At 46.7% G+C, this 1,153,433-nt stretch overlaps 9 protein-coding genes and 5 long non-coding RNA genes across 46 annotated transcripts; 3 read left to right on the top strand and 11 right to left on the bottom strand.

Annotated features, from left to right (window-relative positions):
* The first annotated feature begins 14,984 nt into the window (after positions 1–14,984).
* Positions 14,985–22,647, top strand: LOC139048470 (E3 ubiquitin-protein ligase PPP1R11-like). The gene is made up of 2 exons (XM_070522863.1): positions 14,985–15,221; positions 21,663–22,647. The coding sequence occupies exons 1-2, from the start codon at positions 15,085–15,087 to the stop codon at positions 21,943–21,945; spliced, it is 420 nt and encodes a 139-aa protein (XP_070378964.1). The 5' UTR covers positions 14,985–15,084; the 3' UTR covers positions 21,946–22,647.
* A 135,366-nt stretch (positions 22,648–158,013) lies between these two features.
* Positions 158,014–191,264, top strand: LOC139048811 (uncharacterized). The gene is made up of 4 exons (XM_070523581.1): positions 158,014–158,879; positions 171,161–171,198; positions 177,257–177,454; positions 182,088–191,264. The coding sequence occupies exons 1-4, from the start codon at positions 158,508–158,510 to the stop codon at positions 182,182–182,184; spliced, it is 705 nt and encodes a 234-aa protein (XP_070379682.1). The 5' UTR covers positions 158,014–158,507; the 3' UTR covers positions 182,185–191,264.
* Positions 191,265–203,221: 11,957 nt separating this feature from the next.
* LOC139048810 (partner of xrn-2 protein 1-like) lies at positions 203,222–204,762 on the bottom strand. The gene has a single exon (XM_070523580.1). It carries the CDS (start codon positions 204,472–204,474, stop codon positions 204,094–204,096), a length of 381 nt encoding a protein of 126 aa, XP_070379681.1. The 5' UTR covers positions 204,475–204,762; the 3' UTR covers positions 203,222–204,093.
* An 8,410-nt stretch (positions 204,763–213,172) lies between these two features.
* On the bottom strand, positions 213,173–220,704 carry LOC139048469 (partner of xrn-2 protein 1-like). The gene is made up of 2 exons (XM_070522862.1): positions 220,516–220,704; positions 213,173–213,557 (listed from the first exon to the last, which is right to left on the bottom strand). The coding sequence occupies exons 1-2, from the start codon at positions 220,615–220,617 to the stop codon at positions 213,333–213,335; spliced, it is 327 nt and encodes a 108-aa protein (XP_070378963.1). The 5' UTR covers positions 220,618–220,704; the 3' UTR covers positions 213,173–213,332.
* Positions 220,705–226,443: 5,739 nt separating this feature from the next.
* Positions 226,444–231,034, bottom strand: LOC139048468 (partner of xrn-2 protein 1-like). The gene is made up of 2 exons (XM_070522861.1): positions 230,782–231,034; positions 226,444–226,890 (listed from the first exon to the last, which is right to left on the bottom strand). Exons 1-2 carry the CDS (start codon positions 230,881–230,883, stop codon positions 226,726–226,728), a joined length of 267 nt encoding a protein of 88 aa, XP_070378962.1. The 5' UTR covers positions 230,884–231,034; the 3' UTR covers positions 226,444–226,725.
* Positions 231,035–238,386: 7,352 nt separating this feature from the next.
* LOC139048467 (uncharacterized) lies at positions 238,387–244,311 on the bottom strand. The gene is made up of 3 exons (XR_011507721.1): positions 244,114–244,311; positions 242,048–242,330; positions 238,387–238,710 (listed from the first exon to the last, which is right to left on the bottom strand). It is a non-coding gene; the product is annotated as an uncharacterized lncRNA (long non-coding RNA).
* A 16,614-nt stretch (positions 244,312–260,925) lies between these two features.
* LOC139048809 (uncharacterized) lies at positions 260,926–265,865 on the top strand. Its single transcript, XR_011507963.1, has 2 exons — positions 260,926–261,211; positions 265,131–265,865. It is a non-coding gene; the product is annotated as an uncharacterized lncRNA (long non-coding RNA).
* Positions 265,866–270,965: 5,100 nt separating this feature from the next.
* Positions 270,966–275,796, bottom strand: LOC139048466 (uncharacterized). The gene is made up of 3 exons (XR_011507720.1): positions 275,637–275,796; positions 271,159–271,310; positions 270,966–271,084 (listed from the first exon to the last, which is right to left on the bottom strand). It is a non-coding gene; the product is annotated as an uncharacterized lncRNA (long non-coding RNA).
* A 14,169-nt stretch (positions 275,797–289,965) lies between these two features.
* On the bottom strand, positions 289,966–874,056 carry LOC135914492 (kielin/chordin-like protein). 19 transcript variants are annotated; one of them, XM_070523555.1, is made up of 28 exons: positions 873,905–874,056; positions 872,185–872,347; positions 858,781–858,948; positions 615,378–615,527; positions 612,962–613,111; positions 573,920–574,069; positions 553,500–553,649; positions 536,682–536,831; positions 523,918–524,067; positions 519,331–519,480; positions 505,130–505,279; positions 500,544–500,693; positions 486,078–486,227; positions 475,589–475,738; positions 462,272–462,421; positions 457,270–457,419; positions 375,920–376,069; positions 372,141–372,290; positions 353,545–353,694; positions 349,777–349,926; positions 343,022–343,171; positions 329,248–329,397; positions 326,012–326,161; positions 319,599–319,748; positions 306,425–306,574; positions 302,529–302,678; positions 295,726–295,878; positions 289,966–290,128 (listed from the first exon to the last, which is right to left on the bottom strand). In XM_070523555.1, exons 1-28 carry the CDS (start codon positions 873,990–873,992, stop codon positions 290,071–290,073), a joined length of 4,080 nt encoding a protein of 1,359 aa, XP_070379656.1. In that variant the 5' UTR covers positions 873,993–874,056; the 3' UTR covers positions 289,966–290,070. The 19 variants fall into 19 exon arrangements, with proteins under 19 accessions (XP_070379656.1, XP_070379655.1, XP_070379657.1 ...); XM_070523554.1 differs by lacking the exons at positions 858,781–858,948; positions 872,185–872,347; positions 873,905–874,056 and adding exons at positions 634,938–635,105; positions 639,320–639,482; positions 641,077–641,229; XM_070523556.1 differs by lacking the exons at positions 858,781–858,948; positions 872,185–872,347; positions 873,905–874,056 and adding exons at positions 634,938–635,105; positions 639,320–639,482; positions 641,077–641,229 and having other exon boundaries at positions 289,966–290,125.
* On the bottom strand, positions 651,269–815,584 carry LOC135914491 (multiple epidermal growth factor-like domains protein 10). 7 transcript variants are annotated; one of them, XM_070523573.1, is made up of 17 exons: positions 815,430–815,584; positions 809,383–809,545; positions 804,782–804,949; positions 792,659–792,808; positions 773,011–773,160; positions 757,346–757,495; positions 737,108–737,257; positions 721,431–721,580; positions 707,406–707,555; positions 702,829–702,978; positions 697,836–697,985; positions 692,563–692,712; positions 679,809–679,958; positions 674,813–674,962; positions 669,035–669,187; positions 656,279–656,431; positions 651,269–651,426 (listed from the first exon to the last, which is right to left on the bottom strand). In XM_070523573.1, the coding sequence occupies exons 1-17, from the start codon at positions 815,515–815,517 to the stop codon at positions 651,369–651,371; spliced, it is 2,433 nt and encodes an 810-aa protein (XP_070379674.1). In that variant the 5' UTR covers positions 815,518–815,584; the 3' UTR covers positions 651,269–651,368. The 7 variants fall into 7 exon arrangements, with proteins under 7 accessions (XP_070379674.1, XP_070379675.1, XP_070379676.1 ...); XM_070523574.1 differs by having other exon boundaries at positions 651,269–651,423; XM_070523575.1 differs by lacking the exon at positions 692,563–692,712.
* Positions 874,057–881,619: 7,563 nt separating the features above from the next.
* On the bottom strand, positions 881,620–1,053,770 carry LOC135914494 (low-density lipoprotein receptor-related protein-like). 7 transcript variants are annotated; one of them, XM_065447372.1, is made up of 16 exons: positions 1,053,616–1,053,770; positions 1,042,180–1,042,345; positions 1,041,509–1,041,676; positions 1,040,515–1,040,682; positions 1,025,381–1,025,557; positions 1,011,373–1,011,546; positions 991,983–992,159; positions 981,397–981,573; positions 965,253–965,429; positions 937,242–937,418; positions 916,703–916,879; positions 915,971–916,147; positions 893,405–893,581; positions 890,129–890,308; positions 888,470–888,637; positions 881,620–881,875 (listed from the first exon to the last, which is right to left on the bottom strand). In XM_065447372.1, the coding sequence occupies exons 1-16, from the start codon at positions 1,053,698–1,053,700 to the stop codon at positions 881,707–881,709; spliced, it is 2,694 nt and encodes an 897-aa protein (XP_065303444.1). In that variant the 5' UTR covers positions 1,053,701–1,053,770; the 3' UTR covers positions 881,620–881,706. The 7 variants fall into 7 exon arrangements, with proteins under 7 accessions (XP_065303444.1, XP_065303449.1, XP_065303447.1 ...); XM_065447377.1 differs by lacking the exon at positions 916,703–916,879; XM_065447375.1 differs by lacking the exon at positions 937,242–937,418.
* A 12,549-nt stretch (positions 1,053,771–1,066,319) lies between these two features.
* On the bottom strand, positions 1,066,320–1,099,580 carry LOC135914495 (laminin subunit gamma-1-like). 3 transcript variants are annotated; one of them, XM_065447381.2, is made up of 8 exons: positions 1,099,383–1,099,579; positions 1,098,830–1,098,997; positions 1,095,109–1,095,288; positions 1,091,448–1,091,612; positions 1,084,509–1,084,688; positions 1,080,923–1,081,087; positions 1,070,935–1,071,114; positions 1,066,320–1,066,615 (listed from the first exon to the last, which is right to left on the bottom strand). In XM_065447381.2, coding segments are annotated over exons 1-8 (1,122 nt in total). In that variant the 5' UTR covers positions 1,099,466–1,099,579; the 3' UTR covers positions 1,066,320–1,066,614. The 3 variants fall into 3 exon arrangements, with proteins under 3 accessions (XP_065303453.1, XP_065303452.1, XP_065303454.1); XM_065447380.2 differs by having other exon boundaries at positions 1,099,359–1,099,577; XM_065447382.2 differs by lacking the exon at positions 1,098,830–1,098,997 and having other exon boundaries at positions 1,099,359–1,099,580.
* Positions 1,099,581–1,128,734: 29,154 nt separating this feature from the next.
* Positions 1,128,735–1,130,084, bottom strand: LOC135914497 (uncharacterized). The gene is made up of 2 exons (XR_010568318.1): positions 1,129,752–1,130,084; positions 1,128,735–1,129,045 (listed from the first exon to the last, which is right to left on the bottom strand). It is a non-coding gene; the product is annotated as an uncharacterized lncRNA (long non-coding RNA).
* A 4,304-nt stretch (positions 1,130,085–1,134,388) lies between these two features.
* On the bottom strand, positions 1,134,389–1,152,274 carry LOC135914496 (uncharacterized). The gene is made up of 2 exons (XR_010568317.2): positions 1,152,042–1,152,274; positions 1,134,389–1,134,626 (listed from the first exon to the last, which is right to left on the bottom strand). It is a non-coding gene; the product is annotated as an uncharacterized lncRNA (long non-coding RNA).
* Between the last annotated feature and the right edge of the window lie 1,159 nt (positions 1,152,275–1,153,433).

The raw sequence follows: 1,153,433 nt of genomic DNA, 5'->3' as shown, positions 1-1,153,433 counted from the left end.
CTCTGTACAGGTCTCAGATGGCTTTCCAGGTACAGCTGCCAAGCGTAGGTACTACATCTAAGTGCCCTTGATTTTACCCTTAAACTTGTTCGTGAGGCACTTTCTTGGCTTTCATCACGCCCTTGGATACTGTGAAAGCAGTGTAAGTATGGTTTGTCGACTCGGTAACCGAAAATTTCGGTCGCCGAATACGTACAAAACAGGGCACGTTAGGCCTAGCAATGTAGCGCAAGCGCAACAACAAAAAAAAAATAATAATCGCAGGCCGGCATGGCGACGGGCTAGCAATGAGTCGAGGGAAAGTTGCTGCTACTATATTTGCTATGCGGGCGAGAGCGCTCCCACGGGAATGACTGGCGCTGCAATCGGCCTGACGTGGCATGAGTGATCATTTGGGCACAGATGCCGCATCAGGCTTAGCACGGAGGTTTCAGTAACGCCTGGAAAGCCTGGGCCGCGCTGTGATCCATACGTTCACCTATGATAGATAAGATAGCTCCAAAAGAATTAAGAAAAATTGATTGATTTGTTGTGAATGGACATCCACTGTCCCCGTGGGCGACCAAGTATCTAGCTGCTTAACGAGAGTATTTTCGACCAGCTCCGAAAGCTTTTGCGCAACAATGTTTGCTTTTGTCCTGTTAAATAATCATATGCTGCTACCGAAGGTTCCCGGCACGTTGTAAATACGTGTGTCGCCTATTGATATACCACGTTTGTAAAGAAAAAGAGAAACGCGGGAAATAGGAAAAGAACGGAGAGAACACAGCCTTGTCGTGTCTGCTCTTTATCGTCCTTTACCTCGTTGTTTTGCTGGGATCAAGCCGTATATATCGCGTTTAAACTCGAGCGCATTTGCAATGCGCCGTGTTTATAATTTCTTTTAGATACTTTTAGATTAATATCGTCGGCGTTCTACGCCGACGATATTACGGTGTGGACCGCCCGAGCCGGATCCGACGCCTGGATGGAGGAAGTCTTGCAGCGGGCGGCAACGACCGTGCACGAGTACGCAAAGTCGTTCGGACTGAGCTGCGCTCCCCAGAAATCAGAGCTGCTCATGATCCAACCGGGAAAAACCAAGAAGGAGCTGCCGTTGAACGTGATTATCACGATCGCCGGAACGACCATCAAGCCAACACAGCAGATTAGGATTCTCGGCCTACTACTTCAGAGCGACGGAAAGGCACAGGCCGCCATCACAAAGATCAAGACTACATCCGAACAGATACTTGGTATGATTCGGAGGGTATCAAACAGAAACCGAGGCCTTAAAGAGGATGATGCCATGCGCCTGGTACGCGCGTTCGTCGTGTCGCGGGTTACCTACTCCGCCCCGTATCTCCAGCTGACGAAGGCGAATAGGGGCACCCTAAACACGATGCTTCGTAAGGCAACGAAACAAGCACTGGGCATACCCATATACTCATCCACGCAAAAACTGCTAGGCATGGGCGCCCACAACACGGTGGAGGAGCTCATCGAAGCCCACCTCTCTAATCAGAGAATCCGGCTCAGTCACACGGAACACGGACGAGCCGTCCTACGCAAGATAGGATGGCAGATCGAGCCAGTACCCATCAAGACGGCCCTTCCAGAAGACTGGAAAATGATAATTCAGACAAAACCCCTTCCCCGGAACATGACGCCGGGCGACGATGAGAGGCGCACCGCGCGAGCCAAAGCCCTAGCCCGTAAGCTGGAAGAGAACCCCAGGGTCCTCTACGCGGACGCCTCGCTCCGAAAACACAGTGACCGTGCAGCCGTGGTGGTTACTTCAAAAGAGAGGCTGATCGTCAGCGCGTCCCTGAAGACAACAGACCCCGCAGTTGCCGAAGAAGCGGCCGTAGCCCTCGCACTCGCACAGCCGAGCGTGGACACCGTAGTCACCGACTCAAAGACAGCCTACAGAAGCTTCCGCAGGGGGGTAATCTCCTCCGCGACCCGAGCCATTCTAGCCAAGCACAAGCCTCCGGGAAGAGCCATAGAGCTCATGTGGGTCCCGGCTCACTCGCAGGTAGCAGGCAACACCATCGCCGACTACCATGCCCGAGAAATGTCAATCCGGGCCGAGCACGAGCCGGAAGAGCTACCGCACCCGGTTATCAGCTTTCGCGACATTACCCGGATGTACCGAGAAGAAAGGTGCAGGCTGCCAGAACCGCACCCCAAACTCACCAGGCAACAACAGACGATCCTGCGTCGAGCGCAGGCGGGATCGCTTGCGCATCCCGTACTGATGAACCGCATGTACCCTGCGGAATACGATATGCTCTGTCCTCTTTGCAGAAGAGAAAAGGGCACCCTGCCGCACGTCTTGGCAGAGTGCACAGAACTCAAGACCCCCCCTCCTCCCCTTCCCACTGTTTCGTTATGTCTCGTATAGAGGACGATAGAACACTGGACTTTTGTTAACGGAGGTTAACTGGGTTTATTAAGCAGGAGTACACAGGAATGGGTGTGGTTACATGGAGGTACAGAGAGTAGAGTGTCTTGAGACGGGGCGGCGGCCGCCCAGCAGGAAAGGAGCGGGAGAGCCAGACGCAACTTGATATGTCGTCTGCTCAGAGTTCATAGAGGAGGAGGGCTGCCGCGACGGTGGGAGCGGAGGTTTCAGAAGGGGCATGCGGCTAGCACGTGCGGGATGGTGGCGCCATCTCTTGAGCCTTCTTGTAACATCCTTCCTTTTTTGGTGATAACCTTTCAACCGACGACAAAATCTTCGAACCGCTTGGGAAGTCTTGTGTTTCTTTGAGGTCTGGTGGTGGTGCGGTTTGCCTGATTTGTCGCGCTGGTATCCTCTTCTGGTGGTGGCGTAGTGTCGGGCTGTTCTTGTTGGCTTTTGTCGGCAGTCGCGGAAGGTCTTGGTCTGATAAATACTCGGTTCCTTCGCAGTACGCTTTCACCAACTTGAACTTCATACGACCTTTCGTCAATTCTTCTAGTTATTGTTCCTTTGACCCATGTCCCGCCTTTCAGTGGTCGAACTGTGACACTTTCACCTTCGCTTAGGCTCGGCAAATCCTTGGCTTGTCTGTTGTAGTACAGCGTTGCTTTTTGCCTTTTCGCCTTTCTTTTCTCGCTCACGTCGACTGCTTTAGGTTGCAGTAGCTCCGATGGTGTTGGCAAAGTCGTTCTAGTGCGGCGACTCATGAGTAATTGCACTGGACTAGCGTTGAGTCCTTGCAGCGGAGTGTTTCTGTAATCAAGAAACGCCATTTGTGGATCTGAGTGGCTGTCTTCTGCTTTCTTCAGCAGCATTTTTGCCGTCTTTACGGCTGATTCAGCCATTCCATTGGAACGCGGGTATCCTGGGCTTGACGTTTTATGTTCAAAGTTCCAGCTTTTCGAAAAGTTGTCGAATTCCTCGCTGGTGAATTGAGGTCCGTTGTCGCTTATCAGGATTCTTGGTATTCCGTGTCTTGCAAAGTGAGACTTCAGTTTGAGTATTACTTGAGTGGAGCTCATTGATTTCAGTTGGTCCACTTCCCAAAAGTTGCTGTAGTAATCCACTGTGATCAAGAAGTTATTTCCGTTCAATTCGAAAATGTCGCATCCAACTCGCTCCCATGGATAGCTTGGTTCAGGGTGAGGACAGAGAGTTTCACGTTGCTGGGAGTGTGCGTGCTTTTGACACACTTCGCACCCTGCGATGAGGTCTTTTAATTCTGCATTCATTCCAGGCCAAAAGACACATTCACGAGCGCGTCTTAGACAGCTCTCAATCCCAAGATGTGATGAGTGAAGCGTTGCTTTGATCTCACCTCTCAGAGAAACTGGTACGAGTAGACGTAATCCCTTGAAAATGAGGTTGTCTTCAACTGTAAGCTCATCTCTGTATGTGAAGTACGTGCGCGTGTCTTGGGGTAGTTGACGCTTATCTTGTGGCCAACCTGACAAGATGATTGTTTTCAACCTTTGCAGTGATTCATCTCTCTCAGTCGCAGACCGAATCTTTTCCAGGGTTTCTTTTCTCACAGGAAGGTAGTGCAAGACGTTGATGTTTTCCAGTTCTTGTTCATTGCTTTCGTTGGGAAGGAACGCACGTGACATCGTATCAGCCAAAAGTAATTCTTTGCCTGGTCTGTGCTCGATGACAATGTTGTATCTTTGCGTCTGAAGAATCATGCCTTGTAGTCGTCTTGGAACTTGATCCAATCGTTTCTTCAGGATCGCTTGTAGTGGCTTGTGATCGCTGATGATCGTTGTTTCTCTTCCGAATGTGTACTGGTGGAACTTGTTTAGTGCGAAAACGATAGCCAACATTTCCTTTTCAATTTGTGCATAGCGGCTTTCTGTCGGTGTAAGTGCTCTGCTGGCGAACGAGATTGGCTGCCCGTCTTGAAGAAGAGCTGCTCCGAGTCCAAGATCGCTTGCATCACACTGAATTTCTAACTGCTTTCGTGAGTCGAAGTAGGCCAGAATTGGAGCTCTTGTCACAGCGTCTTTTGCCTTTTGAAATGCTTCTTCTTGCGGTTTTCCCCAGTGCCATGGTGTATCCTTGACAGTGAGCTTTCTCAATGGCTCTAATACACGCGAAATTTTCGGCAAGAATCTGGAGAGATAGTTGATCATTCCGCAGAAGCGTTGTATTCCTTGGACGTCGACTGGCTTTGGCATTTGGTCAATTGCCTTGACTTTATTTGGATCAACTTTTAGTCCTTCTTTTGTCAGCAGGTGTCCCAGGAAGACAGTTGATGAGGCTCTGAGCTGAGTTTTTTCTTTGTTGAGACGAATTCCGATTTGTCGGCATCTCTGGAGTAGACTCTCTAAGTTCTTGTCATGATCTTTGACAGCATCCTTTTCAGTTTCGCCCACTCCATAGACAAGAATGTCGTCTGCAACGCAGAGAACCCCGCTAAGTCCTTCAAGTGCCACTTGAAGTCTTTTCTGAAAAATTTCGCTGCTTACCGCAAGTCCAAATGGCAGGCGGAGCCATCGATAACGACCTTTTGGTGTTTGAAATGTGGTCATAAAGCTTGACTCATTATCGAGAGAACATTGCCAGTAGCCTTCCCGCAAGTCTAGTTTTGAGAAGATTTTTGCTTTGGCAAGATCGGGTAGCACATCATCGAGGATGGGCAATGTATGACGTTCTCGTTCGAGAGCCTCGTTCAGTGCTTGTGGGTCAATGCATATTCGCATTTCGCCATTTTTTTTGGTTGCGACAACCAATCTGCTCACCCACTGCGTTGGCTCTGTTACACTTTTAATGACACCTCTTTTTTTCCAGACTTGCCAATGTTTGTTCTAATTGCGGTTTAATGCTGACAGGCACTCTGCAACTGGTTATCGCTTTCGGAAGCATATCTGGCTTGGTCACCAAGTGTACTTTCCCCGGGAGTGTTCCTAGAGTGTCACCAAAAACATCTGGGTATTTTTCCACTATGTGATGCGTGAAATTTTGTTCTGGAATTTCGTTGATTCCAGCCGCAAGGTTATAGTCTATGGTTATCAGACCCATTTTCTCAGCTGTAGATCTTCCGATGAGAGGAGTGAAGTCATCTTTAACCACTATAAATTCCACAGAATGTCTCTGTCCGTTTGCGGTTGTAACATCTAGCTGCGCCTTGCCTGAACAGTGAACTTTGCTGCCATTCCACATTCGCAGTGTTGTTGTGAACGGTTGTATTTGCTGTTGCCTGACGTGTCTAGCCGGGATGACGTCAACAGCTGCACCGCTGTCCACTTGAAACTTTACTTGAGTTCCGTTCACTCGCAGAGACGTGTGAACTGAGCTTGGTTTGTGGCTTTGAACTGCCAGTATGTCTTCATCCTCGCCATCCACTGCCAGGCCAGCAATTACCTTGCTGCTTTTGCAAACTGCCGCGAAGTGATTTCGTTTTTTTGCACTTGCTGCATGTTTGTTTCCAAGCCGGGCATATTTCTCTTTTGCGCTCGTGGCCACCACCGCAATACCTGCATTTTGGTACGTTAGCTTTTTGTGGTTTTCCTTTTACGCTTTTCGAGTTGGCGTTGTTGCGATGGACGAATTTCTTCACTGTGTGCACTGTCTCGCTGTTTGATGGAGTACCCTCTTTATATGCCTTCATTTGAATTTTCGTGGCTTCGTGTGCTCGACACACCTTTTCAACCTTCTCTAGGGTCGGATCTTCTAACTTGAGAATGTCTGCACGGGCCTTTTCGTCATAGATACCACAGACGATCTGGTCGCGGATCATTTTTTCTCTTTCGTTTCCGAATCCACAATCGCGCGCCTTGAGCTTCAAATCTGTTACGAAGCTGTCGAACTGCTCTTCCTCCCGTTGCATGCGAGTTCGGAAGACGTATCGCGAGTACAGCTCGTTGTGCTTCGGTAAGAAATGCGCGTCGAGGAGGCTGACGACATGTGCGTAGTTAAATTCTGGGTTTGGTCTTTCCTCAGTCGATCCCCCGAAGTCCAAAGTGTTGTAGATATCAAGCAGTGAAGAACCACCGACGGTCAAAAGAAGTGCTACTTGCCGGTCAGATGGTGCTCTCGCTGTGTTAGTTGCTTTGAGGTACAGCGTGAAGCTCTGCTTGAAGGCTCGCCATTGTTCCGCAGCGTTTCCTCTGGAGTCGAATTTCGCAGGTGCAGGAATCTTCTCCATTGCTGATGGGCTGACGTTGGAACTAGTTCACTTCTGACACCATGTTTCGTTATGTCTCGTATAGAGGACGATAGAACACTGGACTTTTGTTAACGGAGGTTAACTGGGTTTATTAAGCAGGAGTACACAGGAATGGGTGTGGTTACATGGAGGTACAGAGAGTAGAGTGTCTTGAGACGGGGCGGCGGCCGCCCAGCAGGAAAGGAGCGGGAGAGCCAGACGCAACTTGATATGTCGTCTGCTCAGAGTTCATAGAGGAGGAGGGCTGCCGCGACGGTGGGAGCGGAGGTTTCAGAAGGGGCATGCGGCTAGCACGTGCGGGATGGTGGCGCCATCTCTTGAGCCTTCTTGTAACACCCACCAACACCCCCAATCCCCAACCCCTTGAGCGATGGGAGACCTTGTTATCCAGCCCCGCCCTACCGATTCAGCTTGCACTGACGGACAGGGGCCAGGAGCTGCTGGAAACATATGGGTCCCGTAACTAGGGAACCACCCCGTCTAGTGCCTGCGTGCACCACCGATTTATTTCGGGCCCAGTGAATGTTGCTTCATCATCATTTTAGATAACTTTTATTCACCTTGAAAGTGCAATGAGGATGTTTAGATGCATGTTTTTGGAGACGTGGGTATGCATTACTTACACAGAAGATCACTGTGTCCAAGTAGGTATAATTGGAAAGATTGCCCAATTTTTTATTCGTTCACATTGTTACATGTTGAAATTGTTAAACAGTTATAAATTCATGCTTACATAGGGGTAATCCTAGGGCTACCTGTGTCTCCAAGATGCGGTACGAAAGGTCACATTTCATACATACTGCAGTTATATTATTTTAGTTTACCCCAAGACCTTCCTACTAAGAGTTCGAATAATAATAATAACTGCAACGTCAATGCACATCTTACCATATTCTGTAGTCGGACAATACGGAATTAAAGGGACACTAAAGGTTACTATTAAGTCAACGTGTACTGCTGAAATACCATCACAGAAACCTCGAAACGCTTGTTTCGTGCCAAGGAGAGACTTATTTTAAGACAAAATGCGTTCTGAAGCGTCCGCGTACCTCTAGCGCAGTTCAAATCGCCCGCCCTCACATCGAGGAGTACTGACATCACTCGTCTGACATCATGGTCTCATAGTGACCTTGCGCCATCGGTGAGTAGAACGGCGTCCGCAGACGGCGCTACGGCTTTTCTGCGCAAAACGCAAACGCTCGGCCAGAAACAGAGCCAAGACAGAGCCGACAGCAGAGCGAAAGCGGGAGTATGGTGGCTAGCGGAAGCAGAAACGAATTACGTCCCACATTACGTCCCACGGCACACGGAGAGTCCGTTTTCGTTAAACTGCTGCGGCGAGCTCGCAGCGTGGTCGGCGTGGTCTGTGAGCCTTTTCGCACTCGCAACAGGGCATAAAAAAGTGCGAATCGACGCAAAACTCGGCCTAGAAACGTGCTTCCCCACAGCCAGGGCTCAATACGACTATAGAGGCTAGAAGGTTTTCCTAGTGTCACAACCGAGCCGGCGCAGCTGAAATAATTTGCTATGCGCAAGGCAGATGGCGCTACCGCCCGCTGGCGCGCGGGCAGGCGCAAGAAGCCCTCATGGGGGTAGTGCTCTCTGGTTCAGTCGGTTGATCGTGTGTGTGCTGTTGTCACTGCTTTGACAAGGCGTTAAAGTGCTAAAGACAGTGCAAACTCTGGCATAGGTTCTCTTGTCATTTAGATTCGACACGGACTAGCTGTAACGCCGAGAGCGTGCCGCGGCAGGAGCAAATGCAAGCGTCACATCGGGCCCGACCTACTGCGCCGTAAAGAAGCGTAAGAACACATCTTGTAGATGATACCGAAACCAGAAAATGAAGTGGGACAAATTGCAGGGCGGAATGTCTTTATTACATAAGGTTCCATGGCAACAATATACTGCCTTTCCTTGTGGGAAGTGCCCTGTGCGAGGCTACCGACAGCGCCTCATTTTCAGCAGCTTTTTCTTTTATCGCTGCGCGCTTTGTTTACTGACTTTACAAGAAAATGCATCCTAGTCAAGGCGTAAAACTTCATCACTTCTGTCGTAATTCGACGTCCATGCTCCTCGCAGCTCACACCTTGAAGCTCACGTCCCTGAAGAAAATGCAGAAAGCTGACCATGCTATCTGCGTGTAGCTTATTGCGACTGAAAAACACCGTAAATGCGTCCTCAAGCTTTGCTATGAGCTGTTCAATTGGCCTTGATGGATAAACTAAGCCTCCATGGTCAAAATTTCGAGTAAGCGAGGCATTGTTGTTTGACTCGGCTTGCAAAGACAAAGTGCTGAAACAAGTTGCACATTGAGGGCAAGGAAATCTTTTAAGGATTTTTCTTACAACATACCCAGCTACATAAAAAGATTAGTCTGCTGTCACTTTTTTTTTTGTCTACACAGCCCTGAGGATCGTTCAGGCTGCTATGCTCCTCGAGCAGCTCTGCATGCAGCAGAAGCCAAGTTTCCGCCATCCAGTAAATTATCGACAAGTTCAGTTATTCGCGCATTTTTTCTTTGGGGACATGAGATGGTTGCAAGAGGGCAGTCACTACTTCTGCAGGTACTTTTGCTCCTTTTGGAGGCTTTGCGAGGCTGTAGAAAGCCAGGTTGTTGATAATTATGAAAAACTGCCCCACTATTGGATGATCATTGCAACCGAAGCACTGGCACGCAATACCAAATACATTCTCCATCCTGTCTTGGCTTAGGTTTGCGGTCAACAAGTACTTGTATTGCAGGGACGTGGTTAGGTATTTTACAAGCGGCAGTGTGCTTTGCAGCGTTACACGCAGCCCAAGGGCAGTTCCTGCACTTAAAAAGCCGCCACCATGCTGTGCAGCATATTCTTCCCATTCATTGAGAAAAACAATAAACTCATTCAAAAACTGTGCACTTCTTGAATCAGCACGAAGGCCTTTTGATGGGATTCTAGACGACATTATAAAAATTAGTCTTTCCATTAGTTTTAGAAACCGTTCTGTCGTGTCGATGTTTCAGACGTTGTCCTTTTGCAAATGCGGATCAGGAGCTGTGGGCTCCTCATCCGCATGAGGATACATTCCAACACCCACAGCTGATTGAACCGCATGCCCCGGGTTTACTTTCTGGAAGCTGCCTCGAAACATGCCTTCACACCAAGGTGCTGCTTTGGAGGAAGGCCTCCGATTTCCTCATCCAGCACAATAGTTGGGATGGACTGCGGGAGTAGCCGGAGGTCTTTGACGGTCTTGCTGAAAGTTTTTTTTTTTTGGGGGGGGGGGGCGGAATAAATCAAGGGATTTTCGCTTCCTTGCATTTATTTGTTTCAATGTCGTTAGTCGTTTCTTATGCTGCCAGCTGAACTGGTTCAAGATAAGCTTTCTTGAGTATTTACATCGTAGGCAAGTATTGCATATCGGACGTGATCACAGTGTAGGGTTTCGAGAAGTACGCTTTTCCATACTGTGTATGTTGGCCAGGTGAGAGAGGCTCAATCTAACAGCCGGGACAAAGTAGCAATTTATCTCGTGCTTTGAACGTAGCGTTCATTGAAATGCCTTGAGCACACGACACAGGTTTCGTCGAGAGCCTTGTCATCTCGCGTCATGTTTCGAGCCCATTCTTGCGACCGATGAGGGTCGGACGGGGCGCGGAACGACACTCTTTCTTTCGACGACTTGTAGCCACCTTTGCAGAGCGGCACGAAACACGTGCGACCTTTTTTGTCGGCATTATTACACGTGCATCTAGAGGCACAAACAAATCACGCACAAATCCCAGCGCGCGCGCACTTGCCAACTGGCTGGGCGAACGGCGCGCCTAGAACAGCGCGGCCAAAACTCGCCAGGTAGCTGCAGCGCCACCTACGCAGTGCATCCAAACTGGTTTCACAGGGGCCCCTTGAAATGGCGGCCGTTCACGACACTAGGAAAACCTTCTAGCCTTTGTAATACGACCCAAGCTGGCATGACCCAGATGTCGTTTCCCGCACCGCCACCAGGCGCCGCTACAATACCTCAAACTCCAGCGCAAGACGCCCATAAGCTGGTACTTCACTCTATGACGCAAACTTCGACGCTCGTCGCAATGGACCGTGACACCGACAGATTGGCTCGCGACGGTGGGCTCAACTTCAGCGATTTGAGCACCGACGAGCGCGACCTGCTGCTGAGGGCTCGCACTGCCGGCGTCGTTGCGTACTACGACGGCGGCCTCGACACCGGCTCTCCGGAGCGGGAAAGCAACGAGGGCTTCCCACGACATCACATGGACGTGGCATTCTCGCTGCTTGTTCCAAATGAAAGTTTCGCGAGCCAGCAGAACCCTCCCAGTACGACGCCATAACGAAAGTACTGAAACTCCAAAGCGTGCGCGGCGCAGAGTTGAGCGCGCAGAGTCGAGCGAAAACGAAACATTTCGAACACCCATATTACTGAAGGGTAACGTCAAAATGTTATTTTTTCTTAGAATCGAATAGACGTAGACAAGTAGCATTTTTTTCCGTCTTATAATTGAATGAAATGATATTTTTAATACGAGTAGTTGAGTATTAGTAACACAAATTATGAGGAGTCCTTTCGTCATCGGACTAGTACCGGAATGTCGCTGGGGGGTCTCAAATCGTGTCATGCATTTACCTCAATTTCTCGGTTACTAAAGCTCTGTTCGCGATTAAATTGACGCCTTAGACGTTCTAGAACATTGCTCTACCACTTTAACTTGAGTTTCTGGTAACCTTTAGTGTCCCTTTTATGCTAAAGCCTCAGAATTTCTCCTAAGCAGATATGGCTTCACTATGTCTCCGTTTCTATTCGCAATTTCAACAAGTAAATAAATAAAAAAAGAAAGTTTCGACCTATAAGCGAATTGCTGTAATTAGACAGCAATACGGAGTGAGCTTGGTCGTTTTATCAGCTGCGTAAATAGCTGTAAACATTTGCTCACTAAATTAACGAGCACGCTGTCACGCGCACTCATACAAACACGAACACATCTCACTCGATGGCCGCGGACACTGTCAGAATGCTGGTGCGATGAAGAGCGGCAGCAGCGCCGAGCGAATTCCCGTCCGTGCTGCCTCTCGCTTCAACACGAACCAGGCGGGCGAGAACACAGCGCACGCGAAGCGATCAGCCATATCCGGCCGGCTACCCTTCGAACCCAGCGCAGATTGCATCCAAGATAGGACGCGCGCGGTTGCAGCCGCCACAGCTGGAATGGCGGATGCGCACAACGCCCCCCCCCCCCCCCCCCGACACACTGCAGTAATGCTATTACGGCGTTGCAGGACCTTTGTAAATAAATAAATAAAACGCAGCTGCCAGCTCCCTGTCTCCTAGCACGCGCACATCGCCCACCCGCACCCCAGGGCGCATGAGAAGACGGCGTGCACCCTCCCCGCCTTCCTCCCCTGCGAGCACAAGAAGACACCGACGCATTAGGCCACCACCATACTTCTCGGCCCACCGTCGCAAGTTATCGCTCACACCTACAGTATACGGCGCGCCTCAGCGATACTATCGTACGTGGAATTTATAGGGGATGTCACGGCGACGGCGGAAATTCACCTGGGCTGTCCACATAATTGCTATCGTAATAAAAGGTTTATTAGGAGATTTTTTAATGATGGTTACGGTGACCGTTTCAGTTTGTCTTGCATGTAATGTCTGCTTCATGTAATATAAAATCCACCTTTGAACAGACCGAATTGCTTTATCTTTAACAGGTGATCGGGCAAAAATGTGCGTCAACTAAGAATGAAATGAATCACAGGTGGTACTGGTCGCAGTGAAATGTGAATATTGTGCAATAAACGGGAACGTAAATAATCGCGCGAAATCGCATTGCGAGCTATAGTAGAGAAATGAAAGTATCCCGCGTTATCATGGGTGTGCACATGCAAGAGTTCGGTGAGAGTCTATGCGACCCATGTATTGAGGCGACGTTGGCTGCTGCATTACAGAAAGCGTACAACACGAACAAACATTTTTTTTTTCTTCTTGCTCGCTAAAACCGGCTCAACGTACTCCATTGAGACGATCGCACGCCTTGGCCGTGTACTGTATTTCGTGAATATAAGGCGTGTGTAAAGTGTTCTGTACCTACAGTGTGCCCAGGACTGCACGAAGGAAAGAAATAACCCAGGAGAAAGCATTACATTACGTAGCCAGCCTTGACAAGCGAATTCTCCATGGCCTTTCCCATTGCTTTTTCCCTCCGAGTATCGGCCCGACATGTGACCTGCGAGACTCAGTGTATTAGCCGGGAATGTTTTTAATCAATGAACACATTGGGCGCTGTTCTGCACTTTGTCAAATTGTCAAATTCTGTAAATTGAGGCATATTGAGCAAATAACAGAAGCCCAGAGGGCTACTGCGGCCTCTCTGATTGGCTCAAAGGCTCCCCAAAGAAATCTCCAAAGAAATCTGGCTCCCCCAAAAAATCGGAGCTCCTTCTCTACAGCCCAACTAGAAAGGGCCGCAAGTCACAGAACTGGAAACACCCCACTGCAATCGACATTAATCTCTACACCAAGTGCGGAGATCCGACTCCCTAAGTCGCGTCCATTCGAATCTTGAGAATGACACTCGAAAGGGCGGGCACAAGTAGCATCACCATTCACAAACCAGCAAAGAAGACGGATAGCGTCATCGGTCTAATCAAGCGGGTAGCTAACAGGAGAGTCCTGAGCGAAGAGAATCTGATAAGGCTAGTCCACGCTTTCTTGTTACGCCATTTCACGTACGTATAGCGGCCATGCACGTCTGGAAGAGGGCCGAGCGAGACATGCTAAATGCCATGATAAGGGGGGGGGGGGGGAATCAAGAGCGCGCTCGGACTACCAAACTACACACGCACCGACCGACTCCTGCAGTTGGGTATTCATAATACCGTGGAAGAGATTGCAGAAGCACAAGAAAGGGCACAGATACTCAGACTCTCCGGCGCCAGGGCGGGCAGGCGATTCCCAACAGAGATCGGCGTCCCCCCAGTCACTGCCGAAGACGCCTACCAGGGACTTTCGAAGGAGCAGAAAGACATCATATCCCCAGCCCCGCGCAATATGTATCCCCAGCGCAACGTAGAAGGATGGAAGGCCCGATGGGGCTCCTACGCCGCGCGACAGAACTCCCTGGCGGCTACTGCTTCGTTGTCGTGGCCCAGTATGGCAACAGCAACAATTTCACGGTAGTGTCGATCAGCCACAGGGGTTCGACCGTTAACGCCGCTTCGGTACGAAGCACGTCGTTGCGTGCGGCCGAGCAAGTGGCCGTTGCATTGGCCCTCCTGAACGACAAACATGCCAATATCTTCAGGGGGGTTTAGTAAGTCCAGGGCAGCCATCCACGCCTTCAGCATTGACGCCGTGTGTAAGAAAGCCTGTCGCATCCTCGACGGCAAAAGCATCGCCTCCCACATTCTCACGCGGTTCCCCGCTCACATGGGATTCATCACGGGAGGCCCCATAGACCTCAACCAGCTGGCCCACTCCTAGGCGCGAGGTCTCGCTTTCCGCGACCATGGAGAACTTTACCGCCGGCCCGCAGTGGTGGAGAACAGAGATCAACCGACCTCATGCAATGAAATTACGCAGCACTCTTATCTCGGCAGGAGAGACGTTCACCTCACTCACAAGATGTTAAACACAGCGCAGGCATTGACCCTCAGATTACTGCAAACAGGCTTGTATCCCAGTCCGGCTTTATTCCACAAGCTTTATCCCGACACTTATGCCACCATTTCTTGCAGGCACTGCAATGACCTCACTAGCCTAGATGCTATGCTTGGCGTTGCTCCTCGTTACGAGGCACAGAACAAATCAGTGAGGACAAGTGGCTCTCCGCTATCAAGAGCCCCGATGCCGGGGCGCAACTATGGGCTGTCCAGAGGGCACACGACGCGGCGGTCGGGCATGGCTTGACTGTCCTAACGTGGAAGCGGCCCGCAGCGCGATGAGTCGCGAACCTCAGGGCCTTCATTAAAGTTTTACATCTATCCATTCATCCACATTCTGCTGGTTCTGCTACCTCGTTCTTCTTTACTTCTGTGTAGTCGACATCTCCATACCCATTCGGGGGGTAGCGGCCAAGAATGCTCGCATACCGCAGTGGCTGAAGTTGTCCATAGGAGCAGACACCCGGGGCGAAATATCCAGTTGCCCAAGTTGCATATTCGGCAAGACAGCCGAATATGCCTCCGTCCCCACTTAGCCAGGGGGGTCGGGGACGCAAACAAAAGTTCGCTTTACAAAAGGATGTCCGAGGTCTCGTCACTCATAAAAATGGTAATAACTAGATAAACAGCAACGAAAGGCACGCTACAAAGCGGACAAGTTTGTTATAATAATAACGTTCTTCTTTGCCGTATCCCCTCAGTGTAGGTATGCGCCGTCCATTAATGTAGCAGCAGAAGAAGAAGCCTGGCGGTGTGTTCTACCGGCGTGCCCCGCTGAGTGGGGAGGAGGCGGTGCGCGTCGACCCATTGTGGTCATGGCGGACGCGTCAACCCGGCAGAGCGAGTCGGCCGCTTCGGGCAGCGTCACCCAACAGTTGAATCCTGACCAGGCGGCGCCGGCTGAGAAGCCGCTCAAGATCACAAAGAAGAAATCGAAACAAGGACTCAGAAGGTCAGATGTATTCTCTGGTCATATATTCCCCGTGTATTTTTACAATTGCATGCAGTCCGTCGTCCCGAAATTAGGGGAGGCAAACAATGGGTCCGCATGACCGTGCAACTCCGGATCGTTTTACATGTGTGGCGCTGTTCATGGTGCGCCACTTCCTCCTCCTCTTCTTTCGCGCACAACTGCGACAGGCGTCAAAGCAAAGATGTCGTCAAACCAACTCCGCCTCATCAAAGGCCAACTGGAGCGAAATTTTGACCACCTAAGCCTATCTTAATATAATGTCAATAACAAGGAGCCTCCGTGCGATATTCGATGTTTGAAATACGAGCGTAAGTGCCACGAATAGTTCGCGAAAATCGCCTTATCGCAAAATTAGCCATTTTTTTATACCGGAACATAAAAAAATGTCACCATTACCGCACGCCAGGTGTGACGAGTGTCTTTGAACGAACGGCTTCTCGGCATGACTGGAGATAGGGCAGCTCCTGCGGCTATCGGTGGCGCTATGAAAAATATCGGAGGCGGCGAGCTAGGATTTACGTCATAGCGACAGCCTTTAGCTGCACGCGTCGCCTGCTTAGGTGCTGTTTGAAGGTTACAAAAAAGAAAATGACAATTACCAGCCCTGTGACTTTGTCAAAAATGTTTCAGTGCTATAAACTATTAATTTATATTAAATTTAGCCAATGTGAAATCTCCTTGCAGTTGGCTTTAAAGAGGAACTAAACATTAATATAGAGTTAAAGCAGGATTCAATAATTTTCGGCTTGTCATATTTTTTTTTGCACTGAGTGAAACTTCAAGCACTTCAGAACTTTAAGAAAAGTCGCTTTAAGAAATACTGGCAAGCATCAGAGCGTCCCAAATCTTTATATTTATTACACGTTTCTATAGTTTCGGTTTAGTCGGAGTACGGAAGCAAAGCAAGGATACCTCTTCCATCATGCGAAGAACTGCGCCAAAAGGCAAAGACGAGAAAGAAGGCGACGAAAACAGCGCTGACTTGCAAATGAAGGCTAATTTCGGAAACAAGTGGATTAATTAAGGAAAGCAGGAGTAAAACAACTTAAAAAATTGTGTCAGAAAACCACCCTCGACGATTATTTAAGCCAATACGAAGCATTTTTTTCCTTGCACGTGGCGTCTTAAACTAACTCGAGTCCTCTCGAAGCTACTCGCTACTTTAGCTACTCGATACTTTCGCTCGATACCCATCAACAGCTGTTCTATCACAAGTTGTCACTCATTACATTTCGTCTCTTTCATTGTGAAATATCATTAGGCAGCCTTCCTTCTGATAACCTCATGTAGAAAAATAGTACTAGGCTTTCAGAACGCAATAATCTTCTTTTACCTAAAATCAGATACAACTATGGAAAATTTACACTTCGCTTCTATGGTATTTCACTTTGAAATCGCATCCCTGTTAATATTAAGCTATATATTTCACTGCAGCTTTTTAAACAGAATATAAAAAATACTGTTAGCAGAGCCACCTTTTCATTTGTCATAAATACATTTTCGTAATTATCAAATTTTATTTAATAACCTTTATTATTGTATCCTTAGGCTTCATATTTCTGTAAAGCACTTTGTATTTTTCTCTGTTAGTAATACGTAGAAGAGCCGAATTTTTTGTTACATATTAGTAGATATTCCCTGCTTATGATTATTTATTGTGATATTATTGTACAGCGCTGTTTTTAGTACATATCTAATTGTTTTCTATTTGTTATTACTTGTTCCCCACGAATTGTATTTCTTGACGCGTTTTTTTTTCTTTTCTTTGTTTGTTCCCCCTATACTTGCTGCTCTAATACTCTTATGCACCCGCTAATGATAGGAGGTTCCCCTGGCAGTTTCTCACTCTGGGACCTCCTGATGCTGTATATAATATGTAAGCCCGTTTCTTGTACGTGCAATAACAAACAATAAACTTGAACTTGAATGTACAAGTAGAGGCCTACGCGCAACGTAGCACACCTAGCATGACTGAGCCACGTCTGTTTGTGGTTCACCCGCCGTGGTTGCTCAGTGGCTATGGTGTTAGGCTGCTGAGCACAAGGTCGCGGGGTCGAATCCCGGCCACGGCGGCCGCATTTCGATGGGGGCGAAATGCGAAAACACCCGTGTACTTAGATGTAGGTGCACGTTAAAGAACCCCAGGCGGTCGAAATTTCCGGAGTCCTCCACTACGGCGTGCCTCATAATCAGAAAGTGGTTTTGGCACGTAAAACCCCATAATTTTTTTTTTCTGTTTGTGGCGCGTACGCCCCTACCGGCGAGTGTAGGAAGGAGGCGCCAAGCTAGTAGCCGCATGCGAGTGCGCATAGGCGACACACTGCGACCTTGGGCGGCCTCGTTTTTGACCTCGGCTCTTAATGGGCAAAGATATGCTTCGAGTTAAAAAAAAATATCTGATATGAGCCACCTCACACGTACCCTATATGACAAGAGTGACACAACTGCGATCATTTAATTTGATGCGAAGCTGACTAGTTGAAAATAAAAACATAAACACTTACAGATATACGTCTCTTCCTTTTGCGATTAGGTGATCAGTGCTTGACTGACACAAGTTGTGTGTTGAACTGACATGAAAAACGCGTCCAAGATCGCTCTTGTGAGTTGGGCCTGATGTCGATGGAGTATCTTAGTCCGATCGGACAAAGGAGTACAACGACACATGTGACAATGAACAACCAAGTGCAACCTTGTTCCATTTCTGACCATGAACGCATGCTCTTGAAGCATGCTTCTGACAGTTTTCATTGGTGCCTGTAACGTTCCGTGCGTTATGGGCGCGTGCGAAGCATTGACCAGGCCGACATGGTGGAGGGCGAAAAACTGCTTGCGTCCTTTATTGCGCTTGCTTATAAAGACGCGCCGAGAGCAAAGAGGGAAAAGTAAAGAGAAAGGGCACGGCTCGTGCCGAATAGAAATAACGGCGTGGGTTGCGCTGGTAAGCGTACTATCAGATTACTATACAGTGCAAATTGACTGATACGCAGGCACACAAAAATAGACCGTTTTAGTTGCACGTGCGTAGAGGCTTCACGTACGCAAACGTGAAAAGCCTATATACGTACCTTACGTGCACGCCATCTGAAACGCTTTTAGCTACACGTACGCGACGCACGCCAAGAGGGACCCCGTAGCTCCATCTATCGGGAAATGTGAACACGGCGGTAGCCAATTCAATTCCGTCGCCGTGTTTCGATGCGAGCCGTCTGCGCGCGCGCGGCCCGCTATCGCTTGTTCGTGATCTTGCGGAACTCCCGCGCGAAGCCGTCTACGTGCGCAAGAAACGCACGCAAAGAATTGAATCTCACGTACGTCCGTGAGACGCGCGCGCGCCCGCTACGTTCTACGCATGCGCACTGCTCACACGTAGAAGTTATACGTACGCAAAGCCTCTACGTACGTGTAACTAAATCTGTCTAATATTAGGCACTGCCGCCGTCATGAAGCATCGCTGTCAGCCCACGGGGATAGTCGTACAGTTCCAGAAATATTCAATGTCGATTTAGCGATAAGCGCAAGAGTAATGCCCTAGTACGACGTCTCACCGTTTTGAGGTCCCAGATCCATGACTTAAACCACGTTTACCACATTTCAAAGTGTTGTCCAGGAGCTCACTCGACTCACGCCCTGCCTCTTTGAGGAGCAAGTGCAGCTGACGGTGATCTGGAGCAAACCGCTGTCAGCTGAGAAAAGAAAGCGATATAATAATAATAATAATAATAATAATAATAATAATAATAATAATAATAATAATAATAATAATAATAATAATAATAATAACACCTTTATTCATGAAAACAAGTTGCACAAAGATCAAGGCATCAGGAAAAGGAGTTGCTAAAAAAAGCAACTTGAGTGGTCCAAATAACCAAAAGGTCCAAAAGGCAGCAGACAGCAAGGAGCAAGAAAAAAAAATTAAGAGAAAAAAAGAAAAAGTAAGGAAAGAGGAAGAACGAAAATAGAGAAAGGAAAGAGAGAGTAAGGGCATGTAGCACAAAGATCTCATTTAAACAAGTTCGCTTCGCACATAAAACAGCTCTGGAAAAACAAACAATGTAGATATGTAGATACACACAACTGTTAAAAAAATGATTAGGTATATGGCCAAATTCACTTCTTGGGGCAATAGAAATTATACAGTTCTCTGCCAGAACAATTAGGTACATCGATGGACGCAGATCTGAGATTATTCAGCAAAGTGGGGAGAGTGTAACAAGTCATCTGGTTACCATAAATTGAACGCACATGCGGCACATACCAGTATTTCGGGGACCTGGTGTTATGACATGGGATGTTGTGTTCTAATCTAGACAGAGATGAAACAAGGCTTAAGTTCGGTTTGCTTTCTTTTAGGTATCCAAGAGCAAGGCGGTAGTTAAACATATCACTGACTTTAATTACCCGAAGTTCTTTAAGTAGGGGCTCAGATGGGGAGTGAAAGGGCTTACCACTAATTACGCGAACAATTTTCTTTTGTATCAAAAGCGAACAGTTAAGATTTGTAACACATGTGGCGCCCCAAATAAGGCAGCAGTATTGAAGGTGCTTCGCAAACAAAGTAATATAATTTAACATTTTATTCTTCCGAGGAATGTAGTGAATAGGGAAAACGCGTCCAGTAATTTGGGAGAGTTTGCCTTCGAGAAAATCAATGTGATCACTCGAGCTTATATTTTCATCAAAGAAGACCCTGAGTGTTTTCACAGAAGGGACGAGTTCAATTTTAGAAGGCCCTAACACCACGTCCCTACAAAGACAGATATTCTTATTCTTCGCTTGAAATAAAACTGCCTTTGTTTCATCAGCGTTAATCTTGAGACCATCTTCTAGGGGCAATTAATATATTTTTTTCCAAACAGGAGTTAGCCATTGATACTAGCTCCGGAGCATTATTGGACGAAAACAGGACAGTGGTGTCATCGGCATAGATTATGCATTTGGCATCGGGATCAATATTAACGAGATCATTGACTTAAAGATTAAACAGAAGAGGCCCAAGGATACTGTCCTGGGGAACACCTGCCGTAACACAAGAAATTTTGGACCGATTTGGTGTTAATGAACACATATTGGCATCTGTACTGCAAGTACGATTGAAATAATTTTAAGGCGACACCGCGGATACCGTAGTAGGTAAGCTTGGTTGATAGTAGTTCATGACTGGAGTCGAAGGTCTTACTTAAGTCAATAAATACCCCTAAAGTAAGCTGGCGGTCCTAAAAATTTTGTAAAATATGTTCTTTCTGCTGAAGAAGTGCAAGCTGAGTCGATCTGTGTTTGCGAAAGGCATTTTGCGAGTCAGTGAGAGTGTTTTATTGTTTGAAAGAAGTTAGGTACACGGCTAAACTTATTTCTTCTAAAGCTTTCGAAAAGATCGGGAATATAGCTATTGGCCTGTAGTAGGAAATCGCTGTTTTATCATCTTTCTTGAATAAAGCTGAGACTTTAGCAGTTGGCATTTCACGTGGAAAGACACTACTAGCGAGTGAGGGTGATATGCGTTAACACTGGGGCAATTACATGGAGCACATATTTAACAAATATTATATATATATATATATATATATATATATATATATATATATATATATATATATATATATATATATATATATATATATATATATATATATACACTCAGACAAACGCTCGTATACGCTCCCTGTGCCCTCTGTGCCCCCGCAGACATACACGTGTCCACATGTCCGGCTCCTCACACCACGCACATACGATTTTTCCCCCTTTGGCACTCCTAGTGAGAACGCATTAAAACTGAAACTGTGAAACTGAACAGCAACGAACGCCTTCTATGCGTAGTCATATAGAAGTGCGACATGTAATCGCTCCGTAGCTGGTTTTTACACATAGCGTACTATTTAGTGTACGTCTAGGAGTAGGGATTAACACACTGTTGCAAATGCAGGTGATCTAGAAGCGAAATAACGCATTGCAATAGTTTCGAAATTGATGGCGTTTCAATTTTTGAGCACTGCAAATAGACGGAACGACAAATAGCAGGTTGCGCCGACAATATTCACATGCCACTAATAGCACTAGACCCTTGCGCCGTCGGCGGCATATCTGCCGACCGTCCGGCGTCAGCTCAGATGTCCTCCAATCGGTGGCAGCGTCGCTGTGTGTCCACTGCGGGCGCTATATGAAACTGCTCTAATAGCATTACATAGAGAATCCTCAGCAAAATAGCAGTATTGAAGGGCCCTGGTTGTTGTCTATTATGTCTATGCCCTATTATAAAGCAATCTGCCTCACGTTCATTTTGCTCGTGTGTTCTTGATTGCAACTGCATTTCGTTAACATAATTTCTACCTTCTCAGTAACGTTTCTTAGGCTTTTTCATTTGTGTGACCCAGTGTTCTGTTAACTAATGCTCCCCTGCGGCACTTAACTCGCATGCAGGGTCGTGTCCTGGACGACCGAGACCATTGACAACGAGAACCTGAACCGAAAAAGTTCAAAGTGCTGCTGCATCTACGTCAAACCGACAAAGTTCGGGGAGGACTCGGAGGACGACGACGAAGGGGATTGCGAGAACTGCCGCGGCCACTTCCCCAAGGGCCGCAGATACCACAAAGATGTCCACAAAGACAATCAGCAAGCTGGGAATGCAGACTCTGTCCAAGGGCAGCCCCAAAATGCGCCATTCCCTGCAGGGTTGGGTCCGGAACATCCACCTCGGTAGCATCAGATTTCTCCCCGCTCATTTGACTGCACACGACACACCGCTATCCAGGTGCTTTGCCTAGTGGCGAGTGCGTCGGAGAGGTGCTGCGATGACTTCAAATTCTATATGCACAACCGCTATGAAATTGCGCTGCCTGGGCTTCAGAAGCAGCATCTTCCATAGTAAGAGTCACAGAGGTCGCCGCCACCAAGAAGCATTAGAAGATGACTCTGGCAGACCAAAGCACGGCGAACGGGACATTCAGGTGCAGTGATATTAGGCGAGCATGGTGGGGGCCCAATGTAGCCTCCGTGAATTCGTGAACTGATGCGATGAAACTGCCGCATCTGGCTATCTCTGGTGTGCCGCACAAATATGACTACAAAGCAGCAGATCCAGGTCTTCTGCATATATGTGCATGTCTTGATTGAGTGCAGTTGCATGATGTTAAAAGGCAGCAACAATGGTAGGGTTACGGCGGTAGGCTCCATTCACTACAAGGATGAGCTCTTCTCGCGCTAAACGTGAAACACTGGGAAGCACCAGGACAAATTTTCGGTCGGCTGCATAGGAACAAAAGTGGCATCGCCAGGAGTCTGAGCGGTATGCTTTAGAAAATTTCATTTAGAACGTATGTAATTGACGTTCTATAATTATATGAGAATGCGTACCTGAAAGCATGCATTGTGGTTCCATAAATGTTCACGGCGTTGATCTAAATCCTTTTAGAAATTGTGTCTTTATGCGACAGCATGTTTCTCTGCTTCTGATCCTGCAATGACAGTGAGACTGCTTTCTGCCTAAGAAATTTCTTAAAGTACTTGATTATGGGTTATGCAATTTGCACTGAATAAATAGTGTAGTGCGTTTGAAGAATGTTGGCATGTGTGACTTTCTTGTGTAGGGTGACCACAGATGATTGGGATTAACTGCGAAATACCTTTAGAGAGACGGTACATCAGCTTGTAGTTCTTGGTCACTTCAGCACATTCCAGTGCAGGCATTTACAGCGCCCTAACGGGTATACGCCTAGGAACGCTCACGTTGAAATTCATTAAGAAATTAACGTGTAGGAGGCACTCACGCACCAGCTTCGGATTAGAGGCGCTTACGGGTGGTAGCTGACCTAGAGAAACTTGGCGCTGATTTGGAGTCGCTCGCGCAGTGGTTCTGTTCCTCAAAGTTCACTTTGTAGGTAGTATTTCACACTATGACATAAGTTCGTCGCGGCGTACCACTTTGTTTTCTGAATATCTCGCTCAGACGTATCGACCTAGGGGGACCTACACGTTAATTTTTTGACCCAGGTGGTCAAACTTAATTCGGATAACTCCCCTACAGCATGCCTCATAATGAGATCGTTGTTTTAAGACGTAAAACTTCAAAATTTAATTGATTTTTTTAAAATCGTGGGTCCAAAGCACGTATGTCCGACAACACGATTGGTTGGCATCAAATCTTACGATCAGCTTTAGCGCATCATCTTTGTGAATCAGGATTCAGGGCCTGCAATCACGAAGAAGCTATTGCTGTAAATTAGTTTGGAGGAAGTACCAAGCAGGGAAAGCGAACATGCATATCGAAGAATGAAACTGCTTCTCCGAATTAAGGAACAATTTCGTAAATTCGGTCTCTTGTTTGTAAGTTTAGGTAGTCTGATAATCCCTCCATTCGTTGAACCACGAAGAGAGTGCGAATGTGCAAATACACATGCGTACGACGGCAGCGAAGAAGCTATAGTGCGACAAAAAGTACTCTCCACCATTGCACTGGCAAGACTGCACATGGTCATACACTGTAGCTGCGCCAATCAAAGCACGAGTCTGTTATTCCATTAAGATTATACCCTGATGATTATATTATTCCTTGTGCTCAGAGGAACTCAGCGATGCGACAGAGTTTCGAGTCTTATGGTATGGATTATCGTATTTAGCTGCGCGCCCTTTGGAAGTTACATCTGAACGAATGCGTCTTCCACCAGTGTGTATTTGCAACAAATGGTGCGCTGGACAAAAGTATGACGCAAGTTTCATTAACGCGAAGCTGCTAAGTGTCAGCGTAGCGCAACATTAGCTTTTCCGGTGCTCCTACGCTGCGGGTCCTATACCATAGAAGGACGAGATTCCTGGGAAGGAAGTCGGCGTCACGGTGGCGACTGCCATAGGTGCTCTTCTGCTTGTTCTGGGACTGGCAACGATGAGGAACTTGACGTGCCTGTTTGGCTGTGGCAATGACGTTTCCGGCGATTCCAACACAGAATCTTGAGCAATAGGCAGGATGGGGTCGAAAGGCAATATAAGTTTGGGGCTGTACAATTCATAAAATGATGTCTTACGTGCTGTGTCGTTGCGCGAGGAATTCTCTGTAAACGTGACAAAGGGGATAGCATTGTCTCAGCCACGGTGGTCATCAGAAACTAACATTCAAATCATGTCTGTGATGGTGCGATTAAGGTTCTCAGTAAGGCCGTTCGTCTGCGGATGGTACGTTGTGGTGAGCTTGTGCTTGGTGGCTCAGGAATGGAGTAGGTCGCCCACATTTTTAGAGGACATCTGGAGGTCACCCACATCTGGTACGACCATGGTCCGTGAGTAGCTGTCGTGGGGCGCCATGCATTAAAATTATGCCGTGCAGGAGGAAATCCGCCACATCACTGACATAGCTGTTTGGAAGCGCTCGGGTTATGGCGTAGAGCGCCTGCCTAATCCGTAGCCACAGCGATCCACCCGTTGCCGGACTTGGACTCGTGGAAAAGGGCTGAGAAGGTCTAAGCCCTACTCGAAAGCATGGCTCAGTTGGGGTGTCGAGGGGTTGAAGATACCCGGCAGGAAGCGTCACTGGATTTTTTTTCGATGCTGACAGGGCTTGCACGCCGCAACGTATCGCCGTACCGAGCCAGCAAGGCCGGTCCAGTAGAAACGACGACGCACACCGTCGTAGGTCCGAGTGACACTAAGGTGGCCTGGAATTGGTGCGTCATGAAACTCATGGAGAACGGCTGAGCGAATGTGCCGATGGACGACACAGAGAAGGGAAGGACCGTCGACGTGAATATTACGGCGGTACAAAACACCGTTCTGAAAGACGGACCAGCGTAAGGATCGGTCAGTAGGTGCAGATTCAACTCGCTCAATGACGGTCCGCAAAGTGGCGTCACGGCGTTGCTCATTGGCCATGTCCAAAAGTTGGGAGACGGAGAGAACGCAGGCGGAGGCGTCTATGTTGTCTATACATACGTAAGGTGGTCCTACGGGGTAACGGGACGAGCAGTCGGCGTCGACAGTAGAAACGTAGTTAAATACCAGAAGATGAAATGCGCCATTCGCAATATCTTTGAGGATATGTCCTACTTTGTCGGACCCTGTCATGGACGTGTCAATTTTGTGACAAGCAGCGAGGACGTCTTGAATATAGGAGACGTATGACTAGGTAGCACTTTAAGCGCGGGTATCGAGTTGCTTTTTGGCGGCTAGCTGTCGATCAGAGAGATTGCCAAAAAGGTCGGTCAACTTTTGCTTGAACAGGTCCCAGTTTGTAAGTTCCTCTTCATACGTGTGTTTGGAACCAAAGGCGCGGAGTTTCGTCCAGATAGAAATTGACAATGACTAGCATTATGGTCAGGTTCAACCTGTTCCCCTTGCTGACACGTTCGTACATGCTGAGTCATTCTTCTGCGTCCATGCCATCGAGACCGGAGAATGTGCCTGGGTCATGCGGATGTGGAAGGGCGGCGTACTGGGTCTGGGTAGCCGACGGTGCCGCTGCAGGCGTAGACGACGTGTCGTCCCCAGGAGGCATTGGCACAAGCTGCATGTAACGTCCGCTGCGAAGCTCCGCTAGGAAGAAGACGGGTACCCGCACTTCCGCCAAATGTTACGTGTATAAAACTATTCACAATATATTTACAAAGAGCGAGCGTTCGCGGAGACGGAAGAGAGCCCAGGCAGGCTGTGTCCACTTTCGCTGCCTTCAGAACCGTCGTCGTTTTCTTCTTCGCCTCATCGTAACTATATGTACATAGTGCAAATGATGGTTGCCTGCTCCGGACCACCGTCAGTTGCACTTCGTTCATCTAAAAGGCAGCTAATGTGCCGCGTGAGCTTCTGAACAACACTTTGCGATGTCGTGAACAGGCTTTAAATCATGGATCCGGGACTGCAACCATGTGCTACGCAATGCTAACGCAGTTCTTCGAATTTAACTCTAATTCACTAGTGAAATTTGAAAAGCGAAACATCTCTTTGCCGTGTCGGAGCTCAGCTCAGACGCGAGGCCATCCAAGGTCACAGAGTTTGTCACCGATGGGAGAATTCCTATGCGCCTGCTCACACGCCGCTACTTGCTTGGAGCAAGACGGAGAGAAATAACAAAATTAGTCCGAAAGAAAACAAGGCCCCAATTCGGGCCCCCTGGTAGGTTCATGCCTACTGGCCAAGCACGTTCCTGGCATGAGGACCCAGAAGCTGCCACAAAGTTTTGTTAATCTTTCATGAGGGAGTGTTGCACTCCTCCAAGCTGACCGGGCGCTGGTCGAGATGGTAGTTTGGAAAATATTGTCTTTCCGAACATGGTCTTGGCTGGGCATTCCCCTACGGTTTGTTCATTTGATGGATATGCCCGCAGTGTTCGCAAGTGTTCGCAGTGTTCCTCTTGGTCTCTCGTATGATGGTTTATGTATTGTGGTGTTAGTAATGTTTGTGCTTTTCGTATGATTGAGGCGTCTTCTCTCAAATTCTTGTGGGTTGTGTGTTGAGAAGTGTTGATGCTTTCCTCCGAGAAATCAAATATGTAGCCTTTCGTTCTGTTGCATTTCCGCTATTTCCTGTGGGTGTGAATGTCTTCTATAGGCCAAAGGATGGGAGGTCTCGGATGTATTGCGCGGGAGAGCTGGTGTGCTCTAAAATTTCCTCGCAATCTTTGATGGCCTGGAACTAATTGTGTACGTAGTACGTGTAGAAGGGGGTGAGCATGCATGTACATGTGGAGTTTGCGCGTGTGTGTAAGGGCAGATCACCATTTTGAATGTCTCTGCAAGTACCGTGGCTGTCTGTTCGGATTGTAATCGTGCGAGATGTTTGTAATTTCCGTTATGCAAAGTGTCATAGCCTCTTGTTCTTGCGGCACTGGCCGTTACAGATGTGTGGTCCACAAACAGACGTGACTCGGTTGGTCTATGTCACGTGAAGACCTCTCTTTTCTTGCAGATACAATAGGTCCTTGGAATTATCAAGTGGAAGAGAAGCGTAGTGCAAAGGCTCTGTAGAGACTACAGATGTATGCGATTTTTAGACCGAAGCAAAGAGGTAAGAGGCCAAGCGACAGGCCGACAAGATACGCGTGGCCATGGTGAGCGTGCAAGAAGAGATGCGACGCGCGGCCGAAGAGCAGTGACATGCCAAGTGAACGACCGCTGAACAGGCCGCCGCGACAAAGCGGCGCTGAATATCCATTCAGCGCCGCTTCGTCACTGCTCACCACTTGCGGGACTCAAGACGCATACTTTCAAAAGCACTTTGTCGAATACGAATGCGGTGGGTCGTGTAGCATCTGCGACCGCCTCTGGTTCCAATCGTTCGTCGTCAGAGATTCGAGGCTCCCGCATGTGATGGTCCTAGAGTGGGCGTTTCGGCGGGAGGACGTAAGTTCGTGCTCACTTTGCACCACATGCAGTATAAAAATGCTCCGCATTGACTGAGGTAATTGTCAAGGATGGGTTATGCGCAATTTTTTAGCGAAGCTTTCCTTTGCGAAGATCGGCGCATTTTGTGACCATAGGTGATGTGGCCTTGCCGAATAGGCCAATCAGCCACAGCGGTGCAGGCGCGCCATGCGCGACTCCGTGTTGCTTGCACCACCAGAAGATGGCGCTCGCATCCGCGACGGCAGCGGCAGCGCCGGGCGCGCGGAAGAAAGAAAAAAAGTCACAGGTCCGCGCGGCATGCGCAGCACAGTCACTGCGTAAGCTGGAGTGGCGCTTCCATAGGAGCCAGTCATAAAATGATCATATACGGCAACCGCAAGTGATAAGTATGAGGGAAGTTGTGCTTTATATTTGCCCGCATTTATTGACACACAATCAGGTGTGCTTTATGACCGGAGAAGTTGGTCGCGAAGGACATGGAGTGGGCCAATAGGGGTACTTTGTCTTTTGTAAATATCAAGTCCAAACAAGACCCGATGTGCAAAGAGCACACAGTGCTTCGCTGCACCCAGATTCCAGCTCATTGGATCTGCTGGAGTTCTTGTCTTCCTTTCCTCATTTATTCTCTTGCTGTTTGGGTTTTGATCAACCTAATTAACAGCAGAGAATTGCATACTGTTTTTTATTGATCTTTCATTTATTCGTAACTAAAGAACACCATGGGGTTCGCGATGGGGATCACTTGGCCGATAACAAAAAGATTCACACGCGCGCAGGCATTGGCAGCACAGTTTTCACCCTTTCCCTTGACGTCGCTTCACGGGCTCGGTTTTGTGGGCAACACGGATGGCCACAGAAAATACTTTCAGATGTAGAGCATACCGTTAGCCCGGCTGCTCGTAGAGAATATACGCACTCTGCATACGTCATGGACCTTGACCATCGCTTTTCGAATGCGTTGTGACCGCAAGTGTGACCGCGCGTTCTGGTGTGACCGTGAGGCGGTCGACAGAATCGGTTTCAGGTCGCTGCATTCCTCGAACACAGATAAACGCGCGAAGTCGCTGGCACTACTCTAGGTTAGCCATTTTCTGTTGCCATTTTAGTCCAATAACCCGCATTACGTGTGACCTCTTTACACGATTAGTTTCTTATGCGTGTTTCTGCATTCGGTCTGCGCTGCTTGAGAGCCCCTCGTCTCATTGCCTTGATAAGTAGCTTACTCTTCATATCATAGTGGGTATTTTGCTCGACATCGGAAAGGAAGGACAGCCTCCTTGTTGTAATTTTTTTTTTGTGTGTGTGTAACGTCGACGGGTATTGAAAAAGTCACGAGCCTGTGCGGCACATGCAGCATAGTCACAGCGTAAGTTGGAGCAGCGGCTGCATATGAGCTCCATTTTTGGCACCACGCAGTACAGCGTCTTCACGGCGAAGTCTGTTCGTGTCAGTTCCACGAGAACGATATGAACTGTCCGCCCGGCGTTGACGTCGAGCTGCGGCTTGTCTCCCGCTTTTTGCACAGTGGTCTGCTGAGCCCGATGTTGCCTGGTTCCAGCCGCGCGCGAAGCTCTACGAATCGCTTTTTCTGGTTCGTCCCTTGCGCGAAGGCGCCTTAACGTGTACCGAAGAGTAAACACAGGTATCCAGAATACGTGGCGCAGATGTCGTATAATCCCTTAGCCCGTGGCACCGTACGTTGCTGCTGATGATAATGGTGGCATCTCATTCGAAACGGGATGACGACACATAGTCTCCTAGCCTGACATCCAGCGTCAACTGCCAGCAGCATGCAACAGCTATACGCAACTGCTACACGTTGGGTCACTTTGTGGAATATGACGGAACTGCAATGCAAAGTTTGCAAGTATTGACACGGCGCGCATATCAAATGGCACAATATGATTGTATATATGGTCATGCTGATTTAATGTCATTACCTTTGAACGGGATGGTCAAAAAAGTCGCCTAGTCTCCTTGAGATAATCAGGCATGTCAAACACGTTTTTCATTGCATCAATATTTATACATCCCAATAATCTTCTCTTCCTTCCTCAAGACTTCCCTATCTACCTTGCATCGCAGCCTATGCAGCTGCTACATGGCGTGGAACCTGGTGTAATAACATGCAACCGCAATGCAAAGGGTGCTACGCGGCGCTAGTCTCACATCGCAAGGCATGTGACACGATACCATGCTAATGATGATTTTTATTTATTTATTTATTTCAGAATACTGCAGGCCATTGCTTGGCCCAAGCAGGAATGATGATGATTATGATGATTTGTTGGCATACCCTCTTAAACGCGGCGTTCACATAGTCACCTAGTCAGCTTGATTTAATCAGGTACATGATGTATACTTCTTCTAGCATTCTTGTATACATCTCCTTAATCTTCTTTTTCTTAGTGAAACCTTGTTGAACTTTCTTGTACCGCTACATTTGCATCTGATACCTGGCATTCTACAGGGTGTTATAATATGCGAGTGCAACGCAAAACGTGAACGCATCGGCGCTATGCAGCACACTTGTCACATCGCTTGTCTCCTGGCACGCAAGAACGCGTTTATAGGGCATTTTTCAGGAACATGTTGGAAAATGCGGGCGTCATTCAAATTGTTATCCTATGAGATCAGCGTACTTGTCTATGAAGATGACATAGCCTTCTTTTGTGCTGACAAGAAAAGTTTAGGGAATGATTTTACCAGAATGCAACTGTTTCGCTCAGCTTCTGGTGCAGCAGCAAACTTTGAGTAGAGTTCAGAGTTTTGATTCGGTCTATGGTGTACGATGCCAACCCAATTCGCCGGTATTCAGAGGAGGCAAGACTTTAAGTACTTAGGTGCAACTCTCTCTCAATATTGCAATAATAATACACACTGGTCTGCGAAAATTGCGAAGTACTACGCAAGGTTGACTGGCATGGACAGCAATTGTCCATATTTAGCTGAGCTGAAGCTTGCAATATGTTCCTAGCAGTTTGGCTTATGTACGTCCTGCAGGTATACACTACTCGCGGCTTAGGTTGCAAGCTTCCATCGTGTTTGCTACCTATGTATGGACCTATGTATGAAAGCCTCTAACCCTACAGCTAGAATAGAGCTTGCAGAACATTCGAGTTTATCCAACAAGCGTAAGACAGCTGACATAAGGAAGTATAATAAGGATAGAATTGAACATGCTCTCAGGAATGGAGGAAGCCTAAAAGCAGTGAAAAAGAAACTAGGAATAGGCAAGAATCAGATGTATGCGTTAACAGACAAAGCCGGCAATATCATTACTAATATGGATGATATCGTTCAAGTGGCTGAGGAGTTCTATAGAGATTTATACATTACTAGTGGCACCCACGACGATAATGGAAGAGAAAATATTCTAGGGGAATTTGAAATCCCACAAGTAACGGCGGAAGAAGTAAATAAAGCCTTGGGAGCTATGCAAAGGGGAAGGCAGCTGGGGAGGATCAGGTAACAGCAGATTTGTTGAAGGATAGTGGGCAGATTGTTCTAGAAAAACTGGCCACCCTGTATACGCAATCCCTCATGACTTCGAGCGTACCAGAATCTTGGAAAAACGGTAACATAATCCTAATCCATAAGAAAAGGGACGCCAAAGACTTGAAAAATTATAGACCGACCAGCTTACTGTCCGTTGCCTACAAACTATTTACTAAGGTAATCGCAAATAGAATCAGGAACACCTTAGACTTCTGTCAACCAAAGGACCAGGCAGGATTCCGTAAAGGCTACTTAACAATAGACCATATTCACACTATCAATCAGGTGATAGAGAAATGTGTGGAATATAACCAACCCCTATATATAGCTTTCATTGATTACGAGAAAGTGTTTAATTCAGTCGAAACCTCAGCATTCATGGAGGCATTTGGGAATCAGGGTGTAGAAAAGCCGCACGTAAAAATACAGAAAGATATCTATAGCGGCCCCACAGCCACCGTAGTCCTCCATAAAGAAAGCAACAAAATCCCAATAAAGCAAGGCGTCAGGCAGGGAGATACGATCTCTCCAATGCTATTTACAGCGTGTTCACAGGAGGTATTCAGAGGCATGGATTGGGAAGAGTTGGGGATAAGAGTTAATGGAGAATACCTTAGTAACTTGCGATTCGCTGATGATATTGCCTTGCTTAGTAACTCAGGGGACCAACTGCAATGCATGCTCACTGACCTGGAGAGGCAAACCGAATGGTGGGTCTCAAAATTAATCTGCAGAATAGTAAAGTAATGTTTGACAGTCTCGGAAGAGAACAGCAGTTTACGATAGGTAGCGAGGCACTGGAAGTGTTAAGGGAATACATCTACTTAGGACAGGTAGCGACTGCGGATCCGGATCATGAGACTGAAATAATCAGAAGAATAAGAATAAGCTGGGGTGCATTTTGCAGGCATTCTCAGATCATGAACAGCAGGTTGCCATTATCCCTCAAGAAAAAGTATATAACAGCTGTGTCTTACCAGTACTCACGTACGGGGCAGAAACCTGGAGGCTTACGAAAAGGGTTCTTCTGAAATTGAGAACGACGCAACGAGCTATGGAAAGAAGAATGATAGGTGTAACGTTAAGGGATAAGAAAAAAGCAGATTGGGTGAGGGAACAAACGCGAGTTAATGATATCTTAGTTGAAATCAAGAAAAAGAAATGGGCATGGGCAGGACATGTAATAAGGAGGGAAGACAACCGATTGTCATTAAGGGTTATGGACTGGATTCCAAGGGAAGGGAAGCGTAGCCGAGGGCGGCAGAAAGTTAGGTGGGCGGATGAGGTTTAAGAAGTTTGCAGGGACAACATGGCCACAATCAGTACATGACCGGGGCAGTTGGAGAAGTATGGGAGAGGCCTTTGCCCTGCAGTGGGCGTAACCAGGCTGCTGCTGATGATGATGTATGGAGCTCACGTGTTGAGGCCATGCGACGTGATAATCATTTTTTTTCTCTTGAGAGTGGAGGGTTTCGCCTAGTTCACGTTTTTGTTAGGCAACTTGTCTCCCGGTTATTCTTCTTTCGTGATGCAAGCAGTCCAGTTCTAAGAGAGAGGTGACAACTTTGATTAATCAATTACCTTCAGAAAATAGTTGTGTCGGCATCTGTCAGAGATGCCCGACGGCCTCCTTGGGGCTTCGTGAAGGAGGTTGTCGAAAGCTTTCACTTTCTCAACGCTCGCTTTAGTATGGATTACATTTTCACTGCCTCCCGCAAAGAAATTTCTGCTGCACTCATAGATACATTGTTTCCTGTTCCCCATTATTGTGCACCTTATTTGGAATGTCATTATCTAGATTTACTTAAGTGTGTCCGTCGAATCATGATTCCTCTAGGTATTGAAACTTTTTTCTTTAAGTTCTATTTGAGAATCCTTCCTGTCAAAACCTGCTTAGAAAAAAAATTACTAACCCTACCCCTACAGGGAACTGAGGCTTAGCGAAACTTGTCCTGCGTGCACCTGGCCTTCGTCACGGTTAAGTAACCCACACGTAACGGTGCCCGATGGCTTCGGCCTCCCACTCCTTCAGCTCGGGATCATCTTCTCGTTGCTCTCGGATTGCCTGGGCTCGGGCGGCCTAACTACTGGCTCAGTACGCCGACGGCGAGCCCTTTCACGGGCGAGTTCTCATCGCCGCTCGTCGAACGTTGCCTGTTCCTTGGAGGAGCGCAGAGTGCGTGACGTCGCCTCCGTTTTCCGAGACTAAGCTGAACGGAAACGAAGCAGGCGCACTGAGCGCGAAATACTTTGCTGCCCTTTGCCTCCCTGGTGAAAGCGAAACGGCTCTGATTGGTCGCGCGTGTGGTGTCAGCGCACGCACCTGCTGCTGTAATCTTTGCTAGTGACTCACGCTCATGTTCCAGCGCTGCTGTAAACTCATCACACCGCCATTTGTGGGCCAATACAAACTTCGCTTGAAAGAGGGGCTTTCTCGTGCCTTGGTCAGAAAATTACAGCTTGTGTCCACATGCTGAAGCGATTGACCCCTGTTTTGTAGATTTTCTTCTGGGACATTCTCCAAAGAACGTTTAGAAAGGATTTTGATGTCACGTCATACACAGTTCGCTTCCTACCCTTTAAAGATCCCTGTGACCCACCATATATGACATGTTCATGGTAATTGACCTACATACCTTTTGGCGCAGTCGAATGTGTGACAGGCACGCTGAACCACCATGAAGCACTCGGTCCTTTTTCAGGAATCTGTTGCCTACGTTCGTAGCGTGTACGCTGCACAAGAAACTGCGTAGGAGTAGATGCCTTTATTGGACGCTTGCATGTGTTTGCCTGACTTTTGAATGTGTATTCAGCTACCTTAAATTTCTGCAGCACTTTGTCTTTTCTTATTTTGCTGAAGATTCTGCTCCCATGTAATAAAGAAAAAAATGTGCGGGCGTAGCTCAGTGGTAGAGTAGCTGACTTCCACGTAGCAGGCCCGAGTTCCATGCCGGTAGGGAAAGGGTGTTTTTTTCTCTCATTCCCGGCTATAGCTTCTACGGACACCGGACACCGGCGGCAGAGGCGAACGCGAAGGCGGCGGACGCCATCGCCACCCGCAACGGCTGTTGGAATGAGTCCGAAATGGCTTCCGGTGTAAAAGACTTCTGTTCGCTTTGTTATGGGAAGTAGGGAAATTGGCGTGGTTGCAACGGTTCAGAGAATTATTCGATTCCATGAATATGCGAGTTGTTTTAGACACAAAAGCATTTACTTGAAAATAGAGTCGAGTAATATATTTTTTGTGGCCATGCTTTACAGTAGATACCAGAAATTGTGTGATGAGCGCGGGTAAGTTTTTTCGTAAATAAAATAAATCAGCGTTTTAACAACATGTTTAGCATCTAAACAGCCAAAATGGCATGACGGCTGAATTGTGGCTGGTGAGTGCCCCAAGCACGTTAAGGTAGTTGGATTTTTACTGAGTAGGCTAGTGTCAATATATGTTTTCCCAAAATCAGTAACAGAATAAGTGCCGTTTTCGTACTGTTGACACACGAAACCGAATGGAACAGTAAAGAGACACACTAAATCAGTTTAAACTGGTTTCAGATGATCATTTGACTATTACGACTGAAAGTAAAGGCCCAAGTTGCGTTTTTTTTTTGTATTTTGTGAGGAAATATTCATTACAGATGTCAAAAGTATCTTCCGGCATTTGAGCAGCCTTGGGCTCAGTAATAGTTCCGTAAGTTTGCCATGGTCAGTGCTTAGCCCCTGTGGAACACAATGTAGGCAGTTTTGCCGACAACAAATTACGTAGGCACTAGCAGGCGCTGCCATAATCCATGACATCACGTCGAGCACGTCAACGCACTTTAAGCTGGTGTCGCCATCTATCTTTCTTTCTTGCATCATTTCTGTTTACCAAGCGTATTCCTCCTGCAAGAGAGGGGTTTTCGGCAATCAATCAATGAGGATAATTTACTAATAAAGGTGAAATCGTTTCTTCTTTTCTATCCCTTCAAGTGCTGGTTTTTTTAGAAAGCAGAAACGTCAGTGCATTTTGTCACAAGTTTGCGAGAGCGAGTACGTGAGAAGTTGCGGCAGTTTGGATTCCGTTTAAGTGAAAGCGTACGGCCTATATCGATGGTTTTTATACTACATTAACAAAATTGGTGTACGTTGCTCGAATTTACCAGGCTGTGACTGTCAACATATCGCTGAGCTGAGGAGTGGTTTACTGTATTTGGTAGGGGGTTACCGGAGCTTTGGGAAGCAAATTATCGAACCCCGACGCTCCTCTCGTCGGGCAGGTACTTTGCGTATTAACTTACATCCTACTACAGTGAAAGCTCGTTAATTCGAACTTCAATAATTCGAATTTATGGATAATTCGAACTGTACGATTTGGTCCGGCCAAGCTCCACAGAAGTCTATGTATAAAAAAGTCCGTTAATTCGAACGCGAGAAGGTTCCCTCACGGATAATTCGAACTACGCTCGCCTGGCACACGGCCAGAGAAACGCGCCTACTGCCTACACACAAGGCTGTATTACCTCCGAAAGGGAGAGAACGGCGAGAGAAGGCAAAATCGGAAAAAAATCTAACCGACGCGGGATCAGCCAGAAGGCAGTGGCGGCTGCCGCCTCTCCGTTCTACGTAACCTCCGAGACTTCTTGCCCGTTGCGAATCTCGGAGTCTTTGCAAATCTTGTACAGCTGCTAATGTGCGGAGATGGCACGGCAAGCTCCAAAACACAGCGAATCAAGTACGTCGCAGCTGCGCTTGCAATCAAGAACCAACGAATCACGGCCTTCGCCACCTTCACATGTTCAGCGTCTTTGTCTCGGCAGTCTTCATCGGTTGTGCACCTCTGTTTTCAGCTTAGGAGGTATCGGCCGTCGCGATTCATTGTGATGGTGTTAAGCCTCGGCTAACGTTCGTTTCGGTGGACATCGGTGGTGTGGCACAGTCGGACCCAGAGCTTCGACTTGAAGATGGCGTGTGCCACTTTTTCACACGCCAAATTTCTGACATGCTCTACTGCTTCCAAATCGCAGCGTACCGTTGCCCTCATTCACTTTCGTTAGTTCGAACTTTCGTTAATTCGAGCTGAAGCGGCTTCCCCTTGCGGTTCGAATTAACGAGCTTTTACTGTATTACACTTTGCAGCCTCAATATCTCATCCATTTCTGTGGCTTACCAACAGCGTTAGTAAAAGAAAAGGGAGGGCTGTGCAATGTCCAGACAGTCATGGTCATAGAGACATTTGCTGCCCACTCTTACACTAATTTCAGATCTAGTAATGTGAATTCTGCGTTATGATATTATACGTTCTATTTATCATATTCACGCACGCGGTAGACCGACGCATAAATTACCAGCCAACCCTTCTACGACGTAGAACTGTCGCACAAAAGGAAGCTGCAATCGCATGGGGGCGAAATGCGAAAACAACCGTGTACTCAGGCCTACGTGCACGTTAAGGAACCCTCGGTGGTCCAAATTATTCCAGAGTCCCCCACCATGGTGTCCCCGATAATCAGATCGTGATTATGGCGCATAAATCCACATAATTTGATTCTAAAATTCCCGTCGCACATCCCTCTTCCTAAGAGATTACTCCGATTGGCACAACTACCAATTGGACGCGTATTCACTTCAGAAGCACGGGCAAGACAGACCACTTGATCGCGCGCTATCGCAAAGCATCTTTTCACGCCACCCTACTATATCAGAGGTGAGTTGCACAGCAAGCCGTGCTTCGCGGTTCCAAGTGTGTAATTCAGTAGACTGAACAAATAATTTCAAACCAGTTGTTTTGATCGACACGGCTATATTGAAATGTAGGAGAACGTAAGTACACATTTGTCACGATTCCTTTAAAATTTACGATATAAGCATATGTAGCAGAGTTTGCAACTAGGAAAGTATATGTCCTAACTAATTTATTTACTAAAGTGAGTGCTTTCGCTGTTGCTGCCAGTTATGTCCGCCTGCTCTTATAAGTCATCTTACTAATGTGATTTCAGTAACTTTTCTTGGCTTTTTTTAAAAGAAGTGATTGAAGTAAAAAAAAAGAACAATACAGTGCATATTATCGCCTTCTCCTTCAATGTGGCGGATTAGTGGAACCAGTTTGTCATCTCCAATGCCAGCGATTATAGCGCTAGTTTATCAGAAACGCTCCCTTATACAATTGGAAAATCGCGAGCTGTTTCTATTCCGTTGCGTTACTGACCTGAGAAGCATTCGCAAATAAATATGCATAAAATATGATGAGATCCACCTCACAGCGCTTTGAGGTGGACCTCACAGTGTGTCCTGAAGCGCATCAAGAATATGTCAAGAAATAGTGTTCTTTTTTTTTTCGTATAAGCCTCCCGATACATTTTTTCATATGCGAATTATCTTCAATTAAGCTTTCTTATTAAGGCGCAATACACTTGCGTGAAAGGTCGAACTGTCCAGTATGCCCTACGTGGCGAAACATGTCAAGCGTACTTATGTTGCAGCTATTTCAAAAGCTAAGCTTAAGACTCCTGGTACGAACCCCGATCCATCAGTGCCATTTCTCTTTGTTGCATCTGTGGGTGTTACCGAGGGCTCCTGCAGGAAAGTAATCTCTTTGTTCAAGATAACTGACAGATCAATAAAGTAAGCGATGTCGCGGGAAAACAAATTTACATTTTTTTAAGCCGGTGACGGCCAATCACTGATATTTGTTATCATTCACGCCTACATTCTGGCTCGCTATAGATGATGTAGAACATCCCGGTGTTAATTGCCGTTCTGTAGTCGCCAGAAGAACCATGAAGCTGCTACCTTTGCTTGTGGTATCATTTATTTTGCTAAGTGAGCACCATGTCACCATTTTTGGGCGCGGACAGCGGCACGGAGGAAGGACCGGATTTCGAGGCGGTACGATAATATTTTTATCACGCATGCTCTGAATTCGTAAGACAGCGATCTTATTTGTTACTTTCCGCAATGATAAGTTTAATTCTGTATACTCGGATAAGGGGGTATGGAAAGCTGGTTTCTTATTCTCTTGGTAAAAAATAATATATTTCCCTTTTACCATAGGCTAGGAGAGTTCGAGGCTCACGTTACACGGCTCTGTACACTGTCTTGCTACATCCAATATATTCACGAGGCCATGAATTACAGCATAGATGCTGGTCGGCATGTTGGGAGTGTAAAAGCGGTATCTAATCAGTAAGGCATTGTCCCCTTAAAGTGGATTCTATGCGGATTCTTAAGGCTCGTAATTGTTCCATCCTTACCTAATCTTATCGGCGTACACTTTTCAATATAAACCAAAAAAAGGACAAACGCTAAGGCTAGGTTTCTATCAGAGGTGTACTGGTGCAAAGCGCGTAAAAGCAGCAGTAACTACAAGACCATGCGGAAGTGTCCCCGAAAATTTCACTAGCATACATAATCGGTCATGTGCAAATTTCTTACTAAACAATCCTCTGATTCAATCTACTACTACGCAAGCCTTGTGTATCGCAGCAAAATGATGCTTTACTGGAACCGCGTACAATTCAGACGGCTTTATTGTGGCTTGATTCAGTTTACTTTCTGCGTTGGTTTATTGTGAGAGTAGGAAAACTTGGGCAAACCTGTTTGCGGTGTCTTAAGCTACTGATTGAAAATTTTATTGAATGCATTACCGACCCGTAATAACAGTCTATAGCTGATAGATACGAAAAGCCTCGTTTTTGTTTCAACAACGCGTGCGAATTTGACTCAAGTGAGACGCATCTATACAAGCAAAGTTGTCGAACTAATTCATGCTTAGCACAGCACCATGTCACCGTGGCACATGGCGGTTTCACAGAGCTGCGTGTAAACAGTGTCCACCTGCATCTAATGCGGTAAATGCTTCACTATTGTACGGAAACATTAGAATTGTAACTGCAAGTGATGAATAGGCAAATAAAACTTCTTATTTATTGCACCCTCGGGAATCTAAAGCAGCGCCGCAAGACAGGATACCACACGAAGGCACAAGCAGCCTTACTTCGTCACGTCTTCTTTCACGCTAGGAAAACCCTTTTATGTAGCCCATATTGAGCAACAGGAAGCCCTATCGGAAGTTTGTCAGTCGCTCTACAATATTATCATTGGCACTTTTCATCTAATTAAAATATTTGAGAAGTGAACTAATTAATTAAGACTAATTCACTATCTAGTTAGGCAGAATGAAACAAAGAATTTAGGTATCCAACCAACATTACCTTAGTTCTGTCGAGCTACGTGGCATTCGAATGTTTTTTAAATTCTTGCTAAAGTTAGCAGGACACCCTACATATATATATATATATATATATATATATATATATATATATATATATATATATATATATATATATATATATATATATATACGCATGCAGTTTGCGAAGAAGACAATTGAACACCGCTGCAAGCAGTGATCAACAATCGATGATTGGACGCATCCTATATTCTCACCCGCGTCCATTGTAAGTTACCAGTGCCCTGGCTGTGTGTTAGGAAACTGAATTGCCTCCGTGTTAAGTATGGGAAAGATGGGCGGATAAAGTTAACAAAATCCAAGTGTGGTGTTTTACGTTCCAAAACGACAATCTGATCCCGTGAAGTACGGTTTAGTAGCGCAACGCCTTATCCACTACGCTACCACGGCGGGTGCGGTGAAGAAAGTCGTGCATAGGGTTTTAAAGTGAAGTTTTCTTTGTCTCCTTCTTTGACTTTTCCACTGCTGCTGCACCTGGTGCTGCTGTCTTGTACGCCGCGTCAGGAGGTGGTTCAGAGCGTGCATATACACGTGAGGAGCATGTCAGTGAGGAAAAGCGACACGAGAAACTCGTTTGGACCTCTGCACCACGTATAATGTGCTCAATGTCCTCTGGAGTTTCTTGGGCGTCGCCACAATACCCTCTTCACGCCTGTAATTATGCGGGATCCCTCGCAAAAGCATTGCAGAAAATGTAGCGCCTACTTTTCTACTAACGTGCAAGTACAGGTGCATACAATGGTAGCGATGACGAGGGAGAGGAGGCAGAGAATGGGCCGAACCGACGCAGCCACTGAGGGAGTGATACGAGTGCCTTGACACTTTTCGCTCACGAGTTGCACACATGAGAGCAGGGCGGGGCAGGGAAATCGGATGTGAGAAGGTGAGTAAACGCTACTACTGGTTGCCTCGAAGAGCGCGCCCCCGAGGCGTCATAGATACTACGTCTACACAGCACCGGTTGCGCCCCAACTGGATAAATTTAAATGAAAGGTAAGGTACCTAACGTTTCTGCTATTCCTGAAAAATAAACACCACGTCAATTGGTCAAGAGGGCAATGCGACGCATGGTGCGCAGACACAAAGCCGCATTAAAGCACCGTAGCGTCTCGGCGACATCGCCGCATCGTAGAGTCGAGGCGTCCCAATTCAATACTTCTGTGTCCACTGTGGTAGCCTTGCGGCTATGGCATTGGCCTAGGTCGCGGGTTCGATCCCGATTGCGGCAGTCTCATTTAGATGGAGCACGATAAGATCGACCGTGTGATACAATGACAACACTAACCTTCTCGGAGGTTATGAACAGCAGCGTACAACAATGCCTCAAGCAGACACGTCTCGCTGCGTGTCCTGTGTTCTGCGCAGACAAACAATAGTGGTACTGGCAAAGTAACCTTTACTATCAACCCATTTCTCGTATTGCAGTAACTGCTGCGGAAATTAAACATTCAGCGTCAACATCGCCGCTAATTATTGTCAATAAAGGCAACCAGCAGAGAAAGCTTCTCTCACGATGATTCCCACAGAGCGTGGGTTCCGCATAGTATTTTTTAAAAGAGTGTGTTTGGCTTAGTTGTTACCCCATAGCGCACAATAGAATGAAACAAAAACTTTGCGCAACAAGGTGCTCATAATTTGCATGGAGGCCAAGGCCTTTTCTATTACTTGCTGGGCATCTGCTTGGCCACCAAGCACAATCCGCGGTGCTATACTTTTCCGGTGACAAATCGTATAGCGCAGAAGCACACGCACAAATGTTTAAAGAATGGCAGGACAGACTGCCTGCAGTTTGCCAAGATGTCGAACTAAGAAGCCCAAACAGCCATAATTCAGTACTCTTCTGGTCAATAGTTGAGTTTGCGCGGCTGGTGCACGCATAACTAAATTTTTTTAACCCGAACGTTGTTAACTGTGTGCGCACACATTGTGCGCCATTTCCCGCGCACTCCGCTAGCTCCGGCCGGTGCACTGCGTTTCTGCGATGAAGAAAGTAGTTCATCAAAGAATCGAAGCAGAAAAGCTTCGCACAATTTCCAATTGCCGGCATTGTTAAGCAATAACATTATATTAAGAAATTAGTCAAAAATATTGCAATTCATGTTGCTGTAAGCGTGTATTTGAATCCGTCTACTTGTATGAATGCCTGTTTGCGTTGTTGACTGGCGCATTCCTTCAGTTCGCGCTCGCGGTTTGCTTAATAGACTCCTGCGTTTTCTGCGCGCTTGGTATTTGCTGGGACTTCCTTGGAATACTCCTGTGGGTTTCTCGCTTTTAACGCGATAGCGTCAAGGAGCTCGTGTCGCAGAAAATCCGGTGTCGGCGTTGAACGTCGCTTAGGCCAAAATATTTTCGAACCACTCATGCCCAGGCCCTCTACGTGATGCAAGGAATTTCCTGAACTGACTTTCTCAAACTAATATGCGTGGGAGTATCGTCAAATATGACCTTCACACAATCTAAAGACATGATAGCTCTCGGATTGTTTATTTAAATATACGAGAAAACATAATTCTGTTTCGCTAAAACTCAAAGAACCGCCTTTTCCAGCGTTTATACTACTCGCAAAACAGCGGCGGTGTGCGCCATTTGCGCGCGCCGGTGCGCGGGTGCCTCGGAGGCCACGCAGCGGAGCGCCCGCTTGCTTGCAATACCTCTAGCTGGCACTCGCCTCCGTCGCATCGCAGCCCATGCAAGAGACCGCGTTTCTAAGAGTAAGCGCGCCTTCGTGCATACTGTTTCCTGGTAAACATTACGGTTGCATACGTACCAGTTGCGGGATGCGTGAGAAGCAGTCAGGGATCTTTCAACGCTATCGCGTTCCACTCTTCAAGGCGAAGCCTAATTGTACTCCAAATTGTTTGATGGGCTTTTCGTTGCCTCGAAGATCACTATGATCGCTTCCGACTGGGCCATATCAAGGGTGAGTGAGTGTTCTGACTTCTCTTTGTTCGCTCGTTGCGACGCGGTGAACAAAAGGGCGAAAGTGCGTACAGCTCCTGCACGTGTCTTCTGCGCGCCTCCGTGCTCGTTTTTGTTCCTAGTACTATTCCTCCGTTGTGAGAATTGGTTGTACAGCACTAGATTTGGTGTATTTAATATGAGGTTTTGTGCTAGTTTACCCTCATGGTGCGTTTGTGGCGACGTAAAACAGGTATATGGTGCCAGCTTTAAGCAAGAGGGCATGCTGTAAGCCACGATTTTGATGTGGTGTTCGAGCACCGATTGAGTTAGCCTTATTATTAAAGGTAATAAAATTGACGTGATACCATCCGAACACACATATCAAAGGATATTTCGTTGGCGCCACACCGTCTAGTACATGGCGTGGGACGGGATTGTAGCAGGAAGGGGGGGGGGGGGGGGGTCGATGCTCGCGCGATCAGACAACGTATGGGAGGCTACGGCGCGATCATAATAAAGGATTTGAAGGGTGTACGTGATTCTGTATGATAGGTGAGATAAATTAGGTGTAGTATCACTGAATGCTGCGAAATCATAGAATGATGCGCCTTGCCAACCGCGTTTGTTTTGTTTTCAACTAGTTTGCGCCATTCAATTGTTCTTCGTCAGTGTTCTGAGTTTGACACAATCGAGTCCTCATTGCAAAAGGCTTCGTGTAGGCACGCTCTACATTCACACAAAAGGCAAATTCCGTGGCTTTCTAGGTTCTACTTTACTGCGATAGAACATTCAAAATAATGTAATCATGTGAAATTTCAGTTTTTGGCACTTCAAGTAATTGATTCATTTAACAGTGTTCTAAAATCAGTAGGGAACAAGGTGCCTGGACATATCTGCCGTTTCGTCACATGTGCTTGCCGACTCTATGTATGCGCTATCGACAACATAAACGTCCAAAATTAGTAATGTTTCTTGTGACCTTAGAGAGAGAGAGAGAGAGAGAGAGAAACGTTTATTAGACGAAACAGTGTCCCGAGCGAGGCCGGGTATCACCCTAAGGTGGGAGGGCTCCTTAGTCCAGGAACCCTCTGGCTTCGACTGCCCTCTTAGCCCTGGCGACGAGTTGTCGTTGGTCTTCCAGGTCCCCGAGGGTTAGCTTGGCCTCCCACGTTTCGAACAGGTCGTTTGCCTGCGTTTCTGGTTGCATTTCGCTGCCTTCCTGCCACGGGCATTCCAGGAGCAAGTGTGCCAGAGTGTCGGGTACGTTGCACAGTGGGCAGAGGTAGCCGTGGAGTGTCGGGTAGAGGCGATGCATCATCGTTCCGTGCGTGTATGCGTTACTTTGCAGGCGTCTAAGGATTAGGCTTTCTTCTCTGTCGAGTTTAGGGTGCGGTGGAGGGTACACTCGACGCTCGAGCCTGTAATGCTGCAATATGGCCGAATAGTTGGTGGGTACGGCCTCCGCCTCTTCTGTCACGGGTCCGAGAGCGCGTGGGGAGTGGGGAGCCCGGCTGACGTGCTCACGGGCAGCGGCGTGGGCCGCTTCGTTCCCCTCTAGTCCCTCGTGTCCGGGTACCCACGTTACGCAGGTGTACGGGAGCGGAGTGCTTCGTCTTTTTAGTATCTTGAGTGCATCGGCCGAGATGCGGCCCCTCAAGAAGTTTCTGCAGGCGGCCTGAGAGTCGGTGAATATAATTGCTGCGTCTGTGCATGTGGTGGTGGCGAGAGCGATTGCCGCTTCTTCAGCCGTTTCCGGGTTGCGTGCCTTGATGGTTGCCGATGCAAGCTCGGAGCCTTGGGAGTCGACGACGCTCAGAGCGTACGCGTTTCGATGCGGATACTTGGCCGCATCGGTGTAGCGGGCATTCGGGTCATGCTTGAAACTTCTTTTGATGGCGTTGGCTCTAGCCTGTCTTCTACTCTTGTGATATATGGGATGCATGTTACGCGGGACACGTGCGATGGAAATGCACTCTCGAACGTCCGGTGGTATTCGCTCTTTCTTGTCCATGTCTGCGACATACGTCTCGCTGTAGTTTAGGTTTCGGAGTACTGATCTCCCTGTGGGCGTGAGCTTGAGTCGTTCCAGCTGGCTGTTCTTGTGCGCTTCGGCGAGCTCTTGCCACGTGTTGTGGACGCCCATCTTAAGGAGACGTGATGTAGAGGCCATGGCGGGGAGTCCCAGGGCGGCTTTGATTGCCTTCCTTATCATGATGTTCAGTTTTTCTATTTCAGCGTTCTTTAAAGCCAGGTACGGCGTGCCGTATGTGATGCGGCTGGTGAGGAGCGCTTGTACTATTCTTAGAGTGTCTTGCTCCTTGAGCCCGCTTCTTTGGCTTGAGATCCGTTTGATGAGGTGCGTTAGTTGCGAAAGGGTGCGTTCTAGTCTCGGTAGGCTGGCAGCTCCCGATCCGTCTTTGTGGATGTGGAGTCCAAGTATTCGCACGCTGTCGACTTTCGGGATTGTTGTCCCGTTGAGTGTGATGCTGGGGTCGGGCTCTTCATAGTTGGGTGGTCGGCCTCTCGTTCTTGCTTTCAGGACGAGGTGTTCAGACTTCTCCGGGGCGCAGCGGAGGCCGCAGTTTCGGAGATAGCTTTCGATGGTGTCGACAGCTTCTTGTAAGCTACTTTCTTGCCTTCCAACGTTCGTAGCTCTGGTCCAGAGCGTGATGTCATCAGCATACATCGCGTGACGCAGATCTGGTATGGTCTCGAGTAGTGGGGGTAGCTTGATCATAGCTACGTTAAAGAGTAGCGGTGAAATGACCGACCCTTGCGGAGTGCCTCTGTTTGGAAGTAGGAAGCTTTCACTGCGGATGTTGCAGATTCCGACTGTTGCCGTGCGGTCCATCAGAAATTTCTGACGTATGCGTAGGTCCTAGTGCCGCAGCCGGTGCTTTCGAGATTGTTGAGGATCGCGTCGTGGCTAACGTTATCAAAGGCTCCCTTGACGTCTATTGCCACTATGGAGTATTTGCTTCGATTGTTTAGGTGATCTAGAAGGCCTTCTTTTAGTTGTAAGAGTACATCCTGCGTTGAGAGGTGCTGCCTGAAACCGAACATGGTGTCTGGTAGGTGGTCGTTGTCTTCTAGGTACTGGGTAATGCGGTCGTGCACCATATGTTCGAAAAGCTTTCCCGCGCACGAGGTGAGGGAGATCGGGCGTAGGTTCTCCAAGCTGAGAGGTTTGTTGGCCTTGGGGATTATGGTGATGTCCGAGTGTTTCCACACAGCAGGCAGTTCTCCTTTCTCCCAGCACTCATTGCAGTAACGGAGGAGAGCCTCGGTGGCCTGCTGCGGTAGGTTGCGTAGGTGTTTGTTAACGATCCTGTCTTTACCTGGGCTAGTATTTCTAGTCAGCTTGGATAGGGCTACGTGGATTTCGGCCTCCGTGAAGGGTCGGTCGAGTTCTGGGTTCGGTTTTCCAGAGTATTCTTTGCAGCGAGTTGACGCGGTAGAGGGTGCATCTCCGCATAGTTTCTTTTGTAGTTCTCGCAGGAGGTGTTCTTCTGATCCGGCGTGGTTGTGGATAAGACTGTGAAGATGTTGCTTCTGCTTCGTTTTGGTGGGTTCAGTGGCGAGGAGTGCGCGTAGGAGGTGCCAGGTCCTCTTCGTGCTCAAAGTCCCCTGTAGCTTGTCACAGAAAGCGTGCCAGTTCTGCCTGACGAGGTGTTCCGCATAGTCTTGAGCCTGCTTGGTAAGGAGAGCGATGCGTGTTTTTAGCTTTCTGTTAAGCTTTTGTCGCTTCCATCTCTTCAGGAGGCCACTTCTTGCCTCCCAGAGATGTAGGAGGTGCGCGTCGACCGCGGGTGTATCGGCATCGAGTCGTATGATCTTGGTGTGACGTTCTGCTGTGTCTAATACATTTTTGAGCCACTCGTCAATGTCACTTATGCTTGCTCCGGAATCTAGCTTGTCCCTGAAGGATTTCCAATCGGTTAGCCGTGCAATTCCGGTCTTGGTCTGTTTACGGGTGTGTGCTACATCTAATTGGAGAATATGGTGATCGCTACCTAAGGTTTCCTGGAGTCGACTCCACTCTGCCCAGGGGACGTCCGCAGTAAAGGTAAGATCGGGGTTTGTGTCCCTGGAGACGCTGTTTCCAATTCTCGTGGTCTGGAAGGGATCATCCCAGAGGGTGAGTCTGTGTTGCTGTGCGGCATCGTGCACTCTAGCACCCTTCTTTGTGGTGGTAGGATAGCCCCATGCCGTGTGCGAGGCGTTAAAGTCACCCACTATGGCGAGTTGGTGTCCATTCGTGGATTTCCTGATTTCTCGTACAAAGTGATCGAAATCCGGTAGCTGGTCGCGAGGCGGGCTGTACACGCTGGCCACGAATAGGCTTTTCTGCGTCTTTCGTTCCGGTAAAACCTCGATTAAGGTGTGTTCGATCTGGGTGTTCTCTATGTCATGTTTTTGGGCTGTCAGAGTTTTCTTCACCAGTATGGCAGTTCGTCGGGTTTGTGCATATGTGGCGTATCCTTGCAGTCGGACATTCTGCGTATTCGTTTCTTGTAGTGCTATGACGTCGGGTTGATTCAGCTTGACGAATTCTTGTAGATTGGCGTGTCGAGGGCGGTATGATCGTCAGTTCCATTGCCATATGCGTATAGTAGAATGCTGTTTCTTTGCCTTGTGGTTAGGAATCGCCATCGTCGATGGATTCGAATTCGCGTCGGCGATCGCGAGTGGGCGAGACCGAGCAAGAATCGCTGTGGCTGTTCGCCCGTGCCTTCTTCCGACTCGTGGGGCGCGAATTGTCGAGCTGTGCCTTGGTGATGTAGTTGTTCTTTACGTGCGCGATAAAATTGGTGAGCTGTGGTGCGATCCCATCTATTTTGGCGTTTAACGTGGCGATCTTGTTTTCGAAGGTAGCGGCTGTTTTTTCGACTGCTGATTGTACAACTTTTTCCAGTGTGGCGTGAATGTTCTTCATAAAGGCTTCTTGAAATATCAGGCACCTTGCATCTACTATGGCTTCAACGTCGGCCTTAGTCAACGTCGTTCCCGACGCTCTGTTTATGTTTTCGAGCTCCTGGCATTTTTGATGCAGCTTGTCTGTGAGTTCTTGTTGCTCTTTGCATTTTTGAAGCAGTTTATCGGTGAGCTCTTGCTGTTTCTGTTGACTGCGGAGTAGCTTGTCTATGAGGTTTTGCTGGCTTTGCAATTGGCTGTGCTGATTCTCCAGTTTGCTCTGCTGGTTCTGCTTTTTGTTTTCTAGGACCCGTATGACTGCGGCTTGGGCCGATGCATCCATGCTGCTCGTACCACCCGAGTCGCTCGAGCCGCTTACCGCGTCGGCGTAGCTCGCGCGCTTGACTGAGCGGGAGCGAGAGCCGGAACGTGAGCGCGAAGCACTTCGCAGTATTGGCTTGGAGCTGCTGCGTCTAGGGGAGCTGCTCGCACTGACACTGCTCGAGCTGGTGGCCGAGGTGCCCAGCTCCGGGAACTCTTCACTGCTGGAATTCCAGTGGTTGTCTCTTTCTTGTAGTCTGTTAAGGCGCTGTTGGCGTATATTGTAGGGTGGAGGACTTGGCTTCAGTCTCTTCTTGCACTCTGTACTTGCGGTTTCGTGCGCTTCTCCGCAGAGCTTGCAGGTCGGTGTGCAGTCATGGTCTTTTGGTAGTCCAGTCTTGCCGCATTTGTAGCAAAAATCTGGGATCGGTTTCGGACAGACGTCTTGGCGGTGTCCCATGTTGCCACAGGTGCGGCAGTACTGCACTGACTTGCGATATGGTCTGCAGCGGAAGTCTACGCTCTGGAAGATGATGTAGTAGGGAACGTGCGGTCCCTCGAAGAATACGACTGCCGCGGTCGACTGACCCATCATTCGGGCATGAGAGACTTTCGACTACATAGGTGTGGAGACATTTTCCATAGTCTTCCTGTGGAAATGTTGCTTTATAAGTCCTGGTGCTTGTGTGAAATGATTATTTGATATGTAACCGTGAACCCTGAATGATGTATGACGGAACCACCCAAGAGATAAGGAGTAGCCGGCGCCTTAAATTGCGCGCCAACATCTCCTTATATCATATCAATAAAAAAAAAGAACGGTGTAACGCGCCGGTGCTCGGATTCCTGCCATAAGTTCTGCGGTGCTTGTTCCTGGTATGAGGCCATTGATGACGCCTCGGGAGACGTCGTCAGGAGTTCGTATGTTGCCTTTGACGTTGTGGTAAGTGCCTCCGAGCTGTATTCTGTTGATGCTGACCAGCAGCTTTGCGTCTTCCTTGTCGGCCGTGCTTGCGATGATTAAATTTTCGATTCTCTGTACTTGCACGCGTACTTTGTCATTGAAGTCCTGCTGTGATAGTCCACTCGCTCTACCGATGGCGTGCACGACTGCGACGGTATTCCATTTGGCGAGGTCGAGACCTGCTTACGGGCGGTGGACGATCTTAAAGTCGTGAAGCGGCAGGGGTGGCATCCTGGGTCTGCGTTGTTGGTGTGAAGGTGCTGCATTTGGCGTTTGCTCATCGGTTGGTTTTTTTGCCGGCGTCTTTGAATTCAAGGTGTCCTTCTTGGCTTTCTTGTTTCTTGTGATCCAGGCGCTTTCGGCTTCGATTGTTCGGCCGCTTTCTGCGTCATAGTTCCAGGTGCCTTCCCCGGTGTTTTCTTCCGTCCGGTCTGTTTGCATAGCATTTGCTTCATCTTCTTTCTGGTTTGACATTTTGCTTGCAGCAGCTCGGCTCATCGTAGGGGCTCTTCGCCGCGGCGTGGGCGAGCGCTCGTGTGCTCGTGCTCACGCGGCGCGCGGCGCGCGGAGCTGGTTCTGGCGTTAGGCTTAACCGGGCGTGGGGGCGGTCTTTGGGAATAACGCTTGATATCTTGTGATACGGGGCACTCACCCGAAAGCGGCTAGTGTCCGCCGGTTTCTTTCGTCTTGCCGGTCGCACCGGTGCAAAACTTTGGTTCGTCACTGGCCTTGTTCCGGGGTGAGAAGCACGAGAAACGGGAGCCCATGTGAGAGACGTCGGTGCTCCACGGCCCCCTGGCGGGCAATGTCTTGTGACCTTAGAAGCAAATAGTTATGTCGAAAAGGTATTTTTGTTTTGAATTCGCGCTCTATAAAGAGAACAGAATGAAAGGGGAGCGCATACTTGTGAACTAAGTGACATTTTGCCACAAGCTTGGAACAATGCTTTGCCGGTAATAAGTTCTTTGAGGGTAAGAAAAACTTCAGTACCAGCAGGTGCACGGAGAGTAAAAAAAAGAATATGCAACGCTGGTTTTATAAGAACGAGCTGTGTTTAAGATGTGGCCACAACAGTTAGGTAGGTGAGCAGAAATATTTTTGTAAATAAGGAGAGCAATTATCAATAAATAATTTGAGAACTTCACAATGCCATTGGCAAGAGCAGCCACCCTTTTGCGCTTTCGATAAGTCATTTATATCTGTCTATTTATGTCAGCTTAATGGCCCATGTAGTTCTTTTGATTGTTGCTTTTGGTGTATGGTGGCTTCACATTTTAATACTGAGATCTTTTTTTCAGATTCAAAATAAGCTGCGAGACACCACAGCCGGAACGTCAAATGTTAATTCTTTGGCCGTACATTCTCTAGTCTCACCGTGATCAAATGCAGGGATGCCGCGAAAATATATTGCAGGGAGCAAAAGAAAAATATTGCTGATGCAACCGCAAGTGTTTGCTCCATTGATCATTTGGTTCACTGTGCCTTCAGTAGCAGGCATGATGATTTTAAGCACTAAGCTGAGCGACTTTGCAACTGCAATGGGACTTGGTGTAAATTTCAGTGTCACGTGTGAACAAATAAATGTAGAATGTATATTTTCAGCGTATATGCCCGATATATGAGAGGCGCTCAGAAATTAGGTGTACACATTAGGGCTCAACAGGAGTACAAGTTTTTATAGTTTCAGCAGAATAAATGTATTATGTCCTATGTTATACAGCAGTACACTGCTAGGAGCGTCAAACCAAAAACAGCAGCACCACTGAGAAAATTGGCTGAAGAACGAGCAGTGATCCGGGGCTTTCTGTATTTGAAGGGCCAAATTACAACACGACTGATGCGAAGCTGGACGGTCTGCACGGCCGGTCACTACATACTGTAGCCACAGTGTAGTGTATTTATTTATGTTTATTTTAAATATTTATTTCTTTTAGGAAATGTGTTTTATTTGGGGGCCACACAGACTATATCTGTCAGCATTCAATTTTCTTGTGGTGTAAAGCGGCAGACAGTTTGTACTTTGCAATACTTTTGAAGAAGTTTCTGACGTTCTCAAGCTACAAATGGTTGTACATTTGCACAGATGTTTGTTGCAAATAAACACTTCATATAGAACAAAGGTTTTTGTCAGCCTCAGTTCCTCACTGTAGATTTCATAAAGGCCCACTGACTTTGATATGCTAAGGTAATTGAAAAACTGGTATAAAACTTCTGCTACCTGCTTTACAAAATAATTTATTACAAGCATGACTCTGAGCCCAAAGTGACCCAGACCTGTGATGCAGAAGTACTTGTATTCAAGTATGCCGTCGTGCTCAAGGACCATATCAGCATGAAATAAAAGACAATGCTATTGGACACAAGATAGTTCAGCAGTATATTAAGAGAAGTGCACTTTTCAACACCGCTAAATACTCATTGGGGGATAAAGGGCTTCCACATAATTTGAGGTTTCACGTGCAACACAGCTCCAACAATATTTCAACGAGCTTTCAATGTTGAGGCTCGACGCATCTGCAACAATGTTTCAGTAGGCTTTCAATATGGAAACAACACATTTCAACTATTCTTCAACGAGCGTTCAGCCTTCTCGTTCAACAAAGCTCCAACAATGCTTCAACGAGCTTTCAATATTGAAACAGAACATGGTTTCAACAATACATGAATGATCTTTAAAATTGAAATGTCCCACTGTTTCGCCAAATGTGGCGGGCCGATCATCAACACTTGTCAACGACATTCTAAATAATATTTCAACAATTGCACAATGTGCTTTGAATCTCATTTCTGACGTGGCGCAATGATATTTCAGTAACCTTTCAACATTTTTTGTAACGGTTATAACGTTGCACGCACATTTATTAGCGGGATTGCCTAGTTATCGAATTGTTGACAACGTTCACGAGGTTTCCATTACAGCAAGTAGATATTTCAGGAGATGCACATCATGACAACAACAGATGTTTGACGAAAGCAAGCGTTAACGAAAAGTTTTTTTTAATGAGTACGTGGCCACATACACGTTATCTAGCCTCTGAATTGAGCTCAGAGCGCGTCGAGCTATCAGTATCATCGCGTATAATATATTCATCGTTCTCCTTCAGGCATTTCCAACAAACGTGAGATACCTCATGTCTTTTCCGAATTTTCATCTTGAGGAGCATGAGAGACGTCTGTGGCGTGCACGGTGGAAGAGTTTATTCTTCCACCGTGGTGGTGTGCCTCATTATGGCGTGAACAAAACAACAGTGAAAACAAACTGCATGTGCGGTATGTATACGATGGAGAAAGGTACGTATTGAGCATATTTACTTACCATGAATTTTTATTACGCCTTTTAAAACATCTAACGTCTAAATTACCTGAAGAGTGCATTAACGCAAGTGCTTGAGCGAGTTGTGGGTAATGACAGAGGAGCAATTAGACACCCTTAAATTTTTCACGGCCAGTTGTATCAGTGCAGAGTGATTACTAGCACAGCAACTAATCAAAGGTTTTGAAAGTGGTGCCGTCATATATAGACCAGAATTTCTAGCGCCTCTAGACGGCCACCAAGTTTTTGGTACGATGGTGATGATGGTGAAGGGACTGCAGGAATGGCACGAGCAGCAGCGGTTCACAGCGCGTTTGCATTTAACAGTCGCCTGCGGTGGCCGGTTCCAAATGCACTGCAGCCGTCTTGTCGTCTCTGAATGCCGGAGGTATCTATTCTTTATTGCGATAACATTTGAGACCACAAGAATGTACCAGGGAGATAATTTAACGAGAGCCCGTTGCGCTATTATCTGCTTTAGTGGAGCTGCAGCGTCGTGCAGCTGGCTACGCTTTCTTCTGCGACATGTGCCTAAGTATACACGTCTTTTGGGGGGTTTTAGGCATGGTATGAAATATACTTAACAACTTACAGTACGTTGGACCTGTATTTTTTAATAAACCTCACATATGAGACACGTTCTACCGGCCTACATTGTGATGTAATTTTACCTGGTTTCATATTTCGATTGCCGGGTGCTTTTAACATATCACCGTTGATGTGTGTAAATTAAGCTACCTTCTTTTGCGCGGCAGTCGCAGGGAAAGCTGTCGCGTCTACGTACTCACTTAATACTTCCACAGGAAGCAACTGTGAGTAGCATTTAAAACTGACAGCGGATACACTCAGCAACAGAACCAATTAATGGGCCAGTGCAGTGTGCACGAGATAGAAGCATTGAATTTTATATCGCGTGTGCTGCCAGTTACATATTCTTTACTACTTCCTCCACCGCAATCACTAGAGAACATGCCGTAATTTGCGTATACATGCACGACGTCATAGCAGCGGTCACCAGCTTTGTTAAAAATGGCTGAACATGTTTGGCGTGTGAACATCGCTCAATTGTAGCAGTTCAAGCACACACACATTAAGCGTCCACAGTAAGGCATTGACGCGTGCGCAGTCGATCGTTACCGAGCGCGCTCGTCATGTGCTGCTTTCTGTTTTCGTGGTCACGAATACTCGAATGCGGATCACTCATGCGGATGCAAAACACAGTACACGAAAACCGTCATGTTCCACGTAGTCTTGTTTATTTGCCGTGACGGGACAATAACTGCGCAATTTACAGTGTGGACACGCGCATCCCAATGCTTCCTGTCTTTCTTTCGTATCCAAAACGCAGTTTTGTGTATGGGCTGACCTCGGTGTAGTTTCTGTTCGCAAATTGAACCAAGCAGAACCAAAATAAAGACGCCGAAAGGTCTTAAACGGCACTGTTACGCTTTTATCACAGGGTTGCAATGCAGGAAGGCAAGACGCACACTATCGCGTCTTAACGTAACGTAACGTAAAGTAGCGCACACTGCAACAAAGCAAATATCCATCATAGCAAGCCTGCTGGGCCAGAAGTATTTTATATATAAAGCCACCATCCTATAGTGTCGTTTCTGAGGCGTAGCAGGAACCTTGTGTGCACAGCGAATCCGCTCCACGCACTAATTAAGGACCCAAGTTGGCGTCAAAAAAGTTAATTAAGAGTGGCGCATACCTGTGCAGTCTCATATTCAGTCACCAAATCGGACTGGCAGATGGTTTGATATTTTGATTCCCAAGTACATTAGCCCGAGTGTCTTTCCACTGCACCATGCACTATCCAGTGGCCCAAGTTGGCGCAAAAATGGCGACAGACCCAGCCTGACAGAACCATAGTCCTTAAAGTGTATCAAGTCTCCAAGGAACGCCAATCGCATCAAAAAACGAAGCATACTACAGCGACGTACGTTAAGTCACCATACGATGGGAAAGAGATGTGGCTGTTAGAATAAATTATAAACTAACAGATAAATAATGTGGTCACGTACGCAGTATTCTAGCAAGTGTTTATTCGAGCGAAGCTATAAAACTAGCATTATATCAGACGGAGACGTGCTGTTGTTACTCCCCTGCGCTTTACACCCTTGCAACATAACGACATATTACGTAGATCAATCTACCAACCGTCCAGGCACGTAGAATACATGCGCCACTTCTATTCGCCAGGAGCTCTTGTGCAACAACAAACCGCCATTTTTAGGAAGACATGGATGTACATAATATCAGGGCATGCGAAAATAATTAGAATGGTGAAATGGAAGTGCAAAAATCAAGGAGAATAATGGACTGAAGAGCAATTTACGGGATACCGAATGTAACGACTTCATGGAAACGAACCTGGCTGAAAGAATATTGCAAACTAAATTGAACAAAGACAAGCACAGGCGATAAAGAAAGGCTATAAGACTGATATCACGCAGAAGATAAATCACGACTATGTGCCGCAGTTACGTATGTTATTAGAAAGAAGTGACGGCTTGACGTTGCTAACTGGCACTTGTTGGAACTCGGCCGATGCTTTCTGAATAATTTTTAAAAGTGCTGCATGTTGAGTTAGGCCGGGGCATTGAATTCAAGTTCAACAGGTGGTCGGAGGAGCAATGTCCAAATTCCTGGGCTTGTAATTTTTATTTTCATATTTTCACGTTTAATGAAGAACAGGGGTTTAGCGCGGACATACTTTTCGCCGATCAAGGGTGCGATGGGGATAACAGCATCTTCGTTTATTTGTGCGCATAATAAAGAAAAAGGATAGCGATAGCTGTGCTTTAATAGCTTGAAAGAGAAGTGCGTCGACGCTTCCCTTGAGCCCTTGAGCACTAACAAACTTGCAGTTAAATCCAAATTACGTTGCATTTCTGACCTACATTCTCGAATAACAGGGTAATGAAGCACAAACCCTCCCAGATTGGTGCTCACTGTGCAGCCTGTGCACATTACCTTTTTAACATTAAACCAGAAATCCATTAATTACCATGAAAAAATATGTATCAATTGCCACTACTAGCGTATAGCCTCTTACTAGAAGAATGTGCTTAGGTAATTGTTTTTACTCAAAAAAAAGGAACAGTTCAATGTAGCATGGAACATGACAACTTGTTTGCTCGTGTTTCATATTTTGTCTTGTATAGTCATTGTAAAGCTTATGCTTTACCTCTGCAGCAAGGAAAGCTCTTAACTGTTCAATTCATTGTGTTCAGAACAAATCAATGTTCCTATATATGTATATTGAAAGCCTTGAAATAGAGGGAAGATTTTTGTTACGACTTCCGCCTTCAACAGTAAATCCGTGAAGGGACAAGCACAGCTATCACTCCTGTTCATGTTCAATTTTTTCTTATAGAAAAAGAGGCACCGCTGACCTGGCTTTCTTTTCGCTGACCGACTCCACGAATCATAATGCAGCGAATGTAAGCAACGCAGAACCTGAGGAATTTAAGACTCTGAACAGACTTGGTAAGTAAAACAAATCAAAACCAAATTCAAATGCTCATTGCCTCCATGGGCCACGTTTACACGAATGGGACAGTGACGTGTCGCATTTCTTAGGGGGTCAAAGTAATTAATTGAATGCGGCCACACCTATCTGCGGCACATACCGCTTCGTCCGAAACAAGCCGGAAACTTTTTCCGGGTAGTGCAATTTGTCGGTGAGTGTCTGAGGGCACGCTTTCAACTGGCTCGCTTGTCTTTTCTCCCTCAGCACAATATGTAAACTTCTACGTGCACCACTTGCGATGACTTGTTCCGTACCCACCGTGATAACTTAGTGACTGGGGCGTTGCGCTCCTAAACGATGGGGGTGAAATCTAAGAATGCTCGTGTACATTGGGATGGGTGTTCTTTAACAAACCCTAAGTGGTCGATATTATTCTTCAGTCCAACTCTACGGCTCGCCTAACAATCTGGTGGTAGTTGTGGTCCGTGAAACCCAAAAATTTATATATTTATTTATTTGTTTATTTGCAGCATATCCCGCTTCAAGCTACCCATCTCTATTGCGATAATGCATTTCGTCTGCTTTGGTACGAACCAAAATTGAAAAAAAAAATTAAATTACGGGGTTTTGCGTGCCAAAATCACTTTCTGATTATGAGGCACGCCGTATTGGAGGACTGCAGAAATTTGTGCCACCTGGGTTTTTTTAACGTGCACCTAAATCTAAGTACACGGGCGCTTTCGCCCCCATCGAAATGCGGCCGCCGTGGCCGGTATTTGATCCCGCGACCTCGTGCTCAGCAGCCTAACACCACAGCCACAGAGCAACCACGGCGGGTTGATACGAGCCAATCACGCACCTTTTCAACCATTAAAATTCTATGCGTGGTTGAAGGTATGTTGTGGGAGCGTATAGTTGGTGCATGTCGTCATCGGCAGTGCCCGCGGGTGTGCAGCAGTGCAGCTGTAGCAACAAGCAGTTCAGCTTGCTGCGTCGAGGCAACGGAGCTGTGGTAGCAATGCTGTCGAAACTTGATTTGATGGGCATGCGCCCTGCATAAACAAGGTTATGCTGCCCCAGCGTATGTAAATGCTCGTGCCTGGGCCGTCATCGGTGTCTCCGTCTTCATTTTTTCGTCGCGGCCTTTCTCGCGGCTACTTCCGGCTGTATCACCAGCCGATGCGTCACTGCGCGATAGCGACTTTCTTGCGTGACGGCCATGACGAGGAGGCATAATTCTGAGTGAATACAGGTTGCAATGCATCCACGAAGAGAGACTGACGTCGATGGAACGACGACGGCAGTATGGCGACGACGGCATGAAGATGATAGGATTACATTACTGATGTTATGCGAATGATAAAACGACCGTGTGGCAACGACGGCGTGATGACGACGGCCTCACTAGAGCCGGGTGATAAAGGATGAATGATGATGATGCAACGACAATGAGGGCATCACGGCCCCACACACACACCGAGTGGTATAAGCTTTTAGACAACTAGGACCACAGGGACCAACTAGTAAGCGTCAGGACGACAATATGACGAAATTCACATCACAAAGCTGAAATGATGAAGATTGATTGACTGCGACGGCATCATTATGGCGGTGTGACAACGAATGCATCACGACTGTACGACTACGGCATCGCTAGAGTGATATGACAAAGCTGGAATGATGACGATGCAGCGACCACGATGGGATCAGGACTCCGAACATAGATAGATAGATAGATAGATAGATAGATAGATAGATAGATAGATAGATAGATAGATAGATAGATAGATAGATAGATAGATAGATAGATAGATAGATAGATAGATAGATAGATAGATAGATTTAAAATGACAGATAGATTAAAAGATAGATTTAAAATGGATGAAATAGGCAAATATAGTTATTTGCGTTCACAAAACATTCAAGGAGAAAAATGAACAAATAGGAGCGAAGATAGAAGGAAACAATGGGCCTAGTCAGCCTCCGTATGCACACCCGGGTATTTAGTATTTACCAGTATTTTGAGTATTTACGCAGCGCGTAAATACTCAAAGACTCAATAAAGCACCGCAGCGTCTAGGCGACAACACGCAAGTGACTTACCAGCAAAGCGGTTCTTCAGCCACGATGCGATGCGCTGGTACGATAGAATGACAGTACTATCTCACACGCTACGAGCTACGAACAATGGTGTCCAACATGGCCTCTACATACTATGTAGACAAACACAAGTGATTCCCGCTAGGTGCCTTGTAACATGTAACATGTAATATCACATCGCGGCTGTCGTAGGTCATGAACATCGCGGCTAATAATCGTCAATGAACGCAAACAGCACGCAAAGTTTAGCTAACATTAATTCCGACAGTGCGTGGGATCTGCATAATATTTTCTTGTTGGCGTTGCAAACTTGGCGCCCTATGACGTAAAAACTATTCTAATATGTGTTTATTCTAATCTCCGCGCGTCAAATTTGCGTAACCGCCGACGCAAGCAAAGAGCCGTCAGCAGCAGGGTTGTCTGAAGAGACCAATCATACGCTCTCTTTGTTCATAGGAGGTCACTTTTGTTTTCTTGAAAAGCGAAGAACATTGCCTACACTAAGCGGCTTGTCTTATCTAATCGGCTGACAACAGGGGAGGAGCGCAATGAAGTGGAGAAGAATTTGATGGGGCCGAGCCACTGCACTGAAAAGCGATAACTAGATCAACATGGCGGTGCCGGCGTCTTCCATTGGTCCGCTTTCCCTTACTTGAGGTGGCTGGTCGAAAATCGTGACCACATGCAACGGAAGCTTAAGAATGACGCTGAAACGTATCCTCAGCAAAGAAGAGTTAGCAGAATAAGGTCGTAAACGTGTCGAAAGTGCTCAAAAAACGTTACACGGCCACCCAAAAGTTTTATTACACGCAAATGAACCCATGCTTTCCGGTAGGTGCGAGTCGCCAGCGCCTGAGCAATCGGCGGCAGCCATCTAATATTACTTTCGGAACGGGGCAGCCTGCAGCTATTAAAAAGAAAATTCAGTTTGGCCGGCATATTAATGCATGTTTAACGGTTACACGTCACTTTGACGCGGTGAGCTTTTGCGGTTTCGTGACCTCACGTGACAGGAAGGTAAGTTGGGTGCAGCCGGAAAACTTTTGACAAAGAGCCGAGAGCTAATTGCGAAAAGGGGTCAAATCGGAAGTAACTATTTTTGTTTTGTTCGGTGAAATCATATATATTAAGTCTGTACACGTCATATCAGATGGGGAGCTATCACGGCTTTCGTGACGTCGCGTGAAAGACAGGTGAAGTGGAGGTCGTGCAAAACGTTTTTGACCAATCACAGAGGGCTGATTGCAGAATTGGAACAGAAAAGTTTGGAATAGTTTTACGTTATAGCGCTCTTGGTCTGCACTATTGAACAGAAATGCAGTGGACACCAGTTAGCTTCATGGGCTTGTATATAGTAGGCTCGGCGGCCAACTATGTGTGTGGAAGGACGGTTATCTAAGTAGGAACACAGCATATACTTTAACAACTTCAAGTGAACTCCACCCAACATAATTTTCACCGCAGGGTACAAAACCCAGAGTTATTTTAGTTCTTCCGCTGCTGTACATCATCAGCCTGGTTACGCCTCTGCAGGGCAAAGGCCTCTCCCATACTTCTACAACAACCCCGGTCATGTTCTAATTGTGGCCATGTCGTCCCTGCAAACTTCTTAATCTCATCCGCCCACCCAACTTTCTGCCGTCCCCTGCTAGGCTTCGCTTCTCTTGGAGTCTAGTTCGTTACCCTTAAAGACCATCGGTTATATTCCCTCCCTATCACGTGCCCTGCCCATGCCCATTTCTTTTTCTTGATTTCAACTAAGATGTCATTCTCTCGCGTTTGTTCCCTCACTCAATCTGCTCTTTTCTTATCCCTTAACGTTACACCCATCATTCTTCTTTTCATAGCTCGTTGCGTCGACCTCAATTTAAGTAGAATCCTTTTCGTAAGCCTCCAGGTTTCTGCCCCGTAGGTGAGTACTGGTAAGACACAGCTATTATGTACTTTTCTCTTGAGGGATAATCACAACCTGCTGTTCATGATTTGAGAATGCCTGCCAAACGCACCCCAGCCCATTGTTATTCTTCTGATTATTTCCGTCATATGATCCGGATTCGCCGTCACTACCTACCCTAAGTAGATGTATTACCTTACCACTTCCAGTGCCTCGCTACCCATTGTAAATTGCTGTTCTCTTCCGAGACTGTGAAACATTGCTTCAGTTTTCTGCAGATTAATTTTCTAGACCCACTCTTCTGCTTTGCCACTCCAGGTCAGGGAGCATGCATTGCAATTTGTCCCCTGAGTTACTAAGCAAGGCAATATCATCAGCGAATCGCAAGTTACTAAGGTATTCTCCATTACTTTTATCCCCAATTATTCCCAATCCAGGTCTCTGAATACCTCCTGTAAACACGCTGTGAATAGCATTGGAGAGATCGTATCTCCCTGCCGGTCGCCTTTCTTTATTGGGATTTTGTTGCTTTCTTTATAGAGAACTACGGTGGCTGTGGAGCCGCTATAGATGTCTTTCAGTATGTTTACATTTGGCTCATCTACACCCTGATTCCGTAATGCCCCCATGACTGCTGAGGTTTCGACAGAATCAAACGCTTTCTCGTAATCAAGGAAAGCTATATATAAGGGTTGGTTATATTCCGCACATTTCTCTATCACCTGATTGATAGTGTGAATATGGAATCCTTTACCATATCTTTTACGGAATCCGGCCTGGTCCTCTGCTTGACAGAAGTGTAAGGTGTTCCTGATTCTATTTGCGATTACCTTAGTAAATAGTTTGCAGGCAGCTGACAGTAAGTTGATCGGTCTATAATTTTTCAAGTCGTTGGCGTCCCCTTTCTCATGGATTAGGATTATGTTAGCGTTCTTCCAAGATTCTGGTACGCTCTAGGTCATTAGGCATTGTGTATACAGGGTGGCCAGTTTCTCTAGAACAATCTGCCCACCATCCTTCAACAAATCTGCTGTTACCTGATCCTCCCCAGCTACCTTCCCCCTTTGCATAGCTCCCAAGGCTTTCTTTACTTCTTCCGGCGTTACCCGTGGGATTTCGAATTCCTCTAGACTATTCTCTCTTCCATTATCGTCGTGGGTGCCACTGGTTCTGTATAAACCTCTATAGAATTCCTCAGCCACTTGAACTATCTCATCCATATTAGTAATGATATTGCCGGCTTTGTCTCTTAACGCATACATCTGATTCTTGCCAATTCCTAGTTTCTTCTTCACTGCTTTTAGGCTTCCTCTGTACCTGAGAGCATGTTCAATTGTATCCATATTGTATTTCCTTATGACAGCTCTCTTACGCTTGTTGAATAACTTCGAAAGTTCTGCCAGTTCCATTCTAGCTGTAGGGTTAGAGGCTTTCATACATTAGCGTTTCTTGATCAGACCTTTCATCTCCTGCGATAGCTTACTGGTATACTGTCTAACGGAGTTACCACCGACTTCTATTGCACACTCCTTAACGATGCCCACAAGATTGTCGTTCATTGCTTCAACACTAAGGTCCTCTTCCTGAGTTAAAGCCGAATACCTGTTCTGTAGCTTGATCTGGAATTCCTTTATTTTCCCTCTTACCGCTAATTCATTGATCGGCTGTACATATTGGTCCTATATTTGAAAATTTTAACACTGTAGATCAGTGCATAATGGCCGATATGTACTTCCGGGAACATTGAGTCATTAATCCTCAAAAGCGCGTTTCAATTTCAAAAGGTTAGGTAACCTCTGAGTGACGTAAATCGTGGGCACCTTACGTCATGGAGTTCACGTTAACGATCAAAGCGCCGAATACTATGCTGGAACTCAGCCGCCATCCGCTCGCTATCCCAGATGCACCCACGTTCGTCGAAGCCAGAGCTTCGCGGGAAACGCCCACTTGCGTCTCCCCGTCGTTCTTTGGCAACAGCAACTGCAGCAGCTGTGAAAGTGCGTCGCCGCCTGGCGCTCACGGTTAGATTACAAGTCAAGCTATGCAGGGGTGATAAGAGCTGGGCAAGTTTTGAAGTGAGAGAAGCTCACAGTAAAATCGATCATGAAGAACGACTGAGGAATATGGAAGAAGGTAAATGGGCTGGGAGAATGTTCGGTTATTTGTGCAGGAAAACATTGATTCACAGTGGAGAAAAGAAATATGAAGCTTACAAGCAAGTATGCGACCTGTATGGTGAGTTGCATGAGAACAAAAAACGTCAAGCGGAATGTCAGAGCGGCTTAGATAATCTGATGAATGGCAGCAATAGAAAAGAAACCTGCTTTGACTAACTGTTTCAGAGGAAAAAAAACGAAATCGGGAACGAAACGATTGGTTCCGATAACTCAAAGGGCAGCTCACTACTTTTCAATGTGGGACCAGGATGCGTTAGAACACGCACTTATAATGCGAGATACAAAGAAGAAGAAGCACGTGCTCTCGGCGTATAAGGTAGCAAAACAATGGAGTACATTTTATTAGATTGTGAAGATATCTGTCCGGCGGTCGATTTACGCACCTCTGGCCTCCCTGAAGCGCTTGATTCAGTGCAAGCAGTCGAAGAGTAAACATGTCCGCAATAGAGATTAGTAAGATACGATAGGGAGATTGGAGGAAGAGAAGTAGAGACACGACAAAGAACGGACGCTTACAAAAACAAAGTTCCCAATAGTGTTTCAGAAAGTTTGATTATGGGAATTTTTAGCGTTTTTGTTCCCATTTCCTTTTTTTGTCTTCCATAACATAGGTAGGATATGAGGCAATTTAATAAAGAAAGGTTGCTGGAGCAACCCACCGCAGCCCCTCCCCCTCCTTCCCTAACGAGGCGCTTATAGCATTCACACGTGCATCCATCTATCACTGGCCACGCAAGAGGTCACGTTTCTACCAGAAAGCTCACCCTCACGCGCAGCTTTCCCCGCCGTGCGTTTCCCAGTAAAAGTTACGGTTATATAAGTTGCACTTCCCGGAAATAGTGAGAACCAGCCTGGAATCTTTATAGGCTGTCGGGATCCATGCTTAACGCCCAAGCTTAAGCATCCTCCGAATGTTTGGTGTTTTCCTAACACCAGTGAGCGTTACAATTCTTCCATGGTACTAGCAGCCCGGTATTAAGGACAGCTACTGACCTTTCACGTGGCGAGCGACATGGATGGATGGCAACAATTTTATACCCTTCACTTACGAATTATGTTCGACTGCCGATAAATGTGTAAAATTTACATAATTTTAAGCCAAGGTGCTGGAGCCTCCATAGGAAGCAAGTCAAGGTGGGACGGGAATGATTGTGCATTATACTGAGAGCTACAATTATTACATGATAAATATATATTCATTTTTTGTACAGTCAGTAATGCTACATCTCTTCATTAAAAAATATTGACTCATCCGCTCGAATTACATGCACAGGGTAATTATTTGGCCCAAGCATTGCAATAAGGGGAAAACATCTTTCGAAATTACTACCGAAGCGCCCCACTTCAAACGTTCCAATAAACACGGTAGCGCCTTCACCAAAGCAGTCATATAAGGAGATAAATTTCTCACAGAAGTGAAGTGGGCGTATTTTAGGAAAGCAGAATCTTCAATTTAATCAGTGCTTAATGTTCGTTGTCTATTCCTTGCAACCACGGCGCAGAAATTGCAAAAATAGGTCGCGTCCACAAGCGTGTACCCGTGACTGAAGGGGTTATTGTAAATCTGGCAAAGTTTAACGACCCGGGCTGAGGTCTCACATGAGGGGCCTTCGAGGCGTTGCCCCGTCGCTACCTCTCGGGCCCGCTGGACTGCCGGTAGAAATGTGCCTGGAATGTCCATATAATTTCTATCGCAATAAAAAAGACAAGGCGCGTCTGGTGGCGAGGTTATAACCTAATCAACACAGGGCTGTAATCCCTAAGAGCTAGTTGGCGTTGCCACGATATTAATGACTGCAGTTAATTTCAAACAAGGGCACGAGTGTCTCCGATTTCCTCTTATAATGTCTAACGTCCTTGCGGCCATAGCAACGACTGTATCAACGTGAACATTCTATGAACAATCTGCTGAGAATGTCACGTGAGAATTTATACTGTGATTTTTGCTTCGCTGTATTATGGCTGATGACATACTCAGAGTGTAATCTGTGCTTCCTACGTCCAAAAGTAAAATGAAGGCCTCTTTTAGTATTGAAGTTCATTCTCCATCTGGAACACAATTCAAGAACACATGGTAAGTCACTTCGTAACAAAGCAACGTCATCTTCTGTTGAAATTTTCCTATACAAAACCCGGTCATCGGCAAGTACACGTGTAACAGTGGTGTAGTTGGACATCCCTAAGGCTCTGCTGGCAGAAATGTCAACTTTTTGAAGATGCGATTTAGCATTGAACTTATTTTCAGTGCTTCCCATAAAACAATATCTGATGCATTGCTTCATTGCTCTTTCTGGTTGCCCTCTATCGTTCACTTTATGGTCAATGTCGTTATGAAGATGTTACTTCAGTGCAAAGACATCAAACTCTCCAGTGACGATTTTTTTATTTTTCAGCATTATAAAAATCATTTAGGGGATCATAAAAACAGTCAGCATGTGCTCGATTGTGTCCGATTGTGTCCGAATCCCCAGCATGGGCAGTATAGACAACCTCTGAGTGACGAAAATCGTGGGCACCCTACGTCAGGTGGTTCAAGCAAAACATCAAAGCCCTGAATTCCACATACGAACTCGGTCGTCAACGGCTTAGGACGTCAACTCGGATGTCAACGGCTTAGAACTCGGACGTCAACGGCTTAGGAACGGACGTCAATGGTTTCCTAGACGCACCCAAGTTCGTCGACTCCTGAGCTGCGTGGAAAACTCGCATTCGCGTCTCTCCGACGTCTTTCGGCAGACGCAAGTGCAGCTGCTGTGAAAGTGCGGTGCCACCAGGGTCCTTGACTTCACACTTTTTGCTCCCAGCCATAATGTTTTCATGGTGCCTATCTCGAGGAATTCTGAGAAGGCCGCTACGTTGCATTTACATATATTAAAATTGAAATAAATTACCTTTTCTCCGTCTGCTGTTATATTCCGGGAATACGTTCCTCGTACGCACGCAAAGCCTATACAATAGTCAATTCTGCATCTAAATTTGGTATCCGCCCTACCTTAAGTGATTCCGACGGTTGTGAATTCATCCTAGGACAAAAACGTTCTTTAATCTACATTGAGCAACAGTTCCACTTAAAGTGCGGTTACAAGAGAAGTCGGAGTTTCGCCCGAAAGGCGAGGTGCTGTTTGCGATAGCAGAGAGAGAGAGAGAGACAAAGAGGAGGAAAGACAGGGAGGTTAGCCATTGTAAGTACCGGCTGGCTACCCTGTGCTGGGGAAAGGGGTAAAGGGAATAAAAGGAGAAAGAAGAAGAAGAGGAGAAAAAAAAATTAAGGAAATTCACGCAGTACCGCGATACTACGCGATACAACACTCAAAGGCGATCGCACAATTCGCATGTCCTTAAAAACTTCAGCAAAGCCCTTAAGGCCTTGAGTGCCGAAGTCCGACTGGACCAGTGTCCTAGAGCCTTCTCCTCTGTAAAGGGGCGATTGTCCAGTTTTTCGAGCGCGGTTACGAGCACTGTTCTTGGCACTTTGTAGCTGGGACAGTCACAAAGGAGGTGCTGAATCGTCTCCTCGCAGCCGCAGGTGCCGCAAGTAGGGCTGTCGGCCATTCCAATGCGGAATGAATAAGAGTTCGTGAATGCCACACCGAGCCACAGGCGGCACAGAAGTGTGGTAACCCTCGTGGTAACCCTGGTGGTAGGCGGAGTTGCAGACATGGATCTAATCTGTGGAGACGTTCGTTCGTGAACTCATTGGTGTTCCACAGATTCTGCGTGAGCTCGCGGGCGAGGGAGCGAAGACTTGTTGCTGCGTCTGTTCGTGACAGTGGTAGGGGTACAACGTGGGCACCATCGTGGGCCGATCGGGCGGCATCATCCGCATGATGATTGCCCGCGATTCCGCAGTGACCTGGTATCCACTGGTAGATGACGTTGTGCCCTTTGTTGATTGCTTGATGGTGGAGTAGTCGGATGTCTGCCACTAGTTGCATATTTGGTCCGTGGTTGAAAGGGGACATCAGACACTGGAGAGCTGCCTTCGAGTCACATAAGAGGGACCATGACTGTGGCGATTTGTGACAAATAAACTCTAAAGCAGCATGGATAGCTGCGAGTTCTGCAGCCGTCGATGATGTTACGTGAGACGTCTTGAACTTGAGGGTGACAGACTTAGCGGGAATAACCACTGCTCCAGCTGAGCTATTAGAGCAGACAGAACCATCCGTGTAAACGTGGATGCGTTCTTTGTGTTTGTCATGTAGGAATGAAAGCACGGTTTGTTTGAGGGCAAAAGATGACATCTCCGTTTTCTTCTTGATACCGGGAATATCAAGAAGAGCCTGGAGTGGATGAAGGCACCACAGCGGTAGAGATGGTCGTGCTGCAGGCGTGAAGTTTGATGGTAAAGTTCCGTGGTTGGCGGCAATAATCCTGCTAACGCTGAACGAGGTCGAGTGGCAGGAAGGGGGGCGAGATGATGCGATGGAAGTCGCGCGAAGTGCCTGATATGCATCCTTAAAGCGTCGACTTGAAGATACGTATCGATGGGGTGGTCATGCGCGAGGGCTATTGTTGCTGCCGTGGATGCACATCTAGGAAGTCCAAGGCAAATTCGTAGAGCTTGAGCTTGTACAGACTGGAGGGCACGGAGGTTGGTCTTACTGGTCCCACCCAGTACAGGTAAGCTACAGCGCAGGAAACCGAGGAACAGTGCATTATAGAGTTGGAGCATCGCACTGACAGACGCACCCCACGACTTTCCTGCAAGAAATCTGAGCACGTGAGTTATCATGAGTAATTTCCTTTTTAGGTACGAGACATGAGGACTCCAGGAGAGGTCTCGATCTATTATCACTCCTAGAAAGCGGTGCGTCTTCTCGTAGGCAATCGGATGTCCATTAATTTTGACAACGTACGGTGTCATTGCTTTGCGCGTGAAAGCGACCATAGAGCACTTCTCGGAGGACACCTCCAGGCCTCGCGCTCGAAGATAACCTGATGTTAGTGTGGCCGCTTTTTGAAGTCTGGCGCGCACCTGGGGACGCGTCGCTCCTGATGACCAAATGCAGATATCGTCTGCATAGATCGACACATGGACGGACTGCGGAAGGATGTGAACCAGGTCGATGAGCACGAGGTTAAATAGAGTGGGGCTCAAGACTCCACCTTGCGGTACGCCACGGCAGGTGTTGTGTTGTGATGACGCACCATCCTCTGTTTGCACAAAGAATGACCTGTCCTTCAAGAAGCTGAGTATCCACCGAAAAACAAGGCCGCCTAGGCCGACATTGCCCAAAGCGTCTAGGATGGCTCGATGGGTTACGTTATCATAAGCGCCTTTAACATCCAGGAACATTGCCGCTGATAGCCTCCTTAGGCTTTTTTCGTGCTGAACAGACGAGACAAGGTCGATGACGTTGTCTACAGAAGAGCGTCCGCGTCGAAAGCCTGCCATAGCGTCAGGGTATAACCGGTAGTGTTCTAGATACCACTCTAGCCGCGTCAGCACCATCCTCTCCATCACCTTTCCGAGACAACTGGCCAGAGCAATGGGACGATAAGACGCCACGTCTAGGGGTGATTTACCCGGTTTGAGCAGAGGCACAAGGCGGCTGGACTTCCATGAAGCAGGAACCACTCCTTCACGCCATGAATCATTGTACACGCCTAGAAGAGCATGCCGGGCTGTTTGACCAAGGTGTCCGAGAGCTGCGTATGTCACCCCGTCAGGCACAGGCGATGAGGAACGTCTGCACGCTGCCAACGCCGCCTGCAATTCCTCGATGGAAAACGGATTGTCCATACGTGAATCCCGCGAGATTGGAACATCACAGGGATCACGTGTAACGAACGATGGCGGCAGACCAGCAACCTTGACACAGAAGTCCTCCGCTACGTCGATCCCTCTGCGACCTTGGTAGAGAGCCAGACATTTGAAGGGGTGGCGTTGTTGCGGTGATGTTCGAAGACCACGCACCGTTCTCCATATATGTGACAGGGGTTTATGCGGATCAAGGGAATCGCAGAAGGTTTTCCATCTTAGAGACTGCAGGGAGTTGATCCGACGCTGGATCTTCTTCTGTATTCGTCTCGCCTCCCTTAGGTCGTAGATGGACTTGGTGCGCCTGTACCTGCGTTCCGCGCGACGGCGGATTGCTCGAAGCCGCTCCAATTCTGCTTCGAAATGAGAAAAATTAGGAATAGGCCTAAAAGCTCTTGTGGCTTCTTGAGCAGCGGCGTTAATTAGCTTTTCGATGTTGCCAGGTGGACAGTCCTGGATCTCTTGGCATTTCTTCTCCATGAGCAGTGTGTATTGAGGCCAGTCAATGTGACGAAGAACTGTGGTCGACTGTGTCTTGCGTATGCCGTCAATTTTAACATATGTTGGGACGTGGTCACTACCATGCGTTTCGTTGTCCGTGAACCATTTCATACTGGAACTGAGGCATCTTGAAACAAAAGTCAAGTCCAGGCAGCTGCTGTATGTCGATCCCCGCAGAAAAGTAGGACTGCCATCATTTAGGCAGCAGAGCTCATGGTCCGACGCGAAGGATAGTAGGCGTCTTCCTCGGCAATCCATCTTTAAGCTTCCCCATAGCGGATGATGCGCATTGAAGTCGCCGGTAATAATCCATGGTCCAGCTGTCGCTGTTAAAATTGCACTTAGTCTGGCGTTGTCAAATCGACTCGAAGGTGAAATGTAGGCACCTACGAGCGTGAGTGCGACGTTCTTGCATTTTATCGTCAAACATACGTACTGATTGTCGTCATCAGGTGCGACTGGGTGTGAAACATACGTCAAATCGCATCTGATATAAACGATGACTTTGCTGCGTTCGCTACAGGTAGCAGACATGAAAGCTTCATATCCTGATAGGCGGATGGCGTTGTCAATGTTTGGTTCACAAATGACGATTATTGGAAATTTGTACTTAAAAACAAATGGACGAAAGTCCGAAATCCGGGATTTAATGCCCCTGACATTCCATTGGAAGAGAGACGCTTCCTTGACCTCCTTAATGAACGAGTGTAGAGGAGCAGCCATGGTGCTTCTCAAGACCGGACAGTACTGGATTCAGGGCGTCCAGTATTTGAAGTGCGCCTCGAGCCGCCGGGGTGTGTATGGCGGTCAGTAGTACTCGTAGCGTGTTCATAAGCGCCCTTATCATGGTGACAACTTGTTTGTCGCCGTCTAGGGTGCTGCCTGAAGGTGAAGCATGATTCGGCGAGCGTGCTACATCTTGTCGCTCCACTGGTGGAGCTAGCCGTGGCAATGGCGGCCACTCCTCGCTTGAGGCAATGATATTGGAGACTTTCTGCTGAGGAATCTCATTGCTGCTATTGCTAGTTGTATGCGGAAGTTTCTGGACTGTCAATGGACGCGGTGCATCCTTAGCAATAGCAGTGGGTTTCCTAGATCTCCGGCGACGTGAACGTCGACGTCGCACCTTAGCGGCAGCCTCCCTGTGCGAGGAACCATCCCTGACCATTTGCCTCAAGACTTTCGTTTCATTTTTCACGTGTGGGCAATTCTTTGAAGTTGCATCGTGAGAGCCCTGACAATTGGCGCACTTTTGGTTTTCTGTACGACAGGCATCGGAGCTGTGCGACCCAGAGCAACGTGAGCACACGGTAGCATTTGTGCAAACCGCACTAACGTGCCCTATACTTTGACACTTCCTGCACTGAAGCGGCTTTGGCACAAAAGGTCGTACTATGTGTCTGAAGTGACCGACCTTGACGTGTGACGGTAGGCTGTCTCCTATAAAGGTTAACTTCACACACTGCGAGTTCCCCAGGCGACGGGCTTGCAATATGGCAATTCCCTCTGTCGCCGGCTTGATGAGTATGGGCAGGTCAGCATCGCTTATCGAATTATCTACGTCATATACAACGCCGGCCGTAGAGTCGTGATCGTCTTGTTTATAACAGCGTACGTTGATGCTATCCAGGACCTTAACATTGCTCAGAATGTCTAGCGCGCTGCGGTTTGTGACATCTATAGCAAGGATGTTCTTTCGGGCGTTGATCCTTACATCTTTGATCTGACCCGGAACAAGTGCCTCGAGCGACACAGATGTGGCTTGGCGGTTGATCCGGTTTAGATTGTCGCTAGCAGCCACAGGCACAAATAAAATTGTGAGGTCTGATGGCTTTCGCGTAGGGATCACAGTTGCCTTACTTGTTGACGGAGATGTCCTGACGAGCCGTCTCTTTTCTTTGTTCTTCGCTACGGGCACGAAGTCACTATCATCCGAGGTTTCATCACTGGTTGCTGAGTAGATCACAGTGTCCTCGCTGTCGGTGTCACTCGGGTGACTAGTCCGCTTTCTCGGAGCGGCCGCTGTTGACGTAGAAGGACCAGGGGCCCCTCCAGGTGACTCCACGTCCATCGCCGTAGTTGAGGGAGCGGCGTCTCCCACAAGGTAGCTTCAAATTCGCAGAGACAAAAGAGCGATAGCAAATTAATGGATAGCTGTACGGAATAAAGTTAGTAGTTTTAGCGTTCGTATAAACTTGTAAACATTCGATTACTTACTAAATTAACAATGATAGAATGTGTGAGCGTGACTAAACGAGCACGTAGGGATATATAGACACACAGAGATAGCGCTGTCATTGTGTGTTTGCTTCTTTCTATGTCCTTGTTCAGTAGCACCTACACATTTACACATTCTATCACGGATTCAAACCACCAAGCCCGCCAACGTGTTTTAACTAAATTAGAGAGCAGGGTGTCACGTGAGCAGGCGTAAACATGAACACATCTCGCTCGATGAGCGCGGGAATTCACTGTGAAAATGCTGGAGTGAGAAATCGCGGCAGCAGCAAATAAAATGACCTTCGTGCAACTTCTTTTTCTTCTTTATTGGTACTGCCAGCCGTATAGGGCCACAATAGGAGTGTAAAAAGAAATAAATAAACAAGGAATGCCAACACATCTGATTTACGCAGAGTGAGCAGTAAGTATAACAAACATCTGAATACAAAGTACCAAAAAAATTTTCAGTGCATATACATGGACATTAGGAAAGCAGGAAAACCAGTCAATGTCTCTTGACGTATGTAGTAATAAGAACAACGTACACAGATAATAATAACAAAACCATATTAAAAATGTAAGATAATTAACGCACCGCCCTTTCGATATAAGTACCAGGATCTAAATTACTCAGAGAATTACTAAAATACGCAGACTGAACTATGAAATCGGGAAACATGTTCATGTCTTTTATCGTTCTAGGAAAGAAGATATAGTTAAACGTATCGTTACGGGTTACTGGAGAGGAGTATACATGCTGTGGCGGCGTCTAGAAGATTCATTAGTAGAAATTTCAAGATAGCTTGTTCTAATAATTTTTATTTCGATATCGCTTCAACTCTTCAACTTATCGCTTAAACGCGAGTGAAACGTCGAAAGCACAGCACATATGAAGCTCCTGGCACTACGCGCACTATGCAAGCATCGCAGATCGCCTTGAAGATGAGGCCCGCGTGGGCGCGCACTTTGGCCACGTTACAGATCGCTTTCAAGACGCGCACCTAGTTCGTCCGTCAAAAGGCGTCTACTACGGGGTCCGCCATTCATGTTGCTAACGCCGTAGTAGAGCTATGGTGGACTGGAATGGGGCAGTGTGTCATCCGTACAGCCATAGAGATTCATACAATAATTAGTATACGGCGCACGTCGGCGGTATTCTCACGCTTGGACTTCATACCGAACATTATGCCGACATTGATAGCGTAAATGCACCTGGTGTGCCCATACAATTCTTATCGCAATAAAATGTATTTACTGCACGAAGAATGCACATTCATTGTGCATGTGTTAGCATATTTCGATTATGACACTAAAAATAACGATAATTACATAAGGGACTTGGGAACAGGCCGCCTGTTACTATAGCAGAAGGTGATTTACGGCTAGGACTGAAGATATACTTCACGGTGAAACATTCGCATGGGAAAAAAAGAAAGTTTCAACGATATTCTTATATCTCTGGCGTTATCTCTGGTACATCATTTAAACTGCATGATATAACTATGTTAGAAAGATAATTACCTAGATATACAAGCATATTTTCACAAATAAATGTGTGTGTAGCATTGCGGAAGACGGATACTCAAGAAACAAGCTGTCTGTTCAAGAGGCGAGCAAAATGAAGGCCTCTTCGTCTGAAGGGAGGAACGAGGTTGCCAGTCGCCTAGACTGACAACGCGAACTGTAAATAAATGCAGCGAAAAGACGGTACAGCGCTTGAGGAACCTCAGAACAGTGCACCTCTTGTCGAACGTATACGTCAAACTGGCAACGAGGAACTGATAAGAAGAGGGTGGAGACTGTTCGTACGATTACGCAAAATTGTTGTAGTGTGCCTGGCGTAACAATAATCTTTGAGAACTGTCCTGGATTTTGGTTAAGGCAGCGGCTTACTTTGCTATCTCCTCACGTTGAATATAAATGAAAACCTTACCTGCCGTATTTATTGGTAGCTCCGTCACATTATCGAAAGAGCAACGCGCATTGATAGATAGAGGTGACAGAAGCGCAAAGAAAACGAACGCATGGCAGGGGCGAGAAATTTAAAGATTCAGTCACGCTAAACGCGCTCCTTGGAGCTATCGCACAAGAACAGGGCTGACAAGTTAGAGCAAAGCTTTGCTCTCCACACAGACTCACAGTGCAGTGGACTTTGTGCACGTATTTCTGAGGTCAGAACGAGCGATACTGCTGTGGACGACGGTAACAGCATGTGGACATTGCATAGAAATTGTTTTCGGTACGATGTAGGTGTTTTCGCGCAATCATTCGTTGACATGCTCGTGAAAACAGTGTCGGTGGCACAAAGGAGGCGTAAACGGCAACCATGCGAATAAGTCTCAAACATGGCCCATTAGTCCCCACAGAGAATGCGCCTGGAATAAGGTGGTTAGGGGAAAGCAACTTCGTAAGCAACAATAATGCAAATGCCAAAAGCGACATCTCCACGACGATTACAGGTAGTTTGGGCAGTAGCCGGCATGATTCACAACCGCCATGTTCCCTATGCAGCACCATTCACTCTCATAGAAAATTGACGCGAAATCGGAAAAACGAAAATTCCATAAACGCAGTCACACTTAGAGGCCAAATACTCTGGCCTATACACCTGTAAGGAGGCAGCGGTGGTGAGATGAGAAAGAAAATTCTTCATACGTGTATTCGGAAAAAGGAAAATAGCATAAACGGAGCCACACTTACACGTCATATATTCTGACTCATGCAGCTGTAAGGAAAGAGTGGTGGTGAGATGAGAATGAAAATTCTCATGCGCGTATGCCAGAAGGAACGACTGATACATAATATACCTGGAAGCTACTCAAGGGACCTCTCGCACTCTGGTTTGTTCTCGGTTCTTTCGGTTTTTGAATGCCGATGGCTACGCGTTTTCACAGATGGCCTGGTCGTATATGGTTCCAACGTGATGGTCGTAAAATGCGACGTGAGAAAAAAAAAACGGATGGCTGGCTAAAGCATCCGCGCAAAGTATTTTCTGTATGTTCTAGTAAGGTGCACGCAAGAATAACTTTTGTTTAATGATAATTATGAACTACCTTTAAAGAAAATTCTTATGTAACGGCTCGCAAGTTGGCTACCTTGTAGCATCCCGGCGTAAGGTACCATCACCACGTGCGTACAAAAGCCTGGCTGATGTTGGTGACGCCTGATAACTGTATTTCTCATAAAGAAATTTAATTGATTTCCTCTGTATTTTTTGCGATATTCAACTGTTTCTTAGTTTGTGTGATCCAATACAGCCACAGAGTGTTCTAGCAGAGGCTAGATAAAGGTTTTGTACACTAGAAGCGTAATTTCTTTTGTAGTAACAGAACACCTCCTTAGGCATCCGAGCTTTTTCATCGTCTTCTTTTCGATATAGTATAAGTGGTCGTTCTACCTAAGATTTTCAGTAAGGACGACTCCCGAATACTCATCTTTAATTCCTTCTGATAAGGGACGATTTTCAAAGCTCTATGGCAAATTTACGGGCTACCCTATTTGAGTAATAGACATTGCCGCTGTTTTGTTTTTCTCAATGGTCATCTGCCAATTTGAGCACCACGTATGTATTCGGCCCAGAGATACGTTTAGTAAGACTTCGTCATTAGGTGACGTTTTCCGTGGTATATAATGCAATCATCGTCAAAGAGCCGTATCTCAAAAAAATTATAAGGTTTTACGCGCCAGAGTCATTTTCTGATTATGAGGCACGACGTAGTGGAGGACTCCGGAAATTTAGACCACCTGCGGTACTTTATTGTGCTCCTAAATATAAGTACACGGGTGTTTTCGACCCCATCGAAATGCGCCCGCCGTGGCTGGGATTTGATCTCGCGACCTTGTGCTCAGCAGCCCGACACCACAGTCACTGAGGAACCACAGCGAGCTGCCATATCTTGACAGGAACGTTCTCAAGAATTTCATTAAAGTACACGAAGAAATGGAGAGGACCAAGGATGGATCCTTGTGCAAGCCTGCATGTAAGAAATGGCGCGAGAAGTTACGCCGTCAATGGGCACGAGTTCAGGTCTGCATGAAAGATAGACTTCTATCCAAGGTAGTAATGCTGTGTTTTTTATATTGGCTTTAGCTTCAGTAACATCTCTTAATGGTAAACACGGTCGAATGCCTTTTGAAAGTCTAGAAATATAATCTCAACTTTGCTATGTCTGTTTAGGGCAGCTGCCATATCATGTACGGTGCCGATGAGCTAAGTTATTGACGTAATAATTCTGCGGAAGCCCACAAGGTGGAGAGAAGTAATTATTTAAAGGGAAATGACACATCCACCAAATCGTAGCAGTTGCTAGAAAGGAAACTCATACGGGTTACTCGAAAGAAAAGCCTCGCAGTTGAAGAAAAATTCGTCCTGGTCCGGCACATGAACCCGAGGCCACAGCCTTTCCGGAGCATTTTCCTTTAAGTAATTACTTCTCTCTACCTTAGTGGTTTTGGCAGAACCATTACGTCAAAATCTTGCCTTTGCTTCGAGTTGCTGACAAATTCATCTTCGCCCTGCCATTTGCTTGCCGACTGGCTAGCTCCGATGGCAAAGCGGCTGTTCCTGAACGCTGGTGGTGCCGGGATCGAGTCCCGGACCAGGACGAATTTTTCTTCAACTGCGAGGTATTTCTTTCGAGGAACCCGTATGTGTTTTCTTTGTAGCGACTGTTACGATTGGGTGGATGTCTCATTTTCCTTTAATTAAATACTTCTCTCCACCTTGCGGGTTTCGGGAGAACTATTACATCAAACTCTTGGCTTTGCTTCGAGTTGTTGACAAATTCGTTTTCGCCCGGCCATCTACTAGCCGCCTCGTTAGCTCAGATGGTTCACCAATATCTCTAAGTGGCTTCGACTCGCACCAAAGGTTGTGGCTTGAAGTCTCACGTTCGCGATGGCAATTGGAGTCCGATTTGAAGACATGGCGGGTTCCCCCATATGTCCAATGGGTCTGACTGTTACCAAAGATCACGAGTTCAAGTGCCTTAATTAATTTCGTCTTAAGAAACTGTGCATTATTTACCTTTTGCTCATTTAACAACACAGTTGTCTGTACTCAAAAATTGGTGGTGCATCCACTCTATATAGATTATTGGGGACTGTAATGTTATGAGGAATTGATTTGATCCTTGGAGCCCCATTATTTACGGTATGGTTAGTGTAATTAATATCAACAAAGGCGGTACGTAGCGGTTCACACATACCCAGTGAGCCAAGTTAGTGTCACAGAGGTTCATTGAAGGGCGGCCCATACGCTCCACCGGTCGGCTCACCGGGCCAACCGGTGGATCAGCTTCTAATCTTTCCCTACATTGCCAAGATTGTAACTGCCCGCCAGAGTTAAATGAATGCGCGATATTGTACAGGCAAAAGAATGAAGATACACGTCTTATGGTAGAGGCATGGCATATCTATAAGGGTGGAAGTGCGGGCGTGAGTCACCCTTCGATTACTTTACATACGGAAGAGATTAAGTGCCTTAACAGCTATCTCTCACGTAGACCGACACATGTACCCGACTGACACGTGATGATACCATTCCATAGCTTGCGCAGATGAGTTTTGTGTCTTCTTTCTTCTTTTCGCCTCAGTGTTCCCTTCCGTTGATAGTCGGCGTTCGTGTTGTCCATTTCTCATCTCTTCTGTCCTGTCTGCACGCCTCATCTTTTTGCATAATGCATATCGTGATGTCGTCTGCATACAAGCCACGTATGGTCCCCGGTATTTTCTCGAGTGGGGCTGGGAGTTTCATGATAGCCATGTTGAAAAGTGTCTGTTATATTGCTTCTCTTGTTTCCTGTCTGCAAGCCTCACCTTTTTGCATAATGAATCCTTACCAACTAGCTCAGCTTTCTGTCGTTCTAATCACGATATGGACGGCCGGAGGGTCCATAGGAAAACAACAAGATGCATTGTAGGAGGCAGTACATGCCGTAGCAATATATGCAAGGGCATGCAGATTACGTGGCGCGCCGGAGAAGTCGGAGCTTCTCATAATCGAGTTGTGCTCACGAGGACGATCAATAACTGAGGAATCAACCATCCACCTGCGAATAGGTCCCAGTGAAATCCCCAAGAGGGATAGACTTCGTGTCCTCGGCTTACAATTATAAAAGTACGGGGGTGCAGGATACGTCGTACAGATGTTAGAATACACGACCACGCAGGTCTTGCGCATGATGCCACCAATTACTAGCAGGAAGAGGGGACTCAAGGAACAGGACCTGATCCAGCTCATGCAGGCTCTGGTTGTGAGCTACATTGCATACTCAGCACCATATCTAAATATCAGTAATGTGGAAGTGGAGGTAGTCGACCGGCTGATACGCAAGGCATATAAGAAGCGCTCGGACTGCCACCCGGAACGGCTACTTTTCGCCTGGATGATACAGGGGTGTACAACAACACACAAGCAATTATAGAGGCCCACCTGGTAAACCAGAAAGAAAGACTACAACGCTCAACAGCGGGACGCTGCGTCTTAAAACGTCTTGGATATTCCGTACGGAAGGCCAGCGCACTGACAAAAATCACAACACGAATACAGGAAACTATGCACTTCTCACTAATTCCCAGAAACATGAACCCAAACTTCCATATCGTACGGAGACATGTCCGAGCGCAGGTGCTCACGAGGAAGTATGAGAACCACCCTAATGTCTTGTACGTAGACGCAGCCAGCACCAAAAGAAGCACCGCATTTGTCACCAGCATAGTCGACAGTGCGTCGTCGGTTTCCAGAGCGAGTGCTGCAGAGGCAGAGGAACTGGCGATAGCGTTAGCCATCACGACGAGACCACACTGCGAGTCTGTCATAGTTCTGACGGACTCTTAGACGGCACGCAGAAATTTTTCCAAGGCCAATATTTTCAGGGCCGGACATCGCATACTGATTGAGGTTCACCAGCTCCCTCCACACATACAAATCGTGAGGACTCCGGAGCATGAGTCCTTACAAGGCAATCAGCAGGTGCACGAGTACGCCTGAGCACATGCATACCGGTAGCCGCGAGAGGGTCACGCCGAGGAGTTCCACCACGTGCCCATTCCATTAACCTACACGCACATCCTACAACACTATCGCATTTCACGAAGAACACTACCGCCTCCTCATAATGCTCTGACGCGAGAGGAAGCCCTAATATGGCGAAAACTCCAAACAAACACATATCCGCATTGGAGTCTCTACCACTCCTTACACCTTGCGCTGTATTCCTATATGTGCCCACACTGTGATCAATGTTGAACATTTTACCGCATGGTATGCGCTTGCGCAAGCTCACCACAGCTCACACCCATAACACACCTCGCCACACTACAATGGTAGGCAGCGCTGTCCTGCTTCGACTCGACCGACCAGCCCAGCCTAGTCAACCGAGCGAGAAGGCCAGCTAAGGCTGCTGGACTCCATGACTGAGGGGAGCACCCACTGCACAGCGGAAGAGCTACTTACGGTCGTGTGCCACTTTCTATAAGTTTACTTTCTCTCTGTATGCAGGAACGATGGCGCGTCGTGGATACATTGGTTTTGTTGTAACATTAAGGGCAGAACCTTTTCAAGAGAAACGCCGAGAACCACTCTCTGTGGGGACGAGTTAAGGTTACCCACAATCACGATGGCACTGGGACCCACCATGGTTTCTTAGTGTCTATGTTGTTGGGCTGCTAAGCACGAGGTCGCACGATTGAATCATGGATACTGCAGCCGCATTTCGATGGAGGGAAATGCGAAAACACCCCTGTATTTAAATTTAGGTGAACGTTAAGGAGCCCCATGTAGTCCCAATTTACGGAGTCCACCACTACGGCCTGCCTCATAATCAGATCGTGGTTTTGGGACGGAAACTCTATAATTGTTTACCTATTGGTTAGGGGCACACCGTGATTATCCACCGAAATGTGCCCATCATAACGTCTTCAAGGTCCCTCTTTGAGGTACCCCATCTGTGCGGCGCGAGCATCGGCACATTCCACGGTAAGGCTCTCGCTCGTCGTCGGTAATGCATAGGGCGCAACGACCGCGCTGTCCTTGTTTGCATAGATCGCAACGCACCAAACCACCATCCATCACTGGTTTTGACACATCTGGCGTCAAACGCAACTGAGACACATACACCAATGCGATTTTGATTTATGCTTACGATGTTTTAGCTCTATAGACGCCACCATCGTTTTTGCGTACGCGCACCACGAAATGCTGGAAACTAGCCTAAGATAGCTCCACTGCTCAAGTTGCTCTTAGGTTGGTAGGTTGGTTAGGATAGCAACGAGCGATGAAAAGGCATCCACTTTGCTAAGACCGCAAGTGAAACTGACATACTTCCTGAGTAGGCCGCGAGAGGGCGGGTTATTTTAGCGAAGTTCTGCCGAAATCGGTGGAAGTTGGAGAATATGCTAAGAAAAATGCCAGCATCCGTGCCCGATCGCGGAGCAGGGAACTGGCTAGCCCCGCGGTTTATCTCGGGGTCTGGCTGCACGTCTGCAATGTAAACAAGGTGGCTGAATGCGCAAATCAGACGGGTCCTAAGCGAAATTTTGACGATTTAAGCTCCAGACGAGCATGGCGAAAGAGATCGAACATGGTGCACAGGCAAGTGAGGTGGTTTCGAACCGTAGTTAAACCAATAATATTGACCAGGCAACATATGGATCCCTTGAGGCACCGCAGAAGAGGGTCTGTCACACGCTCGATAGCAGCAGGAACATTACACAGACCACAAGGAATCCCTATATATTGATAGGGGCCATAAGGAGTCACGAATGCGGTTATGTCTCATCTTGGTCGTCCACAGTGATTTTCCTGTACCCTGAACGCAAGTCCACTGAAGATGAATATCTGGCACCGTCCAAGTAGTCGAGAGCGTTATAGATACGCGGGAGAGGGGGCGCATCTTTCCTGGTAAACTGGTCGAGATGACGACGGCCTAAACGCAGTCTGGAGCCATTGTTCTTTTTCACAAGTGGGACGGCCTCGTTTTAGAACAGCTTCCCGATGCGCCGACCCCTGGACACTTAGTAGTATCACGAACTCATTATCGTATCTGCGAGCACCTCTTTAGGCCTGGTCTGTACCATTATGTGCGGCAATACGTTACGGCTTGTGACCTCCGCAAAGACCTGCCATATTGCCTGCAGGCAGCGTTCAGCCCCTTCATACCCCTGATGAACGCCCTGATGACTCATTTCACGGGTGGGACTGAATCTCTGAGGCCCTTTTCTTGTGTCAACCACTGGCAATATATGGGTTGCAGTCACTACTGATGACGCAACATGGTATATGATACGAGCACTTGCCACCAGCTCTGCTACTGATGTGGCTGATTTCTCTCTTTACGATGTCATCCCATGCTACGGGACTCATCGTTAGTTAATCACGGACTGCGCCCGCGGCTTCCAGTCTCAAGTAGTCCCAATGCTTTTTTATTCATCTTCGATCAATCTCAAGTTCACCACAGCGTAAGATCTTCAGAGCATCTCTGAATGTCTGAACCCTACTCTGCCAGATATGCTTGCTATGTATGTGCTTTAACACTTCAAGTGTGACATGAACCTGCCTTTTGTGACCTTGCCTGCAGCTTTTCCCGTCAGGACACAGCAGGCTACTGACCTTTTTACTCACTCTTTGCATACCATCCATCATTGCCAATATTCTTTATGCTCCATCCTCGCGCATACTCATTCACTACCTATGCTCGCGATGCTCCTTCCCGTGTTAAGATCGCCCTCCGAGTAGCCCGTACTCCCTTATCGGATTTGCAGGTTGATCAACAATGTCTTTACAAGCACCAACACCAGAAGTCGCACTTCCCTCTTAGATCGCTCGTCTTGCTGAGGCTACCATAACATCGCATTCGCCTCATCTATAAATTATCTCATGTTGGCCCTACCGCTACAATGAACATTCACTTACCGAACCTTTTTTATCGCTCCGCTAAATCCCAAGCCACTGTCTACCACAATCACGAATGATAGTTCATGTCTCGCGCCTTAAATCCTAATATTATTGACGCGAGCCCTAATTGCACCGGGACGATGTTCCTGCCGCCACCGGATAATGTCACGAGCGGCGACCTGGTGGACGATGATGACGACGATGATGTGGCTAGCTGGTAGGCTCGCGCTAGCCCTATCGTTGCTTCATCGTTTTGCACATTGCCTTCTAAATATATCATATGTATATGGATTCTCCCCGTAACAGTACAGACATCACACCATACCCAATTCGCTATCTGCCATTTAGGAACCCCGGTGCCTGACCTTACGATATGATTGTACTTCTTGGCTTGCATAGGCCCTCTGGAAGCGCTATGTTAGATAGGCATGGCGAAAGCCTGAAATCTACAAGATCCTTCCTTGACGAATTTCCAACGCATACAAGAAGTGTGTGGTGTTCACAAGTCGCCATAGAATTCTATGGAGATGTAGAATGCGTGCGTGCGTGCGCTCCCCTGATTTTTAGGTATTTTGTGTAACGTATGCTGTTTTTTGTGCTGTTTCCGTGTGTGGCTTTTTCATGAAATGAAAGAAAAAAGCGAATGTCGCGTGTCAGTAGAGCATTGGGCTGATCCGCTGGGTCGGCAGGCGAGGGTCGTATCCTTTTACGGGACAGATACCAATTTTGTAAGTGAGGTGGAACCTACTTGTCAAGGACCAGATCAGCGGTGAACATACCGACCGACGTGCCAACCGACAGATATGCCGACTGAATTTAAACGACGGTATATTAGGCAAAGAAAGCTTCCCTTTTAGATTGGTACATATGTCGCCAGAAGTTTGGATAGTATTGCCGTAGTGTTTGAGTACCCCATACTGAACACGTGCTGGTGAGCGACTTGGTTATGTATGATTACAACGAAGGTCCCAAATAAAACAACGGACGAAGAAAGGAGACACGAGACAACCACGATGTTGTCTCATGTCTCCTTCCTTCGTCCGTTGTTTCTTATGGCGCCTTCGTTGCAATAATTACCCCATACTGAATATTGAAAATAAGTATTGGATTTTACGTGCCGTAACCACTTCCTGATTATGATGCACGTCGCAGTGGAGCGCCCTGGAAATTTCTAAAACCTGGGATTATTTAACGTGCACCTAAATCTAAGTACACGGCTGTTGTCGCAATGCGCACCCATGCAAATGCGGCCGCCGAAGCCGGGATTTGATCCCGCGTCCTCGTGCGCAGCAGGCCAAGACCATAGCCACTGAGCAACCATGGCTGGTGCTAATAATTTATCTGTTCTTCTATATGTATGGTAACAAAATCTGATTTCATGGTAAAAAATGGAACGTTCTTTACGAAGCGATAAATAAATCTTCTTAATATTAGTAAATTTAACTAGAAACATACAATATTTCTAAAATAGCTGGCTACATTATATAATTTATTTCTACCAAAAATGAGATGCTGATTGAGGTGTTCCAAAAATATTTGCTCAGGAAAGCTCTGCAACACACAATCTGCCATAATATTTTGTCGAAGCTGCCATATCAGAGAATGTATTTAAAATACCGCTCCAGTTGCTTTTTACGAGATGTAACAGCGTACTTGGCCTAATTTCACAAACTTGATAAAATGCATTCTAACAAACGCAAAAAAGCAATTTTTTAAGGCCCTACAGTGACAGGCCTAACGAAAATAAATATCACGGTTACACACACCTACCAGGACTGTGGTAATCGCCTGATTTATTTTTACCGTTGTGTGGATCGTGTACTAAGATCGCGAATCTCTCAAGGTTATTTTTCACGTTGTTCAAATCTTATCAGTGAGTGGCTTTTCACAGTCTGTAATATAAGCACTGTCCTATCGACGTGAAAACCGGTGCGAACAGTTTAGGATCAAGTTCGCTTTAAATATTTGTTTTAGAATTTGTTGGGCTCAAACTTTTCGCAGCTAATCAGCAAAATGTTTGAGCTGGCAGTGTTCTGTAATGAAATTGTATCTACTGTTTCCGAAGCCAACTGTGATTTTGTAGTTACAGTTGGCCAAGCTGCCGTCTTCTTTTCCTCCGCGATATATTCCATAAAATGCTCGAAGAAAGTTTATTGACTTAAAATTTCAGTTTCCTGCGTGGGTTTTGATTAAAATTAAGGAAATGATCCATAATGCATATTCAGCAAGCACTAGTTGTCACTTGTGAGCCACTTCCGTTTTCGCAAAGACCAGTGCGTTAGTGTTTGAAAAATACTGGATGACAATAACTTCGCAACTCTACATTTTACTACAAATTATCTTATTCGGACTGATGGCTAGGCTACTTTTTCAGTTTAGTTTGCGCTCCAATCTCGCACGACTTTAGAAGCTGCAAAGCTGAGGACTCATTAGAATATGAGTTTTAAATTCTTCTATTCGTACTGTGGCATTTCTACGGTGTATCTAGCTTGATGACGCACATACTTTTGTTGAAACGGCATGATATATGTCTACAAAGACTGAACGAATAAAATTTTTGGTGACGTCTCGCACAGTGACGGGGAAACACAAGCAAAGGTGAAAATTGATATACGATTGACGTTTTTGTTTGTGCGGTTACACTTTAAAACTAAGTGCTTCTGCTTATGTTCCAAAATATTTCGTCTTCTCGTATATTTACTAATAATAAATGTATCACAGGCAAACATCTGAAGCGGAGAATCCATATGAAACAATTACTCGCCAAGTTTGCTCTCTGGCAATGGTGCCATCATGCTGAGGAAGATGTCGGGTATCCTATTCTCAAATGCAGCGGCAACATTGAAATAAAGGAGGAATAGAAATGCACGCTTGCACATTGTTCTCGATTTCTGGTAAAAAAATTCAGGTTGCGAAAATTATTCCGATGGAAACCTGATCTCTCACCACTGTTATCTTATACAATCACGTCAGTTCAGGAACTGCTCGAAAGAGTTTGAGATGCAGCTGCAATCTAAGCTGCTTAACATGACATTCCTGAACGAGATTTTCTGTGGCGCGCCGATTACCTTAGCTAGTTGCATCGGCAAAGAAATGGAAATAATGGCGTTGGGAAGATGGGGTGGGCTCCTTGAGTACAATGAATAATTTATTAATCTTATCAAAAGATTTCCAAGATGTCGATATCAATGCGAAGCCTTGTTTTCTCCTTCCCTCGAATTTTCCAGTGCGGCTGCTGCTGCTGGTGATGCAGTCTTGCGCTCCGCATTGGGGGTGGGGGTGATTGCGAGGGTGTCACGTACGTGGTAGTAGGTACGTGGGGGAGGCGTACTTGAGCGCCACCAAACGCCCCCTGTAGTGCTCTGGCCGTTGTCACAATGCCCTCTGGAACTCCCTAGCCATCGACACAGTGCCCTCTGGACGGCTGTAATTATGCGTCAGCGCCTCATACTAGAATTAAGGAAAATGCAGCGCTTACTTTTTTATTACCATGCAAAAAACCAGAGGGGATCTAGTATGGTCGAAAGAGGAGATAGGGAATGCGCAATGCTAGCGCCCAGACGAAATGGGTGAATGGTAGCTCCTTTTAGCTCGGGGCATCTTGCGTACATGGGACGCTCGCGGGAGAAGGCAAAGCCGCCGTCAGAAAACATGGTTTGTTTTGGGTCTCTTTCATAAAAGAAACTTACTGGTAAACATGGCAACAGTTGTGGACAAAGAAAATTTTACTTCACGAAATTATATGGCACCTTCCCGGTATTTCTGAGAAATAAACAGTGCAAGTTTGTACATGCGGACCATTAACGCAGCGCGTAAAGACACAAAGACTCACTAAAGCGCCGCAGTGTCAAGGCGACAACACGCAAGTGACTTAGCTGCAAAACAATTCTTCAGCCACCATGCAGTGCACAGTATGATAGAATGACAATGCTATCTCGCACGCTACGAACAATGGCGTCCAAAATGGCCTCTGTGTACTATGTAGACAAACACAAGTGATTCCCGCAAGGAGCCATGTAACATCACCTCGCGGCTGTCGTAGGTCGTCAACATCGCGTCTAACCATCGTTAATGAACGCAAACAACAAAGAAAGCTTCGCTAATATTGATTCCGACAGTGCCTGAGATCTGCATAAAATTTTATTGCTGGCGTTGCGAACTTGGGGCACTATGACGTAAAACTATTCCAATATGTTTTTATTCCTGTCTCCGGAAGTCAAATTTTTGTAACCGCCGACGCAAACATCGAGGGGTGACCCGCATGGTTGTCTGAAGAGACCATCAAATGCTCTCCTTGTTCATAGGAAGTCACTTGTGTTTCCTTGAAAAATGAATAACATTGCCAACACCGATTGGCGTGTCTTATCTGATTGGCTGACAAAAGGCGAGGAGCACGCTCAAGTGGAGAGTGATTTGATGGGCCCAAGCCACTGCACTGAAAAGCGACAACCGGTCAAGAGGGTATTGCTGGCGTGTGCGATGGATCCGCTCCCCTTACTTGAGGTGGCTGGTCGAAAATCGCGGCCGCATGCAACAGAAGCTTAGGAATGACGCTGAAATGGATCCTCAGCAAAGGACAGTTAGCAGAATGAGGTCGTAAACGTGCCGAAAGTACTCGAAAATAGTTACACGGTCACGCGCAAATTTCATTATACTGAAATAAACCCATGCTCTCCGGCAGATGCGAGTCGCCAGTGCCTGAGAAATCGGCGGCAGCCGTCTAATATTACTTTCGGAACGGAGAAGCCTGCGGCAATTAAGAAGAAAACTCAGTTTGGTCGGCATATTATTGCATCATTAACGCGTGCACGTCAGTTGATGTGGTGAGCTTTTGCGGTTTTGCAACGTCGCCTGACAGGCAGGTGAAGTTGGTGCAGCCCGAAAACGTTTGACCAATAGCCGAGGGCTAATGGCGAAAAGGGGTCGAATGAGAAATAACTATTTTTCTTTTGTTCGGTGAAATCATGCATAATCAGTGTGTGCACGTCATATCAGATGGGGAGCTATCACGGTTTTCGTGACGTCGCGTGACGGACAGGTGAAGTGGAGGTGGTCCAAAAAAGTTTTTGACCCATCGCGGAGGGCTGATTGCAGAATTGGAATAGAAAAGTTTGGAATAGTTTTACGTTATAGCCCTCTTGGTCTCCACTGTTGAATAGAAATGCAAAATGTTCAATTTACTCAATGATTAATGTTTGTTGTCTATTCCTTGCAACCACGGCAAAGGAATGGCAAAAAATAGGTCGCGTCCACAAACGTGTACTGCGCGACTGAAGGGGTTATTGTAAATCCGGCAAAGTTTAACTACCCGGGCTGAGGTCTCACATGAGGGGCCTTTGAGGAGTGGCCCCGTCGCCACCTTTCATGCCCGCTGGACTGCCGGTAGAAATGCGCCTGGAGTGTCCATATAAATTATGTTGCAATAAAAAGGCAAGGTGTGTCAGGCAGCGAGGTTATAAACTTATCAACACAAGGCCATAAGAGCTAGTTGGCGTTGCCACGATATGTACCACCGCCGTTAATTTCAAACAAGGGGACGTGCGTCTCAGATTTCGTTCTATAATATCTAAGGTCCTTGCGTCCATAGCAACGACTGTATCAACGTGAACATTCTATGAACAATCTGCTGCATATGTCGCACCTAAGAATTAATACTGGGATTTTCGCTTCAGTGTATTATGGCTCATGACATACTCAGATTGTAACTTGGGCTTTTTACGTGTAAAAGTAATATGAATGCCTCTGTTATATTGGAGTTCATTCTCCATCTTGAATACAATTCAAGAACACGTGCTAAGTCACTTCCTAACAAGGCAACGTCATCTTTTCTAATTTTCTTATACAAAACACGATCATAGGTAAGCACACGTGTAACAGTCGTGTAATTGGAAATCCCAAAGGTTCTGCTGGCAGAAAAGTTAACTTTTTGAAGGTGCCATTTAACACTGAACCTATTTGCATGATGCAATTGCTTAATGGCTATTTCTGGTTTCCCTCTATCGTTCACTTTAAGGTCAATGTCGTTATGAGGATGTTTTTTCAGTGCCAAGACACCAAACTCTAAGGTGTCGATTTTTTATTTTTCAGCATTAAAAAAATCATGTACGGAATAATAAAAACGGCCAGCATGTGCTCGCTTGTGTCCAAATTAATATATTATAAAACAATTTTTATCGCACAATTGCTAATTCGAAAATGCCCACCATGAGCGGTATAGATAACCTCTGAGTGAAGCAAATCGTGAGCACTCTGCGTCAGGCAGTTCAAGCAAAACATCAAAGGGCTGAATTCCACATACGAACTCACGCGTCAACGGCTCGGATTCCCAGAAGTGCCCAAGTTCGTCGACACCGGGGCTTCATGAAAAACACGCATTTGCGTCTCTCCGACGTCATTCGGCAGACGCTAGTGCAGCTGCTGTGAAAGCGCGTCGCCACCAGGGTTTATAGCCTTACACTTTTGGCTCCCAACCATGGGATTTTCATGGTGCCCATCACGAGGAGTTGCGAGAAGGCCGCTACGTTGCATTTATATATTTTATATTGAAATAAATTACTTTTTCGTCGTCTGCTGTGTGTAATATTTCGGGAAAGTGTTCCTCGTAAGTACGCAAAGCCTATGCCGTAGTCAATTCAGCATCTGAATTTGGTATCTGCCCTACCTAAAGTGATTGCGAAGGTTGTGAATTCATCCTAGGACAGAAACGGTCTTTATCCTACATTCAGCAACAGTTCCACTTAAAATGTCGTTACAAGAGGAGAAGTCGCAATTTCGCCAGAATGGGCAAGCATCGATTGCGATAGGAAATTAATAGATACTGTCCGAAATAAGGGTAGTAGTTTTAGCGTCCGTATAGACTTGTAAAACATTCGATTACTGACTAAATTAGCCATGATAAAATGTGTGAGCATGAATGAACGAGGACGTAGGTAAATATAGACACACAGAGATAGCACTGCGTTTTTGTGACCCAAGGTGCCCGGCTGTCTCATCATCCTGCATGGCGTGCAGGATGTCTGACCGTAACGCTGCGGGCTCAACGACAAGTTAGTTCGTTTGAGAAGGCCGGAAGGCCTTCTTCACCAGGACATCTGCGCGTAGGAAAACGAAGACAATCCGCACCTAATACCCAGGGAACGACGTCGACCTTGCCCTGCAAGTACTCAACAAGGCCTCTGAGGTCCAGGTTGGCTCGCTGCTGCTCGGCGAAGTCGTCTGCGCTAGTACGCCTAAAACGCTTCCTCGTCTTTGTCATCTTGGAGTCATCTTGTGTTCTGGCCATCCTTCTTGTTGACAATTAATAAGTACACTGCGTTGCAGATCCGACAAGTATTCTGCGTTGCAGGATTGTATGTTCTTCGTAATTTTGTTCGGTCGACAACATCCGACGTGGAAACGTAAGGGTCCTTCCTTTTTTTCACCGAAACTATAGGAAATAACCACGTACTTTTCGACGGCTTGATCATGTCGTCGTGCAGCATTTTGTTGACTTGTTGCGTTATACCTTGATGTTCTCTCGCCGTAAGTCGATAAGGGATGTGGAGGAGTGCTTGAGCGCACTCTGTGGTCATTATGGGATGCTTGCCACTGGTGGTTGTTGAATCGTCGGTGACGACGAAAAACAGTCTTTTCATGATCGAACACTAGCTGCTGCTGCTCGCTCATGGGGAGATTTGAATTTATATCGAAGTCTGCTTCGGCAACTATGGTCGGCTGGGTAGATGCGGCACAATGCAAGAGCACAAACACAATGCTGGCTCTCATGCTTCTGGCTCGATGTATGCGATTGTCATGCCCTTGTTGATATGATTGAATTCCTTGATCAAGTTTGTCAGCATCACATGCGCTTTCCCTGCATGCCGTCGAGCTATACGTCGAGGTCTTGCGATGCAGATTTCACGGTCGAGCAGTGGACGTTGGTCGCCCTCGATGACGCCTTCTACGTCTGCGGGTGCTTCGCTGCCGACGGAAATGACAACGCTGGAGTGAGCCGGGATGCTGCCTGGTTCGACAAGTACACGGAAGGCGCGCTGACCTGGCAGGCCTCTCCGTCGGTATTGCTTGTTCTGTTGACAGAGTTATCGACTTCAACCTCAGGTCTATGATTGCGCCATGTTGGTTGAGGAAGTCCGTGCCGAGAAAAACGTCTCGCAAGCACTGTTAGAGGACAACGAACGCGGCAGGCTAGGTCCGGTCAAGAACGGAATTCCGTTCGTGCAGGTTGCAGTCGGCTTTATTAGGTGTCCTCTAGCTGTCCGGGTTGAGGGCCTTTCCATTGAATCTTAACTTTCTACGACTGGGTGGAATGGGTCCATTCATCAAGGTGCATTTGGCTTCTGTGTGCACTAAGGCGATGAGTGCGTGGCCATCGAGAAGCACTTCGAGGTCCATGGTTGTTTGTCTAGCGATGCGGTTGGGTCTTGGCGTCGCATCACGGCTGTGTCGTGTTCACCTGTGGCTGGAACGTCACGTCCTTAGGGCTTCTTTTGTCGGCGTATTCTTTGCTTCTAGGCTTCGTCTGAATGGCGGTGTCTCGTTGATATACCGTCGAGACAGTGTATTCATCGTCTTTGGTGGCGGAGGATCTTCGTCAGCTCGACGAAGAGCAACCGTACCTCTATCGGTTGCTGCTTTTAGCTTTCGGGATATGGGCTCACAGACCGGCTGCCGGCCCAGCCGGCAGCCGGTCTGTGATGGCCGGCGCGGTGGCGACAGGTACCGGCCCGGCGATGGCGAAGAGGATGGTTGTCTAGGGCTCCACTGAGAGGCGGCGAGGTAGTCGGTGGTATCGCGAGAGCCTTCACCTTGCTTCGGACGCAGACCGGTGACAGCGAACCCTAGTAGTTCCATTTCGTGAGATGGGCAAAGACGGTAGACGTTGCCAGCTTGTCCGCAGTGATATCAGAGCGGACAATGGTCGTAGGCGCGCGAAACGTCTGTTTCCTTGGAATGCGGCGCTGGGCAACGGTCAGGCGTGCTGGCAGCGGCGGCGGCGTTCGACGGAATTGCGGTGCTGCGCGGCCCTGATGCAGGCGTTACACTAAACTACAGCCTAATAGTCCTGGCCAAACGAGGCCATTTTCCCAAAGTTTTGCCGCACGGAAACGGGGAAGAAAAGGAAAGGAAACAGAGGGCAGTAAGCATTTGAAGTAAGGGAGGACGGCTAAGACAGGAGAAGGGGAAAGGAAAAGCTGTTTCCTGGTTTGCCCCTGGTGGGTCAGTCCACAGCTGCTGTCTGCTTGAAGTGGAAGCCGAACAGGTGAGTTGCGTTTGACAAGAGGCCATAGAGGTTTAAGCACTCAGCATCGAGTCAACCACCAAGACCGGCTTTTCCTCGGACATGGCTAAGCCGTGTAAGGATACGCTCGGGAGAGTCCAACTTCCACATCTCATATACCAAAATGCTTCAGACGCAGACGCCCCGGCTGTGATTATGATGATGATTTCTATGCTCTGAGCACCTATCCAAAACAGGGGATTTTCGAATAAGCGGGCGTTACAAATAGTCCACGTAATAGCTCTTCGAGATGATTGCCGCGTGTTGAAGACGGTTATAATTTTCTGCTATGCGGAAAGGAACAAAGAGTCATCGGTCAAGAAGCATACGCTCACGCTGATAAATTCCGTACGATGCCGTATGGCCAAAACAGGCCAATAAGAAGTGTTGGTATGTGAATAATAACTTTGAATATTTCCTTAGAATGGCACATAAGCGAAGTGGGCGATGGGCCAAGAAGTCGCCAGTACATTTAAAATTATTAAGAATCAATGAGGGCATGCAGGTCTGTATATAAGATTTGTAACATTTTGTACTATGGTTGAATTAAAGCATTAAGCGCGCCAGTTCGCTTTAAGCCAAGGAGGAAAAATTAAAATGTTTAAATGTTTAGCATTTGATCTAACGCTTCATGCACCCTTCGCTTCACATAGATTCAAACATGTGCGCAGGATCTGCATATTGTTTTCTTTCTTTTTGCATTCTTTGGCATAACTTACACTGTTGCACACTCACATTCAATTGCTAACACACTGACGAAGGACGTCCACCATTCTCAAGCAGGTTTATGTGTCTCATATCAGACGAAATTTATTAATGTACCATGCGCCACCGGTGCCTCCAGATTGGGTGGTGCATACGATGTTGCTCTTTTCTAGTGAATAATATTAGAGCAGAGATAGCCATAGCTCCTGCAGACTTAACGGGTCTACGCAAATAATTTTATGTGAAAAAATGTTCCAAAAGCCAGGGGAACTCATGCTTCAAAGTGTTGTTTACACTGGCTTGTCAGTGTAAACAACACTTTGAATACTTTGTTGTTGAGTAAAGCCAGTGTAAACAACACTTTGAAGCAAATAATTTTATCTTTCTTTCTACGGAGGACGCCACTGCATTCCAGAGAATTATCGCACAGCAATGTATGAAATTTGAAGGGCTTGTCAGATTCACTATACGCGTACACATGTTTTAACGTATAAGATTGATCACTTCATTTAGCTGCGCTGTTAAATAGTTCAGAACATGTATAAAAGCTTGAACAGAATCAACTGGGAACACCTCTTCACGCACTCAGGGGGCGAGTTCCTGCAGAAGCCGTAAGTAGGAGGTTCTTTTGAGGACGTTATATTTTGATAGCCTGATTAGCGCTTTTGCTGCATTCTATATTTATTATTGTGTCCTTACCTCGTCTGAGTTGGAGCAAACACCGCTGCTCCCACACAATCCCGCTGTACTTGACAAAGCAAGTAAATTAGTGACAAGGTACTATCCGTAAGTATCTTTCGCGGATATGTTCGGAGCGGCTGTTCTCGTGACGTTTGAAGTGCCTTGGCTTCTTTGCTGGGTCCATGGTCCCCCCCCCCCCCCCAGGAGGACGCTTCCACGATTCACGTCTGCAAATGTTATTTACAAAACGAACCTTACAAACTAGAAAGAACTGCGCGCACGAAAAACAGATTCAATACTGCTAAACCAACTTGTCCACTTTTGCTACAATCGTCACTATCCACTGGCCGATTAACCTTGTCCCTTTTAGGCCACTCGCCTCGCGCGTACGCACTTGCCCTGATTGAGCCCAGCAATCTCCCCGCTAATTGTTATCGATATTGATTCGTAAAACGTTTGTCACGCTTGCTGTGATACGTGCGAATCGTCATGAGACCAGTTTGCCATCGCATTAAGGGCAGCTTCGTAAGGTGGCGGCTGCTGCATATTATGCGTTGATATCAAATGTAGACGGCCCGTTGGCGATCCCGACAAGTTATAAAACGATTTGATTAGGTGCATGATGTAGATCTGGAGCATGTCTGTTTGGTTGCGAGGCCTAAATATCATAAGCAACGAAAGACAGGAAACCTTGGGCGAGAGTAGACAACCATATGTCTCTCCGAAACTGGGTTGTTTGCTAATTTCAGATTGTAGGATGTTGTTGATATAGAGAAGCTCCTGAACACCAAGTGACGGTTGGCGATTATTTTTAGGCTTCAGTGCCGTTTGGTAAATTCTATACATGCCTTTCACAGACCAAGCTATATATCTACATTATTTTGACAAACGTTCGCATTGGCTCCCATTTTCATGAATCCGTTAACGAGATAGCTCGTTAACGGATTCTGCCAAACTAAAAGATAACCAGTTCGTCGCACGGACCTTATAGCCAAATAATGCCTTTAGTTTGTTTGCTAACTGTGGTGTATTTTGCATGGTTTCCCTTAACCCTTTCAGACGCATGCTGGAAGACGGGACTCAACGCTGACAATCCGATCACTACGGTGATATCCGCAGATGTTTATTCTCAGAACAGATGGGTAGAAAAAGGCACTTGAAAACAAACTTAAGAAATGGTGCTCTGTAACAAGGGATAGAATTTTGAATTTTCATTTTGAAGATACCTAGACTACAATATTTGATTTTTGTTTCAACGATAACTTTCGGTATATATCGACAAGTATATTTCCCGCACAATTTTCTGCAACTTTTCTTGTTTGGTAAAATTTGAGCTGATCGTACGTTTTTGTCTTCTGTAAGTATCTGGTCCACAAGTTTTTCGTCCTAAATATCGTGCTTCGCTTCGAATAGTTCAGCAATAAAGCGTTTGAGAAGCTATACCAAGTTTACAAGGCCAAGCGACATTTTGACAAAAAAGAAATTCTAGCGCATACAGAATAAGGGTGAATTTGTAAAGTAATACGCACACATGGAGGCACAGACACAAAAGGCGTTCCGGTTAAAGTCGTTCACACAGGCCGGTAGACTGCAAAAAGCGCAAAAGCGCTTGCACGGCCTTCTTCTGTGAAGGTAGGTCCTTTCGATGTTGTAGAATTCTTTTTTCGGATAGTGGTTGGTCGTCCAATTGGTCACGTTCATGGCGAAAGCATGCCCTCTGTGTACAGTACTGCGGGCAGGCAGACAAAATATGGCCAATTGATTCTTCATGGCCGCAGTGATTACAGGTTGGGCTGTCGGTCATCCCTATGCGGAATGCATAGGCTTTAGTAAAGGCAACGCCCAACCAAAGTCGATACAAAAGCGTGGCGTCTCTACGGCGAAGCTGTGATGGCGCTCGAATACTTAGTGTGGGATCAAGTGAGTACAGTCGCGTGTTTCTTAAATGTGGCTCATTCCATTGCGACGCGGTGCACTGCCGAGCAAGTAGGCGGAGCTTCCGTGCTGCGTCAGTTCTAGAATGAGGAATTGGGAGATGGCGCTTCTCAGTATGGTCTGAGCGGGAAGCGTGTTTGTATGGGCAGCGTGCGTGTTTCTTTCCCTCTTTTTAGCGTTTTCCTCTCTGTCATCTTTCTAACCTCTATCCCCCATCCCCAGTGTAGGTTAGCAAACCGGAGACTCATATCTGGTTAACCTCCCTGCCTTTCCTCTTCATTCTCTCTCTCTCTTGTGAAGTAATGTGATTGCAGAGCTGAACAAATACCTTGAAAAATATTTCGGCTGAAGCCATCTCGGGATGACTGACGACATGAATGCGATTAGCACTAAAGCAACGTAGCGACACATCGTATTCCCAACACCAAAACGCGCGAGGTATAGGAGAGAGAGAAGGTAGTTCGAATCTCGGTATGCCGCCTAAGTTTCGTATCAGGCCTTTGCAATTCCAGTGTAATTTACGCTATGACATCGATATGTTGTAAAAAAAAAACTTATTTCTAGGTGACAAGTTCGTCAGCTAAACGACGATGACTGTTGTGTGTTTAACGTAACCTTCTCGATGGCGAGAAATGGGCTTCGGCCTCCATTCCCTCATCTGCTGGGAGGTACCACTGGATGTCTGGACAGTCTGCTCAATGAAAGAGGCTCCCCCATCCCTTCAGTATCCAACACACAGGCTTCCATATATACAGCACCACCAGGGGGCTGTGTAAAGGCGATGTTCTGCGAGACTGATGGCTTCTTTACCAAAGGGTCGCTCCTCGCCCGTGTCATTGAAACCTGCTCAGCCTTTGTATCGCGCTGGCTGCTACCAGCGCTGGTCGGCGATTGCGAGCCTCTTTTATTTAAAATACCCAAGGGCATTGGGTAAGGGGGGACACAAAGTAAGTGTTTCAACAGGAGTAAACAATATGAACATCAATACAGGCTTTCACAAGATAAGTAAAACAGTATAGGAGTAAACAATATAAATATCAATACAGGCATTCACAAGATAAGTAAAGCAAAGTTCAATAAATGTTTGTCTAGGTTAGGTTAGCGCAAACACAGTAATTTATTTATTTAAAATACCTTACAGGCCCATTTAAGGGCATTGGGTCTGATAAGGGCACTGATCTTATATAATTATGTGGTTGGGACATCGTAAGGATTGTGTGTGCTTCTGATGCAACCATGTGGCACACATTTTTTTAGATGTATTTTTGAAGTTGTTAGGTTTTAATGCGAATTCACCCCTATAAACGACCTATAAATGTCCTGTTCTCGTCCAGTTCCTCACAACGAATGAGAATAATTATTTCGGGAAAAAGCAGGCAACTGGCAGCAAGACGGTGGTCATTACATTGGAAGAAGGTTCCGGTCTTAGTAAATAGTTCAAAGCAGAAGCAATCGCTTGTCGGCCGTATACTTCTTTATTTTGGCAGAAATATTTTGGGTGCTGGAGGCACATTTTCGACGCCACTGCCCCATGCTATGCCGAAGTGTGTGTGGCACGCACTGCACGTACGGCGTTGCATACTGAACTTGGCCGCGTGCCATGTGCTGGAGGTGGCATGGTTTTTATTTATTTATTTATTTATTACAAATACCTACAGCGCCCGAGTTGGGCATTATTGTGTGTGTGGGGGGGAGGGGTTAATTACAAACGTAAAGGTGAACTTCGCGAACAACGGCATCATATCATCTGTGGTAATAAAAATACAATCATCGTAATTAGTAGAGAAGGACAACACATCCAATACTAACAACATCCGATTATAAAATTTGTCACACAATGCATAAAACGGCACACTGGAAATATTGTCTAAAACCGATTCATGTAATAACCTCTATGGCAGACGAAAAATTGGGTGCAGACACTATCTCATCCGGGAGCAAATTCCACTCTGCAATTGTTCGCGGAGAGAATGAAAGCATAAATTCATTAGTACGACTTTGGTAGCCGCTTATTTTCTTGGAATTGTCGCGTCTTTTAGACTGATAATGAGGTGCTTTTAAATATACATTCTTATCGATTCTTGTGTTACCGCCGCTAATGTTATGTAAAACCTTTAACCTGATTATTTTTCTGCGTGTGGACAGCAACTTCCACCCTAGATTTTCCCTGATTTGCGAACCTCCAATTTTGTAGTCGTAGATGCCCGTGACGAATCTTGCAGCCGTTTTCTGAACGTGGTCTGACTTATCTTCAAGAACTTTCGTGAAGGGGTCCCATGCTGCGCAGGCGTATCCTAACACTGGCCTAATATTTGTAAGATAAAAAGCTTTCCTCAATGGTTTGGGCGCATACTTGAAGTTCCTCTGTAAAAGGTGCAAAAGGCGGCACGCTTTAGCGCTTGTTATGTAAATGTGGGATGTCCAGTTTAATGCCGCAGGTAAAGTGACGCCCAGGTATTTGACTTCGTCAACGCATTGCACTAAAATATTATTTAGAAAGTATGAACTAGGCACCTTTTTCTTTTTGCTCGTAAGCTTAACATGATAACACTTTGCTACGTTCAAATCCATTTTCCATTCAGCACACTAGGAACAATTTTTTTCGAGATCAAACGGCAACATACTCGTATGTTCGGCACATGGCACAGTATGGTACCCAACGCAGTCATCCACATTCAGTCTGATAATTGAAACAAAGCCTTAGCTTACATCATTCATATATATATGAGGAACAGCAACGGTTCAAGGACCGACCCTTGAGGCACACTTGATAAAACATTAACCGCGTTCTCGAAGTCGCACCGTTCAGAACCACTTTTTCAGGCCGTTTATACAAATATTCTTTAAGCCAACCGTAAAGTGAATCGGGGAGGCCAAGAAATGGCAGCTTGTGCAAAGACGAGAAGAGGGGGGGGGGGGGTTAACCGAGGGCCCCAATTTTTATTAGTCATATCATAAGAAGCCAGGAAACTCTGACACCAAAGACAACATAGGGGAAATAACTTGTGCTAATGGAAATTATAGTGGATGAAAAAACAACTTGCCGCAGGTGGGAACCGAATCTACAACCTTCGCATTTCGCGTGTGATGCTCTACCAATTGAGCTACCGCGGCGCTGTTTCCCCATCCGCTTTCTTGGTTAGTGTCCTAGTAGAACCCTGGGAGAGTCAGCCAACGCCACCACTCACATACCTCGGCGGCGGACGTGGAACATCCTTTTCGCCGCAGGCGTCACCAGAACGTGATCTTTTTTGGGTGAAGGCAACTGGTCAATAAACCCACACATGCTACCTGAAGGCATCAAGGTTGCCGGATTCGAGACCCTCATTATGTAATAAATGAGAAGAGAGGGGTTTAACCGATGGTCCCGATTTTATTAGTCATATCATAAGAATCCAACAAACACTGACACCAAGGACAACATAGGGGAAATTACTTGTGCTGTCTGTGCAAAAGTAAGTCATGCGGGACTGCATCAAACGCCTTTCGAGTATCATTAAAAATAGCATCTATCTCTGTACTATTGTTAAAGCCGAGTGCAACGTCATGTATGAATTCAGTAAGTTGAGTGGTACAGGATAGCCCCATGCGAAATCGATGCTTGGTAGGGATGAAGAAAATCATGGTCATGAAGATGCCTAATAAGACTAGAGTAAATAACATGTTCTAGTGTTTTACAACAAAGACATGGCAAAGACAGCGGTCTGTAATTTCTTGCCAAATCACGACACCCACTTTTAAATATAGGGGTTACATTGGCCATTTTCCCGCGACTATGTAATTTTTGAGAATTTATTACCTTGGTAAATAATTCAACCAAGATAGGAGCAATATTGTGGGAACAGCGCTTCAAGACGTGATTTGATGTAGCATCCGGACCATGAGCAGAATGGGAATTAATGTGGCACAACAGAAACCTAATTCCAGCATCATTTAAAACGATATCATGCATTTGAGGTAACTGTTCGTATAATTCAGGTATCGGAGTATGACGACATGCCGTGAAAACGGATTGAAAATATTCGTTAAAGCATTATTCGGTGTTTGAGGCTGCCACGGCAAGCACGGCAGGGTACACCGAGAAGGCTCATGCCTTGATAGGCGTCGTCTTCCCGCGAGCGAAACGTCAGAGTTCAGCAGATCGTTGTCGTACTGTCCACGCACGAGTCGTCTTCGAACGTCCCGTGATAACCGCGGGCCAGGATGACAGGCCAGTATTCAAGGGCGAGCTGTGTGGACTAGCGGTTTCCAACTCCTTCGTGGCTTAATGCGCGCTGCCTTCCCTGACGCTCGTCGTCACCATTCAAGTTGGTCAAGTTGTCCGCCGAGTTTTGGAGTCGAGGAGCGGCTAAAATAGTGAAGTGAGTGGGAGCATGGAAAGTTGGAGTATGAAATAACATGCACACTCTTAGGTGAGAGTACCTGTCATCACTCCAGCGTTGTAACGGCGAGTGCACAATGCCACAGAGTAAGCTTAGCACTCAACTTTCTTAGGATGCGTAATACCAAGCATATTCAGTTAGCAGGCGGATGCCTAATTGAATTCTTACTGTGATTACGTCAATGAGCATTATTTCATATATTCATCTATTGCTTTGCTGTTGCTATTGCCGCAAATGTCCACAGTGTTCATACTGTTACGAAATATATTTATTTATAGAGTGAAAGTAGGTCCAGGCGGAAGCCACAGGGAATGCCCAGCCGGCGTAGAGTATAGCCGAGCCAACGGGCTCACATTATATTTTATGCCTCAGTCACGCAGTGCAGCAACAATATTAGCGCGTTCTGATATATTGGAATTGGGGAGGACTCATGCAATATATATATATATATATATGTATGTATGTAATTATCTATATGAAATGCAGTGTATATACATGAAATAAATTGCAGCCATTAAGATTACCCTCTGTAGCCGTAATTCCTGAAAAACTTATCTCAGCCCAACAACAATCAACTTCTCTGAGGCATCTCTGGTGGGTACTGGGACAACGAAACAATTTCATGCGAATGTGATATGGTCATTTGTTGCTGCTGTAGACGAGACTACTACTCGACAAGTATAATTAAAACACTGCTTCAGGTGGTACCCGCCGCAGTTGCATTATCGGTCAGTGCAAGTTCGCTGTAAATTGCATCCCAGGAAGTGAGCTGCGATTTCTTCTAAGTATCCTTGAAAAACGCTTTATGTATTTGATTTCATTATTTTGCTTACAATTTGCGAATGGTTTAACAATTCTGCGCACCTCGATCAACAATACACTTATTGTGCCTGCTTGCACGCAGAATAACAACATCAAAGAAGATGAGTTGTACGTACGTTGTCAACGGAGATGCAGCTGCGGGGAATATCCAAGTGATTCTACTCCCTGTAGTCAGGGATACTAAGAGTACGATCAAGCAATGAGGGCAATGCAAATTATTCCCCTGTAATGGAACAGACGGCTGTTATCCCTCCGACGTACTCAATCTTCAACCCTTTCTTCAAATCTGCCAAACTGGGAACACACAAGCCATTAGACCAAGGCAAGAATTTTCACTCAGCAGGATCAACCTCTTTTTCCTGCATTATACATGCACGACGGAAGTGTTGTACTTGGTCTCTGGTAGGTTACATTTGCAAGGCACACCGACACCCTACGTGCTGTTGGCAAAGCGTTCGCTTCTTTCGTGCAGCCCCGCACACTTCTCATGCAGTGAGGCCAGTGGGCATGTCAGTTTTACATGGTATACTGTGCCAGCGAAAGTAGAAGACGAAGTTTGTTTCGCCTATGTTCCTTACATAACGATCTCTAATGAATTTCAGCTATGACTGGAACTGGTCGTTTGAGGCGTCTTCACTGCGGCTAAGGGTGACCTCAAAGAGTGCCTTCAATTATCAGCTGGCGTATGGCATGTGAGCACTCAGGGAGGTGCACAGCAAAAAAAAATACACATTTTTGTTTGTTGGAAAAAAGACATGCTCGAGTGTCATTCGTTATATGAATTATTTTGGTCATACATAATTTACCCGCTATAGGAAGCTTTCTTTCTTTACTTATTTTTCTTATTTTCCCTTTTTCTTTTGTTTCTTTTTTCTCTTTTCTGGTACTTTTTTTCTTTCTTTTTTACGATGGTGAGCTTCAAATTCACCTCCTTCAATGCACAACATCTGCAGGCTTCGAGTGACGCCTCTCGCCGGCAAAAGATGCTGAGAGCGAGTTGGACTATACCCGTCCAGATACAACCAAATTACGAAGGCCCACTAAGCTTTAACAAAACACTCCTTCACCAGAGCAGGAATTGGCCTACCTGGTGCTGTATTCGGCCACCCCCTCCCACATGGCTCACTCCATTACCCAGTGGCCCTCAGTCCCCAGCAGCTGCGGAGCAACTGACCAAGACAGCGCTCATACCTGTAACGCAGCAGAGGGTGCTAAGAATGTCTGGATCTGGACAGGCCGCCCTTGGAAACTGACCCTTGCGACGTTTAACACCCGAATCCTCTCGAGTGAGGATAGCTTAGGAGGACTGTTTCAAGAATTACAAGACATGGTTTGGGATATCGTCGGCCTTAGTGAGAGTAAAACTGGTGAGGCTTATACATTGCGGAATAACAGACATGTTCTTTGCTATAGAGATCTCCTAGATATGAAGCAATACGGGGCAAAATTCCTAATCCATAAGGACATAGCGGGCAACATTGACGAACTCTACAGCATTAATGAGAGGGTAACTGTAGTCGTAATGAAACCAAATAAGAGGTATAGACTAATGGTAGTACAAGCCTACGCTCTATAATCCAGTCTTGATGATGACGAAGTAGATCAGTCTTATGAATGTGTGGAATTATCGATGAGTAAAGTGTAAACTAAGTATACTATTGTAATGGGTGACTTCAATGCAATAGTGGAGAAAAAGCAGGCTGGGGAACAAGCAATTGGCAACTACGCTAGCGATTCTAGGAACGCTTGAGGGGAGATGCTGGTTGAATTCGCAGAGAGGAATGAGCTTCGAATAACGAACACCTTTTTCAAGAAGCGTAGCAAGAGAAAAATGGATCTGTAAAACGCTACTAGTGAAAAAAGAAATGAAATTCACTTCATACTTTCTGCTGATCCCAGCATTGTGCAGGATGTAGAAGTGATAGGTAGGGTAAAGTGCAGTGATCATAGGCTGTTGAGGGCTAGGATTCACCTCAATTTGAAAGAGAAAGAGCAAAATTGGTCAAGAAGAAACAGGTCCACCTTGAGGCAGTAAGGGTAAACGCAGACAAATTCAGGCTGGTACTTGCAAACAAATATGCAGCTTTAGAACAGAGAGATGATGATGAGATAGAGCTAATCAATGAAATCTTAACTAGGTTGGCTTAAGAGGCAGCAATTAAAGTAGGAGGCAAGGCACCAAGACAAGCAGTAGGCAAGCTCTCCCAAGTAACAAAGTACCTAATAGAGAAACGACAAAACATGAAAGTGTCCAACTCAAGAAATAAGGTAGAATTCGCGGAACTGTCAAATCTAATCAGCAAGGCGAAAATAAGTGATATTCAAATCTATAGCGTGAGAAAGGCTGACGAGGCCGTAAAAAATAGACGCAGCCTGAAATCAGCCAGAAACAAACTTGGCATAGGACAAACCAAGATGTATGCACTAAAATATAAGCAGCGTAATATCATCAGCAACCTCGAAGATATAGTAACAGCAGCGGAGGAATCCTATACTGACATGAACTGCAACCAGAGGAGTCGGGATAACTCAATTAGAAACAGCAAAAAACAGGATACAGAAACTCCTTCTATAATCATAAATGAGGTCACAAGGGCTCTGCAAGACATAACATGAGGAAGAGCGGCAGGAGAAGATGGAATAACAGTCCATTTAATCAAAGATGGAGGTGACATAATGCTTGGAAACTGGCGGCTCTTTATACGAAGTGTCGATCGAATGCAAGGGCACCGAAAAACTGGAACAATCCCAACATTACTCTAATCCACAAAAAGGGAAAGGTTAAAGAATTGAAAAATTATAGGCCCATTAGCTTACTCCCAGTATTATATAAAATATTTACCAAATAGATCAACAGTAAAATAATTGCAACACTGGACTTTTGTCAACCAAGGGAACAGACTGGCTTCAGGAAGGGATACTCTACAATGGATCACATCCATGTCATTAATAAGGTAATCGAGAAATCCGCAGTCCATAATTAACCTCTCTAGAGGGCTTTCATAGATTACGAAAATGCATCTGATTCAGTAGAGATACTAGCAGTCACAGATGCATTACATAATCATTGAGTACAGAGTGCTTACGCAAATACCTTGGAAAATATCTACAGAGGTTCTACAGCTACCTTATATGTACATAAGAAAAGCAGGAAAATGCCTATAAAGAAAGGAGTCACACAGGAAGACGCAATCTCTCCAATGCTAGTCACTGCGTGTTTAGAAGAAGTATTCAAGCTATCAAACTGGGAAGGCTTAGGAGTAAAGATCGATGGCGAATATCTCAGCAACCTTTGCTTTGCCGATGACGTTGTTGCATTCAGCAACAATGTAGATGATTTACCACAAATAATTGACGACCTTAACAGAGAGAGTGTAAGAGTTGAATTGAAGATTAATATGCAGAAGACAAAGATAATGATAAATAGCCGGGCAAAGGAACAAGAGTTCAAGATCGCCAGTCGGCCTCTGAGTCTGTGAAGGAGTACGTTTACCTAGGTCAATTATTCACAGGAAACCCTGATCATGAGAATGAAATTCACAGAAGAATAAACATGGGTTGCATAGCATACGGCCGGCTTTGGCCGCTCCTGACTGTAAGCGTTTCATTATGATTGAAAAGGAAGGTGTACAATCAGTGCATTTTACCAGTGCTGACACACGGGGCGGAGACTTGGAGACTGACAAAGAAGCTTGAGAACAAGTTAAGGACCGCGCAAAGAGCGATAGAACGAAGATTGCTAGGCATAACGTTAAGGCACAGAAAGAAAGCAGTTTAATTTAGGGAGCAAACGGGTATAAACGATATCCTAATTGGTATCAAGAAAAAAAATGAAGCTGGGCAGGTCACGAATGCGCAGGTTAGATAACGGTTGGAAAATTAAGGTTATAGGATGGGTACCAAGAGAGGGAAAACGCAATCGAAGACAACAGAAGGTTAGGCGGAGGGATGAAATTAGGAAAATCGCGGGCGTTTCTTGGAATTGGTTGGCGCAGGACAGGGGTAATTGGAGATCCCAGGGAGAGGCTTTCGTCCTGTAGTGGACATAAAACACGCTGATTATGATGAAGATGATGAATGTTTTTTATCTTTTTATTTAATACTACTGTCAGCCCATGAAGGGCCATTACAGTAGCTGAAGATACGAACACATACAGTAATACAGTATGATACAACAAAAAGCAAGTAAATTAACAACTACAGACGTCTCAGCAGGGATGCGAATCAGTTTAAATTCTGTGCACCACACAAATTACCCCCAAGAAGAAGAAAGAAAAAATGAACAGATACACCTTTGGCAAAGTTATGATATACATATTAGTTAGCGACAAAAAGAATAACGTGCACACATTGTAAAATTTCTTCAACGCATGAAGCTGACATTACAAAGTCGGGGAGCGCATTCCATTCTGTAATAGGTCTCGGGATAAAGCTGTACTTAAAACAGTCATTTCTGACTTGAGGGGGTGTGATGTACTCGCTATGAAGATGTCCGGATATTTCATTTGTTCAGATTTTGATGTACTTGTATTTGTCGACAAGCAAGTGACCAATAATGATAAAGTAAATATGTTTCAGTCGCCCATACCTTGTACGCAAATCTGTCGGAGGTAAGTCGGCAAGCTCACAAAGTTCAGCGGGGGATTTGCAGTTGCGATACTTGTTAAATGTGAACCTTGATGCTAACCTCTGGATTCTATAAATTCTTTGTTGATTGGGTTTAGTGTAGGGATCCATACAGTTTTAGCATGTTCCATGATAGGACGTATTAAGGATCTATAGCCTAAAATTTTTGCCTCAGGTGTCGACGCACTTATATTCCGCCTTAGGCTCAAGAGTGCTTTGCTAGCCTTACTACATAGAACATCAATGTGTTGACTCCATCTAAGGTCAGAATTGAACGTTATTCTTAGATACTCATGCTTATCGACTCTTCTAATAGTTGTTACTTATATTGTAGGGATAATGCAAAGTTTCTTTCTTTCTTGATATGGACATAACAACAGATTTAGCAGCGTTCAGTACCATCTGTCAGTCGTCACACCATTTTTAAATTTCTCTCAGATTACACTGTAAATTGGCCTGATCATTACTATTTCGAATTTTGTTATACATTGCACAATCATCAGCAAGAAGTCTGACAGGAACACTAATATTACTGGGTAAGTCATTTATAAAGATTAGAAATAAAACTGGACCTAACACACTTCTCTGCGGAACACCCGACATAACCTAGGAAGGGCGTGATGTGGACACCGCGAAATGAACGTATTGTTCTCTAGAAGAAAGGTAAGATGAAAACAACTGAGTGATTGGGGGGCTTTGAAATACGGAAATAATTTTTGTGATTAACTTCTGATGGGACACTTTGTGAAATGCTTTCGCAAAGTCGTGGAAGATTCTCTGTTTGACCACGGAAGTTTAACGTTCCAGAGAGGTTAGATAAAATTTCAATGAGTTGGGTGGTTGTTGAGAGCTTTTTCGGAAACCATGGTGTCCAAAAAAAAAGCAAGTTGTATTTGTCCTAGTAAGAAACCAAGCGTTTATAAATAATGTGCTCAAGGAGTTTAGAACACGCGCTTGTAATCGAAATTGGTCTATAATTTTCCACTTTTGCATTACTGCCACTTTTGTGTATAGGTATGATTTTTGTGCGTTTCCATGCTAGCTGAAAGCAACCACTATCAACAGAGGTCTGAAAAATTTTAGTTAGGTATTCAGAGTTTCATTCTGCATATCTACGCAAAAACTCGTTCGGAATGCCTTCAGGACCAGGGCTCTTCTTAACATCAATATTCAACAAGAAATTTAAAACACCTTGTTCCTTAATGTCAATGTCTGCAATAGGTGGTATAGCGGGTGTGTAGGGTACATGAGGTGTATGACCACTATCTTTAGTAAAAACGGATGAAAAGTAACCATTAAAATTATCAGCTTGCATTGCAGCAGTACTGCTGGATTCTGAGGATAACGGTTTTGTGGATGGGTTGACATAACGGCAGAACTTCTGCGGCGCCTCTTTAAGGAACTTCGCAAGTGCCACATGTTAAAACTTGTCTTTACATTCTTCTATAAGGTATTTCAGGTCTTGGCTCATGCGTCGAATTGAGATATCCTTATCGGAGGTTGGATACCTCGAAAAGTCCCCACGTTTCCGCCCTAATGTTCTCTTTAGATGTATAACTCCCCTTGTAATCCAAGAATTTTTCCTTTTAATTCTTTTAGAGCACTTTGGTGTGTTAGTTTTTATACAATGCATGGCCGTTGCAGAATAGTAGTCCCGTAAATCATCTGTACTAGTATTCGACTCAAAGAGATGAAAAAATGGTCGAATGAACGCTCTAAAAGGACTAACACACCAGCATCATTAGCAGAGGAAAACTTCAAAAACGTTTTATGAAGGGCACATGGATATGGTTGAGATACTAAGCTTAGAAAGACTTGCACTATATCATGTTCCGAAAGACCATCCTCAGTTTTACAAATTTCTAAATACGGTATTAAAGAATTTGATAGCAAAATAAATCAAGTATTGATGACTTCGTCTCACAGATGATTATATAATATGTCACTACGCGGGTTAGGACTAAACAGAAAGCTAGCTCCAAAAGCTGGTCACAACTAGAAACCTCAGTCTGTCCCGGGGAAAGTGTCGGCCAATCAATGCCAGCCAAGTTGAAATCACCTAAAAGTCTAATATTATTGCCTTGATGCATGTTTGACTCGATAAATTTTCTTAAGTGCAAAATAACATCGACAGGTGAGTTAGGAGGCCTGTAAATACAACCAATAAGGACTTGACCTTCACCCAACTTGGTCTTGATCCAGAGCGTTTCCATCACTCTCTCGGTCTCTAGAATTGCATAAGGTACACTGTTCTTTACCAAGAATGCTACGCCATCGCCTCGACCTTCCCGACCTCTTCTGACGATAGAATACCCAGGGGGTGTGACCTTTGCATCACTTACATCCTGACGCAGCCATGCCTCTTTTATAGACATAACATCTGGTTCATGCTCCAACCCTATGCTCTCTAGGGATTCCAACTTATTTAGGATACTTCTGGCGTTCACATTATTAATATTAAACTTTGCCTCTCTTGTGGGGGTATGTAAGGTGTTTCTTGCGCCAAGTGATTGCACAAGTTTGACCCTTTTATTTTTATCTTCATCAAAACCAAACATTACATTATTAACTTTCAATTTATCGAAGATCAATGTCACTTTTGCTCCGCCTTTCCTGTCAAGAGAAAGAGACTTCCACAGCTTCTTCCGTAATTTGACAACCCTGTTAGAATATTCTTCCCTAATACAAATCTGGGTGCCTTTGAGCTTGAATCAATTATTTAGTATTGTTTTCTTATCCCTGAAATATATGAGCTTTAGTATGATCGGACGGTTCAAACCAGGAATCCTCCTTCGAAGCCTGTGAATCCTCTCAGTATAGCCTAATTTTAGTTTTAGTGAAGCTTCGAATTTATTCTCGTTTACTTCTTTCATTAGCACTTCCTCACTTTCTTGCTCGTCTTCCACAACTCCGCGAAAAATTATGGTGCTTGGTCGAGATCGATTTTCTAAATCGTCAACTATACGCCCGAGCACAACCAAATTAGCATCATTCCTGATTCTCAATTTTAGTGTGTTTCATAGAGAGACAGCAATTTATTTTCGATTGTTGGTAGCTTGTTTTCACCAAGTTGCAAACTAGAATCAGAGGACGCTTGCTTTTCCTGTATTTCATTAAACTTATGCAGGATTGTTGTGTGTGTCAAGTAGTTTGTTAAGCATCTCGTGAGTCAGAGGACCAGGGTTTACTTCAACGTTTACGGATATCAACAGCAACATCCTCACCACTGACAAACAATCACATAAGCAATTACAAAAGATGTGTGGACATGGCAACGAGACCAAGCAGAGGTAATTGGTACGGAAACCAATTTTCTTTTTTACTGACCTGCACGAATAACGGTATGTCAGTCGACATAGTCACGGCCGAGTTGCCGTGTCCACCGAAAGAAGAGGCAGGGGAAGTTCCTTTTATAAACGTTGGGCATGTGCGCACGTCACAGTCCACTGACGTCATCGTGCGTCCAAATGTTGCGCGGTAGCTTACATACAGGTTCGACAGCGGCGGTACCACCCAGATGTGAAGATCAGGACGGAATGCGCGGTCTTCGCTTTCCAAAGCAGGGAAACACGGTGCATGAACAGACGCAAACTCCTGCGGGCAGGAGCCATGGTCCACGCGATGTAGAGGATCAGCTGGAGTGAAGAACATGCAGGCCGAAAAGACCTGCACGAAAAACGTTATGTCAGTACACATAATCATGGCCGAGTTGCCGTGTGATTGAGATCAATGCAATACAAATGGCAAATCATGTTGTTAAAAGCTAAAGGTCAGAAAGTGCCAGTAGGATCAGAATCTTGTTTAAGTTATGTGCCTGGAAAATACGGCCAGATATGGCCGGTGCCAATATATGTGACGCGCAGCTGTCGTGAAGTAGAAAAACAAAATAATATATAACTGTTCATTATCTGCGAGGCGTTTCTGGAGATGATGCGAAAATGAAAGGTACGAATAGATCAAAAATCCTGTAGTCGAAAAGGATTACATCATATACATCACTTAGAAATTGTTCTTAAGATGAAAAAAATTCATGAATTCCGGGATTTTATGTGCCAAAAACAATACGATTATGCAGTTCGGGGTAGTGGAGCTCACCGGGTTATTTTTTTTACCACTTGATGTTCTGAAACGTGCACCCAATGCATGGTAACTTGGCATTTTCATTTGTACCCGAACAAAATCCAACCACTGTGGTCAGGATTTGATACCGTTCCCTCGGCCTTCGCAGCACAATGCCGCATCGACTATGGTAGGAGTTGTGGACAGGTTCGCGAGTAGTTTGCGTGTCATTCTTTGTTCTATAGCTCGTCAATATAGCGTCGCTGGCACAGAAGGGCAACATTCTAGCACGGAAGATACACATCGCAATTAAGGAAGCTAACGAAGCAGGATAGTGCAGATAAGTAGGGGAACATGGAAAAGGGCTCAGGGTACTAGAAATGAAGTTTAGAACGACAGAAAGCTGAGCTAGTTGGTAAGGATTCATTATGCAAAAAAAGGTGAGGCGTGCAGACAGGACACAAGAGAAGTGGACAACACGAACGCCCACTATCAACTGAAGGGAGCACTGAGGCGAAAAGAACGAAGACACAAAACTCATCTGCGGAAGCTCTCGAATGGTATCCAGAGCTTGCGCAGATGAGTTTTGTGTCTTCGTTCTTGTCAGGGAAACAATTATACATCACCGCATTGGATCTACTTAACACAGAAGAGGGTGTATAACGACGCCCTCTGCAAAAATGTAAGCAAAAAGATGCGCTAGACCATATAATATGGGAGTGTGCTGGCTCCCCAGGGGCCAAGGAAAACATTGACAGTAGTGAAGCCTGGGAGGCCTCGCTCCAGAGCGAGGGTGAAGGCGACCAGCGTCGAGCAATCCACCTGGCCGTTGAGGCTGTGGAGACTCACCGTCCTCAACGCGGGGGGACTGCTTCGTCCTCCCCCCCTACCTACGTGTAGGTTAAGAGGCGGGCACCCCAGCTCGATGGAATAATAAAGTTCTCAATCAATCAATCAATCTCCAAATTTTATGGAATACATGAGGCATGTAGTGAGGCTGCGCGATGTTCTAAGTGAACTATGGTAGGCGGGCTGTTTAGTTTTTGTTAAAGAAGGAAACATGTTATGGGTCACATACGACAATGGTTATTTTTTGTGCGATATTTGCAGCATTTGTAGTGTACTGAAGGCACTGGGCAGTGGTCATGGTGCTAGTGAATGAGGAGAAGACGACGAGGAGTACCGGCTTCCCCGTTTCGATATAACACCGACCTGTTTTAAGCCTACCGCTGCAACCTAGAGCTAGTGCTGCTAGGCGAACACCCCCGTTGCATTTGGTGGAGCTGCTGGGTTTCTCTTCAACATCCTGGAACTCCGCAGTCGGACGCTACCAGCAGCTGTTGCAATGGATGAACCGGGACCATCCCAGGCTGCTGCTCCCATGCCCCCGGCCATCGTCTGCTCTGGCGTTATCCGCCAGCGCGATCCGGCTATATTTAGCGGCACAGACGACCACGACGTGGAAGACTGGCTCGCCGAATATGACCGTGTAAGCGCCTATAATAAGTGGGACGACCGCGCCAAGCTAACAAATGTCATATTTTACCTGACTGACGTGGCCAACCTATGGCTCCGCAATCATGAAGCCGATTTTACCACCTGGTCAGCTTTCACGACGACTTTGGCTGACGTCTTCGGCCGTCCCGCAGTTCGCCGGCTTCACGCTGAGCAGTGCTTGCGTGGTCGAGCTCAACGCCAGGACGAGACCTTCACCAGTTATATTGAAGACGTCTTCTCACTCTGCAAGCGCGTCAACTCATCTATGGACGAAGCTGACAAGATCAAACACGTCATGAAAGGCATCGATGAGCATGCCTTTCAGATGCTCGTCGCGAAGAGTCCCCGCATTATTGCCGAGGTCATACAGCTTTGCCAGCAGTACGACGAGCTGCGCAAGCAACGTGCATCAACACGCGCTGCTCAGCAGGACACTGCGGATCTATCCCCGTTGGACTTCGGTCGCGACGCAGCCGACATCTCTGCTTTATTGCCGGAGATAAAGCAGTTCATCCGCCAGGAAGTCGCACGCCAACTCTCTCTGGCGAATAGCGCACCCGATCCGTCGACAACCTTGGCTCCCTCGCTTCGCCACGTCATTCAGACCCAAGTTGCCGCGGCGCTGCCATCTGCCCCTCCTCCGCAGCCTGCAGCTGGTTCGCCAATGTGCGTTGACGTTGTCGCCCGGCCTTACACTCCTCCAGCTCCTGATTCCTACCGGGCCACCGATACCTTCCATGTGCCGCCGCCACCTTCGCGTCCGATAGTCGTTCCTTACTCGGCTGCTGGAGCCCCTGTCGTCAACCCGTGGCGAACACCTGATAACTGGCCAATATGTTATTCCTGCCATTTTCCGGACCATGTAGCACGATTCTGCCGCCATCGCAGCCCCCGTTTACCTGACAGTGGGGGTGCCTCAAGCTACAGGCTTGCTCGACTTCCGCGTCAGGACCAATCTAACCTTCCTCCGGACTCCTCTTAGTCGCCTCCCCTTCGATTCAGGCCGGTCGCCTTCCCCACGTCGCCGATCCATTTCCCCGATGGTTCGCCGACCCAGCCCTGCCCGAGAGGAAAACTAACAGTCGCAGTTTCAGAGGCTAGAACTGCGTTTACGTCGAACATTTCAAGGCCTCATACTGCACCGGCGAACGAAATTTAACTGTCCGTAGACGGCGTCACCGCACACGCACTTATCGACACCGGAGCCGCCGTTTCTATTATTAGTGAGAAGCGCTGCCGCAATTTGAACAAAATGACCATTCCCCTTACCTCTCTTTCTCTGCGTACGGCAACCTCGCATCGCATTCAGCCTTTAGACAACCCGTGCACAGCCCGGGTTGTCATTCAAAGCGTTATGCATGTTATCGAATTTGTCGTCCTACCTCGTTGCCTCGCACGACGATATTCTTGGCAGGAATTTTCTATCTGTCAATCAAGCTCTTATCGACTGCGCTCGTTGCGAACTTACGTTATCAGTGCCGTGTTTTGACCCTGACGACCATTATTCTCCTAAAGTTGTTGCCGCCTCTGACATCGATATCGCACCTTTCTCCGCCGCTCTGGTTCCTGTGTTATGTAGCTCTGCTGCGAACTCATCTGTTCTGTTTACGCCGTCGGCCACTTGTCCGCGCCGCCGGAACGTTCTGCTTCCGTTTGCTGTCGTCACTTTTTGCGAAGGTTCTGCTGCTTTTTACGTGTGCAATACGTCCGCCTGCCCATAATCCCTAGTCCGCGACGAGTGCCTGGGTACCGCTGAAGCTTTCGATAGCGTTCTCCCGGCCACGATGCTTGGTGATACGGCATCACTTCCGATTTGTGCCGTAACTCCTCCCGCCGCGACCGATGCCCCTGTAGACGTCTTCGCTCGTGCCGTCGACGCAGAACTCACACCTGCGCAGCACACCGAAATCATCAAGCTCCTCCAGCGTTTTCGTGCCTCATTTGACATTGGCCAACCATCCTTGGGCCGGGCGTCCGCAGTCGTTCACCGTATCGACACCGGCCAACAAACACCATTGCGCCAGCGTCCGTATTGTGTGTCGGCCGCTGAGCGCCGTGTCATCGACCAGCACGTTGACGACATGCTGGAGCGTGGCATCATCCAGCCCTCTAACAGTCCCTGGGCATCTCCGGTTATCCTTGTTAAAAAAGACGGCTCCCTTCGGTTCTGCGTCGTCTACCGCCGCCTTAACCGAATAACGCGCAAAGATGTCTATCCTCTGCCGCGCATCGACGATGCCTTGGACATTCTGCAGGGAGCGGAATTCTTTTCCTCGCTGGATCTACGCTCCGGGTATTGGCAAGTGCCAATGGCAGAGGCCGATCGCCAAAAGACAGCCTTTGTAACTCCTGATGGGCTATATAAATTCACCGTCATGCCGCTCGGCCTCTGCAACGCGCCTGCCACTTTCGAGCGAATGATGGATAGCATTCTTCGAGGGCTGAAGTGGAAAACGTGCGTCTGTTATTTGGATGACATTGTGGTTTTTTTCACCGACTTTGCGCCGCACCTCAGCCGCCTCGAGCAAGTCCTTGCGTGCCTCTCCACTGCAGGACTGCAACTAAATTTGAAGAAATGCCACTTCGGCGCTCGCACGCTTACTATCCTCGGTCATGAAGTTTCCAAAGACGGTATCCTCCAGGACCCCACGAAACTTAGCGCCGTAACCGCGTTCCCTAAACCAACCACCATGAAAGAGCTTCGCAGTTTCATCGCCTTGTGCTCATATTTCCGGCGCTTCATCCGTAACTTTGCCTCTATGATCGCCCCCTTGACGCAGCTTCTCACCGGCAGTTTTGACCTGTCAGCCTGGTCCGCGGCGTGCGATGACGCATTCCAAGAACTGCAACACGTTCTCACCTCTCCTTCAGTACTGCGACACTTCAATCCCTCTGCACCAACTGAGATACATACGGACGCTAGCGGTGTCGGGCTCGGCGCTGTTCTTGCACAACGCAAGAATGGCTTCGAAGAGTACGCCGTTGCGTATGCCAGCCGCACCCTTACCAAAGCCGAGGCGAACTACTCGGTTACTGAAAAGGAATGTCTGGCCATCATTTGGGCAATCGGAAAATTTCGTCTTTATGTGTATGGGCGTCCATTTGACATCGTGACCGACCATCATGCCCTATGCTGGTTATCGTCATTAAAAGATCCAACTGGTCGGCTCGCCCGTTGGGCATTGCGCCTACAAGAGTACGACTTCCGCGTTGTTTATCACTCCGGCCGAAAACATTCAGACGCAGACGCTCTATCCCGGTCACCCCTGCCCTCCAGTCCTGTCCACTCGTCTATTTCCACATATGGAGCCTTCGCCATCAACCTTACCGACATGCCATCAGAGCAGCGCAAGGACCCAGGAATCTCTTCGCTTATTGACTTCCTGTCTAGCCAGTGGCCAGCGCCAGTTTCTCGGACGCTCCGTCGTCAAACCACGCACTTCATAATTCGGGATAACCTGCTTTACCGCCGCAACTAAAATTCGAGCGGTCGCAAGTGGTTGCTTGTTATACCCCGACACCTGCGCCTTGACATCTGCGCCACGTTCCACGACGATCCCCAACGCGGCCACGCTGGTGTCTTAAAGACATACTCTCGCCTCCAGCTTCGGTACTACTGGCGCGGTAAGTACCGCTTCGTTCGCCAGTGCGACCGGTCCTGCCTCTTGTGCCAACGACGGAAGACGCCACCTCAACATGCCACCGGCCCTTTGCAACCTTTACCATGCCCCGCGCGCGCGTTCGACCGCGTCGGCATTGACCTATATGGTCCGCTTCCCAACACTCCAAGCGGCAACCGCAGGGTTATTGTTGCTATCGATCAGCTCACGCAGTACGCCGAAACTTCAGCCCTAGCATCCGCCACAGCAAAAGACGTCCCCAGTTTTATCCTTCGAAACCTGATTTTACGCCATGGAGCACCTCGAGAATTACTGAGCGACCGCGGTCGTGTTTTTTTCTCCGACGTAATTGCAGCATTGTTAAAGGGGTGTCGCATCATCCACCGCACTACCACGGCATATCATCCTCAAGCTAATGGGATGACTGAGCGTTTCAACCGCACCCTTGGCGAGATGTTGGCCATGTATGCTTCATCTGACCACTCGAATTGGGATCGCATTCGGCCTTTCGTCACCTACGCTTACAATACCACCACGCAAAGCACCACTGGCTTCTCCCCTTTCTTTCTCCTTTACGGACACAAACCTTCATTCACTATGGACACACGATTCTGCCTTATCGACCAGATGCTTCGGAGTGCACGACTGTTTCTAGAGCTGCTGCTTACGCCGAAGAATGTCGCCAGCTCGCTCGTTCGTTGACATCCCAGGACCAGTGGCGCCAAAAGCATCGCCACGATTCATCTACTGCGGCTACGTGCTTTGCTCCTGGCTCGCTGGTCTGGTTGTGGGTGCCCTCTACTCCTCCAGGCCTTTCCTCTAAGCTGCTGTCCAAGTACTATGGTCCTTATCGGGTACTGAAACAAACATCCGCGGTCAACTACCTCATCGAGCCAACGGAAGCGCCTTGTCCACGTCTCCCGGCTCAAGCAGTGCCATGACCCTTCTCTGTTTTCCTGTCCTTAGGTCGCCAGGATGGCTACTATTTCGGTGGGGAGTGATTGTACTGAAGGCACTGGGCAGTGGGCATGGTGCTAGTGAATGAGGAGAAGACGACGAGGAGTACTGGCTTCCCCGTTTCGATATAGCACCGACTTGTTTTAAGCCTACCGCTGAAACCTAGAGCTAGTGCTGCTAGGCGAACACCCCCGTTGCAGTAGAAAGTAGTATTCTAGGGTTTGAAAGCATCATACTACCGTTATCAGCATTGTCTTCCAGAATCCTAAAGTTACTGTACATTGCACGAAATTTCTTTACATTATTAAAAGAATTGTCATCCGTCCGACTCCCGTGGGAAGCTTCACGGGAAGCTTGTACGGATCTCCTAAATATACCCGGAATATACCCGGGAAAGGAGGCACTTTCCTTGTATTGGGAAGTTTGCTTTCTGATAAACCCGTACTAGCTTCTTTTGAGGCTTTCGTCGTATGGTCGGAGCGGAAAAACGACAGAACGTCGGAGAATACGAAGAAACAATGATGTCATAAATTGTTCTGTCCTGTAAGATTGTCTTCGAAGGCACCACTGGAGTACCTTTCAAAATACACAGTAACCACTTCCAGTAGACAATTGGAGCCGCCGTAAGGCTGTACCATAGCTATAGAATGGCACTGTAAGATAATATTGCTCTTTCCTAGGCGGGGAGCCGAAATGGTACAGATAGAACTCGGCGCAGAGAAAAATCGTTGCCTTTGACACAGGTACGTGCAAAATGCTAGGTCAAGCTACAATAGAACAATTCATGGAAAACAGGTTTTGGTTCAGACTAGAAAGGGTTGCGCAATTTAGTGCGCATTGTCAGCGACGTCAGTTTCCAAAAATATGCATAGTGGCTGGTGTTTTGTAGCCGAGAGGTTCATAACACCGTACATTCAAAGAATGCGCACCTGCGTACTGGATGATCAACAATACTAAGAAGAAGAGGTTTACGTAAGTAGCAGCATGATGGTGAAAGTTGAGCCAGAGAATAGAAGATATAGGTAACGGCCAGAGAAAAGCAACGCAAGTGATTTGAAGTGAGCGAAGATTTCAATACTGCGCAAATAAACGATACATTGCACACAATTTAAAATGAAAAAAAGTTCCTCAACAATTTCTAAATTAAGAAAAAGCAACAGAGGATTTGAAAAAAAAAAGAAACACCAACAAACGCCAGTACTGACTGCGGGTGGTGAATTAGTTTTTACTGAGCTATGCTGAATAAAAAAACAATAAATTCCGGTACTATTTTAGCACTGAGCATACCGTCCACATTCCGTTGCTTACCTATAAGCATTATTGCCCACTTGTTGCGTATCCTTATTTCTATCATTGAAGTATTACCATGTGCACTTTATTTCGTTGTTCACACATGTGCGACTGCAGAGCAATTACGTTCTCGTAGAATATGCTCAAGGATCTCTATCAATCTGTACACCAGTGATTTGTTCTCTATGTTTATCTAGGTTGGTTCAGTGCTAATTTTAATTCACTGCGAGTTTATGATTGAATACTGCTTTCTCGTATACGCTTATATATACGTCCTCCGGCTATGCTTATATTTAATTTCGTGTTTTTCTATTTTCAAACACCTGCATATGTTCTCATGTTTCTTTGTATTAAAGAAGGTTTATATTTGAAACTCGCGCTTGGGTCGACGTCTTCCAGTAATCAAGTCTGTGTATTCTTGGCTATTGCTTACTTCTGTTTAGGTAAGCGCATAATACGCACCAGCAGAAGTTGTCAGAGGTTGTCAGAACTTTGTCACAGGTTGCCAGAACTTCTTCAGAGGTTGGCAATTGGAAAATATATCAGCGCTTGCCTCACACAGACTACGTTGCTTTCTATGAGGAGCCTGCGCCACTATCGTTTGAGGAAGCCTGTAGTGGGCTTTCCCAAGAACCATGTGACAATTTATAAGAATATCCGCCGCGGTTGCTCAGTGGCTATGGTGTTGGGCTGCTGAGCACGAAGTCGCAGAATCGAATCCCGGCCACGGCGGCCGCATTTCAATGAGGGCGAAATGCCAAAACACCCGTGTACTTAGATTTAGGTGCACGTTAAAAAACCCCAGGTAGTCAAAATTTCCGTGATCCGCCTCTATTTTCCCGTATTGCGGAGGTACCTGAGACCCCACGATGTCACTCTGAGTAGTCATATGTAATGCCGGAGTTGACGGACATGTATTAGCGCGTATAACTTTCACCACTCTCGGTGTCTTCTCCTTCGAATTGCTGTGTCGCTTTCCTTTTGACACAAACATAAAAAAAATATTTTAGAACACGCCACCATAAATGTGAATGTATCAAACGCTCTCCGTTAACATAACACTTCCAGTCATGAAATCAGCTGGGTTTTCTTCCCTTGCAACATATTTCCACTCTGACATTTTTTTTTTATGTTCTTCGCTATAGTTTCGGCAAGGATGGCTCGTTTCTTCTTTCCGCGTAACCAACTTAGAACAATGATTGCGTCTGTCCATTATCTTTCATTGAGCTTTCCCAGAAATCTAGAGCTAATGCATTGAGAGAAGCGTGCAAATATCGTTGCAGCCATTACCTCAATTCTTAGCAACGACATTTCTTCAATTCGAGCTATTGGTCTTCTTGTGATGAGTAACTCAGCCTGTTTTTGGTTCTCGTAGATATTTATCAAGTGGTATGCTGCCCCAAAGCGTATGGGCTTGCATGAAATGCAAATGAAGCTTCATGTAAGAAGGCGGCTGCCCTCGTTGATATAAAACCATGCTGGTATGCTGATGTGTTGAACTACTTGTATCCCTTGAATGAAGTTCCTCCAAGGCGCCATTTCATATTCCTGTGGCAGTCAATCGTCCTAAGATATTCTCTTCCTCCACATGTTTCATATTTGTCACATAGCTGTCACAGTGAATGAGCGACTGCAAGCGGATCCTATATTCTTGCTGTAAGCTGCCAGCACGTGCTTCTTCATAATTTCACTCCTCGTATCAAAGTGTTTTATGTCGAAATATTGAAAGTACAGTGCATCTTCCTTTACATTCCATTTGATGCTCAGCCTTGAGGTTTCCATGCCTGTTTTTCTCGCTTGTACGTTTATAGTTCGATGTAATCGAGGCACCTTGGTCTTGAACTTTCCCAGTGCCATTGACGCCTCTTAAAAAATATCTTTTGACTGTATATGACGTTTTTCGGCTTCTTCTGGTGAGCTCGCTCCCAATACCACGTCGGAAAATGTGGGAATGGGCTTCGACCAGGATTACGGCTACTCATGTTTCGACAGGCCACAGTCTACCATGACGACGGACTGGCCACAGAAGACGGATGAGATGAGGCCTGGGAGTGAACCTACGTGACATCGACAGAAACGGGCGGAACGGACACAGGGAACGCCTAAGCCACGAGTGACGTCTAACTGCTAGAATTTGTACGCTTCCACCAGTTTCCGCTGTTATCCTACACGACCAACGAGTTTAATTTGAAGACGCGAAAGCTGGGGACGCAAAGAACAATCCTAGTGAGCGATGCTGAAAAAAAAAAATGGGAGGATAATCAAGATCTTACAACGATATCGCTAACAGCCACCCAGAATAAAGGCATTGGAGACTCGCTAAAGAAAGTGGACAAGCAGATGGAGTAGTTCACAAAACCTGAAAGAGCTTACTTAACGTTGGGGAAGATCACAGAGTAGGAGTTCAAAGCAAGCGCTCTGCACAGCATCAACGCACACCTTTCTCGGCAAGAAATGCGGGAAGAAGCGAGGAATCAACCCAACGTTAATGATGAAGCTAGGAAACCGCAGCAAGCAACAATAGTCAAACTAACAAAACTAGAAATAATGAATATGGTTTACTTTTTCTTTATGAATATTGTCACTTTTTAGAAGACCTTAGAAGGGTGGGCATACAAGATATAAGCGAACACCTTTGAGAACAGCAAACATAATTCTCAAAGAAGTTATAAATCAATTCATAAATAAATCATAAGTCAAGATCACCTAACCGAATGCCAAATATAAGGAACAAATGCGACAGAAAGGTATAACGCAGTGCAAAAGATGTTATAAAAGTAAGGATGAGTTTCAAAGATTGGTAGTAAACGAGAAGAAGAAAGGGGGTGGACCTAGGGGTCCGCTTTTTATTAGTTATTAGTTGATTTTATTAGCTTCTTATGAAAAGCTTTTTAGTGACGTTTCTGACAGTGTATCATTAGTAAGATTATTGTAGTTTGTTATCGTTCTGAGGAAACGGGAATACTTCTAACAGTTAATTATTCCGTTTATTGGGGTCACTATATACTCGTGCCATTGTCTTGTGCCATGTCCAGAGGAGTGCGGTATAATGTTGGTTGTGTTAGAATATTATTGTCCTCTGAATAATTGAAAAAAGAATTTTACACGACAGATGTGGTTACTACGGAACACAAGAAAATTAAGTAGATGAGTGACAGATGAACGGTCACATGAGCTGTGAACAAACCGTACTGCTTTCTTTTGAACTCTCTCCAATTTAGCAGTAATGGTGATAAAACAAAATGGCAAATATATGGATGGGAACTTGAAAGAGTTGTACACGAAAGAACCGACTTGAACCAAAACAATAACATCCATTCCACTCTGAAAATGGAATGGCAGCGAAAGCTGACAAAAGTCAAAGCTCTCAAACGAAAAGCAAAGTGCTTTCGATGCCATTCGATCTTCACAGAGTGGAATGCTTGTCGTTGCTCGTTCGGAGGAGCCCAGGCTCGCGATTGTCGTTTCCGTTCAGCATCGCGGGAACGTTCTACGTCGGTGGTCGTTTCGCGCCAATGCCGTTTACATCGTCATTGCTGTTCCCTGTGGCGCTCCTCGTGCGCACGTTGTTCTTCAGATGTACGAACTATACGTGTCCGCCAAATACATATCACAGCTGTTTTTAGCGCCGATACCTCTGCTGCCTATATACTTCGATAACCTTGACGTCACGCTATTTTCCACGGCGAGCGTTCTAATCTGTAGCGCATTTTGACATCTGCGCTCCCACACTGCCCCGTAAGTGATCGCAACAAAGCAAACAATCAAACCCATTGTGTATGGGTGTTTTGAAGTCGCTAAGGTCTTTTCTGCTGCCGGATGCCGAAAAAGCTGCGGAAGGCTAGTCATATAAATGTTTCCCTGTAAAAAAGTTAATGTGCCGACCTTCTATCATGAATGACCGGAAAAGAAACAGCTTCCGTGGAGGGACTACAACTTTCCTGCAGCAACTATGGGAAACTCATTAATCTACTCAAGCAGTGGTACGGAAAATTGAGCTGTTGGTAGAAATGCAGATGAAAGAATTCACTGACTTGAAAACAGCAGCTACCTGCAAGGACCATGACGGTTTAATAAAACTCTCAGAAAAGTTGCAAGTGAACCTACGTGGATTGGAATGCCTGGGATTAAATAGCCACTCCTATGCGTCGATGTTGCTTCCGATCCTAGAAAGAGTTTTGCCAGTGGATATATACATGAGATGCTAGTTCAAACAAAGAGAAGTCATCAATAGGTCATCAACAAAATATCACAATCTGGCTTCATGTCAGCAAGATACTCTTAGGTTTTTGATGAAATATCTAGATTGTTGAGAGGAATTGTCGACAGAAAGGAAAGAAAGCGTCAGCAACAGATCAGAGATTAGGCAACACGCATGAACGGTTAATTTTCAAAGTAAAGCCGCAAAGTTTTGAATATTTTGAGAGAATACCACTCATTATACGTATGATTGTGGGAAAACGATACCCAATGAAGATAAGAAAACGAAGTTTAAAGAGGCAAACGCTTCCAGTGTACGAGGCCTTGCTATGCTGCTAAAATATGTGAGGCGAACATTACGTGCAAAATATGTCGAAAATGCCTTGCGACGTATACGTGCCGAAGGAAAGAAATGACAGCACTTTGTTTGTAGAGCAGCTGCTCCTCGTGATGGTGACAACAAAGGAAAATTTCTATTTACCAGGATCAATTGTATTCATAGCGACTGCAGTTGCATTAGCACAAGGTCGAAAGCGACCATGTTATTGTAGCGTTCTACTGAATAGTGGCAGTGAAGATCATTCATTCTCAAGAAGCTTCTCTGGGAAACTTCGCTGCAAATTTATAGAGAGGAAAAGGTGGAACGTGTCACAACATGAAAGCAGCAAAGTGAGGCAGCTTCTGCCACAGAACCACAAAGTTCCAGCACAGGTGAAGACGGCAAGTGTCATTACCCGGCTGCAGCAAGGAGTCAACGTCTGGCACAAAACTGCGCAGGCATTTAATGCACGAGGGCAAGGCTGCGAGTGTCAGAGAATGGCAGAAGCATGGATAGGCAGCGTCTGCCACAAAGCCGCGCTCACTTCTAGCGCAGAAGCGCAGGTCGGAAGTGTCAGCACGTGGGTGCGGTAAAAAAGAGGTCGCGTATGACATGAAACCAAGCGCACTTGGGGTGCAGATGGACAAGGCAGCACGCGCGAGCATATGGCAGCCGCAAGATGAGGCAGCATATGTTACGAAACACTGCCAGTAGCAGCACAATGGCATCTAAGGCAGGAGCACATGGAAGCAGAGGGAATAGCTGCATGTGTAACCAAATACTGCCCGAAATACTGCGAAAGCCTAGCGTTGCAGCCCACATGCGTGAAACACGGCTCTTTGCATGTGCTGTGGGTGCCCGTTGCAAGCAATAGAAAGTATAACAATTTGTCTTTCACTAATAGTTCCACCGCAAATATAGTGCATGCATGGGTCGATGTGCCATACGCTACGATCCTGTCCTGCTGGAAGCATGCGGGCGCTCGCCGCCGCCGCCGCCATGGTGGTCGTCTTCCTCGTACGAGTATAAATATCGTCCAGACGGCTCACCTACGCCAAGGTACAGCTCGTGCAGTGCCGCATACGCTGCCACAATAGTTCCTGCTTTTTAGAATGCTAACTCTACTACTCCAGGCACAAACCTAGAAAACGCCTAGTTCCGTAAATTCTAACTTCTATAGAAGCTCAAACTGGGCATTAGCCCGCTACTACCGGCCACTAACCGCATATTGTTACGCGAAGGACGTGTCAGTAAGACGAGCAACTATTTACAGGTTATATTTACAACGGTTGCAGCGCTGACCGGTTAGATTCACACCGCGAGCCCACTTCGTTCTTCCTCCTCTTTTCTGGAGTGATGATGCCCACGCGCCTCGTTCAAACAAACATATACCGCACGCGTGTATCAATATTTTACTTGTCTTGACAGTGCGTAGCGTTCAAGAATTCGTTTGCAGCATCTTTCGCAATGGCAACACAGTTATTATTATTGTTTAATGTATTTGATCCATCGAAAAAATCTATAAGGAGGAGGCCGAGCTGAAAAAGTTAGCCCCCCTCCCCCCCCCCGAACAAAATTTTTGGCTACGCCACTGAACTATTCATACTATTCGAGAAACTTCGGTTACATGCAGGCGCGTGCTGCGTCGAGTGATAACGTTTAATATATGTAAGTCGGTGAAAATGTGGTCACCAGAGAAATATAAATAAGTATACGTGTCAAAATGCTATGGGTACCTAAGCGCGAATCCACAGAATAACAAATGATAATGTTCACAAGTAAAGATTCCAATTTCCATGTTTTGTTATTGAACGTTTCTTTCGTTTATAACATGCAGGAACATTGCGAATCCTTCCAAGCGAAGGGTGTTTACTTTCCAACAAAGCTAGAAAATGTAAATGCAATAAATACCGAGACCTAACGTAATAGTTGCGACTACGCGCGCTTGCGCAAGATAAGAATTTATTTGGGCTCTACTGCATCAAGAGTATTCTGCCTACTACAGGAAGCAAGATTCCAGAAGGAAAAGCCATCTAGCAATAGCAAATCGTTGCTTCGTTCTCTGTTAGTATGCACTTACTGTAGCTGATAGTCAATGGGAAAGCGCGTGATTTATTTACCGGAAATATATATTGAATAATAACTGCACTTCAGTACAACATAGGAGTAAACAAGCCGATGCTTCCCGATCAATCTCAACTTGTCGGGGCTTGCTACTGAAACGCTCCCGTATCCTATACTGTAACTGGCCTATATGGTTCACTGCAACAACTAATTTGCTTGCTAGATGACAACCGACTCCACAAAGCAATTCTTGAAGTCATGCACAAGAAAAGCCTTACAGTACCGATAAAATAAGCAACAAACAATATTTCTTAAGTAATAATATTGTCAAAATATCTATTACACCATTTCAGAATTCGTTTACCACCGGGAAAGCAGACGATGATCTTGTTCGCCTTGATATTAATCCTTACGCCGCAATATTCATTATCAGAAATTCCTGCGCTGACATTTGATAAAGGTAAGCTCGGTATCTATGTCGTCTTACTGTGTTTGAAAAACAAAATTTTTCTCATCGTGTATAGCAACCTAACTTTCTTGTATTTAGTTGGTTGTGCAGAATGTGGTTCCACACAGTGGAGGCGCTTCAACTAAATTGAATGCTCCATTTGTGCTTACAGTGCTACAGAAGACTGAATTTCTATATTTTAGTGAGTTAGAGAAAGCTCACGAATAAAGAGCGGAGCAAGAATATCTCCTCCGCAGTTGGTATAGGTATTGCGCTGTTTTTTGCTGCTCAATGCGTTCCCTTCCAATTATCGTCTGCAGTTCTTACGTTTGAAATGTGGCAGTCACACAACGAGGTTCGCCAGAGCCATTGTAGCTGTATGAGGCCAGCAGCAACTAAATTTGGACTCATTTAGCCGGTAGAGGACACTTCGTTATCTAAACATAAAGTGCCCTCCACCGCGCAATTTTTTGTTACTGCCTCCCTCGAGAATCGGGCAGTTATCCCTCTGCCTTTACTCTCCCACCACTGGGAAGCAGGGAATAAAGGCGGCGGTCTTTATTCAGCAGTGGGTGCTAATAATATAATGAACCCAATAGGCGGTCGTTGGAAACTCAAACTAACTACCTTCCACAAGCGAACGCTCCTGAATGATGCTAGCTTCATTGTAACTTTTGAGATATTATCACGAGTTACCTAGGGTACCCTCTGGAGAGCGGTCAGGTGAGCTCGTGAGGCAGAAACAAAACTCACTAGGGCGCATGTGTTCTACAACAAAAAAATTCCAGATAAAAGAGTATACGAGGTAGGATTTCTGCTCCATCAGGCATAGCCATAATGTTGAGAAATTCTAAAGCATTAGCGAAACAGTAGCATGTGCAGATTAGAGTATAGAGCAATACAGTCGATTCCCGTTAATTGGCTTCGGTTAATTCGGTTTTTTGTTCCGTTCGGACATGCTAAAATGTCTCAGCAAGAAACCATACAATGCTATGGAAAAAAACTCCTTCATTCCAACACGATATCTTGCTACATCGGCTAATTTGATTTTCACCAAACCGTACTCGCATCCTCTCAAGGGTGTAGTGGTTGTTATAGTTTGAAAACAGAATAAACATAAACTTCTTGAGTGATTAAGTTTCCAGAAAGCCCTAACAACAGGCACATAACAATCTGACTGCATCTAGTCACATTAATAGCATCAACATAAAAGGTAAATCTAGTAGCATTCAGGAGAAATCTCGAAAAATTTAGGCTAGTGCCAATGAAGAAATACGAGGCTGTAGAACTGGAGATCATTGCCGCTAGACAGATGTCTGTGGACATAGTCCGGCATCGGTTAAGAATACCTAAAAATTGCTCCTCGCCATCTTGGCTGCTGTCATTCCTGGGCTGCTCGCCTTACTTCTAAATATTTGTAAATATACGTTTTTGGCACAGCATTTGTGGCAGAAGTGCTGGGTACGCTTCCTGTTCATCACCATCATCCCAGCACGAAACTCCGAAGCGGTCGCCGCGTTGTTCCCTCGGCGATGGCCACTGAAACACCGACAGCGCGGGAATTTACCGCGCAGCAGCCGTCCCCGCCGTCTGTCTTCTCGCTTCCAAAAGATCCAGGCACCTTCTGTGGCCCAGATGACGTGGACTTTGAGGATGGCATTTCATGGTACGAGTGTGTCAGCAAGGAGAACAGGTGGGACAATACACTTATGCTGGCAAATGTGGTACTTGATCTGATGGGAACCGCGCACGTCTGATACGCGACGCATGAGCACGATTTCACCAGGTGGCACCTATGCAAAGAAAAACTGAACGACTTGTTCGGCAAGCCCTTGGGTCGTCTGCTAGCCGCCAAAAGGGGGCTTTGCTCATGCGCGCAGGGTTCTACTGAATCAAACATTTCGTATAATTCTAGCGCTGTGACGCAATGTCGACTCTAAAATGTCCTAAGCCGACAACATTGGACACATTTTCAAAGGTATCGCCGAGGATGCATTCCACCTCTTGGTACTCAGGAACTGTGCTACCATGGATGCCAGTGTGAAAGAGTGTCGGCGACTCGAACAAGCAAAATCCCGCCGTATTGCCCTGTAATTCACCAGGCTCCCCAATACTACCGCATCATCATCATGCGCAGAACCACCACCGACTTTACAATCGCCTGCTTATGAAACTTTGAGACGTATCGGTCTTCGTGAAATAGAAGCAATGCCACCAGTCCCTCTTGTGCCGGATGTCTCGACTGCCACCCAGCCCATGGGTTTCTTGATTCAAGCTGTGGTTCGACAGGAGGTCGCCAATTTGGGACTCTCCTCTGTCTGCATCGTGCACATTCCACCAGTCACACCAGTCACACCATCAGTTCCACAAGTCACACCAAGGGGCCAGTCCTTTTACTCGTATCAAAACAGCAAGTTGGGTCAGTTGGTTGGGATTCACAGTAAGGTTCCTTACAGCGTGGCACAAGGCGAGGGCAAAAGAAGGTTTTGTCGTGTCATCGTTTTATGCCTTCTTTCGTACTCGTCTTGTGTTTCGCTGTAACGAACCTTACTATGAATCCTTTTGCTCGCGATACCGCAATTCCGCTAAGTGGAGGTCGCCGGATGATTGCCCAATCTGTTTCGCGTGCTCTCGAGTTGGGCAATTTTGCGTGGCACTGTTGGAGCCGTCGGACTTCTTCGCCTGGCTGAAGAACCCAGAACCCTCGTCCGAATGGCTATTTTCGTACAACATAGATGCGCTCTCTACCGATTGACATCCCCGATGTCAAAACTCGCACGTATGTGTATAGCATGTTACCATCACCGAGCAACCGCCAAACTCACTCGCCGCAAGCCCACCGTTTCCTGTCGCTTACCCACCCTGGACGCTACGCACTGGAAAACTAAAGAATGCAGCGGCCGGAGTTGACGCTGCGTTCTTGACCCGGCTTCTAAGTCCTCGTCTTACTGTTCGTACCCGGGCTAATTTTCTCAAAGTCCAAGTCGACGGTGTTACTGTCACGGCCCTTTTTGACACCGGTGCACAAATCTTGGTGATGAAGGCTAGTCTTCGTGAGGCGCTGAAGAAAGTCCTGACACCTGCCATGCCACGTGCAGTAAAAGACACCAATGGAAGCGCACCAACATTGTTTGAACATGTACTGCCCGCGTCACTATATCTGGCCATCGTACAAGTGCTCTGTTTCTTGTGCCTTAGCAGTGCCCATACGACGTGAATTTGGGCATTGTCTCTTTGTTCACACATTCAGCCCTCGTCGACTGTGGCGCCGGTGAGCTTCAACTTGAACACCCTTCTGTCCCAGAGACTCTTGCGGCTGTGTCTACGCAGCTGTGTACTCTAGGGTTCCCGGTATTGAATCCACTACTTATGTTTTTTTTATACCCTCTCCTTCTGTCACTGACGAGGATTACGTTGCATCCCCTATTATTGACGTTGACTTGGCACCCAATGTGAACCTACCACACGCAGTTGTCGAAATCATCAACAATGAAGCTTAATTGCCTCTGCTCAACCTCTGCGTATCCGCCCAAGCACTACGGTCAGGAATCACGTTTGCAACGTTGTCATCCCTAGACGACTGGCAGACCTCCACGCTAACATCTCAAGCCCCTTTATGTCCTACGTGCGCAGCAGGATCCATCACCTTGCCCACCAGTGAATTCGACAAAATGATAGCCGTGGAGATTTCACTTCTACACTCTGCGCATGCGCGAAAAAAGAATAGAGAAAGAGGTGCGCGATTAGCCAGCACCACCTAGATAGCACAAGGTCTGTTTACTCCAATCCATGACGTCACGTTACCTGGCCCAAAATTTCCCCTGACAAGGCTAGCATGACAAAATCGATGATGTCAGAATCCATGTTTCCTACTCGGGAGCATCCCCATTATATTCTATGGCAATCGGATCAGGTAACATGACCTCATGGATCGAAGTGAAAAGGCCTTGTGCTATCTTTGTGGTGTTGGATTAAATGCGCCAGTAGTGACGTCGTCGCTCTCCGTCGCAGCCGAGCGCGTGCAGCAGTTTCTCTCCTACTCAGGAACGGATAGGCCACGCGTCATGCGTTCTCCTTAGAAATAGGCAGCTTTCGATTAGCAACGCCGCGAGCAGAACCTGGAACGAGCTCGTATAAACCGTACAGACCCTGCAGCCCGGGCACAACAACAGTCTCGTGCACCCGAGCGCAAGCAGCAACGGCGTACAGAGGATCCGGCAGCCTACCAAGCTGTCATTTTATTAACTGTCGGGATTAACCCAGTGATAAACACTGCGGCCGCACGTTTCAGCTTCGCGGGTTAACCATGTGTATGCAGTGTTTAAATATCACGTGGTGCAATAACTCAATTCGGCCTGGACAAGTATATTAACCAAAAACGTGGAACTAATGTGCGCGGCAGATTGCAACGCGCCGTTAGGTTAAAAATAGCCGATATTTATCATTATAATTATTTAGTTTTTAACCCGATGCAATTGCACAATGAAAGCCGAGAAGTAGTGAAGTGTTGCCGCTTGAGAAAAAATACTAAAATAGGCCTACTTTCGAAATATCCCCCATATAATCAGTATAAGCTACATTGCTGTTCCAGTTGGGATCGTTTCAAACTGCTCTTCCCTACTGATAAGCTTCGATTTCGCAACATATGCTCTAAATGGAATACTCAAACTGTTCCATTAGGATTCTTATAACTAAGCAGTTCTACGTTGCGAACACACTATGGTGTAATTTATGCTTCATGCTGCACTACAGAAATCACATAGCGCAACCTGTGAAAGGTTATTTATTACAATTATATAAAGATATTAGTGTAATATACTAGAAAGTATGGCGCCCCTTCAATCGTCAACGCGTGCAGCTTAAATGTTTTAGTTTTAATGCAGTAGAAGAAGGCTTTAATGTGTGCATACTTATGTAAAGTGGAAATAAGAAAATGCACACACCATTTACTAAAAGAAAAACTGAGCAACGCTTCTACCTTTTTGTCTGTCATTCATGCCTTATATACATTCTATTGTACCATAGAATCCCAAATACGAATGCCCGCCTAAGTAATGCCATCGGCATTTCCTTAGGCGTCGTCACATCCAGTGCGTGCACTTGCCCTTGGAGGTGCGATCAGCTGGCACGTGAGCAGAGACGATGTGCTGGTCACAAAGCCGAAAGCCGTCGCACAAAGCTATAAAAACTAAATAATTGACATGATATAGGTCAGTGCTCTTGTTTCTTTATGTTTGTAGAGAGGTCTTGTCATCTTACAGGGTGGGTGACACAAAATCTTTCGGAAACTTATTTTTTTACATTGCACTTACTACTTCACGATTTAAACCTGCATCGGTAAATGGAGAAAATAATCGTGTCACTAATTGATCAGCCAGAGGAGATGCATGTAGGCATGGTAGTGCGTAAAACGTTAGTTGAAATGTCGGATTTGAAAACGTCAGCAAGAAGAAAAGGCCAGTGACTATTGTTCTTGGAAGGATGTGGGTGTTAAGTGGCTAGGTAAGAAACGAAAGGGGCGGGAAGTGGTCGTTCGCTACACAAGAGAAGAGTGAGGACAGCAACCCGGAGCACAGTTGGCTGCTTCGATGCATCTCTTCGCCGATCCTTTATGGGAAAATGCTGCTGCTGAACGCAAGGGTAAGTTTTGTTATAGGGAGGGCATTGATAAAACGGCAATGATACAACTACCGAACGAATACTCGAATGATTCTTTCGCTCATACTTCATATCCAGTGTACCCTCTCATGTTTCTGCGCTGGCCGAGCATCTGTGTATTCTGCAAACGGGCAGTGAATTTTTCCGCTTTTTTTCTAAATAACTATACTATTTCACGAAGATTGTAAACAAAATATATTACATTTAACATTGCAGTAATTATATACAGCGATTCGCAGCAACGTCGGGAAAAAACTCGTAGCTAACGTAAAAATGTTTGTACTTACATGTACACATTACTACTTTAGCAGTTTCACAGAATCTGCCTGTTTGTTTTTCGCTAGAGTAAGGTCGCCGAGTGCAGAGATCCCCACGTTTGATAGATGTCTAATAGCTGACGTACAGTGTTTCGTTGTCATGAAAGTTATTCACTTGCAGAACGCTGTAAATACGATGGTCGTTCACTGAGCGAAGGAGGGTCCTTACGCCTTGGTGATCCATGCGTGAGATTGGATTGCCACTACCAAAAAAGGAATTAATGGTCAATGGGTAAGAATTTTTTTCAATTAAACTGTTCTGGAACTGCTCGCCCAAAAGATATTAGCGTCATTTAAATGTGCAAAGGCTTGACGTCACCGGCCATGAAATTTCAGAGTTTGCGTTGTACTACAGTGCTGAGCAAAGTTGACCTTCATTTGATAGAGCTGTAATAAACATTGGTAGACAAAAGTTATCGTAGTGAAAGCTCAAGAAATAAAGAGAATATTTCGCGAAACTTAAGAGTCATGGATAATTATTGTAGTCATCGTTCATTACTGGAAATACCCTGGTCATGACAGCAAGTAAAACGCGACCGTTCACAGTGCGGTATTCAGGAAAACAAGAAGTCGCCAGTTCCTGTCACAAAGATTATCATAGCCGTCTTCAGCGTTAGCAAAAATGCATTGTCAGTACACCACTGTCATCATCAACCTGCCGTGATTTTTGCTGTTTTGTCCTTTGGGTAGTCGACATTGTCAACATATTGCGACGACCTTGAGACGACAGCCCCTCAGTGCGATTCGGTGCCACATCCTAGGCATGTTGGGTGGCTTCCAGAAGAAGACAACGACGAAGGTGCCAGGACAGCTTTATAAAAGATCTATAGCGTCGACCGAAGTCATTTGTGGCTTTGTCTGTAACAAATTGGTGGAGGGGCTGCGTACGCGTCTATGTACTTTGACTCCCAGGAATTGGAAGTGAACGACTTACGCAAAAGCCGACAGCTTCAAAGACTGCCTCCAGAACACGGCCTGCAAGATCTGCTGAGGATGTCCACCATGACCGCAAGTCAGACACTGGAGACATACGGCGCGGGACAGCCTCCTGCGTCGTTGGTTCTCCACACGCCACGCTGGCCGCGACCGTTCCATGGTGAGCCTTTTGAGGACGTGGAAGACTTACTCGATGACATCGATCATGTGGCTGATATCAATTATTGGAATGAACAGCAAAAGTTACGGAACGTGTACTTCGCCCTAGAGGACTCTGCCCGAACATGGTTCGCTAACCACGAGTCATCCATCACCACCTGGCAGGAATTTCAACGGCAGGTACGCGATACGCAAAGCCGTACCGCAAGAGAAAAGTGAACAGAACAAGCCCTTCAGAGTAGGGTTCAAAAGCGTAGCGAAAGCGTAGCCATGTTCGCAGAGGACATGTCGTGGCTTGTCAAGCGTGCTGACCCTGGCTAAGAAAAGCGAAAAACGTCCGCCTGCGGGTGCGTGCAGTGGAGGAGCAGCTGTTTGCTGGACTGATGCGAAGTCCTCCAGCTACAGTAGCTGAGTTCGTCAATGAGGCGACAACATTGGAGTGAGCCCTTCAGCAAGCTTCTTGGTCTACGATCGCCAAATCATCCTGGGATCAGCATCTTCTCCCTCGTTGCCCTGTGAACCGATGCGCTTCGAGAGCTGGTGCGTAGTGTCGTGCGTGAGGAGCTCGGTCGACTATAGGGAGTGCGATATCAACCGACCGTAACATCTCTCACAGATATCGTCCGCGAAGGAGTCCGCCAGGCGGCACAGCCATTCGTGCAAAGTAAACTTGAAGCCGCCCCCGTACTGACTTACGCGTAAGCAGCGAAGCTACCTGCGCAGCCCATCAACCCGCCTTCTTCTGACGAACTACTGTGCCATTTCCAGGGCCAAGCTTCACATACAAATATGTACGGGTCCCCGAGCCCCCGTATCAATACGCGAAAATCAGATGTGTGGTGCACACCTGACTATCAGCCACTCTGCTTCCACTGTGGCGAAGCGGGCCAATTGTACCGTGTCTGCTACTACATAGGAGCATAGGAGCATAGGAGGTCAGAGCTATCACTGCGGCGCTCGTCGCCCACGTGAGGAAGAGCGCCCGAGAGAAATCCAGCAATATCTGGTCAGTCAATCTTCGTCACCGTACGCACAGTTCCCGCTGGTTGAACAGTCCCCGCCAAGGACCCGATCTCCGTCTCCGCAGAGGCACCGGTCACGATAACCACCTCCTCGACGATCAGTGTCACCTAGTCGCTACACTACGTTCTCCACTTCCGTAGGCAACCGGCCCACGAGCCCAAGTCGGGGAAACTAATAACAGTGACCTCCGCGGGTGGGGACGCTGTCCAACGCACTTCGAAAGATCCTTCGCTGCGACACCCCGATAACGTTTTCGAAAAAATGGTAAACTGTCGCTTACTGCACTTCCGCGAAACAAACAAATTGCTCGACCCATACCAGTGCGGGTTTCGGGAGGGTCGATCCACCAATGACCATCTCATACGTATCGAGGCACGTATCCGTGAAGCTTTTGTTCATAAGCAGTTTTTCGTATCAATATTCCTAGATATGGAGAAAGCATATGGCACTACGTGGCGGTTTGGGATATTGAGAGACCTCTCACAGTTAGGTATACACGGTAATATGTTCAATGTTATTGAAAGTTATCTGTCCAAACGCACATTCCGTGTTCGAGTGGGCAACGTTCTGTCACGAAAATTTGTACAGGAAACTGGAGTGCCGCAGGGCGGGGTGCTCAGCTGCACGCTCTTTATAGTAAAAATGAATTCTCTTCGTCTACACATACCACGTAACATCTTCTATTCAACATATGTTGACGATGTGCAGATAGGATTTCAATCAACTTCTCTCGCAATCTGCGAGCGACAGGTCCAGCTTGCTCTTAACAATGTCTCCAAATGGGCGGATGAGAACGGGTTCAGACTGAACCCACAAAAAAGCTCCTGTGTCATTTTCTCTCGAAAAAGAGGCCTGCATCCTGATCCTGAAATTGTGTTGCATGATGAGCGTCTGCCTGTAAACAAGGAACATAAATTTTTAGGCATAATTTTAGACGCGAAATTAACCTTTATACAGCACATAACGTATCTTAAAAACAAATGTATGAAAACAATGAATATCTTAAAGGTGCTGTCACGCACAACCTGGGGCAGTGACAGAAAATGTCTCATGAACCTATATAAAAGCCTCATACGCACACGGCTAGACTATGGAGCCATAGTTTACCAGTCGGCTACACCAACTGCTCTGAAGATGCTAGACCCTATCCACCACTTAGGAATTCGCCTGTCCACAGGCGCCTTCAGAACAAGCCCAGTGGAAAGCCTGTACGTTGAATCGGATGAATGGTCACTTCAACTGCAGAGAACATATTCGTCTTTTATGTATTTTCTGAGAGTGAACGCAAACAGTGAGCACCCCGCGTATTCCACTATAAATGATTTGTTCACTTCTCAACTTTTCCGCAACCGGCCCACAGTGGCAAAGCCTTTCTCACTACGTATTAGAGACATAGCTGAATAAACAAGGGTTGCACTGCTTGAATACCACCTTATGCCCCCGGTTATACGGCCCCCGCCCTGGCAGTGGCAACCTATACACTGTGATACATCTTTCGTAGCTGTCACAAAGCGCGCGCCTGTCGCGCATATCCGAATGCACTTCCTCGAATTGCAGCACAAATACTCCTGTCCTGAATTCTTTACAGACGCATCGAAGTGTTATTCTGGCGTGTCTTACGCAGCGGTCGGTCCATCCTTTTCGGATTCCGGTGTATTGAATCCTAGCACAAGTATTTTCACAGCAGAGGCCTACGCGATATTGGCTGCCGTTAAACACATTAAAGAATTTAATATCCAAAAGTCAGTTATATATACAGATTCTTTGAGCGTGGTAAACGCTTTGAAAAGTGTCAAAAAATATCAAAACCCTGTCATTGTATCTCTTTACTCAGCATTACTAACCACCTATGCGTCCAAGTAGCATATCGTCGTATGCTGGGTGCCGGGGCACCGAGAGATAGAGGGAAACGTGTTGGCTGACCAGCTAGCCACATCCGTCCACACGAACGCTTCCAACACTTCCACGACTGTCCCTGTAATGGACCTCAAGCCATCAATAAGAAAAAAGCTAAGGGCTTTCTGGCAGCGCTTGTGGGACAAGGAAACAGAAAATAAACTACACGTTATCAAGCCGTATCTTGGCAACTGGCCCCCGGTATCAAAGAACCGCCACACAGAAGTAACACTTTGCAGACTCAGGATAGGACACACATACAGCACACACGCATACCTCTTGTCCAGTGGCGATCCACCCACGTGTGATAAATGTGGTGAGCCACTTACCGTGCTTCACATCCTGATACAATGTAGGGAATTAGACACAAATAGGAAAAAGCATTTTCCATTCCCACATCGGCCGCGAATTCCACTTCATCCTCAAATGTTCATAGGTATAGAACCTCTTTTTAAATATCAGTCGTTGTTCGAATTTTTAAAAGATGTACGTAGTTTTCATGTTATATCACCAGGAAATCCGTAGCACAGCCTCTTAACTGAGGTTTCTGCTGCGGTAACTGCATTAATAGAAAGCGCCTGCCTCCCAGCCTTTGGGCTCAAAGGCCTTCCGGAGGCATAGGAGCTATTTCCATGTTCTTGCATTTTAGCGTCATGATCACTTATCAAGCGTACTATACCCATAGACAACTACATATGTCACTATCATAATTTTATACTATAGATCATTTTACGCTTCTATGATACGCATTGATTTTAGGCCACTTTACAGCCATGTTACATCCCACCATCGAAACTCACAAATCAGCGCTTAACAACACATAATTAGTCATGGCGCTCTTTGGCCATCCCTGGCCCTTGCGCCACTAAACAATACACATTCATTCATTCATTTCATTCCGATAACGACGTCGATAACGACGACGACAACGATGACTGCGTACCTTCGGCACATTCATTCGAAAACCGTGAACCTGTTTCAGCCGACATACTTGTCTCTGTAGATAACCACCTGGTAACCGCTCTTGTCGATACTGGTGCCAATTATTCTGTCATGAGCGGACAACTGGTTACTGCACTTCGCAAGGTTACGACATCGTGGCCAGGACCTTAACTCCGCACAGCCGGTGGTCATGTTCTCACGCCGATCGGCAAATGCACTGCGAGGGTACAAATTCGTAAGGCCACATTTGTTGGTTCATTTATTATACTGGCAGAGTGCTCTAGGCACGTCATACTCGGCATGGACTTTCTTCGGGAGTACGGTGCAATCATAAACCTTCGAGAGTTGCTTGTCACTTTTTCCAGCGAACACGCAACTCATTCGGACGACTATCATCCGCAGTCCAAGGTGTCACGTGTTTCTGGTGACTGCGCTACTTCGCCACTCCGGATTACTGCGTTGGTCGCCGTAGGAACAGACGATGATCCTCCATATCTCGGAATCGCTGAAGGCAACCTGTCAGTCTTGTTTGCTCGACAGGTTTGGGTAGCCTGCGGCATCTTGCAGCTGTCGTCACGGACTGCTCAGATTTTAATGACCAATTTCAGTCGTCAATACTGGCACTTCATCCCACGAATTGCTATCGCCTATTTGGAGCCAGTCAGCGACTCTCCTGCTAGTTTAACTGTAGGACACAATGATGGAGATTCTAACTGTGACGTACCAGCCATCAGCAATACTGATGTGAATTCTAAATTATCATGTTAACAACAAGCTAGCATTTGAAGCCTTTTACAGTCTTTTGCGGCCTGTTTCGCTTCAACATCGAAGGTCAACCAAACGCCTATTGCGAAACACATAATTATTACAAATCCCAAAGAAAGACCCGTGCGCCAACGTGCCTACCGTATTTCTCGGAAAGAGCAAGACGCCATTCGAAATCAAGTCCAACAAATGCTTACCGACGACATCATACAGCCCTCTACCAGTCCATGGGCGTCACCTGTGGTTCTGGTGAAAAAGAAAGACGGCACACTGCGTTTTTGTTTTGACTATCGCAAGCTTAACAACGTTACGAAGAAGGACGTTTATCCCCTTCGACATGCTGGATACTTCTCATCGGTGGACCTTCGCAGCGGCTACTGGCAAATAGTGGTTGATGACTGGGACCATGAGAAAATTGAATTTCTTACGCCTGAGGGACTCTACGCATTCAAGATCCTTCCTTTCGGATTGTTCTCTGCGCCTGCTACTTTTCAGCGCATGATGGACACGGTTCTATCAGGTATCAAGTGGCAGTCATGCCTTGTCTATTTATATGACATCGTTGTGTTTTCCGAAACTTTTGAGCAGCACCTCCAGCGCTTACAAGCAGTTCTTGACGCAGTTCGTACTGCTAGCCTGTCTTTAAAGCCTGCAAAATGCCATTTCGAGCATGACGAACTCAGATTTCTAGGCGATTTCGTCAGCTACGAAGACATTTGACCAGACACCTACAAAACCATTGCTGTTGCTTCATTTCCGGCACCTTAGAACAAACACGAACTCCGACGTTTTCTAGGGATTTGTGCATATTATCGACGCTTTGTGGCTAACTTTTCAGGGATAGCGGAACCTTTGCAATGGCTAACAAAGAATAATGTTACATTTGCCTGCAAGCAGGACCAACAAGAGGCCTTCTGTGAGCTCCAGCAACGTCTGCACACACCTCCAGCTCTAGGACACTTTGATGAAGACAGTGGCACCGAGTTGCACATGGATGCCAGCAACGTTGGCCTTGGTGCCATTCTCATACAATGGCAACATGTAGCCGAGCGCGTCACTGCGTACGCAAGCCGCACTTTGTCTTCAAATGAAAGGAACTATTCCACTATGGAGAAGGCATGCTTGGCCGTTGTGTGGACAGTTGCTAAGTACCGACCATATTTATACGGCCGATCATTTAGAGTTGTGACAGATCACCATTCATTGTGCTGGCTTGCCAATCTGAAAGATCCATCTGGCCGTCTTGCACGCTGGAGTCTTCGCTTGCAAGAATACGATATGACGATGGTGTTCGGTGCTTGAGGCGACTGTAAGATGACAAGTTATCCTCGTTTTTTCTCCGCGATGGCATTCTCTACAAATTGGGTTAACCGACTGCCTCCTGGTAGTGCCGTCTTCACAACGTGACAACATCCTGCGGGCCTGTCACGATGAACCATCTTCGGGCCACTTGGGATTCGCACGGAAGTTTTCACGCATGCACCAAAAGTACTTCTGGCCTAATCTTCGCCGTGATGTAAAGCAATACATGAAGACATGCCGCGACTGCCAGAGACGCAAGACACCACCCGTGCGTCCCGGTGGACTTCTCCATCCCTCAGATCCTCCGCGGATCCCTTTTTAGCAAGTTGGCATAGATTTGCTTGGACCATTCCCCACGTCGATGGCTGGTAACCGTTGGATTGCTGTTGCCACAGACTACCTCACACGTTACATTGAAACCCGAGCTCTCCCACGAGGCACTGCTGATGATATTGCGACGTTCTTTGTAGATGGTGTCGTACTCCGCCATGGTGCTCCAACAGTGGTTGTAACCGACTGGCGCAAAGCATTTACAGCGCAGCTCACAGAAGATATCATGCTTCTCAGTGGCACAGTTCAACGCAGAGCCACTGGTTATCATCCCCAGACAAATGGGCTCACAGAAAGGCTAAACAAAACGATCGCTGATATGATTTCCATGTATGTTAATGTCGACAACAAAAGCTGGGACGACGTTCTCCATATGTTACGTTTGCACATAATACTGCCGTTTAAGAAACTACCGGCTTCAACCCTTTTCGCTTGGTGCATGGCCAGGAAGCTGTCACAACGTTGGACGCAATGCTTTTACCCACCCACTGTTTTACTGTTGTCACTGATGCTGCCAAATTCGCTCGATGCGCCGAAGAGGCGCGCCAGCTCGCACGAATGTGTGTCCGCTACCAACAACACAACGACGCCGACCGGTACAATATTCGTCACCGCGACGTCACTTAACAACCCTGTGACAAAGTATGGGCGTGGGCACCGATCCGCCATTGTGGCCGGTCGGGGAAACTTTTGTGCTGCTGCTTTGGACCTCATAGGAGCGTTCAACAACTCGGCGACGTCACATACGAAGTGATTCCTGAAGGAGAAGGCACCACTCTCCATCCCCGACGTCCGCGTCTGTCTGATGTCGTTCAGATCTCTATGTTGGAGCTATACCATTCCCGCTGACCACAAAGCTCTACACCTCTCTCACCATCTACGTCTTCCTTAACAGTATCACAGTGGCAATCTTCAGTGCATCAGTGTTCCGCATCGAGCCGATGCTTCTAGGGAGAGGGGTAATGCCACGACCTTGACACAACTGACAGCCACTCGGTGCAATTTGGTGCCACATGCTAGGCATGTTGGGTGGCTTCCAGAAGAAGACAACGACGAAGGTGCCTGGACACCTTTATAAAAGATCTATAGCGTCGACCGAAGTCTTTTGTGGCTTTATCTGTGACAATGACATCGCTGTCATACCGTCACTAATATCAATTGCGTAAGGAGTAGACAGGAGAGCAATATTGCCTGATTTATTGCTCTGAACTGAAACTGAATAGCAAGGTCAAATATATGTTTTGTGTGTTTCTTACAACAAAAGAACAGATGTACACAAACATGCGCATGAGTAGCGCTCATTGAAAACGTCCATTCTGGTTTATAGGATTTCGATCCTGATTACATAAACCCTGATTTAAGGTGGAGCTGCCCTCCAATGTGGGTGTGCAGCCCTTACACGAGTATATAAGGTATGGAGGATTGAGGGAGCGACAATCGTGCAAGACATCAGTATGCAAAATGCCACTTTGCTTCAAAAACTATTCAGCAGCGATTGAACTTTAAATGCGAGAGAAATGCGTCAGCATTAACCAGCACCTGTCTGAGGCCTTGGAGTCATGATTTCTACATCATTCATATCGTTGTAAATTGTTGCTCAGGAGTGCCCTCGACCCACGCCCTGTCTCTATGAGGAGCTAAGTGGAAATGACGGCGGTGCGGAGCAGAGCACAGTCAGTACCACTGCACACACACTCAAATTTATATATATATATATATATATATATATATATATATATATATATATATATATATATATATATATTCTAGACGTAAGAAACCAACAAACGCGAACCAACGGACACCATAGGGGAAATATATGAATTTGCCACCAATTCAATTAACGAAGTGATAAACAAATGGTAGTGAAAGTGAATGAACAAGAAAATTGACTCCCCGTCGCTGCCCTGAGAATGTAGATATCAAGCGGAGGTGTTCAACACCACCACAACAACTGCTGAGGTGGGTACACAATGCTTTATTGCTTTAGGGTAATGGTAGCAATAGTAATTTTGGCAGCACGTCGCCGCTCGTCCTACAGCCATTACTTTTACCCTTTGCCGCTCTTCATCTTCACGCTGCTCCTCCGATGTCGTTACTATGCGGTGCGCGCCCAAAGCTGAGCTAGAACTATGACATCAGTTGCTGGCTGGGTTTTTCATATACGAAGGATAGAGAAGTCACTTTTCAAGTCGCGAGCTGTCGTCGCCATGACAGTTTGGGACGTGGCCGTTCATGAGATACGAACAGTTGTCTTCGCATTACGCATTCATTTCTCTTACCAGCTGAGGTTTCGCGCCTCTGTTTTCCCATCCACTTTCGGTGGTATTTATGTCTGTCTGCTAGAACTAACCTTAAGAGCTCTAGACGCTCTCAAAAGTTGTCTTATCCACTGTCTACTTCTCCCAAGTGAAAGGCTTCCTACTGTGCAACTGGCTTTTGTCCGGAGCAGGCTGCCGTCAGTTGCACTATAATACACCCACGTATACGCCTGCACACAGACACGCTCTTAGCTCTCCCACCCCCTCCCTACATATACTACGTGACAGGCTTCCACACTTTACACAAACGTTTATCCACTTAGAGTGAATGAATGAATGAATGAATGCAGTGAGACTGGTCAGCTGCTCAGGCGACTGCTTACTGATCTACCTAAGACACGTTTAGGCGGTAACGCCCTAAACTACAGAACGCGCTCCAAATCAAAAGGCTCCATCCTGTGTGATTTTTATTTGCGGACAACGAGCGCCTAAGTGGCGTTGTTCGAGATTCAAAAAAGCTCCCCTCAGTGGTAGCCGTGCATGGTTGCTCAATGGCCTTGTGCTATTGCTGAGCACAAATTCGCCTATTTAATTCGGTACCAGTCAATAGAATACGCTTAATACGCAACGCAAAAATCTCATTTACGGTAATTTAAGCGTGCGGTAAAGAACTATAAATATTGAAACTAAACACGCAGCGCCGCGCGCCCCCTTGTTCTCATTCCAGTATCTCTAATTGCTCGTCTTACCTTGCAGCAATAGAGTCCATAACGAAATCGACATTTCCACAGTCAGGTATTGCGCTATAAACTGGTGAATGTATGCAGCGTATTCGCATTTAACAATTATTTAGAATTATTCTTATTCTTAGAATTAACAATTATTCTTCGATTTAATGTACCAGAACGACGATATGATTATTAGGCGCACTTTAGAAAGGGTGGGGGATGGGGTGCTCACAATATTTCTGAACACCTACGTTTCAATAACCAACGCCCAATGCACGGTACGCCAGCATGATTGCATACCCTCCTCATCCGAAGGCGGGCTCTACGGCTGCGAGCGAACGCGTGACCTCGAGCTTGGCACCGCAACGCCACAGCCACTAGGCTAACACTGCGGATGACGTGTTGTCATTGCCACTAGCCTACTGTTATGATTTTGATTTGCTTAATTTGATGCGGGGTTGCTCGCCTGGTAGTGTATTCACACTTGTACAATTCGAATTGTTCTGGCCACCACTGAGACGAATCCACAGTGGGGAGGAGAAACAATGAAGCCGATTGTTAACGAGACATGTATATAATTAAGACAAACTAAGTAAACGAGATGCCGTAACTAAGAAAAACGTTCATGAAACCCTAGATGTTCTCACATAACCAAACAACTATTTACAACAGTAAGGTCCATGACCGGTCACAATCACTTGACATGCGTTGCGGTGCAGCTGCACAGCGTCGGTCGCGTGAGCATCAGTCACTCACGCGACCGACGCGATCGCTCACATCACTTGTATCTTGGCGCTAGATCGCGGGCAGACACAGACAATAAGTGCGAGCGTCTCATCGCTATTGCATGTGTAGCACGCGGGGCTGTTGGCCATTCCAATAAGGAAAGCATACGAGTTCGTAAAGGCGACGCCTAGCGACAGACGGCTAATCATGGTCTGTTCACGTCGTCGTCACTCAGGCGGGAAGTGCACTCGTATGTTTGGAGACTACGAACGCAAACGACACATGGTGCAAACGTTCGAGTCCCACAGGGGCAAAATACAATCACGGGACATCGGTCACATCCCAGCCGCAGCGCCTGTTCGCGAAAGTGCAATGAAGACTCGCTGACCACTTTCATGCGCAGATCGGGCAGCATCAACGGCGTGGTCATTCCCGCAGATGTTACAATGTCCTGGAAGCCATTGAAAGATTATGTTGCGTCCCTTGTCATGGCTGTGTTGATATATGTGTCGAATTTTTGAGGCCAGTTGTTCATTGGGTCCGTGGCACATTGTGCTTTGTATGTACTGAAGGGCTGCCTTGGAGTCACTAAATACTGTCCATTGTTGCGGTGGTTCCTGCTTAATGAAAGAAAGTGCAGCATGGAGTGCTGCGACTTCTGCACCCGTCGATGTGGTCAAACATGAAGATTTTAGTACGATTTCTTCAGGTTTTGCCGGGATCATGGCCGCACCAGCAGAGCTGTTGAGTTTTACCGAACCATCTGTGCAGACATGTTGCCGGAATCTGTGCACGTTGCAAATGTGTTCCAAGGTTGCTTGTTTCAAAGATTGCAACGGTGCTCCAGGTTTGTTTCTGATGCCTGAAATTGTCAACTGCGCTTGTGGCCGGTGCAGATACCACAATGAGTCACGCAGGCATAAATTCTGATGGCAAGTAGGACTGATGTATTACAATACTTTTGGGAAAAGATGAGTGTGGCCTTTTCGCTGGCAAGGAAGCAAGTTGGTGGGAGGGAATCCGAGTCAGGTGACGGATGTGTGCTCTCAGGACATCTGTATCAATGTAGACTGTCAAAGGAGCGTCTCTGGCAATGACCAGTGTCCCAATGAACAATGTAGTTTTTGCGAGACCGAGACAAGTTGTGAGTGCTTATGCTTGCATAGTCTGCAGTTTGCGGATATTTGTAGCGCAAGTATGTCCTAGTACGGGTAAGCTGTACCCCAGGAAGCCCAAGAATAGTGTTTTGCATAATGGCAACATTGATGGTACTGTTGCGCCCCAGGACCTCTCGCCGAGAAACGCAAGGTCTACAAGGGCGGCAAAACGCTTTGTGATGTACGAGACCTGTGGACTCCAAGACAAGTATCTATCAATGATGACGCCAAGAAATCGGTGCGTTCGTCTATATCGTATAGTTTGGTTATTATTCCACAAAGCATACAGGGCCATCGGTTTGCGAGGAAAAGGAATGAGTGCACATTTCTGAGCTGAAAGAGCTCCACCAGAAGTTAGCACATTGTCGACGCTTTTGAAAGGCTCACTGACGCTTACGAATGCAGTCATTTAGCTTCAATGTACGCCCGCACGGGTTTATTTCGTTTATGATGTTTAACATACTTAACATCACGAAGAGACTGAGGCATTGAGTGAAGTCGTAACGAACGGCTCCGGATAATTTTATTTAGGCCACCTGGGTATGTTTAACGTGCACTTTCATCGTACAGTACGTGGACTGGCAAATTCCCTGTTGGCGTTGCGTAATTCACCCGCATGAGTGCGGTAGCGCTGCGCCAGAAGTTGGTGCCTGGGCGTGATTGCAATTCTGTAATATATTTTATTTACTTCTTGTAACAGCGCGTCATACTTTTGTATATTGGCGGCACCTCCAGGACACCAAAGCGGCAACGGAAACACCAAAGCTAGAACTAGGGCTGTTCCTTGGGTTGGGGCTCACCGAGACCTGCGCGTTTCCGACAAAAAAAGCACCCTGCAAGGAAAACAGCGCCCCGCCATGCGAGAAGAAATTACGGAACGCAAGTGAGGAATCTTCCCACGGGCGTCTTGCATTTCGCCTCAGTCCCGGCTGCTCATGGACGGGCCCTCTGAAGTGGGTGGAAGAGTAGTGGCTACTCGCACATTTTGTGTGCAGGATTATCAAAGCAGGGAAAGGCCGCAAAGGACCACAGGTCCACTGATAAGGATGAACATTTTTACTGCTTAATGTTAACGTTTTCATCGGTCCGATTAAGTAGCTGGTTACCGCATGCGTCATATGCAGTGTATGTTGCCTTCTATCTCTTGAGACAAATAATTTCGCGGCTTTTGATTACGAAGAGCGGACTGAGTTACTGCGGAAGCTGCGCGTACAGTAGTTTGTAAGTTTGCATCCATGAACCACGATAAGAATTAGTGCATCTTTTGCAATTCGCATAGATATTTAATCCTTCTTTTTCCTTCGGGGCCCACTGATTGCGCTAGCCTGACAGCTCAGTAGACTGGGTTTATTTCTGTTATATACTTTCCTGATCTCCTAGACTTGGTTAAGCACCTTTATTCAACCCATCTGAGGACCGTTTGGTCCTACAACCATATTGTTCTCTCTGTCTCTATACCCGCCGTGGTGGTTCAGCGGCCATGATGTGGCGCTAACAAGCACGAGGTCCCGCGATTAAATCGCGGCCGCGGCGGTCGCATTTTGATGGGGGCGAAATACAAAAAACGCCCGGGTACCGTGCATTGGGGCATGTTAAGAGACCCCAGTTAGTCAAAATTCATCCAGAGTCCCCCACTACGGCGTGCCTCATAATCAGGTCGAGTGTTTGGCACGTAAAACCGAAGCATTATTCTTTTCCTCTATTGTCTGTAGAGTTCGAGTAATAGGGACACTGCTTCCCTGCGAAAACTTAGCGCAAGAAAAAGTACAGACGCATGTGCTACGCAGATATAAAATTAGGACTTCAACAAAAGTATTGGTGGTGCTGATGGGTGGGTGTAATTATTTTTGGAAACTGTTCATTTTTCCCATCACGTTCCTTCTTGCTATGAAATTCCAGCCTCTTGCACTGTGAAATATACGGTCAATAAAAAAACGATCTCATGGGCTGCGAAGACTGCCACTCGCTGTCAACGTAACAAAATATGCGCAGAGTGCTAAACTTATTGAGCCAACTAAGGACAACCCGTAATAAATCCAGCAAAGGAGCCCTCGTCTTCCTGGTTGTACTTGTTCTTGCGATGCACCGGACCCACAGTTCGCATATCATGATTGTGCTTTCACTTATATAACATAGGCATTTCTACACTACACGTCTCTACACTACATAGTCTTGCACATGTGCACAAAGGTAATAGGAACACAAGCACAAAGACCGCACTTGGGAGCCTACATGCAAAGCAATGTTTGCATCTGAGCTTCCTTCTAAGCTTCCTTCCATCCAAAGTTCCTTCTAACAACTTCGAGGGCAAGCTAGAATAAGGAACACACATGGACGCCCACTGACGCTGATAGATTTCACTTCCTTGTCTCTTTGTTTACCTATTCATAGGGGTGCTGTTCGCTGTTTTGGCGGCTGAACGCTCACCGGAAATTTGGCATTGAAAGCATGGTTAAAAATGTAGTTGCCACATACTTCGCACGTGTTACATTTCCCCTCATGGCACAAGTTATTTTAGATGCTCTTGGTGGGCTGATAAATTGTCAGCAAAATAACGTATTTACTACTTGGAAAAGAAAAGAGCATGAGGTCTGACGAGCTGTAATCTATATACAGTGAAGCTTTGTATGTGTGCATACAGTGAAGCATGAGTTTATGTTTCCCTGCTTCTTTCTTTTTTATTTCACCCGCGCGGCTGCCGCCTCAGGATGGATGGATGGATGGATGTTATGAGCGTCCCCTTTGGAACGGGGCGGTGGGTTGCGCCACCAAGCTCTTGCTACTGTGCTGCCTGATATTTTACCTAGGTTAACCAATGAAAAAAGAAAAAAAAACACTATGAACTAACACGTCCAAATTTTCTGATCCCCTATTGCGAACTGTGTTTTTGTACGTCTCCGTATTTTGTCGTATCCCCACTTTTCTTCCACTAATCCTCCAATCGCCTCTTACTAATGTCTATTGCGGACCTGTTTGCTTTACCACTGCTCCCGCTGAACCCAAGGGCTTCAAGGAGGCCAGTAGTGCCTAAATAGACCGCTGGGTAGACGTCTTCACATTCTAATAAAATATGCCCCGTCGTTTCCCTAGCTTTACCGCAGCAAGCACATGCTTCTTCTTCCTTCTTATATCTCGCTTTATAGGTGCGTGTTCTAAGGCATCCAGGCAGCAAGCGCAAGACGGCTCACCGCTAACCTCCTTGATAGAACCAATAAAGTTTCTCTCTCTCTCTCTCTCTCTCTCTCTCTCTCTCTCTCTCTCTAAGGCATCCCGATCTCGCTTCGAAAAGTAATGAGCTTCCCTTTGAGTTATCATAAATGGTTTCTTTCCTGATTTCGTTTTTTCCTCTTAAGTAGTTACTCATGGCAGGTTCCTCTTCCATTGCCGCCACCCATGAGATTAATTCAGCCTCACTAACTTTCCGCTTGACCTTTTTTGTTGCTGTGTTGCCCACCCCACAGGCCGCATACTTGCTGGTAAGCTTCCTAGTTCTTTTTCCTCCACTGTGAATCAATGTTTTGCCTGTACAGATACCTGAAAACTCTCCCAGGCCATTTACTTTCTTCCATATTCCTCAGCTGTTCTTCATACTCAATTTTACTGCGAGCTTCCCTCACTTGAAAACTAGTCCAGCCCATATCCCCCTGCACAGCTTCATTTGTAGACTTCCCGTGAGCGCCCAATGCGAGGCGACCCACTGACCTTTGGTTCCCGTCGAGCCCTGATTGTACCCCTGATTTAAAGCAAACAACCGCATTTAAAAAAGTAAGTCCTGGAACCATTACCCCTTTCCACATACCTCGTAGGACCTCGTACCTATTGTATCCCCATAGCGCTCTGTGCTTCATTATGGCTGCATTTCTCTTCCCCTTGACTGTTATGATTTTTTCCTGTGCTTCCATATATCCATTGCCTTCGTTTATCCATATACCAAGGTATTTATATTCTGTTACCCGAGGTATTTCTTGGCCCTGTATCTCCACTGTCTGTTCACTGTTTTCATTGAATACCATAACACCTGATTTTCTAACACTAAATTTCAAACCTAAATTGTTGCCTTCCTGTCCACAGATATTAGCCAGACGTTGCAAAATACTTTGCTTGTTAGCGAGCAACACAATGTCGACCGCATAAAATAAAACTGGGAGTTGCTGCTCTATTACTGTACCTGCCTGTTTGTATGAGAGATTAAACCCGATATTACTTCCTTCTAGCTCCCTCTCCATCCTCACCATGTACATCATAAACAGCAGCGGGGATAAAGGGCACCCTTGCCTCAGTCCCTTGTTGATTTGAACTTTCTCCGCGCTTCTCATCCCTTCCCATTCAAAGCAAACGGTATTTTCTAAGTGAATCTCTCTCAAAAGCTGTAGACAATCGTTACCTAAGCCTTCCCCTTCCAGAATATACCACAAAATGTTGCGGTCTACGTTGTCGTATGCTCCTGTAATGTCCAAAAAGGCCACATACAACGGTCTGCTTTCTGCTTTTGATATTTCGATACACTGAGTAAGAACAAACAAGTTATCATCCAAACGCCTACCTATTCTAAAGCCATTCTGAAGCTCTCCCAAAATGCCATTATTCTCTGCCCATGCTTGAAGCTTTAATTTGATTTCCTGCATTGCTAGCCTGTATACTACCGATGTAATGGTCAACGGTCTATACGAGTGAATTCTGTCTTTCTACCCCTTACCTTTATAAATTAAATTCATTCTACTTTGTCGCCAACTGTCTGGTATTCGTCTATCTCTTAAAATTTTTTCCACTGCTTTCACCAGAGCTTCTATTTTTTTTTTTGGCCCCAGTTCATTTATCAGCCTAACGGGAACCTCGTCTAGCCCTGTGGTTGTGCGCTTAGGAATTTTCTCTTCCACTTTCTTCCAGCTTAAATTTGTCAGCACCAGCTCCTTTTCCACTTGGGTCTCTTTCATGCTATTTTTTTCCTCAAGTACAACCTCGTCATTGCCTTGGAAGGATTCGGCTCTTGCGTTTCGGATGTTATTTATTGCCGCTTCTCCTTCCAGTCTGTTTTCATCTTCGTCTAGGATATGTTTTTGTATTGTTGCTGACTTCCTGCCTAATAATTTTATGTGATTCCAAAATATTCTAGGTGCGGCCTTCTTTTTCTCACGTATTTCTGACAACCAACGTTCACTTTCACCTTTTAATTTTGCTTGCACCAGTATTTGAACCATAGACTTTTTCTCCCGGTATATTTCCCATATACTGGTTACTTCATCCTGTGGCAACTGCGCCTTCTTTGCCTGCCTCTGCTCTCGAGATGCTTTCTGTCGTTCGGCGATCGCTTCTCGTATCTCCTTGTTCCACCAGCTTTTCGGTTTCTTTTTTCCTTTCCAACGAACATGTTGTTTCTCTTTACGTATTTCTGTCGTTATTACACTTAGAAGCTCACCATATTCCCACTCCTTACTTGGCCACTTGCCAAGTTCTTCAACTCCAGTGACTATATTTGCTATTTGTTCAGCGTTCAAATTTGGACTGGCCATTGTGCTTTCCTTGCTCTCTTTCCCAACTACATATCCCATTTTCAAAATGATGCGTTTATGGTCACTCCCTATGCTGCTAAACCCTTCCTCATCGATGACCATTTCTCTCAACTTATCATGAATTCCTTCTGTCATCAGACAGTAATCAATGGTTGATTGCCGGTTTCCCACTTCCCACGTGATCTGTCCTTCACACTTAGGCCCTGTATTCACGATCACGAGGTTATGTTGCTCGCAAAGGTCTAGCATTGACTTCCCGTTATTGTCGGTATAGCCATCTAAATCCTGTATGTGGGCATTCATGTCACCTAATAGGACAATCTCAGCACCATTCGCGAAACCCTTAATATCAGCGCTTATGCATTCCACTAACTCTTTATTCTTCTCTGTGCAATTTTTTCCGGTCCACAAATACGTAACTCCCAGCCAAGTTTCTTTCCCACTCATTGTACCTGATAACCAAAGATGCTCTTGACATTGCGAATTTACTCTTTTCCATTTGGCTCCCTGATGGACGAGCATTCTGACTCCCCCTCCCTTTCTTTCCGACTTAGTTCTGTTGCACCCTTCCCATACATAATTCTCAATAACTGGCGGCTCTTCTGAGTCTCTAAGGTGCGTTTTTGTAACCGCATACACCCCTATTTGTTCTCTATGTAACTGCTCCTCAATCTCTGCCCACTTTTCCTTTCTTCTGCCGCCCTGCATGTTTATGTAGCCTATTGCATGGCGAGCTCTTGTTCTTGCTTTCCTCCTTTTTCTGTTATCGACGGCGATGCTCTGCTGATGTTCCCCCAAGGGACCTTCTTCATTACTACCTACTCTGACCTCCTGAGCGCCCGCGAGCCCCCTAAAAAAGCAACAGCGCGACCCCCAAGTCGCCAGCCCACATCTCGTGCTAGCCTGTAATTGAAGTGGATCCCACCTCGTTTAAAACCACCACACCTTCTCACTTCCCTGTTTACTTCGACAACCTTGAAGCCCTTTTCTCGACTCATTTTCCATATTTCCTCATTGGCAGCCATTACGGCTCTTTGTACGTGACTGTCACGCACAGGCACCTCCGGCGTCGTGCACACCACGATCTGCACTTGAGGGGATAACTCGCGCAAGTCGTCCACGCCCTTCGCCAAGCGCTGGCCTAGTCCTGGCCCTTTCCTGTTTAGGACGTCATTTAGCCCACTTGCTACTACGACAAGGTTGCGTACGTGGGCATTTTCCGTGAGCTTTTCGTTTGCTCGCTCCATGACAGCACTCAGTGTCCGCCATGGAAATGTGCCCACCGCCACTCTTTTGTCGCCTTTCACCCTCTCCACAATTGCTTTTGAGCACCCAGCCATGTTTGAGTCGCCAGCGATAATCACCCTTTCACTCTCTCCTACCTCTCCCTGCTTCCCTGTGTCCTTTTCCGCGTGATTATGACTCGACAAAGGGCATTGTCCCCTGGGCTCCTGCGTTTTCCGCGTGGTCTCAAGGTAGGTGCCGCTCTTTCTAGCTTCCTGTGGCTGCAGCGTCGCCTCACTCGGGGCGTGTTGCGCTGCTTCACTATAGCTACGCCGATTCACCGGCGGCGAGCTGGCGGCCGCTTGCTTTGGCTCCCTGCCTCCCACTTCGCCTGTAGGGTCTACCCTACTTTCTGAGTCTTTGCCACCGCTTTGGTGTCCTGACCCGACATTCTCCGCTGCACGCGTCTCAAGTGCATGGAGCCGCTTTTTCAGTTCGGCGCTCCTTTCTTTCTCTTCGTCAAGCTCGGCCACGGTCCTTACTAACTGCGCGGCCTGCACCGCTTCCACGTTGACCAACTCGGCGACTTTCGCCTGCAGAGCTACCCGCTTCTCCCGCTCCTCCCTCAGGTCTGCTTTCAGCTCTTCGAACTTGGCTGTCCAATTTCCTTCCAGTTTTTGGACTGCTTCCCTGACCCCTTCGCACAGCCTGCATGTAAAGCTAGACTCCTCCGCGTCTGCCAAGCTCTGGAAACTGGTCTCGTCGAGGGAGCACCAGCGCAGGCACTCGTCGCACTGCACTTGCTCCGCGTCCCCCGCGGCCTTCCCTTTCTTCGGTTTCATCGCTAGGCCTACGTCCTTAGGCTCAACGAGCACGTCCGCCAAATCACTCACGCAAGCCGACCTCGACCACTATCCCAAACAAAACTAAAGAATTATCACTCCCTACTCCATGTAAGCATCCGAAGAGCTAGCTGAAAGAATTAAATAAGTCTATCAAATAGGTCCCTCCTACCACCTAGGCCTAACGGGGGAGCCGCCAGACCTAGACAAAGCCGGTACGTTTACTCACGCGTTTACTACTCTTACCAAGAATTCAAAATTTGCGCCCCTACTGCATGCAAAAGAAAACACTTCAAAACACTAGCTAAAAAAGATAAAAGAGTACTTAGTTACGAACGAAGTCGCTGAAGCCTCGTGCACAGGAGCGTCCGCGAGCCACTTCCGCCACGTCCGGCTGCCGACGGCAAACTATTAGATATTAGATTATACTCTATTAGATACGCAGAGGCGAGCGCCATCTGCTGGTGGTTGAAGGAACCCTATGGCATTGATGTTGCTCGCGTGTTCTCTGGTTCTTGTATTTTCCTTCCGCATGGCCGCCGCCGCCGCTGCAGCCGGTGGATGAATGGATGGATGTTATGACCGTCCCCTTTGAAACAGGGCGGCGGGTTGCGCCACCAAGCTCTTGCTAATATACTGCCTAATCTGATGCGTAGAGGCGAGCGCCATCTTGTGGAAGCGCCAAGAGCTTAGATACGGTGACGTCGCATGCGCCCTCCGCTGTGATTGGTAGGCCTATTGGCAAGAGAGCAGCCACGCAGCATCCCCGCTCACAAAACGCGGTGAGATTCGCAAAGGGAACCTTAGCTTTTAATAGTATGAACGTACATAACGTACTGCCTCTGAACCTAGTAAACACCAATGATGGTTGGATGGATGGATGGATGGATGGATGGATGGATGGATGGATGGATGGATGGATGGATGTTATGAGCGTCCCCTTTGGAACGGGGCGGTGGGTTGTGCCACCAAGCTCTTGCTATTGTACTGCCTAATGCCCTACCTAAGTTAAACAATGAAAAAAAAAACACTATAAATTACCACGCCCAAATTTTCTGATCCCCTATTGCGAACTGTGCTTTTGTACGTCTCCGTCTTTTGTCATTTCCCTACTTTTCATCCACCAATCTTCCGATCGCCTCTTAGTAATGCCTATGCGAACGTGTTTGCTTTACCACTGCTCCCGCTGAACCCAAGGGCTTCAAGGAGGCCAGTGGTGCCAAAATCGACCGCTGGGTAGACGCCTTCACTTTCTAATAAAACATGCGCCGTCGTTTCCCTAGCTTTACCGCAGTATGCACATGCTTCTTCTTCCTTCTTATATCTCGCTTTATAGGTCCGTGTTCTAAGGCATCCCGATCTCACTTCGAAAAGTAATGAGCTTCCCTTTGAGTTTGCATAAATGCTTTCTTTCCTGATTTCGTTTTTTTCTATTCGGTAGTTACTCATGGCAGGTTTCTTTTCCATTGCCGCCACCTATGAGATTATTTCAGCCGCTCTGACTTTCCGCTTGACCTTCTTTGTTGCTGTGTTGCCCAATCTACAGGTCGCATGCTTGCTGGTAAGCTGCCTAGTTCTTTTCCTCCACTGTGAATCAATGTTTTCCTGTACAGATGCCTGAAAACTCTCCCAGGCCATTTACTTTGTTCCATATTCCTCAGCCGTTCTTCATACTGAATTTTACTGCGAGCTTCCCTCCCTTCAAAAGTAGTCCAGCCCATATCACCCTGCACAGCTTCATTTGTAGTCATCCCGCGAGCGCCCAATGCGAGGCGACCCACTGACCTTTGGTTCCCGTCGAGTCCTGCTTGTAGCACTGATTTAAAGCAAACAAACGCATTTCCAAATATAAGTCCAGGAACCATTACACCTTTCCAGATACCTCGGAGGACCTCGCATATATTGTATCCCCATAGCGCTCTGTGCTTCATTATGACTGCATTTTTTCCCCTTTACTGTTCTAATTTTTTTTCCTGTGTTTCCATATATCTATTGCCTTCGTTTATCCATATACCAAGGTATTTATATTGTTTTACCCAAGGTATTTCATGGCCCTGTATTTCCAGTGTCTGTTCACTGTTTTCATTGAATACGATAACACCAGAATTTCTAACCCTAAATTTAAAACCTAAATTCTTGCATTCCTGTCCACAGATATTAGCCAGACGTTGCAAATCACTTTCCTTGTTAGCTAGCAACGTTGCCGCCACCGCCGCCATCTTGGGGAGAGGCCGCAACAATTCGCGCGTCAGTCGATAGTGCTAATGACGCCCAGTGCCGGTGCAAAGGTGGCCGAACAGCGCTTTGATTGATTGTGGCAAAGCTTCCATGAAGAAAGCTTTGTCACCGCGGAACCCCAGTCAAAACATGCAATCGCAATAGCGGTAACAGGGAAATGGTTTGAAAAGTTGTCTTTTTCCTTACATTTCCTAATTTTTCCTTACAAGGAAACAATGGTCGTTCTTGTGGAAAAGAAAAAAAATATGCGTGAGAATTACGATACTCACTATTGCTTAATTTGTGGGCAGCTTTATGTGTGTATTCATTTCGCGGTATATTGAGGCAACGTATTTCAGGCCGAAATCACCGCACCGACTGACCAGACGATCAGTGCTGTCAGCTCTTTCGCAGAGGCAGAGGCAATATGCGAACGCTGGAACCATGAGCGGCATCGGAGCCAGCTCTGAATGAAGACGACGAAGAGCGCGCGAGCAGTGGCACGGGCGCGTTTGCCCGCTTACGTTGACACTGATGCTGGTGCTCATCCCACGAACGGGCACCTAAGATCTGCGCTCTAAAGGTGGAGCATCATCGCGATCTGGTAACATCTGTTGTGCCGCTTTTTCTATAGTTTTGCATCGCTGGGTCACCGCATCATTCATTTTAAAATGCCAACAGTACTGCTGACAGCATCATTCGCAATCGTTAGGATTACAGTGCAATTGTAAATAATCGCGAGCAGTCAAACGGTTAAACTCTTTTGGCAGTACGCTTCCTGAAAAGTATTGTAATGCATTGGCACTGCAGGTAGGATTCTCCAAACTTCTAACTGAGATATCTATGTACTTTGAACCACAGTTTAAGGAGAAATATTAGGTTCGTGCTACTAGTCTGAGGATTTATACGAAGCGTGCCTGAGTTAACTACTTTCAGGCATTGACTTCTCCATTTCAACTTGTTTTCTGATTAATAATAAACAGTAATTATGGGTTCTCATGTTATTTACCTGGATATTCAATTTTTTTTAGCAAGAAAGCTCTGCCTTTTCGCATAATCGACATAATCGACATGGAAATGATAAATGGCGCTGTTTTCTGCATGTGATGTAAAAAAGATTCACTCCGTGTTCCGTAAATATGTTCTTGCCAGAAACGTATACCATAGCAGCAATTTCTTTCTTTCTCTTTTCTTTCTCTTTTCTTTCCACTCTGCGCTGCAGATGTCCTCCTCCTGAGAAGTCTGGAGATCCAGATGATCCACCAGAAGCACTGTACTGGCCCCATTGTTGCAAAACGAAAACTGGATAGCATGCGAAATGAGAAGTGCATCTTTGGTATACCACTATATATATTGTGTAACCAATATTTTTTGTATGGTTCAACAAAACTAAATTATAATATTTCTATCATGCCGACAGAGCTAAAAAAAATACCGTTCGTGATCATTTCCCAGAACTTAGTGGCAGTGCAGGCATTTTTATTGCGTTGTGACGCCAGATGAATTAAATTTTGATAAACGGGTGAAGGTCATACCGCAGAGGACTTTCTTCTTAGCGTCAATAAAGTTTGTACGAAAAACAAGTGCTTTCTACCAAAGAAGTTGTGATTCCTTTTTGTAAAGCAAAGAAAGCGAGTGGGCTTACTGGGCAAGGTAAATAAGTTTCAGTAACAACGAAAAGTAACAAGAACAATATTCTAGGAAGGCGTTTATGAAGGGACGTTAGAACTGCGCGACAATACGAAGACAAGCGAAAGAAGCACACCATACACCGCGGTATGTCTTGTGTGTTTCTTTCCCTTGTCCTCGCTTTTTTGGGCAATATCAAACCCCCTTCAAATGTGATCCAACTAGCCCTCAAGAACGTCCTACTAAAATAGGAATGTGTTACCAGGATGTGCACCTGTTCGACAACGCTGGCTGTAAAAGATGCCTGCGTGACACCAACAAACGATCTCTATAATGATTTCAATAAAAGGCCCTGTTAGATACGGACCATTAATTAGCATAGTTAAGTTCTCCGAAAAGAACCACTCGCCGTCTACATTGCGATTGTGGGGCGCCGCTGCGCGTCGACCATGCTATCCGGCCCGTCAGACAGGCTGGCGACTCCGCTCTCGTGTTTCGCGCGTGAAACATTTGTCTGCCCTACGGTATGAAGCTTCCCGAAAGTGTACCTGGAGGCCAGCACAGTTCGAATTAGTTAACCTTAGTCCTATGAAACGGTGATTTGCAGCACTGGAAGGTCGTTCAAGGACGACCATGTGAGGATGTGACGCCGGACAGATACGGCCGTCGGAGGATAGAGACCAGGGTGTGTCTGGCCGAACGAGACGCCACATGCACGGGCCCCATGATTCGGTGCAAATGACGACACCTGTACGGGCTCGCCGATTAGATTTAGATGACACGACACCTGCAGGGGCTCAAGGGGTCATAAGCCAGAGAACCATCGGAAAGGGAGAGATGTTCTTGTCGCGGGCCACAGCGTACGATTTGCTGTCGGCCTTCAACGAACTTCCTCTTATTTCACGTCTTTCTAATCCTGTACATATAGTAAATAAACCTTCATTTTGCGAGACAGATGTTAAACTTCAACGCTTTATTCAGCAGGCCATACACTCAAGCGAATGACGCCGTCATAATTATGAATGTATATACAGGTGAACAAGATGAAGAGGAAATGTAATGCTCATAGTACTTCCCCCGCGTACGGAAGCGGCCAACCTGGCCGCTAGTTATGGCGGCGAACGGCGTATGAAAGGCCTTAAGCGCGATACATGCACAATCTCTATGGAACAGCAGCGGCCGACAATAGGCGCGACAACGGGCGTGACCCTATAGCACACGGGTGACGTTTCTTCCTGTAAAATATATAGGCCCCGATGAAATGGGAATGAAACTTTTCACATAATCCCACGAGCGCGAACTTAGGTCGACAGCAACACTTCGTCACCAGTGCGGAAGGAAACGACAAGGTCGAATGCATCATAGCCAGTTTTTCGATCTTGTTGACTGGCGTCGGTGTCAAAGCGGGCGCTGTCTCCATATTGAGCTACGCATGAAGCGAACTGCTCACACACTGATGTCGATGAAGGCACCGGGACACCAACGAAAGAAACGTCGAGGAGTGTGATCCGTTGACGGCAGTACACGAGGAAAAGTGGTGATTACCCCGCAGTGCGTTGCACGGTGGTATTGTATGCGAATGCGATGAATGGCAAAATAACATCCCAACTGTTTTGGTCCGGGTACATGCACAGTGATACCATGTCAGGCAGCGTGCGATGAAAGCGCTCTGTGAGGCCGTTAGTTTGAGGTTGGTAGCTGGAAGTCGTCTTGCGGAGGGTGTTCGACGCATGGAGCACATCGTCGAGGAGTGTAGACAGAAAAGTCACGCCAAGGTCACTCGAAAGGAAACGTGGGGCTCCGTGACGTAGAAAGATGGCTTCCAACAAAAAGTCCGCAACCTCCGCTGCGAATCCTGAATATTGCGCGGCTGTTTCAGCGTACCGTGTGAAGTGGTCGACAGCTGTGACTATCCGTCGGTTACCGCCAGCTGATATGGGTAGTGGTCCATACAGGTCGATACCAACGACAGAAAAAGGAACGTCACGACACGGTACAGTTCGGAGCAGTCCACCCGAAGGTGAGGTCAGCCGTTTGCTGTGCTGGCAGCGGGAGCAGGAATGCACATACATCGCTGCACTGGTTGCAAGTCCAGGCAGAGACAAGCGACAGCGGATGCGTTCATAGGTTTTATAGTAACCAAAGTGACCGGCTGTGGAATCGTTGTGAAAGGCCTCCGTATATGGGCCCCAAGTGAGCGGGGAACGACAGGAACCCAACAGTGTCTTTTGGGATGAAACATGTATCGCTATAGGACCGAATTTTCGATCTTAAGGCTCTTCAATATCCAACGGAGCCTAGCGTAGGTGGACGGGATGATCTGCGAATACGTTCCATAATGGAGTGACAGTAGAAATCATTACGCTGACAATATGCAAAGAGGTGAGCATGATTAGATAAGCATGGTCACGGACTCACAGCACCGTGTTTTGTGCTGGTTGGTGACGCTTAAGAATTTATCGGGACGTCTTGGCCGTTGGATACTCCGTTTACAAGAATGTGACTTCGACGTCACTTACAATTCTGGAAAGAAACACCGGGATGGTGACGTTCTCTCTCGCAGTCCTCTACGACCTCCTTCGAAGGCTGCTTCCTTACGACTTTCCGTGAGCAAATCTCAGGACGCGTTTTCTGTGGCTTAGGGAGCAGCGGAAGGCTGTAAACACCCTGGCAGGCGCTGGCAACTTGAGTGACCGCTGCCGTAGATGTACACATAAATGCTCCCCGCGTTTTCATAACACGCAAGTGCTAAGATAAGGAGATATTTGAGAGGTATTGGCTTTCAAAAGCTGCTGATGAATGTGTAAGGGCTCCATCACTGGCACTCACTGATAAAGAAGTTGTCTACCTTAAAAAGAACCTGGTCACTGCATTGTAATTGCTCGCTGTGGGCGCCTAACGGCTTTGTGGGCATTTGGTCGTTTACTACATGACACATTCATTTATGCGTCTCTATAAGCATTTATTTGAGCATAGGGTGGCTTCTTTGCATATTTTTCTCAATAAAGCTTGTCAGTTGAAATCTAGCGGTCTGCCCGGTCGGACATTTTTTTTTTTCAGTTAGTCTTGTTCGCGCTATAACTATGCCACAGCAACCACATCAATACGACATCGCAGCAAAAAGCTGTAACAGATTTAAATTGTTGCGCGAATAAATGCTATCGTGCGCTCGGGAATCAAACGTAAAATCTCAAACGTAAAAATAATTCAACATTTTACCTACCTTTTACCGACCAACTTTGAACTACCTTTAATATGCTATAATCCCCAGTAGAAATCTGTCCCCATGGCGCCAACGTAAAATGCCGTGGCGTCATCTGGTGAGCAAAACTAACAGCACTTTTGCGGCTCTCGGTGACGTCTCAGGCCTAACGGCGCCAGAACAAACAATCGATCTCAGTCATAACGACAAAACAGCTCGGATTCTTTGTCCTCAGCTTGAGATAAGATGAAGCGATGACTGATTTTACTACATATTTTTTAATGCCATGGCACAGAGCAAATTGCAAGAGCGAATTCAGATCGAAGCGGGCGGACTGGTTGCTGCCCAGTTGCTGCACAATCGCTCTCCACAGCGGCAGTCGCCGCGCTGACTTCCGGGCGTCAAGCGATATTTTCTGGCTGGCCAGAAACCGATGAGGCGACCAGCGACAGCGACGGATGGCCCTCCGCCACGGCAAGAGCTGTCGCTCGTCGCCGTTGCTGCCGCTCGAAAATCGGATGCATGCAGCTGCGCCTTAATAAAGGGAGCGTACTCCAGCGCCAGCTTATCAGCGTTATTCGTCATGCAAATGGCATTGGCGCAAAGCTGGCATTAATACTGGCAGCGATATGGCTCAGTTCTGGTGCTACGCTAGCAAGAGAACGGATGCTGCGTTGGCATAATATTCGCGAGATCTTGGCTTTAACTCCTGGCCAGCATTGGATTGAGTTTCACTTTGCCAATATGCCAGCGTTGGTTCAGAAGTGGTACCAATTTCTGCCGGAATTGGGCCATGCGTGAACCACTGCTGGTGTGCTGCCTGGGTTGCTGGTGCTGCTCGAAAATCAATGCTCGCCGGAAACACAGTTTTCAATCACCCCTTGAAAAGACAGAACTACCACCCGGCGTTCTCCCTCCGAAGTGCCGTGAATCTGGATCTTCTTAACCTTGCCAAGTAGCTCACACGGCGTGCATTATGCAAATTTACCTCGGCGTTTCTGCGAAAATTGGCTTCATCTGTGCACCTGATGTTGCTCAAAAAGTTCGGTGACTCATCGGCTCTTGTGAGGGCCCAATTCGAGAAATCTAGATGATTCTACAGGTCCCTATCTTTTAAGCATTGGTGCTGGCTAAGGTGGTATGGGTGAAAGGCCGTCATTTAAGATCCTCGAAACTGATGACCTGGAAGTCGGTACCTGGGCGGTGTTGTGCCATTACCACCAGCCCGGATTCTGAATCTGCAAGAGGCAGAATTTATCCTGCGAGCGCCCTTTGGACAAACCCGGGGCTGCACCGAAAGGCACAGCGCCCTAATTCTCCCTTGACAAGTCAAGATGCTGAGCCGTCAGGCAGTGGTGTCCTGCGGAGAAGTATCGGCGAGCAACATGTCCAAACGTGCAACCAAGTGCCAGACAGCCCGGCGCCGCACCTCCTTTTGCCTGGAGGTCACCGCGCGCGCGAACTTTGAACCGGGTGGCCAGCGCGGTCGCTGGTTGGACCTCTCGGACGACCGTCGAGTGCTGGCTTTGTATTGGACCGTTTGAGTGACAATGGTTTCTGGGGGATTATAAATCCACGACGCGGCCGCCTGAAAAACCGGATCCGCCGACCCACCGGGAGCAGAGTGCCGCTCTCGAGTGGAGTGAGATGTGCCACGCGTTGGAATCTCGCCGGACGTCGCCGTGCGGGAACCGTCGCGTTTGCTGTGAGCTCTCGGCCCCAGTGCCGATCCGTTCTTGTCCTGTATAATGACCTGTATATAGTGTATAAAATCCCTTTCGTTATTCTCACCGACGCCTGACTCGGAGTCTTCGCTACCAACGCTCTGTCACGAGCGCTACGGGACCACAAAGTCGTAATAGGGGTGACAGCGGTGCAAAGTCATAACAGCGGCCACGTCCCGCCTGCTAGCATGAGGGTTTGAGGCCGTAAGTGCCAGCACATCCGTGCGTAGGCTAGGACTCAAAGATAGAGTACTCCGCTGCTGTTTCTTGAAGTTGCCGATTTGTCTCAGGTTTTCATAATTTCTGATGATAGTCGGTGCGTTTGGTCTACCGCCACACTTCCGTGACTGAAATATACCGGGTATTTCAGCGAACACTTTCCAAATTGTTTAAAGGCTGCCTGTGGCAGATAGCTCAATTCCGGATTATGAGCCGGTTTACCCGAAGCGGCGGACACTACTTGCACAAAAAATTGAAATGCAAAATCGAATAATTAACAATAATTCACTCATTAACTTTCTAGCTATTTATCTTACGACCCATATTGCAATTTGCAAATTCTACAGTGGACTTCGCAAGGCGGATGCAGTTGGAACGAATTCTCAGGACGACACCAGCTTCGAGATATAAATTCCTGAACTTTGCGGGAAAATGTATTAGCGTTCCAGGTACTTGTGTGCTTCAGTGCATGAAACGACGTTTTGTTAACAAATGAACTGGAACGCCAATGCGTTTCTCGGCAAAGTTCGGGAATATATATCTCTAAACTGGTGTGATCTTGAAAATTTGTTCCATGTGGATCCACCTTGTGAACTCCACGGCTAGAATTTGTAAATTGCAATATGGGCCATAATGTAGGTAGTTAAAAACTGAATTAGTGAACGTTTGTGATTTCGCCGATTTTGCATCTAAATTTTTTGTGCAAGTATTGTCCGCCGCTTCGAGTAGACCAGCTCATGAACTAGAATTGTCATATCTGCCACAGCCAACTTTTAAAGATTTTTGAAAGTGTTCGCTAAAACACCCTGTGTATTTGCGGCCTTCCTCTTGTTGCCATTTTCAGATCCCAAGGCAAAGACAATGTTTACGTTCTGCTCATCAATTGGAGAAAGACATGACGACTGGGACGAAACAAAACGCGACTTTAAACCTTTGCACTGACGTTGTCGATTCGCTTTTCTGGTGATAGGCTTCGTGACAAATAAAGAAAGAAACACATCCGTGCAGTTTATCTACGCTAAGATAACAGCTATCGCAGCTTGTTTCCAACTAACACCAAATGAGACGTGTTTCTTCGGGCCGGGGCGCGGCAGATAAGGCACGAGCTCGATCACGACTTTTTTTATTTCCTTTATTTCGTTCTGGGTGACGGAGCCTGTTCGAGGGCGCTGCTTTATGATCCTGGTGGGAGCTTAGTCACGTGGTATTATGCATATTACGGGGCGGAAGTGGGGGGGGGGGGCTGCCCCACCGCTGGAAAACTTTGTGGGGGGCTCGGGCCCCGGAGCCTGCCCCCCCCCCCCCCACCCCCCGTAGTCGGCGCCTATGGACGTCGTAGCCATCTTTGTTCATTTGCACAGTGCTGACAGCACACGTAACGGATTCTAAAGTTGCTTTTATATGTTAACACCGCTAGGCAACTCTACTTCAAACGCTGCAGCTGTTTGCAATCGTCTATATTTAAAATAGACAACGAACAGACTAACATCGTAATTAAGCATCATAATTGTCGAACGCCAAGATGTGACTATGCTTACCCCTATTCCCTGTTACCTTCGTGGGCAAGCGCGTACAGCTTGAAAATACGTCAGCGTGCACATTTATCCTCATACACAAGCGCGCTTCACCACATTGCAGTTTTGCCCAATTAATGAACAATTCACAGTGTTTCAGCAAGGACAACTTCAAGTACAAACTCTCTAATATGTTCTGAAACAAGCTGCCTATGCTTAAAGCAATTAAACACTGCATTGCAGGGCCAGATGAGTAAATAATATATGAACGCGTCAATAAACCAGCTAACTGGTTGTGACTTGCTTGCCCAAAATTTTCTCTGTGATATGCTATATATAATATACGTATATTATATACTATACAAGCGACCAAGAACAGCCGTTGAATGACTATCCGACCGCACTCAAGAAAGTGAAGAAAAATGAAAGGGTTAATTAAATCGAGAGTTGTGACGTTTGACTTCCCCTTACTTATTTGTCTCACCGAAAGCAAGCGCGCGACCTTGCCATCGCATATTTCGGAGATGTTTCGTAGTAAACATCGTGCACCAAAAGCCCTCCGAAGAATAAGCAACCACGCCGATGTACCCTTGCCGTCAACAAACACGGACTTGGTTCATAGACCTCAACGTGGAAGAATTCCCTTATCGATCAAAACATTGTCACGCGATGTACACAGCGGCCTCTCTTGTTGTTCAATCGGAGAAGGGAGTTCGTTGGCGAATTACAGCGACACATAAAGTTGTTGTTCCAGCCTGCCACAAGTCGACTTCTGCGCACGCCACAAAGACATGAAACAAACTTTGCCTTTCACTGTTTTTAGCGCCCTCTCTTATCTGAAAAACGTAACAATATGTATTTCTTGTGAGAATTTATTTGTGTAGAAATATATCAAAGGCTGATAAAAAAAATAAAGCTATTGTACGATATTTATTGTAATTGTATTCTAATAAAGTTGGGCTTAGATCTATAAGCACAAATATGCATTTTATTGAGCGTATAGGTGCCGGTAAAGCTTTTAAGCGTGAATTGATCCTGCCATGAAACCGTTTTGATACTGAATGTTCGCAGCTATTACAGCTTCAAACCAACCAGCTTTCGTGTTTCGACTTCGCGTCTCGTCCAATAAAAGTGGCGGCGCGCGCGCCAACTGCTCCGCGCGTTTGGCGCTTGTTTGCTTGCTTGACCTCGCTTCCCTTCCTCGGTATATCCGGTGTGTCTCTGTGTATGTGCGCGATGAGGTGACTGCCGCCGGATCGCTCTCTCGCATTTAGGATTTCTATTTCGCTGTCGCAACGGCACTCCGGAGCAAAAGAAGTCAAAGAAAACGCCAAGCTTGTTTCTTCGACGCCTGCAGGCAGCCCCCTCGCCCGCCCACCCCACAGCCGTCCAAACAGGTGTCGTACCACCGCGTCGTCGTTCACGTACTTTACATGCTATCGCAGTTTCAGCGGCGTTGCCGCCGTTCCCATCGCGTTACCCCTGCGACAACCTGTGCCGCTGCTCGACAGCATTCCCGCATGGCAACATCGCGCACGACCGCCCGCTTCATTCTTGGGTAGCGTGCTCGCTCGATACGCCTGGAAAGCGATCAACCCGCGAGAGCGCAATGGACGAAGAGGACGCCACTACGGCCACTGCGACGGCGTCGTCCGCGGACAACAGCCCCGCTCGTGTTCGAAGAAGGGGCGTCGGTGGTGATGGCAGTGCGCGCGGCAACAGGCTCGCCCGCGGCATGGCGTCTTGCAACTGTGCCTCGTACTGCTACTTCTCGCTCGCCCTGGTGCTCTTTTCGCTGGGGACGGTGCTCACTATACTCGTGCTCGATGACAGCGAACAAATGTTTCCCAACCTGACTCACATGTGGCTCATCGGGCCGATATTCATCAGTTCGGGACTGATGTTTGCCGTGAAAACGATCATGTACCTGCGCAGGGAGACGATGATCGCCTACTTGGCAAGGCAGCACTCTCTACTACGCGTAAGTATGCGTTGGTATACCCGTGCAGGTTTGCCTGGTTATTTATTCGTCGGCGTTTTGTTTACACTTTATTGGCGCGTAGTTCGCGCGCTTGGCTAGCGATCACGAACGTTTTCGTTGCAGCGTCCGAATAAGCGGGTCACGCTCCAGTTTGCTTGGTGTACGCGCGCGCATTATGTGTCACTGGAAGAATTGCGTTGCCTGTATTGCACCCCGTTGACGTCACACGTGGGGACGTTTCGAAGAGCACGTAATGCACCAATCTTTCGTTTTCAGTGTCCTTGTGGCTCTGAGCCGTCGTAGGGCGTAGCTAGCGGAGTATCGGCTCAACTTCAGCCGGAATTCGTCACAAAAAGCAGCTGACAGCAATGCAGCGTGAGCGCCTAGTTCCGTGGCCGTTGTCTCGTGAACCTCGTTCTCTTTTTTCCCTTTATTTTCCCCGGTGTGTTTGGAACTTCTGCCTTTGACATTTTTCACATCGCAAAGTCCAAAGCGTAACGAAGCGCACTGCCAATGTTTTTCCTTTGAATCCCTGCGTGTTTGCGGGTTCAAACGAACAATCCTTCACTTCACCTTTTGCCTCGTAGGTATAGAGTGCTTTTCACTCAGGCTTGTTGCTAGGGGTGACAAGTGCACTTATATGCATAGTCGTACATGTGTTTTCTTGAGGTTAAACACACCTGATCCCTTGCAGGTAATTGATTGATTAAAGTGTTTGTGAATGAAATGCAGAAACGTTTACAATGAATCCGCTGCCTCCATGAACACTTTGCTTCTAGCTGGAGCCTGGCACAGCCACAACATCTGCTACACACAGTTGACTCAGCTGCGACTGAGTCATAGGAAAGGACTGACCGTGCTTTGTGCATTGCTGCCATGATAACACTTGACACATGTCATTTTAGCTGCCATCAGCTTTACTTTTCCTTGTATTTCTGTGCTCTTTTGCCAACAGCAGTTGCACATTTGCTCAAATACGCCACCCAGAAAGAAGCGTCCACGAAAGTTCAGGTGGAAACCTGCTGCTTCATTTACAAAAAGAAAATGTGCACTGGCATTAAGTTACTTCTAATAATGGTGCAATCTGTAATTACTCGATGAAACACCATTAAATAGGATGAGCGCTGACAGAGGTACAGGAAGCCATGATGTGTTGGATCAATCTGTGTGTAATAGAATGGCATAAACACATAGTCCGTTCTGGACATGAATGCACTTTAAAGATCAGCATTTAGACATGTACCTTGTTGTGGCATTTGGCCTATGGTAGATGCTTAGTCGGATTCTGCATTTTGAAGCTAGCGTTGAACGGGGACAGCTAGGGCTTATAATTTGATTCTGTAGTGGATGTTATGCAGCCATCAGTTATCATTCAGTATTGAGGTTATAAGTGAGATAAGTAAGGTGGTTGTTGGCATTGGTGGTTGCTTTGCCTATATGTGCCCACATGTTCCATTGCAGTCACGCTTAGGACATCAGACTACTCTGCAGTCAGTAGTTTCTCACTTATGTGGAAAGCTGAGGATGTCAGTGACACACCTCACATGTGTCAATACCATCGCTGTTATCAAACACACTTCACGTTCCCTGGTGGTACCTAGCATACATAATTGGTATGTGTCATTTGGATGCAGGAAATAGTGATGCAAGTAAAACGTCCACCAGTAGTTTCGCAATCTCTGTTGGTGTCCATTGCAAATGCTCACAAAGCTTCTGGCTCTAAACGTAGTTGTGCAAGTGTACGTTTCCTCATTGGAAAGGTCAGCATTAGGAAATGGTAATGAGGCATCTGGTGTGGAGAATTGTTATGAGCGTTGCAGTGTCTCGTAGTCAGCTTACAGAAGGAGAATGCAGTGGTGAGAAAAATAGAATATTTGAGATATCCCTTTGGGCACCAATTCATTTCATTTTTGAAAATTTAGTTTTGCCCTATTTCTTGCATTTTCAGAATATCTAAAATCTGGCAGACTCTGGCAGAACAGGCTCAATTTTTCAGTGAGTTTCGTCAAGTTCACAGAATGTTGATTCGACACATGAACTTTACGAAAGCATTGGATGTTACAAAATACATACACACACATATATATATATATATATATATATATATATATATATATATATATATATATATATATATATATATATATATATATATGTATATACGGAGGCCGCATTTTGATGGGGGCGAAATGCGAAAACACCCATGTACTTAGATTTAGGTGCAGGTTAGAAACCCCAGGTGGCCCAAATTTCTGGAGTCCCCCACTACAGCGTACGTACCTCATAATCAAATTGTAGTTTTTGGCACCTAAAACCCCATGAGTAAATTTTTTTTTAATTTGAGAAAATCGGCTATTTTATATTCTGCACACTCTTTGTGCAGAAGCAAAACTGTTGCAAGCAGGAAGCTACACTGATTTGCCATTTACACCGAGAAACTGATACTCTACTGAAACGTAAAGTGCCCTCAGACACTGCCGGGCTATATTTTGTGCAGAAACGCACGCACAGAAGCGCTACCAGTGAAACTTCTGCTTCATTGCCACAGAAGAATGTACGCCAGTATAGCTGGCTGCAACGTTGCAGAGCATCTCAGATGAAGCCATTCATATACGACAGACTCGGCATGTGCCATCATGGAAACACTGGCTCGTGGTTTGCATGCACTGTGAATTTTATAGATGGCCTTTCTTAATCATGTTAAGATTATGCGACTTTTAATTTAGTTTTGTGATGCATTTCTGGACACACCTTAGTGTTAGTTAATTTTTATTCGAAGAGTTTCTATTATACTTCTTATTATTTTGAAATGATTTTTTTCCCTCTCCATAGCATTGTATACGGGCTAGCTTGTACCAGAACCTCCATTGCCTTGGTTGTCTAGATGCAACGGTGTAGTATTCAACAAAATAAAACAAGTAGCTTTGTGATTAACTGTGTAGACGTACATCCTCATGCAGCCAGTAGGTTTTTGGTGCAGCTGCGAAGTGCAAACTAAATGGTGCCGTCAGAGAAAAATGGCTGTTGGGAAGTCACCTTGGGGATGGAAAACTGTATAAAGCCTTTCTCCTGTTTTTGCGTGACCAGCCGGTTTTGCCAGCTGATGCCGAGGCTGTTCCTCCAGTACGCTCAGTTTTTTTTAAAAATCCAGATGTTCTCTTCCCGGGAGTGAACAATAAAAGCCAGCCAGCCAGCTGCTCGCATTGGTTGGTTGAACTACAGAGGCAAACATTATCGATGTTTTAATGTTTGTGTTTTGTTTGCCAGGACTTGGGTGTGCAGCCACAGATGTGGTGGATTCCTATTTGCTTGCATCCAGTTGTTGCTCTGCTAACAGTTCTTTGCCCAACTCCACGCTTGGCCCGCGTGGTAACACTGCTGGTGTTTCACTGTCTTTAACTGTTTGTGTTTAAAAAGCTTTCCTTGTAAACATGTCGCATGCTAGTGAGCTTGGTAAAAGATTGCCTTAACATCCATTATGCGACAGAATGTTCAATTACTGTGCCAACTATACTGCATTGGATAGCCGACTCGTTGAGTAGATGAAGTCGGATAGGGGGGAGGGGGTAGGCGAAGACCGGCTTAGTCATTGTCAGAAGCCACCAGTCTGTACATGCAACAGGGTTGAACAAGTGTCGCATTTTACAACAAAAATGGTGCTATATGATGGCCTGACTAACATGGCTACGATGTGGACATAGGTGTTGCAAATGGCTGGGGCCTATAACAGAATTTGTACTCCAACAAAACGAAACCGCTTTTATGGTAATGATAATGCGATAGAACACAAATAAGAATCTGCAAACAAGCTGACGGGTACAAAGAAAAGGAAATGCAGTCTATTTATTGCTATCCAGTAGATCAAAAAGCTAAAGTCGGGACATTTGTCCGTCCCGATCGCATCGGAACCCACAACATTTGCTTAAAAGTCGTCCCTGTCCTCCTTGGGTCATGGCATCATACTTTGCTCAATAATCTATCACTACAGCTACTACCACTAGGGTTCTACATTTTAATTGCATTTAGTTTGAAACCTCGAAAATAATCCCAGGACACAGATCAGCCTGTGTAAATGGTGGCCTATACTGGTTGCATATTGAGGGGCAAGTTGGTTTTGGAAAAGCTTGCATGAGGGCAAGTTGTTGGCAGGTAGAGCAGGTTTTAATGCAACAAATGATCGCGCTGAGTATTGCAGAATGTTAGATTTTGGTTTTCATGGCATGAACTGTGCTCTGTGTGGAATACTTTCTCTCCGTTGCTTACTGCTCGTATTCGCAACAAGAAAAACGTATGTCGCATATAAAAGAAGGATATAGGTGTGTGTCATGCAATTTCATGTAAAATTCAGTTTCACGCCTTATGTCACAATGTACTCCTACAGCTACTGTAGTTGCATAGCTTCTGCAGCGTTGCCTTAAACTTCAACTTCATTTCGCATTTGTACGAGCTACAGATGACACAGACATAAAACCATAATTTGGCTTAAGTAGCTCTGTGTCCACTATCATTATTTTCTTTGACACCACATAGAAAACTGTGCATTAAAGCAATAGATGAACGTCTGTATAAGTATCTAGCGTATGACCTAGGAAAAGAATATACGTGTAAAATATGTGTGTTGAGAGGATGTGCAAGTTCAAAGTCATTTTTGCCAGCAGCAAACACCGACAAGGATGCAGCAACATGCATATTATACAAGTTAAACAAGAACACCAAAACACATATCACTTTTCACATAAAGGGCCCCTCACCAGGCCCCACAGCAAATTTTGGTTATATGATGGAAGTTGTTATATGCCCTCTAGAAAGTGCTCTGCCGTAAAAATTTTTTCAAATCAGCTCCTTAGTAGCCGCGATCGAAACATTTCAGTGCCACGAACCCATGATTTCAGGAGGCGGGCTCCACTGCCAAGCGAGACACTCTCTCCACTCGCCCCGTCTAGCCTCCGCGAGAGAAATTCCTTTCCTGCGTTCTCCCATACTGGGCCTCGATTATTCTGTGACTCATGCTTCCAGGACGCATGCGTCATGGGGCATGCCTTCATCTTTTTTTTCTCGCTTTCCTTTTTTCTTTCTTTTGCTGCGCTGTGCACTTTCACTGATGCCATCACACCCGCAAGCTGTTGTCTCATTTCGTGCAGCGCTCAATTTTGCACACTGTACACAAGGACACATGACTAATGGTATAATTCAGTGCTACACGATTACTTAGGCAGAACAAACAGATCGCAGAGCATGATCGCGCACTCAAACACGGTAGAAAATGGCATAGTTTCAGTACCTGTGCACATGAGTGCACGACCGTGGGAACAAGCAGATGAAGCGGAAGTACATCTCTCTTGCTTTGGTGCGAAGTAAAACTGAAAACGTGCAGACATTCCATTTGTATATTTTATTATCTCTCTGTACTTCAGTTGATCAATTCAAGCAACAGATCACACATATAAAAGATGTCTCGAATAATTCTCGAAGTCACGTGTCACGAGGAGCAACGTCACGCTACGCACACGAGTACGTCACCGTCCAGCTTGGAGCACGGTTGCCACGAGGGATAGGGAAAACGGCATTCAGATTGAAATTTCAGACCTTTCCGCAGCACGTAGCAATCTAATTCTTTGCAAACTCGATCGTTAGCGCACATTGTATGCTCTGCGCTTGTTAGCTCAAAATGACCATACCTTGTGAGGGGCCCCTTAAAAGCAGCATTAATAGAAATACATCAATAAGCACGCCACTGTGCAATTGCTGCTTAAACTCCATGTTGATTGAAACAGAAAAAGGAAACAAACAGAGGACACATAGCACATGCAAATAAAATTGTTAATGACAAGTTTGGATACATAATTGAAAGGATAAGAACTCTTGTTAATAACGAAGAGACTTAAGCAATAAATGGTAACGCATGGCACAGCACTTGAGTCCTGTAGTTTGTTTTTGAATGTTCAAAATGCCAAGTTTCTCTGTGCTGTGTGCTGCAGCTGCTTGTATTCAATATTAGGTTCTACTGGTGTTTGAAGAAAGTTGACATTGCTTTCTTTTTAATTAAAAAGTAATTTTTGTAGAATTGTGTCATAAATAATTTGATCAGAATTATATCTAATCTATAAAGAAAGGGTCAGTTTGTGCATCGAATGCAGAGTTTGAAATTACATGGACGGGTTTCTTTGACAATAAAACAAGAATGTCGACTTTATAGCTGGTCATGTCACCCTGTACGAGATGACAATAGTTTACATGAGATAGAAAAGAGAATTATAAAGTAGGAGCTTTACTCCTAATGGTAACAGGGAGCATAGTCTTATTATTACCTCAACAACTTGAGCGAGCTTGTTAGTAACGATGTTAACATGGTCATTCTACAGCGCATTCTCTTGGAAAATTACGCTTAAGCTTTTAACTGATGGTACTATCTCTACCATAGAAGTTCCTATATTTAGATGTCCATCGATTGTCTACCTTTTGTTCTTTGACTGAAAGAACACACATATTGTTTTGGTAGCATTAATTGTTCACGAGTTTAATGAGCTCTGTTTATTTATTTGTTCCAGTGTAGCGCGCGCATTAGCAGTACTTTGCAGATTTTGCACATTTTTAAAAGCTTTAAGTAAACTAGCGTCATCAACACAGATAACAAGTTGTGTTGTGCTGTTGATATTAATTGTATCGTTTATGTATAGGTTCACCGTTCTCAAGTGCTGCACATTTCTCTCCGAAATCCCCAACTGCATTGTAACATAGCTGCGTGTGCCCACTGATGAAGAAGGAGACCTTTGGTGCTCTGCTTCTCTTTTAATGCTAGTCAGTGTCAGGCAGGTGGGGAGAGACCCTAATAAGTTCAACTAACGTCTACGTAGGCATTTACTTCTTAGGTCAAATTGCCCGGTGCGTTGCCATTAGCAGCAATGCCTGTTAATGCTGCCATGTCTTGAGGAAACAAGAGAGCAGTGTTCACTTGCTTGCTTGAAATCCTTAGATATTCTTGAATTTGGAAAAAGAGATTCAAGGGCCCTTAAAACTCCTTTAAAAGATATGTGTGCCTTGAATTGCCTTTAAATTGAGGTTGGGCGCGACTTTTTAACATTGAAGTAACAATCTCGGCATCGGGGCTATGCCATGGACATGTCTATCGAAACAATTCTTGGCATTTTCTTTTCAGAGTGTTGCTGAGTGATGCAATATGGCGTGTCCACAGCCATCAGGGTCAGTCTAGTTTAAAGTGTTGTTGCCATTGTGGAACTGTAAGAAGCCAGATCAAGCGACCAAGCCGTACCACTATTTTTGTTGTATTGCTAGCTGGTACTCACCGCATCCATCTTGGCTCGTTTCGAGCCCTACGCTCTAGAAATGCCTAAAGAAAAGTAAGCTTCATACATTTGGCTTTTGCACCATTAAGTCATACTTACCATTCATGCTAAGTTGCCACTAAGTGATCCGCACAAGGCCATACACCACTAGCCATCATGCTAGAAGGCAATTGACGTCACTGCGATAGGGAAGTCAACATTGAAAAGTAACAGAAGAGCTTGATTCTCATCAAACTCCGCAGCTGCCTAGCTGCAAGAAATTGCAGCTAAGGAGAAAATCTTGCCATATTCTAGTAAATGTGTTCATTAGGTGTGTTCCCCCGCCTTGAATTTTGGGCTTTAGCATCCTTGAAATCCTTCAATTGTCCTTGATCTTTTAGTAAAGTTTTCTGTACAAACTCCATGTAAGCCAATGTGCTTTTGAAGCCAGAAATGTTGCAGTTTTGCCGAAAAGGCGAAACATTAGTAGTGACAGCAAAGTATTGACAACTACACGAAGTAAGGTTTGTCGTCTTATTGGCTGTATAAATTGCAGTTAATATTCACTTAGTAATTAAATTAGCAAGCAGGGGTCACTCATGCACAGGCAAACATGAACACATCTCACTGGATGACCACAGATGATCGTCGCAGCGGAAGCAGCAGGGAGTGAATTTTCCTTCGTGCAGTCTCTCGCTTCAACGCACATGAGGTACATGAGGCTGGCCTAGCTTTTGCACCCACTACAAGCTACCTTCAAGGTAGGGCTAAAAGAGGCAGGTGCACTCTCATCTTGCTCCCCCCCCCCCCTCCCCTGCCCCTCCATTGCGCACACATGAAGACAGTGCACAACAAGCCACTATCCTTCGCAGCTCACCCTCACACCTACAGCATAAGGTGTACAGCTGCGATGTTAGCACACATGGACTTTATACATAACCTCACGGCGACTTCAACAGCTACAGTAAATATTCACCTGGAATGACCATCGCAATAAACAGGCTCCCCCCAAAAAGCATTTTGAAGTGCTAAAAGCGACAATTGGCCTATATAGGCGCAAGCAATGGAAATAGGCATTTATGGTCAGTCAGTGTTAAGTCAGTGTCAATGTCAGTGATAAGCCACGTCTTAACCCATAATTTGTGCCAAACCCGAGGGCACTGGGTTGAATCTCGGCCATGGAGGCCGCATCTCCATGAGGGTGAAATGCAAAAACTTCCATGTACCATGCCATGGGTAGGTACATGGTACCCCAGGTGGTAAAAATTAATCCATAGTCCCCCACTATGGTGTGCCTCATAGTGGGGGACTATGTCAGGAGCTGACATAGTCCTGACAAAACTAAGAATCATATCTTGGTTTTGGCACTTAAAGGCTCCTTAATATTTTTTTAAGCCTCAGTTCGTGCTTTTATACTGAAATGATGGGGCCTTGACGTGTGGGAACAAATGGGCATTTGCTTATAATCTGGTCTCTATAACACTCCTGTATATCATGCACACACGCACCTTAAAAAAAATCCATAAAAGGATTCAAAATAGAAAACAGAACTGACATGAGAGCTCCTACACAGAGTAGAAATGTACTGTACACTTGATTTTCTACCAAGAAAAATGTAGCACGGCTCTAATTTTACTTTCACAAAATAAAAATTTGTTTGCATTTAATGTCTATCATTGTTCCTCTCAGAAGACACTTTATCCCTGTTTGTGAACCACAACATGTCATTACGGCCCTTAGTCTATTGCGTTTCTGATATCCTGCATTTATCAAACGGTAGTGGCCCATGGCTAGACTAACTGATTTGTTAGTTCATCCTGCGACCCGTGGAGTTCTCCGAAATGTCGGAAAAACAAAAACAACATGACACAAGTTGTTGGTGGTTACTTAGCATATAAAATAACTTGTCTCTTAAAGGAGGTTTTATAACCAAAAACTGAAAGTGGTGCGTTGCCATCGTCATACTACTATGTGAGAACCTGTTCTTCACCAATTTTAGGCTGGCTTTGATGGTAAGCTTGCAAACGCCATGAACGTGGTTTTGGTTTTGCGTCTGTTAGCAATGTGCATGCAATTTTCATACTAGTTTTCTTGGAAAGAAAGGTGCATTAGAATTTGGTAAACGCTGTAGTAATTCAAAATTGTGAGCTACTGTTTTCACTTAAAAATCTTCTTAGGGCAAGCTGAAAATACTTGTTTTCAGTGAAAGAGGATATGCGTTGTATGCACTTACTGTCCCCAAAGCATCACCATGACAGACACTGCTGCTATTGGGGTCACTATTGGGGTCAGACGCACTTGTGCTGACCTATGAAGTTGTAATTATCCGGCAAAGACCAATTTCAGGATTTCATTAAGGATGGTTTTGGTGGTAGAAATGTATTGGCACTGGCCTGGGGCTCTGTTCAGGATCGAATTAATTGAAAAATTGAATGGACTTAGTTGAATTAATGAACATTTTACGCTAATGTTGTTTAGCAAACGCAACACTCTATGTGAATCTTTTGAGGGGCTTGCATGTTCCTTGATTGATTGTTGTGATGTGATGGTGTACGAGATGACTGAAAGTAGTTGTTCGCGATCTGCAAGCTTCTCTTTTGACTGGACATCCATTTGTGAATGGCATTACATGCATGTATCAAATGACGTCAATAAGCCTTTGTTAATCATACGAACTTCTTGCGAATTTGATCGTCTTTTTACTGTTGTTTACAACCTTCTGAAGAAAACAGAGTAATACGGAGAAATCATAGGAAAAATTAATTATCAGTAATTTACATGTGGCAATAACGAGGAAATGGGGAAGGGGCGAAGCGATAACTTGCCGCTGGTGAGAGCCAAACTGCCAGTATCTGCATAATACGTTCATTGCTTTTGAGAATCAAGCTATCGTGGCAGCTATTCTCCCTTACACTTTCTTCGGTATTTGTACACACGTGCAAGGTTGCCCCTGTGACTGTTAGCCAGTGATGCTCGGGGCCATGGCAGCAAATGTGAAACATTCCTTTAGGTAGCATAGTATGTGTGCTTAAGAGTAGGCAAATGGTCAATAAACCCTTCTGTGCTACCTCATCGCATCAAGACAGGCAAAGCCAAGGCCTTCAGTATGCAATGAGCGAGAAAAGTAAGGGGAAACGAGGGGCTCAATTTTTTTATTACAACCATATGAAGAGAACATACAATGAAGCTAGAGAAAGCATATAAACTTTTTATGTTTAACCTAAATCTAGAAAACATTTCAAATTTGTTCTCATATTCAAAATTCTGTTTTCTTGAATGTTCATATTCGATTTGAGCTGGTTATCTCATTATTTGAACACCACTGTGGCACGTTTTTGCTCTTTACTGTAACATGGTTTCACGAATGTGAAGGGCTGTAAGTAGTCTTTCACAAATGTTAGTCTGACATCTGTTTTGCCGCAAATTGAGCACTTGTCACAGAAGGGCTGCAGCCACAACTGAATGTTTGCCGGCATGTTACGTGTGGAATTCAATGCAGGCAAATGAATCCGGGCAAACAAGCAGATGGCCTTCTCAGAACCAGGCCAGATAAGTAGCGTAGCTTGTATAAAAATAGCATGAAACAGACAGAATAGAATAATTTTTTCAAATAATTTCTCATTTTCAATAAAGTCACTCTTTATATCATACTTTTGTGTGGTCTTCAAACAAAAGTTCATTTAATCATTGGATAAAACACTCAGAAACCATCAATTGGCACTACCTTTTCCTTACCATTTAGGGTAATACATACCAGCCAACTCTCCCGAATTTTCTGTAACGTTTGCAATCTTGGACTCATTTGACAAGTTTAGAAAGCTTGTGTTATGTCTTGCAAAAAATCAGTTTTGTTTGACTAGAAGTTTTGCTTGTCAGTTTCCAAACATTCCGTGGGAAGTCTTCTAATGCTGTATGGCCGCAACATGGGTACTTCATAGCTGCCAACTCTCCTAATTTGTCCAGAGACTCCCGATTTTATGGACAAAGCCATAAACTTCCTGAAAGACTTCCCCAACCACACAGCGAGAAAAAAAAATGGGTCATGCAGCACAGTCACATTTAGTTTCCATTATGCATTCGGTAGCTAGCTGAACTCGTGTTAAATTCCAAGCCATTTGTGTGTAAGCACTGTAGGCCTAACCCAGCTTGCTTCAAATAGAGACATGCGTTGAGGGTGCACGAGGCAAAGGGCTAATATGTGTTGCATAATGGCAGGGTCTCTTATGTCAGCTTTGCCGCTATACAGTAATGTTATGTGGTGATGTATAATAATTGTGGAAAGGGTCCACTGTAACGAGACGTAATACATGTGCAGCCACTCTGAGCTATTTCTTAGGTGGTTATGCGCCGTCCCCCTCCCCTTGCAGAAAAAAACAGGATTTTGTTTCTTTTGTCATTCTACGAAGGTTTATCGCTTATGAAAGGCAAAGGTTTATCATTGTGCTCAGTTTGGTGGTCATTTTCTTTATTGACAAGTGTCATGTAGCAATATCGTACGGTGCATTAGAAACAGGCATAACTTTCGTTGTCAAAGCATTCAAGCAGTTTACCAGTGATGTGTTGTTGCCTCACTGATCTTGTAGGTTGAAGTGCGCATCTCTGCTTAGAAACAGGAGAAGGGGAATCAACGTGCCCAATTTTTGTTAATCACAACCGTATGCACACAAGAGTAACAACAAAGCTGAGGAAAGCATAGGGGGAATTATTGGTTGTTTTAAATTGGTGAGTAGAATTGATAAAGTGAAATGAAAGGGGACGAAAAAAAAAAAAACAATTTGCTCCTGGTGGGAGCCGAACCTACACCCTCCGCATTACATGTGCGTTGCCCTACCTGTTGTGTTATGGCGGCCATTCCCACGTCCACATTCTCGGGTATTTATGTATGTGCTCAAGATATCACCTGGGCAGTGTTAGCGATGGTAGTGATGTGACACACACCATTATCGAACATTGGACATTCAAATTCTGTCGACTAATATGTGTGATATCTATTTACAGGAGCTCCATCTCGTGGCCGTGGAGCCAGGCTTGTTGAGGTATGTCTTCCACCGGTATATTTCGTTGTGAATGCCTCCTCACACAGCTTCTGGAGGATTCATTGTTGTTAACATGACAGTTGAGAGTATCGTTGTTTGTGCATACCATGCACACAACAGCTGTATTGGATTGAGTGCAGCCAGTGAAGCTCTGTGTGCTATGACATTGTTTTTATAAAAGTATTTGGCCAAGTCCTGTAGTAGTACTACTGTATTTATTCGAATCTAGGCCGATAGTATTTTCCAAATAATCATATAGAAAACTCTAGGGTTGGCTTAGATTCGAAGATGTTTAAAAACGCGCCAGTTTGTAACTGAAAATGATATAGTTCATGGCTAGCACCATCTAGAAAAGTCAGTATCGCAGCCGCTACTAGCTGGGCCAGTAGCTAACTGAAGCACACGGGCGATGTTGTCGCTTTGACCCAACGTTACTAGATTGGGTTCAGTTGTTGAGCTCTCTGTAGGCTCCTTATATCGCGTATGCCCTTGTGCCTTGGTTTGCCACCAGAGGGCGGGAGCGCTGCAGGTAGCTTTACGCGGGTGCAGCTATGAATTGGAGAAGGTGCTCGGGTCCTCCGACTTCGCAACCTAAGAACGCGGCAAGTGACTTCACTGATACTTTCTTTAATGTTTGTATAGTCAGTCTGGCGTTTGGCAGATTGATGGAAAGCTTTACTGAGCTGTGAAAATGGTGCTGCACTCCCCCAGAATGCACCTCAGCTGCCCTGGCCATCCGCTACGTTCTGCTAATCAACTGTTGCTGAGGAGTAGCTGTAAGTAGCTGATTAGCAGCTGTAATCAGCTGTTGCTGATTAGTAATCATTAATTACTAATGCGAGTGCAATATATGGCTCATGAGGCGGAAAATCTTGCGGGACCACACGGTGGTCCGAAAAGTCAGAGCCCAAATGAGGCAATCGAGGGAGTTGATGTCAACTTAGGCAAAGTTACTTAAAGAAAGTTAATTAATACAGAGTGGATTAAGGCATAGCTAATCAAGGCATTTAATTAGGATATTCTTAATTAAGGCATTTGGACGCAAAACCATTGGTGGAAGTCGAACACATGACCATTGGTGTTAATTGGGGCAAAGTTAATTAAGGCCCAGTTTTTTCTAATATAGGTAATTAAGGCACTGGAACCCACAACATGGTGTTAAGGTGAAGTTAATTAAGCTAGAGTGAATTAATGTCCATGTGTCATTATGATAGAGCTGATTATGGCACTCCTACCCACGACCGTTGGTAGGAGTCGATCCCACTACTTCTGGTGTTAATTAAGGCTCGGTTAAGTAATATAGATTTAATTAAGGCATTTGAACCTACAATCTTTGGATCTTTGGTGGTGGCAATGCTTTCGCATTCATCTGCGCACAGATAATTAAGTGCAGTCTGAATTTTATTTACCCATATAATTAAACAATAAGTTAATTTGTACTAATAGCTTATACTAATCAGCAATCGTAGCTCTCAGCAGGCCAGTCAGTTCATTAATTATTCACTTAGTACTAATAGGTGCTACTCTCTGCAGTTGTGGAGGTCAGCAAGCCAGTTGGTGCACTTTAATATAGTAGGAATTAATCCAAGGCACCTTCTCTCGATGTATTCACTCTCAGCACTTCATTTCGTGATGAAAAAAAATGAAGTTAGCACTATTTTCTTTTGTCAAAGCACCACACTCACAAGTGCAATGTTAAAACCTATGGGAGCTTCGCTCGCTTGCGAGCAGGCTTAAGACACATTCAAGGCAGGTTCTCGCTGCAGGAACCAAGCATAAAAAAGCATTTGTGTCACCAAATAAAATTTGACGATACCGGCCGTAAACTCCTCAAAGTGCACATAGTATCCAAAACGCACAAGAGTGTCGCAAAAAGCATCGAGACTGCAGCAAAACACACATGTATACACATTGCAAAAACACGTGAACAACCGCGAACAGTGCTTTGCCACGCCGTCCGCACCGTGCTGACCGAGAAAAGTGCAACAGCAACGTCACGAGATGCGAAGATCGGTGGTGGGTCCACGGGGTCACAGAAGTTTTAAAACTGGACCTAGTGTAGTAGTGTTGCTTTGACCTGTGTCGTATTGGAGTTCGCTACGTGGCATTATCGAAATAGCACACTATAGTACAGCTTTCAAACAAAAAGTTGTGCTAGCCGCAGAGGCACAGTAAGCCGGGCGGGACAGCATCGATGGGAAAAACGTCCGTCGTTGGTAGGGGCAATGGGAGATGTGTTTGCATGTGCTGCAACAAGGAGGTAACTTGATAAGGAAGATAAGCATGCAATAACAGAGAGGAGGTGTTCACCGAGATTGCGCCGCCTTTCGATGCCTGCGATGTCGCACTGTCTGTGCATGCATGGGCAAGCTTGCGCACATCCACGCGCAAATGTGTAGTCCGGGCCATAGGGATGGGGTTAACGGCGGTGACGACGTAGAACGAGCTCGGCAATTTCATATTAAATAAATGCTGTTGTCATTTTGTGAACACTGTCCTCACTTTTTTTGTTCTGCCTACATTCGAGGTAAGTTATTAAAATTGGTTCTGGCTTCAGACATTCGGGGATTGGCTTAGAATCGGAGCCAGTCTAGGTTAGAGTGAATACATTATAATTTGTTGCTACATTAAATACATTGAAATATATAAAATAAACTCGGCCACTGCTGCCGTTGATCTTTCCCCGCTGTCTGTCTCGTTCTTCAACTTCTTGCTGAGTCCATGCCGGCATCTGGCTGCTTAGACCTATGTCCCAGTCGACTCATTTCACAGTCCATCACTGCAGCCGTCTTTGTTGAAAGGTTTATGTTCTTGATTAGAGGCAAAGCAAAGAACAAGGACGAAACGAGATGTCAAGCATGGCACTGAACTGGCAACTGGAAGTTTATGAAAAAGGATAAATATATACACACACATACACAGTGCGCATCACATGATTTGCAACCAAAACATCATCAGCAAGAAGTGGCCCCCAGTACCTTATATTGACTAGTCCAGATCATTTACGCAACGGTTACACATAAAGTGGGTATAGCTATGATTAGTACAAAAAGACGTGCATGCCCTCAGCAAAAATGTAGTAGAGAAACGCCACACTCGAGTAACGATAAAGACAGCTGACTAACACATGTGGAACCTTTCTTTTTGACATGGGAGGTCTCCATAATTTTCCTCGGCACTTTATCTTCAGATAAAAATTTTGACTTAACTGATATTTCAAGATATTAGAGATTGAGTTAACGAGGGTTTACTGTATTTATTTTACACTGTGTTTGTAAGATGACGTGAACGTGGTGATCATCATGAGTGGTGGCACATTTAGAAGTGCTGTGAATGGCGAAGTGTTGGTGCCTAAAAAGCAAGGCTGCTTTATTTGGCAGGGAAGGAATGTCAGTTTCCATAGGTAAAGGTGCTTGTAACATTTGAAGTCACAAACACAGTAGTTTCGGAATTACTGCCAGCCCTGCATTAAATATAATCTTATATATCTTTAAAGCAGTGCTACTGAGACAGCACACTTTGGCACAGCAAAGTTAGTTCGAGGAACGCACTCGTCGGCAAGTGCATTCTTTAGTGAGTGTCACTTAACCTTTCCGGTGAAAGAGGACAAGAGGAATCGAGGTGCCTGATTTTGTTGTTCACGACCACATGGCACCAAGAGATGTGATGCCAAGGAAAACATAAAGGAAATTATTTCCAGTTTTTAGCTAAATTGTACATAGGGATAAGCTAAAGGGAAAGGAAAGTGGGAGAAAAGATAACTTGCCACCGGTAGAGGCCGAACCCACATCCTTCGCATATGGTTGTCACGAAACCTGTTCACGTGACAAATTGCAAATGACAGTAGTGACGAAGTGCACTTACTCAAAGTGACACGAAACTTTCCCATCTCATAGGCGTATGGGTGAGTATTAGTCTGTGTGGCTTTGGCGGAGTCTGGTCTCAGTAAACCTGAGTGCGAGTCAGCACAGCTAAGTTCTGGCGAATCTTAGAAGTCCAGATTAAAAAATGTATTTTGTGTGAAAAATACAGAGTGTGTGCAAGTAAGTTCTGTTTATTTTGCCTCCACTAGGCATAATGCATTGGGCACTAGCCCAACACAGTCAAGCACCCCTAATGAAGTTCGTAATTCAGAATTCTAGTGCACAAATAAATAATTTCTTGCACCTTCTGCACAACTGTGGTATCTCTATTGAAAAGATACAAAACGTTTCCTGACCAAAATTACTGCAACGTTGGTAAGAGTTCGTAACTTTAAAGGGACAATATAAAGAGAAAAATGAGTTCTTCTGCATCAGTAAATTACCTTTCTACGACACCAGAAACACCACTCTTACCACGATAAGACGCTTGGTAAGACAGAAAAGGCCAAAGAACGAAAGACGGGTGACGACGCCTCCTTGAAATTCTTGCACTTGGTCACTGTGATGTCATAAATTTTGATGGCATCTTCTAGGGCCTACTTAACTATATAGCGGTACAGATTGACTACATCGTGTTCTAAAGGAACCAAATAATAAACACGGCAAGTTTCGGGAACCTTTACTCGGCCAATGCGGCCCAAATGCGAAAACATAGTTTAGATTCTGGGACGTTGCACTAACGTGCCAGCATCAGGGTTTCGGCGTGAAATTCAAATACTGATACTGCGACCTTCATTTTCTCATCTAATATTGAAACTATTATTTCGAAATGACTGCCCGCAGGGTTTTCAAGCTATGGTTTATTAGTCTAAACTGATTTATTGTTTTGCTTTAGCGTCCCTTTAAGGAGATTAATTTGTTTGCAAACAGACCAAGGGCATTGTTCTGGATATATATTGCTATTTCCCACTGTTGTCCACTTGGATCAGCTTATGGGGTGGCAGTTAGCTGCTTGCTGATTGGGTCAAATGAGGAAACCTGATAAAATCTAGAAACATGGCATAGTTCGACAGCTAGCACCTTTATTATAGCAACCCCACCGACACTCGCACTGTCTGGTATTGAAATCTTTGGGTGTTCTACTCAGTTGCATTGTAAGTTGACAGAGACTAAGGCCAGTTGTTGCTCCGACTTATTGTGAGACAAAAGAATTGCAGTGCGAGCCACTTGCAAGTTGAACTGGTTGGGCAGGGACCATTTGAGCCATGGACAGCTTGAAACCAAGAAAACAAGTAGAGCATGAACTTGATAGGATGTAGTCTAGCTTAACCATGGTTTGCTGCCAAGAAAAGCTACAGTGCAAGGCGGCTTTGTTTGTAGGTACAATCCACCAGATGGCCATTCCTGTAGTTCTATGGAAATTCCCAGTTGCGCATACTTTGCCTTCAAGCACCGGTTTAGCCGAAAGAGCAAGTTGTGCCTCTCTTTCTCTATTGCGTACCTGCCAGCTCTCCAGAATTTTTTCTTATATTTACTAATTATGGCACATTTTACAGTTTTACGAATGTTGCTTCAATATTTACGAAAAATAAATTCTTTTCGCGAGAAATTTGTGCTCGCAATTCCTGAACCTTCCGTTGGAAGTCTTTTGTGGGTGAAGCGATGCAAGGAAAGTACTTTCTTCAAGCAAGTTCATACAGGCAGGTTCCTGAATCAGACGAAATGGGCAACGGCAAATTTTCTGGAAAAGGTACCATGATCTAAAAACGTTGTGTTTGTCAATCTTCACTGTTCCAAGTTTGATACTGCTGGTTTGCTGTGCCTGATGGTAAATCATTGCTAATGAAGTGCATATGAATCTCTTAAAAGGTGTTTGCTCAGAACAACTTAGTAACCAGGCTAGTTGGTTCTGCGTGATTTAGAGTATAACTGGCGTCTGTCGTTGTCTGTTCATTGGTTTTGCCTTCACTCAAGAAGTTGCAGTGTTATACTTTGAACCTCAGGGCAAGCTTTAAAAAAATGCATGCTACTCCTCCCACCCCCACACTGTCATGTCCACATAATTTTGTGAGTATTAATGTTCATAGTTTGGATGGTAAATAATAATATAATATGGCTTCTGCAGGCAAACATTTAATTAGGCAAGTTGAAAGGCGATTGAACTGATCTAAACTGTCCTCTTTCCTCCTTTGCAGGGGCCTTCAACAGAGGGCAGCATCCCTACCACCTCCATACGAGGCAGTGGCCACAGGCTACAACTCTCCCATGTGCCATGGGTCAACCACGGCTGCAGCATTTCCACTGCTGATGGCCACCACAGAAGAGGACCCACCCTCATACGAAGAGGCCCTCCTGCTCATTCGTGGTGGCTCCGGACCCTCTCCTGCCATAAAGTGAGTGCTGGGGAGATCACCGTGGTATCTGGACTTTGGTTCTCACCCAGTGTATATTTTTCAACACTTGTCTTTTGGTTGGGAACAAAAGAACATTTGCAGATGTATGTTAATCTGATCAATCGATACACCAAAGACAGCGAAGCTGTATGAGGGAGTTCTGAAACCCTTCAGGAGTCTTATGAGTGGGGGCTGTTATGCTGCAACATCCATATTCCAGTTCCTTTTGTTTTTGTGCTTCATCAATCGTCCAAGTGGTGCTATGCCTGCAATATTACCAGGATTGGCTGGTCGTGAGCTGTAGGTGACAAAGAAAAGAATATAATGGAGTAAGACGAATTCTTCATTATGTACCGGCCCTGGTTTGCCACTGCCTGAAATTGACCAAGGACTTTGTGCAAAGGCTTCATGCTTTCGCTATACCCGAGTCTTTCCATACACTTCACTATGTACATCCTAGATGAATATTTGTATGCTTCCCACCTTATAACTGACACGTGTTCCTGTATGCTGCACCGGTGCCACTAATGCTAGCATCTGGTTGTGCGTTCCAAAAGTTGCTTTGAGGCTGCGGTGCAGGCTGCATTGTGGTGGTTCATCACTGATGGCAGCATCCAGCTGCACATTCTCATCGATGCCCTCGTTCTATGGCTGCCTCAGTGTCATATCTTCAGTCCACGGTGCACAGTGTAGAGCTATCTTGCTGTCCTGTCTTCGCCACTACTGTTGTATCTTGAATGTCGTTTATTTCAAATGTTGTAGCACGTATATAGAGGACGAACAGTGCCACCTGCACGTGTGGGACCAAAAACCAAAACTGACGACACAACACTCTGGGCTTTGATGCAGTCTGCATTGCTGATTGCTCTCTGGCACGGTGCCTTACATTGCTGCTGCTGTACAAACGCTGTTGTGGAATCCCCCTATATAACAACTTTCCTGTAAAGCCTTCTGCCAGATCTACGTGCTGCGCAGTCTACAGGTTAAGCATTGAGCACTTGAAAAGGCACGCCTCATAATGCATGGCGATACAGTCTGTGACAACACTGGCTGGATGTGCTCCTATATATTATGTTGATTACAAAAAGAGCTAAAAGGTAGCATGGTGACAGAAAAACAAGTGGCAGCACAGCCCTTTTTTTTTTTGCACTGTTTTTCTCGAAAGCATATGGACATTCCTCAACACTGAAGACGTGCGTTGTGCTCATCATATCAAGTTGTCTGTAAATACACCTGGGCCTGAAATGTGCTAAGTCAACACAAATAGCACTCAACACATTCAGCAGCACTACGGATCAGGCGGTCGGAAAAGGACAAATAGGGCAGCTGCACCTTCGGAGTAAGCTTTCTGCTGTGGAGGTTTTGCTCAGCGCCATTAAGAGTCTGCACGTTTGCCAGGACATTGAGGAAACTGAAATGGAAGTGTTTTTGTCGCCTGTCTCAAAAAACTGGGGAGAGAGAGGTAGCCAATGAACTGGTACACTTGTCGATCATGACGTAAAACATAAAACGTAAAACAGTGTCAGCCTGCTCATCGGCTCTGATCAAGTTTGGAAAGTATTGACCGGCCACGTTTGAAGATCTGAGGGCAACGAATTGCTGAATTTTGAGCGGGGTAGGACTCTTCAAGGATGCGCTACAGTCGAATGCCGGCACAACAAAGTCCACTTCAACGAAATTTTCGCCACAACGAAGATTTCTTCGTTCCCCGTCAATGTCCCATAGAACATAATGCATCGAAATTCCCTCCAAAATCAACTACTTTGCAGACACATTTTCACTTTAATGAAGTTTTTTACGGAGCAGACGGGAGTAAAATTTTTTAAACTATAGCTCATCGAAATGCCTAAAACTGTTTTTTCATGCCTTGAAAAACCATCGACCTTAATAGCATAAAAAAGACACAAACAGGAGCTGCTTGGGCCACGACGCACCGTAAACGAAACAGAAAGCTGCCATGCCGCGTTGATGATGGAATTGCAACGCGCTCTTTTGGAGGAGCACCTGAGCTCCGAGGAAACATTTTGGGTCATATTGGTTATGAAAATAGTGCTCGTACAAATAACATGTGTGAAATAATTTTATTTTTATAATATTTATAATTCATTTTTGTACAAAGTTTCATGAAAATGGCTCTGGTGTATAACACCAATTACTATATAAAGTACCCGTTGCTAAGTCAAATTACGGTAGGATGCAACGAGGCGTTCGTGCGACATGCGCAAGACAACTAACAATTGCACGCGATTTGGTCATTGTCTCTGGAAGCTGTTGGAAGTAAAAACCCCATGCAAGCGAACTTGCACGTGACAGCGACAAGCGAAGTGATTGAGGTGGCTGTCGCGTTCGCTCATCCCCTACAAGTTGTACCCCATACGAGCAACCACATTAAGCGACATCTGCCCGGTGTTGCTGGTAAGAGGGCAGCAAATACGCATCGTAACTTGTGTGATGCATGCTTTATTAATTTAAGTTGATGTGTTTTACTGTAAAAAGCAGCATGAAATATTTCTGAAGGTCTTGCAGTAGGTTCTTATCCTTGCACATATAAAAATTCAATAGTTTGCTCGTTTCATGCGACAATCAGTAGTACTTGAGTGATGTACGTCCAGTTCCGGCTTCGCACTATTGGCTAGTCGCTTATAGCACTTCCAGATTATGAGCAACGAATTCTAGATTTCCAGAAGCGGGCGATCAAGCGACAAGACTGAGGGATCTGTTCAACAGACGGCCCGTTTTGTTGCTCGAAGCCGCAGAAAAAAATCGGTCATAGCATAAGATCTTGGTAATTTCGGTGAGCTCTCTTTCGACAGTATTGAAGAGCAAGGATGCCATAGCCAAAGCGCTAGCTTCAGGGACGTCAGCGAAGCACAAGAAGGTGACTCGGTCGGTGCATGATGCCTTGAACAAGGCAGTTTGCACCTGGTTCATGTGTACGTGCGCCAAGAAAATTGCCCTTAGGGGTGATATTGTGCTGCAAAAAGCGCTGGATTGTGCTTGCATGCTAGGAATCAATATATTTAAGGCCAGCGTAGGCTGGCTGAACAGATTCAAATCACGCCACAGCATCATCGGCAAAGTTTTGTCCGGTGAAGCCACTTCAGCGGATAGCGACGGCGCTGCTGTGTGGATGTCAGCCAGCCTCGCAGGCATCCTGAAAGACTATGCACCATTGGATATTTATAATGCCGATGAGACTGGGCTCTTCGACGAGATGATGCTTGCCAGGACCGTGGCTTTTAAGAGGCTGTGCTGCCACAGAGGCAAGCACAGTAAGAAGAGAATAACTGTGCTCCTGCGCGTTCATATGAAAGGCTCGGACAAGTTGCTGCTTTTGGTCCTCAGAAAAAGTGCCAGACCATGCTGCTTCAAAGGGGCTTTTTTCGGAGAGTGGGTCGGAGCCTTCAACCGGCACATGAGAAGGCAAGCCCAGAAGGTTTGTCTACTTTTAGGCAATTGTTCCGCCCACATTGTAGAGGATGCCGAGCTGGAAAACGTGCAGTTAAGTTTTTCCCACTGAACAGCACCTCTATAACTCAATTTCTCAACCAAGGGGCCATCCTGACCATCAAATGGGCCTACCGTGAGCGCCTCATTCAAAGGCTGCTTCTGAACATGCGGTTGGGCCGCGAAACAAAAGTGGACCTCTTTATGGCACTCCAAATGATTGCCACTTCATGGTGCGCAACGAGAAGTGCCATAATCTGGAACTGCTACCACCATGCTGGGTTCACTACAAAGGCTGCCGAGACTTCGGACTCCGAGAACGAAGGTAGCGATGAAGACAGGTCACCGTCTGATGAAGTCGTAGCTGCGTGGGCAGCCCTTCAGGAAAGTGGAGATGTGCCTGCCGATGTACATCCCAACCAGTACATCCAGGCTGATTAATACATGGTGGTGCGCGAAGAATTCACAGACCAAGAATTCCTTAAGAGCGTCTGGGGAGACTGGGTTTCATCGGGCGAAGATGAAACAGCCGTACAGCTTAAGCCCATACCACTGACTACATTGAAGGTCATGGACACATTCGATATCTGCACAGACGAAGTCACCAGCATCGTTCTGCCTTTCACCTGTCACAGTGATTCAATGGCTTTGTCGTTCTGTGACTGAGTGCAAATTAGTGGATTTGTACCCTGGCCACATGGCCACATTTGGATGAGGCGCAGATGGAAAAACGCTTATTTACCGATAGGCACGTGTGGTAGACTTCCGGTTTGCCTGCATTAATCCTGAGTGCTTCTACTTCAGCATTTTGCATAGCCTCTGTTGCTTTGCAATATTAAAGGCCAACTGCAACGAAATTTCACTTTGGCTAGATTTGTTATAAATGAGCAATGTATAGTACCACTAAAGCAATCTTGACAAAGCCGCATGGTTGGTAATCGTGCAGTCTTTTTTTTTTTTGTTGTTGTTGGCATTTCAACAGCACCTAAGCAGACGACACGGATGCCTGGTGGTTGTCTCTTCGACAGAAGTCACAGATACTGCCTTTGATTATTTTCAGTGTGCCATGGGTAACCGAAGGCCCGTAATGTAGCTGCAGTTGGCCTCTAAACTCCATTACTTAGTCAGTCGATCAATCATCATTGCTGCACTGTATTCATGTCGTTATTCACTGCTTTCCTTGCAGAACGGTACCAGAGGTATCGCCCCCGCCAACGTCATCACAGCCTCCCGCAGCACCTGTGACAGTGATTGCAGTGCAGGAGGACTTACCTGACCGGTAGCAGCTGCCAAGCACAACCTTTTGGGTGGCGATGACCTGATACCTAGATCTGTTTTGCTGCCTGTGACCCTGCGGCAAACGAATGTACTGCTTGGCTGTTGTATTGTGGGTTGTGGTTGTTTTTCCGCATCACTGTGATGAAAACTTAAAAGACTCGACTTTGTGCTTTGTCAGTTTGATTCCGCATTTGGTTACTACTATGCGGAGTTCATTTACGAGTGCCTTGTGGCAGTGTGAACAAAAAGAAAAAGGCTTGTGGCGACTGTGTTTGCTGTGAGCAACCTGACCTGTGGTTTCAGGGATTGCTAAACAATGGTGAATAAGTTGGATTTTTTAGTATAACCTAGACTGCAGAAAGCTTAGCTGGTGCGAAACATGATGTGCTGAAGAGCAGCTGGAGATGTGCATTTAACAGTTGTGTCCATCACCTGATGATGTAAAACGACTGATAGGAAAGAGGACTCAGTATAGGGAGGCTGCATGTATGCAAGGGTGGATTCAGGCCTTGTGATGATGCCTGAATGAACACTTCTTGTGGCCACGACACATTGGTCATAGGAGTAGGTTGATGGTCGTGTATGTTAACCTTCTTGGGAGGTAGTAGTTCTCGAGACAGCCAATGGGAACAGCACGTGATCTAAATGCTGCCTGGACTAACGTGCTAGGCTTCGTTTGCACAGCTGCGTTCCACTCTGTCCAATTACTGTCGATGCGCGTGTTTGTACCAAAGTAGCGTTCTCAGGACGTTTGCTTTTTGATCAGTGCCATCCTGCAATGTAGGGTGCTGCTGCACGCTGCTATTCTTACTCTGGTGACGGAGTATGTCCCTGTCAGAAAGCACTTGACCAGAAGACTCTTGAACTTTCGCAACTCCTTCGAAAAGCCTCCACATTTTCCTCATATCTTCGAGCCGTTGATTTTCAGTCATTGTGACTGAAATTGCAGATTTTGGCTTAAGCAATGTGAATATAGTATTTGCTGTGGTGCTTAGCACAGTTATTCATCTTGAAGTATAAGTGAACCTGCTTCACTGGCTATGGCATTCTGATGACATATGAGGTCTTGAGTTTGTTTTCTGGCTGTGACAGTCGTTTTCCAAAAGGAATGGAATGCAGAAATGCTTGTCTGGCAAACTTTGTGTGCACATGAAAAAGTCCCAAGGAGCCAAGATTGTTCTGGAGCCCTCCGTAACAGGGTTTCTCATAGCTCCTGTGTTGCTTTGGTGCATTAAACTCCTGCAATTGCCCAAATTTTAATTGACCAATGCTGTCATGGCAATTATTGTGTACAATGCGTCCTTAACAACTAGGCCAAATTACTTTGTCTCAACCAAAGTAGGGCTCAGCATTAATGTATGTACCCATTTTTACAATGTAACTATATGCGCCTAATTGCACTGCCTGTTAGTGCAGACTGATTAACGATTTTCCTTCCTTTCTGTGTCATGTTTCTGTCCCTTCTCTTCCTTCCCTGCACTGCTGACCGGTGTTCGGGTGTCAGCTGCTTGCTAGACATGTTACGGTGCGGTCAGCAGACTTTCCTTTTCTCTGTCAACCAGTCTCTCTCTCTCTCTCTTGCTCTGTTGAACACGGTTGCATTGGCTTTTGCTTTCGGGCATGTCTTCTGCGGTGGCAGGACGAGAAAGACAACGGCTGTGTGAACGAAGTCTTACGCTAGTCAAGGCTGATGCTTCGGCGCAAACTACTTTGGACACCGTTCAGCGCTATTCGTGTTCCAGGTTTTGTGGACCGAACTGCTACCCAAGAAAAGGAGTTGTGAAATGGCCTGGCTCATCCATTCAAAGTTTGAAACGATGGAAGCACGCGGTGGAGTTGCACCGAACCATTTTCATATCCGCCGATGAGGGCTTTGGCAGCAAGGATTTGCATCCACGCTATCTTATTTTTATTTTTTCTTGCGGCACAGCGTAGGGGTTCCTCACTGGTCAGAGAAGAATGCTTTGAGGTGCTATCTTGCAGAAAATGTTGGTTCAAAAATTGTCCACTTGGATCCTCTCGTCATGGCAACTGCCATTCACGCTGCACGGCACGTGCGAGCCTTTGAAGCTGTTGTGCACATTTGTAATGTGGCTCGTTACCAGCAGCGTTGCTTTGAAGCATGGAAAGCATGTGAGATAGCCATATCAAAGCAGTGTAAGCTGCCGTGCGAGGCAGTGGAGAACAGGACAAGTCGTGTTGCGAGTGCTTACTGGTTAATCGCTGCGATAACTAATGTTGGACCAAGCAGTACTTGAAAGCACTCGTGACGTGTTTTGTGATAACTGGATTATGACCACGTTCACTGTGCAAGAGCAGAAGGGTGATGTGTGTTTCTCATGCATATTACCAGAGACAAAAGAAGTGCCGACAGGAAATGTAAAACACAAGGGATGCAGGAATTTCGTTAGTGTCTTTCATAGAAAGATGCACTTTTCTCATCTCGGACTAGAGATGATTTATTGCACGCCTGTGATAGGGCCATATAAAAACCTAAAGCACCATCTGCCAGTCTGACCATTCCATCTTTAATTTTCTCATCTGTTTTTTTTTTGTTTTTTCTGTCCATGGTAGTATAACGCTGTCTGATCTTAAGCAGAGATAGGCCCAATTTCGTTTACTTCAGAACATGCCTGTTATCAAGATATTGTGCAAGGCCTAGGTAATTTGGAGAAAGGGACACGCACGAAGGTAAAGGCTAATGTTGTCTCCCGCAGATAACACCATAAGCACTGTTTTAAGAATGATCTCTGTGCCCTCTTCCCATTCACCTAGCCAAACCAGGTCCGTCTACCAATGTCATGATGTCATTTATTTTACATGTTCGATTTTTTTTTTGCTACATATCACTCACGCAATTGTTTTTCTGCTATGGATAGGAAGTCATCGAAGCAATATATTGTGGGTTGATATTTTGACTGTGTAAAGCAGGCCATATTAACATGTTGCATTAAACTGTAAATTTGATTTGATTGTCAGCTGACAACCATTCGCGATTTCAGAAAGCCCGGATGCAAAATCGCATCGCTGTACCTAAACCTATTTGTACTGCAATGTGGATGCAATGTCAGCGTAAACCATGCCCAGGTAGGCTATTTATGCTCATACCACATTAAATTGTTTAGTCACTGAACTTTTGAAAACCCTCTTATGCTCACCGTAATGACTCACAGGTTATGGCATTCCACTACTAAGCACGAGATCACGGCTTGGAGCCCTTGCCGCAGCATTTGCGCTCCATTGGGGACAGAATGCAACAATGCTTACACTTAGTCAATCGTTCAATAATCTTTAGTCAGTGAAAATTAATCGGGAGCTGTTTGATACAGGTTTATTTTTACCCCATGTGTTGTTGAGGATGTTAAACTCGGAAAAAACTTACCCATCACTCAAGCACATTTAAATGTTACATGTTGTCGTAGCTGTTTCCTCATGTTATCCAAGTTGGTTTGTGTGACAAGTAGTGCGTGTTGTGCACCGGGAGTTGGGGCGCATGCCGTTTGGTGGTGCTATTACACTTCACCAACTTGGGCACCTCGTGAAGTTGAGCTAGCATTCAATGTAGCTGCGAGGCAGATGTTGAACAAAGTTGCATCATCCACTTGTGGCAGTGAGTGCAATGCGTCAGTATTGTTTGCAGTCTGCCCTATACCTTGTGCCTCCGTCTCCTCCTCCTTGCCGTGGGATCGTGTCATGCAATGATGCCACGCGTCGCGCTTCTGGTGCATTCCTGGTAAATTGCTACTGAAGTGACTTTGTGTGTGAAAACTGAAGTATTCGTGTGTTTGTGTGCTATTGCCTCCACTCAATGTGTGCCTTCTGCATCGAGCTCACAGTACAAATTTACCGTAAATCGTAGGCAGCGCACAAAGGTGACCCTCCCACTCAGCAAGAGTGCACATCTTTTTTTTTTTTTTACATCGTGAATCGCCTGCAGTCGTTTGCCAGCATTTATTGTGTTTATTGGTTGTCATACTAAGCTTAGCGAGTGGTACGTGCAGTGAAAGCTTGCTAGTATTTGAAGTTATACATAATAATCAAATATGTATATTGCATTCTGAATCAAAGTAGACAATTTGAGAATTTGGTGTTTGGTGTCTGTGAATATATTAGATTACGATCATATGTGCAGTATTACTCTGATTATTGAGTCTGGATACCATTAAAAATGGTCTCTGCACGTCCTCAACAGGCTGCTCAAAGTGTCGATGTTAGTGGTGCAAAAATATAGTAAAGGAAAAATAGGAACTGACAGAAAAAGTGCCAACTGTCCGTTTCTTTTCTTTCCCAATCTTTTGCGCCACTACCATCGACAGCCATGCACCAAGTTGCCCAACATTGTACTTTGCTTAAAGTGTCCATACACCATAAGCAAACTGGCAGCTGTGAAGACCAACACTTTGCCCACTTGCATCCTGACTGATTGAATAGACTTCCATAAAGCATTGCGCATGTCAAAGGTTATTAGGGACTCGTATTCACAACGCTTCTCTCGCACAAGAGCGTTGCTTCATTGGCTGGTGTTTGCGTGCTCGCCACTTGGGATAGGGATTAGTGTGATAACAGGCAATTACCGTGGCAATAAGCACTTGCAGGCAGCACTCGCAAGTGAGATTGTTTCATGAATACAGGACTAAATGTTTCCTTTAATTTATTGTATATTATTTTTTATTTTTCAATTGTGTGGCGTATCTTCTTCGTGCTTGATTCCATTTCTGATTTTTAAGGCTTGTAGTGCAGCTCAAGAAGAGAAAAAAGGAAGGTGGAAGGGGTAATGAACAGGAATGGTTCCCTTTCACAACCCCTTCCACCTTCCTTTTTTGCTCCTCCTGAGCTGCGCTCCAAGCCTGAACGAGTCAATGCATACCAACTCACCCAAACTGCCGCACTTTTGTCCATTTCTACTTTTCGAGAAGTGCAAGATATGATCTGGAATTTTATATTTGAGGCCTAGTATTTCTTAAATATTTCTTTCAACTAAAAAAAAATTATTTTCGAGCGCCCCTAATCTATACATTCAGCAGCTACGTCTACACTGAGCGCTGGTCATAAGTTGATTCTTTTTCTTTCATGCCATCTTCAGTGGCTGGCATTGGAGTGAACAATAAATTGAACCCACGAAAAAGACCCTCGTAGCCACAGTTCTGATGTAACATATAAAATTTGGGAGGCCTTCACAATTTTCTGCAGCCACAGATTATGGCACAACAAGCACCTGCCAGTAGTGCAAAGGGACACAAAACGAACAGTATTAACTTACTGCAGTACTAAAATACGATTCTGAAATGGAAAAATATCCTTTACTGTAAGACGAGGCTCGGCAAGCTAGAAAAGTGGAAAAAAAATTTAAGGTCAGTGGCCAAGGGACCCTATAGTTTCTGAACCAGCTAGCTGTGATATGAATTTTGGCAGCTTGTGCCCTAGGTAGCTTTTAATCAGCAAATGTGGACTACATGGTACTCTAGAGGAGCCAAAAGCATAACTTGGCAAGTTTCCAGAACCCTTGCTACAGCCTAGTAGCCCAAATATGAAGAAAAAGAAAATGACTTTGAAATTTGTTTGCCGGTGCTGAGGCATTAGTAGTAGAATTATAAAGATTGAAGTGTGGCCTTCATCTTTTTCTTCTAAGTAAACTGTTACCACAAAAAGAAAAAAAAAATGTAGTATTGAAAGGCATCTATTCAGTGTATGAAAGGTTTCCTTTAAGGGGGTGTAATGCATCTTTCTGTTTTACTGTGAGCGAAAAGTGAAAGAAACAAGATTGTGCATAACATGAGACCAAGGTTACTGTAGCTTGACAAAAGAAGTTTGCAGTGCCTATTCTTTTTTCTTTTTTTTTTCACGATAATCTGCACACTCCCCAGGATTAACGTTGTTTCCGCAGCGTACTGCAAGAGCAATAGAAAATAAACCTGAAAACAAAAAAAGCATGAAACTGGCACCCAATACAAGGATTTAAAGAACAAAGGAATTCACAACCTTTGCAAATCTATGCGTCTTTGAGCAATTTGTACAGCTACCATCACATTTATGATGCTCATTGAAAATGCTTCTTTGGCAACTTAACTTTATCAAAACATAGGGTGTAAGCAGCAAAACATTAGACACTTTCAAAGGAGGATGCATTAAGCTAACACAGTCAAGCACCTCAACCAGACATTGCCAGCACCCTCCTCCACAGAAGGAAAAAAAAGCACCTGTAGTGTGTTTTGATTAAGTATGGCAGAAGGTGTATGGTTACGGACAAAGCTAATTGGGACATGGACGCTGTGACCAAACTGCTCTCAAGTAACCTCGGTGTGAAATGAAGAAATTGGATCGTGCATGCATGCAAATCGGTGCCAATAGTGAGATCACACCTCTTGAACGATTCCTTCACCCATAGCTCGGAGTATCATTGGCAGCATTTGCAGCTGAACACTCACCAGCGTGATATAGCCTATAGCACAGCTACACTTGCCTGCATCATGAGGACACGCGCACAGCCGATGCAAGATACAAGAACAGGTGTAGTAACAGAGCCATCATGCTATCGAATGTTCATTTGCAGATGCTGCAATCGAAACTGATCCACGGGTAAAGCAACAGAGGGTGTTGATCTCGCGGTCATTGCCGATTTGGGTGCTTGCGTGATCCAGTATATTGCTTCCTTCACTCCGAGGCCATGCTAGAGGTTGTTGGGATGCAGTTTGGCCACAGCTCCCATATTCCAATTAGGTACTTTTTGTCTGAATGTGTGCATTAAAGACAGCAAAGCTGTATAAATGTAGCGCAATATCTTTTGCTGTACCCGAGTTCTTTCCCAACCTTTCATAGCGACTTGCGTGTACACCTTTCCTCTGTACAAGGTCCTATTCACACTTTAAGAACTGTTTGCCTCACTATATTCAGCGTGACTCTTTCGCTAAATTTCAAGTCTTTTTAATCCTTTCACTACACCTGGGTTTTTAAGTCCTTCTCTGTTCTGTGCTAGTGCTGCTCTCTAGCAATCGGAACACTTGCGTCTAAAACAATGTGGCGTCGGACTAGTTGGTGATCTTCAGAATCTAACACGTTGGTTATTAAAGAGACAACATAAAGAGCATGAACAACATGAAGCATTGTTGTCCATCTTCTTTGCAGTGTCCGTAACGCATACAACATTTTCAGTTCTGTGGTACGTTTGTACCTCCTCATTCTTAGGCACACGACGACGACATGAAGCACAAGAGCCTGCGTGGTAACTCCTCTACGTAGCTTTGCATTTAAAAACACATTACTACGACTGGCTGGCTTGTGGCAGTCTGCTGCTGATCACGAGGTTGCAGGTTAGATTCCCATTTGCATTCTGTTACAGGTGGAATGCAAAAAATGTACTGTGCTTTGGGTGCACAGATGTTAAGTGCTAAAATCTTTAAAATCGTGTTTGACTGCAAAAGAGGCTGTTGTAAGCAGAGGATGGCAACATTTAGTGTCACTTTGAGTAAGTGCAATTCGCTATTAATGTCATTCATCGGCTGTTAGATGGAGAGGTTTAGCGACACACTCTGCAGGACACACTTGCTCGTGAGTATGTTGGCGAAGTGACTTCACTGCAATCAAGTGGGTGGCCTCGAAAGCAATACTTCAAGAACGACTAGAGTAATGCTCAATGCAGGGTAAATTTAATTTTGAAAACACTATTGGTGTGTACGTGTGTGTGGTTTCGAGTGTTGTAAACATCCCCTTGTCAGTTGCGATGAAAACCCTCTCATTTTTGAGGTGCATATGCTTTGCCATCTTCAGCACTTCAATACACGATATGTTGAAGTCTGTAAGCAGCCTTTCTCATGGAGCTAACTCTCGCTAACCAAGATGGTTATGTCCCTGCTAATAGTGCTTGTTAATGTTAAAGCTGAGATAAACGTCTTGAAACATTGGATGGCTCGGGGAACAAACGTTGGCTGATGTAGATACTTCAATTACGATTCTAGCCTGAGGTCTGCCATCTTGGTTGTGTCAAAGAAGGTGTGTGGAGAAGCACACTTGCAGGTTTTGCACATGTCTATTCCAAACTTGCAACGTGTCACTCCCATATTGAAAGCTTTGACGTCTTGTCCTGGCTCGTGAATATTGATTATATTATGTTGCAATTATCACCTAAAATAACAAATATACAATGCATTGGCTGGGTCGGCCATTGACACTGCTATCAATTCCAAAAGACGCTTTCCTTTCGCACGTAGCAGCACGCCGCCGAAGTGACACTCGCCATATAGAAGTGCACTTGCTGAAAGCGTCACTAAGTTTGCTCATGTGACTGGGTATTAATTTGGTCAATGCTAGTGGTTAGTAAAGAGCTTTCCGTCTAGCTAGGGTCGCACAGTTTTGCCTGCGTGGTTTAAAATAACTTGTGGTTTGAGTTTACTGTACCAGCTGCTCTTGCTTCAATCTGAACCCTTTCTATTTACCGAGTGTACAGCGTGCGCTAGTTCACAACCTCAAGATCTGCACATTGTTTGCGGAAAGCTGCATTTATTCAGTGCTGTATTCACTCGTGTTTGCATTCTTTTGCTGGTGCAATGAAAGTCTCACATCATAGTGCTCAAACATATCTCCAGTGTCTGATTTTTAACTTTGTAGGAGTGTTAAAACTATAGTGTGTGAATTTCTGTCTAGCTGTCTTACCAGTAGATTAGTGTGCCTGAATCATGTGAAACATGCCTCAGCTTTGAGGCAGTTTTAATGCACAATGTGCTCAGACATAGCCAGGAAAGCCTACAAATTCTGTCAGCTCAGGCGTCTGCAGATTGTCATTCGAGCCCCAAGTGTATCAAGGCTGTTATACCTGCATTACAGGTATTTTTTTAGAATTATTGTTTTTGTAGAGATTTTGCTGTCCTGTAGGTTCAGTACAACCCAATACGAGCCAAAGGTGAAGCAACACTGCATGTAATAATGGCGACCTGTTTCGCAGTCTGTGTTTTGCAAGTGCTGGAATGTGTGGATGTAAAAACAAAAGTGTGGTGTCATGAAATAAGACAAAAGCAAAGGAGCATTCTGCGTACTCAGTAAGAGATGCAAATGCAATATGGTGCCTGTGAAAGATCATCATCATCAGCCTGGTTACGCCCAATGCAGGGCAAAGGCCTCTCCCATACTTCTCCAACTACCCCAGTCATGTACTGATTGTGGCCATGTTGTCCCTGCAAACTTCTTAATCTCATCCGCCCACCTAACTTTCTGCCGCCCCCTGCTAAGTAAATATAAATGCTGTATGAATGTGTATTGTAAACTCACTGGATTAATGGTACCAGTTTCGTGTTTGCTCATTTGAGGCAGCTAAATGTGTGGATGTATGACACAAGAGGGGTTTATTCGACCTAGCACTTGCTGGGTCGTTATTAATCTGATGCGTTTTCTTTTTCATTTGTAATTGTCAAGTGCTAATGTCATTTTGTTTATTAGCTTATGTCGAGCTTACCTGAAGTGCAAGCTGGCTGCCTGCATAATTCAAAACGTTTACACTGTTGTCTGTGTCTGACTGAAAGTGTTTTACATGTTTCAACCTCTTTCTTGCCTATCATCTGTCGCTAGGACCAACTGCCATTCCTTGTGTGGAAGTCATTCTTATAACTTTTGGTAAAGGCCAATATTGAGTATGAGAGAATGGCAGTGACAAATAGTAATCATGGGAGCAGCCATGGCAGCTAGTGGGGATGAAGATTTGAGATGGACAATGTGTGAGCACATGCAAAGAATCTCATTTTAGCTTTGGCGGAACTACGGTGTCTATTTTAGGCAGCAAGTACAACCTTTAGGCCAACGTCATTTTCATATGCTTAGGATACCTACGATAATTCAGTTATCCTAAGTATATGAAGATGTAAGTACTATAAAGGATAACTTTGTTTTCATATGTTTAAAATACCTACAATAATGAAGTTATCCTAAGCATATCAGCATACAAGCATATTGAATAACTTTTTCATATGCATAGAATATCTGCGATAACCAAATTATTCTAAGCACAAGAAACTTCATTTAATTTGCTTGCTAATGAAACGATATAAAAAAACAATGTTTCCTATGCTGAGGAAAACATCGTTTTTATATGTTTGCAAGGTGTTCAGCAACATAGTCATTATACATTGTTTGCAACATTTTGCATGATTCTGTTGCATAGTGCAATTCTTTACTTCCTGTAGTATGCTTGGAGCATTTTTCTTTTCCATTTTTGCATGTCTTTAGCATTCCTGTAGAGAACCGCGGATACTCTTGTAGACTTGCATTTTACATTCCCTCGTCGACAAAGCATAGCAGTCTAACCTTTTGTTCTTTTTAATGTAGCGCGAAGTCAATGCTATGTGTGATCTTAGAGTAGTTGTACGAAATGCAACTCCTGTGTAACACACTGCACCAGAGAATTTATATCGAGCAGTACACAGTGCAATGATGAACTGGTTGCATAATTCTAAAGTTGGCTTCTTACACAGCAGCGTGGCTACTTTAAGAAAATTGACGGAGCAAAGTGTTTTAGAGCCAGGAGTGTCTTGTGTTCTTTCTGCTTTTTATATGTTTATGTCTATCTGTATCCCACCAAGTTGCCAAATTAACCTTTCAAAAGCTATGTAGTTGCTACGGGTACCTGCATGGTTTTCTTGCACATTTTTTCAACACAACACAAGTCACTGTTATCACAACTGATCAGGCTAGTTGGTGCTGAAACACCTTGTGTGAAAGTGTGAATGTTTGAGAGCAAGACAGAAAAGGGAACACATGAGGATGTTGTGAGCAGTATCATTCTAATAAAAGTGATTCTAAAGAAGCACAAGAGGACCAAAATGGTTTCAGCCTGTGACCTCCATTTATTAAACAAGTACATATAGAGCACGGCCGAGACTGAAGGCTCAGGTTGACTAATGAAATGTAATGCGCACACACACAGACACACACACACACACACACACATGCACGCACACACACACACGCACACACACACACACACACACACACTCTCTCTCTCTCTCTCCCTGCTCCACCACTGTAAGGCGCATGCGCTGTGCAAAGGAGCCAACTTTAGAATTGCCATCCAAGTTGTCCAAGCTTTCAGTCAAAGTTGTGTGTTCCCACGTTGTCTTTTTGAGGACATTTCTTTGAAGCTCATTGACCACTGTGGAATACACTACTGGAACAGGCATTTCTTGTGTGTGCATTTGTATGCACTTTTTTGCCAACTTGGGTGCTGCTGACAGAACACTGTACAAACTGGAGAGGAATTAAAATGAAGTGCTTTCAAAACATCTTGTGGTTTCCATTGTCATAGGGTTTCTTACAATAATTATTAGGGGCAACTCTGGTGTAAGTGTTTAGAGGAGCTGAGGCTCAGCAATCCAGCCACCATGGGATAGATTTGCTTCAAAACTTTGGCATTGCTTCTTCAAACGAATTCGTGGCTTTGCAAATTCGTGGTTTTCACAAAGATACTACCTCGTAATTTATAAATAATGTGCAGTGATTATGCATGCGTGCAGCCTTTGTGATTTTAGCATTTAAGCAATGCGACGGCTTCAGGCCAATAAAGGCAGCTACAGCGTAGTACATAAAGCCGCAACAACATCTGAAGCCACAAGCATGAAAGTTGGGCACATTCATGCACAAACCTAACCGTCATTTCCATAGTGGTGCAGTGAGTGCGAGGCCAGTGTACCCTGTAGAAATTTCAGTAGAAAACTCTGACTCCCCAGGTCCCTTATGCTCGAGTAAACATTTCACTTGTGCAGTGATGGAAGTGCTGATTGCGCCAAACTGTGCCGCGAAAGAAATCCTGCCACCTGCTGCACGAAATTGCCATTTAGCTGAGGTGTTGCATCAGGCCTGCACTGACGCGCACCTGCTCCAAATTTGGAATACCCTGCGCGCATGAGGAGGTGCAACGCATCAAGCAACCACCCTTCTCTACTCAACCTCGCACGCTTTCCCTCAGCTACAGCATGTGCAGCATGTGGCCGCAATCTCATCGCGCTTGAACGTCGTACAGAACGCTGTGGCGTTGCTGACGACAGCCGTGGAAATTTACTTTGAGTGCATGTATAATTGCTATTAGAATAATAATTATGCAATTATGGTGGTGCAGGATTGTGAGGGCGCAGCTGCTCGACATGCCTTTCTCGAGGCCGCTGAGTGGTGTATCGACAAGTACGCAAGGTGTATTCGATTACGCCTACACAGCATGTATACATGGCAAAAATTTTTGAAAAATGAGACACGGAAGTGGACACTGATGCACAAGGCACACAATCCATCTAAGGACATCAATATGCAATCTACGCATATAAGGGCAGCAATAGACATAGTGTCCTAGTTTCTGTTCAATGTGGATATGTGCTGCTTAGTTCTGCTTCTGACCACCTACCAACTTGCTCAGCTAGTAATTTCAATTGTAGGAATGTGTAGTTGTGTCAATGCAGTACAGTCACCCAATTCTTTATTAACATTGTGTGAGCGCCGAACAGATGGTGTGCCAGTGCCTTGCTTGGAACAGTCTAGAAGACCATACGCTACGACTAGCATGAGCTTTCAGCACATAAGCTTATCCTTGCGCATTATTATTAATGTGTGAGGATACAGCACTTGCGCCATATTAGTAAATAACTGGGTGGCTGGGCATGTTGAACTTGCTTGGCAGAAGAAACTCTATAACAGATAAAATGTTTAGCATATGAAATGAATGGCGCTGCCAAAGACAGCATGGGGGGATTAACTCTTTATTGGAGTGATGATGCATGGGTTTTATTGGCGCAAGGGCCAGGAACGGTCAGGCAGCACCAAGAGAAACAGTATATGGGGCAGTCTATGAAGTGGTGAATGACAAATGGTAATTGCACAATGGCTTCATAGGAGCCTAAATGTATTTGGTGCGGGTGAAGGGGGACATGCTGTTGCTATGCAACAGGAAAGTGCTTTTTCCGTTCAGGTTCTGCCCCCCAGCAAGATGTGGAGCATGGTCAGCCTTTCGCCACATCCACCACAGTTGGGAGGCTTAGTACCAGTTAAAAGATAGTAGGCACCATATATGTGTCCTTTTCTCAGTCGGCAAAAGAATGCATCACATTGTTGTGACTCTGACAGTGACGACCAGTCTCCTAAGTGGAGTTTAATAATGTGGAGCTTATTCAGGGTTTCGGCATTCCACAAGTGTTGCCAGTAGCTCCTGAGCTTTTTAAGCAGGAATGGCTTCAGGTCTGTGGCAGGAACGCCTTTGCACAGATTACCTAGCTTTTGTTGCTACAGCTTCAGCCATTTCATCTACTAGCACATTTCCCTCAGTCTCTCTGTGCCCAGGCACCCAGCATATTACAGTGTGTTGGTTAGGTATATAGGTTGTGCACAGCAGTGCATGACGATCATTGATTATAGGCATTTTATGTTTGTGCAGTGATCTTAAAGCTTTCACTACACTTAAGGAGTCTGTGAGTATAGTGGCCTTTGGTAGCTTTGTTTTCCTAATATGTTTCATAGCTGCCATGACTGCATAGGCTTCCCTAATTGAAGTGCAGAATTAATTGTAAATTAGGCGGAAATCTGTGTTCATCTTCATCTTTTCTATATAACATGTGGGGTCTCCTCCGTTACTCTTGGGACGAAGGAACGACAACACAGCAGTGCAAACAGACACAAGGGCATTTATTGCACCTTTCATAGATCAATGCCTGCTAGCCGAGTTGCTATCCACAAAACATGCCGATGGGCGTGCGACTAATCTAGAAGTCCGACTCACCGCGACCGCATAGCGAGCGAATAGGTTCGCCCCATGCTGGATCCCAACGCCTGGTCATTCGCGTGTACGGTCACGCAAACGGTGGCGCATTCCAATGCGGCCACGCGAGACGGTCTCGCAGAAGCATGGGTCGGCGCATGCGCGGCACGGCACGTCCGTCCCGCTTGCTGTCCCGTCCCAAAGAGCGAGCGCCTTGTCTTGCCCGCACCCAAGTAACCCCGCAGCAGCGCGACACTCGTGCCATCTCTCGCACCGTGCTTGTACCACTCCAACCGCCATCGCGACAAGACAGAAAGTAAATGGTATCTCTACTTTGAAAGAAAACTCAAGAGTTCGTTAAATGTAAAACAGGTGTGGTGTACTTGTAGCCTTTGACTTGGGGCGAAGTTGACATAGAACAAACTGGCTGGTGTGTTAAGTTACATGCCTTAAAGAGCATCATAAATCACTGGGGAAAGGTAGTAGCTCACACTTAGCCGACCACTGTAAACGCTACCATTGTGATCCCGTTTTTTTATGGGACAGTGGTTCCGTTTGCACGTAAGAATTAATTGACATGCGAAATAACAAAGGCCTTCCACATCAGAAAGCATGCAAGCGTGACTGAGTAAGCGGTCCGGTGTTCTTATCGACAAAGAATTCACCTTTTTTGAATAACATGTGACCTTGTGGTATTGTTGCTGCGACTGCTTTACACATGCTCACTGCAGTTAGTGGGAGTAAATATGCACAATCTTTTCCTGAAATAAACTAACAGTTTCAAGTCAGCACGTGTTGGTGAGCTACTGGTGTCCATTCTTTGTGTGCGCCAGTTTTATCATGAAGAATCTGCTCTTCTTCTTGGAGTTAATTTACTTGTCACCGTCCATGCTTTGCTATGGAAGATTTCTGTGAAGCCTTGTCATGCTGTAAGAACAGCAGCAGTCACTGGAGGTACAGTAAAAACTGCAACATGCGTGCTGGATAGTGCAACCGATGCACTACAGTACCTCAACACTGCAAACCTTGAGCACTAGCAGTGCCTTCCATGACGACACTGCACCATCGTGTCTAGATAATGGGTACAGTTGAGACAGTACCCTCCACGATAACAGCACCATTGTGTTTAGATAATGTGTACAGTTGAGATGATTATGCATAAAGCTGCGTGAACCAATGAGATCACCGTGGCGAGCCATATGACCTTTCCTAAGGCAATGCTGTGCGCTGCATTGAATCGACACAAGAGAAGTCTTGTGCTCTAGCAGAATTTCAGCTGTAACCAAATTGGCCGAACCTGTTGCAGAACCAGTTCTTCCAGAAAGTACCGGTTTAGTTTCAAATGGCACAAAAAATATTCGTTCAGTTAGGATGAAAAACGGCACGTTGGTTCAGCATATTCTGAAGTGAAAGGTGCGTAGATGAAACATATAGGAGAAATATACACACGCAAGGTGCCTACATTCCAAGAAAACTTATTCAAAGAAACTGGCACTATTTATACCCAAAACTCTGTCACAGTTCATCAGTGCACGGTCGTGTTCGAGTAAAGCAGCTCATTTTGGCGATAATGACACCGATGCCACACTCACACAACAATCGTCTGCTTCAGTGATTCTGTTTGCCTCAATTAATAACCTTACCCATTTGCCGTGGCTTCTGAAGACCAAAGAGCGTCTGCAAAAAATTTGGCGTGCACTTACAATGACGCCAATGAATTGCCAGGTGACCTTCTCTGCCATTTTTAACCTTGTTGTGATGCGGTCTCAGCCTCAGTTTGGCCCATACATTTCCTACCGCATGACAAAGCTATTTCAGACACCACTCCCACCTGCGGTGTACTTGCTTTCATGGTCCTGCTAAGCTTAGAAAGTTTTGACGGGCAGAGAAGACCATCTTTACATCAGCTCGCTTAGCGATTCTTTTTCAAATTGTGCAACATGCAATATACATGTGCTATCATGGCTACCTTTTCTTTTTCTCGAGGCTGCTCCTCGTGCAGTTCGTGAATTCGTGACTTCCTCATAATTTTTTTTTTTTGCTACAGAAACAGGAACATGCTGTGGGAAGCCTGCCTCCCCTAAATGGTCAATCTGTTCAAGAAAACTATCTTGTGCTCAATGTGGACAGAACTTCTTAATAATGTTCAAGAGAAGCATATTGGCAATGCTGCATTTGACATGCTTTGACTGGAAAGAGCTAAAAAGTAGGAAGGGTTTGTTTGCCCGAGGCTCGTGCCGCCACCGACATGGTTAGTAGATAAAAACAATTTTAGCTCTAAAAACCTTACCGAGGCATTGACCAAAAGTATTGGAGTCGCTCCTATGGGAGATGACATCTGCTTAAAGGCTGTCAAAGTTTTACTAATTACCAAGTCTGCGTCTAGAATTTCTGTCTTCAAGTACTAAGAAGTCGTCAACAAATCTAAGGATTTTAATAACACCACTACCTTCAAAAATACTGGAAGTGACCCTGTCCGCACGAGCGCCTAGTTCGTGCATCTCTCTTATGTGTGTCATTGTCTATGCACCTTTCACCTCAGAATACCAGTTCAGGTTCAGCTGAAATTAACAGTTCAGTTCTGGTGCGACACCCTGGCTACAAGCAATCATGCGCACACACACGCGCACACACACACACACACACACACACACACACACACACACACACACACATATATATATATATATATATATATATATATATATATATATATATATATATATATATATATATATATATATATACACATGTATGTATATATATAACATCATTATGTAGTACATTATTTTATAGAAAATTATTTTAAGGAAGGGTGGTCAGAGGCCCTCAGTCCATGTAAGGTCACAAGATACGTAGCACCCCAAACCAGTCAGAATCAGAATCGGTTTTTATTGAGGTGATTAAAAAGATTACAACATTTTAATATACAGAAGGAGGTCCTGAAGTCGGAGACTGCAATGGGACCTCCTTTACAAAGTAAACATAATAGAACACAAATTACAGCAGTTTCAACAAATTGTTAACATGGAAGACTTACAGGTTTTAGTATGAATTGCATGACTGAAGAATTACATGTGCGTAAATGTCATGAAGAAAAGCACTGTAACATAATCTCATTGACAGCTAATAAAGTAACAGCCTGACGTGACAAACACAGCATGATTTGATAACTCGCATGTAAGGCAAGGACACCAAACAGAAACCTAATGGTATGACAATGAAAATAAAATGAAGGCACCCTGAAAGAATGGTTGCGAGTATGAACTAGGCATCAGTATTTGACAGAATGTAATCTTTTCGTTGCTTCTTGAATTAGTGAATTTTAAGTGTTTTTATATCTAATGGTAGTGTTCCAGAATGCGGTAGATGAAGAATGGACGCTCTGCTTGTCATAATTAGCATGTATTTTGGGTAAAATGAAGTTCCTATTTATTGCAAACCTGGTAATATTAGTATTGATTAGAGAAGATTGTGGTATCAAGCTGTTGCATCGTGCGCGATTGATTTGACGGAACAAAAAGGTACCTAGGTTATGTTTAACGAGTTGTGTGACTGTAAGAATGTGATTAGTTCATAAAAGATATGAGGAGTCGTAGTTACACGGGCTAAATGTAATTGTCCCAATAGCCTGATTCTGTAGGATTTGCAATGTGTTTAAATGGGTTACATAAGTGTTTCACCAGCAAGTAGTGCAGTAGTTAACGTGGGAATGAATAAATGAAAAGTATGATGATTGTAATATTTGATGCTTAAATATGTGTTGTGCTTTTAGTAGTAGCCTTATCCCGTAACTAATATGCTTTATGTTGGTTATTTGTTCAATAAATTTAAGATTTCTGTCAACTTCTACACCAAGATAATTCAATGAAAAACTTGCAGGCATAGGACTGGCACCAAGAAAAATGGGAGGAATGGAGTGAAGTGTTCGTTGGTGGGAAGTGAATACAACAAATTTTGTTTTCGACGGGTTCATCTGTAGCTGGTTAGTACTGCACCACTCCAGCACACTGCGTAAATCGCCATTAAGGTTAGATACTAAAGTTGTAACACAGAAAAGTTGACACTCAAGTTGTAAGACTTAGAAAAAAAAAAGGACATATGCAGAAACTCCACTGGAGTTGTCTAACTATGCATAAGCATAACTTCCAGTTTCGGTTGGCTCACCCCCAAATTTTTTTTGGCCCACCCCTAATTTCAAATTGGCCAGCCCGCATCCCCAAATTTAAGTTGGTCTACCCTCACATTAAATTCACCCATTCCCAAATTTCAAGTTGGCGCACTCACAAATTTTAGTAGGCCCACACCTACTGTAGGCTTCCCCACATTTTTTTATGGAGCCCTATGTATCCCTATGGGAATTCTATCCATTAAATTTTTGTTTTTTATTTGGTTTTGATTGTTCCGTATTGCATATAAAGCTTCCAAACATCTACATTTACAATAACGTTAAATGTCCTAACTTCGGAAATTACGCATTTTTGTGCAGATACAAGGCATTACACTTTTCCTGTGGTGGGCTAGAGTACTCGCCAAAGAATGCTTTGACTATAAAAACTTGTGCAAATACACCACACATGTTGGAGTCTATGTGAAGTGAACCTTAAGTAAAGTGGTCAATTAAATGTCCTACTGTGAACGGTGATGCGTACAATTTGATGATGACAGGTGTGTGCACAGAAAAGTCAGACACATCTAGAGCAAGATTCAGAGAATCTTTAAGCCTTGTGCGACAGCAGGACATAACCTTTTTGGAGGATTGGCCAAGAATGGGCACACCCACAGTTGCACATGCCTAATGGTTAAATCAATGAAACTAAATCAAAGAATTCGTTAAATATTATTCACTATTCCAGTAACAGATCAGTGTGCAGTAGAGGTGCCTGGTAGCCAACATTATATGTGCAGGTTTTATGAAGCGTTATTTTTTTGTTACGCAGAAAAGGGCTGGCCATATGTAGTCAGTGTGCAAGTTTTAAAGAAGCAATGTCATCATTACCTTCACATAGACCTTGTTACTATATATATATATATGTGTACATATACAACCACATCATAAGAAGCCAACAATGACACCAAGGACAGCATAGGGGAAATTACTTGTACTTATTAATTGGATTAAAGAATAAATAAATTAATGGAAATGAAACTGGATGAAAACACAACTGGCTCCAGGTGGGATATGGACCCATTTAATTAGCATTACATGTGTGATGCTCTTGGCAATCGAATCCAGCAGCATCGATGACTTCAGGTAGTAGCTCAAGACGTGTGTTCGTATCCCACCTGAGGCCAGTTATTCTTTCATTTCTTTAATTCAATTAATTAGTACAATTTCCCCTATGCTGTCCTTGGTGTCATTGTTTGTTGGCTTCTGATATGACTAATAAAAATAGGGCCCCCCCCCCGTTTTTTTTTCCTTCTCGTTCTATATATCTATATATATATTCGCAAGTATATTTGGCAGTACAGCTGGACAGTAATTCAAACTTTTGTTAACATGGATCTTTTGTAGTACGATTATTTCTGTAAGTTTTTGAAGACTGTTTTCATGTCTCTTGCCACGTCACTGTCGCGGACGGTTGACCTCTGTTGTTATGATATCTTTTAATAGTCTATTAAACTTCTCTTCATCCAGGGTCAGGAAAGTCAAGGCAGGTTTGCACAAGCTTCACTTTAAAACGGAAACAAACAAACCGCAATAAGCGAATATGTTGTCTCCAGGCGCTCAATGTTATTGTGACAATCCAGTACATGTAGTCATTCCCTGAATTTTATGAATCAGGTTGCCAGTAGTGCAAAAGATTGAAATCCTTTGTGTGAACACAAATGCAGTGGTACTTTGGCTTTTAGCTCACAAAGCCAAAATTTTGTTCCACACTAAAGAAAATTAAAATAACTTGTTTGCATTCATTTATGGCCATGCAGAGGACATTCGTACAAAAAAAAAATTAATGAGCAAAATTCCCTAATTAACTAGTAATTGGCATGTGCTAAATTATAAAGAAATAAAACTTCCCTCCAACAAATAAAAAAATGCTGCCACGACCTTCGAACTTAATTTTCTGTGCTTAAATTACAATCGAGGTATCAAATACAATCGAGGTATCAAATTCAGCATATCAAAAATGGTATGTTAGGTGTTATGGGGTTTAAGAAATACTGAAGAGAAGCATTTAATCAGTTTACAAGTGTTAAAAGTATTCTGCCAAGTTAATTTTGCAGCATAAAAGTTTCATCATCGATATTTTGCATCAAAACTCCAGCACCAATATGTTCGAGCAATGTTACGTATTCAAGAGTATTTTCTTCAGGGTCGGTCGGCCCATGTAGCTCATTGAAAGTCCTTGAAACATGGCAAGTTCTGTTTCTAGCCCCTGTACAATACAATGTAGTCCGTCTTTTCAGATGAACAATTATCTACCTGCGCAGATGCCGTTAAAGCAAGCATCATAGCATGTTGGTGCGGGGACAACCAGGTGACATTGCCAGCAATACTTCATTTTTTTGCATCTTTTCTTGCTTACGAAAAGTCTTCCTGTGGTGAGAGTAACTTCTTTGGTATTGTAGAAAGGTGATTTACCAATACATCTGAAATTATCTCTTGAGTGTTCCTTGAAGTGCATATTTTTTTGAGTGGATGATACTAGCGTCAGTACAACTTAACAGAGCAAACTACAAGAGGCAATCAAAAAAGACAAAACAAACATTGTCTTTGGCAACTTGAGATCCGAGCTAGCTGGCATTCTATCACACAAACACACACACACACACACACACACACACACACACACAAACACACACATATATATATATATATATTTGTGCAGCAGGATTCACGACAGAACTGATAAGACAGGCATAAGCACCAACTTTCATGTTGGAAATTGGCATTTGCACTTGTCTTATCTCTTTGTATCCATCATTCGAGCTCACTAAATGGTTAAACATTGGCCATTGTAATTTGCGCTGTTTGGTTTCCTGTTTTATTGGCTCAACTCACCAAGTTCGGAATTTTACTGTGGTAAGTAAAGGTTTAGTGTTTTCACAATGTTGCATAAATGCAAGCAACCAGGCGCAACCTGTCCCTTCGTTGTGCTTGCTGCTGCTGCTTTTTCTCCTACCTAAACTTTCACCTTTCTCTGTGCATTCATCGTCCTCTGATCTGTTGTCATGTTGACCCTGGTCTGCTACTGTGGACGCTCCCAACTTGGCAATTGTATTTGTGTTTACATATACAACGTCACCATCGGTGTTGCAAACATCAAAGGCTGTGCACTTGTAGATTGTAGGTAGCGGCTTGAGGCCTCGAAAGACGACACCAGTTGCATCAAGTATCGTGCACGCCAGCATACTGTGGCATGCACGGCTTTACTGGACAGCAGAACAAGATTTCAATCATTTTTCCCCCTCCTAGTACTCCCGATTTCACAACATAAAAATGTGCGATGTAATTTTGAACTGAATAAGGCATAGCAGCTTCTGCAAAACTGATTAGACAGTGGGCTAGAAATAAAAATGCATTGAAATTTTATGCATTTTTTATATTTATTGGCATCACAACAACCATTATTTGATGTTTAGTGCTGTCTTAGCCAACTTAAGGGGCAACTGTGCAGTCAATTGCGAGCAAGTAATCGAATTGAAAGTGGGAAAGCTGCATTCGCTAAACTAGTTCAGCCAGTGCAGGCATATTGAAGATATAATGCGCGACTATGCGAGGTGCAGAGAGGGTGAGTAAATTTCGGAGCAGAAAATTTCCAAGTTGACTGTGATGGTGCTTTCTTTTTTTTAACGGGAAATGCTGAAAGTGGGCAACGGGGTGACAGAATGGTCATGTAGATATAATTAGGGGTAAAAACACGCTGATCAGCACCTGATGTGTGCACTATGTATGTGGTCCGCCAAGTACAAACAATGATCACACTCGTACCAAAAGACATGGGCAGCATGATGTGAATTTCATGGTCACGCAGTCATAACAGGAATGTGCGTTCTCCCGCCAAAAAACACGCGATTCGTCAGTTCAGTGAGCTTTGGCACCACGGTCTGTCGTGCAAACACTGCTACAAGTTATTTTTAAGCTGGCACTTCTTGCAGACATTCGTGCGCGCAACTGAGCAAGTCGCAACCTAAATCGAGTCACCAGCTCGGTACAACAACGGGGTCGCCTTCTCGTCGGCGTCCTTGCACTTTCCTAACGCTGAAAGAATGCCGCGGCACGCATACGGGACTGGTCCTCGTATCGTGGCGCGCGGGTGTAAGTGCCCAACGAAGCCGCCTTCCTCCTCTTCGCGTCGTCGTCTTCGCCCTTGACGAAGAGAACGCGGCTGTTTTCGCGCCGCTTCTCCTGCACCACCGACAGGGAGGTGACGTTCTTGGCCAGCTCGTTCACCTGTGCCATGACCGGGGCCGGGTAGGCGCACCCCAGCAGCTCCACGTTGGCGAACGCCTGCGCCAGGCACAGCACCCGGTTCTCGCTGAACCGGCCCTCGTTGGCCATGATGAACTCGCGCCGCAACTCCCAGTGCTCCTTGCTCTCCCACGGCTGACGGTACTCGTCGATGGGCCGCTGCATCTTCGACGACGATCTAGGTGGACAATAACACCAGAGGCAACTACTGCCGACCGAGTTGAGAGACGAGGCAAGCGACGCCGCGACGGTTCAGTCGTACGTTACGTGACTGCGCATTAAGCGGACTAAAGCAGAAACGCAAAATGAAGCCGCAGCTGCGTGTTCTCGCGTAGGAAACGAGCCTGCGATTCAACAATGTCGGCACAACGCTCTGATCAAGAACAGCAATCGTCCGGCAAGCGCCGCAAGTATCTGTGTCCAAAGCCAATAGCAGCGCTGCTGGCAACAATGCCGAAGCCGCTGCCGAAGCTAGAGCCGAAGCCGTTGATGGTGCGACAGCCGAAGCCGCTAGTTCCCTTGAAACCGAAACCGCTGCAGGTTCTGGTTACGAAGCCCCTGCCCGTTCTTGTATCGCGTCCTGTGCTGAAACCAATTACACTCTTAGAAAAATTTACACCCCTTGGGGCGTATCTTGTCCCACAACAATAATCGTCATTTATCTTGCCCGCGTTTCCTTTCTTTAACGTTGCGAGCCCGGTACTTCCCAGTCACGAACGGCATGCGCGTTATCAGTGTGACGCAGCATTCTCGACAGGAAAGTAGCGAGCGCCGAGTTTCAAGAAAGGAAACGCAAGCAGGGCAGATGACGATTATTGTTGTGGGACAAATATACACCCGAAAGGGTGCAACCGTTTTAAGAGTGTAGCATGATTCCGGTTACCAAGCCGTCGGCTGTGTGGCCCTCTGAGCCGGTAACCCTGAATTCTATGGTGCCTCTGACCAAGATTACGCCGCTGAGATCAGTCGTCGCTAATGAGCAAGTCAGCAGAGATGCCGACCATGCAAGCGCACGGCGTGCTCCGTGCAATACGTGTCGAAGGCTTGGCTCGCAACAGGTGTTACCTTAGCTCAAGGACGTAGATTTGTTCTGTCGAGGCTGCTCGGCCGTGTTGACACGAGGGTAGCAGGTTAAACAAAAAATTACAGAAATATATTTTCTGCTTCATTACCGCGCGGCTAATTAACGACGCAAAACCATTCTAAGCATATACTTAAATTTTTTGCTTGTCTATAAAATCTACAAGTACGATTGTTTGTCCGTTCAGTTCATTCTAAATTCATTTTAGAGGCCTTTACACTGTTAATTTCCAAGATCCTTAAGACAAACGGGTGGTCATCTGATTTTTCCAGAATGGCTTTATAACGCTATATTCCAGAAGGACAAAGTTATATTGTTCATGCGTAATAGTAGGTAATGCGCTCCAGTGAAATATGTGTATAGAGAATGTTTTATGCAACTTCGTTATTACTATCTATAGCTAGCAAACTTCGAAACTTAACCCCAGTAGTTATCAGTATTTGAAGGTATAATTTGTTGCAATGACGCTGAAATGGGTATCTTGTATCGCACAACGCTCGACATATTCGCAGTGTGCACGGACTGTAGGTGGCGCGCGAGGTGATCCACGATGGCCGGTACTACAGTGTACTACCGGTACAGAGATTATCACCAGACTCTCATTTGAGGAATCGCCCGACGTTTGTGTGCAGGTGCAAGTACAAGCGGGTGCCAGAGAGAAAATCTGGGGGCTTTTGCTCCTCAAATATCTGACCTTGCCTAGGTACTACAGCGGCGAAATCTCTCTGCTCGCTTTGTGTGCATTTGTCTCTAGGCTAGCCTAGGGACAAACGTTTGCAAAACCAATCGGTTTGCGGTCTCTTGAGATTGTCAGGATCGCCGACTGTGCATCCATTGCACGCCGACTTTATTCTCATCGGATGCGGAAAAGGTATATAGGGAAACCTGGATATGGCTAGCCGATACCTCCGTCCGTCGCCTGTACGCCGAAAACCCCTCTGTCCCAACCCAAAGCGCATGCGCGAAAAAAAAAAGAGAAAGAGTGGCGCGCGAATGGCTGCGCTAGTAGTGACGTCGCTGCTCTCCATAGCAGCCGAGGGCGCGCGCAGCACTTTCTCTGCGGCTCTCATATGGCTAGGCCACGCGTCATGCGTACTCCTGAGGAGCACAGCTATTTTAGCCACCATAGCACAGCTTTCGATCAGCAACGCCGCGAGCTGAACCGCGAACGAGCTCGTCTACGCCGTGCGGATGCTGCAGCCCGCGGGCACAAGAACAGGGGCGTGCGGCCGAGTCCAAGCAGCAGCTGCGTACCGAGGATCTGGCAGCCTACCAAGCCGTCTTTAATGAACCGTCGGGATTAACCTAGTGATAAACACCGTGGCCGCACGTTTCAGCTTCGCTGCATGGTTAACCATCTTCGCTGGTACTGAGTGGCTGGGCGGTGATTTCTTATCCGAAGAGCACATGTCATTAGCAGACATAATGGATCACCTTCAAATCTGTAAAAGAACAGGAAAAGAAGCCCGTGCCTAAGACAAGGAATTTCTGAAGGCCGGCTACCTCATTTGTCGCGGCGTCCGTCAAGGCATGCAGCGCTGAAGCTGTTCCCATATTCAGGGCTGTTTGTACAGACGTCGCGTGTTCTGACAATCCTCATAGGAATTCGAGCTTATTTTTGACGAAGGCAGTCGTATCAGTATGCATGAGCTTTTTGTTGCATTTTGCAGTCGCACTCTCCGCACGCCTTGCGCACCCCGCGTAAGTACATAAAATGGCATTCTTGAAGATAACATTTCACGGCCCGCGTAAGTATATCATGCATATCCAACATGGCGGGCTTGCCTGTTGCACGGTACCCCACGGGTGGTTTCGCATTTCGCCACCATCGAAATGCGGCCGTCGTGGTCGGGATAAAAAATGGATTAGTTGCTTATTTTGCTCTAACAAGCAGTCGTACTGCATAGCTCTTCCAGTGCAATAGATTACAACGTTAAAAACCCTCACAAACTACCGCGCGATAAAGTAAGACCGAAAGGGTACTTCGAAAACAGTCCCGTGAACGTAGGCAGCATCGAATATGGCCTGTTAAAAATATCGATCGCCTCTCAAAATTAACGCGCCCTTCATTTTCCGTTGGTACTCGGAAACCAGACACAGCTGCCCTACTGGTATATAAATAACCAACTGTTACGATGCAGTTCCGACAGCCTAGCTTATAACGTCGTAGAGCATAGGCGCGGACTCACTAAATTTCTTGTCTTTTCGTGCCGCCTTGAACGTCCCGTTCACGTAAGCTACAGACATAACTTCATAAAAAGCTTGATGCTTATGCTTTCATGATCGATCTCGACAACTAGCATTTTGCTTACCGATGCCGCTCCAGAAGCAGTCTTGGGCCCCAAACATCCATTGGCGCCGTCATGTGGTTGCCGATCGGGAGCTTCACCACCCACGAATTTTTCGACACGCGCCCGTATATAGGAAAGGAACGAAGACTTACTCCATCCTTCTCCGCTCGATTGGTGCACTGAGGTACGCGACACATCCTGTTGCTTTTAAATGTTTTTATTTTCATGGCGTAAATATAAGCTGTCTACAGAGCAGACACGTGCCCGCAAGAACGGAGCCATACGAACACGCTTTGCGGATAATCCTTGCGGCATATTTTCCCACTGGCCACTCCGCCGCGTGACCATCTGTGTGCATCGCAAACATTGCAGGTATACTGTGAAGCCGCGTTCAGCACCAAAGTCACCTGACGACATTGCCGATATAATTTTAAAGGGAAATTGATCAGAAAGATAGAAACACTGCTGCCGTGCCTCAGTGTTTTTCTTTTTTGTTTCTAGAATGATTTCTAGAACAATACAGTCCATATTGGACTTAGTATTTCTTGATGGACGGTTTGAAAGTTATCAGGTAGCAGTTGAAGCTGGCATATCAGACCTCAATGCATCCTTGCAACAAAAACAGGTCCCAGACGACTGGCTTGTTGCGAAAGTTATCCCGATACACAAAACCGGTGACAAGCAGAAAATTGAAAATTTTCGGCCAATTTCTTTAACCTGCGTCTGCTGCAAACTCCTCGAACATATAATATCGAAAGCAATATATAAGTACCTAGAAGATAAGAAAGCACTACATTCGAACCAACATGGCTTCCGGCAAAAACTGTCAACTATCACACAGCTGGTTGAAACCATCCACGGCTTTTCAAAAGCAATAGATAACGGAAAACAGGTTGATGCAATATGCCTTGATTTCTCAAAAGCTTTTGATAGGGTCCCTCATAATGAATTAATTATCAAATTGAAACAGCTTGGAATAAATAGCAATATAGTGGAATGGGTCAGGTCATATTTATCAGGTAGGACGCAGTACGTGGACGTAAACGGCTACCAGTCCGATCGTTTATCTGTCACTTCAGGCGTTCCTCAAGGGTCTGTCCTTGGACCGATATTATTTCTCGCTTATATTAATGATATTTGTTCAGATATTAATGAAAACGTAACTGTGTGACTGTTTGCCGACGACTGTTTAATTTATCGAGAGATATGTAACCACAAAGATAAAAAAATGCTCAGCGAGGCACTGGCGTCTGTTGAAGAGTGGTGTGAAAGATGGAAAATGCAAGTAAATAAAAAAAAACTGTTGTTTTACGTGTTACAAACAAGGTTAAGCACGTCCTAAATTTTGATTATCAACTAAGTTCCACTGTGCAAACTACCGTTAGCAAATGTAAATATTTAGGAGTAACAATATCTGAAGACCTCAACTGGACTCAACATATCACTGCTCTACCGCTGAAAAAAAGTTATGGTTCTTACGTCGCAAATTAAAACTCGCTCCAGCCACCGTAAAGCTAACAGCGTATTTAACAGTAGTAAGGCCTACACTGGAATATGCGAGCATTATATGGGACCCCTACCAAAAAGGATTAATTCATAAAATTGAGCTAGTGCAAAGAAGGGCGGCTAGATTTATTCTTTCAAGGTACTTCCTTACTGATTCTGTGACGGAGATGTTAAAAGAACTAGATTTACCCCCCCCCCCCCCCCCCTCTTGGAACGCCGTCGCATAGCCAGACTTAAATTCTTGTTTTTGCTTTCTCGAAATTTATTTAACTTTGATGCAGCGCAGTACCTAATTCCGCGACAAGTCCAGAGCCTACGAGGTGACCACCACAACTTTATGTTGTTCCTCCCCCCAGCCCCCCTTTAGGTACCGGCTTTTTTTCTCGGCAAAGATGGTAACACTAACAGTTGCGCATGCTTGCTGGCAAATATTGCAGAGTCCCGAAATAGTGTAGAACTTTTTTGCGCAAACAAAACTAGCGCTTCCTACGCAAATTTTGTCCCATGCGCGCCCTACATTACGCGTCGGATGACCTTGACGCGGCTGTGCCACATTTCCTTCCATGCACCCAAACCGACCGGGCTATTATGCAAATCCTTTCGTGTGTATAATGTTCTTGCAAACTTTGATAGTTGCTCGGGTATCAAGCGCTGGTAGTAGTAATGCTGATATTTCCAGCTTCCATTAAAATCTTCCTCTCACCGTTTTCTTGTTGGTTACTGAAAAATCGTTCGTACGAAGCGTAATGTTGCTTTAGGTACGATCGCCGTTATACTTGCAAGGGGCGCCGTTTTAAGAGGCTGTACAATAAAGTTGTGCAGCCGATAACTATGGACTGGCGAAAGAATAGAGCCGCACTAATTTGCGCACACTCGATGGAGTTTTTGCTTTGTAAAGTTTTTCGAAATTTAATACTCGACGTACGAAGAAATGAGTGAGTGGTTAGCGCATATCTGATAGCTTTCTAGCAATAATTTAGCAATACTCGCACTGAAAGGTAAAACCCCCCTGAAACTGGACGACGTCTCGTGCTGTTAGGGTGTCGACTGTACGTGCTCAGGTTCTAATAGAAATGCAGCAAAGGAAAGAGAACGTGAAGTCAGTGGCACGTGAGTGGATTATTCCGGAAGCAAGCGAGTGGCTTGGCTTATCGCGTTTTCACGTCAAGTCACGTACAAGTGACCGCGTAGAAGGCGAAGGCTTGATCAGTCACTAGGGGTGATTCAGTTTACTTTTCCGAACCGATCATTCTGTTGCCTCGGTGAAATCGGAATGCTGTTATACTGTGGCCTGAAATCACGGATACAAGAACAAAATTATCTTGTGCCTACTGGCAGCAGGTGAATCAATTCGCGAAAGTAAAGTAAAACGAAAGAACTTACGTCTTTGCGCCTAATGGAACTGCTTTATCGCATTTCAAGACGTCATAGAAAGCGCACTTAACTAAGTACGACTGCCTCCATGCAAATGAACGGTGCGTTCAGTTCCATTTTTACAATGATAACAGATGTAAGTTGTGTCGACTCTCGGTGGCGGGCTTTTAGCTTGCGAAAAAGAGACTATCAGGTCACGAAGTTGAGCTACATTAGTAAGCGTCACTTCTGCAACAGGAATCTGGTCGCACCAATGAGTACATCACAATTGTTACCGACTCCCAGGCAGCTTGCCGTAGCTATGCGAGAGGTCGAATATCTTCAATCGCCCACCGACTCCTCAAACAGGCCTCCGCATTCCCGGACGTTGAAATAGTGTGGACTCCAGGACACGAGTCCCTCCGTGGAAATCAGCGTGCGCACGCTGTAGCCCGAGCTCATGCCACCCGGGCGCCACAAGAGAGGGATACGGACGCATCCATGGAGCCCGTACCTTTACAATACAACGCCATACTACAACACCACAGATTGAACAGACGACAATACCCACCTCCACACAAGACCCTCTCACGTGAAGACGCCGTAACATGGAGACAACTACAAACCAATACATACCCACATTTAAGCAGACTACACGCAATCCACCCTACACTATATTCATACAAATGTCCTTTTTGTAATGATTACGCCTCCCTATATCACACCACATGGGCGTGCCCCAACGTGAAGGCGGCCCCGCAAATACCCAACCCCACACCCGAGCAGTGGGAGGCCGTGCTGACTAGTTCGGACCCTCGTAACCAGCAGCAACTGGTGCGGCGGGCCCGGGAGACAGCAAGAGCCGCAGGAGCCCTGGACTAAGGGCGCCTCCCGCACAAGCAGAAAGACACCTGCTTGTCCTTTCATTTTTTTTAAATAAATGTTTCTCCTCCTCCTCCTCCTCTTATAGAGTGTTAATTCTTGGTACGCCGGATAAGACGCAGGAACGATTGACAGGTGGCGACGTCTTCCTCAAATTTTCGCACCAGCGCGTCATAAATTTTGCGCGTCATAGGAACGTCATGAATTTGGCGGCTTCTACTGAGGTCAAGTTAATTGTTCGCCGCTATATAAAAAAAAAAAACAACCTTGTTACAATTTTCTCAGCTGCGAATCAATTAATTTCCCACAAATGAACAAAAACGCTATTTTCGCCGAGTAAATTACCAGTCAAAACCTATTATTCAGTGTTGCACTTTTCTTGCTCCTTACGCGGATATCTCCCTTCATTGGCATTTAATACGCTTGTTGGCTCGCTCTGAGGGTTATATATGCTATTATTTCGTCGATATGCCTTCGATGCTTCTATTGGTTGTTCTTCGTATTTCTAGACGTCGTCCAAAATAAGCACATAGCTGCTTTCGACTAAGTGCCTCTGCAGTTACGTTTTTACCGCTTTTATTTCTTTGTTTTTCGCTTCTTTCTCATTTTTTCAGTCACAATTCATGTTCTTGTCCTCGTTTCCTTTTTTCCCGCCTTTATTCCATAGTTTTCTGTTCATTAGTTGCATCAACCATTACGAACGAGTACTTGCGCTCATTATAGACGGATGTGGGCGTGTCACGCTCGCCATATCACCCATAAAAATCTCCCGTATCATTTCTTTCTGCCGAGAAATTTTCGATTCTAACACAAAACGTTGCCGGACCCTATAGCCATCACGGCGGTATTTTTTAGCTTGGTGATATTGGAGATTTTTTAACGGAAAAATTAACTCTGCATCCTGGCCCTGAGAAAGTGGATGTCCAGCGAAACTGTTGAAAACTACCACTATAACTGTTGAGGAGGGTATGCAATGCTTTATTGCTTTAGACTAATGGTAGTAATGGTAATTTTGAGTAATGGTCGTAATGGGAGTAATGGTAATTTCGGTAACACGCCGACGACAATGAAACAACATTTAAATCAGTTGCTAGGCTGGTTCTTTGATATACGAAAGGCTAGGAATGCCACTCTCCACGTCGCAAGCTGCCGTCGCCACGGCAGCTTGCGCAACAGTAATCGTTACCGGGAAATGTATGCGGAACCCGCCGTGGTTGCTCAGTGGCTATGGTGTTGGGCTGCTGAGCACGAGGTCGCGGGATCGAATCCCGGCCATGGCGGCCGCATTTCGATGGGGGCGAAATGCGAAAACACCCGTGTGCTTAGATTTAGGTGCACGTTAAAGAACCCCAGGTGGTCAAAATTTCCGGAGTCCTCCACTACGGCGTGCCTCATAATCAGAAAGTGGTTTTGGCACGTAAAACCCCAAATATTATTATTATTAATGTATGCGGGGAGCGCCAAGTGTTTCCCATTGTTATCAGGAGTGCATTATCATCAATTATGTGGTTCGCATGCTTGCTTTGTGCTTGTTATTTGTTGAAACGTATGCCGTTCTGTATGTTGTATGCGTGATTCCAAAGTATGCATGCAGTTTTCGCTTCACTTTGCTGAGTGCTTGAAGCCTCTGCCTTACGGGGGTACGAGTCCACTGCTCGTGGCCTGCACTGCCACCAAGATCGGCCCACATTCTTCGCTAACGGACGCGGACACGAAAAATGGCGACCACCGAGGGGCTAACAGCTTCGCTGCAAAATGTGGTTTATTTGTGTCGTTTAAAATGTGTTATCAGAAGTCCCGGCACTTTTCAAGTCCCAGATTTCTGCATGTCACTGATTTGAACGAGGCATCAATTTAAATCCGACGCTGTTGGCAGCTGTAGTCAAGCAGCGTCCGTCTGAGTTGTGCGTTCACCGCAGCTCGAGCGGTGGATACCGCGCCTTCTTGGTGATAGCGCCGAGCTTCGGTTCGTTCCCGAACAAGATGCTCCTATTCTGGCGCCGCTTGGCGAGCAGCTCGGGAAGCCTATCGACGTTTTTGGACAGCTCGGCGACCTCGGAGCACACGTCGGCTGGGTAGGTGCAGCGCAGGGTCTTCATGTTGATGAACGCCTGCGATAGGCTCAGCAGCAAGACCTGCGAGGAAAAGGGGGCACCACTTGTTCGATGTGACCGTGTCTCACCACCATGCCAACGCATTGTGGAGCGTGTTGTCTGGGCGAAGAGATAATAGAGAGTTTTAGTATTGGGGACGCAAGGCGTTGGGGCCCCAAGCGCCTGGGTGCGTTTGCGTTTGCGTACGCAAGCAGAAACGTGTTATAGGTTAGCGGCCCCAAACGCAAACCGCAATGAGGTCGCATGCGCTCGAAGCACCACCAACGTCTGGTCGTTGCTGCGTTATCATGTTATAAAATATGATATGAAGCATATGAAGTAAAGTACATTAAACTCTTTTTATTAGAAGCAGTTAATAGAGAGGTTTACAGCGTCCGGGAATCGGGTAAACGTAGGCTGGGGCGTTGGGGCGGAGCCATGAACTAGAGCGGCCTGCATAGTGCTGCCACCTGGTGGCGCAAAGCTCAAACAGACAAAAAGAGCTCATATTGCAGTAACCAAGTGTATTTTACTTTGCTGCGGGTATAAATTTTTGGCAGCAACACAGTTAAGCCAGTGCCGATAACTTACACCAGCAGCGAAGTAGAATAGACTTGGTTACAGCAATATTAGCTGATTTTGTCAGTTTTAGCTCTACGCCGCCAGGTGGATGCACCCTGCAAGACGCTCCCCTTTATAGCTCCGCCCTAACGCCCCAACTGCGTTTATCCGCATACCGGACATGCTAAACCTCTCCAATGTATATAAAAACGACGTCTGTCGACACTTGGCGAAAGATTTATTACATTATCTACCCGCTAGCTGCTCGCAAGTTCTCCTACACCGCAAGAGTCACGTGGGTAACGTGACCTCTTAGGGGCAGCGATGTTTTCGGCCGCTCCAACCACCCAAGGACGCAAGTAGACGTAGCGGTCTGCGCATGCGCAGTAACGTCGCCCCTAGTTCTTGCGTACGCAAGCCGCTTGCGTCCCCAACACTAAAACTGCCTAATGATGAGAATTGATTTACGCCAAAGCGGCTTCCCCAGGGAACGCGCTTATGCAACCCTTGTATGTAGACCGACAAAGTAGTGCAAGTAAGTGCACCTCTGTTCTGAGTAACAAACAAAAGAAATGCTACATAAAACCTGAACAAACGATGTTACCTATCAGGAATAGCGGATTACATTTACCGGATTCTTTGATTTACTTTTTTTACATAACTATTTCGTGCATGCCACTGCGTGTGTGCCCATTCTTGACCAGTCCCCCAGAATGGCTATGTGCAAATGTGACACAAAGGGCACAGAGTCAAAAAATGCTTCTTGATGCGTGCCGCACACGCAGCTGTCATCAGCATTCTTCCCTCGACAAGCTGAATAGGTCACCGTCGTTCTGGTGACATCGCTTCGAAGACGTCTCACGCTGTCCATCCGCCTGATTTATAGTTTGTATTTCCGCGTAGCTAGTGAGCGGTATAGTCCGTTAGCATAAAGAATGCACGAAGGATAAAATGGTGGCCTTTGTGATGTATATACGCTAACGTTATTTTGGATTACACGTTGAACAGGATGAAAGCCAGCAAGATTCGACGCGTCATCATTAGTGAATTGAAATTAGCGCTTCACCAAAGCTTAATTCGCTTCCCGTAGATTCCAACATGTGCATTGGAGCTGCATGTTTTTATGCTCACGACTCCAATGGGATCCCTGTGGTTTCAGCTTGAATATTTACCTTAAGTTACGACGATATCGACATGATAGGCTGAAAGTATGCAGCAAATTATCGTAACTGACGACCGATAACATACCTGCCGACTCTCCTGAATTTTTCGTAACGTTTACGAAGTCGGGCTTGTTCTACACTTTTACATGTTTCTATGTTTTTAGGTTTTACGTTACATGTTGCTGTGTTTTACAAAAATAGACTCCTACTTTGTCCTTTGAAATCTTCCTATTTTGAATGGACACCAGATGAGCACCGGCGTAGAGTAAATTTATTCAGACCAGGGCTAGTTGGTGCTGTTTCTTTTGCTGCGACATAGTTTGTAGTACGAAAAAAAGTACAGCAAAAAAGAGGGAGCATGACAGAGTGCTAGTACCAAAGTCACAGCAAGATTGAAAAACTTACTCATAGCATGTTACTAGTTGAGGGATACCAGTGTCGAGCAAGCTTATTCGGAGCAGTTATGGAGGCGACATCGGCAACAAAGAAAGTCGCCGAGACCTAAATAGATGTGTAGCCTTGATGTTCCAAGATGCTGCTGCTTGTGGGCAGCGTTTAAAAGGAAAATATTCATTATTATAGTGCGTACGTAACCCAGAAAAGGTGTGCACTGAGGGCAAGCATAAAATAATATATGTACTATTCCCCTCCATTTATTCTGTGTTCTGTCCACAAGATTTTTACGAATTATAATCTTCACAGGTTGACAGGTATGCAAGAGCCAACGCAAACATGACGTTACACAGCCGTTGCCATATATGTACATTAGGTGCAAAGTTATTCGGGAAAGTTTTTTCTTTGTACTCATTACTGAGTTTGGGCAAAGCTTACTACAATAAACAATCACAGTTGCATTGTCATAGCTCCGAAAGTTTATTGCATAACTGTAATTGCTCGTCAAGCGGTGTCCTTTTATCATTTACATAACCCACTCAGTCACTGTGTGCACAACAGTGCGCGAGAAGGAAAGGCAGTGTTGAAGAGAAGAATATTTCAGACCTGTCGCACACATCTTGAAACTACTTCCCTAATTATTAATTAATTAAATAATTAATTAGCTTATTTCACAACACTGCCGACCAGATTGGCTTAAACAGCGGGGAATATTATAAAAAATATATTGCAAGATGCGGGCATCAGATATACATAAATCACAAATAAAAAGCAAACATAATTGAGTATTCGCACTTACAAAGCAGCAGGGTTATAATCTCTGCACCTATAAAACGAAAAATTGAAAGAGAAAGCAGACTAATGTAACTTGCAAGGTGCCTTGCGGAAATCAGTGACCTCGAAAAATGATTTTAGAAATTGCGTTCCAGTGAACATGTGCGGCAAGTTTGAATATTAGGCTGAAAATGTTTTAGTTGAACGAGTTGGACGCCTGGTTGTTCATCTCTTAATTACATATAGCGTCTTACATTCCTTTTGAGAATTCTCACATGAGAACCAGGTTGGGTAAACTTGAGAAAAAAAAAACCCAGAAGAATAGAAAATTCTAAATCCACTCCGCTGCTGTGTACTTGACGCGATTCTGAAGATGCAAGAAATGGTGACCCGCTGGGGTATCCCAGTAGCTATAGTGTTGCGCTGTTGAGCTCGAGGTCGGGGGCTCGATCAAGGCCGCGGCAGCCGCATTTTTATGGGGGCTAAATGCAAAAAAAAAAAAAAGAAATCCCTCTTCTGCTTGGACTCAAGTGCACGTTAAAGAACCCAGGTGGTCAAATTAATTCTGAGTCCCCCATTATGGCGTACCTCATGTTCTTGTGGCGTTGGAATGTAAAACCCCATAATTTATACAGAAAATATCGTGAGAATACATTTTCATTGGGCATAATTAATTGGCGCCCGAAGGGGATAAACTCATCTGGTATCTCCGAGTATAGATATGAGGCTCAACTGTATACCCCCTGAGGTTTTGCGTTTAGAAGCTACACCTTGGTTATGAAAGGAGCCGTAGCGAAAGGCTCCAGACGGTCCTTTAATTACCATGAAAGCAGAGCATACGGTGGTTTACTTATCACCAGCCCCTATGATTAGTAAGAACATTGCACAAACCTATCATTTTATATTTTAACTGCACGTCCTCTAGGCTGCGCACTCTTAATTACCGACACAGACGTGGAAAGTGATGACATGCCGTAGAAATGTCAGGATGGGTGATGACTGTGTAAATGAGGCCTTGCACGCATATGTGGTGATCGTCTCATTATCGGAAGGTTATGCGAATTGCACGTTATTGATGCCCTTGTATACTTTCAGCCTCAAGGCTGAAGGTATGTCTCCTTGTGCCTCAAGGTATCACGCTCACGCAAGCTGTAAACGCATATATTGAAATTGCGTCGCATTAAATACAGATGTTCTAAGCATCTAAACATAAAATGTTTTTCTCACCAAGTTTTGGCAACTGTTATAAAATGTTTGAGACCTGCTTCTTTGGTTCTGTGTACATTAGGTTTCTGTCTTAACAGCAATACATTTCATTCAACTCTGTTCATTGGCTATGTAATGACAGCGTTTCCGTATTCACGTGTAAATGAATAAAAAAATTGGTACGGGCCACTAAATTAAGTTTCTTCTTAATGCACGGGGTGACATGTGGGCGTGACCTAGCACGCGAGGCAACTGCTGCTGGGCTGAAGAAACACCCGGGCAGCTATTATGCGTATCCCGACATTGGCGTGATGGTTAGCTAATTATGACCCTCCAGTTGCGGGCTTCACAACTCGAGCGACGGTGCACCGAAGAAAGAGCGTCGGTGTTTGTCTCTGCCAAGTGAAACAGTTATCTTAACTTTTGTTGTGTGTTCTGCTCGGACCAATGCTTGTACACATTTGATATACAGGAAAGCTAATATATGCCAGCAGCGCAAGGCAAAACACCGCCAGGCTCCGTTGGCGGGCCGCCAGAGTGGAGCGGGATGGTCTGTCTAATCGGCGTCGCTGTTTGTGCAGCCAGACGCACTGCGGGCTTCTCCAGCATTTATGGAAACTCCCGCCAACACGCGGGCCACGCATGCGCTGTCGATACGATGACAGCACGACGGCGGCGCCGATAGCGCTTACGCGCATTACAATAAAGCAAAAAAAAATTGTATTTGTGTAAATTTTCTAAGAGCTGGTAGAAGACATTTTCGGAATAATACTAAATCTGTAACGTTCCGCCGGCGATCTGCAGTATACGACCGCTCCATGGAAAAGCCCACGGTGTGCCTTTCCATCGAGGGTCTGTGGACTACTGTCTGGTCCGCAAAGCACGCATTGAAGAAAATACGAATGCGAAAACTGAGTTTCCGTCGAAGCCCCACTTCTAACGAACTGTACGAGATAACAGCTTACTGTCCGAAATATAGGCAGCCTACAAGAGCGCTTTCGCAGCGCAGAGCAACGCCTCACAAATAAATTGGTTCATCCTTCTTTCAGACGAATCGGTCACAACACGAAAGTAAAAAGTGTATTCTAAAAAGCAGAGACGGCGTCGTTGCACATTCACAAATACAAGCCTATAAATGTGCAGTCGCTTATTGAGTGCAGTGTCGGTCGAAGAGGGAAGCAATGGCAGCGATAGCAAGAACGCGGGGCCTGGGGTGCTGCGCAGTGCAATTCAGGACTTTCAAGCCTATTAGGCGTCCTAGGTATATTCGACGCTACTATGAGTACGTATATGGCGAAAATTCGTCTGTTTGGTGACTGTTGCTACAGTGATAAATCATCAACAACGCCACTGGCGGGTCCTGAATGGCGCCCATAGAAAAAAAACAAACATTCTGATGTCCTGATCATACGGACGCTTTGTTGTTCCTACGTAGACTTCTTTGCTGGTAGCCGTACGGAGTTTTATGGCCTCCATTGTGGAGCCGGCAAAACACGATGTGAGATTAAAGAAATGTAGACTACTGGCGAAAAATATGGAGGACGCTAAAGCTTCACCTTTCAGAGTGGAACGCGATAGCATTTAAACATCTCTGACTGCTTCTGAAGCTTCCCTGCAACATGCAGCTTATATAACCGTAATGTTTACCGAGTAACTCTGGCAGTGAACGCTATGCAGGAAGGCGAGCTTTCTCGTAGAAATGCGGTCTCTTACGTGGGCTGCGATTGCGCGGAGGCGAGGGCCATCTGGATGGTGGTGTTGCAAGAAACAGAGCTCGGCGCGCCGTTCTATATATGAATGATATAAACGATGAAAAGGGGTTTATGTTTGAGTTTTCGCGTAACAGGATGATCTTTTCTCGCATATTCAAATTAGAATCCGATGCTATCATGTCTGTAGATTGTGCGTAAAAGTGGTAAGTCGTACTTTACGATTTTTTTGACGCACTTTACTTTCAGAAATTCAGTTAGATCAGTGACGTCTGTGCACTACATGGAGGGCCTGCATGGTTCGTATTCTGTGGTTGGGAATGATTTTTCGCTCACAAGACGATCGACGCTGGACGTGAGACGCGGGACGCTGACGTCGGATTTTCTTTGATACGGGGCCCTTAATGCTATAGAGTTAAAAAGCCGTCCAACGAAGCTCTTGCCGATCTGTGTGGGTGGTACACGAGGTATCGTTTACGTTATAATAATTGATAATGATATGTATCAGAGCAAAAAAAAAGGAAGAGGTATTTTTTGCGTGTTGATGATGACTTCGTGACATACATACACGAGACAGAGTTCCGCTGTAGCTTGGCAAAGAACACTTTGGCGTTAAAATGTTAGTTTCGCACAGACGCCAAGCACAGAAAGCGACAGAAAAGTTTAGCGTTGTGCTCGAGCACCCCGAACGCTGTTATCACACACGGAGGCGGCATGGCATGACACTGCAGCTTCGCAGCAAGTACAACGCCGTGGCAGATACCAGACGCGTTGCAGCGCTGGCGCGATAAGGAACACCGGCAGCCACGTTACTTGCGCCACTCCTCTATTGCGCACAACAGAGACCGACGGAAAGCGGTCGGCGTTTATGAGCGCCCGATAACAAAATTTTTAACTTGGCGTTTACTGTACGTTCCAGTCAGACTAGTGTATGGATCACGGTGTGGTGCGCACCCAGATTCTCGGCAGGATTGCCAATGTGTGGGCGCGCATTGATCACGCCAGAAGCGGAAAGCCAAAATACTGTCCAGGCTCCGGCACAGAGGCTGACAACAGCTGTATGGTTTGCGGCATTGCGACGGAGCGGATTATTGCTTCAGCGTTCGTACTTGAACCAGCTCAACCCGCGTATGCCTGTCTTTCATCATGAGCATATTTGTGGGGTCGTATCAACGAAACAAGAATCTGTCTTACCTCTTCGACTTTGCCGTCGTTGGCAATGATAAACTCTCGCCGGAGGTCCCAGTTCTCGTCAGTCTCCCACGGCTGGCGGTAGGCGTCGATGGGCTTCTGCATTTGTCACCGAATCCTTCGTTCTGCCACTGACGCTGTAGAGACTTGCCTGCTTGCTTGCTTTCTTGTTCCCCACTTGTGGCGCTTGCCCACTACGGGCGATCGGCCAAGAAGCCGGTGGTTATGGGTTCAAGAGAATCGGGAGAGGGAAAACCCTAAACGAAAAAGTAGATCGCGGGGACGTATAACGTCTATAATAATTAATAGGTTTACCTGCGAGATACAGAAAAAAAATTGTACATATATATATGCAGCAAGGTTTTTGTTCTTTTAGGTGGTATTACAATAATTTCGAACACAAAATCAGCAATTTAATGAGCTATCTAATTATTGATTTCGGTAATTAACATGGCAGCCTTCTTGCGTCACAGAAATAGCCGTAAATGGTCACGCAGATGTTCCTGTGGCTAAAGTTCAATGAAGAAACCCCGAAGGAGAGGATATTTTGAGAAGTTAAAAATTACCAAATTTCCAGAATGAAACTTCGAATTTCGTCCTCGGATTTCTAAATTGGCGGCATGCTATCAGAAAATCGTGAATGTTTCCAGGTTCCTGAAAGGTAGGACACGGAGGGGACGGTGCCAGATCAGACCTGTAAAGGTAAAAATACATCGATGGGATGCGGCAGCATAATTTTATTATGGAGATTTCTAATTTACGTGTGGGACACCATTTATTGTCCCATAAAAAGAACAAATGTATAAATTTTGATGTTTTGTTTTCCAGTTTTGTAAAATAATTGAAAATAGAAAATTTTCTAAACCTAGCCGCATTGACATCAGCCGAAGCAGGCTGATGTCACTGCGGAAGTGTGGAAGTGATCACTGCGGAAGAGAAGACGTTTAGAGCGCTGACTTACTAGTCAGCACTGTGTACATCGTCTTTGCTTTCCTCCTGTCCTTTGCGCTGTTCTTACCCCCTTCGTCATTAACCTAGCACCCCAGTTCAGCACAATCATTCGATGATGCGACAAGGCCACCTTGGTTCTTTGCAGCGATAAGGTCTGGCAGCTCATTCGAGTGCAGTGCAGCATAGCATTCCTCAAAAGTGGTGGAAGCACATACCATGCCTGCCACAAATCCTGCTATGTACGGCACAATACCACTTGAAACCACTCAAAGGCTCTGTGGGAGATTCACACGATGCGTGTGGTCATAAGCATCATTCAAGGGTTCCAGCAATGACGGCCTCCTGACCGTGAACCCATGAGGCTGACGATAGTCGACATGTTTAATAAAGTCACAAAATATCGGGAGAAATTTTCTGCATCGGACGACGTTGCTTCCGTGTGTTTGAGGAAGAACTTGTTCGCGGCTTTTAATTGGCGGGCAGTAGGGTTGTTATTGTACCGTCTTTTGCCCCTCACACAGCCGAAGAACATTCCAAATAATCGTTAGACATCTTGTGCGGCAGCAGGTACTTCAGTTTTCCCGTGGCAAAAAGTTCATCAAAAAGGACATCGACATTTTCATGCCAATAATGATGCCTAAAAATTGAGTTTTCTTGAGCCCATCTATTACTTGTCGCGCAGCTGCATCCTTCAGCCCTGATTTGCTTTTCAGATTACTGTTGAAATGCTTTTCAGAGGCTGCATTCTGTTTACGCAAGGGGGCTTTGTATGATCGGGCCAGATGGTTTCTCGAGTTCAGTATGTCGAAGAGGCGATAAAACGTGTAAATAAAATACGCTGTGGCATGGGCACCTTGAAACTGAGGAAGCTTTAATTCGAACTTGCAGAAGTCGAGTGAATCTGCAACAGATGTACCGAGGCTCTGCATGGTAAGGCGAAGTTTCATATTTTGCTTCGTCCATACTAGCTTAACCTTCGTCAGCTTGTTTCCGTGGTGCAAACCTTTCTTTTGTTGCACGGCTTTAATAGTTTCAATGTAGAACCGCTTAACATTAGACCCTTGCATATCAATTAGATGGCTGAAGGATTCCAAGAAGATTTTAGGAGGTTTTTCAAGATTTTAATCACGTGACATTCATCTATGATCACAAATAATATATTGGGAAAGTCTTCTGAGCCCTGGAGTGAGGTGTTGAATCCATCGGAACGGCTACTTAGCTCAGCACAGCGAAATTTATCCATGAAAAATTTTGAGGCCGCTCGATCAAAGGTTAGTGATCTTACTTCGACGCCTATTGAAGTTGCTTGTGACAAATTCTCTTTTGTAAGCCTCCCGATTTCCGAACCAGAAAGAGAATCGATGAAGAACCCGAGGGGCACCTTCAGCTTCATATTGAGTACCACAACTGTGAAAACATGGACATTGGTTGCTTCTGGTAGGCTGACATCCGACACTTCAATGCCCAAGTCCACATGAGCGAAAACGCTACTCCCTGCAAGGTGGACACATTTCATAATAGACATGCGATCTACCATTAGCGCAGCGATCATGGGTTCGTCTCGGCCTTCCACAATGTTCTTTAGGAGCTCTAACGCTCCAGATGTGAAGCCAGGATCTCCATTAATAGTTTTGTGCCATTCACGAAGGTGCACTGGTTCGGCAGATCACTGCTAACTTCGCTGAGCACTCAGATCATATGCACTTGGCGAGTAATAGTGCATTGTGAGCGCAAATTTGTGAAGTTCGGATGGATATTTCTTGTTCATATTTTCACGGACACGGGCCAGAGGTTGCTGGATATTCGCAGAAAAGGACGCTTGGAAAACTTTCAAGCCCTTTCCCGATAAAATGTGTGTTACTTCAGCTGGTCGACCAAGTTCCAACAAGCATCAATGCGTTCTAATGTTCTGGGCTTGTTCTGCTGCAGTGCTTTGACTTTCTTCTTGAGGTTATGCACGTCATTCTCCGATTCCTCCGCTTTTTGCCTATACTAGTGCTTCGTTGGTGAAGACGGTAGGGGGCACATTTTAGCGGTTCCATCAATAACAGGCACTTCGGGCGAAGGTAATTCTCTACATTTTCGAGAATCTCGCTCCCATTTCTCTTGCCTAAATGAAAGGAGATCTGGCGTTACGCTTGCAAGTGTAGGGGAACAAGCATTGACTTGTACGAATCGTACGCGTTGGCTTTTGCAGTTGGGCTGCAAATGCCGAAAACATGGCAGAAATGCTACTCACTCGTACCCTTCTTGCTTGTCCGGTTTATCAAAGCAGTCAGTGCGTGGCTCGACCCCACAGACTGCGCAATGCAGAGTTCTTGGGAAACGGATCACGTCCAAGCGTGTTTTACAATATATCTTGTGACGTCAGGACACACAAGTATAGTATTTTCACTCACGAGCGCATTTGCACGCTATATTATGCTAAAACAAGTGAGCGACATCGAGTGAAGCCAGCCTAAATGCAAGAGGCCTTTCTCGGTGTTTGCTTCCCGCGATTCGCACACTTCAGTGCTGCGCAAGAGCCCACCATCACCGTGAGGAGTGCACACAGTCGTCTTGCAAAGACATAAGTTCAATTAAGAGCACCGAAGTCAAGAAATCGAAAAAAAGGCTTGCATAAAGACGACGTAAACGCCACACATGCGCGTGCACACCGCACTGTGCCCTGAGCCACATGGTGAGGCGTCGTCAGTCACAGAACACTACCGCCACTCCAGAACGATTAGTATAACCTGCTTAGTCAGTACAGCACAGTACAAGAATAGAAAAGGAGTCATGACGACGCCGTCCGGCTGCGGGGCGCGATGTCTATAATACACATCTGCTGTTCGTGCTTCCTTTGTCCGCTGGTAGGAGTGCTGCAGAGTTAGAGGCTATGGTTAGGGCAATTTTTTATTGTTTGCTAGTGACAATGAGCCGCTGCGCTCGCGCAATTAGTTTACTATTTCGCTCGAAATGGCCTTATAATACCCAATGTTACTTTTCCTGTGACACTACTACATCTTGCTGTTCCTGTATTCCCGTTGATTGTGTGGCAGAAAACTGAAATGCAGCCGCATATCACCTACTGAACTCCTCTTTTACAGTAAGCCTCTGATGCCAATCGGCATGCGAAACTTTCGTTACTTCTGACCCCGAGATGATATCTGATTTTAAGCAGATATTTCCATTTGCGAATGCTTGCGCTGGCTGAATTGGTACTTTTCAATTTCTTCGCACCATCTCATACTTATTCTAGCCCCAAAATTCTCTACGTTTCATTATTGCTGAGCCCCAATACAACCTCATCCTACATTATTTAGGTGGATGTTTGAACAAATTTTCTCTTTGTTCATTCATACACTCGGGTATTTATATTGTTTCAATATATGGTTATGACTAGCCACTGAATCGATGCTACTTCATTACTCGTGTCGTAAGTAAAGATCCTAATTCCCAATTTATCTGTGCTAAAATTAATGCCTCGATATGTCACATCATTTCTTTACGAACTCGCAAGTCCTTAAATACCTTGCATTATATTTTATTAGCAGCGTTTCGTCCGCACACAAAGCCCCGGGACTCTCTTCGCACCGCTTTGCCCATTATGGATCACGATACGAAATAGCACTTCGTCTCGTCTGCCCAATATAAACTAAGTCGCGTGACATTGGCAACTTGCACACGACACTAATGCGACATATTACTAATACCTATTCATATCTATGCCTATTGAATGTAGAAGCCAGCGGAGGTGATAACAGCTACTCTGAGAACAAGACTGGCTCCTGCTTAATTCAGAAATCAGCTGCGTCACATGCGGAATTTCTTTTGAATCATTACTACCGCCTCTGAATGGGAAATTAACGTACAGAGCATTCAGAATGGGAATACCTCCGAGCACAAACACTTTAAAAGTGTCAAATAAAATGGAGTTGTCTGCGAATAGGATTGCTATCATGTTTTTCTGTATAAACGAATGCACCTTTATCACAAAATTCTAAAAGTTGGTTCACGTATTCTTGTCATGGACTGGCTGATTGCATTAAGCAATAACTGTGTCAAAGTGCGTAAAACACTTGGCCAAGCAGCATTTGCGTAGCTTGCGCAATTTGTTTACTAAAATATCGAATAACTTTGCAGACCCCACAAAGAAAGCGTAGTCTTAAACCTAATGATTGCGTCCACCAAAAGCCACAAACCGCCTGGGCAAGCAATACTTTCATAGTTATACCATTGCCTTTTTAATAAAATTATTGACAGTTTAACTTTGAGAGTCCGAAGTTGTACGAAAAGCTAAGCCATAAAATGAATGATTGGGATCTTTAAAACTGCTGTAGGCATTTTCGGATGAAAAATTCCATAATCCGGAATTCTTGTGTACAATCAGTGCCACCTATTTGGACATGCTTTGGCACTTAAACAATTGTTTTGAATTTATGCCGTGATATGTGAGCCAACATTAAAGAATCCCATACTGACCATTCCACGTAAGGAAACTTCAAGGAACTTGAGAGAAAAGAAGCAGTGCTAATTTTATTCTCTTTTTTTTATACAGAAAGAACATGGTTTGGTGCGAGGAGAGTATGTGTTGCTATTGCTACATCAAGTTAGAGGGGGGCAGGCTTTTCCGGTTGGATGTAAGGAAAGAAAGACAACACCGCGACGTTTGCGAGAAGATCAGCGTGCTATGCTTCAGTATTTGAGAAAATGAATCTCGCAATGCCAGCCAAACGCACATTGCTACGTGACGTTAGACTACATCACAACAGCAGCGTCATAACGCAATCAAACCCGTCAATCCACGTTATAAGTGCGCTAAAGAGATGTATATGTAGAGCGCGTTCACCATAATAAGCAAGTGAATAATGATTCTGCAGTGCCAGCAGGTATGCACCGAGTATGGATACGAAATATTTTCGCCTTTGGGCTCCTCACTTGTGAACCACTAACTGCGGTGACGTGAGTGGTCTTCTCGATCTTTACGTTTCTCTAAAAAAAAAAAAAAACGGTTGCTTTAATTTTGGCTCATGTACCAGTCGCAAAGGGGATCATAAACGACGTGGATCTGATAGATACAATCTTGCTGCAGGCTCCAGGCACTCGAATTAAGTATTTTCAGCGGCGGAGACACGATAGAAAGAGTCGGCCCTGTTTCCATTTCCACGCTGCAGAGCACTGGCTTGGGCGTACAGCGTCATCCGAGTGGAGCATTCGCCACAGTGCAAAGCCACAGTACGTATGCCGCGGCTTCCTGTTGATGACGCTTGGCTTCGGTTGCTACGTGAACAAGATTTTCCTGTTCTCGCGGTGCTTGGCCAGTAGCTCCGGAAGTCTCGTCGCGTTCTTGGACAGCTCGGCAACCTTGGAGCGCACTTCGACGGGGTAGGCGCAGCGCAGCCTCCGCATGTTGATGAACGCCTGCGATAAGCTCAGCAACCGGGCCTGCGAAGGAAAGGTGCACCGCTTGTTCGATGTGGCCACGTGTTACACATGGATTGCCGTATTCTTGGACGTGCTACGCGTTAGAAGAAATAACCACAATTTGAGTGAGTGACAATGATTTTCAAAATGAGTGACAAAATGAGTGACAATGATTTTCACAACTTCGAGGTGACCTTTGCTTTATTGCCCAACCGTTTCGGCCGGCGAACAGAACTTCGTCAGGAGTTACAGACAAGTAGGTTTTGACAGAGGTAATTACACACACACGCACAAACACACACACACACACACACACACACACACACACACACACACACACACACACACACACACACACACACACACACACACACACACACACACACACACACACACACACACACACACACACACACACACACACACACACACACACACACACACACATATATATATAAGAAATCGGCCGTTGCAGATAACAACTTTGAAGCGGATTTTTCTGAGGGGCGTACATGTACGGGAAATGCAAACCCATTTTTACTTACTTAAGAAAAATTAAATAATTATGTTTTTATTTACTTACTTTATTACACCTGTGCCAGCTTATGAATTGTAGGCGGTAAGTTTGCAAGGTTTATACACTTCGAATAAATTTGCAAAATAACACCATTCTATTAATAAAAATACGGCAGCTCGAAACACAAATGCCAGCACTATACTCGAGAGCGATGCAAATGCTATGAGCTTGCGTTATCGATAGAATGTCCCAAACGAAGAAAATGCGGCAATACATGTGCCTCTCGGCCGCCAATGCATATGGCCGCTCATTAGCATAACTCGCGTGGTTTGTTGTGCCACAAATCCTGGCAGAAAATTTCGGCAATGGCTTTTCACCGTATCGTCAACCTACGTCAAATTTTCGTTTACGAAACGGCTCTTCCTGTCGCAATACTCGCGTAATCTTATTTCAACCAAGAAACAAGCCGACATGGCGGCAATCTTGGCGGCAACGACACATTCGTGACGCAACGGACATGGCGCCAGCCACATATTCGTGAAATTGTCGATGCATTCCGCTGGTTGTGCAAGCTAGCGTTTACTTCCTTTTTAAAGCGCTGAAGTCGCAATATAGCTGCCGAGGACCAGAAAAAAGTATTAGTCGGTAAAACTTGCAGCTCCCCGTCACATCCCGTCATCTTGATGAAAACGGAAACTTGCCCTTTGTAGAACTTCCGTTCTCCTACGCAAATTTTAGAGCCCTTCACCTTTCGACAGCCAATCAGAGAGTCAACTTGACGGTTAATGGCGGCCGTGCAGCCGCCATGCATGGCAAGAATCGGCAGCTCCAGAATCCCTTACTTGGGCTGGCAACACTGTTCAAATAAGCAAATGTGGCTACGACATCCAGGTTCGCGGCGGTTCTATCGCTTGGTGCTGTTGCTCATGATTCTCTTTTATTACGTCGAATCGAGGTGTTTCGTAAAAGCCGAAAGAGTCCTTGCTGTCGATCACCTAAATTAAATCCGTTTCAAGGATTTCGGCGAGGAACTCGCGGGAATAGTTGCACTCTACGCGCAAACGACTGGCCTGACAACCGAGTCGCATCAGATTTTTTTTAAAGACAAAGAACCTCTTAGACGAGCCCGAGGTTAAAAAAATGCTGGCTCTCCCACAATCTGGAGTAACTGTAAGCATGACATGGCAACCGGCAAAGCAGATTGGTTGATGATACTAGCCACTATACTAAAATGGGTGTAGTGCATGTTCGCAACGGCACACCACAGCACATCGCACCACACCACACCACGTCATACTGTGCACTGATCCATATGGACGCTGCCCAGCTAAAGAAATGAAACCGGCTGAAGGCGGCACGACAGGCAGCGAAAGAAGCCAGGGAGACAGAACGAACGGCCCAGCTCGAAGAAAATCCGAAAGAGGCGCCGCGCAGTGTGGCGCCCTCTCTCGAGGCGACGCGAAACCCGCGCCGCGGAACTCACGGACCGCTGGCGTTCAAAAGAGCAGAGGCAACCGTGTCTCAGTGCGAAAAGATGACAATGAACTGTATGGTGCTCTGTATCTGCCTTTTGAACGTCACTGTTGGAAATGAAAAACAAAACTTCAGCGCACTAGAAGTTACAGCTTGAGTGATATCGTGAACAAACGTTCTGAAGAATTTGGGAGCAATATCTTTTGTAACTTGTTTGGGCAGTAACTAGCGTATTTAATGCGGTCATGTACAAAGGTCTAGAGGCAAGAGGTAGCATTTTCTAAGTTTTGACTGGTTGCCCGGATGACCTCGTTTTGTTCTCGCAACAGCGGATCAACACCCGGTCCAGATGGCTTACCAGTCGAATTTCACGGGTCTTGCTGGGCAGAAGTAAGCATTAGTTTAATATCACTCCTTAACGGAATTCTCGCATGTGAAGGTATTCCTAAATCGTTTAATCGACGCCGCGAGATACTCTTGCCAAATACAGACTCCAACCTTGCAGAGCCCTCATCCTGGAGTCGTATAACGTTGCTCAACGCACACTATGATATTGACAACCCTTCTTGTAAATCCCATGAAGGTATTACTTGACGGTTTCGCGCACCTGCAAACATGCGTGTACATCGTCGCCTTTAGACATCGGTGTTCACGCGTGGTCTCCCCATTTTTCCGACACGATCGACTTCATGTTCGCACAAGGGAGACAGCACGGACAGGCAGTTTCGAAGACATTCACGTTTGCTCATTAGCTCCTCGAACGGTGTTTCGCAATGTAGTGAGAGCATGCTTATGCTTCTGTTTGTACCGGAGAACTTTTTGAGACGCTGAATATGGCGAGGTGCTGCCTACACATGAGGTATCTTTACTCAAGGTAATAAATTGTACGGATGCGTTGAAATGCTTTGGAGGGATAAAAGAGCAACTGCTACATTCTTCAGGTTACACACACAAGGCCTGGGACCACGATTTGTCGTGTGCAGCAGATTGCGCGGTTAGCAAGGTACCGCACATAAATCGGCTATTTAACACTAAAACCATCCACCTTGTCTATCGAATGCTATTGCTAGGCTCTGGGGCGAAAAAAAACTATAAACAACATTACACAACTACAGGCATTTCGGGCCCGTGATATGTGGAATAATGCGAGAACAATTGTTTGTGGGCCAAAATAAGGTGTAAAAGGGCGCACGAAATACTGTTCTGTGCAGCTGCACTCACAAATTAGAAGACACGAGGATTCTCGTAAATCCAAACAAAAGCGTGCGTCCATGGCTTCGATTCACACTGTACTGGTACCAACTATCACTGTGTGTATGCTGACGCATTACCGATGCGACGCGGAAGCTATTTCCGATCGACACGCAAGACAAGCACATCTACACAAGTACAGGCGTTGCTTAAGCTTCCTGAAAAGCTCCGACAAAAACTTTGCACAAAGCCGGAAGAGAGCACCACGAATTATGCTCCAACAGAGAGATCGGTAGGCGATGTCTAGGTGCGTCTTCAATTTTTCACCGCAAATGGCATGGGCAACAATAACACTTAAACGGCAAGAAGCAGTAGTGCCAAAGAAGCCCTTTCGCGCGTTATAAGGGGTTTTGCAGTGAAATGTGTTAGCGCAGCGCCTCGGGGCACTATCAGACGATAGAAAATGACGACACCCAGAACTGTAGCGTCCCTACCGGACAGATCATGGCAGAGCGAACAGGGACGATGTCACTTCCCTCCGCAGACAGATGGCGACGTTGTTCAACCGTACACGATATTAAGTGCGCGTCTCGGAGTTTACAGCAGTCAATTGTTCAAGAGGCGTTGCCTTCAAAGCATTCATACTTGCGCTCTCCCGTTCCTGCATATGCGTAGCTTTCATACAGTGTACTTTCGTGCGGCCATTTAAACGTGCGAAAAGTTATTCTCACCTCCTCAACCAGGCCGTCATTGGCCGTGATGAACTCTCTGCGAAGCTCCCAGTGGTCATCGCTCTCCCACGGCAGCCGGTAGGCGTCGATGGGCAGCAGCATTTTTTTGTTTAATGGGTCTTTTCTTCTGCCGCTGACGCTACAGAGCCACGGATCCGAGCAGTGGCCCGATCTGCCCTTGACGCCTTCGAGGTGCGGCTGCGGTCCGGGTCGCCCGTGCAGCGGCTGTCAGAGGTGATGATGATGGTCTTTGGCCATGGCTCGTATCCACTGTAGATTACATGGCAGGAATGGAAGAGAGAAAGAAGAAGAAGAAGAAGAAGAGAAAAAACATTTATTCGGACCATCGAGGTGGTTGCTCTTGAGGTCGAGTGGGTGGGGTCCTCATTCCAGGACTCCACTGGCCGTGGCTGCTCGACGTACTTGCTGGACGAGAGCTTCTTGTCCCGCCACACGTAAGATGAAAGAAGCGTACTCCAACGTAAGAGAAAGAAAAAAGAAGTAAAAGAGAAGAAAACGTTCAGATTCAAACGCACGTACAGCAAAAAAAAAAGAAAAAAAGACATATTCAGGAAGTTCAGGAGCCAGAAAGGAACACATTCCTTTCTGAGTCAAGGAAACAGAGACTTAATAACAGTATGCTTGGTTTCTCGGATGAAGGGGCTGTCTATGTTAATGAGCATCTATCTCAGTTTAATAAGCAGTTGTTAGGGTGCCGCCATTGCACGTGAGAAATTTGTGTCATGGAAATGTGCCTGGATTATAGGGGGTAAGGTTATCGCACGTCAACGTGAACTGACTGACGCTCTGAGGATCACTGATTATGGTGATCTGGAAAAATGACTAGGTAAGGTCCGTTTCCTAAGATGGACTGTCGCACCGCCATGGGGGGAACCACGAGCCAACTTGTGCTGGCTATAATGTTGAAGGTTTCAGAACGAAGCTCGGCTCTCTAGAGAAAAGGCTCAGTGCTATTCACTTTAATGCTCGAAGTATCAAACACAAGGGTGACCACCTGAACTTGTTTTTTTTTTCGTCCATAAAGCATAAATTAGATTTTTTTGGTGTTTACAGAAACATGGCTAACTTCCGATGAGGATCATCCCCACTTTGACAATTATACTTATAATGGATTTTTAGGGCTTCACTGCAAGGGTGGTGGTTTCGCTGTGTATGTAAATGAAATTGTACAAGCATTCTGTAATAGATGAATTTCACGTAATAGATTCGAATGTGGAACGCACTGCTATGTCTACTCGAAATGTAGTGGTCGTTGCAATATACAGACCTCCCACCAGTAACAAACGGCACCTCTTCGACTTCATAGAAAATTTACAGTTGTATCTGACTTCTACCGGATGCGTATTTATTATTATGGGTGACATAAATATTAAGTTATTGTCGAACGATTCATGTGCAACGCAATTAAATAATACCGTTGCATCCTTTGCCTGCTGGAATTGCATATCTTTACCCACAAGGGTAACTGTTGAAACAAGTAGCCTACTAGACGTATGTATTACAAATCTGGTGTCTAATAACATTCTGTCTGGTGTCCTGTCCCATGACATCAACGATAATTTGCCAATCTTTCGCTTACTGCCTGTCATGCACGACATAGATTGAAGGTCCCACGGTTATACAGAGGAATCAATGGTAACACTGGGAATTAATGGTAATTATGGTAACAGTATGTTAAAACTTTAGTCGAAAGTTCACATTGGGAAAATGTGTACGATACAACTGACGTAAACAAAGCATATACTACATTTATTAAACAGTTTCCTTGGTGCTACAACAATGCCTTTCCACTAAAAGAAACTAAAACGTGCAAAATGTTTAAAAAGCCTTGGATAACTCGGGAACTATACACATGAATTAAAACAAAAAACCATTTGAATCACAAGTTTATCAAGAGCCGTGATGCCAACACCCTCATTGAATTAAAAAAAATACAGAAATAAACTTAACCAGAATGTTAAAATAGCTAAATCTACTTACTATATTGATCGGTTTACCAAAGTACATTCTGACAGTAGAAAAGTTTGGCGTGAAATTATCTTTTTAACTAATAAATGTAATCCAGACCCGCCGCTTACTATTGCGACAGTCAATGGCGAACTTGCAGGCTCTGATCTCGCAACCACTGTCAATAATTTTTTCATGAATGTAGCAGATTCTATATGTACAGTCGCGGACAGAATAAAATGGACCACGGGATCTCCGAAAACGTTCAATTCCCGAGCAGCCTGTAGCAGTAACCAGTAAAACTGCCCACGACAACGTTGTTAGCATATTCTAGTCGAGGTCGAAAATGCAAATACCAGATTGAGTTGTGAGGTTGGGAAGATATTCACCTTTTTCTTAGATTTCATGGTCCGTAATATTCTGTCCGCGACTGCACGTCGGTGACCACGTCAGCGCCAGGCGCACTTTCTAATCTAATCACTCCCTTACAAAATTCTATTACGCTTATGCCAACTACTACTCTTGAAATAGCTTCATTAATAGATAAGGTAAAAAATCATGTTTCACCAGGGCATAATGGTATACTAGCAGTACCTTTGAAGCATGTATCTTCTTTATTATGTGACGCCTTGTGTTACATCGCAAATCGTATGTTAGCGTAGTGTACCCAGATCAGCTGAAAATAGCACGTGTGTGTGCAGTTTACGAAATTGGGGGAAGAATGCCATATCTAATTATAGACGCATTTCTGTTCTAGCCGTTTTATCAAGTCTTTGAAGGTGTCATCAATGCTCGTCTCAAAATTTTTTTTCCATAAGTTCAATGTTATTACTTCCTCACAGTATGGATTTCTGAAAAACAAATCAACAGAGCAGGTGCTTTTAACAGTAAAAGGAAAAATTAAGAATATCAAAATGAAACAGTACACTCTTGGTGTTTTCTTATATTTCCGAAAGGCATTCGATTGCGTTCTTCACAACACCCTGCTACGCAAAGTTAACAGTTATGGTATACGTGGTATTGCATCTGACTTGCCAAAGAGCTATTTAAATAACAGATCACAGTATACAGTTACTGGCGTACCCTCAGAGAAATTGGCACTTTAGCATGGTGTTCCTCAAGGATCAATATTAGGACCGCTATTGTTTTTAGTATACATAAATGATATCACTAACATATCTGAATCGCCTAATCTGGTCATGTACGCTGATGATACAAATATATTTTTTCATCCCACTCCTTGTCCCAAATGGAGGCTATGGCAAATGTATATTTAAGAAATCTACATAACCGGTTATTGACCAATAGGCTAAGACTTTATTTATCAAAGACAAACTACATTATTTTTCATCCTATTAATACAGTAGGAAGGATCACTCTGAACGTTTTCTACAAGCATAGTGAATTGAAGCGAGTTTCAAACCAGAAAATTCTTGGCGTTTGGTTCAATGAGAATCTTTCTTAGAATTTTCACACCACCAAATTAATGTCTGGTCTGAGTAAAACAGTCGGTTGTTCGTATATCTCATTTTTTGCCCGGCTGGTTAAAGATAACCATGTATTACGCATTTTAGTACTCCAGGTTATCATACTGTATGCTTGTTTGGGGAACTACGACGTCCAGCCATTATCTTAAACTAATTTCAATTCAGAAACGCGCTTTGCGTGCTCTTGAGGGGTTTCATGGCAGACCTTCAGATTTACCTACGTCTCCGCTATTTCAGAAACATGGCATCCTTAAAGTAAAAGAAGTATATAATTTCTGTCTACTTTTTATTTATTTAGATATTTATTGAGTCGACAGACTTTGTATTTATTTGTATTTATTTGACTGCCTTTCAAATTTTTCTTTTTCTATAACGCACATGTAAGTTTTGCGATATTGTTTCTGTTTTAGGACTGATATTTCTATCTTTGTAAAAAAATTATCTATCTTTATACCGCTCATACGATAAGTTGTGCATTCGATTTCTTCTTTTATAGTACAAATTTGATGATTGTTAACTTACTGCGTCATGCTGCGTCGCGCAGTCATATTTATACATTGTGGTCATACCATCACCGTGATCCCACCACCGTTACACCATCGTCATAATTCGAGCATCGTCATTCTATTGTCGTCATGGCATCGTCATCACGCCCTCATCGTAATTTCAACATAGTTATCGCATTGTTATCGCGCCTTCGTTGTCATTCCTTCTTCGACAGGTATTCACTGTTATTTAATCATCGTCATGCCATTGTTGTCGTTCCGCGGTCATTGTATCGTAGTCATTCCACAGACGTCATCATATTGTAATCATACCGCGGTCGTCGTGCCATTGTTGTCGTTCCACCGTTGTCTTTCTATTGTAGTCATTCCAGTGTCGGCATACCATCATCGTCATACCGTCATCGTTATTGCATAGTAGTCTCTTTATAGTCGTCGTCGTCATACATTCAGATCCCCAAGCGACTTGTCGGGCACGAGAATGGTAACCAAAGCGCCTAGCACTCACCTCGGGTAAGGCTTAAACATTTGCGTCGCGTGCTCGCAATCGCTCTCTGTGTTAAAAATATTCCGGAAAAGCGACTGCGGGAACAATTCGTAATTAGACAGTTTTAGTTGGGCTGGGCGTCCGCAACAGCTTTGCGTACGCAGCAAACCAGCGGAGTCGACAGTGCGCATGCGCAGTACGGAGGAGCACGCACGGTGTCTTGCGTGCGCCCGCAGCTTTTCGAAACCCGCGTGTAACGTACACTGCGGGCTCTGCGGGCTTTGCGGGACGTTTTCTTTCGCGTGTTCTCGCTTTTATACGAGAGCGCGGTTTTCGATATGGCTCCGGCCAAAGTATGTCGCGCGAGGTCTTGCGGCGGCACTATTAAAATTTAGCCCTGCAGTTGACCTGGAGATGCTGCCGTACGTGCGAAACGCGAATCCTTTCCGCGACCAGAGGGAATGGACACATGTAGCAGCAAAAATTCAGGTTTTAACAAACTAGCCATTCACAAGTCCGACAGTGCGCGAGCACACCTACCTGTTGCTCGGACAGTTCATCACAAAAGACCGTGTAGCCCTCCGAAGGTGAGTGTCGGCTACCTGCGCGAAATATGTTCTCTAAAGTAGTTAATGCGCGTTCTTCGGTGTCTGTTTTTAGGTCGGTGACGGAGGAGGTCTACGGTCAGCGCGAGGCACTCTTGCAAGAAATACTCAACCTAGCCCAGGAAAGAAGAGTGAAGATTCGGGCTCCTCGAAGGGCCGACGCGGCGAGCGCCCGTCAAGCTACAAGAGCCCACCTTCGATCGTAACGGCCCAAATACAACGGCAGCACGAAATTTGGCGGCGCTTGCTAGGGATGGCGCGGCCGAGCTGCACTTTGCGAGGAACACTGTTGACGGCGCCTGTGAGTGCATCCGGAAATGTCCCTGTCGGCAACCTGCCTTGCTGTTACGCTGCACCACAGTAAATTTTCCTTGCGACTTTTCATTATGCTGCGGTGCTCGGCGTGCTACGCAAATGTCACGGTATCAATTCCTTTGACATAATTTTCTTTCTCGTGTCACTGTATATGCAGATGCCAATGCGGAAGCCGCCACCACGCAGCTTTTTGAAGAAATTCTGAATAACGAAGACGCCAGAAGCGACGATCCCGAGGACATCACCCTCAACTTTGAGTGTGGACGAACAGCCTCCCGTAATCGCCGAGCAGCCTCCGACCCCCTTCGCTGGCCCCAGCAGAGCTGCTTCGTCCAACCAAACAGGAGACACAGGAACTGAGACTGGCCAGCTTCAGGCGACCCCTTCCACGTCCCACCCTGATGCACGAAATGCGCCACGTGGCATGTGCTTTTCAATACCTGCATGTGCCCCTTGATGTAATGAAGTACTGTCTTTTTAATTTGAATCTAAAATGACAATGAAGTTTGCGGTTGTTTTCTCAAGTTCTAAGTTCTTAACACTCCTTTAAGTGCCTCCCAGCTGTGGTACTGCATTCTAATTTTCTGTGAACGTTTCTTTTTCTTTCTTATTTTTTACGCCACAGCTAGAAGGTGCAGTGAGAAGGATGCATATTATGAATTGCTTAAAAAAATAATGCGGCACGAATTGCTCATTAAACAAAAGGACTTTGCCCTCAAGTCGAGATGCCTAGCACTCGAAGAGGACAGGCTGGCCTGGGAAAAGAGCGGACTTTTAATGAAAGTCGCCTAGTTGACTTGCTTGATGACACAAGGGCGCCAGCTAGCCGAACAGTGGGCCGAAGAGCGGAGGTTGCGAGCCGGGGAACGAGAGCGGGAGAGGAAGGAAAGAGCCGAAGAACGTGCACTCGCCGCAGGCGTGTGTGATCCAGTCAGCCGAACCAAAGAGCTTTTACAGTGTACTGCAGTTTCTTCGCTTTAAAAAAATTCACTGACGATCGCATTACTTCCTAATGCGACATTTGAGTGCCGGTGTACACGTGTTTTTATTTCGCGATACATTGGCTGGCGCGGACAATCGACTCATGCGGCACGTTGCAAACGGAGTTAAGTGTGGCGCGACTGCCTCCCTTGTCGGGAGATCGCGTGAGGAAGCGCGCGGGTGATGCGTGGGCGCGATTCGCAGCAGCCGCCGCAGACAACCTCCGCTCATGCAGCGCTTTGTTTCCGTGCAGACGACGCGCGCTACTCTGGCGCCATCTCGTCGCCATCGCCGCCGCAAATCCCTTCGTGCGTGGCACAACGGTTTTCTTCTCACGCTCTCGCCATACCCTTCTCCTCCGCTTTCCTCCTCGCGCTCTCTTCGCTATCGCCACTTTTATCATCCGCCGCTGTACTCCGCATTCGCTGTTATCTTTCGCTGTGCTCGTTCGCTCCGTTACGAGGTAGGACGCCGACGGTCGCCGCAGGAACGTGCGCCTAAGAGCTGCTAAATAGTGTGCCGCTGCAAGAGCAGTACATATAACAAGAAATTATCTGCGCTCAATAAAGCTCATCTTGTTCTTCAACAGTTATATCCTCAGGTATAAGCATCGTGAAAGCCTAGCGCCGTATTGCGCACCATTCTTTCAGGCTTGATGAAACCCTTCGAATGAGCTATCGCGTTGCACCGTAACCCTTAACGCGACCTTGAGCCTCTCTACTCCCAGGAAGCGGAACTATATAGACGACTAGAAATGGCACAGTGCTTAGGAGCCGGTATTCGCGCTACATATAAGGTCGTTACCAAGACTAGTAAGTCACCTGCGCTCGTCTGTAGCACCATCTGTTACATCGACAGCATGCGTCGTATCGGGTGCACGTCACAAGACGGACCGCTCCCTTTTATGGCACTCACTTACGCTCAACCAAGTCGAAACTCGTACAACTTTAGTCAATTGTTTCAATTTACGTAAATGCTTAATCATTCATCACAATCACCATCATCGCCATCGTCGTTAATATGACCGTCAGCCCATTTGATGTCTATCACAGGACAAATACCTTTCTCGGTGAACGAAACTTACCCTCCTGGCGTCAGCTAATTCCAGTATACTAATGCAAATTTCCTCATATCCTTACAGCAGCGAATAGCCTCGTGTCACCCACCATGGCGATTTTGTGGCTGCGGCATCACACTGCTGAACTTGAGGTGCCGCCTTCTATCCTTGCAGCGGCGATAGCACATTGATGGGGGACGCAGAAGCGCCAAAGTACTTTTATTTAGGTGCACGCAGAAGAAACCCCCGTGGTCAAAGGGTAATCGAGAGTCCCTCATTACAGCGTGTCCCATGATGATATCGTGGTTATGGCACCTGTTGCCCCAGAAATTATTTTTTAGAGTGTAGCTTCGTTTGGGAAGCCTCCCGGACTTTCTTGGCCGTGGCTGATGGCTGGGTGGGTGCTGCAGCCGTTGTCTTGCCAAATGGCTCGCAACTTGGCTCACTAGGCAGTCCGTGGTCGGATGGGTTGAGCATCGTGCGTAGGTAATCGGGTTCAAAAGCAGCTGTTGGACCAACCGGGTCACTGGGTATGCAAAAAGAAAAAAAGAAAAGACGACATTGAATTCCGTGTGCGGCGCAGGAATCGAACCTTGGTCCCCGCCTCCCAGTATAACAGCCCCATGCTCTAATCATTAGGCGACAATATTCCTCTTTCTTTATTTCCTACACGTCGAAGAAAGGCTACAAGTAAAAAGAAAAGTGCTGGAGATCGCACTTTCTGTACGGCGGAGCATCGACCGCTAACACCGTCACCATCAATCGTGTTATGCGCATCCCACACTTTCGCAACCCTTTCCACAAAGTGCTCGTGCAGAGATCGGCCTCGAGCAGCACAGCGTACACACGCCAACAGGCTACGCCGCACTGCATGCAGTCCCGAGTAAAATGAGGCCGCCATCGCACCTATGTTTCTGTCGTGCAAATGCCAACTAGCCTCCTTGAGATGAACGCCATGTGTTGATGATGATGAGGTCCATATTGTTGCACATACATGCAACAAGAGATTGCCCCAGAAGTGGACACAAATATTTGCAAATTATGGTGTTTTACGTGCCGAAACCACTTTCTGATTATGAGGCACGCCGTAGAAGGAGGACTCCGGAAATTTGGACCACCTGGGGTTCTTTAACGTGCACCTAAATCTAAGTACACGGGTGTTTTCACATTTCGTCCCCATTGAAATGCGGCCGCGTGGCCGGGATTCGATACCGCGACCTCGTACTGAGCACCCCAACAGCATAGCCACTGAGCAACCACGGCGGGTGGACACAAATGTTTAAAATAAAAGAGAAAATAACAAAGAAATGCACGGCAATCCAAGAGCTTTTTTGAAATCGCACGTCACCGGTGCGTGAGAGCATGCTCACGTGCGCCAGCTTTCTTTATGTGATAAATGCAGGAAAGGGTACGCTTGCCAAAATCTTCGCTTTACATAGATTTCAAGAATGGGCGTTGTGTCGGCACAATTTTTTTTAAATATTGGGTTTCCTCGATTATGTTGCTTTTCTTTGGCACTCATGCTGGTAATCTAGTGTATAATAGCTGTGTCTTACCAGTACTCACCTACGGGGCAGAAACCTGAGGCTTACGAAAAGGGTTCTACTTAAATTGAGGACGACGCAACGAGCTATGGAAATAAGAATGACGGGTGTAACGTTAAGGGATAAGAAAAGAGCAGATAGGGTGAGGGAACAAACGCGAGTTAATGACATCTTAGTTGAAGTCAAGGAAAAGAAATGGCCATGGGCAGGACATGTAATGAGGAGGGAAGATAACCGATGGTCATTAAGGGTTACGGACTGAATTCCAAGGGGAGGGAAGTGTAGCAGGGGGTGGCAGAAAGTTAGGTGGGCGGATGAGATCAAGAAGTTTGCAGGGACATGCTCACAATTAGTACGTGACCGGGGCTGTTGGAGAAGTACGGGAGAGGCCTTTGCCCTGCAGTGGGCGTTACCAGGCTGATGATGATGATGAATTCTGCTTTAAACGTTGACGGGACTTTCGCAACTTCACTATTTGTTTTATTCTCAAATAGCAAAGCAGCTACACGCGTTTGTTCTCGACGACGCACAGATGTCCTCTTGTCTGTTGTCGTGACATCTGTGGCAATTTTCCATTCGATCACTTCCAGATTGATCCTTATCTTATTCTCAGGTTGCTTTTTGATCCTCTAAGGGCTCATTCACACCGGCGACTGGAGGGGGTCGCGCGACCATTTGCGACTCGCAATCAAAAAGCGACCGAAGTCGACTGATGTTCACACCGGCAAGCCCGGCTGAGCACGACCCGCAAGTGGCAATCCCGGAGATTATTGTTCTCAGCGAGAACTCTCGGAATCTACGCGGAAATTGAACGCGACGCCGGAGGAAGCCGGATGTAGACACACGAAAGATCACTTCCGGTGCGCCGCTGATTGGTTTATCAGTTTTGCGACCACGGTCGCGCGACTGAAAAATCGCACAGAGAGCGACTGGCCCAAAATGGTCGCTTTTCAACAAAGGCGACCGTTTGCGACCATTTGCGACTGGTCGCTTTGCGACCAACTTGGTCGCGCGACCACTGTGAGTCGCCGGTGTGAATGAGCCCTAAGGGGCAGATTGAGAAGTGCGATTTAAGTTGTATTTGTGAATCATCCTAATTCACTATCACGAAATACCCTCTCGCCGTGAAAGGAGGCTTGATGAGCCAGAGAAGGCGCAAACGCACAAAAGAGGTAACAGCGAGGCCACTAACCCACAAGTTAACCCACTAGCTCAACATGGCGTCATGGAATTTGACGTCATCTACACAAGTCTAGTTAATTTTTTATTGCTGAGATATGGGCTACATTATATCCTAGAAAGGCCAACAACTTAAAGGGACACTAAAGGGAAACAATAAATCAGTGTAGACTAATAAAGCATTGTTTGAGAACCCTGCAGGCAGTCATTTCAAGAAAATAGTTTGAATATTAGATGAGAAAATGAAGTTCCAAGTATCAGTATTTGAATTTCGCGCCGAAACGCCAGCGCCGGTACGTCAGCCTGACGTCAGGGATTCCAAAGTTTGTTTTCGCATTTGGGCCGCGTTGGCTGAATAAAGGTTCCCGAAACTTGGCATGTTTAGTATTTGGTTCCTTTAGAACACAATGTAGTCAATCTGTACCGCTATATGTAATTAGTAGGCCCTAGAAGATGCCATCAAAATCCATGACGTCACAGCCCCCAGGTGCGGGAACTTAAGTAGGCGTCGCCACCCGTATTTCGTTCTTGCGCTTTTTCTCGCTTACCAAACGTCCTATCGTTGTAAGGGTGGTGTTTTTGGTGTTGTAGAACGGTGATTTACTGATGCAGAAGAAATCACTTTTCACTTTAGTGTCCCTTTAAGATGTATCAAGAACCTGTATTGAACCACAACCGTAGAAATACGAAAACGTTCTTTGAAATCAATACACGACGTCGTGTTCATGTACCGGCCTTGGGGTTCCGGCTCGAAATTAAAAAAAAAAAGGAAATTTGGACCTTCATTTTTTTTTGCTAGCAGTAATCAAACTGTTACCGTGAAATTAACTAAAATAGAACATTGAAAAAATACTTTATCAATCTAAGCAGAAAAAGTGTTTCTCCTAAGCGTCCCTTTAAGTTTCGGCCCTGCAGGTCATACTTGCGGAATGGCGCGGTCACGTGTCTTGCGTACTTGCCGGGAAGCGCTAACCTTTTCTGCGAAAAATTATTCTGAAGTACAAGAGAGACAACCAGACTGTGAAATTTTCGCGCTACTTTGAAGGCACAGGGACGTTTAAGGCTATTATCCCGGTTGCTCTCGTCCAGGCAAAACGTGGCCGAAGTATCAATGACCAAATGTGAAAACACTTTACTCACGTTCTTCCCTAGGAAGGATGCTGCGAGTCGATTTTCAAACGGAAGGCCCGAACAAATTCACTGGACCCAACAGGAAATCGAGGTCCTCTGCCGACATGGTTGACGCTGTGATCGGAATGACTGCTCTTATTGTAGCAAAGCACGCGGACTGCGCAGACTCCGTGAAGGCCCATTCGGTACATGCCGTTCACGCACAGGCAGCCGGTATCGTTATTCACGCTGCACACGGTGGTACCATTGCCAGGACAGGAGCAGGGAACGCACACTTCGCCGTACTCGCCCTCTGCACGGTGTTACAGAGAAACTCTGCTGTGCTGCGTTTGCCCCGCGCAATTGAGGGGACGTGACAAGGCGGCACTGTGTTGCCTGATGAGAAGTCGGAAAAGCAATGGCAACAACGAAGATTGTTCTGTGGACATGATAGTTTCAGGGCTAAAACGCCAAAATGTAGAGACGTTTTTGTTCTCCTTCGGGGGAAGCTTCTTCGATGACAAACATTAGTCATGCTCGAGAGGGGATATCAAAAGCCCCCACCTTCTTACGCGCGCATTCTTGATTTGCGGCTTGATAGAGCTTTCTCTTGATTTGCGTCAAAATGGTTGTTGGCCGGGGTTGTTGGAACGACTTTTGCAAATAGCTCAACAACAGGACATTTACTTATTCGGTAATTTCAATAACATCCATAAGCCTCCTTCAGACACCTTGAGTCTGTCTATGTAGCCTCTTTACACCGCACTTCAATGAGAAAAAAAGATGCTTAATTTCTTGAGTTCTAGGTAGAATCGAACCCCCGTCATGCGGGCTCCTCAAGTACAGCAGCACAATGCAACAGTGCTGTGCCACGAACGCCTGCAAGCAGCGAGGAATTAATTATCAGAGGAAACGCGAACTGGCTCTGTACGAATCTCGGAGGGCGAGCAAAAGGAGAGTGGTTTCGAGCGAGCACCGCAACATGGCGTAGCGTGTCTTACACAAAGCATTAAAAACGAGTTCGTTTGCATTACGCGGCTCAAACGTAACGCGTTTCTGTGGTGGAAGTATGTTGTCGCTACATTGGCTAAATGCTATTCATATTATCGTCGACTGTAACCATGAAACTCGTTCAAGTGGAGAGAGAGAGAGAGAGAGAGGGAAACTTTATTTGGTTCTTTCAAGGATTCAGCGTCTCGAGGTCTTCGTCGTATTCTTGGGTGCCGGCGACTTGGAGCCTCTTCCGGCAAGGGTGGGCCCCTATTCAAGGGCTCCACTGAGCCTAGCTACTTCACTAGCGTGCTGCACTAAGTGGAACAACAGGATATTTACTTATTCGGTAATTTCAATAACATCCATAAGACTACTTCAGACACTTTGAGTCTGTCTACGTAGCCTCTTTACACAGCACGTTCAAGTGAAAGTTATTTTCAACATGTCATGAGCAATGTTTACCGTTTGGACTTCACTTGTAGCCGAAAAGTGTGAAATAGCCGTTTGGGCCGTTATCGTGCTCTGGATCGAGTTGAAGCTATTGTGCATCAAAGCGACTAAAGCTGTCTTGACTACTAGCATTAGGGAATTATTTCTCCCTCTCGTCACAATATTGTAGTACACCACACAGTTCCAAATACCTGCGGCCGCATAGAATAGTCAAATTCAAGTTCAAATAAGATACGAGAAGTTTATGCGCCAGGATATCTGGTTTTATAGGATTATTATCCGCATTCAACTTATTTAGAACAGTGTCGTGGTATCGGACTTTCGAATTTTAAGATCACTAGGTAGGTAAAAGCAGGCAAAAATTCTAGGCTTCTGTGATAGACAACTGTAAAACAATACTTTTTAGATGAATGCTACATTGCTGAGCGACAGAAATGGACGCCTCACAGTGTACAAGCTTTCCTCTTTTGATTTTACTATGGAGAGCAATCGCCAGCTTACTGCTAAAGTAGAAAATGAGAAGTTCATGTTCGACTGTCAATAGTACGGCTGATACATTAAAAATAATGTTTTTGAACATTTATGAGCGTTAATAATATACTTTTGTTTGTTTTCAGGGGGGAATAAATATTAAAAGAAAGAAAAGCGCTTACTTGGTCCAAGTTGCAACGCTAGCATGGAAGCAACGTGTACGGCAATAATGGTCACGAAATCATTCATTTCGACATTTGCTGCACTTTGTACATACTGCGGTAGTTGTCGAACTTCAAATTATGCTCTGTGAAGCTTATATGTGAAGCGTAACTCTTACGCACAAGTGTCCACGAATTCACGTTTCATACGAGCGATATATCGGAAAAGAACATCTGCTTATACTCCCGCTTTCGAGTTTTGAGAGGAAGAAACTGCAGCTGTTTAAAACTTTTCGAAAGCCCAAGACAAATGGCTGCTCGCAAATGCGCGCTCATGTTACCAAGTGAAAGGTCTTTGCAGTTTTGCTGCTTACACGTTGTGCGTTATCAAGGACCGGTCCACCAAAGAAGGTGAGAGCGGAGGACCTGCAACGTCAGCAAATTATTGCGGAATATCTTTACTGAAAAGGGGTTGCAATAAATGTTTTCTGATTTGGCTTCTATATTTTGTATAAACTTATAAGTATCGCCGTTTACACAACATGATTGAGAATAACGCAGTCTATCTAATCACCAATACTCAGTGTAATCGCAGTAGTCTTTATGTTGCGGCTGCTACGTGAGCGTACTGTGAGACGTGGTCTGCAAATGATTCAAAATGAGTTCGAGACTGAGGCGAAACGTCAAATTGTTGTATAACGGAACGCACCGCTATGGTTAAGACCAATGTGAGCATTTTCAGTTTATGATTACATTTCTTGTACTTGAGCATGCTTGCTTTATTAATTTGGCTTAAAATACCAAGGAGGTAATTTGAAACCTACAGGAGATGGCTATCAGGACAGAAGTGATACCAAAAAACTTGTTCAGAAGGATTTATATACAGAGAGAGAGAAGAGAGAAGGGAAGACGGAAAGGCAGGGAGGTTAACCAGACTGAGTCCAGTTTGCTGCCCTACACGTGGGGAGGGGAATGGGGAGTGAAAGAGGGAGAGAAATAACTTAGGTGTAGGATGTCTATAGTCGGGCACTCAAGTCTGTTGCCCTCAGGTAGCGAAAAAGCGCTCGAACTGCTTTCTGGGCCAATGAACTGTGAGGCCAGGCTCCCAAGATCTTCGCTTCCGTAAATGGCCTGTCATCCAGTCTATTTAAGGAACACTGGAGAGTCTCACGTTGATTATCGAAACGAGACCAGTGGCACAGAAGGTGACTGATGGTCTCTTCACACTTGCACTTAGCGCACATTGGTGAATCCGCCATTCCAATACGATAGCTGTAGGAGTTGGTGAATGCTACTCCTACCCACAGCCGACACAGCAGTGTTGCGTTACGTCGTGGAAGGTTCGCTGGTAATGCAAGTTTCAGTGATGGGTCGAGGCTGTGTAAACGACACTTAGAGTTCTGTGGTGTATGCCAGCAACCTAACGTGATTGTACGAGCGAGACTGCGAAGCTCTCTTGCAGCGTCGACTATGGATAAAGGTATAAGGAGTGTCGGTGAGCCAGCTGTGGCACGTCGGGCAGCGTCATCGGCGAGGTGATTACCAACGATGCCACAATGTCCCGGCAGCCACTGAAATATGATATCAAGTCCTTTTTCAGAAGCGCAATGGCAGGTTTCGTTGATTTGTGACACCAGCTGTTCATAATTGCCACGTCGTAAACTTCGCAAGCTTTGGAGGGCTGCTTTCGAGTCACAAAATATTGCCCATTTGTTGGCCGGTTCTTTTTCAATGTATTCAACAGCAGCACGAAGAGCGGCCAGTTCAGAACCTGTAGATGCGGTTACGTGTGAAGTCTTAAACTTGATGACGACCGATTGATATGGTAGAACAACGGCGCCCGTAGAATTTTCCGAGACGGAATCATCCGTGTAAACATGAATTCGGTTAGCGTATGAACAATGCAGAAGTTCCAATGTGATTTGCTTGAGAGCCGCGGTGGTCAGGCTAGCTTTCTTCACTATTCCTGGAACAGCAAGGTACACAGGCGGCTTTTTCAAGCACCACATAGGGGATTTCGTTCTTGTTGCGGGCGAGTGCCTCAAAGAGAAAGAGTGCCGGTTAGCCGCAATTGATCTGGAGAACGCTGCCTTGAGTCTTTTCTCAGCCAAGCGAGCGAGATGGTGTTCAGGGACTCTGGATATATGGCGAACATGCACCTGGAGTGCGTCGATATCTATATAGGTCCTTATTGGGTGGTCTCTCGCGGTGGCAATTGTTGCCACGGTTGAAGCATTTCGAGGTAGCCCCAGACATGTTTGAAGGGCTTGGCCTTGAATGCTCTGTAGGACATGGATGTTAGTTTCGTTAGCATTGGACAGCACTCGTGTGCTGTATCGCAAGTATCCTAGGAAGAGCGTCCTGTATAGTTGAAGCATAGATGCCACGGATGTGTCCCACGTTTTACCGACAAGAAACCTTAGTATATGGGAGATAGAAGTAAGTTTCTTCTTCAAGTATGTGATGTGGGGGCTCCATGAAAGGTCTCTGTCTATAATAACGCCTAGGAATCGGTGAGTTTTTGCGTAGGAAATTGGTTGGTGGTCAATAGAAACGGGGTACCAGGTCATGGGCTTGTGGGTAAAGGCGACTAAGGCACACTTCTCGGCCGAAATGCTGAGGCCTTGCGCACGCAGGTACGATGATGTTAGGGTCACTGCTTTTGGAGCCGTGCACGCACCTGGATACGTGTAACTGCCGAGGCCCATATGCATATGTCGTCAGCATATATGAAAGGTTTACTGTATGTGGTAGAACGCCGGTAAGGCCAAGGATTGCAAGGTTGAACAAAGTGCGGCTAAGAACCCCACCCTGAGGGATGCCGCGGTAAGTGTAATGGTCAGTAGTTCGGCCATCTGCACTGTGCAGAAAGAAGGATCTTTTGAATAGATAGCTCCGTATCCACCGAAACATGCGTCCACCAATTCCATTATTTTCCAGGGCATCAAGGATGGCTTCATGCGTTACATTATCATAGGCGCTTTTCACGTCGAGCAATAGTGCAACCGATATACGCTTGTGGTGTTTTTCTTGTTGTACAGACATGAATAGGTCGATGACGTTGTCAATAGAGGAACGGCCTCTTCTAAACCAGCCATGGCATCGGGGTAAACGCTGTGGTGCTCAAGATACCATTCTAGGCGGGTGAGAATCATTCTTTCCATGACCTTCCCAACACAGCTGGACAGCGCAATGGGTCGGTAGGAAGCTAGGTCAAGTGGCGAATTTCCAGCCTTTAGGAGTGGTATGAAGTGGCTGGACTTCCACCGCTCAGGAACGACGCCATCATTCCCAACTGGTTATAACATTCCAGAAGTCTGCTTCGGCCATCTTCACCTAGGTAGCATAAAGCTGCGTAGGTGATGCCGTCTGGTCCTGGCGATGATGAGCGCCAGCATGAGGCCAGAGCAGCATCCAATTCCTCAAGTGAGAAGGACACATTCAATTCTGGGAAGCGTGTCGCAGGAACTTCACCCAGAATTTCGCTATTGATGGTGACCACACTGCCCGTAATCTTCACACAGAAATCTTCGGCTATATCGACCTGTGAGCGGCCTTGATGGAGGGCTAGGGCTGAGAATGGGTGTCGTTGCTGTGGAGACGAGCCAAGGCCGCGCACCGTCCTCCATGTGATAGACAGTGGCTTGCGGGGGCCAAGTGATTCGCAGAAAGCTTTCCACCGTTGTTCCTCCAGCCTATCCATACGACGTTGGATTTTCTTCTGTATACGTCGAGCGACTCTAAGGTCATGAATTGACTTCGTGCGCCTGTATCACCTCTCGGCTCTTCTGCGAATTGTTCGAAGTCGTTCAAGTTCCATGTTAAAATCCGTACGTCTTTTAGCGGATGTAAATGTGTACTTAGACGATTCCAGTACACTTGTAATAAGGTTCTCAATGGTGCCGGTAAATCCTTCTTTGCATGCCTCTTCCACCTTTGTCTTATACGTTGAGAACCTTATAAATGCTTGTCGGGAAGTACAAGAGGAGAAGCTTCCAAATCCAGTGATACCTAAGTAGGTGGGAATATGGTCACTACCATGAGTCTCGATGTCAGAGAAGCATCGAACATTTTGACCAAGTTGCCGTGACACCAAGGTCAAGTCTAAGCAACTGCTATAGTTCGAACCGCGCAAGTACGTCGGACTGCCATCGTTCATAATGCTAAGTTCATGGTCGGAAGCAAATTCCACAAGTTTCCGGCCCCTGGAATCTATTCTGGAGCTTCCCCAAGCCAAGTGATGAGCATTGAAGTCTCCCGTGATAATCCAGGGTCCAGTAGTCGCCGTCAGGATGTCTCGCAATCGGTCGCCGTCGAACCAAGTATATGGGGATATGTAGGCGCCGATAAGGGTGAAGGCCACTTTATTCTTTGTAATGCGGAGACACACGTATTGGTTTCCATCATGAGGCTGCACCGAGTGGGAAATGTAAGTCAGTTCTGTACGGATGTAAACAATTACTTTGCTGGATTGCCCACACGGGTATCACAGTTATGGCATGCATATGTATACCAATTTGTTTTTTTTTTCAATTTTCCGCATGCGTACGTTATAGAACAACGCACATATTCAAACATTAACTTTGCTAATGACAAGGTTTCACACCCTACGAGGTAAGTTACACATTCTTGGCAGGCGAAGAACAGTCGTGGCGAAAGTAAACAGAAATTCTGAAAGTAAACAGAAATCTCTTACTTGGTCAGAAGTAAATACGTCAATTTATTTACTAATTTATTTATGAATACAACAGTCTTCTTTCCAAGTTCTTGCAGGGCGGGTACATTGTTAAGAAATACACCAAATATATATCTCGGCCGAGTTCACACGTGGCCTCCAGACGAGAAGCGTGGATAGACGGTGCCTGCGAACAGGGAGAATTCTTCATCTGTGGAGATATCCTGGACTTTACGAAAAAACTTTTTTTTTCTAGTGGAGGCGGTAGTACTTGCTGAAGGTAGTTGCATCTGTAGATGTCAGCACCGGCAGGTAGAGAGTTGCTAGACAGTTCAGGAGTGTTTTACAGCGAAGCTGTCTATGGCTAGCCGACTCGTATGCCCAGCCGTCTGTCGGTCGCCTGCATGCCCTAAACTCCTCCGGCACCACCTCAAGCGCATGCGCGAAGAAAAGAGAGATAAAGAAAATAAAGATTAGTCAACACAACCCAGATAGCACAAGCCCTGCTTACTCCAGTCCATGACATCACGCTACTTTGCCCGCAATTTCCATTGACAAGGCTGATGTGATGAAAGCGGTGGCGTCATAATCACTCTGAGCTAGTCAGGAGCATCCACACTATATTATATGGCAGTCGCACAGTTAACAGGACGTCATGTATTGGAGTCAAAATGCCTTATGCTATCTAGGTGCTGTTGAATTAGCTGCGCCAGTAGTGACGTCATTGTTCTCCGTAGCAGCCGAGCGCGCGCGCAGCAGTATCCCTCCGCCTCCGAAATGGGTAGGCCACACGTCATACGTACTCCTGAGGAACAAGCAGCTTTTGATCAGCAACGCCACGACCAGAACCGGAACGAGCTCGACTACGCCGTGCCGATACTGCAGCCCGGGCACAAGAACAGGCTCGAGCAGCCGAGCGCAAACAGCAACTCTGTACCGAAGATCCGACAGCGAAAGAGAATAGCGCAAACTAGGACGACCACAAAGTGAGAGCGACACACACGGAAGCGCTACTAACAACTGCTGTTACTCTCCGGATAAAACGCACATATATGCACCATGGCCACACACGCGCAAACGTAATCAAAATGAACATATCGCTAACGCTAGGCAGTTAACAGATATAAGAGCTTAAAAACGGACACTCCGCAGCGTAAAGAGATAAGGAGCTTAAAAAGAGATGTGAGCTTAAGAGATGTGAGCTTAAAAACGGACACTGCAGCGTAAAGAGATAATTTTGGCAGAACGCGCGTGTGGATTTCTACCAAACGACGTGAAAAGCATGCCAATGCTGCTCTTTTTAGAACCCGCACATGGATTTGTGCAAGGAAGTGTCACTGACACAGTCGTCTGCTTTTTTCATTATGTGATAAGCTTCTTATACTAAGCACGCTTGCTCGCTTTTGCTTCTGCCCAAATTCAAGGTCTCATCAAAGCGTGGTGCACAATTACGGCAGGTATTCAAATGGGACACAAGATGTGCCGCTCTGTCAGCATTGCTGTTTACTTTTCTGGTGTGTTCCCCGAGTCGCTCATTGATGCCAACGCTCGGTCTGACCGATGTACGTCTTTCCACATAAGGGCATAAACCACTCCGATTGCACAGGGAGCATACGATATCCCATGCCTAAATTGGCAGCCTCGCCTGTTATCACCGCATGTGCGGGCACACAGTTTTGCGAGCTCATTCGGAGCAGAAAAATCCAGAGGGACACCGTACCTACCTGCGATCTTCTTAAGCTCATGGGAAACCTTATCTGTATAAGACACCAGCACATGTCTGAACGCTTTACATTCTGTCGTCGACCTCGTGCTCGGCTTTCTGATTTTAAGCCTTTGTAAGAGACCCTCGGCTATACCTGTCAAGAGCGTCATAGCAAACCCAGCTGCCGAAAGCCGGCGAACCTGATTATCAAAACTCGCGTGCATTTTGTGCTCACACGATTTATTGAGAGCTGATTCCATGCATTAGAATGCTATGCCTCTTTTGACAATTTTCGAATGCTCCGACTTGAAAGACTAAGGTTCCTTTTGCGCCCCAGGTAGGTAAACCCAACATACATATATATTGGCTATGGCCGGTGTGCCATGCAGTCGATCCGGACTGGCTTGTCTTAGTAAGTACCGAGCCTTCACACGTCTTGCCTCGCAGCTTACGGAGGCCAGTTGGAACTCTATTGTAAATGATGTGTGCCGGTTCCGTCGAAAGACTAGTTCTAATGAAAGGAAACGTGCTGTTGTACTTGGAAACGTCAGCCTACACGAAAATGTCTCCCGTGTTCTGGAGAAAGGCCCTAGGTTCAGTGTGCCTACATATGTACCCACTCACGAATGGGTCGCTACGAATAGGCACGTAGCCTCAAAGGTGAAGCAAGAATACCGCGAAGGTTGTTTACTTGAAGGTGGGGACTGCTTGGAAAAGTGTGCACCGAAAGGGACGTCCGGGAGTGGGAACAAATATGTTCGACGAGTGGTGTCGTTTTTTAAAGCCAACAAGTTGTGTCTTCTTCAGGGTGACATAACAGGGGGTTTTGTTGTGGGGGAAAAGGGTGTTTTTAAGGGAAAAGCTTTGCAAGCAATTTCAACAAACTTTGTCCCTGTTAAGGCGACGTCAGGGTAAAAACAAAATTTATGGATTTCTACAATAATCTCGAACTCAGGAAGCTTGAAAGGGACATAGGAAATACTAGAGGCAAGTTGTCGTCGTCGTCATCATCATCATCGTAATAATAATAATAATAATGATAATAATAATAATAATAATAATAATAATAATGCTATTGTATTCCCACTGCAGGACGAATGCCTCTTCTTGCGATGTACAATTACCCCTGTCCAGCGCCAAACGACTCCGACCAGCGCCCGTGAATTTCCTAATTTCATCGCTCCACCTAGTCTTCTGCCGTCCTCGACTGCGTTTCCCTTCTCTTGGTACCAATTCTGTAACCCTAATATCCAACGGTTATCAAACCTTACACATGACCATTACATGACCGGCCCAGATTCATTTTTTTTCTTATAATGTCCATTAGAATATCGGCTGTACCGGTTTGCTCTCTGATCCAAACTGCTCTATTTTTGTTATGCCTAGCATTATTCGTTACATCACCCTTTGCGCGGTCCTTAACATGGTCTCAAGCTTCTTTGTCGATCTCCAAGTCTCTGCCCCATATGTCAGCACTAGTGCAGTGCACTGATAGTACACCTTCCTTTTCAATGACAATGGTAAGCTTACAGTCAGGAGCTGCCAATGTGTGCCGTATGAATAAAAATGGGTTGGATCGCATACGGCAGACATACGGCAGAGGCAAGTCGTCGTCAGTATTTTTTATGGCTAAAACGCACAAGCCGGAGACACCTTTCAGAACAATTGTCAGCGAGACTGGTTGCTGCAGCATAATGTAAGCCGATTCTTGCAGAAGCAATTGAAGTTACTGTCTGTATATGATCCCTTCCGGACCAAGAAATCGTATGAAGTGCCGTTTTTGCAAGGAAATGAAAAAGTTCGCTATGCTTTTTCAATAGATATAGAAGATTTATTCTATTCGGTACCACGATGCGAACTGCTGATTAGTGTGAAGTCTTGCATTGAGGAAAACAGTGAGCTCGAGTTCCAGAATGCTGGCGGACTTTCAGTGGGGAATTTCTGAAATCTGTTAGAGTTGTATGTGAAAGTTACTTTTATTGTTTTTAATGACGAACCGTTTTTACAACGGCACGGCGTATGTATTGGGTCTTGTGTCGCCCCCAGTCCATTGTGACATATCTCTAACTCGGGTAGAGTAGTCCTTAGATGACGTTTTTAGAGAGGGAAAGGTTTTAAAGGTTCTTAGACACGTCGATGACTTTTTGGGGTGTTTAGCGTGTGACTCCTCCTACCTGGATACTGTTAATGATGTTTTAAGTGTTTTAATCAATGTGGTTAAAGACTAAGATTTACCCGCGATATACCCCAAGATTCGCAGACTCGCATACCCAAGACTCGCAGTTCCTTGAGCTTAACCTACAGTTCTGTGAACGTCACGTATGTTGGGTTTACGTTCCTCGGGCACAAAATTAACTTTTGTTTTTGAAGTAGGAGCACACAAAAATTGTCAAAAGGGGCATAACATTCCAGTGCATGGAATCAGCTCTCAATAAATCGTGTGAGCATCAAATGCAGGCGAGTTTTGATAACCAGGTTTACCGGCTTTCGGTAGCAGGGTTCCCTATGACGCTCTAGACAGGTGTAGCCGAGGGTCTGCTACAGAGGTTAAAAATCAGAAAGCCGAATACAAGGTCCATTACAGAACGTGCAGCGTTCAGACCTATGGTGGTGCCTTATATACATAAAGTTTTCCACAACCTTAAGAAGGTCGCCAGGTAGGCACGGTGTCACTCTGGCTTTTTCTGCTACGAATAAGCTCGCAAAACTGTGTGCCCACACGTGTGGTGATAGCAGGCAAGGATGCCAAATTAGGCATGGGATATCGCATATTCCCTGCGCAGTCGGAGTGGTCAGTGCTGGTTAGCTTATAGCATAAAGAAAAAAACAGATGACTGTGTTAGTGGCACTTCCTTATCGCTTTACCCTGCAGAGTGTCCGTTATTAAGCTCACATATCCGCTAACTGCCTGGCGTAAGTGATGTGTTCATTTTGATTACGTTTGCGCATGTGTGGCAATGGCGTATAGTATATGTGCGTTTTGGCGGGAGAATAAAAGCAGTTGTTAGTACCGCTTCTGTGTGTGTCCCTTTCCTTTTGTGGTCTTCCTGCTTGGCGCTATTATCTTTTACTGGACTTGTACCTACTCGCTCCTACAGATGTTTTACTGAGGATCTGAGAGCCTGCCAAACCGTCTATTAATGAACCATCTGGATTAACCGAGTGATGAACACTGGGGTAGCTCGTTTCAACTTCGCTGGTTAGCCATCTGTACGGAATGATTGGGTGGCAACATTTTAGACTGCAGGACTCGGCATGGGTGTCCGTAGGATAGCGTTTGTTTTTGAAGAGAAAAAGTTGCAACAATTAGAAGCTGGTCAATATCATTGTTTATCATCATTTTTAATTATAACCGAATGTATTTGCGTGATTAGTACTACTGAAACTGTGGTTCAGTCTAATAAAGGAAATGCATCCATGCCACTATAAAAGGCGGGTATTTCTTGTTCATTATGTATTGGTGCAGTGTGCTAGAACAGAAAAGCCTGAGATTAGCGGGACTCTGGCACCGCGCTGACAGTCACTCTTTGATACGGACGTCGAGCTGACCTCATAAATATAGGTAGGCTTCCAGGCGCCTATCTTGAAATGATTCAAATTTGTTAGTGCTGTTGCGGTATTACTGAGAAACTTAAACAAAGGAAGCGGGTATACATTTCTTCGAACAAGCGTACGAAGTGATGTGGCTTTGATTTTGAACAGTAATGGTATAGAATGAGAGGAGAGGGACCTGTTGGCAATAATTGGCAGGCTACCAGATGAAGTGCAGTGTTAGCCTCAATTCAGCATAGACTGCATTATCTCCGGGATATGGATACGTGTCCTTTTAGTCAAAAACGAAAGATCAACCAATTGTCGGCGCTAAAGACGGCAATGTCAATGTAGCTGTGTGTGAAAGACGATACGAAAACGATACTAAATGAGCTAATGTGAGCACAAAAAGAGAGGAAGACACAGTGTAGTAAGGTATGTTCAAAATTTATTCATATGATTATTTGAGCCACAATGGAATGTCAACCTTGTCTTCTTTAGAGCCGACCCTTGGTCAATCCTTTCTTTTTTGTGATTTTTTGCATATTACTTAAAGTATCAGGTTCCTCCCATTCAAAAAGACCATAAAAACTACGCCATACAATTTTCTCATGTTACTGGGACTATATTCATTACGGCGGATTCACATGATGAGTACACACGTCGAGCTACCTCCATTGGCAAGGTGGTCTTGCGAGAAGGGGCCGTTCAGCTGCGTAGGGTGGTAGCAACGATTCATCCCGTTCCTGAGTGGCTTCCGCTTCTGAACGCTTGAGCTTGTTTGCCTGATTTTTGAAGGCTCGTAAGTCTGGGTAGCGCGCTATGCGTTTCATGGTTTATGTGAGTTCTAAATGTAAGTCATGTTCACTGTGCATTGCTGACGTTAGTTTCCTGCAATAATGAGGAAAGAAGTCGAGGGTTCGACGGAATCCCGTCTGGTCGGTATGAAACATGAAGCAATAAAACGACAGACACCGACCAAAAGATGGCCTGTAAATGAATTAATCTTCAAGACGTTTCGGCTTCGCTACGGAAGCCTTGTTCACAATGGGTTAAACGAAAGTTCGTGGAAGATTGTGTATTCTTCAGCACGTGACGTAAGCAGCACGTGTACGATGGGGGGAGGGTTCACACACTTCTATTGAGTGTGTGGCATGTGTCTGTATCTCCAGCGATTCCAGATACAGCCGTGATTTCAGGGGCCCTATAACGTAAAACTATTCCAATATGTTTCTATTCCCCTCTCCTGACGTCAAATTTGCGTAACCACCGACGCAAGCACCGGGCGGTCACCCACAGGGTTGTCTGAACAGACCAATCAAACGCTCTCCTCGTTCATAGGAGGTCACTTTTGTTTGCTTGAAAAAACAAATCACATTGCCTACACTGAGCGGCTTGTCGTATCTATTTGGCTGACAAGAGGCGAGGAGAACACTCAAGTGGAGAGGGATTCGCTGGGGCAGAGCCAGTGCACTGAAAATCGATAACCGGGTGAACAGGGTGGTGCCGGCGCCTTCGATTGGTCGGCTTTCCCTTAGTTAGATCATGGTGGCTGGTCGAAAATCGCGGTGGCATGCAACGGAAGCTTAAGAAGGACGCTAAAACGGACCCTCAGCAAAGAAGAGTTGGCAGAATGAGGTGGTAAGCGTGCCGAAAGTGCTCGAAAATGTTTCACGGCCACAAAAGAACATTTATTATACGAAAATACACCCATGCTATCCGGCAGGTGCGAGTAGCCAGCGTCTCAGCGATCGGCGGCAGCCATCTTTTATTCCTTTCGGAATGGGGCAGCCTGCGGCTATTCAGAAGGAAATTCAGTTTTGTTCGGCATATTAATGCATCTTTATCGCGTGCACGTCACATTGACGCGGCGAGCTTGTGCGGTTTTGTGACGTCGCGTGACAGGCAGGTGAAGTGAGTGCAGCCCGAAAACTTTTTACCAATAGCCGAGTGCTAATGGCGAAAAGGGGTCGAATCTGAAATAATTGTTTTTCTTTTTTCAGTCAAATCATGCATAATCAATGTGTACACATCTTATCAGATGGGGAGGTATCGCGGTTTTCGTGACGTCGCGTGAAAGACAACTGAAGTGGGGGTGGTCGAAAAAAGTTTGTGACCAATCGTGGAGGGCTGATAGCAGATTTGGAATAGAAAAGTTGAGAATAGTTTTACGTTATAGCGCCCCAGGTTTCTTTCTTGGCCGATAATTCTTGAGCTTACCCAGTCAGTCTTGTGGCCCATTGAATCCGTGTGCTCGGTAGGGGCATTCGAAACTGTTCGTTTCTTTTCGACATCATTCTGATGCTGCCTCAGTCTCTGCTAAAGCTGCCCGATTCACCAATGTATGCGCAGTGGCAATCTGCGCAGGGTGTCTTGTATACTACGCCAGGAAACGAGTCTGTCGCAAGCCTGTGCTGACCGCGCACGAGTGCGTGCCTCAGCTTACACACAAGCACTTGTGCCACCTCAAAGTCAGAACTGCGCAGAACGTGAGACAAGTTTTCTCTTATCCCAGGAACGTAGGGTATGGCAGCACGCTTTCTTGGTCGGGGATTAGCCGGTTCGACGGAATTGGACAGGCGGCGTTCCACAGCGCTCAAAAAGCACTTGCCGAGAGATCGCCTTGCATGTGGATCAAGTCGGTGAAACGACCTTCTGCTGTGGTGCCAGTGCAGTTTGCACGGTTGAACAGAGAGGCAGCAGCCGACCTTTTGTGAGCGTCAGAATGAACGGATCGAAAATTGAACGTCACTTGAACATCAGTTGAACGGTTTGCTTTTCCATCCGTTTAACCCGACAAATGCTGAACGATCCGATGCTATGCACTTGTGATTTGATTGCTTGTTTGAGATTGTATTTTTTGAATATTGAAGTTGAATTAAGACACATTTCGTTAAGTTGCATAACCCCTTGTGATTTATGAACGGTCGCGGGCGCCGGACACAATACGATCCCGCGTATCGGCAGCGGCATACAGAAGCCGTGCGTATCCGTCGACAATCCAATCCGAGCTTGCGCATCTACGAAACGGCGGCCAGGCCTCGTCATCATGCTGATCTCGAGGTTCGCAACAGGGAGAACGCGGCCAAATGCCAACGACTCGATGCGGAAGCTCGTCGCGTCGCGTCGCTGGCGTTTGGCCGCGTTCTTTCTTTTTTCGCCGAGCGCTTGCTTCTTTCGCCCTTTTCAGGTTAGCTATACACTGTCTCTCTCGAGGAAAGTTTTTTTGCGACGTTTCCCTTCAGTTTTAGTGCATTCTATTCAGATACATCACCTAAGTAATGACATTTCAAAGGCAAGTGAGAAACTACTGGGATACAGAGAGCAGTGCACAGACGGGCACATTCAGAGAGCAGTGCACAGACGTCCAACGGGAATGAGTTGTGGGATCACATATTGATTTTCCCTGAGGATATTATGATTCTACTTCTCAAACAGTAAAAAAAAACTGAGAAAGAACCCAGAACAGGCATATGAGTTGACATTGTAGAATTAGAAGCCCTGACCTCTAGCAAAGTGTTTCGGTAAATGCAATAAAAATTGCTTTATATGTATACGGACGATGCAAAATTAAGAAATTTTCTCTAGATTGTTTTTATCACACGAGAAAATATTTCATAATGACAAGAGGTGAGTTTGGAGAAGCGATTATTTAAAACAACATATTAACGTTTCAGCGGCAACATCCAGGCAATCGATCTCAATGCAAGATGGAAGATCGTCATCCAATCAATGTGTAATCGTCTGCAGAGAAAAAAAAAGTTGACTCTCCTGATTTTTCAAGCCTACCGAATTATAACCTGTTTCAACAAGAAAATTGATATTGAACTGCCCAAGGGCGTAGCAGCCACGTCCTCAGACCATAAGCAACAGGAGTGTTTCCGCCTCAACGTCGGATGAGCTTGATCCCGGCTTGTTAAGGACTTCAGATGGGAATAGGTCTCGGCGTGTTCTTTATTCGTCGTAATACAGAAAACATAGCGCAGTAAGGACCCAGGACAAGTTCAGACAGGACAAGCGCTGACTTTCAACTAAGGTTTTATTGCGAATCCTGAGCACATGTATATACAACCACCTGAATCTCTAACATGAAAGAACAGAGAGGAAGAAGCAATACAGAAAACATAACGCAGTATGTACTCCATCTTGCTCTCTGTTCTTTCCTTTTGTAGATGCAGATGGGCGTACACACGCACACACACACACACACACACACACACGCACACGCACACGCACACGCACACACACACAAACACATACACACACACGCGAGTGGCAGTGCTGGCTAACACTCCCAAGGTTCTAGTAGTAACACATGAATATCCAAAAAAGTGGATGGGTGAAACCGTGCCCGCTTTAGCTCAATTGGTTAGAGCATCGCACGCGTAATGCGAAGACATGGGATCGTTCCCCACTTGCGGCGAGCTATTTTTTCATCCACTTTCAATGCCACTAAATTACCATTTACTTATTTCAATTAGTAAGTGGAATTTCCTCTATGTTATCCCTGGTGTCTTTGTTTGTTGGCTTCTCATCATAATAGGGCCCATCGGTTAACCCTCTTTCCTCTTTCTTTTCGTTCTGAGTTGAAAGTCAGTGCTTTCCCTGTTTCGACTTGTCATTTGTCCTTACTGCGCTATATTGTCTGTATTATGACTGATAAGGACTCTTGTTTCATTCTCGCCCGCCGGTGTGACGTAAACAGCGACGTCAATAACAGGCGCCGTCTATGTGCGTGACACTTGCGCTCTTCGGCAGTTCTCTTTCTGCCTCCTGGATGAAATTGGCGAGGCCGTATATTAAGCCAAGGGAATCAACAGGGTCACTTTTTTTGCCGGATAAGTGATTATAATTTATTCGGACTGGCTTAGTGGAACCCACTAGAATCGATCCTCTGGCTATATGAGTTAAAAGAGTGAGTAGTCCACTTTACAATTACGTATCAAATTGCTACGTCGGGTCTAACATATACCTCAGCCTTGAAAGCCACCCTGTCGAAGTCGCCCAAAAATTCTTACTTTTCCCTATTTTATAGCAGTTTCAGCCACATTTGCTCAAGTAACATGCATAATTTAACGAGTGTGTTCTTATCTGTTAGGTAAGTTATAAAGAAAGGCTAGTTGATATTCCAAGTACGCACTCTATGTGAAATTTGCTGCGGCAACGCTATTTTTTAATGTTTCCTCGCGGGTAACTGAGTATCTTAAGTGAATGAATATATACAGAACTAAAGAAATCAATGAACAAGTGCTGAATATAAATGTACATTATGTTACAATGAGCTAGCCTACATAAATTTGATTTCATTGAAATCTCAAGATGTCTTGTCGCTCAAAAAGTTTCCGATATACCATGACACTTATATATTCCACGCATTCTCTTCGTATCGGTTTCATCGGGTACGCTTAGAAACGACTTTTTTTTCATGGTGACGTCCTATTACGATGAAACGAAATCCTGTCGGTTGGCTGAAAGGACGCATCAGGCACGTTCTTTCCGAGAATTGCAGCTAGCAAAGTATTCGCGGAAAAATCTCTATTGTGCCGTACAAACCGGTACGGTGACTCATTCATCCCTAGGACAAGCATGGACTGAAATCACGTTCCCACATCAATTGCACTCATCACCGACTCTACCAACTTCAAGACCGCGGTTCAGCATGCCTTTTGTTAATATTTTTTTGTTAATACTTCTTGTTTGTATTTTTTCTGCACTACTTTTGTTTTCGACTCCACTACTTTCTGTAACGCCTTCGGGCCTTAAAATTACGCGAAATAAATAAATACACAAATAAATAAATAGAATAAGCTGGCCCGTATGCCTTGGCTGTACAGCCTCCAGGAGAAAATACGCATTCAGCAGCTTTTGATCAAGTGTTTGTTATAACGTTGATCGTGAATATGAGCAGCCATACAAATTTTGTTGTGTCGCATATCTTTAAGAAATGTTTACTCAGTGGAGTCATGCTTATTTATCTCTACAAGTGTTTACTATACCGATGAAGGCAGTTTACCACGGGTCACCCCGAGACAAGCACCAATTTCAATTCATGTCTCCAGGAAGTTACACCAGTTCATAAGCGCTTTAATCAGCATCTTCCCTAAAGCCTACCTTGTGCAGTGCCGCACGGAATAAAGTGGAATATGAATGGATTTGGCGACAAATAATAATGACCAATATGTAAAAGTTTGTCCTAACTTCTATTTTATCTTTACGTGATCGTGCCTTGAATAATTCCTGCTGGCGTTAATTTTCCAATTGGAGTATCCACCCTCAAGTAAACGCTGTAACTTTTGTAGCAGTTCGTTTATGAGCTTATATAATAATCAGCGATAATCACATATTTGTTCAAGCGACGTTATTTGTTTGTTTCGCTCCCACAAATATCTGGGAATTTGTCATTTGATGAACACTTGGTATCAGGCAGCTGATAACTAGTTTCTTTTTAATGTTGTATGATCAATTCTGAAGCTGACAATGCTTACAGACTCAATTCAATTTATTCACATGTTAAATAACGCGAATCACTGAGTTTTCGCTTGCGTGTTCTACATGGGTAGTCGAAGGGGTAAAACTAACGTAAGAAACACCGAAAATTGAGATCGTACTTAGTCAGCTACTGTTCGAAGAAAGAGCACAGTTTTGAGGAAGATCTACGATTGCGATCGGCTGCTGCTTATCACGGAAGAAAGAGTACGGGGAAAAAACTAAGGTCGCACAGGAGGAAAGCGGCGTCTTGATGAAGTCATTGCTTCACAAAACCTCAAGGAATGTAAAGCGCTGGGAGCTGTAAAACTACGCGCCGTTGAAGTTCGGGTAAAAAGAAACCGAACCCAAGTATTAAAAAAGAAAAGAAAACGTGCTTTGCTTTCAGCCTCTCGGAGAAGTAATATAGCCGCATTACGCGGCAGATGACGGATTCTTGGCACACGTGGAAAACAGCCTTCCTTCTACCACTACGGCTTGGCTAAGAGAAAGACAGCTGTTTTCTTGCCAGCGCGTGACTTCGATGTGGATTGTCTTACAGCGCGTATGGTTAAAAAGCGCGTCCTTTCCGCGGCAGTTTGAGCGGCCGTTTGACTGACGACCACTAGCACTGCTAATTGTACTCGGAAGTCGTATATAGTTCATAATGAACGCAGTTTTAGTGATTTTTATCTTTCATTATTACGTTATTCACGTGCTCGCGATGCCCCTGAACGGCACAGGTAAGATCTTTGACGCCTTCGCTTTTGAACTTGTAGGAGCAAAAAGGAGCCTGCGCGTTGAAATATCACAGCTCGTGATCAGCTTAGCTTTTACACCTTGGACATTATCACTGCGAAGCCTTAATATTTGTGTAGGCATTGCCGGTGTTAGAGACGATATTGGTGATCAATTCAACTGTGCCCGAGCGCGTATATTGAAATTCCCCGCATACCATAGCAATCACGGTGGCTAACAGGGGCGCCTGTCGCAAATATGTGCGATAATGGAGTCGCTGGAAATTGGTGCGGTAAAGTGCAGGGCGTGATGGTTCAGGTGCCGGTAATTTGAACGAGAAAGTGTTTCATGCTAGACTCCATTAAAAATTGGTGTACACTTGAGCTTCGGCTTTAGGAGCGGTACGCGATAGTATTCAAAGATCGCAGACTTCTTCTCAAGCTTCGCGGCAACTGCAGCTTATGTAACCATAATGTTTACCGGGAAACGCTGGCGGCGAACGCTAGGCCCGAAGGCGAGCTTCATAGGCGACACATCGAAAGAATACCACGCAATTGTATGGTGTCCTGGCCACGAGGGTATCTCGGGAAACGAACAGGCACACACTCTAGCTCGAGGCTTTACTAACCGAGCTGGAGATACGCACAACGATGAAAAAGGCGGTCCCCTACTGGTCCACGACATAGTGGAGCCCCAGCCAAGAACCCGACAACAGTGCGCCCCGACACACAAACTACTCAATGTGGCGGTGTCGCAGAAATATAGAAGAATACAGACGAATACTTACCCGCATTTAGTTAGATACCGTAAACTAAATCCAACCTTGTGCAATAACTCTCGCCCGTGGTGAGGGTCCTGGCCTCCATTGCCCCACGTAACATCGCAGTGCGCCAAAAGACCTCACTCTATTAATTCACCTTTCGTACTCACCTTACTAAGGGAGCCCTGGGAGGCCACCTTTGCTCTTTCTGACCTCGAGGCCCAGAAAGGCCTCCTGGATCAAGCTGGGCGGGTCGCGGTGGCCACGGCAGTATTGGAATAGGGACCTACGCTGCACCGCTCCCATCCGTCATTTATTTTCCTCATCAATAAAATTTTTATTCCTCCTACTGCTCCTCCGGTAGAAACGCGGCCTCTTGCGTCGACCGTTTCCGGAGACAGTGTGCAGCCGCGCTTAAAAAATTAGGATATTTTAAGGTTTCTGTTATTGTTTCGCCCTTTTAATGTTTCAGCCTGAGAAGATTTAGCATAAAAGCCATATCCTGTCGGTGCTTTCTTTCTCATGACAACTGTAAAAGGGCTATCATTCTCAAAAAAAAAACGAGGAATAACTTAGTCTCTAGTCCAAGGCAAGGCATGCGAACGGTATGGATACAGGGGTGTGGCGATATAACCTTCACTGACCACGTGCCATATTGCAAGACGTGGCATATATATATATATATATATATATATATATATATATATATATATATATATATATATATATATATATATATATTATATATATATATATATATATAAGGGGTATAAGTTCTTAAGTACTCTTAAATATAAGTTCTTAAGAGGTATAAGTTCTAACGCTGTAGCGTTAAGGGCCCCGTGTCGCAGAAAATCCGGTGTCGGAATCGGTACCCCGTGAGTGAAAGTTGCCGCTGATATATATATATATATATATATATATATATATATATATATATATATATATATATATATATATATATATATATATATATATATATATATATATATATATATCTATGGACGCACGATGGTGCCACAGCACTAACAACGCCGTTTCGCATCACACACACTCATCATCGCGTAGGATACCTATGACGCCTGGTTGCCTCAGGGCTGTTGTTTACGTTGCGCAGCAGCGCAGGCCTCGCGTGCTTGCTATCGCTGCTATTGCTTCGTCCTTCCAGTGAAACTGTATATTAGATAAGAAACTGCACGTTCAATGCCTTTTCTTTGTGAATGGGCAACGAAACTATCACTGCTTCCTTTCAAGCAAAGCTTGTATTGGCTCACAAGTTTCGGTGGCGTTGTCATGGTCCCGCACACACAAAAAAAGAACAGTTCCTCCAAGAAGAGAGCAGCTGCGGGAAAGGGCGTTTTCATGAGTTCGCAGCTGTGCCGGCGCGGAAGCGTGAGTCATTTGCAAGGATTCCAGCTGCATAGGCGCGCGCTCACACCACGCGCGCAACCAATCAGAGCCGTGTCGCTTCCACCGGAAGGAGGATGAGGGCAGGAAAAGGTATCGCGCGCGCTTCGCCGACTTAATTTGTTCAGTTCTGTCTCGGAAAACGGATGGGACGGACACGCGTTGTGCGTTCTTCCGAGGGAGAGGCGGCCTTCGACGAGCGGCGGCGAAAACTTGCCCGCGAAAGGGCTCGACGTCGGTGCGCCGACCCAGCCGTTAGAGCCGTATCGCAAGCGCTGCGTCGGCTTCGTTTTTGTAAAGTCTCGGAAAACAGTTGCGACGGCCACGCGTTGTGCTTTCGCCCCAGGAACATGCAGCCTTCGACGAATAGCGGTGAGAACTCGCACGTGAAAGGGCTCGCCGTCAGCGCGTCGACCCAACTGTTAGAGCCGCCCGAACCAAGGCAATCTGACAGCAACGAGAAGACGAAACCGCGATGAGGGAGTGGGAGGCCGAAGCGATCCGGTAACGCGCTACCTGTGGGTTACTAAACTTTGACGAAGGCCAGGTGCACGATGGACAGGCTTCGCTTACCCCGTTTTCCTGCACGGGAACGGTTGCTTATTTTCTATACAGGTTTCGCTTTCGTGTTATGACCAATTTTCGTGAAAGAGTGATAAATTATTGTTTTATTACAAGGTTCGATCGCTAAGAACAATATTTCTCTAGGTAACTATTACTGTACTGTTCTAAACCCACAATTTTCAATAGAAATGATGTAGAACTTTTGAGAAATATCCATTTAATATCATTCCTTCAGATAACTTTCGTGGTTTGAATTTCTTGCGGGCTGTAAGAAAGTGCACTACATTTTTAAAGGTACCACTTGACTAGGTTCTTGCCCGCAGCGACAATATTGTCCTCAAACCGTCTACAAAAAAATATTGTATGCTTCATGCACACTAAGCTCAATATTAGGTCACAAACAAAGCTGAGAGACGATGGCCGCACCAATTGCCTCCGGTTAATCGCCATCTCTCACCAAAATTGCCTGGCGCTTTACGCAATCTGTCAAAAGCAAACACGCTGACAGAGCTTCCTGAATTGCCACGGACTGTTTATAGCGTATGCTGTGGCTTCAATTTGTTTCATTGCTTTTACAGTCAAGCTTTATCGGCACAAATGGAAGCTGCATTCGATACAACTATGTCCCTTAATGCCTATTCATGCGTTTGGTCTACCTGCCGATCGATGCCTGCAAAGCGCGCAAGAGCCTGTGTCAGCACGCTTTCAAATCCAGCGTGCTTGACGCACGATGTCAGGGAACTGCCCAGTGTAACATTTGCCTTCGCCATGCCTTGATTGTGGAAAATATTCTGGAGAAAACGTCTGCGCTTTGTCTACCGGTCGTTCTTGCCGCAATAGTGCAAAATACCTTGCAAAACTTCCAAAAGCTTCTTAAACAGTACAAACCAAAGAAAAAGAAAGCAGAAATGACTGATTTGTTGTTGCATGAGTAATATTATTTGAGCTTACAGTATGTGGTTGTTCACTAAAGAACACGTTTAAAGCTAAAGCAACTCAATATCGTCAGGAACTAAAACAACGACAGCAGTGGTGTTTGATGCTCATCAATGTATTATGATTGTCCACATGATGTTTTGCACAGTCGCAATGGTTGAAAGCACCAACTCAGTAGTATACAGGACGTCGCACAGAGCCGCGATTTTCTGAACACCGCGTTTAACGTGTAGAACGTTTTCCGGTTCACTTTGCAGTTGTCGAGCCAGTGGCGCACCTGATGGAAGTCTGTGCCCAGTGCAAGTGCTCCTCCCACGACGTGATCGCGTGCCGGGTGAACCCCAGGACCGGCTGTTACTGCGTAAGGGGGATGTACCGACTCGGCGAGGATGGAAAGTGCATGGAGAGGACGCTGTGCGAGTGGTCCTGATCGTACAGACAACACGGACACCCTGCTCGTTATATACCCTCATGTCACGTGTCGACACGAGTGCGGTTACTATGCGTACAACTTGCACTGCGGAATTGACAGCATACCACTATAGAAACTATAAGCGCTGGCTTTGTAGCACCGAATGGGCCGAATGGTTAAGGACAACGGCTAGTGCCCGACGAGAAGGCATGCACTACCCCGGAGAACCACGAAGAACTACACGAAATCGCACCAAAAGCTTGGAAGAATGTGGCAAAGGGTCCACTTTGCAACGGAAGCACACACGACGATTTAATGCCTAATTCCGGTGACGGCCAGGACCTCCGGGAACTGCGGTGCACACTTTCCCGTGGGACACTGCCGTGACCATGATATCGTTCTCGAAGTTCTTTGTTGCAGCCAATGAGCCGCTAATAAACCACTGGAAAAATCAAATGGTCTTCAGATATCTTCGCTGCGACATCAACAGTAATGGAATGTTGTTATTCGGGCGCAATATGAAATGTTCGATTTGTTCTCATTGCACCGCAATAAAATAAAACAGTCCTTCTCTACTGAAGCCGAAGTTCCTTGTTCTTTAGCCGAACAAACCATTTCGTATATTGTAAAGGAACACGAAGTAGTGTACGTGTGGAAATAGCGTGATGAATGTGGAGCAGGCCGGGCGCACTGGCTGCTTTAAATTAAACTTTGACGTTAGAGTTACTCTAGGAACGAGAGCGTTGCTAGAGTGCTTGAAGTCGACAGATCTTTGGACTGTTTTTAGACTTGGAGTTAGACTTCAATAGTACTCGCTGCTAGGGCTTTCCTGCTTTTTTCCCTCCCTTTTCATTCTTCTTTTCTATTCCCCTCCCCCCATGCTGGGTTGCAAACTCGACGTGCACCTGGTTAACCGCGGCACCTTTTCTTCTTTTTAACGCGACAGCGTTAAGGAGCTCGTGTCGCAGAAAAGCCGGTGTCGTCGGCGTCCGCGTCGGCGGCATTGGCCGTGAGCGATAAATCCCAGCAGGCACTTCATGAATAAAAAACAACTTGCAACATGGGCTGGGTGGGAATCGAACCAGGGTCTCCGGAGTGTGAGACGGAGACTCTACCACTCAGCCACGAGTTCGATGCTTCAAAGCGGTACAAAAGCGTCTCTAGTGAATGCGGTGTTGCCTTAGAAACGAGCTGTTTCTAAGGCTCAGGTGTGCGTCGCTTGCTCAGGCGCACATTTCGTTGCCGCGCCGAACGCGGCGCTGCTCGACGCTTACCGCGTCCGATGCGGGGCGCGTAGTCACTTCCCCGTAGCCTACGGTCTTGCACCCCTTGGCGGGTCGACGGGAACGCTGTCGCGTTCCACTCTTGAAGGCGAAGCTTAAGCGTCCACCAATTTTTTTTCTCTCTTGGCTATCAGTGGGTATGACGAGTCCACAATTTTAATGATAAGCCGCGCAATTTCGCAGCTGCCGGGTGGCACAAGAGACACTAGCACTCGGGGAAGTATAACAGTGTTAGAACGACAGAAAGCTGAGCTAGTTGGTAAGGATTCATTGTGCAAAAAAAATTGGAGGACGCTTAAGCTTCGCCTTCAAGAGTGGAACGCGACAGCATTCCCGTCGACCCGCCAAGGGGTGTAAGACAACGGGCTACGGCGCAGTGACTACGCGCCCCGCATCGGACGCGGTGAGCGTCGAGCAACGCAGCGTTCGGCGCGGCAACGAAATGTGCGCCTGAGCAAGCGACGCACGCCTGAGCCTTAGAAACAGCTCGTTTCTAAGGCCCAAACAATGAAACGTTCCTTTCCTTCGAGCGCTTCCTAACCTTACGTGAGGCCTCCTTACAGCGAAGGACCGATGGAGGAAGCAAGCATACTCTGAAAGCTCCCTTCACCCGTCCTCACGTAAGGAGCGGTTGCCGCCATGCCTGGGTTCGAGATTATCTCTTAAAAGCTTTAGGCGAACACCAGAACACCCCTATTCAATAAAAAAGGTTGTATCGTCGCACAATCTCTAAGTTGATGAGCTAATATAGAGAAGCGTGGACGCTATTTTTTAGTTTTGTTTACTAAATCTAAAGAAGCCGTGCATTACAGTGCGAAACTTGATGTGCTCCAGCAACGCTGGCACGCCGGCGTCGTGCAACGCCTAGCAACGCTTCCATGCCGCACGCGTGACTGAAACGAACGTGCCTGGCAAAACGTACCGTGCTCGCGCTTCTCCGAAGGTGGGCGACAGCACGCACGCGCAAGCAAACGTCACGTGGTTAAGCAGTGAGGCGAAGTGCTCGTTCAGGGCCAGGAGCGGCGTAAGGACGCATGAAGGTAGCTTGGCCCAAACAATAAAACGTTCCTTTTAGGGGTGTGCGAATATTGAAATTTTCGATTACGAATCGAATACGAATAAGGCGAAGAACTCTCTTCGAATATCGAATCGAATATCGAATACATGTGTAGTATTAAAAAATTGCAAGAGAGGTAACAATAGCTTTATTACCCTTTTAAAAATAACATTGCATTTTACAAGGTGGCTTCAAATGAAAGAGGTACTCAATTATAGATAATGGACTCAGGTAATGCCCTCAGTCAGGTAAAACGCTTGTTACAGATTGTCGTGAAGGAAAATTAACTGCTCAATATGGCCAGAAAGTAAACGCTCTCTATGCACTGTCACATTTCTACCGGTAGAAAATACTCTTTCACTAGGAACTGAAGTGGCAGGGATCGCCAAGTACTTCCGGGCGAGTGCACTTAAAAGCGGGTGCCTGAAGCGGCCAATGGACTGCCACCACTCACAAGGATTCATGCCCCTTTCCAGAAGAGGCTTTTGCGCGTAGTCTGTAACTTCCCTCTCAGGGGCAGATGCCAAATGTGTCTTCTCTTTGTTCATCACTAGATCGTCAAAAGCATTCCATACACTCGATGCCACCAGTGGACACGAAGTCGACGCTGGCACGGCGGTGTCCCCATGGTGTTCCACGACGGCTTCCTGGAGCTCCCTTGTCACAAGGTTTTTCAGCCAGATCATCTGACCAGATGCCTGATGAACTGTGGCCACAAAGCGCGGATCAAGAAACATGCCTAGGCTGGCCACTTCATCAAATTTCCACTCCGCACAAAGAGCCTTGATACATTTTGAATCAATGTTAGCAAACCCTGAGTTGCCTTTGCAACCTTCAAGGCAATGGGGCATTCCAAAAATAATTGGAATTATAAAGCTTGGTGAAAAAGAAACCGAAACTGATCATGTCTCAAATGCCTGAAGCAGATAGACTGAAACAGAGCATACAGATAATGGCAACTCAGGGTTGCAAAGGCAACCCTGAGTTGCCTTTGCAACCTTCAAGGCAATGGGGCATTCCAAAATAATTGGAATTATAAAGCTTGGTGAAAAAGAAACCGAAACTGATCATGTCTCAAATGCCTGAAACAGATAGACTGAAACAGAGCATACAGATAATGAGCGGATCATGCGAAGTTCTCAGTTAATAAACATGTTCTTAGGAGAATGCGGAGCAAGCATACAATTGGTTAATTGCTCAATTATTCGCAGTCTATCCGAATATTCGCCGTTTCCACCGTTATTCGGCCGTCCTCGGATATTCGTGAATTTCCGAACATGCATTTCTCGAATCGAATACGCTTCGAATATGGAAAATATTCGATTCGTATTCGAAATTCCGAATATTCGCACACCCCTAGTTCCTTTCCTTCGAGCGCTTCCTGACCTTACGTGAGGCCTCCTTACAGCGAAGGACCGATGGAGGAAGCAAGCGTACTCTGAAAGCTCCCTTCACCCGTCCTCACCTAAGGAGCGGTTGCCGCGTGCCTGGGTTCGAGATTATCTCTTCAAATCTTTCCGCGAACACCATTATTCTATTAAAAAATGTTGTATCGTCGCACAATCTTTAAATTGAATAGCTAATATAGAGAAGCGTGGACGCTTTCTTCTAGTTTCGTTTACCAAAGTTAAAAAAAGTTGCGCATTACAGTGCAAAACTTGATGTGCTCCAGCAACGCTGGCACGCCGGCGTCTTGCAACGCCTAGCAACGCCTAGCAATGCTTGCATGCCGCACGCGTGACTGAATCGAACATGCCTGGCAAGACGTACCGTGCTCGCGCTTCTCCGCAAGTGGGCGACAGTGCGCATGCGCAAGCGAATGCCACGTGGTTAAGCAGTGAGGTGAAGCGCTCGTTCAGGGCCAGGAGCGGCGTAAGGACGCATGAAGGTAGCTTTGGAGCTACCTTATGCTGAGGAAGCACCAAGGAAGCCTTCACCGAGGGCTCCTCAGTAAGGAAGCTTTCAGAGTGACATAAGGTAGCCTCACCCCAATGAAGGCTTCCTTAGTGAGGTAAGGAAGATTTCATTGTTTGGCTTCTTATGCTGAGGAAGTACCAAGGAAGCACCAAGGAAGCCTTCACCGAGGGCGCCTCAGTAAGGAACCTTTCAGAGTGACATAAGGTAGCCTCACTGCAATGAAGGCTTCCTTACTGAGGTAAGGAAGATTTCATTGTCTGGCCCTTAGGCAACACCGCATTCACTAGAGGCGCTTTTGTACCGCTTTGAAGCATCGAAAAAAAAAACTCGTGGCTCAGTGGTAACGTCTCCGTCTCACACTTCGGAGGCCCTGGTTCGATTCCCACCCAGCCCACCTTGCAAGTTGTTTTTTATTCATGAAGTGCCTGCTGGGATTTATCACTCACGGCCAAGGCCGCCGACGCCGACGACACCGGCTTTTCTGCGACACGAGCTCCTTAACGCTGTCGCGTTAAAAGGTGAGACGTGCAGACAGGACACTATAGAAGTGGACAGCACGAACGCCGGCGTTCGTGTTGCGGCGTTCGTACGACGTTCATGTTGTTCACTTCTCTTGTGTTCCGTCTGCACGCCTCACCTTTTTTGCATTATAACAGCGTTCTTCGGAAATTTTTTAGCTCGCACTTATTCGTCGTTCCTTTTGCCATACCTAGGAAAACCCCTATTTAACAGTACTTTGAACTTTATTATCAGCAAGTTGCTTTAAACGATGCCGGAAGCCCACCTAAAGAAACTTTCATGGATCACAGCTTGACAGAGCCGTGCCCCTAACCCAGGCCCTTGCTCTTAGTGGCAGAAAGGCGGCATAAAAAATGAATTATGGCCTAATAAATATATTGCATAATAAATACATACATAATACATAAGCTGTACGGATCAAACTAGCTCCGGCAGCACGCGTAATGAACCATTCGGACGATATATTTTATTCGTCTTCAGACGCACATCTCATAAACCGCATGACCTGAGACTGTTGATCTTGCAATTCACATTCGCACAGCTTTAGTCAAATAACGATTCGCTATTCTTGGTCTCGTGCCAGGCTATCTAATTTCACTGAACTCTTTCCTATAATAATCCTCAGGCCAATCCCTCATTCGTTGCACGCATAAGGTGCCATTGTATACCTCATATTGTATAGGGCTTATTGAAAGTGATCTCAGCATTTGATGAACAAGACAACGTCCTCTGCGAACAGCAGGTCGCCACAATATTTTGCCTTGATCCAAATAACTAAATCTCCCCACTCTAACATTATATATAGTGATAGAGATCCAAGAAAAGATCAGCATACCGAGGTAACAAACCGGTACAGGCTTGTTTCAGGACGTGCAACTGCTGAGAACACCAGGCGGGCTGAACATAAGAGGAGTGTCACAAAATTTTATTTTCAGGAATTCAGTGCCAGTTGCTGGTTAGAGGTCTGAGCAGCGCCACCGAAAATAATCGCCACAATATGCCTTGTTTGCCGCTGTCCTATTGCTGAAAGAAATGTTGATAATTAGCAGGTGCTATGGCTGTTACTACTAATTTTACAGAATATAAGTAGCACTAACCCATCTACACTTTCGCCTGTTGGTAACGCATTTGGCAGTCGTCATATCACGTAGCACACCGTGATCACATACACACGGAGATCGAGGAACGAGACAGGCATGATGAGAAGGGTCAGGACAACCACATGCCATGCAAAGATCTTTAAATTGGACTGAAAAGCAACAACGCTCCTATGAGTCTTGATATTCATTTATTTGTTCATTTTGCCACATAGTATGTGACTTTGGTAAGGAACGAATATTCCAATAGGGTAAATTATTCAATGCACCTTTAATAAACGTTGCACTAAAAGCAAAAATGATTTGATCAATAAGGACATCATAAACGGCTAACCAAATTAAGCACGTAGCATCAAAAAGAAGAAAAAAAATCACGCAGGAAGTCCTTTGGCAGTTGTCTAAGTGCGTGTAAGCATTGTGCCACTTGCTCATATTGACGCAGCCCGGGGTTATCAACGCTATGAAACTGGATCCGACCAGTGTAAAAGACAGCGCGGCGGCGACGCAAACTGCTGCGCATAGCGGCGCAAGGTGAACTGATGACGCAAGCAAACTACTGCAGGTGGCGGTGCCAGCTGCGCTGATGACGTTCCGATCACTGTAAGCCGTTGTCACTCCTTACCGCCTCACCCATGGGCGTCGAACCATTATCAACTGTGATCAACCGTACTCCTGCGGCGAGTGCTTATGGCGTGGTCGCGTGGGCCCTATGTTCAAAGCTATCTACCATGGGTGCACAGTGCGCCGCAGGGCTGATAGCTTCGTGTGCGTTGTGTTCTTTCCACTTAGTTCGCGTTGAAACGGAACGTGCGGGCGCTATGTTGAAAGCTATGTGCGATGTAGACATAGTGCGCCGACTGCGGACAGCTTCCTGTGCGCTATGCTCTCGTCGCTTAGTTTCCGTTGAAGCAAGAGACAGCACAAAGGCAAATGCGTTCGCTGCTGCGGGCTCTATCTTGAAAGCGATCGTCTCACGTGGTGGACGGGCGGGCTTCCTAATTTGGGTAGGCATATGAATGCCCAAGCATTTTAAAGGAAACTGAAGCCGTGTGCCTTACTATACATAGCGCAAATGCACGATAATGCGCTATAAACCCGAAAACGCCGCTTGCTACTCAGTACTTATTTATTTAACGAGACATGCCACCTGCTAGAGGTACGAATAGCTATTCGCCTTTCGGAGGCTCTTATAAATACGGCATTTAGTTGCTATAGGAGTTATTAGTTTCGTCGTGTATTCTTAATATACCCGTCAGCGTCATTGTTGCCACTGATCCTGTGCTGAAAAGTGAGCCAGCACCCTCGTCTCACTACAGCGGATTGTTTTCCAGCCTTCTCGTTTTCTGGAAACATCCTGTCAATACCACGCAATAATCACTACAATCGCTGTACTGCTGTGGCCTTCTAGAACTTGGCCATAGCTTCAATTTTTGTCCGCTATGTTTATCAAGCAACATAGAAAAACAGGCAGACTGAACCCCAGTTGACATCTACGTAAAATGAATAAATCTTGATGTCATTGGCTCATGAACAATGCTTGTGCACATGAAGTGCGGTTTTCGAGGTATAAATATTAGTATTAAAGTGCAGCGTGTTTTACGATGAACTGAAATTACTTGCAGTGAATATTAGACAGGCTGGATATTATACAGGGTGTCCAAACTAACTTTATCGAGAGTTTAAAAATATGCAAATGTCACGTAGCTTGACAGAACCAAGGTAATGTCATTTGCGGTCGCTTTGCGATCCCCAAACAATTTTTTTTCATACCGCCTAATTATATAAATAATCTTAATTAATAGATGAACTTCTGAATTATTATAATTAGATGAAAAGTGTGAACGAGAAAATTGCTGAGTGACATGAAAAACTCCCGATACAGCTTTCTGTTGGTAAGTACGTGCTAAATAAAAATGTTTTACCGAGCGTGAAAGAAGCCCCGCAAATGCACGAAAAATTGCTGCGTCATTGGCCGCTCGAGGCGCTCGAGGCTCGAGGCCGCAAGAGGCCACTGGGTGTGTTACCATGATGGTGACGTCATCATTGTAATTCCATCGTCGTCATTCCAGTTTTCTGATGCCACTCCCGTCGTGCTGTCGTCACAACGCCATCGCCGTCATAAGGTCCCCATGCATTCGTTGTCGTATCGTCATTGTGATACCGTTGTGGTCATTCCATCATTGTCACTGCAGCTTCGTGAACCTAACCTCAACATTCCATTGTCGTCACTCTATCGTTGTCACTGTACCATCGTCATACATTCCTTGTCATACCGTCGTCTTGATGCGGCCGCGGTAGTTCCATTATTTTCATTATAACGTCGTTTTCCGACTCTCGTCAAGCCATTCGTCGTGACACAGCCGCCGTCACATGATTGTCATCATTATCACGGTCGCGATGTCGTGTTGGTCATTTCACCGTCGTTATTATACAGCTTCATTCTTTCACCTTGGTCATGCTGTCGTCGTCACGCCTTCTGAACCTGTTTAGTAGCCCAAGTTATCTAATAGCTTGAGACGCCAGGCATGTGCTAATGATCGTGGTACTGTCGTAGTCGCTGCATCGTCGGCATTCTAGCTCAGTCATCCTGTTGTTTTCCTGCCGTCATGATATGACCGTCATGCCATAGTCGTAACACTGTCGTGGGAACACCTTCCTCAATTCAGAAATGTTAACCAATTGTCGTTATGCCACCGTCATGATGTTAATTAAGCCGTTCGATTTACATCATTCAGTCTTCGTTGCCCTACCGTAATCATGCTCTAATCAATTATTCGTGATTATGTCGCTCTTGACATGCTATCATCGCCGTCGCGTTGTCGTCAGACCGCCGCTCTCGTGGACCCATTGTCGGGCCCTTTTCGTCACTATGTTGTCGTTGCACCATTTGCGGCATTCAACTTTGTCATACAGTTGTCATCACGCTATTTTTATAAAAGTGAACTCGTTGCCATCCCATTGTCTTGATGCCAGCACCATCACACCATCTTCGTCACATGATCGTCATCTCTTTTTCGTCACGCCATCACCGTCATACCGCTTTTGTCATCGATGTCATTCAGTCTTCGTCTTTCTATTGGCGGCACTGTGTCATGGTCACGCAGTCGTTGTCACGCCGTCGTGCTCATTGGCGACATTGGCAAGCGAGCGCCACAGAGAGAGAGAGAGAGAGAGAGAGAGAGGAAAGGGGAAAGGCAGGGAGGTTAACCAGAGAAAAAAAAAATCCGGTTGGCTACCCTACGCTGGGGAGACAGGGGAGGGGGAGGTATAGTGGAAACAAATTAGAGAGAAGGAAAGGAAGGAGCATAGACACACAATCACAATCGGTCCCTGTCACCGAACACTGTCATCGCACAGCACACTGACACTTGTAGCACTATCAACATCTGTTCAGGCTACAGTCGCCTGTCCAGCGAGCGCCACAGAAATGTAGGCTGGTACCGGAGGCACTGTGACTGTATATACAGCTGAAGCAAGGGAAGTCTCAGATAGACCAATACACATGATAAACAGGCCTGATTTCAGCAATACGGTGTGTCCCTAGATTTCTCGAGTGCCAATCGCATTACTTTCTACACTCATCGTAAGATTTGTTCTGCCGCGATCTTTCTTATTGTAATATTTTCTGTTTTATGGTGTCGCTTCATGTGATCAGAAAATTGCTTTCTTGTTTTGCTTACAATGGTTGTAACATTCTTTGTGCTCGCTGCAACCTTCTACAGGTGTTTTAACATTGAGCGCAGCAAAACTCGCTGAAATCACCAAGCTTGTGCAATTGACTGGCGTAGCATGGATCAACGATATGTGTTTACCACTATTATTATGAGTCCATATAATTTAATAATTGCTAGGGTTTTACGTGCCAAAACCACGATCTTATTATGAGGCACGCCGTAGAGGGAGACTCTGGGTTAACTTTGGCCATCTGGTACCGTGCACGCAAATGCCCGGTGCACGGGCGTTTTTGCATTTCGCTTTTGTTGAAATACGGCTGCCGCAACCGCGATTTGATCCCGCGACCTCGTGCTTAGCAGCCCAGCGCACAATCTGCTAGGCAACGAAGACGGGTACTATGAGGCAATTCGATAGTTTATAAAGAGTTCTTGGCTCGTTGTTAGCAGTTAGCTCCAGGAAATTGCCACCAATTCCGCCTGTAGCACACACATTTCTAAAAATACAATGGATGAGATCGCATAAAGATTATTTGCTGAAGAGAGAGGCTTATGTGAGGTAAGATAAGATAAAATGAATGCGTCTCATACCTGTTTTGAAAAATAAAGACATTGCGGTGTAGAAAACAATTATAACCAAATTTATCAAACAAGCCTTCTTAATCTAAAAAAAAAACGATTTACTAAGTTTTTCCTTCGAAGGAGAGAACATTGCATCTCTAAATTAACAGCATTGCGATTCTAACACTCAATATTAAGAAACGTCTCACGCTACTGATAGGACGTATAATGAAGCATTCTACATACAAGGCCAACCGAGGATGACTGTCATACGCATGACAACCAGAAGAAGGATTATATAACGTTTGGGACCACGCATCTTTTCCACAAAAATAGGTAAGTGGCAGGGGCGTCCTAAGCGGCGTTGTGGAGGGAGTGGGTGAACGCATGATTGCAACAAAAAGAAAGAAAGAAATCTGATGTCGAAGAACAACTGGCACAAATATGTTTATAAGCTGGAAGAGTGAAGAGGAACGAGCAAGTATCCGTTTATTTTCTCGTTGCGAGCACGAGGAGCTTTCGCGCTCTCGCAGAGATCAAACAATGTATCGTGAGTAACACAAAGAAGGAAAACGCGTTCAGGAGATTTCTAAGCACGTTATGACCCGAATAAGTTCTTTTGAGCCTGTATTTTAGTTTTGCCCACGCACCAGTTGTGCGGCCATCGTCATGGCCAGTCGTTTACAGCTGTAGATGAGGATATGCGTATTGAATTTGTTTTTTACGAAAGACAAACTATCTTCTAGTTCTGAGAAGAGTATAAGTTGTTAAATGAGCCTGTCCCTATTGTGCCTGTGTACAAGTGCCTCTCTACCCGTCCATAAAAGAAAACAAAAGAGCGTAAGAATGTGCATCGTTTCGTGTATTCGTCTCTTCTTGTTTAGGCTATTTCAAGCGAATGGAAAACAACAAAACTGACGTTGAGTGGCCGCTGCTTTAGCTGAGAATTTTTCTAACCTTGTTAGGAATTGTAGTTAATGAAAATGTTAGTGTAAATTTTCCCTGGATGAAAAGATGTGCGAAATGCTGAAGTGCCAGGATACGTAATGTTTAAGGTAAAACGGAGGAGTCGCACTCAAACGTTGACCCTTAACTTAAGTTTCACAAAAATCCGATTTATAGGAAAGGGGTGCATGGCCTAATAATTGTATTGCAAGAAAAAATGCGCCTGCAGCAGCGTTGGCCAAATGAGAGCAAATTGAATTGATAAGTCATAGGACGTGGACAGAACGCAAAAGAAAGCAAAATAAGGACGTGATAACCGCACCTGTAGTACAAATAACCAATTTACTCGCAAAATCTCTCCGTATTGGCTCCGGGGCAGTGCAGAACCTACGCGTTTCTGCACAGCGTATTTTCAAATGCAGTTGTCGATATCAAAGCAATATGACTTCAAACGAGTGGGCACAACTTCGCCGAGCGGAATGTGAGAACAGATTTGGATTGCTTGTAATAGTTGTACAATTTTAAGACAATTCCAAGCACTTAGTAATGCAGAGACCCAAGTGCCTTAATTGATTAAATAAATGTTTGTTTTAGGGAGATAGCCGGCTGCTATAAAGCAGTTTGGGCGATGGTTTATGGTGTAGTAGGTGCTTTCCAAGTCTGTCATTGAACGTCTGAAAATAACGCTATGAGATAGTTGATGCAGCAGTAAACTGTAACCGAGAGTGGCAGCACAGGTAACAGAATTGTTTCGGCCTCCGGAGTAACTTTTCTGTGCCACGTCGCCTTGAGTGGTGTGATAGAGCGTGCCTTCGGTACAATCGCTTGAACGCGATTTCGTTTGTCCAGCCACCCATTACGTCGCACCTGTAGTGCTTACGGAACTTTCGTAATTTAGACATGTGATGCATTTCCAGCGCTTAAACGGAAACCGAAGATGCCGAAAGAACAGAAGATAGCACGGGAAAGAGGACATTGGCTTAATACGGATTTTACTGCCCAGAAAGTGCACCCACAGGTCACGCGACAAAAGACGGAAGAGCTTGAAACTTCTTGAAAAATCCTTGGTGAATGCTTGGGAATGATGGTGCAGAATTAGCGCGTCGCTGGCATCAAGACAATGCGCATCCGCCGAGGGAAGGAACATAACGAAAGTGAACAGCTTGTTAGCTGCTCATGGAGCCGTGTCGATGGTGGCGGTGCCATCATGACGAAATCTGAGGCGGCGATATTGACGGCTGAGGTGTTTTTTTCTCTTTTGTTCCTTTTTTTACACCGAAGTCGTTAAGAGTAAGCTTTAACTTGGGCCCAACTCTGACGCGGCCTATTTAAATAGATGTAAAACGCCGAAACGCTTTTCTGAGATAACCCCTGGGTCGATTTTAATGAAATTTGCTGGATTCGGGAGAAAAAGGTAAATTGTAGTGACTATTCGAAGCGGAATTTCTATTTAGGGCTTGAATTCTGGTAAAAGACTTTCAAAGATTCGGAAGTGCGAGAAATACAGAAGCACGAAGTATACAAATTATTAACTCCGCATCAAGAACTGCTATCGCGGTTCTGTAAACAGCATCCTTTAAACAATTCAAAGCGGACAAATCCAATATGCCGATTTATATCTTACGTGAAGTCGTTACGTTGTGAACAAGGGTTTTGGAAAAGCTGTATTTTCACATTACTAAACTTTTTTAGATTCATGCGTAATATATCAATTTTGTCCGCTTTAGACGTGCTGTTAGATGCAATGTACAGAATTGTGATATCAGTTTTCGTTGCCGAAAGGCAGTTGTAAACTTGATGGTTTCGTTTTCTGAAGATGTTCGATTTTTGCCAATATTGAATAAACAAATGATGACCTAAATCAAAAATTCTAAACCAACCGTCGCTAGATTTTAAGTTTTTCTTTTAGGTGCAACAAACCTTGTAAAATTTGATGCAGTGGTTGTGGAGAAAAACGAATTCTCCTTTTACATGTATTTAGATAGGACTACCAGATCTCGAGCTAAAGGTTCCTCTTAAGGGCTACTTTCCCCACTATCGTGTCCGCATGTAGAGCAAAATCCCGAAGATAGCGATAGCGTAATACCAGCCTCACTTGCAGCGGAGGTGAAGCAAGCGCTGAGCTTTCCCCATACGTGGACTGATCCCAAATGTAACGCCATGCCAGGCCGACCTGCGGCGGAGTTGAAGCAGGCATTAAGCCCTCCCCATACATGGGCCGATCCCGAAGACAGTTGCAATGCGGGGCCGACATACGGCGTAGGTGCAATTCGCCATTAAGAGGCCCACATACGAAGCTTTGCTGGTCATCTTTATTAGCAGAGTGGGAGGGCACAGAGATTTTTTACTTATCAAACATCAGGTCATCGACGGTGAAACCAGGGACACCAAAGCCGTCCTCGGGCTCGACCTAGAACGTGCCTTCGACAAAGTGACGCACTCTGCCATCCTCGCAGAGGCATCCCATCAAAACCTAGGCGAAAGGTCGTTCGAATATTTCAAATACTTCCTCACCGGCAGAACGGCGGAGCTCAGAGCCGGTGACCTGAAGACGGACGAGAAGACATTAGGGAGCCAGGGCACTGGTTATGATTCAAGTTGCCAAAAGACTATGCCAGCTTGAAGTACTGAAGCACGCGATATACGCGGACGACATTACGCTGTGGGTGGACGGGGGCAGTGAAGCCCGCATAAAATCTATACTACAGACGGCCGTCGACATGATCGAAGAAAGCCTGGAAGGTACGGGACTGCGTAGCTACCCAAGTAAGTCAGAGCTCCTGCTTTAGCAACCGATCAAAACGCACAGAATTGAGAAGCAAATGGATCACGAAAAGATCAAGATCCGCACCAAGGATGGTGACACAATACTGACGGTCAGCAAGATCCGAGTTCTGGGCATGATGATCGAAGCGCTCGGCAGGAACGGGGACACCGTCATTTCCATCATGGGTAAGGCGGCCAACGCCACCAGACTGCTCAATCGCGTTACCACCAAAAAGGGAGTCATGAATGAGGAAAGCATCAGACTTATACACTCCTTCGTACTCTGCCACGTAGTGTACGTGGCGGCCTTGCACAAGTGGGTGAAAAGCGAAAAGAACAAGCTAGACATCCTAATCCAGAGGCCTTGTAAGACACCCTTCGGTCTACCCGAAACTACCAACACGAAACGTCTCCTCCAGCTGGGCATACACAACACGCTCGACGAGATTGCCGAAGCGCAAAGAGCCGCTCAGTTGCAAAGATTGTCATCAACAAAGGCCGGAAGAAAGATCCTGTGCAGTCTAGGCATCGGTTACCACGAACAGCAGGGACCAAAATGCCCCGTCCCCGACCACGTACGACGGAACATCAGGGTTGACCCCTTGCCGAGGAACATGCACCCGGAATTCAACGAAGGCAGAAGACGCGCTAGAGCCAAGACACTGACGGACCTGCACGCGGAAGACACCGGCGCCAGATACATGGATGCAGCCGAATATGCCGGCCGCAACGGCTTCGCGATCGCGGTGGTCGACTCCGGAGGCAACGTGCGGGCGACCCCCAGCACATCGAGCAAGCATGTGGAGGAAGCAGAAAAAAGAGCCATCGCCCTGGCCATCGTAGACTGAAAATGCCACATGATCCTCAGCGACTCCAGACAGGCGCTGAGGAACTACACCAAAGGAAGAATTGCCCCAACGGCGGCACGCGTCCTGCTCCGACAGGCAGACCGCGACAAGAGGACTCGAATTAAGTGGTTCCCGGCACACACAGGACAAGCGTACAAGCACGCGGACAAGCACGCAGGAGATGCCAATCGCAACGAAACGGCACACGCCCGAGCGCGAGGGCTAACCGACCGCGCCCAAGGCAACGGCTGCCCGGTGTGGTACAGCGCCAAAGACCGGATGACCAGCTATAACGAACTGACCAAGGCTTTCGGCTGGCCCGCAGACTTCTTCCGGCGCACTGCAAAGGGTTGAGCAGATCGCAGGCCGTGCTTTTCAGGCAACTACAAACAAGAACGCTTCCAAGCCTGGCGCTACTACATAGGATATACCCAGAAGCGCACCCCCATGACAAGTGCAGAGCGTGCTGCAGGGAGGCGGTCACATTCAAGCACATGTCATGGGATTTCTCCAGACATCCAAGCGAAGCTAACTCAGCACGTATACCACCGCAGCTTGAGGAATCAACGTGGAGCGACGACCAAGAAAAACAACTCCAGGCCGTCCAGCAGGTCATCGAGGCGCTGGCTAGGCAGGAGCCTGGCGAGCCGGCAACGGCGAGCGGGGATCCTCGCAGAGAACCCGCCACGATGACGACGTAGGCCACGTCCGAAGCGCGCCTTCGCGCTTTACTGCAGGCTCAATAAACGTCTTCCCAATCTAATCCAATTACTTTTTCGTGTTTGTCCTGCATGCGTCTGCGATGAAAACAAGACGCAGGTATGCATAGAAAATCTGAGGTGGCGGCGGCAGGTGGTAGCGCAGAAGCTAGCATGCCAGCCCCTGCACGTACTTATATCTGCATTGACATGGGTTCGTGGTAGTGATAGTGACCAAAGCTCTACTTTTTCTGCGCGCTCTAGCCATTGTGAAACTAAGGATGTAGTTAGCATGCCCAGCCACTGAATGCAAATTGCGGTTGTTACGAGTGGTGGAATCCCGCTGGGGCTGATTGTGAAGAAAGCTTCCTTTCTCTGTCAACTCTCGCGATGGTGAAGCTAAAATGAGGAGGAGGCCTGACGGACACAACGTTGATGGTCACCATAACAGGATGGATGGACGACGTGCGGTAAGGACAAGGCACACCAAGTTTTTAGCACTTGTCCTAGAGTAAAGTGCTACAATGGCTAGCATGCCCTCATGGGGATGGCAGACCGAACTGCTTCTGGACTACTTGGTGTGACTTCTGAAATACTGGACTGATACTAAAAAATACTCCATTCGCAGACACCACGCTACACTAAAATTAGCAAAACAATATCAGTTTATAAACTGATAGTGCCATTATGTGGTGTCCTTCTGGTGTGTGTGGGGGGCATGAAGGTCCTGGCAATGAAATGGTAGTATCTTTGTTTTTGCTGCAATTGCACACAAACAAAATTCATTGAAGTGATCGGACAGCGATCTACCAGCGGAGACCAACCCGCAAATTAAAAATAATTGCTGGTTTCAGATCTTCCAATGTACTTTCCGCTAAGCCACTATCTGTAATATCTTTTTTTCTTTTTGTGCTCTTATGAAGAGTAAAACTCCACATTATTACAATATCAACAACAGTACGCAAAATAGGCTGGCTTTGAAGCTGTGACCATGTACCGCATTTTCGTACATTCAGCACATGTAGTATTGGGGCAACACGTTTGAGCAAAATGATTAGGTTTTCGGTCGAAGCACTGTGACAGGCGGGAAGAAATCGTTGTCATGCCCGGTCGAAACAGTACCATGTGAAATCTTATTTACCTATACATATCTTTTGAAAAATCACTATCACCCTTATACATTTGCTTCGTATGAGTTGTATAATAGCTTGCCTCGTCAATCTCAAAAATGTATTCTCTTTGCGGGAGAAGGCTTTCGTGAAAAACGACGCAACATAACAGTAAAACATCCAGCAAGGTTCCTATCCAGATGACTGACGAAATTGTGCACTGAGAACGTGTCGACTAGCGTGCGATTGAAAGTTGAATTATGATCGTTGTAAACTTGTATTGCGTCTAGCACGAGTGAGTAGTGTTAGCGATGACATTGGTGTGGAAAGGGTCAACTCGGTCTGCGATTTCTTCTTGTGGATCTCCACACTGAACGTCGCAGTCGTCACGATGAGAGCACTCCTGTGACATCATTAGCTCAGTGGGCTGGGAAGGCTCGAGTGGTCGTTCAGCTTGAGGGGTATTGGCTAACAATTATTAATATACGTACTTTGCGATGATGAAAAATATGCAGAAACACCACTGGTGTTGTCTAACTATTCGTAAACAGGCCCCGAAATTGACAGGCCCCAGCCTTGACTTGAGGAGGGAACGGAAGAAACTGGTACATAAGAAGTCAATCAATGAGTTAGAGGTAAGAGGGAAACTAGAGGAATTCCGGATCAAGCTACCGAACAGGTATTCGGCTTTAACTGAGGAAGAGGACCTTAGTGTTGAAGCAATGAACGACAATCTTATGGGCATCATTAAGGAGTGCGCAATAGAAGTCGGTGGTAGCGCCGCTAGACAGGAAACTTGTAAGCTATCGCAGGAGACGAAAGATCTGATCAAGAAACGCCAATGTATGAAAGCCTCTAACCCTACAGCTAGAATAGAACTGGCAGAACTTTCGAAGTTGATCAACAATCGTAAGACAGCTGACATAAGGAAGTATAATATGGAGAGAATTGAACATGCTCTCAGGAACGGAGGAAGCCTAAAAACAGTGCGGAAACTAGGAATTGGCAAGAATCAGACGTATGCGTTGAAGTTGAAGTTGAAGTTGAAGTTTATTTACATCGCCAAAAAATCAACGATGCGGGTAGGCCCGGGCAAAAAGTGAACTCAATCACTTGAGGGACGCCCGAGCCCCCCTGTACAAGGCACACAGCGAAAACACAAAGTGTAAAAGTCATAGTAACACTCTGGCTATTTAACAAGGGCAAAAATATCTCGTATATGCGTGAGTTTGAACAAAGCATCAACAGAAAAAACACAGCATAATAGTAAAAAAAACACAGAAATGCATAGCAGCAAGATAAAATTACACAGGATACATCGCAGCAAGATACGAAAAAAAGAAAAATACATGAACGCGGCTTTCAAAAAGAAGATATTAGTGAATTAATGCATTTCTCATGTCAACAAGTGAACATGTTTCAGGAATTACACCCCTTGACAATAGTTTATTCAAAACAGTGGGCAGGCTATGTCGGAGCATCTGTTGCCCGTATATTGTACGGGAGAAGGGAATGTGCCAAATTTCTTTTTTGCGAAAGGAGTATTCTGAAAGATTTTGACTGAGACAGGGTAATTCAAGAAAACTAAGCTGATTATTTTGGATACAACGCTTATATTTTAATGCTAAGTAATATTCGTACACGGTATTAATCGGCAAAATTTGGTAACGAGCAAACAGTTCCCGAGTGTGAGCAAGGTAGTCTACGTTTGCAATGTAGCGTACAGCTTTCTTTTGAAGCATACATATTTTATTAATATTTGTTTTAGTTGTAGTACCCCAAACCAAAAAACAATAATTTAGGTGGGATACAAACAGCGCATTGTAAATAATTAATTTTATGCGTTCGGGCAGAAAATGCCGAAATTTTGCGAGGATTCCGGTGCACGTTGCCAGTTTACTCATAATGAACTGAACTTCAGCGTCCCAGCTCATGGTCTTGCTAAAAATTACCCCTAAAATCTTGACAGTGTCTACAAACTGGACACGTGAATCGCCTATGTATATATGTATATCAGGTTGAGTGGGAAACTGTCTTGTACTGAATAGAACCGCTTTAGTTTTTTTCGTGTTTATGAGTAAAGAGTTTGCTTCAGACCATTCCTTAAGTTTATCAAGAGCATTGTTAGTAACAGAAATCAGAGATTGTATGGAACTACCTGTGAAAAATAAACTTGCATCGTCAGCATAAATTACAAATTTCGGCTGGCTAATAGTCAAAACAAGGTCATTTATATATAAAATAAAAAGTAGAGGTCCTAAAATACTACCCTGTGGGACACCAGCAGTAATAGTTTGAAATGAAGATATATGTGGCCCTATTTTAACGCATTGTACACGATGACACAAGTACGATTTCAGTAGTTCAAGTGGAGTGCCACGTATGCCATAAAGGTCCAATTTTTTAAGTAAGGTATTATGATTAAGGCGATCGAAAGCCTTTGAGAAATCTATGAAGATGCCGATGCACAATTCTTTATTTTCAAAAGCATTAAGAATAATTTCTTTTTGAGACAATAAGGCTGATTCGGTAGATTTACCTCGTAAAAAGCCATGTTGTGCTGTTGATAACAATTTAAACCTATTGCAAAATTTCATTAACCGTTTTTCAATGATTTTCTCCAACCCTTTCGAAAAAAGCGGCAAAATGGAAATCGGTCGGTAACTTGACATGCTATTTTTATCACCGCTTTTATATAATACTGTTACCTTAGATTTCTGCATCTGCTTTGGAAAGGACCCGCTTGATAAGGCAAGGTTATAAATAAAAGTTAACACTGGTGCTATTAGAGTGAGGACAAATTTTACAGGTGAGATTTGAATGCCATCTATATCACAAGACCTGTTGTTCTTAAAGGAAGTAAAAGTACTGCACACTTCAGTGTCATCCGTAGGTTCCAAAAATATACTATTGCTATTCCGTCGTATAGTGTTGCAAGCGAAATCTGCACTCAGACCGGTATTTACAATATCTTTGTAAAATTTATTTATTTATTTATTTATTTATTTGAAAATACTGCCAGCTGCTTTTTAGCAGCCAAAGCAGGAGTGGTACATAGAAAATACAAAGGGATACTGTACAAGCAAAAAAGTCAAAATAAAATTCGAACACAGCAAGCTCACACACACACAGTGCTTCACAGATCATACTTGTACGCTACTGCGCAGAACAATATCTCTGAAACTAATGACATGAGTTGAATAAAAATTCGGTACGAAAGGAACTGCGTGCTTCGCTCACAACTGAGAAATAGCCGATAAGAAAGAGTCAACAGTACGTTTGTTCGTTACCTCTTGTGGAAGCCTGTTCCATTCTCTTATCGTTCTAGGAAAAAATGAAAATTGATAAGCGATAGTTCTAGCCTGGGGTACAATAAGGGTAAGTTCGTGCTTTCCGCGGGTACTTCTACACGTGTTAAACTCTAAGTATTCCTCAAAATTCATTTTAGTTTGGCCGTTCACTATCGTGTAAAGCATCTTCAGACGGTGTAGCTTACGGCGTTCCTCCAGTGTTGGAAGGCCAGACCTTGAACGGAGATCAGATAGTGATACTTGTCTTCCGTAGGCATTAAAAATAAACTTGAGTGCTTTTTTTGTACTTTTTCCAGCTTATCTGTATCAGTTTTAGTGTGTGGGTCCCAAACGACATCACCATATTCAAGTAGAGGACGCACCAGTGAAGTATAACCAACTAGTTTCGTCTTGCTTGTACAGTGCTTCAAACGTTGCCGCAGTAACCATAGTCTTTTTGAGGCTGTCGAAACTATCTTTTTAATGTGCGCACTCCATCTTAAATCGCGAGATATTTCAATGCCCAGATATTTAAACGTATCAACAAGAGTAACGCCAACGTCGTTAATTTTGTATGCATGCGATAGTGGACTCTTCTTTTTTGTTACGGTCATTTGGGAGCACTTAGGGATATTTAGGCTCATTTTCCAGGTCTGGCACCAATTAGCAATTGAGGTTAGAGAATTACTTAAGAGTAATTGATCATCTTTAGTTTGAATGGCATGATAAACAACACATATAAATGTATTAAATTTATCTGCAAGTGCAACACCCTCAATACGTTTGCCTTCAAACCAAAGCTCTGTAACTACTGACGTAGACTGTGCTCGGTTTAATAATTTATTAACTTTTTTCCAAACTTGTGCGCTACCATCACAGAACTCCTTGTCAAACTCATTGTACAGAAAGTTTCTTTTTTCGTTTCTGAGAAAAGACGTTAAGAGACAAAGCCGGCAATATCATTACTAATATGGATGAGATAGTTCAAGTGGCTGAGAAGTCCTATAGAGATTTATACAGTACCAGTGGCACCCACGACGATAAGGTGAGAGAGAATAGTCTAGAGGAACTTGAAATCCCACAAGTAACGCCGGAAGAGGTAAAGAACGCCTTGGGAGCTATGCAAAGGGGGAAGGCAGCTGGGGAGGATCAGGTAACAGCAGATTTGTTGAAGGATGGTGGGAATACTGTCCTAGAAAGATTGGCCGCCCTATATACACAATGCCTCATGACCTCGAACGTACCGGAATCTTGGAAGAACGCTAACATAATCCTAATCCACAAGAAAGGGGACGCCAAAGACTTGAAAAATTATAGACCGATCAGCTTACTGCCCGTTGCCTACAAAGTATTTATTAAGGTAATCGCAAAGAGAATCAGGAATACCTTAGACTTCTGTCAACCAAAGTACCAGGCAGGATTCCGTAAAGGCTACTCAAGAATAGACCATATTCACACTATCAATCAGGTGATAGAGAAATGTGCGGAATATAACCAATCCTTATATATAGCCTTCATTGATTACGATAAAGCGTTTCATTCAGTCGAAACCTCAGCAGTCATGAAGGCATTACGGAATCAGGGTGTAGATGAGCCATATGTAAAGGTACTGGGAGATATCTATAGCGGCTCCACAGCCATCGTAGTCCTCCACAAAGAAAGCAACAAAATCCCAATAAAGAAAGGCGTCAGACAGGGAGATACGATCTCTCCAATGCTATTCACAGCATGTTTACAGGAGGTATTCAGAGACCTGGAGTGGGAAAAATTGGGCATAAAAGTTGATGGAGAATACCTTAGCAACTTGGGCTTCGCTGATGATATTGCCTTGCTTAGTAACTCAGGAGACCAATTGCAATGCATGCTCACTGACCGGGAGAGGCAAAGCAGAAGGGTGGGTCTGAAAACTAATCTGTAGAAAACTAAAGTAATGTTTAACAGTCTCGGAAGAGAACAGCAGTTTACGATAGGTAGCGAGGCACTGGAAGTCGTAAGGGAAAACATCTACTTAGGGCAGGTAGTGACTGCAGATCCGCATCATGAAACAGAAATAATAAGAAGAATAAGAACGGGCTGGGGTGCGTTTGGCAGGCATTCTCAGATCATGAACAGCAGGTTGCCATTATCCCTCAAGAGGAAAGTGTCTAACAGCTGTGTGTTACCAGTACTCACGTATGGGGCAGAAACCTGGAGGCGTACGAAAAGGGTTCTGCTGAAATTGAGGACGACGCAACGCGCTATGGAAAGAAGAATGATAGGTGTGACGTTAAGGGATAAGAAAAGGGCAGATTGGGTGAGGGAACAAACGCGGGTAAACGACATCTTAGTTGAAATCAAGAAAAAGAAATGGACATGGGCCGGACATGTAATGAGGAGGGAAGATAACCGATGGTCATTAAGGGTTACGGACTAGATTCCAAGGTAAGGGAAGCGTAGTAGGGGGTGGCAGAAAGTTAGGTGGGCGGATGACACTAAGACGTTTGCAGGGACAACATGGCCACAATTAGTACATGACCGGGGTAGTTGGAGAAGTATGGGAGAGGCCTTTGCCCTGCAGTGGCCATAACTAGGCTGATGATGATGATGATGATGATGATGATGATGATGATCCTCATATCACCATCGATTCAGCTTCGCCCAGCCCCATATCACCCCCATGGTTAGGGTGGCCGACCCCCCATATTCCCCCAAACTTAGGCTTACCCACCCCTATATCACCTCAAATTTAGGCAGGGCCATCCCCATATCAGCCTCGAATTCAGCTTGGCGCATTACGATTTTACCCCAAATTTAGGTTGGGCCACTCCCATATTACTAAGAAATTAAACTTGGCCCATCCGTGTATCACGCCCAAATTTATGCTGATGCCACTTACAATTTCAAGGTGGCCACCCCAACCCTCTTTATAAAGACCTATGTTTTCATATGGGAAATGCGTCAAGTTTTTTGGCGTTACAGACACGATTTTGCGCGATTTTGCTACCAAATTGCTGGGGTACTCACCAAAGAATGCTGTGCATTAAAAGCAAATGCGCCGAACGAGGGACGCCATACGTTGATCCTAAATACTGGCTAGCCAAACTAGCTTCTCTGTAGAGTGACCGGGGAAGACATAGCACGGGACATTTGTTGAAATGTTTTTTTTTTTTATGGCCACACCTGCGGATTCATACCACTTTGCTGTAGAAAACACATTAACAGTAGCTATTAATCCACGCGCTGCATATCTCCTCCTAGTTGGTGTATTTCTTATTTGAATGAATCTATAGAAACAATTAAAGTTCGGGCAGCGACTGAGCGTAGCAGACCCTTTGTTCCACACGAATGTTGGATAGGAATGGCACTGGCCACCGGGTGGCATTGTGGCCCAGGTGGACCTGATTCGCTCGGAGTATGTGCCATTAAGGACAGGCGAAAGTCGAAGAAAACAGGCCTTCGAGAAAAACGCAATTTTGTTCTCCAAGGTTCCATGCTACAAAGCACGAACGTTTTTTTTTTCTGCATACCACAAAGCTATGCGCAAGCTTCTAGTGATGATGTCCAATGAATAAAACCTTCATAAATTCGATGACTTAACAAATGAACATGACACTGCTATGTTTTAGGAAAGAAAAATAGAAAACTTACTATCTCACGAGAACGACTGGGAAACCAGAACCGAAAGCAAATCATGAGTTTTGTTTCTGCCATCTGGTGGAAGACAATAAATCTAATTCCTATACGGCTTTAAAAAAACCTGTGACGCTGAAAAACCAGAACCGAAAGCAAATGTTGGGTTTTGTGTTTCTGCCAGCTAGTGAGAGACTACAAAACTAGGTCCTATGCGACTAAAGAGAAAGTCCGAAGCGGGAATCGAACCGCAGCAACCGCGGCGCGGGACTGAAGGTGCGCGCGATTCTACCGCTCGGCCATGACTTCCGAGAGTTCGCTCCATGGTACGCTCATCTTTTTATAGATACCACGTGAATTTTCCCGACAGTGTTACAAAAAACGCTTTTGGGAACAGTGTGACGCCATGTGTGGAGAGTCGAGCTAGGCATCAATCGAAAGCTGAGTCTGCGGACTACATACGCTGCACTGGGTATTACGATGGAAGCCGTGTTGTAATCACAGCCACGGTTCTTGCCTCGAAAATCGAGTACAAATTTTCGTCGTTTCCATAGGCTTCCATTGCTAAATCTTTAACCGCTGAGGCAACACAATTATTACGTGCCATAGAGTGATCATGGCATTTGGCTCGTGTGGATTGTCTTTCAGAACACGACTGTAACCTGCCTTTCTCGATAATCGACCTGCAGCTTTTGTTATTTGCGAAAAACCCGCTCGTTCCATTGAAAACGCGCTAGCTTCGTGCTGGGGCCGCTTGGGGCGCTAGTTGGTACGTGTCCACTAAAGCTGGATATGAGACCAGCTAACGCGAGTCTGGTTCATCTGGCTTTTAGTCGTGGTCGACATTCATTCCAGTCTGGACCATAAGAGACCGAATTCGCTTAGTAGTTCACGCAGCCGTCGGCTCTTTCTAGATGTGGTGGCTGTTATTGTCCCTAGAGTACCTGGAGTGATTGCGTAAGCTTGCAGACAAAACTGCGCGCACCCATAACCTACATCACTTGTGTCGCGGGCGAAGTGCACAGACAGAGCTCGTCGTCCACGTCATATATATGGCCCACAGGCCCACGTGCGCTGGTTGAGGCTCCAGATACACGATGAGTACTCGGGCGCTTTCATTGCGAAAATGGCCGAGTGAAGGAGCAATCACACTCCGAAATATATATATATATATATATATATATATATATATATATATATATATATATAGCGCACGTGGGCCGCGCATGCGCAGTCGATTTAGCGAGAGTTGCAGTTGGTGTTAACGCGCTTAGTGTGCTCGCATACTTGCTATCGCAAAAACAGGACACTGCGAATTAATCGCATGTTTATTTGCGAGAAATCAAGTTTTTTTTTATTGTTCTGCGTTGGTGAGTTGCTTGGCGCTGTGCGGCCTGCAGGTGCCCCGATGGACATCAGTGGTCATCTTCTACGATAATCACGTCTGTCGCCCTGCTTTCGATCCCTCTTCTTCTGCAAGGAAACAAACAGTGTCAAAAAGTTATAAGAGTGTCACAAAGTTTAGTTATAGGAATAAGAAGTAGGGACCCAGAATTCAACCTTTTTGGGAAATGTTTAAGAAATACATTTGTAGCTTGACTTCAGCTTTCAGGAGAACTGACAGTAAACGTGACCAGCAACCTGAAAAAGATCGAATCATCAAGGGAAACTGACAAGGAGTAGTAAGCACAGTTTTCGCGTTCCGCGTAATTACATAATTAGTCTGCATTAATTGTTGAACTTTTCAGATATTACTTATAGATAAAAAGTGTCAATGAGAAAATTGTAGAGCAACATCAAAAACTTCCGATACAGCTTTCTGTTGGTGAATACGTGCTACATAAAAGTGTTTTTCCGTGCATTGAAGGAGCCCGGGAATCAACGCAATATTTCCGCATGACTGGCGGCTTGATACACTTTGCCTGTATTCGCGGGCTTCTTTCACGTTCGGAAAAACACGTTTATGTAGTACGTGTTGAGAAACAGAAAGCTGTATCGAATGTTTTTGGTTTTGCTTTACAATTGTCTCATTGTCACTTTTCATCCATGTATACTATTTGAGAAGTTGACTAGTTAAGACAAATTATGTAATTAGGCGGAATGCAAAAAATGATCTATGTATCTCCAAGTGACTGCAAACAACCACACGTTAGTTCGGTCCAGCTACGTGGCATTTGCATGCTTTTAAATTTTGGTGCATGTAACTTGGAACACCCTGTATATGTACGAACTAATTTTCCACCATCCTCGACCGTGCATCCATCGCCTTGGCACCCATTCTTTAACTGTAATAGTCCAGGGCAGATAACTTTTTCACCATCACAGTTGCAGCATGGATACCAAGGGAAGAGAAGCGCTGTCGAGGACGCCAGAAAATTCGGCGGGGTCCTGAAATCAGGAATTCAGCAGGCACCACTCGTTATCGGTTAGTAAGACGGGGGTAATTGGTGATCGCTGGGAGAAGCCTTCGTCCTGTAGCGGACATAAAAATAGGCTAAGCACACACACACGCACACACACACACACACACACACACACACACACACACACACACACACACACACACACACACACGCACGCACGCACGCACGCACGCACACACACACGCACGCACGCACGCACGCACACACACACACACGCACGCACGCACGCACGCACACACACGCACGCACGCACACACACACACACACACACGCACACACGCACGCACACACACACACACACACACACACACACACACACACACACACACACACACACACACACAGACTTGCACTTGCACTTGACCTACGCTTGAGCTCAATGAACATTGAACTAAGCAAAACAGAATACACCAAAACATAATAGGCCTTCAATAGTACAAAGGAGATCATGGTGGAGAATCTAAATGAACGCGCACGCACACAGAAGACACATTCTTCAACTATCTCTTGCTGTTTCTTTGGTTTTAGTGTTCAAAGCAGAATCTTCATCACTGCTATATACGGTGAAATATTACATACTTGTGAAACAGCAAGATGTTTTACGAGCAGTACATCTGAGATAACAAAAAATGGCTGTGACTTAGCTAAGGTTAAGCCCAGGATGCGAAGCATACTAGCCTTTATTTTAGTTGTTGAACCACTGTTTAGCCTGGTGAACTGCTGTTGCTTGGCTATATTTCGTTTGTCTAGACGAAGAAACAACTCATGCGTTACTCTGCTTCGCCTTCAAGAGTGGAACGTGACAGCGTTCCCGTCGACCCGCCAAGGGGTGTAAGACAATGGGCTATGGCGCAGCGACTACGCGCCCCGCATTGGACGCGGTGAGCGTCGAGCAACGCAGCGTTCGGCGCGGCAACGAAATGTGCGCCTGAGCAAGCGACGCACGTCTGAGCCTTAGAAACATCTCGTCTCTAAGGCAACACCGCATTCACTAGAGGCGCTTTTGTACCACTTTGAAGCATCGTACTCGTGGCTCAGTGGTAGCGTCTCCGTCTCACACTCCGGAGACCCTGGTTCGATTCCCACCCAGCCCATCTTGCAAGAGTTGAGCCAAAGCCACCTAGAAAATCAGTCTCTGTAGCACGCCGCAACCTTCGCTTCTCATTCCAACGAGCAGCTCTGTCTCCAGGAGGCATCTCACCTCGTGAGTGTCCAGCAGAGGCAAGCGCAGCTGCTTGTATACCGCCGCGACGCCGCGAGCGACGGCGCGAGTTGGAGCCCAGTTTCTCCTCTGTCGTGACGTCACGGTGTCACGTGGTATTGAAGGCGACACCGCCGCGCCTGAGGAGCTGGGTTGAGCTCTCGTAATATGCTTCGCATAAAAATTAAAAAGTTCCCATCAGGAGCAAGGCTGTTGCGCTTGTTGATAGGCGCGGTGCAAGAGAAGTTCATAAACGCCACCGTGCGAGTTTGCAGCTTCTGCCAAATTGCATTCACTGCGTAACCACATTACAAGGCGGCCCTTCGCCGCAAGCTGAGAAGGCAGTTTTCGCACTGCTGCAAAGGTGCTGCAAAATATTTGACTGCTATTGGCAGTGTAGGCTAAGACCTTTCTGATGGCAAAAACGCTTTGATGGCGACGCTTTCGTACATTTGCCTGGGGACGTGGTCATCACAAGACATCTTCTTGTAGCCTATTCGGACTATATAAAACAAACATAATAAAGAAAACACTTTATTAACTGCGTACTATATTATTATAGGTAACAAGGTTATGCACGAGAGCTTGCTGTGTTTTATGCCGGTTCGTATATGATAATGTAGAAGTGCCTCGAGCGGCCAGTCGCGCGGCAATATTGCTTGCAATTGCGGGCTGCTTCCACGTTCGGAAAAAACGCTTTTATGTAGCACGTATTGAGCAACAGCAAGCTGTATCGGGAGTCTTTCACGTCGGTCTTCAATTTTCCCATTGACACTTTTATTCTAATTAAACTATGCGAGAAGTTGATTACTTAATTAGGACTAATTATGTAATTAGGTAGAATAAAAAAATTAATGTGATTATGTCTTATCGACGGCAAGCAACATTACCTTGGTTCTGACCAGCTACGTGGCACTCGCATGTTTGACGATTCTGGCTAAAATTAGCTGGGACACCCCGTATATTCCGTGGTTGTGAAGAAGAAACCTTGAGAGTTAGCGCCGTGTTTGTATCCTTTTTTTACTGGTGTTCCATCTTTCGCGCTGTTTTAAATTCCGACCATTTATCGCTGCTACAAATTATAGCAGATTCTATGCTTTCGGGTATTCTAACAGGTGTTAATAATTTGTTTTGGTGTCTGAAACGCCTCCTGCAGCATGACTGCCCAAACGTGCTTGCAAAATGACGACTGCAACTAAAGGATTACAGCCTTATTGCAAGAAACCTAGCAATGGTGATTTTAAACGTTGAGCGCGAAGTGCACGATGCCTTTATTAGATCAATACTCCATGGTCTGTCGTATAGGACCCGTACAGTAAAAATATATCTAGCACTTAAAGATGCTTCATAATAAAGTGGTTTCATTTATGTTTATATATATCTCAGAAGCTATATTCTCTTAATGAAATGATGAGTGCAGATAGTATCCCTGCCTTAGCTGCATGCCGGAAGTTAAGACGTATAAAATCCTCGCGGTACATCACGTATGGAAAGACTAAAATAACTGCACCTCCACATCTTTAGTCCATCAGCAGACGAACAACGCGCCCGCACTCAGAAGGGCTTCCTACAACCTATTCTCGCGAAAAAAGCAAACCCTCCAGAGTTTCTCAGCGCGCACAGTTGCGCACTGGATCTTTCTTACTCTCGGAGAAGTTTGATGAAGCCTTTGTACTCCTTTTGTATTGCTAACGCTTGTCTCGAAAATTGCTCTGCTATGTGTCATATGAGTGCAGCGCCCGATGATGTCAGTGCTTTTTCTAACATTTTGCCGGACTTGTGCGTCTTGGGTGTGCGTGTGTTTCTCCTTCTCTTAATAATTGCAATTACATTCCTGCTCAGGCCGGAATATGGCCCGCAGTATTGAGGAATAAGATAAGAATAAACATATGCTGCATAAATTGGGGTAAAATGGCCTTCGACAGGCTGAGAGACGTTTCGTTACGTGAACGAATGTTTGTCAAAGGTGGCATGTTCGTCCTGGATTCGTTACATTTAGTGGGTTCGCCTTGTTCATCCAACTTTCATCCCACAGTATGTTTCCATTTGTTGGCTTCCATGCTGAACACTGTTTTGATTTTCTTGGATATATTTTTAATGCTATGAACTGTGCGGCGTCGCCTTACATATATCACATCACCCCACAAACGTCCTGCTCTCCGCACCGTAGTGAATGCAGCACAAAAATCGCTCACAAGTTCCATTTCATCATAACAGCAACTCCAACTACGGTTCACGTTCTTAATGCATTGTAGAGCGCAGCTCCTAGGCGCCTGTTCTCGCGGCGGGCGTCGGCGTTGTCCCTCGTAACTGACTCAACGGACATGGCGAAGAATGAAAGGGAACGCGGAGCGCAGCGGGAGGGAGAGAGAGAGAAGTGGTTCCTGTGGGGAAGGAGGAAAGGCTGGCACTATCTTCTGCAACCCATGCAGGAGCGCGGTTCAGCGCCAGTAGGGTGCGGGAGATGGGATTAAAAGAAAGATAGGGTAGGAGGGAGAAAGGTGGAGGGTCGCCCCAGCAGCATCAGAGCAGCCCTACTTCGCTTCTACTGGGCCACCTCCTATGCGGTCTACCTCCAGCCTACTCGTCCGGTCGAGCGCAACGGGAGATGAAAGGCTGCGATAGCGAAGAAAGCGCGAGAAGAAAAGCGGAGGAGGAGGATGCAGCTGAACCATGGGGCGCAAAGTGGAGGAGAAGGGTACGGCGAAAGCGTGAAAAAAGCGTAGTGCGGCGACTATGATTACGAGATGGCGTCAGGGTAGCACGCATTGTCTATAAGGAAACAAAGCGCTGCATGAGCGGAAATCTGTCTGCGGTGGCTGGTGTTAATCGCACCCACGCGTCACCCACGCACCGCTTCTCGCGATCTTCCGATTAGCGAGGCACACATTTCTCCCTCCGCAACGTGACGGACGAGGCGGCTCGTCCGCGTCAGTCAATATATCGCGAATTGAAAACACCTATATATCTGCGCTAAAATTTCGCGTTAGAGAGTATCTTAACTGTAGGCGAATTTTTTGCTGACTCCATTTAAAACCAAGATACTCTTTGCCGCAGGAGAAGCAATCGGATGAACGTCAGGGGATGCGCTGCTGTGAAGCGTGAAATGCGAACGCGGCAACTCAAACTCATCAGAAAGACTCAAGTAGTGTTTCTTTTTTACCGCTGGCCCGTTATCCAGAAGCGTTTGATTTCGAAAGACGTAGTTAAAGACTTCAGGATCACTGCTGCAGAGCCGCAACTTTTTTACGGGCAGGGGGCAAAGGCGACAAGTCCACAGATGGTGGCTGTCGTTTGCACAGCGACGTCTTGCCTTGGCCCCGCTCGTGTAGTAGAAACTGTCCGCTACGGTAATGACCTACAAAATTGATTCTAGTGAACTGTTCTTGGCAATACGATCGCACCATCCGCTTCCTTAAGGAGCCTAGAATTTCCTTTGATCTCACCTTGTTGAGCTGTCGGATTTACAGTCCTCAGGATCTCGCACGCATTGCTTGGAACCAGGGAAGTAGTACCTCCCATTGATGCACTCACACTTGCGGTCCGGCCAGGTGCACAGTTTACCACCGTTTGCACACTTGCACTTGGCGCAGTCAGTGCTGTGGAGGTAATTAGTTGTTTTACTGCAATATCTGAGAGTCGATCATTCGGACATCCTCCAGTGCAGAAATACGTGACATAGATATTGAAATAATGTTTGCCTTTCTCCACATATATGCGGCTTGGCTATGCGCCTGGCCACTTATACATAGTGCTTCTAGGTATGCATTGTTGTCGTCATTATTAGGGTTTAGATTAGCGTACTACAAAGTCCGAGAAGGACCAGCTATTTCTCTACTAGAAAGGTTTTACGACGTCCATTTTTCGCAGGTGTAGAAAAACACCAACGTTTTGCCCTGCAATAAGCGTAAATAGCAGGCTCTGGAAAAAAGTTTGTGTTGAAATGAGCTTTGGGCCCCTTCGACAAGATGTTTTGCGTCAGCATGCTCTCCACAGCACAAGTACACCAACCTGGCACCACCCCCACAGACACACCCTCAAATTCCGCATTCTCTGTAGCAGAAAACGCGTAAGGCTAGCAAACTTTTTGTTTCACTTTGGAGGCCTCTTCACCCAATTCTCGTTATTGCGATTTGCATTCTTAGGATAGTTCACGTGCTTTCCGGAACGATTTTTCTGTCTGTCTGTATTAGTTGCTAACCATTTTTTCGGTAACTTGGGTCACTGGGCGCAGCATTTGCCGGCTATGCGAGAACACGGTTAAAGACTACTCATTGGAGAAACTTGGGTCTCGGCGTACGTGACGTGTTTGTTCCGGTCTTCAACGAACCGCTTTGATGCCAACTTGTGTCACTTGGTGTGCACCACTCTTCAATCACAAACTTTCGACAGAACCCACCTCCCTATGAGTGTATACAGTAATGTATTTACTATAGAATGAATATAGCTGCAGAACTTATTGCCACCATCATAACCCATTGTGTATGAGGCATGTGCTTCAGCGAGAGCCTACACTCGGCGCCAGCTAGCGCCGTCGCCGCTAAGTAATTCTGCGCGTGGACTCCGAAATGCACGGCGCACCGATGCGTACGAAATCTGAGAAGCGCGTCATGCGGCAGCCGAGCTCCTCTCTCGCGATTCTTTCTTGACACGCTGCGCCGTTTAGTCGCGTTGCCATGAAGACTGAGCAGAGCCTCCGAAGGCAGAAGCGTGGTTCGCCGGTGCATGCGAACGCTGACACTTGTTCCCTCGCTTGCGGAACACTCAGTGCCAATGTGCTCGGTGATTCAAGTTTTTGAGAGGTTCATTGAAACACGGCCCATGTCCTGTTCATTCGTGGCACAGCTCACTAAAGCGTTAGCGTGAACGACGTTCATTGAAAAGCAGCACACACTTAGTGTACTTGTGGCGCAACACTCCTAAAGCATCGGGTTGGTGTCTCGGAGGAACGCTTGTGACATGGGTTAGATTCCGCCCTGCTCTGAAGAAATTTAAAGGATGTTAAAGCGAAGGGTTCTATGTGTCGCCGATTCATCCTTTAGCACCGGAAACGCATTGCAGGAAAGCCAACTTACATGTATGCATAGAACACTACAGTTAACATCCGCAGTACCGAGCCAGCGTCGACTGGCCGGCCGGCCTGTGCGTGATAACGGCGCGAAGCGACGAGCTCAGCAAGAGTAGCGCATGCGCACAAAGTTCACGGGAAGCGCACGTAGCGTCTGCTAGGCATGGCTCCACCCCTGTCGCTATTAACTGAGCTTCCCTGCTTATCAGAGATAGCAAGTGCGCGTGAAGACGGGGTCGTCTTAGGATGTGAAAACAAATGAAGTGAATTAAGAAAACAAATGAAGGCTCGTTACAGACAGACGGTTGAACGCCGCGCTTCCCAGACAGCGGGCGTGCGCAGACCAACTGTATACATGGTGTCCCATATAAGGTGAGCCAATTTAAAAATGAAAGGGGCGTCGGAATCGAATTGAAGCGCACGCGTACTATTCGACACAGCCTGTAGTCAGAAATGTTTTCCCCATAACTGAATAATTATTTCAGTTGGATTAGGAAACTTTGTAATTATTGGCTGGCGACTCCAAGAGTGTTACGCAGCTTTGCAGAGCACATTCAGAAACCACGGATCGAGTTGTTTCCTGTGCGATAAGTCTCACGTAGTCCTTCTTATCCGGGTTGCAAAAATCCCGAGAAATACGAAAAACATCGCGTGACGGAGCGCTTGCGCAGTGGTATCGTGCTACTCCTAAGCGTGCGTTTCGTGAGCAACGTCGACTCCCATCGGATGACGGTGAAAATGCATGCTTCTTGCTGAGCGCTGCCGATGAGATAAAGAGGACCCTGCCGCTTCGTCATCGCCAGTCACGATGCAGCCGACCTTGTTCACCGAACGCACGCTTGAGAGCATCACAATACCACTGCGCAAACGCTCGGCCACGTGGTTCTTGTTCCATTTCGCGGGCGGTCTTTGAAATCCGGGAAAACGGAACACGTGAGACGTATCGTAAAGGAAACAACTCGATCGGTGGTTTCTGAAGGTGCCCTACGAATCTACGTAACATAGTTCAGGTCCTCAGTCAATAATTGAAAAGTTGGGTAGTTAAACTTGAGTAGTGAGTTATGGGGACCAGAAGAAATTGTCTGAGTTACTATCGTCATCATCATCATCAGCCTGGTTACGCCCATTGCAGGGCAAAGGCCTCTCCCATACTTCTCCAACTACCCCCGTCATGTACTAATTGTGGCCATGTTGTCCCGGCAAACTTCTTAATCTCATCCGCCCACCTAACTTTCTACCGCCCTCTGCTACACTTCCCCTCCCTTGGAATCCATTCTGTAACTCTTAATGACCATCAGTTATCTTCCCTCCTCATTACGTGTCCTGCCCATGCCCATTTCTTTTTCTTGATTTCAACTAAGATATCATTAACTCGCGTTTGTTCCCTCACCCAATCTGCTCTTTTCTTATCCCTTAACGTTACACCTATCATTCTTCTTTCCATAGCTCGTTGCGTCGTCCTCAGTTTAAGTAGAAGCCTTTTCGTAAGCCTCCAGGTTTCTGCCCCCGACGTGAGTACTGGTAAGACACAGCTGTTATAAACTTTTCTCTTGAGGGAAAATGGCAACCTGCTGTTCATGATCTGAGAATGCCTGCCAAACGCACCCCAGCCCATTCTTATTCTTCTGGTTATTTCCGTCTCATGATCCGGATCCGCCGTCACTACCTGTCCTAAGTAGATATATTCCCTTACCACTTCCAGTGCCTCACTACCTATCGTAAACGGCTGTTCTCTTCCGATACTGTTAAACATTACTTTAGTTTTCTGCAGATTAATTTTTAGACCCACCCTTCGGCTTTGCCTCTCCAGGTCAGTGAGCATGCATTGCAGTTGGTCCTCTGAGTTACTAAGCAAGGCAATATCATCAGCGAATCGCTGATGATATTGTTACTACAGCTATTACAGGCTATTGCAAATAGTATGCGTTCGGTTCAATTCGCTTCCCACGTGCCTTTCATTTTAAAATTTTTGGCTCAAGGTATGTGGGACACCCTGTATATCTGCATTGCATTACGCGCGTCACGCAATATGTAGATTTACGGCCGTCGCCATGGGTAGGCCGCGGGTGCAGCGTACGGCAGGAAAATAGGTTGCCGCACGCGAACGCAGGTGTAGAGTCGTCCTCCGTGAAAGTGTGAGCGTGTGCGTGTAATCAATGGCTACATGATCTAAAATAAAGCATATGCAACCTAGCGAAATGTGTCCTCATTCAACTCCAGCGTTAAAAAAATGCAATCCTAAACAAGTAATCAAATCACATATGCGTACCATCGGGGCCCCCAGCATTTCCTGGGTTGGTTGCGTGGTCGTTGGCTTTGGGCTTTGATTCAGTTTGCGTTGGCGTAAAGCTTCGTGTTCAACCATCTTTCTTTAAGAAATGGCCTTCGATTTTTTTTCGTCATTTTAGAGAGGCACATTCCCATTGGCATATGCGTACTCAAATACGTTTGCGTCAAAGACGTTCATTGATAAGCGGCCCACACCTACTGAAACATAACCAGTGACCAAAGTCGAAGTCAATGAGTTTCATCGAAGAGCGGTCCATACGCAGTACCGCATCTACAGCGGCCAATGTTGGTGAGTAAGAGGTTTGTTGAAGAGTGGCACATATGTACACATTGCCACTTTCTCGATGACTAAAATCAGTCCAACGGTTGGTTTCGTACGCGGTTCCCAGCACAGAAGCATGCTGCTTTAAACATTGGACCACACAGCGATCCAAGCGGCGGGACAACGGTTAGATACATACAAAGATAGACACAAACACACATACAAACATAGATAAGTGTCCCCAGAAATGGCGTGACGTACATTAAAAAGTATAATGTGTTTGACTCATGCAAAAAATGCCGGCTCTGAGTGGAGTCGAATTTGTGCCGTACAGAGCGGGTGTTTTGTTTTAAGGTTATCAGGGAGGAGGGAAAAAGATAAGAAGAAGGCAGGGAGGTTAACCAGAATCACGTCCGGTTGGCTACCCTACACAGGGGGAATGAAGGGGAAAACAAAGATAACAGGGAGAGAGAGGGGGAAGGAAATTGCAGTGAGTTCGATGACGTGCGTGGCCTTACAGAAATTGCAATAATAGTCACAAATGGTCGCACAAGCCCGTCGTCCTTAAGAAGCACAAAAGTGCCTTCACCGCTGTATGGTCCGACGGGCGATGGGGGCGGTGTTCGAGCAGCACCTGCACAGAAAGCGGCCGATTGTCCTGTTTTTGAAAAGCTTTGGAAAGTTCTTGTCTCTCAGGGGTGTATCGTGGACAGTGGCAAAGCAGGTGGTCGATGTTTTCTTCCGTGCCACAGAACTCGCATGCTCCGCTGTCAGTCACTCCAGTTAATGTAGAGTGTGCCTTTGTGAAGGCAACTCCTAACCAAAGGCGGCAGAGACGCGTAGCTTCACGTCGAGGAAGTCCGAGTGGAGGTCGGAGTTGCAGGGAGGGGTTTAGTCGATGCAGTCGTGTAAGTCGTAAATTTGGCGAGTTCCACTCGGTCAGTGTGAGGCTGCGTGTCAGGTGTCGAAGCTGCCTAGCGGCGTCTGTCCTCGAAAGCGGAATTGGAACGCTCTGCTCTTCATGATGTGCTGTACGAGCAGCGTTATCGGCGGAATCATTGCCACTGATTCCACAATGGCCAGGCACCCATTGAAAAAAGACCTCGTGACCTTTTTGTTGGACATGATGGTAAAGTTTCGCGATTTCGTATGTCAGTTGGTCATGGCATCCGTGTCGGAGAACTGACTGCGTGCACTGTAATGCCGGTTTTGAATCACAAAACACAGCCCATTTTCTAGCTCTTTCAGATTCAATGAATTCCAGTGCTCGACGCAGGGCCGTTAGTTCTGCCGCCGTTGAGGCCGTGACATGCGATGTCTTGAAGCGCAATGTCATTCCTCGCGTAAGGTTATCAGAGTGTTTAAAAATCATCTGTGCCACATACCCCAAGTGTACTTATTAAGCTGGATTACTCGATGAGGGAAACATTGCATACACTGGAAATCTAATTTTCAAATTTTACCAAACAACCTTTTAAACTAATTACTTTAGCGCACATATTGCAATACACGAATAGAAGCTCTTGATTGTACAGTGGATAACCACTAGAAATAGATTTTGAAGCGGACACAAGTGTTGATATGAGCGCTCACTAACGTGAGGTGAAAGTGCATTCGTGTGCCACATAATGTTTTAAGAAAATGTTTAAGAAAACTAATCGCATTAACACGAACATTGATCACGAAAATAGTTTTGCCACAATTAGTTTTTCCACTTTGTTGCAGACATTTCTAGTCCTGGTCTGTCATAACAATGGTTTAACGCCTCGTTCACCGAGGCTATGCGCGAAGAGTGAGAGAGAGAAAGTCGTAAGGGAAAGGCAGAGAGGTTAACCAGACTGAGCCCGGTTGGCTACCCTCCACAGGGGAAGCGGGAAAGGGAACTGAAAGAGGAGAAGGAAGGACTAAGGTGACAGTCTCCACTGTTACGCACAGAAGCGTGCACCACTGGGTCAGTCACAGGTGGCCATGGAGGCTGGTGCATTTCAAGAACCGCACCAGCGCCTTTGTGTCCTTGCACATAGCAGACGCACGAGACCACGCACCCACGATCTTCCCCTCTGCTAGAGTACGGTCGTCTAAGTGCTCCAAAGGTGTACGAAGGGCACTCCTTTCGTCTTCGTATATAGGACATACAGGATATGTTTGCTGTTTCTTCGACACCACATCTGCTACAATTTGGACTGTCCGCCACTCCGATTAGGAATGAGCGAGCCTGTGTGAAAGACACACCTACTTGCAAGCGGCACATTAGCGTTTCTTCCCGTCGGTTCTGCGGGAAAGTTCACGCACAACTGTATAAACCTCTTTTATTAAACTGCACTATATTGCTTCAGTCAGCGACCCATGACATAAGCGAGAGTATTGCATGCACTTCTTCTTTTCTTCTTTCCATGATGCATTTTATTGTATTCGTCGATTGCGTCTATGCGCTTTTGGCACCAGTAGCACATATTTTCAGGTCTATTTTGGGTGAATGCCACATAAATTACTCGCGTTAGCGTTACTAACCACCACTACCATACACCCCGGAAGCTTGTGAAACCGCAAAAAATAGCTGCAGATAAACGTTCGCTGTGTCGCCCCTGCACCTAGGAATGCTCGTAATAGTGAATAAATGTGATTCTTACATGATGGGGTTGGAGAATACGCAGTCCTTCGCATTTCGGACGCATTGGTCGGCCCCAGGAAGGTAGAACTGCCCATTGATGCATTCACATTTGCTGCCGAGGAAGTGGCACTTTGCAGAGCCGTCCCCACATACGCATGTAGCGCAAGCACTGCGGTAAGAGAATACGAGGAATATAGAATAATCCGGCAGTATCCTGCCTCTGCTCTTCCATCACACTCGCGTTTCATCTTTTCGCTCTTTACCCTCCTCCCCGACGCTAACGTTAGCTTCTTCAGTTTTCTAAAGCAGATTCAACGCGCTGCGAGAGCACCACACTCTGTGCGAGATAGCCTACTAACCATAGAATGTGACCGAAGCAGCTAAAGAAAGCCATTGGTCTAAAACGGGGCAGCGCCGGCTCGACCTTAGGAGACAATTCTCTTCTCTTCATTACTACTGGATAATACTGAGTTTCAATTTCTTGGATCAATTTCCATGGATTTCTTCCTTTCTCGTGCCGAAAGTTGCGTATGGTCACAAACGTGTACTATGCGTCACGGTGACGAGTTGGAAACGCAGCGCGCAGCAGGACTCGGCTTGGCTAGCTTGTTAAATACTCACATATCGCTGCAGAGTTTATTAAGCTGCCTTCTTCCCCGTTTTATGAGGTGAAAATAGACTGTGCAAAAAAAGCGATCTACGGGAAAGCTCCTGGAGAAGATCCACAGAGAAACTTTTCACATAACGACTGAAACCACCACTAGCAGGATGACGTTGCCAGAGTTGAGTTCGTTAATTCTGCTGACGTCGAAGACGCGGGTGAAGAGTATGCGCAAGACGTACAATTTAGAGGTAACTCTGGGGCCGTGGAATGCTTGAAGAAACGTTCAATGAAAAAAGTTATCTCTTCTTCCTTGTACTCACTCCCCCTCCTTACACCACCTCAAGGTTGCAAAGCTACACATTGTGGTTGCTCATTTTTAGATGCAGACAGCGGCCAACGCCGAAATTTTTCTAGCGCGCGTCTTAGTTCATGTCTAAGGTTGTTTTTAATGCGACAAGTACCTTCACCTATGAAACAGAAGCATTTATGATTTCCATTTATGCGCACCTGCAAGCAGTGAAACTTCGCGCAAAAAGCTCACGACCAGCTGTTGAAACAAAAAAAAAATGTGGAAATGGGCTTTGACGTATATCACCTGCGTGTGTCCCTAAAGAATATCTACAAGCCAGCGGGGACCTGAACGACGGCCACCATTTTGTTGCAGAATCTGTTGCGAAAAACGCATAACATTAGCAAAAAGTGTGAGGCGTGCAGACAGGACACACGAGTTCCTGTTGATTCGGCGGTGTTCGGGGTTCGGCCTTCGTGTGGTCCACGTCTCTACTCTTGTGCCCTCTCTGCACGCCTCACCTTTTTTGCATAATGAATCCTTACCAACTAGCTTAGCTTTCTGTCATTCTAGCATTAGCAAGCCTTCCCACAAGTGAGGGAAGTTCTTGCGGCGTAATTGACATATCGCATTTAATATATTTTGCTGTGTTTCACCGGTCACTAGGCCACGCCATAAGCGAGTCATGAGAGAATATTTTCTCAGTTCCATGATGCATTTTGTTTTCTTCCACAATGCGAGCACTTGCATATAACCTTTATTTATATGCTGCCAGAAACGAGCTTGAGAGCTTTGCCGATTGTATTTTTCAGACAGAAGAAACTGTCCCTTCTCCATATACCTTTGGTTGTACCGTGTTTGTACCGTGTAATGGCGTTTAGGGTCTCTCTCGCAACCAAGGAAAGCAAATATGCCAATAACTCCAATACCGAAAGCGAGTTTCTCGGATTCCAGCTGTTGAAATCCCTGAGAGTGACATAAGGCATGATACCCAGAACCTGAGCATTTTAAAGACTCCGTAGTTTACGTAAATGGCACTTCTGAGAAGTAGTACATGTGGGAAAATGTCTGCATTGAACACAAACAACGAAAGTCATTAATTTCGTAGTTAGAACCTTTGCAAATATACGTGACTGAAAAAACAATAACGTCAATGAAAAAGAAGAAAAGGTCAACGTAATGTTAGATATATTTATATGTACTGAAATTAGGGGAAAAGGAAAGATAAAACGCTGTAGAAATTAATTAAATTTTTGCACTATTTGGGCTAGTTCCTTCGTTGCATTGCTAATAAATATTTATTTCTCGAACCGTCTTCTTCAATTATTATTTTGGAATGTTTTTAATTCGATTTTTCTACGCGCAGGAACTTCAACATTCTCTTTCGCGTCGAGTTTGGTTGACACACCTTTTTTCCACCCACAAATATGTCATATACTGCACAGTATCTGGTGCAATGGTGTTAATTTCCAGCTATATTCGCGCCAATAACCCCCATACCATTAATTCGACCTGCTCTGCGACTAATTCTAGTTTCTTCTGTCGTTTAGAACTACAATTTGATATAATTTGCGACTCACTGCGACATTCGTGCGGGCTGCGAACCTTCGTGTGGGCCCCACGAGCACCGGCAGTGCCGCGACCATTCTCGCTGCTGTCAAGCGACAACTGCAGATACATTCGTCCTCCGCAGCGCGACCTCCATTGATTACTACCCGAACGGCAACTACTTATCGCGGTCCGTCATTCCTGCCGCGTTCTGCACAAGCCTGCGGTCCTACAACCGATTTTTGTACAGCTCCCCAGCACCGCCGTCATAAAACGCAAGTCAGCTAAGTCTTCCCAAGTCTCCTGGGCGGCCTCAGTTGACCACTTTTCGTCAGGGTGACACGCCTCACAATAAGCCCATCACCACTACAGTCGACTTTGGCTTTCAAGATGCTCCTTTTCAGCGCCAAGAACTTGCGTCACCAAAAGCCAAGTCCTTTCCATGCTCGGGCCCTACCACGCATGGCTTCAGCGCCACTGGGACTCACTCTCTGTACACTGGCGTGAGCGACACGAAAGTAGAGGCCACCCGCGATTCATCACGCATGTCCTGTCCCTTGGTCGATTCACCCTCATACCACGGCCTCTTTGATGATGGCGCTTCAAAAGACGACGACCAACAGACCAGAACCAATGTCTACAAATCGGCTGGGCTGACCGCGAAAATGCGAGGCCCGAGGCTCACCGGTCATGAGGGTCAGTCACTCTTCTCAAACATTGCCCTATTTTCTAGTGTCCAGTTAAATATTCATTCAGGAAATGCCAAGTTTTCCGCACCATCTCAGCCACTACTTGATGCCGGGGCTATTGTAATGAATGCGTCACTAGGACCACGCGAGCAAAGTCAATTCTATCACGGCGGAGTACGCCTCGAGTGGTCTCCGGTGATCGCCCTCATGATCCCTGAACGGTCCTGTCCAATCACCAGGCGAGCTACCACACCACGCGCTTTCCGGTCGCAATGACGCCGAAACGGCGTGCGCGAGGTTCACCCATTGCCACTCGCGAAAATACGGCGCCGACGGCACCTCACCGGGCGTATAGCTCACGTCTCTCGACCACATTTCCAACGCATCCGCGACCACAACCACAACCGCGCGTCACCTTGCAACATGCGCGTTTGCTTCTTTCGCGTGCTTTGTGCCACGAGGCTGTGCAACATTCGTCCGCAGTGTCACTGTTAGCCGCGACCACCAAAGAACTTTGTGCGACCCCCATCGCCTTCACCCGAGCTCAGACTTCGTCTATGCAGCGTGGCGCCCTGTCGCAGTGCCGATGCGGTGACGCACCGATGACAACGAAGTCCGAGAAGGTGCGAGCGGAACGAGCGCACGAGGATAAAAAAGAACGGAACATTCGAGTAGTTGCTTCTTGCATTTCAACGTGGCATCGTCTTTTTTCAACTTCAAAACTTCAATTTTTCAAAATTCAATGTCACTGGCACGCTCGTAACAGACATAAATGGAAGTCTTACCTCGCCGGGCTGACGAACTTACAGTCCTCTGCATTTTGGACACATTCGTCGGAACCATGCATGTAGTATTTCCCATCGATACAATGGCACTTGTTGCCGAGAAGATGGCACTTCTTCTCGCCGGGCGGACAGGTGCATTGAGCGCAAGTGCTGTGGGAAGAAAATGCGGGATTGGTTGGATAAACCGAGAGCAGACTATTTCAGTTATAGTAAAATTCGCATTCTTCGAAATTTTCACGAAGTTCGCTGCATGTTTGTCAGTGTCTCTGCTTCTTTGTCTATCGGCAGGTAGCTTCTTTCACGTCAACTTGGTTCAGTTCGTAGTGCATGGCTTTATGGGTAACGCACCGGCTGCTATAGTTAAGGAAGTGGCTTCAAAACGATCGTTGGATCAGCTTCGTTCACTGTCTATGTGCCACTGTGTATGTGGCGCTTCTCATTGAACCTTTTTGATGCCAACACGGTTATCTGGTTTTGTCACTGAGTATTTGCCGCTATTCAATGAGAAAAAATAAACTGATTTAAAGTATCTCCATTGCAGGGGCAAATCCAACGCATGAAATATAGAATCAGGCAAATTTGTTCAAGGGCACATATACACAGTCACCACGCGCGTATTTCGCCGTCATCAGGGTAACAATTAAGGAGTTGTGGATAATGGGAATAGTTTTTTATTTATATAGAATCTATCCAGCGAGGTACAAACTCCGTGTATATTTATATATATGTATTTTTTACAGCGGAAGCTGTCATGGACCCATCTAATAGTGTTTATGACGCGGTTATGCGCTGCAATTACCAAGTTAGACACCGCGGCAGCACATTTAATTTACTTAAAGACAGGGACACATATTTGAACCTCTTACGCAGTCGGAGAGAGATCGCTGCGAGCGCGGTCTGCGGTGAGAGATAAACAACGTCACTGCCGGCGAAGCCAATGGCGCGCCCCTGCTTTGCTGTGAGGTAATTATGTCACTATGATGTTGCCTTAAACCCCGTTCCCCACTGTGTCTCTTCCCTGGAATGATACGTAGATGAATGTATATGTTCTATATGCATAGGCATTTCTATGCCAACCCAACGAGAAGGAAGGAAGGAAATCAACTTTATTCAGGTCCTGCAGGCCACGAGAGCTTTGGGCTCTCATGGAGTGGGCGTCTCCCGCGACGGAACCGGGAGGTTGAGTTTCTTGGCGGTGCCGTGGACCTGCTGGATGGCCCATAGTTTGGGAGCGAGTTCTTCGCTCCGGATTGCTTCTTCAAGCTTGCGCTTGTCCTGTTCTTAGTTTACGTGAGCTTGCGAGCACGCCCAGAGTAAATGATATACGTTAAGGGATGTATTGCAATTGGTGCAATGAGACTTGTCCTAGAGCTCAGGCATGTAATGGTGTAATCTATTTTGCGTGGGGTATGTGTGTGTTTGTAGCATTCTGAGTGTAACCGCTTGAGCTCGAGTGAGCGTGCGGTGTGGCGTGCTATACTGTCTGCGTTGTTGGTAGTAGTGGTTAGTGATTTCATTGCATGTAGTGGGCGCGTCCTTATTCTCCGAGTGGTTGGGTGAAGCCGCGCGGTCTGTAAACGCGCGCGCAGCCTCGTGTGCCGCCTCGTTAAGGTTGGGGACGTCGCCGATCTTTGGTCCTAAGTGTGCTGGGAACCAGTATATGAAGTGGTTCTGAATCTCTTTCTTTGAAGCAATTCTGAGAGCCTGTGCGCAGGCCGTGCCCTATTGGAAAGCTCTGATATCGGCTATGGAGTCGCTGTAGATATGGGAAAGATTGTCGTCGGTGAGCGCAACAGCGATCGCAACCTGTTCGGCCTGTTCAGGCTTCCTTGCAATTACCGTGGCTGCATATCTTGTGGATCCGCGGCCGCCCACAACCGCCACTGCGAAAGCTTTGTTTCCCGTGTATGCCGCCGCGTCCACGAAAGCTGAGCGTTCACGGTTCGCCAAGGCTTGGTAGAGAAGGAATTCTCCTCTCGCTTGTCGTTTGCCTCTGTTGTTTTCGGGGTGTACGTTTCTGGGTATAGGGCGGACCGTGATCTTGGCGCGGATGTCCCGCGGGAGGTCCGCAAAATGTTTTTCTATGTCTCCTTGTGCAAAGCCTAGCTTCTCTAGGATCGTGCGCCCCGGAGGCGTCGTCGAATGCCTAGCATGCTGGGCGCGCTGCTGGGCTTCGGCAATTTTATCCAGGGTGTTGTGCATGCCCAGATGCCCCAGCTTCTCGTTGCTGGTGCTGGTTGGAATGCCGAGGGCTTGCTTGGTGACCTTTCTGATTTGGGCATTCAGTCTGTCTCTTTCAGATCGTGTCAAATTGAGCCTATCCGCAACGTATGCGAAGTGACAGGTGATGAACGCGTGTATGAGTTTGATGAGAGTATGTTCCTTGAGGCCCCTGTGTCTATTGGCAATTCTTCTGATGAGCCCAATAGCATTGTTAGTTTTGGTGATGAGCTTCTGAACCGTAGAGGCATTGACGTCTTCAGTCTCTACGATCATACCCAGGACTCTGATTTTGTCGACGCACGGTATGGCGATTCCCGAAGTGGTTCGTACGGTAATTTCTTGATTATAATCGAAGTCTGACGAGTATGGCCTGCGGCCCTTCTGCGTGGGTCTGCGTACAAGCAGCTCCGACTTGGTAGGCGAGCATCTGAGTCCTGTGGGAATTAGAAATCCTTCTATGGCGTTCACTGCTTCTTGCAAGATGCCCTGCACCATGCCCGGGGTTCCTTTGGACACCCACATGGTGATGTCATCTCCGTATATGGTATGCTCGAGCCCGTGGATCTGCCCTAGTTTCTCAGCAAGTCCCGCCATGGCAAGGTTGAAAAGAATAGGGGAGATGACCGAGCCTTTGGGAGTGCCCCTGCTCCCCAGCGAGAGTGTCTCCGTGGAGAGGTCGGCAAATCGGAGCGTAGCCGTCCTGTTATCCAAGAATGACTTGACGTACGAGTGGAACCTAGCTCCGAGGTTGAGTTCGGAAATGGTGTCCACAATGTATTGGTGAGAGAGATTATCGAACGCTTTCTCTAGATCCAACCCAAGAATGGCCTTGGCGTTTCTAATGAGGTCATCAATGATTTGGTGCTTGATTATAATCATGGTGTCTTGAGTTGATAGACCGGGTCTAAATCTGCTGAGGGTGTGTGGTAACAGTCCCTTGGTTTCGAGGAATCTGGAGATTCTGTTCTGAATGGCGCGTTCCGCCGCCTTACCCACGCACGACGTGAGTGATATGGGTCTGAGGTTCTCGACGCCCGAGGGCTTGTTGGGCTTTGGAACGAGAACAGTGGTGGCGTTCCTCCATTCCGGTGGGACCCTGCCGGAAGCCCAGACCTGATTGATTTGATCCGCTAGGAACCGGACGGAGTCTTCGTCCAAGTTACGAAGGGCCTTGTTACTAACACCGTCCGGACCTGGGGCCGATGTGCCATTCAAGTTTTGGAGGATGGTCCTGATTTTATGCAGGGTGAAGGGTTCATCGAGGTCGGGGTTGTCCGCTCCCGTGTACGGGGAACCGGATGCCTCGGCCTCGTTTTCGTGGCTGCTCGAGAGTGGCATGTATCTTTCGGCAAGTCTTGCCATAAATTCCTGCTCGTTGGAGGTTTCCAGTTCACGTTTCGCTATCTTGTCAGCGGCCTTGGTCTGGGAGCTCCTGGTTTGACCTTTGTTAAGAAGGTGTTTGAGTAAGTTCCATGTTTTTCCATATGTCACGCTGCCATCGGCCCTTGCACATACTTCGTCCCATTGTTGGTTGGAGAGTACTACTCAGTGGTGCTCAATGTCCTTGTTCAGTAATGCAATCTTTTTCCTAAGTCTTCTTTTGAGTCTCTGGGTACGCCATCTCTGCAGTATGGATCTTTTCGCTTCCAGCATGTGAGCGAGCTTTGCGTCCATCCAGATTGTCTGGACATCTGTTTCTATTTCCTGGGTCGCGTTTCGGGCGTCCTCCTTTAGTTCTTGCGTCCACTGTTCTAGTGTAGCGGGCTTGTCGGTACGTTCCTTTCTTATCTTTCTAAACGCATCCAAATCCGTGTATCTCCACTTTCGTAGTGGTTTCAAGGCGATTGCCATTGACGTTTCCACAATGTAATGGTCGCTGCCGAGGTCGTCGCCGGTATTATGCCAGGTGGCCCCCTCGGTGTTGAGAACGAATGTGAGGTCTGGAGTGGTGTCCCTCGAGACCGAGTTGCCCCTCCTGGTAGGGTAGAGCGCGGACGTGATAAGGTTGAGGCCCATCTCTTCCGCATCGGTGGCAAGATTTCTGCCTTTGTCGCTGGTGACGCCGTAGCCCCATTCTACGTTTGGGGCGTTGAAATCTCCGGCAATGATCAGTGGGTTGTCCCCGGCTTTGTCCCTGGCCTTCTTCAACAGTCTTCTGAAACTTTCCGTTCTGCGGTTCGGGCTGCTGTACATGTTCAGTGCTAGTATGCTCTTAGCCTTCTTGCCTTTGGGAAAGACTTCTATGAACAAGTGCTCCCATTTGCCGTCCGGAATACTTCTGTCAATTTCGGCCCACACGAGCCTGTTACTGACAAACGTCGCTACGCCGCTGCAGGCTTTTGTTGGTGGAACGACAATTGTTTCATATCCCGGAAGTGTTGGTGTGTCGGTGTTGGTCTCTTGAATGAGTATGATGTCCGGCTTGTCTGTAGTGTGTCTGATGTGCTGTTGCAAGACCGATTTCTTCTTGCGGAACCCGCGACAATTCCATTGCCATATTATGAGCTTGCCTTGATTGTTCGTTTGCGCTTGGAGCCCTTCGGCTGGTTCTCACTTATTTGCCTTCTCCATTTTTACTTTCTACTACGGCTGCGGACTTTACCGCCATTTCGGGTGTGACGATATCGCTTGTTGCAGTGTTCCTTCTGACTATGGGGGAGGCAGGGGAGTTCACCGGTGCCGTGGAGTGAGTAAAAATGGTCCTTTCGAGGCCCTCGATTCTGGCACCGAAGCTCTTCTCCATCACTTCTACCCTGCACGTTAGGCCATCGACCGCCTCTACTAGTCTGTCGTGCCCCTTCTTTAGTTACTCGACATCGAATTGTAGTTGACCTAGGGTACTAAGGATCTTGTCCAATTTACCGTCTATGTCCTTGGCAGGCGTGTCGCATTCCGTGGTCTTGGCCTTGCGTTTCTTGGTGGCTGGTGTGCCCGCGGGTGGGCTTTGACTAGTCGTTTCTGATTCCGCTACGCTGGAGGGATTCGGACTGGATGAAGTGTCCATGTGCATGTCCTGTGTCTGTGCAGTTGGTGAGCTAATTTGCGTTTTAAGCAATCTATTCTCGTTAGCCAGTTCTGTCATTGTACGTCTGAGTTAAGCTTTTTCGTGCTCGAGTGCTTTGATTCTCTCTAAGATGTCTTTGTGTTCATTATTCTCTGGCCGCGCTTGCAAGCTCACCTGAGATTGGTCCCTCAGTGGCCCGGAGTTAGTGGGCAGCGTCCCTGCCGTTGCCGAGGCCTGGCATCCCGTTGTCGCCTTGACTCACTGGGCCCAGCTGTTAGCTCCGGCCGCGGGTGCGAAGCGCACGCCCGAGGTCGAGCGGCCCCGGCTCCCGAGTGTGCGGGAGCGGCTCCTGCGACCTCTCCTGGCCGATGCGGATCCCGAGCTCGCTCTGGATCTGGAGCGTCCTCTGGGCTCGCGCTGTCCTTCTGGATGCTGCGCCGCACCTGTGCCGTTCTGCCTTAAGAGACTCGTCGCTTTTTCTCGAAGTTTCTTGGACGCCATGGCTGCCTGCTTGTTCTCGATTCTTCGTTTGCGTACCACGTACGGGACCTGGTATCTGCTCTTGCATTCCTTGCTGGCCGTGGGGTGTTTCTCGCCGCACAGCGCGCAAGAGACTTCTTCACAAGCGTGATCTTCTCCGGGGTCTGGAATGCCGCAATCCCTGCAAGTCTGCTTCTCCGGTGTGGGGCATACGTCTGCTCGGTGCCCTAGTTTGCCGCAAGCCTGACGTATGGTGATCTGCTTCCTGTAGAGCGAGCACTCTACCCATGCACATCCGTACATCACGTGGTTGGGAACTTTGTGTCCTTCGAAGACTACGATCACCGTCCCGATTTCCTTAATGCGCTTCACCGCCAGTGCGAGTGCGTTTCTCGGGTTGACGATGGACCTGCTTATTGTTTCTTGCGTGTGGTGGAGCGGAATGTTGCGAATGACTCCCTTGCACGTGTCGTCCGGTGCAGTCTGGTAGGAGAAGGCCTCGTACGTCTGCCAGCCGATGGTGACGCTCTGAATCCGTTGACGTTCTCGGGTAGCGGGGAACTCACGACCGTAATGTTCTGCTTGAGGTTGGGGCAAATCGTGTCCCCGTCGCACTGCACCGGTTCGAGTCCGGCTGCTTCTTGAATGGCCTGCACAAATCCCACTTGTCCGGTTTTGGCGATGTTCAGTCCGCCGCGACTGCGAATTACTACTTTGGTCTCGTTTTGCGGGAGTAAGGGCATTCTACTTGCCATGTTAATTTCTTTACGGGCCGACATGGGCTTGAGTGCTTTCGCTCTGGCGCCGGAGGCTGCCACGTTGGCAGCCATGTTGAGGTTAGACTTACGCTTGGTCGCTCTTCGTGGGGCAATGTCGCACCACCCGTTCCTGACGGACACCTCCAAGGTGTCGATTTCTCGAACGATCACTTCGCAATTCATTGTAGTGCCGTTGGCAAGACTTGGGTAGATGTCTCTGTGCCGGTGGGAGCCCCGGCGTCCGTCCAAGTGACGAAATCTTCGGCTGGTACAGCGTTAAGGTTAGCCGACGTAGCACCCGCTTCGGGCATAAAAGTCCTCGCGGTAGTGCACAAAATAAACTCACAGGTTCGAAAATGGTTTTGAAGTGAAGCATATAGCTTCATAAACGTGATGCCGCGGTGCGATGACACTGGTTTTGCAAAATCACACTTAATTTGAGCAAATTACGGGGCTTCGACGCGACGGTTGTCCATCCTTGACGTAAGATGAATGCAATGGCATATACCCTCCTAAACAATGGCTCATACCCCCGCAGTAGGGTTTCTGTGGTCGGACCACGAGTGTTTCGCCAAGGAATATACAGCTTCGCTCTAGAAGCGCTCGTAAAGTGCACTGTAAGGTTTTATAGCTTTTAGGCGCTCTGATGTAAGCCGAGGTTTCCTGGCCTTGCGCGGCCATTCTCTAATTTTCTGAGGAAAACATTCGTTATACGCGCTTAAAAGTCGGTGTAGAGAAAAAAACAAAAAAAACAATGGGTGCCTTGCCAACGTCGATGCCGCGAAAAACGTCGTCCCATTTCGCTATAGACAAACAGTTGACAGATTAAGGGCATAAGTAATTATGTGCTGAAAAGGAGTGGGACGGTTGAACTTGGCCTTGCATCCCAAAAACGAAATTCCTTATATCTTAAACCTAAATGAGATAAGAGGTAGCATATGTGGTTTAAGGAAACCAGAGCAAGCAGGTTCGCTTGTGGCCCTTGTTATGCTACGCACCATCTCAGCCACTACATGATGCCGGGGCTATTGTAATGCATGCGTCATAGGAACACACGAGCGAAGTCAATTCCATCACGGCCGAGTACGGCTCGAGTGGTCTCCAGCGATCGCCCTCATGATCCCTGAACGGTCGTGTCCAATCACCAGGCGAGCTACCACACCACGCGCTTTCCGGTCGCAATGACGCCGAAATGGCATGCGCGAGGTTCACCCATTACCACTCGCGAAAATACGGCGCCGACGGCACCTCACCGAGCGTATAGCTCACGTCCCTCGACCACATTTCCAATGCATCTCAGGTTTCAGGCGTCCCCGCCACGGCGACGCAAGCATTGACGACACAACCGCGCGTCACCTTGCAACATGCGCGTTTGCTTCTTTCGCGTACTTTGTGCCACGAGGCCGTGCAACATTCGTCCGCAGCATCACTGTCAGCCGCGACCACCAAGAACTTTGTGCGACCCCCATCGCCTTCACCAGAGCTCAGACTCCGTCTATGCAGCGTGGCGCCCTGTCGCAGTGCCGATGTGGTGACGCACCGATGACAACGATGACACCGATGACACTTGCTTGCTCTGCCTAACGGCAGAGCAAGCAAGTGAAGACATGGTGTGCCCCAACTTCACGCAAAATATCGTGGTGGTGAGCACGCCTGAACCAGACAATGCGGCAAGGTACGTGATAATGAAGTCCTTCAAAATCGTGGAAACGGAGTACGAGGTCAATGCGTACGAGACGGCCCCGCACGCCACGTGCAAAGGGGTGATTAGACAAGTCGACATCAGGGACTCCCAGTCTACTATCACAAGGAATATCGTGCATGAGCGCAACCCGCTCGCTTTGGCCGCCAAGCGCATCAACACGTCAGGCTCAGTCATCGTCCTCTTCGATGGACTGAAAGTGCCAAACTTGGTGCGCTACGGGCCGACCTTGTTGAGATGTTATCTCTACAGGAAACAATTTGATGTGTGCTTCACTTGAGGTAGGGTAGGACACCGCTCGGACGTGTGCCCCACGCCGGACTCTGTTCAGTGTAGAGGGTGTGGAGCCCCCAACCCACGAGCGCACCACGTTTGCACGCCCAAGTGCAAGTTCTGTGGAGGAGACCATCCCACCGGAGACAAGATGTGCAAGCAGAGATTTCAAACACCCTATGTGGTACGAGCTCGCCGAAGGGAACGCGCCCGGTCACGATCGGTCACGAGGGAGAGAAGCTGCTCGAAGTCGGGAGGATTGCACGTGCAAAGGGAACGCGCCCGGTCGCGATCGGCCGCGAGGGAGAGAAGCCGCTCCAAGTCGGGAGGAGCCCAGGCGCTCTTAGAAGATGGAACACCCGGTGCCAAGCCGACAGTTGGGACCACCTGGGCGGATAAAGTCAAAGGTACGGTGAGAATAGTTGGTGGCGCCACTACGCCAGCGGTGACTGAAAGCAATGATGCCAGAATAGAACAGTTGATTAGGGAGGTAAACTCGTTGCGTAAAGCTAATGCAGAGCTGACCAAACAGGTAGCAGAACTGACAAAGAAGGCACAGCCGAGCCCTGCCAGCGTAGCAGTAGCCAGACCAGTAGGTCAAAGCAACGAACCAAGCGAGGGAGATAACTCCCCCGCCCCGAAAAAAAGAGCAGTAAGCCCCGAAACTGACTCGGTTTTCTCAGTCCTCAGCGAGCTGAAAGAGGTAATCAAAGAAATTAGAGAAACGACGGAAAGGACTAACTTTAAAGTGGATAAACTATGGAAATGGAGGTTAACGGCCGAACAGCGATTCAAGAAACTCGAGACGAAATGCGACGACGACGAATTCTTGCCGTCAGAATCAGAAAGCGTAAAATCGCTCTCCGGAACGTCAGGGGGCGCTCCAAAGAGATCGATCGCGGGTAACAGCGAAATTAACCCATTCAATAATCATGGATAGCGCCAACAGTTTTAGTGTGTGGCAGTGGAATTGTCGCGGATTCCACAACAAAAAGGTATCGCTGCGCCAATTAATTAGATCGATGGGGGTCAAACTAAAAGTAATTATGCTGCAGGAAACTTTAGCGGACGAAGTAAAGCTAACCGGGTACAAATCGGTATGTAGAGAAAAAGATTCCGGAAGGGGATTGGCCACCCTCGTTGACAAAAAGCTACCCTTTATCGAACACGATATCCATCTCGGATTGAGTAAAATCGAGTATATTCTAGTAGAAGTCATACTCAAAAGGCACAAGGGCAGGGCGCAGAGTATCTTCTGCCTGAACATTTAGAGCAGTTCCACCTACAAGAAACAAAGCTTTAGGGCACTTTTCAACAAGGCACTCGCAGTCGCAAAGAGCTCTCCGCTCATCATTGGAGGGGACTTTAATGCCCCCTACCAAGCGTGGGGATACGCTTGGAATACAAAGAAAGGTGAGGGGTTATGGAACCTTGCCACGGACCTGGGACTGTGCCTGATCACAGATCCGACTTTCCCCACCCGCTGTGGAACGTCCACGTGCAGGGACTCTACGCCCGACCTAACTTTTGTCAACAACTCGAAACAAGCTAGTTGGGAAAACTCGGGCACCGATCTAGGCAGCGACCACTATATCATACACATAGGTATAGGTATGCCGAAACAAGAGACTAGAACCTTTCGGTGCACGGACTGGGACCTTTTTAGGAAAGTTAGAGCGAAGAGACTAGAATCGGAACCGATAGAAGCGTGCAGACAGTCCTTTCAGACCTGGATCAACCAGCTCGAAGAGGACCTCAGGGAGGCCACTAAAGAAATTAAGACCGATGAAAACATAGAGAGCATAGACAGTAGGCTCGCGCATCTGATCGAGGCCAAACAATCCATTCTGCAAAGATGGAAAACGCAAAGACTGAACCGAAAGCTCAGGAAAAAGATAGCGTTGCTAAATAGACAGATCGAGGATCATTCGAGAACGCTCGTGAAACAGCAGTGGGACGAAGTTTGCCACTTGGCAGACGGCAGAATCAAACATGGAGGCAGTTGGAACATCCTCAAACATCTATTGAATGAGAGCGACACTAAGTCAAACAAGAGAACAGCAATTACAAAACTGGTACATCAAGTCAGCCAGTGCACGACTCAGGAGGTAGTCATGAGACAGCTCGCGGACAAATATCTCCCGCTCGAACAACCGGGCGATAGCGACGAACGCATGGAGTACATGGGAGGACCGTGCGAGGAAATGGACCGCGATTTCACCGAGGGTGAGGTACGGGCCGGCCTCCATGGTCTCTCTAGTAGATCGGCAGCCGGACCCGACGGTATTACCAATAAACTCTTAATGAATCTAGACAATGAGTCGATCACTTTCCTGACGGATCATTTCACCGAGTTGTGGAGAAAGGGAGACTATCCGGAGGAATGGAAGATAGCTAACACCATCCTCATACCAAAACCGGGCAAACCACTCCATCTGGATAACCTACGTCCAATATCGCTTACATCGTGCATAGGTAAAGCTATGGAACACGTTATTCTTAACAGACTCACTAGATACGTCGAGCAAAATGACATACTCCCGTATAAAACATGATCGGTTTCCGCCCCGGACTATCGACTCAGGACGCCATGCTCCTGATCAAACACCAGCTCATACACGTTAGCCCGGTGCACGTGAGAGCGATTCTGGGACTAGACGTCGAAAAAGCTTTTGATCGCATAGAGCACAAGGCCATCCTCGAGGTCCTGTCCGAGCTGGGGTTGGGCGAGAGGCTATACAGTGTAGTCAAGGCGTTTCTGGGCGGCAGGCAAGCGAGCCTCACGCTAGGTGAACTAAAATCGAAGATGATGAACCTGGGAAACAGGGGCACCCTGCAAGGGGCCGTACTTTCGCCCATGCTATTTAATCTAGCAATGACCAGAGTCGCGAGGAAACTGGAGAGTATAGAAGGTATACACTTTGCAATATACGCCGATGATATAACCATATGGAGCGCCAACGGTAACGTAAGCCAAACGGAGACCAGACTGCAAGAGAGCATACACGCCGTGGAAAGCACGCTAGGCGAGATGGGACTCAACTGTTCGGCGGCAAATTCGGAGCTTTTGGTCCTAAAACATCGACGCAGGGGTCAAAGACCCAGGGGCTACGTCCCCGGGGAGGAACCCAAGATTATGTTACGCTGTCACGACGGATCCTCGATTAGGCAGGTGGAAAATATTAAAGTTTTAGGCTTCCACATAGCAGCGGGAGGTACCAACCTGAATGCCATTCAGCACATTTCAAGCAAGACGGACCAAGTCATCAGATTACTAAGGAGAATCAGCAACAGACACAGAGGCCTGGGTGAGGACAGCGCTCTAAGGCTAGTGCATGCTTTCGCTCTATGTCACTTCACCTACGTGGCAGGTCTATTTAGACGGTCGCAGGCCGAGCTGAACAAGCTAAACACTCTGATCAGAAAGTTAGTGAAGGCTACCCTAGGTATACCCATCAGCACCTCGAACGTGAAGCTCATGAACCTAGGCCTGCACAATACGATAGAAGAGATGGCGGAAGCGCAACAGTTGGCGCAGCAGGAAAGACTGACGAAAACGCGAGCGGGTAGGCTTATACTCAAAGCGATAGGGACAGACCGAAATAGATCAATGAACCCGAAGGAATCCGAGGTAGAATTGAGCGCGAAACTTAGAGACGCGATCAGAACCACCCCCCTCCCGAGAAATATGCACCCGGAACACAATGTTAGCAGGAGAAAAGCGAGAGCGAAAGCTTTGTTGAAAGAAATTGAACAGCTAGGACAACAGGCGGCCCTTGTAGACGCTGCCTGGGTCAAAGGTAAAGATGCCTACACCGCCGTGGTGGTCGACAGCCGGGGCGAGGTACGGGACGCCATCACCATCTTCACAAAGGATTCCACGGTGGCGGAGCAAGCCGCGATTGCTCTAGCCATCAGGAACCGTAAATGGTCTTTCATCAATAGCGATTCCAAAGCAGCAATTAAGAGCTTTGACAAAGGCTATGTAGCTGGGACTGCGGCTAAAATTATCGACAAGGTCGAAACTATCAAAACTGAAATCCGATGGTTTCCTGCACATATGGGACAAGTGGACGAGACTCGGCCCAACCTCAACGAGGTGACGAACGACCTGGCACGAGGACTTGCTTGCCGTGCCGGTCAGAACCGAACCGACGCCCACTACCATTCCGGGGAGCATAAAGATCAGTTACTAACTTACAGCGACATCACTAAATATTACTACTTGGGGCGTAGGCAATTCCCTCTGCCACACGTAAAATTTACCAGGGCTCAGGCAGTGACGCTACGTTTACTGCAAACCGGGACGTACCCCACTCCGTATTTCATAAATAAAATTCACCCAGAAAGAGAAATTAGGAAAGAATGTAACGTGTGCGATGGCATCATTGACATCAGACACATGCTGGCGGGCTGTCCAGCGACTCTCGCCAACCCCGAAGAAAAATGGCTTTACTGGCACAAGTTGATAAGAAGCTCTTCATATCAAGATCAGCTACGGGCTGTCCAGAGGGTTCACGATGACGCCATAAGGCTCAGCCTGGCAGTGCCGACGTGGACGCGGCCCGCCTCGGTCTGAAAAGACCGGGCTTCAGGACACTAATAAAGTTTTGTGAATGAATGAATGCTTCTTGCATTTCAACGTGGCATCGTCTTTTTTCATCTTCAAAACTTCAATTTTTCAAATTTCAACGTTACTGCCATGCTCCTAACAGACATAAATGGGAGTCTTACCTCGCCGGGCTGACGAACTTACAGTCCTCTTCATTTTGGACACATTCGTTGGAACCAGGCATGTAGTATTTCCCATCGATACAATGGCACTTGTTGCCGAGAAGATGGCACCTCTTCTCGCCGGGCGGACAGGTGCATTGAGCGCAAGTGCTGTGGGAAGAAAATGCGGGATTGGTTGGATAAACCGAGAGCAGACTATTTCAGTTGTAATAAAATTCGAATTCTTCGAGATTATCACGAAGTTCGCTGGATGTTTGTCAGTGTCTCTGCTTGTTTTTCAATCGGCAGGTAGCTTCTTTCACGTCAACTTGGTTCACTTGGTAGTCCATCGCTTTATGGGTAACGCACCGGATGCTATAGTTAAGAAAGTGGCTTCAAAACGATCGTTTGATCAGCTTCGTTCACTGTATATGTGCCACTGTGTATGTGGCGCTTCTCATTGAACATTTTTGATGCCAACACGGTTACCTAGTTTTGTGCCACTGAGTATTTGCCGCTATTCAATGAGAAAAAAAATAAACTGATTTAAAATATCTCCATTGCAGGGGCAAATCCAACCCATGAAATATAGAATCACGCAAATTTGTTCAACTGCATATACACACAGTAACAACGCGCGTATTTTGCCGTCATCAGGGTAACAATTAAGAAGCTGTGGATAATCGGAATAGTCATTAATGTATATAGAAGCTACCAGTGAGGTACAAACTCCGTGTTTATTTATATATATATGTATTTTTTACAGCGGAAGCTGTCATGGACCCATTCAATAGTGTTTATTACGCGGTTATGCGCTGCAATTACCAAGTTACATACCGCGGCCGCACAATAATTTACTTAAAGGCAGGGACACATTTTTGAACCTCTTACACAGTCGGAGAGAGATCGCTGCGAGCGCGCTCGGCGGTGAGAGATGAATAACGTCACTGCCGGCGAAGCCAATGGCGCGCCCCAGCTTTGTTGTGAGATAATTATTTCACCATGATGTTGCCTTAAACCCCTTGACCCACTGTGTCTCTTCCCTGGAATGATACGTAGATGAATGTATATGTTCTATATGCGTAAGCATTTCTATGCCAACCCAACGAGAAACTACTCCACCCGTGACGTAAGATGAATGAAATTGCCCATAACCTCCTAAACAATGGCTCACACCCCCGCAGTAGGGTTTCTGTGGTCGCACCACGAGTGTTTCGCGTAGGATTATACAGCTTCGCCGTAGAAGCGCGCGTAGAGTGCACTTTAAGGTTTTATAGCTTTTAGGCGCTCTAATGTAAGCCGAGGTTTTCTGGCCTTGTGCGGCCATTTTCTAATTTTGTGAGGAAAACATTCGTTATACGCGCTTAAAAGTCGGTGTAGAGAAAAAAAAAACAATGGGTGCCTTGCCAACGTCGATGCCGCGGAAAACGTCGTCCCATTTCGCTATAGACAAACAGTTGACAGATTAAGGGTATAAGTAATTATGTGCTGAAAAGGGGTTGAACGGTTGAACTTGGCCTTGCATCCCAAAAATGAAATTCCGTATAGCTTAAAGCTAAATGAGATAGGAGGTAGCATATGTGGTTTAGGGACACCCGAGCAGGCAGGTTCGTTTGTGGCACTTGTTACGCTACGCACCCTCTCAGCCACTACATGATGCCGGGTCTATTTTAATGAATGAGTCGCTAGGACCACGCGAGCAAAGTCAATTCCATCACGCCCGAGTACGCCTCGAGTGGTCTCCAGCGATCACCCTCATGATCTCTGAACGGTCCTGTCCAATCACCAGGCGAGTTACCACACCACGCGCTTTCCGGTCGCAATGACGCCGAAACGGCGTACGCGAGGTTCACCCATTACCACTCGCGAAAATACGGCGCCGACGGCACCTAACCGGGCGTATAGCTCGCGTCCCTCGACCACATTTCCAACGCATTTCAGGTTTCAGGCGTCCCCGCCACGGCGACGCAAGCATTGACGACACAACAGCGCGTCACCTTGTAACATGCGCGTTTGCTTCTTTCGCGCGCTTTGTGCCCCGAGGCCGTGCAATATTCGTCCGCAGCGTCACTGTCAGCCGCGACTACCAAAGAACTTTGTGCGACCCCCATCGCCTTCACCAGAGCTCAGACTCCGTCTATGCAGCGTGGCGCCCTGTCGCAGTGCCGATGTGGTGACGCACCGATGACAACGAAGTCCAAGAAGGCGCGAGCAGAACGAGCGCATGAGGATAAACGAGCCATGTAAGCCATCAACTTCTAAGAAAATCGACCAGATCTGTCTTTCTGACACAGACGGGATGGAAAATCAAGATGCAGATATGGACTCCCGATCTCTTAAACGAACAAGGTCACCGACAGAGAAAAAACCTAGCTCTCCCACCAAGTCCAAGGCAAAGAAGTACGATAGAGAGATTCCTACTAAGAAGGACTTCATAAAAGAGAGCGCTTTAGACCAAGCAGTTTCTACTGCTCGGATTTATTCACCATAGGAACTTTAACAGTAATTCGGTGGAACTGTCGTTCCATACTTCCCGCTGCAACAGATTTGTTATATCTTATTTCTATATATTCTCCAAATAATATTATTTTACAGGAAACTTGGCTTGTTGCAGGTCGGGCTTTTCCTCTAAAAAATTTCCGATGTTTTCGATTGTATAGCCTATCCCGAGGCGGTGGTTTAGTTTTGTTTGTCTCATCAAAAATCTGTCATAGAGCTACTATCCCATACCAGATAATGTCCCCAGACTGTGAAATCTTAGCACTGGATATAATACTCCCTGGTTGCACACCTTTTTCTATAATTAACACGTACTTCCCCGCTGGAGTGCAAGATACCCGCTATCTGGATACCTGTATTGCACGTAGTCAGAAAAACATCCTACTGATAAGAGATTTCAATTCTCATCATGTATCGTGGGGTTTCCGAACGGACACTTGAGGCAAACGCTTGTGGGATTGGGTCTTAACGAATCAGTTCTCTTGTTTAAATTCGAGAGCACATAATTTCGTACGGGGTCAGTCGCGAACTGCCCTAGATCTTACGTTTGGTACCTCGATCATGTCTGTCACCGCCCGGAAGACGGCAAACTCCGGAAATAACAGTGATAACCTCCCTATAATTTTTGAACTGCTTACCCCGCTAACTGGTTTAGATAGTAATGTGCGCACTTTTGTTAAAATCAGCTTTGCACGCTCAGGAGGGCATGGAGAGGGATATTAAAGCAATGAGCCTATGTTCCATTCTAAAACAGTCATCAAAAAAAGCTCAGTTTGTTGTGCAATCCACTAAGGGTGGATCATATTGTCCCTGGTGGATTTCCGACTGCGAGCGAGATTTTAGACGTAGAAAAGCAGCGTGGAAGAATCTTTTATACAACCAAAGTCCTGTTAATTGGGCTGATATGTAGCTACTACATTTAAACCAACAGTCTCAAAGCTAAGGATGATTATGATTCCAAGCACTACACATACCTTTCGAAGTCTTGCAATAAAAAGACCCTGTTTAAATTTCTTAGATCTCGTGAAGTTATACCGGCGCCCGTGAATGTCGATTCTGTCGTTTTAACAACAAAAGAAGTATCGGAATCACTTGAAAAAATTTCTCAAGGACTTGCGCAACGTTTCAAACATAAATTGCGCTTAAACCCAAAGAAACCTCCCTTGGCAGACGACTTTGAGATAATAACAGCGACAGAGATTGAACGCATTATTAGTTCGCTGCCAGCACCATCCCCCGGTCCAGATCGAATTACAACAGGAATGCTAAAAGTCTTATTTGATAATGCGCCTCAGGACCTGATAAACGTAATAAATTTCTCTCTCAAGAATGCATGGGTTCCAAGAGAGTGGAGAGTAGCTAAAATTATTCCACTATTAAAGAAAAAACCAGCTGGACTTGACTTAGACAACATAAGACCAATTTCTCTTACTTCCAATGTCGTCAAATTAATAGAAAGAGTTGTTCACGGCGGTATAACAACTTTTATGGAGGATGACACCCTTCTCAGTCCTTGCCAAATTGGATTTCGTCCCGGCCACTCCATATGGTGCGCCCATGTAGACTTAGAGAGCCGCGTTAAACTTGCTTGCGGCAAACGAGAGTACGCAGCTTTGGTGACGCTAGATGTATCAAAAGCATGCGACTGTGTAGAACATTGTATTCTATTCGATAAACTTCAGTCTACGAATATCCCAAAATATATAACCGCTTGGATCTATGAATGGATAATAAATAGAGAGATTTATTGTTACGAACACGGTATTTCGACGTCCAAACACAAGCAGACAAGAGGTGTACCACAGGGTTTCGTTCTTTCCCCTATATTATTTAATATTGTGCTAAGCACAATTCCTTTGTGTCCGGAGGTACATATTTATGTTTACGCGGACGATATCGCATTTTTTACGTCTGCAAATAATATACATTCACTACAACAGTCGTTGCAGAATTACTTAGAAATGCTGGAGACATGGCTAGAGGGGTTATGCATGGCGCTAAATGTTAGCAAAAGTGCGGTATTGGTATTCCCATTAACTGCACAGGTGCAAATTACTTTACAATACCGACAGGAAATCATTCCTCAAGTTCACGAAGTCAAGTACCTTGGTTTAATTTACGATGGCAAACTCATATTAAAACAAAGGTAGAACGAGCCGTAGCTATGCTCCGCCGGCTCAGCCACCGTCGCTCTGGACTGCGCAGGGATACCTTACTGATGATCTATAAAATGTATGTTCGGCCCATATTAGAATTCGGCTGCGTGATACTTTCCGGGGGCCCCGCCTACAAGATTAAACCTCTCATACTTTTAGAAAGAGAAGCTCTACGGTCATGCCTTGGGCTTCCTAGATTTGTTGCCAACGCTGTTTTATATCAGGAAGCTCATATACTCACTCTAGATTGCAGATTCCGCATGCTTACGGTTCAGACATTTTTAGATATTTATGAGTTTTCTAAAAGACGTACGCAATATTCCTTTATCACTGAACCTGCTGAGTTTTTCCAAGTATCGTGGTCGAGATTGTACAGCCCTGAGATTGTATTCGTACCAGCGTAGTTACAAAAACTGGATGTATCCATACGCCAAGTTTACGATTCAAATGATGCCTTTACAGACCTAAAAATTGAGTTCGAGGACATATTTCCTAATCATGCTAAACTATTACCAAGGCGATATTTCATTAATATCTTACACAGCCACCAGCACTAGGTAACCACTGATAACGTAGTAGCTACTGACGCTTCTGTTTGTAATGAGAAGGCAGGAGTGGGGATCTTCTCTGAATCTCTTCAATGGTCCTACTCCCTTCGGGTTCCCGACTTCACAGCTATATTTCAGGCAGAATTATTAGCGATTATATTAGTATTATGAAAACGCCCCCCAAAAGACCCATTAGCTGTTATCGTGACCGACTCGCTATCTGTATGCAGAGCACTAACTGCATCATTAAATTCAGCAATTCAAACAACAGTTCGTTCGAAGATACCTCCGTACTTACGAAAAGTATGTTTGCTTTGGGTACCGGGACATCGTGGGTTGCACTTGAATGAAATGGCAGATTCACTCACACGAGCATCCCTTAACGGCCCTATCATATCTGTTTTGCCGACATCAGCTTATGTCACCGCGGCAAGGTACAGAAATTTCGCTATATCTCAAAATTCTGCAATATCCATGCTAACACCGTGTTCTGAATTCCAGCATCTTAGCTTCCCATGGAATATTAATTGGTGTCCTTCAAGGCAATTGGAAGTATCTTTTACAAAATTGAGATGTCGTATACCTCCTCTAAATTTTTACTTACACAGGTCTGGTCTCACAATGTCCCCTCTATGTTCTTATTTCAGCGCACCTGAAACTATTGAACATAATTTTCTCTCATGCCGCCGCTTTCGAAGACAAAGAAGAATATTAGAATACTCATTTACCAAACTTGGCCTATCACTAACCTCGACAAACATTCTTTCTTTTTTGGGCAACTTCACTGGGAACCAGCCACAGGGATGCTTTTATTGCTGTTTACAATTTTATTAGCGAGACAAAAAGAGTACCTTGCTGATTTTCTACAATTATCCATAGTTTCTATTACTTCATTTCTTTGTCATGTCAGCACACGTTAAATTATTTTATCACAATTCTTACCAATACTTTCATTGCAAGTCTAAATTACAGTTCTATCGTCCCACGCTCCCCTATTCAAATCTAGTTTCTCTATGCTTCTAACCTTACGGAAAACCGCCTGCTTCTTGGCCAATCCCCCCTAGTGGGTACGCCCCACTGTCTGGGACAAAAGACAAGACAAGAACAGAACATTCGAGTAGTTGCTTCTTGCATTTCAACGTAGCATCGTCTTTTTTCAACCTCAAAACTTCAAATTTTCAAAATTCAGCGTCACTGCCACGCTCGTAACAGACATAAATGGGAGTCTTACCTCGCCGGGCTGACCAACATACAATCCTCTTTATTTTGGACACATTCGTTGGAACCAGGCATGTAGTATTTCCCATCGATACAATGGCACTTGTTGCCGAGAAGATGGCACCTCTTCTCGCCTGGCGGACAGGTGCATTGAGCGCAAGTGCTGTGGGAAGAAAATGCGGGATTGGTTGGATAAACCGAGAGCAGACTATTTCAGTTGTAATAAAATTCGAATTCTTCGAGATTATCACGAAGTTCGCTGGATGTTTGTCAGCGTCTCTGCTTGTTTTTCAATCGGCAGGTAGCTTCTTTCACGTCAACTTGGTTCACTTGGTAGTCCATCGCTTTATGGGTAACGCACCGGATGCTATAGTTAAGAAAGTGGCTTCAAAACGATCGTTTGATCAGCTTCGTTCACTGTATATGTGCCACTGTGTATGTGGCGCTTCTCATTGAACATTTTTGATGCCAACACGGTTACCTAGTTTTGTGCCACTGAGTATTTGCCGCTATTCAATGAGAAAAAAAATAAACTGATTTAAAATATCTCCATTGCAGGGGCAAATCCAACCCATGAAATATAGAATCACGCAAATTTGTTCAACTGCATATACACACAGTAACCACGCGCGTATTTTGCCGTCATCAGGGTAACAATTAAGAAGCTGTGGATAATCGGAATAGTCATTAATGTATATAGAAGCTACCAGTGAGGTACAAACTCCGTGTTTATTTATATATATATGTATTTTTTACAGCGGAAGCTGTCATGGACCCATTCAATAGTGTTTATTACGCGGTTATGCGCTGCAATTACCAAGTTACATACCGCGGCCGCACAATAATTTACTTAAAGGCAGGGACACATTTTTGAACCTCTTACACAGTCGGAGAGAGATCGCTGCGAGCGCGCTCGGCGGTGAGAGATGAATAACGTCACTGCCGGCGAAGCCAATGGCGCGCCCCAGCTTTGTTGTGAGATAATTATTTCACCATGATGTTGCCTTAAACCCCTTGACCCACTGTGTCTCTTCCCTGGAATGATACGTAGATGAATGTATATGTTCTATATGCGTAAGCATTTCTATGCCAACCCAACGAGAAACTACTCCACCCGTGACGTAAGATGAATGCAATTGCCCATAACCTCCTAAACAATGGGTCACACCCCCGCAGTAGGGTTTCTGTGGTCGCACCACGAGTGTTTCGCGTAGGATTATACAGCTTCGCCGTAGAAGCGCGCGTAGAGTGCACTTTAAGGTTTTATAGCTTTTAGGCGCTCTGATGTAAGCCGAGGTTTTCTGGCCTTGTGCGGCCATTTTCTAATTTTGTGAGGAAAACATTCGTTATACGCGTTTAAAGGTCGGTGTAGAGAAAAAAAAAAACAATGGGTGCCTTGCCAACGTCGATGCCGCGGAAAACGTCGTCCCATTTCGCTATAGACAAACAGTTGACAGATTAAGGGTATAAGTAATTATGTGCTGAAAAGGGGTTGAACGGTTGAACTTGGCCTTGCATCCCAAAAATGAAATTCCGTATAGCTTAAAGCTAAATGAGATAGGAGGTAGCATATGTGGTTTAGGGACACCCGAGCAGGCAGGTTCGTTTGTGGCACTTGTTACGCTACGCACCCTCTCAGCCACTACATGATGCCGGGTCTATTTTAATGAATGCGTCGCTAGGACCACGCGAGCAAAGTCAATTCCATCACGCCCGAGTACGCCTCGAGTGGTCTCCAGCGATCACCCTCATGATCTCTGAACGGTCCTGTCCAATCACCAGGCGAGTTACCACACCACGCGCTTTCCGGTCGCAATGACGCCGAAACGGCGTACGCGAGGTTCACCCATTACCACTCGCGAAAATACGGCGCCGACGGCACCTAACCGGGCGTATAGCTCGCGTCCCTCGACCACATTTCCAACGCATTTCAGGTTTCAGGCGTCCCCGCCACGCGACGCAAGCATTGACGACACAACAGCGCGTCACCTTGTAACATGCGCGTTTGCTTCTTTCGCGCGCTTTGTGCCCCGAGGCCGTGCAATATTCGTCCGCAGCGTCACTGTCAGCCGCGACTACCAAAGAACTTTGTGCGACCCCCATCGCCTTCACCAGAGCTCAGACTCCGTCTATGCAGCGTGGCGCCCTGTCGCAGTGCCGATGTGGTGACGCACCGATGACAACGAAGTCCAAGAAGGCGCGAGCAGAACGAGCGCATGAGGATAAACGAGCCATGTAAGCCATCAACTTCTAAGAAAATCGACCAGATCTGTCTTTCTGACAGAGACGGGATGGAAAATCAAGATGCAGATATGGACTCCCGATCTCTTAAACGAACAAGGTCACCGACAGAGAAAAAACCTAGCTCTCCCACCAAGTCCAAGGCAAAGAAGTACGATAGAGAGATTCCTACTAAGAAGGACTTCATAAAAGAGAGCGCTTTAGACCAAGCAGTTTCTACTGCTCGGATTTATTCACCATAGGAACTTTAACAGTAATTCGGTGGAACTGTCGTTCCATACTTCCCGCTGCAACAGATTTGTTATATCTTATTTCTATATATTCTCCAAATAATATTATTTTACAGGAAACTTGGCTTGTTGCAGGTCGGGCTTTTCCTCTAAAAAATTTCCGATGTTTTCGATTGTATAGCCTATCCCGAGGCGGTGGTTTAGTTTTGTTTGTCTCATCAAAAATCTGTCATAGAGCTACTATCCCATACCAGATAATGTCCCCTGACTGTGAAATCTTAGCACTGGATATAATACTCCCTGGTTGCACACCTTTTTCTATAATTAACACGTGCTTCCCCGCTGGAGTGCAAGATACCCGCTATCTGGATACCTGTATTGCACGTAGTCAGAAAAACATCCTACTGATAAGAGATTTCAATTCTCATCATGTATCGTGGGGTTTCCGGGTTTCCGGAAGAAGGTATTCATTATCCTCATATTATTCTGTTCCGCAAACTCTACTAATAACTCTCCCCTGTTATTCCTAGTGCCTATGCTATATTCCCCCACTGCTTTGTCTCCAGCCTGCTTCTTGCCTACCTTGGCATTAAAGTCGCCCATTAGTATAGTGTATTTGGTTTTCACTCTACCCATCGCCAATTCCACGTCTTCATAGAAGCTTTCGATTTCCTGGTCATCATGACTGGATGTAGGGGCGTAGACCTGTACAATTTTCATTTTGTACCTCTTATTAAGTTTCACAACACGCCGTAAAAGACATAAATGGGAGTCTTACCTCACCGGGCTGCCGAACCTACAGTCCTCTTCATTTTGGACACATTCGTCGGAACCAGGCATGTAGTATTTCCCATCGATACAATGGCACTTGTTGCCGAGAAGATGGCACTTCTTCTCGCCGGGCGGACAGGTGCATTGAGCGCAAGTGCTGTGGGAAGAAATAGCGGGATTTGTTGGATAAACCGAGAGCAGACTATTTCAGTTAATAAAAAATTCGCTTTCTTCGAGATTTTCCCGAAGTTCGCTGCATGTTTGTCAGTGTCTCTGCATGTTTGTCTATCGGCAGGTAGCTTCTTTCACGTCAACTTGGTTCACTTGGTAGTCCATGGCTTTATGGGTAACGCATCGGCTGCTATAGTTAAGGAAGTGGTTCAAAACGATCGTTGGATTAGCTTCGTTCACTGTCTATGTGTCACTGTGTATGGGCCGCTTCTCATTCAACATTTTTGATGCCAACACGGTTACCTGGTTTTGTGTCACTGAGTATTTGCTGCTATTCAATGAGAAAAAAATAAACTGATTTAAAATATCTCCATTGCAGGGGCAAATCGAACCCTCAAAGTGCAGAACCACGCAAATTTATCACACATTCCTATACATCACGCAGTTCCCAGGCGCGGATTTCGCCGTCATCAGGGTAAAAATTAAGGAGTTGTGGATAATCGGAAGAGACTTTAACATAGGATCTATCCAGCGAGGTACGAAGTCCGTGTTTACTTTTTTTACAGGGTCAGCTGTCATAGGCCCATTCCAATAGTGTTTATGACTCGGTTATGTACTGCAGTTACCAAGTGAGACTGCGGGGCCACACATTGCATTCATTGAAATAGAGACCCAATTCTGAACCTATTGCGAAGTCGGAGAGATATTGCTGCGCGCGCGCCCTCTGTGGCGAGAGAGAAACATCACTGCCGGCGAAGCCAACGACGCGATCCAGCTTCACTGCGACATAATTATGTCATCATAATGTCTTAACCCCGTCCTCCACTGTGTCTCTTTCCTGGAATGATACGTAGATAAATGTGTATGTTTGTATGCGTAAGCATTTCTGTGCTTTCCCAAAGAGAAATGTGTCTGTCCGTAACGCAGGACGAATGTAATGGCTCATACCCCCGCAGTAGGGTTTCTGTCGTCGGACGACGAGTGTTTCGCCTAGGAATATACAGCTTCGTTGTAATTACGCTCGTAAAGTGCATTTTAACATTTTACAGTTTTTAGGCACTCTGAGGTAAACCAAGTTTTTCTGGCCTTGCGCAGCCACAATCTATTTTTGCGAGGAAAGCGTTCCTTTTACGCGCTTAAAAGTCGTTCTACTAAAAAAAAAGAAAAGAAAAAACAATACGGAACTCGCTAACGTCGGCGCCGCGGAAAACTTCGTCCCATTTTATTATACACAAACAGTTAACAGATTAAGGTTATCAGAGAATATATGCCGAAAAGTGGTTGAAGTATGCCTTTCATCCCAATGCTGAAATTCCTTATAACTTAAAGCTGAATATATGAGGTATGAAGCACCTTATATGTGGTTTAACGACACCCGACTAGGCAGGTTCATTTGTGGCACTTGTTATGTTAATTCTCAGGAGTTCGCAAGTGTGAGCTTGACTGCGAGCGGATTTCTGTAGAAATAGTGAGTGTTTTAGTTTCCAATACATAGCACAATTCGGGAAAAAGGTAAGCACGTCAATGTTTAAATATCCACGAAAGATCAGTTTGTCATCATTTTCATTGCTCCGAGAGAAGATGGTATTTCATATATAAAAGAAGCAGGCCCGTTTCCCTTGTGGGGAGCGGTAAATGACAGGAAAATGCCCAAGCTATATTTCATAGTAATTCATACTGACCAGTCAGCACACAAAATGTCTGAAATCTTTGACATTTGAAAACCTTTTATTTGAAGCATAGGGCTACGACCAACCATATCACTGCGGTTCATGAAATCAGGTATACAAAGCGATTCCTATTCATCACAATACCGGGTTTTACGCACCATGTTAATGTGAAAACAAAACTTGAAAAATTCAAGCAGTGTCGTTATTTAGTCTTCCTTATTCCTAGCTGCCTGCGCGTTTATATGAAGCAAATAAACGTGGCGCAGATTTTGTAAACTGATAAGCTAAATTCCCCTGGCGTTCGAAAACTTGCAGCCAATGTCGTTCAAGCCTAGTGCCTTCTGTCACAGTCTCTCCCGCTTAATAATGCTATTGTCACAAGCTGTCATGAACCACGCCTGCCGCGCAAACAACCAGATGAAAGAAGGAAGAGAACGACGTGATCCTAGCTCCCGCGAGACCGCTCTTCAACAACCACGCCTATCAATCAGATTCATCTGGTTCTGCATTAAAACACCTCGTGTGTAACATTTGGTGGAGGTGCTGGGTAACTCCCACGACCTACAACGGAGCCACCAGCACAAGAGCTACGCCGAAGCCGTCGCCTCGCCGGACTTTCGCCGTCGCGTTCAGTCATGGCCACAGAGCAAAATACCCTCACCAGCAGTGCCTCGGTGAGCCCAGTCCCTATCCAACACCACCGAGAGCCACGCACGTTCTCGGCGAAGGCAGAGGAAGATGTGGATGAGTGGCTAACCCATTACGAAAGGGTAAGCCAATACAATAACTGGAACGCTGCCAGTCAGCTTAGGAACATTGTTTCCTTCTTGGCGGGCACGGCGTTGGTATGGTACGACAACCACGCGGACATGCTAACTACTTGGACACGCTTCGTTGAGGAAATCAAAAAGTGTTTTGATGACTCGGACGCAAAGAGGAAACGTGCGGAACTCCATTAGCCCAGAGAGCTCAGGTACCCGGCGAGACTTGCACTACCTGCATCCAAGAAATTTTGAAGCTGTGCCGCAACATCAACCCTCAAATGACAGAGGAAGATAAAGTGGGGCACGTGGCAAAAGGAATAGCGGTAGACGTGTACAACTTTCTCATTGGTAAAGAGAACTTCCACACTGTATCAGAACTGATACGGCACTGCCGTACGTTCGAGGCGCTGAAGACTCGCCGAATTACACCAATGTTTGGACGGCTGGCCAATGTAACGACGGTAGCAAGTGTTGACACGAGTCCTCCGCTCCCAGACCTTTCGTCCGCCATCCGCCAGATAGTCCGCGAGGAGCTCCAGCGACATGACGAACAGGCACGTTATGCGGCGCCACGTTGCAGCTCCTCCGTTTTCCGAGACACTCTTTGGGAATCCCCTTCGGCTACTTGGAACCACTCGGTGAACGTCGCGGATCTTACCGGCTCCAGAGGCGAACCGCATTACATTACGACCGAACCACCACGCAATGATTCGCCCCGTCAAAGTTTTGATCCACGCCCACGCAACTTTCATCCACGAAGACTCGCCGCTACCTACGACTTTCAAGGGGAAAAGCCTCGTTACCCTCAACCGATGTCTTCGGCAGATTACTTCAATCCGCATTCTGAAGTTCACCCTTCGCCAGTGTGTTACTGCTGCGGCATGCCTGGCCATATAGCTAGGTACTGTAGCCGACGCCGAGCATCAAACTACGGATCGTCAGCGCCGACTATGCTGTCTAGCGGTCGTACACTGCGCACTCAGTGGCCAGGAGACTCCACTTCAGGAAGCCACTTTCGAGAGGACCGATGCACCACCCAGGAGACCTACTTTGGAGCAGAAAGTATCCGGAACCACTACCACTCCCCTGCCTCCGATCGTACTCTGACGCCACCACCAGCCTTCCGAGCCTTCCGATCACCATCCCCTCGGCCGCGATTCACGTCACCATCGCCTCGGCGCCGTTTCGTGTCGCCCCCGCCGGGAAACTAGCCAGCGCGGCCGATGGAGGTGAGGTCGCTGCAAAATGTGTGCTGCCGACTCAACTGCCTCCAACTATTTTCATGTTAAAGAATAAGGTTCATGTACTGATTGATGGGGTCTCCACAATGGCTTTAGTAAACACGGGAGCAATTGTCTCGGTCATGAGTGTAGGGTTTAAAGGCCTTCTGGGACGCAAGGTCATGTTTCGTTGGGACCAGTGCACAAGTTTCCGTGGAGTCAGTGGTGAAGCATTATACCCGGTTGGTGTGTGTAACGTGGATGTGCCTTTGGGTGGGAAAGTTTTTAATGCAGAGTTTACTGTTCTTCCTCGCTCCTCGCATGACGTGATTCTGGGGATTGACTTTTTGCAGTTGTGTGGTGCGAATGTTGACTGCCGGACGGGAGAACTCAGTGTCGACACCAGTGTTTCACCTGTGCTCTTTGAAGGTGAAGCTTGCCCGGAGAGTGTGTTGTGCGTGTCTGAGGATACAGTTGTGCCCGCCTTATCCGCGATGCGTGTTGCCGTCGCCTGTTCATCTCCGACTCCTATCTCGTTCGATGCTGCAGTGGAACCTATACATCGGGACTGCCTCAAAAAAAACGTATTAGTTCCGCACTGCGTGGTCTCAGTGACCAATGGATGCGCGGGGCTGTGGGCGCTAAACTGTTCCACTGAAGTGGCAGTGCTACCTCAACGCCTAAAGATTGCCACGCTTCCGGAAGACTCTCCCGTATCGGTGGCCGTACTTGCAGAGCTCCGCGATGGAGGAGCAACCAGTGTCTCGAGCCCCGGGAGCTCGAAGATACTTTCCATGATTGATAAGTCACTCAGCGATAATGAGCGCCAAGTGTTGATGGCCCTGCTTACGAAACATAACTCGGTATTCGACTTTGCGCAGCACGATGGACCACCATCAATTCCTGCGTCCAGAACTCGTCACCGCATCAACACAGGAGCCGCCCAGCCAATCCGACAAAAACCCTATCGTGTATCCCCATCAGAACGCAAGATAATCAGCGATCAGGTCCAAGAAATGCTATGCAAATGCGTCATTCGAGAATCATCTAGTCCTTGGGCAGCCCCCGTAATATTGGTGTGAGGCGTCTGCGTAATATTGGGCGCGTCTGAGGCGTTAAAACCCACGAGATGACTGACTCGCCCGGCGGGCTTCGTCTGCCAGCGGGGAAATGTCACAAGCTGTCATGAACCACGCCTGCCGCGCAAACAGCCAGATGAAAGAAGGAAGAGAAAGACCTGAGCCAAGCTGCTGCGAGACCGCTCTTCAACAACCGCGCCTATCAACCAGATCCATCTGGTTCTGCATTAAAACACCTCGTCTGTAACACTATACACATACTTCCACACATGATATGGTGCATTGAAGTCTCCTCCAATAAGCAACGGTGCATCCTTAGCCAGACTGGTTGCCTTGGTCAAAAGAGACTTGAAACTCTGATTCGCGTCCCGGGGGCTACTGTACAGGTTAAGCTGGTAAACGGTCTTCTGACATGACCTTTGCCGACCTAAAATTATCTCCATCATAATATATTCAATGTTGCAATTCGCCATGTAAAGATCACGTCTAATATACGCCAACCTCCTATTAATGAGAGTAGCGAGTCCACTACCCTGTTCATTATCCTTAACTTCCGCTTTCAAATCCGTTAAGGTCACGTTAGACGTCAGTGTTTCCTGTAACATGATAACTTGAGGTTTCACTCCGTTTGTTCTAAGAAACTGCTGCAGAGACGCCTTCCTACGAACCCCCTACGAACACTCCTACGATTCCACTGCCAAATAGTAAATGAACTATTTAATAGAGCCATCTTGACCACTGAAATTTGGTGAAATAGTTTTGTGCTCAAGTCCATTCGGCGACTTACCCTGCTGGGCTAGCGGCCGAGTGCACTCCCGCTTCATAGGAGGGACCACCGTCTCGTTTAGATATGTTGCAATTTTGCCTAATATCTTTTCCGTGACATTTTCCCGTTCTTCTATCCGCTCCAGTCTAATAGTAATCTGATTTACATTTTCTTGCAATGTCGGTATCATTGCTTTAAGCTCGGAACCGACTTTGCCCTGAATCCACATGGTCGAGGTTAGGGCCCTCTTTTTCGGAGCAGGCATCTCCTCGTCCGCCATGTTCTCTTCTGAGACCTCTACAGGCCTTGGTACTTCAACCGAATAATCATGTTTCCTATCCTGTCCTAAGCTATCGCTGTTACCGGAAGGTAAGTGGTTCCTAAGTTCAGCTATCTCTTTGATAGGGCCGTCAATGGCTGCTTTTAAGCTTACATTCTCTCTCTCCAATTGCGCAATCCTATCCCTATGCCTATCCCTATTACCATGCACATGCTCCTGGCGCTGCCCGCGCGCTCGGCCGGCATTGATGCCGCCCTTGACCTTGTCAGACCAGGTGGTCTTGCTTCCAGCTGCGCCGCCGCCTTCACCAGCTGCAGGAAAGCGCACCCGACGACTCCCTAGAAACGGATCGGCTCCTGGTCGTTGAAGTCCCAGTCAATGGCCGCTGCCTCGGCCTGGAGCGGCTCCTAGAGCGCGAGCGTCCCTTAGAGCGTTGGCGGGCGCTCACCAGGTGCAACATCTCGGCTGCCTCCTGTTCCGTCATTAGCTCCCCCCTGGCCCTCTCCGGCCGTCGAACACGCACGACGTAGGGAAGCTGGTATAGCTGTCTGCATTGTTTATCCGCGGTCAGGTGTCGTCCTCCACAAAGCTTGCAACAAGACACACAGCTGTGATCCTCTTCAGGGTTCCGAGCCCCACATCCTCGGCATTCTAAACAATGGGCACCAGCCAGACGTCCACCCAATGTCCAAGCTTGCCACACACATAACATACATCCAACTGCTTTTGATACAGGAAGCACCGGACCACAGTTGGCCCATATCTGATGAAATTGGGCCCTTTTAAGTCATCGAAAACAATGATAACTGATCGTGTGTTTTTGATTCGTTTGACCGCCATAGCCAGCGGATTGCGATCATTACAATGTTCCGCTCAAGTGTCGCGGGGACATCCATAACGTCTACATTGCGAATGACCCTCTTACACGTAGTGTGTGGGCCGTCTCGTACGCACTGACTTCAAAATCCTTGTCTGCCACTCTGATTGACCTGTGTCACACATACCGTTCAGCGTTTCTCCTTTCTGGCGTACTAGGCACCAAGATACTTTGCATAAAGTTAGGGCAAATACCATCTTCCCTAATCTGCTCAATACTGAAGCCTGACGCCTCTACGATTGCCTTGCCCACCGCTGCAGAGCTAACTTTCTTCAAATTCAGTCCACCCCGTGGGCGAATGACTATTTTGATGTGTTCTTGTGGCACAGGTGGCTGCGCGACGCCTTCACAATGCGATTCTTGATTGCCGAGCCTCCGCGCCGTTCACCTGCGCACCGTCGTTCAGCCATGTCGCTTGGCGAACCGCCATCACCCAATCCAGGCCTCGTCATAGCTCTAGATTTTCGGCTGGTCACTATCCGCCATCCCAGCTCTTCAGTAAAGTCCTCCGCCGGGAGCACTTCCCCTTCAACAAGCATTGCTGGCATGCCGCGCTAGGTCTACCAGACGCTAGCTCTCGGCCAGCGTGGCGTGAGCACAAAAGTTCTAATAAAGTCCAAAAAAGGGATAGCCCACCTCAAAATCAGGTATCCGCTCAATCTTCTCGTCTTCACGGATCTGATGATAACAAGTTTGCACCACTAGATGATCAAAAAAGGCTCGGAAGCTTCGAAAAAGGCGGACCCGAAAAAGGCGGACATGCGTCCTTCGAACTTCGCCGTCGTCTTCCATATCAGATAGGGAGCTATCGCTGTTTTCGTGACGTCGCGTGACCGACAGGTGAAGTGGGGGTGGTCCAAAAAGTTGTTGACCAATCGTGGTGGGCTGATTGTATAATTGGAACACAAATGTTTGAAATAGGTTTACGTTATAGCGCCCACGGTTACGCGATGGCGTCAGGGTAGCGCGCGTCGTCTGTATGGAAACAGAGCGCTGCATGAACGGAAGTCAGTCTGCGGCCGCTGGTGTGAATAGCACCCATGCGTCACCCGCACGCCGCTTCTGGCGATCTTCCGATTAGTGAGGCACACATCAACCTTCTTTGCGTCAGCATGCTCATGTACACCAACCTGGCTCCACACCCACAGACACACCCTCAAATTCCGCATTCTCTGTAGCAGAAAACGCTTAAGGCCAGCGAACTTTTTGTTTCGCTTTGGAGGCCTCTTCTTACAGTTCTCGTTACTGCGATTTGCATTCTTAGGAAACTTCACGTACTTTCCGGAACGATCATTTTTTTTGGTCCGTATTGGTTGCTCATCGTTTTTTCGGTAACTTGGGTTACTGGGCGCAGCATTTGCCGGCTATGCGAGAACACGGGTGAAGACTTACCCATTGGAGAAACTTGGGTCTCGGCGTACGTGACAATGTGTTTGTTCCGGTCTTCAATGAACCGCTTTGACACCAACTTGTGTGACTTGGCGTGCACCACTCTTCAATAACAAAAATTCGACAGAACGCACCTCATTGTGACTGTATGCAGTAATGTATTTACTATAGAATGAATACAGCTGCACAACGTAGTGCCGCCATCCTAACCTATTGTGTGTGTGGCGTGTGCTTCAGCGAGAGCCTACACTCGGCGCCATCTAGCGCCGCCGCCGCTAAGTAATTCTGCGCGTGGACTCCGAAATGCATGGCGTGCCGATGCGCGCGAGCTCTGAGAAGTGCGTCATGTGGCAGCCGAGCTCCTCCCTCACGGTTCTTTCTTGACACGCAGTCCCATTTAGTGGCGTTGCAGTGAAGTCTGAGCATAGCCTCCAAAAGCAGAAGCGTGGTGCGCCGGTGCATGCGAATGCTGAGAATTGTTCCCTCGCTTGAGGAACACACGGTGGCACATACTCAGTGACTAAAGTTTTGGAGATGTTCATTGAAGGACGGCTCATGTCCTGTTCATTCATGTTACCGTGCACTAAAGCGCTGGCGTGAAAGACGTTCATTGAAATGCGGCACACACTTAGTGTGCTTGTGGCGCAACCCTCGTAAAGCATCGGGTAGCTGTCCCCGAGGAACGGTTGTGACATGGGTTAGATTCGGCCCTGCTCTGAAGAAATTTAAAGGATGTTAAAGCGAAGCTTTCTCTGTGTCGCTGATTCGTCCTTTAGCGCCGGAAACGCACTGCAGGAAGGCCAACTTACACGCATGCGTATAACACTAAATTTTACCTTCGCAGTACCGAGCCAGCGTCGACTGGCCGGGCGGCCAGTGCCTGATAACAGCGCGAAGTGACGAGATCAGCACGAGTAGCGCATGCGCACAAAGTTCACGGGAAGCGCAAGTTGCGTCAGCGAGGCATGACACTACCCCTGTCGCGATTAATTGAGCTTCTCTGCTCATCAGAGATAGCAAGTGCGCGTGAACACAGGGTCGTCTTGGGATGTGAAAAAAAAATGAGAGCTTGTTACAGACAGACGGTTGAACGCCACGCTACCCAGACTGACTGTATACAGGGTGTCCCACATAAGTTGAGCGAGTAATCTAAATATGGAAGGGGCGTCCGAAGCGAATTGAACCGAACACTTCGCAATAACTTTTCCGAACCGAACTCTTGGAACCAAACTATTCGCAATAGCCTGTAGTAATTCAAACATTTTTTCCCCATGACTCACTAATTATTGAATTGCAATTACCCAACATTTTTTTATTGTCTGAAGAGCCCAAGTATGTTGCGCAGATTTGTAGAGCACATTCAGAAACCACCGATCGAGTTGTTTCCTGTACGATAAGTCTCATGTAGTAATTTTTTTCCGGGTTGCAAAGAAAGGCCGCGAAATACGAAAAAAAGCCACGTGACGGAGCGCTTGCGCAGTGGTATTGGGCTACTCCTAAGCCTGAGTACCATGAGCAACGTCGGCTCCAATCGCATGACGGTGAAAGTGCATGCTTCTGGCTGAGCGCTGCCAAAGAGATGAAGAGGACCCTGCCGCATCGTCATCGCCACTCACGACGCAGCCGACCTTGTTCACCGAACGCACGCTTGAGAGCAGCACAATACCACGCCGCAAACGCTCGGTCACGTGGTTCTTGTTCCATTTCGCGGGCTTTCTTTGAAGCCCGGAAAGACTGTGTACGTGTGTCGTATTGTAAAGAAAAGAACTCGATCGGTAGTTTCTGAAGGTGCCCTACAAATCTAGGTAACATACTTGGTGTCCTCAGCCAATAATTGAAAAGTTGGGTAATTAAACTTAATTAGTGAGTGATGGGGAAAACATGAAATTGTCTGAGTTACTACCGGCTATTGCAAATAATAGGCGTTCGGTTCAATTCTCTGCCGACGCGCCTTTCATTTTTAAGTTTTTGGCTCAAGGTATGTGGGACACTCTATATCTGCATTGCATTCCGTGCGTCACGCAATATGTAGATTTATGGCAGTCGCCATGGGTAGGGCGCGGGTGCAGCGCACGGCAGGAAAAGAGGCCACCGCCCGCGAACGCAGATGTAGAGACGTCCGTGAAAGTGTGTGCCCGTGTAATGAACGGCTACGTGATTTAAGATAAAAGATATTCGATTTAGCGAAATGTGTGCTCATTCAACTCCAGCGTTCAAAAAATACAATGCTAAACAAGTAATCAAATCAAATATGCGTAGCATCGGCGCCCCTAGCATTTCCTGGGTTTGTCGTGTGGTCGTTGGCTTTGGGCTTTGATTCAGTTTGCGTTGGCGTAAAGCTTCGTGTTCAGCCATCTTTCTTTAAGAAATGGCCTTCGATTTTTTTTCGTCATTTTAGAGAAGCACATTCCCATTGGCATATGCGTACTCAAATACGTTTGCGTCAAAGACGTTCATTGATGAGCGGCACAAACCTACTGAAACATAACCAGTGACCAAAGTCGAAGTCAATGAGTTTCATCGAAGAGCGGTCCATACCCAGTACCACATCTAAAGCGGCCAATGTTGGTGGGTAAGAGGTTTGTTGAAGAGTGGCACATATGTACACATTGCCACTATCTCAGTGACTCAAATCAGTCCGACGGTTGGTTTCACACCCTGTTCCCAGCACAGAGGCACGCTGCTTTAAACATTCGACCATGGACCATACAGCGATCGAGGTGGTGGGAAAATGGTCAGATACATACAGAGATAGACACAAACACACATACACACACAGATAAATGTCCCCAGAAACGGCGTGACGTACTCTAAAAAGTACAAGCTGTAACCCCTGTCAAGAGGGCAAGTTAACTGCACTCAGTGGGAGTGCACTTCGGGACCTTGAGTCACTGTTTAGGCAACGCCCTTCTTAACGGGAAAACAGAGTGCACTCCCAGTAAAAAAAAAAAAATGGCGACAGACTAAGAGCGGGTTTATAAAGATGTAAATTAACAAGAGAAAGCTGCTAAAAAGCAATTGTTTTAAGTAGAATTATATATAAAAACAAACTTCATCTATTTGTCTCAACAAAAAACGAAGACGTTTTTATTATACATCTGTTGCAAGTCAATGCTGGCCAATACGAATGCCTAGCAAATCCAAAACAACATGACGGCGTGCGGCGAGGTGACAGTTGATCCTGCTAGAACAGAATATGAGCGAGTATATATGAGCAAAGACAGCGAGTTCGATATTTAGCTACGCTGCAAAATGCCACGCACACGGCTCAAAGCACGACCGGCATGGTCAGCACGCTTTCACACCAAAATAAACACGAACTGAATGAACATGGCGGCGCCGCAGTGCCGCATCATTCTGACGCCGTTAGTTGCGTACATGATAAATTCGTTTCTTTATTGTGCTGTTTCGCTTCTCGCTAAACACAAATCATAATGTTAAAAGCTGTTCACTAACTGAAATGAACTTTTGTGTCCTTTTTCTATGCATTACATTTTGCGTCGTTGAAAGCGTTGGCGGCGAGGCTAGGCACTCCTTCAAACCGTTGGCGGCGAGGCTACGTACTCGGCCAGCAAAGTGCGTTCCGTGAACGTACTCCGACTTGAGTGCACTCATCTGAGCTTTGGGAAAGTGCGCTAAAAACCGAGTGCACTCGCCGTAAGTGCACTTAACTTGCCCGCTTGACAGGGGTATTAGACTCATGCAAAAAATTGCAGCTCTGAGTGGAGCAGAATTTGTGCCATACAGAGCGGGTGTTTTGTTTTAAGGTTATCAGAGTGTTTAAAAATGGCCTGTGCACGTATCGCAAATATACTTATTACGCTGGATTACTCGATGAGGTAAACATTGCATACACTGGAAATCTAGTTTACGAATTTTACGAAACAACATTTTAAACTAATTACTTTAGCGCACATATTGCTATACATGAATAGAAGCTCTCGATTGTAAAGTGGCAAACCACAAGAAATAGATTTTCAAACGCACACCAGTGTTGATATATGCGCTGACTAACGTGAGGTGAAGGTGCACTCGTGTTCCACATGTTTTAAGAAAATGTTTTTTTAGGTATTCGAGTTCGAAAGTTACTGAAATACCAATGCATTTGGTATAAAATTTGGGAACGCATATCTCGAAACTGATTTCATGCAAACAATTGACTTCAACTGGATACAACCTTCGAGGTCACCGGATGCAATTCGTAAACTGGAATATTTGCTGTAAAGCTATTGTGTAAAAATTAGTTCGCGAAAAAAAATTATTAATTGGCGTCCTGTTCACTTTCAGATTTCAGATTAATACAAAGAGTGCAGTGGCATGTGCCACGGGGACTCTTTAAAAACTCCGCCACGCTAAATAGAGCCGTATTCGGACCATATTGTCTTAATGTACATTCACGTACTTGCCACAAGTGGAAATGTGTGCGGGCGTCCCTAGATTACAGAACGCGTCCAGAGGGAAATGCGAGAAAGGAGCCAGGTTGCATACACGCCTACTTGATGACGCGCCGATACGTTGCTTCGCTACATTGCTTCAACACTAATCGCCTTAACACGAACGTTGATCACGAGAAGAGTTTTGCCACAATTTAATTTTACACTTTGTTGCGGACATTTCCAGCCATGGTCTGTCATGACTGGAGTGTCATGACTGAGTGTTAATTTTTCCACTTTGTTGCAGACAATGGTTTAACGCCTCGTTCACAAGGCTATGCGCGAAGAGAGAGAGAGAGAGAAAGACGTAAGGGAAAGGCAGGGAGGTTAACCAAGCTGAGCCCGGTTGGCTACCCTGCACAGGCGAAGCTGGAAAGGGAACTGAAAGAGGAGAAGGAAGAACTAAGGTGGTGACAGTGTCCACTGTTACGCACAGAAGCGTGCACCACTGGGTCAGTCACAGGTGGTCATACAGGCTGGTTCGTTTCAAGAACCGTACCGGAGCCTTTGTGGCCTTGCACATAGCAGACGAACGAGACCACGCGCCCACGATCTTCTCCTCTGCTAGAGTACGGTCGTCTAAGTGCTCTAATGCTGTACGAAGGGCACTTCTCTCGTCTTCGTAAGTAGGGCAGTCATACAGGATATGTTTGGTTTTTCTTCGACACCTCATCTGCTACAATTGGGACTCTCCGCCACTCCGATTAGGAATGAGTAAGCCTGTGTGAAAGACACACCTACTTGCAAGCGGCACATTAGCGTTTCTTCCCGTCAGTTATGCGCGAAAATTCACGCACGACTGTATAAACCTCTTTTATTAAACTGCACTATTTTACTTCACTCAGTGATCGATGACATAAGCGAGGGTGTTTCATAAACGTATTCTCTCCTTTCCATGATGCATTTTATTTTATTCGTCTATTGCGTCCATGCGCCTTTGGAACCAGTAGCAAATTTTTTCAGGTCTATTTTGTGTTAACGCCACATAAATTACTCGCGTTAGCGTTACTAATCACGGCTACGACACACCGCGGAAGCTTGTGAAACCGCAAGAGAAAGCTACAGATAAATGTTCGCTGCTTCGTCCCTGCACCTAAGAGTGCTCGTAATAGTGAAAAAAGGTGAATCTTACCTGATGGGGTTGGAGAAAATGCAGTCCTTCTTATTTCGGACGCATTGGTCGGTCCCAAGAAGGTAGTACTTCCCATTGATGCAGTCACATTTGCTGCCGAACAAGTGGCACCATGCAGCGCCTTGCTTACATACGCATGGAGCGCAATCACTGTGGTAAGACAATACGAGGAATATAGAAAAATCCGACAGTATCACAGTATCACACTCGCGTTTCATCTTTTCGCTCTTTACCCTCCTCCCCGACGCTAACGTTAGCTTCTTCACTTTTCTCCAGCAGATTCATCGCCGTGCGAGAGCTACACACTATGTGCGAGATAGCCAACAAAACCATGGAATGTGACCGAAGTAGCTAAATCAAGCCCTTGGTTTAAAACAGGGCTGCGCCGCCTTGACCTCAGGAGACAATTCTCTTCTCTTCATTACCGCTGGATAATATTGATTTTCCATTTCGTGCATGATTAACAAGGGTATTTGATCGGTTTTGATTAAAGAATTTTAAATACATTGTCTTTTCCAACGCTGAAGCTTGCAAAATAGCCTCCCATAGGAAGTTGCAAGTCCTTGTTATGTTTTAAGCGCTTCGAGTACCATGACTATGGATAAAGAAATGCATACATTAGTGATGTTGATGAAAAAGCAGTGAAACAGCTATATTCATTCAGTGAACATACTTTGTTTGTTATATTCGCCGTAGCTATTATTTCTTTTAATGCACGTGTTTTTCTGGTTTGTCTAGAGTGCTCATGTAAGGTGGATTTGTATAGTCATGTTTTATCTGTACGTAACCCCACATCGTCTTGACTGGCACTTCCAGACGAACAATGGTGCTTCCTCAGTGAATGCTGCTTTGGATGGGCTTATTGCATCAGCAGCTCCTGACTCCACAAAGCTGATCAAAGGTCAAGCAATACAGTGATTCCACTTGTGGGAGTATGAATGGTAGCACTTGTCAGCGTGTGAAGAAGCTCGCATGTATCCCTAGAAGCGAATTTCCAGGCTCGTCGACCCCGCTGCGGCGATTAGCCCACATTCTTGGAACCAACCCTGGCAGAGGTCGTGGTCTGAGTTACCAAACGGTGAATCTCGTAGCAGTTACCCTGCTACGAGATTGAAAAATGCGGCCCCTCCCATTGGTCAAGCACCGACACTTACATGGCTCTGTACAGGGAAGGAAAGCTGTAAAAGAACTCGGGAAAGCCTAGGGAATCCGGGGAACCGAGATGTTATTCAGGAGAAAAGCACGGCGTTTTCTCAAACTTCTTCTGCTGATACGAGAAATGTAAATTATTATCAGCCTGCTTTTTATGTCCACTGCAGTCCCAAGGCTTTTCCCAACGACCTCAAATAACCCTTGTCTTGCGCTGGCTGATTTCAACTTGCTCTTTCAAAATTCCTAATTTCATCGCTCCACCCAAGTTTTTGCCGACCTCGACGGCGCTTCTCTTCCCTTGGTATCCGTTATGTAACTCTAGTGGCCCAGCCGGTGAATGGTGCACATTAATTTTTCTCGGCCTTCCAGACTTCTCTTTCTCCTAACACAGGCTGTGGCACCAGCCGTGGAGCCTCCTTGGCCACCCCAACACCGATATTGTGCCACCGGGCAGCATCAGCATGCTCCTTCACACGCTATGCACACACACATGTGCACTGTGAGCCTGAAATTCTTTCTCCGAGTTTCTTACAGATGCTGGCAATTCCCGCGGGGTCTTAACTCTTCATCATGCAACTTTGGAGTTTACTGAGCCATATAAACAGTAATGAGTGAATGCTCAGCACACCATCATGCGGTTTGGTGGCGCCAGCTAAGCTACATTTTGATTATTATTTTCCCCCTTTTTAGCATTGCCTACAAATTTTAGGGCCTTTGCATCTGATATAATATTCATGAGAGTGCCTAAGCGTCGAAACAGAACACTTACAGACGTCTCAGTGCCGAAAGTTGCGTATGGCCACAAGCGTGTATACTATGCGTCACGGTGACGAGTTGGAAACGCAGCGCGCAGCAGGACTCGGCTTCGCTAGCTTGTTAAATACTCACATATCGCTGTAGAGTTTATTGCGCTGCCTTCTTCCCCGTTTTATGAGGAGAAAATAGGCTGTGCGAAGAAGTGATCTACGGGAAAGCTCCTGGAGAAGATACACAGAGAAACGTTTCAGATAACGACTGAAACCGCCATTAGGAGGATGGCTTTGCCAGAGTTGAGTTCGATAATTCCGCTGACGTCGAAGACGCGGGTGAAGAGTATGTGCAAGACGTACAATTTACAGGCAACTCTGGTGCCGTGGAATTTTTGAAGAAACGTTCAATGAAAAAAAATTATCTCTTCTTCCTTGTACTCACTCCCCCTCCTTACACCAAATCAAGGTTGCAAAGCTACACATTGTGGTTGCTCATTTTTAATGCGCACAGCGGCCAATGCCAAAATTTCTCTATACGTGTCTAAGTTCATGTCTAAGGTTGTTTTTAATGCGACAAGTACATTCGCCTATAAAAGAAAAGCATTTATGATGTCCATTTATGCGCCCCTGCAAGCAGTGAAACTTCGCGCAAACAGCTCACGACCAGCTTTGAAACAAAAGAAAGTGCGGAAATGAGATTTGACGTATGTCACCTGCGCGTGTCCCTAAAGAATATGTACAACTAGCCGGCGGGAACCTGAACGACGGCCACCATTTTGTCGCAGAATCTGTTGCGAAATGCGCATAACATTAGCAAAAAAAAAAGTGAGGCGTGCAGACAGGACACACGAGATCCTGTTGATTCGGCGGGGTTCGGGGTTCGGCGTTGGTGTGGTCCACTTCTCTACCGTTTTGCCCTGTCTGCACGCCTCACCTTTTTTGCATAATGAATCCTTACCAAATAGCTCAGTTTTCTGTCGTTCTAGTATTAGCAAGCCTTCCCACAAGTGGGGGATGTTCATGTGGCGTAATTGACATATCGCATTTAATATATTTTGCTGTGTTTCGCCGGTCACAAGGCCACGCCATAAGCGAGTCATGAGAGAATATTTTCTCCCTTCCATGATGCGTTTCGTTTTCTTCAACAATGCGAGGACGGTGCCTCTTTGGCGCCACTTGCATATAACCTTTTTTTATATGTTGCCAGAAACTAGCTTAAGAGCTTTGCTCATTGTATCTTTCAGACAGAAGAAACAAACAGTCCCTTCTCCACATATCTTTGGCTTTACCGTGCTTTTTTAAAACAGAAGACAAGTTATTTGCGTTAGCGTCACTTTCCGCAACTACAACATGCAAGATCATGAAATCGCCATCTAAAGCAAGAGACGTCTGCGGTTTCATCCCTAGGCTTAGGGATTCATCACTGGCACGCTCGCCATAGCAGCAAAATGTGAACCTTGCCTTTTGGTTTTGGGTAAACTGCATTCCTTCTTATCTTCGACGCAAAGCTCGGATCCGGGTAAGTAGTACCCATCGATGCAGTCACATTTGCTGCCGGGGCGATTGCACTTGCTTGAGCCGGATGGACAGGTGCAGTTGGCGCCTGTCCATCTTCTAAAATACGACATTTCCTCTAAAATACGACAATTTTAGAGGAAGCCAAGAGTGTACATCACGGTTTACCTCCGCACCTGCTCTTGCTTTATTTCATTCTCTCTGAGCTCTTCAATCACTCCTGCGCTTTCTCTCTCAGCTCTTTGCCCTCCTTTAAGACACTCGCGTTACTTTCTTCAATTTTTAGCAGATCTCACGAGTTGTTGGAACTCCACGCTCTGTGCGAGATCACGAACCAACCATGCGATGTGTCCGAAGTGGCTAAATAAAACAATCACTTCACGACATTGTTGCTTCAACTCGCCTTTGCGAGGTTATTCATTTGTCTCCAGTTCTACTGGGTGATTCTTTTTGATGTCTTGCCTAATCATCATGGGTAGTTCATTGGTTTGAATATAATAATGAGAAATACACTGTATTTGTCAGAGATCGAGCTTGCGAGAAGCTTTCGATTGGAAGTAGGTCGTCCTTGCTACTTTGTTACGATCAGAATATCGCAGATATTGATGAAACAATTCACGCAATAATAGTGATGGTGGGAAAGCATAGGATAACATTTACTGAAACAACGCATGTATTTCTTTCACTATATTTAGTGTAGTGATGAATTGGTTTTTAACGATGCTTTCTTCCGTTTTCTTTGCTCTGCGCATGCTGGGTGTAAGCGAATCGGTAGTAATATTATTTGTGCACGTTTTACAATTAGTTTAGCGTAAGTATATTTCCTTAATATATTCACGTGACGCGGTAGCTAGAAATGCATTTTTAGAATTGTCAGGTGATCTCGTCAAATTACGTATACTGCTCCAACGCAGAATTGATACGTATAAATTCGCGTACACACGAAGGTGTTTGGTGTCTGGCAGGAATGACAATAATACGTAGACTTGCAACAACAATTCTTGCGTGTACACATCCCATAACTATGGTGCGATCGTTCTAGAAAATGTATGATTATCCATACATGACTGAATATGTTTTATTGTTTTAGCAGGCGAAAATGAAAACGTGCCCTAACTCGGCGTCCTAACGGCGTTCAGGGTCTCTCTCGCAACCAAGGAGAGCAAACTCCTACAATACTGAAAGCGAGTTTCTCGGATTCCAGATGTTGAAATCCCTGAGAGTGACATAAGGCATGATACCCAGAACCTGAGCATTTTAAAAACTCCACACTTTACGTAAATGGCACTTCTGAGAAGTAGTACATGTGGGAAAAGCTCTGCATTGAACACAAACAACGAAAGGTGAATAATTTCGTAGTTAGAATCTATGCAAATACACGTGACTGAAAAAACAATAACGTCAACGAAAAGGAAGACAAAATCAACGTACATGTTATATGTATTTATATGTACTGAAATTACGGGAAAAGGGAAGATAAAACGCTGTAGAAATTAATTATATTTTTGCAATATTAGGACAATTTCCTTTGTTGCATTGGCAATAAATATTTATTTCTCGAACCCTCTTGTTCAATTATTAATTTCGAATATTTTCGATTCGATTTTTCTACGCGCAGGAACTTCAACGCTCTCTTTCGCGTCGAGTTTGGTTGACACGCCTTATTCGCACCTACAAATGTGTCATATACTGCACAGTATCTGGTGCAAGTTGGTTAATTTCCAGCTATATTCGCGTCGATTACCCCCATACCATTAATTCGACCTGCTCTGCGACTAAGTCTAGTTTTTTCTGTCGTTCAGAACTAGAATTTGATATATTTTGCGACTCACTGCGACATTCGTGCGGGCTGCGAACCTTCGTGTGGGTCCCACGAGCACCGGCAGGGCCGCGACCATTCTCGCTGCTGTCAAGCGACAACTGCAGATACATTTGTCCGCCGCAGCGCGACTTCCACTGATTACTACCCCAACGGCAACTACTTCTCGCGGTTCGTCACTCCTGCCGCGTTCTGCACAAGCCTGCGGTCCTACATTCGATTTTTGTACAGCTCCCCAGCACCGCCGTCATTAAACGCAAGTCAGCTAAGTCTGCGCCCAGGTCCCGTCCTTACTCCCCCTACACCTCCCAAGTCTCCTGGGCGGGCTCAGTTGACCACTTTTCGCCAAGGTGACACGCCTCACAATAAGCCCATCCCCACTACAGTCGACTTTGGCTTTCAAGGTGTTCCGTTTCAGCGCCAAGAACTTGCGTCACCAAAAGCCAAGTCCTTTCCAGGCTCGGGCCTTACCACGCACAGCTTCAGCGCCGCTGGGACTCACTCTCTGTACACTGGCGTGAGCGACACGAAAGTAGAGGCCACCCGCGATTCATCATTCATGCCTTGTCCCTTGGTCGATTCAGACTCAGACCACGGCCTCTTTGATGATGGTACTTCTAAACACGACGACCAAAAGACCAGAAACAATGTCTACAAATCGGCTGGGCTGACCGCGAAAATGCCAGACCCGAGGCTCACCGGTCATGACGGTCAGTCACTCTTCTCAAGCATTGCCCTATTTTCTAGTGTCCAGTTAAGTATTCATTCACGAAATGCCAAGTTTTCCGCACAATCTCAGCCACTACATGATGCCGGGGCTATTGTAATGAATGCGTCACTAGGACCACACGAGCAAAGTCAATTCCATCACGCCCGAGTACGCCTCGAGTGGTCTGCAGCGACCACCCTCATGATCCCTGAACGGTCGTGTCCAATCACGAGGCGAGCTACCACACTACGCGCTTTCCGGTCGCAATGAAGGCGAAATGGTGTGCGCGAGATTCACCCATTACCACTCGCGAAATTTCGGCGCCGACGGCACCTCACCGGGCGTATAGCTCACGTCCCTCGGCCACATTTCCAACGCATCTCAGGTTTCAGGCTTCCCCGCCACGGCGACGCGAGCATTGACGACACAATTGCGCGTCAAGTTGCAACATGCGTGTTTGCTTCTTTCGCGTACTTTGTGCCACGAGGCCGTGCAACATTCGTCCGCAGCGTCACTGTTAGTCGCAACCACCAAAGAACTTTGTGCGACCCCCATCGCCTTCACCAGAGCTCAGACTCCGTCTATGCAGCGTGGCGCTCTGTCCCAGTGCCGACGTGGTGACGCACCGATGACAACGAAGTCCGAGAAGGCGCGAGCGGAACGAGCGCACGAGGAGAAAAAAGAAGAGAAAATTCGAGTAGTTGCTTGTTGCATTTAAACGTGGCATCGTCTTTTTTCAATTTCAAAACTTCAATTTTTAAAAATTCAACGTCACTGCCACGCTCGTAACAGACACAAATGGGAGTCTTACCTTGCCGGGCTGACGAACTTACAGTCCTCTTCATTTTGGACACATTCGTTGGAACCAGGCATGTAGTATTTCCCATCGATGCAATGGCACTTGTTGCCGAGAAGATGGCACTTGTTCTCGCCGGGCGGACAGGTGCATTGAGCGCAAGTGCTGTGGGGAGAAAATGCGGGATTGGTTGCATAAACCGATAGCAGACTGTTTCAGTCATAATAAAATTCGCATTCTTCGAGATTTTCACAAAGTTCGCTGCATGTTTGTTAGTGTCTCTGCTTGTTTGTCTATCGGCAGGTAGCTTCTTTCACGTCAACTTGGTTCACATGGTATGCCATGGCTTTATGGGTAACGCAGCGGCTGCTATAGTTAAGAAAGTGCCTTCAAAACGTTCGATGGACCAACTTCATTGTCTGTCTATGTGCCACTGTGTATGTGGCGCTTCTCATTGATTCTTTTTGATGCCAACATGGTTACGTGGTTTTGTGTCACTGAGTATTTACCGCTATTCAATGAGAAAAAAATAAACTGGTTTAAAATATCTCCATTGCAGGGGAAATCGAACCCATGAAGTATAGAATCACGCAAATTTATCACACATTCCTACACATCACGCAGTTCCCAGGCGTTGATTTCGCCGCCATCAGGGTAACAATTAGGGAGGTGTGGATAATCGGAAGAAACTTCAATATAGGATCTATCCAGTGAGGTACGAAGTCCGTGTTTATTTTTTTTTTCAGGGTCAGCTGTCATAGGCCCATTCCAATAGTGTTTATGATTCGGTTATGTGCTGCAGTTACCAAGTGAGACTCCGGGGCCACACATTGCATTCAAATAAAGAGAGACCCATTTCTGAACCTATTGCGAAGTCGCAGAGAGATTGCTGCGTGCGCGCGCTCTGTGGCGCGAGAGAAACGACGTCACTGCCGGCGAAGCCAATGACGCGATCCAGCTTCACTGCGACATAATTATGTCGTCATGATATTGTCTTATCCCCGTCCTCAACTGTGTCTCTTTCCTGGAATGATACGTAGATAAATGTGTATGTTTTGTATGCGTAAGCATTTGTGTTCCTACCCAAAGAGAAATTTCTCTGTCACGTAGGGCGAATGTAATGGCTCACACCCCCGCAATAGGGTTTCTGTCGTCGGACGACGAGTGTTTCGCCTAGGAATACACAGCTTCGCTGTAATTGCGCTCGTATAGTGCATTTTAACGTTTTACAGTTTTTAGGCACTCTGAGGTAAACCAAGGGTATTTGGCCTTGCGCAGCCACAATCTAGTTTTAAAAGGAAAGCGTTCATTATACGCGCTTAAAAGTCGTTCTACAAAAAAAAGAAAAAAAACAATACGTACCTTGCCAACGTCGGCGCCGCGGAAAACGTCGTCCCATGTTATTTTACAGAAATAGTTAGTATAGATCAAGGGTATCAGAGAATATATGGCGAAAAGGGGTTGAAGTATGCATTTCATCCCAAAGCTTAAATTCCTTGTAACTTAAAGCTAAATATATGAGGTAGGAGATACCTTATATGTGGTTTAACGACACCGCACTAGGCAGGTTCGTTAGTGGCACTTGTTATGTCAACTCTAAGGAGTTCGCAAGTGTGAGCCTGACTGCGAGCGGATTTTCGTAGAAATAGTGAATGTGTTAGTTTCCAATACATCGCACATTTCCGGAAAAAGGTAAGCACGTCAATGTTTAAATTGCCACCAAAGATCGGTTTGTCATCATTTTCGTTGCTCCGAGTGAGGATTTAAAATATAGAAGAAGCAGGCACGTTTCTCTTGTGGGGAGCGGTAAATGACAGGAAAATGTCCCAGCTATATTTCATAGGAATTCGTACTCACCAGTGAGCACAGAAAATGTCTGAAAGCTTTGACATTTGAACACCTTTTATTTGAAGCATAGGACTACGACCAATCATATCACTGCGGTTCACGAAATCAGGTAAACAAAGTGATTCCTATTCATCACAATACCGTGTTTTAGGGACCACGTTAATGTGAAAACAAAACTTGAAAAATTCAAGCAGTGTCGTTATTTAGTCTTCCTTATTCCTAACTGCCTGCGCGTTTATATGAAGGAAATAAACGTGGCGCAATTTTTGTAAACTGATAAGCTAAATTCCCCTGGCGTTCGAAAACTTGCAGCCAGTGTCGGTTTATTTTTCTTCTTCTTCAATGACGCGGAGGAGGGGGGATAAAGATCCCTTTATCTGGCTGGCTGAATCGCCCGCATGTCTCGGTAATTCTAGCAAAAATCTACGCGAACCTTCAGTTTGCGTCCTTCTTTCGTGCGGAAGTTTGTGCGAGTAGATTTTTTTAACGGCATGCATAAGTGTTCGTTAACATGGTGAGAAGTTCCTGGGCAACCGATGTCGACTGCTGACAGACATTTTCCACGCTCTGCGTATATCTAGGACTGTGTCATGTTTCAACCGGCTGTTAAACTGCCCCACAATACGAGGGAAAGAGCCATCTTTTCATTGCATTTGCAACACCAAAGTCTCAGGGGAAGACAGCATCTTCCATTTACTCTTCCGGGAACGAGCCTACCTTCCATCGGCAATTGATCTCCCGCGTAAGGAACTCAATTGACCCGTCGTCTAAACTTCATAACATTTTATTCGTAATGCCAGCCGGCCCTGATGCTGATCGGCCATTAAGATTCTGAAGCGCTATCCTTATATCGCTTTCAGTAAATTCCTCATCTATAGCTGCATGTTCCTCCCCACTATATTCCAAAATCACGTCAGGTGCATCGTGCAAGGTGTCCAACGGAAGGTATCTCTCAGCCAAATCCTTCACCAACTCCTGCTCCTTGTGTTCCGTGTCAATATAGGTCTGAACCTCTTTAGTGGACGACTCAACGTCACTTTTAGGCTGACTAGTCCACTGTTCCGAGCTCAAGTCATTTCCCTCATCCTCGATCCTCTGCGCTCTTCGTTTCCTAAATGCATACCAGTCAACCATCCTGAATGTGCGCTCCTTTTCATTAGCCAGTACCAAAGTAATCGTAAGTATGTAATGATCGCTACCAAAATCTATGTTAGAATTGGACAAAGGCGAATGAACCACCCCCCGAACAAAAGTGACATAAGGTGTCGAATCTCTATATGTCGACGTGCCACATCCGGTGGGATACGAAGGGCCTGTAATGAGAGGTAAATTCAAGTCTAGTGCCTGCTGCCACAGTCCCTCTCGCCTAATAATGCTATAAACATACTTCCACACGTGATATGGTACATTGAAGTCTCCTCCAACAAGCAACGGTGCATCCTTAGCTAGATTGGTTGCCTTGGTGAAGAGAGACTTGAAACTCTGATTCGTGTCCCGGGGGCTACTGTACAGGTTAAACAGGTAAACGGTCTTCTGACATGACCTTTGCCGACCTAAAATTACCTCCATCATAATATATTCAATAATATTCACGCACAACTGTATAAACCTCTTTTATTAAACTGCACTATTTTACTTCAGTCAGCGACCCATGACATAAGCGAGAGTATTGCATGCACTTCTTATTTTCTCCTTTCCATGATGCATTTAATTGTACTCGTCTATTGCGTCTATGCGGCTTTGGCACCAGTAGCACATTTTGGCAGGCCCATTTTGAGTGAACGCCACAGAAATCACTCGTGTTAGCGTTACTAATCCCCGCTACCACACACCGCGGAAGCTTGTGAAACCGCAATAGAAAGCTACAGATAAACGTTCGCTATGTCGCCCCTGCACCTAAGAATGCTCGTAATAGTGAAAAAAGGTGAATCTTACCTGATGGGGTTGTAGAAAATGCAGTCCTTCTTATCTCGGACGCATTGGTCGGCCCCACGAAGGTAGTACTCCCCATTGATGCATTCACATTTGCTGCCGAGCAAGTGGCACCTTGCAGCGCCGTGCTTACATACGCAAGGAGCGCAATCACTGTGGTAAGACAATACGAGGAATATAGAAAAATCCGACAGTATCACAGTATCACACTCGCGTTTCATCTTTTCGCTCTTTACCCTCCTCCCCGACGCTAACGTTAGCTTCTTCACTTTTCTAAAGCAGATTCAGCGCCATGTGAGAGCTCCACACTCTGTGCGAGATAGCCCACTAAACCATGGAATGTGACCGAAGTAGCTAAAGAAAGCCATTGGTTTGAAACAGGGCTGCGCCGGCTTGACCTCAGGAGACAATTCTCCTCTCTTCATTACCGCAGGATAATATTGATTTTCCATTTCGTGCATCATTAACAAGGGAATTTCATCGGTTTTGATTAAAGAATGTTAAATACACTGTCTTTTCCAACGCTGAAGCTTGCAAAATAGGTTCCCATAGGAAGTTGCAAGTCCTTGTTATCTTTATAGCGCTTCGAGTACCATGACTATGGATAAAAAAATGCATACATTAGTGATGTTGATGAAAAAGCAGTGAAACAAGTATATTCATTCAGTGAATATACTTTGTTTGTTATATTCGCCATAGTTATTATTTCTTTTATTGCACGTGTTTTACTGGTTTGTCTAGAGTGCTCATGTTAGGTGGATTTGTATAGTCATATCTTATGCCTGCGTAACCCCACATCGTCTTGACTGGCACTTCCAGACGAACAATGGTGCTTCCTCAGTGAATGCTGCTTTGGATGGGCTTATTGCATCACCAGCTCCTGACTCCACAAAGCTGATCAAAGGTCAAGCAATACAGCCATTGCACTTGTGGGAGTATGAATGGTAGCACTTGTCAGCGTGTGATAGAGTTCGCATGTATCACCAGAAGCGACTTTCCAGGTTCGTCGACCCCGCTGCGGCGATTAGCCCACATTCTTGGAACCCACCCTGGCAGAGGTCGTGGTCCGAATTACCAAACGGTGAATGTTGACTGAAACCGCTGCAGCCCTGCTACGAGATTGAAAAATGAAGAATGAAATGCGGCCCCTCCCATTGGTCAAGCACCGACACTTATATCGCTCTGTACAGGGAAGGAAAGTTGTAAAACAACTCGGGAAAGCCTAGGATATCTGGGGAACCGAGATCTTATTCAGGAGAAGAGGACGGCGTTTCCTCAATCTTTTTCTGCTGATACGAGAAATGTAAACCATTATCAGCGTATTTTTATGTGCACTGCAGTACGAAGGCTTTTCCCGACGATCTGAAATAACCCTTGTCTTGCGCTGGCTGATTTCAACTTGCTCTTTCAACATTTCCAGTTTCATCGCTCCACTCAAGTTTCTGCCGACCTCGACGGCGCTTCCCTTCCCTTGGCATCCATTCTGTAACTCTAATGGCCCAGCCTGTGAATGCTGCGTATTAATTTTTCTCGGCCTTCCAGACTTCTCTTTCTCCTGGCACAGGCTGTGGCACCAGGCGTGGAGCCTCCTTGGCCACCCCAACACCGATATTGTGCCACCGGCCAGCATCAGCATGCTCCTTCACACGCTATGCACACACACATGTGCACTGTGAGCCTGAACTTTTTCCTCCGAGTTTCTTACAGATGCTGGCAACACCGCGATTCCCGCGGGATTCCTAGCTCTTCATCATGCAACTTTGGTGTTTATTGAGCCATATAGCGAACGAGAATAACAGTAATGACTAAATGCTCAGCACATCATGCGGTTTGGTGTCTCCAGCTAAGCTACATTTGGATTAATATTTTTCCCTTTTGTAGCATTGCCTACGACTTTTAGGACCTTTCCATCTGATATAACAGTCATGAGAGTGTCTCAGCGTCGAAACAGAACACTTTCAGACGTCTCAGTGCCGAGAGTTGTGTATGGTCACAAACGTGTACTATGCGTCACGGTGACGAGTTGGAAACGCAGCGCGCAGCAGGACTCGGCTTGGCTAGCTTGTTAAATACTCACATATCGCTGCAGAGTTTATAAAGGTGCCTTCTTCCCCGTTTTATGAGGTGAAAAGAGAGTGTGCGAAAAAGCGATCTACGGGAAAGCTCCTGGAGAAGATACACAGAGAAACGTCTCAGATAACGACTGAAACCGCCACTAGGAGGATGACGTTGCCGCAGTTGAGTTCGTTAATTCCGCTGATGTCGAAGACGCGGGTTAAGAGTATTTGCAAGACGTACAATTTAGAGGTAACTCTGAGGCCGTGGAATGTTTGAAGAAACGTTCAATGATAAAAATTATCTCTTGTTCCTTGTACTCACTCCCCCCTCCTTACACCATCTCAAGGTTGCAAAGCTACACATTGTGGTTGCTCATTTTTTAATGCGCACAGCGGCCAACGCCGAAAAATTTCTAGCACGTGTCTTAGTTCATGTCTAAGGTTGTTTTTAATGCGACAAGTACTTTCGTCTATAAAAGAAAAGGATTCATGATGTCCATTTATGCGCACCTGCAGGCAGTGAAACTTCGCGCAAACAGCTCATGACCAGCTGTTGAAACAAAAGAAAGTGTGGAGATGAGCTTTGACGTATTTCGCCTGCGCGTGTGTCTAAAGTATATCTACAACAAGCCGGCGGGAACCTTATTGACGGCCACCATTTTGTCGCAGAGTCTGTTGCGAAAAACGCATAACATTAGCAAAAAATGTGAGGCGTGAAGACAGGACACAAGAGTTCCTGTTGATTCGGCGCGGTTCGTGGTTCGGCGTTCGTGTGGTCCACTTCTCTACTCTTGTTCCCTGTCTGCACGCTTCGCCTTTTTTACGTAATAAATCTTTACCAACTAGCTGCGCTTTTTGTCGTTCTAGCACCAGCAAGCCTTCCCAGATGTGAGGGCTGTTCATACAACTGTTATATTTTCCTACTTTGCCGTGGACAGTGCTCGCGGTTGCGTGCTATAGCAATGATTTAACGCCTTTTTACGAAAGCTATGTCCCAATGATGCGGCGTAATTTGACATATCCGATTTAATATATTTTGCTGTGTTTCACCGGTCACTAGGCCATGCCATAAGCGAGTCATGAGAGGATATTTTCTCCCTTCCATGATGCTTTTTTGTTTTCTTCCACAATTCGAGGGCGGGGCCTCTTTGGCGCCCCTTGCATATAACCTTTTTTTTATATGTTGCCAGAAACGAGCTTGAGAGCTTTGCGGATTGTATTTTTCATACAGAAGAAACAAACAGTCCCTTCTCCACATATCTTTGGCTTTACCTTGTTTTGTTAAAACAGAAGACACGTTATTTGCGTTAGCGTCAGTTTCCGCAACTACAACAAGTAAGATCGTGAAATCGCCATGTAAAGCAAGAGACGTCTGCGGTTTCATCGCTAGGCTTTGGGATTCAACATGACTGGCACGCTCGCCATAGTAGCAAAATGTGAGCCTTGCCTTTTGGGTTTGGGTAAACTGCATTCCTTCTCATCTTCAACGCAAAGCTCGGATCCGGGTAAGTAGTACCCATCGATGCAGTCACATTTGCTGCTGGGGCGATTGCAATTGCTTGAGCCGGATGGACAGGTGCAGTTGGCGCCTGTCCATCTTCTAAAATACGACATTTCCTCTAAAATACGACAATGTTAGAGGAAGCCAAGAGTGTACATCACAGTTTACCTCCGCACCTGCTCTTGCTTTATTTCATTCTCTCTGAGCTCTTCAATCACTCCTGCGCTTTCTCTCTCAGCTCTTTGCTCTCCTTTAAGACACTCGCGTTACTTTCTTCAATTTTTAGCAGATCTCACGAGTTGTTGGAACTCCACGCTCTGTGCGAGATCACGAACCAGCCATGCGATGTGTCCGAAGTGGCTAAATAAAACAATCACTTTGCGACATTGTTGCTTCAACTCGCCTTTGCGAGGTTATTCATTTGTCTCCAGTTCTACCGGGTGATTCTTTTTGATGTTGTGAAGAAGTACACAAAAAGTACCGAGCGCAAGAGCAGACGACATTGCGGCCGTCCTCAACAAGAGGGAAAGGAAGACGAAGGAGGCTCGTGGAGCGCATGAGAAGGGGTTCGCGCAAATGAGATCGTTCGAACGCCGGCGCGACGAGGGCCACCGGGCCTTCGGAACCGACATCTCCTGGCGAGGTTCACCTGACCGGGCGTCCATCTTCGGGACTGGGAACGCCTCGGGTCGTTGCCTTGCACGAGACCCCGGAACGGCCTGCTGCAGCCTCGAACCCGCTGCTACGCGCGAGGTTCGGGTGACCTGGCATCCGTCATCGAAACGAGCGCCTGGGGCCGTCTTCCTGCTCGAGACTTCAGAGTGGCCTGTTCGCGTCGACGGAGCTGTGGGCCGTCCACCTTTTCCTGCCCCGTGCTGCTGCGTCTGCTCTACCAGCACGCCGGTCATCACTCGACGAGCGAGTGTTCCACTTCAAGAACTCTACGCCTCACCACTTTCCGTACTTCAACCGCAACCCCGTGAGACTATTTTTTTCCCGTTTACGAACAACCGTGTATGCGTGGGGCTAGTTTAAGGTATTCTTCGTGTTTACCAGCCGTCTAATATAATTGTCGTGTGTTTCTCATCATGCACCGTCTCCTCCATCTTCCTCGCGTCACACGCTTTGCAACGTGACGGTCCTAACATCATCACAGATGTCTTGCCTAATCCTCATGGGTAGTTCATTGGTTTGAATATAATAATGACAAATACACTGTATTTTGCAGAGATCGAGTTTGCGAGAAGCTTTCGATTGGAAGTAGGTAGTGCTTGCTACCTTGTTACAATCAGAATATCGCAGATATTCATGAAACAATTCACGCAATAATAGTGATGGTGGGAAAGCAATGGATAACATTTACTGAAACAACGCATGTATTTCTTTCACTACATTTTGTGTAGTGATGAATTGGTTTTTAACGACGCGTTCTTCCGTTTTCTTTGCTCTACGCACGCTGGGTGTAAGCGAATCTGTAGTAATATTTTTTGTGCACGCTTTACAATTAGTTTAGCCTAAGTATATTTCCTTAATATATTCACGTGACGCGGTAGCTAGAAATGCATTTTTAGGATTGTCAGGTGATCTCGTCAAATTACGTATACTGCTCCAACGCAGAATTGATATGTATACATTCGCGTACACTCCAAGGTGTTTGTTGTCTGGCAGGAAAGACAATAATACGTAAACTTGCACCAACCATTCTTGCGTGTACACATGCCATAACTATGGTGCGATCGCTGTAGGACATGTATGAGTATCAATACATGATTGAATGTGTTTTATTGTTTTAGCAGGCGAAAATGAAAACGTGCCCTAACTCGGCGTGCTAACGGCGTTCAGGGTCTCTCTCGCAACCAAGGAAAGCAAATATGCGAATAAATCCTACAATACTGAAAGCGAGTTTCTCGGATTCCAGGTGTTGAAATCCCTGAGGGTGACATAAGCCATGATACCCAGAACCGGAGCATTTGAAAAACTCCACAGTTTACGTAAATGGCACTTCTGAGAAGTAGTACATGTGGGAAAACCTCTGCATTGAACACAAACAACGAAAGGTGAATAATTTCGTAGTTAGAATCTTTGCAAATACACGTGACTGAAAAAAGAATAACGTCAACGAAAAAAAGTGAAGGTCAACGGACATGTTATATATATTTATATGTACTGAAATTGGGGGAAAAGGAAAGATAAAACGCTGTAGAAATTAATTATATTTTTGCATTATTTGGACTGGTTCATTCGTTGCATTGCCAATAAATACTTATTTCCTGAACCCTCTTGTCAAATTATTAATTTCGAATGTTTTTATTTCGATTTTTTACGTGCAGGAACTTCAACGTTCTGTTTCGCGTCGAGTTTGTTTGACACGCCTTGTTCCCACCCACAAATATGTCATATACTGCACAGTATCTGGTGCAGTGTGGTAAATGTCCAGCTATATTCGCGTCAATTACGCCCATACCATTAATTCGACCTGCTCTGCGACTAATTCTAGTTTCTTTTGTCGTTTAGAACTACAATTTGATATGTTTTGCGACTCACTGCGACATTCGTGCGGGCTGCGAGCCTTCGTGCGGGCCCTACGAGAACCGGCAGTGCCGCGACCATTCTCGCTGCTGTCAAGCGACAACTGCAGATGTATTCGTCCACCGCAGCGCGACCTCCATTGATTACTACCCCAACGGCAATTAGTTCTCGCGGTTCGTCACTTCTGCCGCGTTCTGCACAAGCCTGCGGTCCTACACCCGATTTTTGTACAATTCCCCACCACCGCCTTCATAAAACGCAAGTCAGATAAGACTGCGCCCAGCTCCCGTCCTTACTCCCCCCACACCTCCCGAATCTCCTGGACGGCCTCAGTTGACCACGTTTCGCCAGGGTGACACGTCTCACAATAAGCCCATCACTACAGTCGACTTTGACTTTCAAGGTGTTCCGTTTCAGCGCCAAGAACTTGTGTCACCAAAAGCCAAGTTCTTTCCAGGCTCGGCCCCTACCACACACGGCTTCAGCGCCGCTGGGACTCACTCTCTGTACACTGGGGTAAGCGACACGAAAGTGGAGGCCACCCGCGATTCATCATGCATGTCTTGTCTCTTGGTCGATTCACACTCAGAACACGGCCTCTTTGATGATGGCACTTCTAAAGACGACGACCAACAGACCAGAACCAATGTCTGCAAATCGGCTGGGCTGACCACGAAAATACCAGGCCCGAGGCTCACCGGTCATGAGGATCAGTCACTCGTCTCAAGGATTCATCCGCAAGGGGGCCAACTCAGCGGACTTGTTCCACATGAGCTCCCGATTCAACGCGTACTTCCTGCGGACTGCAACCCGGAAGCGCCAGAACGTCTGCATTATTCGACGCAGCTCGAAAAGCGGCATTCAGAGAGGCCATCCGCAGCGCTGTGAGTTTCTTTTTCACATATTTACACGCCTTGAGAGCAGCAAGGCGGCGGCCGCCAAGCTAAGCCTACGGACGATTGCCAAGCTTTGCTCCCCGAGGCCACGCGCCTCGCGCCTCGGCCACGAGCCTCCTGCCCGTGACCGAGCTTTGAGACCGAGCTTTTCGCTTCGTGAACCATCTGCCCGCCGCGTACTGGCCCTTTGAAGGCGGGGTACGCTTCATACTCAAGATGGAGTATCAAGTGGCGGGGGAGGATATTTCCCCGGACGAGGTTACCCAAGATCAAGGCTGGCAGTCTGCGGGGGCCAGAAGAGTTGGCGCCAAAACACGCACGGCTGACACTAATGCGCTATCGCCCTAGCCGGGAGCGCGACGTGGCAAATCAGGCGGTGCTGCGCTAAAATCCAGAGTGATACGAGCGGGACGAATGCCCTCACTTCCTCGAGATGATATCAAGATTGTGATCAGGCCACGAGGTGGACTCAATATCTCCAAGATTGGCGTTGTTACGGTGGCTGACGCAATACTCGCCGCCGCTGGCATCAGTCAGGAAGATCTATGCCAAGATACTCTATGCCCGAATCTACAGCTAAATATTATGGTTGTTAGTACTCCCAAGCGCGAGAATGCGAACCGCTACGTCCGGATGAAGCAGATGCTCATCTCGGGCAAGGTATATGAGCTCAGTGCCTACGAGACGGCCCCACACTCCACGTGCAAGGGAGTGATCCGCAACATCCCTCTTCAAGACGGCCCTGTCATCATCGATGCCAAGTTTGTCAACACCAATAATCCACTCGCCTTAGCAGCGAAGAGAATAGCTCAAACCGGCACGGTCATCGTCGCGTTCGACGGGCATCGTGTACCGAACTTTGTCAGGTATGGACCGTTACTCATGCAGTGCTCACTCTACCGCAAGCAACTCGACGTGTGCTATACGTGCAGCCGCCTCGGTCATCGCGCCGACGTGTGTCCCAATCCAGCTGACGCTATTTGCCGTGGCTGTGGTGCCCCTAGTCCTGATGAGCAGCATCAGTGCACCCCCAAGTGTAAGCTCTGTGGTGGCCAGCATCTCACGGCTAACAAGGACTGTGCTCAACGATTCAAGATCCCATACATCGTGCGTCGTCGTCGCAGTGAGCGCGCCAAGATGGCCGGTGCCGTGTCACCGTCCCCTCATCAGCGCTCGGACACTGCGGAACACGTCCAGGCTTCGTCCACTCCGGGTGCTCAGCGCAGAGGACGCTCCCGTTCCAGGGGCCGCTCGAGAGTCCGTTCCGTATCCAGGGGCCACTCCGCCTCCAGGGCACGTTCCGGCTCCCGCCGTGGGTCCAGAGGACGGGCCTGTTCCCGGGGACGCTCCAGTTCTCGGCCTCGCTTCAGCTCCAGGCCGGGGCGCGACACGTCGAGGCGGACCAGGTCCCGCTCCCGCACGCCCACCGCCCCTAGAAGCAAGTTCACGCTCTCCTCACGCGACCCGCCTCGCGATTCGCACCACGCACACGAGCTCGAGGAGTTGCGACGAGTTAACGAGCAGTTGAGGAAAGAAAACGCGCAGGTTAGACAAGAAATGTGCAGGCTAGCTGCGGAGATGGCGGAGATTAGGAAACTCGCGCTTTCCCCCTCCTCGCCGCAACCCCCTTTGGCCCTGGTCGCCAGGGATACATCCGAGACATCCCACGTGGCGCGCACGCCCAAGCGTCGAGCGGTAGAGAACATAGAGGAAGACGAGACGATAAAATTGCTCTCAGAACTCAAGAATGCTTTCGCCAGCATGCAGGCTAGCTTAGCAAAGGTCCAGGAAGCTATATCGCACCCAAAAATGGGCTTAGGTGCACTCAGTGAACGGATAAGCAAATTAGAGGAGGTCGATGCCAGGAGAGAACCCAGCCCGGCTCCTTCGCAAGTCGCAGCACGACGTCATGTACTAGCACCACCGACGGAGGACGCGATTCTCAGGGCCGTTCAAGCCTCCTCTGAGCCTAGCCATGGATAGTGCGGACGAGAACTTTAGTATTTGGCAATGGAACTGCGGAGGGTTTCCCAAGAAGAAGCCGCTTCTGCAGCAATATTTAAGAACTCTCACGGTTAAGCCCCAAATCATCGCTATTCAGGAAGTTGCAACTAGTACTCCTATCAAACTCGCAGGTTATCTGGTAGTATCCTCACATTCAGGAGGCAGGGGAGTTGCTACCCTTGTCAGCAAAAGGTACAATTGCCTCTCTCGCGACCTCGGCCCAGTTGGTGATGGCATCGAGTACGTCATGACTGAAATCCTCATGAACCCACCCAGAAAGGGCCTCAGAAGATACAGCCTTTATATCCTTAACGTATACTGCAGCCCCAGCTACCGCAGGGCGAGGGCGAACTCTCTCCTCAAGAGGGCCGTCAGCCTGGCCGGTGGGCACCCCCTTGTCATCGTCGGGGATTTCAACGCTCCACACAGAGTGTGGGGCTACACCCATGACACGCCCAAGGGACGCGAACTGTGGCAGATTGCAATGGAACTGGACTTGACCCTTATCACCGATAAGGACTTCCCCACTAGGAGATGCAACTCCGCATGCCGGGACACTACCTCAGACCTCTCTTTTGTCAAGAACGTAGGGGAGGTCAAGTGGGGCAACACGGCTCTAGACCTCGGAAGTGACCACTACGTCATCGAAGTCTCCCTCCCGATAGCCCGCTATAAGACGAGGAAATTCAAGCTGATCGACTGGGACGTTTTCCGCAAGACCAGAGCCGAGCGCGCACCGATGGCGGAGACAGATTTTGAAGGTTGGTGGACAGGGATAAGGGATGACGCCGCGGCGGCAACCAAGGAGGTCGTCACTGAGCTCGACGTTGACAAGATGGATAGCAGATTGGAGCACCTGCTGGAAGCCAAGCAAGCCCTCCTCACGAGATGGAAGGGGCAGAAGCATAACAGGCGGCTCCGCAAGAAGGTTTCGGAAGTTAACAGGGAGATCGAACATCACTGCAAGAACCTGTGTAAGCAACAATGGGATGAGCTCTGCGAATCCGTCGAGGGTCAGCTCAGATCAGGCAAGAGCTGGGGTCTGCTCAAACACCTTCTCGATGAGGGCAGCACCAGATCCAGCCAGAGACGATCCCTCGCGCGAGCCATCCACCTCGCTACGGACTCTACCCCGGACGTGTCTATTGTCGACAGGCACATAGAGAAGTACCTGCCGGTCGCGGATAGCTCTGCCCCTACCCAGTTCCCGGACTACGCGGGGTGTGCGGTGCCGGAGTTGGACCAGGACTTTACCGCGACCGAGATCCGAGATGTCCTCTTCTCACTCAACGTCAAATCTGCCCCTGGTCCAGATGGCGTCACTAACAGGATGCTGAGGAATCTCGATGATGAGTCGATCGACTTCCTCACTGAAAGGATTAATGAAGTCTGGCGCAGTGGACAGGTCCCCACACAGTGGAAGGCGGCCTGCACGGTACTCATCCCCAAACCCGGTGAAGCACCAAGAATAGAGAATCTACGACCAATTTCCCTGACCTCATGCGTTGGTAAGGTTGCAGAGCATGCCCTGCTCAACCGGCTCAAGGTGCACATCGAGGCCCATGACATGTACACCCACAATATGATTGGTTTCAGAGCCGGCCTCTCGACACAGGACGCCATGAAGCTGATAAAGCATCAGATCATCGACCGGAGCACGGGAGATACCAGAGCCATCCTTGGACTAGACCTACAGAAGGCATTCGACAATATTGCTACGGGGTAGTATTCCCAATGACAAAGAGCCGCGCAGGAAGAAGACGAAGACGACGATTGGAAGCTAGCGCGGGCTGTTGCCTCTTGGTCAACTGCGGCGTATTGCCTTGTAAATATACTTGTAAATAGCTTTTCGTCGGTGTCTTCTTACGTAACATATTTGGTGGAGGTGGACGTTCCCTGTACCTCGTCACGGAGCTTCGCAGTGGACGGTACGTCGTGCCTACCTTCATGGCTCCCGGCGACGCCAACCCGACTCCACCGGCTCCGACACCTGCTGCCCCTTCGACGACCTACATCACCCTCTCCGCTCCCCGTGATCCTGGCGTATTCTCGGCAAAAGATGGGGAAGACGTCGAGGACTGGATCAGCCTTTATGAACACGTCAGCCGCAATAACCGGTGGGACCCAACTATCATGCTCGCCAACGTCGTCTTTTACCTCGGCGGCACACCTCGAGTTTGGTATCGGACGCACGAAGATGAGCTGACCAGTTGGGATTCGCTTAAGCAAAAGCTTCGAGACTTGTTCGGCAACCCCTACGGTCACCAACTTGCCGCGCAGAGGGCGCTTTCCGGTCGTGTGCAGACGTCAACGGAGCCCTACGTCACGTACATTCAGGACGTCTTGGCTCTATGCCGCAAAGTTGACGCACACATGACTGAGTCCGACAAGGTCTCCCACATCCTCAAAGGCATTGCCGATGACGCCTTCAACTTGCTCGTATTTAACAACGTCGCGACGGTGGATGTAGTTATAAAAGAGTGCCGCCGCCTGGAATTCGCTAAAAGCCGACGTATCGACCAACAGTTTGCCCGTCTGCCCAACACCCCAGCGACATCTTCCTGTGCCGACGCTCCTCGTCCCAACAACACTGGCGATGTTACCAGGATTGTCCGGCGTGAGATCGAGGCCGCCTATCCGGCTGCGTTCGACTCCAGCCCCTCCAATGCACCCGCAGTCACTGTTTCCCTGATCCAGGCAGTTGTCCGCCAGGAGTTCGCCAACATGGGTATTCACACCATCTGCTCGGCCCATCGCCCTGATCCCCACCCGGCATCTTCGATTCCACCCCGTCCCGCACCTTCTTACCCACCACGTTTCCGCAACCCCTCTGAATGGCGCACTGCAGACGACAAGCCAATTTGTTTTCACTGCCATCGAATTGGGCACATTTCTCGGCACTGCCGCAGTCGCTGGAGTTCCCTGAACCAGTCTACATATACTGCCTACTCTCGCCCCCCAGGTGGCCTTTCTCGTCCCTATGCTGCCCGCTCAGATAATGCCGCCACCGATTCTCCTGCGCCGAACCGCCCCTATTCTCGTTCGCCTTCGCCCCAACGACGACAATCTCGCTCTCCCCAGCCCCGTCGTTCCTATTCGCCGACTCCCTTCGGACGCCGCTCCCAGCCGGAAAACTAGACGATGCAGCGCCTCGAGGTGACGCTGCATTGCTCCCTACGCCGCCAAATCCTCTCCTGACGTTGCCCACTCATCTGAACCTTCTTGACGTGCAAGTCGACGGTGTTCCTGTATCAGCTCTCATAGACACTGGGGCGCATTTGTCGGTAATGAGCGCGGATCTTCGTACCCGGCTGAGGAAAATAATCACGCCCGCCACGACGCCTGTTGTCCGTGTCGCCGATGGCGGAACAGCCCCCGTAATTGGTATGTGTGCCGCCCGCGTCTCCTTCGCCGATCGCTCCACTACCGTGCTATTCACAGTCATCGCTCACTGTCCCCACGACATCATCCTCGGCCTCGACTTCCTCTCCGCACATTCTGCTCTCATCGATTGCTCCGCCAGTACTCTCCGCCTCGACCTGCCTGTTCTGGACCCCGCTGAAGAACACCTTCCTCGCCTCAGTTCCGTCGACTTCGTTCGCTTGCCACCTTCGGCACTGACTTACATTGACTTCGTGTCATCCCCACCAGTGCCCGACGGTCACTACATCGCGGCTCCTATGCAAGACGTCCTCCTTACACACGGGATCACACTACCTCATACTATTTTATCTATTACGGCGAATTGCGTCTGCCTGCCAGTGGTCAATTTTGCCTTGACGACACAAGTGCTGCCACGCGGGATGTCTCTGGCCCAACTTTGCTCATTCGAGGATCACTCTGTAGCATCGATCTCAGTAGACGACAATTCAACCGACCCTCCTCTACCATCGCAGTCGTTAACTTGTACCATCGCCAACTTACAGAAACTGATTGCACCCGACATGCCCTCCGAGCACGCTCGTGCGCTCTACCGCGTTCTGATTTCCTGACAAGATATTTTTGACTTTAATGATCATCCTTTGGCCCAAACAGCTGCTGTTAAACATCGCATTATTACCGGCGATGCTCCTCCTATTCATCGCCGCCCGTATCGAGTATCACCGTCTGAGCGCCAAGTGATTCACACCGAAGTTCGCAAAATGCTTGCCAAGAACATTATTGAACCGTCATGTAGTCCATGGGCGTCACCGGTTGTGCTGGTAAAAAAGAAGGATGGCTCATGGCGCTTTTGCGTGGATTATCGGCACCTTAACAGGGTTACAAAAAAGGACGTGTATCCCCTACCTCGGATTGATGACGCCCTTGACTGCCTCCACGGTGCTCGCTATTTCTCCTCTATTGACCTTCGCTCCGGCTATTGGCAGATTGCCGTGGACGATCTCGACCGCGAGAAGACTGCCTTTGTAACACCCGACGGTCTTTATCAATTCAAGGTGATGCCGTTCGGCCTATGTAACGCTCCTGCCACTTTTGAACGCATGATGGACTCCCTTCTTCACGGTTTCAAATGGTCCACGTGCCTGTGCTACTTGGACGACGTTATAGTATTCTCCCCAACATTCGCTACGCACCTCGAGCGCCTCTCAGCAGTCCTGGACGTTTTTCGGCGAGCCGGTCTGCAACTCAACGCATCGAAGTGCCAATTCTGCCGTCGCCAGATTACCGTCCTTGGACATCTCGTTGACGCGAACGGAGTGCAACCGGACCCTGGCAAGATCCATGCTGTTACGCACTTCCCTGTTCCGAAGTGTGTCAAGGATGTGCGCAGCTTCATCGCCCTTTTCTCGTACTTTCGCCGCTTCGTCAAAAATTTCGCGGCCATAGCACGACCACTAACCGAGCTTTTGAAGAAAGACGCCCCTTTCCAGTGGGGCGATAACGAGGCCTCTGCATTCTCGCTTCTCATCGATCTTCTCACAACGCCTCCCGTTCTGGCCCATTTCGATCCTAATGCGCCTACCGAAGTCCGTACTGATGCCAGCGGTCACGGAATTGGCGCAGTACTGGCACAACGCCAGCGTGGCCACGACCGTGTTATCGCTTACGCCAGCAGGCTCCTCTCGCCCGCGGAGCGCAACTTTTCCATCACTGAGCGTGAGTGTCTGGCCCTAGTTTGGGCGGTTGCGAAGTTCCGCCCATACTTATATGGCCGACCCTTTTCCGTTATCACAGACCATCACGCGCTTTGTTGGTTATGCTCCTTGAAAGACCCTTCAGGAAGACTTGGTCGCTGGGCCTTACGCCTCCAAGAATATTCGTTCTCTGTCACCTACAAATCTGCCGACTACACAAGGACGCTGACTGCCTGTCTCGCTACCCGGTAGACGAGCCTGACGACGCCGACAGTAGTACCACCGACGGCATTTTCTCTGTGTCTGCCTTCGCTAACATCGCCGATGAGCAGTACCGAGACCTATCGCTGCGAGTACTCATCGAGCGTCTGCGCTCTACACCTACCGACGCATCCGTTCGCCGATATGTCCTCCAGGGCGGCATTCTGTACCGAAGGAGCTTCCTCCCTGATGGCCCTGATCTTCTTCTTGTCGTACCAGAACATCTACGACAAACTGTGCTCTTTCAGATGCATGACGCACCCACTGCAGGACATCTTGGCGTAACCCGCACGTACGACCGCGTCCGCCGCCGCTTCTATTGGCCTGGTCTTGCTCGCTCCGTCCGCCGCTATGTTGCTGCCTGTGATCCCTGCCAGCGTCGGAAAACACCTCAGGTGCTACCTTCCGGTCATCTCCAGCCGATCACCGTCCCTGTGGAACCGTTTTTTCGTGTTGGATTAGACCTCCTCGGTCCCTTTCCCACGTCATCCTCTGAGAACAAATGGGTAGCCGTCGCAACTGATTACGCCACACGATACGCTATCACGCGGGCTCTACCTACCAGTTGCGACACTGACGTCGCCGACTTTCTCTTGCGTGACATTATCTTAGTGCATGGCGCCCCGCGACAGCTCCTTACTGACCGTGGTCGTAACTTCCTCGCGAAAGTTATCGCCGACATTGTGCGTTCCTGGTCTATTCAACACAAGCTGACTACCTCATACCATCCTCAAACCAATGGCCTGACAGAGCGCTTAAACCGTACTCTTACCGACATGCTGTCCAAGTACGTTTCGAAGGACCACCACGACTGGGACGTTGCCCTTCCTTACGTCACCTTTGCTTACAATTCTTCCCGGCACGACACTGCCGGATTTTCTCCATTTTATCTCCTCTACGGTCGCGAACCGACCTTGCCCCTTGACACGGTACTTCCTCCTGCTGCGACCTCAACAACCGAGTATGCGCGCGACGCCATCGCCCTCGCCGACCATGCACGCCAGCTTGCCCGTGCCCGACTGACGGACTCGCAAACCACGCAGCAGCGTCGGTACAACGCCCGCCACCGTGACGTACAGTTTTCGCCTGGTGCACTCGTGCTCCTGTGGTCGCCCTGTCGTCACGTTGGACTTTCCGAAAAGCTCCTTTCGCGGTACACCGGGCCCTACCGCGTGCTGCGCCAGGTGACGCCTGTGACTTATGAAATTGCTCCTGTGAGCTCAACCTCGTCATCTACTCTGGCGTCTAGTGATGTTGTGCACGTCAGTAGGCTCAAGAGCTACTACACTGCTTCAGAGTCCAGCCTTTAGTCGCTCCGGGACGGCGCTTTTGCCGCCGGGGGTAGTGCTACGGGGTAGTATTCCCAATGACAAAGAGCCGCGCAGGAAGAAGACGAAGACGACGATTGGAAGCTAGCGCGAGCTGTTGCCTCTTGGTCAACTGCGGCGTATTGCCTTGTAAATATACTTGTAAATAGCTTTTCGTCGGTGTCTTCTTACGTAACAATATTTCACACGAGTTCATTCTCCAGTCTATTGCCGGCCTCGGGCTCGGGAAGAGGGTCTACGACTTCGTCCGATCCTTCCTTAGCCAGAGAACTGCCAAGCTCAAGATCGAAGGATACCTTTCGCAAGAGATCACCCTCGGTTCACGCGGCACGCCTCAGGGCTCAGTCATCTCGCCAACATTATTTAACATCGCAATGATCGGGCTTTCTAAGGAGCTCGCGAAGATTCAAGGAATCAACCACGCTATCTGCGCAGATGACATCACCATCTGATGCGTCGGCGGGGGCGACGGCCAAGTTGAAGCCGCCATGCAGAGCGCCATCGATGCGACCGAGCGCTTCCTCCGCCCCACTGGGCTCAGATGTTCTCCATCAAAATCTGAGCTACTTCTCTACAAGAAAAGACCCAGAGGTGGCGGCCATCGTGATTGGAAACCGGCGTCCGAAAGCGAAATACGGCTTTTCACTGGTGACGGGTCTCCGGTGCCTAGAGTGGACTCACTCCGAATATTGGGGATGTATATCGAGTCTAACGGTTCCAATGGAACCGCACTCAGTAAGATGACCGCCAAGACGGAGAGTGCTCTCGGCCTCATTCGGAGGATCGCCAACAGGCACCGGGGAATCAAGGAAGAAAATCTCATCCGCATTATACATTCTTTTGTTCTCTGCCACCTTTCATACTCGGCGGCCATGCATAATTGGCATGTGGCTGAGAGGAACAAGCTCAATTCACTCATCAGAAAGGTTTTTAAGCTTGCCCTCGGCTTGCCTGCAAGCACCCAAACCGAAAACCTGTTGAAGCTCGGAGTCCACAACACGCTCGAAGAGATTATCGAGGCACAAGAGCACTCACAGCTGCTCAGGCTATCCGGCACCCCGACGGGCCGCAAGATACTCGAAGAGATGAGGCAATTGAGGCAGATGAGGCAGATGAGGCAGTTGAGGCACTAGGGCCTCAATCCTGTCGACCAGTGCCCTGACGCCATGCGGATTCCCAGTGACATCAGGTCTCAACTGCACATCGCGCCCCTGCCCCGCAATATGCACCCTGCGAACAACGTCGGCAGACGTCGGGCCAGGGGTAGAGCTCTACTCGAGCATGTCCGCAATAACCACATTGAGGCAAGCTTCGTGGATGCCGCGGCATATGTCCAACAAGAGGCATTCACCGTCTCCATCGTAGACTTCAATTCGAAGCTCACTTGCTGCGCTACGGTACGCACTTCAAGGCCCGTGGTATCCGCACAGGTTGCAATCGCGCTGGCTGTGCTCGATGGTCGCAGAGAAGCAATATATAGTGATTCCAAGGCAGCCATTAAGGCCTACCAAACAAGTATGGTCTCCCCCCAGGCGCTCCGCATTTTCCAAAGTGCCAAAAGTATCTCTCCGCATTCTCTATTTTGGTTTCCCGCTCACTTGGGGTCGATTGAGGGTTCTCCCTCTAACCCTAACGAGGGCGCACACGAGGCCGCGCGAGGACTCACTGACCGCGCCGCCTCAGCAGTCCCTCAGCCCCGCGGTGAACCCTTGCTTACGTTTAATGAGATCACCACGCACTACTATCTGTCAAGACGGGTCTTCCCCCTCCCGCACCCCGCCTTATGTAGGGCGCGGGCGGTTACCCTTCGACTTTTACAAGCCCGTGCGTACCCTAACCTCGCGGTTTTTCATGCCATATACCCCGAAAGATACCCCAGTGCGGACTGCCCTGCCTGTGGACTAAGGGCAACATTTGACCATGTGTTGTGGGGGTGTGAAGCCATCGGCTCCTCCTTCAGCGAGGATAGGTGGGCTGCGCTCTTGGGCAGCCCCGAACTCAGCGACCAAACCCTGGCCGTCCAGAGTGCCCGCGATCGGGCCGTCAAGCTCGGCTTGGCGGTCCCTACGTGGGACTAGCCGGGTGGCGCGGGGTCTCCCCTGCGTCTTCTCTGGACCAAAATAAAGTTACTTCACTCACTCACTCACTCGTCTCAAGCATTGCCTTATTTTCTAGTGTCCAGTTAAGTATTCATTCACGAAATGCCAAGTTTTCCACACCATCTCAGCCACTACATGATGCCGGGGCTATTCTAATGAATGCGTCGCTAGGACCACACGAGCAAAGTCAATTCCATCACGGCCGAGTACGCCTCGAGTGATCTCCAACGACCACCCTCATGATCCCTGAACGGTCGTGTCCAATCACCAGGCGAGCTACCACACCACGCGCTATCCGGTGGCAATGACGCCGAAAGGGCGTGCGCAAAGTTCACCCATTACCACTCGCGAAATTACGGCGACGACGGCACCTCACCGGGCGTATTGCTCGCGTCCCTCGACCACATTTCCAACGCATCTCAGGTTTCAGGCTTCCCCGTCACGGCGACGCAAGCATTGACGACACAACCGCGCCTCACCTTGCAACATGCGCGTTTGCTTCTTTCGCGTGCTTTGTGCCACGAGGCCGTGCAACATTCAGCCGCAGCGTCACTGTCAGCCGCGACGACCAACGAACTTTGTGCGACCCCCATCGCCTTCACCAGAGTTTAGACTCCGTCTATGCAGCGTGGCGCCCTGTCGCAGTGCCGATGTGGTGACGCACCAATGACAACGAAGTCCGAGAAGGCGCGAGCGGAACGAGCGCACGAGGAGAAAAAAGAAGAGAAAATTCGAGTATTTGCTTCTTTCATTTCAACGTGGCATCGTCTTCTTTCAATTTCAAAACTTCAAGTTTTCAAAATTCAACGTCACTGCCGAGCTCGTGGCAGAGATAAATGGGAGTCTTACCTCGCCGGGCTGACCAACTTACAGTCCTCTTCATTTTGGACACATTCGTTGGAACCATGCATGTAGTATTTCCCATCGATGCAACGGCACTTGTTGCCGAGAAGATGGCACGTCTTCTTGCCGGGCGGACAGGTGCATTGAGCGCAAGTGCTGTGGGAAGAAAATGCGGGATTGGTTGGATAAACCGAGAGCAGACTACATCAGTTATAATAAAATTCGCCTTCTTCGTGATTTTCACGAAGTTCGCTACATGTTTGTCAGTGTCTCTGCTTGTTTGTCTATCGGCAGGTAGCTTCTTTCACGTCAACTTGGTTCACTTGGTAGTCCATGGCTTTATTGGTAACCCACCGGCTGCTATAGTTAAGGAAGTGGCTTCAAAACGTTCGTTGCACCAACTTCGTGCCCTGTCTATGTGCCCCTGTGTATGTGGCGCTTTTCATTGAACCTTTTTGATGCCAACATGGTTACGTGGTTATGTGTCACTGAGTATTTGCCGCTATTCAATGAGAAAAAAATTAACTGATTTAAAATATATCCATTGCAGGGGCAAATCGAACCCATGAAGTACAGAATCACACAAAGTTATCACACATTCCTACACGTCACGCAGATCCCAGGCGTGGATTTCGCCGTCATCAGGGTAACAATTAAGGAGTTGTGGATAATCGGAAGAGACTTTATTATAGGATCTATCCAGCGAGCTACGAAGTCCGTGTTTATTTTTTTTTACAGAGTCAGCTGTCATAGGCCCATTCCAATGGTGTTTATGACTCTGTATGTACCGCAGTTAGAAAGTGAGACTCCGGGGCCACACATTGCATTCAAATAAAGAGAGACCCATTTCTGAACCTATTGTGAAGTCGGAGAGAGATTGCTGCGTGCGTGCGCTCTGTGTCGAGAGAGAACCGTCGTCACTGCCGGCGAAGCCAATGACGCAATCCAGCTTCGCTGCGACATAATTATGTCGTCATGCTATTGTCTTAACCCCGTCCTCCACTGTTTCTCTTTCCTGGAATGATACGTAGATAAATGTGTATGTTTCGTATGCGTAAGCATTTCTGTGCTTACCCAAAGAGAAATTTGTCTGTCCGTAACGCAGGACGAATGTAATGGCTCACACCCCCGCAATAGGGTTTCTGTCGTCGGACGACGAGTGTTTCGCCTAGGAATACACAGCTTCGCTGTAATTGCGCTCGTATAGTGCATTTTAACGTTTTACAGTTTTTAGGCACTCTGAGATAAACGAAGGGTATTTGGCCTTGCGCAGCCACAATCTAGTTTTAAAAGGAAAGCGTTCATTATACGCGCTTAAAAGTCGTTCTACAAAAAAAAGAAAAAAAGAACAATACTTACCTTGCCAACGTCGGCGCCGCGGAAAACGTCGTCCCATGTTATTTTACACAAACAGTTAGTATAGATTAAGGGTATCAGAGAATATATGGCGAAAAGGGGTTTAAGTATACCTTTCATCCCAAAGCTGAAATTCCTTAAAACCTAAAGCTAAATATATGAGGTAGGAGGTACCTTATATGTGGTTTAACGACACCGCACTAGGCAGGTTCGTTAGTGGCACTTGTTATGTCAACTCTAAGGAGTTCGCAAGTGTGAGCCTGACTGCGAGCGGATTTCTGTAGAAATAGTGAATGTGTTAGTTTCCAATACATCGCACAATTCGGGAAAAAGGTAAGCACGTCAATGTTTAAATTGCCACCAAAGATCGGTTTGTCATCATTTTCATTGCTCCGAGTGAGGATAGTATTTAAAATTTAGAAGAAGCTGGCACGTTTCCCTTGTGGGGAGCGGTAAATGAGAGGAAAATGCCCAACCTATATTTCATAGGAATTCGTACTCACCAGTGAGCACAGAAAATGTCTGAAAGCTTTGACATTTGAACACCTTTTATTTGAAGCATAGGACTACGACCAATCATATCACTGCTGTTCACGAAATCAGGTAAACAAAGTGATTCCTATTGATCACAATACCGTGTTTTAGGGACCACGTTAATGTGAAAACAAAACTTGAAAAATTCAACCAGTGTCTTTATTTAGTCTTCCTTATTCCTAACTGCCTGCGCGTTTATACGAAGGAAATAAACGTGGCGCAATTTTTGTAAACTGATAAGCTAAATTCCCCTGGCGTTCGAAAACTTGCAGCCAATGTCGGTTTATTTTTCTTCTTCTTCAATGACGCGGAGTAGGGGGGATAAAGATCCCTTTATGTGGCTGGCTGAATCGCCCGCATGTCTCGGTAATTCTAGCAAAAATCTACGCGAACCTTCAGTTTGCGTCCTTCTTTCGTGCGGAAGTTTGTGCGAGTAGATTTTTTTAACGGCAGGCATAAGTGTTCGTTAACATGGTGAGAAGTTCCTGGGCAACCGATGTCGACTGCTGACAGATATTTTCCACGCTCTGCATATATCTAGGACTGTGTCATGTTTCAACCGGCTGTTAAACTGCCCCACAATACGAGGGAAAGAGCCATCTTTTCATTGCATTTGCAACACCAAAGTCTCAGGGGAAGACAGCATCTTCCATTTACTCTTCCGGGAACGAGCCTACCTTCCATCGGCAATTGATCTCCCGCGTAAGGAACTCAATTGACCCGTCGTCTAAACTTCATAACATTTTATTCGTAATGCCAGCCGGCCCTGATGCTGATCGACCATTAAGATTCTGAAGCGCTATCCTTATATCGCTTTCAGTAAATTCCTCATCTATAGCTGCATGTTCCTCCCCACTATATTCCAAAATCACGTCAGGTGCATCGTGCAAGGTGTCCAACGGAAGGTATCTCTCATCCAAATCCTTCACCAACTCCTGCTCCTTGTGTTCCGTGTCAATATCGGTCTGATCCTCTTTAGTGGACGACTCAACGTCACTTTTAAGCTGACTAGTCCACTGTTCCGAGCTCAAGTCATTTCCCTCATCCTCGATCCTCTGCGCTCTTCGTTTCCTAAATGCATACCAGTCAACCATCCTGAATGTGCGCTCCTATTTATTAGCCACTACCAAAGTAATCGTAAGTATGTAATGATCGCTACCAAAATCTATGTTAGAATTGGACTAAGGCGAATGAACCACCCCCCGAACAAAAGTGACATAAGGTGTCGAATCTCTATATGCCGACGTGCCACATCTGGTGGGATACGAAGGGCCTGTAATGAGAGGTAAATTCAAGTCTAGTGCCTGCTGCCACAGTGCCTCTCGCCTAATAATGCTATAAACATACTTCCACACGTGATATGGTACATTGAAGTCTCCTCCAACAAGCAACGGTGCATCCTTAGCCAGATTGGTTGCCTTGGTGAAGAGAGACTTGAAACTCTGATTCGTGTCCCGGGGGCTACTGTACAGGTTAAACAGGTAAACGGTCTTCTGACATGACCTTTGCCGACCTAAAATTACCTCCATCATAATATATTCAATAATATTCACGCACAACTGTATAAACCTCTTTTATTAAACTGCACTATTTTACTTCAGTCAGCGACCCATGACATAAGCGAGAGTATTGCATGCACTTCTTATTTTCTCCTTTCCATGATGCATTTAATTGTACTCGTCTATTGCGTCTATGCGGTTTTGGCACCAGTAGCACATTTTGGCAGGACTATTTTGAGTGAACGCCACAGAAATCACTCGTGTTAGCGTTACTAATCCCCGCTACCACACACCGCGGAAGCTTGTGAAACCGCAATAGAAAGCTACAGATAAACGTTCGCTATGTCGCCCCTGCACCTAAGAATGCTGGTAAAAGTGAAAAAAGGTGATTCCTACCTGATGGGGTTGTAGAAAATGCAGTCCTCCTTATCTCGGACGCATTGGTCGGCCCCAGGAAGGTAGTACTCCCCATTGATGCATTCACATTTGCTGCCGAGCAAGTGGCACCTTGCAGCGCCGTGCTTACATACGCATGGAGCGCAATCACTGTGGTAAGACAATACGAGGAATATAGAAAAATCCGACAGTATCACAGTATCACACTCGCGTTTCATCTTTTCGCTCTTTACCCTCCTCCCCGACGCTAACGTTAGCTTCTTCACTTTTCTAAAGCAGATTCAGCGCCATGTGAGAGCTCCACACTCTGTGCGAGATAGCCCCCTAACCCATGGAATGTCACCGAAGTAGCTAAAGAAAGCCATTGGTTTGAAACAGGGCTCCGCCGGCTTGACCTCAGGAGACAATTCTCTTCTCTTCATTACCGCTGGATAATATTGATTTTCCATTTCGTGTATCATTAACAAGGGAATTTCATCGGTTTTGATTAAAGAATGTTAAATACATTGTCTTTTCCAACGCTGAAGCTTGCAAAATAGGTTCCCATAGGAAGTTGCAAGTCCTTGTTATCTTTTTAGCGCTTCGAGTACCATGACTATGGATAAAAAAATGCATACATTAGTGATGTTGATGAAAAAGCAGTGAAACAAGTATATTCATTCAGTGAATATACTTTGTTTGTTATATTCGCCGTAGTTATTATTTCTTTCATTGCACGTGTTTTACTGGTTTGTCTAGAGTGCTCATGTTAGGTGGATTTGTATAGTCATATTTTATGCGTACGTAACCCCACATCGTCTTGACTGGCACTTCCAGACGAACAATGGTGCTTCCTCAGTGAATGCTGCTTTGGATGGGCTTATTGCATCAGCAGCTCCTGACTCCACAAATCTGATCAAAGGTCAAGCAATTCAGCGATTGCACTTGTGGGAGTATGAATGGTAGCACTTGTCAGCGTGTGATAGAGTTCGCATGTATCACCAGAAGCGACTTTCCAGGTTCGTCGACGCCGCTGCGGCGATTAGCCCACATTCTTGGAACCCACCCTGGCAGAGGTCGTGGTCCGAATTACCAAACGGTGAATGTTGACCGAAACCGCTGCAGCCCTGCTACGAGATTGAAAAATGAAGAATGAAATGCGGCCCCTCCCATTGGTCAAGCACCGACAATTATATCGCTCTGTACAGGGAAGGAAAGTTGTAAAACAACTCGGGAAAGCCTAGGGAATCTGGGGAACCGAGATCTTATTCAGGAGAAGAGGACGGCGTTTCCTCAATCTTTTTCTGCTGATACGAGAAATGTAAACCATTATCAGCGTATTTTTATGCGCACTGCACTACGAAGGCTTTTCCCGACGATCTGAAATAACCCTTGTCTTGCGCTGGCTGATTTCAACTTGCTCTTTCAATATTTCCAGTTTCATCGCTCCACTCAAGTTTCTGCCGACCTCGACGGCGCTTCCCTTCCCTTGGCATCCATTCTGTAACTCTAATGGCCCAGCCTGTGAATGCTGCGTATTAATTTTTCTCGGCCTTCCAGACTTCTCTTTCTCCTGGCACAGGCTGTGGCACCAGGCGTGGAGCCTCCTTGGCCACCCCAACACCGATATTGTGCCACCGGCCAGCATCAGCATGCTCCTTCACACGCTATGCACACACACATGTGCACTGTGAGCCTGAACTTCTTCCTCCGAGTTTCTTACAGATGCTGGCAACACCGCGATTCCCGCGGGATTCCTAGCTCTTCATCATGCAACTTTGGTGTTTATTGAGCCATATAGCGAACGAGAATAACAGTAATGAGTAAATGCGCAGCACATCATGCGGTTTGGTGTCTCCAGCTAAGCTACATTTTGATTAATTTTTTCGCCTTTTTTAGCATTGCCTACGCCTTTTAGGACCTTTCCATCTGATATAACCCTCATGAGAGTGTCTCAGGGTCGAAACAGAACAATTTCAGACGTCTCAGTGCCGAAAGTTGTGTATGGTCACAAACGTGTACTATGCGTCACGGTGACGAGTTGGAAACGCAGCGCGCAGCAGGACTCGGCTTCGCTAGCTTGTTAAATACTCACATATCGCTGCAGAGTTTATAAAGGTGCCTTCTTCCCCGTTTTATGAGGTGAAAAGAGAGTGTGCGAAAAAGCGATCTACGGGAAAGCTCCTGGAGAAGATACACAGAGAAACGTCTCAGATAACGACTGAAACCGCCACTAGGAGGATGACGTTGCCGGAGTTGAGTTCGTTAATTCCGCTGACGTCGAAGACGCGGGTTAAGAGTATTTGCAAGACGTACAATTTAGAGGTAACTCTGAGGCCGTGGAATGTTTGAAGAAACGTTCAATGATAAAAATTATCTCTTGTTCCTTGTACTCACTCCCCCCTCCTTACACAACCTCAATGTTGCAAAGCTACACATTGTGGTTGCTCATTTTTTAATGCGCACAGCGGCCAACGCCGAAAAATTTCTAGCACGTGTCTTAGTTCATGTCTGAGGTTGTTTTTAATGCTACAAGTACTTTCGTCTATAAAACAAAAGGATTTATGATGTCCATTTATGCGCACCTGCACGCAGTGAAACTTCGCGCAAACAGCTCACGACCAGCTGTTGAAACAAAAGAAAGTGTGGAGATGAGCTTTGACGTATTTCGCCTGCGCGTGTGTCTAAAGTATATCTACAACAAGCCGGCGGGAACCTTATTGACGGCCACCATTTTGTCGCAGAGTCTGTTGCGAAAAACGCATAACATTAGCAAAAAATGTGAGGCGTGAAGACAGGACACAAGAGTTCCTGTTGATTCGGCGCGGTTCGTGGTTCGGCGTTCGTGTGGTCCACTTCTCTACTCTTGTGCCCTGTCTGCACGCTTCGCCTTTTTTACGTAATAAATCTTTACCAACTAGCTGCGCTTTTTGTCGTTCTAGCACCAGCAAGCCTTCCCAGATGTGAGGGCTGTTCATACAACTGTTATATTTTCCTACTTTGCCGTGGACAGTGCTCGCGGTTGCGTGCTATAGCAATGATTTAACGCCTTTTTACGAAAGCTATGTCCCAAAGATGCGGCGTAATTTGACATATCCGATTTAATATATTTTGCTGTGTTTCACCGGTCACTAGGCCATGCCATAAGCGAGTCATGAGAGGATATTTTCTCCCTTCCATGATGCTTTTTTGTTTTCTTCCACAATTCGAGGGCGGGGCCTCTTTGGCGCCCCTTGCATATAACCTTTTTTTTATATGTTGCCAGAAACGAGCTTGAGAGCTTTGCGGATTGTATTTTTCATACAGAAGAAACAAACAGTCCCTTCTCCACATATCTTTGGCTTTACCTTGTTTTGTTAAAACAGAAGACAAGTTATTTGCGTTAGCGTCAGTTTCCGCAACTACAACAAGTAAGATCGTGAAATCGCCATGTAAAGCAAGAGACGTCTGCGGTTTCATCGCTAGGCTTTGGGATTCAACATGACTGGCACGCTCGCCATAGTAGCAAAATGTGAGCCTTGCCTTTTGGGTTTGGGTAAACTGCATTCCTTCTCATCTTCAACGCAAAGCTCGGATCCGGGTAAGTAGTACCCATCGATGCAGTCACATTTGCTGCTGGGGCGATTGCAATTGCTTGAGCCGGATGGACAGGTGCAGTTGGCGCCTGTCCATCTTCTAAAATACGACATTTCCTCTAAAATACGACAATATTAGAGGAAGCCAAGAGTGTACATCACAGTTTACCTCCGCACCTGCTCTTGCTTTATTTCATTCTCTCTGAGCTCTTCAATCACTCCTGCGCTTTCTCTCTCAGCTCTTTGCTCTCCTTTAAGACACTCGCGTTACTTTCTTCAATTTTTAGCAGATCTCACGAGTTGTTGGAACTCCACGCTCTGTGCGAGATCACGAACCAACCATGCGATGTGTCCGAAGTGGCTAAATAAAACAATCACTTTACGACATTGTTGCTTCAACTCGCCTTTGCGAGGTTATTCATTTGTGCTTTAGAAGAGTTACCTGCTGGGCTAGTTGGTGATCTTGCATTCTGAAAAGATTTTGCGCCAAAAAACACAACACACACAAGAAAGACGACAACACCATGGGCGCTACTTCAACTGTTTAATGAGGGTGAAAGCACTCGACATATATAGCCTTCCAAAACACCGCGCATGCGTACAAGGCAACATGGAGTACATAGTTGTATCAAAGTAGGCGTGATAGAAACTCCAACTCAACCTCGTAAAGAAAAACCGATGTATCACTAACACAGTTAGCACCCGCTTTCTTGATGTAGAAGGCTTCCAATGTTTCACGCGATGTCTGATGTTTGCCTCTACCCAGAATCCTCGCTTCGCGGAACCGTGGAACGCAATCGGTGCAAGCCCTGCAGTGATCAACAAGTCGCTCATCTTCATTATTTTTTATACCTTTTGCATGTTCCCTAAGCCGGTCGTTGACACAACGCCCCCTCTGTCCAATGTAGGATTTTCCGCAGGACAGAGGAATTTCATACACGACGTTTGTGGCACACTTTACGAAACGCTGGCCATGCTTCTTCTGACAGCCTGCTTCTTCTGACAGCTTCTTCTGTATTCATTTGTCTCCAGTTCTACTGGGTGATTCTTTTTGATGTTGTGAACAAGTACACAAAAAGTACCGAGCGCAAGAGCAGACGACATTGCGGCCGTCCTCAACAAGAGGGAAAGGAAGACGAAGGAGGCTCGTGGAGCGCATGAGAAGGGGCTCGCGCAACGGAGATCGTTCGAACGCCGGCGCGACGAGGGCCACCGGGCCTTCGGAACCGACATCTCCTGGCGAGGTTCACCTGACCGGGCGTCCGTCTTCGGGACTGGGAACGCCTCGGGTCGTTGCCTTGCACGAGACCCCGGAACGGCCTGCTGCAGCCTCGAACCCGCTTCTACGCGCGAGGTTCGGGTGACCTGGCATCCGTCATCGAAACGAGCGCCTGGGGCCGTCTTCCTGCTCGAGACTTCAGAGTGGCCTGTTCGCGTCCACGGAGCTGTGGGCCGTCCACCTTTTCCTGCCCCGTGCTGCTGCGTCTGCTCTACCACCACGCCGGTCATCACTCGACGAGCGAGTGTTCCACTTCAAGAACTCTACGCCTCACCACTTTCCGTACTTCAACCGCAACCCCGTGAGACTATTTTTTTCCCGTTTACGAACAACCGTGTATGCGTGGGGCTAGTTTAAGGTATTCTTCGTGTTTACCAGCCGTCTAATATAATTGTCGTGTGTTTCTCATCATGCACCGTCTCCTCCATCTTCCTCGCGTCACACGCTTTGCAACGTGACAGTCCTAACATCATCACAGATGTCTTGCCTAATCATCATGGGTAGTTCATTGGTTTGAATATAATAATAACAAATACACTGTATTTTTCAGAGATCGAGCTTGCGAGAAGCTTTCGATTGGAAGTAGGTAGTGCTTGCTACCTTGTTACGATCAGAATATCACAGATATTCATGAAACAATTCACACAATAATAGTGTGAATGCCGGGAAAGCAATGGATAACATTTACTGAAACAACGCATGTATTTCTTTCACTATATTTTGTGTAGTGATGAATTGGTTTTTAACGACGCGTTCTTCCGTTTTCTTTGCTCTACGCACGCTGGGTGTAAGCGAATCTGTAGTAATATTTTTTGTGCACGCTTTATAATTAGTTTAGCCTAAGTATATTTCCTTAATATATTCGCGTGACGCGGTAGCTAGAAATGCATTTTTAGAATTGTCAGGTGATCTCGTCAAATTACGTATACTGCTCCAACGCAGAATTGATATGTATACATTCGCGTACACTCCAAGGTGTTTGTTGTCTGGCAGGAAAGACAATAATACGTAAACTTGCACCAACCATTCTTGCGTGTACACATGCCATAACTATGGTGCGATCGCTGTAGGACATGTATGAGTATCAATATATGATTGAATGTGTTTTATTGTTTTAGCAGGCGAAAATGAAAACGTGCCCTAACTCGGCGTGCTAACGGCGTTCAGGGTCTCTCTCGCAACCAAGGAAAGCAAATATGCGAATAAATCCTACAATACTGAAAGCGAGTTTCTCGGATTCCAGGTGTTGAAATCCCTGAGAGTGACATAAGGCATGATACCCAGAAACTGAGCATTTGATAAACTCCACAGTTTACGTAAATGGCACTTCTGAGAAGTAGTACATGTGGGAAAACCTCTGCATTGAACACAAACAAGGAAAGGTGAATAATTTCGTAGTTAGAATCTTTGCAAATACACGTGACTGAAAAAACAATAACGTCAACGAAAAAAAGAGAAGGTGAACGGACATGTTATATATATTTATATGTACTGAAATTGGGGGAAAAGGAAAGATAAAACGCTGTAGAAATTAATTATATTTTTGCATTATTTGGACTGGTTCATTCGTTGCATTGCCAATAAATACTTATTTCTTGAACCCTCTTGTCAAATTATTAATTTCGAATGTTTTTATTTCGATTTTTTACGTGCAGGAACTTCAACGTTCTGTTTCGCGTCGAGTTTGGTTGACACGCCTTCTTCCCACCCACAAATATGTCATATACCGCACAGTATCTGGTGCAATGTGGTAAATTTCCAGCTATATTCGCGTCAATTACGCCCATACCATTAATTCGACTTGCTCTGCGACTAATTCTAGTTTCTTTTGTCGTTTAGAACTACAATTTGATATGTTTTGCGACTCACTGCGACATTCGTGCGGGCTGCGAGCCTTCGTGCGGGCCCTACGAGAACCGGCAGTGCCGCGACCATTCTCGCTGCTGTCAAGCGACAACTGCAGATGTATTCGTCCACCGCAGCGCGACCTCCATTGATTACTACCCCAACGGCAATTAGTTCTCGCGGTTCGTCACTTCTGCCGCGTTCTGCACAAGCCTGCGGTCCTACGCCCGATTTTTGTACAATTCCCCACCACCGCCTTCATAAAACGCAAGTCAGATAAGACTGCGCCCAGCTCCCGTCCTTACTCCCCCCACACCTCCCGAGTCTCCTGGACGGCCTCAGTTGACCACGTTTCGCCAGGGTGACACGTCTCACAATAAGCCCATCACTACAGTCGACTTTGACTTTCAAGGTGTTCCGTTTCAGCGCCAAGAACTTGTGTCACCAAAAGCCAAGTTCTTTCCAGGCTCGGCCCCTACCACACACGGCTTCAGCGCCGCTGGGACTCACTCTCTGTACACTGGGGTAAGCGACACGAAAGTGGAGGCCACCCGCGATTCATCATGCATGTCTTGTCTCTTGGTCGATTCACACTCAGACCACGGCCTCTTTGATGATGGCACTTCTAAAGACGACGACCAACAGACCAGAACCAATGTCTGCAAATCGGCTGGGCTGACCACGAAAATACCAGGCCCGAGGCTCACCGGTCATGAGGATCAGTCACTCTTCTCAAACATTGCCCTATTTTCTAGTGTCCAGGCAGCACGGAATGCCAAGTTTTCCGCACCATCTCAGCCACTACATGATGCCGGGGCTATTTTAATGAATGCGTCGCTAGGACTACCCGAGCAAAGTCAATTCCATCACGGCCGCGTACTCCTCAAGTACGCGGCCATCCATCAGTGTAGACGTGTGTGTAGTCGCTGCATTTCTCGTACAAGAGAAGTACGCTGATGATGGCAAGTCAGATTTTTTCTGAAGTCCTGGGATTGTAAGGCTCACTTGAGTACAGCGCATACGCCATGGATAAATGGAAGGCCTTGCCACAGGTGTGTAACCTGACCTGAAAGAGGCATGGTGTGCGAAGACAGTCGCACTGAATGTCATGTGGGGCCTAACTACTGGGAGACTTGCTAGGTGGTGGGTAGGGATCCGGGCGAAGTGTCTTATGTGCACACGCATTGTTTCAATGATAATGTGTGTTTTAATACTGGAATCTTGAGCGACTGCAATAACTTCAGTCGTTGACGCACTCCGCGGTAGACCAATACATATCTTCAGGGCGTGGGCTTGCATGCTTTAGACTATATTCAGGTTAGTTCTGCAGGTGTTGGACATGACCGGTAGGCTGTACCGCAGAAATCCAATAAAGAGGACCCTGTAGAGTTGCAGCACGGAGTGTATTGTCAATCCCCAGGTCTTTCCTGCAAGGAACTTAAACATATGACAAATTCCTGTAAGGTATTCTTTCACATAATTCACCTGAGGAGCACAGGAGAGATTTTTGTCAATGACCACCCCCCAATATCTGTGACTATTGCTGTACGAGATCATTTGTCTGTCGACGGATATCCCGTATGGATACATTGACTTCCTGGTAAATGCCACCACTGCGCACTTTTCGTATGATATATGAAGTCCTTGTTCTCGAATGTAGGATGATGTTAAAGTGGCTCACTTCTGAAGCCGCGCGCGAAGCTGCAGTCGCGTCACAGCCGACGTCCAAATGCAAATGTCGTCGGCATAGATGGAGAGCCTAACGGTGCCTGGCAGAATGTGTTAGACTGAGAGCGTTGGGCTGAGTACTCCGCCTCGAGGCCCCCCACGGTTTTTGTACTGCTGGGAGGTCGGGTCATCCTCGGTAAGTACGAAAAAGGATCTCTTATGTAGATAGCTACTTATCCAGAAATAGACTTTGCCGCCAAGTCCTTCTGCCTCTAACGCGTTCAAAATCGCTTCGTGCGTTACGTTATCATACGCTCCTTTAACATCCAGAAACAGGGCATTGTGTATGGAAGAGCGGCCACGCCTGAAACCGGCCACTGCATCTGGATATACCTAGTAATGTTCGAGCTACCATTCTAGCCGTGCTAAAACCATCATCTCCATTAGTTTTCCGATGCAAATGGCAAGCGCAATTGGTCGGTATGATGCAATGTCTACAGGCGACTTGCCAAACTTGAGCAGTGGAATTAGGCGACTGGTCTTCCATTCCTGGATAACCGTACTTGTCTCCCAGGAGCTGTTGAACAAGAGCAGGAGCAATTTCCGAGCCTCTTCGCCAAGATTACATAGGGCACGATAGGTTATACCGTCGGGTGCTGGTGAGGATGAACGCTTGAACACGGCCAGTGCAGCTTAGAGCTCGTCCATGGAGAAAGGACTATCCATGCGGGGGTCGCGTTAAATTGGTGAGTGGTGGAGCGTCAATGTTCGAGCGGAACTAGTTTCGCCAGCAATCTTCCTGCAGAAAGCTTCCGCTACGTCAATGTCGCTGCATTATTGGTGAAGGGCCGAAGACTTAAAAGGAAGTCGCTGCTGAGAGATTCCACGGGGACCACGAACAGTTCTCCATATGCGAGACAAAGGTTTTCGTGCATCCAAAGATTCGCAGAGTGACTTCCATCTTTGCCATGCAAGTTTGTCCATGCGACGCTTAATTTTCTTTTGAGTTCTTCTGGCCAACCTCAAGTCATGTACAGACTTCGTGCGCATGGACCTTCGCTCTGCACGACGACGACTTGCACGAAGCTTCTCTAGCTCAATGTCGTATTCGGTGCGTGTATAGGTTCTCAGACGCGAATGTTTCGTAGCCTCTAGGGCACCCTTTATGATGTGCTCTAGGCTAGAGGACAAATCATCACGACAGCCGTCTTCGACAATTGACTTGAAGATCGGCCAGTCGATGCACTGTGTGACGCCGGCTAACCTGAAGCCCGTAAGCCCTTCAATCCTAAGATAAGTAGTTAGGTGGTCACTTCCGCGCCTTTCAATATCCGGAAACAACCTGACCTTTCTAGTGAAGGAGCGTGAAACAAAGGTGAGGTCCAGGCAGCTACAGTAGGCAGTTCCACGCAAAAAGGTGGGGCTTTCATCATTTAACATGCACAGTTCTTGTTCGGAGGCAAATAAAACTAATCTTCTGCCTCTCGAGTTTATCTTAGAACTTCCCCAGAGATGGAGGTGGGCATTAAAATCTCCAGTAATCACAAAAGGCTGTGGAGTCGCTGTCGTGATTCACCGTAATCTCTCGCAGTCCAACCGACTTGAGGGTGATATGTAGGCTCCAATTAATGTGAACGTGAGCTTGCCTTTCTTCACTGTCAGGTCCGCTGACACTCTCGTGTCAGCGGACCACGAGAGATCGTGCGTTAAGATAAGCCCTAGATATTTATAACATGTCACAGATGATAATATTGATTTACCTAAGATATATGAGGGTGCTACATAAGAATACCGATGATGGAAAGAGATCAAGGAGGTTTTATTTACGTTTAATGACATTGACCATGTCTTACACCATTTTTCAACTGTTTGTAAGTCACGCTGTAGGACAAGGATATCAGAGCTATTATTAATGGGTCGGTAAATACCACAGTCATCTGCAAATAGGCGTATGTTAGAAACTATATATTAGGAAGATCATCAATGTACATTAAGAACAGAATGGGGCCAAGAACAGACCCTTATTGAACCCCAGAAAGCACAGGAGACGGAGGAGACGAATAGTTATTTGCAAAAACGAACTGTTGCCGGCCGGTCAGAAAACTGCGCAACCAATTTAAATTAGGGGATTGAGATTCAAGACTGAAAGCTTCAAGAAAAGACGATTGTGGGGTACCTTATGAAAAGATTTTTCGAAGTCTCAAAACAATAAGTTTACAGGTACATTAATGTCTAATTGGGAACTGATGTCATTTATAAAGCGTGCAAGTTGAGTATCGCAAGATAAGTGCTTGGGGTACGGCGTTTTCACAGAGTTTCTTACAATAATTATTTTTTGAAACTCTATGGAAGTTTCATGCGCGCTCGTTTTACACTTTCTATATCTTCCACTGCCACCTGGTCACAACAACAGCCAGTATAGAGATCGGTCTATATAACATAGTGGAACAAAACACGGAGACTCATCATGCACACGACACATTTGCCACGGTAGGAGACCCACGAGGCAGCACACGCATGAGCACACAACACCAGAACAAAACCACCATTGTGGTCCGACAACATGGCCGCTACAGCGAAAAATACCATTTGACTTCCTCCACACTCTTCTAACGAGCGGAGGGGGTAAGGTCTGTCCTCGATTTTTTTTCTTCCTCCATGAAGAGAACGTCGAAAAAGACGCCATGTGGCAACCCGACTCCACTCTGCATCGTCTAGTGGTACTGCTGAGATCTGCGCACGTAACCTCGGAGACGTCATTCACGGCACGCCAGTGTGTGTGAGCGCTGAGAATGGCTTCCTTTTTTTATGCAGACCCGATGGAATAAGATCGGTGACCCAAGTTCCGGAAACGTTCGTTGAGAAGCGGCACACACCCAGTACATTCAATCGTGCAGCTCTATAAAGCGTTGGCATGAAATATTTTTATTGAAAAGTGGCACATACCAAGAAAATTTGTGGCACAGCCTGCTAAAGCGTTGGCTTTTTGCCCATGAAAAGCTTCTTCGTTTCCACCGCGAGTGGAATAAATTTCTGGGATCTTTTCGTCAACTTAGTTTGGCACACTTGCAGTGGCACATTCCTAATTACTAAGTTGGCGTCCAATATGTTCATTGAACAGGGTCACAGTCCAACTGGCATACATCAGTGACCCACGTCAGCGTCAGAGTTATTCGTTGGACGTTAGCACAGACATGGTGAAACAGGCAGAGTTTTGTAGAACAGTGATACCTATGCTGTCCCGCATCTACAGTGACCCATGTCAGCGTGAAAGAGGTTAACTTGAACACAGCACATATCTACGCATTGCCGACTACACAGTGACTGAAGTTGTTACGGCGGTTGGTTTCGAACCTTTTCCCTCAGCACTGTTGCCCGGTGTGCTACCAATTTGACTTTGTGCTATCCTGTAACCCAGGTAGGCGGGAGAGCGGTTACAGGCATACAAGCATACGTGGGTAGATATACAGCTCGCGGAATTTATTCTAACGCATAAAATTTTTTTAGTTGTCCGGTGCTGGGCAGAATCGAACCCGCGTCATATATTTCAAAAAAAAATGGCCAGTCTTAGCTTGGTTAAGCCAAGAATGCGTTGCATATTGCGCGGTCTTTTTTTTTTTTAAGGGCGAGTTATCACGCGCCGGCGCAGCGCCCCTAGCGGGAGGAGCGGGAGTCAGGTGGTGGCTGCGGCCGCGCGCGAGCGCGCGAGTTGGGGCCCAGCTTTTCCTCCGGCTGTCGTGACGTCACGTCATGTGGTTGCGCTCAAAGTCATTGGTGGCTGCCCGGCCGCGCCCAAGGGCTGAACTGAGCGATTGCAATATGCAACGCATAAAAGCTTCTCTCAACATCAATTCACGTATGTGCGATACGGTAACATTGTAGCGGCTCCGCTAGATGGGAGCGAGTTAGAGGAGCCCAGATGCATGCGCGCCCCATACATGACACCTTTCGGCGGTGACGGTGCGGCTTGTCGCTACGTTCATTCGATGCTTTGAGAGACGTTCGAAAAAATTTGCTGGTATTAGTGGAGGAGTTTGTGAAGAAGAGAGATAGAGAAAAACTGAGAGAGGCCGCTAAAGTTGAGGTATAATGTATTTGCTGCTGTATAAAAATACTTTATTAAACATATGAAAAGTATTGTAAAGGATACTTTTTTCCGCTTGCACCTTGTATCTGTCTCCCAAGTACCTGTCGCTTCGTTATCTTGTCTCAGCGTCATGATACATTCACAAATCAAATCTGCATAGCCCTGCACTGCAGCAGGGACCGCCATCCGTGTCCATTGAAGACACAGATGCCAGTGTTCGCCAAGCGCCCCTATTTGCTGTTCTGTTTGTTCAAATCTGCCTTTATATGTAGAGCGTGTTGCATTGCTGGCCCGATATGCTGTAGTGAACGTATGCAGATGTAAAGGCAGATACCAATGTCGTGCTCGTGCGTTACGAAGGAGTAGGTTTTCTTTGAACTTGGTTGCGCGAAAGGACGACCCCTTTCCACCGCCTTTGTAGCGGCGGTGAAAGCCCGATCACCACCGGCCACACCAAAAGACAGGCGGAAGAGCTCAAGAAAGCTATTCGAACCGATTTTTGTACAGGCATTGTGTTAGCATTATTTAAAAAAATGAGAAAACTACGAAAGCGCAATTTGTAGACAGCGGAACAAGCTGCCATTGCGTTCCATACATGGTTTTTCATGTACAACAGAAGAATACGATTCTAGGATTAAGCCATCTAAAAAAAAAAATATGTGGTTTCAAGGTTGAACGTGCCTGTTGCATTACTTCACAGCGTTATATGCTATGAGAGAGAGAGAGAGAGAAAGGCAAAGGAAAGACAGGGAGCTTAACCAGAGATTATCTCCGGTTGGCTACCCTGTACTGGGGGAGGGGAAAGGGGATGCAATAGGTGAGAAAGAAAGAAGGAAAAAAAAGGAAAAAAAAACCTAAGCACACATACGCACGTACACACGAACTATTTCTGTGGGCACTGTCACGCAACCCGCAAAGGCATTCCTAGTCTTACGCAGTGTCACCGTACAGTCCTGCGCCACACAGTGTACTGTCACAATTTGTCAGAAAGTCCCGTGTCTTTCAAGTATCGCAGCAGCGCCTTCATAGCGGATCGCGCTGATGTTCGCGTAGGCCAGGTTCCAAGGATCTTGTTTTCTGTCATTGGGCGCTTGTCCAGTTTGTCTAAGGTGGCTGAGAGGACAGTTCTTTGTGGGTTAAAACGAGAGCACTGACAAAGAAGATGCTCGATCGTTTCGTTGCACCCGCAGAAGTCACACAGTGGGCTGTTGGCCATTCCGATAAGGAAAGAGTAGGCATTTGAAAATGCTACTCCAAGCCATAGACGGATAAGAAGGGTGCAGTCACGTCGTGGAAGCTCGGGCGGAATATGGAGTTGTAAATTAGGGTCCAGAGTATGGAGGCGTGCACTTGTGAAATCGGATGAATTCCACTGGGCTAATGTCAGGTCACGCGCAAGTGCGGCAAGTTTTTTCGCTGCGTCGGCTCTCGAAAGAGGAATGGCAACGCAATTGACGCCGTCATAGGCAGATCGGGCAGCTGCGTCTGCTCGATCATTGCCATGTATGCCACAGTGACTAGGAAACCACTGATATATTATATCGTACCCTTCGTCAACTAGACGATGGTGGACTTCTCTGATCTCTGCGGTGAGCTGCTCATGTGATCCATGGCGCAGTGCTGAGAGTACACTCTGTAGGGCTGCCTTGGAATCACAGAAGATTGACCATGCCTGGGATGGTTCCTCCCTAATAAAATGAAGAGCCGCACGCAGGGCTACGAGTTCAGCAGCTGTCGTTGATAATACATGTGACGTCTTTAGCTGTATCTTGACGGATCTTCTTGGTATCAGCACAGCGGCAGCTGCACTTGCAGATGTGACTGAACCGTCGATGTAAACGTGTACGCGGCCACTGTGCACCTCATGTAAATGTTCTAACGTGGCCTGCTTAAGGGCAAACGATGGCATGTTGGCTTTCTTCATGATTCCTGGGATGGTGAGGCGTATGTCAGGTCTGTGCAGGCACCATAAAGGTAAGGATGGTCTTGCTGCAGGCATGTAGTTCGATGGCAATGAGGTACGATTGGCATCAATTAAACGACTGAAAGTTGTGTGTGGCCTTTCGGTGGGTAGAGCGGCAAGATGGTGAGAAGGTAATCATGCAACGTGCCGAATATGCGCCCTGAGAGCGTCGGTTGCCAAATACGTTGACATTGGGTGATCTCGAGCTATGACAATCATTGCCGCTGTAGACGCACACCTCGGAAGACCGAGACACGTCCTTAGGGCCTGAACGTGTAGTCCCTGGAGTACACGCAGGTTTGTTTTGCAGGTGTTCCCAATCACAGGGAGGCTGTATCTTGCGAAGCCGAGGAACAAGGCGTTATACAGCTGCAGCATTGACCGCACCGAAGTGCCCCATGACTTTCCGCCGAGAAATTTGAGGTGATGTATTATTGTCAATAATCTTTTCTTCAGGTATGAAACATGCGGGCTCCATGATAGGTCTCGGTCAATAATTACCCCTAAAAAGCGGTGTTTTCATGCATTTGCTACTGCTAGCCCATTCACCTTTACAATGTAACGCTTCATTTCCTTCCGAGGGAATGTAACAAGGCAGCATTTCTCTAAAGACAGCTCTAAGTTCTGTTGTCGCAAGTACAGAGATGTTATCGTAGCTGCCTATTGTAGCCGTGCTCGTACCTGCAGCCGTGTTACGGCAGACGCCCAAATGCAGATATCGTCGGCATATATTGATACCTGAACTGCGTTGGGCAAGGATCGGACTAGGCCAACGAGCACTAGGTTGAATAGCGTCGGGCTCAACACTCCGCCTTGCGGTACTCCACGGCACGTTTGATGTTGAGTCGTGGCGCCATCCTCGGTCATCACGAAGAAATCCCTGTCGGTCAAATAACTGCACAGCCACTGAAAAGTGCGGCCACCGATTCCGGCTTCAGTAAGAGCATTTATAATGGCATAATGTGCTATATTATCATAGGCGCCTTTTATGTCTAGGGATAATGCAGCAGTGAGTCGTTTCCGGCATTTTTGATGCTGAACAAACGTAACCAAATCGATGACATTATCTATGGATGAGCGCCCACGCCGGAAGCCAGCCATAGCATCTGGGTACACGTTGTAACTTTCCAGGTACCATTCCAGGCGAGTCAAAACCATTCGTTCCATTATTTTCCCTATGCAGCTGGCCAGAGCAATGGGGCGGTACGATGACAAATGTAACGGTGATTTGCCAGGTTTGAGAAGTGGAACCAAGCGGCTGCATTTCCAGTCACGTGGAACCAAACCGTTGCGCCAAGACTCGTTGTAATGGTTTAGTAGCATGAGTCGTGCTTTCTGCCCAAGATTGGCGAGCGCCGCATAGGTAACCGCGTCCGGGCCAGGTGACGAAGAGCGCCTGCAAGTCGCCAGTGCCGCTTCAAGCTCCTCCAGCAAAAAAATTGCATCCATGTGGGAATCCCGTGGCACAGGAGTAGCACATGGTGTAATTGCGCGTTGGAACTGCAAGCTGGAAAGTCTTGAGCAAAATTCTTCAGCAATGTCAATTTCGCTGCGACCTTGGTGCAAAGCGAGGGCTTTGAAAGGGACACGCTGTTGTGGTGATACGCGAAGCCCACGCACGGTTCTCCATATCTGAGATAATCGCTGACGTGGATCCAAGGACTCACAGAAACGTTTCCATCTGAGATTGTAGTGCATCGATGCGACGTTGAATCTTCTTTTGCATCCGTCTTGCCTCTCGGAGATCATGGATGGATTTAGTTCTCCTGTATCTTCGTTCAGCCCGCCGGCGAATCGCTCGTAGTCGCTGCAGTTCTGCTTCAAATTCTGCATATTTCGGGAAAGGCTGGAAACTACGCGTAGCCTCTTGCATGGCTTTTTGAATTTCGTGTTCCGGACTTGAAGGGTTCCCTTGCTGACATACTCCCTCCATGTGCGACCGAAACGCTGACCAGTCAATTCGCCGAAGCGTCATGGAGGAGCATTTCGATAGTCCCTTGATCTTCAGGTAAATCGGAATTTGGTCGCTTCCATGTGTTTCGATGTCGGTAAACCATTGCACGTTTCTGCTATGAATATGCTATGCTATGCTATGCTGTGCTATGCTGTGACATGCTATGAATGCTCGCAGAAGATAGGGCCTCAAAATTAAAATCTCTGTGAGTGGAACGCAGCCTTACCTTTTGCTGGATTGAGGCGGCGAGCACTCGTCAATGTCACGAGCACACTGATTACCACTGGTGGTGACGTATACGTTTCCGTCTCGGCACATGCAGTCGGTGCCTATCAATTCGCAGTGATGACTTCCACGTGAACACCAGCAAGTCAAACAGCCCGGCTTGGAATTCCTGGAAAAACATAATGAGATAGCCAAATAGGGCCCTATTTATTTAGGCATCGTAAAATGCAAAGGTAGGGGTCTTCTTATACTCCTGGTATATTACAATATGTATTTACACACTTTCTGTAACTGCGGAAGACGACGCGCAAAAGGGCAGGTATGTACACTCCAAAAAAATAGTGGAAAGTGATATGAAAAGGGTCACTATCTTCGGACTAGGAGAAAGGTGAGGGATATAATGACTTTTCAAGTCAGTTCATAATGCCGACTTATACCTTACGAGCAGTCTAGAACTTAGTTACTGTAAGAATATTTTGAAAGCGTTAGCTTTTTCCTACATTGTTTCTTAGCCTGGTGTCTTTGTTGACATGGCTACCTCGCGCAGTGCGGAATTTTCCCATTGATGGAAGTACTCGTGGCATCGCGTTCAGCTCCACCATCGAAGAAGAGAGTTCGGTTACGTGATGGAAGGCTCGGTTCCCTTGCACACCATCAGATGGTGTAACATTTTACACGCCAGAACTTCTTATGCAACAATCTATCGGGATGCATAAGAGGTTATAAATCAGCATCATCATAGTCGTCATAGTTTCAGGTTCTCGCAATGGATGCTGAATCAAACGAGGGGTCAAGAAAGTTAGCAAAGAAGTACAGGGTAAATTAAAGCGTAAACACAAAGCCAGGGGCCAGCAGAACGATAGTCGGAGGAACAGATAGAGTAAATTTGCTGCAAATAATGGAAACATAGGAAGTAAAAAGAACTTGGAGATTTATTAAAACGGCCGCTGAATAAGAAACTGGAAGCGTAAATCTGGAGGTTAACAGAATGGGCTCCAACTCGCAACCTAAGAACAGAAACATACCGTAAAAAATATTCTGAACATAATTAGGTATGTGTCAGCTGCAGCAAAAGCCCGGAGAGAACTCGGCACATGTCAATGGCATATGAAGGTATTAACCAGGCGAAACCCGTGCATAACGGACACCTTCCAGAAGTGCTGGAATTTGGAGTAGATTGAGACATTAGCCGGTCAGCAGTAACAGTACAAATACATATGTATGTTTTAAAGACGAGAAAGAAAGTTAAGATGTAGGACAAATGTTAAACGGAAAAGCATGCACAGCAGACCGGATTAGCTCAAGCGGATAGGTGACTATTTGTGACCACCCCGTTTCGATGGGGATGCGAATAAATAGAATTATTATCACTGACAGCCTAATCCACTGTAGTAACAAACTAATATGGCAACCTTGAAGAAGCCAACGGAAGCCACGACAAATAAGGGAAAGCGCGAGCTCGAGATTAATCTGCTTGGGAGCTCGAGGTTTCTGGAAAGAACGAACGTACGTTTATATTGTTGACTTCCTTTTACGAGTTTTTGTGGTATGAGCGAATCTTCAATGTGATTAAGTACAGCCATATCGTATAGGATGTATGCGTGTACTATTTGTAACGCAGCTTCTCTTTTTTGTACCAGCTTTCTGCTGTAGTGCTGTAGGCTGCTCCTTTTAATACGGAGGCAGAGACCTCGTCAGGAAACCATGCCTTAGTCTCTGCCACCCGCAGGATGATGTGATTTTCCTGCAAATATCAAACGGACTGACCGACCGACCGACCGACGCTATCAGACCAGCCGGGGCGAGACTGGCATGTCGTACGGTAAACCTGTGTTCCGCCCAGAGCTGTGATGCAGACCAGGCTGAACGGGTCGGTGCTGTTCCCGCGGTGAACGAGCGTTCGAGCCACGGAGTAAGACATTTAGGAGGGGAAACTCCCGTCAGCGCGAGTGACCAGATAAGGTCACAATTGTTGTATGCGCCGACGGGGCCGTATACAGTGGCGGCGCCATGCGGCGCGTCGTAGAAGCCGCAGCGAAAAAAAAGATGCAGCGCCCGGGCAGGCGGCTCCGGCGCGCTCTCAATGGCGGTAATTTCTTTCCAGGCCGCCAGGCGCCGCCAGCACGATAAGGGCTCCACGGGCTTGTGACTTTTTCTGGTCGCCGCAAACAGCGGAGTTTGCACTCCTAAATGTTTCTTGCTCCGTGGTTCGAGCCCAGCGGTACCAGACGGCCTTGGTCAAGAGCGACAACTTGGGGCGAGCCACGGGAAAAGGTACCGGCACAACCTTCTGCTGGGGTCGTGGCCATGGTGCAGCGTTGCTGACCGCGTGGGCCTACCGTACTGTCGCGTGAGCAGTTCATCATCTGCCCGTTTGCTGGCCGTTTGTACGACGAAATCGTACAAACAGCGCTCCAAGTCTACACGCGCCGACACCTCCGACATCGTCAACTACTGTGAGTGGCCTTACGAAGATACGCAGACTCATCGTATTGTCAGGGAGACGCGCTCTGTGACAACTCGCGTGAGTCGGGGACTGCGTGGACCGTATATAAATAGTTCAGTGTCTTGTTAACTCATCATAAGTGTAACTGTTGCCATCTGTCGGGGATAAATTGCTGCCCTGTCTACGGCTTTGCTTCCTGCATCTGAGTCCCTGGTCCCATGAAGTACCCCACCTACCGATGTTGCTGGCACAGTATTTGCACAGCACTTGTTTATCTTCAACTGGTGATGACATTTCACGGGCTAATAAATGTTAAAGGTAATCGCTTAACTCAAGACACACCTTCCTGTACCGGAAGGTTCTCGAGTGGTTCTATCTGTTGTCTATGTTATCGCGGAGCTTTGCGTAATCAAATTCTGCAGACGATGGGAATACTGGTGTATATTCCAGTAGTTACACTAGCACCAGCGATTGCGCTGGAAGATTCATTGACCTCTGCATAAATAGCTGACGCGTCTGATCTGCAGATCAGATTTCGACGATCACCGACTGTACTCGCCGTTCTACTTTGAGTGTCACTTGCTGTTGCGGGCAGAAGTTCACCCAATAAAAAAAGTTGACATTCAATGTAGCGTACGCTAAAGGTGAAAGCCGGCGCACTCACGACACATTCAATAATTTACTCGACATTCTCATTCGAATGCGTCGTTACTTCCTGTTACTTGATTTCTACCACCAAAGGTCGTGGGTTCGAGTGCCTTAATTACCTGTGCCTTAAAAACCTTAGCCCTAATTAACACCAAATGTCATGTGTTTGACTGCCTTCAGTGGTCGTGGGTTCATCCACCAATGGTAGCACCATGAATTTCGCTGGCATTGAATTTTGGTCCAACCAAAGGTCGACGTTTCGACTCCCGTCAAAGGTCGGGCGCGCGAAGGCCTGAATTACCACAAAATGTCATGGGTTCGACTCCTACCAATGGTCGCATTTCGGTGTCATTGAGTTTAGGTTCCATAACGCCAGATATCGGATTTTTTGTCCATTGAGTCGTCTAAGGCTTTCTTCGCCTTGATAAGTTAGTTTCGAGATTCGCCGTTTTCCTACTGTCTTCTTCACCGTCACTGCAACGTGACAGTATTGTGGAAGTTGTTCGCCGTCGCGACCACCAGCGCTTGCCTTTCGCTTCCGTTTTGCTCCGCGTCGCGTTAACAAAATAGTGTTTCGCATCGTTTGGTTGGGAGCGCGCGCGGCGAGGTCTCGCTCCCGCCATGTTAGCCCGGCAGGTGCCCCCACGGCGAGATAAACTGGCTTTCCGGAGCAAGGGGCAATGACCCTCATGGCGAGGTAAACTGGCTTTCCTCAGCAAGGGGCAATGAACCCCACGGCGAGACAAACTGGATTTCCGAAGAGCATCGGGGACAACGAAGTGACGGATGGTCGCAACAAGTGATCACGCCGAAATTTACTTGGAGCAGACACTGGAATAGCGCAGCTGATACGTGCGATGCTTTCGAATCTTTCCAACGCCGTTGACAAAAGCAGAAGTCAAATTTAACATTCAGCGATTTATTTTGTAGTATTTCGGCTATTGTAAATAAGATCTCTCCGCTTTTTCCTTCTGAAATTAAACTCACGCCGATAGTAATGTACGCCTTTCTTCGCGAGTGCTTTTTTGTGCGCAGGAAAGCTCTTACATTGCCATGAAAGGTTATCTTTGAGTAAAACATATCACGCACGTTTGTAGTAACAAACGCGGTTATAAAAACCCGCATAAACGCGCCAACCGGCCGCATCACGGTTACTGCAATGCAGGAAAACATTTGCACAGGCAACTGCCGTATTGAGGAGACGTCACTCACGTTCTATTGACATGCAGGCCGCAGTCCTCAGCGTCGGTGATGCAACGTCCTTTGTTGTGCGAGTACAGCCGTCCGTGTCTGCACACGCACTTGTCGATCCCCAGTGGACATCTTGATCTGCCATGCTTACAGTAACACCCAATGCAGGATTCACGCTGATCACCTGTAAATAACAAGCGTCACGTTTAAGGTGCGCACACAGAACAGGCGTGATAAGCTAGCTGTTCTATAGCACCACATTTCATAAATGACAACTTGTCATTGGACGACAACCTTTGTTAGGACGCTGGTTCGGCGCACATAGTCCTCTACTTGGCCTTGCTCGCAGTTCGTTAGGCATGGCGAGTATGATGATCATTACGGTTGTAATTGTCTTTAGCCTTTTATGCGCGATGCTGCATTAAGGCCTAGCCCAATCATATCATTTGGATTACAGTATAGCGCTAGCGAGCAAGGACAGAGGTGAGTCGTCGGAGAATGATGCGCTCCGCTCTGTCCTTGTTCGCTAGCGCTAAGATGTTATCCAAGTTCGAATACTAAAACGCCCATCATACAGCCAGTGCTTCATCTCATCTCCAGTTACACGTATACTGCGTTATGTAGCTCCATCGGAATATTATAAACGTAAAATTATTCATGTCTCCGCGCTCCAGTAGTTATTGTTACCGGGCGCACATGCTTTTCTGTTAAGGGCGGCCTTCTCACTGCTAAGTAGCCACAAAACTTCATTTATAACCCCAAAACTTTGTACGACGTTGATTCCAATGTTTTAGACAGCTTCAAAGCGTGATGTCATACTTTAACGGAAACATCGAAGTAGCACATTGAATATACGTTCAGCACTAAAGAAAGTGCAGAACAGCGTGGAAATGTTCCGGGTATGTATAAAAGAGAATAAAGGCCATATGTATAAGTGGCTGTCATTTTCGCGCAAATGTATACTCAGAGGAAAAAGATGCTGTAGATCAATGACTTTGAATTGAGAACAAGCGACCCATTTAGAGCATTACATTTCGAAATTGCCGCATAGTGGAGAAGAAGCACTCTATGTTTCGACGCTATGAAGGTAACCTTAATTTTCTCCAAATATTTCCCATGACAGTGGCAGTGGGTAAGAGGAACAATGAATAGGATCTTTGAAGATATTGCACGAAGTTGTAACTAGAATGCTATCAAGGCAAAAAACCCAAACAGCAAAAAAATATATATATATATATATAATTGCTCCCCGCAAGAGAACAGCAGGTATTTCTTACTGATCATGGATATTCCCCTTCACGCGCGAAGATTGAAGTCCCTCTTCACAACATACCTGGAGCCCTCGGTAGTTCCTTCCTTCCTCTACATACTGAGCAAATACTCGCTCTAACGCAGTTTTAATTGCGCCTCGACATTGCAACGCTAAGCTATATGAGCCTTCGAAGGTGTTGATTTTGTTCCCACTGCAAAGGATGAACGTTTCTACTGTCTATATTGAGATATACAATGAGCCTGCAAGCTCTGTAGCGCTCTTGAGCACAGCAAATTCCACAGCTGCTCGCGTCATTAATTCAAACCACAGTGATCTGCCGTTTAGCTGTGAACATATGCATGACCGAAATCCTTGATCGCTACGATGCTACCAGTGGGGCAGCAATCAAATGACATGTAACAGATACATTTCAAGATGTAGATAACCATTTTCGAGCCAACAAAAAATTAAGCCGTGCACAGGAAGCGTGATCACAAATAACGCTCACCGTAAACAATATCTGGAAGCGCCAGATTAAGTAGAACGCACAAGTACGCGCACAATGAAAAGTATTTCATAGTTAGTGCAATCCGCATCCAGAGAAATTTTGAGTGTAACTAAATTTTGGCGCACGAGAAGCATAGCAATTGACTTTAAAGACCTTTATGGCTTTTCTTATAATTCACAATAATAAGGAGCTACACGATAATAAAGCCTGGCGATGGGCGTCTGACAGTCTCTCCGACTGTGCGTCTCACAATACCGCCTTTCAAAGCAGTTCCCTTTGTCCTGAGAAAATTTATATGATGCCATAGCTTAGAAAAGCTTTTAAAGCACATCGGCCCATAATTGCTTAGAAACAAAAGTACACACACAGCCACACGCTAGCACGATCGGTATAACGTTAAGGGATAAGAAAAGAGCAGATTGGGTGAGGCAACACAGCGGTCCCACTCCAGCGGCACGAGCCCCGCGTTTTCAGTACTTTTGGAGCAACCGTGGCGGCTCTTCTACTTAGGATATAAAGTTGTCGTATATACCACAACAAAGATTATTTCTTGTAGATTCCAACTATATGTAATATAAAAAAATGATTAATGTGATTTAGAAATAAATGTTCAAGAACAAGCACGAAGTAGATGGTTTTTGCGAACAGTGTCTAAGTTGTGACCATATTTAGAAGAAACTACCGCATTTACGGCGTTGCGGCTTGCTCTGTAGCTTTACGACATATTTATCTCTTTCCTAGACGCAGCAAAATAATGTTGTATTTTTACTTTTTGAATAATTTGCTTTTGAAAATTGCCAAATATCGCAACTTCTAATCTAAACAGTCCAGCTAGTACATGTTTAAGGAAGCTAAATTTTGGATAAGTTAGAGTTCAAGGAATTCCCATTTAGGACACAAAATTTCATTCATGTACCATTATTAGGTTTCTTAATAATGCGACAGAAATTAGGCAATATTTAGAATTCTTGTCCTTCTTTTGCCCATTTTTGCGGAAAGGTACTAAAGCTACGAAGTTGCGGTTTCGTATGAGGCAATTAGAAGCCTTAATTTAAAATCTCAATGCGTGCTTTTCCAATGAAGCAAAAAGAAACGCTGTACGGGACGCGTGAATGTAACTATTTTTTTGCCACTGGTAACATCGATAAAGTCGACGCATCGTTCAAACCGCACCATAATCTAAGGGCTCGTATCTTAAAAATTAGCAGCTATGGTCATTTTTATTGTAATATGCTATAATCACAGCGACAAACTGCAAAGAAAGCACGAAATTTTTACTATTTTCGCACTTGCACGCAAAATTTTCACCTAGCGCCATCTACACGACAGCCACAAAAGTGCTGAGCCTGGAAGTTCACAGTTTCTCCGAATGTGGCGGGCCAAAACATTTTACTTCAGGAACGAACGTTTTAGAGTTTGCTGCCGAACGATTCTTGGAGAAGAATCTTATAACGGTTCCGAAAGAGAGCCGGTTCTCTTGCCCTCACGTGATTCGTCAGAATAGTGGTTGCGTCAGCGGCCGTCAGAGAGCGGGCGGTACTGCAAATTTTGAACACGTCACGCATAAGTCAAGAATTTTCAAAGCGAACCCATAGTCGGCCTTGAGTGGAACCGGCGAAGAGGTAGTCCGCTTTGGGTTCCGTTGCTGTGGCTTGGCTGTCTGCTTGCGACCATGGCCGCGCCGCCTGGAAGACTCGCGGGTGGTGCACGCTCGCGCGCGTTGATCATCTCTAAGGTACGACTTCACACACATGAAAACATGGTGGCGCTACTCATTCTTTGCCTCGGGTTGCTCTCCCCGATCCGCGAACGACTGGAGGGGCTAGACGCGTTATCAGAGATGACCGATGAGCAGTTTCGTCGTCATTATCGTCTGTCAAAGGGAACCATCCGATGGCTGTGCGACGAACTGAAGGAGAGGAGCAGCCATCGCCCTTTGCCGGTGCGAGACGTACGACCCGAAGAAAATGTCCCTGTGCGACGATATCATACAATAAAGAACCAGCTTTTAAAATTTTCGCACAACTGTTGGAGATGGGGCTTCAACTGTTGGTGATGATCCTTTGATTCGACTGTAAACAATTTTTAACGCGTGGATTATTACTTGGCGACGAACAGATTAAGAAACGGCAATATTATATTGCCTAATGCTCAATAAAAGAATATGTCAACATGCGACGACAATTGAAAGCTCTCAGGACAATATTTAAATAATAGTTCATATTTATTGAGCAAGAAGAAACATTACGCAATTCTTACCTCGTCATATGATGACGTACACTTCAGAGGCGGCACCCTCTGGTTTATTGGTCGTGTACTCCCTGTCTTCCACCTCAGGCTTGAGAGTGGCCTATTTAGTGATGTAAGTGGTAAGGCGAACCGGTTCGCATTGGGAACCGTTATAAGATTCCGGCAGTGGGCTCCCCCACAATGCCTGTCAATCGTCCTGAGTAGAAGAACCACTCCCAGAGGCATGGCCAAGGCCCCAAGACATGCTCTTGTTTCCTGCTTTTGTTGGGCTAGTACGTGCATAGCAACCATGGTGAAAGCACGTGCCAGCTAAGCATAAGAGCCGCTTGCGTGGCCGAAGAAGGGAGGAGGCCTCGCCTATAGTGCGCTAAAATTCCTCCGTGAAACTTTTGTTCAGTTGTTGACTTTGTAGGTGGTGCGATTACGGTAACACAATAAAGGAATCTTTCCCGTCTCTTTTTTCTTTGGCTGACACAACGCATTGGAATGGAGTTGTATTGACATGTGTACACCTGTGACCGCTTTTCACTGAACGCAGGACGCGCCTGCATGTATCGGAAGTTTCTCGAACGTTATCGATGCTTTATCCGTTGTCTGTTGTCACCGGCACTTATGTAATCTGAATGTATGAACTACAGAAAAGCGCGCATGTTGTAGTACTCAACGCGCAGTAAGACGAGACTGTAGAGAACGAATTACACCTCATCCACACCACGTGTTGTCGCCCTTTAGTCTGGGCCAGTATTTTGTAGCGAAGCCTTTCCGATGATAATGCATTTTCGTGCTTTTCGTGCTTGGTCAGCGGTGTTGGATCTGGAGGACAATCTTACACCACTCTCCCCCAGTTATTGGATCTTGCCGTTGAGTGCGGGAGTTGGCCGACGTTGAGGAGGACTTTGAGATGAAAACTGGAGATTTATTTACATTATTTACAGTAAACACATGAAGTAAGCCGACAGTAGATCGGACGCTGCGGCCCATGGCAAGAAGCCCGAAAGGGTTGAATGAAGGAATGCTTCTCTCGGCTCCCTGTCTCCCCTTCGGTGCCTCGAGGTCACGTCCTTTTCGGCGAATCGTCGAGCCCGCTCAGGTGTCGCCATTTTCCTGAAATGGTAGGCGCCCATGCGAGTTCAGTCACATACGGCGGGGGGGGGGGGGGGAATTGCTCCAAGGGCTCTTCCGTGTTGAGGAGCTGTTCCTACCATAGCCCGCATTTTTATCAGTAGAAGAGTATGCATTTGGGCTGGTTGGTTCATGATTACGAGATAAGATTACGTGTATAAGATTCCCCTTTCATGCAAGCGCTTTTATATCAGCCAAACGGGGCGGTGCATCAATGACCGCATGCGCGAGCACTCAAAGTTCAAAAACGAGCTAAAGATAGTCAGTTATTTATTTATTTATTTATTTACAAATACTGCAGGCCCTATTCGGGCCCAAGCAGGAGTGGTTACATACAACAACGTAAATTACAACTGCCAATTTAGCAATTAAGAACACAACAAAATATGTACATACATCATTGTAACACTATACGTAACAGAAATAAACATGAACTTACAACAGTGCAATACGTACACAAATAACAATGAAAAAAGCGTAACGCAAAGGAAAACTGCTTTGATTGCGGCAATTTAGAGATCAAAGAAAAGGTTATTTGAAAGATGAACGAACGATTCTGTTGTACTTGCGTTAACTACTTCTTCAGGTAATTTATTCCATAGTGAAATTGCATGGGGAAAAAGAGAATATTGATGGATGTTAAGGTTACTAAATGGTTGCCTAATTGTTTTGTTGTGGTGTGTACGAGCAGAGTGCATGGGGGGCTCAGGTAAATAACATTCACGCGGTATTTTGTAGTGACCATGGTACAGCTGATATTGGCGGCGAGGAGTTACGGAGTCGCCATCTATCGGAAGCGCCTCGCTGGCGTAGTATGAGGGATCACGTGGCGCGCTCCTCATAGGTTTTGCTGTCAGCGCTCACTGAAAACATCACGCGCGAGCTCTCCCGGACATTTCTGTAAGTATTTTCGAAACGAGAGAAGTTTCTTACTGTCTAAATAATAATCTTGGGCAAACGGAAAGCAAACAATCGTATACAGACGCTATCTCTTTACCGAATACGTACAGTGAACGCCACTGCGCGCGGTCGCTGCGATGGAGTCTCCCGAACCGGCTTCTTGCGTGAAAGGTAGGCAAACGCTGAGAGCAAACTATGTGAAATATGTTCTTATAGTGTTTGTATAACTAAATTGAGTGTAATAGAACGAAGCCGCAATGCAGCGATCGCGCAGATTCGCAGCGACCGAGTGCGCGTCTGCATGCTTGTCCGCGCACTGTTTCGCTTTCTCCGCGCGCGCGTTTTCGCACCGTGCCATGAGCTTTAGGCCGCAGAATATGAGCATTTGACAGTATACAAGCAACCATTGTTGCGTGGGCGCTATCAGAGCTGTTCAAAAATAATTTCTTTGTAGAGACTTCGACGCCTACGGGGACTGTGATGTGCCGTCGCGACGATTCAATCTTTTTTTTTCTTCTAAATTCTTTGACCTTTCAATACTATTTCTCAAGTTGCGTCGCACTGTATGTTTATCGGTGCTCTCAGCGTGCAATTTCGTTCTGCTCCTTTTTTGTAATCCAGTGCATTAATTCATAACACAAACATGACTATAAGCCATGCTTTTTTTTAAATGCGCTTCTTACCGCTGCCTTTCCACTCCACTGAACTTGCCAGTATCTATAGCATCGACAAGTTCATACACCAAACCGTCATAACATTAGTCGGGCAGCGAACTCGGGCGAGCGTCTCAGTGCGCGTTTTCAGAACATCGCAGACCGGGCGCCGTAGCAGAAATCTTCCTCGCCTCTGTGCTTGCTGCATACCCGAGTTGTAGCCGATGACTGTTTGCTGGTTTTATGTTTCGCGAGCCAAGCTTCACGCAGCTTCTTGTCCTACGGCTACGTGTGAATAAGGCTGACACCGGCCTCCGTTACGTGCGTCCGGCCCTGCGGCACCGAGCAGTAGCCTACCATGTTGCGCGCCTTCAAAGGCAGACACTACCTATTGTAGTGCTTTCAAGCGTTGTAAAGGAGACACTCGAAGCGGGAAAATTTCGCCACTAAATGTGGACCGCAGCGTTCGAGGGAATTTAAACTCGTTTTCAGCTCCCTTCGGCGCGCCCGAAGCAGCCGACGCGGCCGCTATGTCCACGTGATCCCTCCTAGCACGTCACGCCGACGGTGGCGCCAGCTTTTCCAGTGGTGGAGCTCGAGGCCAATACAAATTTGATGTGAGATACAATTCTGCGATGAGCTAGTTTTTTTCATTTTCGCTCTGTGGCGAAGAACGGACACGCTAGAAAAACGCGAGTATGTGGAATATATAAACCGCAAAGCTAAATTTTGCACTTTTTCTATTTTCTTGATTAAATATTTTTGATGAGGGCTCCAGATCAAATCCGCATATTCTAATTTTGCTCTTACAAGAGCTTTGTATGCTGTTAACTTAACGGTCGATGAAGTATGGCGCAATTTCCGTTTCAAGAATGCCAGCTTTTTTAGCGCGTTGCTGCAAACGTTTTCTATATGGGGTTCCCAACTTAAATTGCTTGTGAGCGTAACACCTAAATACTTCACTTGTGGGTTTTATGTATATAAGAATTATTAATAATATAAGCATAATCTAAGGGTTCTTTCTTGTTGGTAAATGTAATAGCTGACGTCTTCAAAGTGTTTAGTTTAAGTCCCCATGTTTCACACCAGACGCTAATTGAGTGCAACGCACCATTAAGTCTTACTTGGTCGGAGTGATGATTTACATTAGTATAAATAACACAATCGTCCGCAAACAAACGGATCTTCACAGGCGATAAATAGATGTCACAGATAAATAGATATCATTGATATAAACTAAGAATAACAAGGGACCGAGAACTGACCCCTGTGGCACCCCTGAGTGCACTTCCAGTGTACCAGAAACGCAGTCTTTAACAGCAACGTATTGTTTTCTTGAGGACAAATAAGATTCTATCCAACGGATGATACTACGTTCAATGCCCATTGAGAGCAGTTTAGTTACTAAATCGGCATGCGGAACTGCATCGAACGCCTTGGAAAAGTCCAGAAACACTGCGTCGATTTGACCCCTCGTATTCAGTGCATTCATAAAATCATCTGTTATCTCAGCTAACTGTGTTATTGTGGATAAACCAGCCCTAAATCCATGTTGATTTGCATGAAGCAAATGATTATTCTCTATATGTGTTATAATCGCTTTAAATAAAATGTGTTCTAGCAGTTTACAAGTTGTGGATGTTAAGGAAACTAGTCTGTAATTATTTAGTTCTAAAGGGGATCCAGATTTGTGAATCGGAACTATTCTTGCAAAGCGCCAGTCATCTGGTATCACACATGATTCTAACGATGTTTTATATATTACATATCAGTACTCTGCTACCCAGATTGCATATCTATTGAGGAAAACATTAGATATTTTGTCCGGACCTGAAGACTTTTTTATGTCTAGATTACGCAAAAGACTAAGGATGCCGTTTTTGCTTAAATCTACTTCGGGCATCGGATTACGAAGCGTGTAAGGTTGCAAGTGCGTGTGCGATGCGTTTCTGGTAAACACCGATTGAAAAAAGGCGTTAAATTCATTAGCAATGGTGAAAGGATCGTCAATGCTTGTGCCAGATGTTCTGATCTTTGTGATGCCGCTTTTATCTTTAGATAAATATTGCCAGAATTTCCTTGGTTGCTCCGACATGAAAGAAGTCAATGTGGAAGAAAAGAATTGATCTCTTGCAGCGCGCACTTTATCTTTGAAATTGCGCACTAGACTTGCTAGTTGTTTCCTGTCACCACATTTTCAAGAGCGTTTTATCTTGCGTTTCAGATGTATCAGATTACGATTCATCCATGGGTACTCCCTGTTGATGCGCTTTTTCTTTAAAGGCAGGTAGGTGCTTTCACAGTGCATTACTATGTCTTTAAACTTTGACCACAGCACATTAACGTCATTTGTCTCATTAAAGGAAGGGAATAAAGATTCCATACAACTAATAATTCCGTCATCATCAGCATGCGTATAGTCTCTTACAAAGGCGTCAGAAGGTTTAACATACGATCGCAAGCCCGAAATAGGACAGTCAAGAACAAGTAACTGATGATCAGATATACCGTCCTTGACACTGACTGAGCAGTCTGGAAGCGAGCTACTTGCAAACGCAAGGTCAAGTACAGCAGAGCTGGAAATTCTTGTAGCATCCAAAACCAACTGGGTTATCGAAAACGTAAATGCAGTTAGTAGTAATGATTCAGCATTTTTGGAATCTTTGCCATCATGAGAAAGGCTGCACCAGTTAATTCCTGGAAGGTTAAAATCTCCTGTTATAAGGATGTTGGAACGCGAATTTGTATTTTGCAGCAAATAATCATATAGGGAATCTAAGTATTCCTGAGGAGCATTCGGAGGCCGATAGACCCCTCCTAGTAATATAGTTTTTCCAAAAACCTTTATTTTGCACCATATGCTTTCATGATCATTGATGCCGTTTAAGCGTGTGAATTTAATGTTGTTCTTTATTGCAATTGCAACTCCGCCACGCCTTGATCCTCTGTCCTTACGGATAAGCGTGTACGAAGGAGGAATTATTTCTGAATTTTGCACATCGGAATGCAGCCAGGTTTCAGTTACCACTAGGACGTGTGGTTGATAGGTCAGAATTATATCTTCAAGGCTCTGGATCTTATTCAGTACACTGCGTGCGTTCAACGAGACAAGCCGTAGCGTCTTGACGGATTCCCGTCATTTGTTATCTAGCTTACGCGTGTTCGCACGTGTGGGTCGTTGAGAGGACGTTTCGGGTTGGGCAGGCGCAGATGACTTGGACAACTCTATTCTGCGATTGCGCGTTGCGTCCCATACGTACAGCTTGTCATCAACTTTGAGCTTATCGAAACGAAGGGAAACCTTAGAACCATTGCTCTTTTCTTGAGCCGCTGAACGCCATAATTTTGCACGAATATCCCGAATGTTTTTTGAAAAATCGTCCGATATAGCTATTTTTGTGCCCTTTAACTTGAAGCAGGATTTCATAACCTTAGTTTTGTCTACGTAGTTAAAAAATCTCAAAATGATCGGACGATGTCGCTGTGCATATTTTAGGCCAATTCGGTGAATACGCTCTATTGAGTTTACTTCAACACCTAGAATCTTTTTAAAAATTTCTTCGTTAACTTTCCGCTCTAGTTCTTCTGAGTCCTCCTCTGGATCTTCCTTTACTCCATATATTACGATATTGTTGCGACGACTTCTGTTTTCCAGATCACCTACCTTTTTGGTTAACTCAAGCACTAGTTTGTTCGTGTTATTGCAAGCTTCGTCCACTTTCTCCAACCTTCGCTCACATTTCTCAATTCGGCACAGTTCTTTCTCAATTTTGGTAATCCTGGTTTGAATATCCTCTACTGTCGATTCTACCTGTTTCAGATTATTAGTCAGCGAAGCCAGAGTCTTATTAGTCTTTGTTTGCTCTTTCGAAATTTTCTTAAGTATTTGGTTGTTTAACTGTGTCTCAGACTCTGAATCAGAAGTAGGACCAGGATTTAGCTCTATGTCTCCGGATGTTAGTAGCAATAACCTGATCACATGCAAACAGTCACATAATAGACCAAACAAACACTGTGGGCTTGGCAACACCGTCAATATGACTGTATCATCTCTAATAGAAGAAGTTAGATACTTGTCACCAACCTGGGCAAAAAGAATTGGGATCAGCATCCTTCTGTAACCGGCGTTGCCAAGCTCCACTGAAGGAATCTTGCAAGAGCGTCCAGTATTTATGCCTGAAGTGGTCGCTATCCGATGATGTCACCGAGCTGATACGCTGACAGGATTGATGCACGTAGGGCGTTGTTCCTTGGGTTAGCCGTGACGATGGCATGATGGCATGAGGTCAGCCGGCGCATGCTCTTCAGGAGTCCTTTCGAACGGAGGGTCCGTTGATCCCACGGAGAAGTGCGCCCGGCAGGCGATCTGGGCAAAAAGAATTGGGATCAGCATCCTTCTGTAACCGGCGTTGCCAAGCCCACCTTATCATTGCATTGTAATGAATGCGGCTGCAAGCCGTCTTTCAAAGATGTGACCTACCTGTCAAACTACCTCGATGACCGCGCACGCCTTATTTCTGAAGCTTTCCACATTCATGTTAGCGGCGAAGCATGTGAAAGCCTTCCCTCTATTTCTCTCCTTCCTAAGGAGATTGCATTCCTATCGCATTGCAATCCTCCCTGCGCATGCCCAATTCTGTTGATTCTGTGGTTTGAGACAGCGGCGGAGTATATATATGCTGACTGAAAGAATAAAGGCACTTTGGTTGTTAGTCAGCGCTCTTGTCTGTGTTGTTAGATATGGCGCCGTTTCCTGAGGCTACTTCGAGTTCCCCAGACCACATCGAATCGCAGCACAGCTAATTGAGGAATGCAGAAGCAGGAAGGCACATTCCAGAGGAGCGCACGAGCCCACAAGTTCACGTGCCAACAAGGTCGTACGCCGCCGAGATTAGAAGGGGTCCTCGGACAATAGAGCCCAATCGTCCCCCTTCGCCTTTGAAGAAGGCATTTGCCACCACTGCGGAGCCGAGCCACCGGGAGCAGGTGGGCCCTTGTACAATGGAGCATGAGCGCCCCCCCCGCCTTCTCCACCTTAGAAGAAGTGGATTGCCAGTCAGCGAGGCAAGACCGCAGAGAGCCGCCGAGTGTGACACCGCGACACGGGCGCCAACGATTGGCCGAAAATGGCGTCATCTGAGCGGTCTCTCCCATTGGTCAAACATGACGCGACTTCCAGTGCTCGAAGGGTTTATAAGAAGCATTCCAGAGAGACCAGCGAATTCCCTGATTCCCTGATTCACCTCTCTCGAACTTCTTGCCGCGGGCCGCAGCGTCCGAGTTGCTGCCGGCCCGTAATGACTGTACGAATGTTACTTGAGTCTCACCTCCTTGTAAATAATGTAAAATAAATACTCCCAAGTTTGGTTTCCATCCCGATGTCCGTCCCTCAACCCCTACAGTGTCCCTTCAGTCGTCCTGTTGTTTAGCGCTGTTTTTTATTGCTTTTATCAGTGTTCGTGAACAGACGACTTGTAACGCTGTGTGTAGTGACTAGTCTTTTGAAGAATAGAAAAGAAAAAAAAATCCCGTCAAAGGTTCCACGCTGTCTTTCCTACGTGTCGTGTTTTAGATAATGGGTCCTCCCTATTTTGACGCACGTTTCTAATGGATAGGCTCTTTTTTGTCATTGGCACACGTGCGCCCTGGCAGTGTTTCAGTATAAAATCGACCTGAGTATGCGGTCCGCTCACGTTATCAACGGGATCAGCCGGACGTGAGCGGTGGATAAGACTAGCACAGAATAAAGGATAATGCATTGTTGTGATCGACCTTTCGGTCCTCCTGGCGAGCCTGGGACTTCGAGCCGGAGCTGCACCTGCTGAGCGGCCAAGGCCTCTTCAATGGGCACCGATGAGCTGCCCCTTTTCGAGCCGGTGGACGGGATGTTGTGATCGGCTGTTCACTCCGCGACACCCCTCGGTCACGGCTCGCGCGATTATGGTGAAAGGGTCGACAGCCTCGACAAAATGGTTCTCGACAAGGATGAATTATGACCAGCGCGGGAATGCTTTTCATGAGAGGTTTCAGAAATTAGCAATGATACGGCTGCCACCTTTCAGCAGCACAAACTGGCGTATCCAAGCCAGAGACGCGCTAAGTGCAATGATACTTGAACATGTGTCCAACAGAATTTCTCCACCATATTTTTTTAGAAAAATATTATCGACCCGTGTGACGCACGTGTCAGCTGCTGAAGTCAAGGTCACTGGTTCTACACTAGGCCGTACCGGCCGCATTTTGATGGCGGCGATCTGCAAAATTTCCCTTGTTTGAAGCATCGTGAACCCTGGTTGACATGACAAAGGAAGCACATGTTAGTAGAACATGATTCGCGCATATTTCACAACAAGACTGTGGCGCCGATGGCTTGTTTCGTGCCTGCTTATCTGAAATTGCGCAAGAACACCGCTAAGCGACCTAGCCTTATATTATATTACTGTACGTGATGAAAGTGTGCTGTGTACCATGGGTTTTTTTTGTTGTACGTACGCTCTTTCCTTTGTCCTTCGTTTGGATACGTAAACTGTAATAGCTGACCTCAAGGTCTAGTTCCCGAAGAGGGAGACAGAAAATTTAAAAAATGCTGTCAAAGGTTCCACTCTATGATATAGGTGTCGTGTTTTAGATAATGAGGCCCTGCCTATTTGACGCATGTTTCTAATCGATACGTCCTTTTTTGTCATTTGCGCATGTGCACCCTGGTAGTGTTTCGGTATAAAATTGACCTGAGTATGCACTGCTGAAGTGAGGATCGCACACGCCCTACGATTTGATTTGTGACTACAAACAAACCTAACAGACGATTTGCAAATATATGGGAGTTGGCGGCCCTAAAACGCCGTACCTTCTAAGGAAAACTCACCAACAGTCGACCATTTCGAAAAATGAACGCCGCGGAGATCGTATTTATCTTTTGGCAGGCTATTCAAACCTGATGTGCAATTTCGCCATTCAATATACTATTCTAACACTTCACTAAAAGTCGAGCTCGAATTTATTGCAAAAAGTTTTGCGTATTGCATTGTCATAAGTAACGTCAAGGAGAGAACATGTGACGAAGCGCACAAAAAGGATCAGCTCATATGTTGATAATGATGAATACATAATAAAACATCAGTTTAGTACACACAATATGCAGACGAGGTTCCCGAAACCAACGGACGAGAAATATGAAAAGGGAGCCTCGTGTCCAGCTTTATTGCGAATGCCCCGTCTATTTGTGTTTCTTCTCGCTAGCTCATACACCCCCTCCCGAAACATGTAAATAATGACTGGATCCGATATACAGCCTTATTAGCTAGAGTGTCTCGTTCATGTGTTGTTTTGCACAATACCATACGTGCCGAGAAAGTGTGATAAATAACATCGTTGCGTGCTTGCGTTATCTTTGCTTTTCTGTACCTCAATCTATTGTAGCGAGTTTTTATGACCTTGAAGTAAGCTAGGAATGTAATAGAGTGAAAACATTACATACATCACATATCAATAAAGAAGACAAATGCCTGCTTTAGCAAAGCCTTCAAATAAAAAAATAGAAGAACGCAGTAATAGCGAAATTTGCTCTACAAGAATGCGCCTTTTTGACGAGATACCTTCAAATTTTCGACGTGTACGAGAACAGCATCCTCTCGGCAGACGAAAGCCCACGTGCACAATTTTGTCCATGGCCTGCATGTCGCGCGGAACAAAACAGAGCTGGCCACGCGATGCGAGAGTGCGCTGAGTTATCACTTTCCCTCCTCTTCCTTTCCCTCCTCTTCCTCTCCTTTCCCGACGTTCAGCTGTCAGCCATCCGGATTGTCAGGCCAGCAAAACTTCCCTCAGCCTTTTCTTCTCACAACCACGAATAAAATCCACGCCTTGTCATCTACACGTGGTAAGTGCGTCGGGACGGCCAGGCGGACGGTCGCAAATACAGGGAAAGGAGAAAAAGAACCCGACACGGACGCATTCGTCTTTCCGGAAATGTCTCATTGTCGCGTAGACACTGAGGTCGACAGACTATCCTGCTTTTCTTTTGTGTCGTGTTCCTTCGCGCTACTGAGATTCCTAAATAGACACTAATCAAGTGGCGCTGCAAAGGCAACCTGCAGTGAGCTTCATGGTGTGAAGGATTTTGTCATAATATTGTTCAGTTGTATTCCACGTAGTAGTGACGGTGAAGAAAACAGTTTCAAAACTGTGACTGACGAAACGGACTTTATTGGGCGATCCTGTGCCCACAAAAGCATGTTGTACTCTAAGCACAACGATATCGGCAAACAGTCGGCGATCGTCGAAATCTGATCAGCGGCGAAACGCGTCGGATTTTATACATGAGTAATCGAAGGTTACTGAGTAATCGAAGGAGACAAAAGATCTGATCAAGGAACGCCAATGTATGAAAGCCTCTAACCCTACAGCTAGAATAGAACTGGCAGAATTTTCTAAGTTAATCAACAAGCGTAAGACAGCGGACATCAGGAACTATAATATGGATAGAATTGAACAGGCTCTCAGGAACGGAGGAAGCCTAAAAACAGTGAAGAAGAAACTAAGAATAGGCAAGAATCTGATGTGTGCGTTGAGAGACAAAGCCGGCAATATCGTTACTAATATGGATGAGATAGTTCAAGTGGCTGAGGAGTTCTACAGAGATTTATATAGTACCAGTGGCACCCACGACGATCGTGGAAGCGAAAATAGCCTAGAGGAATTCGATATCCCGCAGGTAACGCCAGAAGAAGTAAAGAAAGCCTTAGGAGCTATGCAAAGGGGGAAGGCAGCTGGGGAGGATCAGGTAACAGCAGATTTGTTGCAGGATGGTGGTCAGATTGTTCTAGAGAAACTGGCCACCCTGTATACGCAATGCCTCATAACCTCGAGCGTACCGGAATCTTGGAAGAACGCTAACATAATCCTAATCCATAAGAAAGGGGACGCCAAAGACTTGAAAAATTATAGACCGATCAGCTTACTGTCCGTCGCCTACAAAGTATTTACTAAGGTAATCGCAAATAGAATCAGGAACACCTTAGACTTCTGTCAACCAAAGGACCAGGCAGGATTCCATAAAGGCTACTCAACAATAGACCATATTCACACTATCAATCAGGTGATAGAAAAATGTGCAGAATATAACCAACCCTTATATATAGCTTTCATTGATTACGAGAAAGCGTTTGATTCAGCCGAAACCTCAGCAGTCATGGAGGCATTACGGAATCAGCGTGTAGATGAGCCATACGTAAAAATACTGGAAGATATCTATAGCGGCTCGACAGCCACCGTAGTCCTCCACAAAGAAAGCAACAAAATCCCAATAAAGAAAGGCGTCAGACAGGGAGATACCATCTCTCCAATGCTATTCACCGCATGTTTACAGGAGGTATTCAGAGACCTGGAGTGGAAAGAATGGGGGATAAAAGTTGATGGAGAATACCTTAGCAACTTGCGATTCGCTGATGATATTGCCTTGCTTAGTAACTCAGGAGACCAATTGCAATGCATGCTCACTGACCTGGAGAGGCAAAGCAGAAGGGTGGGTCTGAAAATTAATCTGCAGAAAACTAAAGTAATGTTTAACAGTCTCGGAAGAGAACAGCAGTTTACGATAGGTAGCGAGGCACTGGAAGGCGTAAGGGAATACATCTACTTAGGGCAGGTAGTGACCACGGATCCGGATCATGAGACTGAAATAACCAGAAGAATAAGAATGGGCTGGGGTGCGTTTGGCAGGCATTCTCAAATCATGAACAGCAGGCTACCACTATCCCTCAAAAGGAAAGTGTATAACAGCTGTGTGTTACCAGTACTCACATATGGGGCAGAAACCTGGAGGCTTACGAAAAGGGTTCTGCTGAAATTGAGGACGACGCAACGAGCTATGGAAAGAAGAATGATCGGTGTAACGTTAAGCGATAAGAAAAGAGCAGATTGGGTGAGGCAACAAACGCGGGTAAATGACATCTTAGTTGAAATAAAGAAAAAGAAATTGACATGGGCCGGACATGTAATGAGGAGGGGAGATAACCGATGATCATTAAGGGTTACGGACTGGATTCTAAGGGAAGGGAAGCGTAGCAGGGGGCGGCAGAAAGTTAGGTGGGCGGATGACATTAATACGTTTGCAGGGACAACATGGCCACAATTAGTACATGACCGGGGTAGTTGGAGAAGTATGGGAGAGGCCTTTGCCCTGCAGTGCGCGTAACTAGGCTGATGATGATGATGATGATGAATCGAAGGTTCCACAGTAATCCCTGCTTCCCGGGTGTCTTCCAGTAAGTACTAGACAATTCGCGTCGCTCATACAATCAGATTTCATAAGCGTCGGTGACAACAAACAACGGATGGAAGCATCGACAACGTTCGAGCAACTTCCTATACATTCAGGAGCAGGCACGACCTGCTCCGAGCGAACGCTGTGCTGCATCGGCAAAGAGCATCCCTTCAGTCATGACTCGGGGGCGTCGCCTGGTAGGGGAATATGAACTACTCGCAAGATGGCTGCCGTAGTACCCCCACCTTAATGACATAATAGTTGAAATCGAGAAAAAGAAATGGGCATGGGCAGGACATGTAATGAGGAGGGAAGATAACCGATGGTCATTAAGGGTTACGGACTGGATTCCAAGGGAAGGGAAGCGTAGCAGGGGGCGGGAGAGAGTTAGGTGGGCGGATGACATTAAGACGTTTGCAGGGACAACGTGGCCACAATTAGTACATGACCGGGGTAGTTGGAGAAGTATGGGAGATGCCTTTGCCCTGCAGTGGGCGTAACTAGGCTGATGATGATGATGATTTTTTTTACCCACTCCCCTCTGTAATACTTCGGTCTTGAGGGTACAATAAAATAAAAAAATAAAAACAAATACGTGGACTGATCCCGAATGTAACGCCATGCCAGGCGGACCTGCGGCGGAGGTGAAGCAGGCATTAAGCGCTCCCCATACGTGGGCCGACCCAGAAGACATTGCAATGCGAGGCCGACTTACGGTGGAGGTGCAGTTCGCCATTAAGGGGCCCACATACGAAGCTTTGCTGGTGATCTTTCTTCACAGAGTGGGAGGGCACTGAGATTTTTTACTTATCAGACATCAGGTCATCGACGGCGAAACCGGGGACACCAAAGCCGTCCTCGGGCTTGACCTAGAAAGTGCCTTCGACAAACTGACGCACTCTGCCATCCTCGCGCAGGTATCTCATCTAAACCTAGGCGAGAGGTCGTACGAATATTTGAAATACTTCTTCACCGGCAGAGCGGCGGAGCTCAGAGCCGGCGACCTGAAGACGGACGAGAAGACATTAGGGAGCCAGGGCATTCGTTATGATTCAAGTTGCGAAAAGACTATGCCAGCTTGAAGGACTGAAGCACGCGATATACGCGGACGACATTACGCTGTGGGTTGACGGGGGCAGTGATGCCCGCATAAAATCCACACTACAGACCGCCGTCGACACGATCGAAGCAAGCCTGGAAGGTACGGGACTGAGTAGCTCCCCTAGTAAGTCAGAGCTTCTGCTTTACCAAGCAATCAAAACGCACAGAATCAAGAAGCAAAGGAAACACGAAAAGATCAAGATCCTCTCCAGGGATGGTAACATAATACCGACGGTCAGCAAGATCCGAGTCCAGGGCATGACGATCGAAGCGCTGGGCAGGAACGGAGACACCGTCATTTCCATCATGGGTAAGGCGGCCAACGCCACCAGACTGCTCGAGCGCGTTACCACCATGAAGGGAGTCATGAAGGAGGAAAGCATCAGAATTATACACTCCTTCGTACTCTGCCACATAGTGTTCGTGGCAGCCTTACACAAGTGGGTGAAAAGCGGAAAGAACAAGCTAGACATCCTAATCCGGAGGGCTTATAAGACACCCCTCGGTTTACCCGAAACTACCAGCACGAAACGTCTCCTGCAGCTGGCCATACACAACATGCTCGACGAGATTACAGAAGCGCAAATAGCCGCTCAGTTGCAAAGACCGTCATCAACAAAGGCCGACAGAAAGGTCATCACGAACAGCAGGGACCAAAATGCTCCGTCCCCGACCACGTACGACGGAACGTGCGGGTTGATCCCTTGCCGAGGAACATGCACCCGAAATTCAACGAAGGCAGAAGACGCACTAGAGCCAAGGCACTGACGGACCTGCACGCTGAAGACAGCGGCGCCAGATACGTGGAGGCAGCCGAATATGCCGGCTGCAACGGCTTCGCGATCGCAGTGGTCGACTCCGGAGGCAACGTGCGGGCGACCACCAGCACATCGAGCAGGCAAGTGGAGGAAGCAGAAGAAATAGCTATCGCCCTGGCCATCGTAGCCAGAGAATGCCACATGATCCTCAGTGACTCCAGACAGGCGGTGAGGAACTACGCCAAAGGAAGAGTTGCCCCAACGGCGGCACGCGTCCTGGTCCTATATGCAAACCGCGACAAGAGGACTCGAATTAAGTGCTTGCCGGCGCACGCAGGAAAAGCGTCGGAGAAGCATGCCAATCGCAACGAAACGGCACACGCCCGAGCGCGAGGGCTAACCGACCGCGCCAAAGACCGGATGACCAGCTATAACGAACTGACCAAGGCTTTCGGCTGGCCCACAGACTTCTCCCGCCGCCCTGCAAAGGGATGAGCAGGTTCAGGCAACTACAAACAAGAACGCTTCCATGCCTGGCGCTATTGCAAAGGATATACCCAGAAGCGCACACCCATGACAAGTGCAAAGCGTGCTGCAGGGAGACGGCCACATTCGAGCACATGTTATGGGATTGCTCCAGACATGCAAGCGAAGCTAACTCATGACGTATACCGCCGCAGCTTGAGGAAGCAACGTGGAGCAACGACCGAGAAAAACAACTCCCAGCCATCCATCAGGCCATCGAGGCGCTGGCTAGGCAGGAGCCTGGCGATCCAGCAACGGCGATCCTCGCAGAGCACCCGCCTCGATGACGACGTAGGCCACGTCCGAAGCGCGCCTTCGGGCTTTACTGCAGGCTCAATGAACTTTTTCCCAATCCAATCCAATTACTTATCCGCATTTGTCCTGCATGCGTCTGCGATGAAAACAAGAAGCAGGTATGCATAGAAAATCTGAGGTGGCGGCGGCAGGTGGTAGCGCAGAAGTTAGTATGCCCAGACTCTGCACGTACTGATATCTGCATTGACATGGGTTCGTGGTAGTGATAGCGACCAAAGCTCTACTTTTTCTACGCGCTCTAGCCATTATTAAACTAAGGATGTGGTTAGCATGCCCAGCCACTGAATGCAAATTGCAGCAGTTACGAGTGGTGGAATCCCGCTGGGGCTGATTGTGAAGAAAACTTCCTTTCTCTGTCCACTCTTGCGATGGTGAAGCTAAAATAAGGAGGAGGCCTGACGGACACAACGTTGGTGGTCACCATAACAGAATGGATGGACGACCTGCGGAAAGGACAAGGCACACAAAGTTTTTAGCACTTGTCCTAGAGTAAAGTGCTACAATGGCTAGTATGCCCTCATGGGGATGGTAGACCGAGCTGCTTCTCACTGCTCATACTGGACTGATACTAAAAAAATACTCCGTTCGCAAACACCACGCTACACTGAAATTAGCAAAACAATATCAGATTATGAACTGATAGTGCCATTATCTGGTGTCCTTCTTGTGTGTGTAGAGGGCATAAAGGTCCTGGCAATAAAATGCTAGTATCTTTGTTTTTGCTGCAGTTGCACATAAACGAAATTCGTTGAAGTGATCGGACAGCGATCTGCCAGCGGAGACCAACCCGCAAATCAAAAATAGCTGCTGGTTTCAGATCTTCCAATGTAATTTGCGCTTAGGTACTATCTGCAATATCTTTTTTTTCTTTTTGTGCTCTTATGAAGTGGAAAATTCCACATTACTACAATGTCAACAACAGTACAGAATATAGGCTGGCTTTGAAGCTGTGACGACATACCACACTTTTGTACATTCAGCACATGTTGTATTGGGGCAACAGGTTTGAGCAAAATTATTAGGTTTTCGGTCAAAGCACTGTGACAGGCGGAAAGAAATCGTTGTCATGGCCGGTCGAAACAATACAATCTGAAATCTTATTTACTTATATATATTTTTGGAAAAATCACTCTAACCCTTTATACATTTGCTTCGTATGAGTTATATACCAGCTTGCCTCGTCAATCTGAAAAATATATTCTCTTTGCGGGAGAAGGCTTTCGTGGAAAACGACGCGACATAACAGTAAAACATCCAGCAAGGTTCCTATCCAGATGATTGACGAAATTGTGCACTGAGAACGTGTCGACTAGCATGGGATTGAAAGTTGAATTATGATCGTGGTAAGCTTGTGTTGCGTCTAGCACGAGCGAGTAGTGTTAACAATGACATTGGTGTGGAACGGGTCAGCTGGGTCTGCGATTTGTTCTTGTGGATCTACACATTCAACGTCGCAGTCATTACGATGAGAGCACTCCTGTGACATTATTAGCTCAGTGGGCTGGGAAGGATCGAGTGGTAGCTCACCTTGAGTGGTATTGGCTAACAATTAATAATATACGTACTTTGCGATGATGAAAAATATGCAGAAACACCACTGGTGTTGTCTAACTATTCGTGAACAGGCCTCCAAATTTCAATTGGCCCACCCCAAACATTAAGTAGGCCCACCCCCAAATTTCAATTTGGCACACCCTCAAATTTAAGTTGGCCCACCCTGAAATTTAAAGTCCGCCACGCGCAATTTTCTTTTCGCCCAGCCTTAAACTTCATGTTCGCCCAATCCCACATTTCGATTGGGCCAACCCTTATTTTCGAGTTGGTCTACGCACGAATTTCCATAAATCGTCCTCGAAATTTCGAGTCGACGCACTCTAAAATTTAGGTTGGCCCACCCCCATGTCGCCCCCAAATTCATGTTGGCCGACCCCGAGATTGCCCCCACATTTAGGTAGGACCAACTCTATATCACCCCCAAATGCAGATTGACCCGCCTCCACAGCACTACCAAATTTAGATTGGCCCAATCCAATACCACCCGCAAATCGAGGTTGGCCCAGCCCCATATCCGCCCCAAACTAACGCTGGCCCACCTAACGATCGCCTCAAATTTAGGATGGCCCACCGCAAATCACCGTCCAATTAAGGTTTGTCCACCCATATATAACCCCTCAATTCAGCTTGGCCCAGCAGCACATTACCCTCATGGTTATGTTAGCCCGTCCCCATATGTCAGTCCCAAATTTAGGTTGGCCCACCCCCATATCATCCCCAAATCCAGGTTGGCCCACCCCCATATCAGCCCCAAACTTAGCCTGGCCCACCCCTCTATCACCTCAAATTTAGGATGGGCCACCGCAGATCACTCCCACATTTAGGTTAGCCCGGTGCCGGGCAGTTCTCCACCGGAAAATGCAAGAAAAATCCCCTGTGTTGAGAAAATTGCACAAACATGCCTGGAGTGCGGCCTGATCCCAATGACCAGAACCGGTAACGCACTCTCTCACCAGAGCAGGATTGGCCACCCTGGTGCAGTACTTGGCCACAACCTCCTATATGAATACAACAATCAAACCCCGGTCCTCAGTCTCCAGCAGCCGCGAAGCAACTGACAACGACGGCGGTGAGATCTGTGACGCAGCAGAGGGTGCTAAGAATACCTGGCTCCGCACAGGCCGCCATTGGAATCTGAACCTGGCAACGCCTAACGTTAGAACGTTATCTAGTGATGCGAGTCTAGCAGTGTTATTGGAGGAATATAATAATAGGGCTCAGTGAGGTTAGGAGGACAGAAAAAGCATATACAGTACTAAAAAGCGGGCACGCACTGTGCTACCGGAGCTTAGCGGAGAGACGAGAAATAGAAGTCGGATTCCTGATTAATAAGGAAATAGCTGGCAACATACAGGAATTCTATAGCATTAACGAGAGGGTGGCAGGTCTTGTTGTGAAGCTTTATAAGAGGTACAAATTGAAGGTAGTACAAGTCTACGCCCTTACATCCAGTCATGAAGACCAGAAAGTCGAAAGCTTTTATGAAGACGTTGAATCGGCGATGGGCAAAGTCAAAACAAAATACAATATACTGATGGGCGACCTCAATGGCAGCGTAGGCAAGAAGCAGGCTGGAGACAAGTCAGTGGGGGAATATGGCATAGGCACTAGGAATAGCAGAGGAGAGTTGTTAGTAGAGTTTGCAGAACAGAATAATATGCGGATAATGAATACCTTCTTCCGCAAGCGGGTTAGCTGAAAGTGGACGTGGAGGAGCCCGAATGGTGAGACTAGAAATGAAATCGACTTCATACTCAGCGCGAACCCTGGCATCATACAAGATGTAGACGTGCTCGGCAAGGTGCGCTGAAGTGACCATAGGATGGTAAGAACTCGAATTAGCCTTGACTTGAGGAGGGAACGGAAGAAACTGGTACATAAGAAGCCAATCAATGAGTTAGCGGTAAGAGGGAAACTAGAGGAATTCCGGATCAAGCTTCAGAACAGGTATTCGGCTTTAACTCAGGAAGAAGACCTTAGGGTTGAAGCAATGAACGACAATCTTATGGGCATCATTAGGGATTCCGCAAGAGAAGTCGGTGGTAACGCCGTTAGACAGGAAACCAGTAAGCTATCGCAGGAGACGAAAGATTTGATCAAGAAACGCCAATGTATGAAAGCCTCTAACCCTACAGCTAGAATAGAACTGGCAGAACTTTCTAAGTTATTCAACATGCGTAAGACTGCGGACATAAGGAACTATAATATGGATACAATTGAACAGGCTCTCAGGAACGGAGGAAGCCTAAAAGCAGTGAAGAAGAAACTAGGAATAAGCAAGAATCATATGTGTGCGTTAAGAGACAAAGCCGGCAATGTCGTTACTAATATGGATGAGATAGTTCAAGTGGCTGAAGAGATCTATAGAGATTTATACAGTACCAGTAACACCCACGACGATAAGGTGAGAGAGGTTAGTCTAGAGGAACTTCAAATCTCACAAGTAACGCCGGAAGAAGTAAAGAACGCCTTGGGAGCTATGCAAAGGGGGAAGGCAGCTGGGTAGGATCAGGTAACAGTATATTTGTTGAAGGATGGTGGGAACACTGTCCTAGAAAGATTGGCCGCCCTATATACACCATGCCTCATGACCTCGAACGTACCGGAATCTTGGAAGAACGCTAACATAATCCTAATCCATAAGGGGACGCCGAAAACTTGAGAAATTATAGACCGAACAGCTTACTGTCCGTTGCTTACAAAGTATTTACTAAGGTTATCGCCAATAGAATCAGGAATACCTTAGACTTCTGTGAACCAAAGGACCAGGCAGGACTCCGTAAAGGTTACTCAACAATAGCCCATATTCACACTATCAATCAGGTGATAGAGAAATGTGCGGAATATAACCAACCCTTATATATAGCATTCATTGATTACGAAAAAGCGTTTGATTCAGTCGAAACCTCAGTAGTCATGAAGGCATTACGAAATCAAGGTGTAGATCAGTCATATGTAAGGATACTGAAAGATATCTCGAGCGGCTCCACAGCCACCGTAGTCCTCCACAAAAAAAGCAACAAAATCCCGATAAAGAAAGGCGTCAGGCAGGGAGATAGGATCTCTCCAATGCTATTCACAGCATGTTTACAGGAGGCATTCAGAGACCCGGAGTGGGAAAAATTGGGGATAACAGTTGATGGAGAATACCTTAGCAATTGTGATTCGCTGTAGATATTGCCTTGCTTAGTAACTCAGGAGACCAATTGCAATGCATGCTCACTGACCTGGAGAGGCAAAGCAGAAGGGTGGGTCTGAAAACTAATCTGCAGAAAACTAAAATATTGTTTAACAGTCTCGGAAGAGAACAGCAGTTTACGATAGGTAGCGAGGCACTGGAAGTGGTAAGGAAACACATCTTCTTAGGGCAGGTAGTGACCACGGACCCGGATCATGAGACTGAAATAACCAGAAGATTAAGAATGGGCTGGGGTGCGTTTGGCAGGCATTCTCAAATCATGAACAGCAGGTTGCCACTATCGCTAAGAGGAAAGTGTATAACAGCTGTGTGTTACCAGTACTCACGTATGGGGCAGAAGCCTGGAGGCTTACGAAAAGGGCTCTGCTGAAATTGAGGACGACGCAACGAGCTATGGAAAGAAGAATGATAGGTGTAACGTTAAGGGATAAGAAAAGAGCAGACTGGGTGAGGGAACAAACGCGGGTAAATGACATGCTAGTTGAAATCAAGAAAAAGAAATGGGCATGGGCCGGATTGTAACGAGGAGGGAAGATAACCGATGGTCATTAAGGGTTACGGACTGGATTCTAAGGGAAGGGAAGCGTAGTAGGGGGCGGCAGAAAGTTAGGTGGGCGGATGGCATTAAGATGTTTGCAGGGACAACATGGCCACAATTAGTACATGACCGGGGTAGTTGGAGAAGTATGGGAGAGGCCTTTGCCCTGCAGTGGGCTTAACTAGGCTGATGATGATGATGATGATGATGATGATGATCCCCATATCACCCTCGATTCAGCTTCGCGCAGCCCCATATCACCACCATGGTTAGGGTGGCCGACCCCCCATATTCCCCCAAACTTAGGCTTACCCACCCCTATATCACCTCAAATTTAGGCTGAGCCACCCCCATATCAGCTTAAAATTCAGCTTGGCTCATTGCGAATTCACCCCAAATTTCGGTTGGGCCACTCCCATATTACTACGAAATTAAAACTTGGCCCATCCCTGTATCACGCCCAAATTTACGCTGATGCCACCTACAATTTCAAGTTGGCCACCCCAACCCTCTTTATAAAGACCTATGTATTCATATGGGAAATGCGTCAAGTTTTTTGGCGTTACGGACACGATTTTGCACGATTTCGCTACCATATTGCTGGGGTGCTAGCCAAAGAATGCTGCGCATTAAAAGCAAATGCCTCGAACGAGGGACGCCATACGTTGATCCTAAATACTGACGGCTAGCCAAACTAGCTTCTCTGTAGAGCGACCGGGGAAGACATAGGACGGGACATTTGTTCAAATGGTTTTTTTTATGGCCACACCTGCGGATTCATACCACTTGGCTGTAGAGAACACATTAACAGTAGCTGTTATTCCACACGCTGCACATCTTCTCCTAGTTGGTGTATTTCTTATTTGGATGAATCTTTAGAAATAATTAAAGTTCGGGCAGCGACTCAGCGTAGCAGACCCTTTGTTCCACACGAATGTTGGATAGGAATGGCACTGGCCACCGGGTGGCATTGTGGCCCAGGTGGACCTGATTCGCTGGGAGTATGTGCCATAAACGAGAAGCGAAAGTCGAAGAAAACAGACCTTCGAGAAGAACGCAATAAGAATAGCCATTTTGTTCTGCAAGGTTCCACGCTACAAAGCACGAAAGTTTTTTTCTGCATAGCACAAAGCTATGCGCAAGCTTCTAGTTATGATGTCCAATGAATAAAACCTTCATAAATGCGATGACTTAACAAATGAACACGACACTGCTATGTTTTAGGAAGGAAAAATAGAATACGTAATATTTCAAGAGAACGACTGCAAAACCAGAACCGAAAGCAAATCATGAGTTTTGTGTTTCTGCCATCTGGTGGGAGACTTTAAATCAAAGTCCTATACGGTTTAAAAAAAAACTGCGACGCTGAAAAACCAGAACCGAAAGCAAATGTTGGGTTTTGTGTTTCTGCCAGCTAGTGAGAGACTACAAAACTAGGTCCTATGCGGCTAAAAAGAAAGTCCGAAGCGGGAATCGAACCGCGGACACCGCGGCGCGGGACTGAAGGTGCGCGCGATTCTACCGCTCAGCCATGAATTCCGAGAGTTCGCCCACTAGTACGGTTATCTTTTTACAGATACCACGTGAATTGTCCCGACAGTGTTACAAAAATGGCTGTGGCTTAGGTAAGGTTAAGCCCAGGATGCGAATATACTAGCCTTTATTTTAGTTGTTGAACCACTGTTTAGCTTGGTGAACTGCTGTTGTTGGCTATATTTGGTTCGGCTAGACGAAGAAACAACTCATGCGTTACTCTGCTTCGCCTTGGACGCCCCGCATTGGACGCGGTGAGCGCCGAGCAACGCAGCGTTCGGCGCGGCATCGAAATGTGCGCCTGAGCAAGCGACGCACGCCTGAGCCTTAGAAACAGCTCGTTTCTAAGGCAACACCGCATTCACTACAGGCGCTTTTGTACCGCTTTGAAGCATCGTACTCGTGGCTCAGTGGTAGCGTCTCCGTCTCACACTCCGGAGACCCTGGTTCGATTCCCACCCAGCCCATCTTGCAAGAGTTGAGCCAAAGCCACTTCTCCTCTGTCGTGAAGTCACGGTGTCACGTGGTATTCAAGGCGACACCGCCGCGCCTGAGGAGCTGGGTTGAGCCCTCGTAATATGCTTCGCATAAAAACGCTTTTGGGAACAGTGTGATGCCATGTGTGGAGAGTCGAGCTAGGCATCAATCGAAGGCTGAGTCGCCGGACTACATACGCTGCACTGGGTATTACGATAGAAGCCGTGTTGTAAACACAGCCGCGGTTCTTGCCTCGAAAATCGAGTACAAATTTTCGCCGTTTCCATAGGCTTCCATTGCTAAATCTTTAACCGCTGTGGGAACACAATTCTTGCGTGCCATAGAGTGATCACGACATTTGGCTCGTGTGGATTGTCTTTCAGAACACGTCTGTCACCTGCCTTTCTCGATAATCGACCTGCAGCTTTTGTTATTTGCGAAAAACCCGCTCGTTCCATTGTAAACGCGCTTCGTGCCGGGGCCGCTTGGGGCGCTAGTTGGTAGACGTCCACTAAAGCTGGATATGAGACCAGCTAACGCGAGTCTGGTTCATCTGGCTTTTAGTCGTGGTCGACATTCATTCCAGTCTGGACCATAAGAGACCGAATTCGCTTAGTAGTCCACGCAGGCGTCGGCTCTTTCTAGATGTGCTGGCTGTTATTGTCCCTAGAGTACCTGGAGTGATGGCGTAAACTTGCAGACAAAAGTGCGCGTACCCATAACCTACATCAATTGTGTCGCGGGCGAAGTGCACAGACAGAGCTCGTCGTCCACGTCATATATATGGCCCACAGGCCCACGTGCGCTGGTGGAGGCTCCAGATGCACGATGAGTACTCGGGCCCTTTCATTGCGAATATGGCCGAGTGAAGGAGCAATCACACTCCGCCATATATATATATATATATATATATATATATATATATATATATATATATATATATATATATATATACATATAAATAGCGCACGTGGGCCGCGCATGCGCAGTCGATATAGGGTGAGTTGCAATTGGTGTTAACGCGCTTAGTGTGTTCGCATAATTGCTTTCGCAAAAACAGGACACTGCGAATTAAATCGCATGTTTATTAGCGAGAAATCTAGTTTTTTTTTTATTGTTCTGCGTTGGTGACTTGCTTGGCGCTGTGCGGCCTGCAGGCGCCCCGATGGACATCAGTGGTCATCTTCTACGATAATCAAGTCTGTCGCCCTGCTTTCGATCCCTCTTCTTCTGCAAGGAAACAAATAGTTTCAAAAAGTTATACAATGGTTAAGGATACCGAGGAATAAGAAGTAGGGGCCCATAATTCAACCTTTTTGGGAAACGTTTAAGAAAGACATTTTCAGCTTGACTTCAGCTTTCAGGAGAACTGACAGTAAACGTCACCAGCAACCTGAAAAAGATCGAATCATCAAGGGAAACTGACAAGGAGTACTAAGCACAGTTTTCGCGTTCCGCCTAATTACATAATTAGTCTTGATTAATTGTTGAACGTTTCAGATATTACTTATAGATAAAAAGTGTCAATGAGAAAATTGTAGAGCAACATCAAAAACTGAGAAGAAGAAGAAGAAGAAGTCGCCAGTGGGAGTCGAAGCTTCTCGGCTCCATCGATTTATGAGTGTTTCCGCCGTTTTTTTGAGTCCTACACCCGAAAGCGGCATATCATCTGAAAGTTCAAGTCATCGCGAACCCAGGGATACCAACTTTTTGGGTGAGCGTGAACATTGCGAGTTTTTACGGCACGATAATCGCAGGAGTCCCGTGTGAGCGCGGCCAGGCCTAACGACGGTTGGGCCTGGCGCATTCTTCGTTGGACTTGGGGATTGAACGAAATACCACCGAGATGGAGATAGACGAGGCAGGAACTGGAGAAACACCGGATAACGGACCCAACGACGCAAAACGCGTTTCCGCGGGAGAAGACGCTGAAGGCCTTGCGGACGGTTGGATCGAAGTTGCACACAGAAGAAGGCACCGCACGAACGCTACCCAGATGGCGGGAAAGGACGACACCCGCTCGCGAAGCCCGATGCCCCGAGGGGGCCGAAGCATAGTGAAGAAAGTTCTCCGAGCAAGTAGGATGCCCCGACTACCCAGGGATGATATCAAGATAATTGTTCGACCGAAAGACGGGCTGAATATAAGGAACACGTGCGGAACGAGTCTCGACGAGGCGATACGCAAAGAAGCGGTAGTGGGCGACGACGAGATGATCACGATCTGTCCCAATCCCATGCAAAACATCCTGGTGATAAGCACACCGGACGAGACAACTGCGACGAAAATCGCTAAGATCAAGGTTTTGACGATCAACGGAAAGAGGCACGAGACCAACGCGTACGTTTCGGCGCCCGAGCAAATGGCAAAAGGGATTATCTGCAACATTCCCCTGAAGTATACGCAAGACCAGCTCATGCATGCTCTGGTGAACTCGAGAAACCCCTCTTTAACATATGCCAAGCGGCTCGGCAGTACGACCACCGTGATATTGCTGTATGAGGGAAACAGAGTCCCCACATGGGCTTACTTCAATTGCATCATGATAAGAGTATCATTGTATCGGAAACAGATTGACTTTTGCAAAGAGTGCGGCAGGCTCGGCCACCGACCCGACGTATGCCCTAGACCGGAGATCAAACTATGCCCGGCCTGCGGGTCGAAGAACCCGAGCATCGAACACGAGTGCACGCCCAAGTGCCGGATCTGCGGCGAGGCGCACCCCACGGCCGACCGAATGTGCAAGGCAAAATATAAGTTGCCACACATAGTGAAGGAGAGAAGGTGGCGGGCGAGAAGCAGAGAAGAAAGGGAACACACATTGGAAGAAGGAAAGGCCCCTCAGCGGACCATATCACCATCGGGGTACAGTATGGCGCAGGGAAAAGGCCGAAGTTGCTCGAGATCCGGATCCCTCTCGCCGATAAGAAGACGTAGCCGAAGTCGTAACAGATCTAAGAACAGAAGTCGAAGCCGGAGTCGGAGTGGAAGCCGAAACCGAAACCGCCCCATGCCAGACGGCGTGCGGGCCACACATGGCGAGATACAGAGAGGGCCGCGCAATGTCACCTGGTCCGACATAGTCGCGGAAAGAAATACATACTCTGTAAAGAGCACCCCACTTTCTGTCAGCACGAGGGAAGCCCCCGACTCCCTCCTGGCGTCGAGGATGGAGAAAATGGAGCGAGAGAATAAGGAACTTCGAGAAGAGCTGGGCAGGGCCAGAAAGCAGAACGAACAATCAGCGAGGAAAATCGACGAGCTACAACAAACGCTCAACGAAATCTTGAAGGGCATGAGAGAATCCCCTCATGAGAGGATCTCCTCCTTCACCTCCCGCGAGGCCGCCGAGCGAGGCGATGCGACCGCGACAGGAGGCGAAGTAGGGCAGATGGACATGTGTTGCGGCGAAGAAGAAGCGCCGGCAGCGGCGGGCTCCAAGCGCAAGGGCACAAGCGATACGCCACCTACGGAAGAGTCTTTGGACCACGCACAAGCACTGAAGAGACCCAGGTCAGGAGCCAGAAAGATAGACGCGATCGAAGAGCTGGTAAACAAACTGACGGACAAGACGGAGCGAATGTTTGACATACTCCTGACAAGGCTGAACGAATCCGACGCGGGACGGAACGCGCAGTACGCAGCGGTCAACACCCAACTCGCGGCCATGAATAAGCGAATCGAAGATCTGGAACACGGGACGAAGCAGCTGAAGCAACAGCAACATCATCACCATCTGCCTGGAAGGGCGGGGGTACCATCGTCACAAGTGGTAAACGCACCGGCCATCCTCGCCAGCGACAACAACGCCAACATCACCCACACCGGGGCAGGAGGGACGCACGGACGATTGTGTCCCCCCAACACCTCTGCATAACAATCATGGCTGCGTCCCGCAAGTCTGACAACAGACGCATAGTCTGGCAGTGGAATTGCAGGGGCTTCAAAAACAAAAAAGCAACGATGGTACAATACATGAAAACGCTTGCCAATAACAAACTTCCTGTCGTGATTGCCTTGCAAGAACCTTTCGACCGGGCCCAGCTTCCGGGTTATGTGACGTGCGGTCCCCCCTACGAATCCATGGGAAGGGACGCCAGGGTGTGCACCCTGGTTAAGCGCGGGACGGCCTTCATCGAACACGAACTCGTGCTCCACGAAGAGTCGGACATAGACCATGTACTGATCGAAGTCGTGCCGAGTATTGGATGTAGGAAAACCGGCCTTTTCGTGCTCAACGTATATAGCTCCCCCTCGCAAAGATACCGCACTCACACTTTCGACGCCCTCTTTCGCGAAGCGATGGCCAAGGCCGCCTCCAGTCCCTTGCTGATATGCGGAGACTTCAATGCGCCGCACACGCAATGGGGATACGGAGCCGACTCGCCGAAAGGGAAGAGGCTAGCCGGACTGATGGACGAGCTCGGCCTGACTGTACTCAACGAACCTGCTTCGCACACCAGGATCGGACAGGGAGTGTGCCGCGACACGTCCCCAGACCTCTCCGTCTGGTCAGGGGCGGGCGTGGTCACTTGGTCGAACGCCTTCGAGGACCTGGGGAGTGACCACAGGATCCTGTGCGTGACCGTGGGAGAGGATAAAAACGAGGAGGTCGTCTGCCGAAAGGCCAGAATCGTAGACTGGGACAGATTCCGGAAAAATAGAGAGCAAGACAAGAAGGAGGGCCCGATCGAAGACATCAGCGAATGGTGCAGAGTGCTACTCGCGGACGTAGAGAAAGCCACTGAAGAGATCGAATGGACGGACTGGCGACAAGAACCACCCAAAGAAGAGGCAGACAGATCCCGCGGAGCCGTGGGCGACGGCGCTCCCCAACCGTCCAGAGTGGACAGCCGGCTGGCACACCTTGTTGCGGCCAAGAAATCCATGCAACGGAGAGCGAGTAGGCAAAAACTCAACAGGAAGATACGCAAGAAGATCGCCGAAATAAACCGGGAGATCGAGACGCATTGCACCCGCCTGTGCGAGCAAGAATGGCAAGAGCTGTGCGACACGATGAACGGGAACATGAGTGTTGGACGCACCTGGAATATTCTCAGGCACCTGCTCGACCCGGCAAGCACCAGAACGGCGACCCGTACAGAGATGGCCAAGCTGCGACACAAGTACAAGGACGACCCAGGGGCCTTCGCGGAAGAGATCGTGCAGACGCACCTCGCACGCCCTAAAGGGCAGAGTCACCCAGAGTACTGCGGGGCTCCCAACGAAGAGCTGGACGCGGACTTTTCCGTGCAGGAAATTAGAACGGTCCTCCAGCTTCTGAAGACCAACTCGGCGCCCGGTCCTGACAGGATCACCAACAAGATCCTGAGGAACCTGAATGACGACGCCATCGAGAAGCTCTGCGAGTACATCAACGCGTGCTGGAAGGAGGGCCGAATTCCGCAAGAGTGGAAGACCGCGGACGTTATACTGATACCAAAGCCGGGCAAACCGCTGGAGGTCCGAAACATGAGGCCGATCTCCCTCACGTCCTGTGTCGGGAAAGTGATGGAGCATGCCTGCCTTAACAGGGTGACGACGCTGCTCGAGAAACAGGACGCCTTCGGCACCCACATCATCGGTTTCCGGAAGGGCCTTTCAACGCAGGACGCCATGCTGCAGATCAAGGAACAGGTCGTGAACGCTCCGAGCACGCACGTGCGCGCCCTACTCGGGCTAGACCTCAAGAGCGCCTTCGACACTGTGAAGCACATGGCCATACTGGACAAGATCAGCCGACTCGATCTCGGGGCGAGGTTCCACCGATATGTCAGCAGCTTCTTGAATGGGCGCGAGGCGACAGTCAAGATCGACGGGGCTTCACCACGAACGGTCCGAATGGGTGGTGCGGGAACGCCGCAGGGCTCCGTACTCTCCCCCATGCTTTTCAACCTCGTCATGATCGGCCTGCCGGAGCGTCTTGAGGCGATCGAGGGCATCAATCATACCATATACGCAGATGACGTGACGGTGTGGACCACGGAGAACACGAGCGTCGGCGAAATGCAAGACCGACTGCAGCGGGCCGTCCGGGAGGTGGAGCGGCACCTCGAAGACACGGGACTCGTCTGCTCACCCGACAAGTCGGAGATCCTGCTCCACAGGCCGCGCAAGAAAGGACCCCTTCCGCAGGCCGTGCTAGACGCTCGTCGTTTGGGCGTCCGCGTCACGACGAGGGAGGGGACCCAAATACCGACGGTGTCCAAGTTGCGAGTGCTCGGCCTGTGGCTGGAAGAGAACGGTGCCAACCGCGAGATGGTTGCCCGACTGCAGAAGAAAATGGCCGCCGCCACACACCTCGTGCGGCGGGTCGCGAACAAGAAAAAAGGAATGAAGGAACAAAACGTTACGAGGCTGATACAGGCGTACGCGCTGAGCCACATAGCGTACGTCGCCGCATACGCCGACTGGAACAGGAGCGAAACCGACAAGCTGAACGTGGCGATCCGCAGGGCGTTCAAGACCGCCCTGGGAGTACCCCAGTACACGCCAACCCACAGGCTCCTCGAGTTGGGCGTACACAACACGCTCGAGGAGATCGCCGAGGCGCAGAGAATCGCGCAGCTGGAGAGGCTGTCGAGCACCGTAACGGGAAGACGAATCCTGGACTTGCTCGGGATTGGATATCACGAGGCGCGTGGACTGAAAGAATCACTGCTACCGGAAGTCAGGGACGCCATACAGACGGAAAACATGCCGAAGAATATGCACCCGGTGCATGACGTGCAAAGACGTATACGCAGGGCGGTAGCAATCCTCGAGAAGCATGGAAGACAAGAAGGCGTCCTCTTCGTCGATGCAGCGAGGTACCCGCGGCCAGTCGGTGACTCTGATGGCGACGAGGAAAGTCGACCACCACCGCCGCTACAAGGGAATGTGCGAGGCGAGCCGCAGTTACCAGCACCACCACCCCTACTCTTACTACGACAACAACGGCAGCAGCAACAACGGCAACATCAACACGGCCGACCGACGGCGGCGGCGCCCGCCTTTTCCATGGCCGTCATAGATACAAAGGGAACGATCCGAGTCACGGCATCAGCGAGGCTGCCGTCGGCCGAAGCAGCGGAAGAGATGGCCATAGCCCTCGCGGTACTCCACGGAGGTGCGGAGGATAGCCTGATTATCAGCGACTCCAAATCAGCGATTCGGAATTACATCAAAGGTTGGGTGTCCGCGGATGTGGCGCGTATGCTCAACGCCCGGGCCGGGGACTTCGGATCCGGCACCATTACAAACAAGTCCCTCAAGTGGTTCCCCGCGCACGTCGGGGAGCTTGGCAGTAACAGCAACTATGACACCAACATTGCTAACGGCCGAAGACGCAACGACACTCCACCCAACCACAACGAGCGCGCCCACCTCGTCGCGAGGCAGCTTACGCGCCGCGACGTGGTCACCCAGAGGGCAGCCGCTGCCGTTGTTGTGCGGGACCCCAGCGGAGGAGTGACGGCGACGGCGGCTGCCACCCCGTCTGGCGCGGCCGCTGTTGTTACCAATACAACACAAATCGCGGCGGACGGAGCTGGGGATCACGCGGACGCCGACTGCGATGCCAGGGAGTTTCCGGCAACGTACAGAGAGGTGATTGGTCACTATCGGAAAGAAAGAAGAAAATATCCAGAACCCCACGGGCGTCTAGACAGGTCCGAGGCGGTCGACCTGAGACGGTTGCAGACGGGCACTTTCACCAACCCCTACCACCTGCACCGCCTGTGGCCCGCGCTGCACCCGTCGCCCGGCTGCCCGTGGTGCGAGCACGAACGGGCTGATATGGCCCATGTGCTTTGGGAATGCCAACGCCACGTGGAACAAGGACAAAGAGGCAGGGGGAATACAACAGCGGAACCCTCTGAAGCTGGGCGCCTCGCTGAGAGATGGCAAGCCGCCCTCCTCAGCGAGGCACCCGAAGACCAGGAGTGGGCCGTCCAGCGGGCCAGGGCCGTTGCCGAGGATCTCGAAAGATCTTCCTCGGGCGATGGTCCACTGGCAGCCTAGCCCCGGGCACCAACATCAACTGCTGGACAAATAAAGTTTATTCCTATCCTATCCTATCCTATCCTATCCATCAAAAACTTCCGATACAGCTTTCTGTTGGTGAATACGTGCTATACATAAAAGTGTTTTTCCGTGCGTGTAAGGAGCCCGGGAATCAACGCAATATTTCCGCATGACTGGCCGCTTGATACACTTTGCCTGTATTCGCGGGCTTCTTTCACGTTCGGAAAAACACGTTTATCTAGTACGTGTTGACGTGTTGAGAAACAGGAAGCTGTATCGAATGTTTTTGGTTATGCTTTACAATTGTCTAAATGTCACTTTTCATCCAAGTATACTATTTGAGAAGTTGACTAGTTAAGACAAATTATGTAATTAGGCGGAATGCAAAAAATCATCTAAGTACCTCCAAGTGACTGCAAACAACCACACGTTGGTTCTGTCCTGCTACGTGGCACTTGCATGTTTTGCATTTGCATTTGCATTGCAGCGCAGATAACTTTTGCACCATCGCAGTTGCAGCATGGATACCAAGGGAAGAGAAGCGCTGTCGAGGACGCCAGAAAATGCGGCGGGTTGCTGAAATCAGTAATTTAGCAGGCACCACTTGTTATCGGTTAAAAAGACGGGGGTTTTTGGTGATCGCTGGGAGAAGCCTTCGTCCTGTAGCGGACGTAAAAATAGGCTAAGTACACACACACACACACACACACACACACACACACACACACACACACACACACACACACACACACACACACACACACACACACACACACACACACACACACACACACACATACACACACACACACACACACACACATATATATATATATATATATATATATATATATATATATATATATATATATATATATATATATATATATATATATATATATATATTTGCACTTGATCTACGTTAGAGCTCAATGAACATTGAACTACGCAGAACAGAATACACCAAAACATAATAGGCTTTAAATAGTACACAGGAGACCATGGTGGAGAATCTAAATAAACGCGCACGCATACACAAGACACATTCTTCAACTATCTCTTGCTGCTTCTTTGGTTTTAGTGTTCAAAGCAGAATCTTCATCACTGCTATATACGGTGAAATATTACATACTTGTGAAACAGCAAGATGTTTTACGAGCAGTACATCTGGAATAACAAAAAATTTAAAAGTTCCTATCAGTAACAAGGCTGTTGCGCTTGTTGATAGGGGCGGTGCAAGAGAAGTTCATAAACGTCACCGTGCGAGTTTGCAGCTTCTGCCAAATTGCATTCACTGCGTAACCACATTACAAGGCGGCCCTTCGCCGCAAGCTGAGAAGGCAGTTTTCGCACTGCTGCAATGGTGCTACAAAATATTTGACTGCTATTGGCAGTGTAGGCTAAGACCTTTTTGATGGCAAAAACGCCTTGATGGCGACGCTTTCGTACTTTTGCCTGGGGACGTGGTTATCACAAGACTTCTTCGTATAGCCTACTTGGACGATATAAAACAAACCTAACAAAGAAAAAGCTTTAGTAACTGCGTACTATAATATTATTATAGATAACAAGGTTATGCATGAGAGCTTGCTGGGCTTTATGGCGGGTCGTATATGATAACGTAGAAGTGCTTCGAGCGGCCAGTCGCACGGCAATATTGCGTGCATTTGCGGGCTGCTTTCACGTTCGAAAAAAAAAAAACGCTTATATGTTGCACGTATTGAGCGACAGAAAGCTTTATCGGGAGTCTTTCACGTCGGTCTTCAATTTTCCCATTGACACCTTTATTCTAGTTAAACTATGTGCGAAGTTGATTGCTTAATTAGGACTAATTATGTAATTAGGTAGAATAAAAAAAATAATCTGATTATGTCTAATCGACGGCAAGCAACATTACCTTGGTGCTGACCAGCTACGTGGCACTCGCATGTCTGAAGATTCTGGCTAAAATTAGCTGGGACACCCTGTATATTGCGTGGTTGTGAAGAAGAAACCTTGAGAGTTAGCGCCGTGTCTGTATCCTTCTTTTACTGGTGTTCGATCTCCCGCGTTGTTTTAAATTCCGACCATTTATCGCTGCTACAAATTATAACAGATTCTATGCTTTCGGGTATTCTAACAAATGTTAATAATTTGTTTTGGTGTCTGAAACACCTGCTGCAGCATGACTGCCCAAACGTGCTTGCAAAACGACGACTTCAACTAAAGGATTACAACCTTATTGCAAGAAACCTAGCAATGGTGATTTTAAACGTTAAGCACGAAGTGCACGATGCCTTTATTCGATCAGTACTCCATGGTCTGTCGTATAGCACCCGTACAGTAAAAATATATCTAGCACTTAAAAAGGCTTCATATTAAAGTGGTTTCATTTATATTTATATATATCCGAGGCTACATTCTCCTAATGAAATGATGAGTGGAGGTAGTATCCCTGCCTTGGCTGTATGCCGGAAATTAAGACGTATAAAATCCTTGCGGAACATTACGTATGGAAAGACTAAAATAACTGCACCTCCACATCTTCAGTACATCAGGAAACAAACAACGTGCCCGCACTCAGAAGGGTTTCCTACAACCTACTCTCGCGAAAAAAGAAAAGCCTCCAGAGTTTCTCTGCGCGCACAGTTTCGCACTGGATCTTTCTTACTCTAGGAGAAGTTTGATGGAGCCTTTGTACTCCTTTTGTATTGCTAACGCTTCTCTCGAAAATTGCTGTACTATGTGTCATATGAGTACAGCGCCCGATGATTTCGGTGCTTTTTTTCAACATTTTGCCGGACTTGTGCATCTTGGGTGTGCGTGTGTTTCTCCTTCGCTTAATAATTGAAATTACATTCCTGCTCAGGCCGGAATATGGCCCGCAGTATTGAGGAATAAGATAAGAATAAACACAATGCTGAATAAATTGGGGTAAAATGGCCTTCGACAGGCTCAGAGACGTTTCGTTACGTGAACGAATGTTTGTCAAAGGTGGCATGTTCGTCCTGGATTCGTTACATTTAGTGGGTTCGCCTTGGTCATCCAACTTTCATGCCACAGTATGTTTCTATTTGTTGGCTTCTATGCGGAATACAGTTTTGATTTTCTTGGATATATATTTAATGCTATGAACTGTGCGGCGTCGCCTTGCATATATCACGTCACCCCACAAACGTCCTGCTCTCCGCACCGTAGCGAATGCAGCTCAAAAATTGCTCACAAGTTCCATTTCATCATAACAGCAGCTCCAACTACGGTTCACGTTCTTAGTGCATTAGAGAGCGCAGCTCTTAGGCGCCTGTTCTTGCGGCGGGCGTCGGCCTTGTTCCTTGTAACTGAGTCAACGGACATGGTGAAGGATGAAAGCAAACGCGGAGCGCAGCGGGAGGGAGAGAGAAAGAGAGAAGTGGTTCTTGTGGGAAAGGAGGAAAGGCTGGCACTATCTTCTGCAACCCATGCAGGAGCGCGGCTCAGCGCCATCAGGGTGCGGGAGATGGGATTAAAAGAAAGAGAGGGTAGGAGGGAGAAAGGTAGAGGGTCGCCTCAGCAGCATCAGAGCAGCCCTACTTCGCTTCTACTGGGCCACCTCCTATGCGGTCTACCTCAAGCCTACTCCTCCGGTCGAGCGCAATGGGAGATGAGAGGCTGCGATAGCGAAGAAAGCGCGAGAAGAAAAGCGGAGGAGGAGGATGCAGCGGAACCATGAGGCGCAAAGTGGAGGAGAAGGGTACGGCGAAAGTGTGAGAAAAGCGTAGTGGGGCGACTATGATTACGAGATGGCGTCAGGGTAGCACGCATTGTCTGTATGGAAACAAAGCGCTGCATGAGCGGAAGTCTGTCTGCGGTGGCTGGCGTGAATCGCACCCACGCGTCACCCACGCACCGCTTCTCGCGATCTTCCGATTAGCGAGGCACACATCACTCCCTCCGCAACGTTACGCACGAGGCGGGTTGTCCGCGTCAGTCAATATATCGCGAATTGAAAACACCTATATATCTGCGCTAAATTTTCGCATTAGAGAGTATCGTAACCATAGGCGAATTTTTTGCTGACTTCATTTAAAACCAAGATTATCTTTGCCGCAGGAGAAGCAATCGGATGAACGTCAAGGGATGTGCTGCTGTGAAGCGTGAAATGCGAACGCGGCAACTCAAACTTCATCAGAAAGGCTCAATTGTTTCTTTTTTATCGCTGGCCCGTTCTCCAGAAGCATTTGATTTCGAAAGACGTAGTTAAAGACTTCAGGATCACTGCTGCAGAGCCGCAACTTTTTTACGGGCAGGAGGCAAAGGCGACAAGTCCACACATGGTGGCTGTCGTTTGCACAGCGACGTCTTGCCTTGGCCCCGCTCGTGTAGCAGAAACTGTCCGCTATGGTAATGACCTACAAAATTGATTCTAGTGAACTGTTCTTGGCAATACGATCGCACTATCCCCTTCCTTAAGGAGCCTAGAATTTCCTTTGATCTCACCTTGTTGAGCTGTCGGATTTACAGTCCTCAGGATCTCGCACGCATTGCTTGGAACCAGGGAAGTAGTACCTCCCATTGATGCACTCACACTGGCGGTCCGGCCAGGTGCACAGTTTACCACCGTTTGCACACTTGCACTTGGCGCAGTCAGTGCTGTGGAGGTAATTAGTTGTTTTACTGCAATATCTGAGAGTCGATCATTCGGACATCCTCCAGTGCAGAAATACGTGACATAGATATTGAAATAATGTTTGCCTTTCTCCACATATATGCGGCTTGGCTATGCGCCTGGCCACTTATACATAGTGCTTCTAGGTATGCATTGTTGTCGTCATTATTAGGGTTTAGATTAGCGTACTACAAAGTCCGAGAAGGACCAGCTATTTCTCTACTAGAAAGGTTTTACGACGTCCATTTTTCGCAGGTGTAGAAAAACACCAACGTTTTGCCCTGCAATAAGCGTAAATAGCAGGCTCTGGAAAAAAGTTTGTGTTGAAATGAGCTTTGGGCCCCTTCGACAAGATGTTTTGCGTCAGCATGCTCTCCACAGCACAAGTACACCAACCTGGCACCACCCCCACAGACACACCCTCAAATTCCGCATTCTCTGTAGCAGAAAACGCGTAAGGCTAGCAAACTTTTTGTTTCACTTTGGAGGCCTCTTCACCCAATTCTCGTTATTGCGATTTGCATTCTTAGGATAGTTCACGTGCTTTCCGGAACGATTTTTCTGTCTGTCTGTATTAGTTGCTAACCATTTTTTCGGTAACTTGGGTCACTGGGCGCAGCATTTGCCGGCTATGCGAGAACACGGTTGAAGACTTACCCATTGGAGAAACTTGGGTCTCGGCGTACGTGACAATGTGTTTGTTCCGGTCTTCAATGAACCGCTTTGATGCCAACTTGTGTCACTTGGTGTGCACCACTCTTCAATCACAAAAATTCGACAGAGCCCACCTCACTGTGACTGTATACAGTAATGCATTTGCTATTGAATGAATACAGCTACACAACGTAGTGCCATCATCGTAACCTATTGTGTATGAGGCATGTGCCTCAGCGAGAGCCTACACTCGGCGCCAGCTAGCGCCACCGCCGCTAAGTAATTCTGCGCGTGGACTCCAGAATGCAGGGCGCGCCGATGCGTGTGGAGTCTGAGAAGCGCGTCATGCGTCAGCCGAGCGCCTCTCTCACGATTCTTTCTTGACACGTTGTTAGTCGCGTCGCCATGAAGTCTGAGCACAGCCTCCAAAGGCAGAAGCGTGGTGCGCCGGTGCATGCGAACGCTGACACTTGTTCCATCGCTTGCGGAAAACTCAGTGCCACGTGCTCGGTGATTCAAATTTTCGAGAGGTTGATTGAAGCACGGCCCATGTCCTGTTGATTCATGGCACAGCTCACTAAAGCGTTAGCGTGAACGACGTTCATTGAAAAGCGGCACACACTTAAGGCCCGTTTATAGTCCGACGTTATCGGCGCGCGGGCGAGCGTCGTTCGCGGTAAGTCACGCCCTGTCGGTTGCGCTGCGCCAGCCGAGATGCCATCCCCTCTATACTTCAACGCGCGCGCTGTAGGCTGCTATCTTCGGAGCATGCGCAGAAGGTTCGCCAAGTCGCGCACCGTCCGTAAAAGCCGTCTGCGGAGTTGTGTTGGCGCCTTTTTCTTAGCGTGCAATGCATTGTGGTGCGAGAGTTCCGCCGACTTCGACGTGGGAATGGCTCCGGAGCCAAATCGGCGCCGGGCCCGTCGGGGCGCGTTAGAAGCCGCCGGTTACGTTGGCTGCGCCGGTGCGCCCAACTATTGGCCTCGAGCTTCACCACTGGAAAGGCTGGCGCCACCGTCGGCGTGACGTGCTAGGAGGGATCACGTGGACATAGCGGCCGCGTCGGCTGCTTCGGGCGCGCCGAAGCGAGCTGAAAACGAGTTTTAATTCCCTCGTACGCTGCGGTCCTCATTTAGTGGCGAAATTTTCCCGCTTCGAGTGTCTTCTTTACAACGCTTGAAAGCACTAAAATAGGTAGTGGCTGCCTTTGAAGGCGCGCAACATGGTAGGCTACTGCTCGGTGCCGCAGGGCCGGACGCACGTAATGGAGGCCGGTGTCAGCCTTATTCACACGTAGCCGCAGGACAAGAAGCTGCGTGAAGCTTGGCTAGCGCAACATAAAACCGGCAAACAGTCATCGGCTACAACTCGGGTATGCAGCAAGCACAGACGCGAGGAAGATTTCTGCTACGGCGCCTGGTCTGTGATGTTCTGAAAACGCGCACTGAGACGCTCGCCCGAGTCCGCTGCCCGACTAATGTCGTGACGGTTTGGTCTATGAACTTGTCGATGCTATAGATACTGGCAAGTTCAGTGGAGTGGAAAGGCAGCGGAAGAAGCACATTTAAATAAAGCATTGCATATGGTCATGTTTGTGTTATGAATTAATGCACTGGATTACAAAAAAGGAGCAGCGGGAAATCGCACGCTGAGAACACCGATAAACATACAGTGCGGCGCAACTCGAGAAATAGTATTGAAAGGCCGAAGAATTTAGAAGAAAAAAAAGATTGAATCGTCGCGACGGCACATCAGTCCCCGTAGGCGTCGAAGTCTCTAGAATGAAATGATTTTTGAACAGCTCTGATAGCGCCCACGCAACAATGGTTGCTTGTATACTGTCAAATGCTCATATTCTGCGGCCTAAAGCTCATGGCACGGTGCGAAAACGCGCGCGCGGAGAAAGCGACACAGTGCGCGGACAAGCATGCAGACGCGCAGTCGGTCGCTGCGAATCTGCGCGATCGCTGCATTGAGGCTTCGTTCTATTACACTCCATTTAGTTATACAAAGACTATAAGAACATATTTCACATAGTTTGCTCCCAGCGTTTACCTACCTTTCACGCAAGCAGCCGGATCTGGAGACTCCATCGCGGCGACCGCGCGCAGTGGCGTTCGCTGTACGTATTCAGTTAAGAGATTGCGTCTGTAAACGACTGTGTGCTTTCAGTTTGCCTAAGATTATTATTTAGACAGTAAGGAACTTCTCTCGTTTCAAAAGTACTTACGGAAATGTCCGGGAGAGCTCGCGCGTGGTGTTTTCAGTGAGCGCTGACAGCAAAACCTATGAGGAGCGCGCCACGTGATCCCTCATACTACGCCAGCGAGGCGCTTCCGATAGATGGCGACTCCGTAACTCCTCGCCGCCAATAGAGGTGTCGTTTTCGCCGACGTGACGTAGCGTGTGCGCGCGCGTGCGTTACGTCGGACTATAAAGGGCCCTTATACAACGCGCGCGCCGTAGGCTGCTATCTTCGGAGCATGCGCAGAACTTTCGCCAAGTCGCGCGCCGTCCGCAAAAGCCGTCTGCAGAGTTGTGTTGGCGCCTTTTTCTGTGCGTGATTTTTCTGTGCGTGTTGGCGCCGGCCTGTGCGTGATAACGGCGCGAAGCGACGAGCTAGGCAAGAGTAGCGCATGCGCACAAAGTTCACAGGAAGCGCACGTAGCGTCTGCTAGGCATGACACTACCCCTGTCGCAATTAACTGAGCTTCCCTGCTTATCAGAGATAGCAAGTGCGCGTGAACAGGGGGTCGTCCTAGGATGTGAAAAAAAGCAAAAAACAAAATTAAAGCTTGTTACAGACATAAGGTTGAACGCCACGCTACCCAGATTGACTGTATACAGGGTGTCCCACATAAGTTGAGCCAATATTTTAAAATGAAAGGGGCGTCCGAAGCTAATTGGACCGAACTCATACTTTTCGCAACAGCCTATAGTAACTCAAATGTTTTTTTCCCCATAACTCACTAATGAATTAATTTTAATTACCGAAGTTTTTATTATTGGCTGAGGAGCCCAAGTATGTTACGCAGATTTGTAGAGCACATTCAGAAACCACCGATCGAGTTCTTTCCTGTGCGATAAGTCTCACGTATAATTTCTATTCCGGGTTGCAAACAAAGCCCGCGAAATACGAAAAAGGCCACTTGACGGAGCGCTTGCGCAGTGGTGTCGTGCTACTCCTTAGCGTGCGTTCCGCGAGCAACGTCGGCTCCCATCGGATGACGGTGAAAATGCATGCTTCTGGCTGAGCGCTGCCGATGAGATAAAGAGGACTCTGCCGCTTCGTCATCGCCAGTCAGAATGCCGCCGACCTTGTTCACCGAAAGCACGCTTGAGAGCAGCACAATACCACTGCGCAAACGCTCGGTCACGTCGTTCTTGTTCCATTTCGCGGGCTTTCTTTGAAACCCGGAAAAACGGAGTACGTAAGACGTATCGTAAAGGAAACAACTCGACCGGTGGTTTCTGAAGGTTCCCTACAAATCTACGTAACATACTTCAGGTCCTCAGTCAATAATTGAAAAGTTGGGTAGTTAAACTTGAGTAGTGAGTTACGGGGACAAGAATAAATTGTCTGAGTTACTATCGTCATCATCATCATCATCAGCCTGGTTACGCCCATTGCAGGGTAAAGGCCTCTCCCATACTTCTCCAACTACCCCGGTCATGTACTAATTGTGGCCATGTTGTCCCTGCAAACTTCTTAATCTCATCCGCCCACCTAACTTTCTGCCGCCCTCTGCTACGCTTCCCATCCCTTGGAATCCATTCCGTAACTCTTAATGACCATCGGTTATCTTCCCTCCTCATTACATGTCCTGCCCATGCCTATTTCTTTTTCTTGACTTCAACTAAGATATCATTAACTCGCGTTTGTTCCTTCACCCAATCTGCCCTTTTCTTATGCCTTAACGTTACACCTATCATTCTTCTTTCCATAGCTCGTTGAGTCGTCCTCAATTTAAGTAGAACCCTTTTCGTAAGCCTCCAGGTTTCTGCCCCGTACGTGAGTACTGGTAAGACACAGCTGTTATAAACTTTTCTCCTGAGCGATAATGGTAACCTGCTGTTCATGATCTGAGAATGCCTGCCAAACGCACTCCAGCCCATTCTTATTCTTCTGATTATTTCCGTTTCATGATCCGGATCCGCAGTCACTACCTGCCCTAAGTAGATGTATTCCCTTACCACTTCTATTGCCTCACTACCTATCGTAAACTGCTGTTCTCTTCCGATACTGTTAAACATTACTTTAGTTTTTTGCAGATACATTTTTAGACCCACCCTTCGGCTTTGCCTCTACAGGTGAGTGAGCATGCATTGCAGTTGGTCCCCTGAGTTACTAAGCAAGGCAATATCATCAGCGAATCGCTGATGATATTGTTATTAGAGCTATTATAGGCTATTGCAAATAGTATGCGTTCGGTTCAATTCGCTTCCGACGTGCCTTTCATTTTAAAATTTTTGGCTCAAGGTATGTGAGACACCCTGTGTATCTGCATATCATTACGCGCGTCACGCAATATGTAGATTTACGGCCGTCACTACGGGTAGGCCGCGGCTGCAGCGTACGGCAGGAAAAGAGGCTACCGCACGCGAACGCAGGTGTAGAGTCGTCCTCCATGAAAGTGTGAGCGTGTGCGTGTAATCAACGGCTACATGATCTAAACTAAAATATGTGCAATTTAGCGAAATGTGCCCTCATTCAACTCCAGCATTAAAAAAATACAATCCTAAACAAATAATCAAATCACATATGCGTAGCATCGCGTCACTCAGCATTTCCTGGGTTCTTTACGTGGTCGTTGGTTTTAGGCTTTGATTCAGTTTGCATTGGCGAAAAGCTTCGTGTTGAACCATCTTTCTTTAAGAAATGGGCTTCGATTATTTTTTCGTCACTTTTGATTGGCACATTCCCAGTCACATATGCGTATTTAAATAGGTTGGCGTCAAAGACGTTCATTGATGAGCGGCGCACACCTGCTGAAACATAACCAGCGACCAAAGTCGAAGTCGATGATTTTCATCGGAGAGCGGTCCATACCCAGTACCGCATCTACAGCGGCCAATGTTGGTGGGTAAGAGGTTTGTTGAAGAGTGGCACATATGTACGCATTGCCACTATCTCAGTGACTAAAACCAGTCCCAGGATTGGTTTCGCACCCTGTTCCCAGCACAGAAGCACGCTGCTTTAAACATTCGACCATGGACCACACAGGGATCCAAGCGGCGGGACAACGGTTAGATACATACAGAGATAGACACAAACGCACATACAAACATAGGCAAATGTCACAGAAATCACAGAATTCGGGGAAGAGGTAAGTACGTTAATTTTTAAATGGCCACCAAAGATCCGTTTGTCACCATTTTTATTGCTCCAAGAGAGGAAGGTATTTAATATATAAAAGAAGCAGGCACGTTTCCCTTGTCGGGAGCGGTAAATGACAGGAAAATGCCCAAGCTATATTTCATAGTGGGTAATTCATACTCACCAGTCAGCACAGAAAATGTCTGAAATCTTTGACATATGAGCACCTTTTATTTGAAGCATTGGTCTACGACCTATCATATCACTGCGGCTCACGAAATCAGGTATACAAAGCAATTCCTATTCATCACAATACCGGGTTTTAGGGACCATGTTAATGTGAAAACAAAACTTCAAAAATTCAAGCAGTGTCGTTATTTAGTCTTCCTTATTCCTAGCTGCCTGCGCGTTTATATGAAAGAAATAATCGTGGCGCAGTTTTTGTAAACTGATAAGCTAAGTTCCCCTGCCGTTCGAAAACTTGCAGCCAATGCGGGTTTATTTTCCTTTTTTTTTCAATGACACGGAAGGTGGGGGATATCGGTTTAGACAATTTTTGCAGATCCCTTTATCTGGCTGGCTGAATCGCCCGCAGGTCTCGGTCATTTTTGGAAAAATCTGCGCGAGCCTTCAGGTTGCGTCCTTCTTTCGCACAGCAGTTTGTGCGCGTAGATTTTTTTAACGGCAGGCATAAGTGTTCGTTAACATGGTGAGGAGAAGTTCCTGGGCAACCGATGCCGACTGCTGACAGACATTTTCCACGCTCTGTCTAGGACGGTGTCATGTTTCAACCGGCTGTTAAACTACACTACAATACGAGGGCAAGAGCCATCTTTTTATCCCATTTGTAACACCAAAGTCTCAGAGGAAGACAGTATCTTCCATTTACTCTTCCGGAAAAGAGCCTTTCTTCCATCGGCAATTGATCTCCGCGTAAGGAACCCAATTGACCCGTCGTCTAAATTCCATAACATTTTGTTCGTAATGCCATCCGGCTCTATGCTGATCGACCATTAAGATTCTGCAACGCCATCCTTATATCACTTTCAGTAAATTCCTCATCCATAGCTGCATTTTCGTCCCCACTATATTCCAAAATCACGTCAGGTGTATCGTGCCAGGTCTCCAACGGAAGGTATCTCTCAGCCAAATCCTTCAGCAATTCCTGCTCCGTGTGGTCCGTGTCAACATTGGTCTGAACCTCTTTAGTGGACGACTCAACGTCACTTTTAAGCTGACTAGTCCACTGTTCCAAGCTCAAGTTATTTCCCTCATCTGCGAGCCTCCACGCTCTTCGTTTCCGAAATGCATTCCAGTCACCCGCACGCTGCTTCTCGCGATCTTCCGATTAGTGAGGCACACATCAACCCCCTTTTCAACGTGACGCATGAGACAGATTGTCCGTGTAAGTCAAAGTATAGCGAATTGAAAACACCTATATATCTGCGCTAAAATTTCGCATTAGGGAGTATCGTAACCGTCGGTGAATTTTTCTCACTCTATTTAAAAGCAAGATAATCTACGCCGCAGAAGCAATGGGATAAACTTCAGGGGATGTGCTGATGTGAACGATTGAAATGCGAACACGGTAACTGAAACTTCATCAAAAAGACTCAAATATTGTTTCTTTTTTACCACTGGCCCGTTCTCCGGAAGCATCTGATTTCAAAAGACGTAGTTAAAATACTTCAGGATCACTGCGATGCAGAGCCGCACTTTTTTTACGGGCAGGAGGCAAAGGCGACAAGTCCACACATGGTGGCTGTCGTTTTCACTGTGATATTTTGCCTCGGCCCCGTTCGTGTAGTCGAAAGGGTGCACTACAGTAATGATCTAGAAAATTGATTCTAGGGAACTGTTCTTGGCAATACGATCGTACTATCCGCTTCAATAAGGAGCCTAGAATTTCCTTTGAACTCACCTTGTTGAGTTGCCGGATTCACAAACTTTAGAATCTCGGACGCATTGCTTGGAACCAGGGAAGTAGTACCTCCCATTGATGCACTCACACTCGTGGTCCGGCCAGGTGCACACTTTACCACCACCTGCACACTTGCACTTGGCGCAGTCTTTGCTGTGGAGGAAATCAGTTGTTTCATTGCAGTATCTGAGAGCGGATAATTCGGACATCCTCCATCGCTGAAATAGGTGATATAGATATTGAAATATTGTTTGCCTTTCTCCACATATATGCGGCTTGGCTAGGTAGCTGGCCGTCTTTAAATAGTGTTTCTAGTGATACATTGTTGTCGTCATTATTAGGGTTTAGATTAGGGTACTACAAAGACCGAGAAGGACCAGCTATTTTTCTACTAGAAAAGTTTTACGACGTCCAATTTCGCAGGTATAGAACAACAACAGCGTTTTGTCGAGTAATAACAGCAGTCACTAGCAGGCTCTAGAAACAAAGCTTGCGTTGAAATGAGCTTTGGAGCACCTTCGACAAGATGTTTTGCGTCAGCATGTTCTCCAAAGCACATGTACACTGTCGTCCTTTATGAAAGGGAACACGCGAGCGCGTGGCCTGCGCTCTGCGGCGGCTCCCCACAGCGCCATCAGCCGACAGCTAAAGAAACCACGTCCGCTTTTGGCGTCATCTATTGGCAAACAAAATGACCAGTCATGACCGGTGGGCAAGCGCTGCTAATATTATGTTCCCTCACCGCTCGCGCAACGGGCGATGCCTGCAGCGCGTCGTCTGCTAGTAACAAATCGAGCGTGGTGCACGAGCACGGTCGAAACGTATAGAAGCTCTGTCTCTCGCCTTACGCCTGTTGCGCATCGCCTAAACTAGATCTATATAGGTGAGGGCGATGCACTCAGTGGAAGGTTTGGTTGTGGTTTGCTTTTTCGAAAGTGTATCACTGAACGTCACGGAAATTTTCCTTCGAGGCAGATTCCCACTTAGCCGGAAAGTACTTGCCTGTCGGCAGAGAAAGTTTTCTGTCGTTTAGTATATCTGCACTTGATGCTATAACGCCATGCACAATCAAAGCACCCTGACCGTGATGATAGCGAAGGTATAATGCTACGTAAGAAACTTGAAGCAAAAAAGAATGTTAGAAATGTTTGTAAATATTTTTATAAATCTTGTATCTGTAATGTAAAAGACGCGAGCACAAAATGCAAAAACAGATATCAATTCATTTATTGACATAAAAGATATACGTATATTTTTCTTTTGTATTGAGCACCAAGACAAAACAAAAATCTGAAATATGTTGTGTCGACGCACTTCTCCGTACCTCATGCCGTCCCCATTCGCTGCGACGACAGCTGCCATTCTTCAGGGTAGCGAGTTATACAAGGCGGCCGTTAGTGATCTGTTGCTTCACAGCCGCTTCCACTCCTTTGTGACACCCCAAAGCTCGTTGGCCGATAGTCCGTGCAGACCGAGCCACCAGCGCAGTTTTCAAAAGGCCCCGTACGTTCTCAATAATGTTAAGGTCTGGAGACTGGGGCGGCCACCTTATAGAGTCGATTCCACGATCCTCGAAAAAGCTTGTCACCCTTCCGGATGTGTGGATGGGCGACTTGTCTTGCTGGAAGATGTAATCACCTTCCGGGAAGGGCCCATTCAGCAAGCAGGGCACCATCACGTCGTCCTAGATTGAGCGGTAGGCGGCAAACGTGAATCTGTCCTCTATGTGGACTAGTGGACCAAGCCCTTTTTTGGTCACGAGGCCCCACACGCACACTGCTGAACGCCCACTTGCAGCCACTCGCTGGAGGTATTCTGGTCTGTAACTGCAGAAAAGTCTCATTAGATCATGCGTTGACACCAAACCAACAGTCACTCAACTTATCTCGAATACCTTTCCTTTACGCCAAACATGCGGTATTCCGCTGTGCTACATGGCGCGCGCATTTATCGCCGGCTGCTCATGTATAAGTTTCGTACTGTTTTAGGCTTTTATTCACTTTCCTATTTCTTTCAAGTTATTTTGCTATTTTCTATTCTCTAAAATCGAAACAGCAATTGGGCTGGTGATGTGCCTCTGTTTGTGGCAGTTGCCAGCCTACTGCCTCCTCTTCCGTGTCTATACTTTCAGTATGTGCTAAAATGTCTTTAAATGCGAACTAATACTGATGAGACTAATAATATTAGTAATATTAGAGAACACAACTACACTTTAATGCTGGTGAACGTAATCTAACACCGTGCCTTGAATATCAAGTTCTCTCTGGCGCCTACGCCAGAGAGAACTTGATAGGCTACAATATCACACAATGCATAAAGAAGGGTAACCGCCCGGTAGAGTTTTTTCAGCATTTCTTACAGTGATATAATTACCGTTAAGGATAAAACGTCACCTACCGGCGGTTCTCTGGGCACCACACTCCCTCTCTGGTCCCACCGGGTCGTGAATGAACCTTCCTCGGTGAATACAACACTTTCCCAGGCGGAGGTAAACCAATCTGCGTGATTCTTCCCAAACTGCAGGCGTTTGGCTTTGTTGGTGCCTCGAAGCAGTGGATTCCTGCAAGCAATCCTCTTTTTGAGACCAGCTTCGTCGAGGCGGCGCATCGCAGTCGTCTCGCGCGCCCTAATGCCAAGTTCCTTCAGTACTTCAGGGACTGCGGCTTCAGTGCTACTGCAGCCACAATCACACGGTCTTCATATTCAGTTGTTGCCCGAGGTCAGCGCCTGTGCTGAGCGTCCTTCACACGGCGTTCCGTCTTGAAGGCCTGAACGATCTTGTTTGCTGCTTTTAGTGGCCTCCTTGTAGTTGATGCAATGACCTGCCTCATGGCCCACAAAAATAAGGAATTAAACTACACATGCCCCTATCACTTTTTATCAAGCCAGTACGCAAGGCGTTCAGCATCCTACCTTTCCCTCTCGTAGTATTTTGGAGCCCATATTTACACGTATGAAGTAGTACATTATCACTGCTATCTTTACCCCGGCATTCTTAAATGGTCATAGACTCGAACTTGCTCCACCGACCGAACTGATCATAGCGCTGCCACTCGGCTGAAAACCATGCAGGGGTTTTGAAGGACTGCTGCCGATTATCGCACACACAGTGACCATTTATTTAGCCGAGGGGAATCGCTACCGTCGTCTTTTTTAACTGCACGCACGGATTCGCGCGCACGGAAACGCTCGAATTCGGAGGTTAGTGCCATGCAAGGTTGGTTTGAAATTTATTCTCGAGCGAGTCTAAATTGGTATTTCTACTTTCATTCCCGACGCAGGGACAATACAGCTGAAGCTAAGCATATTTCCATGAAAATTCACACCTTTATTCGCTGGAGGACTATAATGCTGCATACTGTGTTCTTTGAATGTGGTTGCTCAGTGGCTATGGTGTTGGGCTGCTGAGCACGAGGTCGCGGGATCGAATCCCGGCCATGGCGGCCGCATTTCGATGGGGGCGAAATGCGAAAACACCCGTGTGCTTAGATTTAGGTGCACGTTAAAGAACCCCAGGTGGTCAAAATTTCCGGAGTCCACCACTACGGCGTTCCTCATAATCAGAAAGTGGTTTTGGCACGTAAAACCCCAAATATTATTATTAATATGTGTTTTTGGAAATGTATTCAGTTGCCGTACGCGAGCAGGTGCAGAGTCGTCCTCCGTGAAAGTGTGAGCGTGTGCGTGTAATCAACGGCTACATGATCTAAAATAAAGCATATGCAACCTAGCGAAATGTGTCCTCATTCAACTCCAGCGTTAAGAAAATACAATCCTAAACAAGTAACCAAATCACATATGCGTAGCATCGGGTCACTCAGCATTTCCTGGGTTTCTTGCGTGGTCGTTTGTTTTGGGCTTTGATTCAGTTTGCATTGGCGTAAGGGTTCGTGTTCAACCATCTTTCTTTAAGAAATGGCCTTCGATTTTTTTTTCGTCATTTTAGAGAGGCACATCCCCATTGGCATATGCGTACTCAAATACGTTTGCGTCAGAGACATTCATTGCTAAGCGGCCCACACCTACTGAAACATAACCAGCGACCAAAGTCGAAGTGAATGAGTTTGATCGAAGAGCGGTCCATACGCAGTACCGCATCTACAGCGGCCAATGTTGGTGAGTAAGAGGTTTGTTGAAGAGTGGCACATGTGTACACATTGCCACTTTCTCGGTGACTAAAATCAATCCGATGGTTGGTTTCGCACCCGGTTCCCAGCACAGAAGCATGCTGCTTTAAACATTGGACCACACAGCGATCCAAGCGGTGGGACAACGGTTAGATACATACAAAGATAGACACAAACACACATACAAACATAGATAAGTGTCCCCAGAAACGGCGTGACGTACATTAAAAAGTATAAGGTGTTTGACTCATGCGAAAAATGCCGGCTCTGAGTGGAGTCGGATTTGTGCCGTAGAGAACGGGTGTTTTGTTTTAAGGTTATCAGAGTGTTTAAAAATCGTCTGTGCCACAAACCCCAAGTGTACTTAATAAGCTGGATTACTCGTTGAGGGAAACATTGCATACACTGGAAATATAATCTTCAAATTTTACCAAACAACCTTTTAAACTACAACTTTAGCGCACATATTGCAATACACGAATAGAAGCTCTTGATTGTACATTGGATAACCACTAAATATAAATTTTGAAGCGGACACAAGTGTTGATATAAGCGCTCACTAACGTGAGGTGAAAGTGCATTCGTGTGCACCATAATCTTTTAAGAAAATGTTTAAGAGAACTAATCGCATTAACACGAACATTGATCACTTCAAAACTTGAATTTTTTCAAAATTCAACGTCACTGCCACGGTCGTAACAGACTTAAACGGGAGTCTTACCTCGCCGGGCTGAGGAAACTACAGTCCTCTTCATTTTGGACACATTCGTCGGAACCAGGCATGTAGTATTTCCCATCGATACAATCGCACCTGTTGCCGAGACGATTGCATTTCTTCTCGCCGGGCGGACAGGTGCATTGAGCGCAAGTGCTGTGGGAAGAAAATGCGGGATTGTTTGGACATATCGAGAGCAGACTATTTCAGCTATAATGAAATTCGCATTATTCAAGATTTTCACGATGTTCGCTGCATGTTTGTCAGTGTCTCTGCTGGTTTGTCTATCGGCAGGTAGCTTCTTTCACTTCAACTTGGTACACTTTGTTCACCGGCTGCTATAGTTAAGGAAGTGGCTTCAAAACTTTCGTTGGACCAACTTCAATCCCTGTCTATGTGCCGCTGTTTATGTGCCACTTCTCATTGAACCTTTTTGATGCCAACACGGTTACCTGGTTTTGTCACTGAGTATTTGCCTCTCTTCAATGAGAAAAAAATAAACTGATTTAAGATATCTGCATTATAGGGGAAAATCGAACCCATGAAGTAAAGAATCACGCAAATTTGTTCAACTGCATATATACACAGCGACCACGCGCGTATTTCGCCGTCATTAGGGTAACAATTAAGTAGTTGTGGACAATCGGAAGAGTCTTTAATATACATAGAAGCTATCCAGCGAAGTACAAACTCCATGTTTATATATATATATATATATATATATATATATATATATTACAGCGGAAGCTGTCATGGACCCATCCCAATAGTGTTTCTGACGCGGTTATGCGCTTCAATTACCAAGTTAGACACGCGGCCGCACATTTAATTTAAGACAGGGACACATTTTTGAACCTCTTACGCAGTCGGAGAGAGATCGCTGCGAGTGCGCTCTGCGGTGAGAGATAAGCGACGTCACTGCCGGCGAAGCCAATGGCGCGCCCCTGCTTCGCTGTGAGATAATTATGCCATCATGATGTTGCCCCAAACCCCACTGTTCCCCACTGTGTCTCTTCCCTGGAATGATACGTAGATGAATGTATATGTTCTATATGCGTAAGCATTTCTATGCCAACCCAACGAGGAGGAAGGAAGGAAATCAACTTTATTCAGGTCCTGCAGGCCTTGAGAGCTTTGGGCTCTCATGGAGTGGGCGTCTCGCAAGACGGAACCGGGAGGTTGAGTTTCCTGGCGGCGTCGTGGACCTGCTGGACGGCCCAGAGTTGGGGAGTGAGTTCTTCGCTCCGGATTGCTTCTTCAAACTTGCGCTTGTCCTGTTCGTAGTTTACGTGAGCTTCCGAGCACGGCCAGAGTAAATGATATACGTTAAGGGATGTATTGCAATTGGTGCAATGAGACTTGTCGTAGAGGTCAGGAATGTAATGGTGTAATCTGTTTTGAGTGGGGTATTTGTCTGTTTGTAGCATTCTGAGTGTAACCCCTTGAGCTCGAGTGAGCGTGCGGTGTGGCGTGCTATACTGTCTGCGTTGTAGGTAGTAGTGGTTAGTGATTTCATTGTATGTAGTGGGCGCGTTCTTATTCTCCGAGTGGTTGGGTTAAGCCGCGTGGTCTGTAAGCGCGCGCGCAGCCTCGTTTGCCGCCTCGTTAAGGTTGGGGACGTCGCCGATCTTTGGTCCTAAGTGTGCTGGGAACCAGTATATGAAGTGGTTCTTAATCTCTTTCTTTGAAACAATTCTGAGAGCCTGTGCTCAGACCGTGGCCTTTTGGAAAGCTCTGATAGCGGCTATGGAGTCGCTGTAGATATGGGAAAGATTGGCGTCGGTGAGCGCTACAGCGATCGCAACCTGTTCGGCCTGTTCAGGCTTCTTTGCTATTACCGTGGCTGCATATCTTGTGGATCCGCGGCGGCCCGCAACCGCCACTGCGAAAGCTTTGTTTCCCCTGTATGCCGCCGCGTCCACAAAAGCTGAGCGTTCGTGGTTCGCCAAGGCTTAGTTAAGAAGGAATTTTCCTCTCGCTTGTCGTCTGCCTCTGTTGTTTTCGGGGTGAACGTTTCTGGGTACAGGGCGGACCATGATCTTGGCGCGGACGTCCCGCGGGAGGTCCTTCAAGGTCTTTTTGTATATCTCCTTGTGGAAAACCTAGCTTCTCTAGGACCGTGTGCCCCGGAGGCGTCGTCGAAAGCCTATCAAGCTGGGGGCGCTGCTGGGCTTCGGCAATTTTTTCCAGGGTGCTGTGCATGCCCAGGTGCCCCAGCTTCTCGTTGCTGGTGCTGGTTGGAATGGCGAGGGCCTGCGTGGTGACCTTTCTGATTTGGGCATTCAGTCTGTCTCTTTCAGATCGTGTACAATTGAGCATTGCCGCAACGTATGCGAAGTGACAGGTGACGAACGCGTGTATGAGTTTGATGAGATTATGTTCCTTGAGGCCCCTGTGTCTATTGGGAATTCTTCTGATGAGCCCAATAGCATTGTTGGTTTTGCTGATGAGCTTCTGAAGCGTAGAGGCATTGACGTCTTTAGTCTCTACAATCATACCCAGGACTGATTTTGTCGACGCACGGTATGGCGTGTCCCGAAGTGGTTCGTACGGTAATTTCTTGATTATAATCGCAGTCTCACGAGTATGGCCTGCGGCCCTTATGCGCGGGTCCTCGTACGAGCAGCTCCGACTTGGTAGGCGAGCATCTGAGTCCCGTGGGAATTAGAAATTCTTCTTTGGCGTTCACTGCTTCTTGCAAGATATCCTGCACCATGCCCGGGGTTCCTTTGGACACCCACATGGTGATGTCATCTGCGTATATGGTATGCTCGAGCCCGTGGATCTGCCCTAGTTTCTCAGCAAGTCCCGCTATGGCAAGGTTGAAAAGCATAGGGGAGATGACCGAGCCTTTGGGAGTGCCCCTGCTCCCTAGCGAGAGTGTCTCCGTGAAGAGGTCGGCAAATCGGAGCGTAGCCGTCCTGCTATCCAAGAATGACTTGACGTATGAGTGGAACCTAGCTCCGAGGTTGAGTTCGGAAATGGTGACCACAATGTATTGGTGAGAGAGGTTATCGAACGCTTTCTCTAGATCCAACCCAAGAATGGCCTTGGCGTTTCTAATGAGGTCATCAATGATTTGGTGCTTGATTATAATCATGGTGTCTTGAGTTGATAGACCGGGTCTAAATCCGATGAGGGTGTGTGGTAACAGTCCCTTGGTTTCGAGGAATCTGGAGATTCTGTTCTGAATGGCGCGTTCCACCGCCTTACCCACGCACGACGTGGGTGATATGGCTCTGAGGTTCTCGACGCCCGAGGGCTTGTTGGGCTTTGGAATTCCGCTGGAACCCTGCCGGAAGCACAGACCTGATTGATCTGATGCGCTAGGAACCGGACGGAGTCTTCGTCCAAGTTACGAAGGGCCTTGTTACTAACACCGTCCGGACCTGGGGCCGATGTGCCATTCAAGTTTTGAAGGATAGTCCTGATTTCTTCCAGGGTGAAGGGTTCATCGAGGTCGGGGTTGTCCGCTCCTGTGTACGGGGAACTGGATGCCTCGACCTCGTTTTCGTGGCTGCTCTAGAGTGGCATGTATCTTTAGGCAAGTCTTGCCATGAATTCCTGCTCGTTGGAGTTTTTGAGTTCACCTTATGCTATCTTGTCAGCGGCCTTGGTCTGGGAGCTCCTGGTTTGACCTTTGTTAAGAAGGTGTTTGAGTAGGTTCCACGTTTTTCCATATGTCAAGCTGCCATCGGCCCTAGGACATACTTCGTCCCATTGTTGGTTGGAGAGTACTACTCAGTGGTGCTCAGTGTCCTTGTTCAGTAATGCAATCTTTTTCCTAAGCATTCTTTTGAGTCTCTGTGTACGCCATCTCTGCAGTATGGATCTTTTCGCTTCCAGCATGTGAGCGAGCTTAGCGTCCATCCAGATTGTCTGGACATCTGTTTCTATTTCCTGGGTCGCGTTGTGGGCGTCCTCCTTTAGTTCTTGCGTCCACTGTTCTAGTGTAGCGGGCTTGCCGGTACGTTCCTTTCTTATCTGTCTAAACGCATCCAAATCCGTGTATCTCCACTTTCGTAGTGGTTTCAAGGCGATTGGCATTGACGTTTCCACAATGTAATGGTCGCTGCCGAGGTCGTCGCCGGTATTATGCCAGGTGGCCCCCTCGGTGTTGATAACGAATGTGAGGTCTGGGGTGGTGTCCCTCGAGACCGAGTTGCCCATCCTGGTAGGGTAGAGCGCGGACGTGATAAGGTTGAGGCCCATCTCTTCCGCATCGGTGGCAAGATTTCTGCCTTTGTCGCTGGTGACGCCGTAGCCCCATTCTACGTTTGGGGCGTTGAAATCTCCGTCAATAATCAGTGGGTTGTCCCCGGCTTTGTCCCTGGCCTTTTTCAACAGTCTTCTGAAACTTTTCGTTCTGTGGTTCGGCCTGCTCTACATGTTCAGTGCTAGTATGCTCTTAGCCTTCTTGCCTTTGGGAAAGACTTCTATGCACAAGTGCTCGCATTTGCCATCCGGATTACTTTTGTCAATTTCGACCCACGCGAGCCTGTTACAGACAAACGTCGCTACGCCGCTGCACGCTTTTGTTTGTGGAACGGAATTTGTTTCATAACCCGGAAGTGTTGGTGTGTCGGTGTTGGTCTCTTGAATGAGTATGATGTCCGGCTTGTCTGTAGTGTGTCTGATGTGCTGTTGCGAGACCGATTTCTTCTTGCGGAACGCGCGACAATTCCATTGCCAGATTATGAGCTTGGCTTGATTGTTCGTTTGCGCTTGGTGCCCTTCGGCTGGTTCTGGCTTATTTGCCTTCTCCATTTTTACTTTCTACAATGGTTGCGGACTTTACCGCCATTTTGGGTGTGACAATATCGCTTGTTGAAGTGTTCCTTCTGACTATGGGGTAGGCAGGGGAGTTGACCGGTGCCGAGGAGGGAGTAAAGACGGCCCTTTCGAGGCCCTCGATCCTGGCACCGAAGCTCTTCCCAATCACTTCTACCCTGCTCGTTAGGCCATCGACCGCCTCTACTAGTGTGTCGTGCCCCTTCTCTAGTGGCTCGACATCGAATTGTAGTTGACCTAGGGTACTAAGGATCTTGTCCAATTTACCGTCTATGTCCTTGGCAGGCATGTCACATTCCGTGGTCTTGGCCTTGCGTTTCGTGGTGGCTGTTGTGCCCGCGGGTGGGCTTTCACTAGTCGTTTCTGATTCCGCTACGCTGGAGGGATTCGGACTGGGTGATGTGTCCATGTGCATGCTCTGTGTCTGTAGAGTTCGTGAGCTAATTTGCGTTTTAAGCAATCTATTCTCGTTAGCCAGTTCTGTCATTGTGCGTCTGAGTTGAGCATTTTCGTGCTCGAGTACTTTGATTCTCTCGAAGATATTTTGTGTTCATTATTCTCTGGCCGCGCTTGCAAGCTCACCTGAGATTGATCCCTCAGTCGCCCGGAGTTAGTGGGCAGCGTCCCTGCCGTAGCTGAGGCCTGGCATCCCGTTGTCGCCTTGACTCGCTGGGCCCAGCTATTAGCTCCGGCCGCGGGTGCGAAGCGCACGCCCGTGGTGGAGCGGCCCCTGCTCCCGAGTGTGCGGGAGCGGCTCCTGCGACCTCTGCTGGCCGATCGGGATTCCGAGCTCACTCTGGATCTGGAGCGTCCTCTGCGCTCCCGCTGTCCGTCTGACTTCTGCGCCGCACCTGCGCCGTTCTGCCTTAAGAGACTCGTCGCTTTTTCTCGAAGTTTCTTGGACGCAATGGCTGCCTGCTTGTTCTCGATCCTTCGTTTGCGTACCACGTATGGGACCCGGTATCTGCTCTTGCATTCCTTGCTGGCCGTGCGGTGTTTCTCGCCGCACAGCGCGCAAGAGACTTCTTCACAAGCGTGATATTCTCCGGGGTCTGGAATGCCACAATCCCAGCAAGTATGCTTCTCCGGTGTGGGGCATACGTCTGCTAGGTGCCCAAGTTGGCCGCAAGACTGACATATGGCGATCTGCTTCCTGTAGAGCGAGCACTCTACCCATGCACATCCGTACATCACGTGGTTGGGAACTTTAGTGACCTTCGAAGACAATGATCACCGTCCCGGTTTCCTTAATACGCTTCACCGCCAGTGCGAGGGGGTTTCTCGGGTTGACGATGGACCTGCTTATTGTTTCTTGCGTGTGGTGGAGCGGAATGTTGCGAATGACTCCCTTGCACGTGTCGTCCGGTGCAGTCTGGTAGGAGAAGGCCTCGTACTTCTGCCCGCCGATGGTGACGGTCTGAATTTTCAAATATTCGTTGACGTTCTCGGGTAGCCGGGAACTCACGACCGCGATGTTCTGTTTGAGGTTGGGGCAAATCGTGTCCCCGTCGCACTGCATCGGTTCGAGTCCGGCTGCTTTTGAATGGCCTGCACAATTCCCACGTGTCCGGTTTTGGCGAAGTTCAGTCGGCCGCGGATGCGAATTACTACTTTGGTCTCGTTTTGCGGGAGTAAAGACTTTCTACTTGCCTTGATGATTTGTTTACGGGCCGACATGGGTTTGAGTGCTTTCGCTCTGGCGCTGGAGGCTGCCACGTTGGCAGCCATGTTGAGGCTAGACTTAGGCTTGGTCGCTCTTCGTGGGCGATGTCGCACCACCCGTTCCTGACAGAAACCTCCGAGGGGTAGATTTCTCGGCCGATCACTTCGTAATTCATTGTAGTGTTGTTGGCAAGACTTGGGTAGATGTCTCTGTGCCGGTGGAAGCACTGGCGTCCGTCCAAGTGACGAAATCGTCGGCGGGTACAGCGTTAGGGTTAGCCGACGTAGCGCCCGCTTCGGGCATAAAAGTCCTCGCGGTAGTGCACAAAAGAAACTTACAGGGTCGAAAATGGTCTTGAAGTCAAGCATATATCTTCATAAACCTGATGCCGCGGTGCGATGGCACTGGTGTCGGAAAAATCACGCTTAATTTGAACAAATTACGGGGTTTCGACGCGACGCTTGTCCATCCGTGACGTAAGATGAATGCAATGGCACATACCCTCCTAAACAATGGCTCATACCCCCGCAGTAGGGTTTCTGTGGTCGGACCACGAGTGTTTCGCCAAGGAATATACAGCTTCGCTCTAGAAGCGCTCGCAGAGTGCACTTTAAGGTTTTATAGCTTTTTGGCGCTCTGATGTAAGTCGAGGTTTTCTGGCCTTGCGCGGCCATTCTCTAATTTTCTGAGGAAAACATTCGTTATACGCGCTTAAAAGTCGGTGTACTAAAAAACAAACACACAAAAAAAGAACAGGTGCCTTGTCAACGTCGGTGCGGCGGAAAACGTCGTCCCATATCGCTATAGACAAACAGTTGACAGATTAAGGGTATCAGTAATTACGTGTTGAAAAGGGGTTGAATGGTTGAACTTGGCCTTGCATCCCAAAAATGAAAATCCTTATATCTTAAACCTAAATGAGATGAGAGGTAGCATATGTGGTTTAAGTACTCCAGAGCAGGCAGGTTCGTTTGTGGCACTTGTTATGCTACGCATCATCTCAGCCACTACATGATGCCGGGGCTATTTTAATGAATGCGTCGCTAGGACTACACCAGCGAAGTCCATTCTATCACGACCGAGTACGCCTCGAGTGGTCTCCGGTGATCGCCCTCATGATCCTTGAACCGTCCTGTCCAATCACCAGGCGAGCTACCACACCACGCGCTGTCCGGTCGCAATGACGCCGAAAGGGCGTGCGGAAGGTTCACCCATTACCACTCGCGAAAATACGGCGCCGACGGCACCTCACCGGGCGTAAAGCTCGCGTCCCTCGACGACATTTCCAACGCATCTCAGGTTTCAGGCGTCCCCGCCACGGCGACGCAAGCATTGACGACATAACCGCGCGTCACCTTGCGACATGCGCGTTTGCTTCTTCCGCGTGCTTTGTGCCACGAGGCCGTGCAACATTAGTCTGCCGCGTCACTGTCAGCCACTACAACCAAAGAAATTTGTGCGACCCCCATCGCCTTCACCAGAGCTCAGACTTCGTCTATGCAGCGTGGCGACATGTCGCAGTGCCGATGTGGTGACGCACCGATGACAACGAAGTCCGAGAAGGCGCGAGCGGAACGAGCGTACGAGGATAAAAAAAAACAGAACATTCGAGTAGTTGCTTCTTGCATTTCAACGTGGCATCGTCTTTTTTCAACTTCAAAACTTCAATTTTTCAAAATGCAACGTCACTGCCACGCTCGTAACAGACTTAAATGGGAGTCTTACCTCGCCGGGCTGACGAACTTACAGTCCTCTTCATTTTGGACACATTCGTCGGAACCAGGCATATAGTACTTCCCATCGATACAATTGCACTTGTTGCCGAGAAGATGGCACTTCTTCTCGCCGGGCGGACAGGTGCATTGAGCGCAAGTGCTGTTGGAAGAAATGCGGGATTGTTTGGATAAACCGAAAGCAGACTATTTCAGTTATAATAAAATTCGCATTCGTCGAGATTTTCATGAATTTCGCTGCATGTTTGTCATTGTCTCTGCTTGTTTGTCTGTCGGCAGGGACCTTCTTTCACGTCAACTTGTTCCACTTGGTAGGCCATGGGCTTATGGGTAACGCACCCGCTGCTATAGTTAAGGAAGTGGCTTCGAAACTTTCGTTGGACCAACATCGTTCCCTGTTTATGTGCTACTGTGTATGTGGCGCTTCTCATTGAACATTTTTGATGCCAACATGGTTACGTGGTTATGTGTCACTGAGTATTTTCCGCTATTCACTGAGAAAAAAATAAACTGATTTACAATATGTCCATTGCAGGGGCAAGTCGAACCCATTAAGTATAGAATCACGCAAATTTATCACACATGCCTACATATGACGCAGTTCCCAGGCGCGGATTTCACCGTAATCAGGGTAACAATCAAGGTGTTGTGGATAATCGGAAGATACTTTAATGTGGGATCTATCCAGCGAGGTACGAAGTCCGTGTTTATTTTTTTTGCTGGGTCACCTGTCATAGGCCCACTCCAATAGTGTTGATGACTCGGTTATGTACTGCAGTTACCAAGTGAGACTCCGGGGCCACACATTGCATTCATTTAAAGAGAGACCCAATTCTGAACCTATTGCGAAGTCGGAGAGAGATTGCTGCGTGCGCGCGCTCTGTGGCGAGAGAGAAACGACGTCACTGCCGGTGAAGCCAATGACGTGATCCAGCTTCACTGCGACATAATTATGTCATCATGATATTGTCTTAACGCCGTCCTCCACTGTGTCTCTTTCCTGGAATGATACGTAGATAAATGTATATGTTTTGTATGCGTAAGCATTTCTATGCCTACCCAAAGAGAAATTTGTCTGTCCGGCACGTAGGAATAATGTATTGGCTCATACCCCCGCAATAGGGTTTCTGTCGCTGGATGACGAGTGTTTCGCCTAGGAATATACAGCTTCTCTGTAATTATGCTGGTATAGTGCATTTTAACGTTTTACACTTTTTAGGCACTCTGAGGTAAACCAAGGGTTTCTGGCCTTGCGCAGCCACAATCTAATTTTGAAAGGAAAGCGTTCATTATACGCGCCTAAAAGTCGTTCTACAAAAAAAAAACTAAAGAAAAAACAATACGTACCTTTCCAACGTTGGCGCCGCGGAAAACGTCGCCCCATTTTATTATACGCAAACAGTTAACAGATTTAGGGTATCAGAGAATATATGCCGAAAAGGGGTTGAAGTTTGCCTTTCATCCCAAAGCTGAAATTCCTTATAACCTAAAGCGAAATATATGAGGTAGGAGGTACATTATATGTGGTTTAAGAACACCCGACTAGGCAGGTTCGTTTGTGGCACTTGTTATCTTAACTCTAAAGAGTTCGCTAAAGTGAGTCTGACTGCGAGCGGATTTCTGTAGAAGTAGTGAATGTGTTAGTTTCCTATACATCGCACAATTCGGGAAAACGTTAAGCACGTCAATGTTTAAATTGCCACCAAAGATTGGTTTGTAATCACTTTCATTGCTCCAAGAGAAGATGGTATTTCAAATATAAAAGAAGCAGGCACGTTTCCCTTGTGGGGGCGGTAAATGAGAGGAAAATGCCCTAGCTATATTTCTTAGTAATTCATACTCACCAGTCAGCACAGATAATGTCTGAAATCTTTGACATTTGAACACCTTTTATTTGAAGCATAGGCCTATGACGAATCATGTCACTGTTGTTCACGAAATCAGGTATACAAAGCAACTCCTGTTCATCACAATACCGGGTTTTAGGGACAATGTTAATGTGAAAACAAAACTTGAAAAATTCAAGCAGTGTCGTCATTTAGTCTTCCTTATTCCTAGCTGCCTGCGCGTTTATATGAAGAAAATAAAAGGGGCGCAGTTTTTGTAAACTGATTAGCTAAATTCCCCAGGCGTTCAAAAAGTTGCAGCCAATGTCGGTTTATTTTTCTTCTGTTTCAATGACGCGGGGGAGGGGAGATAAAGATTCCTTTATCTGGCTGGCTGAATCGCCCGCATGTCTCGGTAATTCCTTCAAAAATCTACACGAACCTTCAGTTAGCGTCGTTCTTTCGTGCAGCAGTTGGTGCGAGTAGACTTTTTTAACGGCAGGCATAAGTTTTCGTTAACATGGTGAGAAGTTCCTGGGCAACTGATGTCGACTGCTGACAGACATTTTCCACGCTCTGCCCGTACAAAAAAGGTATTGAGAAGTCATTGAAGTATAGTTGGTCAATGTTGAGTTTTTTATTGAGGAAATATTCAGTTTGTTGGAGAATTGTTGGGTTGAGCGTTGAGGGCTCTTGAATATTGGCCACTGAAATTTAATTAAAACACCATCGCGTATCTCAATGTTGAATAATTGTTAAGTTACCATTGAAAGTCCATTGTGCTTAGACGGCCTGTTGTGCTTTTTTTTTGTTGAATGGTTGTTGGGTTACCATTGATTTTGCGTCGAACTGACGTAGTAGTTCTGTTGCTGAGTAGTTGCTGGGTTATTACTGCCAAAGCACTGAAAATACATTGTGGCCCAGTTGAGATGGCAAAGATTTCAGAAGTCGCCATTGAAATATTATTGACGTTTTGTTAGGCTAGAGGATTTTTATTCATATTTTAAAATTGCTTTGCTGTTCACACTTATATGCCCAGGTGACTGCTCATAACTTTCCCAACCACAACCAATAGCAAAGGAGAGACTGATCAATTTCAAGCACCTTTATTTACACTAAAGATGCGTGCGCATGAAACATTATTACAGTACATAGGGCACCACTACATCAAACGTGGAGACATAAGCTAGTACCTACAGCACTCTTGCAGTGCAAATACATCTGAAAACCTATGCATATGAATTCAATCAAAACGATCATTGTGGTCTTCACTTTCGACCTAAGTTTTTGACTAGAAGGCAAAGCGACTCAAAAGGCAGGGCTTAAGCACACCCTTGTAACAACCAGCTTTGAACACATGAACACTTGAAGCTGCTTTCGTGTGAATACACAAAAGACATCTGAATACGTTACATTAAATTGTTTCGCACACTAACACATCACAGGAAGAGCTACGGCTGACTGTGAGAAGGCAAATAACAGACTTGATACAATCGACTTCACGTAAATATATACAAGCTTTAGCACACGTCTTTCACTGCGATTAAAATTTAATGAAGTACCAAAGAAAACTTGCCCGGGCTTTTTGTCTTCGAGATGTATATATTTTCATGTTTGCCAAGTATTTTATAAAAACCCATCACTCAACTTAGCTACTAATTGACCAGACATCATTTAGAAAGTTGTCGGGCATGGTGAACACCTGAATCATATATTTCTGACGTGCAAGGTTTGCTTTCATCAGAAGTAAACTTGTAAAACTTTTGCGTAATGAATGCAGCTTATCTCCCTGGCACAAGTCAAGAACAAACAGCACACCATTTGATTATGCTAATTTGGGGTACAGAAGAGTTTGTGGGTGGCATTTCCTCAATTTTCTCAAGCTCCCCAACACCGCCTTCATAAAACACAAGTCAGCTAAGACTGCGCCCAGGTCCCGTCCTTACTCCCCCCGCACCTCCCGAGTTTCCTGGGTGGCCTCGGTTGACCACTTTTCGCAAGAGTGACACGCCTCACAATAAACCCATCACCACTACAGTCGACTTTGACTGTCAAGGTGTTCTGTTTCTGTGCCAAGAACTTGTGGCCCCAAAAGCCAAGTCCTTTCCAGACTCGGGCTCTACCACGCGCAGCTTCAGCGCCACTGGGACTCACTCTCTGTACACTGGCGTGAGCGGCACGAAAGTAGAGGCCACCCGCGATTCATCATGCACGTCCTTTCCCTTGGTCGATCTCACTCAGACCACGGACTCTGATGATGGCACTTCTAAACACGACAACTAACAGACCAGAACCAATGTCTACAAACCGGCTGGGCTGACCGCAAAAATGCGAGGCTTGAGGCTCACCGGTCATGAGGGTCAGTCACTCTTCTCAAACATTGCCATATTTTCTAGTGTCCAGTTAAGTATTCATTCACGAAATGCCAAGTTTTCCGCACCATCTCAGCCACTACTTGATGCCGGGGCTATTGTGATGCATGCGTCATAAGAACACACGAGCAAAGTCAATTCCATCACGGCCGAGTACGCCTCGAGTGGTCTCCAGCGATCACCCCCATGATCCCTGAACGGTCATGTCCAATCACCAGGCGAGCTACCACACCACGCGCTTTCCGGTCGCAATGACGCCGAAACGGCGTGCGCGAGGTTCACGCAATACCACTCGTGAAAATACGGCGCCGACGGCACCTCACCGGGCGTATAGCTCACGTCTCTCGACCACATTTCCAACGCATCTCAGGTCTCACGCTTCCCCGCCATGGCGACGCAAGCATTGACGACACCACCGCGCGTCACCTTTCAACATGCGCATTTGCTTCTTTCGCGTACTTTGTGCCACGAGGCCGTGCAACATTCGTCCGCAGCGTCACTGTCAGGCGCGTCCACCAAAGAACTTTGTGCGACCCCCATCGCCTTCACCAGAGCTCAGACTCCGTCTATGCAGCGTGGCGCCCTGTCGCAGTGCCGATGTGGTGACGCACCGATGACAACGAGGTCCGAGAAGGCGCGAGCGGAACGAGCGCACGAGGAGAAAAAAGAACAGAAATTTTGAGTAGTTGATTCGTGCATTTCAACGTGGCATCGTCCTTTTTCAACTTCAAAATTTCAATTTTTCAAAATTCAACGTCACTGCCACGCTCGTAACAGACTTAAATGGGAGTCTTACCTCACCGGGCTGACCAACTTACAGTCCTCTTCATTTTGGACACATTCGTCGGAACCAGGCTTGTAGTATTTACCATCGATACAATGGCACCTGTTGCCGAGAAGATGGCACCTCCTCTCGCCAGGCTCACAGGTGCAATGAGCGCAAGTTCTGTGGGAAGAAAATGCGGGATTGGTTGGATAAACCGAGAGCAGAATATTTCAGTTATAATAAAATTCGCATTCTTCGAGATTTTCACGAAGTTCGCTGCATGTTTGTCATTGTCTCTGCTTGTTTGTCTATCGGCAGGTAGCTTCTTTCGCGTCAACTTGGTTCACTTGGTAGGCCATGGCTTTATGGGTAACGCACCGGCTTCTATAGTTAAGGAAGTGGCTTCAAAACGTTCGTTGGACCAACTTCGTTCCCTGCCTATGTGGCACTGTGTATGTGGCGCTTCCCATTGAACGTTTTTGATGCCAACATGGTTACGTGGTTATGTGTCACTGAGTATTTGCCGCTATTCAATGAGAAAAAAATAAACTGATTTAAAATATCTACATTGCAGGGGCAAATCGAACCCATTAAGTATAGCATAACGCAAAGTTATCACACATTCCTACACATCACGCAGTTCCCAGGCGCGGATTTCGCCGTCATCAGGGTAACAATTAAGGAGTTGTGGATAATCGGAAGAGACTTTAATATAGGATATATTCAGTGAGGTACGAAGTCCGTGTATATTTTTTTTACAGCGTCAGCTGTCAGAGGCCCATTCCAATAGCGTTTATGACTCGGTTATATACCGCAGTTACCTAGTGAGACTCCGGGGCCACACATTGCATTCATTTAAAGAGAAACCCAATTCTGAACCTATTGCGAAGTCGGAGAGAGATTGCTGCGCGCGCGCGCACGCTTTGTGGCGAGAGAGAAACGACGTCACTGCCGGCGAAGCCAATGACGTGATCCAGGTTCGCTGCGGCATAATTATGTCATCATGATGTTATCTTAACCCCGTCCTCCACTGTGTCTTTTTCCTGGAATGATACGTAGATAAATGCATATGTTTTGTATGCGTAAGCATTTCTATGCCTATTCAAAGAGAAATTTATCTCTCCGGCACATAGGACGAATGTATACCCCCGCAATAGGGTTTCTGTCACCGGATGACGAGTGTTTCGAATAGGAATATACAGCTTCGCTGTAATTGCGCTCGTATAGTGCATTTTAACGTTTTACAGTTTTTAGGCACTCTGAGGTAAACCAAGGTTTTCTGACCTTGCGCAGCCACAATGTAATTTTGCAAGGAAAGCGTTCATTACACGCGCTTAAAAGTTGTTCTACAAAAAATAGAAAAAAAAACAAACAAAACGTACCTTGCCAACGTCGGCGCCGCGGAGAACGTCGTCCCATTTTATTATACACAAACAGTTAACAGATTAAGGGTATCAGAGAATATATGCCGAAAGGGGGTTGACGTTTGCCTTTCATCCCAAAGCTGAATTTCCTTATAACCTAAAGCAAAATATATGAGGTAGGAGGTACCTTATATGTGGTTTAACAACACCCGACTAGGCAGGTTCGTTTGTGGCACTTGTTATCTTAACTCTAAAGAGTTCGCTAAAGTGAGTCTGACTGCGAGCGGATTTCTGTAGAAGTAGTGAATGTGTTAGTTTCCTATACATCGCACAATTCGGGAAAACATTAAGCACGTCAATGTTTAAATTGCCACCAAAGATTGGTTTGTAATCACTTTCATTGCTCCAAGAGAAGATGGTATTTCAAATATAAAAGAAGCAGGCACGTTTCCCTTGTGGGGGCGGTAAATGAGAGGAAAATGCCCTAGCTATATTTCTTAGTAATTCATACTCACCAGTCAGCACAGATAATGTCTGAAATCTTTGACATTTGAACACCTTTTATTTGAAGCATAGGCCTATGACGAATCATATCACTGTGGTTCACGAAAGCAGGTATACAAAGCAATTCCTATTGATCACAATACCGGGTTTTAGGGACCATGTTAATGTGAAAACAAAACTTCAAAAATTTAAGCAGTTTCGTTATTTAGTCTTCCTTATTCCCAGCTGCCTGCGCGTTTATCTGAAGAAAATAAACGTGCTGCAGGTTTTGTAAACTGATAAGCTAAATTCCCCTGGCCTTCGAAAAGTTGCAGCCAATGTCGGTTTATTTTTCTTCTGTTTCAATGACGCGGGGAAGGGGGGATATAGATCCTTTTATCTGGCTGGCTGAATTTCCCGCATGTCTCGGTAATTCATGCAAAAATCTACGTGAACCTTCAGTTTGCGTCTTTCTTTCGTGCAGCAGTTTGTGCAGGATACTTTTTTAACGGCAGGCATAAGTGTTCGTTAACATGGTGAGAAGTTCCTGGGCTACCGATGTCGACCGCTAACAGACATTTTCCACGCTCTGCCCGTACAAAAAAGGTATTGAGAAGTCATTGAAGTATAGTTGATCAATGTTGAGTTTTTTATTGAGGAAATATTCAGTTTGTTGGAGAATTGTTGTGTTGAGCGTTGAGGGCTCTTGAATATTGGCCACTGAAATTTAATTAAAACACCATCGTGTATCTCAATGTTGAATAATTGTTAAGTTACCATTGAATGTCCATTGTGCTTAGACGGCCCGTTGTGTTTGTTTTGGTGAATGGTTGTTGGGTGACCATTGATTTTGCGTTAAATTGACGTAGTAGTTCCGTTGACCTGTTGTTGAGTTATTACTGCCAAAGCACTGAAAAGTACATTGTGGTCCAATTGAGATGGTGGGGATTTCAGAAGTCGCCATTGAAATATTATTGACGTTTTGTTAGGCTAGAGGATTTGTATTCATATATTGAAATTGCTTTGCTGTTCACACTTATATGCCCAGGTGCCTGCTCATAACTTTCCCAACCACAAACAATAGCAAAGGAGAGACTGATCAATTTTAAGTACCTTTATTTGCACTAAAGATGCGTGCGCATGAAACATTATTACGGTACATAAGGCACCACTACATCAAACGTGGAGACATAGGCTAGTACCCACAGCACTGTAGCAGTGCAAATACATCTGAAAACCTATGCATATGAATTCAATCAAAACGATCATTGTGGTCTTCACTTTCGACCTAAGTTTATGACTAGAAGGCAAAGCGACTCAAAAGGCAGGGCTTAAGCATACCCTTGTAACAACCAGCTTTGAACACATGAACACTTGAAGCTGCTTTCGTGTGAATACACAAAAGACATCTGAATATGTTACATTAAATTGTTTCGCACACTAACACATCACAGGATGAGCTACGGCTGACTGTGAGAAGGCAAATAACAGACTTGATACAAATGACTTCACGTAAATATATACAAGCTTTAGCACACGTCTTTCACCGCGATTAAAATTTAATGAAGTACCAAAGTAGACTTGCCCGATCTTTTTGTCTTCGTGATGTATATATATTCATGTTTGCCAATTATTCTATAAAATAACATCATTCAACTTAGCCATTAATTGACAAGACATCATTTAGAAAGTTGTCGGGCATGGTGAACACCTGAATCATATATTTCTGACGTGCAAGGTTTGCTATCTTCAGAAGTAAACTTGTAAACCTTTTGTTTAATGAATGCAGCTTATTTCCCTGGCACAAGTGAAGAAAAAACAGTACACCATTTGATTATGCTAATTTGGGGTACAGAAGAGTTTGTTGGTGGCATTTCCTCAATTTTCTCGAGCTCCCCAGCACCGCCTTCATAAAACACAAGTCAGCTAAGACTTCGCCCAGGTCCCGTCCTTACTCCCCCCGCACCTTCCGAGTTTCCTGGGTGGCCTCAGTTGACCACTTTTCGCCAGAGTCACACGCCTCACAATAAACCAATCACCACTACAGTCGACTTTGACTGTCAAGGTGTTCTGTTTCAGCGCCAAGAACTTGTGTCACTAAAAGCCATGTCCTTTCCAGACTGGGGCTCTACCACGCGCAACTTCAGCGCCACTGGGACTCACTCTCTGTACACTGGCGTGAGCGACACGAAAGTAGGGGCCACCCGCGATTCATCATGCACGTCCTGTCCCTTGGTCGATCTCACTCAGACCACGGACTCTGATGATGGCGCTTCTAAACACGACAACTAACAGACCAAAACCAATGTCTACAAACCGGCTGGGCTGACAGCGAAAATGCGAGGCCGGAGGCTCACTGGTCATGAGGGTCAGTTACTCTTCTCAAACATTGCCATATTTTGTAGCAGGCACGTACCCAGGATCTTTTTTCGGGGGGGCCCACCTCCTCCACCATCATCATCATTATCATCAGCCGGTTAGCCTGTCCTGCGCTAACCGATTCCAACTAGCGCCTGCGAATTTCTTAATTTCATCGCTCCGTCTAGACTTTTGTCGTCCACGATTGCCTTTTCCTTCTCTTGGTAACCATTCTGTAGCCCTAATGGTCCAACGGTTATCTAACCGGCGCATTACATGACCTGTCCAGCTACATTTTTTCCTCTTGATGTGAATTATAATATCGTCTACACCACTTCGCTCTCTGATCTAAACCGCTCTTTCTCTCTCTTAACGTTATGCCTAGCAATCTTCGTTCGATCGCTCTTTGCGCGGTCCTTAACTTGCTCTCAAGTCTCTGCCCCACATGTCAGCTCTGGCGAAATGCTCTGATTGCACACCTTACTTTTCAATAATAATGGTAAACTTCCAGTCAGGAGCTGGCAATATCTGCCGTATGCGATGCAACCTATTTTTATTCTTCTGTGAATTTCCTTCTTACGATCAGGGTTGCCTGTGAATAATTAGCCTAGGTAAACGTGCTCCTTCACAGTCTCTAGTGGCCGACTGGCGATCCTGATCTCTTGTTCCTTTGTTGTTGTTATTGTTGTAGCCTGTGGCACGTGTGGATCCTATCCACGATGGGGGATTGGCCATGAAATGGGTGGATTATTCCAAATAATATAGATCATAAATTTCCTAATACCTATGCGAATAGCATTGAATAAGTTGAATTACCGGCTAAAATAAAATCAGGAAGGTGCTGTTGAATGAGGAATAATTAATTTAAAAGCAATAAAAAAAATAGAATTTAGAAGGGCATTCGTTTAGATTCTGTAAGGAATGTTTGGACAGCGAAGCATGCATCCCTGTGGCTGAATCCCAAAGTGGACGCCCCGAACAGAAGAATTGCAGGTTCTGTCTAGTCCAGGCCAATTCTTCGAAAAGGTATCTCCAACAATCTTTTTCTTAACGCAGAAAAGTGGTGGCAGATAGAAGAAAGGGCAGTATCGTCTCCTCTTTCTCACAAAAAGAACAAAGTGGAGAGGGAACCAAACGCGACCTGTATAAATTGAAATTTAGGGAGGGAATGCGGCAGCGTAATTTGGTGAAGCAGACCTCAAGCATCTTTGTGTAACAAGATTCGCTATGCCAGGGAAATGTCAGGTGTTTATACTCTGGAGAAGCTGTCAAATGTGGGTTTCTGGGTTTCTGTGGGTTTCAAATGTGGCTTCTGTCAAATAGGAGTTTCTGTATCCTGTTCATTACTGTTTCTAAGTGAGGTATCGTGACTCCTCTTGGTACTGTATACAAGTCAGCTTAGAATTTTTCCGCTGCTGCCAACATGGTTACGTGGTTATGTGTCACTGAGTATTTGCCGCCATTCAATGAGAAAATATAAACTGATTTAAAATATCTCCACTGCAAGGGCAAATCCAACATATGAAATATAGAATAAGGCAAATTTGTTCAACTGCATATATACAAAGTCAACACGGGCGTATTTCGCCGTCATCAGGGTAACAATTATGGAGTTGTGGATAATCCGAATAGTGTTTAATGTATATAGAAGCTATCCAGTGAGGTACAAACTCCGTGTTTATTTCTATAGATATGGATTTTTTACAGCGGAAGCTGTCATGGACCCGTCCAATAGTGTTTATGACGCGGTTATGTGCTGCAATTACCAAGTTAGACACCGCGGCCGCACATTTAGTTTACTAAAAGACAGGGACACATTTTTGAACCTCTTACGCAGTCGGAGGGAGATCGCTGCGAGCGCGCCCTGCGGCGAGAGATAAACAACGTCACTGCCGGCGAAGCCAATGGCGCGCCCCTGCATTGCTGTGAGGTAAGTATGTCACTATGATGTTGCCTTAAACCCCTTTCCCCACTGTGTCTCTTCCCTGGAATGATACGTAGATGAATGTATATGTTCTATATACGTAAGCATTTCTATGCCAACCCAACGAGAAGGAAGGAAGGAGAGCAACTTTATTCAGGTCCTGCAGGCCTTGAGAGCTTTGGGCTCTCATGGAGTGGGCGTCTCCCACGACGGAACCGGGAGGTTGAGTTTCCTGGCCGCGTCGTGGACCTGCTGGATGCCCCAGAGTTGGGGAGTGAGTTCTTCGCTCCGGATTGCTTCTTCAAACTTGCGCTTGTCCTGTTCGTAGTTTACGTGAGCTTGCGAGCACGGCCAGAGTAAATGATATACGTTAAGGGATGTATTGCAATTGGTGCAATGAGACTTGTCGTAGAGGTCAGGCATGTAATGGTGTAATCTGTTTTGAGTGGGGTATTTGTCTGTTTGTAGCATTCTGAGTGTAACCCCTTGAGCTCGAGTGAGCGTGCGGTGTGGCGTGCTATACTCTCTGCGTTGTAGGTAGTAGTGGTTAGTGATTTCATTGTATGTAGTGGGTGCGTCCTTATTCTCCGAGTGGTTGGGTGAAGCCGCATGGTCTGTAAGCGCGCGCGCAGCCTCGTTTGCCGCCTCGTTAAGGTTGGGGACGTCGCCGATCTTTGGTCCTAAGTGTGCTGGGAACCAGTATATGAAGTGGTTCTTAATCTCTTTCTTTGAAACAATTCTAAGAACCTGTGCGCAGACCGTGGCCTTTTGGAAAGCTCTGATAGCGGCTATGGAGTCGATGTAGATATGGGAAAGATTGGCGTCGGTGAGCGCTACAGCGATCGCAACCTGTTCGGCCTGTTCAGGCTTCCTTGCAATTACCGTGGCTGCATATCTTGTGGATCCGCGGCCGCCCGCAACCGCCACTGCGAAGGCTTTGTTTCCCGTGTATGCCGCCGCGTCCACAAAAGCTGAGCGTTCATGCTTCGCCAAGGCTTAGTTAAGAAGGAACTGTCCTCTCGCTTGTCGCCTGCCTCTGTTGTTTTCGGGGTGTACGTTTCTGGGTATAGGGCGGACCGTGATCTTGGCGCGGACGTCCCGCGGGAGGCCCGCAAAGTCTTTTTCTATGTCTCCTTGTGCAAATCCTAGCTTCTCTAGGATCGTGCGCCCCGGAGGCGTCGTCGAAAGCCTATCAAGCTGGGGGCGCTGCTGTGCTTCGGCAATTTTTTCCAGGGTGTTGTGCATGCCCAGGTGCCCCAGCTTCTTGTTGCTGGTGCTGGTTGGAATGGCGAGGGCCGGCGTGGTGACCTATCTGATTTGGGCATTAAGTCTGTCTCTTTCAGATCGTGTACAATTGAGCATTGCCGCAACGTATGCGAAGTGACAGGTGACGAACGCGTGTATGAGTTTGATGAGATTATGTTCCTGGAGGCCCCTATGTCTATAGGGAATTTTTCTGATGAGCCCAATAGCATTGTTGGTTTTGGTGATGAGCTTCTGAACCGTAGAGGCATTGACGTCTTTAGTCTCTACGATCATACCCAGGACTCTGATTTTGTCGACGCACGGTATGGCGTGTCCCGAAGTGGTTCGTACGGTAATTTCTTGATTATATTCGCAGTCTCACGAGTATGGCCTGCGGCCCTTATGCGTGGGTCCTCGTACGAGCAGCTCCGACTTGGCAGGCGAGCATCTGAGTCCCGTGGGAATTAGAAATTCTTCTTTGGCCTTCACTGCTTCTTGCAAGATGTCCTGCATCATGCCCGGGATTCCTTTGGACACCCACAGGGTGATGTCATCTGCGTATATGGTATGCTCGAGCCCGTGTATCTGCCCTAGTTTCTCAGCAAGTCCCGCCAATGCAAGGTTGAAAAGCATAGGGGAGATGACCGAGCCTTTGGGAGTGCCCCTGCTCCCCAGCGAGAGTGTCTCCGTGAAGAGGTCGGCAAATCGGAGCGTAGCCGTCCTGTTATCCAAGATTGACTTGACGTACGAGTGGAACCTAGCTCCGAGGTTGAGTTCGGAAATGGTGACCACAATGTATTGGTGAGAGAGGTTATCGAACGCTTTTTCTAGATCCAACCCAAGAATGGCCTTGGCGTTTCTAATGAGGTCATCAATGATTTGGTGCTTGATTAAAATCATGGTGTCTTGAGTTGATAGACCGGGTCTACATCCGATGAGGGTGTGTGGCAATAGTCCCTTGGTTTCGAGGAATCTGGAGATTCTGTTCTAAATGGCGCGTTCCACCGCCTTACCCACGCACGACGTGGGTGATATGGCTCTGAGGTTCTCGACGCCCGAGGGCTTGTTGGGCTTTGGAATGAGAACAGTGGTGGCGTTCTTCCATTCCGCTGGGACCCTGCCGGAAGCCCAGACGTGATTGATTTGATGCGCTAGGAACCGGACGGAGTCTTCGTCCAAGTTACGAAGGGCCTTGTTATTAACACCGTCCGGAGCTGGGGCCGATGTGCCATTCAAGTTTTGAAGGATGGTCCTGATTTCTTCCAGGGTGACGGGTTCATCGAGGTCGGGGTTGTCCGCTCCCGTGTACGGGGAACCGAATGCCTCGACCTCGTTTTCGTGGCTGCTCGAGAGTGGCATGTATCTTTAGGCAAGTCTTGCCATGAATTCCTGCTCGTTGGAGTTTTTGAGTTCACGTTTCGCTATCTTGTCAGTGGCCTTGGTCTGGGAGCTCCTGGTTTGACCTTTGTTAAGAAGGTGTTTGTGTAGGTTCCAAGTTTTTCCATATGTCAAGCTGCCATCGGCCCTTGCACATACTTCGTCCCATTGTTGGTTGGAGAGTACTACTCAGTGGTGCTCAATGCGCTTGTTCAGTGATGCAATCTTTTCCCTAAGTCTTCTTTTGAGTCTCTGGGTACGCCATCACTGCAGTATGGATCTTTTCGCTTCCAGCATGTGAGCGAGCTTAGCGTCCATCCCGATTGTCTGGACATCTGTTTCTATTTCCTGGGTCGCGTTGTGGGCGTCCTCCTTTAGTTCTTGCGTCCACTGTTCTAGTGTAGCGGGCTTGCCGGTACGTTCCTTTCTTATCTGTCTAAACGCATCCAAATCCGTGTATCTCCACTTTCGTAGTGGTTTCAAGGCGATTGCCATTGACGTTTCCACAATGTAATGGTCGCTGCCGAGGTCGTCGCCGGTATTATGCCAGGTGGCCCCCTCGGTGTTGAGAACGAATATGAGGTCTGGGGTGGTGTCCCTCGAGACCGAGTTGCCCATCCTGGTAGGGTAGAGCGCGGACGTGATAAAGTTGAGGCCCATCTCTTCCGCATCGGTGGCAAGATTTCTGCCTTTGTCGCTGGTGACGCCGTAGCCCCTTTCTACGTTTGGGGCGTTGAAATCTCCGCGATAATCAGTGGGTTGTCCCCGGCTTTGTCCCTGGCCTTCTTCAACAGTCTTCTGAAACTTTGCGTTCTGTGGTTCGGGCTGCTGTACATGTTCAGTGCTAGTATGCTCTTAGCCTTCTTGCCTTTGGGAAAGACTTCTATGAACAAGTGCTCGCATTTGCCGTCCGGATTACTTCCGTCAATTTCGGCCCACGCGAGCCTGTTACTGACAAACATCGTTACGCCGCTGCAGGCTTTTGTTGGTGGAACGGCAATTGTTTCATATCCCGGAAGTGTTGGTGTGTCGGTGTTGGTCTCTTGAATTTGTATGATGTCCGGCTTGTCTGTAGTGTGTCTGATGTGCTGTTGCGAGACCGATTTCTTCTTGCGGAACGCGCGACAATTCCATTGCCAGATTATGAGCTTGCCTTGATTGTTCGTTTGCGCTTGGTGCCTTTCGGCTGGTTCTGGCCTATTTGCCTTCTCCATTTTTACTTTCTACTATGGTTGCGGACTTTACCGCCATTTTGGGTGTGACAATATCGCATGTTGAAGTGTTCCTTCTGACTATGGGGTAGGCAGGGGAGTTGACCGGTGCCGAGGAGGGAGTAAAGACGGTCCTTTCGAGGCCCTCGATCCTGGCACCGAAGCCCTTCTCCATCACTTCTACCCTGCTCGTTAGGCCATCGACCGCCTCTACTAGTCTGTCGTGCCCCTTCTTTTGTGACTCGACATCGAATTGTAGTTGACCTAGGGTACTAAGGACCGTCTATGTCCTTGGCAGGCGTGTCACATTCCGTCGTCTTGGCCTTGCGTTTCTTGGTGGCTGGTGTGCCCGCGGGTGGGCTTTGACTAGTCGTTTCTGATTCCGCTACGCTGGAGGGATTCGGACTGGGTGAAGTGTCCATGTGCATGTCCTGTGTCTGTGCAGTTCGTGAGCTAATTTGCGTTTTAAGCAATCTATTCTTGTTAGCCACTTCTGTCGTTGTTCGTCTGAGTTGAGCATTTTCGTGCTCGTGTATTTGATTCCTTCGAAGATGTCTTTGTGTTCATTATTCTCTGGCCGCGCTTGCAAGCTCACCTGAGATTGATCCCTCAGTGGCCCGGAGTTAGTGGGCAGCATCCCTGCTGTTGCCGAGGCCTGGCATCCCGTTGTCGCCTTGACTCGCTGGGCCCAGCTATTAGCTCCGGCCGCGGGTGCGAAGCGCACGCCCGTAGTGGAGCGGCCCCTGCTCCCGAGTGTGCGGGAGCGGCTCCTGCGACCTCTGCTGGCCGATCGGGAGCCCGAGCTCGCTCTGGATCTGGAGCGTCCTCTGCGCTCCCGCTGTCTGTCTGACTGCTGCGTCGCACCTGCACCGTTCTGCCTTAAGAGACTCGTCGCTTTTTCTCAATGGCTGCCTGCTTGTTCTCGATCCTTCGTTTGCGTACCACGTACGGGACCCGGTATCTCCTCTTGCATTCCTTGCTGGCCGTGGGGTGTTTCTCGCCGCACAGCGCGCAAGAGACTTCTTCACAAGCGTGATCTTCTCCGGGGTCTGGAATGCCGCAATCCCTGCAAGTCTGCTTCTCCGGTGTGGGGCATACGTCTGCTAGGTGCCCTAGTTTGCCGCAAGACTGACATATGGCGATCTGCTTCCTGCAGAGCGAGCACTCTACCCATGCACATCCGTACATCACGTGGTTGGGAACTTTGTGTCCTTCGAAGACTACGATCACCGTCCCGGTTTCCTTAATGCGCTTCACCGCCAGTGCGAGTAGGTTTCTCGGGTTTACGATGGACCTGCTTATTGTTTCTTGCGTGTGGTGGAGCGGAATGTTGCGAATGACTCCCTTGCACGTGTCGTCCGGTGCAGTCTGGTAGGAGAAGGCCTCGTACTTCTGCCCGCCGATGGTCACGGTCTGAATTTTCAAATATCCGTTGACGTTCTCGGGTAGCCGGGAACTCACGACCGTGATGTTCTGTTTGAGGTTGGGGAAAATTGTGTCCCTGTCGCACTGCATCGGTTCGAGGCCGGCTGCTTCTTGAATGGCCTGCACAATTCCCAGCTGTCCGGTTTTGGCGATGTTCAGTCCGCCGCGGATGCGAATTACTACTTTGGTCTCGTTTTGCGGGAGTGAGGACATTCTACTTGCCTTGATGATTTCCCTACGGGCCGACAAGGGCTTGAGTGCTTTCGCTCTGGCGTCGGAGGCTGCCACGTTGGCAGCCATATTGAGGTTAGACTTAGGCTTGGTCGCTCTTCGTGGGGCGATGTCGCACCACCCGTTCCTGACGGAAACTTCCGAGGGGTCGATTTCTCGGCCGATTACTTCGTAATTCATTGCAGTGCCGTTGGCAAGGCTTGGGTAGATGTCTCTGTGCCGGTGGAAGCACTGGCGTCCGTCCAAGTGACGAAATCGTCGGCGGGTACAGCGTTAGGGTTAGCCGACGTAGCGCCCGCTTCGGGCATAAAAGTCCTCGCGGCAGTGCACAAAAGAAACTTACAGGGTCGAAAATGGTCTTGAAGTCAAGCATATATCTTCATAAACCTGATGCCGCGGTGCGATGGCACTGGTTTCGGAAAAATCACACTTAATTTGAGCATATTACGGGGTTTCGACGGGACGCTTGTCCATCCGTGACATAAGATGAATGCAATGGCATATACCCTCCTGAACAATGGCTCATACCCCCGCAGTAGGGCTTCTGTGGTCGGACCACGAGTGTTTCGCCAAGGAATATACAGCTTCGCTCTAGAAGCGCTTGCATAGTGCACTTTAAGGTTTTATCGCTTTTAGGCGCTCTGATGTAAGTCGAGGTTTTCTGGCCTTGCGCGGCCATTCTCTAATTTTCTGAGGAATACATTCGTTATACGCGCTTAAAAGTCGGTGTACTAAAAAACAAACACACAAAAAAAGAATAGGTGCCTTGTCAACGTCGGTGCGGCAGAAAACGTCGTCCCATATCGCTATAGACAAAGAGTTGACAGATTAAGGGTATCAGTAATTATGTGTTGAAAAGGGGTTGAATGGTTGAACTTGGTCTTGCATCCCAAAAATGAAATTCCTTATATCTTAAACCTAAATGAGATGAGAGGTAGCATACGTGGTTTAAGGACAACAGAGCAGGCAGGTTCGTTTGTGGCACTTGTTATGCTACGCATCATCTCGGCCACTACATGATGCCGGGGCTATTTTAATGAATACGTCGCTAGGACTACGCGAGCAAAGTCAATTCCATCACGGCCGAGTACGCCTCGAGTGGTCTCCGGCGATCGCGCTCAGGATCCCTGAATGGTCGTGTCCAATCACCAGGCGAGCTACCACACCACGCGCTTTCCGGTCGCAATGACGCCGAAAGGGCGTGCGGGAGGTTCACCCATTACCACTCGCGAAAATACGGCGCCGACGGCACCTCACCGGGCGTATAGCTCACGTCTCTCGACGACATTTCCAACGCATCTCAGGTTTCAGGCGTCCCCGCCACGGCGACGCAAGCATTGGCGACACAACCGCGCGTCACCTTGCAACATGCGCGTTTGCTTCTTTCGCGTACTTTGTGCCACGAGGCCGTGCAACATTAGTCTGCAGCGTCACTGTCAGCCACTACCACCAAAGAACTATGTGCGACCCCCATCGCCTTCACCAGAGCCCAGACTCCGTCTATGCAGCGTGGCGCCCTGTCGCAGTGCCGATGTGGTGACGCACCAATGACAACGAAGTCCGAGAAGGCGCGAGTGGAAGGAGCGTACGAGAATAAAAAAGAACAGAACATCGAGTAGTTGCTTCTTGCATTTCAACGTGGCATCGTCTTTTTTCAACTTCAAAACTTCAATTTTTCAAAATGCAACGTCACTGCCACGCTCGTAACAGACTTAAATGGGAGTCTTACCTCGCCGGGCTGACGAACTTACAGTCCTCTTCATTTTGGACACATTCGTCGGAACCAGGCATGTAGTACTTCCCATCGATACAATTGCACTTGTTGCCGAGAAGATGGCACTTCTTCTCGCCGGGCGGACAGGTGCATTGAGCGCAAGTGCTGTGGGAAGAAAATGCGGGATTGGTTGGATAAATCGAAAGCAGAGTATTTCAGTTATAATAAAATTCGCATTCGTCGAGATTTTCATGAATTTCGCTGCATGTTTGTCATTGTCTCTGCTTGTTTGTCTGTCGGCAGGTACCTTCTTTCAGGTCAACTTGGTCCACTTGGTAGGCCATGGGCTTATGGGTAACGCACCCGCTGCTGTAGTTAAGGAAGTGGCTTCGAAACGTTCGTTGGACCAACTTCGTTCCCTGTTTATGTACTACTGTGTATGTGGCGCTTCTCATTGAACCTTTTTGATGCCAACATGGTTACGTGGTTATGTGTCACTGAGTATTTTCCGCTATTCAATGAGAAAAAAATAAACTGATTTAAAATATCTCCATTGCAGGGGCAAATCGATCCCATTAAGTATAGAATAACGCAAATTTATCACACATGCCTACATATGACGCAGTTCCCAGGTGCGGATTTCACCGTCATCAGGGTAACAATCAAGGTGCTGTGGATAATCGGAAGAGACTTTAATATGGGATCTATCCAGCGAGGTACGATGTCTGTGTTTATTTTTTTTGCAGGGTCAGCTGTCATAGGCCCATTCCAATGGTGTTTATGACTCGGTTATGTACTGCAGTTACCAAGTGAGACTCCGGGGCCACACATTGCATTCATTTAAAGAGAGACCCAATTCTGAACCTATTGCGCAGTCGAAGAGAGATTGCTGCGTGCGCGCGCTCTGTGGCGAGAGAGAAACGACGTCACTGCCGGCGAAGCCAATGACGCGATCCAGCTTCGCTGCGACATAATTATGTCATCATGATATTGTCTTAACCCCGTCCTCCACTGTGTCTCTTTCCTGGAATGATACCTAGATAAATGTATATGTTTTGTATGCGTAAGCATTTCTATGCCTACCCAAAGATTTGGATTGGATTGTAAAACTTTATTTGTCCAACAGATGTAGGGACGGCTTTAAGTCTTCCCACCTAGACGACGGCCAGGAGTCCTTGGACCCTAGCGGCGATTTCGGCCAGTTGGACGGTCTTCAGTTGAATCTCCGGATCGGAGCTGAGTAATAAGGTCTCCCATTGTTCTAAAGACGTTATTCCCTCAGAGGGAGCCTGTGGGCATTCCCACAGAATGTGATTAAGATTAGCCCTGGCTTTACATAGCTTACACTGGCTAGAGTACTGACCCGGGTAGTAGAGGCTGCACGACACCGGGCTTGGAAACGAGTTGGTTTGCAGGCGACGCCAAGTGGAGGCCTGGCTCTTGTTTAAGGATGCATCAGCCGGAGGATATTTAACCCGCCCTAGTCTATAGTGTTGTGTGATCTCTCTGTAGCACACTAAGCGGTCTCGCCCCGTGAAGCCTTCGGCTAGCCCACCAGCTCGGAATGTGAGTCCTCGAGCTAATTCGTGGGCCGCCTCATTCCCAGCGAGGGAGGCGTGCGCAGGTGCCCAGATTATTTCAATTTTCCTGCTATCTCTGCAGGTCTGCAGGATTCTGTTTGCCTCGGGAGAAATTCTGCCTCTGGCAAAGTTCATCACCGCAACGTTAGAGTCGCTGACTATAATTTTTTCTGAAGTACTTGCAATTGCAAGTGCTATGGCAGATTCTTCTCCAATTTGAGAGCAATCCGTTGGAACTGTGCCACTGGCTATCAATCTAGTTTCAGCGCTCGCTACAGCTAGGGCCATGCGGCCGTTGCCATAGTCTGCAGCATCAACGTAGAGCACGTCCTTCGAATTTTTGAAACGCTTCTCAAGAGCTTCGGCCCGTTTCTGTCTGCGTTCCTTGTGATGGATTGGGTGCATGTTTTGAGGTAGTGGTGGGATTATTAGTCGGTTCCGCACGCTTCGCGGCAGGTCTACTTTGATGCCTTCCTGCCCCTCATAGTTTATGCCTAGCCTAGCTAGGATTTTCCTGCCCGTAGGGCTTCCCGCAAGTCTCTCATACTGCGAGATCCTCCCTGCTTCAATAATCTCCTCAAGCGTGTTGTGGAGCCCTAGAGCTAAAAGCTTTTCATTTGCAGTGCGGATGGGAAGCCCCAGCGCCTGTTTTATACTTTTACGTATGATGCCATCAATCTTCTTCTTCTCGAATGACCTAAAACTGAGGAAGGGAGCAACATAAGCTATTCTACCTATCACAAAGGCCTGGACTAGCCTAACTAGATTCGCTTCTTTCATCCCGGACCGCCTGTTGGCGATCCTGCGGATGAGCCTCATGGTCTGCAGTGCGCAGCCGTCTAGTCCCCTTAATGTTTCGCCATTAAAACCGTTGGCCTGAATAAGAAGTCCCAGAACTCTGATTTTGTCCACTTTTGGAATGGGGATCCCCCCAGCTGTGAGAGAGATTTGGGGTTCCTCCTTACTGGCCCTGCCTTTCGGCTGGTATAGAAGCAGTTCCGATTTTTGCGGTGAACATTTAAGTCCCCTAGGTCCGACATAACCTTCAACTGCCTGGATAGCCCTTTGGAGGGTTTCCTCTATTTGGGCATCGCTGCCCCTAGCTATCCACAACGTAATGTCATCAGCATATATGCTGTGATTTAGTCCTTCAATAGCCTCCAGTCTTTCAGGGAGTTTGATCATGGCCACATTGAAAAGAAACGGCGAGAGCACAGAGCCCTGTGGGGTCCCTTTGCTGCCTAATTTAATCTCATCCGATTGGTATTCTCCAATCTGGATTTTTGCTTCTCGGTCTGACAAGAAGTCCCTAATGTAATTGTAGGTTCGTACGCCTACTCCCAAGTCCTGAAGGTTCTCAAGAATGGCTTTATGTGTGACGTTATCAAAAGCCTTCGCTAGGTGAAGCCCTAGAATTGCCCTTGCATCCCCCGTTTCCGCATCGATGATTTGGTGTTTTAGTTGCAGCATAACGTCCTGGGTGGAGAGCCTGGGCCTAAAGCCCACCATCGAATTCGGATAGAGGTCATTATCCTCCATGTAGTTATTGAGCCGCGTTTGAATAACGTGCTCCAAAAGCTTGCCTGCACAAGAGGTTAGAGAGATAGGTCTTAAGTTCTCTATCTGGAGTTTCTTGCCTGGTTTTGGGATCATCACCACCTTAGCGGTTTTCCACTGATTTGGTAGTTTACCCTCTTCCCAGCACTTCTGCATAAAGTTAGTTAATGCAGTTATAGAGTTATCGTCTAGATTGCGTAGCATTTTATTGCTAACGCCATCCGGGCCTGAAGCTGATTTGGTTTTGAGCTTGGCAATCTCCGACCGGACCTCCGCCTCGCTGATGGGTTCGTCTAGGCTGGAGTTGCCTACGCCTTCATAGTTATGTAGGGGTTCCTTGCTAGTGTCCCCTATGTATCTCTCCTGTATGTCCTTCATTAGATCTACCTCCGTACCTTCGTACAAGTGAAGAATTTTTTGAAGGTTCTGTCGCTGCGCTGTTTTGCAGCCCTGTGGATCCATCAGGTAGCGGAGTAGATTCCATGTCCTAGCTAGGCCTATATTTCCGTCCATCCTATCGCAGGTGGACTCCCAGTTCTGCCTGGTTAGTTTGAGCGCGTAATCTTCTATATCTTTATTGAGCCTAGCGATCCGTCTCCTGAGATTGCGGTTCCACCTTTGCCTCCTGAGCCGTTTTTCCATGCTGAGCTTAGCCTCCCACGTATGGAGGAGGTGGCTGTCCGCTATCTCCAGTGCAGAGTCCTCCGTTATCTCCTTGGTTGCGTTTTTAACGTCCTGGCCTAGTTTCTTAGCCCATTCATCAATATCCCTTATCTCACTCCCTGCCGTCTCCCTTCTTATTTCGCGAAAGGCATCCCATTCAACAATTAGCTGGTTTCTGCCTTTTCTCCTGGCAGGGCCTGCGCTCACCACTGTTTCGAGAATAAAGTGATCGCTACCTAGGTTTTCCTGGGTATTAACCCAGGTTGCGTCTCCCAAGTTTTTGACGAATGTGAGGTCGGGTGAGGTGTCTATGCTGACACTATTCCCCGTTCTAGTGGGGGTTTGGGGGTCGGTAATTAAGGTGAGCCCCTCTTGCTGTGCATCCAGCCAGAGTTCCCTTCCCTTAACTCCTTCTTTTCTGTACCCCCAGGCAGCGTGTTGGGCGTTAAAGTCTCCCACCACTACCAAAGCTTGCCTGTTGGCAAATACGCAGAGTTTTTTGGAGAAGAGGTCCAAATCGGGCCTTCCTTTGTTTCGGGCTGCTATAGATATTGAGAACAAAGAGGCTGCCTTCTTTCTTTTTTGCTGGAATGAGTTCAACAAGGACGTGGTCTACGTTGATAACCTCCGTGTCGTGCTTAACGACTGCCAAGTTTCTCCTGACCAGGGTGGTTACCCCGGATCTTCCATCATCTGTACTAAATGATATGTAACCCGATAATTTTGCTATCCCCGCAGTTTCTTGTAAAGCGATTACGTCCGGATTGTCTTTGCCAAGAAGGAGCTGCTGTAGGACCGCCCTTTTGCGACGGTACCCGCGGCAATTCCATTGCCAAATCGTGTGTTGATTGTGACTGGCCATGATTGAATTGTGGATTATCACCCAGTGGTATTAGGGTCGCAGCCGTCTGACAACCACCATGTACCTTCTGCTCTGTTTCCCTCTGCCAGTTATTAATGCTCACCAACGCGGCCCTGTGTTTCTGGCTTTCTTCCGATAGCGCCTGGATGGCTTGGATGACTGATGCGAACTTTGTCTTCCAGCTCGCCTGGAAGTCATCCATTTTCTTGCACAGATCTGCCATTGTGGGTTCTTGTGGCACGTTCGCGCCTGGTTTCCTTTTCAGAGGTGGGGAGCGGGTGTCATCTAAATGCATCGCCACAGTGCTTTCTACGGCTGGGTGGGTTCCAATCGTGTTAGCTGTTTTGACTGCGTTAGCTACTTTCTTCTCCCTTTTTAGCATAGCGTTTTCCTTTTCGAGGTCATCTACTCTTTTAATGAGTTTCTCTACCGTGATTCTCATCTTGGCGAGTTCCTCGGACTCCGTATTTTTTGGGGAGACCTTATCTACCCAGCTCACCTCCCTTTGCTTGTTGGCTTCATTCCTCGGCCTTGACGACGATCTTTCCCTGGAGCCGGAGTGGACCCCGGAGCCGGAACGATCCCTGGAGCTGGTGCAGCCCCTGGAGCTGGAACGGGCCGGGTGATCGAGGCGAGGGAAGGAGCCAGAGCGGCTCCGGAAGCCCTCCCGGCTTCTTGATCGGCTTTTTCGCCCAGACGAGGGTGTTTTCTTCGCCTCCTCTTCTTGGAGCTTCCGCTCCCACCGGCGTTTCCTGACGATGTACGGAGTTCGGTAGATCTCGCGACACTTCTTGTTGCCCAGTTCATGTCCCTTTTCAACAAAGAGCACATTTGGGATCGCACACGTGTCCATCCGGTGGCTTCACCGTACCACAGCCGCGGCACTTGACGTCGTCCGGGTCCGGACACACATCAGAGCGGTGCCCAAGATGTCCGCATGCGTTGCACACCTCAAACTTATTTTTGTAGAGGAAGCACTTGAGGAGCCCGCCTCCATAATACATCCAAAACGGCACATTATCGTTTACGAAGAGTATCAGAACTGAGGTCGATGTCTTCCCCATTCTTCTGACCCCTCTGATTTTGGGGTACCTTGAACAATCCAGGTTGTCCAGAATCTGTGCTTCCGTGTGTTCCACAGGGATCCCATGAATAACTCCTTTGCCACTGCCATCGGGGGCTGACAGGTAGGCGTTTACTTCGTATTTTGCCTGATCAACCTGAAGTATTTTTATCTTCAGGTACCGATGCATTCTTTCTTCACTCATGGTGCCCACCAAAATGGTGTTTTGCTTGGTGTTAAGTTGAATAATGTCTTCCTTAGCCTCCTTCAAATTCACGCCCGCAGCGGCTCGAACAATCTCATATATCTTCACGTCTCCACCCAAAGATAGAGCTTTCAATCCTCCGCTCGGTCGGATTAACACCTTATGCAGGCCAGTAGGTAGGCGTGGTTGCTGTGACGCCACGGAGCGCAGCGCCAACTTCCTCGCCGCCATCTTGATTGATTTGGTGCTCACATGGCCGCGGCCGCCATCTTGTCTCTCTCTTCGATCCGAGCCGACACCTTGGCTTCCTCCTTCGCGGCCGCCATCTTGGCTGCCGCGTTGCCGGCTTGTGTTGATCGTGAACCAACCGACCTTCTCGGAAAATTCTTCAGGAGAAATATCCTCCCCTTGAACAACAACCTCCATTTTCGCCGAAAATATCCAGCCGTGCTAAGCCCCAGGGGTCGGCAGCGCGACGCACCGACGCTTGGCCGGCGGGCAGTGATCGGAGTCCACGCTAGGTCGAACGCAGCTGCCGGGACGACGCGTCAGAGTCGAAAAATAGCCGAAAATTGGGTCCACTTGCCGCAATTTTGGTATCCAGGTGATCCTGGTGACTTCCGCTGATGATTCCAATCGAAGTTGGCTTGAGCACAAGCATAAATCCACCAGGAACATCGAAAAACCTGAAAGCGCACGCAAGACACATCCGCACGCCTCCCTACCCAAAGAGAAATTTGTCTGTCCGGCACGTAGGACGAATGTATTGGCTCATACCCCCGCAATAGGGTTTCTGTCGCCGGATGACGAGTGTTTCGCCTAGGAATATACAGCTTCACTGTAATTGCGTCCGTAGAGTGCATTTTAACGTTTTACAATTTTTAGGCACTGTGAGGTAAACCAAGGGTTTCTGGCCTTGTGCAGCCATAATCTAATTTTGAAAGGAAAGCGTTCATTATACGCGCTTAAAAGTCTTTCTACAAAAAAAACAAAAAAAAAAACAGTACGTACCTTGCCAACGTCGGCGCCGCGGAAAACATCGTCCCATTTTATTATACACAAACAGTTAACATATTAAGGGTATCAGAGAATATATGCCGAAAAGGGGTTGAAGTTTGCCTTTCATCCCAAAGCTGAAATTCCTTATAACCAAAAGCGAAATATATGAGGTAGGAGGTACCTTATATGTGGTTTAACAACGCCCGACTAGGCAGGTTCGTTTGTGGCACTTGTTATGTTAACTCTAAGAAGTTCGCTAAAGTGAGCCTTACTGCGAGAAGATTTGTGCAGAAATAGTGAATGTATTAGTTTCCAATACATCGCACAATTCGGGAAAAAGGTAAGCACGCCAATGTTAAAATTGCCACCAAAGATCGGTTTGTCATCATTTTCATTGCTCCAAGAGAGGATGGCATTTCAAATATAAAAGAAGCAGGCACGTTTCCCTTGTGGGGAGCGGTAAATGACAGGGAAATGCCTAATCTATATTTCATAGTAATTCATACTAGCAGTCCGCACAGATCATGTCTGAAATCGTTGACATTTGAACACCTTTTATTTGAAGCATAGGACTACGACCAATCATATCACTGTGGTTCACGAAATCAGGTATACAAAGCGATTCCTATTCATCACAATACCGGGTTTTAGGGACCATGTTAATGTGAAAACAAAACATGAAAAATTCAAGCAGTGTCGTTATTTAGTCTTCCTTATTCCTAGCTGCCTGCGCGTTTATATGAAGAAAATAAACGTGGCGCAGTTTTTGTAAACTGATAAGCTGAATTCCCTTGGCGTTCGAAAACTTGCAGCCAATGTCGGTTTATTTTTCTTCTGTTTCAATGACGCGGGGGGAGGGGGGTTAATGATCCTTCTTCCGTGCAGCAGTTTGTGCGAGTAGACTTTTAACGGCAGGCATAAGTGTTCGTTAACATGGTGAGAAGTTCCTGGGCTACCGATGTCGACTGCTGACAGACATCTTCCACGCTCTGCCCGTACAAAAAAGGTATTGAGAAGTCATTGAAGTATAGTTGGTCAATGTTGAGTTTTTTATTGAGGAAATATTCAGTTTGTTGGAGAATTGTTGGGTTGAGCGTTGAGGGCTCTTGAATATTGGCCACTGAAATTTAATTAAAACACCATCGCGTATCTCAATGTTGAATAATTGTAAAGTTACCATTGAAAGACCATTGTGCTTAGACGGCCTGTTGTGTTTGTTTTGTTGAATGGTTGTTGGGTTACCATTGATTTTGCGTTGAACTGACGTAGTAGTTCTGTTGACCTGTTGTTGAGTTATTACTGCCAAAGCACTGAAAATACATTGTGGCCCAGTTGAGATGGCGAAGATTTAAGAAGTCGCCATTGAAATATTATTGACGTTTTGTTAGGATAGAGGATTTTTATTCATATTTTGAAATTGCTTTGCTGTTCACACTTATACGCCCAGGTGCCTGCTCATAACTTTCCCAACCACAAACAATAGCAAAGGAGAGACTGATCAACTTGAAGTACCCTTATTTACACTAAAGATGCGTGCGCATGAAACATTATTACATAAGGCACCACTACATCAAACATGGAGACATAGGCTAGTACCTACAGCACTCTAGCAGTGCAAATACATCTGAAAACCTATGCATATGAATTCAATCAAAACGATCATTGTGGTCTTCACTTTCGACCTAAGTTTATGACTAGAAGGCAAAGCGACTCAAAAGGCAGGGCTTAAGCATACCCTTGTAACAACCAGCTTTGAACACATGAACATTTGAAGCTGCTTTCGTGTGAATACACAAAAGACATCTGAATATGTTACATTAAATTGTTTCGCACACTAACACATCACAGGAAGACCTACGGCTGACTGTGAGAAGGCAAATAACAGACTTGATACAAATGACTTCACGTAAATATATACAAGCTTTAGCACACGTCTTTCACCGCGATTAAAATTTAATGAAGTACCAAAGTAGACTTGCCCGAGCTTTTTGTCTTCGAGATGTATATATTTTCATGTTTGCCAATTATTTTATAAAATAACATCATTCAACTTAGCTACTAATTGACAAGACATCATTTAGAAAGTTGTCGGGCATGGTGAACACCTGAATCATATATTTCTGACGTGCAAGGTTTGATTTCTTCAGAAGTAAACTTGTAAAACTTTTGTTTAATGAATGAAGCTTATTTCCCTGGCACAAGTGAAGAACAAACAGCACACCATTTGATTATGCTAATTTGGGGTACAGAAGAGTTTGTTGGTGGCATTTCCTCAATTTTCTCAAGCTCCCCAGCACCGCCTTCATAAAACACAAGTCAGATAAGACTGCGCCCAGGTCCCGTCCTTACTCCCCCCGCACCTTCCGAATTTCGTGGGTGGCCTCAGTTGACCACTTTTCGCCAGAGTGACACGCCTCACAATAAACCCATCAACACTACAGTCGACTTTGACTGTCAAGGTGTTCTGTTTCAGCGCCAAGAACTTGTGTCACTAAAAGCCAAGTCCTTCACAGACTCGGGCTCTACCACGCGCAACTTTAGCGCCACTGGGACTCACTCTCTGTACACTGGCGTGAGCGACACGAAAGTAGAGGCCACTCGCGATTCATCATGCACGTCCTGTCCCTTGGTCGATCTCACTCAGACCTCGGACTCTTTGATGGTGGCACTTCTAAACACGACAACTAACAGACCAGAACCAATGTCTACAAACCGGCTGGGCTGACCCCGAAATTGCGAGGCCCGAGGCTGACCGGTCATGAGGGTCAGTCACTCTTCTCAAACATCGCCATATTTCGTAGTGTCCAGTTAAGCATTCATTCACGAAATGCCAAGTTTTCCGCACCATCTCCGCCACTACTTGATGCCGGGGCTATTGTAATGCATGCGTCATAGGAACACACGAGCAAAGTCAATTCCATCACGGCCGAGTACGCCTCGAATGGTCTCCGGCGATCGCCCTCATGATCCCTGAACGGTCCTGTCCAATCACCAGGCGAGCTACCACACCACGCGCTTTCCTGTCGCAATGACGCCGAAACAGCGTGCGGGAGGTTCACCCATTACCAATCGCGAAAATACGGTGCCGACGGCACCTCACCCGGCGTATAGCTCACGTCTCTCGACCACATTTCCAATGCATCTCAGGTTTCAGGCTTCCCCGCCACGGCGACGCATGCATTGACGACACCACCGCGCGTCACCTTGCAACATGCGCGTTTGCTTCTTTCGCGTACTTTGTGCCACGAGGCCGTGCAACTTTCGTCCGCAGCGTCACTGTTAGTCGCGACCACCAAAGAACCTTGTGCGACCCCCATCGCCTTCACCAGAGCTCAGACTCCGTCTATGCAGCGTGGCGCCCTGTCGCAGTTCCGATGTGGTGACGCAACGATGACAACGAAGTCCGAGAAGGCGCGAACGGAACGAGCGCACGAGGAGAAAAAAAGAACAGAAAATTCGTGTAGTTGCTTCTTGCATTTCAACGTGGCTTCGTCTTTTTTCAACTTCAAAACTTCAATTTTTTCAAAATTCAACGCCACTGCCACTCTCGTAACAGACTTAAATGGGAGTCTTACCTCGCCGGGCTGACGAGCTTACAGTCCTCTTCATTTTGGACACATTCGTCGGAACCAGGCAAGTAGTATTTCCCATCGATACAGTGGCACTTGTTGCCGAGAAGATGGCACTTCTTCTCGCCGGGAGGACAGGTGCATTGACCGCAAGTGCTGTGGGTAGAAAATGCGGGTTTGGTTGGATAAACCGAGAGCAGACTATTTCAGTTATAATAAAATTCGCATTCTTCGAGATTTTCACGAAGTTCGCTGCATGTTTGTCAGTGTCTCTGCTTGTTTGTCTATCGGCAGGTAGCTTCTTTCAGGTCAACTTGATTCACTTGATAGTCCATGGCTTTATGGGTAACGCACCGGCTGCTATAGTTAAGGAAGTGGCTTCAAAACGATCGTTGGACCAACTTCGTTCCCTCTCTATGTGGCCCTGTGTATGTGGCGCTTCTCATTGAACACTTTTGATGCCAACACGGTTACCTGGCTTTGTGTCACTGAGTATTGGCCGCTATTGAATGAGAAAAAAATAAACTGATTTAAAATATCTCCATTGCAAGGGCAAATCCAACTCAAGAAATATAGAATCACGCAAATGTGTTCAACTGCATATACACATAATCACCACGCGCGTATTTTGCCTTCATCAGGGTAACAATTAAGTAGTTGTGGAAAATCGGAATAGTCTTTAATGTATATAGAAGCTATCCAGCGAGGTGCAAACTCCGTGTATATATATATATATATATATATATATATATATATATATATATATATATATATATATATATATATATATATATATATATAGATATAGATATATATATATATATATATATATATATATATATATATATATATATATATATATATATATATATATATATACGTGAAAGCATTGTTACTGCCATGCAGAAATGTTCAACTAGTTATGTTTATCTGCTTGGCGATTTCAATTTTCCCCAAATCAATTGGCCATGATTGTCATCGTCGTGCAAGCACGCAACCGATTTCATTGAATTAACTTTTGACTTAAATCTTTCTGAGGATCTCAATTACCCCCCCCGTGACAATAACCTCTTAGATTTGGCACTAACTACCGCATCTGAAACCGTGTGTCCTGTGTTAATTTCTGACGGTATCAGTGACCATAAGCTGCTTCAGCTGACGCTCCGAATTCCCATGTTATTCACTGGGTTTCAACATAAAAAAATTCGGGATTACAACAAAGCTAACTACGTTTCCATCAACACTGAACTTCAGTTATTTCTCAGTGACTCATTCTTGACGTCTTTTTCCCAACGTTCCGTTAACGAAAACTGGATACTTTACAAAGACAAATTACTCGCTCTCGCAGACAAATATATTGCGTACGTTTCGGCAGCGAACGACAAATCTATACCATCGTTCAATAAAAAACTTCGAACACTACGTAATAAAAAAAAAAAACGTCCGTACCGCAATGCTATAAATCGGGCAAGCGAGTCCTCATGGAGCAAGTACAAAAAATTCCTTAGTGAGTAAACTTTAGCCTTCTGCACTTCCAAAGACAAGTACTTCGCTCACGACTTACCTTCTCTCCTGAAGACTAATCCGCGAAAATTTTGGCAAACGTTAACACCCGGTAACACCTCTGATATTTCTCTGCTACACGACAAACAACAACTTCTTTCAGACGGGGAATGTTCATCACTATTTAACGCATATTTTTCTTGTGTTTTTACAAGGGAAGACCATTCCGATATTCCAGTGGTTCCGGATTACGATTACCCATTTATGGCACCCATAAATATCTCAACTGAAGGCATTGTTAGCCTCATTAACTTGACTTAAAACCACATCTGCTTGTGGTATTAACAATATTAACACTAGGCTATTAAAAAACACGGTATCTACTTCAAGTGTCATCCTATATCATATCTTCAAGCAGTCCTTGTCGTCTGGTGTCTTGCCCGTTGACTGGAAGATTGCGAAGGTTGTCCCCATTTTTAAAACTGGAGATAGACATATGCCTGAAAACTATCGCCCAATATCGCTAACATCTGTGTCATGCAAACTATTTGAGCACATAATCGCCTCGCACATTTACACGCACCTAGAAAAAAATAACTTTTTCTTTCAGAAACAGCATGGCTTCAGGAAAGGTCTTTCTTGTGAAACACAGTTACTAGAATTTACCACCGGCCTACATAGCAGTATGAACAAGAGTCAACAAATAGACGCCATTTTCCTGGACTTTTCAAAAGCATTTGATCGCGTTGCCCTTTGCCGGCTCATTTCTAAAATACCTCATCTAGGTATCGACTCAGTAACCCTTTCTTGGCTTAGAAACTTTTTATCACTTCTTCGCCAATTTACCGTTGTTAACAATTGTCCTTCTCGTGTCACTGAGGTCACGTCTGGTGTACCACAGGGGAGTGTGTTGGGGCCTCTGCTTTTCCTAATATTTATTAACGACCTACCTTCAAACATTTCCTCCTGCATACGACTGCTCGCCGACGATTGCGTTGTTTACCGACAAATTAATTCTATTAACGATCATACCGCCTTGCAGCATGACCTTCACATTATTAGCGACTGGTGCAATATATGGAAAATGTCTCTTAACCCTTACAAATGAAAATAATATATCGTTCTCACGCAAGCGCACTAGCTCCATATTCACATACACCATAAATAACACGAACCTGTCACGTACCGCTACTTACAAATACCTTGGTGTTAACATAACTAGTAACCTTTCTTGGTCTCCGCATATCACTACAATTTGCGCAACTGCATCTAAAACCCTTGGCTTTCTGAGGCGCAACTCGCAAAATTCATCTGCTGACGTGCGTAAATTAGCATACCTGAAATTCGTACGCCTGCAATTAGAATTTGCATCAGCTGTATGGTCACCACACCAAGAATATTTAATAACCATGCTGGAACGCATTCAGAATAGGGCTCCCCGATATATAACTCAGAATTTTGATCGAAAGTCAAGTATAACGCAGATAAAGCGCAATATTTCTTTACAGCCCCTAGACATCCGCCGGAAGATCGCTTTGCTCTGTCTGTTTCACAAATATGTTCATTCCGATAAGCCATGCATATTACCCCTCGAAACCCCCGTCCGTACGTCCTCAAGATTACATAATCATCATAGCTTCAAGCGCATTATTGGTAAAGCCCCTGCTTTCATTTTATCTTCTGTACCTCGTGCCATATCCCACTGGAATGGTCTTCCCGATGATATCGTCACGATAACGGAACGCAAAATATTCCGTGAACGCCTGTGCATGCTTTTTACATAATCTCCTTCTTTTTATATATCTGCTATGCTTGATCATGCTGTGCTTTGTTTTGTTTTTAGTTCAGCCACTGTACAGTTGTCTTAGGTTTATTTTTGAGCTGTTACACACCAAGTTACACACCGCGGCCGCACATTTAATTTACTTAAAGACAGGGACACATTTTTGAACCTTTTACTAAGTCGGAGAGAGATTGCTGCGAGCGCGCTCTGCGGTGAGAGATAGACGACGTCACAGCCGGCGAAGCCAATGGCGCGCCCCAGCTTTGCTGTGAGATTATTATGTCACTATGATGTTGCATTTAACCCCATTCCCCACTGTGTCTCTTCCCTGGAATGATACGTAGATGGATGTATATGGTCTATATGCGTAAGCATTTCTATGCCAACCCAACGAGAAACTTGTCCACCCGTGACGTAAGATGAATGCAATGGCACATACCCTCCTAAACAATGGCTCATACCCCCGTAGTAGGGTTTCTGTGGTCGGACCACGAGTGTTTCACCTAGGAATAAACAGCTTCGCCGTAAAAGCGCTCGTAGAGTGCACTTTAAGCTTTTATAGCTTTTAGGCGCTCTGATGTAAGCCGAGGTTTTCTGGCCTTGCGATGCCATTCTCTAATTTTGTGAGGAAAACATTCGTTATACGCGCTTAAAAGTTGGTGTACAAAAAAAAACAATAGGAGCCTTGCCATCGTCAGTGCCGCGGAAAACGTCGTCCCATTTCGCTATAGACTAACAGTTGACAGATAAAGGGTATCAGTAATTATGTGCTGAACAGGGGTTCAACGGTTGAACCTGGCCTTGCATCCCAAAAATGAAATTCCTTATAGCTTAAAGCTAAATGTGATAAGAGGTAGCATATGTGGTTTAAGGACACCCGAGCAGGCAGGTTCGTTTGTGACACTTGTTATGCTACGCACCATCTCACCCACTACACGATGCCGGGGCTATATTAATGAATGCGTCGCTAGGACTACCCGAGCAAAGTCAATTCCATCACGGCCGAGTACGCCTCGAGTGGTCTCCAGCGATCACCCTCATGATCCCTGAACGGTCCTGTCCAATCACCAGGCGAGCTACCACACCACGCGCTTTCCGGTCGCAATGACGCCGAAATGCGCGAGGTTCACCCATTACCACTCGCGAAAATACGGCGACGACGGCACCTCACCGGGCGTATAGCTCACGTCTCTCGACCACATTTTCGACGCATCTCAGGTTTCAGGCTTCCCCGCCACGGCGACGCAAGCATTGACGACACAACCGCGCGTCACCTTTCAACATGCGTGTTTGCTTCTTTCGTGTACTTTGTGCCACGAGGCCGTGCAACATTCGTCCGCAGCGTCACTGTTAGTCGCGACCACCAAAGAACTTTGTGCAACCCCCATCGCCTTCACCAGAGCTCAGACTCCGTCTATGCAGCGTGGCGCCCTGTCGCAGTGCCGATGTGGTGACGCACCGATGACAACGAAGTCAGTGGCGTAGCCAGAAATTTTGTTCGGGGGGGGGGGGCTACGCCACTGGCCCAAGATATATATATATATATATATATATATATATATATATATTGGTACGCATGAAGAAAACGAAGACCAGTGAACGTGCTTGCGGTCCCGAGCAGAGGAAGGAAGAAGAGGACGACGCTCAGTTGATAAACCAGCTGACCGCGCTTGCGCTCACCTTCGCGACTTAAAGTAAACGGTCCCCTTCATCCGTAAGGGTTACAAACGGTCTCCTTCGCACGCAACAAAGTGGTGGAGGTGCAGGGTACCGCTCACAACAACGGAACCATCACTGCCGCAGCTTCGTCGAAGCCGTCGACTTGCCGGCCTCCCGCCATCAGCCGTGACCATCTTCGACATGCCAGAAGAAGGAGCCACTCCGAGGGCAGCGCCTAGCAGTCCACTGCCTTACTACGGAGTTCCACCCAGCCTCGGAGGCAAAGCGGGGGAAGATGCCGACGAGTGGCTCGTCCACTACAAACGAGTGAGCAAATCCAACGGGTGGGATTCAATCGCTCAGCTCACCAATGTGGTGTTCTCCCTGACCGATACCGCCCTCGTGTGGTATGAGAACCACGAGGACGCGCTTACGACGCGGGACCATTTTGTTGACGAGCTAAAGGCTTGTTTTGGGGACTCAGTCACCAAAAAGAAGCGTGCGGAGCAGACACTGTCTCAACGGGCGCAGCTACCAGGTGAGACATGCACAACATATATCGAAGAAGTATTAAAGCTGTGCAAGGTGGTCAGTGCTCGCATGTCGGAAGAAGATAAAGTCGGACATTTGCTGAAAGGAGTGGCTTAGGATGTGTATAATTTTCTAATTGGAAAGGAGAGCCTCAGTTCTGTGTCTGACGTCATTCGGCACTGCAGAACTTTTGAAACGCTCAAGATGCGTCGGATTGCCCCAAAGTTTGGTAGATTGGCAAACGTTACGACGGTTGCCAGTGTGGACACGAGTCCTTGCCTCGACGTTCCTTCCACCATCCGACAGATCGTCCGCGAGGAACTTTCCCGCCGCGAGGAGTTGCATTCAACTGCTGACCACCATGGCGTGTACACGTCACGTGAGGCTATGATGACGCCACATTCGGCCCCTTGGCAACCGATGGTTACCGCAGCGGCCGTAGAGTACAGCGCAGCCCCACAGCCGAGGATGACAACATGCCTTCAGACTCCGCGCTATGACCAACGCGCTCAACGCATGCCTACTCGACGCCCGTTGTATCGTCGTGACACACGCCACGAACCAACCCACTACACGCGGGAAAACGATAATATCCGCTTCATCGACGAACAACGAAGGTTTCGACCTCTCCCGGTGTGTTATTCCTGTGGCGTCCCGGGTCATATATCGCGGTTTTGCAACCAGCGTATGACCACGTGGTATGGCCAGCCCTCAGAGTTTTCTCGGCCCTCCGAACGGTCACACGCTGCCCCGTGGCCAGCACACGTATCATCTGGCGACGAGTATTGGCTCAGCGGCTCCCGGAATCGCTCCCCGGCATCTGACAGGAGTTTGACACCCCCACCGCAACGTCGTGCTCCCCGTTCTCCCTCACCGCGGCATCGCACCACGTCCCCTTCGTCACCGGAAAACTAGCTAGCGCGGCCGATGGAGGTGAGGTCGCTGGAGACGTGCTTTTGACAGAAATACCTCCTGTGTTGATGCTGAAAAACAAAGTGCGCGTGCTTGTAGATAATGTCCCTGTGATGGCTCTGGTGGACACAGGCGCAACAATTTCCGTCATGAGTGTCTCTTTTAAACATGTGTTAGGGCGAAAGGTTTTGTTTAAATGGGATGAAGATTCAAAGTTCTGCGGAGTGAGTGGTGAGGCATTGCGACCTATTGGTGTGTGTAGTGCTGACGTATTTTTGGGAGGCCATGTTATTACGACAGAGTTTGTAATTATTCCTCGGTCGACTCATGATGTTATTCTCGGCATGGACTTCTTGCGGGAGTGTGGTGCTACTGTCGACTGCCGCACAGGAAAGGTATTGTTAAGTGGTAGGATTCCATCAGGACTCCTGGAGAACCCTGTAGATCGCGAAACTACACTGTGTGTTTGTGGTGATACGGTCATACCTGCATCATCTACCGTTTGCGTTCCCGTTGTCTGCTGCGGCGCCGATTCCGACTGCTTCGAAGCTACCGTAGAACCGATGAACTTTAACTGTATGAAGAAGAATGTGTTGGTGCCACATTGTGTGGTGTCGATCAAAGGTGGACGCACTGGCTTATGGACCGTAAACTGTTCTAAGGAGCCCGTTATACTATCAGATGGCATGAAATTAGCCTTCGCCAGGGAACACGCGTCCTTATCAGTGGCTGAACTTACAGATGTGCCGGAAGAACGTGATGGCCACAGTTCGGAAACGGCCCTTTTGTCGATGGTAAATAAATCGCTCAGCACGAGTGAACGCCGAACGTTAGTGGGTGTGCTTTCGAAGCACGTTTCGGTATTCGACTTTGCGCAGAAGGACAATATACCTGCAATCCCCGCGTCTCGAACGCGCCATACCATCAACACGGGTTCGGCAAATCCGATTAGACAAAAGCCATATCGTGTTTCACCATCAGAGCGCCAGATTATCAATGAACAAGCGCGCGAAATGATGAAAAGGGAGTTGTACAAGAGTCAGCAAGTCCGTGGGCAGCTCCAGTGATTCTTGTTAAAAAAAAAGATGGATCTTGGAGATTTTGCGTCGACTATCGCCGTTTGAATGCTGTAACAAAAAAGGACGTGTACCCACTCCCACGTATTGATGACGCAATAGACTGCCTTCATTCCGCCTCTTACTTTCCCTCAGTAGATTTACGATCCGGCTATTGGCAAATTCCGATGCATCCTGACGACAAGGAGAAGACTGCCTTTATAACCCCTGACGGGCTCTTCGAATTTAATGTGATGCCATTTGGACTGTGCAACGCTCCGGCAACTTTCGAGAGATTTATGGACACTGTATTGCGTGGCTTGAAGTGGAACATCTGCATGTGCTACCTCGACGACGTCGTCATCTTTGGCCGCACCTTCAGCGAACACAACTCGCGTCTGGATATTGTCCTGAACTGCATCAGAAACGCTGGTCTAGTGTTAAGCTCTAAGAAATGCCACTTCGGAGACCGCCAAACCCTTGTGCTTGAGCACCTCGTCGACAAGGATGGCATCCGCCCTGATCCCCAGAAAACAGCAGCCGTTGAAGCGTTCAGTGCACCTCGCTCTGTAAAGGAGCTCCGTAGTTTTCTGGGGTTTTGTTCCTATTTCCGCCGATTTATTCCTAAATTCGCCGACGTTGCGTATCCGCTGACATGCCTGCTACGGAAGGACACCCCCTTTGAGTGGACTCCGGAGTGTGACTCTTCTTTTCGTCAGTTGAAGTTCCTGCTGACGTCACGACCGGTTCTTCAACACTTCAGTCCTTCAGCTCCGACAGAACTCCATACAGATGCCAGTGGCATAGGTATTGGTGCCGTCCTAGTTCAACGCTACGGTGACCGCGAACACGTGATCGCATATGCAAGCCGCTCATTAAGTAGGCCCGAGCAGAATTACACTGTGACGGAACAAGAATGCCTAGCGGTAATATTTGCGGTTCAGCGGTTTCGTTCTTACCTGTATGGACGCCCCTTTACAGTGGTCACCGACCACCACTCATTGTGTTGGCTTGTGAATCTTCGTGACCCTTGTGGCCGCGTTGCGCGCTGGGCGCTCCGACTGCAAGAATACAGCTTCACCGTCTCTTATAAGAGTGGTCGACGACACGCTGATGCGGACTGTCTCTCGCGTATGCCACTTAGTACTACGGACTGTGACGCCGCCGACTTCGATCACCTCGTGGCTTCTTTGTCGCCGCGTCTTCCAGACGTCGACTGCTTCAAAACCGAACAGCGAAAAGACGGTAAATTAACACCGCTCTTCACCGCTACGACCACCTCGACGACAGCACACAATTTCTGTGTACGTGATGGACTCCTCTATAAGAAGAACTTTTCCAGCACTGGCGCACGTTTTCTCCTAGTGGTGCCAGAGAGCCTTCGCACAGCGATTCTGAGTGCTATGCACGACGACCCTACGTCTGGCCATCTAGGTTCGGCGAGGACGCTCTACCGGATTCAGGAACGCTTTTATTGGCCTGGAATGCGACAATCGGTTGAGACGTATGTGGCCAGCTGCATGCAGTGTCAGCGCCACAAACGGCCATCTACTGCTCCAGCAGGTCTTCTGCAGCCGATCCCGCCTCCAAGCACGCCTTTCCAACAAGTGGGCATTGACTTCGTAGGCCCATTTCCAAAATCAGCCAAGGGAAACCGTTGGATAGTTGTTTGCGTCGACTACCTCACACGCTACTGCGAGACGGCGGCAGTGCCCTCCGCAACTGCCACTGACGTTTCAACATTCCTGCTGCAATATGTGATCCTGCGACATGGTCCGCCTCGCGTGATCATCAGCGACCATGGACTACAATTCACAGCAGACGTCGTAGAGGAGCTGCTTCGTTTGTGTGATTCCCACTTGCGTCACTCGACACCATACCATCCACAAACGAATGGGCTTACGGAGCGCACCAACCGAACAATTGTAAACATGCTATCTATGTACGTTTCATCCGACCACAAGAACTGGGATGACGTACTGCCTTTTATCACGTACGCGTTCAACACCGCCAAGCACGAGACCACCGGCTATAGCCCTTTCTTCCTGCTGTACACACGGCCACCCCGGTACACAATCGACACTGTTTTCCCCTTCTGCAGTCACGAAAATCCCACTGTCGCCGAGACTCTCTGCCTCGCCGAAGAAGCTCGTGGTATTGCTCGTTTGCGCACTTTGGCATCGCAGGACAGATCAAAAGCACGCTACGACATTCGCCACCGTCCGGTAGCCTATCGCCCTGGTGATTTAGTCTGGCTGTGGACTCCAGTACGGAAACGCGGGTTATGCCAAAAGCTTTTGGCCACCTACGATGGACCGTTTGTGATTATTAACAGACTCACGGTAGTCACGTATAACATAGCTCGCCTCACGGCAAGTGGTAGAAGAGCTGCCAAGACACAAGTGGTCCATGTCGCCCGCTTGAAATTGTTCACGTCAAGACACATGGATTGACTCGCCCGGCGGGCTTCGTCTGCGACGAGAGGAATGTTACGCATGAAGAAAATGAAGACCAGTGAACGTGCTTGCGGTCCCGAGTAGAGGAAGAAAGAAGAGGATGACGCTCAGTTGATAAACCAGCTGACCGCCCTTGCGCCCACCTTCGCGACTTAAAGTAAACGGTCCCCTTCATCCGTAAGGGTTACAAACGGTCTCCTTCGCACGCAACAATATATATATATATATATATATATATATATATATATATATATATATATATATATATATATAGCTGCACGTTGCAGCTCAGCCTCCTCCTTAAGAGGAAGCTTTAGCTCGGGTGCTCCTATTTAAGTACATGTAGAAGGGGAATTCCTTTTTCCCTGCAATCACTTAACCAAATTTGAGGAGGTTTGTTGCATATAAAAGAAAAAGTTTAATTGTAGTGACTATTGAATTCGAATTTTTCATTTAGGTGGTCAATAATTTATTAAAAATTGGCCAAAATTGAAAATTTTCAGAAAACGAAATTATCAAGTTTAAAACTCCGACTCCACAATGAAAAATGATATCACAATTCTGTGAATTGCATCTAATAGTACATCTACAGCGGACAAAATAGATGTTACACATGAATCTAAAAAAAATCTAGTATTGTGGAAATACGGCTTTTGCAGAACCCTTGTACACAACGTAACCAATTCACGTAAGATACAAATTGATACAGCAAATTTGTCCGCTTTGACTGTTATAGTAAATGCCGTTTACAGAACCACAATATCTGTTCTTCATGCATAGCTATTAGTTTGTAAACGTCGTGCTTCTATTTTTTCAAACTTTTGAATTTTCCAAAATATTTTAAACAAAATTCAAGCCCTAAATCGAAGTTCCGTTTCCAACAGACACTAGGATTTAACTTTCTCTCTGAAATGCAACCAATTTCAATAAAAGCGATTAGCAGGATTATCTCAGAAAACCGTTTCTGCGTTTTACAAGTATTTGAATAGGCCGCGTCGGATTGGGCCCGAGCTAACGCTTCCTCTTAAACAATTTATCGAGGGATCAAATACATGAATAATAACTACGTTGTCATTGCCAAAGATGCTGCAAATGAATTTTTGAAAGCTACGCACTGTAAATACAAGTAAAATATGTATTTTTTCATAAAATATTATGCTCGTATGTGCCAAAAATTGTGCCCAACATAACTGACGTCAATGTTTCCATGTTTTTTGTCTATTTATTAAGTGAAGAAAATATAACACGAACTTTAGAACTATATCAGTTCGAAACCAGGAAAGCAGTGCATGCCGCTGATATGAAAAATTAAAAGGCAATAAACTGAACAAGTTGAGGACAAATATCTTAATGAAACTTTGTCATTCAAGAACCGTGCTCACATTCTTGTATATATGCAATGGCCAGTGAAAAATCTCAATGACGCTATCGTTTGTTCCAATGTATTACGCAGGAGTAGCTGTCCCTTGTCGTGTATCGTGAGTAATTGCACCGAAGTTATAGTCGCGACTGAGAGCACGTGTAAAAAGCAGGAGTTCTGCAAGATATATGAGGGCAAGTCAAATGAATGAGCCAACAACGGGGTACTTTATTAAAAGTAGTCTTCATGAGAATTTAGACATTTGTTCTATTGACTAACGAGTTGCGTGATTCCCGTCTTATAAAACTCCTTGGGTTGCTGCTTCAAGAAGTCTGTATCTGGTTCCTTTGTGCTGTTTTTTCGGTTGTCACAAAATGTAGAAGTCACAAGGTGACAGGTCTGAGCTGTATGGCGGATGTTGCAGCGTTTCCCACTTGAACTTTGCCAGTTTTGTATTAACCACATAAGCGACGTGGGGACAGGCATTGTCGTGGAACAAGATGACCCCATTCGTCAATTTTCCACGTTGTTCGTTCTTGATAGCAACACGCTGCCGTTCTGGCGTTTCACAATATCGGAAACAATTGATAGCTTCTCAAGATTTAGCAAATTCTATCATTAATGGACCCTGTCGACCGAAAAAAAAAGTCAACAACATCTTTCCAGCGGAAATGATGGCCTTTACGTTCTTTGGGCGTGGTAACTTCGAATGTTTCCGCTGTAAGCTTTGCCGTCGTGTTTCAGGCTCGTAGTAGTGGCACCAAGGTTCGTCCCCGATCACAGTTGCAAACAAGAAGTCGTCATGCTCATTGTGATACCCGATCAGATGAGTCAAGGCAGCGCGAAACTTCTCCGTCTTCTCGCGATGGATAAAAATCTTGGGGATCCATTGCGCACCAAAGAGCCGATAACCGAGAAGTTCATGAATTATGGCGTGAACCTAACCGTGACTGATGTTCAGACGGTCTGCCAGTTCATCGATGCTTATCCTCCGTTCTTGTTTCAGCAGCTCATGAACTTTGAAATTGTGTGGGGGGTGATTGTACGATGGTTTTGGCCCGGTCTTGGAATGTCTTTGCAACGTCCTTTGAACCGTTTGCTCCAACGCTTCACAGTGGTCAATGAAATGCAGTGTTCAATGTACGCGGCAATCATATGGTGATTAAGTTTCTGTTTTGGAAACACCTTCAGCTGTCAAAAACTTCGCGACACCGAGCTGTTCAACTTTTGAAGTGTCCATTACGTGACGCAATCATATTCAACCCAGTGTATGAGAGCATTAAAGAACATTTATCTTCACACCTGCGTGTCACTTTTGTAAATGAGACATGCCGTTCTCCTGCGCGCATGCCTCGCAGATAATGAACCAAACCATTATTGTGCGGTTAGAGTAGACTCACTTTCATTTGACTCGCCCTCGTACATTAAAAATGCAAAGATACAATGGGATATGCAAATGCGAAAATACGGCTTGATAAAAGACAAAAAAGTGTCACTGGAAACAAAGTTCACTGCATGTATACACAAAACCTCGCAACAAGATATTTACGTATACGTATAAGTATCCAATGAGTCTATGTATATAAGAAGTAACTGTATATACCGCGTCAAACAAGCCAAATAAACATGTTGCACAATCATAGATTCACAAAATTCTAGATTCCGCCCCCATTCCATCCAATCCCCCCGATGTATTGCGCGCGACGGAAGGCGGCGCGCTTGCTCCCCGCTTTTCTTCTTTGCGCACACAAGACTGAGCCACCATTGTCGGCTCACCCATTCCACCTCCCCTCCTACGCTTGCACTCGCACATACAGCATGCAGCGCGTGGTCACGATGTTATCACCCTTGGACTTTATACGAAACATACGAAACGCATAGGAAAGTATGTTGGCCAGAACCTAATGCCTACTTCGGGCACCTAATGAGGCTACGGAAGGAATACCGAAGAAAACATGAGACGCTTCGCCCACTGAGAACCATACGCATACTTCTCAGTATCCTACAGCGGCGAAACAAGACTTTCCGGAAAGGTTCCGCTCAAGGAATGCGGTGCAATTCTTCGAGTCCCCACAGTGATGGCGGCGAGCGACCATTGTTTTTTTTTTTTCTCGTCTGCTAGCCAGAAAGCGTCCAAAACCCTGTTCGGTGAAAATCCACTCGGCCAGAGCAAACCGAACGCGCACCGAAGTGCACCGTACGTTGGTCGGGGCCATACGAGAAAAACGTATGCGCTCCGGCTGGCTCTGGCAGCCCGCGGGTAGGGCAGCGAGAACAAAAAAAAAAATTGAAGAGGCTCAATGTGTCCTCGCGAATAAAAGTCAAAGTAGAAAAAATAAATAAGAACGTAGTTACTTTGGCTGGCTTTAGTGTCATGTTCTGGCGTAGGTTAAAAAAGAAATGTTGATATTTTTATACGTGACATGACGGCACCAATGAACCACCCCAACGCTTCGTCTCATTGGACCTCGCTGCCGGCTTTGTCAACTCGTCTGCTAGTGTGTTGATTTGGCTTGTCTCGTTGTATGTTCCGATGTAAGACTTTAGAAAAATCAATAGACGTTTGGCGTCAAATGTTTATAACAACATTAAACCCACAAAGTTCCGCAATTGAAAATCTAAAGCACAACTTTGGAAATGTCAATGCACCTTTCACATCAAGAGCTTATGAGATTTATACCCATAAAGTTTCGCAATTGATATCCATGCGCTCCATCAATTCCGTGGCCTCAGTGTGATGCCGCGGCGAGCCCGCTCACCATCAAAGCGCCCTTGAAACTTTATGCTCGGATGGGAGTGCTTGGCGTTATGTGACTCCCGGTGTATGGACGTTGCCACGAAATCCAGCCCGAGTTTGCAATCTACGCGGTTAAATGTCTTTTCGAGCGTCAAAAAAGACATTCTAGACAAAATCCAGAGTGATTTCCGGCGCCGGGGGTCGCTTTGGTCGGCGGTGCATGGACAGCACGAAAAAATTTCGGGGGGGGGGGCTGAAGCCCCATAAGCCCCCCCCCCCCCTCCCTGGCTACCCCCTTGAACGAAGTCCGAGACGGCGCGCGGGGAACGAGCGCTTGAGCAGAAAATGCACAGAAATTTCGAGTAGTTGCTTCCTGCATTTCTACGACGCATCGTCTTTTTTCAACTTCAAAACTTCAATTTTTCAAAATTCAACGCCACTGCCACGCTCGTAACAGACATAAAAGGGAGTCTTACCTCGCCGGGCTGACGAACTTACAGTCCTCTTTATTTTGGACACATTTGTCGGAACCAGGCATGTAGTATTTCCCATCGATACAATGGCACCTGTTGCCGAGAAGATGGCACTTCTTCTCGCCGGGCGGGCAAATGCATTGAGCGCAAGTGCTGTGGAAAGAAAATGCGGGGTTGGTTAGATAAACCGAGAGCAGACTAATTCAGTTATAATAAAATTCGCCTTCTTCGAGATTTTCACGAAGTTCGCTGCATGTTTGTCAGTGTCTCTGCTTGTTTGTCTATCGGCAGGTAGCTTCTTTCAAGTCAACTTGGTTCACTTGGGAGGCCATGGCTTTATGGGTAACGCACCGGCTGCTATAGTTAAGGAAGTGGCTTCAAAACGTTCGTTGGACCAACTTCGTTCCCTGTCTATGTGCCACTGTGTATGTGGCGCTTCTCGTTGAAACTTTTTGATTTTGATGCCAACATGGTTACGTGGTTATGTGTCACTGAGTATTTGCCGCTATTCAATGAGAAAAAAATAAAATTATATTGAATATCTCCATTACAGGGGCGAATCGAACCCATGAAGAATAGAATCACGCAAATTTATCACATATTCCTACAAATCACGTAGTTCCCAGACGCGGATTTCGCCGTCATCAGGGTAACAATTAAGGAGTTGTGGATAATCGGAAGAGACTTTAATATGGGATCTAGCCAGCGAGGTACGAAGTCCGTGTTTATTTTTTTTACAGGGTGAGCTATCAGAGGCCCATTCCAATAGTGTTTATGACTCGGTTATGTACCGCAGTTACCAAGTGAGACTCCGGGGCCACACATTACATTCAAATAAAGAGAGACCCAATTCTGAACCTATTGCGAAGTCGGAGAGAGATTGCTGCGCGCGCGCGCTTTGTGGCGAGAGAGAAACGACGTCACTGCCGGCGAAGCCAATGACGCGATCTGGCTTCGCTGCGACCTAATTATGTGATCATGTTATTGTCTTAGCCCCATCCTCCACTGTGTCTTTTTCCTGGAATGATACGTAGATAAATGTAATAGTTTTGTATGCGTAAGCATTTCTATGCCTATCCAAAGAGAAATTTGTCTCTCCGGCACGTAGGACGAATGTATACCCCCGCAATAGGGTTTCTGTCGCCGGATGACGAGTGTTTCGCCTAGGAATATACAGCTTCGCTGTAATTGCGCTCGTATAGTGCATTTTAACGTTTTACAGTTTTTAGGCACTCTGAGGTAAACCAAGGTTTTCTGGCGTTGCGCAGCCACAATGTAATTTTGCAAGGAAAGCGATCATTATACGCGCCTAAAAGTCGTTCTACAAAAAAAAACAATAGAAAAAACACTACGTACCTTGCCAACGTCGGTGCCGCGGAAAACGTCGTCCCATTTTATTACACACAAACAGTTAACAGATTAAGGGTATCAGAGAATATATGCCGAAAATGGGTTGAAGTTTGCCTTTCATCCCAAAGCTGAAATTCCTTATAACCTAAAGCGAAATATATGAGGTAGGAGGCACCTTATATGTGGTTTAACAACACCCGACTAGGCAGGTTCGTTTGTGGCACTTGTTATGTTAACTCTAAGGAGTTCGCTAAAGCGAGCCTGACTGCGAGCGGATTCGTGCAGAAATAGTGAATGTGTTAGTTTCCGATACATCGCACAATTCGGGAAAACGTTAAGCACGTCAATGTTTAAATTGCCACCAAAAATCGGTTTGTAATCATTTTCATTGCTCCAAGAGAAGATGGTATTTCAAATATAAAAGAAGCAAGCACGTTTCCCTTGTGGGGAGCTGTAAATGACAGGAAAATGCCCTAGCTATATTTCTTAGTAATTCATACTCACCAGTCAGCACAGATAATGTCTGAAATCTTTGACATTTAAAACCTTTTATTTGAAGCATAGGACTATGACGAATCATATCACCGTTGTTCACGAAATCAGGTATACAAAGCAATTGCTGTTCATCACAATACCGGGTTTTAGGGACCATGGTAATGTGAAAACAAAACTTGAAAAATTCAAGCAGTGTCGTCATTTAGTCTTCCTTATTCCTAGCTGCCTGCGCGTTTGTATGAAGAAAAAAAAAGGGGCGCAGTTTTTGTAAACTGATAAGCTAAATTCCCCTGGCGTTCAAAAACTTGCAGCCAATGTCGGTTTATTTTTCTTCTATTTCAATGACGCGGGGGAGGGGAGATAAAGATACCATTATCTGGCTGGCTGAATCGCCCGCATGTCTCGGTAATTCCTTCAAAAATGTACGCGAACCTTCAGTTAGCGTCCTTCTTTCGTGCAGCAGTTTGTGCGAGTAGACTTTTTTAACGGCAGGCATAAGTGTTCGTTAATATGGTGAGAAGTTCATGGGCAACCGATGTGGACTGCTGACAGATATTTTCCACGCTCTGCCCGTACAAAAAGGTATTGAGAAGTCATTGAAGTATAGTTGGTCAATGTTGAGTATTTTATTGAGGAAATATTCAGTTTGTTGGAGAATTGTTGGGTTGAGCGTTGAGGGCTCTTGAATATTGGCCACTGAAATTTAGTTAAAACACCATCGCGTATGTCAATGTTGAATAATTGTTAAATTACCATTGAAAGTCCATTGTGCTTAGACGGCCTGTTGTGTTTGTTTTGTTAAATGGTTGTTGGGTTACCATTGATTTTGCGTTGAAGTGACGTAGTAGTTTTGTTGACCTGTTGTTGAGTTATTACTGCCAAAGCACTGAAAATACATTGTGGCCCAGTTGAGATGGCGAAGATTTGAGAAGTCGCCATTGAAATATTATTGACGTTTTGTTAGGCTAGAGGATTTTTGTTCATATATTGAAATTGCTTTACTGTTCACACTTATATGCCCAGGTGCCTGCTCGTAACTTTCCCAACCACAACCAATAGCAATGGAGAGACTGATCAATTTCAAGCACCTTTATTTATACTAAAGATGCGTGCGCATGAAACATTATTACAGTACATAAGGCACCACTACATCAAACGTGGAGACATAGGCTAGTACGTACAGCACTCTAGCAGTGCAAATACATCTGAAAACCTATGCATATGAATTCAATCAAAACGATCATTGTGGTCTTCACTTTCGACCTAAGTTTATGACTAGAAGGCAAAGCGACTCAAAAGGCAGGGCTTAAGCATACCCTTGTAACAACCAGCTTTGACCAAATGCATACTTGAAGCTGCTTTCTTGTGAATACACAAAAGACATCTGAATATGTTACATTAAATTGTTTCGCACACTAACATATCACAGGAAGAGCTACGGCTGACTGTGAGAAGGCCAATAACAATCTTGATACAAATGACTTCACGTAAATATATACAAGCTTTAGCACACGTCTTTCACCGCGATTAAAATTTAATGAAGTATCAAAGTAGACTTGCCCGAGCTTTTTGTCTTCGAGATGTATATATTTTCATGTTGCCAATTATTTTATAAAATAACATCATTCAACTTAGCTATTAATTGACAAGACATCATTTAGAAAGTTGTCGGGCATGGTGAACACCTGAATCATATATTTCTGACGTGCAAGGTTTGCTTTCTTCAGAAGTAAACTTGTAAAACTTTTGTGTAATCAATGCAGCTTATCTCCCTGGCATTAACAAGAACATTGATCACGAGAAGAGTTTTGCCACAATTAGTTTTTCACTTTGTTGCAGACATTTCTAGTCATGGTCTGTCATAGCAATGGTTTAGCGCCTCGTTCACCGAGGCTATGCGCAAAGAGATAGAGAGAAAGTCGTAAGGGAAAGGCAGAGAGGTTAACAAGGCTGAGCCCAGTTGGCTACCCTGCACAGGGGAAGCGGGTAAGGGAACTGAAAGAGGAGAAGGAAGGACTAAGGTGACAGTCTCCACTGTTATGCACAGAAGCGTGCACCACTGGGTCAGTCACAGGCGGCCATAGAGGCTGGTGCATTTCAAGAACCGCATCAGCGCATTTGTGGCCTTGCACATAGCAGACGCACGAGACCACGCACCCACGATCTTCTCCTCTGCTAGAGTACGGTCGTCTAAGTGGTCCAAAGGTGTACGAAGGGCACTCCTTTCGTCTTAGCATGCAGGGCAGTCATACAGGATATGTTTGGTGTTTCTTCGACACCACATCTGCTACAATTGGGACTGTCCGCCACTCCGATTAGGAATGAGTAAGCCTGTGTGAAACAAACACCTACTTGCAAGCGCCACATTAGTGTTTCCTCCTGTCGGTTACTGACGAAAGTTCACGCACAACTGTATAAACGTCTTTTATTAAACTGCACTATTTTACTTCAGTCAGCGACCCATGACATAAGCGAGAGTATTGCATGCACTTCTTTTCTTCTTTCTATGATGCATTTAATTGCATTCGTCTATTGCGTCTATGCGCCTTTGGCACCAGTATCACATTTTTTCAGGTCTATTTTGTGTGAACGCCACATAAATTACTCACGTTAGCGTTACTAACCACCACTACCACACACCCCGGAAGCTTGTGAAACCGCAAAAAAAAAGCTACAGATAAACGTTCGCTGTGTCGCCCCGGCACCTAAGAATGCTCGTAACAGTGAAGAAATGTGATTCTTACATGATGCGGTTGGGGAATATGCAGTCCTCCGCCTTTCGGACGCATTGGTCGGCCCCAGGAAGGTAGAACTCCCCATTGATGCATTCACATTGGCCGCCGAGCATGCTGCACTTTGCAGAGCCGTCCGGACATATGCATGTAGCGCAAGCACTGCGGTAAGACAATGCGATGAATATAGAAGAATCCGACAGTATCCTGCCTCTGCTCTTCCATCACACTCGTGTTACATCTTTTCGCTCTTTACCCTCCTCCCCGACGCTAACGTTAGCTTCTTCAGTTTTCTAAAGCAGATTCAACGCGCTGCGAGAGCACCACACTCTGTGCGAGATAGCCTACTAACCATGGAATGTGACCGAAGCAGCTAAAGAAAGCCATTGGTCTAAAACAGGGCTGCACCGGCTTGACCTTATGATAGAATTCTCTTCTCTTCATTACTGCTGGATAATATTGATTTTCCATTTCTTGGATCATTAACAAGGGTATTTCATCGGTTTGGATCAAAGAATGTAAAATACATTTTCTTTTCCAACGCTGAAGCTTGCAAAATAGCTTCCCATAGGAAGTTGCAAGTCCTTGTTACGTGTTTAGCGCTTCGAGTACCATACCATGGATAAAGAAATGCATACATTATTGATGTTGATGAAAAAGCAGTGAAACAAGTATATTCATTCAATGAATATATTTATTTTGTTATATTCGCCGTAGTTATTATTTCTTTTATTGCACGTGTTTTACCGGCTTCTCTGGAGTGCCCATGTTAGGTGGATATATATAGTCATATTGTCACTTGGTAGTGACGGTGAAGGAGAACACAGTAGCAGTACTGTGAAAGACAAAACTAGCTTTTATTGGGCGAACCTGTGCCCACAAAACAGGCTACACTTCAAGCACAACGATAGCGGCGAACACAGTCGGCGATCGTCGAAAATCTGATCAGTGGCACAAGCGCGTCGCCTTTTATAGATCAGTCGTCGAATGTTCCAGATTAACTGATGGAACCCGCGTGTCTTCCACAAAGTTCTGCACCATTCGTGTCACGCGATGAAATCTGATAACACAAGGTTCGGTAACAACAGACACGCGGATAGAAGCGTCGATAACTTTCCAGAAACGTCGGATACATGCAGTCGCATCCCTCGCTGTGCGTTTACAGTTGTTAAGCGGCGAAACGTGGTTGCCCGATGAAGATAAGTACACGTGTCATTACCCCCCTCTTAAAAAGCATCGACCCGATGCTGCAAACAAACGAAAGTAACAAAGAAAAGCACTCGTAGCAAAGAAAACAACAAACTAAGGAAGTTCATCAGCGTCCGTAAAATGGTTTAAGGCGCACCACGTGGACCACTTCAGATCGTGCGCGGCGCCGCTGTGAGTGCGAAATGCCGTCTGGCACGACCTCATAGTCTAGTGCGCCAATACGTCGGATGACCTTGTAGGGTCCGAAATAGCGTCGTAGCAGCTTCTCACTGAGTCCTCGCCGGCGTATCGGGGTCCATACCCAAACACGGTCGCCGGACTGGTACTCGACGAAGCGTCGTCGGAGGTTGTAGTATCGGCAGTCGGTCCTCTGTTGGTCCTTGATCCGCAGGCGGGCGAGCTGTCGGGCTTCTTCGGCGCGCTGGAGATAGCTAGCGACGTCAACATTCTCTTCGTCAATGACGTGGGGCAGCATGGCGTCCAGCGTCGTCGTCGGGTTCCTGCCGTAAACCAGCTTAAACGGCGTGATCTGTGTTGTTTCTTGCACCGCCGTGTTGTAAGCGAAGGTTACATACGGCAGGACCGCGTCCCACGTCTTGTGCTCAACGTCGACGTACATCGCGAGCATGTCGGCGAGGGTCTTATTCAGGCGCTCCGTGAGACCATTCGTTTGCGGATGGTAGGCAGTTGTCCTCCTGTGGCTTGTCTGGCTATATTGCAGAATGGCTTGGGTGAGCTCTGCTGTAAAAGCCGTTCCTCTGTCGGTGATGAGGACTTTTGGGGCGCCATGTCGCAGCAGGATGTTCTCGACGAAAAATTTCGCCACCTCGGCTGCGCTGCCTTTCGGTAGAGCTTTTGTTTCAGCGAAGCGGGTGAGATAGTCCGTCGCCACGACGATCCACTTATTCCCGGATGTTGACGTCGGAAACGGCCCCAACAAATCCATCCCAATCTGCTCGAATGGTCGACGAGGAGGTTAGATCGGTTGTAGTAACCCTGCTGGCCTTGTCGGTGGTGTCTTGCGTCGTTGAGAGTCTCGGCATGTCTTGACGTAGCGGGCGACGTCGGCGGTCAGACGCGGCCAGTAATACGTTTCCTGTATTCTCGACAGCGTCCGGGAGAATCCGAGGTGCCCAGCAGTTGGATCGTCGTGTAAGGCGTGCAGTACTTCTGGACGCAGCGCCGACGGAACAACAAGAAGGTAGTTGGCGCGGACTGGTGAAAAGTTTTTCTTCACGAGTAGGTTGTTTTGAAGCGTGAACGAAGATAGTCCACGCTTAAATGCCCTAGGGACAACGTCGGTGTGCCCTTCCAAATACTCGACAAGGGCTTTTAGCTCCGGGTCCCCTCGTTGTTGATCAGCGAAGTCTTCCGCGCTTATTATTCCAAGGAAGGCGTCGTCATCCTCGTTATCTTGCGGCGGCGGGTCAGTGGGGGCGCGTGATATGCAATCGGCATCTGAGTGTTTTCGTCCGGACTTGTATGTTACAGTAATGTCGTATTCTTGTAGTCTGAGGCTCCACCATGCCAGCCGTCCTGAAGGGTCCTTTAAGTTAGCTAGCCAACACAACGCGTGATGGTCGCTGACCACTCTGAATGGCCTGCCATATAGGTAGGGGCGAAATTTCGCTGTAGCCCAAACGATGGCGAGGCATTCCTTTTCCGTTGTGGAATAATTGCCTTCTGCTTTTGACAACGACCGGCTAGCGTAAGCTATCACGTGTTCATGTCCATCTTTTCTCTGGACTAGGACGGCACCGAGGCCTTGGCTACTGGCGTCAGTGTGAATTTCGGTATCGGCGTGCTCGTCGAAGTGCGCAAGTACGGGCAGCGACTGCATGTGTCGCTTGAGCTCTTCAAATGCGTCGGCCTGCGGCGTTTCCCACTTGAACTCAATGTCACATTTAGTTAGCTGTGTCAGCGGCTCAGCGATGCGTGAAAAGTCCTTGACAAATCGCCTGTAGTAGGCACACATGCCAAGAAATCTACGCACTGCCTTCTTGTCGGTGGGCTGCGGGAACTTTGCGATGGCAGCTGTCTTCTACGGGTCGGGGCGGACTCCAGACTTGCTGATGACGTGGCCGAGGAACAGAAGCTCATCGTAGGCGAAGCGGCACTTTTCTGGCTTCAGAGTGAGCCCTGATGACTTGATGGCCTCGAGTACTGTTGCAAGCCGCCTAAGGTGATCGTTGAAATTTTCGGCGAAGACAACGACGTCATCCAAGTAAACGAGACAGGTCTGCCACTTCAATCCTGCTAAAACCGTGTCCATGACGCGCTGGAACGTTGCAGGCGCCGAGCACAGTCCAAATGGCATAACCTTGAACTCGTAGAGGCCGTCTGGGGTGATGAAGGCGGTCTTTTCGCGATCTCTTTCGTCGACTTCTATTTGCCAATAGCCAGACTTGAGGTCCATCGACGAGAAGTATTTAGCGTTGCAGAGCCGATCCAATGCGTCGTCTATCCGTGGGAGGGGGTATACATCCTTCTTCGTGATCTTGTTCAGTCGACGATAATCGACACAGAAACGTAGGGTTCCGTCCTTTTTCTTTACCAGGACAACAGGCGATGCCCACGCGCTTTTCGACGGCTGGATGATGTCGTCGCGCAGCATTTCGTCGACTTGTTCTCTTATAGCTTCACGTTCCCGCGTCGAAACTCGGTAAGGGCTCTGGCGTAGTGGTCGAGCGCATTCTTCGGTTATTATGCGATGCTTTGCGACTGGTGTTTGTCGAATCCTCGATGACGTCGAAAAGCAGCCTTTGTATCGTCGAAGCAGACTTCTGAGCTGTTGCTGCTTAATTACGGGGAGACTTGGACTTATGTCGAAGTCCGGCTCGGCAACTGCAGTCGTCGGGGTAGATGCGACAGAATCCGAGAGGACAAAGGCATCGCTGGTTTCCACAATTTCCTCGATGTATGCGATGGTCATGCCCTTGTTGATGTGCTTGAACTCCTTGCTGAAGTTTGTCAGCAACACTTTCGTGTTTCCTCCGTGCAGTCGAGCGATCCCTCTTGCGACGCAAATTTCACGGTCGAGCAGAAGACGTTGGTCGCCTTCGATGACGCCTTCTACGTCAGCGGGTGTTTCGGTGCCGACCAAAATAACAATGCTGGAGTGAGGCGGGATGCTCACTTGATCTTCGAGCACACTCAAGGCATGGTGACTACGAGGGCTCTCCGGCGGTATCGCTTTATCTTCCGACAGGGTTATTGACTGTGACTTCAGGTCGATGATTGCGCCGTGTTGGTTCAGGAAGTCCATACCGAGAATGACGTCTCGTGAACACTGTTGGAGGATAACGAAAGTGGCAGGGTAAGTTCGGTCATGAATGGTTATTCTTGCCGTGCAGATTCCAGTGGGCGTGATGAGGTGTCCTCCTGCGGTGCGAATTTGAGGGCCTTCCCATGCAGTCTTAACCTTCTTCAACTGGGCGGCGATGTGTCCACTCATGACGGAGTAATCAGCCCCTGTGTCCACTAAGGCGGTAACCGCGTGTCCGTCGAGAAGCACGTCGAGGTCGGTGGTTCTTTGTCTGGCGTTGCAGTTGGGTCTTGGCGTCGGATCACGGCTGCGTCGTGTTAAACTGAAGCTTGAACGTCGCGGCGTCAAGTCGTCTTTCGTCGGTGTAGTCTTGGCTTCCTGACTTCGTCGGGACGGCGGTGTGTCGTCATTAGGTCGTCGAGATGGTTGCTTCGTCGTCTTCGTCAGCGGCGGAGGATCTTCGTCAGTTCGACGAACAGCAACCGCACCTCCATCGGTTGCTGCTTTTAGTTTTCCGGATATGGGCTGACGGACCGGCCGCGGGCTGGGCCAGTGTATGGTCGGCGCTGCGGCGACAGGTAGCGGCCTGGTGACGGCGAACGGGAAGCTCGTCGATGGCTCCACTGAGTGGCGGCGAGGTAGTCGACGATATCGCGAGGTCGTTCGCCAATCTGTGGCCGCGGCGCGTTAACGGCGAAACCTCGCAGTCCCATCTCCCGGCATGGGCCAACGTTACTAGACTAGCTTCAGTTTTAAAACTCGGCGCCGTTGCGCGGAACCGCCACCCGCCCGCGCCTTCGTGGCGCTGCAGTCGCGCCCGGCTTCACTTCCTCACTACCCGGCTACGCGGGCGGGCAGTACTAAGCACGCGGTGCAGCGTTGGTGTATTCTGTGGTTCGTTGTTGGCGGCGAATTTCAGCAGGCATGTCATCCATGAAACTGTAGCCTTCGCCGAGTTTCTTAAGAATATCAACAGACGATGCCGACGTGCTGCGTACCTGGCTGCATAGGCCGCTATCGGAACGATGTCGACAGTTCGGCGCACCACTTTTTCTGTGCTACCAGCAATGCGACGCTTCGCTCGGCGTGAAACAGAGCGATTCCTCGTGTCGACCGGGAATTCGCTGCGAAATCAACGGCACGCGCTCGTGCCACTGCTCCCGCGTTCGTCGTCGTCTTCCACAGCTGGCTGTGTGGCCGTTCATCTTTCCAGCGTAGAATTTCACTTCACTTCTGTCGTCGTAATTACCGTGGTCGTAATGGGGAGGCCGCGTTTACGGGGTTATGAGTCATTGCTTAAGGGAGTATGAGCCACTCATGGTCATACGTAACGGAAAGATTTAATTTTGAAGAAATTTAATTTCGAAGAATCACAAGCAGCAAATCGCAGGTGAAGGCTGCTAACCACGCCGCCGAGCAAACTCGAGACATCGAACGCAAGCGACAACTGCGGACATTCAGTCAGTGAAGTCGTTCTCTCTCGCAGCCGATTGTGTAGGTAACCTCATAACTGAGAAATACTTTAATGAACCCTCGGGATTAACCCAGTGATAAACACAGGGGCCGCACGTTTCAGCTTCGCTGATTAAGCATCTTCACGGAATAAAAAATCCGACTTTTTTTGTGTGTGTGTGGCTTGTGTGTACAAAGACCAACCTCATCTTTCTTTTTGTAGCGCTTCTTTGGTCAGCTTTCTTTTTGTAGCGCTTCCTTGGCGTGGTGAGAAGCTTCGGTGGGGATGAAGATCATCCTACAATCACGCACTTTGGCCAGATATTCAGGCTCGTGAGCCAAAACTGCGGGAAACGTTAAGACGACAGGAAGAAACAAAATTTAGAAACGCAGCTTCTGCGCTTCACTGTATGCGTTTCTTCCTTTCGTGCAGTTTACCCTTCTTTCAGTATTAACGAACTGGCGCGATAAATCTTATTGCTGTGGGTGGATACCGCTTTCTCGTGGTATCACTAATTCGGACCAGGGATAACGCCAGCGAGCGTGAAACACGCGCAAACTGCCCGTCCGCACGAGCTCAAGGCTGTGACGAGGCGTCTGCAGTGGAGCCCGATATAACAGCGTTGCCCTCTGGCGGCTGTCACAGAAGTGGCGACAGCGGCTGTAAGCGCGCGGGCGGGGAGTTTTACAACTGAAGCTAGTCTAGTAACGTTGGTATGGGCAGCGGCGGTACACATGGCCGGCTTCCCCGCAGTGGTAGCAGAGCGGGCGGTGGTCAGGAGCGCGCCAAACGTCTGTCTTCCTCCGGTAGGTGCGCTGGGCGACGGGTGGTCGTGCTGGCGGCGGCGGCGGCGGCGGACGACGAAACTGCGGCGTGACAGGGCCCTGGCGCGGTCGCGGAGGGGGGCCTTGACGGCGTGCGACGGCGGCGTAGGTCATTGCTTGCGGCTCGGGCTGCGGCGATTCAGGGGCTACTCCAAGTTGTTGTTGGAGTTCCTCACGCACGGCATCGGCAATCGAAGCCACTTGAGGCTGTGATGATAGGAACAGCTTTTGTAGCTCCTCCCGCAAGACAGCTCGGATAGTCTCGCGTAGGTCGTCGGTGGTCAGTGACTGAAGTCCGGCGTAGTTTGTCGCGTTCGTGCGGCGGTCGAATTGCCGGTTTCGCATCTCGAGTGTCTTCTTGATGCTGGTGGCCTCGCGAAGAAACTCGTCGACGGTCTTCGGTGGGCTTCGTACCATCCCGGCAAAAAGTTCCTCCTCCACACCACGCATGAGTAGGCGAACTTTCTTTTCCTCGGCCATATCCGGGTCAGCGTGGCGGAACAGACGGGTCATTTCTTCCGTAAAGATGGCAGCGTTCTCGTTTGGTAGCTGCACTCGGGCGTCCAGCATAGCTTCGGCCCTCTCCTTGCGCACGACACTTGTAAAGGTGCGCAGGAAGCCGCTACGGAACAGGTCCCACGTAGTCAAGGTCGACTCCCTGTTCTCAAACCACGTTCTGGCGGTGTCTTCTAAGGCGAAGTAGACATGCCGGAGCTTGTCGTCGGAGTCCCAGTTGTTGAATGTCGCGATTCGCTCGTATGTCTCCAGCCAGGATTCCGGGTCTTCAGTCGCTACTCCATGGAAGGTCGGTGGGTCCCGGGGTTGTTGTAGCATAACGGGGGACGCTGGGGCAGCCATTGAGGTTGTCTTGACCGCAATCTTCTTTGTCGCCTCAGGTGGAAGTCCGTGCTCTGGGGGCAGTCCTTGCAGTCTGCGGCTAGCACGATGGTCTTGGGCGGTGTCGGTTTTGTCCTCGGGCTTCGGGCTTGGATCGCGGCTTTGCGGGGGCGTTCGGTACATGAACGCACTAGCACCACCACCAGATGTCACGTGGTAGTGACGGTGAAGAAAGAACACAGTAGCAGTACTGTGAAAGAGAAAACTAGCTTTTATTGGGCGAACCTGTGCCCACAAAACCGGCTACACTTAAAGCACAACGATAGCGGCGAACACGGTCGGCGATCGCCGAAAATCTGATCAGCGGCTCAAGCGCGTCGCCTTGTATAGATCAGTCGTCGAATGTTCCAGATTACCTGATGGAACCCGCGTGTCCTCCACAAAGTTCTACACCATTCGTGTCACGCGATGAAATCTGATAACACAAGGTTCGGCGACAACAGACACGCGGATAGAAGCGTCGATAACTTTCCAGAAACGTCGGATACATGCAGGCGCGTCCCTCGCTGTGCGATTACAGTTGTTAAGCGGCGAAACGTGGTTGCCCGATAAAGATAAGTACACGTGTCAATATTTTATCTGTACGTAACCCCACATCGTCTTGACTGGCACTTCCAGACGAACAATGGTGCTTCCTCAGTGAATGCTGCTTTGGATGGCCTTATTGCATCAGCAGCTCCTGACTCCATAAAGCTGATCAAAGGTCAAGCAATGAAGTGATTGCACTTGTGGAAGTGTGAATGGTAGCATTTGTCACCGTGTGATTGAGCTGCTCCCGTGTATCCCTAGAAGCGACTTTTCAGGCTCGTCGACCCTGCTGCGGTGATTAGCCCACATTGTTGGAACCATCCCTGGCAGAGGTCAACGTCCGAATTGCCAAACGGTGAAGGTTGACCGAAAGCGAAGCGGCCCTGCTACGGGATTGAAAAATTGCGGCCCCTGCCATTGGTCACGCACCGACACTTATATGGCTCTGTACAGGGAAGGAAAGCTGTAAAAGAACTCGGGAAAGCCTAGGGAATCTGGGGAACCGAGATCTTGTTCAGGAGAAGAGCATGGCATTTCCTCAATCTTGTTCCGCTGATACGAGGAATGTAAATCATTATCAGTGTATTTTTTATGTCCACTGCAGTACGAAGGTTTTCCCGACGATTTTAAATAACCCTTGTCTTGCGCTGGCTGATTTCAACTTGCTCTTTCAAAATTCCTAATTTAATCGCTCCACCCAAGTTTCTGCCGACCTCGACGGCGCTTCCCTTCCCTTGGCATCCATTCTGTAACTCTAATGGCCCAGCCTGTGAATGCTGCATATTAATTTTTCTCGGCCTTCCAGACTTCTCTTTCTTCTGGCACAGGCTGTGGCACCAGCCGTGGAGCCTCCTTGGCCACCCCAACACCGAAATTGTGCCACCGGGCTGCATCAGCATTTTCCTTCACACGCTATGCACACACACATGTGCACTGTGAGCCTGAAATTCTTTCTCCGAGTTTCTTACAGATGCTGGCAGCACCGTCATTCCCGTGGGATTCCTAACTCTTCATCATGCAGTTTTGTAGTTTACTGAGCCATATATACAGTAACGAGTTAATGCTCAGCAAATCGTCATGCGGTTTGGTGTCGCAAGCTAAGCTATATTTTGATTAATTTTTTCCCTTTTTTAGCATTGCCTACGACTTTTAGGACCTTTCCATCTGATATAACACTCATGAGAGTGTCTCAGGGTCGAAACAGAACAATTTCACACGTCTCAGTGCCGAAAGTTGTGTATGGTCACAAACGTGTACTATGCGTCACGGTGACGAGTTGGAAACGCAGCGCGCAGCAGGATTCGGCTTGGCTAGCTTGTTAAATACTCACATATCGCTGCAGAGTTTATTGCGCTGCCTTCTTCCTCGTTTTATGAGGTGAAAATAGACTGTGCGAAAAAGCGATCTACGGGAAAGCTCCTGGAGAAGATACACAGAGAAACGTCTCAGATAACGACTGAAATCGCCACTAGGAAGATGACGTTGCCGGAGTTGAGTTCGATAATTCCGCTGACGTCGAAGACGCGGGTTAAGAGTATTTGCACGACGTACAATTTAGAGGTAACGCTGGTGCCGCGGAATGTTTGAAGAAACGTTCAATGAAAAAATTATCTCTTGTTCTTTGTACTCACTCGCCCTACTTACACCCCCGCAAGGTTGCAAAGCTACACATTGTGATTGCTCCTTTTTTAATGAGCACAGTGGCCAATGCCGAATTTTTTCTAGTACGTGTCCTAGTTCATGTCCAAGGTTGTTTTTAATACGACAAGTACCTTCGCCTATAAAACAAAAGCATTTATGACGTCTGTTTATGCGCACCTGCAAGCAGTGAAACTTCGCGCAAACAGCTCACGACCAGCTGTTGGGCTTTGACGTATGTCACCTGCGCGTGTCCCTAAAGAATATCTACAACAAGCCAGCGGGAACATGAACAACGGCCACCATTTTGTCGCAGAATCTGTTGCGAAAAACGCATAACATTAGCAAAAAAAGTGAGGCGTGCAGACAGGACACACGAGTTCCTGTTGATTCGGCGGGGTTCGGGGTTCGGCGTTCGTGTGGTCCACTTCTGTACTCTCGTGCCCCGTCTGCACGCCTCACCTTTTTTGCATAATGAATCCTTACCAACTAGCTTAGCTTTCTGTCATTCTAGCATTAGCAAGCCTTCCCACAAGTGAGGGATGTTCATGCGGCGTAATTGACATATCGCATTTAATATATTTTGCTGTGTTTCACCAGTCACTAGGCCACGCCATAAGCGAGTCATGAGAGAATATTTTCTCCCTTTCATGATGCGTTTTGTTTTCTTTCACAATGCGAGGGCGGTGCCTCTTTGGCACCACTTGCATATAACCTTTTTTATATGCTGCCTGAAACGAGCTTGAGAGCTTTGCTGATTGTATTTTTCAGACAGAAGAAACAAACTGTCCCTTCTCCACATACCTTTGGCTTTACCGTGCTTTTTTAAAACAGAAGACAAGGTATTTGCGTTAGCGTCAGTTTCCGCAACTACAACACGCAAGATCATGAAATCGCCATGTAAAGCAAGAGACGTCTGCGGTTTCATCCCTAGGCTTAGGGATTCAACATCACTGGCACGCTCACCATAGCAGCAAAATGTGAGTCTTGCCTTTTGGGTTTGGGTCAACTGCATTCCTTCTCAACTTCGACGCAAAGCTCGGATGCGGGTAAGCAGTAGTTCCCATCGATGCAGTCGCATTTGCTGCCGGGGCGATTGCACTTGCTTGAGCCGGATGGACAGGTGCAGTTGGCGCCTGTCCATCCTCTAAAATACGACAATACCTCTAAAATGCGACACTTTTAGAGGAACCCAAGAGTGTACTTCACGGTTTACCTCGGCACCTGCACTTGCTTTATTTCATTTTCTCTGAGCTCTTCAATCACTCCTGCGCTTTCTCTCTCAGCTCTTTGCCCTCCTTTACGACACTCGCGTTACTTTCTTCAATTTTTAGCAGATCTCACGAGTTGTTGGAACTCCACGCTCTGTGCGAGATCACGAACCAACCATGCGATGTTTCCGAAGTGGCTAAATAAAACAATCACTTTAGGACATTGTTGCTTCAACTCGCCTTTGCGAGGTTATTCATTTGTGTCCAGTTCTACTGGGTGATTCTTTTTGATGTCTTGCTTAATCATAATGGGTGGTTCATTGGTTTGAATATAATAATGTCAAATACACTTTATTTTTTAGAGATCGAGCTTGCGAGAAGCTTTCGATTGAAAGTAGGTAGTCCTTGCTACCTTGTTACGCTCAGAAAATCGCACACATTGATGAAAAAATTCACGCAATAATAGTGATGGTGGGAAAGCAATGGATAACATTTACTGAAACAACGCATGTATTTCTTTCACTATATTTTGTGTAGTGATGACTTGGTTTTCATCGACGCTTTCTTCCGTTTTCTTTGCTCTGCGCGTGCTGGGTGTAAGCGTATCGATAGTAATATTATTTGTGTACGCTTTACAATTAGTTTAGCATAAGTATATTGCTTTAATATATTCACGTGACACGGTAGCTAGAAATGCATTTTTAGAATTGCCAGGTGATCTCGTCAAATTACGTACACTGCTCCAACGCAGAACTGATACGCATACATTCGCTTGCACAAGAAGGTGTTTGTTGTCTGGCAGGAATGACAATAATACGTAGACTTGCAACAACCATTCTTCCGTGCGCGCATCCCATAACTATGGTGCGATCGTTCTAGGAAGTGTATGAGTATCCATACATGATTGAATATGTTTTATTGTTTTAGCAGGAGAAAATAAAAACATGCCCTAACTCGGCGTGCTAACGGCGTTCAGGGTCTCTCTCGCAACCAAGGAAAGCAAATATGCGAATAATTCCTGCAATACTGAAAGCGGGTTTCTCGGATTCCAGCTGTTGAAATCCCTGAGAGTGACATCAGGCATGATTCCCAGAACCTGAGCATTTTAAGAACTCAACAGTTTACGCAAACGGCACTTCTGAGAAGTTGTACATGTGGGAAAACCTCTGCATTGAACATAAACAATGAAAGGTGATCAATTTCGTAGTTAGAATCTTTGCAAATACACGTGACTGAAAAAACAATAACATCAACGAAAAAGAAGAGAAGGTCAACGTACATGATATATACATCTATATGTACTGAAATTAGGGGAAAAGGAAAGAGAAAACGCTGTAGAAATTAATTATATTTTTGCATTATTTGGACTAGTTCCTTCATTGCATTGCCAATGAATATTTATTTCTCGAACCCTCTGGTTCAGTTATTAATTTCGAATGTTGTTAATTCGATTTTTCTACACGCAGGAACTTCAACGTTCTCTTTCGCGTCGAGTTTGATTGACACGCCTTTTTGCCACCCACAAATATGTCATATACTGCAAAGTATCTGGTGCAATGTGGTTAATTTCCAGCTATATTCGCGTCCATTACGCCCATTCCTATAATTCGACCTGCTCTGCGACTAAGTCTAGTTTTTTCTGCTGTTTAGAACTACAATTTGATATATTTTGCGACTCACTGCGACATTCGTGCGGGCTGCGAACCTTCGTGTGGGCCCCACGAGCACCGCCAGTGCCGCGACCATTCTCGCTGCTGTCAAGCGACAACTGCAGATACATTCGTCCGCCGCAGCGCGACCTCCATTGATTACTACCCCAACGGCAACTACGTCTCGCGGTTCGTCACTGCTGCAGCGTTCTGCACAAGCCTGCGGTCCTACACCCGATTTTTGTACAGCTCCCCAGCACCGCCGTCATAAAACGCAAGTCAGCTAAGTCTGCGCCCAGGTCCCGTCCTTACTCCCCCCACACCTCCCAAGTCTCCTGGGCGGCCTCAGTTGACCACTTTTCGCCAAGGTGACACGCCTCACAATAAGCCCATCCCCACTACAGTCGACTTTGGCTTTCAAGGTGCTCCGTTTCAGCGCCAAGAACTTGTGTCACCAAAAGCCAAGTCCTTTCCAGGCTCGGGCCCTACCACGCGCAGCTTCAGCACGGCTGGGACTCACTCTCTGTACACTGGCGTGAGCGACACCAAAGTAGAGGCCGCCCGCGATTCATCATGCACGTCCTATCCCTTGAATCCATCACACTCAGACCACGGCCTCTTTGATGATGGTACTTCTAAAGACGACGACCAAAAGACCAGAACCAATGTCTACAAATCGGCTGGGCTGACCGCGAAAATGCTAGGCCCGAGGCTCACCGGTCATGAGGGTCAGTCACTCTTCTCAAACATTGCCCTATTTTCTAGTGTCCAGTTAAGTATTCATTCACGAAGTGCCAAGTTTTCCGCAACATATCAGCCAACACATGATGCCGGGGCTATTGTAATGAATGCGTCACTAGGACCACGCGAGCAAAGTCAATTCCATCACGGCCGAGTACGCCTCGAGTGTTCTCCAGCGACCGCCCTCATGATGCCTGAACGGTCCTGTCCAATCACAAGGCGAGCCACCACACCACGCGCTTTCCGGTCGCAATGACTCCAAAACGGCGTGCGCGAGGTTCACCCATTACCACTCGCGAAAATACGGCGCCGACGGCACCTCACCGAGCATATAACTCACGTCCCTCGACCACATTTCCAACGCATCTCAGGTTTCAGGCTTCCCCGCCTGGGCGACGCAAGCATTGACGACACAACTGCGCGTCACCTTGCAACATGCGCGTTTGCTTCTTTCGCGTACATTGTGCCACGAGGCCGTGCAACATTCGTCCGCAGCGTCACTGTTAGTCGCGACCACCAAAGACCTTTGTGTGACCCCCATCGCCTTCACCAGAGCTCAGACTCCGTCTATGCAGCGTGGCGCCCTGTCACAGTGCAGATGTGGTGACGCACCGATGACAACGAAGTCCGAGAAGGCGCGAGCGGAACAAGCGCACGAGGAGAAAAAAAGAACAGAAAATTCGAGTAGTTGCTTCTTGCATTTCAACTTGGCATCGTCTTTTTTCAACTTCAAAACTTCAATTTTTCAAAATTCAACGTCACTGCCACGCTCGTAACAGACTTAAATGGGAGTCTTACCTCGCCGGGCTGACGAGCTTACAGTCCTCTTTATTTTGGACACATTCGTCGGAACCAGGCATGTAGTATTTCCCATCGATACAGTGGCACTTGTTGCCGAGAAGATGGCACTTCTTCTCACCGGGAGGACAGGTGCATTGAGCGCAAGTGCTGTGGGAAGAAAATGCGGGATTGGTTGTATAAACCGAGAGCAGACTATTTCAGTTATAATAAAAATCGCATTCGTCGAGATTTTCATGAATTTCGCTGCATGTTGGTCATTCTCTCTGCGTGTTTGTCTATCGGGAGGCAGCTTCTTTAACGTCAACTTGGTCCACTTGGTAGGCCACAGGTTTATGGGTAACGCACCCGCTGCTATAGTTAAGGAAGTGGCTTCGAAACGTTCGTTGGACCAACTTCGTTCCCTGTTTATGTGCTACTGTGTATGTGGCGCATCTCATTGAACCTTTTTGATGCCAACATGGTTAGGTGGTTATGTGTCACTGAGTATTTGCCGCTATTCAATGAGAAAAAAATAAAATTATATTGAATATCTCCATTGCAGGGGCGAATCGAACCCATGAAGTATAGAACCACGCAAATTTATCACACATTCCTACAAATTACGTAGTTCCCAGACGCGGATTTCGCCGTCATCAGGGCAACAATTAAGGAGTTGTGGATAATCGGAAGAGACTTTAATATGGGATCTAGCCAGCGAGGTACGAAGTCCGTGTTTATTTTTTTTGCAGGGTCAGCTGTCATAGGCCCACTCCAATAGTGTTTATGACTCCGTTATGCACTGCGTTACCATGTGAAACTCCGGGGCCACACATTGCATTCATTGAAATAGAGACCCAATTCTGAACCTATTGCGCAGTCGGAGAGAGATTGCTGTGCGCGCGCGCTTTGTGGCGAGAGAGAAACGAAGTCACTGTCGGCGAAGCCAATGACGCGATCCAGCTTCGCTGCGACATAATTATGTCATCATGTTATTGTCTTAGCCCCGTCCTCCACCACTGTGTCTTTTTCCTGGAATGATACGTAGATAAATGTAATAGTTTTGTATGCGTAAGCATTTCTATGCCTATCCAAAGAGAAATTTGTCTCTCCGGCACGTAGGACGAATGTATACCCCCGCAATAGGGTTTCTGTCGCCGGATGTCGAGTGTTTCGCCTAGGAATATACAGCTTCGCTGTAATTGCGCTCGTATAGTGCATTTTAACGTTTTACAGTTTTTAGGCACTCTGAGGTAAACCAAGTTTTTCTGGCCTTGCGCAGCCACAATGTAATTTTGCAAGGAAAGCGTTCATTATACACGCCTAAAAGTCGTTCTACAAAAAAAAAACAAAAGAAAAAACAATACGTACCTTGCCAACGTCGGCGCCGCGGAAAACGTCGTCCCATTTTATTATACAAAAACAGTTAACAGATTAAGGGTATCAGAGAATATATGCCGAAAAGGGGTTGAGGTTTGCCTTTCATCCCAAAGCTGAAATTCCTTATAACCTAAAGCTAAATACATGAGGTAGGAGGTACCTTATATGTGGTTTAACAACACCCGACTAGGCAGGTTCGTTTGTGGCACTTGTTATGTTAACTCTAAGGAGTTCGCTAATGTAAGCCTGACTGCGAGCGGATTTCTGTAGAAATAGTGAATGTGTTAGTTTCCTATACATCGCACAATTCGGGTAAACGTTAAGCACGTCAATGTTTAAATTGCCACCAAAAATCGGTTTGTAATCATTTTCATTGCTCCAAGAGAAGATGGTATTTCAAATATAAAAGAAGCAGGCACGTTTCCCTTGTGGGGAGCGGTAAATGACAGGAAAATGCCCTAGCTATACTTCTTAGTAATTCATACTCACCAGTCAGCACAGATAATGTCTGAAATCTTTGTCATTTGAACACCTTTTATTTGAAGCATAGGACTATGACCAATCATATCACTGTGGTTCACGAAATCAGGTATACAAAGCGATTCCTATTCATCACAACACTGGGTTTTAGGGACCATGTTAATGTGAAAACAAAACTTGAAAAATTCAAGCAGTGTCGTTATTTACTCTTCCTTATTCCTAGCAGCCTGCGCGTTTATATGAAGAAAATAAACATGGCGCAGTTTTTGTAAACTGATAAGCTAAATTCCCCTGGCGTTCGAAAACTTGCAGCCAATGTCGGTTTACTTTTCTTCTGTTTCAATGACGCGGGGGAGGGGGGATAAAGATCCTTTTATCTGGCTGGCTGAATTTCCCGCATGTCTTGGTAATTATTGCGAAAATCTACGTGAACCTTCAGTTTGCGTCCTTCTTTCGTGCAGCAGTTTGTACGAGTAGACGTTTTTAACGGCAGGCATAAGTGTTCGTTAACATGGTGAAAAGTTCCTGGGCTACCGATGTCGACCGCTAACAGACATTTTCCACGCTCTGCCCGCACAAAAAAGGTATTGAGAAGTCATTGAAGTATAGTTGGTCAATGTTGAGTTTTTTATTGAGGAAATATTCAGTTTGTTGGAGAATTAATGGGTTGAGCGTTGAGGGCTCTTGAATATTGGCCACTGAAATTTAATTAAAACACCATCGGGTATCTCAATGTTGAATAATTGTTAAGTTACCATTGAAAGTCCATTGTGCTTAGACGGCCTGTTGTGTTTGTTTTGTTGAATGGTTGTTAGGTTACCATTGATTTTGCGTTGAACTGACGTAGTAGTTCTGTTGACCTGTTGTTGAGTTATTACTGCCAAAGCACTGAAAATACATTTTGGCCCAGTTGAGATGGCGGGGATTTCAGAAGTCGCCATTGAAATAATATTGACGTTTTCTTAGGCTAGAGGATTTTTATTCATATATTGAAATATCTTTGCTGTTCACACTTATATGCCCAGCTGCCTGCTCATAACTTTCCCAACCACAAACAATAGCAAATGAGAGACTGATCAATTTGAAGTACCTTTATTTACACTAAAGATGCGTGCGCATGAAACATCAATACAGTACATAAGGCACCACTACATCAAACATGGAGACATAAGCTAGCACCTACAGCACTCTAGCAGTGCCAATACATCTGAAAACCTATGCATATGAATTCAATCAAAACGATCATTGTGGTCTTCACTTTCGACCTAAGTTTATGACTAGAAGGCAAAGCGACTCAAAAGACAGGGCTTAAGCATACCCTTGTAACAACCAGCTTCGAACATTTGAACACTTGAAGCTGTTTTCGTGTGAATACACAAAAGACATCTGAATATGTTACATTAAATTGTTTCGCACACTAACACATCACAGGAAGAGCTACGGCTGACTGTTAGAAGGCAAATAACAGACTTGATACAAATGACTTCACGTAAATATATACAAGCTTTAGCACACGTCTTTCAGCGCGATTAAAATTTAATGAAGTACCAAAGTAGACTTGCCCGAGCTTTTTGTCTTCGAGTAGTATATATTTTCATGTTTGCCAATTATTTTATAAAATAACATCATTCAACTTAGCTATTAATTGACAAGACATCATTGAGAAAGTTGTCGGGCATGGTGAACACCTGAATCATATATTTCTGACGTGCAAGGTTTGCTTTCTTCAGAAGTAAACTTGTAATACTTTTGTTTAATGAATGCAGCTTATCTCCCTGGCATTAACACGAACATTGATCACGAGAAGAGTTTTGCCACAATTAGTTTTTCCACTTTGTTGCAGACATTTCTAGTCATGGTCTCTCGTAGCAATGGTTTAGCGCCTCGTTCACCGAGGCTATGCACAAAGGGATAGAGAGAAAGTCGTAAGGGAAAGGCAGAGAGGTTAACAAGGCTGAGCCCAGTTGGCTACCCCGCACAGGGGAAGCGGGTAAGGGAACTGAAAGAGGAGAAGGAAGGACTAAGGTGACAGTCTCCACTGTTACGCACAGAAGCGTGCACCACTGGGTCAGTCACAGGCGGCCATAGAGGCTGGTGCATTTCAAGAACCGCATCAGCGCATTTGTGGCCTTGCACATAGCAGACGCACGAGACCACGCACCTACGATCTTCTCCTCTGCTAGAGTACGGTCGTCTAAGTGGTCCAAAGGTGTACGAAGGGCACTCCTTTCGTCTTAGCATGCAGGGCAGTCATGCAGGATATGTTTGGTGTTTCTTAGACACCACATCTCCTACAATTGGGACTGTCCGCCACTCCGATTAGGAATGAGTAAGCCTGTGTGAAACAAACACCTACTTGCAAGCGGCACATTAGCGTTTCCTCCTGTCGGTTACTCACGAAAGTTCACGCACAACTGTATAAACCTCTTTTATTAAACTGCACTATTTTACTTCAGTGAGTGACCCATGACATAAGCGAGAGTATTGCATGCACTTCTTTTCTTCTTTCCATGATGCATTTAATTGTATCCGTCTATTGCGTCTGTGCGCCTTTGGCACCGGTATCACATTTTTTTCAGGTCTATTTTGTGTGAACGCCACATAAATTGCTCACGTTAGCGTTACTTACCACCACTACCCCACACCCCGGAAGCTTGTGAAACCGCAAAAAAAAGCTACAGATAAACGTTCGCTGTGTCGCCCCGGCACCTAAGAATGCTCGTAACAGTGAAGAAATGTGATTCTTACATGATGCGGTTGGGGAATATGCAGTCCTCCGCCTTTCGGACGCATTGGTCGGCCCCAGGAAGGTAGAACTCCCCATTGATGCATTCACATTGGCCGCCGAGCATGCTGCACTTTGCAGAGCCGTCCGGACATATGCATGTAGCGCAAGCACTGCGGTAAGACAATGCGATGAATATAGAAGAATCCGACAGTATCCTGCCTCTGCTCTTCCATCACACTCGTGTTAGATCTTTTCGCTCTTTACCCTCCTCCCCGATGCTAACGTTTGCTTCTTCAGTTTTCTAAAGCTGATTCAACGCGCTGCGAGAGCACCACACTCTGTGCGAGATAGCCTACTAACCATGGAATGTGACCGAAGCAGCTAAAGAAAGCCATTGGTCTAAAACAGGGCTGCACCGGCTTGACCTTAGGATAGAATTCTCTTCTCTTCATTACTGCTGGATAATATTGATTTTCCATTTCTTGCATCATTAACAAGGTTATTTCATCGGTTTGGATCAAAGAATGTAAAATACATTTTATTTTCCAACGCTGAAGCTTGCAAAATCGCTTCCCATAGGAAGTTGCAAGTCCTTGTTACGTGTTTAGCGCTTCGAGTACCATACCATGGATAAAGAAATGCATACATTAATGATGTTGATGAAAAAGCAGTGAAACGAGTATATTCATTCAGTGAATATATTTATTTTGTTATATTCGCCGTAGTTATTATTTCTTTTATTGCACGTGTTTTACCGGTTTCTCTGGAGTACCCATGTTAGGTGGATCTATATAGTCATATTGTCACGTGGTAGTGACGGTGAAGAAAGAACACAGTAGCAGTACTGTGAAAGACAAAACTAGCTTTTATTGGGCGAACCTGTGCCCACAAAACAGGCTACACTTAAAGCACAACGATAGCGGCGAACACAGTCGGCGATCGTCGAAAATCTGATCAGCGGCTCAAGCGCGTCGCCTTTTATAGATCAGTCGTCGAATGTTCCAGATTAACTGATGGAACCCGCGTGTCTTCCACAAAGTTCTACACCATTCGTGTCACGCGATGAAATCTGATAACACAAGGTTCGGCGACAACAGACACGCGGATGGAAGCGTCGATAACTTTCCAGAAACGTCGGATACATGCAGTCGCGTCCCTCGCTGTGCGATTACAGTTGTTAAGCGGCTAAACGTGGTTGCCCGATAAAGATAAGTACACGTGTCATTACCCCCCTCTTAAAAAGCATCGACCTGATGCTGCAAACAAACGAAAGTAACAAAGAAAAGCACTCGTAGCAAAGAAAACAACAAACTAAGGAAGTTCATAAGCGTCCGTAAAATGGTTTAAGGCGCACCACGTGGACCACTTCAGATCGTGCGCGGCGCCGCTGTGAGTGCGAAATGCCGTCTGGCACGACCTCATAGTCTAGTGCGCCAATACGTCGGATGACCTTGTAGGGTCCGAAATAGCGTCGCAGCAGCTTCTCACTGAGTCCTCGCCGGCGTATCGGGGTCCATACCCAAACACGGTCGCCGGGCTGGTACTCGACGAAGCGTCGTCGGAGGTTGTAGTATCGGCTGTCGGTCCTCTGTTGGTCCTTGATCCGCAGGCGGGCGAGCTGTCGGTCTTCTTCGGCGCGCTGGAGATAGCTAGCGACGTCAACATTCTCTTCGTCAATGACGTGGGGCAGCATGGCGTCGAGCGTCGTCGTCGGGTTCCTGCCGTAAACCAGCTTAAACGGCGTGATCTGTGTTGTTTCTTGCACCGCCGTGTTGTAAGCGAAGGTTACATACGGCAGGACCGCGTCCCACGTCTTGTGCTCAACGTCGACGTACATCGGTAGCATGTCGGCGAGGGTCTTATTCAGGCGCTCCGTGAGACCATTCGTTTGCGGATGGTAGGCAGTTGTCCTCCTGTGGCTTGTCTGGCTATATTGCAGAATGGCTTGGGTGAGCTCTGCTGTAAAAGCTGTTCCTCTGTCGGTGATGAGGACTTTTGGGGCGCCATGTCGCAGCAGGATGTTCTCGACGAAAAATTTCGCCACCTCGGCTGCGCTGCCTTTCGGTAGAGCTTTTGTTTCAGCGAAGCAGGTGAGATAGTCCGTCGCCACGACGATCCACTTATTCCCGGATGTTGACGTCGGAAACGGCCCCAACAAATCCATCCCAATCTGCTCGAATGGTCGACGAGGAGGTTCGATCGGTTGTAGTAACCCTGCTGGCCTTGTCGGTGGTGTCTTGCGTCGTTGACAGTCTCGGCATGTCTTGACGTAGCGGGCGACGTCGGCGGTCAGACGCGGCCAGTAATACGTTTCCTGTATTCTCGACAGCGTCCGGGAGAATCCGAGGTGCCCAGCAGTTGGATCGTCGTGTAAGGCGTGCAGTACTTCTGGACGCAGCGCCGACGGAACAACAAGAAGGTAGTTGGCGCGGACTGGTGAAAAGTTTTTCTTCACGAGTAGGTTGTTTTGAAGCGTGAACGAAGATTGTCCACGCTTAAATGCCCTAGGGACAACGTCGGTGTGCCCTTCCAAATACTCGACAAGGGCTTTTAGCTCCGGGTCCCCTCGTTGTTGATCAGCGAAGTCTTCCGCGCTTATTATTCCAAGGAAGGCGTCGTCATCCTCGTTATCTTGCGGCGGCGGGTCAATGGGGGCACGTGATAGGCAATCGGCATCTGAGTGTTTTCGTCCGGACTTGTATGTTACAGTAATGTCGTATTCTTGTAGTCTGAGGCTCCACCGTGCCAGCCGTCCTGAAGGGTCCTTTAAGTTAGCTAGCCAACACAACGCGTGATGGTCGCTAACCACTCTGAATGGCCTGCCATATAGGTAGGGGCGAAATTTCGCTGTAGCCCAAACGATGGCGAGGCATTCCTTTTCCTTTGTGGAATAATTGCCTTCCGATTTTGACAACGACCGGCTAGCGTAAGCTATCACGTGTTCATGTCCACATTTTCTCTGGACTAGGACGGCACCGAGGCCTAGGCTTCTGGCGTCAGTGTGAATTTCGGTATCGGCGTGCTCGTCGAAGTGCGCAAGTACGGGCGGCGACTGCATGCGTCGTTTGAGTTCTTCAAATGCGTCGGCCTGCGGCGTTTCCCACTTGAACTCAATGTCACATTTAGTTAGCTGTGTCAGCGGCTCAGCGATGCGTGAAAAGTCCTTGACAAATCGCCTGTAGTAGGCACACATGCCAAGAAATCTACGCACTGCCTTCTTGTCGGTGGGCTGCGGGAACTTTGCGATGGCAGCTGTCTTCTGCGGGTCGGGGCGGACTCCAGACTTGCTGATGACGTGGCCGAGGAACAGAAGCTCATAGTAGGCGAAGCGGCACTTTTCTGGCTTCAGAGTGAGCCCTGATGACTTGATGGCCTCGAGTACTGTTGCAAGCCGCCTAAGGTGATCGTTGAAATTTTCGGCGAAGACAACGACGTCATCCAAGTAAACGAGACAGGTCTGCCACTTCAATCCTGCTAAAATCATGTCCATAACGCGCTGGAACGTTGCAGGCGCCGAGCACAGTCCAAATGGCATAACCTTGAACTCGTAGAGGCCGTCTGGGGTGATGAAGGCAGTCTTTTCGCGATCTCTTTCGTCGACTTCTATTTGCCAATAGCCAGACTTGAGGTCCATCGACGAGAAGTATTTAGCGTTGCAGAGCCGATCCAATGCGTCGTCTATCCGTGGGAGGGGGTATACATCCTTCTTCGTGATCTTGTTCAGTCGACGATAATCGACACAGAAACGTAGGGTTCCGTCCTTTTTCTTTACCAGGACAACAGGGGATGCCCACGGGCTTTTCGACGGCTGGATGATGTCGTCGCGCAGCATTTCGTCGACTTGTTCTCTTATAGTTTCACGTTCCCGCGTCGAAACTCGGTAAGGGCTCTGGCGTAGTGGCCGAGCGCATTCTTCGGTTATTATGCGATGCTTTGCGACTGGTGTTTGTCGAATCCTCGATGACGTCGAAAAGCAGCCTTTGTATCGTCGAAGCAGACTTCTGAGCTGTTGCTGCTTAATTACGGGGAGACTTGGACTTATGTCGAAGTCTGGCTCGGGAACTGCAGTCGTCGGGGTAGATGCGACAGAATCCGAGAGGACAAAGTCATCGCTGGTTTCCACAATTTCCTCGATGTATGCGATGGTCGTGCCCTTGTTGATGTGCTTGAACTCCTTGCTGAAGTTTGTCAGCAACACTTTCGTGTTTCCTCCGTGCAGTCGAGCGATCCCTCTTGCGACGCAAATTTCACGGTCGAGCAGAAGACGTTGGTCGCCTTCGATGACGCCTTCTACGTCAGCGGGTGTTTCGGTGCCGACCAAAATAACAATGCTGGAGTGAGGCGGGATGCTCACTTGATCTTCGAGCACACTCAAGGCATGGTGACTACGAGGGCTCTCCGGCGGTATCGCTTTATCTTCCGACAGCGTTATTGACTGTGACTTCAGGTCGATGATTGCGCCGTGTTGGTTCAGGAAGTCCATACCGAGAATGACGTCTCGTGAACACTGTTGGAGGATAACGAAAGTGGCAGGGTAAGTTCGGTCATGAATGGTTATTCTTGCCCTGCACATTCCAGTGGGCGTGATGAGGTGTCCTCCTGCGGTGCGAATTTGAGGGCCTTCCCATGCAGTCTTAACCTTCTTCAACTGGGCGGCGATGTGTCCACTCATGACGGAGTAATCAGCCCCTGTGTCCACTAAGGCGGTAACCGCGTGTCCGTCGAGAAGCACGTCGAGGTCGGTGGTTATTTGTCTGGCGTTGCAGTTGGGTCTTGGCGTCGGATCACGGCTGCGTCGTGTTAAACTGAAGCTTGAACGTCGCGTCGTCAAGTCGTCTTTCGTCGGTGTAGTCTTGGCTTCCTGACTTCGTCGGGACGGCGGCGTGTCGTCATTAGGTCGTCGAGATGGTTGCTTCGTCGTCTTCGTCAGCGGCGGAGGATCTTCGTCAGTTCGACGAACAGCAACCGCACCTCCATCGGTTGCTGCTTTTAGTTTTCCGGATATGGGCTGACGGACCGGCCGCGGGCTGGGCCAGTGTATGGTCGGCGCTGCGGCGACAGGTAGCGGCCTGGTGACGGCGAACGGGAAGCTCGTCGATGGCTCCACTGAGTGGCGGCGAGGTAGTCGGCGATATCGCGAGGTCGCTCGCCAATCTGTGGCCGCGGCGCGTTAACGGCGAAACCTCGCAGTCCCATCTCCCGGTATGGGCATCGGCGGTACACATGGCCGGCTTCCCCGCAGTGGTAGCAGAGCGGGCGGTGGTCAGGAGCGCGCCAAACGTCTGTCTTCCTCCGGCAGATGCGCTGTGCGACGGGTGGTCGTGCTGGCGGCGGCGGCGGCGGCGGACGACGAAACTGCGGCGTGACAGGGCCCTGGCGCGGTCGCGGAGGGGGGCCTTGACGGCGTGCGATGGCGGCGTAGGTCATTGCTTGCGGCTCGGTCTGCGGCGATTCAGGGGCTACTCCAAGTTGTTGTTGGAGTTCCTCACGCACGGCATCGGCAATCGAAGCAACTTGAGGCTGTGATGATGGGAACAGCTTTTGTAGCTCCTGCCGCACGACAGCTCGGATAGTCTCGCGTAGGTCGTCGGTGGTCAGTGACTGAAGTCCGGCGTAGTTTGTCGCGTTCGTGCGGCGGTCGAATTGCCGGTTTCGCATCTCGAGTGTCTTCTCGATACTGGTGGCCTCCCCAAGAAACTCGTCGACGGTCTTCGGTGGGCTTCGTGCCATCCCGGCAAAAAGTTCCTCCTTCTCACCACGCATGAGTAGGCGAACTTTCTTTTCCTCGGCCATATCCGGGTCAGCGTGGCGGAACAGACGGGTCATTTCTTCCGTAAAAATGGCAGCGTTCTCGTTTGGTAGCTGCACTCGGGCGTCCAGCATAGCTACGGCCCTCTTTTTGCGCACGACACTTGTAAAGGTGCGCAGGAAGCCGCTACGGAACAGGTACCACGTAGTCAAGGTCGACTCCCTGTTCTCAAACCACGTTCTGGCGGTGTCTTCTAAGGCGAAGTAGACATGCAGGAGCTTGTCGTCGGAGTCCCAGTTGTTGAATGTCGCGATTCGCTCGTATGTCTCCAGCCAGGATTCCGGGTCTTCAGTCGCTGCTCCATGGAAGGTCGGTGGGTCCCGGGGTTGTTGTAGGATAACGGGGGACGTTGGGCCAGCCATTGAGGTTGTCTTGACCGCAATCTTCTTTGTCGCCTCAGGTGGAAGTCCGTGCTCTGGGGGCAGTCCTTGCAGTCTGCGGCTAGCACGCTGGTCTTGGGCGGTGTCGGTTTTGTCCTCGGGCTTCGGGCTTGGATCGCGGCTTTGCGGGGGCGTTCGGTACATGAACGCACTAGCACCTCCACCAGATGTCACGTGGTAGTGACGGTGAAGAAAGAACACAGTAGCAGTACTGTGAAAGACAAAACTAGCTTTTATTGGGCGAACCTGTGCCCACAAAACAGGCTACACTTAAAGCACAACGATAGCGGCGAACACAGTCGGCGATCGTCGAAAATCTGATCAGCGGCTCAAGCGCGTCGCCTTTTATAGATCAGTCGTCGAATGTTCCAGATTAACTGATGGAACCCGCGTGTCTTCCACAAAGTTCTACACCATTCGGGTCACGCGATCAAATCTGATAACACAAGGTTCGGCGACAACATACACGCGGATAGAAGCGTCGGTAACTTTCCAGAAACGTCGCATACATGCAAGCGCGTCCCTCGCTGTGCGATTACAGTTGTTAAGCGGCGAAACGTGGTTGCCCGATAAAGATAAGTACACGTGTCAATATTTTATCTGTACGTAACTCCACATCGTCTTGACTGGCACTTCCAGACGAACAATGGTGCATCCTCAGTGAATGCTGCTTTGGATGGCCTTATTGCATCAGCAGCTCTCGACTGCATAAAGCTGATCAAAGGTCAAGCAATGAAGTGATTGCACTTGTGGAAGTGTGAATGGTAGCATTTGTCACCGTGTGATTGAGCTGCTCCCGTGTATCCCTAGAAGCGACTTTTCAGGCTCGTCGACCCTGCTGCGGTGATTAGCCCACATTGTTGGAACCATCCCTGGCAGAGGTCAACGTCCGAATTGCCAAACGGTGAATGTTGACCGAAAGCGAAGCGGCCCTGCTACGAGATTGAAAAATTCCGGCCTCTGCCATTGGTCAAGCACCGACACTTATATGGCTCTGTACAAGGAAGCAAAGCTGTAAAAGAACTCGGGAAAGCCGAGGGAATCTGGGGAATCGAGATCTTATTCAGGAGAAGAGCATGGCATTTCCTCAATCTTGTTCCGCTGATACGAGAAATGTAAATCATTATCAGTGTATTTTTTATGTCCACTGCAGTACGAAGGTTTTCCCGACGATCTTAAATAACCCTTGTCTTGCGCTGGCTGATTTCAACTTGCTCTTTCAAAATTCCTAATTTAATCGCTCCACCCAAGTTTCTGCCGACCTCGACGGCGCTTCCCTTTCCTTGGCATCCATTCTGTAACTCTAACGGCCCAGCCTGTGAATGCTGCATATTAATTTTTCTCGGCCTTCCAGACTTCTCTTCCTTCTGGCACAGGCTGTGGCACCAGCCGTGGAGCCTCCTTGGCCACCCCAACACCGAAATTGTGCCACCGGGCAGCATCAGCATGTTCCTTCACCCAGCATGTTCCTTCACACATGTGCACTGCGAGCCTGAAATTCTTTCTCCGAGTTTCTTACAGATGCTGGCAACACCGCGATTCCCGCGGGATTCCTAACTCTTCATCATGCAATTTTGTAGTTTACTGAGCCATATATACAGTAACGAGTTAATGCTCAGCAAATCGTCACGGGGTTTGGTGTCGCCAGCTAAGCTATATTTTGATAAATTCTTTTCTCTTTTTTAGCATTGCCTACGACTTTTAGGACCTTTCCATCTGATATAACACTCATGAGAGTGTCTCAGGGTCGAAGCAGAACAATTTCAGATGTCTCAGTGCCGGAAGTTGTGTATGGTCAGAAACGTGTACTATGCGTCACGGTGACGAGTTGGAAACGCAGCGCGCAGCAGGATTCGGCTTGGCTAGCTTGTTAAATACTCACATATCGCTGCAGAGTTTATTGCGCTGCCTTCTTCCCCGTTTTATGAGGTGAAAATAGACTGTGCGAAAAAGTGATCTACGGGAAAGCTCCTGGAGAAGATACACAGAGAAACGTCTAAGATAACGACTGAAACTGCCACTAGGAGGATGACGTTGCCGGAGTTGAGTTCGTTAATTCCGCTGACGTTGAAGACGCGCGGGTTAAAAGTATTTGCAAGACGTACAATTTAGAGGTAACGCTGGTGCCGTGGAATGTTTGAAGAAACGTTCAATGAAAATAATTATCTCTTGTTCCTTTTACTCACTCGCCCTACTTACACCACCGCAAGGTTGCAAAGCTACACATTGTGATTGCTGCTTTTTTAATGAGCACAGCGGCAATTGCCGAAATGTTTCTAGTACGTGTCCTAGTTCATGTCTAAGGTTGTTTTTGATACGACAAGTACCTTCGCCTATAAAACAAAAGCATTTATGACGTCTGTTTATGCGCACCTGCAAGCAGTGAAACTTCGCGCAAACAGCTCACGACCAGCTGTTGGGCTTTGACGTATGTCACCTGCGCGTGTCCCTAAAGAATATCTACAACAAGGCCAGCGGGAACCTGAACAACGGCCACCATTTTGTCGTAGAATCTGTTGCGAAAAACGCATAACATTAGCAAAAAAAGTGAGGCGTGCAGACAGGACACACGAGTTCCTGTTGATCAGGCGGGGCTCGGGGTTCGCCGTTCGTGTGGTCCACTTCTGTACTCTTGTGCCCTGTCTGCACGCCTCACCCTTTTTGCACAATGAATCCTTACCAACTAGCTTAGCTTTCTGTCATTCTAGCATTAGCAAGCCTTCCCACAAGTGAGGGCTGTTCATGCGGCGTAATTGACATATCGCATTTAATATATTTTGCTGTGTTTCACCGGTCACTAGGCCACGCCATAAGCGAGTCATGAGAGAATGTTTTCTCCCTTCCATGATGCGTTTTGTTTTCTTCCACAATGCGAGGGCGGTGCCTCTTTGGCACCACTTGCATATAACCTTTTTTTAATATGCTGCCTGAAACGAGCTTGAGAGCTTTGCTGATTGTATTTTTCAGACAGAAGAAACAAACAGTCCCTTCTCCACATACCCTTGGCTTTACCGTGCTTTTTTAAAACAGAAGACAAGCTATTTGCGTTAGCGTCAGTTTCCACAACTACAACATGCAAGATCATGAAATCGCCATGTAAAGCAAGAGACGTCTGCGGTTTCATCCCTAGGCTTAGGGATTCATCATCACTGGCACGCTCACCATAGCAGCAAAATGTGAGTCTTGCCTTTTGGGTTTGGGTCAACTGCATTCGTTCTCAACTTCGACGCAAAGCTCGGATCCGGGTAAGTAGTAGTTCCCATCGATGCAGTCGCATTTGCTGCCGGGGCGATTGCACTTGCTTGAGCCGGATGGACAGGTGGAGTTGGCGCCTGTCCATCCTCTAAAATACGACAATTCCTCTAAAATGCGACACTTTTAGAGGAAGCCAAGAGCGTACTTCACGGTTTACCTCCGCACCTGCACTTGCTTTATTTCATTTTCTCTGAGCTCTTCAATGACTCCCGCGCTTTCTCTCTCCGCTCTTTGCCCTCCTTTACGACACTCGCGTTACTTTCTTCAATTTTTAGCAGATCTGACGAGTTGTTGGAACCGCACGCTCTGTGCGAGATCACGAACCAACCATGCGATGTGTCCGAAGTGGCTAAATAAAACAATCACTTTAAGGCATTGTTGCTTCAACTCGCCTTTGCGAGGTTATTCATTTGTGTCCAGTTCTACTGGGTGATTCTTTTTGATGTCTTGCTTAATCATAATGGGTGGTTCATTGGTTTGAATATAATAATGTCAAATACACTTTATTTTTCAGAGATCGAGCTTGCGAGAAGCTTTCGATTGAAAGTAGGTAGTCCTTGCTACCTTGTTACGCTCAGAATATCGCAGACATTGATGAAAAAATTCACGCAATAATAGTGATGGTGGGAAAGCAATGGATAACATTTACTGAAACAACGCATGTATTTCTTTCACTATATTTTGTGTAGTGATGACTTGGTTTTCATCGACGCTTTCTTCCGTTTTCTTTGCTCTGCGCGTGCTGGGTGTAAGCGTATTGATAGTAATATTATTTGTGTACGCTTTACAATTAGTTCAGCATAAGCATATTGCTTTAATATATTCACGTGACGCGGTAGCTAGAAATCCATTTTTAGAATTGTCAGGTGATCTCGTCAAATTACGTACACTGCTCCAACGCAGAATTGATACGCATACATTCGCTTGCACACGAAGGTGTTTGTTGTCTGGCAGGAATGACAATAATACGTAGACTTGCAACAACCATTCTTCCGTGTGCGCATCCCATAACTATGGTGCGATCGTTCTAGGAAGTGTATGAGTATCCATACATGATGGAATATGTTTTATTGTTTTAGCAGGAGAAAATGAAAACATGCCCTAACTCGGCGTGCTAACGGCGTTCAGGGTCTCTCTCGCAACCAAGGAAAGCAAATGTGCGAATAACTCCTGCAATACTGAAAGCGAGTTTCTCGGATTCCAGCTGTTGAAATCCCTGAGAGTGACATAAGGCATGATTCCCAGAACCTGAGCATTTTAAGAACTCCACAGTTTACGTAAACGGCACTTCTGAGAAGTTGTACATGTGGGAAAACCTCTGCATTGAACACAAACAATGAAAGGTGATCAATTTCGTAGTTAGAATCTTTGCAAATACACGGACCGAAAAAACAATAACATCAACGAAAAAGAAGAGAAGGTCAACGTACATGATATATGCATCTATATGTACTGAAATTAGGGGAAAAGGAAAGAGAAAACGCTGTAGAAATTAATTATATTTTTGCATTATTTGGACTAGTTCCTTCGTTGCATTGCCAATGAATATTTATTTCTCGAACCCTCTGGTTACATTATTAATTTCGAATGTTTTTAATTCGATTTTTCTACACGCAGGAACTTCAACGTTCTCTTTCGCGTCGAGTTTGATTGACACGCCTTTTTGCCACCCACAAATATGTCATATACTGCACAGAATCTGGTGCAATGTGGTTAATTTCCAGCTATATTCGCGTCCGTTACGCCCATACCATTAATTCGACCTGCTCTGCGACTAAGTCTAGTTTCTTCTCCCGTTTAGAACTACAATTTGATATATTTTGCGACTCACTGCGACATTCGTGCGGGCTGCGAACCTTCGTGTGGGCCCCACGAGCACAAGCAGTGCCGCGACCATTCTCGCTGCTGTCAAGCGACAACTGCAGATACATTCGTCCGCCGCGGCGCGACCTCCATTGATTACTACCCCAGCGGCAACTACTTCTCGCGGTTCGTCACTCCTGCAGCGTTCTGCACAAGCCTGCGGTCCTACACCCGATTTTTGTACAGCTCCCCAGCACCGCCGTCATAAAACGCAAGTCAGCTAAGTCTGCGCCCAGGTCCCGTCCTTACTCCCCCCACACCTCCCAAGTCTCCTGGGCGGCCTCAGTTGACCACTTTTCGCCAGGGTGACACGCCTCACAATGAGCCCATCCCCATTACAGTCGACTTTGGCTTTCAAGGTGCTCCGTTTCAGCGCCAAGAACTTGTGTCGCCAAAAGCCAAGTCCTTTCCAGGCTCGGGCCCTACCACGCGCAGCTTCAGCACCGCTGGGACTCACTCTCTGTACACTGGCGTGAGCGACACTCAAGTAGAGGCCGCCCGCGATTCATCATGCACGTCCTGTCCCTTGAATCGATCACACTCAGACCACGGCCTCTTTGACGATGGCGTCTCTAAAGACGACGACCAACAGACCAGAACCAATGTCTACAAATCGGCTGGGCTGACCGCAAAAATGCTAGGCCCGAGGCGCACCGGTCATGAGGGTCAGTCACTCTTCTCAAACATTGCCCTATTTTCTAGTGTCCATTTAAGTATTCATTCACGAAATGCCAAGTTTTCCGCACCATCTCAGCCACCACATGATGCCGGGGCTATTGTAATAAATGCGTCACTAGGACCACGCGAGCAAAGTCAATTCCATCACGGCCGAGTACGCCTCGAGTGGTATCCGGTGATCGCCCTCATGATCCCTGAACGGTCCTGTCCAATCACCAGGCGAGCTACCACACCACGCGCTTTCCGGTTGCAATGACGCCGAAACGGCGTGCGCGACGTTCACCCATTACCACTCGTGAAAATACGGCGCCGACGGCACCTCACCGGGCGTATAGCTCGCGTCCCTCGACTACATTTCCAATGCATCTCAGGTTTCAGGCTTCCCCGCCACGGCGACGCAAGCATTGACGACACAACCGCGCGTCACCTTGCAACATGCGCGTTTGCTTCTTTCGCGTACTTTGTGCCACGAGGCCGTGCAACATTCGTCCGCAGCGTCACTGTCAGGCGCGACCACCAAAGAACTTTGTGCGACCCACATCACCTTCACTAGAGCTCAGACTCCGTCTATGCAGCGTGGCGCCCTGTCGCACTGCCGATGTGGTGACGCACCGATGACAACGAAGTGCGATAAGGCGCGAGCGGAACGAGCGCACGAGGAGAAAAAAAGAACAGAAAATTCGAGTAGTTGCTTCTTGCATTTCAACGTGGCATCGTCTTTTTTCAACTTCAAAACTTCAATTTTTTCAAAATTCAACGTCACTGACACGCTCGTAACAGACTTAAATGGGAGTCTTACCTCGCCGGGCTGACGAGCTTACAGTCCTCTTTATTTTGGACACATTCGTCGGAACCAGGCATGTAGTATTTCCCATCGATACAATCGCACCTGTTGCCGAGAAGATTGCACTTCTTCTTGCCGAGCGGGCAGGTGCATTGAGCGCAAGTGCTGTGGAAAGAAAATGCGGGGTTGGTTGGAGAAACCGAGAGCAGACTATTTAAGTTATAATAAAATTCGCCTTCTTCGAGATTTTCACGAAGTTCGCGGCATGTTTGTCAGTGTATCTGCTTGTTTGTCTATCGGAAGGTAGCTTCTTTCACGTCAACTTGGTTCACATGGGAGGCCATGGCTTTATGGGTAACGCACCGGCTGCTATAGTTAAGGATAGCTTCAAAACGTTCATTGGAACAACTTCGTTCCCTGCCTATGTGCCACTGTGTATGTGGCGCTTCTCATTGAACCTTTTTGATGCCAACATGGTTACGTGGTTATGTGCCACTGAGTATTTGCCGTTATTCAATGACAAAAAAATAAACTGATTTAAAATATCTCCTTTGCAGGGGCAAATCCAACACATGAAATATAGAATCAGGCAAATTTGTTCAACTGCATATATACAAAGTCACCACGGGCGTATTTCGCCGTCATCAGGGTAACAATTATGGAGTTGTGGATAATCGGAATAGTCTTTAATGTATATAGAAGCTATCCAGTGAGGTACAAACTCCGTGTTTATTTCTATATGTATGTATTTTTTACAGCGGAAGCTGTCATGGACGCATCCAATAGTGTTTATGACGCGGTTATGTGCTGCAATTACCAAGTTAGACACCGCGGCCGCACATTTAGTTTATTTAAAGACAGGGACACATTTTTGAACCTCTCACGCAGTCGGAGAGAGATCGCTGCGGGCGCGCTCTGCGGCGAGAGATAAACGACGTCACTGCCGGCGAAGCCAATGCCGCGCCCCAGCTTTGCTGTGAGGTAATTATGTCACTATGATGTTGCCTTAAACCCCTTACCCCACTGTGTCTCTTCCCTGGAATGATACGCAGATGAATGTATATGTTCTATATGCGTAAGCATGTCTATGCCAAGCCAACGAGAAGGAAGGAAGGAAATCAACTTTATTCAGGTCCTGCAGGCCTTGAAGGCTTTGGGCTCTCATGGAGTGGGCGTCTCCCACGACGGAACCTGGAGGTTGAGTTTCCTGGCAGCGTCGTGGACCTGCTGGACGGCCCAGTGTTGGGGAGTGAGTTCTTCGCTCCGGATTGCTTCTTCAAACTTGCGCTGGTCCTGTTCGTAGTTTACGTGAGCTTGCGAGCACGGCCAGAGTAAATGATATACGTTAAGGGATGTATTGCAATTGGTGCGATGAGACTTGTCATTGAGGTCAGGCATGTAATGGTATAATCTGTTATGAGTGGGGTATTTGTCTGTTTGTAGCATTCTGAGTGTAACTCCTCGAGCTCGAGTGAGCGTGCGGTGTGGCGTGCTATACTGTCTGCGTTGTAGGTAGTAGTGGTTAGCGATTTCATTGTATGTAGGGGGCGCGTCCTTATTCTCCGAGTGGTTGGGTGAAGCCGCGTGGTCTGTAAGCGCGCGCGCAGCCTCGTGTGCGCCTCGTTAAGGTTGGGGACGTCGCCGATCGTTGGTCCTAAGTGTGCTGGGAACCAGTATATGAAGTGGTTCTTAATCTCTTTCTTTGAAACAATTCTGAGAGACTGTGCGCAGACCGTGGTCTTTTGGAAAGCTCTGATAGCGGCTATGGAGTCGCTGTAGATATGGGAAAGATTGTCGTCGGTGAGCGCAACAGCGATCGCAAGCTGTTCGGCCTGTTCAGGCTTCTTTGCAATTACCGTGGCTGCATATCTTGTGGATCCGTGGCCGTCCACAACCGCCCCTGCGAAAGCTTTGTTTCCCGTGTATGCCGCCGCGTCCACAAAAGCTGAGCGTTCACGGTTCGCCAAGGCTTAGTTAAGAAGGAATTGTCCTCTCGCTTGTCGTCTGCCGCTGTTATTTTCGGGGTGTACGTTTCTGGGTATAGGGCGGACCGTGATCTTGGCGCGGACGTCCCTCGGGAGGTCCGCAAAGTCTTTTTCTATGTCTCCTTGTGCAAAGCCTAGCTTTTCTAGGATCGTGCGCCCCGGAGGCGTCGTCGAAAGCCTAGCAAGCTGGGGGCACTGCTGGGCTTCGGCAATTTCTTCCAGGGTGTTGTGCATGCCCAGGTGCCCCAGCTTCTCGTTACTGGTGCTGGTTGGAATGGCGACGGCTTTTGTGGTGACCTTTCTGATATGCGCATTCAGTCTGTCTCTTTCAGATCGTGTCGAATTGAGCATTGCCGCAACGTATGCGAAGTGACACGTGACGAACGCGTGTATGAGTTTGATGAGATTATGTTCCTTGAGGCCCCTGTGTCTATTGGGAATTCTTCTGATGAGCCCAATAGCATTGTTGGTATTGGTGATGAGCTTCTGAACCGTAGAGGCATTGACGTCTTTAGTCTCTACGATCATACCCAGGACTCTGATTTTGTCGACGCACGGTATGGCGTGTCCCGAAGTGGTTCGTACGGTAATTTCTTGATTATAATCGCAGTCTCACGAGTATGGCCTGCGGCCCTTCTGCGTGGGTCTGCGTACGAGCAGCTCCGACTTTGTAGGCGAGCATCTGGGTCCCGTGGGAATTAGAAATTCTTCTTTGGCGTTCACTGCTTCTTGCAAGATGCCCTGCACCATGCCCGGGGTTCCTTTGGACACCAACATGGTGATGTCATCTCCGTATATGTATGCTCGAGCCCGTGGATCTGCCCTAGTTTCTCAGCAAGTCCCGCCATGGCAAGGTTGAAAAGCATAGGGGAGATGACCGAGCCTTTGGGAGTGCCCCTGCTCCCCAGCGAGAGTGTCTCCGTGGAGAGGTCGGCAAATCGGAGCGTAGCCGTCCTGTTGTCCAAGAATGACTTGACGTACGAGTGGAACCTAGCTCCGAGGTTGAGTTCGGAAATGGTGTCCACAATGTATTGGTGAGAGAGGTTATCGAACGCTTTCTCTAGATCCAACCCAAGAATGGCCTTGGCGTTTCTAATGAGGTCATCAATGATTTGGTGCTTGATTATAATCATGGCGTCTTGAGTTGATAGACCGGGTCTAAATCCGCTGAGGGTGTGTGGAAACAGTCCCTTGGTTTCGAGGAATCTGGAGATTCTGTTCTGAATGGCGCGTTCCGCCGCCTTACCCACGCACGACGTGAGTGATATGGGTCTGAGGTTCTCGACGCCCGAGGGGTTGTTGGGCTTTGGAACGAGAACAGTGGTGGCGTTCCTCCATTCCGGTGGGACCCTGCCGGAAGCCCAGACCTGATTGATTTGATCCGCTAGGAACCGGACGGAGTCTTCGTCCAAGTTACGAAGGGCCTTGTTACTAACACCGTCCGGACCTGGGGCCGATGTGCCATTCAAGTTTTGGAGGATGGTCCTGATTTTATGCAGGGTGAAGGGTTCATCGAGATCGGGGTTGTCCGCTCCCGTGTACGGGGAACCGGATGCCTCGGCCTCGTTTTCGTGGCTGCTCGAGAGTGGCATGTATCTTTCGGCAAGTCTTGCCATAAATTCCTGCTCGTTGGAGGTTTCCAGTTCACGTTTCGCTATCTTGTCAGCGGCCTTGGTCTGGGAGCTCCTGGTTTGACCTTTGTTAAGAAGGTGTTTGAGTAGGTTCCAAGTTTTTCCATATGTCACGCTGCCATCGGCCCTTGCACATACTTCGTCCCATTGTTGGTTGGAGAGTACTGCACAGTGGTGCTCAATGTCCTCGTTCAGTAATGCAATCTTTTTCCTAAGTCTTCTATTGAGTCTCTGGGTACGCCATCTCTGCAGTATGGATCTTTTCGCTTCCAGCATGTGAGCGAGCTTAGCGTCCATCCCGATTGTCTGGACATCTGTTTCTATTTCCTGGGTCGCGTTGTGGGCGTCCTCCTTTAGTTCTTGCGTCCACTGTTCTAGTGTAGCGGGCTTGCCGGTACGTTCCTTTCTTATCTGTCTAAACGCATCCAAATCCGTGTATCTCCACTTTCGTAGTGGCTTCAAGGCGATTGCCATTGACGTTTCCACAATGTAATGGTCGCTGCCGCGGTCGTCGCCGGTATTATGCCAAGTGGCCCCCTCGGTGTTGAGAACGAATGTGAGGTCTGGGGTGGTGTCCCTCGAGACCGAGTTGCCCATCCTGGTAGGGTAGTGCGCGGACGTGATAAGGTTGAGGCCCGTCTCTTCCGCATGGGTGGTAAGATTTCTGCCTTTGTCGCTGGTGACGCCGTAGCCCCATTCTACGTTTGGGGCGTTGAAATCTCCATCAATAATCAGTGGGTTGTCCCCGGCTTTGTCCCTGGCCTTCTTCAACAGTCTTCTGAAACTTTGCGTTCTGTGGTTCGGGCTGCTGTACATGTTCAGTGCTAGTATGCTCTTAGCCTTCTTGCCTTTGGGAAAGACTTCTATGAACAAGTGCTCGCATTTGCCGTCCGGATTACTTCTGTCAATTTCGGCCCACGCGAGCCTGTTACTGACAAACGTCGCTACGCCGCTGCAGGCTTTTGTTGGTGGAACGGCAATTGTTTCATATCCCGGAAGTGTTGGTGTGTCGGTGTTGGTCTCTTGAATGAGTATGATGTCGGGCTTGTTTGTAGTGTGTCTGATGTGCTGGTGCAAGACGGATTTCTTCTTGCGGAACCCGCGACAATTCCATTGCCAGAATATGAGCTTGCCTTGATTGTTCGTTTGCGCTTGGTGCCATTCGGCTGGTTCTCGCTTATTTGCCTTCTCCATTTTTATTTTCCACTATGGTTGCGGACTTTACCGCCATTTTCGGTGTGACGATATCGCTTGTTGAAGTGTTCCTTCTGACTAAGTGGGAGGCAGGGGAGTTGACCGGTGCCGTGGAGGGAGTAAAGACGGTCCTTTCGAGGCCCTCGATCCTGGCACCGAAGCCCTTCTCCATCACTTCTACCCTGCTCGTTAGGCCATCGACCGCCTCTACTAGTCTGTCGTGCCCCTTCTTTAGTGACTCGACATAGAATTGTAGTTGACCTACGGTACTAAGGATCTTGTCCAATTTACCGTCTATGTCCTTGGCAGGCGTGTCACATTCCCTGGTCTTGGCCTTGTGTTTCTTGGTGGCTGGTGTGCCCGCGGGTGGGCTTTGACTAGTCGTTTCTGATTCCGCTACGCTGGAGGGATTCGGACTGGGTGAAGTGTCCATGTGCATGTCCTGTGTCTGTGCAGTTAGTGACTTAATTTGCGTTTCAAGCAATCTATTCTCGTTAGCCAGTTCTGTCATTGTGCGTCTGAGTTGAGCATTTTCGTGCTCGAGTACTTTGATTCTCTCGAAGATGTCTTTGTGTACATTATTCTCTGGCCGCGCTTGCAAGCTCACCTGAGATTGATCCCTCAGTGGCCCGGAGTTAGTGGGCAGCGTCCCTGCCATTGCCGGGCGTGGCATCCCGTTGTCGCCTTGACTCGCTGGGCCCAGCTGTTAGCTCCGGCGGCGGGAGCGAAGCGCACGCCCGAGGTGGAACGTCCCCGGCTCCCGAGTGTGCGGGAGCGGCTCCTGCGACCTCTGCTGGCCGATCGGGATCCCGAACTCGCTCTGGATCTGGAGCGTCCTCTGCGCTCCCGCTGTCCGTCTGACTGCTGCGCCGCACCTGCGCCGTTCTGCCTTAAGAGACTCGTCGCTTTTTCTCGAAGTTTCTTGGACGCAATGGCTGCCTGCTTGTTCTCGATCCTTCGTTTGCGTACCACGTACGGGACCCGGTATCTGCTCTTGCATTCCTTGCTGGCCGTGGGGCGTTTCTCCCCGCACAGCGCGCAAGAGACTTCTTCACAAGCGTGATCTTCTCCGGGGTCTGGAATGCCGCAATCCCTGCAAGTCTGCTTCTCCGGTGTGGGGCATACTTCTGCTCGGTGCCCTAGTTTGCCGCAAGCCTGACATATGGCGATCTGCTTCCTGTAGAGCGAGCACTCTACCCATGCACATCCGTACATCACGTGGTTGGGAACTTTGTGTCCTTCGAAGACTACGATCACCGTCCCGGTTTCCTTAATGCGCTTCGCCGCCAGTGCGAGTGGGTTTCTCGGGTTGACGATGGACCTGCTTATTGTTTCTTTCGTGCGGTAGAGCGGAATGTTGCGATTGACTCTCTTGCACGTGTCGTCCGGTGCAGTCTGGTAGGAGAAGGCCTCGTAAGTCTGCCCGTCGATGGTGACGCTCTGAACTTTGAAATATCCGTCGACGTTCTCGGGTAGCGGGGAACTCACGACCGTGATGTTCTGTTTGAGGTTGGGGCAAATCGTGTCCCCGTCGCACTGCATCGGTTCGAGTCCGGCTGCTTCTTGAATGGCCTGCACAATTCCCACGTGTGCGGTTTTGGCGATGTTCAGTCCGCCGCGGATGCGAATGACTACTTTGGTCTCGTTTTGCGGGAGTAAGGTCATTATACTTGCCTTGATGATTTCTTTACGGGCCGACATGGGTTTGATTGCTTTCGCTCGGGCGCCGGACGCTGCTACGTTGGCAGCCATGTTGAGGTTAGACATAGGCGTGGTCGCTTTCGTGGGGCGATGTGGCACCACCCGTTCCTGACGGAAACCTCTGAGGGGTAGATTTCTCGGCCGATTACTTCGTAATTCATTGCAGTGCCGTTGGCAAGGCTTGGGTAGATGTCTCTGTGCCGGTGGAAGCACTGGCGTCCGTCGAAGCGACGAAATCGTCGGCGGGTACAGCGTTAGGGTTAGCCGACGTAGCGCCCGCTTCGGGCATAAAAGCCCTCGCGGTAGTGCACAAAGGAAATTTACAGGGTCAAAAATGGTCTTGAAGTCAAGCATATATCTTCATAAACCTGATGCTTGGTGCGATGGCACTGGTTTCGGAAAAATCACACTTAATTTGAGCAAATTACGAGGCTTCGACGCGACGCTTGTCCATCCGTGACGTAAGATGAATACAATGGCATATACCCTCCTAAACAATGGCTCATACCCCCGCAGTAGGGTTTCTGTAGTCGGACCGCTAGTGTTATGCCTAGGAATATACAGCTTCGCCGTAGAAGCGCTCGTAGAGTGCACTTTAAGGTTTTATAGCTTTTAGGCGCTCTGATGTAAGCCGAGGTGTTCTGGCCTTGCGCGGCCATTCTCTAATTTTGTGAGGAAAACATTCGTTATACGCGCTTAAAAGTCGGTATACCAAAAAAACAAAAACAAAAAAAAACAATAGGTGCCTTGCCAACGTCGGTGCCGCGGAAAACGTCGTCCCATTTCGCTATAGACAAACAGTTGACAGATTAAGGGTATCAGTAATTATGTGCTGAAAAGGGGTTGAACGGTTGAACTAGGCCTGGCATCCCAAAAATTAAATTCCTAATATCTTAAACCTAAATGAGATAACAGGTAGCATATGTGGTTTAAGGACACCAGAGCAGGCAGGTTCGTTTTTGGCACTTGTTATGCTACGCATCATCTCAGCCACTACATGATGCCGGGGCTATTTTAACGAATGCGTCGCTAGGACTACACGAGCGAAGTCAATTCTATCACGGCCGAGTACGCCTCGAGTGGTCTCCGGTGATCGCCGTCATGATCCTTGAACGGTCCTGTCCAATCACTAGGCGAGCTACCACACCACGCGCTTTCCAGTCGCAATGACGCCGAAATGGCATGCGCGAGGTTCACCCATTACCACTCGCGAAAATACGGCGCCGACGGCACCTCACCGGGCGTATAGCTCGCGTCCCTCGACTACATTTCCAATGCATCTCAGGTTTCAGGCGTCCCCGCCACGGCGACGCAAGCATTGACGACACAACCGCACGTCACCTTGCAACATGCGCGTTTGCTTCTTTTGCGTACTTTGTGCCACGAGGCCATGCAACATTCATCCGCAGCGTCACTGTTAGCCGCGACCACCAAAGAACTTTGTGCGACCCCCGTCGCCTTCACCAGAGCTCAGACTCCGTCCATGCAGCGTGGCGCCCTGTCGCAGTGCCGATGTGGTGACGCACGGATGACAACGAAGTCCGAGAAGGCGCGAGCGGAACGAGCGCATGAGGATAAAAGAGCCATTTAAGCCATCAACTTCTAAGAAAATCGACCAGATCTGTCTTTCTGACACAGACGGGATGGAAAATCGAGATGCAGACATGGACCCCCGATCTCTTAAACGAACAAGGTCACCGACGGAGAAAAATCCTAGCTCTCCCACCAAGTCCAAGGCAAAGAAGTACGATAGAGAGATTCCTACTAAGAAGGACTTCTTAAAAGAGAGCGTTTTAGACCAAGCAGTTTCTACTGCTCGGATTCATTCACCCTAGGAATTTTAACAGTAATTCAGTGGAACTGTCGTTCCGTATTTTCCGCTGCAACCGACTTGTTATATCTTATTTCCGAATATACTCCAGATATTACTATTTTACAGGAAACTTGGCTTGTTGCAGGTCAAGCGTTTCATCTAAAAAATTTCCGATGTTTTCGATTGGATCGCGTATCCCGTGGCGGTGGTTTAGTTTTGTTTGTCTCATCAAAAATCTGTCATAGAGCTACTATAACATACCAGATAATGTCCCCAGACTGTGAAATCTTAGCACTGGATACAATACTCCCTGGTTGCACAACTTTTTCTATAATTAACACGTACTTCCCCGCTGGAGTGCAACATACCCGCCATCTGTATACCTGTATTGCACGTAGTCAGAAAAACATCCTACTGGTGGGAGCTTTCAATTCTCATCATGTATAGTGTGGTTTCCCAACGAACACTTGTGGCAAACGCTTGTGGGATCGGGACTTAACGAATCAGTTCTCTTTAAATTCGAGAGCACATACTTTCGTACGGGGTCAGTCGCGAACTGCCCTAGATCTCACGTTTGGTACCTCGATCACGTCTGTCACCGCATGGAAGACTGTAGACTTCGGAACTAACAGTGATCACCTCCCTATAATTTTTGAACTGCTTACCGCGTTAACTAGTTTAGATAGTAATGTGCGCACTTTTGTTAAATACGAAAAATTTTAAAATGCATTAAAATTAGCTTTACACGCTCAGGAGGGCATGGAGAGGGATATTAAAGCAATGAGCCTAGGATAGGATAGGATAGGATTGGGATAACTTTAATAAAGTGCCGGCAAACGACGATTTAACGAGTCGTGACGATGGCCAAGCGTCGACCCCGGTTTATTCCCTACTCTGCACTAGCCCAGTTGGGCCCGTTTGTAGTGGGTCATGAGGCTTGTGGTTTTCGAGTGCACCCCGGGCCTGCTGGACGGCCCATAGTTGTGACTCCTTGTCTGCAGACTGCAGTGCACCTTGAAGGTCTGGCGGGTACGTCCTGGATGTAGCTGCCGTCGGGAACCTGGCACAGTCCCACATGATGTGCCATTGGTCCGCCGGACCCGCTGCGCAAACACCTCACAGCCCACTCGGATAGAGCTCTGGGTGAAGCACGTGCAGCATTGCGGGGGCGAGGAGTGACGTGGTCAGTAGATGTCTTAGGATTACGGCCTCCTCCCGACTGAGTGCCGGGGGGCGGGAGGTGGCATTGTCCGTCGAGCTAAGCGGTAACACTTGGTTACTTCGGCATAACTAGTCAATCTGTCCTTGGTTTCGAACCACCACACAGAACGGTCACTCTCTGGGGCGCGGAAAGTAAGCGCTCGCCCCGCTGAATGAGCGGTCTCGTTGTGGTTCGGTGAGGATGCGCACTCGCCGGCATGCGCCGGGAACCACTTGATACGGATGGTGCTGCCGCGGTCTTGAAGTTGGAGCTTGCCGATGATGGCGGCCGCCGGCGCGCATAATCGCCCCTTGGCAAAGTTGCGCATGGTATTCCTCGAGTCGCTGAGCACGGTGCGACACTCGGCCTCGGTGATCGCCACAGCGATGACAACCTCCTCAGCGTCTGTGGCGTTCGTGCACCGCACGCTCGCCGCCGTTGTCTTGGTGCCGGTAGCCGCCGCAACGACCACTGCCGCGAAGCCTTCACGCTTGTATTCCGCGGCGTCCACATACCAGGCGTGCGGGTCTTGGGCGTGTTGTTCAGTGAGGGCCTTGGCCCGCGCCTGCCGCCGTTCTTGGTTGTATTCTGGGTGCATGTTCTTCGGGATGGGGTCCACGTAAATGTGGGCCCACGCCTCATCTGTGATCTCGCACGGTTGCCGGCTGGGAGCTTGGGGGTTGTAAGCCAGGGACGTCAGTATACTGCGGCCCATCTTCGTGGTAGAGAGGCGCTCGAATTGCGCGGTGAGCTGCGCCTCGGCTATTTATTCTAGGGTGTTATGAACGCCGAGCTGCAAGAGCCGAGCCGTACTCGTGGTCTCCATTAAACCCAGCGCCGTCTTCTAAGCCCGTCTGATCAGCGTGTTGATCTTGGTCCTGTCAGTGACGTGCCATTTAACCTAGGCCGCAACGTCGGCGATGTGACTGATCACGAACGACTGGACAAGGCGCACGAGACTGTCTTCACGCATGCCCGCCCGTCGTGCAGAGGCTCGATGTATGAGCCGGATGGCGTCCATTGCCTTGGTGGTAAGCTTGTTGATGGTTTCGTCGTTGCGGCCGCTCTTGTTGAGCAGCAGGCCCAGGACCCTGATCTTGGGAACTTCGGGGATGCGTTGCCCCGATGCAGTCACAATTTTGATGTGACTCGGATTTGGCGGGCGAGCACATGTGCCTGTGCCATCAAGGTGCTGCTCAATGGCGGTAACCGCCGCTTGCAGCTGTTGCTCGATGCTGGCGTCGGTGCCGCCGGCCGCCCACAGGGTAATGTCGTCGGCGTAGATCGTATGCCGGACGCCGGTCCCCGCTACTGCCCTCGCTACCCGGATCATGACGAGGTTAAAGAGCAACGGCGATATGACCGAACCCTGCGGAGTACCCGTACTGCCGAGCTTGTGTTCGGGGAGCTTGAGGTCTCCGGCCTGCAGTTCCACCGTGCGGTTGGTCAAAAAGTCCTGAATGTAATTGTAGCTCGTTACCCCCATGTTGAGCCTTGATACTTGTCCTAATATGGTTGAGTGTTTGACTTTGTCGAATGCACTTTGTAAATCGAGACCCAGAATTACTTTGCTGTCTAGTGTCTTGTTGTCGACGATTTCTTGTTTGAGTTGTAATATGGCATCTTGTGTGCTGAGTCTGCGCCGGAAGCCGATCATCGTGTCAGGATAGAGGCCTTCCTTCTCTAGGTATTCCTGCCACTGGTTGGCGACCACGTGCTCCAGCACCTTGCCCACGCAGGACGTCAGCGAGATGGGACGCAGGTTGCCGATGTCCAGTGGTTTGCCCGGTTTCGGAATCAGGATCGTTCTTGCCGTTTTCCACTGTCGGGGGAGCTTGCCTGAATGCCAGCATTCATTGAAGTAATCGGTTAGGGCCTCTATCGAAGCGTCGTCCAGGTTGCGTAGCATCTTGTTTGTAACGAGATCTGGGCCGGCTGCTGAGTGGGTATTGAGCTCGTGCAGCGCTACCCGTACCTCTGATATGGCAATGTCTCGGTCTAGCCACGCGTTGGGCAGCCCCCCGTTCGGCGGGTGGGTTTCCGTTGGCGTGTCTGGCAGATACTTGGCTTCCAGGCTCCTGATAACAGCGTCTTTTCTTTGTTGTTGTGTGATGGTGTGCATGAGGCAGGCCAGGCGGTCTCGCTGGGTTGACTTGGTCTTTGTTTCGTCTAGGAGGTGCCGAAATAGATTCCATGTACAACTGCGATGCAACTCCCTGTCAGCTCGGTTGCAGATGTCGTTCCACTGTTGACGGCACCGGAGCATGCAATCTTGTTCAATGGCCCTATTTAAGTCAGGCACCTTCTTCCTCAATTTGCGATTCAGCCGGTGCTGCTTCCAACGCGCCTGTATCGAACGTTTGGCCTCTATCAGATGGGCCAGGTGGCTGTCCATGAGGATGACGTCCTCGTCTGTTTCTATGGTCTTTGTGGCTAAGCGCACTGCATCGCGGAGTTCCGCAGTCCAGGTTTCGATCTCTGTGATGTCTTGTGCTGTGGTGAGGCGCCCCTTACGGAACTCGTCCCAGTCCGTCCACTTATGTATAATGGTATTGCTCCGTAATTGGTTGGGTATCGTAATTTCGAGGATGTAGTGGTCACTGCCCAGGTTGGCGCCCGTGTTGTGCCATGTTACTTTGCCCGTGTGGTCATTTTTTATGAACGTAAGGTCTGGTGTGGTGTCTCGTGCTACGGAGTTGCCGATGGGGTAGGATGCGCGGGGTCCGTGATTAGGACACATTTGTGGTCCAGGGTATCCTGTAATAAGTCCCGTCCCTTGGCCGTGTCCTTCACATAACCCCACGCAAGATGGGCGGCGTTGAAGTCCCCTCCGATCAGCAACGTGTTGTCTCTGGCTTCGGTGCTGGCTGTGTGTAGTAGGGTCTTGAATTTCGGTGTTTGGTGCTTGGGGTTCCATTGTAAAACAGTCATAAAAAAAAGCTCAGTTTGTTGTGCAATCAACTAAGGGTAAATCATATTGTCCCTGGTGGAATTCTGACTGCGAGTGAGATTTTAGGCGTAGAAAAGCAGCGTGAAAGAAACTTTTATTGAACCAAAGTCCTGTTAATTGGGCTGATTATGCATATATAGCTACTACATTTAAACGAACAGTCTCAAAAGCTAAGGAGGCTTATGGTTCGAAGCACTACACATACCTTTCGAAGTCTTGCAATAAAAAGGCCCTGTTTAAATTTCTTAGATCTCGTAAAGATATACCAGCGCCCGTGAATGTCGATTCTGTCGTTTTAACAACAGAAGAAGTATCGGAATCACTTGAAAAAATTGTTCAAGGGCTTGCGCACCGTTTCAAATATAAATTGCTCTTAAACCTAAAGAAACCTCCCTCGGCAGCCGACTTTGAGATAATAACAGCGACAGAGATTGAACGCATTATTAGTTCACTGCCAGCGTCATCCCCCGGTCCAGATGGAATTACAACAGGAATGCTAAAAGTCTTATTTGATAATGTGCCTCTGGACCTCCTAAACATAATAAATTTCTCTCTCAAGAATGCATGGGTTCCAAGAGAGTGGAGAGTAGCTAAAATTATTCCACTATTAAAGAAAAAATCTGCTCGACTTGACTTAGACAACATAAGACCAATTTCTCTTACTTCCAATGTCGTCAAATTAATAGAAAGAGTTCTTCACGGCCGTATAACAAATCTTATGGAGGATGACACCCCTCTCAGTTCTTGCCAAATTGGATTTCGTCCCGGCCACTGCATATGGGCGCCCATGAAGACTTAGAGAGCCGCGTTAAACTTGCTCGCCGCAAACGAGAGTACGCAGCTTTGGTGCCGCTAGATGTATCAAAAGCATGCGACTCTGTAGAACAGTGTATTCTATTCGATAAACTTCAGTCTACGAAAATCCCAAAATATATAACTGCTTGCATCTATGAATTTATAAGAGATAGAGAGTTTTATTGTTACCAACACGGTATTTCGACGTCCAAACACAAGCAGACAAGAGGTGTACTACACCGTTCCGTTCTTTCCCCTATATTATTTAATATTTTGCTAAGCACAATTCCTTTGTGTCCGGAAGTACATGTTTATGTTTACGCGGACAATATCGCAATTTTTACGTCTGCAAATAATATACATTCACTACAACAGTCGTTTGCAGAATTACATAGGAATGCTGGAGACATGGCTAGAGGGGTTATGCATGTCGTTAAATATTAGCAAAAGTGCGGTATTGGTATTGCCATTAACTGCACAGGTGCGAATGTCTTTACAATACTGACAGGAAATCATTCCTCAAGTTCACGAAGTCAAATACCTTGTTGTCATTTACAATGCCAAGAGAGAGAGAGAGAAAAACTTTATTGGTTCTATCAAGGAGGTTAGCGGTGAGCCGTCTTGCGCTTGCTGCCTGGCTTCTCAGCATGGGTGTGCCCCTATTCCAGGGCTCCACTGAGCCTGGCCACTTCGCACGCGTGCTGCACGATCGCCCTTTGGGCGGTGAGCTCGCCGCTGGTGAGCAGGCCCTCCCATTGCTCCGCACTCGGGTTTTTATGTTTATGGAATGTGTAGTTATGCTTACATTCCCATGTTATGTGGTAAAGAGTTGGTATTTCTCCGCACCATGGGCAGGAGTTTCTGTATTGTGTCGGGTACATTTTACTTAATATGTGTAGATTATAGAAAGTTCCGGTTTGTAGCCTTCTCCAGTCGGCTGCTTCCTGTTGTGTAAGTAGTGTGTGTGGCGGAGGATATTTGATTCTCTGCCCTCTATAGTAGTTTAATATTTCCGCACACGTCGGCTCCACCGTTGTAGGGTTCTCGAGAGGTTCTATCTGTCCAGCTCGGTATGTGATCTTGCGAACTAGACTGTCTGCTCTCACGTTCCCTTCTATCCCGGTATGGGCCGGTATCCAGAAAAGTTTGTGTGTCACTTTATTTCCGAGGGTTCCTGCTCCGAGGAGGATTCGCAGGGCCTCTTTACAGACTCTCCCCAGCATGTAATGCCTGCATGCAGCTTTGGAGTCTGTTAATATGGTCAATGATCTGTTACTTCGGTAGCCTTCGGTCGCTGCAAGCGCTATGGCGACCTCTTCCCCCTCCGCTACCCTGCAATTCCTTATGGTTGCGCAGCTGATTGTCTCTCCCATGTAGTCTACTACAGCCGTAGCTACTCTGTGTGTTTTAGTGTGCTTGTCCCACGGGTATAGCCCTGCATCCGTGTACACCGTGTTTTCCTGTGTTGCCAGGTGGCCTTCCACGTAATCTGCCCTTGCCTGCCTTCTGGCTGCGTGTAGGTTCGCATCCATGTTGCGTGGAATTGGACTTATTCTGAGGGTTTGTCTGATGTTGTCTGGGATGTCTGCCTCTCGATCTATTGCCCCTTTCGTATCGTATCCTAGTCTCTTTAGGAGCATTCTTCCTGTAGCCGACTGCCAAAGTCTCGCTATTTGTGTGTTTAGTTGCGCTTCTGCCAGCTCGCTGAACGTGTTGTGTATTCCTAGCTGCAGTAGCTTGTCGTTTAAACTCACCTGGCGCATTCACATTGAACATATTAAAACAAAGGCAGAACGAGCCGTAGCTATGCTCCGCAGGCTCAGCCACCGTCGCTCTGGACTACGCAGGGATACCTTACTGATGATCTATAATACCTATGTTCGGCCCATATTAGAATTCGGCTGCGTGATACTTTCCGGTGGGCCCGCCTACAAAATTAAACCTCTTACTTTTAGAGAGAGAAGTTCTACGGTCATGCCTCGGGCTTCCTAGATTTGTTGCCTACGCTGTTTAATATAAGGAAGCTCATATACTCACCCTAGATTGCAGATTCCGCATGCTTACGGTTCAGAAATTTTTAAAAATTGATGAATTTTCAAAACGACGTACGCGATATGCCTTTATGACTGAACCTGCTGAGTTTTTCTAAGTATCATGGTCGAGATTGCACAGCCATCAGATAGTATTGGTACAAGCACAGTTGCAAAAACTGGATGTATCCATACGCCATGTTTACGATTAAATGATGCCTTTACAGACCTCAAAATTGAGTTCGAGGACATATTTCCTAATCATGCTAAACTATTACCAAGGCGATATTTAATTAATCTCTTACACGGCCACCTGCACCAGCTAACCACTGACAACGTAGTAGCTACTGACGTTTCTGTTTGTAATGAGAAGGCAGGAGTGGGGATCTTCTCTGAATCTCTTCAATGGTCCTACTCCCTTCGCCTTCCCGACTTCGCAGCTATATTTCAGGCAGAATTATTAGCGATTATATTAGCACTGCGAAAACTCCCCCCAAAAGACCCATTAGCTGTCATCGTGACCGAATCGCTATCTGTATGCACAGGATTAACTGCATCATTAAATTCAGTAATTCAAAGAAAATTTCGTTCGATGATACCTCCGTACTTACGAAAAGTATGTTTGCTTTGGGTACCGGGACATCGTGGGTTGCACTTCAATGAAATGGCAGATTCACTCGCACGAGCATCCCTTAACGGCCCTATCATATCTGTTTTGCCGACATAAGCTTATGTCACCGCGGCAAGGTACAGAAATTTCGCTATATCTCAAAATTCTGCAATATCCATGCTAACACCGTGTTCTGAATTCCACCATCTTGGCTTCCCATGGAATATTAATCGGTGTCCTTCAAGGCAATTGGAAGTATCTTTTACAAAATTGAGATATCGTATACCTCCTCTAAATTTTACTTCCACGGGTCTGGTCTCGCGATGTCCCCTCTATGTTCTTATTGCAGTGCGCCTGAAACTATTGAACATTATTTTCTCTCATGCCGCCACTTTCTAAGACAAAGAAGAATATTAGCACACTCATTTACCAAACTTGGCCTATCACTAACCTCGACAAACATTCTTTCTTTTGGGGCAACTTCGCTGGGAACCAGCCACAGGGATGCTTTTCTTGCTGTTTACAATTTTATTAGAGAGACAAAAAGAGTACCTTGCTGATTTTCTACAATTATCCATAGTTTCTATTACTTCATTTCTTTACGTTAAATTATGTTATCAAAATTCTTAGCAATACTTTCATTGCAAGTCTAAATTACAGTTCTATCGTCCCACGCTCCACTATTCAAATCTAGTTTCTCTATACTTCTAACCTTACGGAAAACCGCCTGCTTCTTGGCCAATCCCCCACAGTGGGTACGCGCCACTGTCTGGGACAAAAGACAAGACAAGACAAGAAGAGAACATTCGAGTAGTTGCTTCTTGCGTTTCAACGTGGCATCGTCTTTTTTCAACTCCACAACTTCAATTTTTAAAATTCAACGTCACTGCCACGCTCGTAACAGACATAAATGGGAGTGTTACCTCACCGGGCTGACGAACTGACAGTCCTCTTCATTTTGGACACATTCGTCCGAACCAGGCATGTAGTATTTCCCATCGATACAGTGGCACCTGTTGCCGAGAAGATGGCACTTCTTCTCGCCGGGAGGGCAGGTGCATTGAGCGCAAGTGCTGTGGGAAGAAAATGCGGGATTTGTTGGATAAACCGAGAGCAGACTATTTCAGTTATAAAAAAATTCGCCTTCTTCGAGATTTTCATGAAGTTCGCTGCATGTTTGTCAATGTCTCTGCTTGTTTGTCTATCGGCAGGTAGCTTCTTTCACGTCAACTTGGTTCACTTGGTAGTCCATGGATTTATGAGTAACGCACAGGCTGCTGTAGTTAAAGAAGTGGCATCAAAACGATCGTTGGATCAGCTTCGTTCACTGTCTATGTGCCACTGTGTATGTGGCGCTTCTCATTGAACATTTTTGACGCCAAAAGGGTTACCTGGTTTTGTGTCACTGAGTATTTGCCGCTATTCAATGAGAAAAAAAACTTATTTAAAATATCTCCATTGCAGGGGCAAATCCAACCCATGAAATATAGAATCAGGCAAATTTGTTGAACTGCATATACACACAGTCACCACGCGCGTATTTCGCCGTCATCAGGGTAACAATTAAGGAGCTGTGGATAATCGGAGTAGTCTTTAATGTATATAGAAGCTATCCAGCGAAGTACAAACTCCGTGTTTATTTATATATATCTATTTTTTTACAGCGGAAGCTGTCATGGATCAATCCAAATGTGTTTATGACGCGGTTATGCGCTGCAATTACCAAGTTACACACCGTGGCCACACATTTAATTTACTTAAAGACAGGGACACATTTTTGAACCTCTCACGCAGTCGGAGAGAGATCGCTGCGAGCGCGCTCGGCGGTGAGAGATAAACGACGTCCCTGCCGGCAAAGCCAATGGCGTGCCCCAGCTTTGCTGTGAGATTATTATGTCACCATGATGTCGCCTTAAACCCCGTTCCCCACTGTGTCTCTTCCCTGGAATGATACGTAGATGGATGTATATGGTCTATATGCGTAAGCATTTTTATGCCAAACCAACGAGAAACTTGTCCACCCGTGACGTAAGATGAATGGAATGGCACATACCCTCCTAAACAATGGCTCATACCCCCGCAGTAGGGTTTCTGTGGTCGAACCACGAGTCTTTCGTATAGGAATATAGAGCTTCGCCGTAGAAGCACTCGTAGAGTGCACTTTAAGGTTTTATAGCTTTTAGGCGCTCTGATGTAAGCCGAGGTTTTCCGGCCTTGCGCGGCCATTCTCTAATTTTGTGAGGAAAACATTTGCTATACGCGCTTAAAAGTCGGTGTACTAAAAACAACAAAAAAAGAATAGGTGCCTTGCCAACGTTGGTGCCGCGGAAAACATCGTCCCATTTCGCTATAGACAAACAGTCGACAGATTAAGGGTATCAGTAATTATGTGCTGAAAAGAGACTGAACGGTTGAACTTGGCCTTGCATCCCAAAAATGAAATTCCATATAGCTTAAAGCTAAATGAGATAAGAGGTAGCATATGTGGTTTAAGGACACCCGAGCAGGCAGGTTCCTTTGTGGCACCGTATCCAGGTTTTCTGGACACAAGGGTTTAGTTCGCGTGAGCGCCACCACGGGGCGTACTCACCTTATTCTTTAAAACTGATGACGTGATGACGTCAACCAAACAAAAAGAAAAGAGTAAAAGCTATCCCTGCGCATTGAACTTGTCCACAATGCTTGTCCCGCCGGCGTTATCAGTGTTCTTGATCAAGCGTATTCGCTCGTCGCTGGAAATTACTCGTCTTCCAGCGTTTACTCCCGACGAGCAAATGTTGATTCTGGGCTTTTGGTGCGGTTCTTTTTCTTCTTGTCTTTTCTTTTCCTTTTCTTTTTCTTTTTTTCATTCTACGGAGTAAAGAAGGTAGCCTAACTGTCAGAAGCACTTCGGGGCAGCCTTTCTTCAGTCGGCAGACATTGCTGACGTCCGAACATCGCACAGCGCCTACTAGAGACGCCGTCGGGGATGGATTTTGATTTTCCCCTATCAAATTCGTTAAGGTGCATACAATTATTTCACTAGCGAATTCCAATGCACACTCATAGGCTATCGCCGCAGCTGCAAATCTAGATGTGCTTCAGTATTAAGACATATACATGGATATGTTGGTTTTTCACCTTGACACAAAAGTCACGAAACAAGAGTTGAGCAAACTGTCCCTGTGTCGTCGCAGGGTGTGCGAGGGGGCTAGTTCGTATTCCATGCTAACGAGAGAGCGCAAGAGCGGACACGGGACACTAAAGAGGCGACAAGGATAAGCGCAAATTTCCAACTGGGCGCTTGTCCTTGTAGCGTCTTTAGTGTCCCCTGTCCACTCTTGCGCTAGTCACTTCAGTCTGTGTCGTCATCCGTTAGCATTTTATGGCCGAAGCTGCTCGCAATATTAGGTCACATTTACTATCCACCAGGCCAGGTACACCTTTGGGTACGACATATACAGTACTTGCAGTTAATTTCCAAAGTAGTCTCCTATGGCGGTTATCCACGTGCGTGAAGCAAGAACGCTATTTAAAATTATTGTGCAGTAATATATGTGGGATCTGTATGTTCTCCACATTCTTTACCATGTTGCCGTTCCATCTTTATTATATAGCCGCAATGTAGACTAGCAGCTATCGAACGCCATAAAGGCTATCCACATATTCAATCCTTAATGACCATCGGTTATCTTCCCTCCTCATTACATGTCCTGCCCTTGCCCATTTCTTTTTCTTGGTTTCAACTAAGATGTCATTAACTCGAGTTTGTTCCCTCACCCAATCTGCTCTTTTCTCATCGTTTTCCGTTACACCCATCATTCTTCTTTCAATAGCTCGTTGCCTCGTCCACAATTTAAGTAGAATCCTTTTCGCAAGCCTCCAAGTTTCTGCCCCGTAGGGTGAGTACTGGTAAGACACAGCTATTATGCACGGACTGGATTCCAGGGGAAGGGAAGCGTAGCAGGGGGCGGCAGAAAGTTAGGTGGGCGGATGAGATTAAGAAGTTTGCAGGGACGACATGGCCACAATTAGTAGATGACCGGGGTTGTTGGAGAAGTATGGCAGAAGTCTTTGCCCTGCAGTGGGCGTAACCAGTTTGATGATGATGATGATAATGATGACATATTCAAAGACTTCACGTGCAACTCCCGACACTTATTTGTATTCAAAAGTTGTGCGACTGCCCAGGAGATTCTTAACGAATGTTACGTAACGCATTATGAGGATTTACTTGCCAAAACCACGATTTCATTATGAAGCACGCCGTAGTGGAGGATTCGGGAATCATTTAGATCACTTGGGATTTTTAACGTGCGCCTAACCATAAGTACGCAGGTTTTCGCATTTGACACCCATTGAAATACGGCTGCCGTGGTTCGGATTCGATCCCGAGACCACGTGATTAGCAGCCGAGCCCAATAAAAGCTTAGCAACTACGGAGAGAAAGGAATGTTGGCAGTAGCAGGAAGGTGACAGCCGGCACGTGAGACAATTTGTTTCCATCCTCATTGCGCGAGAATGGGTACCATCTGTCCAAGAATGACACCATAGAATGCCCTGTATTCAATGTGATGGAGTCCACGTCCAATATTTCAGACCCGAATCATAATGTAACTCAAGCTGCAGTATCTGCAGCTTTTTCGCCGTCTTCCCTTTTTCACTAATGTTTTTGTTTGGTGAAAATAAAACACTGACTGAATGACTGACTGACTGACTGACTGACTACTGACGACCAGGCATCTCGCTAATACGTGCAGTCGCTTGACAGCTGCCGAGCGCTGGCGTCGGCCACAGGACCTACTTGACCTTTGTTCAACGCTTGCCGACATTCTCGCCTTATTTCGCACCATTGCGTTTCAGCTGAAGTGCTTCAACAGCAGATTTATTTGTGCCAGAATTCGGCCACCCTGTCAACGTTATGGTTTCTTATTTTTAAGTCATCTTTTATATTTAGGCTAATCTTGTACTGAAATTTCCAGCGGTATCACTTTTCCCAAAATGCCTGCATTTTTGTCGGCCTCTGTTAATATTTTGGAGGATTTGTAATAGACGTGGAAACGATTGCATGCCCCCTGACCAAGCTGCTCAAAAAGTCATTTTAAATCACTGAGGTCTTGTGCAAGCTTCCGCCTTCTTGCCGTTCATCAACCTCCTGATTTCCCTGTCACCTGTATCCCATTTTGACGACTCCAATCCCACGGAAGTTGGCGGCGATATAATGTCCATGGGATTAAAGCCATTTAAATCAATTCTACTGTGGATACGACAGCCGCTTTTGCTCACTGTGATAGAAATGTTGCGTTAATGAGCGCCATGCTGAAGCATCTAAATTGATAGTAACAAGATTATGCGGATCCCACGTATGTGCGAATCGATGTAAGCAAAGCTTTCTGTGTTTGTTGTCATTGTTAAAAGTAATCTCCACAGAGTAGTCAGGCACACTCTAATCAAATGCTGTCAATGTTTGCCTGATCACGCCCGCCATTGTGATGCAAATAAACGTAACTGCAACTGAATGAAACGCTGAAGTCATCCTGAACAAGATCAACAGGCGCCCTAGTGCTCGATCTTATGATGCCCCTATTTGTAAGCTTATATTCGTGATTTAGTTATTTGGGCGGGGGGGAGGGAGGAGAGCGATGTGGTCTTATACCGTAGAAACATCCTTCGGACGTCTGTGATGTGCTCGTTTTTATTCTCAAGTACCCAATGAAAACTGTCATCGCTGCAACTTTATGATGTCCTGGTGGCAGGCCACCATGGCATGTCGCGCAAGTATGACCACGCTCATTCATTTGGGTTAGCATATATTATTTGGTTACCATATACCAGAGCTCGAAAAGGGCGGCCAATTCACTACGTGCCTTTGCTCTGTTTACTTCCGCAAAGTGTGTGTCTATCGCTGTGGTTACCATATACGTCTAGCGGTATGCTACCACTCAAGCCTCTCTGTCGGCTGAGCAACTGAAGTCGCAGGCTTTCTTCAACACTGCGTCGACGTTCAATATGGCTATCCTCAATTACTTTTCGCGGACTTCGCTCACCGCCTTCTCTCCAATGTCATCTCCTCTACTACTCGCTCCTGCTCGACACAGCACAAACACGCAACGACCTTAATGAAGTATCAATAACACGCTAGTTGACATGCTGTCGACGTATATTTCCGCTGAGCACCGGGATTGGAGCTTGGTCCTGTCAATGGAGACATTATCGGTCTACAGCTTCGCTTAACAACACCGCTCGTTACTCATCACTTTTTTTTGTCGACAAGAGCATAGTGTATTTCCTCTGAATGTACTTTCGGCTTTAAGTGGGACCTTGCACACCCGCTTATTCTGTTACGTTGACGACGACCGCTGTCGTCAGAGTGCCGCCTAATTCTGAGCGTCGCAGTCACCAGAGCGCACAGAAAGCTGTCTTTCCATACAAACCACCGGGATTCGAGCCCATCTCCCAAATGCAGCATCTTGCATTTGGGAGATGGGCACTCTAAACATTACGCTACCACCTGCCTCCACCAATTTCCGTTTATCTGCCTTCCCACTTCTCGTTTTTGCCGCAGACGCAGGAAGAACGGATGCAGAAACGAAAAAAAAGTAAAGATTACTTGAGCCGCCAGTGACGCATGACCTTAACCTTTGCAGGTACTCTCATTGGAGCGGACGTAGGCTTGCGGCTTCGTGCAGATGGTGGGTCGCCTTAGCTTTATTGTAAATTTGCTTTCACCAACTCTTTTCAGCTAGAACTGAAACGCCGGACAAAAATGAGACCTACCGTTGAATATTTTTCTTGTTTTGTAGGTTTAAAGCAAAAGCGCTCATTTGCACAAATAGTGATTTTTTTAAGAAATGCATAAGGATACTATATTTCACGGTCAAGTTTTGTTAATACGGCCCGGCACCACGTATCGACGAAAGGGCATCACAGTGCCGATGCACGCGGCAGGTTACTGAGTGAAGAAAACAGGAAACGACTGTTTTTCAGTTCTCGCAGCATATTGTACACAGAACACAAGGCACCCACCACCATGACATTTTTTTTTGACAACAGCGACACACAATGCCGGACTGATATACTTCCTAAAGGGGTCTCATTTTAATTTTCATCGCAGAACCGCAAGCGGAGTTGCGTCGCGCGTATAGCGCAGCCACGTACTGTAGCCGTGCTCCTTTTCCTCTAACAATATGGCCGCCGAAGGCTTCACGCGCTCCCGTAGGTGGCGGATTGGACTGTCACTCCAGAAGTTTAAATACATAACCTCTTTGCATAGAAACGACGGCATGATTGTTAACATCACTGCACTCCAGACTGATCTTGATGAGCTAACTCATTGGTGCGGCAGGGCAGATGGTAATTAACGCAGACACAACTATACATCTTAAGTTTACTTCCGCTAATAAGACGATTCCTAATGCCCACACAGTTAATAATACTATCATTGAAACTTCAGCGTCGGCAAAATACCTCGGTGTAAATTTGAGCTCGTATTTATCCTGGAGCACTCATATTGAAGTGATTACTACGAAAGACTTAAAAAAACTTGGTCTTCTTACACGCCGACTACACCAAGCCAACCAGGATACAAAGCTACATGGATTCAACATGCTAATCAGGCCTGTGATGAATACGCATCCGTGATCTGAAACCCTCATTATACCTATCTTGTTAACATATTGGAGTCTATACAAAACAAGGCTGCTCGATTCATCCTTTTCCGTTACTCTCGGTATCAAAGTGTAACAGCACTGAAAATATTGCTCCATCTCCCGCCTCTGGTCATGCGCAGAAAACTCAGCCATTTACCTCTTCTCCATACTTTCTACCACAGCACCACACCATTCGCAAGTTCACATCTTCTCGCGGTGCCGCACACACCGGCTCGTGTAGATAACATGAAGAAGACTAAACCCATTTTCGCTCGGACAGAACGATACAAATACTCACCTTTGGTCCTGGCTATTAAAGAGTGGAATTCGCTTCCTTCTAGCATTGCAGCTATCGCTGGAACATCATCATTTCATACAGCTCGTTGGTCCATACTTAGAAAATTCGACTGTAGAATGATGTGCGTTTTTTTTTCGTTTTTTTTTCAGTGTGTGCGTGGGGGCCGTAATGTTCCGTGGAATGTTAGGTGACATGTTTTGTAACTTCTGAAAGTGCGATTTTTGTTTTGTTTTGTGGGATTTGCTACATGTGCATTTTTTCATTACCTGTTCCTAGCCATTTTTTTACCTATTAATTTGTACCTGGCTTATTAGCTTGTTTATTCCTGTTTTCAGCCGTTTATATTCTATGTTGTATATTGTTAAGTTTTCTTTGATGAATCCCCCCCCCCCTATGAAACGCCCGCATTGGGCCTTGGTATTGAAATAAAATAAATATTGTTGGCTTGGATATGTTTGGCACGAGGCCCAAGTCGGTACTCTGTCTTCTAACGCGTTCTTTTGTTTTCGTCTCTGTCTTGAAGGGACGCGCACTGCAACATGCTGCAATGGTGCTTGCGTTGAGCGTATGTAAGGTGAGAAACGCGGTTGTAAAATGTCTGTTCAATAACTTGTGCAGTAATCCAAGTTTATAGTATTCGCGCATTAGTAGGAGTCACGAATATGGCAACCGTAACCGCAAGCGTCACGTTATGGTCGTAACTTGTCGCGACAGCATAGTTGAAATCCACTGACCCTGCCACTAAGAAATACGTGGCGAGGTATGGCTGATGAATATTTATTTGCGAAGATTGGTTTTCAGTAAACGTTTGTTACCAAGAACGGCGGGTGCTTATACCACCGCAAAGGACGGATGCTGGGCGGTGACTCCAACCGTTTACTCGGCACATCACACATCTACAGTGGAATTCAACTGGTTTCACCAACTCTTGCTTATATTCTCTCGCCCCTAAACTGCGACTTCGCCTGCCACCCGGGCTCCAGCTTTTCCTCTTTGTCCCCCGCTTCTTTCCCAATCTGCTGAGACGTGCTTCCACTGATGATTGCTATTCTTTTTTCTCAATAAATGAAGGCATTCATTCATGCATTCCTAAGTTACTGCAGAACACAGCGTGCCTTTATCTTCATAACCGCCTTGTCTCGCACCTGGGCTCTCCAATCGCAAAGCAAAGTTGCGGTGTTGCGAATGGCTGGGCGTCACATATACAATTTTCTAGGAATGGCCAGTAGCACGGCGGGCAATTTTCGGTGGGTGAGGAGACAGTATATAGAACACCTTCTCTGCCATATCCACACTCAGTGCTCTGCTTCGTGAGCTACTATTAGCCGCTACTACGAAGTACGAAATGAAAGAAACCTAGCTGGGCTGGTCACGGACAGCTCTTTTTGGATTCGTGATGCGTGGATTTAAAATATATATATTTCTTTTTAAGCCTAAATGACAGCGATATAAGCGAGGTGAGTTACGGTAGCTCGTTGGTTTGGACTAACGACGCTCTTCATGCAGCACTTTCGTCTTATGCGTGTTTGCGGACGGGAATGAATATTATATTTATTATGGGGTATTACGTGCCAAAACCACTTTCTGATTATGAGGCACGCCGACATGGAGGACTCCGGGAATTTTGACCACCTGGAGTTCTTTAACGTGCCCCTAAATATAGGTACACGGGTGTTTTCGCATTTCGCCTCCATCGAAATGCGGCCGCCGTGGCCGGGATTCGATCCCGCGACCTCGTGCTCAGCAGCCGAACACCATAGCCACTGAGCAACCACGGCGGGTAACGGGAATGAAAGATAGGAGGGTAACACGCCTTCCTGAAATGAAACATTCGGAATAACTCTTTGTTTGACGGTTAGACATATGTTGAGGGTCCCGAATACGAACCACCTGCAAGTCTGTATCAGCTTGCAAAGAGGAACTCAGATTAAACGTTGTCAATAGGATAGGCTTTTAATTATCATAAAGATATATTTATTGAAATTCCTTACCATGAGGTGAAATCCGACTATAAGCATTTAAAGTTTCTGTGTTATTAAAGCTTCCTGTTAATAAAAGGTTGCTGTGCTTTACAGCCTCCTAAATTGCGTTATAAAAACAAATTGGTGCGGTAAATGTGTAAACGCACACGCAAGAAAAGGCCTAGTCCGTTTCCAAGTATTCACTCAATGAAGATGGAGCGCCTCTATACTCTCACATTGTAGGGATGTCAAGAACAAAACACTTCGAAAGAGTGAGTCACGAATATAACTCATTATAAGGTGATCTTGCGCTGGAATAGAAAACGCTCAACGCGCAACGATGGCTGCGCGCAAAGTGCTTCCTCTGATTCCGATCTACGGATCAAGGCGTCAGTTCGTCAGACTGAAATGCTCGTACATTGCAGCGCAATCTCGGGTCCTCAAATGTGATGGATCATGTACGCCAGTATTCGCTTCACGCGCGCAATCTGATAAGATAACACTCTTTCGCTATTAAATCCGTGACAACATACTTTGGAACTGTGGTTAGACGCTAAAAAAAGCGCCCCCCCCGCCCCCTATAATAGAGAATACAACTGCTTTCAATATTAGCTGAAACATAGTGCTTGTGGTTTAAAAAGGGCCTCCAACACTTCACAGCGGCGCCGACATACAGGAAATTCAAGCGCGAACCACTTTCCAATTACTGGTATTTACCAAACCAGCGTATCGTGGTTCAATGTATCCCAGTAGTCCAGGGGCCAGTTCCACCACGGGTACTGTGTCGGAGCTCATATTTCATGTCAGCATTCATTGTCACAAAATCACAGTATTCTTTCTTTAGATCTTATCATTAGACAGCTAAAATACATCCAGTGAAATCCTCATCTTAATTTTTCAATACTTTTCGTTCTAACGTACACATCCGTGCTGATCCATATGTTACAAAGTACTGAAAATGTAAACAATGCTTACCTCCAGGCAGCAGTTTTTATTCCTTATGATGCCAGAAAAGCGAGCCTGATGCCACCAATGCTCAGAAACCGAGAAATCGGGAGCGCGCACAATGTTCTCGCACACCTTGTGGGATGTACCGTAGCGCTGAGGTGCTTCTTGTATAATGTATGAGAATCGGTTGCAAAGGCAGTCGTGCAAGGTTGGGCACATGTGCTCAAGCTCATGAAGTTGATTTGTGCCAAGATAGCGTGTCCAAGCTTTCACACTTACTTTATAAGAAGTCTGCAACACCATCAATGTGCCAGCTGCTTTTAACTGCACGAAACAAAACTATTGAAACGATACAAACAATGTTAACATAATTTTATCATTCGAGTGTTCTGATTGGTAATCTCTAGATGCGGGGTAAGTTGAGAAGTTGTTTGCGTAATTAACAAAGCTACGTTAATTAAATTTTCAGTAATGGTTCTTACGTGGCTAAAGAAAATGAGCAGTTTGGAGCCGGTCCTCAAGATTATGCAGCCAAGCGCAATATTTTCGACTAAACATGCTTCTGTAAGAGCCATGCGAACAAAAATTTTCCAAGTAAACACTCTTGGAAGGCGTAACTGACGCAGAACAGAAAAGGAACGTCTGTAAAGCCACAGAAAGAACAGCAGTTCACGACGGGACACAAAGGAGGAACCACACACAAACTGCGCTAACAACTTCAAGCGCTGTTCTTTATGTGATAATGAAGCAACTAGACAGTCACTCATTCCTTTGAAACCTGTAAAGTCAACCTGAACACATCTTGCCTTTTGGGATGCTGTCATCAATAGTATGGACCCGCGAACATATTCCCCGTGGCCTGATAGTCGCGTTCCATTTTTATTCATGCTGTTTTATATAAGGCAAGCAGTTTAAAGTTTTGGTGTCAATGCGGCAGTGTACGTGTGCCGCCGAAAGCTTGCTTGGTCGCAGAAGCGATGTATGAAAGAATGATGGTGTAGATTTAGCGCGTCTTTGGCAGCAAGACAATGCGCGGCCGCCGAGGGAAGGAAGATAACGAAAGTGAACAGCTTAGTAGCTGCTCACGGAGCCGTGCCGATGGTGACGGGGCCATTATGACGAAATCTGAGGCGGCGATATTGATGGCTGCAGCGTTTTTGTTTTCTTTTATTCTTTTTTTTACAGCGAAGTCGTTAAGAGGAAGCTTTAATAACACGGGCCCTACTCCGACTCGGCCTATTCAAATAGTTGTAAAACGCCGAAACGCTTTTCTTAGATAACCCCTGGACCAATTTTAATGAAATTTGTTGGATTCGGGAGATAAAGGTAAATTCTAGTGACTATTGGAAGCGGAATTTCTATTTAGGGCCTGAATTTCGGTAAAAGATAGTCAAAAATTTGAATGTGCGAAAAGTACACCTGCACGAAGTTTACAAATTATTAACTCCGCATCAAGAACTGATATCGCGGTTCTGTAAACAGCGTCCATTAGACAATTAAAAATGGACAGCTCCAATATGCCGATTTATATCTTACGTGAAGTCGTTACGTTGTGAACAAGGGTTGTGGAAAAGCCGTATTTCCATATTACTAAATTTTTTCAGATTCATGCGTAAGATATCAATTTTGCCTGGGTTATATGTGCTGTTAGATGCAATGTACATAATCTTGATATCAGTCTTCATTGCTGAAAGAGAGTTGTAATCTTGATGGTCTCGTTTTCTTAAAATTTGCAATTTTTAACAATTTTGAATAAAGAAATGATGACCAAAATCAAGAATTCGAAACCAATAGACACTAGATTTTAACTTTCTGTTTTAAATGCAACAAACCTTGTCAAATTAGATGCAGTGGCTGTCGAGAAAAACAAATTCTGCTTTTGCATTTATTTAGATAGGACCACAAGAGCTAAAGCTCCCTCTTAAGGGCTACTTTCCCTACTACCGCGTCCGCGTGTAGAGCCAAATCCCGAAGATCGCGTAATACCGGGCCGACCCGCAGCGGTGGTGGAGCATGCGTTCAGCGCTACCCATACGTGGGCTGATCCCGAATGTAACGCCCTGTCGGGGAGACCCGCGGCGGAGATGAAGCAGGCGTTAAGCACTCCCCATACGTGGGCCGATGCCGAAGACAGTGCAATGCGGGGCCGACATACGGTGGAGGTGCAGTTCGCCATTAAGGGGCCCACATACACAGCTTTGCAGGTCATGTTTCTTCACAGAGTGGAAGGGCACTGAGATTTTTTAGTTATCCGCGTTTATCCTGCATGCGTCTGCGATGAAAACAAGAAGCAGGTATGCCTGGAAAATCTAAGGTGGTGGAAGCAGGTGGTAGCGAAGATGTTAGCATACCCAGTCCCTGCACGTACGTATATCTGCCTTGACATGGGTTCGTGGTAGTGATAGCGACCAAAGCTCTACTTTTTCTACGTACTCAAGGTGGTAGCTCACCTTGAGGAGTATTAAGTAACAATTATTAATATACGTACTTTGCGATGATGAAAAAGAAGCAGAAACGTCACTGGTGTTGTCTAACTATTCATGGAACTTAATATTAATAAATGTAAAGTTATGCGCGTGCAGAGGAACACCTCAAGTACTCTTCCTACTTACTATCTAAATAAAATTCCTTTAGAACCCGTTAACTCATACAAATACTTAGGAGTTCATATAAGAGCAAAACTAACCTGGAACATTCACACTGAGTACACAATAAGTAACGCTAATAGCATGCTCGGTTACTTACGCCACAAGTTTTCCAAAGCACCATCATCCTTAAAATTAGTACTTTACCAGTCATTAGTGCGCCCTAAATTAGAATACGCTGCAGCTGTGTGGGACCCATACCATGAAAACCTTATTTCCTCACTCGAGCTTGTCCAAAATAACTCAGTCCGATTCATATTTTCAAATTATAACCGTACCGCTAGCATAACATCAATGAAGGACAATCTATCTCTTCAATCACTTGCATCTCGCAGAAGAATAGCACGTTTGACACTGTTTCACAAATTTTATTACCATTCCTCCCTTCACAGTAACTTCATTTCTCAGCCTCATTACCTATCGAGCCGCATCGATCATCGCCATAAGGTCGGACTTCAAACAGGCAACACTAACACTTTCAGTCAGTCTTTCTTTCCCAGATCATCACGGCAGTGGAACCACCTTCCCTGTGAAATTGTATCTATTGTCGACAACAAACTGTTTCGTAAGGCTTTAGCTAACATTGTATAATTAGGAATTATTAACATGTTATTTCATTTACTTGCCGTACTTACAGGCGACTAAGGACGACACTGGTTAACATTGTACTAACAGGAATTATCAAGTTGCTACTTTGTTTACATTGTCTGTCGTACTTACAAATATTGTGCAAGATATTACATAGTATTGTATAATTAGTAATTACTAACACACTGCATTGTTTATTTTCCGTACTTTATTTGTTATCCTTCCCGTTTTCCCACTCCCCTCTGTAATGCCTTCGGGCCTTGAGGGTACCATAAATAAATAAATAAATAAATAAACAAACCCCCAAATTTCAATTGGCCCACCCCCAAACATTAAATAGCCCCACCCCCAAATTTCAAGTTGGCACACCCTCAAATTAAAATTGGCCCACCCCAAAATTTAAAGTCGGCCACGCCCGATTTTTTTCGCCCAGCCTTAAACTTGGAGTTGGCCCAATCCCCAATTTCAATTGGGCCACCCCTAATTTTCAAGTTGGTCCACCCACAAATTTCCATAAATCGTCCCCCAAATTTCCAGTCGACGCACCCCAAAATTTAGGTTGGCCCACCCCCATATCGCCCCCAAGTTCAGATTGGCCGACCCCGAGATTGCCCCCACATTTAGGTAAGACCAACCCCATATCACCCCCAAACACAGATTGGCCCGCCTCCACAGTAGCACCAAATTTATATTGGCCCACCCCAATACCACCTGAAAATCGAGTTTGACCCACCCCCATATCAGCCCCAAACTAACCCTGGCCCACCCCTCGATCACCTCAAATTTAGGATGGCCCACCGCAAATCATGCCCCAATATAGGTTAGTCCACTCATCACACCCCCCCCCCCCCCCCCCCCCCCAATTCAGCTTGGCCCAGCCAAACATCACCCCCATGGTTTGGTTAGCCCGTCCCCATGTTACGTCCAAATTTAGGTTCGCCCACCCCCATATCATCCCCAAATCCAGGTTGGCCCACCGCCATATCTGCCCCAAACTTTGCCTGGCCCTTTCGTCTATCACCTCAAATTTAGGATGGCCCACCGCAAATTACTCCCAAATTTAGGTTACTGCGGTACTCGCCAAAGAATGCTGCGCATTAAAAGCAAATGCACCGAACGAAGTACATTTATTCAAATGGTATTTTACGGCCACACTTACGGATTGATACCACTTGGCTGTAGGGAACACATTAACAGTAGCTACTAATCCAGACGCTGCACAGCTTCTCCTAGTTGGTGCATTTCTTATTTGGATGAATCTTTAGAAATAATTAACGTTCTGGCAGCGACTCAGCCTAGCAGACCCTTTTTTCCACACGAATGTTGTATAGGAATGGCACTGGCCACCGGGTGGCATTGTGGCACAGGTGGACGTGATTCGTTCGGAGTGTGTGCCATAAGGACAGCCGAAAGTCGAAGAAAACAGACCTTCCAGAAGAACGCAATAAGAATAGCCATATTGTCATAGCCATACGCTACAAAGCACGAAAGTCTCTTTTTTCATTACACAAAGTCAAGCGCAAGCTTCTAGTTATGATGTCCAATGAATAAAATCTTCATAAAAGCAATGACTTAACAAATGGACACGATACTGCTACGTTTCATGCAGGAAAAAAAGAAAGCATAATATTTTGATAGCACCACTGGAAAACCAGGACCGAAAGCAATTCTTGAGTTTTGTGTTTATGCCATTTGATAGGAGACTATAAGTCCTATGTGGCTTTAAAGAAATGCGCTGCTGAAAAACCAAAACCGAAAGCAAATCTTGGGTTTTGCGATTCTGCCATCTAGTGAGAAACTACAAAACTAGGTCCTATGCTGCTTTAAAAAACGTGCGAAGCGGGCATTGAACCGCGGCCGCCGTGATGCGGTACTAAAGGTGCTCGCTATTCTACCACTCGGCCACGGCTACCGAGGCTTCGCCAAGCGGTACGCGTATGTTTTTATAGATACCACGGGAATTTTCACGACAGTGTTACAGAAATCGCTTTCGGGAACATTCTTACGCCAAATGTGGAAAGACGAGATAGGCATCAATCGAAAGCTGAGTCTCCGGACTACATACTCTGCACAGCGTATTACGATAGACGGGTTAGTTTTATTACAGTCATCGTTCTTGCCTCGAAAATCAAGCACAAATGTTCGTCGTTTCCATAGGCTTCCATTGCTAAAACTTTAACCGCTGTGGGAACAAAATTCTTACGTGCCATAGAGTGATCACTGCATTTGGCTCGTGTGGATTGTCTTCTAGAACACGTTTGTCACCTGCCCTTTTCAAGAATCGGCCTGCAGCTTTTGTTATTCGCAAAAAACCCGCTCGTTCCATTGAAAACGCGCTAGCTTCGTGCCGGGCCCACTTGGGGCGCTAGTTGGTACGTGTCCGGAAAAGCTGGATATGTTGTTATGCTACGCACCACCTCAGCTACTACATGATGCCGGGGCTATTTTAATGAATGCGTTGCTAGGACTACACGAGCAAAGTCAATTCTATCACGGCCGAGTACGCCTCGAGTGGTCTCCAGCGATCGCCCTCATGATCCCTGAACGATCGTGTCCAATCACCAGGCGAGCTACCACACCACGCGCTTTCCGGTCGCAATGACGCCGACATGGCGTGCGCGAGGTTCACCCATCACCACTCGCGAAAATACGGCTCCGACGGCACCTCACCGGGCGTATAGATCGCGTCCCTCGACCACATTTCCAACGCATTTCAGGTTTCAGGCGTCCCCGCCACGGCGACGCAAGCATTGACGACACAACCGCGCGTCCGCTTGTAAGATGCGCGTTTGCTTCTTTCGCGTACTTTGTGCCACGAGGCCGTCCAACATTCGCCTGCAGCGTCACTGTTAGCCCCCACCACCAAAGAACTTTGTGCGACCCCCATCGCCTTCACCAGAGCTCAGACTCCGTCCATGCAGCGTGGCGCCCTGTCGCAGTGCCGATGTGGTGACGCACCGACGACAACGAAGTCCGAGAAGGCGCGAGCGGAATGAGGGCATGAGGATAAAAGAGCCATCTAAGCCATCAACTTCTAAGAAAATTGGCCAGATCTGTCTTTCTGATACAGACGGGATGGAACATCAAGATGTAGATATGGACCCCCGATCTCTTAAACGAACAAGGTCACCGACAGAGAAAAAACCTAGCTCTCCCACCAAGCCCAAGGCAAAGAAGTACGATAGAGAGATTCCTACTAAGAAGGACTTCTTAAAAGAGAGCGTTTTAGACCAAGCAGTTTCTACTGCTCGGATTTATTCACCATAGGAACTTTAACAGTAATTAAGTGGAACTGTCGTTCCATACCTTCCGCTGCAACAGATTTGTTATATCTTATTTCAAAATATTCTGCAGATAATATTATTTTACAGGAAAGTTGGCTTGTTGCAGGTCAGGCTTTTCATCTAAAAAATTTCCGATGTTTTCGATTGTATCGCCTATCATGAGGCGGTGGTTTAGTTTTGTTTGTCTCATCAAAAATCTGTCATAGAGCTACTATAACATACCAGATAATGTCCACAGACTGTGGAATCTTAGCACTGGATATAATACTCCCTGGTTGCACACCTTTTTCCATAGTTAACACATACTTCCCCGCTGGAGTGCAAGATACCCGCTATCTGGATACCTGTATTGCACGTAGTCAGAAAAGCATCCTACTGGTGGGAGATTTCAATTCTCATCATGTATCGTGGGGTTTCCGAACGGACACTTGTGGCAAACGCTTGAGGGATTGGGTCTTAACGAATCAGTGCTCTTGTTTAAATTCGAGAGCGCATACTTTCGTATGGGGTCAGTCGCGAACTGCACTAGATCTTACGTTTGCTACCTCGATCATGTCTGTCACCGCCCGGAAGACGGTAAACTCCGGAAATAACAGTGATAACCTCCCTATAATTTTTGAACTGCTTACCCCGTTAACTAGTTTAGATAGTAATGTGCGCACTTTTGTTAATTACAAAAAATTTGAAAATGCATTAAAATCAGCTTTGCACGCTCAGGAGGGCATGGAGAGGGATATTAAAGCAATGAGCCTATGTTCCATTCTAAAACAGTCATCAAAAAAAGCTCAGTTTGTTGTGCAATCCACTAAGGGTGGATCATATTGTCCCTAGTGGAATTCTCACTGCGAGCGAGATTTTAGACGTAGAAAAGCAGCGTAGAAGAAACATTTATTCAACCGAAGTCCTGTTAATTGGGCTGATTATACATATATAACTACTACATTTAAACGAACAGTCTTAAAAGCTAAGGACGATTATGATTCCAAGCACTACACATACCTTTCGAAGTCTTGCAATAAAAAGGACCTGTTTAAATTTCTTAGATCTCGTAAAGTTATACCGGCGCCCGTGAATGTCGATTCTGTCGTTTTAACAACAAAATAAGTGTCGGAATCACTTGAAAAAATTGCTCAAGGACTTGCGCAACGTTTCAAACATAAATTCCCCTTACACCTAAAGTAACCTCCCTTGGCAGACGACTTTGAGATAATAACAGCGACAGAGATTGAACGCATTATTAGTTCACTGCCAGCGTCATCCCCCAGTCCAGATGGAATTACAACAGGTATGCTAAAAGTCTTATTTGATAATGCGCCTCAGCACCTCCTAAACATAATAAATTTCTCTCTCAAGAATGCATGGATTCCAAGAGAGTGGAGAGTAGCTAAAATTATTCCACTATTAAAGAAAAAATCAGCTGGACTTGACTTAGACAACATAAGACCAATTTCTCTTACTTCCAATGTCGTCAAATTAATAGAAAGAGTTCTTCACGGCCGTCTAACAAATTTTATGGAGGATGACACCCTTCTCAGTCCTTGCCAAATTGGATTTCGTCCCGGCCACTGCATATGGGCGCCCATGTATGGTGCGCCCATGTAGACTTAGAGAGCCGCGTTAAACTTGCTCGCCGCAATCGAGAGTACGCAGCTTTGGTGACGCTAGATGTATCAAAAGCATACGACTCTGTAGAACATTGTATTCTATTCGATAAACTTCAGTATACGAATATCTCAAAATATATAACCGCTTGGATCTATGGATTTACAAGAGATAGCGAGTTTTATTGTTACCAACACGGTATTTCGACGTCCAAACACAAGCAGACAAGAGGTGTACCACAGCGTTCCGTTCTTTAACCAATATTGTTTAATATTTTGCTAAGCACAATTCCTTTGTGTCCGGAAGTACATGTTTATAGTTACGCGGACGATATCGCATTTTTTACGTGCGCAAATAGTATACATTCACTACAACAGCCTCTGCAGAATTACTTAGGAATGCTGGAGACATGGCTAGAGGGGTTATGCATGTCGTTAAATAACAGCAAAAGTGCGGTATTGGTATTCCCATTAACTGCACAGGTGCAAATTACTTTACAATACCGACAGGAAATCATTCCTCAAGTTCACGAAGTTAAGTACCTTGGTGTCATTTACAATGGCAAACTCACCTGGCGCAGTCACATTGAACATATTAAAACAAAGGCAGAACGAGCGGCAGCTATAGCACCGCCGGTTCAGCCACCGTCGCTCTGGACTACGCAGGGATACGTTACTGATGATCTATAAAATGTACGTTCGGCGCATATCAGAATTCGGCTGCGTGATACTTTCCGGTGGCCCCGCCTAAAATACTAAACCTCTCAGACTTTTAGAAAGAGAAGCTCTACGGTCATGCCTCGGGCTTCCTAGATTTGTTGAGAACGTTGTTTTATATCAGGAAGCTCATATACTTACCCTAGATTGCAGATTCCGCATGCTTACGGTTCAGATATTTTTAAATATTTATGAGTTTTCAAAAAGACGTACGCAATATGCCTTTATCACTGAACCTGCTGAGTTTTTCCAAATATCGTGGTCGAGATCGCACAGCCCTCAGACAGTATTTGTACAAGCACAGTTGAAAAACTGGATGGTATGGTATCCATAAGCCAAGTATACGATTCAAATGATGCCTTTACAGACCTCAAAATTGAGTTCGAGGACATATTTCCTAATCATGCTAAACTATTACCAAGGCGATATTTAATTGATATCTTACACGGCCACCTGCACCAGCTTACCACTGACAACGTAGTAGCTACTGACGTTTCTGTTTGTAATGAGAAGGCAGGAGTGGGGATCTTCTCTGAATCTCTTCAATGGTCCTACTCCCTTCGCCTTCCCGACTTCACAGCTATATTTCAGGCAGAATTATTAGCGATTATATTAGCATTACGGAAACTCCCCCCATAAGACACATTCGCTGTCATCGTGACCGACTCGCTATCTGTATGCACAGCACTAACTGCATCATTAAATTCAGTAATTCAAAGAAAATTTCGTTCGATGATACCTCCGTACTTACGAAAAGTATGTTTGCTTTGGGTACCGGGACAACGTGGGTTGCACTTGAATGAAATGGCAGATTCACTCGCACGAGCATCCCTTAACGGCCCTAGCAAATCTGTTTTGCCGACATCAGCTTATGTCACCGCGGCAAGGTACAGAAATTTCGCTACATCTCGAAATTCTGCAATATCCATGCTAACACCGTGCTCTGAATTCCACTATCTTAACTTCCCATGGAATATTAATTGGTGTCCTGCAAGGCTATCGGAAGTATCTTTTACAAAATTAAGATGTCGTATACCTCCTCTAAATTTTTACTTACACAGGTCTGGTCTCGCGCTGTCCCCTCTATGTTCTTATTGCAGTGCGCCTGAAACTATTGAACATAATTTTCTCTCATGCCGCCGCTTTCTAAGACAAAGAAGAATATTAGAATACTCATTGACCAAACTTCGCCTATCACTAACCTCGACAAACATTCTTTCTTTTGGGGCAACTTCACTGGGAACCAGGCACAGGGATGCTTTTCTTGCTGTTTACAATTTTATTAGAGACAAAAAGAGTACTTTGCTGATTTTCTACAATTATCCATAGTTTCTATTACATCATTTCTTTACGTTAAATTGTTTTATCAAAATTCTTACCAATACTTTCATTGCAAGTCTAAATTATAGTTTTATCGTCCCACGCTCCACTATTCAAATGTAGTTTCTCTATACTTCTAACCTTACGGAAAACCGCCTGCTTCTTGGCCAATCCCCCATAGTGGGTACGCGCCACTGTCTGGGACAAAACACAAGACAAGACAAGAACAGAACATTCGAGTAGTTGCTTCTTGCGTTTCAACGTGGCATCGTCTTTTTTCAACTTCAAAACTTCAATTTTTCAAAATTCAACGTCACTGCCACGCTCGTAACAGACATAAATGGGAGTCTTACCTGGCCGGGTTGACGAACATACAGTCCTCTTTATTTTGGACACATTCGTCGGAACCAGGCATGTAGTATTTCCCATCGATACAATGGCACCTGCTGCCGAGAAGATGGCACTTCTTCTCGCCGGGCGGACAGGCGCATTGAGCGCAAGTGCTGTGGGAAGAAAATGCGGGATTGTTTGGATAAATCTAGAGCAGACTAGTTTAGTTATAATAAAATTCGCCTTCTTCGAGATTTTCACGAAGTTCGCTGCATGTTTGCCAGTGTCTCTGCCTGTTTGTCTATCGGCAGGTAGCTTCTTTCACGTCAACTTGGTTCACTTGGTAGTCCATGGATTTATGGGTAACGCACCGGCTGCTATAGTTAAGGAAGTGGCTTCAAAACGATCGTTGGATCAGCTTCGTTCACTGTCTATGTGAAACTGTGTATGTGGCGCTTCTTATTGAACATTTTTGATGCCAACACGGTTACCTGGTTTTGTGCCACTGAGTATTTGCCGCTATTCAATGAGAAAAAAAATAAACTGATTTAAATGATCTCCATTGCAGGGGCAAATCCAACCCATGAAATATACAATCACGCAAATTTATTCAACTGCATATATACACAGTCACCACGCGCGTATTTCGCCGTCATCAGGGTAACAATTAAGGAGTTGTGGATAATCGGAATAGTCTTTAATGTATATAGAAGCTATCCAGCGAGGTACAAACTCCGTGCCAATTTATATATATGTATTTTTTTTGCAGTGGAAGCTGTCATGGACCCATCCAATAGTGTTTATGACGCGGTTATGTGCTGCCATTACCAAGTTACACACCGCGGCCGCACATTCATTTACTTAAAGACAGCGACACATTTTTGAACCTCTTACGCAGTCGGAGAGAGATCGCTGCGAGCGCGCTCTGCGGTGAGAGAGAAACGACGTTACTGCCGGCGAAGCCAATGGCGCGCCCCAGCTTTGCTGTGAGATAATTATGTCATCATGATGTTGCCTTAAACCCCGTTCCCCACTGTTTCTCTTCCCTGGAATGATACGTAGATCAATGTCTATGTACTATATGCGTAAGCATTTCTATGCCAACCCAACGAGAAGGAAGGAAGGAAATCAACTTTATTCAGGTCCTGCAGGCCACGAGAGCTTTGGGCTTTCATGGAGTGGGCGTCTCCCACCACGGAACCAGGAGGTTGAGTTTCCTGGCGGCGTCGTGGACCTGCTGGACGGCCCAGAGTTAGGGAGCGAGTTCTTCGCTACGGATTGCTTCTTCAAACTTGCGCTTGTCCGGTTCGGAGTTTATGTGAGTTCGCGAGCACGGCCAGAGTAAATGATATACGTTAAGGGATGTATTGCAATTGGTGCAATAAGACCTGTCGTAGAGGTCAGGCATGTAATGGTGTAATCTGTTTTGCGTGAGGTATGTGTCTGTTTGTAGCATTCTTAGTGTAACCCCTTGAGCTCGAGTGAGCGTGCGGTGTGGCGTGCTATACTGTCTGCGTTGTAGGTAGTAGTGTTTAGTGATTTCATTGTATGTGGTGGGCGCGTCCTTATTCTCCGAGTGGTCGGGTGAAGCCGCGCAGTCTGTAAGCGCGCACGCAGCCCCGTGTGCCGCTTCGTTAAGGTTGGGGATGACGCCGATCTTTGGTCCTAAGTGTGCCGGGAACCAGTATATGAAGTGGTTCTTAATCTCTTTCTTTGAAACAATTATGAGAGCCTGTGTGCAGACCATGCCCTTTTGGAAAGCTCTGATAGCGGCTATGCAGTCGCTGTAGATATGAACTTGATTGATTGATTGAAAACTTTATTGTTCCACCGAGCTGGGGTGCCCGCCTCTTAACCTACACGTAGGTAGGGGAGGAGGACGAAGCAGTCCCCGCGCGTTGAGGACGGTGAGTCTTCACGGCCTCAACGGCCAGGCGGATTGCTCGACGCTGGTCGTCTTCAGCCTCGCTCTGGAGCAAGGCCTCCCAGGCTTCTCTACTGACAATGTTTTCCTTGGCCCCTGGAGATCCAGCACACTCCCATATTATATGGTCTAGCGTACCTTTTTGCTTACAAATTTTGCAGAGGGCGTCGTTATAGTCCCTCGTCTGTGTTAAGTATATCCAGTGTGGCGTGGGTAATTGTTTCCCTGGAGGCGTCGCCAAATGCGAGCGTCCTCCAGAGCGAGAGGCCGATGCGGAGGCGGAAAGATTCTTCTTTCGGCTTTGTAGTGGTCGACAATTTCCCTGTACGTGATCAGGCTATCTTTTATCCCTGGAACTGGCTGCTCTAGAGTTGCCCGGTGGTAGAGTGCTCGGGCGAGCTCATGAGCGGCTTCGTTGCCTGGGACTTCTTCATGGGCTGGTACCCAAATAAACGTTATGTCCCTCCTCGGAGGGTTTTTGAGTAGAATGTGGAGGGCTTCTTCCGAGATTCTCCCTTTGTTAAAATTTCGGATAGCTAATTTGTTATCGCATAATATTACTCCCGCTTTTGTTCCCGCACAAGCGAGCGCTACTGCAACCTCCTCGGCTGTACAGGCGTCCCTCGTGCACGTGGAGCACGCTATTTTAACGCACCCGTCGCCATCAACCACCGTCGATACCGCAGACCCGTCTCTGCCGCAAGCGGCGTCCACGTACGCTACGTTATGCGCCGGTGTGTCTTTAAGTTTATTTACTAGAGCTTTAGCCCTGTGAGCTCTCCTCTCTTTGTTGTAGATAGGATGCATATTTTTAGGTAGGGGCGCGATTCGGAAGCGCTAACGCACGTCCAACGGAATGTCTTTCTTGTCAGTCGGGGCACCCCTGTCACATTGAATTCCTACCCATTCCATGATTTTTCTCCCTGTTTTAGACTGGCCTAATCTTTCCAACTGAGACACTCGTACTGCCTCAGTGACTTCAACTAGCGTGTTGTGTACCCCCATTTTGAGGATGAGGTCTGTCGAGGTCGAGTCTGGGAGCCCTAGTGCTCTCTTAACGCTCTTCCTAATGATCGCATCTATTTTATCCTTTTCTTCTCGTCTAAACACAAGATACGGTGTGGCATACGCTATACGGCTGGTAATGAAGGCTTGCATGAGTCTGAGGAGGCTGTTCTCTTTGAGGCCCCTGCCTTTGAGTGAAATTCTCCTAAAGATCCCCGTTACTTGCGCCGCGTATCCTTCTAGCTTTTTGATTGTCGTGAGGTTGCATCCATTTCTCTGGATATACATGCCCAGAATTCTTATTTCCTCCACCTTGGGAACCTCGTTTCCGTTTACGAAAACAGTGATGGGACTGCTGCTTCCAGCGTGTCTCCTTTGATGTTTTGGCTCAATGATTAACAGCTCCGATTTCTGTGGCGAGCACGCCAAGCCTCTGCTGGCCGCGTACTCTTCCACCATATTCGCCGCTATCTGTAGTTTAAGTTCGATGGCTGCGTCACTCCCACTGTTAACCCAGATGTTTATATCATCCGCGTACATGCTAAATTTAATCGATTTAATCTTATTGAGTTCCGCTGGGAGACCCCTCATCGCTATGTTGAATAGGAAGGGCGAGAGCACTGACCCTTGCGGGGTTCCCTTGCTCCCAAGTGTGATGGGAGGGGATTTTACATCCAGAAATTTTATATTCGCCTCCCTCTGCGACAGAAAGTCTTTGACGTATGCATATACCCTGTGTCCCACACCTACCTCTTCGAGGCCTACCAAGATAGCCTTATGGCTAACGTTGTCAAATGCCTTGGTGAGGTCGAGACCTAGGATCGCCCTGGTGTCAGTTGAGTCGTATCGGTCTAAGATATCATGCTTAAGTCTGAGCATGACGTCTTGTGTACTGAGCCCTGGCCTGAATCCAACCATTTCATGCGGCCAGAGATCATTCTCCTCCATGTACCTGGTCAGTCTCGTTTGAACAACATGCTCCATCAATTTCCCTACACACGAGGTGAGGGAGATTGGTCGCATGTTGTTCAAGCCGGGTACTTTGCCTGGCTTGGGAATAAAGACTACGTCCGCCTGTTTCCATGTTTTTGGGAGTTCTCCTTTCTCCCACACCTGGCTCATAAATTTGGTTAATGCAATGATGGACTCATCGTCTAGATTCCTAAGAGCGGTGTTTGTTATCCCGTCCGGACCGGGGGCCGATCTCTTTCTGAGGTTATTAATCTCTGCTCTAACCTCTGTCGTGGTGATGGGAGCATCGAGATCTGGATTGGGAGGTCCCTCGTAGTCCCTAAACACCTCGCTCTCTGCTTTTCCAAGATATGTCTCTTGGAGCTCGCTAATGAGCTCGTCATCTGTGCCAACGAAGCCATGCCTCGCTCTCACCTGGTTTGTACTAGCTTGCATTTTTGATTTACTAGGGTCGATTAGATGTCTGAGAAGGCTCCATGTTTTGGAGAGACTCATATTGGTTTCCATCTCATCGCACTTGCTGTAACAATTTTGCTCGTTGAGCTTAATCGCATATGTTTCTATTTCTTTGTTGAGTCTGGCTAGTTCGCGCCGGATATTCCTGTTCCATCTTTGTGCCTTGAGTCTTTTTTCCAGATTACTCTTTCTGCTCCACATGTTCAGCAGTTTGCTGTCTAGTGCTGGGGGTGCGTCGTCATCCTCTATAGTTGTAGTCGCTTCCTCTATATGCGTTTTAAGGAGGTGTGTCCACTCGTCGATATTGTAGATATCGTCCGGCAGTGAGGCCTCCTTTCTTATCTCTCTGAATTTATCCCACTCCGTTAATTTTGGTTGTTTGATGAGGCGTGTTTTGACGCCTTTTCCTAGCGTGAGCGAAATAATAAAGTGGTCGCTGCCTAGATTTTTCCTGTGCTTTTCCATGTTACTGTTCCCGCCATATGGCTTATCGTGAGGTCGGGTGCTGTGTGCTGTGGTCGGGTGCTTTGCGGAATAAAGTAATGAATCTAATTTTCTTTTGCTTGGGTGTGCTGTACACATTCAGCAGGAATATGCTATCTCTATTTTTCTTCCCTGTGATAATCTCGACGAGAACAGCCTCTGCCTCGCTGGGGGAGACATCATGGACAATGGTTACAATGTTTCGCTTTACGAAGGTGGCGACTCGGCATTTATCCCCCTTGCCGCTGTCAAAGCTTTGGTAACCCGATAATCTAACAGGGGCCTTTCCCGTTTCCTGCACAACTATGGCTACGGGTGCTTCCTGTTGCAGCTCGAGGTATTGTTGCAGCAACGCTCTTTTCCTCTGGTACCCCCTACAATTCCACTGCCAGAATGTGGAGGCATTTTTCTTAACCGAATTTTTATCCATTTCTATTAAGAATAGCTTCTATGGCTCCGAATTTCTGGCACAGCCTAGCTATTGTCGTGCCTAAGGTATCGATCGAAGTGCTTAGGGCGTCTATTTTGCAAGATTGTTGGTTCACTTGCGCCTGTAATAGCGGAATTGCTCCTCCATTCTGTAGCTGTCCTGCTTTCATGGTTTCGTTCTCCTTGTCCATTTTCATCAGCCACGTTTCAATTTTCTTTTGCCAGCTCGCCAGCGGGTCGGTCTCCCCCGCCTTACGTTTGGAAGGGGGTTGTCTCGTAAAATCCACATTCATATCCTCTTCCTCCTGACCAGATGCAGCTGGCACAGGAGCAGGAGGAGTGATGTGGGTGTTGCATTTTTGGGGAGCCTCTGCAAGTACCCTCTCTGTTTTTAGCGCGCTCAGCTGATTTTGGGTTTCCCTCAGCAATCGTTCTAACCTCATGTTTGCTTTCTTCTGCTCCTGTATTTCTTTCTTAAGTAAGCTAACCTCATCTTTTTCAGCCTGGGAGCCCTTGCTACCAAAGCTTACCAAGTGGGTATTTTCTTCTTTCTTCTTTTTTCCCCACGGGTCCTTGGGGTCCCTGGGCGGCAATCCGGGTCCCCGGCCCTGGTTAGCAGGTCCCCGGCCCTGGTCAGCAGGCCACTTGGCTGAAGTCTGCTGGCGGCCTCGTCCGGACCACGAATTGGACCTCCTTCCGGGTCTCGAGCTAGATCTCGCTCTCGACTGCTGCCCCGCGTGGTCTCTGGTAGCATCCCTTGCTCTGCCTCGGTGCTCCTCTCTAGGTGCCGAGGTGGTGTCCTGGGGCTTGCCTTGAGTTGGGGATTGCACCTGGAGCTTCTCTTGTTCTATCTTCTTCTCCCATAATTTTTTCTTGATGATGTACGGCATGCGATATATCTCCCGGCACTTGTTGTCGCCTAGGAGGTGGGCTTTCTTGCATAGCAGGCATCGAGGCTCGCAGCTGTGATCTGGTTCGGGGTTTTCGGCTCCGCACCCCCGACATCTGACGTCGTTGGGGTTCGGGCAAACATCCGCCCGATGTCCAAGTTTTCCGCAGGTGACGCATACTTCATATTTTTTCTTGTATAGGTAGCAGCGTGTGGGGAAGCATCGGAGGTAAACTTGCATCGGCACTTTCCAGTCTTCAAACAGGATCAATACAGATTTGGATTTCGCCCCAAGTCTTCTGACTCCAATGATCGATGGGTTTTTCTTATTTCTTCTAAGTGCATCGAGCATTTCCTCGTGAGTTTCATCCAGCGGAACGTCGTGGATCACTCCTTTCCCTCCGCTTTCCGGCATGGCAATATACGCCTTCGTCTCGACCATCGATCCACCGATGCGAAGGGCCGTGATCGCAGCGTACTTGCTTGCCCGTGCCGCATCTAGCGTAGCTATCATGATCGACTGCTGCGTCAGGTTTGGTGATGCTACGTCTTCGTCTGCAGCCTCCGGGTCGACCCCGGCTGCCTGGGCCAGGTAGACGTGCATGCGCAATATTCCAACTTCCTCCAGGATGCGATTGATACCTCCTTTCGGGCGAATAATAATTTTCTCAGCACCTTCCGGAACCTCCGCGTGCTGCTTCTCGACCGATCTTGCAGCCAGCTTCTTCCCCAGCCGGGGGTTGGGCCTCGTACCGCTCCCCGTCGGCTCGCGCACGGCGGATGTGCCGCTTTGCTCGGGCGTGAAACGGCCTTTTCTCCGAATAAACCACGTTCCCCCGCTTGAGAGCTCGTCCGGGGGAGCAGCATTGTCCACGGTCTCCATTTCCAGGTCTTGTTAGCTTGCGAGCGCCGCACGGCCTCGCCTAGGCTTCGGCTCGGCCCCTTCGCGCGGGGAACTCGGTTAGGCCTAGCGCTCGGCTGGCCGCCTTCGAATTTCAAATGTCCGTAAAAGTCGAAAAAGGGGCCTACCGCCAGAAATCCGGTATCCCCATGTTTCTTGTAGGTTCCGTCGGTCGCTTGTATGTAGAATTTCCAGGAAAAGTTCGATAGTCCGCCAAAGCACAGGAAAACAGCAGAGCCGGCACGAAGCACGTCCGCACTTCGTCAGATATGAACTTGTCCTTCCGTGACGTAAGATGAATGCAATGGCTCATACCCTCCTAAACAATGGCTCATACCCCAGCAATAGGGTTTCTGTGGTCGGACCACGAGTGTTTCGCCTAGGAATATACAGCTTCGTTGTAGAAGCGCTCGTAGAGTGCATTTTAAGGTTTATTAGTCTGTAGACGCTCTGATGTAAGCCGAGGTTTCCTGGCCTTGCGCGGCCATTCTCTAATGTTGTGAGGAATACATTCGTTATACGCGCTTAAAAGTCGGTATACAAAAAAAAAACAAAAATGGCTGTGGCTTAGGTAAGGTTAAGCCCAGGATGCGAAGCATACTAGCCTTTATTTTAGTTGTTGTACCACTGTTTAGCCTGGTGAACTGCTGTTGCTTGGCTATATTTGGTTCGGCTAGACGAAGAAACAACTCATGCATTACTTCTTCGCCTTCAAGAGTGGAACGCGACAGCGTTCCCGTCGACCCGCCAAGGGGTGTAAGACAATGGGCTACAGGGCAGCGACTACGCGCCCCGCATTGGACGCGGTGAGCGTCGAGCAAAGCAGCGTTCGGCGCGACAACGAAATGTGCGCCTGAGCAAGAGACGCACGCCTTAGAAACAGCTCGTTTCTAAGGCAACACCGCATTCACTAGAGGCGCTTTTGTACCGCTTTGAAGCATCGTACTCGTGGCTCAGTGGTAGCGTCTCCGTCCCACACTCCGGAGACCCTGGTTCGACCCGCCCAGCCCGTCTTGCAAAGTTGAGCCAAAGCCACTTCTCCTCTGTCGTGACGTCACGGTGTCACGTGATTTCATGGCGACACCGCCGCGCCTGAGGAGCTGGGTTGAGCTCTCGTAATATGCTTCGCATAAAAAACAATAGGTGCCTTGCCAACATCGGTGCCGCGGAAAACGTCGTCCCATTTCGCTATAGACAAACAGTTGACAGATTAAGGGGATCAGTAAGTATGTGTTGAAAAGGGGTTGAACCGTTGAACTTGGCCTTGCACGCCCAAAATGAAATTCCTTAAAGCTAAATGAGATAGGAGGTAGTACATGTGGTTTAAGGACACCCGAGCCCCCAGGTTCGTTTGTGGCACTTGTTATGCTAACGCTAAGGAGCACGCAAATGTGAGCCTGACTGCGAGGGGATTTCGGTAGCAATAGCTAATGCGTTAGCTTCCAATATATCACAGAATTCCGGCAAGATATAAGCACGTCAATGTTTAAATGGCCACCAAAGATCAGTTTGTCACCATTTTTATTGCTCCAAGAGAGGAAGGTACTTAAAATATAAAAGCAGCAGGCACGTTCTCTTTGGTGTGTGTGGGGGGGGGCGGTAAATGTCAGGAAAAATGCCCAAGCTATATTTCACAGTCAGTAATTCATACTCACCAGTCAGCACAGAAAATGTATGAAATCCTTCCCATTTGAACCTTTTATTTGAAGCATAAGTCTACGACCCATCTTATCACTGCGGTTCAAGAAATCAGGTATACGAAGCGATTCCTATTCATCACAATACCGGGTGCTAGGGGCCATGATAACGTGAAAAGAAAATTTGAAAAATTCAAGCAGTGTCCTTATTTAGCCTTTCTTATTCCTAGCTGCTGCGCGTTTAATGAAGGAAATAAACGTGGCGCAGTTTTTGGAAACTGAATTCCCCTGGCATTACAAAAGTTGCAGCCAATGTAGGTTTACTGTTCTCCTTTTTTAATAATGCGGAGTCGGGGGGGGGGAAGACATCGGTTTAGACAATCTTTTGCAGATCCCTTCATCCAGGTGGCTGAATCCCCCCCAGATCTCAGTCCTTCGTGCAAAAATCCTGCCGCCTTTTGACAGTGCGAACCTTGAGTTTGCTTCCTTCTTTCGCGCAGTAGTTTGTACGAGGGCATTTTTTGAACCGTAGGCATAAGTGTTCGTTAACATGGTGAGGAGAAGCTGCTTGGGAACCGATGTAGGCTCCTAACAGACATTTTCCGCGCTTTGTCCAGGACGGCGGCGTGTTTCGACCGCCTGGTAAATTGCACTTAAACATGTGGACAACAGCCATCTTTTTATCCCGCTTGTAACACCGAAGTCTCAGAGGGAGAAAATATATTCCATTTACTTAGACTAGAGCTTTGTCATGAGTGAAGTGCGCGAGGATAAGTGCAGTGAAGGAGAAACAGACCTCCAGTCTAAGTAAATTGAATATATTGTCTTCCTCGGAGAAAATGGTGATGATCTGAGGTGATGATGCAGAGCGCGCGGACCTGTGTGCTGTGCTTAAGGAAAAGACGATCACGAGAAGAGCGTGCTGGCAAGAGGTTGTGTGGCGCAAGGACAACAAAAAAGAAAAGTACAGTAGCGAATCCCGCGAATTCACAAATCTCAAGATAACCCATTCGTGAAAAACACGGAGCTTCTAGGACGACTAATGGTGAAGCAACCCGAAGCCAGGAAGAGGAGAGGAGCGCGAAATGCGTTGCAGAACACCGCTGCCGATCCAGGAAGGGAACTGAAGACGGGCCGTAGTCTTCCGGACCCGAACCACCGGGCTCATCCGACCGCTGAACTTGTCAACCTGTTACTGCGCTTCGCGACTTTCCGAGGCAAAGTAATTTTACCGTGACACGTTTGGATGCCTGCACGCGCTGCGAGAACGTGAATGGTTAGGCTACGGGCCGGAGCTTGTACGTCCCGCATCCTGGCCAGGATACCCCGGTCTCCTAACGCTTCATCCTCAAGGTTACTGCGGCCACGCCCGAGTCTCCAAAACCGGCTGGACGCTACCTCGACCCGAGCCATCTGTGACCCGCTGCAAAACATTAGTGTTGCTATAATAATAATAACAATCTTTATTCAGTATAGTTAAAACAGTATACAAAACGGAAGCGCCGAAGCCACAAGAGGGCTTGTGCGGCGACAACCGGCAGCCGCGGCAATCTACGCGCCACACCAGAACTCCATCAGAAGCTGGTTGTGCATTTGGCACAACCAACACACATTATCAAAGATGCACTGATAACATCAGTACATATTAAAGGTTCTGTAACGCTTGAACAGCAACTCTCAGTGTTTTGCGGGTGGACGAAGAAAATACATCGTCCGGTAGTTCATTGAAGATAGCAGGAACATAATAGCGTCTTGTTGCTTTACGGTAGTGAGTGCGCCCTCTCGGTTTAAGATAACGAGCAACATGTCTCAACGGTACCGGTTTCGTAATTATGTGTCTGTATGCACTGCTCTAAAAATATTTAAGTACTACGATTTGTTTAAAAAGATTCTCAAAAGAAGGCTAACCAGCTGTTCTAAAGACACTGCTGGGCAAATTCTCCTGTGGCATGTAGAGGACGCTTGTAGCGATGTTTTTGAAAATCCTATTAACTCGACATTTCCATGTGAAAGAGCAGTTAAAAAAACAACACATACCGTATCTTAAAACACTATACCCCAGAGCCTGGGCGATTAGTTTTCTGATAGAAAAAGGCAACATGGTTTTTAAATTAAACAACAAACATGCAACACTTCTAAGTTAGTAAGAAAGAACTCTGCTGCTTACATCACCTCGCCACCGTGAGCCAACCGTGATGAACTAGTTTACCTCTGACTACACCACATGTCTCCGCTTGTGATTTGCTATGCCGCCAAGTTCTCCCGTAGTTTTAGGATAAATATTGCAATAATGCTGTTTTGCTAATATTTTATGAAGTGTTTAACACTATTCCTAAGTCCGGGGTGTATTGCATGTGAGACGAACGGTTTTGTACGTGCTTAATTCGGTCTCAGCTACCCACAACAAAAGAAAAAAACATATGTGGATCCCACGTACTGTGGAAATCGACGTAAGCGAAGCTTTCTGTGCTTTGCTTTGCTTGGCGATATTTTGCAGTGATGTTGGCGGCGAATGTGTACTTTCTTCAGCGTTTCCCGTACAAAAAAATTATTGAGAAGGCATTCAAATGTTGTTGGTCAATGTTGAGTTTTTTATTAAGGAATTATTGAGTTGGATAATTGTTGGGTTGAGTGTTGAGGACTCTTGAATATTGGCCACTGAAATTTAATTGAAACCCCATTGGGTACCTCAATGTTGAATAATTGTTAAGTTACCATTGAAAGTCCGTTGTGCTTAGACGGCCCGTTGTGTTCGTTTTGTTGAATGGTTGTTTAGTTACCATTGATTCTGCGTTGAGCTGACGTTGTGGTAGTTCCGTTGACCTGTTGTTGAGTTATTATTGCCACAGCATTGAAAAGCATATTGTGGCAAACTTGAGATGCCATTGAGATTTCAGAAGTCGCCATTGAAATATGATTGACGTTTCGTTGGGCTAGTGTATCTTTATTCATATACTGAAATTGCTTCCCTGTTCACACTTGCATACCCCGGTGCCTGCTCATAACTTTCCCAAACACAAACAAAATCAAAGGAGAGACTGATCAACTTGAAGCACCTTTATTTACACTAAAGATGCGTGCACGTGAAACATTACAGCACATAAGGCACCACTACATCGAACCTGGAGACATAGGCTAGTACCTACAGCACTATAGCAGTGTAAATACATCTGAAAAAACCTATACATATGAATCCAATCAAAACGATCATTGCGCTCTTCACTTTCGACTTAAGTTTATGACTAGAAGGCAAAGCGACTCAAAAGAGAGGATTTAAGCATACCCTTGTAGCAACCAACTTTGAACACATGAACACTTGAAGCTGCTTGCATGTGAATGCACAAAATACATCTGAATATGTTACATTAAAATGTTGCGCACACTAACACATCACAGGAAGAGCTACGGCTGACTGTGAGCTGGCAAAATAGCAAACTTGAAACAAATGACTTGACGTAAATATATACAACCTTTAGCACACGTCTTTCACCGGGATTAAAATTTAATGAAGTACCAAAGTAGACTTGTCTGAGCTTTGTCTTCGAGATATATATATTTTCATGTTGCCCAATTATTTTATAAAATAACATCACTCAACTTAGCTATTATTTGACGAGACATCATTTAGAAAGTTGTCGGCCATGGTGAACACCTGAATCGTGTTTCTGACAAGCCAGGATTGCTTTCTTCAGAAATAAACTTATGAAGCTTTTGCGTAATGAAAGCAGCTTATCTCCCTGGCACAAGTCAAGAACACTACACCATTTGATTATGTTAATTTAGGGTACAGAAGAGTTTGTTAGTGGCATTTCCTCAATTTTGTGAGCTCATTTTCAGGTAATTTTTCTGGGCTTGCACAAAGCTAATTAAAGCACTTTTTGGGGCCTTTTTCCCTATACCCAGCAACTAAGTGGTACCTCAGTCAATAAAGAGATAAGGAGAGGCTAATACCTTGAACGATAAGAGAAAAAATATTTAGCACAAAATATTGGTAGTAACACATGGCTAGCACAATTCCAAACAGCCAAATAAATGGTCACCTGCACTTTCAGTATCAAGCACCCCAGAAACAGTCATAAAGGATAAGAAAACGTTCCAATGTCTCGACAGCCAAATTGCTGAGACAGTGAAAAACGCAAATAAATGGATATACGAAACACCAATTACCTCAATTTCGCAGATAAAGTGTTATTAAAATAGCACCAGAATTTTGCTGCATAAAATACATAAAGGTTGCATAAAAATTTGGACAAAGCAGCAACTGAAAGACAGAGGGAGCTACAGCACCCATGTTGAAAAAGATTACAAGGAATATGATATATATGCATATTTAAGCTCACGATTTTCGCTTCAACATATAGAAAAAGAACGCATGCACTTAGAGCATAAAAAGGTTCATGTGCGAGGAGAATGCAGCGCAGTACAAAGAAGCGTCATTAGAACCAAAAAGTAGATCTTACTACGAATGCTTGCAACCTACAATCAGGCATGTGCCATGTCATGCCTTGAATGGATGAAATTCATAAATCTTACACACAGAGGAAGTTACCATCACTCTTATTCGCTTCCTCAGGGGACTCCTTGAAGTTGAACTAGAAAAATGTACTCAGTGTCAAAAACAAAGGGAAGACCCTATAGCGTTCTTCCTGAAATAAACAGCGCAAATAACTCCATGTTCAATTCTATGGACACTTCGCCAATTCGGTGTACATTTATATTTGACAACCACCCAAACAGAGACGAGAAGGATGTATTAAGGTAGGAACACACATGAACGCTGACTAAACTAGAAATTTATTCGTGAAGACGAAGATTTTAAACACACTGGCCAACTTCACGAAGAAAAAGCCATGGATGCGCAGCATAAACAGCCCGGCACAACAAAAAAGGACCGAAATACGTCCTGTAGAATAAACATGTGCGTCAAAAACTAACAAAAGCATGAAAACTGAAATGTTTCTCCTGTAAGTGTTATTAACGAGAAGTACTGCAGCAACTCTTTCCCACTAAGGGTCACAGAAATCTTGCTTATGAATATTTCTTCGAGATCAATAAATAATGCTTCCATAAGTCCTCTTGTGTTCTGGTCTTTGTGATGAAAGAATCGTTTTTTCTGCTTTATACCGCCACACCAGAGGAGTCCCAGAAGCAATATTTATTGATCAGAAACGATACAAATGCATAACCAAGTTATCTGTTGCCTTTGGTAGGAAAAAGTTGCAGTTCTGAAAAGAGTATTTCTCGTTGGGTAGTATCACTTATCGGACAAATCTTTCGCTTTTTCGAAAGATTTGACCGATAGCTCTCGTTTTTCACGCACGTTTATTCTACATGACATGGCTTTTTCATATTTTTTTCTTGTCGCACATGGCTGTTCTTGCCACGCATGCACGGCTCTTTACCTTTATCAAGTTGACCAGTGTGTTTAATACCTTTGTCATCAAAAGCAAACTTTTAGTAGAGCTTGCGCTCGTTTGTGCTCCTACCTATTTCCTCGTCCGTCGACCGCCTCTGCTCCTGCTGCTGTTTACAGTACGCACGTATCACTTGGTTAGGCTGGTAAACATTCTCACAAACAAAAGTAAATGCCTCCCCTCAATGGGTAGCCCATCCTTTACTACTAAACGCCAGAGCAAATCGAAAGTAAGCCTTCACAGCGTCCATTCGGCAGCTATTACACCACAGAGCAGCACAAAAAATTGTTTAAGATCCCTCTTGATGGAGAGTGGCAACAGAGATGCGAGCTTGCTAGTGAATCAGCCACATATCAACGGGTGTCTCTTGCACGACGCCAAGGTGCTTTCGACGTAGAACACTTTAGCACCTGGGAATTTGCTGCATACGTAACCTGTGAGAAGGGAATGTGGACAGAAAATGAGATTGCGTGGATTAAGAATCTGCCACACACTGCACATAAATACACACGAAATAGAAGTACACACTATACTGGCAAATAAAAATTTGTGACTCTTTACGAGTGCCGTTGAGAAAAGGAAGAAATGGGTTGCTACGGTAAATGTTAGCTAAAACACGCACAGCGATGTTTTGCAGAGGGGAAAATATTCCCGGCTCTCTCGCAGAGCAAAAGACCACGCGACAGTGCATAGCCGATACCAAACAGATATCAAATCTTTGGGTAGAAGTCCAGTAGAAGGAATGACCTAAACATACGCCGAGAGCGATGCGAGCGTGAGCGTGCCTGTACGAGTGAGAACATGTACTGCTTCTTTGAAGCTAGCCGCTCCGGCGTGGCTCCGATCATCTTGCGCGATTTGCGTGCAGAATGTCGCGTACGCGCCCTTGTGCGTTTTGCGCGGTAGCGTCCGCGCAGTGAGCTAGCTTCATGCACGCGTCATTCTTCACCGCGAAAATGGTGCTCGAGTGCGACGCTTAGCTCGAGGCGACAACGCGCCGATTGGCGCTCCTTTCGCTTCTGGAAACAACGCACATTCGGATCGGTCCAACTCAAAGAGGCAGCGGAGAACGGTGGCATGTTTCGGTTATCGCTTATTGAAATTGTACAGTAGGCCTTCAACGGCAACCCGCCGCGCTAGATGAAGATGCTTACTGCGGTAGTTTTGGCGGTGATAGGCGATAAGGTGAGCCCGTAGGCGGCTGTGTTCTTTGACCACGTCACCACACCTCTGTTCATTTGCGCTGTGTATCCGTGTACAGTCACCGCGCGGAAGCTGTGACTAATCGGTTGGCCATAGAGAAAGGGATTGAACAAGAGCGGACACTCGGCGAAAATGGGAAACAGGAAACACGTCACACTATAGTATAACATCGACGAATTGGGGTCGCGAGCATCGAAAGAAAGAAGAATGTGAAATGAGATTAACAGAAATTGTTTTATTTTTTTATTGTTCCCGAAAAAATTTAAGATACCTGCGTATAAATTAAACTTTGCGGCTTACTTCCGTTGCCTAGCGGCAGGCGAACCGGCGAATGACGAGCCAGACATGAGCCAGATGTTTGCGTCATTCGTCAGACACACCGCCGAAGCGAGAGAAACCGGCCGCGCATCTGAGCGTAGGATTGTTCGGGCACCCGTCTGCCTGTTTTTCTATTTTGGGGTTTAGCCTGGTTTGGTGGCCTCCCGGCGAATTATTGCGTTCATTCGGAACTTCGACATGGCAGCACTGCACTATTGGACTACGGCAAGGTGAGAAACATTGTTCGACAGTCTGTGCGACGCACTTCAAGCAATTAGGCTTACTGCCCGGCCACTAGACTAGACTTGTGACGCAGTTAACGAAAAACGGCGTGGCCATCGTGGAGCACTTAATTTGAATTAAAGAATCGTACAGGGAGATGTTTGCGACAATTCCTATAAGCCCCAATATTGTTTTAACTATTTCGGTAGTTTTTGGGCACGCTAGTCGCACAGGGTGCCGTGATGCAGTTTCGCGTGTACTGAATTTTACTGCGACAAGTTTTGGCGCTTTCACTGACTGCCAACATTATTGAAACTAATTTCATAACTTTTTGGGCTACCTTTCGAGTGCAGTGGGCGCGCCTGGCGCTGTGACTCGGTTAGCGAAAATCAGCTCTGCTGTGGTGCGCGGTTCCGCGCTTTAATGCATTGACAAGTTCATGGCGCTTTTCTTTCTCTGACGCCCAATAGTGTTGAAAATTATTTTCGATACTTTTATGTTATGAGGCACGCTCGCCGCGCCTGTTCTGACGCAGCGAAAAGCAGCTCGGCCGTGGTGAGTTAGTTTGGCGCGTACTGAATCTTACTGCGACAAATTTGTCGCAATTTTTATGTCCCCGCAACAATTTAAGCCTTCTTTCGGTACCCACGCTTGTCGAAAACGCGACGAGCAATCGTCAAGAGTGATAACACGGGAGTGCGTTGCTTGCGCCTGCAGAACGCACAAGTGATAAGCCAAGGAGATCAAACGCCAGGACCTAGTAACTCGAAAATTCTGTCTTCTGAACGGCACCCACGCATGTTGTCTTGAGCGCGAGTAGAAGAAATTCTGCGAGCGTCCAGCATGCTGTGGTTGAGAGCCTGTGTTGTGGCTACCTATGTGTATTCGTAGAGCACTATCGCGTCGGTTGTAGCCAAGCTCGCTAAACGCGCCGTTGCCCGCGCATTCGTACTACTAAAGTGCAGGAAATAAGTATTGGGAAGAGAGGAATGCTTGGAATTAGAATGTGTTTGTGGTATGTACGGTATTTCTTGGGATGAGTCGGGTATTTTCTACGCCGTGTGTGTAAATACGAACTGGTTTTGTTTGTAATGCCGCCCACTCACCGCTTTCGCACGCTTCGCCTCTGCAGGCATTGTTCTTAGATGTTAATACCAAAATAACGCTTGTAATTTTTTCAGCTCATGTCGTCTGGTGGAGCTTCCTGCGGAAACTACTGCTGCTTACCTGGTGCCACAACGCTGGATGAATTCACAAAAATCCCGCGACGAGCATTTACAAAGAATAAAATAAACATTAATTTTTGCGCATTTCACAAAATCTGTATGAAATTTATGTCTTTATGAAATTGCACGTGGCACATATTCAATAGAGCCTTGTGAAGATCGTTCGCAATCAATCTTAATAAAACAATTTGCAAATAAATATTTAATAAATAAAAATAATTATGTAAATAAATGCTGCAAAAGCAAAAAAAAACGGAGCCCGCGTGACGCGCACCAGCTAAAATTCAAAACGCGCGCGCACAAAACCGAAACCGGAAGTGTGCTTCAGGATTTAACATCCACGGCTTGGTGCGCTGCAGTAAATTCGGCCGCTGGGCTCTATGGGAGTGTCCGCTCTTGTTGTATTCCTTTCTCTATTGGTTGGCTGTTCTCCGCAAATCCCAGAAAGGCGAAATATATTTCGCGGTGCGCCGCATCATTAGCGCAACCTAAATCGAGGCGCGCTTAACCGCTACGGCACAAAAGGTGATCACACTAACCATATGGTATACGATGAGCCACTACCGAAAAAAAATAATTCTGATGTTCCACGTGCCAAACCAACGATCTGATTATGAGGCACGTCGTAGTTGGGGACTCCGCATTAATTTTGACTTCCTGGAAATTTTTACGTGCATACAATGCACAATGCACGAGCGTTTTTGCATTCCGCTCCTTTGGAATGCGGCCGCTGCAGGGATCGTATCCACGACCTCGAGCCCCAAATTGCCACGGAGGCCGCCATAGTCACGAAATGCATAAGCGTGAAGTGCAACACTGCCTTCCGGTACGAGTGTGGTACAAGCGTAGCACAGCTGCACAATTATTTGTCGCGGTTCTCTTAAGGTCGTAGTGCCTGCCTAAATACCTTGAAAGGCAGCGCGCCTCTCACGTATCGGAACGCGATAACAAGCGCTTAGACGGCCCATGTGAGCCCCCATGAAAGATGACGTGGCCACTGTACAAAATTATCACTGCGCAAAGAAGCCGATCCTTATGTTCCAATTGTCTCTCATACAAATGAAGCAAAGGTTATTAGACAGGAACAAATGAAGCAATGCAATTTTACGCACATGGGGCGCCGCTGCCTCTTCGCCTACCATTGTTTCAAACGAAGTGACGGCGGCAGCGAGAGTTAGTATCGCGCGCATTTGCTTCGGAGAATGCGGTTTGCTTGAAGAAAGTGAACGGTGTGCTTAACATGTCACGCTCGTCAATGTCAATATAGAAAAGAAGGCTACGTGCCCAAGAAAACGAGATTACTTACCTATCTTCAGAAGTGCGGCTGCGACTGTTTCGGGGTGCCTTCTCTCCAACAGGCATCATGGCCTCTGCCGTGCAACTCATCAAAACCGTCAGGCTCGCACATCAGTAGAAGACTAGTAGCTGGGTGAGGGAACCACTTCAACGGATAAACGTCCCACTTACCGTCGTTAAAGCATTTCACTAAAATGTGGGTCATGATGTCCGAAAAGAAAATACTTTCATCAAAAAGCACGAGGCATGAACCACGCACAACTGCAACCGAATAACTGAGTCCGAAAGTCGTTCACAGCTTCACATGGCTTCGCTATCGTATTCAGTTATAAAAACCTTTCAAACACAAAATAACGACACTTAAGAACCACTAATTAATTAGCAATAATTTTTCATCAACTAACCTTCATAAAATTTTAAGAACAACCTAATTTATAGCGTAAACAATAAATACCACGACGAAAAAATGCGACTACGAAACTAGCGGTAACCGTGTGTACTGTTGCAAAAGTGTGCGCAAAACGATGCTCGGTTGCGCCCGCTTGCGCGCTCACATACACACCCGAACGCTACCTTAACGTTTGTTGCGCCACCTAGAAATAAAGATTACTGCTAGTTTTGCTATTTTTGGAAAAAATAAAATTTTGGAAATAGTTTGTAGCGTCTTTGCAGATGACGAGGTGACAAGTAAGGTACGATAAGAGTCCGTTACCTGTATTTCTTTCATTTCCCTTTGGTGTTCTTAACTGAACATACGAGACCTGCAGGCTTGGGACATGAGATGACGACAGTTCGGCGAGGCTCAAATAAATCCCGTGCTTCTTGCAAGGCGAGAAACGGGAGCAGCCGCAGATACAGCGATTAGCTGTGATACTGTTGCGGCTGTTGCTGAATCTGAAGCTCTTTGAAGTCAATGGTTATAGCGGCTGCGGGTTGCGATCTCAAAGCGCGTTCATTCTTTTATCTCTAGTACCACGGACATTAGATAACAACTATATTTGCTTTACGGACAGAGGGTACGTCGCAGGAAATTCGAAGATCTCACCCGTGTACGTTTGTAGGGTGTACGCGCTTGCATCCTATGGTTCGCACAGTGCGTCCGATGCTAGAAGGGAGCGTCGTCGCCTGTCGGCACCTGTCTTATCGCCGGCCGCGCTGCCGCCGTGTCTACTTTTGGGGAACTCCACATGCGCGTAGTCACCGTGTTTGCAAGTGAATTTCGCCTTCTTCTGCTCCCCGAAACGTGCTCATTTAGGATCGTGTCAATGGTTATGTCATCTAGTGTATGTTAAAACGACGATGGCATTTGTACACCGGCGAAGAAATAAATGGTTATGAACTTGGGCGGTCATGAATCTAGTCTAACGTTGCAGTTTTTACGTAGCGAAAATGGCTACGAAAGTGGGGCGGTCCCGGAGATAGGCGCTTCAAAGCGCCAGCTGTAGCGACAGCACCAGGAAGTGGCACGCGGCGCACACGGCAAGCATTTGAGAGCTTACTGGCTTTCGAATGAGAGGAGTATGCGCGTGCTCGTGGCCTATTGTTTAGAGTACCGGCCTCGACGGCCGACGTTTGATTCCACCCCATCGGTCACACATAATTTTCTTTTAAAGAAAGCGAGGCGAAAGAAGAACCTACGTGCCGGAAAGTGACAGGAATGAGGTTGGAGCGCATCGCAAAACATGTTGGGAATGTCTTCATATGCGAGTCCTAATTATTGTATACTGGACTCAACTGCTACACAACAAAAGAACAACTAGAATAATCAACACAAATTACCCAATAAATTGTTTATTGAAAACACTGAACGGTAATATTGTTGTGCAAGGGTTGAGTGAACTCAATTGCTCTTGGAAATTTGTGGAAGTCCGTTGTTTCAACAATTCCCCAACAATATATCAATGGTTAATCAACACTCATTTTCGTACGGGTTAGTCGAACACGAGAGATTTGAGTTTTCTTAAACGTTACGTTGCGCGCACCACTGCTGTTTGTGCAGTCCACAGAACACACAAGGAAACAAGTTTGCTTAAGGTCTTGCTGTGCGTCATTGCTCGTAATCTCTGGGAGGGTTGAGCATTACCATTGCTTCACATCGCACATCGCATCAAGTGAGCAGCGGTGTGCACCACGCTTCGCTGCATAGCGAAGACGCTCATGTTAACTATATGCGGATACCGCGTAGCTGGACAGAACTAAGACAACGTTGTCTGCCGTTGCTTGGAAATACTCGTGTTATGTTTGGCATTCCAACTCATTACACAATTAGTCTTAAATAATTGGTTAACTTCACAGGTATTATAACTAGATGAAAAGTGAAAATCAACATGAGAAATTCCCGATACAGCTTTCTCTTGCTCAATATGTGCAACAAAAATAGTGTTTTTCCAAACGGCAAAGAAACCTGCTTACACATGCAAAGCGCCCTGTGCGGCCAGTCACGCGACAATTTTGCGTGTATTCGCCGGCTTCTTTTACGCTCGTAAAAACACTTTTATATAGCACGTATTGGGCAACAGAAAGCTGTATCCCGAGTTTCTTTATGTTGCTATACCATTTTCTCACTGACACTTTTCATCTAATTAAAATACTTGATAACTTGGAGACTTACGTAAGAATAATTACGCAAATATGCGGAATGCGACACAATTATCTAAGTATCTCGAAGCGAAGGCAAAGAAAATTACCTTGGTTGGGTTCAGCTATATGGCATTCCCATATTTTAAGGTTTGGTGAAGTTACGCGAAAGACCCGTATGCGAAGCGAAGCTTGCATGAAGCGGTTACGAAATGCTATATATTCGTCCATTGTATTCCTCCATTTTGGACATTGGGAAAACCGGTGCACGCATGTTCTCTGGCTCACCCGTATGACGGCAATGTGAAAAATCTTATATTGCCTAGCATTTCCTCACTTCTTTTTATTTATTTTAAGTGTACCGGCTGCTTCTCGGGCGTTCACCGCTGTGGGTATGTGCATATGTGTGGAAGTCATCCCGATCAGTATCAGTGTGAAGTGGCGCTTCGTGCCCGATCCGCCGTTGTGCGTTTGTTGTAGCCGCGTTTACATGAATGCGACAGTATGCGACGGCAGCGCTCGACATACTCCAGTGCATCGAGAGTAGTGGGATTGGCCAGCGTTTACATGTAGCGCACAGCCCTTGGTGCTATGGTGGCGGACAACGGTGTCACACATCGAGGGAAAAGCAGCACTTCGGCGCCGAAATTGGGGAGGGCCATTTTGTCAGCAATCTTGTGGTCTCGCAGCTTGGCGAGTGCAGCAGATGCACAGCAAGTTTCCATCCCATAATCCATACAGCGATGCGATCTCGTGTTCATGTGCACCGAAATGCAACTTTTCTCTTTATTTCTTGTTTAGCTTGGCTTGCCACCCGGCATAATGTCAGTGTGACACTAAATATAAGATATCAGGTCCATTTTATAGAGATACTTGACATCCGTAACTCCTCTTTCCCTTCTTTCTGACCACCGCTCTCTCTTTACTTATTTATTTTGCAACGGGGGTGTTCACCGAGAAGAAGGGTCACTAGTTATAGATTGTAGCGCTAGGCTTAAAAGAGGTCGGCGCTGTATCGTAACACGGAAGCAAGCACGTCTCGTCGTCTTCTTCTTTTGCACCTGCACACCAGCACCATGCCCACTGCCCAGTGCCTTCAGTACAATCACTCCCCACCGAAAGAGTAGCCATCCTGGCGACCTAAGGACAGGGGAACACAGGGGGGTCATGGCACTGCTTGAGCCGGGAGACGTGGACAATTTCCTGGCCCCGACGACGCTGGTCGGAAGGAGCTTCCGTTGGCTCGATGAGGTAGTTGACCGCGGATGTTTGTTTCAGTACCCGATAAGGACCGTGGTACTTGGAGAGCAGCTTGGAGGAAAGGCCTGGAGGAGTAGAGGGCACCCACAACCAGACCAGCGAGCCAGGCGCAAAGCACGTAGCCGTGGTGGATGAATCGTGGCGAAGCTTTTGGCGCCACTGGTCCTGGGATGTGAACGAACGAGCGAGCTGGCGACATTCTTCGGCGTAAGCAGCCGCTCTAGAAACAGTCGTCCACTCCGAAGCATCTGGCCGGTAAGGTAGAATCGTGTCCATAGTGCATGAAGGTTCGCGTCCGTAAAGGAGAAAGAAAGGGGAGAACCCAGTGGTGCTTTGCGTGGCGGTATTGTAAGCGTAGGTGACGAAAGGTAGAATGCGATCCCAATTCGAGTGGTCAGATGAAGCATACATGGCCATCATGTCACCAAGGGTGCGGTTGAAACGTTCTGTCATCCCGTTAGTTTGTGGATGATATGCTGTGGTAGTGCGGTGAATGATGCGACACTCCTTTAGCAATGCTGCAATGACGTCTGAGAGGAAAACGCGACCGCGGTCGCTCAGTAATTCGCGAGGTGCTCCATGGCGTAAAATCAGGTTTTGAAGGATAAAACTGGCGACGTCTTTTGCTGTGGCAGATGCTAGGGCTGAAGTTTCAGCGTACCGCGTGAGGTGGTCGATAGCAACAATAACCCAGCGGTTGCCGCTTGGAGTGTTGGGAAGCGGACCGTATAAGTCAATGCCGACGCGGTCGAACGCGCGCGCGGGGCATGGTAAAGGTTGCAAGGGGCCGGTGGCATGTTGAGGTGGCGTCTTGCGTCGTTGGCATAGGTGGCATAACCGGACATACTGGCGAACGAAACGGTACATACCGCGCCAGTAGTACCGAAGCTGGAGGCGAGAGTATGTCTTTAATACACCAGCGTGGCCGCATTGTGGGTCGTCGTGGAACGTGGCGCAGATGTCGGAGCGGAGGTGTCGGGGTATAACAAGCAACCACTTACGACCGCTGGAATTGTAGTTGCGGCGGTACAGCAGGTTATCTCGAATGATGAAGTGCGTGGCTTGGCGACGAAGCGTCCGAGAGGTCGGTGCTGGCGAGTGGCTGGACAGGAAGTCGATAAGCGAAGAGATCCATGGGTCTTTGCGCTGCTCTGATGGCATGTCGGAAATGTTGAGGGCGAAGGCACCGCAGGTATAAAGAGGCGAGCGGACAGGACCAGAGGGCAGGGGTGACCGGGATAGAGCGTCTGCGTCTGAATGCTTTCGGCCTGAGCGATAAACAACGCGGATGTCGTATTCTTGTAGGCGCAATGCCCAACGGGCAAGCCGACCAGTTGGATCTTTTAGAGAAGATAACCAGCATAGGGCATGATGGTCGGTCACGATGTCAAATGGACGCCCGTACACATAAGGACGGAATTTGCCGATAGCCCAAATGATGGCCAGACATTCTTTTTCAGTAACCGAGTAGTTCGCCTCGGCTTTGGTAAGGGTGCGGCTGGCATACGCGACGACGTACTCTTCGAAGCCATCCTTGCGTTGTGCAAGAACAGCGCCGAGCCCGACACCACTAGCGTCCGTATGGATCTCAGTTGGAGCAGAGGGATCAAAGTGTCGCAGTACTGGAGGCGAGGTGAGAACGCGTCGCAGTTCTTGGAATGCGTCGTCGCATGCCGGGGACCAGGCTGATAGGTCAGAACTGCCGGTGAGAAGCTGCGTCAAGGGGGCGATGATAGAGGCAAAGTTACGGATGAAGCGCCGGAAATATGAGCACAAGCCGATGAAACTGCGAAGCTCTTTCATGGTGGTTGGTTTGGGGAACTCGGTTACGGCGCTAAGTTTCGTGGAGTCCGGGAGGATACCGTCTTTGGAAACTACATGACCGAGAATAGTAAGCGTGCGAGCGCCGAAGTGGCATTTCTTCAAATTTAGTTGCAGTCCTGCAGTGGAGAGGCACGCAAGGACTTGCTCGAGGCGGCTGAGGTGCGTCGCAAAGTCGGTGGAAAAAACCACAATGTCATCCAAATAACACAGGCACGTTTTCCACTTCAGCCCTCGAAGAATGCTATCCATCATTCGCTCGAAAGTGGCAGGCGCGTTGCAGAGGCCGAACGGCATGACGGTAAATTCATATAGCCCATCAGGAGTTACAAAGGCTGTCTTTTGGCGATCGGCCTCTGCCATTGGCACTTGCCAATACCCGGAGCGTAGATCCAGCGAGGAAAAGAATTCCGCTCCCTGCAGACTGTCCAAGGCATCGTCGATGCGCGGCAGAGGATATACATCTTTGCGCGTTATTCGGTTAAGGCGGCGATAGTCGACGCAGAACCGAATGGAGCCGTCTTTCTTTTTAACGAGGACTACCGGAGATGCCCAGGGACTGTTAGAGGGCTGGATGATGCCACGCTCCAGCATGTCTTCAACGTGCTGGTCGATGATACGGCGTTCAGCAGCCGACACACGATACGGACGCTGGCGCAATGGTGTTTGTGGACCGGTGTCGATACGGTGAACGACTGCGGACGCTCGGCCCAAGGATGGTTGGTCAATGTCGAATGAGGAACGAAAACGTTGGAGGAGCTTGATAATTTCTGTGTGCTGCGCAGGTGTGAGTTCCGCGTCGACGGCACGAGCGAAGACGTCTACAGGGGCATCAGTCGCGGCCGGAGGAGTGACGGAACAAATCGGAAGTGATGCCGAATCACCAAACGTCGTGGCCGGGAGAACACTGTCGAAAGCTTCAGCGGTACCCAGGCACTCGCCGCGGAGTAGGGATGATGGGCAGGCGGACGGATTGCACACGTAAAGGGCAGCTGAACCGTCGCAAAAAGTGACGACAGCAAACGGAAGCAGAAAGTTCCGGCGGCGCGCACAAGTGGCCGACGGTGTAAACAGAACAGATGAGTTTGCAGCAGAGTTACATGACACAGGAACCAGAGCGGCGGAGAAAGGTGCGATATCGATGTCGGAGGCGGCAACAACTTTAGGAGAAGAATGGTCGTCAGGGTCGAAGCACGGCACTGATAATGTAAGTTCGGCACGAGCGCAGTCGATAAGTGCTTGATTGACAGATAGGAAGTTCCATCCAAGAATAACGTCGTGTGACGAACGAGATAGGATGACAAATTCTATAACATACATAACGTTTCGAATGACAACCCGTGCTGTGCACGACGCTGAAGGCTGAATGCGATGCGAGGTTGCCGTACGCAGAGAAAGAGAGGTAAGGGGAATGGTCACTTTGTTCAAATTGCGGCAAAGCTTCTCTCTAATAATAGAAACGGCGGCTCCGGTGTCGATAAGCGCGTGTACGGTGACGCCGTCTACGGACAGTTCAATTTCGTTCGCCGGGTTAGAATGAGGCCTTGAAATGTTCGACGTAAACGCAGTTCTTGCCTCTGGAACTGCGACTGTTAGTTTTCCTCTCGGGCTGGGCTGGGTCGGCGAACCATCGGGGAAATGGATCGGCGACGTGGGGAAGGTGACCGACGGGCATCGAAAGGGAGGCGACTGTAAGATGAGTCCGGAGGAAGGCTAGATGGGTCCTGACGCGGAAGTCGAGCAGGCCTGTAGCTTGAGGCGCCGCCACTGTCAGGTAAACGGGAGCTGCGACGGCGGCAAAATCGGGCTACGTGGCCCGGAAAATGGCAGAAATAGCATATTGGCCGGTTGTCGGATGTACGCCACGGGTTGACGACAGGGGCTCCAGCGGCCGAGTAAGGGACGACCATCGGGCGTGAAGGTGGCGGCGGCGGCACATGGAAGGTGCCAGTGGCCCGGTAGGCATCAGAAGCCGGAGGAGCGTAAGGCCGGGCGACGACGTCAGCGTACGTTAGCGGCCCAGCTGCAGGCTGCGGAGGAGGGGCAGATGGCAGCGCCGCGGCAACTTGGGTCTGGATGACGTGGCGAAGTGAAGGAGCCAAGGGTGTCGACGGCTCGGGTGTGCTGTTCGCCAGAGAGAGTTGGCGGGCAACTTCCTGACGGATAAACTGCTTTATCTCCGGCAATAAAGCAGAGATGTCGGCAGCGTCGCGGCCGAAATCCAACGGAGATAGATCCGTGGTGTCCTGCTGAGCAGCGCGTGTTGATGCACGCTGCTTGCGCAGCTCATCGTACTGCTGACATAGCTGTATGACTTCGGCAATCGTTCGCGGACTCTTCGCGACGAGCATCTGGAAGGCATGGTCGTCGATACCTTTCATGACGTGCTTAATCTTGTCAGCTTCGTCCATAGATGAGTTCACGCGCTTGCATAGCGAGAGGACGTCTTCAATATAACTGGTGAAGGTCTCGTCCTGGCGTTGAGCTCGACCACGCAAGCGCTGCTCAGCGCGAAGCCGGCGAACGGCGGGACGGCCGAAGACCTCTGCCAAAGTCGCCGTGAAAGCCGACCAGGTGGTAAAATCGGCTTCATGGTTGCGGAACCATAGGTTGGCCACGTCAGTCAAGTAAAAGATGACATTCGTGAGCTTGGCGCGGTCGTCCCACTTATTATACGCGCTTACACGGTCATATTCGGCGAGCCAGTCTTCCACGTCGTGGTCGTCTGTGCCGCTAAATATAGCCGGATCGCGCTGCCGGATCACGCCAGAACAGACGATGGTGGGGGGCATGGGAGCAGCAGCCTGGGACGGTCCTGGTTCATCCATTGCAACAGCTGGTGGTAGCGTTCGGCTGCGGAGTTCCAGGATGTAGAAGAGAAACCCAGCAGCTCCACCAAATGCAACGGGGGTGTTCACCGAGCAGAAGGGTCACTAGTTATAGATTGTAGCGCTAGGCTTAAAACAGGTCGGCGCTGTATCGTAACACGGAAGCAAGCACGTCTCGTCGTCTTCTTCTTTTGCACCTGCACACCAGCACCATGCCCACTGCCCAGTGCCTTCAGTACAATCTATTTATTCCTAAAAATGCCTCTGGAGGGGGGTCTTGCATGAGGGGTTGGCAGCTTCAAAGAAGCTGTTCGTTGGCAGCCTTCAACTTAGTCGCACTGGAGTGGTCTGCCGCTTCTTCAGGCAGACCGTTCCAGTCTCTCGCTGCACGTGGAAAAAGCGAATGCAGATGGGATGATGTGCGCGCATACGTGGGGTATACTGACTTTGAATGATTAGTCCTAGATGAATGGCGGTGAGCTGGTGATATGACACTGTTACCAAGTGGTGCATGATAAAACTTGTGATATAGAATGAGCTTGGACTTTTCGCTTCTCGTTTCTAGACTAGAAAGATTCGCATTACATTTTAGCGCTGTGACACTAGTATATGAAGAATATTCATGGAAGACAAATTGGGCTGGGCGGTATTAAGAACGGCCAGCTGCAGTGCAAGTTTTGCCAACCAGTTGCGACTGTGGAGGCAACATTCCGGGAGCGTCGCTGCACACCTCTAGCCACGGCGTGACTAAGTCGACTGTGTGTGAACAACAATACGTGCGTCCTCGACTCTCCGTCGCTGGAGCCGAGATTGACGAAGTCGCCATTGTAACTAAACGGGCTCGGCGGACCAACTATTTTTACTGAGCCACGGGAACGTCTACTGACACCCCTTCCCACGCGCCGACCAAGACGCCAGACAATGGGCGGCTGGCCGGCGCGCTGCAGTTAGGGGAAGAAATGCCCCTACGGTGCGGGGTCGTCTTCCCTACGGTGCTTCTTCTCCCCTGCGGTGCCTAGTCAACTCGCCTACGGTGCTTGGACGGCCGTTTCCGTCACCGGGGTATCGGGGGAGGACCGAGTGTTTAAAAACCGCTGTTGTACGGCTGCTCAGAACACTCTCTCTCAAGCAGTCATGGTAGACTGATGTACTTTCTCAAACAGCCATATTAGACTCATATAAATACTGTAAATAAACCCATATTCCTCGTTCTCGATCAGAAGCAGTCCTTCCCTTCATCAACGTCTTCAGCGTGCATAAGTTGGGCGACGGCATGGGCCAGCTACCTTCTAATTCATGCCCGACTCCAATCTTGACAACGGATCACGAGTGATGGGATGGAACCCCCAATCATAACAGCGGGTTTGGACAGATTCAAGCATGTTAGAAAGATTAGTATTATGAGGGTCCCAAACTAAGCATGCGTATTCATGTTTGGGCCTTATCAAAGATTTGTAGGCAAGACGTTTTACCAAAGGAGGGGCGACTTTCACATTTCGCCGGAGAGAGAGAAAGGAATACAGGAAGGCAGGGATGTTGACCAATCAATAGTCTGGTTGGCTACCCTACGCTGGGGGATGGGAGAAGGGGAAGAGAGAGAAGGGAGAGAGAAGGTGTAGATACGTGTGCGGACAGCACTTGAGTTAAAGCCGCTCACGCAAACCAGAAGTCCTGAGAAAACACAAAAGTGCCTTCACTGTCTTCTGAGCCGATGGTCGGTTGGCACGGTGCTCTAGTCTTGTCTGTTCCCTCAGAGGACGATCATCTAATTTCCTCAATGTGTTAGACAAGATTGTCTTTGTGTCTGAAATTGAGGATAATGGCACAATAAGTGGTCAATGTTCTCCTCGCATCCGCAAACATCACATGCAGGACTATGAGCCATTCCGATTAGTGCTGAGTAGGCATTCTTGAAGGCAACTCGAAGCCATAACCGACACAGAAGAGACGCTTCACGTCGGTGCAGACCGGCTGGAGGTCTGAGTTGAAGTGACGGGTTTAGTCTGTGCAGTCTCGTGCGCCTTGTATGTACGGTATTCCACTCAGCTAAGGAGATCGTGCATTCTAGAATGCCAAGTTGTCTAGTGGCGTCGGTCCTTGAGAGATGAATGGGGACGCAGGGGTATTCTTGGTTTGACGGCCGAGCTGCCTTATCGGCGTCAACATTTCCAATGACACCGCAAGGACCTGGTATGATCACTGAGAAGCGATATCATGGCCTTTTATTATTAAGTGATGGACTAATTCCGCGATTTCGCACGTGAGCTGATCGTGAGTTCCATGTCGGAGAAACGACTGCACACATTGCAAGGCCGGCCTTGATTCGCAAAAGACTGCCAATTATCTAGGATTTTCAGCATTTATCCCTTGAAGCGCGTCGCGGAGAGCCGCGAGCTGTGCAGCTGTAGACATAGCGAAATGGGAAGTCTTGAACCGCTTGGCTATTCTCAGTGCTGGCATAACTGCAGTGCCACCAGAACTGGTTGATGTAGTTGATCCATCAGTGTAGATGTGTGTGCAGTCGCTGCATTTCTCGTACAAGAGAAGTAAAATTATTGTTTGAGCGCTGATGACAGCAAGGCCGACGTTTTCTGAAGTCGTGGGATTGTAAGGTTCACTCGAGTACGGCGCATACACCATGGAGGAAGGGAACGCCTTGCCACAGGTGCGTAACCTGACCTGAAAGAGGCACGGTGTGCGAAGACAGTCACCCTGATAGTCGTGTGGGGCCTATCTACTGGGAGACTTGCTGGGTGGTGGGTAGGGGTCTGGGCGAAGTGTCATATGCGCACACGCATTGCTTCAATGCTAATGTGCGTTCTAATAGTGGAATCTTGAGCGACTGCAATTACTTCAGTCGTTGACGCACTCCGCGGTAGACCAAGACATATTTTCAGGGCTTGGGCTTGGATGCTTCAGATTACATTCAGGTTAGTTCTGCAGGTGTTGGACATGGCCGGTAGGCTGTACCGCAGGAATCCAATAAAGAGGACCCTATACAGTCAGACCCTATGAGGACGACGCAACGAGCTATGGAAAGAAGAATGATAGGTGTAACGTTAAGGGATAAGAAAAGAGCAGATTGGGTGAGGGAACAAACGCGAGTTAATGACATCTTAGTTGAAATCAAGAAAAAGAAATGGGCATGGGCAGGACATGTAATGAGGAGGGAAGATAACCGATGGTCATTAAGGGTTACGGACTGGATTCCAAGGGAAGGGAAGCGTAGCAGGGGTCGGCAGAAAGTTAGGTGGGCGGATGAGATTAAGAAGTTTGCAGGGACCGCATGGCCACAATTAGTACATGACCGGGGTTGTTGGAGAAATATGGGAGAGGCCTTTGCCCTGCAGTGGGCGTGACCAGGCTGATGATGATGATGATGATGATGATACAGTTGCAGCATGGAGTGTATTGGCACTTCCTGGATCTTTCCTGCAAGGAACTTAAACATATGGCAAATTCCTGTAAGGCGTTTTTTCACATAATTCACATGAGGGGTCCAGGAGAGATTTGCATCAATGACTACCCCCAAAAATCTGTGACTCGTGCTGTACGAGATCAGTTGTCTGTCGAAGGATATCACGCATGGATACATTGATTTCCTGTTAAATGCCGCCACTGCGCACTTTTCGTATGATGTATGAAGTCCTTGTTCTCGATTGTAGGATGATGGTAAAGTGGCTGACTTCTCAAGCCGCGCGCGAAGCTGCAGTCGGGTCACAGCCAACGTCCAAATGCAAATGTCGTCGGCATAGATGGAAAGCCTAACGGTGCCTGGCAGGATGTGTTAGACTGAAGAGCGTTGGGCTGAGTACTCCGCCCTGAGGCACCCCACGGTTACCGTAGTGCTGGGAGGTCGGGCCACCCTCGGTAAGTACGAAAAAGGATCTCTTATGTAGATAGCTACTTATCCGGAAATAGACTTTGCCGCCAAGTCCTTCTGCCTCTAACGCGTTCAAAATCGCTTCGTGCGTTACGTTATCGTACGCTCCTTTAACATCCAAAAACAGGGAAGCAGATAATCTTTTACAGGACTGCTGGCGCTCGACGTACGTCACCAAGTCGATAACGTTGTCTATGGAAGAACGGTCACGCCTGAAACCTGCCACTGCATCTGGATATACGTGGTAATGTTCGAGGTAGCATTCTAGCCGTGCTAGAACCATCCTCTCCATTAGTTTTCCGAGGAATCTGGCAAGCGCAATTGGTCGGTATGATGCAATGTCTACATGCGACTTGCCAGGCTTGAGCAGTGGAATTTGGCGACTGGTCTTCCATTCCTGGGGAAGCGTACCTGTCTGCCAGGAGCTGTTGAACAAGAGCAGGAGCACTTTCCGAGCCTCTTCGCCAAGATTACATAGGGCACAGTAGGTTATACCATCGGGTGCTGGTGAAGATGAACGCTTGCACAAGGCCAGTGCAGCTTCGAGCTCGTCCATGGACAAAGGACTATCCACGTGGGAGTCGCGTAAAATTGGTGAGTGGTGGAGCGTCGATGTTCCAGCGGTACTAGTTTCGCCAGCAATCTTCCTGCAGAAGCTTCCGCTACGTCAATGTCGCTGCATTGTTGGTGAAGGGCCGAAGACTTAAAAGGAAGTCGCTGCTGAGGGGTTCCATGGAGGCCTCGAACAGTTCTCTATATGTGAGACAAAAGTTTTGCTGGATCCAAAGATTCGCAGAATGACTTCCATCTTTGAGATGCAAGTTAGTCCATGCGACGCTGAATTTTCTCTTGAGTCCTTCTGGTCAACCTCAAGTCATGTACAGACTTCGCGCGCCTGTATCTTCGCTCTGCACGACGACGAATTGCACGAAACTTCTCTAGCTCAATGTCGTATTCGGTGCGTGTATACGTTCTCAGAAGCGAATGTTTCGTAGCCTCTAAAGCGCCCTTTATGATGTCCTCTAGGCTAGAGGACAAGTCATCACGACAGCCGTCTTCGACAATTGACTTGAATATCAGCCAGTCGATGCATTGTGTGACGCCGACTAACTTGGAGCCCGGCAGTCCTTCAATCCTATGATAAGTAGTTAGGTGGTCACTTCCCCGCATTTCAATATCCGGAAACCACCTGACCTTTCTAGTGAAGGAGCGTGAAACAAAGGTGAGGTCCAGGCAGCTACAGTAGGCGGTTCCACGCCGATAGGTAGGGCTTCCCTCATTTAACAAGCGCAGTTCTTGTTCGGAGGCAAATGACACTAATCTTTATTGGAATCTCAGCGCTGACGCCCGTTGTTGCAATCGCACCGCTGGCACGAGTTGCTGCAACTGGGTCGCAAGCCCAAGGGTAGCATTGGCCTGGCGGCTTGGGGCACAACTGGAAGCATCCGAAGGTCCCGGCAAAGCATGAGTCGACTGCTAACAGAACAACTTGTTTATTCTAGCATCGCAAAACAGCGGCCGGTCAGGTCGACCGAAGTGGAGAGACGGGAGAGCAAGTTACTCAACAGAAGAAATCGGAGCCTCTCTCTTGGCGTACGGGGGCAGCTGCTTTTGTACTCTCGGAGTTGAGGGCAAGAAGTAACGTCACGGGATGAGGCCACGTGACGGCGGGCACGGACAAGCTGAGAGACATGTTGAGACAAGTGTAGTGACGCATCAGCCGGGCCGGCGCCGGTCAGACCTCCTCGCTTCACATCTGGGGAGCTCCACTCCCCGGCTGCCGCGCTTTGACAAGCGTGGGTACCAACATGCACACACACACACACACACGCACACACGAATACACGTGGCACTGAAACATGCCTGGACGCGCTTGGCGGGAAGACGTTGCGGCGGCGCGGAACAGGCCAAAATGTCCGCCGCTTTGAACGAAGCCCCCGCGTCCGTTGCATCCACGCCGGATATACCGCGCGTCGTAGGCGAAACGTAACAGACCGCCCCGCCGGGGGAAGGAGATCCCGATGGCCAGGGGACTGCATCCGCTGTCAGGAGGGATGTCGCTCGATGATGCTCATAACCGAAGTCGGTCGTCCCTCAGATTTTCTTGAGCGCAGCGCACAGAGAAGGCCTTGTTCTCACGTTCAGGTTCACACAGGACATTGCAAAGTGACTTCGGGAGAGTTGCCATTTTTGTTCTCGTTCCCAGCAAGCGTCAGAACTACGCCGAAACTCAACCGCTCAGTCAGCAAGCACGACACAACCCTCACTAAGCCCTACCAGGCTCTTTCCCCTTTTGTACTACTGCCTAGTTCCTTACAGTCTAGCAGCACTCAGAACGCGTCCACAAATCGGAAAATTGCACTAGTAACCACATCATGACTTTGAAACACTAAACAAAAGCAATATGTTAAAAATCCTGCCTCGGGAAGAAAAACATCAGTAACAAACAACTCTGAGGCTGATTCCCACGTTAGGGGCTTCGACTTAAGCCATCGGCGTTACCGTTGAGACTCCCCTTTTTGTAACGCACCTCAAAGGAATGTTGTTGCAAAGCGACGCTCCAGAGCAGGAGGCGGCCATTTGTGAAAGAGATGGTCTGCAGCCATTGGAGAGGGCAATGATCCGTTTCGGAGCATGCGAAGCGGAGATCGCAGCGAGCGACCGTACACCAGCTCAGCTGGCGAAAACCCCATAGCCGCATGCGGCGCGGTCCTCAATGCAAGCATCACTCAGGCAGAAACAGCTCCCAGTCATTTTGTTGTTCAAACCACAAGGCTCTCAACACGCGCTTCATGACGGAGTGGAGCTTCTCAACGGAATTCGACTGTGGGTGGTACTCTGAGCTGTGTAACAGCTTTACCCCACACCTTTCGAGAAAAGTTGTCGTCAAAGCGCTGGTAAACACTGTGCCCTGATCTGATTGGATTTCCGCAGGAAAACCAACTCGCGCAAATGTGGACAGTAGTGCATTGACTATCTCAACTGAGCTGAGTTCTTTAAACGGCACTGCTTCAGGGAACTTTGTCGCTGGGCAGATCACAGTCAAAATGTGTCTGTACCCCGTGGTTGTTACCGGCAGAGGTCCCACTGTATCAATAACGAGCCGTCTAAAAGGCTCCGTAATGCTAGGTACCAGCTTCAACGGCGCCCTCGATTTGTCCCCTGGTTTGCCCACCCGCTGGCAGGTGTCACATGTCCTCACAAAGTGGTCTGCGTCCCGAAAACACCCTGGCCAATATACTCTTGCAAGAGATGGTCCTTAGTTTTCTTAACTCCTAGGTGTCCTGACCACGAACCCCCATGCGACAAGCGCAACAGATCCTGACGGTAGCACTGAGGCACGATCAGCTGATCGAACTCCACTCCCCTGCGGTCTAGATACTTCCGGTACAGCACCCCACCTCTTTCCACAAAGCGAGCATTTTTCTTGGCAATACCTTCCATGACATTGTAGCGGATGTTTTCTAGGCTGCCATCCTTTTTTTGCTCGGCTATCAAAGCCGCCCGGCTGACTTTTAGCAACCTATTAAGTCCGTCTGACGTAGGCGCGATGAGCGAATCTGCACATAGATAGCTCTTGTAACTTTCCCGTGTCGGGCATTTCCTCTCCAGTATCTGGTGCCTTCAACGCTACAGGCACAATTTTATTCAGTTCGGACGTTCTCTGAATATCAGATTGCTGCGCCTCTGACCCTTTCTCATTGTTCGACAACGTCGGCCCCGCAACTACCGCCTTTGCAGCGAGCGCCCTAACTTTGCATCTGGTTAAGGCCTGAACGCTAGCCTCACCAAACAAAAGCCCCTTCTCGCGCAGGAGGTGATCGGACCTGTTCGAAAATAGGTACGGGTACTGAGGGGGCAGTATAGATGACACTGCGGCCTCCGTCTCAAGTGCTCCGAAAGGTCCTTCAATAAGCACTTTTGCTACGGGCGGACACACACCATGAGCTTCCACGGCTTGCTTGATCCATGCGCACTCGCCCGTGAACATATCGTGTTCTACGTAAGAAGGGTGAACTACATCCATTGTAGCTGCGGAATCGCGAAGCACTCCGCACTCTTTCCCGTTCACCAGGAGGTCTCGCATGTAAGGCTCGAGAAGCTTCATGTTCTCGTCAGTGCTGCATAGTGACAAAAACACGACTTTTGTTTTTGTTTCTGGACACTGCGCCGAAAAGTGACCCGGCTTCTGGCACGTATAACAAACGCGTGCTTGCCTCGTCTCTAACCGCTTTCTGCGTTCGGCTTCGGTTGCCGCCGTCTCCTTACGTTCGTTCGGACTGCTTTCACTCGCATCCGCACTACATGTGTCCCCCTTTGCTCTCGAGGGCGTGAACTTCGGCCTCTCAACCTTGGAGCCAAATTCATCCTTTTGACCGTCCTTAGCTCCGCGAGCCCGACGCGTCACAATCTCTTCGGCTAGCTCAGCGGCTCTAGCCATCGTACTAATGTCTGGCCTATCCAAGACTCAGTACCTCGCGTTCTCAGGTAACCGACTATAAAACTGTTCTAGCCCGAAACACTGCAGAACTTTCTCGTGGTCACCAAACGCTTTCTCTTCTTTGAGCCACTCCTGCATGTTTGGCATTAGCCTGTAGGCAAACTCTGTATATGACTGACTTTTGCCTTTCTCATTTTCCCGAAACTTCCGACGGAACGCCTCCGCTGACAGCCTGTACTTTTTTAGCAGACTCGATTTCACTTTGTCGAAATCCTCTGCCTCCTCTCTATTCAAGCGAGCGACTACGTCGGCCACCTCACCGGGTAACAAAGTGAGCAAGCGCTGTGGCCACGTTTCGCAAGAGAACCCCTGCTTCTCTCAAGTTCGCTCAAAGTTCACCAGGAACAAACCAATGTCCTCTCCAAGCTTAAACGGCCGCATCAAGTCAGTAATTTTGAACAATACTCGTTCTCCTGCACCGTGTGCCTGACTTCCATTACGAGCGCGTTCCATCTCTACCTCGAGACGCTTCATTTCCAAAGCGTGGTCGCGCTCTTCTTTTTCTTTCTGCTCTTTTCGTTCGCACTCATCTTTTTGCTCTTTAAATTCGCGCTCCTGTCTCTCTTTTTGCTCTTTAAGTTCGTGCTCCTGTCTTTTTGCCGTCTCCTTCACCTCAATGGTCTCAAGGCATTCCGACAGCTCGTCATCCTCAGCTTCTAACTCTAGAATAACCCTTAGCAGTTCTGGTTTTCTGAGTTTGTCTGAGACATCCAGACCCAACTCTCTTGCAAGCTCCAGCAATTTTGGATTGCGCAACGACTTCAAATCTATGGCTGCTCTAAATGCTGCTTTCTCTACTGCCTACTATTGTCTTGCCGCAAACTAACCCGGCAGCAACAACAACCACAATTACCAGCTCTGTTTCTGACACTAACAAAAGCCTGGCAAAACTCAGAAGAAGAAAGTCCCGCACTCACCAAACCTCGCAACCAAGAATTCAGCGCAGTCGTTCCGCTGTAGGCAACCAGTCATCACACAGGGCTCATTGCACTGCTCCCGGATGGTCGTTGTGCTGCTCAGCATACAGTCAACCGCATATCTTCGCTGCTGGCCTCCGTTGTGGCGATCTCACCGCTGACAACCAGCTATTGGAATCTCAGCGCTGACGCCCGTTGTTGCAATCGCACCGCTGGCACGAGTTGTTGCAACTGGGTCGCAAGCACCAAGGGCAGCGTTGGCCTGGCGGCCTGGGGCACAACTGGAAGCATCCGAAGGTCCCGGCAAAGCATGAGTCGACTGCTAACAGAACAACTTGTTTATTCAAGCATCGCAAAAGAGCGGCCGGTCAGGTTGACCGAAGTGGATAGACGGGAGAGCACGTTACTCAACAGAAGAAATCGGAGCCTCTCTCTTGGCGTCCGGGGGCAGCTGCTTTTGTACTCTCGGAGTTGAGGGCAAGAAGGAACGTTACGGAATGAGGCCACGTGACGGCGGGACACGGACAAGCTGAGAGACATGTTGAGACGAGTGCAGTGACGCATCAGCCGGACTGGCGCCGGTCAGACCTCCTCGCTTCACACTTGGGGAGCTCCTCTCCCCGGCTGCCACGCTTTGACAAGCGTGGGCACCAACATGCACACACACACACACGCACACACGAATACACGTGGCACTGAAACATGCCTGGACGCGCTTGGCGGGGAGGCGTTGCGGCGGCGCGGAACGGGCCAAAATGTCCGCCGCTCTGTTGAATGAAGCCCCGGCGTCCGTTGCATCCGCGCCGGCTATACCGCGCGTCGTAGGCGAAACGTAACATCTTCTGCCTCTCGAGTTTATCTTAGAACTTCCCCAAAAATGGTGGTGGGCATTAAAATCTCCAGTAATCACTAAAGGCTGCGTAGTCGCTGTCGTGATTCGCCGTAATTTCTCGCAGTCCAACCGGCTTGAGGGCGACATGTAGGCTCCTAGTTATAGTGAACGTGAGCCTGCTTTTCTTCACTGTCAGGTGCGGTTAGGCTAGTTAGTTATTTTAGCGATATGAGCGGACCACAAAAGATCGTGCGTTAAGATAAGCCCTAGACATTTTTAACATGCCACAGATGATAATATTGATTTACCTAAGAGATATGAAGGTGCTGCATAAGCATACCGACGATGGAAAGAGATTAATGAGGTTTTGATTACGTTTAATGACATTAACCATGTCTTACACCATTTTTCAACTGTTTGTAAGTCACGCTGTAGCACAAGGATATCGCAGATATTATTATTGGGCCGGTAAATAACACAGTCGTCCGCAAATAGGCGTATGTTAGAAGATGTACCATTAGGAAGATCATTAATGTACATTAGGCAGAGAATGGGGCCAAGAACAGACGCTTAAGGAACCCCAGAAAGCACAAGAGACAGAGGAGACGAAAAGTTATTTGCAAAAACGAACTGTTGCCGGCCGGTCAGAAAACTGCGCAACCAATTATAAATTAGGGGATTGAGATTCAAGACTGAAACTTTCAAGAAAAGACGATTGTGGGGTACCTTATCGAAAGGTTCCTCGAAGTCTCAAAGCAATGAGTCTACAGGTACATTCATGTCTAATTGGGAACTGATGTCATTTATAAAGAGTGCAAGTTGAGTATCGCAAGATAAGTTCTTAAGGAATTCGTGCTGACTGTGATGAGAAAAATTATTAGAAATTAGAAATCTCATGATGTGGGAAAAGATGACATGCTCCATCGAGTTTAGAACAAACGCTGGTAATGGAAATTGGCCGGTAGTCAAGACATGACGTTGAAGGAGTTTTTTTGGGGACTGGAAAAAGTCGACTTTTTCACTTGTCTAACGCATTATAGTGACGCGCATTTGAAGCGCATCGGCCTTGTTTACAGCGATGGGATGGGCTAGAAAGTTGATGTGATGCGATGTGATGAGCCAGTTGCATTGATGTAAACGCGGCTTGTCCCGTAGTGTGGAAATGATAACAAAAATCAACACACGGCTGTCATCTCAAGAAGCTAGCTGGCAGCGCGATATAAGCGCCCGCTACTAATCAAATCTCCCTTTGTGGATATGTGGCGTAGTACGCAACCCATTATTTTTAACATGCAGTGGTCATCTCAAACAGATACTTCGTTATGGCACAATTTGTATGTACCGCCCAATCCTTGGTCACTTGTTGTGGTCACGTGCCATTCTACCGCTCGCGTCATCGGCATGTGCCATATTATGGGAATCCTTATCATTCTTATGAAAGCGCCGAAAGGCTCCTTGGCCCACCCCATGTTCTGCGTATGCGCCATTCCAGGGCACCGTAATCATTACTGTAGGCCGATCATCTCAAATAGCAAGTTGCTGTTGGGAACATTTCAGCGTATGTGCGAAGCACTAAGTAGTTTTTTCGGGAATCCGGTGCTTAAGCTCGTAGTGTCTACTGTACACAATAAAGGCCGCCGGAGTGATATTCTTACTGGTGCTTGTATGTGCTTGCCGAACTTCTGAATGTGTTTGCAGTCATCTTAAATTTCTGTAGCGCTTTGGTTTTCGGAATGTCTCGCTCCATTGGAGTAAAGTAAAATCAGTGCTTTTGTTGTTTATTGGTTAACGTATCGGGCTGCTAGGCTGGTGGGCCGAGTTTCGAATCCCTGTGCTGGATGCGGTTTTCTTTTTTTCAAGGGTGGCGGTAAATATATTCGGCAAAAACCGAAAGACAGAAGTACCACCGACCACGCCATGAGAACACATGGAAAGAAAACTCGACCTTAAAAGGTAAAGGTTCATGGTTTGCCACGGACGTTGAAAGTGTAATCAGCACTGTGACGCTGGTTACGACAATAAAGTGTGAATCACTGCCCTGCCTGTCAGAGGACTGAAATGTGAGTCTTACCTCGTGGGGCTGGCTGAAACACACTCCCAGTCATTTTCGACACAGTCACCGGAATCACGCATGTAGTACCTCCCATTGATGCAGTTGCACTTGTTCCCAGGGGCACTGCACATCTTTGAGCCATGGGGACAGCTGCATTCAGCGCAAGTTCTGTGAGAATAAAATGCAACAGCTGTTGATCAGATGGAGAGCAGAATACCTCAGCTGTAATAAAATTCGCATTTTGTGATAACTTCACCCAGTTTACTGTAGACTAGTTTGTCTGTCTGTTTGACAGTTGGTCCCTATTTAACCTCTTTCACGCCAACTTTGGTCACGTGATAGACAATTGTTCAAAGTCTAGACAGTCGGGACGCTTTGCTAAGGAACTGAGCTCGAAACTATTCATCGGTTCAACTTCAGGCACTACGCACGTGATACTGCATCGTGTACATGTGCGGTGAGTCAGGATGGTTAAGTGGACTAGCTGGAATCTTGGATTATTGCTTAAGGTTTTTAATAAAGAAAATCAAAGTGCCTTTGTGGCGCAATGGTTGAGGCATCATGCTGCTGGGCTGGCGTAGTTCCGCATCACGGCACTGGATGCGCGTTTTTTTCTTTTTACAGTGGAGCTGTATATGGCTAGGGCACCACAGAATTTTCGTGTCCACACAAAAAAACTATCATAATCAATGGCTCATGGCGGTATAGGGCTAGGGTATAGAGTTGCACACAATAATTACCAGAGAGAACTGTGGCGCTAATGTCTACGGGAGCTGCAATAGGGGCGGTTCAGCCAGAGTGGGACTACTGGGAGCTACACGGATTTGCCTCTTTGTCCTTCTGGCTTCAGGCTGTTTCGTGATTTTAGAAACTCTTCAATTTCAACAAAGGATTGCGTAATAAATAATTAGGTAACGATTATTAGAATTGTCCGAAGGCAGGAACTCTGACACAGAAGTCCGATGCTTAAAGCACTACGCCAGGGACGCATGCATTGCAAGCGACATAATACTCCCTTACGAATTTATTTTCGGCCAGCCATTGCCTTGAGACGCTTGGCGCATTTTGATTTGACCACGTCGATACGCTGAATCGTTCGAATTAGTAGCGATTGTGCGTGTTCGCAGCGTCTTCTACACTTCGAAATGTTTAGAGTGCTCTGAAGTTTACGATATGGATGGCATATAAAGTGTAATAAACAAAGCCGCGAGAACGTCTGAATCCACAAGCGCGAAAGTCCGACAAATCCATGTACTTCCTATCAATCCCATGGTGGCTGAACGAGTGTGGCGCCAGGGATCCCACTAGTAATTATTGCAGGAATCTCGATGGGCAAGGGGGTCATAAAATTTTCTTGCTCGCACACGAAAACTATCATCGTCAAAGCCTCATACCCAAAGCGCTCATACAATGGCTCATAGCTCCGTGAGACAAAGACTACAAGCAGTCAGCAAAGTAAAGCGAACAGTGCTTACATTCTTTGGAATCACGCATAGAGTATGCAGAACAGCATGTCGAAAACTGTCATCAGCTGCCTCGGATAAAACAATGGTAGGTCACGTCGGGGCTCTGCTGCGGCTCCGTAAAGAACCTTGTTGTTCGGTGTTTAGTAGGAGTTGCGATGGGGAGGCCACACGTGGTTGGCACTGCCGAAGAGCAGCTCGCTTACGGAGCGCAACGGCTCGAACTTATGCGATAGGACGATCGACGGTGGCGCGCGGCAAACACCAACGAAGGACGTGTCCGAGAGACCGACCGCAAGCGGTAGGCCAGAGGGGGCGACGTGTTTCGCGAAACGAAGAATACGGCGAAGAAGCGCTAAAGCCTCTTCGATGTCGAAATGCGACGTTGAAAGATTCATGGCTATTCAGTTCACGTGTGTTAATTGCGATGACACATGACACTACCCCTCTGGTCATTGTCGGTGATTTCCATGTGGATGTGTCGAAACCAAAACAAAAAAGGGGTGCTTTACGCGTTTGGTGTTGGAGACATTTCGCTTGCGGTGCCGCACTGATCCGGCCGTAGCGACCACATAGCGGCGTACGTGCATCGATTTGATATTGTCAAAGAATGTGTCTGCAGTTGCGAGTATGCTGATCAGTGTAGGTATTAGCCACCAGAAAGCCCATGTCTTTACTAAATGACAGTGCGTGATGCAATAAAGTCTTTACCGTTATGTTTAGAGCTGTGCCGGTCATCTACCTTTTTTTATAGTGGCGTTAAACGGATTCAGTTAGAACCGACAAGCACAAATACCACCGACCAGTCCAGGCCAAACCATGAGACGATATCGAAAGAAAACCCGACTTTAGCAGGTAAAGGTTTAATGTTTGCCATGGACGTTGAAAATGTAATCAGCACTGCGATGCTGGTTACAGCAGTACAATGTGTCAATGCCTCCCCTGTCACAGGACTAAAATGTGAGCCTCACCTCGTGGGGCTGGAGACAATACAGTCCTCTTCATTTCGGACGCATTCATCGGAATCAGGCCAGTAGTACTTCCCATTGATGCAGTGGCACTTGCTCCAGGGGCTACCGCACGTACTTAAGCCAGGGGGACAGGTGCATTTAGCGCAAGGTCTATGGGAAGAAAATACAGAAACTGTTGAATAAACCGATAGCAGAGTACCTCAGCTGTAAAACAGTTCGCATTTTGTGGTAACTTCACCCACTGTAGTGTAGATTAGTCTGTCTCTCTGTATGTCACTTGGTCCCTATCTAGCCTCTTACACGCCAGCTTAGGGTTGCTGGTTAGACAATGGTCCAGTGGGTAGAGAATGGGGATGCTTTGCTGAAAAAACTAAGAAGCCACCCATCGGGCCAACCTCAGTCACTAGATACTTGATACTGCAATTTTTATATGTGTGGCAAATGAAGACTAATAATTATGCTAGTTAGAATCTTCGTTTCATGGTTACGTTTTTGGAGCTCCGCTGTTAGGCGCCCGTTGCTACGGCGAACTTCGGTGTCGTACCTGGTAACCGAGTGAACGGGCACATTGAAAGATGAAAGCGTACGCGGAGTGCAGCGGGTGATGGAAGACGTGAAGAGAAAGGCACATTAAGAGATGCAGCGGAACCATGACCCGGAAGGCCGAAGAGGAGGGTATGGCCAAAGGGCTAGGGGGAACCAGCGCTGGAGTTTTCACGACAGCTACAGCGCCGCCCTGGCGGTCAGAACGTTCACAACTCAGCCGTTCCCGCGGACGAAAATTGCTACGGGTAGTGGTGTTGCGTGCGCTGAAAGTCAAAGAAAAACAAAAGGACGCCGACGGTACTGTTGCGTATACAAGTGCCACAACTACGTCGGGATGAGGGAGGATGTATCCTGCGTCTTTCCATCTAACGAACAAGAACGGAGGTGGCGTTGGATACAAGCAGTCAGGCGAGTGGCGTAAGTTCCTGTCTTGTCACCCTGTCAAGCGGTGGCGGGCTGGTTTCTAAACCAAATTTCGCGTGTGCGCTTGGTTTATTCGATAGTGAAGACGGTCAGCCGTGGCAGCCAGTACCGAACAGCAGAATGTGCAGTCGCATTTCATCGGAAACAAAATGAGCAATAGCATGCACCATCCGGCATATGTACCAAGCATTTTTCCTTCGCAATACCACCGCCAAGCCCCTTCCAATGCCACCGCACGAAGCGAACGATACGAAAAGTAAATATTATCCATCTATTGCCAAGAATTATGTGGGAGGGATGCTGCCTTGTAATACGAGTTGTGGGCGTACACTGCCGGCGCATGCGCGACTAAGCCGCCTATGTGTTCTTTAAAATGCGCATGCGGATGAGGACTCGGCGCTGAGATGCATCCGGTAAATTTATGTAATTAGTGCTAAATGCAGCCAGCGTTGTTACGGATCCAGCAGCGGAGCACCCAAACCCTTGCTTGCGCGAGTCAGCTGATGCGATAAAGCTTTCTCCTCCATTGACTGCTGTGGCGAAGTAACATCAGAATTTTTTATGTGTAGCCAGGGAAAAAAATGGCTGTGGCTAGCTAAGGTTTAGCCCAGGATGCGAAGCATACTAGCCTTTATTTTAACGCGACAGCGTTAAGGAGCTCGTCCCGCAGGATAGCCGGTGTCGTCGGCGTCTGCGGCGTTGGCCATGAGCGATAAATCCCAGCAGGCACTTCATGAATAAAAAACAACTTGCAAGATGGGCTGGGTGGGAATCGAGCCAGGGTCTCCGGAGTGTGAGACGGAGACGCTGCCAGTGAGCCACGAGTTTTTTTTTATTACCGGCTTGGCAAAAGAAATACAATGTGAGTATTACATGGCCATAAAAAACAACTAGTCAATGCCGCATCAGTGTGGTGTGATAAGAACGATGTAGGCTAGTCACTTTGTCCAAAGCACTTAGCCAAGCAGGAGGATCACTCTGTGTGCAGAAAAATTCGCTTATATATAACACACTTTCAATATAATATTCATTTACTAGGGCCTGAACAATGCGCTCATGTCTAATATGCCTATGCGTTCGCCACACACTGTGCATGCACAGAAGCATTAACAGGTCGATAGGCACTGAGCCACGAGTTCGATGCTTCAAAGCGGTACAAAAGCGCCTCTAGTGAACGCGGTGTTGCGTTAGAAACGAGCTGTTTCTAAGGCTCAGGCGTGCGTCGCTTCCTCAGGCGCACATTTCGTTGTCGCGCTGAACGCTGCGCTGCCATTGTCTTACACCCCTTGGCGGGTCGACGGGAACGCTATCGCGTTCCACTCTTGAAGGCGAAGCTTAAGCGTCCGCTTTGCAGCTGTTATGACGTCATATGGTAGCTACGCGGCCGCGCGCGGCGCATCAAGGAAGAGCGTGGTTGTGCGGCTAGTATGCTTCGCATAAAAATTGAAGGACGCTTAAGCTTCGCCTTCAAGAGTGGAATGCGACAGCGTTCCCGTCGACCCGCCAAGGGGTGTGAGACAATGCGCTACGGCGCAGCGATTACTTACGAGGCGCTCCGCATCGGACTTTGCACCCACCAATCAAGCGGTGAGCGTCGAGCAAGACAGCGTTTGGCCAAAGCCACCTAGACGCGGCAAGGAAACGTGTGCCTGAGCAAGCGGAACAAACCGAAGAACTCGGTGTCTCGGAGGGGGAACGCCAGCGAAACGTCGTGATCGGCACGGGCAGAGAGATATATAGATAGTGATCTAAACAAAGGAAGGACGCTTGATTCTGCAACCCGTGAGAGAGCACGGCGAAGCGTCGTCAGGGGAGAGGGAGTCGGGGCCGCGATGCGCCTCGCACCAGGTCCCCGCACAGCCCCAATGCTCACGTGGCGCGCCACCTGTCGGGGCAGTGCCGTACATTTAGAGGAGGGGGGTCTTCTGTGTTTGCCGCAAGATGGCTCTGCGTGTGCGGAAAGCCCAGAAGAAATGTAGCGGGAAAGTACTTCGCTACTCGTGTAACTGCAACTTCTGTAAGTTACATGCTCATAATTACCGATATACACCGCAGTATAACATTCTACGGCACGTTTCTAAGGCAACACCGCATTCACTAGAGGCGCTTTTTTACCGCTTTGAAGCATCAAACTCTTGGCTGAGTGGTAGCGTCTTCGCCTCACACTCCGGAGACCCTGGTTCGATTCCCACGCAGTCCATCTTGCAAGTTGTTTATAAATTGCCTGCCGGGATTTTTCGCTCACGGCCAACGCCGCCGACAACACCGGCTTTTCTGCGACACGAGCTCCTTAACGCTGTCGCGTTAAGGAGCTCCACATTAAGCTCCATAATAACGCTTCCATATTAAGATTCCATATAAGATTTCCATATAAACGCGACAGCGTTAATATGGAAATCTTCAGGCCATCTGTTACTTCCGAAACCATAGCGCAGCATGACCGGAGCCATAGCTGCTAGATTTGCGAGGCAGGCTGCCCCGCACGCATGGCAACGGCACACGCGTAACCATTAAAGAAACACACTTGCTCGCCGCGACACACTGTGAAAAATATATAAAGCTTAAAAAGCTTATTTCGTCATTTCTTCACTTGATGGCGCTAGCTTCTTTACAAAAACTGTCTACTTGAAGCGGCGCGAAAACGGAAACATACGAACTATTATACGGCCGCGCACGTGTGTGTCGTCTGGTCGAGCGGCTGGGATATGCCGCGTTTCGTTGCCAGGGTGGCGTGCAACGCACTCTTTTCGATGCGCCGCCTATCCAGCGGTGCTTCCCCAGAGGAAAAGTGTAGTGCGGGACGGTGGCTACGAGATGGCGCCAGAGTAACGTGCGTCGTCTGTGAGGTCTATAGGCGGCGGCTGCTGTGGATCGCGCCCACGCGTTACCCACGCGCTGGCTGTCACGATCTCCACATTAGCTAGGAAGTGGCGCCACACGTCTTTTCATTTGCTACGTGTCGCGCAGATAGATTGTTCGCGCCAGCCAATACATCGCGAAATGCAATCACAGATAGAGCTGCACTCGAATTTCACATTAGGGAGTATCGTAAACGTGGGTTAACTTTTTTTCATTGCACTCAGGTCGTGGATTTGCTTCTTTTTGTCCCTTGTGTTTGCGCTGAATTTTCGTGATGATGTACACATGTGCTGTTCTTCGATGAATCTCTTTCACGCTGACAAAGGTCATTGTAGCTGCAGGACCGGGTAGGTACCACTGTTCACGGAAACGCTTGGATGCCGACTTGGAGCACTAGGTATTCAACGACCCTCCTAGATGCCAGCCTGGCTCGCCAGATGTGTGCCACTAGTTGTGTGCCGCGCTTCAACAAAAGTAGTGGCTGCCAACTTTTGTAGCACATAAGTACCACTAGGAATGTGCCTCCATACAAAGATGGAAACGATTCTATAAGTTCCTTCGATGCTGAGTGGAATCGAACCCACGTCACAAGGGTTTCTCAAAGACAGCAAGCCGGCGCCCTAGCAGGCTGCGCCACAAACGTGCTGGTTATGTGCCCCTTTTCAACGAAAGTTTTACGCGCCAATGCTTTAGCGAGCTGCGCCAAGAATGCACCGTGTGTGTGCCGCTCTACAATGAACCTCTCGCTGATTCGGCTGGCCGAGTATGTGTCGCTGAGTGCTCGGTAAGCGAGAGAACGATTCTCAGCGCTTTTAGGCGCCGGCGCGCCACGCTTATCGTCTTGGAGGCCACGTGCGGACCTATCCACGGGAAGTGCCGGTAGAAGGCGCAGCGTGGCCAGAACAAAGCGTGATAGCATAGCCTGTTTGCAGCATAATGCTTTTCTCAGTGTTCGCTTGCACCGGCTCTCCATCGCAATTCGGAGACCGCGTGAAGGCTATATCGCGGTGGCGCTAGATGGTGCCGAGTGTTCCTCAGTAAGCGTGAAAGAGGAACTCCGCTACAGTACGGGCCCCATGCATAATTCTATTCGACGGTGGCCACACGTTGGATCACTATAATTATTCAACTCTAAGCGCATTACTGTGGAGAGGCACTGAGAAGTGGGTTCCACCGAATGCTCGTTACGCTAACTTGGGTAAATGGTCACGTGATGCTTTGTGCCGCTCTTCCTTGAAACTAATGACGCAAGTCGTTCGCGCCAACTTGCGTCACTGGGTGTGCGCCGCTTGCTATGTGGTGCTCTTCAATAAACCTATTTCCTGGCAACACTGGTCGCTGTGTATGTACCGCTCTTCTTCAGTGCCCCCAAAACATTTGGCAAAACGCATCTCACGATGACTTTCAACGGTAATAGTTAGCATTGAATCGATAGAACGGCACAACAGGCTGACGTCATTGAAACAAGTTATGTACGTAGCACATACTGCAGCAGGCCTCCTGCTTCGCGTTTTCCCCAAGAGTAGTCGGCGCCATAGAGGGGATCCGCAGCGAAGCCCGCGCGTGGACTCTGGAATACATGACCCACAGGTGCATGCGAACCACGGAGGAAGGAAAAACTGAGAGGCCTTGAGGTTAATGTTTGTTACGCTTAGTGACGCCGGAAGTTAGCGTTGCTTCGCCATCTTGTCGTGGCAGAATCTTCGCTCTCTTTTACATTTCTCTTCTTCGGTGCGCAACCATGTCGCGCTGTGCGAACGTGCGCGCGCCGTAGTGATGCGAACAACCGATCCAATCGCGGTGTATGCCGTGGCGATACCGTTGTCGAAGTCAATTCTCCCAAGTATGGCGCGATACCATTGTCGAAGTCAATTCTCCCAAGTATGGCGTTGAATGGAGTTCGTGATGACCTCCGCAAGATAGACTGTGGGTCCAGTCCCCCGCTCTTTCTGCCGGCTTTGCGGAAAATAAATCTTTGCGTTCTCACTGCACTGCACGATTGCACAGACGATGACCGCAGCACATGTTACGCACACCACGACCTACGGCTAGCCCATATACAGTTTCTGAGAAGAAACACGTGTACTGGGCGTGATTGATAGGAATAATTTTGTTTGAGAAACCAGATTCGCGCGGCCGCGCACAGCGCAGATGTGACAAGCCACAGCGCGCCGGCGAACAGGCCGTTATGCGCTTAAATACAGTGACTGCTGCCTGAGGTATGTTGTTCGCACGCAAGTGAAGCTTCATGGAAGCAAAGTTTTCGCTGCGTGCCCAACAGTAAGCGCGTACGCATGCGCCTAGCGCGTTGACCAGGCGTACGTGCGACTGTCAGCCGTTTCAAGTGCGCGCGGTTACGTTCTTCTGTCGAGCCTTGTCGACTCCTGCGCTGTAACCGCCAACCTTCACTTCCTTGCACCCCTTAAGGCCACAGCTAAGGCATCTACGGTAAAGAGGGTTCGTCCTTTAATTACCCAGAGCAGCCGCTTCTTTTTCATCCTTCCACATGGCCTTTTTATTCCTTCCAGCCATGCCACAAATGCGTCTTCAGCTGTCAGAAGCAGGGACACTGCGGAGCTGTCACTGACCCGCAAGCCTTCTATCGTAGATATTTTGGAGCACAGCGGTTTCGGTCAGCGATGACGCTTTAGCACGAGTGTACCGAAGACGTCCGTGGCGTGATGCTTGGGGTACGGCGTGTTCATAGAGTTTCAGACAATAATTATAGTATGAAACGCTATGGGCGTTTCATGCACGCTCGTTTTACGCTTATTACATCTTCCAGTCCCACCTGGCCACAACAACAGCCAGTATAGAGATCGGTCTATATACCATAGTGGAACAAAACACGAAGACTCAGTCATGCACACAACACCTATGCCATGGTGCGAGACCCACGAGGCAGCACACGCATGAGCACACACCACCAAACCACCATTGTGGTCCGACAACATGGCAGCTACAGCGAAAAATACCATTTGACTTCCTCCACACTCTTCTCCTACACTCTTAAAATTTTCACACCCTTATGGGTGTAATGTGGGTACATCCTTCTTTTCACCCTCTAAACACCCCTGAAACACCCTTTTTTAACGGAAAAGGGTGTTCAACAAGAAATACCCTTGAAACACCCCAGTCTTTCTAATTTACACCCTAATTATAAGGGAGTAAGGGAACAAGCTTACAGTATATGATAAATGAACATTGCCAGTTAACGCGTTGATATTGGCTATACATGAAACGCACGCTACCTGCGCTTGAATCAGGTAGCTCGAATGAATAGATCGGGGCATCTAGGCAGCAGCGTACAGACTCCGAACAGCGGTCAAAAATGAAGTTTCCCACGAATGTTGATATCGAATGGATGACACTAACGCGCAGACTTTGCATAGCCAGATATCTGCGAAAGGCTTCATATGATCAATAGCAAAATATTTACAATGATATCACTGATTACTTAAAGGCGTGTAACCAGTTAGACTGGGAATGGTTAGGAGTGAGGGCTAACGGTAAATAGCTCACCAACTTACGGTTTGTACATGACATTGGCATACTCAGCAACGCTGCAGACTATTTGCAACAAACGCTTGAGAACCTTGGCGAAGAAAGTGTAAGAGTGATTGAGAGTTAGTATGCAGAAGAGAAAAGTAATGTTCCGCAGCCTGGCGAGAGAACGAATGTCATGGTCGGCAGTCAGCCTCTAGAACCTGCGCAGGAATACGTTTATTGAGGTTAAAAACTCGCAGGGGCCCCTGATCAAGGAAATTAACATAAATAAAAATTAGCTGGAGAGCTTACGGCAGGCATTACTAAATCATGACAAGGGAGCTTACTGCTAATCATTGCTTTCTACCGTTACTAACGTATGGGGACGAAACTTGGAAGTTCCCAAAGAAGCTTGGGAATTCGTTGAGGACCGCGCAACGAGCGATGGAATGAAAAATATAAGGCATGACGATAATAGACTGGAAGACAGCGATGCGGATTAGAAAGTGAACGGGGATAGCTGATATTCTGGCTACATAAAGATGAAGAAGTCGTGCTGGGCAGACATTGCAATGCGTAAGAGAGAGAACTGCTGGTCTATTGGAGTTGCAGAATGGGTGCTAAGGGAAGGGAACCACAGTCGAGAACGGCAGAGAATAATGTGGACATGATGGAATTAGGAAACTTGAAGACACGTGGAACCAGTTAGCACAAGACAGGGGTATTGGTGATCGCTGGAGAAACTTTCGTCCTGCGATGGACATCAAAATAAGCTGATGATGATGTGACGACATCTATGCCAGCTTCGCGGCTTGTCATTCATGTTATGTCATGCATGCGTGTCATGCACGTTCTGATAGCTCGATTTGCATCGATTGCGGGGGGGGGGGCGAGTAGCGGCGTAGCCAAGTAGGGCACGCCGGGCACTTGTCCCGCTCACTGACAGTAAATTTTTTGCTGCATTGGCAATGGCCCCGCTTCTTCCCCCTCCACGGTCAATTGGGACCCTCCCCCCCCCCAACACACTAAAAAGTTTCTGGCTACGCCACTGTGGGGGGGGTGTAAGATTGCTCTAGACCACTCCCCCTAACTTGTCAAAGGAAACGGGGGAGGGGAGGGCAGCTGCCACCGTGCCGCATAGCTTAGGCAGCCATATACCGGCTGCGTTTATTTTTGGACGTGAATGCTGCTCTTAAGTCATTACACAGTAGGATTCATGGCGGTTCGAGGCCATACAACAATAAAAAAACACATACAGCCATCGGCAAGTCTTAGCTTGAGCAGATCTTTGGGAGCTGGGCAAGACTCTCATAAAAAGAAAAGCTTGGCACCCGTCTTACATGCATTGTCAACTCTGGATCACCGCTGACTGCACATTTCGGATAAAAACAAATCACACAGGAACTCCACTGGTATTTGTCTTAGTATGCGTAAGCATTGTGACTCTTCCTCATCTACACGCGTCCATGTCGTTATCAATGTTATGAGAATTGATCCGACGAGTATAAGTGACAGCGCTGCGGCGACACGAACTGCTGTGATCGGCGGCGCCAAGTGAATGGCGCAAGCAAAGTACTTCAGGTGGCGGGACCAGGTGCGATGGTGACCTTCCGTTCGTTTTCAGCCGTTATTGCTCTTTAGCACTTCTCATCCGCGTCGAACCATTATCAACCGTTCTCCAGCGGCGGCTGCTTGTGGCACGGCTGCGCGAACCGTATCTTGAAAGCGAACTGCAATGTGGACAGAGTGTGCCACTACTGAAAACTTCACGCGCTGTGTTCTCGCCGTTTACTTTGCTTTGAAAACAGACGCGCGTACACCTATCTTGAAAGTGATGTGCGTAAAGAGCATAGTGCTGCATGAGCTGAGAGCCTCGTGAGCGCTGTGTTCTCGTCGCTTCGGTCGCGGTGAAGCGAGAGCTAGCACGAAGGCGAATTCACTCGCTGCTGCGGGTTCTATTTTGAAAGATATCGTGCGGTACGGACTGACGGCCGGATGGTTTTTATTTTTGGGTAAGTATAGAAATGCTTACGTTATAATAAAAAATGCAGGGTTCGCAGATGTCGCGATAACAACCAACTCCGTCTTGACTGCCCCCTCCCCACCCCGGCAAAAGGGACACTACGCCTCTATCTCGGGTGAAGAAACGATGATGAAACGTTAACAACGACAAGAACGGCATTTTCTAGCGCGTTGTCTTATGGCCTCCGAGATTTGCGCGCAAAGCTGGCGCGCGCGAACCTGGGAAGCCAGAATTGGCTGCTTAATAGCATAAAACGACAAAACAATAATATCAAACGACACAGTAAAAATTGCAAACAAAGAACTGATCTTAGCTATACTGTTTGGGGAAAAGAAATAGAAAATTAGACAGCCGACACACGCCACTAAAGCCACCACCGCCGGCATAACGCGGAACCAACAGTTGGCAACATTGATTCGCGCTTCATTGCTTCGTGTTTCGTCCGCTTCGTCTCCGCAACGAGAGCCGCCATGCCTTCGCGCCTGCCATTTTGTCATAGTTTTGTTTTCTGCAAGTCCGTGCACGCAGCTCATCGGTAGATGCACGGGTTCACGGCGTCACATTGCGACCTGCGGCATTTTCTCGTGTTCATGCAATCGGTGTGCGACATGTCGCATGTGAAATATTTGATAGAAGTGCCTCAGGTCCAAGTGAAGCCGCCGTACGGGTGTATGGCTGTGTGGCCCGTTCTCGGAAGCGTCAACGGGATTTCGGCATGCGGATTTCAGGTACGTGTAAATTCGTTTCGCCCTCCTATTGAGCTCCGGAGCAAATCGTGCAATATTTCACGTGAAAGATGCAGTGCCCGTCATAATGGTGTGAATTTCGAGCGGCAAACGAGAACTGTCGCACTTAGCGCACACCGCGGCTGCTAAGTCAGCGTGGAAATTGTTTTACGTTACCGTAATATGTTGCTGTCAGTCTAGTCTGCGGCTTGTGGGCAGCTAGCCCATTGACTTTTGCCTGTGGCAGCGATAGGTATGTAAATGGAAGCGGTAATAATTTTCGAGAGCAGACAGTTTCGCTCGATGTTTGGTCGTGTTCATGGCGTTACGAAGGCTAGAAAACTGGCTTGATCGTGCTTAGTTTTAACTTCAAGAGGCGTAACGTTGGCGCTGTATGTGTTGGTTTTCCGTGCCGCGAGTACTACTTTCATGCTTTTGTTGCATGAGAGTGGTTGATGCTACATGCCGTCAGCGCAGAACACAATAAAAGCGATTTCCTCACTTTCATATGCATGCAATGTGACGTAACAATATTGCCAGCGTTTTATTCGGAGCGTAAATAGCCAGTATAGTTTAGTAGGAAACTCAAATTCTATCTTAGCTTAGTAGCCGTGGAACAAGTGAAACTCGCATTCATTTTTGAATTTTTCGCCCAAACCGCACCGCCCGCAGATGCGTCATCGGGTACTTGACAGTAGCTTCGCTACGTAAGTTCTTTTATGCACAAATATTGCCCAGTTAAGTATCCTGTTAATTTATACCGACGCTCGTTCCTCTTAAGTTTAAGCGATTACTATCCCGAGTACCGGACGATGCGAAACTTGTCGTGAGGTGTAGCCAACGCAGGAAATTCAATGTTGCGTGGCTGTAGGTTCCCGTTTTAACGTTTCTTGCATTCAATGCCAACAAACACAGTAACACTGATTTATTTCCATTTATACTGTACTTGATCAATCCAATCTGGCAACTGTATTTCCTCTTTAATGTTCTCCATTTACTGCCAGAAAATGCTCGACTTTTTTTCGGTATCCAAGTGACGAAATATTTCACTGACGGCCGTGTGTGAAACACGCAAGATGACAAAACTGATAGCAAAATGATGAGATGTTTCTTTTATAGAGTTCGGACTCGACTTTTGGTGAGGATGTCGATCGACCTTGGGCCTGGTGACAGCACACCCAACATGGCCAAAGTGCAGCCTATCAGTTGAGTGCCCCCGAATGGACCATCAACATCGGAGAATGAAGCAGAGCCAGGTAGGGGCAATTTTTTACTTTGGAAGAGAATACTGACAGCTGCCTCTTTATTTAAGAACTAAATAACGTATTTACTAACCAATCCTTTCTCTTTGTGCAGCCTACACAAAATTGTTTTTTGCTTGTTATACAGATCTTCAGAAAGCAGTTCTTCTGAACCCTTTTTGCATGCACAAATAAATAATGAGTGCACTTTCTGAAGAAATTGATGCACTGAAATGTGCGTCCGACACACGCAGAGATGCAAAATGACCAACAACTTTAAAGCGGTAAAAAAAAAACAGGTTTGACAAATGTTCTAACATCTTAACCCGCCTTGGCATACGGAACTAAATATAACAACAGAGGTGCATCCAGAGAAGTGTTTGTAATTGTTTGCAAAGTATAGACATTGTCTAAGAAATTGTTTTATTTACTCGGAGTTTCTTGGTGTCATGGCAGTGCAGTAAAAGCTCAAGATGATGTCCTGCTCCTAATAAAGCACCTTTAGATTTTAAAGTTAAGTTAGGAGATTTTACATTCCAAAGTCACAACCTGAAGTTTTGGGAACCTGGCCTTCTTTAATATACACCTGAATCTAAGTTCCCACAAGCGTTATTGCATTTTACCCCCATTGGAGGGTAGCTGCCATGGCCTAGATTGAAGCTGTGACCAGCTTGACTGAGCAGCATGGCATCATAGTATCTGGATTATACGTGCCGTGCACGCCGACGGACGTGCCACTGGTGGCGGCCGTGCGCAGAACACGCGGGAGAGGAGCCTGGCGCGCGCCGTAGTTTCTTGTGTCGTTGATCTTGTTCTGTTTTATTCACGTTTTCAGAGCAAGATAGGCAACACCATTCGCTTGTGTGGGGTGGCCAAAGCTTCAGGGAATGTCGAGGAATTGTTGCAGGGTGCGGGGCTCAAATACCGGTGAAAACGTGCCGGAGATACGGTTCTAATCATTAGCGGGAAAGCCTCATCAGCGGGAGCAACGGTAGCGAAAATGAATCGTTGCTTGGAAGGGAAATTCCTTGTTCTCATCCGTTCCTTTGTCTCGTCGGTGTTGTTTTTTCCATTCGATCGTAGTTAGATGCGTGAGGAGCGAAGTTAGTCTGCAGTGCAGCATGAGGCTTAAATTTGGCATTTCGCTCAAGTTCGGAATGCTGTTTGCCGCTTATATTGTTTTCCGCTTCTTTACCGCGTTGCGCTAGCCAGGCAGCACGACTTCAAGAGCGCATTGCGTTGTATATTAAAGCTACTGAAATTCGCAAGAACTGAAATTGTTTGTTTCATGTGGCGCGGTAAATCCTCGCACCAGCTGTCGCGCACTTCATGTTCTTACATCTATTTTATGCGTGGCTTCGCACATGTTTAACTGTTGCTGGTTGCTGGTTAGTAATGGCAAATTTAAGAGCTGAGTAAGCTAGTCACGTCTACACAATATAAAACTTTTTAAAAGTTTTTCACAACAAATAGGCTCGAGAAGGCTAGTTATCCTGTGCATTTATTATCACTAACCTGCGAAAAGCTTTTAAAATGGATAAAAAGCCCCGCTAAGAAAAAAGAAAAAAAGAAAAAAGGTTTGCTGTGGTGCCCTATGTACATAGATTATCCCATGGTTTAGGGAACGTGGCCAGTAGATGTGACGTGGATAGTTTTCTCGGTCCCCAAGTTGTCTATCATGTGCCCTATGATAAATACTAAACTTGAACAGGGTGGAAAAAAAGAAAAGATGATTGCGGCATTAGACATGAGTCCTTTTTTGTGTCTTGTAATACTGGTATGTTTATCAGATTCCTCTCAAGTGCGGGAAGACTTACATTGGACGGAGCGGCAGGTGCATTAATATTCGACGAGAAGAACACAAACATTTACTAAACAATCCTAATGCTTCACATCTAGCGTCACATTGTTTCAATGGCGGTTGTAAACCTTTGTTTGAAGACACGAAAATTCTTTCAAAACACAAATGCCAAATCACACAGGAAATAATCGAGGCATTCCACTATAAATGATTAGGAGAGACTTGCGTTAGCCAGGCATCTTCGTCTCTGTTAGAATGCGAATTTCAGTATCTTCACAACACGTGTGTTAATCTAAAGTAGTGTCTTTTTGTTGTTGTTTTTTTACTTCCCTACTTCCTGATATGTTTAACTGATGTCTTCATACCTTGTCATGTTCTTATGCTGCGGTCATTTTACAGTCACCCATATTTATGTGTTTTTCGTTTCAATAAAAATTTAGTTGAGAGTTAGCGCTCATGCTGTCTGCTTCTAGTCTGTGTCCGTGTCCCTTCGCGCTACAATCCGAAATGATGTTTCCGTACCAACTCGCCCAACTTCCTATCCTTGTGTTCACATACACACACTCAGACTTGATCTTTCTTATGTGGCCGGTTATTTTTGTACTTTGTAATAAGATGCAGTGCTTTTCGAATGAAAATGTGATAGTTCGTAGTGAGGTTATTTAAAAAAACTTTTCTCCTTAAAATTTAATTGAACAAGCCTGTGCCATTATTCGTTGCTTATGTCTTTGTATTGGTATGGTTTTACTCCTTATCTTCCTTTTTACCTTTAAAATGTGCAAACAATATTAGGTAACCATTTCTCTTTAATGAAATGATAAATACCTCTGACATTTCGTCACAAATTTTACAATGATTTTGTTCAATTAGGTAACCTTAGACTAGCTGATTGTTGTTCTGGTAGCTTAACCTACGATGCCTGTGGGATATTCAGTGCAAGCACAAGGTGAAAAATAAACTAAATTATTGGGTATAAGCAGGTCACTGGCAGTAAATGAAGCATACATACATTTCAGGAAATAGTGCATGATTATATATTAAACAGTATGCACAACTACACATGCAGTTTGTTTTGCTGTCAGTGCTACCTTTAAGTCATATGTGAAGGTACTAGTAGAAGCATCCCGTGGAGATAAATGAACTTGGATGAATAGAGGTATAAAATATGTGCTTAAAACGGCAAACAAACTGATTGACAGGCAAACGTATGCTTCTGTAGTACTGTACTTGTTACCGTCGCCAATCCCTGCATTGCTTCCGTTGTTGCCGCTCAATATGAGCGACAGCAACGAGCTGTGGTGTCTTTCCCTCCTGGTCGAGCTGGTGTTGCTGCGAAAATGTTTAACCAAGAAAAGTGGAGGTTTTTAATTATTTCTAAAATGCATGTAACATCGTGCTTTTAGCTGTGTGCTGTTTCCATGGAATGATAAGTACTGGTGCACCAATATGCGGGGTATCCTGTGTCCTTAGTGCAGCGCGCGTTGTTGTTGCGTTCTGCATCCTGCCGGCAGTGTACTATCACTGCAGAGGAAAAGCATAGGGTGTGTGCATTGCTGCGATCGTGAAACTTAAATTTTTTTACCTGAAAGGGTCGCACGTTATATATGCTACCACATGACGGACCAGAAGCGCAATATGACGACGTCTCACAGATTCTGGTTCATACTGAACAAGGTAGTACCATAGCTAAGACTAGGCAGCATTCACAACAGCTAGCCTGTCCATTAACTACATGGCTGTAGTGAACGCTAGAATACTTGCAGGGATAACACCCTTTTGGAAGGGTGTTGTCCATGCTGCACCCGTATTGAAACGGTGGTGTCTGTGTTACGCCCATATAGAAAGGGTGTTGTTTGTTTTACACCCATGGGCAAGGTGGCGTCATGTTACCACCCTTCCTTTTGTGGGGTGTTAATTTACACCCCTTTGCTTGGTGTGTAGCAATACACCCCAAAGGGTGTCCACAGTGGGACAAGTCATTTACACCCTTAAGGGTGTTAAAATTTTTGGTTTACCGAGCGGAGGGGGTAAGGTCTGTCCTCGATTTTTTTTTCTTCCTCCATGAAGAGAACGTCGAAAAAGACGCCATGTGGCAACCCGGCTCCACTCTGCATCGTCTAGTGGTACTGCTGAGATCTGCGCACGTAACCTCGGAGACGTGACTCACGACACGCCAGTGTGTGTCAGCGCTGAGAATGGCTTCCTTTTTATATGCAGACCCGATGGAATAAGATCGGTGACCCAAGTTCCGGAAACGTTCGTTGAGAAGCGGTACGCACCCAGTACATTCAATCGTGCAGCTCCATAAAGCGTTGGCATGAAATATTTTTATTGAAAAGTGGCACATAACAAGGAAATTTGTGGCACAGCCTGCTAAAGCGTTGGCTTTTTGCCCATGAAAAGCTTATTCATTTCCACCGCGAATGAAATAAATTTGTAGGATATTTTCCTCATCTTAGTTGGCACATTAGCAGTGGCACATTCCTAGTTACTAAGTTGGCGTCCAATATGTTCATTGAAGAGGGTCGCAGTCCAACCGGCACACATCAGTGACCCACGTCAGCGTCAGAGTTATTCGTTGGAAGCTAGCACAGACATGGTGAAACAGGCAGAGTTTTGTTGAACAGTGATACCTATGCAGTCCCGCATCTAGAGTGACCCATGTCAGCCTGAAAGTGGTTTACTTGAACGCAGCAGATATCTATGCATTGCCGCCTACACAGTGACTGAAGTTGTTCCGGCGGTTGGTTTCGAACCTTTTCCCTCAGCATCGTAGCTCGGTGTGCCACCAATTTGACTTTGTGATATTCAGTAACCCAGTTACAACTTCTTTCAGGGCGAGTTGGTGCATACTTGATATAAAAACAGTTAAAGCGCAAACACATGCAACCACAAAGTATGAAGGACAGGACACAAGCGCTGACTGTCAACTAAATTTTATTAACAGAAGACGGGTACCTTATATAAGGGGAGAGGCAGAAGTGAAGGGGGATGGGAGTGATACAATCGGGGAAAAAATGACAATGCGCATCGGTGAACGAACGTGCCAGCAGTCAAAGGAATGAGGCGCGAAAAAACAAGAAAAAGAAAAAAAACTAGAAAAACACTAGCAAAAGGCGAGGGATACTAACATACAATGAAATCAGTATGCAGCCGCTTCCGAAAAATGAAGCTCTGCCGCAAAAAGCGATACAAAAGGGGTGCTTACGCAATTGTTGCCATATTTGTGTATGTGGAAAGCTTCCAAACTGACGCGCGCCGTCGCGTCGGCACTCTTTCCGAGAATCTTTGTCTCTCCCAAATGTGCGTACTTGTCCTTTAAGTTGCCTAAATTTCGGGCATGTTCCCCCAAACGTTCATTAAGGCAGCGGCCGGTTTGGCCGACATAAGCCTTTCCACACTTCAAGGGAATGGCGTAGACCACTCCTGTGGAACACTTGATGAAGAGCTTCTCGTGTTTAGCTGGCAACCTCTTTTTTTAGAGTTGCAGATGCGTGGGCATAACTGTGCCAGCTTGTTGGGTGCCAAAAAAATAACGGAAACACCATGCCTGTTGACTACCTTCTTGAGACTGTGCGAAGTCTTTTGCAGGTACGGCACAACCAAAGGCTTGTCCGTCTTCCGACGGTCATCTTTTCCTCGTGTTCCCAGTTTTAGCTTCTGAAGGAGGGTCTCAGACACCGCAATCAAGACCGAATGGGCGAACCCCGCCGCCACAAGTCGGCCGGCCTGATTCTCGAAACGTTTCTAGATCAGGTGCGGGCATGACTTCTGAAGAGACGATCAAGATGAGCTTTTGTTGGCTGTTAGAGAATGCGTAGAAGCAAACGGCGAAGTGTCATTCCGGAATTCAAAAGGCTTGTCAGTAGATAATTTCATGTCGTTATTGCAGTATTACTTGAAATCTACTTTTATTGTTTATGACAACCTGCCTTTTTTGCAGCGCAACGGTATCTGCATTGGGTCCTGCGTGGCTCCAATTCGTTGCGATATTTTTTTAGCAGAAGTAGATAAATTTTCAGATGGGTCTTTTTCGGGGGAGTTCGTTTTAAAGGTTTTTAGGTATGTAGATGACTTTTTAGTGCTTTTAAAAAAGCAGACGGCCTTCACCTACCTTTCAACAGTAGGTGAAGTTTTAAACGCACTTGACAAGCATGCACTTGGGCTACATTTTACCCACGAACTACTTGACGCAGATGTCTTGCAGTTTTTAGACCTGAGACTAACCTTCCATGAAGAGCACGTTTGCTGGGGCTACTTCCCTCGCGCAAATAAGGACTCGCTGCCATATGATTCAGCGCATTCCAAAACTGCAAAAAGAGCTATAGCGTCGCACTGTTTGGAATCGTCTCTTCAGAAGTCGTGCCCGCACCTGATGCAGAAAGGTTTTGAGAATCAGGCCAGCCGACTTGTGGCGGCGGGGTTCCCCCATTCGGTCTTGATTGCGGTGTCTGAGACCCTCCTTCAGAAGCTAAAACTGGGAACACAAGGAAACGATGACCGTTGGAAGACCGACAAGCCTTTAGTTGTGCCGTACCTGCACAAGACTTTGCACAGTCTCAAGAAGGTAGCCAAAAGGCATGGTGTTTCCGTTGTTTTTTCGGCACACAACAAGCTGGCACAGCTATGCCCACGCATCTGCAACTCTAAAAAAAGAGGTTGCCAGCTAAAACATTAGAAGCCTTTCATCAAGTGTTCCACAGGAGGGGTCTACGCCAATCCCTTGAAGTGTGGAAAGGCTTATGTCGGCCAAACCGGCCGTTGCATTAATGAACGCTTGGGGGAACATGTCCGCAATTTAAGCAACTTAAAGGACAAGTACGCACATTTGGTTGCGCACGTAATTGAATGCACAGGATGCGAGGCTCGTTTGCGAGAGACGAAGATTCTCGGCAAGAGTGCCGACGCGACGGCGCGCGTCAGTTTGGAACCAGTAAGCGGCTGCTTACTGATTTCATTGTATGTTAGTATCCCTCGCCTTTTGCTAGTGTTTTTCGTGTTTTTTCGTTTTCTTGTTTTTTCGCGCCTTATTCCGTTGACTGCTGGCACGTTCGTTCATCGATGCGCATTGTCATATTTTCCCCGAGTGTATCACTCCCTTCCCCCTTCACTTCTGCCTTTCCCCTTATATAAGGTATCCGTCTTCTGCTAATAAAATTTAGTTGACAGTCAGCGCTTGTGTCCTGTCCTTCATACTTTGTGGTTGCATGTGTTTGGGCTGTAACAGTTTTTATGTCCAGTAAACCAGGTAGGCGGGAAAGCGGTTTCAGGCATACATGCATATGCGTGTAGATGTACAGCTCGCGGAAAGTGCGTGACAAGCCCTAATGATTCTAACGCATAAATTTTTTGTTTATCTGTCCGGTGCCGGGCAGAATCGAACCCACGTCATACATATCAAAAAAAGCTTGTCTCAACAACTATTCACGTATGTGCGACACGGTAACTTTGTAGCGGCTCCGCTAGATGGTACACGGTGTCCAGAGAGGAGCGAGTTAGAGGAGCCCGGATGCATGCGCGCCCCATACATGACACCATTCTGCGGTGACAGTGCGGCTTGTCGCTACGTTCCATCGATGCTTTGACAGACGTTCGAAAAAATTTGCTGGTATTATGGAGGAGTTTGTGAAGAAGAGAGATATAGAAAAACATAGAGAGGCCACTAAAGTTGAGGTATAATGTATTTTCTACTGTATCAAATTACCTTAATATACGGATGAAAAGTATTGTACCCGACACAATTTTTCCGCTGGCACCTTGTTTCTGTCTCCCAAGTACCTGTCGCTTCGTTATCTTGTCTCAGCGTCATGATACATTCGCAAATCAAATCTGCATAGCCCTGCTTTGCAACAGGGACCGCCACCCGTGTCCATTGAAGACACAGATGCCAGTGTTCGCCGAGCGCCCCTATTTGCTGTTCTGTTTGTTCAAATCTGCCTTTATTATTTAGAGCGTGTTGCATTGCTGGCCCGATATGCTGTAGTGAACCTATGCAGATGTAAAGGTAGATACCAATGTCGTGCTCGTGCGTTACGAAGGAGTAGGTTTTCTTTGAACTTGGTTGCGCGAAAGGACGACCCCTTTCCACCGCCTTTGTAGCGGCGGTGAAAGAACGATCACCACCGGCCACACCAAAAAACAAGCGGAAGAGCTCAAGAAAGCTATTTGAACCGATTTTTGTACAGGCATGGTGTTAGCATTATTTCAAAAAATGAGAAAACTACGAAAGTGCAATTAGTAGACAGCGGAACAAGCTGCCACTGTTTGCGTTCCATACATGTTTTTTCATGTACAACAGAAGAATACGATTCGAGGATTAAGCCATCTAAAAAAAAAAATATGGGGTTTCAAGGTTGACCGTGCCTGCTGCATTACTTCACAGCATTATATGCTATGAATGCTCGCAGAAGATAGGGCCTCAAAATTAAAATCTCTGTGAGTGGAACACAGCCTTACCTTATGTTGTAATAAGGCGGCGTGCACTCGTCCCAGTCACGAGCACACTCAATACCAGTGGCGGTGACGTATACGTTTCCGTCTTGGCACATGCAGTCGGTGCCTATCATTTCGCAGTGATCAGTGCCACGTGAACACCAGCAAGACAAGCAGCCCGGCTTGGAATTCCTGGAAAATCATAATGAGATAGCCAAATAGGGCCCAGTTTATTTAGGCATCGTAAAATGCAAAGGTAGCGCCATTTGTCTTCTTATACCCCTGGTATATTACAATATATATTTAAACACTTTCTGTAACTGCAGAAGACGACGCGCAAAAAGGCAGGTATGCACCCTCCAGAAAAATAGTGGAAAGTGATATGAAAAGGGTCACTATCTTCGGACTAGGAGAAAGGTGAGGGATATAATGACTTTTCAGGTCAGTTCATAATGCCGAATTATACCTTACGAGCCGTCTAGAAGTTTGCTACTGTAAGAATGTTTTGAAAGCGTTAGCTTTTTTCCTACAATGTTCCTTAGCCTCGTGTCCTTGTTGACATGGCTTCCTCGCGCAGTGTGGAATTTTCCCATTGATGGAAGTACTCGTGGCATCGCGTTCAGCTCCACCATCGAAGAGGAGAGTTCGGTTACGTGATGCAAAGCTCGGTTCCCTTGCACACCATCAGATGGTGTAACATTTTACACGCGAGAACTTCTTATGCAACAATCTATCGGGATGCATAAGAGGTTATAAATCAGCATCATCATACTCGTCATAGTTTCAGGTCCTCGCAATGGATGCTGAATCAAAGGAGGGATCAAGAAATTTAGCAAAGAAGTCCAGGGTAAGTTAAAGTGTAAACACAAAGCCAGGGGTCAGCTGAACGATAGTCGGAGGAACAGATAGAGTAAATTTGCTGCAAATAATGGAAATATAGGAAATAAAAACAACCTGGAGATTTATTAAAACGGCCGCTGAAAAAGAAACTGGAAGCGTAAATCAGAGGTTAACAGAATGGGCTCCAACTCGCAACCTAAGAACAGAAACATACTGTAGAAAATATTCTGAACATAATTAGGCATGTGTCAGCTGCAGCAAAAGCCCGGAGAGAACTCTGCAAATCTCAATGGCATATGAAGGTATTCACCAGGCGAAACCCGTGCATAACGGACACCTTCCAGAAGTAGTGGTATTTGGAGTAGATTGAGACATCAGCCGGTTAGCAGTAACAGTACAAATACATATAGATGTTTTAAAGACGAGAAAGAAAATTAAGAAGATGTAGGACAAATGTTAAACCGAAAAGCATGCACAGCAGACCCGATTAGCTCAAGCGGATAGGTGACTATTTGTAACCACCCCGTTTCGATGGGGATGCGAATAAATAGAATTATTATCACTGACAGCCTAATCCACTGTAGTAAGAAACTAATATGGCAACCGTGAAGAAGCCAACGGAAGCCACGACAAATAAGAGAAAGTGCGAGCTCGAGATTAATCTGCTTGGGAGCTCGAGGTTTCCGGAAAGAACGAACGTACGTTTATATTGTTGACTTCCTTTTACGTGTTTTTGTGGTATGAGCGAATCTTCAATGTGATTAAGTACAGCCATATCGTATAGGATGTATGCGTGTACTATTTGTAGCGCAGCTTCTCTTTTTTGTACCAGCTTTCTGCTGTAGTGCTGTAGGCTGCTCCTTTTAATACGGAGGCAGAGACCTCGTCAGGAAACCATGCCTTAGTCTCTGCCACCCGCAGGATGATGTGATTTTCGTGCAAATATAAAACCGACGGACCGACCGACCGACGCTATCAGACCAGCCGGGACGAGACTGGCATGTCGTACGGTAGACCTGTGTTCCGCCCAGAGCTGTGATGCAGACCAGGCTGAACGGGTCGGTGCTGTTCCCGCGGTGAACGAGCGTTCGAGCCACGGAGTAAGACATTTAGGAGGGGAAACTCCCGTCAGCGCGAGCGACCAGATAAGGTCACAATTGTTGTATGCGCCGACGGGGCCGTATACAGTGGCGGCGCCATGCGGCGCGTCGGAGAAGCCGCAGCGAAAAAAAAAAATGCAGCGCCCGGGCAGGCGGCTCCGGCGCGCTCTCAACGGCGGTAATTTCTTTCCAAACCGCCAGGCGCCGCCAGCACGATAAGGGCTCCGCGGGCTTGTGGCTTTTTCTGGTCGCCACAAACAGCGGAGTTTCCACTCGTAAATGTTTCTTTCACCGTGGTTCGAGCTCAGCTGTACCAGACGGCCTTGGTCAAGAGCGACAAGTTGGGGCGAGCCACGTGAAAAGGTACCGGCACAACCTCCTGCTGGGGTCGTGGCCATGGTGCAGCGTTGCTGAGCGCGTGGGCTTACCGTGCTGTCGCGTGAGCAGTTCATCATCTGCTCGTTTGCTGGCCGTTTGTACGACGAAATCGTACAAACAGCTCTCCAAGTCTACACGCGCCGACACCTCCGACATCGTCAACTACTGTGAGTGGCCTTACGAAGATACGCACAGAGTCATCGTATTGTCGGGGAGACGCGCGCTGTGACAACTCGCGTGAGTCGGAGACTGCGTGGACCGTATATAAATAGTTCAGTGTCTTGTTACCTCATCATAAGTTTAACTGTTGCCATCTGTCGGGGATAAAGTGCTGTCCTGTCTATGACTTTGCTTCCTGCATCTGAGTCCCTGGTCCCATGAACTACCCCACCTACCTATGTTGCTGGCACAGTATTCGCACAGTACTTGTTATATTCAACTGATGATGACATTTCACGGGCTAATAATTGTTAAAGGTAATCGCTTAACTCAAGACACACCTTCCTGTACCGGAAGGTTCACGAGTAGTTCTATCTGTTGTCTATGTTATCGCGGAGCTTTGTGTAATCAAATTCTGCAGACGATGGGAATACTGGTGTACATTCTAGTAGTTACACTAGAACCAGCGATTGCGCTGGAAGATTCATTGACCTCTGCATAAATAGCTGACGCGTCTGTCTGATCTGCAGATCAGATTTCGACGATTGCCGACTGTGCTCGCCGTTCTGCTTTGAGTGTCACTTGCTGTTGTTGCAGGCAGAAGTTCACCCAATAAAAAGTTGACATTCAATGTAGCATACACTAAAGGCGAAAGCCGGCGCACTCACGACACATTCAATAAATTACTCGACATTCTCATTCGAATGCGTCGTTACTTCCTGTTACTTGATTTCTACCATCAAAGGTCGTGGGTTCGAGTGCCTTAATTAACTGTGCCTTAAAAGCCTTAGCCCTAATTAACACCTAATGTCATATGTTTGACTGCCTTCAGTGGTCGGGGGTTCATCCTCCAATGGTAGCTAGCACCATGAATTTCGGTGGCCTTGAATTTTTGTTCAACCAAAGGTCGAAGTTTCGACTCCCGTCAAAGGTCGTGCGCTCGAAGGCCTGAATTAACACCAAATGTCATGGTTTCGACTCCTACGAATGGTCGCATGTGCCACCAGGAATTTCGGCGTCATTGAGTTTAGGTTCCACAACGCCGGATATCGGATTTTTCGTCCATTGAGTCGTCTGAGGCTTTCTTCGCCTTGATAAGTTAGTTTCGGGATTCGCCGTTTTCCTACCGTCTTCTTCACCGTCACTGCAACTCGACAGTATTGTGGAAGTTGTTCGCCGTCGCGACCACCAGCGCTCGCCTTTCGCTTCCGTTTTCCACCGCGTCACGTTAACGACATAGCGTTTCGCATCCTTTGGTCGGGAGCGCGCGCGGCGAGGTCTCGCTCCCGCCATGTTAGCCCGGCAGCTGCCCCCACGGCGAGGTAAACTGGCTTTCCGGAGCAAGGGGCAATGACCCTCATGGCGAGGAAAACTGACTTTCCGGAGCAAGGGGCGATGACCCTCATGGCGAGGTAAACTAGATTTCCGGAGCAAGGTGCAACTAACCCCACGGCGAGGCAAGCTGGATTTCTTAAGAGCATCGGGGACAAGGAAATGACGGATGGTCGCAATAAGTGATCACGCCGATATTTCCTTGGAGCAGACACTGGAATAGCGCAGCTGATATGTGCGATGCTTTCGAGTCTTTCCAACGCCGTTGACAAAAGCAGAACAAGTCAAATTTAACATTCCGTGATTTATTTTGTAGTATTTCGGCTATTGTAAATAACATGTCTCTGTTTTTCCTTCCGAAATTAAACTCACGCCGATAATAATGTACGCCTTTCTTCGCGAGTGCTTTTTTGTGCGCAGGAAAGCTCTTACATTGCCATGAAAGGCTATCTTTGAGTACAACATATCACGTACGTTTGTAGTAACAAACGCGGTTATAAAAACCCCCATAAACGCGCCAACCGGCCGCATCACGGTTACTGCAATGTAGAATAACCTTTGCACAAGCAACTGGCGTATTACACAGACATCACTCACGTTCTATTCGTATGCAGGCCGCAGTCCTCAGCGTCAACGATGCAACGTCCTTTGTTGTTCAAGTACAGCCATCCGTGTCTGCACACGCACTTGTCGGTCCCCAGTGCACATTTTGATCTGCCATTGTTACAGAAACACCTAATGCAGGGTGAACGCTGATAACCTGTAAATAGTAAGCGTCACGTTTAAGGCGCGCACTCAGAACATGCGTGATAAGGTAGCTGTTCTATAGCACCATATTTCATAAATGACAACTGGTCATTGGACGACAACCTTTGTTAGGTCGCTGGTTCGGTGCACATAGTCCTCTACTTGGCCTTGCTCGCAGTTCGTTAGGCATGGCGAGTATGATGATCATTATGGTTGTAATTGTCGTTAGCCTTTTATGTGCGATGCTGGATTAAGGCCTAGCCCAATCATATCATTTGGATTACAGTATAGCGCTAGCGACCAAGGACAGAGGTGAGTCGTAGGAGAATGATGCGCTCCCCTGTGTCCTTGTTCGCTAGCGCTAAGATGTTATCCAAGTTCGAATACTAAAACGCCCATCATACAGCCAGTGCTTCATCTCATCTACAGTTACAACGTATACTGCGTTATGCGGCTCCATCGGAATATTACAAACGTAAAATTATTCATATCTCCGCGCTCCAGTAGTTATTGTTACCAGGCGCACATGCTTTTCTGTTAAGGACGGCCTTCTCACTGCTCAGTAGCCACAAAACTTTACTTATATCCCCAAAACTTTGTACGACGTTGATTCCAATGTTTTAGACAGCTTCAAAGCGTGATGTCATACTTTAACGGAAACATCGAAGCAGCATATTAGATATACGTTCTGCACTAAACAAAGTGCAGAACAGCGTGGAAATCTTCCAGGTATGTATAAAAGAGAATAAAGGCCATACGTATAGGTGGCTGTAATTTTCGCGCAAATGTATACTCAGAGGAAAAAGATGCTGTAGATCAATGACTTTGAATTGAGAACAAGCGACCCATTTAGAGCATTACATTTCGAAATTGCCGCATAGTGGAGAAGAAGCACTCTATGTTTCGACGCTATCAAGGTAACCTTAATTTTCTCCAAATATTTCCCATGACAGTGGCAGTGGGTAAGAGGAACAATGAATAGGATCTTTGAAGATATTGCACGAAGTTGTAACTAGAACGCTATCAAGGAAAAAACCCAAACAGCAAATATATATATATATATATATATATATATATATATATATATAATTGCTCCCCGCAAGAGAACAGCAGTTATTTCTTACTGATCATGGATATTCCCCTTCACGCGCGAAGATTGAAGTCCCTCTTCACAACATACCTGGAGCCCTCGGTAGTTCCTTCCTTCCTCTACATACTGAGCAAATACTCGCTCTAACGCAGTTTTAATTGCGCCTCGACATTGCAACGCTAAGCTATATGAGCCTTCGAAGGTGTTGATTTTGTTCCCACTGCAAAGGATGAACGTTTCTACTGTCTATATTGAGATACACAATGAGCCTGCAAGCTCTGTAGCGCTCTTGAGCACAGCAAATTCCACAGCTGCTCGCGTCATTAATTCAAACCACAGTGATCTGCCGTTTAGCTGTGAACATATGCACGACCGAAATCCTTGATCGCTACGATGCTACCAGTGGGGCAGCAATGAAATGACATGCAACAGATACATTTCAAGATGTAGATAACCATTTGCGAGCCAACAAAAAATTAAGCCGTGCACAGGAAGCGCGATCACAAATAACGCTCACCGTAAACAATATCTGGAAGCGCCAGATTAAGTAGAACGCACAAGTACGCGCACAATGAAAAGTATTTCATAGTTAGTCCAATACGCATCCAGAGAAATTTTGAGTCTAACTAAATTTTGGCGCACGAGAAGCATAGCAATTGACTTTAAAGACCTTTATGGCTTTTCTTATAATTCACAATAATAAGGAGCTACACGATAATAAAGCCTGGCGATGGGCGTCTGACAGTCTCTCCGACTGTGCGTCTCACAATACCGCCTTTCAAAGCAGTTCCCTTTGTCCTGAGAAAATTTATATGATGCCATAGCTTAGAAAAGCTTTTAAAGCACATCGGCCCATAATTTCTTAGAAACAAACGTACACACACAGCCACACGCTAGCACGATCGGTATAACGTTAAGGGATAAGAAAAGAGCAGATTGGGTGAGCATATTAGTTGAAATCGAGAAAAAGAAATGGGCATGGGCAGGACATGTAATGAGGAGGGAAGATAACCGATGGTCATTAAGGGTTACGGACTGGATTCCAAGGGAAGGGAAGCGTAGCAGGGGGCGGCAGAGAGTTAGGTGGGCGGATGACATTAAGACGTTTGCAGGGACAACATGGCCACAATTAGTACATGACCGGGGTAGTTGGAGAAGTATGGGAGAGGCCTTTGCCCTGCAGTGGGCGTAACTAGGCTGATGATGATGATGATGATTTTTACCCACTCCCCTCTGTAATACTTCGGTCTTGAGGGTACAATAAAATAAAAATAATAAAAACAAATACGTGGACTAATCCCGAATGTAACGCCATGCCAGGCGGACCTGCGGCGGAGGTGCGCTCCCCATACGTGGGCCGACCCAGAAGGCATTGCAATGCGAGGCCGACATACGGTGGAGGTGCAGTTCGCCATTAAGGGGCCCACATACGAAGCTTTGCTGGTGATCTTTCTTCACAGAGTGGGAGGGCACTGAGATTTTTTACTTATCAGACATCAGGTTATCGACGACGAAACCAGGGACACCAAAGCCGTCCTCGGGCTTGACCTAGAAAGTGCCTTCGACAAACTGACGCACTCTGCCATCCTCGCGCAGGTATCTCATCTAAACCTAGGTGAGAGGTCGTACGAATATTTGAAATACTTCTTCACCGGCAGAGCGGCGGAGCTCAGAGCCGGCGACCTGAAGACGGACGAGAAGACATTAGGGAGCCAGGGCATTCGTTATGATTCAAGTTGCGAAAAGACTATGCCAGCTTGAAGGACTGAAGCACGCGATATACGCGGACGACATTACGCTGTGCGTTGACGGGGGCAGTGATGCCCGCATAAAATCCACACTACAGACGGCCGTCGACACGATCGAAGCAAGCCTGGAAGGTACGGGACTGAGTAGCTCCCCTAGTAAGTCAGAGCTCCTGCTTTACCAAGCAATCAAAACGCACAGAATCAAGAAGCAAAGGAAACACGAAAAGATCAAGATCCTCTCCAGGGATGGTAACACAATACCGATGGTCAGCAAGATCCGAGTCCTGGGCATGACGATCGAAGCGCTGGGCAGGAACGGAGACACCGTCATTTCCATCATGGGTAAGGCGGCCAACGCCACCAGACTGCTCGAGCGCGTTACCACCAAGAAGGGAGTCATGAAGGAGGAAAGCATCAGAATTATACACTCCTTCGTACTCTGCCACATAGTGTTCGTGGCAGCCTTCCACAAGTGGGTGAAAAGCGGAAAGAACAAGCTAGACATCCTAATCCGGAGGGCTTATAAGACACCCCTCGGTTTACCCGAAACTACCAGCACGAAACTTCTCCTGCAGCTGGCCATACACAACATGCTCGACGAGATCGCAGAAGCGCAAAGAGCCGCTCAGTTGCAAAGACTGTCATCAACAAAGGCCGACAGAAAGGTCATCACGAAAAGCAGGGACCAAAATGCCCCGTTCCCGACCACGTACGACGGAACGTGCGGGTTGATCCCTTGCCGAGGAACATGCACCCGAAATTCAACGAAGGCAGAAGACGCACTAGAGCCAAGGCACTGACGGACCTGCACGCTGAAGACAGCGGCGCCAGATACGTGGAGGCAGCCGAATATGCCGGCTGCAACGGCTTCGCGATCGCAGTGGTCGACTCCGGAGGCAACGTGCGGGCGACCACCAGCACATCGAGCAGGCAAGTGGAGGAAGCAGAAGAAATAGCCATCGCCCTGGCCATCGTAGCCCGAGAATGCCACATGATCCTCAGTGACTCCAGACAGGCGGTGAGGAACTGCGCCAAAGGAAGAATTGCCCCAATGGCGGCACGCGTCCTGGTCCTATATGCAAACCGCGACAAGAGGACTCGAATTAAGTGGTTGCCGGCGCACGCAGGAAAAGCGTCGGAGAAGAATGCCAATCGCAACGAAACGGCACACGCCCGAGCGCGAGGGCTAACCGACCGCGCCAAAGACCGGATGACCAGCTATAACGAACTGACCAAGGCTTTCGGCTGGCCCACAGACTTCTCCCGCTGCCCTGCAAAGGGATGAGCAGGTCGCAGGCCGTGCTGTTCAGGCAACTACAAACAAGAACGTTTCCAAGCCTGGCGCTATTGCAAAGGATATACCCAGAAGCGCGCCCCCATGAGAAGTGCAGAGCGTGCTGCAAGGAGACGGCCACATTCGAGCACGTGTTATGGGATTGCTCCAGACATGCAAGCGAAGCTAACTCAGGACGTATACCGCCGTATAACAGAATGGATGGACGACCTGCGGAAAGGACAAGGCACACAAAGTTTTTAGCACTTGTCCTAGAGTAAAGTGCTACAATGGCTAGTATGCCCTCATGGGGATGGTAGACCGAACTGCTTCTCATTGCTCATACTGGACTGATAATAAAAAAATACTCCGTTCGCAAACACCACGCTACACTGAAATTAGCAAAACAATATCAGATTATAAACCGATAGTGCCATTATCTGGTGTCTTTCTTGTGTGTGTGGAGGGCATAAAGGTCCTGGCAATAAAATGGTAGTATCTTTGTTTTTGCTGCAGTTGCACACAAACAAAATTCGTTCAAGTGATCGGACAGCGATCTACCAGCGGAGACCAACCCGCAAATTAAAAATAATTGCTAGTTTCAGATCTTCCAATGTACTTTGCGCTTAGCTACTATCTGTAATATCTTTTTTTCTTTTTGTGCTCTTATGAAGAGGAAAACTCCACATTACTACAATGCCAACAACAGTACACAATATAGGCTGGCTTTGAAGCTGTGACGACGTACCACACTTTTGTACATTTAGCACATATTGTATTGGGACAACACGTTTGAGCAAAATTATTAGGTTTTCGGTCAAAGCACTGTGACAGGGGGAAAGAAATGGTTATCATGCCCGGTCGAAACAATACCATCTGAAATCTTATTTACTTATACATATTTTTTGAAATATCACTCTAACCCTTTATACATTTGCTTCATATGAGTTATATATTAGCTTGCCTCGTCAATCTGAAAAATATATTCTCTTTGCGGGAGAAGGCTTTCGTGAAAAACGACGCGACATAACAGTAAAACATCCAGCAAGGTTCCTATCCAGATGATTGACGAAATTGTGCACTGAGAACGTGTCGACTAGCATGAGATTGAAAGTTGAATTATGATCGTTGTAAGCTTGAGTTGCGTCTAGCACGAGCGAGTAGTGTTAGCAATGACATTGGTGTGGAAACGGTCAGCTGGGTCTGCGATTGGTTCTTGTGGATCTACACATTCAACGTCGCAGTCGTCACCATGAGAGCACTCCTGTGACATTATTAGCTCAGTGGGCTGGGAAGCCTCGAGTGGTAGCTCACGTTGAGGGGTATTGGCTGACAATTAATAATATACGTACTTTGCGATGATGAAAAATATGCAGAAACACCACTGGTGGTGTCTAACTATTCGTAAACAGGCCCCCAAATTTCAATTGGCCCACCCCAAACATTAGGTAGGCCCACCCCCAAATTTCAATTTGGCACACCCTCAAATTTAAGTTGGCCCACCCTCAAATTTAAAGTCGGCCACGCCCAATTTTTTTTCGCCCAGCCTTAAACTTCAAGTTCGCCCAATCCCAAATTTCGATTGGGCCACCCCTAATTTTCGAATTGGTCCACGTACGAATTTCCATAAATCGTCCTCCAAATTTCGAGTCGACGCACTCCAAAATTTAGGTTGGCCCACCCCCATATCGCCCCCAAATTCATAATGGCCGACCCCGAGATTGCCCCCACATTTAGGTAGGACCAACTTCATATCACCCCCAAATGCAGATTAACCCGCCTCCACAGCACTACCAAATTTAGATTAGCCCACTCCAATACCACACGCAAATCGAGGTTGGCCCAGCCCCATATCCGCCCCAAACTAACGCTGGCCCACCTAACGATCGCCTCAAATTTAGGATGGCCCATCGCAAATCACCGTCCAATTAAGGTTAGTCCGCCCATATATAACCCCCCCAATTCAGCTTGGCCCAGCAGCACATCACCCTCATGGCTAGGTTAGCCCGTCCCCATATGTCACCCCCAAATTTAGGTTGGCCCACCCTCATAACTTCGCCAAATCCAGGTTGGCCCACCCCCATATCAGCCCCAAACTTAGCCTGGCCCACCCCTCTATCACCTCAAATTTAGGATGGCCCATCGCAAATCGCTCCCACATTTAGGTTAGCCCGGTGCCGGGCAATTCTCCACCGGAAAATGCAAGAAAAAATCCATGTGTTGAGAAAATTGCACAAACAAGCCTGGAGTGCGGCCTGATCCCGGTGACCAGAAACGGTAACGCACTCTCTCACCAGAGCAGGATTGGCCACCCTGGTGCAGTACTTGGCCACAACCTCCTATATGAATACAACAATCAAACCCCGGCCCTCAGTCTCCAGCAGCCGCAAAGTAACTGACCACGGCGGCGGTCAGATCTGTGACGCAGCAGAGGGTGCTAAGAATACCTGGCTCTGCACAGGCCGCCATTGGAATCTGAACCTGGCAACGTTTAACGTTAGAACGTTATCTAGTGAGGCGAGTCTAGCAGTGTTATTGGAGGAATTAGAGGGTAGTAAATGGTATATAATAGAGCTCAGTGAGGTTAGGAGGACAAAAGAAGCATATAGAGCACTAAAAAGCGGGCACGCACTGTGCTACCGGAGCTTAGCGGAGAGACGAGAACTAGGAGTCGGATTCCTGATTAATAAGGAAATAGCTGGCAACATACAGGAATTCTATAGCATTAACGAGAGGGTGGCAGGTCTTGTTGTGAAACTTTATAAGAGGTACACATTGAAGGTAGCACAAGTCTACGCCCTTACATCCAGTCATGATGAGCAGGAAGTCGAAAGCTTTTATGAAGACATGGAATCGGCGATGGGCAAAGTCAAAACAAAATACACTATACTGATGGGCGACTTCAATGCCAGGGTAGGCAAGAAACAGGCTGGAGGCAAGTCAGTGGGGGAATATCGCATAGTCTTTAGAAATAGCAGAGGAGAGTTGTTAGTACAGTTTGTAGAACAGAATAATATGCGTATAATGAATACCTTTTTCCGCAAGCGGGTTAGCCGAAAGTGGACGTGGAGGAGCCCGAATGGTGAGACTAGCAATGAAATCGACTTCATACACTGCGCGAACCCTGGCATCATACAAGATGTAGACGTGCTCGGCAAGGTGCGCTGAAGTTACCATAGGATGGTAAGAACTCGAATTAGCCTTGACTTGAGGAGGGAACGTAAGAAACTGGTACATAAGAAGCCATTCAATGAGTTAGCGGTAAGAGGGAAACTAGAGGAATTCCGGATCAAGCTACAGAACAGGTATTCGGCTTTAACTCAGGAAGAGGACCTTAGTGTTGAAGCAATGAACGACAATCTCACGGGCATCATTAAGGAGTGCGCAATAGAAGTCGGTGGTAACGCGGTTAGACAGGAAACCAGTAAGCTATCGCAGGAGACGAATGATCTGATCAAGAAACGCCAATGTATGAAAGCCTCTAACCCTACAGCTAGAATAAAACTGGCAGAACTTTCTATGTAAATCAACAAGCGTAAGACAGCGGACATAAGGAACTATAATATGGATAGAATTGAACAGGCTCTCAGGAACGGAGGAAGCCTAAAAGCAGTGAAGAAGAAACTAGGAATAGGCAAGAATCATATGTGTGCGTTAAGAGACAAAGCCGACAATGTCGTTACTAATATGGATGATATAATTCAAGTGGCTGAAGAGTTCTATAGAGATTTATACAGTACCAGTAACACCCATGACCATAAGGTGAGAGAGAATAGTCCAGAGGAACTTGAAATCCCACAAGTAACGCCGGAAGAGGTAAAGAACGCCTTGGGAGCTATGCAAAGGGGGAAGGCAGCTGGGTAGGATCTGGTAACAGCAGATTTGTTGAGGGATGGTGGGAACACTGTCCTAGAAAGATTGGCCGCCCTATATACACAATGCCTCATGACCTTGAACGTACCGGAATCTTGGAAGAACGCTAACATAATCCTAATCCATAAGGGTACGCCAAAGACTTGAAAAATTATAGACCGATCAGCTTACTGTTCGTTGCCTACAAAGTATTTACTAAGGTAATCGCAAATAGAATAAGAAATACCTTAGACTTCTGTCAACCAAAGGACCAGGCAGGACTCCGTAAAGGCTACTCAACAATAGACCATATTCACACTATCAATCAGGTGATAGAGAAATGTGCGGAATATAACCAACCCTTATATATAGCCTTCTTTGATTACGAAAAAGCGTTTGATTCAGTCGAAACCTCAGCAGTCATGAAGGCATTACGAAATCAGGGTGTAGATGAGCAATATGTAAAGATACTGAAAGACATCTATAGCGGCTCCACAGCCACCGTAGTCCTCCACAAAGAAAGCAACAAAATCCCAATAAGGAAAGGCGTCAGACAGGGAGATACGATCTCTCCAATGCTACTCACAGCATGTTTACAGGAGGTATTCAGAGACCTGGAGTGGGAAAAATTGGGGATAAAAGTTGATGGAGAATACCTTAGCGACTTGTGATTCGCTGATAATATTGCCTTGCTTAGTAACTCAGGAGACCAATTGCAATGCATGCTCACTGACCTGGAGAGGCAAAGCAGAAGGGTGGGTCTGAAAACTAATCTGTAGAAAACTAAAGTAATGTTTAACAGTCTCGGAAGAGAACAGCAGTTTACGATAGGTAGCGAGGCACTGGAAGTGGTAAGGGAATACATCTACTTAGGGCAGGTAGTGACCACGGACCCGAATCATGAGACTGAAATAACCTGAAGATTAAGAATGGGCTGGGGTGCGTTTGGCAGGCATTCTCAAATCATGAACAGCAGGTTGCCACTATCCCTCAAGAGGAAAGTGTCTAACGGCTGTGTGTTACCAGCACTCACGCATGGGGCAGAAACCTGGAGGCTTACGAAAAGGGTTCTGCTGAACATGAGGACGACGCAACGAGCTATGGAAAAAAGAATGATAGGTGTAATGTTAAAGGGTAAGAAAAGAGCAGATTGGGTGAGGGAACAAACGCGGGTAAATGACATCTTAGTTGAAATCAAGAAAAAGAAATGGGCATGGGCCAGACATGTAATGAGGAGGGAAGATAACCGATGGTCATTAAGGGTTACGGACTGGATTCCAAGGGAAGGAAAGCGTAATAGGGGGCGGCAGAAAGTTAGGTGGGCGGATGACATTAAGACGTTTGCAGGGACAACATGGCCACAATTAGTACATGACCGGGGTAGTTGGAGAAGTATGGGAGAGGCCTTTGCTCCGCAGAGGGCGTAACTATGCTGCTGCTGCTGATGATGATCCCTATATCACCCTCGATTCAGCTTCGCCCAGCCCCAATCACTCCCATGGTTAGGGTGGCCGACCCCCCATATTCTCCCAAACTTAGGCTTACCCACCCCTATATCACCTCAAATTTAGGCTGGGCCACCCCCATATCAGCTTAAAATTCAGCTTGGCTGATTACGAATTCACCCCAAATTTAGGTTGGGCCACTCCCATATTACTACGAAATTCAACTTGGCCCATCCCTGTATCAGACCCAAATTTATGCTGATGCCACTTACAATTTCAAGTTGGCCACCCCAACCCTCTTTATAAAGACCTGTGTATTCATATGGGAAATGCGTCAAGTTTTTTGGCGTTACAGACACGATTTTGCAAGATTTTGCTACCAAATTGCTGGGGTACTCGACAAAGAATGCTGCGCATTAAAAGCAAATATCCCGAACGCGGGACGCCATACGTTGATCCTAAATACTGACGGCTAGCCAAGCTAGCTTCTCTGTAGAGCGACCGGGGGAGACATAGCACGGGCATTTGTTCAAATGGTTTTTTTTACGGCCACACCTGCGGATTCATACCACTTGGCTGTAGAGAACACATTAACAGTAGCTATTAATCCACGCGCTGCACATCTTCTCCTAGTTGGTGCATTTCTGATTTGGATGAATCTTTCGAAATAATTAACGTTCGGGCAGCGACTCAGCCTAGCAGACCCTTTGTTCCACACGAATGTTGGATAGGAATGGCACAGGCGACCGGGTGATATTGTGGCCCAGGTGGGCCTGATTCGCTCGGAGTATGTGCCATAAAGGAGAGGCGAAAGTCGAAGAAAACAGACCTTCGAGAAGAACGCAATAAGAATAGCCATTTTTTTTTGCAAGGTTCCACGCTACAAAGCACGAAAGTTTTTTTCTGCATAGCACAAAGCTATGCGCAAGCTTCTAGTTATGATGTCCAATGAATAAAACCTTCATAAATGCGATGACTTGACAAATGAACACGACACTGCTATGTTTTAGGAAGGAAAAATAGAAAACGTAATATCTCAAGAGAACGACTGGGAAACCAGAACCGAAAGCAAATCATGAGTTTTGTGTTTCTGCCATCTGGTGGGAGACTATAAATCTAATTCCTATACGGCTTTAAAAAAACCTGCGACGCTGAAAAACCAGAACCGAAAGCAAATGTGGGGTTTTGTGATTCTGCCAGCTAGTGAGAGACTACAAAACTAGGTCCTATGCGGCTAAAAGGAAAGTACGAAGCGGGAATCGAACCGCGGCCACCGCGGCGCGGGACTGAAGGTGCGCGCGATTCTACCGCTCAGCCATGACTTCCGAGAGTTGGGTAACTGGTACGCTCATCTTTTAATAGATACCACGTGAGTTTTCCCGACAGTGTTACGAAAAACGCTTTTGGGAACAGTGTGACCGCATGTGTGGAGAATCGAGCTAGGCATCAATCGAAAGCTGAGTCTCCGGACTACATACACTGCACTGGGTATTACGATAGAAGCCGTGTTGTAATCACAGCCACGGTTCTTGCCTCGAAAATCGAGTACAAATTTTCGACGTTTCCATAGGCTTCCATTGCTAAATATTTAACCGCTGTGGGAACACAATTCTTACGTGCCATAGAGTGATCACTGCATTTGGCTCGTGTGGATTGTCTTCCAGAACACGTCTGTCATCTGCCTTTCTCGATAATCGACCTGCTGCATTTGTTATTTGCGAAAAACCCGCTCGTTCCATTGAAAACGCGCTAGCTTCGTGCTGGGGCCGCTTGGGGCGCTAGTTGGTACGTGTCCACTAAAGCTGGATATGAGACCAGCTAACGCGAGTCTGGTTCATCTGGCTTTTAGTCGTGGTCGACATTCATTCCAGTCTGGACCATAAGAGACCGAATTCGCTTAGTAGTCCACGCAGGCGTCGGCTCTTTCTAGATGTGGTGGCTGTTATTGTCCCTAGAGTACCTGGAGTGATTGCGTAAACTTGCAGAGAAAACTGCGCGTACCCATAACCTACATCAATTGTGTCGCGGGCGAAGTGCACAGACAGAGCTCGTCGTCCACGTCATATATATGGCCCACAGGCCCACGTGCGCTGGTTGAGGCTCCAGATGCACGATGAGTACTAGGGCCCTTTCATGCGAATATGGCCGAGTGAAGGAGCAATCACACTCCGACATATATTTATATATATATATATATATATATATATATATATATATAAATATATATATATATATATATATATATATATATATATATATATATATATATATATATATATAGCTAGCGCACGTGGGCCGCGCATGCGCAGTCCATATAGCGAGAGTTGCAATTGGTGTTAAAGCGCTTAGTGTGTTCGCATAATTGCTATCGCAAAAACAGGACACTGCGAATTAAATCGCATGTTTATTTGCGAGAAATCTAGTTTTTTTTTATTGTTCTGCGTTGGTGACTTGCTTGGCGCTGTGCGGCCTGCAGGCGCCCCGATGGACATCAGTGGTCATCTTCTACGATAATCACGTCTGTCGCCCTGCTTTCGATCCCTCTTCTTCTGCAAGGAAACAAATAGTTTCAAAAAGTTATACAGTGGTTAAGGATACCGAGGAATAAGAAGTAGGGGCCCCGAATTCAACCTTTTTGGGAAACGTTTAAGAAAGACATTTGCAGCTTGACTTCAGCTTTCAGGAGAACTGACAGTAAACGTGACCAGCAACCTGAAAAAGATCGAATCATCAAGGGAAACTGACAAGGAGTACTAAGCACAGTTTTCGCGTTCCGCCTAATTACATAATTAGTCTTCATTAATTGTTGAACTTTTCAGATATTACTTATAGATAAAAAGTGTCAATGAGAAAATTGTAGAGCAACATTAAAAACTTCCGATACAGCTTTCTGTTGGTGAATACGTGCTATACATAAAAGTGTTTTTCCGTGCGTTGAAGGAGCCCGGGAATCAACGCAATATTTCCGCATGACTGGTCGCTTGATACACTTTGCCTGTATTCGTGGGCTTCTTTCACGTTCGGAAAAACACGTTTATCTAGCACGTGTTGAGAAACAGAAAGCTGTATCGAATGTTTTTGGTTATGCTTTACAATTGTCTCAATGTCACTTTTCAGCCAAGTATACTATTTGAGAAGTTGACTAGTTAAGACAAATTATGTAATTAGGCGGAATGCAAAAAATCATCTAAGTACCTCAAAGTGACTGCAAACAACCACACGTTGGTTCTGTCCAGCTACGTGGCTCTTGCATGTTTTACATTTGCATTTGCATTGCAGCGCAGATAACTTTTGCACCATCGCAGTTGCAGCATGGATACCAAGGGAAGAGAAGCGCTGTCGAGGACGCCAGAAAATTCGGCGGGGTGCTGAAATCAGGAATTTAGCAGGCACCACTTGTTATCGGTTAATAAGACGGGGGTAATTGGTGATCGCCGGGAGAAGCCTTCGTCCTGTAGCGGACGTAAAAATAGGCTAAGTACACACACACACACACACACACACACACACACACACACACACACACACACACACACACACACAAACACACACACACACACAACCACACACACACATATACATATATATATATATATATATATATATATATATATATATATATATATATATATATATATATATATTGTTGCACTTGATTTACGTTTGAGCTCAATGAACATTGAACTACGCAGAACAGATTACACCAAAACATAATAGGCTTTAAATAGTATACCGGAGATCATGGTGGAGAGTCTAAATAAACGGGCACGCATACACAAGACACATTCTTCAACTATCTCTTGCTGCTTCTTTGGTTTTAGTGTTCAAAGCAGAATCTTGATCACTGCTATATACGGCGAAATATTACATACTTGTGAAACAGCAAGATGTTTTACGAGCAGTACATCTGGAATAACAAAAAATTTAAAAGTTCCTACCAGTAACAAGGCTGTCGTGCTTGTTGATAGGGGCGGTGCAACAGAAGTTCATAAACGTCACCGTGCGAGTTCGCAGATTCTGTCGAATTGCATTAACTGCGTAACCACATTACATGGCGTCCCTTCGCCGCAAGCTGAGAAGGCAGTTTTCGCACTGCTGCAATGGTGCTACAATATATTTGACTGCTATTGGCAGTGTAGGCTAAGACCTTTCTGATGGCAAAAACGCCTTGATGGCGACGCTTTCGTACATTTGCCTGGGGACGTGGTCATCACAAGACTTCTTCTTGTAGCCTATTCGGACGATATAAAACAAACCTAGTAAAGAAAAAGCTTTAATAACTGCCTACTATATTATTATAGGTAACAAGGTTATGCACGAGAGCTTGCTGTGTTTTATGCCGGGTCGTATATGCTAATGTAGAAGTGCCTCGAGCGGCCAGTCGCGCGGCAACATTGCTTGCATTTGCGGGCTGCTTTCACGTTCGGAAAAAACGCTTTTATGTAGCACGTATTGAGCAACAGAAAGCTGTATCGGGAGTCTTTCACGTCGGTCTTCAATTTTCCCATTGACACTTTTATTCTAATTAAACTATGCGAGAAGTTGATTACTTTATTAGGACTAATTAGGTAATTAGGCAGAATAAAAAAAATATAATCTGATTATGTCTAATCGACGGCAAGCAACATTACCTTGGTTCTGACCAGCTACGTGGCACTCGCACATTTGAAAATTCTGGCTAAATTTAGCTGGGACACCCTGTATATTGCGTGGTTGTGAAGAAGAAACCTTGAGAGTTAGCGCCGTGTCTGTATCCTTCTTTTACTGGTGTTCCATCTTTCGCGTTGTTTTAAATTCCGATCATTTATCGCTGCTAGAAATTATAACAGATTCTATGCTTTCGGGTATTCTAACAGATATTAATAATTTGTTTTGGTGTCTGAAACGCCTGCTGCAGCATGACTGCCCAAACGTGCTTGCAAAACGACGACTGCAACTAAAGGATTACAGCCTTATTGCAAAAACAAGAAAGGGGCTGGCAGATGGAATGGCACACTGTGGTATAAAATTTTTTAAACAGGGATGGAGTACCTCAGACAGGCTGGCCAACGTTTCGATAGGTGGACCTATCTTCGCCTTTGACGAAGATAGGTCCACCTGTCGAAACGTTGGCCAGCCTGTCTGAGGTACTCCATCCCTGTTTAAAAAATTTTATACCACAGTGTGCCTTATTGCAAGAAACCCAGCAATAGTGATTTTAAACGTTAAGCGCGAAGTGCACGATGCCTTTATTAGATCAATACTCCATGGTCTGTCGTATAGGACCCGTACAGTAAAAATATATCTAGCACTTAAAAAGGCTTCATAATAAAGTGGTTTAGTTCATATTTATATATATATCAGAGGCTATATTCTCCTAATGAAATGATGAGTGCAGATAGTATCCCTGCCTTAGCTGCATGCCGGAAATTAAGACGCATAAAATCCTCGCGGTACATTACGTATGGATAGACTAAAATAACTGCACCTCCACATCTTTAGTCCATCAGCAGACAAACAACGTGCCCGCACATAGAAGGGCTTCCTACAACCTATTCTCGCGAAAAAAGAAAAGCCTCCAGAGTTTCTCTGTACGCACAGTTTCGCACTGGATCTTTCTTACTCTAGAAGTTTGATGAAGCCTTTGTACTCCTTTTGTATTGCTAACGCTTGTCTCGAAAATTGCTGTACTATGTGTCATATGAGTACAGCGCGCGATGATTTCGGTGCTTTTTCTAACATTTTGCCGGACGTGTGCGCCTTGGGTGTGCGTGTGTTTCTCCTTCTCTTAATAATTGCAATTACATTCCTGCTCAGACCGGCATATGGCCCGCAGTATTAAGGAATAAGATAAGAATAAACACAACGCTGAATAAATTGAGGTAAAATGGCCTTGGACAGGATGAGAGACGTTTCGTTACGTGAACGAATGTTTGTCAAAGGTGGCATATTCGCGCTGGATTTGTTACATTCAGTGGGTTCGCCTTGCTCATCCAACTTACATCCCACAGTATGTTTCCATTTGTTGGCTTCCATGCTGAATATTGTTTTGACTTTCTTAGACATATTTTTAATGCTATGGACTGTGCGGTGTGGCCTTGCATATATCACGTCCCCCCACAAACGTCCTGCTCTCCGCACCGTAGTGAATGCAGCTCAAAAATCGCTCACAAGTTTCATTTCATCATAACAGCAGCTCCAACTACGGTTTACGTTCTTAGTGCATTAGAGAGCGCAGCTCCTAGGCGCCTGTTCTCGCGGCGGGCGTCGGCGTTGTCCCTCGTAACTGACTCAACGGACATGGCGAAGAATGAAAGGGAACGCGGAGCGCAGCGGGAGGGAGAGAGAGAGAAGTGGTTCCTGTGGGGAAGGAGGAAAGGCTGGCACTATCTTCTGCAGCTCATGCAGAAGCGCGGCTCAGCGCTAGCAGGGTGCGGGAGATGGGATTAAAAGAAAGAGAGGGTAGGAGGGAGAAAGGTAGAGGGTCGTCCCAGCAGCATCAGAGCAGCCCTGCTTCGCTTCTACTGGGCCACCTCCTATACAGTCTACCTCCAGCATACTCCTCCGGTCGAGCGCAACGGGAGATGAAAGGCTCCGATAGCGAAGAAAGCGCGAGAACGAAAGCGGAGGAGCAGGGTGCAGCGGAATCATGGGGCGCGAAGTGGAGGAGAAGGGTACGGCGAAAGCGTGAGAAAAGCGTAGTGCGGCGACTATGATTACGAGATGGCGTCAGGGTAGCACGCATTGTCTGTATGGAAACAAAGCGCTGCAAGAGCGGAAGTCCGTCTGCGGTGGCTGGTGTTAATCGCACCCGCGCGTCACCCAGGCACCGCTTCTCGCGGTCTTCCGATTAGCGAGGCACACATCACTCCCTCCGCAACGTGACGCACGAGGCGGGTTGTCCGCGTCAGTCAATATATCGCGCATTGAAAACACCTATATATCTGCGCTAAAATTTCGCATTAGAGAGTATCGTAACCGTAGGCGAATTTTTTTCTGACTCCATTTAAAACCAAGATACTCTTTGCCGCAGGAGAAGCAATCGGATGAACGTCAGGGGATGCGCTGCTGTGAAGCGTGAAATGCGAACGCGGCAACTCAAACTGATCAGAAAGACTCAGGTATTGTTTCTTTTTTACCGCTGGCCCGTTCTCCAGAAGCTTTTGATTTCGAAAGACGTAGTTAAAGGCTTCAGGATCACTGCTGGAGAGCCGCAACTATTTTACGGGCAGGAGGCAAAGGCGACAAGTCCACACATGGTGGCTGTCGTTTGCACAGCGACGTCTTGCCTTGGCCCCGCTCGTGTAGTAGAAACTGTCCGCTACGCTAATGACCTACAAAATTGATTCTAGTGAACTGTTCTTGGCAATACGATCGCACTATCCGCTTCCTTAAGGAGCCTAGAATTTCCTTTAATCTCACCTTGTTGAGCTGTCGGATTTACAGTCCTCAGGATCTCGCACGCATTGCTTGGAACCAGGGAAGTAGTACCTCCCATTGATGCACTCACACTTGCGGTCCGGCCAGGTGCACAGTTTACCACCGTTTGCACACTTGCACTTGGCGCAGTCAGTGCTGTGGAGGTAATTAGTTGTTTTACTGCAATATCTGAGAGTCGATCATGCGGACATCCTCCAGTGCAGAAATACGTGACATAGATATTGAAATAATGTTTGCCTTTCTCCACATATATGCGGCTTGGCTATGCGCCTGGCCACTTATACATAGTGCTTCTAGGTATACATTGTTGTCGTCATTATTAGGGTTTAGATTAGCGTACTACAAAGTCCGAGAAGGACCAGCTATTTCTCTACTAGAAATGTTTTACGACGTCCATTTTTCGCAGGTGTAAAAAAACACCATCGTTTTGCCCTGCAATAACAGTAAATAGCAGGCTCTGGAAAAAAGTTTGTGTTGAAATGAGCTTTGGGGCCCCTTCGACAAGATGTTTTGCGTCAGCAGGCTCTCCAAAGCACAAGTACACCAACCTGGCACCACCCCCACAGACACACCCTCAAATTCCGCATTCTCTGTAGCAGAAAACGCGTAAGGCTAGCGAACTTTTTGTTTCGCTTTGGAGGCCTCTTCACACAATTCTCGTTATTGCGATTTGCATTCTTAGGATACTTCACGTGCTTTCCGGAATGATTTTTCTGTCTGTCTGTATTAGTTGCTAACCATTTTTTCGGTAACTTGGGTCACTGGGCGCAGCATTTGCCGGCTATGCGAGAACATGGTTAAAGACTACTCATTGGAGAAACTTGGGTCTCGGCGTACGTGACGTGTTTGTTCCGGTCTTCAACGAACCGCTTTGATGCCAACTTGTGTCACTTGGTGTGCACCACTCTTCAATCACAAACTTTCGACAGAACCCACCTCACTGTGACTGTATACAGTAATGCATTTACTATAGAATGAATACAGCTACACAACGTAGTGCCATCATCGTAACCTATTGCGTATGAGGCATGTGCTTCAGCGAGAGCCTACACTCGGCGCCATCTAGCGCCACCGCCGCTAAGTAATTCTGCGCGTGGACTCCAGAATGCAGGGCGCGGTGATGCGTGTGGAGTCTAGGGCAAGATATAGTCCGGCGTAACGCGCGCGCGCGGCCACGCGCGGCGCGGTTAAGCGACGTCGGTGAAAAGCGCGCACTCTACAGTCCGGCGTGCTGGCGTAGCCGGCGTGCTTAGGCGCGCTTGGCGAGCACAACGCCGCCGGCGCGGACATAGAGCGTGTTCTATTTCACGCGGCTGCCGCTAGACCACAATGCACTGCGCCCTGCAGCGGCAGCGAGCAGAAGGCAGAATGGCGGCCTGCGGTGCGCGTACTGACAGTGCGGCTGTGGTTTTTTGAACATCCGTGTGGGATGACAGCGCGAGTGAGGACGCCTGCTTGAAGCGATTTGCAACCTTTCATGTGTATACGATGTGAAACGCATGGACCACCGCGACACAGAGCGCAAGAACAACGCGTGGGAAGCTATACGAAAGCAGTGTGGTGTCGCCACAGGTAAGCTGCATTTCGCAGCTCCTGTACTAGCTGGTGGTAGTCGCCGAGTTGAGGGCGCTTGTCGAATAGCTTTCGCATGTACGTACATGGTCCGCTTCCGTTTTTGACGTAGCCGAAGTACTAGCAATATGAGTGCGATGTTCTGGCTGTCAGGCACGGCGGCCGCATTACGATGGGGGCGAAATGCGAAAAACACCCGTGTGCTTAGATTTAGGTACACGTTAAAGAAGCCCAGTGGTTTCCGCACGTAAAACCTTATGTTTTTTTTTTTTTTCTGGCTGTCAGGACAAGTTAACGCCCTCCCGCAAAAGTTTTCATTTTAGCGCACAAACAGCGCGCGGAACGAGAAGCGCGCGCGCTACCCGAACGACGCGCATGCGCCATGTAAACAGCTGTTCGCCGCGGCGGTGAAGTTGCGCTCCCGGACGCACAGATGGCGCCAGCCTCGAGCTGCGCACGCCGAACTGTAGAGGAAGCAAATTTCTTGCACCCCTGGCGTCGCTAGCGCAGCGTATCCGACTTCGCCTGCCGCGGCCTGGCGCGCCGAGCACGCCGGACTATATCTTGGCCTTAACAGCGTGTCAAGAAAGAATCGTGAGAGAGGCGCTCGGCTGACGCATGACGCGCTTCTCAGACGTTCGCGCGCGCGCGCGCGCGCGCACGCTACGTCACGTCGGCGAAAACGACCCCTCTATAGTCAGGCGCACCGGCGCAGCCAACGTAACCGGCGGCTGCCAACGCGGCCCGACGGGCCCGGCGCCGACATGGCTCCTGAGCCATTCGCGCGTCGAAGTCGCCGGAACTATCGCACCACAATGCATTGCGCGCGAAGAAAAAGGCACCAACACAACTCCGCAGACGGCTTTTGCGGACGGCGCGCGACTTGGCGAACCTTCTGCGCATGCTCTGAAGATAGCAGCCTACGGGGCGCGCACGTTGAAGTATAGAGGGGATGGCATCTCGGCTGGCACAGCACAACCAACGTAGCGTGACTGACCGCGAACGACGCTCGCCCACGCACCGATAACGTCGGACTATAAGCGGGCCTAATAGAAGGCGTTGTTTTCGCCAACGTAGCGGAGCGTGCGCGCGTTACGTTGGACTATAAACGGCCCTTTAGTGTACTTGTTGCGCAACCCTCCTAAAGCATAGGGTGGGTGTCTGCGAGGAACGCTTGTGGCATGGGTTCGATTCCGCCCTGCTCGGAAGAAATTTAAAGGATGGTAAAGCGAAGCTTTCTATGTGTCGCTGATACGTCCTTTAGCGCCGGAAACGCACTGCAGGAAAGCCAACTTACACGTATGCGTAGAACACTACAGTTTACATTCGCAGTAGCGAGCCAGCGTCGACTGGCCGGCCGGCCTGTGCTTGGTAACGGCGCGAAGCGACGAGCTCAGCAAGAGTAGCGCATGCGCACAAAGTTCATGGGAAGCGCACGTAGCGTCTGATAGGCATGACACTACCCCTGTCGCAATTAACTGAGCTTCCCTGCTTATCAGAGATAGGAAGTGCGTGTGAACACGGGGTCGTCCTAGGATGTGAAAAAAAGCAAAAACAAAATTAAAGCTTGTTACAGACATAAGGTTGAAGGCCACGCTACCCAGATTGACTGTATACAGGGTGTCCCACATAAGTTGAGCCAATAATTTAAAAATGAAAGGAGCGTCCGATGCTAATTGGACCGAACTCATACTTTTCGCAACAGCCTATAGTAACTCAAATATTTTTTTCCCCATAACTCACTAATGAATTAATTTTAATTACCGAAGTTTTTATTATAGGCTGAGGAGCACAAGTATGTTACGCAGATTTGTAGAGCACATTCAGAAACCACCGATCGAGTTCTTTCCTGAGCGATAAGTCTCACGTATTCTATCTATTCCGGGTTGCAAACAAAGCCCGCGAAATACGAGAAAAGCCACTTGACGGAGCGCTTGCGCAGTGGTGTCGTGCTACTCCTAAAGGCCCGTTTATAGACCGACGTTATCGGCGCGCGGGTGAGCGTCGTTCGCGGTCAGTCACACTACGTCGGTTGCGCTGCGCCAGCCGAAATGCCATCCCCTCTATTAGCCCCGAGAATTAGGAGTGGCGCCCTCTCGCGAGTGACGTCACGGCCAGGACGCCGCTCGCTCCGGCTCGCTCGGCTGCCGCGCGCGCTCGTTCCCTTCGTGTATGCTTGGGGTATGGGTGGCTCGAGCCGTACGTATTGAAGAATACGTCGGCTTCTTTCAGCTGCCATACCTTAACCACAGTTTCCACTTCAAAGGCGTGTGAGTCGAGAAACTTTGCGGCTTGGATATCGCAAGCTAAGTAGCGTTAAAGGGGTCTACTAGGTTTTGCAATGCATATATGCGCCGTGTCTATCGGTAAATTTTGACTAAAAAAAGAATATCTGCAAATTCAACGCGCGAAGTTGTGTACGATGCTTCGCTAAACACTTAACATTCCTTTAGTATTTAGCTATGAGAGGCATTGCATTTTACGTGGAAGAAAAATTTGGTAATTGGCATCAACATGTTATCCGATGTTAGAAAGACACCGCCCAGCGAGGCTGTCATCACGATTCCTATTACTCTGGTGTGTTGTTCTATTCAAATATGACCATTCATTGTTGCGTAAAAAAATAGTTAGGCGCGCATTTCTTATGAAAAAGTTTGCTGTTACTTTCATCCCCCTCTGAAACAAGCCTCCAAAAAACGAATTGCTCATGGCTGCTAACACGACGGCGCGTCACGTAGAGTATTTACATAGTTAATTCACAAACACCATAGTAGCAATCACCTGAGAGAAAAGTTTCGTTGTTAAGATCGAGAGCCACTCAACTGAATGTGATGAAGTGTTTCATAGTGGCCCTCAGTAGCCTTTATCGACAATATGGCACACCCCTAGCTGATCACGTAACGGTAGCAATCGACTGTCCGTATGGCGAGGCACGCTATGTTCGCGAAACCCATCAGTTCACTACAACTTCGAATTAAAACCATAAAGCATTTTTTACAGCGCCAACTGGAATGGCTAAAGTATTCTCGAGCTACTACACCGTAGCTTAGATTGCCTACAAAAGGAAAATTCAAGCACCTTCTGTCTCACGATGTCTCGATCCAGCGTTATTTAATTATACAAACGGATAACAATTCGCTTCGTCGGTACATAAATTAAGGCTAAATTAAGTTTGCTCCAATCCAGCCGCAAACATTCATAAAGAAAGCACCACAAGCCTTACATATACTTTCACTTGATTTCTGACCCTCCACCAGGGGAATTTCGATATCTTGAATATGTCCCATACTACTAGTCATTGAGGCTTCGACGTCTTTCTGGCTGCAGCTATGCGGTCCAGCAGGCATGCTTCACTAAAAAAATTGGGCCGAGCAGCCTGTGTCAGTTCGCCAAACAGATTCGTCATGTATATTCCTCAAGCTACAAGCACCAGTAAATTTCTCAAGTGAGTTTGATTTGATTTGATTTATTAATTTCCATTTACACACACACATGTGCAGAGGAGTGGTAAATGGAGGTGGATGAGGGAAAAAAGCCGCACAGACGCGGCTTGAGGTAACCTCACCCCCTTAGGTACAATATGGCTGCATGGGGTAACACATCAAACGCCATATAAATTACATTTATATAGTGGCCATAAAACATTGCAGTTATACAATATATGAAAGAACAGTAAAATATTTCCACAATAACAATGCAAAACACACTGCGGCATTGAAATAATAATATTTGGGGTTTTACGTGCCAAAACCACTTTCTGATTATAAGGCACGCCGTAGTGGAGGACTCCGGAAATTTTGACCACCTGGGGTTCTTTAACGTGCACCTAAATCTAAGCACACGGGTGGTTTCGCATTTCGCCCCCATCGAAATGCGGCCGCCGTGGCCGGGATTCGATCCCGTGACCTCGTGCTCAGCAGCCCAACACCATAACCACTGAGCAACGAAATAAATAAATGATATACACTAGATAACATAGACAAAAAAAGAGGAACATAACATACATTATTAATCATTAACAAACGCTCTCTAAAGAAGTGAGTTGAACGTGTAGCACGGAAAAGGGAATATATATTGGTACATTCCTAATTGTACTCTGTAAATAGCTGTAAGCCTTCATTAACTTTACTTCAAGTTTCCGCCGCTTAAAAAAAAATAAACACGTGAAGAACCGCCTAATGTTGACAAGCAGGTAAAGAAGCAAGTGATGCGTGTAGAGCTCCAGTATTAGTTAAGTCCCCGTGCTACTGCCGAGCGTTTCTGTGAGGAAATGCAAAAATTCGATATTATACCATGAACTACTCGTCGTGAGCAAACCTGTTTTAGCGGAATAAAATCAACGTGACTGCTGTAGAAGTCATATATAGCCAACTTTGTGACATACTTGTTGCAGCGCGGCAGGTATGGTATCATAACTGGATTCCTATATGCTATGCTTTTGCGATTGTCTATGCGCGCAAAGGAAGACGTCGTAAAAATATATTTGAGACGGCCACCATAAGTATACAAGCAGAGAGAACGAGGGTGAACAAACGAAAACACCGCAGAAAGCGCCCGGACAACGCCCGAACTGTAGCAGACGACAGGCGCGAGTCCATGCCCTGACGTCACGCGAGCGGCGCTCGCAGCGCCGCTCGTGTTCGTTCTCGGGGCTAATACTTCAACGCGCGCGCCGTAGGCTGCTATCTTCGGAGCATGCGCAGAAAGTTCGCCAAGTCGCGCGCCGTCCGCAAAAGCCATCTGCGGAGTTGGCGCCTTTTTCTTCGCGCGCAATGCATTGTGGGGCCAGAGTTCCGCCGACTTCGACGCACGAATGGCTCAGGAGCCAAATTGGTGCCAGGCCCGCCTGAGCGCGTTGGAAGCCGCCGGTTACGTTAAGGGCCGTTTATAGTCCGACGTAACGGCCGCGCGCGCGCGCGCGCGCGCACGCTACGTCACGTCAGCGAAAACGACATCTCTATAGTCGGGCGCACCGTCGCAGCTAACGTAACCGGCGGCTTCCAACGCGCCCCGACGGGCCCGGCGCCGATATGGCTCCGGAGCCATTCGCGCGTCGTAGTCGGCGGAACTCTCGCACCACAATTCATTGCGCGCGAAGAAAAAGGCGCCAACACAACTCCGCAGACGGCTTTTGCGGACGTCGTGCGACTTGGCGAACCTTCTGCGCATGCTCTGAAGATAGCAGCCTACGGCGCGCGCGTTGAAGTATAGAGGGGATGGCATCTCGGCTGGCGCAGCGCAACCGACGTAGCGTGACTGACCGCGAACGACGCTCGCCCGCGCGCCGATAACGTCGGACTATAAAAACGGGCCTTTAGCTGCGCCGGTGCGCCCGACTATAGAGGGGTCGTTTTCACCGAAGTGACGTAGCGTGAGCGCGCGCGCGCGCGCGCGTGGGCGTTACGTCGGACTATAAAGGGCAAGATATAGTCCGGCGTAACGCGCGCGCGCGGCCACGCGCGGCGCGGTTAAGCGACGTCGGTGAAAAGCGCGCACTCTACAGTCCGGCGTCCCGGCGTAGCCGGCGTGCTTAGGCGCGCTTGGCGAGCACAACGCCGCCGGCGCGGACATAGAGCATGTTCTATTTAACGCGGCTGCCGCTAGACCAGAATGCACTGCGCGCTGCAGCGGCAGCGAGCAGAAGGCAGAATGGCGGCCTGCGGTGCGCGTACTGACAGTGCGGCTGTGGTTTTTTGAATATCCGTGTGGGATGACAGCGCGAGTGAGGACGCCTGCTTGAAGCGATTTGCAACCTTCCATGTGTATACGATGTGAAATGCATGGACCACCGCGACACAGAGCGCAAGAACAACGCGTGGGAAGCTATACGAAAGCAGTGTGGTCTCGCCACAGGTAAGCTGCATTTCGCAGCTCCTGTACTAGCTGGTGGTAGTCGCCGAGTTGAAGGCGCTTGTCGAATAGCTTTCGCATGTACATACATGGTCCGCTTCCGTTTTTGACCTAGGTGAAGTACTAGCAATATGAGTGCGATGTTCTGGCTGTCAGGCACGGCGGCCGCATTTCGATGGGGGCGAAATGCGAAAAACACCCGTGTGCTTAGATTTAGGTACACGGTAAAGAAGCCCAGGTCAGAAAGAAAGTGGTTTTCGCACGTAAAACCTTGTTTTTTTTTTCTGGCTGTCAGGACAAGTTAACGCCATCCCGCAAAAGTTTTCATTTTAGCGCACAAACAGCGCGCGGAACGAGAAGCGCGCGCGCTACCCGAACGACGCGCATGCGCCATGTAAACAGCTGTTCGCCGCGGCGAAGTTGCGCTCCCTGACGCACAGATGGCGCCAGCCTCGAGCTGCGCGCGCATGCCGAATTCTAGAGGAAGCAAATTTCTTGCACCCCTGGCGTCGCTAGCGCAGCGTATCCGACTTCGCCCGCCGCGGCCTGGCGCGCCGAGAACGCCGGACTATATCTTGGCCTTAAAGGCGGTCCGGCGTTCTAAAGGCCAAGATATAGTCCGGCGTTCTCGGCGCGCCAGGCCGCGGCGGGCGAAGTCGGATACGCTGCGCTAGCGACGCCAGGGGTGCAAGAAATTTGCTTCCTCTAGAATTCGGCGTGCGCGCGCAGCTCGAGGCTGGCGCCATCTGTGCGTCCGGGAGCGCAACTTCACCGCCGCGGCGAACAGCTGTTTACATGGCGCATGCGCGTCTTCCATATGCCCTCGCCGTTCGTGTAGCGCGCGCGCTTCTGGTTCCGCGCGCTGTTTGTGCGCTAAAATGAAAACTTTTGCGGGATGGCCTTAACTTCTCCTGACAGCCAGAAAAAAACAACATAGGGTTTTACGTGCGAAAACCACTTTCTTTCTGACCAGGGGTTCTTTAACATGTACCTAAATCTAAGCACACAGGTGTTTTTCGCATTTCGCCCCCATCGAAATGCGGCCGCCGTGCCTGACAGGCAGAAGATCGCACTCATATTGCTAGTATTTCGGCTACGTCAAAAACGGAAGCGGACCATGCATGTACATGCGAAAGCTATTCGACAAGCGCCCTCAACTCGGCGACTACCACCAGCTAGTACAGGAGCTGCGAAATGCAGCTTACCTGTGGCGAGACCACACTGCTTTCGTATAGCTTCCCACGCGTTGTTCTTGCGCTCTGTGTCGCGGTAGTCCATGCGTTTCACATCGTATACACATGGAAGGTTGCAAATCGCTTCAAGCAGGCGTCCTCACTCGCGCTGTCATCCCGCACGGATGTTGAAAAAACCACAGCCGCACTGTCAGTACGCGCACCGCAGGCCGCCATTCTGCCTTCTGCTCGCCGCCGCTGCAACGCGCAGTGCATTCTGGTCTAGCGGCAGCCGCGTGAAATAGAACACGCTCTATGTCCGCGCCGGCGGCGTTGTGCTCGCCAAGCGCGCCTGGGCACGCCGGCTACGCCGTGACGCCGGACTGTACAGTGCGCGCTTTTCACCGACGTCGCTTAACCGCGACGCGCGTGGCCGCGCGCGCGCGTTACGCCGGACTATATCTTGCCCTTAAGGCCCGTTTATAGTCCGACGTCATCGGCGCGCGGGCGAGCGTCGTTCGCGGTCAGTCACGCTACGTCGGTTGCGCTGCGCCAGCCGAGATGCCATCCCCTCTATACTACAACGCGCGCGCCGTAGACTGCTATCTTCGGAGCATGCGCAGAAGGTTCGCCAAGTCGCGCGCCGTCCGCAAAAGCCGTCTGCGGAGTTGTGTTGGCGCCTTTTTCTTCGCGCGCAATGCATTGTGGGTCGACGCAGTCGGCGGCGTGGCGTGCGAATGGAGCAGGAGCCAAATCTGCGCCGGGCCCGTCGGGGCGCGCTGGCAGCCGCCGGTTACGTCGGCGCTGCAGTGCGTCGGACTATAGAAGGAGTTGTTTTCGCCAACGCAACGTAGCGTGTGCGAGCGCGCGCGCGCGCGCGCGTTACGTCGGACTATAAACGGCCCTTTAAACGGCCCTTTAGCGTGCGTTCCGTGAGCAACGTCGGCTCCCATCGGATGACGGTGGAAATGCATGCTTCTGGCCGAGCGCTGCCGATGAGATAAAGAGGACCCTGCCGCTTCGTCATCGCCAGTCACGATGCAGCCGACCTTGTTCACCGAACGCACGCTTCAGAGCCGCACAATAGCACTGCGCAAACGCTCCGTAACGTGGTTCTTGTTCTATTGCGCGGGCTTTCTTTGAAACCCGGAAAAACGGAGTACGTGAGACGTATCGTAAACGAAACAACTCGATCGGTGGTTTTTGAAGGTGCCCTACAAATGTACGTAACATACTCGATGTCCTCAGCCAATAATTGAAAAGTTGGGTAATTAAACTTAATTATTGAGTGATGGGGAAAACAAGAAATTGTGTGAGTTACTATAGGCTATTGCAAATAGTATACGTTCGGTTCGATTCGCTAACGACGCGCCTTTCATTTTTAAATTTTTGGCTCAAGGTATGTGGGATACCCTCTATATGTGCGTCACACAATATGTAGATCTACGGCCGTCGCCATGGGTAGACCGCGGGTGCAGCGCACGGCAGGAAGAGAGGCTACCGCACGCGAACGCGGGTGTAGAGTCGTCCTCAATGAAAGTGTGAGCGTGTGCGTGTAATCAACGGCTACATGATCTAAAATAAAATATGTGCAACCTAGCGAAATGTGCCCTCATTCAACTCCAGCATTAAAAAAACACAATCCTAAACAAATAATCAAATCACATATGCGTAGCATCGCGTCACTCAGCATTTCCTGGGTTCTTTGCGTGGTCGTTGGCTTTAGGCTTTGATTCAGTTTGCATTGGCGAAAAGCTTCGTGTTGAACCATCCTTTTTTAAGAAATGGGCTGCGATTATTTTTTCGTCACTTTAGATTGGCACATTCCCAGTCACATATGCGTAATTAAATAGGTTGGCCTCAAAGACGTTCATTGATGAGCGGCGCACACCTGCTGAAACATAACCAGCGACCAAAGTCGAAGTCAATGAGTTTCATCGGAGAGCGGTCCGTACCCAGTACATCATCTACAGAGGCCAATGTTGGTGGGTAAGAGGTTTGTTGAAGAGTGGCACATATGTACGCATTGCCACTATCTCAGTGACTAAAACCAGTCCGACAATTGGTTTCGCACCCTGTTCTCAGCACAGAAGCACGCTGCTTTAAGCATTCGACCATGGACCACACAGGGATCCAAGCGGCGGGACAACAGTTAGATACATACAGAGATAGACACAAACACACATACAAACATAGACAAATGTCACAGAAATCACAGAATTCGGGGAAGAGGTAAGTACGTCAATGTTTAAATGGCCACCAAAGATCCGTTTGTCACCATTTTTATTGCTCCAAGAGAGGAAGGTATTTAAAATATAAAAGAAGCAGGCACGTTTCCCTTGTGGGGAGCGGTAAATGACAGGAAAATGCCCAAGCTATATTTCATAGTCGGTAATTCATACTCACCAGTCAGCACAGAAAATTTCTGAAATCTTTGACATATGAACACCTTTTATTTGAAGCATAGGTCTACGACCTATCATATCACTGCGGCTCACGAAATCAGGTATACAAAGCAATTCCTATTCATCACAATACCGGGTTTTAGGGACCATGTTAATGTGAAAACAAAACTTGAAAAATTCAAGCAGTGTCGTCATTTAGTCTTCCTTATTCCTAGCTGCCTGCGCGTTTATATGAAGAAAATAAAAGGGGCGCAGTTTTTGTAAACTGATAAGCTAAGTTCGCCTGGCGTTCGAAAACTTGCAGCCAATGCGGGTTTATTTTCCTTTTTTTTTCAATGACACGGAGGGTGGGGGATATCGGTTTAGACAATTTTTGCAGATCCCTTTATCTGGCTGGCTGAATCACCCGCAGGTCTCGGTCATTTTTGCGAAAATCTACGCAGACCTTCAGGTTTCGTCCTTCTTTCGCACGGCAGTTTGTGCGCGTAGATTTTTTTAATGGCAGGCATAAGTGTTCGTTAACATGGTGAGGAGAAGTTCCTGGGCAACCGATGTCGACTGCTGACAGACATTTTCCACGCTCTGTCTAGGACGGTGTCATGTTTCAACCGGCTGTTAAACTGCACTACAATACGAGGGCAAGAACCATCTTTTTATCCCATTTGTAACACCAAAGTCTCAGAGGAAGACAGTATCTTCCATTTACTCTTCCGGGAAAGAGCCTTCCTTCCATGGCAATTGATCTCCCGCGTAAGGAACTCAATTGACCCGTCGTCTAAATTCCATAACATTTTGTTCGTAATGCCATCCGGCCCTGATGCTGATCGACCATTAAGATTCTGCAGTGCCATCCGTATATCACTTTCAGGAAGTTCCTCATCTATAGCTGCATTTTCGTCCCCACTATATTCCAAAATCACGTCAGGTGTATCGTGCCAGGTCTCCAACGGAAGGTATTTCTCAGGCAAATCCTTCAGCAACTCCTGCTCCGTGTGTTCCGTGCCAATATCGGTCTGAACCTCGTTTGTGGACGCCTCAACGTTACATTTAAGCTAACTAGTTCACTGTTCCAAGGTCAACTCATTTCCCTCACCTGCGATCCTCTGCGCTGTTCGTTTCCAAAATGCATCCCAGTCACCCGCACGCCGCTTCTCGCGATCTTCCGATTAGTGAGGCACACATCAACCCCCTTTGCAGCGTGACGCATGAGACTGATTGTCCGCGTAAGTCAATGTATAGCGAATTGAAAACACCTATATATCGGCGCTAAAATTACGCATTAGGGAGTATCGTAACCCTCGGTGAATTTTTCTCACTCTATTTAAAAGCAAGATAATCTTCGCCGCAGAAGCAATGGGATAAACTTCAGGGGATGTGCTGATGTGAACGATTGAAATGCGAACACGGTAACTGAAACTTCATCAAAAAGACTCAAATATTGTTTCTTTTTTATCACTGGCCCGTTCTCCGGAAGCATCTGATTTCAAAAGACGTAGTTAAAATGCTTCAGGATCACTGCGATGCAGAGCCGCACTTTTTTTACGGGCAGGAGGCAAAGGCGACAAGTCCACACATGGTGGCTGTCGTTTTCACTGTGATATTTTGCCTCGGCCCCGTTCGTGTAGTCGAAAGGGTGCACTACAGTAATGATCTAGAAAATTGATTCTAGGGAACTGTTCTTGGCAATACGATCGTACTATCCGCTTCAATAAGGAGCCTAGAATTTCCTTTGAACTCACCTTGTTGAGTTGCCGGATTCACAAACTTTAGGATCTCGGACGCATTGCTTGGAACCAGGGAAGTAGTACCTCCCATTGATGCACTCACACTCGCGGTCCGGCCAGGTGCACACTTTACCACCACCTGCACACTTGCACTTGGCGCAGTCTTGGCTGTGGAGGAAATTAGTTGTTTCATTGCAGTATCTGAGAGTGCATAATTCGGACAGCCTCCATCGCTGAAATAGGTGATATAGATATTGAAATATTGTTTGCCTTTCTCCACATATATGCGGCTTGGCTAGGTACCTGGCCGTCTTTAAATAGTGTTTCTAGTGACACATTGTTGTCGTCATTATTAGGGTTTAGATTAGGGTACTACAAAGACCGAGAAGGACCAGCTATTTTTCTACTAGAAAAGTTTTACGACGTCCATTTTCGCAGGTATAGAACAACAACAGCGTTTTGTCGAGTAATAACAGCAGTCACTAGCAGGCTCTAGAAACAAAGCTTGCGTTGAAATAAGCTTTGGAGCACCTTCAACACGATGTTTTGCGTCAGCATGCTCTCCAAAGCACATGTATACCAACCTGGCACCACCCCCACAGACACACCCTCGAAATTCCCCATTCTCTGTAGCAGAAAACACGTAAGGCCAGCGAACTTTTTGTTTCGCTTTGGAGGCCTCTTCATACAGTTCTCGTTATTGCGATTTGCATTCTTAGGAAACTTCACGTTTCCGGAACGATCATTTTTTCTGTCTGTATTGGTTGCTCACCGTTTTTTCGATAACTTGTGTTACTGGGCGCAGCATTTGCCGGCTATGCGAGAACACGGGTAAAGACTTACCCATTGGAGAAACTTGGGTCTCGGCGTACGTGACAATGTGTTTGTTCCGGTCTTAATGAACCGCTTTGATGCCAACTTGTGTCACTTGGAGTGCACCACTCTTCAATAACGAAAATTCGACAGAACCCACCTCGCTGTGACTGTATACAGTAATGCATTTACTATAGAATGAATACAGCGGCACAACGTAGTGCCACCATCGTAACCTATTGTGTATGTGGCGTGTGCTTCAGCGAGAGCCTACACTCGGCACCATATAGCGCCGCCGCCGCTAAGTAATTCTGCGCGTGGACTCCGAAATGCATGGCGCACCGATGCGTACGAACTCTGAGAAGCGCGTCATGCGGCAGCCGAGCTCCTCTCTCGCGATTCTTTCTTGACACGCAGTCCCATTTAGTCGCATTGCAATGAAGTCTGAGCATAGCCTCCAAAGGCAGAAGCGTGGTGCGCCGGTGCATGCGAACGCTGACACTTGTTCCCTCGCTTGCGGAACACTCAGTGCCAATGTGCTCGGTGATTCAAGTTTTCGAGAGGTTCATTGAAACACGGCCCATGTCCTGTTCATTCATGGCACAGCGCACTAAAGCGTTACCGTGAACGACGTTCATCGAAAAGCGGCACACACCTTGTGTACTTGTGGCGCAACCCTCCTAAAGGATCGGGTAGGTGTCCCCGATGAACGCTTGTGACATGGGTTAGATTCCGCCCTGCTCTGAAGAAATTTAAAGGATGTTAAAGCGAAGCGTTCTATGTGTCGCCGATTCGTCCTTTAGCGCCGGAAACGCACTGCAGGAAAGCCAACTTACACGTATGCGTAGAACACTACAGTTAACATCCGCAGTACCGAGGCAGCGTCGACTGGCCGGCCGGCCTGTGCGTGATAACGGCGCGAAGCGACGAGCTCAGCAAGAGTAGCGCATGCGCACAAAGTTCACGGCAAGCGCACGTAGCGTCTGCTAGGCATGGCTCCACCCCTGTGTGATGTTATTGGGCCGGATCACTCCAGAAAAAGGGAGAAGCAGCACGCGAAAGCAAACACACACATCAGACTTGTATTGACGTACACGACACAGATAACGGCACACACACGTGACAATGTCCCAAAATGCCTCATAGGCGACATGCACTATATCTATGGAACGGTGGATTATGTTTGGCCTACAGTTCCGGCGTAAGCGTGTGTCGTCGTGTCTGAGACCTCGTTGAACGGGTACCGGCCAGCGGGGTCGGACAACAGTGTGGGCCGGCGGGTCGGACAACCGTGACCAGCGGAGTCGGACAACAGTGCCGGCCGGCGGGTCGGACAGCCGTGTAGGATGGCCGGGTTGGACAGCTGGGTCGGACGGTCGGGACGGTCGGCTGGGTCGGACTGCCGGGTTGGACGGCCGGGTCGGACCGCCTCGCGGGGCTCAGGTAGCCGGCCGCAGTCACCGGGTCGCGTCCACAGCTGGCGGGGTAGCCCTGTGGCCGCTCACCCGAACGCTCGAGCGCCTCGGTTCCGGACCGCCAGCCCTCCTGGACCAGTGCCCAGCGGAAGAGCGGGGCGAGGAACCTCCCAGCGGGCGACAGTGTTGCTTCAGGTGTGGCGTATTGGCACGGTCGGCGATAGCTCCTATGGGCCAGACGCCCAGCGAGGAAGCTGTTTTCCGTCGACCGCCGAACCTCGCGCACTGCTCACGCCACGAGCCACGGGCCACACTCCCGCGCCACGCTTTTTGAGGCGCCACTGCCGGCGCTCCCAAATTGGTGTCGATGATGATGATGGTCCTCTTCGCCACCGCACGGCGCACTGTCTTCCTATGTTTAGGCTTCGCACTCCCGCGTACCATATATTATGACACCCTGTCGCAATTAACTGAGCTTCCCTGCTTATCAGAGATAGCAAGTGCGCGTGACGACGGGGTCGTCTTAGGATGCGAAAACAAATGAAGGCTCCTTACAGACAGACGGTTGAACGCCGCGCTTCCCAGACAGCGGCCGTGCGCAGACCAACTGTATACATGGTGTCCCATATATGTTGAGCCAATTTAAAAATGAAAGGGGCGTCGGAATCGAATTGAAGCGTACGCGTACTATTCGCCACAGCTGTAGTCAGAAATGTTTTCCCCATAACTGAATAATTATTTCAGTTGGATTAGCAAACTTTTAATTATTGGCTGGCGACTCCCAGTGTGTTACGCAGCTTTGCAGAGCACATTCACAAACCACGCATCGAGTTTCCTGTACGATAAGTCTCACGTAGTCCTTCTTATCCTGGTTGCAAAAAAGCCCGAGATGTACGAAAAAAGTCGCGTGACGGAGCGCTTGCGCAGTGGTATCGTGCTACTCCTAAGCGTGCGTTCCGTGAGCAACGTCGACTCCCATCGGATGACGGTGAAAATGCATGCTTCTTGCTGAGCGCTGCCGATGAGATAAAGAGGACCCTGCCGCTTCGTCATCGCCAGTCACGATGCAGCCGACCTTGTTCACCTAACGCACGCTTGAGAGCAGCACAATACCACTGCGCAAACGCTCGGCCACGTGGTTCTTGTTCCATTTCGCGGGCTTTCTTTGAAACCCGGAAAAACGGAGTACGTAAGACGTATCGTAAAGGAAACAACTTGATCGGTGGTTTCTGAAGGTGCCCTACAAATCTACGTAAAATAGTTCAGGTCCTCAGTCAATAATTGAAAAGTTGTGTAGTTAAACTTGAGTAGTGAGTTATGGGGACAAGAAGAAATTGTCTGAGTTACTATCGTCATCATCATCATCAGCCTGGTTACGCCCATTGCAGGGCAAAGGCCTCTCCCATACTTCTCCAACTACCCCCGTCATGTACTAATTGTGGCCATGTTGTCCCGGCAAACTTCTTAATCTCATCCGCCCACCTAACTTTCTACCGCCCTCTGCTACACTTCCCCTCCCTTGGAATCCGTTCTGTAACTCTTAATGACCATCAGTTATCTTCCCTCCTCATTACGTGTCCTGCCCATGCCCATTTCTTTTTCTTGATTTCAACTAAGATATCATTAACTCGCGTTTGTTCCCTCACCCAATCTGCTCTTTTCTTATCCCTTAACGTTACACCTATCATTCTTCTTTCCATAGCTCGTTGCGTCGTCCTCAGTTTAAGTAGAACCCTTTTCGTAAGCCTCCAGGTTTCTGCCCCCGACGTGAGTGCTGGTAAGACACAGCTGTTATACACTTTTCTCTTGAGGGATAATGGCAACCTGCTATTCATGATCTGAGAATGCCTGCCAAACGCACCCCAGCCCATTCTTATTCTTCCGGTTATTTCCGTCTCATGATCCGGATCCGCCGTCACTACCTGTCCTAAGTAGATATATTCCCTTACCACTTCCAGTGCCTCACTACCTATCGTAAACGGCTGTTCTCTTCCGATACTGTTAAACATTACTTTAGTTTTCTGCAGATTAATTTTTAGACCCACCCTTCGGCTTCGCCTCTCCAGGTCATTGAGCATGCATTGCAGTTGGTCCTCTGAGTTACTAAGCAAGGCAATATCATCAGCGAATCGCTGCTGATATTGTTACTACAGCTATTATAGGCTATTGCAAATAGTATGGGTTCGGTTCAATTCGCTTCCCACCTGCCTTTCATTTTAAAATTTTTGGCTCAAGGTATGTGGGACACCCTGTATATATGCATTGCATTACACGCGTCACGCAATATGTAGATTTACGGCCGTCGCCATGGGTAGGCCGCGGGTGCAGCGTACGGCAGGAAAACAGGTTGCCGTACGCGAACGCAGGTGCAGAGTCGTCCTCCGTGAAAGTGTGAGCGTGTGCGTGTAATCAACGGCTACATGATCTAAAATAAAGTATATGCAACCTAGCGAAATGTGTCCTCATTCAACTCCAGCGTTAAGAAAATACAATCCTAAACAAGTAACCAAATCACATATGCGTAGCATCGGGTCACTCAGCATTTCCTGGGTTTCTTGCGTGGTCGTTTGCTTTGGGCTTTGATTCAGTTTGCATTGGCGTAAGGCTTCGTGTTCAACCATCTTTCTTTAAGAAATGGCCTTCGATTTTTTTTCGTCATTTTAGAGAGGCACATCCCCATTGGCATATGCGTACTCAAATACGTTTGCGTCAGAGACATTCATTGTTAAGCGGCCCACACCTACTGAAACATAACCAGCGACCAAAGTCGAAGTGAATGAGTTTGATCGAAGAGCGGTCCATACGCAGTACCGCATCTACAGCAGCCAATGTTGGTGAGTAAGAGGTTTGTTGAAGAGTGGCACATGTGTACACATTGCCACTTTTTCGGTGACTAAAATCAATCCGATGGTTGGTTTCGCACCCGGTTCCCAGCACAGAAGCATGCTGCTTTAAACATTGGACCACACAGCGATCCAAGCGACGGGACAACGGTCAGATACATACAAAGATAGACACAAACACACATACAAACATAGATAAGTGTCCCCAGAAACGGCGTGACGTACATTAAAAAGTATGAGCTGTTTGACTCATGCGAAAAATGCCGGCTCTGAGTGGAGTCGAATTTGTGCCGTAGAGAACGGGTGTTTTGTTTTAAGGTTATCAGAGTGTTTAAAAATCGTCTGTGCCACAAACCCCAAGTGTACTTAATAAGCTGGATTACTCGATGAGGGAAACATTGCATACACTGGAAATATAATCTTCAAATTTTACCAAACAACCTTTAAACTACAACTTTAGCGCACATATTGCAATACACGAATAGAAGCTCTTGATTGTACATTGGATAACCACTAAATATAGATTTTGAAGCGGACACAAGTGTTCATATAAGCGCTCACTAACGTGAGGTGAAAGTGCATTCGTGTGCACCATAATCTTTTAAGAAAATGTTTAAGATAACTAATCGCCTTAACACGAACATTGATCACTTCAAAACTTGAATTTTTTCAAAATTCAACGTCACTGCCACGCTCGTAACAGACTTAAATGGGAGTCTTACCTCGCCGGGCTGACGAGCTTACAGTCCTCTTCATTTTGGACACATTCGTCGGAACCAGGCATGTAGTATTTCCCATCGATACAATGGCACTTGTTGCCGAGAAGATGACACTTCTTCTCGCCGGGAGGACAGGTGCATTGAGCGCAAGTGCTGTGGGAAGAAAATGCGGGATTGTTTGGACATATCGAGAGCAGAATATTTCAGTTGTAATAAAATTCGCATTCTTCGAGATTTTCACGAAGTTCGCTGCATGTTTGTCAGTGTCTCTGCTTGTTTGTCTATCGGCAGGTAGCTTCTTTCACGTCAACTTGGTTCACTTCGTAGTCCATGGCTTTATGGGTAACGCACCGGCTGCTATAGTTAAGGAAGTCGCTTCAAAACGATCGTTGGATCAGCTTCGTTCACTGTCTGTGTGCCACTGTGTATGTGGCGCTTCTCATTCAACCTTTTTGATGCCAACACGGTTACCTGGTTTTGTGTCCCTGAGTATTTGCCGCTATTCAATGAGAAAATATAAACTGATTTAAAATATCTCCACTGCAAGGGCAAATCCAACACATGAAATATAGAATAAGGCAAATTTGTTCAACTGCATATACACATAGTCACCACGCGCGTATTTTGCCGTCATCAGGGTAACAATTAGGTAGTTGTGGATAATCGGAATAGTCTTCCATGTATATAGAAGCTATCCAGCGAGGTGCAAACTCCGTGTATATATATATATATATATATATATATATATATGTATATATACGCGAAAGCATTTTTCCGGCCATGCAGAAATGTTCAACTAGTTATGTTTATCTGCTTGGCGATTTCAATTTTCCCCAAATCAATTGGCCATGCTTGTCGTCGTCGTGCAAGAAGGCAACCGATTTCATTGAATTAACTTTGGACTTAAATCTTTCTCAGGTAATCAATCAACCCACCCGTGACAATAACCTCTTAGATTTGGCACTAACTACCGCACCTGAAACCGTGTGTCCTGTGTTAATTTCTGACGGTATAAGTGACCATAAGCTGCTTCAGCTGACGCTCCGAATTCCCATGTTATTCACTGGGCTTCAACATAAAAAAATTCGGGATCACAACAAAGCTAACTACGTTTCCATCAACACTGAACTTCAGTTATTTCTCAGTGACTCATTCTTGCCGTCTTTTTCCCAACGTTCCGTTAACGAAGACTGGATACTTTACAAAGACAAATTACTCGCTCTCGCCGACAAATATATTCCGTACGTTTCGGCAGCGAACGACAAATCTAAACCATCGTTCAATAAAAAACTTCGAACACTACGTAATAAAAAAAAAACGTCTGTACCGCAATGCTATAAATCGGGCAAGCAAGTCCTCATGGAGCAAGTACAAAAAATTTCTTAGTGAGTAAACTTTAGCCTTGCGCACTTCTAAAGACAAGTGCTTCGCTCACGACTTACCTTCTCTCCTGAAGACTAATCCGCAAAAATTTTTTCAAACGTTAACACCCGGTCACACTTCTGATATTTCTCTGCTAGACGACAAACAACAACTTCTTTCAGACGGGGAATGTTCATCACTATTTAACGCATATCTTTCTTCTGTTTTTACAAGGGAAGACCATTCCGATATTCCAGTGGTTCCGGATTACGATTACCCATTTATGGCACCCATAAATATCTGAACTGAAGGCATTGTTAGCCTCATTAACTTGACTTAAAACCACATCTGCTTGTGGTATTGACAGTAATAACACTAAGCTATTAAAAAACACAGTATCTACTTCAAGTGTTATCTTATGTCATATCTTCAAGGAGTCCTTGTCGTCTGGTGTCTTGCCCGTTGACTGGAAGATTGCGAAGGTTGTCCCCATTTTTAAAACTGGGGATAGACATAGGCCTGAAAACTATCGCCCAATATCGCTAACATCTGTGTCATGCAAACTATTTGAACACATAATCGCCTCACACATTTACACGCACCTAGAAAAAAATAACTTTTTCTTTCAGAAACAGCATGGCTTCAGGAAAGGTCTATCTTGTGAAACTCAGTTACTAGAATTTACCACCGGCCTACATAGCAGTATGAACAACAGTCAACAAATAGACGCCATTTTCCTGGACTTTTCAAAAGCATTTGATCGCGTTGGCCACTGCCGGCTCATTTCTAAAATATCTCATCTAGGTATCGACTCACTAACCCTTTCTTGGCTTAGAAACTTTTTATCGCTTCGTCGCCAATTTACCGCTTTTAACAATTGTCCTTCTCCTGTCACTGAGGTCACGTCTGGTGCACCACAGGGGAGTGTGTTGGGGCCTCTGCTTTTCCTAATATTTATTAACGACCTACCTTCAAACATTTCCTCCTGCATACGACTGTTCGCCGACGATTCCGTTGTTTACCGACAAATTAATTCTATTAACGATCATACCGCCTTGCAGCATGAACTTCACATTATTAGCAACTGGTGTAATATATGGAAAATGTCTCTTAACGCTTACAAATGAAAATAATATATCGTTCTCACGGAAGCGCACTAGCTCCATATTCACATACACCATAAATAACACTAACCTGTCACGTACCGCTACTTACAAATAGCTTGGTGTAAACCTCACTAGTAACCTTTCTTGGTCTCCGCATATCACTACAATTTGCGCAACTGCATCTAAAACCCTTGGCTTTCTGAGGCGCAACTTGCAAAATTCATCTGCTGACGTGCGTAAATTAGCATACCTGACATTCGTACGCCCGCAATTAGAATTTGCATCAGCTGTATGGTCACCACACCAAGAATATTTAATAACCACGCTGGAACCCATCCAGAATAGGGCTGCCCGATATATACGTCCGAATTTTGATCGAAAGTCAAGTATAACGCAGATAAAGGTGAATATTTCTTTACAGCCCCTAGACATCCGCCGGAAGATTGCTTTGCTCTGTCTATTTCACAAATATGTTCATTCCGATAAGCCATGCATATTACCCCTCCAAACCCCCGTCCGTACGTCCTCAAGATTTCATAATCATCTTAGCTTCAAGCGCATTTTCGCTAAAACCACTGCTTTCATTTTATCTGCTGTACCTCGTGCCCTATCCCACTGGAATGGTCTTCCCGATGATATCGTCACGATAACTGATCGTAAAATACTCCGTGAACGCCTGTGCGTGCTTTTTACATTATATCCTTCTTTTTATATATCTGCTATGCTTGATCATGCTGTGCTTTGGTTTGCTTTTAGTTCAGCCACTGTACAGTTGTCCTAGGTTTATTTTTGAGCTGTTTCCATTGCACTGAACAGTTCTTTGTTACATTGCCCCCCTTACTCAATGCCCGACAGGGCCTGTAAAATGTTTTTTAAAAAATAAATAAATAAATAAATAAATATATAGATATATATATATTACAGCGGAAGCTGTCATGGACCCATCCAATAGTGTTTATGACATTATTATGCGCTGCAACTACCAAGTGACACACCGCGGCCGCACATTTAATTTAATTAAAGACAGGGACACATTTTTGAACCTCTTACGCAGTCGGAGAGAGATCGCTGAGAGCGCGCTTTGCGGTGAGAGATAAACGACGTCCCTGCCGGCGAAGCCAATGGCGTGCCCCAGCTTTGCTGTGAGATAATTATGTCATCATGATGTTGCCTTAAACCCCGTTCCCCACTGTTTCTCTTCCCTGGAATGATACGTAGATGGATGTATATGGTCTATATGCGTAAGCATTTCTATGCCAACCCAACGAGAAACTTGTCCACCCGTGACGTAAGATGAATGCAATGGCACATACCCTCCTAAACAATGGCTCATACCCCCGTAGTACGGTTTCTGTGGTCGGACCACGAGTGTTTCACCTAGGAATAAACAGCTTCGCCGTAGAAGCGCTCGTAGAGTGAACTTTAAGCTTTTATAGCTTTCAGGCGCTCTGATGTAAGCCGAGGTTTTCTGGCCTTGTGCGGCCATTCTCTAATTTTGTGAGGAAAACAATCGTTATACGCGCTTAAAAGTCGGTGTACAAAAAAAAACAAAAAACAATAGGTGCCTTGCTAACGTCAGTGCCGCGGAGAACGTCGTCCCATTTCGCTATAGACAAACAGCTGACAGATTAAGGGTATCAGTAATTATTTGCTGAAAAGGGGTTGAACGGTGGAACTTGGCCTTGCATCCCAAAAATGAAATTCCTCATAGCTTAAAGCTATATGAGATAAGAGGTAGCATTTTTGGTTTAAGGACACCCGAACAGGCAGGTTCGTTTGTGCCACTTGTTATGCTACGCACCATCTCAGCCACTACATGATGCCGGGGCTATATTAATGAATGCGTCGCTGGGACTACCCGAGCAAAGTCAATTCCATCACGGCCGAGTACACCTCGAGTGTTCTCCAGCGACCGCCCTCATGATGCCTGAGCGGTCCTGTCCAATCACCAGGCGATCTACCACACCACGCGCTGTCCGGTCACAATGACGCCGAAAGGGCGTTCTGGAGGTTCACCCATTACCACTCGCGAAAATACGGCGCCGACGGCACCTCAACGGGCGTATAGCTCGCGTCCCTCGACCACATTTCCAACGCATCTCAGGTTTCAGGCGTCCCCGCCACGGCGACGCAAGCATTCACGACACAACCGCGCGTCACCTTGCAACATGCGCGTTTGCTTCTTTCGTGTACTTTGTGCCACGAGGCCGTGCAACATTAGTCTGGAGCGTCACTGTCAGCCACTACCACCAAAGAACTTTGTGCAACCCCCATCGCCTTCACCAGAGCTCAGACTTCGTCTATGCAGCGTGGCGCCCTGTCGCACTGCCGATGTGGTGACGCACCGATGACAACGAAGTGCGATAAGGCGCGAGCGGAACGAGCGCACGAGGAGAAAAAAAGAACAGAACATTCGAGTAGTTGCTTCTTGCATTTCAACGTGGCATCGTCTTTTTTCAACTTCAAAACTTCAATTTTTCAAAATTCAACGTCACTGCCACGCTCGTAACAGACTTAAATGGGAGTCTTACCTGGCCGGGCTGACGAACTTACAGTCCTCTTCATTTTGGACACATTCGTCGGAACCAGGCATGTAGTACTTCCCATCGATACAATTGCACTTGTTGCCGAGAAGATGGCACTTCTTCTCGCCGGGCGGACAGGTGCATTGAGCGCAAGTGCTGTGGGAAGAAAATGCGGGATTGGTTGGATAAACCGAAAGCAGACTATTTCAGTTATAATAAAATTCGCATTCGTCGAGATTTTCATGAATTTCGCTGCATGTTTGTCATTGTCTCTGCTTGTTTGTCTGTCGGCAGCTACCTTCTTTCACGTCAACTTGATCCACTTGGTAGGCCATGGGCTTATGGGTAACGCACCCGCTGCTATAGCTAAGGAAGTGGCTTCGAAACGTTCGTTGGACCAACTTCGTTCCCTGTTTATGTGCTACTGTGTATGTGGCGCTTCTCATTGAACCTTTTTGATGCCAACATGGTTACGTGGTTATGTCCCGTACAAAAATCAGTGTTGATTAACCATTGATATATTGTTGGGGAATATTTGAAACAACTGACTTCAACAAATTTTCAAGAGCAATTGAGTTCACTCAACCCTTGCACAACAATATTACCGTTGAGTGTTCTCAATAAACAATTTATTGGGTAATTTGTGTTGATTTTTCTAGTTGTTCTTTTGTTGTGTAGCAGTTGAGTCCAGTATACAATAATTAGGACTCGCATATGAAGACATTCCAAACATGTTTTGCGATGCGTTCCAACCTCATTCCTGTCACTTTGCGGCAGGTAGGTTCTTCTTTCGCCTCGCTTTCATTAATAGAAAATTATGTGTGACCGATGGGGTGGAATCGAACGTCGGCCGTCGAGCCCGGTACTCTAACCAATAGGCCACGAGCGCGCGCATACTCCTCTCATTCGAAAGCCAGTGAGCTCTGAAATGCTTGGCGTGTGCGCCGCGTGCCGCTTCCTGGTGCTGTCGCTACAGCTGGCGCTTTGAAGCGCCTATCTCCGGGACCGCCCCACTTTCGTAGCCATTTTCGCTACGTAAAAACTGCAACGTTAGACTAGATTCATGACCGCCCAAGTTCATAACCATTTATTTCTTCGCCGGTGTACAAATGCCATCGTCGTTTTAACATACACTAGATGACATAACCATTGGTACGATCCGAAATGAGCACGTTTTGGGGAGCAGAAGAATGCGAAACTCACTTGCCAACACGGTGACTACGCGCATGTGGAGTTCCCCAAAAGTAGACACGGCGGCAGCGCGGCCGGCGATAAGACAGGTGCGGCGATAAGACAGGTGCCAACAGGCGACGACGCTACCTTCGAGCATCGGACGCACTGTGGGAACCGTAGGATGCAAGCGCGCACACGCTACAAACATACACGGGTGAGGTCTTCGAATTTCCTGCGACGTACCCTCTGTCCGTAAAGCAAATATAGTTTTTGTCCAATGTCCGTGGTACTAGAGATCAAAGAATGAACGCGCTTTGTGATCGCAGTGCGCAGCCGCTATAACCATTGACTTCAAAGAGCTTCAGATTCAGCAACAGCCGCAACAGTATCACAGCTAATCGCTGTATTTGCGGCTGCTCCCGTTTCTCGCCTTGCAAGCAGCACGCGATTTATTTGAGCCTCGCCGAACGGTCGTCCTCTCCCAAGCCTGCAGGTCTCGTATGTTCAGTTAAGAACACCAAAGGGAAATGAAAGAAATACAGGTAACGGACTCTTATTGTACCTTACTTGTCACCTCGTCATCTGCAAAAACGCTACAAACTATTTTAGAAGCTGTATTTTTGTAAAATTAGCAAAACTAGTAGTATTTTGTATTTGTAGATGGCGCGACAAACGTTAAGGTAGCGTTCGGGTGTGTATGGGTGCGCGCAAACGGGTGCAACCGAGCTTCGTTTTTCGCACACTTTTGCAAAAGTACACATGGTTACCGCTAGTTTCGTAGTCGCATTTTTTGGTCGTAGTATTTGTTGTTTACGCTATAAATTAGGTAGTTCTTAATAATTTATGAAGGTTAGCTGATAAAAAATTATTGCTAAATTATTAGTGGTTCTTAAGTGCCGTTATTTTGTGTTTGAAAGGTTTTTATATCTGAATACGATAGTGAAACCATGTGAAGCTGTGAACGGCTTTCGGACTCAGTTATTAACGCGATAGCGTTAAGGAGCTCGTGTCGCAGAAAAGCCGGTGTCGTCGGCGTCGGCGGCGTTGACCGTGAGCGATAAATCACGGCAGGCGCTTCATAAATAAAAAGCAATTTCCAAGATTGGCCCGGTGGGAATCGAACCCAGGTCTCCGGAGTGTGAGACGGAGACGCTACCACTCAGCCACGAGTTCGATGCTTCCAAGCGGTGCAAACGCGCCTCTAGTGAATGCGGTGTTGCCTTCGAAACGAGCCGTGGAAAGTTATACTGCGGTGTATATCGGTAATTATGAACATGTAACGTACAGAAGTCACAATTACACGAGTTGCGAAGTGCGTTTCCGCTGCATTTCTTCTGCGCTTTCCGCACACGCAGAGACATCTTGCGGCAAACACAGAAGACCCCCTCCTCTCAATGTACGGCGCTGCCCCGACAGGAGGCGCGCCGCGCGCGCATTGGGACCGCTGCCAGGTGCGTCGCGGGACTCCCTCTCCCCTGACGACGCTTCGCCGTGCTCCCGCTTTAGATTGCTATCTATCTCTCTGCCCGTGCCGATCACGACGTTTGGCTGAGACGACGTTTGGCCCCTCCGAGACACCGAGTTCTTTGGTTCGTTTCTTTCACTCAGGCGCACGTTTCGTTGCCGCGGCGAACGCTGCGTTGCTCGACGCTCACCGCGTGATAGGTGGGCGCTAAGTCCGATGCGGGGCGCATCGTAAGTGATCGCTGTGCCGTAGCGCATTGTCTTATACCCCTTGGCGGGTCGACGGGAACGCTGTCGCGTCCCACTCTTGAAGGCGAAGCTTAAGCGTCCTCCAATTTTTCGGTTGCAGTTGTGCGGTGGTTCCCGCCTCGTGCTTCTTGATGAAAGTATTTTCTTTTCGGACAGCATGACGCACATTTTAGTGGAATGCTTTAACGAAGATAAGTGGGACGTTTATCCGGTGAAGTGGTTGGCTCACCCAACAACTAGTCTTCTACTGATGTGCGAGCCTGACGGTTTTGGTGAGTTGCGCGGCAGAGGCCATGATGCCTGTTGGAGAGAAGGCACCCCGAAACAGTCGCAGCCGCACTTCTGAAGATAGGTAAGTAATCTCGTTTTCTTGGTCACGTAGCCTTCTTTTCTATTTTTACATTGAGGAGCGTGACATGTTAAGCACACCGTTCACTTTCTTGAAGCAAACCGCATGCCCCGGAGCAAATGCGCGCGATACTAACTGTCGCTGCCGCCGTCACTTTGTTTGAAACAATGGTAGGCGAAGAGGCAGCGGCGCCCCATGTGCGTAAAATTGCATTGCTTCATTTGTTCATGTCTAATAACGTTTCCTTCATTTGTATGAGAGAACACAATTGGAACATAAGGATCGGCTTCTCTGCGCAGTGATAATTTTGTACAATGGCCATGTCATTTTTTATGGCGGCTCACGTATGCCGTCTAAGCGCTTGTTATCGCGTTCCGATACGTGAGAGGCGCGCTGCCTTTCAAGGTATTTAGGCAGGCACTACGAGTTTAGGAGAACCGCGACAAATAATCGTGCAGCAGGTGTGCAGCTGTGCTACGCTTGTACCACACTCGTACCGGAAGGCAGTGTTGCACTTCACGCTTACGCATTTCGTAACTATGGTGGCCTCCTTGGCAATTTGGGGATCGAGGTCGTGGATACGATCCCTGCAGCGGCCGCATTCCAAAGGAGTGGAATGCAAAAACGCTCGTGCATTGTGCATTGTATGTACGTAAACATTTCCAGGAAGTCAAAATTAAAACGGAGCCCCCAACTACGACGTGCCTCATAATCAGATCGTTGGTTTGGCACGTGGAACATCAGAATTTTTTTTCCGTAGTGGCTCATCGTATACCATACGGTTAGTGTGATCACCTTTTGTGCCGTAGCGGTTAAGCGCGCCTCGATTTAGGTTGCGTCTAATGATGCGGCGCACCGCGAAATATATTTCGCCTCTCTGGGATTTTCGGAGAACGGCCAACCGATTAGTCACAGCTTCCGCGCGGTGACTGTTCATGGATACACAGCGCAAATGAACAGAGGTGTGGTGACGTGGTCAAAGAACACAGCCGCCGACGGGCTCACCTTATCGTCTATCACCGCGAAAACTACCGCAGTAAGCATCTTTATCTAGCGCGGCGGTTTGCCGTTGAAGACGTACTGTACAATTTTAATAAGCGATAACCGAAACATGCCACCGTTCTCTGCTGCCTCTTTGAGTTGGACCGATCCGAATATTGGTTGTTTCCAGAAGCGAATGGAGCGCCAATCGGCGCGTTGTCGCCTCGAGCTAAGCGTCGCACTCGAGCACCTTTTGCGCGGTGAAGATTGACGCGTGCACGAAGCTAGCTCACTGCGCGGACGCTACCGCGCAACGCAAGGGCGTGTACGCGATGTTCTGCACAGAAATCGCGCGGGATGATCGGAGCCACGCCGGAGCGCGGCTAGCTTCAAAGAAGCGGTGCATGTTCTCACTCGTACAGGCACGCTCACGCTCGCATCGCTCTCGGCGTATGTTTAGGTCATCCCTTCTACTGGACTTCTACCAAAAGATTCGATATCTGTTTGGTATGGGCTATGCACTGTCGCGTGGTCTTTGGTTCAGCGAGAGAGCCGGGAATATTTTCCCCACTGTGAAACATCGCTGTGCGTGTTTTAGCTAACATTTACCGTAGCAACCCATTCCTTCCTTTTCTCGACGGCACTCGTAAAAAGTCCCAAATTTTTACTTGTCAGTATAGTGTGTACTTCTATTTCGTGCGTAGTTATGTGCAGTGCGTGGCAGATTCTTAATCCGCGAAATCTCATTTTCTGTCCACTTTCCCTTCTCACAGGTTACGTATGCAGTAAATTCCCAGATGCTAAAGTGTTCTACGCCAAAAGCACCTTGGCGTCGTGCAAGAGACACCCGTTGATATGTGGCTGATTCACTAGCAAGCTCGCATCAAGTGGGATTTTCAACTATTTTTTGTGTTACTCTGTGGTGTACCAGCTGCTGCATGGACGCTGTGAAGGCTTACTTTCGATTTGCTCTGGCGTTTAGTAGTAAAGGATGGGCTACCTTTTGAGGGGAGGCATTTGCTTTTGTTTGTGAGAATGTTTACCAGCCTAACGAAGTGATACGTGGGTACTGTGAACAGCAGCACGAACAGAGGCGGACGACGAGATAGGTAGGAGCACACACGAGCGCAAGCTCTACTAAATGTTTGCTTTTGATGACAAAGGTATTAAACACACTGGTCAACTTGGCAAAGATAAAAATCCGTGCGTGCGTGGCAGAAACAGCCACGTGCGACAAAAAAAAATATGAAAAAGCCATGTCATGTAGAATAGACGTGCGTGAAAAACGAGAACTATCGCTCAAATCTAGTGAAAAAGCGAAAGATTTGTCCGATAAGTGATACTACCCAACGGGAAATACTCTTTTGAGAACAACCTTTTCCCACTAAGGGAAACAGATAACTTGGTTACGCAATTGTTTCGTTTGTGATCAATAAATATTGCTTCTGGAACTCTGGTGTTGCGGTATAGAGCAGAAAGAACGAATCTTTCATCAGATAGACCAGAACACAAAAGGACTTATGGAAGCTTTATTTATTGATCACGAAGAAATATTCATAAACAAGATTTCTGTGACCCTTAGTGGGAAAGAGTTGCTACAGTACTTCTCATTACTATCGCTTACAGGAGAAACCTTTCAGTTTTCATGTTTTTGTTAGTTTTTGGTGCACATGTTTATTCTACAGGACGTATTTCGGTCCTTTTTTGTTGTGCCGGGCTGTGTATGCTGCGCATCCATGGCTTTTTCTGTGTGAAGTTGGCCAGTGTGTTTAAAATCTTCGTCTTCACGAATAAACTTCTACTTGAGTCAGCGTTCATGTGTGTTCCTACCTTAATTCATCCTTCTCGTCTCTGTTTGGATGGTTGTGAAATATAAATGTACACCGAATTGGCGAAGTGTCCATGGAATTGATAGATGAAGTTATTTGCGCTGTTCATTTCAGGAAGAACGCTGTAGGGTCTTATCTTCTCTTTGTTTTTGACACTGAGTACATTTTTCTAGTTCAATTTGAAGGAGTCCCCTCAGGAAGCCAATAAGAGTGATGGTAACTTCCTTTGTGTGTAAGATTTATGAATTTCATCCATTCAAGGCATGACATGGCACATGCCTGATTGTAGGTTGCAAGCATTCGTAGTAAGATCTACTTTTTGGTTCTCATGACGCTTCTTTGTACTGCGCTGCATTCTCCAGGCACATGAACCTTTTTATGCTCTAAGTGCATGCGTTCTTTTTCTATATGTTGGAGCGAAAATTGTAAACTTAAATATGCATATATATCATTTTCCTTGTAATCTTTTTCAACATGGGTACGCTGTAGCTCCCCCTGTCTTTCAGTTACTGCTTTGTCCCAATTTTTATGCAGCAAAATTCTGGTGCTATTTTAATAACATTTTATCTGTGAAATTGAGGTAATTGGTGTTTCGTATATGGTTTATATGCGTTTTTCACTGTCTCAGCAATAGGGCTGTGGAGTCATTGGAACCTTTTCTCATACTGTAAGACTATTTCTGGGGTGCTTGATACTGAAAGTGCAGGTGACCATTTATTTGGCTGTTTGGAATTGTGTTAGCCATGTGTTACTACCAATTTTCTGTGCTAAATAATTATTTTTTCTCTTATCGTTCAAGGTATTAGCCTTTCCTTATCTCTTTATTGACTGAGGTAGCACTTAGTTGCTGGGTATAGGAAAAAAGGCCCCCAAAAGTGCTTTAATTAGCTTTGTGCAAGTCCAGAAATATTACCTGAAAAGGAGCTCACTAAATTGAGGAAATGCCACTAACTAACTCCTCTGTACCCCAAATTAACATAATCAAATGGCGTACTGTTTGTTCTTGACTTGTGCCAGGGGGATAAGCTGCTTTCATTACACAAAAGATTTGCAAGTTTATTTCTGAAGAAAGCAATCCTGGCTTGTCAGAAACACGATTCAGGTGTTCATCATGCCCGACAACTTTCTAAATGATGTCTCGTCAAATAATAGCTAAGTTGAGTGATGTTATTTTATAAAATAATTGGGCAACATGAAAATATATATATATAGAAGACAAAGCTCAGGCAAGTATACTTTGGTACTTCATTAAATTTTAATCACGATGAAAGACGTGTGCTAAAGGTTGTATATAGTTACGTGAAGTCATTCGTTTCAAGTTGGTTATTTTGCCTTCTCACAGTCAGCCGTAGCTCTTCCTGTGATGTGTTAGTGTGCGCAACATTTTAATGTAACATATTCAGATGTCTTTTGTGTATACACATGCAAGCAGCTCCAAGTGTTCATGTGTTCAAAGTTGGTTGTTGCAAGGGTATGCTTAAGCCCTGTATTTTGAGTCGCTTTACCTTTTAGTCATAAACTTAAGTCGAAAGTGAAGAGCACAATAATCGTTTTGATTGGATTCTTATGTATAGGTTTTTTCAGACGTATTTACACTGCTAGAGTGCTGTAGGTACTAGCCTATGTCTCCAGGTTCGATGTAGTGGTGCCTTATGTACTGTAATAATGTATCACGTGCACGCATCTTTAGTGTAAATAAAGGTACTTCAAGTTGATCAGTCTCTCCTGTGATTTTGTTTGTGTTTGGGAAAGTTACGAGCAGGACCGGGGCATGCAAGTGTGGACAGCGAAGCATTTCAATATATGAATAAAAATACACTAGCCCAACGATACGTCAATCATATTTCAATGGCGACTTCTGAAATCTCAATGACATCTCAACTGTGCCACAATATGCTTTTCAATGCTGTGGCAATAATAACTCAACAACAGGTCAACAGAACTACCACAACGTTAGTTCAACGCAGAATCAATGGTAACTCAACAACCATTCAACAAAACGAACACAACGGGCCGTTAAGCACAATGGAATTTTAATGGTAACTTAACAATTATTCAACATTGAGGTACCCAATGGTGTTTTAACTCGATTTCAGTGGCCAATATTCAAGAGTGCTCAACACTCAACCCAACAATTCTCCAACATACTCTCAATAATTCCTCAATAAAAAACTCAACATGGACCAACAATATTTCAATGCCTTCTCAAGAATTTTTTTTGTACGGGGTGTCACTGAGTATTTTACGCTACTGAATGAGAAAAAATAAACTGATTTAAAATATCAAAATTGCAGGGGCAAATCGAACCAATTAAGTATAGAATAATGCAAATTTATCACACATGCCTACATATGACGCAGTTCCCAGGCGCGGATTTCACCGTCATTAGGGTAACAATCAAGGTGTTGTGGATAATCGGAAGAGACTTTAATATGGGATCTATCCAGCGAGGTACGAAGTCCGTCTTTATTTTTTTGCTTGGTCAGCTGTCATAGGCCCACTGCAATAGTGTTTATGACTCGGTTATGCACTGCAGTTACCAAGTGAGACTCCGGGGCCACACATTGCATTCATTGAAATAGAGACCCAATTCTGAACCTATTGCGAAGTCGAAGAGAGATTGCTGCGTGCGCGTGCTCTGTGGCGAGAGAGAAACGACGTCACTGCCGGCGAAGCCAATGACGCGATCCAGCTTCGCTGCGACATAATTATGTCATCATGTTATTGTCTTAGCCCGGTCCTCCACTGTGTCTTTTTCCTGGAATGATACGTAGATAAATGTATATGTTTTGTATGCGTAAGCATTTCTATGCGTATCCAAAGAGAAATTTGTCTCTCCGGCACGTAGGACGAATGTATACCCCCGCAATACGGTTTCTGTCGCCGGATGACGAGTGTTTTGCCTGGGAATATACAGCTTCGCTGTAATTGCGCTCGTATAGTGCATTTTAACATTTTACACTTTTTAGGCACTCTGAGGTAAACCAAGGTTTTCTGGCCTTGCGCAGCCACAATGTAATTTTGCAAGGAAAGCGTTCATTATACGCGCTTAACAGTCGTTCTAAAAAAAAAGAAAAAAAAAACAATACGTACCTTGCCAACGTCGGCGGCGCGGAAAACGTCGTCCCATTTTATTATACACAAACAGTTAACAGATTAAGGGTATCAGAGAATATATGCCGAAAAGGGGTTGAAGTTTGCCTTTCATCCCAAAGCTGAAATTCCTTATAACCCAAAGCGAAATATATGAGGTAGGAGGTACCTTATATGTGGTTTAACAACACCCGACTAGGCAGGTTCGTTTGTGGCACTTGTTACGTTAACTCTAAAGAGTTCGCTAAAGTGAGCCTGTCTGCGAGCGGATTTCTGTAGAAATAGCGAATGTGTTAGTTTCCTATACATCGCACAATTCGGAAAAACGTTAAGCACGTCAATGTTTAAATTGCCACCAAAGATCGGTTTGTAATCATTTTCATTGCTCCAAGAGAAGATACTATTTCAAATATAAAAGAAGCAGGCACGTTTCCCTTGTGGGGGCGGTAAATGTCAGGAAAATGCCCTAACTATATCTCTTAGTAATTCATACTCACCAGTCAGCACAGATAATGTCTGAAATCTTTGACATTTGAACACCTTTTATTTGAAGCATAGGACTATGACGAATCATATCACTGTTGTTCATGAAATCAGGTATACAAAGCAACTCCTGTTCATCACAATACCGGGTTTGAGGGACCATGGTAATGTGAAAACAAAACTCGAAAAATTCAAGCAGTGTCGTCATTTAGTCTTCCTTATTCCTTGCTGCCTGCGCGTTTATATGAAGAAAATAAAAGGGGCGCAGTTTTTGTAAACTGATAAGCTAAATTCCCCTGGCGTTCAAAATCTTGCAGCCAATGTCGGTTTATTCTTCTTTGATTTCAATGACGCGGGGGAGGGGAGATAAAGATTCCATTATCTGGCTGGCTGAATCGCCCGCATTTCTCGGTAATTCCTTCAAAAATCTACGCGAACCTTCAGTTAGCGTCCTTCTTTCGTGCAGCAGTTTGTGCGAGTAGACTTTTTTAACGGCAGGCATAAGTGTTCGTTAACATGGTGAGAAGTTCCTGAGCAACCGATGTCGACTGCTGACAGACATTTTCCACGCTCTGCCCGTACAAAAAAGGTATTGAGAAGTCATTGAAGTATAGTTGGTCAATGTCGAGTTTTTTATTGAGGAAATATTCAGTTTGTTGGAGAATTGTTGGGTTGAGCGTTGAGGGCTCTTGAATATTGGCCACTGAAATTTAATTAAAACACCATCGCGTATCTCAATGTTGAATAATTGTTAAGTTACCATTGAATGTCCATTGTGCTTAGACGGCCCGTTGTGTTTGTTTTGTTGAATGGTTGTTGGGTTACCATTGATTTTGCGTTGAATTGACGTAGTAGTTCCGTTGACCTGTTGTTGAGTTATTACTGCCAACGCACTGAAAAGTACATTGTGGTCCAATTGAGATGGCGGGGATTTCAGAAGTCGCCATTGAAATATTATTGACGTTTTGTTAGGCTAGAGGATCTATATATACATATATTGAAATTGCTTTGCTGTTCACACTTATATGCCTAGGTGCCTGCTCATAACTTTCCCAACCACAAACAATAGCAAAGGAGAGACTGATCAAATTGAAGTACCTTTATTTGCACTAAAGATGCGTGGGCATGAAACATTATTACTGTACATAAGGCACCACTACATCAAACGCGGAGACATAGGCTAGTACCTACAGCACTGTAGCAGTGCAAATACATTTGAAAACCTATGAATATGAATTCAATCAAAACGATCATTGTGGTCTTCACTTTCGACCTAAGTTTATGACTAGAAGGCAAAGCGACTCAAAAGGCAGGGCTTAAGCATACCCTTGTAACAACCAGCTATGAACACATGAACACTTGAAGCTGCTTTCGTGTGAATACACAAAAGACATCTGAATATGTTACATTAAATTGTTTCGCACACTGACACATCACAGGATGAGCTACGGCTGACTGTGAGAAGGCAAATAACAGACTTGATACAAATGACTTCACGTAAATATATACAAGCTTTAGCACACGTCTTTCACCGCGATTAAAATTTAATGAAGTACCAAAGTAGATTTGCGCGAGCTTTCTGTCTTCGAGATGTATATATTTTCATGTTTGCGAATTATTTTATAAAATAACATCATTTAACTTAGCTATTAATTGACAAGACATCATTTAGAAAGTTGTCGGGCATGGTGAACACCTGAATCATATATTTCTGACGTGCAAGGTTTGCTATCTTCAGAAGTAAACTTGTAAACCTTTTGTTTAATGAATGCAGCTTATTTCCCTGGCACAAGTGAAGAAAAAACAGTACACCATTTGATTATGCTAATTCGGGGTACAGAAGACTTTGTTGGTGGCATTTCCTCAATTTTCTCAAGCTCCCCAGCACCGCCTTCATAAAACACAAGTCAGCTAAGACTGCGCCCAGGTCCCATCCTTACTCCCCCCGCACCTTCGGAGTTCCCTGGGTGGCCTCAGTTGACCACTTTTCGCCAGAGTGACACGCCTCACAATTAACCAATCACCACTACAGTCGACTTTGACTGTCAAGGTGTTGACTGTCAAGCCAAGTCCTTTCCAGACTGGGGCTCTACCACGCGCAACTTCAGCGCCACTGGGACTCACTCTCTGTACACTGGCGTGAGCGACACGAAAGTAGAGGGCACCCGCGATTCATCATGCACGTCCTGTCCCTTGGTCGATCTCACTCAGAAACGGACTCTTTGATGATGGCACTTCTAAACACGACAACTAACAGACCAGAACCAATGTCTACAAACCGACTGGGCTGACAGCGAAAATGCGAGGCCCGAGGCTCACCGGTAATGAGGGTCAGTCACTCTTCTCAAACATTGACCTATTTTCCAGTGTCCAGTTAAGTATTCATTCACGAAATGCCAAGTTTTCTGCACCATCTCCGCCACTACTTGATGCCGGGGCTATTGTAATGCATGGGTCATAGGAACACATGAGGAAAGTCCATTCCATCACGGCCGAGTACGCCTCGAGTGGTCTCCGGCGATCGCCCTCATGATGCCTGAACGGTCGTGTCCAATCACCAGGCGAGCTACCACACCACGCGCTTTCCGGTCGCAATGACGCCGAAACGGCGTGAGCGAGGTTCACCCATTACCACTCGCGAAAATACGGCGCCGACGGCACCTCACCGGGCGTATAGCTCACGTCCCTCGACCACATTTCCAATGCATCTCAGGTTTCAGGCGTCCCCGCCACGGCGACGCAAGCATTGACGACACAACCACGCGTAACCTTGCAACATGCGCGTTTGCTTCTTTCGCGTACTTTGTGCCACGAGGCCGTGCAACATTCGTCCGCAGCGTCAGTGTCAGGCGCGTCCACCACAGAACTTTGTGCGACCCCCATCGCCTTCACCAGAGCTCAGACTCTGTCTATGCAGCGTGGCGCCCTGTCGCGGTGCCGATGTGGTGACGCACCGATGACAACGAAGTCCGAGAAGGCGCGAGCGGAACGAGCGCACGAGGAGAAAAAGAACAGAAAATTGGAGTAGTTGGTTCTTGCATTTTAACGTGGCATCGTCTTTTTTCAACTTCAAAACTTGAATTTTTTCAAAATTGAACGTCACTGCCACGCTCGTAACAGACTTAAATGGGAGTATTACCTCGCCGGGCTGACGAGCTTACAGTCCTCTTCATTTTGGACACATTCCTCGGAACCAGGCATGTAGTATTTCCCATCGATACAATGGCACTTGTTGCCGAGAAGATGGCACTTCTTCTCGCCGGGAGGACAGGTGCATTGAGCGCAAGTGCTGTGGGAAGAAAATGCGGGATTTGTTGGATAAACCGAGAGCAGACTATTTCAGTTATAATAAAATTCGCATTCTTCGAGATTTTCACGAAGTTCGCTGCATGTTTGTCAGTGTCTCTGCTTGTTTGTCTATCGGTAGGTAGCTTCCTTCACGTCTACTTGGTTCACTTGGTAGTCCATGACTTTATGGGTAACGCACCGGCTGCTATAGTTAAGGAAGTGGCTTCAAAACGATCGTTGGACCAACTTCGTTCCCTGTCTATGTGCCCCTGTGTATGTGGCGCTTCTCATTGAACACTTTTGATGCCAACACGGTTACCTGGTTTTGCGTCACTGAGTATTTGCCGCTATTCAATCAGAAAAAAATAAACTGATTTAAAATATCTCCTTTGCAGGGGCAAATCCAACTCATGAAATATAGAATCACTCAAATTTGTTCAACTGCATATACACATAGTCGCCATGCGCGTATGTTGCCGTCATCAGGGTAACAATTAAGTAGTTGTGGATAATCGGAATAGTCTTCAATGTATATAGAAGCTATCCAGCGAGGTGCAAACTCCCTGTATATATATGTATGTATGTATATATATATATATATATATATATATATATATATATATATATATATATATACGCGAAAGCATTGTTACTGCCATGCAGAAATGTTCAACTCGTTATGTTTATCTGCTTGGCGATTTCAATTTTCCCCAAATCAATTGGCCATGCTTGTCATCGTCGTGCAAGCACGCAACCGATTTCATTGAACTAACTTTGGACTTAAATCTTTCTCAGGTAATCAATCAACCCACCCGTGACAATAACCTCTTAGATTTGGCACTAACTACCGCACCTGAAATCCTGTGTCCTTTGTTAATTTCTGACGGTATCAGTGACCATAAGCTGCTTCAGCTGACGCTCCGAATTCCCATGTTATTCACTGGGTTTTAACATAAAAAAATTCGGGATAACAACAAAGCTAACTACGCTTCCGTCAACACTGAACTTCAGTTATTTCTCAGTGACTCATTCTTGCCGTCTTTTTCCCAACGTTCCGTTAACGAAAACTGGATACTTTACAAAGACAAATTACTCGCTCTCGCCGACAAATATATTCCGTACGTTTCGGCAGTGAACGACAAATCTAAACCATCGTTCAATAAAAAACTTCGAACACTACGTAATAAAAAAAAACGTCTGTACCGCAATGCTATAAATCGGGCAAGCGAGTCCTCATGGAGCAAGTACAAAAAATTCCTTAGTGAATAAACTTTAGCCTTGCGCACTTCTAAAGACAAGTACTTCGCGCACGACGTACCTTCTCTCCTGAAGACTAATCCGCGTAAATTTTGGCAAACGTTAACACCCGGTAACACTTCTGATATTTCTCTGCTAGACGACAAACAACAACTTCTTTCAGACGGGGAATGTTCATCACAATTTAACGCATATTTTTCTTCTGTTTTTACAAGGGAAGACCATTCCGCTATTCCAGTGGTTCCGGATTAGTATTACCCATTTATGGCACCCATAAATATCTCAACTGAAGGCATTGTTAGCCTCATTAACTTGACTTAAAACCACATCTGCTTGTGGTATTGACAATATTAACACTAAGCTATTAAAAAACACAGTATATACTTCAAGTGCCATCCTATATCATATCTTCAAGCAGTCCTTGTCGTCTGGTGTCTTGCCCGTTGACTGGAAGATTGCGAAGGTTGTTCCCATGTTTAAAACTGAAGATAGACATAGGCCTGAAAACTATCGCCCAATATTGCCAACATCTGTGTCATGCAAACTATTTGAACACATAATCGCCTCGCACATTTACACGCACCTAGGAAAAAATAACTTTTTCTTTCAGAAACAGCATGGCTTCAGGAATGGCCTATCTTGTGAAACACAGTTAGTAGAATTTACCACCGGCCTACATGTAGCAGTATGAACAACAGTAAACAAATAGACGCCATTTTCCTGGACTTTTCAAAAGCATTTGATCGCGTTGCCCATTGCCGGCTCATTTCTGAGATATCTCATCTAGGTATCGACTCACTAACCCTTTCTTGGCTTAGAAACGTTTTATCGCTTCGTCGCCAATTTACCATTGTTAACAATTGTCCTTCTCCTGTCACTGAGGTCACTTGTGGTGTACCACAGGGGAGTGTGTTGGGGCCTCTGCTTTTCCTAATATTTATTAACCACCTACCTTCAAACATTTCCTCCTGCATACGACTGTTCGCCGACGATTGCCTTGTTTACCGACAAATTAATTCTATTAACGATCATACCGCCTTGCAGCATGACCTTCACATTATTAGCGACTGGTGTAATATATGGAAAATGTCTCTTAACCCTTACAAATGAAAATAATATATCGTTCTCACGCAAACGCACTAGCTCCATATTCACATACACCATAAATAACACGAACCTGTCACGTACCGCTACTTACAAATACCTTGGTGTAAACCTCACTTGTAACCTTTCTTGGTCTCCGTATATCACTACAATTTGCGCAACTGTTCTAAAACCCTTGGCTTTCTGAGGCGCAACATGCAAAATTCATCTGCTGACGTGCGTAAATTACCATACCTGACATTCGTACGCCCGCAATAAGAACTTGCATCAGCTGTATGGTCACCACACCTAGAATATTTAATAACCATGCTGGAACGCATTCAGAATAGAGCTGCCCGATATATAACTGGGAATTTCGATCGAAAGTCAAGTATAACGCAGATAAAGCTCAACATTCGTTTACAGCCCCTCGACATCCGCCGGAAGATGGCTTTGCTCTGTCTATTTCACAAATATGTTCATTCCGATAAGCCATGCATATTACCCCTCCAAACCCCCGTCCGTACGTCCTCAAGATTACATAATCATCTTAGCTTCAAGCGCATTTTCGGTAAAACCACTGCTTTCAATTTATCTGCTGTACTTCGTGCCATATCCCACTGCAATGGTCTTCCCGATGATATCGTCACGATAACTGATCGTAAAATACTCCGTGAACGCCTGTTCGTGCTTTTTACATAATCTCCTACTTTTTATACATCTGCTATGCTTGAGCATGCTGTGCTTTGTTTTGTTTTTAGTGCAGCCACGGCACAGTTGTCTTAGGTTTATTTTTGAGTTGTCTCCATTGTACCGAACAGTTCTTTGTTACATTGCCCCCCTTACTGAATGCCCGACAAGGCCTGTAAGATGTTTTTTAAATAAAAAATAAATAAACATATATATATATATATTTATATATATTACAGCGGAAGCTGTCATGGACCCATCCAATAGTGGTTGTGACACGCTTATGCGCTGCAATTACCAAGGTACACACCGCGGCCGCACATTTAATTTACTTAAAGACAGGGACACATTTTTGAACCTTTTACGCAGTCGGAGAGAGATCGCTGCGAGCGCGCTCTGCGGTGAGAGATAACCGACGTCACTGCCGGCGAAGCCAATGGCGCGCCCCAGCTTTGCTGTGAGATTATTATGTCACCATGATGTAGAAGAAGAAGAAGAAGTTTATTTTTACCACATAAGTACACTGATATATACAACGTGGTAGGGATGGCAGGATAAAAGCTGCATAACGGCAGCTTGACTAGTCCTACCTCCCCATGAACAACAGGCAGCAACATGGCAAGATATTCATAGTACATTCTTGTGGCAAGGTCAATATATAGATATTCACAGACGCATATATATACACACATTTATACATATATATAATACATACACACATGCATATACGCATACATGTCGCCTTAAACCCTGTTCCCCACTGTGTCTCTTCCCTGGAATGATACGTAGATGGATGTATATGGTCTATATGCGTAAGCATTTCTATGCCAGCCCAACGAGAAACTTGTCCACCCGTGACGTAAGATGAATGCAATGGCACATACCCTCCTAAACAATGGCTCATACCCCCGTAGTACGGTTTCTGTGGTCGGACCACGAGTGTTTCACCTAGGAATAAACAGCTTCGCCGTAGAAGCGCTCGTAGAGTGCACTTTAAGCTTTTATAGCTTTTAGGCGCTCTGATGTAAGCCGAGGTTTTCTGGCCTTCCGATGCCACTCTCTAATTTTGTGAGGAAAACATTCGTTATACGTGCTTAAAAGTCGGTGTACAAAAAAAAAACAATAGGTGCCTTGCTGACGTCAGTGCCGCGGAAAACGTCGTCTCATTTCGCTATAGACAAACAGTTGACAGATAAAGGGTATCAGTAATTATGTGCTGAAAAGGGGTTCAACGGTTGAACTTGGCCTTGCATCCCAAAAATGAAATTCCTTATAGCTTAAAGCTAAATGAGATAAGAGGTAGCATATGTTGTTTAAGGACACCCGAGCAGGCAGGTTCGTTTGTGGCACTTGTTATGCTACGCACCATCTCAGCCACTACATGATGCCGGGGATATATTAATGAATGCGTCACTAGGACCACACGAGCAAAGTCAATTCCATCACGGCCGAGTACGCCTCGAGTGGTCTCCATCGATCGCCCTCATGATCCCTGAACGGTCCTGTCCTATCACCAGGCGAGCTACCACACCGCGCGCTTTCCGGTCGCAATGACGCCGAAATGGCGTGCACGAGATTCACCCCTTACCACTCGCGAAAATACGGCGCCGACGGCACCTCACCGGGCGTATAGCTCACGTCTCTCGACCACATTTCCAACGCATCTCAGGTTTCAGGCGTCCCCGCCACGGCGACGCAAGGATTGACGACACAACCGCGCGTCACCTTGCAACATGCGCGTTTGCTTCTTTCGCGTACTTTATGCCACGAGGCCGTGCAACATTCGTCCGCAGCGTCACTGTTAGTCGCGACCACCAAAGAACTTTGTGCGACCCCCATCGCCTTCACCAGAGCTCAGACTCCGTCTATGCAGCGTGGCGCCCTGTCGCAGTGCCGATGTTGTGACGCACCGATGACAACGACGTCCGAGACGGCGCGCGCGGAACGAGCGCTTGAGCAGAAAATGCACAGAAATATCGAGTAGTTGCTTCCTGCATTTCTACGACGCATCTTCTTTTTTCAACTTCAAAACTTCAATTTTTCAAAATTCAACGTCGCTGCCATGCTCGCAACGGACATAACAGGTTGTCTTACCTCACCGGGCTGACGAACTTACAGTCCTCTTTATTTTGGACACATTCGTCGGAACCAGGCATGTAGTATTTCCCATCGATACAATGGCACCTGTTGCCGAGAAGATGGCACTTCTTCTCGCCGGGTGGACAGGCGCATTGAGCGCAAGTGCTGTGGAAAGAAAATGCGGGGTTGGTTGGATAAACCGAGAGCAGACTATTTCAGTTTTAATAAAATTCGCCTTCTTCGAGATTTTCAGGAAGTTCGCTGCATGTTTGTCAGTGTCTCTGCTTGTTTGTCTATCGGCAAGTAGCTTCTTTCAAGTCAACTTGGTTCACTTGGGAGGCCATGGCTTTATGGGTAACGCACCGGCTGCAATAGTTAAGGAAGTGGCTTCAAAACGTTCGTTGGACCAACTTCGTTCCCTGTCTATGTGCCACTGTGTATGTGGCGCTTCTCGTTGAACCTTTTTCATTTTGATACCAACATGGTTACGTGGTTATGTGTCACTGAGTATTTGCCGCTATTCAATGAGAAAAAATAAAATTATATTGAATATCTCCATTGCAGGGGTGAATCGAACCTATGAAGTATAGAATCACGCAAATTTATCACACATTCCTACAAATCACGTAGTTCCCAGACGCGGATTTCGCCGTCATCAGGGTAACAATTAAGGAGTTGTGGATAATCGGAAGAGACTTTAATATAGGATATATCCAGTGAAGTACGAAGTCCGTGTTTATTTTTTTTACAGGGTCAGCTGTCAGAGGCCCATTCCTATAGTGTTTATGACTCGGTTATGTAGTGCAGTTACCAAGTGAGAATCCGGGGCCACACATTGCATTCATTTAAAGTGAGACCCAATTCTGAACCCATTGCGAAGTCGGAGAGAGATTGCTGCGTGCGCGCGGTCTGTGGCGAGAGAGAAACGACGTCACTGCCGGCGAAGCCAATGACGCGATCCGGCTTCGCTGCGACATAATTATGTCATCATGTTATTGTCTTAGCCCGGTCCTCCACTGTGTCTTTTTCCTGGAATGATACGTAGATAAATGTATATGTTTTGTATGCGTAAGCATTTCTATGCGTATCCAAAGAGAAATTTGTCTCTCCGGCACGTAGGACGAATGTATACCCCCGCAATACGGTTTCTGTCGCCGGATGACGAGTGTTTTGCCTGGGAATATACAGCTTCGCTGTAATTGCGCTCGTATAGTGCATTTTAACGTTTTACAGTTTTTAGGCACTCTCAGGTAAACCAAGGTTTTCTGGCCTTGCGCAGCCGCAATGTATTTTTGCAAGGAAAGCGTTCATTATACGCGCTTAACAGTCGTTCTAAAAAAAAGAAAAAAAAACAATACGTACCTTGCCAACGTCGGCGGCGCGGAAAACGTCGTCCCATTTTATTATACACAAACAGTTAACAGATTAAGGGTATCAGAGAATATATGCCGAAAAGGGGTTGAAGTTTGCCTTTCATCCCAAAGCTGAAATTCCTTATAACCTAAAGCTAAGTACATGAGGTAGGAGGTACCTTATATGTGGTTTAACAACACCCGACTAGGCAGGTTCGTTTGTGGCACTTGTTATGTTAACTCTAAGCAGTTCGCTAAAGTGAGCCTGACTGCGAGCGAATTTCTGTAAAAATAGTGAATGTGTTAGTTTCCTATACATCGCACAATTCGGGAAAACGTTAAGCACGTCAATGTTTAAATTGCTACCAAAGATCGGTTTGTAATCATTTTCATTGCTCGAAGAGAAGATGGTGTTTCAAATATAAAAGAAGCAGGCACGTTTCCCTTGTGGGGAGCGGTAAATGACAGGAAAATGCCCTAGCTATATTTCTTAGTAATTCATACTCACCAGTCAGCACAGATAATGTCTGAAATCTTTGAAATTTGAACACGTTTAATTTGAAGCATAGGACTATGACGAATCATATCACTGTTGTTCACGAAATCAGGTATACAAAGCAATTCCTGTTCATCACAATACCGTGTTTTAGGGACCACGTTAATGTGAAAACAAAACTTGAAAAATTCAAGCAGTGTCGTCATTTAGTCTTCCTTATTCATAGCTGCCTGCGCGTTTATATGAAGAAAATAAAAGGGGCGCAGTTTTTGTAAACTGATAAGCTAAATTCCCCTGGCGTTCAAAAACTTGCAGCCAATGTCAGTTTATTTTTCTTCTGTTTGAGTGACGCGGGGGAGGGGAGATAAAGAGTCCTTTTTCTGGCTGGCTGAATCGCCCGCATGTCTCGGTAATTCCTTCAAAAATCTACGCGAGCCTTCAGTTAGCGTCCTTCTTTCGTGCAGCAGTTTGTGCGAGCAGACTTTTTTAACGGCAGGCATAAGTGTTCGCTAACATGGTGAGAAGTTCCTGGGCAACCGATGTCGACTGCTGACAGATATTTTCCACGCTCTGCCCGTACAAAAAAGGTATTGAGAAGTAATTGAAGCACAGTTGGTCAATGTTGAGTTTTTTATTGAGGAAATATTCAGTTTGTTGGAGAATTGTTGGATTGAGCGTTGTGGGCTCTTGAATATTGGCCACTGAAATTTATTTAAAACACCATCGCGTATCTCAATGTTGAATAATTGTTAAGTTACCATTGAAAGTCCATTGTGCTTAGACGGCCTGTTGTGTTTGTTTTGTTGAATGGTTGTTGGGTTATCATTGATTTTGCGTTGAACTGACGTAGTAGTTTTGTTGACTTGTTGTTGAGTTATTACTGCCAAAGCACTGAAAATACATTGTGGCCCAGTTGAGATGGCGATGATTTCAGAAGTCGCCATTGAAATATTATTGACGTTTTGCTAGGCTAGAAGATTTTTATTCATATTTTGAAATTGCTTTGCTGTTCACACTTATATGCCCAGGTGCCTGCTCATAACTTTCCCAACCACAAACAATACCAAAGGGGAGATTGATCAATTTGAAGCACCTGTATTTACACTAAAGATGCGTGCGCATGAAACATTATTACAGTACATAAGGCACCACTACACCAAACGTGGAGACATAGGCTAGTACCTACAGCACTCTAGCAGTGCAAATACATTTGAAAACCTATGCATATGAATTCAATCAAAACGATCATTGTGGTCTTTACTTTCGACCTAAGTTTATGACTAGAAGGCAAAGCGACTCAAAAGGCAGGGCTTAAGCATACCCTTGTAACAACCAGCTTTGAACACATGCACTCTTGAAGCTGCTTTCGTGTGAATACACAAACGACATCTGAATATGTTACATTAAATTGTTGCGCACACTAAAACATCACAGGAAGAGCTACGGCTGACTGTGAGAAGGCAAATAACAGACTTGATACAAATGACTTCCCATAAATATATACAAGCTTGAGCACACGTCTTTCACTGCGAGTAAAATTTAATGAAGTACCAAAGTAGATTTCCCCGAGCTTTTTGTCTTCGAGATGTATATATTTTCATGTTTGCCAATTTTTTTATACAATAACATCATTCAACTTAGCTATTAATTGACAAGACATCATTTAGAAAGTTGCTGGGCATGGTGAACTCCTGAATCATATATTTCTGACGTGCAAGGTTTGCTTTCTTCAGAAGTAAACTTGTAAAACGTTTGTGTAATGAATGCAGCTTATCTCCCTGGCACAAGTGAAGAAGAAACATCACACCATTTGTTTATGCTAATTTTGGGGTACAGAAGAGTTTGTTGGTGGCATTTCCTCCATTTTCTCAAGCTCCCCAGCACCGCCTTCATAAAACACAAGTCAGCTAAGACTGCGCCCAGGTCCCGTCCTTACTCCCCCCGCACCTCCCGAGTTTCCTGGGTGGCCTCAGTTGACCACTTGTCGCCAGAGTGACACGCCTCACAATAAACCTCTCACCACTACAGTCGACTTTGACTGTCAAGGTGTTCTGTTTCAGCGCCAAGAACTTGTGTCACCAAAAGCCAAGTTCTTTCCAGACTCGGGCTCTACCATGCGCAGCTTCAGCGCCACTGGGACTCACTCTCTGTACATTGGCGTGAGCGGCACGAAAGTAGAGGCCACCCGCGATTCTTCATGCACGTCCTGTCGCTTGGTCGATCTCACTCAGACCCCGGACTCTTTGATGATGGCACTTCTAAACACGACAACTAACAGACCAGAACCAATGTCTACAAACCGGCTGGGCTGACCGCGATAATGCGAGGCCCGAGGCTCACCGGTTATGAGGGACAGTCACTCTTCTCAAACATTGCCCTATTTTCTAGTGTCCAGTTAAGTATTCATTCACGAAATGCCAAGTTTTCCGCACTGTCTCAGCCACTACATGATGCCGGGGCTATTGTAATGAATGCGTCACTAGGACCACACGAGCCAAGTCAATTCCATCACGGCCGAGTACGCCTCGAGTGGTCTCCGGTGATCGCCCTCATGATCCCTGAACGGTCGTGTCCAATCACCAGGTTAGCTACCACACCACGCGCTTTCCGGTCGCAATGGCGCCGAAACGGCGTGCGCGAGGTTCACCCATTACCACTCGCGAAAATTCGGCGCCGACGGCACCTCACCGGGCTTATAGCTCACGTCTCTCGACCACATTTTCGACGCATCTCAGGTTTCAGGCTTCCCCGCCACGGCGACGCAAGCATTTACGACACCACCGCTCGTGACCTTGCAACATGCGCGTTTGCTTCTTTCGCGTACTTTGTGCCACGAGGCCGTGCAACATTAGTCTGCAGCGTCACTGTCAGCCACTACCACCAAAGACCTTTGTGCGACCTCCATCGCCTTCACCAGAGCTCAGACTTTGTCTACGCAGCGTGGCGCCCTGTCGCGGTGCCGATGTGCTGACGCACCGATGACAACGAAGTCCGAGAAGGCGCGAGCGGAACGAGCGCACGAGGACAAAAAAGAACAGAACATTCGAGTAGTTGCTTCTTGCATTTCAACGTGGCATCGTGTTTTTCAACGTCAAAACTTCAATTTTTCAAAATGTACCGTCACTGCCACGCTCGTAACAGACATGAATGGGAGTCTTACCTCGCCGGGCTGACGAACTTACAGTCCTCTTTATTTTGGACACATTCGTCTGAACCAGGCATGTAGTACTTCCCATCGATACAATGGCACCTGTTGCCGAGAAGATGGCACTTCTTCTCGCCGGGCGGGCAGGTGCATTGCGCGCATGTGCTGTGGAAAGAAAATGCGGGGTTGGTTGGATAAACCGAGAGCAGACTATTTTAGTTATAATAAATTTCGCCTTCTTTGAGATTTTCACGAAGTTCGCTGCATGTTTGTCAGTGTCTCTGCTTGTTTGTCTATCGGCAGGTAGCTTCTTTTATGTCAACTTGGTTCACTTGGGAGGCCATGGCTTTATGGGTAACGCACCGGCTGCTATAGTTAAGGAAGTGGCTTCAAAACGTTCGTTGGACCAACTTCGTTCCCTGTCTATGAGCCACTGTGTATGTGGCGCTTCTCGTTGAACGTTTATGATTTTGATGCCAACATGGTTACGTGGTTATGTGTCACTGAGTATTTGCCGCCATTCAATGAGAAAAAAATTAACCTATATTAAATATCTCCATTGCAGGGGCGAATCGAACCCATGAAGTATAGAATCACGCAAATTTATCACACATTCCTACAAATCACGTAGTTCCCAGACGCGGATTTCGCCGTCATCAGAGTAACAATTAAGGAGTTGTGGATAATCGGAAGAGACTTTAATATAGGATATATCTAGTGAGGTACGAAGTCCGTGTATATTTTTTTACAGCGTCAGCTGCCAGAGGCCCATTCCAATAGTGTTTATGACTCGGTTATATACCGCAGTTACCAAGTGAGACTCCGGGGCCACACATTGCATTCATTTAAAGAAAGACCCAATTCTGAACCTATTGAGAAGTCAGAGAGAGATTGCTGCGTGCGCGCGGTCTGTGGCGAGAGAGAAACGACGTCACTGCCGGCGAAGCCAATGACGCGATCCGGCTTCGCTGCGACATAATTATGTCATCATGTTATTGTCTTAGCCCGGTCCTCCACTGTGTCTTTTTCCTGGAATGATACGTAGATAAATGTATATGTTTTGTATGCGTAAGCATTTCTATGCGTATCCAAAGAGAAATTTGTCTCTCCGGCACGTAGGACGAATGTATACCCCCGCAATACGGTTTCTGTCGCCGGATGACGAGTGTTTTGCCTGGGAATATACAGCTTCGCTGTAATTGCGCTCGTATAGTGCATTTTAACGTTTTACAGTTTTTAGGCACTCTGAGGTAAACCAAGGTTTTCTGGCCTTGCGCAGCCGCAATGTATTTTTGCAAGGAAGGCGTTCAGTATACGCACTTAAAAGTCGTTCTACAAAAAGAGGAAAAAAAAAACAATACGTACCTTGCCAACGTCGGCGCCGCGGAAAACGTCGTCCCATTTTATTATACACAAACAGTTAACAGATTAAGGGTATCAGAGAATATATGCCGAAAAGGGGTTGAAGTTTGCCTTTCATCCGAAAGCTGAAATTCCTTATAACCTAAAGCTAAATACATGAGGTAGGAGGTACCTTATATGTGGTTTAACAACACCCGACTAGGCAGGTTCGTTTGTGGCACTTGTTATGTTAACTCTAAGGAGTTCGCTAATGTGAGCCTGACTGCGAGCGGATTTGTGTAGAAATAGTGAATGTGTTAGTTTCCTATACATCGCACAATTCGGGAAAACGTTAAGCACGTCAATGTTTAAATTGCCACCAAAAATCGGTTTGTAATCATTTTCATTGCTCCAAGAGAAGACGGTATTTCAAATATAAAAGAAGCAGGCGCGTTTCCCTTGTGGGGAGCGGTAAATGACAGGAAAATGCCCTAGCTATATTTCTTAGTAATCCATACTCACCAGTCAGCACAGATAATGTCTGAAATCTTTGACATTTAAAACCTTTTATTTGAAGCATAGGACTATGACGAATCATATCACTGTTGTTCACGAAATTAGGTATACAAAGCAATTCCTGTTCATCACAATACCAGGTTTTCGGGACCATGTTAATCTGAAAACAAAACTTGAAAAATTGAAGCAGTGTCGTCATTTAGTCTTCCTTATTCCTAGCTGCCTGCGCGTTTATATGAAGAAAATATAAGGGGCGCAGTTTTTGTAAACTGATAAGCTAAATTCCCCTGGCGTTCAAAAACTTGCAGCCAATGTCGGTTTATTTTTCTTCTATTTCAATGACGCGGGGGAGGGGAGGTAAAGATTCCATTATCTGGCTGGCTGAATCGCCCGCATGTTTCGGTAATTCCTTCAAAAATCTACGCGAACCTTCAGTTAGCGTCCTTTCGTGCAGCAGTTTGTGCGAGTAGACTTTTTTAACGGCAGGCATAAGTGTTCGTTAACATGGTGAGAAGTTCCTGGGCAACAGATGTCGACTGCTAACAGACATTTTCCACGCTGTGCCCGTAAAAAAAGGTATTGAGAAGTCAGTGAAGTATAGTTGGTCAATGTTGAGTTTTTTTATTGAGGAAATATTCAGTTTGGTGGAGAATTGTTGGGTTGAGCGTTGAGGGCTCTTGAATATTGGCCACTGAAATTTAATTAAAACACCATCGCGTATGTCAATGTTGAATAATTGTTAAGTTACCATTGAAAGTCCATTGTGCTTAAACGGTTTGTTGTTTGTTTTGTTGAATGGTTGTTGGGTTACCATTGATTTTGCGTTGAACTGACGTACTAGTTTTGTTGAACTGTTGTTGAGTTATTACTGCCAAAGCATTGAAAATACATTGTGGCCCAGTTGAGATGGCGAAGATTTCAGAAGTCGCCATTGAAATATTTTTGACGTTTTGTTAGGCTAGAGGATTTTCATTCATATATTGAAATTGCTTTACTGTTCACACTTATATGCCCAGGTGCCTGCTCATAACTTTCCCAACCACAAACAATAGCAAAGGACAGATTGATCAATTTGAAGTACCTTTATTTACACTAAAGTTGCGTGCGCATGAAACAATATTACAATACATAAGGTACCAGTACATCAAACGTGGAGACATAGGCTAGTACCTACAGCACTCTAGCAGTGCAAATACATCTGAAAAGCTATGCATATGAATTCAATCAAAACGATCATTGTGGTATTCACTTTCGACCTAAGTTTATGACTAGAAGGCAAAGCGACTCAAAAGGGAGGGCTTAAGCATACCCTTGTAACAACCAGCTTTGAACACATGCACACTTGAAGCTGCTTTCGTGTGAATACACAAAAGACATCTGAATATGTTACATTAAATTGTTTCGCACACTAACGCATCACAGGAAGAGCTACGGCTGACTGTGAGAAGGCAAATAACAGACTTGATACAAATGACTTCACGTAAATATATACAAGCTTTAGCACACGTCTTTCACCGCGATTAAAATTTATTGAAGTACCAAAGTAGACTTGCCCGAGCTTTTTGTCTTCGAGATGTATATATTTTCATGTTTGCCAATTATTTTATAAAATAACATCATTCAACTTAGCTATTAATTGACAAGACATCATTTAGAAAGTTGTCGGGCATGGTTAACACCTGAATCATATATTTCTGACGTGCAAGGTTTGCTTTCTTCAGAAGTAAACTTGTAAACCTTTTGTGTAATGAATGCAGCTTAACTCCCTGGCATTAACACGAACATTGATCACGAGAAGAGTTTTGCCACAATTAGTTTTTCCACTTTGTTGCAGACATTTCTAGTCATGGTCTGTCATAGCAATGGTTTAACGCCTCGTTCACCTAGGCTATGCGCAAAGAGATAGAAAGTCGTAAGGGAAAGGCAGAGAGGTTAACGAGGCTGAGCCCGGTTGGCTACCCTGCACAGGGGAAGCGGGTAAGGGAACTGAAAGTGGAGAAGGAAGGACTAAGGTGACAGTGTCCACTGTTACGCGCAGAAGCGTGCACCACTGGGTCAGTCACTGGCGGCCATAGAGGCTGGTGCATTTCAAGAACCGCATCAGCGCATTTGTGGCCTTGCACATAGCAGACGCACGAGACCACGCACCCACGATCTTCTCCTCTGCTAGAGTACGGTCGTCTTAGTGGTCCAAAGGTGTACGAAGGGCACTCCTTTCGTCTTAGTATGTAGGGATGTCATACAGAATATGTTTGGTGTTTCTTCGACACCACATCTGCTACAATTGGGACTGTCCGCCACTCCGATTAGGAATGAGTAAGCCTGTGTGACACAAACACCTACTTGCAAGCGGCACATTAGCGTTTCCTCCTGTCGGTTACTCACGAAAGTTCACGCACAACTGTATAAACCTCTTTTATTAAACTGCACTATTTTACTTCAGTCAGCGACCCATGACATAAGCGAGAGTATTGCATGCACTTCTTTTCTTCTTTCCATGATGCATTTAATTGTATTCGTCTATTGCGTCTATGCGCCTTTGGCACCAGTATCACATTTTTTTCAGGTCTATTTTGTGTGGACGCCACATAAATTACTCACGTTAGCGTTACTAACCACCACTACCACACACCCCGGAAGCTTGTGAAACCGCAAAAAAAAGCTACAGATAAACGTTCGCTGTGTCGCCCCGGCACCTAAGAATGCTCGTAATAGTGGAGAAATGTGATTCTTACGTGATGCGGTTGGGGAATATGCAGTCCTTCACCTTTCGGGCGCATTGGTCGGCCCCAGGAAGGTACAACGCCCCATTGATGCATTCACATTGGCCGCCGAGCATGCTGCACTTTGCAGAGCCGTCCCCACATATGCATGTAGCGCAAGCACTGCGGTAAGACAATGCGATGAATAAGAAGAATCCGACAGGATCCTGCCTCTGCTCTTCCATCACACTCGTGTTACATCTTTTCGCTCTTTACCCTCCTCCCCGACGATAACGTTAGCTTCTTCAGTTTTCTAAAGCAGATTCAACGCGCTGCCAGAGCACCACACTCTGTGCGAGATAGCCTACTAACCATGGAATGTGACCGAAGCAGCAAAGGAAAGCCATTATTCTAAAACAGGGCTGCACCGGCTTGACCTTAGGATAGAATTCTCTTCTCTTCATTACTGCTGGATAATATTGATTTTCCATTTCTTGGATCATTAACAAGGGTATTTCATCGTTTTGGATCAAAGAATGTAAAATACATTTTCTTTTCCAACGCTGAAGCTTGCAAAATAGCTTCCCATAGGAAGTTGCAAGTCCTTGTTACGTGTTTAGCGCGTCGAGCTCCATACCATGGAGAAAGAAATGCATACATTAATGATGTTGATGAAAAAGCACTGAAACAAGTATATTCATTCAGTGAATATATTTATTTTGTTATAATCGCCGTAGTTATTATTTCTTTTATTGCACGTGTTTTACTGGTTTCTCTGGAGTGCCCATGTTAGGTGGATCTATATAGTCATATTGTCACGTGGTAATGACGGTGAAGAAAGAACACAGTAGCAGTACTGTGAAAGACAAAACTAGCTTTTATTGGGCGAACCTGTGCTCACAAAACAGGCTACACTTAAAGGACAACGATAGCGGCGAACACAGCCGGCGATCGTCGAAAATCTGATCAGCGGCTCAAGCGCGTCGCCTTTTATAGATCAGTCGTGGAATGTTCCAGATTAACTTATGGAACCCGCGTGTCTTCCACAAAGTTCTACACCATTCGTGTCACGCGATGAAATCAGATAACACAAGGTTCGACGACAACAGACACGCGGATAGAAGCGTCGATAACTTTCCAGAAACGTCGGATACATGCAGTCGCGTCCCTCACTGTGCAATTACAGTTGTTAAGCGGCGAAACGCGGTTGCCCGATAAAGATAAGTACACGTGTCATTACCCCCCTCTTAAAAATCATCGACCCAATGCTGCAAACAAACGAAAGTAACAAAGAGAAGCACTCGTAGCAAAGAAAACAACAAACTAAGGAAGTTCATCAGCGTCCGTAAAATGGTTTAAGGCGCACCACGTGGACCACTTCAGATCGTGCGCGGCGCCGCTGTGAGTGCGAAATGCCGTCTGGCACGACCTCATAGTCTAGTGCGCCAATACGTCGGATGACCTTGTAGGGTCCGAAATAGCGTCGCAGCAGCTTCTCACTGAGTCCTCGCCGGCGTGTCGGGGTCCATACCCAAACACGGTCGCCGGGCTGGTACTCGACGAAGCGTCGTCGGAGGTTGTAGTATCGGCTGTCGGTCCTCTGTTGGTCCTTGATCCGCAGGCGGGCGAGCTGTCGGGCTTCTTCGGCGCGCTGGAGATTGCTAGCGACGTCAACATTCTCTCCGTCAATGACTTGGGGCAGCATGGCGTCGAGCGTCGTCGTCGGGTTCCTGCCGTAAACCAGCTTAAACGGCGTGATCTGTGTTGTTTCTAGCACCGCCGTGTTGTAAGCGAAGGTTACATACGGCAGGACCGCGTCCCACGTCTTGTGCTCAACGTCGACGTACATTGCTAGCATGTCGGCGATGGTCTTATTCAGGCGCTCCGTGAGACCATTCATTTGCGGATGGTAGGCAGTTGTCGTCCTGTGGCTTGTCTGGCTATATTGCAGAATGGCTTGGGTGAGCTCTGCTGTAAAAGTCGTTCCTCTGTCGGTGATGAGGACTTTTGGGGCGCCATGTCGCAGCAGGATGTTCTCGACGAAAAATTTCGCCACCTCGGCTGCGCTGCCTTTCGGTAGAGCTTTTGTTTCAGCGAAGCGGGTGAGATAGTCCGTCGCCACGACGATCCACTTATTCCCAGATGTTGACGTCGGAAACGGCCCCAACAAATCCATCCCAATCTGCTCGAATGGTCGACGAGGAGGTTCGATCGGTTGTAGTAACCCTGCTGGCCTTCTCGGTGGTGTCTTGCGTCGTTGACAGTCTCGGCATGCCTTGACGTAGCGGGCGACGTCGGCGGTCAGACGCGGCCATTAATACGTTTCCTGTATTCTCGACAGCGTCCGGGAGAATCCGAGGTGTCCAGCAGTTGGATTATCGTGTAAGGCGTGCAGTACTTCTGGACGCAGCGCCGACGGAACAGCAAAGAGGTAGTTGGCGCGGACTGGTGAAAAGTTTTTCTTCACGAGTAGGTTGTTTTGAAGCGTGAACGAAGACAGCCCACGCTTAAATGCCCTAGGGACAACGTCGGTGTGCCCTTCCAAATACTCGACAAGGGCTTTTAGCTCCGGGTCCCCTCGTTGTTGATCAGCGAAGTCTTCCGCGCTTATTATTCCAAGGAAGGCGTCGTCATCCTCGTTATCTTGCGGCGGCGGGTCAATGGGGGCGCGTGATAGGCAATCGGCATCTGAGTGTTTTCGTCCGGACTTGTATGTTACAGTAATGTCGTATTCTTGTAGTCTGAGGCTCCACCGTGCCAGCCGTCCTGAAGGGTCCTTTAAGTTAGCTAGCCAACACAAAGCGTGATTGTCGCTGACCACTCTGAGTGACGTGTCATGTAGGTAGGGGCGAAATTTCGCTGCAGCCCAAACGATGGCGAGGCATCCCTTTTTCGTTGTGGAATAATTGCCTTCCGCTTTTGACAACGACCGGCTAGCGTAAGCTATCACGTGTTTATCTCCATATTTTCTCTGGACTAGGACGGCACCGAGGCCTAGGCTACTGGCGTCAGTGTGAATTTCGGTATCGGCGAGCTCGTCGAAGTGCGCAAGTACGGGCGGCGACTGCATGCGTCGTTTGAGTTCTTCAAATGCGTCGGCCTGCGGCGTTTCCCACTTGAACTCAATGTCACATTTAGTTAGCTGTGTCAGCGGCTCAGCGCTGCGTGAAAAGTCCTTGACAAATCGCCTGTAGTAGGCACACATGCCAAGAAATCTACGCACTGCCTTCTTGTCGGTGGGCTGCGGGAACTTTGCGATGGCAGCTGTCTTCTGCGGGTCGGGGCGGACTCCAGACTTGCTGATGACGTGGCCGAGGAACAGAAGCTCATCGTAGGCGAAGCGACACTTTTCTGGCTTCAGAGTGAGCCCTGATGACTTGATGGCCTCGAGTACGTTTGCAAGCCGCCTAAGGTGACCGTTGAAATTTTCGGCGAAGACAATGACGTCATCCATGTAAATGAGACAGGTCTGCCACTTCAATCCTGCTAAAACCGTGTCCATGACGCGCTGGAACGTTGCAGGCGCCGAGCACAGTCCAAATGGCATAACCATGAACTCGTAGAGGCCGTCTGGGGTGATGAAGGCGGTCTCTTCGCGATCTCTTTCGTCGACTTCTATTTGCCAATAACCAGACTTGAGGTCCATCGACGAGAAGTATTTAGCGTTGCAGAGCCGATCCAATGCGTCGTCTATCCGTGGGAGGGGGTATACATGCTTCTTCGTGATCTTGTTCAGTCGACGATAATCGACACAGAAACGTAGGGTTCCGTCCTTTTTCTTTACCAGGACAACAGGGGATGCCCACGGGCTTTTCGACGGCTGGATGATGTCGTCGCGCAGCATTTCGTCGACTTGTTCTCTTATAGCTTCACGTTCCCGCGTCGAAACTCGGTAAGGGCTCTGGCGTAGTGGTCGAGCGCATTCTTCGGTTATTATGCGATGCTTTGCGACTGGTGTTTGTCGAATCCTCGATGACGTCGAAAAGCAGCCTTTGTATCGTCGAAGCAGACTTCTGAGCTGTTGCTGCTTAATTACGGGGAGACTTGGACTTATGTCGAAATCTGGCTCGGGGACTGCAGTCGTCGGGGTAGATGCGACAGAATCCGAGAGGACAAAGGCATCGCTGGTTTCCACAATTTCCTCGATGTATGCGTTGGTCGTGCCCTTGTTGATGTGCTTGAACTCCTTGCTGAAGTTTGTCAGCAGCACTTTCGTGTTTCCTCCGTGCAGTCGAGCAATCCCTCTTGCGACGCAAATTTCACGGTCGAGCAGAAGACGTTGGTCGCCTTCGATGACGCCTTCTACGTCAGCGGGTGTTTCGGTGCCGACCAAAATAACAATGCTGGAGTGAGGCGGGATGCTCACTTGATCTTCGAGCACACTCAAGGCATGGTGACTACGAGGGCTCTCCGGCGGTATCGCTTTATCTTCCGACAGCGTTATTGACTGTGACTTCAGGTCGATGATTGCGCCGTGTTGCTTCAGGAAGTCCATACCGAGAATGACGTCTCGTGAACACTGTTGGAGGATAACGAAAGTGGCAGGGTAAGTTCGGTCATGAATGGTTATTCTTGCCGTGCACATTCCAGTGGGCGTGATGAGGTGTCCTACTGCGGTGCGAATTTGAGGGCCTTCCCATGCAGTCTTAACCTTCTTCAACTGGGCGGCGATGTGTCCACAGATCTCCACCTAAACTTAGATTCTTCATTTCAGACTGACGTAATTTACTTAGATTTTTCAAAGGCTTTCGACCGCGTCCCTCATCACCGACTAGTGTCCAAACTTTCTTGCCTTCATCTCGACCCTCTAATCCTATCATGGATCATTTGCTTCCTGACAGATCGCCTCCAGTTCACCTGTGTTGGCGGTCGCTGTTCAGATACTACCAAAGTAATATCCGGTGTACCACAGGGATCCGTCCTCGGCCCACTCCTTTTTCTAATATACATTAACGACCTCCCAACAGACATATCATCCACAATACGTCTATTCGCCGATGACTGTGTTATTTACCGTCGTGTCACTACTAACACTGACCAATCCATTCTGCAAAATGACCTAAATTCTATTGACAAGTGGTGCTCACGCTGGATGATGGATCTAAATGTCTCCAAATGCAAGTTAATGCATGTATCACGTAAACGCTCTACATCCAAATTTCTATACTCCTTGGGCTCTGTGAATTTATCCGAGGTCGACAGTTACCGCTACCTTGGCGTTATCATCACTAACAAACTAAATTGGTCGAACCACATCCAACAAATAACCGCCGATGCTTCAAGATCCCTTAACTATATTAAAAGATCCCTATCCTTGTCTCCTCCGTCGATTCGTAAACTAGCATATGAAATTTTCATCCGTACCAAGTTAGAATACGCGTCTGCAATTTGGAATCCACATCAAAAGTACTTGACTGACACTTTAGAAGCTACTCAAAATCGTGCCTCCCGCTTTATCTTATCGAATTATGACAACACTATCAGCGTTACTAACTTAAAGTTATCCATTGGTCTACCCCTTTTAGCATTAAGACGCACAATTTCGCAACTCTGCCTATTCCATAAATTGTACTATAACTTTCCTGACCTTCGTTCCTCACTTTTATTTCCACCCATTCGCTCATCACATCGTCTATTCAATTCTTTATGTATCCAACGCCTTCATGGTTCTACAAACGCTTTTAACAAATCCTTCCTTCCCTCTGCAATAGAACAATGGAACTCGCTCCCGGAATCCATTGTTGTAGAGCGAAACCCTTCGAAATTTCGAGAGTTACTAACCACCCATATTTGCAGCTAATCATGCAAAAACCTGTACTTCTAGTGTCTTTTCAGTTGTTGCCTTTGTCTTTTTGCTTTGTACATGACTATTCATTCGATGTTTGTATTATTGTTTTGCCTCCCCCTTATGTAATACCCCAAATGGGGCCCTTAAGGGAATAATAAATGATGATGATGATGACGGAGTAATCAGCCCCTGTGTCCACTAAGGCGGTAACCGCGTGTCCGTGGAGAAGCACGTCGAGGTCGGTGGTTCTTTGTCTGGCGTTGCAGTTGGGTCTTGGCCTCGGATCACGGCTGCGTCGTGTTAAACTGAAGCTTGAACGTCGCGTCGTGAAGTCGTCTTTCGTCGGTATAGTCTTGGCTTCCTGACTTCGTCGGGACGGCGGCATGTCGTCATTAGGTCATCGAGATAGTTGCTTCGTGGTCTTCGTCAGCGGCGGAGGATCTTCGCCAGTTCGACGAACAGCAACCGCACCTCCATCGGTTGCTGCTTTTAGTTTTCCGGATATGGGCTGACGGACCGGCCGCGGGCTGGGCCAGTGTATGGTCGGCGCTGCGGCGACAGGTAGCGGCCTGGTGACGGCGAACGGGAAGCTCGTCGATGGCTCCACTGAGTGGCGGCGAGGTCGTCGGCGATATCGCGAGGTCGTTCGCCAATCTGTGGCCGCGGCGCGTTAACGGCGAAACCTCGCAGTCCAATCTCCCGGTACGGGCATCGGCGGTACAAATGGCCGGCTTCCCCGCAGTGGTAGCAGAGCGGGCGGTGGTCAGGAGCGCGCCAAACGTCGGTCTTCCTCCGGTAGGTGCGCTGGGCGACGGGTGTTCGTGCTGGCGGCGGCGGCGGCGGCGGACGATGAAACTGCGGCGTGACAGGGCCCTGGCGCGGTCGCGGAGGGGGGCCTTGACGGCGTGCGACGGCGGCGTAGGTCACTGCTTGCGGCTCGGGCTGCGGCGATTCAGGGGCTACTCCAAGTTGTTGTTGGAGTTCCTTACACACGGCATCGGCAATCGAAGCCACTTGAGGCTGTGATGATGGGGACAGCTTTTGTAGCTCCTCCCGCACAACAGTTCGGATAGTCTCGCGTAGGTCGCCGGTGGTCAGTGACTGAAGTCCGGCGTAGTTTGTCGCGTTCGTGCGGCGGTCGAATTGCCGGTTTCGCATCTAGAGTGTCTTCTCGATGCTGGTGGTCTCGCGAAGAAACTCGTCAACGGTCTTCGGTGGGCTTCATGCCATCCCGGCAAAAAGTTCCTCCTTCACACCACGCATGAGTAGGCGAACTTTCATTTCCTCGGCCATATCCGGGTCAGCGTGGCGGAACAGACGGGTCATTTCTTCCGTAAAGATGGCAGCGTTCTCGTTTGGTAGCTGCACTCGGGCGTCCAGCATAGCTTCGGCCCTCTCCTTGCGCACGACACTTGTAAAGGTGCGCAGGAAGCCGCTACGGAACAGGTCCCACGTAGTCAAGGTCGACTCCCTGTTCTCAAACCACGTTCTGGGGGTGTCTTCTAAGGCGAAGTAGACATGCCGGAGCTTGTCGTCGGAGTCCCAGTTGTTGAATGTCGCGATTCGCTCGTATGTCTCCAGCCAGGATTCCGGGTCTTCAGTCGCTGCTCCATGGAAGGTCGGTGGGTCCCGGGGTTGTTGTAGGATAACGGGGGACGCTGGGGCAGCCATTGAGGTTGTCTTGACCGCAATCTTCTTTGTCGCCTCAGGTGGAAGTCCGTGCTCTGGGGGCAGTCCTTGCAGTCTGCGGCTAGCACGCTGGTCTTGGGCGGTGTCGGTTTTGTCCTCGGGCTTCGGGCTTGGATCGCGGCTTTGCGGGGGCGTTCGGTACATGAACGCACTAGCACCTCCACCAGATGTCACGTGGTAGTGACGGTGAAGAAAGAACATAGTAGCAGTACTGTGAAAGACAAAACTAGCTTTTATTGGGCGAACCTGTGCCCACAAAACAGGCTACACTTAAAGCACAACGATAGCGGCGAACACAGTCGGCGATTGTCGAAAATCTGATCAGCGGCTCAAGCGCGTCGTCTTATATAGATCAGTCGTCGATTGTTCCAGATTAACTGATGGATCCCGCGTGTCTTCCACGAAGTTCTACACCATTCGTGTCACGCTATGAAATCTGATAACACAAGGTTCGGCGACAACAGACACGCGGATAGAAGCGTCGATAACTTTCCAGAAACGTCGGATACATGCAGTCGCGTCCCTCGCTGTGCGATTACAGTTGTTAAGCGGCGAAACGTGGTTGCCCGATAAAGATAAGTACACGTGTCAATATTTTATCTGTACGTAACCCCACATCGTCTTGACTGGCACTTCCAGACGAATAATGGTGCTTCCTCAGTGAATGCTGCTTTGGATGGCCTTAATGCATCAGCAGCTCTTGACTCCATAGAGCTGTTCAAAGGTCAAGCGATGAAGTGATTGCACTTGTGGAAGTGTGACTGGTAGCATTTGTCACCGTGTGATTGAGCTGCTCCCGTGTATCCCTAGAAGCGACTTTTCAGGCTCGTCGACCCTGCTGCGGTGATTAGCCCACATTGTTGGAACCATCCCTGGCAGAGGTCAACGTCCGAATTGCCAAATGGTGAAGGTTGACCGAAAGCGAGGCGGCCCTGCTACGAGATTGAAAAATTGCGGCCCCTGCCATTGGTCAAGCACCGGTGGCTCTGTACAGAGAAGGAAAGCTGTAAAAGAACTCGGGAAAGCCTAGGGAATCTGGGGAACCGAGATCTTATTCAGGAGAAGAGCATGGCATTTCCTCAATCTTGTTCCGCTGATACGAGAAATGTAAATCATTATCAGTGTATTTTTTATGTCCACTGCAGTAGGAAGGTTTTCCCGACGATCTTAAATAACCCTTGTCTTGCGCTGGCTGATTTCAACTTGCTCATTCAAAATTCCTAATTTAATCGCTCCACCCAAGTTTCTGCCGACCTCGACGGCGCTTCCCTTTCCTTGGCATCCATTCTGTAACTCTAACGGCCCAGCCTGTGAATGCTGCATATTAATTTTTCTCGGCCTTCCAGACTTCTCTTCCTTCTGGCACAGGCTGTGGCACCAGCCGTGGAGCCTCCTTGGCCACCCCAACACCGAAATTGTGCCACCGGGCAGCATCAGCATGTTCCTTCACACAGCATGTTCCTTCACACATGTGCACTGCGAGCCTGAAATTCTTTCTCCGAGTTTCTTACAGATGCTGGCAACACCGCGATTCCCGCGGGATTCCTAACTCTTCATCATGCAATTTTGTAGTTTACTGAGCCATATATACAGTAACGAGTTAATGCTCAGCAAATCGTCACGGGGTTTGGTGTCGCCAGCTAAGCTATATTTTGATAAATTCTTTTCTCTTTTTTAGCATTGCCTACGACTTTTAGGACCTTTCCATCTGATATAACACTCATGAAAGTGTTTCAGGGTCGAAACAGAACAATTTCAGAGGTCTCAGTGCCGGAAGTTGTGTATGGTCACAAACGTGTACTATGCGTCACGGTGACGAGTTGGAAACGCAGCGCGCAGCAGGATTCGGCTTGGCTAGCTTGGCAAATACTCACATATCGCTGCAGAGTTTATTGCGCTGCCTTCTTCCTCGTTTTATGAGGTGAAAATAGACTGTGCGAAAAAGCGATCTACGGGAAAGCTCCTGGAGAAGATACACAGAGAAACGTCTCAGATAACGACTGAAATCGCCACTAGGAGGATGACGTTGCCGGAGTTGAGTTCGTTAATTCCGCTGACGTCGAAGACGCGGGTTAAGAGTATTTGCAAGACGTACAATTTAGAGGTAACGCTGGTGCCGCTGAATGTTTGAAGAAACGTTCAATGAAAAAATTACCTCTTGTTCTTTGTACTCACTCGCCCTACTTACACCACCGCAAGGTTGCAAAGCTACACATTGTGATTGCTCCTTTTTTAATGAGCACAGTGGCCAATGCCGAAATTTTTCTAGTACGTGTCCTAGTTCATGTCCAAGGTTGTTTTTAATACGACAAGTACCTTCGCCTATAAAACAAAAGCATTTATGACGTCTGTTTATGCGCACCTGCAAGCAGTGAAACTTCGCGCAAACAGCTCACGACCAGCTGTTGGGCTTTGACGTATGTCACCTGCGCGTGTCCCTAAAGAATATCTACAACAAGCCAGCGGGAACATGAACAACGGCCACCATTTTGTCGCAGAATCTGTTGCGAAAAACGCATAACATTAGCAAAAAAAGTGAGGCGTGCAGACAGGACACACGAGTTCCTGTTGATTCGGCGGGGTTCGGGGTTCGGCGTTCGTGTGGTCCACTTCTCTACTCTCGTGCCCCGTCTGCGCGCCTCACCTTTTTTGCATAATGAATCCTTACCAACTAGCTTAGCTTTCTGTCATTCTAGCAATAGCAAGCCTTCCCACAAGTGAGGGATGTTCATGCGGCGTAATTGACATATCGCATTTAATATATTTTGCTGTGTTTCACCAGTCACTAGGCCACGCCATAAGCGAGTCATGAGAGAATATTTTCTCCCTTTCATGATGCGTTTTGTTTTCTTCCACAATGCGAGGGCGGTGCCTCTTTGGCACCACTTGCATATAACCTTATTTTATATGCTGCCTAAAACGAGCTTGAGAGCTTTGCTGATTGTATTTTTCAGACAGAAGAAACAAACAGCCCCTTCTCCACATACCTTTGGCTTTACCGTGCTTTTTTAAAACAGAAGACAAGCTATTTGCGTTAGCGTCAGTTTCCGCAACTACAACATGCAAGATCGTGAAATCGCCATGTAACGCAAGAGACGTCTGCGGTTTCATCCCTAGGCTTAGGGATTGAACATCACTGGCACGCTCACCATAGCAGCAAAATGTGAGTCTTGCCTTTTGGGTTTGGGTCAACTGCATACCTTCTCAACTTCGACGCAAAGCTCGGATCCGGGTAAGTAGTAGTTCCCATCGATGCAGTCGCATTTGCTGCCGGGGAGATTGCACTTGCTTGAGCCGGATGGACAGGTGCAGTTGGCGCCTGTCCATCCTCTAAAATACGACAATTCCTCTAAAATGCGACACTTTTAGGGGAAGCCAAGAGCGTACTTCACGGTTTACCTCCGCACCTGCACTTGCTTTGTTTCATTTTCTCTGAGCTCTTCAATCACTCCTGCGCTTCTCTCTCAGCTCTTTGCCCTCCTTTACGGCACTCGCTTTACTTTCTTCAATTTTTAGCAGATCTCACGAGTTGTTGGAACTCCACGCTCTGTGCGATATCACGAACCAACCATGCGATGTGTCCGAAGTGTCTAAATAAAACAATCACTTTAAGGCATTGTTGCTTCAACTCGCCTTTGCGAGGTTATTCATTTGTGTCCAGTTCTACTGGTTGATTGTTTTTGATGTCTTGCTTAATCATAATGGGTGGTGCATTGGTTTCAATATAATAATGTCAAATACACTTTATTTTTCAGAGATCGAGCTTGCGAGAAGCTTTCGATTGAAAGTAGGTAGTCCTTGCTATCTTGTTACGCTCAGAATATCGCAGACATTGATGAAAAAATTCACGCAATAATAGTGATTGTGGGAAACCAATGGATAACATTTACTGAAACAACGCATGTATTTCTTTCACTATATTTTGTGTAGTGATGACTCGGTTTTCATCGACGCTTTCTTCCGTTTTCTTTGCTCTGCGCGTGCTGTGTGTAAGCGTATCGATAGTAATATTATTTGTGTACGCTTTACAATTAGTTTAGCATAAGCATATTGCTTTAATATATTCATGTGACGCGGTAGCTAGAAATGCATTTTTAGAATTGTCAGGTGATCTCGTCAAATTACGTACACTGCTCCAACGCAGAATTGATACGCATACATTCGCTTGCACACGAAGGTGTTTGTTCTCTGGCAAGAATGAAAATAATACGTAGACTTGCAACAACCATTCTTCCGTGTGCGCATCCCATAACTATGGTGCGATCGTTCTAGGAAGTGTATGAGTATCCATACATGATTGAATATGTTTTATTGTTTTGGCAGGAGAAAATGAAAACATGCCCTAACTCGGCGTGTTAACGGCGTTCAGGGTCTCTCTCGCAGCAAGGAAAGCAAATATGTGAATAACTCCTGCAATACTGAAAGCGAGTTTCTCGGATTCCAGCTGTTGAAATCCCTGAGAGTGACATAAGGCATGATTCCCAGAACCTGAGCATTTTAAGAACTCCACAGTTTACGTAAACGGCACTTCTGAGAAGTTGTACATGTGGGAAAACCTCTGCATTGAACACAAACAATGAAAGGTGATCAATTTCGTAGTTAGAATCTTTGCAAATACACGAGACTCAAAAAACAATAACATCAACGAAAAAGAAGAGAAGGTCAACGTACATGATATATACATCTATATGTACTGAAATTAGGGGAAAAGGAAAGAGAAAACGCTGTGGAAATTAATTAAATTTTTGCTATATTTGGACTAGTTCCTTCGTTGCATTGCCAATGAAGATTTATTTCTCGAACCCTCTGGTTCAATTATTAATTTCGAATGTTTTTAATTCGATTTTTCTACACGCAGGAACTTCAACGTTCTCTTTCGCGTCGAGTTTGATGGACACGCCTTTTTGCCACCCACAAATATGTCATATACTGCACAGTATCTGGTGCAATGTGGTTAATTTCCAGCTATATTCGCGTCAATTACGCCCATATCATTAATTCGACCTGCTCTGCGAGAAATTCTAGTTTCTTCTGTCGTTTAGAACTACAATTTTATATATTTTGCGACTCACTGCGACATTCGTGCGGGCTGCGAACCTTCGTGTGGGCCCCACGAGCACCGGCAGTGCCGCGACCATTCTCGCTGCTGTCAAGCGACAACTGCAGATACATTCGTCCGCCGCAGTGCGACCTCCATTGAATACTACCCCAACGGCAACTACTTCTCGCGGTTCGTCACTCCTGCAGCGTTCTGCAGAAGCCTGCGGTCCTACACCCGATTTTTGTACAGCTCCCCAGCACCGCCGTCATAAAAGGCAAGTCAGCTAAGTCTGCGCCCAGGTCCCGTCCTTACTCCCCCCACACCTCCCAAGTCTCCTGGGCGGCCTCAGTTGACCACTTTTCGCCAGGGTGACACGCCTCACAATAAGCCCATCCCCACTACAGTCGACTTTGGCTTTCAAGGTGCTCCGTTTCAGCGCCAAGAACTTGTGTCGCCAAAAGCCAAGTCCTTTCCAGGCTCGGGCCCTACCACGCGCAGCTTCACCACCGCTGGGACTCACTCTCTGTACACTGGCGTGAGCGACATGAAAGTAGAGGCCGCCCGCGATTCATCATGCACGTCCTGTCCCTTGAATCGATCACACTCAGACCACGGCCTCTTTGACGATGGCGTCTCTAAAGACGACGACCTACAGACCAGAACCAATGTCTACAAATCGGCTGGGCTGACCGCAAAAATGCTAGGCCCGAGGCGCACCGGTCATGAGGGTCAGTCACTCTTCTAAAACATTGCCCTATTTTCTAGTGTCCAGTTAAGTATTCATTCACGAAATTCCAAGTTTTCCGCACCATCTCAGCCACCACATGATGCCGGGGCTATTGTAATAAATGCGTCACTAGGACCACGCGAGCAAAGTCAATTCCATCACGGCCGAGTACGCCTCGAGTGGTATCCGGTGATCGCCCTCATGATCCCTGAACGGTCGTGTCCAATCACCAGGCGAGCTACCACACCACGCGCTTTCCGGTCGCAATGACGCCGAAACGGCTTGCGCGAGGTTCACCCATTACCACTCGCGTAAATACGGCGCCGACGGCACCTCACCGGGCGTATAGCTCGCGTCCCTCGACCACATTTCCAACGCATTTCAGGTTTCAGGCTTCCCCGCCACGGCGACGCAAGCATTAACGACACCACCGCGCGTCACCTTGCAACATGCGCGTTTGCTTCTTTCGCGTACTTTGTGCCACGAGGCCGTGCAACATTCGTCCGCAGCGTCACTGTCAGGCGCGACCACCAAAGAACTTTGTGCGACCCACATCACCTTCACTAGAGCTCACACTCCGTCTATGCAGCGTGGCGCCCTGTCGCACTGCCGATGTGGTGACGCACCGATGACAACGAAGTTCGATAAGGCGCGAGCGGAACGAGCGCACGAGGAGAAAAAAAGAACAGAAAATTCGAGTAGTTGCTTCTTGCATTTCAACGTGGCATCGTCTTTTTTCAACTTCAAAACTTCAATTTTTTCAAAATTCAACGTCACTGCCATGCTCGTAACAGTCTGAAATGGGAGTCTTACCTCGACGGGCTGACGAGCTTACAGTCCTCTTTATTTTGGACACATTCGTCGGAACCAGGCATGTAGTATTTCCCATCGATACAATCGCACCTGTTGCCGAGAAGATTGCACTTCTTCTTGCCGAGCGGGCAGGTGCATTGAGCGCAAGTGCTGTGGAAAGAAAATACGGGGTTGGTTGGATAAACCGAGAGCAGACTATTTAGGTTATAATAAAATTCGCCTTCTTCGAGATTTTCACGAAGTTCGCTGCATGTTTGTCAGTGTATCTACTTGTTTGTCTATCGGAAGGTAGCTTCTTTCACGTCAACTTGGTTCACATGGGAGGCCATGGCTTTATGGGTAACGCACCGGCTGCTATAGTTAAGGAAGTAGCTTCAAAACGTTCATTGGAACAACTTCGTTCCCTGCCTATGTGCCACTGTGTATGTGGCGCTTCTCATTGAACCTTTTTGATGCCAATATGGTTACGTGGTTATGTGCCACTGAGTATTTGCCGTTATTCAAGGACAAAAAAATAAACTGATTTAAAATATCTCCATTGCAGGGGCAAATCCAACCCATGAAATATAGAATCACGCAAATTTGTTCAATTGCATGTACACACAGTCACCACGCGTGTATTTCGCCGTCATCAGGGTAACAATTATGGAGTTGTGGATAATCGGAATAGTCTTTAATGTATATAGAAGCTATCCAGTGAGATACAAACTCCGTGTTTATTTCTATATATATGTATTTTTTACAGCGGAAGCTGTCATGGACGCATCCAATAGTGTTTATGACGCGGTTATGTGCTGCAATTACCAAGTTAGACACCGCGGCCACACATTTAGTTTGCTTAAAGACAGGGACACATTTTTGAACCTCTTACGCAGTCGGAGAGAGATCGCTGCGAGTGCGCTCTGCGGCGAGAGATAAACGACGTCACTGCCGGCGAAGCCAATGGCGCGCCCCTGCTTTGCTGTGAGGTAATTATGTCACTATGATGTTGCCTTAAACCCCTTACCCCACTGTGTCTCTTCCCAGGAATGATACGTAGATGAATGTATATGTTCTATATGCGTAAGCATTTCTATGCCAACCCAACGAGAAGGAAGGAACGAAATCAACTTTATTCAGGTCCTGCAGGCCTTGAGGGCTTCGGGCTCTCATGGAGTGGGCGTCTCCCACGACGGAACCTGGAGGTTGAGTTTCCTGGTGGCGTCGTGGACCTGCTGGACGGCCCAGAGTTGGGGAGTGAGTTCTTCGCTCCGGATTGCTTCTTCAAACTTGCGCTGGTCCTGTTCGTAGTTTACGTGAGCTTGCGAGCACGGCCAGAGTAAATGATATACGTTAAGGGATGTATTGCAATTGGTGCAATGAGACTTGTTGAGGTCAGGCATGTAATGGTATAATCTGTTTTGAGTGGGGTATTTGTCTGTTTGTAGCATTCTGAGTGTAACTCCTTGAGCTCGAGTGAGTGTGCGGTGTGGCGTGCTATACTGTCTGCGTTGTAGGTAGTAGTGGTTAGCGATTTCATTGTATGTAGGGGGCGCGTCCTTATTCTCCGAGTGGTTGGGTGAAGCCGCGTGGTCTGTAAGCGCGCGCGCAGCCTCGTGTGCCGCCTCGTTAAGGTTGGGGACGTCGCCGATCTTTGGTCCTAAGTGTGCTGGGAACCAGTATATGAAGTGGTTCTTAATCTCTTTCTTTGAAACAATTCTGAGAGCCTGTGCGCAGACCGTGGCCTTTTGGAAAGCTCTGATAGCGGCTATGGAGTCGCTGTAGATATGGGAAAGGTTGTCATCGGTGAGCGCAACAGCGATCGCAACCTGTTCGGCCTGTTCAGGCTTCTTTGCATTTACCGTGGCTGCCTATCTTGTGGATCCGCGGCCGTCCACAACCGCCACTGCGAAAGCTTTGTTTCCCGTGTATGCCACCGCGTCCACAAAAGCTGAGCGTTCACGGTTCGCCAAGGCTTAGTTAAGAAGGAATTGTCCTCTCGCTTGTCGTCTGCCTCTGTTATTTTCGGGGTGTACGTTTCTGGGTATAGGGCGGACCGTGATCTTGGCGCGGACGTCCCGCGGGAGGTCCGCAAGGTCTTTTTCTATGTCTCCTTGTGCAAAGCCTAGCTTTTCTAGGATCGTGCGCCCCGGAGGCGTCGTCGAAAGCCTAGCAAGCTGGGGGCACTGCTGGGCTTCGGCAATTTCTTCCAGGGTGTTGTGCATGCCCAGGTGCCCCAGCTTCTCGTTACTGGTGCTGGTTGGAATGGCGACGGGTTTTGTGGTGACCTTTCTGATTTGAGCATTCAGTCTGTCTCTTTCAGATCGTGTCGAATTGAGCATTGCCGCAACGTATGCGAAGTGACAGGTGACGAACGCGTGTATGAGTTTGATGAGATTATGTTCCTTGAGGCCCCTGTGTCTATTGGGAATTCTTCTGATGAGCCCAATAGCATTGTTGGTATTGGTGATGAGCTTCTGAACCGTAGAGGCATTGACGTCTTTAGTCTCTACGATCATACCCAGGACTCTGATTTTGTCGACGCACGGTATGGCGTGTCCCGAAGTGGTTCGTACGGTAATTTCTTGATTATAATCGCAGTCTCACGAGTATGGCCTGCGGCCCTTCTGCGTGGGTCTGCGTACGAGCAGCTCCGACTTTGTAGGCGAGCATCTGGGTCCCGTGGGAATTAGAAATTCTTCTTTGGCGTTCACTGCTTCTTGCAAGATGCCCTGCACCATGCCCGGGGTTCCTTTGGACACCAACATGGTGATGTCATCTCCGTATATGTATGCTCGAGCCCGTGGATCTGCCCTAGTTTCTCAGCAAGTCCCGCCATGGCAAGGTTGAAAAGCATAGGGGAGATGACCGAGCCTTTGGGAGTGCCCCTGCTCCCCAGCGAGAGTGTCTCCGTGGAGAGGTCGGCAAATCGGAGCGTAGCCGTCCTGTTATCCAAGAATGACTTGACGTACGAGTGGAACCTAGCTCCGAGGTTGAGTTCGGAATTGGTGTCCACAATGTATTGGTGAGAGAGGTTATCGAACGCTTTCTCTAGATCCAACCCAAGAATGGCCTTGGCGTTTCTAATGAGGTCATCAATGATTTGGTGCTTGATTATAATCATGGCGTCTTGAGTTGATAGACCGGCTCTAAATCCGATGAGGGTGTGTGGTAACAGTTCCTTGGTTTCGAGGAATCTGGAGATTCTGTTCTGAATTGCGCGTTCCGCCGCCTTACCCACGCACGACGTGAGTGATATGGGTCTGAGGTTCTCGACGCCCGAGGGCATGTTGGGCTTTGGAACGAGAACAGTGGTGGCGTTCCTCCATTCCGGTGGGACCCTGCCGGAAGCCCAGACCTGATTGATTTGATCCGCTAGGAACCGGACGGAGTCTTCGTCCAAGTTACGAAGGGCCTTGTTACTAACACCGTCCGGACCTGGGGCCGATGTGCCATTCAAGTTTTGGAGGATGGTCCTGATTTTTTGCAGGGTGAAGGGTTCATCGAGGTCGGGGTTGTCCGCTCCCGTGTACGGGGAACCGGATGCCTCGGCCTCGTTTTCGTGGCTGCTCGAGAGTGGCATGTATCTTTCGGCAAGTCTTGCCATGAATTCCTGCTCGTTGGAGATTTCCAGTTCACGTTTCGCTATCTTGTCAGCGGCCTTGGTCTGGGAGCTCCTGGTTTGACCTTTGTTAAGAAGGTGTTTGAGTAGGTTCCAAGTTTTTCCATATGTCACGCTGCCATCGGCCCTTGCACATACTTCGTCCCATTGTTGGTTGGAGAGTACTACACAGTGGTGCTCAATGTCCTCGTTCAGTAATGCAATCTTTTTCCTAAGTCTTCTATTGAGTCTCTGGGTACGCCATCTCTGCAGTATGGATCTTTTCGATTCCAGCATGTGAGCGAGCTTAGCGTCCATCCCGATTGTCTGGACATCTGTTTCTATTTCCTGGGTCGCGTTTCGGGCGTCCTCCTTTAGTTCTTGCGTCCACTGTTCTAGTGTAGCGGGCTTGTCGGTACGTTCCTTTCTTATCTGTCTAAACGCATCCAAATCCGTGTATCTCCACTTTCGTAGTGGTTTCAAGGCGGTTGCCATTGACGTTTCCACAATGTAATGGTCGCTGCCGAGGTCGTCGCCGGTATTATGCCAGGTGGCCCCCTCGGTGTTGAGAACGAATGTGAGGTCTGGGGTGGTGTCCCTCGAGACCGAGTTGCCCATCCTGGTAGGGTAGAGCGCGGACGTGATAAGGTTGAGGACCATCTCTTCCGCATGGGTGGTAAGATTTCTGCCTTTGTCGCTGGTGACGCCGTAGCCCCATTCTACGTTTGGGGCGTTGAAATGTCCGTCATTAATCAGTGGGTTGTCCCCGGCTTTGTCCCTGGCCTTCTTCAACAGTCTTCTGAAACTTTGCGTTCTGTGGTTCGGGCTGCTGTACATGTTCAGTGCTAGTATGCTCTTAGCCTTCTTGCCTTTGGGAACGACTTCTATGAACAAGTGCTCGCATTTGCCGTGCGGATTACTTCTGTCAATTTCGGCCCACGCGAGCCTGTTACTGACAAACGTCGCTACGCCGCTGCAGGCTTTTGTTGGTGGAACGGCAATTGTTTCATATCCCGGAAGTGTTGGTGTGTCGGTGTTGGTCTCTTGAATGAGTATGATGTCCGGCTTGTTTGTAGTGTGTCTGATGTGCTGGTGCAAGACGGATTTCTTCTTGCGGAACCCGCGACAATTACATTGCCAGATTATGAGCTTGCCTTGATTGTTCGTTTGCGCTTGGTGCCATTCGGCTGGTTCTCGCTTATTTGCCTTCTCCATTTTTATTTTCTACTATGGTTGCGGACTTTACCGCCATTTTCGGTGTGACGATATCGCTTGTTGAAGTGTTCCTTCTGACTAAGGGGGAGGCAGGGGAGTTGACCGGTGCTGTGGAGGGAGTAAAGACGGACCGTCTTTACTCCCTCCACTCCCTCCTTTCGAGGCCCTCGATCCTGGCACCGAAGCCCTTCTCCATCACTTCTACCCTGCTCGTTAGGCCATCGACCGCCTCTACTAGTCTGTCGTGCCCCTTCTTTAGTGACTCGACATAGAATTGTAGTTGACCTACGGTACTAAGGATCTTGTCCAATTTACCGTCTATGTCCTTGGCAGGCGTGTCACATTGCCTGGTCTTGGCTTTGCGTTTCTTGGTGGCTGGTGTGCCCGCGGGTGGGCTTTGACTAGTCATTTCTGATTCCGCTACGCTGGAGGGATTCGGACTGGGTGAAGTGTCCATGTGCATGTCCTGTGTCTGTGCAGTTCGTGAGCTAATTTGCGTTTTCAGCAATCTATTCTCGTTAGCCAGTTCTGTCATTGTGCGTCTGAGTTGAGCATTTTCGTGCTTAAGTGCTTTGATTCTCTCGAAGATGTCTTTGTGTACATTATTCTCTGGCCGCGCTTGCAAGCTCACCTGAGATTGATCCCTCAGTGGCCCGGAGTTAGTGGGTAGCGTCCCTGCCATTGCCGGGCGTGGCATCCCGTTGTCGCCTTGACTCGCTGGGCCCAGCTGTTAGCTCCGGCGGCGGGTGCGAAGCGCACGCCCGAGGTGGAACGTCCCTGGCTCCCGAGTGTGCGGGAGCGGCTCCTGCGACCTCTGCTGGCCGATCGGGATCCCGAGCTCGCTCTGGAGCTGGAGCGTCCTCTGCGCTCCCGCTGTCCGTCTGACTGCTGCGCCGCACCTGCGCCGCACCTGCGCCGCACCTGCGCCGTTTTGACTTAAGGGACTCGTCGCCTTTTCTCGAAGTTTCTTGGACGCAATGGCTGCCTGCTTGTTCTCGATCCTTCGTTCGCGTACCACGTATGGGACCCGGTATCTGCTCTTGCATTCCTTGCTGGCCGTGGGGCGTTTCTCCCCACACAGCGCGCAAGAGACTTCTTCACAAGCGTGATCTTCTCCGGGGTCTGGAATGCCGCAATCCCTGCAAGTCTGCTTCTCCGGTGTGGGGCATACTTCTGCTCGGTGCCCTAGTTTGCCGCAAGCCTGACATATGGCGATCTGCTTCCTGTAGAGCGAGCACTCTACCCATGCACATCCGTACATCACGTGGTTTGGAACTTTGTGTCCTTCGAAGACTACGATCTCAGTCCCGGTTTCCTTAATGCGCTTCGCCGCCAGTGCGAGTGGGTTTCTCGGGTTGACGATGGACCTGCTTATTGTTTCTTGCGTGCGGTGGAGCGGAATGTTGCAAATGACTCCCTTGCACGTGTCGTCCGGTGCAGTCTGGTAGGAGAAGGCCTCGTACTTCTGCCCGCCGATGGTGACGCTCTGAATTTTCAAATATCCGTTTACGTTCTCGGGTAGCGGGGAACTCACGACCGTGATGTTCTGTTTGAGGTTGGGGCAAATTGTGTCCCCGTCGCACTGCATCGATGCGAGTCCGGCTCCTTCTTGAATGGCCTGCCCAATTCCCACGTGTCCGGTTTTGGCGATGTTCAGTCCGCCGCGGATGCGAATTACTACTTTGGTCTCGTTTTGCGGGAGTAAGGACATTCTACTTGCCTTGATGATTTCTTTACGGGCCGACATGGGTTTGAGTGCGTTTGCTCTGGCGCCGGAGGCTGCCACGTTGGCAGCCATGTTGAGGTTAGACTTAGGCTTGGTCGCTCTTCGTGGGGCGATGTCGCACCACCCGTTCCTGACGGAAACCTCCGAGGGCTAGATTTCTCGGCCGATCACTTCGTAATTCATTGTAGTGCCGTTGGCAAGACTTGGGTAGATGTCTCTGTGCCGGTGGAAGCACTGGCGTCCGTCCAAGCGACGAAATCGTCGGTGGGTACAGCGTTAGGGTTAGCCGACGTAGCGCCCGCTTCGGGCATAAAAGTCCTCGCGGTAGTGCACAAAAGAAATTTACAGGGTCTAAAATGGTCTTGAAGTCAAGCATATATCTTCATAAACCTGATGCCGCGGTGCGATGGCACTGGTTTCGGAAAAATCACACTTAATTTGAGCAAATTACGAGGCTTCGACGCGACGCTTGTCCGTCCGTGACGTAAGATGAATGCAATGGCATATAGCTTCCTAAACAATGGCTCATACCCCCGCAGTAGGGTTTCTGTGGTAGGACCACGAGTGTTCTGCCTAGGAATATACAGCTTCGCCGTAGAAGCGCTCGTAGAGTGCACTTTAAGGTTTTATAGCTTTTAGGCGCTCTGATGTAAGCCGAGGTTTTCTGGCCTTGCGCGGCCATTCTCTAATTTTGTGTGGAAAACTATCGTTATACGCGCTTAAAAGTCGGTGTACCAAAAAACAAAAACAAAAAAAACAATAGGTGCCTTGCCAACGTTGGTGCCGCGGAAAACTTCGTCCCATTTCGCTATAGACAAACAGTTGACAGATTAAGGGTATCTGTAATTATGTGCTGAAAAGGGGTTGAACGGTTGAACTAGGCCTTGCATCCCAAAAATTAAATTCCTAATATCTTAAACCTAAATGATATAACAGGTAGCATATGTGGTTTAAGGACACCAGAGCAGGCAGGTTCGTTTTTGGCACTTGTTATGCTACGCATCATCTCAGCCACTACATGATGCCGGGGCTATTTTAATGAATGCGTCGCTAGGACTACACGAGCGAAGTGAATTCTATCACGGCCGAGTACGCCTCGAGTGGTCTCCGGTGATCGCCCTCATGATCCTTGAACGGTCCTGTCCAATCACCAGGCCAACTACCACACCACGCGCTTTCCAGTCGCAATGACGCCGAAATGGCATGCGCGCGGTTCACCCATTACCGCTCGCGAAAATACGGCGCCGACGGCACCTCACCGGGCGTATAGCTCGCGTCCCTCGACTACATTTCCAATGCATCTCAGGTTTCAGGCGTCCCCGCCACGGCGACGCAAGCATTGACGACACAACCGTGCGTCACCTTGCAACATGCGCGTTTGCTTCTTTCGCGTACTTTGTGCCACGAGGCCGTGCAACATTCATCCGCAGCGTCACTGTTAGCCGCGACCACCAAAGAACTTTGTGCGACCCCCATCGCCTTCACCAGTGCTCAGACTCCGTCTATGCAGCGTGGCGCCCTGTCGCAGCGCCGATGTGGTGACGCACGGATGACAACGAAGTCCGAGAAGGCGCGCGCGGAACGAGCGCATGAGGATAAAAGAGCCATCTAAGCCATCAACTTCTAAGAAAATCGACCAGATCTGTCTTTCTGACACAGACAGGATGGAAAATCAAGATGCAGATATGCACCCCCGATCTCTTAAACGAACAAGGTCACCGACGGAGAAAAATCCTAGCTCTCCCACCAAGTCCAAGGCAAAGAAGTACGATAGAGAGATTCCTACTAAGAAGGACTTCTTAAAAGAGAGCGTTTTAGACCAAGCAGTTTCTACTGCTCGGATTCATTCACCCTAGGAACTTTAACAGTAATTCAGTGGAACTGTAGTTCCATACTTTCCGCTGCAACAGACTTGTTATATCTTATTTCTGAATATACTCCAGATATTACTATTTTACAGGAAACTTGGCTTGTTGCAGGTCAGGCTTTTCATCTAAAAAATTTCCGATGTTTTCGATTGGATCGCGTATCCCGTGGCGGTGGTTTAGTTTTGTTTGCCTCATCAAAAATCTGTCATGGAGCTACTTTAACATGCCAGATAATGTCCCCAGACTGTGAAATCTTAGCACTGGATATAATACTCCCTGGTTGCACAACTTTTTCTATAATTAACACGTACTTCCCCGCTGGAATGCAACATACCCGCCATCTGGATACCTGTATTGCACGTAGTCAGAAAAACATCCTACTGGTGGGAGATTTCAATTCTCATCATGTATCGTGGGGTTTCCCAACGAACACTTGTGGCAAACGCTTGTGGGATTGGGACTTTACGAATCAGTTCTCTTGTTTAAATTCGAGAGCGCATACTTTAGTACGGGGTCAGTCGCGAACTGCCCTAGATCTTACGTTTCGTACTTCGATCACGTCTGTCACCACCTGGAAGACTGTAGACTTCGGAACTAACAGTGATCACCTCCCTATAATTTTGAACTGCTTACCGCGATAACTAGTTTAGATAGTAATGTGCGCACTTTTGTTAAATACGAAAAAATTTGAAATGCATTAAAATCAGCTTTACCCGCTCAGGAGGGCATGGAGAGGGATATTAAAGCAATGAGCCTAGGATAGGATAGGATAGGAGAGGGATAACTTTAATAAAGTGCCGGCAAACGACGATTTAACGAGTCGTGACGATGGCCAAGCTTCGACCCCGGTTTATTCCCTACCCTGCACTAGCCCAGTTGGGCCCGTTTGTAGTGGGTCATGAGGCTTTTGCTCTTCGAGTGCACCCCGGGCCTGCTGGACGGCCCATAGTTGTGAGTCCTTGTCTGCAGACTGCAGTGCACCTTGAAGGTCTGGCGGGTAAGTCCTGGATGTAGCTGCCGTCGGGAACCTGGCACAGTCCCACATGATGTGCCATTGGTCCGCCGGACCCGCTGCGCAAACACCTCACAGCCCACTCAGATAGAGCTCTGGGTGAAGCACGTGCAGCATTGCGGGGGCGAGGAGTGACGCGGTCTGTAGTTGTCTTAGGATTACGGCCTCCTCCCGACTGAGTGCCGGGTGGGGAGGTGGCATTGTCCGTCGAGCTAAGCGCTAACACTTGGTTACTTCGGCATAACTAGTCAATCTGTCCTTGGTTTCGAACCACCACACAGAACGGTCACTCTCTGGGGCGCGGAAAGTAAGCGCTCGCCCCGCTGAATGAGCGGTCCCGTTGTGGTTCGGTGAGGATGCGCACTCGCCGGCATGCGCCGGGAACCACTTGATACGGATGGTGCTGCCGCGGTCTTGAAGTTGGAGCTTGCCGATGATGGCGGCCGCCGGCGCGCATAATCGCCCCTTGGCAAAGTTGCGCACGGTATTCCTCGAGTCGCTGAGCACGGTGCGACACTCGGCCTCGGTGATCGCCAGAGCGATGGCAACCTCCTCAGCCTCTGTGGCGTTCGTGGAACGCACGCTCGCCGCCGTTGTCTTGGTGCCGGTAGCCGCCGCAACGACCCCTGCCGCGAAGCCTTCCCGCTTGTATTCCGCGGCGTCCACATACCGGGCGTGCGGGTCTTGGGCGTGTTGTTCAGTGAGGGCCTTGGCCCGCGCCTGCCGCCGTTCTTGGTTGTATTCTGGGTGCATGTTCTTCGGGATGGGGTCCACGTAAATGTGGGCCCACGCCTCATCTGTGATCTCGCACGGTTGCCGGCTGGGAGCTTGGGGCTTGTAACCCAGGGACGTCAGTATACTGCGGCCCATCTTGGTGGTAGAGAGGCGCTCGAATTGCGCGGTGAGCTGCGCCTCGGCTATGTATTCTAGGGTGTTATGGACGCCGAGCTGCAAGAGCCGAGCTGTACTCGTGGTCTCCATTAAACCCAGCGCCGTCTTGTAAGCCCGTCTGATCAGCGTGTTGATCTTGGTCCTGTCAGTGACGTGCCATCTAAGGTAGGCCACAGCGTCGGCGATGTGACTGGTCACGAACGACTGGACAAGGCGCACGAGACTGTCTTCACGCATGCCCGCCCGTCGTGCAGAGACTCGATGTATGAGCCTGATGGCGTCCATTGCCTTGGTGGTAAGGTTGTTGATGGTCTCGTCTTTGCGGCCACTCTTGTTGAGCAGCAGGCCCGGGACCCTGATCTTGGGAACTTCGGGGATGCGTTGCCCCGATGCAGTCACAATTTTGATGTGACTCGGATTTGGCGGGCGAGCACATGAGGCCTGTGCCATCAAGGTGCTGCTCAATGGCGGTAACCGCCGCTTGCAGCTGTTGCTCGATGCTGGCGTCGGTGCCGCCGGCCGCCCACAGGGTAATGTCGTCGGCGTAGATCGTATGCCGGACGCCGGTCCCCGCTACTGCCCTCGCTACCCCGATCATGACGAGGTTAAAGAGCAACGGCGATTTGACCGAACCCTGCGGAGTACCCGTACTGCCGAGCTTGTGTTCGGGGAGCTTGAGGTCTCCGGCCTGCAGTTCCACCGTGCGGTTGGTCAAAAAGTGCTGAATGTAATTGTAGCTCGTTACCCCCATGTTGAGCCTTGATACTTGTCCTAATATGGTTGAGTGTTTGACTTTGTCGAATGCACTTTGTAAATCGAGACCCAGAATTACTTTGCTGTCTAGAGTCTTGTTGTCAACGATTTCTTGTTTGAGTTGTAATATGGCATCTTGTGTGCTGAGTCTGCGCCGGAAGCCGATCATCGTGTCAGGATAGAGGCCTTCCTTCTCTAGGTATTCCTGCCACCGGTTGGCGACCACGTGCTCCAGTACCTTGCCCACGCAGGACGTCAGCGAGATGGGACGCAGGTTGCCGATGTCCAGTGGTTTGCCCGGTTTCGGAATCAGGATCGTTCTTGCCGTTTTCCACTGTCGGGGGAGCTTGCCTGAATGCCAGCATTCATTGAAGTAATCGGTTAGGGCCTCTATCGAAGCGTCGTCCAGGTTGCGTAGCATCTTGTTTGTAACGAGATCTGGGCCGGCTGCTGACTGGGTGTTGAGCTCGTGCAGCGCTACCCGTACCTCTGATATGGCAATGTCTCGGTCTAGCCACGCGTTGGGCAGCCCTCCGTTCGGCGGGTGGGTTTCCGTTGGCGTGTCTGGCAGATACTTGGCTTCCAGGCTCCTGATAACAGCGTCTTTTCCTTGTTGTTGTGTGATGGTGTGCATGAGGCAGGCCAGGCGGTCTCCCTGGGTTGACTTGGTCTTTGTGTCGTCTAGGAGGTGCCGAAATAGATTCCATGTACAACTGCGATGCAACTCCCTGTCAGCTCGGTTGCAGATCTCGTTCCACTGTTGACGGCACCGGAGCATGCAATCTTGTTCAATGGCCCTATTTAAGTCAGGCACCTTCTTCCTCAATTTGCGATTCAGCCGGTGCTGCTTCCAACGCGCCTGTATCGAACGTTTGGCCTCTATCAGATGGGCCAGGTGGCTGTCCATGATGATGGCGTCCTCGTCTGTTTCTATGGTCTTTGTGGCTCAGCGCACTGCATCGCGGAGTTCCGCAGTCCAGGTTTCGATCTCTGTGATGTCTTGTGCTGTGGTGAGGCGCCCCTTACGGAACTCGTCCCAGTCCGTCCACTTATGTATAATGGTGTTGCTCCGTAATCGGTTGGGTATCGTAATTTCGAGGATGTAGTGGTCACTGCCCAGGTTGGCGCCCATGTTGTGCCATGTTACTTTGCCCGTGTGGTCATTTTTTATGAACGTAAGGTCTGGTGTGGTGTCTCGTGCTACGGAGTTGCCGATGCGGGTAGGATGCGCGGGGTCCGTGATTAGGACACATTTGTGGTCCAGAGTATCCTGTAATAAGTCCCGTCCCTTGGCCGTGTCCTTCACATAACCCCACGCAAGATGGGCGGCGTTGAAGTCCCCTCCGATCAGCAACGTGTTGTCTCTGGTTTCGGTGCTGGCTGTGTGTAGTAGGGTCTTGAATTTCTGTGTTTGGTGCTTGGGGTTCCATTCTAAAACAGTCATCAAAAAAAGCTCAGTTTGTTGTGCAATCAACTAAGGGTGGATCATATTGTCCCTGGTGGAATTCTGACTGCGAGCGAGATTTTAGGCGTAGAAAAGCAGCGTGAAAGAAACTTTTATTGAACCAAAGTCCTGTTAATTGGGCTGATTATGCATATATAGCTACTACATTTAAACGAACAGTCTCAAAAGCTAAGGAGGCTTATGGTTCGAAGCACTACACATACCTTTCGAAGTCTTGCAATAAAAAGGCCCTGTTTAAATCTCTTAGATCTTGTAAAGATATACCGGCGCCCGTGAATGTCGATTCTGTCGTTTTAACAACAAAAGAAGTATCGGAATCACTTGAAAAAATTGTTCAAGGGCTTGCGCACCGTTTCAAATATAAATTGCTCTTAAACCTAAAGAAACCTCCCTCGGCAGACGACTTTGAGATAATAACAGCGACAGACATTGAACGCATTATTAGTTCACTGCCAGCGTCATCCCCCGGTCCAGATGGAATTACAACAGGAATGCTAAAAGTCTTATTTGATAATGTGCCTCTGGACCTCCTAAACATAATAAATTTCTCTCTCAAGAATGCATGGGTTCCCAGAGAGTGGAGAGTAGCTAAAATTATTCCACTATTAAAGAAAAAATCAGCTGGACTTGACTTAGACAACATAAGACCAATTTCTCTTACTTCCAATGTCGTCAAATTAATAGAAAGAGTTCTTCACGGCCGTATAACAAATCTTATGGAGGATGACACCCCTCTCAGTCCTTGCCAAATTGGATTTCGTCCCGGCCACTCCATATGGTGCGCCCATGAAGACTTAGAGAGCCGCGTTAAACTTGCTCGCCGCAAACGACAGTACGCAGCTTTGCTGACGCTAGATGTATCAAAAACATACGACTCTGTAGAACATTGTATTCTATTCGATAAACTTCAGTCTACGAATATCCCAAAATATATAACTGCTTGCATCTATGAATTTATAAGAGATAGAGAGTTTTATTGTTACCAACACGGTATTTCGACGTCCAAACACAAGCAGACAAGAGGTGTACCACAGCGTTCCGTTCTTTACCCAATATTATTTAATATTTTGCTAAGCGCAATTCCTTTGTGTCCGGAAGTACATGTTTATGTTTACGCGGACGATATCGCATTTTTCACGTCTGCAAATAATATACATTCACTACAACAGTCGCTTGCAGAATTACATAGGAATGCTGGAGACATGGCTAGAGGGGTTATGCATGTCGTTAAATATTAGCAAAAGTGTGGTATTGGTATTGCCATTAACTGCAAAGATGCGAATGTCTTTACAATACTGACAGGAAATCATTCCTCAAGTTCACGAAGTCAAATACCTTGGTGTCATTTACAATGCCAAACTCACCTGGCGCAGTCCCATTGAACATATTAAAACAAAGGCAGAACGAGCCGTAGCTATGCTCCGCAGGCTCAGCCACCGTCGCTCTGGACTACGCAGGGATACCTTACTGATGATCTATAATACGCACGTTCGGCCCATATTAGAATTCGGCTGCGTGATACTTTCCGGTGGGCCCGCCTTCAAAATTAAACCTCTTACTTTTAGAGAGAGAAGTTCTACGGTCATGCCTCGGGCTTCCTAGATTTGTTGCCAACACTGTTTTATATCAGGAAGCTCATATACTCACCCTACATTGCAGATTCCGCATGCTTACGGTTCAGAAATTTTTAAAAATGTATGAGTTTTCAAAAAGACGTACGCAATATGCCTTTATCACTGAACCTGCTGAGTTTTTCTAAGTATCATGGTCGAGATTGCACAGCCCTCAGATAGTATTGGTACAAGCACAGTTGCAAAAACTGGATGTATCCATACGCCAAGTTTACGATTAAATGATGCCTTTACAGACCTCAAAATTGAGTTCGAGGTCATAATTCCTAATCATCCTAAACTATTACCAAGGCGATATTTAATTAATATCTTACACGGCCACCTGCACCTGCTAACCACTGACAACATAGTAGCTACTGACGTTTCTGTTTGTAATGAGAAGGCAGGAGTGGGGATCTTCTCTGAATATCTTCAATGGTCCTACACCCTTCGCCTTCCCGACTTCGCAGCTATATTTCAGGCAGAATTATTAGCGAATATATTAGCATTACGAAAACTCCCCCCAAAAAACCGATCAGCTGTCATCGTGACCGACTTGCTATCTGTATGCCCAGCACTAAGTGCATCATTAAATTCAGTAATTCAAAGAAAATTTCGTTCGATGATACCTCCGTACTTACGAAAAGTATGTTTGCTTTGGGTACCGGGACATCGTGGGTTGCACTTGAATGAAATGGCAGATTCACTCGCACGAGCATCCCTTAACGGCGCTATTATATCTGTTTTGCCGACATAAGCTTATGTCACCGCGGCAAGGTACAGAAATTTCGCTATATCTCAAAATTCTGCTATATCCATGCTAACACCGTGTTCTGAATTCCACCATCTTGGCTTCCCACGGAATATTAATTGGTGTCCTTCAAGGCAATTGGAAGTATCTTTTACAAAATTGAGATGTCGTATACCTCCTCTAAATTTTTACTTACACAGGTCTGGTCTCGCGATGTCCCCTCTATGTTATTGCAGTGCGCCTGAAACTATCGAACATTATTTTCTCTCATGCCGCCACTTTCTAAGACAAAGAAGAATATTAAAATACTCATTTACCAAACTTCGCCTATCACTAACCTCAACAAACATTCTTTCTTTTGGGGCAACTTCGCTGGGAACCAGCCACAGGGATCCTTTTCTTGCTGTTTACAATTTGATTAGAGAGACAATAAGAGCACCTTGCTGATTTTCTACAATTATCGATAGTTTCTATCACTTCATTTCTTTACGTTAATTTATTTTATCAAAATTCTTACCAATACTTTCATTGCAAGTCTAAATTATAGTTCTATCGTCCCACGCTCCACTATTCAAATCTAGTTTCTCTATACTTCTAACCTTACGGAAAACCACCTGCTTCTTGGCCAATCCCCCATAGTGGGTACGCGCCACTGTCTGGGACACAAGACAAGACAAGAACAGAACATTCGAGTAGTTGCTTCTTGCGTTTCAACGTGGCATCGTCTTTTTTCAACTTGAAAACTTCAATTTTTCAAAATTCAACGTCTCTGCCACGCTCGTAACAGACATAAATGGGAGTCTTACCTCGTCGGGCTGACGAACTTACAGTCCTCTTCATTTTGGACACATTCGTCCGAACCAGGCATGTAGTATTTCCCATCGATACAATGGCACCTGTTGCCGAGAAGATGGCACTTCTTCTCGCCGGGCGGACAGGTGCATTGAGCGCAAGTGCTGTGGGAAGAAAATGCGGGATTGGTTGGATAAACCGAGAGCAGACAATTTCAGTTATAATAAAATTAGCCTTCTTCGAGATTTTCACGAAGTTCGCTGCATGTTTGTCAGTGTCTCTGCTTGTTTGTTTATCGGCAGGTAGCTTCTTTCACGTCAACTTCGTTCACTTGGTAGTCCATGGGTTTATGGGTAACGCACAGGCTGCTATAGTTAAAGAAGTGGCATCAAAACGATCGTTGTATCAGCTTCTTTCACTGTCTATCTGCCACTGTGTATGTGGCGCTTCTCATTGAACATTTTTGATGCCAACACGGTTACCTGGTTTTGTTTCACTGAGTATTTGCCGCTATTCAATGAGAAAAAAATAAACTGATTTAAAATATCCCCATTGCATGTGCAAATCCAACCCATGAAATATAGAATCAGGCAAATTTGTTCAACTGCATATTCACACAGTGACCACGCGCGTATTTCGCCGTCATCAGGGTAACAAAATAAGGAGTTGTGGATAATCGGAATAGTCTTTAATGTATATAGAAGCTATCCAGCGAGGTACAAACTCCGTGCTTATTTATATATAGGTAATTTTTTGCAGTGGAAGCTGTCATGGACCCATCCAATAGTGTTTATGACGCGGTTATGTGCTGCAATTACCAAGTTACACACCGCGTCCGCACATTTAGTTTACTTAAAGACAGGGAGCCATTTTTGAACCTCTTACGCACTCGGAGGGAGATCGCTGCGAGCGCGCTCTGCAGCGAGAGATAAACGACGTCACTGCCGGCGAAGCCAATGGCGCGCCCCAGCTTTGCTGTGAGATAATTATGTCATCATGATGTTGCCTTAAACCCCGTTCCCCACTGTGTCTCTTCCCTGGAATGATACGTTGATGAACGCATATGTTCTATATGCGTAAGCATTTCTATGCCAACCCAACGAGAAACTTGTCCACCCGTGACGTAAGATGAATGGAATGGCACATACCCTCCTAAACAATGGCTCATAGCCCCGCAGTAGGGTTTCTGTGGTCGAACCACGAGTCTTTCGTCTAGGAATATAGAGCTTCGCCGTAGAAGCACTCGTAGAGTGCACTTTAAGGTTTTATAGCTTTTAGGCGCTCTTATGTAAGCCGAGGTTTTCCGGCCTTGCGCGGCCATTCTCTAATTTTGTGAGGAAAACATTTGCTATACGCGCTTAAAAGTCGGTGTGCAAAAAAACAACAACGTTGCCAACGTCGCCAACGTGCCAACGTTGCCTTGCCAACGTCGGTGCCGCGGAAAACGTCGTCCCATTTCGCTATAGACAAACAGTCGACAGATTAAGGGTATCAGTAATTATGTGCTGAAAAGAGGTTGAACGGTTGAACTTGGCCTTGCATCCCTAAAATGAAATTCCTTATAGCCTAAAGCTAAATGAGATAAGAGGTAGCATATGTGGTTTAAGGACACCCGAGCAGGCAGGTTCCTTTGTGGCACCGTATCCAGGTTTTCTGGACACAAGGGTTTAGTTCGCGTGAGCGCCACCACGGGGCGTACTCACCTTATTCTTTTCAAACTTGCCGCGGTGGCGCGTGATGACGTCAACCAAACAAAAAGAAAAAAAAGTAAAAGCTATCCCTGCGCATTGAACTTGTCCACAATGCTTGTCCCGCCGGCGTTATCAGTGTTCTTGATCAAGCGTATTCGCTCGTCACTGGAAATTACTCGTCTTCCAGCGTTTACTCGCGACGAGCAAATGTTGATTCTGGGCTTTTGGTGCGGTTCTTCTTTTTGTTGTCTTTTCTTTTCCTTTTCTTTTTCTTTTTTTCATTCTACGGAGTAAAGAAGGTAGCCTAACCGTCAGAAGCACTTCGGGGCAGCCTTTCTTCAGTCGGCAGACATTGCTGACGTCCAAACATCGCACAGCGCCTACTAGAGACGCCGTCGGGGATGGATTTTGATTTTCCCCTATCAAATTCGTTAAGGTGCATACAATTATTTCACTAGCGAATTTCAATGCACACTCATAGGCTATCGCCGCAGCTGCAAATCTAGATGTGCTTCAGTATTAAGACATATACATGGATATGTTGGTTTTTGACCTTGACACAAAAGTCACGAAACAAGAGTTGAGCAAACTGTCCCCGTGTCGTCGCAGGCTGTGCGAGGGGGCTAGTTCGTATTCCATGCTAACGAGAGAGCGCAAGAGCGGACACGGGACACTGAAGAGGCGACAAGGATAAGCGCAAATTTCCAACTGGGCGCTTGTCCTTGTAGCGTCTTTAGTGTCCCCTGTCCACTCTTGCGCTAGTCACTTCAGTCTGTGTCGTCATCCGTTAGCATTTTATGGCCGAAGCTGCTCGCAATATTAGGTCACATTTACTGGCCACCAGGCCAGGTACACCTTTGGGTACGACATATACAGTACTTGCAGTTAGTTTCCAAAGTAGTCTCCTATGGCGGTTATCCACGTGCGTTAAGCAAGAACGCTATTTAAAATTATTGTGCAGTAATATATGTGGGATGTATGTTCTCCACATTCTTTACCATGTTGCCGTTCCGTCTTTATTATATAGCCGCAATGTAGACTAGCAGCTATCGAACGCTATAAAGGCTATCCACATATTCAATCCTTAATGACCATCGGTTATCTTCCCTCCTCATTACATGTCCTGCCCTTGCCCATTTCTTTTTCTTGGTTTCAACTAAGATGTCATTAACTCGAGTTTGTTCCCTCACCCAATCTGCTCTTTTCTCATCGCTTTAGGTTACACCCATCATTCTTCTTTCAATAGCTCGTTGCCTCGTCCACAATTTAAGTAGAATCCTTTTCACAAGCCTCCAAGTTTCTGCCCCGTAGGGCGAGTACTGGTAAGACACAGCTATTATGCACGGACTGGATTCCAGGGGAAGGGAAGCGTAGCAGGGGGCGGCAGAAAGTTAGGTGGGCGGATGAGATTAAGAAGTTTGCAGGGACGACATGGCCACAATTAGTAGATGACCGGGGTTGTTGGAGAAGTATGGCAGAGGTCTTTGCCCTGCAATGGGCGTAACCAGTTTGATGATGATGATGATGATAATGATGACATATTCAAAGACTTCACGTGCAACTACCGACACTTATTTGTATTCAAAAGTTGTGCGACTGCCCAGGAGATTCTTAACGAATGTTACATAACGCATTATGAGGATTTACTTGCCAAAACCACGATTTCATTATGAGGCACGCCGTAGTGGAGGATTCGGGAATCATTTAGATCACTTGGGATTTTTAACGCGCGCCTAACCCTAAGTACGCGGGTTTTCGCATTTGACGCCCATTGAAATACGTCTGCCGTGGTTCGGATTCGATCCCGAGACCACGTGATTAGCAGCCGAACCCAATAAAAGCTTAGCAACTACGGAGGGAAAGGAATGTTGGCAGTAGGAGGAAGGTGACAGCCGGCACGTGAGACAATTTGTTTCCATCCTCATTGCGCGAGAATGGGTACCATCTGTCCAAGAATGACACCGTAGAATGCCCTGTATTCAATGTGATGGAGTCCACTTCCAATATTTCAGACCCGAATCATACTGTAACTCAAGCTGCAGTATCCGCAGCTTTTTCGCCGTCTTCCCTTTTCACTAATGTTTTTGTTTGGTGAAAATAAAACACTGACTGACTGACTGACTGACTGACTACTGACGACCAGGCATCTCGCTAATACGTGCAGTCGCTTGACAGCAGCCGAGCGCTGGCGTCGGCCACAGGACCTACTTGACCTTTGTTCAACGCTTGCCGACATTCTCGCCTTATTTCGCACCATTGCGTTTCAACTGAAGTGCTTCAACAGCCGATTTATTTGTGCCAGAATTGGGCCACCCTGTCAACGTTATGGTTTCTTATTTTTAAGTCATCTTTTATATTTAGGCTAATGCTGTACTGAAATTTCCAGCGGTATCACTTTTTCCAAAATGCCCGCATTTTTGTCGGCCTCTGTTAATATTTTGGAGGATTTGTAATAGACGTGGAAACGATTGCATGGCCCCCTGACCAAGCTGCTCAAAAAGTCATTTTAAATCACTGAGGTCTTGTGCAAGCTTCCGCCTTCTTGCCGTTCATCAACCTCCTTATTTCCCTGTCACCTGTATCCCATTTTGACGACTCCAATCCCACGGAAGTTGGCGACGATATAATGTCCATGGGATTAAAGCCATTTAAATCAATTCTACTGTGGATACGACAGCCGCTTTTGCTCACTGTGGATGGAAATGTTGCGTTAATGAGCGCCATGCTGAAGCATCTAAATTGATAGTCACAAGATTATGCGGATCCCACGTATGTGCGAATCGATGTAAGCAAAGCTTTCTGTGTTTGTTGTCATTGTTAAAAGTAATCTCCACAGAGTAGTCAGGCACACTCTAATCAAATGTTGTCAATGTTTGCCTGATTACGCCCGCCATTGTGATGCAAATAAACGTAACTCCAACTGAATGAAACGCTGAGGTCATCCTTAACAAGATCAACAGGCGCCCCAGTGCTCGATCTTATGATGCCCCTATTCGTAAGCTTATATTCGTGATTTAGTTATTTGGGCGGGGAGGGGGGAGGAGAGCGATGTGCTCTTATACCGTAGAAACATCCTTCGGACGTCTGTGATGTGCTCGTTTTTATTCTCAAGTACCCAATGAAAACTGTCATCGCTGCAACTTCATGATGTCCTGGTGGCAGGCCACCATGGCATGTCGCGCAAGTATGACCACGCTCATTCATTTGGGTTAGCATATATTATTTGGTTACCATATACCAGAGCTCGAAAAGGGCGGCCAATTCACTACGTGCCTTTGCTCTGTTTACTTCCGCAAAGTGTGTGTCTATCGCTGTGGTTACCATATACGTCTAGCGGTATGCTACCACTCAAGCCTTTCTGTTGGCTGAGCAACTGAAGTCGCAGGCTTTCTTCAACACTGCGTCGACGTTCAATATGGCTATCCTCAATTACTTTTCGCGGGCTTCGCTCACCGCCTTCTCTCCAATGTCATCTCCTCTACTACTCGCTCCTGCTAGACACAGCACAAACACGCAACGACCTTAATGAAGTATCAATAACACGCTAGTTGACATGCTGTCGACGTACATTTCCGCTGAGCACCGGGATTGGAGCTTGGTCCTGTCAATGGAGACATTATCGGTCTACAGCTTCGCTCAACAACACCGCTCGTTACTCATCACTTTTTTTTTGTCGACAAGAGCATAGTGTATTTCCTCTGAATGTACTTTCGGCTTTAAGTGGGACATTGCACACCCGCTTATTCTGTTACGTTGACGGCGACCGCTGTCGTCAGGGTGCCGCCTAATTCTGAGCGTCGCAGTCACCAGAGCGCACATAAAGCTGTCTTCCCATACAAACCACCGGGATTCGAGCCCATCTCCCAAATGCAGCATCTTGCATTTGGGAGAAGGGCACTCTAACCATTACGCTACCACCTGCCTCCACCAATTTCCGTTTATCTGCCTTCCCACTTCTCGTTTTTGCCGCAGACGCAGGAAGAACGGATGCAGAAACGAAAAAACAAGTAAAGATTACTTGAGCCGCCAGTGACGCATGACCTTAACCTTTGCAGGTTACTCTCATTGGAGCGCACGTAGGCTTGCGGCTTCGTGCAGATGGTGGGTCGCCTTAGCTTTATTGTAAATTTGCTTTCACCAACTCTTTTCAGCTAGAACTGCAACGCCGGACAAAAATGAGACCTACCGTTGAATATTTTTCTTGTTTTGTAGGTTTAAAGCAAAAACGCTCATTGGCACAAATAGTGATTTTTTTAAGAAATGCATAAGGATGCTATATTTCAAGGTCAAGTTTTGTTAATACGGCCCGGCACCACGTATCGACGAAAGGGCATCACAGTGCCGATGCACGCGGCAGGTTACTGAATGATGAAAACAGGAAACGACTGTTTTTCAGTTCTCGCAACATATTGTACACAGAACACAAGGCACCCTCCACCATGACATTTTTTTTTGACAACAGCGACACACAATGCCGGACTGATATACTTCCTAAAGGGGTCTCATTTTAATTTTCATCGCAGAACCGCAAGCAGAGTTGCGTCGCGCGTATAGCGCAGCCACGTACTGTAGCTGTGCTCCTTTTCCTCTAACAATATGGCCGCTGGCGGCTTCACGCGCTCCCGTAGGTGGCGGATTGGACTGTCACTCCAGAAGTTTAAATACATAACCTCTTTGCATAGAAACGACGGCATGATTGTTAAAGTCATTGCACTCCAGACTGATCTTGATGAGCTAACTCATTGGTGCGGCAGGGCAGATGGTAATTAACGCAGACACAACTATACATCTCAAGTTTACTTCCGCTGCTAAGACAATTCCTAATGCCCACACAGTTAATAATACTATCATTGAAACTTCAGCGTCGGCAAAATACCTCGGTGTAAATTTTAGCTCGTATTTATCCTGGAGCACTCATATTGAAGTGATTACTACCAAAGACATAACAAAACTTGGTCTTCTTACACGCCGACTACACCAAGCCAACCAGGATACAAAGCTATATGCATTCAACATGCTAATCAGGCCTGTGATGAATACGCATCCGTGATCTGAAACCCTCATTATACCTATCTTGTTAACATATTGGAGTCTATACAAAACAAGGCTGCTCGATTCATCCTTTTCCGTTACTCTCGGTATCAATGTGTAACAGTACTGAAAATATTGCTCCATCTCCCGCCTCTGGTCATGCGCAGAAAACTGAGCCATTTACCTTTTCTCCATACTTTCTACCACAGCACCACACCATTCGCAAGTTCACATCTTCTCGCGGTGCCGCACACACCGGCTCGTGTAGATAACATGAAGAAGACTAAACCCATTTTCGCTCGGACAGAACGATACAAATACTCACCTTTGGTCCTGGCTATTGAAGAGTGGAATTCGCTTCCTTCTAGCATTGCGGCTATCGCTGGAACATCATCACTTCATACAGCTCTTTGGTCCATACTTAGAAAACTCCACTGTAGAATGATGTGCGTTTTTTTTTCGTTTTTTTTTCAGTGTGTGCGTGGGGGCCGTAACGTTCCGTGGAATGTTAGATGACATGTTTTGTAACTTCTGAAAGTGCGATTTTTGTTTTGTTTTGTGGGATTTGCTACATGTGCATTTTTTTCATTACCTGTTCTTAGCCATTTTCTTGCCTATTAATTTTTACCTCGCTGATTAGCTTGTTTATTCCTGTTTTCAGCCGTTTATATTCTGTGTTGTATATTGTTAAGTTTTTTTTTTATGAATCCCCCCCTATGAAACGCCCGCATTGGGCCTTCGTATTGGATGGATGGATGCGAAACTTTAATAAGGTCCTGAGGTACGCGACTCAGCGCGCTGCGGGCCGCTCCCACGTTGGGACAGCCAGGCCTTGCCCGACCGCCGCATCGTGGGCCCTCTGGACAGCCCATAGTTGCACCCCAGCATCAGGGCTCTTGATAGCGGAGAGCCACTTTTCTTCATTGATTTCCTCTGTGCCTCGTAACGAGGGGCAACGCCAGAGCATATGATCTAGGCTAGCGATGTCATTGCAATGCCTGCAAGAACTAGTGGCATAGGTGTCGGGATAAATTTTGTGGAATAAAGCCGGGCTGGGATAAGAGCCTGTTTGCAGTAATCTGAGGGTCAATGCCTGCGCTCTATTTAACTTCTTGTGTGGAAGGGGAAACTCTCTCCTGCCGAGATAAAAGTGCTGCGCAATTTCGTTATATGTGGTCGGTTGATCTCTATTCTCCACCGCTGCGGGCCGGCGTTGGAGTTCTCCATGGTCGCGGAAAGTGAGACCTCGCGCCTTGGAGTGGGCCAGCTCGTTGAGGTTTCTGGGGCCTCCCGTGATGGATCCCATGTGAGCGGGGAACCACGTGAGAGTGTGGGTGGTGATGATTTTGCCGTCGAGGAAATATTGTTGGCTTGGATATGTTTGCCACGAGGCCCAAGTCGGTACCCTGTCTTCTAACGCGTTCTTTTGTTTTCGTCTCTGTCTTGAAGGGACGCGCACTGCAACATGCTGCAATGGTGCTTGCGTTGAGCGTATGTAAGGTGAGAAACGCGGTTGTAAAATGTCTGTTCAATAACCTGTGCAGTAATTCAAGTTTATATTATTCGCGCATTAGTAAGAGTCACGAATATGGCAACCGTAACCGCAAGCGTCACGTTATGGTCGTAACTTGTCGCGACAGCGTAGTTGAAATCCACTGACCCTGCCACTAAGAAATACGTGGCGAGGTATGGCTGATGAATAATTAATTGCGAAGATTGGTTTTCAGTAAACGTTTGTTACCAAGAACGGCGGGTGCTTATACTACCGCAAAGGACGGATGCTGGGTGGTGACTCCAACCATTTACTCGGCACATCACACATCTCCACTGGAATTCAAATGGTTTCACCCACTCTTGCTTATATTCTCTCGCCTTTAAACTGCGACTTCGCCTGCCACCCGAGCTCCAGCTTTTCCTCTTTGTCCCCCGCTTCTTTCCCAATCTGCTGAGACGTGCTTCCACTGATGATTGCTCTTCTTTTTTCTCAATAAATGAAGGCATTCATTCATGCATTCCTAAGTTACTGCAGAACACAGCGTGCCTTTATCTTCATAACCGCCTTGTCTCGCACCTGGACTCTCCAATCGCAAAACAAAGTTGCGGTGTTGCAAATGGCTGGGCGTCACATATACAATTTTCTAGGAATGGCCAGTAGCACGGCGGGCAATTTTCGGTGGGTGACGAGACAGTATATAGAACACCTTCTCTGCCATATCCACACTCAGTGCTCTGCTTCGTGAGCTACTATTAGCCGCTACTACGAAATACGAAATGAAAGAAACCTAGCTGGGCTGGTCACGGACAGCTCTTTTTGGATTCGTGATGCGTCGATTTAAAATATATATATTTCTTTTTAAGCCTAAATGACAGCGATATAAGGGAGGTGAGTTACGGTAGCTCGTTGGTTTGGACTAACGACGCTCTTCATGCAGCCCTTTCGTCTTATGCGTGTTTGCGGACGGGAATGAGTATTATTTTTATTATGGGGTATTACGTGCCAAAACCACTTTCTGATTATGAGGCACGCCGACGTGGAGGACTCCGGGAATTTTGACCACCTGGAGTTCTTTAACGTGCCCCTAAATATAGGTACACGGGTGTTTTCGTCTCCATCGAAATGCGGCCGCCGTGGCCGGGATTCGATCCCGCGACCTCGTGCTCAGCAGCCGAACACCATAGCCACTGAGCAACCACGGCGGGTAACGGGAATGAAAGATAAGAGGGTAACACGCCTTCCTGAAATGAAACATTCAGAATAACTCATTGTTTGACGGTTAGACATATGTTGAGGGTCCCGAATACGAACCACCTGCAAGTCTGTATCAGCTTGCAAAGAGGAACTCAGATTAAACGTTGTCAATAGGATAGGCATTTAATTATCATAAAGATATATTTATTGAAATTCCTTACCATGAGGTGAAAGCCGACTATAAGCATTTAAATTTTCTGTGTTATTAAAGCTTCCTGTTAATAAAAGGTTACTGTGCTTTACAGCCTCCTAAATTACGTTATAAAAACAAATTGGTGCGGTAAATGTGTAAACGCACAGGCAAGAAAAGGCCTAGTCTGTTTCCAAGTATTCACTCAATGAAGATGGAGCGCCTCTATACTCTCACATTGTAGGGATGTCAAGAACAAAACACTTCGAAAGAGTGAGTCACGAATACAACTCATTATAAGGTGATCTTGCGCTGGAAAAGAAAACGCTCAAAGTGCAACGATGGCTGCGCGCAAAGTGCTTCCTCTGATTCCGATCTACGGATCAAGGCGTCAGTTCGTCAGACTGAAATGCTCGTACATTGCAGCGCAATCTCGGGTCCTCAAATGTGATGGATCATGTACGCCAGTATTCGCTTCACGCGCGCAATCTGATAAGATAACACTCTTTCGCTATTAAATCCGTGACAACATACTGGATATTAGAAACACATGCAGGCGCGTCTTGAGCTAACTGATAACTTTGGAACTGTGGTTAGACGCTAAAAAAAGCGCCCCCCCCCGCCCCCTATAATAGAGAATACAACTGCTTTCAATATTAGCTGAAACATAGTGCTTGTGGTTTAAAAAGGGCCCTCAACACTTCACAGCGGCGCCGACATAAAGGAAATTCAAGCGCGAACCACTTTCCAATTACTGGTATTTACCAAACCAGCGTATCGTGGTTCAATGTATCCCAGTGGTCCAGGGGCCACTTCCACCACGGGTACTGTGTCGGAGCTCATATTTCATGTCAGCATTCATTGTCACAAAATCACAGTATTCTTTCTTTAGATCTTATCATTAGACAGCTAAAGTACATCCAGTGAAATCCTCATCTTAATTTTTCAATACTTTTCGTTCTAACGTACACATCCGTGCTGATCCATATGTTACAAAGTACTGAAAATGTACCCAATGCTTTCCTCCAGGCAGCAGTTTTTATTCCTTATGATGCCAGGAAAGCGAGCCTGATGCCACCAATGCTCAGAATTTGGGTTTAGCGCTCGTCCTGTCTGCTCCTTTCTGTGTCCGTGTTTCACTTCGCGCTAGAAGCCAAAATCATGTTACCGTACCAACTCGCCCAACTGTCTATCCTTTTGCAATGCTCAGAAACCGAGAAATCGGGAGCGCGCACAATGTACCCGTACACCTTGTGGGATGTACCGTAGCGCTGAGGTGCTTCTTGTATAATGTATGAGAATCGGTTGTAAAGGCAGTCGTGCAAGGTTGGGCACATGTGCTCAAGCTCATGAAGTTGATTTGTGCCAAGATAGCCTGTCCAAGCTTTCACACTTACTTTATAAGAAGTCTACAACACCATCAATATGCCGGCTGCTTTTAACTGCACGAAACAAAACTATTGAAACGATACAAACAATGTTGACATCATTTTATCATTCGAGTGTTCTGATTGGTAATCTCTAGATGCGGGGTAAGTTGAGAAGTTGTTTGCGTAATTAGCAAAGCTACGTTAATTAAATTTTCAGTAATGGTTCTTACGTGGCTAAAGAAAATGAGCAGTTTGGAGCCGGTCCTCAAGATTATGCAGCCAAGCGCAATACTTTCGACTAAACATGCTTCTGTAAGAGCCATGCGAACGAAAATTTTCCAAGTAAACACTCTTGGGAGGCGTAACTGACGCAGAACAGAAAAGGAACATCTGTAAAGCCACAGAAAGAACAGCAGTTCACGACGGGACACAAAGGAGGAACCACACACAAACTGCGCTAACAACTTCAAACGCTGTTCTTTATGTGATAATGAAGCAACTAGACAGTCACTCATTCCTTCGAAACCTGTAAAGTCAACCTGAACACATCTTGCCTTTTGGGATGCTGTCATCAATAGTATGGCCCCGCGAACATATTCCCCGTGGCCTGATAGTCGCGTTCCATTTTTATTCATGCTGTTTTATATAAGGCAAGCAGTTTAAAGTTTTGGTGTCAATGCGGCAGTGTACGTGTGCCACCGAAAGCTTGCTTGGTCGCAGAAGCGATGCATGAAAGAATGATGGTGCAGATTTAGCGCGTCTTTGGCAGCAAGACAATGCGCGGCCGCCGAGGGAAGGAAGATAACGAAAGTGAACAGCTTAGTAGCTGCTCACGGAGCCGTGCCGATGGTGACGGGGCCATTATGACGAAATCTGAGGCGGCGATATTGATGGCTGCAGCGTTTTTGTTTTCTTTTATTCTTTTATTCTTTTTTTTTTTACAGCGAAGTCGTTAAGAGGAAGCTTTAATAACACGGGCCCTACTCCGACTCGGCCTATTCAAATAGTTGTAAAACGCCGAAACGCTTTTCTTAGATAACCCCTGGACCAATTTTAATGAAATTTGTTGGATTCGGGAGATAAAGGTAAATTCTAGTGACAATTGGAAGCGGAATTTCTATTTAGGGCCTGAATTTCGGTAAAAGATATTCAAAAATTCGAATGTGCGAAAAGTACACCTGCACGAAGTTTACAAATTATTAACTCCGCATCAAGAACTGATATCACGGTTCTGTAAACAGCGTCCATTAGACAATTAAAAATGGACAGCTCCAATATGCCAATTTATATCTTACGTGAAGTCGTTACGTTGTGAACAAGGGTTGTGGAAAAGCCGTATTTCCATATTACTAAATTTTTTCAGATTCATGCGTAAGATATAAATTTTGCCTGCGTTATATGTGCTGTTAGATTCAATGTACATAATCTTGATATCAGTCTTCATTGCCGAAAGAGAGTTGTAATCTTGATGGTTTCGTTTTCTTAAAATTTGCAATTTTTAACAATTTTGAATAATGAAATGATGACCAAAATCAAGAATTCGAAACCAATAGACACTAGATTTTAAGTTTCTGTTTTAAATGCAACAAACCTTGTCAAATTAGATGCAGTGGCTGTCGAGAAAAACAAATTCTCCTTTTGCATTTATTTAGATAGGACCACAAGAGCTAAAGCTCCCTCTTAAGGGCTACTTTCCCTACTATCGCGTCCGCGTGTAGAGCCAAATCCCGAAGATAGCGTAATACCGAGCCGACCCGCAGCGGTGGTGAAGCATGCGTTCAGCGCTACCCATACGTGGGCTGATCCCGAATGTAACGCCATGTCGGGGAGACCCGCGGCGGAGATGAAGCAGGCGTTAAGCACTCCCCATACGTGGGCCGATGCCGAAGACAGTGAAATGCGCGGCCGACATACGGTGGAGGTGCAGTTCGCCATTAAGGGGCCCACATACACAGCTTTGCAGGTCATGTTTCTTCACAGAGTGGAAGGGCACTGAGATTTTTTAGTTATCCGCGTTTATCCTGCATGCGTCTGCGATGAAAACAAGAAGCAGGTATGCCTGGAAAATCTAAGGTGGTGGAAGCAGGTGGTAGCGAAGATGTTAGCATACCCAGCCCCTGCACGTACGTATATCTGCGTTGACATGGGTTCGTGGTAGTGATAGCGACCAAAGCTCTACTTTTTCTACGTACTCAAGGTGGTAGCTCACCTTGAGGAGTATTAAGTAACAATTATTAATATACGTACTTTGCGATGATGAAAAAGAAGCAGAAACGTCACTGGTGTTGTCTAACTATTCATAAACAAACCCCCAAATTTCAATTGGCCCACCCCCAAACATTAAATAGCCCCACCCCCAAATTTCAAGTTGGCACACCCTCAAATTAAAATTGGCCCACCCCAAAATTTAAAGTCGGCCACGCCCGATTTTTTTCGCCCAGCCTTAAACTTGGAGTTGGCCCAATCCCCAATTTCAATTGGGCCACCCCTAATTTTCAAGTTGGTCCACCCACAAATTTCCATAAATCGTCCCCCAAATTTCCAGTCGACGCACCCCAAAATTTAGGTTGGCCCACCCCCATATCGCCCCCAAGTTCAGATTGGCCGACCCCGAGATTGCCCCCACATTTAGGTAAGACCAACCCCATATCACCCCCAAATACAGATTGGCCCGCCTCCACAGTACCACCAAATTTATATTGGCCCACTCCAATACCACCTGAAAATCGAGGTTGACCCACTCCCATATCAGCCCCAAACTAACCCTGGCCCACCCCTCGATCACCTCAAATTTAGGATGGCCCACCGCAAATCATGCCCCAATATAGGTTAGTCCACTCATCACACCCCCACCCCCCCAATTCAGCTTGGCCCAGCCAAACATCACCCCCATGGTTTGGTTAGCCCGTCCCCATGTTACGTCCAAATTTAGGTTCGCCCACCCCCATATCATCCCCAAATCCAGGTTGGCCCACCGCCATATCAGCCCCAAACTTTGCCTGGCCCTTTCGTCTATCACCTCAAATTTAGGATGGCCCACCGCAAATTACTCCCAAATTTAGGTTACTGCGGTACTCGCCAAAGAATGCTGCGCATTAAAAGCAAATGCACCGAACGAAGTACATTTATTCAAATGGTTTTTTACGGCCACACTTACGGATTGATACCACTTGGCTGTAGGGAACACATTAACAGCAGCTATTAATCCAGACGCTGCACAGCTTCTCCTAGTTGGTGTATTTCTTATTTGGATGAATCTTTAGAAATAATTAACGTTCGGGCAGCGACTCAGCCTAGCAGACCCTTTGTTCCACACGAATGTTGTATAGGAATGGCACTGGCCACCGGGTGGCATTGTGGCACAGGTGGACGTGATTCGTTCGGAGTGTGTGCCATTAAGGACAGCCGAAAGTCGAAGAAAACAGACCTTCCAGAAGAACGCAATAAGCATAGCCATATTGTTCTCGCAGGTTCCACGCTACAAAGCACGAAAGTCTTTTTTTTTTCATTACACAAAGTCAAGCGCAAGCTTCTAGTTATGATGTCCAATGAATAAAATCTTCATGAAAGCAATGACTTAACAAATGGACACGGTACTGCTACGTTTCATGAAGGAAAAAAAGAAAGCATAATATTTTGATAGCACCACTGGAAAACCAGGACCGAAAGCAATTCTTGAGTTTTGTGTTTATGCCATTTGATAGGAGACTATAAATCCTATATGGCTTTAAAGAAATGCGCTGCTGAAAAACCAAAACCGAAAGCAAATCTTGGGTTTTGTGATTCTGCCATCTAGTGAGAAACTACAAAACTAGGTCCTATGCTGCTTTAAAAAACGTGGGAAGCGGGCATCGAACCGCGGCCGCCGTTATGCGGTACTAAAGGTGCTCGCTATTCTACCACTCGGCCACGGCTACCGAGGCTTCGCCAAGCGGGACGCTGATGTTTTTATAGATACCACGGGAATTTTCACGACAGTGTTACAGAAATCGCTTTCGGGAACAGTCTTACGCCAAATCTGGAAAGACGAGATAGGCATCAATCGAAAGCTGAGTCTCCGGACTACATACGCTGCACTGCGTATTACGATAGACGGGTTAGTTTTATTACAGTCATCGTTCTTGCCTCGAAAATCAAGCACAAATGTTCGTCGTTTCCATAGGCTTCCATTGCTAAAACTTTAACCGCTGTGGGAACAAAATTCTTACGTGCCATAGCGTGATGACTGCATTTGGCTCGTGTGGATTGTCTTCTAGAACACGTTTGTCACCTGCCTTTTTCAAGAATCGGCCTGCAGCTTTTGTTATTCGCAAAAAACCCGCTCGTTCCATTGAAAACGCGCTAGCTTCGTGCCGGGCCCACTTGGGGCGCTAGTTGGTACGTGTCCGGAAAAGCTGGATATGTTGTTATGCTACGCACCATCTCAGCCACTACATGATGCCGGGGCTATTTTAATGAATGCGTCGCTAGGACTACACGAGCAAAGTCAATTCTATCACGGCCGAGTACGCCTCGAGTGGTCTCCAGCGATCGCCCTCATGATCCCTGAACGGTCCTGTCCAATCACCAGGCGAGCTACCACACCACGCGCTTTCCGGTCGCAATGACGCCGAAACGGGCGTGCGCGAGGTTCACCCATTACCACTCGCGAAAATACGGCGCCGACGGCACCTCACCGGGCGTATAGCTCGCGTCCCTCGACCACATTTCCAACGCATTTCAGGTTTCAGGCGTCCCCGCCACGGCGACGCAAGCATTGACGACACAACCGCGCGTCACCTTGCAACATGCGCGTTTGCTTCTTTCGTGTACTTTGTGCCACGAGGCCGTGCAACACTCGTCCGCAGCGTCACTGTTAGTCGCCACCACCAAAGAACTTTGTGCGACCCCCATCGCCTTCACCAGAGCTCAGACTCCGTCCATGCAGCGTGGCGCCCTGTCGCAGTGCCGATGTGGCGACGCACCGATGACAACGAAGTCCGAGAAGGCGCGAGCGGAACGAGCGCATGAGGATAAAAGAGCCATCTAAGCCATCAACTTCTAAGAAAATCGACCAGATCTGTCTTTCTGACACAGACGGGATGGAAAATCAAGATGCAGATATGGACCCCCGATCTCTTAAACGAACAAGGTCACCGACGGAGAAAAAACCTAGCTCTCCCACCAAGTCCAAGGCAAAGAAGTACGATAGAGAGATTCCTACTAAGAAGGACTTCTTAAAAGAGAGCGCTTTAGACCAAGCAGTTTCTACTGCTCGGATTTATTCAACATAGGAACATTAACAGTAATTCAGTGGAACTGTCGTTCCATACTTTCCGCTGCAACAGATTTGTTATATGTCATTTGTAAATATTCTCCAGATAATAATATTTTACAGGAAACTTGGCTTGTTGCAGGTCAGGCTTTTCATGTAAAAATTTCCGATGTTTTCGATTGTATCGCCTATCCCGAGGCGGTGGTTTAGTTTTGTTTGTCTCATCAAAAATCTGTCATATAGCTACTATAACATACCAGATAATGTCCCCAGACTGTGAAATCTTAGCACTGGATATAATACTCCCTGGTTGCACACCTTTTTCAATAATTAACACGTACTTCCCCGCTGGAGTGCAAGATACCCGCTATCTGGATACCTGTATTGCACGTAGTCAGAAAAGCATCCTACTGGTGGGAGATTTCAATTCTCATCATGTATCGTGGGGTTTCCGAACGGACACTTGTGGCAAACGCTTGAGGGATTGGGTCTTAACGAATCAGTGCTCTTGTTTAAATTCGAGAGTGCATACTTTCGTACGGGGTCAGTCGCGAACTGCCCTAGATCTTACGTTTGCTACCTCGATCATGTCTGTCACCGCCCGGCAGACGGTAAACTCCGGAAATAACAGTGATAACCTCCCTATAATTTTTGAACTGCTTACCCCCTTAACTAGTTTAGATAGTAATGTGCGCACTTTTGTTAATTACAAAAAATTTGAAAATGCATTAAAATCAGCTTTGCACGCTCAGGAGGGCATGGAGAGGGATATTAAAGCAATGAGCCTATGTTCCATTCTAAAACAGTCATCAAAAAAAGCTCAGTTTGTTGTGCAATCCACTAAGGGTGGATCATATTGTCCCTAGTGAAATTCTCACTGCGAGCGAGATTTTAGACGTAGAAAAGCAGCGTGGAAGAAACATTTATTCAACCGAAGTCCTGTTAATTGGGCTGATTATACATATATACCTACTACATATAAACGAACAGTCTTAAAAGCTAAGGACGATTATGATTCCAAGCACTACACATACCTTTCGAAGTCTTGCAATAAAAAGGACCTGTTTAAATTTCTTAGATCTCGTAAAGTTATACCGGCGCCCGTGAATGTCGATTCTGTCGTTTTAACAACAAAATAAGTGTCGGAATCACTTGAAAAAATTGCTCAAGGACTTGCGCAACGTTTCAAACATAAATTCCCCTTACACCTAAAGTAACCTCCCTTGGCAGACGACTTTGAGATAATAACAGCGACAGAGATTGAACGCATTATTAGTTCACTGCCAGCGTCATCCCCCAGTCCAGATGGAATTACAACAGGTATGCTAAAAGTCTTATTTGATAATGCGCCTCAGCACCTCCTAAACATAATAAATTTCTCTCTCAAGAATGCATGGATTCCAAGAGAGTGGAGAGTAGCTAAAATTATTCCACTATTAAAGAAAAAATCAGCTGGAGTTGACTTAGACAACATAAGACCAATTTCTCTTACTTCCAATGTCGTCAAATTAATAGAAAGAGTTCTTCACGGCCGTCTAACAAATTTTATGGAGGATGACACCCTTCTCAGTCCTTGCCAAATTGGATTTCGTCCCGGCCACTGCATATGGGCGCCCATGTATGGTGCGCCCATGTAGACTAAGAGAGCCGCGTTAAACTTGCTCGCCGCAATCGAGAGTACGCAGCTTTGGTGACGCTAGATGTATCAAAAGCATACGACTCTGTAGAACATTGTATTCTATTCGATAAACTTCAGTATACGAATATCTCAAAATATATAACCGCTTGGATCTATGGATTTATAAGAGATAGCGAGTTTTATTGTTACCAACACGGTATTTCGACGTCCAAACACAAGCAGACAAGAGGTGTACCACAGCGTTCCGTTCTTTACCCAATATTGTTTAATATTTTGCTAAGCACAATTCCTTTGTGTCCGGAAGTACATGTTTATAGTTACGCGGACGATATCGCATTTTTTACGTGCGCAAATAGTATACATTCACTACAACAGCCTCTGCAGAATTACTTAGGAATGCTGGAGACATGGCTAGAGGGGTTATGCATGTCGTTAAATAATAGCAAAAGTGCGGTATTGGTATTCCCATTAACTGCACAGGTGCAAATTACTTTACAATACCGACAGGAAATCATTCCTCAAGTTCACGAAGTCAAGTACCTTGGTGTCATTTACAATGGCAAACTCACCTGGCGCAGTCACATTGAACATATTAAAACAAAGGCAGAACGAGCGGCAGCTATAGCTCCGCCGGTTCAGCCACCGTCGCTCTGGACTACGCAGGGATACGTTACTGATGATCTATAAAATGTACGTTCGGCGCATAGCAGAATTCGGCTGCGTGATACTTTCCGGTGGCCCCGCCTAAAATACTAAACCTCTCAGACTTTTAGAAAGAGAAGCTCTACGGTCATGCCTCGGGCTTCCTAGATTTGTTGCCAACGTTGTTTTATATCAGGAAGCTCATATACTTACCCTAGATTGCAGATTCCGCATGCTTACGGTTCAGATATTTTTAAATATTTATCAGTTTTCAAAAAGACGTACGCAATATGCCTTTATCACTGAACCTGCTGAGTTTTTCCAAATATCGTGGTCGAGATCGCACAGCCCTCAGACAGTATTTGTACAAGCACAGTTGAAAAACTGGATGGTATGGTATCCATAAGCCAAGTTTACGATTCAAATGATGCCTTTACAGACCTCAAAATTGAGTTCGAGGACATATTTCCTAATCATGCTAAACTATTACCATGCGATATTTAATTGATATCTTACACGGCCACCTGCACCAGCTTACCACTGACAACGTAGTAGCTACTGACGTTTCTGTTTGTAATGAGAAGGCAGGAGTGGGGATCTTCTCTGAATCTCTTCAATGGTCCTACTCCCTTCGCCTTCCCGACTTCACAGCTATATTTCAGGCAGAATTATTAGCGATTATATTAGCATTATGGAAACTCCCCCCATAAGACACATTCGCTGTCATCGTGACCGACTCGCTATCTGTATGCACAGCACTAACTGCATCATTAAATTCAGTAATTCAAAGAAAATTTCGTTCGATGATACCTTCGTACTTACGAAAAGTATGTTTGCTTTGGGTACCGGGACAACGTGGGTTGCACTTGAATGAAATGGCAGATTCACTCGCACGAGCATCCCTTAACGGCCCTATCATATCTGTTTTGCCGACATCAGCTTATGTCACCGCGGCAAGGTACAGAAATTTCGCTACATCTCGAAATTCTGCAATATCCATGCTAACACCGTGCTCTGAATTCCACTATCTTAACTTCCCATGGAATATTAATTGGTGTCCTGCAAGGCTATCGGAAGTATCTTTTACAAAATTGAGATGTCGTATACCTCCTCTAAATTTTTACTTACACTAGTCTGGTCTCGCGATGTCCCCTCTATGTTCTTATTGCAGTGCGCCTGAAACTATTGAACATAATTTTCTCTCATGCCGCCGCTTTCTAAGACAAAGAAGAATATTAGAATACTCATTGACCAAACTGCGCCTATCACTAACCTCGACAAACATTCTTTCTTTTGGGGCAACTTCACTGGGAACCAGCCACAGGGATGCTTTTCTTGCTGTTTACAATTTTATTAGAGAGACAAAAAGAGTACTTTGCTGATTTTCTACAATTATCCATAGTTTCTATTACATCATTTCTTTACGTTAAATTGTTTTATCAAAATTCTTACCAATACTTTCATTGCAAGTCTAAATTACAGTTTTATCGTCCCACGCTCCACTATTCAAATGTAGTTTCTCTATACTTCTAACTTTACGGAAAACCGCCTGCTTCTTGGCCAATCCCCCATAGTGGGTACGCGCCACTGTCTGGGACAAAACACAAGACAAGACAAGAACAGAACATTCGAGTAGTTGCTTCTTGCGTTTCAACGTGGCATCGTCTTTTTTCAACTTCAAAACTTCAATTTTTCAAAATTCAACGTCACTGCCACGCTCGTAACAGACTGAAATGGGAGTCTTACCTCGACGGGCTGACGAGCTTACAGTCCTCTTTATTTTGGACACATTCGTCGGAACCAGGCATGTAGTATTTCCCATCGACACAATCGCACCTGTTGCCGAGAAGATTGCACTTCTTCTTGCCGAGCGGGCAGGTGCATTGAGCGCAAGTGCTGTGGAAAGAAAATACGGGGTTGGTTGGATAAACCGAGAGCAGACTATTTAGGTTATAATAAAATTCGCCTTCTTCGAGATTTTCACGAAGTTCGCTGCATGTTTGTCAGTGTATCTACTTGTTTGTCTATCGGAAGGTAGCTTCTTTCACGTCAACTTGGTTCACATGGGAGGCCATGGCTTTATGGGTAACGCACCGGCTGCTATAGTTAAGGAAGTAGCTTCAAAACGTTCATTGGAACAACTTCGTTCCCTGCCTAAGTGCCACTGTGTATGTGGCGCTTCTCATTGAACCTTTTTGATGCCAATATGGTTACGTGGTTATGTGCCACTGAGTATTTGCCGTTATTCAATGACAAAAAAATAAACTGATTTAAAATATCTCCATTGCAGGGGCAAATCCAACCCATGAAATATAGAATCACGCAAATTTGTTCAATTGCATGTACACACAGTCACCACGCGTGTATTTCGCCGTCATCAGGGTAACAATTATGGAGTTGTGGATAATCGGAATAGTCTTTAATGTATATAGAAGCTATCCAGTGAGATACAAACTCCGTGTTTATTTCTATATATATGTATTTTTTACAGCGGAAGCTGTCATGGACGCATCCAATAGTGTTTATGACGCGGTTATGTGCTGCAATTACCAAGTTAGACACCGCGGCCACACATTTAGTTTGCTTAAAGACAGGGACACATTTTTGAACCTCTTACGCAGTCGGAGAGAGATCGCGGCGAGTGCGCTCTGCGGCGAGAAATAAACGACGTCACTGCCGGCGAAGTCAATGGCGCGCCCCTGCTTTGCTGTGAGGTAATTATGTCACTATGATGTTGCCTTAAACCCCTTACCCCACTGTGTCTCTTCCCAGGAATGATACGTAGATGAATGTATATGTTCTATATGCGTAAGCATTTCTATGCCAACCCAACGAGAAGGAAGGAACGAAATCAACTTTATTCAGGTCCTGCAGGCCTTGAGGGCTTTGGGCTCTCATGGAGTGGGCGTCTCCCACGACGGAACCTGGAGGTTGAGTTTCCTGGTGGCGTCGTGGACCTGCTGGACGGCCCAGAGTTGGGGAGTGAGTTCTTCGCTCCGGATTGCTTCTTCAAACTTGCGCTGGTCCTGTTCGTAGTTTACGTGAGCTTGCGAGCACGGCCAGAGTAAATGATATACGTTAAGGGATGTATTGCAATTGGTGCAATGAGACTTGTCGTTGAGGTCAGGCATGTAATGGTATAATCTGTTTTGAGTGGGGTATTTGTCTGTTTGTAGCATTCTGAGTGTAACTCCTTGAGCTCGAGTGAGTGTGCGGTGTGGCGTGCTATACTGTCTGCGTTGTAGGTAGTAGTGGTTAGCGATTTCATTGTATGTAGGGGGCGCGTCCTTATTCTCCGAGTGGTTGGGTGAAGCCGCGTGGTCTGTAAGCGCGCGCGCAGCCTCGTGTGCCGCCTCGTTAAGGTTGGGGACGTCGCCGATCTTTGGTCCTAAGTGTGCTGGGAACCAGTATATGAAGTGGTTCTTAATCTCTTTCTTTGAAACAATTCTGAGAGCCTGTGCGCAGACCGTGGCCTTTTGGAAAGCTCTGATAGCGGCTATGGAGTCGCTGTAGATATGGGAAAGGTTGTCGTCGGTGAGCGCAACAGCGATCGCAACCTGTTCGGCCTGTTCAGGCTTCTTTGCATTTACCGTGGCTGCCTATCTTGTGGATCCGCGGCCGTCCACAACCGCCACTGCGAAAGCTTTGTTTCCCGTGTATGCCACCGCGTCCACAAAAGCTGAGCGTTCACGGTTCGCCAAGGCTTAGTTAAGAAGGAATTGTCCTCTCGCTTGTCGTCTGCCTCTGTTATTTTCGGGGTGTACGTTTCTGGGTATAGGGCGGACCGTGATCTTGGCGCGGACGTCCCGCGGGAGGTCCGCAAAGTCTTTTTCTATGTCTCCTTGTGCAAAGCCTAGCTTTTCTAGGATCGTGCGCCCCGGAGGCGTCGTCGAAAGCCTAGCAAGCTGGGGGCACTGCTGGGCTTCGGCAATTTCTTCCAGGGTGTTGTGCATGCCCAGGTGCCCCAGCTTCTCGTTACTGGTGCTGGTTGGAATGGCGACGGGTTTTGTGGTGACCTTTCTGATTTGAGCATTCAGTCTGTCTCTTTCAGATCGTGTCGAATTGAGCATTGCCGCAACGTATGCGAAGTGACAGGTGACGAACGCGTGTATGAGTTTGATGAGATTATGTTCCTTGAGGCCCCTGTGTCTATTGGGAATTCTTCTGATGAGCCCAATAGCATTGTTGGTATTGGTGATGAGCTTCTGAACCGTAGAGGCATTGACGTCTTTAGTCTCTACGATCATACCCAGGACTCTGATTTTGTCGACGCACGGTATGGCGTGTCCCGAAGTGGTTCGTACGGTAATTTCTTGATTATAATCGCAGTCTCACGAGTATGGCCTGCGGCCCTTCTGCGTGGGTCTGCGTACGAGCAGCTCCGACTTTGTAGGCGAGCATCTGGGTCCCGTGGGAATTAGAAATTCTTCTTTGGCGTTCACTGCTTCTTGCAAGATGCCCTGCACCATGCCCGGGGTTCCTTTGGACACCAACATGGTGATGTCATCTCCGTATATGTATGCTCGAGCCCGTGGATCTGCCCTAGTTTCTCAGCAAGTCCCGCCATGGCAAGGTTGAAAAGCATAGGGGAGATGACCGAGCCTTTGGGAGTGCCCCTGCTCCCCAGCGAGAGTGTCTCCGTGGAGAGGTCGGCAAATCGGAGCGTAGCCGTCCTGTTATCCAAGAATGACTTGACGTACGAGTGGAACCTAGCTCCGAGGTTGAGTTCGGAATTGGTGTCCACAATGTATTGGTGAGAGAGGTTATCGAACGCTTTCTCTAGATCCAACCCAAGAATGGCCTTGGCGTTTCTAATGAGGTCATCAATGATTTGGTGCTTGATTATAATCATGGCGTCTTGAGTTGATAGACCGGCTCTAAATCCGATGAGGGTGTGTGGTAACAGTTCCTTGGTTTCGAGGAATCTGGAGATTCTGTTCTGAATTGCGCGTTCCGCCGCCTTACCCACGCACGACGTGAGTGATATGGGTCTGAGGTTCTCGACGCCCGAGGGCATGTTGGGCTTTGGAACGAGAACAGTGGTGGCGTTCCTCCATTCCGGTGGGACCCTGCCGGAAGCCCAGACCTGATTGATTTGATCCGCTAGGAACCGGACGGAGTCTTCGTCCAAGTTACGAAGGGCCTTGTTACTAACACCGTCCGGACCTGGGGCCGATGTGCCATTCAAGTTTTGGAGGATGGTCCTGATTTTTTGCAGGGTGAAGGGTTCATCGAGGTCGGGGTTGTCCGCTCCCGTGTACGGGGAACCGGATGCCTCGGCCTCGTTTTCGTGGCTGCTCGAGAGTGGCATGTATCTTTCGGCAAGTCTTGCCATGAATTCCTGCTCGTTGGAGGTTTCCAGTTCACGTTTCGCTATCTTGTCAGCGGCCTTGGTCTGGGAGCTCCTGGTTTGACCTTTGTTAAGAAGGTGTTTGAGTAGGTTCCAAGTTTTTCCATATGTCACGCTGCCATCGGCCCTTGCACATACTTCGTCCCATTGTTGGTTGGAGAGTACTACACAGTGGTGCTCAATGTCCTCGTTCAGTAATGCAATCTTTTTCCTAAGTCTTCTATTGAGTCTCTGGGTACGCCATCTCTGCAGTATGGATCTTTTCGCTTCCAGCATGTGAGCGAGCTTAGCGTCCATCCCGATTGTCTGGACATCTGTTTCTATTTCCTGGGTCGCGTTTCGGGCGTCCTCCTTTAGTTCTTGCGTCCACTGTTCTAGTGTAGCGGGCTTGTCGGTACGTTCCTTTCTTATCTGTCTAAACGCATCCAAATCCGTGTATCTCCACTTTCGTAGTGGTTTCAAGGCGGTTGCCATTGACGTTTCCACAATGTAATGGTCGCTGCCGAGGTCGTCGCTGGTATTATGCCAGGTGGCCCCCTCGGTGTTGAGAACGAATGTGAGGTCTGGGGTGGTGTCCCTCGAGACCGAGTTGCCCATCCTGGTAGGGTAGAGCGCGGACGTGATAAGGTTGAGGACCATCTCTTCCGCATGGGTGGTAAGATTTCTGCCTTTGTCGCTGGTGACGCCGTAGCCCCATTCTACGTTTGGGGCGTTGAAATCTCCGTCATTAATCAGTGGGTTGTCCCCGGCTTTGTCCCTGGCCTTCTTCAACAGTCTTCTGAAACTTTGCGTTCTGTGGTTCGGGCTGCTGTACATGTTCAGTGCTAGTATGCTCTTAGCCTTCTTGCCTTTGGGAACGACTTCTATGAACAAGTGCTCGCATTTGCCGTCCGGATTACTTCTGTCAATTTCGGCCCACGCGAGCCTGTTACTGACAAACGTCGCTACGCCGCTGCAGGCTTTTGTTGGTGGAACGGCAATTGTTTCATATCCCGGAAGTGTTGGTGTGTCGGTGTTGGTCTCTTGAATGAGTATGATGTCCGGCTTGTTTGTAGTGTGTCTGATGTGCTGGTGCAAGACGGATTTCTTCTTGCGGAACCCGCGACAATTCCATTGCCAGATTATGAGCTTGCCTTGATTGTTCGTTTGCGCTTGGTGCCATTCGGCTGGTTCTCGCTTATTTGCCTTCTCCATTTTTATTTTCTACTATGGTTGCGGACTTTACCGCCATTTTCGGTGTGACGATATCGCTTGTTGAAGTGTTCCTTCTGACTAAGGGGGAGGCAGGGGAGTTGACCGGTGCTGTGGAGGGAGTAAAGACGGACCGTCTTTACTCCCTCCACTCCCTCCTTTCGAGGCCCTCGATCCTGGCACCGAAGCCCTTCTCCATCACTTCTACCCTGCTCGTTAGGCCATCGACCGCCTCTACTAGTCTGTCGTGCCCCTTCTTTAGTGACTCGACATAGAATTGTAGTTGACCTACGGTACTAAGGATTTTGTCCAATTTACCGTCTATGTCCTTGGCAGGCGTGTCACATTGCCTGGTCTTGGCCTTGCGTTTCTTGGTGGCTGGTGTGCCCGCGGGTGGGCTTTGACTAGTCATTTCTGATTCCGCTACGCTGGAGGGATTCGGACTGGGTGAAGTGTCCATGTGCATGTCCTGTGTCTGTGCAGTTCGTGAGCTAATTTGCGTTTTCAGCAATCTATTCTCGTTAGCCAGTTCTGTCATTGTGCGTCTGAGTTGTCAATTTCGTGCTTAAGTGCTTTGATTCTCTCGAAGATGTCTTTGTGTACATTATTCTCTGGCCGCGCTTGCAAGCTCACCTGAGATTGATCCCTCAGTGGCCCGGAGTTAGTGGGTAGCGTCCCTGCCATTGCCGGGCGTGGCATCCCGTTGTCGCCTTGACTCGCTGGGCCCAGCTGTTAGCTCCGGCGGCGGGTGCGAAGCGCACGCCCGAGGTGGAACGTCCCTGGCTCCCGAGTGTGCGGGAGCGGCTCCTGCGACCTCTGCTGGCCGATCGGGATCCCGAGCTCGCTCTGGAGCTGGAGCGTCCTCTGCGCTCCCGCTGTCCGTCTGACTGCTGCGCCGCACCTGCGCCGCACCTGCGCCGTTCTGCCTTAAGAGACTCGTCGCCTTTTCTCGAAGTTTCTTGGACGCAATGGCTGCCTGCTTGTTCTCGATCCTTCGTTCGCGTACCACGTATGGGACCCGGTATCTGCTCTTGCATTCCTTGCTGGCCGTGGGGCGTTTCTCCCCGCACAGCGCGCAAGAGACTTCTTCACAAGCGTGATCTTCTCCGGGGTCTGGAATGCCGCAATCCCTGCAAGTCTGCTTCTCCGGTGTGGGGCATACTTCTGCTCGGTGCCCTAGTTTGCCGCAAGCCTGACATATGGCGATCTGCTTCCTGTAGAGCGAGCACTCTACCCATGCACATCCGTACATCACGTGGTTTGGAACTTTGTGTCCTTCGAAGACTACGATCTCAGTCCCGGTTTCCTTAATGCGCTTCGCCGCCAGTGCGAGTGGGTTTCTCGGGTTGACGATGGACCTGCTTATTGTTTCTTGCGTGCGGTGGAGCGGAATGTTGCGAATGACTCCCTTGCACGTGTCGTCCGGTGCAGTCTGGTAGGAGAAGGCCTCGTACTTCTGCCCGCCGATGGTGACGCTCTGAATTTTCAAATATCCGTTTACGTTCTCGGGTAGCGGGGAACTCACGACCGTGATGTTCTGTTTGAGGTTGGGGCAAATTGTGTCCCCGTCGCACTGCATCGATGCGAGTCCGGCTCCTTCTTGAATGGCCTGCCCAATTCCCACGTGTCCGGTTTTGGCGATGTTCAGTCCGCCGCGGATGCGAATTACTACTTTGGTCTCGTTTTGCGGGAGTAAGGACATTCTACTTGCCTTGATGATTTCTTTACGGGCCGACATGGGTTTGAGTGCGTTCGCTCTGGCGCCGGAGGCTGCCACGTTGGCAGCCATGTTGAGGTTAGACTTAGGCTTGGTCGCTCTTCGTGGGGCGATGTCGCACCACCCGTTCCTGACGGAAACCTCCGAGGGCTAGATTTCTCGGCCGATCACTTCGTAATTCATTGTAGTGCCGTTGGCAAGACTTGGGTAGATGTCTCTGTGCCGGTGGAAGCACTGGCGTCCGTCCAAGCGACGAAATCGTCGGTGGGTACAGCGTTAGGGTTAGCCGACGTAGCGCCCGCTTCGGGCATAAAAGTCCTCGCGGTAGTGCACAAAAGAAATTTACAGGGTCTAAAATGGTCTTGAAGTCAAGCATATATCTTCATAAACCTGATGCCGCGGTGCGATGGCACTGGTTTCGGAAAAATCACACTTAATTTGAGCAAATTACGAGGCTTCGACGCGACGCTTGTCCGTCCGTGACGTAAGATGAATGCAATGGCATATAGCTTCCTAAACAATGGCTCATACCCCCGCAGTAGGGTTTCTGTGGTAGGACCACGAGTGTTCTGCCTAGGAATATACAGCTTCGCCGTAGAAGCGCTCGTAGAGTGCACTGTAAGGTTTTATAGCTTTTAGGCGCTCTGATGTAAGCCGAGGTTTTCTGGCCTTGCGCGGCCATTCTCTAATTTTGTGTGGAAAACTATCGTTATACGCGCTTAAAAGTCGGTGTACCAAAAAAACAAAAACAAAAAAAACAATAGGTGCCTTGCCAACGTTGGTGCCGCGGAAAACTTCGTCCCATTTCGCTATAGACAAACAGTTGACAGATTAAGGGTATCTGTAATTATGTGCTGAAAAGGGGTTGAACGGTTGAACTAGGCCTTGCATCCCAAAAATTAAATTCCTAATATCTTAAACCTAAATGATATAACAGGTAGCATATGTGGTTTAAGGACACCAGAGCAGGCAGGTTCGTTTTTGGCACTTGTTATGCTACGCATCATCTCAGCCACTACATGATGCCGGGGCTATTTTAATGAATGCGTCGCTAGGACTACACGAGCGAAGTGAATTCTATCACGGCCGAGTACGCCTCGAGTGGTCTCCGGTGATCGCCCTCATGATCCTTGAACGGTCCTGTCCAATCACCAGGCCAGCTACCACACCACGCGCTTTCCAGTCGCAATGACGCCGAAATGGCATGCGCGCGGTTCACCCATTACCGCTCGCGAAAATACGGCGCCGACGGCACCTCACCGGGCGTATAGCTCGCGTCCCTCGACTACATTTCCAATGCATCTCAGGTTTCAGGCGTCCCCGCCACGGCGACGCAAGCATTGACGACACAACCGTGCGTCACCTTGCAACATGCGCGTTTGCTTCTTTCGCGTACTTTGTGCCACGAGGCCGTGCAACATTCATCCGCAGCGTCACTGTTAGCCGCGACCACCAAAGAACTTTGTGCGACCCCCATCGCCTTCACCAGTGCTCAGACTCCGTCTATGCAGCGTGGCGCCCTGTCGCAGCGCCGATGTGGTGACGCACGGATGACAACGAAGTCCGAGAAGGCGCGCGCGGAACGAGCGCATGAGGATAAAAGAGCCATCTAAGCCATCAACTTCTAAGAAAATCGACCAGATCTGTCTTTCTGACACAGACAGGATGGAAAATCAAGATGCAGATATGCACCCCCGATCTCTTAAACGAACAAGGTCACCGACGGAGAAAAATCCTAGCTCTCCCACCAAGTCCAAGGCAAAGAAGTACGATAGAGAGATTCCTACTAAGAAGGACTTCTTAAAAGAGAGCGTTTTAGACCAAGCAGTTTCTACTGCTCGGATTCATTCACCCTAGGAACTTTAACAGTAATTCAGTGGAACTGTCGTTCCATACTTTCCGCTGCAACAGACTTGTTATATCTTATTTCTGAATATACTCCAGATATTACTATTTTACAGGAAACTTGGCTTGTTGCAGGTCAGGCTTTTCATCTAAAAAATTTCCGATGTTTTCGATTGGATCGCGTATCCCGTGGCGGTGGTTTAGTTTTGTTTGCCTCATCAAAAATCTGTCATAGAGCTACTATAACATGCCAGATAATGTCCCCAGACTGTGAAATCTTAGCACTGGATATAATACTCCCTGGTTGCACACCTTTTTCAATAATTAACACGTACTTCCCCGCTGGAGTGCAAGATATCCGCCATCTGGATACCTGTATTGCACGTAGTCAGAAAAGCATCCTACTGGTGGGAGATTTCAATTCTCATCATGTATCGTGGGGTTTCCGAACGGACACTTGTGGCAAACGCTTGAGGGATTGGGTCTTAACGAATCAGTGCTCTTGTTTAAATTCGAGAGCGCATACTTTCGTACGGGGTCAGTCGCGAACTGCCCTAGATCTTACGTTTGCTACCTCGATCACGTCTGTCACCACCTGGAAGACTGTAGACTTCGGAACTAACAGTGATCACCTCCCTATAATTTTTGAACTGCTTACCGCGATAACTAGTTTAGATAGTAATGTGCGCACTTTTGTTAAATACGAAAAAATTTGAAATGCATTAAAATGAGCTTTACCCGCTCAGGAGGGCATGGAGAGGGATATTAAAGCAATGAGCCTAGGATAGGATAGGATAGGAGAGGGATAACTTTAATAAAGTGCCGGCAAACGACGATTTAACGAGTCGTGACGATGGCCAAGCGTCGACCCCGGTTTATTCCCTACCCTGCACTAGCCCAGTTGGGCCCGTTTGTAGTGGGTCATGAGGCTTTTGCTTTTCGAGTGCACCCCGGGCCTGCTGGACGGCCCATAGTTGTGAGTCCTTGTCTGCAGACTGCAGTGCACCTTGAAGGTCTGGCGGGTAAGTCCTGGATGTAGCTGCCGTCGGGAACCTGGCACAGTCCCACATGATGTGCCATTGGTCCGCCGGACCCGCTGCGCAAACACCTCACAGCCCACTCAGATAGAGCTCTGGGTGAAGCACGTGCAGCATTGCGGGGGCGAGGAGTGACGCGGTCTGTAGTTGTCTTAGGATTACGGCCTCCTCCCGACTGAGTGCCGGGTGGGGAGGTGGCATTGTCCGTCGAGCTAAGCGCTAACACTTGGTTACTTCGGCATAACTAGTCAATCTGTCCTTGGTTTCGAACCACCACACAGAACGGTCACTCTCTGGGGCGCGGAAAGTAAGCGCTCGCCCCGCTGAATGAGCGGTCCCGTTGTGGTTCGGTGAGGATGCGCACTCGCCGGCATGCGCCGGGAACCACTTGATACGGATGGTGCTGCCGCGGTCTTGAAGTTGGAGCTTGCCGATGATGGCGGCCGCCGGCGCGCATAATCGCCCCTTGGCAAAGTTGCGCACGGTATTCCTCGAGTCGCTGAGCACGGTGCGACACTCGGCCTCGGTGATCGCCAGAGCGATGGCAACCTCCTCAGCGTCTGTGGCGTTCGTGGAACGCACGCTCGCCGCCGTTGTCTTGGTGCCGGTAGCCGCCGCAACGACCCCTGCCGCGAAGCCTTCCCGCTTGTATTCCGCGGCGTCCACATACCGGGCGTGCGGGTCTTGGGCGTGTTGTTCAGTGAGGGCCTTGGCCCGCGCCTGCCGCCGTTCTTGGTTGTATTCTGGGTGCATGTTCTTCGGGATGGGGTCCACGTAAATGTGGGCCCACGCCTCATCTGTGATCTCGCACGGTTGCCGGCTGGGAGCTTGGGGCTTGTAACCCAGGGACGTCAGTATACTGCGGCCCATCTTGGTGGTAGAGAGGCGCTCGAATTGCGCGGTGAGCTGCGCCTCGGCTATGTATTCTAGGGTGTTATGGACGCCGAGCTGCAAGAGCCGAGCTGTACTCGTGGTCTCCATTAAACCCAGCGCCGTCTTGTAAGCCCGTCTGATCAGCGTGTTGATCTTGGTCCTGTCAGTGACGTGCCATCTAAGGTAGGCCACAGCGTCGGCGATGTGACTGGTCACGAACGACTGGACAAGGCGCACGAGACTGTCTTCACGCATGCCCGCCCGTCGTGCAGAGACTCGATGTATGAGCCTGATGGCGTCCATTGCCTTGGTGGTAAGGTTGTTGATGGTCTCGTCTTTGCGGCCACTCTTGTTGAGCAGCAGGCCCGGGACCCTGATCTTGGGAACTTCGGGGATGCGTTGCCCCGATGCAGTCACAATTTTGATGTGACTCGGATTTGGCGGGCGAGCACATGAGGCCTGTGCCATCAAGGTGCTGCTCTATGGCGGTAACCGCCGCTTGCAGCTGTTTCTCGATGCTGGCGTCGGTGCCGCCGGCCGCCCACAGGGTAATGTCGTCGGCGTAGATCGTATGCCGGACGCCGGTCCCCGCTACTGCCCTCGCTACCCCGATCATGACGAGGTTAAAGAGCAACGGCGATTTGACCGAACCCTGCGGAGTACCCGTACTGCCGAGCTTGTGTTCGGGGAGCTTGAGGTCTCCGGCCTGCAGTTCCACCGTGCGGTTGGTCAAAAAGTGCTGAATGTAATTGTAGCTCGTTACCCCCATGTTGAGCCTTGATACTTGTCCTAATATGGTTGAGTGTTTGACTTTGTCGAATGCAATTTGTAAATCGAGACCCAGAATTACTTTGCTGTCTAGAGTCTTGTTGTCAACGATTTCTTGTTTGAGTTGTAATATGGCATCTTGTGTGCTGAGTCTGCGCCGGAAGCCGATCATCGTGTCAGGATAGAGGCCTTCCTTCTCTAGGTATTCCTGCCACCGGTTGGCGACCACGTGCTCCAGTACCTTGCCCACGCAGGACGTCAGCGAGATGGGACGCAGGTTGCCGATGTCCAGTGGTTTGCCCGGTTTCGGAATCAGGATCGTTCTTGCCGTTTTCCACTGTCGGGGGAGCTTGCCTGAATGCCAGCATTCATTGAAGTAATCGGTTAGGGCCTCTATCGAAGCGTCGTCCAGGTTGCGTAGCATCTTGTTTGTAACGAGATCTGGGCCGGCTGCTGACTGGGTGTTGAGCTCGTGCAGCGCTACCCGTACCTCTGATATGGCAATGTCTCGGTCTAGCCACGCGTTGGGCAGCCCTCCGTTCGGCGGGTGGGTTTCCGTTGGCGTGTCTGGCAGATACTTGGCTTCCAGGCTCCTGATAACAGCGTCTTTTCCTTGTTGTTGTGTGATGGTGTGCATGAGGCAGGCCAGGCGGTCTCCCTGGGTTGACTTGGTCTTTGTGTCGTCTAGGAGGTGCCGAAATAGATTCCATGTACAACTGCGATGCAACTCCCTGTCAGCTCGGTTGCAGATCTTGTTCCACTGTTGACGGCACCGGAGCATGCAATCTTGTTCAATGGCCCTATTTAAGTCAGGCACCTTCTTCCTCAATTTGCGATTCAGCCGGTGCTGCTTCCAACGCGCCTGTATCGAACGTTTGGCCTCTATCAGATGGGCCAGGTGGCTGTCCATGATGATGGCGTCCTCGTCTGTTTCTATGGTCTTTGTGGCTAAGCGCACTGCATCGCGGAGTTCCGCAGTCCAGGTTTCGATCTCTGTGATGTCTTGTGCTGTGGTGAGGCGCCCCTTACGGAACTCGTCCCAGTCCGTCCACTTATGTATAATGGTGTTGCTCCGTAATCGGTTGGGTATCGTAATTTCGAGGATGTAGTGGTCACTGCCCAGGTTGGCGCCCATGTTGTGCCATGTTACTTTGCCCGTGTGGTCATTTTTTATGAACGTAAGGTCTGGTGTGGTGTCTCGTGCTACGGAGTTGCCGATGCGGGTAGGATGCGCGGGGTCCGTGATTAGGACACATTTGTGGTCCAGGGTATCCTGTAATAAGTCCCGTCCCTTGGCCGTGTCCTTCACATAACCCCACGCAAGATGGGCGGCGTTGAAGTCCCCTCCGATCAGCAACGTGTTGTCTCTGGTTTCGGTGCTGGCTGTGTGTAGTAGGGTCTTGAATTTCTGTGTTTGGTGCTTGGGGTTCCATTCTAAAACAGTCATCAAAAAAAGCTCAGTTTGTTGTGCAATCAACTAAGGGTGGATCATATTGTCCCTGGTGGAATTCTGACTGCGAGCGAGATTTTAGGCGTAGAAAAGCAGCGTGAAAGAAACTTTTATTGAACCAAAGTCCTGTTAATTGGGCTGATTATGCATATATAGCTACTACATTTAAACGAACAGTCTCAAAAGCTAAGGAGGCTTATGGTTCGAAGCACTACACATACCTTTCGAAGTCTTGCAATAAAAAGGCCCTGTTTAAATCTCTTAGATCTTGTAAAGATATACCGGCGCCCCTGAATGTCGATTCTGTCGTTTTAACAACAAAAGAAGTATCGGAATCACTTGAAAAAATTGTTCAAGGGCTTGCGCACCGTTTCAAATATAAATTGCTCTTAAACCTAAAGAAACCTCCCTCGGCAGACGACTTTGAGATAATAACAGCGACAGACATTGAACGCATTATTAGTTCACTGCCAGCGTCATCCCCCGGTCCAGATGGAATTACAACAGGAATGCTAAAAGTCTTATTTGATAATGTGCCTCTGGACCTCCTAAACATAATAAATTTCTCTCTCAAGAATGCATGGGTTCCCAGAGAGTGGAGAGTAGCTAAAATTATTCCACTATTAAAGAAAAAATCAGCTGGACTTGACTTAGACAACATAAGACCAATTTCTCTTACTTCCAATGTCGTCAAATTAATAGAAAGAGTTCTTCACGGCCGTATAACAAATCTTATGGAGGATGACACCCCTCTCAGTCCTTGCCAAATTGGATTTCGTCCCGGCCACTCCATATGGTGCGCCCATGAAGACTTAGAGAGCCGCGTTAAACTTGCTCGCCGCAAACGACAGTACGCAGCTTTGCTGACGCTAGATGTATCAAAAACATACGACTCTGTAGAACATTGTATTCTATTCGATAAACTTCAGTCTACGAATATCCCAAAATATATAACTGCTTGCATCTATGAATTTATAAGAGATAGAGAGTTTTATTGTTACCAACACGGTATTTCGACGTCCAAACACAAGCAGACAAGAGGTGTACCACAGCGTTCCGTTCTTTACCCAATATTATTTAATATTTTGCTAAGCGCAATTCCTTTGTGTCCGGAAGTACATGTTTATGTTTACGCGGACGATATCGCATTTTTCACGTCTGCAAATAATATACATTCACTACAACAGTCGCTTGCAGAATTACATAGGAATGCTGGAGACATGGCTAGAGGGGTTATGCATGTCGTTAAATATTAGCAAAAGTGTGGTATTGGTATTGCCATTAACTGCAAAGGTGCGAATGTCTTTACAATACTGACAGGAAATCATTCCTCAAGTTCACGAAGTCAAATACCTTGGTGTCATTTACAATGCCAAACTCACCTGGCGCAGTCCCATTGAACATATTAAAACAAAGGCAGAACGAGCCGTAGCTATGCTCCGCAGGCTCAGCCACCGTCGCTCTGGACTACGCAGGGATACCTTACTGATGATCTATAATACGCACATTCGGCCCATATTAGAATTCGGCTGCGTGATACTTTCCGGTGGGCCCGCCTTCAAAATTAAACCTCTTACTTTTAGAGAGAGAAGTTCTACGGTCATGCCTCGGGCTTCCTAGATTTGTTGCCAACACTGTTTTATATCAGGAAGCTCATATACTCACCCTACATTGCAGATTCCGCATGCTTACGGTTCAGAAATTTTTAAAAATGTATGAGTTTTCAAAAAGACGTACGCAATATGCCTTTATCACTGAACCTGCTGAGTTTTTCTAAGTATCATGGTCGAGATTGCACAGCCCTCAGATAGTATTGGTACAAGCACAGTTGCAAAAACTGGATGTATCCATACGCCAAGTTTACGATTAAATGATGCCTTTACAGACCTCAAAATTGAGTTCGAGGTCATAATTCCTAATCATCCTAAACTATTACCAAGGCGATATTTAATTAATATCTTACACGGCCACCTGCACCTCCTAACCACTGACAACATAGTAGCTACTGACTTTTCTGTTTGTAATGAGAAGGCAGGAGTGGGGATCTTCTCTGAATATCTTCAATGGTCCTACACCCTTCGCCTTCCCGACTTCGCAGCTATATTTCAGGCAGAATTATTAGCGAATATATTAGCATTACGAAAACTCCCCCCAAAAAACCGATCAGCTGTCATCGTGACCGACTTGCTATCTGTATGCCCAGCACTAAGTGCATCATTAAATTCAGTAATTCAAAGAAAATTTCGTTCGATGATACCTCCGTACTTACGAAAAGTATGTTTGCTTTGGGTACCGGGACATCGTGGGTTGCACTTGAATGAAATGGCAGATTCACTCGCACGAGCATCCCTTAACGGCGCTATTATATCTGTTTTGCCGACATAAGCTTATGTCACCGCGGCAAGGTACAGAAATTTCGCTATATCTCAAAATTCTGCTATATCCATGCTAACACCGTGTTCTGAATTCCACCATCTTGGCTTCCCATGGAATATTAATTGGTGTCCTTCAAGGCAATTGGAAGTATCTTTTACAAAATTGAGATGTCGTATACCTCCTCTAAATTTTTACTTACACAGGTCTGGTCTCGCGATGTCCCCTCTATGTTATTGCAGTGCGCCTGAAACTATCGAACATTATTTTCTCTCATGCCGCCACTTTCTAAGACAAAGAAGAATATTAAAATACTCATTTACCAAACTTCGCCTATCACTAACCTCAACAAACATTCTTTCTTTTGGGGCAACTTCGCTGGGAACCAGCCACAGGGATCCTTTTCTTGCTGTTTACAATTTGATTAGAGAGACAATAAGAGTACCTTGCTGATTTTCTACAATTATCGATAGTTTCTATCACTTCATTTCTTTACGTTAATTTATTTTATCAAAATTCTTACCAATACTTTCATTGCAAGTCTAAATTATAGTTCTATCGTCCCACGCTCCACTATTCAAATCTAGTTTCTCTATACTTCTAAGCTTACGGAAAACCACCTGCTTCTTGGCCAATCCCCCATAGTGGGTACGCGCCACTGTCTGGGACACAAGACAAGAACAGAACATTCGAGTAGTTGCTTCTTGCGTTTCAACGTGGCATCGTCTTTTTTCAACTTGAAAACTTCAATTTTTCAAAATTCAACGTCTCTGCCACGCTCGTAACAGACATAAATGGGAGTCTTACCTCGTCGGGCTGACGAACTTACAGTCCTCTTCATTTTGGACACATTCGTCCGAACCAGGCATGTAGTATTTCCCATCGATACAATGGCACCTGTTGCCGAGAAGATGGCACTTCTTCTCGCCGGGCGGACAGGTGCACTGAGCGCAAGTGCTGTGGGAAGAAAATGCGGGATTGGTTGGATAAACCGAAAGCAGACTATTTCAGTTATAATAAAATTCGCATTCGTCGAGATTTTCACGAAGTTCGCTGCATGTTTGTCAGTGTCTCTGCTTGTTTGTTTATCGGCAGGTAGCTTCTTTCACGTCAACTTCGTTCACTTGGTAGTCCATGGGTTTATGGGTAACGCACAGGCTGCTATAGTTAAAGAAGTGGCATCAAAACGATCGTTGTATCAGCTTCTTTCACTGTCTATCTGCCACTGTGTATGTGGCGCTTCTCATTGAACATTTTTGATGCCAACACGGTTACCTGGTTTTGTTTCACTGAGTATTTGCCGCTATTCAATGAGAAAAAAATAAACTGATTTAAAATATCCCCATTGCATGTGCAAATCCAACCCATGAAATATAGAATCAGGCAAATTTGTTCAACTGCATATTCACACAGTGACCACGCGCGTATTTCGCCGTCATCAGGGTAACAAAATAAGGAGTTGTGGATAATCGGAATAGTCTTTAATGTATATAGAAGCTATCCAGTGAGGTACAAACTCCGTGCTTATTTATATATAGGTAATTTTTTGCAGTGGAAGCTGTCATGGACCCATCCAATAGTGTTTATGACGCGGTTATGTGCTGCAATTACCAAGTTACACACCGCGTCCGCACATTTAGTTTACTTAAAGACAGGGAGCCATTTTTGAACCTCTTACGCACTCGGAGGGAGATCGCTGCGAGCGCGCTCTGCAGCGAGAGATAAACGACGTCACTGCCGGCGAAGCCAATGGCGCGCCCCAGCTTTGCTGTGAGATAATTATGTCATCATGATGTTGCCTTAAACCCCGTTCCCCACTGTGTCTCTTCCCTGGAATGATACGTTGATGAACGCATATGTTCTATATGCGTAAGCATTTCTATGCCAACCCAACGAGAAACTTGTCCACCCGTGACGTAAGATGAATGGAATGGCACATACCCTCCTAAACAATGGCTCATAGCCCCGCAGTAGGGTTTCTGTGGTCGAACCACGAGTCTTTCGTCTAGGAATATAGAGCTTCGCCGTAGAAGCACTCGTAGAGTGCACTTTAAGGTTTTATAGCTTTTAGGCGCTCTGATGTAAGCCGAGGTTTTCCGGCCTTGCGCGGCCATTCTCTAATTTTGTGAGGAAAACATTTGCTATACGCGCTTAAAAGTCGGTGTGCAAAAAAACAACAACGTTGCCAACGTCGCCAACGTGCCAACGTTGCCTTGCCAACGTCGGTGCCGCGGAAAACGTCGTCCCATTTCGCTATAGACAAACAGTCGACAGATTAAGGGTATCAGTAATAATGTGCTGAAAAGAGGTTGAACGGTTGAACTTGGCCTTGCATCCCTAAAACGAAATTCCTTATAGCCTAAAGCTAAATGAGATAAGAGGTAGCATATGTGGTTTAAGGACACCCGAGCAGGCAGGTTCCTTTGTGGCACCGTATCCAGGTTTTCTGGACACAAGGGTTTAGTTCGCGTGAGCGCCACCACGGGGCGTACTCACCTTATTCTTTTCAAACTTGCCGCGGTGGCGCGTGATGACGTCAACCAAACAAAAAGAAAAAAAAGTAAAAGCTATCCCTGCGCATTGAACTTGTCCACAATGCTTGTCCCGCCGGCGTTATCAGTGTTCTTGATCAAGCGTATTCGCTCGTCACTGGAAATTACTCGTCTTCCAGCGTTTACTCGCGACGAGCAAATGTTGATTCTGGGCTTTTGGTGCGGTTCTTCTTTTTGTTGTCTTGTCTTTTCTTTTCCTTTTCTTTTTCTTTTTTTCATTCTACGGAGTAAAGAAGGTAGCCTAACCGTCAGAAGCACTTCGGGGCAGCCTTTCTTCAGTCGGCAGACATTGCTGACGTCCAAACATCGCACAGCGCCTACTAGAGACGCCGTCGGGGATGGATTTTGATTTTCCCCTATCAAATTCGTTAAGGTGCATACAATTATTTCACTAGCGAATTTCAATGCACACTCATAGGCTATCGCCGCAGCTGCAAATCTAGATGTGCTTCAGTATTAAGACATATACATGGATATGTTGGTTTTTGACCTTGACACAAAAGTCACGAAACAAGAGTTGAGCAAACTGTCCCCGTGTCGTCGCAGGCTGTGCGAGGGGGCTAGTTCGTATTCCATGCTAACGAGAGAGCGCAAGAGCGGACACGGGACACTGAAGAGGCGACAAGGATAAGCGCAAATTTCCAACTGGGCGCTTGTCCTTGTAGCGTCTTTAGTGTCCCCTGTCCACTCTTGCGCTAGTCACTTCAGTCTGTGTCGTCATCCGTTAGCATTTTATGGCCGAAGCTGCTCGCAATATTAGGTCACATTTGCTGGCCACCAGGCCAGGTACACCTTTGGGTACGACATATACAGTACTTGCAGTTAGTTTCCAAAGTAGTCTCCTATGGCGGTTATCCACGTGCGTTAAGCAAGAACGCTATTTAAAATTATTGTGCAGTAATATATGTGGGATGTATGTTCTCCACATTCTTTACCATGTTGCCGTTCCGTCTTTATTATATAGCCGCAATGTAGACTAGCAGCTATCGAACGCTATAAAGGCTATCCACATATTCAATCCTTAATGACCATCGGTTATCTTCCCTCCTCATTACATGTCCTGCCCTTGCCCATTTCTTTTTCTTGGTTTCAACTAAGATGTCATTAACTCGAGTTTGTTCCCTCACCCAATCTGCTCTTTTCTCATCGCTTTACGTTACACCCATCATTCTTCTTTCAATAGCTCGTTGCCTCGTCCACAATTTAAGTAGAATCCTTTTCACAAGCCTCCAAGTTTCTGCCCCGTAGGGCGAGTACTGGTAAGACACAGCTATTATGCACGGACTGGATTCCAGGGGAAGGGAAGCGTAGCAGGGGGCGGCAGAAAGTTAGGTGGGCGGATGAGATTAAGAAGTTTGCAGGGACGACATGGCCACAATTAGTAGATGACCGGGGTTGTTGGAGAAGTATGGCAGAGGTCTTTGCCCTGCAATGGGCGTAACCAGTTTGATGATGATGATGATGATAATGATGACATATTCAAAGACTTCACGTGCAACTACCGACACTTATTTGTATTCAAAAGTTGTGCGACTGCCCAGGAGATTCTTAACGAATGTTACATAACGCATTATGAGGATTTACTTGCCAAAACCACGATTTCATTATGAGGCACGCCGTAGTGGAGGATTCGGGAATCATTTAGATCACTTGGGATTTTTAACGCGCGCCTAACCCTAAGTACGCGGGTTTTCGCATTTGACGCCCATTGAAATACGTCTGCCGTGGTTCGGATTCGATCCCGAGACCACGTGATTAGCAGCCGAACCCAATAAAAGCTTAGCAACTACGGAGGGAAAGGAATGTTGGCAGTAGGAGGAAGGTGACAGCCGGCACGTGAGACAATTTGTTTCCATCCTCATTGCGCGAGAATGGGTACCATCTGTCCAAGAATGACACCGTAGAATGCCCTGTATTCAATGTGATGGAGTCCACTTCCAATATTTCAGACCCGAATCATACTGTAACTCAAGCTGCAGTATCCGCAGCTTTTTCGCCGTCTTCCCTTTTCACTAATGTTTTTGTTTGGTGAAAATAAAACACTGACTGACTGACTGACTGACTGACTACTGACGACCAGGCATCTCGCTAATACGTGCAGTCGCTTGACAGCAGCCGAGCGCTGGCGTCGGCCACAGGACCTACTTGACCTTTGTTCAACGCTTGCCGACATTCTCGCCTTATTTCGCACCATTGCGTTTCAACTGAAGTGCTTCAACAGCCGATTTATTTGTGCCAGAATTGGGCCACCCTGTCAACGTTATGGTTTCTTATTTTTAAGTCATCTTTTATATTTAGGCTAATGCTGTACTGAAATTTCCAGCGGTATCACTTTTTCCAAAATGCCCGCATTTTTGTCGGCCTCTGTTAATATTTTGGAGGATTTGTAATAGACGTGGAAACGATTGCATGGCCCCCTGACCAAGCTGCTCAAAAAGTCATTTTAAATCACTGAGGTCTTGTGCAAGCTTCCGCCTTCTTGCCGTTCATCAACCTCCTTATTTCCCTGTCACCTGTATCCCATTTTGACGACTCCAATCCCACGGAAGTTGGCGACGATATAATGTCCATGGGATTAAAGCCATTTAAATCAATTCTACTGTGGATACGACAGCCGCTTTTGCTCACTGTGGATGGAAATGTTGCGTTAATGAGCGCCATGCTGAAGCATCTAAATTGATAGTCACAAGATTATGCGGATCCCACGTATGTGCGAATCGATGTAAGCAAAGCTTTCTGTGTTTGTTGTCATTGTTAAAAGTAATCTCCACAGAGTAGTCAGGCACACTCTAATCAAATGTTGTCAATGTTTGCCTGATTACGCCCGCCATTGTGATGCAAATAAACGTAACTCCAACTGAATGAAACGCTGAGGTCATCCTGAACAAGATCAACAGGCGCCCCAGTGCTCGATCTTATGATGCCCCTATTCGTAAGCTTATATTCGTGATTTAGTTATTTGGGCGGGGAGGGGGGAGGAGAGCGATGTGCTCTTATACCGTAGAAACATCCTTCGGACGTCTGTGATGTGCTCGTTTTTATTCTCAAGTACCCAATGAAAACTGTCATCGCTGCAACTTCATGATGTCCTGGTGGCAGGCCACCATGGCATGTCGCGCAAGTATGACCACGCTCATTCATTTGGGTTAGCATATATTATTTGGTTACCATATACCAGAGCTCGAAAAGGGCGGCCAATTCACTACGTGCCTTTGCTCTGTTTACTTCCGCAAAGTGTGTGTCTATCGCTGTGGTTACCATATACGTCTAGCGGTATGCTACCACTCAAGCCTTTCTGTCGGCTGAGCAACTGAAGTCGCAGGCTTTCTTCAACACTGCGTCGACGTTCAATATGGCTATCCTCAATTACTTTTCGCGGGCTTCGCTCACCGCCTTCTCTCCAATGTCATCTCCTCTACTACTCGCTCCTGCTAGACACAGCACAAACACGCAACGACCTTAATGAAGTATCAATAACACGCTAGTTGACATGCTGTCGACGTACATTTCCGCTGAGCACCGGGATTGGAGCTTGGTCCTGTCAATGGAGACATTATCGGTCTACAGCTTCGCTCAACAACACCGCTCGTTACTCATCACTTTTTTTTTGTCGACAAGAGCATAGTGTATTTCCTCTGAATGTACTTTCGGCTTTAAGTGGGACATTGCACACCCGCTTATTCTGTTACGTTGACGGCGACCGCTGTCGTCAGGGTGCCGCCTAATTCTGAGCGTCGCAGTCACCAGAGCGCACATAAAGCTGTCTTCCCATACAAACCACCGGGATTCGAGCCCATCTCCCAAATGCAGCATCTTGCATTTGGGAGAAGGGCACTCTAACCATTACGCTACCACCTGCCTCCACCAATTTCCGTTTATCTGCCTTCCCACTTCTCGTTTTTGCCGCAGACGCAGGAAGAACGGATGCAGAAACGAAAAAACAAGTAAAGATTACTTGAGCCGCCAGTGACGCATGACCTTAACCTTTGCAGGTTACTCTCATTGGAGCGCACGTAGGCTTGCGGCTTCGTGCAGATGGTGGGTCGCCTTAGCTTTATTGTAAATTTGCTTTCACCAACTCTTTTCAGCTAGAACTGCAACGCCGGACAAAAATGAGACCTACCGTTGAATATTTTTCTTGTTTTGTAGGTTTAAAGCAAAAACGCTCATTGGCACAAATAGTGATTTTTTTAAGAAATGCATAAGGATGCTATATTTCAAGGTCAAGTTTTGTTAATACGGCCCGGCACCACGTATCGACGAAAGGGCATCACAGTGCCGATGCACGCGGCAGGTTACTGAATGATGAAAACAGGAAACGACTGTTTTTCAGTTCTCGCAACATATTGTACACAGAACACAAGGCACCCTCCACCATGACATTTTTTTTTGACAACAGCGACACACAATGCCGGACTGATATACTTCCTAAAGGGGTCTCATTTTAATTTTCATCGCAGAACCGCAAGCAGAGTTGCGTCGCGCGTATAGCGCAGCCACGTACTGTAGCTGTGCTCCTTTTCCTCTAACAATATGGCCGCTGGCGGCTTCACGCGCTCCCGTAGGTGGCGGATTGGACTGTCACTCCAGAAGTTTAAATACATAACCTCTTTGCATAGAAACGACGGCATGATTGTTAAAGTCATTGCACTCCAGACTGATCTTGATGAGCTAACTCATTGGTGCGGCAGGGCAGATGGTAATTAACGCAGACACAACTATACATCTCAAGTTTACTTCCGCTGCTAAGACAATTCCTAATGCCCACACAGTTAATAATACTATCATTGAAACTTCAGCGTCGGCAAAATACCTCGGTGTAAATTTTAGCTCGTATTTATCCTGGAGCACTCATATTGAAGTGATTACTACCAAAGACATAACAAAACTTGGTCTTCTTACACGCCGACTACACCAAGCCAACCAGGATACAAAGCTATATGCATTCAACATGCTAATCAGGCCTGTGATGAATACGCATCCGTGATCTGAAACCCTCATTATACCTATCTTGTTAACATATTGGAGTCTATACAAAACAAGGCTGCTCGATTCATCCTTTTCCGTTACTCTCGGTATCAATGTGTAACAGTACTGAAAATATTGCTCCATCTCCCGCCTCTGGTCATGCGCAGAAAACTCAGCCATTTACCTTTTCTCCATACTTTCTACCACAGCACCACACCATTCGCAAGTTCACATCTTCTCGCGGTGCCGCACACACCGGCTCGTGTAGATAACATGAAGAAGACTAAACCCATTTTCGCTCGGACAGAACGATACAAATACTCACCTTTGGTCCTGGCTATTGAAGAGTGGAATTCGCTTCCTTCTAGCATTGCGGCTATCGCTGGAACACCATCACTTCATACTGCTCTTTGGTCCATACTTAGAAAACTCCACTGTAGAATGATGTGCGTTTTTTTTTCGTTTTTTTTCAGTGTGTGCGTGGGGGCCGTAACGTTCCGTGGAATGTTAGATGACATGTTTTGTAACTTCTGAAAGTGCGATTTTTGTTTTGTTTTGTGGGATTTGCTACATGTGCATTTTTTTCATTACCTGTTCTTAGCCATTTTCTTGCCTATTAATTTTTACCTCGCTGATTAGCTTGTTTATTCCTGTTTTCAGCCGTTTATATTCTGTGTTGTATATTGTTAAGTTTTTTTTTTATGAATCCCCCCCTATGAAACGCCCGCATTGGGCCTTCGTATTGAAATAAAATAAATATTGTTGGCTTGGATATGTTTGCCACGAGGCCCAAGTCGGTACCCTGTCTTCTAACGCGTTCTTTTGTTTTCGTCTCTGTCTTGAAGGGACGCGCACTGCAACATGCTGCAATGGTGCTTGCGTTGAGCGTATGTAAGGTGAGAAACGCGGTTGTAAAATGTCTGTTCAATAACCTGTGCAGTAATTCAAGTTTATATTATTCGCGCATTAGTAAGAGTCACGAATATGGCAACCGTAACCGCAAGCGTCACGTTATGGTCGTAACTTGTCGCGACAGCGTAGTTGAAATCCACTGACCCTGCCACTAAGAAATACGTGGCGAGGTATGGCTGATGAATAATTAATTGCGAAGATTGGTTTTCAGTAAACGTTTGTTACCAAGAACGGCGGGTGCTTATACTACCGCAAAGGACGGATGCTGGGTGGTGACTCCAACCATTTACTCGGCACATCACACATCTACACTGGAATTCAACTGGTTTCACCCACTCTTGCTTATATTCTCTCGCCTTTAAACTGCGACTTCGCCTGCCACCCGAGCTCCAGCTTTTCCTCTTTGTCCCCCGCTTCTTTCCCAATCTGCTGAGACGTGCTTCCACTGATGATTGCTCTTCTTTTTTCTCAATAAATGAAGGCATTCATTCATGCATTCCTAAGTTACTGCAGAACACAGCGTGCCTTTATCTTCATAACCGCCTTGTCTCGCACCTGGACTCTCCAATCGCAAAACAAAGTTGCGGTGTTGCAAATGGCTGGGCGTCACATATACAATTTTCTAGGAATGGCCAGTAGCACGGCGGGCAATTTTCGGTGGGTGACGAGACATTATATAGAACACCTTCTCTGCCATATCCACACTCAGTGCTCTGCTTCGTGAGCTACTATTAGCCGCTACTACGAAGTACGAAATGAAAGAAACCTAGCTGGGCTGGTCACGGACAGCTCTTTTTGGATTCGTGATGCGTCGATTTAAAATATATATATTTCTTTTTAAGCCTAAATGACAGCGATATAAGGGAGGTGAGTTACGGTAGCTCGTTGGTTTGGACTAACGACGCTCTTCATGCAGCCCTTTCGTCTTATGCGTGTTTGCGGACGGGAATGAGTATTATTTTTATTATGGGGTATTACGTGCCAAAACCACTTTCTGATTATGAGGCACGCCGACGTGGAGGACTCCGGGAATTTTGACCACCTGGAGTTCTTTAACGTGCCCCTAAATATAGGTACACGGATGTTTTCGTCTCCATCGAAATGCGGCCGCCGTGGCCGGGATTCGATCCCGCGACCTCGTGCTCAGCAGCCGAACACCATAGCCACTGAGCAACCACGGCGGGTAACGGGAATGAAAGATAAGAGGGTAACACGCCTTCCTGAAATGAAACATTCGGAATAACTCTTTGTTTGACGGTTAGACATATGTTGAGGGTCCCGAATACGAACCACCTGCAAGTCTGTATCAGCTTGCAAAGAGGAACTCAGATTAAACGTTGTCAATAGGATAGGCATTTAATTATCATAAAGATATATTTATTGAAATTCCTTACCATGAGGTGAAAGCCGACTATAAGCATTTAAATTTTCTGTGTTATTAAAGCTTCCTGTTAATAAAAGGTTACTGTGCTTTACAGCCTCCTAAATTACGTTATAAAAACAAATTGGTGCGGTAAATGTGTAAACGCACACGCAAGAAAAGGCCTAGTCTGTTTCCAAGTATTCACTCAATGAAGATGGAGCGCCTCTATACTCTCACATTGTAGGGATGTCAAGAACAAAACACTTCGAAAGAGTGAGTCACGAATACAACTCATTATAAGGTGATCTTGCGCTGGAAAAGAAAACGCTCAAAGTGCAACGATGGCTGCGCGCAAAGTGCTTCCTCTGATTCCGATCTACGGATCAAGGCGTCAGTTCGTCAGACTGAAATGCTCGTACATTGCAGCGCAATCTCGGGTCCTCAAATGTGATGGATCATGTACGCCAGTATTCGCTTCACGCGCGCAATCTGATAAGATAACACTCTTTCGCTATTAAATCCGTGACAACATACTGGATATTAGAAACACATGCAGGCGCGTCTTGAGCTAACTGATAACTTTGGAACTGTGGTTAGACGATAAAAAAAGCGCCCCCCCCCCGCCCCCTATAATAGAGAATACAACTGCTTTCAATATTAGCTGAAACATAGTGCTTGTGGTTTAAAAAGGGCCCTCAACACTTCACAGCGGCGCCGACATAAAGGAAATTCAAGCGCGAACCACTTTCCAATTACTGGTATTTACCAAACCAGCGTATCGTGGTTCAATGTATCCCAGTAGTCCAGGGGCCACTTCCACCACGGGTACTGTGTCGGAGCTCATATTTCATGTCAGCATTCATTGTCACAAAATCACAGTATTCTTTCTTTAGATCTTATCATTAGACAGCTAAAGTACATCCAGTGAAATCCTCATCTTAATTTTTCAATACTTTTCGTTCTAACGTACACATCCGTGCTGATCCATATGTTACAAAGTACTGAAAATGTACCCAATGCTTTCCTCCAGGCAGCAGTTTTTATTCCTTATGATGCCAGGAAAGCGAGCCTGATGCCACCAATGCTCAGAATTTGGGTTTAGCGCTCGTCCTGTCTGCTCCTTTCTATGTCCGTGTTTCACTTCGCGCTAGAAGCCAAAATCATGTTACCGTACCAACTCGCCCAACTGTCTATCCTTTTGCAATGCTCAGAAACCGAGAAATCGGGAGCGCGCACAATGTACCCGTACACCTTGTGGGATGTACCGTAGCGCTGAGGTGCTTCTTGTATAATGTATGAGAATCGGTTGTAAAGGCAGTCGTGCAAGGTTGGGCACATGTGCTCAAGCTCATGAAGTTGATTTGTGCCAAGATAGCCTGTCCAAGCTTTCACACTTACTTTATAAGAAGTCTACAACACCATCAATATGCCGGCTGCTTTTAACTGCACGAAACAAAACTATTGAAACGATACAAACAATGTTGACATCATTTTATCATTCGAGTGTTCTGATTGGTAATCTCTAGATGCGGGGTAAGTTGAGAAGTTGTTTGCGTAATTAGCAAAGCTACGTTAATTAAATTTTCAGTAATGGTTCTTACGTGGCTAAAGAAAATGAGCAGTTTGGAGCCGGTCCTCAAGATTATGCAGCCAAGCGCAATACTTTCGACTAAACATGCTTCTGTAAGAGCCATGCGAACGAAAATTTTCCAAGTAAACACTCTTGGGAGGCGTAACTGACGCAGAACAGAAAAGGAACATCTGTAAAGCCACAGAAAGAACAGCAGTTCACGACGGGACACAAAGGAGGAACCACACACAAACTGCGCTAACAACTTCAAACGCTGTTCTTTATGTGATAATGAAGCAACTAGACAGTCACTCATTCCTTCGAAACCTGTAAAGTCAACCTGAACACATCTTGCCTTTTGGGATGCTGTCATCAATAGTATGGCCCCGCGAACATATTCCCCGTGGCCTGATAGTCGCGTTCCATTTTTATTCATGCTGTTTTATATAAGGCAAGCAGTTTAAAGTTTTGGTGTCAATGCGGCAGTGTACGTGTGCCACCGAAAGCTTGCTTGGTCGCAGAAGCGATGCATGAAAGAATGATGGTGCAGATTTAGCGCGTCTTTGGCAGCAAGACAATGCGCGGCCGCCGAGGGAAGGAAGATAACGAAAGTGAACAGCTTAGTAGCTGCTCACGGAGCCGTGCCGATGGTGACGGGGCCATTATGACGAAATCTGAGGCGGCGATATTGATGGCTGCAGCGTTTTTGTTTTCTTTTATTCTTTTATTCTTTTTTTTTTTACAGCGAAGTCGTTAAGAGGAAGCTTTAATAACACGGGCCCTACTCCGACTCGGCCTATTCAAATAGTTGTAAAACGCCGAAACGCTTTTCTTAGATAACCCCTGGACCAATTTTAATGAAATTTGTTGGATTCGGGAGATAAAGGTAAATTCTAGTGACAATTGGAAGCGGAATTTCTATTTAGGGCCTGAATTTCGGTAAAAGATATTCAAAAATTCGAATGTGCGAAAAGTACACCTGCACGAAGTTTACAAATTATTAACTCCGCATCAAGAACTGATATCACGGTTCTGTAAACAGCGTCCATTAGACAATTAAAAATGGACAGCTCCAATATGCCAATTTATATCTTACGTGAAGTCGTTACGTTGTGAACAAGGGTTGTGGAAAAGCCGTATTTCCATATTACTAAATTTTTTCAGATTCATGCGTAAGATATAAATTTTGCCTGCGTTATATGTGCTGTTAGATTCAATGTACATAATCTTGATATCAGTCTTCATTGCCAAAAGAGAGTTGTAATCTTGATGGTTTCGTTTTCTTAAAATTTGCAATTTTTAACAATTTTGAATAATGAAATGATGACCAAAATCAAGAATTCGAAACCAATAGACACTAGATTTTAAGTTTCTGTTTTAAATGCAACAAACCTTGTCAAATTAGATGCAGTGGCTGTCGAGAAAAACAAATTCTCCTTTTGCATTTATTTAGATAGGACCACAAGAGCTAAAGCTCCCTCTTAAGGGCTACTTTCCCTACTATCGCGTCCGCGTGTAGAGCCAAATCCCGAAGATAGCGTAATACCGGGCCGACCCGCAGCGGTGGTGAAGCATGCGTTCAGCGCTACCCATACGTGGGCTGATCCCGAATGTAACGCCATGTCGGGGAGACCCGCGGCGGAGATGAAGCAGGCGTTAAGCACTCCCCATACGTGGGCCGATGCCGAAGACAGTGAAATGCGCGGCCGACATACGGTGGAGGTGCAGTTCGCCATTAAGGGGCCCACATACACAGCTTTGCAGGTCATGTTTCTTCACAGAGTGGAAGGGCACTGAGATTTTTTAGTTATCCGCGTTTATCCTGCATGCGTCTGCGATGAAAACAAGAAGCAGGTATGCCTGGAAAATCTAAGGTGGTGGAAGCAGGTGGTAGCGAAGATGTTAGCATACCCAGCCCCTGCACGTACGTATATCTGCGTTGACATGGGTTCGTGGTAGTGATAGCGACCAAAGCTCTACTTTTTCTACGTACTCAAGGTGGTAGCTCACCTTGAGGAGTATTAAGTAACAATTATTAATATACGTACTTTGCGATGATGAAAAAGAAGCAGAAACGTCACTGGTGTTGTCTAACTATTCATAAACAAACCCCCAAATTTCAATTGGCCCACCCCCAAACATTAAATAGCCCCACCCCCAAATTTCAAGTTGGCACACCCTCAAATTAAAATTGGCCCACCCCAAAATTTAAAGTCGGCCACGCCCGATTTTTTTCGCCCAGCCTTAAACTTGGAGTTGGCCCAATCCCCAATTTCAATTGGGCCACCCCTAATTTTCAAGTTGGTCCACCCACAAATTTCCATAAATCGTCCCCCAAATTTCCAGTCGACGCACCCCAAAATTTAGGTTGGCCCACCCCCATATCGCCCCCAAGTTCAGATTGGCCGACCCCGAGATTGCCCCCACATTTAGGTAAGACCAACCCCATATCACCCCCAAATACAGATTGGCCCGCCTCCACAGTACCACCAAATTTATATTGGCCCACTCCAATACCACCTGAAAATCGAGGTTGACCCACCCCCATATCAGCCCCAAACTAACCCTGGCCCACCCCTCGATCACCTCAAATTTAGGATGGCCCACCGCAAATCATGCCTCAATATAGGTTAGTCCACTCATCACACCCCCCCCCCCCCCCAATTCAGCTTGGCCCAGCCAAACATCACCCCCATGGTTTGGTTAGCCCGTCCCCATGTTACGTCCAAATTTAGGTTCGCCCACCCCCATATCATCCCCAAATCCAGGTTGGCCCACCGCCATATCAGCCCCAAACTTTGCCTGGCCCTTTCGTCTATCACCTCAAATTTAGGATGGCCCACCGCAAATTACTCCCAAATTTAGGTTACTGCGGTACTCGCCAAAGAATGCTGCGCATTAAAAGCAAATGCACCGAACGAAGTACATTTATTCAAATGGTTTTTTACGGCCACACTTACGGATTGATACCACTTGGCTGTAGGGAACACATTAACAGCAGCTATTAATCCAGACGCTGCACAGCTTCTCCTAGTTGGTGTATTTCTTATTTGGATGAATCTTTACAAATAATTAACGTTCGGGCAGCGACTCAGCCTAGCAGACCCTTTGTTCCACACGAATGTTGTATAGGAATGGCACTGGCCACCGGGTGGCATTGTGGCACAGGTGGACGTGATTCGTTCGGAGTGTGTGCCATTAAGGACAGCCGAAAGTCGAAGAAAACAGACCTTCCAGAAGAACGCAATAAGCATAGCCATATTGTTCTCGCAGGTTTCACGCTACAAAGCACGAAAGTCTTTTTTTTTTCATTACACAAAGTCAAGCGCAAGCTTCTAGTTATGATGTCCAATGAATAAAATCTTCATGAAAGCAATGACTTAACAAATGGACACGGTACTGCTACGTTTCATGAAGGAAAAAAAGAAAGCATAATATTTTGATAGCACCACTGGAAAACCAGGACCGAAAGCAATTCTTGAGTTTTGTGTTTATGCCATTTGATAGGAGACTATAAGTCCTATATGGCTTTAAAGAAATGCGCTGCTGAAAAACCAAAACCGAAAGCAAATCTTGGGTTTTGTGATTCTGCCATCTAGTGAGAAACTAAAAAACTAGGTCCTATGCTGCTTTAAAAAACGTGGGAAGCGGGCATCGAACCGCGGCCGCCGTTATGCGGTACTAAAGGTGCTCGCTATTCTACCACTCGGCCACGGCTACCGAGGCTTCGCCAAGCGGGACGCTGATGTTTTTATAGATACCACGGGAATTTTCACGACAGTGTTACAGAAATCGCTTTCGGGAACAGTCTTACGCCAAATCTGGAAAGACGAGATAGGCATCAATCGAAAGCTGAGTCTCCGGACTACATACGCTGCACTGCGTATTACGATAGACGGGTTAGTTTTATTACAGTCATCGTTCTTGCCTCGAAAATCAAGCACAAATGTTCGTCGTTTCCATAGGCTTCCATTGCTAAAACTTTAATCGCTGTGGGAACAAAATTCTTACGTGCCATAGAGTGATGACTGCATTTGGCTCGTGTGGATTGTCTTCTAGAACACGTTTGTCACCTGCCTTTTTCAAGAATCGGCCTGCAGCTTTTGTTATTCGCAAAAAACCCGCTCGTTCCATTGAAAACGCGCTAGCTTCGTGCCGGGCCCACTTGGGGCGCTAGTTGGTACGTGTCCGGAAAAGCTGGATATGTTGTTATGCTACGCACCATCTCAGCCACTACATGATGCCGGGGCTATTTTAATGAATGCGTCGCTAGGACTACACGAGCAAAGTCAATTCTATCACGGCCGAGTACGCCTCGAGTGGTCTCCAGCGATCGCCCTCATGATCCCTGAACGGTCCTGTCCAATCACCAGGCGAGCTACCACACCACGCGCTTTCCGGTCGCAATGACGCCGAAACGGCGTGCGCGAGGTTCACCCATTACCACTCGCGAAAATACGGCGCCGACGGCACCTCACCGGGCGTATAGCTCGCGTCCCTCGACCACATTTCCAACGCATTTCAGGTTTCAGGCGTCCCCGCCACGGCGACGCAAGCATTGACGACACAACCGCGCGTCACCTTGCAACATGCGCGTTTGCTTCTTTCGTGTACTTTGTGCCACGAGGCCGTGCAACACTCGTCCGCAGCGTCACTGTTAGTCGCCACCACCAAAGAACTTTGTGCGACCCCCATCGCCTTCACCAGAGCTCTAGACTCCGTCCATGCAGCGTGGCGCCCTGTCGCAGTGCCGATGTGGCGACGCACCGATGACAACGAAGTCCGAGAAGGCGCGAGCGGAACGAGCGCATGAGGATAAAAGAGCCATCTAAGCCATCAACTTCTAAGAAAATCGACCAGATCTGTCTTTCTGACACAGACGGGATGGAAAATCAAGATGCAGATATGGACCCCCGATCTCTTAAACGAACAAGGTCACCGACGGAGAAAAAACCTAGCTCTCCCACCAAGTCCAAGGCAAAGAAGTACGATAGAGAGATTCCTACTAAGAAGGACTTCTTAAAAGAGAGCGCTTTAGACCAAGCAGTTTCTACTGCTCGGATTTATTCAACATAGGAACATTAACAGTAATTCAGTGGAACTGTCGTTCCATACTTTCCGCTGCAACAGATTTGTTATATGTTATTTGTAAATATTCTCCAGATAATAATATTTTACAGGAAACTTGGCTTGTTGCAGGTCAGGCTTTTCATGTAAAAATTTCCGATGTTTTCGATTGTATCGCCTATCCCGAGGCGGTGGTTTAGTTTTGTTTGTCTCATCAAAAATCTGTCATATAGCTACTATAACATACCAGATAATGTCCCCAGACTGTGAAATCTTAGCACTGGATATAATACTCCCTGGTTGCACACCTTTTTCAATAATTAACACGTACTTCCCCGCTGGAGTGCAAGATACCCGCTATCTGGATACCTGTATTGCACGTAGTCAGAAAAGCATCCTACTGGTGGGAGATTTCAATTCTCATCATGTATCGTGGGGTTTCCGAACGGACACTTGTGGCAAACGCTTGAGGGATTGGGTCTTAACGAATCAGTGCTCTTGTTTAAATTCGAGAGTGCATACTTTCGTACGGGGTCAGTCGCGAACTGCCCTAGATCTTACGTTTGCTACCTCGATCATGTCTGTCACCGCCCGGCAGACGGTAAACTCCGGAAATAACAGTGATAACCTCCCTATAATTTTTGAACTGCTTACCCCGTTAACTAGTTTAGATAGTAATGTGCGCACTTTTGTTAATTACAAAAAATTTGAAAATGCATTAAAATCAGCTTTGCACGCTCAGGAGGGCATGGAGAGGGATATTAAAGCAATGAGCCTATGTTCCATTCTAAAACAGTCATCAAAAAAAGCTCAGTTTGTTGTGCAATCCACTAAGGGTGGATCATATTGTCCCTAGTGAAATTCTCACTGCGAGCGAGATTTTAGACGTAGAAAAGCAGCGTGGAAGAAACATTTATTCAACCGAAGTCCTGTTAATTGGGCTGATTATACATATATACCTACTACATATAAACGAACAGTCTTAAAAGCTAAGGACGATTATGATTCCAAGCACTACACATACCTTTCGAAGTCTTGCAATAAAAAGGACCTGTTTAAATTTCTTAGATCTCGTAAAGTTATACCGGCGCCCGTGAATGTCGATTCTGTCGTTTTAACAACAAAATAAGTGTCGGAATCACTTGAAAAAAATTGCTCAAGGACTTGCGCAACGTTTCAAACATAAATTCCCCTTACACCTAAAGTAACCTCCCTTGGCAGACGACTTTGAGATAATAACAGCGACAGAGATTGAACGCATTATTAGTTCACTGCCAGCGTCATCCCCCAGTCCAGATGGAATTACAACAGGTATGCTAAAAGTCTTATTTGATAATGCGCCTCAGCACCTCCTAAACATAATAAATTTCTCTCTCAAGAATGCATGGATTCCAAGAGAGTGGAGAGTAGCTAAAATTATTCCACTATTAAAGAAAAAATCAGCTGGAGTTGACTTAGCTAGACAACATAAGACCAATTTCTCTTACTTCCAATGTCGTCAAATTAATAGAAAGAGTTCTTCACGGCCGTCTAACAAATTTTATGGAGGATGACACCCTTCTCAGTCCTTGCCAAATTGGATTTCGTCCCGGCCACTGCATATGGGCGCCCATGTATGGTGCGCCCATGTAGACTAAGAGAGCCGCGTTAAACTTGCTCGCCGCAATCGAGAGTACGCAGCTTTGGTGACGCTAGATGTATCAAAAGCATACGACTCTGTAGAACATTGTATTCTATTCGATAAACTTCAGTATACGAATATCTCAAAATATATAACCGCTTGGATCTATGGATTTATAAGAGATAGCGAGTTTTATTGTTACCAACACGGTATTTCGACGTCCAAACACAAGCAGACAAGAGGTGTACCACAGCGTTCCGTTCTTTACCCAATATTGTTTAATATTTTGCTAAGCACAATTCCTTTGTGTCCGGAAGTACATGTTTATAGTTACGCGGACGATATCGCATTTTTTACGTGCGCAAATAGTATACATTCACTACAACAGCCTCTGCAGAATTACTTAGGAATGCTGGAGACATGGCTAGAGGGGTTATGCATGTCGTTAAATAATAGCAAAAGTGCGGTATTGGTATTCCCATTAACTGCACAGGTGCAAATTACTTTACAATACCGACAGGAAATCATTCCTCAAGTTCACGAAGTCAAGTACCTTGGTGTCATTTACAATGGCAAACTCACCTGGCGCAGTCACATTGAACATATTAAAACAAAGGCAGAACGAGCGGCAGCTATTGCTCCGCCGGTTCAGCCACCGTCGCTCTGGACTACGCAGGGATACGTTACTGATGATCTATAAAATGTACGTTCGGCGCATAGCAGAATTCGGCTGCGTGATACTTTCCGGTGGCCCCGCCTAAAATACTAAACCTCTCAGACTTTTAGAAAGAGAAGCTCTACGGTCATGCCTCGGGCTTCCTAGATTTGTTGCCAACGTTGTTTTATATCAGGAAGCTCATATACTTACCCTAGATTGCAGATTCCGCATGCTTACGGTTCAGATATTTTTAAATATTTATCAGTTTTCAAAAAGACGTACGCAATATGCCTTTATCACTGAACCTGCTGAGTTTTTCCAAATATCGTGGTCGAGATCGCACAGCCCTCAGACAGTATTTGTACAAGCACAGTTGAAAAACTGGATGGTATGGTATCCATAAGCCAAGTTTACGATTCAAATGATGCCTTTACAGACCTCAAAATTGAGTTCGAGGACATATTTCCTAATCATGCTAAACTATTACCAAGGCGATATTTAATTGATATCTTACACGGCCACCTGCACCAGCTTACCACTGACAACGTAGTAGCTACTGACGTTTCTGTTTGTAATGAGAAGGCAGGAGTGGGGATCTTCTCTGAATCTCTTCAATGGTCCTACTCCCTTCGCCTTCCCGACTTCACAGCTATATTTCAGGCAGAATTATTAGCGATTATATTAGCATTATGGAAACTCCCCCCATAAGACACATTCGCTGTCATCGTGACCGACTCGCTATCTGTATGCACAGCACTAACTGCATCATTAAATTCAGTAATTCAAAGAAAATTTCGTTCGATGATACCTCCGTACTTACGAAAAGTATGTTTGCTTTGGGTACCGGGACAACGTGGGTTGCACTTGAATGAAATGGCAGATTCACTCGCACGAGCATCCCTTAACGGCCCTATCATATCTGTTTTGCCGACATCAGCTTATGTCACCGCGGCAAGGTACAGAAATTTCGCTACATCTCGAAATTCTGCAATATCCATGCTAACACCGTGCTCTGAATTCCACTATCTTAACTTCCCATGGAATATTAATTGGTGTCCTGCAAGGCTATCGGAAGTATCTTTTACAAAATTGAGATGTCGTATACCTCCTCTAAATTTTTACTTACACAGGTCTGGTCTCGCGATGTCCCCTCTATGTTCTTATTGCAGTGCGCCTGAAACTATTGAACATAATTTTCTCTCATGCCGCCGCTTTCTAAGACAAAGAAGAATATTAGAATACTCATTGACCAAACTGCGCCTATCACTAACCTCGACAAACATTCTTTCTTTTGGGGCAACTTCACTGGGAACCAGCCACAGGGATGCTTTTCTTGCTGTTTACAATTTTATTAGAGAGACAAAAAGAGTACTTTGCTGATTTTCTACAATTATCCATAGTTTCTATTACATCATTTCTTTACGTTAAATTGTTTTATCAAAATTCTTACCAATACTTTCATTGCAAGTCTAAATTACAGTTTTATCGTCCCACGCTCCACTATTCAAATGTAGTTTCTCTATACTTCTAACTTTACGGAAAACCGCCTGCTTCTTGGCCAATCCCCCATAGTGGGTACGCGCCACTGTCTGGGACAAAACACAAGACAAGACAAGAACAGAACATTCGAGTAGTTGCTTCTTGCGTTTCAACGTGGCATCGTCTTTTTTCAACTTCAAAACTTCAATTTTTCAAAATTCAACGTCACTGCCACGCTCGTAACAGACATAAATGGGAGTCTTACCTGGCCGGGTTGACGAACGTACAGTCCTCTTTATTTTGGACACATTCGTCGGAACCAGGCATGTAGTATTTCCCATCGATACAATGGCACCTGTTGCCGAGAAGATGGCACTTCTTCTCGCCGGGCGGACAGGCGCATTGAGCGCAAGTGCTGTGGGAAGAAAATGCGGGATTGTTTGGATAAATCTAGAGCAGACTAGTTCAGTTATAATAAAATTCGTTGTCTTCGAGATTTTCACGAAGTTCGCTGCATGTTTGCCAGTGTCTCTGCCTGTTTGACTATCGGCAGGTAGCTTCTTTCACGTCAACTTAGTTCACTTGTAGTCCATGGATTTATGGGTAACGCACCGGCTGCTATAGTTAAGGAAGTGGCTTCAAAACGATCGTTGGATCAGCTTCGTTCACTGTCTATGTGAAACTGTGTATGTGGCGCTTCTCATTGAACATTTTTGATGCCAACACGGTTACCTGGTTTTGTGCCACTGAGTATTTGCCGCTATTCAATGAGAAAAAAAAATAAACTGATTTAAATGATCTCCATTGCAGGGGCAAATCCAACCCATGAAATATACAATTACGCAAATTTATTCAACTGCATATATGCACAGTCACCACGCGCGTATTTCGCCGTCATCAGGGTAACAATTAAGGAGTTGTGGATAATCGGAATAGTCTTTAATGTATATAGAAGGTATCCAGCGAGGTACAAACTCCGTGCTTATTTATATATATGTATTTTTTTTTTGCAGTGGAAGCTGTCATGGACCCATCCAATAGTGTTTATGACGCGGTTATGTGCTGCCATTACCAAGTTACACACCGCGGCCGCACATTCATTTACTTAAAGACAGCGACACATTTTTGAACCTCTTACGCAGTCGGAGAGAGATCGCGGCGAGCGCGCTCTGCGGTGAGAGAGAAACGACGTTACTGCCGGCGAAGCCAATGGCGCGCCCCAGCTTTGCTGTGAGATAATTATGTCATCATGATGTTGCCTTAAACCCCGTTCCCCACTGTTTCTCTTCCCTGGAATGATACGTAGATCAATGTCTATGTACTATATGCGTAAGCATTTCTATGCCAACCCAACGAGAAGGAAGGAAGGAAATCAACTTTATTCAGGTCCTGCAGGCCACGAGAGCTTTGGGCTTTCATGGAGTGGGCGTCTCCCACCACGGAACCAGGAGGTTGAGTTTCCTGGCGGCGTCGTGGACCTGCTGGACGGCCCAGAGTTAGGGAGCGAGTTCTTCGCTACGGATTGCTTCTTCAAACTTGCGCTTGTCCGGTTCGGAGTTTATGTGAGTTCGCGAGCACGGCCAGAGTAAATGATATACGTTAAGGGATGTATTGCAATTGGTGCAATAAGACCTGTCGTAGAGGTCAGGCATGTAATGGCGTAATCTGTTTTGCGTGAGGTATGTGTCTGTTTGTAGCATTCTTAGTGTAACCCCTTGAGCTCGAGTGAGCGTGCGGTGTGGCGTGCTATACTGTCTGCGTTGTAGGTAGTAGTGTTTAGTGATTTCATTGTATGTGGTGGGCTCGTCCTTATTCTCCGAGTGGTCGGGTGAAGCCGCGCAGTCTGTAAGCGCGCACGCAGCCCCGTGTGCCGCTTCGTTAAGGTTGGGGATGACGCCGATCTTTGGTCCTAAGTGTGCCGGGAACCAGTATATGAAGTGGTTCTTAATCTCTTTCTTTGAAACAATTATGAGAGCCTGTGTGCAGACCATGCCCTTTTGGAAAGCTCTGATAGCGGCTGTGCAGTCGCTGTAGATATGAACTTGATTGATTGATTGAAAACTTTATTGTTCCACCGAGCTGGGGTGCCCGCCTCTTAACCTACACGTAGGTAGGGGAGGAGGACGAAGCAGTCCCAGCGCGTTGAGGACGGTGAGTCTTCACGGCCTCAACGGCCAGGCGGATTGCTCGACGCTGGTCGTCTTCAGCCTCGCTCTGGAGCAAGGCCTCCCAGGCTTCTCTACTGACAATGTTTTCCTTGGCCCCTGGAGAGCCAGCACACTCCCATATTATATGGTCTAGCGTACCTTTTTGCTTACAAATTTTGCAGAGGGCGTCGTTATAGTCCCTCGTCTGTGTTAAGTATATCCAATGTGGCGATGTGTAATTGTTTCCCTGGAGGCGTCGCCAAATGCGAGCGTCCTCCAGAGCGAGAGACCGATGCGGAGGCGGAAAGATTCTTCTTTCGGCTTTGTAGTGGTCGACAATTTCCCTGTACGTGATCAGGCTATCTTTTATCCCTGGAACTGGCTGCTCTAGAGTTGCCCGGTGGTAGAGTGCTCGGGCGAGCTCATGAGCGGCTTCGTTGCCTGGGACTTCTTCATGGGCTGGTACCCAAACAAACGTTATGTCCCTCCTCGGAGGGTTTTTGAGTAGAATGTGGAGGGCTTCTTCCGAGATTCTCCCTTTGTTAAAATTTCGGATAGCTAATTTGTTATCGCATAATATTACTCCCGCTTTTGTTCCCGCACAAGCGAGCGCTACTGCAACCTCCTCGGCTGTACAGGCGTCCCTCGTGCACGTGGAGCACGCTATTTTAACGCACCCGTCGCCATCAACCACCGTCGATACCGCAGCCCCGTCTCTGCCGCAAGCGGCGTCCACGTACGCTACGTTATGCGCCGGTGTGTCTTTAAGTTTATTTACTAGAGCTTTAGCCCTGTGAGCTCTCCTCTCTTTGTTGTAGATAGGATGCATATTTTTAGGTAGGGGCGCGATTCGGAAGCGCTTACGCACGTCCAACGGAATGTCTTTCTTGTCAGTCGGGGCACCCCTGTCACATTGAATTCCTACCCATTCCATGATTTTTCTCCCTGTTTTAGACTGCCCTAAGCTAGCCCATTGACTTTTGCTTGTGGCAGCGATAGGTATGTAAATGGAAGCGGTAATAATTTTTGAGAGCAGACAGTTTCGCTCGATGTTTGGTCGTGTTCATGGCGTTACGAAGGCTAGAAAACTGGCTTGATCGTGCTTAGTTTTAACTTCAAGAGGCGTAACGTTGGCGCTGTATGTGTTGGTTTTCCGTGCCGCGAGTACTACTTTCATGCTTTTGTTGCATGAGAGTGGTAGCTGCTACATGCCGCCTGGGCACAATACAATAAAAGCAATTTCCTCACTTTCATTTGCATGCAATGTGACCTAACAATATTGCCAGCGTTTTATTCGGAGCGTAAATAGCCAGTATAGTTTAGTAGGAAACTCAAATTCTATCTTAGCTTAGTAGCCGTGGAACAAGTGAAACTCGCATTCATTTTTGAATTTTTCGCCCAAACCGCACCGCCCGCAGATGCGTCATCGGGTACTTGACAGTAGCTTCGCTACGTAAGTTCTTTCATGCACAAATATTGCCCAGTTAAGTATCCTGTTAATTTATACCGACGCTCGTTCCTCTTAAGTTTAAGCGATTACTATCCCGAGTACCGGATGATGCGAAACTTGTCGTGAGGTGTAGCCAACGCAGGAAATTCAATGTTGCGTGGCTGTAGGTTCCCGTTTTGACGTTTCTTGCATTCAATGCCAACAAACACAGTAACACTGATTTATTTCCATTTATACTGTACTTGATCAATCCAATCTGGCAACTGTATTTCCTCTTTAATGTCCTCCATTTACTGCCAGAAAATGCTCGACTTTTTTGCAGTATCCAAGTGACGAAATATTTCACTGACGGCCGTGTGTGAAACACGCAAGATGACAAAACTGATAGCAAAATGATGAGATGTTTCTTTTATAGAGTTCGGACTCGACTTTTGGTGAGGATGTCGATCGACCTTGGGCCTGGTGACAGCACACCCAACATGGCCAAAGTGCAGCCTATCAGTTGAGTGCCCCCGAATGGACCATCAACATCGGAGAATGAAGCAGAGCCAGGTAGGGGCACTTTTTTACTTTGGAAGAGAATACTGACAGCTGCCTCTTTATTTAAGAACTAAATAACGTATTTACTAACCAATCCTTTCTCTTTGTGCAGCCTACACAAAATTGTTTTTTGCTTGTTATACAGATCTTCAGAAAGCAGTTCTTCTGAACCCTTTTTGCATGCACAAATAAATAATGAGTGCACTTTCTGAAGAAATTGATGCACTGAAATGTGCGTCCGACACACACAGAGATGCAAAATGACCAACAACTTTAAAGCGGTAAAAAAAAACAGGTTTGACAAATGTTCTAACATCTTAACCCGCCTTGGCATACGGAACTAAATATAACAACAGAGGTGCATCCAGAGAAGTGTTTGTAATTGTTTGCAAAGTATAGACATTGTCTAAGAAATTGTTTTATTTACTCGGAGTTTCTTGGTGTCATGGCAGTGCAGTAAAAGCTCAAGATGATGTCCTGCTCCTAATAAAGCACCTTTAGATTTTAAAGTTAAGTTAGGAGATTTTACATTCCAAAGTCACAACCTGAAGTTTTGGGAACCTGGCCTTCTTTAATATACACCTGAATCTAAGTTCCCACAAGCGTTATTGCATTTTACCCCCATTGGAGGGTAGCTGCCATGGCCTAGATTGAAGCTGTGACCAGCTTGACTAAGCAGCATGGCATCATAGTATCTGGATTATACGCGCCGTGCACGCCGACGGACGTGCCACTGGTGGCGGCCGTGCGCAGAACACGCGAGAGAGGAGCCTGGCGCGCGCCGTAGTTTCTTGTGTCGTTGATCATGTTCTCTGTTTTATTCACGTTTTCAGAGCAAGATAGGCAACACCATTCGCTTGTGTGGGGTGGCCAAAGCTTCAGGGAATGTCGAAGAATTGTTGCAGGGTGCGGGGCTCAAATACCGGTGAAAACGTGCCGGAGATATGGTTCTAATCATTAGCGGGAAAGCCTCATTAGCGGGAGCAACGGTAGCGAAAATGAATCGTTGCTTGGAAGGGAAATTCCTTGTTCTCATCCTTTCCTTTGTCTCGTCGGTGTTGTTTTTTCCATTCGATCGTAGTTAGATGCGTGAGGAGCGAAGTTAGTCTGCAGTGCAGCATGAGGCTTAAATTTGGCATTTCGCTCAAGTTCGGAATGCTGTTTGCCGCTTATATTGTTTTCCGCTTCTTTACCGCGTTGCGCTAGCCAGCAGCACGACTTCAAGAGCGCATTGCGTTGTATATTAAAGCTACTGAAATTTGCAAGAACTGAAATTGTTTGTTTCATGTGGCGCGGTAAATCCTCGCACCAGCTGTCGCGCACTTCATGTTCTTACATCTATTTTATGCGTGGCTTCGCACATGTTTAACTGTTGCTGGTTGCTGGTTAGTAATGGCAAATTTAAGAGCTGAGTAAGCTAGTCACGTCTACACAATATAAAACTTTTTAAAAGTTTTTCACAACAAATAGGCTCGAGAAGGCTAGTTATCCTGTGCATTTATTATCACTAACCTGCGAAAAGCTTTTAAAATGGATAAAAAGCCCCGCTAAGAAAAAAGAAAAAAAGAAAAAAGGTTTGCTGTGGTGCCCTATGTACATAGATTATCCCATGGTTTAGGGAACGTGGCCAGTAGATGTGACGTGGATAGTTTTCTCGGTCCCCAAGTTGTCTATCATGTGCCCTATGATAAATACTAAACTTGAACAGGGTGGAAAAAAAGAAAAGATGATTGCGTCATTAGACATGAGTCCTTTTTTGTGTCTTGTAATACTGGTATGTTTATCAGATTCCTCTCAAGTGCGGGACGACTTACATTGGACGGAGCGGCAGGTGCATTAATATTCGACGAGAAGAACACAAACATTTACTAAACAATCCTAATGCTTCACATCTAGCGTCACATTGTTTCAATGGCGGTTGTAAACCTTTGTTTGAAGACACGAAAATTCTTTCAAAACACAAATGCCAAACCACACAGGAAATAATCGAGGCATTCCACTATAAATGATTAGGAGAGACTTGCGTTAGCCAGGCATCTTCGTCTCTGTTAGAATGCGAATTTCAGTATCTTCACAACACGTGTGTTAATCTAAAGTAGTGTCTTTTTGTTGTTGTTTTTTTACTTCCCTACTTCCTGATATGTTTAACTGATGTCTTCATACCTTGTCATGTTCTTATGCTGCGGTCATTTTACAGTCACCCATATTTATGTGTTTTTCGTTTCAATAAAAATTTAGTTGAGAGTTAGCGCTCATGCTGCTGCTTCTAGTCTGTGTCCGTGTCCCTTCGCGCTACAATCCGAAATGATGTTTCCGTACCAACTCGCCCAACTTCCTATCCTTGTGTTCACATACACACACTCAGACTTGATCTTTCTTATGTGGCCGGTTATTTTTGTACTTTGTAATAAGATGCAGTGCTTTTAGAATGAAAATGTGATAGTTCGTAGTGAGGTTATTTAAAAAAACTTTTCTCCTTAAAATTTAATTGAACAAGCCTGTGCCATTATTCGTTGCTTATGTCTTTGTATTGGTATGGTTTTACTCCTTATCTTCCTTTTTACTTTTAAAATGTGCAAACAATATTAGGTAACCATTTCTCTTTAATGAAATGATAAATACTTCTGACATTTCGTCACAAATTTTACAATGATTTTGTTCAATTAGGTAACCTTAGACTAGCTGATTGTTGTTCTGGTAGCTTAACCTACGATGCCTGTGGGATATTCAGTGCAAGCACATGGTGAAAAATAAACTAAATTATTGGGTATAAGCAGGTCACTGGCAGTAAATGAAGCATACATACATTTCAGGAAATAGTGCATGATTATATATTAAACAGTATGCACAACTACACATGCAGTTTGTTTTGCTTTCAGTGCTACCTTTAAGTCATATGTGAAGGTACTAGTAGAAGCATCCCGTGGAGATAAATGACCTTGGATGAATAGAGGTATAAAATATGTGCTTAAAACGGCAAACAAACTGATTGACAGGCAAACGTATGCTTCTGTAGTACTGTACTTGTTACCGTCGCCAATCCCTGCATTGCTTCCGTTGTTGCCGCTCAATATGAGCGACAGCAACGAGCTGTGGTGTCTTTCCCTCCTGGTCGAGCTGGTGTTGCTGCGAAAATGTTTAACCAAGAAAAGTGGAGGTTTTTAATTATTTCTAAAATGCATGTAACATCATGCTTTTAGCTGTGTGCTGTTTCCATGGGATGATAAGTACTGGTGCACCAATATGCGGGGTATCCTGTGTCCTTAGTGCAGCGCGCGTTGTTGTTGCGTTCTGCATCCTGCCGGCAGTGTACTATCACTGCAGAGGAAAAGCATAGGGTGTGTGCATTGCTGCGATCGTGAAACTTAAATTTTTTTACCTGAAAGGGTCGCACGTTATATATGCTACCACATGACGGACCAGAAGCGTAATATGACGACGTCTCACAGATTCTGGTTCATACTGAACAAGGTAGTACCATAGCTAAGACTAGGCAGCATTCACAACAGCTAGCCTGTCCATTAACTACATGGCTGTAGTGAACGCTAGAATACTTGCAGGGATAACACCCTTTTGGAAGGGTGTTGTCCATGCTGCACCCGTATTGAAACGGTGGTGTCTGTGTTACGCCCATATAGAAAGGGTGTTGTTTGTTTTACACCCATGGGCAAGGTGGCGTCATGTTACCACCCTTCCTTTTGTGGGGTGTTAATTTACACCCCTTTGCTTGGTGTGTAGCAATACACCCCAAAGGGTGTCCACAGTGGGACAAGTCATTTACACCCTTAAGGGTGTTAAAATTTTTGGTTTACCGAGCGGAGGGGGTAAGGTCTGTCCTCGATTTTTTTTTCTTCCTCCATGAAGAGAACGTCGAAAAAGACGCCATGTGGCAACCCGGCTCCACTCTGCATCGTCTAGTGGTACTGCTGAGATCTGCGCACGTAACCTCGGAGACGTGACTCACGACACGCCAGTGTGTGTCAGCGCTGAGAATGGCTTCCTTTTTATATGCAGACCCGATGGAATAAGATCGGTGACCCAAGTTCCGGAAACGTTCGTTGAGAAGCGGTACGCACCCAGTACATTCAATCGTGCAGCTCCATAAAGCGTTGGCATGAAATATTTTTATTGAAAAGTGGCACATAACAAGGAAATTTGTGGCACAGCCTGCTAAAGCGTTGGCTTTTTGCCCATGAAAAGCTTATTCATTTCCACCGCGAATGAAATAAATTTGTAGGATATTTTCCTCATCTTAGTTGGCACATTAGCAGTGGCACATTCCTAGTTACTAAGTTGGCGTCCAATATGTTCATTGAAGAGGGTCGCAGTCCAACCGGCACACATCAGTGACCCACGTCAGCGTCAGAGTTATTCGTTGGAAGCTAGCACAGACATGGTGAAACAGGCAGAGTTTTGTTGAACAGTGATACCTATGCAGTCCCGCATCTAGAGTGACCCATGTCAGCCTGAAAGTGGTTTACTTGAACGCAGCAGATATCTATGCATTGCCGCCTACACAGTGACTGAAGTTGTTCCGGCGGTTGGTTTCGAACCTTTTCCCTCAGCATCGTAGCTCGGTGTGCCACCAATTTGACTTTGTGATATTCAGTAACCCAGTTAAAACTTCTTTCAGGGCGAGTTGGTGCATACTTGATATAAAAACAGTTAAAGCGCAAACACATGCAACCACAAAGTATGAAGGACAGGACACAAGCGCTGACTGTCAACTAACTTTTATTAACAGAAGACGGGTACCTTATATAAGGGGAGAGGCAGAAGTGAAGGGGGATGGGAGTGATACAATCGGGGAAAAAATGACAATGCGCATCGGTGAACGAACGTGCCAGCAGTCAAAGGAATGAGGCGCGAAAAAACAAGAAAAAGAAAAAACTAGAAAAACACTAGCAAAAGGCGAGGGATACTAACATACAATGAAATCAGTATGCAGCCGCTTCCGAAAAATGAAGCTCTGCCGCAAAAAGCGATACAAAAGGGGTGCTTACGCAATTGTTGCCATATTTGTGCATGTGGAAAGCTTCCAAACTGACGCGCGCCGTGGCGTCGGCACTCTTTCCGAGAATCTTTGTCTCTCCCAAATGTGCGTACTTATCCTTTAAGTTGCCTAAATTTCGGGCATGTTCCCCCAAACGTTCATTAAGGCAGCGGCCGGTTTGGCCGACATAAGCCTTTCCACACTTCAAGGGAATGGCGTAGACCACTCCTGTGGAACACTTGATGAAGAGCTTCTCGTGTTTAGCTGGCAACCTCTTTTTTTAGAGTTGCAGATGCGTGGGCATAACTGTGCCAGCTTGTTGGGTGCCAAAAAAATAACGGAAACACCATGCCTGTTGGCTACCTTCTTGAGACTGTGCGAAGTCTTTTGCAGGTACGGCACAACCAAAGGATTGTCCGTCTTCCGACGGTCATCTTTTCCTCGTGTTCCCAGTTTTAGCTTCTGAAGGAGGGTCTCAGACACCGCCATCAAGACCGAATGGGCGAACCCCGCCGCCACAAGTCGGCCGGCCTGATTCTCGAAACGTTTCTAGATCAGGTGCGGGCATGACTTCTGAAGAGACGATCAAGATGAGCTTTTGTTGGCTGTTAGAGAATGCGTAGAAGCAAACGGCGAAGTGTCATTCCGGAATTCAAAAGGCTTGTCAGTAGATAATTCCATATCGTTATTGCAGTTTTACTTGAAATCTACTTTTATTGTTTATGACAACCTGCCTTTTTTGCAGCGCAACGGTATCTGCATTGGGTCCTGCGTGGCTCCAATTCTTTGCGATATTTTTTTAGCAGAAGTAGATAAATTTTCAGATGGGTCTTTTTCGGGGGAGTTCGTTTTAAAGGTTTTTAGGTACGTAGACGACTTTTTAGTGCTTTTAAAAAAGCAGACGGCCTTCACCTACCTTTCAACAGTAGGTGAAGTTTTAAACGCACTTGACAAGCATGCACTTGGGCTACATTTTACCCACGAACTACTTGACGCAGATGTCTTACAGTTTTTAGACCTGAGACTAACCTTCCATGAAGAGCACGTTTGCTGGGGCTACTTCCCTCGCGCAAATAAGGACTCGCTGCCATATGATTCAGCGCATTCCAAAACTGTAAAAAGAGCTATACCGTCGCACTGTTTGGAATCGTCTCTTCAGAAGTCGTGCCCGCACCTGATGCAGAAAGGTTTTGAGAATCAGGCCAGCCGACTTGTGGCGGCGGGGTTCCCCCATTCGGTCTTGACTGCGGTGTCTGAGACCCTCCTTCAGAAGCTAAAACTGGGAACACAAGGAAACGATGACCGTTGGAAGACCGACAAGCCTTTGGTTGTGCCGTACCTGCACAAGACTTTGCACAGTCTCAAGAAGGTAGCCAAAAGGCATGGTGTTTCCGTTGTTTTTTCGGCACACAACAAGCTGGCACAGCTATGCCCACGCATCTGCAACTCTAAAAAAAGAGGTTGCCAGCTAAAACATTAGAAGCCTTTCATCAAGTGTTCCACAGGAGGGGTCTACGCCAATCCCTTGAAGTGTGGAAAGGCTTATGTCGGCCAAACCGGCCGGTGCATTAATGAACGCTTGGGGGAACATGTCCGCAATTTAAGCAACTTAAAGGACAAGTACGCACATTTGTTTGCGCACGTAATTGAATGCACAGGATGCGAGGCTCGTTTGCGAGAGACGAAGATTCTCGGCAAGAGTGCCGACGCGACGGCGCGCGTCAGTTTGGAACCAGTAAGCGGCTGCTTACTGATTTCATTGTATGTTAGTATCCCTCGCCTTTTGCTAGTGTTTTTCGTGTTTTTTCGTTTTCCTGTTTTTTCGCGCCTTATTCCGTTGACTGCTGGCACGTTCGTTCATCGATGCGCATTGTCATTTTTTCCCCGAGTGTATCACTCCCTTCCCCCTTCTCTTCTGCCTTTCCCCTTATATAAGGTATCCGTCTTCTGCTAATAAAATTTAGTTGACAGTCAGCGCTTGTGTCCTGTCCTTCATACTTTGTGGTTGCATGTGTTTGGGCTGTAACAGTTTTTATGTCCAGTAACCCAGGTAGGCGGGAAAGCGGTTTCAGGCATACATGCATATGCGGGTAGATGTACAGCTCGCGGAAAGTGCGTGACAAGCCCTAATGATTCTAACGCATAATTTTTTTGTTTATCTGTCCGGTGCCGGGCAGAATCGAACCCACGTCATACATATCAAAAAAAGCTTGTCTCAACAACTATTCACGTATGTGCGACACGGTAACTTTGAAGCGGCTCCGCTAGATGGCACACGGTGTCCAGAGAGGAGCGAGTTAGAGGAGCCCGGATGCATGCGCGCCCCATACATGACACCATTCGGCGGTGACAGTGCGGCTTGTCGCTACGTTCCATCGATGCTTTGACAGACGTTCGAAAAAATTTGCTGGTATTATGGAGGAGTTTGTGAAGAAGAGAGATATAGAAAAACATAGAGAGGCCGCTAAAGTTGAGGTATAATGTATTTTCTGCTGTATCAAATTACCTTAATATACGGATGAAAAGTATTGTACCCGACACAATTTTTCCGCTGGCACCTTGTTTCTGTCTCCCAAGTACCTGTCGCTTCGTTATCTTGTCTCAGCGTCATGATACATTCGCAAATCAAATCTGCATAGCCCTGCTTTGCAACAGGGACCGCCACCCGTGTCCATTGAAGACACAGATGCCAGTGTTCGCCGAGCGCCCCTATTTGCTGTTCTGTTTGTTCAAATCTGCCTTTATTATTTAGAGCGTGTTGCATTGCTGGCCCGATATGCTGTAGTGAACCTATGCAGATGTAAAGGTAGATACCAATGTCGTGCTCGTGCGTTACGAAGGAGTAGGTTTTCTTTGAACTTAGTTGCGCGAAAGGACGACCCCTTTCCACCGCCTTTGTAGCGGCGGTGAAAGAACGATCACCACCGGCCACACCAAAAAACAAGCGGAAGAGCTCAAGAAAGCTATTTGAACCGATTTTTGTACAGGCATGGTGTTAGCATTATTTCAAAAAATGAGAAAACTACGAAAGTGCAATTAGTAGACAGCGGAACAAGCTGCCACTGATTGCGTTCCATACATGTTTTTTCATGTACAACAGAAGAATACGATTCGAGGATTAAGCCATCTAAAAAAAAAAATATGGGGTTTCAAGGTTGACCGTGCCTGCTGCATTACTTCACAGCATTATATGCTATGAATGCTCGCAGAAGATAGGGCCTCAAAATTAAAATCTCTGTGAGTGGAACACAGCCTTACCTTATGTTGTAATAAGGCGGCGTGCACTCGTCCCAGTCACGAGCACAATCAATACCAGTGGCGGTGACGTATACGTTTCCGTCTTGGCACATGCAGTCGGTGCCTATCATTTCGCAGTGATCACTGCCACGTGAACACCAGCAAGACAAGCAGCCCGGCTTGGAATTCCTGGAAAATCATAATGAGATAGCCAAATAGGGCTCAGTATATTTAGGCATCGTAAAATGCAAAGGTAGCGCCATTTGTCTTCTTATACCCCTGGTATATTACAATATATATTTAAACACTTTCTGTAACTGCAGAAGACGACGCGCAAAAAGGCAGGTATGCACCCTCCAGAAAAATAGCGGAAAGTGATATGAAAAGGGTCACTATCTTCGGACTAGGAGAAAGGTGAGGGATATAATGACTTTTCAGGTCAGTTCATAATGCCGAATTATACCTTACGAGCAGTCTAGAAGTTTGCTACTGTAAGAATATTTTGAAAGCGTTAGCTTTTTCCTACAATGTTCCTTAGCCTCGTGTCCTTGTTGACATGGCCACCTCGCGCAGTGCGGAATTTTCCCATTGATAGAAGTACTCGTGGCATCGCGTTCAGCTCCACCATCGAAGAGGAGAGTTCGGTTACGTGATGCAAAGCTCGGTTCCCTTGCATACCATCAGATGGTGTAACATTTTACACGCGAGAACTTCTTATGCAACAATCTATCGGGATGCATAAGAGGTTATAAAACAGCATCATCATAGTCGTCATAGTTTCAGGTCCTCGCAATGGATGCTGAATCAAAGGAGGGATCAAGAAAGTTAGCAAAGAAGTCCAGGGTAAGTTAAATTGTAAATACAAAGCCAGGGGTCAGCTGAACGATAGTCGGAGGAACAGATAGAGTAAATTTGCTGCAAATAATGGAAATAAAGGAAATAAAAACAACCCGGAGATTTATTAAAACGGCCGCTGAATAAGAAGCTGGAAGCGTAAATCAGAGGTTAACAGAATGGGCTCCAACTCGCAACCTAAGAACAGAAACATACTGTAGAAAATATTCTGAACATAATTAGGCATGTGTCAGCTGCAGCAAAAGCCCGGAGAGAACTCTGCAAATCTCAATGGCATATGAAGGTATTCACCAGACGAAACCCGTGCATAACGGACACCTTCCAGAAGTAGTGGTATTTGGAGTAGATTGAGACATCAGCCGGTTAGCAGTAACAGTACAAATACATATAGATGTTTTAAAGACGAGAAAGAAAATTAAGAAGATGTAGGACAAATGTTAAACCGAAAAGCATGCACAGCAGACCCGATTAGCTCAAGCGGATAGGTGACTATTTGTAACCACCCCGTTTCGATGGGGATGCGAATAAATAGAATTATTAGCACTGACAGCCTAATCCACTGTACTAAGAAACTAATATGGCAAACTTGAAGAAGCCAACGGAAGCCACGACAAATAAGGGAAAGCGCGATCTCGAGACCAATCTGCTTGGGAGCTCGAGGTTTCCGGAAAGAACGAACGTACGTTTATATTGTTGACTTCCTTTTACGTGTTTTTGTGGTATGAGCGAATCTTCAATGTGATTAAGTACAGCCATATCGTATAGGATGTATGCGTGTACTATTTGTAACGCAGCTTCTCTTTTTTGAGAGCAGCATTCCGGGCAAGTTGGTAATCCATTGCTTAAATGATATTGCGCGACATAAAAAACGACACGGACGTGAAAGAAAACGACACACCAAGCGCAAACTTTCAACTAAGTTTATTGTGCCACTGCGTCATTTTATACATGGCATGCACGTAGATCGCGCATGCGCTTACACGGAAATGAAGTGCGAAATCATGTAACATGGTTACGTGTCGTGTGTGTCGTGTCGTGTGCTGTACCAGCTTTCTACTGAAGTGCTGTAGGCTGCTCCTTTTAATACGGAGGCAGAGACCTCGTCAGGAAACCATGCCTTAGTCTCTGCAACCCGCAGGATGATGTGATTTTCCTGCAAATATCAAACCGACTGACCGACGCTATCAGACCAGCCGGGGCGAGACTGGCATGTCGTACGGTAAACCTGTGTTCCGCCCAGAGCTGTGATGCAGACCAGGCTGAACGGGTCGGGGCTGTTCCCGCGGTGAACGAGCGTTCGAGACACGGAGTAAGACATTTAGGAGGGGAAACTCCCGTCAGCGCGAGCGACCAGATAAGGTCACAATTGTTGTATGCGCCGACGGGTCCGTATACAGTGGCGGCGCCATGCGGCGCGTCGTAGAAGCCGCAGCGAAAAAAAAATGCAGCGCCCGGGCAGGCGGCTCCGGCGCGCTCTCAACGGCGGTAATTTCTTTCCAGGCCGCCAGGCGCCGCCAGCTCGATAAGGGCTCCGCGGGCTTGTGACTTTTTCTGGTCGCCACAAACAGCGGAGTTTCCACTCCTAAATGTTTCTTGCTCCGTGGTTCGAGCCCAGCGGTACCAGACGGCCTTGGTCAAGAGTGAAAAGTTGGGGCGAGCCACGTGAAAAGGTACCGGCACAACCTCCTGCTGGGGTCGTGGCCACGGTGAAGCGTTACTGACCGCATGGGCCTACCGTGCTGTCGCGTGAGCAGTTCATCATCTGCCCGTTTGCTGCCCGTTTGTACGACGAAATCGTACAAACGGCGCTCCAAGTCTACACGCGCCCACACCTCCGACATCGTCAACTACTGTGAGTGGCCTTAGAAGATACGCAGACTCATCGTATTGTCAGGGAGACGCGCTCTGTGACAACTCGCGTGAGTCGGGGACGGCGTGGACCGTATATAAATAGTTCAGTGTCTTGTTATCTCATCATAAGTGTAATTGCTGCCATCTGTCAGGGATAAATTGTTGTCCTATCTAGGACTTTGCTTCCTGCATCTGAGTCCCTGGTCCCACGAACTACCCCACCTACCGATGTTGCTGGCACAGTATTTGCACAGCACTTGTTTATCTTCAACTGGTGATGACATTTCACGGGCTAACAAATGTTAAAGGTAATCGCTTAACTCAAGACACACCTTCCTGTACCGGAAGGTTCTCGAGTGGTTCTATCTGTTGTCTATGTTATCGCGGAGCTTTGTGTAATCAAATTCTGCAGACGATGGGAATACTGGTGTACATTCTAGTAGTTACACTAGAACCAGCGATTGCGCTGGAAGATTCATTGACTTCTGCATAAATAGCTGATGCGTCTGATCTGCAGATCAGATTTCGACGATCGCCGACTGTGCTCGCCGTTCTGCTTTGAGTGTCACTTGCTGTTGCGGGCAGAAGTTCACCCAATAAAAAAAAGTTGACATTCAATGTAGCATACACTAAAGGCGAAAGCCGGCGCACTCACGACACATTCAATAAATTACTCGGCATTCTCATTCCAATGCGTCGTTACTTCATGTTACTTGATTTCTACCACCAAAGGTCGTGGGTTCGAGTGCCTTAATTAACTGTGCCTTAAAAACCTTAGCCCTAATTAACACCAAATGTCATGTGTTTGACTGCCTTCAGTGGTCGTGGGTTCATCCACCAATGGTAGCACCATGAATTTCGGTGGCATTGAATTTTGGTCCAACCAAAGGTCGAAGTTTCGACTCCCGTCAAAGGTCGTGCGCTCGAAGGCCTGAATTAACACCAAATGTCATGGGTTCGATTCCTACCAATGGTCGCATGTGCCACCAGGAATTTCGGTGTCATTGAGTTTAGGTTCCATATCGCCGGATATCGGATTTTTCGTCCATTGAGTCGTCTAAGGCTTTGTTCGCCTTGATAAGTTAGTTTCGGGATTCGCCGTTTTCCTACTGTCTTCTCCACCGTCACTGCAACTCGACAGTATTGTGGAAGTTGTTCGCCGTCGCGACCACCAGCGCTCGCCTTTCGCTTCCGTTTTCCACCGCGTCGCGTTAACGACATAATGTTTCGCATCCTTTGGTCGGGAGCGCGCGCGTCGAGGTCTCGCTCCCGCCATGTTAGCCCGGCAGCTGGCCCCACGGCGAGGTAAACTGGCTTTCCGGAGCAAGGGGCAATGACCCTCATTGCGAGGACAACTGAGTTTCCGGAGCAAGGGGCCATGACCCTCATGGCGAGGTAAACTAGATTTCCGGAGCAAGGTGCAATGAACCCCACGGCGAAACAAACTGGATTTCCGAAGAGCATCGTGAGAAGGAAATGACGGATGGTCGCAACAAGTGATTACGCCGATATTTGCTTGGAGCAGACACTGGAATAGCGCAGCTGATATGTGCGATGCTTTTGAGTGAGTCTTTCCAACGCCGTTGACAAAAGCAGAACAAGTCAAATTTAACATTCCGTGATTTATTTTGTAGTATTTCGGCTATTGTAAATAAGATGTCTCTGCTTTTTCCTTCCGAAATTAAACTGATGCCGATAATAATGTACGCCTTTCTTCGCGAGTGCTTTTTTGTGCGCAGGAAAGCTCTTGCATTGCCGTGAAAGGCTACCTTTGAGTAAAACATATCACGTACGTTTGTAGTAACAAACGCGGTTATAAAAACCCGCATAAACGCGCCAACCGGCCGCATCACGGTTACTGCAATGTAGAAAAACCTTTGCACAGGCAACTGGCGTATTAAACAGACATCACTCACGTTCTATTGGTATGCAGGCCGCAGTCCTCAGCGTCAACGATGCAACGTCCTTTGTTGTTCAAGTACAGCCATCCATGTCTGCACACGCACTTGTCGGTCCCCAGTGCACATTTTGATCTGCCATTGTTACAGAAACACCTAATACAGGGTGAACGCTGATAACCTGTAAATAGTAAGCGTCACGTTTAAGGCGCGCACTCAGAACATGCGTTATAAGGTAGCTGTTCTATAGCACCATATTTCATAAATGACAACTGGTCATTGGACGACAACCTTTGTTAGGTCGCTGGTTCGGTGCACATAGTCCTCTACTTGGCCTTGCTCGCAGTTCGTTAGGCATGGCGAGTATGATGATCATTATGGTTGTAATTGTCGTTAGCCTTTTATGTGCGATGCTGCATTAAGGCCTAGCCCAATCATATCATTAGGATTACATTATAGCGCTAGCGAGCAAGGACAGAGGAGAGTCGTAGGAGAATGATGCGCTCCCCTCTGTCCTTGTTCGCTAGCGCTAAGATGTTATCCAAGTTCGAATACTAAAACGCCCATCATACAGCCAGTGCTTCATCTCATCTGCAGTTACACGTATACTGCGTTATGCGGCTCCATCGGAATATTATAAGCGTAAAATTGTTCATATCTCCGCGCTCCAGTAGTTATTGTTACCAGGCGCACATGCTTTTCTGTTAAGGACGGCCTTCTCATTGCTAAGTAGCCACAAAACTTTACTTATATCTCCAAAACTTTGTACGACGTTGATTCCAATGTTTTAGACAGCTTCAAAGCGTGATGTCATACTTTAACGGAAACATCGAAGCAGCACATTGAATATACGTTCAGCACTAAAGAAAGTGCAGAACAGCGTGGAAATCTTCCGGGTATGTATAAAAGAGAATAAAGGCCATACGTATAAGTGGCTATCATTTTCGCGCAAATGTACACTCAGAGGAAAAAGATGCTATAGATCAATGACTTTAAAACGAGAACAAGCGACCTATTTGGAGCATTACATTTCGAAATTGCCGCGTAGTGGAGAAGAAGCATTTTATGTTTCGACCTATGCAGGCATTTTGACGCGGTTCCATCGAGCGGCGCAGGACCATCTTACCCAACGCAGCACCGACGATACATTCCGGAGCGTGGCCGCAGAGTGATCTGTGCAAGCTATCAACCCGGAAATTCGTGCCTGCGTGGAAGGCTTTCGACGCCCCTCAAGCTACCCGATAAAAGGAGCCAGCGACAGCCACGGACACATCAGAGCGGTGCTGGCAGCCGTCTGTGCGACTGCTAACCGTATTGTTGCACCTATGCAGGTGGGCACACACACATTCGTGTGAAAGTTTATTTCGTTGCGTTTTACGGTTGCTGCACTGCTCTGGTACCTCTTGTTGTCTGTGACGCATTTGTGGAAAATTTGTTAAAATGGGGGACGACGAGGCTACACAACTTGACAATTTTGCCAAGACACTCGCAGACGAGGCTCCCAAAAGCATTAAAGAAGTTGCTAAGGTTCTGATAGACATGACTTCGAAATTTATGGAGGCCATGACTGAAATTAAGGTTACCGTAAACAAGTTGAACTCATCTAGCGACGCTGTACAGACTGAAATAGCAGCAGTGAAGGAATCAATGGGTTTCATGAACACTGCCTTTGAGGGCTTCAGAACAGAAGTTAAAACGATGAGGCTTGAACTCGCAGAAGTAAAGAAGAACAATCTGGAAATTCAGCAAGAAAATAAGAAGCTGTCGAATGAAGTGAAGGAATTAAAAACACAGTTGGTTGAACTGAAGCAATACAGCAGAAGGAATAACATCGAATTGAAAGGTATCCCTGAATCTGATAACGAGAACCTCAGTAGCATGATGACACAGATAACTTCTTACCTACAAGTTAAGTTTTCTCCTGAGGAAATCGACGCTGTACATCGTGTTCCAACCAAGTCCAAGGGACCTTCTAATGTAATTGTGAAGTTTAAGTCAAGGTCCCCACGTGACAAAATATTGCAAGCTGCGAAAAAGAACAGGCTAAATACTTCCGTGCTTGGCTTCCCAGAGAACGATCCCGTTTTTGTCAACGAACATTTGTGTCCAGAAAAAAAGGTTTCGCTTGCCAAAGCTATTGGCATAAAGCGTGACAGAGGCTGGAAGTTCGCATGGGTCTCTGAAGGCAAAATCTTGATGAGAAAAACGGAAAGCTCGAGAGTAATGCACATAACCTGTGAAGATGACCTGGGAAAAATTGTTTGATTACCAATGCTCTTGTGTTTTAGTGCTTGTATACTCTTACAATGTCTTGGGCCATAGATGAAGATGACCTGTTAAGCAGCGTCAAAAACACATCAATATTTTACTCTAATATCCGCAGTGTGAGGAAGAACCTGAACCTTCTAGTGGCTTCCTTGACAAGATATCCCCAATCTTTTGATATTGTAGCACTTACAGAAACCTGGCTGCAAAAAGATGAGAAAGTTATGCTTCCTGGCTATGTTATGATATCTCATCCGAGAGAATCAAAAAACCGCGGTGGTGGTGTTGCCTTTTTTTCTCAAAAATGGTCTACCTTTCTCGTCTTTGGCGCCAGTCACCCTCAGTCATGCAGACATAGAAACACTGTTCATAAAACTGCCCCATTCATTCACTGTTGGAGTTATTTACCGTCCACCAAACTCGCGTCTTTCCTCTTTTCTTGATAAACTCGAAGGAATTCTTGAAACGCTTACTACACACTCGGAACGCATAATTATTGTTGGCGATTTTAACATTGATACAAGTGCTGAATGCCACAAAGACTACATGAACCTGTTAACATCGTACAATCTCCGAAATATGATTAATACACCGACGCGTGTAACTACATCTTCTTCATCTATTATTGATCATGCATTAACAAATATACCGACTGGGATACGCGCTGGAGTTTACAGCGAACCCATCTCCGATCACCTCCCACTTTTTGTTGCTGCTGACATTGATATAAAACCAGAGCGCGAGATCAAGAAGTATGTTTCTAAAATAGATTATGCCCTACTACGAGAAAATCCATTGGCCATTGACCCCAGTGTAATATACCATGATGACGTCGATACAGAGTTTAGTAACCTAATAGACACGCTTTCGCAAATGGTTACTACCTGCAGCAGAAATATTAGTGTTCGCTCTTACGAAGCACCACTATGCCCTTGGATGACTGAGCCAATCCTCGCCGTTCTAAAAGAGAAGGATTCATGGTACCGTAAGTGGAAACAACACAAGGATAATGTTTACTATTCCAAACAATTTAAGAACCTGCGCAATAGATCCGTGTCGATGATGAGGGCACGAAAAAAAGCATATTACATGCGTCTCGTTGAACAGGCTTCTGGCAATTCACAAAAGATCTGGAAAATAATAAATGAAGTTGCTGGCAAAGCCAGTTTGCGCCGTGTTCTCCCGGAAGAAATAGATCGCAATACTACAGAAAGATTTAATTCCTTTTTCACCAATATCGGCCCATCATTGGCTGCTCAACTCCCCGAATCACAACAAAATGCTGCATCGAATACAGTTCTCAATACTTTTGTAATGTTTGAAATCGAACCCCATGAAATTACATCCATTATTCTCAGCTTACCAGGCAATAAATCTGCCGGACTGGACGGAATTTACCCACGCATACTTAAGGAAAACACTGATATCTTGATACCCATCTTATGCAAACTTTTTAATCATTCATTAAAATGTGCAAAGTACCCCTCTGCACTAAAGATTGCCAAAGTTGTCCCGGTATACAAAGATGGAGACCGATCCAACCCGTCAAGCTACAGACCCATTTCTGTCCTAAGTGTTATAATAATATTTACGAAAAGATTTTATCCAATAATATTTGCAAATTCTTAGAAAAATATAACCTACTCTGTCAACAGCAACATGGATTTCGAAAACATCATTCAACGGCAACTGCAGTCCTAAGCCTAACTCAATTAATTAATACAGCATTACATGAAAATAAACTGGCCGCTGTTGTAATTTGTTGATTTAAAGAAAGCGTTTGATACCGTGGATCACGCTATTATGCTCAACAAATTAAACCGCTATGGATTTCGCGGTGAAGCCTACAGCTTACTTTCCAGCTACATCGAAAACCGTCAACAAGCTGTAGTTATCAATAACATCATATCATCACTTAAATATTTACAGACTGGGGTTCCTCAAGGATCCGTTTTAGGGCCCATGTTATTTTCATTATACTTGAATGATTTGCCGAAGGTCCTAAGTTGCTGTGATATTTTAATGTATGCTGATGACACTGCTATCATTGTAACCGCAGACAACCATGAGGATCTAGAAGCAAAGACAAACGCTGAATTGAAAAAAATTACAAGCTGGTTTTCTACTAACAAGCTTACGATTAATTCAAGCAAAACCAAATATATGGTATTTAGCTCACGAGCAAAAGTCATTGACAGCTTCCAAATTAACATTTTCATTAACGACCACTCACTAGAGCGAACACACTCCTTTAAGTATCTTGGTGTCATTCTAGATGAACATCTTCACTGGAAAAATCAGATTAGCGCCATTTGTTCAAAGTTGGCTTCTGGCTGTTATGCATTATTACAGGCCCGTGATTGTTTTAACACACATACACTGCGTACCCTTTATTTTGCCCTTATTAACAGTCATCTAACATACTGTGTAGAATCATGGGGTTTAACATACGACACTTACCTTGATCCTATCCGGCGATTACAAAAACGGGCTATCCGAATTATAACTCAAAGCAAGTATACTGAACCAAGTAAACCAATTTTTCAGCTATTAAATATCCTTCCTTTTGATCTTTTGCGGTCTTTAAAGATAGCGCTGTGTGTAAATAACATAGTAAAATATAACCAACCTTTCAATGCCTCCCTGTTTCGCTGTCCTTCTCGACTGACGAGAAACCTCACACATAGTAACTTTAATCTGCCACCGAATAATAACATCTACAGTGAAAGATTGGTGCAGTTTTCAGGAACCAAGGTTTGGAATGCTTTACCCCCAGAAATAAAACAGTCCCACGAAACAAATAAAGCATTAAGAACATACTTTTTGAGCCTTATTTGATCTACGTGACAGTCGTTCGCGGTTTGTGTTTGTTGTACAGTGTTCATTACAGATCTTTATTCATTCTCCTGTAAAATGCATATTATATTATTTTCTCCTCATTGTATAGTGTACTTTGGTCTTTCGCCGTGATTTTGGGCTTTCTATTTTATACAAGTGTTGTGTCATTGCCATAGTGTATTTTTGTTCCTGAACCCCACACTAGCCTCTGGCTATGGGTTCAGTCAGTGTCTGATACGTTGTATGGCAAGAGTAGAAATAAAAAGAAATGAATGAATGAATTAATGAAGGTAACCTTAATTTTCTCCAAATAATTCTCATGACAGTGGCAGTGGGTAAGAGGAACAATGAATAGGATCTTTGAAGATATTGCACGAAGTTGTAACTAGAATGCTATCAAGGCAAAAAACCCCAACAGCAAAAAAAAATATATATATATATGTAATTGCTCCCCGGATGAGAACAGCAGGTATTCCTTACTGATCGTGGATATACCCCTTCACGCACCAAGATTGAAGTCCCTCTTCACACCAAACCTGGAGCCCTCGGTAGTTCCTTCCTTCCTCTACATACTGAGCAAAACTCGCTCTAACGCAGTTTTAATTGCGCCTAGACTGTGCAACGGCAATCTATATGGGCCTTCGAAGGTTTTGATTTTGTTCCCACGGCTAAGGATGAACGTTTCTACTGTCTATATTGAGATACACAATGAGCCTGCAAGCTCTGTAGCGCTCTTGAGCACAGCAAATTCCACAGCTGCTCGCCTCATTAATTCAAACCACAGTGATCTGCCGTTTAGCTGTGAACATATGCATGACCAAAATCCTTGATCGCTTTGATGCTACCAGTGGGGCAGCAATGAAATTACATGCAACAGATACATTTCAAGATGTTGATAACCATTTTCGAGCCAACGCAAAATTAAGCCGTGCACAGGAAGCGCGATCACAAATAACGCTCACCGTAAACAATATCTGGAAGCGCCAGATTAAGTAGAATGCACAAGTACGCGCACAATGAAAAGTATTTCATAGTTAGTCCAATACGCATCCAGAGAAATTTTGAGTGTAACTAAATTTTGGCTCATGAGAAGCATAGCAACTGACTTTGAAAACTTTTATGGTTTTTTTATAATTCATAATAATAAAGGAGCTACACGATAATAAAGCCTGGCGATGGGCGTCTGACAGTCTCTCCGACTGTGTGTCTCACAATACCGTCTTTCAAAGCAGTTCCCTTTGTCCTGAGAAAATTTATATGATTCCATAGCTTAGAAAAGCTTTCAAAGCACATCGGGCCATAATTGCTTAGAAACAAAAGTACACACACAGCCACACGCTGGCACTTTCGCGTTGAAGTTTGGTTTCACGCGTTGCTAGAAGAAATTGTAAACGCAGTTAAAGATAAAATGATTTCGAGGAAAAAAGTACCCATTTGTAAACGTTGCCTACAGTAAAGCTTAAAACATTTACAAGAGGTTTCTAATTTGGGCCGAACTTCTAGAAAATCGACACGTTGTGTAATAGCAATATTGAAAATTCGAAGGAATCGGGCGCGAGAACGCTACATATTCCGGCACAAATTGATGAGTGTAATCAATTAGTCATAGGAATTCCAAACTCAGCAGTATGTCAAAGTCCTTTACCATGGAAGCAATTGCATACGTTTCCAGATAACAATGCCACAGCAGTGTTTTATGTTTGCAGCAACCACTGTTTCGTCCTCATAATCTGAAAAAAAGAAATTACATGTGACATGAGCCTAACACCGACCACATGAAGCCAACAGAGAACGAAGCGAAGGAAGGCACCGGAGAAATTAACTGTGGTTGAATTTGGAATGTACAAAGCAGTTAAGGGAAATGAAAGCGGATGAAATGATAACTTGTCGCATGGGGGAGCTGAACTCACAACCTCCGCGTGGCGCGTGCGTTGCACTACCAATGGTGCTACGGCCACGGCTATCAGTTCATCCATTAACTTGGGTATTTGTGTTTGCTAGATCTAGCCCTAGGAGTGTCAGCCAGTGCCACTCAGAGCCATGTTGGACGGCTCTGAGTGGCACGGCCACGGCTATCAGTTCATCCATTAACTTGGGTATTTGTGTTTGCTAGATCTAGCCCTAGGAGTGTTAGCCAGTGCCACTCAGAGCCATGTTGGACGAATGTGGAACATCCCCCCCTGGACATGGCTCAACGTAGGCCTAACATCGTGACACCTTTATTAGATTCTCAACTATTGCACGTTTACAGTCCTTCTCTGAAGCTGTCAGGAGTACCCGGGATGATGCTTCTCAACTACTGCTTAAATATAACTTAAGGTCGAGCCATTTATGTGCAATATTTCTTAGGATGATATTGTATAGACGTACATAAGCTAATGTGTATAACCCAGAAAGAAGCCTGATACGGTAGGCGCACGTAAGCTTGGCTGGCTGAGGCTTGAAAATGAGTTAAATAGTTGTAGAGACCCATCTCGTGCCACTAAAAGTAAGGGGAATATTTTATGGTGGGACTAAAAAAAAAATAGGTTTGTTTGGTAGGTAGACAAAAGGAGCTGCATTATATGCATTATATCACCCAACGTGAGATAATAGTTCTCTTGAGCTTTTTCTTACTACAAGAAGAACAAAGGAAGTTTTGCATTTTACACAAAAAGAAACGTTTGAATTAAATAACCTGCTTGCACTTCATATTCCATAGGTTCCTGTTCAAGTTTGATGACCAGCCAGAAACACACTCTCGCTTATTTTCACGTGGCAACATACAGTGTAACATCGTTACAACGAAGTTGAAGGGACAGTCAAAAAAGGTTCGGCACACCATTATTTCTTATATCCATTATTGACCTTTAGTGGAGTATTTGCCGAAAGGGATGCACAACTTTACGCATGTGCAGTGCAAGATGACATTGTGGTACGCGAAACCACTACATGTTCACGTATGCGATGAAAGTTTAATGAAACAGCGAAAGACTCTTCCGTGTGTCCAACAGACGACATCTTAGCCCTTGATGCGACTGCCTCTACAATAGCTGCCCTCCGTTCCAGTGTGATAGTCTTTTGTTTCCGCCTTTCACTTGGCTTGTAGATAGCGTCCTGGCGCCAGCGAAGTGGCGACGCGGTGGCAGAAGACAGCTTGCAAGTTGCCAGGCAAAGTCCACACTCCATGGAGACGGCACGTGACACACAAAATGGCGCACTCGCTACGCAGCTGATCCAGGCTGATGCGCCGCTCTGACGTGGCCAGTGGCGTAGCAACAGGGGGGGGGGGGCGGGGGGCCGTGGGCCCCGGGTGCAAGGGGCCAGAGGAAGTGGGGGGGGGGTGTCACATACGTATGAAGACACCCGGCACTTGTTGATATCCTCGCCTTCTTTGACTACAGCCGTGGGGGGGGGGGGGGGTGACAGAAGACCTATGGGCCCCGGGGGCCAGACGACGTAGCTACGCCACTGGACGCGGCCCCGCTGTGTGATTGAAGAGGCTAACGAGCCTCGCGGCACCAGCACGCCTTGGTCGATTTGTGGCCTCAGAGAGTGCGCCGGAACCTACGCGATCTCAGAGGCTACTTATAGGTGCACAGCCCACGTGGCACGCCGCAGAATCTTTCGCACCACCACGCGCTAGCAAGCACACCAACGATCGCGATAGCACTTCTCTATTTTCAATGTGGCGCGTTGTGTAGGCTGACACTAAAGCCCCCTTAGCTCGCGTTGGTTGGGCGCAGCTAGGCGTGGTTTCTGAAATTGCACAGATGCAGTCTGGGTGGCCACACATAGCTGTACTTGCCTGCGCGGGGCCACAGCTAGACAGGGAAGTGCGATTGCGATAGTGAGCTGCTGCTCAAGCGCAGTTACAGGCGAAAAGAAATAGTGTAGCTCAATAACGTATTCAACGTGGGCACACAGGAGTCTTGAACTTCCGCACCGAATGTTGGCTGAGTCCCGCGGAGAGCGGTAGGTACATTCAGAGAGCAAGCGTAAGTTAGGTCAGTTACCGTATTTGTATGTCATTTTCGAAATAAATAAATAATTTATATATATATATATATATATTGTTTCGCAGAGAAATATAGTTCGTCCTATGCATTGGCAGGAAAATTTTACTTCGTTGAAACGAGGTTTGAAATGAACAGATCTCCATGGGAATTTTAGGGAGAATTTCACTTCCTTTGCCATTTTGCTGTAATGAGGCCTGACTGTGTAACGCAGTCGAACACGATGTTAGATTTTTTTACCTGCTAAAGTACGGACCCTGCTACGTGAAGCTTTACGCGTAACACAAAGAGATCATTAAATCCCTCATGATGTTTGCAGTTCCTCCTCCTTTTCAAAGCCCAACTTCAGTGCCAACAAAATTTACGCCGCAAACATTGGAAGGCGTTAAAGCGGTCGCGGTGCGATAATTCTGCTGCGTGACCAAGGAATAATAGCGGTAACGCAATGGATGCATTGCCGTGTAACATTTCGGCTAATGGGTCATGGTTACGAAAACTTGTTCTTCCCTACCTTTACAATCTGGCCATACTTGTCCCTTGCGCCAATAAACAAAATACATTCATTCACATTCATACCTTTACAATTATGGTGGCGAACGTTGTCTGGTAGTAAAATTCAGGACTACAGGAGGAATTGTCGGTGATATATCTTGGCAGTTGTAACAAGCGTGGGTAACTTAATCTGTTTGTTGTCCACGCGATTACTCCATTTGACATGTCTGTGGCATGATATTAAAGCTATCTCCTTTATATATCGCGTGTTCTTTGTTAATAGTCAATGTTTATTAATAAGAAAGAAGCGTCTTAACTCTAGCTCCACGCACAGGGTTCACGTGCCCTAGTTGCGTTGCGTGACGCTGAAACGTTAATCGCTCGTCACCCTCCCTGACAGCTAAGTACTGTGCAAGCGTTTGCTAGATCGCAGGACAAAGTGAGTGGAGAACTTAGCTCAAGGTCTTTTACAGACACGATGGGATTGCATTTTATGTGAGATTCGCTGGTTCACTGATATTTGCGCAATTTTATTTGTAATTCTAGCTCGCTAAAATGGTTCGTGGCAGCGCCTAAAATAAACTACTCAAGTTGGTATAGGGTAAAAAATGTGTACACGAACATCTTCGCTATCCTCGCTGAGTGCGTTCTAGCTCAGCTGGGACACAGACATGTGCGACCTGGGAATCTGCAGCTCTCAGCATTTATTTAGCGTTATCGCGTTCTTCGAGAATTTTAAATAGCAAGTTTGGTGCGCATAGGTAAAATCTTTGCATGAAATCCACCTCTCATTGCTCCCTTATGCGAATGGTGAACATGGATAATTTGCACTTTTGTATATTTATATTGTAGGTAAAGGAATTTATCGAGATTATAAATCACATGCACTGTGCTTACTGTGCAATATTGCGATAGCCATTCTAGATGAAAAAAAAGAGTAGATGAGAAGATAAGCTTCCTGGTCAATGGGCAAAGTAAAATTTTGAAAACAAGTTAGCGACAGTTCACTTCGTGGACCCGGGTTGCGCGCAAGTGTAAGGATGCCGTTCCCTTTATTGTGCATCATCCGCTGAATATTTTAAAGATGCTTTGATCGTGTTAAGTGTGGCGGTTTTACCAAGTATTATTTTTTATTTTGTATGTATTATGTCAGTTTTTTTATTCTTACAAAGTGTAACGAAGTACCATTAGGAAAGATGGTAAGGTGCCGTAAGAAATTAAGCAATATGGTAAATTGCTATTCCCGCTAGTAATTTTGCCATTCTCCTTCTTCCCCTGGAGGCTCCTGGGCACGCCAAGCCCGCTGTTACGTTTCGCCTACGACGCGCGGTATAGCCGGCGCGGATGCAACGGACGCCGTGGCTTCGTTCAAAGCGGCGGACATTTCGGCCCGTTCAGCGCTGCCGCAACGCCTCCCCGCCAAGCGCGTCCAGGCATGTTTCAATGTCACGTGTCTTTGTGTGTGTGTGAATGTGTGTGCATGTTGGTGCCCACGCTTGTCAAAGCGCAGCAGCCGGGGAGAGGAGCTCCCCAGCTGTGAAGCGAGAAGGTCTGACTGGCGCCGGCCCCGCGGATGCGTCACTTCTTGTCTGAACGTGTCTCTCAGCATGTCCGTGCCCCGCCGTCGCGGGCACCTCTCGCAAGCCGTTCCTTTTTGCCCTGAACTCCGAGAGTATAAAAGCAGCTGACCCGGACGCCGAGAGAGAGGCTCCGAATTCTTCCGTCGAGTAACGTGCTCTCCCGTCTCTCCACATCGGTCGATCTGACCGGCCACTCTTTTGCGATACTAGAATAAACAAGTTGTTCTGTTAGCAGTCGACTCATGCTTTGCCAGGACCTTCGGATGCTTCCAGTTGTGCCCCAGGCCACCAGGCCAAGGCAACCCTTGGGGCTTGCGACGCGATTGCGACAACTGGTGCCAGCGGTGAGATTGCAACAACTGTTTGCCCGCGGTGAGATTGCGACAACGGAGGCCAGCAGCGAAGATATGCGGTTGACTGTATGCTGAGCAGCACAACGACCATCCGGGAGCAGTGCAACGAGTCCTGTGTGATCACTGGTTGCCTGCAGCGGAACGACTGCGCTGAAATCTTGGTTGCGAGGTTTGGTGAGTGCGGGACTTTCTTCTTCTGAGTTTTGCCAGGCTTTTGTTAGTGTCAGAAACAGAGCTGGTAATTGTGGTTGTCGTTGCTGCCCGGTTAGTTTGCGGCAAGACAATAGTAGGCAGTAGCGAAAGCAGAATTCAGAGCAGCCATTGATTTGAAGTCGGTGCGCAAACCGAAATTGCTGGAGCTTGAAAGAGAGTTGGGTCTGGATGTCTCAGACAAACTCAGAAAACCAGAACTGCTAAGGGCTATTCTTGAATTAGAAGCTGAAAATGACGAGCTGTCGGAATTCCTTGAGACCACTGAGGAGAGGGCAAAAAGACAGGAGCGCGAACTTAAGGAGCAAAAAGAGAAAGACGAGCGCGAACGTAAAGAAGAGCGCGACCGTCAACACGCTTTGGAAATGAAGCGTCTCGAGATAGAGATGGAACGCGCTCGTAATGGAAGTCAGGCACACGGTGCAGGAGAACGAGTATTGCTCAAAATGACTGACCTGATGCGGCCGTTTAAGCTTGGAGAGGACATTGGTTTGTTCCTGGTTAACTTTGAGCGAACGTGCGAGAAACAGGGGTTCTCTCGGGAAACGTGGCCACAGCGCTTGCTCACTTTGTTACCCGGCGAGGCGGCTGACGCAGTCGCTCGCTTGAAGAGAGAGGAGGCAGAGGATTTCGGCAAAGTGAAATCGAGTCTGCTAAAAAAGTACAGGCTGTCAGCGGAGGCGTTCCATCGGAAGTTTCGGGAAAATGAGAAGGGCAAAAGTGAGTCATATACAGAGTTTGCCTACAGGCTTATGTCAAACATGCAGGAGTGGCTCAAAGAAGACAAAGCGTTTGGTGACCACGAGAATGTTCTGCAGTGTTTCGGGCTGGAACAGTTTTATAGTCGGTTACCTGAGAACGTGCGGTACTGGGTCTTGGATAGGCCAGATGTTAGTACGGTGGCTAAAGCCGCTGAGCTAGCCGAGGAGTTTGTGACGCGTCGGGCTCGCGGAGCTAAAGGCGGTCAAAAGGGTGAATTTGGCTCCAAGTTTGAGAGGCCGAAGTTCACACCCATGAGAGCAAGGGGGAACACACGTAGTGCGGATGCGAGTGAAAGTAGTCCGACCGAACCTAAGGAGACGGCGGCAGCCGAAGCCGAACGCAGAAAGCGGTTCGAGACGAGGCAAGCGGGCGTGTGTTATACGTGTCAGAAGCCGGGTCACGTTTCGGCGCAGTGTCCAGAAACAAAAACAAAAGTCGTGTTTTTATCATTATGCAGCACTAACGAGAACATGAAGCTTCTCGAGCCTTACATGCGAGACCTCCTCGTGAACGGGAAAGAGTGCCGAGTGCTTCGCGATTCCGCAGCTACAATGGATGTAGTTCACCCCTCTTAGGTAGAACCCGATATGTTCAGGGGCGAGTGCGCATGGATCAAGCAAGCCATGGAAGCTCATAGCGTGTGTCTGCCCGTGGCTAAAGCAAGCCGTGGAAGCTCATAGCGTGTGTCTGCCCGTAGCTAAAGTGCTTATTGAAGGACCTTTCGGAGCACTTAGCACTTGAGACGGAGGCCGCAGTGTCATCTATGCTGCCCCCCCCCCCAGTACCCGTACCTATATTCGAACAGGTCGGATCATCCCCTGCGCGAGAAGGGGCTTTTGTTTGGTGAGGCTGGCGTTCAGGCCTTAACCAGATCGAGAGTTCGGGAGCTCGCTGCAAAGGCGGTAGTTGCGGTGCCGACGTTGTCGAACAATGAGAAAGGGTCGGAGGCGAAGCAAGCTGATATTCAGAGCACGTCCGAACTGAATAAAATTGAAAGGCACCAGATACTGGAGAGGAAATGCCCGACACGGGAAAGTTGGAAGAGCTATCTGCAGCTTTGCTCATCGCGCCTACGTCGGATGGACTGAATAGGTTGATAAAAGTCAGCCGGTCTGCTTTGATAGCCGAGCAAAAAAAGGATGGCAGCCTAGAAAACATGCGCTGCAATGTCAAGGAAGGTATCGAAAAGCAAAATGCTCGTTTTGTGGAAAGGTGCGGGATGAAGCTGTTACACAGCTCAGTGTACCACCCACAGTCGAATTCCGTTGAGAAGCTTCACTCCGTCATGAAGCGCGTGTTGAGAGCATTGTGTTTTGAACAACAAACTGGCTGGGAGCTGTGTCTGCCTGGGGTGATGTTTGCATTAAGGACCGCGCCGCATGCGGCTACGGGGTTTTCGCCAGCTGAGCTGGTGCACGGTCGCTCGCTGCGGTCTCCGCTTCGCATGCTTCGAGACGGATCACTGTCCTCTCCAATGGCTGCAGACAATCTCTTCCACAAATGGCCGCCTCCTGAGCTGGAGCCTCGCTTTGCAGCAATATTCCTCTGAGGTGCGTTACAAAAAGGGGAGTCTCAACGGTAACGCCGATGGCTTACGTCGAGGCCCCTAACGTAGGAATCAGCCTCAAGGTTGTTTGTTACTGATGTTTTTCTTCCTGAGGTAGGATTTTTAACATATTGCTTTTGTTTAGTGTTTCAAAGTCATGATGTGGTTACTAGTGCAATTTTCCAATTTGTGGACGCGTTCTGAGTGCTGCTGGACTGTAAGGAAGTAGGCAGTAATATAAAAGGGGAAAGAGCCTGGCAGGGCTTAGTGAGGGTTGTATCGTGCTTGCTGACTGAGCGGTTGAGTTTCGGCGTAGTTCTAACGCTTGCTGGGAACGAGAACAAAAATGGCAACTCTCCCGAAGTCACTTTTCAGTGTCCTGTGTGAACCTGAACGTGAGAACGAGGCCTTCTCTGTGCGCTGCGCTGAAGAAAATCCGAGGGACGACCGACTTCGGTTATGAGCATCATCGAGCGACATCCCTCCGGACAGCGGATGCAGTCCCCTGACCATCGGGATCTCCTTCTCCCGGCGGGGCGGTCTGTTACGTTTCGCCTACGATGCGCGGTATAGGCGGCGCGGATGCAACGGACGCCAGCGCTTCGTTCAAAGCGGCGGACATTTCGGCCCGTTCAGCGCTGCCGCAACGCCTCCCCGCCAAGTGCGTCCAGGCCTGTTTCAATGCCACGTGTCTTTCTGTGTGTGTGTGAGTGTGTGTGCACGTTGGTGCCTACGCTTGTCAAAGCGCGGCAGCCGGGGAGAGGAGCTCCCCAGCTGTGAAGCGAGGAGGTCTGACCGGTGCCGGCGCGGCGGATGCGTCACTTCTTGTCTCAACATGTCTCTCAGCGTGTCCGTGCCCCGCCGTCACGGGTGCCTCTCGCAAGCTGTTCCTCCTTGCCCTCAAATCCGAGAGTATAAAAGCAGCTGCCCCCGGGCGCAAAGAGAGAGGCTCCGAATTATTCCGTCGAGTAACGTGCTCTCCCGTCTCTCCACTTCGGTCGAGCCGACAGGTCGCTCTTTTGCGATGCTAGAATAAACAAGTTGTTCTGTTAGCAGTCGACTCATGCTTTGCCAGGACCTTCAAATGCTTCCAGTTGTGTCCCAGGCCGCCAGGCCAACGCTACCCTTGGGGCTTGCGACCCATTTGCAACACCGCGCTCTTCCCGGACTTGTTGAGCTCGTGCCCGGCGCTTGGCGACGGCTTCGGCGTCGGTCGGCTTGCGCTGGGCTTGTCGCCGCTTGCTTCGCTGCTGCATCATTCTCAGTCGGCGCACGGCCTGTCGATCTTCAGACGAACCCTGTACGTCCACAACGCACACAAAACCCACAGCAACGGTTAGGAAACAGTGCAACTACGTCTACCCTCCTCCTCCTTCGCAGCGACTCGCCTTCTTTCTCCTTCCCCGCTTCGCTCAACGCCACCTAGACAGTCCTCTAGATGGCGTTGCTTTTCCACACGGTTAGCGCGCTCCGTCGTACTTTCCCCGGCAGGCGGTTTTCTTCCCCACCTGCAGGCACCTCCTTCGCCCGGCACTGGCTGCCCTCGCGGTGACACATAATCTCGCCGATTTCACAGATGGGGCACGTACGCTTGCGCGTGAAAAAGAAGTGGTGCCTCGTGTGTTATTGCGTGTTACAAAGCTCACATTATTCACATGCATGTGAAAGTTTTGAAACCTTCTCTGTCGAGCTATGTAACAAATGTGCACGACTCAACGAAGCAGTCTAGAAACACTGGGAAGCGGGCTCAGTTCAGGAAAAATAATGGGATTTGGTCAATTAGCAAACGAGTGAAAATGCAGTAGAAGAAGCACTTCTGTGAGCCGCTGCTTTTACTTTTCCAATATTTAAGAAGCAGAAACGTAACCTAACGCAGACGTCTGTGTTGGAACGAACACGACGACGACTGCGTTACACATATCCACAAAGGGGTCCACCCGATTTCTTCCCATTAATAATGAAAAGGATGGTGAGGTGTACTACTGAGTGAATTTTCGCGCCAGTATCGCGAGATGGCGATGCTACAGGAGACTTCGCCTTCTGTCGACACAATTTCTTTCACATCCGTGAAAATATTGATGTGCTAGACAATATTCAGGAATAATCGCGCCATAAATTGGCCTAACACGATCACTTCATCTCCTCTCTACTTTAGTTCTTCCATCAGCATACGTTTCCTTATGCGGAAGTTGGCAGCGGGTGAATCAAGGTTACTTGATTGTTGTAAACCCATGTAGGGCATGTGGAATTGTAGAATATATTCATCAGTCAGATCCGTTGAGAGGCTTGATATTCACTACTGTGCATGGTATCACTTTGAAATTGATAGAAGTGGTTTATGGCGTTTTCACAAACAACGCCACGTGACGGAAGGCTTTTTAATTAAAGTTGCTGCTATTTTGACCAAGTATATTGTGATCTTTGTCTCTACAAAAACCGCGCTAGATGACGCTTCGTCCACAAGGTACAAGTTTCTTAGTAATAAGATCTTACTAACACAGCCGTAGCCCAGTGGGTAGCGCGCCCGGATCTGCCGGACACCCACCAGATTTAAAGTAGGTGCGAGAAGCCCCAACTGCCTAGCTCCCTGCTTGCCGGAGGTTCATGGCTTGGGAGAGATTTGTACAGACAAGTTGTCTGGCTTGGGAGAGATTTGTACCGACAAGGATGTCTACCAGTTCAATACATGGAATTTACCACCAGGTGGGTGTCCTTCCTAAACGTTAGAATCTCGTGTTGGCCGGGCACCTGGCTGGGAGTGCGGACACCTGGCACCCAGAGACCTCGCAGAGTGTGAGGTCTCTGGGAGCCACGTGAAACATCCCATTCAAAGCCGAGGAACAGTTCGGGAATACAGAAAAGAATCAGGTGGGTTCCAGGCGGTACCGGCATTTGAACCCATTACTATCGGCATAGGACGCGGACGCTCTAGCTCTAGGCACTCCCACTGCTAGAAGAGTACGTTGTTGAAATGAAAAAAAAAAACAAAAAAAAACACTGTGGCTGAACTCGCCTATGATGCATATACAAGTATGCGCATAGCATTGTTTGGGAACAAAAGTGAATTCAGAGATAGTTCAAAAGAATTTTTTTTCATTGAAGGACGCCATAAGCTAGGTTATGCTCACATTTTTTTAGTTGATTGCCTTCGGGTTTGGCCAATATCTTTAGACTGTACTATCTTGGGGAACGGACCATCTTTTTTGCACTGCACCAGTTTAGAGATCAGCCAAATGAAACGATGAAATTGTACAAAAGAAAGTGCTACTGTAACAATCGCAAGAATGCTATTCCTAATAAATGTGAAACAGACTGGGTGTAGAGGAGCTTCAGCGCCGCTGGAACTCACTCTCTGTACACTGGCGTGAGCGACACGAAAGTAGAGGCCGCCCGCGGTTCGTCATGCACGTCCTGTCCCTTGGTCGATCACACTCAGACCACGGACTCATTTATGATGGCACTTTTAAACACGACAACTAACAGACCAGAAGCAATGTCTACAAACCGGCTGGGCTGACGGCGAAAATGCGAGGCCCGAGGCTCACCAGTCATGAGGGTCAGTCACTCTTCTCAAACATTGCCCTATTTTCTAGTGTCCAGTTAAGTATTCATTCACGAAATGCCAAGTTTTCCGCACCATCTCAGCCGCTACATGATGCCGGGGCTATTGTAATGCATGCGTCATAGAAACACACGAGCAAAGTCAATTCCATCACGGCCGAGTACGCCTCGAGTGGTCTCCAGCGATCGCCCTCATGATACCTGAACGGTCGTGTCCAATCACCAGGCGAGCTACCACACCACTCGCTTTCCGGTCGCAATGACGCCAAAACGGCGTGCGCGAGGTTCACCCATTACCACTCGCGAAAATACGGCGCCGACGGCACCTCACCGGGTGTATAGCTCACGTCCCTCGACCACATTTTCGACGCATCTCAGGTTTCAGGCGTCCTCGCCTCGGCGACGCAAGCAATGACGACACAACCGCGCGTCACCTTGCAACATGCGCGCTTGCTTCTTCCGCGTACTTTGTGCCACGAGGCCATGCAACATTCGTCCGCAGCGTCACTGTCAGCCACGACCACCAAAGAACTTTGTGCGACCCCCATCGCCTTCATCAGAGCTGAGACTCCGTCTATGCAGTGTGGCACCCTGTCGCAGTGCCGATGTGGTGACGCACCGATGACAACGAAGTCCGAGAAGGTGTGAGGGGAACGAGCGCACGAGGAGAAAAAAGAAGAGAAAATTCGAGTAGTTGGTTCTTGCATTTCAACGTGGCATCATCTTTATTCAACTTCAAAATTGCATTTTTTTTTTCAAAATTCAACGTCACTGCCACGCTCGTAACAGACTTAAACGGGAGTCTTTCCTCGCCGGGCTGAGAAAACTACAGTCCTCTTCATTTTGGACACATTCGTCGGAACCAGGCATGTAGTATTTCCCATCGATACAATCGCACCTGTTGCCGAGAAGATTGCACTTCTTCTCTCCGGGCGGACAGGCGCATTGAGCGCAAGTGCTGTGGGAAGAATATGCGGGATTGGTTGGAGAAATCGAGAGCAGACTATTTCAGTTATAATAAAATTCGCATTTTCGAGATTTTCACCAAGTCGCTGCATGTTTGTCAGTGTCTCTGCATGTTTGTTTATCGGCAGGTAGCTTCTTGCAAGTCAACTTGATTCACTTGGTAGTGCATGGCTTTATGTGTAACGCACCGGCTGCTATAGTTAAGGAAGTGGCTTCAAAACGATCGTTGGATCAGCTTCGTTCACTGTCTATGTGCCACTGTGTATGTGCCGCTTCTTATAGACCATTTTTGATGCCAACGTTACCTGGTTTTATCACTGAGTATTTGCCTCTCTTCAATGAGAAAAAAATAAACTGATTTAAAATATCTCCATCGCAGGGGAACATGGAACCCATGAAATATAGAATCACGCAAATTTGTTCAACTGTATATATACACATTCGCCACGCGCGTATTTCGCCGTCATTAGGGTAACATTTAAGGAGTTGTGGACAATCGGAAGAGTCTTTAATATATATAGAAGCTATCCAGCGAAGTACAAACTCCGTGTCTATATATATATATATATATATATATATATATATATATATATATATATATATATATATGTATATACACCTGCAGCTGTCATGGACTCATCCCAATAGTGTTTATGACGCGGTTATGCGCTGGAATTACCAAGTGAGACACCGCGGCTGCACATTTAATTTAATTAAATACAGGGACGCATTTTCGAACCTCTTATGCAGTCGGAGAGAGATCGCTGCGAGCGCGCTCTGCGGTGAGAGAGAAACGACGTTACTGCCGGTGAAGGCAATGGCGTGCCCCAGCTTTGCTGTGAGATAATTATGTCATCATGATGTTGCCTTAAATCCCGTTCCCCACTGTTTCTCTTCCCTGGAATGATACGTAGATCAAAGTGTATGTTCTATATGCGTAAGCATTTCTATGCCAAACCTACGAGAATGAAGGAAGGAAATCAACTTTATTCAGGTCCTGCAGGCCACTAGAGCTTTGGGCTCTCATGGAGTGGGCGTCTCCCACGACGGAACCGCGAGGTTGAGTTTCCTGGCGGCGTCGTGGACCTGGTGGACGGCCCAGAGTTGGGGAGCGAGTTCTTCGCTCCGAATTGCTTCTTCAAACTTGCACTTGTCCTGTTCGTAGTTTACGTGAGCTTGCGAGCACGGCCAGAGTAAATGATATACATTAAGGGATGTATTGCAATTGGTGTAATGAGACTTGTCGTAGAGCTCAGGCATGTAATGTTGTAATCTGTTTTGAGTGGGGTATGTGTCTGTTTGTAGCATTCTGAGTGTAACCCCTTGAGCTTGAATGAGCGTGCGGTGTGGCGTGCTATAATGTCTGCGTTGTAGGTAGTAGTGTTTAGTGATTTCATTGTATGTAGTGGGCGCGTCCTTATTCTCCGAGTGGTTGGGTGAAGCCGCGCGGTCTGTAAGCGCGCGCGCAGCCTCGTGTGCCGCCTCGTTAAGGTTGGGGACGTCGCCGATCTTTGGTCCTAAGTGTGCTGGGAACCAGTATATGAAGTGGTTCTTAATCTCTTTCTTTGAAACAATTCTGAGAGCCTGTGCGCAGACCGTGCCCTTTTGGAAAGCTCTGACAGCGGCTATAGAGTCGCTGTAGATATGGGTAAGATTGTCGTCGGTGAGCGCAACAGCGATCGCAACCTGTTCGGCCTGTTCAGGCTTCCTTGCAATTACCGTGGCTGCATATCTTGTGGATCCACGGCCGTCCAGAACCGCCACTGCGAAAGCTTTGTTTTCCGTGTATGCCGCCGCGTCCACAAAAGCTGAGCATTCACGGTTCGCCAAGGCTTAGTTAAGAAGGAATTGTCCTCTCGCTTGTCGTCTGCCCCTGTTGTTTTCGGGGTGTACGTTTCTGGGTATAGGGCGGACCATGATCTTGGCGCGGATGTCCCGTGGGAGGTCCGCAAAGTCTTTTTCTATGTCTCCTTGTGCAAAGCCTAGCTTCTCTAGGATCGCATGCCCCGGAGGCGTCGTCGAAAGCCTAGCAAGCGGGGCGCGCTCCTGGGCTTCGGCAATTTCTTCCAGGGTGTTGTGCATGCCCAGGTACCCCAGCTTCTCGTTGCTGGTGCTGGTTGGAATGCCGAGGGCTTGCTTGGTGACCTTTCTGATTTGGGCATTCAGTCTGTCTCTTTCAGATCGTGTCCAATTGAGCATTGCCGCAACGTATGCGAAGCGACAGGTGACGAACGCGTGTATGAGTTTGATGAGATTATGTTCCTTGAGGCCCCTGTGTCTATTGGCAATTCTTCTGATGAGCCCAATAGCGTTGTTGGTTTTGGTGATGAGCTTCTCAACCGTAGAGGCATTGACGTCTTTAGTCTCTGCGATCATACCCAGGATTCTGATTTTTTCGACGCACGGTATGGCGTGTCCCGAAGTGGTTCGTACGGTAATTTCTTGATTATATACGAAGTCTGACGAGTATGGCCTGCGGCCCTTCTGCGTGGGTCTGCGTACAAGCAGCTCCGACTTGGTAGGCGAGCATCTGAGTCCTGTGGGAATTAGAAATTCTTCTATGGCGTTCACTGCTTCTTGCAAGATGTCCTGCACTGATGCAGGACATCTGTCCTGCATCATCTGTCAGCACAGGGTTCCTTTGGACACCCACATGGTGATGTCATCTGCGTATATGGTATGCTCGAGCCCGTGGATCTGCCCTAGTTTCTCAGCAAGTCCCGCCATGGCAAGGTTGAAATGCATAGGGGAGATGACCGAACCTTGGGGAGTGCCCCTGCCCCCCAGTGAGAGAGTCTCCGTGGAGAGGTCGGCAAATCGGAGCGTAGCCGTCCTGTTATCCAAGAATGACTTGACGTACGAGTGGAACCTAGCTCCGCGGTTGAGTTTGGAAATGGTGTCCACAATGTATTGGTGAGAGAGGTTGTCGAACGCTTAATCTAGATCCAACCCAAGCATGGCCTTGGCGTTTCTAATGGGGTCATCAATGATTTAGTGCTTGATTAAAATCATGGTGTCTTGAGTTGATAGACCGGGTCTAAATCCGATGAGGGTGTGTGGTAACAGTCCCTTGGTTTCGAGGAATCTGGAGATTCTGTTCTGAATGGCGTGTTCCGCCGCCTTGGCCACGCACGACGTGAGTGATATGGGTCTTAGGTTCTCGACGCCCGAGGGCTTGTTGGGCTTGGGAATGAGAACCCTGGTGGCGTTCTTCCATTCCGGTGGGACCCTGCCGGAAGCCCAGACCTGATTGATTTGATCCGCTAGGAACCGGACGGAGTCTTCGTCCAAGTTACGAAGGGCCTTGATACTAACACCATCCGGACCTGGGGCCGATGTGCCATTCAAGTTTTGAAGGACGGTCCTGATTTGTTCCAGGTTGAAGGGTTCATCGAGGTCGGGGTTGTCAGCTCCCGTGTACGGGGAACCGGATGCCTCGGCCTCGTTTTCGTGGCTGCTCGAGAGTGGCATGTATCTTTCGGCAAGCCTTGCCATAAATTTCTGCTCGTTGGAGTTTTTCAGTTCACGTTTCGCTATCTTGTCAGCCGCCTTGGTCTGGGAGCTCCTGGTTTGACCTTTGTTAAGAAGGTGTTTGAGTAGGTTCCAAGTTTTTCCTTATGTCACGCTGCCATCGGCCCTTGCACATACTTCGTCCCATTGTTGGTTGGAGAGTACTACACAGTGGTGCTTAATGTCCTTGTTCAGTAAGGCAATCTTTTTCCTAAGTCTTCTATTCAGTCTCTGGGTACGCCATCTCTGCAGTATGGATCTTTTCGCCTCCAGCATGTGAGCGAGCTTAGCGTCCACCCCGATCGTCTGGACATCTGTTTCTATTTCCTTGGTCGCGTTGCGGGCGTCCTCCTTTAGTTCTTGCATCCACTGTTCTAGTGTAGTGGGCTTGTCGGTACGTTCCTTTCTTATCTGTCTAAACGCATCCCAATCCGTGTATCTCCCCTTTCGTAGTGGTTTCAAGGCGATTGCTATTGACGTTTCCACAATGTAATGGTCGCTGCCAAGGTCGTCGCCGGTATTATGCCAGGTGGCCCCCTCGGTGTTGAGAACGAATGTGAGGTCTGGGGTGGTGTCCCTCGAGACCGAGTTGCCCATCCTGGTAGGGTGGAGCGCGGACGTGATAAGGTTGAGGCCCATCTCTTCCGCATCGTTGGCAAGATTTCTGCCTTTGGTGCTGGTGACGTCGTAGCCCCATTCTACGTTTGGGGCGTCGAAATCTCCGGCAATAATCAGTGGGTTGTCCCCGGCTTTGTCCCTGGCCTTCTTCAACAGTCTTCTGAAACTTTGCGTTCTGTGGTTCAGGCTGCTGTACATGTTCAGTGCTCGTATGCTCTTAGCCTTCTTGCCTTTGGGAAAGACTTCGATGAACAAGTGCTCGCATTTGCGGTCCGGATTACTTCTGTCAATTTTGGCCCACGCGAGCCTGTTACTGACAAACGTCGCTACGCCGCTGCAGGCTTTTGTTGGTGGAACGGCAATTGTTTCATATCCCGGAAGTGTTGGTGTGTCGGTGTTGGTCTCTTGAATGAGTATGATGTCCGGCTTGTCGGTAGTGTGTCTGATGTGCTGTTGCAAGACCGATTTCTTGCTGCGGAACCCGCGACAATTCAATTGCCAGATTATAAGGTTGCCTTGATTGTTCGTTTGCGCTTGGTGCCTTTCGGCTGGTTCTCGCTTATTTGCCTTCTCAATTTTTACTTTCTACTATGGTTGCGGACTTTACCGCCATTTTGGGTGTGACGATATCGCTTGTTGCAGTGTTCCTTCTGACCATGAGGTAGGCAGGGGAGTTGACCGGTGCCGTGGAGTGAGTAAAGGGTCCTTTCGAGGCCCTCGATCCTGGCACCGAAGCCCTTCTCCATCACTTCTACCCTGCTCGTTAGGCCATCGACCGCCTCTACTAGCCTGTCGTGCCCCTTCTTTAGTGACTCGACATCGAATTGTAGTTGACCTAGAGTACTAATGATCTTCTCCAATTTACCGTCTATGTCCTTTGCAGGCGTGTCGCATTCCGTGGTCTTGACCTTGCGTTTCTTTATGACTGGTGTGCCCGCGGGTGGGCTTTGACTAGTCGTTTCTGATTCCGCTACGCTGGAGGGATTCGGACTGGGTGAAGTGTCCATGTGCATGTCCTGTGTCTGTGCAGTTGGTGAGCTAGTTTGCGTTTTAAGCAATCTATTCTCGTTAGCCAGTTCTGTCATTGTGCGTCTGAGTTCAGCGTTTTTGTGCTCGAGTGCTTTGATTCTCTCTAAGATGTCTTTGTGTACATTATTCTCTGGCCGCGCTTGCAAGCTCACCTGTGATTGGTCCCTCAGTGGCCCGGAGTTAGTGGGCAGCGTCCCTGCCGTTGCCGAGGCCTAGCATCCCGTTGTCGCCTTGACTCGCTGGGCCCAGCTGTCAGCTCCGGCGGCGGGTGCGAAGCGCACGCCCAAGGCGGAGCGGCCCCGGCTCCCGGGTATGCGGGAGCGGCTCCTGCGACCTCTGCTGGCCGATTGGGATCCAGAGCTCCCTCTGGATCTGGAGCGTCCTCTGGGCTTGCGATGTCCGTCTGGATGCTGCGCCGCTCCTGCGCCGTTCTGCCTTAAGAGACTCGTCACTTTTTCTCGAAGTTTCTTGGACGCAATGGCTGCCTGCTTGTTCTCGATTCTTCGTTTGCGTACCACGTACGGGACCTGGTATCTGCTCTTGCATTCCTTGCTGGCCGTGGGGTGTTTCTCGTCGCACAGCGCGCAAGAGACTTCTTCACAAGCGTGATCTTCTCCGGGGTCTGGAATGCCGCAATCCCTGCAAGTCTGCTTCTCCGGTGTGGGGCATACGTCTGCTCGGTGCCGTAGTTTGCCGCAAGCCTGACATTTGGCGATCTGCTTCCTGTAGAGCGAGCACTCTACCAATGCACATCCGTACATCACGTGGTTGGGAACTTTGTGTCCTTCGAAGACTCCGATCACCGTCCCGGTTTCCTTAATGCGCTTCGCCGCCAGTGCGAGTGGGTTTCTCGGGTTAACGATGGACCTGGTTATCGTTTCTTGCGTGTGGTGGAGCGGAATGTTGTGAATGACTCCCTTGCACGTGTCGTCCGGTGCAGTCTGGTAGGAGAAGGCCTCGTACGTCTGCCCGGCGATGGTGACGCTCTGAATTTTGAAATATCCGTTGACGTTCTCGAGTAGCGGGGAACTCACGACCATGATGTTCTGTTTGAGGTTGGGGCAAATCGTGTCCCCGTCGCACTGCATCGGTTCGAGTCCGGCTGCTTCTTGAATGGCCTGCACAATTCCCACGTGTCCGGTTTTGGCGATGTTCAGTCCGTCGCGGATGCGAATTACTACTTTGGTCTCGTTTTGCGGGAGTAAGGGCAGTCTACTTGCCTTGATGATTTCTTTACGGGCCGACGTGGGCTTGGGTGCTTTCGCTCTGGCACCGGAGGCTGCCACGTTGGCAGCCATGTTGAGGTTAAACTTAGGCTTGGTCACTCTTCGTGGGGCGATGTCGCACCACCCGTTCCTGACGGAAACCTCCGAGGGGTAGATTTCTCGGCCGATCACTTCGTAATTCATTGTAGTGCCGTTGGCAAGGCTTGGGTAGATGTGTCTGTGCCGGTGGGAGCCCCAGCGTCCGTCCAAGCGACGAAATCGTCGGCGGGTACAGCGTTAGGGTTAGCCGACGTAGCGCCCGCTTCGGGCTTAAAAGTCCTCGCGGTAGTGCACAAAATACACTCACAGGGTCGAAAATGTTCTTGATGTGAAGCATATATCTTCATAAACGTGATGCCGCCGTGCGATGGCACTGGTTTCGCAAAAATCAGACTTAATTTGAGCAAATTGCGGGGCTTCGACGCGACGCGTCCTGGCTCGCAGTCACTTCTTCTTACCCAACGAGAAACTTGTCCACCCGTGACGTAAGATAAATGCAATGGCACATACCTTCCTAAACAATGGCTGATACAGCCGCAGTAGGGTTTCTGTGGTCGCACCACGAGTGTTTTGCCTAGGCATATACAGCTTCGCAGTAAAAGCGCGCGTAGAGTGCACTTTAAGCTTTTATAGCTTTTAGGCGCTCTGATGTAAGCCGAGGTTTTCTGGCCTTGTGCGGCCATTCTCTAATTTTAACGCGATAGCGTTAAGGAGCTCGTGTCGCAGAAAAGCCGGTGTCGTCGGCGTCGGTGTCGGCGTCGGTGTCGGCGTCGGCGTCAGCGTTTTTGCGGCGTTGGCCGTGAGCGATAAATCACGGCAGGCACTCCATAAATAAAAAGCAACTTCCAAGATGGTCTGGGTGGGAATCGAACCAGGGTCTCCGGAGTGTGAGACGGAGACGCTACCACTCAGCCACGATTTCGATGCTTCCAAAAGGTACAAACGCGCCTCTAGTGAATGCGGTGTTGCCTTCGAAACGAGCCGTGGAAAGTTATACTGTGGTGTATATAGGTAATTATGAACATGTAACTTACAGAAGTCGCAATTACACGAGTAGCGAAGTGCGTTTCGCTGCATTTCTTCTGCGCTTTCCGCACACGGAGAGCCATCTTGCGGCAAACACAGAAGAGCCCCTCCTCTCCATGTACGGCGCTGCCCCGACAGATGGCGCGCCACGCGCGCATTGGAGCTGTCGCGGTTCGGACTCTCTCCCCTGACAACGCTTCGCCTCGCTCCCTCCGCAGAATCAAGCGTCCTTCCTTTCTTTAGATCACTATCTCTCTATCTCTCTGCCCGTGCCGATCACGGCGTTTGGCTGGCGTGCATCATTTCCCCCTCCGGGATACCGAGTTCTTTGGTTCGCTCCGCTTGCTCAGGCGCACGTTTCATTGCTGCGCCGAACGCCGCGTTGCTCGACCATATGGCTCGACGCTCACCGCGTCTGATGCGGGGCGCCTCGTAAGTGATGGCTGCCCTGTAGCCCATTGTCTTACACCCATTGGCGGGTCGACGGGAACGCTATCGCGTTCCACTCTTGAAGGCGAAGCTTAAGCGTCCTCCAATTTTTTGTGAAGAAAACATTCGTTATACGCGCCTAAAAGTCTGTGTACAAAAAAAACAAAAAACAAACAATGGGTGCCTTGCCAACGTCGATGCCGCGGAAAACGTCGTCCCATTTCGCTATAGACGAACAGTTGACAGATTAAGGGTATCAGTAAATATGTGTTGAAAAGGGGTTGAACGGTTGAACTTGGCCTTGCATCCCAAAAATGAAATTCCTTATAGCTTAAAGCTAAATGAGATAAGAGGTAGCATACGTGGTTTAAGGACACCCGAGCAGGCAGGTTCGTTTGTGGCACTTGTTATGCTACGCACCATCTCAGCCACTACATGATGCCGGAGCCATTTTAATGAATGCGTCGCTAGGACTACACGAGCAAAGTCAATTCCATCACGCCCGAGTACGCCTCGAGTGGTCTCCAGCGATCGCCCTCATGATCCCTGAACGATCGTGTCCAATCACCAGGCGAGCTACCACACCACGCGCTTTCCGGTCGCAATGACGCCGAAACGGCGGGCGCGAGGTTCACCCATTACCACTCGCGAAAATACGGCGCCGACGGCACCTCACCGGGCGTATAGGTCACGTCTCTCGACCACATTTCCAACGCGTCTCAGGTTTCAGGCGTCCCCGCCTCGGCGACGCAAGCAATGACGACACAACCGCGCGTCACCTTGCGACATGCGCGTTTGCTTCTTCCGCGTACTTTGTGCCACGAGGCTGTGCAACATTAGTCCGCAGCGTCACTGTTAGCCGTGACCACCAAAGAACTTTGGGCGACCCCCATCGCCTTCACCAGAGCTCAGACTCCGTCCATGCAGCGTGGCGCCCTGTCGCAGTGCCGATGTGGTGACGCACGGATGACAACGATGTCCCAGAAGGCGCGAGCGGAACGAGCGCATTAGGATAACAGAGCCATCTAAGCCATCAACTTCTAAGAAAATCGGCCAGATCTGTCTTTCTGACACAGACGAGATGGAAAATCAAGATGCAGATATGGACCCCCGATCTCTTAAACGAACAAGGTCACCGACAGAGAAAAAACCTAGCTCTCCCACCAAGTCCAAGGCCAAGAAGTACGATAGAGAGATTCCTACTAAGAAGGACTTTTTAAAAGAGCGTTTTAGACCAAGCAGTTTCTACTGCTCGGATTCATTCACCCTAGGAACTTTACCAGTAATTCAGTGGAACTGTCGTTCCATACTTTCCGCTGCAACAGACTTGTTATATCTTATTTCTAAATATACTCCAGATATTATTATTTTACAGGAAACTTGGCTTGTTGCAGGTCAGGCTTTTGATCTAAAAAATTTCCGATGTTTTCGATTGGATCGCGTATCCGGAGGCTGTGTTTTAGTTTTGTTTGTCTCATCAAAAATCTGTCATAGAGCTACTATAACATACCAGATAATGTCCCCAGACTGTGAAATCTTAGCACTGGATTTAATACTCCCTGGTTGCACAACTTTTTCTATAATTAACACGTACTTCCCCTCTGGATTGCAAGATACCCGCTATCTGGATACCTGTATTGCACGCAGTCAGAAAAACATCCTACTGGTGGGAGATTTCAATTCTCATCATGTATGGTGGGGTTTCCGAACGGACACTTGTGGTAAACGCTTGTGAAATTGGGTCTTAACGAATCAGTTCTCTTGTTTAAATTCGAGAGCACATACTTTCGTACGGGGTCAGTCGCTATCTGCCTTAGATCTTACGTTTGCTACCTCGATCACATCTGTCACCGCCTGGAAGACTGTAGACTTCGGAACTAACAGTGATCACCTCCCTATAATTTTTGAACTGCTTACCCCTTTAACTAGTTTAGATAGTAATGTGCGCACTTTTGTTAAATACGAAAAATTTTAAAATGCATTCAAATCAGCTCTACACGCTCAGGAGGGCATGGAGAGGGATATTAAAGCAATGAGCCTAGTATAGGATAGGATAGGATAGGATAGGGATAACTTTAACAGAGTGCCGGCAAACGACGATTTAACGAGTCGTGACGCTGGCTAACGGTCGACCCCGGTTTATACCCTACTCTGCACTAGCCCAGTTGGGCCCGTTTTTAGTGGGTCATGAGGCTTGTGCTTTTCAAGCGCACGCCGGGCCTGCTGGACGGCCCATAGTTGTGAGTCCTTGTCTGCAGACTGCAGTGCACCTTGAAGGTCTGGCGGGTATGTCCTGGATGTATCTGCCGTCGGGAACCTGGCACAGTCCCACATGATGTGCCATTGGTCCGCCGGACCCGCTGCCAAACACCGCACAGCCCACTCGGATAGAGCTCTGGGTGAAGCACGTGCAGCATTGCGGGGGCGAGGAGTGACGCGGTCTGTAATTGTCTTAGGATTACGGCCTCCTCACGACTGAGTGCCGGGTGGGGAGGTGGCATTGTCCGTCGAGCTAAGCGGTAACACTTGGTTACTTCGGCATAACCAGTCAATCTGTCCTTGGGTTGGAACCACCACACAGAACGGTCACTCTCGGGGGCGCGGAAAGTAAGCGCTCGCGCCGCCGAATGAGCCGTCTCGTTGTGGTTCGGTGAGGATGCGCACTCGCCGGCGTGCGCCGGGAACCACTTGATACGGATGGTGCTGCCGCAGTCTTGAAGTTGGAGCTTGCCGATGATGGCGGCTGCCGGCGCGCATATTCGCCCCTTGGCAAAGTTGCGCACGGTATTCCTCGAGTCGCTGAGCATGGTGCGACACTCGGCGTCGATGATCGCCAGAGCGATGGCAACCTCCTCAGCGTCTGTGGCGTTTGTGCACCGCGCGCTCGCCGCCGTTGTCTTGGTGCCGGTAGCCGCCGCAACGACCACTGCAGCGAAGCCTTCCCGTTTGTATTCCGCGGCGTCCACATACCGGGCGTGCGGGTCTTGGGCGTGTTCTTCAGTGAGGGCCTTGGCCCGCGCCTGCCGCCGTTCTTGGTTGTATTCTGGGTGCATGTTCTTCGGGATGGGGTCCACGTAAATGTGGGCCCACGCCTCATCTGTGATCTCGCATGGTTGCCGGCTGGGAGCTTGGGGGTTGTAACCCAGGGACATCAGTATACTGCAGCCCGTCTTTGTGGTAGAGAGGCGCTCGAATTGCGCGGTGAGCTGCGCCTTGGCTATTTATTCTAGGGTGTTATGGACGCCGAGCTGCAAGAGCCGAGCCGTACTCGTGGTCTCCATAAAACCCAGCGCCATCTTGTAGGCCCGTCTGATCAGCGTGTTGATCTTGGTTCTGTCAGTAACGTGCCATTTAAGGTAGGCCGCAACTTCGGCGATGTGACTGATCACGAACGACTGGACAAAGCGCACGAGACTGTCTTCACGCATGCCCGCCCGTCGTGCAGAGACTCGATGTATGAGCTGGATGGCGTCCATTGCCTTGGTGGTAAGCTTGTTGATGGTCTCGTCTTTGCGGCCACTCTTGTTGAGCAGCAGGCCCGGGACCCTGATCTTGGGAACTTCGGGGATGCGTTGCCCCGATGCAGTCACAATTTTGATGTGATCACACTCGCGAAGAGGAGCGCGCTTCCGTCCCGGTCGAAGCGGTGTGAGGACGAACAGCTCGGATTTGGCGGGCGAGCACATGAGGCCTGTGCCATCAAGGTGCTGCTCGATGGCGGTAACCGCCGCTTGCAGCTGTTGCTCGATGCTGGCGTCGGTGCCGCCGGCCGCCCACAGGGTAATGTCGTCGGCGTAGGTCGTATGCCGGACGCCGGTCCCCGCTACTGCCCTCGCTACCCCGATCATGACGAGGTTAAAGAGCAACGGCGATATGACCGAACGCTGTGGAGTACCCGTACTGCCGAGCTTGTGTTAGGGGAGCTTGAGGTCTCCGGCCTGCAGTTCCACCGTGCGGTTTGTCAAAAAGTCCTGAATATAATTATAGCTCGTTACCCCCATGTTGAGCCTTGATACTTGTCCTAATATGGCTGAGTGTTTGGCTTTGTCGAATGCACTTTGTAAATCGAGACCCAGAATTACTTTGCTGTCTTGTGTCTTGTTGTCGACGACTTCTTGTTTGAGTTGTAATATGGCATCTTGTGTGCTGAGTCTGCGCCGGAAGCCGATCATCGTGTCAGGATAGAGGCCTTCCTTCTCTAGGTATTCCTGCCACCGGTTGGCGACCACGTGCTCCAGCACCTTGCCCACGCAGGACGTCAGCGAGATGGGATGCAAGTTGCCGATGTCCAGTGGTTTGACCGGTTTCGGAATCAGGATCGTTCTTGCCGTTTTCCACTGTCGGGGGAGCTTGCCTGATGCCAGCATTCATTGAAGTAATCGGTTAGGGCCTCTATCGAAGCGTCGTCCAGGTTGCGTAGCATCTTGTTTGTAACGAGATCTGGGCCGGCTGCTGAGTGGGTGTTGAGCTCATGCAGCACTACCCGTACCTCTGATATGGCAATGTCTCGGTCTAGCCACGCGTTGGGCAGCACCCCGTACGGCGGGTGGGTTTCCGTTGGCGTGTCTGGCAGATACTTGGCTTCCAGGCTCCTGATAACAGCGTCTTTTCCTTGTTGTTGTGTGATGGTGTGCATGAGGCAGGCCAGGCGGTCTCGCTGGGTTGACTTGGTCTTTGTTTCGTCTAGGAGGTGCCGAAATAGATTCCATGTACAACTGCGATGCAATTCCCTGTCAGCTCGGTTGCAGATCTCGTTCCACTGTTGACGGCACCGGAGCATGCAATCTTGTTCAATGGCCCTATTTAACCTTCTTCCTCAATTTGCGATTCAGCCGGTGCTGCTTCCAACGCGCCTGTATCGAACGTTTGGCCTCTATCAGATGGGCCAGGCGGCTGTCCGTGATGATGACGTCCTCGTCTGTTTCTATGGTCTTTGTGGCTAAGCGCACTGCATCGCGGAGTTCCGCAGTCCAGGTTTCGATCTCTGTGATGTCTTGTGCTCTGGTGAGGCGCCCCTTACGGAATTCGTCCCAGTCCGTCCACTTATGTATAATGGTATTGCTCCGTAATTGGTTGGGTATCGTAATTTCGAGGATGTAGTGGTCGCTGCCCAGGTCGGCGCCCGTATTGTGCCATGTTACTTTGCCCGTGTGGTCATTTTTTATGAACGTAAGGTCTCGTGTGGTGTCTCGTGCTACGGAGTTGCCGATGCGGGTAGGATGCGTGGGGTCCGTGACTAGGACACATTTGTTATCCTGTAATAAGTCCCGTCCCTTGGCCGTGTCCTTCACATAACCCCACGCTCGATGGGCGGCGTTGAAGTCCCCTCCGATCAGCAACGTGTTCTCTCTGGCTTCGGTGCTGGCTGTGTGTAGTAGGGTCTTGAATTTCTGTGTTTGGTGCTTGGAGTTACATTCCAAAACAGTCATCAAAAAAGCTCAGTTTGTTGTGTAATCCACTAAGGGTGGATCATATTGTCCCTGGTGGAATTCTGACTGCGAGCGAGATTTTAGGCGTAGAAAAGCAGCGTGAAAGAAACTTTTATTGAACCAAAGTCCTGTTAATTGGGCTGATTATGCATATATAGCTACTACATTTAAACGAACAGTCTCAAAAGCTAAGGAGGATTATGGTTCCAAGCACTACACATACCTTTCGAAGTCTTGCAATAAAAAGGCCCTGTTTAAATTTCTTAGATCTCGTAAAGATAAACCGGCGCCCGTGAGTGTCGATTCTGTCGTTTTAACAACAAAAGAAGTATCGGAATCACTTGAAAAAATTGCTCAAGGGCTTGCGCACCGTTTCAAATACAAATTGCTCTTAAACCTAAAGAAACCTCCCTCGGCAGACGACTTTGAGATAATAACAGCGACAGAGATTGAACGCATTATTAGTTCGCTGCCAGCGTCATCCCCCGGTCCAGATGGAATTACAACAGGAATGCTAAAAGTCTTATTTGATAATGTGCCTCTGGGCCTTCTAAACATAATAACTTTCTCTCTCAAGAATGCATGGGTTCCAAGAGAGTGGAGAGTAGCTAAAATTATTCCACTAATAAAGAAAACATCAGCTGGACTTGACTTAGACAACATAAGACCAATTTCTCTTACTTTCAATGTCGTCAAATTAATATAAAGAGTTCTTCACGGCCGTATAACAAATCCTATGGAGGATGACACCCCTCTCAGTCCTTGCCAAATTGGATTACGTCCCGGCCACTCCATATGGTGCGCCCATGAAGACTTAGAGAGCCGCGTTAAACTTGCTCGCCGCAAACGAGAGTACGCAGCTTTGCTGACGCTAGATGTATCAAAAGCATAGGACTCTGTAGAACATTGTATTCTATTTGATAAACTTCAGTCTACGAATATCCCAAAATATATAACCGCTTGCATCTACGAATTTATAAGAGATAGAGAGTTTTATTGTTACCAAAACGGTATTTCGACGTCCAAACACAAGCAGACAAGAGGTGTACCGTAGGGTTCCGTTCTTTCCCCTATATTATTTAATATTTTGCTCAGCACAATTCCTTTGGGTCCGGAAGTACATGTTTATGTTTACGCGGACGATATCGCATTGAGCGGGCTAGGGATGAGAATGGGTGTCGTTGCTGTGTAGACGAGCCAAGGCCGCGCACCGTCCTCCATATGATAGACAGTGGCTTGCGGGGGTCAAGTGATTCGCAGAACGTCTTCCACCGTTGTTCCTCCAGCCTGTCCATACGACGTTGGATTTTCTTCTGTATACGTCGAGCGACTCTAAGGTCATGAATTGACTTCGTGCGCCTGTATCGCGTCTCGGCTCTTCTGCGAATCGTTCGAAGTCGCTCAAACTCCATGTCAAAATCCGTACGTTTTTTAGCGGATGTAAATGTGTACTTAGACGATTCCAGTACACTTGTGATAAGATTCTCAATGGTGCCGGTAAATCCTTCTTTGCATGCCTCTTCCACCTTTGTCTTATACGTTGACCACCTTATATATACTTGTCGGGAAGTACAAGAGGAGAAGCTTCCGAATCCAGTGATACCTAAGTAGGTGGGAATATGGTCACTACCATGAGTCTCGATGTCACAGAACCATCGAACATTTTCATCAAGTTGCCGTGACAACAAGGTCAAGTCTAAGCAACTGCTGTAGTTCGAACCACGCAAGTACGTCGGACTGCCATCGTTCATAATGCTAAGTTCATGGTCGGAAGCAAATTCCACAAGTTTCCGGCCCCTGGAATCTATTCTGGAGCTTCCCCAAGCCAAGTGATGAGCATTAAAGTCTCCCGTGATAATCCAGGGTCCAGTAGTCGCCGTCAGGATGTCTCGCAATCGGTCGCCGTCGAACCGACTATATGGGGATATGTAGGTGCCGATAAGGGTGAAGGCCACTTTATTCTTTGTAATGCGGAGACACACGTATTGGTTTCCATCATGAGGCTGCAACGAGTGGGGAATGTAAGTCAGTTCTGTACGGATGTAAACAATTACTTTGCTGGATTGCCCGCACGTCGACGCCATAAAGGCTTCGTATCCAGAGAGCCTTAGCGCTTTGGACACGTTCGGTTCACATATTACCACTACAGGAAATTGGTGCGTGAAAACGTATTGGCGGAAACATGAAATCCGTGATTCAAGTCCTCTGGCATTCCACTGGAAAATCGTCGCGCTACGCACTTCATCACGGAATGAAGGCAGTGGAAGAGCCATTGTGCTTATGCAAGATTTGCAAGCACTGGGCTCAGGGCATCCAACACTTGCACTGCGCTTCGAGCTGTTGGCGTATTCGAGTTGCCCACAAGCGTGCGAATCGCATGTATCAAAGATTTGAGCATCGTAACAATTCGGCGGTCATGCTCTGTCAGCTCATCTGGGTGAGGGGTGGAGCATTGTGGTGCCTTTCCTTGTTGGGGTTTTTCCACAGGGCTTATCCTTGGCAGTGGTGGCCATTCCTCATCCACGGCATTCTTTTGAGATGCTCCGTTATCTATACATGGTTTGGAAACATTCTGCACTGAGGTTGGAGCAGATTCAACAGCAAGAGGCTGTGCGGCACGCGTATTCTTTGTGCGGAGAGCAGAATTCCTTGATGAGCGTCTGCGACGAGAACGACGCCGCCTGACGTCAGCAGCTGCTTCACGATGAGTCGACCGGTCCCTCACCATTTTCTTCAAGATGGAGAGTTCGCGCTTAACTCTAGGACATTCCTTTGATGAGGCATCGTGGGGCCCTTGACAGTTCGGACACTTAAAAGTTTTTGCCTGGCAGTTGCCTGCAGAGTGTTGCGCTGCACAGCGGGAACATATAGCAGACTTTCCACAGACGGCGCTCACGTGGCCGAATTTCTGACAGTTTCTACACTGAAGCGGCTTCGGAACAAAGGGCCGGACAGCATGTCGAAAATGTCCTACCTTCACATGCGATGGAAGGCAGTCACCTTTAAAGACAATTTTCACGCATCTGGAAGTTCCGAGACGGGCCACCTGTAGTATCTGGATCCCATGATTGGCAGGCTTTATCAAAAGTGGTAAATCATCGCCTGAGATGGCCGCATCAATGTCATATATGACGCCTGTAATAGTCTCTTTTCCCATCGGGATGATGGTACGGACGTTCATGCCACCGAGAACAGTGACGGCTCGCACAGAATCTAACGCCGACGCTTGGGCGACATCTACCGCGACAATATTCTTCCGAGGGTTGACTCGTACGTCCTCAATGCTATTCGGCAACAGTCTCTCGAGTTCAACCGATGCAACTTGCCTGTTGAGGAACCTCATGTTGTCGGAGGGTAGCACAGGTAAGAAAAGGATGGTGTACCTCGGCGAACTCTGCGGAGTCCTCATATTAGATGTGTCCACAGAGGCCCTAAGCATCCGCCGCTTTGCTTTCTGACTCAGGACAGTCACGTAGTCGTCGTCGGAGCTGTCGTAGCTCTTGGTCGAGTCTATCAGGGTCTATCGCTGTCGCTCGAGAGGCTGTTCCGCTTCCTTGAGGCTGCCGACGCGGGCGCCGCTACATCAGGTGGGAGTGCGGGTGGCTCCACTTCCATTCCCGTCGGGCAGGGAACAGTGATGCCCGGAAGAAAGCGAGAATTACCACAAATTACTGGTGACGGAGAACAAGCACTCAGCAATAGAATCACTTCTTCGTCTTCGTCTTCCTCGGACCACGAGTGTTTCGCCTAGGAATATACAGCTTCGTTGTAGAAGCGCTCGTAGAGTGCACTTTAAGGTTTATTAGTTTTTAGGCGCGCTGATGTAAGCCGAGGTTTTCTGGCCTTGCGCGGCCATTCTGTAATTTTGTGAGGAAGACATTCGTTATACGCGCTTAAAGTCGGTGTACAAAAAACAAAGAAAAAACAATAGGTGCCTCGCCAACATCGGTGCCGGGTAAAACGTCGTCCCATTTCGGTATAGACAAACAGTTGACTGATTAAGGGGATCATTAAATATGTGCTGAAAAGGTGTTGAACGGTTGAACTTGGGATTGCATCCCAAAAATGAAATTCCTTATAGCTTAAAGCTAAATGAGATAGGAGGTAACATATGTAGTTTAAGGACACCCGAGCCGGCAGGTTTGTTTGTGGCACTTGTTATGCTAACGCTAAGGGGCACGCAAATGTGAGCCTGACTGCGATGGGATTTCGGTAGCAATAGCTAATGCGTTAGCTTCCAATATATCACAGAATTCCGGCAAGAGGTAAGCACGTCAATGTTTAAATGGCCACCAAAGATCAGTTTGTCACCATTTTTATTGCTCCAAGAGAGGAAGGTACTTAAAATATAAAAGCAGCAGGTATGTTCTCTTTGGGGGGGGGAGGCAGCGGTAAATGATAGGAAAAATTCCCAAGCTATATTTCACAGCCAGTAATTAATGCTCACCAGTAAGCACAGAAAATCTCTGAAATCGTTCACATTTGAACCTTTTATTTGAAGCATAAGTCTACGACCCATCTTATCACTGCGGTTCAAGAAATCTGGTATACGAAGCGATTCCTATTCATCACAATACCGGGTGCTAGGGACCATGATAATGTGAAAAGAAAACTTGAAAAATTGAAGCAGTGTCGTTATTTAGTCTTTCTTATTCCTGCCTGCTGCGCGTTTATATGAAGGAAATAGACGTGGCGCAGTTTTTGGAAACTGAATTCCCCTGCCATTCCCCGATGTAGGCTGCTAACAGACATTTTCCGCGCTTTGTCCAGGAGGGCGGCATGTTTCGACCTGTTAAATTGCACTAAATCATGTGGACGAGAGCCTTCTTTCTATCCCACTTGTAACACCTAAGTCTCAGAGGGAAAAAATATATTCCATTTACTTAGACTAGAGCTTTGTCATGAGTGAAGTGCGCGAGCATAAGTGCAGTGAATGAGAAACAGACCTCTAGTCTAAGTAAACGGAATATATTGTCTTCCTCTGAGAAAATGGTGATGATCTGAGGTGATGATCCACAGCGCGCGGACCTGTGTGCTGTGCTTTGGGAAAAGACGATCATGAAGAAGAGCGTGCTGGCAAGAGGTTGTGTGGTGCAAGGAAAACAAAAACGTAAAATACAGTAGCGAATCCCGCGAATCCACAAATCTCAAGGTAACCAATTCGTGAAAAACACGGAGCTTCTAGGACGACTAATGGTGAAGCAACTCGAAGCCAGGAAGAGGAGAGGCGCGCGAAATGCGTTGCAGAACACCGCTGCCGATCCAGAAAGGGAACTGAAGACGGGCCGTAGTCTTCCGGACCCGAACCACCGGGCTCATCGGACCGCGGAACTTGTCAACCTGTTACTGCGCTTCGCGACTTTCCGAGGCAAAGTAATTTTACCGTGACACGTGTGGATGCCTGCACGCGCTGCGAGAACGTGAATGGTTAGGCTACGGGCCGGAGCTTGTACGTCCTGCGTCCTGGCCAAGATGCCCCGGTCTCCTAGCGCTTCATCCTCAAGGTTAGCGCGGCCACGCCCGAGTCTCCAAAACCGGCTGGACGCTACCTGGACCCGAGCCATTTGTGACCCGCACCAAAACATTAGTGTAGCGATAGTAAGACAGAACTCTGCTGCCTACATCACCTCGTCACCGTGAGCCAACCGTGATGACCTAGTTTACCTCTGACTACACCACATGTCGCCGCTTGTGATGTGCTATGCCGCCAAGTTCTGCCGTAGTTTTAGGATAAATATTGCAATAATGCTGTTTTGCTAATAATATATTAAGTGTTTAACACTATTCGGTCTCAGCTGCCCACAATAAAAGAAAAAAAAACATATGTAAAAAAAAACATATCGATGTAAGCGAAGCTTTCTGTGCTGTTTGCTTTGCTTGGCGATATTTTGTGGTGATGTTGGCGGTGAATGTGTACTTTCTTCAGCGTTTCCCGTACAAAAAAATTATTGAGAAGGCATTGAAATATTGTAGGTCAATGTTGAGTTTTTTATTGAGGAATTATTGCGTTTCTTGGAGTTGTTGGGTTGAGTGTTGAGGACTCTTGAATATTGGCCACTGAAATTTAATTGAAACACCATTGGGTACCTCAATGTTTAATAATTGTTAAGTTACCATTGAAAGTCCGTCTTGCATTGGCGGCCCGTTGTGTTCGCTTTGTTGAATGGTTGCTTAGTTACCATTGATTCTGCGTTGAACTGACGTTGTGGTAGTTCCGTTGACCTGTTGAGCTATTATTGCCACAGCATTGAAAAGCATATTGTGGCACACTTGAGATGCCATTGAGATTTCAGAAGTCGCCATTGAAGTATGATTGACGTTTCGTTGGGCTAGTGTATTTTTATTCATATATTGAAATTGCTTCGCTGTTCACACTTGCATGCCCCGGTGCCTGCTCATAACTTTCCCAAACACAAACGAAATCAAAGGAGAGGCTGATCAACTTGAAGTACCTTTATTTACACTAAAGATGTGTGCACGTGAAACATTATTACAGTACATAAGGCACCACTACATCGAACCTGGAGACCTAGGCTAGTATCTACAGCACTCTAGCAGTGTAAATACATCTGAAAAAACCTATAGAAGTGAATCCAATCAAAACGATCATTGCGCTCTTCACTTTCGACTTAAGTTTATGACTAGAAGGCCAAGCGACTCGAAAGGCAGGGCTTTAGCATACCCTTGTAACACCAACTTTGAACACATGAACACATGAACACTTGAAGCTGCTTGCATGTGAATACACAAAATACATCTGAATATGTTACATTAAAATGTTGCGCACACTAACACATCACAGGAAGAGCTACGGCTGACTGTGAGAAGGCAAAATAACAAACTTGAAACAAATGACTTCACGTAAATGTATACAACCTTTAGCACACGTCTTTCACCGGGATTAAAATTTAATGAAGTACCAATGGAGACTTGCCTGAGCTTTGTCTTCGAGATATATATATTTTCATGCTGCCCAATTATTTTATGAAATAAGATCACTCAACTTAGCTATTATTTGACGAGACATCATTTAGAAAGTTGTCTGGCATGGGGAACACCCGAATCGTGTTTCTGACAAGCCAGTATTGCTTTCTTCAGAAATAAACTTGTAAAGCTTTTGTTTAATGAAAGCAGCTTATCTCCCTGGCACAAGTCAAGAACAGTACACCATTTGATTATGTTAATTTGGGGTACAGAAGAGTTTGTTAGTGGCATTTCCTCAATTTAGTGAGCTCATTTTCAGGTAATTTTTCTGGACTTGCACAAAGCTAATTAAAGCACCTTTTGGGGCCTTTTTCCCTATACCCAGCAACTAAGTGGTACCTCAGTCAATAAAGAGATAAGGAAAGGCTAATACCTTGAACGATGAGAGAAAAAATAATTATTTAGCACAGAAATTTGGTAGTAACACATGGCTCACACAATTCCAAACAGCCAAATAAATGGTCACGTGCACTTTCAGTATCAACCACCCCAGAAATAGTCAAAAGGATGAGAAAAGGTTCCAATGTCTCGACAGCCAAATTGCTGAGACAGTGAAAAACGCAAATAAATGGATATACGAAACACCAATTACCTCAATTTTGCAGATAAATATTATTAAAATAGCACCAGAATTTTGCTGCATAAAATACATAAAGGTTGCATAAAAATTGGGACAAAGCAGTACCTGAAAGACAGAGGGAGCTACAGCACCCATGTAGAAATAGATTACAAGGAAAATGATATGTATGCATATTTAAGCTCACAATTTTCGCTCCAACATATAGAAAAAGAACGCATGCACGTAGAGCATAAAAAGGTTCATGTGCCTGAAGAATGCAGCGCAGTACAAAGAAGCGTCATTAGAAACGAAAAGTAGATCTTACTACGAATGCTTGCTACCTACAATCAGGCATGTGCCATGTCATGTCTTGAATGGATGAAATTCATAACTCTCACACACAAAGGAAGTTACCATCACTCTTATTTGCTTCCTCAGGGGACTCCTTGAAGTTGAACTGGAAAAATGTACCCAGTGTCAAAAACAAAGAGAAGACCCTATAGCGTTCTTCCTGAAATAAACAGCGCAAATAACTTCATGTATCAATTCTATGGACACTTCGCCCATTCGGTGTATACTTATATTTGACAACCACCCAAACAGAGACGAGAAGGATGAATTAAGGTAGGAACACACATGAACGCTGACTCAACTAGAATATTCGAGAAGACGAAGATTTTAAACACACTGGCCAACTTCACAAAGAAAAAGCCATGGATGCGCAGCATAAACAGCCCGGCACAACAAAAAAGGACCGAAATAAGTCCTGTGGAATAAACATGTGCGTCAAAAAGTCAAGCCTCCGTACGGGTGTATGGCTGTGTGGCCCAGTCTCGGAAGTGTCGACGGACTTCCGGCATGCGGATTTCAGGTACGTGTAAATTCGTTTCGCCATCCTATTGAGCTCCGGAGCAAAGCGTGCAATATTTCATGTGAAAGATGCAGTGCCCGTCATCATGGTGTGAATTCAGAGCGGCAAACGAGAACTGCGGCACATAGCGCACACCGCGGCTGCTAAGTCAGCATGGAAATTGTTTTACGTTACCGTAAGATGTTGCTGTCCGTCTAATCTGCAGCTTCTGGGCAGCTAGCCCATCGACGTTTGCTTGTGGCAGCGATAGGTATGTAAATGGAAGCGGTAATAATTTTCGAGAGCAGACAGTTTCGCTCGATGTTTGCTCGTGTTCATGGCGTTATGAAGGCTAGAAAACTGGCTTGATCGTGCTTAGTTTTAACTTCAAGAGGCGTAATGTTGGCGCTGTATCTGTTTGTTTTCCGTGCCGCGAGTGCAACTTTCATGCTTTTCTTGCATGAGAGCCGTAGCTGCTACATGCCGCCTGGGCAGAATACAATAAAAGCAATTTCTTCACTTTCATACGTATGCAAGGTGACGTAACAAAATTTCTAGCGTTTTATTCGGAGCGTAAATATCCAGTATAGTTTAGTAAGAAACTCAAATTGTATCTAAGCTTAGGAGCCGTGGAACAAGTGAAACTCGCATTCCTTTTCGAATTTTTCGCCCAAACCGCACCGCCCGCAGATGCGTCATCGGGTATTTGACAGTCGCTTCGCTACCTTAGTTCCTTTATGCGCAAATATTGCCCAGTTAAGTATCCTGTTAATTTATACCGACGCTCGTTCATCATAAGTTTAAGCGATTACTATCCCGAGTACCGGACGATGCCAAACTTGTCGTGAGGTGTAGCAAACGCAGGAAATTCAATGTTGCGTGGCTGTAGGTTCCTGTTTTGACGTTTATTGCATTCAAAGCCAAAAAACACAGCATCACTGATTTATTTCCATTTCTGCTGTACTTGATCAATCCAATCTGACAACTGTATTTCCTCTTTAATGTTCTCCATTTAGTGCCAGAAAATGCTTGACTTTTTCAGTATCCAAGTGACGAAATATTTCACTGACGGCCGTGTGTGAAACACGCAAGATGACAAAACTGATAGCAAAATGATGAGATGTTTCTTTTATAGAGTTTGGACTCGACTTTTGGTGAGGATGTCGATCGACCTTGGGCCTGGTGACAGCACACCCAACATGGCCAAAGTGCAGCCTATCAATTGAGTGCCCCCGAATGGACCATCCTCATCGGAAAATGAAGCAGATCCAGGTAGGGGCAATTTTTTACTTTGGAACAGAACACTGACAGCTGCCTCTTTATTTAAGAACTAAATAACGTATTTACAAAGCAATCCTTTCTCTTCGTGCAGCCTACACAGAATTGTTTTTTGCTTGTTATACAGATCTTCAGAAAGCAGTTCTTCTAAACCCTTTTTGCATGCACAAATAAATAAAGAGGAGTGCACTTTCTGAAGAAATTGATGCACTGAAATGTGCGTCCGACACACACAGAGATGCAAAATAACCAACAACTTGAAAGCGGTAAAAAAACAGGTTTGAAAAATGTTATAACATCTTAACCCGCCTTGGCATACGGAACTAAATATAACAACAGAGGTGCATGCAGAGAAGTGTTTGTAATTGTTTGCAAGATATAGACATTGTCTAATAAATTGTTTTATTTACTCGGAGTTTCTTGGTGTCATGGCAGTGGAGTAAAAGCTCAAGATGATGTCTCGCTCCTAATAAAGCACCTTTAGATTTTAAAGTTAAATTAAGGGATTTTACATTCCAACGTCACAACCTGAAGTTTTGGGAACCTGGCCTTCTTTAATGTGCACCTGAAACTAAGTGCCCACAAGCGTTATTGCATTTTACCCCCATTGGAGGGTAGCTGCCATGGCCTAGATTGAAGCTGTCACCAGCATGACTAAGCAGCATGGCATCATAGTATCTGGACTGTACGTGCCGTGCACGCCGACGGACGCGCCACTGGTGGCGGCCGTGCGCAGAACACGCGGGAGAGGAGCCTGGCGCGCGCCGTAGTTTCTTGTGTCGTTGATCGTGCTTCTCAGTCTTATTCACGTTTTGAGAGCAAGATAGGCAACACCATTCGCATGTGTGGGCTGGCCAAAGCTTCAGGGAATGTCGAAGAATTGTTGCAGGGTGCGGGGCTCAAATACCGGTGAAAACGTGCCGGCGATACGGTTCTAATCATTCCCGGGAAAGCCTCATCAGCGGGAGAAACGGTAGCGAAAATGGATCGTCGCTTCGAAGGGAAATTCCTTGTTCTCATCCTTTCCTTTGTCTCGTCGGTGCTTTTTTCCACTCGATCATAGTTAGACGCGCGAGGAACGAAGTTAGTCTGCAGTGCAGCATGAGGTTTAAAGTTGGCTTTTCGCTCAAGTTCGGAATGCTGTTTGCCGCCTATATTGTTTTCCACTTCTTTACCGCGTTGCGCTAGCCAGGCAGCACGACTGCTCGAGCGCATTGCGTTGTAAGTTAAAGCTACTGAAATTTGCAAGAACTGAAATTGTTTGTTTCATGTGGCGCGGTAAATCCTCGCACCAGCTGTCACGCACTTCATGTTCTTACATCTATTTTATGCTTGGCTTCGCACATGTTTAACTTTTGCTTGTTGCTGGTTAGTAATGGCAAATTTAAGAGCTGAGTAAGCTAGTCATGTCCACAAAATATGAAACTTTTTTAAAGTTTTTCACAACAAATAGGCTAGAGAAGGCTAGTTATCCTGTGCATTTATTATCACTAACCTGCGAAAAGCTTTTGAAATGGATAAAGAGCCCCGCTAAGAAAAAAGAAAAAAAGGAAAAAGGTTTGCTGTGGTGCCCTATGTACATAGATTATCCCATGGGTTATGGAACGTGGCCAATAGATATGACGTGGATAGTTTTCTCGGCCCCACAAGTTGTCTATCATGTCATCGTCATCATCATCAGCCTGGTCACGCCCACTGCAGGGCAAAGGCCTCTCCCATACTTCTCCAACAACCCCGGTCATGTACTAATTGTGACCATGCCGTCCCTGCAGACTTCTTAATCTCATCCGCCCACCTAACTTTCTGCCGCCCCCTGCTATGCTTCCCTTCCCTTGGGATCCAGTCCGTAACCCTTAATGACCATTGGTTATCCTCCCTCCTCATTACATGACCTGCCCATGCCCATTTCTTTTTCTTGATTTCAACTAAGATGTCATTAACTCGCGTTTGTTCCCTCACCCAATCTGCTCTTATCCCTTAATGTTACACCTATCATTCTTCTTTCCATAGCTCGTTGCGTCGTCCTCAATTTGAGTAGAACCCTTTTCGTAAGCCTTCAGGTTTCTGCCCCGTAGGTGAGTACTGTTAAGACGCAGCTATTATACACTTTCCTCTTGAGGGATAATGGCAACCTGCTGTTCATGATCTGAGAATGCCTGCCAAACGCACACCAGCCCATTCTTATTCTTCTGATTATTTCTGTCTCATGATCCGGATCTGCCGTCACTACCTGCCCTAAGTAGAAGTATTCCCTTACTACTTCCAGTGCCTCGCTGCCTATTGTAAATTGCTGTTCTCTTCCGAGACTGTTAAACATTACTTTAGTTTTCTGCAGATTAATTTTTAAACCTACTATTCTGCTTTGCCTCTCCAGGTCAGTGAGCATGCATTGCAATTGGTCCCCTGAGTTACTAAGCAAGGCAATATCATCAGCGAATAGCAAGTTACTAAGGTATTCTCCATTAACTTTTATCCCCAATTCTTCCCAATCCCGGTCTCTGAATACCTCCTGTAAACACGCTGTGAATAGCATTGGAGAGATCGTATCTCCCTGTCTGACGCCTTTCTTTATTGGGATTTTGTTGCTTTCTTTATGGAGGACTACGGTGGCTGTGGAGCCGCTATAGATATCTTTCAGTATTTTTACATACGGCTCGTCTACACCCTGATTCCGTAATGCCTTCATGACTGCTGAGGTTTCGACAGAATCAAACGCTTTCTCGTAATCAATGAAAGCTATATATAAGGGTTGGTTATATTCCGCACATTTCTCTATCACCTGATTGATAGTGTGAATATGATCTATTGTAGAGTAGCCTTTACGGAATCCTGCCTGCTCCTTTGCTTGACAGAAGTCTAAGGTGTTCCTGATTCTATTTGCGATTACCTTAGTGAATAGTTTGTAGGCAACGGACAGTAAGCTGATCGGTCTATAATTTTTCAAGTCTTTGGCGTCCGCTTTCTTATGGATTAGGATTACGTTAGCGTTCTTCCAAGATTCCGGTACGCTCGAGGTCATGAGGCATTGCGTATACAGGGTGGCCAGTTTCTCTAGAACAATCTGCCCACCATCCTTCAACAAATCTGCTGTTACCTGATCCTCCCCAGCTGCCTTCACCCTTTGCATATCTCCTAAGGCTTTCTTTACTTCTTCCGGCGTTACCTTTGGGATTTCGAATTCCTCTAGACTATTTTCTGTTCCATTATCGTCGTGGGTGCCACTGGTACTGTATAAATCTCTATAGAACTCCTCAGCCACTTCAACTATCTCATCCATATTAGTTATGATATTGCCGGCTTTGTCTCTTAACGCATACATCTGATTCTTGACAATTCCTAGTCTATTTTTCACTGTTTTTAGGCTTCCTCCGTTCCTGAGAGCATGTTCAATTCTATCCATATTATACTTCCTGATGTCAGCTGTCTTACGCTTGTTAATTAACTTCGAAAGTTCTGCCAGTTCTATTCTAGCTGTAGGGTTAGAGGCTTTCATACATTGGCGTTTCTTGATCAGATCTTTCGTCTCCTGTGATAGTTTACTGGTATCCTGCCTAACGGAGTTGCCACCGACTTCCATTGCACACTCCTTAATGATGCCCACAAGATTGTCGTTCATTGCTTCAACACTAAGGTCCTCTTCCTGAGTTAAAGCCGAGTACCTGTTCTGTAGCTTGATCTGGAATTCCTCTATTTTCCCTCTTACCGCTAACTCATTGATCGGCTTCTTATGTACCAGTTTCTTCCGTTCCCTTCTCAGGTCTAGGCTAATTCGAGTTCTTACCATCCTGTGGTCACTGCAGCGCACCTTGCCGAGCACGTCCACATCTTGTATGATGCCAGGGTTAGCGCAGAGTATGAAGTCTATTTCATTTCTAGTCTCACCGTTCAGGCTCCTCCACGTCCACTTTCGGCTATTCCGCTTGCGGAAGAAGGTATTCATTATCCTCATATTATTCTGTTCCGCAAACTCTACTAATAACTCTCCCCTGCTATTCCTAGTGCCTATGCCATATTCCCCCACTGCTTTGTCTCCAGCCTGCGTCTTGCCTACCTTGGCATTAAAGTCGCCCATTAGTATAGTGTATTTGGTTTTCACTCTACCCATCGCCGATTCCACGTCTTCATAGAAGCTTTCGACTTCCTGGTCATCATGACTAGATGTAGGGGCGTAGACCTGTACAATCTTCATTTTGTACCTCTCATGAAGTTTCACAACAAGACCTGCCAACCTCTCGTTAATGCTATAGAATTCCTGTATGTTACCAGCTATATTCTTATTAATCAGGAATCCGACGCCTAGTTCTCTTCTCTCCGCTAAGCCGCGGTAGCACAGGACGTGCCCGCCTTTTAGCACTGTATATGCTTCTTTTGGCCTCCTAACTTCACTGAGCCCTATTATATCCCATTTACTGCCCTCTAATTCCTCCAATAGCACTGCTAGACTCGCTTCACTAGATAACGTTCTGGCGTTAAACGTTGCCAGGTTCATATTCCAATGGCGGCCTATCTATCATGTGCCCTATGATAAATACGAAACTTGAACAGGGTGGCAAAAAAGAAAAGATGATTGCGGCATTAGACATGCGTCCTTTTTTGTGCCTTGTAAGACTGGTATAGTTTATCAGATTCCTCTGAAGTGCGGGAAGACTTACACTGCGCAGAGCGGCAGGTGGACTAATATTAGAATAAAAGAGCACAAACATTCACTTAATAACCCTAATGCTTCACATCTAGTGTCCCATTGTTTAAGTTGCGGTTGCAAACCTTTGTTTGAAGACAAAAGTTATTTCAAGACACAAATGCCAAACCACACAGGAAATAATCGAGGCATTCTACATTAAATGATTAGGAGACTTGCGTTAGCCAGGCATCTTCGTCTCTGTTAGAATGGGAATTTCAGTATCTTCACAACACGTGTGTTAATCTAAAGTAGTGTCTTTTTGTTGTTGTATCTTTACTTCCCTACTTCCTGATATGTTTAACTGATGTCTTCATACCTTGTCATGTTCTTATGCTGCGGTTATTTTGCAATCACCCATATTTGTGTGTTTTTCGTTTCAATAAACATTTAGTTGAGAGTTAGCGCTCACGCTGTCTGCTTCTAGTCTGTGTCCGTGTCACTTCGCGCTACAATCCAAGATGAAGTTTCCGTACCAACTCGCCCAACTTCCTATCCTTGTGTTCACATAGACAAACTCAGACTTGATCTTTCTTATGTGGCCGGTTATTTTTGTACTTTGTACTAAAATGCCGTGCTTTTCGAATGAAAATGTGATAGTTCGTAGTGAGGTTATTTAAAAAAAACTTTTCTGCCTAAAATTTGACTGAACAAGCCTGTGCCATTATTCGTTGCTTACGTCTGTGTATTGGTACGGTTTTAATCCTTATCTTCCTTTTTACTTTTAAAATGTGCAAACATTATTATGTAACCATTTCTCTTTAATGAAATAATAAATGCTTTTCTTCTGACATTTCGTCACAAATTTTACAATGATTTTGTTCAATTAAGTAACCTTAGACTAGCTGATTGTTGTTCTGGTAGCTTAACCTACGGTGCCTGTGGGATATTCAGTGCACGCACCTGGTGAAAAATAAACTAAATTATTGGGTATAAGCAGGTCACTGGCACTAAATGAAGCATACATACATTTCAGGAAATAGTGCATGCTTATATATTAAACAGTATGCACCACTACACATGCAGTTTGTTTGGCTTTCAGTGCTACCTTTAAGTCATATGTGAAGGTACTAGTAGAAGCATCCCGTGGAGATAAAGGAACTTTGATGAATAGAGGTATAAAATATGTGCTTAAAACGGCAAAAAACTGATTGACAGGTAAACGTATGCTTCTGTAGTACTACACTTGTTACCGCCGCCAATCCATGCCTTGCTTGCGCTCTATTGCATTCAATATGAGCTACAACAACGAGCTGTGGTGTCTTTCCCTCCTGGTCGAGCTGGTGTTGCTGCGAAAATTTTTGACCGAGAAAAGTGGAGGTTTTTATTTATTTCTGAAATGCATGTAACATCATGCTTTTGGCTGTGTGCTGTTTCCATGGAATGATAAGTACTGGTGCACCAAGGTGCGGGATATCCTGTGTCCTTAGTGCAGCGCGCGTTGTTATTGCGTTCTGCATCCTGCCGGCAGTGTACTATCACTGCAGAGGAAGATTACGAAAAGCATAGGGTGTGTGCGTTGCTGCGATCGTGAAACTTAAATTTTTTTGCCTGAAAGGATCGCACGTTGTATATGATACCACATGACGGACCAGAAGCGCAATATTACGACGTCTCACAGATTCTGGCTCATACTGAACAAGGTAGTACCATAGCTAAGACTAGGCAGCATTCACAACAGTTAGCCTGTCCATTAACTACATGGATGTAGGGAACGCTAGAATACTTGCAGGGATAACATCCTTTTGGAAGGGTGTTGTCCATGCTGCACCCGTATTGAAACGGTGGTGTCTGTGTTACGCCCATATAGAAAGGGCGTTGTTTGTTTTACACCCATGGGCAAGGTGACGTCATATTACCACCCTTCCCTTTGTGGGGTGTTAATTTACACCCCTTTGCTTGGGGAGTAGCAATACACCCAAAAGGGTGTCACCCATGGGGGCAAGTCATTTACAACCTTAAGGGTGCTAAATTTTCAGTGTAACGAGCGGAGGGGGTAAGGTCTCTCCTCGATCTTTTTTCTTCCTCCATGAAGAGAACGTCGAAAAAGACGCCATGTGGCAACCCGGCTCCCCTCTGCATCGTCTTGTGGTACTGCTGAGATCTGCGCACGTACCGATTCATGGCACGCCACTGTGTGTGAGCGCTGAGAATGGCTTCCTTTTTTATGCATACCCGATGGAATCAGATCGGTGACCCAAGCTCCGGAAACGTTCGTCGAGAAGCGGCACACACCCAGTACATTCAATCGTGTAGCTCTATAAAGCGTTGGCATCAAATATTTTTATTGAAAAGTGGCACATAACGAGGAAATTTGTGGCACAGCCTGCTAAAGCGTTGGCTTTTTTCCCATGAAAAGCTTTTTCGTTTCCACAGCGAATGAAATAAATTTGTAGAATCTTTTCGTTATCTTAGTTTGGCACATTTGCAGTGGCACATTCCTAGTTACTAAGTTGGCGTCCAATATGTTCATTGAAGTGGGTCACAGTCCAACTGGCACACATCAGTGACCCACGTCAGCGTCAGAGTTATTCGTTGGAAGCTAGCACAGACATGGTGAAACAGGCAGAGTTTTGTTGAACAGTGATACCAAGGCAGTCCCGCATCTAGAGTGACCCATGTCAGCGTTAAAGTGGTTAACTTGAACGCAGCACATATCTATGCATTGCCGCCTACACAGTGACTGAAGTTGTTGCGGCGGTTGGTTTCGAACCTTTTCCCTCAGCACGTATGCAGATGTATAGGTACATACCACTGTCGTGCTCGTGCGTTACGAAGGAGTAGGTTTTCTTTGAACTTGGTTGCGCGAAAGGACGACCCCTTTCCACCGCCTTTGTAGCGGCGGTGAAAGCCCGATCACCACCGGCCACACCAAAAAACAGGCGGAAGAGTTCAAGAAAGCTATGCGAACCGATTTTTGTACAGGCATGGTGTTAGCATTATTTCGAAAAATGAGAAAACTACGAAAGCGCAATTTGTAGACAGTGGAACAAGCTGCCATTGATTGCGTTCCATACATGTTTTTTCATGTGCAACAAAAGAATACGATTCGAAAATTAGGCCATCTAAAAAAAAATAGGGGTGTCAAGGTTGACCGTGCCTGCTGCATTACTTCACAGCATTATATGCTATGAATGCTCGCAGAAGATAGGGCCTCAAAATTAAAATCTCTGTGAATGGAACGCAGCCTTACCTTTTGCTGGAATGAGGCGGCGAGCACTCGTCCGTGTCACGAGCACACTGATTACCACTGGTGGTGATGTATACGTTTTCGTCTTGGCACATGCAGTCGCTGCCTATCAATTCGCAATGATCACTGCCACGTGAACACCAGCAAGAGAAGCAGCCCGGCTTGGAACTCCTGGAAAAACATAATGCGATAGCCAAATAGGGCCCAGTTTATTTAAGCATCGTAAAATGTAAAGGTAGCGCCATTTGTCTTACTCCTGGTATATTACAATATATATTTAAACACTTTCTGTAACTGCAGAAGATGACGCGTAAAAGGGCAGGTGTGTACCCTCCAGAAAAATAGCAGAAAGTGATGTGAAAAGGGTCACTATCTTTGGACTAGGAGAAACGTGAGGGATATAATGACTTTTCAAGTCAGTTCATAATGCCGAATTATACCTTACGAGCAGTCTACAAGTTTGCTACTGTAAGAATAATTTGAAAGCGTTAGCTTTTTCCTACATTGTTTCTTAGCCTCGTGTCTTTGTTGACATGGCTACCTCGCGCAGTGCGGAATTTTCCCATTGATGGAAGTACTCGTGGCATCGCGTTCAGCTCCACCATCGAAGAAGAGAGTTCGGTTACGTGATGGAAAGCTTGGTTCCCTTGCACACCATCAGATGGTGTAACATTTTACACGCCAGAACTTCTTATGCAACAATCTATCGGGATGCATAAGAGGTTATAAATCAGCATCATCATAGGCGTGATAGTTTCAGGTTCTCGCAATGGATGCTGAATCAAAGGATGGGTCAAGAAAGTTAGCAAAGAAGTGCAGGGTAAGTAAAGCGTAAATACAAAGAAAGGGGTCAGCTGAACGATAGTCGGAGAAACAGATAGAGTAAATTTGCTACAAATAATGGAAATAAAGGAAGTAAAAAGAACCTGGAGATTTATTAAAACGGCCGCTGAATAAGAAACTAGAAGCGTAAATCTGGAGGTTAACAGAATATGCTCCAACTCGCAACCTAAGAACAGAAACATACTGTAGAAAATATTCTGAACATAATTAGACATGTGTCAGCTGCAGCAAAAGCCCGGAGAGAACTCGACAAATCTCAATGGCATATGAAGGTATTCACCAGGCGAAACCCGTGCATAACGGAGACCTTCCAGAAGTACTGGTATTTGGAGTAGATTGAGACATTAGCCGGTTAGCAGTAACAGTACAAATACATATAGATGTTTTAAAGACGAGAAAGAAAGTTAAGAAGATGTAGGACAAATGTTAAACGGAAAAGCATGCACAGCAGACCCGATTAGCTCAAGCGGATAGGTGACTATTTGTAACCACCCCGTTTCGATGGGGATGCGAATAGATAGAATTATTATCACTGACAGCCTAATCCACTGTAGTAAGAAACTTATATGGTAACCTTGAAGAAGCCAACGGAAGCCACGACAAATAAGGGAAAGCGCGAGCTCGAGACCAATCTGCTTGGGAGCTCGAGGTTTCCGGAAAGAACGAACGTACGTTTATATTGTTGACTTCCTTTTACGTGTTTTTGTGGTATGAGCGAATCTTCGATGTGATTAAGTACCGCCATATCGTATAGGATGTATGCGTGTACTATTTGTAACGCAGCCTCTTTTTTTGTACCAGCTTTCTGCTGCAGTTCTGTAGGCTGCTCCTTTTGTTACGGAGGCAGAGACCTCGTCAGGAAACCATGCCTTTTGCCCCAACCACTGGCACGCGCTGGAAAGCTTCGGCGCGCGCCGAAGGGTCAAATGCGTCAACGCGTCGGTCGCAAACGCGGTGAGGCGGAACGTCGCGCAGCGATTATGCCTACTGCCGATGCTTGAAGTTTGCCGACGCGCGGCGAAGCTGCACCGGCGTGCACCAATGAGAGGCTGCGACGCCTCGCAGGCGTCAACCAATCGGAGGCTGCGGAGTCTCTGGCTGCCTATGCCTGTAATGGCCGACCGTGGGGAGACGCCGGCACCAACGATCGTCCGAGTTTTTTGGACGCACGACGCGCGCGACAGTGTTCCTGGAAGACAGTGTTGTAATAGTAGGCCGACAACGACACCACCGACCGACCCACGACCGTGGGTAGTGGCAGTGCGACGTGGATCCGAAGCGACTTCGAACGACGCCGACTAATCCAACCTGCCCACTGGGTTCCGCCGGGCTCGGTACGATCGTCTGCTAAAACAGCCAACCGAATCACGATTGCCGCAACGTCTGTGCTTGTTGTATGTACATTTTGTTGTGCTCAATACGAATGGAAACACGTTTACGAGCTCCGAAGTCTGGATAATCAATACTCGCCTATCGCCGATGTTGTTTACGTTACGCGTAGGCCTAGCGCGTCCATCGAGTTCGTAACTGGCGAGTGAACGAACTCACCTGAGAAACTCTGTCGAAGGAAATGAATTTTCAGGTCCGTTTGGTGCTGCAGTGATTTAAAATATTGCACTCTTGACTTCGTGTGACCTGTGATGTGGTGAATGAACCGTGTGGAAGTTGGGTTGGTCAACCGCGGCCTGTTTCGTGTGGTGTCGGTTGACTCAAGTTTAACGGGCAAGCTCTGCGCTGTTTCCAGTGGTAAATATCACTTCCGAAAGCGAAATACACTAGTAGCCGAACTATTGCAAGTACTTACATAATCAGCCGTGCCGCCTGTTTCAGCTGACACTGCGCCCTTCTATTCGGCATGTGAATCCAGTTCAGTACAAGTTCACTGTACTCATTCACTCACTTCTTTCTAGTGCGTCCGTCTTTTGGGCTAGTTGGGCATAAATCGCTCGTGTAGCAATCAAGAACACTGACACACTTAAGCATACGTGACAACGCAGTCATGTTTGAGTCAGTGTGTCGTTATAGTTGAGCACTGCAAAAAGAAATGAACTGTTTGCAACGTGTGCCCTGTGTGCAGTGTATAGCAGGACCTGCATCATGCAAGACCTATGCATGTAGCAGCGTATACTACGATTGCTTCGATGCCCGCTTCAGAAGCAGCAAGTACTGAGTCAATGAAACTGTAATTGATTTTTATCTCACTTTTTGCTTACGGAAAAAGTAGATGGTGTGAGGGCATTGTGGGGAAGGTGAAAAGGTGTCATCAGTGTTTTGTGCAGTCAGTATGCTTAAACTGCTGGAATTCCTTCAGCCTCTACTAAAATGTTTCTTGCTGCGATACTAAAAATTGTAGTCAGGACAAAGATCTACTCAAAAGCAAGTTACTAATGCATCTGCGCAGAATGTGTTTGATTAACAAGTTAACGCTCCACAACAACAATATGCCGATGCACAGCATATGTGCTTACAATAAATACATGTGATCGACTGGGCCTACAATATCAAACTTTGTAGTAGCACCGTAAAAAGTGCTGCCATGCGTATCAGCCCCAACGAAACTGCTGCACGTCCAACCTTCTTCCTCTGAGGCACTTCTATAAAGACTGTTCGGGCCCTTCCCATTCTGGGTGTAGCATTTAACTGTTCTCTCAGCTTTTCCGCATATGTCACCAGCACTGTATGTAAGCACCGACTCTTTCTTGGGTTTGTGTCCCGTGTCTCCCTTCCCTGATGACCTAAGGTTTTTCGAGCACTCTACGCTTCTATCATTCTGTCACGACTCGAGTACTGCTCATCAGTATAGTTCCCGCGCCAAACTCGCGACGCTAACAAACTTAAGCTTGTTCAGCGCCGGACAATACGAACCCTTTACTCCCGTCTTTTTGGTTCTCACAAGCTCATGCCAGCCTTCGAGGATTGCCTCAAACCCCTCAAGTAGCACACCCTGCAATACCAACGCAACATTGCACTAGTCTATACTGCAGGGTGTTTGACGTCTCTCTGGACAGCACTAATCTTTCTTCAGTTCGTCTGAACAAGTGGTCAGCACAGCCTGAGCCCTCATCACGCCTCTATGGCCCGACACCACAACTCCATGATTATATCTGGCATGCAGAGCTTTCTCTACACCCCCCTGGCGATTTGGATTCTCCTTCCTTGGAACCAGACTTCAGTGGCACTCCTGTGTGTTGTGCGCCTGTCGAATGTGTGCGTGTGTGCCGTGCTGTGTTATTGAGCAAGTGTGTGTGCACGTGGAGGGGAAGGAAGTGTCTTCTGCATCCTGCAAATTCCTGCTTTAGATGGCTGGTTATCAGATGCTCTAACATACAGGCATCAGCCTTCTTTTTAGTCTAGTGTGCCAAGTTACCACTAAGATTATAATTATTATTATTATTATTATTATTATTATTATTATTATTATTATTAGAATAATCACTTTGACCACATTGATTGTGTTGAAGCCAGCGTGACACATGATTCAAAATATTTCTGGAGCTTTGTGGGCTCTTTATTCTAAAAGTAGTGCCAAAGATGTACGTCTTCTTCAGGAAAATAGTAGTGTTGTCTCGAACACTGCTGATGCCTTTGCAGAACATTTATGTTTGCTATATGGTGTGAAATATGCTTCAAGTAACCTTCCTTCTCAGTCTGGCGCAGTGTATGCTAACAGTCAATGAAAACCTCGTTTCCAAGTATATGAAGTGCCTTAAACTTTCCCTTTCTTGTGGTGTTGATGGTATTTCCTCCACAGAGCTTAACCCTTTGAGACGCTGTCTACACAATTGGGCACAGCAGGAGCGTGCATCAATAGCAAAAGCACTGATGAAAGTAATGGTATTTAAAATGGGTTTCAAGCTTCTTGAAACACTTATTATTGGAACGGTGCTGCAATTTTGAATAATGTGCAGAATGTTTTAACAAAATGAGTGGGAAGGTAGATGGCTGGGTGTTGTTACTCTGTGTCAGTAAGCTGTATGTAGCGGGTTCACTTCTTTCATTGTTTTTTACAATGTCGTGCACCAGGAATAATTGTCAAGTGGCTGGATAAGTGCTTTTCAAGGTTTTCAAAACACGAAATAGTACATGTTTTCATATTTTGTGTTCCTGTAGTGAGTTTTCGCATGGAGTCGAAATTTTGTAAACTTGACAAAACTCGCTAAACAATTGAAAATTCTTAATATTTGCTGCAGCTGTACACTTTCTACGATTCTGAGGATGCAAGAGATGTGGTGAAAGCAACTTTTCAATCAACGGGATAAAGTGGTGTCTGAAAGGGTTAAGACGTACGGAAGCATACTTGTTCCTCGTTCTCACAAGCATCTTCAATAGTTCCCTAAGGTCTAGTACCTTTTCTAGCACTCGGAAGGTAGCATGAACATTGCCCATGCACAAATCAGGTGCTAGATGTGCAGTTACTAACTGCCGACCTATATCTATCCTCTTCAGTGCGTCAGGTGTTTGAATCGATATGGGATTCCTCACTTTGTGTTAGTGCTAAGAGCATTTTAATAAATGAACAGCATGACTTTGTGTGCCGACATTTCAGACTGTAAACAGTGTTGACTACTGCATCGACTTCCTAATAGACATTTTTTCACTCTCAAACTGGTGCAGAAGCAATAAGTACTTTTAAATGCTTCCAATACTATGGCATTAAGTTATATGCACAAAACGCACCATGTGAAATTTTGATACACCCTACGTGATGCTCCACTCTTTAGGGTCGATGAAATGAAAGATCTTGGTGTGTACTTCGACAAAATGCTAAGCTTCTCTTCACATAGATAATTACACAAGATGCCCTTCATGCTCTTGGAATTGCATGCCGTATATTGCATGATTTCCACTCACCTGTTGTGTTTCTGAAATTCTGCTGTGTGCCTCCAACTACTAGAGTATGCGTCTGTAGGAGGGGGGTGCAATGAGCAAATCTAATTCTGACCTCACTGAACGCATCCAGAATAAATTGATGTCTATCTTCAAGCACCACTTTTGCCATTCTGGCGACCACAGTTGAGCCTTCTCAAATATACTTCAACTCGCACCTCTAGATTCAAGTCTTAATTAATCGCACTTTCTGTTCCTGTATAAGGTGGTCCATGACATTATACTTTCCTTAAAGCTTCTTGATCATATGCATTTGTTTGTGCCACAACAGTATACCAGGTAGCATTCCACATTCGTTGCCTGGGCTTGTTACAAGATTGTGCTAATAAGACTGGAGTCCAAAACATACTTCAGAGCTCATTTCCTGTGTTTTGTGTATCTGTAGATAATCACGTAGGATTAACTCCCTTTTACTTTTCCGCGTTTTCTTTTTTCCCTATTTGTTTCTCTATCTTCCATTTTTTGTCTACTACATTCATGTTTTCTCTCCATTTGGTCTCACATAGTGCTCGTTAAGTGCACCAGTACAAAGGCTCTCTTGCTGTTCCTGGGCACTACAATAAAAATTTGAATGATTGATTGTTATCGTAGTAAAAAATTGTGCTTTTTAAGTATGTACTAGCATACTATTTTAGTGCAGTAGCTTTCGTGCAATTAAAAAAGGGCACGAATTAAGAAGAGAGATAGAAAATGATAAATTAAAGGTAGGGAGGTTAACCAGGGCTGAGCCCGGTTGGCTACCCTACACTGGGGAAAGGGAAAGGGGGACGGAAAGATTCAAAGAAGAAAAAGTCCACTGGGGATATCAGTCGGTCACTCAGTCTATATCACAGACGCTGACTTAATCCGGTATATTTCAAATATCGCAGCAGCACTTTTGTGGCCTTTTGTAGCTGCGATATGCGAGGCCATGGTCCCAAGATCTTGCTCAAGGTGAACGGCTTTCCATCTAGCTCATTGAGAGCTCTGCAGAGGTCTTGCCTTTCATCTTCAAAAGATGGGCAGTAGCACATTAGGTGTTCTATGGTTTCCTCGACACCACAGGCATTGCACTCGGCGCTATCAACCATTCCAATCAAAAATGCATATGCACTGGTGAATGCGACGCCCAAACGTAAGCGGCACAGCACTGTTTCCTCATTTCGCAGAAGACATGGTAACAGCCGCAGTTGCATAGAGCGATCGAGGGAATGCAATCCATGTTGAGTGAATTCAGGTGTGTGCCACTTTTCCAATGTCAAATAAGTGCGCTAGCTTGCCTAAGTGTTGGGCTGCGTCGGTCCGCGATAAAGGTACAGAAACAAGGGTTGCTCCTTCGTGGGCTTTCCTAGCAGCTTCGTCAGTGAGGTCGTTGCCGGAGATACCGCAATGACCAGGCAGCCACTGAAACACGACGTCGTGTCCTTTCATGATCATTTGATGGTGCATTTCTCGTATCTCCGACACGAGTTGTTCACATGACCCGCGACGAAGAGATGACAGAAGACATTGTAAGGCTGCCTTTGAATCGCAGAATATTGCCCACCGATTAGCCGGTTGGTTATTAATGATAATCAACGGCACCTCGGAGGGCAACAAGCTCCGAACCGGTCGATGTTGTCAAGTGAGAAATCTTGTATTGGATGCTTAGTGATGGTGATGGTATAACCACTGCGCTGGTGGAGCTGGTCTGAGTGGAAGAACCATCCGTATATATGTGGACTTGATCAAAGAAAGTGTGCAAACAATCCAGAGCTGCTTGCTTCAAGGCCAAGGTAGGCAGGACGGTCTTCATTCTTATCCCTGGAACCGTAAGACGCACTTGAGGTTGTTTTAAACACCACAAAGCTGAGGTTGAACGTGCTTAGGGTGTGATGCCCGATGGTAAGGAGGCACGACGGATGTTGACCTTGTTGGAGAAGGACGCCTGTGGTCGTCGTTCTGGCATGAATTAAGAAAGTGCAATAATATGCTATGTGCCTGATCATATGCATTGTGCTATTAATTTCTTCTGAGTTTTAATAATGGCTCGCTACTGTATGCGGTGTTGTGCAATAAAATACTATGCCACAGCAATTATTGCGTGCCTCGCAGAACAAATTGAATATGTCTTTCTCAGTGAAAACATCATAGGAGGCTGAAAACAATAAACTGCAATTTTTCTTTTTGTGGTGACGAAGCGTATAAATTGTGAAAATAACCTGTTTATATATTTCTTATACTATGCAAATGAGCTGCTCCCATACATTCAAATAAGTGCTTCAATAGTACGACTTGGCAAAGGGCAACGAAAGACTCCTATTAAAACCCTCTAATTCTCAAGCTTGTATTATCTGACGGTATGTCATTTCATTATTGTAAAGAAAGGCAAACTTGATATGTGGAAACCAGTTACAACAGAACATGGCCCTTACCCTGTGAAAATTTTGTAGCAATACACTCAATGTGAAGGCCTCCGGATGCGTTGTTGATGCATCAAAACAACCTAGAATAATAGAGGTGCTCCATGGGCTAGATTTGGCAGAATCAAGAATTGGGGGGAGACAAGATATGAAAACATACATTTTAGCTATTCTAGTTTGTGTGTGTGTGTGTGAGTGCTACAGGTGTTTCAATTCTGTTTTGCTGATTTTCTCAGAACCCACTTTTTCACGTTTCTCTCATGCACCAACAAGCATAATTATATTGACACGGATGCTTTATCTGTATCCGGTTACCGTATTTCACGGGCTAAACAATTTTAAACGTTATCGCTCGGTGCAGGATGCGCCTGAACGTATCGGAAGTTTCGCGAATGTTATCGATGGTTCTGTCTGTTGCCGACGAACCTTGCTAATCTGATTGCATACGCGACACGGATTGTGTTGTAGTTTCTGGAAGGCGCGTGGGCACCAGCGAATACGCTGTAACTTTCGACGACTGCCGTATGCAAACCGACGCGCTTGACCCGCAGATGAGATTTTCTGCGATTGCCGACATTGCTCACCGCTATCGTTGCGATTGAGCCGGCACTACTTATTTACCGTCACTACTACGTGGCAATATTTCCAACACAGATTTTTTTCAGTTATACATTGCACGCCTAATTCTTACATAGTTGGCTGTGCAACAAGCTACCAAAAAATGAAATGGTGCAACAGTTTTCTATATATGGCATCGTCGTGCAGGTGTTTGCAAAGCGATCTTGCAGAGACGACGCGCGAGCGCTGATGTCGATATTTTGTACACTATTGTTACTTCAAAAATAAAAACAAACTGTTGTGGCAGGTGTATATTCATTATTCAAACGTCTTTTTTATATCTAAAAGCACGTACAGATCACTAACTTATTGTTTCAGGCTTAGTTTAGAGCAGGCTGTTTTAGGCCGGACATTGACAGATGAAGACGGAATAGTCCAGCAACCGTGCGCCGCAGCCGAGGAGCGAGCTTCGGCGAGCGTCGGAGCTTGTCTCCAGTGGTTGCGCGCCCTTTCCCTCCAGCCGAAGCGAAGCGACACGTTCGCTTGCCAGCGCGCGCCGAAGCTTTCGGCGCGTGCCAGTGGTTGGGGCATTAGTCTCTGCCACCCGCAGGATGATGTGATTTTCCTGCAAATATAAAACCGACCGACCGACCGACCGATGCTATCAGACCAGCCGGGACGAGACTGGCATGTCGTACGGTAAACCTGTGTTCCGGCCAGAGCTGTGATGCAGACCAGGCTGAACGGGTCGGTGCTGTTCCCGCGGTGAACGAGCGTTCGAGCCACTAGGTAAGACATTTACGAAGGGAAACTCCCGTCAGCGCGAGCGACCAGATAAGGTCACAATTGTTGTATGCGCCGACGAGGCCGTATACAGTGGCGGCGCCATGCGGCGCGTCGGAGAAGCCGCAGCGAAAAAAAAAATGCAGTGCCCGGGCAGGCGGCTCCGGCGCGCTCTCAACGGCGGTTATTTCTTTCCAGGCCGCCAGGCGCCGCCAGCACGATAAGGGCTCCGCGGGCTTGTGACTTTTTCTGGTCGCCACAAACAGCGGAGTTCCCACTCCTAAATGTTTCTTGCTCCGTGGTTCGAGCCCAGTGGTACCAGACGGCCTTGGTCAAGAGCGACAAGTTGGGGCGAGCCACGTGAAAATGTCCCGGCACAACCTCCTGCTGGGGTCGTGGCCACGGTGCAGCGTTGCTGACCGCGTGGGCCTACCGTGCTGTCGCGTGAGCAGTTCATCATCTGCCCGTTTGCTGGCCGTTTGTACGACGAAATCGTACAAACAGCTCTCCAAATCTACACGCGCCGACACCTCCGACATCGCCAACTACTGTGAGTGGCCTTACGAAGATACGCAGACTCATCGTATTTTCGGGGAGACGCGGGCTGTGACAACTCGCGTGAGTCGGGGACTGCGTGGACCGTATATAAATAGTTCAGTGTCTTGTTAACTCATCATAAGTGTAACTGTTGCCATCTGTCGGGGATATATTGCTGCCTTGTCTACGACTTTGCTTCCTGCATCTGAGTCCCTGGTCGCATGAACTACCCAACCTACCGATGTTGCTGGCACAGTATTTGCACAGTACTTGTTATATTCAACTGGTGATGACATTTCACGGGCTAATAAATGTTAAAGGTAATCGCTTAACTCAAGACACACCTTCTTGTACCGGACGGTTCTCGAGTGGTTCTATCTGTTGTCTATGTTATCGCGGAGCTTTTGCGTAATCAAATTCTGCAGACAATGGGAATACTGGTGTACATTCTAGTAGTTACACTAGAACCAGCGATTGCGCTGGAAGATTCATTGACTTGTGCATAAATAGCTGACGCGTCTGATCTGCAGATCAGATTTCGACGATCGCCGACTGTGGTCGCCGTTCTCCTTTGAGTGCCACTTGCTGTTGCGGGCAGAAGTTCACCCAATAAAAAGTTGACATTCAATGTCATCATCATCATCATCATCAGCCTAGTTACGCCCACTGCAGGGCAAAGGCCTCTGCCATACTTCTCCAACTACCCCGGTCATGTACTAATTGTGGCCATGTTGTCCCTGCAAACGTCTTAATGTCATCCGCCCACCTAACTTTCGCCGCCCCCTGCCACGCTTCCCTTCCCTTGGAATACAGTCCGTAACCCTTAGTGACCATCGGTTATCTTACCTCCTCATTACATGTCCGGCCCATGCCCATTTCGTTTTCTTGATTTCAACTAAGATGTCGTTTACCCGCGTTTGTTGCCTCACCCAATCTGCTCTTTTCTTACACCCATCATTCTTCTTTCCATAGCTCGTTGCGTCGTCCTCAATTTCAGCAGAACCCTTTTCGTAAGCCTCCAGGTATCTGCCGCATATGTGAGTACTGGTAACACACAGCTGTTATACACTTTCCTTTTGAGGGATAGTGGCAACCTGCTGTTCATGATTTGAGAATGCCTGCCAAACGCACCCCAACCCATTCTTATTCTTCTGGCTATTTCAGTCTAATGATCCGGATCCGTGGTCACTACCTGCCCTAAGTAGATGTATTCCCTTACCACTTCCAGTGCTTCGCTACCTATCGTAAACTGCTGTTCTCTTCCGAGACAGTTAAACAATAGTTTAGTTTTCTGCACATTAATTTTCAGACCCACCCTTCTGCTTTGCCTCTCCAAGTCAGTGAGCATGCATTGCAATTGGTCTCCTGAGTTAATAAGCAAGGCAATATCATCAGCGAATCGCAAGTTGCTAAGGTATTCTCCATCAACTTTTATGCCCAATTCTTCCCACTCCAGGCCTCTGAATACCTCCTGTAAACATGCTGTGAATAGCATTGGAGATATCGTATCTCCCTGTCTGACGCCTTTCTTTATAGGGATTTTGTTGCTTTCTTTGTGGAGGACTACGGTGGCTGTGGAGCCGCAATAGATATATTCCAGAATTTTTACATATGGCTCATCTACACCCTGATTCCGTAATGCCTCCATGACTGCTGAGGTTTTGACTTAATCAAACGCTTTCTCGTAATCAATGAAAGCTATTTATATGGGTTGGTTATATTCTGCACATTTCTCTATCACTTGTTTGATAGTGTGAATACGGTCTATTGTTGAGTAGCCTTTACGGAATCCTGCCTGGTCCTTTGGTTGACAGAAGTCTAAGGTGTTCCTGATTCTATTTGCGATTACTTTAGTAAATACTTTGTAGGCAACGGACAGTAAGCTGATCGGTCTATAATTTTTCAAGTCTTTGGCGTCCCCTTTCTTATGGATTAGGATTATGTTAGCGTTCTTCCTAGATTCCGGTACGCTCGAGGTTATGAGGCATTGCCGATACAGGGTGGCCAGTTTCTCTAGAACAATCTCACCACCATCCTTATTCAATGTAGCATACACTAAAGGCGAAAGCCGGTGCGCTCACGACACATTCAATAAATTACTCGACGTTCTCGTTCAAATGCGTCGTTACTTCCTGTTACTTGATTTCTACCAACAAAGGTCGTGGGTTCGAGTGCCTTAATTAACTGTGCCTTAAAAACCTTAGCCCTAATTAACACCAAATGTCATATGTTTGACTGCCTTCAGTGGTCGTGGGTTCATCCACCAATGGTAGCACCATGAATTTCGCTGGCACTGAATTTTGGTCCAACCAAAGGTCGAAGTTTCGACTCCCGTCAAAGGTCGTGCGCTCGGTGGCATGAATTAACACCAAATGTCATGGGTTCGACTCCTACCAATGGTCGCAGCTGGCACCAGGAATTTCGGTGTCATTGAGTTTAGGTTCCATAACGCCGGATATCGGATTTTTCGTCCATTGAGTCGTCTAAGGCTTTCTTCGCCTTGATAAGTTAGTTTCGGGATTCGCCGCTTTACTACTGTCTTCTTCACCGTCACTGCAACTTGACAGTATTGTGGAAGTTGTTCGCCGTCGCGACCACCAGCGCTCGCCTTTCGCTTCCGTTTTCCACCGCGTCGCGTTAACGAGATAGTGTTTCGCATCGTTTGGTCGGGAGCGCGCGCGGCGAGGTCTCGCTCCCGCCATGTTAGCCCGGCAGCTGCCCCCACGGCGAGGTAAACTGGCTTTCCGGAGCAAGGGGCAATGACCCTCATGGCGAGGTAAAGTGGCGTTCAGGAGCAAGGGGCAATGACCCTCATGGCGAGGAAAACTGGCTTTCCGGAGCAAGAGGTAAATGACCCTCATGGCGAGGAAAACTGGCTTTCCGGAGCAAGGGGCCATGACCGTCATGGCGAGGTAAACTAGATTTCCGGAGCAAGGCGCAATGAACTCCACGGCGAGACAAACAGGAATTCCGAAGAGCATCGGGGACAAGGAAGTGACATATGGTCGCAACAAGTGATCACGCCGATATTTGCTTGGACCAGACACTGGAATAGCGCAGCTGATACGTGCGATGCTTTCGAGTCTTTCCAACGCCGTTGACAAAAGCAGAACAAGTCAAATTTAACATTCAGTGATTCATTTTGAAGTATTTCGGCTATTGTAAATAAGATGTCTCTGCTTTTTCCTTCCGAAATTGAACTCACACCGATAATAATGTACGCCTTTCTTCGCGAGTGCTTTTTTGTGCGCAGGAAAGCTCTTACATTGCCATGAAAGCCTATCTTTGAGTAAAACATTTTAGTAACAAATGCGGTTATAAAAACCCCCATAAACGCGCCAACCGGCCGCATCACGGTTACTGCAATGTAGAAAAACCTTTGCACAGGCAACTGCCGTAATAAAGAGGCATCACTCACGTTCTATTGGCATGCAGGCCGCAGTATTCAGCGTAGGCGACGCAACGTCCTTTGTTGTTCAAGTACAGCCGTCCGTGTCTGCACACGCACTTGTCGGTCCCCAGTATACATTTTGATCTGCCATTATTACAGAAACACCTAATGCAGGATGCACGCTGATCACCTGTAAATAATAAGCGTCACGTTTAAGGCGCGCACTCAGAACAGGCGTGATAAGCTAGCTGTTCTATAGCACCATATTTCATAAATGACAACTGGTCATTGGACGACAACCTTTGTTAGGTCGCTGGTTCGGCGCACATAGTCCTCTACTTGGCCTTGCTCGCAGTTTGTTGGGCATGGCGAGTATGATGATCATTATGGTTGTAATTGTCGTTAGCCTTTTATGTGCGATGCTGCATTAAGGCCTAGCCCAATCATATCATTTGGATTACAGTATAGCGCTAGCGAGCAAGGACAGAGGTGAGTCGTAGGAGAATGATGCGCTCCGCTCTGTCCTTGTTCGCTAGCGCTAAGATGTTGTCCAAGTTCGAATACTAAAACGCCCATCATACAGCCAGTGTTTCATCTCATCTGCAGTTACACGTATACTGCGTTATGCGGCTCCATCGGAATATTATAAACGTAAAATTGTTCATATCTCCACGCTCCAGTAGTTGTTGTTACCAGGCGCACATGCTTTTCTGTTAAGGACGGCCTTCTCAATGCTAAGTAGCCACAAAACTTCATTTATATCCCCAAAACTTTGTACGACGTTGATTCCAATGTTTTAGACAGCTTCAAAGCGTGATGTCATACTGTAACGGAAACATCGAAGTAGCACATTGAATATACGTTCAGCACTAATTAAAGTGCAGAACAGCGTGGAAATCTTCCGGGTATGTATAAAAGAGAATGAAGGCCATACGTATAAGTGGCTGTCATTTTCGCGCAAATGTATACTCAGAGGAAAACGATGCTACAGATCAATGACTTTAAAATGAGAACAAGTGACCCATTTGGAGCATTACATTTCGAAATTGCCGCATAGTGGAGAAGAAGCATTCTATGTTTGGACGTAATGAAGGTAACCTTAATTTTCTCCAAATAATTCTCGTGGCAGTGGGTAAGAGGAACAATGAATAGGATCTTTGAAGATATTGCACGAAGTTGTAACTAGAATGTTATCAAGGCAAAGAACCCCAACAGCAAAAGAAATATAATTGCTCCCCGCAAGAGAACAGCAGGTATTTCTCACTGATCATGGATATTCCCCTTCACGCGCGAAGATTGAAGTCCCTCTTCACACCATACCTGGAGCCCTCGGTAGTTCCTTCCTTCCTCTACATACTGAGCAAATACTCGCTCTAACGCAGTTTTAATTGCGCCTAGACATTGCAACGGCAAGCCATATGAGCCTTCGAAGGTTTTGATTTTGTTCCCACGGCAAAGGATGAACGTTTCTACTGTCTATATTGAGATACACAATGAGCCTGCGAGCTCTGTAGCGCTCTTGAGCACAGCAAATTCCACAGCTGCTCGTGTCATTAATTCAAACCACACTGATCTGCCGTTTAGCTGTGAACATATGCATGACCGAAATCCTTGATCGCCTTGATGCTACCAGTGGGGCAGCAATGAAATGACATGTAACAGATACATTTCAAGACATAGATAACCATTTTCGAGCCAGCCCAAAATTAAGCCGTGCACAGGAAGCGTGGTCACAAAGAACGCTCACCGTATACAATATCTGGAAGCGCCAGATTAAGTAGAACGCACAAGTACGCGCACGATGAAAAGTATTTCATAGTTAGTCCAATACGCATCCAGAGAAATTTTGAGTGTGTGTAAATTTTGGCTCATGAGAGGCGCAGCAACTGACTTTAAAGACTTTTATGGTTTTTTTTATAATTCACATTAATAAGGAGCTACACGATAATAAAGCCTGGCGATGGGCGCCTGAGAGTCTCTCCGACTGTGTGCCTCACAATAGTGCCTTTCAAAGCAGTTCCCTTAGTCCTAAGTAAATTTATATGATTCCGTAGCTTAGACACGTTTTCAAAGCAAATCTGGCTATAATTGCACAGAAACAAAAGTACACACCCAACCACACGCTAGCACTTTCGCGTTGAAGATTTGTTTCAGGCATTACAAGAAGAGATCGTAAGCATAATTAAAGATAAAATGGGTTCGAAAGAAAGAAAGTAACCATTTCTAAATATTGCCTCAAGTAAAGCTTAAAACATTTACAAGAAGCTTCTAATTTGGGTCATGATTCTAGAAAATTGAAGCGTTGTGTGATAGGAATACCGAAAATTCATAGGAATTGAGCGCGAAGACTGTACATATTCCGGCACAAATTGATGAGTGAAATCAATTGGTTATAGAAATTTTAAACTCAGCATTTTGTCAGAGTCTTTACTATGGAAGCAACTGCACACCTTTCCGGGTAAAATATCTCAAAGCAGACTTTCATGTCACAGCGACCGCTGTTTCGTCTTCATAATCTGAAAAAAGAGTGTATTATACATGTGACATGAACCTAACACCGACCACATTAAGCCAACAGAGAATGAGGCGAAGAGAAGCACCGGAGAGATTAACTGTGGTTGAAATCGGAATGTAGAAAATAATGAAGGGAAATGAAAGCGGACGAAAAGATAACTTGTCGCCGGCGGGTACCGAACTCACAACCTCCGCATTACGCTTACGTGGCACTACCATTTGTGCTACGGCCACGACTATCAGTTCGTCCACTAACTTCGGCATTTATGTTTATGATAGTAGGCGGTTAAGGCTAGGTGCGTTGGGTGTTTTATATGGATTCACAGCAAGAGACAACGGGCGGAGAGGGGCGAGTGCGAGCAACAACAATCGTCTTCTGCCTCTTCGTCTTCTGCTGACGCCCGTATTTCTCACTACAATCACTCCCCGACGAAAAAGGAACCACCCTGGCGCACTGGTGCACTGTTGGGCCGTAGTTCAGTCAGAGGACACCAACAGTTTCGCGTCCGCGACGCGAAACTCCGTTGGTCCGTAGATAACTGAACAGGCTCAATGACATAGTTGACCGGGGACTTCTGTTGTAGAACCCGGTAAGGGTCGTCTTACTTTGAGCTGAGCTTTGTAGAAAGACCAGGAGTAGAGGAAGGAACGCGAAGCCATACCACCGTTCTAGGTGAATACGATGCAAAAATCAAGCTTGCGTCACGGCCATGTTTCCGGTTGGCCTGGTCTTGCGCGGTAAATGAGCGAACGATCGGACGACATTCTTCGGCGTAAGTGGCGGCTTCGGATAGAGTCGTAGATTCGGAAGCGTTGGGACGATACGAAATAATTGTGTCCATAAACTAGGAAGGTTTGCGACGATAAAGATGAAAGAAGGGAGAGAATCCCGTGGTATACTGAGCGGCGCTATTGTAAGCATACGTTACAAAGGGGACAGACATGACGAGCATGTCGACAAGAGTACGATTAAAGCGTTCGGTCATACCATTACTTTGCGGATGACAGACACTTGTTCTATGGACAATGTTGCATTCGCCAAGGAGGGCTTCTACAGCTTCGGATAGAAATTAACGACCGACATCACTCAGTAGCTCGCCAGGCGCACCGTGTCGAAGAACAAGGTTGCGAAGGATGAACAAGACGACTTCACGTGCTGCGGCTACGGGAAGCGCTGCAGTTTCGGCGTAGCGCGTGAGGTGGTCCACGGCGACGATGACCCAGTGGTTGCCATCTGGGGTGTATGGTAGAGGGCCGTACAAGTGAATCCCGATACGGTCGAAAGGCCGGGAGGGACACGGAAATGGTTGGAACGGCCCTGTTATCTTGTGAGGTGGGTTCGTGCGGCGTTGGCACTTGGAGCAGAAGTGCACGTACTGCCGAAGGAAGCGGTACATTCCTCGCCAGCAGTATCGAAGCCATAGGCTTGCATATGTCTTTAGTGCACCGGCATGGGCGTATTGCGGATCCGCATGAAAAGAGGCACAGACGTCGGAACCTAAATGGCGAGGAATCACAAGCAACCATTTACGACCATCAGGTAGGTAGTTGCGGCGGTGCAGGAGCCCTTCGCGGATGGCAAAGTGGCGAGCAGGGCGACAAAGCCAGCGGTCAGTGGTACGAGATGACGGTTGAGACATATACTGTAGAAGAGAGGCTTTCCAAGGATCCCGACGCTGCTCTGCTGGCATGTCGGTGAATGCGAGACGAAGAATTGTAGCTGGAGACAGACGGAGTACCATGCTCATCGAACTGTGGTGAGCGTGAAAGAGCGTCGGCATCTGAATGCGTACGGCCTGACCGGTAAACACGGATGTCATAGTCCTGTAGATGATGCGCCCGACGAGCTAGGCGGCCAGATGGGTCTTTTAATGACGACAGCCAGCCCAGGGCGTGGTGATGGGTCACGACATCAAATAGACGGCCACATAGCTAAGGTAGAAATTTGGTGATTGCCCAAGCAATTGCGAGACATTCTTTTTCAGTGACCGAATAGTTTGTTTACGCTTTGGTGAGAGTGCGGCTGGCGTAACAGACGACGCACTCTTCGAAGCCAGACTTGCGCTGGGCAAGAGTACCAGATCTAGCCCTAGGCGTGTTAGCCAGCGCCACTAAAGGCCACGTTGGAAGGATGTGGAACATTCCGCCCTCCACCCCCCCCCCCCCCCCCCCTACATGGCTCCACCCAACATAAGCCTAACATCCCGACGCCTTTAATAAATTCTGAACTATCGCATGTTTCCAATCTTGCTGTAAAGCTGTCAAGAGTACCGGAGACGATGCTTTTTAACTGCTGTTTAAAAATAACCTAGTGTAGAGCCATTTATGTGAATTATTTCTTAGAATGCCGCTTTGAGAAATTCTGCTCTATGAGCCGTCAGATGTTGTTATCCTCTGTTATTTCCAAAGGCGGGGTGGGATGATATCGCATAGATGTACATAAGCTAATTCTCGCAGAGTACGTTCTAGTTCTGCTGGGACACAGACATGTGCGACTTGTGAATCTGCAGCCCTCAGCATTTATTTAGAACTATCGCGTTCTTCGAGAATTTTAGGTAACAGATTTGGTGTGCATAGGTAAAAGCCTTGCATAAGATCCACCTCTCATTGCTCCCTAATGCGAATGGTGAACATGGATAATTTTCTACCGTAGATGTCTTGAGTAGGCCATTTGCATTATTGTAAATTTATATTGGATGTACAGGAATTTATTGAAATTAGAAATCATATACACAGTGCTTACTGTGCAATATTGCGATAGCCATTATAGATGAAAAAAAAAGAGTAGATGCGAAAATAAGCTTTCTGGTCAATAACCAAAGTAAAATTTTCAAAAAAAAGTTGGTGACAGTTCGCTTCGTGGACCCGGGTTGCGCGCAAGTGTACGGGTGCTGTTCCCTTCATTGTGCATCGTCCGTAGAATGTTTTAAAGATGCTTTGATTATGTTTAAGTGTGGCGGTTTTACCAAGTATTATTCTTTTTATTTTGTATGTTTTATGTCAGTTTTTCGATTATAACAAAGTGTAACGAAGTACACTTTGTTATTCCTGCTATTAATTTTGCGATTCTCCTTCTTCCCCTTCTGGAGACTCCTGGGCACGCCGAGCCCGCGCTCTTCCCGCACTTGTTGAGCTCGTGCCCGGCGCTTGGCGACGGCTTGCGCTCGGCTTGTCGCCGCTTGCTTCGATGCTCCATCATTCTCAGTCGGCGCACGGCCTGTCGATCTTCAGACGAACCCTGTACGTCCACAGCGCACACAAAACCCGCAGCGACTGTTAGGAAACAGCGCACCTACGTCTACCCTCCTCCTCCTTCGCAGCGACTCGCCTTCTTTCTCCTTCCCCGCTTCGCTCAACGCCACCTAGACAGTCCTCTAGATGGCGTTGCTTTTCCACACGGTTAGCGCGCTCCGTCGTACTTTCCCCGGCAGGCGGTTTTCTTCCCCACCTGCAGGCACCTCCTTCGCCCGGCACTGGCTACCCTCGCGGTGACACATAATCTCGCCGATTTCGCAAATGGGGCACGTACGCTTGCGCGTGAAAAAGAAGTGCTGCCTCGTGTGTTATTGCGTGTTACAAAGCTCACATTATTCACATGCATGTGAAAGTTTTGGAACCTCCTCTTTCGAGCTATGTAAGAAATGTGCACGACTCAACGAAGCAGTCTAGAAACACTGGGAAGCGGGCTCAGTTCAGGAAAAATAATAGGATTTGGTCAATTAGCAAACGAGTGAAAATGCACCAGAAGAAGCACTTCTGTGAGCCGCTGCTTTTACTTTTCCAATATTTATGAAGCAGAAACGTAACCTAACGCAGACGTCTGTGTTGGAACAAATACGACGATGACTGCGTTACACATATCCACAAAGGAGTCCACCCGATTTCTTCCCATTAATAATGAAAAGGATGGTGAGGTGTACTACTGAATGAGTTTTCGCGCCCGCATCGCGAGATGGCGATGCTACAGGAGACTTCGCCTTCTGTCGATGCAATTTCTATCACATCCGTGAAAATATTGATGTGCTAGACAATATTCAGAAATAATCCCGCCATAAATTGGCCTAACACGATCATTTCATCTCCTCTCTACGTTAGTTCTTCCATCAGCACACGTTTCCTTATGCGGAAGCTGGCAGCGGGTGAATCAAGATTACTTGATTGTTGTAAGCCTATGTAGGGCATATGGAATTGTAGGATATATACATCAGTCAGATCCGTTGAGGGGCTTCATATTCACTACTGTGCATGGTATCACTTTCAAATTCATAGAAGAAGTGATTTATGGCATTTTCACACATAACGCCACGTGACTGAAGGCTTTTTAGTTAAAGTTGCTGCTATTTTGACCAAGTATATTGTGATCTTTATCTCTACAAAACCGCGCTAGATGACGCTTTGTCCACAAGGTACAAGTTTCTTAGTAATAACATCTTACTAACACAGCCGTTGCCCAGTGGGTAGCACGCCCGGATCTGCCGGACACCCACCAGATTTGAAATAGCTACGAGAAGCCCCAACTGCCACGCTCCCTGCTTGCCGGAGATTCATGGCTTGGGAGAGATTTGTACAGACAAGTATGCTTGCTGAGCAACAACCAATACACGCAAATATATAGAAGGATGTCTGCCAGTTCAATACAGGGAATTTACCACCAGGTGGGTGTCCTTCCTGAACGTTAGAATCTCGTGTTGGCCGGGCACCTGGCTGGGAGTGCGGACACCTGGCGCCCAGAGACCTCGCAGACTGTGAGGTCTCTGGGAGCCACGTGAAACATCCGATTCAAAGCCGAGCAACAGTTCGGGAATACAGAAAGAATCAGGTGGGTTCCCGGCGGTACCGGGATTTGAACCCATTATTATCGGCATAGGACGCGAACGCTCTAGCTCTAGGCACTCCCACTGCTGCAAGAGTATATTGTTGAAATGAGAAAAAAAAAACATTGTGGCTGAACTCGCCTATGATGCCTATACAAGTATGCGCATAGCATTCTTTGGAAACAAAAGTGAATTCATAAATATTTCAAAAGGATTTTGTTTTTCATTGAAGGGCGCCGTGAGCCAGGTCATGCCCACATTTTTAGAGTTGATTGCCTTCGGGATTGGCCAACATCTTTAGACTGTACAATCTTCGGGAACGGACCATCTTTTTCGCACTGCACCAGTTTAGAGATCAGCAAACTAAAACGGTTAAATTGTACAAAAGGAAATGCTACTGTAACAATCGCAGGAATGCTATTCCTAATAAATGTGAAACAGACTGGGTGTAGAGGATCTCAAACAGCAATAGATTGGCCTGCTTGCGCATAAGCTTGTTTTATTGTTCACGTGCTCACATGCCTCTTGATAGCTTACATGCAGCTTGCTTGAGCCGAAGTAGACGCTGTATGAGAAAAAGAAAGGACGGAGACCGAAGAAGTGATGCATCACTCCGGCGCATTCTTGGATATATCAAGAAAGCGAAATGAAGCGAGCGGTAGCAATTAATAAATGAAATCAAGAAAGTACATGTGTAAGAAGTCAGTCGATGTATGTGAGAAGGGAACGGGGCCACATTAACAGTGTTTAATGCTTTTAGATTTTAGCGTTTCTTCCATGTGTCTCTTCTTCATTGTCAGGCGATGTACACCTGACTTGAAGAAAACGGAATAACGCTCATCTGTTCCCTTTTGCGTCATCATTAGCCTATTTTTATGTCCACTGCCAGGAAGAAGGTTTCTCTCTGCGATGTCCAATTACACCAGCCCTGAGCTAGCTGATTGCAACTTGCGCTGGCAAATTTCTTAGTTTCATCACCCCACTCATTTTCTGCCGTCCTCGACTGCGCTTTCCTTTCCTTGACATCGAATCTCCTTTTGCACATATCGGCTGAATTTTGCGACGTGTGCTTCTTGTCTTGTTTATTTGATTGGTTATTTTGCTCTGCTTGTATTGCTTTCCTTTCTGTATTTAGCCGTGAATGCGTCAAAATGAAGTTGCAGTTGTTAGCCTTCAGACCTGGCTCGTTCCGTGCTCTTCGTTTTCGCATTGTAGATATGCCGGCAATGTCCCACGAACCACCACAAAAAACTGCGGTATCCTTTGCTTAACCCTGGCGTCTCGTGGTGACGTGAGCACCTTACGCATAGTGATGATGGCGATGGCCTTCATGACTGTCGCACACATATTTTCAGTCAGATTCACTCAATTAGTTACCACAGGGAAGTCCTGAACCAGGTAAGTAGTCCTCGTCATCAGCGAGGATGCCAATGGGATCAAGGAGTGATGAAGGCGCGAACGATGACTAACAATGATAAATTTGTGCCACAAGAATAATGAAATAAGTAATCAATTACAGTCACAATCTCCAATGCAACTTCCGATCTATCTCAGAGCAATCGAATATTAGAACCCTTAAGGAATGACCTATTCTACCGTAACGATTCTTGCTTTGTCTTACATTTAATCGGCAAAAAAATCTCATAAATGCTGTTAACCTGTGTTTCCTGAACATCCCGTGCAGTTTCATTCCCCACTTCCGCAGAACTTCTCGGCTCTGGTTTGGCTTCTCGTACAAAAAATAAGGCCGCCAATAGAGGTTACATGATGCCGTTACAGTGACGTTGATTTGACCTCCAACAGAAGTTCATTGTTCCTATATATATATATATATTGCTAACTGCTGAAAAACTTGGATGTAATCTCCACTTTTGTCAGGTTTGCGATCCTGTTTTTATCCAGGTCAAGTTAGCATCGGTGCTTGGCAGTTCAGAAAGGCCAGAGTTTACCAGTCAGCTTTGCCTCTATATTGCCTGCTGACAGGGCCTTTACTAGATTTGTGTCACAAATCACGTATTACGTACTACTCTTCTTTTTTTAAATGCACCTGTTCACCGGTTCAGACCGTTTAATATCGTACATGAATACTGTTCAACTTGCCCAGTCGGAAAAAAATAACTGACAGTGACACTGGTTTCTTTTTCTCCATCTTTATTGGCATTCTTTCAATCTCTACAGGCCGATAAAAGAACAACAAAAATAATGCTACGAAAGCATGATCTCATGAAGAACGAATAAATGGCTTGCAATGAGCACTGTTACGCACACATTTCCCAGTTTTCTTGTAGCGGTACACTCTGTTAACACAGTCACAGTTGGTGCCTTCGACTGAGCATGCCTGAACGTCTTCGGGGCAAATACACATTGCACACCCGTGTTCCTGTTCTATACTGTTGGGGAAGAAAACATAAGAAGTAATTAGCGCTGCTAGAATTGAAAAAAAATTATTGAGATAGGCTACGCTGGAGTTTCGAAGTAGCATTTGGGAAGTGGTGAGCATCAGTGGTGTCGTTTATGGAGACAACGTTGTCTCCTTCACATCACCACTGAGATTATTACATGGCGGCCTTTCAACGGGCAAAGACAAAATTTCAAATAAAGTGTAGCGCATTTGACGAGCGATGACAGTCGCTGGGGATGCTTTGCATAATAACCGCTCTATCTGCTTTAGCGCACTGTCTTTTAGAATATGGACGTTCTATATTAAAGCAGGCAAAAAATCCCATGATAGAACACGTTAGGAAGGGCTGCAGCAACTGGTATTATGGGTTGCAGCAAGAAAAGAAAAAAGAAAAACGCGTAGATATTTCGGCAAAAGCCATCGCACTATGAATGTCGAGGGTGATGCGTTTGCATTGAATCAACATAGCGACACAAGGACGCCGGCGCGTGCGAACGCTAAGAAACGCATCATGCGACAACTGGGTGCGTCTCTGGCGCTTCCTTCTGGACGCGCTTCGCCCTCTGGTGGCACTGCCGAGAAGTCTGCGCGCAGCCTCCAAGACCAGCTGGCCCGGAACGCTGGCGCGATGACGAGCGTCAGGAGTTGCACGGCAGAAAATCGCACCTAGGTGCTGAACGACATAGAGCGGTGCACGCGATGATCTTGAAGGGAAAGCGGTGGCGTTTCTCAGCGCCCATCGAAATAAATAGTAGAATAACGTTAACTAGAACCCCCTACTGCCCATTCCGTTCGTGCCAGTGCAGATCAGCAGGTGTGCCAAGGTGCTGGCAGTGTCGTGCTCATGAGGCTCATGCCAGCAGCGAAAGGCTGAAAGCTGGCCTGCTTGCGTTGACATTTGTTGTGGGCGCGTTCACTTCGCCTCGTCGTTTTTCCACACAAAAACACTCAGCGACTCAGGAGGCCCTCTAAACCATACAGTTTCTCACTATAACACCTAGAGGGAAATCTGGTGCCACCGTCTATGCGAGTTTCTAAGGGGCGCCGTGCCGCCATGGGAGTGACCGTATATGTGTCTGCGAGGCTTGTGTTGGCTGGTGTTGTAAGAGGCTTAGTCTAAAACGTTTCTACACAAATAACGCGTTCTTAAAGTAAAATCTTTATGAAATGTCTCAATTCACGCAAATTGCATCTTTACTCACCTACGATGCATGACGAAGGGAAGAAAAGAAAGAACAGACCACAAGCTGTTTCAAAGCAAGCGCGAATCTTGTCGTCTGTCCTCCAACTTTAGCGGCCCACTGATACTTTTTACGTTTCATATAATTCTACATGCGATAATAAGCTCTCGTAATTAAATAAAACATGCTTTTGTGTAATAATAAAGCTAAAACAGTTTTTTACGTCCAGCTTTAGTAGTAAATGAATGGTTGTGATAGACAAAACGGTGCTCGCCTGGCTCTCCGAGAACGATGCCAATCCGAAGTCGCAATATACCGCCATTCCCGTGCATACCACAGCGCAGCAGCGCTAGATCTCCCTCTAGGTAATATAGTGAGAAACTCTATGCTCTAAACCACGTGCTCTAACCACGTACCCGTGAGCCACGCATGCGTTGTGGAGCGGGACATTACCGGAAAGTAGGCACCAAGGGCCGATGTTGTCTTGCACCTAGAGCACCCGTATAACTTATAGTGCAGTTAAAAATAAAAAAAAAACTAAGGGAGACGTAAGGGTGAGAAAGTGCGAAAATGGCAAGTTAGAAATGCTGAAAATGCAAGCGCGAAGTCGTGCTTCCTCAAGGCCGGCAGATATATTGACCTTTCTCGAGGCCATCCCCTGGGCACTTCCATATTTGATCACGTGGTGACGCGCCATTTGTTTGCCTCCACTGCCTCCGTTGCCTCCGTAAATACGATAGGGTTGTATGACGCCGGCGCAGCTTAGAAAACCTCTGTTTCGTTAGATATTGCAGACGGTGACTGGGCGGATGAAACGAAGCTTTGGCCACAGCCTCAGACAACATGCAAAAACGCTTTCGGAGCTGATTAAGCTACAAGTTACATCCAAACGGCTCGAGCAGCATATCGCGTGCTGGCTTTAAAAGCGGGGCCAAATATGTATTCCAAGCTAACCGAACTTTCCGCTCATGAATTGAATCAGGATTACTGTGTTTTGCTCGTCCTTCTTCGTTTGGCGAATATATCGAAGCAGTGGCTGGCCAGCTTTGGCTATCTGATAATTTTCTGCCTAATCACACGCGGGCGTGCTCACTTCCGATAGATTTGTTCTTGCTGCGCGCAAGGCTTGAAACGTAGCTATCTTGTATCTTGTAATACCTTGTAGCGAAGATTTATTATCGTTAGTAAGTAGCTTAGTCTTGTTGACAGTTACGAAACATTCAGCTTCGACCATTTGTGCGATGTCGATATAGTCCGTCATTTATTGTGAGTATTTGGCGCATATATATTCAAGTGTGCGCTCATGCACTCATTGACACGTTGGCGATAGACTGGGCCTAGGTTTCCGTGCCAGTTGGGGCAGGTGTGTGTTGATACTGTGCGTGAAACTTACTATGACAGGTAGCGGCACTACTGCATTTGCCATTGCCTGCCGAGGATTACTCACTCTCGCCGACGTTCCGGAGCGGAATAATTTTTTTTGAAACGTTAGTGATACAACGCTGGCAGACGAGCTAATTTCTGTATCCTCGAGGAAAGCCATAGATTTCGAAGTGCCGGCAACATCTACAGACAGCTGCAGCAGTGGTCCGCGAACTTGGCCATACAGATTCATTACATTCCTAAATATGCCAGTCGTAATTCATGCAGCAACTACTGCATACGTCTTCAATCCGCATGATTCAATCCAGCATGACTGGAGCACAGTGCGTGAGCGAAAACTCAGTTGCATTTCCGACAACCGATCACACAGAAGCAAAGTGGAAGCGGTAGTAGTTTTGTGTTCGTGCGCTGGTCGCTGAGGCTACGTGTGGCACGCCGCCGAAAGCGCCATCTCGTTTTCCTAAAAAAAAAAAAACTGCTCCGCGAAAGGCTCAATAGCGCCAACATTTTCTTACAACGAACAACGAACCATTCCATTTCTATTAACAATTCTTTTGCAACGAACCATTCCTCTCTCTCTCTCTCTCTTTCTCTAAGCGCTGAAAACAAATTGATCTACAGTTGCACGAGTGCAGTTATCTGTAGAGTATACGTAACCAGTGAATAAGGGCGCCTTCTTGTAATTTGTTTCTTTTGGACATAGTGATCCTCGGCCCGGATCTTTGTTCGCAGGGTCTATTCAGAGAGGCTGTTGCGCTCTGTCTTAAGAGGAAGCTTTAGCTCGGGTGCTCCTATCTAAATACATGCAAAAGGAGAATTCGTTTTTCTCGGCAACCAATGCACCAAATCTGACCAGGTTTGTTGCATTTAAAAGAAAAGCTTAAAATCTAGTGACTGTAGGTTTTGACTTTGTGATATAGGTCATCAATATTTTATTAGAAATTGACAGAAATCGAAAATTTTCAGAAAACGAAACTATCAAGTTTACAGCTCCGTAACTCAGCAACGAAATGTGACAATACAATTCTGTGACTTTCATCTAATAGTGTATCAAAATCGGACAAACTTGATATGTTACACATGAATCTCAAAAAATTTTGTAATATGTAAATATAGCTTTTGCAGAACCCCTGTAAACAACGTAAAAAATTCACGTAAGATGTAAATGACATATCGAATTTGTCCGCTTTCAATGGTCTAATGGATGCCGTTTACAGCACCGCGATATCTGTTCTTGATGCAGAGCTATATATTTGTAAACTTCATGCCTCTATTTTTCAAACTTCCGCATTTTCGATAATCCTTGTAACAAAATTCACAACCTAAATCAAAATTCTGCTTCCAACAGTCACTAGAATTTAACTTTCTCTGTCAAATGCAACAAATTTCATTAAAATCGGTCCAGGGGTTATCTGAGAAAAACGTTTCTTCGTTTTACATGTATTTGAATAGGCCGCGTTAGAGTTGGGCCCGAGCTAAAACTTCCTCTTAACTAGTTTCGGTATCAGCCTCAGTGTTGTGGCGCCCTCTCTTAACTAGTTTCGGCATCAGCCAGGGTGCGTGACGGCCAACGACATTGGGCGGACAACATCCCGGGACTCTAAAGTGCTCCGCACTCAATAAAATTCACTCGTATAAATGATTGATATAAATTCGTTGATACATCACTGATATATAAATCATATAAATTATCGGTAATATAGAAGTTAGCAGTGCAGGTGACTAAATCGAAGTTGCAAGCATGGGCAGAAAATATTGGTATATTGGGAGAACTCCAGAAGGGCTTCAGAATCGGTAGGCGTCTGGACAACCTATTTGTCCTTACTTAGTGTGTTGAAATCTGCAGACTAGAAAGGAGACCGTTATATGTGGCTTTTTTTACACATTACAGGAGCGTATAAAACGTATACCGACACATTTTGTGGCATAATCTGGAAGGGGAAGACTTAGGGGACGATTGCGTACAGCTTTTGAGAGAGATTTACCTAGAAAATACCGTCTGCGTTGAATGGAAAGGAAAGAGGAGCAAGGAGAAAGTTGATATCAACGAGGGACCGAGGCAGGCATGCCCTTTATCCCCACTGCTGTTTATGATGTTCATGGTCCGGAGGCAAAGGGCGCTAGAATGAAGTAATATCGGGTTTGATCTGCCATACAAACAAGGCGGGTACAGCAGTAGAGCGGCAGCCTCGAGATTTATTTTATGCGGACGACATTGTGTAGCTACCTAACAAGCAAAGTGATTTCCAACATCTGGCTAATATCAGCGGACAGGAAGGTGAGAGTTTAGGTCTGAAATATTCCGTTAGAAGATTGGGTGCCGTGGCATTCAATGAAAATAGTGGACAGACAGTGTCAATAGAAGGCCACTAAATACCTCGGGTAAAGGAATATAAATACCTTGATACATGGATAAATGAAACCAATAGATATATAGAAATACAGGAAAAAGCAATAATAACAAAGAGGAAGAGAAATGCGGCATTGTGAAACACAGAGTGCTATGGGAGTACGATAGGTACGAGGTGCTCCGGGGTAAGTGGAAAGGTGTAATGGTTCCAGGACTTGCATTTGAAAATGCGGCTGTTTGCTCGAAGGCCGGGGTGCAATCAAGGCTCGATGGCAACTAAAGGCCAGTGGGACGCCTCACAGTGGGCACTCACGGAAAGGCTACAAACAAAGCTGTGCAGGGTGATATGGGCTGGACAAGTTATGAAGTGCGAAAAGTTCACAATAGCATTTATTACGCAGGACGACTGTGGGATATGGTAGAAAGTGAATGAGCTGCAAGAGTATTCAGGTATTTCTACATGAAAAACAGACTCACAGTGACGGAAAATAACTAAGAATTTTAACAGCAAGTTAGCGACTGGTATAGTGAGCATCATGGAAACAAAGAATGTCAAGTGGAAACTCACAGAGGCTGAGATAATTTCATCGGTGGCGGTAATAGAAAAGACACCTACTATTAGTAATTACTTAATAGAAAATAACGAAATCAGCAAAGAAACCATTTATGATAACTCAAAGGGAAGCTCAGTACTTTTCGAAGCGAAATCACGGTGCCTTAGAATACGCACCTATAAAACGAGATGCAACGAAGAAGAAGCATGTGCTTGCTGTGGTAAAGCTAGTGAAACCACGGAGCATGTTTTCTTAGAATGTGAAGATATCTGCACAGCGGTAGATTTAGGCATGTCTAGTCTATTGATTAAACGATATTGCGCGACATAAAAACGACACGGACGTGAAAGAAGACGACACACCAAGCGCTTGGTGTGTCGTCTTCTGTCACGTCCATGTCGTTTTTTATGTCGCGCAATATCGTTTAATCAATGGATCACCAACTTGCCCGGAATGCTGCTCTCATGTCGTCTCCTCGAAACACTTGGGTTCAGCGAGAGCAGGAGAAAAGTAAACATGTCCACAATAGAGATTAGTAAGAGGCGCTTGGAAGACTGGTGGAAGAACAGTAGGGAAACGATAAAGAACGAAGGCGTACAAAAACAAAGTTCCGATTAGGTGTTCAGAAAGGAAAGAAACTGGTGGTTGACGAATACAGGAACAACCGAATTAGAATAATGTACGTCGACAGACAGATCTCAGTGAAAGATCGGTGACATGTGCTCTTGAGATTGTTGCAACTAGCTTCATCTTCATGTAACAGTATTGAAGAAGTACATTTCCCCACTTGCACGTAGCTCGTCCTGCGGCGTCGTGTACGCCAACGCTACAACAACCACATAAAAAACGTAACAATACCATGGAACAAAATGGCATTAAGCTAGACTTTCATCGTGGGAAATAAACAAAATAAAGTTAGCTTTGCATGTCAAGCTTTAAAATTTTAAACATTACCTTGGTTTCATTTAGGTTTCGCGCACCATAAATAAATTTCTCAATTATCCTTTATTGAGGCAACCGCTACGACGAGTTCACGCTCAAAGAGCATTTCCTGCGGTATTTATGGGACAAGAAGGCGAACATATACCCCTAGGGCTACCAGAGTGGTTACTTACACTTTCAAAGGTTTAGTGCTGCAGTCTTCTTTTTTGGGGACACATCGCGAGGAGTTCCTGAGCAGAAAAAACCCATTGATGCAATCGCACCAGCCACCATCGACAGGGCACTCGGCAAGATTTTCCGGGCACTTGCAAGCAGCACACATGCCTTCAGCATTCTGAAAGCTGAAATGTCATGGACGTAAGTTTTCTTTTGAAGGTTCCTGTATTGAAATGCATTAGCATACTTGAGCCATGCATAGACGATTCTTAGGTAGAAGCTAACACGAGGAAACGGCAGTGACTCTTCTATAGTAAACAGATATTTTATGAGTCATTATCAGTGAAATAAAACGGTCGTACCGACGACAGTGTTTGACGAGTAACGATAGTTGACAGGTTAGCGTTAGATGCATGAGTATAATATGGAAATGTTGTAGTGTAGATGGAAAGGTTGTGAGCGCCGGGCTTTTAAGCTTTGTGCGTTATGACGGCGATAATGAATTGCACGCGGCATATTGGTTGAACTATGCGGACTGCCCAGCACATTTTTTTTACTTGATATGTGCAGGTTTTTTTTCCCTGAAAAAGTGAAACATACGTATGGGGAGTGTGCTCCGTAGTAGCGTCGATACAAGGTTCATTTTTGATACAAATGCTTGCAATGCGGTTTCGCCATATTTTTCATTATTTCATAGTTCTTCGTGAAATTATTAACAATTGTGCAAATGGTGGTCAGATGGTTCGAGAATATGTACTCTCTGTTGTGATGGCGTTGTGTATTTTTTTCAAGTGCAATATATATATTTCACAGGCGTTTTAGGAATTTGAATGAGCTGCAGCAATATGAAGGGTTTTAGGTAATGAAAGGAGTACGTAGTCCGTAAAGGACAGCTTGATGAGACACGGAAGCCGGTTGGCAACATTCTGTATGTTTAGAGAATTGAACTGATGGCCAGCGCGATGTCTTTGAAGGCTACATCACCGGTTAAAATTGTATGTTTAGAAATCCTACCCACATCTTCAAGTACTTTTTCAGTCGCACTGCCGTCGAAACATTTCAGTAAACTGTGTTCATACATGTGGGCAGACTTTGAGATTCATATTTTGGCTTACTTTCTTTGTTTTGGTGCGATAGTTTGCAGCACGAGTCAGCTGACGACCATTCTAACTTCGGAGAAAATGTTTAAAGAGTAGGCTATAGCTTTTGTACAAATTTTCAAGCTTTTAGGCATCGTAGAGCCATTAGAGATCAATGAAGAATCCCCATGTTCAGCATCAGCGTAGTGAAACATGTGCTTTTCGGAATCGTGCATGTGTGGCCAGGATTGGCCTCGGCAGTGCGGCAGATTTGTACCTTTCAAAATGTGACTGTATCGAGAGCAAAACATGCTAAAGCTCAATTCACTTACGATATCACTTGAGGCCATTCTAGTGACCTCTGTTTCTTCGTGAAGAAAATGACCTTAACTTAGGTCTTTGCGCGAAGTTGCGCTCTGCTTCAACTGGCACAGGATCTTTTATATAGCAGCGTCAAATAGTGCTCACTTCTCTTTCGCATTGCAACCATCTGCTGTGTGCATATTGCCATATCGCACGCCGCTGGTATAATGTGTTGGCTTTACAATGTGAAATAGCAACTCCTACAAGATACTGGCCAAAGAAGGAGGCTCTTACCGCGGAGGAGGGTATAGTGAACCGCATTCGTGTTTACTGATGGCGCATTGCCCATTCTGCCTCAAGCGTAGGCGTTCATTAACACAGTCGCAAATGCTTCCTGCCATAGGGCACACCGGTTGGTTGTCGTAGCACTGGCATGGCAAACAGTGATCTTCTCCTTTTTCCGGCCTCGGGATACTGGGCAATAAAATGAAGAAATTGCATCAGAAATAAATAAAAGGCTAACGCTTTTTCCCCAAAGAAAATATATTGCTTGTTGCGTAATTTCTAGTGCACACGAGAGTCCACTGGGGACTTCATAACTTAACTTATAAGGAAGCATGAAATGCATGTGGGAACAATAAGAAGCCATATTATTATGTACGCAACCAACTTTCGAGGTCTAGAAGCATCCCCTTTACAAGCGCTTACATGGCCAGTCTTTACGTTCAGCGCTCATAACGAAGGGCGTGCCAAGGTGAAGAATGAATGTCTATAGCGTTAAAGGAGATAGTGGGCTTCGCACAGGCCGCAAGCAGCTCTCCCCTCGTGGTGAGGTAGCCGGAGCGACATGATCGTTAGGTAGCTCAGCTTGTTTTTAACTGTGCTTATGCGAAAAATTACACTTGTATAACAGACCAATTACTGTTTCTGTAAACATTTCACTGCGATGCTTCGGTGTCATGGGTGCTAGTGATCTCTCTAAATTGCTGAAGTTATGTTGCTGTTGATATCGTTTACCTATGGTGCAAGTAACGCTGACTCTTATGTTGGGCCTTTCGTTATGTTAGATTCTGGAGCTTAGTGAATATTGTTGGAATAATAAACTAAAAAGCGATCATGACATTGTGTTTGATATTCCGCGAAGTAATAATTTCAATGCGGTGCTCATGAAGTACGTTGTCATAATGCTTCGTCAAGCGAATCAGTGAAACATCGATTGCGAATTTGACATGAATGGTGAAGGGAATATCAGCACTATAGCTCGAATAGTAATTGGGCATCACGAGAACTGTCGCTCCGAGACGTATATTTGTGTGAAAATGTTTTCACTGATGGGTAGTTCATCTCACAGAAAGATAGATTCCACAGGTGTAAACGTCATGCCGGTTGGTCATGCTAGTCTGCATTCAGCAAGCATGTCCACATCGTAGGTTTTCACAACTACAGTTACACGAGCATTCGACCAAGCGTCTGATGCCCTTCTTTTTTCCTTTGATTGCTTGCAAATTGTCATCTTGTAGCATAATACAGGCTCTGATTTCTCAAACAGATCTGTACTGATTGCATCAGCGTCCCCTGAATAATAACTAGGAAGTTTATAAGTAGCTAATACGATGTTACTTCAAGTGTATAATCATATGCTCCTGCATGAGCTGCGTTTTATAAGACAGGTGGGGCGGAATGAAAAATTTAACAATATAGCCTTCTTTGTGTGATGCCCGCTTTCAAGGGGTTAATTTACCTGGCCATTTACTGCTAATAGCCACAGTGGGTGCTCCTAGGTATGATCCTGGTATATATCCCAGAACGACGGGTTTTCTACGCGCGTCTACTTCATTTTATACAGGGTGTTTCCTATTATTAGCAGACAATTGAAAATTAGTCATTGAATGTAGCGCAGGTACTGTTTTAAGAGTAGAAACTTTTAGTGTCCGAAACCATAGTTTTGGGCTCTTGATGGTCGTTTACGTATATTTTAATGTAATGCGGTAATCCTTATGCAGCATGCGTAAATCAGCAACGCCAAGATTTCACTGCAAACTATAGCCTTAAGTGAAACACGGCACTGCATCATAGGGCTCACATCACATGCAGCGTGGCATATGGTATTATTTCCTTCCTGGAGTACTCTCAGGACACAAGCTCTTGCTGTTGCAAGCGAATTCCTGTGAGCAATGGTTTAGCTTGGTGGATTTATTCGAAGTACAAGCTTGTGCTGTGCAAAAGCGACCAGTACAGAAGGCTTAAGCAGCAAGAACGAAGAAAAATGTGCCAACTGTAGTGCACGCAGCAATCCTTTTCTTTGAACTGCAGCTGCTGCACTTCAAGTTGAGTTTTGTTCTACTATGTGGCTGTTGATATCTGTCATTGTACTTGCCAAAACGCTTTTGAGCTTCTCGTACAGAGTAATTTCGTCGACCATCTTTCAAAAGGTTCCCTTCCTTATTTGCGTACAAATGCTGATTTTTCCCTTCTTCAGCAAGTGTCATTACCGCGTTTTTCATTCCGTAGTTTTGATGAAATTATTAACCCTACGAAAATGGTGGTCAGCTACTTTGTGAATACGTTTTCTGCATTGCGATGGCGCTCTGTCTATATTTCACAGCGCTAGATGGCAGGATTTATCGGAAGGCACTGTATCTGTTCAGCTTTCGAAGCACTCTGTAAATTCGAATAAGCTACACGAACATGAAACGTATTCAAGCGATAAATGGAGTACCTAGTCCGCAAAGAACATTGTAGTGTGAGGCGGATTCTGGTGGAATAAATATTTAATGTTTAAAGCACTGCTTATATTACGTATGTGATTTCTGCGAAGGCTACATCATCAGTTATAAATGTTTTATTTAGAATCAGTTGCCAAATTTACGAGTCTCAGTAGCACTGTTGAGAAAAGATATCAGGGGAGAAAGAGCATCCATCTGGCGAAATATTTTGATTCAAAATAATGTTTACTTTCTAGCGTTGGTGCCCGACTTGGAGCACGAGTCAGACGACTTTTCTAGCTTAGAGTAAATTTTAAAGAACATTTAGCTTTTGAAGAACATTTTCAATAAGGCTTCGATTGAGGTCAGGTGGTACGAGATCGTGCTGTTTACAGCGCCACACATTTAAACAAAGGACAAAAAAGAAACTGACATGCATGTTCAAGCTTGTAGGTATTGTAGAGCCTTCCAGTGTTTATCGACATTACCCATAGTCAGTGTTTGGTTAACAAGACTTGCGGTTTTCTGAATCGGGCATGTGTGGTTATGGATGGGCTGGGCAGCTTCTTGAAAAGGGTGTCTATATCGAGCGATAAAAGTGCTAAAACCGAATTTAGACATCAGTAAAGGCATCCTAGTGACCTCTGTTCACTAGTAAAAAAAATAAAACAGCTTTACTATGGGTCTACGCGAGAAATAGAGTGCTATTATGTCGCCGCCTAATCTAGCGCTCACTTCTATTTTGCATTGCACACAGACACTTGCTGCATACTGCCACATCTAACGGCACTTATGTATGGTGTTGGTTTTAGAATGTGTCTTAGCAACTAGTACTTTGAATGTAGCCAAAGAAGGCGGTTCTTACAGTGGAGGAACGGGCAGTGTGCCGCAGTCCTCTTTGCTCGTGGCGCATTTTCCCGTCTCCCTGAACTGAAGGCTCCCATTGACGCAGTGGCACATGGTGCCCGCAACAGCACACTCCGCTTGCTTGTCGTCGCACTGGCATGGCGCGCAGTGCTCTTCTTCTTGCGGCCTTGGGATGCTAGGGAAAAAGAGTCAGGAGTTCGCAATCATAAATAGATAAAAGGCAAACGCTTGGTCACAAACGCAAATATGTTGCTTGTTGCATAATCTCTACCGCATATGACGGCACAACACAGTTCACATATAAACTCCGAAAGAAGCGTTAAATGTTCGCGTGAACATTTGAAAGGGTGAATTGATATACAAGACCCATGTATAGCGCTCGTAGTACCTTCCCCTTTGCAAGCTGTTACAGTGATACATTTGCAATTACTCGCATCGCTCATTACGAAGGGCGTGCAAAGATAAACATTGAACGTCTAAAGCGAAGAGTGAGATACAGAGCATCGCAGAGGCCGCTAGCAGCACGCCCATTGGGGTGTGGGAGTCGTAGCGACATCATCGCCAGGTGAGGTTGGGCCGTAGTTCAACTTGTTTTCCACTGTGGTCGTAGGGAAGACTCCTGGAATATATTTGGAGCCATAGAACAAGTATTTTTTGCGCACCATTTAGAGTAGTCAGTATGGCTGGCCAATGCACGTAACTGTCACGCACAATTTCTATTTCAGATGAAATGGTGATTAAGTGAACAATTATAGGGTTTACGGTGCCTACCAGTGTATGCTGAAGAAAACGTTGTCTAAGATCTTAATCGAATTGAGTTATATGATACCATTGCCTCCGCGACGTAAGCTGAAGCACAAAGGCAATTTTCGAAGTGAAGAACGAACTGCACAGAGATGACTCGGCTATGACGAGGACATACATTTTTGTTCGGATTGTGGTGAATGAGTTTAAACAGCAGACAAATAGACAAATATATTTTAAGCAAATGTAGTTGCAGATAAGTACAATAGGAGCAATGCGTTGGGATTTGAAAGTCATTTTATTAGTGAGGTGAAAGGATAGTTTCTGAAATTCTGAATGCTGGAATAATTTCAATTTTCAATTGAATTCAATTCAAGTTTATTTGCATCCATACATGTACAGATGACCGAAGTACAGACAAAAAGCCAAATGAATTCGGCTTGACGGGGTCTGTAACCCCTACAAAAATGGCACTGCGCACAATAAAGAGTACACAAACAAAAAAGTGAACATTAGTGAATATTGTATAACAGAAATGCATACGGGTAAAAACAAATCAGCAATAAAATGCTTCAAGAAATTATATTACAGAAAGGGAATAGAATTAAATGATACAAATAATACAGCCTTGAAATTCACATCTGTAAATAATAAGTTATTGACAAGCAGAGAAAATTGGTTAAGCATTCATGGCGTCAGTGTATACCAGAGCAAAACAAAAAAAAGAAAAAAAGAATCCACAATGAGCCCATTAAAAGGGGAGATAGGTGTCTCTTGAGTTTCTAATGAGTTTAACAAAGATGGCAGTGTGTGGCGTAACATTTGTTGACCGTAGTTAGTGCGCGCTTTAGGAACGTACCACGTTTCTCTGTGGCGTGTGTTGCAAATGTTAGAATTCATTGTCAATAGAGATAAATGCTCGACAAATTTCGTGCTCTGTTTTTTCGCACTAGTGAAAGGCTTCATTAAAATACTACGATATATGGAGGTTACCGGCTGTAAATTAAAGGCGCTGAAAAGAGGTTGGGGATGAGCGTCATATGACAAATTGGCGACAGCGTGCACTGCTTTCTTCTGCAATAGAAGAAGTTTTGTGACGTTAGACATCGTGGTGTTTCCCAAGACTAAATGACTATAATTCAGACGGGACAGGAAAAGAGTTATAAAGCAGTTTTTTGACGCTCAAGGGAAGAAAAAATCGAAGTTTTGTTAGTATTCCCACAACATGAGCGATTTTGTTAGCAACTGAGTCTGTATAAAGATTCCAAAGTAAGTTTTCTTGAAATACGACCTCGAGGCATTTAATGGATGGCACAAAGTTGATAATCGAGGAACCCATTAGCAAATGGCCGTCAATGTGGACATTTTTGTTTTTAGATTGAAAAAGTGCAGCCTTTGTCTTGTTTTTATTTATAGACAGTGAATTCAATGAACTCCATCTATTAAGTTCACCTAAAGCAGCGTTCACAAGAACCAACAGGTCCCTTGCACAACCAGTTGTAAAGAACAGACTAGTGTCATCAGCGTATGTGATGAATCGGACAGTGGTGTCAATATTCATCACGTCGTTTACGTAAATAATAAATAACAAAGGTCCAAGAATGCTTCCTTGAGGTACACAAGAATGAATGGGTAAGTTATGGGAAATACAGTTATTAATTGAAATCCTTAGACACCTGAACTGCAGATAGCTTTTGATTAAGCCAAGGAAGGGGCCCCTGAAGCCGTAAATTTCTAGTTTTGCTAGGAGAGTGATGTGGTTAATTGTGCCAAACGCATTTGAAAAATCGATGAAAACGCCTAGTGTCACTAACTTTTGCGCAAATGCTTGTAGTATTAGTTCCTTTTGTGTTAGTAGAGCTAACTTTGTCGAGTGACCCTTGCGGAAACCGAACTGACGGTCAGAAATAATATTGTGTTTTTCGCAGAAAGCGGTCATTATCAGTGTTATCAATTTTTCTAGGTGTTTTGAAGATACAGGCAAAATGGATATTGGTCTGTAGTTGGACAGTTTCTTATTATCACCGGCTTTGAAGAGCACTGTAGCGTTTGCGAGCTGCATGCACTTGGGAAAAATATCGTTTACAAAGCACAGATTGCACACATGCTCAAGAACTGGGAATATCAGATCTAAAACATGCCTTAAGGGATATATTTGCAGGTGATCAACATCGCAGATTTTACTATTTCTCAGAAGGGAAAACGTGAGATAAATTTCTTCGGCGCTAGTTGGAAGTGAAAAAGCACTGTCACAATTTCTGGAATTGAGGTACTCTGCGGAGCGTGTATCGTGCAAACTATTTACAAGGGACACAAGATAATTATTAAAGGCATTTGCTAAATGCGCGCCTGATGAACGTTCCCCGTTAATTATCGATTCTCGTACGCCCTCTGAATGCTGATGTCCAATGTTAAGCACAGTGCTAAGGTTTCTCCACGTGATATCCGTTCGCTTTATAGCATCAGGATTAAACAACCTGTGAAGGTAATCTTTCTTGGCTTGTCTAAGAGCAGCAGTTAACTTATTTCGAAATTTCTTAAATTGGGGTTGATGGCATGTGTCTCTTGTGTCGAAAAACCATCTGAATAGAGCATCTTTTTGTTTGATTAGTTTCAGAAGTGCATTGGTTATCCAAGGTTTTCTAGCTTTTCTAGGCTTCAGTGTTTTAGGATGAAAATATTCCGAGTAAGCCTTTTTGAAAAGACGCAGAAATGACTCGTACGCGGCATCTACGTCAGACTGGTTGTACACCTCGAATTTATTTTTGATATTTTTGTGCGGAACCCCTCAAGTGTAGACGGATTAGAGAGAGAGAGAGATAATTTAATTGAAAGAAGGCAGAGAGGTCGGCCTGAGCTAAGGTGCTCTAGCCTGCTACTCTGCACAGGGGGAGGGGGAACGGGGACATAAAGATGTGATGAGGGATGATGAAGACATAGCAAGAGAGATGCGCAAAGGCGAAAGCAAGTTCAACACTCTGATGATAAACATTCACAAATGTCATCCATGAAGCCACAATCAGGCTTCGCATCAAGTTTGTAGTCACCAATTTCAGTGAACATAAAATAAAGGCTTTAGGACGAAGCTGGTGGGGGCCTCCCCTGCGTGAACAGCACAAGCGCCAAACAAAATATTTATAGAAAAAGACCTGCGATAAGCGGCTCTAGCACGGCGAGCACTTGTAGGGCACTTTTAGCGGCCGGAGTCTCGAGACCACCGAGAATCACGCGCATTCATTCTACTAGGTGCTTCAGCATTTTTTGTACACTCTCCTCATTGTGTTCTTCTCTTTGCTTGCTCGTAGTGTCGCCGGTTTCATTGGCCCTATGATTCTTGGCTTCATGGCGCAGAGGACCGCTAGTGCCCGCTGGCAAGGCCGGCGGGCACCAGCGTCTGTCAAAGTGAGCTACGTTATACACCGAGTGCGACCATTCGTTCAGAGGCCTATTCAGTGCCGGATATAAAACAGAAAATATGCTTTTGTTATGAACAACGGTCAAATCAAGTTAACGTTTGCTTCTTCGACTTTACCAGCGTCTGTCAAAGTGGGCTACGTTATACACCGAGTGCGACCATTCGTTCCGAGGCCTATTCAGTGCCGGATATAAAACAGAAAATATGCTTTTGTTACGAACGACGGTTAAAATTTCAAAGATCTGGTGTGACCGCCGTAAAGTCGTCGATTTTATCACACTGGAAGCTTTCTCTGGCCATGAAAAGTACTCCTCTACCGTTCTTGACTGAGCGATTTAAGTAGTGTCATGTGTAACCCGGGATCTGTATTACTTCGTGTTCGTGTCGCTACCATGTTTCACAGATCATAATAACATCAAATGGAAAGCCAAAACATGAAAGCAAGGCACACAGCTCATCAGACTTATTGTGCGCTGACTGAGTGTTTAACAGGAAGAAAGATGTGCATGGCTTCTTACGATGAATTTTATTCACATCTGCAGGGTTCAGCGATTTACTAGCCATCGATGTTAATGGCTGTTGAAAAAAATGCTAGGATTCCTGGATCCTCATTTCATCTTATCGATGTCCGCAACGCAAGGCATGCGCAGTACATTCGAAGTGTCTGTTTTGAGCGCGATAATTTTGCCGCCCTTTGTCCACGCGTACTTCCGTGCTTTTTTTCTTCTTTCGCTCAACAACTTGTCCAAGAAGTTTCTTCAAGGCGGGGCAAAGGTGTTCATTAATAAACACCGGGGGAGAACTGGAACCATCAGCACTCTGGTAACCAAAATCAGAGGTTAAAATTCAATTCTTCCTCGCCTTTTCAATCACCGCTTCCCGTTTCGCACGAGAGCGGAACTGCACGACAATGTTAGGACTTCCTTTGTCTTTCCTTGGCACACGATGGCGTATGTCTATATCGAAATCAGAAATGGGTTCACTTATGACGTCGCCTAGTTTGCTCAAGATTGAAGGCAGGTTCTCATCGTTGCTTGCCGAAACACCTTTAAGTTCAATATTCCGGTTCCTCGAGTACTGTTCTTGGTTTGTCACCCGGTCTTCAAGGTCAGATAGTTGTTTCAGTCCTTTACATTCCTGTGATACTGCGGCATTTTCTTTCTTTAGCGCTGAGTTTTCTTTAATGGAGAGCACGAGTACGGCTCGGCTCTTGCAGCTCGGCGTCCATAACACCCTAGAAGAAATAGCCGAGGCGCAGCTCAGCGCGCAATTCGAGCGCCTCTCTACCACCAAGACGGGCCGCAGTATACTGACGTGCCTGGGTTACAGCCCTCAAGCTCCCAGCCGGCAATCGTGCGAGATCACAGATGAGGCGCGGGCCCACATTTACGTGGACCCCATCCCGAAGAACATGCACCCGGAATACAATCAAGAACGGCGGCAGGCGCGGGCCAAGACCCTCACTGAACAACACGCCCAAGACCCGCACGCCCGGTATGTGGACGCCGCGGAATACAAGCGGGAAGGCTTCGCGGTGGTGGTCGTTGCGGCGGCTACCGGCACCAAGACAACGGCGGCGAGCGTGCGGTGCACGAACGCCACAGACGCTGAGGAGGTTGCGATCGCTCTGGCGATCACCGAGGCCGAGTGTCGCACCGTGCTCAGCGACTCGAGGAATGCCGTGCGCAACTTTGCCAAGGGGCGAATATGCGCGCCGGCGGCCGCCATCATCGGCAAGCTCCAACTTCAAGACCGCGGCAGCACCGTCCGTATCAAGTGGTTCCCGGCGCACGCCGGCGAGTGTGCATCCTCACCGAACCACAACGAGACGGCTCATTCGGCGGCACGAGCGCTTACCTTCCGTGCCCCCGAGAGTGACCGTTCCGTGTGGTGGTTCGAAACCAAGGACAGACTAGTTATGCCGAAGTAACCAAGTGTTACCGCTTAGCTCGACGGACAATGCCGCCTCCCCACCCGGCACTCAGTCGGGAGGAGGCCGTAATACTAAGACAAATACAGACCGCGTCACTCCTCGCCCCCGCAATGCTGCACGTGCTTCACCCAGAGCTCTATCCGAGTGGGCTGTGCGGTGTTTGTGCAGCGGGTCCGGCGGACCAATGGCATATCATGTGGGACTGTACCAGGTTCCCGACGGCAGCTACCTCCAGGACTTACCCGCCAGAACTTCAAGGTGCACTGCAGTCTGCAGACAAGGAATCGCAACTATGGGCCGTCCAGCAGGCCCGGGGTGCGCTCGAAAAGCACAAGCCTCATGACCCACTACAAACGGGCCCAACTGGGCTAGTGCAGAGTAGGGTATAACCCCGGGTCGACGCTTGGCCAGCGTCACGACACGTTAAATCGTCCTATGCCGGCACCTCATTAAAGTTATCCCTATCCTATCCTATCCTTTTTCCAATTTTGCACTGCGCTCAGCCATAGCATCAATCTGTTCACTAAAAATATCTGCGGATTTTTTCAGGTCTTCATATTCTTTTCGAAGTTGTTTCTCTACTGCACTGCGCATATCTCGCATTTATCGTTTAAAATCTTTCAACAGTTTTGTCACTTCAGAAGGCATTTTAAATTAGCAGTTTAGCAAACACTTGTACAAGAGCTTGGCAGCAGCAGCAGGGAAAAAAATTACATAGGATAGGCATATTGCGATAATTGTATTCATTTTCCATCATTTTAAGAACACTAGTTTAGCTATTCTTGCTGCTCAACTTTTCTTGGCTATGATGAAAAGACTGCGGAGCAGAAACGCGCCTGTAACAACGCTGCAGAAAGTAGTGACCAGCAATTTCTTGACGTTTTCTCAGACGGAAAATAGAGAACATAACCTTTCAATTCATTTACTTGCAGCACGAAATTCGAAGTAATACTTTGCATTTACCAGGCAGCGACTGATATTTTTTGTATATTTAGTTTCGGCATTCCAGTTTTCCACATCTGAGGCGATCGCCTGTTTCGCGCTGTCATGAAAAGAAGAATTGCGCCCGCTTCTTTTGGTGAATTTTTGTCACCTTCGGTGCCACCTCTCAGATCAGGTGAAAGTTTCACGATCAACTTGAGCAAAAATGATTGTAGACATTTACAAAACAAGTTAGCGCAATGTCTGCGGGGGGAAGGAGGGGAACCAATCCGGATATCAAGAATCGTCGGCGTATGCAAAGGAATGAGCGAGCTTATTTATACTAAGCCGTCTACCAACGCCGGCGTGAGCAGCGTGCTATTAGCGACTCCGATGCCGTGCGGGGCTCCGAAATTGAGAGCGTTGCCGGTTGCTCAGAAATCAATCAGACTTATTGTCACGTGGTAGGGACAGTCAAGAACATAGCAGCAAAACTGTGAATGGTAAAACTCTTTAGTGGGCGCGCGTGTGCCAAGAGAAACCGACTGCACTCAAAGCACAACGATAGCGGTAAACAGAGTGAGTGGTCGTGGAAGATTGATCAGCGGGTGAACCGCGTCGGCTTTCATACGTCAGTCATCGAAGGTTCCAGAGAAATCGCTTGTGCCCGCGTAGTCTTCACGAAAGTACTACACAGTCAGTTAGCGTCGAGCATACATGAAGTGAGATTACGCAAAGTTCGGTGAGAACAGGCAGCGGATAAGCCATCCATAACGTTGGAGAAATTTCCTATACATATAGGCGCATCCTGCGCTGAGCGATAACATTTGCTGGACGCTGAATCGCGGTCAGCCCATAAAGAAAGTACATGTAAACTCGCGCGGATCATACGTGCACATATATGTACACAACCTGCTCTTCCATAGCTTTCGCCTAATTGCCGAGATAAATTATATGCGCGCCTAGGCCTAAGTGAAAGTGCTCATCACGCATGTTACCCCCGTATTATAGAACACACCTCCCTGAACATACCGTGTCGACTCAAGGGATATATGGATGCTATTAGCGTCCCTTTTCAGGCGCGGTGGTGGATTGCTCCACTAAACTCTTCGTACTATATTGCCTAATGTCCTACCTCTGTTAAAAAAAATGAATACCATGAAGAATTCTCATCACGAAACTTTCTTAACCCGTATTTGTAACTTTGCTTCCGTGCGCTTCCGTTAGTTATCGTTTCCCTGGTTTTCTTCCACCAGTCATCCAATGGCTCCTTACTAATGTTTTGGGGAACTGTTTCTTTTCCACTGCTCTCGCTGAACCCAAGGGCTTCAAGGAGGCTACACATGGCTAAATGGATCGCTAGGTAGATATCTTGACATTCTAACAAAAATTTCTCAATCGTTTCCCTTGCTTTACCAACGCGAGCACTTGCTGCGTTTCCTTTTTTGTTTCCCTCTGTTCTCCCTTAGTTTCCCTCACTTTAAAAGTGCCTATTCTAATGCATTCTGATATAGCTTTGAAATATAAAGAGCTTCCCTTCGAGCCAAGGTACGCACCATTTACGGCGCTTGGTGCGATATGTTCCACATGAGTCGGATTGTCCGACGCCCACAGACGGTTTATATTACAATATAATGCGTCTTCCTATAGAAATAGTTTATTGTCAGCGAGTTCTTTCTGAACCATGAGCGCAGCAAGCTGTGGAAGTCCTTCGTCCGCCACTGCTGCTAAACGAGCTTCCCGAGCAGAGGCCCACTACCGTAGCTGCCCGAAGCCAGAGGTGCGCTACACCGAAAAAGGCATTGGCGCAGCAAGTCGAGCATATATCCATCGATTTCTCGGATCATAAAGCTTCCTTCTTAACAATCAAGAACTGGGATTGTGTGCTTCTTGAAAAAGGAATGCGTATTAAGAATAAAAAGTTGCGCTAACTGTACATACATGTTCTGCTCGAATTCTTTGCCTCAATATATCGAAAATCCAAAACAGCTGCGCTCAAGTTTCGCATTAGGAAGTAGCATAAACGTCGACAAATGGGCAGCACGGCAGCACAAGACGGGGTAACACATGGGTTTGGAGCCGAGCGAATAAACTACTTCTAATGAATCTTACCTTAAAAGGCCTTTGCCCTTGCTCTGGATCAACCTTTATGTCCATCGACATTTAAGTGGAATGTAAATATTTAGCGAAGCTGCAATTATGCAGGAACAGCATATTTCATACTTTCTTCATGTGCTTTAAACAAACATGCTCAAGCAAAAATAAATAATTGCTAAAACTGGAATGCGGAAATGCTGGCTACTAACCGGTACCAAAAATGTCATGTCCAAATATAGCTTCACTTTTCTTTGGAATTTCCGGCAGAGTAGACCGTGATATGACATCATTGTAAAGGATGCGTTGTGCATTACAAAGAACGACCAACAAATTTCAGCGACGAGCGCATCCCCGAGCCACCTCGGTTGACATTTCACAGAAAGCGGAACATTTATTCACCATTGAAACGTGTTGTACGGGAAGACACGACGTCGTTGACCTTGCAGGAACACAATAGTACGATGCGTCTGCGAAGTCCCACCGTAAGAGAAAGATTAGAACGAGTTTTTTTTTCCTCGTTGGAAGCAGGTTTAGCCTCGGAGAAGTTGCCTGAACTAGCTCCACCTGAACGCAACCTTTAAAGTGCGATACGGTCTAAACCAGTTTGCTGTGCAACTTACATCAACATGCATCAAAAATGGAAGGTACTCATGGAATGGAATGTCCGTGGCTTGCTTTGGACAGTAACCGCGGCGTCCTGCCTCGCCTGAGCATAAAGCCATTGTGCATAGTGATGTTGCTGTATCCGTCGCAGCTGATCGTCTTCATGCTGCTCTTCGGGGTTCCTTACTACAAGTTGCCTTCCGATAGCGCTATCAGAACACAAATGAAATGATTTTCCAAGCGGAATCGTCTTTTACATATGAAAGTAAAGTGACGTCACCCCCTGTTTCGAGTGCTACTTTTCCTGCTTGCGGGCAAATGCAGCTTATGCAACTATAATCCTTAGGCGCAAACGCATGTTGTTAAGTGCTTCGCGTAGTTCCAGAGCATCTATCATGCGTTTTTCGCACCTGTTATCAGCTTTTCTTCATCGAAATGAATACTGATGTGTGTCGTGCTTCCGCAGCTGAGTGCGCTCTCTCTCTCTCTCTCTCTCTCTCTCTCTATATATATATATATATATATATATATATATATATATATATATAGAGAGAGAGAGAGAGAGAGAGAGAGAGCGCACTCAGCTGCGGAAGCACGACACACATCAGTATTCATTTCGATAAAGAAAAGCTGATAACAGGTGCGAAAAACGCATGATAGATGCTCTGGATGCTCTATATGATATATATATATATATATATATATATATATATATATATATATATATATATATATATATATATTGAAATACCACGGTTGAGACGACGCTTTATTCCAAGAAGGAAAAATGGCGCCGACGCAAAAACGAACACGAGCCGATGATTGATGATGACTTTGTACAGATGAAGATGAAGTCCGCATAAATGCTTACACTAATTTCCCCCGTGGATGGAAGCGGCCAGCCTGGCCGCACATTATACAGTGGAACGGATATGAAAGGGCTTCAGGCGAGAAACGTGCACGATCTCTGTTCCGCGGCAGCGTCGGTCGGTTGGGGACTCAACAGGTGTAACGCGATAGTTCACCGGCGAGGTCTGCTCGATGACTTTGTAGGGGCCAAGATATCGAGACTCAAGCTTCTCACATAAACCGGGTGTTCGCGCAGGGGTCCATAGGAGCACATCGTCACCAGGACGGTAGAAAACAGCGCGATGAGAGGCATCGTACCGATATTTGCGATCGTCTTGGCTGGCTGCAGTGTTCATACGGGCGCGACGACGACATTGGGCAAGACGAGACACAAACTGGGCGCAAATGAATGGTGAAGCGTCGACGGGGCCAGAGGAGAAAGAAACGTCGAGTGATGAGGTTGGGTGGCGGCCGTATACTAAGAAAAACGGAGAGTATCCGGTGGTCCGTTGAACAGACGTGTTGTACGCAAATGTTACAAATGGGAGAATCGCATCCCAGTTACGATGATCAGGTTGAATATACATGGATAGCTTGTCACACAGCGTGCGATGAAATCGCTCTGTTAGGCCGTTGGTTTGAGGGTGGTAGCTAGACGTTGTCTTGTGCACGGTGTTGGACGCTTGCAGAACTTGATTAAGAGTGCTTGAAAGGAATGCCTTGCCTCGGTCGCTCAAAAGAACGTGAGGCGCCCCGTGACGTAAGTAGACAGCCTGCAAGAAGAAGGCCGCTACTTCTGAGGCAGCGCCTGAGCGTATTGAGGCTGTTTCAGCGTACCGGGTCAAATGGTCAACAGCAGTGACGATCCATCGGTTGCCGTCTGGAGTAGGTGGGAGTGGCCCGAAAAGGTCAATGCCGACGACAGAGAAGGGTTGTGCTGGACAAGGAAGTGGTTGTAGGGTCCCGACCGGAGCAGTAGGAGGTCGCTTACGGTGTTGGCAAAGCGTGCACGAGGCAACATATCTAGCTATGCTCGTGGAAAGGCCTGGCCAATAGAATCGGCTGCGTATGCGCTCGTGTGTTTTGTTGTAACCCAAGTGGCCTGACGTCGGGTCATCGTGCGAGGCCTGCAGAACTGCAGCGCGAAGAGAGCGCGGTAGAACGGGAACCCATCGATGGCCTTCTGGGTGAAAAATGTACCGGTAGAGCACGTCGTCTTCAAACTTGAACAGTTTGAGTTGCTTCCGTAGCCTGGCATTGGGAGGAGATGAAACACCGCTAAGGCGATTGATGATACTATGGCAATAGGAATCGGCGCGCTGGTGAGTGGAAAGCACTGAAAGGCGGTTTGGTGAAGTCAAGGAAGAAATCGGTGTAAGAGACGAAGCGTCCTCCGTGCGGCCAATTTGACAAGGTGATGTGATGTGCCCCGATGGTGGTGGTAATGGGCATCGTGAAAGAGCATCGGCATATTGGTGCTTCCGTCCGGACTTATATATGACATTGAAATCATATGCTTGCAATCGGAGTATCCAGCGGCCAAGGCGCCCGGACAAGTTTTTGATCGTCGACAACCAACAAAGGGCATGGTGGTCGGTCACAACCGTGAAATGTCGACCGTGGAGGTATGGACGAAATTTCTGAATGGACCAGACAACAGCCAAACACTCTTGTTCGGTTATCGAGTACTTCTTTTCCGCGGAAGTGAGAGTGCGGCTTGCATATGCAACAACCTTTTCGCAAAATTCGTGGTCTGCAGCAGTACGGCACCAATTCCGTGACCGCTGGCGTCAGTATGCACTAATGTGGGCGCCTGGTCATCAAAATGACAAAGAACAGGTGGGGATGTTAGTGCGCACTTGAGTTCTTGGAACGCGGCTTCACACTGATCGTTCCAATCGAAGGAACTGGAACTAGCAAGGAGCTTGTGGAGGGGCGAGGCAATGCAGGCAAAGTTCCGGATAAAACGTCGAAAGTATGAGGCGAGTCCAATGAAGCTGCGCAGTTCTTTTGCACGAAGTGGACGTGGAAAGTGAGCACCGCGGAAATTTTATCCGGATCGGGTGGATGCCGTCTTTGCTAACGAGATGACCCAGGACTTTAATCGTTGTGCTAGCGAAACGGCACTTCCTCGTGTTTAGTTGAAGTCCGGCATTAGAAAGGCATGTGAGCACTTCATCTAAGCGTTGCAGATGGTCAGTGAAAGTCGAGGAAAACACGACGATGTCGTCGAGGTAACATAGACAAGTTTTCCACTTGAGGCCGCGAAGGGCCGTGTCGATCATTCTTTCAAATGTGGCGGGAGCATTGCATAGACCGAAAGGCATTACATTAAACTCATAAAGACCATCCGGAGTAGAAAAGGCGGTCTTTTCTTTGTCCGCTTCGTGCATTGGGATTTGCCAATATCCGGAGCGAAGATCAAGGCTGGAGAAATATTGCGCGCCTTGCAACGAATCAAGGGCGTCATCGATACGGGGCATCGGATATACATCCTTACGGGTGATCTTGTTTAGCGCACGGTAGTCAACACAAAATCGTACGGATCCATCCTTCTTCTGCACCAAAACGACGGGTGATGACCAAGCACTGGCGGAGGGACGTATGACGTTTCTTTTCAGCATATCGGCGACGTTCTCCTCGATGATTTTGCGTTCGGCCAAAGAGACTCGGTAGGGACGACGGCGTACAATAGTCTGGCCATCGGTGTCGATACGATGGAAGGCAACGGAAGTCTGTCCGAGGGACGAAGTATCCATATCGAAGGAGGCCTGGTGCTTCGTAAGGAATTTTAGCAACGCTTCATGTTGAGCAGAAGTAAGGTCAGGGCTTATCACGGAAGTAAGGGCAGATGAAGCAGATTTGTCCTGTTGAGGAAGAGCTGGCGAGGCGGCAAGAGGAAGCAGGGAGACTGGTTGGGTATCCACATAACAGGTCACTGCGGAGCCTTGAGGTAGGAGGATTGTCTCAGTGGTGGCATTTAAAGCGATGATTAATGCAGAGCTTTCTTTGAACCGCACCATGCAGGAAGCGAAGACAATCCCACGGGCAAGACAGCGACCGTAAGGAGTGATGAACACGTCGCCATTGGTGATGTCCGTAGAAGAGAGACTTATGACTTGCTCGTGGCCGGGAGGCTTACAATAAATGCTTACAATATATATATATATATATATATATATATATATATATATATATATATATATATATATATATATATATATATATATATATATATATATATATATATATATATATATATATATATATATATATATATCACCAATCGCAAATATGCAGTAAAAGCAGCACCGGAATTCAATACTGCCCTGTACCCAGAGCAGCCCAGATACCTCACTTCGAAGCAGTAAGGAACAGATTACGTAGGTTGCTTTCATAACTATCAATGAAGTTAGAAGGGCCTTGCAAGATATGAAAGGGGGAAAACGGCAGGAGAAGATGGAATAGCGGTAAATATAATGAATTATAGCGAAGACATCATGCTTGAAAAGTTGGCCGTCCTTTATACGAGTTGTCTCACAACTTCAAGGGTCCCAGACAACTGGACGAATGCCAACACTATACTAATCCACAAAGAGCGAGACGTTAGAAAATTGAAAACTTCTAGGCCCCACAACTTGCTTGCAGTATTACATAAAATATTCACCAAGATGATTTTCAATAGAGTAAGTGCAGCACTAAACTTCAGCCAACAAAGAGAACCTGCTGGCTTCACGAAGATATATTCTACAATTTATCACATCCAAGTAATCAATCAGGCAATCGAGAAATCCGCCGATTGCAGTCAGCCTCTCTCTATGGGTTTTATAGATTACCAAAACGCATTTGATTCAGTAGAGATACCAGCTGTCATAGAGGCATGAAGTAATCAAAGAGTACATTAGGTTAAAATGAATATCTTGGAAAATATCTATAGATTCCACAGCTACCTTAATTCACCACAGAGAAGAGCAGGCAGATACCTATAAAGAAAGGGGTCAATCACTGAGAAACAATCTCTCCAACGCTATTCACTGCGTGCTTGGGAGAAGTATTCAAAATATTAATCTGGGAAGCTTAGGAGTAAGGATCGACGGCGAATATCTCAGCAATCTTCGGTTTGCAGATGACATTGTGCTGTTAAGGAACACTGGGGATGAGTTACAACAAATGATTGATGACCTTAACAGATAGAGTTTAAGAGCGGGGTTGAAGATTAATATGCAGAAGACAAAGACAGTGATCAGTAACCTGACAAGAAACCAGCATTCAGGATCACCAGTAGCCTCTCGAGTCGGTGAAGGAGTACGTGTACCTAGCTCATTTACTGATAGGGGATCCTGATATGAGATGCAAATTTACAGAACAATAAAAATGATTTGGAGCGCGTACTACAGACATTGTCCTTTCCTGACTGGAAGCTTACCGTTAGAATTGAAAAGAAAGGGGATAAGATCGGTGCTTTTACCGGTGCTAACATATGGGGCAGAAACTTGGAGAATGACAAAGAAGCTTGAAAACAAGTTAAGGTCCGCGCAAAGAGCGATTGAACGAAGAATACTAGGCATAACGTTAAGAGACAGAAATAGAGTGGTTTGGATCAGAGAGGAAACGGGTGTAGCCGATATTCTAATTGACTTCAACATAGAAAGATGGAGCCAAGCTGGCCATGTAAAGCGCATGCTTTGTAACCGGTGCCCCATTGTGGTTACGGAATGGGTGCCAACAGAAGGGAAGCGCAGAGTAGTCGAGGAGTGTAGACGAGTAAGTGGGTCGCTGAAATTAGGAAACTCGCGGGCGCCAGTCAGAATCGGTTGGCTCAAGACAGGGTAATGGAGATTGCAGGAAGAGGCCTTCGTCCTGCACTGGACATATAATAGTTCAGCAATATATATATTGAAATGGGGTGTATTGCAGCTCGTTCGAGGGATCGCAGGTAGCTCTTGATCACAACTCTTAGCCCTTCGCATCAGCAGCCCGAGCTCGGGTCTCGCGCCGCAGCGGTGGTATTTCGCACAGTGCCACATGCATATTAGCCACTACAATTGTCTTCGCGGCAAAGAGGACCCATGCTGGCGACCTAAGGTGATGATGCGATAAGGAGGCCGTGGTAAGGATTCAGGCGGCTGACGTGAACAATCTGGCGGCCACGGCGGCGTTTGTCCGAAGATGGCGTCACCGGTTCGACCACATAATTCACAGGCGATGTACACGCGACGATCCGATACGGACCCTGATATTTCGGAGCAAGCTCTGGGCTAAGGCCTGGAGCTATGAAGGGTAGCCGAAGCCAGACGTGAGAGTCCACGGCGATGGACTGTGTGGGCTGATTGTTGCCGTGGCGATCTTTGTGGATTGCTTGGGTATCCGACGTGTATGAGCGAGTCATTTGGCGGCACTCTTCAGCATGGCGAGCAACTTCGGAAAGAGAGGTGAATTCAGAGGCATCCAGATAATATGGTAGTACGGTGTCGTGGGTAGTGGATCGTGCACGTCCATAAGAAAGGTAAAATGGTGAGAAGCTTGTGGTAGCCTGAACGGCTGTATTGTATGCGTACGCCACGAAAGGAAGATCGTCCCAATTGGAATGATCAGACGCAACACACATGGTGAGCATGTCACCAAGAGTGCGGTTGAATCGTTCTGTTGGACCGTTAGTCTGTAGGTGATACGCCGTAGTGGTGCCGTGAATAGTGCGGTACGAGGTGAGTCGCTCATTAATAACTTCGGACAAGAAGACACAGCCTCGGTCGCTGAGCAGTACTCGCGGTGCGCAGTGCCGCAAGATGAATGCGGCAACGTCGCGAGCAGCAGCCGAAGCAAGTGCAGCAGTTTCGGCATATCTTGTGAGGTGGTCTACTGCGACAATTATCCAACGATTTCCGTTAGCAGTGCATGGGAGAGGCCCATAAAGATCAATTCCAACTAGATCAAAATGACGTGCAGGACACGGTAAAGGTTGCAGAGGGCCTGTCGTATGAGGAGATGTCTTGCGTCGCTGACAGGCTGCACATTACCGAATGTATTTGCGGACACAAGATACATGCCGCGCCAGTAGTGCCGCTGGTGAAGCCGCTCGTAGGTTTTCAGGACGCCAGCATGAGCTTGTTGTGGGTCGGCGTGGAAATACGTGCATACGTCAGAACGCAAATGGCGGGGAATGACCAGCAGCCATTTGCGACCGCCTGACTGATAGTTTCGGCGGTACAAGATGGCGTCCCGTAGCACGAAGTGGGTGGGTTGGCGACTAAGGTTTTTGGGGCGTGTAGCCGTTGAAGAACTGTTAAGAATGTCATTGAGAGACACCATCCACGGATATTTTCTCTGCTGAGACGGCATGTCAGTAACAGCAAGCGTAGCAACCGGGCACACTATGGATGAGAGTAGCGTTTTGTCGGATCGCATGGGGGAACGGGAGAGCGCATCTGCACCAGAATGTTGGCACCGGGATCGATAGATAACGCAAATGTCAAATTCTTGGGGCCGAAGAGCCCAACGTCCAAGACGCCCTGACGGGTCGTTCAGTGACGCAAGCCAGCAGAGCGCATGGTGGTCAGTTACAAGGTCGAACGAACTGCCATACAAGTAAGGGCGAAATTTGTTTAAGGCCCAAATTATAGCCAAACATTCTTTTTCTGTGACAGAATAATTGGTTTCTGCCTTCGTGAGGGTATGACTCGCATATGCAACCATATATTCCGGAAAGCCAGGCTTGCGTTGCGCAAGGACGGCTTCAAGACCAACGCCGCTGGCATCCGTATAAACTTCGGTCGGTGCAGGTGGGTCGTAGTGGCGTAGAACAGGTGGTGAGGTAAGCAGGCGACGCAAAGTGGTGAAGGCCTGGTCACATGCCGGAGTGCAGTCGCGAAGGTCACCAGGGCCAGCCAGGAGCTTCGTCAGGGGAGCGATAATGCAGGCGAAATTGCGCACAAAGCATCGAAACTAAGGGCAAAGAGCTACAAAACTTCGGAGCTCTTTCACTGTAGTCGGCCGCGGAAATTCTTCGACAGCACGAAGTTTGTCAGGGTCTGGAAGGATGCCGTCTTCGGACACGACAAGGCCAAGTATGGTCAGCTGGCGGGCTCCAAAGCGCCACTTTTTCAAGTTAAGTTAAAGGCCGGCTGTGGTAAGGCTAGTAAGGACTTCCCGCAGACGGGAGAGGTGAGTGGTGAAATCTGGGGAGAAAACTACTACGTCGTCTAAATAACCCAAGCACGTCTTCCAATTCAGGCCACGCAGAATATTGTCCATCATCCTTTCCAATGTCGGGGGCGCACAGCAGAGGCCGAATGGAATTACTGTAAACACATACAGGCCATCGGGCGTAATTGAAGCTGTCTTCGAGCGGTCGGCTTCAACCACTGACACTTGCCAATAGCCCGATCGCAAGTCCAAAGAAGAAAGGATTCGGCACCATGAAGACAATCCAGGGCGCCATCTATGCGCGGTAGAGGATAGACATCTTCTCGTGTAATCTTGTTGAGGCGACGATAGACCACACAGAAACGAATCGAGCCATCTTTTTTCTCAATGAGTACTACGGCAGACGACCAAGGGCTGCAGGATGGCTTGATAACACCGCGTTCAAGCACGTCTTCAAGTTCCCCGGTGATGACACGACGCTCGGTGGATGACACACGGTACGGACGCTGGCGTAATGATGCGTGATGTTCCGTATCTATACGGTGAGAAATGGTACCTGTGCGGCCTAATGATGCTTGGTTCCAGACAAAAGAGGCGTGAAAATTATTTAAAACAGTAATTAGCCGCTCATGTTATGTCGGCTCGAGGTCATAGCCAACAGAGCGACAAAAACATCCGGTGATACACGGTTAGATGGCATATGGGCTGTCAGTGCTATTACGTTGGCAGTATACACGTCGTCGGCAACGGAGAAATGCACAATAATATAGGCGTCCACAGTCTTGATGGTACCAAGGGTCTCGCCACAGTGCAAAGCCAAAGTGCACGAATTCGGGCTAGAAATCGGTATTTCTGCGGCACCGTGGTGAACCATGAGGAGGGCGAAAGGCAACAATATAGGCTGGTGGCGAATGAAGACGTAAGCGTGTGAAAATATGCATGACACTTCGGCAAGCGATGCGCATAAAAGAGAGACCAATACATTGCTGTGAGGGGGAAGGTCAGTATCTGAAGCTACACAGATCCTGCTAACATCATGAACTTGACAGTCGTGAGATCGCAGATCACACAGAACGAAGAATTGAACCTCAGCACGTGCAGAGTCAATGACGCCGTGATGGTGCGACAGGAAATGCCAACCGAGAATAACATCGTCAGAGCAACAAGTTAACACAAAGAAGTCAATTGAATACATAATGCCTCGAATTACCACCCTGGCAGTTGACATAGCATCTGGCTCAACTTGTTGTGCACTGGCTGTTCTAAGCAATAGTACCGAAGGCATCATGGTCACTTTCCGTAATGCACGACAAAGCTCCTCTCTAATCACGGATAGAGCAACACCTGTATTGACGAGCGCAAGAGATTTGATGGCCTCAACGGACCCTTCAATAACGTTAGCGGCGAAAAAATGAGGACTTTGATGTTCCGATGATGACGCAGTTCGGGCCTCAGGAACTGCGGATGCCAGTTTTCCGCCTCAGTAGTACTGAACTGGGCCTACGACACATGGGTGAGAGTGAGCGCCGGCGAGGGGAAGGTGAGCGACAAGTACCGTAGAGCTGTGACTGCGGTGCTGGTATGTTATCAGCAGCGTAGACTTCCGGTGGTGGTCGTTGAGGCATACGGAATGGTCGGAAGCCGGAGCTGGGTGGTCGCGGGGTGCCCACGAAGGCCGGCAAACGCCGGCGGCAGAGGCACGCTATATGTCCCGGAGTACTGCTGGTGTAGCATATTGGGCGGTTGTCAGCAATGCCGAAGCATTTCGATCCTGCTGGTGTGCACTGAAAAAGGGAGCCGCTGGCTGGCGAGATGAAGGCGGAGGAGAGAACACCGGCGGGAGAGGCGCCCGTGCAATGGCTTCAGCATACGTTAGAGGCGCCTCCACGGGATCCGGCTGACACGGAGGCGGAAGAACTTCGGTCACTTGCTCTTGAATTATGTCTCGGATCGCTGGAGCCAAATATTGAGAAGACTTCTCCGTGGTCGGCGAAATCGAGGGCTGTCGCGCGACCTCTTCGTGCACAAATTCGTCAGCAAAGTTGTGTGGTTGTCGCCAATAACCAATGCTGCTAACGAATCTTCCTTAGGCGGTGGGCGCCGAGCTAACATGCGTTGTTTCCGTAGCTCGTGAAAACTTTGGCACAAATTGATGATTTGCGCCACGGTACGCGCATCCTTCGCTAACAACATTTGAAAGCAGTCCTCATCAATTCCTTTCATAACGTGTTTTATCTTGTCCTTTTCTGCCATTGAAGTATTCACACGCTTACGCAGGTCAATGACATTTTCGAAGTAACTTGTGAAAGTTTCAGCGTGATGTTGCGCACGCCCCCGTAAGCGTTGTTCTGCGCGAAGCTTTCGCCCAGTGGGGCACCCGAACACTTCTGCGAAACTTGTCTTGAATGTGCTCCACGTTGTGAATTCCTGTTCGTGGTTTCGGAACCAACCGGAAGTTCGCGACGCCGGTGAAGTAAAACAGCACGTTGTGAAACTTGGTGACGTCGTCCCACTTGCTATGCTGGCTCACCGGTTAGTAAGATGACAAACAATCCTACACGTGATGATCATCGGTGCCTCTAAAGATGGCAGGATTACGCTCGCGCAACGAACCGGAAACGATGAGCGCCGGGGGTGGTGGTGCAACTTCCTGGGTCGTTTCGTCAGGCATGGTCGCAGCAGTCGGTAGCGTCCGGCTTCGGAGTTCCAGTTTCCTAGGTTACTCCGCACCTCCACCAAATGAAACAGGGTTTATTGCAGCTCGTTCTTGGGATCGCAGGTAGATCTCGATCACGAGTCCTAGCGCTTCGCATCACCAGCGTGAGCTCGGGTCTGGCACCGCAGTGGGGGCAGTCCGCACAGTGTCACATGCACATTACTCACTACAATATATATATATACATATATATATATATATATATATATATATATATATATATATATATATATATATATATATATATATATATATATACGCCACCGGCGCTCCTTTACAAGCACAATTGGGAAAATGTTCGTAATCATCAGAAGTCATTCTGGATAAAGTGAAGTACAAGGGCGCATAACAGCGTCGTTCCTACATATATATATATATATATATATATATATATATATATATATATATACTTGTACTTCACTTTATCCAGAATGACTTCTGATGATTACGAACATTTTCCCAATTGTGCTTGTAAAGGAGCGCCGGTGGCGTTTTCAGAGTAGCAGCTTGTAGCGTGAGAAACTATGGTCTATAGGAAGTCTATATAAAAGGTATGTAGGAATCGCTGAATATAAGCGGGAAATTCTTTGGTCGCACACGTAAACAACCAACGCCAAACGTTTACAGCAAACTATAAGTGAAGCACTACCCTGCATCAGAGCGGTCAAATTACACGTTGCGTAGGGTAAGGTATTGTTTCCTTTGTGGAGTACGCTCAAGAGACAACCCATGGCTGGCCTTCACAAGCTAGTGCAGGCGTGAAATGGGTTAGCTTCAAGGTGCTCCCTCGTAAGTACAAGTATGAGCGGCTGAAGAGACACCAGTGTAGACTGCTTGAGCTTCAAGAAACATAGAAAGTCTGCCAACTGCTGTGCGCGCAGCATTCGTTTTCTCGTGAACTGCAGCCACTGCACTGAACGCTGAAGTTTATTGTCCTGCGTGGCTGTTGGTGTTAGTCATCGTCCTTGCCAGAACCTCAAGTTACTTAAACAGAATCATTTTGTCAACCGTCTTTCAAAACATTCACTACCTCACTGGTGTACAAACACTGATTCTTCACTCGTTAAACACGCATTATTTGCACATTTCCTATTGATTGGTGGTTCTTGGAGAAATTAATAGCCGTATACAAACGGGGGTGAGATGGCCTACTCTGTATTGTTGTGCAGTTGTGTATTTTTTTCACAGCGCTAAATGGCAGAATTCACTGGCAGGGTCTGTATTCGTTCACTCTTTGCAGGCTTTTTATAAACTCGAATAAGCTGCAGGAACAAGAAAGACATTTGGCCGATAAAAGGAGTGCCTGTTCCGCACAGAACAACGTGGGGAGAGACGGATGTCAGTGCACGATAGTCTCAATGTTTCCAGCGCCGGACTCATGCGCTACGTTATTTCTGCGAAGGCTAGATATCAGTTATAAATGCTTTGTTTAGACATAGTTGCCACATTTCCGAGCCTCAGTAGCACTGTTGTGAAAACGTATCAGGGGAGAGTGCGCATACATCTGGCGAAACATCTTGATCCGCAATAATGTTTACTTTCTAGCGTGCGTGCCCGACTTTGGAGCACCAGTCAACTGACGACCTTTCTAGCTTCGAGTAAATTTTTGAAGAAATTCTATCTTTTAAAGAAGATTTTTCAATAAGGCTTCGAGCGAGGCCATGTGGTATGAGATCGTGCTGTTTACAGTGCCACACATTACAACAAAGGACAAACAAGAAACTGACACGCATGTTCAAGCTTGTAGGTATTGTAGAGCCTTCAAGTGTTTATCGATATTACCCATAGTCAGTGTCTGGTTAACAAGACTTGCGGTTTTCTGAATCGGGCACGTGTGGTTATGGATGGGCTGGGCAGCTTCTTGAAAAGCGATAAACGTGCTAAAACTGAATTTAGACATCACTAAAGGCATTCTAGTGACCTCTGTTCACTAGTAAAAAAATAAAACTGTTTTACTATGGGCCTACGCGAGAAATAGATTGCTTTTATGGCGCCGCCTAATCTAGCGCTCACTTCTATTTTGCATTGCACACAGACGCTGGCTGCATACTGCCACATCTAACGGCACTTACGTATGGTGTTGGTTTTAGAATGTGTCTTAGCAACTAGTATTTTGAATGCAGCCAAAGAAGGAGGTTCTTACAGTGGAGGAACGAGCAGTGTTCCGCAGTCGTCTTTGCTCGTGGCGCATTTTCCCGTCTCCAAGAACTCAAGGCGCCCATTGACGCAGTGGCACCTGGTGTCCGCAACAGCGCAGTCCGCTTGCTTGTCGTCGCACTGGCATGGCGCGCAGTGCTCTTTTTCTTGCGGCGTTGGGATGCTAGGGAAAAAAAGTCAGGAATTTGCAATCGCAAAAAATGAAAGGCTAACGTTTGGTCACAATCACAAATATGTTGCTTGTTGCGTAATCTCTAGCGCATATGACGGCACACCATGAACCTCATAATATCAGCGAAAGAAGCGTTAAAACTTCGTGTGAACATCTATATGGTTAAATTTATATACAAGAACCGAGTTTAGCGCAGTAGTAGCCTACCCTTTACAAGCTTGTCAGTGATAGCTTTGCAGTTACTTATATCCCTTATCACGAAGGGCGTGCAAATATGAAGAATGAACGTCTAAAGCGATGAGTGAGATACGGGGCGTCGCAAAGGCCGCTAGCAGCACGCCTTTCATGGCGTGGTAGTCGAAGCGGCATCATCTCCAAGTAAGGAGGGGGTGGTAGTTGAAGTTTGTAAAAGTGCGGTTGTAGGAAATATTCCTAGTATATGTTTGGCGCAATAGAACAAGTATTTCTTGTGCACCGTTTGGAGTAGCCTTTATGGCTGGCTAGTGCATGGCACGTCACAATGCAGCCAAAGAAGGAGGTTCTTACACTGGAGGAACGAGCAGTGTGCCGCAGTCGTCTTTGCTCGTGGCGCATTTTCCCGTCTCCAAGAACTCAAGGCGCCCATTGACGCAGTGGCACCTGGTGTCCGCAACAGCGCAGTCCGCTTCCTTGTCGTTGCAATGGCATGGCGCGCAGTGCTCTTTTTCTTGCCGCGTTGGGATGCTAGGGAAAAAAAAGTGAGGAATTTGCAGTCGCAAAAAATGAAAGGCTAACGTTTGGTCACAATCACAAGTATGTTGCTTGTTGCGCAATCTCTAGCGCATATGACGGCACACCACGGACCTCGTATAAACTGCGAAAGAAGCGTTAAAACTTCGTGTGAACAATGATAAGGTTAAATTTATATAAAAGAAAAGTATAGGGCTGTAAAAGCTACCCCTTTGCAAAGTGTTTCAGTGATATCTTTGCAGTTACTTTCGTTGCTGATCGTGAAGGGCTTGGAAAGATGAACATTGGTCGTCTAAAGCGATAATTGAGATACGGGAAGTCGCAAAGGCCGCTAGCAGCACGTTTTCCATCGCGTGGTAGTCGAAGCGGCATCATCACCAGGCGCAGAAGGGGCGGTAGTTCGACTTGATAAAAACTGTGGCTATAGGAAATATGTTTAGAGCAATAGAATAATAATATATGGGGCTTTACGTGCCAAAACCACTTTCTTATTATGAGGCACGCCGTAGTGGGGGACTCCGGAAATTTTGACCACCTGGGGTTCTTTAACGTGCACCTAAATCTAAGTACACGGGTGTGTTCGCATTTCGCCCCCATCGAAATGCGGCCGCCGTGGCCGGGATTCGATCCCGCGACCTCGTGCTCAGCAGCCTAACGCCATAGCCACTGAGCAACCACGGCGGGTTTTAGAGCAATAGAAGAAGTATGCTTGTGCACCGTTTATAGTAGTCTATAAGGCTGGCTAGTGCATGCCAGTGTCATTCAAAATTTCTATTTCAGATGAAATGGTAATTAAGCGAACAATGAACAGAGCTTACGGTGCGTACCAGTGTATGCTTAAGAAAATGTTGTCGAAGATCTTAAGCGAATTGGCGCATACGAGACCATTGCTCCCGTAGCGTAACCTACAGTACAAAGGCAATTTTCCTAGTTATGGACGAACTGCACGCCGATGATTAGGCTATGAGAAGGACCATTATTTATTTTGGTTGGTGTGAATGAAGTTAAATAGCCGAAAAATTGACAAGTAACATTTCAAGCAAATGTAGTTGCAGATAAGGACAATATGAGCGATGCGTTGACTTGAAAGTAATTTATTTCGTGGGGCTAAATGACAGTTTCTGAAACAGTAATATTTGGATACGATAGGCATATTGCGATGGTTTACTTCGTTTTCCATCATGTTTACGAACACTAGTTAAGCTATCTTGCTGATCAGCCTTTCTTGGGTACGATAATATGACTACGGAGCAGAAGCGCGCCTGCGACACTACTGCAAGAAGTATTGACGAGCAGTTTTTTCACGTTATCTTAGAGGAAAGATAGAGGACACAATACTCCGATTCTTTTACTTGCAGCACCCAATTTGACATAATACTTAGGATTTACCAGCTAGGGACTGATATTTTTCCACATTTAGGTTCGGCCGTCCAATTTCCCGCATCCGAGAGTGTCGCTTGTTTCACGCTGTCCTGAAAAAAAGAATGGTGCCTGCGCCTGTTGATGAGTGTTTATCACATTCGGTCCTGCCTGTCATGTCAGCTGAAAGATTGACGACCAACTTCAGCAAAAATTTTTGTGTACGTTTACAGAACAAGTTAGCGCAATGTCTATCGGGGAACATAGGGAACCGATCCGTATATCAAGAATAGCCGGCGTTTACAAAGGTATGGGCGAGCTTACTAATACTGGGCCGGCTACGAACGCCGACGTGAGCAGCGTGTTCTTAACGAATTCCAGGCTGTGCGAAGCTCCGCAACTCAGTGCGTTGCCGGCTGTTCAGAAATCAGTTACACATGTTGTTACGTGGTAGAGACGGTCAAGAACATAGCAACAAAACTGTGAATGGCGAATTCTTTACTGAGCGCCCATGTGCCAAGAGAAAGAGGCGGCACTCAAAGTGCACAGGTAACGGTGAATACTGTTGGTGATCGTCGAAAATTTATCAGCGGGTCAAGCGCGTCGGCCTTTATACCTGAGTCATCGAAGGTTACAAAGAAATCGCTGGTGCCTGCGTGTCTTCCAGGAAGTACTACGCCATTAGTGTCGAGCATACGTACAGCCAGATTACGCAAAGTTCGGTTACGCCATGGGATATGCCATCGATAACATTCCAGAAATTTCCGATACATGCAGGCGCCTTCTGCGCTGAGCGATAACATTTGCTGGATGGTGAAACACCGTCAACCCATAACTGTACACAAGTACTCGTTGTAACAGGCGATTTCTGTAAAAAATAACCTTATGAAATTCGCGCCGACTTAACTCGGTGTGCCTTGAGTAAAACAAATAGGCTGTACATGGTCACAGAACCAACCTGTGCCAATTATATGAGCGCCTTGGCCTAAGTGTGCGTGCGCATGACGCATGTCAACCCGTGCTCTAGAACACACATCCCTGAAGGTACTGTCGACTCAATGGACAGATGAATGCTATTAGCGTCCCTTTTCAAGCAGGCTAGTGGGTTGCGCCATGAAGCTGTTGTTATAATATTGCCTGATGTCCTACCTCGGATAAAAAAGGAAACACGAAGAATTCTTATCACCAAACTATCTCAGCCTGTATTCGTAACATTCTTTTTGTGCGCTTCCGTCCATTTCGTTTCCCCGGTTTGCTTCCACCAATCTTCTAATCGCCCCTTTATCGGGCAAATGTTTTTTTTTAGTGAACTCGGTGAACCGAAGCGCTTCAAGGAGGCCACACGTGGCTTAATGAACGGCTGGGCAGGTATCTTCCCATTCTAACAAAAAATGTGCCTAGCTCTACCGAACAAAGCACCTGCTTCGTTTCCCTTGTTGTATCTCCCCTTATAAGTACTTATTCCAAGGCGTCCTGATATCGCTTCGATATATAAAGAGCTTCCCTTTCAGTTATCATAAATTGTTCCTTTCCTGATTTCGCTTTTTCCTCTTAAGTAGTTGCTCATAGAAAGTCTCTTTTCCATTCCCGCAACCTAGGAGACTATCTCTGCATTTATGACTTTCGGCTTGATGTTCTTTGTTGCCATTTTGCTCAATAATCGCGTCGCATATTTGCTGGTAAGATTTCTTGTTCTTTTCCTCCTTGTGAGTCCTAGTTCTTTTCTTCCCCTTTCCTCCCTGTGAGCCTACCAGCGTTTAAACAGCCAACGTATCCTGGTACTTTCTAGGCCCGACCATGCTTGGTGCCACTGCCCCTCAGCAATGGCTTTCTTATAATTTGGTTTGATTTACTTGCCAAGCGCTAATGGTCTCGGAGTACTCCCTACGCCTTGCCCGTTTGCCTCTTATGGACACCGAACCCGTGGGAAGCGGTGACAGGAGAGAGCACATGCTAGAGCAGGGCTTCTCTCCCTGCTGCTGCAGTCCCAGCTCCCCCTCATAGCTGTGCGAGCATGCGAAGCAACTCGCACGTTGCCCGTGACGCACCCCTAGGAGCTGGGGAGAGCTCTTTTCCAGAGGCCGACTCCACTCAAGCTGGATTACATGGACACGCAGCCGTCTGCATTGTTAAGGCACCCCTCGGCCATGAATGGTTGTTGGAATCCCCCAGGACCGACTTTCAACAACCGACTTCTGCGCTGGGGCCACCAGTAAGCTGGATTACAGGGATTCGCAACCGAACGCCGGCCCTAACAGCGCGGTCATTGAACTCTCTCACAAGGACGCAGTCCCATACCGAGGCCTCCAAGCAGTTGTATTCTAGGTGCATACCAAAAACCCTGGCTTTTTCAATATGGTTATTGGTCTCCCTGTGGGTCCTTTTACCCAGACGAACATTGAGGGTAACCTTTCTTGTACGTAAGCCGGTTGTACTTGAATTAATCCGACTACATTTGTGTGCGCGTTGATCAACCCCTTGCACCCAGGCAATGGGTAACAGAAGCTCGCCACGAGCTTCCGCCAAGGTCCAGCGATGGTATAGCACAACGCGACGCCCTATAGCGTCACAAAGCGTCACATGTCTACTTCTTTCCATGCTGCTGGTCTTCAGGTGCAAGGAGGAGTGCAGTGAGCAATTTGCTGCTTCTCCAGCTGCTCAATTTAACCTATTGCATCTGTCAAAGTCACTGTCAGTTTTTTGACAGATTCCGTCATCATTTCAGTATGATATCTCAATGTACTGCTGTGGCCAGGTTCCCATTTTCATTATCCGGACACCGCTTGCGTAGAGCCCTTCTTTCTTAATGCAAACATCACAGAAATCTTCTGTTTGTGTGAGCGGCTTGTTGTGTCTGTATCGTGCAGCAATTCACTTGACTCTTGCCCGGTGTATTCGCATTTGCGGAGTTTGAATACAACTGCGCAGTAATCAGCTACGCGGCTCCTGCTCCATCTGCTTCTTCAGTTCTTTTTTGCGACAGGCGTCTTCGAGATATTTTGGGTCCGTGCGAAAATGTATGAGGAGCCACGGCGGGCCGGACTTCAGGTTCGTGTTCTGTGCCCAACTTTGTGGAAACAGGTGGGGGCATGCATACGTCTTTTATATAACCAGTCCCGTGGCATCTGAAGCTCGGCAACATTCAGGGTTTGTACGGTGACAAAGGTGTCAGCCAGGTGCAGTACTTTACAATACGATGATGCCTAGGTGTCTGTAAAGTCGGCAGCATCATTTGATTTCCAAAGCACCAAAGGCACCGCCCTCTTTATTTGGCTGCTAATATTGTGGCTGTTTCCGAATCCAGTGCAGTTCTGCGAGTTGGCGGATGCAAATAATGTGTTGCCGGTTTTAAATGGTTATGGTAACAGTGCTGGAAGCTTAAGTAGGTCAGGTTTGGCTGCAATCATCTTGTAGAGACTGTCAGAAAATATTTTTGGCATGGCCTGCTTGGTTCTGGGCGCAATATACTGAGCACGTATTTTTCGAGAGCATGTATGTTTTGTTCTTGGATACCCATATGCCCTTGTATAATGCATTTGGGGGACATGTAGACCGGCTGGCTTGAATATCATGCCGAAAAATGTTGTCTTCACACTCAGGAGGTTCCTTTGCAGGTCTGTTTCTTGCTGTTAGTGGGGAGATTATGTGCCACTGTCACCCCTATTGCACCAGAGGGAATGTCGCTGACTTCCGTTGGCCTTGACAAGGTGCTCTCTGAAGTCTAAATGATAGGAAAAATTCATGCAATAGTCTATGTACAGATCACACGCAAACCATCATTTTCCACTTGTTTCTAGGCATGAATGTCACACTGCATTGAAAGTGCGCAAAGCAAATGGAAAACAAGATAGTGTACACAATTGGTCTAACCGCCGCGGTTGCTCAGTGGCTATGGTGTTGGGCTGCCGAGCACGAGGTCGCGGGATCGAATCCCGGCCACGGCGGCCGCATATCGATGGGGGCGAAATGCGAAAACACCCGTGTGCTTAGATTTAGGTGCACGTTAAAGAACCCCAGGTGGTCGAAATTTCCGGAGTCCTCCACTACGGCTTGCCTCATAATCAGAAAGTGGTTTTGGCACGTAAAACCCCATAATCTATCTATCTATCTATCTACAATTGGTCTAGGATTAGGATTTGTGTGTTATTACACTCCTGGCAGGAGGGCACTTACATAGAGGTCTGCCATATTATATAAGAAGCACAACTATACATGAAAACATGACCCATGCTTGCATGATCATGGCTCATTCAGTCAACATCAGCTACAGGTGCTGATGCAACACAGGTGCAACACATACACGTGTAACACATACAAAATAATTGTGTTAACTGTTAAGCAGAAACTTTACCGTGAAAACAACGATTTTGTATGTGTCAGTGTTAGCTTTCCCTCGAAGACCTTAGTGTAGACAGTAAAGTAAGGGCACCCAACAAAACATGTGTGTGGCAGACAGTAAACATGAATGATAAAGAAAAAAGCCTTAATCAAATAATGCATAGAAAAGATGACTGCAATTTCAGAAGCACGTGTGTGTGCACTCGTCCACATAATGACGCTGCCTAGCTGTGGCGATGCAGTGCATGGCACGCTGTTATGAAAATATTTGTTCATCTTTGCTAACTTCTATATCAGTGCCTTAGTGGCGGCTTCTCCGCATTGCAGGACTTGAGCCACGTGACCACACTCGACAAATAAAGGAGTAAGTGACGCATGAAATGCTGATATACACTTGCTCCCTTTGCAAAAAGTAAGTCCCGATTCATCGCAGCCAACCAAAATACGAGACAGAAGGCGGCGCTGCAAGCGCTCGATTGCAAACCACGTGATTTAAACATCCGGCTCGCAGACGGCGTCCTGGATATGCGTGGCTTGGTAATTCTTGTTGGGCTGCGTACTCGAATTCGTGTGTAAAGTCGTCAACGAATAAAACGCCACAAAAAGAAACCGTTCAGCCCTTAAGTGTATTCCCTGCTCAATCATAGTGTACCCAGAATCGCTCATACATAGCTGCGTGATTAAGGTAAGAGGGGCTCAGATTGCCGTGGAACTCGTATGCTTGCACTTACTCGCCGTCGCAAGTTTCGCCATAGATAAACAGTGCTCGCCATATCGTCTTTCTTCCGCTGATGACTGTACGTAAATTTTGTAGCGAGAATGACTGAGACATGGCCGCATCAAGGTAAGAGGCATCCAAACTCACGAGCAAATTGTGTGCTTTCAGTTACTCTCTGTAGTACGTTTTGCAGCGTGATATGTGCAGCGTAGAAACAGTCGCAATATGTGTTTCATATGTTCACGATTGTAGGCATGTATGTGGGTGCTGGGTCATTTGCCAGGTCCCGTGCATTCTTTTAGTTAAAATATAATAGGCGCCTCTCCGATAGCAGGCGGCACGGAAATCTCCGCCGCGCTTGATGGTTTGATGATGGTATGTTTGAGAGAAAATAGCGTATAAACTAACTGCCGGGGAGAAGTGCGAGAAAACGCGTGCGATGGTGGACGTGGGTATAAGCTGCGAAGGCATGAGCAACATTCTCGTACGATCACTTTCACGTGTTTACGGCACCTGACGTGTCGGCCGTTATCGGATGACAACATTATTGGCAGACTGGGAGTGTGAAAAGGGAGAACGTGGATGAAGGTCGTGGATTGTCCTTTCATTATATGTGTTCTATGTAAACAAAACTTCAGACTAAGTCGACTAAGTTACGTTGTGTAGCTTTCAGCATACGGTTTCTCCCAAATCTTTGGGTAATAAAGTGATTCCGAGAGGCACACCTCACTTCACGATCATTTTTGTCCCTGCACACGTTTTCTTCACAATGGATATACCGCAAGACATATACGAAGTGTAGAGCAGTCTTGGGGACTAGTGCATTTGGAAAAGCTCAAGTGGGAAAGAAAAGATGGACTTGACTTGCATTCTTTACACCAATCCCGGCATTGCGTATGCCAGTGCTCAGTTTTTATATTATTTAACTCTTCCAATAGGTTGAGCATTATTTTGAATGCCTTCATAGCATACAACAATTTCCTACAGTTTACCATCATCACACAAATGCGGTGCCCTTACTTTTAGATGTTCCTCTAATCCTCTGCATTTAGCTGCTTTACTTTTCATTAAACATAAAGAGATGAGACTAGCTTCCTTATGTTGCATACTTTTCTTCTTCACGAGTACCGTGGTAGTTTGTAAAGAAATAAGAGCAGCTGAAAGCACCATCATCAGCTTCATTGTCTCTTTGTAATCCTCATCCGTAAAGTAAGGATAACGTGTGAAAGACTTTTTACAGAGTTTTCATATGGACTCTTTGCTACATGTACCATGCTGAGAAATTCCTTTTGAACTGTGCTGCACTGTGCTTTTCTAATTAAGTCACATGGAAAGGGATGGTACTAGACAAATGACGATTTTGTTCCACTTTTGCCGCACAGCAGCGGAAAGCACCATCATGGCACCATCATATAACGCATTCCTAGGAAGGCTTCAACAATTTTTTTTACTGCATCAAAATAAGAATGATGATAAAAGGCAAGTGTAAGCATGGCACAAACCTAATCGAACACAATCAAAGAATCAATTCTACAATGCTGGTCAGCGCCTTCCCATAGACTTATCCTGGAACAGAGACATCCATGCCAAACTGGTTGGAAGCAACTGTCACCTGCTTCAAACCCTTGCCGAAATCTGCGTGGCACAGGAGGCATGCTCATTTATGCTTTCATCGAGCGGCCGTGAGAGAGTAAAACGAATACAGAGGAAACGCAAGGAGTAATAATTTTTACATTGTGTTATAAACGCTTACAGGAGCAGCACTGTTAGGTGAAGCTTCAAAACTGATAGCAGTAACAGAGCATGCCGTAGAGTATATGGTTACGGTATGAATACTGTCGAAGCAAATTGACCATAATCACCGGGAGGAGTCTGAGATGTTTAACATGTCATGCTCGCTGACATGCCTCCTTAACTCCTGCTGCTTATTCGTCAGCTATAGACAAGGCAAGATCGGAAGCCTAGTGCTAGTCATGGTTGTCAGCAGGGGTGACTCCTTGCCAAGCAATGTCCTCAGGTGACATCAACTGTGGAAGTGTGGCCCAGATCAGCACATCAAAGCGTCTGTAGATGCTGCTGGACACAGTGCATGTTTTTATTTTTGGAATCCCCTCAGCATGCAGATCTCAAGCAGTGATGTGCTGTTTCGAATGGCCATTTTCCTCTGTTTGGTGCTATAATCCTTTATTGCCTTTTTCTTTATCATGAAACCTTGATTGGTAAACAGCCTCTTGAACCTGTTTCATAAGTACGTTTGCCTGGGACAAGTAGTCACAGGAGATTTGGATCATGAGGATAACATCAAAGAAGAATGTTTTGGAGTGCCTACTTCAGTTTATTGATATCCTAGAAGAGAAAACTACGCAATCAGTGCATTCTAATAGTTCTTAGCTGTAGCTGAAACTTGACGGAAAACAAAGAAACTTGAAAACAAACAGAACCGTGCAATGCTTACTGAACTAGACTATGGCAGTCTTAGCATTATGATAAGAGCACCGTATAAGACTCCTTAGACAGCAAATGAGTGTAGCCAATATATTGGTTGAGATTAACTGAGGTGGAGTCGGACTGATATACAATGCAAATTGGTCATTCAATCGTAAGAGCATATAATCGGCACTGAACTTAACAGAATGTCTGCCATGGGGAGGGAAACATGGTCGAAGGCAGCGGAGGCCATGATAGCATGGTAATATTAAGAAATCTGCAGGCATAGCATGGAGTGAATTTACGCAAGGCAGGTTAGCTCGATATTACTGTTAGCCTAAATATTTCCCGTAGAAGAGAACACGCAGTTTGTATAAAAATTATGAGTAAGGTGGGTTTTCAAGGTATGCAAAAGTTATCACAACTCTGTTGTTTTGAATTTTTTATATTTTTGGTTGTGTATTATCTTGCACCATCAGTTCCCTACACATCGCCCTCTTTCATTGTTGCCAGTTTTTTAAACACTTTCTTTGCCGCTTCCCCAGGGCTTGGCAGTTGTCATTTTCTCGTCATATGTATTTGTGACAACTTGGGTCACTGGGTATGTACAAAAAATAAACAACCTCTGCTGATAATTTGATGGCGTAGTAGGCAACCAACTGCAACCAATTTGCACAGGGTATGTGCAAATTGGTATATGCTCTTTCTTGGCTAATCCCCCAACATGGATGCGCCACTGTGTCATACAGGTTAGCAAACCTTAAATGAATTTAGGTACGTATTTATCTGTGCATACACCTCTCACTACTTGATCTTCTACACATGCTTTATCACATTGCATAGCTGCAGACCAGCTCATGATTGCTCGCCGTGTGTTTAAGCAAAGGTTGGGACTAGGAATCGCGCATCCATTTTCCAGCACATGAGCATGTCTATTGCACATGGCTCCCAAGAAGACTCAAGGTGACTGGCGCTTGAACGAGACCTGCCAGCGTTTGATGCCACCGTCCCCAACAACTAGCCATTGCCCCACATTGAAAGCTTCGCAGCAGCACTGCATGGAGCTGCTATCTTCTACAAAAGCTCTCTCATCCTCTCAGCAACATTTTTCCATTGACAAGCTTTACACATCATCTTCATCTTTGACCCAGGAAGCTAACAGCTACAGGTAATGACACTGTCAATTCATTTGTCAACTTTGATGAGCTTCACCGTGCTACGTACGTATATTGCGGAGAAACCATTTAGCATGTGAAAACAAAAGTACCGGCAAATAGAGAGCTTGAGAGCACCTGACATGACAGCAAAGCGGACGGCGCTGTATCTTCAGGGTGACGGGGATATAGAATCTGAAACTAGGGCTGCCACACTACCCGTTACCGCAATACAATGTTTGCTTCATCGCATTACACAAATGTGTTGCGGTGGAGTTATTGCGGAAGCATATACACATTCATTCGTCCGAACTTTGTACATAACCCTGCGTCCCACTTGTTAAACTAAGAGCGTAAACAAATGGGCAGGAATGCAGCTCAACATCACAGGGCACGGTATCTAGCCCCAACTCACCGTGCTTATGGCGCTCTTAGTACCAATAATATTAAACATCAACTCTGCATATTTGTTTGTGGAATTCTGCCAGACAATGTGATGTCACTAAAGGTCAGTCAGGTTCCCAGAACTACGCGATAATTGTCGTAAAACCCTCGATAAAAGTAAATCGCATGAAGTCATGGATAGCGCACTAGAGCTGAACACGATTGAAAACATGCGCTGCCACATTTCAAGGACGCCTGAACAATTGTGATGAAATACTACTTGAAGCATTATATTACTTGCGTAACGTAAGTCGTGGCGAGGAACTTGTGCAATACCTCCGCCTACGACGCCCTTCAAGTAAAGGTGCATGCGTGATGTGATGACGCTGCCTAAAAGGGCGAACACGAGCCGAGCCCTTACGCCACTTGAATATTTCGATCGTCAGCCCAACTGAATTCTTCCGAAATATGGGTCTCAAACTACCAGAGTTCACCGAAACCAAAAGCCGACATACCACACCACTACTACTGTACGACGTTTCGCAAACAAATACTAAACTTACTGCGGAAAAATCATACAACCAGTGGTCAGCGTGGGCCAGAGCAATGCCTCCTTCAGAAGATGCCTGCTGCGTGAGCTGAGAAGCTGGTTCCGGCCCGTCTCTTTCCTCCTCTCCAACAAGGATTGGCCGCGAGCGCTAGGTGCGGCTGCTGCTCCAAACATCAATCACGTTTCCCTGCCTCTGAGATTTTAGCGGTGCCTGTTGAGATCGCAAAGGCAGGACCCGTGGTCTCTCGTCAAGCCATTGGTCGAACACGTGCTAGCTTAGTAATCGTCATTGCCTCCGCAACAGGAAGTAGGGGCGGCAGCGAGCGCCATCTCTCCGCGACTATCCTGAACTACAGGAACCTCCGCACCAAGGGAAAAACTAACGACGCGACAGGCATCTAGTAAAGGAGGCATTGGACTCGAGCATTTCATAATTGGATTTCTCCGCTCTTTCTGTGCATGCGCGAGGAGGAGTGCTTGCGAGAGAGAAATGTGGGGACTTTCGGTCCTTGAGATTTATCTTCGCCTAGGTACTACAGGCAAGAAAGTTGTTAGCTCCGTTCGTCCCTAGCTGAGCTGGCCGCACAATCGCCAGAATGCGTGGCCGGCAAGGCGAATAACTTCACATAGGTTACCAGGCCTTTTGTCAACTTTAAATCATCCACACAGGCGTACGTTATCATTCTTCATTTAGTAAAGAGGGGTAAACATCGTTAAAATGATGCAGCTGAAATTGCTTGAACGTGTATGCGTTTTCTATCCGCAGTGACGGTCAAGATGGCTCGAGCTTTGGAGAATGCCGTTTGCCTAAAGTCAGCTTCGCCGTAGGGCACCAGTCTTGCGCAATCAAACATGCACAGTGTACTGCGGCGAAGTATACCAAGAGTGGAAAGCGGTCACTGTCAGAGGATACAGTGTGATATGCGTGCGGACCTCGCGTAACATCTCCTGTCGCAGAGCAAGCACGGAGACGCCGAACGAGTGTACTGACAGGCCTTCAGAGCTATTTCGCATGCGGTTTTAGCGATGTGAGCCCTTGTTTCGCCTACATAGAGCGCCCCGTATATGAGCTAGACATCGTAACATCCTGGATTAGTAATACGCGCTCTTTCATTAATAACCCTTGCGCACAAGCACCTCAGAATCGCTACGAATCTGCGCCATGTAGCCAATATCAGTGTTATTTTACAAGTTTCACAAGGTTCTGCTGCTATGAAATTGCAAGACGACCATTTTCCTTTAGCATAAATTTGTTCCGCAATCATCCGTAGGGCGCAGTGTTTTGCCAGTGTGGCTGTACAGCTCTCCCAACGATCTACGGCTCAGACTGCATGGCGACGCAAGTTTTAGTACTTTCCTATACATAGTACAAAATGTTCCATTCTCACGATTCCCCAAGTGTGTTGTATGCTTAGTTACCTTAAGAACTAATGCATCGGCAAGGCAGTTGAATTCATAAACCGTTTCCGTTGCCGCGGTTCCCATGAAGTGTGTGATATGCTCAACGACACTAACGAACTATGCATCCGCACGACGTAATGTTTTGCCATTAAAGTCATCCGAGAAAATGCCTCACGTCCAAACGTATCCCCCTGCGACTATCAGAATTTAATATGCTACCGTCGCAACAAATTAGCAAAAAACACACCTCGGACACGGCTTGGTCGCATTGCCGGCCACGCATTCTGTCGATTTTGTGCGGCCAGCTCGGCTAGAGACAAACGGAGCTAGCAACATTCTAGGTATAGGTAAAGAAAAATTTTAAGCACCAAAAGCCCCCCATTTCTGTCTCGCAATCACTGGTCCTCGCGCATGCGCAGAAAGAGCGGAGACATCCATTTATGGTGTGCTCGTGCATTGGCCACAGATTCAACGCGCCCCATGGCGCCACGGCAATGCTTGCCGCCACAATCGCGCCTTCTCATAGGTCCCTAAACGATCCTGTCCCTAGGCACCTAGGATCAGGTCACGTGAGGGATTTTTGTGCGACATTTAGACGCACGCTCCCTGTGCGGCGGCAATGATAACGCCGGTTCGGTCGCGGCTTATCTCGATGATGGTCTGCTTCCCTAGTCGAAGCGCCTAGCTACCTTCGTTCTTTACTACCTGTACACCTACTGCCCCATTTCTCCGTGGCGGCGACCGAGCGACAGCCCGTGGTGTTCTCCGTTTGCCGAAGGACCGGCTCGGTATCAGCGGGTCACGGTGCGCACTTCGCAAACCGAAGCGCATAGCCACCTTCAGTTTACTTTGTAGCAGCTTCAGCGGCGTCAGTCAGTCACTGCCATCTCTTCGCCGCATAATGTTCCTATGCGGCTACGAACTGCCTCCCTAGACCTCCTGATAAGCGAGGCATTTGCGCCAAGCTACCCCCCTTTTACGGCCGCTGGTGCGAAATGGTCTGCACGAGTCTGATTGTCCGAGGCTCACAGATGGTTTATATTATAACATAATCCGTCTGCTTATATACATAGTTTATACTCAGCCAGTTCTTTCTGAGCCATGAGCAAGGCAACCGGTGGCAGTCCTTCGTCTGGAGCTTATTATTCATCACTAGCTGTTGCATTGTGTCGACATGAATTCAGCAGTAATATAGGTTGTGCCCTCTATAGTTACTTCATTCGAGTATATATCAGTACAAAAAGTCTCATTCCTCCATCACCTGTAGTTGGTATGTCATGAGGCAAAAAAGAAATTCATTTCAGCTTGTGCTGAAATATGACTCTGCATTATCTTGTTGGTTTGGTAATTCGCTTTTCCACCAAATTATTATGCATGTCGGATGTTTATATGCATTAGTCTGGACAATGGCACTGAAGATGGTATGAGCAACAATGTGCTTACTAAATAATAAGCTCCTATGTCACACTACTGCTAAAATGACAGATTTACTGAGCGAATGTGTGTCTGCTTTTCTGAGTTACAGAACTACCAAGCCATCTGTAAGCAAAGCGTTTGTGTTTAGCAAATACCCTTTCTTCCCACCACAATGTGGAATTCTTTTCTGTTTCTCACGTAATGTTTAGTATAGTGTGACATAAGTAGAATCAAGCATTATGTAACACATATCTTAGGCACAACTACTGGCTTTCAGCATATTATGAAAGCTACAAGCAGAACCTTTCATTGTCATAACCGCTTCCTTTCATGGCTTTCTACGAAGTGTAGGAATGGTACGCATTCATTAGTTATTACATTAAGATATCTTAAAATACTTGTTTTCCAAAGCTTCCTATTAGGCAACCACGTGGATGCAGCGCACTACAAAAAACAAGCATAATATACATGTATTTGTTTTTTCACCATTACTTAACTGCTTCCCATGGAACTTCTGCTTGTGCCAAGGAAAACATGCAGTAGTAATTTCCGTTCTTGTTGTAAAAGTTTAATTGTAGGAGATTTAAGGGGGCGAGGAAGTTGAATTTTAATTTGACGCACCCTGGAAATATATGAGAGAGAGAGGGAGAATGTATCATCAATTTATAAGCCAGCTTTGCCGTGTATCCTGCAATTTTGCAAGCAAATGCATTATTTTGTGGTCACTGAAACTTTTAAGTTAATGTACGTGAATAAGTTAATTAAGTGCACTTTTAAGTTAATGTACGTGGTACCCACCATTATCTCTCTAAATGTTGCAACCATTGACACACAGACCTGTCATGTTTTCTGGCTGTCACATATATTCGCTCATTTTTCTTCCACTATGTGTTTCATGAACCACCGAGAACACCCACCATTCACCCAGCATGCACACCATTTACCCGCCATTTACATGTCACCCAGTACGTGCATGCAGTATTCACCCAGCACATCCATCATTCACCCACCATTCCCAGAGTTCACCCAGTATGTAACCACCATCCTCCCAGCACGCCCAGCATTCACCCACCATTTACACAGGTCACCCAGTAGTCATCACACCATCCACCCAGTACACCCGCCGTTCACCCAGCTTGCCCACCATTGAGACAAGTCACCCAGTATGTATCCCACCAATACATCCCACCATCTACCACCGTACCAACCATCCACCCAATATACGCACAATAAATTCCATCATAAGCACCATATTTTCCATCATGCCCAGCACATTTTACATCATGCCCAGCATAAAATTCATGATGGGCAACGCTGGGATTTTCAATAGGGGCAGGCATCTAGTAAAGGAGGCATTGGCCTCGAGCACATCATAATTGGATTTCTCCGCTCTTTCTGTGCATGCACGAGGAGCAGTGCTTGCCAGAGAGAAATGTGGGGTCTTTCGGTCCTTGAGATTTATCTTCGCCTAGGTACTACAGGCAGGAAAGTTGTTAGCTCCACTCGTCCCTAGCCGAGCTGGCCGCACAATCGCCAGAATGCGTGGCCGACAAGGCGACTGACTGCATGTAAGTTACCAGGCCTTTTATCAACTTTAAGTCATCCACACAGGCGTACGTTATCATTCTTCATCTAGTAAAGAGGGGTGAACATCGACAAAATGATGCAGCTGAAATAGCTTGAACGTGTATGCGTTTTCTATCCGCAGTGACGGTCAAGATGGCTCGAGCTTTGGAGAATGCCGTTTGCCTAAAGTCAGCTTCGCCGTAGGGCACCAGTCTTGCGCAATCAAACATGCACAGTGTACTGCGGCGAAGTATACCAAGAGTGGAAAGCGGTCACTGTCAGAGGATACAGTGTGATATGCGTGCGGACCTCGCGTAACATCTCCTGTCGCAGAGCAAGCACGGAGACGCCGAACGAGTGTACTGACAGGCCTTCAGAGCTATTTCGCATGCGGTTTTAGCGATGTGAGCCCTTGTTTCGCCTACATAGAGCGCCCCGTATATGAGCTAGACATCGTAACATCCTGGATTAGTAATACGCGCTCTTTCATTAATAACCCTTGCGCACAAGCACCTAAGAATCGCTACGAATCTGCGCCATGTAGCCAATATCAGTGTTATTTTACAAGTTTCACAAGGTTCTGCTGCTATGAAATTGCAAGACGACCATTTTCCTTTAGCATAAATTTGTTCCGCAATCATCCGTAGGGCGCAGTGTTTTGCCAGTGTGGCTGTACAGCTCTCCCAACGATCTACGGCTCAGACTGCATGGCGACGCAAGTTTTAGTACTTTACTATACATAGTACAAAATGTACCATTCTCACGAATCTCTAAGTGTGTTGTATGCTCAGTTACCTTAAGAACTAATGCATCGGCATGGCAGTTGAATTAATAAACTGTTTCTGTTGCCGCGGTTCCCCTGAAGTGTGTGGTATGCTCAACGACAATAATGAACTAGGCATCCGCACGACGTAATGTTTTGCCATTAAAGTCATCCGAGAAAATGCCTCACGTCCAAATGTATCCCCCTGCGACTATCAGAATTTAATATGCTACCGTCTAAACAAAATAGCAACAAACATTCCTCGGACACGGCTTGTTCGCCTTGCCGGCCACGTATTCTGTCCATTTCGTGCGGCCAGCTCGGCTAGAGACAAACGGAGCTAGCAACTTTCTTGGTATAGGCAAAGAGAAATTTTAAGCACCAAAAGCCCGCCATTTCTCTATCGCAACCACTGGTTCTCGGGCATGCGCAGAAAGAGCGGAGAAGTCCAATTATGATGTGCTCGTGCATCGGCCAGAGATTCAACGCCCCACATGGCGCCACCGCAATGCTTGCCGCCGCCATCGCGCCTTCTCATAGGTTCCTAAACGATCCTGTCCCTAAGCACCTAGGATCAAGTCACGTGAGGGATTTTTGTGCGACATTTAGACGCACGCTCCCTGGGTGGCGGCAATGATAACGCCGGTTCGGTCGCGGCTGATCTCGATGATGGTCTGCTTCTCTAGTCGAAGCGCATAGCTACCTTCGTTCTTTGCTACGTGTACACCTACTGCCCCACTCCTCCGTGGCGGCGACCGAGCGACAGCCCGTGGTGCTCTCCGGTTGCCGAAGCACCGGCTCGGTATCAGCGGGTCACGGGGCGCACTTCGCAAACCGAAGCGCATAGCAACCTTCAGTTTACTTTCTAGCAGCTTCAGCGGCGTCAGTCAGTCACTGCCATCTCTTCGCCGCACAATGTTCCTATGCGGCTACGAACAGCCTCCCTAGACCACCTGATAGAGCGAGGCATTTGCGCCAAGCTACCCCCCTTTTACGGCGGCTGGTGCGAAATGTTCTTCACTAGTCTGATTGTCCGAGGCTCACAGACGGTTTATATTATAACATAATCCGTCTGCCTATATACATAGTTTATTCTCAGCCAGTTCTTTCTGAGCCATGAGCAATGCAACCGGTGGCAGTCCTTCGTCTGGAGCTGCTGTAAGGCGAGTAGCCTGAGCAGAGGCCCAGCGCCGTCGCCGCCCGAAGCCAGACATGTGCTACCCCGAACCAGGCATTAGTGCAGCAAGTCGAGCATATATCCATCTACTTCTGCAACCACCTCGTCATCATCATCATCAACATCATCATCATCGTAACGTTCACTGCAGGGCAAAGGCCTCTCCCATACTTCTCCAACTACCCCGGTCATGTACTGATTGTGGCCTATGTCGTCCCTGCGAAATTCTTAATCTCATCCGCCCAGCTAACTTTCTGCCGCCCCCTCCTACGCTTCCCTTCCCTTGGAATCTAGTGCGAAACACTTAATGACCTCTCCGACCCCAAAGCTTTCGAATACATATCAAGGGCAGGGAGTGGCGTGTTTCTTGAAGCAGGAAACTCTGTACATTCATGTCTTGCTCGAATTAGTTGCCTCAATATATCGGAAAGCAGAAACAGCTGAAGAGCTGCGCTGAAACTTCGCATTAAGAAGTAAAGTAATCGTCGGTAATTTTTGTTACGCTACCGCAATAAAATCAAATGGGAAGAATTGAAGCGTCGGATGGCCCCCTCGACGGGTAAGAAGCCAATTCCGTAAATTACCGGTCATGATTCTTACCTCGAGAAGCCTTTCTCCTTACTCTGGCAAAGCTTTTATGTCTATCGGCATGTAACTGGGACGTAAGGGTTTAACGATGTTACAAATATGTAGCTAGGGTATATTTTAAGCTTTCTGCAGATGGCATTGCGCTGTTGAGCAACACTGGGGACGAGTTAAAACAAATGATTGAGGACCTTAACAGATAGCGTTCAAGAGTGGGGTTGAAGATTATATGCAGAAGACAAAGACAAAGATCAATAACCTGAAACGAAAGCAAGCATTCAGGATCACCAGTAACCTCTCGAGTCGGTGAAGCAGTACGTGTACCTAGCTCATTTACACACATGGGTTTCTGATTATGTGATGGAAATTTACAGGAGAATAAAAATGATTTGGAGTGCGTACTACAGACATTGTCCTTTCCTGACTGGAAGCTTACCATTATCATTGAAAAAAAGGTGCTAAGACCGGTGCTTTTACCGGTGCTAACACATGGGGCAGAAACTTGGAGACTAACAATGAAGCTTGAGAACAAGTTAAGGAGCGCGCCAAGAGCGATTGAACGAAGAATACTAGGCATAACGTTAAGAGACTGAAAGAGAGTGGTTTGGATCAGATAGCAAACGGGTGTAGCCGATATTCTAATTTACCTTAACAGAGAAAAATGGAGCTAAGCTGGTAATGTAGTGCGTATGCTTGGTAACCGGTGCACCATTAGGGGGACAGAATGGGTGCCAACAGCAAGGAAACGCAGAGTAGTCGAGGAGGGCAGATGACTAGGTGAATTAGGAAATTCGAAGGCGCCAGTCGGCATCAGTTGGGCGCAGAACAGGGGTAATTGGAAATCGCAGGAAGAGACCTTCGTCCTACAACGGATATATAATAGGTCCGTGATCCATGATATGTATATATATACCGGAAGGACGCTTTTTTTTTTCGCCTGTCTTCTTCACTGTATGCAGATTGTTTTCTGAGTATTAAGAAAATTTTCTAAATTATGCTTGTAAAATAGCGCAAGTAGCCTTTTCAGAGTAGCAGCTTGTAGCGCGCGAAACAATGGTCTCGACTCTTGATAGTCGCGCAGGAATAGTTGAAAATAATAGGGCGATTCCTAGGCCGCACGCGTAAATCACCAACGCAATGCGTTGAGAGGAAACTATGAGCTTAATAAAAACACGACTCTGTATCAGACCGTTCACATTACAGGTAGCACCGCGTCAGGTGTTTCCTTCCTGGAGTACTCTCAGGAGACAACCCATCGCTGGCCCGCACAAACAGGTGTAGGCGTGAAATGGGTTACCTCGACGGTGCTCTTTGTAAGTACAAGTATGTGCGGCTCAAAAGCCACCATCGTAGACTGCTTGAGCTATCAGAAATAGGAAATATCTGCCTACTGCTGTGCGTGCAGCAGTCGTTCTTTCGTGAATTGCAACCGCTGCACTTGAAGCTGAATTGTATTATTCTTTGTGGCTGTTGACGTTTGTCATCGTACTTGCCAAAAGATCAAGTTCCTCATCGGGAATCAGTTTGTCGACCATCTTCGTAAACGTTCACTGCCTCATTTGTGTAGAAGTATTGATTCTTCACTTGTTAGCACGCCCCATTTGGACAATTTTCGTTATTCCGTAGTTCTTGGTGAATTTACTCAAAGGCAGAATTAACTGGTATGGCCTGTATTAGTTCAGTCTTTTCACAGCTTTTTATAAACTCAAGTGAGCTGCAGGAACACGAAACGCATTTAAGCGATATAAGGAGTGCCGATTACGAAAAGAACAACATGGGGCGAGACGGATGCCAGTGCACAATATTGTCAATATTTCGAGCACCGGGCTCATGAGCTACGTTAATTCTGCGATGGCTACATCATCAGTTAAAATGCTTTATTTAGAAATAGTTGCCGCATTTCCGAGCATCAGTAGCACTATTGTCAAATGATATCAGGGGAGAGTGCGCATACATCTGGCGAAACATTTGGATTAAAAATAATGTTTACTTTCTAACGTTGGTTCTCCACTTTGGAGCACGAGTCAGCTGGTGACCTGTCTTGCTTATACTAATTTTTTGACCATGAACTTCTAACTTGTAAAGAAGATTTTCACTAAGGCTTCGAGTGAGGCCAGATGGCATGAGATGGTGTTGTTTACAGTACCATACATTTAAAAAATGAAAAAAACGAAGCTGACATGCAAAATCAAGGTTGCTGGTATTGTGGAACCGTGAACTGTTTATCAATATTACCCATACTCAGCGTATGGTTAACAGGAGTTACGTTTCGACCTATGTTGGACCTTTGAGTGACCTCTGTTCACTCATCAAATAATGAAGCACGTTTATTAGCGGCCTTTTCGAGAAATGTAGCACTATAACATTGCCGCCTAATCTAGCTCTCACTCCTATTTTGCATTGCACAGAGACACTTGCTGCATACTGCCACATATAATGCCACTTATATATGGCGTTGGATTTAGAATGTGGTATAACAGCTAATATTTTGCATGTTGCCAAAGAACGCGGTTCTTACAGTGGAGGAACGAGCAGTTTGCCGCAGTCGCTTCTGTTCATGGCGCATTTTCCCGTCTCCCAGAACCGAAGGCTCCCATTAACGCAGTGGCACATGGTGTCAACAACAAAGCACACCGATTGCTTGTCGTCGCACTGGCATGGCGCGCAGTGCTCTTCTTCTTGCGGCTTTGGGATGCTAGGGAAGAAAAGTCAGGAGTTTACGATCAGAAATAGATAAAAGGCTAACGCTTGGTCACAATCACAAACATGCTGCTTGTTGCGTAATCTCTAGCGTACATGACGGCACACCATGGACCTCATATTATCTGCGAAAGAAGCGTTAAAACTTCGTGTGAACATCTATATGGTTAAATTTATGTACAAGAACCGAGTATAGCGCAGTAGTAGCCTACCCTTTGCAAGCTTGTCAGTGATAGCTTTGCAGTTACTTATATCGCTTATCACGAAGGGCGTGCACAGATGAAAAACGAACGTCTAAAGCGATGAGTGAGATACGGGGCGTCGCAAAGGCCGCTAGCAGGACGCCTTTCATGGCGTGGTACTCGAAACGGCATCATCTCCAAGTGAGAAGAGGGTGGTAGTTGAAGTTTGTAAAACTGTGGTTGTAGGAAAGATTCCTAGTATATGTTTGGCGCAATAGAACAAGTATTTTTTGTGCACCGTTTGGAGTAGTCCGTATGGCACGCTAGTGCATGGCACGTCACTGTCACTCACATTTTCTATTTCAGATGAAATGGTGATTAAGCGAACAATTAACAGGGCTTACGGTGCGTACCAGTGATTGCTGAACAAAACATTGCCGCAGATCTTAAGCGAGTTGAGTAATATGATACCATTCACTCTGTAACCAAAGCTACAGCACAAAACACAACTTTCGAAGTGAATAGCATACTATACAGATATGATTAGGCAATGACAACGGACATCATTTTTTTTCAATTTGGGCTGCATTAAGGCCAACAGCAAACAAATAGAGACCTAATATTTCAAGCAAACGTATTTGAAGATAAGGACAATATAAGTGATGGGTTGATTTGAAAGTAATTTTTTCAAGTTAAGTTGAAGGCCAGCTGTGGTAAGGCAAGTAAGGACTTCCCGTAGACGTGAGAGGTGAGTGGTGAAATCACGGGAGGAAACTACTACGTCGTCTAAACAACACAAGCACGTCTTCCATTTGAGGCCTCGAAGAATATTGTCCATCATCATTTCCAATGTCGGGGGTGCACAGCAGAGGCCGAATGGCAGTAGTGTAAACTCATACAGGCTATCAGGCGTAATTGAAGCTGTCTTAATTCGAGCGGTCGGATTCAACCACTGACACTTGCCAAAAGCCCGATCGCAAGTCCAAAGAAGAAAAGGATTCGGCACCATGAAGACAATCCAGGGCGCCATCTATGCGCGGTAGAGGATAGACATCTTTTCGTGTAGACTTGTTGAGGCGACGATAGTCCACACAGAAACGAATCGAGCCATCTTTTTTCTCAATGAGTACTACGGGAGACGACCAAGGGCTGCAGGATGGCTTGATAACACCACGTTCAAGCATGTCTTCAAGTTCCCCGGTGATGACATGACGCTCGGCGGATGACACACGGTACGGACGCTGGCGTAATGATGCGTAATGTCCCGTATCAATATGGTGAGAAATGATACTTGTGCGGCCTAATGATGCTTGGTTCCAGGCAAAAGAGGCGTGAAAATTATTTAAAAGAGTAATTAGCCGCTCATGTTATGTCGGCTCGAGGTCATAGCCAACAGAGCGACAAAAACATCCGGTGATACACGGTTAGATGGCATATGGAGTGTCAGTGCTATTACGTTGGCAGTATCCACGTCGCCGGCAGCAGAGAAATGCACAATAACATAGGAGTCCACAGACTGGATGGTACCAAGAGTCTCGCCACAGTGCAAAGCCAAAGTGCACGAATTTGGGTGAGAAATCAGTATTTCTGCAGCACCATGGTGAACCATGAGGGCAAAAGGCAACAATATAGGCTGGTGGCGAATGAAGACGTAAGCGGGTGAAAATATGACCGACGCTTCGGCAAGCTATGCGCATGAAACAGAGACCAATGCAGTGCTGTGAGGGGGAAGGTCAGTATTTGAAGCTACACAGATCCTGCTAACATCATGAGCTTGACAGTCGTGAGATCGCAGATCACACAGAACGGAGAATTGAACCTCATCACGTGCACAGTCAATGACGCCGTGATGGCGCGACAGAAAATGCCAACTGAGAATAACATCGTGAGAGCAACAAGTTAACACAAAGAAATCAATTGAATACAAAATGTCGCGAATTACCACCCTGGCAGTTCACAAAGCAACTGGCTGAACTTGTTGTGCACTGGCTGTTCTAAGCAATAGTACCGAAGGCATCATGGTCACTTTCCGTAATGCACGACAAAGCTTCTCACTAGTCAGGGATAGAGCAAAACCTGTATCGACGAGCGCAAGAGATTTGATGGCCTCAACGGACCCTTCAATAACGTTAGCGGGGGAAAAATCAGGACTTCGATGTTCCGATGATGACGCAGTTCGGGCCTCAGGAACTGCGGAAATCAGTTTTCCGCCTCAGTAGTACTGGAACTGGGCCTACGACGTATGGGTGACAGTGAGCGCCGACGAAGGGAAGGCGAGCGACGAGTATCGTAGAGCTGTGACTGCGGTGCTAGTATGTCATCAGCAGCGTAGACTTTCGGTGGTGGTCGTTGAGGCATACGGAATGGTCGGAAGCCGGAGTTGGGTGGTCGCGGGGTGCCCACGAAGGCCGGCAAGCGCCGGCGGCAGAAGCACGCTATATGTCCCGGGGTACTGCTGGTGTAGCATATTGGTCGGTTGTCAGCAATGCGCCAAGGATTTGTACCCTGCTGTTGTGCACTGAAAAAGGGAGCCGCCGGCTGGCGAGGCGAAGGTGGAGGAGAGAACACCGGCGGGAGAGGCGCCCCCGTGCAATGGCTTCAGCATACGTTAGAGGCGCGTCCACGGGAGCCGGCTGACACGGAGGTGGAACTTCGGTCACTTGCTCTTGAATTATTTGTCGGATTGCTGGAGCCAAATATTGAGACGACTTTTCCGTGGTCGGCAAAATCGAGAGCTGTCGCGCGACCTCTTCGTGCACAAATTCGTCAGCAAACTTGTGTGGTTGTCGCCAATAACCAATGCTGCTAACGAATCTTCCGTAGGCGGTGGGCGCCGAGCTAACATGCGTTGTTTCCGTAGCTCGTGAAAACTTTGGCACAAATTGATGATTTGCGCCGCGGTACGCGCATCTTTCGCTAACAACATTTGAAAACAGTCCTCATCAATTCCTTTCATAACGTGTTTTATCTTGTCCTGTTCTGCCATTGAAGGATTGACACGCTTACGCAGGTCAATGACATTTTCGATGTAACTTGGGAAAGTTTCAGCGTGATGTTGCGCACGCCCCCGTAAGCGTTGTTCTGCGCGAAGCTTTCGCACAGTGGGACACCAGAACACTTCTGCGAAACTTGTCTTGAATGTGCTCCACGTTGTGAAATCGTGTTCGTGGTTTCGGAACCAACCAGACGTTCGCGACGCCGGTGAAATAAAACAGCACGTTGTGAAACTTGGTGACGTCGTCCCACTTGCTATGCTGGCTCACCCGTTAGTAAGATGAAGAACAATCCTCCACGTGATGATCATCTGTGCCGCTAAAGATGGCGGGTTTACTCTCGCGCAACGCACCGTAAACGATGAGCGCCGGGGGCTGTGGTGCAACTTCCTGGGTCGTTTCGTCAGGTATGGTCGCAGCAATCGGTAGCGTCCGGCTTCGGAGTTCCAGTTTCCGAGGTTGCTCCGCACCTCCTCCAACTGAAATGGGGTTTATTGCAGCTCGTTCGTGGGATCGCAGGTAGATCGCGATCACGAGTCCCAGCGCTTCGCATCAGCAGACTGAGCTCGGGTCTGGCACCGCATTGGTGGCAGTCCGCACAGTGCCACATGCATATTACCCACTACAATATATATATATATATATATATATATATATATATATATATATATATATATATATATATATATATATATATATATATATATATATATATACGGGAACGACGCTTGTATTTGCCCTTGTACTTTATCCAGAATGACTTCTGATAACTAAGAAATGTTTCCAAATTATGCTTTTAAAGGAGCGCAGGCGGCGTTTTCAGAGTAGGAGCTTGTACACTCTTAAAATTTTCACACCCTTATGGGTGTAATGCGGGTGTATTCAACTTTTCACCCTTTGTAAACACCCTTTAAACACCCTTTTTAACGGAAAAGGGTGTTCAACAAGAAAACACCCTTGGAACACCCCAGTCTTTCTAATTTACACCCTAATTATAAGGGAGTTAGTGAACAAGCTTACAGTATATGATAAATGAACATTGCCAGTTAAGGCGTTGATATTGGCTATACATGAAACGCGCGCTACCTGCGCTTGAATCAGGTAGCTGGAAGGATTAGATCGGGGCACCTAGGCAGCAGTGCACTAGCTCCGAACAGTGGTCAAAAATGAAGTTTCACACGAATGTTGATATCGAACGGATGACACTAACGCGCAGACTTTGCATAGCCAGATATCTGCAAAAGGCTTCATATGATCAATAGCAAAATATTTACAATGCTATCACTGAATACTTAAAGGTGTGCAACCAGTTAGACTGGGAATGGTTAGGAGTGACGGCTAACGGTAAATAGCTCACCAACTTATGGTTTGTAGATGACATTGGCATACTCAGCAACGCTGCAGACTATTTGCAACAAACGTTTGAGGAACTTGTCGAAGAAAGTGTAAGTCTGATTGAGAGTTAGTATGCAGAAGAGAATAGTAATGTTCCGCGGCCTGGCGAGAGAACGAATGTCATGATCGGTAGTCAGCCTCTAGAACCTGCGCAGAAATACGTTTATTGAGGTTAATTACTCGCAGGGGCCTCTGATCAAGGAAATTAACAAAAATAAAACATTAGCTGGAGAGCTTACGGCAGGCATTACTAAATCATGACCGGGGAGCTTACTGCTAACCATTGCTTTCTACCGTTACTAACGTATGGGGCCGAAACTTGGAAGTTACCAAAGAAGCTTGGGAAGACGTTGAGGACCGCGCAACGAGCGATGGAATTAAAATTATTAGGCATGATCATAATAGACTGGAAGACAGCGATGTGGATTAGAGAGCGAATGGGGATAGCTGATATTCTGGTTGACATTAAGAGGAAGAAGTCGTGCTGGGCAGACATTGCAATGCGTAACAGAGAGAACTGCTGGTCTATTGGAGATGCAGAATGGGTGCTAAGGGAAGGGAAGCACAGTCGAGGACGGCAGAGAATAATGTGGACGTGATGGAATTGGGAAACTTGAAGACACGTGGAACCAGTTAGCACAACACAGGGGTATTGGAGATCGCTGGAGAAGCTTTCGTCCTGCGATGGACGTCAAAATAAGCTGATGATGATGATGTGACGACATCCATGCTAGCTTCGCGGCATGTCATTCATGTTATGTCATGCATGCGTGTCATGCACGTTCTGATAGCTCGATTTGCGTCGATTGCGGGGGGGGGGGGGGGGGGGCAGTAGCGGCGTAGCCAAGTGGGACACGCCGGGCACGTGTAACGCTCACTAACAGTAAAATGTTTGCTGCTATGGCAATGGCCCCGCTCCTTCCCTCTCCGCGGTCAATTGGGACCCCCCCCCCCCTCACGCGAAAACATTTTCTGGTTACGCCACTGTGGGGAGGGGGGTGTAAGATTGCTCTAGACCCCTCCCCCTAACTTGTCAACGGAAACGGGGGACGGGAGGGCAGCTGCCGCCGGGCCGCAAACCTTAGGCAGCCCAATTACCGGCTGCATTTCCCTGTGGACGTGAATACTGCTCTAATGCCATTACACTGTAGCATTCGTGGCGGTTCGAGGGCATGCGACAATAAAAAAAACGCATACAGCCATCAGCAAGTCTTAGCTTGCGCAGGTCTTTGGGAGCTGGGCAAGACTCTCACAAAAAAAAAAGCTTGGCACTCGTCTTACAGGCATTGTCAACTTGGTTCCCACCGCTGACTGTACATTTCCGGTAAAAAAAAATTAGACAGGAACTCCTCTCGGATTTGTCTAAGTGTGCGTAAGCATTGTGACGCTTCCTCATCTACACGCAGTCCATGGCGTTATCAATGTTATGAGACTTGATCCTACAAGTATAAGCGACAGCGCTGCGGCGACACGAGCTGCTCTGGTCGGCGGCGCAAGCGAAATACTGCAGGTGGCGTGGCCAGGCGCACTGGTGCCGTTCCGTTCGTTTTGAGCCGTTATCGCTCTTTAGCCCTCCTCATCCGCGACGAACCATTATCAACCGTTCTCCGGCGGCGCCGGCTTGTGGCACGGCCGCGCGAACCGTATCTTGAAAGCGAACTGCATGCATTGTGGACAGAGTGTGCCCACTGCTGAAAACTTCACGCGCTGTGTTCTCACCGTTTACTTCGCTTTGAAAACGGACGCGCGTACACCTATCTTGAAAGTGATCTGCGAAAAGCGCATAGTGCGGCATAAGCTGAAAGCTTCGTGAGCGCAGTGTTCTCGCCGCTTCGGTCGCGTTGAAGCGAGAGCTAGCACGAAGGTGAATTCACTCGCTGCTGCGGGTTCTATTTTGAAAGATATCATGTGGTACAGACCGACGGACGGATGGTTTTTCTTGTTGGGGAATTATAGAAGTGCTTACGTTATAAAAAAAATCGCAGGGTTCGCGAATTTCGCGAAAAGAACCAACACCAACCTACTCCCCCGCCCCCCGCTGAGCGATGCCGTCTTGATCGCCCCCTCCCAACCCCGGGAAAAGGTACACTACCTTTCTATCTCAGTTGAAGAAAGGATGATGAAACGTTAACAACGACAGTAACGGCATTTCCTAACGAGTTGTCTTATGGCCTCTGAGATTTGCGCGCGAAACTGGCGCGCGCGAACCTGAGAGGCAATAATTGGCCGCTTAATAGCATAAAAAGACAAAGATAATGCCAAACAACACAGCTAAAAATTCAAAAAATGAACTGATTTTAGCTATACTGTTTGGGGAAAAGAAATAAAAAATTAGACAGCCGCAACACACGCCACTAAAGCCACCACCGCCGGCATAACGCGGAGCCAACAGTTGGCAACATTCATTCGCGCGTCATTGTCATTGCTTCGTCCGCTTCGTCTCCGCAACGAGAGCCGCCATCTTCTCGCGCCTAACGTTTTGTATGGTTTTGTTCTCTGCAACCCGCGCACACAGCTCATCGGTGGCTGCACGTCTGCTCGGCGTCGCAATGCCGCCTGCGTCATTTTCTGGTGTTCGCGCAATCAGTGCGAAACATGTCGCATGTGAAATGTTTGATAGAAGTGCGTCACGTCCAAGTCAAACCGCCGTACGGGTGTATGGCTGTGCGCCCCGTTCTCGGAAGCGTCGACGGGTTTCCGGCATGCGAATTTCAGGTACGTGCAAATGCGTTTCGCCCTCCTATTGAGCTCCGGAGCAAAGCGTGCAATATTTCATGTGAAAGATGCAGTGGCCGTCATCATGGTGTGAATTTCGAGCGGCAAACGAGAACTTTGGCACTTAGAGCACACCTCGGCTGCTAAGTCAGCGTGGAAATTGTTTTACGTTACCGTAATATGTTGCTGTCAGTCCAATCTGCGGCTTGTGGACAGCTAGCCCATTGACTTTTGCTTGTGGCAGCGATAGGTATATAAATGGAAGCGGTAATAATTTTCGAGAGCAGAGAGTTTTTTCGCTCGATGTTTGGTCGTGTTCATGGCGTTATGAAAGCTAGAAAACTCACTGGCTGGATCGTGCTTAGTTCCAACTTCAAGAGGCGTAACGTTGGCGCTGTATATGTTTTCGGTGTCACGAGTACAGCTTTCATGCTTTTGTTGCATGAGAGTGGTAGCTGCTGCATGCCGTCTGGGCAGAACACAATAAAAGCAATTTCCTCACTCATACGTATGCAATGTGACGTAACAAAATTTCTAGCGTTTTATTCGGAGCGTAAATATCCAGTATAGTTTAGTAAGAAACTCAATACCCGCCGTGGTTGCTCAGTGGCTATGGTGTTGGGCTGCTGAGCACGAGGTCGCGGGATCGAATCCCGGCCGCGGCGGCCGCATTTCGATGGGGGCGAAATGCGAAAACACCCGTGTGCTTAGATTTAGGTGCACGTTAAAGAACCCCAGGTGGTCGAAATTTCCGGAGTCCCCCACTACGGCGTGCCTCATAATCAGAAAGTGGTTTTGGCACGTTAAAACCCCATAATTTAATTTTAAGAAACTCAAATTCTGTCTTAGCTTAGTAGGCGTGAAACAAGTGAAACTCTCATTCCTTTTTGAATTGTTCGCCCAAACGGCACCACCCGCAGATGCGTCACCGGGTAATTGACAGTAGCTTCGCTACGTGAGTTGTTTTATGCGCCAATATTGCCCGGTTAAGTATCCTGTTAATTTATGCCGACGCTCGTTCATCTTGATTTTAAGCGGTTACTATCCCCGAGTACCGGACGATGCCAAACTTGTGAGGTGTAGCAACGCGGGAAATTCAAAGTGGCGTGGCTGCAAGTTCCTGTTTTTACGCTTCTTGCATTCAAAGCCAACAGACACAGTATCACTGATTTATTTTCCATTTCTGCTGTACTTGATGAATCTAATGTGACAACTGCATTTGCTCTTTTTAATGTTATCCATTTACTCTGTATTCAGCTTGGCTGCCGCCCTCTCTTCAGAGGATGCCGCTGTGATAGCTCTTTCGTATAGCACATGCCTCTAGGCCCTTGTGTTTCAAGGGCTCTGGTGAGGCAGCAGTGCTCCAAGTAATTTTACCATCCTATATATTTTCTATTTTGCATCATTCTTCCACGATGGATTTTAATGTTCATAGTATTCGTCATTAGTCATCGCCATAATCTTATAGCGCGTAGATTTCACGCACTTTACAGCGACAATTTTTAGGCCAGTTTACAGCCAAGTCACATCTTCCAGAATACATCGTCAACATTACCACTTCTCATGGCGCTCTTTGGCCAAACCTGGCTAGTCCTTGCGCCATAATACACCACACATCATCATCATCAGCTTGGCTGCCAGAAAATGCTTGAATTTCTTGCAGTATCCAAGTGACGAAATATTTCACTGACGGCCGTGTGTGAAACACGCAAGATGACAAAACTGAGAGCAAAATGATGAGATATTTCTTTTATAGCGTTTGGACTCGACTTTTGGTGAGGATGTCGATCTACCTTGGGCCTGGTGACAGCACACCCGACATCGCCAAAGTGCAGCCTATCAGTTGAGTGCCCCCGAATGGACCATCAACATCGGAAAATGAAGCAGAGCCAGGTAGGGGCAATGTTTACTTTGGAACAGAGTACTGACAGCTGCCTCTTTTTTTAAGAACTAAATAACATATTTACAAACCAATCCTTTCTCTTTGTCCAGCCTACATAGAATTGTTTTTTGCTTGTTATACAGACCTTCAGAAAGCAGTTCTTCTGAACCCTTTTTGCATGCACAAATAAATAAAGAGTAGTGCACTTTTTGAAGCAATTGATGCACTGAAATGTGCGTTCGACACACAGTGAGATGCAAAATAACCAACAACTTTAAAGCAGTAACAAGAAGTTTGAAACATGTTCTAACGTCATAACCCGTCTTGGCATACGGATCTAAATATAATAGCAAGAGAGGTGCATGCAGAGAAGTTTGTAAATGTTTGCAAGATATGTACATTGTCTAAGAAATTGTTTTTATTTACTTGGAGCTTCTTGGTGCCATGGCAGTGCAGTAAAAGCTCAAAATGATGCCCCTGCTCCTAATAAAGCACCTTTTGATTTTAAAATTAAATTATGGGCTTTTACATTCCACATTACATTTTACATTACATTTTCGCACTGACACTTTTGCTTTGAATAAAATATTTGAGCAGTTAAATAATTGTTCATAACTAATTACCTAATTAGGAAAAATGCAAGAATTGGTTTCACTTCCCCAAAAACGATGGCAAACGACATTACCTAGGTGCTGTCCAGCTACGTGGCACTTGTACATATTTAAAGCTTGCACATGTCAGACAGATCACCTGGTAATTGCAAGGCATATATAGAAGTGGCTAAGTTGTGTGAGCCAGCCATGTGTAGCGAATCATGGGAAACAGCCATGTTTCTTTGACTTAAGGGCATGATAAGATTTACATGCTCAACACCTTGTATCAGTGTGCTCTAGGCCTGTTCGTAGTTTAGCTGCTACATAAACAATATTTCTCCACGTGTAAGCTCATATGCATCTTTCAAGTATATTGCCTCGTGTGTCCAAAATAAACCATCTTCGCGCTTCCTTCATTATGTCTTCATCTGTTGCTGTGCTAAATTTTTAACATGCAACTGCACAAATTTTCATCTAGTTTTCATATTTCCTCGTTGTTTGGTGGCTTTATTTCTGAACAAGTTGTTTTCGTTAAACCCTGTTGCACACAGCAGTACACACCATTTCTGCCTTGAGTGGGAATTTTTTTTTCAGATTGACATTAGTACACTTTGTCTAGGCAATGTAAGGCATTCTACAAAACACGGCCCTGCAATAATGTTTTATATTGCATTCCAGCATCATGCAAAACTGTTTACTTACCAGATTAAAATATGTATAAGTGTTGGAAGTAACAGAACTGGAAGAAGCCAGCAGAAAATGAGGCCAAGGAAAGCATACAGGAACATGTTTTAAGTTTTTAAATGAAGTATAGAAATGATAAATTCTAGGTAAGTGAAAATGGATTAAACAATATCCACCTGTGAGTGGGGAACGGACCCATTACCTTCACATTACGCATGTGATATACTAACCACTGTGGTACTACGGCCGTGTTAGAGCGTCGACAATCTGAGGGGCCATTGTGGACGGTTGAATGCTGCCTCGGTGGCACAGTGGTTGGTGCATCGCATGCCTAATGCAAAGGCTGTAGGTTCGTTCACCCCCCATGCCTGGTTGTTTTTTTTACCATTTTCATTTCCCTTTATCATTTCTGCATTTAAATAGAAAATTACAAATAAGTTTCCACGTGCCTTCCCTGGCATCTTCCAGCTGTGATTCAGAAAAATTTTGGCCCTCAGTATCCTTTCTTCTCGTTTGGTAGAACAGGAGCTTCATTTTAAAAATAATGAATTCACCTTGTTCAGCATCACAATGTGGTCTCAAATCTTATCACAGCATGTGTATTACTAAGTGAAGTTTTTGTCAGGATCATGATATAGCATGAGACCTAATTAGTAGGCTTTGTGTACAGATATATGACTAGTCTAATAAATAGGAGGATTTTAAGAATCACTTCTAACATGGTCTGAGCATGTGTTTAAAAAAACTAATCTAGCATGATTTCAGGCATAACTGTTGCCCCTGAAGAATATTTGGATCATCTGCATTGGCATCGTTTTTAGAGAGCACCAATACTGCTTTGATAGAAGTAGCCTCGTGGAACATGAAGCATCGCTTCTTGCTGAATCAAGGAAATATTATCTGCATATATGAGGTGCATGTGTCATATGCTCGAATGCTGTTTAAAGGCTGCTAACAAGAAAATTACTTAACTTGCCTTCCAGAGATTGCTTCAGTAGTCTATGCTACTCGATCATAAACAATTTACCATAGTGAACATTCATCAGAGTTGGCTTTGCAATGTTTATGCAAAATACCACAATTGCCTACTAAACATGTGACTGCACTAAAACTTGGAATTAATGACCAGTAAGATTTATGGGACAGCAAAACTTAGTTTATTACTCCTGTTTCTGCCATAGTTTCTTACAGTAATTACTAGAAGGAACTCTGGTGCTGGAGTCGTACCACCATGGGAATGATGGGAAGCACATGGATTTGTCTGATATTCGTGCTTGTGAATTCAGACGTTCTTGTGGCTTCGTATATTATACGCTATATAAATCTTATTGTCGTAAATTTCAGCGCAGTCTATACTCTTCGAAGTGCAGAAGACGGCGCCAACACGCACAATTGCTATTAATTGCAACGATTGAGCTTGTCCAGGTGGCCAAATCGAAAGGCGCCAAGCGTCTCAAGGCACTGGTATGCCCGCGATAAATTCATCAGGGCGCTGCACTCGCTTGTCGTTCCATGCCTCCACGGCTTAATGGTTTCAATATCAGACTTCTGTTCTAGAGTTCCTGTGTTTGAATCCTGTCGTCGGACGATTTTAATGTTTATTTATTTATTACACAGTATATTGTTGAAAATGACTAGTTTACAAAGTCACAAAGCCGTTTGAAGCCAAACAGACGAAGTTTAGGCAAATCCATGTACTTCCCATAATTTCCATGCTGGTACAGCTGTTCTTGTTTGATCTCCTGTGGACACTAACGTCAGAGGTCCCTCTAGTAATTATTGTATGAAACTTATTTCTGCACCTCGCTCGTGCAGAAGCGGCACCACACCTGCTGCATAAACATGTACTACCTTTCGGCCAAGTGCAGGGAATGCTGTGAACTCGCCCTGTACAAAGCGTGCACTAAGTAAAACAAATCACAACATGCAGTTGCTGCCACGTTGAACTGGTAGAATGAGTAGTGAAATGCAGCACCTCCTGAACTAGTTCAGAAAGTGCAGGTTAATCAAGTGGAGATTATATAGTAACAGAAGTTCAGTGATTCTGCATTACATTCACGAAATATACTTCATGATACTTTTCCATTTATTTCCTCAGTTATTAAGAATCCCTTTTGCATTGTTGGACAAAACTACAGAATGCCAACATATTTTCTAGCATTCACTGGTAGCAAAGATGTCAAAACTTGTTCTAGTTTCTGGAATGCCTCTTTAGCCGTTAACCCCCAAGTTAATTCCGGAAAAATGTACCAAATTTTTTACGTACTCAATTTTTAGGTGTCATTCTCATTCTAAAAATATATAACTTCATTGGTCTCTGGTTAGAAATACCACAAAAATAGGAGCTGCTCTTGCGGGCAGCTTTCCCTCAATGCCGACTGTAACTCATCTTTGACAACAAGAGCAGCGTAACATCGGGCAGAAAGAGTGCGACTCGTCATTGGCGATATTGGTACTACGTCCAGTCACTAGTACAGCTTGGGATCAATAGTTAAAGGTTGCGACTTTGTTGCTGCCCAATTTTAATTCTGCAGCTGTTACACTTGGGTGTAGCGTCTGTATCTACGTGTGCATGCATTAAAATGACTTCACGCTAGAGCAAAGCAACTGTAGTGCAGAGAGGCATTAGTCATCTTTATATATTTGCTTTGTAAAGATGCACTAAGTTTATCTTTTGCAGTATAGACTTGGCGCTCATTGGCCAAAGATGCCCTTGTGCTACTAAAACCTATCATTTAATTCGCTTTCGGTTGGTGAGTTTTATTTGTTTTCCTTGAACTGTGCAATTCTCACTCACAGGACTGCATGTCATCTGAGGTGTTTCTTTTTCAATCAAGAATGTTGAGGTTGTGTTTGTGAAACTCGATTTCCTGCCTCAAACGAGCTTGTGCAAACCGACCAAGCTGATAATTCTGCCTGCTTATATATTAAATATGTTGCGGCTATGAACCCTCATAATGAATGACACATAGTATAAAAATTTTATCTAATAAAACAATTTAATGAAATTTTTCATGTTTTTCGTGTTCATGTTCACTTCTCTACTCTAGTGTCCTGTCTGCATGCCTCACCTCTTCTTTTGCATATTAAATATCGCATAAACTTAAACCATGCTTTTTTACCACAATGCAGGGGGAAAAGGTACCGGTAACACCATGCATTCAGTATGGTGGCCCAGATGTGTATGCAAGCAACCTCCTTCATGTGGACCAAGAACTAATCTGCAGTGTCTCGCAGACTTCCATGCGAAGCCCTCAACATTCTCGTCTCAGTGGAATGGCTGCTCATCTATCTGCGTGTCCATCACCAAGACGGCCAGTTGTAAAGCTCCTGTACCCGTTTAAGAAAGCTTAATATTTTTTTTTATTTAGTTTTCATGGTTGGCGGTAGAATCTTAACATTTTCGATGTTTCTAACATTTTTACCTGGCATAAAGTGGTGCAATAACTTTAAACCAGTGTAATGTATTTAAGTGATGCTCACTCTAATGCCTATCTGGTTTTGTTTGTGTTTAAGAAATTTGAATGTCTGATGAGGTAACGGCATTTGAATTTGTCATTGTGGCTCGTTTCAATGAGCTGCTAGGAAATAAACGCAAAGCTTATCACACGCCAGTTGTAGCATTTTTGTTTTCATTACTAAAGTATAGAGGTTTCAAAAGATGGAAAGTGGGGAAAAAAGCCTCAAGAACATAATCATCCTAGGATTGTCATGTCCTTACAACTCTGCAATGACTAATGCCTCATACATCTTGGGAGCACATTGGTCGCAGTGCCTACAGGTATACTTGATAAGAGAATAGCTTGCACTCAGATTTGAGATTTGCCACGCAGTTGATGGCTGATGGCTTTTGTTTGTCGTCTTCATGTTACTACTATGTATACAATATCCATTTAGATCTGCTGCGTTTTTTTGCAGTCACCGATATATATATTTTTACATAATTTACATACATACATATATACATATATACATATACATATATATACATATATATATATATATATATATATATATATATATATATATATATATATATATATATATATATATATATATATATATATATATATATATATATTGCTACGGGGTAGTATTCCCAATCACAAAGAGCCGCGCAGGAAGAAGACGAAGACGACGATTGGAAGCTAGCGCGGGCTGTTGCCTCTTGGTCAACTGCGGCGTATTGCCTTGTAAATATACTTGTAAATAGCTTTTCGTCGGTGTCTTCCTACGTAACATATTTGGTGGAGGTGGACGCTCCCTGTACCTCGTCACGGAGCTTCGCAGTGGACGGTACGTCGAGCCTACCTTCATGGCTCCCGGCGACGCCAACCCGACTCCACCGGCTCCGACACCTGCTGCCCCTTCGACGACCTACATCACCCTCTCCGCTCCCCGTGATCCTGGCGTATTCTCGGCAAAAGATGCGGAAGACATCGAGGACTGGATCAGCCTTTACGAACACGTCAGCCGCAATAACCGGTGGGACCCAACTATCATGCTCGCCAACGTCGTCTTTTACCTCGGTGGCACACCTCGAGTTTGGTATCGGACGCACGAAGATGAGCTGACCAGTTGGGATTCGCTTAAGCAAAAGCTTCGAGACTTGTTCGGCAACCCCTATGGTCACCAACTTGCCGCGCAGAAGGCGCTTTCTGGTCGTGTGCAGACATCAACGGAGCCCTACGTCACGTACATTCAGGACGTCTTGGCTCTATGCCGCAAAGTTGACGCACACATGACTGAGTCCGACAAGGTCTCCCACATCCTCAAAGGCATTGCCGATGACGCCTTCAACTTGCTCGTATTTAACAACGTCGCGACGGTGGATGCAGTTATAAAAGAGTGCCGGCGCCTGGAATTCGCTAAAAGCCGACGTATCGACCAACAGTTTGCCCGTCTGCCCAACACCCCAGCGACATCTTCCTGTGCCGACGCTCCTCGTCCCAACAACACTGGCGATGTTACCAGGATTGTCCGGCGTGAGATCGAGGCCGCCTATCCGGCTGCGTTCGACTCCAGCCCCTCCAATGCACCCGCAGTCACTGTTTCCCTGATCCAGGCAGTTGTCCGCCAGGAGTTCGCCAACTTGGGTATTCACACCATCTGCTCAGCCCATCGCCCTGATCCCCACCCGGCATCTTCGATTCCTCCCCGTCCCGCACCTTCTTACCCACCACGTTTCCGCAACCCCTCTGAATGGCGCACTGCAGACGACAAGCCAATTTGTTTTCACTGCCGTCGAATTGGGCACATTTCTCGGCACTGCCGCAGTCGCTGGAGTTCCCTGAACCAGTCTACATATACTGCCTACTCTCACCCCCCAGGTGGCCTTTCTCGTCCCTATGCTGCCCGCTCAGATAATGCCGCCACCGATTCTCCTGCGCCGAACCGCCCCTATTCTCGTTCGCCTTCGCCCCAACGACGACAATCTCGCTCTCCCCAGCCCCGTCGTTCCTATTCGCCGACTCCCTTCGGACGCCGCTCCCAGCCGGAAAACTAGACGATGCAGCGCCTCAAGGTGACGCTGCATTGCTCCCTACGCCGCCAAATCCTCTCCTGACGTTGCCCACTCATCTGAACCTTCTTGACGTGCAAGTCGACGGTGTTCCTGTATCAGCTGTCATAGACACTGGGGCGCATTTGTCGGTAATGAGCGCGGATCTTCTTAACCGGCTGAGGAAAATAATCACGCCCGCCACGACGCCTGTTGTCCGTGTCGCCGATGGCGGAACAGCCCCCGTAATTGGTATGTGTGCCGCCCGCGTCTCCTTCGCCGATCGCTCCACTACCGTGCTATTCACAGTCATCGCTCACTGTCCCCACGACATCATCCTCGGCCTCGACTTCCTCTCCGCACATTCTGCTCTCATCGATTGCTCCGCCAGTACTCTCCACCTCGACCTGCCTGTTCTGGATCCCGCTGAAGAACACCTTCCTCGCCTCAGTTCCGTCGACTTCGTTCGCTTGCCACCTTCGGCACTGACTTACGTTGACTTCGTGTCATCCCCACCAGTGCCCGACGGTCACTACATCGCGGCTCCTATGCAAGACGTCCTCCTTACACATGGGATCACACTACCTCATACTATTTTATCTATTACGGCGAATTGCGTCTGCCTGCCAGTGGTCAATTTTGCCTTGACGACACAAGTGCTGCCACGCGGGATGTCTCTGGCCCAACTTTGCTCATTCGAGGATCACTCTGTAGCATCGATTTCAGTAGACGACAATTCAACCGATCCTCCTCTACCATCGCAGTCGGCAACTTGTACCATCGCCAACTTACAGAAAATGATTGCACCCGACATGCCCTCCGAGCACGCTCGTGCGCTCTACCGCGTTCTGATTTCCTACCAAGATATTTTTTACTTTAACGATCGTCCTTTGGCCCAAACAACAGCTGTTAAACATCGCATTAATACCGGAGATGCCCCTCCCATTCATCGCCGCCCGTATCGAGTATCACCGGCTGAGCGTCAAGTGATTCACACCGAAGTTCGCAAAATGCTTGCCAAGAACATTATTGAACCGTCATGTAGTCCATGGGCGTCACCGGTTGTGCTGGTAAAAAAAGAAGGATGGCTCATGGCGCTTTTGCGTGGATTATCGGCACCTTAACAGGGTTACCAAAAAGGACGTGTATCCCCTACCTCGGATTGATGACGCCCTTGACTGCCTCCACGGTGCTCGCTATTTCTCCTCTATTGACCTTCGCTCCGGCTATTGGCAGATTGCCGTGGACGATCTCGACCGCGAGAAGACTGCCTTTGTCACACCCGACGGTCTTTATCAATTCAAGGTGATGCCGTTCGGCCTATGTAACGCTCCTGCCACTTTTGAACGCATGATGGACTCCCTTCTTCACGGTTTCAAATGGCCCACGTGCCTGTGCTACTTGGACGACGTTATCGTATTCTCCCCAACATTCGCTACGCACCTCGAGCGCCTCTCAGCAGTCCTGGACGTTTTTCGGCGAGCCGGTCTGCAACTCAACGCATCGAAGTGCCAATTCGGCCGTCGCCAGATTACCGTCCTTGGACATCTCGTTGAGCTGAACGGAGTGCAACCGGACCCTGGCAAGATCCATGCTGTTACGCACTTCCCTGTTCCGAAGTGTGTCAAGGATGTGCGCAGCTTCATCGGCCTTTGCTCGTACTTCCGCCGTTTCGTCAAAAATTTCGCGGCCATAGCACGACCACTAACAGAGCTTTTGAAAAAAGACGCCCCTTTCCAGTGGGGCGATAACGAGGCCTCTGCATTCTCGCTTCTCATCGATCTTCTCACAACGCCTCCCGTTCTGGCCCATTTCGATCCTTCTGCGCCTACCGAAGTCCGTACTGATGCCAGCGGTCACGGAATTGGCGCAGTACTGGCACAACGCCAGCGTGGCCACGACCGTGTTATCGCTTACGCCAGCAGGCTCCTCTCGCCCGCGGAGCGCAACTATTCCATCACTGAGCGTGAGTGTCTGGCCCTAGTTTGGGCGGTTGCGAAGTTCCGCCCATACTTATATGGCCGACCCTTTTCCGTTATCACAGACCATCACGCGCTTTGTTGGTTGTGCTCCTTGAAAGACCCTTCAGGAAGACTTGGTCGCTGGGCATTACGCCTCCAAGAATATTCGTTCTCTGTCACCTACAAATCTGGCCGACTACACAAGGACGCTGACTGCCTCTCTCGCTACCCGGTAGACGAGCCTGACGACGCCGACAGTAGTACCACCGACGGCATTTTCTCTGTGTCTGCCTTCGCTAACATCGCCGATGAGCAGTACCGAGACCTATCGCTGCGAGTACTCATCGAGCGTCTGCGCTCTACACCTACCGACGCATCCGTTCGCCGATATGTCCTCCAGGGCAGCATTCTGTACCGAAGGAGCTTCCTCCCTGATGGCCCTGATCTTCTTCTTGTCGTACCAAAACATCTACGACAAACTGTGCTCTTTCAGATGCATGACGCACCCACTGCAGGATATCTCGGCGTAACCCGCACGTACGACCGCGTCCGCCGCCGCTTCTATTGGCCTGGTCTTGCTCGCTCCGTCCGACGCTATGTTGCTGCCTGTGATCCCTGCCAGCGTCGGAAAACACCTCAGGTGCTACCTTCCGGTCCTCTCCGGCCGATCACCGTCCCTGTGGAACCGTTTTTTCGTGTTGGATTAGACCTCCTCGGTCCCTTTCCCACGTCATCCTCTGAGAACAAATGGGTAGCCGTCGCAACTGATTACGCCACCCGATACGCTATCACGCGGGCTCTACCTACCAGTTGCGCCACTGACGTCGCGGACTTTCTCTTGCGTGACATTATCTTAGTGCATGGCGCCCCGCGACAGCTGCTTACTGACCGCGGTCGTAACTTCCTCTCGAAAGTTATCGCCGACATTGTGCGTTCCTGCTCTATTCAACACAAGCTGACTACCTCATACCATCCTCAAACCAATGGCCTGACAGAGCGCTTAAACCGTACTCTTACTGACATGCTGTCCAAGTACGTTTCGAAGGACCACCACGATTGGGACGTTGCCCTTCTTTACGTCACCTTTGCTTACAATTCTTCCCGGCACGACACCGCCGGATTTTCTCCATTTTATCTACTCTACGGTCGCGAACCGACCTTGCCCCTTGACACGGTACTTCCTCCTGCTGCGACCTCAACAACCGAGTATGCGCGCGACGCCATCGCCCTCGCCGATCATGCACGCCAGCTTGCCCGTGCTCGACTGACGGACTCGCAAACCACGCAGCAGCGTCGGTACAACGCCCGCCACCGTGACGTACAGTTTTCGCCTGGTGCACTCGTGCTCCTGTGGTCGCCCTGTCGTCACGTTGGACTTTCCGAAAAGCTCCTTTCGCGGTACACAGGGCCCTACCGCGTGCTGCGCCAGGTGACGCCTGTGACTTATGAAATTGCTCCTGTAAGCTCAACCTCGTCATCTTCTCTGGCGTCTAGTGATGTCGTGCACGTCAGTAGGCTCAAGAGCTACTACACTGCTTCAGAGTCCAGCCTTTAGTCGCTCCGGGACGGCGCTTTTGCCGCCGGGGGTAGTGCTACGGGGTAGTATTCCCAATGACAAAGAGCCGCGCAGGAAGAAGACGAAGACGACGATTGGAAGCTAGCGCGGGCTGTTGCCTCTTGGTCAACTGCGGCGTATTGCATTGTAAATATACTTGTAAATAGCTTTTCGTCGGTGTCTTCCTACGTAACAATATATATATATATATATATATATATATATATATATATATATATATATATATATATATATATATATATATATATATATATATATATATATATATGTTCGTTTCAATAAAACTTTAGTTGAGAGTTAGCAGCTCATCCTGTCTGCTACAATCCAAGATCATGTTACTGTACCAACTCGCCCAATTTTCTATCCTTGTGTTAAAGACACGCTCAGACTTTTTCTTACTTATGTGATCGGTTATATTTGTGCTTTATAAGAAGATGCAGTGCTTTTCGAACGAAAACGTCGAATAGTTCGTAGTCAGGTTACTAAAAAAAACTGTTCTGCTTAAAATTTAATTGAGCAAGCCTGTGCCATTATTTGGTGCCTATGTCATTGTATTGGTATGGTTTTACTCCTTATTTTCCTTTTTACATTTAAAATTTGCAAACATTATTATGTAACCATTTCTCTTTAATGAAATAAATACTTTTCTTCTGACATTCATTTCGTCACAAGTTTTACAATAATTTTGTTCAATTAGGTAACCTTTAATATATGGGGTTTTACGTGCCAAAACCACTTTCTGATTATGAGGCACGCCGTAGTGGGGGACACCGGAAATTTCGACCGCCTGGGGTTCTTTAACGTGCACCTAAATCTAAGTACACGGGTGTTTTCGCATTTCGCCCCCATCGAAATGCGGCCGCCGTGGCCGGGATTCGATCCCGCGACCTCGTGCTCAGCAGCCTAACACCATAGCCACTGAGCAACCACGGCGGGTAATTAGGTAACCTTAGACTAGCTGATTCTTATTCTGGTAGCTTAACTTACAATGCCTGTGGAATATTCAATGCAAGCACATGATGAAAAATAAACTAAATTATTTGGTATAAGCAGGTCACTGGCAGTAAATTGAGCATACATATATTTCAGGAAATAGTGCATGCTTATATATTGAACAGCATGCACAGCTACACATGCTGTTTTGTTCGCAAATGCTGAAGCATTATTCGGCGTGGAAGCACTTTGTTCTTTGGCTTTCAGTGCTACCTTTAAGTCATATGTGTGAAAGTACTAGTAGAAGCATCCCGTGGAGACAGGGGCGTAGCCAGGGGGGGGGCTTATGGGGCTTCAGCCCCCCCCGAAATGTTTTCGTGCTGTCCATGCACCGCCGACCAAAGCGACCCCCGGCGCCGGAAATCACTCTGGATTTTGTCTAGAATGTCTTTTTGACGCTCGAAAAGACATTTAACCATAAAGATTGCGAACTCGGGCGGGATTTCGTGGCGACGCCCATACACCGGCAGTCACATAACGCCAAGCAGTCCTATCCGAGCACAAAGTTTCAAGGGCGCTTTGATTGTGAGCGGGCTCGCCGCGGCATCTCACTGAGGCCACGGAATCTATGGAGCGCATGGATATCAATTGCGAAACTTTATGGGTATAAATATAATAAGCTCTTGATGTGAAACGTGCATTGACATTTCCAAAGTTGTGCTTTAAATTTTCAATTGCGGAACTTTGTGGCTTTAATGTTGTCTTAAACATTTGACGCCAAAGGTCCACTGACTTTTCTGAAGTCTTACATCGGAACATACAACGAGACAAGCCAAATCAACGCACTAGCAGACGAGTCGACAAAGCACGCAGCGAGGTCCAATGAGACGATGCGTTGGGGTGGTTCATTTGTGCCGTCATGTCACATAAAGAAATATCAACATTTTTTTTAACCTACGCCAGAACATCCATGTGAAGACACTAAAGCCAGCCAAAGTAACTACGTTCTTACTTATTTTTTCTACTTTGACTTTTATTTGCTGAGGACACATTGAGCCCCTTCAATTTTTTTTTTTGTTCTCGCTACCCTACCCGCGGGCTGCCAGAGCGAGCCAGAGCGCATATGTTTTTCTCGTATGGCCCCGACCACCGCGCGGTGCACTTCGGTGGGCGTTCGGTTTGCTCTGGCCGAGTGGATTTTCACCTGACAGACTTTTGGAAGCTTTCTGGCTAGCAGACGAGAAAAAAAAAACAATGGTCGCTCGCTGCCATCACTGTGGGGACTCGAAGGATTGCACCGCGTTCCTTGAGCGGAACCTTTCCGGAAAGTCTTGTTTCGCCGGTGTAGGATACTGAGCAGTATGCGTATGGTTCTCAGTGGGCTAATCGTCTCATGTTTACTTCGGTATTAATTCCGTAGCCCCACTAGGTGCCCGATGTAGGCATTCGATTCTGGCCAACATAGTTTCCTATGCGTTCTTTTTTTCATTTCGGTGCCTCCACCCCACAGAAAAAAAAATACATTGTTGCGGCGCAGCGAATTGTCGCATGGTGAAAGTTCGAGTTTGATACTTCTTTTACGGAAAGTAATGGGCGACGGGACGCTTCAGTTTCCGGATACGTTTATTATATTATTTCGAAAGCAATTATATGGACACCCCAGGCGCATTCCTGCCGTCGCCGTCGCCCTCATGTTTCGTATAAAGTCCAAGGGTGATAAAATCGTGACAACGCGCTGCATGCAGTATGTGCGAGTGAAAGCGTAGGAGGAGAGGTGGAATGGGTGAGCCAACAATGGTGGCTCAGTCTTGTGTGCGCAAAGGAGAAAAGCGGGGAGCAAGCGCGCCACCTTCCGTGATTGTGCAACATGTTTATTTGCCTTGTTTGACGAATTACATACAGTTACTTTTTCTTACATACATAGACTCATTGGATACTTATACGTATACTTATATATTTTTTTTTGTCCAGGCAGTACATTGTACAGTACATTGTACATTGTACAGTACATTGTACATTGTACAGTACATTGTACAGGCAGTACATTGTCTGCCTTAGTCAGGCAGACAATGTACTGCCTTTAGCCTTGCCATCCAAGACCTTCACTGTGTCTGAATCAATGCTGAATAAAAAAAAATATCTTGTTGCGAGGTTTTGTGTATACAGGCAGTGAACTTTGTTTCCAGCGACACTTTTTTGTCCTTTATCAAGCCGTATTTTCGCATTTGTATATCCCATTGTATCTGTATTTTTAATGTACGGGGGTGAGTCAAATGAAAGTGCGCCTACCCTAACCACGCAATAATGGTTCGGTTCATTATCTGCGAGGCATGGGCGTAGGAGAACGGCATGTCTCATTTACAAAAGTGACACGCAGGTGTGAAGATAACTGTTCTTTAATGCTCTCATACAGTGGGTTGAATATGGTTGGGTCACATAATGGACACTTCAAAAGTTGAACAGCTCGGTGTCACGAAGTTTTTGACAGCTAAAGGTGTTTCCAAAACAGAAATTAATCGCCGTATGGCTGCCGTTTACGTTGAACACGGCATTTCATTGACCACTGTGAAGCGTTGGAGCAAACGGTTTAAAGGACGTTGTAAAGACATTTTAAGACCGGGCCAAAACCATCGTGCAATCACCCCCCACACAATTTTAAAGGTTCATGAGCTGATGAAACAAGAACGGGGGATAAGCATCGATGAACTGGCAGACCGTCTGAACATCAGTCACGGTTCGGTTCACGCCATAATTCATGAGCTTCTCGGTTATCGGCTCTTTGGTGTGCAATGGATCCCTATGATTTTGATCCATCGCGAGAAGACGGAGAAGTTTCGCGCTGCCTTGACTCATCTGATCGGGTATCACAATGAGGATGACGACTTGTTTGCATTTGTGATCGGGGACGAACCTTGGTGCACTACTACGAGCCTGAAACACGGCGGCAAAGCTTACAGTGGAAACATTCGTATTTACCACGCCCAAAGAACGCAAAGGCCATCATTCCCGCTGGAAAGGTGTTGTTGACTTTTTTTTCGGTCGTCAGGGTCCATTACTGATAGAATTTGCTAAATCTTGAGAGGCTATCAATTGTTTCCGATATTGTGAAACGCCAGAACGGCAGTGTGTTGCAATCAAGGACGAACAACGTGGAAAATTGACGAATGGGGTCATCTTGTTCCACGACAATGCCTGTCCCCACGTCACTTATGTGGTTAATACAAAACTGGCAAAGTTCAAGTGGGAAACGCTGCAGCATCCGCCATACAGCTCCGACCTGTCACCTTGCGACTTCTACATTTTGGGGCAACCGAAAAAAGAGCTCAAGGGAACCAGATACAGACTTTTTGAAGCAGCAACCCAAGGAGTTTTATAAGACGGGAATCACGCGACTCGTTAATCAATGGGACAAATGTCTAAATTCTCATGAAGACTACTTTTAAATAAAGTACCCCGTTGTTGGCTCACATTCATTTGACTGGCCCTCGTATATCTTGCAGAATTCCTGCTTTTTATACGTGCCCTCTGTTGCGACTATGATTTCGGTGCAATTACTCACGATACATGACCGGTGACAGGTGGTCCTGCGTAATACATTAATACAAATTACAGCGTCATTGAGATTTTTCACTGGCCATTGCATATATACAAGAATGTAAGCACGGTTCTTAAATGACAAAGTTTCGTTGACATATTTGTCCTCAACTTGTTCAGTTCATTGCCTTTTAATTTTTCATATCAGTGGCATGCACTGCTTTCCTGGTTTTGAACTGATATAGTTCTAAAGTTCGTGTGATATTTTCTTTACTTAAATAGACAAAAATATGGAAGCATTGATATCAGTTATTTTGGGCAAAATTTTTGGCACATACGAGTATATTCTTTTGTGAAAAAATACATATTTTATTGTTTTGACTGTGCATAGCGTTCAAGAATTCGTTTGCAGCATCTTTGGCAATGACAATGCAGTTATTATTCATGGATTTGACCCCTTGACAAATTGTTTAAGAGGAAGCTTTAGCTCGGGCCCGAACCGATGCGGCCTATTCAAATACTTGTAAAACGGAGAAACGCTTTTCTTAGATAATCCTGCTAATCGCTTTTGTTGAAATTCGTTGCACTTGAGAGAGAAAGTTAAACCCTTTCAATTTCAAATTCAAATCCTTTCAAATTTTTCAAAATATTGAAAAATTTTCAATATTTTGAAAAATTCGACAGTTTGAAAAAATAGAAGCACGAGGTTTACAAACTAATAGCTATGCATGAAGAACAGACATTGTGGTTCTGTAAATGGCATCTATTATAACAGTCAAAGCGGACAAGTTTGCTGTGTCAATTTGTATCTTACGTGAATTGGTTACGTTGTGTACAAGGGTTCTGCACAAGCCGTATTTCCACAGTACCACATTTTTTTGAGATTCATGTGTGACATATTCATTTTGTCCGCTGTAGATGCACTATTAGATGCAATTCACAGAATTGTGATATCATTTTTCATTGTTGAGTCACGGAGTTTTAAGCTTGATAGTTTCGTTGTCTGAAAATTTTCGATTTGGCCAATTTTTAATAAATAATTGACAACCTAAATGAAAAATTCGAAACCAGTAGTCACTAGAATTAAACTTTTTCTTTTAAATGCAACAAACCGCCTCAAATTTGGTGAAGTGGTTGCAGGGAAAAACGAATTCCCCTTCTACATGTAGTTAAATAGGAGCACCCGAGCTAAAGCTTCCTCGAACACAATTTCTGGCTACGCCACTGGCCCCATATATATATATATATATATATATATATATATATATATATATATATATATATATATATATATATATATATATATAGTGGCGTAGCCCCCCCCGAACAAAATTTCTGGCTACGCCACTGCGTGGAGATAAATGACAACTGTGATGAATAGAGGTATCAAATGTGTGCTTAAACGGCAAAAAACTGCTTGACAGGCAAACGTATGCTTCTGTAGTACTGCACTTGTTACCGTCGCCAATCCATGCATTGCTTGCACTCTATTGCATTCAATATGAGCTACAACAACGAGCTGTGGTCTTTCCCTCCTGGTGGAGCTGGCGTTGCGAAAATTTTGACCTAGAAAAGTGGAGGTCTTTAATTATTTCTGAAATGCATGTAACCATGCTTTTGGCTGTGTGCTGTTTCCACGGGGTTATAAGTACTGGTGCACCAAGGTGCGAGAGATCCTGTGTCAGTGCAGCGCGCATTGTTATTGCGCTCTGCATGCTGCCGGCATTGTACTGTCACTGCAGAGGAAGATTACGAAAAGCATGGCCTGTGTGCCATGCTGCAATGGCGAAACCTTAAAATGTTTGCCTGAAAGGGTCGCACGTTTTGCTACCACATGACGGACCAGAAGCGCAATATGAGGACGCCTCACAGATTCTGGCTCATACAGAACAAGGTAGTACCATAGCTAAGGCTAGGCAGCATTCACAACAGCTAGTCTGCCCATTAACTACATGGCTGTAGTGAACACTAAAATACTTGCAGAGATAACGCCCTTTTCGAAGAGTGTTGTCCATGCTACACCCATATTGAAAGGGTGGTGTCTGCGTTACACCCCATATAGAAAGGGTGTTGTTTGGTTTTACACCCATAGGCGAGGTGACGTCATATTAACACCCCTTCTTTTGTGGGGTGTTAATTTGCATCCCGTTGCTTGGGGTGTAGCAATACACCCAAAAAGGGTGTCACCCATGGGACAAGTCATTTACACCCTTAAGGGTGTTAAAATGTTTAGAGTGTAGCGTGCGAAACTGTGGTCTACAGGAAGTCTGTATGAAAGTTATGCAGGAATAGCTGGATATAAGAGGGGAATTCTTCGGTCGCACCCGTAAACAACCAACGCCAAGCGTTTACAGCCAAGTATAAGTGAAGCACAACCCTGCATCAGAGCAGTCAAATTACACGTTGCGTAACGTAAGGTAATAATTCCTTTCTGGAGTACGCTCAAGAGACAACCCATGGCTGGCCTTCACAAGCAAGTGCAGGCGTGAAATGGGTTAGCTTGACGGTGCTCCCCCGTAAGTACAAGTATGAGCTGCTGAAGAGACACCAGTGTAGACTGCTTGAGCTTCAAGAAACATAGAACGCCTGCCAACTGCTGTGCGCGCAGCATTAGTTTTCTCGTGAACTGCAGCCACTGCACTGAACGCTGAATTTGATTGTCCTGCGTGGCTGCTGGTGTTGGTCATCGTCCTTGCGAGAACCTCAAGTTACTTAAACAGAATCATTTTGTCAACCGTCTTTCAAAACATTCACTACCTCACTGGTGTACAAACACTGATTCTTCACTCGTTAAACACGCATCATTTCCACATTTCTCATTCTTCCGTAGTTCTTGGAGAAATTAATAGCCGTATACAAATGGGGGTCAGATGGCGTACTCTGTCTTGTGGTGCAGTTGTGTATTTTTTCACAGCGCTAAATGGCAGAATTCACTGGCAGGGTCTGTATTCGTTCACTCTTTGCAGGCTTTTTATAAACTCGAATAAGCTGCAGGAACACGAAAGACATTTGGTCGATAAAAAGAGTGCCTGTTCCGAACAGAACAACGTGGAGAGAGGCGGATGTCAGTGCACAATAGTCTCAATGTTTCCAGCGCCGGGCTCATGCGCTACGTTATTTCTGGGAAGGCTAGATATCAGTTATAAATGCTTTGTTTAGACATAGTTGCCACATTTCCGAGTCTCAGTAGCACTGTTGTGAAAACATATCAGGGGAGAGTGCACATATATCTGGCGAAACATTTTGATCCGCAATAATGTTTACTTTCTAGCGCGCGTGCCCGACTTTGGAGCACCAGTCAACTGACGACCTTTCTAGCTTCGAGTAAATTTTTAAAGAGCTATCCTTTAAAGAAGATTTTTCAATAAGGCTTCGAGCGAGGCCATGTGGTATGAGATCGCGCTGTTTACAGCGCCATACGTTTAAACAAAGGACAAAAAAGAAACTGACATGCATGTTCAAGGTTGTAGGTATTGTAGAGCCTTCAAGTGTTTATCGACATTACCCATAGTCAGTGTCTGGTTAACAAGACTTGAGGTTTCCTGAATCGGGCTTGTGTGATTATGGATGGGCTGGGCAGCTTCTTGAAAAGGGTGTCTATATTGAGCGATAAACGTGCTAAAACTGAATTTAGACATCACTAAAGGCATTCTAGTGACCTCTGTTCACTAGTAAAAAAATACAACAGTTTTACTATGGGCCTACGCGAGAAATAGAGTGCTATTATGTCGCCGCCTAATCTGGCGCTCACTTCTATTTTGCATTGCACACAGACACTTGCTGCATACTGCCACATCTAACGGCACTTATGTATGGTGTTGTTTTTAGAATGTGTCTTAGCAAATAGTATTTTGAATGTAGCCAAAGAAGGAGGTTCTTACAGTGGAGGAACGGGCAGTGTGCCGCACTCGTCTTTGCTCGTGGCGCATTTTCCCGTCTCCAAGAACCGAAGGCTCCCTTTGACGCAGTGGCACCTGGCGTCCACAACAGCGCAATCCGCTTGCTTGTCGTCGCACTGGCATGGTGCGCAGTGCTCTTTTTCTTGCGGCGTTGGGATGCTAGGGAAAAAAGTCAGGAATTTGAAATCGCAAATCGATGAAAGGCTAGCGTTTGGTCACAAAAGCAAGTATGTTGCTTGTTGCGTTATCTCTAGCGCATATGACGGCACACCATGGACCTCGTATGAAGTGCGAAAGAAGCGTTAAAACTACATGTGAACAATGATAAGGTTGAATTTATATGAAAGAACCAAGTATAGGGCTGTAAAAGCTACCCATTTACAACGTGTTCCAGTGATAGCTTTGCAGTTACTTCCGTTGCTCATCGTGAAGGGCGTGGAAAGATGAAGATAGGTCGTCTATATCGATAATTGAGATACGGGAAGTCGCAAAGGCCGCTAGCAGTACGTTTTCCATCGCGTGGTAGTCGAAGCGGCATCATCACCAAGCGAGGAAGGGGTGGTAGTTCAACTTGATATAAACTGTGGCTATAGGAAATATGTTTGGAGCAATAGAAGAAGTATTCTTGTGCACCGTTTAGAGTAGTCTATAAGGATGGCTAGTGCACGCCAGTGTCATTCACAATTTCTATTTACGATGAAATGGTAATTAAGCGAACAATTAGCAGAGCTTACGGTGCGTACCAGTGTATGCTGACGGAAAATTTGTCGAAGATCTTAAGCGAATTAAGGCATAAGAGACCATTCCTCCCGTAACGTTACCTACAGTACAAAAGGCAATTTTCCTAGTTAAGAACAAACTGCACACCGATGATTAGGCTATGACGAGGACAATAATTTATTTTGGTTGGTGTGGATTGCCGAATTTATTTTGGTTTTGCGTAGCCGAAAAATTGACCAGTAACATTTCAAGCAAATGTAGTTGAAGATAAGGACAATATGAGCGATGCGCTGACTTGAAAGTAATTTTATTCGTGGGGCTAAATGATAGTTTCTGAAACAGTGATATTTGGATACGATAGGCATATTGCGATGGTTTATTTCGTTTTCCATCATTTTTACGAACACTAGTTAAGCTATTCTTGCTGATCCGCCTTTCTTGGGTACGATAATATGACTGCGGAGCAGAAGCGCGCCTGCGACAATACTGCAGGAAGTATTGACGAGCAGTTTTTTCACGTTATCTTAGAGGAAAGATAGAGAACACAGTACTCCGATTCTTTTACTTGCAGCACCCAATTTGACATAATACTTAGGATTTACCAGCTAGGGACTGATATTTTTCCACATTTAGGTTCGGCCGTCCAATTTGCCACATCCGAGAGTGTCGCTTGTTTCACGCTGTCCTGAAAAGACGAATGGTGCCTGCGCCTGTTGGTGGGTGTTTATCACCTTCGGTCCTGCCTGTCAGGTCAGCTGAAAGATTGACGAGCAACTTCAGCAAAAATTATTGTGGTCGTTTACAGAACAAGTTAGCGCAATGTCTATCGGGGAACATAGGGAACCGATCCGTATATCAAGAATAGTCGGCGTATACAAAGGAATGTGAGAGCTTATTAATATTGAACCGGCTAAGAAGGCCGACGTGAGCAGCGTGTTCTCAACGAATTCGAGGCTGTGCGAAGCTCCGCAACTGAGTGCGTTGCCGGCTGTTCGGAAATCAATTACACATGTTGTTACGTGGTAGAGACGGTCAAGAACATAGCAACAAAACTGTGAATGGCTAAATTCTTTATTGAGCGCCCATGTGCCAAGAGAAACAGGCGGCACTCAAAGCGCACAGATAACGGTGAATACTGTTGGTGATCGTCGAAAATTAATGAGCGGGTCAAGCGCGTCTGCTTTTATACCTGAGTCATCGTAGGTTACAAAGAAATCGCTCGTGCCCGCGTGTTTTCCAGGAAGTACTACGCCATTAGCGTCGAGCATACATACGGCCAGATTACGCAAAGTTCGGTTACGCCATGGGATATGCCATCGATAACATTCCAGAAATTTCCGATACATGCAGGCGCCTTCTGCGTTGAGCGATAACATTTGCTGGATGGTGAAACACCATCAACCCATAACGGTACAAAAGTACTCGTTGTAACAGGCGATTTCTGTAAAAAATAACCTTATGAAATTCGCGCCGACTTAACTCGGTGTGCCTTGAGTAAAACAAACGGGCTGTACATGATCACAGAAACAACCTGTGCCAAGCTCGCCCGGTCTATACGTGCAAATGCATGTACACAACGTGCTCTTCTATAGCTTTTGCTTCATTGCCAAGAGAAATTATATGCACGCCTTGGCCTAAGTGTGCGTGCGCATGACGCATGTTAACCCGTACTCTAGAACACACATCCCTGAAGATACACTGTCGACTCAATGCATAGATGAATGCTATTAGCGTCCCTTTTCAAGCAGGGTAGTGGGTTGCGCCACGAAGCTGTTGTTAGTATATTGCCTAATGTCCTACCTCAGATAAAAAAGCAAACACGAAGAATTCTCATCACCAAACTTTCTCAACCTGTATTCGTAACATTCTTTTTGTGTGCTTCCGTTAGTTTCGTTTCCCCGGTTTTTTTCCACCAATCTTCCAATCGCCCCTTTATAGCGCAAATGTTTCCTTTTTAGTGAACTCGGTGAACCGAAGCGCTTCAAGGAGGCCACACGTGTCCTAATGAACCGCTGGGCAGGTATCTTCCCATTCTAACAAAAAATTTGCCTAGCTCTACCGAAGAGAGCACCTGCTTCGTTTCCCTTGTTGTATCTCACTTGATAAGTACTTATTCCAAGGCGTCCTGATATCGCTTCGAAATATAAAGAGCTTCCCTTTGAGTTATCATAAATTGTTCCTTTCCTGATTTCGCTTTTTCGTCTTAGGTAGTTGCTCATAGAAAGTGTCTTTTCCATTGCCGCATCCTATGAGACTATCTATGCATTTATGACTTTCGGTTTGATGTTCTTTGTTGCCAGTTTGCTCACCAAACGCATCGCATATTTGCTGGTAAGCTTCCTTGTTCTTTTCCTCCTTGTGAGTCCTAGTTCTTTTCTTCCCCTTTCCTCCCTGTGAGCCTACCAGCTTTCAAACAGCCAACGTATCCTTGTACTTTCTAGGCCCGACCATGCTTCGGTGCCGCTGCCCCTGAGCAATGGCTTTCTTAGAATTTCGTTTGATTGACTTGCCAAGCGCTAATGGGCTCGGAGTACTCCCTACGCCTTGCCCGTTTGCCTCTTATGGACACCGAACCCATGGGAAGCGGTGACAGAGGAGAGCACATGCTAGAGCAAGGCTTCTCTCCCTGCTGCTGCAGTCCCAGCTCCCCCTCATGGCTGTGCGAGCATCCGAAGCAACTCGCACATTGCCCGTGACACACCCTTAGGTGCTGGGGAGAGCTCTTTTCCAGAGGCCGGCTCCACTCAAGCTGGATTACATGGACACGCAACCGTCTGCATTGTTAAGGCACGCCTGGACCATGAATGGTTGTTGGAATCCCCCAGGACCAACTTACAAGAACCGACTTCTGCGCTGGGGCCTCCAGTAAGCTGGATTACAGGGATGCGCAACCGAACCCTGGCCCTAACAGCGTGGTCATTGAACTCTCTCACAAGGACGCAGTCCCATACCGAGGCGTCCAAGTAGTTGTACTCTAGGGGCATACCAAAAACCCTGGCTATTTCAATATGGTTCTTGGTCGCCCTGTGGGTCCTTTTACCCAGGTGAACATTGATGGTAACCTTTCTTGAACTTAAGTCGGTTGTACTTGAACTCATCCGACTACATTTGTGTGCGCGTTGATCAACCCCTTGCACCCAGGCAATGGGTAACAGAAGCTCGCCACGAGCCTCCGCCAAGGTCCAGCGATGGTATAGTACAACGCCACACCCTTTAGCGTCACAAAGCGTCACATGTCTTCTTCTTTCCATGCTGCTGATCTTCAAGTGCAAGGAGGAGTGCAGTGAGCAGTTTGCTGCTTCTCCAGCTGCTCAATTTAACCTATTGCATCTGTTAAAGTCACTCTCAGTTTTTTGACACATTCCGTCATCATTTCAGTATGATATCGCAATCTACTGCCATGGCCAGGTTCCCATTTTGATTATCCGGACACCTCTTGCGTATAGCCCTTCATTCTTAAAGCAAATATCACAGAAATCTTCTGCTTGTGTGAGCGGCTTGTTGTGTCTGTATCGTGCAGGAATTCACTTGACTCTTGTCCGGTGTATTCGCATTTGTGGAGTTTGAATACGACTGCGCAGTAATCAGCTACGCACCTCCTGCTCCATCTGCTTCTTCAGTTCTTTTTTGCGACAAGCCTCTTCGGGATATTTAGGGTCCGTGCAAAAATGTATGAGGAGCCACGGCGCGCCGGACTTCAGGTTCGTGTTCTGTGCCCAACTTTGTGCAAATAGGTGGTGGCATATATAACCAGTCCCGTGGCATCTAAAGCGCGGCAACATTCTGGGTTCGTACGGTGACAAAGGTGTGAGCCAGCTGCAGTAATTTACAATACGATGATGCCTAGGTGTCTGTAAAGTCGGCAGCATCATTTGATTTTCAAAGCACCAAAGGTACCGCCTTTTTATTTGGCTGCTAGTATTGTGGCTGTTTCCGAGTCCAGTGCAGTTCTGCGAGTTCGCGGATGCAAATAATGTGTTGCCGGTTTTAAATGGTTATGTTAACAGTGTTGGAAGCTTAAGTAGGTCATGTATGGCTGCAATCTTCTTGTATAGACTGTCAGAAAATATTTTTTGGCATGGCCTGCTTGGTTCTGGGCGCAATATAGAGAGGACGTATTTTTCTAGAGCATGTATTTTTCGTTCTTCGATACCAATATGGCCTTGTATAATGCAGTTGGGTTGCATGAAGACCCGCTGGCTTGAATGTCATGCCGAACAATGTTGTCTTCACGCTCAGGAGGTTCCTTTGCAGGTCTCTTTTTTGCGGTTACTGGGGAGATTATGTGCCACTGTCACCCCTATTGCACCAGAGGTTATGTCGCTGACTTCCATTCGCCTTGACATGATGCTCTCTGAAGTCTAATTGATTGGAAAAATTCACACGCACGCCATCGTTTCCACTTAGTTCTAGGCATCATTGTCACACTGCATTGAAAGTGCAAAAAGCAAATGGAAAACAAGATAGTGCACACCATTAGTCTAGGATTAGGATTTGTGTATTATTACACTCCTGGCAGGAGCGCACTTACATAGAGGTCTGCCATATTATATAAGAACCACAGCAATACATGAAAACATGAGCCATGCTTGCATGATCATGGGTCATTCAGTGCAACATCAGCAACAGGTGCTGATGCAACACAGGTGCAACACTGTAAAGCAGAAGCTTTACAATGAACACAACGATTTTGTATGTGTCAGTGGTAGCTTTTCTTAGAAGACCTTAGTGTAGCCAGTACAGTAAGGGCACCCAACAAATCATGTATTTGACAGTCAGTAAACATGAATGAGAAAGACAAATGCATTAATTGAATAATGCATACAAAAGATGACTGCAATTTCAGAAGCACGTGTGTGTGGACTCGTTCACATAATGAAGCTGCCAAGCTGTGGCGATGCAGTGCACGGCACGCTGTTATGAAAATATTTGTTCATCTGTGCTAACTTCTATATCAGTGCCTTAGTGGCGACTTCTCCGCATTGCAGGACTTGAGCCACGTGACCACACTCGACAAATAAAGGAGTAAGCGACGTATGAAATGCAGATATACACTTGCTACCTTTGCAAAAAGTAACTCCCGATTCATTGCCGCCAATCAAAATACGAGACAGAAGGCGGCGCTGTATGCGCTCGATTCCAAACCACGTGATGTAAACATCCGGCTCGAGGACGGCGTCCTGGATGTGCGTGGCTTGGTAATTCTTGTTGGGCTGCGTACGCGAGTTCGTGTGTAAAGTCGTCAACGAATAAAATGCCACAGCGCTACCGTTCAGCCCTTAAATGTATTCCCTGCTCCATCTTAGAGTACCGAGAATCGCTCAGACATAGCTACGTGATTAAGGTAAGAGGGGCTCAGATTCCCGTGGAACTCGTATGCTTTCACTTACTCGCCGTCGTAAGTTTCGCCATGGATAAACAGTGCTCGCCATTGCGTCTTTCTTCCGCTGATGACTGTACGTAAATTTTGTAGCGAGAACGACTGAGACATGGCCACATCAAGGGAAGAGGCATACAGATTCACGAACAAATTGTGTGCTTTCAGTTACTCTCTTTAGTACGTTTTGCAGCGTGATATGTGGAGCGTAGAAACAGTAGTCGCAATATGTGTTTCATATGTTCACGATTGTAGGCATGTATGTGGGTGCTAGGACATTTGCCAGATCCCGTGCATTCTTTTAGTTAAAATATAATAGGCGCCTCTCCAATAGCAGGCGGCAGGGAAATCTCCGCCGCGCTTCACTGTTTGATGATCGTATGTTTGAGAGAAGATAGCGCTTAAACTAACAGCCGGGGAGAAGTGCGAGAAAACGCGTGCGATGATGGACGTGGGTATAAGCTGCGAAGGCATGAGCAACATTCTCCTACGATCACTTTCACGTGTTTACGGCACCTGACGGGTCGGCCGTTATCGGATGACAACATTATTGGAAGACTGGGAGGTTGAAAGGGGAGACCGTGGTTGAATGTCGTGGATTGTCCTTTCACTATATATGTATGCTATGTAAACAAAAACTCCAGACTCAGTCGACTAAGTTACCTAGTGTAGCTTTCCGCATACGGTTTCTCCCAAATCTTTGGGTAATAAAGTGATTCTGAGAGGCACTTCTCACTTCACGATCATTTTTGTCACTGCACAAGTTTTCTTCACAATGGATATACCGCAAGACATATCCGAAGTGTAGAGCAGTCTTGGGGACTATTGGACTTGGAAAATCTCAAGTCGGAAAGAAAAAATGGACTTGACTTGCATTCTTTACACCAATCCCGGCATTGCGTACGCCAGTGCTCAGTTTTTACATTATTTAACTTTTCCACTAGGTTGAGCATTATTTTGAATGCCTTCAGAGCGTACAACAATTTCCTACAGTTTACCATCATCACACAAATGCGGTGCCCTTACTTTCAGAGGTTCCTCTAATCCTCTGCATTTAGCTGCTTTACTTTTCATTACAACATAAAGAGATGAGACTAGCTTCCTTACGTTGCATACTTTTCTTCTTCACGAGTACCATGGTAGTTTGTAAAGAAATAAGAGCAGCTGAAAGCACCATCATCAGCTTCATTGTCTCTTTGTAATCCTTATCCGTAAAGTAAGGATAACGTGTGAAAGACTTTTCACAGAGTTTTCATATGGACCCTTTGCTACATGTACCATGCTGAGAAATTCCTTTTGAACTGTGCTGCACTGTGCTTTTCTAATTAAGTCACATGGAAAGGGATGGTACTAGACAAATGACGATTTTGTTGTACTTGTACCGCACAGCAGCGGAAAGCACCATCATGGCGCCATCATATAACGCATTCCTATGAAGGCTTCAACAATTTTTTTTTACTGCATCAAAATAAGAATGATGATAAAAAGCAAATGTAAGCATGGCACAAACTTAATGGAACACAATCAAAGAATCAATTCTACAATGCTGGTCAGCGCCTTCCCATAGACTTATCCTGGAACAGAGACATCCGTGCCAAACTGGTTGGAAGCAACTGTCACCTGCTTCAAACCCTTGCCGAACTCTCTGTGGCACAGGAGGCATGCTCATGTATGCTTTCATCGAGCGGCCGTGAGAGAGTTAAACGAATACAAAGGAAACGCAAGAATAATTAATTTTACATTGTGTTATAAATGCTTACAGGTGCAGCACTGTTAGATGAACCTTCAAAACTGATAGCAGTAATAGAGCATGCCGTAGAGTATATGGTTACGGTATGAATACTGTCGAAGCAAATTGACCATAATCACCGGGAGGAGTCTGAGATGTTTAACATGTCATGCTCGCTGACATGCCTCCTTAACTCCTGCTGCTTATTCGTCAGCTATAGACAAGGCAAGATCGGAAGCTTAGTGCTAGTCATGGTTGTCAGCAGTGGGGACTCCTTGCCAACCAATGTCCTCAGGTGACATCAACTGCGCAGGTGGGGCGCAGATCAGCACATCAAAGCGTCTGTAGATGCTACTGGACACAGTGCATGTTCTTATGTTTGGAATCCCTCAGCCTGCAGCTCTCAAGCAGCGATGTGCTGTTTCGAATGGCCATTTTTCCCTGTTTGGTGCTATAATCCTTTATTGCCTTTGTCTTTATCATGACACCTTGATTGGTAAACAGCCTCTTGAACCTGTTTCATAAGTATGTTTGCCTGGGCCAAGTAGTCACAGGAGATTTGGATCATGAGGATAACATCAAAGAAGAATGTTTTGGAGTGCCTACTTCAGTTTATTGATATCCTAGAAGAGAAAACTACGCAATCAGTGCATTCTAATAGTACTAAGCTGTAGCTGAAACTTGACGGAAAACAAAGAAACTTGAAAATAAACAGAACCGTGCAATGCTTAGTGAACTAGACTATGGCAGTTTTAGCATTATGACAAGAGAACCGTATAGCACTCCTTAGACAGCAAGTGAGTGTAGCCAATATATTGGTTGAGATTAACTGAAGTGGAGTCGGACTCATATACAATGCAAATTGGTCATTCAATCGTAAGATCACATAATCGGCACTGCACCATGGTCGAACCAGGGAACCATGGTCGAAGGCAGCGGAGGCCATAATAGCATGGTACTATTAAGAAATCTGCAGGCATAGCATGGAGTCAATTTACGGAAGGCAGGTTAGCTCGATATCAATGTTAGCCTAAATATTTTCCGTAGAAGAGAACACGCAGATTGTATAAAAATTATGAGTAAGGTGGGTTTTCAAGGTATGCAAAAGTTATCACAACTCTGTTGTTTTGATTTTTTAATATTTTTGGTTGTGTATTAGCTTGCACCATCAGCTCCCTACACATCGCCCTCTTTCATTGTTGCCAGTTCTTTAAACACTTTCTTTGCCGCTTCCCCTGGGCTTGGTAGCTGTCATTTTCTCGTCATATGTATTTGTGACAACTTGGGTCACTGGGTATGTGCAAAAACTAGACAACCTGTGCTGATTATTTGATGGCGTAGTAGGCAAATTTGGTACAGGGTTTTTGGAACTGGGTATATGCTCTTTCTTGGCTAATCCCCCAACATGAATGCGCCACTGTGTCATACAGGTTAGCAAACCTTAAATGAATTTAGGCACCTATTTATCTGTGCATACACCTCTCACTACTTGATCTTCTACACATGCTTTATCACATTGCCTAGCTGCACACCAGCTCAAGATTGCTCGCCATGTGTTTAGGCACAGGTTGGGACTAGGAATAGCGCATCCATTTTCCAGCACATGAGCATGTCTGTTGCACATGGCTCCCCAGAAGACTCAAGGTGACTGGCGCTTGAACGACCCCTGCCAGCGTTTAATGCCACCGTCCGCAACAACTAGACATTGCCCCACATTGCAGGCTTCGTAGCAGCACTGCGATCAGCAGCACTCCCATCCTCTCAGCAACATTTTTCCGTTGACATGCTTCACACAAAACCTTCATCTTTGACCCAGGGAGCTAACAGCTACAGGCAATGACACTGTCAATTCATTTGTCAACTTTGAAGAGGTCCACCGCGCTACATACGTATATTGCGGAGAGGCCATTTAGCATGTGAAAACAAAAATACCGACAAATAGAGAGCTTGAGTGCACCTGACATGACAGCAAAGTGGACGGTGCTGTATCTTCAGGGTGACGGGGATATAGAATCTGGAACTAGGGCTGCCACACTACCCGTTACCGCAATACAATGTTTGCTTCATCGCACAACACAAATGTGTTTCGGTGAAGTTATTGCGGAAGCATATAGCCATTTTCGTCCGAACTTTGTACAGAACCCTGCGTCCCACTGGTAAAACTAAGAGCGTAAACAAACGTGCAGAAATGCACCTCAACATCACAGGGCACGGTATCAAGCCCCAACTCACCGTGTTTATCGCGCCCTTAGTACCAATAATATTATACATCAACTCTGCATATTATTTCGTGGAATTCTGCTAGACCATGTGATGTCACTAAAGGTCCGTCAGGTTCCCAGAACTACGCCATAATTGTCGTAAAGCCCACGATAAAAGTAAATCGCATGAAGTCATGGATAGCGCACTAGCGCTGAACACAATTGAAAACATGCGCTGCCACATTTCAAGGACGCCTAAACAATTGTCATGAAATACCACCTGAAGCATTATATTACTTGCGTAACGTAAGTCGCGGCGAGGACCTTGTGCAATACCTCCGCCTACGACGCCCGTAAAGTAAAGGTGCATGCGTGATGCGATGACGCTGCCTAAAAGGGCGAACACGAGGCAAGCTCTTACGCCAATTGATCGTCAGCACCAGTGAATTCTTCGAAATACGGGTCTCACACTACCAGAGTTCACCGAAACCAAAAGCCGACATACCACACCACTACTACTGTACGACGTTTCGTAAACAAATACTAAACCTACTGCGGAAAAATCATACAACCAGTGGTCAGCGTGGGCCAGAGCAATGCCTCCTTTAGAAGATGCCTGCCGCGTGAGCTGAGAAGCTGATTCCCGCCCCTCTATTTCCTCCTCTCCAACAAGCGTTGGCCGCGAGCGCTAGGTGCAGCTGCTGCTCAGAACATGACTCACGTTTCCCTGCCTCTGAGATTTTAGCGGGTGCCTGTTGCAATCGCAGAGGCAGGACCCGTGGTCTCTCGTCAAGCCATTGGTCGAACACGTGCTAGCTTAGTAATCGTCATTGCCTCCGCAACAGGAAGTAGGGGCGGCAGCGAGCGCCATCTCTCCGCGACTATCCTGAACTACAGGAACCTCCGCACCAACGGTAAAACTAACGACGCGACAGGCATCTAGTAAAGGAGGCATTGGCCACGAGCACATCATAATTGGATTTCTCCGCTCTTTCTGCGCATGCGCGAGAAGCAGTGGTTGCGAGAGAGAAATGTGGGGACTTTCGGTCCTTGAGATTTATCTTCGCCTAGGTACTACAGGGAAGAAAGTTGTTAACTCCGTTCGTCCCTAGCCGAGCTGGCGGCACAATCGCCAGAATGCGTGGCCGGCAAGGCGACTGACTGCATGTAAGTTACCAGGCCTTTTATCAACTTTAAGTCATCCACACAGGCGTACGTTATCATTCTTCATTTAGTAAAGAGGGGTAAACATCGTTAAAATGATGCAGCTGAAATTGCTTGAACGTGTATGCGTTTTCTATCCGCAGTGACGGTCAAGATGGCTCGAGCTTTGGAGAATGCCGTTTGCCTAAAGTCAGCTTCGCCGTAGGGCACCAGAATCGCGCATTCAAACATGCGCAGTGTACTGTGGGGAAGTGTACTAAGAGCGGAAAGCGGTCACTGTCAGAGGATATAGTGTGATTTACGGGCGCACCTGCCGTCACATCTCCTGTCGCAGTACAAGCACGGAGACGCAGAACAAGTGTACTGACAGGCCTTCAGAGCTATTTCGCATACGGTTTTAGTGATGTGAGCCAGTGTTTCGCCCACATAGAGCGCCCTGTATATGAGCTAGACATCGCAACAGCCAGGATTAGTAATACGCACTCTTTCATTAATAACCCTTGCGCACAAGCACCTCAGAATAGCTACGAATCTGTGCCATGTAGCCAATATCAGTGTTATTGTACAACTTTCACAAGGTTCTGCTGCTATGAAATTGCATGACGACCATTTTCCTTTAGCATACATTTGTTCCGTATTCATCAGTAGGGCGTAGTGTTTTGCCAGTGTGGCTGTACAGCTCTCCCAACGATCTACGGCTCAAACTGCATGGCGACGCAAGTTTTAGTACTTTCCTATACGCAGTACAATATGTTCCATTCTCACGAAACTCCAAGTGTGTTGTATGCTCAGTTACCTTAGGAACTAATGCATCGGCATGGCAGTTGAATTCATAAAATGGTTCCGTTGCCACGGTTCCCCTGAAGTGTGTGGTATGCTCTACGAGACTAATGAACTATGCATCCGCACGGCGTAATGTTTTGCCATTAAAGTCATCCACAAAAATGCCTCACGACCCAACGTATCCCCCTGCGACTATCAGAATTTAATATGCTACCGTCGCAACAAAATAGCAACAAACACACCTCGTACACGGCTTCTTCGCCTGGCCGGCCACACATTCTGTCGATTTTATGCGGCCAGCTCGGCTAGAGACAAACGGAGCTAACAACTTTCTCCCCCATAGTACATAGGCAAAGAGAAATTCTAAGCATCAAAAGCCCCCCATTTCTTTCTCGCAACCACTGGTCCTCGCGCATACGCAGAAAGAGCGGAGAAATCCAATTATGATGTGCTCGTGCATTGGCCAGAGATTCAACGCGCCACATTGCGCCACGGCAATGTTTGCCGCCACCATCGCGCCTTCTCATAGGTCCCTAAACGATCTTGTCCCTAGGCACCGAGGATCAGGTCACCTGAGGGATTTTTGTGCGACATTTAGACGCACGCTCCCTGTGCTGCGGCAATGATAGCGCCGGTTCGGTCATGGCTGATCTCGATGATGGTCTGCTTCCCTAGTCGAAGCGCATAGCTACCTTCGTTCTTTACTACCTGTACCCCTACTGCCCCACTCCTCCGTGGCGGCGGCCGTGCGACAGCCCGGTTGCCGAAGGACCGGCTCAGTATCAGCGGGTCACGGCATTTGCGCCAAGCTACCCCCCTTGTATGGCGGCTGGTGCGAAATGTTCTGCATAATTCTGATTGTCCGAGGCTCACAGACGGTTTATATTATAACATAATCCATCTGCCTATATACATAGTTTATTCTCAGCGAGTTCTTTCTGCGCCATGAGCAAGGCAACCGGTGGCAGTCCTTCGTCTGGAGCTGGTGTAAAGCGAGTGGCCTGAGCAGAGGTCCAGCACCGTCACCACCCGAAGCCAGACGTGTGCCACCCCAAAGCAGGCTTTAGTGCAGCAAGTCGAGCATATATCCATCTACTTCTCCGACCACATTATCATCATCATCATCAGCCTGGTAACGTTCACTGCAGGGCAAAGGCCTCTCCCATACTTCTGCAACTACCCCGGTCATGTACTAATTGTCGCCATGTCGTCCCTGCAAAATTCTTAATCTCACCCGCCCACCTAACTTTCTGCCGCCCCCTGGAACGCTTCCCTTCCCTTGGAACCCATTCCGAAACCCCTAATGACCTCTCCGACCCGACCCCAAAGCTTCCTTAATACAAATCAAGAACAGGGTGTGAGTATTTCTTGAAGAAGGAAACTGTGTACATTCATGTCTTGCTCGAAACATTTGCCTCAATATATCGGAAAGCAGAAACAGCTGAAGAGCTGCGCTCAAACTTCGCATTAGGAAGTAAAGCAATCGCCGGTAATTTTCGTTACGCTACCGCAATAAAATCAAATGGGCAGCATTGAAGTGTAGGGCGGCCACCCCGACGGGTAAGGAGCCAATTCCGTAAATTACCGTTCATGATTCTTACCTCGAAAAGCCTTTCTCCTTACTCTGGCAAAGCCTTTATGTCCATCGGCATATAATTGGGACGTAAGGGTTAACGATGTTAGAAATATCTAGGAAGAATATATTTTAAGCTTTCTTCAGATGGCATTGTGCTGTTGAGCAACACTGGGGACGAGTTAAAAGAAATGATTGAGGACCTTAACAGATAGCGTTCAAGAGCTGGGTTGAAGATTATATGCAGAAGACAAAGACAATGATCAATAACCTAAAAAGAAAGCAAGCATTCAGGATCACCAGTAGCCTCTCGAGTCGGTGGAGGAGTACGTGTACCTAGCTCATTTACTCACACGGGTTTCTGATTATGTGATGGAAATTTACAGGAGAATAAAATGATTTGGAGCGCGTAATACAGACATTGTCCTTTCCTGACTGGAAGCTTACCACTATCATTGAAAAGAAAGGTGCTAACACCGGTGCTTTTACCGGTGCTAACACATGAGGCAGAAACTTGGAGACTGACAAAGAAGCTTGAGAACAAGTTAAGGAGCACGCAAAGAGCGATTGAACGAAGAATACTAGGCATAACGTTAAGAGACTGAAAGGGAGTGGTTTGGATCAGATAGCAAACAGGTGTAGCCGATATTCTAATTGACCTTAACATAGAAAAATGGAGCTAAGCTGGTAATGTACTGCGTATGCTTGGTAACCGGTGCACCATTAGGGTTACAGAATGGGTGCCAACAGAAAGGAAACGCAGAGTAGTCGAGGAGGACAGACGACTAGGTGGTGCGTTGAAATGAGGAAATTCGCAGGCACCAGTCGGCATCACTTGGCGCAGGACAGGGGTAATTGGAAATCGCAGGAAGAGACCTTCGTCCTACAGCGGACATATAGTAGGTCCCTGATCCATGATATGCATATATATGCCGGAAGGACGCCTATTGTTCGCCTGTCTTCTTCACTGTATGCAGAATGTTTTCTGAGTATTAAGAAAATTTTCAAAATTATGCTTTTAAAATAGCGCAAGTAGCCTTTTCAGAGTAGCTGCTTATGTAGCGCGCGAAACAATGGTAAAATAATAGGGCAATTCCTAGGCCGCACGCGTAAATAACCAACGCAAAGCGTTGACAGGAAAAAATAAGCTTAAAAAAAAACACGACCCTGTTTCAGAGCGTTCACATCACAGGTAGCACCGCGTCAGGTGTTGTTTCCTTTCTGGAGTACTCTCAGGAGACAACCCATCGCTGGCCTGCACAAGCAGGTGTAGGCGTGAAATGGGTTACCTTGACGGTGCTCTTTGTAAGTACAAGTATAGGCGGCTCAAAAGCCACCATCGTAGAGTGCTTGAGCTATCAGAAATAGGAAACATCTGCCTACTGCTGTGCACTCAGCAGTCGTTCTTTCGTGAGTTGCAGCCGCTGCACTGGAAGCTGAATTTTATTATTCTTTGGGGCTGTTGACGTTTGTCACCGTACTTGCCAAAAGATCAAGTTCCTCACCGGGAATCAGATTGTCGACCATCTTTGAAACGTTCACTGCCTCATTGTTGCAGAAGTATTGCTTATTCACTTGTTAAACGCGCCCCATTTGGAGAATTTTCATTATTCCGTAGTTCTTGGTGAATTTACGAGCCCTATATAAATGGTGGTCGGATGGCGTACTCTTCTTGATGCCGTTGTGTATGTTTTCACAGCACTCAATGGCAGAATTAACTGGCATGGTCTGTATTAGTTAAGTCTTTTCACAGCTTTTTATAAGCTCAAGTGAGCTGCAGGAACACGAAACGCATTTAAGCGATAAAAGGAGTGCCGATTACGCAAAGAACAACATGGGGTGAGATGGATGCCAGTGCACAATATTCTCAATATTTCGAGCACCGGGCTCATGAGCTACGTTATTTCTGCGAAGGGTACATCTTCAGTTAAAAATGCTTTATTTAGAAATAGTTGCCACATTTCCGAGCCTCAGTAGCACCATTGTGAAATGATATCAGGGGAGAGTGCACACACATCTGGCGAAACATTTTGATTCAAAATAATGTTTACTTTGTAGCGTTGGTGCTCCACTTTGGAGCAGGAGGCATCTGGCGACCTGTCTAGCTTATAATAACTTTTTGACGATGAACTTCTAGCTTTTAAAGAAGATTTTCACTAAGGCTTCGAGTGAGGCCAGGTGTCATGAGATGGTGTTGTTTACAGCGCCATACATTTAAACAAATGAAAAAAAGAAGCTGACATGCATATTTAAGTTTGCTGGTATTGTAGAACCTTGAATTGTTTATCAATATTACCCATATTCAGCGTATGGTTAACAAGAGTTACGTTTCGACCTATGTTTGACCTTTGAGTAACCTCTGTTCACTCGTCAAATAATGAAACACGTTTATTAGCGGCCTTTGCGAGAACTGTAGCACTATTATATCACCGCCTAATCTAGCGGTCACTTCTATATTGCATTGCACACAGACACTTGCTGCATACTGCCACATATAGTGCCAGTTATATATGGCGTTGGCTTTAGAATGTGGTATAACAGCTAATATTTTGCCTGTTGCCAAAGAAGGCGGTTCTTACAGTGGAGGAACGAGCAGTGTGCCGCAGTCGTCTTTGCTCGTGGCGCATTTTCCCGTATCCCAGGACCTAAGGCTCCCATTAACGCAGTGGCACATGGTGTCGACAACAAAGCACACCGCTTGCTTGTCGTCGCACTGGCAAGGTGCGCAGTGCTCTTCTTCTTGCGGCTTTGGGATGCTAGGGAACAAAAGTCAGGATTTTACGATCAGAAATAGATAAAAGGCTAACGCTTGGTCACAATCACAAATATGTTGCTTGTTGCGTAATCTCTAGCGCATATGACGGCACACCATGGACCTCATATTATCTGCAAAAGAAGCGTTAAAACTTCGCGTGAACTTCTATATGGTTAAATTTATATACAAGAACCGAGTATAGCGCAGTAGTAGCCTACCCTTTACAAGCTTGTCAGTGATAGCTTTGCAGTTACTTATATCCCTTATCACGAAGGGCGTGCACATATGAAGAATGAACGTCTAAAGCGATGAGTGCGATACGGGGCGTCGCAAAGGCCGCTAGCAGCACGCCTTTCATGGCGTGGTAGTCGAAGCGACATCATCTCCAAGTAAGGAGGGGGTGGTGGTTGAAGTTGGTAAAACTGTGGTTGTAGGAAAGACTCCTAGTATATGTTTGGCGCAATAGAACAAGTATTTTTTGTGCACCGTTTGGAATAGTCTGTAAGGCACGTCACTGTCTTTCACATTTCCTTTTTCAGGTGAAATGGTGATTAAGCGAACAATTAACAGGGTTTACGGTGCGTACAAGTGTTTGCTGAACAAAACATTGCCGAAGTTCTTAAGCGAATTGAGTTATATCATACGATTCACTCCGTAACCGAAGCTACAGCACGAAACCCAACTTTCGAAGTGAATAACATACTATAAAGATATGATTAGGCGATGACAACGGACATCATATTTTTTTCCAATTTGGGGTGAACGAAGTTAAACAGCACACAAATAGAGACGTAATATTTCAAGCAAACGTAGTTGAAGATAAGGACAATATAAGTGATGGGTTGATTTGAAACTAATTTTCTTTGTGGGGTAAAAGGATATTTTCTGAAATTCTGAAGGGTAAAAGTTGGATAGGATAGGCATGTTCCGATTATTTATTTCGTTTACCATGATTTATTACGAGCACTAGTTAAACTATTCTTAGTCATCAGCTTTTCTTGGCTATGATGATAAGACTGCGGAGCAGAAGCGCGCCTGTAACAAAGTCACAGGAAGTATTGACGAGGAATTTCTTCACGCTATCTCACAGGAAAAATACAGAGCAGAATATTTCAATTCTTTTACTTGCAGCGTGGAATTTGAAGTAATACTTAGGATTTACCAGCCAGCGACTGATATTTGTTGTATATATAGTTTCGGCTGCCCAGTTTTCCACATACGACAAGGTCGCTTGTTTCGCGCTGTCCTGAAAAGAAGAAAGGTGCCCGCACATTTTGGTGAGTGTTCGTCACCTTCGGTCCCGCCTGTAAGATCAGCTGAAAGATTACCGATCAACTTCAGCGAAAATGAATACTTATATTTACAAAATAAGTTAGCGCAATGTCTGTGGGGGAAGAAGGGAAACCGATCCGGATATCAAGAATTGTCGGCGTACGGAAGGGAATGAGCGAGCTTTCCTATGCTAGGCCGTCTACCAACACCCGCATGAGCAAAGTGTTCTTAACGACAACGAGGCCGTGCGAGCCACGGAAATTGATTGCGTTGCCAGCTGTTCACAAATCAATTACACATATTATTACATGGTAGTGACCGTCAAGAACATAGCAGCAAATCTGTGAATGGCCAAACTCTTTATTGGGCGCCCGTGTGCCCAGAGAAAAAGGATGCACTCAGAGCACAACGATAGCGGTGATTACAGTGGGTGATCGTCGGAAATGAATCAGCGGGTCAAGCGCGTCGCCTTTCATACATGAGTCATTGAAGGTTCCAGAGAAACCACTGGTGTCCGCGTGTCTTCTAGAAAGTACTACACAATTAGCGTCGAGCATCCACGCTATCAGATTACACAAAGCTCGCTGACAACAGATAGCGGATAGGCCCTTCCATAACACTCGGGAAACACCCGATACATAGAGGCGTGTCCTGCGTTGAGCGTTAACATCAGTTGGATGGTGAAACGCGGCCACCCCATAAGATAAACAAGTACACGTGTCAATACCCCTCTGTAACAGTACCATCTGGATGCAGGACACATAGCAGGAGAGCGAAAAAGAAAAGCACAGTTTGTAAAATAGTAACAAAGCAATGAAGAAACAATGTCCCGAATTTCGTTAGCGCTGGTAGAACAGCTTGAGGCGCACAACGTGGACAATTTCAGGTCACCAATAACACCACTGTGATGGCGAAGTGCCGTCTGACACGACCTTATAGTTGAGTGCTCCAGTTTGTCGGATAATCTTTTGGGGTGAGAAATGGTCTCGCAATAATTTCTCACTGCGTTCTTGTCGGCGTATCGGGGTTTAAGCAGTGTCGCCTGCCTGGTATTCCACATAGCGACGTCGAAGATTGTAGTGCCAGATGTCTGTCCTCAGCCAGTTCTTGATGTGGGTGAGAAAGAAAATCTATTCGCGGGGTTGATAAGCAACCCGCACAAGAGAGTGGTTGAATTTCTTCCGGAAGCCACAACGATTGTGAAGACGCTTTCAATGCGCGCCAGGCAATAGAACCACCGAGTGGTAACAACAAACTGCGCCGACGCTCAAGCGCCAGGCGTTGATGACCTGCGCGAGACGATCAGAGCGGGAAGAGCTGCGAAAGTTGTTCCCAAAGTGGAAGCCTGAGTTGGCCTCGAGCGCTGACATAGGTAAAGAAGAGGTTCAGTGGTCGCTGGAAATAGGAGCAGTTCCGGCATCCCCGCAAACCCAGCCGGAAGCGATGACCTACCCCGTAAGTCACCGGCAGTCAAGCTCCGTTTCAGCGACCGCGTCAGGGCCCCGTAACGTTGCAGTTGCTACGTCCATGGCCGCCACCGCCAGGATGCCTGCCCGTCGCCCAGCGCAGCTAGCTGAGGAAGACGGACACCTGGCGCGCCCTCGCCCACAGCCCGCTCTGCTGTCACTGCGGGGAAGCCGGACATGTCTACCCCCTCTGCACATAACGCGACTGGGGACTACTACAAGGGATCACCGCGAACGCGCCACGCCCACAGCAAGGGTGACGGCAACGCGATATCACCGACTACTTCGTCGCCACTTAGTGGAGTCCTCGAGGTCACGAGGGTGCTACCTGTCCCCGCAGGGCCGATCATGCGTTCGCCCAGCCTGGAGCCGGTCCGTCTGCCCATATCCAGAAAACTAAAAGTAGGAACCGATGGAGGTGCGGTTTCTGTCCATCGAAATGACGAAGATCCTCCGCCGCCGACGACGACGCTCCAAGGTTTATCTCGACGACGTAGCGACGAAGCGATGCCAGGATCTTCTTGGTTGTCTGAGGTAGAAGTCCATATTCCGGGGGGCAGGCAGGTGAGCTGGCCGGAAGAATTGAAAAAAAATACAGCATTGGGGAATGCTTTGATACGGACAATAAGACACCTTACATCTCAAACAACATTGTTATTTGTCGGAACCAAATTCTTTCGGCCAACGTTATGCAGACACTGCTTCCTGTGCAAGCCGCCACGCTTTCCTTGTGGTGTTACAAATATTGCATAACCATCTTCAGGCTTCTTGCTGCAGTTATATGCGCAACAGCACGGCATAGCGCAAGCACAGAGAGCAGGAAATACAGCGTACAACGTTCGCTACGCCGAGCTAAAGCGCCGAGACAGCCGAGAAAAATGGCGCGGACGAAAGAGAAAAATACAAGGAAAACGCAAGCACCGCACGTTTCCAAGGCCAACGGCAGTGACACCAATCGTCGTGCAGAGAATCGGGCGCAAGACAGCTTCCCGCTGGGGGGACGGGCAAGGGGCGAGGAGGTTTGTAGGAAACTCTATGAGGCGGAGGCAAGGAAGTCGCGCGGCGGCGGCAGAGTTCAAAGAGTGGCGGTACTTTGAAAATATCAAGGAACTTTAGCTGCGCTAATGCGCACGCTCCCAGCGCCATCTCTCCCGCACTGCGCAAGCCTTGCACTCTTCGCTCCTCCTCCAATTGTACGCCTGTGCGCGCGGCAGTCAGAGCGCCGGATCGGTGGCGGTTGGTCTCCGCAATGTGCTGCTACCCAAGCCGAAGCGCATAGCCAGCGCCGTTCGCCACTGCGTGGACACCTTCCCCCTCACTCATCCATGGCGGCGACCGCGCGAGAGAAAGCTGTGTTCACCACTTGCCGAAGCACCGGCTCACGTTTCACGTTTCACCGGCTCACCGGGTCACGTTTCGCGCTTCCCAAGAGAGAGAGAGAGAGTAAACGTTTATTGTAACAGAGACTGTTTGGTTATGGTGGGTGGAGCCCCTCCTCCAGGGCCCCACTGGTTACAGCGGCTCGCCGGGCCTGGTCAAGGCTCGCCAGTTGGCTTCCCAATTCCACTTCCGCGAGTCGCGCCTCCCACGACCAGTTATGTAGAGTGTTGTCTAGCAGCGGCGAGGTGGCAGCCGCCGGACGTAACGCGCACTGGAATGTTATGTGTTCCAATGTCGGTGTTCCTTCGCACCACGGGCATGTGTTGCTGTATTTGTCTGGGTACATTTTGTGTAGCCTGTATAAATGTGGGAAAGTGTTTGTTTGCAGGCGGCGCCAGTCCCGTGCATGCCTCCTGTCTAGGCCTGGGTGAGGACGGGCTTTGGTTCGCCTACGTAGCCGTTGTAATCGCGCTTCCCAAGCCGAAGCGCAGAGCCACCTTCAGTTGACTCGCTAGCAGCGTCAGTCATTCGCTGCCATCTCTTCGCCGCACAAAGTTACTATGTGCCTACGCGTTGCTTCCTGCGACTTCCCGATAAGTGAGGCAGTTGTACTAACCTCGCTCCGTTTACGGTGGTCGCTGCGATATGTTCGGCACGAATCTGATTGAGCATCACGGACGGTTTATAATACAGTATAATGCGTCTGCCTATAGCAATAGTTTGTTATCACCCTGGTCTTTCTAAGCCATGAATGTGGCAACCGGTGGAAGTCCTTCGCCTGCCGCTGCTGCCAAACGAGTGGCCCGAGCAGAGGCCCAGCGCCGTCGCCGCACTAAGACAGAGGTGCACTACGCCGAACCAGGCATTGGTGCAGCAAGTCGAGCTGTTCCATCTATTTCACGGACCACAAAGGTTCCTTCTTAACAATCAATAACGGGAAGTGGAGTGTTTCTTGAAGAAGGAATGATAAAAAATGATGATTAAAAGTTGTTTCTAATTGTATATTCATGACTTTCTCGAATTCTTGGCCTCAGTATATTGAAAAGCCGAAACATATGCGCACAAATTTTTCACTAGGAAGCAACGTAACCACATTGCAATTTTTTCTTATGCTACCGCAATAACATGAAATGGGCCGCATTGTTGCAGAAGACGGCTCAAGGCACGTGTATGCAGCCGAACGAGTTAACTACTGCTAATGAATCTTACCCTTAAAAGCCTTCGTCCTTGCTCTGGCTAAATACTTATGTACAGCGGCATGCAATAGTACATAATGAATTAACGATGGTATAAGTATGTAGTAACAATATATTTTAACCTTTCTTCGTATCCTTTAAACTAGCAAGTTCAAAAAGAAATAAATGATGGCTGAAACTGCAATGTGGAAATGCTGGCTACACATAGGTACCAAAAATGTGATGTCCAAATGGGGCATCATTTTATTTGGAATTTCCCGCAGTGCACACTGTGGTCTGACATCATTCTAAACGATGGGTCGCCCATTACAAGGAACGCGCAACAAATTTAAGCGACTATCGCGTCCCCCAGCCACCTTGGTGGACCTTGCAGAGAAAGCGGAAGATTCACTAAGAATTGAGATGTGTTGTATGGGAAGACAAGACGTGCTTGACCTTGCAGAATCACCACAGTACGATGCGTCTATTGAAGTCCCGCAGTAAGAGAAAGATTCGAACGAGTATTTTTTTGCATGTTGCAGGCGGAACTTGCTTTGTAGAAATTGCTGGCACTTTCTGCGCTTCAACACCACCTTTCAACTGCGATACGGTGTAAAACAGTTCGCCTTCCATCTATCATCAACTTGCATCAAAAATTGAGTGTACTCAAGCCTGTGCGTGACTAGCTTTGGACAGTAGGCTCTGCGTCCTGCCTCACTTGAGTACGACGCCGTTGCGCATATTGATGTTGCTCTATCCGTCAGAGTTGATCGTGTTCGCCCTGCTCTTCGGGGCTCCTTACTACGAGTTCCCTTCGCATAGCCCTATCAGAACACAACTGAAATCATTTGCTAAGCGGAATCTTCTTGTAGATATGAAAGTGTTGTGACGTCACTTCCTGTTTCGTATGCTACATTTCCTGCTTCTCGGCAAATGCAGCTTATGCATGCCAATCCTTATGGGGAAACGCGTGCGGTCAAGTGCTCCACATAGTTCGAAGGCACCTTAGCCTCTATCATGTTTTTTTGCAGTTGTTTTCAGCTTTTCTTAATTGAAACAAACACTGAGGTGTGTCTCGCTTCCACGCCTGTTCCTATGCCTGTACAATATCGCGCATTCATCAAACTCAGGCATGCATTCACAATCTTGGCAGCCTTGGCAATGTAAGGAAAGATTAGAAGGCAATCCACCCGTTAAAAACATTTTATGTTCCATTAGCCTCTGATCTATACACCACTCCGTTCGCCCTACGTAGATATGGCCACAGCTAAAGGGAACTTTATTTACCACAACCATACGTCAGTCAGTAAAATTATTAATTTTGATGTGATTTACTGTACAAATATTGGTTCTGTTTTCCCTTTCACCTGCTTCTTCTTCCTTTGCACGGCAGCGCATACTTTACCTAGCTGATTGAAAAGAATGAAAACAACGTTAACACGATATCTACGTGCAACTTTCTTGAGCCTGCGCGATACTGAATAATTATAGGGACTAGCCACTACTCTTTTCTTGCTATTAGTCCTTTCTGTAATCACGTCCGTTCGCTTCGAAATCGACCTCTTTAGGCGTTCAGCCACAGTGGCCACTGCCCCGCTAGGATAACGTGCTACTAATAGGCGACGGACCTGTGCATCAAAACTGGCGCTCATTTGGTGCATGGACGATTTGGCGAAAGAGGACTTCAGGCGCGACATGCCAATTCCGTTTTTGACTACTTTAGAATGTTTGGATTCAAAGTTTAAAAATGGCTTCGAAGGTCGACTGCTTCGAAGACAGTTTAACTCGAAGCAGTTACAGGTTACAGAGGTTGCTTCCATAACTAGCGATGAAGTTAGAAGGGCTTTGCATGATGCGAAACTGGGAAAAGTGGCAGAAGAAGACGGAATAACAGGCAGTTTAATCAATTATGACGAAGACATCATGCTTCAAAAGCTGGCAGTCCATTATACGAATTATCTAACGAATTTAAGGGCCCCAGACAACTGCAAGAATGTCAACAATATACTGATCCACTTAAAGGGAGATGATAGAGAATTGAAAAATTAAAGGTCCAGTAACGTGTCTCCAGTACTACATATAATATTCACCAATATGATTTCCAATAGAATGAGCGCAACACTAAACTATAAACTTTAGCCAACCAAGAGATCAGACTGGCTTCAGGAAGAGATACTCTAGAATGGATCACGTCCATGCCATCGATCACGCAATAGAGAACTCTGCAGACTACAATCAGCCTCTCTTTATGGCTTTTATATATTATGAAAACGCATTTTATTCAGTAGAGATACCAGCAATCGTAGAGGCGTTAAGAATTCAAGGAGTATAGGAGGCTTACAATAATATCATGGAAAATATCCACAGAGATCGCCTAGCCACATTAAATCACCAGGAAGAAAGCAGAACGATACCTATGAAGAAAGGGGTCAGACAAAAAGAAACAATCCCTCCAACGCACTTCACTTCGTGCTTAGGAGAAGTAATCAAGCTATTTAATTGGGAAGGCTTAGGCATCTAACGGCGTGTATCTCAGTAACGGCGAGAGCGGCGAGTATCTCAGAAACTTTCGGTTTGCAGATGACATTGTTCAATCGAGCAACACCGGAGACGAGTTACAACAAATGATTGGTAACCTTAACAGAGAAAGTTTAAGAGCGGGGTTGAAGACTAATATGCCGAAGACAAAGACAATGATCAATAGCCTGACCAGAAACCAAGCGTTCAGGATCGCCGGTAGCCTCTAGAGTCGGTGTAGGATTACGTTTACCCAGCTCATTTACTGGCAGAGGATCCAAGAATAAAATGATTTGGAGCACCTACGGTAGACCTTGTCATTTTCTGGCTGGAAGCTTACAATTATCATTGAAAAGAAAGCTGTAAAATCAGAGCATTTCATGGTGCTAACATATGGAGCAGAAACTTGGAGACTGACAAAGAAGTTCCAGAACGAGTTAAAACCGCGCAGAGTGCGACGGAACGAAGAATGTTAGGCGCAACTTTAGGGGAAAAGAAGAGAGCGGTGTGGATCAGAGAGCTAAAAGTGGTAGCCGATACGTTAGTTGACAACAAGAGAAAAAAATTAAGCTAAGCTATTCATGTAATGCGTATGGTTGGTAACCCGTGCACCATTAGGGCTACAGAATGAGTGCCAACAGAAGGGAAGCGCAGTCGAGGAGGGTAGACGACTAGGTGGGGCGTTGAAATGACGAAATTCGCAGGCGCCTGAAGGAATCGGTTGGCGCAGGACAGGGGTAATTGGCGATCGCAGGAAGAGGCCTTCGTCCCGCAGTGGCCATATAATAGGTCCATGATATATATATATATATATATATATATATATATATATATATATATATATATATATATATATATATATATATATATTGTCAAGCATCGTTCCAGTATATATATATATATAACGGAACGATGCTTTTATGCACATCTCTTCTTCACTGTATACAGAATGTTTTCTGTTTAGTATGACATTTTTCAAAATTATGCTTTTAAGGTAGAGCAGGTAGTGTTTTCAGAGTAGCAGCTTGTAGGATCCGCAACAATGGTCTCGACTTTTGATGGTTGTATAAATACAGTTGCATACAACAGGGCAATTCTTAGGTCGCAAGCGTAAAACACCAACGACAAGAGTTTACGGCAAACTATAAGGTTAAGTGGAATACGACCCTTTATCAGAGTGCTCAAATTACTGGTAGCGTAGCGTAAGGTGTCGTTCCCACTCTGGAGTACTCTCTGGAGGCAACCCATCGCTGGCCGTCACAAGCAGGTGCAGGCGTGCAATGGGTTAGCTTGAAGGTGCTCGTCGCAAGTGCAACAAGGTGCTGCTTAAGCTGTGATAAACAAGATGGCAACAAGATGGCTTAAGCTGTGATAAACAAGAAATGTCTGCCAACTGCTGTGCGCGCAGCAGTCGTTTTCTCGTGAATTGCAGTCACTGCACTGGAAGCTGAATTTCATTATCCTGCGTGGCTGTTAGGGTTAGTCATCCTACTTGCCAAAACCTCGTTACTTAAACAGAATCATTTTTTCGACTGTCTTTAAAAATGTTCACTTCCTCACTAGCACACAAAAACTGATTCTTCATTAGTTAAACACGCCTCATTTCTACATTTTTATTGTTCCATAGTTTTTGGTGAATTCAATACCCTTATACAAATGGGGGTCGATGGAGAACTCTGGCTTGCAATGCCACTGTCTATTTTTCGACAATGCCCAATTGCACAATTCAGTGGCAGGGCGTCTATTGGTTCAGTCTTTGCAGGCTTTTGATAAACTCGAATAAGTTACAGGAACATGAAACGAACTTAAGTGATAAAAGGACTGCCTATTCTGCAAATAACAATGTGTGGAGAGACGCATGTCATTACAGAATAGTCGCAATGTTTCAAGTACCGGGCTCGTGAGCTACGTTATTTTTGCGAAGACCACATCATCCGTTATAAATGCTTTGTTCAGAAACAGTCGCCATATATCTGATTCTCAGTAGTACCATTGTGATAAGATATTAGGGGAGAATGACCATACAGCTTCCGAAACATTTTGATTCACAATAATGTTTACTTCCTAGCGTTGGTACCAAACTTTGGAGCACGAGTCACCTGATGGCCTTTATAGCTTAGAGTGAATTTTAAAGAACTTCTATCGTTTAAAGAAGATGTCGAATAAGGCTTCAAGTGGGACCAGGTGTCATGAGATGGTGTTGTTTACAGCGACATACATTTAAACAAATGAAAAAAAGAATCTGACATGCATACTCAAGATGGCAGATATTGTACAGCCTTGAAAGTTTAGCGATATTACGCATATTCAGCGTGTGGTTAACAAGAGTTACGTTTCGACCTCTGTTTAACCTGTGATTGACCTCTGTTGACTCGTCAGAAAATGAAACACTTTTACTATGCGCCTTTGAGAGAAATGGAGCCCTATTATATCGCCGCCCCACCCAATGCCTACTTCTATTTTGCATTGCATACAGCCACTTGCTGCATATTGCCACACCTAATGCCACTTAGATATGGAGTAAAGCAGCACATTGTAAAGCCTTACAATGTGTTTTAACAACTGCTGCTTTTACTTAGGCCAACGAAGGCGGTTCTTACAGTGGAGGAACGAGCAGTTTGCCGCAGTCGCCTCTATTCATGGCGCATTTTCGCGTCTCCGAGAACCGAAGGCTCCCATTAACGCAGTGGCACATGGTGTCGACAACAAAGCACACCGGTTGCTTGTCGTCGCACTGGCATGGCGCGCAGTGCTCTTCTTCTTGCGGCTTTGGGATGCTAGGTGAGAAAAATCAGGAGTTTGCGATCAGAAATAGATAAAATGCTAACGCTTGGTCACAAAAGCAAATACGTTGCTTGTTGCGCAATCTCTAGCGCACATTACGGCGCACCACGGAGCTCACATAAACTGCTAAAGAAGCGTTAAAACATTGTGTGAACATAAGGTTATAAGGTTAAATTGATATATAAGAACCAAGTAAAGTGTTGTAGTAGCTTCCCTTTTACAAGCTGTTATACTGATAGCTTTGCAGTTACTTTCATTGATCATCACGAAGGGCGTGCAAAGATGAACTTCGAACGTCTAAAGCGATGACTGACATACGGGGCTTCGTAAAGGCCGCTTGCAGCACGCTAACCGTAGTGGGGTAGTCGCAGCGACATCTTTTTCCTGTGGGACGGGGAGTGCAGTTCAACTTGTTTTCAACCGTGGTCGTAGGAAAGACTCATGGTATATGTTTGGAGCAATACAACGAGTATTTTTATGCACCGTTTAGCATAGTATATATGGCTGGCTGGTGCACTTGTCACTGTCACTGACAATTTCTATTTCAGGTGAAATGGTGATTAAGCGAACAGTTAATATGGCTTACGGTGCGTGCCTGTGTATGCTGAAGAAAATAGTGTCGAAGATCTTAAGCGAATTGAGTTATACGATACCATTCCTTGCGTAACGTAAGCTACAGCGCAAAAGGCAATTTTCGAAGTCGAGAACGAACTGTACTCAGAGGATTAGGTTATGACCATGGCGAACATTTTTGTTCGGTTTGTGGTGAATGTGTTTAAACAGCAGACACAAAGAGAAGTAATATTTGAAGCGAATGAAGTTGAAGATGAGGACTTTATGAGCGATGCGTTGATTTGAAAGTAATTTTATTCGTGGAGTGTAAGGGCTCTTGTGCGAAATTCCGTTTCGTACTGGTCTCATTTTACGAGTATTTTAGCGTGCTTTCGGGAGTCGGCACTCCCGGGACCTCCGGCGATGGAAGCAGAGTCCGCTAGATGTCGGAAGGAGACGCACGTCACAGCGTCAAGCGCTCCTAGGAAGCGCAACCACCTCATGAGCGACACAGGCAGCGAGGACACCATGCTTTACTACTCAGCTTCAGACGAAGAACTATCGGATGACGGTGACTACTTGACAGTTATGAGGAAAAAAGAAAAGATGAGAATCTTCACTGCTTCCCCGTCTTCAACTAGGACGACGGCGATGGCAAAGAAAAATGACAGGACTCATACCATCCTCTTCTTGCATGGGACGCCGACCGACGACCTGAATCGGCTAAGCAGGCAAGCCATATCTGTCACACTGGAGGCTGTTGTTCCGAATAAGATTAGAGATGTGCGAATTAACACCCGTAAGAACATTCTCGCGGTCAATGCCATGGACAGAGCGGCGCTGGATATCTTGAGAACAGTCAAAGTGTTGGGAAAGATTATTGTTCCCACCATAATACCACAGGACAGCGACACTTCATCAAGTGTAATTTATGACGTCGATGCGTCAATCGATGACAAAGATCTGCCTATATTGGTTGAACCCGCCACAGCCGATGTCACAATTATGGAAATCCGTCGCCTAGCAGAATCACGTTGTGTGAGGATAACCTTCAAGGCAGGAAGGTTGACGTGACACGTGAAAGTTGGATTTTTTCGTCACTCAGTGCGACCGTTCGTTCCACGACCACTTCAGAGCCGTAATTGTTTGAAGATAGGGCATGTCAGGGGCGTATGCAAAAATTCGACCGTGTGCCCAAAATGCTTCGAGCAGCACAGCGCTGATGCTTGCCGTGCGACTGATTTCAGAGAGAGAGAGAGAAAGAGGAGGAAAGGCAGAGAGGTTAACCAGATATGACTCTCCGGTTTGTTACCCTACACTGGGAAAGGGGGGATAGGGCTTAGAAAGATGACAGAGCGGAAAACGCTAAAAAAGAAAAACGCGCACATGGACACACACACACACACACACACACACGCACACGCACACACACACACACACACACACACACACACACACACACACACACAAAAGGCGTTCCAGTTAAAGGCGTTCGCAAAGGCCGGTTGATCGCAAAAATCGTACTAGCGCTTGCACAGTCTTCTTCTGTGACGTTAGCTGCCTTCGGTGTTGTAGAATTATTTTTTCGGATAGTGTTTGGTCGTCCAGTTGGTAAAGTTCGTGGCGAAGGCATTACCTCTATGGACCGTACTGCGGGAAGGCACACAAAATATGGCCAATTGATTCTTCATGGCCGCAGTGGTCACAGGTGCGGGCGCCGTTCATCCCTATGCGGAACGCCTAGGCTTTGGTGAAGGCAACGCGCAACCACCGTCGATGCAAAAGCATGGCGTCTCCACGGCGAAGCTATGATGGCGCTCGAAGACTTAATGTTGGATCAAGTGAGTACAGTCGCGTATTTCATAAAAGGGGGTCATTCCATTGTGACATAGTGTACTGCCGAGCAAGCAGGCGGAGCTTCCGTGCTGCGTCAGTTCTGGAGAGTGGAACTGGTACGTGGCATACTGAGCTGCCCGCTCAGTATGGGCTGAGCGGGCAACTTTATCAGCCCGTTCATTGCCGTTAATCCTGCAGTGACTTGGAAGCCATTGGAAAGTTATTTTATGGCCTGCATCACTTATATGGTGTAACGTTTCTGTTATGTGAAATATTAGCTGTCCGTGCGGTCCGCGTCGCAATGGTGACAGTAGAGTCTGCAGTCCCGCCTTAGAATCACATAATATCGTCCACTTGTGTGGCTGTTCATTACCAATGTAGTGAAGGGCACTAAAGATCGCTTCGAGCTGTGCTGCCGTCGACGTTGTCGCGCGGGTCGCCTTAAATTTGATTGTTGTGACTGTCTCTGGTATCACGATTGCCACCGCGGAGCTGTTTGTCAAGGCAGATCCATAAGTTTAAATATGTGTAGAATCACGGCAGCTCTCGTACAGAAATAGTAGCGTGAGCTCTTGAAGGGCTGGTGATAATAGCTCTGATTTTTTCGTAATGCCAGGTATTGTGAGATTGATTTTTGGCTGAGCGAGGCACCATGGAGGAAGCGAAGGTTTCGCTGCCGGAGCGAAACAAGTTGGCAATGATTAATCATGTGTGGTAATTGTTTGGCTCAAGGATGTACGAGGTCTGTCCGCTGGTAGAGAGGCTAAGTGGTTACGAGGAGTCCAGGTTAGATGCATTATATGGGTCCTGAGCACTTCAATTTCAATGTGGGTCTTCACAAAGTGGTCTCTAGCCACTGCTATCATAGCCGCTGTTGATGCACTCTGAGGCAGGTCCAGACAGATCCGGAGCGCTTGAGCTTGTACACTTTGCATTGTACGTAGATTCGTTTTACCTGTGTTGGTTATTGCTTGCAAGCTGTATCGCAGAAAGCCTAGAAAAAGCACCCCGTACAGTTGTAACATGACACTTGTCGACATTCCCCAAGACTTGCCAGTGAAAAACTTGAACAGGTGGCAGATGCCTGTCATTCGTTTTTTCACGTATGATAGTGAGGGCTCCATGAAAAGTTCCTGTCGATTATGAAGCCTAGAATCCTGTGCTATCGAACACGTGGCATTATTTGGTCATTTATCGTTACGCTGTAGTTTGTCATGGGTTTGCGCGTATATGGCACTAGTGCGCATTTCTCGGAGGAAATTCCCAGGCCTAGATAACGGAGGTAGATAGCAGTTTGGGTGGCGGCTCACTGAATTCTCGCTGCAACTGTAGCTGTGTTACTGCAGACTTCCATATGCAGATGCCATCCGCGTACATTGATAACCTGACTGTACTTGGCACGTGCTCAAGGAGAGCAATTAGAGTTAGATTACATAACACAGGGCTGAGTACACCGCCTTACGGAACGCCGCGGCAGCTATAATGTAGAGAAGTGTGGTCGTCCTCGGTGCCCTCAAAAAAGCATCGCATGGAGAGATAGCTCTGTATCCATTGAAACATCCGACCACCCACTCCTACGTCTGTGAGAGCAGAGAGGGTGGCGTCATGCGTAACGTTGTCATATGCCCCTTTGACCTCGATGAACAAAGAAGCGCAGAGACGCTTACGGCATTTCTCATGCTTAATGTAGGTGACCAGGTCGACGACGTAATCGATCGATGATAGACCACGTCGAAAGCCCGCCATTGCATCCGGGTAGGTGTTGCGGTACTCCAAGTACCACTCCAGTCGTCCTAGGACCATCCTCTTCATTGCTTTGCCCACACAGCTTGCCAAAGTGATCGGGCGATAGGATGATAGGACGAGAGTTTCAACGGCGACTTTCCAGGCTTCAGCAGTGGAATAAGGTGACTTGTTTTCCAGCTTGTTGGTAGCGCACCATCTCTCCAAGATTCATTGTACAGCTCAAGGAAAGCACCTCTCGCTCGCTCACCCAGATGACACAGAGCTCGGTAGGAAATTCCATCAGGTCCTGGCGCTGATGCACGGTCACACAAAGCTAATGCTGCCTTGAGCTCATGGATTGAGAATGGTAGATCCACGCAGCGATCACCTGGTGGTGCACTTGAAGCCGTTGGAATGTTGGGAGGTGTGAGTTGGCCGAATAATCTGGCGCAGAAATCTTCTGCCACGTCAATGTCCGGTCTCTTTTGAGAGAGGGCAAGAGCCTTGAATGGGAACCGCTGTACGCGGAGTGTCCGGAGACCACGCACGGTTCTCCATAAGTGGGATAAAGGCTTGCGTGGATCTAGCGACTCGCAGAAGGCAGTCCAATGTTGCGATTCGAGCTTGTCTAAGTGGCGCTGGATCTCATTATGCGTGCGTCTGGTGGTCCGTAGATCGTCCATTGTCTTTATACGTCGGTATCTTCGTTCAGCACGTCGTAGCATTGCGCGAAGTCGTTCTAGTTCCACATCAAATTCCGTGAGTCTCAAAGAGCATGCGAGTGTGCGCATAGTGTCTTGTTCCGCGCTATTGATTGCCTCTTCCAAGTCGAAAGATGGATTGGTGTCGCAATGTTCTTCCATCACAGATTCAAATTTAGACCAGCCCACTCTTTGGATCGTATTTCGTATTTTAGATGGGGACAATCCTCTGATCTTGACGTACGTGGGGATATGGTCGCTCCCGCGCGTCTCTATGCCCGCGAACTACCCAACACGTCTGACAAAGCTTCGTGAGACAAATGCGAAGTCAAGACAGCTGCTGTATGTGGAGCCACGTAGAAACGCAGGGCTTCCATCATTCAGCAGACAAAGTTCATTACTGGAGGCGAAAGAGACCAGTGCTTTGCCTCTCGCGTTGACCTTCGAACTTCCCCAGAGTGTATGATGGACATAGAAATCTCCAATAATGACCCAGGGACCGGGAGTTGAGGGATAGGTTGTCTCGCAGTCTTTTGTGGCCAAATCGACTTGACGGAGATAGGTAGGCGCCCACAAAAGTAAACGTAAAATTCTTTTTCCTTACTACTAGGCGTATTTATTGATTATCGTCGTCAGGTGGCATGGCTGATGAATGTAAGTTGGGTACAGGCGGGTACAGTAGAAGGCGGGTACTGTAGTCGAGCAGCAACTCCCAGGGTTATTTTATGCGGACGACATTGTGTTGCTAGCTAACAAGCAAAGTGATTTGCAACGTCTGGCTTATATCTGTGGACAGGAAGGCAACAATTTAGGTTTGAAATTTAGTGTTAGAAAATCAGGTGTTATGGTATTCAATGAAAACAGTGAACAGACAGTGGAGATACAGGGCCAAGAAATACCTCGAGTAACAGAATATAAATACCTTGGTATATGAATAAACGAAGTCAATGGATATATGGAAACACAGGAAAAAAGCATAACAGTAAAGGGGAAGATAAATGCAGCCATAATGAAGCACAGAGCGCTATGAGGATACAATAGGTACGAGCTCCTCCGAGGTATGTGGACAGGTGTAATGGTTCCGGGACTTCCTTTTGGGAATGCGGTTGTTTGCTTTAAATCAGGGGCACAATCAAGGCTCGACGGGAACCAAAGGTCAGTGGGTCGCCTCGCATTGGGCGCTCACGGGAAGACTACAAATGAAGTTGCGCAGGGAGATATGGGCTGGACTAGTTTTGAAGTGAGGGAAGCTCACAGTAATATTGAGTATGAAGAACAGATGAGGAATATTGGAGAAAGTAAATGGACTGGGAGAGTGTTCAGGTATCTGTACAGGAAAAACATTAATTCACAGTGGAGGAAAATAACTAGGAAGCTCACCAGCAAGTATGCGGCCTGTAGGGTGGGCAACACAGCAACAAAAAAGGTAAAGCGGAAAGTCAAAAAGGCTGAAATAATCTCATGGGTGGCGGCAATGGAAAAGAAACCTGCCATGAGTAACTACTTCAGAGGAAAAAACGAAATTAGGAAAGAAACCATTTATGAAAACTCAAATCGAAGCTCATTACTTTTCGAAGCGAGATCGGGATGCCTTAGAACACGCACCTCTAAAGCAAGATATAAGAAGGAAGAAGAAGCATGTGCTTGCTGCGGTAAAGCTAGGGAAACGACGGAGCATGTTTTATTAGAATGTGAAGACGTCTACCCAGCGCCACTGGCCTCCTTGAAACCCTTGGGTTCAGAGGGAGCAGTGGTGAAGCAAACATGTCCGCAATAGATATTAGTAAGAGGCGATTGGAGGATTGGTGGAAGAAAAATAGAGAAACGACTAAAGACGGAGACGTAAAAAAGCACAGTTTGCAATAGGGGATCAGAAAATTTGGGCGTGGTAGTTCATAGTGTTTTTTTTTTCATTGTTTAACTTAGGTAGTATATTAGGCAGTATAGTAGCAAGAGCTTGGTGGCGCAACCCACTGCCCCGTTTCAAAGGGGACGCTCATAACATCCATCCATCCATCCATCCATCCATCCATCCATCCATCCATCCATCCATCCATCCATCCATCCATCCATCCATCCATCCATCCATCCATCCATCCATCCATCCATCCATCCATCCATTCAGAGCGTTAGATTCGCCGCAGCAGCACAGGCTGCAGCTGCTTTTTTGGTCAAGTGGTGTGGACCGTTCGGGCATCCGGTGACATCAATTGGAAGTTCAATTTTTTGCTGCTTGCAGTTTGTGCGAGCTTAGCAAGCCAGCAAAACCAGCACAGCACTCTGCGATCAGGAAAGTATTGAAACGCATAGTCGGGCGCAAACGGAACCTTTCGACTTGTCATGGGCAGTTTCAATTAGTTTTTTTTCTTCTAAAAATGACATAGAACTGGACAAGTAACATATTATTTCATCTTCTAATACAACAAAAGGCTGTTTTTTGCAACGAGTAGTTGAGAAATAGTGAGATAATTAAACTGATGAGTGCTTTCGTCATCGGGCAAGTGCTCGAATGTCCCAGTGGAGTCTCTAATGATGTCCTGCGTTTAACTTAATTACTCGCTTATTAAGGTTCTGTTCGCAATAATATTCACACCTTGGGGATTCTCGAGCACCAATCTATCACTTTGGCTTGACCTAGTATTTGCCTTTAGTGACCCTTTAAGCGCTCTCTGAAAGCGTAACTGACGCGTAAAAAGATCGCGGACAGCACTGACCAGACCACTTCCAACCTTTTGTGATAGTGTCATCAAAAATATGGCTCCGTGAGCATGTTCCTTGCGGCCAGACGACTGTAGATTTTCATTCACATTTTTTTTTTTTCTGAAGGGAAGCTGTTTAAAGTTGAAATGTCAATGTAGGAGCGAAAGAGCGCTGCGAAATCTTGCTTGGCCACAGAAACGACACACAATTCAGTGATGGTGCAGATTTAGCACGTCATTGTGCTCAAGACATTGCACTGCAGCCGACGGAAGCTAGATAACGAATGTGACCCGCTGAGCACCTTTTTACTGCCGTGCTGATCAAGGGCGGGGTTACTGATGTCACAGGAGCTTTCTTTCTTTTTTGTCAGTTTCGCTTTCGGAAAGAGATAGTGCAGTGAATGCACTGTTATTCGTTCTGTTCTCGAGGATTTAAATATGGGCTTCATAGGTCTTCACCACATTGCGTTTCCAGGAGTAGGTGTAAGCATGAAAATGTTCACTCACCCCCCCCCCCCACACACACAACCCTCGCACATGCAAACACACTCTCTCCGCCTCACTCACACATACTCTCTCCCTCAGGCACACACATGCACGCACACACTCTCTTCCTCGCACACACACACGCAGGCGAATTATCTCTGCCTCACTCGCGCACACAACAATACGCACACACAGGTATCCATGCGCAAACACGTACGCATTCACAGGCGCCCATGCATGCACCGCAAGCACGCAAACGCACACACATACACTAACACGCGCCTCCATCCGTACGAACGCGCAAATGCGGGCATAAACACAAGCGCGCGCATGCAAATGCAAATACGGAGGCACTCGCACGCGTAACCTCTCTCCCCTCGCACGCACATACTCTCTCTCTCGCGCGCATACACGCTCTCTATCCTTCGCACGCACGCACATTCTTTTCCTCACACACGCACTTTCGCTCGCTCGCACGTACACACACACATTCTGTCTCCCTCCACACAAACGGACACTTTCCCTCGCTGGAATTCTCTTTCACTCTCTTACGCACACAGTCTCGCAGTACGTATGCACAGAATCCTTGCGCACACAAACACGCACACATTTTTCGCGCACGCGCATGCTGAAACACGAACACAACGTTAGCACACGTACACGTTTGCACGCACCCACGCATGCACCGCAAGCGCGCGGACATGTGCACAAACACGGGCGTGCACGCGCAGACACACGCAAGCATTCACATACGCCGCAAACGCTCACACACGCATGCACGCACTCCCGCGCATGCAAACGCAAGTATGGAGGCACACGTACATACACTGAGCGCACACGCGCACGCACGCAACGTAGGCACGCTGAAGACGTGCAACGCGAAATCACTCTCTACCGTCTCGGCTGCCTTTCTAAAAACCTGCGCATGTAAACAGACTGCATAACAGACCCTGTACCATTACCGTTTCAGTGCCAACTGTAATAAATCGCTTTACGGTTTAAATTTGGCGCTCCTTGAAGCCACCTTACCGTTTGCCAGGAGTGTTGAAAATGATTGCCTCATGTCGTGCGACTTCATCGCCCCTCTATCACCTGCTTTAGTTGCTTTAACGCCTCGCCAATGTTCCGACTAAGTGCCATAATGCATATGTTGTAAGAAGGAACTACACTCTTGTTTTGGTGAGTTGAAACATTTTGGCCCTCGGCTAATATACAGAAATATAATAAGGAATCCCATTGAGTTACACTTGTGTATTGCTGTGAAATTCCGAAGGAGAATGTCCAGAATTCCTGGACCTGTGTAGGCGTTTCATCAATCGAGGAGTGACGCTATTCGGTGGAGTTGATGGGAAACTTCGAGTAGGGCATCTCCGCATATTACAGTAAAGCTGTTAGAACATCGCTGGGTTTGTCTTTACGTTCGCAGCTTCGCCGAGCACGCGCAGTATAGCGAAGCGGTGAGGATGGGTGGAGCCTACCGGGGGAAAAGGAGCGGTGGGTCGGGGGACGCATATGATGTGACGCCATTGCTCCCCGATGAGAACCTGCGCGCTCGCTACGGCGGATTTCAAGATTTACAGTTATTTGGCGTCATAGCTGTCATGCATGAGAGTAAGGCACGGCGGTCGCCGTCGCGTCGCCTCGGTGCAGCATCTGCCACACGACGCCGACGCATAAGGCAGCTCAACAAATCACTTCTTTAGCGGCGCGCGTCTGAAATTGCGCGCCGTCCGAACCGAAACCCTCCGCAGCGGAAGATGGCATCCATTTCTGTGAAGCCGTAACTTCCTCCTGCTCCGCTGGTATTTGGTGTTTGCGATAGCAGAGCCGCGCATAATTTTTCTTCTAGCGCAACAAGATGAAACGGGCACCGTCGTTGCGCAGTCCAACCCATGGAGTTTTGTACAATAATTACTAGAGGTAACTCTGGCGCTAGTGCCTATGGCAGCTGCAATGAGAGCGGTTGCACCGGCATGCTAATTATGGGAACTACGTGGATTTGCCTAAACCTCGTCCTCTTGGCTTCAAACAGCTTTGTGACTTTGTAAACTCGTCATATTCAATAATGTACTGTGTAATAAATAATTAAATGAACATCATTAAAATTGTATGGCGGCAGGATTCGAACAAGGTAACTCTAGCACAGAAGCGTTACATTGAAACCATTAAGACAAGGACGCATGCATCGACAAGGGAATTAAACGCCCTGGTGAATTTATCGCGGGCATGCCAGTGCCTTGAGACGCTTGGCGCGTTTCGATTTGGCTACCTGGACAAGTTCAACCATTGCAATAGCAGTTGAGCGTGTTCGCGGCGTCTTCTGTACTTCGAAGAGTACAGATTGCGCTGAAACGTTCGCAAATATGATTTATATAGCGTAATATACAAAGCCACAAGGAAGTCTGAATCCACAAGCACGCAGATCAGGGAAATCCGTGTACTTCCCATCATTCCCACAGTGGTTCAACGACTGCAGTGCCAGAGTTCCGTCTAGTAATTATTTTATGAACTTCTGTGGTCCGAACGTTTGTGAGAAGGCGCGTCAGTAAAGTACTCCTAATGGACCTTACCTTGAAAAGCCTTCGTGCTTGCTCTAGTTAAGCCTTTATGCACACCAGCATTTAAATTGAACAAAAAGGTGAGTAATGCTATAAAGGTGAAGTAACATTACATGTTAGGCTTCCTTTGCATCCTTTAAACTAAAGTGTTAAAACAAAAGTAACTAATGGCTTCAACTGGTATGTGGAAATGGTCCTGATTACTAATGGGTACTACATATATGACGCCCAAATAGGTTCTTGGTTTGAAATTTCCGGTAGAGCCGACCTTGGTCTGGCATCATTGTAAACGATAGGTTGCGCATCACAAGGAACGCGCAACAAATTTCAGCGACGAATGTATTCCTCAACCACTTTAGTGGACTTTGCAGAAAAAGCGGAATGATTATTCAGCATTTAAACGTGTTGTATGGGAGGACGACGTGCTTGACCTTGCCGAAACACCACAGTACGATGAGCCAGTTGAAGTGCCACCATAAAAGTAGGATTAGGACGAGTTTTTTTTTTAAGGCGAAATACTTTCTAGGCTCATGGCGAAGTGCCGGAGCGTCCACCGAAGCGTCATTAAGCTATATGAAAACAGATCAAAGACAGATAAAAGAATGAAAAATGATTGATAGTAACAGTTAGTCAACGATAACTTTATGTAACAGATTGGTAGAGGCTCATAGTGACTAGTAATGACCATGAAATGGCCAATATGTCTAACGCGTCTAATACGTCTAACGACTACAACTGATTAGAAATGACTTAAGATAATTATTAAGGACTAGTAACGACTAATAATGACTGAAATGACTTGTAATGCCTAATAATGACAACGAAATGACCAATATGTCTAAGTACAACTTGCACCAATTACAATTCCTTCCAAATGACTGAAAATGCTTATTAATCAGCAGTAATGACTAGGAATGACTGAAATGACTGGTAATGACTACTAATGACTACGAATACAAAGAAAGAAACAGAAGGAACGAAGTAAGAAGAATTAGGTGAAGCGAGGAAGGAAAGGTATAGACAAAGAAGAAGAAGAGGAAAAGAAAGAAGAGGCAAAGAGAAAGAGGCGAATGCTAAGAGGAGGAAGAGTAGGATTTCGCCGTTCACTTCTTCAGAGAGATCTTAAGAGACCCTGTCGTTTTCTTTGCTTGCTTCAAGCGGACGTAGCCTTTGATGTGTTGAGGGCACTTGCTCCGCCTGGACGCCACCTTTCAACTGCGTTGGTGGTGGTGGTGGTGGTGGTGATGTTGAAGCAGGCGGGGTTAGCCTGGCATACATAGCCGGCAATTGTTCCGCCTGATCCTCCTTCGAGTTGAGATCAGGGGTGTGTCACCAGCTGTCGATGAGCCCCGTGTCTTGCAGGAAGGCTATCAGCGGTCGTTGCGCTCTCTTCCTGAATGCCGCGGGCCCTCCGGGGAAAACAACGTCCTCAAAGGTCCTGTGCGTGAGACCGCTTTTTTGTAGCTTGTCGACCACCGCTTTTCTTTCTGTGTCAAACTGCGGGCATAGCCAAATGAAATGTTCGATGTCGCCAATGTCACCACAGAAAGCACAGAGTGGGGAAGCGTGAAGCCCAGTCTTGAATAACCAAGCTGGGGTGTACGCGGAGTCGGTCCTGATGCGGTATGAAGCGTCGCTTCTTCGTGTGTAAATCCATGAGTCACACAGGGTTCGTGTGGATTCTTGTGCATCTCTCTAAAGTGAAGGCGGATTGCATCCTTAGAGTTTTGAAAAGGGTTTGGAGCTTTCACTTTTGGGACACATGTCAGCGCTAGGCGAGCAAGGGCGTCAGCTTCCTCGTTTCCATCAATTCCTACGTGTGATGGAATCCACTGAAACCTTATGCTAAATCCTTTGCTCGTTAGGTCATCAATCAGTGCCAGAGACTGCCTTGTGAATTTCTCTAGAGGTAGGCCCCGATGTAATCTCTGTAATGCTGACTTGGAATCCGTCAGCACCACGACATCACGTGCAGAAAAGGCCCGTAGTTTCCGCAAAGCCGCGGTGATTGCGGCGCTTTCTACTGTTGTAGAAAGTCGGCCAGACCATGACACATCAAGGGATGGTATGCAGAATGCCGCTGCACAGCTATCTGTTTGTGCGCACACCGAACCGTCTGTGTATACTTGTAGGTGGCTTTGAAACACAGTGCTCAAGTGGTTCAGCACAAGAAACTTGGCTTCGGCAGTTGAAATGGTGCGTTTCGTCGGTAGGTGGGGTACATTAAGGCTGCAGGTAACGTCCGGAAAAGACCATGGTGGGTCAAGGCGGCTTTGTTTAGGCCATTGCAGTCCTAAAAATCGGAAGGTGTTCAGCGCCGCATGAAAATGTGAGCGAGTTCTTGCTCTTAGCCGCTGGAGAAGCGCCGTGCCTGCGTGTGACTCACCCAGCCGTAATAGCTGCGTCAGCAAGGCCTGAGATGCCAAGAGGCGGAGTGGGAGAGACTCTGCCTCATTAGTGACTTTCTTGTTTGAAGCCGCCGTTAGAACTCCCATCGCCAAGCGAAGTCCCTTTCTGTGCGCTGCCTCCAAGCGCTCGAATTGACTCGATGACGGTGTTATCAGAGGGAGCTGATAGAGAATGCGGCTTGTTATCAGTGCAGCGTTCAGTTTAAGCATGGATATAGGATTGTTTCCCCAACGTACACCTGCCAATCGACGAAGTGCGTTGATTCTTTGCATTGATGCAGCCACAACACTTTCGACCGCACCACGCGAAAGTAGCTTGTTGTCGATGGTGACGCCCAGGAATCGAACATGAGTTGCACGAAGAATTGAATACCCTTTGATATTCAGCGTCAGACGTGATGACTTGCGTCTCACTCCCGGGAAAAGCATGAAGGCAGATTTTTCTGCTGATAATGACAGGCGAAGCGTCGATAAGTGGCGATCGATAGTGGAGATTGCGGCCTGGGCTATCCGGGCCAAACGTTTGTGTTGGTACCCCGAGATCCAAATGCGGATGTCATCTGCGTAGATGGACATTTTAACTGCCGTCCGACCTACTTTCAGGGCATCTGGGAGGCTGGCCATGGCAACGTTAAAAAGCAAGGGAGGCAGGACACTTCCTTGTGGGACGCCGAGGGAAATTCGTCGTTTGTCACTCATTATACTTCCGAGCTTAACTTGGACACATCGGTCACTGAGAAATTCATGGACGAATCGAAGAGCATTTCCAGAGACGCCCATGGCTAGGAGTCCGTTGATGATGCCTGTGTGAAGCACACAGTCGTATGCCTTGGCAACGTCCATAAATATGGCGAGTGTAGAAAGGCCGTCTACGCGATGGTGCTCGATATGGCTTGGTAGATCCAAGACACTGTCCTGGGCACTCAACCGTGGACGAAATCTGGTCATACATGATGGCAGTCTATTTCTTTGCTCAAGATACCATGTTAACCTCGTACATATTAGTCTTTCCATCAACTTTGATACGCATGATGTTAGCGATACTGGCCGATGTGAGGTGAGGTTTGCAGGATCCTTTCCGGGCTTGAGCACTGGCACCACCCATGCTGTCTTCCACGCTTCTGGGATCTCTCCTGTGCTCCAGACGTGATTAAATTTGTCCAGAAGGGCTCGTTTGCGTTCATATGGCAGATCTGTCAGCATCTGATTGCTGATCGAATCGGGACCCACAGCACAGCGTCTTCTTAATTTGCTAAGCGCCAAATCCAACTCACGAAAGGTGAACGGCGTATCCATGGTATGGAATGCTGCTGACAATAGAGGGTTCGATACTCCTGCTGATCTGCCAGATGTGTATACGTCTGCAAAATCTTCTGCAAGGGTTTGCAAATCTTTTCCTTGCTTTAAAGCAAGTGCTTCGAATGGCCTGTGTACGCGAATTTTTCCAGATAGGCTATTCATTACTCCCCATATCCTTGTCATGGGAGTAAACGCCGATAAACTCTCACAGAAAGCAGCCCATTGAACTCGTCTTAATCTTCTTGTGTGACGACGGATGACAGCGTTTATCCTGTTGTATTCAGTTTTCGCAGATGGATTTCCCGTTTTTCTCATTGGTTTTCGTTCCGCTCTCCTACGCGCTGCGCAGAGGTTCTTTACTTTCAAATCAGGAGTAGGGAAATGGTCTGGCAGTTTCAACATTGAGGTAGCCACTCTTTTGCTCCGCAGCATATCTGCGAACAGCTCACCAGGGGATTCATCCAACGCTTCTTTGTATGTGTCCCAGCGGGTCACAGCACAGAATTGTCGCCCAGCAGTGTGAAATCCGGTGATGGTAGGGAAGATCGGAAAGTGGTCACTGCCCATCCTGTCTGGGGCCGTTGTTGACGATACGACAAGGTCTGTAGAATGGATCACGAGGTCTATGGCACTCCATGAATCTGGTGGTCTGAAGAAAGTTGGTTTGCCATCGTTCGTCAACTGCGATACCGTCTGCAACAGTTCGCCGTCCTTCTAACAACAGGCATCAAAAATTAAATGTAATCATCGCTGTGCGTGGCTTGCTTTGGCGAGGAACCGGAGCAACGCGGCATCGGGCATATTGACGTTGCTGTACAACCGCTCGCCGCAGATTGTGTTCACGCGGCTCTTCGGGGCTCCTGACTACGAGTTGCCTTCCCATAGCGCTATCACAATACAAATGAAATCAGTTGCTAGGTGGACTCTACTTTTATATATGAAAGTGTAGTGACATCATTCCCTGCGTCGTATGCTATAGTTCCTGTTTCCCGGAAAATGCAGCTTATGCAACCCTAGCCCTTACGGGGACACCCATGCGGTTAACTGCTTCGCAATGTTCAAACGCGCCTTAGCATCTACAAGGTATTTTCTTCAATTGTTTTGAGCTTTACTAATTCATTGAAACAAATACTGAGGTGTGTCTTGTACAGCTCAGTATTCAATATACATATCATTACCAATCCCAAGAATACAGTAAAGATATCAGAATAATTATATACTGACCTGCACAATGCCGTCAGCAACCACGATACCTCAATTCGAAGCAGTAATGAACAGGTTAGAGAGGTTGCTTCCATAAGTAGCGATGCAGTAGAAGGGCTTTACAAAATAAGGCACGGAGAAAAGCGGCAGAGAAGAAGGAGTTACAGTAAGTTTAATCAATTATTGCAGAGACATCATGCTTGAAAAGCTGGTGGCCCTTTATAAAAACTGTCTACGACTTCAATGGTCCAAGACAGCTGCAAGAATGCCAACATTATACTAAGCGACAAAAACGCAGACATTATGGAATAAGAAATTGTAAGCCCACTACCTTCCACTAATATGTAACACATTTACCAAGAGAATTTGCAATAGATTAAGCGCAACAATTGCCTTCAGTCAATACCCGCCGTGGTTGCTTATCGGCTATCGTGTTGGGCTGCTACGCACGAGGTCGCGGGATCCAATCGCGCCCGCGGCGGCCGAATTTCGATGGGAGCGAAATGCGAAAACGCCAGCGTACTTAAATTTGGGCGGACGTTAAAGCACCCCAGGTGGTCCAAATTCGCGGTGTCGCCTACTGTGGTGTGCCTCATAATCAGAAAGTGGTTTTGCAACGTAAGACCCCACAATTTTTTTCAGCCAACCAAGAGAACAGACTGGATTCAGGAAGGGATACTCTACAGTGGATCACATCCATGTCATCAGTCAGGCAATCGAGAAATCTGCAGAGTTCAATCAGCCTCTCTATATGGGTTTCATAGATTACGAAAACGCATTTGATTCAACAGAGATACCAGCAGTCATAAAGGCATTACGTAATCAAGGAGCACAGGAGGCTTACGTAAATATCTTGGAAAATATCTGCAGAGATTCCACAGCTAGTTTAATTCTCCACAAGAAAAGCAGAAAATAGCTATAACAAAAGGGGTCATAAAAGGAGACACCATCTCTCCAATGCTCTTCACTGCATGCTTGGAAGAAGTATTCAAACTAATAAACTGAGGCGGCTTAGGAGTAAGGATCAACGGCTAATATCTCAGCAATCGTCGGGTTGTAGATGACATTGCCTTGTTAAGCAACGCGGCGGACACGTTACAACAAATTATTGAGGACGTTAACAAACAGAGTGTAAAAGCAGGGTTAAAGATTAATATGCAGAAGTCAAAGATAATGATCAATAGCCTGCCAAGGCAACAAGCTTTCAGGTTCGCCAGTCAGCCTTTAGATTCAATGAAGAAACACGTTTACTTAGGTCAATTACTCATGGGGAACCCTGATCATGTGAAGGAAGTTTAAAGACGAATAAAAATTGGTTAGAGCGCATGCGACAGACATTGTCAGTTGCTGGCTGGAAGCTTATGATTATTATTGAATAGATATTTGTACAATGATTCTCTGGTGCTAACATATGGGGCGGAAACATGGAGACTGACAAACAAGCTCGAGCACAAATTAAGGACCGCGTATAGAGCGATGGAAAAAAGTATGTTGGGCGTAACGTTAAGGACAGGAAGAGAGTGGTGTGGTTCAGAAAGCAAACATGGGTTTGCCGACATTTTAGTTGACATGAAGAGAAAGAAATGGAGCTAAGCTTGTCATGTGTTGCGTAGGTTAGGTAAGCGGTGGACAAATAGTGGCGTAGAATGGGTGGCAAGTAGGGGGAAGCAAAGTGGTAGGCGGCGGAAGTCTAGGAAGGGCGATGAAATGAGGAATTGCCCAGGCGCTAGGGGGCTGTAATCGCTTGACGCAGAAGGCCAGGGGTGGTTGGAGATCTCAGAAAGGGGCCTTCGTCCTGAAGGGGACATATAGAATGTGCATGATATATATATATATATATATATATATATATATATATATATATATATATATATATAAAGTGAAGAAACGAAGGTGCACACGTAAGAAATTGCATCTTTAATGTTTTTAGCGTATTAGCATGACGCCTTTATGCGTGCGTCTACTCCACTGTATGCCGAGTGTTTTCTGATTGCTGAGGAATTTTTCAAAATTATTGTTTTAAACAAGAGCAGGTACTGTTTGTAGCGTGCGAAACGCTGGTCTCGACGCTTGATCGTCGTATAGAAATATTCGAGTGTAATAGGGTAATTCTCAGGTTTCACGTGTAAGGGGCCACCAACGCCAAGCTTTTACAGCAAAATATAAGCTTAACGGAAACACGAAACTGCGTCAGAGCCCTCACATTACAGGTAGCGTAGCGTAAGGCGTTATTTCCTTACTGGAGTACTCTCAGGAGACAACATATTGCTGGCCTGCACAAGCAAGTTCAGGCGTGAGACGGGTTGCCTTGACGGTGCTCCCTTGTAAGTACAAGTATGTGCTGCTCAAAAGCCACCAGTCTGGATGGCTTGAGCAGAAAAAAGTAAGAAAAATCTGCTAGCTGCTATGAATGCAGCATCCGTTTTCTCGTGAACTGCAGCCGCTGCACTTCAAGCTGAATTTTATTATCCTATGTGGCTGTCGATGTTTGTCATCGTACTTGCCAAAATATCAAGTTCCTCAAACAGAATGATTTTGTCGACCGTCTTTCAAATCGTTCACTACTTCAGTGGTACACAAAAACTGATTCTTAACTTGTTAAACATGTGTCATTTGCACATTTTTTATTCTTCTGTACTTTTTGGGGAAATTAGTTGCCGTATACAAATGGGGGTCAGATGGCGTACTCTGGCCTGTGAGTGCGTTCTGTATTTCTTCGCAGCAGTAGATTGCGCGTTCCGTAGGACCAGAATAAAGATTACCATACCATACCCCACTGGATGGCAGGATTCACTGGCAGGGTCTGTACTCGTTCAGTATTTGCAAGGCTTTTTGTAAACTCGAATATGCTGCAGGAACACGATACGCATTTAGGCGATGAAAGGGATACCTATTCCGCAAAGAAGAACGTGGGGAGAGCCGTATGCCGGTGCACACTATTCTCAGTGATTCAAGCGCCAGTCTCATGAGCCACGCCATTTCAGCTGTGGCTACATAATGAGTTTTATATGATTTATTGAGAAATAGTTGCCACATTTCCGAGTCTCAGTGACAGTTGTGAAAAGATATAAGGGGAGAATGAGCATACATCCAGTGATACATTTTGATCCGCAATAATGTTTACTTTCTACCCTTGGCACTCGACATTGGAGCACGAGCCTGCTCACCACTTTTCTAGCTTAGAGTAAGTTTTTCAAAAAATTCTAGCTTTTGAAGAAGATCTTCAATAGGGATTCGAGTTAGGTCAGGTGGTATGCGATGGCGTTGTTTTCAGCGCCATAACCTCTGCACAAAGGACAAAAAAATGACATTAATTTTTAGCTTTTAGGCATTGTAGAGCCTTGAAGTGTTTATCGATATTACAAATATTCAGCGTCTGGTTAACAAGACTTACGCTTTCCTTAATCATGAATGTGTGGTAGCGTGTGGGCTGGTCAGTTTCTTGAGAAGGGTGACTATATCGAGCGTAAGCGTATTAAACTAAAATTATACATTCACTTAAAACCATTATAGTGAGCTCCATTCACTCGTCAAAAAATGAAACACTTTTACTTTGTGCCTTTGCGAGAAATGGAGGCCTATTATATCGCCGCCCCATCTAGTCATCCCTTCTATTTTGCATTGCATCCAGCCACTTGCTGCATACTGCCACATCTAATGCCACTTATATATGGCGTTGGCTTCAGAATGTGTTATGACAACAACTACCTTGACTTAGGCCAAAGAAGGCGGCACTTACCGTGGAGGAACGAGCAGTTTGCCGCAGTCGCCTCTGTTCGTGGCGCATTTTCCCGTCTCCCGGAACCGAAGGCTCCCATTAACGCAGTGGCACATGGTGTCCCCAACAGCGCACACCGGTTGCTTGTCGTCGCACTGGCATGGCGCGCAGTGCTCTTCTTGTGGTTTTGGGATGCTAGGGAAAGAAAGTCAGGAGTTTGCAATCAAAATTACTTAAGAGGCTAACGCTCAATCAGGAAAGTAAATATGTTGCTTGTTTCACAATCTCTAGTGCATATGACGGCACACCGAGGAATTCATATAAGTTGCGAAAGCAGCGTGAAATTTTCACGTGGACATTTATAACGTTAAATCAATATACACGAGCCAAGTTTAGTGCTTTAGTAGCTTCCACTTTACAAGCTCTTACAGTGATAGCTTCGTAGTCATTACTTCAGACTGAAGTCTTAAGCGATGAGCGAGTTACGGCGCTTCGCACAGGCCGCAACAGCACGCCTAGCGTGTCGTGGTAGTCGCAGCGACGTTATCACCAGGTGAAGCTTGTCTCAACTGTGGCTGTAGGAACGGTTTCTGGTATATATTTGGAGCAATAGAACAAGTATTTCTTATGCACCGTTTAGAGCAGTCTATATGGCTCGCTAGTTGACGTCAATTTAACTCACAAGGGCGCATGTGACAACGCAGGAACTATTGAACAGGAATTTCTTCATGTTTCCTTACAGGGGAAATAGGTAACATAATCTTTCCACTCTTTTGTTTTCAGCACGGAATTTAAATAATACTTCGGATTGATAGCCTGCCACTGATATTTTCCGTGTATTTAGTTTCGGCAGTAATTTTCTCGCACATCCGAGACAGTTGCTTGTTTGGCGCTCTACTGTAAATAAGAATGGTTTCGGCGTCTTATAGCAAGTGTTTGTCACCTTCGGCTCCGCCTATCAGGTCGGCTAAAAGATTGATAATCAACTTCAGCAATAATTATTGTCGATACATACAAACCAAGTCAGCGCAATTTCTATGCGGGAATTAGGAGAACCGATCCGGATATCAAGAATCGTCGGCGTATACAAAGGATTGAGCGAGCTTACTTATGCTCGGCCATCTACCAACGCTCGCGTCAGCAGCGCGTTCTTAACGAACCCGCGGCCGTGCGGGGCTTCAAAACTGGCTGCGTTGCTGGCTGCTCCGAAATCAATTACATATATTGTCACGTGGCACTAACGGTCAAGGAGATAGCTCCAAACTGCAAATGGTGGGGCTCTTTATTGAGCGCACCTATGCCTAGAAAAACAGGCTTTACTCAAAGCACAGCGATAGCGCCTAAGAATGTCGGTGATCGTCGAGAATCGATCACCGAGTCAAGCGCGTAGGCTTTTATTCCTGAGTCATCGAAGGTTACAGAGAAATCGCTTGTGCCCACGTATTTTCCAAAGGGTACTACAAACTTCGCGTTACGCATACATGCAATGAGATTACACAAAGTTCGGTGATAACAGGCAGCGGACAGACCCATCGAGAACATTGGAGAAACTGCCGATACATACAGGTGTGTCATGCGTTGAGCGATAACATTTGTCTGAAGGTGAAACGTGGTCACCCCGTAAAAATAAACAAGTACACGTGTCGGTACCCCCTCTTAAAACGCATAATCTCGATGCTGCAAACAAAAAAACGAGAGTGAATGACAAAATGCTTGTTTGTAAAAAATATAGCAAAAAACAAAGCAGGAAACAATGTCCTGAATTTTGTTAGCGCTGGCATAACGGCTTAAAGCGCACATCATGGACTATCTCAGGTCGCGATTGTGATTGGGAAGTACCATCTGGCACATCCTCAGAATTCAGTGCGCCAGTGTGTTGATTAATCGGGATGGGTTAATGACGTCGCAGTTGTTGCTGACTGAGTTCTCGTCGGCTTATCGGGGTCGAAACATTGTTGCTAGGCTGTCATTCCACGTAGCGTCGCCGAAGATTGTAGTGCCGGCTGTCGGTCCCCTGCCGATTCTAGATGCTGGGCGGGAAAGAACAACTATTTGCCGGGTTGATAAGGAACCCGCCCAAGACTATCGTTGCAATTGTTTCGGAGCCCACAATTATTGAGAAGACGCTTGAAATACGGGCCAGAGAATACAACCGCCAAGGTCGATCCAAATAAGTCGCGAAGCGTCGGGCGAAAAGCGTTTCAGAAGAAATTGTCAGTGACATCAGGAAGGGTAGTTTTGAGAGCAGCGATTGAAGCGCGACTATGTTTAGAAGAACGAACATTGGGAAATCAAAAAAAGCGTTTATTTAAAGGGAGACAAAGTTAGATTCATTCAACGAAAATAAAATTCCTTATCAGTTTTTTATGGACGTCACGATTAAAAAAATGACAACTCTATTTTATCATTATCAGTCAACGCGTTTTCTCAGTGCTATGGTAAGACAGGGCGTTTATGCCACTATCGCTTGCACAGCAATGTAGCTCTTGAAGTGTTAAGAAAGGCGAGCTCGTAAAGTTCACCTGTTAGAATACGTCCCCCTAACACGTTGGTCTCTTTTGCTTGTCGAGGTTTAATTAGCCTGAATTTGGTGACGTGGGTAGATTCATAATTTCTGAGCCTGTTCAGTCAAAAGTAGTGAGTTACAACCACCAAATAATTGCTTACTTTAGTTGTTTTCGTGGAATTGCGCAGGCCAATGGGCTTGGCGTCCGACAATGGAACCAGCACTCTATACCTAAAGCTTTCGTTGGCCTCCAAAGAAATTATGTTTTGTACAGGGGTGCGATTTCGAAATACGTACGGCTGGTATTTTTCTTGCACTGCTTTCTGCTCTGAAAGCCCGAAATGCGCATCAAGTCGAATGGCGGGGCATTTAATGATACAGCTCTAACGGCAGACCACTAACACAAATTTCGCGCCTTCTTGAGCAAGATGACGTCACTTATAGTTTTAACGGATATGACTTCACATTGTTTTTTTCTTCCGCCATGAGTGTTTTCTCCTCGTACAGATGGCGGCAAGCCCCATAAACTGCCGATGAACCGCCATGCATTGAACATGTGGGCTTCTATGGAAGCTTACCCGCCGTGGTTGCTCAGTGGCTATGGTGTTGGGCTGCTGAGCACGAGGTCGCGTGATCGAATCCCGGCCACGGCGGCCGCATTTCGATGGGGGCGAAATGCGAAAACACCCGTGTGCTTAGATTTAGGTGCACGTTAAAGAACCCCAGGTGGTCAAAATTTCCGTAGACCTCCACTACGGCGTGCCTCATAATCAGAAAGTGGTTTTGGCACGTAAAACCCCAAATATTAAAAAAATTATCTATGGAAGCTTCGCTACCAGGTATATTTCCGCCGTCTGGTAACAATAACCTGCACCGAAGCTCAAGCGCTAGGTGCCGGTGACCTGCACGAGACGATCAGAGCGGCCTGCGGGAAGATCCACAGAAGTTGTGCTAAAAATCGCCGCCCAAATAGGCCTCGATCTTTGACATAGTTAAAGAAGAGCTTCAGCGGTCACAAGAAGTACGAGAAGTTCCGGCATCACCACAGCCCCAGCCCGAAGCGATGACAAATGCTGCCGTCGCCCGCAGTTAAGATCCCTCTCAGCGACCGCGTCAGGGACGTGTAACGCCGCAGTTGCGTCGTCCACGGCCGCCGCTGCCTGCACGCCCGGCCATCGCCAGCGCAGTACCTTAGCGAGAGGAACACCTAGTGCGCCCCCGCCCATAGCCCGCTCTGTTATCACTGCTGGGAAACCGCACATGTCTACTACCGGTGCCCATAACACGACTTGGGATTACAAAAGTTCGCCGTGAACGCGCCGCGCCCACAGCAAGGGGAAAGGCCACATGATATCGTCGACAACCTCGCCACGATTCCGTGGAGCCCTCGACGATCGTGCCGTTCGCTGTCACAAGGGCGCGGTCTGCCCACCTCCAGAGAACTTAAAGCAGCAACCCATGGAGGCGTGGCTTCTGCCCATCGAAATGACGAAGATCTTCCTCCGCTGACGATGACTCTTTGAGGACCATCTTGACGACGTTGCAACGACACGACGCCACGATCTTCTTGGTTTTGTCAGGTGGAAGTTCATTTTACGCATTTCATTTTACAGGTGTTGTAGCCTGCTGCTTCGCCGATGATCCGGGAGAGCGCTGGTGTTGTCTTCACGGTCAGGATGTGGATCCCGCCTTTTCGGGGGTATCTGTTATCTGAACGCAAAGCACCTCCACCATAAATGAACTAATATGTGAGCGCGATAAAAAACCGCAGAGACAAGAAAGGTGGACAAACGCAAGCACTAAGTTACTAGTTCAATTATTTAAAACCAACTGGCCCAACAATCAACTCTCCTGGAATCTCTCTCCACCCGATGTCACGTGGTAGTGATGGTCAAGAACATAACAGCAAAACTGAATGGCACAAATATATTTTTATTGGACACACGTGTGCCCAGAAAAACAGGCTTCACTCGATGCATATCGATAGTGGTACACAGTCGGTGATCGTCGAAAATTGATCAGCGAGTAAAGCGTGTCGGTTTTCATACATCAGTGATGGAAAGTTCCAGATACATCGCTGGTGCCCGCGTATCTTCCGGAAAGTACTCCACGGTTCATGTTGCGCATATATGCAGTTAGGTTATACAAAGTTTGGTGACAACAGGCAGCGGTTACACCATCGATAAACTTCGAAATATTTTCGATACGTACAGGCTCGTCCTGCGTTGAGTCCAACATTTTTTGGACGGTAAAACGTGGTAAACCCATAAGGATAAACAAGTACACCTGTCAATATGCGATTTCTATAACAATGAGTTTAAAAAATGTGCTCCAACCTAACTGTCTCTGCCTTCAGTAAAGCAAAGGTGCTAGGCATAGTCAAAGAAACCTAAACCTGTGCCAAACTCGCCTGGACTATACATGCGAATGCACTGCATCCCCTGCTCTTATATAGACTTCGCTTCATTGCCGAGAGAAGCTTTACGCACGCCTAGGCCTAAGTGTGGGTGCGCATGACGCTTGTTACCCTCGTACTCTGGAACATTCCTCCCTGAACGTACCCTGTCGACTCAATGGATGAATAGATGGATACTATGAGCGTCCATATTGAAACGGGGCGGTGGGTTGTGCCACCAAGTTCTTTTTACTATAATGCCTAATGTTCTATCTCCGTGAAAAAAAAAAGAAAAACCAAGAAGAATTCTCTTCACCAACCTTTCTCAGCCCCTATTAGTAACTTTGTTTTTGTGCGCTTCCGCTATTTGTAGTTTCCCTAGTTTCCTTCCAGCACTCTTCCAATCTCACCTTACTAATGTTTTTGGTGGAACTGTTTCCTTTTCCCTGTGCTCGTTGAGCTCAAGGGCTTCAAGAGGCCACACATTGGTAAATGGACCGCTGGGCAGATATCTTCATATTTTAATAAAAATTGCTGTATCGTTTCTCTGGCTTTACCGCAGCAAGCACCTGCTTCTTTTCCCTTGTTGTGTACCAATCTATAGGTGCGTATTTTAAGGCATCCTGATCTCGGTGCGAAATGTAATGAGCTTCACTTCGAGTTATCACATATAGCTTTTTTCCTGATTTCGTTTTTTTCTCTTAAGTAATTACTCATAGCAAGTGTATTTTCCATTGCGCAGTTCATTTATGCATTTCTTACTTTCCGATTGGGGTTCTTGTTTGCCATTTTGCTCACCATACGTGTCGGATACTTGCTGGTAAGCGTCCTAGTTCTTTTCTTCCACTGTGAATCAATTTTCTTCCTGCACAGATATCGGAACACTCTCGCTTCCTTTACTTGAAAACTTCTCCAGCCTATATCACCCTGCCTAACTTCATTTGTAATCTTCAAGGGTCCGCCAATGTGAGGATTCCCATTGGGGTCTGGTTGCTATCGAGTTCTCATCGTACTCTTGATTTCAAACAAAGACGGACGGACGGAAAAAACTTTAATGGAAAAAGGACCTGCGAGGTTGCCAGCCCGGGCTCAGGCCACCCGGGCATTGTGTGCCGTGAGGCATAGCCTTTCCACCACTGCCCGGGCCCGCTGGGTAGCCCATAATTGGTCGTGTAGTTCTGAGCTAGTCAGAGCGCTTAGCCATCGCTCCTCGAGAAGGTCCGGTTCTATCTTGTCCTCTACGTATACTGAACCGATCTGTGTGCACTTCCACAAGATGTGTGCCATGTCTGCGTGTTCGTGTTTGCAGAGCTTGCAGCTTGCGTCTGGATATTGTGTTGAATTTATTCTGTTTAAGTGTACTGGGTTTGGGAACGTTCTGGTTTGCAATCTTCTCCAATCTGTTTCTTGAGACCTGTCGAGTTGTTTGTGGGGTTGTGGGTATGCTTCTCTTTGTTTCGTGTAGTGTGTCAGTATGTCCTGGTGCGTGACCAGTCTGTCCCTGTCGTCTTTGATCGCTTCTTCGTCGTCCTCGCCTCCTCCGTCTTCTCCATCGCCTCCGCCGCAGTCCTTTCCTCTTCCCCAAGGGTTGCGGGGTGTTGGGCCGTCACTGTCCGTGCCGCGGTGGGTTAGTGTTCGCGCGACTCGGTGGGCCTTCTCGCTGAGGTTGGGAGGGGCATTCATGGTAACTTCTCCCATATGTGCCGGGATCCATTTGAGGTATTTGGGTGTAATTGTGCCGTTCTTAAACTCTTCTGCTCTGTGGTTCAGGATTTTGGCCGCCTCGGTGGAGACCCAGCCCTTTGTGAAATTCCTAATAGCCGTCTTCGAGTCGCTGATTATTGTTCTGTATTGTTGCCGACCGCTGATTATAGCCAATGCGATTGCCGTTTCTTCCGCTGCCTCCGACGATCTAGTCCTTATGGAGCCCGCAGTCACGGTCTTTCCTTTCGTGCATACGACCGCCATTGCGAAGAGGGAGTTACCTTTGTCAGCGCCGACACCACCATTGTCGTCCCTGTTTCGGGGGTACCGCGCGGCGTCTACGAAGAGCACCCCCTCCCGCGCGCCGTGATTTTTGAGAATCGTTTTCGTGCGGCATTTTCTTCTCTCGACATTGTGCACTGGGTGCATGTTCTTCGGGATATTTTCCGTGTTAATTGCGGCTCGGACGTCTGGGTGAATCTGCATCTTGGGGCCCTTCATTCCGTGGTAGTTTATGCCGATCTTTTCCATGATTTCTCTGCCCGCCTTGGTTCCGGAGAGTCTTTCAGGTTGCGCTATTCTCTGTGCTTCTGCGATCTCCTCCAGCGTGTTATGCACCCCGAGTTGTAGTAACCTTTCGTTTCTTGTGTATTGGGGGAGACCCAGTGCTGTTCTGTACGCTTTTCTAATGAGCGCGTCGATCCTGTCTTTCTCGGCCTTGTTCCAGTGGACGAATGCCGCCACGTACGCGACGTGGCTGATCGCGAAGGCCTGAACGAGCCGTACGACGTTTCTTTCCTTAATGCCCCTCCTGTTGTTGGAGACTCTCTGTATTAACCGAATGGCCGCCATGACTTTCTTTTCCAGGCGTGTTATAGTTTCCGTGTTTGTTCCCCTGGCTTCGATCCAGAGACCCAGGACTCTAATCTTTTGGACCATGGGTATCTCCGTGCCTTTCCTCGTGGTTAATCTGATTCCCCTTTTGTGTAGTTCTGCTACGTCTCTGGACGGTTTGCCGGACCTCCTGGGGCGGTAGAGCAGCAGTTCCGATTTTTCCGGTGAGCATTCAAGTCCGGTGCCCTCTAGATGATTTTCGATTGCCTCCACCGCCCCTTGAAGTCTGTTCTCCATATCACCCTCGCTTGCGTCTTTCGTGGTCCAAATCGTAATGTCGTCTGCATAAACGGTGTGATTAATGCCTTCTATTCCGTCCAGTTTTTCCGATAGTCCGATCATGACGAGGTTGAAGCGCATCGGTGACACGACGGACCCTTGCGGCGTGCCAGCGCTGCCCATGTCCACCTGGATACTCTCCTCCTCGTCCAGTCTGATTCTGGCTGTTCTTCCCGTAAGGAAATTTCGGATAAAATTATACGTTCGTTCGCCCAGGCCGAGTTGCACGATTCTGTCGAGTATGGCCGTGTGCTTCTTCAGACTGGACGAGGAGGAGAGTATCCAGGTGGACATGGGCAGCGCTGGCACGCCGCAAGGGTCCGTGTGTCACCGATGCTCTTCAACCTTCAAACAAAGAACCGCATTTGAAATGCAGGTCTCGGAACCAATAACCCTTTCAGATATCCTGGAGCACTTCCTACCTATTCTATAGCCACAGTGCTCGGTTTTCATTAGGGCCGCATTTCTCTTGCCGTTTGCTGTCATTCTTTTTTTCCTGTGTTTACGTATATCTATGGTCCATCTATTGTATATCTTTATCTGAGTATTTCTTAATGAAAAGAGACAGAAGATCCAACCTGGAGGTTACTGTGCAAGAGTCCTCCTAGTGGACTGTGCATTTCGGCCACTACTGATTGATACAGCTGGAGGAGAGAGGAGGTGACGAGCTGCTCTAGCCAATGAGCAGTGGCCCAAATTGATAGTCCAGTAGGTGGACTCCTAAAAAATCCCCCCCCCCTCCATCCTGGACAGAAGTGGTTGATTCTTTGAGACGTGTAGGAGTTTCATCAGTCGAATAGGGGGCGCTCTACGCCACTCGGAAGAGTTGAGAGAAAACTTCGACTCGCGGAGCATTGCTAATTTGCTAGCGCAATAAAATGAGATGGACGGCATTGGAGCCAGAGCCGGGAGAAACTAGGTCTACGGTGCCAAAGACGTATAGCATTGCTATTGTATCTTACGTTGGAAAACCCTCCTTCTTACTCTGGCTAAGCCATTATGTTTACCGGCATGTAAATTCAACCTAAGGCTCAGCAATGCTCTAAGGACGAAGTCAAAATACATATTGAAGTTGGTTCGTATCTTTTAAACTAACATCTTCAAACAGAAATAAATTATGACTAAAACTGGGATGTTGAAATGCTGGATATTTATAGGTAGCAGCAAATGAGATGTCGAAATAGGACCATTTTTAGATTAAACTGTCCGCAAAGCTCACATTGTTCAGCTATCATTGTTAACGATAGGTTGCGCATTACAAGAAACGCGCAAGGAATTTTCAGCGTTTCCCTCAGCCACATTGGAGGAACTTGCAGAGGAAGCGGAGCATTTATTCAGCATTGAAACGGATTGTGTTGGTAGACACGACGTGCTTGATATTGCAGAAACAGCACTGCAATACAGCTTAAAACACATGTGTGCACAATGTCTGTGCGGGAACAAGGAAAGCAGATTCCAATATAACAATCGCTGGAGTAAACAAACGAATGAGCTAGCTTACTTCTGCTAAGCCGTCTACCAACGCCGGCGTCAGCAGCACGTTCTTATCGACTCCGAGGCCATGCGGGGCTCCGAAACTGGCTGCGTCGCTCGCTGACCAGATAACAGTTACATATTTGCGACATCTATAAACAATGAACATCGGAGATTTTCGCCGACTTGAATGTGTCTGCCTTCAGTAAAGCAAATGTGCTATGCATAGTCAAATGAAGGTAAACCTGTGCGAAGCTCGCCCAGACTACACGCGGAAATAAATATGCACAACCTGCTCTCCTATAGCTTTTGCTTCATTGCCAAGGGACGTTATACGCACGCCCTGGCCTAAGTGAGCTTGCGTAAGAGGCATAGTAACCGTGTGCTCTAGAAGATTCCTACCGCTGCACTCCCTGTCGACTCAATGGATTTGATGGATGGATAGACGGATGCAAGCACCCCTTTGGAACGGGGCTGTGGCTTGTGCCACCAAGCGCTTGTTACTATATTGCCTAATGTCCTGCTTATCATGAAAACAAGATCATGGAGAATTTTCATGACGAAACTTGCTGAACCCCTATTGGTAATTATGTTTTTATGCGCTCCCGTTACTTGCAGTTTTCCTAGTTTTCTTCCAGCAATCTGCCACTCGCGCTTACTAGACTCTAATGCACATATGTTTACCTTTCCCCTGTGCTCTGGGAAATCAAGGGCTTCAAGGAGGCCACAGGTGCCTAAATGAACCGCCGGGCACATATCTTCACGTTCTAGTAAAAATTCCTCCATCGTATACCTAGCTTTACCACAGCAAGCACCTGCTTCTTTGCCCTTCTTGTAGATCTCTCTATATGTGCGTATTCTAAGGCATCCTCATATCGTTTCGAAATAAAAAGAGCTTCTATTTGAGTTTTAATAAATTGAGTCTTTCCTGAAATTCCTTTTCCCTCTTAAATAGTTGCTCATACCAGTTATCTTTTCCATTGCCACCACCAATGAGATTGTCTTAGTCTCTTTGGATTTCGGCTCGACATTCTTTGTTGCCATGTTGCTCACCTTACGCGTCGCATATTTGCTGATAAACTGCCTAGTTGCTTTCCTCCACCGTGAATCAGTGTTCTTTGTGTACAAATACCTGAACACTTTCCCAATCCATTTACTTTACTCTTTGGTCTAGAGTCGTTCTTCACAATCAGTTTTACGCTGAGCATCCATCAATTGTCCAGCTCATGTGGCTTTGCGGAGGCTCACTGTACTCTTCCCTTGAGCGCTCAGTGCGAGGCGTCTCACGAAGCTCTTGTTGCCATAGGGTCCTGATTTTGTCCATGGCTTCGGACAAACAACCGCATTTCCAAATGTAAGTGCTTTCCTCGTATCCCGGAGCACCTCGTACCTATTGTATCCCCGTAGCACTCTGTGTTTCATTATGGCCGCATTTTTTCCCTTTTGCTGTGTTTCCACATATCTCTTGCCTATTAATATATCTACTGCATACTCATATCTATCTACTGCTTCAAGAAAACCGATAGCGGTGCGTCTTCCCCAGAGAAGTGCTCACTTCGCTTCATGATCATTTGCGACAATTCTTCCAGACGTGTAAAGGTTTGGTTTCATCACTTGAGTGGCGGTGCTGCACCTCACTCTGTGGAGTGGCGAGAAGAGTTTGAGCCGAGGTTTATTCGGAAATTCTGTGCTGCGTTTGCACGATTTATAGCTAAATAAAATGAGTGGGTAAAACCACACGCGGCTTCCGACACGTCTATGGAGCCGAAGGTTCCTGCTTATTGCTAAGGAATCTTATCTTGAAAAGCCTTCGTCCGTGCTCCCGATAAGCCCTTTATTTCACCGGCACATAAAATAAACGAAAATGCTGCAATTTGTGTTGAATAAGTAGTAAAGTATATTTCAAGCTTCCTTCACATCCTTTAAACTAATATCACCAAATAAAAATAAATAGTGGCTAAATCTGGCAAGTGGAAAGCGCTGGCCACTGAAAGATACCAACAAATGTGATGTCGAATTAGGGCCTCGTCGCTAAATGAAACTACCGGTAGAGCGGAGCCTGGTCTGATATCATTGTGAACGATAGCTTGCGCGTTACAAGAAACGTGCAACAGATTTCAGTTATGAGTGCGTCCTTCAGCCACCGTGGTGCACCTTGTAGGGAAAGCGGAACATTTTTAGCAGCATTAAAACATGTTGCATACCAAAATACAACGTGCTTGATCTAGCAAAAGCACCACAGTACGATGCGTCTGTTGAAGCGCCACAATAAGAGAAGGATTAGGAGGCTATTTTTTATTTGCTTGCTCAGTATACTTAGCCTAAATACTCCGCCCGAACGCCACCTTTCAACAGCGACACGGTCAGAAATACTTCGCGGTCCACCTGACAAAACTAGACATCAAAAATTAATTGTGCTCATAGCTCATCGTATTCGCGCTGCACTTCGAGTGTCCTAACTGTGCGTTGTTTGTCCAGGAACCGAGGCGTCATGCCTCGCCTGAGTACGACGCCGTTGTACATGATGACTTTGCTCTTACCTCCGCTGCTGATTGTCTTCACGTTGGTCTTCGGGACTCGTATCTACGAGTGGCCTTTCTATATCGCTATAAGACACATCAAATCAGTTGTTAAGTGGGTGTTTCTTTTACATATGAAATCGTAGGGACATCACTCCCTGCTTCGTATGCTACAGTGGCCGCTTCAGGGCAACTGCAGCTTATGCATGGCCAATAGATGCAGGGAAATGCATGTGGCTGTGTGCTTCGCATTGTTTGAACGCGTCTTAGAATCGATCATGTGAACTTCCTCTTGTTTTGAGCTGTTCTTCACAGAAGCGAATTACTGAGGTTCATGGATCTATCTATCTATCTATCTATCTATCTATCTATCTATCTATCTATCTATCTATCTATCTATCTATCTATCTATCTATCTATCTATCTATCTATCTATCTATCTATCTATCTATCTATCTATCTATCTATCTATCTATCTATCTATCTATCTATCTATCTATCTATCTATCTATCTATCTATCTATCTATCTATCTATCTAACAGTTTCTTCTGATCATTAGGAGTGTTTTAAAAATTATGCTTTTGAAGTAGCGCATGTAGCGTTTTGACAGTGCTAGCTTGTAGCGAACGAAACAATAGCCTGGACTCTTGAGTGTCGTACATGCATATTTGAACGTAATAGGGCAATTATTAGGTCCTCGCGTAAACCAGCAACGCCAAGCTTTTACAAAAATAATAGGCTGAAATGAGACATGACACTGCATCACAGCGCTCAGATTACGCGTAGCGTAGCGCGACGTGTTATTTTCTTTCTGGAGTACTTTCACGAGACAACCCATTGCTCGTCTGTACAAGCAAGCACAGGCTAGGAAGCGGCTAGCTTGATGGTGCTCTTCGCAACTACTATGTGCAGCTCAAGATCCACTAGTCTAAACTGCTTGAGCTGCAATAAATAAGACAAGTCTGCCACCTGCAGTAAAGGCAGCAGTCGTTTTCTTCCTAACTTCAGCCGCTGCACTTGAAGGTGAATTTTAACATCCTAGGTGCCTCTTGATGTTTATCATAGTACTTGCGAAAACGTCAAGTTTCCCATGCAGAATCATCTTGTCGATCGTCTTTCAAAACGCTCACTACCTCACTGGTGCACAAATAAAGGTTCTTCACTTGTTCAACATGTGTCATTTGCACATTTTTCATTCTTCCGTAGTTCTTGATGAAATTATAAGCTGCGTACAAATGGTGGTGAGATATATTTTGTGAATACGTACTCTGCTTTCTGATGGGGGTGTGCATTTTTCAGAGTGCTATATGGCAGAATTCAGTGGCCGGGTCTTTATTTGATCAGCCTTTGCAGGCTTTCTATAAACGAAATAAGTCGCAGGAATTTAAAAGCATTTAACCGATAAAAGAAGTACCCAGTCCGCAAGCAACACCATGGGGAGAGGTGAATGCCGGTGCACAATATTATCAATGTTTTCAAGCACTGGTCTGATGAGCTAGGTGACTTTTGCGAAGTCTACATCCTCCTTTATAAAGGCTTCATTTAGAAATCTTAGCCACGTTGTCCAGTCTCGGTAGTACTGTTGTCCAACGGTATCACGGGACAGTGTAGATGCACCTGGCGAAATGTTTGGATTGACATTTTGGCTTACTTTCTAGTTTTGGTGCCCGAATTGATAGCACGAGTCAGTAGACGATCTCATTAGCTCATGATTAAGTTTTTGAGGAGGAACTTCTAGATTTTCAATGAAATGTTCAATAAGACTTCCAATGAGGGCAGTTGGCATAAGATGGTGGTGTTTACAGTCCCATACTTGCCATAGAGTGCCAAAAAAGAAACTGAAATACATTTGCAAACTTGCAGGTATTGTCGAACGATGAAGGATTTATTGAGATTATGTATGTTCAGCGTCTTGTTAGACGCTTTTCTGAATCGCGAATGTGTGGTAGTGGTTGGGCTAGGCAGGTTCTTCTAAAGAGTGACGATATAGAACGAAAACATGCTAAAATTCAATTCAGATTTCATTTAAGGACATTCTGGTGACCTTTGTTTACTCCTCAAATAAAGAATATTTTTCTAAAGTCCTTGGAGGAAATTGAGTTCTGTTACATGGCCCCGAATTATAGTGGTGACTTCTCTTTTGGATTGCATAGAGGAACTTGCTGCATATTACCATATCGAATGCCACTGGTACATGGCATTGGATTTAAGAAAATAACAACTACTATAATACAATGACCAAAGAGAGGTGTTCTTACAGTGGAGGAACGAGCAATGCGCCGCAGTCGTCCTTGTTGATGGCGCATTTTCCCGTCTCCCTGAATTGCAGGCGCTCGTTAACGCAGTCGCACTTGGTGTCCACAACAGCGCACACCGGTTGCTTGTCGTTGCACTTGCATGGCGCGCAGTTATCTTTTTCTGCTGGCCTCGGGATGCTAGGCAGTAAAATCAAGCGATTGCAATCAGAAATGGATAAAGGGCTAAGACTGGGACACAAAAGTAAATGTCTCGCTTGTTGCGCATTCTCTGACGCAATGACGGCCCATCGTGCAGTTCATCAGTCACGAACGAAGCGGTAAATGCACGTGTGAACAATAACAACGCTATACTGATATATACAAACCAAGTTTAGTGCTGTAGGAGCATCCCCTTTTGACGTTGTTTCAGTGATAGCTTCGCAGCTATTACTTTGGTCGCTCATCACGAAGGGCGGGAACACGTGAAGAATGACCGTCTAAAGCGATGGGTGATATATAAGGCTTCGCGCAGACCGCAAGCAGCACTCCCCACATTTCATGGTTAACCAGAGCACCATAATCTTCAAGTAAGCTTGGTGTGGTAGTTCAACTTGTTTTCAACTGTGCTTGTAGGCATCAATCCTGAGACATGATTTTAGAAATACAATTATTTCGTGGGTATCGTTTATAATAGTCTATATGGCCCGCTAGTTATGTCAGTCTAACTTACAGTTTCTATTTAAAATTAAATGATGATTAAGTGAAGTTAGGCTTTACGGAACGTACAATTATATGCTAAAGAACATGTTTTGGAAAAACTTAATAAAATGAATGAAATGACACCATTTTCTACGTGACATGCACTGTAGCAGAAAAGGGAAATTTTCGAAGTGAAGAACGAACTGCAGAGATGATTGGGCTATGATAAGGACAAATAGCATTTTTTCAGGTGGGTGGTGAATTAGTTTAAACAGGAGAGAAACTATTGAGAAATAATTTTTTAAGTGAATGAAGTTGAAGATGAGGGCAGTAAGTACGATGCAGTGGTTTTATAGTAATTTTGTTTATGGGATGAAAGCATTGTTGCTGCATTTCTTAAGGGAAAGAGTGCACATAAAGTCTAGGGTGCGCATATTGCGATGATTTTCTTGTCACGCTTAGCACGAAGTGACCCATCGCGGCAATAACTGTGATCCGTCATTACTCCAACTAGCAAGAAAGGCGGTAAGGATCCGGAAAAGAGATGGGGAATCTCCGAAATGCAACTCCATGAACCTTGCAAACGCAATTCTGAGCCGCATCTTCCTCGTCCTCCGAATAAACAATTTTTGTGGCACCTCAAGCCGAATGGTCAAACGAGCCTGGTGCAGCACTTAAGATAAGCAGCGGGGCTGGTTGGCACGTTTAGTAGTAGTTATTTAGGTAATGTTAATTTTGTTTATCTTATATTAGTTATGGCTGGAAAGCTAAAAGGAACGTCATTCTCAAGAAAAAGACAGCAGCAAGATGCAGTGACTGAATAGAGTCGGGTGATGCTGCAACCAATAGATTTCGGCTCCTTGTGGAGTAGTACTGTGGAGTACGTTCACATAGACATTGTACACCACTGAAATGTGAAATCGCATTCGGGTAAAGCAAGACATTTATAAATCGTAGGAGTTGAGGCAAAAAAATTAATGAGCGCTCTAAACGTGTTTCCCAAATGTAAACGACCCGTGTGCCGCCTACAAAGTTGACTTCCGTAAGCTAATAACACATCGAGGTATGAGTAAAGTATGCATTTGATTAAGGATTGTATACTTTCTTGCTAATAATAAACACAATTGTTTGTAGATCCCTAAATGATTTATTGTTCTGAAATCTACAAAAAAAGTGAAGTACTCCTTATCGTCTTTATGGCAAATGAGAATGCGCTACAAATGAGAAGCTCTATTTGCGCTTTGATGTGTTTACCACCGAAGCATCGACATTGAACGAATGCCAGGTAGTAAAATGCAAGCAGTTTCGAGAACTTTTGAGATGAAATGAGGCGCACCCTTGCATATTGCATTCTGCCTGCTCAACATGGCAAATATTAGCGTTAGATTTGCCTTACATTGCGTACTTTGTGTAAATGAAATACGTCCCTTCTTTGATTATTACGCAACAATCCTAAACAGAATTATTGCTCCTATACCTCCTAATTTTCCCAATATATGATACCCCTGTTACATGGGCACTCGAAAGTCTTTTGAGCAAGAAGACCTCTCCCGAAAAAGAGTTTTGCTCGCAGACACACGACAGGGAGCGACCTATTCTTCAGAAGCAGCCTTTTCTGGAAGTGGAATTCGTCAATGTCTTTTACGGCCGAAAATGAGTAGCCTCGAAACCAGTGGACGCCAGCAATTATCACATATTAAAATATTAAGCAAATGCGTATTTTTCTGTCGCCAAGGCTCATCGTAAAAACTTATTTTGTGTCTCGCAGAAGGTTTAGTAAATCCAGTAACGCTCACTTTCTTCTGCCCCCTCGTGAGCAGGTCGGACGGGCCTCGAAAGCCGGTCTAACGCTCTCCAAACTACTACAATAAATCATTACATTAACATATCTTAATGTGGCGTTATTAAATTTATTTGAAAAGCGTGTAATAAAATATGCTTTCACTATATATTTTGAGGTACATCAGTTTATTTTGACCCATTTTATTTCGAATGCTAGCGTCACGCTTTCCGTAAAGCGTGAGCAGAAGGAAACACTAAGAAGAGATCGTCGGTGCCGTGCATCTGCCGCACGGAACCTCTTCACTAACAAGTCTTTCAACTTCGTAAAAAACCACTTACATAAAAGAGCTTTTACGTGCTTGTGTGACAGAGGTATGAGTTATAATTCATGATATGCTTTTGGCCATGGTGCCACCTTTAAAGCCTTTATAGCCGCCTTGTGTCACAAAACTGATGACATGCAAATTCTGACTTGTAATCGCAGCTCGAAGGGACACGATATCAGCAGTTCAGATTATATTTCCTTCTTGGTAACCGTGAAAATAGTTATCATAGTTCCGGGCACGAAGAAGAAGAAAGTCTGAAATTTAGTGATTATGAAGTATTACCATGAGGTGGTTTTTAGCGTAGGCCATATGGGATTTATAATAAGCGAGGACGTTTTATTTTATTATGAAACAATGTGCCGTAGAAAAGAAAGTTTAGTAGGCTGGTTGAGCAACAGCGGGTGATCTTTTTTAATGTAGTGTGTTTTCACCCCAGCGCTACTAATAGAGTAAAGGCGCTCAATACCAGATGTTACGAAAGAGATATTTCTACGTTTACCTACATATATGTACATTCATGTGCTCTTTTTTATATATGTACTTTTCAGAATCATGCAGGAATGTGAGTGAGGCTTGCTGGTGGTCATTACTACAAGAGCCTAGCTTTTACGATGTTTGTTTTAAAGTGTTCTTGTCCAGACCAATGACTCATTTTGTTAATCTCTCAATAAAATATTTCGGTGTGATGAGTGCTATTAATTTTTCTAAATTGCTGAAGGCGCGTTGCTACTGATGCCGTTAACTTATGTTGAAAACAATACTGCTTCATGTACCGTGCCTTTCGCCACACTAGCTTCTGAAGCTTAGCGTGTTTGCTGAAATAATAATTTAGGAAAACAATCACGACATTGCGCTTGATATTCAGGGCTGCAATTATTATAATTATTTGCTCATGAAGTACCTTATCACGAGGTCTTGTAAAGTGAATCAACCAAACATTGATTTCGACTTTGACATGAATGGCGTAGCGCGTATCAGCAACCAGCTCGAATATTATTTGGACCTCACGAGAACTGTCGCTAGGAGACCTGTATCGCTGATAAACTGTTTTCGTTGTTGAGTATTTGACTATATTGAAACACCGACTCAAGTGCACGCTGGCCTGTAGTGAGCATGTCCAGTCACAGGCTTTCACTAATACAGTTACGCGAGGAATTGTTCAAGTGTCTGACGCCTGGATTCTTTTCTGCTGAGTGTTTGAAAAATGATGTGAGCATACGGCATATTACAGGCTTTCCGGAAGCCTCTGTTATCCACGCAATCCTTGTTCGGCCAAGCTCTCGCCTGCGCTGTAACTTTGCCTTGGCAATCGCTACAAAGAAATTTATGTATAAAAATAGTGTCAATCCGAAAGGAAAAACTTTAGCGGTAGGGAGTTTAGAATGCACGACTTAACGCTCCGAAGCCGACTGTATTATTATTTGGGCTAAACAATATCTTCCTTTATAACGGGCCTGTGCACTCTGCTTCATGGCCTCATGCCACTTGACCAGACATTTGCATTGCCAAGGCCGGCGTGGCGAAGGCGATGAAGTAAAAATCACCGTGGCTAACTTGGAGCGTCCCCATTAGACAACGTGGCAGTCGGGCGAGGCAGCATGACGTCGCGGCTCGAAATGCCTCGGCCTTGTGCCAAGAGAGGCGTTGGCCAAGCATCTGAACTCGCTCACCTTCCCGCGACGAGTTCATAACTCGAAAGACCGCTCAGCAGCGTTCAATTGGGTAAAGTGCCTTCTCATTCACAACTCATAAGAAGTGGTTAGGTGTCCTCGGACTTCTTCTTTAAGAATTACGGTGTTTTTTTTAAGAACTAGCAGTGCAGCTGGTGTTTCCACACATATTTTATTATGAGGGCTGCATCAAACACAGCGAAGAAACCGAAATCAACTATCTAATTAACCAAAATCACTAATTACGTAAACTACCACGTTCATAGAAATAGTTTTATGGCGAAGATGGCAGGAATCATATTTAAACACCAACCTTACAAGCGTATAGAAAGTTTCTATGCGTTGCGCAACACAAGAATTTCTGAAATTGTAACCCAGTGCAATTAACTCAAACTGCTTCTTTTCTTCTTGTGTAGGCCATTTAGACAGTGCTGCGATGGCTTCCATACGGACAGCAAGGTACTCAGTGACGGAAAGAGTAAATATGGCACTGGCGCACGCTCAAGGCAACACTAGATTTCAACAGTGGTTGCACTCGTTCTTTCTACGCGGGGCGTCCTGCTGCAGGTCGCGTTACAGCTTTAATATTTTTGAAGCTGTTTCCTGAACCTGGCCCGTCTACAAGCGAATGCGTTCTAACATAACGGTAGTAATTCTCGACTTTGACGAGGGCGCCCGTGTTTATGAGGCAGCCAACCCTGAAGCACGTGTGAGGCAAGTACAAGATTCGGAAATCTCCGTAAGCACTATGCGGAGGGTGATGAAGGAGTGCAATTTCTACTCTCACCTTGTGTGCTTTACGCTTCATTGGAACATCAATAAATACACGTAAAGTGCCTCTAGCGGCCAGTCGCGCGGTAATTTTGCGCGCATTTGCGGGCTTATTTCACGCCCGGAAAACACTTTTATGTATCACGTATTCAGCAACAGAAAGTTGTATCGGGAGTTTTTCATGTAGCCCTACAGTTTCTTCATTGAAACGTTTCTTCTTATTATTATATTTGAGAATTTCAATAATTATTTAGTTCTAATTGTATAATTAGGCGGAATGTAAAAAAAATTAATTTGAGCATCTCCGAGTGACGGTAAACAACATCACCTTGGTTCTGTCCAGCTACGTGACATTCGCATATTTTAAGCCCCCGCTAAAGTCAGCTGGGACACCCTGTATAAAGATGATGATAATGCTAAAGGATTACATGCATCGTCACTAAAAAGGTCGTCGTAGTCGAGAAGACCGAAATACGGGGCCAAAAGGAATGGTCGACTGCGCAAATAATAAAAACACGTAAAAGGGTGCTCACATTTACGTCAAGCTTCTCAGGGAGTTTATTGAACGCAAAGTAAACGAACGGCTTCGAAAATACATGCTGTACATTCCGGTCTTGGAGGGAAACGAACCTGGACCTCCGGGTTGCGAGACGTGTACGCTTCCCTACACCATGGTGGCACTACGGTTATGGCTGACTCAAGGTGTGCCAAATGCTTGCATTAATACTGGTGGAGGGAGCGACTGTGTACGAACGCCACAAACTCGTCAGTGAGCATCCCTTCACGTATGCCATCTACTTCGAACATATCGTGAGGATGGTAATATCCATTCTTGCTGACTAAAGGTGGGCCTATTGCGCGCATTGACGCCAGTGGAGAGATTGACGCTGTACGAAAGCATGCAACTCGTCAGCGGCGATCCCAACACGTGCGCTCTCTTGTTCGACCTCATCGTGAGGGTGATAATGTGCTTTGTGTCCAAGAAGAAAAAAACATAATTTCGCTATTTGCGCCCTACCACGTTGTCGAACGTTTCATGCGTATAGAGTTCTATACATGTCGAAAACATCGATCGAAAACAGTTCCCCAAAGAGACTATGATGCTTTCGCATTCCCCCACGTAAGCACACAAGAGTCTATGCCAAATTTTACAGTTATTGAAGAAGCCGAAAACATTATACGGCCGTCATCGTTTATTCATGCAACGATTGACATCAGAGTTGGTCGAAGTTTTACTTGATGCAGTTCATGAACAAATGATGATGATTATAAGTAGATGATGACAGCCTGATTGCAATAAAATGGCAGCAATGTAGCATCCACGCAATGTGACGACGACGGCATAACCACAGTGGGAAGATCCTGTAACATTGTGAACGGTATGACGACCAGAGCACGACGGAAGCCAGTTTCAATCAGCTTGTCATGCCCGTCAATAATTCTTAATATATTGTATGCCTTATTACGAGCTCTACTTTAATCACTCGTAGTGCTGAATTAGTCACGACAAGTTCGCTTCAATACCTATACCATTTTGAACCTGGCTAATCCAACCACCCGCCCCCCCTCCCCCCCCCCCCAAAAAAAGAAAGGAATTGCGGCGCATCTGTCATTTGAAAATAATGGTGGACGATAATGTCATTAGCTATTTTCATTATATCGAGTATGTATTTGATCACATGTTTATATGCTATGACGATGTAGTAATTGTGAATATTACTTCACTACCCCGTCTTAACCACCACTTGGTTAACGGCCTCACTGGTAGTTATGACTACGGGTAAGGTAGTTATGATCACTATTGTACTTCCTTGCGATGTCCCCATTACAACCTTCAATAATGAATCTTTATGGGCACACAAACACAGACATGAAGAGGCGATCTCGCATCCTTAGAAGCCTGAGTGAGCCTGAATTCCGCAGCAGACTGAGTGAGCAAATAAAATTATCATGTTTTTTTTTCATATCCTCCTTTTTTAAATAAAGAATTTGTGATAATGAGCATTGTAATCACAGGTTCATCGGTATGTTCCGAATACTAGGACGGGAACATTGCTTTTTATTATTGCGAAAATGCCCGTTTGTTCTTCCAGAGCAATATTTAAAGAAATATTGAGTATTCCATTCAATTCGACTTGTATCCAGATATGCTATAAGAAACTGACGACATATGCCAAACCACAGGAGGTTTGCAATGGAAGCTTTGCTTTCTGGCAGAACGGATAGCGACACCAAGAATGTGCCGTTGGGACCGCCAGATGATTAAGCATAGCAGTGTGAGATCAAGAAATTGGAATGCACATAAAGTACATAAAGTCATCACATGAAGCCAGGCAGGACAATGGGTATGAATAGTACCATCACGATGGGGTTGACTGAAATAGAAATATACTGTACAGGAAGGAACTGTTCCTACAAGAACGAGCTTTTCCTGCCTAAGTTTACTTCGCCTATTATTTTTGCGGCAGCAGCATTTCCATTGGCTCAACGGCAATGAGAGGTGCATGCCAAAGAACCGGGGACAGCGCGGCCACTACCCAGCCATTACGTTATGCATTTTTCTTTGAAGCCCATGTACTGTCCCGGGACATCTGAATAATTGGAGACGATCTAATTAACCTCGCGTCACTATATTGGTGTCCTTACCATCAATCGAACACGAAATTTCTCGTGGCGGATGTCACTAGTAACCCTGCAAGCACTGGCATCTCGCAAGCCGTAGGTATGGCAGGGCCCACTATCGCACGCCCGCAGTGCCTCAGCTTCACGACATTCATCGTCTTTCTGTGTCCCAAATTTTGGATGACAGCAATTACGTCACCAGGCCGACGGTACATTTCGACCTAAGGCTTGCCCAACAGGTGCGACGGCAAACGATGCACGAAGAATCGAAGTTGATGAGAACTGAGGGCTGTTCTTTTTACCTGCCAAAACCACGTTTTATTCATGAGGCACGCCGTAGAGAGGGACTCCGGAATAATTTAGACCACCAGGGGATCTTTAACATGCCCGCAATGCTCGAGAAACGGGCGTTTTTTTTTTTTTCATTTCGCCTCCATCCAAATGTGGCTGCCGCTCTCGGGATTTGACTCCGCGAGCTCGTGCATAGCAGCAACCCCGCCTCCCCTGCCGCCGCCCCCCAGACACCGTAGCCAATAAACCATACCAGCAGGTGTGATGCGCGAACACCCCGTTTCGCCTGTTTTCTGCTGGCATGGATGTGTCCTGTACGGTGTCTAATAGCGTCGCATCGATGTCAGCGCTATCCGCTGTGCTGACGCTTCCACCGCTTCAGTGGTCTGTCGTTACACTAACAAAATTTCTTGCTGGGCTAGTTGGTTCATGCTAATCACTCATTGCTGGTACTACTGGTAATATTTGCAATGAAAATTAGTTGGGAATAGCGCTTTTCCAGTGCGTCGGTGCTTTCTAATGGTCATGACACTACATGCCCTTGAGCGCTGCGCGTCGCCAGTGCCCACGCATTTGTGGTCTTTTCCTGTGTCACCTAAAGGGCGGCATTAAAACCAGCATCCAAGGCATTTGACATACTTGCCTTATCGGATCCCGTTCATACAAGTATGTACATGAGATTTGACCAACACGCCACGGTCAGACTCTACCACTCGAGAGAGGGACACACGAGAGACGCTCCATAACTTCCCTACTAGTGCGGCCTTATCCAACACGCACTGAGAAGTGGTGCCGTAGTCGTGCAGGAGCTTCCAATGCGTGGACTACGCTGCCCACAAATAACAGCAGTTCACCCGTACTTCAGACACTGCAGAACAGCAAGGCGTGTACGCTTGATGTCTTGCCTTCCTGACTGCATGCTCTACATCATATCTGCAGAGGTGCCATTATGTAGTATATAGTGCAACTACTCATATTGCCTATCCAGACTTACTTTATTCTTCGCCACACTTTTATAAATAATCATGGTAACTGTGTAGACCGCCGAATGCGAAGAAAGTCCGCCCAGCCAAACATGGTTGACATATTTGTAAGCGATAACTACCACAGCATGGCAACATACGCGGTGAATATTTCTGTGACGAACTCAGCCCTCAGCCACCATTGTGGCGCTTGCAGAAATAACGACAGTTTTATTCAGCCTTAAGATGTGTTCAATCAACAGGCACGATATGCGTAACCTCACAGAGATACCGCACCGCGGCCTAAATGGTGAGTTAATCGTTAGGGTGCCGAGGGTCGCAATAGATGGCTTGCGTGAGTGCTTGTAGCTTTTCAGACTCACATCCGTGGAGTAATGGTTATAAGAACTTCTTGTTGGGTGAGTTGGTGCATATTAGCAAAAAGGTTTATAAATACGCAAGCAAAGGACCACAGAGAGAGAGAGAGAGAGCACACAAGGACAGGCGCAGACCATAGCCCGCAGTAGAACATATGTAGCTTAGAAGAACTTCTTGTTGGCCGAGTTGGTGCATTTAGTTGAGCTATGATATACGCCTGTCCTCGTGCGCTCTCTCTCTGTGGTCGTTTGCTTGCGCATTTATAAAACTGTGTGAGTAGTGGTTAGAGCACCGAACAATGCTCTTAGTGAGAAGGCGTTCGAAACCAACCACCTAGCAGCTTTAATGTGATTAGCATTCTAAGGGCGTGTTCCAGTGGACCAACAGGAACACTCAAAAGCGCCTTGAGAGAGTTATTTTGTACTGTCCTCAGAGCAGCTGAGCTCGAATGGGCTAGCATGAGCATTGCCACTGAATTAAATAACAAGAGCAGTTTGGCGACGTTGAGAAGAGTTGGAGCTGCTCTGGCTTGACGAGCGGAGTGCAAAGGAAGTCAGGCGATGCAAACACGTCATATCATTTTTAATGTGTCAGAATTAGGAGCGTCAAAATGTAGAAGTGTATGTGAAGTGTGGGAAACCGGTTACGTGGTAGGGGTTTATATATGGGTAAATTAAAAGAAATACGCCAGGCTACTTTGAAACGGAAAGAACTTGAGCGATATTACAAGTTTAACAGAAAAAGTATATTTTTGGAATGATTTCGACCGGTGCAGTGGTCAAAATCGCCGAAATATAGACAGCTATTCTGTTTACTTTGCAGCATTGCTCAAGCTTTATATATGTATATATAATATACATACATTAGCAAACATATATATATATATATATATATATATATATTGAAATGGGGTTTATGTAGCTCGTTCGAGGGATCGCAGGTAGCCCTAGATCACGAGTCCTAGCGCTTCGCATCAACGACCCGCGCTCGTGTCTCGCGCCGCAGCGGTGGCAGTCCGCACAGTGCCACATGCATATTACCCGCTACAACTTCCCCCGGGGCGAAGAGGAGCCATCCTGGCGACCTAAGGCGATGATACGATAAGGGGGTCGTGGTACGGCTTCAGGCGGCTGACGTGAACAGTCTCGCGGCCACGGCGGCGTTTGTCCGAAGATGGCGTCACCGGTTCGACCACATAACTCACAGGCGAAGTACACGCGACGATCCGGTATGGACTTTGATATTTCGGGGCAAGCTTTGGGCTAAGGCCTGGAGCTTGGAAGGGCAGCCGAAGCCAGACGTGAGAGTCCACGGCGAAGGACTGTGTGGGCTGACCGTTGTCGTGGCGATCTTTGCGGATTCCTTGGGTATCCGACGTGAACGAGCGAGCCAGTTGGCGGCATTCTTCAGCATGGCGAGCAACTTCGGAAAGAGGGGTGAAGTCAGAGGCATCCGGGTGATATGGTAGTACGGTGTCGAGGGTAGTGGATGGTTCACACCCATAAAGAAGGAAAAATGGTGAGAAGCCTGTGGTAGCCTGAACGGCGGTATTGTATGCGTACGTCACAAAAGGGAGGACATCGTCCCAATTGGAATGATCCGACGCAACATACATGGTGAGCATGTCCCCAAGGGTGCGGTTGAATCGTTCCGTTAGACCGTTAGTTTGTGGGTGATACGCCGTAGTGGTGCGGTGAATAGTGCGGCACGCGGCGAGTAGCTCAATAATAACTTCGGACAAGAAGACACGGCCTCGGTCACTGAGCAGTTCTCGCGGTGCGCCGTGCCGTAAGACGAAATGCCGTAAGACGAATGCGGCGACGTCGCGAGCAGTAGCCGAAGCAAGTGCAGCAGTTTCAGCATATCTTGTCAGGTGGTCTACTGCGACAATTATCCAACGATTTCCGGTAGCACTGCATGGAAGAGGCCCATAAAGGTCGATGCCAACCCGATCAAAAGGACGTGCAGGACACGGTAAAGGTTGCAGAGGGCCTGTCGTATGAGAAGATGTCTTGCGTCGCTGACAGACTGCACATGACCGAATGTATTTGCGGACATAAGAAGAAAAGAATTCGGCACCATGAAGACAATCTAGGGCGTCATCTATGCGCGGTAGAGGATAGACATCTTTTCGTGTAATCTTGTTGAGGCGACGATAGTCCACACAGAAACGAATCGAGCCATCTTTTTTCTTAATGAGCACTACAGGAGATGACCAAGGGCTGCAGGATGGCTGGATAACACCACGTTCAAGCATGTCTTCAACTTGCTCGGCGATGACACGACGCTCGGCGGATGACACGCGGTACGGACGCTGGCGTAATGGTGCGTGGTGTCCCGTATCAATGTGGTGAGAGACGGTACTTGTGCGGCCTAATGATGCTTGGTTGCAGTCAAAAGAGGCGTGAAAATCATTTAAAAGAGTAATAAGCCGCTCACGTTGTGTCGGCTCGAGGTCATCGGCAATAGAGCGACAAAGAACATCCGGTGGTACTCGGTTAGGTGGCACATGGGGTGCCAGTGCTGTTACGTTGGCAGTATCCACGTCGTCGGGAACAGGGAAATGCACAATAACGTCAGCGTCCACAGTCTGGATGGTACCAATAGTCTCGCCACAGTGCAACGCCAAAGTGTACTAATTTGGGTTAGAAATCAGTATTTCTGCAGCCCCATGGTGAACCGTGAGGAGAGCGAAAGGCAACAATATAGGCTGGCGGCGAATGAAGACGGCAGCGGGTGAAAACATGACCGTCGCTTCGGCAAGCGATGCGCATGAAAGAGGGACAAATACCGCGCTGTGAGGGGGAAGGTCAGTATCTGAAGCTACACAGATCCTGGTTACATCATGAACTTGAAAGTCGTGAGATGGCATATCGCACAGAACGGAGAACTGAACCTCAGCACGTGCACAGTCAATGACGGCGTGATGGCGCGACAGAAAATCCCAACCGAGAATCACATCGTGGGAGCAACAAGTTAGCACAAACAAATCAATCGGATACAAAATGTCTCGAAACAACACCCTGGCAGTGCACATAGCGACTGGCTGAACTTGCTGTGCACTGGCTGTTCTAAGCAATAATACCGAAGGCATCATGGTCACTTTCCGTAATTCACGGCAGAGTTTCTCACTAATCACAGATACAGCAGCACCTGTATCGACGAGGGCAAGACATTTGATGCCATCAACAGACACTTCAATAATGTTAGCGGGGGAAAAACGAGGACTTTGATGTTCCGACGATGACGCAGTTCGTGCCTCAGGAACTGCGGAAATCAGTTTTCCGCCTCAGTAGTACTGGCACTGGGCCTACGACGCATGGGTGAGAGTGAGCGCCGACGCGGGAAAGGTGAGCGACGAGTATTGTAGAGCTGTGACTGCGGTGCTGGTATGTCATCAGCAGCGTAGACTTCCGGTGGTGGTCGCTGAGGCATACGGTATGGTCGGAAGCCGGAGCTGGGTGGTCGCACCGTGCCCACGAAGGCCGGCAAGCGCCGGCGGCAGAAGCGCGCTACATGTCCCGGTGTACCGCAGGCATAGCATATTGGGCGGTTGTCAGGAGTACGCCAAGGATTTGTGCCTTGCTGCTGTGCGCTGAAAAAGGGAGCGACCTGCTGGCGAGGTGAGGGCGGATGAGAGAACACCGGCTGGAGAGGCGCTGAAGGCGGAGGAGAGAATCCCGGCAGACGAGGCGCCCGTGCAACGGCTTCAGCATACGTCAGAGGCGCGGCCACGGGAGCCGGCTGACACGGAGGCGGAAGAGCTTCGGTCACGTGCTCTTGAATTACCTGTCGGATCGCTGGAGCCAAATATTGAGAAGGCTTCTCCGTGGTCGGCAAAATCGAGAGCTGTCGCGCGACCTCCTCGCGCACAAATTCTTTTATTTGCGTCAGCAAAGTTGTGTGGTTGTCGCCAATAACCAATGCTGCTAACGAATCTTCCGTAGGCGGTGGGCGCCGAGCTAAGATGCGTTGTTTCCGTAGCTCGTCAAAACTTTGGCACAAGTTGATAACTTCGGCCACGGTACGCGGATCCTTCGCTAGCAACATTTGAAATGCGTCCTCATCAATGCCTTTCATAATGTGTTTTATCTTGTCCTGTTCCGCCATTGACGGATTCACGCGCTTACACAGGTCAATGACATCTTCGATGTAACTTGTGAACGTTTCACCGTGATGTTGCGCGCGCCCCCGTAAGCGTTGTTCTGCGCGAAGCTTGCGCACAGCGGGGCGCCCGAACACTTCTGTGAAACTTGTCTTGAATCTGCTCCACGTTGTGAAATCGTGTTCGTGGTTTCGGAACCAGAGGTTCGCGACGCCGTTTAAGTAAAACAGCACATTGTGCAACTTTGTGACGTCGTCCCACTTGTTATGCTGGCTCACCCTTTCGTAAGATGACAACCAATCCTCCACGTCATGATCATCGGTGCCGCTAAAGATGGCAGGATCACGCTGGCGCAATGCACCGGAAAGGATGACTGTCGGAGGCTGTGGTGCATCTTCCTGGGTGGTTTCGTCAGGCATGGTCGCAGCAGTCGGTAGCGTCCGGCTTCGGAGTTCCAGTTTTCGAGGTTACCCCGCAGCTCCACCAAATGAAATGGGGTTTATGTAGCTCGTTCGAGGGATCGCAGGTAGCCCTAGATCACGAGTCCTAGCGCTTCGCATCAACAACCCGCGCTCGTGTCTCGCGCCGCAGCGGTGGCAGTCCGCACAGTGCCACATGCATATTACCCGCTACAATATATATATATATATATATATATATATATATATATATATATATATATATATATATATATATATATATATATATATATATATATATATACATATACACTGCGCCACTGACGGGTGATGTTCTCCTCACCAGCGTCAGTTACACTTCGCTCTTGGTTTAAGTCGTGGATCCGGGAGCTCATGGATGTGCGTCCTAATGTTGGCGCATTTCTTTCGCCAGTGGCTTTAATTGATAGTGTTTCCGTCGGCTTGGCTCAGTACGTGGCAGCAATGGTGGCTGAAAAGCGAAGCTCTCGTGATAATCAACTCGCGAATACACGTTCACTCTCGCACTTGCTCTCAGCGGACATGAAACGTGTCAATCAGGTAAACAGCAGTCGAACACTTGCTGCGCTACTGTTCTTCTCCTCTCTGCTCTGTGCCTCCGTTCCTGTTCAGCCAATGAAATGCATAATTAGGGTATTTCAGGCACTTTCGGATTGATTATCTGCTATGTCTCTAGTCATTTTTCCAGAAAATTGGTTAACAGAGATTGGGTAGTTCATGGTCTAGCTTATGGTATGTGCTTATGGAGCAAAATTCTCAACCGACTGTCGGACCAACTAGGTTCACTGGATATTCGGAACTGGCTGTGTAACTACATTGCTTCATTGCTGATCACATTAATGTCGACATTCATGATGGGAATGCTGATGCACATGATGCATGACGTCCTCAGCTGATAAGCTTTTGTAACTATTAGCATTACTCGGGGGGACGTTTCTGGGATTGCCAGAAAGCAGTATAATGTGATATAACCTTGATTATTCTGTGCACAAAGTGAGAGCGTGTGAATGTTACCGTTGTATGAAATAATGACTCAAGAATATTTTGGGTCCTTCAACTGTTGTTAGGATGTCGTAATTAAAATGCCTTACCTTTGATCTTGCATCTTGATGCATTCTTCAGGCTGAAGTGCACATTCTTTGTACTTTTCATGTCTGTAGACAGTACCTCGCATACAGTTGCAAGTGGTGTTCTGATATTTGCAGAAATCATGGCCTTGGTCACATTTGCAAGTTAGGCACCCTTTAGAAATAGGTGATCTGCAATAGGTAAATTTGTTTGCGTAGTGTTAGTAGTATTTTACTAAAATATGGCTATTACTTGTACAGGTCCTAAAAAATGTCGTACAACAGACAGGTACAGCACACTATTACGTTTGTTTTTCTCGAAAATACTGCGCATTAGTTCAGTACTAAACAGCTAGCCAAATAATTTGCTGTATACTTGAGAATCAAGCGGTTTGTCCACCATAGGATGATCAAAGACGATTTGTTTGACTGCTCAACTGCACGTTGGCTGTAGGAGTTCGTTGGTAATAAAATATTACCGTCGTCACTTATGAAAGCTGCCTCCTTCACGAAGGTAACTTCTACACTTGTATTTATAGGCATGCCTTGTTGGATGCAACGCACACAAGAGACGAAGAAGAGAATGTTTTTGCGACGATGTTGTGTCTATCACTGCGGACATGCTAGTCCAAAGCCTGGAGAGATTAACTGTTGCTCAGATATTAGCACCGTCACACCAGTTATGCGAAGAAAACAAGAACTGACCAGCGGGCTAGCTTATTCTTGTTCGAAGCAATGCACCAATAGAAAAAGAGACACGATAAGAAGGATCACACATACACTCCACTGCCTGACAATGGTATGCATTTTTAGTATGTGCTTTTCGTAGGCAATCCAAAGAACATTCTCCTTAGCGTATATGTTTGCTCTAAGATCACGAAGGTGAATGGCAAAAGGAAATTTTTGATTCTGCTAGGAATCCTTAAACCAGAATTTCTTTCTATGCGTGCTTGCTGCAGGTTCTAGAAGGTCACATAATATAGTAGCATTATAAATTAAAATAGCGTGCTTTGCTTACGCGTCAAGGAAAATTCCGCATTGTGGGAGGTTCGAAGCACAGTTTTCCTTGTTGTTCTTAGGATAGAAAAGACCATTGTTGCAGTTGCATAGTGGACCGAACTCGCAGGAGGTGTCACGCTCTCCACATAGGCATCTTATGCACTGAAGGTCAGCAGCGTGTCGTGGACTGCAAAGGAATTGCCCTTGAGTTTTTTTGCCGCATATATACACAGTAAACCTTAGTTTCTAAAAACAACTTGCTGCGATGATTACAGGCAGATTTAGAATGTTGTAAACGGCCTACTGAAGGACCTTCGGGTGAAGTGCAATAACGAACAAACAAAGGAAGTAAAGAAATCACGCAAAACAAAAAGCAGTTCACAAGAACACGGACACAAGTAACCAAGAGTAAGTAAAGAGACGAAACGTTGGTGAAATGCATAGTTTCTGAACATTGGCCTTGTTTTATAGAACTGCTGCCATGACGATGACCAGTCACCTTGCAGAAACGCTTACTCTCAACCGGCCGCTTTTTTTTTTCGTGCCATTGACCACTTTACATTGTTCATGTATTTCTTGAGGAGCACTAGGTACCCGAAAATAGTCGGATAATTGTAGGGTATAGACGCAAAGCTGCATCAAAGTCGTTAACATCACATTAGGAAAAAAAAAAGAAATTTGCACACTTGCCTCCTGTTTCTTGGTTTTATTCGACATACGATTGAAGTGTTCCGGATGCAATTATTCGTAAGCTTGTTATAGAGAGTGCCATTCTTACAAAAGGAAGAACATTCAGGAATAAAGCAATGCGCAGCGCTTTTATCGGGGCATGTGCAATTCGCACAGCCAATTTCTTCTGAAATAGAAAAAAAAATTATTTTAATCCAAGCCGGAAAGCCCTCACTCCAAGGTTACTTGCGATGATACGAAGCGAAGGGTAGTTATAACTGAGAAATCACAGGGGAAGCTTATTTGTATGTTTTAGTGAAATGTAGAAATAACGACGGAAAGCAAAGTGATAGTGAATGAAATCATAACTTCAGGCAGGTTGGTACAGAAGTTACATCTCCGCACTGCGCATGCTCTGCTTCAATCAAGCGACTGCCGTACTATTTCACCAGCCATACTCTTGAGTATTCTTACAACATTAGTTCTTGGTAGTATTAGCCAGTACCGTACACTGTGGCAGAAGTCGCGGACATGGAACACCATTCTAACGGCAGATTCCTTCATCTGTCACTTCGTATTACTGTGAGTAACAACTGAACCCTTTGATTTCACATATTCTCCACGCTCACTACAAGGTTAACTACTATTTACTGTATCCTATAATACTGATAGTTCCTGCGCTTGGAAATATAGTCAAATTGAAAAATAAATACATTTGTTAGTTATTCTGACTACAGCGATTAAAAACAGAATGGTTGCTGGCTGGGACAGTTGGTTCATTGCAACTTACGTAACAGCGCTGAACATAAGGACGGGTCTCTATCGGTCTCATTCACCATCCATTCATTAAGTTTTGTGCTGTTACATGAGTTGCCAATAAAGATGCTATGGCAGAATCTATTTTACGATGAATATAGATGCTGATGTGATTAGCATGGAAGCAATGTATCGCCGCACCATATTGCCACACCAGGGACGCGTCATCGAATAGCTGTACACGCAGCCTAAATTCTGTCTCCCACTTCCCCCTGAACACGCTGCGCCCTTGCCTCGAAGTCGGCGCCTCCCACGTGTGTGAATACATATTCCGACAACATTCCTTGAACATATATGACATTGCTTCGATTCAACGTATCACTGGATAAATTTCAAATACGTTTCGTCATTAGTGAGCATTACATAACCACTGGCACCAGGCCATTGAAGCAAAAGGGGCATCAAAGAGGTTCTTCGAAAAACGGCTCATGCCCAGTAACAGAGGTTTGCATCAAAACGGTTCGTTCAGGAGTGCCAAGTTACCAGTGGCACAATCCCAGTGATCGAATTTGTCTTCAAAGAGGCTCAACGTGGAGAGGAACGTACCCAATGGCTTATACGGAGTTACTCAAGTTGGAGTGAAGGAGGTTCATTGAGAGAGAGAGAGAGAAAACAAGGGTAGAAAAGGCAGGGAGGTCAACCAGAACAGCATCCGATTTGCTACCCTACACTGGGGGTGGGGGACAGGGGAATAGAAAGAGGAAGAAAGGGTTCAATAAATAATAATGCATAGTAGTAATAGTAAAAGTAATTTAAGGTCACACACAGGGTGACCCAAGTTGGCTGGATGGTTGGCTTCGAACCCGGTTCCCTGAGCACAGCAGCCTTATTCTCTATTCATAGGTTTTGGGTTACGCACTAACACAAGTAAGCGGGAAAACGGCCAGACACATAAACAGACCGACGGATAGGCAGAATGGCAAATTGTCAGATAGACACCGTAAATTGTGCGAAGTGGCAAAATAATAACAGTAAAAATATTATTCACATTTCTGTCCATATTATGCAATTTGTATCAAAGGTGTGGTGAATTTTTCATATATATGGGTAGTGTGTGGTCACCGAGTTCAGTAAAAACTGAAACAAATTGACCATCTAAGCATTCATATTTTTTGAATTGGCAGGCATGCTTCATGAGAAATTATGTGGAGAAGGTAATGGCATGAGATCGAGTTTTGGCCAAAATGAGTCTTTCTTTATCGTGTCTATTTAACAATTGAGCAATGACTATAGGTCGGGAAGCATTTCAGTTACTGCCTATAAATAATAAGTTTCAGACACCGAAGACGCTTATATGTAAGAAAAAAACTGGTTGGAGTTATTAATGCTATTACCCTTCCTTGGAACCTTCACCCAGTTGCGGCATCTCTCCATGCATCTATCTATCTATCTATCTATCTATCTATCTATCTATCTATCTATCTATCTATCTATCTATCTATCTATCTATCTATCTATCTATCTATCTATCTATCTATCTATCTATCTATCTATCTATCTATCTGTCTATCTGTCTGTCTGTCTGTCTGTCTGTCTGTCTGTCTGTCTGTCTGTCTGTCTGTCTGTCTGTCTGTCTGTCTGTCTGTCTATCTATCTATCTATCTATCTATCTATCTATCTATCTATCTATCTATCTATCTATCTATCTATCTATCTATCTATCTATCTATCTATCTATTTTTGTCTCTGTCTAAAGTTTTTCCCGCCAATAAAGGTCACTGAACAGTCCATGTCCAAATGGATAAAGCATCGGACTGCAATGCTGAGGAAACCGTGTTAAAGAAAACTTACGAAAATCACATCGGCAAAGAGTAAGGGTAAGAGTGCCACACTGCGTATTTTGCAATCTTCAATGAACTCCTCTGACGCAAATATTGGCCACAGCGTACGAGCCGCCTTCCCTAATATTATATAAGCCATATATTCATCAACTACGTACAAACCACAAAGTATATTGCAATAACGTTGAACTCGTTAATTTCTGTAAAAGAGAGATGCACCTGCAATTTTTTTGGAGGCCACTCCATATGCAAGAAATAATGCTAATTTCAGTTTGTTGTGTTTCTATGTGCATATATATATATATATATATATATATACGGGGTTTGGGACTTTCGATGACATTGATCATGATAGTAAGCAGCTGCGCAAACCAGGGAATGTGCCAGGCGGCGGGCATTTACACGCACTTATCCGCGTAAGTATGAATCGCAGAACTAGACGTAGGTTAACCTACGAACACTCATGTATTGTGTAACAGGGAGTGAAATGTTTGTTGCAAACTTTTGACACACTTTCTCTTGCTGATCCCTCATGAAATATGGCAAGTCTATCGGCGACCGCTCGACGCCTCCACGGCTTTCGTTCTTGAAACCTTGAAAGATAAGACCCAGGAAGTGGTCGACCAAAAAAATATTTATTGCCGCATTACGATGTACTTCCACACACTTTCAGTATATTTCTTGGAGCCTGCACCAACTACATGCAATTTATTTCGCAGTATTTGTCATATAGTGTCAGCTGGGCTATATATAGTCTCAGCTTTACTATCAGATATACTTTGTAGAATATTTTTTGTCATGCGGATACATACATCACCTAAAACCATAATATTATTACGATACCATCGACAGGTGGTAAAGAGACGAGCCTCCACGGGTAAGACGAAAAAGTGTCTGGGCTATTTGCGTGAGCGGGTATCTTGCGGTATGGCGGCAGTGTGAATACAGGGTAAATAGCCGTTTTGTCTGTGTCCACACGTAACGTTTTGGTGGAGGTTTTCGATGCCCGTCCTCGCCGCGATGCTTCACATCGGTCTGTACATCAAGCTTGTCACTAAGCCTCCCGGTGAAGAGACTGCTCAAGTCGTCACGGCTGACCACCTGGTGTGTTGTCTGCCCTGGTGGGACATGACGTTGACGAATGGATCAAGCTCTATGAAAGCGTCAGTGCTAATCACAGGTGTCACCCAACGATTATGATTGACAATGTCATCTTTTAGCTAAGCGGCACGCCACGTGTGCTGCTCCAAACGCACGAAGACGAGATAGCCAGCTGGAACACTTTCAAAGAAAAGCTACGCGAACTGTTCGGTTACCCGTGCATAAGGTTCTCCTGAGAAAGGCTCTGACGACTCGTGTTCAGACATCTACAGAGACGTACTTTTCATACATCCAAGACGTCTTTGCTCATTGCCGCAAAGCTGACGACACTATGTATGGAATAAATCATGTCGCTAATACACTAAACAATAACGCGGACGATGCTTTCAAGTTGCTTGTTTTCGGCAACATCTCGACTATCGACATCATCATCATAAAAGTGGCAGTTTCGCCCGAAAGGCGAAATATCGATTGCGACATCAAATTAGGGGAGAGCTAGCTATACGAAGGAAGGATAGTAGTTTTTATCGACCGCATAACCCTCTAATCATAGGTGTACTAATTTAACAGGGATAGTGTCACGCGCGCACAAGCAAACACGAACACATGTCACTCGATTACCGCGGAAACTCGCTGTCCAAACGCTAGGGTGAGCATGCGCGAGAGCAGCAGTGAGCGAATGAATCTTCGTGCTGCGTCTGACATCAACGCGAACTCAACAGCGAAAACACAGCGCGCGTTGCACAGTGCCGCGTTGCAGATGGTTTCATGATACAGCAGCTATACGGGCGGACGCGCGCAGCCATCGGGACCGCCCGGAGTAGTACGCGTGCCCCCTCCTTACCCTGTCCTAAGATCCTTGCGCGTGTCGACATGAATGAGGAATTCATAGATTTTATGGGCAACAGTGGAGTCAAAGAGGACTACAAAGACGAAGAGCTGGGCAGCTCTACTTACTTCCACTCAAATTACTGAGCTCGAATTCTTTCCGCCTTTCTCAAGACCAGTAAGTTTTCCTTGATAGTGCTCCTTCCTTTTTCTTTAGCTTAGCTGATAGACAGAGGTTTTTTCTAGTAAGTAAATCAGGGACCAGCAATAGGTTGGCTGCTCAAGCGGATATGCGATAAGTCTTGAGCCTAACAGACCGACGCAATGATTTGCTTGTATCGAGAAAGAAAATACATATTTCTCAATAAAAACATAATTAACCCAATTCTTGTGAAAAGTATTCTTAACAAGCACTTTTTTACCTCTGTGCTATGTTCAACGTATTTTCAATGAATGCGAATGTGAGGGTGTCTACACCATTGAAAAAAGGACATTTTCAAATGGCTTATAAAAGTGTGGCTCTTGTTAGGTGTCGTGCTGCTAAATGGGTCACACACTAGACACACTGCACCGAAGCAATGAACGTGTGGTGCGTTGGTGTTGCGAAATGCGTGCGAATACTGAGGCGTACGATGCAAGCACAAGACGGCGCTAGCTGCAAGCCAAAATACTCTTGTTGACATTACACCTTATATAGAGAGTACCACACTTATTGGCGGTAAACAAACGCGCATGGAGTCAGCAAAAACAGAGAAGCTACCGGAGCACGGTGGCTATGAAGAAAATGCGGTGAGTGAGTGAGTGAGTGAGCGAGTGAAATAACTTTATTTGGTCCGCTATAGACGTAAGCAAACTCCACGTCACCTGACTAGGCCCACTCGGGGACCATCAGGTGAAACCTGACGGCCCTCTCGCGAGCCCTCTGGACTGCCAGGATTTGAGAGATCTGATTCTGGGCCCTAATTAGCTTCATTTCTTCTTGAGTGCAAGGGGGGCCGGCAGAGGCGCAGCCCCACAGGACATGTTCGAAGTCCGCATAATCACCACACAGAGGGCAGTCCGGGCTAGGGAACCGTTCGGGGTACATTGTGTGCATCGCCGCGGGGCTCGGGTAAGTGCTTGTTTGCAGAAGTCTGAGAGTGACTGCCTGGGTCCTGCACAGCGAGGAGTGCGGCGAAAGTAGGAGTCTTCTTGACAAATAATTATATTTGCAGATTTCGTTGTACGATCCGAGAGGCTCGGGTCGCCCAGGAGAGGACGCGTTGCCCAGCGCACGATCAGTCAAACCTCGTGCCGCCGAGTGCGCCTCCTCGGTTGATCGAGGCACCCTCAATGGTTCCAAGGTGCGCAGGGAACCAGGCCAAAGTGATGCTTCATGTCATTGACACTTTGGATGATACGTAGGGCCTGGGGAGCCACCATTGCCATCTGAAAGGCCCTGACAGTGGCCTTGGAATCCGAATAAATTGTGTCGTTTACACTGTCCGTCAATGCAAGAGCAATAGCAACCTGCTCTGCAACGCTGGCATTAGAAGTGCGGACGGTAGCGCAGCTAAGGATTTTAGAATCACAGTCGATGACCACTAAGGAGAAGGCCTCTTCTTGAACGTACGAAGCTTACGTCGCTGCGCAGCTTCACAGCGTCGAGACTGACGACCATGGGGTTACGTCCCAGCTTGCCAAGTATGGCTCGGCCTGCTGGGGTACCGGAGAGTCTGACAAACTGGGAAAATTCTTGGGCGTCAACGATTTCTTAGAACGTGTTGTGAATTCAAAACTGAGGAGGTCTTTTAAGTGCGTTGGGATGGGAAGGCCGAGGGCAAGCTTGAAGACTCTTCTGATTAGGGCATTGATGTTGTTGCGCTCCGATACGAGCCATTTGTGCATAGCCCCTGAATAAGCGAGGTGGCATAGCACGAAGGCGTGTATAATCCGGATCAGATTGTCTTCCTTGATTCCGCGGTACCTGTTGGCGATTCTTCGGATCAGGCCGAGGGCGCTTTCGGTCTTCGAACAAATGTGTTTGAGGGCGCCTCCATTGGTACCGTTCGACTCGATAAACATTCCTAGGACCCTGATAGTGTCTACCCGCGGTACTGGGGAGCCCTTACCGGTGAATAATGTTATGTGGCTCTCTGTTGCTGGCTTCCAGGACCCGCGTGAACCGCCTCTGGGCCTCTTCTTGTAGAGCAAGTGCTCGGATTTAGCGGGCGAGCACCTTAGACCGGTGGGGATAAGATACCGCTCCGTCACAACGATGGCCTCTTGCAAAGCACCCTCGACCTGCCTTTCACATCCACTGGAGTACCAGATGGTGATGTCATCCGCGTAGATCGTGTGGTTAATGTTCGGGATTTTGTTCAAGGCCCTCGACAGGTTGATCAGGGAGATGTCGAACAGCATCGGAGGGATCACCACCCCCTGAGGTGTTACCTTTGGCCCAAGCTGGATTTAGTGGGTCAGAAACTCATCAATCTTGAGTCTAGTGGACCTTGAGGTCAGGAAGGAGTTCACGAAATTTTACGCCCGTTTGCCGACGTTACACTGTTAGGCTCTTGAGAATGAAGGCGTGCGATATGTTGTCAAAAGCCTTTTCCAGATCCAAGCCGAGAATTACCTTAGTGTCGGTGGAGGTAGAGTCAATGATCTGGTGCTTGATCAGTCTCATGGCGTCCTGAGTTGAAAGCCCCGACCGAAAGCCAATCATGTTGTGTGTATAGCATTCGTTAGACTCGAGATGGTCAGTGAGGCGGTTAAGCATGGCGTCCTTGGCCATCTTTCCAACACAGGACGTCAGGGAGATGGGCCTTGGATTGTCGATGCTCGGTGCCTTACCTGGCTTCGGTATGAGTACTGTGTAGGCTGCTTTCCAGCTCTTGGGAATGAGGCTGCTGCACCAGATATCATTCATCTTTTGCGTAAGAAACTCGATTGAGGTGTCGTCGAGATGCTTGAGCATTTTGTTGGTGATCCGGTCGGGCCCAGGGGCAGATCTGCCGTTGAGGGATGCGAGAACTCGCTTGACCTCAGCCATGGTATGTCCTCCTCCATAGATGGTACGTCACGCCCTTCTTACTCGGGAAACTCGGGGGGCACCGGATCGTCCGTGGCCGCCAGGTACTTGACTATGAGGTGCTCCGTGACTGCCTCATCTGGAGTCGAATCCGTGGCCAAATGGACAGCTTTCACCAAAGCTCTCTTCTGGTTGGAATTGGTGTTGACATCGTGCAGTAGGTGCCTAAGGAGACCCCAGCTTTTACCGCTCTTGAGCTGGCCCTCCATCGAGTCGCACAGCTCGTCCCGTTGCTGCTTGCATAGCACCTTGCAATGAGCCTCTATCATCTTGTTTATATCGGAAATTTTCTTGCGTAGTCTTCTGTTATGGCGCTGAGTCTTCCATCTCGCGAGTAGTGCCTGCTTGGGTTCCAATAGATGCGCCAGATCGTCCACCTCCAGATCGGGTGTCACCTCCTTTGTGGCTCTAGCCGCAGCCTTCTTTATCTCGTCGCACCAAGAGTGTAGGTCCATATCATCGTCAAGGACGCGCTCGGAGCGGTTGGCTCAGAACAAGTCCCAGTCAGTGAACCTAAAAGTCCTCGTTTTGTTACGGGCAGCCTTCATCACCGCTTCGATGATGCAATGATCGCTACCGAGGTCCACGGCTGTGCTGGTCCACTTGACGTTTTCCAGGTTCTTGACAAAGGTAAGATCCGGAGTCGTATCTCGGTACATCGAGTTCCCTCTCCTGGTTGGAAAGTCTTTATCTGTGATCAGCGTAAGATCTTCCTCTGTTGCCGCGTCCCATATGTGTCTAACCTTCTTCGTATTGGTACAATAGCCCCATGCCTGATGCTGGGCATTAAAATACCCCATGACGACTAGAAGCTGACAGCCGGCCAAATGCACGGCCTTCTTGGGAATACCACCAGGCTTGGCTTTGTGAACGCTGGTTATGCAGTAAACATTCAGTATGAAGATACTATTTCTTCTTAAGCGCTGCGTAGGGGGGTCGACAAGGAGTTCGGTCATGACGTACTCGATCCCATTGTCCGCGGGACCAAGGTCTCGCTGAAGGCACGTGAACTTTTTACTAACCAGGGTAGCGACCCTCCTTTCTCCTTCAGTGGAAGCCACAGTAAGGAAACCGGGGAGCTTGATAGGTGATGATGTGATAGTTTCTTGCAAGGCGATTACTTGGGGTTTGTTCTTTACGCTTTTTAGGCGTTTTCGCAGGGTCGCCCGTCTCCTGACGAACCCTGCGCAATTCCATTGCGACATTGTTATGACGTTATTTCCGTTATCCATGTTTGGGCTTGGGAATGGATTGCGAAAGTGCCGCATTCATAATGGCACCCTCCGTCGGTGAGGCAGTGACACTGTGCAACTTTGGGACTTGTACTGTAGATGTGCTTGGCAAAGTTCCGTGGCTGGTCCCCTCCAGCCTAAGTATTCTAGCGCTGAGGGCGACCAGGCCCAGCTGAGGGTGCGCGATGATTTCTTGTACGTGAGAGAGACCTGTCTGTATGTTGGAGACGGCGTTCTTGAGATCAGACAGGAGTTCTACCATCTCGTTTCCCCTTGAGTGGTCCAGGGCACGCCGCTTCACTGCAACCGTCTTGGGAGGGGCCTCCACTGTGACCATGGCCGAAGAGCATGGCCGAAGTCGGGTAGCCGCCATCTCGGCGGCTAGCCGACTGCTTTCCTGCTTGAACAGAGCATTTTCCTTCCTAAGACTATCATTGGCGCGCCTAAGCTATACGAGCTCATTCGTGAGACGCAGGTCGTGCGAGCCTTGAGAGTTGGACGCCTGCGTTTGGTTGCCACGGGCCCTGTCGGCCCACGTTAGAGAGGACTTGCCTTTACCGCCGTTGGGGATCTTCGAACGTGAGCTGTTGGATGAGTCGCTCCCAGTATGGGACTTGGAGCAGCTTCTGGAGCTAGAGCGCGCTGTAGAAGGCAATGTGAGTCGCGATCTCGAGGTAGAGCGACTTCTGGAGCCCCGTCGGCTTGTAGAGCGGCTTCTCGAACGCAAGCGTCTTCTGCCCCGAAGGTTGGTGTCGGATGAGGCTTGCAAATCGGAAGATCGAACGATCGGTGGCGTGGGGAGCTGCTCTTGCTGCCTGGCATGCTCGAAGCGTCGTCGGCGAACAATGTACGGCGTCTTGAATCTATGCGCACACTCTTTACCGGCTGTAAGGTGCGGACCGCCGCAGATCTTGCATTTTGGGGTGCATCGATGCTGCTCATCAGGATTTGGCAGGCTGCATCCCCGACAGATGACGTCGCTCGGTGTTGGACATACATCGGCGCGATGCCCGAGTCTTCCGCAGGCGTGGCATACGTCCACTTGCTTTCGATATAGGGAACATTTCATCAGGAGCGTTCCATACCTGACAAAATTCGGTACCCGCTGCCTGTCAAAGGCGATGATGATGGTCTCAGTCTGAGTGATTCTCTTGGCTGCTAGTGCAAGAGGGTTGTTCTGGTTAACAATCTTGCCATCCACCATCGCTGGGTCGTCTTGTAACGGTATGCCACGTATGACCCCCTCGCACGTGGAGTGCGGGGCTGTCTCGTACGCGCAGACTTCGTGGATCTTGCCTGTGATTCGGATTTGCTTGTTGCGGGCATATCGATCGGCATTCTCCCGTCTGGGAGTGCTGGCCACCATGATGTTTTGCTGTAAGTTCGGGCACAGAGTCTCGTGTGTGAGCTCGTGCTGGCTGATGCCGGAGGCTGCAAGTATGGCGTCAGCCGCTGTGGCCGCTCCAATTTTGGAAATAACGATCTTCGTGTCTTCTTTAGGAAGAACAGGCATTCGGCTTGCCTAATAATCTTGGTCTTCAGCGCTGCGCCGCTAGACTTGTAGCTATGAGGAGCCAAAGGCGTTGCCATGGCGTTCGGGTTAGCTTCACGCGATTTGGCGCCAGCTCTTCTAGCACCTGCGGTTTGCCATCCCTGCTCTTGAGTGACTTCCTCCGGGAGAATATTTTCTCCCTCTACTTGATATTCCATGATGGTAGCGGACGAGTGGCGCTGAGCCGCCCCGGAGACCAAGGCGTGGTCCCCGAAGTGCTCGTTAGACGCCGCCAACGGATGCACAGGAATGTCCGTAAAATGGTGATAAGTAATTCACTGTGGCAAAAAGGGTATCCACGTGGTCCTTACAACTTCACGGAAAAGATGTGCACAAATAAACATTGGTTCGCGACGATTAAATACAAGAAAAGCTGGCAAAATGCGGGAACCGAAGAACGCGTCTTGACTCGCCGCCTTTTTTTCACTGCGCTAACCCAAGAAAATGCGGTAAAAAATAAAATGCCACTTTTAGCTGTGCATAGCCGAGAATGTGTCATTTTGTTGGATAATAGCTTTATACCTGCAGGCGTCACGAAAAAAGTACAGGGACATTATTGATTTTTAGGATATCGACAAACAATCACGCTTATTTGTATGTAACACAAGTACCTGCCTGTCAAAGACAAATATTCTTTCTCCGTGTATCACAGGCTTGAAGTTGGTTAAGGTTTATCTGTTTTTGTTGATGCTTTTCGGGTTTGTATATTGCCACCGAGTTTGCTACCACGTTTTGTATAGCTTTTCATTCAATCAAATTTCATTTGACTGTTTAACTTTGTGAAGCTAAAATATAGTCTGTCATATGTGTGCAATTGTACAATATTTGGTTAACATGATGATTAGAAGCTTAGATTGAACAGTAAGGGAATTACACTAGACAGTTGAAATAAAATACTGGCTTTTGTGGGAAATAAGTGAACACCGTTGAAAAAAAATATGAAAGAAGAAGTTTCTACGTCTGAGTGTATGCACAAGTTTTAAAGTCGAACTTTCAGTGTCTCCATATATTTGAAGAATCGCCTTGGACAGACCAAATGGCTAGTGATAGATAGCTGTTGCATGCACTACTCACCTACAGTATTGTTATTAAATGCACAGGTGACCTTGAGGGCGTCAATTATTATCAAAACTGAAGTATATAGCTGAAGCAGGCTCATAGCTGTTCACTTCTTCCCAAGGCTGAACTTCCAACAATAAGGTTTTTCGGGCATTGTGAAATCGCGCAGTTTAATAATGCAATGATTGCTGCGATACGTTATGTTTTCTTTCTTTCAGTTCAAAGAGGTGTGAAAGCTTGGCAAAAAAAGCAATTTCGTGAATATCCTTTTATTTCACGCCTTTCCCCCTCCACCCTTCCGCCATCTGGTTCCCGAGGAAATAAAAAAAAATAGGAGCGTACAGTAATAAATAAGGCCTCTTTTAACTTTGTAAGCTGTGAAGTTATGTGCGCAGGCGTCCATGTCTATTACGTGAAAAAACGTCGCAAATGAAATTTTCAGAGAAATATAGCCATGTTTCATTATCTTTCCCGGTCACCGTCTTTCACCGGCTAACAAACTGTAGACGTCATGATTTGGCGCAACACGCGCCTTCTTCAATCGGTAGTTTCTTGTGTGTAAAAAAAAAATAATGTGCCTGACCACGTTCAGAGACCTCACCCAACACTACAGACTCCAAAGACGCACATTCCCGCCACCACACGACAAGTTAAACAGGAATGAGGCCGTAACTTTACGCTCGCTCCAGACACACACCTACCCTCGCCCCGCGGCCCTACATCACTGCTACCCGGGTTTATATCAAACAGATGCCTGTAAAGCTTTCGGACAACGAGCGACGCTGCGGCACATGCTCTGGGAATGTGGCGGCAACCACGGTAATGGGACCACATCCGTTCGCGACGCGTCCGTAGTCGCGGCCGTTGCCACAGTACGGGAAGCCTCAAGCTCGCTCCTTCCCGAGGCCGCCCCGGCTGTGGGGGCCGCCGGGGACCTTATCCATCGGCGTCGCCACCGCTGGGAGGCGGCTCTCAAAAGTTCGGAGTTGGCAGACCAGCTCTGGGCCGTCCGGCAAGCCAAAGATGCCGCCCGAGTCCAAGGACTTCGAGCCGCCACCTGAGACCACCACAACGAAACTGCCGGACCATTCATTAATAAAGTTTCTTCTCTCTATGGGGTTTTACGTGCCAAAACCACTTTCTGATTATGAGGCACGCCGTAGTGGAAGAGTCCGGAAATTTCGACCACCTGGGGCTCTTTAACGTGCAGCTAAATCTAAGTATGCGGGTGTTTTCGCCCCCATCGAAATGCGGCTGCCGTGGCCGGGATTCGATCCCGTGACTACGTGCTCAGAAGCACGTAGGGACCATAGCCACCGAACAACCATGGCGGGTCTTGACTGTTGTTTGTTGCCTATGTGGTCGCCGAGCCTTGTGTAATGAGACCGTGTGTGTGACGGGAACAGTGACGCACGTTTAGTGATGCTCTTAACTTCACTTAACTAGCGAGTGCCAAAACTTCACGGTAGCTTCATTGAGCGGCGCAAATATAGCAGACGCGTTTGATCCGCAGGTGAGAATTTCGGCAGTCGATGCACATGATCGTCGCTATCTTTCTGCCCGAGTAGTAGTAGTAGTATAGTTTTCTTTTGGTCCGAGATTGAGGTTTGTAAATTGTTTTTCTCTAAACAGGTTGTCCACGTTGTCGATTAGCTTACCCTACTATCAATGTGCTCGTGGTGGTGATGCGCTCATGGTCGTTCCATTGTCGTCACTCCAGCTTTGCCATCTGATTCTCATCACGCCGTCATCGTCATGCTATCTTCGTCACACAGCCGTGATGAATTCATTGCCCCACCAGCATCCTGATGACGTCATGGTCATTGAATAGTCATTACAGTTTCGCGGTCTTACTATCGTCATGTCGTCGTAGTCACTAATACTGAAATGATGTGGCGCAAGTTGTGCAGTAGCTAGGTCGGCTAGGGATTTGCTAGGGGTCGTGATGGCATCATGGTTGGTGCATCGTCTTTCTTGCAGCTTCGCCATTGATTCTCATCATACCATCATGTCTCGCCATCGTCGTCATACAGTCACCATGCATTCGTTGTCACACCGCTGTCGTGAAGCTATCGTGGTCGTCCCATCATCGTCGCGCCAACTTGGGTGTCCGACCCTCGTCATGCCGATGCCGTCACGCCACTTTCATCATACACGCTATGACATAAGTCGTCACTACGCCATTGGCATAATGCATTCAATTTATCCCATTGTACTTATGCCATTGTCACGCCATTATCGTCATTCTGTTGTCATCATACAGTTGTCCAGCATACGTTGTCATATCGTCGTCTTGATGCCATTATGGTCTTTCCATTGTCGTAATTCTAATTTAGTTATCCGACTCTCGTTATGGTTTGGTCGTCAAGCCATCGTCGTCATACAGGTGTCCTCACGTTGTCATTTTCACATCAATACTTCAATACCGTCATCGCACTACCTTCATGCCATTGTCGTCATATCGCCTTCGTCATACCATCGAAATTAGTTCTTCTTCATTCTGTTGTAATCATACTGTCATCATTCATTCGTTATTGTGGCACCGGATCATGGCGTCGTCGTCGATGCATGATAGTTATGCCAACGTCGTTATTCCAGTGTCGTCCTCCAATTATTCTCGTCCAGTCGTCATCACGCCATCATAGTCGGACAGGCTTCAAGGTACAATCAGCGTCTCGCCATTGCCCTCATAAACCCGTCGTTATCCTATTATCATCATACCGTTGTCATGCTATCATCATGATTGTGTCGTAGGCATTCAGCCGTCGTAGGGCACTCGTGGTCATACCTTTGTCGGGAAGATGTTGCGATTGTTCAATCGTGGTCATTCTAACTTCAACAGCTGACGGCCGTCAGGCCGTCGTCATCAGCACTTGTCATCACGCAGTCGTGCCCACACCAGTGTCTCGTCACGCCTCTGCGATCGCACAGTCGTGTTACCATCCTGATCACTTCAGTAACATCTTACTCTTGTCCTGTCGTCACCATCATTCCGATGTCGTCGATCCATAGACGTCATTCCTGGTTCGTCATTATATCGTGATCATGCCGGCGTCATTCAATCTTGATTATGTTGCCATTGTCACGGCATGGTCGTTATGGCGTTGTTGTCACACATTGTGTACGATCGTGTATCCACTGTCACACCGTCGTATTCATGCGTCGTGGTCGCACCATCGTCTTTATCCCAGCTTTGTCATCCGGTAGTCGTCACACGGTAGTCGTCAAAAGCTCGTCAGCTCTCAATTGGTTACATGTCCCCGTCATGACGTTGTTGTCGTGATAGCATCGTCACGAGCACCCAATGTGGTGATGCCGGCGTCGCTGTTCTGCCCACACCGCATTTTCATGGTCCTTCCATCGTGGTCATTGCGTAGGCGTGATACAGTCGTCGACATGCTACCATCCTCATGGCCGACCATCACAAGATGTTGCCATACGAAAGTGTGGCGCTATCGTAGTGTGCGCATGTACCCAGGCAACGGAATTCTCAGAGTGACCACTACAGATGTTTTATGAACATTACTTCAGGAATACGGTGTGCCCTTGAACTGTTCGAATGCTAATCGCAACACCGTTGACTTTCACTGCTACATGAGCGTTGCCATAATTTTTAACGAGGAGGGTATAGCCAGGCTTACTTATTGATCTTTCTGGTAACAATCATTCACCAAGGAATAAAACGAGTATTAATCGTTCTCCCTCAGCGCAAGACGTGCCTTTCTTTCCCGGAAGTTTAAAAATTATTTCCATTAGTTCCATTGCCTATATCTGTTGTCTATGTTGTCGCCGACCCTTGAGTATAAATTGCGCGCGCGGCGCGCATAGTGGTTTACATTCTAGGAGAGCACCTGCGATTGCGTTTGGAGGTTCGTTGAGCCATGTACAAATAATGGAAGCACCAGATCCACAGATCAGATTATTAACAATGGATGCATGTGTTCACCACTTTTGTTCTGCCCGCATGTAACTTGTTATGGCCGGCACAGTCTCGCTGAATAAAGTTTTTGTTTTGCGATATGGCTTCGTGCCACGAGGAACTTTTCATTGTCCCCGACACTGACACTGACATTGTCCTATAACTGATTAATGTACTGTGACAGTTGAACTTGACTAGTGTAACGGAAAACACAAGCGACTGGATGAAAGAAACGGGACATGTACTGCCTATTTTCTCTCTCGCGCTTCTCACGTGAGACGTCTTTCAGTTCTATCTAAATAGGATTTCATGTCACTTGCTAAAACCACGTGTAACGAAAGCATTTAATAATATTATTCCTTATATCTTTGCCATCGTACTTCCCACGCACCTTACTTTGATGACATTGTGTAACGGAAAGAAACTATATACTAGATAAGTATGTGTCCAGTGCACAGATGGCGCTGTTGTCGTACGTTGTATGGAGCTACCAGAGTTTAATTTTGCCCCTCGTTTAGCGTTCATTGTGGCATAGCTCCAAGGTACGTTTCTTGATCGGAGCGGGAATAATTACGTCTCATAGAGCTGCCTCTTGTCATAGCAGGCATACTTGATAAAATTCAGATCTGTGCTTACTATGAGTTATAAGTATTATGAGTGTCCAATTTTTTGAAGAAGTTTTACGGTAGGTCCGCTATGGCTCCCTACATTCGGCACGTAAGGTCCAGAAATGACGCGAAGGGTATTTAGCAGCAAAACAGAAGGATATCAATTCGCAACCACCACCTTTGACCATGGCAAACCCACTATGAGGGACGACTGCAATATTAGAGCAAAGAACCCCGCCTAGCTGTATCACAAGTTAAAGATGTAAAAATTGTGATGCGAAAGTAATTGACACTTTATTATTTGTTCACGTCGTTTATGTACGCTAAAGTTCATAGAATCCCAGCAGCGCGCGCGCAATTTACCTACCCCACTGCCGCTATGTTCAAGATGCAGCCACTAAATTTTCTACTCTCCTACACTCGTAGCAAAGAGTGCTGCAAGCTGGCGTAACCAGCTCATTTGGTAGAGGAACTTCTCTTTAGCTGCCGCCGTCGTCGCCTCTCCTCTTCCCTTAGAGATGGGATGCCATAGGCGTTTGCATTGAGAGATAAGACTTTATGTACTCAATATTACATCAACGGCTGTTTACAGTTAGCCTTCCTCGGAACATTCAGGGAGAAAGAGGGAGAGAAATAAATAGCAAAACAACAAATAAACAAACAATGTCCCAACGATGCTGCTCTGCGACATGTATGGGAAAGTCTACCGACATTTTGAAGAACACTTACGGGGAAGGAACATCTGCGTAGCCCCAACCTCGCACCTTAATTAAAACCATCACGCACTGCGTGCCGCAACGGGCACCCCTGCCGAAGGGCACCCACCGATTCACCATGCCGTCTTGTGCGTGGTTTGTCTCCTCTGGCGGGCCCATAAAACTGTAAGTGCAGTGATGGATTGTGTCTGCGGTGCCAGCCTGTAACCGCGCATCGGGTCACCGATCCCCCTGGCTTTGAAGTTGCCGCTTTGTCTCCTAGGCATCCCTACTGACGCCATAACGACGCTTTGTCCGTGGTCCGTCCGTCCGTCCGTACGTTGTCCGTGGTCCATTCGTGGTCCGTCCGCGCTTCCGGGCCAAGGGGCGCGCAACGTCGCACCCTTTCGCACGTTTCTAGAACGCACGTGCGACAGGTTACGATGCCACAAGGAGGCGACGCGGGCTCTGTGCGGCCAAAGAGCGCCTCCTGACTGACTAACCAAGCGCCCAGCTGGTTCTCCTCTCGGCGAAGCCAGACAACGGCGATATTCCCCAATTCTGGGGCGAAATTACTTCTCAGCCCCATGCCGTTTGCCAACGTCCCTTACACAGCTTATCGATTTTTTTTTACTTCTACGGTTTATGTCTAGCTACGAACATGCACTAATTTGCTCTCACTTGTGTCACTACGTGATGTACGGAAACATTGACATGCTGATAAATGGGTCATCGGAAGGAATGGGCAGGAAGGAGACCGAGTACGGATATTCATGTAAAGCTTCATTACGAAATTGTGCGGCAGGCTAAGTATTATAAGTTATCTATTTACAATTTAGTGCTAATCAGCACACCTCTGTTCGGCCTATAAAGAAATAATTAGCGGCATGAAACATTGACATAGTACGATGCCTCATAACCATCGGCTCAGCCAATATGTAAATAGTAGAACGCATAGAATGAACAGACAGGTTTAAGTAATGGAATGGAAAGTCAAGGAGAATACGCAGAATGGGAGCTTGAAGCACCACATGTTTATTCATGCGTTATTCTATGACAAAAAAGATAACAGTTGCCTGGCGATGTCACCCACATCCCTTTATTTTCATTTCTGTAGGCATTCGTTCTACGACAGGCATGAAAATTCGGGCACCTAAAATTAGTATTCTATCGGCCACTTTGGAAGGGTGGGACATGTAATAATACTCTAATAGCGCCCAAGCAAGCTTTCAAAAAACAGAAGATTGAATTGTGCCAAGATCGTCCTACGGATACGAAACATTGTCGCAGAGCTGGGAGAACCAAACAGTAGCGTCAACAAGACATGCAAGTAAATCGAGAAGTGCGGCTTTCTATCGCTGCTTCGAAAAGTAATGAGATTTGTCAACACGGCTCACAAGTACTAATATAAACAGACACGCAGAAAGCTCATATCACAAGCATGTTAATGCGCTCAGAAAGTACGTTTATTCGCAGAAAGCGCGTAGCACTTTGCGTACTGACATTACATCAATTCTTCCTGTTTTGCCATTTCTTACAGAGATATGAATTTGCTTTTTATATACGTAATAAATATTTAGTAGACCTTTATCTGGATGCGTTCTGCCAGGCAAACGCTTCACAATAATTTGAATGCCTATATTGCCTGGAATTCGCCATTCTTTGTTTGTTGAACGTTAATGGCCACTGAATTTCTACGCTCCACATCAACAGAAAACACACAAGGACACAAGCATTAGAAATTTTGATAACAGCACTTAAATAAACATTGACCTTAAAGGTACCGAAAGAATAAAATCTGTAGTACCTGGTGACAGGGGCGTAGCCAGGGGGGGGGGCTTATGGGGCTTCAGCCCCCCCCGAAATTTTTTCGTGCTGTCCATGCACTGCCGACCAAAGCGACCCCCGGCGCCGGAAATCACTCTGGATTTTGTCTAGAATGTCTTTTTGACGCTAGAAAAGACATTTAACCGTAAAGATTGCGAACTCGGGCTGGATTTCATGGCAACGCCCATACACCGGCAGTCACAAAACGCCAAGCAGTCCCATCCGAGCACAAAGTTTCAAGGGCGCTTTGACTGTCAGCGGGCTCGCCGCGGCATCTCACTGAGGCCACGGAGTCTATGGAGCGCATGGATATCAATTGCGAAACTATGGGTATAAATCTAAAAAGCTCATGATGTGAAATGTGCATTGACATTTCCGATGTTGTGCTTTAAATTTTCAATTGCGGAACTTTGTGGGTTTAATGTTGTTTTAAACATTTGACGCCAAAGGTCCATTGACTTTTCTAAAGTCTTACATCGGAACATACAACGAGACAAGCCAAATCAACACACGAGCAGACGAGTTGACAAAGCACGCAGCGAGGTCCAATGAGACGATGCGTTGGGGTGGTTCATTTGTGCCGTCATGTCACATAAAAAAATATCAACATTTTTTTTAACCAACGCCAGAACATCCATGTCAAGACGCTAAAGCCAGCCAAAGTAACTACGTTCTTATTTATTTTTTCTACTTTGACTTCTATTCGCCGAGGACACATTGAGCCCCTTCAATTTCTTTTTGTTCTCGCTAGCCTACCGGCGGGCTGCCAGAGCGAGGCAGAGCGCATATGTTTTTCTCGTATGGCCCCGACCACCATGAGGTGCACTTCGGTGGGCGTTCGGTTTGCTCTGGCCGAGTGGATTTTCACCTGACAGAGTTTTGGAAGCTTTCTGGCTAGCAGACGAGAAAAAAAAACAATGGTCGCTCGCCGCCATCACTGTGGGGACTCGAAGGATTGCACCGCGTTCCTTGAGCGGAACCTTTCCGGAAAGTCTTGTTTCGCCGGTGTAGGATACTGAGCAGTATACGTATGGTTCTCAGTGGGCCAATCGTCTCATGTTTTCTTCGGTATTAATTCCGTAGCCCCATTAGGTGCCCGATGTTGGCATTCCATTCTGGCCAACATGGTTTCCTATGCGTTCTTTTTTTCATTTCGGTGCCTCCACCCCACAGAAAAAAAATACATTCTTGTGGCGCAGCGAATTGTCGCATGGTGAAAGTTAGATTTTGATACTTCTTTTGCGGAAAGTAATGGGCGACGGGACGCTTCAGTTTCCGGATACGTTTATTATATTATTGCGAAAGCAATTATATGGACACTCCAGGCGCATTCCTGCCGTGGCCCTCATGTTTCGTATAAAGTCCAAGGGTGATAAAATCGTGACCAAGCGCTGCATGCAGTATGTGCGAGTGAAAGCGTAGGAGGGGAGGTGGAATGGGTGAGCCGACGATGGTGGCTCAGTCTTGTGTGCGCAAAGGAGAAAAGCGGGGAGCAAGCGCGCCACCTTCCGTCGCGCGCAATACATCGGGGGGAGTGGATGGAATGGGGGCGGAATCTAGGATTCTGTGAATCCATGATTGTGCAACATGTTTATTTGCCTTGTTTGATGCATTACATACAGTTACTTTTTCTTACATACATAGACTCATTGGAGACTTATACGTATACTTAAATATCTTGTTGCGAGGTTTTCTGTATACATGCAGTGAACTTTGTTTCCAGTGACACTTTTTTGTCCTTTATCAAGCCGTATTTTCGCATTTGTATATCCCATTGCATTTGCATTTCTAATGTACGAGGGCGAGTCAAATGAAAGTGCACCTACCCTAACCGCGCAATAATGGTTCGGTTCATTATCTGCGAGGCATGCGCGTAGGAGAACGGCATGTCTCATTTACAAAAGTGACACGCAGGTGTGAAGATAACTGTTCTTTAATGCTCTCATACACTGGGTTGAATATGGTTGCGTCACATAATGGACACTTCAAAAGTTGAACAGTTCGGTGTCGCGAAGTTTTTGACAGCTAAAGGTGTTTCCAAAGCAGAAATTATTCGCCGTATGGCTGCCGTTTACGTCGAACACGGCATTTCATTGACCACTGTGAAGCGTTGGAGCAAACGGCTTAAAGGACGTTTTAAAAAACATTCCAAGACCGGGCCAAAACCATCGTGCAATCACCCCCCACACAATTTCAAAGGTTCATGAGCTGCTGAAACAAGAACGGAGGATAAGCATCGATGAACTGGCAGACCGTCTGAACATCAGTCATGGTTCGGTTCACGCCATAATTCATGAGCTTCTCGGTTATCGGCTTTTTGGTGCGCAATGGATCCCCATGATTTTGATCCATCGCGAGAAGACGGAGAAGTTTCGCGCTGCCTTGACTCATCTGATCGGGTATCACAATGAGGATGACGACTTCTTGTTTGCATTTGTGATCGGGGACGAACCTTGGTGTCAATGCTACGAGCCTGAAACACGACGGCAAAGCTTACAGTGGAAACATTCGAATTTACCACGCCCAAAGAACGCAAAGGTCATCATTTCCGCTGGAAAGGTGTTGTTGACTTTTTTTTCGGTCGTCAGGGTCCATTACTGATAGAATTTGCTAAATCTTGAGAGGCTATCAATTGTTTCCGATATTGTGAAACGCCAGAACGGCAGTGTGTCGCAATCAAGAACGAACAACGTGGAAAATTGACGAATGGGGTCATCTTGTTCCACGACAATGCTTGTCCCCACGTCCCTTATGTGGTTAATACAAAACTGGCAAAGTTCAAGTGGGAAACGCTGCAGCATCCGCCATACAGCTCAGACCTGTCACCTTGCGACTTCTACATTTTGGGGCAACCGAAAAAAGAGCTCAAGGGAACCAGATACAGACTTTTTGAAGCAGCAACCCAAGGAGTTTTATAAGACGGGAATCACGCGACTCGTTAGTCAATGGGACAAATGTCTAAATTCTCATGAAGACTACTTTTAAATAAAGTACCCCGTTGTTGGCTCACATTCATTTGACTTGGCCTCGTATATCTTGCAGAATTCCTGCTTTTTATACGTGCCCTCTGTTGCTACTATGATTTCGGTGCAATTACTCACGATACACGACCGGTGACAGCTGCTCCTGCGTAATACATTAAAACAAATTACAGCGTCATTGAGATTTTTCATTGGCCATTGCATATATACAAGAATGTAAGCATGGTTCTTAAATGACAAAGTTTCGTTAACATATTTGTCCTCAACTTGTTCAGTTCATTGCCTTTTAATTTTTCATATCAGTGGCATGCACTGCTTTCCTGGTTTCCAACTTATATAGTTCTAAAGTTCGTGTGATATTTTCTTTACTTAAATAGACAAAAATATGGAAGCATTGATATCAGTTATTATGGGCAAAATTTTTGGCACATACGAGTATATTCTTTTATAAAAAAATACATATTTTATTGTTTTGACTGTGCGTAGCATTCGAGAATTCGTTTGCAGCATCTTTGGCAATGACAATGAAGTATTATTCATGGATTTGACCCCTTGACAAATTGTTTAAGAGGAAGCTTTAGCTAGGGCCCAATCCGACGCGGCCTATTCATATACTTGTAAAACGCAGAAACGCTTTTCTTAGATAATCCTGCTAATCGCTTTTGTTGAAATTCGTTGCATTTGAGAGAGAAAGTTAAATCCTAGTTCTGTTGGAAACACAACTTCGATTTAGGGCCTGAATTTTGTTTAAAATATTTTGAAAAATTCGAAAGTTTGAAAAAATAGAAGCACGACGTTTACAAACTAATAGCTATGCATGAAGAACAGACATTGTGGTTCTGTAAACGGCATCTATTATAACAGTCAAAGCGGACAAGTTTGCTATGTCAATTTGTATCTTACGTGAATTGGTTACGTTGTTTACAAGGGTTCTGCACAAGCCGTATTTCCACAATACTAAATTTTTTTGAGATTCATGTGTAACATATCCATTTTGTCCGCTGTAGATGTACTATTAGATGCAATTCACAGAATTGTGATATCACTTTTCATTGTTGAGTCACGGAGTTTTAAACTTGATAGTTTCGTTTTCTGAAAATTTTTGATTTGGCCAATTTTTAATAAATAATTGACCACCTAAATGAAATATTCGAAACCAGTAGTCACTAGAATTAAACTTTTTCTTTTAAATGCAACAAACCTCCTCAAATTTGGTGAAGTGGTTGCAGGGAAAAACGAAATCCCCTTCTACATGTACTTAAATAGGAGCACCCGAGCTAAAGCTTCCTCGAACAAAATTTCTGGCTACGCCACTGGCCCCATATATATACATTATATATATATACATATATATATATATATATATATATATATATATATATATATATATATATATATATATATATATATATATATATATATATATATATATATATATATATATGGGGCCAGCGGCGTAGCCCCCCCCGAACAAAATTTCTGGCTACGCCACTGCCTGGTGCGACATGTCAGAAGTAGAATACAGAGTTACTTCACGCAGAAAACCCGTGTTGCACTGTTTTTATAGTGCTGTAACATACGAAATCACCCGAAGTTTTGCTACGGGACAAAACTTTGCCTGAATGCGCATAACGCCTATAAAAGATGTGGAAGTGTTTTATTAGTCATATTTCTTGAAAAAAGATAGCGGTGCCAATAACTGAAGTACTAATCAAGTTCATGTATTTCACCGAAACGGGAAGCATCAGTTTGAAGAGGTGCTAACCTATTATTGAAACGTTCGCATAGTTTGCTGTGTACCTGCTGGTGCAGATACAACGCCAAGTGTGGCGTACCTTCTTATCGTAAACGATCATGGAGGCCAACCTCCTAGTAAAGACTCGCCTATTTTGTCGCACATTGACGGTACAGCTTTAAAATTTTTGAATCGGCCTGGCAGACCATAGTTGCGTCACTAATGTACGAAAGCATGCTGGCTCGAAATTAGAGTCCTTTCACATTCTCGACCAGTAAAGTTTTTTCTTCAGTGCTTGAAGTGGACGACAGAAGTCTCGTTGAAACTCAAGGGCGAACACAGCAGAAATAACTTTATTCTCGCATGACAAGTTAAACGAAAGAAATTAAACTGGGTACTCATTTACGTAGGGTATCTTTTACGCTAAACTTTATCAGCAAGGGTTGCTCAAGAACGTCTTTTCCGCGGTAATGTATACTAGAACAATACCTCCAGCAATGAAGTAAGCTAGCTACGTCACCTAGCTAAGTTATCTGCAATAAAAAGCTAGAAGCCACCTTGTACAAAAGTGGCACGAATCGTTTATGCAACATACCATCAATTTACTCGCATAACTGTTATCGTTACGTGTACTGCCTTCTCAGGAAATTATCCGAGTAGCCCTTTCTAGGCATATCCATAGCAGGAGGCGCATGTACATTGTGAATCTTGTGCAGTTCATGGCGTCTTCTCACGTTGGACCACTAATGCATACCATGTAATGTACAAGGCCCGCAGTAGCTTGTTGTAGTAACTATCATATCGGCCGGTAAGATGTAGATGGCATCTACTCATTTATATCAACCAGTATCGCATTGAGGTGTAGTCAACTGTACAGACAGCCTATTACACGTCAACAATAACAGTAACAAATGTGGTATTACTTGCGGAAAAAAGGGGAGTCTTAAGTTCATGTACAAGTGCAAGTTTTGTTTTATTTCCAGTGCACGGCAATGAAGGCATCGAATGTGCAAGAGCGGTTTCAGAACTAAGAAAAAATTAAATCACAAGAAATCCCATCGGCAGCAGTATTCTCAATACATAAAAATAAATGGCCGGACTTTTGTGGGCATTGCAGTACGTTTGCTTGCTAAGGAAGCTTCGGGCGCAGTTAAATCTTCAGCGGGGGCTAGCAATCATATTTCCACCTGTGCCTTGTTCACAGCTGGCAATCGCACACTGTGTGCTGTCTTCAAACAACTTTATCCAATCTGCGTATAAAATAAGAAGGAAGACCATATCAGCGCAAGTCCAATCACATTTTAATAAGACAGTATTTGAAGTACAACCAGAATGTTAAACTATAAAGAATAATGTGCGCAAATCGCTCCATCTCGCAAATAGATTCGCATATATGCAGTACTAAAAAAAATGGCTGTGGCTTAGGTAAGGTTAAGCCCAGGATGCGAAGCATACTAGCCTTTATTTTAGTTGTTGAACCACTGTTTAGCCTGGTGAACTGCTGTTGCTTGGCTATATTTGGTTCGGCTAGACGAAGAAACAACTCATGCGTTACTGCTTCGCCTTCAAGAGTGGAACGCGACAGCGTTCCCGTCGACCCGCCAAGGGGTGTAAAACAATGGGCTACAGGGCAGCGACTACGCGACTACGCGCCCCGCATTGGACGCGGTGAGCGTCGAGCAAAGCAGCGTTCGGCGCGGCAACGAAATGTGCGCCTGAGCAAGAGACGCACGCCTTAGAAACAGCTCGTTTCTAAGGCAACGCCGCATTCACTAGAGGCGCTTTTGTACCGCTTTGAAGCATCGTACTCGTGGCTCAGTGGTAGCGTCTCCGTCCCACACTCCGGAGACCCTGGTTCGATTCCCACCCAGCCCGTCTTGCAAGAGCTGAGCCAAAGCCACTTCTCTGTCGTGACGTCACGGTGTCACGTTGTTTCAAGGCGACGCCGCCGCGCCTGAGGAGCTGGGTTGAGCTCTCGTAATATGCTTCGCATAAAACATATTGCAATTATTCTCGGCCCTTAAACACATTTCCTTAGTGTCATGGGGCAGCTGGAAGTGGCGGTAAAAGGAAGGTTTAGCTGGGGGCGATATCCGACGCCACGTATTGAAATATATGTAATACGCACGAAGGCTTTAATGAAGAAACCCTTGACCTATTTGAACAAAATTTCCGGTGTGGGGAGGGAAAGATAAACTATACATAGTGTACCAAGCTCGATTTTAATTTGTAAACCAAAATTTATTACAATTGCCAAAAATTTATAATTTTTCAAAAAGCTTATGCACGTAGGTTACAAATCCGTAACTCGGCAGCAAGAACAGATGTCACATTACAGTAAACAGTCTATGTTAGAGATTATAAGGTGGGCAAGTCTGATTTAAACAAATTCAGCTTATGTGCTTTTCTTATAACGTTTACGAAAGGTCCTACTCACGAATAAGTGGTATTGTTCATTGTGGTGTGCAATACTTCTATTTGCACTGATATAAATTTATTATGAGGTGTAGGGACACAATCGTGGGATGATAAAAATTGCTTACTTGCAAAGTTGTAAGTTTAATAGCTTTTTTTTTTAAATTGCTATTTTCACAGGTTTTTTGTACGAATGGGTGGCGTCAAACAAAATCTGCTGGTTACAGTCACTATATTTTACTTTTCTTTTAATTTGGCAAAGCTCATCAATTTTTTTTTTTTGTAGTGGTTGCCGAGAAAAACGATTTGCTTGTTTCAATGTAGTCAGGAACCCGCGAGCTAAAGCTTCATATTAAGATGAGCACCTCGTGTACTCACCCGAGCACGAACAAACTTGGAAAATTTACTTTTTTCAAACAATATAAACAAACGCCATTACTGCTTTACTGTCACAACTGTTGGCGAGTAAAATCACCGTGGTATATTTATTAAGCATGCTGACGGTGTCGGTCTGTCCGTGTCATTTGGTGTGTTCAGCCAGGCATGCGTTGCTGACGGATGGTCAATGAAAGCATGCTGTCAAAAACCTGCTGATTTGGAGGGAAACTTTACGGTTGACTTTGGAAAGGCGCGGAGCGCTTCATTTTGCATGTACTTATGCGAGTGCTTGAGACATATCTGTAAAGCTTCAATGCAGACATGTTATACGAGTGCCATGCGCTGAAAGACCTAAATACATTCTGTAAGATAAAAGGCCTAACTATGTAATTTTAAAAACTCTCCTCACTGTGCGAAGTACTGCTGTATTCGTGGACACCAGTGCATGAAGCAGTGATGCAATATGAATATAAGCTTAAAAGCTCTTGCAAACCTATTTAAACTGCGACGAATAATTCCGCTGTGTCTGAACATCTTTTAGCACTTCCTGTCTCGAGTATACTGCGGGTGTCAGTCACGGCCAAACTGTCACTTCAGAAACTGCAGTGTATAAGCACTATAAAACATTACTGTGCTTGGGTAGCGAGCTTAGCTTCGCTCATTTCCATGAGAGCTTAAATTGTTGGTAAAACACTATTAGGAGTGCACCACGTCAAAATTTTTTGAATCATCTCATGACGCTACATTAGCTTCCCGACGCATTCTTTAATGTCAAATTAGTTTTCTCAAATTTCTTCCCCTCAAGAGATTTATCTGCTCTATGCGGGGTACTCTGAGTAAAAGCTAAACTTACGAAACCTTAAACAATCCTTAGTAGGAAATTTTCTAATACTATGACAACTAAGGTTGACTACAATGATGTGATTCTATAATGCGTAGACACGTACGAATCAAAAGTAAGTTTTAAAATAAACAGCCAACCATAATTGTGCATGTTTGACTCTTTGATAAGCATTTACCAAACATGTTATTTATGAGTTCCAATGTATTTAATTTTTAGGCTTATAACAAGTCGCGAGCAACGCTCCTTTAAAAGCATATTTGTCATAATATACTCGTTATGCACTTTCCTCAGACCGAATATCTACTGTACTTTTCCTGATACATTTATGGCGCGGAGGAACGGTGCTTGGAAAATTCAAAATAGGTACAAACTAAGGATTTTTATGACATTTGATGTATGGTTGTGTTAGTTGCTTGTCAACGTCGGGAATGTCTCAAACCCAATATTAGTTCTTACCCAAGCCGCGGTTTCGGGCTCTCATCATCTCTTTCCTCAGCGGTTAAACGAAGAATAGGAAGCGGCTTAGCAGTGTCATATACAAAGGCCTGCACGTTTTGTCAACCATCGCTGAACATCGATAAACAGGTCCAACAAATTTGGGTTGCTGGTTATGCATATAACGTATATGTAACTGGGAAAACCTAAGCCTAGCCTGATGTTCTCTTGCTTCTGGGAAGCACTGACAGGAGTACTTGTAAACAGGAACCCTCCGCTGACGAAGTCACAACTTTTGATGTTGCCTGTACACGTCCTCTTTCTGTTAACACACTGTAAAGTGGCACATCTTTGATGACGTTTGCGTTTGTTAAGACGACAATTCGAAGCGTGAGCTCGGCACGCATCGTGCCTTCTGCAAATTTATTACGAGAAGAACTCAAGAAGACAAAATGCGATAACTGTAGAGGTTTTCGTTTCATAGGATGCCGCATAGACTCTAACAATAGGCAATTATATGTAAATTTGCCAGCAGAGCTAATAGCGTCAATAAGTAATTAGGTCACTTAGCCTGGTTCTATCCCAAGGCGTCGCAAGAGGAAACAGGAGGCGAACACAATCAAAGCAGGCAGAAATCCTTTTTTCCTGAGCGCATATTATCCAGACTTGGTTTTACATGTGAAATATTTCGTCTTGGGGTGTAGAGAACTGTGAAATGCTATTTAGCAAAAATACTTTTCTTTCGAGATGTATTTTCCGCACAATACTTTAAGCTATTCATCCAATATCCCTTTTTAGGACAGAAAGCTCTTCTCACCATCGCTTTTTTGTGGCCTCCATCCTGGAAGTCTAAATTTGATTTCTAGTTTAACGGTGTAAAAAAATATGGCATATTGCAGAGCTGTGTGAGCTTGCTGCTGAGATTTTATATTGTTAAGACGATCGAATCAAAGTGGTAGAAGTTAGACACCAATGTCGCACTGAATGTCTGAAGAATCCTACCATAGCCAAAAAAACACAACCATTTTCATTAGGTCCCAAAAAGCTTTGGTGGAAATACATTTAATCGGGAAACTTTCCAAAATCCAGTGAATCTAACAATCCTAATTGCTTGGGACCAAGTTAGATGAAAATATTAAAACCAAATTATACTATCAACCTATCGAAAGAGGATAAAAGGCTACGTATATTATGCTTTATAGTGTTACGTACAGTATGACGTGGCGTGGCAGTATGAAACCTTACCGAAATGGTTCTTCCTTTCGTGTTATAGGTAACATCCTTCTCGATAACGAACATATTTCATGTCACTCTCCTTCAGATACACAAGGCCATCTTTGCAATGGCACAAACCTCCAACATTGCAGTTGGACTTATCGCAGACACATCAGAGGCATCCGCTATTGTAGGAAAAACGCCTATACCTAATCAAAGTGCTGATAAAAAGCATAATACTAATTTTTTAGCATGACGTGGTGTGGCAGTATGAAACCTTACCAAAACCGGCTCTTCTTTTGATGTTTTCGGAAACAATCTTTCCGAATACGAACGCATTCCATGCCACTCTCCTTCAGATACACAATGCCATCTTCGCAGTGGCACAAAGGGCCAACATTGCAGCTGGGCTTATCGCAGTCACATAAGAGGCAGTCGCTATTGTTGGCAAAGTGCTTGTGCCTAGAAAAGAAGTTGTACAAACAATACATACCTAATTGCTTTAATTGGTTACGATGGCCTACATGCGCAAGAAAATCATTTCGCATAGAAGGCAATGATTCGCTTATGAGCAGTCTACAAATAGCAGAGTTGGTTTCCAGCAGAACGTTCCTGACGCGGATAGTAAGACAGGACGACCACACACTGGTACAACCAACCAGCTCAGGCAAGCATTATACCTAAGTTTACATATATGAGAAAATCGTTTTTGCGGAGGTCATTTTACTGCGTTAGCATTCTCAGGGTACTTCAAGCATTTTCCCGGAGCCAGCATGGTTTGTTTTTATCTGTATGTGTTTGTATCTAACCGTTTTCCCGCCTAACGTGGTCACAATTTAGTCCGCGCTCGAATCGGCAGCGCATCCTCTTGCTGTGCTGAGATAACAGGCTTCGAAACTGACCATCAGACACGCTTACTTCACTGAGTACGTGCCAATTTGCACGTACGTGCAGTTCTTCAACGAAACTTTCGAGCTGCATGGGTCCCTGAAGGCTCGGGACTTGGTAGATACCACTGTTCATAGAAACTATTTCGCACCGGCTTGGAGTACCGGAGATGTGTCACTGGGACTGAGCTGGTCTTCAATGAACATCTCTGATGCCAAATTTGGCAACACGGTATGTGCCACTGCGAATGTGCTGCTCGAGAATGACTACAGAAAGGCTTAAAATTTCTGTGATGCTGGGCGAAATGAAAGCCACGTCTCGGTCGTTTCCCAGCGACAGCAACAACCCTGTACAACAGGCTGCGCAACAAATGCACTGAGCATGGGCCATTTTTGAATAAGCGCCCTTCACGCGAACGCTTTAGCGAGCTGCGCTATGAATGCAGTGGGTGTGTGCCGCTATTCAAGGAACATCTCGTGAACTTGGGTCCCTGACTATGTGCCGTTGAACGTGCGGCAAGCGAGTGAATAATTCTCAGTGTTCGCCAGCACCGGTGCGCCACGCTTCTCGTGTCTGTCGGAGGCAACGCGCGGAGTTCACGTTTAGCGCCATTAGATGGTTCAGTGCGCGCAATAATTGCGGCAGACTCTCACAATGACTGCCAAGGGTAATACGTTAGCATTGTATCATTGGAGCGAGACAACATATTGCCAACGTGAAAACAAGAAATGTATGAGGCTTGTACTGCAGCGGGCTTCCGTGCTTGCGTAAGAAGACTCGGCACGATCTGGCGCAGCCATCGTAAAGGCTAAGCGCTACGTCAGAAATGCATGGCTCTCTGGTGTGTGCGAACGCTGAGAAAAGCGTCATGTGGCAACCGCGTTCCTCTATGGCGCTTCCCTCTGGGCACGCGATTGCGCGATCTAGCGGCACTGACGAGAAGTCCCCGCATGACTTTCGCGAAGATAAGCGTGGCGCGTTGGCACTTTTGAACGCTACGAATTGTTCCATCGCTTGGCTGCAGACTGAGTGGCCCTTACGCAAAGACCCAAGTCGGCGACAGGTTCAGTGAAAAGCAGGACAAGCCAAGTGCATTCTTGGCGCAGCTCGCTGAAACATTGGCTTGAAGGTCGTTCATAGAACAACGAGCACCACCTACTCAGTGCATTTGTAAGGCAGCCAAGAAACGCGTTAGGTTGCTCTCCTTGAGGAACTTTTGTGACGTGGACTCATTTCCACTCAGCATCGCAGGAATTTGAAGGATCTTTTTTGTCACCGTAGAGCGGCACATTCCTAGTTAAGAACAATTAGTTGTCTAAATTAGCGTAAAGGACGTCAATAGAAAAGCGGTACACATTTACTAGCACATGCCCAATGACCCAAGTTTGCATCACATAGGTTCGTTGGAGGCCAGCGCAGACCGAGTGGCACACGCGCAGAACTCCAAATCGGCGTCACACAGTTTCCTCGAGCAGCGGTACCTACTACGTACCGAGTCTACATTGGCCCATGTCGGCCTGAAAGGGGTCCTTTGAAGAGCTGCACATATCAACACATCGCCAGATACTCAGTGACCCTAATCGTTCAGACAGTTAGTTTGGAACCCCGTTGCTTCACCCCTGCAGCCCGATGCACTACCTATTCGACCACCGACTGCCCAATGATCCAGGTATAGGAGGGAAAACGGTTTGATACAAACATTACTACAAACAGGATTATCTTGAGCAATGCCTCGATAACTTTCACGGTAACAATGCTACTGTGCTTTGGGATAAATTTAAAGAAATTATCACTCACTGCCTTAACAACTTTATTCCCAATAAAGCTAAAAAAACTTCCAAGACTACTCCCTGGATAACGAGAGACATCTTGCAGCTTAAGAGAAACGTTAAGCGCTTAAGACGACGAATACCCGACGTGTTTCTATTCACGAAATCTGAAATAAAATAAACCAAGAACTACGGCAAGCTAAGCTCTGGTATTTTCACCATACATTGCCAAATTTCATTGAAACAGCACCCCAAAAATTTTGGGCTTTTCTAAGCACAAAAACCAAGTCAATTGACCAAATTGTTCACGAGGGCCACGTCGTCATCGAAAAACAACGTATCGCGGAGCAGTTCAATAATTATTTTCAGAGTGTTTTTTTCAAATTTCGATGATGGTATAAACCTTAACCGCATGTCATGTAAGTCGACCTCTGATATTGTTTCGCAACCGGGTGTAGTGTCCATGTTGCTGAACCTGAAAGCTAAATCATCTCCAGGGCCAGACAACGTACCTAATGCTTTTCTGCGCTGGTATGCTGAAGCGTTAGCTCTTTTTCTTGTTATCTTTCGTTCCTCGTTATCTTCGGCTAATCTTCCTACAGACTGGCTAACTGCACGTGTCGTTCCCATACCAAAAAAGGTGTCAAAACCCTAGTAACTAGATATCGTTCGATATCATTAACTTCATCATGTGATAAGTTAATCGAACATATCATACCTAATGAAATAACCAAATTCCTAAGTGACAACAACGTACTGTCTCATCAGCATGGTTTCCGGAAAGGTTTCTCTACTGTAACACAATTAACCACAATTATTCACAACTTCGCAAGTGCTCTTGACAAGCCAAGCCACATTGACGTAATTTTAGACTTTAAGAAAGCATTTGACCTTGTTTCTCACAATAAACTTATAGGAAAACTACAGTCGATATACTTTCCCGCCTGTGCTATTAACTGGGTGGCGGCTTATCTGTCTAATCGCGAGCAGTTTGTTTCAATTGATAACTACTCTTATAATGAACTTTCAGTAACCTCTGGAGTACCTAAAGGTAGCGTGCTAGGACCTTTACTATTTCTAATATACATAAACAACATCACTAACGAAATTTCTCATCCTGTTTAAGTTAGACTATTTGCTGACGATTGTGTGTTATTTAACGAGGTTACTTGCGACGCAGATCAAGGAATGCTTAACTCTGTCCTTCAAAACGTTCTTTCCTGGTGCAGTCGGGGAGGTATGGAATTGAACAGAGAAAAAAACTGCTTACATGTCCACAACAAAATAAAAATAAAATGTCGTTTGTCTATAACCTCGACTCTGAAACTCTAACCAAAGTAAGCCAATATAAATATCTTGGAATCACAGTAACTAGTGACCTCAGCTGGAATAGCCACATTTGTAACGTATGTAACTCGTCTTTCAGGAAGCTTTGTCTCCTCAGGCACAAACTAAAGGGCGCTCCCTGTGGTACTAGATTACTGGCTTACACTTCCCTCATCCGTCCGAAACTAGAATATGTATGCATTGTGTGGGATCTGTATAAGAAAATTAACCTTGTCGCTTTAGAGATGGTCCAACGTAAACCTGTCAGGTTTATAATGTTAGCCTAATGAATCAACATAATATTCAAAGGCTACAGCTACGCAGGAAAATACGACTAAATTTATTTTCTTGCTTAAAACAGCTGTTTGTCCCTCCAAGCACAAGCTTATGTTAAACCACTTACAGCGCGTCGAACACGGCATCGTTCCGCTGATGCTTTCACACCTTATAACACCCGAACTAACCTAACTAACAGCCTGCCATTATCACAGTTGTTAAACACCGATTCGATTGAACGCATGTGTCTTTAATATTAAAGGTATTGCCATTGCGGCAAGCCTTGTTACTGTTTTCTTTTTCTTCTTTTACACGTGAATTTTGTTTGATACTTTCCACACCTTCCTTACTTACTATATTATTTTCAGTATTTTGTAATGGTCGCTCGTTCAACTTCTGGTACTTCCCCCCCCCCCTCTCGTGATAGTGGTTGCAAGTGCTCATATATGCGTGTGATACTGATCTAATGTTTGTCAAGTTGTCTTCCTTCAGTGTACCTCCTCTTAATCTTACTTAGTCGTCGCTTTCATTGTTTTTCTGATATTTACATAAGTAGCATTGCTTTTGTATTTCTTTTTCATATGTGCATGTACATATTATGCGTGCATATGTAAATATTTATGTATTCTGCCCCTCCTGCTTGGGCCCCCTATTGGGCCTGCAGTATTGTATAAATAAATAAATAAATAAATAAATAAATAAATAAATAAATATGGAACTACAAACGTGCACATGTAGATATCCCCCGAAATTCCGTGAACTGCCCAAGGATGATTAAAAATGTTTGGAGGATGCTTAAGTTTCGCCTTAAGGAGGGGAACGCGAGAGCATTCAAAGATTCCTGACCGCTTCTCACGCTTCCAGGCAAGCGCAGCTTATGTAACGGTATTGTTCACCGGCAAACGCTGGCAAGGAACGCCATGCACGAAGTTGAGCTCTCCGGTGAAAGTGCGGTCAGCAGGTGCGCTCTCTTGCGTGGGCCGCGCTGTGGTCAAGTATCAAGGGGCTTTACGCTGTGGCGGAGGCGAGCGCCATCTGGAGCTCTTGCAGTGAACCGGACGCGCCGCTTTATGGCCTTTGACATTTGCGAACGGGGCTTGTGTTCTGAGTTTCCGCATAACATAATTACGTTTTCTCGCATATCAAAATAACAGTCCGACGCCATCATGTCTGTAGGCTGTGTGCAAGTTGTACTTTACGATTTTTGTGGCATATTCAATTAGTGGAAATTTAATTAGTTCAGTAACCTCCTTGCGCTACATGGAGTGCCTGCATGATTGGGTTTGCGTGGTTGGACTGATGCGCGCGTGGACTGGAACGTTAGGCTTCAGACTTCTTATGTCTTAGCCACGCCTACGCGAAAGGCGTGCGCTGGTTGTTAGTTGTATGCCATATTCGGCCGATCCACTCCATGCGCGCCTACGCGAAAGGCGTGCGCTGGTTGTCAGTTGTATGTCATATTCGGCCGATCCACTCTATGCGTTCTCGCGAGTGGCGTTGTATTCGACTCGTTGAAAGAGGGTGCGCGCCCGGCGTTCAGCTGGTTATTTTCGATTGCGCTCCCCCATATTCATGCGCTCTGAGGCCCTACGAGCCCAGTCGTCGAGCTTGAAACGTCATCGCCGCGTCGCTGCTGTGGGCGGCGGACCACCGTAACCGAGGCCACTGCATGCGGGCGTCTCGACGAGCGCTCGTCCCGCCGGCGCGTCCGCCTGTGTCCTCGGCAGCGCCGGGAGCTTTGAATAGGCGAAACCACGGGCGAGACATCGGCGGGTGTTGGCAGTAGACACGGGGTTTCGCATATGCCATTTCCTCTTCCTAGAGCCAGTGGCATGTTTGGCTTGTGCGCTTGGCCTCTACCTCTGAGCTCGGGGAACGCCGGATCTGCCCGACTCTGCTTCGCGGGATGGAGACGACCAGTCGAAGATACCATTAGCAAAACCGGAAAGTAAACATAGCCGTCTAGTAGTTGCGGCCTATGTCATTTTAACGTCATGGTGTCGATGGGTGCTCTCGACATATATTGAACAATCGAACACGTCTTTTGGCGTCTTGTGGCATTCGGTTGGTGGTGGAGTGTAGTAGAGAAAAGGTAGGTGGCAGTTTATAGTAGCCTCGTTGGTGGCGCCTTACACGCATTCTATCGCGGTGATATTTGTTGATTCATTCCAAGTAAAACATTTGACACTTCTTTATTGAATTTATTTTACCTAAGGCAACCGTAACCAACCGTAGTCAATGCGCAGAACCAGTACTGTGGCTGCTACACTCGAAAACAACACACACGAGCAGCTCTGCCCTCGCACGGTGCGCTCTCTCATGCGATGTGAAGCTTTCGACAGCGCGTATTGGTAGTGCACGCGGACGTCACGTGTAGGCAGTCACTAGATTTATTAATATTTGGGGTTTTACGTGCCAAAACCACTTTCTGATTATGAGGCACGCCGTAGTGGAGGACTCCGGAAATTTTGACCACCTGCGGTTCTTTAACGTGCGCCTAAATCTAAGCACACGGGTGTTTTCGCATTTCGCCCCCATCGAAATGCGGCCGCCGTGGCCGGGATTCGATCCCGCGACCTCGTGCTCAGCAGCCCAACACCATAGCCACTGAGCAACCACGGCGGGTACTAGATTTATTGAGCGTGACTATCGGCGCGGCGAAACCATCGCCGACGGCGAACCTTTGAGAACACGGCCTATGGGGCTCTTGCATTGCCCAGAGGGCGCTGCAAAAATGGTGCTAAAAACCGCCCTCTGTCCTGAACTGGGTAGTACCAAGCTCGGTCGTCTGCTTCGGAAAGCATGTTTACAATGTGGACCCGCCACTTTCGGTTTTGTTGTACCATGGTTTGGAGCGAATATCGGGCGCCGAAGGTTTTTTTCAGAGGTGGCACGCTGCGTAAAGGCAATAAATTATGCAACGCCAAATACGTGTACGCCATTCAAGAAAAAGCGACGAAGTTTTAGCGCGGTGTCAATGGCAAGTGAAGCGAGTCGCGTAAGAAGTTAAACTTCAGGTAAGGTTTGCCCACTGCTAGATTCAGGCGCACAAACGCGAGGAAATGCTTGCTATAAATGAATTCACAGCAGCGCTAAGCAGACATCATGTGTACGGAACTGCTCGAGCGCGCGATCGTACGCGCCGCGACGGCAGCGGGCTTTCGACATGCTGCGAAACGGCGGGCCTCCTGCAATCTTCGTCGACTGCATGCCACTGGACAAGTAGTTATGCCTGCACTGTAGTATCGGCCAACAGTCCCTTTAGCAACTCATAAATAACTGGTGCAGTGCATATGAGCTCGGAGTAACGTACGCGCGAATCGCGCTGCAGCGCAAGCTCGTGTCGTGCTCGCTTGATGTAGCTTTTAATGACAGCGCTCGAACATCGATGTGTTGCAATCAATACTACCTTGCTGCGCTGCCTCAGCATGCTGGCTTGAGGTCAAGGATGAGGACACTTAACTCTCACACCTGTGCTGGTCGTAGTGGGGTAGTGAATTGTCACCGAATCAGCCCGACCATTTGTGCACGGTCATTCGCGCACACCTGGTCACTTCGCACGAGTCGAATTGTTAATTGTCGCTGTGGCCGGGTCTCCAATCGTGAGTCACCAGCCATGCCTGCTGCTATGTCGGTCTGCCGTCGGGACTGTAGGTGCAAAAGACCGAACTTTAGAACGCAGATAATCACGCAAGGTTCAAGACAGGCGAAGCAGTCAGCATGGCGCAATGTTTCGCTTACCCAGCGCGATGAACTGGAGCTATCCAGGGCGCCCGAGGCTCCGCTTCGTGAGGCCTTGAAGGAAAACGGTAGACTCTGATGTTGGGATTCAGGTCTTCTTGTTCATGTCAGCCGATGAGGCAGAAGTAACGACGGTGGCACTTTTTCGAGGCTGAGCTAGGTCTCTCCGGATAGGCGTCGCCGATTCCTTCTGCTTCCAAAATGACGTCTCACGGAGAGTCTGTTTTTGTTAAACTACAGGCTGCGGCTAGATCGCAGCGTGGTCGGCGTGGTCTGTGAGAAGTGGCGAGCCTCTTCCCACTCTCAACAGGGTAGAAAAAATTACCGACGATTACGTTACTTCTTAATGCGAAATTTGAGCGCAGCGAATAAGCTGTTTCACCTTTTCGATAGATTGAGGCAAAGAAATCGAGCAACACATGTATGCGCTATCACACAATTTTTTTTTTATTTTTCACACGTATTCCTTTAACAAAGACTCCACTAACAGTTCTTGACAGTCATGAAGGAAGCTTTGTGGTCGGAGAAATAGACTGATATATGTTCGACTTGGTACACCAATGCTTGATTCTCAAAGACGTTCACAAAGACGTTCACAACTGGGCCCTTAATGCCATATTGGCCTCCGCCGTGCATCAGTCGTCGCACTTGCATGAATGGGATTCGCGGAGATACGAGTCTTACACTCACCGCATTAAGTTGTGGAAGGTGCGCTGGCCTCGAGGGATATTTGTAACCGTTTGTTGTCGAAATCACAACCAAAACAAGCGCGAACGAGACCGGCCCAACAGAACCAAACAGGCGCGGGCGAGAGCTGTGGCGCGAGCAGACGATAGTACGAAACGAGCGGATCGGCTGAGACCAGACACGAGTGCGCATCGAGCCGTAAGGAGGGTCCGCATGACAGCAGCATCGCGCGCGCACGTCACTGAAGGGGCCGCTCTCATTGGTCTCCGCCATTCACGGCTCGCGTCCTGCGTCTCCCACTCCAGCGAAGGGGGGCGGAGCTGGTTACGAGGCCGACGCCGACGACGACGCAAAACCCAGGAACGGACGCCAAAGAGCTGCGCTCTAAAAGTGAGAGTCTACTCAAAACTCGGGCTAGAAACATGCTTCGCCACAGACAGGGCTCAATACTACCCAAGCCGGTACTACCCAGATAACGTTTCGTGCCCCGCCACCAGGCGTCGCTACTATACCTCAAACTCCAGCGCAAGACGCCCATGCCCTGCTTGAACGACGGGGGACGGGGGACGCCTCCGCCGGACCTTCTGCGATATGGGTCGCCCAGCGCTGTCTCGTCGGAAGTGTGACGAAGGTGCGCGGTCGCCGCATGAAGCGTTTCTGAACGTTCGCGCGCACTGACCGCCATGCACTTCGGAGGTCACGCCCTGGCTTCGTGGCGGCGGTGCTGGATGGCGCCCAGTGTTCTTTGGGAAACGCGAACAGGGATCCCGCTGCAGTACGCGCCTTACACTTAACTCGTTTCGACGGTGGCATTACGCTGCGTCGCAATGTTGATCCATTGCTAATCGCCTTCGCGTAGACAGTCATCACAAGAGGGGTTATGCAGCAGATTTCTTTCGCGAAATTAATGTTGTGAGTTTTCAGAAATCTGCAAAGCTCGAGTTCTCTAGTACTTGACGGTGCCGTCAGCGTCTACTGGATGTTTAGCACTGTTTTTTGGCTCTGGGTCTTTGTATATTGCGTGTATTTCTTATCAGAAGAAAATCATATGCACCTTCGGCCATTTTTTTTTCTACAAACAAGAAACGTTATTGGTATTGTTCAGTGTAGGCAGTGGATCGCACAGCTGTTTCACGGCCTGTAGGGGGTTGTTGCGTCATACATTGAGCAGAAACTCCTATGCAAACTTTATAAAAACCTTCTATTCTGGCTGACAAGTACTGCTGAATCCATAAGCCCATTTTCTGTACAGTTGTATAATGTGACCGCCCTAAGCGTAGTGGCTTCTGACGAACGTTTGTGTCTGGAATTCTACAGGCACCTGCGTAATTGTCACACAGAAGTTGAAATGCTTGGTACGTCGGTTTTGTTGCATGCCACATATACCTCTACTATAATATTTTGTGGGTTGCTTAAAAAAAGAAACTGATGGTACAAATGAGAGTACAGATAAGGAACGAATAAGAGTAAGATAACATTACGTATGTTATTCGACATCACAATTTAGCACCAATATAAGTTTATTATTATGACACAACAGCGATTGCTATCAGTCATGAATATTTGACACGTGCACGACTCACCAGTCAGGTCGATCGCAGTCTTCTTCGTACTTTGCGCACCAGCTGCTGTCCTTATAGTAAAGAATTCCGTCAACGCAGTCACATTTCGCTTTGTAACCTGTGCACTCCTGCTCACCATTGGGACATTCGCAGTTAGCACACCCACCACTGGAGGCCTTGTTTTTCCTGTATCAATTGTATTGACAACAGTACAATTCTAGCCATTAAAAGCGTGCTGTAGTGCACAATGTTGTAGCACTTCTACAAAGACGGTAACATATTACGCTGCACGTACAGCTGGCGGACGCATTTGATTAATGGCTAGCGAATACTTAGAAATGGTGTTGACCTCTGTGAACGCCGTCACCGCCGCCCCATCAGAAAGGTATCTTGGCTCGGCAATTCTATTCAATGGCGCCGACTCTAAAACAACGCGTCATCCAGAGAAGCAGCCGCTTTGTATTAAAAAGTCGGCTCTGAGCTTTCTAAGAACAATCAGTCTATGAAAAGCGTCCTTGGAGAAAACTGCTTTTCGTCACTTGTGAAAGTGTGCGAGTTTGTTAGCAAAGATGGGGAAGTGACAGTCTGTTGGGAAAACGTGCGTGATACGTCAATCATCATTCAACTTGCAACGCCGGCTTACTATTCAGACTCCTTTTGCCCGCTATATTCCTTGTGTTGAATTAAGCAAAACAGAGAAATGTTTTGTCGTAGCGTATTTGTGAGTGCTACCGTTGCATAGCGATATACGCGTGACATCATGACATCATTTTTTCACCTTTCAACATGTTTGAATCTAGGTAACGAACATGCCGTGCGCCCAGATGAAAGGAGGGGTGGGGGAGGCTTGCGGTCTCCCCCTCACTCTGTAACAAACAAGGTTTGCTGGAGAAGTGCAAGCATGACAGAACAACGCTTGCAGAAGCGCGCGTTTCAGAAAGAGCGGCATTCTTTCTGATGTCGGTTGGGCGCGTTTTGAACCCTTGATGCCTGTAGAGGCGATAGCCCGCAGTAGGTGCTCTACAATTTGATGGAAAATTCGTATCGTGTTTGGCGGCTCGTAGACGCCGATCTGCCATAGAGGCACTTTACGAAGGCAGCATGTGTGTCCGTACGCTGAGCGACTGCTGGACCAACCATGAGGGAGCCGTGCACAGGACACATGCTGCCCGTGCAAAGCACTGAATGGGGGTTCGCGCAACATAGCTTTTACGGCGGCCGTTCTCTTTGTGGGGCACATAATTAGCCGCATGGTCAACTAGGCCTGGAAGTTATGAGTTCAATACGGCGGCCATCTCACAAGAACTTGAGGCCTCATGATCGGTCTAGGATCGCCGGGCAACTGACATGTGCAACTGACATTTGCAACTAACGCCCTGCAACCTACTTCGAGGGTTGCAATCTTTAGCAGAAAATTTTTTGAAGCTATGCATGCGGTGCTCTCAGGGGCCGGCACAACCAGGGCCGATTGCTTTATCGCGTGCACGTAATGCCGTGGAGCTTTGATGATTGCCGCTGCTCGCACGGCTTAGCTATGCTCGTATAGCGTGTACATTTGAAAAAAGAAGTTACTCAGTGGAGCCATGATAGCCCCATTAGAAGCAGTGTGGAACAGGTTGCAGACTCCTCCTATAACTGGCGATGAGGCCAGTGGGACCTGTCAAAACATGAAACGGGGAAAAGCGGCAAGACAAGATGGAATAACAATCGATTTTGTCAAAGATGGATGAACCATATTTGAAAAACTGGCGGCTCTCTATACGATGTGTCTATCGACTTCAAGGGTTACGGAAAACTGGAAGAATGCAAACATTATAATAATCCACAAAAAAGGGAGACGTTAAAGAATTCAAAAGTTATGGGACCATTAGATTACTTCCCGTATTATATAAATAATCACCAAGATAATGTACAATAGAATAAGTGAAACACTTGACTTTAGTCAACCAAGGGAACAGGCAGGTTTCAGGAAGGAATACACTACAATGGATCAGATCCATGTCTTCATTCAGGTAATCGAGAAATCCACAGAGCACAATAAACACATCTATATGGCTTTCATAGATTACGAAACGGCATTTGATTCAGTAGGGATACCAACAGTCATAGAGGCATTGCGTAATCAAGGAGTACAGGGCACTTACGTAAATATTTTGGAAGATGTCTACAGAGATCCGACAGCTACTTTAATTTTACACAGAAAAAGTAGGAAGATACTTATAAAGAAAGGGGTCAGAGAAGGAGACAATATCTCCAATGATATTCACTACGTGCTTGGAAGAAGTATTCAAGTAATTAAACTGGGAAGGCTTAGGAGTAAGGATCGACGGGGAATAACTCAGCAACCTTCGGTTTGCAGATGAAATGTTTTGTTCAGCAGTTACAACAAATGATTGAGGACATTAACACAGACAGTGTAAGGGTGGAGGTGAAGATTAAAATGCAGAAGACAAAGATAATCAGGAACAGCCGGGCTAGGGAGCAGGAGTACAAGATCGCCAGTCAGCCTCTAGAGTCTGTGAAGGAGTACGTTTCCCTAGGTCACATAATCGCAGGGAATCCTGACCATGAGAAGGAAGTTTACAGAAGAATAAAAGTGGGTTGGAGCACATACGGTAAAGATTGTCAACTCCTGACTGGAAGCTTACCATTGTCACTGAAAAGGAAGGTGAACATCAGTGCATTTTACCGGTGCTGACATATGGGGCAGTAACTTGGAGACTGACAAAGTTTGAGAACAAGTTAAGGACCCCGCAAAGAGCGATGGAACGAAGAACACTAGGCATAACGTTAAGAGACAGAGAGAGCGGTTTGGACCAGTGAGCAAACAGGTGTAGCCGATATTCTAGTTGACCTTAAGAGAGAAAAATTGAGCTGGGTGGGTCATGTAATGTGCAGGCTAGACAGCCGGTGGACCATTAGGGCGACAGAATGGGTGCCAAGAGAAGGGAAGTACAGTAGAGGATGGCAGAAGGCTAGGTGGTGCGCCGAAATTAGGAAATTTGCGGGTGCTAGTTGGAATAGGTTGGCGCAGGACAGGGGTAATTGGAGATCACAGGCCTTGGTCCTGTAGGGGATATAGAATAGGCTGATCATGATGATGCTACCAATGCAACTTTTATTATTCAAATGTGCACATCAATATATTTCACGTGCACAAGGCTTCTAATACCAAGCGTCTTTCTTTATTGCAAAGTCGAGAGAAAAATAATAAAGGGGGTTTCCAAATACAATTTCTACCCTAGGCTTTCTACATGCAAATATTGTGCTTGACTGGAAACGAAAACAAACAGACCGCGTTGTATTTTCCCTGCAATTAGCTTGAATTGTGAATTGCCGCGAAATTCCCAATGCGTGAAATGATAGGTGTTGACATCAAATGAAAATAAAAGAAGAGCCGCAGCAATGTAAAAAGTGTTATTACATTCTGAAAATATGCGAACCATGTATGAACAACATGCAAAATTTAATCGCACAGTAAGAAACGCCAGCATGCGCTCAAATTCCGAAATTTAAAGAACCGAGTTAACACTTTTATATTGAGGCACTTAATGCATCTGTTTTATCAAGATCAGACACATGAAGGAAGAAACGTGTAAATTCATACCGTATATAGCGTTTCTTGCGTGGCCTTCTGAAACATTCCAGTCGCGACTTTACGCACTTGATAGGGTTGTTTGTTCGGTACACGACACCATCGCTGCAGTGGCAGTTTGTACCAACAGCGCAGCTGGTTTGGCTGCATTCGCAAAGAAGGCATTCGCTGTTGTTTGCAAAGTGCTTGTGCCTGCAAATAGTGAATAAAATGTCGTGGTACCTGATTGGCCTAGCGCAGCTTCAGACTACATTAACTTTCAATGATCACAAACACTATCATGCATAGATAACAACATACTGCTGGGAATTCTTCACAGTAGTACACTATTCGCTAAAAAAGAAGAATGGTAGTTTAGGAATACTTCCTTCTCCAAGGACTTCATCACGTGAGTGCGTAGCTTGCAGCGAAAGACACGCTGAATATAAGGGTGTCGAAACTAAAGAAATACCGGCTCGGTTTGATTAGAGTTTGGGGTAATATCCGACTCAGTTCCGGTTCAGTTGCCGTTCTGAGATATAAAAATTCAAAGCGATCCGCGATACGATTCACAGCGCTGAACCAGTACGCGACTTTCTTCGGTACCATAAACTTATTCTGCCCTATGCCGAAAGGTTGCAGATTGCCATTCCCCTGTACTAATGTCGCGCGTTCAGGTTTTCTCACGAGGTAGAAAACTCGGATTCCTGACACATGCGAGGCGCTAGCAATAATTGGGTGTTGCACACACTTTCCATCTATCTATCTATCTATCTATCTATCTATCTGTCTGTCTGTCTGTCTGTCTGTCTGTCTGTCTGTCTGTCTGTCTGTCTGTCTGTCTGTCTGTCTGTCTGTCTGTCTGTCTGTCTATCTATCTATCTATCTATCTATCTATCTATCTATCTATCTATCTATCTATCTATCTATCTATCTATCTATCTATCTATCTATCTATCTATCTATCTATCTATCTATCTATCTATTTTACCGCGAGCTTGGGCATCTGGGGTAGTCCACGGTCGAAGGGTTAGCGGGTCGGGCTGCTGTGCTAAGCGAATAGGGTTCAAAAGCAATCGTTGGGAGAACTTGGGTCGCTGATTGCATGCCTATGTGTGTCGCTCTTCAACGAATCCGTGACGTCAACATGGGTCATTGGGGTAGCGGGACTGGATCTGTCGAATACATATGTACCGCACTCTTCAAGGAATCCCTTTCACGCTGACTTGAAGCTCTGCGCATGAGCCACTCGGTCTTCAATGAGAAGGATCGACATTTGGGGTAGTTGGTATTGGTTGAACATCTTGAAGGGGCAGCGCAGAAAGACGATGACTGAAGGCAGGAACACACAGGACAGCGCTGAACTCACAACTAACTTTATTCGAAAGCATACATACACTTATGTACACAACCCATGGCCACGTGCTCTCCCATCTATGGCGTCATTACATAAGTGTATGTATGCTTCCGAATAAAGTTAGTTGTGAGTTCAGCGCTGTCCTGTGTGTTCCTGCCTTCTGTCATCGTCTTTTTGCGCTACCCCTTCAAGATGGTCTTCAATGAGCCATTCTGTACCAACTTGGTTTTCTTCACATTTTCACGGTAACTAACCAAGCTATAATTTCTTTTCCATAAGAATTATACGGTCATACCAGCGTGGCTACAAGATTGAACAATTTCTTCGCTGATCTCAAGGCAACATAGTCAACAGCTCCACCAGATCACGGATGTTATGTTGCGGTTCAGTGTACATCTTCTACGGGATCTGCAGAGATGTGGCCCTCGCTGTACCGTAATCACCCCACCTTCAACACCAACCCAGTGTGCCAAGTTCTCTAGAAGCTTGGTGCATCATCTATGTGCTTGCGTCCTTTATGGCGTCATGGTTGTTGCATCGTTATCATTCAGGCTTTGTCATCCGACTCTCGTCGTGCTGTCGTAGTCGTACAGTTGCTAGGCGCTCGTTGTTGCCGTCGTCGTCACACCATGATCGTCATAAAAACTTCGTGATATAGTCGTTGCCATGCAATTGTCGTCGTCCTATCGCTACTATGATCGTCCTACAGCCGTGTGAATACATTCGTTGCCGTACCGTCGTAGCTACGCCGGCGTATTTCTTTCATCTGTGGTTGCATCGTCTTCATTCCAACTTCGTTCCCCAACTCTTCTCGTACATTCCTCGTTGCGCAATCGTCATACAGTCGACGTCGCACCGTTGTGTTCATGTCGTTGGCGCCGCGCTGCCATTTCACCGAAGCCATGACGACCGAAAACCTCATCCCGTGGTCTTCATTTGACCGTCTTCGTTCTTTCGTCTTCACTGCATCTTCGTTATGTTATCGTAATCATACTGTAGTCATGAAATCATGATTTTTTTGGAAGTTTCCAGCCATTATCATCGTTGCGTCGTCGTCGTCGAAGCCATACACTCATACATTTAGTACACATGCCCTTATCGTCGGGCGGTAGTCGTTTTACCATTATCATTTCACAATCGTTATCTCAGTGCTGTCACGCGTGGTCACCATAACGCCTTTGTCCTTCCATCACTGCCGTTCCTTCGTCATTCCATTTTCGTCACTTTGTTGTCGTTATACAGTCATCGCCATGCCGTCATCCTCACGATTGATCTTAGCAGGCAAGTGTCATAGCAATGTGGGTCGATATGGGAGACAGTGTATGAGTGTATCGCCAAAAGCGCAACTATCAGAGTGGTCGTGACATGTTCTAAGCAAACGTGACAATGTGGCGCTACATTGCTTGAATGCAAATCGAATTACCGTCGACGGTCATTGTGGAATGGGCACTGCCGTTTTTTTTTTGTTCCTTGCACCCGCCTTCGAAGCACGATGCGTTACCGGTTGGATATAACTGCGGCGTTGCTGGCATCGCTGCGATGTGACCAAAGGATTTTCGAAAATGAGCGAACGGAAAGCAGCTGAGGTACCCTGATAAGAATGAGTTACGACGTCTTTCTCCGCAACCTGCAGATTACGAATAGAGTGCGCGGATGCAGAGTCATTTTCATACATATTGACACGTGCACTTCTTTGCCTTTTCCCGTGATCGCTTTTCACCAGCTAACATGGATCACTAAGATCACATGACAATATAAATGACGCATTTTAATAATGGTAATGCCTGTGTTTGCATAGCGTGGGCTTAGTTTTCACTCCTTGAAAGCAGCATAGCCACTTCATTTGCTTTTGCTTCCAGTAGTTACTAGAGGACTGGTAGTGAATATACTGTGGTGTGTGGGACAGGCAGGATTTGCATCGTATTAGATAAATTACAACTCAGAACTCCTAGTTAATAGGAAAGCAAAAAGCCAGCAAGTGATAATTTTCTCAGTTTATAATCGCATTTTTTAAAAGAAAAGCAGGCGCGCACATTGATGCTTCGGAAACATGAGCAAGAACAGTTTGCGCTAAATGCTGTGGCGATCTTCTTTACGCAATTGCACAGTGGCCCGGAATTTTGCACTGACTAAACGCAGATAAAATTGCGCAGCTCACGCACATTGTATAGTGGGGTTGATTTTTGGAACTCGAAGAGCGCGTTGTAATGTCCTTGGAATCGCAAAACTTGCGTTCAGCTATGGGATGCAATATTTATTTATTTATTTATTTGTTTATTTAAACAATACCGCAGGCCAGTAATTTGGCCCTAGCAGGAGGGGCTTCAAAGTATACATACAACGAAAGGAAGATCAACAACAACAAAAATCAACAGAAAACGAAGGCCGTAGCAGTGTTCAAACATCGAAGTTTACAATATGAGACTCGAGCACTTTCTAGAAGTCGGCGGATTCGAAAATCTGTCAGGGCAAGGGATTCCATTCGGACACAGTTCGGGGGAAAAAAGTGTACTTGTGTGCGTTGGTTCTAGCGAGAATTGGCGATAAAGAGGATTCATGGCTGTGTCTAGTTGTCCTTGTCGATAACTGTTTTATGCAATTGGGAAGTATTAATTTAGTTTTTCCTGCAAGACAGTTGTAAAAAAAGCCAAGACGACCAATTTTTCGGTGAACCTCGAGAGTCGGTACATAGTACTTCTGTATCAATAAGGATGGCGAATCGCGCCTTTTGTATCTATGAAAAATAAATCTTATTGCCTTTCCTTGGACTCTTCGGGTTGCATAACATCCTTCTTATCATGGGGATCCCAAACTTCAGCAGCGTACTCTAGTTTTGACTGAATGCATGTATTGCAAGCTAACATCTTGGTACTAACTGGAGCGTGTTTAAGTTTTCTCTTAAGGAAACACAGCTTCCGCAGAACTGATGAAGAAATGTCCAATATATGCTCCGACCAAGCAAGCTTATTAGTTAGAGTCACACCTAAGTACTTATATTGGGAAACTTCTAATACAGGCTCGTCACGGAGCTGATAGGAAAAATAACTATGACATTTTTTTTCTTTGTGACACGTAAAAGTACAGTTTCCTCCTAATTCAGCGCCGTAGCCCAACGCATACACCAATCATCGATTGCCAAAAGAGTTTTTTGGAACAAGAAATGATCATTTGTGGGTGATATTTTCTTAAAAAACAGTACAATCATCAGCAAACATTCTTATGCATATATCATGAGGCACTACGTCCACCAAATCATTAACATAAAGAAGAAACAGTAGCGGACCTAAAACCTGTGGACCCTGTAGAACACCCGAGGTAACAGACAGCGCACTAGACGGACAATGATCAATTTCCACAAACTGCTTTCTATCAACTAGGTACGAGGCGATCCACTGAGTAATGTATGAAGGTAACCCTATACACCCTAATTTATACAATAATTTTCCTTGAGGCACTCTATCGAAGTCTTTCGATAAGTCTAAAAACAGATTGTCAATTTGACCAGACTGGTAAAGTACACTCGATATCTCGTGTACCGTCGAAATAAGCTGTGTGGCTGTAGCTAGACCTTTTCGAAAACCGGGCTGATGGGGAGACAAAATATTCTTTTAGTAACAAATTCCTGAATAAAACTCATGACTATGTGTTCCAAAAGCTTGCAACAACTACTAGTAATTGAAACAGGACGGTAATTTTTAGGAAGCAGCTGGTCGCCGGTTTTATGCACAGGCGCCACACTGGCAGCCAGTCGGCTGGTACGACACCAGAAGTTATTGAAAAGTTATACATTCCGGCAAAAAAATTTGAGATTTTTTGATCGTAACGCCCCAAAAATGCATTTGACAGTCGGTCAGGGCCAGTGGATTTCTCATTATCTAGCTTCAATAGCATGGCAGGAACCCCCTCACTAGTTATATTCAAATCATTTTCTAATACAGGAGAAACATTCGTCAGGTTATATTCGTCACGTGTTGAAAACAGATTGAAAGTACTGATTGAACGTCTCTGCAATAGGAGTTGGGTCATCCAGAATTTTATCATCAACTTTGAGTTTCTGAATCTCCTTGTTACTTTGACTTAGGTAGCGCCAGAACTTTATGGGATCACTTTTCTTTTCTTTTTTTTTCAGTTCGAAAGCATGCCATTAGGCATAATAGGATCACTTTTAATGAAGTAATGAAGATCCAGAATTGCATTTCCACAGGTGTAAACTCTCATAATCTGATGAAGAATAAAAGTAAACATTAGATCAACTAGAGCGCCAGCCGCTACAGAATATCCATACTGCATGGTATTCCAATCAATGGATGGCAGGTTAAAATCTCCAGCTATAATTAGTTTTTTGTCCCGGAATTTTAGCAGGCGATCATATAGCCTGCTCAAAAAGATGTCCTCAACATTCGGAGGTCGGTAAACAGCGCAGACAAAAGCGTGTCACCTTGTAGTGACACCCTTAGAAGTAGACTTTCATGATCACAGACTTGTTCAGCAGCAGTAACTTCAATATTATCGTTGCGGTGATATAGTGTTATCACCACAACGCCACCACCACAGGAACCCCCGTCACGTCTGCACAGCCTGTAGTCCTGCGGCGCAACTTCGTCATCACTAATTTGATGATGAAGCCAAGTTTCAGTTACAACACATATTTGAGGATTATGTGACAAAAGAAGCGTTTCCAATTTTTCTATTTTTTTTACAATGTTCCCAGTGTTAAATACAAGCAGAGGAAACTCACGTTCCTATAGTCGCTAGCTTGTTGAGATAAGGGTGTGCGTCTTCTTCACTGCCTTGCGCGATTTAGAAGTGTCGTCCCAATAATACAGTTGTTTGTCAATGCCGATCTTATCCTGTACGAGCGATACCTTCCTGCCCATATCCTTATCTTGCTCCGCACCATACCAGAGCAATTTCCTTTTTCGCAGCGTTTCTGAGCAGTAGTCATTTTGAAGGCTTATGCTAGTTCCTTTAAATTCTTTAGCATTGCTCAAGACTGCCTCCTTTTCTTTATAATTTTAAAGTATAGAATTATAGGCCGCTTTTATGAAGGTTTTCCTAGTCTATGGGTTCTAGCGATTGATACCAATTTTACTTCCAATTTTTGCTCGAAGACATTTTCAATGACTTTGTTGCGCAATACAGCTTCAGATTCGTTTGGTTCTTCTGGAATGCCGAGGACAACAAGGTTACTCCTGCGGCTTCGATCTTCGAGGATTACAGCCATTGTTTGTCCCTGCGTGCTGAAAAGACAGCATCGTGCATTTTCGGCCGCAGTGTTATTGTTACAAGCGGCCCGGCTGATGTATTAATTTATTTTACAATTTTTTACACTCGAAATCAGATGTCATTCAACCCCGGAAGATAATCAGTCGTAGCGGTTTCTGGCGTACGTTTGTGCCTCTAAATTTCTACGGGTACCTAGGTAATAGCAGAGCAGCGAAATTGAAACACTGGCGATGACATATTTAGTGATACAAAGCAAGTTCCCAAGAGAAAGGCAAAAGAGAACGCTAAGTATGTTATTCGAAGTCGTGATATATCATCAATTAACGTTTTCTATTTTGACACGGCGAAGTTAAAATCTGTCATGAACATTTGTCATCTGCACGACTCACCAGTCAGGTAGATCGCACTCTTCTTCGTACTGAGCGCACCAGCTGCTGTTTTTATAGTAAAGCGTTCCTTCAAAGCAGTCACATTTCGCATGGTAACCTGTGCACTCCTGCTTGCCGTTGGGGCAGTCACAGCCAGCACATCGTTGATTAGCGTCCTTCATTTTCCTGTATTAATTGAACGCAGGAGAATGCAATTCAAGCTCGCTGTAACGAACAATCGTCTAGCACTTCTAGAAAGACACGTCAAAACTTCGCTACTTGCCCAGCTGGCATGCTCAGGCAGTAAAGGCGTTCCCGGTACGTTGAAATTATGCACTTCACCACTGACCCCTTTAACGCCGCCCCATCAAAAATGTGACTCAGTTCAGTTGCCTCGTCCGACTGAATTGAATCGAAGGCAGCTATTTAGGAAAGTCGGCTCTGAGTATTCTATGAAGGAATAATGTTTCAGCAATGCCGTTGGACACAACTACGCCTCGTTACATGTGAAAGTGTGCCAAATTAGAAACTAAATAATCCGGTTTTACGTGACTATGATTGTGAGGCACGCCGTAGTGGGGGCTCCGAAAATTTCGACCATCGGGGGTTATTTAAGGTGCGCATAAATCTAAGTTAGCTCCACTGATTCCAATGCTTCAAGTATGGCGTCATGAAGAACGTTGTCATAGGCTCCCTTTATATCTAAGAACATTGGGACAGATAACATTGGACAGATCACATGTCTTTTGGTGTTGAACTTAGGTTACCTGATCGATACCGTTGTCGATAGAACATCGGTAGCGTCTAAAGCCAGCAATGGCGTCTGGGGTAGATATCCTAATGTTCAAGGTACCGTTCAAGTCTGGAGAGGATCATTCGCTCCATTACCTTCCCAATGCAACTTGCCAGCGCAATTTGTCGGTATGAAGTGATATCTAAGGGAGACTTGCCAGGCTTAAGAAGCGGTACCATGCGGCTTATCTTCCAATCTTGAGGACCTTTGCTACAAAGGAAAGCCATACGGGTTCCTCCAAAGAAAAGCCTCGTAGATGAAGAAAAATTCGTCCTTGTCCGGGACTCAAACCCGGGACCACCCCCTTTCCGGGACAGCCGCTCTACCATCTGAGCTAACCAGGCGGCTGGCAGATGACAGGGCGAAGTCGAATTTGTCGACAACACGAGGCAAAGGCAAGTGTTTGACGTAGGAAAATTGCTACAAAGAAAACCCATACGGGTTTCCTTTGTAGCAATTGCTACGAACGGGTGGATGTCTGATTTTCCATTTATTCATTATTTCTCTCTACCTTGCGGGTTTTCGCAGAACTACTACGTCAAACACTTGCCTTCGCCTCGTGTTGTCGACAAATTCGACTTCGCCCTGCTATCTGCTAGCCGCTTGGTTAGCTCAGATGGTAGAGCGGCTGCCCAGGAAAGGTGGTGGTCCTTGGTTCGAGTCCCGGACCAGGACGTTTTTTTCTTCAGCTATGAGGCTTTTCTTTCAAGGAACCCGTATGGGTTTCCTTTGTAGCAATTGCTACGAGCAGGAGGATGTCTGATTTTCCATTTATTCATTATTTCTCTCCACCTTGCGGGTTTCCGCAGAACTACTACGTCAAGTGTCTATATCAGTGCTATCGGAAATAACACCTCTTGACCGAAGCATACTTGTTAAAGCGGTCTTACCAATACCATAATTATTGCTATCAATATGACATCAATCATTTTTAGAGCGCATCTTTTTACTCCCTCTTTCCATCCCCCTGAGGAGGGTAGTCAACCAGACGCATTTCTGGTTAACATTCCGGCCTTCTGTCTTTATTTCCTCCTCCGGCCCCTAGAGCGCAGCTCCTGGCGCCCGTTCCTCCGGCGAGCGTTGGCGTAGTACCTTGTAACTGGGCGAACGGTCACAGCGAGTGATGAAGCAGAATACGAAGCGCAGCGGGAGATAACAGACGACGGTAGAGAAGAGAGCGCGAGGAGGAAAACCGAGGAGGAGGATGCAGCGGCAGCGTCGGGCGCAAAGTAGAGGAGGATGGTATGGCGAAAGCGTGAGAACAAAAGCGTACTGCCACGCAAGATGTGGCGTGCGGCGATGATGGCTACGACATGGCGCCCGAGTAGCGCGCGGCGTCGTCTCTATGGAAACAAAGCGCTGCGGGAGCGGAGCTCAGACGACTGCGTCGTGCGCGCATCTGAAGAGCGGCCATACATCGTTTCCCTCGTGCCATCTAACAAACACGGTGTGCTATAGAACGGTAAGCGGGAAAGAACAACTCTATGAGAGCAGGTGCGCCCGCTGCAGAGAATGCACCATTGTTTGCAATGCCGGGCGCACGTTCGTTTCAGCGTTTCGATACACGTGGAGCGGATAGCTTGCACAAGAAGCTCTAAAATTGGCCGCAAAATTCGAGCGTGCTTGGCCATTTGCATACGCCGGTCGGCTTTAGAGGCACTTCACGATGGCAGAAATCTGCGTTGGTACGCTGAGCAACTGTTCTAGAAGCCTTAATCGAGACATGCGTAGAGCAGGTGCCGTTCGTGCGAGCCACCACACAGGAGTTGGCGCAATTTATTTCTTGTGGTGGCTTCTTCCCAAAGGTTACAGAGGCACTTAAGTTCCCTTACGTGCAGTGAATGCGAAAGAAGTATGGCTCCTCCGTGCGATAGTTTTCACTCGGGCATCTGCTCGAATTTGTAAAAGTAAATTTTGAGGGTGGGCACCCCAAATTTTGGGGGTGGGTTGCCTAAATTTCATGGGTGAATTGCATCAATTTTGGGAGTGGGTCAAGTTGTTTGGGACGTGGGTGAACTCAATTTTCGAATGGGGCAATGCCGATTTTGCGGGTTTGGCCAAATCAATTTCGGGAGTGGGCCAGGTCGCTTTTCAACGTGGGTGGTCTCAATTTTCGAATAGGGCGAAAAGAATTTTTTGTGTGTGGGTGACCCTAATTTTTGGGGTGTGCCGAGCCAACTCTTGAAGCGGACCAGAGAGGTTTTAAAGGTGGGTTAACTTGGTTTAGGGGTCATCACAGCCAGGGCCGATTGCCTTATCGTGTGCATGTAATGCTGTGGAGCTCTGAGTATTGCCACGGCTGGCACCGTTTAGGTATGGGCGTATAGTCCGTATATTTGGAAAAGTGATGTAGATGCTACCAAAACAACTAATATTATTAAAATATGCACATCAATATATTTCACGTACACAGGGCTTGTATAAACAAACATTTTTATGGTTATAACGAGAGAAAGATAAAACCTGGGCCTCCGAAAAACCGTTTTAGCATAAGCGTTCTCTATTTAACATTGTACTTGACTGAAAACAAAAAGAAGCAGTGTGCGTTGTATGTTCCCTGCATGAGCTTGCATTGTGAGTTCCTATCGGATTCTCGGTGCGTGAAATAATAGGCAGGTTATCAACGGTACCAGGGATTTAGCTTGCGTATTGAATCAAATAGAAATAAAAGCGGAGCTGCAGGATTGTCAAAAAGTGTTGATTATATTCGGAAAATACATGAAGCACCTATTTACAACATGGAAAAGTGAACTGCACAGTAAGAAACGCCAGCATGCGCACGAATTGCGAACCTTAAGGAACAGAGTTGGTACTTCCATCTTGAGGTAGATTAATGAATCTGGTCTCACAGGGTTAGAGGCACGAAGGCCGAGAAGTGAAAAGTCATACCAAAAATTGTCTTCCCTTCGTCGCCTTCTAAAACAGTCCTGTCGCGACCCTACGCAATTGACAGGGTCATCTTCGGGGTACACGACACCATCTCTGCAGTGGCACTTTGTACCAACAGTGCACCTGGATCGGCTGCATTCGCAGAGAAGGCATCCGCTGTTGTTTGCAAAGTGCTTGTGCCTGCGAATAACAAATAAAATGTCATGGTACCTAATAGGCATAGCGCCGCATCAATTTATACTAACTTGTGACAATTTCGATTATCACAAAAACGCCACCACGGCCGGTTCGCAAAAGGAGGAGGATCGTTTGTTCAGAAACACCAGCCAGTTCAAAGACATCATCATATGTAGGCGTACACTGTAACAAAAGATAGGGTGTCCGGCCGAAACAAGGCAAAGGTTGGGTTCGTGCCCAAGTTGGTGCTGTCCGATTTGGTTCCGGTTCTATTACGGTTCAGAGAAATAAAATGTCATTACCGTTTGTGAGCTGGCTCACAAAGGCGAACCGGCACTCGAACCGATTCGGTGCAAGAAAGCTTTTTGGTGACTTGCGGCATAGTGCTATCGACTTGTGCTCATGGCGCACTCGTTGGCTTTGTCTTGAGGTGGAAGAAATTGGCTTCCTGACACATGAGAGACAAAAATGTCGATGTTTTTTTCTTTACGGGCATGTCAGTCAACTTCATACATACATACATACATACATACATACATACATACATACATACATACATACATACATACATACATACATACATACATACATACATACATACATACATACATACATACATACATACATACATACATACAATGAACTAATACAGGCGGTCATCTTAGGCAGTGTCGCTGCAATAATGTGCTGTATGCACTGCCTGAACTCGTCGTCGTTCTTTTTGGCGTTTCCTTTTATTTTCATCATTAGTGACTTATGCGAAAGGAGTATAAATTTTTAGGGATCTTCAGAAAGAAACTTTTTTACTCGAGTAGAATACGAGGGTACAGCCTAATTGCTGGTATTGGGATGGCGTCAACGCGGGCATTGGCTGCGTGGTTGCACGTTGGATCCTTTTTTTTTGTACACCCGTCGAAGTGTGATGCGTGCCGCTTAAATAAAGCCTCCGTGTTGTCGCCATAGCCGCGCGTTCAGCAGTGACTTTTCTGAAAACGAAATATCGGAAAGCAGCCAGGTCTCTTTGATAAAAAATGAGTAACAACGTTGTGCTTTTTTAAAACTTGCAGGTTACAAATAGAGTGCAGAGATAAGAACACGTTTTCATTGACTGATAAAAGGCAGACCTAATTAGTGAACATAGCTCTCTGCCTAGCGCGGACTTTATTTCCACGCCTTGACTGCACCACAGTGAGCACATTTTTTGTTACTTCTAGCAAATAAAAGTCGACTGGTGGTGAGTAAACTGTAACATGTGGCTCTGGGTTAATTTGAACTGTATTACATAATGTACAACTCGACAGTTCATGTCCACAGCAAAGAAATAAGTCAGCAAGTTACATTTGTGGCAGTTTGTTAGAAATAAAAGCAGGTGAGGACATTGATGCGGCAGTCTCTGCAGAATCGCAAGTGGCCGAGAGTCTTGGGCTGAAAAAAATTTCCGTCTCACGTACATCGTGTGCTGGGATCGATTTTTAGAAATGGAACAGCGTTGTATTTTTGGAGACACCAAACGTGCTTTTAGCCATGAAACGCAAGGAAAGCAAATTTCCTGTGTCGTTTACAGCTGTTGTCACCGCATACTGTGATGACAGCATCCGCTAGCGTCCGCAGCCTTATTCTTAAAAGAGGCCGAGCTGGTGTAATAATGAGCTTTCATATTTTCCATTCTCGAAGGCACCATTTTCTTCAGTCTCTGTGTGGCCTGGCGGGTGTGTTTCACTGTTCATCTATATGTAAGTAGCGAGCTGGCCTAACGACCAAAGTTTTAGTTTCAACAGAAGCGTTAGTTCTGCCTCGTCACTGAAATGAAGTTGTGGCCACAGAGCACAACTGTCATGGCCGAAGTAAGCTGTGCAAGTGTCTCTGCAGAGGTGGCCGTATAGCTATACGCACATGCCTATCATCTATCTTGATTATCGCTCACAACGCAACTTGTGAGCTGGAATAATGTTTTTGACTGAAAACGAATTTCTTCAAAAAATCGAGTACGCATATAATAACCTTTTGTATTTCCTTTGTTTGAACCTTTGAGCCAAAACGGTGTGGTTATTATTTTTTTCGGTTCAGGTTTGATTTGGGTTCCTGCACGCTCCAAAATTATCAGTTCACGCTTGGTTTCAGTGACGGCTAGAATTCTGGTTCGGATACGGTTTTCGGCTCGGGTTCGGTTCGATACCTTGATAAATACTCCTCGCGAAGTTTGCCAACGCCCACAAACGCCCACTATTAAAATAGCGTTGCTTTGAACTGGGCACACATTATTTTTTTTCTTTGTAGTCGTCCTGGCCAGAACCTTAGGATCAGTTCCACAGTTTTCCAATTTTCTGGCTTTGACTTTTTTACTACAAATTACACGCATTTCATCGCCATGGCCTCCGCTCAAATAGCTAGAGGCGATAACTACATGGGTTCGTCTTGGTTTATGTAAAACGTTCCCTTATTTCCGTCTACACAGTACACCAGAAACATTGTCATGTGGCATGCGGTTCTGCTTAGCGCTTATGCAAGATTTAGTATTGATATTTACTAAATTACCAAACCACTGCAGTTCTGATATCAAAACAAGCAAAATGACGCGAAGAAACAACGAGACAGAAAACTGACAGGACAGTTACATCGCGTTTCGCTGTACCCTTTTACAACATAGCGACTGCGAACAATGCTAGAGAAAGAAATAGTGATATCCCAGCTTGTTTCTAAGGCACCCCTTTGTACCTGTAGAGTAATCTGTGTAAAGGATTAGCTCCTTACAAGGAAGTGTCTGTGTGGACCAAGTGTTCGAAATTTTATTGCCAGTTGTAGAGACTCCCATCCAAATCCGTACGTTCATGGTGGACGCAACAAATATGACATGCAACTCACAGAAACTACTGATGAAGTTTACTGCTGAGGTCATTATTCACGTCAAGTGGTGTAAATAGGAAATGTTCGTGATAAATAAAACATTAAGAAACTGCATACACATTATTGGTGCGCTTGAAGCCAGTTATAATAAACATTGTCTGATCCAAAGAGTATGTTTGCAAGACGTTGTAGTAATTATTCCTCTGATCACACAAAATGATATGCAACGTCGTATATCGCAATCGAGAAGTAACGAGCTGATGTGCTAATGACATGAATTTTAGTAAGCAATCACTGAGGTTGAGAAAACTCTGCGTTTCGTGCGAATTTCGTGCTTATATATTTAGAGCAGAATAAATTTCTCCAGAATAGTATTCAGCTCGTTGTCTAAGATAGGGGCAAGTATGCCATTGGGTGCGGTTATTACAGCTTGCCGTCACGCAGACCAAACTTGGGGACAGTATGATGAGCAGGAATTTTAGGACACAAGTGGGCAGCCTGTGGGGGGAAATGTTTCATTAAAGTCGGGCTCGGAAACCAGAACTCTATAGTGAACTTGACTCCATGTAAAATGATAAGGTCACTATGTGTGGTGCTGCAGCATAACATTTCTTAGTATGGTTGCTGAAGAAAGAAGAATGAAGCCAGCTCTAGCGGAGTGAAATAATTCACTGAATTCTGCTGCGCCGAAAACACTCACCAGTCAGGCGTGTTGCATTCTCTTGCATGTCGGGGGCACCCATCGGTGTCTTTGTAGTAGAGAAATCCTTGAATACATTCGCATTTGTCATAGGGATTTGCGCATCTGCGTTCTCCGTTAGCACATTCACATGTAGCGCAGTCCGGGCCACTCCAACTGCGGCTGCCCCTAGTAAATTAGAGTAATTCGATTTACAGTCTATGACACTGTGATAACTTTTCTCGTCTCTGTTGAGTAGGCTGCAGAGTGCACAGTAGTCAATTAAACAGCTAATGCAGTCTTCGATATTATGCAAGCAAAAGAGACATTTTGTGTCCGTTATGCATGCGCTTTGCGAGTGGTCTGAGGCATTTGTGAGTATTTCACTAGCCGAAACACGTTCACTAAGGGATGTCGCCGTATGTCAGAGCACAGAGTAAAAACGATATTCGATGGCGTTCATTCCTGATACTCACGGCTAGGTCCGAGCCAATGTGGAAATAGTTAAAATAAAATACGTAGAGAGTCTTCTTGCAATTAGATAACATACTTGCGCGGCTGTTGGTTGTAGTACCTTCCGTCAAAGTTACTTGCGCTGACATTTGGTGAGCTTGCCACGAAGAAGAAGAAAGCCAGGTGAAGCAGAAAGAATTTCATGCTAGTCTTATGGAGAAGTCCATGCAGTTGTGAATTAGAGACCACGAACAGGTCGTTAATTTCATTATATTTCGTTGTTTCGGCATGGTGAAGGAAAATGGCCTCGAGCTCGTTTGCGGGATTTCAATGTGAAATCCCGCAAACGAGCAAAATGAGAATTTTCATTTAGTATTTTACTGAACCTTTTTATAATGACTACCCGGCCAGAGTTTATTTTGCGCTATTCCAAAGGATCGAGCTACAGCTGCGGTTTACGTTCCCATTTTCCCGCTGTGTCTCGAGGGCTCTCTTAAAGGGCAACCATTTGTGAAAGTTTTACGTAATCTTTAAAAATAGGCTGTAGCAGATGGCGTAGCTCTTCTCCTTCGTCTGGATTATTCGAAGAGGCAGACGTTTCTAGCACGCAAAATCGAAACACGTATTCAACTAATTTGCATCAATCGACTAAATAATTCCTAATTTGTTACTTTACGGAAGATTGCAATTGGCAAATTGTAGCCCGTGAGTTTGCAAGATGCATCCACTTGAAATAAATTAGCAATAATGCACCAGTTTCGAGACATTATTTTCCAAAGTGTGAGACGAAAAGCATGGGCGTTCCAGTTACTTTTTCGCTACAATACATAACGCAAAATTTTGTTAAATTCTGCGGTTCAGAATTACTTGCGTGGAACGGGCCTCGAGTGCTCGGCTACCTAGTCCGAACTCTTACTCTACAAACCCACAAGGAGAGGTCGTAAAACCCTGCGTGAAGAGGAACGGGAATATTCCAAAATACGCATTACATTGACAGATGGTTCTCCCGTACCGCACGTAGAGAAAATTAGAATCCTAGGGTTACACCTGCAGGCAAACGGCCATAACGGAGAGATGGTGCGAATACTTCGTCGTTCGGTAGATGACACGATCCGACTCTTGCGTCGCATCACGAATAGACGCAATAGTATGCGTGAAGAGTGCGCGGTCCGTCTCGTGCAGGCGCACGCGATAAGCCGCATAACGTATGTTGCCCCCTACCTGAGGTGGATCGGGTCCGAAAAAACAAAGGCGAATGCATGATCCGAAAGGCTTTTAAGAGGGCGGTCGGCGTTCTACTCAACGCGAGCGCCGACAAGTTTCTAGAGCTCGGAGTTCACGACTCCCTTAACGAGTTAATCGAGGCGTATGGCATTGCGCAATACGAACGATTATCGAGGTCAAAGGCAGGTCGATGCATTCTTGAGTCGCTCAGCATCGCGTACCACACTCAGCATGGAGAAAAGACGGCCGTTCCCGCCTCTGTTCGCGACCGCCTAATCATCCCGCCGCTTCCCAAGAGCATGCACCCGACGCACCAAGCCGGGACACGCAACAAACGAGCAAGCAACCTTCAGAAGAGGTTTGGTAACAGCAACGAGGCGGTGTACGTAGACGCGGCGTGATATGGAGGAGGGAGAAGCGCACACGCGATAGCGGTTGAAGACCGCTCGGGTAGGTGCCTCGCGAGCGCCATGGTGACCACAGGACACACGGAGGCGGCCGAAGAAGCCGCGATAGCCCTAGCACTCGTCGCGGTGCCGAACGCTGCGATCGTGATCAGCCACTCGCAGGCGGCAATCCGCGGTTTCGCGCGCGGTCGTGTCTTTCTCCTCTGGACCCCGGCACACACCGATGTTCGGCTCGCGGGCAACGAGGCGGCCCACGCCACGGCTCGAGGTCTGACACGCCGAGCCGCCGCTGATTATGTGGCCGCCTCCGCCTCCGAGAGCGGGGCATCGGATCTGCCGGATCGGGACACTACAACGGAAACACACTGGGCGTGGGGCGATCGCCTAGCCACGTTCCGAGACCTCACCCAACACTATAGACTCGAAAGGCGCGCATTCCTGCCACCGCCCGATAAAGTGAACAGGCACGAGGCCGTAACTTTACGCTTTCTCCAGACACACACCTACCTTAGCCCCGCTATCTTACACCACTGCTATACGCGTTTATATCCAACAGACGCGTGTAAAACATGCGGAAAGAGAGCAACGCTGCGACACATGCTCTGGGAGTGTGCCGGCAACAACGGTAGTCAAACCAGCTCCGTTCGCGACGCGTCCATATTCGCGGTCGTTGCCAGAGTAGAAGGCTCGAGCTCGCTTCTTCCCGACGCCGCCCCGAATGCGGGAGCCACTGGGGACCTTCTCCGTAAGCGTCGTCGCCGCTGGGAGGCGGCTATCAGAAGTTCAGAGCTGGCAGACCAGCTCTGAGCCGTCCGGCAAGCCCAATATGCCGCTCGAGTCCAAGGAGTTCGAGCCGTCACCTGAGGCCACCACAGGAAGAGCTGCCGGACTATTCTTTAATAAAGTTTCTTCTTGTTGTTCTTTCTAGCACCATGCCGTTTCTTGGCCTGATGTGTGCGGTTTGAACCAATGTGCAGAAACGATACCTTATTCGGTTTCGTTTGCATTGAGCTCTGGAACGGGTGAAATAGTTGTTTTAAGTCGTTTATATAGGTTCATTATTGTTGAGAATGAATGCCGTTCAGAAATATTTTTGTCAAGCAGATTTCGTTAGCGTGCTAATAAAACACAGGTTATATTTGTTTATTGGTGTGGTGTCCATACATGTACCTGCTCTCTCTATTTCATCAAATATGAATAATCGGTAACCTCAAAAAGGTCCAACGAGCGGCCATCTTTGCTGTCATAGAAACCAAAAATAAACGCACTGATTCATCCAGCAACTCACGAACAGCGTTGATGGACTCTTTTCTTTCAAGAATGAATAAATACTGAGCGGTGCTTTACGTATGGGTCTTCGTCACCGTGCAACTGCAAGTGACTTATTAGCTTGTTTATCTTTTTATGTATTCAGAAAAGTCACATGCTCCCTAATAAAATAGCATGCAAGACAAATAAGTTGATTGATAGCTTAATAGTTAGCACGGTCGGTGACATTGATTCACTGACACGGAATCAATTCAATGACCCAGTGGAGGCGGTCGTCATCCTGTGGCAATCTCAAAGTTAGGTATGAGACAAAAATCAACTTTGCGTGTCGCCGATAACGAAAACGGGTGTCGTCCGCGTAACGGCATGGGTGGAAGGACGGGACGGACGGACAAGGGAAACCTAATTTCTAGCGCGTAACTGCTGTCGCAGTAGAAAAATGTTGGTGTGTAACACAAGAAAAGAAGCATTTCGGTTCATGGAGGAGCTCTTTCGATGTAGTGGTCTGCTACATCAAGAGACACCTTTTTCACCAGTCTGCTCCTGAGAATAACCAATACATCTTCTTGTTTTTCACGATATAAGGTCTTGACAGGGAACACCTGCATGCCCATTCTTCGTACAGAGAAATATGTTTACGTGCCCAGGTCACAGCAGCGTAACTTATGCTGAACATGTTAGTTACTGCTCTACAGACTAAAAGGCGCTAGTGATATTGAGGAGGTAAACCATATGCATGCTCACAAATTCTCGTTCGTTGGGGACAGTATTCTGTGAGTTTTATAGCAAAATACGAGAACAAATTTCTTCTATATGCCTTGTGAAGGCGGCATGACATGTTTATAAATGACTCCATTTAATTACCTGGTGTTTTTACTTCTGGTGTCAGCTAGATCAGCGGCAGGACGAAGTGAAGGAAGAGGACTTGTTCCAGGTAAGCTGGTTCGAAAGATTCAATAATTTTTGGTGTTTTTTTTTTTCTAAATTAGACTCTGTTATGTAAGGGCACAATACTTGCAATGCATTTTTGGCCTTGTTGAGGAAGGTCATTCTCGATGATAGCGGTACCCTGGTAAGACACGCATCATTTTGTTCCAAATTTTTGGCACTTTGAACTGAACTGACCGGTACGAATTTGCACTTAGGACGGGGGCTGTAGCGGGCACACGAAAATTATCTAAACATTCAGTAGTGCACTAATGGATATTTGGGACAGGATGCGAAATAAAAGGATTTTTGAATGCTGCTCTCGCAAACTGTGGGACCGGCTGCCAACGCGTTCAAGCGCGTTGGATGGCCTATATAGAGGATTTCCACATGCGCAGATGCGTTAATGTAAGAGGAAAATAAAAAACTTGAATATCCAATATACGTTTTAAGGAAGCTGATTTCTTTCGCGTAGAAAGAAAAAGAAGTGTCACTGGTGCAGCTCTTTTTCTTTTTTATCCGCAATCCTTCCAGTAGGAAACGCGATTACTATTTGAAGCTCTGTCCTGGAATCTTTGTTACTCAAAACAATGCCTTCTCGAAGCAAGTGAAGCGCAAAAGTTCACGTCTACCACCAGGTGTGTGTCTTCATTCTTTCGTAATGTTCCAGGCGTACTCTCGGAATCGGTTGTTTACGCACTTTCCACAATGGCCGATAGAACTCTCCCTATAGCACGAAGGTATGCCGAATACAACTTTCCAAGTGCACTTGAAAGAGGAACGCGTATGCTTTTTCGCAACCTTATTTACGAGGAAGGATGAAATGCAGCTTTTTATACCAATCAGGACACCTCCTCCTACTGCGGAAAACTTATATTTCTCACTGTTCGGAAGAAGGTCTTCGTTAGGGATGTCGGTGCGCAATCAAGTCTTGGTAGACTTCGTTAGTCATCCTTATGAACTTTCTTAGACTTCCTTATACAAATCTGAAGATTATTTAGAAAATTCCGAGCACGCAAAATTTCGCTATGGTAATGACGATTCACATACCATGGTGCTTTCATCCTGGCAAAGACAACGACATCCATGTGCTGCTATTCCCTGCTTGCCTCCTCGGTCTAATATCAAAGTTCACACGTTTTAACGAAACAGACTCCCATTGTCATCATGCGTTTCTAGTTGTTTCTTACTTCTCTCGTACGCCACACAGCATTTATTCTAACAAATTGCCACTAACACAAACCAATCTCAAAATAAACACTTCCTACCAGCAGAACCTACATTGGGAGCCCTAGCTGCAAGACTGGCAGCACCTGCGCTAGAAATAAATAGTAATCTCATCGTCGGAGCTCAAAGCTAGTGGCCATGATCATCTTTTCATTGGCTCGTGAAGTTTTGTTTATACAGGGAGTTACATTTCCAATACAGATCACTGTCATAAATATGCCCCTTACAACACCATCTAGAAGCCTGTTGATGCCGAAGAAGAAAGCATCCACGCGCCGGCCGGTAAGTATACTTGTCACCTAGTCCGGATCCAATGGAACTCGTGATGACTCCTCAGGAATAAAAGCGAGAATAATAACCACGCGCACCGCGATCTACTTGGGATTGCCTTAAAGAAGTTCCACGAAATCCCCGGGACGACAAGGGAATGCCTTGTCATGGAAAAAAAAGAAACGCCGGCATCTTGCAGAACTAGAGGACAAGCCGACAGCCACCTGAAGATTAAATAACCGCCTCAGAGCGATTCGGCTACCTCTGAGGTGAAAGCGTTACCCATGTGAAATTGAACTCCTACACGGGTGGTCCAGCATTGGAGAGAAAAAAAGATCAGCCGCATACCAGTGCTGAGACAACCAAAATCATTACGCAACAGCTCATTCAAAAACAAAGCCGATGAAGCAAAGACAGGCACTGGAAAATGGATTAGGCACATTTGCAGGAGTGGTCGTTGCAGATTCGTGCTGTCTTCTTCAGCGTCCATGATGTGTCATTCCGGTTGACGCTGCGTACAGCGGCGACGTTCGGAGTAACGCCCATCACTGGCAAAAGAAGCCGATAGTTTTCAATAGAATAAGCGCCAAATGTGACAGCACACAAGATGAAAAACAGACAGGACAAGGACTAGCGCCTTGTCCTGTCTGTTTTCCTTCTTGTGTGCTGTCACATTTGGCGCTTATTCTATTGAAAGCTATGCACCAACTAGCCCCACAACGTGTTTTACTGAAGCCGATAGTGAGTGGGGCCATACTAATCCAGGTACAACCAAATTAGGAAGGCGCACAAAGCTTTAACAAGACACTCCTTCACCAGATCAGGAATTGGCCTCCCTGGTGCGCTATTCGGTCACCCCCTCCCAAATGGCTCACTCAATTACTCAATGGCCCTCAGTACCCAGCAACAGCGGAGCCCCAGACCAAGGTGGTGGTCAGAACTGTAATGCTGCAGAGGGTGCTAAGAATCTCTGGATCCAGACAGACCGTCAATGGAAACTGACTCTTGCAACGTTTAACACCCGAACCCTCTCGAGTGAGCCTAGCTTAGCAGGAATCTGAAGAATTATCAGACATTGTTTGGGATATCATCGGCCTTCGTGAGATTAGAACTGGTGAGATTATACATTTCTGAATAAAGGACAAGTCGTCTGCTATAGAGGTCTCCTAGATAAGCAATGGGGGTAGGGTTCCTAATTTATAAGGACATAGCGGGTAACATTGACGAATTCTACAGCCCTAATGAGAGGGTAGCTGTAGTCGTTATCAAACTTAGTAAGAGGTATCGATTAAATGTTGAGGAAGTAGATCAGTTTTATGAAGATGTTGAATTAGCAATGAAAAAAGCTCAAACTCAGTATACTGTAGTAATGGGCGACTTCAATGCAAAAGTGGGGAAAAAGCAGGCTGGTCAACAAGCAATTGGCCACTGCGGCATCGATTCTAGGAACGCTAGCGGAGAGATGATGGTAGAATTCGCATAAAAGAATAAGTTTCGAATAACGAACAGATTTTTCAGGAAGCGTAGCAACAAAAAGTGGACCCGGAAAAGCCCTAATGGGGAAACAAGAATTGAAAATGACTACATACTTTTTGCTGATCCTAGCATAGTACAGGATGTAGAAGTGTTAGGTAGGGTTAAGTGCAGTGATCGTAGGTTAGTGAGGGCTAAGATTCACCTCAACTTAAAGAGAGAAATAGCCAAATTGGCCAAGAAGAAACAGGTCAACCTAAAAGCAGTAATTGTAAAAGCAGACACATTCAGACTGGTACTTGCAGACAAATATGCAGCCCAGCCTTATAACAGAGAGATGGTCATGGCATAGAGCTAATGAATGAAACCGTAACTAGATTGGCTTCATAGGTAGTAACAAAAGGGGGAAGAAAGGCACGAAGGCAACCAGTAGGCAAGCTCTCCCAAGTAACAATTAATCTAATAAAGAAGCGACAAAAAATGAGATTTGCAGGAATGACTTGTTCATAATGGAAAACCTGTTAAGCAGAATGCTTCTATAAGTCTTGAGCGCACAACACAAACGTCAGACGTACACGTGCTGTAAGCGCCAGATGATCGGTTCATTGTGGCATTTGTGGTCTGAATGAATCAAGATTGAGCCATCTGGTCAGGTTTTTCATTGTGGCTACGATAGGCGCGTTGTCCTAGCTTATTTCGTGACCTGTCTCGTGGGTGTGCTCTGCGAGGGAATTTCTGAGTACTCGATCTTTGGTGCGCTGATTTACACACTGCTTGAGATGCCTGCAGAAATCTTCACTATCACCAATTTAGATTCTCAATCGGCGCACAGAATCTTGCAGACCATTCCACGAAAATTTGCTCGATGTAACGGGTTCTTAAAGGGACACTGAAGCGAAACAATAAATCAGTGGAGACTAATGAAGTATTGTTTGAGAACCCTGCTGGCGGTCATTTCAAGATAATAGCTTGATTATTAGGTGAGAAAATGAAGGTCCAAGTATCAGTATTTGAATTTCGCGCCCAAACCCTGACTCCTTGACGTCAATGTGACGTCAGGGATACCAAAGTATTCTTTCGTATTTGGGCTGCGTTGGCTGAGTGAATGTTCCCGAAAGTTGCCATGTTTAATTTGTTCTTCTAGAACACGATGTAGGCGATCTGTACCACAACATAATTAAGTAGGCCCTAGAAGATGCCATCAAAATCCATGACGTCACAACGACCAGGTGCGGGAACTTCAAGGAGGCGTCGCCACCGCCACCGGTCTTTCATTCTTGCACTTTTTCTAGTTTACCAAGCGTCTTATTGTGGTAAGAGTGGTGTTTTTGGTGTCATAGAAGGGTAATTTATTGATGCAGAAGAAATAATTTTTCTCTTTAGTGTCCCTTTAATATTCATCAGATCACATATACGCTTGCTTGCACGCACATCCACGACTGGCGCCACAGGCTTACTAAAGAGACAGGCCAGGTCTTCGCTCGCGCCAAGTCTATAAGGGAAAGTGGTACGCTCATCTTTATGCTGAAGCTTTGGTCACTTGCTTGGACAGCAGTTGATTGTTCATCAGGAACTCAAATGTGCTGCAAATAGAATGCTAGAACTATAACGTTTTGTCAGGTCTGCCTAAACACCCCTAATCTCCCATCGAACACCTCCTCTCCCGTACGCTATAGGAATATAGGCGCTCGCATCGTGTTAAATGCCGTTGTTCTCTTTTCATGCACATTGCCAGAAAAATAAAGAAAGACATCAGTATATGTGCTTGTATATGTTTGTCACTTGGCGAGCCTTCGAATAAAAAATAATCCTTTTATTTCCGTTGGAAGAGCTGGCTTGTAGAAAATAGTTTGCCATTATTAGAAAGGGAGACATTGAAGAACCACGAATCGCCTAAATATGAACATAACACTTTGCGACACAATCACTGCATCGTGACCTGGGGCCCTATAACGTAAAACTGTTCCAATATGTTTTTTATTCCAATCTCCTGACGTCAAATTTGCGTAACCGCCGACGCAAGCATCGGGCGGTCACCCACAGGGTTGTCTGAGCAGACCAATCAAACGCTCTCCTCGTTCATAGGAGGTCACTTTTGTTTGCTTGAAAAACGAATGACATTGCCTACATTGAGCGGCTTGTCTTATCTAATTGGCTCACAAGAGGCGAGGAGCGTGCTCAAGTGGAGAGGGATTCGATAGGGCCGAGCCACTGCACTGAAAATCGATAACCGGATGAAGAGGGTGGCGCCGGCATCTGCGATTCGTCCGCTTTCCCTTACTTTGCTTGCGGTGGCTCGTCGACAATCGCGGCGGCATGCAACGGAAACTTAAGAATGACGCTAAAACGGATGCTTAGCAAAGGAGAGTTGGCAGAAGGAGGTCGTAAACCTGCCGAAAGTGCTCGAACACGTTGCAGGGCCACGCAAAAAGTACTATTACACGCAAATAAACCCATGCCCACCGACAGGAGCGAGTAGCCAGTGCGTGAGCGATCGGCGGCATCTATCTTTTATTCCTTTCGAAACGGGGCAGCCTGCGGCTATTCAGAAGAAAAGTCAGTTTTGTTCGGCATATTAATGCATCTTTATCGCGTACACGTCACTTTGACGCGGTGAGTTTTTGCGGTTTTGTGACGTCGCGTGAGAGGCAGGTGAAGTAGGCGCAGCCCGAGCACTTTTGACCAATAGCCGAGGGCTACTGGCGAAGAGGCGTCGAATCAGAAATAGCTACTTTGCATAATCATGCATAATCCGTGTGTACACGTTATATCAGATGGGGAGCTATCGCGGTTTGCGTGACGTCGCGTGACAGACAGGTGAAATGGGGGTGGTCCAAAAAAGTTTTTGACTAATCGCGAAGGGCTGATTGCAGAATCGTAATAGAAAAGTTTGGAATAGTTTTACGTTATAGTGCCCCTGCACGTATGCTGCTAAAGTAATGCACAGGTTACAACTGCGTGAGCAGGTCTTACTGTTGCAAGTAAGCAAAAAAGAACAGCTGCAAGAGAATAATCAACATGGCAAAATGAGCGAGGTGGCGTTCTTTTATGTTCAGATCAGTGCCGACGGACACACTAGTGAGGACGAAAGGATGAAAGTGCTACATAAAGGGAGAAACGTTTTAATGAAATTGAGTGTCGCATGGCTGGTAACCTCAAGCTAACCACATCCTGTGGCGTTGACGACATTAATTCTAAAATTCTAAAAACAACATCATAGCGTCTAGTGAAATTCTGTCTCGCATCTTAAGGCAATCTTTATAGACTGGACTGCTGCCTTCAGATTGGAAGATAGCAAATGTCACAGCCATATTTAGGTCAGGTAATAAACGCGCACCGAAAAACTACCGTCCAATATTCTTCAAATCTACATGCTGTAAAATTCTAGAACATGTAATTGCATCAAATGTCTACAGTCACCTGGAAGCCAACAAATCGTATTTTCTAACCAACACACATTTCCGAAGAAGGTCTATTGTCAAACGCAATTACAAGAATTAGCAACTGATTTGCATGCTAACGGAAGACGATCTCCGAACTGACTGTGCTTTTGTAGACTTCTCAAAAGCGTTTGACCTCGTACCACAATGCCGTTTGTTTTTGAAATTATCTGCTCTTAAATCAAATTCCCTTACATGAACATGGATTCGCAAATTCCTTTGTAATCGTCATCAATTCACAGCAGTTAATAATTTTTCCTCTCCTTTTTCGCACGTCACTTCAGGTGTACCACAAGGCAGCGTTCTTGGGCCATTACTATTTCTAATGCACATTAATGACTTACCCAATAATATTTCCTCGCACGTGCGCATTTTTGCAGACGACTGCGTTCTTTATCGTTCCATCAAATGTGCCGATGATCATGTAAACATCCAAAAAGACCTCGAACTTATTTCTCTTTGGTGTAAGACTTGGCTAATGAAGCTTAACGTTTCTAAATGTAAAATTATCTCATTTATCCGCAAGCATACTAAATCTACGTTTCCCTGTAAATAACATCACTATTTTGCACGATACTCAATATAAATATCTTGTTGTTAACCTAACTTCTACTCTTTGGTGGTCACCGCACATTGCATACATATGCGCCAATGCTTCAAGATCATTAGGGTACATAAGACGCAAGTTGCACAATTCTACTAATGACATTCTACTAAAGACATTCTACATTTGTTCGACCTCAGCTTGAATACACCGCATCCGTCTGGTCTCCCCGTCAGAAATATTTGATCGAACAACTCGAATATCTCCAGAATAGAGCGGCGAATTTATTTCACGTCGTTATGAGTGTAACGAAAGCATAACACAAATTAAACTCAACCTCTCAGTACAGCCCTTGCGTGATCGTATTGATATAGGCCTGCTATCATTATTTCATAAATATGTCCATAATACAGCACCATCAGTCCTGCATCTTGAAACTCCTCATTACAGGTCACACCATCTTTACAATCAGTTCAATTTCATGCGCATCTACGGAAAGGCTAATTCATTTAACTACTCCGCTCTTCCAAGAGCCATTCGCCTTTGGAACAGTCTTCCTAACGCCATCGCTTATAAAGAGTGACCAGGAAAAATTCCGGCATCTTATAGCAGCGCATTTTTCAAACTCTACATAACCTAAGGTGTTCTTTTTTTCTTGAGTTTCCCGTTACTATTGTTCTGCTACCCCTTAAATACTGTTTTATTATAGTCAAATACTGTCCCGCTCGCTCTGTAACTTTCTTTCTGTAAACTTTCTTGTTTACTAATCTCTCGCGTTCAAAAGCATTCGGTTTGTCTTTTGCACAATGTTTAACACCACATTACTGCATGTCAGCGCATTTCTTACACTGTATTATTTTGTATATACATTCACATATGTATTCTAATTATTGTGTATCATTTCAGTGTACTTTCCCCCCTTACAAAATAACTCAAGGAGCCTGTAAGGTATTTTTAAGTAAATAAATAAATAAATAAATAAATAAATAAATAAATAAATAAATTTGTGTGTGGGAAAAAAACGAGATGGACGTTAGTGCCTGGTGCCCACAAATTATATTTTTAGCCGAACCGGCTCAATCAGGCGGAAGACTGATTCCGCTGATTCCACAGCTCGGGTACCATCAGTGTGTTGGGCGGGTCCTTGTCGTCTTGCATGACCGGACCATTGCGGCACGTAACACGTACGACGACAAGACGACAGCGAGCGTTCCCCTTCTAGCGAGGAAGCAGTGAGCTGGACGGAAGGGCGAAGCGCGAACGGCGGTGATGCGAAACGCACGCGGAGAGTAGGAATGGCCTGATCTGAGGGAATGTAACAATAGCAGTAGCTAAAGCGTAAGAGTCAAAATAGGCAGGCTTCAGATGATCGACGGAGTCCGCATCTTGACGGCCCTTCATGAGCAGTAGAAAGTGTTTAGGTGCTCGCTTAAGTACTTTGAGCAGACCATCAAACGGGGACCGTAATACAGGATGCACAGCGTCGTGGTGCACAAAGAAGTGCCTGCAGTTCTCAAGGTGATGGTTGACGTATACGCACCGGGAAAAAGGTCGCTGTTGGAAGGGGGCGACAGTACGCATAGCGCTACGTAGGCGGTAGGTGTAGTTGAACACGTTAGAAGATGTGGTGGACGGGTCGTCGAAGAATTAACCAGGAATTCATAGAGGGGTGCCTAACGTAAGCTCGCCGGCGCTGGTAGAAGAGTCACTGCGAGGAGAGGTGCGGATGCCAAGCATAACGGAGGAAAGGCGCTCGATTCATGATTAAGGAAACGTCGAAGCCATGAATGAATCCTTCAGTTGGCGGAGAAAACTTTCGATGATCTCCCTGGATATCGGGTGGTAAGAGGTAGCCTTGATGTCATTGACGCCGAGTAGCCGCGATATATTGGCGAACAACGTTGAGTCGAAGTGGTGACCACGTTCAGCGGTAATGGTGGAAGGGACACCGTAGCGGCTAATCGAGGTGCGAGGCGTGCTCGAGCTATTGACCCCGCCGTTATGTACAGGAGGGGCATCTCTTCAGACCATCTGATAAACCTGTCAATGCAGGTTAACAAGTACCTATGGTTCCCGCAGGGAGGAAGGGGGCCGATAATATCGAAGTACAGATGGCTGAAGCGTGCGTCCGGGGACGGTATGTGTCAAGGGGAGTTGCCGTGTGGCGATGCTCAGACTGTTACTCAGACTGTTGGCAGTCGAGGAACGTGCGTAAGGAGCGACGTATGTCGACCTTGATACTGGGCCACACATAAGGAGAATTGGCGGGTCGCTGTGTTGCGCGAATGCCAGGATAAGCCAAAGAACGCAGGGCGTCAACGACGACCCGGCGGTATGGAGGAGGCACGTAAGGCCGATAACGTCTTCGACGCATCGCAAACGAGGGACACATCGCAGTGAGGACTTGAGGTATCTTCAAACACCAGAGAGGTACCGCGGTCGTGCGATGCAGCAGGAGCTCGGCGTCAGCATTATGGGTGGAAGCCATGGCCGTGAAGTCGATGACCGGTCGACCGCGGTGCATCGCATGGATGGCGGCGAGAGAAAGTGCTTCGGAAACAGCGTTGGATTTTCATCTGAAGTGACGAATGTCGCTGGCGTATTCAGAAATGTAGGCGAGCTGCCTGATTTCGCAGACCGCATAGTAGGTGCTGCTAGACACTAGGATGGAAGTCAGTGGTTTATGGTGGGTAAGGACATGGAAGGGATGTCCCTCGAGAAAATTACGAAAGTGTCTCACAGCCAAATAGGTGGCCAGCAGCACTCGGCCGAACGTCCTGTAGCGGTGCTCAGAGGGCGCAGGCTTCTTAGAAAAGAAAGCGATGGCCTGCCAAACACCAAAAAGAACTGCTGCAAGACTGCGCCGACAGCGGTGTTCGATGCGTCAACCATGATAGATGTTAGGGCGTCACATTTGGGATGCACGAGGAGCGTCGCACTAGCAATGGCTTCTTTCAGGCCTCTAAACACGTGGTCAACGGTGCCGTTCATGGCCATGGGTGTATTCGGTGTCTTGAGACCCAAGAGAAGGTCCTGGAGAGGCTTCAGTATACGTACCCAGCAAGGAATGAAGTGGCGGTAATACTTGGCCAGGCCAAAGAAATTCGCGCAGTTGCCTGGTGGTGAATGGCTGAGGATACTCATGGATGGCTGTGACGCGGATCGGCAGTGGACGAATGCTGTGTGCATTGACGCGATGGCCAAGAAAATCCAACTTCATAACGCCAAAATTCGGACCAATAACTACAATAACAAACTTTCTCAGTCTTGCGAGCACTTTACCTAGATGTAGCTTATGAGCTTCAGCAGAAGCGCTGGATATGAGGATGCCGAATCAGCGCGCCAAGCCACGTAATACCTGGTAACCGAAACACTCAAAGGTCTGCAGCGCATTATGGAGACCGAAAGGCATGCGCAGATGTTCAAACATACCGAAGGGTGTTATAATCTCGGTCTTGGGCACATCTGAGGATTCCACACGAATCTCGTGGTAGGCTTTCACTAGGTGGACCTTGCTAAAAATGGCGCCGCCGTGCAGTGCTGACGTAAAATCCTGAATGTGATGCACTGGGTACCGGTCCGGGACAGTGGCGCTGTTGAGAGCACAGTAATCGTTGCAGGGGCGCCAGTAACCGGTCTTTTTGGTCATCATATGAAGTGGTGAGGCCCAAGGACTGGAAGAGGGACGAATGAAGCAAATGTCAAGAACGTGTTCAAACAAATTTTTTTGGCGACAGCTAGACAAGCCGGAGTGAGGCGACGAGCCCAAGCCAACACGGGACGGCGTCCACAGTGACTGGGGTTGGGGAGACGAGGTCGTGACGAAGAACGCGGCCGGCGGGCCCGGATGGCAGCGACCTCAGCTGTCCGTCGCGCCACTTGCCTTGTAAGCTCCTCGTTAGTTTGGAGAAGACGCGCATAGATGTCAGCAGCAGCTGCGCCGTGGGACGGAGGGTCGGCAGGGCGATGAACTTTGACCACGAAGGGAAAACCGACATCCATAATCTTGTCCGCTAGTTGAGCCAGAGCTTCCAGCTTCGAGCATGAAGACGCGGTCAGGATCGTGGGCGGGGAGCGTGGATAATCACGAACAATCGCTGCAGTAGCAGGCGGAAATGCCCCAACGACGTGGTCGAACATGTTCAACTGCGAACTGAGGCGGTGACGACGAAACAATGATTCGATGGTAAGGAACCAATATTACAAGTCCCACGACCAGAACTCAGGGAGCTTGAGAGTGATGCCTCGGGTTCGCGGGGTAGTGGCGTTGACGGCAGTACTTGATCGGGACAATCCGAGGCCATGACTGGCTGGATAGAAGGTGGACTGCGAAGACAATTGGCCTCGAGGTCCTGGCGGCAGCAGACCTAGCGAAGCGACTGAGGCACCCGGAGCTAAGTGCGGTGATGGGCAGTCCGGAGTCACCAATTGTGTGGGTGAAGAAAAACCAGACAGATGCTGGGGCTTGGCATCCACAAATTATATATTTTTAGCCCAGCCCGCTCAAGCGGACCGAAGCCTGATTCCGCCGATTCCATTGCTCGTGCACCGTCAGCGTGCTGGGTGTGCACCCGTCCTCTTTTGTGACCGGACTATTGTGTGACGTTGTAGTGCGCTACAAAATCACATACGAGCTAATTTGAGGTTTGGCTTATGTAACACCTTAGAAGAATGACATCAGTGGTACATTGTTTGCTGTCGTTTGAGTTAACACGAAACATTTGTGAAGGGTCCCCAGTGAGTTAATTAGTTATCTCATTTATGCGGTATTTTAATTGATCTTTTGAGAGCATAGGTTTGATTTTCACAGTTTTGCACCATGCATAAAACACTGAAAAAGTGTGTCCCATAACGACGTGTTTTTCTCTAGTTTTGTACTGTGGTTTCTAATGGTTAGCTTTGTACAATATTTACGCTTTCTAAATATTTGCCAGTCAGTACAACCTACAGAAGTTTATGAAAGTGTTGAGCTGTTGAGCACGAGGTCGCGGGATCAAATCGCGGCCACTGCGGCCGCATTTAGATGGGGGCGAAATGCTATTGCACCCATATACTTAGATTTAGGTGCACGTCAAAGGAGTCCAGGTGATCCATATTCCTGGTGTCCCACTCTACGGCGTGCCTAATAATCATACCATGGTTTTAGGACCTAAAACCCCATAATTTTATTTAATTTTAGCGTAACAAATTCGGTCAAGCATTATAAATAACGCTTTCTCGTGCAGAGGAACAGCCCGCGCCCGGATTTTCTATGGATGACTTCAAGCTGTTCTTATACAAGGAGGGAAAACACATCCTACACATTGGCTTAGGAAAAGTTAAGTTCTGCCCAAGTTCGAACTGTCAATTGCTTCTCTGCAGCTGCAATAATAAGACTCAATGAAGGCTTGTCTGATGGAAATGTAACGACGTGTATTCATTATAGCCCACAATGTGGAAACATGTAAAATAACATGCAATGCCATATAATACAATGGCGCATGAGGTTCTGAAATCACGCCCCCTATATATAACGTGATTAGTATGTCTGACCCATCTGTGTAAAAGTCACAATAATAAGATATTACAGAGGTGGTCGACCACAATTTTATGGCAAACATTTCTGAGAGAAAGCTGCGGTCTGCCCCAGGAATCTGCACGTTCTTGGAAGATTTCTCGTTGTCATTGTAAGCATGCATAAACGTGCAAAATCCTACAGTTACTTTGTTTCTTTCTTGTGCTGCACAGGTTGTTACAAATATCACGAAGTGCGCAAAATATGTGCGAGCAGCAACTGCGCCGAAGCAAAATGCAGGAAGCCGACTATTGGCCCCCGCTGTAGGAGGAACTGCGTGAGCGGGTGCTTCTGTGACAAAGGATACTACCGGGAGGACGTCAGCGGATTTAAAAAATGCGTAGCATGGATCGAGTGTCCCTCCAATTCGACACCACCTTTCAGCTGGTACCGTTGGAGAAATTGGCGTAGACATTATTAGAAAGCATTTAATAAAGCCACGGTGTCCACGACTTGCTTACACTGGCTGAAAAGAAGAAAAGAAGAAACACAGATACACACACACACACACACACACACACACACACACGCACAGACACACACGCACGCACACACACACACCTATCATTGGTTGGAGATGCTTATGCTAAGCCCCAAGCTCACTTGTTTCAGTCGCTGCGTACGATGTTCTTTCTATCTTTTCCTACTCTCACCTAAGAACCTCTTCACAGGCGTTTGTGAATCCAGCGCAGGATATTTCTTCCTGCCATTGACGGTCTTAGGGTGCTCGGCGCCTGCGGCAAACTAGTCAGGTTAGTATGAAGGCACGAAGAAGCCCGCCACAGTGACCTGGTATCATGATGTGATTAATATGAATCGTACACGACGGTAAGTGGGGTCAAAAAAAGATGTTATATTGCCAGGAGCCGCATTTTTGTCGCTTGAACTATGCAGTCTTGTGTGCTTTCCCGCCAGTGCCAAGTCTAACCACTCATTAAAAGTTCGTTTGGACGAAGCTACTGCATTTCTGGTGTAAGTGCCGTGGGGTCTTAAACTTGCTCTTGGCACAAAGGAGACACCACAGTAGCGCAAACAATCAACATGGTTTATTGCACGTTTCATACACTAATGCCTGCTAGCCGCATTACTGCACATAGGGTATATAGACGGGCGCGGGACAAATCGAGCAAGTACAACTCACCGTGACCGGATATCGAGCGAATATGTTCGTTCCGATGCTCGACCCCAACGCTTAATGATTTCCGTTTACGCTCACGCGAGCAGTGATGCGTTTGAACGATCATATTCGTCGTTTCCGGCGTCTTGTTCCTAAGCATTTCGCAGGACGGTCCCGCAAACGGTAGGCGACTGCACGAAACGTCCACGCAGCACACCGACCCCTAGCTAAGGAGGAAGAGCCTACTCCCTTTCGAACCCTATTGACGCGTCGGTTAGGTGGCATTAGAAGCGCTACACTCGCGCCACCTCTCGCAATGTGCTTCAACGACACCAACCACCGCCGGCATTTAGCTAGGCGGAGAAGCCGGATTACAGAGAACGCGAGAGCCATGCAGGGAAAACAACAGGCGACGCATCAGAATCGAGCGTCTTCGCAATGGATATCGTATGGATTGTAGTGAATGACTTAATTTCACAGCAAGGCCGCGATGCTTGCAGAATTAGGCTGACAGCGCGAAAAGTATTTCATTGATGTGTAACTTCCATATTTAGGTTCAGCCAAACCGCATGTATCTTCAACTTCACATGTTTTAATTATGCGCAACAAAAGTGGAAAAATGTCATAGGCCTGGGCGGCAGGCGCAACACATTCACAGCGTACGCTGGGTGAACGGCTCCGAATGAGTTACATTATTGCCACCACGCACTACAGGGCATTCGTGGCGAAGTCTCTTGGCGCGGTTTCACGATAACGATAGAAACGGTCCGGCCAACGTCGACGGGGAGCTGTGGCTTGTGCTGTTCTGTGAACAGCGGTTCGCCAAGCCCGACGTTGACTGGTTGCAGCCGCGCGCGTAGCCTTATGATTCGCTTCTACAGCAGCGGTTCGTACGTTGCGATCAGGCGACATAGCGTGAACACAGGTATGCAGACTACGTGGCGCACATGTCACATTTCGTGACAGGTGGCAAGATATGATGCTGTTGATGTTGATCGCATAGTCATGGTTATTGGCATCCACTTCAAAACGGAGTGGTGACAAATAGTCAGCCTGCTTGAGTTAATCAGGTCCAGCTACAAGCAGCACGCAACTGCTATATGCAAGCGCTACATGTCGGCACATCTGGCAGAATATAATGCAACTGCAAATCAAAATTTAAGCGTATCAACGCTGCGCGGCACGCATTCCACATCGCGTGACTAATGGAACATTACTATGCTGATGATGTAGTAGAATTCCTTTTGAAATAGGACAGGGACAAACAGTCACCTAACCTGCTTGATATAATTAGGTAAGCGGCACATTTTTTTATTCTATTATTTTTTTATACGTCTTAATATTCTTTTTTATAAAACCTTCTGTATCAAACGTGAACAACTACCTATGTTGGATAGATGGATGGATGGATGTTAAGAGCGGCCCCTTTGGAACGGGGCGGTAGGTTGCGCCAGCAAAGTCCTGCTATTATACTGCTTAATGTCCTACCTAGAGGAAAAGAAGAAAAAAAAGGAAAAATCCTATGAACTCCCACAGCCAAATTTTCTGCTCCACCATTACTAACTTTGCTTTTGTAGGTCTTCGTTTTTTGTCATTTCCCTACTTCAACCGATCTTCCAATCGCCTCTTACTAATCTCTATTTCGGAGATGTTTACTTTTCCACTGCTCTCGTTCAAACCAAGGGCTTCAAGGAGGCCAGTAGTGTCTAACTCGACCGGTAGGCAGACGTCTTCACATTCTAATAAAACATGTTCTATCATTTCCCTAGCTTTACCGCAGGAAACACATGCTTGTTCTTCCTTCTTATATCTCGCTTTATAGGTGCGCGTTCTAAGGAATCCCGATCTCGCTTCGAAAAGTAATTAGCTTCTATTCGAGTTATTATCAATTGTTTTTTTTTCCTAATTTCGTTTTTTCCACTTAAGTAGTTACTCATGGCAGGTTGCTTTTCCATTGCTGCCACCCATGAGATTATTCAAGACTCTCCCACTTTCCGCTTGACTTTCTTTGTTGCTGTGTTGCCCACCCTACAGACCGCATACTTGCTGGTAAGATTCCTAGTTGTTTTCCGCCACTGTAAATCAAGGTTTTTCCTGTACAGATACCTCAACACTCTCCCAACTCATTTACTTTCTTCCATATTCCTCAGTCGTTCTTCATAATTAATTTTACTGCGAGCCTCCTTGACTTCAAAACTTGCCCAGCCCATATTACCCTGCACAGCTTCATATGTAGTCTTCCCGTGAGGGCCCAATGCGAGGCGTTCCACTGACATTTGGTTCCCATCGAGTCCTGATTGTACCTCTGACTGAAAGCAAACAACCGCATTTCGAAAAGCGAATCCTGCAAGCATTACACATTTCCACATACTCCGGAGCACCTCGTGCCTGTTGTATACCCATAGCGCTCTGTGCTTCATTACGGCTGAATTTCTCTTCCCCTGCACTGTTATTGTTTTTTCCTTTGTTTCGATATATCTATTGCCTTTGTTTATGCATATAACAAGGTATTTGTATTCTCTTACCCGAGGTATTTCCTGGCCGTGTATTGCCACTGTCTGTTCGGTGTTTTCACTGAATGCCATAACCCCTGATTTTCTAACACTAAATTTCAAACCTTAATTGTGGCCTTCCTGTCCACAGATATTAGCCAGGCGTTGCAAATCACTTTGCTTGTTAACTAGCAACACAATGTCGTCCGCATGAAATAAACCTGGAAGCTGCTTCTCTGCTACTGTACCCGCCTGTTTGTATGAGAGAATAAACCCGATATTGCTTCCTTCTAGCGCCACCTCCATCTTGCCCATGCACATCATAAGCAGCAATTGGGATAAAGGGCAGCCCTGTCTTCGTCCCTTGTTGATATCAGCTTTCCCCTCGCTCCTCACCTCTTCCCGTTCAACGCAAACGGTATTTTCTAAACTGCTACAGTGAGTGCCATCTGGTGTAATAATATAGAATTGCAATACATGAGAGCACGAAACGACGCTACGTGGCGCACATCACACCTCGGATGACAAGTGGAGCGCTACGATGCTACTGAAGATGGTTTTGGTAATGATGATGAGAAGGAGGTTTATTAGCGTCCCATTTCAAAGAAATTTGTGGAAACAGTCACCTAGCCTGCTAGAACTAATCAGGTATGTCAGATATGTTTTCCTTAGGTAAATTGTTTACACATCTCAAAACCTTTGATTTGTTGCTCAAGTCTTCTCTATCGACTTGGTTCCACTACCTATGCAATCGCTGCATGTCCTGCCACCTGGTTTGATAATATGCAACTACAATGCAAAGGGCGCACGTATAGACTCTACGCGGCGCGCATCTCACATTGCAAAACAAGTGGCACGATACGATGCTAGTGATGATGATGGTTTATTGGCATTCCCTTTTGAATCGCGACAGTGACATAGTCACCTAGGCAGCTTGAGTTGTTAAGATACACATGCATTTTTTCAAGCATTTTTACATGCACCTTCCTAAACTTCTTTTTCTTCCTCAAACCTTACTAACAACCTTTATTTATTTATTTAGTTAGTTATTTAATTATCAATTTATCTTTTACTAGTTTTATTATGCTCGGTTTTCTTCTGATTTCCTTATTCTGTGACAAAAAAGTGCATTCTAAGCTTTCACGTTCAAATTGTCATTTCCCTTGTTTTTATGCACTTAATTTAAGCACCCGACTCATGACCAATCCCCCACTGCGAGTATGGGCCACAATAACTCAAGGGAACGGCAACCACAACCATTTACAGATACCTGTGCATCGGCGACATGGCGTGCCAGGAGGTGTATTAATATGCATCTGCAATGCAGCGCGCATGTTGCATCGCGTATCTTCTTGCGCGCGAGGACGAGTTTATACGGCATTTTTTTCCGCTGCATGCTAGCAAGCGCTGGGGTGGCTCTACGGTAGACCAGCTTACTCCGGCGCAGCGGGCACGAGTTCAGTCCCGGTGAGAACTGGGTATCTTCTTTTCTCACTCCTGGCGATAGGTACGTTGGACTCCGGACACCGATGGCGGTGGTGGTGTCGGCCACCATCGCTCACCGAAACGGCTCCCGGAATAAGCCCACGACAGCTTACCCTGTAAAATGCTCATCCAGAAAGCGGTCAGACAAGGAGGCACAACCTCCCCGATAATGTTCACTGCATGCATAAAAGAAATATTCAAGCTCTTGAGTGCACAGAATTAGGAGCGATGATCAAGGGGGAATATCTCAGCAACCTTCAGCTTGCCGATGACATTCTCCCGTTGAGCAACGCTGGGGATACATTTCAAAAATCGATTGAGGGCCTTAACTGAGATTGTGTAAGGGTAGATTCATGAGTAATATGCAAAAGACAAAGGTATTCCTCAATAAGCTGTCAAGCGAACAATAATTCATGACCGGCAGTCAGTCTCAAGTTTGTGTGCCGGAGCAAGTTTATCTATGTCAGTTACATAAAGGGAGCCCTGATCATGAGAAGGAGATATAGAGAATGAAAATGGGTCGGAATGCATCCAGCCGCCATTACCAAATTATGACCGGCAGCTCACAGCTTTTTTTGAGAAAGAAAGCTTGCAATTATTCCTTTCTTCCAATACTATAGGGCAGAAGTTTGGAGAGAACAGTGAAGCCCGCTGTGGTATAGACCGAAGGTGGAAGTCAGGCTCCAGCCGTCCCGATCTAAAAAGCCCTTTATTCAACATATAACAATGACATATATAATGAAGAACAGAAGGGCCCCCCTGGGGAATAAAGAACTCAAATTAATAACGAAACTGAACGCAACACCCGCGAACAAGTTAAGAACGGCTTAAACTAGGGATTTAACGAGAAATGTTAGAACTACTGCCAAGAGACCGGAAAAGAGCAGCGCGGGTCAGAAAGCAGACGGTGGAATTGGTGTTTGATATTAAGAGGAACATTGGAGCTCAGCAAGCTACGTTATTCGTAGGGCAGGTAACTCAGTAAAAATACAGAGTGGGTGCTAGTGGAAAGGAAGTGCTGTCGATGGTGAGAGAAAAACGGGTGGGGTAAGGAAATAGGAAATTAGTTCGCACAACCTGGAATTAGGCAATGCAGGTGAGGGGTAATTAAAGATGGCTGGGCGGTGCCTTTGTCCCTCAGTGAACATAAGAACAGGCTCATGGCGTTCTACAAGATCCCAAATTCCACCGGAATTTAACCTAGTGTTGCTCTACTGCAGCAGTTCGCTTCATACTTTCAGGACGCCTTCCCATGTTTACAGAACGGTGCCAGTCGCATGTAGGATAGCAGCACCCGCACCTTGTCCTCGTACTGTGTGTTCAGTGACTGACCCGAACAAACAAAATGTGTCAGTGTCGCAAGATCAACGACCTATACTGATTCACTCTGAAACCAACAAGAAGGTTGTACCGTTATGTGGTTCGTGTACTGTGCCGTGGAGCATTCTGACCATCACTGGATTGTGTGCTTTTATGAGGCTAGTAAATTGATGGAAACGTCGGCGCTGTTCATTCTGGTGATGGTAATTGATTAGCCTTGACATCTTTGAGGTGCCACTTGCGCTTTGGCAGTTAACGTTGTTAGGGGCTGCAGGCCCTGACGTCACCAACCTATGATTTATTATCAGTCTACAAAATTGACATGTACTCGTACGCGCCTTTGTGCATTTCACTTCTCGGAATGCGGCTGCCTGAACATGGAAAATAAAATTTGACCTGCTGCTAGACGCTATCGTGTTTTACCAGCTAAGAATAAATCAAGAAGTGACGAATGCTCATTCGATATCAGATTGTGATAGGCAACGAAACTTGCAGCTGTTGATGTCAGAAGTTAAGTCTGCTGTCATAATTTGGGAGTGTCGCTCGCCATGGCGTCTTTCTGGATTCCTTTCCTTACGGCTATTGTAATAGCTCTGACTACCCTCGACAGTGATCCTATGCGAAGAGAGGGTGCGTTTCGGTGTCCGTTCATGCTCGACGGCCTCATTGGCCAGCCCCTTGGACGTTGCCGGATGCCGAGGGAGCTGATATTGAGCCATGCGCGGCATCAGAACCGCAACTGAAACCCTGTACCGGGCGATCACATAGCATGCCGCTGAACGTATGGGTGCTCATCGCTTTGCCTTGAGGCAATATGAACTATATGCCACTTTCTGTTCACCCTTACCGTATTTTGTTGTGACACAAATATATTTATTACTTTTTCAATATGGTGGCGGTCTTGACGTTACTACAGGAGGGGTTAGCCTTGGAGACTTGGCCAGTAATTGGTCCGCTGAGCGTCTTTTCCTGCGCCAAATATCACACCATGTGTGCATCAGTTCTGTGTCTCGCAGATATTTGAGAAGAATTTCTGAAAGTTGAACTGCCATTATTTTACGGCGTTGCGTTGAACAGGCGTGCCTGGTTGCGCTTGTCAGCTCTGTAGCAAAAGCCTGAAAACGGGTCCTAATGAAGAAAGGTGTGTAGTGACTCGTCATAAAGAATAGCTTCAACTAAGATGCACTATGCGTGATCATGCTATCATCTGTCAGCGCTTTATTCACGTTTAAACTGAGATTTGCTTCCTCCTCGCTGTCATACGACTTGGAAATGTAAATGCACTGCCTCTTCGGTTGCACCCTTATTTTAACGTAAGAACGTTCTGGCTCAGAAATTGCGTACAAACTGCGTAGGTTTGGAAATTCGCCCCTGTATCTTAGTCATGCGTTTTTTAACCGAATTCACCAGAAATGTAAGATATAGCAGGTAGTCTCTGTACCAGCTCCTGCGACTCAAGCGCTTCTGCTTTTCCTCGTGTGCAGATCATCGTGTCGTAGAAATACACGAGCTTCAGCAATCATGTTTCCTGCCTCATCGCAAGTCCCAGGTTACCTCGTTTTCTAACAGCATGGTTTTCTCCTTGTCAGAAGTAAACTGGGCGCTCCAGAGATTCGGATGATGTCGAACGGTCGACGGTCGGCCGATGTGCTCTTTAGTATCGAAGCAAGCAACCACCACTCGCAATTACTAGCTGAAAGGACAACAGCCGTTAGCAGTTTTCGCCAGCGTCGTGGTCTGCCACGTGAGTTTCTTTATTGTGTTTGCCCCACCACTGTGCGCATGCGGGAGTCGTGCGAGATAAATAGGGAGACTTTTGCTTCTATAGAGGAGGACGAGCCATAGAGAAACATACGTAAAAAGCGACCACCAGAGCCATTCTTCGGCGGAGCAAGTGAAAGTCTGGCCACCCGCCAGGTGGCGTAGCCATGTCCGCTGCCATTCCACCTCAAAAGTAGGCACCTTATCGTGTACCCACCAGGCTGCCTCCGTGCGTCCAATTATCACAGGGATGTTGATGCTGCGCCGACGGTGAGCCGCTGGTTACGCGCATTCAAGGCGCTTTTCTACGTGTCACCTCGCTTTTTCGGTAAGTTGTTCGTGCTTTTGTACCGAAATAACTTTGCGGTTTCTTGCCTTAAGAGCATTTTCAGCGAGATGTTTACTATGCTGGGTGAGCATGCTTTGCACATGCAGTGTAGAACATGAGCTGTGGCTGCCGTTTCCGTTTGCCGTGCTTCGGACCGTTTGTTTTTGTGCCCGTCCTTTCAGAAGAGGTTGCGCATTGCTTTCAACACGTAATTTTCCAAACGTCACTCGCAACAGCATCGGTCTACACCACAGAATTTGTTTTCTGTGGCTCTCCCGTGTAATCTGAGAAGCGTTTTATTTGGCGCGGCTCCAGCAGTGTAATGCGCATTTGGGATCGTCTTGCGAAAGCTCCTTGTGAATATATGAAGTGCATGGGTGAAAATGATGAGCTTACAAAGTCACGAAGGCGCTTGAAGCCAAAAGGACGAAGTTTAGGCAAATCCATGTGCTTCCCTCAGCTCCCATGCCGGCTGGAGCGCCTCAATTGCAGCTACACTAGCGCCATTTCTCCTTCTAGTAACCATTGCGTGAAACTCTGTGATTCAACCATACTCATCGGCTAGATCGATGCCGCCAGAATGCTTGCTGAGATGGCATTCTGCTTGCCGGGGCAGTGTTATTCATTACAAGCCGCTTCCAGAAAGTACGACGAAAGCGTTCTTCAGTGTCATCTTCAGTGCGTCTTTGTATATAAAGTTTCTTCTAGATTTGTCCAACTGTCACCCCTAATAAAGCTCAGTCTCAAGGCTTCTGCTTGTGTGTAATTTTCTCGTCGTCTGTTTGCTCGTTGCAGGCATAGGCTTGGAAAGGTTCTGACATAAACCCACTGCGCGACAAAGCTGTGTTTGACAAGCATCTGATTTCGTTGGTGGTGCATACATTTGATCGTTATATGTGAGTGACTTGACGGACGCAAATCACAAGCAGAAAGTTATCGTTAAGTTCCACGATGGGCTAGCGAAAAACCCTGCGTGAAACTTGGAACATTTTTCAGAGTGCATATGGTGACAAAACATTTTAGCAAAGCGTGCCTTTGGTATCACACACTCAGAGGTGCGGTGACAGAAGATCCTATGTTCGACTGCCCTTCAACTTCACACATCACTGCGATTTTTGAACTTATAATCGAGATACAATTACTGCATGAAAGTGGCTTGATACTGTGCACGTGAAGTGGGAAATCTTCTAAGGACGTCTTTAATCTGATCTTAGTGAACGAGTGAGGGGGAAGGCAAGCCGCAGACTGCAAGAAACTTCTCATCCCCAATGGCCCATGCAATGAGAAATAAAACTAGACAAATAATTCCTCGTCATTTGGATCCTATATATGCTAAGAGGGAGCTTCAGCTCGGGCCCAACTATCATGCCGCCTATCAGGCACACGTAAAATGCAAAAATGGGTTGCTTAGACAACCCTTCAAACGATTTCAGGGAATATCTTTGCAATTGGGATATTCGTGAAATTTTAGTGGCTGTTGCAAGCGAAGTTTTATGGTATTGCTTGACTGTTCTGCGAAGATTATGGACAACTGGTAAGTGTGAGAAAATAGAGCAAGGAGCAATACAAATCTATATATCTGTATCCGGTACAAATATCCCAATTATCTAAACTGCGTCCGGTAAATACCAAAGAGGAGCAATTTTATATATAAATTTATATCCTTCCTGAATATTGCACAATGCTTATGATGGTTTTTCCAATGTCCTACCCACATATTAGTTGTGTAGTTGAGAGCAACGCATTATATAGTAATTTTGTCCTGTTAACACATACTATTATATATTTGGTTCTTTCTTGATCTGCACCAACATATTTCTGGGTTGCCTTTGGCAAATAGCCCCATTCGAACCCTTGATTTAAGCTACTCAATAAGGCAGTCGTTCCGTCAACGAAAAATCAAAATGTTGAATTGAATAATGAACAAAATCGCGCTAATTAAATTTTTCAGCAATTTCTTTACGCCACAAATTTCAGTCTACGAATTATAGCCGCTGAGTTCGCACGGCGTATCCACTTGGAACGAGTTCTCTGGACAGCACCAGTTCCGAAATAGTAATTGTAAAATGTTCGTCGAAGCACATCGGTGTTCGAGCTACTTTAATGGTTCAATGCATGAGACAGCAGTTTCTTAAAAGACGTATCTGGAACGCCAATGCATTTCGTCGGACACTTTGAAAATAATATCTCGAAACTGTTGCTGTCCAGAGAATTCGTTTCAAGCAGATATGCCGTGTAAATTCAGCAGCTACAATTTGTATATTGAAACACGTGGCGTAAAGTACCTAATTAAGAACGTTAATTTGCGTAATTTTGTGAATTATTCCATTGAGCATTTTAATTTCTCACAGACGTAATGGCGGCCTCATCGAGCAATTTAGATCAAGGGTCAGAATTGTGGTATCTGCCATAGGCCAACAAAAAAATTCGGTGCAAAAAAAAGACACCCAGTTTACTTCTCAGATGAGTAATGCGCTTACTTGAAGTATCATGGCCACCTCAGTGTGGGCAGTGAAGGCAGTTTCACGGCGAATGCAATATTTAGCTTAGGTCAGTGTATCGCCTCCTGTAGTTCAATGCCAGCACAATCGCTCGCTTGGAAGTCTGTGGTGCACCTTAGTTCAGTGAGTTCCCGAAATGCGACGCTACTCTGATCTTATCTGGCTGTAGCGCAAGCTGAACAAGGACAACAGAAAGGCACATGTGACATACTCATCGCTGTGTGTCACAGTGTGTGTCAGATGTGCCGTTATGTTGTCCTTGTTCAGCTTGCGCTACAACAAAATAAGATATGCCATGCCAACAGGCCCCTATAGGCATCCTCATCGGCTACCCAGATGGTACGACGATGGTTTTATTAGAATGTGAACATACCTACCCATTGGTCCATTTAGGCACCTCTGGCTTCTTTTAAGCCCTTGGACTCAGCGAGAGCAAGGGGAACGTAAACATGTCCGCCATAGGGCTTAGTAAGACGCGATTGGTGGAAGATTGGTGGAAGTAGGCAAACGACAAACAAGGGCCGCTGCCCTGTCCACTCTCTTCGTTCTCGTCTTTGTGCGCGTATACAATTTCAAGATGCAAGTAAACCAAGTAGCCCTGTTATCCATTCTGTTGCAAAAACAAAATTCCCAACAGATGCTGAGAAGGTTTTCATATGGGAAACCTTCGTGGGTTTCTTTTTCTTTTTTTTCCTTTTTAACATACGTAGGACATTAGGCAATGTAATAACAAGAGCTCGATGGCACAACACACCACCCCGTTCCAAAGAGGACGTACGTACGTACGTACGTACGTACGTACATACATACATACATACATACATACATACATACATACATACATACATACATACATACATACATACATACATACATACATACATACATTAAAAAAATTAAATTACATGGTTTTACGTGCCAAAACCACTTTCTGATTATGAGGCACGCCGTAGTGGAGGACTCCGGAAATTTCGACCACCTGGGGATCTTTAACGTGCACTTAAATCTAAGCACACGGGTGTTTTCGCATTTCGCCCCCATCGAAATGCGGCCGCCATGGCCGGGATTCGATCCCGCGACCTCGTGCTCAGCAGCCCAACACCTACATACATACATACATACATACATACATACATACATACATACATACATACATACATACATACATACATACATACATACATACATACATACATACATACAAACATACATACATACATACATACATACATACATACATACATACATACATACATACATACATACATACATACATACATACATACATATGAGCGCGCACCGCAGTTTCGGTAGAGAAGCGGTAGACGATTAATTTATCAGGTTATCACGCGACTGTCAGTCTTCCTCCAACTTCCGTTGTGAGGCGCTCCCAACATAGTACTCTCCCATGGACTGCAAAGCAGGCGCGAACGCTAGCCGACGGGCGAAATTAGGAAAGGACGATAGGAGGGGGTTGCTTAAACAAAAAAATAGAGGGGGCAATGCTCATTGTAACTGACTCTGCGCTTTACCATTTGTTTACATTCTTTTTATTTTTTTTCTATCGTGGTCATAGTGAAGGAAACATGAACGAAAAAAAAAAGAGGCAAGAATGACAAATCTAGAAGCGAAAAACACTATCAAAGGTGCACATACATTGTCTACATTTACCATGTGTCAAGGTGTCGTACGATTTATTCTTTTTTGAACTGCTTACTTTGTTGAAATGCGATTCGCTTCCCGAGTTGGCCTTGTGTTCGCCTTATATAATCTCGTTCGGCGAATAAAATGCATTGCCGTATCTAGAAGGGGAGCTTGGGCGAGTGGGTGATAATTTATGTTTCGGAAAGCAACAGCGCTAAACGGACAAGAACATAGGCACGGCGCCCGTATCGTCTTCTTCTTTGCGTTAGTGCTTTTCCATTTAAGGCTGTTACCTTCCAAAACATGAATATTGCCTTGAAGTGGTCATTCCTTAATGTGAGGTCGGATAGGTTCTGAAGACCCAAGAATATAGGGATACGCTAAAAAAGATACGATATCCAACCTAATTCCAATACAATATTAAAGTAATTCAGAAACATGTAACATATGCGATTCTTTGACTCAAAATAAAGAAACACAGGCACAACACTTCTATTAGACTTTCAGAACTTCAGATATTTGTATTTATTCCCAAAAGTGACATGTATTCTCTTGTTCACATTGTAGGGACCTTTTCATGTGTGACGTGCATTACTCTTGGTTCGAATCAGCGTTCCTCAGAGCACTCGCTGAAGGTCACACATCGTCCTTTCTTGTTTCGATACCGTCGTTCCCCACAGAAGCAGCCCGACACACATTCGATGGTGCAATTTTCTGGCCGTGTCATTCGCATGCATGTTTGCTCAACGCAGTCGCGACTTGCACAGTCTTGATAAGTCTCGCCCGATAGACACCTCCTGCCTGCATCGTTGTACAATTACTTGTAATGTTTTGATAAGCATAAAAACGACAGCGCCACAGATTATGTATACCGCCAAAAGTACACTGCCGTCAAATGAATAAATTCTGAAATCTAAGTGAGAGGAAAACGAAAAGACAAACGGCAACTTAGTGTTGTAGGTGTGTGTATTGTGAAAACTATGTATTTAAAACATCTTTCACATTTTTCGCAGCTCAGTAAGGCGACCCCGGTTGTTCGCGGAATTTTGAGTTTCACGCGTAGCAATTCGCATATGATGATCATATGATATGATATGAATTCGCATATATGATAAAAAGTAAGTCCAGTATATCTTGTCTTTTATATATCTTTTATATGATCATGGAAAATATTAACTTCCTAAGTCCTCGTTCGTTACCACCATGTATAAGCTAAAAAAAATGAACTTGCTAAGATTATGAAAGGCAAAGACCTGATCATCATATGCGAATTGCTGCGCGTGAAGCTCAAAATTCCGCGAACAATCGGGGATAACAACCGCTAGTTTGTATGCGAGTGATACTCGGGCAGGGGCGAGCGTGCGAAAAGCACGCTCGCCCCTGCAGCCTGCCAGGTTCGCGTCATTGAGTAAGCTATATGTACACCGATTTCTCGCAGGCAACACAAGAAACACTCACGCCTTTGCGTGCCGTCAAAGACAACGGAAACACCTTTCAGAACACGTACCTATTGCCTCGGTGAAGTTCAGCGGCAAAAGCGCAGCACTTATGACAAGACACGAGGCAACCGGCCTTGCCGGTAGCAGATTCATCGTGCGAGCACTTCTAGTGACAGCCGGTAAAGCCGTCCAGCTGCGGGCTGTACGGCTCTTACGTGATCTTCCGTTCGCATTTCCCCCGCTCACCGCGGACCCAGGCGGCACGCAGATGCCGCCATTGACCGAAACGCTCCTTTGCCCGTCGAGTGCGTGACAGTTTCCACCACTGTTAATGGCGGGTGGGGCGCTTATAGGCTTCCAACTGGAACATACACTGAGCCGCCGACGTTGCACCCGTAGAAGAGTGCTTTATATTACATTGCGGGCAGCATTGAATACTGGTGTTTACTTAAAGCAACAACTGTTTCCTCTCGCTTTATTTATTGCCCTCTCTCTGTATGACACGCAATTTCCTGAACGGCAAAGAGAGGGCCCCTTTGGGGACGCCTGCTGGACACACCTGGAAGAAGAGCCGAGCGGGAGAGGAGCGCAGAGGAGGAACTAAGACCACTCAGCGGAGCTCAGCAGACGGCTGGCGGCGTGAAAAGAAATGTCAGCGTTGACAGTTCCGACACAATGAAATAGAAGCGCCGCTCTTCTCTTATGAGTGCGTCCGAGGCTAAGAGCCTGTCCAGCGCCCTCACATTCTCTAAGTACCCGTTAGGCATTTAAGATAGGCCGCTCGCGCTTTCCTACCGTTTTTCGGAGGACTTAAACTTACGGACGAAAGCTGTCTATTTAGTTGCGTGTGAACAGGAAGTAGATATTCTTGCGTTGATGTAAAAGACATATTATTTGTGAGAAATGTTTACGGGCTGCTTTTTGTGCTTAAGTTTTCAACACCCAACTGTCGCCAACAATTTATGTAGTACTTATTTGTTGTGCGGATGTTCTGTGCGTTTACAAGTTCACTAGACCACGCGCTAAACTTAAGTTATGCAAAACCACGGTTTTGAAGAAATGCTAATGTAGACGGGGTTTTACAGGCGTCTAAAGAGGAAGCTTCGTGTGAGTACAACACGAATGCCACGAATTAAAATACATCTAAAACGCAGAAATGCAATTAATGCAATGGACAACTGCTTGTCCGATTTTTGAATGAAAGTGGTTGCATTTCAGAGAGAAAAAAATGTTAACTTAGAGTCCCTTTGTTGGGCTGAGCTTCGATGCAGGGAACTGAAGTGTTTACAGAATTACCCGAAATTGGTAAATTTTTAGAAACTGCAGCTGGAAATTTACAAATGAGTAACTCGGCAACAGAAATAGATATGACAGCTCTGTGAACTGAATCCTTTATAGCATTTTAAGCGCATGAAGTGGTAGAACTCGCAGTTTGTATGATATTTTCAGAATGCTTTAGTGGTTCCGAAGAAAAGTGGCCCTTACAGTTTAGTGATATATTTCATAGCGGTACATGAATTTAGTCAGTTTTGATTATATTGTAAGGTGCATTCACGATAACTATATCTTTTTTTATTGATGAATGAAATGAATAAAAACAATAATTGATGAAAAACAGATGGTTCCGTAATCGACGAATCGCTTCCTATGTTCGCTACATTTTAACCTTTTTTTTTTGAATTCATAGTGAGGAGGGCTGCATCAAAGACGCACCCGCAGTGTGTTATGTGAAACGCCTTTTTCGCACTGCAGACGGTGTATTGCGCACTAGGGTACAAAAATGATGTTACGAAGTTGACACGTTACATTTATTCATGCATTGGATGGCTACATGCCTAACTTTGGCAACAGCTAGTGGAGGTCTCATACTCTAATTTTACAATCGTGCTCGCACCCTGATAGTAATGGGTCCGCTTGTTTTACACAGGGTGCTTTGAGCACTAGCACCAAGTAATGACCTCTGTGCTAGGGGCGTCGGAGATTACCCTTCGTCGCTCGAGGGTGCCGTACGCGTGGATGTTTGAGATTCTAGAGCTTTCCTAAATCTGCACCTGCGCTTTCCATAGAGGCAGACATGTTTAACCTGGTGAAAAGAGCTGGTTCTTCGCATCTCTTGCTACCCGAGTCTCTTCATGTCATAGGTGAGCCGTAATTATGGAACATGGAGGGATTGATGAGCGAGTGTTAGAGTATTGCTACGTAGTACCCATTCGTGCAATGTTGTGCACCAAGCATCATTGTGAGCAAGCATGAGGTTATTGCACCATATTGCGCAATGGTATGCATTACAACTCCTGATGAGCAACACTTTAATCGATAAATGATAGCTGCTAAGGCATAGTGCCGGGCTGTTGTATTGAAACAAAAAACCGTGTGAGGTGGGTTCGGTCCCTCTCAGCAACGGTAAAATTTTCTTGTGAATTTTCAGCGGCACTTCCTTCGAGATTTACGTACATTTTTAGATTGCACAGTGTTAGTGATCGGTGCAAGAAGCCAGCTAGATAGTTTAGACAGCCGGAAAGAAAACTAGTATAGCAGTGGCCAAGAATGCTATTCGAAATAAATGATACAATAGTAACAATACTTTATACAGACGATACTTGCCTAGGTTTTAAATATGTTTGCCCAGCCAAGAAATCAGCACAATCGAGCCATTCGAAGGAAAGTACTTTTTTGTAGGACGTGATGAAAATCCGCCCTGACGGGCTCGTGTATCATGTGCGTGTAGAGGGGGCGGGGGGGGGGGGGGGTTTCATGTGCCAAATACCCTGCCGTGACCATCTGGTGTCGGTGTAAAAATTTGACTAAAGTCAAACATGTATGTTTTCCAATCAGAGGTCTAGCTATCATACAGTAAACAAAGAATGGCGACAGTGTTTGATAGAATGAGAAATATTTACATGGCATGAGGAATGTGGCAGCAACGTGTGACGTGATTGAAGCCTTTGCTGCTCCTACTATATATGGCTTGAATTACTCAGTAGTTTTAAAGAACGGACCGCACTCGAGCCAGTCGGCCACTGCGCAGTTGCGATGTTCGCCGTTCTCACAACTACGTGTAATGCAGTGTTGTCCTCATACATACGGTTCCTTTGTCAGGTTTGACAGTTCGCATAGAGCAGGCTGTTTTCTGACTGCATTATCTGTCTGGATACACGTCTGATCTGGGTGGCACATGGCCGCGGAGTACCATGAATAAAAGTACCGACTAAAATTTGCTGACACGAAAAAGTTCTTTAGGTGTAAACAACAAATCAACAAGGATGTGATTGACGCCTATTTCTGTATTACATTAGCCAAAATAGTGTTGTTTGGGTGAGCCCAGACTTGATTCCTCTGTCTGGGAATTGTTGAATTAGTATGCAGTATTTTTTTTCTGGCGTGACGTCAGCTGCAAAGATAGTGGATGCCTCGATATGGGTGATGTAGTGATCCACTGATGTTACTGATACTCATTTCTTTCTCTTTCTGTTTATTATTACACGCTTCCTGAATCAAACTTCAGTCACGAGACATTGGTTATTGTTTGGTTTTCCGTCGTCATTGTTTTTTTTTCTCTGGCGCTGTATCCATCATTATGTCGTCATGTTACAAATTAGAACAACAATGATTACAGATCGTTTTCAGTAATTTACAGAACCAACAAAAATATAGCCACTGATTAGTCCTATGTTTTGGTTATTAAAAAATGCACTATACATATAGTTTCTCTTTTCAGATTGCTCTTGAAAGCGCAGTCGAATACGCCATGTTTAATTCCTTTATTTTGAGCTTGCACATGCTGACACCACGATTTCATTATGACGCATGCCGTAGTGGGGGACGCCGTGTGAATTCCAACGACCTAGGGTTTTTTTACGTGCCCCCGATGCACGGGACACGAGCATATTTGCATTTCGTCCGCATTGTAATGCAGCCGCAGCGGCCGGAATTTGATCCCGTGACCTCTCGCTTAGGAGTGCATCACCATAGCCGCTACACTCTGAAAGCAGTTCCACCCTTTGGGGTGTATATTTGCCACGCAACGATAATCGTCGTTTGTCTTGTCCGCATATCCTTTCTTTAACGCGGCGAGCCCGGTACTTTCCAGTAACGAACGGCATGCACGTTATCAGCATGACATAGCATTCCCGATAGGAAAGTAACGAGCGCAGCATTTTCAAGAATGGAAATGCGGGCAAGGCAGATGATGATTGTTGCTGTGTGCAAATATGCACTCCAAAGATTGTAAACGTTTCTTAGAGTGTAAGCCACCGCGGCGGGCAATGTGGCATGTTGAAAATGTTGATAAGGTGTAACGCTTTGTGTCACTTGTTTATTTTTGGTACACTAGTACCACTACCATTTCTCACCGGTACAGATAACACATCAGGAACAAGGAACTCAACAAAAATCTTGATACTATGCATATTTTCCGAAAAAATATGTTTTCATTTATGGTACAGCAAGCAGAAGGTCACTTGTTTTGGAATGGCATCTGACTCATTAATTACAATTGGATTAATTTGCAGGGCACACGAACAAGTAGCTGAATTTAACAGCTTTGCTCGGTTACACCACGCGCAAGCTATGCCACTTCTAAATCATTTAAATATCATTTGGGCGCCACTGTGTGAACTCATACAGCAATACGTACCTCCGAGATTACATTCCCACTGCGCTGAATATCTTTGTCCAAGCGGCAAATATATTGAAGTAATGCCCATTTGTCTTGGTTTTTAATATGTTTTTATTTATTCCTAAAAGCATATATGTAATGCTCGCTAAAACTCAGCGATAACATTCCGACACCGGTATGCATGGCCCACCCTGTCCTCGCCGATACTTTCCATCAATGCACATGCAGTTGGTCGTGATGTTCAGCGTGCATAGGTTGTACTTCATGGTCGCGCATGTGCACTGCATACAGTGGGCGTCCGGGTCCAGCACGGGTCTCTTGCGTGCTGCAATAGTGATGCGTCACACTGCAAAGACTACGGTCACAATATTTTGCACAAGGTTTATACTAAGACGTTTGCGGCATCGGACTGACAAAACATTTTGTAACACGGCGAGAACATTCACCACTCTTTTATGTTCCAATTTTTACAAACTTGCATGAATAATACAGGCGCAAGAAATTCTACACTTCCCAATTCAGCATTTTCGTTCCCCGGGCAGACACAAAATGGTCGCTTGAATTCTACTAAATCTATGTCATGAAGAATGCATATATATTTTGAAACGTTAGATAAGTGTTAAGAACAAAATTACTTAGATTTCAATTTAAAAAAAATTCCATTACATTTTGGTAATATATTACACTCTGCATTGCTCCGCGTTTCATGGAGTTTCGATAATGTCGTCTTGTAATGCTTGCACTGATTTTATGTGTTCAGTATTTGTTTCCTTGTGTATTGTCCCCGCTGCCAAAGCCTGTTGATGGCCACCGACCCACCCCCGCTCCCCAAGTAGTAAAACGATAAATAAAAACAAAAACTGCTCACACCATCGGTATCGTTATTCGGTACGAGATATTACCATGCTAAAAAGGTTCAACCCTTTTTCGTAGTGTCAGAAGTGCTACTTCATTGAAAAGCAAGCAAAAATATTTTCCTTTTATGTCAACAAAGCATTCTTTTTTTGCTTAGGTGTGCATTTTGCATTGAAGATAGGGGCTTCTGCAGGAAATATTACGATGCAAACGGAAGATTGAAAAATGCACACACACTGCGGTGAGGTCCCGGCTCACCGAGTTGCCAATTCGGGTGGGGAACGCCTTGTCCGTGATGATGGTGAGGTCGATTTTGTTGGCGTTCTGCCACAGCCTCCGGCCCTTTCTCGTGTCGTAGACGTACGCCCACACTCCGTACGGGGCGTTGAAATCCCCGACGACGACCAGGGGCAGGGTGGTTGACAGGTCGACGGACTTCTTGAGTATCGTATCGAACTGCTGTCGCGAGTCCCTAGGATTGCTGTAGATGTTGTCTACAAACATGCTGTTTCTCCGCTGGTTGCGTTATCTCGTGTTGAGCAGAACCTCCGCCATGACGTATTCGACCTTGCAACTCTCTAGATTCAGGTCGTGAGACAAGTGTGCAAGCCACATGTGAACTAACGTGCATACTCCCCGTCCTCCGGGCTGCCCGTAGACGGCCCGATAACCAGAGAGGGATGCGACAGAGACGAGGGTTTCTTGTAATGCTATTACCTGTGGTGTGTTCGCTAGCCATACAAAATATTGCTGCAATGGAGCCCTCTTGTTTGAGTACCCCCTGCAGTTCCATTGTCAAATTTTGAACTCCTCTTTGGAACTATCCATGATTAGATAAATTGTCTGGGGTACTCGCTGTAACACAGGTGCACGTGAAAAGCGCCGCCCACTCTGACGCGCTGATGTGCTGGTAGCCCTGATTACAGTCGCCGACGCGTTCGGAACAAAGACCCGCATCGGAGTTACGGACCTATTATTTGGTATCACCAGACGCTCGAGGGCGTCCATGCTATCGGCCAGCGCGCCTAGGCCTCTCTTCGGGTCTCCAAGGGCGACTTGCACCTGTGCTAAGCCTTGCTTTACCTGCTGCACGCTCTTAGTGAGCGTGGCCAGCATGTATTTATCTTATTAGTTTCCGAATCTGAATCTTACTGGAAACTGCCCTACGCTTGGCGGCCCCAGCCGAGTCGCTGGCCGGAACTGGTGCTTCTGTGGCGGTCGGCGCCGACGCGTTGGCCGAAGCACTCTGACTGGCCACCAATTTCTTAATGCCTGTCATTTCGCTAGCCATTTCTCTGACCACTTCTTTTAAGTCCACGTTTTCCTTCTGAAGGCGCGCTACCTCGGCGTGCCTGGCTTGCTCTGGAAGTGGGTCGCGTGGGACCCGGGAGGGTCTCGCTTCGGTGCCGCCAGCAACCATATCTGTCCACAATAAGGTCGACTTTCTCTTCCTCTGCTGGCCGGCACTGGACTCATACCATGCCCTGGAGACAGAGCGGCTCCTGGAGTGGCTTCTGGATGTGCCACTGGACATGGATCTTCCCCTTCCCCTCGACCTGGATCTCCCCCTAGACCTGGAATGGCGTCCGGAAGGCGGAGAGGAGCTCCTGGATCTAGAGCTCCCTCGAGCCGCGGAGCGACCGCCGATGACCGGGAGTTGTCGTTCGCCCATGGCGAGGGCTGGAGACTTGCTTCTATTAGCTCGGGATTGGTCCCCGCGCCTGCGTCTGACAAGGTACGGCGTCTGTACCTCTGCTTGCACTCATTGGCAGGGGTGAAGTGCCGGCCTCCGCACAGCATGCATTTGGGGTCGCACTTGTGTTGTTCGTCCCGGTTGGCGACGCCGCATCCTCTGCACATGCCTTCGTCCGGCGAGGGGCAGACGTCCACTCGATGCCCAAGGCGGCCACAGGCGTTGCACACCTCCACTTGCTTCCTATATAATGTACACTTGACAAGTGTGCCGAGTGGAGTAACACCGCAACAATGTTTGGTAGTGGTCATTACGCGCTCGAGACCCGCTTTGAAGTCGCCCGAAGTAAATCTAGAGAATTCACTGTCACGGGCTGCGACGTTTTTCGCAAGCTCTGCGGCAAGGACAGCGCAGCCGTCCCCAATTACCTGGAAGATTCGTGCGAGCGAATCAAGAGTGACACCGAGTCATCCACTAAGATGATCGTCAGTGACCTAGAGGTAGAGAAGATGGACAGCAGGCTAGCCCATCTGATCGAGGCCAAGCGGGCGCTGCTTCTCCGATGGAAGAGACAAAGGTTTATACGAAGATTGAGGAAAACGATCTCCGAGTTTAACAAGGCCATCGAAGATCACTGTCGAACCCTCGGCAAGCAGCAATGGGACGTGGGTTGTGACTCGATTGACGGGCAGATGCATAACGGCTAGTCCTGGGGCATGCTATAACATCTCCTCAACGAGGGCAGCACCAGATCCAGTCAGAGACACACGCTCGCCAGAGCACTGCACGAAGCTACCACACCCTGTTCCGGGGCAAGCTGGTTGCCAAGCTCATGAAGGAGCACCTTTCCGTAAAGCACGGAGACGGAAGACCCGTTTTCCGGCTACTTCGGCCCAGCCCGTCCGGAATTGGACGAAGACTTCACCGTGGGGGAAATTAGACAAGCCATTTTTGCGCTCAAGGGGAAGTGTGCGCCCGGTGCCGACAGAATCACCAATAAGGTGCTGCGGAACCTTGACGACCGTTCGATCGCATGCCTCACCGAGAAGATCAACGAGACGTGCAAAAACGGCAGCGTTCCAGAGCAATGGAAGACCGCCAACGTCGTCCTGATCCCCAAACCTGGCAAGGCTCCGAGCGTGGACAAACTCGGACCCATCCATCTCCCCTCCTGCGTCGGGAATGTGGCGGAGCACGTCGACCTTAACAGACTGAACAGATATCTCCAAGAGAACATCTACACTTACAGCATGATTGGCTTCCGTGTCGGCCTGTCGCCGCAGGACGCCATAAGATCAGCAAACATCAAATCATCGACGGTAGTACCAGGGACACCAGGGCCCTGCTCGGACTAGACCACGAGAAAGCGTTTGACGACGTTCTCCATGAATAAATTCTGGCCTCCGTCGCAGGCCTCGAGTTGGGTACCAGACTATATAGCTACGTCCGTTCGTTCCTGATGGGGAGGAAAGCGAAGCTGCAGATCGGCGACTTTGTCTTCGACGAGGTGCGTAAGGTTAAACATGCCACCGGATCGATGGCCAGGCTTGTAAGCTTAGAATGTTCACTCGAAAATTAGCACCATTGAGAACACATCTTTTTGGTACATAAGAAAGGCAAATCACAACACAGAGCCTATACAGATAATGTGTGGTCATAGGCATCTGTAAAATAGACAGGCCTCTCAATGGAATGGCGCATGAAATACAGCGGCGCTATTGTGCTCAAATTTTTTTCCCTGTTGATACAACTCGCTACAACCACCATCACCCAATATATTCAAATATCTTGTAGATGGCCTTTCCCAGTGTGGCATTTATTACGTGTCACTGGGTATGTGCTAACTGTAGGGATATTCTAGAGATTGCATATTTGCCACAACGGCAATGTATTTGGGTGAAAGTGTCGTAACTCCCCGCATACCCATATTTCTGTATTCTCAACAAGCATTATACGTTCACTTTATCCTCGAGATGTCAATCCCTCGACGTTTCACTTGGTACACAGTGGTCCACTGCTAATGGGAACGCCGGAGTGCGTGGCCTCTCCTCGGCATCACCGGCAGCCGGCAGGTGCAATGAGCTTCGCGCAGGCGCAGTGAGCGCGGTAGGCAGTGCTCTTTCATCGCGTCCGGCTGCGCTTCGGATCATCGCGCAGCAAATCGTTCACGCGTTTTTAAAGTTGGCCCGAGTCGGGACGATCACACTCCGTTAGCCAGCGGTTGCATCGCTCAAGAAGAATTGGATGGTGCAAAATATTGGCTCGCACATTTTTGACAAGACAAAGACTGACAAGATGACTGACAAGACAATGATGATATTTTATTTTTACCGAGGCCTTTTTGTTGCACATCTATATTAGGGAATGTCTCCATGCCCACGCCAGGGTGGAGGCAGTGCACGTTTGGTCAGCTCACGTTTCCCTCTTTCCCCGTTTGTGCCCAGTGATGTGCGTGCGTTTCTCAGAAACCTCCCTTCAGGGGGAAAGGGCAACCGACCTTTGGATATGTGGGGCCTCATGTCATCGGCCTCCTGACGCCAGATTGGGGGAAGTGACTGAACAATGACCACGCAGGGCATAGGAGCTACGGGCGGCGGGAGTGATCGGCTGCTACAACTTCATCATGAACTTTTTCTATATTAATTTGGATTTTCTTCTAAATATGTTAATATCAACGTGTTTGTGAAACCTCCTGAACGTCGTGCCCAGCCTGAAGTTCCCTTACTCTTCCACGAGCAAAGTGAATTACAGAACTTCGGACCCCAAGTAGCAAGAGGTCGAAGTACAACAGATGGTTTAGTCATCTGCAAAAGTGTGCGAAATTATTCGACCTTGTTTTTAAAACTTCTACAGGCAATTACTAGGAAGCAGAGGCCCACGCTTCTAGACAAACGAGGTCATTTCACTGAAACAACTAGTTTTTCTGTGTCACTATTGTATTTTTACCGCTTATTGTCTTGTCAGTGTGTAATACTTCAGAGTCACCTTTTAACCTTCCTTTTAAAGAAATTTTGCGTAATCCCATTGTATTTTCCTTTTCCGACGTACCAGCTCAGAAATATCGTCAGATATGATAATAGCGGAATACCTCAGTTTACAGTTATGTAGAACGACCTGTTTTAGATCGCAGCTCTTTGCGGCCGTTCCTGCGTTTCGCGTCGCCGTTCAGCCTCGCCGTCGTCCCTCGACGTAACTAGCTCCATAGATGGGGCCAGCACGCTGCTCTAGCTGTGCGCGCTCCTGGCACCATCTCTCGCGCAGGGCCCTACTCCTACCCAAAGAGAAACGCATAACCGCAAGCGTTCGCCACTGCGTGTACCCCTTCCTACCCCTTCGCTTGGTAGCGGTAAACGCGCGAGCGCGCGCGGTGTTCTCCGGTTGCCAAAGCGCCGGCTCAGTATCAGCAGATCCCGGTGCACGCTTCCTAAGCCAAAAGGCAGAGCCACCTTCAGTTGACTCGCTAGCAGCGTCAGTCATGCGCTGCCATCTCTTCGCCGTGGAACGTTCCTATGCGCCTACGCGCTGCTTCCCGTGATCTCCCGATAAGCGAGGCAGTTGCGCCGAGCTGCGCTCAGTTTGCGGCGGCTGGTGCGAAATCTGGCGCTCGAGAAGGATTGTGTGAGACTCACAGAGGGTTTAGCCAAAACAGCTGAAGAGCTGCGCTCAAATTTCGCATTAGGAAGTAGCGTTATCGAAGGGAATCTTTTTTTTCTAAAGTAAAAATTTGGCTGTTAATGTACCATGTTTCTGCGAATGTGAACCTTCCCGAGGCGGTGTGCGTGCTTGATGGCTAAAGAATGGATACCCAACTTGGTACTACGTACTTGAGCGACGTGCTTCTCCGATTCTTTACTTGTTTCGTTGGCGCCGGTATGTGTCCCACCAAAAAAAAAAAAAACATGCTAAGTTGTGGCTTCAGCCACGGTTTTATAACTCGTCGTCTTTTGTTCTCAATGACTCAAGGCATCTGTTTTGATCTTCTTCGCTTTTAACGCAGTCGAATATTGCGCAGTTGGGTTAATCTAGGTTCGAAAACTTTGTGTCTAATGCTGCGACACCACCGCCAGATTCACTTATTGCTACTGGGTTTTCTGTTTGCCTGGCCTCAATAGCGGTGTTAAGTTTTTTTTTTTTTAATATCACGTTCGCTATGTAGAAGTTGTTCTAACATTGTTTCTACAGTACGCGCCAAATTTAGTTCTGCACTACAACGCAGAAAAAGTATTATAAGTTAAAATGAAAAATGCCGTACGACCGAACAGAATGCCTCGACTGTACAAGCGGTGCTTCACGGTTCTCTTCGAAGCATTCAGTCTACGACTTTCCTTAATCTCTTGAACAGAAGGACCAGGTCCGTCAGCCGCAGCAGCTAAAATGGCGAGGTCTCGCGCATTGATCGTGGCCCGACGTCGCGGCTTCCAAGGAGCGTCCTTTGCGCGTCGGTTGTTGTTCTATGCTTGAAAAATTCTATTAACGTTCTTGAACGGCCTCTGCGTCAATTTTGAAATAGTGCGTTGACAGAAGAGCCCTAACCCCAGTAACACAGTGCACTGCCATTCATCTTCTAGCACTTGAACTATCTTGCAACCATGGGAATCGACGCGCACATTCAGTAAATTTTTTTTCTGAAACGGGCGATTTGTTGCGTAATGAGAAGGCGAAACAAAGAGGGCAATGTCGTTGCTGTATGATGTGCAGCGCATAGTCCGTATTTGGAAGCGGTCACTTTCCTTATAGCTGGAAGGAAAGTGACTGCTTCCAAATACGGACTACGCGGGCTACTAGGTTCGCGGCGATCCGAAGCCCGGCAGTGGCTGATGAAAGAGCACTGCCCACAGGCGCTTACTGCGCATGCTCGAAACTTGCTCCAGCCGCCGGCTGGCGCTGGCGCCGAGAAGACGTCATGCGCTCCGGTGTTCCCCTTAACTGTGTACCGCTGTGTACGTACATCGACCTTACTTGGCGTACGCGTTTAGGCCTACTTTCTGGGCAGTGCAGTGCTTCTGCATGAACATTGCATGAGACCTGCACTGTGACCTGTACATTAATCGCGTACACAAAAATTGCACAGCGTTATCGATGACATGGGATGATATATGCATCAAATCTTCTTGTGCCAGATTTGCTTAGTCAATTAAATAAATGTACGCTTCGGTTTGCGTCCAAATATTGATTTTGCTTAGTTTTCTGCACAGTCCGGTGAAGTGACATTGCATAGTGAAACGAAGAAACAAGGGTGTGCAACGCTGTTTAGGTGCCAAAAGTAGTAGAGTAGTTTAAGTAGAGAGAACTCATCATATAATTTCAGTGTGTTCATGCATGAAAATAATCTTGCAGAGCCTCTTGCAATGGAGCGGCGTAGGTGGCCTATATTCTTGTAGAAGCCAACCGCATGACTTCGGAACGCTAGCCTGTCGTAACATAGGGGACTCCATTCAATGTAACATCAGATAATATATAGTTATCCTGACGTGGACAGAATATGATACACGCCATCAATAAGTACATAAATCAATGCCGATTGCGTTGAAGTTTGAAAAAAGTTGGATTCGGCCTTTCTCGTGTATTGGCAAATCAATTCTGCGGAAGTCTGCAAGGTGGATAAAGATTGAGCGAAACACTAAATTGTGATCTAGACAAATGTACGCATGAAACGGCCAGCAAGCCACATGCTTTTTTCGGAATCTTTCTTCAAAGCTTTGTTTCGGAAGAGTCCGCGTGGGTTTCATTTATTCGTGCTAGGTTCTCGTGGGGGATATCATGTTATCTGTTGTTTGAATTTAATAACAAAAGTAGATTTCTGAGCAATGCACTTTGAAGCATTTTTATATGTACCTTCAAGCTGCGTTGTGTGATGTACAGTATTGAGTCACTACTTTTAACTGTGTGCTTCACTGCTGAGTCGCTAATTTCAACTGTGTGTTTCGCAAGGCCTGAAACATGAGCACTATTTTTTTTAATACGGCGCAATCTCTTGGACAAAATGTTTGAGACCTGCAGCATGAATATCTAGGTTATTTCGGCCTCGCCGTGTTATTTAAAGGGACACTGGATTAGGACATTGACCTCTTATAGGTATGCGCTACATCATGAAAAGAACTGCGTAGGAGGAGGAGCATAAGGAAAGGAAAAGCGAAGGCAATGATGTTAAGCAGAAATGCATCTGGTTGGCTACCCTACTTTGAGGGAAAGGAAAGAGGGTATAGAAAAATGAGACAGAGAGCGGGAGGGAGGGAAGACGCGGTCAGCTTGCGCCTGCACGCACGAAGCCTGAGCAAGTCAAAGGCGTTCGCAAAATAAAAAAAAACGTGAAATATTTAGAAGAATATACATCACTTATTATTGAGTAGATGACCTCTTGATGCAAGAGACAACACAAAACGACGGGAGTGATACATAGTAACTCGCCGAAATTCTCGTCGAACCTGTTAGCGCAAGTCCTAAATTACATTTATTCTACATCACACCTCTTACTGACGTCAATTATGACATAGTTCAGGTTCGCAGAGGGTCACTTTGACATCCAGAATAATGTTTGAGAATATCGTCACGCTGTCACTAGTCGAAGCGCTCAAACGTAGGTGCGATCTCCGCAGAGAAGCAATGTGGCTGAAGCGCCTCTCATGTGCCTTGAGTTAGCCACTGTTTACTGAGTCTGAGGTAATCGTTTGCGACGGCTATTAGTCAAGCTCTTTACTTTTAATGTATCATAAAAATATCGGTAGGTCAGTTCTTAGTGAATGATTGAAGCAGCCAATGATCACAAAGCTTGTTGCCGCTTTGGCACGAGACTCTAGAAGGGAGGCGACTGCTTGTGTTGAATATTCAGAACTCCGCGCCGGCCACTACTGTTTCAAGCTGTAAAGCTTCCTTTCATATTTAACTATGCTACATCATGCTACAAACACACATGGTGCAAATACATAGCAAACTTATTTACAAAAAGAAGACTCGATAGGTTTCCTAATAAGCTTTGACTTTGACTGCGCCTTCAAAGTGCCAGTGTAACAAACAGGTCATTGGAAAATGAGCAGTAGCATGCTGGAATTATTTTTACGAGCTATGAGTCTGCCATCTGACTAAATATATGGACAGAAACGTCTTCAGCCATATCCTGTTAACTGAGGCCACCAACTTAGCCAATTCATCCCCCAACTTTTTTTACAGCAGAAAAACGGGATATCAGCTTTACCACAACCGGCAGTGCCAGTCAATATTTTGTGTTTACTTATATTTAAAAAAACGTCCTTTCGCTGCCTTTGTAGAACTGCAAACTCGTTATTATTTACAGAAGTCCCATTTTCCGTGTCATGCCAGTTCAACGCTTTACCATGCCAAATCAACGTTTGGAGCCGCAATATTTCCATCGGTATCAACCCACGAACGGATTGAGCTGTCTTATATCCTAATATTGAGAGAAAAAAAATTGGCAGCATGTTAAACTCCTGTAACGCATGACGGCGAAAGCCTTCTGCGCATGTGGTAATGTATAAAGTTTTTTGATTGTTGGGGTCTGACTTCTTCGGAGACATAACAAGCTGCACTGCGAAGGCATTGCGCTGTAGGTCGATCTCCTCAACGACAGATGAGAGAACGAAGTGCACAGTCTAAAAACTTTTTCTTTCTTTCTTTCTTTCTTTCTTCCTTCCTTTCTTTCTTTCTTTCTTTCTTGCTTTCTTTCTTTCTCTTTCTTTCCTTCTTTTCCTTTCATTATTTTTTTTCTCTGTTTCGTTTCTTCTTCCATGTTCAGCCTTTCTATCTTTGCTTGGTTACGCTGATATGGGCCCCATTGCTGATGTTTATATTTCTTTCATTCTTGCTTCGTTCTTTGTTCTCTTTTGTGTCTTCATTCATATTGAACCATCGTATCTTTCCCTGCTTACAGAAGTATGAGCCATTCCAGACTATGTAACTCTTTTAACCAAATAATGCCCAGCGTTGGGACGCGGCTCTCCGAAGTCCCGAAATAGAAGAGCAGACCGGAGTAGTCCGCCGCGCCCGCGATACGGACGAGAGGCTAGGCCTTTCGATCCCGGCGTGGAAGCGGCCCTCTTCGGTCTACCAAACCAGCGTGACCTGGAGGACCTGAATAAAGTTTTTTTTGTACCATACCATACATTAAGGCAAAAGGAAAATCTATCAGTTACATTTTGTTGATTTTTCATGTCAGACAATGACACACTGTAAAGACTTTGTGAAAGTTTTGCGAGTGGCGCGTTATTCTTTGAAACGCTACCCGATAGTGCACTTTATAAAGTACTCTGCACCTTTATTGGAGCAAAACCTTATGTAAAAATAATTATGGGGTTTTACGTGCCAAAACCACTTTCTGATTATGAGGCACGCCGTAGTGGGGGACTCCGGAAGTTTCGACCACCTGGGGTTCTTCACTGTGCACCTAAATCTAAGTACACGGGTGTTTTCGCATTTCGCCCCCATCGAAATGCGGCCGCCGTGGCCGGGATTCGATCCCGCGACCTCGTGCTCAGCAGCCTAACACCATAGCCACTGAGCAACCACGGCGGGTCAAAACCTGATGTAGGTCACGAAATGTATATGATATATCTTGGAGCTTCCAAAAGCAAAAAAAGCTTGGAGCGAAGAGTCAAACGAAATTTTGCGCAAGCCGGCATAACTTTCTGGTGGCAAAATTAGCATTTCAGGGGGAAATATTGTTTGTTATGGACGTGGTTTTACTTATGAAGTGTGAAGCATGACTTCATCAAGTAACAATGAAGCGTTTTCCTGTTTCTCTCAGAGGCATGCACAGCGCAAATATATTATTGATGCAGCTAATTGCGATAATTGTTGATAAATACAGCCATTCAAAACTAAAGCATTCACCATTTGGTTCAGTGGTAATTGAAACATTCAGGATGCTGGTGTTATCTCATCCAGTGATAGTCGGTTCTTGCATTACAATCCTGCTGCATAATTGCTAGGTGTCATTTTCGTCAGAATGTTCTGGTACTTAAAGATGAGAGAACGAGCTCTAGTACGAGTAGGGATCTACGTCTAGATCACCAATCTGGGTTGCCCTACTTTTATTGCACAACACTTCACGATTGGCATAGTAATATACACAGGCTTTGCTGTTTTCTGTTCCCTCCCACTCGTTTTCTAATTTGTAGTAAATGATGGATGAATCATTTTTTTTAATATTGTTACGTAGGAAGACACCGACGAAAAGCTATTTACAAGTATATTTACAAGGCAATACGCCGCAGTTGACCAAGAGGCAACAGCCCGCGCCAGCTTCCAATCGTCGTCTTCGTCTTCTTCCTGCGCGGCTCTTCGTCAGTGGGAATACGACCCCGCAGCATTACCCCCGGCGGCAAAAGCGCCGTCCCGGAGCGACTAAAGGCTGGACTCGGAAGCAGTGTAGTAGCTCTTGAGCCTACTGACGTGCACGACATCACTGGACGCCAGAGTAGATGACGAGGTTGAGCTCACAGGAGCAATTTCATAAGTCACAGGCGTCACCTGGCGAAGCACGCGGTAGGGCCCTGTGTATCGCGAAAGGAGCTTTTCGGAAAGTCCAACGTGACGACAGGGCGACCACAGGAGCACGAGTGCACCAGGCGAAAACTGTACGTCACGGTGGCGGGCGTTGTACTGACGCTGCTGCGTGGTTTGCGAGTCCGTCAGTCGAGCACGGGCAAGCTGGCGTGCATGATCGGCGAGGGCGATGGCGTCGCGCGCATACTCGGTTGTTGAGGTCGCAGCAGGAGGAAGTACCGTGTCAAGGGGCAAGGTCGGTTCGCGACCGTAGAGTAGATAAAATGGAGAAAATCCGGCGGTGTCGTGCCGGGAAGAATTGTAAGCAAAGGTGACGTAAGGAAGGGCAACGTCCCAGTCGTGGTGGCCCTTCGAAACGTACTTGGACAGCATGTCGGTAAGGGTACGGTTTAAGCGCTCTGTCAGGCCATTGGTTTGAGGATGGTATGAGGTAGTCAGCTTGTGTTGAATAGAGCAGGAACGCACAATGTCGGCGATAACTTTCGAGAGGAAGTTACGACCGCGGTCAGTAAGCAGCTGTCGCGGGGCGCCATGCACTAAGATAATGTCACGCAAGAGAAAGTCCGCGACGTCAGTGGCGCAACTGGTAGGTAGAGCCCGCGTGATAGCGTATCGGGTGGCGTAATCAGTTGCGACGGCTACCCATTTGTTCTCAGAGGATGACGTGGGAAAGGGACCGAGGAGGTCTAATCCAACACGAAAAAACGGTTCCACAGGGACGGGGATCGGCTGGAGATGACCGGAAGGTAGCACCTGAGGCGTTTTCCGACGCTGGCAGGGATCACAGGCAGCAACATAGCGTCGGACGGAGCGAGCAAGACCAGGCCAATAGAAGCGGCGGCGGATGCGGTCGTACGTGCGGGTTACGCCAAGATGTCCTGCAGTGGGTGCGTCATGCATCTGAAAGAGCACAGTCTGTCGTAGATGTTGTGGCACGACAAGAAGAAGATCAGGGCCGTCAGGGAGGAAGCTCCTTCGGTACAGAATGCCGCCCTGGAGGACATATCGGCGAACGGATGCGTCGGTAGGTGCAGAGCGCAGACGCTCGATGAGTACTCGCAGCGATAGGTCTCGGTACTGCTCATCGGCGATGTTAGCGAAGGCAGACACAGAGAAAATGCCGTCGGCGGTACTACTGTCGGCGTCGTCAGGCTCGTCTACCGGGTAGCGAGACAGGCAGTCAGCGTCCTTGTGTAGTCGGCCAGATTTGTAGGTGACAGAGAACGAATATTCTTGGAGGCGTAAGGCCCAGCGACCAAGTCTTCCTGAAGGGTCTTTCAATGAGCATAACCAACACAGCGCGTGATGGTCTGTGATAACGGAAAAGGGTCGGCCATATAAGTATGGGCGGAACTTCGCAACCGCCCAAACTAGGGCCAGACACTCACGCTCAGTGATGGAATAGTTGCGCTCCGCGGGCGAGAGGAGCCAGCTGGCGTAAGCGATAACACGGTCGTGGCCACGCTGGCGTTGTGCCAGTACTGCGCCAATTCCGTGACCGCTGGCATCAGTACGGACTTCGGTAGGCGCAGAAGGATCGAAGTGGGCCAGAACGGGGGGCGTTGTGAGAAGATCAATGAGAAGCGAGAATGCAGAGGCCTCGATATCTCCCCACTGGAAAGGGGCGTCTTTTTTCAAAAGCTCGGTTAGTGGTCGTGCTATGGCCGCGAAATTTTGGACGAAACGGCGGAAGTACGAGCAAAGGCCGATGAAGCTGCGCACATCCTTGACACACTTCGGAACAGGGAAGTGCGTAACAGCATGGATCTTGCCTGGGTCCGGTTGCACTCCGTTCGCGTCAACGAGATGTCCAAGGACGGTAATCTGGCGACGGCCGAATTGGCACTTCGATGCGTTGAGTTGCAGACCGGCTCGCCGAAAAACGTCCAGGACTGCTGAGAGGCGCTCGAGGTGCGTAGCGAATGTTGGGGAGAATACTATAACGTCGTCTAAGTAGCATAGGCACGTGGACCATTTGAAACCGTGAAGAAGGGAGTCCATCATGCGTTCAAAAGTGGCAGGAGCGTTACATAGGCCGAACGGCATCACCTTGAATTGATAAAGACCGTCGGGTGTTACAAAGGCAGTCTTCTCGCGGTCGAGATCGTCCACGGCAATCTGCCAATAGCCGGAGCGAAGGTCAATAGAGGAGAAATAGCGAGCACCGTGGAGGCAGTCAAGGGCGTCGTCAATCCGAGGTAGGGGATACACGTCCTTTTTGGTAACCCTGTTAAGGTGCCGATAATCCACACAAAAGCGCCATGAGCCATCCTTCTTTTTTTACCAGCACAACCGGTGACGCCCATGGACTACATGACGGTTCAATAATGTTCTTAGCAAGCATTTTGCGAACTTCGGTGTGAATCACTTGACGCTCAGCCGGTGATACTCGATACGGGCGGCGATGAATAGGAGGGGCATCTCCGGTATTAATGCGATGTTTAACAGCTGTTGTTTGGGCCAAAGGACGATCGTTGAAGTCAAAAATATCTTGGTAGGAAATGAGAACGCGGTAGAGCGCACGAGCGTGCTCGGAGGGCATGTCGGGTGCAATCATTTTCTGTAAGTTGGCGATGGTACAAGTCGCCGACTGCGAAGGTAGAGGAGGATCGGTTGAATTGTCGTCTATTGAAATCGATGCTACAGAGTGATCCTCGAATGAGCAAAGTTGGGCCAGAGACATCCCGCGTGACAGCACTTGTGTCGTCAAGGCAAAATTGACCACTGGCAGGCAGACGCAATTCGCCGTAATAGATAAAATAGTATGAGGTAGTGTGATCCCGTGTGTAAGGAGGACGTCTTGCATAGGAGCCGCGATGTAGTGACCGTCGGGCACTGGCGGGGATGACACGAAGTCAACGTAAGTCAGTGCCGAAGGTGGCAAGCGAACGAAGTCGACGGAACTGAGGCGAGGAAGGTGTTCTTCAGCGGGATCCAGAACAGGCAGGTCGAGGCGGAGAGTACTGGCGGAGCAATCGATGAGAGCAGAATGTGCGGAGAGGAAGTCGAGGCCGAGGATGATGTCGTGGGGACAGTGAGCGATGACTGTGAATAGCACGGTAGTGGAGCGATCGGCGAAGGAGACGCGGGCGGCACACATACCAATTACGGGGGCTGTTCCGCCATCGGCGACACGGACAACAGGCGTCGTGGCGGGCGTGATTATTTTCCTCAGCCGGTTACGAAGATCCGCGCTCATTACCGACAAATGTGCCCCAGTGTCTATGAGAGCTGATACAGGAACACCGTCGACTTGCACGTCAAGAAGGTTCAGATGGGTGGGCAACGTCAGGAGAGGATTTGGCGGCGTAGGGAGCAATGCAGCGTCACCTCGAGGCGCTGCATCGTCTAGTTTTCCGGCTGGGAGCGGCGTCCGAAGGGAGTCGGCGAATAGGAACGACGGGGCTGGGGAGAGCGAGATTGTCGTCGTTGGGGCGAAGGCGAACGAGAATAGGGTCGGTTCGGCGCAGGAGAATCGGTGGCGGCATTATCTGAGCGGGCAGCATGGGGACGAGAAAGGGCACCTGGGGGGCGAGAGTAGGCAGTATATGTAGACTGGTGCAGGGAACTACAGCGACTGCGGCAGTGCCGAGAAATGTGCCCAATTCGATGGCAGTGAAAACAAATTGGCTTGTCGTCTGCAGTGCGCCATTCAGAGGGGTTGCGGAAACGTGGAGGGTAAGAAGGTGCGGGCCGGGGTGGAATCGAAGATGCCGGGTGGGGATCAGGGAGATGGGCCGAGCAGATGGTGTGAATACCCATGTTGGCGAACTCCTGGCGGACAACTGCCTGGATCAGGGAAACAGTGACTGCAGGTGCATTGGAGGGGCTGGAGTCGAACGCAGCCGGATAGGCGGCCTCGATCTCACGTCGGACAATCCTGGTAACATCGCCAGTGTTGTTGGGACGAGGAGCGTCGGCACAGGAAGAAGTCGCTGGGGTGTTGGGCAGACGGGCAAACTGTTGGTCGATACGTCGGCTTTTAGCGAATTCCAGGCGGCGGCACTCTTTTATAACTGCATCCACCGTCGCGACGTTGTTAAACACGAGCAAGTTGAAGGCGTCATCGGCAATGCCTTTGAGGATGTGGGATACCTTGTCGGACTCAGTCATGTGTGCGTCAACTTTCCGGCATAGAGCCAAGACGTCCTGAATGTACGTGACGTAGGGCTCCGTTGACGTCTGCACACGACCGGAAAGCGCCTTCTGCGCGGCAAGTTGGTGACCGTAGGGGTTGCCGAACAAGTCTCGAAGCTTTTGCTTAAGCGAATCCCAACTGGTCAGCTCATCTTCGTGCGTCCGATACCAAACTCGAGGTGTGCCAGCGAGGTAAAAGACGACGTTGGCGAGCATGATAGTTGGGTCCCACCGGTTATTGCGGCTGACGTGTTCGTAAAGGCTGATCCAGTCCTCGACGTCTTCCCAATCTTTTGCCGAGAATACTCCAGGATCACGGGGAGCGGAGAGGGTGATGTAGGTCGTCGAAGTGGCAGCAGATGTCGGAGCCGGTGGAGTCGGGTTGGCGTCGCCGGGAGCCATGAAGGTAGGCTCGACGGACCGTCCACTGCGAAGCTCCGTGACGAGGTACAGGGAACGTCCACCTCCACCAAATATGTTACGTAGGAAGACACCGACGAAAAGCTATTTACAAGTATATTTACAAGGCAATACGCCGCAGTTGACCAAGAGGCAACAGCCCGCGCCAGCTTCCAATCGTCGTCTTCGTCTTCTTCCTGCGCGGCTCTTCGTCAGTGGGAATACGACCCCGTAGCAATATTCTTCATATGAGATCAAAACGGTTTCTATTTATGTAAATTTACTGTAACACTCGTCGCTATTTTATTGACTGAGAAGACAAGAGCATCGTCATCTTTGCCGGCAGCGAGAATGAAACCAGGAAGAATAATAGCAATGTTGATGTGATTCTAAGTACGTTTTTTTCCTGCAACAGCCCGTGAAGTTCTTTAGCCAGCAAAAAATATTTTGACGAAATACAGGTAAAAAACCGTTGTGTGTTTCGGGATCAAGCGCATCCATCTAGCACACATTTAAGCCGAGCGCACTTTACAAAGTACACCTCCATTTATTTTCTTGCGGTGGTATAAACAATTATTGTACATGGAATGTCATGGGCATTCATCGTATACATCCTTCTTTTCTAAAACTTACCTAAATACTTTAGCTACGAAAAGCATATGCTATGCTTGAGAAAATATTTAGAGCATATAGAGCGAAATGCATGTAGAGTGGCACCTACTGTGTTCAGCACTTTTCCAAATTTGGCGATCAATAAATGACACACATCAAGCAGCTGAGAATAAACTACAGTGTGGGCGTATTCGCAGGAACCTTCTTAGTAAACTGGCGTACCAAGGAACACTGCGATGTTCTCTAGTTATTTATAAACCAAAATGGTGCTTTAAATTTGATAGTACGCTGGACGTTATTGGGTCATTGTAGGAACCATTGCAAGTGGTGGTAGTATTTGTGCCTCTAGTCTACTTTTTGTATCACTGGACCGGACGCCACTTTTGTTCTGGTATGAGCCATTGCATCGAGTCACTCAAGTATTTCGCCTTGCTGAGAAGAGATAGTCAGGACCCTTGCGGCTATGCTCAGAAAACGAGGTTAGGTGTACTATCTCACGCAAGAAATGATGTTGCAATTACTCACAGCCAGCAACATTTTTAGTCAGAAGTACCGTGGCAAAAATAATAAATGCACTTATCACATTTGCCATGAGCATTGGGCGGAGGTTGACAGAGCCGCATCAGAATGAAGAACCGAAAAATCATTTGCGTCTTAATTTCGCTATAAAAGGCAACAGCAAATACAGGCATGTCAGCCAGGCGGAATCTACAGAGCATACTTTTTTTTGTGCTAGACAGATGACTGGAGTGCTTTCTTTAAATGGAAGCTATGCAAATGGCCCTAGGTTACAGAACAATGCTCTTTCATTCGCGCTCATACAGCTGGAATAGCGCTTGAATAGCTGTATTGTTCTAATAAACTTTTCAGCATAGGAATAATTTATATGTTTTGTTTTTAACTAGACATCTCTTCTTTATTTTAGCAGAACGATATGTACAACGTACAAATTTCCCCCCAAAAAGCAAATCAACGCCAACGTTAGATAAAAAGAGATTGACCAATCAGGCTTCTTGAACACATGTTTCAGGTGTGTCTGAAAATGTAACAGTTTTGAAACAGAGAGGTCACCAGGGATAGTTAAAAATATTTCCGGCAGACCCCACTAGATTACACCTTGATTCAATTTGTTCAAATATTTAGGCGATGCCCTCACATACAATCAAAACGCAAACTGAATACGTATATGTAACGAATGTTTTCTAATTGGCCTTTAAACAAATTTTGCTATGTTGCCTAGTGCAGTACGTCATACTAACAAGGCGCGTTATGCCTCGTCCACTACTAAAAAGAATATCGATCCATTTTCAGGAAATGAACAAAAATTGTCCAAGATGTAATGTTGTACTTCGCTTTTCTTTATAAAATGGCTTTGTCGCAACTCCAGGGGAAATTAGGTGGGGTCAAAGGCACATCGCTTTAAAGTCCGGAAACAATCATTTCGAAAAGATCTTCACACAACGAAATTGTTTTAAATGGGCGTGTCTACGGAAATAAATACCTTCAATAAATAAATTGAAAGGTATACAATAATGGGACTAGTCTACAAGCAGATTCGCGGAACTGAAGGTGATGCGTGAAGGAGAAGGAGCACTGCCGAAGGTACAAGGCAGACACGCAATATTCTTACTTAGCGGGATATCCTTATTTGCGTAATTGTCCTATTGTTGGAGAGATATTTTTGTTGTGGCTTGTTAGATAATATGTTACAGCGAGACCTGACATCTTAATAGCATTACGAGTGTACGTCGTAAATCGCGCATTACTGTTGCGCTTACCACTGCGAACGGTAATAGTCGCCCTAACCGTGATTACTTTGCATTATAGCAACGCCTATGCAAGGTAGACTGCCTACTTTGATCTGAGTTCGCGCTTGCTGCTGACTATCTGCCCTGACAGAAAGAAACAGACATTGAG

The sequence above is a fragment of the Dermacentor albipictus genome, chromosome 8 (genome assembly GCF_038994185.2).
Source record: "Dermacentor albipictus isolate Rhodes 1998 colony chromosome 8, USDA_Dalb.pri_finalv2, whole genome shotgun sequence".
In the NCBI taxonomy this organism is placed as follows: domain Eukaryota; kingdom Metazoa; phylum Arthropoda; class Arachnida; order Ixodida; family Ixodidae; genus Dermacentor; species Dermacentor albipictus.
This window is presented reverse-complemented; position numbering and strand designations above follow the sequence as displayed.

Bases quoted from the DNA above. Each gene is read 5' to 3' on its own strand.
- LOC139048470 (XM_070522863.1), top strand. From the start codon at position 15,085: ATGGCGGACGCGTCAACCCGGCAGAGCGAGTCGGCCGCTTCGGGCAGC. The intron at 15,222-21,662 runs GTCAGATGTATT...ACTCGCATGCAG, and splicing joins TCGAAACAAGGACTCAGAAG to GGTCGTGTCCTGGACGACCG.
- LOC139048811 (XM_070523581.1), top strand. From the start codon at position 158,508: ATGGACGAAGAGGACGCCACTACGGCCACTGCGACGGCGTCGTCCGCG. The intron at 158,880-171,160 runs GTAAGTATGCGT...ATCTATTTACAG, and splicing joins GGCAGCACTCTCTACTACGC to GAGCTCCATCTCGTGGCCGT. The intron at 177,455-182,087 runs GTGAGTGCTGGG...CTTTCCTTGCAG, and splicing joins GGACCCTCTCCTGCCATAAA to AACGGTACCAGAGGTATCGC.
- LOC139048810 (XM_070523580.1), bottom strand. From the start codon at position 204,474: ATGCAGCGGCCCATCGACGAGTACCGTCAGCCGTGGGAGAGCAAGGAG.
- LOC139048469 (XM_070522862.1), bottom strand. From the start codon at position 220,617: ATGCAGAAGCCCATCGACGCCTACCGCCAGCCGTGGGAGACTGACGAG. The intron at 213,558-220,515 runs GTAAGACAGATT...TTTTCCTCGCAG, and splicing joins ACGACGGCAAAGTCGAAGAG to GTCTTGCTGCTGAGCCTATC.
- LOC139048468 (XM_070522861.1), bottom strand. From the start codon at position 230,883: ATGCTGCTGCCCATCGACGCCTACCGGCTGCCGTGGGAGAGCGATGAC. The intron at 226,891-230,781 runs GTGAGAATAACT...TTTCCTTCGCAG, and splicing joins ATGACGGCCTGGTTGAGGAG to GCCCGGTTGCTGAGCTTATC.
- LOC135914491 (XM_070523573.1), bottom strand. From the start codon at position 815,517: ATGCGTATTGGACTAACTATGAAATACTTTTCATTGTGCGCGTACTTG. The intron at 804,950-809,382 runs GTGAGTGATGTC...ATGATTTTCCAG, and splicing joins GGCCTGCATACCAATAGAAC to GAATTCCAAGCCGGGCTGCT. The intron at 773,161-792,658 runs GTAAGACTCCCA...TTCTTCCCACAG, and splicing joins ACGTTCGTCAACCCGGCCAG to CACTTGCGCTCAGTGCACCT.
- LOC135914492 (XM_070523555.1), bottom strand. From the start codon at position 873,992: ATGCGTATTGGACTAACTATGAAATACTTTTCATCGTGCGCGTACTTG. The intron at 536,832-553,499 runs GTAACACTCCCA...TTCTTTCCACAG, and splicing joins CAGTTCGTCAGCCCGGTGAG to CACTTGCGCTCAATGCACCT. The intron at 486,228-500,543 runs GTAAGACTCCCT...TTCTACCCACAG, and splicing joins AAGTTCGTCAGCCCGGCGAG to CACTTGCGGTCAATGCACCT.
- LOC135914494 (XM_065447372.1), bottom strand. From the start codon at position 1,053,700: ATGAGCCTGCTTCAGCTATATACTTCAGTTTTGATAATAATTGACGCC. The intron at 890,309-893,404 runs GTAAGAACCGCC...TTTATTGCCCAG, and splicing joins ACACTGCCCGTTCCTCCACT to TATCCCGAGGCCGGAAAAAG. The intron at 888,638-890,128 runs GTAAGAGCCTCC...ATGACATTTCAG, and splicing joins TCACTATACCCTCCTCCGCG to CTTTCAGAATGCTGAAGGCA.
- LOC135914495 (XM_065447380.2), bottom strand. From the start codon at position 1,099,465: ATGAAATTCTTTCTGCTTCACCTGGCTTTCTTCTTCTTCGTGGCAAGC. The intron at 1,091,613-1,095,108 runs GTATGACTTTTC...CAATTAATACAG, and splicing joins CGAAGGGAAGACAATTTTTG to GAAAATGAAGGACGCTAATC. The intron at 1,084,689-1,091,447 runs GTGAGTCGTGCA...CACTATTTGCAG, and splicing joins GAGTGCGATCTACCTGACTG to GCACAAGCACTTTGCAAACA.